The following is a 949936-nucleotide window of genomic DNA, read 5'->3' as shown; positions in this document are numbered from 1 at the left end:
TACAAATTCAATAATAGGTAAATAACAATATAATTATATATTTCATTAGATAATATATATATATTAGTTTATATGATTATTAATTTATGATATTGATGGGACAATATTTTTATACTGGATTTTCAAAAAAAATATTATTTTATTATTTTATTGAAATGCGTCATTTTTTACACCAGCCAACTTAGGACCGAAAGTATTTATTAATGTATAGCGAATATCAATTTAAAAAGTATTAATTTATAGAAGTTCTACTGTATATAATTATATATATAAGGCCACACTTTCTAAAAATGTTTTAGGCCACAGTAAACTTAGGACCGGCCATGTATATATGATAATTTTTGAAAATAGCATCATTCTTCAACGTGGTAATAAGAAGGTTGACTTCTTGAAAATGAGGAATTTTTTTTGCACAAAAATTATTTTCTTTCCGTTTTGTCTTTGCAATGATATAGTCCACCTTGTTGATTATTAAATACGTCTCCCTCATCTGACCTTGATTGTTGATTACATAGGCGGATCTTGGAATGAAGATGATTATGGCTTTGTTTTTGCTAATGAGGTGTTTTATGATAATATGGAGTTGGAGAATGATTCATGTACTTTTTGTTGTGAACCACTTCTTGGACTGATTCTCTATTACAATGGACCGAACCTCTTTGTCTGCAATCAAACTAGCGGAAGCTTCCTCAATCTTCCCACAATTCCTGTAGCATGATCATCAGTTTGCCATTTTGACTTTGATCCAATTCCTGTAGCATGATCTCAACTTGCGGGTGAGGAAGATGTCCATATTCTCACTTTGGATGGAAAAGAATCCTTGTGGAAAACACTCAACGGAAAGTGTAAGCAACGTCATTTACCTAAGAGTCCTGGCATTTTATATTAGAGTGGAGTATATATTATGTAGGATTGCTCAATATCCCCAAAGAGGAATTATCTGCCATTCCCTTTCCTGCTGAAGAATCCATTGATATTTTGAAAGTTGATTTAGTTAAGTTCAAAGATGGCATCGCTATTGTGCCAAATTTGAGTGACGGTCTTTTAGATTTGTGGGTGTATACATCTAACAATTGGTCAAAAATTCAGATTGAAAGTAAGCAATACTACTACTGGAAAATGATGTTTCGTGAAAGGTTGCTTGGTGGACCACATAGATGCAAAGGAACAAGCTATGTTTATCATATTTCTAATATTTTTATCATAGATGCTTGCACAAGGAGTTCCTTATTCTCAAATAGTCAGCCTCTTCTATTATCATATGGAAGACCAGACACTCTAGTGTCTATCATACATAAGTCCTAGAAGAAAGGGCCAATTCACACTTATGTGAATTTTGTTGAAGATCGTAACTTACTACCTGGGTCAGCATTTGCTTTTGATATTTAAACTGTTAATATGAAGCTTTTGTTGCTGCTGTTACTTATTATTATCCCTATTTTTGAAATTGACAGGATTGGAAAAATCGAGAAGATGCCCTATTGCCCTTGATCTACATTTTGCATATGATGTTTGTTGGATATGGGCTACGCCCAATATGCCACTCGGCCCAACAAGATTAATTAATTACAATCTCGGCCCGATAAGATTGGGAGCAAGTCACTAATTCCCGCAAAGGGCAATCTCGGGAATTCACGACGAAAACCCTAGACACCCCTAGGTCAACAGTCCCCTATAGAAGGAGAAAGCATTTATTGGGATCACCATCCTGACCCGCGGACAATACCTACAGAGCAATACTTTGCATCGAAAATTGTTATTGTCTTTCGTATAATTCATTCCTATTTTCAGTTCGTCACTTTAAGCTTGCTAGTTCGCTTGTGAACTAACAAACTCTATCCCGACTTGTTTTAAGTGACGATCTCACGTTTTCCCCGATTAATAAAAGAACTTGCTTGCTCTTTCCCACAAAATCTTTATTTGTTTAAGTTGTGCAATCCCCGGTACAAACAATGTTTACGCTTAAAAACAAAACCTTTCGAATCCGCTAGACATTTCCTTTTCTTTTCTTTACCAGCAGAATTGTTGAATTCTTGTAATCTCTTGCTCTTCATTATCAACAGTGAATAATTTTGTTGTCGCCGTTTAGAGTAGAGAGAACATAATTCATACTATATTTTTAAAGTCCCTACAATTATTGATACCAAACTTCATCATTCTTAAGTCTTAACCACTGCGCACCCACTCTCACTAGTCATTAACCCAAATCCAACGTCAATCAAGAAGAAGTGATTCTATAAATCGTACATAGGTCCAAGTTTCCGAACAACAATAGAAGCAGAAAGAATAAATGTTTAGCCATATCATGTATCTAAGTTTTAAAAGCATTGCTCTTTTTGTGTGTTATAGGAACAGAGAAAATCATAGCTTTGAATGAACCAACCTATCGCAATTGATTATCCAAACTCTTGCACCCCACGCCAAGTACGTTAATGGCTCTTTTATATATTACTAGGATCGGATCCGCGCTACAGCGCGGGAAAATATTTACAAAAATACTTATAAATTCCATAACATGAATATATATTCGTAAAAAGAACTTTTTAAAAAATTGTAAATATTGCATTCCTAAAAATTACACACTCACAATGTAAAGATCGCATTCGTAAAAATTACACACTCACCAGTAATAATACAAAATGATAAGGTTGAGCTAAATTTTTTTACATGTTTTGACCCGTTGAAAATTACATATATATCTTAAAAAATGAATTTGATTAATTACTCCAATAATTGTTATAGGCAAAGTAGACCTATATATCGATTTTAAGATGTTCTGACCCACTGAAAAACTACATATATCTATAAAAATGAATTTGATAACTACTCCAACAATATATCAATGATGGAGAAATCGATCTATGATTTGTCATAAAATAAATCTATGATTTGTCATAAAATAAAGAGAGAAAATAGATTTAGAAAATACTATATATCAAAATAATTAATGTAAATATATTAATGTAAATATATTTGAATAATAATTTTCTTTGGATAAAATTACTCTACAATTAGAAATAGGATTTATATATTCAATTAAATATTATTAATATTCTGAATTGATGTTTCAAACAAATACAAAATTAGGAATACATTAATTTGTTTGGATCTTGTGATCATGGTCTCTCCTTTCTTTAACCCCTTATTTCCTGGGGCATATTTACGAATTTTAACTATAAATTTTGATATAAGAAAAAATCAAATATATATATAACCTGAAAAAAAATCAATATAAATTATTCATATTGATAGTTATAATCTGAATGATAATTAGGTAAAATACTGAATGAAATCGTATACATACCCATATCACATAAGAACATATGGGTTTGATATAATTACAATTTTAGATGTTCCTGCAAAATACTAAAAAACAACAATTTATATAATATTGGATAAAACAACTTATTGCAAACACATAGAGGGGATGATTAAAGGTACATGAATTAAACAAATAGCTATAAAAATGATTGAAAAAATGACATGAAATCGATTAAAAAGTTATATTACCTTAAGAGAAGTGATTTGCTCTACACACCTGAAAAAGATTATAAAATTAAAAAGATTAGCTATGACATATGTACTAAACAATGAGAATAATAAATCATTTTCTTGCAAATTCAAAATAAAAAAAATTGCAAATGATAAATTATCTATAATATAGATGAACAACTATGATAATATAAATGAGAAAGAGATACTTTCAAGATGCATATGATCGATTATCAATTATCAATTTATAGGCTAAGAAGAGTCGGCTAATCATTATCACAAATTAGGTTTAATAAAATCAGATATTTTGAAATTTAAAAATATAATGCAATGAGAATATATGTACAAGAATATTGTGTATTACCTGTTTAGATTTTATATATGGGATGCACAATATTTTATTGTATTAAATATGTTTACATATGTAAAATTTGGATTTTAAATGCTTGATTTTTAATTTAACGAATTATCTTAAAATATGTCACCAAATTAAATAGCTTGATTTTATGGTAAAAACTTTAAATTATTTCCAAAATTTTTGGATAGATATTATTTTTAAATTATATTATCGTCATTTTTTAATTGTTATGTCAAGTGCTTATTATTTGGGTGATTGATTTTATTCTAATTTCCTTATTATCTCTAAACAATTTTTAAATATGGTTAGTTCTTCATAATCCAAATAATTAACATTAAATATTTTTAGGATTTGAATATAATAGTAGTTGTTACGTTAGATACAAAATCTTCACCATTTAGATTTTTTGGTTACAATCACTTAGAAATATTATTTAAATTCTTTCTTCTTTCAATATTTTCGAAACTAATTTGCAATATTTATGGAATATTTTGTTACGATTTTTTGCGGCAATTAATGGTTTATTTTATTTAGATTTTAATCCATTGTAAGGTGAATATAAAGTTTGTTGTTAAGTTAAACTCTATAATTTAACGTAGTCCGATGAATTACTTGGTCTAGTTTTCAAACCATTTTATAATCTGATTTTTTTAGTCAACAATAAATTAAAAATGTACCCTTATCTTTTTCCTTGAGATCTAATTATTACAAATCCGATTATTAAAAAAAAATCACGCTAACACTTGATTTTTTAATGATTTTGATGAGTTCTGTACATAAATATGTTAGATCTATCAATTAACCATTGATTTATGAGTCAAAAACAAAAACTCTATTATTTATCTCAATTTATTTTCTGGAACATGACATAATTCCGGTGAATCAGTACCGGTAAGTGCCTTCTCCGACATCGTTCTTTGACCAAAGAAGAATCGTGAGGGAAAAGAGAATTTGAATTCTCCAATTTAGATATGAGAATTTTTTTAAACATTATATATGAGATTCTAAAATTATGTTTATTGGGATAAAACTGAAAAAAAAGAACTCACCCGTTAACCCGTTTTAGAGGACGCGGATCTTTTTGACCCGGATCCATTTCTGTTGATTTTGATGCCCGATTTCAAAATTTTGGGTTGTTTTTTTTAAATAACCCGACCCAAGTTCATTAAAAGTCTCATTCAACTTTATTTACATTGTATTTTTTTTTTGTCGTTGGAAGTATTTTTGTCCAAAGAAGAAGTTATTATTAAATAATTGAATAGAATAAACTCCCGGAGGCATAAAATATAAAGAAATGCTTGAATTCAATGTGATCATATAAAACAGAGGAAGTCATAGTTTGACCAAAAGCCACACCACTAAAATCAATGGTTTTTGGTCATAAGGGTTGTGAATTAGTGAATATAAGCCACATTAGTTATAAGACAACCCATGGATGCATCAGACATAAGGATGAATTTTTTTGGACGTTGATTGTTAAAGAAAAGTAATATATGTAAGGCTATATTAACTTTGAAAGAATGTTTTATCATTAATGAATCAGAATGTACATTAGTCCTTTATATACATGAAGCTTAGCTCATTTATATAAACTACATATATATCTTAATAGACCCCCCTCAAGCCGAATCATCCTGTAAGAAGAGGCTTGATACCGATAGTCGAGTGAGTATAGACTGAAAGGGACCTGGATGGAGAGGCTTCATCAAGATGTCTGCAAGCTGATTGATAGTAGAGACATGTAGAACCGGAAAAAAACCGGCCTTGACTTGATCTCTCGTAATGTGGCAGTCGATCTCAACGTGCTTAGTCCTCTCATGAAATACTGGATTATTGGCTATATGCATAGCAGACTTGTTATCACATAACAGTTTGGCTAGAGTGTCCACCTGAATGTGTAGATCCTTCAACAATTGACTCAGCCACAAAAGTTCTTTAGTTGCAACAACCATGCTTCTATATTCCGCTTCAGTGCTGCTAGAACTCACCACATCCTGTTTCTTGGATTTCCAACTGATCAAGGAAGAACCAAGAAAAACGCAGACTCCAGAGACAGACCTTCTTGTGTCAGTGCACGTCCCCCAGTCAGCATCAGCAAAACCATTGAGACAAATCTCAGTATCTGTTGAGTAGAATAGTCCTTGTCCTGGATTATTCTTAAGATACTTCAGCAATTGATGAGCCGCATGTAAATGCACATCAAACTGGCTCAATCGATGGACTGCAAAAGTGATGTCAGGACGAGTAATACACAAGTACAATAGACGTCCAATCAATTCCATGTAGGGCTTGGCATCATCAAGTAAAGTCCCTATTTCATTGCTCAAAGGTACCTTAGAATCCATAGGAACTGGTTTGAGTTTACAACCTAGTAATCATGTATCAGCCAGTAAGTCAAGGCAATACTTCCGTTGACAAACCGAAATTCCAGTAGAATTTCTAGCAATCTCAAGACCTGAGAAGAATTTTGCTGGTTCAAGGTCTTTCATCTTGAATTGACGAGCCATAGCAGATTTTATAGAACTAACAGCTTCATCACTATCACTAGCGATAAGGATATCATCAACATAGACCAAGACTGCAGTGAAAGAGGTACCTGTTATCTTTGTGAACAAAGTGTTATCAGCGTAAGACTGTTCAAACCCTTCATCAGTCAAAGCTTTGGATAAACACTTGTACCATTGCCGGGAAGCCTGCTTTAAACCGTAGATAGACTTATGCAAGCGTAGAACTGGATTAGGAGGCAGAGTCGTACCCTCATGTGGTGTATATCATTCCGTTAAGCTCATATAAATATCTTCATCCAGATCACTGTGTAAGAAAGCATTCGTCACATCCATTTGAGTCAAGGTCCATCCCTTTTTAGCAGCCAAGCCTAAAATCATCTTCACACTAGCAAGTTTAGCAACAGGAGAAAAAGTATCAAAGTAGTCAACTCCTTCTTGTTGTGTGAATCCTTTAGCAACTAATCTAGCTTTATACCGTTCAATAGAACCGTCAGCATTGTATTTAATCATGTATACCCACTTACAACCAACCACATTCTTCCCTGGTGGTAAGGACGCAACACTCCAAGTCTGTAAAGCCTCCATAGCATCAAGCTCCACATTCATAGCTTTTGTACACCACACAGATATAATGGCTTGTTTGAAATTTTTCGGTTCAGTTTCAATCGAAATAGAAAGAATATAAGACTGATATAAAGGATGGATGTGAGAGTAAGAGAGAACAGATGAAAGAGGATACAGAGTGGTAATTTGTTTTGGTGTAGGAATAGAAATGTGGGAGTTAGAATGTTGTATTAAAGAACAGTGATAGTCATAAAGATAACCTGGAGCCTTAGTCGATCGTTTTGGTCTTGTAATGGGCAAAGAGATCACAGACGTCTCGATAGGTTGAGTCTCTATACGAGAGGCACCAGAGGGTGTATTGCTTGATGATGGTAGTGAGGAAGATGATGATGATGATGGTAGATGCACAGTAGTATCATGGAATGATGCATCAATGTCATCAATTATGATAGGAGCAGGTAAAGGAAACACACAATTATCAAAGATATCTGTAGCAGGAATATCAGATTGAAAGGGAAAAATGCTTTCATGAAAGATGGCATTCCTAGAGACAGAAATGACATTTGTATCTAAATGAAGAACCTTGTAACCTTTGTAACCAGATGCATAGCCTAAGAACACACATTTATCAGCCCTGGACTAAATTTATTTCTGTCTTTTAACAATGTTGACACATAACAGAGACATCCAAAAGATCTGAGGAAAGAATACTCAGGTTTCTTGTTTAAAAGCAGTTCATAAGGAGTTTTATTACCTAGAACAGTAGCAGGTATCCTATTAATCAGAAAAACTGCAGTGTAAACACATGAACTCCAATAGAGCAAAGGAACATTAGATTGAAATAACAATGATCTAGCTACATTCAACAAATGTTGATGCTTTCTCTCAACAACAGAGTTCTGTTGAGGAGTGTAAGCACAAGAAAACTAATGAACCATACCATATGTGTTAACTAAATCCGTGAAAGCTAACTCTGGAGCATTATCAGTTCGAATAGCTTTAATTGTCGACTTGTATTGCGTTTGAACATGCGTAATAAAATTGGGAAAAAATCTGGAAACATCACTTTTATTCCTTAACATATAGATCCAGGTTAAATGAGTGCAGTCATCAACTATTGTAAAGAAGTAACGATAACCTTCTATAGACTCTGTAGAAAATGGACCCCAAATATCTAGAAGAACAAGATCAAATGGAGATGAAGACTTGTGATTATGGGACTCAAAAGGAAGTCGTTTCTGTTTAGCTAAAGGACAGACAGACTCATTAACAAAACTAGACTTAGACAAATGTAAAATACCAGATAAGTTCTTTAACTTGTCAGAAGATGGGTGTCCAAGGCGGTGATGCCAGAGAGTGCTATCGACTTGCAAGGATCCAGTAAATTGGGAAATGTCTGAAGATGCATCATGTTGAAAAATGTGAAGATTATGTAGGAGAACTCCTCTACCAATCGTCAATCCCTGAATAAACTCTTGTATATAACATGAATCAAAAAAGAAATGAGCAGACATATTGTTTCTCCGCAAAAGACTACTAACATATATAAGATTGAATTTAAAAGAAGGAACATGGAGAACATCATGCAGTATGAGAGATGATGATAAATGCACAATGCCACAATGAGCAATGGCCATTCTGGTGTCATCAGGTAAAGAGACAGTCACCCCTGAAACATCCATAACCTCATTGAACATGGCAAGATCAGAGCATACATGACTAGTAGCTCCAGTGTCTATTATCCAACTACCATGAGAAAGTTTAGTAGAAAGAGAAGATAAGCATTGATGTTGAAAAGTGAGAGAATTATGTTCATAACAAAGTGAAGTAGAAAGAAAGGTGTCAGGAAAAAAAAGTGTACCCGAAGAGGATTCTGGAGCCATAATACCATGTGCAGTAATAGACGCAACAAATGAGGAAAGAGCCGGAGTCTCTGAAGCCTTAGTACGAACAGAGAGTTGTTGAATCAAAGATTGAGCTTGTTCTGGAGTGATCTGACTGACATCAAGATTAACAATACTCGAGACAAGTGGAGGTGAATATGGCATACTCTCCATAGTAGACAAAGACCCAGCAGTAACATTAGTAATAGCATGAGATTGTTGTTTAGGAAGAAACTGTCCTCTTGGCTGGAAAGCTTGGGTGGGATGTCCTTGTGGTCGCTGTGACGACTGATAAATGCTCTTATATCCAGGAATATAGCCTGGAGGGTAACCATGAAGTTTAAAACACTTATGAACAACATGACCTGTCATACCACAGTGAGTACATAACGGTCATGAAGACCTCGGTCGAAAATTATTCTGAACCGCAGCAGCATAAGCACCATTATATTGGCCACCATAGGAGTTATAAGGAACTTCCTCTGTAAATGTAGCAGCATGAGAAGCCTTGAAAATAGCACCATCATTCTTAGAAACAGGCTTAATAGTGCTTGTTCGCTCATCCTTTGTCACCATGTGAAACACTTCTTCAAGAGATGGGATCGGTTTCATCATTAGAATGTGACGACGAGAAGAAGCATAAGACTCATTCGAACCCATTAGAAACTTCGTAACTCGACTTCTCTGGTGTAACGTCTCCCATAACTCAGAGGCATTACATTCACATCTCCCACAAGTGCAGACAGGAAGCTCAATGTAGTTGCAATACTCCTCCCAGAGAGTAACAAGCTCAGTGTAGTAAGCACTGATATTCATAGACCCTTGTTGGATGTTACTCAACCGTTGCTCAATCTCAAAGATGCGAGGAGCATCATCTTGCTTGAAACGTGAAATAATATTCTTCCATACACCTTCTGCAGTGGGAATGAACAAGATACTCTGACCAATCTTCTTGGATACAGAGTTCGTCAACCAAGTTGACATCATGTCGTTACAACGCGACCAAGAACCAAAATCAGGATGGCCTTCATGAGGTCTTAGAATTGTTCCATCAATAAAACCCAATTTGTTGCGCACACTAAGTGCCATGCGTACAAATCTATGCCATGAACATAAACCAAATCGCGGAAGCAAGAATCTCAAGAACAGTAACGAATACAGCATAAGCGAAAGCAGAAACAAGCTGGGTGATTGATGTACTCATCTTGTTTACTGAATTTAATTGAGAATTGAGCTGGATTCAAGCTGGATTGAGAGAATTGAATCGAAGAATCGTTGATGATGAACGATTTGAAGAAGATCTAGAAGATAAAATCAAAAAGCGGATGATAATCTCCATAGATATTTGATTTTTCCTGAGTTTGTTAAAAAAATGTTCTTCAGAATAAGAAAGAGAAAGAGAGAGAACGTTTATTACTATGATACTATATTAACTTTGAAAGAATGTTTTCTTATTAATGAATCAGAATATACATTAGCCCTTTATATACAGTATATGATGAGTTAAATAAAACGAAGCTTAGCTCATTTATATAAACTACATATATATCTTAATAGACTAGATTTGTAGAAATTAAAACACGTGATAATTATTATCGCTATTTTTCCAAAGTTATGTTATATATAGTACTATTTTATGAGAGATTTTGTGTTACCAGTGTATTTTGTACAAGATTATTTATAATCGATTGCAACCATTTGATATCCATTGTTTCGTGATATATACAGGAAAGTGTTCAGGATAACACATGACTAACTTTAGAATACTTTTAAAATATTATTTTCTTTTGAACAAACTGATCCAAGCATATACTTTTTAATAGGTTTTAAATATGGATATATCTAAAACAGCTAAATTACTTTAAAGTTTTTGTGGTGTGTATGAATTTCTACCCCACTAAATCTAAAAGTTGAACCATGGTTCTTGTTTTTTTTTTTTTTACTTTAAAAAACATATTTACCCAAAGAAGCAAAATAAAACAGGTAACAATATATTATATTTTTGTGCCTTTTATTTCCTCGAACACTAATATGATAAAAACATTAGAGTATAAAATAAAATAAAATAAAAAGAAAGAAAATACCACAGGCAGGGAAAGTCAAAATGTGCTGTCATGGAAAATGGAATCAAAAAGTCGTAATTATTGGGTAAGTTGATCTCAGCCACATCTTTAGATACGCCTCCCTCGTCTGACGTGGCATCTTGTTCTCTCTCAGCCACTCGTTTGGCACGTGACACTTTTCCTGACTCCTCCGTCCTCAAAAAAAAAAAAAAAAAAAACTCTTTTCTTCTTCTTTGTCCACTGTGTGTTGTGTAACTCCTTTTTTCTCATATCCACCCATGAAGAAGGATTCTGAATCAAGGTTTTTGAGAAAGCTTCATCCTTTTCAGTTTATTTTTAATCGGTTTATAAAAAAAAAAACTTTTGTTATTATAAGGATTTACGTTATCCGACTTGTTAATCTTTTTTGTTTTTGTTTTTTTTTTTTCTGAATGTTTTGGTTTTTTTCCTTGGTGGAGTCGGCGATGTGTGGAGCAATCAGGGAGCTTCATATTGGGTCTGTGATTCGATTTTGCTTCTCGAGAAATGTTTGATTGGGAAGAAGAAGAGGTAAGTTCTCATCTTTTGTCTTATATCCGACTCTTGTGTTGAATTAGTATGATTTAAGGATCGGTTTTGAATCGCTCGTCCTGTAATTTATGAGTTTTCTTGTTGTATGCTTCTCCTCTGAATTGCCCTGCTCTGTGTATGTGATTGCAATGATTACGTACCACCATGCTTCTGTAGCTTTAAATTTCACTATTCACAGAGAGAAGAACGAGGTTTTTGGCTATAGTTCTGGAGATTCAATCGGTCAAGCTTTGGTCAACTGTTTTGACTGCATAAAAGAATAAAATTTGAATTTTGGTAGTTAGGGAAGGAGCCTCGGAGCTCAAGGGTATGAGAAGGAGCTTATCATTTGGAAGAGGGCTCTGCTAGCATTTTGTGTTACTTCCTGTTTTTTTTTTTCCTTGACAAAGTCACTGTTATCTAGTTTTATAGTCAAATTTCACTTTTCGATGATCAGTCAGTTTTATCTTGTGGGATTAGATGTGCCTATGTGTCAATGCTTTTTAAGCTGCTCTTGATCATGTTCTTACATCTTTATATATTCCTTGAGTTTTGGTCTCATGTAGATGGCCGATACTTGCTTGTCCCTGATCCCTATTGTTTATGGTCTTACCCTATTTTTTCAGCTTACTAATATGATATGGGGTGATAACGGTGAGACAGGCGACCATATTGTACCTTTTAAAGTAAAAAGTGAACAACTTAACAAGAAGGAACAGAGTGAAGAATCTAAGACAGCTAAGCCGGCTGAGCAAAAGATAACTGGGACTACAGTTGACCTCCATGATGATGATAAACTGGGGAGCAGTTCGGGTCATAATGTTGATGCCGGGATTCCTCAGCCAAGTTTCTGTATGACCTCATGGCCAGTTGACTCTTCGCTATCTAATGCCAGAAAAGATGATCCAGATTCGAGTGCGACTGAACTTTCAAAATGCTTAGCTGAGCCAGCTATATATGATTCATCAAGAGGTGGTGTGTTTCTTGAAAAACAGTGATGTTTTGATTGGGTACGTTCTTTCCGTTCTAATCATTTTAAAGTTGTGTGCTCACCCTGTTTTACCAGAGAAAACGTCTGAACTTGCGAAAGGCCCCGATATTTTTCATAGCACTAATGAGAGTAAAGAGCAAGGTGATTTTGATGAGTACGGTTGGGCCAACATTGGTAGTTTTGATGATCTTGATCGAATGTTCAGGTAAAACTATTTCTCATCCTGACTGAGCTACGTAGTAACTTTTCAATGACGTACTCCTTTTGTTCCATGTATGATGTGTTATATGCTGAACTAAATTCGTAACACAATCTTCAAGAACTGACAAGATATCATGTTGAAAGGAATTAGGTGAAATTAATGACAAAATCACTAGCTCCCTTATTTCATGTGTACAACTTATTTGAAAAATATGTCAAGTTGCTTCATTTGTAGAACGGGCACTAACTTGTCGCTCCACCATCTGAGATACACATTGCTAAACATCAAAGAAGATTACTTATGCACGTCGGCCTCCATCTAACACAATATCCTCACAAGTGATGATTTTGCAGCAATGATGTCCCTATATTTGGCGATGGCAGTCTCAGCGGTGCTGATGAGTTGTGGTCTTCTTCTAAAGATGTATCCAATAGTCCAAAATCGTTATCATCAATTTTGGACTCTCAAGATCTAGGGCTGGATATTAGAACTGAGTTTGAGAAACAAGAGAACCAGCAATTTCCAGTGACTGGAAAAGCCAATGGTCTGTCATCCCAAAGTGTACCGAGTGTACATGCAACCCTAAAAGCTGAGCAATATCGTGAGAACAAGGGTCAACACTCAGTTCAAGACCAGGTACTATGCTTAGCAGACTGCTGCATATTGCTCATATGTTTATGATAAAGTGAATGAAAGTATGTGCATAGTTCACTTCTGTCATTGCAGATCGGTAGCATGACTTATGTTTTCAAATTCTTAGACATTCTAATTCGTACAGCTTTACTGAGACTTCTTCGTTTCATTTCCTTTTTTTCTGACCAGCCATATCAACAAAATAAAATGATGAAGTTTACGAATATGTCTGGGAGTTCTGAGGAAGGGGCATTTCAAGATCTGTACAGTCAGAGAACTCCATCCAGGAATTCACGTAGAAAATTTGTAAATCAGTTGGCACCGCCACGATCCTCTTTGATGGCTGTTAATCTGCAGAGGGAGTCTCAAGGTTCTGGGACATCACATTATTCACATATGCCAAACCAATACATGACTACTGCTTTTGGTAATCTTACCAATCCATATTCTAGTGTGCCTGTTCTTTCGGCCGTTCAGCACCCTGATCTTAAGAATCAGTTGATGCATCCTTCCTACGATCCTGCTACTGCTACCTCCGTAAACATGGCACCAGATATCTCTGCACGGCCTTCAACAATGACACCACAGGAAAAACTAGAAAAACTAAGACGCAGACAGCAAATGCAGGCAATGCTTGCAATTCAGAGACAACAACAGCAATTTTCTCAACAGGTGCCTGTAGTAGATCAATCCATTACACAGAACTCTCTCCAAGATATCCCACTCCAGTTTGTCGACAAAACTAATCTCCAAGGGATAACTACAATGCCTTCATTTGATCCTAATTCATCTTTGGAACAAGATGATTCTGGCAACTTCACTGCTGCTATTGATAATTCTGCAGAATTCTCGGTTCTTTATCGGCTCCAGGATGTTGTAGCAAAGGTACCCAAATGATCGATTGGCTTACATGAGGACGCATATAATACTCCTACGGTACTATGTAGGTGACCTTTATGTTGGGAGTGACTAATACTCTTTCCTGTCCTGCAGTTGGATATGGGAACAAGGACTTGTATACGGGATAGCTTATTCCGGTTGGCTGGTAGCGCAGCTCAGAGACACTACACTAATGATACAGCCCACAGTAACAAGACTAGCCAGGATGACCAGGAAGTTATTCCCAGAGAAAAATCCAGATATAGGTAAGAAAGTCTGTGCATATCAATCGTTATGGTATACTTCGTATTAAGATAGTGTAAACTACATGCATACACTTTTGTACATGTGGGTTAACCTTTTATAAATCATAAATGCTACCCGTTCAGTATCAATATCAAATTGTGGTTTACTAACTCTTGTATTTGATATTACAGATATGCTGGGATGCCAGACACAGAGGCGGTAACCAATCCCACAGACAGAACTGTGGCTCATTTGCTCTTTCATAGGCCTTTTGATATGCCGGCGGCAAAACATATGGAAGGACCAGAATCACCAGCTTCTTCAAAGATGGGAAGTGAAGAAAAAGGGATTTTTCCTAAATGCAGCATACGAGAGAGTCGCTTAAATAAGCAGAAAGCTCAAGAGGAAGGACCTACAGATTCACTTGCATTAGGGAATGCACCCAACTCTGGATCCAGTTGTACTGTTGGTGAAAGGGATGTTGAAGAATCCCAAGGAAACAAAAGAAAGTTGTGAAATTTAGAAGGTTATTAATTCCTTACTATTCTCTATAATTGCGCCCATACACCCAGTAATAGAGCTTGCGGATTTATTGGTAACTAATACTCAGGTGTTGCTTTTGTTTCAATCAGTTTAGGTTGCCGGTTAGAGGAATTTCAGCAGACTAGATAACATCTCTCTGCGTTTCGTGAAACATTTTCATCATTGCTCCTTTCTTGTGAAGCTCTTAATTCATGTAATTAGATGTTCTTTTACACGTACCTCCATGACAACTACATTTTGGAAAACTCGTGTAGTTTGCTAAGTTTTTCCACATTCAAAACCAAAGTCGATCTCTTATTACAATTGTAAGCAAACATGAAACACCAAGGACAAATAACTACTGATTTCAGGAGAAGAATTAGGAAAGAGAAGGAGTGTCTCAATTAAACTTGGGGTAGCTGCAATGAATTTGCCTTTCTTCAGACGATGCATCTGTAGGTGACAAAAGACCCAACCGGTTCTTTACTGTATGTAATCCTCACCACCTGTTTTATCTTCAATCCATAGTACCTGACGAAGCTGTCACTCTCCTGCAAATAAGGAAGCTGAAATGGAGAAAAAAACATCCATTAAAATAGGGATAGGATACACAATAGATGAAGAAGCTTTGTCCAGAATTGAAACAGACATGTTTGTCCTCAAGTGCATGCTTCTTCAGCAATTGTTCTTTCTCCTTTTTGGTCAAAACCTCAATCTTTGGCTGCTGAATATGCTTTGTGATGTTGACCAACAAATCTCCTATCTGTTGGTACATTAAATAAGTGTTAACATGTGTTCAGACAATAATGTATTTTCCAATTCAGGTCTGAAGTTCATGACCCTCAATAGGATACCATTCAAGACGATCCGGGCTATAATGTCTCATCATGTAGGAAAATGGATAACTCATAACTGCTTACCCATAACTACTTACCGGGAAAGTTTCAACTGTAAAAGGGAAGGTTGTCAATTCCTTCTGGGCAAAGTGGTTCATTTTGCTCTGTAAAATCAGAATCATAGCACGCACGCCTACATTGTTGGAAACCTGACTATGAATGGCACGAAATGTTTTCACGGTGATTGGTTCAGATTCCATGAACACAACAAGGATCTGCATAAAACCAATTCAATAACCTCAATGAGAAACAGATAAAGCATGAGAAACTGTCTGGTTACATTCTCATCTCAACTAACTATCCAAACATAACGTTATAATGACAACTAAACCCTAAAATGCTGCAATCATTTCTTATTATAAAGTTATAGCAACCTCCCACAGGATACATACACGAGCACCATGTGAGGAACCTTACTGGTATAACAAATTTTCTTGGTCCCCAAGGGAAAAATCTTTAGTCCTTGAGCTTTTCCAAAACATTTACCAAAAGCTCTAAACTCAACAGAACAAGACGAAACGCAAACTATATATCTATGGAAAGACATCATTTCCCCTTACTTCCGTACACAAATAACAAGTAAAAAGATATCTGATTAACCCCTATAACTTCTCACTAGTATGATCCTCAGGCGTTTAATAGTGTCATAGAACCAAAAGGTTGAAACCTTTTGCAAAATTTCATCTCTTTGAAGTCAAACCCAAACCAAAGTTAAACCCTAAATCGAAAAAAGTCGAAGCAAACTCAAGCTGTAGACCCAAAAACCGAGAAAAGTTTAAGCCTTTTGCACATTTCCCCCCTCTTTGAAGGTGTTAGAACCCAAAATCGAAAAAAGTTGATGACTTTTTCAGATTTTCATCTATCTCAAACCAAAAACTTAGACCCAAATCGAAAAAAAGAGGTGAAAAAGAAAAAAGCTGAAACCTTTTTCCTTGGATCTGAGCGAAGAGGCACGCAGATACGGAGGCGTTCAAGGTCTGGCTTCTCACCAAAAACAGAACGAAACTCAGAAAGAGAGAGAGACAGCTCAGCTTCGTTAACTTCGTAGCCTCTGTCACGAAGCATCTCAAAAGCTGTCGTGCGAGCCAAGTAAAACCTCTTGCTTTCGACCCCTCCGTCGTCCACAGTCTTCCAAATGCAGTGGGTTCTTTCGTTAACCTTCGACTCACCATTTTCACAGCACCCTTCTTCGGCCATTTTCACCTCCATTTTTCGTCTGTCGATTCGAGAGAATTTTGCAGTTTAGACTTTAATTAGAAGAAGAGACTGGGCAGAGAGAGAGGTTTGTATGAATTTGTCTTGTCACACAACTCACAAGAGAGAGTGTGCTTTGGGCCTTTCCTATTTTTTTTATTGGCCTCATCAAAATACATCTGGACAGTCCATTGCATTAAACAACCAACGGTTACGATTTCTCTATTTTTTCTCAATTTTACTTTTAAGAAAACTCCACAAAAATCATAAATAAAAACTTTGAGAAAGTAATTTTTTTTTATAATTTTGCATATATATATTTTTTTCTTTTTTTAATTACAAAAACATTAATGAACAAAAAAAAAGCAAAACAATCTTAACCGAAGTCATAAGTTCTAAAATAGTTATGTTTTTAATTGGACCGGACATATAAAGTTATAAACAATGTCGAGATGACGTCAGTTTGGTAATTGAGTCGGCTGATATTAACGAACAATTACCAAACTACGGCGACGACAAAGGGCTCGTGCTTCTTCGTAAAGCGGCCATGGAGATTCATGAGATCTCAACAAAGCTCAACAAGGAGAGGCCTCCCAAGAGAATAGCTCAACCGAGGATGAAGAGACGAATGAAATCTGATGATTCCCTCACGTCTCTTAACAATCTTGACGATGGTTGCCTTATGCATATCCTCAGCTTCCTAGCTCCAATTCCTGGTAAATTTGGTTTCTTTTTTCGCATCTATGAATTGGGGTTTCTGATACTTTTGCACTTCTGTGTTCAATTCTGCTCTGAATCGTTTCTTTGTTGATGTTGTTTGTGATGTTTCTCCCCATTTGATCTCAATTACAATTTCACCAATTATGGCCAAATTAACAACTTTTAGACTTTGGAGATACTAATCAGATCATAATTGAATCCAATCCGTGGTATAATCTCACTCAATTTCTATAACAAATGCTCTGTTCATCTTGACTTGGTCTCTGATACAACAGTTCTGTAGTAATGTAACACTATTTGTAAGAAAGCTTTTTGTCTTTGTATTGAATTGCTATGTTTTGATCTGTATTGTGTTGTGTGAAGCTTCGAAGATTTAATATATACTTTTTTTTTTAAAGAATGATCCGTTCCTCTTGATTTGGGTGTGATACAACAGCTCTATAATAATGTTACACTATTAGTAAGAAAGCTTTTATCGTTGTATTGAATTGCTCTGTTTTGATCTGTGTTGTGTTGTGTGAAGCTTCAAAGATTTCATTTTTTTTGTTTGCATGATTGACTTGGGAATTTGTTGCGTATTACAGTCTATTTCAGTGCAGTTTGTGTATCTCTTCTGAGTGTGCAGATAGGTATAACACAGCACTCGTTTGCCACAGATGGCGATATCTGGCGTGTCATCCTCGCTTGTGGCTCCGTGTTGACCGTTTTGTTAAGGATTTAACTCAGCCTGGAGTTTTCCGCAACATTGAGTCAGCGGTATCTGCGGCAAGGTTTGTGATATTTACCTTATTATGCTCTGTAACAGTTCTTCATTATTCGTAGAAGGGTCTTAAAACCTGACCAAATTTTCACCTCTAGACCCGGCGATACCATTTTAATTGGAGCCGGTGGGAATCATCACGTTTCTAATATTCAGATTAAAAAGCCTCTTTGCCTGGTATGTTTTTGAAGGATTATATATGTCTAGTGTAATTTCTTGATATTCATGGAGATTTTTGCATTTCCATGTTATATCTCTTTCGTTTTCCATAACTTTCTCTAGAAATGCCAATGTGAATTGGTCTACTTTCACATGTTTCTTCACAAAAATTAGGATTTTATCTGAGTTCATCTATACTATTAAATTATACCAACATCTGTATAGTAGATGTTTAATATCCAAAAAATATGTGAACGTATGTATAGTCACATATCTATTCTCATGAGAGGATGGAGATCCATTCCATGCGATAGCTCTCGGCATCTGAGATCAATATGCATGGAAGAGAACAATGCTACATTTAGGTACCAAAATAGAAATGAAAGAAAACTTATGCATGCACACAGTTACTTATATCTCACATATGGAAACTATGCAGGAGCTGTTTGTAATTGAGACACTTCTAATGAATGTTAAAGAATTAGAATTTGATAACTAAAATTCCTTGACCATGGTGAGAACTCGAAAAAGAATTCAGTTCGACTTCAAAGTCTTGCATGCATTTGCCACCTGCCTCTCGGTAATGTTCCTCTTCTCATATTGGGCAATACATGGATAGAGGGTAAGCTGTAATGAAGCTATTAAAAGTAGAGCTTGGTGTAGGAATTAGGATGAGCAGATGGAGTTGCAGAATTAGATATGATAGTGATTTTATCAGGATTGTACCGAGGCGCACCATAGAACAGTACACCTCAGTGTGGATTAGGGGCTGGCTTATCAGTGTCCTTAGTTTCAATTAAGTGGAAGACTCTATGCCTTGAGGCTGAAAGAGTTCATTTTCATAGATGGATGGTATGATGTTGATGCACAAGTCCCAGTGTTCATTATTAGTTTCAGTTTTATATTATCTTCTCTATGTTCAGGTTGGTGGAGGCGAGATTCCCGATGAAACTACCCTCATCTGTTCTCGTGGTTCAGACAGGTTTGTTGATCATATTCCCTTGACGTCATTTCCTCTATGCAGTTGTTTTTAAAAATCCTTCTGGGAGGTTTTAGCTTCTTAAAAAGTTGCTGCTTAAGGCATTTCAATGTTTGTTACATTTTATTACGAAGAAGAATCTTTGGTATACGGCTTTTTGTTGTTGGGTTATTTGTGCAGTGCCCTGGAATTGCTATCGACCTGCAAGCTTGCGAATTTAACAGTGAAAGCCGAGCTCGGCTGCTGTTTGCTTCATAGGAGTGGAAGGCTAACGATTGATGGATGTGTGCTGCAATGTGAAACAAACCCTTTGGATCATCTCTCATACCCAATCGTAAGCACTGCTGGAGATGAAGATATCTTGGGCCATGTAGAAGTGGATGAAACCGTTGTTGAAAAGATCAGAGGAAACAGCGTAACGGTTTTGCAGACAAGGATCGAGGGAGGTGCAAAGGCTGTTTCGACAAGCGGAGACTTGGTCCTGCAGCGTGTTCGAGTCATGTATTCTAAGGCTTACCTCTATTTCTGGTTTGATGTAGATTATGAATGATCTTTGTTTTTTTTTTTTTTTTTTTTTTTTTAAATTAGATTACTACACTGTTTCTTTAATCTCACAAACTGTAACATTAGTAATCTGTAATGATGATGGGAAATGATCCATCTTCATTTGTACTTTGTGGTTTTCTCTTAAGACCGGACAGGTCTTCTTGTTGTATGCTTATGTTAAGAATAATGTCCCTTTTTAGGGCGAATTCAGTTTCAATTGGATTTATTCATGTTGTCTCAGTGTACCTTTTTGTAGTAAAAAAAAAAGTTTTTATTTTCTCTCACAGGTTTCTTGAATTAATGGATTTTGAAATGACATAAACAATTAATCTACTAAAATTTATTTTGAATTTTTAGCTTACAAAAAGTATAATTTTATATATAGTGAAAAAATAAAGATCTAAATGATTGGGAAATTAAATGCCTTGTGGATTTGATAATCTTCAATTTTATTATAAAAGATTCAGTACATGAGAGTTTATCTTAATATATGATAAAATTAGCATAAAAGTATAAATATGAATATGAGAAAATTTACCAAGATATTTACATGATTTCTTTTCAACAAAGTTCCCTAATGATTTATTGTAAAAAAAAAAAAAAACAGAAACAGAAAAAAAAAAACATAGAAACCCAAAAATAAAACAAAACCTAAAGTATATAAAAGCCAACACTGTCCAGTGTGCAGTCGTTTCTAAAGTCTCAACTCCTCTCCTCTCTCAAAAGCCATCGAATCCAATACCAAAAGCAGAAGAAGAAGCATGTCAGCCATGGAAGCACTGATTCTCCAGCTTCACGAAATCGGCGCCGTGAAATTCGGAAACTTCAAGCTCAAATCCGGAATCTTCTCTCCGGTTTACATCGACCTCCGTCTCATCGTCTCTTACCCTTCCCTCTTAACACAGATCTCTCAAACTCTCATCTCTTCACTTCCTCCTTCCGCGACCTTCGACGTAGTCTGTGGTGTACCTTACACTGCTCTCCCTATCGCCACCGTTGTCTCTGTCTCCAATGGTATCCCTATGCTTATGCGCCGTAAGGAGATTAAAGACTACGGAACATCCAAAGCCATTGAAGGTATCTTCGAAAAGGATCAAACTTGTTTGATAATCGAAGATCTTGTAACCAGTGGCGCCTCTGTTCTCGAGACTGCTGCGCCTCTTCGTTCTGTTGGGTTAAAGGTTAGTGATGCTGTGGTTTTGATCGATAGGCAACAAGGTGGTAGGGAGAATTTAGCGGAGAATGGGATTAAGCTTCATTCGATGATTAAGTTGACGGATATGGTTAGGGTTTTGAAGGAAAAGGGCAAAATTAAAGAGGAGGATGAAGTGAATTTGCTTAAGTTTTTGGAAGAGAACAGTAGGGTTAGTGTTCCAAGTGTGGAGAAAGCAAAGCCGAAGCCTAGGGTTTTAGGATTTAAGGAAAGGTCTGAGCTTTCCAAGAATCCGGCGGGGAAGAAACTGTTTGATATTATGTTGAAGAAGGAAACTAATCTCTGCTTAGCTGCTGATGTTGGAACTGCTGCTGAGTTGCTTGAAATCGCTGAGAAGGTTAGAATCATTTTGTATTTTGATTCTTCTGATTGAAATTTTAAGACTTCTTCATATGAATTACTATGTTTTTAGTGACATCTTCTTTCAAATGTTTGTGTGTTTATGAAGGTTGGACCAGAGATTTGTCTCTTGAAGACTCATGTTGATATTTTGCCTGATTTCACACCTGACTTTGGTTCTAAACTCCGTGCGGTAAATACTTTGCTTACACACATCTGTTTCTTTGATAGGTTTAGTTACTTTAAGTGAAGATTGTAATCTCTACAAATAAGCATGAGTCTCATGTCTGTTATTGTTCAGCTGGTCTGCAATATGTCGTTGATCCATTGTTTATGGTTACTTTAGATTGCAGACAAGCACAAATTTCTCATCTTTGAGGATCGCAAGTTTGCAGACATTGGTAACACTGTCACAATGCAGTATGAAGGGTATTTTTTCTACATTATGTCACTTAGCCTTTATTCAAGTCTTTTCGAGTTTTCGTGTGCCTGATTCTTCTGGTTTGTTCGCAGAGGCATCTTTAAAATATTGGAGTGGGCTGATATTATAAACGCTCATATAATATCGGGGCCAGGAATCGTGGAGGGCCTGAAATTGAAGGTAAATTTCATTTCTCTTTCTAACCTGATGATTACTGATTCTTTTGTTTTAATAATCTTTTGTTGCGTTCTTATATGATTGTAGGGTATGCCTCGTGGTAGAGGTCTGCTTTTGCTTGCTGAAATGAGCTCTGCAGGTAACCTTGCTACAGGAGACTACACAGCAGCAGCTGTGAAAATCGCAGAGGCTCATTCCGATTTCGTGATGGGATTCATCTCGGTGAATCCTGCTTCTTGGAAATGCGGATATGTGTATCCGTCTATGATTCATGCAACGCCTGGTGTTCAAATGGTGAAAGGTGGTGATGCACTTGGTCAGCAGTATAACACTCCACACTCTGTGACTCTCTCTCCCCCCTACCCAACTTTTACATCCATAGTTAGCATTCTAGTCGGTATCTAAGTACCGATTGCTCTTTTGCTTATTTCAGGTGATTACAGAGAGGGGAAGTGATATTATAATCGTGGGACGAGGAATCATAAAGGCAGACAACCCAGCAGAGACGGCTCACGAGTATAGAGTTCAAGGCTGGAATGCATACTTGGAGAAATGCTCTCAGTAGATTCCAAACTGAGATATGCCTGAGGTTTTTGATTATGTGTTCTAGTGCTATAAGATTGTGCTAGTATTGTGTGACTTCTGTGAGGATGGATTTTAAAGACTTATGTCTCGTTGATTGTTCTTCACTTGATCACATTTCTCAATAATAATAATAAAGTGACGCTTGGAGAGTTGATCTCATATGATGTGTACGTTTTCGATTGTCAAATTGTGTTGGTCTCATAATATCTGGATCCTTTGGATTTGGCTGTAGCTGTCCAAAAATGTTTAAAATCTATAAAACTCAAACCACTCGATGGATTCCAAACACTCTCTACGTGCTTATCTTCTCTTCTTAAAAGTGAATTAAGAGACTTGAATTTGATCACCTTCTCCCCACTGGTGTTCTTTCGTGTTTGCTACCTGCGTAATCCATTTACGAACGTGTTTGTTGTAATTTACGGATTAAAGAAGTACACGTAGGATTAAAGGAGTACACGTGTAGCTATATTAGTGGTTAACGAGCCACCGGTGAAAGGTATAAGAGATTTAAAAAAATCATAAGCCCTAATTTATTAGTCACTTTTTGTTCTTCTTATTATTGATTTCGTGTTTTGTCTGAGAGAGAGCTCCGAAACCAGAAAAAAAAAAAAAAAAAAAAAAAAAAAAAAAAAAAAAAAAAACACACACAAAAAGATGAGATTTTTTCCAAGAAATCAATAAAGCCCTAACGATCTCTGCATTCGATTTTGGATTCTGACGATGGCGGTTTCCGTTGAAATCGATGGTCACAAACTCTGTGGTTTTCTCTGTACCGTTCTTTCCGTTGATTCGCCTGATCTTCTTCAATTGGGCTCATCTTGTTCCATCTTCAATGACGGTTCCGTCACCGGATTCAAATCCGACAATGGCATCATCTTATCCCTAATCAACCCCACCTCTAATCTCAAACCCCTAATTTCGTCTGAAGGTGATCATGATGATGCTGAGGATTGTGGATTAATTAAAGGCGGTGGATTAGAGACTCCACAGAAACGGCGCAAGTGCGTTGAGCGAGGGAGTAGTAGTAATAGTAGTGGTACACGAAAGTCTCTGAAATCGAAGAGACGGGTTTCATCGGGGAGCAAGGAGAAGACCGGAGGGGGAAGGAAGAGGGGAAGGTGTATAGGTTTGGTGAATGGAAGCATAAGTGTAGTGCAGCAACTTCACGCTTTGGTTGCTTATAAATGTTTGAAGATCTTTTCTCGAGTTGTGAAGGTTGATAAGGGTGAGAATGGAGAAGAAAGAACTGTGGTGCTAGTGGATGTTTACCTGCCTATTGCATTGTGGTCCGGATGGCAATTTCCCAAATCCCAAGCTACCGCTGCTGCAGTGTTTAAGCACTTGAGGTAATTTTTTTTGACTCAGTAAATCCTTCTGTAGCTAGGAGATTAAGTGGATATGTTCAGTTGCATGGTTTATAGAATTCTGAGGTGTGTTGTATTTACTTTGGCAATCTACTGTTGAGCTACGTCAAAACAGGTTTACTTTTTGTATAAGCAATGCTGTTTCTTGTTCCTAGTAACGGAAGTTAAGTAGATCAACTTACGACTATATCTGCGGTGATATATGTAGTTACGTCTCCTCTTATTATGTCTGGGCAAAGTTGCATTTCATAAACTTTGACTCTTTTTTGTGCCTACATATTTTATATTGGATATCTGGCATATCTTAATAAGTATCTCCGTAGGAGTGTCCTTAGGGGTGTATCATTTTTTTCTTCTGTATTACTACAATGATCTTTATGTTGACATGACATGCCAAATTGTAATGCATCTATTGCTATCATGAATGGAAACTTCTTTTGTGGATGGGTGTGAATAGATACTTCTCTCGCATTTTTAATGAGTTTTAGTTCTTTGCAGCTGTGACTGGGGACTGAGAGTCTCAATCCTTAATGGGCAAAGTATTTGGGAAGAGGCCAATGGAAGAATTAAGGCCATCTGGGATCTATCTGACTGCCATGTGTTTGATTGCAAATTACTCTGTTATGCCCCAGATTCTCCAAAAAGAAGATTATTTAGACTACATGAAATCTTTAAGAGCTTGCCCAGTCCACGATATAATGATGTGTCTGATTCTTCTAGAGTATTACCGTCTACTGAATCTTGTGCATCTGGTATATGGGATCTCTCAGATGACGTTCTGATAAGCATACTGATGAAACTTGATTTGAAGGAACTCGTTAGCATTGCAGCAGTCTGCCGTCTCCTCAGATCATTGACCTCTGTAATTGTGCCATGTATGAATTTAAAACTCTTTCCTCATCAGCAGGCAGCGGTTGGTTGGATGCTGGAACGTGAGAGGAAAGCTGAAGTTTTCTCACATCCCCTTTACTTGAACTTTGATACTGAGGATGGTTATAGTTTCTATGTGAATTCTGTGACTGGTGATATAATCACTGAGGCAGCTCCCATGGTCAAGGATTTCCGTGGGGGAATGTTCTGTGATGAACCAGGTCTCGGGAAGACTATCACAACATTATCCCTTATCCTAAAGACGCTGGGAACAATGGCTGATCCGCCTGAGGGACTTCCTATCGTTTGGTGTACACATAGAGGTGACAAGAATTGTGCCTATTATGAGTTCACGAGTGACCAGTTCACTTCTAACGGTATGTTAACAGTTAAGAGGTTTCTAAGTCCAAGCAGTTGTCGAAACCAGTTTTCTTTTGAAGCCTTACGTCCGCAGCTGGAGTCAAAATCGTTGCCACTTAAGCAAGCTAGGCTGATGGATCAAACATTTGAGTCGAAGAACCCAAACTTTGAAAACGAATTTGAAACTCACATCCCTGCTTCCCTGGATTTGAAAGCTCAATCTAGAAAGAGCTTGGGTGATGTCAGAAAAAATCTCTTGCATGCATACAATGGCGCATCTGAGTTCTCCGAAGTGTTGGAAACTAAAAGAATCGGTAGTTGGAAGAAATGTGGTATGATAACTGGTTGCAAGAGAAAGGGTCCTACGGATTCGGATGTGGAAAGCGATATTTGGATACAGTGTGATTCTTGCTCAAAGTGGCGGAGAATAATAGATGAAGGTGTATCTGCTACTGGTTCTGCATGGTTTTGTAGCAACAATGGTGACCCTGCATATCAGAGTTGTAATAATCCTGAAGAATTATGGGATAGATCTCAACCCATAAAATACTTGCAAGGGTTTGTTACTAAGGGAGCCTCTGGTGAAGAAAAGGATAATATCTCTTTCTTCACCAGTGTCCTTCGGGAACACAAGTCTGCAGTAAACTCAACGGTAAAGAAAGCCTTACTTTGGCTTGCTAAACTCCCTCTTGAGAAGCTTTCACAGATGGAAACAGTTGGCTTATCTGGTCCAGTGTTGGGTTTGAATAAAGATGCCCTTGGGTTCCAGAGAATATTTCGAGCATTTGGTCTTAAGAGTAGAGTTGATAAGGGTGTCATCAAATGGTTTTACCCCAAGTTTCTGGAGAACTTAGTATTTGATGTACCTGCCCTCAAAGTTGCTCTCTGTCAGCCGCTTGATACAGTTAGACTGTATTTGTCAAAAGCAACTCTAATTGTCGTCCCCTCAAATTTAGTTAATCATTGGATAACACAGATCGAGAAACATGTTAGCCCTGATCAGCTTCGTATTCTCCTTTGGACGGACCATAGACAAATTTCTCCACACAGCTTGGCTTGGGATTATGATGTTGTAATCACAACTTTTAGTCGCTTAAGTGCAGAATGGAATCCACGGAAGAAAAGCCCAATGATCCAAGTGCATTGGCTTAGGGTCATACTAGATGAAGGACACACTCTTGGTTCTAGTGTCAGTTTGACAAATAAATTTCAGATGGCTGTTTCTCTGATAGCTTGTAATCGTTGGCTATTGACAGGAACACCAACCCCCAACACGCCAAATAGCCAGCTTTCACATCTCCAACCTCTTTTAAAGTTTCTTCATGAGGAAGTATATGGAGAAAATTTAAAGTTTTGGGAAGCTGGCATCCTTAGACCATTTGAAGCAGAAATAGAGGAGGGTCGTTTGCGTTTACTACAGCTGCTTCAGAGATGCATGATAAGTTCCAGAAAGAAAGATCTGCAGATGATTCCTCCATGCATCAAGAAGTTGACATATCTTAATTTCGTTCCAGGGCATGCAAGAAGCTACAATGAACTAGTGGAGACAGTTAGGCGTAATATCTTATTAGCTGATTGGAATGATCCATCTCATGTAGAAAGTCTGCTTAACTCTAAACAGTGGAAATTTCGAAGCAATACCATCAGAAATGTTAGACTATCTTGCTGTGTGGCTGGGCATATGAAAATGACTGACGCTGGTCATGATATTAAAGAGACAATGGATGCTTTACTTGACAGGGGTCTGGAACTTTCGACAGAGGAGTTTAATATTATTCAAAATAGCCTTATTAGTGGCTGTAACTGTAAAAGGTATGTCTTAAATCCAATGTTTGCATTAGTTTAGGGTATTTGACTCAAGTATCTAACTTCGCTTTTGTTTCTCAACCTTACAAATAGATGTGGGGAATGGTGCCGACTTCCTGTAATCACTCCATGTAGACACCTACTGTGCCTTGATTGTGTTGCTCTTGATAGCGAAAGGTGTACTATTCCTGGTTGTGGACACTTATATGAGATGCAAACTCCTGAAACGTTGGCTCGACCAGAGAATCCAAATCCAAAGTGGCCTGTGCCAAAGGATCTTATTGAGTTACAGCCTTCATATAATCAGGTAGATATGCGTATAAATAATCTTATGAGTTAATGACTTGGTTCCTGGAATGGTATAGTCAAATGCATTACTTTATTTTTCAGGATACCTGGAATCCTGACTGGCAATCTACGTCCAGCAGTAAAGTCAGTTATCTAGTAGATAGGCTGAGGAAGTTACAGGAGGGTAATAGAAAAAGCATTTTGTCTTTCAACAAAACTGACAATGACAACCTGGAAGACAATCCCCCGGGTACCTCGGAAGCCTTTTCGGGGAAAGAGTTCCATGGACAGGATTGTGGATCTCAGATGGTACTTGTTGATAAAGTGTTGATTTTCTCTCAATTTCTTGAGCATATTCACGTGATTGAACAACAGGTACTTACCTTGTATTTATAACGTGATTCTTTAATTTTCCTTTGTGTTTTAACCTTTGATCAATTTTATATCATGCTTTTGTAGTTGACAACTGCTGGCATCAAGTTTGGTAAAATGTACAGTCCAATGCCATCGTGTAATAAGGTACTTGACTGTTGATTTTTATTTCTTTCTCACATCATCTTGCAATCCTTGTAAAGTCAAATAACTTTCGAATTCAACTTTTCAGATGAAATCTCTGGCAATGTTCCAGAACGATGCTGATTGCATGGCACTTTTGATGGATGGAAGTGCTGCCCTTGGTCTTGATTTGAGCTTTGTAACACATGTATTCCTGATGGAACCAATCTGGGATAAAAGGTACGACTTTGAGCAATTTTGCATTCAGATATCAGTAACAAATATAAAACCTAATGGTCTTCTATTTTTCACTTCATAATTCCTGAAACATATTGTTCTAAATTTTTGGAGTTTCTGGAGTGAATCATTTGGCCGTTCTATATACTTATCTTGTATGGATAAATCTAAAAGCTATTTTGAGTGGTTAACAGTTTGATTCTTCGTGGCAATGCCTTTTATATTTTCCGTATCTGGTCAAATATTTTTCCATTCCATGGTGTTGCTGACTCCTACAATGTGTTCAAATGAGCAGCATGGAAGAGCAAGTCATCAGTCGTGCTCATCGGATGGGTGCAAAGCGCCCTATTTATGTCGAAACCTTAACCATGCGTGGCACGATTGAAGAACAAATGATGAGATTCCTAGAGGTACGGTTACTGTTTTTCCTTATTGCTCCATAATTAGATAAAAGCTCGGACATGCATTTGCTGAAAGTCTGAGATTTGTCTACATGTCAATATGTGCATTGTTTTATGCAGGATGTAGAAAAGAATGATAGATTATTGAGTGGAGATTACGTAAAAGCGGAGGAGAAGACAACACGGTGCCGTCGAACGCTACATGACTTGGCAGAAAGCAATTACCTATCCCATCTTAGCTTTGTCCGATCTGATGGCAAAATGGAATTCGCAGCTTCGCAGTTGCAGGTTTAAAAGATCACCAATTAGCTTAAGAAAGTAAGTTTATTTTGTAATCACAAGTAAATGTTACACATTTTTTAGTTTTGATATAATTAGGAGAAACACAAGGCCGATATTGGAATATAAAGATGCTTCAAAATCGTTTCAAAACATCTTTGATCAAACTTCTCTTTCGCTTTCAACATCATCAGCTTTGTCTTGCAGTTTCTTGTAGACAAAACGGTTAGCTATGAACAGATAGAAACAGAGGCTCACAGCATTTAACGATGCGATTACCCAATAAAAGTAATCAAGATGTGCTTTGTTAAGGTTGTTGACGAGCCATTCTTCACCGTGGCTTTTGCTGATTGTTTGAACGGTTGATATAATCCCGGTACTAACAAAACTTCCAACTCCAACAACACTAATAAATATCGCTGCACCAATACTTCTCATAGTTTCAGGCATTTGATCATAGAAAAGCTCTTGCATACCAACGATAGTGAATACGTCGCCAATACCAACTAGTATGTATTGGGGAAGTAACCACAAGCTACTCATTGGAACAACTTCTTTTGGAGAGTCAATTAATCCATGATCTCTTGCAACTCTAAGTCTCTTTGCCTCCACAAGCCCGCATATCATCTGTTATAAAAAATGCAAGTCCATAAAATTTTAGGTCATTCATAATTTCATGTGATTACTTAGATTTATATTAGTCTATTGTGGACCAAAACTTAGAAGGTGTGAACGAAATACGCTTTAGTTTGCTCCATCTGTTGTCACAATTCAAAACCAAAGAATGATACCATGATACTAACAACTGTACGTATATAAAGAGTTCTAGTAGGATAATTCACAATTCACTTTACCATGTTAAAAGTAGCGACAAATAAGCCAACGCCGATTCTCTGGAGAGATGTGATTCCAGAATGGTGATTGGTGATCTTACGGACCATAGGGACAAAAACTCTGTCGTAAAGGGGAATGAGGATGAGGATGGTGACACCAACAATGCTTTGGAAGGCAGCAGGAGGAATGGTGAAGTGATCTCCGATGGTTCTGTTCATCATGCTTCCTTGCTTTAGGAAGAATGTGTTGAGCTGAGCGAGTGTGGCACAGAACATTATCAAGCTTATCCAAATTGGTATGAGCCTCAATATTAGCTTTACTTCTTCCACTTGGTTCACGGAACATAACCTCCATGGGTTTCTTTTTTTGGTTGAAGTATCATGATCAATCTCATCAATAATTGTAGCTTTATCAAGAAATCTGCAGTGTTAAAAATTGATATAATATCCTATAATTACTGGTAGATATCATTAAACAATTTATTTAAAAAAATAATGTCTATTAGATGCAATGATTTCTATCTTCCTTCACCTCTGTTTATCACCCTTTCAAAACGAATTAACACTTGCAAAAAGTTAAATGTAATGCCAAAGTCATATTTCTTTTGTTCTCATATGGTCTATTGATATTAATCTTTATTAAGTTTCATGAATTTCAAGTCAAAACCCATTGATAATAAATAAATTAATGCATTTTCCTTATAAATTCCTCAAGTTCCTCCTCATTTTTCGATATGAGATATTTCTCTACTTTCCCCGAAAAAAAAAATCAATTTTCTTTACTTAATTTTTTTTTTCTAACTTGAGTTCTGAAGCAGTATATTCAAATTCAAAGCTCCAAAATTCTAAATTAAGAACAATTACTGTCATTATCCTGCTAACTTAAGAACGTGGCGTTGTACGATTTCATTGAGTAATAGCCCAATGATAATAGTAACTTTTCAATGATAAAAGCTTATTTAATTGTACTATTCATTTTTTTCTATGTTAAGTTAATACAGCTAGCTTGCTAAGCATCTTCACGTGACCCATGCACGTTCAAAGAGAAGAATATAGGAAATGCTCCGAATAATTTCCAAGTTTTTAAGTGAACTAACCAATTAATTAATACCGTTGCAGCTTACCGATTTGTGTTAGTACGATTGTATCAAAAATTATATTTGAATCTATAAAATATGTGTGCGTGATATCGTAAAAAGCAAAACCCAGTGTTAAACAAACAAACTTTCAATAATGACATAAAAATATGTAATAAGAATCATAATATATAACTCATTCAAATCATTAATAGAAATCATATGGAAGTATGGAACCCTAATTTTTTAAAATCATTAAATAGATTCCAATGTCATACATTACCATTAGAATGATATAGTTTTAAAATTTTATTGTTTCTTGATATCTTCACAAATTTAAAGATAAAAAATTCGAAAAAAGTCAAGGAAAAAAAAAAAGATTTTATCAGCGGGAAATCTACAAACACATAATTATTGAATCGATGGTACAACAGGTGTCCGTCCATCCAACGAGTCAGTTCCAATATTATAACACTAAGATGCATATGATGTGTCCATAAAACCAGCAGGTTGGACCACTTCGGAGATATCAATTTTTCATTTAGAAAGGTTGACATAAATGTTTATAAATAGAAAGTAATGTAACGTAAGTACCTGAATTGATTGGTTCTGGCAAGAAGATATACTATCTTACTAGCATTTGTTGACGCTGACTCGTCCTCATCGTAGCAGAGGCCATAGTGGTGGCTCGTGGAGCTCAATCTCCATTTTTTTAGAGCAGCGACGATGACCTGAGCTACTCTCGTGAGAGGGCTTCCCACCGGAACTGCTTGCTTTCGATATTTCGGAATTCCGATTAGAAATATCGTTATACCTATTCCTACACTTCCTGCTATTATGCTGAATCCTATTGACCAACTCACTCGTTCCTGTTCATATTATAAGAATATATGATGAAGAAATGTTTTCTGCAGAGTTTACATATCCTATTCAATGAAGTTAGAAATTATTATCATTATCTAAAATTCCCGTACGTACCAACCATGTTAGTAATTATTATGCCAACCAATTTTGAAATATTTATATGAAAAAGTTAACGTATATATGTAGACCAAATTTGTTTAAAAAAAAAAAAAAAATTAGAATACATTTATCAAAGTTCTACTAGTACATTGATTATAGGAAATCATCGATCTCTCTTTATCTATGTACACATATCTAGCTAGCTTTCTTAGCTCGCTAACGTGATTAGATTAATTATTGAAACCATCATATGAATAAATATCTCTTACGATAATTAAGCTAATGATCCTCCCAAAATAAAGGGAGTTAATGTTTGATTTGAGATGTAATTGAGAAAGTCAACAAAAATAAAATTTACTGACAATAAGATAAAAAAAGAGATATACCTGAATGAAGATGAGAGCAAGAACAGCTATGGAAGAACTAAGGACGATGGCCAAGTACCAATAATTGAAGAATGATGTTTTTGCGGCCTTCTCATCTGCGTTGGCCTCTCCGAACTGGTCAGCCGCGAAGGTCATAACGCATAGCTTGTGTCCTCCTTCTCCAACCGCCATCACATACAATGCCATAAAGAACACCTTTTCTCTCATCCTCCGCGCCACAACCGTCACAGACAATGGCAACATTACCATTCCCTGGAAATTAATTATTTGATTAGTGTATTCATATTAATTAGTCTTTATTTCGATATGAGATCTTGAAAACATGATAAAGAGTTAAGGTCTAGGATCAGACAAAAAGATAGATGAAAGAAGACAAGAGAACGGTTTTGAAGCGGCCTAGGATTGAGTCTGCTAGAAAACCCCCGAGAATAGGGAACATGCAAGAAACACCGATCCATGTGTTGATCTGCTTGGCCGCGGTGGCCGTGGACTGGCCAAGCTCGTTTGTTAGAAACGTTAATAGGTTGCTTGCAAGACCGTAGAACGCAAATCTCTCTGTCATCTCCACAACTGCATAGATTGATCATGTATGAATTATGCGGTTTCAAATGATCGGTTGAATTTTGCAAGAAAAAACAAATTAAATCCTTGAGAGATATCACACGTACCGATGATGAAAATGGCAGCGTTCCAGCCTCCCCTGGTTCGTTTAATGATGAGGGCGGTTGAATCTGCCATGGCTGAGTGAGCAAAGTCGAAGCACCGAGATTATTGTGAGTGTATCTAGACGTTTTGCTATAGGTTTGGAGATCACCGATCGAGATGTCCTTTTTTATATTTGAAATTTGATTCTGATCTCTCTCGAAGTAAGTTTTTCTATTGCATGTGTTTGTTTAATATCTTTTCTACATTCCTTAAATTAATGTATTGTGACTTGTGAGGGGTCTCTTTGATAAAAAGGTTTCCAAAGGTGGTTTAGCTTAATAAGTTTTTCTATTTGTTCAAGGAAAAAAAGGTTTATATTGATGGTGGCTGGGCTAGGTGTAATACTTTTTTTCAACTAATAAAATCTATAGTTTTCTATTTCTTATGTAATCGCAAAAAAAAAAAAAAAAAAAAAAAAATTAATTAATATTTACAATTGATATGTGATTTCGAACCAGGTGTGAAATATATATTGTTGAGCATGAAAAAATACAACAAACATAGATTGTCAATGTTGATGTCGAGATTATGACACTATATAATATGACTAAACCGGCGTGGAAGAATACCAAAATAATCGCCTTCATTTTAACACATTATTAACATTAACTAACAATATTTAAAATAATATATTCAAAGGTTGAAGGACTAAACTGTCATTTAAAAAGAAAAATAGACAGTGTATATCTCAAATTATTTGATTGACGTCCAAAAAAGATTTGATAGGATTCTAGGGTTTTAAAGCCCTGGCCTCCTCAAACTTGATACTTGTTCTATATAAATAAGCTTCAAGTAGTAATATTGTTGTATTCATCAGGCCAAGGAATCCCGAAATGCAGACTTCTTCTCTATTCTGCTATTCGCCCCCTGCCTTGTCCAGTTGTCCTCCAATGGATACCGTTTCTCCTCCATTGGTTCGTCCTTGAAACCTTTCTCGATCGTCTTTCCTCAGACGACAAGAACAAGAAGGGCATCTCGTGTTTTATCCATGTCTAAGAGAGATGATAACACTGATGATGATGATGATGACACCGATGGTTTCACTTACAAAGATTCCGGTGTGGATATCGATGCTGGGGCTGAGCTCGTTAGAAGAATTGCAAAGATGGCTCCTGGGATCGGCGATTTCAGTGGTCGCATTCCGTTTGGTATATATATATAGCTGCAAACATAGTTCAGCTGAATGTTTTCAGAATTCGTGTTCGTTCTAATGAGTGTGGCTTTTTTTTTAATTTCGTTTGAGCAGGTGACAGTTTTGTCGTAGTGGGTATGGATGGTGTAGGGACTAAACTTAAATTGGCATTTGAGACCGGAATTCATGAAACCGTTGGAATCGATTTGGTAAAAAAAAAAAAAAAAAAAATGTGTTTTGTATTTTCTTACTCCCCGAAAAGACACTCATCATGGTTTCACTTTACTTTTGGTTTCTAGGTCGCTATGAGTGTGAATGATATTGTTACTGTAAGGAGAGAATATTATTGTATATCTCAAGAGTGATTACAAGAGTACATATATATACAGTAGAGAGAGCCTCTAGGTCTAACAGAGGAAAATCGGTATTTTCATACCCCAGCTGTTAGAAAATCGGTATTTTCATACCCCAGCTAAGAGGGTATGTTGAATTCATACACTAGCTATAACATTGAGTAAATCCATACACAAAGTTTAGTAAAATTCAAATTGGCTGCACCAACTCGACAAACAGTGTAAGAACATGCACAAACCGTAACGGTGTTATCTCACCGTTAACAACTGCTTACGTGGATGCCACGTAATAAACGACGTCGTATTGAGATACGAAAGAAAAAACTTATGTAACTCAAAACGACATCGTTTAAAGTTTCTTCTTAAGCCATCAACTACTTCTTCTTTCCCGACTCGAGTTATGTTTCTCAATCCCGACTCATGTTTCTCAATCCCGACTCATGTTTCTTCTCTTCTTTTCACCAATAAATCAAAATCAATTGGTCAATTGATTCAATTAGCAACGATTGTCGACCGTGGAGAGTGTATAAAGTGTTGTTAATCGTATTGTCATCGGAAAATGAGGTAATTTTAATTCAATTTTTAGGGTTTTTATAATTTAGGGATTTTCTTAATTGAGATACTTAGGAGTGTTTATTTAGAAAACCCGATGGATTTTGCGTGTAATTGTGTAGTTTAGATGAGATTGATGTGTGTTCTTAAGTTTGGAACTAGTTTAGCTCTTACAAAAATATCATGAATACCAAGTGTTCGATAATATGTGTAAACAAAATGAATAACCCTCTAATTCTTTTAAGTTTTTTTTTTCAGCTCCGATGAGGATATCATATTCCAATGCCACAATGGTGGAGAGTTTGGAGTTGTTGATGGGGAAAAAATTACTTATGTTGGAGGATCGGTTCTAACCCTTGAAAGCAAACCAGAAAGTGTTGTGACTAATCTGATGGCGGCATTGGACGATCCTCTTTATGGGCAGAAAATCTGGTATAAGTATCCATTTGAAGATTTTTCAGAGCTGAAGTTAATAAATGAAGGTGAGAATTTTCAGAAAATGTGTACAACTGCGGTTTGGGTTAAGTCGATAGAAATATTTCTAGAGAAAGAACAGCATGAGCTTCTTGAAGCTGGTTCTCATGGTGATGATAGAGATGGTGCTCATAGTGATAGAGATGGTTCTGTTGGCGATGATAGAGATGGTTCTCATGGTGATGATAGAAAATCTGGTATAAGTATCCATTTGAAGATTTTTCAGAGCTGAAGTTAATAAATGAAGGTGAGAATTTTCAGAAAATGTGTACAACTGCGGTTTGGGTTAAGTCGATAGAAATCTTTCTAGAGAAAGAACAGCATGAGCTTCTTGAAGCTGGTTCTCATGGTGATGATAGAGATGGTGCTCATAGTGATAGAGATGGTTCTGTTGGCGATGATAGAGATAGTTCTCATGGTGATGATAGAGATGCTCGTAGGGTATTTGTTGACATGGAAGATCGAGTGGAGGAGAACTTAGCAAGTTTTGTTGACGAAGAAGAGCATGATAATGATGAGGATACTCCTCCTAACTCAGATTGCGAGGACGTTGAAAGAAGATATATGAGGTGCAAAAAAGGTAGTGGAGAAATAAAATTAGAGCAAGTCTTTGATAGTATAGGTGAGTTTAAAGAAGTTGTGGTTGACTATGCTCTTAAGAATGGAGAGAATATAAAGTTTACAAGATGGGGTTCAGAGAAGAGTGAAGTAAGGTGTTCCATTAGAGGGAATTGCAAATTCAAGATCTACTGCTCCTATGAAGATAAAATTGGAAAGTACATGGTGAAGACATGCAATGATGTCCATGCATGTACAAAGGACGGGTTTAGTAAAGTGATCAAGAGTGGAGTCCTTGCTCAGTTGTTCTTGAATGACATAAGGAAGGATCCGACATTCAAGGCTAACGCGATGCAAGATGCGATTGAGGAGCGTTACACCATAGTTGCTACTTATGATCAGTGTCGGACAGCTAGAGCAAAAGCATTGAAGATGATTCAAGAGGAATATGATGAGCAATTTGCTCGTCTACATGATTACATGGAACATCTTTTAGATTAAGTCAAGCTTTTTTTTTACTTTGCTTTTCTTATAATTTTGGAGTTAGTCAGTAATATTGGTTTGATTTCTGTTTTGTATATCAAATCCGGGTTCAACAGTGGAGGTTGGGACATTGACTGATGATGCTGGTATCGTCAGGTTTGATAGGTTTTATGTATGCTTTGAAGCCCTTCGGAAGACTTGGCTTGCATATTGTCGACCAATAATTGGCATAGATGGTTGCTTCTTAAAAAACGGTGTGAAAGGACAACTGTTGGCAGTTGTAGGAAGAGATGCTAACAATCAGTTCTATCTGGTTGCTTGGGCAGTTGTGCAAACAGAGAACTTTGATGCTTGGTTGTGGTTCATTAAGAAGCTGAAGGTTGATTTGAAGCTTGAAGATGGTTATGGATTTACCCTTATCTCTGACAGACAAAAGGGATTGCTCAATGTTGTTGATCAAGAGCTACCAAAGGTGGAACACCAGATGTGTGCACGCCATATCTATGGTAACCTTAGAAGAGTTTATCCAGGTAAAGATTTGCCAAAGAAGTTGTTTTGGGCAGTTGCGAAGAGTTTTAATGCATCAGAGTATAACAAAGCCATTGACGAATTGAAGAAGTTTAATGAAGGAGTGTATGAGGCTGTCATGCAAAGGAATCCGCGAAACTGTAGTTGTGCCTTCTTTGGCTGCAAATCCAGTTGTGAAGATGTTTCTAAAAACTTTTCTGAGTCTTACAACAATGCTATCAACAAAGCACGAGAGGTGCCATTAGTGGAGATGTTGGAGACAATAAGAAGACAAACTATGATGCGTATAGATGTGAGGCTTAAAAAAGCAATGAAACGTCAAGGGAAATACACTCTCAAGGTCGCCAACACCATCAAAGAGGAAGAGCTTTTACGAAAGTATTGTCAGGTAATTCCTTGTGGAAATGGGCAGTATGAGGTTCTCAAAAACAAACATGGATTCAAGGTTGATATGAATGCAAAGACATGTGCATGTGGAAGATGGAGTATGACAGGGATCCCTTGCCGCCATGTTTTAAGAGTCATACTGACCAAGAAGCACAATCCTGAAGATTATGTTAACTGTGATTGGTACTTGGCATCAACAAATTTCAAGAATTACTCTGAGTCGATCTCAGCAGTTAATGGCATTGGTTTTTAGATAAGATCTCAGGAGCCTAGGATTCAACCACCACCACAAGAAGTTACAAAAGGTCCCAAAAAGACAGAAAAAAAAAGAAGGGCAAGAATGAGTCTCCAAAGAAGAAGTCAAAAAGAAAAGAAGAACAAGAACAACCGGAGAAGAGAATCAAAGTTTCAAAAGCTGGATGAGATAGTCGTTGTGGCCGGTGTAGTACCGTCGGTCATAATATTAGAAGTTGTCCAGCTCTGGGAGTTGTTGGTAGAAGGTGGAAGAAGAAGAAAACTGGTGAAGAACCAAGCCAAGGACAAAGCCAAGAACCAAGCCAAGAACCAAGCCAAAGACAAAGCCAAGGACTTAATCAAGCACCAACCCAAGGACCAAGCCATGGAATGGAATGAATGAACTGAATAGAAGGAAGGGACGGATGGAAGTTAGTTTTTTGTTTTTGTCCGATGAGATTGAAAGTTTTTGTGGTAATCTCATGGTAGTTTATGGTTGTAGTTCGGTGAATTTCAAGTTTTTGTTGTACTCAAAACATGGCTTCTATTTTTCATCTAATCAAAACTTATTGAAGTTTTATGTTAATCTTAACATAGTTAACAACAAAAACACTTAACGACTCCATGATTACATGCTTAATCAATCCAACACATTACACAAATATTACATAGTAGACAAAAGCCACAACTAAACCACCACAAACAATCATGTTCTTGAAGCTTCTTAGCTCTTGAATCTCTTTCTCACAAGAACTCACCACACCTTTGAGCTCTACAATATCTTTTTCACATCTTTCTGCGATTTCTTTGATAGCTTCTACCTCATCTAATTCCTTTGCTAAGCTTCCCACTTCTCTTTCTATTTTGTCAACTAAACTTTCAACCTCTTCCATCTCCTCAACCATGCTTATGTCGGTCCACTTAAACAAATGATTCGGATTCTAATACAAAAATACACATTATGAGAAGGTTATGAGAACAATTTTCATATGACCAACTATATTGATTACCTCATCGGATCCATTAGGACAACAATGAAAGAGTCTTCCAGGATTTTTCATTGTGTTTGAAGTTCTCATTACAGAGAATCGACCACATCTACATTTTCGTGGGATTCCTCTTCCAATGACATTGACTCTGTCGCTCACTCCTTCGCCAAATAACGGATTCACCAATTCACAATCAAATAATATTTCTATCAAAATACACAAAGACAAGGAAACTAAACACATTATGTTCTCAATTACTCACTTGAAGAAGCTGATGATGAAGACATCTTAATCGATTTCGCCCAAAAACCCTAAATGTTTTAAAAATCCCCAAATCAATTGAACAAACTTTCTCTCGACTCGTGAAAGAAGAAAAAAAGAAGAAGACAATGGAAACGACGTCGTTTTGGACAAAAGAAGCTCTTTCTTTCGTATCTCAATACGACGTCGTTTCATACGTGGCATCCACGTAAGCAGCCGTTAATGGTCAGATAACACCGTTACGGCATGTGCATGTTCTTACACCGTTTGTCGAGTTGGTGCAGCCAATTTGAATTTTACTAAACTTTGTGTATGTATTTACTCAGTGTTATAACTGGTGTATGAATTCAACATACCCCCTTAGCTGGGGTATGAAAATACCGATTTTCCATCTAACAGATATGGAAAGTAATGTACAAGGGAATAATAAGGTAATGTACTAGAGAAAACCAAGACCAACCAAGTAATTTAGGCCTGTTTTAGACCATAAATAGCTTTCCGTAGGCGACAGACATGATTGGGAAAGTCAGTGTTTACAAACCCTGGAGGTTGTTCCATATAAACTTCTTCATCAAGGGTACCTTGGAGGAAGGCGTTGTTCACATCAAGCTGTTTGAGCGGCCATGCTTTGGAGACAGCAACATCAAGAACAAGGCGAATCGATGTGGGTTTTATGACTGGGCTGAAAGTCTCTGTGTAATCACGTCCAAGTTGTTGTGAGTAGCCTTTGGCAACGAGCCTCGCTTTGCACCTGCCAAGAGAACCATTAGTAAGAAACTTATTCTTATACAACCATTTACAACCAACCACATTAAAGTGAGGTTGTCGAGGAACAAGATCAATCTTCGTCGACATGGCTCCTCTCCATTTCTTGTCTTTGAGTGCCTGGTTCACGGTTGTGTGTTCTGGTGGAATGTGTTTTGAAAGGGCAACATAGAGGTTGAGTTTTGTGATTGGTTTTGTGATATTGTTTTTCCGGTGAGTTTTCATCGGGTGATGATTGTCAGGAATGGGTTCCGGTTGAGGTTGAGGATTGGATGGGATTTGAGGAGGTGCACTCGGGTTTGGTGGATTGAGAGGTTGTGGATTTGGAGTTGTGGATTGTGGATTGGTAATGGGCTGTGAGGAAGGTTGATGGGCTTGAGGGGTTGGATTTTTAGAGGGATTGCGGCGAGTGTATTGCTTTAGTTGGGCTGGTTGCTAGGCTTGGGATGTTTGTGAAGGTCCATCTGTTGCAGCACTACCATGATCTCTGTTGTCAATTTCCATGGTTACTGTCCGGTGAAGCTCCGAGCTCGAAGGGTCGGGAAGAGGTGGCGTTACGAGTGGCGATGGTGGTGGCAGAGGAGGTGACAGCGGTGCGGACTGGGGCTATATTGGGTGTGAAAGAGAATTTAACGGAATAACGACTGCAGCAGGATGCGGGAAGAAGTTAGATGGTGATTCGGTGGTGGGTGCGATTGGAGAGTCAGGACTCCGAAACATAAAGCTCTTTTCATCAAATTGGACGTGACGAGAGACGTAGATCCGACCAGTGGTAGGTTGAAGACATAGATATGCACTTTGGGTGAAAGAGAGTAACCCAAAAAGACACATGGTGTAGACCGATATTCTAATTTGTTGTTGGTGTAGGGACGCAGCCAAGGGAAGCATAAACACCCAAATACACAAATTTTTGTGTAATTTGGGGCTGTTCCAAACAGCTTCTGTAACGGATTCTCCATGTTTAGGACCGGTGTTGGGAGGCGATTGATGAGATATACAGTACCGGCGAAGGCATAAGTCCAATACTTGTTAGGCATTCCAGCGTGTGTGAGAAGGGACAAACATGTTTCCACGATATGGCGATGCTTCCTTTCAGATATTCCATTGTGTTCAGAGAGTGTGAGGTGGAGTAGTGAGATGAGTGATGCCGGCACCGGACAGGTATGACTTTAGAGCAATGAATTCTCCTCCGTTGTCAGTGTATAAGGTACCAATACGTTTGTTGAATCTGTTTTCAACAAGGGCTTTAAAGCTGATGAAGGTGTCTCGAACCTGAGATTTTGTTTTGAGCGGATAGATCCAGGTATAGCATGTATAGTGATCGACTAAGACAAGATAATATTTGAAGTTGTCGATAGAGAGAATGGGGGAGGTCCATACGTCTGAGAAAATAATTTTGAGAGGTTGATTTGAAACAATAGAGGTTTGGGAGAAAGGTAACTTTTGGCTTTTATTGATAGCACAATCAGTGCACAACATGGTATGTGAATCTGATTGTAAATGAGGAAGAGAAAAAGTGGAAACAACTGTTTTAAGAATAGAGTGTGAAGGGTGGCCTAAGCGGGAGTGCCAGTCTCTTAAAGAGGGGTGAGATGATGTTGGGGACGCAAAGAAGGATTGGATGATGGATGAAGACACCGGCCACTCTTAAAGCTCCCCTTTAGTTTTCCCTTGGAGTAATGGGATCCCCAAGATCAGATCCTTCACCTAAAAGTAAGAAGGGAAAAATTCAACAGAGACCTTGTTAGAGTTACAAAGACGGTAAACATAAATGAGATTTTTGTGAATGTTAGGGACACATAGGACATTGGTAAGGGATAATGGTTTAGAGAGAGAAGATAGGGATAGTGAACCAGTGTGAATAATTGGAATACCCGAACTATCACCAATAAGAACAGAGTCATTGTCGTGGTATGGTTGGTGTAGAGACAGATTGCCAAGATCGCTAGTCATATGATGAGTGGCACCACTGTTGAGCAACCATGGATTTGTCGTCTGAGGTTGACCAAGCGCCAGGTTGGCACGCGGTTGCCAAGGACGAAACGGTGATGGTAAGAGGCCACTTTGAGTTCCATATTAACGCGGTTGTTGGAGCTGCGAACAACGCCTTGCACTGTGACCAAACACACCGCAATTTTGACACTTACCTTGGTAGCCTCGTGTCATGCGAGTGTCCTGTCGTGAGTTGTGTTTGTTGTTGTTCCAGTGCTGGTTTTGGCGAGGAAACTGTTTTCCAGAGTTACCAAGACGAGTAGTGGCAACATGAGCAGAGGTTGGTCCCGTAGTTGTGTTGGAGTGGGCTACGGCCATGAGCTTGGCTTCCTTGTTGATGAGCTTTTCATGAACTTCGAGAATAGACGGTGGTGTTTCACGACCTTCCACTTGGTCAATAACAGATTTGAAGTCTTCAGGGAGACCACCAAAGATGAACTCAAGTTGTTCTTCATGCGCAAGAGGTTTGCCAAGAAGAGACAATTGATCGAATCGAGTAGTAAGAGACTGCATATAATCATCAATAGATTTTTCACCTTTGGAAGCTTGCTTGCGTTGCAGGCGGAGTTGTTGAATATGTCCCCAGCTGGGATTGGCATAGGTTGTGGAGATCGTTTTCCACATTTCTGCAGAGGATTTGGTTTTGGACACAAGCGGTTGCAGAGTTGGAGAGAGAGTACCAAGAAGACCACTGTAGATGAGTTTATTTTGTCTTTTCCACGTCTTGTACGCCGGATTTGGTGTTGGTGGGTCGGTGTTGGTGAGCATCTGATCTGGGGGAGCGGAGGATCCGTCAACATATCCAGCGAGCTCGTATCCGTCAAGGAGGGAATGGACTTGGAGACTCCAGGTCATGTAGTTCGTAGAGGTGAGCTTGGTAATGTTCATCATGTTGATGTTGAGAAGGCCTTGAGTGGTGTCAACAGCTTCTGCAGCGGCAGCCATGGCAGAAAAAGAAATAGAAGACAAGAGAGATAAGGAGCAGAAAAGAAAAGAGATTAGAGATCTGAGATGAAAGAACAGAGAGGGAGGCGGCTGCAAGAGAAATGAATTATGGTATCGATAGGCTCTGATACCATGTAAGGATAGAATATTATTGTATATCTCAAGAGTGATTACAAGAGTACATATATATACAGTTCTAGAGAGAGCCTCTACGTCTAATAGATATGGAAGGTAATGTACAAGGGAAGAATATATCGTAATAGTAGTGACATGATATTCTGTATCCTTAACAGTTACTTGTGGTGCAACCCCTATGGGTTTCGTTGACTACTTTGGTTGTAGTCGTCTCGATGTAGACCTTGCAGAAAAGGTACCTTTCATTGCTTGTGCATCGATATTGATCATGATGAACAAACGTAACATTATGCTTTGTTTCTAGGTCATTCGAGGGATTAATGATGGCTGTAAGCAATCCGGCTGTGAACTTAAAGGAGGAGAGGTATTTTTCTTATATAGTTAGACCCCAATTCCAGCCTTGACTATTGCTAATTTTTATTTCGATATTTTCGGATTTTTTAGACTGCAGAGATGCCCGACTTTTATGCTGAGGGTGAATACGATCTTGTTGGGTGTGCAGTAGGCAAAGTGAAGAAAGCTTCTGTTATAGACGGGAAAAACATAGTGGCTGGAGATGTTCTTATTGGTCTTCCTTCTAGCGGCCTTCATTCCAATGGTTATTCTTTAGTTAGAAGGTACGTTGGTATAATATGAGTTTACTAATGTAGTTTTAAATCTAATTTTGAAAGAAATTTGTTTTCAGTGTAGTGGCTCAAAGCGGTTTTTCGTTGAAAGATCAACTTCCAGGAGGGTCAACTAGCCTTGGTGAAGCTCTAATGGCACCTACTGTCATTTATGTGAAACAGGTTTGTTTATTTTTTGTAACAAAAAATATTGTCATTATCCAATTTGTATTAATCCTATAACTATTCACATTTACAGGTACTTGACCTGATCAGCAAAGGAGGAGTGAAGGGGCTAGCTCATATAACAAGTGGAGGTTTCACTGACAACATTCCCCGAGTCTTACCAGATGGTTTGGGTGCAGTTATTCACACCGATGCTTGGGAAGTTCCACCTTTGTTCAATTTTATCCAGAAGGTAACTAATTAAAGAATCCTAGATTAGCTTGAATAAAAGAATGATTCCCTATAATTTATCTTTAAAAAGTTGTTATTGTTATTGTATATAGGATGGGAGTGTAGATGACTCTGAGATGAGAAGGACGTTGAATATAGGAATTGGGATGGTTATGGTGGTCAGTCCTGAGGCAGCAATGAGAATATTAGGAGAAGTAGAGGATGGCAACTATGTTGTGTATCGCATCGGACAAGTTACCAGCGGTGAAGGCGTAACCTATCACTAAGAACATGTAAACAAACATGTTATGTGAGACTTATTTTTATTTTATTTTTGTTTTCTTTTGGCTAAATGCAAACACATTTTAGGATTGCTGTCGTTACTTATTTGTTCTCTCGTTACTTATATTTCCTCGTTATTAACATAATCTTTTAGAAAGAAAAAAATTGTTTAAATCCTACTCTATTAATTGGGAAGTACAAATATGAAAGTAAACTTAAAATGTGTAAAAAATTACAATCAATTGCCATTAAAAAAAAATTAAGTTTAATTAATTAATTAAATATAATTAATTAATTAAAAATTAAAAAGCTGACAGATCAAATATAATATAGAAAAATAAAATAAAAAATATTTTCTTTCTCTAATAAATTATGGACGAAAATTACTAAATATTTTTTTAAAAAAATATAAACCAATCAGAATTTCAAAAACTAAGATTTTATATCTAAGTAGACAATAAAATTATTTTAATAACTAAATTTTTATTCAACTCTCTCATAACCATATACTTCACTATCATATATCACACACTTATTATTTATTCCCCTGTCTCCAAAAGAGAGGCGACGTTTATCTTATCTGTTGTCGTCTTCTTCACTGTCTGAGGCGACTTCTGTGACGTAGATCTTTTGGCCTAGAATGTATCGCTTTATCTTGTATTTTTTCCCTTCAACTCTGTAGACCGGATGATCTGGATTTGATTGTGGCCATGCGTATTGATCATGAAAGCCTAAAAAAAAATTTCTACATCCTTAAAAATCAATTTTTTGTGTTTGTGGTAATTTTGGAAAAAAGATTTTGTTAAGATTTTAAATTATGATTCTACTATCATCTTTTTTTATTTTATTTACAAATTGTTTGGAATTTTCATATAATACTTATGATTAATAAAATGCAGAATTTTTTCAGCATATGTTGTGATTTGAATTTTTAAAAACGAAGATATATTACTCAATCTATGAAAAATTTGTGTTTTAATTTCCACATTGGCGGGTTGGTAAAACAAAATTGATATAGATGATAAATTATAATTTTTATTTGCTAACAATTATAATATTTAAATTACTACTTCATATTTCACAAAATAATGATGCAAATACAACAAACAAACAATATAAAACTGTAATATACGTCAAAAATAAATTACTATAATATTCTAAAATAATTAGTATTCAAAAAACCAATAGATTTACAGATTAATTAAAAAATAAATATTATCTCAAATAAAATAACTTTTAAAAGAAAATCTAACAATAATTTTTATTATTATATTATAATTTTTTTAAAAATGTTGACCCGTGCTTTAAGTACGGGATATCTCCTAGTTAAGTGATATTTTGTTACTCTATTCAAAATTATATATTTTTCTTTTATTTGACTATTTATATTCTCCTAAATTTTTTATTATTGATTGAATAATTTCTTTTAGATGGTGACGAAAAATAGATTCTTTTAAATAGTAAATAATATTTTAATAGAAATAAAGTATATCACTCAGAAAACAAAAAAAATTATATCACTTTAACTACACCAATACTAACACTATATTACTGAAGACCTTATCCTAAGAGTTAGCTTTTCTATGTCCGCACTTGAAAGGTGGTTTAGTTTTCGATTTAGTTAGCAGCTACTTGACCGTTGAAAATGGTATTGAAATTAGTAGCGATTTACTTTATTTTGATCGTTTCATCGTATACATTAAAAATAACCTAACATTTATATATATAAAAAAAATTACATTACTTTATAAACTTACACAATATTTTAACTTCATGTGATTTTTAAAAAGAGTACATATTAAAAGACATGAAAACATACAAATTAGAGAAATATTTGCATTAAAATGATTTTAAAATACTGAAATGTACCATTTTTGATCCAACAAAACATGGAGCTAAGCATATGATTTAAGATGTAAGATTTGGCAGAACCGATACATACTATAAGATCTGGTTTTGATCTAAGCATATGACTTTAGCTATACCAAGATAGTAGCCACATTCATACAAAACTTTGGTAGGAAAGTTTTGAAAATTCTCAAAATTTATCCACACAAAATTGTATTGTAGTTGTCTCGATATAGTCTTGCTTCAATATTCCCAAAATTCATCAAACCGAAAACGACAACAAAATGTCTAGAAAGATGAAAACAACAATTGTGATATCATTAGCTTCTCTTAAGCATGTCTTTATTGGGGGTAGTAAAGATCTACTTACTTTCTGCAGCAAAGGCAATGCCCTTCTCGATGTCTGATGTCTGCTTTGAGTTTGGGCTTGATAGTCTCCAATACAGTCTGCTCGTACTTGGCGAGTCCATGGAGGTCCAACTCCACCACCGACTCAATCCCTTTCTTCCCGAACTTGATTCTTGTCGCAAAGTATGGGAGCTCGGTGGCTGAAGACGCCACAAATGCGTACTTAAACACATCATCAGACGTAATTAAAAGAGTACATATTAAAAGACATAAAAACATACAAATTAGAGAAATATTTGCATTAAAATGATTTTAAAATACTGAAATGTACCATTTTTGATCCAACAAAACATGGAGCTAAGCATATGATTTAAGATGTAAGATTTGGCAGCCGATACATACTATAAGATCTGGTTTTGATCTAAGCATATGACTTTAGCTATACCAAGATCGTAGCCACATTCATACAAAACTTTGGTAGGAAATTTTTGAAAATTCTCAAAATTTATCCACACAAAATTGTATTGTGATTGCAACTTCGTACCTATACATCTTGGATCTATGAACAATGTTTATTGTTGATTTTCTTTGTCATAATGATAATTTTCTGATTTTTCTATGGTTAAGTGATAAATGGATAAGATTACATTATTATTTTCTTTCAAATAAACATGGCAAACTAAATATAATTGGGTGTTTCAAAACATTGTTAAAATTAAAAATTGATATAGAATATCATTTTTTTAAGAATAAATGTCGTTTTATTTTTTTAATACAAATTTTGATAAAGAAGTTATTTTTTTTTATTATCTATACTGCTTAGTGTATTAACCAATAAAATTTATAGAAAATACATTTTTTATAAATATGTGTGTCAAAAATTTAAATAATAATTAACTTCAATAGCCGGTAATATAGCCATCTCATGTAATTGGGTTTTGATTATAGACGTAATCATGCGAACACGACGCCACGTGTTGAAAGGTTTTGATTTGTCGTTTAGTGAAGTAGTAGGATATTCCCAGTGTTTGTTTGGTTTGGTTTGTCTTTGCCTTGTTCAATCGACAAATCACACAACAGATGGATCAACCTTGTCCTTGATCCTGCCTTGGCGACCTTACCCGAGAAATCATTCATTCTCCTATGTTCCGAGAATTCACATCTACTAAGTACGTGATAGGAATCACACGTCTCTCACGCATCTCTTCTCCTCTGTTTTATTATTTATTTAGTTTTACTATTATTTTAGTTTAGTATTTCGTTTTTCCCTAATTAACCGATATCTATGTAAACCGGATTTGCACTTTTATTATATAAGTAAGGCATACAGCCGCACATGAACTTAATCGAATAATAATATTTTCTTACATCTTTCTCTCTGTTAACTCATTATCATCGACCACCATCGAATCCTTTGCTCTAAGGTGATATTCTTATTTCTTTCACCTTCTAGCTTGTGATTCACCGTTCTCCGAGCTTTTGGTAAACTTCTGAATCGGCTTTATATCTCTCCCTAAGAAACCTATCTCATTGGTATCAGAGCATAACGAACCTCAGACCGTAAATCATGGCAGATGCTACTAGATTACAGACGGCAAAACAAATTGATGACTAGAAGAAGGTCACTGATGACCTCAACTCCAAGATTGAAGGTTTGGTGAAATCGCAGGTTAGTCTAGAAGAGACAATCTCGAAGTTCATGTCACAAACCTTGACCCAGTTTAATCGACCTCATGAATCAGACCCATCCGCCTCAGCCATCTCGTCATCGCAAAACCCAACCACACCCGACCCACCCAGTGTTAACCAATCTGCTCACGATCTTAACCCGACACCTCCACTTGAGCAAGAGACAACACCTTTTTTGCCTAATGGACTGGCTTCAAGGATGACGAAAATTGGCTTCCCAACCTTTGATGGCACCAAGATCAATGACTGGATTTATAGGTGTGAGCAAATTTTTCATGCTTGAAAACACACCGCCGGAGCAAAAAGTTCGTTTTGCGTCTCTTTATCTCGAGGGGAATGCTTTACAATGGCATCACAATTACATCCATGAATGATGTGGTGGTTATCCTTTATGGCCAGCATACATCGTTGCCATCTCTAGTCGCTTTGGTGAACCTTACGATGATCCATTGTCTTCGTTAGTCACCTTGAAGCAAGCTGGTGATACTTTGGATGTTTACTTAAATAAATTTGAATGTGCTCTTACAAGGTTGTCGTTACCAAAGTCATATGCGCTCAGCATCTTTTTGGCAAATATGAGTCCACATCTAGCCTTTCATGTGAGACAGTTCGAGGTGCAAACAGTCTCGGAAGTAGGTCGTCTTGCCAAATTACACGAAACTTACCTCCTCCACTTTCCATCCAAACAAAATAGAGTTTCTTTCAACCCATACTACAAACCCCAGCCCACCCTCAATCCGACCACTGCTCCCATACTCCCATCACCCAAACCAACCTTCACACCAAGAACCACTTCTGAAAGACCAGCCCGAAAATTCTCTTACCAAGAGATGCAAGATAGGAGAGCCAAAGGCCTATGTATGTTTTGTGATGAACCTTTTTCTCCAGGACATCACTTGAAACATAAGAGAGGACAAATTCTTACATGGAGCGTGAAAAAGATATTATATCAGATGAAGAGGGAGTTACAGAACTAATGTTATAGGAAGTAATAGAAGATTGTCCTGATAAAACACCAACTATATCTGTGAATGCTCTGAGCGGCTCTACCACATTCAATTGTATGCGGATCATTGGTCAGTATGGGAAGAAAAAGATTCATATTTTTCTAGATCCCGGTAGTACACACAACTTTCTGGATTTAAATGCAGCTAAAGACTTGGGGTTGTTTGCTGGAAATTATCAAGCACATGTTTGTCTCAGCAGCAAATGGGAACAATTTACAAACAGGTTTCAAGTGCAGCGATTTCACATGGTCTATGCATAATTACACTTTCACTACAGAAATCAGAACTTTACCTCTGGACTGTTATGATTTGGTGTTAGGAGTGCAGTGGCTTGTTATTCTTGGTCCTATCTTGTGGGATTTTTTGAACTTGAGAATGGAGTTCACTTTCAACGGTGTTAGACATATCTTGCGGGGTGTTACAAAAGTCGGATGTAAGTTGATTAGCGGTGGTTGTCTTAATCATTTGTTCCTTCAAGAACCACAAATTGCAATGCTTCAGCTCAGAGAAATAGACGACTCAGATCCCCCCTCCAAATCTCTACAAACAGACGCCTTGTTCTCTTATATCTCTGCCACAGGAACTGATTCTGTACACTTAACCTCTTTGCAGCCTCTGTTAACATCTTATGCAGACTTGTTTGCGGAGCCTACTGAATTTCCTCCTTTTAGAGAAGGATTTGATCACCAGATTCCCCTTGTCGTTGGAGCCAATCCTGTGAATCAAAGACCTTACAGATATTCCTCGCTATAGAAAGATGTGATAGATACTATGATTAAGGATATGCTGCAACAAGAGATTATTCAGTACAGCTCTAGTCCGTATGCCTCTCCCGTTGTGCTGGTTAAGAAAAAAGATGGCTCTTGGAGATTATGTGTGGATTATAAAGGCCTCAATAAGCAGACAATTAAAGATAAGTATCCTATACCATTGCTTGAAGATTTATTAGATGAGTTAGGTGGATCAAAAATTTTCTCCAAGTTGGATCTCAGGGCTGGATTCCACCAAATCAGAATGTCACCATCCGACGTGTATAAGACAGCTTTCAAAACACACTCTGGACACTATGAGTATTTGGTGATGCCGTTTGGTCTTACAAATGCTTCTTGCACATTTCAAAGCCTCATGAATCATGTATTTCAGGGTATCGCCAGAAAATGTTTGCTTGTCTTCTTTGATGACATTCTCGTATACAGTCATACGTGGGAAGAGCATCTCCAGCACTTGAAAATGGTTTTCACCATACTCCGGGAACAACAAATGTATCTTAAACCTTCCAAGTGTACTTTTGGAGCTACCATTATCGAATATTTGGGCCATTTTATATCTGCAGATGGTGTGAGCATTGATCCTAGCAAGATCAATGCAATTGAACAGTGGCCTATACCCTCGACTCAGAAGCAGCTGCAGAGTTTTTTAGGACTAGCCAATTACTACAGACGTTTTATCAAGGGTTATAGCGTTGTTGCTCGACCACTCACCACTCTACACAAGCCTTTATAGCACTGAAGGCAGCCCTCACCTCGTCTCCAGTTCTAACTCTCCCTGACTTTAACAAGTTATTTGTGATAGAGACAGATGCTTCTAACTCTGGAATTGGTGCTGTTTTGATGCAGGATAAACACCCAATTGGGTACATTAGTAGAGCATTGGGTCCTAAACATCAATCACTATCCGTTTATGAGAAAGAATTGATGGCAGTGGTGCATGCTGTACAAACATGGAGTGCCTATCTCGCCCACCGACCATTCCTTATTAAGACAGATCAGAAAATCTTGAAATTTCTGTTGGAACAGAAGGTAACAACTCCCTTTCAACAAATGTGGTTGTCTAAGCTTATGGGGTACACATATGAGATCGAATATAAGCAGGGAAAGGAAAATTGTGCAGCTGATGCACTCTCAAGGGTTTCTGGGTCTCAAATTCTCCACATCACCCTTTCTCAAGCTCATCATGGATTCTACGACTCTCTCCAGTTGTTATGGCAAACTGATCCTCACTTGCGGAAAATTATCTTTGAGCTCCAATCTGACAAGGCATCTCACCCTGCGTTTACTTATACTAATGATGAACTCCAAAGAAAAGGAAAGTTGGTCGTAGGTAATGACACATAGGTTAAGCTTCACATTTTTAAGTGGTTACACGATTCAGCAATAGGGGGACATTCAGGCAGAGACGCCACACTACATAGAGTGAAGTCATTATTCTATTGGCCACGAATGAGTTTGGAAGTCCATAACTACGTGCGGAATTGTTCTGTTTGTCAAAAGAATAAGTATGACTTAGCCGCCAAACCGGGTTTGTTTCAGCCTCTACCGGTTCCTACTGGTGTTTGGGAATCAATCAGCCTGGATTTTATCGAGGGACTACCACCATCATCCGGCAAACACTGTATTCTAGTTGTTATTGATAGGCTAAGTAAGAATGCTCATTTTCTAGCCTTATCTCATCCATACACAGACGTTGATGTGGCTCAGTTGTATCTGGATAACATTTTCAAGCTCCATGGTATGCCTAAAGACATAGTAAGTGACCGAGATCCCACCTTTTTGAGTGAAGTATGGAAAGAGATGTTTCGGGTTCAGGGTGTGGATTTAAAGTTCTCTACAGCCTATCACCCACAAACAGATGGACAAACCGAGGTAACTAATAAGACTTTGGAAACTTATTTACGATGTATGACTGCTGATGCCCCACATACTTGGAGCAAATGGTTACCTTTAGCTGAGTGGTGGTACAACACTACATATCACAATGCTATTCGCTGCTCTCCTTTTGAGGTTATCAACGGCCAGCCACCTCCAGTGCACTTGCCTTACTTGCCAGGCGAAAGTTCTTCTGCCGTAGTTGATCGGAACCTTTAACATGCTCAAGTTTCACATACTCAGAGCACAAAACAGAATGAAACAACAAACAGATTCTCGCCGGTCATTTAGGGAATTCACTATCGGAGATCATGTCTATCTCAAACTCCAACCCTACCGACAAAATTCTCTCAAAACCAAGCAGGTACCTCACAAGCTCTCACCTCGCTTCTATGGCCCTTTCCGTGTGATCGACCGTGTAGGAAATGTTGCTTACAAGCTTGCTCTACCACGTGGAACCACCATACATGATGTGTTTCATGTTAGTCAGCTAAAACTTTGTCCTAACCCTCCTACATCTGCTCCTTCCTTGCCTCAATTTATGATGGACGTGGGTGTTGCAAAGGAACCCGAATTCATTCTTGACCGTAAAACAGTACAACGGCACAACAAAGCAACCACTAAAATTCTTGTTCAGTGGAAAGGACTGTCTCGAGATCAAGCTACATGGGAGTATTATCAGGATTTTGTTAGCAAATACCCTGCATTTGATTTTTGAGGACAAGAACTCTTTGAAGAGGGGAGTATTGTGATAGGAATCACACGTCTCTCAAGCATCTCTTCTCCTCTGTTTTATTATTTATTTGGTTTTACTATTACTTTGGTTTAGTATTTCGTTTTCCCCTAATTAATCGGTATCTATGTAAACCGGATTTGCACTTTTATTATATATGTAAGGCATACAGCCGCACATGAACGTAATCGAATAATAATATTTTCTTACATCTTTCTCTCTGTTAACTCATCATCATCGACCACCATCGAATCCTTTGCTCCGAGGTGATAATCTTATTTCTTTCACTTTCTAGCTTGTGATTCACCGTTCTCCGAGCTTTTGGTAAGCTTATGGATCGGATTTATATTTCTCCCTAAGAAACCTATCTCATTGAATCACAAGAAAACCACGTTACTCCGTTGATTCAATGAGATAGGTGCACTGCAAAATAAATGTGTTAATTTATATTGATATAGTAAGATTTGTAGGTGTAGTAGTTTACATCAAATACTGGTTATTCGTATTTGATCCGTTTCAAAAATAAGGGTAACAATGACTTTAAAATTGGGTCCACGACGGAGTACTGATTTTCTTATTATCGGTTCTGTTACTTGATCCATTACCGCTGAATTATTATCCGACCCAACATATCCGCTTTATTAATATAATAGAATAGATAAGTATTTTATTTAGTTTATTCAATTTATAATTATTAAAAAATATATATTTTTTATAAATTCTGTAAGTTTTGATAATGATCTTTTTATATTATTAATATTTTTTAAAACAAAATAATTTATTTTGTTGTAATCAAATTTCTTTTATTAAATATTAATTTTTATAAATGTCAAAATCTGATATTAAGATTGATAACTTGACACATGTCAAAATCTTGTTAATGGCTAACTTTCAAAACCTAACTTTATATAATAAGATAATATATAATTTGTATTTCTTTAGAGATGTTAACAACAAAATTTAAGTTAATAGATAAATACATTTAAGATAAACTAATATTTGTAAGTTTTTTAAAAAACATACTTTATAAACTTACAAAACATTTTATCTCCATGTAATTTCACAAAAGTATACATATTTTAAAAACTTAAAATACATGGAAAACACACAAATTAGAGAAATATTTGCATTAAAGTAGTAAAAATAAGAATATGAGTGTACAAATTATACACCCAACCACAACATTTTAAAATTAAATGGACAAAATTATAATCTTTATTTTCATTCAACTAATTTAAACTTGGAAAACTAAAAGATAATTGCGTGTTTACAATATTGTTATTAAAAATTTGACTAAGAAAAAACAAGTATACTCACTTTATTTTAAATTAAATGTTGTTTGAGAATCATTTTTTTTTAACAAGTGTAGTTTTTTTATATTTGCATTGCAGATTTTTGAGAAAATAAAAATACTAATTTTTATATCTACTAATTTGTTGTATTAACTAAAGAGCCATCTCATTAATATTTTGATCACAGACGTAATCATGCCAACACGACGCCACGTGGGGTTTACATTTTGTCGTTTAGTGAAGTAGTAGGATATTCCCGGTGTTTTGTTTGGTTTGGTTTCTCTTTGCCTTGTTCAATCGACAAATCACACAACAGATGGATCAACCTTGTCCTTGATCCCTGCCTTGGCGACCTTACCCGAGAAATCATTCATTCTCCTCTGTTCCGAGAATTCACATCTACTAAGTAAGTAAGTAAGTAAGCATGGTTTCGCTGGCGACCCAAATGATTCTTCCTTCTGAGAATGGGTATAGAGTTTGGGAGGATCAGACCCTTTTCAAGTGGCGTAAGAGAGATCCTCATGTCACCTTGCGTTGCCATGAATCCGTCGAAGGTAGTCCAATTACCCAAAAAAATCCTTAAAAACTCATGCTTTCTTCTGAATACTCTCAAAGTACTAAATTGAGAGATTTGCCAAATTGGAACAATTGGTTGTAAAGAGTGATCCTTTTCAATTGAAATTTATTCTCTTGTTACATATTCGATGCTCTATCTATATTGTCTTTGATCATGATAGCTAAAGTTCGGGTCTTTAGATTCTGTATAGCTGCAATTTCATCTCTCACACATCATTGAGTATGGTTTAAACTTGTTATTAAGTAGTAGCACAAGTGGAGAGTGAAAAAGGGAATTCTAATTTTGTATGATTATTATAGGTTCTTTGAGGTACTGGTATCAACGGAATAACGTGGATCTCACCGTATCAAAATCTGCTGTTTGGAATGATGATGCTGTTCAAGCTGCTCTTGATAGTGCTGCTTTTTGGGTCGACGGGTTGCCCTTTGTTAAGTCTTTATCTGGTTACTGGAAGTTTTTCTTGGCACCTAAACCTGAAAATGTTCCAGAGAAGTTTTATGATGCTGCATTTCCTGATTCAGACTGGAACGCTTTACCCGGTCAGTTTCTGATCCTTTCTATACAATTATAATAGTAGCTTGTCATGTATTCTTGTAATGCTTAGAATAATATTGAAGGTGTAATAGTGGGGTATATTAGTCATGTCTAAAACTAGATTTTCAGATGGTTAAGGGTGTTATAGTTCTGTAATCTGAGAGTTGGTTCCGCCAATAATATACTGGTTACTGTTCTGTAACTTGTGTTTCAACTTGGAAGTCTCACTTGTATAACAGAACGTGAGACTTGGTTTTTGTTGATAATGTTCTGGTGTCTAGCAAATTTTGAATTACTTCCTTCGTTCTACAGTACCTTCCAATTGGCAGTGTCATGGATTTGATCGGCCTATCTATACGAATGTGGTGTACCCTTTCCCGAATGATCCTCCTCACGTTCCTGAGGATAATCCTACTGGTTGCTACAGAACCTACTTCCAGATTCCCAAAGAATGGAAGGGTATGTTCCATATCTTTTTATGCTCTTGTTTTTACATGTGCAAATTTCATTATCCAGATAATGGCATGAGATTGGATTAAATCTGTTTGTTTTCATATATGCACGTAGCCAACTTTATATCTTTCAATCCAGCTCCCCCTGGATGATTCTTTATGATTCTTTTGTATGATCTTCCCCTTTTCATTGTCACTTGATTTTCTGAATAGAAGTTGTGTCTTTTTGGCAGACAGAAGAATACTTCTTCACTTTGAAGCTGTAGATTCCGCATTTTTCGCTTGGATAAATGGCAACCCTGTTGGGTACAGGTGTGATATATGCCCTAAGAGGATTAACCTCTATTTTATTGATCTTGTTGTGTCCTCTTCTTTAGACATGTACAAGGATATAGGGGCACAGTCTTTCTTCTGAGTTCAGCTTGAGTCTAAACGGCCTAGTCAAGGAAATGTACGAATGTACTCTATATAAGAATTGATAGAATAGATATGCTAAAATTGAATATGTTAACTTCCAATCCATTTTTATTTTGTTATTAGGCGCCAAATTTAACCTGAAACATAAGAAATAAGGATGCATCTACTGAAAAAAACTAGTGTTTTATGCTATGTAAATACTTTGCTTTGGTTACCTAATCATGAAAAATCTAACTTAGAATGTAACTGTAGTAATAGGGTTCTAGTCAAGTCATGGGATACGAAGACTAGTCTTATTTCAACTTCATTTATGTTCTAGCACCTATTTTCTGTTCGGCAGTATAGTCCAGAAGTAATACCTTTACCAATCTATTTTCCCTTTTCTCTTAAACCAGTCAAGACAGCAGGTTACCGGCTGAATTTGAAATATCTGAATATTGCTATCCATGGGACTCGGGGAAACAAAATGTTCTTGCTGTTCAAGTATTTAGATGGAGTGATGGTTCATACCTTGAAGACCAAGATCATTGGTGGTTGTCTGGTATTCATCGAGATGTGCTATTGTTAGCAAAGCCCAAGGTTTTTCCTCTAGTTTTGTTAACGAGACTGCATGTCAAATTCACTCATTTTCTCCACTATATACGGCCACTGATGCATAATTAATTATCTATGCAGGTTTTTATTGCTGACTACTTTTTCAAGTCAAAATTGGCAGATGACTTTTCGTACGCAGACATCCAGGTAGTATAATCTTACAGAAGTTGTTCTCATTGACAAAATCCACTTATTCATGTGCCTCCAAATAATTTTATATCTTGGCTTGATGTGTATTTTACTTGCTTTTCGTTAGATATTAATTAAGTAATGTGTGCACTTGTTATGTTTAAAAGTTTCATTGTTTGTAATTTTACAGGTCGAAGTGAAGATAGACAATATGCAGGAGTCCTCAAAGGATCTGGTTCTTTCTAACTTCGTCATAGAGGCTGCCGTATATAGTACTAAAAATTGGTACAACTCTGAAGGATTTAGTTCTGAACTCTCTCCCAAGGTGGCCAATTTGACGCTTAATCCTTCTCCAAGCCCAGTTCTTGGATTCCATGGTTATTTGCTTGAGGGAAAACTGGATTCTCCAAATCTCTGGTCAGCTGAACAAGTAAGCAGCGCGTTATCCATAGTTATTGGTACTTGCTTTAGCTACCACAAAGTTGGCTTTGCTTCTCAGACATGTAGTAGCCTACTACTACAAATAAATAAAAAATATCAGTCTCGGATAGTATATTGAGGAACCCAAATTATATGTATGAGGTTAGTATTGACTATCTGCTTCGTCTGTTAAGAATAATATGGACTGAAATCTTGCTAATGTGATCCTTACATTATGTATTCAAAGTGTCAAGTTCATTGAATTTGGGCTCTAATGTTATCTATTTCCAATGCTGGGCTCTTTTCTCCAAAAATGTGTAGGATTTCCGTACCAGATCTTAATCGAGTACTTTTATATTGGTAGCATGGAAATGGGAAAACTGAAATGATATGTGTCTGTGAAGTATTGTGCTTGGATGTACGTTCGCTATAATTTATGCTACTAACTCACAATTTCCCTATATAATTTATATTTGTGTGCAGCCAAATGTTTACATCCTCGTATTAACCCTAAAAGATACATCTGGGAAAGTACTGGATTCTGAATCAAGCATTGTTGGCATTCGACAAGTATCAAAGGCCTTCAAACAGCTTCTTGTTAATGGGCACCCAGTCGTAATAAAAGGTGTAAACAGGCATGAGCACCATCCACGTGTTGGAAAAACGAATATAGAGTCCTGCATGGTCAAGGTAACATGGTTTTTCCTCTTGTCCAGCTTTGCTTTATCCCTTCCATGGTTTACTAAGGATACCAATATTTAACTTGTGTACTGTTCCCAGGATTTAATCTTGATGAAAGAATATAATATCAATGCGGTGCGAAACAGTCATTATCCTCAACATCCCCGCTGGTATGAATTATGCGATTTGTTCGGCATGTACATGATCGATGAAGCCAATATAGAGACACATGGTTTTGATCTCTCTGGGCATCTGAAGCACCCTGCGAAAGAGCCAAGCTGGGCAGCTGCTATGCTGGATCGAGTAGTTGGGATGGTTGAAAGAGACAAGAACCATACATGCATCATTTCTTGGTCACTGGGAAATGAGGCTGGCTATGGGCCAAATCATTCTGCCATGGCAGGTAAGCAGCCCTGATTGAATTGTACTATTGAAATGAACACTAATTATATCTTGATTTCTAAGAGTAATTTCTTAAAATCCTATTTATCCTCTCCTTCTCTCTCTCTCTCTTTCAGAGTGCTTTATTTTGGTTTGGAAGAGACAAATATTAGTATAGTCACTATATTTTCTTTTCCTCAAGTTGCTTTTTGATCTCAAAGGCAGTGTTACTTGATTTTATATTTGATAAAATAATCTATAGGTTATATTTGGCCAAAATGCTGAAGTAAGAGCTTATATGAAGAACATTATGAATAAGCTTTGATCCTTGTTGCATTCATTCCTGGAGAATTAACTTGCATATTCTTGCATTTTTCAGCTCTGTCCATTTTATCTTACAGCTATTGAACTTGTGGAACAGGTTGGATTAGAGAAAAGGACCCATCACGGTTGGTGCACTATGAAGGTGGTGGTTCCAGAACAAGTTCTACTGATATAGTCTGCCCAATGTACATGCGGGTTTGGGACATTGTCAAAATTGCGCTTGATCAAAATGAATCACGACCGTTGATATTATGCGAGTATGTTAGATCAATTTCTTCAGAATTCCTTCACTTTTCCTGAATTCCATTGGCATCAATGCATCATACAGTAACAATTTATTGCATCATTGTTTAGATTTCTTCTTTCTTTGTGTCTACTTCAGAGAGTTTCTTCTCAATAAAACGCAGGTATCAACATGCTATGGGTAACAGCAACGGGAATATAGACGAGTACTGGGAGGCAATTGACAATACCTTTGGCCTGCAAGGAGGTTTCATATGGGACTGGGTTGACCAGGTTCATAACTTGAATTTCTAGTATAAGCTGATTCTTGACACAATAGTGTGCCCATAACATACTCGCATCATATCAACGTGATTACACTTGTGAATCTCTTCTGTGACTAATGATCTGAAATTTCTTATTCTTGTAACATAAAGATAAACTAGATCTTTGGTAAGATCCTTATAATAAGCGCAGTAGATATATATGTCAGCCAAATCCATGCATAAAATTCAAAATGCACTTTTCTTGGTCAATCCGTATCTAATTATAATGCTTCTTCTGTCATTTAGGGACTATTGAAACTGGGTTCAGATGGCATCAAGCGTTGGGCATATGGAGGGGACTTTGGTGACCAGCCTAATGATTTAAACTTCTGTCTCAATGGGCTTATATGGCCTGACCGAACTCCTCATCCAGCACTCCATGGTAACATCTTGATATAGTTAAGAATTACAAAAGAGAACTAAAAGCTTTTCCATCGTTAGAACATCTAACTTAGAAGAAGCAAATCAACTATAGAACCAAATCGTTACAAACATGTCCAATAACTAAGCTTAAAAGTTTTTTCCTCTGTTGAAACCTAAGCTCTCTCTAGCTTCGATGAGTTAAGATCAAATCAGAGCTATATCATCAAAATCGTTAGAAAGTTCTCTTGACAAAGACGATAAGAAAGGTTAAAAGCTTTTCTCTCGATTGAAAAGAGAACTGATACCCTTCAATTCTCTCTCTACCCTGGATGAGTCAGCTTAAATGGAATCTCATCCTTATTTATACATTCTTGTAAAAGAAATTAGTAAAGAAATGGAATCTGAAATTAGTGGAATAAGGAACGTAAATCTAAACCATTGTTTCCCTTTTTCTAAATATTTGACCATGTTATATTTTGAATGGCCCTGACTTTCTTCTGTTTGCATCATGTCTGTGTTGCTTAAGAGGTTAAGTATTGTTATCAACCAATCAAGGTTTCGTTGACGGATGGCACGATAAAGGTACAATTTTATATACATCACCTCAGTTGGCAATAGTGTTAATACTATCTATATAGCTCAAACATTATCTTTGCAGGTAGCAAACACTTACTTTTTCCACACAACAGAAGAATTGGAGTTTAGCTGGACAATTCATGGGGACGGTCTTAAACTTGGATCTGGGGGTCTCTCTATTCCTGTGATAAAGCCACAAAATAGTTTTGATATGGAGTGGAAGTCAGGTCCATGGTTTTCTTTCTGGAATGACTCAAACGCTGGAGAATTGTTTCTGACAATAACTGCCAAGCTTTTAAATCCTACTCGTTCGCTTGAAGCTGGTCATCTTGTGTCTTCAACGCAGATTCCTTTACCAGCAAAGAGACAAATAATACCACAGGTACGTCCCACATACTTTCCAAGTTATATATCTTTTGGAAAGGTCTCTTTTCAATCCGCTAGAAAATATGAAGTCCTGACAACTGTAAGTAACATCCTACTTTAGGCGATAAAAAAGACAGACACTATTATCACTTGTGAAACTGTTGGAGATTACATTAAGATCAGCCAGCAAGAATCATGGGAGCTAATGATAAATGTCCGAAAAGGAGCCATTGAAGGTTGGAAGGTAAGTTCTTGCCTGTTTTATTTCTTGATTGGGAAGCTCTTAATCAATTTCTTAATGCATTAAATTATAGGGAAGAAAGTCTTACATACTGAAGGCATATAAGTTCCTCAAGTAAATAATAGGGTCTAAAGTTTAATATGGACATAGTTGTAGCAAAGAAATTACTACCATAGGAAAAAGGAATCTATCTAGCTAGGCAATCGAAAGAAGAAAAGTACAAAACGTAAAACTAAAACAAGAAATCTATTCAATGTTGAAGATCTTTTCTTGGTTGGTGTCTTAGTGGAAATTTTACACTTTTCAGCTTTAATGAGCATGCTTATGTTCTTAAGATTATTTCAAACATGACAGATTCAAGGAGTTCTCCTTATGAACGAAGCTATTCTGCCTTGCTTTTGGCGAGCACCGACAGACAATGATAAAGGTGGAGGTGACTCTAGTTATTTTTCGAGGTGGCAAGCAGCACAGTTGGATAATGTGGAGTTTCTTGTTGAAAGCTGTTCAGTAACGAGCATCACTGATAAATCCGTAGAGATTGAGTTCATATACGTTGGTTCTCCAGCTTCTGGCTCTTCAAAGTCAGAAGCCTTATTCAAAGTCAATGTGACATATCTGATATATGGTTCCGGAAATATCATTACCAATTGGTTTGTAGAACCAAACTCTGATCTTCCACCGCTACCACGTGTTGGTATAGAATTCCACATTGAAAAAACACTGGACCGTGTGAAATGGTATGGAAAAGGTCCATTTGAGTGTTACCCTGACCGAAAATCAGCAGCTCATGTGGCGATATATGAACACAATGTTGGGGACATGCATGTCCCTTATATTGTTCCAGGAGAATCCGGGGGTAGAACAGATGTTAGGTGGGTGACATTCCAAAACAAGGATGGTGTAGGAATATATGCTTCAACATATGGTAGTTCTTCCCCAATGCAGATGAATGCTAGTTACTATACAACCGGTGAGCTTCATCGTGCAACACATGAAGAGGATCTTATCAAAGGACAAAATATCGAGGTAGTAGTCTTTTTCTTTTCCTCATTTTGTTGATCAGTTTTCTTTGAATTCAAGAATAGCAATGGCTTATTAAGCACCTGAGGATCAGTTGGACTCCGTTGTTTGTTTTGCGTCTTCATTCGGTTAACTTTTTACTCTGTCATTTGGATGGTGAACATTGTGCAGGTGCATCTGGACCACAAACACATGGGCCTTGCAGGAGATGATAGCTGGACTCCGTGTGTACACGATAAGTATCTGATTCCGCCCCAACCGTATTCGTTTTCTCTCAGGTTGTGTCCAATAACTGCAGGCACTTCAATCTTAGACATCTACAAAGATCAACTTCCCTGCTAGAAAATATCTTATTGCATATGAGTTGAATGCTGTAAACAACTAGACGTGTGACTCTGCAATATTTCCTAGTTGAATTCCTCAAGTGAAAAAACATAAATAAACTAAAACACTCAATTCCATAATCTTTTTTTTGTGATGTATAATCCTCTGTTCTACTGTTAAGTGTTACAAACTATCCATCCATACCAAACAGATCCCCTCAACGAATCTAATCTCCAACAATGAAAATGATCAACAGTTTAAAAAGTATCAAAGCCAAAGCTTAAGCACATAGATAGACCCACAAAGTGGGATTACAATTGTGGCGAAAAAGCCGTTTTAGACGGGTGCTTTCCCAATGAAGTGGACCACTCACTTAAAAAGATAATAATTTCATTTCTGCAGACTTTTGATACCATTTGAACATGTGACCACAAAACTCTGTCCAAAAACCACAAAAACCCAAAATACCAAAAAAAAAAAACTTTCTTTTTCACTCATCTTTTTTATGCTAATGTTATTTCTCTCTCACTCCTCACTACTCATCTAGACTCCTCCATAGCTAAGTTGCACCTACTACATTAGCCTCCACGCGCTTTTAATATCACTGCCACAGTGGCAAATCCACCTTCTTCACTCTCATGGCCACCACCACAACAACAACCATCATCATCTTCAACACCTTTCGCCGCCGTCTCAATCGCACCTGATCATCACTCCTCTTCCTCCTCCGTCGCCGCCGTCGGAATCAGTACTCCAGACTACATGCTAGGTCTTCGAAACATCATTCTCTTATCTCCACCACCGCCACAGATAACACGGCCGTCTCTGTCGCCGGTTATTTTCGCGGCGGTGGAAGAAAACAAAACAGAGAAAGTGTGCAGAGACTGTGGAAACAGAGCAAAGAAAGAGTGTTTGTTCGAAAGGTGTAGGACTTGTTGTAAAAGCAGAGGATACAACTGCGCCACTCACGTGAAGAGCACGTGGGTTCCTTCTTCTGCAAGTACTCGCTCTTCATCTTCATCTTCTGAGAGGAAGAAGAAGCTCAAACTCGACAAACAGAGTTCCCCTAATGTCTCGATCCTTCAGACTACTACTACTACTTCTCGTCAAGGTAATGAAATTGAATTAAAAAGGAACCTTTTTAAATCTAAATTATGAGTCTCTTTGTGTGGGGAATTCACAGAGAGAAGCTTCAAAGAGGGATTACCGGGAAAAATCGAAGCTCCGGCGGTTTTCAGACGGACAAGAGTAACAGCGATAAGCAACAACGAGCAAGCAGAGATTGGTTATCAAGCGACAGTAACTATAAGTGGTCATGTCTTCAAAGGCTTTCTTCATTACTATGGTGTTGATCATAACAAAGCTTTTCCATGTCTTTCTCAAAAATAATGAAACTACTTACTTTCATAGGATTCTGTATAGAGAGTTACTCTGTTTTGTATTCGACATTAAGGGACAAAACATTAATGGGCCATTACAATCTGAAAGCTTTGTCTTCTTTTTGCTTTTATTTATGATGTATACAGAGATATATGTGATGTTTATTTTTGTTAGCAAGTGAGGTTGTTTCCAGGATCAACGCCAAGTTGACGACAATAATCAGTGTAGTAGCGAACTCTAGCTTGAACGGTGGCTGTATTGGCCCCGTCGCATTCCAAAGCACCGTTAATTGCACGGATTGTTGCACCAAAACCTTGATAGATAACGGGCTGAACCCTATTGGTCCAGTACCACAAGGCGGTTTTGAAGGATATGACTGGATCCGTGGCTACTGTTTCTGGTGCATTGAGGCCGTCGAAACCAATTGCTGTCCCGGCTGGCCCGTAGTTGAAATTCCAAGAGAGTTGGATCGGTCCACGGCCGTAATAGCCTTTGTTAGGATTGCATAGATATTGTGTTGCGTTCTCGTCGCAGTAATCTTTCGAGGCTCCGTCTATCTCTTCTATGTAGCAGAAATCTAAAAACAAAAGACAATATTATTATATCCAACGTTGCAACAACTCATCGGACGATTGAAATTATTATTGTTTGATGAAAAGATATGATCACTAATCTATTTGGTCTAATGATATACTATAGTAAACACATGTTATTTAGTCTAATGAACATGCGTGTATGCATGCATCATAAAAGGAAAGAGTTGAATGAAGCATTAATAATATATTTACTTACGTCCTGTTTCATGCGTGACATGAGCAAAGAACGCTGCAATCTCACGCCTAGAGTCATCGGTCGATCCAACTCTACCGAAACGAGAATATGATTCTAAGGCCTCAAGAAAAGCTCCCCTACTGTAAATTCCATTGCCGGCACAACTAGACTCGGATTGACTAATGATTCCATTGAAGAAATCTGGCGTAACAATCTCGGCCACAGAGACACCATTTGCGGGAGGAGGAGCAAAACAAGGCCCTTGTTGACAGCCTACGCCGCAATAGTCTGATGTGTTACCACAAAATCCAAACTGACTACAACATAGCTCTGACGAACAACCGCAGTTTTGTGCCTTTGATGTGTAATAGAAAGATTGTAGAATTAACAGAATGGTTACCAAAGAGATGGATTTAGACATGGTGTGAGTCAACATTTTTGAGTTTGTTGAGAGAATATGAAGAAACCAAGAACTAGTCTTAAAACGAAGAAAAATTGTGTTATGCCTACATATAGTATGTGAGACGCGGTACAAGAAAAGTCGCATTGTAAATGTGTGGACGCGGTCAAGCCACTGATACTGCATCTTCTTAGTTAAGTGTACAAGAGGGACAATTTGGAAAAGTCGTCTCTTGGACGATTGAGATGTTTGCTGACTTTTTATTTTATAGTTGACCTTTTTATTGGAAGATTTTACAAAAGTGTTTTCAGTTCACATTTATTAAAGGAATTGGTTCTGACTTCTGACTTATGGGGGTTGTGATTTGTGAAGAGTAACGTGGACAATATTACTCTTTGTTTCTTTTGCATGGCTCTAAACACAAACATTTTTTAATTAATGTAATTACAAAGATTTCACTTACATTAGAATTTCAAAAGAGTCATTTTTTATATCATGCATGTTGCACAATTACAAGATTGACCGAAGTCTTCCACAATCTAAACCTTGCATTTTAAATAGGTCCTAGAAAATATTTAAAAGTCATATAATAAACTTTAGACCCCATAGTCTAACTAAACGCTAAAAGTCATTACAAATAAATCCCCTTGCCCAAGTAATGTCAAATCTTTTGCAAACCTAACATTAAACTAGTGATGACGTTGACTTGGTCAGAAATTGATGCAGCTTGGATGCTTCCCAAACACAGACGCCTTCATCTCGGATCCGGGTTCGAACATCAATGTAGCCTCATGGCACTTATAACTCATAACTCCCGACGTCTTTTTTCTGCAATCCGTAAGAGAAATAAGCAATCCAAACTGCACTTGCTTCTTCTCTGTAACATCTTCCATGATATATTTTCCAATGGAACCGCCCATATCTTCCCCGGAGACAACGGCTGAAACTTTAAGAAGCTGAGGCAAACGGTATTTGAGATCGCAGTATCTGATTATACAGAGGATCAGTTAGTTCCGAAAAAGAAAAAAAATATACAAAAAGTATAAAAACGGGTTTAAGTATATATGATAAATAGTAAAGATTATTAGAGAAAGTAAATAGCTTACTTTTGTGGAGATGATGTAACAAGAGTAACATTCTTCTAGAGAAATGAAGCTTGAAAATCTCCTTGAAGGCATATATATACTCACCAGGAAGATCTTCAGGGATCCTTATGGACAAATCCCACTTTGCACTGAGACGAGTCTGTGTAATACTAAGCACCGTGAAATCCATAGAAGCTAATTCTACTTTTGGCACCGGATCTTTCATTGGTGTTAAAAAAAATACCAAACCAATAATACATGCAGTGATACAAACGAACGAGAAGACGCAGCAGATCATCATGTACGTGTGATTAAAGAGAGAGGAGAAGATTTTTTGGAGTGTAGGAAGAAGATGAGAATGTTTGATAATTGCTAGAGATCCTTGCCTCGAACCTCTTTCTCTCACTAGTTAAACTTCAGTCCTCAACTACTAGCTTCAATGCTCTCAACTACTTCTCTGTTGTTCCCTTTAAAAAAACTTTAATTGTTTTATTTTGATTTTATTTTGCAAAGGTGAAGAATAACTCCATTTTATACTCACGTGGTTTATTTTTATCGAAGATACATTTAATACATCTCCAAGTTATTATGATTGAGAGTATACACATATATATATATATAATAGTATAAATAAGAAAAATGTGTGATTCTCGACTCCTCTTACTATATATGTTTGGGTCTCTTTCCAGTTTCCAGTAAGGTCTAGGTCTCATACTAACATAATTTTAGAAGTGAGGTACACGCAAACTAAATGAGAATTTAAGTAAAAATATAAGTATAGTTGAAGAATTAAAAGATTTAAGAATATTAAAATGGGTTATCATATACTATAGATAGAAAAAGAATACTTTAAAGAAAAAAAATGCGAAATGCACTTTAAGAAGTTTTTTCCAAAATTACTTAATTTTTTAGACTCTTGAGTTATATTAATATCCGTTGATATTACAAAACACAGTAACAACTTAATTATTGAGTTATTTCTATTACTAAAAAAAAAAAATTTAAGAGCATTTCTCATAATAATAATAATAAAAAAAAAGTAAGCCAAGAATTCTTATTTTTCTCACTTAAAGTGAAGTAACGAGAAAAAGAGAGTGAGTATGTAAGCTTAATTAGAAACAAAGGCGAATTTTAGTTTAATTTAGGAGTATATTCCGAACGAGACATTTATTTTTGGCGATAAAGTTGTTAAATCGTGTAACTTCCATATTCTTTGCAACCAGTTTTTTCTTTTCTTATACAAAGCAAGTGTGTAAACGAAAAGCAAAGACAAGCGAAGCTACCTAGAACTACATGTAAAGGGTCAAGTATTTCTTTAGTTCATGATCTCACACCATCATAACTCTACCAAATTATATATTAAAATATATATATATATATATATATATATATTAGTATCGAGGATATATATTGATATATCACATTCAACTCTTAAGAAATAAATAATGGATATACTTTACACAAAAATTTGTTTTGAAATGAAAATAAATAATTGATGGACAGTATCACAGCACTATATAGTGGAGAAGAGGCCAATGTGAGAATAACCCACCACATGGTAATGAGTATTGAGTAGTTTGATACATTCCATAATAAGCTACAATACATAATGTATTTATGTCGGTCTTCCACTAGCCAGTCTCACGTGAAACGTTTGATATTTTTCTCAGATCTCTCTTATGCAAGACCGCTCCACATGTTCCTCTGTAATTCCCTCTAAGAATCGTTGTCTAAATTGGATATATATCAAAATTTGTGAGAAGGAGCATCGGTTATCAATAGACCGATATTTAATCAGCTAGACGTCCGGTTTGGTTTTTGATTCACATTCGACAAATGAGTCCAAATAAGCCACTTAAGGGATTAGAAATCTGTGATGTTTTCTATATGGAAAAAAGAAAGGAAAATATCTTGAGATAGCTCTCGGATGCTTCCAAACGTTGTGCATTTTTTTCCAAACGCTATCGTCCGTGGCCCGTGGCTCCATGCGAAAACTTCAAATACTCTTGTCGACTCTCTCTACCACAAGATATTTTCTCATGTTTGATCTTCCACGATTTAAATAGTACTTTTTAGCATGTCATGCATTATCAAATTGTTTCAATTTATATACGCTTAAAAAATATAGTTTTTTTATGACAAATGACAATATTATATTCATTTAACTATATAAATATTTTTTCCGGCCACTATTTCAAAAATAATTCAGGTATTACACATCGCCTAATCAAAAGACTGAACATAATATATATATATATAAGTTTGTAAATAATACACAAAACAAAAGAACTTACAAAGTACAACCTCTATGAGTTTTGTGGATGGAGAGAACGCATGTCGATCGAGCAAAGAAAGCCAATATAAGAGTGGACCCAAAAAACAGATAGAAACAAACAAGGAAAAAATAAGAGATGGAATACAGTCTGTTCTCTCAAACTAAAGATAAATTAAAACCCACTCTTCACCTTTTTATATTCTTATTACTTTCTACACACTCATCATCATCACTCACTATATAAACACACACTCACACATTCACTCTACAAACACACAAAAAAAAACAACTGAGATCAGATCAAGATCTTAAACAATGAGATCCCATCTCTTGATTCTGTTGATCTCTCTCTTGGTCTTGAAATCTGAATCCATAAACTGCGATGAAAATAGCCATACCTCAGATCTAAGAGTGTTCCACATTAACAGCCAATGCTCTCCATTCAAAACCTCTGCCTCATGGGAAGACACACTTCTTCAAGACAAGGCTCGTTTCCTTTACTTGTCAAGCCTCGCCGCCGCTAAGAAATCATCAGTCCCAATTGCATCGGGACGGGCCATCGTTCAGAGCCCTACTTACATCGTGAGGGCTAACATCGGGACACCAGCTCAGCCCATGCTCGTGGCTCTTGACACTAGCAATGACGCTGCTTGGATTCCTTGTTCTGGTTGCGTTGGCTGTTCTTCCTCTGTTCTCTTTAACCCTTCCAAGTCAAGTTCCTCTCGTACTCTTCAATGCCAAGCTCCTCAGTGTAAACAGGTAACTAATTATATCCTTATATATAGTTACACTCTTCGAATAAATTAGATATGCCTTCTCTGGATAGACTTAAAAACACTCAACTTTAATTCATTCTTCAGATCAAACATACTTAACTTTATATTTGCTAGAAGTTAAATTTTCATTTTGTTCAAAAAAGATCTAATCAGAATCTATTATCTAAACATACTCAAATGATTCAAATCCGACGAAAATAATAAAATCAGTTATTATTTAGTTTTAACAAAAGAAGAACACCAAACCTGAAAAAACGAACCGAATGTCAGACGTAATACTTGATGATTTTTGGATGCACTGTAATTACACAAAAAAATGTGAATGTGAACTTCATTTTGGCGTGTTATACACCATGATCGAGAAGTCTAGTCACGGGTTTTGTACCATGAGTATAGTCACGGGTATTTTCTGTATAATACAAAGAACTTTATAAACAATGGCAACTAGTAGGCATATTTTACTGTTTGATCTATATTCTTTGGCGTCACGCTAGCTAGTTAGGTTTTGCTTATAATACAAAAAGGTCACTCACAATTACAATTAAATAACGTAAAACATAGTTAGTAGCGCCTTTTAATAACAAGATCCAAGATGGTAAAAACAATTCTTTATGGGAAAGCGTTTTAAAAGTGAAAAAAATCCACTAAACGAAATATTAACCCATAAAGTTTTTTTTTTTGCAGGTACCAAATCCAAGTTGCACCGTAAAAAAATCATGTGGTTTCAACATGACCTACGGTGGTTCAGCCATCGAAGCATATCTGACACAAGACACACTAACATTGGCCAATGACGTTATCCCAAACTACACCTTTGGGTGCATCAACAAGGCTTCCGGGTCATCGTTGCCAGCGCAAGGACTCATGGGTTTAGGTCGTGGTCCATTGTCTCTAATCTCACAGACACAAAATCTTTATCAGTCTACATTCTCGTATTGCTTGCCTAATAGTAAGTCTGGCAATTTCTCCGGATCGCTAAGATTGGGACCTAAGTTTCAACCAATGCGGATCAAGACCACTCCATTGTTAAAGAACCCAAGGAGATCATCGCTTTACTATGTTAATTTGGTTGGGATTCGTGTCGGAAATAAAATAGTGGACATCCCTACAAGTGCACTCGCCTTTGATCCGGCCACTGGAGCCGGAACCATCTTTGACTCCGGTATGGACTTTACAACCCTCAATAAATTTTGTTTTTGTTTTGGCTTGAGATCTGAAAATAATCATATGAATGATAAGTCGTGAGAGGGAAGTAACCTAATAGCTCTTGTTCTCTCTCACGTAAAATGTGATATTTCTGAACTAACATGATTTTGATTTTTCTTAGAGAACCTTTGATCAAAACCGATTAAATAAAAAACGAATTAAGCAAATCAAAACAAAATTGGCCAATTCATAGATTTAGACAAAATTAACTTTTTAATTGTTGTTAAACAAAAACATTGCATGTATACATAACGCAGGGACGGTCTACACGAGGCTAGTCGAACCAGCTTACGTGGCGGTGAGAGACGAGTTCAGGCGACGTGTTAAGAACGCAAACGCAACTTCACTAGGAGGTTTCGACACTTGCTACTCCGGCTCCGTCGTGTACCCGTCGGTGACATTTATGTTCGCTGGAATGAACGTTACTCTGCCTACGGACAACCTTCTCATCCACAGCTCCGCAGGTAACCTCAGCTGCCTCGCCATGGCTGCAGCTCCGACCAACGTTAACTCTGTCCTTAACGTCATCGCTAGTATGCAGCAGCAGAACCACCGTGTTCTCATTGACGTTCCAAATTCAAGGCTCGGCATTTCTCGTGAAACTTGCACCTAAGTTTTATCGGATTGTGTTTTTGTTTTCGGTCTATTTCGTAATGCGTTTTGAACTTTTGAATCTTGGAAACTATATAAGTTAATGATTTTTGTTAATTCTCATATATGTGATTGTGAAATCTTTCGTTAGATTTTCTTTCGACTGTTCTCTGTTTCCATAAAGGATTGTCATGAATTTGCGGATGCTGAAACTGTAGTTGCGAAAACCTTTTTAATTAAGTTATATATTTCAAGAAGACAGTCTCAAATAATTACTATAAAGTCAAAGGTTACAAGTAATCTTGCAGAGAACATGGCGGGTGTTGTAGGGTTTGCTTTCGTCACAGAGACGATACTCTCGCATGAACCAACTGCTATAGGCCATCGCGGTTTTCTCGTTCTTCTTCCTGAAGCAATATCTGAATCTCATCGTTGCCCCAATTACTTCACCTGACTCGGTAGACACGATCGGAGATCTACCTTGAACGAGTATCCACGCTCCCTCACAATGAACTCCTTCCGCGTGGAGGTATTTCCAATTCCGTTTCCCCAAGTAGAACCACTCTTGAGGGTTAAGGATAGGATCTGTTGGTTGCGGAAGCAGCCACGGCTCTCGTGTGTACAACTCCTCCTCCATGTTGTCTACAATAAATCTCGGGTTTGCAGTTGCTTCCCCGTTTACCTTTGGTCGGAGATAACCCTCTATGATATCTTCATCTGAAATACGACTTCTAACCTCGCCCTCTCTTACCATTGTCTGAAAAGAATTGTCAGATCCGCTAAACCTAATTCACCTATATATATACATTGTATCACTTTAGATTTTGCCGACGTTGTACTGCAATGGGTTGGACAAGGAATCACGTTTGGGCTTTTTAAAAACAAAAAAAAAAATATTAATTTTATATCTAAAGACTTTTATTTTATTTTGTAAAATTTTATATGTGCTGTCTTGAAGTTGCAGGGTCCATCATTCCTTTGATAGAAAAACAAGTGTGAAAGATAAAAACTTCGCCTAAAATTGGGCATTTTAATTGATAAGATGTCTTGATAAATTGCTAGAGGAGCTACCTCAGCAAATAAGCGAAGATGTGTGGCATGTGCTATAATGACCAAAATAATTTACTTGTTAGAACAATAACCCGAAAATTTTCTGCAAGATATATACACTATTGATAAGAAAAAGTTAAATCGAACATAGGATCTTTATGCAAACATGAGAAGAAAAAGAGTGTGTAAAATAGTAGGGGTGAGAGAGTGACAAGTGTAACCCCACTTCCATCTTTCCCTAATGGGTTTTGCGGTTTGGCTTGACATCAACGCTAACAGCCAGACTCACTCCACCATACACCCAAAAAGAGAGAGAGAAAAACAAAAAGGTTTTTATAGCTAAAATGAATAAAAAGCATTTGAATCAGAAGATTTTGAAATCATTATTGTGAACCCTTTAAAAAAAAAAAAAAAATCAAAAGTAAAACCTTTTTTTTTCAAGTTGACGAAAAAAGAAATTAAAACCTATTTTTCAATGGTTACCCACTCTCTCTCACATTCTTCTTTATATTCTCCTCATTATTATTGTGACGGGTTGCTCCACTAACTTTTGTGAAGGGTAAGTAAAAGCCGGTGCAAATATGCGTAAATAATTTTGTCATATATTCCATTTAACACTTCAACAGACTGTAATGTATACAAACCATAAATTGGGCACACAAAAAAAAAACAGAGTAATATAAGTGAAAAACATAATTTTCTTATTGCTTTAAGTCACACGAGTCACAACCATTGAACATGCGAGAAACGCGTGTACCCAAACTCATTGGTTAGTTTGAACCAACCAGTAGCGAATTCTCATTGTCACTCACTTTGTTTCCCATCTTTATCAAAAAATATTGCTAAAAAACTTCTCTTTCTTTCTCCTTTTATCTTCACACTCTTGAGTCTGCTCTCTGTTTTTTATTCACCTGAAGAAAACAATATATGGAGAATGGAGAATCTAACCAAGAAACTCCAAAATCACTTCTCCACCACGAAGAATCCCCAAAGAAACCATCTGCTTCCTCCGTCGTCGTAGATAGGTTAAAGCGAGATGAATGGAGCGAAGGAGCTGTTTCGAGTTTACTTGAAGCCTACGAGTCGAAATGGGTTCTCAGGAACAGAGCAAAGCTTAAGGGTCAAGACTGGGAAGACGTAGCTAGACACGTGTCTTCACGCGCCACCCACACCAAGTCACCTAAGACTCAGACACAGTGCAAGAACAAGATCGAGTCCATGAAGAAACGTTACCGTTCTGAGTCCGCTACTGCGCCTGATGGCTCCTCTTGGCCTCTTTACCCACGTCTCGATCATCTCCTCCGTGGAACTCAACCTCAACCTCAGCCTCAGGCTGTTCTGCCTCTGAATTGCTCTGTTCCTTTGCTCTTACTCGAGCCGCCGTCTCCTGCTGTGGCTCATCCGCCGCAGGTTTCTTACGGATCTAACGGCGTCGGCAAGATTCCTAAGGTCTGATCAGCGAAACCCTTCTAGAGAATTAATTAACCAAGTTTGAGAGATTTTCTGATGTTTGTTGTGCAGGAAGATGGATTCAAGCCGGAAAACAAACCGGAAAAAGCCACGGAGATGGATACAGACAGCAGTACGCCGGTGGTTAAAACGAAGGTGAGAGGGAAGAAAGTGAAGAGAAGATATAAAGAAGAGAAAGAGGAGATCGCCGGGAGTATACGGTGGTTAGCTGAGGTGGTGATGAGATCAGAGAGAGCCAGAATGGAAACGATGAAAGAGATAGAGAGGATGAGAGCTGAAGCTGAAGCTAAGAGAGCAGAGATGGATTTGAAAAGAACAGAGATAATGGCGAATACACAGCTAGAGATTGCTAGACTCTTTGCCGTTGCAGCTTCTTCTGGACAGAACAAAGGTGTTGATTCTTCACTAAGGATCGGAAGAAACTGAGTTTTTTTTTTTTTTTTTTTTATTACAATGACTCAAAATGTTGTGTGTACATAACCAAGTGTTTTGTCAAAATTCCTCAGATAAAGAGAGACTAATAATTGTTTCCTGAGATAGATGGCGTTTAAACAGTTCCACCAACAAAATGTATGGTACTTGTCATATGAATATCATCAATCTTTAGTCATCATAAAGATGCCAATACTGTCTCAGTATTGTGTGTTGCAACTTGCAAGTGTTTTGACTAATTGCAGAGAATGCTTTTTCTCTTCGCATTTAATGGGGATTTTAACTATAATTGTGTAGTTGTGAATAATGATTGAGAGTTTAGTTGCATATATATGGAATGGGCCATGATGTAAGATTGCACTAGGAGTAGTGGTTCTAGTCTCTGTGTGTTTGAATGTTAGCAGTTACCTCAAACTAGCATCACTTTTAATTATTGTTGTGGATAGTTGAGGAATAGACACCTAAATCCGTAGTGGTGGACACATTGCTATTTGTTGTCTAGATAGTGGCCGTGACTGCTAGACCCACCAACCGGCCTAAGCTTTGACCTGTATAACTAGGGGTGGGAAATAATCAAACAAACCAAAAGGCCAAAACTGAAATGCTCAAATCAAAATCTAATTAAATTTTTGTTTACAAAGGAACAAAACTGAACCAAATCGTAGTTGAACCATAACCGAATAGAAACAAATCTAATTACGAAAGTTGAATGCTAGAATTGTTGTAGTCTAGTAGATTCTATGCACATTTGTCTACAAGTCAAAACCGGTATAGTCATGTTCAAACTAAACTGACCCGGTTACCGCCTGATTTGATTGATTAATTGAAATTATAAAACCGGAATTCGTTTTGTTCCGGTTTAGTCCAGCAAATAGTTCCGGTAATCGATTCGATTCGATTCGATTCGATTTAGCTCGTTTCTATCAGTCAGAGTCTCGTTGCGAGGGAAGATCTCGCGTTGCCTCTATAAGCCATGAATCGTCGTAATCGTGGCTCTTCTTCTTCTTCCTCTTCGTCTAGGGTTTCTAGTTATGGGAATCGTCAGTTCTCTGATAACCGGAGGACTCAATCCGGCGGCGGAGCTACTGATTATTTTCGGAGAAGATCCGATGTACCAGTCAAACGAAACAATGACAAAGACGAATCAGACAATAAGGGCGAAGATCATACTGACGTCTCCTTCATCGTCGGAACTTGCTCTTCCATGTGTCCAGGTAATCGTCGACCGCTGATTAATTTCTAATTGACCTGAGACTCCGCCAAAATTGAACCCTATCTTGCACCTGAATTGAATTTGATCTAGTGCTTAGGTCGGTTTAGTACATTCCATTCATCAATTCATGATCCTTCAGTGTATAGGAAGTTCAGAGAGAAGTGTTAGATTTCTGAGTTGGGAACGATGTGTGTTGTCTTTTGCTAGGAGTTTAGGTTAAAGTTACAGTTCAAGCAGCAAAAAAGAGTGTACAGCTTAATCTAATGTGTTATTTTTGGTATCAGAGAGGGAAAGAGTCACAAGAGAACGCTTGCGTGATCTTGCAGTGTTTGAGAGGCTTTATGGAAACCCCTCAAAATCATCTACAGACCTAGCTGTTAAAAAGGTGCACTTTACATCTCACAGCTTTGAAGTTTCCATGTCTCTGGTGCTTATTTGGGAAACTTTCACTTTCACCTGAGGCTTTAGCTTTCTATAATTGACATGTCCTATCGTATCAGCTCTGCAACAGAACTTGTGTGATTGAATGAAATTTTAATGTTGACATTCTTCATCTATGCAAATTAGAATCCATAGCTTGATTTCTACTGAGAAATTTCTGAATGGTTAAGATGAATAGTTTTGTATTACTTACTGGGAGTTACCAACTGCTATATAATAGGGCTATTTGTCCAATACCAAAGGAAGTTATACTCTTTCTCTGTGTTCTTGCTAGTTTTGCAGAACCCTTTCAGCGGCGGATGTTCAGGCATCGGATGTTCGACCGCTCCCAGTGTTAGAAGAAACCCTGAAATACCTTCTAAGTTTGCTTGACTCGAGGGAGCACCCGTTTGAAGTGGTTCATGATTTTATTTTCGATAGGACAAGGTCTATTAGACAAGATCTTAGCATCCAGAATTTAGCCAATGAGAGAGTGATCTACCTTTACGAGGAAATGGTATGGTTTGACTTGTTTCTTACTCTTTTCTCGTTCCTGGTTTGGTAGATGGATTACACTGAAGTGTCTATCCTTTGTCGTTAATATTGTTTTCCTTGGTTTTTGTTGAAAGTCGTTTATGTGTAGATACTTTGAGTTTATTAATTGTAGTTTTTAGTAGTCATAACCTTGTTCAGGACGCTCAAATAGGATCGTATTTCTTCTTTTGTAATTTTCATAGAATTGTACCCCACTCTGATTGATCATCCTCTTCTGAATTCTGATAGATAATCATGAATTTGTTTTATTTTTTTTGAAGTGTTCCATTGATGCGATTATTATTGACTCCCGGATGGCTTCTCTAACAGGTTAAATTTCATGTCATATCTCACAAGAGGCTTCAGAGTTGTAGTGGTACAAGTATTAGCCCAATGCATCACTTAAACATGGAGCAGCTAGCAAAAACTCTTACCTCTTTGTATAATATATATGATGCAAATAGGAAATCAGATTCCACTCACGAAAATGAAACCGAGTTCCGTTCACTGTATGTGCTGCTTCATCTCAATCCCAGTAGCGGAGTGATGGTTGTTTCTCTGTTTTCTTTATCCTTATTTATTTGTTACCATGTCACCTTTTTTTGCCATTAATATAAAACATTGGGATTTTGATCTGCAGGGGGAACCACTGTCTTTATGGTTTCGCAAGTTGATTTTTGCTTTAGTAAAATCCAAGGAAATATGTTTTGTACGAAACCTTTTAAGGTAGTGTTCTGCTGTTCAATTGTTTGCGTTTAGGAAATATGAATTGAAATATGATGATAGCTCTCTCTTCTCTTTCTTTTTCTTCCAGATTATATCGGATGGGCAATTACAAGAACTTCTTAAGTAGAATAGCTTCCGAGGCGACATACTTACAGTATTGCATAAGTGAACCTCATATTAGAGAGGTGAGATTGCATGGATATAGATATGTAGTTATGTCCTTCTAGCTCTCAGGGATAGTCTTTGTGGCGTTTCAATTGGTAGCGGCTTATGTAATATGCAATGACAATAAGCATGAGAAAGATGATGTAGAATAGAAAATATTACCGGTATGGTAAGGAAAGTAAATAGTTACATCGATTCATATATGGGTGGAGATAAAGTGCTTATACATTGAATGGTATTTGCTATAAATTGTTCAATTGTGTTGATCATTTGCTTAATGTTTTCATGGTAAAAGATGCGATCAGTCGCTGTCCAATACATAAACAGTGTTTGCTACAAGCTGCAACCGTATTCTCTCTTGCGGTTATCTCAGAACCTGATGATGAAGGTAATAAACTGAATACACCTATGAGTCTATGAATAAATATTTCCCTGTCTTTTCTCTATTTCCGTATTGTTGGTAAACTTGAAATGTCATAAGTCAACTTTGTATATTTCAGGAGCTGGATGTTGAATCTTTATGTCATGGTTGTGGTCTTCAGACATGTACTGATTCTGATGGGTTCACTGTGTTAACCACGAAGCAGTCAACCTTTCGTAGTCCAGAGGACAAGTTCAAAGTTTATGATTTGATTGGAATTGAACGGATGAAGAGGTAGTTTTGAACCCCTGGCTCGTCGTTTATATGAAATGGTTAATACTCTCTTATGACAAGAAGATATTGTATTCTAACATAGTTAAGTTAATACTCTCGTAGTCAAGTATTTGTTTTTGCACTGCTATCCGCGTTTGTTACCTCCTTCTGAACCTTGATGCCAAAGATTTTTTTATTTTTCAAGTACTCAAGAGTTCCTAAATATTTGTTTGATATTAATATAGAGTTCATTGCAGTTTTGATTGCTGAAAACTAAAAGTCGATTTATGTGTTGAGAAAATTAATTTTGATTTTATGGATTAAGTTAGCAGAAGAGCTAATTTTTACAGAAATCTGAGATTTTTTTATTATTTTAATTGTAAGTGATAATTGAAGCATAAATACGATGCAAATACAGTTATGAATTTAATACATGTAAAACAAACACAAACGTTTTTTAGTTATACAGTGGTGCGGATTAGAGTCAAAACATGTGTTAAGATTTCGAAGAGATACATACAATCTTGACTAATAATAAATTCGACAAGATCAAAAGTTGTAACTGGCTTATTAGTACCCAACTAGGAGTAATGAATGATGAACCTTAAGTGTTTTTCTTCAGTGTGGTAGTAGAGACATCAGTAGAAGAAGCAATTTCGAGTAATAGGACTAACTAGCACAACAAGATCTTACCAAGTTGTGAAAATAAGTATTAAAGTAAATAATAACTTTTAGAAAACAAGTATTTTGTTTTGAAAAATGATGTTATTTTCTATAAATTCCTCTTATAATATATAAAAGTATTCAAATTTTTGTATCATATGATTAAATAAGCATTGTAGCTCATTTCTATATTATATGTTTTTTTTTTCTAAATAAACAAACACTAGATTAAAACCCGTGCTAGAGCAATGGGTTAAAATTCATTTTATTTACATTGTAATTTTTTTATAAAATATAATTTATGTGATTATTTTTAAAAGCTTTTTTGGATAAAATATTATGCAATAAAATTATATGCTAAATATGATGACTTGAAAAAGAAACTTATTTTGTAAGTTTTAGATTGTTAATGATTCTAGATAAGTATTCGTGCTATAACACTGGTTAAATTTTAATTTATACAAAATTTTGTATATTTTCTATTTTAAAATAAAATTTTAATATGTTGTATTACTTTATGTACGTGAAGTTATTGCAACAATGTATATTCTACCTCATGACTTGAATGTCATTATAAGACATAATTTTGTGAATTTGGTTTTTAAAAAGCGAGTTATTATATTATGAGTAATTTCATATATTGTTATACTTTTTGTTTTAATATACTTGGTTTTTTTTTTAAATTCTTTCATATTATAGTGACATATTATTGACATTGCTATAACAAACCATTTTAGAGTGTTTATAGTTTCTAACTTTAATATCAAATTTCAATATTTTAAAAATATTTTAAAATAAATTATTTAAAACTTATTATATTATATAAAATTATAAAATTATAAAATTCAACAAAAAAGTATGAAATTGAATTTAAATATTCAAATTTTGACCCATTACTCAGTAAATTTTTAATTCAATAGATATTATTTTTAAAGAATAATATTAATAAAAATTGAATATTTTATAGATTGAATCATTTATATTTGTTTTTAAAAATTTAACTTATGGTATATCCGGAAATAAAATTATTTTTTAATTATAAGAAATAATATGATAATTTATTTGTTTCACAAAATAGACTCATATATAAAAATGAGAGGTGAAGTATAATAATAATTAACAAATTAATATGTTAAGTTAGATATCAAAGGATTTTAATTGATGAATAGTTTAATAAAAAAATTAATATGGTAAGTTAGATGATATCAAATAATTTTTTAGAATATTTTCTTTAAGATTTTTGGAAACAATAAATCCAGACTATACAAATAATATAAAAGTTAATCTATATAACCTATTTGTAACCAACTTATTAAAATTATATAATTTACAAAACAATGTTGTGTACTTCCGTTTTATTATATAGGGGATCACATTAATGTGGGATACCATAATTTTTTAAATTCCAAAAATATTTAGACCATGTGTGTTGTACCCACGATCTGTCATCTCGGGCAATAGGCAAAGGGCCTAGGCCGGGCACGTCTAATGGGCCAAGAGCGTATTACTGATCGGCCCATCAGGCCCAGAGAAAGGAAGAGAGCGCGGAGATGCTTCGCGTTGGTCAGCTCGCAGCTCGGGCTTGGTCAAAGATTCCCGCATTCAACGATTAATTAGGATACGCAAATCGTGCCCTATTAATTATGCATTAATTAGGCAATAAATCGGTCGGTATAAATATGTAAGGGGGGAGTCTTTTATAAGGGATCGAAAACAATTTTCCAAAAGAAGCAATACAATACAAATTCTCAAAATTCTCTCAAATTCAGTTCGGAACTTCTAAACGGTGATAAGCTCCTCCACATTCGAATCACTTCGGAAGGAGAGAATCGATTTCAGTTCTCACATTTGGCGCTAGAAGGAGGGGGGTTATCGCCTGACTCTCATTAGTTCCGACTTTATATACAAATCCACTACACACAACCACCGCTATGGCAACCGACTTTCCCAATCAGGCATCCCTGGAGGTGATCCAGAAGCTCTTGCAGGACTTGTCTGAGAAGTCCGATCGTCAGCAAGCCGCCTCCGCCGCTCTTACCGAACGTTTTGACAGCTTGGAGGGTCAGGTCTCCACCCGTTTGGAGGAAGTCACGACGTCCGTAGCTGACCTCTCAGCCTCTCATTGCGCGTACGCCGATCGGGTTGATCTCCTGTCCTCCGACCAAAACCCACGTCGACGTGCTTTGGATTTTTCCGGTGTTACTCCACCTTCCACCTCACAGGTGGAAGCAACAAATGTCACTCCGGGAGATTCATTCCCACCTCAAGTCAATTCGCAAACAGCGCCACCGCTGGTTGGCGATGGCCACACTCCGGTTCAGCCCGGTGTCGCCAGATCTTCCGAGGTCCCAGTCCGTCTTCCTCTCCCTGTGGATGGAAACACTTCGACTCCGGGATATGTTACCAATCCCGAGATCTTCCGCATGCAGAGCGAAATCCGGGACATGCGGTCTGTGATGCACAGTGCAACCACTTCAGCTCCGGATATCTTTCGAGTGATCGAGGAGTCGAGGCGAACTCCTTTTTCCGATCAAATAGCCCGAGTCCGCATCAAAGATACTGGCAAAATTAAGTTCTCGAGCAACGAAGGAAAAGGGGATCCGACCAATCATCTCAAGACTTTCTTGTTGACAGCTAGCCGGGTGGACCTTGAGCCTCACGAAGCAGACGCTGGGTATTGCAAGCTGTTCGCAGAAACGTTTTGTGGACCGGTACTACTTTGGTTCGCGTCTTTAGCAGCCGGCTCCATAACAAATTTCACTGAGCTGTCAACCTCGTTCGTCAAACAGTATTCTAGCTTAATCGAAACCGCGGTGACAGATGCTCAACTTTGGAACTTAAGCCAAAAGGCTGGAGAGTCTCTCCGGTCTTACATAACAAAGTTCAAGGAGATCCAGGTCAAGATTCCAGGACTCTCGGACTCCACAGCCCTGGCTGCTCTTAAGAACGGCCTCTAGCACGAATCTCGCTTCCGCGAAGAGTTGTCCGTGAATCGATTCCCAACCATTCAGGACGCGTTACACCGGGCATCAAACTGGATAGTCGCAAAGGAAGACAAAATCGCCGCTGCGCAGAAACAAAACGCTCCGCCTACAGGAAAACCACGGTTCGAAGCGCCCGACAAAAAGACTCCGCCTACGACTCCGAAGTTCGGGCCAAGCATGTTCGCAGTCACTCAATCTCCTAAAAAGAATTCTCCAAAGAATTCACCGTCCAAACCTCCATTCTCACCGTGCTCCAAGAGTGGTGTACTCCCGAGTAACAAGTGGGTCCGAGATGAGGACACGTACTGTGAGCTCCACAAAACCAACAGTCATTCCACTCGTGACTGCAAGAAGCTGATGCACCTCCTCGCAGAAAAGTATGTGGCGGGAGAAATGCCAAATGTAACAATCGAGGAGTTGGAGCAGAAAGAGACTCCCAAGGTGGACGAAGATGCTCCACCTTCAAAGAAACCGAAACAGTCCGATGGCAATGAAACCCCCAAGAAAAGAATCGACGTGATAATGGGGGGATCGCGCCTCTTTCGGAACTCCATCACTGCGATCAAAGACCATCAGCGGAAGCTCACCAGCCCCCAGCCGAAGCGAGCTAAGGTCGCAGCAAGCGATCTACCTAAAGTTTCTTTCTCCGAGAAGGAAACTGAGGAGCTGGACACTCCGCACGATGACGCACTCGTCATTTCACTTGACGTGGCGAACCACGAAGTCTGCCGAATCCTAATTGACACTGGGAGTTCGGTAGACTTGATTTTCCACGAGACGCTTGCTAGAATGGGTATGGGGAAAGAACACGTCGTAGGACCGCCCTCACCTTTGGTCTCGTTCACTAGCGAGACGTCAATGTCCTTGGGCACGATCACACTACCGGTGTCTACTCAAGTAGTGGTTAAAATGGTGGAGTTCACGGTTTTCGACCGACCTGCGGCCTATAACGTTATTTTGGGAACTCCCTGGCTCTACCAGATGAAGGCAGTGGCCTCGACGTACCATCAGTGCGTCAAATTTCCGACCCTGCAAGGAGTCCGAGAGATTCTAGGAAGCCAAAGGACGGCAAGGAGCTGCTATCTCGCAAGTCACAAGCTCTTGGTTCAATAGCAACCACAGCTCGAGGTCCCGAAGAATCCAGTTCGGAAGCAGCTAAAAGGTGACCTCACTGAGTCCATTTTCATCAATGATAAGTTTCCAGATCAGGAAATCAAGATCGGAGTGGGATTGGATAGCGTGCTCCGCGCCAGTCTGATAACCTTCCTAAAAGAAAATATGGCCACCTTCGCGTGGTCCGTAGGTGAGATGCCCGATATCAGTCCAGAAGTTATCTCCCACGAGCTGAATGTGGACCCGACAATCCGACCTGTAAAGCAGAAGCAAAGGAAGCTGGGTCCTGAGCGAGCTGAAATCGTCAACAAAGAGGTGGAACGCCTACTGAAGGCGGGACAGATACGCGAAGTGAAGTATCCTGAATGGCTCACAAACACGGTGGTAGTCAAAAAGATGAATGGAAAATCACGAGTTTGCGTTGATTTCACCGACCTGAACAAGGCATGCCCCAAGAATAGCTTTCCACTTCCGCATATCGACAGGCTAGTCGAGTCCATTTCGGGTCACGAGCTGATGTCTTTCATGGATGCCTTCTCTGGCTACAACCAAATCCTTATGAACCCGGATGACCAGGAGAAGACTGCATTTATTACGGACCGCATGATTTATTATTACAAGGTGATGCCTTTTGGGCTAAAGAATGCGGGAGCAACTTACCAGAGGCTGGTAAACCGTATGTTCGAACACCAGCTCGGAAAGACCATGGAAGTCTACATCGATGACATGCTGGTAAAATCAATGGAAGCTACCTCGCATCTCTTGGATCTGAAAGTTTGCTTCGACATCCTGAATCAGTTCGAGATGAAGCTTAACCCCACGAAATGCACTTTTGCAGTCCCATCAGGGGAGTTTTTGGGGTATATCGTCACGGAAAGAGGAATCGAAGCGAATCCGAGGCAGATTAATGCTTTCTTGTCTATGAGTTCTCCTAGGACTTTACGCGAAGTGCAACGCCTTAATGGACGGATCGCAGCCCTCAACCGCTTCATCTCTCGATCTACGGACAAATGCCTCCCGTTCTATCAACTGTTGCGAAAAGGGGAAAAAAACTTCTTATGGGATGCGAAGTGCGAAGAGGCGTTCGCGCAGCTCAAAGCCTATCTGTCTGAACCGCCGATCTTGGCTAAGCCCGAGTTCGGTGAGCCACTCTTTCTTTACGTAGCTGTCTCGGACAGAGCAGTCAGCGGAGTCTTGGTTCGGGAGGAAAGGGGGGAGCAGCGACCAATTTTCTATGTCAGTAAGTCATTTACTGGGGCGGAGTCCAGGTACCCTATGATGGAGAAATTGGCCCTAGCAGTAGTCACTTCGGCAAGAAAGTTGCGACCTTACTTCCAGTCCCATACAATCATAATCCTGACGACGCAACCACTTCGGACGGTATTACATAGTCCAAGCCAGTCCGGGAGACTAGCTAAATGGTCTGTCGAGTTGAGTGAATACGACATCGAGTTCCGGACTCGAACCTGTGCTAAGGCGCAAGTCCTGGCCGATTTTTTGATCGAACTCCCACTAGCCTCTTCGGTTAGCGACAATGTTGAAGTCCCATGGACGTTGTATGTTGATGGCGCTTCTTCCAGATCGGGAGCAGGAATTGGGGTCCGCCTCACTTCTCCTAATGGCGAAGTAATCGAGCAGTCATTTCGCTTGGCTTTCAGCGCGTCAAACAACGAAGCCGAGTATGAATCCTTCCTTGCTGGTTTACGCCTTGCAGTAGGGATTGGTGTCCGACGACTCCGAGATTTTTGCGATTTGCAGTTGGTCACCAACCAGTTTTTGGGGGAGTACGAAACAAAGGATGGTCGTATGGAGGATTATTTGTCCACAGCTCGAGTGTTAGTCGCTAAGTTCAAGGATTTTGAAATCACTAAGATCCCGCGAAGTGAAAACTCCGTTGCGGACGCTTTAGCATCTCTGGCATCCACTTCGGATCCTGCGATGACTAGGATTATCCCCGTCGAAGTCATCCAGTTTCCAAGCATCCGACTAGAGAGCTCAAATGTCGTCACCCGAGCAATGAAAAAACAGTTGGCTGCTAAGGAGGCAGCTCGCGAGGCGGCTGCGGACTCTTTGCCATCGGAGGATCCAGCCCCCGCTATGCCTACTCCGATGGAAGTTCACCCACCTCTGGCCGAGCTAGACGCGAGTCAAACTCCGGGATCGTCGCGCTCATCAGTTGACAATCAAGCTGTTATCCCACATACTACTTCGAGCAGTGTGAATTCTAACAGCTGGGGGGCAGGCGATTGGCGGAGCCCGATCTACGCTTACTTGCAAAAAGGGGAACTCCCAGCCGAGAAATGGGCGGCCAGGAGACTCAAGATTGTCAGTGCGCGGTATTGCGTCTACAACGGAATACTATTACGCTGAAGTGTAGCTGGTCCTTATCTAACATGTGTTGCCGGTAAAGAATCCGCGATGCTAATGCGTGCTGTTCATGACGGTCCCAACGGGAATCACTCCGGAGGTCGGACTCTGGCTTTCAAAATCAAAAGGCAAGGCTACTTCTGGCCTACTATGGTCACGGACTGCGAAAATTATTCTCGAGCTTGTGAGAAGTGCCAAAAGCACGCCCCGTCAATCCACCAACCTACCGAGCTCCTGTCTTCGGTGTCCGCACCTTACCCATTCATGAGGTGGTCTATGTTGTACCCACGATCTGTCATCTCGGGCAATAGGCAAAGGGCCTAGGCCGAGCACGTCTAATGGGCCAAGAGCGTATTACTGATCGGCCCATCAGGCCCGGAGAAAGGAAGAGAGCGTGGAGATGCTTCGCGTTGGTCAGCTCGCAGCTCGGGCTTAGTCAAAGATTCCCGCATTCAAGACGATTAATTAGGATACGCAAATCGTGCCCTATTAATTATGCATTAATTAGGCAATAAATCGGTCGGTATAAATATGTAAGGGGGGAGTCTTTTGTAAGGGATCGAAAACATTTTCCAAAAGAAGCAATACAATACAAATTCTCAAAATTCTCTCAAATTAAGTTCGGAACTTCTAAACGGTGATAAGCTCCTTCACATTCGAATCACTTCGGAAGGAGAGAATCGATTTCAGTTCTCACAATGTGTACTTAGAAATAGAAAAATGATCAATAATCATAGGAAATTATATGAATGAGAATTACATACATGATCAAACTAGTTTAGCTTTGTGCTGGAATTGAGTTATCTAGTCAAAATATATTGCACCAAAACTGAGCCTAATAGGATTGGTATTAAATTATCTAGTTGACTCATATATAATTGAGCCAATTATACCAAAAAAAAAAAAGAAGTTAAATACATTCAATTTGATTTTTTTTAATTAAATATATTTGTTTGTTTGGATTCTTTGAATGTTAAAATTGTGTGGTTCCCAACAGTTTTGACGATTTAATTGATTGACACTAAACCACATTTTAGAAAATATCCAACCATTAATAAATGATTGATAAATTAGTTAATAAACCATTTTTATCTGAATTTAAATCCAACCAAACGCTGTGTCTTGTAGACGAAGGATCAGGAATGACTACATATTCTCCGGACGCCTCGATCTGCCGGAGAAGATCGGCGTCATCCTCCAGTCGCATGTAGCCAACTTACATGAGGAAGTATGAGAGAATTGAGAAAATTGAGAGTTAAGAGAGCGATGATGAGAAAATTGGAAAAATCTATGGAGCGCGTTTCAATCTTTTTCAATTTGGGAGTTTTAAGATCAATTAAGTTCGACCCGAGAATCTTTACGGGTCATCGGGTTTCTGGATCGACTCGAATGGGACTGTGGGGGGGGGGGGGAAGAGGGACTAATAAAATTCACACTTTTATTAATAGAATCACATATTCCCTTTTGTTTCTATCATTTTATCTGTGTTCTACTTTTCTGATCCATTTGATATTTTATTTTTATATTTTGTAACATAAAATAAGAAAATTAACCAACATCACCATAAAAAAAAACTTAAGGAAATGTAGATTTTTTTTGTAATTTAGAAAAATATATAATTATTTTTGATTTAATTTATTGTATTTAGTAAAAATGTTTTATTTATTTATTCAGGTTTCAAATTTCTAATTAACCTAGTTCCTCCTATTAATTGAAAAGTTTTTTAACAAACTAATTTGCAGAAATGATTTTATAGAAAATTACATCAAAATGTCACTTGAAACAAGACAAATTAATTAATCTACAAGAGGGGTTATATGGTCATTTGAGCATTTTTAAATATGATTTTTTAAAGTATTTAGTCATTAGCAACAATTTTCAAAATATTTTACTTACAAGATTTTAATCTGTGGTACACTGGAGACAATTTTTTCTAATAACTATTTAGTTTTTTTTTTGTGTTTATTATATAAGTTTAGATGGATTGTATTTGTTGTGTTTGGGACCGGTTAGGATTGACGTAAAATTTCTCGTTAACTCATTTGATATATATTTTTTTATATTAATAGACTAATCCGTAAAAAACTATATAATCTAATTTATTACACATGATCTGCAAGAATTCAATTTTTTTCAACCAGGTTAAAAGTATCTAGAATATTAAAATCATATACAATATACTAGTTTATTTTAGAACTATAATTTTTAAGCATATTACAAATAGTAACTTCAAGTTTTGATATTTATTCAAATGACAATTATTTAATTATGTAAATATTATAAATCCTCTATATATTAATAGAGAAGCATTCTTGCAAAAATGCTGATTTGTTGTCGCTAGAGAGCTCGAAGCACATTTTAGCAAATAATCCTCATTAATTAATACTAATTACATTTATGACAATATAGATTTAAATCAAATTTCACTATATAAATTAAAACTATTTATAGCCATTTAATTTGAATCTATATTATACTTCTTTTCAAAATAACAAAATAATTTATTTTTGAAACATAATAATTACTCATAATTTATTAAAATAAATTCTATATAAATTAAAATTCCAATTGGTTCACATAAGCTGATCCTTTTGTTGTCAAAAAAGAAAACAAAAAAAAATTCCAGATAAATTTTTTTCACCACTTTCAAATATATTTCACGGGTGTTTTACACAAAATAAACACAAATTTAAGTAAAACAAACAAAACTTTAGTTACAAAACAAAATTTGATCGTATATCATAATCCAAAACAACCTTCATCTTGAAATGGCTTTTAACCCAAATTCTTTTTTTGGGCTGTAACAACCGAAGGCCCAATTCAATCCACAAAGAAGAATACTATATCCTTCAAATAATAATATTTCTATCTATCTTTTGAGTTTGACTGAGAGAGAAAACAAAACAAAACAAACGCACAAAAACAAAAACTTATCGAAAAAGAAAGAAGCTCATATCAATCGATCATTCATTGATTTCAGAGAAGCCGCGAAAGAGACGACAATCTCCAAATCTGAATCGTCTCAATCCTCCGTCCGATCCAGGTTTGTTTTACCCATCTCTCTCTCTCTGTTGAGTTACTCTTCTGAAACGCTCTGCTCAATATCTCTATGAAATTTCACTTCCCGATAAGAATGTTTCAATTAGCTTCTCCTATGTTCGATTTCAGCTGTTTTTAGGGAGATTTAGATTAAGGGAGAATCTTTTTGTTTACCCGAGGAACCAATTTCGTTATTTCATTCTGGGAAATCCAATTGCGTTTGAAATGTTGTTTTGAGGTGCAGGATTATTGTTTTTACTACTACCCTTCCTTCACACGAAATGACGACTTCTGTGTGTCCGTTCTCGAAAGCTGCTCGTCCTGACGATGCTTCTTCCACTCGAAAACAAGGCGAAACAGCTGCTTCTGGTTGCCCTTTTTCTTCTAAAGCTGCTCGTCCCGACGATGCTTCTGCTCGTAAACAGGGTGAAACAGCTGCTTCTGGTTGCCCTTTTTCTAAAAGTGCTCGTTCTGACGATGCTTCTGCACGAAAGCAAGGAGAAATCGCGAGTAAAGGATGTCCTGAAGAGGAAGGAAAATTGAATAAGGACTCTACTGACTCTGCAACTGTGCCTGCCAAGTGCCCTTTTGGTTATGACTCCCAAACATTCAAGCTTGGCCCTTTTAGCTGTATGCTTTGTCAAGCACTTCTGTATGATAGCAGTAGATGTGTGCCTTGCACACATGTGTTTTGCAAGTAAGCCTTAGTTTATGGTTTACCCTTTTTGGCTCATGATGGATGGTGATTGGGTTTACTATTATTAAATTTTGTTGTTTCTTGAATGCAGAGTGTGCTTATCACGGTTTAAGGACTGCCCTCTATGCGGTGCTGACATTGAAAGTATTCAAGCTGATGAAAACCTTCAAAAGATGGTTGATCAATTTATTGAAGGCCATGCTAGAATCAAGAGAACTGTTGTCAATGGCACAGAAAAAGAAGAGGTCGAAAATGATAACAAAAAAGTGATTTACGCTGATGTTTCCATGGAAAGAGGTTCTTTCTTGGTGCAACAAGCTATGAGGGTGAGTTCTACCTCTAGATTTTGTTGACTTAATTAGTGGGCATTATTCTATTTTAATGATTTACGCTTTGTTATGTTGTTCTGTTTTTAAGTTCTGGTTATATTTCCTTGTTCTTATTCAATCTGTATGCACAGGCATTTAGTGCCCAGAATTATGAAAGTGCTAAATCAAGGTTGGCAATGTGTACCGAAGACATTCGGGATCAACTTGGGAGGGAGGGCAATACACCAGAGTTGTGCTCACAGCTTGGTGCAGTTCTTGGTATGCTTGGCGACTGCAGGTATGCTTGATCCCATGTTGTTTTATCTCCAACATTTGTCCATTATCGAGTTTCTGTAAACAAAAAAAGATTTGAAAGGGTCGTCAGTATGCTCTGTTATGATCCCATCCACCTACCTATAACTCTCATTTGACTGATTGTAGACACTTTGGTTGTGATGTGATTTTTTAGTGTTAGGATTTCCTCAAGTGTGTGGCCCCTGAACTACGTTATTTTGGCCGAAATGATTGCCGTTCTGTTTGGTGTGTTGAAAATCTTTCTTTCGGGGGGCTTGAGTTCGATGGTTAACTTAATTTGTTTTGTTGTTGCAGCCGAGCAATGGGAGACTCAAGCTCTGCAGTCAATCATTTCGAAGAGAGTATCGAATTCCTTATGAAACTGCCAATGAATGATTTGGAGGTTACACACTGGTTCTTGTTATAGTTTGATACTGCAAACTTTTACCATTTTGTCACAGTTTTTTCTAAACTTGCAGATTACACATACGCTCTCTGTCTCACTCAATAAAATAGGAGATCTTAAATACTATGACCAAGACCTACAAGCTGCAAGGTCATATTACTATCGTGCTTTAAATGTTAGACGTGATGCAATGAAGCATCACCCACATGCTCCTTCACAAGTAAGTCTGCCTTCATGCTTTTGCTTCATTCGTTATGTCAGTGATTTGTTAAATCTACCCTGTTATTTTTGTAATCTTCTGACTAAATGACATTAGAATCAGGGATTATTCTTAATTTCATAGAATTGGTTACGAATTTGGTAAGAGAAAAGAGACAAGGAAAAGAGGAACCGAACTGGTTACTCTTAGTTTCCGGATTTAAGGCCTCACAGAGTGCAATCTGGTGTTACTTAAGTTATACAGTATGCATGAATGTTTTATTTGTAGATCGTAAGCTATCTATTTAGAAGCAGGAAGGGTTTTTCTTAAGTGGTTGTTTCTTTATAAAGCTCATTTGGGTCTAGGCAGAAAACATAAAAAGATTTAGAGGTTAACTCAAGCTGCTAGTTGGTGGAGGATCTGTAACAGGATGTTGAGTGAATCGAGAATACTGCTAGTTTGTGCGGATGTTTTTGGTTCACTGTTGTTATTTTGCGTATTTGCTACTTTGCCAATATCAGAGAACTGCTCTTAATAATCTCTTAAGTTATATCAAGTTAGTACTTTCGCTTGGGTGCACTGAGGTTTAGGTGACTTGTTGGGTGGCAGTATGCTTGGATGAGGTGTCATTTAATTCTGGCGATAGGCTTTTAAAAACTATATTAGATTACATGCACTTTAATGGGGTAATTATATTGGTTGGAAATCTCCTCTTTTGTTTTCTTATCTGCTACTTGATATGTTGCCTAAAGAAGTTAGATCTGAAAAATAGCAAGCAAGGTCTGTCCAGGAATAGCAACTGAGTTTGGTTGTTATTTCTACAATTTTTTTGTAGATTCTGGATGTGGCAGTTTCATTAGCCAAAGTTGCGGATATAGACAGGAGTCTACAAAATGAAGATGCAGCTACAGATGGTTTCAAAGAAGGCATGAAACTGCTGGAATCTTTAAAACTGGACTCTGATGATTCTGCTCTTGAGCAACGAGTAAGATTCTTGCACGACAGCCTGTTTTCGATATTTTCTAAAACTAGTGAATCTGAATTTCAGTAAAAGTTCATCTGACAATGTAAAATTTGAACATGCAGCGCCTCTCTGTGCTAGAGTTCCTTAAGAAGCAAGTAGAAAAGCCTGAAGAGTCCGTAGAAACTGCACTCTAAACCGAGGCATGGTTATATAAGTAAATATATATAGACTGTATACCTACGCTCCTCTATGGCATTTTGCTGAATAAAATGAACAATAAAGCCCCAAAAAAAAAAAAAAAAATGGTGTGTTTGCCCATAGAGGTCAACTAAACAGAGTGCTTTGTATGTGGTGATGGTTTCTGTTCTGTTAATGTTAAGAATGAGTATTCTACGAACTAATGAATAAGCTGTTTATGAATTAAAAGTGTATTTCTTTTCAATCTAAAAGGAGAAAGAACCAAACAGAGACTGCGGCATCTTTGTTTTGATCTAAAAGGAATATGCAAGTATTTGGGAAACTCAATCAGCTAAAAAGAGTATAAATTGCAACAACAAGTTTTCCCAAAACTTGGATGATATCCTTTGTAACACTTCATTGTAAGACTTCAACTACTGCACAATTACTTGGGTTGTTGTGGACATGAGTATCAAACAAGTGAACCTTCTTTTCTAGCAACATGTTGATGCATTATGATGTCTCGAACTCTTTTTGCCTTACAGTCCTCTTCTACAAGAATGGTTGCCACGTCTTCGCTCACTCCCACTTTTTGTAACTATTGAGGTCATTTATATGTCTCATCGAACACTTTCTCCTATTGTTTTCTAAACTCTTCTGTTGTTTTTCCTAAATTTTCATAAAACCGTACTATTTCATCTCATGGAACTCTCATCCGGTCAATTATTCAAGGTACGGTGCCGGGCGGCCACTAATTACAAGCAATAATACAAGGCATCTTTCAATATGAAAATCCTCCAGCAACGAGACATCTCCATGCTTAGACACCACTACAACTTAAATAAGAATGTTCCAACAAGCACCTCGTCCCAACTCTGATATTTGAAGACGGCTAATAGTAGTGAAGGTGCTAACTTTTGTGGTCTTCCGTGCTTCCACTTGGACATTTTTGGCACCATATCTGGTTCACTCATACGACCAAGATTTTGACGGCTTGGGAGGCTGCTTCGATTATAATTGATCCTGGTTGTGTAAAAATGCTATAGAGATTCTTGGCACATGAGCTTTGGATTTGTGTGTTTATGAGCGTAGATTCAATGTGTATTTTGTGATTCAATTATAATCAGATGAATTACTCGAAGGGTATTGAGACAACTACTGAACTACGCTACCATCTCTATAATACATATCGTCTTCTCACAATAACTCCTTATAAATTATTATTATTGTATCTAATGGACAAAAACCATCTCTCATGTTAAGATAAAATTAATTATTTTTGTAATTAATGGGGGGGGGGGGGGGGGATAAAGCATCTCTTACAATGTTAAGATGAGTGAACAGTTATCTAGTTTCATGGAAACATGTATAGATAAATAATAGTCGGGATATATAGACTAGGATAAAAAACTAGGGCCGATCACTAAGGCCATCATTAAAGGGAGAACACCAAGGGTGTTCTAAGCCCAAAAAAATTATAAAAATAATGAATAGTGGCTTAGAACACTTTTTTAGTTTTTTATGTAGAACTGATTTAAGCCCAGTTCTTATTTGACGTGGCTTCATGTGATTGGACGAGATTTTTTGGAAAAAAAAAAAATATTTCATTTATATAAGTATGCAATTTAAATGTTAATTTATAAGTTTTTATAATTGTAATATGTTTAAGAATATTATATTAATTTATAAGTATATAATTGCTTTTATATAAGTATACAATTTAAATGCTAATTTATAAGTTTTTATAATTGTAATATGTTTAAGAATATTATATTAATTTATAAGTATACAATTGCTTTTATATAAGTAAGCAATTTAAATGTTATTTTATAAGTTTTTATAATTTGTAAAATGTTTAAGAATATTATATTAATTTATAAGTATACAATTGCTTTTATATAAGTAAGCAATTTAAATGTTATTTTATAAGTTTTTATAATTTGTAAAATGTTTAAGAATATTATATTAATTTATAAGTATACAATTACTTTTATATAAGTAAGCAATTTAAATGTTATTTTATAAATTTTTATAATTTGTAAAATTTTTATGAATATTATATTAATTTATAAGTATACAATTGCTTTTATATAAGTAAGCAATTTAAATGTTATTTTATAAGTTTTTATAATTTGTAAAATGTTTATGAATATTATTTCACTATATCTTTATTCTAAGAACACCATAATTAGTTCTCCCATTTTTTTTACCTATGATCTTAACAACTGATCTAACATTATTTTCACTATATATTTAATCTAAGAATACAAAAAAAAGTTTTCCCATTAATAATGCCCTAATGTTCTCTGACTCGGATAGTTCCTCTAGCAATGAGTGCATCAAACCGATCCTGCATATGCCTCTCTCCCATCGAGACGAGCAAATTCCTTTTGCTGCTGTAAGATAATGTAACCTACGAATGGCAATCCCGTTATCGAGATTAGATTCAAAATACCCATGGGAGTTGAATAAAACCACTTGGCATATCTTGCTACTGCGGACGCCATGACTTGATCTTGGATCTCCAACTGTAATTACTCTTACCAAAAAAAAAAAAAAAAAAAAAAAACATAAACATAGTCAATCCCTAAACCTGATCGATGATACTTATGCAAACGGTAAAGATATACTAATTCCAAAGGAGAAATCAACAAGTCATAGACTAAAAATTTACTTGATAGATATAATTATATAACTAGGCTACTCTTACGAAATAAAAAACATAACCATGCATGGTCAATCTGTAAATCAGATGATAATATATATGGTATATGCCATAGAGAATGAGATAATTAAGATGTCTCAAGTCCAGAGGAAGAAATCTACATAATCAAATCACTAGAGAGAGAAACCTCACAAAACAAAGCAGTTCCTGAACTCAAAAGGTGTATATTGTTTGTGTTCTAAAACCTACATATTCGTAACTTCATCTTATATATATAGCCAACCGACCTAAAGGAAATTTCAGAAAATTGAAGGCCGAAATATTACTTATTCCATAAACGGCTGCAAGCACATGCTTGGCTACATATATTATTTTTAAAAATAAAACCCCGGCTAAAATTAGTTTAAATTTCAATGTTAATTTTAAATAGGTTTAAAGCATTTTGGGTAAATCGTACATATATAGTCATTGCCTAGAGGTATAATTAAAATAGAAACTAACAAAAAAAAATTGTTAAATCCCAATGCCAATAGACATTGGTCTTTAATTTTATTTTTAAGTAAATTCATTAAAAAGGTATATATAATGGTAATTACGTAAATTAAACAGAGAGATCTTGCTACTATTGTCTATTACTTACCTTTCAGTTCCAATTTGTCGGGGCAAGAAGAAATCAAAATCAAGTAAACAACAAATAAGAAATCAAAGAGGCGAGTAGAGACCTCAAAACGGTGTCGTTTCGTTATTATCTTCTTCTTCTTACACACTCTCGCCTCCGGACGACGGAGACAGTCAGATACTAAAAAAATTAGGGTTTCAGATTTCCCCCCCCCCCTTCAATTCGAGCCAGTTGATTGCCGCCGCCACCTCTTCTTCCCATCAAGTCAGTTCCTTTCTTCTTGGGATTTTCTTAATTCTCTATTTTGAGGCTTAGTGTTGTTCTCCCTCTCTCTGTTATACATTGATTTTGTGATACAAAACTTGTGAGAATTTTGAATTGATTGTTATTTTGCGTCTTCTTTGGAGCTTGTGAGTATTATAATGACGAGACCTTTTTTTAAAAAAAATTTCCTTACAGAAGATAACAATAATGGAATTCTAACTTCTAATGGCGTACTAAATCAACTGCGAATCGTGGTTCGTCACTTTTGCTTAATCATACTCTTTCGATCTTTGTCTTGTTTCCAAATCCTGATACTCGTTGTTTCAGTTTTGTGACATGGTTACTGTTTCTAGGCTGTTGAACCTCACTCTTGTTGTTGTTCCCGAGCTTGACAAAACATCATCTTTCTTGGCTGATTCAAGGTATTCTATAACTCCCCATCTCTTTAACGTGTTTGCCAAACGAAACCTAGAATGCTTAAGGTGAGGAAGAGAAGCCTGATAAGCCCATTAAGTGGTTGGTAGACCAACCGTAAGCTTCGTCTTAGTTAGTTGTCCTTCCGATAACTCTATGCCAATGTCTAGTGTCTGCCAAAGTGTTTATTATTTCCCTTTTCGTCCACTGATTTTGATTTTATCTTTGATTAGGTTTTGTGTACTGTCACCATCTCTTAGACCACTCCTAAGAGAAGAGAAGGTTTGTTTGAGCTGTGGACATGGGGGCTCTTGCTCAGGTAGTTCCGTGGATACCAGAAGACGACCTTCTTCTAAAGAATGCCATTGAGGTGAGCTCCCATTTCATTGAGTTTGGTCACATGTCTGTTTGGATTGAGCCATGGATTTTTTTATCTCAATAGAGGGTTAGAGCATGCGTTTTCTGTTTCTTCATTCAGCTTGTCTGGTATTCGAGCAGTAACTTGAAATGGAATCCTTCATTTATTTGCAGGCCGGTGCTTCTTTGGAATCGCTTGCTAAAGGTGCTGTGCAGTTTTCTAGAAGATTTTCTATCAGAGAACTGCAAGATAGATGGCATGCATTGCTTTATGATCCAGTTGTTTCTGCAGAGGCGGCTTTTCGGATGACTGAGCTTGAACGTACTAACCCTAATTTTCCTACAAAGTTCGGTAGAAGTGGGTATTCAAAAGAAAACAAAAGTTCGTCTAGGAAGAGAAATGCTGAAAGGCTCAGACATACTTATCATTCCTTACGGAAGAAGTTTCGAACTGAGCCATTCAATTCCTTGGATCTAGGTTTTCTCGTTCCACCAAATGATAGCCATTTCATGGATAATGGTGATGCAACACATCTTGGTCTTGAAGACTCTCACATGGATATCATCCACAACGCGTTTCCAGAAATCTTGGCTGAAGGCGGTTGCGTGACAACTCATGTTGTGTCGGAAGATCATTTACAGGGAGACATTCCTTATGTGGGAGGAGGAGAAAATCTCACATTTACTGAACATGCAGGCCCTTCAGGATGTGATGCGGTGTATCAAGATTCCAAGCAGAAACTGGAGAATACTACTGCTCTTGAGATGAAAACCACAACGGCTAGCACTGATTTCCTGACACAGCTTTCAACTTCTCTTTTTGAAGAAGACCCTGAATCGTTCATGGAAGTAGATGGCAAAGAAGTTGACAAGTCATATTATGATGGTCTTAGCTCACTGTTGGTGAACTCGACAAATGATGCAAATTGCGAGGCTTTGCCTAACTCCACCGAGCAAGAACCTTTGACCGCACCAACCAATTCAGGAGGTGCAACTCTGGATGATCATGTGATGCTTGAGCTAGATGGTACAACTGAAATGAGCTTAGAGGAATGCAAAACTGTGTCTGACTCTGTAGATCCTCATCCTGAGATTGTTGAGGGTGTAATCTGCTGTTTATTAAACCAAGAGGATATTGAGGTTCCGTGTAATGATGACATTTTCGTATCCAACAACTCTCATCCAATGTCAGTTTCTTCGTTAGCCAGGCGGAACTTTAAAGATACCAATAATCCAATAACTACATGTGTCAGAGACATTTCCGCCAGTAAGGAAAAAAGTGAAGGACATTCACTCCAGACCCAAAAGAAAAACTCAGGACGTTCGCAGGGGTCTACTCAAGGAAAGCCATTGAAGGGCCAATCAAGTCAAGGTAGCAAAACCAGGGCATCGACTAGTACTGAGTTACAGATTACTGTTGCTCCTGGTGGTTCTACCTGTGTAGCTTCTGCACAGGCAGGCTCTACTACTCTGCTTTCAGCTGGTACCGGTGCAATAGATGAAAAGAAAGAAATTGCTGGTGGAACACTCTTTGTTGGATTTGATAGTCATGAGAGCTACCCGGACAAGGATACTGAAAACTGTAAAGAGGAAAAAGATGTACCACCTATTATTGAAGCGTCACATGCTAAAGAAACTGATGGTGGCTTGTTAGAGATTCCAGACCCTGTGCTGGAGATTACTCCACCAGAAGCAGACACGCATGTTTGTGAGAGTGATGAGGACTTACCGAATTATTCTGACATTGAGGCTATGGTAACTATCTTTATTCTGATGCTATGGTTCTGTGAAACATTAACAGCTAATCGATAACACCCTTTTGATTTCAGATACTTGACATGGACTTGGAACCTGAGGACCAAGATAATTTTGATCTCGAAGGTAATTGAGCATCCCTTCTCGTTCAGTGGAACTCATGTTTGCTTTTTGTATCTATCTACATTTTTGGAAAAAAGAAAGCTTTTAGTACGTGAATCAGGAATGTAATCAGCATTTGGCTCACAAAGTTCATTACAAGCCATGAATACTGACAGATATGTAGTGTATATGTAGCGAACCTATTTCCATGGGTAGTGCAAGAGATGTTATACTAGGTTTTAAGGCTTGTTTGTGATTCCGTAAAATGTTTTCACTTGCAGTTTCCAAGTATCAGAGCCAAGACATGAAAAGAACAATCATAAGGCTTGAGCAGGCTGCTTACTCATATATGCAAAGAGCCATTGCTTCCCGTGGTGCATTCGCTGTTTTATATGGTAGATATTCAAAACACTACATCAAGAAGCCTGAGGTATTATTATCCTATTAATTTAAGTATTTTCCTTGTATGACCTGAGAAGCTTCGTGAGAAATTATAGTAGCACTTGTTTACATCGGGGTCCTTTTTTCCTGGCACAGGTTTTGGTGGGTAGATCTACAGAAGACCTCGCGGTGGACATTGATTTGGGAAGAGAAAAGCGGGGTAGCAAAATATCTCGACGACAGGTTGGTCAATAGTAGATGCTTCTATTTGTATATTAAGTGTTTGAGTTGTATGAGAAAGGAACTGCCTATGATCTGTGACCACCTTGTTATTTTTCTTCCCTCTTTTGGTTGTTGAATGCAGGCGATCATACGGCTGGGTGATGACGGGTCGTTTCATATGAAGAATCTGGGGAAGTATCCAATTTCAGTAAACGAGAAGGAAGTAGATCCTGGACAGAGTTTAATCCTCAAATCTGATTGTCTAGTGGAGGTTTGATCCTAGATACTTTTTTTATAATCATTAGATAATAATAATAACTGGACGCCGTTAGTTCCGTTCTTAAGTCCCGAGATATGGTTGTGCGCAGATAAGGGGGATGCCTTTCATATTTGAAACAAACCAAAGTCGCATGAAAGAGTACCTGACGAGAACAGGGAAACTGAACTGAGATCAGAACAAGAGTGCGTGTGTTGGTTGTGTAGATGATTGATGTATCTCGTGTAATGTACTTTTAACCAATAAACATAGGGACATGTCTTGTAGATCTTTTATTTACATCTTTGGTTCCGCATTATGCATAGTTGACCCAGTTTTCAAAGCGCTGAAATGAAAATACAAGTCTATTGTAACTGAACTACTTGTACTTTAAGCGAAGAATGATTGTTCTCGTGTTCCGCTTGTAAGGGATTGAGTATGACCTTCCAGTCACACTGACTTGCATTGCTCGAATCAAAACTTGACGATGACTAAAAACAGTCCCTGTTGCAGGCCAATTAAGTTCCAAAACGACACTAACTCATCGAAAAGATCTCATATCTCGTTCATCTTACTTTCTATTTTAGAGTTACATATTGGAGTTTTAGTAGCGTTGTGAGCTACAGTAATGTGTTTGATAAGGGTGTGCAATGGCTTTGTTGTAATCATATGGGAAATATATTTGAGTTATATTGGAAGTGACCTTAAATCAAATAAAGAAGTAAAGAAAATCTAATTGTCCCAAATTAACAAACAGAAGTAGACACTTGGCTTTTTAACAACAAAATAAAAACTTGGTTCATACCTAAACTAAACACTTTCGTTTACTTTAGGGTAAGCCCAAAAAGCCAACCAAATCCACCTGCACTGATTTGACGTTTACAAACGCCGTTGAGCATGTCACCGTTGTAAACACTATATAGTGTATATAGGGTCGAAACTGACGGTGCTCCGTCAATAAAATGGACGGAAAGCAAACTAAACCAGTTGATAGCTTTGGTCCCCTCTCTCTTTCACACCTATTGACAATTGATTTAAGCAGTGTCTTGTAATCTATACAACCATCGATGTCCGTTGATTTAAGCAGTGTCTTGTAATAAATAAAAAAACCACTTTACACATTAGGCAAATTTATCACTTAGTTTTCATCAACTTCTGAAATCTACTTTCATGGATTCGGCAATACTTTCTATTTTTAGTAACTCAAGTGGACCCTTTACTTCTTCAACTCTATCTCTCTCTTTCTATTTCATTTCTTTCTTCTTATTATATCTCTTTGTCCTCTCTCCACCAAATCTCTTCAGCAAAAGATTTAAGATAAAAGTAGAGAAGAAAAAAGAAAGAAGATGGCGAGAGGAAAGATCCAGATCAAGAGGATAGAGAACCAGACGAACAGACAAGTGACGTATTCGAAGAGAAGAAATGGTTTGTTCAAGAAAGCACATGAGCTCACGGTTTTGTGTGATGCTAGGGTTTCGATTATCATGTTCTCTAGCTCCAACAAGCTTCATGAGTATATCAGCCCTAACACCACGTACGTACACGGATCTCTCTTATAATTACCCCACTCTTAAATTAAACTACTAAACTGCTTTGTTATCTTCTAATTAATTAACGACTTCTTTCTTTTGGGTGATTTTGTTGGCTATAGCACAAAGGAGATCGTAGATCTGTACCAATCAATTTCTGATGTCGATGTTTGGAGCACTCAATATGAGGTTTTGTTTCCTCTTAGATCCTTCTTCTTGTTCTTGATATGTGTTTTTTTTTGTATGATTAGGAAAATTTGTGATGTATTTGTCGCAGAGAATGCAAGAAACCAAGAGGAAACTGTTGGAGACAAATAGAAATCTCCGGACTCAGATCAAGTACTTGTTTCTCTCTCTTAATCTCATCTATGTCACTTAAAACATAACTTTGGATTGCAAACACAAATTATTATTTTTTATATGATGTGTTAAAATTGTAGACAGAGGCTCGGTGAGTGTTTGGAGGAACTTGATTATCACGAGTTGCGTCGTCTTGAGGATGAAATGGAAAACACTTTCAAACTCGTTCGTGAGCGCAAGGTTCTCATTTATATATTTGCTCTTATCTAGCTAGGGTTTTAATTATTCATATATACTCACACATTAGTTTTTGAGTTTAACTATAGATAAATGCCTGTTGTTGTTGTGTTTTAAAAGGAAACATTTTGTTAACTGTTGGATAATATATGTAAGCGATTTTTAATAATTATTTTATATGTTAATTATACAGATTAAATCCCTTGGAAACCAGATCGAGACCACCAAGAAAAAGGTCACATCTTCTGTCCACTCACTTTCCCATTTTAGCATATTCTTTGGTCTTGAATGGAGACAGTAGTCGTGCGGGTTTCAAACTGTGTTTTTCTAAAATTCATTTTATGCACCAATCACAAAGTTTTAGTTAGTTTGCGTTTTTAAATAGAGAGAAAAATAAATCTAGTTGCGGTTTTTAGGTAGGATAGTTTACTCATGAACCGCAAATATTTGTTCAACTATCTATTACCCTGCGTATTTGCAAATAACGCACCAGCAAAAGCAATTTTTTTTAATATTTAGTTTATGTTAAATAAAAGAAAGCTAAACAATCAAGTAATCAACACATATTTTAATAAATAATTATATGCTAAAGATTTTCTTTAATTTAAATTATTAAATCTCATGTATGATTTATTTCATTATTTTTTCTAAGTTACAAAAATAAATACTTTTAGCAGAAAAAACCAGATTTATAAAAAAATAAGTAAAGTAAAAAAACTTATTTTTGGTTTGGTTATATACTTATATCATATAAAATGTATAATATATATATTTTAACTCAATTTCAAAAATGTTTAACAAAATTATTAAAATCATTACAACAACTTTTCTTTAAAATGAGATATATTTCTTCACTATTTTACTAAATAAAATTAACCTAATCAATTCAAAATAAATTTTAGTTTTTACAGTATCATAACATTGTCAAATTTTCTAAATATATATTATATATATATGTATATAACTGAATATATTGTTTTTAAAAGAAAATATATGTTTTTAAAAAAATTCTTAACAACTGAAAAAGACTTATTAACAAATACCCGCTAATAGTTTTTTCACCAATCAAACAATATTTCATACTAGTTATTCAATAAAAACCGCACTTGTCCCGCAAATTATTTTCTCCCACACGAACCGCAATTGAACCGTACCACTATTAAACCGCTTTCCCCGCACAGCTATATACATTGTTACCATTTAGACCCTTTGTCTCAACAGTTTTGTGTAAATTGAAATTAGGCACTTGCTCAAACTGTTGATAACACTTTAATTTCTAAGAAAATGATCTCGTTTACATGTTTAAGCTAATGGATAAAGGTAACACTAAGCATATAATATGGTGAATTGGTGATCGCATAATAATTTCGGTATATTAATAGTTTATCTCGTGGTTTACAACAATTGCAGAACAAAAGTCAACAAGACATACAAAAGAATCTCATACATGAGCTGGTAATATCTCTTTTTGTTTCCCTTACATGTTGTTTTTATGCATACTATACATGCATGTAGCCAATCAAAAGGATGGAAATGTAGTGTAGATTGACCAGTCACTCTTATGTTTTCTCTTGATTCTTCTAATCTAAATACTACCGAATGGAAAAAATGTAGTGTAGATTGACCAGTCACTCTTATGTTTTCTATATCTGACATGTCATGTCATTTCGCGTTTAACAATGTTTGATTTAGTTATTTTGGAATAATGGCTTAAAATATGTTTTGGTGAATATAGGAACTAAGAGCCGAAGATCCTCACTATGGACTAGTAGACAATGAAGGAGATTACGACTCAGTTCTTGGATATCAAATCGAAGGGTCGCGTGCTTACGCACTTCGTTACCACCAGAACCATCACCACCATTACCCCAACCATGCCCTTCATGCACCTTCTGCCTCTGACATCATTACCTTCCACCTTCTTGAATAATTAAAGGTTATAAAAAGCTAGCTTGCCGGTGCTATCATTATCTACCTAATTAATATAAGCTACTTAAAAGCATGAGACTGGTGCTGCTAAAACCTTAAACTGTCATGTTTGTATTTTAAAGCCTTAAAAACTATGGATTGTGTGATCAGTAGCTTGCTGCATAGACTTATTGTGGGTGGAATGTTTTTTAGACTTTTATCATGTATCATATTATTATATTGAACCATCTGCTTATTTATGCTCCACACCCTACTCTCTATAACTCTATGCTCCTGCGACTTTCCCATATGTTTTTGTGATTTCAATGTCAATTTTATCAAAACTGCTAATTTTTCTACACTATCAATTGTACTATCAAACTTTTTACAATATTAAAAAGCAAAAAAAAAAATCTTTAAACGATGTATTATATTTCCGAGCCAAAATGAAACAAAAGAGACCCATATTTTCCACTCTGAAGTATATTACCTTTGAAACCTTCTCTTTGTCTAAGACTCTTGAAACTCTTTCTCTTTGCATAAATGCCTGAAAAATTGATAGGCATCTTACTTAGCCTCCTTTTTGTCTTTGGTTGAATACAACGGAATACTTAAGTGAACTCATCCACTTCTCTGTTTCGGTTTGTTTAGTATGTTTGCTTATCTTAACTAATTGTAACATTAGAAAAGAAAAGAGAGCTAGAAAAGGGGCAAATACATTGATTATTCAGAACCAACGAACTAGCCCTGAAATGAAAATACAAACCCTAGCAGAACTCAACATAAGAAGATAGAAGAAGAAGAAGAAGAAGAAGAAGAAGAAGAAGCAGAAATTCAAACTAGAATACATAGCTCTCTCAGACAGAATAGTTACAAGAAACAGAGGTTGTTGTTGTTGCTGTTGTTGTTGATGAAGCAGAGTCAGTAGAAAAGCAAGACAACGGAGAAGACGAAGAAGTTGGGCTCTCTCTTCCCACCACAACAACATCGCAACAATCCAGATTTCCCAACCCCAAGCACTCGTTCTTCCCTTCCTCGAACATGAAGTCAATGTTCTCCTCAAATGCTAACTCGTTGAAAAGCTCTGGATACTCGATGGGATTCTCATTTGAGAGATTCTGATCCGTCAAGAAGGGAGCAAACCCTGAATCCATCATACAGAAGTTCCAAGCCAGCTCATTGTCGTCCGAACAACGATTCATTTCCATTATGGCTGAAGAGTCTATGGAGCAATTGACCACCGCCGCCTCTTCTTCTTTATTATATCCCACAAACTCTTCTCCTTGCTGCTCTGCTTTCTCTTCTTTCTGTACTTGTGGTGGCTCTTCCACGCACTGTTGTTTCACTTCTTCTGTAGGCTCTTCTTTAGCTTCAATCTCTTGTTTGGCTTCAGCAAGTATAGCCTCTTCTTGATGGTTAGCTTGGCTCACAGGGAACGGGAAAACGCCTTTCTTCTTTAAGCGGTCGATGTAATTACTAATGTCGAAATTAGTAACCGCGTTGGCACCTCGATACTCTATAGCTGCCATGTCATAAGCCGCTGCAGCTTCCTCCTGCGTATCTGTAAAACCAATAAATTAGCAAACATTATCAGTAAAGAACTTCTAAATTAAGACAATGCAAACAGAGACAGTGTTATCTTTCTCACATACTTGGCAAGTGCTACAACCAAATAAGCCCAAACAAGTGTTAAAAGAAGTGTTTAATTTTTTTGTCGTTTCAACATTTAAAAAAGTTAAGAATTTATGATACCTAATAAAAAGACAAAAGAAAAAAAAATCAATACAAGAATTGAGTGACGTGTTTCGTAGGGACAACTAGGGTTAGACGATTCGTGTGAGGCGTGTACGAGACCATTTCTCCTCCACTGCGCCGCTTTATATCACTGAAAGAGTCCAAACTTGTAACTTAAACTAGTTCCAATAATAATTTTGTATATAGAATAATACACGAACGTACGATTACTAAATTACTTAACAATAAAATAAACACCTACCTAGTGTGTCAACACTCTAAGCTCTAATTAGAACTCATATTACTACTATTAAGTTGTAAGTTAGGTAGCTTTCTAAAGTAGAAGGTAGAGAAAGACAATTATTATAAAAAAGAAAGAAGATAATAAAGAAGACCCCAGATTTTGTTCGGAGGACAAGATGAAAGATATGGTTGAGACTTGAGAGAGAGAGAGAGATGCACGTGAGGGCTCGTGGCTCCTACTGAGAACAGTCTCAACTCTTAAACCAATTTAAATAAACTAAACTAAAAAAAAAAAAAAGACAAGAGCAAACCAGATCGACCTCGGGTTTGGTCCTAACCCCTCTCTGAACTATTTTGTCATTTTATGAAGTGAGCGTGTTATCACGTGACCTACGCGCTACACGCGCCTCTACACTTGTAACTTACATTATTCTTCTTATACAGCAGTTTCACATCTATACTAATTTGTTATTTTGTAGTTATGTTCTTTTGTCTCCTCTCTTTTTCAAAACGATAAAAATATTTTATTTTGTTTTGTATAAAAATAAGAATGTTATGTGTCTTTGTTATAGAATACTGCCTAAGTGCCTATATTCTTGCAAAATCTGAATCCGAATTACTTTAAAAAACATGAGATTTGTTAAAGATTAGGTCACGTACTAGTCTAAGGACCCGGTAACGAGTCAGCAAAACAAATAGTATAATTAACTTTACTCAGGAAAGAGTTGTTAATATTCCTTGTGCAGAGTTCTCAATTTTTGTATTCAGAGTATCGGATCCACAAAAAATGCAGAATTTAAAAGGTAATTATGCAGAGATCAGGTAATTAAAAAAAGTTATAAAACAAAAGTTGAATTGATTAAAGTTCAAAAAAAAAAAATCAACTGAAGGGACATGATGTCAAAACTCTCGGCTCACGTGAGTCAGTAGTGTGTGTGTAATTCAAACCCCACTGCCTTGCCATTATATTATTCTAATTGTCTATCAGTTACACTCTAAGTCTAACTAAACAAATTCTTAAACCCACAGTTCAAACATTATCACACTCTATTTTATACTTAGAAAAATCATACTATGAGAAGGCATAACAGAGAAAAGAACCAGACTTATAAATTTTTAAAATATCAACTAAATGATCCGTTATGTCCGGTGGTTTATAAATAAAAAATAGTCGATTATGCAAACCATTTTAAAAAAATCTGAAAATATATTATAAAATTAAAAAAAAAAAAGATTAGGGAAAAAGGGAAAGGAGGTACGTACTGTAGGTGCCGAGGTACAAGTACTTGTTTCCAAACACTCTTCCAATCCGAGCCTCCCATCTTCCGTTATGGTGATGCCTGTAACATAATCATAAAACTTTGTTTAGTTTTTACAAAAATAAAAGTTGAATAAACAAAACAAACATTTCTCAAAAACCGAATCACATTTTTTAACAATATGCAGGAAAGTACTCAAACAAAAACGTAATTATGATTTTTTTTTTTTAAAGGTTTTAAAAAGAGAGAATATTCTAAAAGCAAAATCCTCATGATTTAAAAAAAAAAAGTCATAAACATATTTTCCTATCAATAATAATTCTCTTAGTCAGAAAAGAAAAATATATTTCTCGTTTTGGTTTATAAATTCCAAAAATTAAAAAATAATTAAAAAGAAAAGAGAAAAAGAAGAAAAAAGGAACCTAGCGACGCCGCGATATTTAGAGACGCCTCTAGAGAAACCACTGCTCTGGCGGCGGAGAGAAGCCAAATATTCTTCCTTTGTCACTCTCTGCATTTCTTCCAACTCCTTTGTATACGTCTCTGCCTGCTTTGCCTCCCCATAAACAAATTTAATTAAAACACAACCACCAAGATCAACGAGATTCAAACCAAACTAATTCTATAACAACATGCATCATCAATTTGATTATTAGTTTTTTTTTTTGGGGGGGTTTACCGGAAAATTCAAGATGGTGTCGGGTCCCCAGTACTTGAGAGCAGCCAGATCGTACGTATGTGCTGCTGCTTCTTCGCTGTCATATGCTCCTGCAATTACGCGTGAAGCAGTTGAGATTCTTTCTTCTGACCAAATCCACCCCCTCTCTCTCTCTTTTTTTTTCAATTTGGTAAAACCCAAAAACTGATCTATGGTTTAAGAGAATTAGAGCAACATACCCAGATAAACTGATGAGTAGAGGAAGAAATTGCAGATGGGGCAGTGACGAAGTTGAGATCAAACATCAACAAAAGAAAAGAATCAAACTTTATCAGTTAAAAAAAAAATCAGATCTTTATCAAAACAGAACAAGTGTTTAATTAAAAAAAAAAAAAAAACCAAACCTTGTTTGCCTTTCTTGTTCTGAATCGAATTCCAAGAGCTTTTGTCCCAAAGATGAGCCTCGAATCTCCCAGTCCATCTATGCCTATACAATCACACAATCAAACATGCAAAATATCACAAATGCAGTTTCAGAAGGAAAGAAAAACCAAATCCAATCTGAAGAGAAAAAAAAAAAACAAATCGTTTAATTAGACCAAAAACCTAGTGACTCCTCTGTAGATAGAGCTGCGTCTGGTGGAAGCAGGGCTTGTCGGGTTATTTGGTTTGTCATCAGAAGGAGAAGGCTTCTTAGCCCTCTTGTTGGCTCGTTTAGGCCGTGGAGTCTCCGATTGAATAGGAGATGAAGTAGTAGTTGAAGAAGAAACAGAGGAAGATGGAGAAGAAGAAGAAGAATTCGTACTCGTTAAGCGCCTCTTCATTAAAACAAACTCTTGAGAAAAAAAAATCAGCAAACAACAATTTGGAGTGTGATTTTTTTTATGGGTTCAGGAGGAAGAGCAAGAGAGTGGTTTAAGAAAAAAAGAAAAGAGAGGAAACGAGAAGGGGAAGTTAAATAAACCCTGACGGAGGAAAGGGCTGGCTAATTTAATTGGGTTAATTAACACAAAGAGTTAAAAATAAAATTGTATAACCAAACACTTGGCCTTCTGTTGCAGCCATGCTACCAATAGCTTTACTCTCCACGCTGTCTCTCTCTCTTTTTTCTTCTTTTGTATTTTATATTTTTTTATTTCTATACGTTTTTTTTATCATTAACTTTTTTGTACGTTTTATGTTTTGGAATTATTGAATTTAATTTTACTTTCTCTAATATTTTGGGGGAAAAAATAAAGTTGGAATGAAAAAATATCTTAATTTTTTTTTCTTTCAATACTATAATTTTTTTTGGTCAACAATTTTAATTATACACTCAATTTTCTGCAATTAAAAATAAATATGTTTTGGTTTAATTCTATAAAAGAAACAAATTTCGCAAAAAAAATAAAGTTGAATAATTTTGTCTACTTTTAAAATTTGTGTGTATGAGTTGTCAATGTGTTAATTTTACCTATTAAAATTATAAATCTCTTTATTCTCATATTCGTATATATTTTCCTTAAACACTTCATATTAGTTATAACGTATCTCGAGTGAGCTGTATTATACTGTAAGTGGGATGTATCCAGTGTTTAGAAACAAATCTTTGGATGATTAATAAGTGTTGATATAATGCTTATCGTATAAGATACCTAATTAGAACATGTAAAGTAAAAAAAATGTCAAATGATTAGCACATATCGATCTAAAAAGTTATTGTATAAAATGCTTAATTATAATATATAAAATAAAAATTGTCATATTACTCACACGTACCGATCTAAAAGCTTATCGTATTTAATGTTAAATTAAAATAAATAAAGTACTAAAATTGTCAGATTACTAGCACGTACCGATCTAAAAGGTGCATATAAAATATATAATTAAAACATATGTAAAGTTAGAGGATCTACTTTTTATCAGTTAACTTTACATATGATCGAAGCAGACACACGAATGTTGATAGTCGTTTAAAACGGTCCACACATATATAGTTAATATATAATCTAAAAAATACAAAATAATCGTTATGGTTGACATGTAACGTCTAACAACTACCTCGACAATAGTCTAAACTGTGTTTAAAACAGTTAATATTTCTTTTTTTTTGTCGACAAAACAGTTAATGTATCTTTTGCAGTAGGTTAAATTTTTGATTTGAAAAAAAAATCAGTTTTTTTTAATAAACTAAGGTAAAATTTGGGCTGACAAATAAAAACATTTGATCAAAAAAATTTCAAAACATTTTTACAGTAGAGATAATTTAAAAATAATTACTTGAATTTTGGTTTATGTTGTTTAAATTTTCTAACAATACTAGTTAGATTTCAAACGACCTAAACAATGATCTAGATAAATATTTGAAAAACTATTTTGGAATGAATTCCATGTTAAATTAATTCTAAAGCTTTATTTGAAAATTGTATGAATAGTAAAATAAAGTTAAGAGGTGTTTATACAAAAACTAAAAATATTTTAATTTACTCTTAAAATTTATTTTTAGGTTAATATTAATAGCTAATATTTAATACAAAATATATAAATTCAATTCACAAATTTTGTTTTAAAATCAAATGTAAAATTCATTATATACACATTAAAAGTTAAAAGTAATATTAGTATTTTTCATTGAAATCTGATTTATTTAATATTGAATAAAAATTTAAAAGATATTGTTATTGTTTGCTTACTAGTTATTATTTTGTTCCTCCTCAGCATATTACTAGTTACCAGCAGAATAATGAGTTTAGTATTTGAATTGCATAGAATACAACCAACTATTTTTGCTACAATTTTTTCATACAAATTTTATAGAAGAAAAGAGATTTTTTTTTAATCAGAAAATGAAACTGTTCTAATTAGACTTTATGAGTCATCATGATATGTATGTTAAATTTAATATTATGCACATTTCCAAGACTAAAGTGCTACTGATAAATAAACCAAACCGTCACGTCTCTTCCACTTCAGTTACACTGCGCCTTTTCTGTTTCCTCTTCTGTGATCCTTGTTCTTCATGTGAGTATCTAAACAGGTACTTGAGCTGTTAAAAAGGTACGCTTTTTTTGTTACTTCTTCTCATACTCGTGGCTCGGACACATGCTTTTTGTTTTGGCATTAAGGTTTAATTTTTTCTAGTATATGTTTTTTTTATTCAGAGATTATGTCTTACGTACCACCACATAAACGGCATGAAAATGTAGGAATGAGAGCATCCTCTGTTCCACCTTCTCTACGTCCGAAGCTTAGTAAAAGCCTCGGGAGTGCTAATACAAAGATCATCTACGCGAAGGATTGCATTTCTAGATGGTTTCTCGTTCGTTCAGAATCAGAGGACAACAACATTCAACTGGTGCCTGTTTCTTCATTATGGAGGAAAGACACTGAAGAAAAGTCTTTGGTAATCTTAGCGAAGAGTGAGATTGGAAAACTGGAAACTCCATGGTTGTGGGTAACAGAGAAGGTGGAAGACGATCTTATAATGGGATTTGATAGGGCAAAGAAGACGTTGCTACGTTATGGATCAGAGGATGTCAAACCCAGACTGATCGCTCGATTTGGAAAAGTTGTTTTACCCATGGAAAACAACTTTTTACTTTTCCTTAATTTTTATTCCATTTACTTTCTCAGACAGACATACACACACACACACAACTAACTCTGTTTTACATGGTTGGTTAGTAATAAGACTTTTGTTGGTCTAAGAGCATTAATGTAATGTGTTGAAAGCTTGGAATCTATAGTTGCGTCGGTTAGCTAGAGGAGCTATCATGTTAAATAATCATTTTAGGCATAAGGAGTTAGGGACTCTATGGTTTGGGCATTTCCTCGTTAATTGAGTCATTTTTTTTTTGCTATGTCGAATAAACGAGTTTACCAGTTCCAAACTTATCAAATTGATGCAGTGTTAGTTCATCAGAAGCTCTAAGTCTAACAGATGGTCCGTTATCTCAATGCATATTGGAAAAATTGAAGAAAACGTTTCGTACAAATGTCCCAAAGTCTTATTTCGAGAGCATTGGGTATGGAGTTGTACACAATATTGGATTTTGTGTTGAAGAACCCAAGGAGTTGTATCACGTGAAGGTGGTTTAATTAAGTTTTGTAAGATTCATTATTTGTGTTTATAATTTAGTTTTAAAGATTTTTGAGGCTTGGTTTCTGGTTTTCATAATTAGGTATCAGACATCACTCGTCCTGATATAACCATCTCGTGTAAATGTATGGTGGACCAACAACATAAACGACTCAACTTTTACAAGGTAAGTCTTTTTCGTCTTCTCTCTTGCCACATTTTCAGAGAATCATATTGAAGCTTTTGTTTGTTTTTTTATTCAGGCTGAGCTTAATGCTTTGAGGCACTTAAATCTTGACGTCTCATGCCTTGATCAAGATCTTGACATGAGGTTGCTAGTTGACTCAAAAGGGACATTAACCAATCTCTCTGTGAGTTGACTTTGTATATTCCATACTTAGTATCCAAGAAAATGAGATGAATGACATATTAAACAGGTGATATATGTTAAGATGTGAAATATGCCTCTTTGATTGTATCCAGGAGAATGAGATTAAGAGTCTTAAAGAATTGACCGATTTAGCGGAGATAGATCCAACTGTGACAGGTGGGTTAAGGTGGCCGCTTGGGCAAAATTCTTGCGCGGATCGATATAGGGTTTGTGGTGTTTGGCATACTGTAACTACTACGTACATAAAACCAGACTCTGAGGCTTCAAATTCGAGAGGCTGATCGATATGATTTCCGTACTGGAATTGGAGGTACCTCAAGGGAAGTGAATATCAAATTAAAAGCTTTGAGCACTATACTACTAAAGGTAAGATCTTCCTCTTTTTTTTTCTAAGACATGTTCTTCTAATTATAGTGATGGTCAACAAGTGACAATAGTTATTATGTTTACAATTTCAGGAGGAAAATGTGGAGAAGAAATGTGTTTCAGACATGCTGAAAGATTGTCTGAAAGCAGTTTGGGATTACTTTTTGAAAGAAATGTAGTGTTGTCACTTTGTTTGTCTTGTGTTTTTCCCTTTCAGTTTGTTCTACTTGCTCCAAACTTTGTTGCTTTTTTCAGATTTTGGCTCATCTATATTTTGTGGGAATATTCACATATCTTTTGGATTATATTTTAAATCAAATGTTATCGTTTGGGTTTAAGATTTTGAATTCAATATATATTTTTATGTTGCAATCCTATATATATTTCTCCGGTCAACAATTTGATTTCTATATTTAAAACTGTAGAATTTTTTTTTTGTTGGCAAGGAAACTGTAGAATCTAAGATGAACATGTTTTGGTTGAAAAGAAACTATTTTAATTGCTCAAAAGTTCCCTAGCCTTTTTCAAAAGAATATACTGTATAAGAGAGTTCCAAAATATCAAGACTCATAAGATGAAAATGCTCTCACTAGACTTTCATTTTCTTTATCGGTTTATTCTTGATATGAAAACTGGGAAATTCAAAAAAAATATATATATATATTTTGTACATTTCCAAGACCAAGAGTAAAGAAAGCTAGCTAGTGATAATTAAAGAGACCGAACCGTCTCGTCTCTTCCACTTCAGTTCACTGCGTCTTTCCAGTTTCCATCTTCTTGTGACTTGTGCGTATAAACAGCTTATTGAGCTATAAAAAAGGTACGATTTCGTTTCTTCTTCTCTTGATCGTTGCTTAGAGACTTGATTTTTTCGTTTGGAATCAAGGCTTAATATTTTTCGTATCATATCATTATTTTCAGAGATGCCTTACGTTCCACCACATTAACGACATGAAAACGTTGCATCCCCTGTTCCAACTTCTCTTCCAACAAAACCCAATAAAAACCTCTGGAGTAGAGATAGAACAATAATCTACGCGGACGAGTGGATTTCAAGATTGCTTCTCGTTGGTTCAAATGGCGACGACAGCTTCCAACTTGTGCCCGTTTCTTCAGAATGGAGGAGAGACGCAGACAAAATATCTCTGGTAATCTTAACGAAGAGCGATTACATAAAACCGGAAAATCCATGGTTATGGGTAGCAGCGAAGGTGGAGGATGATCTTATATTAGGGTTTGGTAGGGCAAAGAAGATGCTGCTACGTTATGGATCTGAGGATGTCAAAGTCAAACTCAGACTGATCGCTCGATTTGGGAAAGTTTTGTTCCATAGGTAAAAAGACTCTTTCCTCAATTTTCTTATATGGTGTACGGTTAGTTTTTTGTCTTGTGCATGCCATGGTTATTTAATAATTTGACTAATGTAGTTTTACGTTTATCGTTTCGACCTTATCAAATTGGTGCAGTGAGCATAGATCAAAAATGCAACCTAGCACAAACACTTTATTATATGGATCATCAGAAACCGTAAGAGATGGTCCGTTGGTTGAAGTGAGGACATTGAATAAATTGAAGAAATCTTTCCAAACAAATGTCCCAAAGTCTTATGTGGAAAACATTGAGTATGGAGCTGTACCTGATATGGGATTTTGTGTTGAAAAGACCAAGGAGTTGTATCTCGTGAAGGTGTGGTTTTTTCGTTGTTGTACCTGATAATAGAACGTACGTCTGTCTCTGGTTTCATTATTTGAAAATTTTGAGGTTTGGTTTTTCAGGTATTAGACAACACTCGTCCTGATGTAACCATCTAATGTAGATGTAAGGTGGACCATCAACATAAACGACTTAATATGTACAAGGCAAGTTCCTCCCTCTTCTCTCTTTCCACATTTTCAGTACTTTCAGACATGATTATGAAACTTCCGTTTTCTTGTTCATCAGGCTGACCTTAATGTTTTGAGGCACTTAATTCTTGACGTCTCATGCCTTGGTCAAGAACTTGACATGAGGTTGATGGTTGACTCAAAAAGGACATTAACCAATCTCTCTGTGAGTTTTTACTTTTATCTATTCCATACATAGTATCCAAAACAAAGTGGTATAGTTTGAAAATGTGAAACATGGATCTTTGACTGTATCCAGGAGAATGAGATTAAGAATCTTAAAGAATTGACGGATTCAGCGGTGATAGATGCAAATGTGAAAGGTGGGTTAAAGTGGCCTCTAGGGAAATCTTCTGCTGCGGATCGATACAATGTCTGTGGCGTTTGGCATACCGTAACTACTACATACAGAAACCAAACTCTCAAGCTTCAGATCATAGAGGCTGACAGATATGATTTCAGAAGTGGAGTTGGAGAAACCACAAGAGAAGTTGAACTCAAAGTTAAAGCCTTGAGCACTATACTAGTAAAGGTAACGTTTTTTAAATTCATGCTTCTAGAATTGAGTTGTAGTGATGTTCAACAAGTTATGTTTACAAATTTTCAGGAGGAAAATGTGGAGAAGAAGTGTGTTTCAGACATGCTGAAAGATTGTCTGAAAGCGTTTGGGATCACTTTTTGAAAGCAGTGTAGTGCAGTCACTATGTGTTTTTTGGTGTGTTTTCCAGTTTGTGCTGCTACTTTACTCCAAACTTTGCTCTGCTTTTTTCAGTTTTTGGTTCATCTAATACTTTGCATCTTTTGGATTTGGAAAAAGTATTTGATATTGAAACATTATCGTTTAGATTTTCAACTTTGTTTTGCGTGTACGTTTTCATCAATTCTCATTTGTGATTTGCGGATTTAACAATATGAAACGAAATCAAACCGGAAATAGCTAAACCAAACCGAGGCGAAATAGACATGATGGTTTCAGATTTAACTCGCTATTTTCGTAAACCGAGAACCGAAACCGGAAACAATCAAACCAAAGTATGATGTACGTAAGCTTTTGTGATTAAGAGAACTAATCAGAGCATTAAAATTAAATAATGCCCATTTTCATCATCATCATCTTCTGATATTAGCACATCTCTCTCTCTCTCTCTCTCTAGCAATTCCTGAGAATTTGAGCCTAATCCCTTCATCACCAAGCCAACCAAGTCTCTCAAGGTACTCCTCTCTCTCTCTCTCTCTCTCTCTCTCTCTCTCTCTCTACGTTCCATCTTTGTTCTGCTGCTATGTATGCTTTGTTTGATTTCTCCTTCAATTTCGTCTTCTCCGTTCTTTTATCTCTATGCTTCTCTCTTCCGCGACTAAAATAGCGCCGATCTTTGTAATTTGCGTCGATTTTTTTTTCAACCAAAATCGAAGCATCAGAACACGTTTTCTGATTAGTGGTAATCTATTCTCAATTTTGGATCGCTCATCAGTACTTGCTCTCCCGATGTTGCGATCTTTAGTTCCCTTATCTCTGGGTTTTTTAGGGTTTTATCTGGATTTTACATAATAATAATTGAATTGTTATTCCCATTATTTTTCTGGATTATGATTCTGTGTTTGGTTTTGTATTTCAGATCTGATTGTGGTTTTTGGTTGACTTCTTTGGATTCACGAGTTCCTATAAGAAATGAGTCAAAAGGGTTTGATTTATAGCTTCGTTGCTAAAGGAACTGTTGTTCTAGCGGAGCATACTCCTTACTCTGGCAACTTTAGCACCTTAGCAGTTCAATGTCTTCAGAAGCTGCCCACTAATAGCAGCAAGTACACTTACTCTTGCGATGGTCACACTTTTAATTTCCTTATTGACAATGGTTTTGGTATGTTTCCCTAACTTAATACTTGTTAGTTAGTCTGAAGACTTGAAGCTCTTTTAATCTTCTGGTTTGATGATGCTTTGTGATTGTGTGTGTATATATTATAGTGTTTCTTGTGGTTGCTGATGAGTCCACCGGAAGAAGTGTACCTTTCGTGTTTCTTGAACGGGTCAAGGAAGACTTTAATAAGCGGTATGAGGCGAGTATAAAGAACGATGAGCGACATCCTCTTGCTGATGATGATGAAGATGAGGATTTGTTTGGAGATCGGTTTAGCATTGCATACAATCTTGACAGGGAGTTCGGGTTTGTCTATATCCATAACTATCTGATATTAGCCATTTTTTAGCATTGCAGCTATGTTCTGAAATCTTTTCTTTTCTCTGTAATAGGCCTATACTTAAGGAGCATATGCAGTATTGTATGACCCATCCAGAAGAGATGAGCAAACTATCGAAGTTGAAGGCCCAAATAACTGAGGTCAAGGGGATCATGATGGACAACATTGAGAAGGTATGCCTTTGGGCTTTGTCGTTATAGGAAAAGATGAACAAACTGAGACATTTTAACTAACAGTTGCATGCCGAACTTGCACTTTTAGTTTAAGGTGGTAGCAATTTATATCCACATGATACTGCAACAACAGAAAAGTACTGTAGGAAAGATACTGAACACCATATAGCTTCTACAAGAGCTTTTTGACACCAAATAAATGGTAGTTTTACTGGATAAAAGTATCAATTGCTTTACTCACAACCATTCTTTCATTTACTTATATTTGATAAGTTATATCGTTTGCAAATTGCTCTGTGTTTTCTTGCCAAGATCCCTGTAGCCGTTTAAAATTGTGACATATTGGGCTTGAGTATCTAAGCATGTTAGAAAGTAAGAAATTGCACGCAGCTTGAGTAGATTTCCAGACCCCTCTGATGCCGTTTGACCTGCTTGGTTCATATACATCTCCATAAGAATTTAGTCAGGATGTCTAAATAGGATCATTTAGCATAAACCCCCTGCTTCTCATCATCGGAAGGAATGGATTGCGCTATAGTACTGATGCAAGACGAAATATCATCTGTCACTTTTTGCTATAGATTATGTTTCTATTTGCTTTTTGTTTGAGGTCAATAATGTTAGAAACAAAGTAACTGCCATTAAGTTTAAAGAAAATTCAGTTTTTTGGTGCTGGGAAAGGTTAAGCAAACAAAGTAACGATGAGGTGATGCAGGCTTTGTTTTGATGGTTCTCTTGTTGCTGTGAAACACAGGTTCTGGACAGAGGAGAGAAGATCGAACTTCTGGTTGACAAAACGGAGAACCTACAGTTCCAGGCGGATAGCTTCCAGAGACAAGGGAGGCAGTTAAGAAGGAAGATGTGGTTACAGAGTCTGCAGATGAAGCTGATGGTGGCTGGTGCTGTTTTCTCCTTTATTCTCATCGTTTGGGTTGTTGCTTGTGGAGGTTTTAAATGTTCATCATGATGTTTGGCTTGCTTTGTATCTGTGTGTGGTAACACATAAAACGCATGCTCATGTTTGTACATGGAGGAACTTATAATAACATATCATCGTCATCATCTCCCACATGCTATATATAAATCGAAAAAAACTGTTTTTGTTTTCAAGTTGCCGTCATCATCTCCCACATGCGATCAGCAATTTTCTTTATTTGTGGTGGTCTTCAGGACATGTGTAGTATCCTATGCAGTTATGCCCTTGTTACATAGCTTAAAGTCATTTTAGGCTTCGACCGATATATTAAGGAACAAGGACATTATTATAGGTACTTAGTTTCTAGGAAGAGAAATAAAAACAAGGTAATCCAAAAGCGTATTAGAATGTTCTCATAAAGCCTTTTAACCCTTTGGATGATGGAGCAAAGAGCAAAAGGCGAAGCGTAAAGGTGAGGTAAGTAGGTTAAATCACATGGGAGGAACAAAAAAAAGTAACAAAAGTCATGTCTGGTACTTGTTTTTTACACCGTTTCTCTTGATATCTCTCGTTTATAAAGCGGTTTATCATAAAGGTATATCTTATAATCTTATCAAACTAGAACCAATCAATTTTTAAGAAGCTTATGAATTTTTGTGGAAGGTTATGATTTTTTTTTTAATTTTCAATATGTGAATGATTAAAGTAAACATGGGACCTGATTGATAACAAAGAGAAGCAAGCAAACCAAAGATAAAACACATACTACTTGGTACCACATAATCCGTCGGACTTCGACGGTATGCACTAGTAAGTGCGGTCGGTCTTTAGTGATATAGTTGCATGGGGTCGAAAACCATTTTAATACATCAACAGAATCATAGAAATGTTTGAAATTAATTACTTTTTTAGTCTTTAATTTAGATTTAGATATACGTACAATTTCGTATGGTCTTCACTCTTCAGGTTTGAAGGAACAACTAAAGCAAATTAAGGTGAAAATGAGTATATATATAATTGATAGTATTAGGGTTCTATCTATCCAATAATCGATAAATATTCAGGTACAGTGTTTACACATGAGGCGCATTAGAGTTACACTGAATGTAATAAAAGACTTATTACCAAAAGTGTGGTTGCGTACGTAATACTGCTTATATCTTGATATAAACAATTCATCAAGACAGTGTGTTCATTGCGTGAAACTATTAATACTATAATCAAGAAGATGCTAATACCATGGTTGTTATAACCCCGTTTTAAATATAGGAATGTGCATGTGTGAATGCTAGGAAATGGAAATTATGGAAGGAGAATTTGGATATATGCATGAGAACACCAAGTCCAAGAGTGATATCTAGGATAGATCTAAATCAAACATACTAAAAAAAAATGGAATCATTATCTCAAAACTAAGAAAAGTATAACTTGATTTTGAAATATAACAAGAACTGGTTTCCAAATCAATACGATAAAACTAGAATGTGTTGCTCTTATCTTCTAACATATCAGCCTCAATTTTGAAGCTGATACTGTTGACACATCAATTAAAACAGTTAATCAATCAAAATATAAGAATTAATACAACTGATCATGTACTGCCAATAGAAATTGAATTATGTTCCACTACTATGTCTCTCACATATTTTTGTTTACAAGTCTGCTATTTTAATTAAAACATACAAAACATACATGTCCAGCCCAGCCCAATTAAAAAAGAAAATCAATATTAACGTATATTTTTCAAGTTCATATATCTTTCTCAAATAATTAAAAGAAAAAGACATAACAAACCTAAATAAAAAAATTCCCCCTTCTAACAGCTGTCTTTTTCTATTTTTTTTCGATTCGAATTCTATCGAGTTAAGCAAAAGCCGAGATGGTGGATCATGTCGAAAATAAAATATGCTGCCATCTCCGAATCTAAGACTTTTTTATGAGTTTTTTTTTTCTGATTTATCTTTGTGTTCGTGGTTTTGGGTAGAAGAGAAGTTTTGAGTTTTCCCTATTGAATCTCGTTATGAATTCGGTATTCGCCTTGATTCGAGGGTAGAAGAGAAATTTGTCACTTTCGAAATATTTCTTTGTTAGATGATTGAAGATTATGAATTAATACAGCAGCTTTGGTATGAAACTATAGGATTTAGCTCAATGATGTTTGTTTTAGATCTATTATTGAGTTATTTTATGAACTAAATTGTAGTTTGATATCAAATTGAATATGTGAGTTCATATCCATGGCATAGTTGCTTTTGTTTTGTTTTATCTGGAATTAAGTTTTTGGAAGGTTTGTTTTTGAGATTGCAGTTTAAGAATGCTAAACCAATATAATAAATTATGCTTGATAATAATTTTTTTAACCATAAAAAAACACTATATAACAATTATGTGATTAAATTTGTATAAACTACAAAAGTACATCACAAATTCAAACTATATTAATAATATATCTCCCACAAAAGGTTAAGAAAACAAAACAGAACATATATTAGAGTTAGTTAGACTATTTATACAATTAAGTATTTAAGTCTATCCGATTTGAATGTAAATATTTATAAGTCATTTTAAATTTGAGATTTCTTTATTTTTATTTTATTAATCCATTTTCTATCTTATCATTGTATAAACCATAGTGTTAATCCGATTCTCTAAAAAATTATATTTTCAACAATTCAATATATCTAAAAATAGATAGTTATAAAAAGTATCATGCGGCGTAGCGTGGATCTAAACTAATTACAATTAATTTTAATATCAAGAAGAGATATTCTTCAACAAGAGACATGTATGATCTCGCAATTAGAGAGATCCTCCAAAATTGATTAGATAAATTTTACATACAAGATGCCAATTCTGAATTTTAATTACACCCAGATCTCATTAAAAAGGGAAAAAAGAAATAAATAGGGTGGCGCATAAACAAAAAAAAAATATTCAAAGAAGAATCTCAAACCCATAAAAGAAAAACATATACTATTTTTTTTCTTATCCTCAATTCTCATAAAGTGGGGTTTATCTACGAATCAAAACAACACTTAAAGCAGAAATAATTTTTTACTAAATTAATCAGTTTGGGTTTATGTATTGTATTGTATTGTAGGTAAGTACTATTATAGAAGCTAATCAACCATTTTAAATATATATATATGACATGTCGACACTCCACAGTTGATCCATTATAAAGTCCCAAAGAATTGAAATCGAAATCGTTTTTTATAGTAGTAATTTATTTATTTGTGTTTTTGGTTTTGGTCAAGAAAAAAATAAATACAAAATTGGGAAAGTCTTTTAAAATAGAGAGAGAACTGAATAATCTCATAATTCTCTGATTCATTGTTTTGTTCTCTAAAAAAAAAAAGCTTAAAGGCAATAATATGATAATGGCGTGACACCTTTCTTCTTCTTCTTCTCACTTTCAATTTCTTGCAATTCACTCCAACTTCTTCTTCTCTCTTTCTCGATTTCGTCATCTTCTTCTTCGTATCTAGATTCTAGATTTCGTTTCTCACGTTTCCTGCACTCTCCCCCAAAACAAAAAAAAAACCAATGGGAACTTGCTTCTCCAGCTCCACTAAATCCACGGCTGAGATCTCACCGTTCGACCTCGTCGTCAAACCTCCTCCTTCTTCCGACGGCGCCGCCGTCGTTTCAGCCCCGAGAATCCCCATCGCCACGAAAACTGAAACGGCGGCGACGGTGAGCTTCGCCGCTACAGTGAGACTGTTCGGACCTCCAAACAGTCTGGTGACGTCGTATCTCCGATTCGCTCTCCTTCACAAGAAAGTACCGCTCCGTTTCGTCCCTTCAGAAGACCAAAAGCCGACGATTCAAGTCGGATCCGAGACGGTGTCGGGATCTCAGGAGGTTCTTCTCCGTTACATCGAGGATAAGTTCCCGGAGCCGCGTCTGATGATTTGGAAGTTCAATCTCGAAGGTTTCGACGAAGACACTCCGTTGATAGTGAGAGTGATTTGGCTACAGCACAGGAGCATGCTTTGGCATATCGAGAGGATGTTGAGATGGTCGGAGGATCTGGCGGCGCGTGGTGGTAAAAGAGCTGTGGATCCGTCGGTTGGTACTCCGAAGATGGAGATTAGGAAATTCGCAAAGAGCTATACTCATTTACAAGAGCTTATGGTTGAACACGCTCAGATGGAAGAGAGAATCTTGTTCCCTGTTCTCGAATCTGTTGATCGAGGTTTTTGAATTTTTTTTAGGGATTTTGAGTTTGTTTTTTGGAATTTTCATTGTCAGATTCTGATTCTGATTTGTGATTCTGATTTGTGTGTGTGTAGGGATGTGTAAAAGTGCGAATGAGGAACATGGGAGAGAGTTACCGAAGATGAATGGGATCAAAGAAGATATCAAATCAATTGGAGTTTTGGATTCTGGGATTTGTTCAGAAGCTCTTATTAGTCTTGCTTCTCGTTTCAAGTCATTGCAGGCGAGTTAAAATAACAAAAAAAAGCACTAATCTTTTTAAACTTGTTTTTGTATGTTCTTGTAGTGATTGAGTTTTTTTGTTTGTTTAAAAGCAGATGATGTGTAAAGCACATTTTGAAGAGGAAGAGAAAGATTTGTTGCCAATGGTGGAAGCTGCAGAAATGGGGAAAGAGAAGCATAAGAAACTGATGAATCAAGGATTGGAAGTTATGAGAGGAACTCATTCTGATTCCTTTGATTTCCTACTAGAAGGTCTTACTCCTCAAGAAGCTATGCAGTATCTTGACTTGCTCATGAAATTTGGTGATCCAAGTCTCATCTCGTGTTTTCTTTGCTCTGACATTCTTGACTGATTTATCTTTCTAGGCTCACTTTGTGAAAAAAAAAAAACAAAAACTGTTGTTGTGAATTTGTTGTGTATATAGAGAGTCAGATTGTCGATCAGGTGTTGCTATGTTTTTCTCCTACTTTTAGATTTAATTTAAAAACAAAACGAAAACGGTTGTGTTATGTAACTCATAAGAGGGCAAGAGATATTTTTATGATGGTTAAACAAGTTTAATTCGTTTGTCATTTTGATATATAATCGGAAAAATCTGACTAATCTTCGAAGCGTGTGAAAACAATTTCCCAATCATGATCTAACCGCAGTGGAAAAACTCCAATGATAATCTCATCCCTCATTTCGAAGATGAAGCTTTCAACCATTGAAACCACACAGAAGTTGGTTAAGCTAATTCGTGAAAACTATATTGGTTCAAGAGCTAAAGCTTAATTGGGTTTGGAGAGATTTGTCAATTACTCAAAGAGTGATGATGATGCTTTTCCTTTTTACCCTGTTTTATGCTTTTGGACTTGGAACACCGACAAAACAAAGGTAACAGAGAAAAAGTAGAAGAAGACTTGTCACATAAACTTGACTTAAAAAGCTGAAACTGAAGAGGAAAAGCTGCTGCTGGTTAAAAGCGTATTTACACGATCAGAATCACTACAAAAACTACTTTGGCGGTCACAAACATTAGACCGGTCGTATTGCCAAAACTAACGACTCAGTGTCTCCAATCTCTCTCTTTTCTCGTTTTCTCCTTTTATCATTTAAAATCATTTCTTCTTTATAAATCCAAAAAGATTGGCAAGAAAACAACTGGAGACAAAAAAAGAGAGGGTGGATGTAACCTTTTATGTGTTTGGAACGTCAAAACTGTTGGGTTCTCCTGAATCGAGCTGAATAAATATGTACACAAATTCTTCACTTTTTTGGCTATTATCCGTTAAGCTTAACTAAGAACTGGCTAAGGTTGTACTCTTCTGTGTACTGTGATTGATCCCACAGTTCTTCTAAGTTTCCTAGAATTGCCTTCAGTCCTTTTCCAGTTCCACTAATCTGATCATTATCCTCTGATCCCTTCTTCGAAGATGCACCACCCTACAATAAAGACACGATTATTGAGGATACCAATCTGCTTCTTCAGTTTAGAGACTTGCTCTATCATATAAAATGGTTTACCTTTTTCGAAGTTTCAGCTGAAGCAAATAAGTCAAGTAACTGATCAGTGTTCATTGTCTTCATACTCGCATTCTCAGCATTGATTACCGTATTGGCAACCGACACTTTAAATCTTTGGAGACTCATCACTTTCTCTTCAAGTGTGCCACGCATAATGAGACGGTGTACATTTACAACTCTTTTCTGTCCCAATCTATGCGCTCTGTCCATCGCCTGCCACATTTTGTTCACCTCTATTAGCAAACCCAATAAAAAAAATAAACCATCGTCGTGTGTCCCAGATATTCTTCATTTTTTGCATTTTAACTGTAAGAGATGGGACATTCTTCCTCCTTGCCAAGTGAAATTCGACCAATTACATGGCAGAAAGCCAAAGAAAAATATACATCCTCTACCTGATGATCACGCATTGGATTCCAATCATGCTCCATAAATACAAGTGTGTCAGCAGAGGTCAGATTCAACCCAAGCCCGCCAACTGAAGGAGCAAAAAGAAGTTATTCAGTTATAACTTGGTCAGAAGATCTACTTTAGATAGCATAACTTCATTGTCGGAGAAAGCATACCATGTGTTGTCAGGAGCAGAACATCAATTGTAGGATCTGAATTAAAGGCCTTCACAATCTCAAACCTCTTCTCCGGTACAACTGAACCATCTAGTCGCATATATGTGACACTGCTTTTAGAATAAGGTAAAACAGATGAGCAAACATATTGAAGAAGCCAGATTTAAGGATATAAATTAAGAGAGGAATATGGAATTACAACAAACAAGTTAAGCAAAAACCAACTTAAGCGAAAAAGGCTGATCAGTTTTTAGACTTTTCAAGTCAAAAATTAGGAGACTACTGACAATAAAACTAGGCTGACAATAAAAAGATTAAATTTCACAACTTCAACTTGCCTTTTCATGTGGGCTTGAAACAAGTCTTTTTCAATGATATCCAGCAAAGCCTGCATAAATAACATACTTAGATCTTGGTCAATCTTACAATGGAAGAAATTAGAGATGTAGGATAATCGATATGTACTTTGTGCTGTGCAAATATCAGAACTCTGTGCTGGCCTACACTAAGAGTGCCATCTGAATTGGAAGCATCAGAACCTATTCCACATTCTTCTAAAATTTCCTGGAGAGCAACAAGCTTTGGAGAGTGTTGTACTTTATGAAGCTCAGTGATTATGTCCGAACATCCATTTATCATTGCTGACAAATCAGAAGCTAGCGGCTCTGTAACCTTATCGCCAAGAACAAGAAGCGGATGACTGCAGAGTTTAAGCAGGTACTGCAGTGCCTGGAAAATTAAAACCCAAACATAAATCAGGTCTCCCCATACTATAAAGGTGATAAATGGGAGTGAATATAATTATTGATGTTCCCTTCAGTGCAGCAACAATACTATACCTGGAAAACGTGTGTGGATGATTTTGTTGGCGCAACATCAGCATTTCCGGAATCTGCTGACCCATCAACTTTTATGATACTAGATATTTCTTGCTTAGCACTTGAACCAGAAAATTGCTCATAAAGCTTCAACTGGACAGGACTAAGGTCACAGTATCTGTCCTGAATTATTTTTTCTGGCAAATCAGAGAGGACTTCTTCTTTCGTACGTCGGAGTAAGAATGGCATAACCTACATGATACGAAGATGTTATCAGGTAATGATGTTACCATTTCTCAATAATTGCAAGGAAACATAAAAAGCCGGAAACGATGAGTGCTTCTTATGGAGTGCATTACCTGCTTATGGAGTGCTTCCATTGCTAATACACCCGCTTCAGCATCCTTAGCAGAGCATTTAGGATCTCTAGCTGCCAGCAACGGTTTTCCATAAGATGCTTGAAACTGCCCAATAAAGAAACACATTTCTCGTTCATGACAACAACAAAAATCCAAAAATACTTCTTCCAAACAGCATTCAAAAGTGACCTTGAAAATTGGTAATTTGTGACAACATAAAAGCAGGAAATATGAATAAGCGCTACCTGTCTCTCTGTCCCAAGAAATCCAGGCATCAAGAAGTCAAAAAGGGACCACAGCTCCATGATATTATTCTGCAAAAAAGGAAACAATATCACTCAAGATAAAAGAACGCAAATTAAACTTTAGTTGAGCACTCCAATGTAACCTGTATTGGTGTTCCACTGAGGATAAGCCGGTGCTGGGCCTTCAATTGTTTTACTGCTGAAGTAATTTTAGATTTAGCATTCTTTATTATGTGTCCTTCATCCAGGATACAGTAGTTCCATGAAAACTGTGTCAGATAATCAACATCCTTGCGGACCACATCATAAGATGTTATAATGACATTGTGGTTGTTGAACTGTTCACGGAGAGAAACGCGGTCTTGAGCAGAGCCAACATACTGCAACACGCTCAGCAGAGAAAGGTCGATATACTTCTCAATTTCAAATGCCCAATGGCCAACTAATGTTGATGGGCAAACAATTATAGATGGAAAAACATCTGGTTCATCTGTTGAACCGCGACGCTCTGCTGCATCAGATGCCACAATTGCAGATGCTTGAAGCGTCTTACCAAGCCCCATATCATCACAGAGAATTCCATGGAGCTTAAAACGTTTCAGAAATCCTAACCAATTGATTCCTTCTTGTTGATACCTGAAAACAGAAAACTGATAAATATTCCAGGATGATATGAAAGCAATACAGCTCCCTCTCAATTCAAATCAACAATACAGAGCATTGATTTACATGATGGAATACGTCTAATCCTATCCCCCAAGAACCGGGTGAAGACAAGACCGAATTTCGCGAATTCTACCCTGCTCACGCTAACGATAAGTTCAATGTCCTACTATTCCTCACAAACCAAACCCTCAATATTGTTTAGATGCAACTGGGAATACCCAGAAAAATAAAAATAAAAATAAAATAAACAGGAAAAAATGCCAGTGAAATGACCAAATCAGAAAAACAACACATAAACCTTGAATGACTAAGACATTCAGAACAGAGAATAAACTTTCATTTAATCTAAGACTAAATTACCTTCTTAATTGAACTTTTAACTCAGTGCAAAGCTTGTAATCATCTATATGGGAGTTGTCAAGTAACTGCTCCAAAAATTTTGCATCCTCTGCATTGCTAGATAGATCTTCGCTCAAACCCACAGGAGGGGGAACACCACGTGCTAAAGGAAGCATAGGTACAAGAGCAGCAAAGCTACGTGTCACACTCTGCCTGACTGAACTGTCAACATCGCTCATGCATCTCAGGAGGGGAACAACCAATAAAGGAGAATACGGAACCAGTTCTACACCCAGTCCTTGTACAAGCAAACCAATAAGCATTCCTGAACCTTGTCTAGCATTAATGCATGTCAAATCTCCCAACATTGGAATAGCATTTTCCACTACTGCTGCCATGACATCTTCTGTCATTGATTTAGCCATTGTCATAACACATCTAGAAGCAGCCAATCTAACAGCCACATGAGAATGGCGAACGCATTTGAAAATACAAGGCAGGAGACTGAGCAGTCTAGGTTTCAATGTTTCTTCCATCACTGGTGCTATTGAACGTACCACCTGGAAAACATAGAGAACAAAAGTACACCAAGTTACGGCTCTGCATATTCAATATTAAGCTTTGTTTTTTGGCCTATCCCTTTAACTAAATGTTCAAATAATGCAAGTAAAGCACTTCACTTGGTATACCTGGATGTTGTTTATCAGGACCTGTGGATCTGAAATAGATTCTATTTTGAGGTCAAAATTCTGTTTATCTGCAGGAATTCCAGGAACAAGAACCTCAGTGAGGCACTCCCACAATTTTGGAAGTTTGTCAAACAAGAAACCACCAAATTTCAAGCTTAAATGCTTCAACGCAAGTTCAGATCCTCTCCTTGTGATAAAACCCTCAACTTTAGACCTATCTTCGCTACCAGCCAACACGACTTTTGCCTTTTGTTTTCCTGCGTTGTTCCGCGAGGACAGAAAATCCATATCATCAACAATATCCATAGAGCTAATAATGCTAGCTTGAGGTGTTTCGCAAGGATCCATGCACGTCAAGCTACATATATTCTTGAGTAACTTGTCATTGGGGCTTGGCTTCCGATCTACGCAGTAAGCAATGAGCTCTGCAAGAGCCTCTGCAGCTATTTGCTGTAGTATTTGTTCCTTGAAAAAGAACAGAATCAGTCAGTATTCAGTTCAGCGAACATGAACAAACATTTAGATTTTAGTTGCTACCTGCTCTCTTTTTATTGAAGCCATCAGCGGCAAGATTATTGGATTAAGTCTAGCAGGAAATTCTGACATCCAAACAACTGCAGCAGCGATCAGGGATGTGACAGTAATATGTAGATTACTCTGCATAAACATAAACCAGAAATAGGATAAATAAGGTTCAATCTTGAGAAATTGAAACGAGTAATTTACATGACTTATGACAATCTAGCAGAAGAAGATTTGAAATAGCACATGAATCATATAAAAAGAGATGCCAATGTACCTGGACACACTTTAAATAACCAGCAGTATTTAAAAGCTGTTGCCTAGATGACTCCACAACTTCAAAAACTTGTTTTTCGAAGGATTCATTTCCAGCACTTTCTTTGTTCCACAAAGCTAGTGCTGATGCAAACTCAATTGTCTCATCTGCACTCACGCTCTCCACATTGAGTTTATTCGTTGATAATAACTTATCAAAACGATGGCAGGTTTCAACTGTATGTAACAACTGAGAAGCTTCATTCCTCATTTTAGTGTATGTTCTTGAGAGCTCAGCATAAGGAAGAAGTTTGTCTTTAGTGGGGAAAGCAGGATCTGAGCAAGCTAACAAATCTAGGAGCCATTTTTTAAGAGGACTAGGAAACTCAGGCAAACTTCCACTTCCATCAGAAGGGACCTTGCATTTAGTTTCTCTGAACCAAGAGATAAGCACAATGGACGCAACCTGCAAAGCCAACGGTTTAGTTCAAAACATGCAATACATGTCTAGTGATAGAGAGATAACGAGATACAGACATAGAGATGCATACCTGGCGCTGAACACCAGACAAAGAAGTAAGAGTACTACTCAGTGGATCTACCACAAACTGCACTGAACCCTCTCTCAATCGGGATGCAAAGATACCTAATGCAGATGCTGTAACTACCCGGGTGCGGGTCACTGACATCTCCATATCTGAGCCGACGATAATTTTCGTGGACTTGGCAGAAGCATCTTCATGTTTTTCAAGGGAAGGAGAGCTTCTTGCATAATCAAAACCCAGAATGCTGGAAGCTTCATTCTCAAGTTTAACAGCTTTCATCTTAGCAGCAGCTTTGAAATGACTCTTACGAGGGAGAGCTACTGGCCAAAACATTTTTGTAGGATCCAATGTGGAGCCATAAGGAGTAGCTGCAAGTTCTATCCACGAAGCCATGTAAGATTTTGCAGCATCTTCTAAATCATCCACTGGGCACTGAATAAGAAGAAAAATGAGAGATAATCTAGGTCCATATACGAAAAAATTAGGCTGGTCTTAACATTTAAACGTCGAAACAACGAAAAAATAATAACGATAACACGTTTTCAGGTAGAGATACTACACAACTCAAATTTCCTAGGCAACCAGCAACATGATTCTCACAACATCTGACATGTACCTTCCTGCCATTAAGAGCATTGCCTCTGGGTAAACTTTTGAAAGTAAAAGGCATCAGCTACTATAAGAAAAGGGTTCAGATGCAAACACATTCTAATCATTGTGGAACTTAATACCTAAATCTTACATATCAAGAAGATATACCACATGTAACCGTAAGAAGATATACCACATGTAACCATGCAAATCGGAAACCTACTCTATAGTTTTTAGTTCAATGCAAACTAAGAACGAAGATCATTTAGTTCTACGGGTGAAGAAGAAGAAGGACAAAAAAAAGGCATGGAAAAAATTTACAAGTGTTTAAAAGCAACATTTCATTACTAAGTACCTGAACCAACAGTCTCCACACTCTCTCCGAACACTCCAGAATCTCCTCAGTTGATTCAAGCAAAAGATTTTGAAAGACGATCCTCAGGGTATCCCCTAAAATAGAAGCTGGCCAAAAAGAACTTTTAGACTGCTCAGAAATGTTCTTTCTGCATCCAGCTTCAAGAAGTCGTTCCTGCCAGGGGGAAATTGAGGAAACCACGCTATAAGCATATGGAAGGGACATAAAATAAAGTGTATTTCGAAGTAAACAAAAGGGATTTGCATCTCAATTTGATAGGCCAGAGAAACTCAAGGCGTAAGATGCATGTAAATCATGCAAGTGGCTTCAAATATAGACAGCAAGCACTAAGAGAGATTTTATCCTAAATAAACAATAAAAACCTACCAGAGTTCGAATAGCGGAAAATCGAACCGATGTGATGTCGTGCCTTGTAAATGGCCACAACCTAGGGGCTAAAGCTGATAATGCGTAAGGGCTTTCCTTGACATCTCTTCTTTCTCCAAAACTCTCGACATGACCCATTCCATTGAGGTCAATATTTTGTTCCTCCCCTACTGATAATTCCTTGTGCATCACCAGGATCATGTCATCTTGGGAATAGATTTCTGCCAGGAGGTTCATAACACTGCAAGAAAATTTTACTGATTCAAAATTGATCTCGTTCAGAAGACTCCAAATACCCAGAAAAAAAAGGATTTCGGATCGTGAAAAGGCTAGAATACTAATTTTACACTTGCTTACCTGCTGGTTGATGGACTTAAGTCATCCAATTCAAGCAAAATATCCCACAGTAGCATGACGATGGAGAGTAATGTCTGTCCTCTCAAAGAGACAATAGCAGCTGCTGCCGGTATAAGAGCATCAGCGGCAACTGCTCGCACATCATCGTCACAATCCTCTAACCCAGCTTTACACGCCGGAAGAATATAGCCAAGCAAATCTTGGAGCATTTCCTGCAAAAGGAAAAATAAGGGGAAAATGAGAAAGAAAAGCTAACACTGGACATGCATCTCTACAAACCAAGAACAAGTCAAGTCAACTACACAGAGCCTCAGAAATATTAAAACTACTACATATCATGATAGATAGAAAAAACAAAAGTTCTCCAGACACGAAAAAACGTTAAAACAAGACTGTAAAAATGTCATTTTCCAGTATTCCAAAAAAATTTAGCAACCACGCGCTGGAATTTTACCTGTCTCACAGCAACCAAGTACTTGATGCCCAAAAGACTTCCATGACGAATTTCCCATTCAGGCCGGCGCTGAAAAAATATATATGCTAAAGATTACTAAACAGTTTTATAGCTTATAAAGACCGCAACAAGCTTCTTAGTTTGAGTAGGTTAAAAAAGAAATGATAAATATTACCTGCATCTGAAGCAAAATATTTAATGTCTCATAAATCAACGAGGGACTCATGTATTTAAAAGTAGCACCAAGTGCTTGGGCACAAGCTTCCCGCACAGGAGCAACTACCTGATCAGAAATGTAATCCCCAAATCTGCAGTAGAGAGAAAGATAATCATTAACTAGGAAATGACCAACCAAATCTCATCCAATATAAGAACCTTTTAAAACAATCGTGCTACGATAGTTGCTATGAAGCAGAAACAGCTAAACATGGAAAAGAAAATCTAGGATAAAATACCAAAGTCTTACCGATCAAGTGACAGCACACATAAGAAACGAATGGTGCAATCCTGGAGAAATTCAAAATTTTTTATCCAAGAATGCCTAGCTTGTTTAACCAAATTCAACACTTCGAGATTTTCTTCCTGATGCTTAGGTATAACAGGTTCCTCAATAAAACTCTTATCTTCAAAATGATTGTTAACCTCTGCCACATTGTTTATTTCAGTGTGAGATGACGAGCCATCAAAAGAAGATTGAGGTTCCACTTTCACAGTACTGGAGTTAGTTTGACCATTGACCTTCACTGGTGGTATTAAGAACTCAGCATCTTCATCTTTAAAATTAATATCGTAGTCACCCTCAATAACTTCCAAAACATTGTATGATTTTGATGGATCCTCCTCAATCTTAGGTCTTTTTCGAACTGGCTCAAGCTCACTTTCTGAAACCTCCATATTCAAGTCGATTTCTCTTTCTCGTGTTACTTTATTCAAGACTTCTTTCAACTCAAACCCATCATCTGAGCTAAACTCTGTTGTTGACACTCCAGCAGAACCACCATGAAGCATTAATATTTCTCTTAAAGCCATTACACTTCCATGGCGGATCTCCCATGCTGAATACATTATCAGATTATTAGCCAACTTAACTAGAACTCAATAAGTGAAAAAAGGTAAATTGTAAACAGCAGAAGTACATAAACCTTACCCGGGTCAAACATGTCAAGAATAAGTTGCTCAACAAAACTGTGGAAAGGCCATTTTCCATCCCCATCAGGCTCAATATCATCCTCATTCCCAATGTCTGCCTACGAAATTTCAAGTACCACATACAGGAGTATAAGACAGTAGGAAATATGATCCGCCAAAATCAAGAAGTGCTAGAATTCTAATAAGACCATTCCCTACGCAGCTTGACGTTTGTTGCTAACAAAATTTGGACTAGTACATTCGTCAGAGATTGTACACCTAAGAGAAAGCAGCATAGTCAATATTGAATCTTTCATCTACTACTACGACTTCTTGTTGGTACAACTCAAGTCTTATGTCCGTCATTTAAAAAACCAACACATTAACAAAGGGCTGAAAGCTGTACTAACATTCTGCAAGTTGGTTATCCGTCATTATGAGTATACATTATCCAAATACCTTGTTAGACTCCATTGAGTCGGACAAAATTCCTTTTGAGGTTGAGGCAACATGAGACGATGGCATCTCAACATCTGCTACTTCGCAGCTACCTTTAGCTTGATCTTTTGAGCTTATTTTTGCTTTTCGTTTCAGTAAATTCAATTCCCTTGCGCTTGGCCTCCTAGAATTGACACGGGGAACCATTCTTGAAACGTATTGTTGAATATGATGTGGAGAATAGTTTGCATATAATCTGTTTCCAACCCCATTCGCAGGAACACTGGACTTCTGCTCAATAAGATCCTCATCTCCAATCATTTCATTGACATCCATAAACTGCTCACACATGTCCAAACCTGTTCATAAATTGTCAGAAGTATGTTCAATAGATGCATCAATCAAGTAAAACATATAATATTTAGAACAGAGTCAAATTCACAAAGAATGAGTAGATACAAATATATTAGTGATATAATAGACTCAGACAAATGGGTTTACGCTTAATTCATACATTTAATCTACCCTGGTATATCACATGTCATGCAATTGGACAATAATAACACTTCCCCATGGAAATTGATTAATAGAGAAGGAGACAAGCTATTGACCTAGACGTCGCCGGAGATTCTTTTTCTGACGAGCAACTCGATCCCTTGGATTCTTGGAATTGTCATTCAAAATGTCGTACTCCTGCAACAAAAACAGTTTCTTCAAGTCGGAAATTGCTAATAATTGCTAACAACAAATTTTGAGGAGAAAAAAATGGCAAGGATAAAGGGAGCAATAACAGAAGGTTTCACATGCTCCCCTAAACCATAAATTCAAAGAAAAAGAACGAATGTAAGATATCATATTGCATCAACAGATAGTGTTGAAACAGTTAGTTACAAACCAAGTCACAGAATTTCAAGGATGCCAAATAATGAAACTGTAGAAAACAAATTCTACAGAGTGCAGCTGACAAAGCTTATTTTTGATGAATAAAGCCCAAAGCCCGCTTATAGTTTCAATCATGCTAATGCTGTGATCCTCAACAACAAAATCTAATAGAATTCCAATGTAGCAACTATCCAACATGTTTCTTTGTGATGCCGAAAGAACTTAACTAAACCCAAACACTTCAAAGAATCTAACCAGATGTCATCCAGTGGCCTAGTTACTCCAAACGAATTAAGAGAGAAAAAAATGTAATTCCACAAAGATGTTTGCTAAGGCCTAAAGACAAGATATCAATGAAGAAATTACATCGGAGATAAACGGTGAAATCTTACAGAATAACCTAGACAAGTGAACAATGGAAAATGATAAATTACCTGTCCACCAGATGCCAACAAAGCGCCAAACTCTAAAACCTTATTCATCTCAAAGCTGTTAGCACATGCCAAAAGTTAGAGACATTAAAAGACATCGGGAAACCTTAACATGACAAAGACATCTAATAATCCAGCTAAGAAGTCTTGATAGTAGATGATAAAAAAACATAAGTATTCGGTAACAGAGCTATTAATAACCTTCTGAAGGGCGCATTTGCTAGAATTTTGGACTGAAGATTGCGCAAAGCCACCACTTCATCTACATTATCAGACATCCCGGCCTCACCCAACTTCGTTGCTAAAGAATTTAACAGTTCACTCAATGAAGTATGCTTGACATTCAGAACAATGGCACCAATAGCATGAGCAGCAGCAACCCTCGTATCCCACTTTTTACTACGGAGGTGATGCAAAACCTAATTCCCGGAAAATTTGAGTTAAGCCAAAGGAACAAAAGAAAAATCTGATGTAAAGAACGACATAGCAGTTTAGAAAGATGTATACCTAAACTATAATGCCAAGAGGGAATATTTATGTATGATATCTAAAAAGCAGCAGAAACAAGGTCTCCAGAACACAAACCCTAGCCTGAGTAGATATATTATTTTATGAGTAAGACCAGATGTCCTAACAAAACTTGAACTTCAATCTCATAAAAGAAACACTCTAAAATTGCTGTTAAAACCTGAAATTAATTGATAGGCAGGTGGTCACCCTACTTAAAATTCCATTCTGAAAGCCCACTAGATTCTTTATCTTTATCTTCGACATTCTTTAGAAACAGTGTGGGCTAACAAAGGATCTGCTGGGTATGTTCAAACAATCTTCACAGCAGCCTTTTAAAAAATGAATGGTAACTAGTTGTCAAACAATAGGAGGCGCTCTTAGAAATCATATTCGTGTATAGCTCTATAAACAACTTCCTCTTAGCCATGCAGGGACTTGTGATATATATAAGACAATGTAAGAAGTAAACCCATCAAACAGGGGATGACACCTTGTATCTAAGAATAATTTTGAGATTTATAGTGCAGAACATACACAATGCAGATCCTAAACCACACATCACATTATCTCTGTAAGCCTCAACTCATCTGGATCAAAAGTCTATTCTGTCTACCCGCCTATACCGAGCACATAGGGCAGAATACTAGGTTTAGAACAAATACGAAGAATTACTATTTCCAGAGAGAATGGCATAATAACAATTATATATATAACTTCCACTAGCATTTTAAGTGAGTCCAATCAGTATAACTAACTTATAGCCACAGTCATATATCTCTGTTATCAGAAGCCTAGTTCATAGAAAGGAAACCATGGGTTATGAGTATACCTTTCTCAGAAGAGAGCTCAAGTCCTGAGGATGAGACTTGGCGATATCACCGATCTGTTTGGCTGCAGTTAGCCGAGTAGCTTGTGTTGAACCAGCTAGAAAGGAAAAATACAATTAAGGAGAACATGTACTACTAAGTATTCAAAAATTAGGGTACGAAGAAGCGCAACAAAACAAAAAAAAAAATAGGAAGCATCATATAAAGTATTGGTGGTAACAAAAGAACAATCAGGAAAAAATAAAAATCAAAGGATACTGTCCAACAAAGTAAGGAGACGATTGAGTCGGGAAGATTGTTGCTGTGCCATGACGGCAACAATGAAAACAACGATGATGACGATGACGATGATGATAACAACAAGAGTGAACCTCCTCCTGGCTTCACTTCCACATCCAAGCTCATCCAATCACTTTGCGAAAACTAATAACCCTACAATACACAAACACACACATACAGTGCAGATACAATCAATGAATCGAAAAGAGAAATCGAATCACGCATTCAGAAAAAAAAAAAAACAAAAAAGTTTGGTTTCAAAAAGCTTTATTTAGTAATTCGATTGGCTCGGGGATAGCCGTTTCTCATCTTCATCGTTCGTGATTTTCTAGGGAGAGGATTCGATAAAGAAGAGAGAAGAAAAGGTGAATTAGATAAGAGAAGGAGAAAATTAGGGTTTTGTAAACCTACCTGGGGTGAAAGAGGCTGCGAGAGGTTCTCAAAGAGCAGAGAATGCTTAGATATATAATGCTGCTTCCTTCTTCTTCCTCCTCGTCTTTTCTTTTTAGCCCTCTCTGGACAAATATTGCCAAAAAAAAAAACTTAATTAATTAAATAAATAAATAAAAATACAAATCGAGGCGAGAAAAAAAAAACCAACAACAAATGGGGAAAACCCGTTCGTTTTTTTTTCCGCTGGAAAACAAACCGCTCTTCCCGTAGCTGTGACAAAAAAAATATTAAATAAACAGTTTTTCAAAAAAATGAGAATTTTGTATGATAAAAATGAATTTATAAAATTGCTAAAACAAAGACCTCAGATAAATATTTTTGTAAGATAAATGAAATTAGAAAATTGCGAAAAGAAATAGCTACAGTATTAGGGAAAAAATAAAGACCTCAAATAAATATTTATTTATTATACTTTATTGAATTATTTTTCCCGTCGTTGCTAAAAAAAAGACATTATTCCCGTCAATAATTCTCAAGGCAGGTTAAATTGTCGGATTATATATAACATTAAAACTATTTATTTAACCAAAAAAAAAAGAGAGACATTTACATGATATTTTATATGGACATGGGTGAATGATAGATTGACGCAACTGCTTGCTCATCTTCGATATTGACATCACCCCGAATTCAGGCTATTTCGATAGGACTTAGAAACATGAAATTGTAAACGACAACATTATATAGGACCGAAACTTACAGCAATTGAAGAAAGCGTAGTGGATGTTGAATTAAAAGAGAGATCATCAACTAACATGAATGACAATTAAACACGAAACCATTACTATAGAGATGAAAGACAGGAGAGGCAGTGAAAGGGTGTGGGGGAGTAGCGACCATTAATTTGATAACGATGGTAAACTTAATTTAGAAAGAGAGAGACGATTGAGATCGCAAATCGGAGAACGACGGAACGAAGGTTCGTAGTGAGGGGTTAGATTTCTAGGGCAAACAAAATAAATGGGCTTTTAAAAGATTATGCCCAAAAATAGAAGAAAAAAAAAAGAAATTGGATAACTTTTGGAAATTAGGCTTCTTAAATAGAAAGATACGCTGACGTGGCAGCACCAAAAGTCAGGAAACTGCACTTTATATATATATAGATTTTTTCCGTCAGTAATTCTTAGGAGGTATAAATTGTCTGATTATAACATGAAAACAATATATTTTTAACCCAAAAAAAAAAAAAGCATGACATAGTTCAATCAACATTTACATGTACATGCGTGAAGGAGAGATTTACTTGGAATTGTAATTGACGGGTCCGCCATGGTTATATGTTGTGGGGTTTGCTTAGCACTTTCCATATCTCATATTTTGTGGAAAACTTGGTGTGACTTGACCATAGAAAGAGTAGTTTCTTATTACTTTATGTTGAGAGACAATCACCGTGGAAGAAAATCTATATATTTAGTACTGACCGACCTCATTGGCATAGACCGCAGATTCACATCTCCAATTACATGGGTAGTTTCCACGTTGAAAGTCAGTCTATGTGAATTTCGATATTGGGCACTAAGTTTTTCTTAGAAGGTTTCCATCTCAAAGTCGTCATAAAATAAATAAATAGTCTAGACTTCCCTAATCATCATCAACTAGAAATCTAACCACACCAAGTGTAGCGTCTTTCGTTTCAGCAATCACATAGGTTAGTTAGTATGAAATGAAATCAACTAACTAACCCTTGTTCCGCTGCTTTGGAATAGTCTCCCAATTCCCCTCATAGGCCAAGTTGGCGCAAGTCACTGAAGCCTATGTCTTGAGGTAATTCTAGACATGGATTTGCTCTTCATATGGACTTGCTTTTCTAAGCGCTTTTAGACATGGACTTGCACTTATGTCTTTAGGTTCCTTTAAGTAACCTTTAGACCTCCATCCTAAGTGCCACACATTCTTGGCATCAATGTGTGGTCATATGGAGGGTCGTCACTCATCAGCATCTGTCGTAATAATAACACACCTCATTAAAGCTCAACTTCGTTGACATGGTACATAATTTACGTGCTTAAGGAAACTTCTAACTAAATATTAAAAGATTAACAACTAATTCAAATAGGAAGGAACTACATAGAATTAGTTCAACAATAACAAAGACGAAGTCCCTAAAGAAAAGACTCGACTCGTCTTCCCCAGCAAGTCTAATAAGAATAATAAAGAGCGACAAGGGAGAAGCAGAGAGATTAGGTCTGATGGATAGATTTGACGGACCACCACGTCTCATACTAGTTGCTGATCTTGATTGCACATTGGTAATTTCCTAATTCCCTCGAATCTTTTTTCGTTTTTTTTTGGGTCAAAATTCGACGAAATTAAACCAATCCTCGCAGGTGGATCACGATGACCCTGAAAACACAGACCTCCTTAGGTTCAATGCGCTTTGGGAAGCTCAATATCGCCATGATTCGTTGCTTGTTTACTGCACAGGGAGGTCTTTCAGCTCGTACTCGAGTCTAAGAAAGAAGAGGCCATTGCTGACACCGGACATCGCCGTTACTTCTGTTGGTTCTGTGATTGTTTACGGCGGTGATTCCTTAGTGTCGTCGGATGATGTTTGGACAGCTCATTTGGATGATAAGTGGAATCGAGACATTGTCCTTGAGGAAACTTCTAAATTCCCTCAACTTGACCCTCAGGTTTGTTTTATAATTGTTCCTCTGTAGATACAATGATTTGAATTTGTTTCCTGAGATTTTCTATTAACGATCTTCTTTGCTGTTGAATGAGTTTGCTTTCTTTCTTTTATACTGGGCCATGTGGGTCTTTGCCGTTGTATTTGATTTTTTGTTTCTTTCTGCGTTGACTTAGGCTTTTCTGGTTAAATTTAAGCATTTCTTGACATGACAACGAGTTTAGTTTGTTTGCAACAAGGATAAATAGAGTAGACAGCTTCTAATTTTTTTTCTTACTGAAAGTTTTTAAAACTCTTGTTTGTTAGACGATTTTGCTGGTCTAGCTAGATTTCTAATGGTTACTGGATTGGAGTAGAGGCAATAGTAAGAATGTTCTTGGCATAGATGAAGCTGAATGAGGTGTAGTTGTGCATACAAGTATGGATTAATTCCTATTCATAACGTTAACCTTGATGACAGTCTCAGAGTTTTGGATATCTTACCTGATTTGAATTGTTCTTATGTTGTGTTTCCTACTGAATCTGTAGCAATTTGGTCGTTCTAAAGTACTTATTATGTGTTGTCTGTTATATAGCCAGCCAAGAGCCAAGAACCCCACAAAGTGAGTTTTTTTGTGGAAAAAGAACACGCTGTTGAAATAATGAAGGTTCTTCCGGGGCGATTAGAGGAGCGTGGGGTGAGATTTTCTTTGTTTATCCCTCATTTGAGCTTGACAGCTATTCTTATGATTAGATTGTTCCTTTTTTTTTGGTGCTGATGACAGTCAATTTTCTTATAGGTGGATGTGAAGCTGGTTTATAGCAACGGCTATGCTTTCGATGTATTACCTAAAGGAGCTGGAAAACAAGGTGCTCTGACATATCTACTTGACAAGTTGGAGGTTGAAGGCAAGCAGCCTTCTAATACACTTGTTTGTGGCGACTCTGGAAATGATGCTGAGCTTTTCAACATTTCCCAAGTATATGGTGTAATGGTTAGTTCCCAACTGCTTCTTACGTTCGACCATACTTGACTGCACGCTCGTAATTGTGCTTCTATTCAACTGTTTTAAGGTTAGCAATTCGCATGAAGAATTGTTGCAATGGCATGAAGAAAATGCCAAGGACAACCCAAAAATATTTCATGCGTCCCAAAGATGTGGAGCTGGCATCATAGAAGCCATTGAGAGGTTTAGTTTGGGACCAAGTGTCTCTCCACGAGATGTTTTGGACACTGAAAATTTCCACGTGGAAAGTTTGAATCCTGTTCATGAGGTTGTTAAGTTTTATCTGTTTTATGAGAGATGGCGATGTGGAGAGGTGGAGAAGTCTGACAAGTATTTGCAGTATTTGAAATCGCTCTCTGTAAGTGTGGTTTCAAGTGCCCAAATTGATGAAAAGTTTCTCGATTTTCTTGTGTCATACTGATTTATTGACTCTGTTGTTATAATTTTGTAATGTTGCAGAGTCCACTTGGTGTTTTTGTTCATCCCTCTGGAGAGGAGAAACTGATACATGAATGGATAGATGAGATGGGAAATTTACACGGGGATGGGAAGGAAAAGCAGTTTCGCATTTGGTTGGATAAAGTTTCATCTTCTCACATCAGTTCAGATACATGGGTTGCAAGATTTGACAAGCATGAGTTATCTGGTAAGAAATCTAGTTCTTAAAGGTATCGTTTGAGACATATAGATCAATCCTTTGAACCAGATTTTTTTAAACCGTTATCTTGTTTTTCTTACTAATCACCATTGTAATATTTTATGCACCTTCATCTTTTTACTGTGATTATTTTTTCTTCATAGCTGTACTTTGTGACTCTCTGAGTCAGGAAATGATTTAGCAGAAACGATGATCACCTAAACTCAACTTGACTTTGTGTATCACAAACTCACATTTACTGTTGAAGTTTTCTTCCATGTAGTAATGTTTTTGCTCTTATTTGTTTTGGGTTTTTGCTCTTATTTGTTTTGGGTTTTATGATCACCTAAACTCAACTTGACTTTGTGTATCACAAACTCACATTTACTGTTGAAGCTTTCTTCCATGTAGTAATGTTTTTGCTCTTATTTGTTTTGGGTTTTATGCAGAGGGAAAAGTACGGTCTTGCTCTACAAAAGTCTTACTGAGTTGTCAGGTAAACCTTGATTATTGTCCTTTAGAGATTTCAAACGATTCGGTTGATTAAGTAATAATATTCAAAAATCTGAAAATGGGTTAAAATGGAAAGGGGGAAAAGCAAAAGTTGACGTGGATGCACATCCACCAATCATGGTTAGATGAATCATTTTCAGATGATCAAGAAAAATGGATTTTCTAGAAGGATAATCTGAACCATGACTGACATATTAAGATGACTCCTGTTTGGAGCAGAAGCTAACCAAAAAAAAAGAAGCATAGTGTTTGTTATGTACTGTGTTGTTTGAAACGTTGTGATAATAAGAAAGATTGGGTCCTGAGTTCGGTCTGGTTCAGGACTCAGGAGTCAGGACCTTTTGGGGCAGGGAGAGTTTTGGGTCTCTACAGCCCCTACCTGTTGGCTCATTGGTTCTCTACTTCATGACATCAACACTGACTTAAAGAAAGAATTTGTGTTTGATTTGCAATTCTTTTTTTGGTTTGTTATGGATTGTTTGTACTATTTCTTTCTTTTCCGAATTTTCGGGTTGTAGAAAATATTGACAATAAATAAGTTTTTCTAACCATACAGAACTTTTGGTTGAGTTCTAGATCAGTTCTATATCGTTTAGATAAATTTATCCAGATAAAACACTCCACAGTCCACACAGGCACACATATCCCACCTCGGATACTGTAATCTATAGAAAAAAGAAAAAGAGTATGATGGAGAGAAGAGGGGACGCAAGTCACGGCACTTGATTTCAAGCACAAGTCTAAGCACTAATTAGTAATTACCACCACTTTCCGTAATTAACGCCTTTTTCACTTTATCCACTTTGTTTTTTCTATCTTCTTTATATTATGTCTTCCTCCAAGCCCACACTGCTCAGTACTCAGTAGTCAGTTCCCTACTTTCTTGGTCCAAATGTTTACCTCAAAAACACAAGTCTTCTTCTTGTCTCTGTGTCTCATACTTAGCAAAGAAGCATTGTCTCACTTTGATGAGCAATGGCTAGTAGGCGATGACGATCCACTCAACGCCTTGCAGACTAGGCGCGAAAGAAGAGAGGAGAGGTGCGATTACTCGGTGGGGAAGTGGACGTACGACGAAACGTATCCGCTATATGACTCAGGCAGCTGTCCATATTTGAGCTCTGCACTAAGTTGCCAGAGAAATGGAAGACCTGACTCTAATTACCAGAAATGGAGATGGGTGCCAAAGGCTTGTTCACTTCCAAGGCACACACCACACTCCTCTTTTTGTACTTATTCTTACTTTTTTTTAACCAGTTATTCTTCCTTTTTACTTTGTTCACAAAAAAAAAGGGTCAAAGAATAAACAGAGTAGAGATCAATTTATTGAGAACAAGCCAGAGCTGTTATTCAGGATAAAATTTAGTTTTAATCTCAAAATCTCAAATTGTGGTTTAAATTTTTTTAGGCTCTAGTTTGATTTTGGAACACTAATTTTAAACCACAATTTGCAACTTTTGATTTTAACCAAAATTAATCTCTCTTTCCATGATGGGGTTTAGGTTTAACGCATTAAAATTCCTTGGGAAAATGAGAGGAAAAAGAATAATGCTGGTTGGAGATACAATTATGAGAAACCAGTGGGAATCTCTTGTCTGCTTAGTACAGTCTGTGATTCCAACTCATCGTAAGAAGCTTACTTACAATGGTCCTACAATGTCTTTCCATTCTCTGGTAACAATCATATCTCTTTTTAACATAAATCTCCTTTTGGATCACGTTTTCATTATTTGGTTAGTAAAAAGCAACTAAGATAAGTTTGGTAACTACAGGATTTTGAGACATCAATTGAGTTCTGTTGGGCTCCTCTGCTTGTGGAACTCAAGAAAGGAGTTGACCGTAAAAGGGTGTTACATTTGGACTCAATCGAAGACAATGCTAGATACTGGCGAGGTGTTGATGTTCTTGTATTCGATTCTGCTCACTGGTGGACTCACTCTCAGAAATGGAGTTCGTAAGCCATCATAAAAACCGCTCACAGCTTTCCTTAAATAGCAAATTATTAGTATAATATATATATGAATGCTAAGCTTCATAGAACTCCAACTCAAAATCATTTGGTATTGATTGATGCTATAGGTGGGACTATTACATGGATGGGAACAAGCTCTTCAAAGTTATGAACCCAATGGTTGCTTATGAGAGAGGACTTACCACATGGGCTAAATGGGTTGAGATCAATCTTGATCCATCCAAAACCAAAGTCATTTTCCGCACCATCTCACCAAGGTACTTTTTTTTGCTTATGTTCTCTTCCTAATCGTCTCACCAAATGTACAAACTACAAAATGTACATCATTAATCACATAATGTCTTGGCAGAGAGAGTGGTCAAATGTGCTATAACCAGAGACATCCCTTGCCTTCTTTATCCTCTTCAAGAAAACCACACATGCCTCAACAGTCAAGAGTGTTGAACAAAGTGCTAAGCACAATGAAATATCGGGTATATCTGCACGATATCACAACCATGTCAGCATATAGAAGAGACGGGCATCCTTCGGTGTTCAAGAGAGCAATGCACGAGGAAGAGAAACACCATCATATCTCTGGACCTTCATCAGATTGTAGTCACTGGTGCTTAGCTGGCGTCCCTGACATTTGGAATGAGATGCTTTCTTCAATTATCTTAACCAATGTCGTATGAAAGCTTATATATGATGAGTCTGTTCTACTCATGAACCATGGTGTTATTTTGTATGAATCAGTTGGTTTATATGATATATTACATATCCTTTCTTAACCTACAAATAACCCAATATCAAAGAGTGATTGATAAAAAATAGGTGATTTAACAATGGATTATGATTAAATGCATCGCTATAATTATTGGTTTAAGTCCTTACCTAACACCATTTTTTTATTCTAAAACTTTATAGGTTAAGATTTGGTGATGTTGTCACGAAAATGGCAAACGTGATACCAAATTGATACTCCACAAGAGTTGAAGTTAGTGAAGAAAGTCTCCAAAATTTGAATAAAGTAATACTTTTTTTAATTTTTGTGCAAATTACGTTACTATTTGTCGAATCCTCCGTCACTATTTTATTTCCTTTGGATTTAACAACTTCGAAGCTTCAGATCTCTCCTCAAGACGACGCTTTGAGCTTTTTAGCATTGGGGTGGGGGTTGACATGGCGACGGAGAAATGGATGTTTATGGTGACGGCGCAAACTCCGACGAACATAGCTGTGATTAAGTATTGGGGAAAGAGAGATGAGGTTCGGATTCTCCCCGTTAACGATAGCATCAGCGTAACTCTTGATCCCGATCACCTCTGTACGGTCACCACTGTTGCCGTTAGTCCTGCATTTGATCGGGATCGAATGTGGCTCAATGGCAAGGTACTCTCGCTTCGATTTTCTCCACTACGATCTTTCCTATAGCTGAGATTCTTCTATTTGTCAAATTCTAGGATAAGCAGCACGAAGCTTATACTCATGTGTATAGATTGGATTTTGTCAGTTCTGAGTTAGATTTGGCTTAACTTCGAATCAAATTAGATAAGTTTGTAATAATTTGGATGAGTCCCTTTTGGTTGAGTTCATCACGGTTGGATTCACCGGCATTTTTGTTGTTGTTTCGTGGTTAGTATAGGAAATCTCTCTTACTGGAAGTAGGTACCAGAATTGTTTGAGGGAGATTAGGAGTCGAGCGGATGATGTTGAAGACAAGGAGAAAGGAATCAAGATAGGGAAGAAAGATTGGGAGAAACTGCATCTACACATTGCTTCTCATAACAACTTCCCTACTGCTGCTGGCTTAGCATCTTCCGCTGCTGGATTTGCTTGTCTAGGTATTCTGCCTTTTTTTCCCATCTGTTTCCCTGTGGGTTGCTTAAAACCTGAAAGATAAAAAAAATAAAATGGAGGATGGCTTGAAGTTTATGTCAAACTGCTCTTTTCCTACAGTTTTTTCTCTTGCAAAGTTGATGAATGTAGATGAAGATCCAAGCCATCTTTCTGCGATAGCCAGGTACTACAAATTTGAGGAATGATTATGTACATGCCAAAATTTTGACCAATGTATACGATGATCTTTACTAATCCATCAGTTTTAATAGTAAAATGTATCCATGTTGTTGTATTGTTAAATAACGTGAACTCTGACATTCATCTAGAAATTAAGCGGGACTCGTATATATGGTTTAATTTTAATTCCCTCATGTAGGCAAGGTTCAGGAAGTGCATGCCGTAGTTTATTTGGTGGATTTGTTAAGTGGGAAATGGGAAGCAAAGATGATGGAAGTGACAGCGTTGCAGTTCAACTGGCAGATGAGAAGCACTGGGATGATCTTGTTATCATCATTGCTGTGGTATGAATCTTATACAATCTTTTGTCAAGCGACTTTTAGACTTGGTTGCTCTGATTCTCCCATTTTCCAGATGCCATTTTCAAGTTAACCATACGTTACATATTCTCTCAAAATACCACTTTGAATGAGTGAGATATATGACAAAGTATTTCTATGCCGCAATATTGAGTTGCTCTATTTGAACGTGTGAGTATAGTTGATTCTGGATTAATACAGGCAGCCTCTTCTACGTTACCTCATGCATAAGACAAGTTCTAATATCAATTATCTGTGAAATTCTAGTTCTTGCTTAGATTTTCGTTTATAGCCTGTCTTATATGTTTATATGCTTCGTAAGTCTTTTTAGCTTATTCAACTCCCAGGTTAGTTCACAGCAGAAGGAAACAAGTAGTACCTCAGGAATGCGTGAAAGTGTTGAGACGAGTTTGCTTTTACAGCATAGGGCGAAAGTACGTTCTCTTCTTAATGTTTGATGAAAATCAGCTTCTTAAACCTCATATTCTGTTTATTTTTTTGTCTGTAGGAAGTTGTGCCAAAACGGATTCTGCAAATGGAGGAAGCTATAAAAAATCGAGATTTTGCATCCTTTACACAATTGACATGTACAGACAGTAATCAGTTCCATGCTGTTTGTCTGGATACATCTCCACCCATATTCTACATGAATGACACCTCCCACAGGTATTTCTCTACTCTGACAGATATATGCTGCTTCATTTAGCTATCAAACCCTTCTTTATTAAACTGTTATCCGCTTTTCCAGAATAATTAGCTTAGTTGAAAAGTGGAACCGTTCTGAAGGGACACCACAGGTAAAGTGCTACTAACTACTAAGTCTCTTGCTTGACCTTTTGACCATTTTTACTTCGGAAGATGTTACTTCCAGTTTTTGTACCAACATAGATATTTATATCAGAGTATTTGCACAAGGATTTGAGTATTTTGTGTGTTTTCAAGTATATGAACAACGGTCAACTCAAAAAAACTGAAATCTGGACAGGTTGCTTACACATTTGATGCTGGTCCAAATGCTGTACTGATTGCACGCAACAGAAAGGTTGCAGTTCAATTGCTTCAGGGGCTTCTGTACTATTTCCCCCCTAAGTCAGACACTGATATGAAAAGGTGAGAGATTGAAACTGTGTGATCCGTTAACTGCGGTTTTCTATGAGTTTAAAAAGGACTAAAAAAGGCTGTTTGTAATGATTTTGGTTTCTTTGTTTACCAGTTACGTAGTGGGCGATAATTCGATTCTAAAAGAAGCAGGTTTAGATGAAGCAAATGGTGTCGAGAATCTGCAACCTCCACCTGAAATTAAAGACAACATTGGATCGCAGGATCAAAAAGGAGAAGTCAGTTATTTTATCTGCACTAGACCTGGAAAAGGTCCCATCGTGCTTCACGACCAAACTCAAGCCCTTCTCGATCCTGAAACTGGTCTTCCTAAGTGAGCATTTTATCTGCTCCAAACTAGTATCATAAACTGCAAGTTTAAGAAACGATATTTGCGGCAGAATAGGTGCAGCTTCGTTGTTATCTACTGCTAGCTTTTCTTATTGTTTCCAAATAAAAGAAATTCTTTTTTTTTTTGTTTTTTTTGGACAAAATAAAAGAAATGTATTGGTTTGTTTTTACTAAAGTAAATCTTTTTACTACGCTGCAACAGATAGAAGATGCACAAATGAAAATAAATTTTTATTCACAATACTAGAGGAACAGAGGCGTAAGGGGGGTGAGACAAAATGTTAAACAATGTCAAACTTAAGATGCTTGAGGGATAGGCAAGAGTTCTTTTAATACAGTTTCTGCCATACCATCCGCCATCGGGAAAAAATGACCAGCACCTGGAATCTCATGATACTTGATCCAACTTAGTTTCTGAGCAATGATCCTTTGTAGTTGTATTGGGACGAGCCGATCATCATCCCCTTGCCACATATGTATTGAACCTTCACCCTTTGGGAACGGATTATCGATCTTCATCGGATCAAAACTCCATTTCCCGAATCCAACTATCAGGTCTCGGTCTAATGATTCGTGTGTCCCTTGTTGCGTCGTTTGGTTCTTGTAAGGCACCCTTACGGCGAGTTTGGGCAGTAACGCAAGATCTTGGGGAGAGAATATCTTGGGGCTTGATTCCATCACAGCTGATGGTGGGAATAGCTTTTGAGTGTTCCACCAATAGAGTAGCCATGGAGTGTGATGAGTAACGAGCATCGCAAACCTTTCGGTTTTAGATTGCTTGTTCCATAGCTCCCATGTCAAACTATCTGGAAAACTCGGCCACCATGAGTTGATTACAGGACATAGCAATGTCGCTCCAGCGAGCCTGTGGGGAATGTACTTGAGAACACCCCAAACAGCTTGACCTCCCATTGAGTATCCAACCACGTAAAATTTGGAACCAAGTTGTAATTGGTCAGCGAGTTGTTCAACGTCATGAGCTAAAGTCTTTTCATTGCGACTCGGGTCAGGATCGCTCTCTCCATAACCAGGTCGATCATATGACACCACGTAGATGCCGTTTTTCTCAAGAAACCCCTAAAAGAAACATAGAATGCAAATCACTCTATTTAATTAATTAGGTCCCTCGATTTTGTATCAAACGACCAATGTAAATGAAGACAAACAATCTCTAAGTCTTTACGCAAAAGATGTATATATAGTAAAAGAGGAAGAGATAAAAAATCATTACAGGGCGAACACGGCTGGCGATAACAGCATCGCGCCTAAACGTGGAGAATGCGTGGATATAGATGATCTTGAAATTGGCATTTTGTCTACTAACTCCATGTTCTTCGTAGGCCAAATAACGGCCATCACTGAGACGGATCCTAGGGGCGGTAATGGGCGGTCCACCGGGAGTTCCGCATCTCTTAGGAGGTGGAGGTGTAATGGCAACATAAGCCCATACCCCTAATCCAATCAGAACTATTACAACTGCTCCTGATATTAACCCTGTCAAAAAATTTCAAAACAATAAATCAGTCATTACATATCCTTCATCCCTTTTACAAATTACTTACGTTTTACTTGAATCAATCAAAAACTCACATTTCTTCATTGTGAAAAACCTTGATAAAAAAAGTTGGCACTACCAACTTATATTGAAATAAATTGGTATAGGTTTCAAGTGTAATTTTGGATACAGAAGTATATATATATATAGGGTTAGGTAAAACTAAATAAACAGAGGAAAACCTATTATTTCTGTCCCACGTTATGACAACGTAAATCACGGTGGATTCATTGAGAGATCTTTTTGAGGCATTTATCCGGAAATAGCCGGCAGCAACAAAACCCCACACCACAGCCATCACAAACAATGGTTCTAACAAACGTATTTAACTATAATTTAACATGTTTTTAGTTATTGTCGTAACCTTTTTAACTAACGATTATGGTTATAACTTTACAAAATAACAATTTTGTTAAAAGCTTTGTAAGCATTTCGATTATTTTGATAAGTGTGGTGTATCCAGGATAGGATACTGTAGTCTTCACTCCTCAGGTCGTTGTTGTCTCCAAGCTAGAACCATTAAGATAAAACTTATACAAGGTCGTTGCTGTCATTCACGTCCATATGACGAGTTTCGATGGATCGACTCAAGCATGTCTCTATGCATTCATTTTTGGTCAATGTTCTTTTCCATTCATAATTCAACAAAAGACTTACTCTTGAACATATTCAAAATTACTTTCACAGTTTTAAACACAACCGACGATTCAAATTTCCAACACATTTCACACCCACAAACAGTCAATTATTGTCAGACATGTCACGAAACCTTGCAAGTGCTTTCTTTTGGAGAAGAGTTCTGTAAGTGTCACCAGGCTGAACCTCAAACTCAGCATCAACTTTCTTCTGCTGACTTCCAAGTCCTGCTCTCCTATCAACGCCTTGCGCTTGCACCGGTTCTTTCATTCCACTCCCGTCTTTTCCCAAACCCTGAGCACATACCCAACAATAACCATTAACATATAACGTTACCGATAAAACAAGTAACTGTTTTTTTTATAAGTTACCGATCCTTCGTGCCACCCCATGTTCCTCAGCATTCTGTTTCCCACGTTACTCTCGTCTATTGCTCTCTCTTCTGTAATTACTTCGAAACTACTGACTTCCGTGGTTGTTGTCCCACGTCCACCCACACCAGGAGGAAAAGGTGTTGGATCCAATGAACCTTTTCTCAACCCCATTATATCCTCATCTTCATTCAAACACACAATTTTCCCAATTATGTTACTATACTTTTAGAAAAAGTCTACCGTGGAAAAGAGAAGTCAAACAGTCAAGGGCGCTTACTTGAATCAATACCGTCATTTTCATTTGAAGTTGATGAACCATATAAGTTTCTTCTTTCTGCAGCTCGGTCTCGATATGATGCCTGAGGCTGTTCTCTGTGAGTAGGCACTGCAGTCGGCGTTTCAGAGAACCTTCTTCTTTTCCCACTTCCTGAAACCGGAACCGAAGCTGGAGACGCAGAAGGTATAACTGAGGGCGTTTGTACATTAGCTGAAGAAACTCCTCTCTGAGTTCCTCCAAAGGAACCTCTCATCACCCCCACCAAAGTTCCTGCTGTCGTACTGCTGCTCGAGCTCTCTGTAGTTTTCAGTGCAGAAACTCCATTATTGGAGGTACTTCTCTCCTCTGCAATATTTGCATCAGATTTCAGCTTGCCCTTGGATTGTCCAGCGGAGAAGGACGACCTTGCTTCAGCGGAAACTGTAGGTGGATTGTTCCCAAGTGAGGGAGAGGGACGCTGTATTTGGGGTTCATGGCTCCGCTGCTTCCACATTGTTAAAACGTTACTCATTTTTTTCTTGCTAGCCTGTATGCTACTCTTTGATGCAAGTTTTATCTCCTTCACTCTCTCTTTCTCTCTCTTCTCTGATGCAATTGCTGCTGCTGCAGCCGCCTGAACCGCATCTGGTAAGGACAAAGCCTTTTCTACATTAGGGGTAGCAGCCGCTGAAATAATAACTTTTTGTTGACTGGATTTCTCCATCTTGGCAGATTCTGGTTGGTTTTCAGTTAATTTACTCTCATTATTCTGATCAGGACAAGGAACATATTGTTGTGTTTGCTGGTCATACGAGTACCAAAGCCCACTATTGCTGTCATAATAAAGACCTGCATATTTAGAAGCATATGATTATTAAAAAATACTACCTTCTTCTCACACCAGCAAAACCAAGTTGTTCACCACCACACACCAAGTAGAGAGTACTATTGATAACCAGAACCGTTAAACATTTCATCCCTGAGCTCTATCAGATACGAATTTTCTAGGCATATCTATATATAAGGTCCTCTTTACTCACTAATACATAAAAGTCAAAAGTGACAAACATTTGGAAGTCCTACAGCAGCCATAATCAACTGTATCAGACAATACTTGCCTAATCTCTACAGCCATACTATAGAGTCTATAGTTAAGGCATAAAGCTTATATCTCCATGTTGCTAGTTTGGTGCATACAAAGTATAAGAACTTCATTGTCATAAAAAGAATAGCAACCCTGATATAGTTTGAACAACCCAAAGGTGAAGACTTATATTTGCTAAGAAACTATCCTCTGAATGAATAAATCTACGTAAGGCAATTTCAAACCTCTAACAAGGCACTTTCAAATAATTCATGTTTTGCAAATGCCAGACGTGGTAATTAGAGCTACAGCTACCCAGCTATGCAACCATTACAACAGATAAAGTAATAAGTGCAAACCTGAATTTCCATCATAGTAGTATCCAGAAGCAGCATCATAGTAATAACCAGATGCTTCATCCCACACATAGCCAGACTGTGGAGCGGAAGCCCCTTTCTGGGATTCAGTTTCCCCAACGCCCTGGGACTGCTCTCCAGTGGTTTGATTCTCATTAGGATTGTATTCTTTTGGAGCCCATCCAACACCGTCATACTAATAATAACAAAAATGAGTGGCAGTGCACATTATAAAGACGACTGAAAAGAATGAAAATCTTCACGAAAAGCTACCGGATGCTACTAAAAAAATTAATAATCAATGTCTGACCAGCCAATACAGAGAAGGAAACCGGATAAAAACAATCTCTATGTACCTGCTGAGAAAATGCTGCAGCTTCAATTGCAGCAGCAGCAAGGTTGCTGGAGTGAGAGGGCGCTGCTATACCAGTTCCAGAACCATGCACACTCTTTGCATATGCAACTCTAAGGATTTTACCATTCTTTTCCAGAGCTGTTCCGTTTGTTGCTTCAAGTGCCTTAGTAGCATCCTCAATCTACACGTTAATCATGTTTTCTGTTTAATTTGGTAGGTAGATTGAAAAATACTCAGATACCTACATAGATTAGAGAAATATATATATTTGGATATACCAAAGCAATTCTACTACCATATCTGATAACCAGTAAAATATTGAACTGGTAAGAGAATCTGCGACCTCGGGAAATAATCTACTACACGTCTACACAAGCTTCAAAGGTCCATGCAAGAAGTGGTTGTCGATTATAAAGATAGCACGAAAAATGGAAATTTATTGAGCGAGCCAATTTCCGAATAACGCAAAGACTATCCCCAACACTTATAACATTTAAAAACATATATATATCTATATAAATATATCAAAAACAGGTGCTAATGATCAGCAATAGAAAAGATAAACAGAAGAGAGATTTGAGGATTAAAACACTGAGATTAGTAAGTGCAACAATGACATGGCTTTGAGACCCTACCGAACAAAAATGCACAAATGCAAATCCTCGTGAAACATGTGTGAATTTGTCTCTCACAAGACGAAGATCCTACACGATGGACGAAAGAGAAAAACCAGGTCAACTGACGTAAAAAAACATATCCTATTATATAACAAATTCAAAAGGGTTTTCGTCGACCTTGATAGGAGCATGTTTGGAAAATTCATACCGAATCATTTCCTCATCAGCATCTTCATCCAACCCACGTACAACTAAGACATGAGTTGGACCTGGAAGAGAAGAATATTTCTTAGGTATAAGTGACATGTATTAAAGTGCAAAGAACTATAACCTTATACACTTTCAACTGTCTTCTGACCCAACAAGAAAACTAAAACATCTTATAAATAAAATGAACCTGTCTCCGAAGTTCGTTTTCCTGGTGCTGAGTTTGATAAACCTACATCAGCTGCAGGAGAATCCTTGGTCTTGGGTTCATTACACTGCGTTAGGAGAAAGAGACCATGAATTGTTTCAGCCTGTAACTAATCTAAACAAGACACAGACAGCTGCATTGCAAAGGAGGACTATACAACAAGTGACCACCACATCGAACTATTAATAAACACTTAAAAGTAGTTTAAACAAATAGAAGGAAAGATATATCTGAACCCAGCAATAAATACCAGTCAAAGGATGTTATATAAGTTCTCTTACGGACATTAAAATTATGAAAACTGTATCTACTAACAAGCATATTACTGTAAAATGCAACCAAATAAATTCTTCGCACGTCACCAACGTGTTTACATAAGATAAAATCTTGAATACCATTACTACCGACATATGTATGTCACCTTAGTCCCAATCAAAGTGTCATTTGAGAAAACATATTCGTCACCAAAAAGAAGTGAATAACTTTAAACAATACAGATTTCTCCCGAGGGTTTAATCAGTTCTATCTATTTTGGTATTCTCATCACCAACTCATAACAACAACAATGAGCAGTTCTTCCTGCAATTTCATCTGTAGTTTAAGGATGGGTTTCTACTCTAGTCCTGATTATGAAATTTGCAAAACTTTCTCTCAAAGAATGAACAAACCTGAAAGCAGGAAGTTCGCCGCGCAAAATTGATACAGCCACAGATTATACACATCCAATCTGTGGGAACCATCATGCTTCGATTTCCACCATAACCGCGCCTAGAAGCATGTTCCTGCCTACGGGACACACCAGCCCTACCACTAGGTTGGCTGCTGCAACACACCAAAAGTCAGTGTAAGAATACTATACAGCTAACTGAGAGTCAAGGAACTTTTAATTGAATGTAATGAATCTATGATTCCTCCAGGATGTCCAGATATAAGAAAAGACCTGTAATGGAATACTAGCTTCCTTCCATCCAAAACTATACCATCATGCTCAATTCTGTCCATCATGATGTGTGCGGCATCCTGCTCAGACAAACATACATAATTGCACACACTGGATTGAATAGATCACAAGAAAGAGCCCGAGGAATTAACAGCTTAGTTGAAAGAAATTACCACCGTCGGGAAATCTATGAAAGCAAATCCACGAGAAATCCCAGAACTTTGCTCCCGAATCACACGGACATCATGCAATGGACCCCATTCAGCCTAGTCATAGATAAGGGGATAATGAAGTCATGCAAAATAAAACTGTTCAACCCTCAGAATATACAAACTCAAAAATAAAGAAGAGATTACCAGAATCTGGTATAGATCTTCTTCTGTTGATTTCATTGAGAGACCCTTCACAAGAACAGTGGCGGATGGGGTCTAGCAAAAATCATAAAAATATAGGAACGGTTTTTTTAAATGTCTTCACAACAAAATAATTTAAACCAGGGATGGGAGAATATTATATACAGCAGAAAAATGATCCTGGTCATGTCTATCTTCGTATTCTCTTCGCCTCTCACTTTCATGCCAGTGATCGCCCTCGTAGCTGTCCTCCCGGTAACTCCGCCCATGGCTACGACCCCTAGGAGATCTTGATCTAGAGAACTCACCACGTCCAGTAGATCGAGATTGTGATTTCTCATATCTCTTATGAGGACTCTCATCTCTTTCACGGCTAAAACATCGTTTGTCCCAGTCCCTATCACGTGAGTCCCACACTCTATCTCGTGAGTCTCGTCCTCTATCCTGCGGATCCCGACTCTTTCGATTGCCATCTCTAAAACTGCCCCTTTCATAATCAGAATCATAACTCCGGCGAGTATAATCATAACTTTTCTCCCGGCTAGCTTCTCTACTATGATGGTAATTTCTAGATCTATGGGTATAATCACTACCAGAATAGTCATCGCGGCCATCATACCGTGACGACCTTTCATCACGGTAGTATCCATTTCGGCTCGCAACTTCACTATCGTGATAATAATCAGCAGCATAATTTGAATCCATGTACGGCTTTTCTTGCCTGCGAAGTTCACGAGGATAATTTTCTTCATAGTTTCGCCTTCTAGATTGAGGCAGCGCACCAGGAGTATTCTGTCCAGGTGGATAACTGTAGCCATCATCATCCCGCATCAACCTTTCATCAGGATATCCCTCATCATATGATACGCCAAACCTGTACGAGAAATGTAGCATTGGTGGTACATAAAAGGCATAAAAAATGGAATATCATGAATATTTAAGCACAAGTAACCAAACCAAATAAAGTACATGAAATGCGATTTAGTAGTTCAAATTAATATATGAGGTTTCTCCCATGAGAACTAAAAAATACACCAATATAGTCAATTCAACAAGCACTAACCGATTATTTGGATCATGCTCAGTACCATAACCCTCCGGAGCCTGTGAATTGAAGAGAATAAGCTATGTCAGCAACAAACATCATGACTGATATTACGTTAGCCAAATCCCATCCACATCCTCACTCTCCACGTCTCTCACTCCACGGATGAGGGCCGTAAAAATTGACATTCACAACATCCCTAAAAATTTCTTGTCTATTCATCCCATATATGTAAGGAGAAAACCACAATTACACTGTTATTATCCCATTCTTGCTGACGACCATATCGACTAGGATCCATTTCGAGCCAGCACACCGAGCAAATCTTTGACGGTCAGAGAGAATATTAAAATAATAATGTCTAAAGCCCTTCCCTGAAATACACGCATAAACAAACAGGTACCTGTTAATATAGAATTCCCACGACTGATCCCAATCCCCTTTCGAAATTGGATCCATTAACCACGAAACAGATTACTACAATAAATCCATAGCAAAATAAACAGAGACATACATATCTAACTCAGACAGATCATTTAGGTAAAGAGACTATTCTAGAACTAGCTAGATATTCTCACTAAGTAGAAGAACAGCATTGGCTAGGAAGTAGGAAAAGCACAATAAGAATGCTTACAACCATACAGATCATTCTACATTTAACTAACAACCAGGCCTTAAATATTTTGTCACGCATACTTTGCTAATCAACTGGGAGAACCAGATACAAAAAGGGCCATGGAACAACAACAATTGCTTAATCCAAATCCCTTTAAACGTCTCAAACAAATCGTAACTGCTCACATCCACGGAAATAGGTAATGAAAGATGAGCATACCTCCCACGCTCAACCCCGATGAACTGAAAGCAACACGACGACTCCGGACCCCAAAAGACACCAGTGAACGGAAGATTGCGCTGAGCGGAACAAAGACTTGGAATAAGAAATCTATTGATAATATAGAGCACAAAATCAGAGAACCGTAAGAACCAGATATGAGAGTGAGAGACGAGCCTGAAACAGGTGACGAAACGATCGATAGCGAGAGAGAACTCGAGCGATGAAGTTAGCCGTATAAATCGGAATGGTTGCGAGCAGTACCCGTGAGAGAACTCAACAGAAAGAAAAATTGAAAACTGGGTGTAGAAATATTCAACAGCGATTGATTAATTTTTTGCGAGAGACGTATTTTAGAGCTCTACGGTGGACTTGGCCGAATCGGAGAACTTTAACCAGATTAGGGTTTCGCGTTGTTGAAGATGATGAGATATGTGAAGAGGCGTGCATATTTACAAAAAAATAGAGTTATTATTAGTATTATTTATACATTAGATATCCATACATTAAATTATAAACAACATAGAAAAAGGTAACTATGTTAAACGTTTTTTACTTTTTAAGGTACGTAATTAACATTAAAATTGCGTATTTGACCTTTTCATACAACTTTACCACTTTTGGTATAACGTTTAGTTTCGATTTGTATACAGTTCTGAACTTTTTGCTCCAGAGACCATACACACGAGTGTGTGTGTGTGTGTGTGTCTGTTCGACATCCTAAATTTTAGCAAATTGTTTATATGCGGAAACACTTACACGGGCGAAGCCATTGTGGTGTTGTCACATAATATCAAAATGGTTGATTAAAACCTACACTAGTAACTAAAGAGTGTTTTTAACAACAATATAATCAGCAATTTTTAACCAACCAATTTCTTTTCATCCATGTTTCGTCAATTTCAAATATTTGTTTATTTTGTATAGACTATATAGGATACATGCATCACTTAGGCATAAAAGTATAATTTCACCGTTTTTTACAACAAACAAAGTGGATAACTTTCAAAAATATTCTGCAGCTTTAGAGAAATTTGCATGTGATACATCAAGTAAATATGCACTGTTTTCACTTTATCCCTATGACATAGCATACACTGTATATACGTGTTTTCATTTTCAATTTTGATGTTCCATTCCTAAAAAGATTAGGTCCGTGATGGTAGCGGTGGATCGCTTTTCTAAGTATGCTGTGTCCGTGATGGTATTATTTTCATTTGCTTGCTTCCATATCAACTTGTTTATTCAAGATCAACTTCTATGAATTCCACCAGTGAGGTAACCAATACAGAGTGCGAGTGAGACAATAACTTAAGTAAGAATCCTCTCTTTTAAAAACATAACCAAGAAAAAAGAAAAAAGTAAACCCAGGTAAAATCTATTTATGGGCATTGTTTGTGACAAAGAGAGAAAAAAAAAACTAAGAACGAGGCGTCCAAGCTGAAGCAGTGAGTAAGGAAAGATCTTTCCATCCAAGCTTCAGCGTACCATTATCATCAACCAAAGTGTAACCATCCGAAGGAAACATTCCAAGCAGAAGAGTCGCTTGTGTAGCTGCATTGCCAGCTAAAGATATACCTTTAAACCCACATTGTTGCATTTTCTCCCTCCAGCTCTCAAACTTCACTTCCCCGCTCCTAGACGGTCCTCCCACGGCCAATACATTCCGTATCTCTTTCGATAATAGCTGCTGCTCCACCACATGTCTCTCTTCACTCTCTTCGCCGTAGCTTGCTCCCAACGAATCAAACAGTGCTGAGTAGTAATGTATTGCTTCCACAAATCTTCCTAAGAAGGAACCAGCATGGCTCAGGTCTTGTTCAACTACTGTCACAACTTTAGGAGCTAATCTGTTCATTCCCCAATCATTAACCCAAAAAAAAACCACTTTTTAAAACATCTCTCTACAATAATCTTAAACAATTTATATAGTCAAAGGTAGTGAATGTTTTATTATTACCTTTGGAGTAACCAGAGAGTGTGTGCATCAGAGCCAGTAACATCATAAAGAGAATGTTGAAGCCAGTGAACAGCAACAGCTTCTCTCTTCCTCACATTGAGTCTCTCAGTGTCCAAGTTTCCAACTTTCTCAGCTAAAGGACAGAACTCAAAAGGTAGACCAAGCTTATCCGCGAAATCCGAAAGACGTTTCCCAGTAGCCTGAAGAGCTTCCATGGAAGTACCAAGTCCCGTGAGACGCACGTGAGGAGGTCCTCCAGGTCTAGAAGCAAGAATGTGGAATAAACCAGGCCATTGAAGTCCCTGCATGATGTCTAAATCAATGATGTGTACACTGTCTTCTTTCTCAAACGCTTCTTGAATCGCCTGATTCGCTGTAAAGTGTGAGAATTTCACTAAAGGGCTTATCCCATTAAACACCTGAAACGCAGAGACCATCTTCAAGCTATGCGTTTGAGGCATCCACCGTGAAGGCAAAGCCGCGTAAATCCCTAGACACGAGTTGAGTAATCTGGCTGACATAGCTTCGGAGAAGTAAGCAGCTACTCTCTGCGCTGAGGTTCCGTAAGGAGTTGACAATTGAGAGATCTCGAGAAGAAGCTTGTTTGCTTCTTCGAGGTTATCCGCAGAGACAGCTTCAGCACACTGTAGCAGCAATGTGAGAAGGTGTAAACCTTCTTCATCTTGCTTCTGTCTCTTAATCTCTTCTTTCCTCTCTCTTAACGCCTCCGCGGTGTTTGTGATGGTGGCTGTGGTTGTGGTCACCGTCTCCGGTTGCGGTGGTGCATCGGTGGAAGAATTCTCCCTTTCTTGTTGCTGAATCGGAGGTGGAGGAGGAGTCTTATGTTGTTGTTGTGGTTGTTGCTGTTGATGTTGTTGTTGATGTTGTTGTTGTTGCTGTTGGTGTTGAGTTACAGGAGGAGAAGGGTTGTTTGAGATCTGATAGAGAGGTTCGAAAGATTGAGGAGAAGGGTCGGAGGAGGAGGAAGGATCAAGAAGCATGAGAGATCGGAGTCTATATTCAAGAAGAGCTCCAAGATTTGGGTTACAAGGGAAGATAATGTCTCTAACGTTTTGGATAAGTTGAGGGATTGAGACTGAGGTTGAGGAGTGGATAAGGTCTCTAATAATGGCGTCAACCCAAACCGTAGGTGAAGCAGAAGAGGACGAAGAGTCTTGTTCCATTGGCTGTACGGACATAGCATTCCGACCACCACCACGGTCTGAAGGGAAAACCGGAAGACCAGAGAAGCCACAGACAGAGAGAGGTGGGTTTGGCTGAGAAGCAACAGCCGTCGCCGCGGTAAGAGACGGTTGTTGTTGTTGTTGTTGTTGTTGTTGTTGTTGTTGTTGTTGTTGTTGTTGTTGTTGTGGTGAAAGAGTATTGTAGTTGGAGTCGAGGAGGTGAGAGGCACGGCGAGGAGGGCGAGAAGGGTTGTTGTAGTCAGGGTTAGAAGACATCTCGGAAGCTAATCGTTTCCTCACCATCACTAAAGGAGGAGGTGGAGGTTGAGGAGGAGCACCACTACGGTTGTTGCTACTACTACTACCGGAAGAAGTGGTTCTTAAAGGACTATGAGGAGGTTGACCACCGTTGAAATCGCCGGAATCCGCCATGGAGATTGAAGGGTTGGTCGTGGGATTGCATGGTTATAAATAGAAACAAAATAAAGGGAAGAGTAGCAAAATCCAAAATCGAAAATTTCCAAACAGAAGAGGGCTTTTTCTAGTAGAAAAGCTAGTATCTTTTCTTTTTAAAAAATCTATGGGGATGCTTAATTTACTTCAATCTTCTTCACGATCTCCGATGAAGAAGAAAAAGGGGGAAAAAAACTCAGTGAGGGTGAATTTGGAACTAAGTGAGTTGGAGGATGAATCCCGGAAAAAGGGGTTTTGGTTTTTTTGGTATATTGAGGTGGACGAGGAGGAGGACAGTGTGTGCAGTGAAAAAGGGTCCTGGCCGTATCTAAATCGTCTTCCTCCTTTCGAATTATTGTGAATGTCGCTTCGTTACATTTAATGACTCTTTACATCTCTATTCATGTTAACTCTTCTCTCTTTCTTTCGCTCTCTCTCTCTCTCTCTCTGTCTTTTAATTTATTGGGTGGGTTAATTAATTGCTGAGGGGGACTGAGTTGGAAAAATAATAAAAAATTGGGAAGAGATTAGGTGCGTGATCGGAATTGTTCGTCGTTGCGTGTTTGACGTCTTGCTTTTGCCGATCCATCTCTTACTCTCTTTTCTTCTTGACCTCTCCTCTCTCTCTCTCAAACTAACCACAAGAAGATAATATTTTGTTTGCTATATAATAATAACAGAGAGAGCTCAATTTCGTGGAACCGGTTGGCTATATACAGTATATATATATACTTTATTACTATTAATAATATACGGAATTCAGATTTTTTATATTAAAAATTTGTATTAAGTAACGGAATATTCGCATTACGTATGTGGAAGTAATTTTCTGGTTAGCAGCAGTACAAGAACTGAGGTGGAGTAAGTGGAAACTCAAATAATTCAATACACATGAAGAATAGACGAACGAGGTTCCATGGTTGGTTCGTCCCGTAAAATAGTGTCCACAAGAATCGTATCTCCTCCAATCCAAACCATTTCTTGTACTTTATAGGTTCAAGCGGACTAGAGTTCGAAACCAGTATAAAAACATTTTAAATAAAAATATACCAAAAGAATTATAACTAGTCTTTTAAACTAAACATACATGACTTATATACTGTATGTATTACAGTTACATTACATGACTTTGGATTCATAAACCAAGTAATTAGATTTGGAGTCAGGTTGTACTTAGGTTTGGTATGAGAGATGTGGACGAAGAAGTCTTTCACACAATCGAAAGACTTTTTTTTTTTTTTTTGTGGTACGATGTGCTTGATTGCTACTAAGATGGGCAGTGCTGGCCAATAGTATAGCCAACTTGCTATTTTGTGCTAAAATTAGAAATATGGTTTTCCTTAAACCGTCCTAATTGAAAGAGATGATAAAAATAGAATTTATTTTTAAAAAGAAAAAAAGCCAAGTCCCTTAATAAATAAATAAAAATAAAAAGGCATTTTACGTAAGAGCAATTGGACAAGACGTAGAGCTAAAACAGTAAATAACAAAAGAAGAAAAAGGAAGAAAAGAGAGAGCAGCACATGTTTTGATGAAGCCATTACACCAACTGTCAAACCAGTTCCCGATAAAATCTGAAACTAGTGTTTGACATTTTGCTTTCATCTGCATCCTCTTTCTTTTCCCTTTTGTCCTTTTTTTTTTCTAAATGAAAAAATTACTATTATTATAATATTTTTATTACAAAGTTTTGGACCTGTTTGACTGACAATTTTTTAGACTTTTGTACGTCAAAACACTAGCCCCCATGGCCAATATAATAATAGCATGGCTTGGCTTGGCTTTGGCATGTATGGCAGTGAACCCTATAAGAAACCATCCACGCTTTTTACGATCTTGTTTTTCCCCTTTTTCACTTCCAACTACTCTTTAAAAAAAAAATAATAATTCTCTTCGGAACACAAACACACACGGCTCAATATGAAAGTATCTCAGCGTAAAAAGCTGAATGTCTTTCTCCAAGTTCATATTCCAAAAAGTCTCTTCTGCCCTTTTAGTGTTATTTCGCTAATTGCCTGCCTCATTCGGTTGCTCACCTCCTACCCCCACCGTATTTTTCATGATAATTGCTGAGAAATCTTCACAAATATCAGATGTACATATATATTTTTAAAGAAATAATTATATGATGTATGATACAACATAGTTTTATTTTTGCCCAAAAAAATACAACATACAGTAGTTCTATTGTAATTATTTCTTTAATACTCTTATATGTTAAATTTAAATGATACTAATACTCATTATGAGAGTTTTAATCATTTAACTAGTTATGTAAGTTAATTAGTGGAGTGGAAAGTTAAAGGGTCTACTTCACACTTGTTTCTATATTTGTATGATATAGCATTCACTCATTACTGGAGAAGTATTTGCACATAAAAAAACTTTCTATTTGTATCCTGCCATTTGTATACTTACGATGATTCGATACCTCTCTGTCTTTATATAGTGGAAGAAGACAATGTAAATTACCTTATTGTACTGTATATGTTTTTAGCAAGCAGCATATATAAACAATTCTAATCTTACATCATATAGCGCAAAGACCAAGACCAAATGCCAAAAGTCTATTGTGTAAGAGTTACCGTTTTCTAAGCCCATTAAGGCCCATGAAATGGCTTCTGATAACCAAAGTCCTCTTCCTCTATCCCCCCCTTATCCATTCCTACAGCAAAACCAACCTTTGTTGCAGAGGGAGAATCACACTCTAATGGCGATTCCAGTGTCCATGGCAATGGCGACGACACCTACAGATTCCGTTAGCAGAGTTTGGAGCATGTCTTCTCTCAAATCAGCTCTTCCGTCTCCGTCATCATTCCGGTTACCTACATCCTCTTCTCGCCGTCCGGTCACTCTCCGCCTCCCCATCTCTTCTCCTTCACTCCCTTCGTTCTCCGGTCTCTCTCCGGTCAACCCTCTCCTCTCAATTGGACTTCCAGGTAAACATTTCAACCTCCACAGAGAGACATTATCGTTTTCAATTTCGGCTCAATTGAAATCTTTAGGGTTTTATTTTGGGAATTTCGCAAACGCAGATTGGAAGAGTTTTGAGAATGGATTCAAAATCGTTGATGGTGGTGGTCGTGTTTACGCTATGAGACACGGACGACGTGTTCCGAAGCTGAACAGACCACCGGACCAGCGTAAAGCTCTTCTGAGAGGACTCACGACTCAGCTTCTTAAGCATGGGAGAATCAAGACGACTCGAGCTAGAGCTAGTGTGATGAGGAAGTTCGTTGACAAGATGATTACATTGGCTAAAGACGGTTCGTTGCACAAGAGAAGACAAGCTTTGGGTTATATCTACGAGAAACAGATCGTTCATGCTCTGTTTGCTGAGGTTCCTGATAGATATGGTGAGAGGAATGGAGGATACACGAGGATCATCAGAACTCTTCCAAGGAGAGGTGATAATGCTCCAATGGCTTACATTGAACTTGTCTAAGGTCAATAGTATCTCTCTTTCTTTATAATTGCTAAATTGTTATAAAATGACTTCTGCTATGTAATATCTTAAAAACAGTTGTTGATGCAGATATGAGATCATTTTGTTTTTGTTTTGTGAGATTCAATTGTTAAAAATGCTTTCTTTAGAGTTGAGACGATGAGCATATAGATGAATGCTTTTGTTCTTTCTCTCGTTCTGGTAATGATCTTTGTAGTTTCTATTCTCAAAGAAATTTCAATCAAGATTCAGATGGAGATGAACTTAGGATCGAGAGACAATGAGCGAGAGAGATAAAGAAATATTTTGATGGAGTTGAAAAAATACAGTCTTTACAAGTGTATGACATAAAAATCAGTCCTGATATGTTTACCAAAAGACGACTTCAAGCTACAAACTTAGAGCTCATATTACATTCTTGGTTGATTCTACACTTTCATAGAAGGGAAATCCATATTGATTTTACAATCCGATTTAGCAACTAAAGTGTGTCGTGAAGATTCCCAACAGCTTGACTTCCCTACAGGATCTCTGTCTTTGTTTCCAACACAATCTTTGCTACTTATGTCTGAAACAAACTAGTCGATTTGAAGAGTAAGTCGAGAAGGTAGAATCAAAGAACTTTAGCTGGCAATGTACCTGAGGGAAGATCAACATCACCAACTTGTTTCTCTGTATACAACTAATATCTTCCCTATCTCGTGCTTGAAACACCGACTGTTGCGCTTCACTACCAGAATATGGAGACTACTAACTGTGAAGTTGAGATGAACATCAAACGATAAGGATATTCGACGCCTTGTAAGGTGACTCGTGGCTGATTTAGATCTGCGTTACAGGGATTTTCGGTTTGTAAACCTCCAATACCAAGATTATGGCAATGACGAAGGCAAGGATTAGAATGGTCAAGACGATACACCAAGGTGTGCAGCAATCGCACCGCTTGGATGATTTACGCATACGTCTGGCCATGACAAACTATAAAATAGATGTGTGGATCTTTATTTCTTGTATTATTTGGAGAGCTTCAAGCCACAATTGTAGAAAATATAGATGGATCTAGCTAAAGTAAAGAAGATAGTGCTTTAAATGCGATTTGAGCTTCCAACTACTTCCTTACAAACTGCCTACATTATATGATTTTTGTAGTAATTATGAATCATCTGATTTTTGGTATCCTTTACCTGACTTTTTCTTTATGTAACTTTTAAAAGTTGAACAAAATAGCTATTACATGTACGTTGACACCAACCGCTTACTAATTTCGCTGAATCAATTATAAGATCTCAACAAGATTATTAAAAAAAGGAAAAGCAAATCTCTATTGATTAAAGCAAATAATACATACATAATAGTGTACCAAATTCAAAATACCAAAAAAAAAAAACAAAAAAAAAATAAAAAAGAAGAAGACTAAAAGTGTAGTAGTTTTGTAGATCTACAAGATCTGTCTGTTTTATAACTTAGTTGAATATTTACAGTTCTGACTCGTGACATTACGATCCGAGACAGAGACGATGAGATCACACGAAGAAGACGACTGAACCTTAATCTTGAAGATTTTGAGAACGCTTACTTTACCAGAGACTTTAACAAACGTGTTGAGCGGTATGACGCCAGCCATGACATCAGACAAAAGCTCCGACTCAGATAACAACCGATCCGCCATTAGCGTCAGCGTCAGATTCAAAAGATGCGTTTTCCGCGGCGCGATTCGGCTCGCAGGGAGTGGAGCTTCTCCGATGAGCTGGCCTCTGTAGCTAAGCAGCGCCGAGGACGAATCGTAGCTGAACCCGACCCGGTTAGGGTTTTTGAGCGAGAGATCGACGTTTAGCGTTAGGTTTAGGAAGACTTTGAGGAGGAGTGGGTTGACGGAAGCTCGGAGACGTTCGACGGAGATGGAATCCATGGTTGTGACTGGGCGTTTTGGTTTGAAGAGAGTGAAAGCTAAGATGATGATGATTATACAGATGAGGAGGAAGAGGAGGATACTGAAACAGACGCAGATTTTGCAGTTGCGTTTCCGCCGCGATTTATTTTTACCGGATTGCATTTCCATGGAAGAAGCGGTTGGTTTGGGAGGTGGTGGTAACATGGCAGCTGCTGGCTTCTCTTCCTTTTTATCATCGGGTTTGATTGAAACAGAACCACTCATACTTAGCTTCTTCGTCTTCGTCTTCTCTGTTACGCTTTTTTTTTCCTCAGAGGTTTTTATTTTTCCTTAAATGTGAGACCCTCTTTTTTCTGTAACTAATTTTTATGACACGACTCATATAAATAAGTAACACATCTGTTTTTTTTTTTCATTTGATTTAAATAAATAAAAAAATCGATTAAAAAGTATATTTCTAAATTTGCCACGAGTTTTAATGGAGTATTTCTAAATTCTAAAGTATTTTTAAAGGCCTTTTTGGCAGTAAATACCATAAAAATAATGAGAATTAAGAAGGTTCCAATTACTTTACACGTTAAACATAATTGATGAAAAATATATAGATTTGATTATTCATAAATTGGGAAGAAATTTCATTTTTATAAGATACTTTTTTCTTCGGTGTGTATAAATAACTTGCTACAAAGTTTACCATTCTAAATTCTTAAAATAACTATTTAAAAACATATATTAATTCGAATTCTTATTAAAAAAAAATTAGTTGCACAAAATTGAGTATATATTAGGTTTTCTATGTATTTTTAATTACTTGTTAATAATGAACTGTAAACAAGAAATTAAAAAATAGTTGAATATTATTAAGTAGTAGTGGATAATTGTTAATCACAAAAAAAAACTAATGTGTAGTAATTATAATTAAGTTGAAACTAATGTGTGAAAAACTTAGAATTTGGATTAACCAAGGAATAAACACGGACAAAACATACAAATAGTAGTCAACCTCACTAATTGCCATTTAAACAGCGTAAGACCGTTTACACTCCACATATCAAACTTCGTCGAACGCCGTATTGACAGCACTTCTTTAAAAAAATTAGTTGTTGGTTGAACTTTTTATTAAACCAAGATTGTATTGATTGACCATATATTTATATCGTTTCTAAGAACTTTTTTTTTTGTTTTTGTTAAAGAGTTTCTAAGAATTGCATTAATTAGTTCAGCTGTGGAGGTGGGGGAAGAAGGGAGATTGATATGCTAAAATAACAAAGTGAGGTTACGGGTTGATATCACTTATAGAGTAATTCACATGGTTTTGTAACAGAGAAACCATGCTTGGTGCGTTATCCGTCGCTTTTGCCTAATTTCGTGTTGGTTTATTACGTAAACAAACTCAAAGATCAAGTCAAGTCACCACCGTCATTATCTGGGTCCAATTCTTCGTTTACACGAGACTGACTTTTGTGTGTTTGGCCCGCGTTATATCTGGCTCGCTTACTAAAAAAAAATAATCATATGCCTTTCTATTTGTTTTACTATAAAAAATAATCACATGATTATTTTTTAAGAATTTATGAAAATTTTGCTGAAACATTTGATTGAATTGACTTTTTTCGGATACATTGTTTCAAAGGATTGACCATATTTATATTGTTTCAAAGATTTATTTGCATTAATTAGTTCGAACACCTTGACTGCTTGAGGTGGGAAGGAGGGAGATTGATAAAATAATAAGGTGAGTGTTATGATTGATTTTTACATAATTTTTTTTTGGTGGAAATTTGAATAGATTTTCTATAATTAACGATAAATATATATAATTATATATATATATATATATAATTTTTTCGAATGTCACACCATAGTTTTTTTACCAAAAGGTGGTGATGACAGTGTATATTTTAAAAATGATGTTTAAGATTTTTAATTTCGTTTTAGTATAAATGCCGTTTTGTATTTTGAATGCTTATGTTTGGTAAACTTTATAATTTTAATGTTGAAACTTGCTTTCTTGTGTGATGATGATGGATGATATGATATGATGATGAATATAGAGATGGATGCAAAGTGTTTTAATTACTCTTATGTAGTTGTAGCATAAAGGATGTCAAACTATAATGAATGTGATGCAAGCAATCACGATGTGAATACTCATCTAAGTTAAGCCAAATATAAAGGATGTTTGTCACTAACAATCTAATGATGATAATGAAATGCAGAATGTAAAGCTACTAAAACAAGATATTAAATGCAAGGTAAACAGAATGATCAAAGCAGTAATAGAATGAAACAGGAACATGAACTATAGTAAAACAAACTAAGTAATGCCACATGATTAAACAAAAACTAAATGAATGCAACAGGAAATACAACTAGAATGAAACAGGGAATGAAACAGAAAGATGCAGAACATAAAACAGGAACTCTGGGATGAGCTCGAACAAGCACTCGATCGGATGCTCGATCGAGTGGATGGCCGAGTTGATGAGCGAATGTCAGAAACAGAGCAAATATTGAAACAAAGCAAGCATCAATCAATTAACAGGATTTAAAACAAGGAAATCAATAAACAAAGAAAGGTCTTAAGGATGGATTCATGGGATGGACTCAAGCTATGGCTATCTAAATTGGTCAACAAACCTCAATCAACAATGAGCTATCTCTAGACAATGATCTTCTAATACATGTTAATCCATTCTCATGACAATAACAATCAAGCCAAGATACTTCTTAGACCTAGTTCTCACTAGCTATTACATATCAAAACAGACATTAAACAACCAGATCATCAATGTCAAAAATCAACAAAACATCTAATCTCTTATCATGCTTCATGATAATCTCTAGCATTAGTCTTATCTAGCAACTTAGACATTGGTATGATGCTAAGAAGCTTAAGATCTACCCTTACCCTCTCAGCATAAGAATAGCATAGAGCATATCTAACCCATAAGAGATATTAAGCAATCAATCTTGACCAATCCAAACAACCATAACCTTTATCCACCCTAATCCATCCTCAAGATCCTAAGCCACTACTCACAATCACAAAACATGATGAACAAAGTCATAAACCCAGAGATCAATGAAACTTGCATGATTAGAAAGATGAGATGAAGATCTACAATATTAAAAAAGAAATCAAACTCAAATTCTTAATACTTTGAAAGTTATTGAACCAACAAGTATCAAAGATTTCTTAAAAATAAACAAAAGTGGCTAAAAGATCTAAACAATAAAAAGCAAAAAGGAATAATTCCCTAAAAGGGTAAATACTAGGTCTAGAATTGTACTCTAAAAAGTCTCTCTCTTTGTGGCTGTAGGGTACAAGGCTTTTTATAGGAAAAGGAAGGGAAGCCCTAGAAATGCTAAAAGACAAAATAGGTGGGCGGCTCGGTCAACTCGACCAGGTGCTCGGTCGAGTGCTGGTCGAGTGGCCTCTTCTTCTGCTTCTCCCATCCGGTCGAGTCCTTCTCCGCACACGGTCGAGTGTCCGGTCGAGTGGACTTTCGGACCTTGATTCTTCAGCTCCAAACCCCTTGTTTCCTTCTCTTGACAGCTCCAATCTTCCTCAGCATCACTTCCATGCTCCTTAGGATCCAAAATCACCTGTTTATGCAAGAAACTATGCAAATGCAATGCAAATCTACTCTAATGCATAAACAGTTCTAAAGCTACACATTAATGGACAAATGAGATAGAAAATCATGCAAAAAATGTGAATATGCTAAGGGAAAACAAGGTAAAATATATGAACATCAAATGTATTAATGTATGCAAAAAAATATAAACACTAAATAGCACAATAGATTTTTTTTTCTTAAGATTGTGTGAAAAGATCTAAGACAACACCTGTAATGAAATGTATTGTTTAGTCCAACTAATTTTTTTTTTACTAAAAGCTCTTCATTTTCATTATGGTTCTAAATCAATGTATATGCGTAGGTAACCTTTCTTAGGTTGTAGATCAGAGACTTCTTGAAATATTTGTTTGTGAACAAAGACAACATTGAGGCTTGAGTAATCTACTGACATAAATGAACTGTCAACATAAACTTACAAATTTTGCTTCAATTTGATTATCTTCTAATTTTCATGTTGACTTAATTGCAAGAATTAAGAACAATGCGTGCTCTAAATTTACACATGAATACTTCTAAATTTTACTCGGATGAACATAAATATAGATTGAAAACTTATTCGTATTACTCAGGTTTTTATCTTTCATGCATTTTTTTTTTTTTTGAAGTGGATGTGTTGGCTAATCGATTTAAGAGGAAAATGTTAGCTGTTTTTTAAAACTCAAAATGTATCTCTAATCAAATGATTTACTTGAACTTTGGTCATAGATAATATAATACTACCTCCTTACCGTTTTAAGAGAAACTACTCAAACTAGTACTATTTATGTCTGCATAAATGACCATCAAAACTTATGATTATGTAATGTAGGTGTAAATCCTTAAACCGCTGAGATGTGTTATTGGGCCTTAGTTAGCCCATATAATCTATTTTCTTCCAACCCTTTACTGACAGCTATATATTTTTCCAACATTTAAACGCTCCGTTTTAATATATTCAATTTTTTTTTCAAATTTAATTTTTCTGCGATCTAATTCGGAAATAATTCAGATCGGTTCGACTGGTTTGTGCTCGAAATTGAGATTTTTGAAAGAAAGAAAGAAAGAAAGAGAGCTTCGAAACATTGAATCCCAAATCTGAATCTTCAAAACTCGCTTACGTCACACTCCCATGTAGTAGCCGTCACTTCTCGTCTTCCTCCCTGGAGATACCCAACTCTTGCTTCTTCTTCATCTCTTCTCCTCCCCTAAGCTTAGGGTTTCTTTCTTCTTAACTGCTCTTGCCTTGTCTTCCTCATCATTCTAGGGTTTCCAAAAAAAAAAAAAAAAAAAAAATCGGAACCTGCTGTAAAAATATTAGGGCTTTTGAAGGAGGAGGAGGAGGAAGTAGATGGAAGGAAGAAGGATTACAGCAAGCCCTAGACCTTGTAGTGGAAGAAGAGTTGTGGCTAAGAAAAGGTCTCGACCCGATGGGTTCGTCAACAGCGTTAAAAAGCTTCAACGTAGAGAAATCTCCTCTCGCAAGGATCGAGCTTTCTCTATTAGCACTGCCCAGGAGAGATTTCGCAACATGCGTCTCGTGGTATGTTTCTGAATTTTCAATCTTTCGGATTTTGCCCCAATTTCTCTGATTTTGGAGAATCTCCCTCCCAAACCCTAGAAATATGCTTGGCTTGCTCATTGTTTACTTAAATTCTCTTAATTGACATTGATTCATTTACTAATTAAGCTGTTCTTGCTAAATTAATTATGAATTTTGAATTTTCAGGAGCAATATGATACACACGATCCAAAGGGACACTGTTTAGTTGCATTACCGTTTTTGATGAAAAGGACCAAAGTAATCGAGATTGTAGCTGCAAGGGATATTGTCTTTGCGCTTGCTCATTCTGGTGTCTGCGCAGCTTTTAGTAGAGGTAATAATTTGCGTAACTATGAGTACGTTTACTTCATTCAGCTTTGTGCCTGTGTAAATTTAGACGTTTAACCTTTTGGACTCTTAATTTTCATTCGCAGAGACGAACAAAAGAATATGCTTTTTGAATGTTAGTCCAGATGAAGTCATCAGGAGCTTGTTCTACAACAAGAACAATGATTCTCTCATCACAGTTTCGGTTTATGCCTCAGACAATTTCAGCTCTTTGAAATGCAGATCCACTAGAATTGAGTATGTTGTCTTCCATTGTGAGTCATATCTATTGTTCTTTCTGAGTTATTCAAACTAATTTGTGTTTCTGGTTATTTTCAACTATTAGGTATATTCTGAGAGGTCAGCCCGATGCAGGGTTTGCCCTTTTCGAGTCTGAATCATTAAAGTGGCCTGGTTTTGTTGAGTTTGATGATGTCAATGGAAAGGTGCTGACTTATTCTGCGCAGGACAGGTTCTTTTCTGGTCTGAACAACCTATATTTTGTGACTACAAGTTTCATCCTCTGATCCCGATAGCTGTTTCATGCAGTGTGTACAAGGTTTTTGATCTGAAAAACTATACCATGCTGTATTCGATATCAGATAAAAATGTCCAGGAAATTAAGATCAGGTCACTTTCCTCCATCTGTTTTATGTTTGCAAATATTGAGCAAGCTGATTGCGTTACTGTTCTGTCCACTAGTTTGGATTGAAAGACTTGTAACTTCTCTAACTGTACTGCCCATTTGTTTCCCTGCATCAGTCCAGGGATAATGTTATTGATCTTCAAGAGAGCTATCAGTCATGTTCCTCTGAAGATTCTGTCAATAGAAGATGGCACAGTTCTCAAGTCCTTCAATCATTTGCTTCACCGAAACAAGAAAGTTGATTTCATTGAACAATTTAATGAGAAACTACTAGTTAAGCAAGAGAATGAGAATCTTCAAATTCTTGACGTGAGTTGATTTTTGTCTGATTCAATCAAATTCTTAAGCTTTTGTTTTACATTTTTTTTATACTAAAGTTTGGTTTCTGATTTGGAAACTCAGGTAAGAAATGCTGAGCTAATGGAAGTTAGTAGAGCTGAGTTCATGACACCGTCTGCATTCATATTTCTGTATGAGAACCAGTTGTTTCTGACATTCAGGAATCGAAACGTTTCTGTTTGGAATTTTCGCGGAGAGCTCGTGACTTCCTTTGAGGACCATCTTCTATGGCATCCAGACTGTAACACAAATAATATCTACATAACAAGTGATCAAGATCTGATCATCTCGTACTGCAAAGCAGATACCGAAGATCAGTGGATAGAAGGAAATGGTAAGTAGAATAAACTCATCAAGATATATAACCCTATATAATCTGACAAATCCCATTGATGGAGATTGTTTAATGGTGTATTTTTGGGATGGTGCAGCGGGATCAATCAATATCAGCAATATATTGACTGGGAAATGCTTAGCTAAAATAACACCAAGCAGTGGACCTCCAAAAGAAGATGAGAGCAGTAGCAGTTGCGCGGGGAAGAACTCAAAGCAAAGAAGAAATGCGGTAGCTGAAGCTTTAGAAGACATAACTGCTCTTTTCTATGACGAGGAACGCAATGAGATATACACAGGAAATAGACACGGCCTTGTTCATGTGTGGTCCAATTGATTTCACATCACGTCATCATCGATAGCTGCTGCTACTACTACTACTGTATTATTTGGTTTCCGTCAATTGTGTGTAGCGATCAATCTTTTTAACTTAGCGTCTTTGAGCTGCTACCTGTGTTGTAAACCATTTGTGGGAGAGTGTGTGTGTCAGAATACCAATTGTGTACACTAATACCACTGTACGTAACATTTCGGTGTGACAATTCTATAAAAGACCCTTTATTTCACCTGTATGGTCTCACTTTAACTCTCAAAGTTGACATATTCAGAATGCTGAGCATCAAGTTTGTATGATAAGTTGATAACACAAGAATAAAGGATCTTAAGGAATCATCTCATTGCTACAACACCATTGTGTTATACATTCACTCGAGAAAACAAGCTTTACCAGTTTCTTCTGCAAGACTACAGATTCTCTAATCCAAACATAAGAAGACACTGATGTGTCGGAAACCAACATAAAACAAATGTTTAACATTCACCAAGACGATGACAACAGATTCACCAATGAGAACTTGTGAGTGTTTCGCTTCAGAACTGAGACTTGTCAAGGCTGTCGAAATATGGGTGATCAAGTGCTGCTTTTGCTGAGATTCTTTCGGCTGGATTGTACTTGAGCAATTTCTGCATTTGTTCAAACATAAAGCTCAATCAGAGAGAATGAACAAAGCAGTGTTCAGCTTAGGCATAAGAAGAAGAGGAGCTTAGAGCTGATCTGCAACAATATTCATAAGCTATGGTCATCAGGCAGTGGATTACCGTGAGAAGATCAACTCCATGAGGTGAAAGAGAAGGAACAGCAAGAGTTAAGTCTTGCGGATCCCACTTAGGGTAGACATGCCAGTCACGGAGAGTGGAAACACCCGGCCATTGCTGCTCAGTTGGTGTTCCTAGCAACCTCCATGAACCAAAGAAGGAACCATTAGCAAGATCATAGTTTCTCTGTTCAAGAATACTGAATCCTTAAATCCATTGGACTATGATCAATGAAACCTGAACTATATAGAATCAACCGTTTTTCAATTGGTAAGCTAGCTATATCATTCAATGATGCAATTCACATTGACACTGGACAAAACCAAAATAACTAATTGAAGGTAAACTCAAAATACCTGAAGATATGAAGCAACTGCTGAAACTCAGAATCGCCAGGGAAGAGAGCTTGCCTCCTAACCATCTCAGCTAATGCAAATTCAGCTAAAAAAACAAACATAAATACAAAATCACAACGCAGAGAGACGAATTCAAACATCATCAGTGAGACTAACCAAAGATACAACCAACAGACCACATGTCAACAGCAGTTGAATAATGAGTGGATCCAAGAAGAACTTCAGGTGCTCTATACCAAAGAGTAACAATCTCATGCGTATACGACTTAAGAGGAACAGTAAAAGCACGACCAAGACCCAAATCAGCAATCTTAAGAAGCTCTTTATCTTTCACAAGAAGAAGATTCTGCGGTTTCAAATCACGGTGAAGCACACCGTGGCTATGACAATGCGCGACTCCTTTACAAAGCTGAAACATCAACTTCTGAATCAGAAAAGGCTCAAGCGGCTTAGGATTAGGTCCTTTCCGATACGAATCGATGAATTTCTTAAGATCAGTGTCGAGATACTCGAAAACGAGATAGAGGTTGGATTTGGGGGGTTGGGATTTGGTTGAAGGAGGCTGATGAACGTGTTCGACGCAGAGCAATCGAACAACGTAGATCGATGTAGATAACATCTGGAGAAGCGAGATCTCACGAAGCGCGGTTGGTGGGATACCTTCTTCGTCCATCTCGAGACGAGTCTTCTTCAGAGCTACGAGCTTACCAGTTCCTTTCTCCATCGCTTTGTAGACTTTGCCGTATGTTCCTTCTCCGACCTTCTCTAGCTTCTCGTACTTCTCCATTTTTTTTTTGAATTTGAATTTGAAAAATTTGAACTGTGACGGTTTCTGGATTTTGTGATGATGAACCCTATTATTTTTGATCTGATTAATGAAGATGATGATGGATTGTGACACGTCACTCTGTATTTTCCCGCTCCTTCGGATTTTGAATTCGTTCGTAACAACTAATTGACCTAAAGTTGTGATTTATTTATCTTTTGGGGGAAAAAGTGTAATAATGTTACTTTTATTTATCAGTATTCGATTTGAGTACTCCAATTTATTTACTATTACACTTTTGTCCCCCAAAATTTAGACTTATCTGATCAATGGTTTTGGAGGAAACTTGTAAAGAAAAAGATACTAAAAGAGGATGAAGAATTAGCACTGAAACAATAGCAGATGCAGAGATATAAAATGAAATTAAAATGTGATTTTAAAACTTTCAAAATGTACAAAACATCTGTTTGATACGCTAATATTCTATTCTCCACCATCAATTTCTTTGGCATCTTCATCAATTTCAACAACTTCATCATTCTTGTTGTCACCTGCTACAACATCAGGCACAACAATTTCCATACCTTTCTTTACTCTCTCTATCTACTTCTCTTTCTCTTCCAATTTCTCTTGCAATATTATCACCTGAGAGATTCATCAAAGTCCCATTTCCAACAAAAAAACCATAATCAATCTCCCGTATTAAGAAAAAACTCGTAATAGGATGGATAAAGACAGAGGATAAATTACCGTTTCGTTTGATCTCTCAACATCGTTTGTTAATTCATCCATGTGTTTGAACAGTCCTGCAATCCACAAAACCTCAATTCCAAATTCTATCTGTAGAAGAATCTTTTGCTAAATCTGACATCAACATATGACTACTTTACCTTCAAATTGACTTCTAAGCTCTGCGTTTTGAGACTTCTGCATTGTAAGCTTCATCGCTAGTTCATGAAGCTGTAAATACAACATGAACATAGGGAAATATCAATTGTCTTACCCTTTTCAGGAAATCATGTTCTATAGATGAAGACGACTGGCTATTGCTTCTATAATCCGAATAATTCCAGAGTAAAGACTGAGAGTAGAACAAGCTTATACCTTTCCTTCAGCAGCTTGGTGCCCAATCTCCTCGTTTTCCTCTTGCAGGGTTTTGCATTTTGCCATAAGCATTTTTCCCATCTTGCCTTGAGTAGTAAAAGCAAGTGCTGCATTCTCATCCTGGAGTTCCTTTATCTTCTTGTCTTTTTCCCCAACTAGATTCTGCATTAACCAGATATTTGAGGTCAAGCTTCATTTACTCATTTCATCTCAAGTTTGCAACAATTATAAAAAATGTTGGGAGATTTCATCCGCAACTGTACTCGTGACCTAAGTAAGAGAAAGTCAAACAAACTGATTTTATACCAGTATTCTCTAAATGAAGACAGCATAAGGTATAAGTTATAAAGTAATCTTATTTCAGGCCATTCATAACTCAAGAAGAATTTAGTCTAGTAGCAACAAGTTTGGATTATCTAAGAATATATTACCACAATTACATACTTATGATAGGGTAGTCTAACGCCAAATAGAAAAAGAGTAGGTGCTAACCTTCAGGCGTGAAAATTCTTCATGAATTGCTGGATCCAGCAACAACCTCCTCGCCTACAAAGTTAAGTCAATAATATTTTAAGTAGACTCCTATCTGATCATTTAGAGCTGCTAGATGACTAGTGTGATTTGACATTATAGCCATATATCTCAGACTTAATTAGGCACCAGGAATAGGATTACAAGGAACATTGCATATCATCATATTCAGACCAGAGAAAGTACAGGACAAGGAGATTTTTTTCCTCGACATGAATCAAGGTCGAGGATGAAAATTCTCAAAGGAACACTATGACATAAAGAAGAGGCCTATACCTAGAAGTTAAAGTTTCTTCAACAACTAATTTTCATGGTTTATTTAGTTGCCATAATTATGTAACTTATTACAGAATGAAAACATGTGGAGAGGCGTACCTGCATTGACGCTGGCTTGAGTTGAGATTTCAAATCGCGAATAGCTGACTAAAATTACAAATCAAAGAAGACATTTTTTTATGTAATGTTCAAGAAAACATATGAAAGGCAACGAGGATATCATTTAGGCGATGAGTTCTTTGAGAAATACCTTCAACTCTGCCATTTCCTGTTCCCGTTTTGCATATTGTACAATGCAAGAAGCTTCTTTTCTTTTTGCAATTTCTAACTGAAAAGAGAAATAACCCATCAAACCATATATGAAAAATCCAAGACCTTCATATTGATAAATACACAACCTATTACTCAAATGCCAACCTGTTCTTTCCAAGATCTCTCAGACGATTTTAGGTTTTGAATATAGTCAATCAGAAATCTAGGTTCTGAAACCAAACAGAATCATTTTGAGTAATCAATAATTAGCATTACATAAACAAATACGCAAACCAACATTGTAATGGAGAGGCTAACCAGGAGATTTTCCAGCAGGAACAAAGGACTCGTTCTGAAACGCTGATTTCCACTTCTGAATCTCTGTCTTGGCTGATTCAAGCTCATTCTAACAAAAAAAAAACATATAGTTAGATACAAAAAAAAAACAAGATGCAATTGTAAACAGCAGCAATAGTATTAACTAAAATAGAGAAGAGAATAGTAACAATACTTGACATGAAGCAAGATCATCTTTACAATTCTGAAGACTGCCAAAGAGAAAGAGGATAGAACAAGGTTAGGACTATACATAAAATTCGTAAGCTTTGCACACAAAGATTTGAAAAAAAAAAAAAAAAAAAACCTCTCTCGGAGTGACAAAATCATCCCAGTAGCAACACCAGGTGCTGCTTCCTCCACTTTAGTTCGACCCTAAATAGCGATAATTTTCAACAATTGATCAAGCAGATGAGCAAAAACTGAACTTCTGATAATGTAAAAAAATTTGAAAAAAGGCCGACCTTTTTTGATCCGAAGATATCATCTTCATCGTCTTCAAGATCACCGAAGCTTCTTTTATTACCTGAATGATAGAGATAGAAAACAATGAGAAAAAAAAAACTTAACTCCAATCTAACCACACACACACAAAAAAAAAATCGTGAGGAATCAATTAATGTTGGAGACCGACCTGAAGCCCTGGAGGCATTTGCAGCAGCGGAATAATATCCTCCAAAATCGTCTTCTTGTAAGGAAAACTCCATTGGAAGCACAGAGATTTCAACGGGGATTGTCGCTGGTGAAGTGAACGGAGAGTGTGACGAGAGCGACGGCAATTGAGAATTTAGGGTTTTAGATTTGGGGAAAAAGTGGAGAACGTGGTCAACCCGGGTCACGTTCTGGATCCGCGGTTTTTTTTCTTTTCACTGGAATTATTATATTTAATTAAATAAAACCCATATTATACGTGGAATTATATTATGTTTTTTGCACAAATTCATTATTTTTTTTTTGTCTTATGAACAGATTCATTATTTACTAGGTGAAATGTCTACCTTTTTTTCTTCTTTTATTTTGGGGTGATGGTTCGAGTTGTGTAACATTTAGAGTGTGGTTAATGAATCGTTGTGTTGCCTATACAGAGACTTTACTCGTTTTGTATAAGTTGATAAAATCATCTAAACTAAAATGTTATTAGAGCAGAAGATAACATCAGTCATATCATATTCCATTCACCAAATTGCCAAATATTGACTGTGTATACAAGTAACATGCAACACAAAATGAGTAAATGAAAGACCTAATGTAGCTTTAGAAACGACACAACAACAGTGAGAGTCTGAGAGATGGCCAAAACAATGTCAAGCTGTTCTATCAAGGAAAGACACTATTTTAAACAAACCCAGTTCTCATGTTTTCTCTTATCAGAAGATATGGAAGATCATGTTAAGGGGAACAAACTGATGTTTGTTCAAGAAAACTTGACCTTGACTTTACATTTTGACGAAGCTCTAGGAAGCATTAGGAGACGCATCATGATCTTCAGCTTTAAGTCATTTCTGCTTGCCTGACCATGAAGTTCCAACAGCTCAAGACGCGGCAATTTCTCCAATACATGCTTTATTTGCACCATCTCTCCGATATCTCCCTTGAACTTTGTTATCTTTAGAACCTTAATATGGCATGACGATAGGAAATAATAGCCATCCAAGCATTTGCAAACAGAGCTCACATCCCCACGGTCTTGAGTATTGTAATGCAAAGCCTTGAAAAAAAAAGGAAGATTTTGTCAGAGTTTTTGATTCTTTTGTTTAAACAATATATACTTTTAGGGGGTGTCTTTGGTCATACCTCAACGGTGAGAGTCTTCAGATTTGGAGATTTCTCAAGCAGAATTGGCACAGCATCCCAACAGACAGAAGCTAATTCAGTGCTAATTGATAAATGATTCAGGTTTTCAAACACTGGTACTTTTTTTTTGAAGGTATTAAACACCTGAAACAGAGTTTAAACAGACAACTTTAGTCAGTCATAACTTCAACAAATTAAATCATTCTAATGTCTAGCAAGATTATGATTTTCGTATCTCAATGGTTCCTCCTAGCTAGATACTCTAGTTGTTAAGCTGCAGTAACATATTAAAGAGAAACAATAGAGATCACTTACATGCATTGTGTCAACAGCGCCAACGCTCAGAATCCGAACATTCTTTAAGGCCTTCACAAGATTCCTAGCATCGTAGTGATCACCACCAAGAAAAACATAAAGTTCTAGCTTAGCTTCAACAAGTGAGTTGAGATTAACAACTGGATACTCATCTCGGAGAATATCAAAGTATTCGAAGTATTCAAGACTCGGAGTATCAAAGCTAATAGGCTCAAAACTACATCCACTATGATCTCTCCAACCTCCACCTCGAAAAGTAAGTCTCTTAAGGATCTGGCTAACCACAATGCGAGACCATTTCCAATCTTCACTGTCGTTCCTGTATATGACTAACTCCTCAAGCACAGGGCTAGCAGAAATAAGCCTTGTAAACGCACAATCACCATTAGTATCATTGAAACTAACTTTATCAAGAAGAAGAGTCTTCAGAGCTGGAAGCAGAGCCGTCTTAGGGACGTTTTCAATAACAAAACCAGACCCTAGTCTCAATTTCTCAACTTTCTTGCAAGTGAACACTTCAGATGGCAGTGCGTAACCTTCATTGACATTTACGTCCAGTTCAAGAACCAAAACACGTCGATTCAACACGTTTCTTAAGCAATCATTGAGAAGATTGTACGTAACTGAATCAAAATCCATTGATCGCAGTTTCAAAGAGAACCTCCTTATACGGTAACTATCACGTCGAGCCAATAACACGAAGACGAAGTCTTTGAAGCTTCCATTAGATTGAAACGAGCGATCAGAAGAAGAAACATTCGATATGATAGTAATCTGATTCAAGCAGTTCTTGGACGCTATCTTTAGGTGTTCAGACTTGGAACTGATCTCTTGAACTCTCACGATCTCACTCATGATTTCACGACTCGTACTCCAACTCAAAAGCGATCAAGAAACGCAATCTAAGGTGAACCAGAACTTAGCGGATGTAGATTCGGAATCACACACCACCCCAGAACAAACTCGTCGGAGTTACAGTTACAAGAACAGAGCAACGATACTCTGCTCTCGTCAAGAAAGAAAAGAGTAAAAAAAAAAAAACTAAGAGACTCTCATCTAATTCTCATTTATATCCTCACTTATCTTCGTAAAACTAACCCAATAGATAAGCCCATAACCGAGCCCATTATGAGTTGAAACCAGAATTTTTATTTATTTATTCACAAAACACAGTTTCCTCGAATTGTTTCTAGCCATATATATATTTTGTTTGTTTGATAAATTTTGAAATTGATAGTTCGTCACTTAGTGAGATTTTAGTCCTTTTTTCCTTTCCAGTGTAGTATTCACTCTAATTGCATCTAAAAGAATCGTATGATTGTATCATTATCGATGAGAGACCTTGACATTGACGAGAGAAGAACACAAATCATACTAGTCCATTAAATTTTACTGTAACTTTGATTGTTCTTGAATGTAAAAAGACGTATTGCCAAAAACTTACCAAGATTTGTTTTTTTTTCTTTCCAACAAATCATTTTAGAGGTTATTGAAATCAAGAAATTTTGATTGAGACAATGAAAGGAGTAAAAAAGTCCAAAAATCATGGATTTTTCAGAAATCTTTTTTTTTCCTCTATCATTTCATGGAACGTCACATGTTTTACTTATATACTGACACTGTTTTGTCTTGTTCAACCAATATATATATATATTAAAACAGAGAAGTCCTTGAAGGTCACGGCTTCCTTTGGAAGGACTTATTTATAGTGAAACTTTACCTCTCGCCAATTTGGACTTCATTCAACACTTTTTCATAATATATTAATACAAATAAGAGTGAGTACACAAAACTAGAGAGTTGTATATAAAAAACAAAGCAAGCTAAGGAAGCAAGAAGAGAGGAGAAGAGGAAGAGGAAAATGGCTGCCTTGTCAGAAAACGAGGCTAAAGCTTATCTCGACGCAAGGCCTAGATATCCCATCGATTGGTACAAGAAGATTGCCGCACGGACACAGGACCACAAGTTTGCTTGGGATGCTGGAACTGGTAACGGTCAGGCTGCTATTGGGGTAATTATCAACTTTCTAATTCTATCTTCTTTAGATCTCGGAAAATCTAAAACCTTCTTACAGTTGTAAGAACAAGTTAGTATGATTTGTGATACGGCGATTATGCTAATAAGTAATAAGCCCAGCAACTAAATGTACACTTAGGAGGGCTCTTTTGTCGACCCATGTCAATTACTGTATGTTGGTACTTTCTCACTAGATTCACAAAATATTCATCAACCATATATGAGACCACGTGGATAAATCATAGATATATAGCATAATCAGCATATATTTGTACGTATATAATAGCAAAAATAGATATATTTCATCATATTATAATACGTACTGTAGTCTTGACAATACCAAGAACTATCTATATATATATCTTTACAGCTTGTGGAGCATTACGAGAATGTTGTGGCTACCGATATAAACGAAGAACAACTCAAACGAGCAATCAAACACTCAAGAATCAGTTACCATCACACTCCAATCACGATCATGTCAGAAGATGAGATGGTGGCTCTAATCGGGGGAGAAAACTCTGTTGATCTCATAGTTGCTGCACAAGCTGTCCATTTCTTCGACCTCACCACATTTTACAATGTAGCAAAACGTGTTCTTCGCAAAGAAGGAGGCCTAATTGCCGTTTGGGTATACAACGATATCATTATCTCGCCTGAGGTCGATCCCATAATGAAGCGCCTTGTGGACTCTACTCTACCTTATAGAACTCCTATCATGAATTTGGCATTTGACGGTTATAAAACGTTGACGTTTCCTTTTGAGAGCATAGGGATGGGGTCCGAAGGAGAGCCTATAACTCTTAACATTCCTCATAAACTCTCGCTTAAAGGATTTATAGGGTTCTTGAGATCGTGGCAGCCCGCGATGAAGGCCAAGGAGAAAGGTGTAGAGCTTATAAATGAAGATTTAATAACCAAGTTTGAGGAGGCTTGGGGTGATGAAAACCAAGTTAAAGATGTTTTCTACAAGGCTCATATGCTTGTTGGAAAAATTCCGGTATGATTACAAACATCTTAAGCTATCATCCAGTATGTTAAAAGCATAATTAACTTTCACATTAAAATAACAATATTGTTGCTTATGTTTTAATTAATAATTTATTTGTGCAGGAAGTGAAATGCGAATCTGATCAAGTACTGGCCGAAGATAGTAAAAAAGATCTCTTGCTGCCAACGGAGGTTGGAAGAAAACAAGAGAGACGACAACCATCAGATGAAGGAGACAGACAAAATAAGAAACAAAATACTAGTGAAGACGAGGCATAAAAAGATGAATCATATTAGTTATTTGATCTTAAAGGATTTTAATCTCTCTAGCCCCTTTCGCTCCAAATCCAATTTATTCTCGCTATGCCTATCCTTTTCAATATTATCAAAATCTCATTATATCCTTCTTATATTATATTATAAATTTAAATTTTAAAAAAAAGAAATAAAATAACCAATATAATAAACATTCTCTCTCCTCTCTCATTAACCCATAAAAAATGCGAGATTTGTAGAAAAAATTGGGAATTGCAGATATGAGACAACTGGGACCATTGGTTACAAGTTACATTACAATTATATAGAAAACTACTAATACAAAAATTTGGTGCAACTGAGACAAATGAGTACAACTATGTTTATGGACTGCTACGGAAAAATGTAAAATTAGAGACTGTTTTATTTCTCTTTCTTTTGCAGTTGAAAATGAAAATACTTTAGTCATACGCTTTCTTTATGATGGATACTATTCAAGTATCAGAGAAAATATACGATGGATTTCAAGAAAAAATAAAGAAATGTATTCTTTTCTTATGAAGACATCACTAGTGATGTATCATATGCTAAGTTGGTTGAGAAGATATGTAGTAAGATAAGGGTAGATGAGCCTATGAAAAATCTGAGAGTTAGTTACTTTCCTTTTTTCATTCACGAACTATAAGGGAATACCAAATTAATTTTTTGATTTCTCTCATTATGATTATTTTAGAAATTAAAGTGTTTGTGTTTGTATTTGTCTGTGAAACTTATTTGTTATGTTTCATACAACTAAGTTTTAACAGGTACAACTCTAGTTAATTTCATTGTGGTATTTGTACAAATTTGAGTTGTTTTATTTAGGTACAACTAAATACAACTAGTACAACTATATTATATTGCCTTGCTTAATTTGCAGAATTTTATTAAATTAGAAAACTTAGAACCAGATATAAAAACTTAGTCTTTTAAGATTACATATATAACAACCACAAAATTTTAACATATAGATCTACTTCACATGTAAAAAACAAATCTAAATCATAGAAATCCAAATTCTTACATAAACAACCTTAGTCTTTTAAAGTTACTTTGTATATAACAACCACAAAATTATGAAAATCAAGAAATAATGGTGGTTTCAAACATTTAAATACAAGATAACATAGTAAATGTATTCTGATTACGTAATATCATAGATACAACAAAAAAAATTGATTTAGAGTAAAGTTCAACTAATTTTTGTGGTTTATAGAACAAAGAACAACTATGTTCATTTTTGTACAACTGTGTACAACTAAACAACTATTTGCCGAGAAAAAAAGATTAATTTTACACATGTCAGTTCTTTGACGGCGCCAGATGTCACAATCTAGTCTTTTGACGGCGCAAAAGGTTAAACACAAAATACATAGTTGTACTTAGATTTACTTAGTTGTACCAAAATAATTTTCAAATGAGATAACTATTTCTTCGAAGACATAGTTGCACTTAGATTTACTCAGCTGTACCAAAATATTACATTTGTTAAATAACCTAAGAACATAGTTGTCCCTAAAAATACCAGTTGCATAAACACAAAATACAAATATCCAAATTCACATCCGAGTTTTAAAATACACAAACAAAGATAACTTTTTTTTTCCCAGTCGTGAAAGGAGTACTATGGAACTTTAACGGACGGAGCATCCTTTTCTCTCTCGGAGCTTCTTGTTCTCTTTACCATCACCGAAGCAGTTTTTCCTACTTGATCTTCAACGACACCATCCACTAAATTTTTTACCTGGTATCTCCAATAGCTTTAGTCTTTTGGATTCTGGTGAGCTTTCACTACCTCTTGCATTAAACCCTGCAACAATAAATTTAATATCAAACTTTCAAAAGCAATCTCATTATCTAAATAAACTCACACAATCTCGTTATCTAAAAGCAAAGAGATAAACTCACACAATCCAAACATAAAAACAAACTCACACAATCTCACAAACTCAATCCTAACAGAAACTCACAATCCGAACACAAACTCACATAATCTCATTATCTATCTACATAATTATAAGAAATAAATGTTTTTTTAACACAGTTCATGAAATTATTTTACAAACACATTTTCCAAACTCAGAACTCACAAAATTCAAATCATTTTCACACAATTCAGAGAACTATACCCAACAATTAGTCGAATTAGGAATCAAAAGAAAGAAACAAAGAGAAGGGCTTACAATGACCGACAGCTGAGAGGAAACGAACGACAAATTTCAATTTCTTATGATGAATTTTGATTTCTCACGGCGGATTTCTCCAAAGAGAAGAAGAAAGAGGATTGAGAGAAACAGACGACAAAAAAGATAAGAAATAGATAAAAGAGTATCGAGAGAAGAAGAGAAGAAAAAAGATGTAACGAGATTGATTTTTCTCTGTAACTGTCGACTCGAGTCGGAGAAGAAGAAAGACGAAAAGAAAAAAAAAAGAATAAAGAAATTAGGGTTTTGTCAAAGATTTGGGGATTTAAGATCCGAAATTGATATGAATATCTGAAAAATATGGATTTAGATCCAAAATAAGGTTGGGTCTGTAAATATATAAAAAACCATAAATTTATTAGTCTTTTACTGATTATCAAAATAAAAATAAACATTTAAATACATCTATACTAGTATTTTTGCAGCAGTTTTATGAAATAAATATTGTAGTTGGATTTATTTACAGGCATGCCATAATTTATTGTTTAAGCCATTAATTTGTTACCTTAAATATTCACTAATGTATTTAACTCATGATTCTATTTAAAATTATAGAAAAACAATTAAAGGCAATATTTGTTTAAAATTTAAATTTGATTCTTCTTTCATCTAAATTTGCTTTTAATTTTAATTTTTTTGAATCATCATATAATACATGAAATCATTAAAAATCTAAATTTTTCTGCATATATTATGACTCAAATTTTAAAAAACGGACATATATTACTCTATAAATATAAATTGTGTGTTCACCAACCACTTCAGCTAAAAAATTTAGATAATAATTCAGAATCTTATTATTATAAAATCAAAATAAATCTAAACCCGAATGCGCCGGAAGTTTCACTTAATAAGAATCCAAATTTAAAATTTATATATGATTAATTTGGTTTGTAAAGTTGATTTTGTTTTATTTCTACCCAATATAGTTGAATCTTAAATTGATATATCTTTACTTAATAGAATTCTAAAATTATGAATATTTAAACATACTTTAAGTTTAAAATAACACAGACGGGTTATATTGCACGACAGTTTGTATGATGGGACGGTTTGAATCGATATTACTATAATGGTGTATTCACCAAGCCACTTGGGCTAAAATATTTAGATAAAATTCAGAGTCTTATTATTATAAAATCAAAATAAAACTATGTCCGAATAAACCAAAAGCTTCACTTAATAAGAATCCAAATTTAAAATTTATATATGATTAGTTTGGTTTGTAAAGTTGATTTTGTTTTAATTCTACCCTGTATAGTAGAATTTTAAACTGATATATCTAAACTTAATAGAATTTCTAAAATTATGAATATTTAAATATATTAAAATTTTAAAATAACACAAACGGGTTATATTGCATGATGGTTTGTATGATGGGACGGGTTTGAATCGATATTACTATAAATTAAAGTGTCATTAATCTAATATTTAAACACCAGTTAAATCCTTATTTTACTATTTTTAACAATACCAATACAAGATATATCGAATAAACTGATTTAACTAGGATTAGTTTATGCAATCTTAAAAATTATTAAATAAACTCCAATAAAATAAGTAAATTTCAAAAATAAATCTAAATTTGAAAATAAATAAATATAAATTAAACACATTTAGTTTGGAAATACAACTAAGAAACAGGTTATATAATTTTTAAAAAATATAAATCATGATAATCAAACAATTTCTTATCACAAATAAGAATTATTTCAAATTTTTAAAATTAGATAAATGAAAATTTAAATCAAAATACAATATAGAAAATTTCAAATTAAAGAAATTAGATAAATGAAAATTTAAATCAAAATATACTATATAAAAATTTGTTCCGCGGTATAACGCACGTTATGATCTAGTTTTCTTTGTCAGGGAAGCTAGATAGAATGAAAATTTAGATGCAAGGGGCGAGAGAGATTAAAATCCGATATTAAAGCACTCAACGCCGTTGGTTATTGTACAAGCCTGAACTATAATAAGTACGTGGTCGTACTAAATAATGCAGCTCATGTCGAGTATGTAAAAAATAAATGGAATTGGAAGTCTGAAATTAAGAATATATGAAGTTGTGAAAATTCAAGCGTCATATACACTCAGCTATTTTGGATTTGATTAGTGTTATATTCGTGTGATCGTCATGAGTAGTAAAGCCCAAATCTCATTAACAAATTTCATATGTATAATTTTTTTAATGCAAATTAACTTTATTGATTTTATCTGATATCAGAACAAATCTCTGATAAAACTACTCTTGCTTCAGGTTTGATCTGTTGTGAGATTAGTGGAAACTTTTTAAAAGTTGTTACAAAAGTTTAAAAAAAAATAATGGAAAAAAGGTTGTCATCGATAGTGATACTTAGATCACCTTTTAGCCTTTAATTTCTAGAGATTCAATCAGCTCTTAAGTATACGTTTTAGCTAGCTTTTCCTCTTTAGAGAACTAATCTGGCATCTAGAGAGCGTCTAGAATCATGATGTGAGAGTCCTGATTTCTGAAATAACTACAACTGAAAATAATACACAGAATTAAACTTGCCAATAAATTCTAAGAATGTTTCATTATTTTTCATTTATTCCCCCTTAACTTTGTATATAAACGTTATTTTATTTAGTTAAATATTATAAAAATTCAGAAAAGAAAGAAAAAAGAATGCTTGGAATTGAAGCACATAAATGGTTTTTCTGATTTGGATTTGAAGAATCAATGGGTGATATAGACAGGAATCAAAATGTCAACTTCTATGATCCCGTGAAATAATCAAATATGAATGATCCAAATTGCTATATAATTGCACATCATTGATTTGTGGATCTATCAAGTGATTATATTGCATTAAGTATTTATCTTTTACAGTGCTTCATATTCTAATTTATAGATCTGACGAGAATTTTGAATTCTCCTATACTATTCTATTGCAATTGGACCTCGCAACAACCTTTCATATCAACGTCGAAGTCTTATTTATTAGTTCATTTAGGACTCCTATATTACATTTTGGTCTTGTAATTTTAGGTGTGCTCTGCTCAGTTTAGGTCGTAGACATGGTTTGAAATATCAGCTGGTTAGGGGAGACTGGAGAGTATGCTTAGAGTTTTAACTGTGTTTGTTAGGAATTTACAAACGGATTCTGTTTGTTGCTCTGTTTCTTAAAGTCGATAGTTCCGAGTGTGAGAAGATCAACAGTGAGTTGCTATAGAGCTTTGCTGGCCAATATCTATCGAAATCAAGCTGTGAAACATGCCATTAATTTGACCATTATTTTAAAATGTATCAACGGATATTAATGATTAGTTCAGACAACTAATTAAAGATTACTTACTAATTAATGACTAAACCACATGTGAACACATAATTCTACAAGCAATGTTAAAATAATGCATTGGATCTCAGTATCTCTTTAAGTCAGCGGCACTGTGTTTTTTTGCTTACAAGATAATCCAATCTTTAAAAAATTAATCTTCGAGATGATTCGAAGAATTTAAAACACACATAAACAAATTCTTTTATATCTATGACACAAAAATAAAACGGTGTTCGTCATTTTAATGTGGTGCTAATTTTTTCCGGACTCTTAAGTGTTTTGGTAAATTTTGCGGACCAAGTGTTGTTCACCACGACACTCCGTTTGACAAAACCTTGCAACCCAATTTTTCAAACTGGCGACACTCGGGTCCGTGGCACAAAACCCAGATCAAAAATATTATGGTCTTACGAAACTCTTAATGTCACATCCCCAACAAGTAGTTAATGTAATTCAAAAGTATATTGGTAACTGATTATGTAAGAAAAGTAGACTAGAAGAGTCAAGAGAATAGGGATGCGTGAAGTAAGAATTATAATGAAATAAAATAAAAAAGAATCGAAGTAGTACACTAATCTATTATGGCCTAAAAACAAGCTCTTTTATATAGTGTTTTGGAATTTTGTTAAAAAAGAACATTTCTTTTTAATAATAAACGACATACATATTTTTTTCTTTTTGCATTTGGCACTAATTTTCGAAAAAACATTTCTATGGTTAAACATGTTTTGAGTTCTAAATAGAACATCAAAATTGATCAGATAGTTTTAAGTGTACCTCTTAATATGGGTTAAGTTATTTTTTTTTTTCAGTTTCGAGCTAGTTACTTTTTGTTTTTCTATATATATTTTTGGGTATTTTATAGAAGTACATAAATAAATAACAGCTAATCATTTGGATCAAACAGTTCAAGTCAACAAATCGTCGTAGATAATAGGATCCAACTATGTCAACTATATCAACTATATCGATACACATGCATTTTTAAAGTTATATACGTCCGTGGTGAAACTTTTTGATCAACGGTTATTTTAGTAGCAATTGTCAAATTTACATCTCTTTTATTTCAGCGAAAGCAAATCCAAAACACCATTAGCTTTCAAATATCATCACTACCGTACTTTTCAGAACTATCAACTGAAGCCTTTCTTTTTTACTCATTTAAAAAAGAAAAAATGCCACTGATTCCATTTAGAAAAATGTTTTCAATCTAGGGAGTTGGGATTTGGATAGGGAAATGAGATATATATCAAACAGTCTTGAGACCGGACCACCACCTGTCAGCTGTCAGCATGTCATATATATATATATATATATTTATATATTATTGGTTAAAAAGTTAAATATAAAAAGAACAAATAATGAAATAAACCATGCATTAATTTTCTATTCTCTCTATATGACAGTTACATGTGTAAACACACTTAATAATTGCATATAACAAAATCAACATTAATTTTATTTATGTATAAAAAATCATTTAAAATATATAAACAGTAAATTATAAATGCAAAAAATCTGTGTGAATATTGGCGTAGTTTAAATAAAATTTCACCAAAAGTCTATATAGAAAAAGAGTTTTTATTAAGCCTATTCTCTCCTTTTTTTTCTTTTTTTTTGGTCAGGGAAAAGCTGAATTCAAGATATCTAGAACTCAAGATAAAATATTAAAAGATACACGATTACGAAGTATGAACACAATAATTAAAGGAGAAATCCAAAATTTTCATGAATTCGATGACTAACCTTTTGTTTTCACACCTTGGTCCTTTCTTGTTTTTAGTATGAGAAGACAATATTATTACGTCCACTATAAAAGTTTGTTGGAGAGAAGAAATCTTTCGATCTGTATTAAATTATTCTACCACATCCTTCGCTAATTGTCTATTTATACTTATGAGTCAAAAAACAAAACAATTAAATAAATGTTGACAAAGCTAAATTGGCTCTAACTGAAAACTACAAAACTTAAGAGGCGTTAAATTGAAATTATCGAAAGAAAAGTGAACAGCGCTACGCTCCTTTTTTATTTTTATGGGATGTTAATTATAATAAAGCTGAGAACAGAGCTTTCTTTGTTTTTTATTTAGCTTCATACTCATTTACACCAACACCGACGACAAGTGCCGTGTTATTCCTCGGCAACTCTTTTTCTCTCTCACAGTCTGTCCGATAAAATCTCTTCTCGTCTGCCATCTCTGCCACCGTCACTATCGACTTTGGTCTCGGACAAAGGTTTGTCTTTTTCTTTTTCTTGAATCTTGTTTATACTCTTGTTCTTTTCTTTGTGTGAATCTTTTTTTTTTAATTACTTTTATGTTCATTACACCCCCTTAAGCTCATCTGGGTGTTTCAGACCCTGAAACTTTTTATTCAGACCATGAAAATTTCGTACTTGCTTCATCTTCATAATCTACTAGTTTACTGTATTGACCAAATCTAGAAATCTTAGCTAGTTGAATTTTTTCAAGGGTTTGCTGCTGCTCAAACCTCAAGTATTGAGCTTTAGTTAAAGGGATCATTAGGTGTGTGTTTGGTTTTTACATCTTTCAAAGGGATCTTTAGGTGTGTGTTTGGTTGTTACATCTTTGTTGAAAAAGCTAGTAATTGTTATTTATTTATTATAGGAATATGGACGAAAAAGATGTGTATACGGAAGATGGAACTGTTGATATTCACAAAAATCCTGCAAACAAGGAGAAAACTGGAAATTGGAAGGCTTGCCGCTTCATCCTCGGTAACCTTCTTATCGTTTCACCAACCTTTCTTTATTGCCTTATACTCTTATGGGAGGATCAGGACCAGCTGAAGCAATCACCTCAGGTCCCCTGTTTTTATGATGTCCACTCACAAACAATATTATATATATGTAAATAATAAAAGTAATGATTAAAAAGTGGATCTTATTAAATGATAGAGAGACCATTTAAAATTATATTGGAAAATGTTTGAGTTTGGTGGGTGTTAGTTACTACTGTACTACTAGAATCACTATGGAAAAAGATGAAAATAAAAAAAGAGTTGAAACCTTAAATTCTGTCGTGTGTTTATTTTATTATTATCTAAATAAAGTCCCATTTTTTTTTTTTTTTTTTTTTTGTGTTTGTTAAAATTTTGTGTAGGAAATGAGTGCTGTGAAAGATTGGCTTACTATGGCATGGGTACTAACCTTGTGAATTATCTCGAGAGTCGTCTGAATCAAGGCAATGCTACGGCTGCAAATAACGTCACGAATTGGTCTGGAACATGTTATATAACTCCTTTGATTGGAGCTTTTCTAGCTGATGCTTATCTTGGACGATATTGGACTATTGCAATCTTTGTTTTCATCTATGTCTCCGTAAGTTTTACTTTGCTCTGTTTTAACTAAAATCGGTTGATTAAAATGTGAATCTTTTGATGGAAGTAACACGTTTGTTTTTTTTCTTGAAGGGTATGACTCTTTTGACATTATCAGCTTCAGTTCCTGGACTTAAACCAGGTAACTGCGATGGCAATACATGTCATCCGAATTCGGGTCAGACGGCTGTTTTCTTTGTCGCGCTTTACATGATTGCGCTTGGAACAGGCGGTATAAAGCCGTGTGTTTCGTCCTTTGGAGCTGATCAGTTTGATGAGAATGATGAGGCTGAGAAGGTCAAGAAGAGTTCATTCTTTAACTGGTTTTACTTCTCCATTAACGTTGGAGCACTCATTGCTGCGACAGTTCTTGTCTGGATACAAATGAACGTTGGTTGGGGATGGGGTTTCGGTGTTCCAACAGTCGCAATGGTCATTGCGGTTGGCTTTTTCTTCTTGGGAAGCCGTTTCTACAGGCTTCAGAGACCTGGAGGGAGTCCTCTTACACGTATCTTTCAGGTTATAGTTGCGGCTTTTCGGAAGATGCGTGTTAAGGTACCAGAGGACAAGTCTCTGCTCTTCGAAACCGCAGATGATGAGAGTAACATCAAAGGTAGCAGGAAACTCGTGCACACTGATAACTTAAAGTAAGAAACAAAACTTTTAACAACTATAAAGTTTGAATCTTTTAACTCTGTTTACTAATCAAAGTTTTGAATATCTCAGTTTCTTCGACAAGGCAGCTGTTGAGAGTCAATCTGATAGCATCAAAGGCGGGGAAGTGAATCCGTGGAGACTTTGTTCTGTTACTCAAGTTGAAGAACTCAAGTCCATAATCACACTTCTTCCAGTTTGGGCCTCGGGGATAGTGTTCGCCACAGTGTACAGCCAAATGAACACAATGTTTGTCTTACAAGGAAACACATTGGACCAACACATGGGACCAAACTTTGAAATCCCATCAGCTTCACTCTCACTCTTCGATACGGTCAGTGTACTATTCTGGACTCCTGTCTACGACCAGTTCATTGTCCCGTTCGCAAGAAAGTTCACTCGCCATGAACGAGGCTTTACGCAGCTTCAACGTATGGGTATAGGTCTTGTGATCTCAATCTTTGCCATGATCACTGCAGGAGTACTTGAAGTCGTGAGGCTTGATTACGTCAAAAGTCACAATGCATATGACCAGAAACAGATCCCAATGTCCATATTCTGGCAGATCCCGCAGTATCTACTTATCGGTTGTGCAGAAGTTTTCACCTTTATAGGACAGCTTGAGTTTTTCTACGATCAAGCTCCTGATGCCATGAGAAGTCTCTGCTCTGCTTTGTCGTTGACCACGGTTGCGTTGGGGAACTACTTAAGCACGGTTCTTGTGACGGTTGTGATGAAGGTAACGAAGAAGAACGGTAAACCGGGTTGGATACCGGATAACTTGAACCGAGGCCACCTTGATTACTTTTTCTACTTGCTGGCAACACTAAGTTTCCTCAACTTCTTAGTGTACCTCTGGATATCAAAACGCTACAAGTACAAGAAAGCTGTAGGACGAGCACATTGATGAAGGAACTGGTGTCGTAGAGATTTGGAGTCACAAAACAGTGTTTGTTAAGATATGGTATAAAAATGTTTCGCTTGTAAATGTTATATATTTGGTCTAGTTGTTGGTGATTTAGGTTGGGTCTGTTTTGGTTTTGCTTTGCTTTATGTATTTTTGAATATTTCATGACTTATATGTAAAATGTTTCTTTGATTAAGTATTTGGCTAGGTTGATGAATACAATGTCTAAATATATATGAAAATGATAAAAATTGATGCCTAAGATCTCCAGCTACGGATCAATATATTAGCGCTTTCTCCGTTGATCTGTTACGTCATCGTAAGGACGAGCTCCTAGCACCATCGCCGCAGGAGATACTCTCCGATCTCTTGAAGTAACGTTTCCGGTGATCTTATTTATTACTCTCTCGATCATTCTACTTTTGTTGCATCTGTTCAGGAGATCAAATTAGCTTGTTCCGAAACGGGTGAGGCACATCGAACCCTAGTTCCTAATAGTGAACCCTAGATCGAATTAGCTTATACCGTACAACATTGTAAACCATTCTTCTAGAAAAATATATAGATGGAGAAATGTGGTGATACCAGTGAGTTAACTACGTTGGCAATGTCAATGTCAGTTCATGCGTTTATGTTAGAATCTGGATTTGTCTTGTTCAATCCTGGCTCTGATAAGTCTTGCTTTTCAAAGGAGTTACCTTCAGTATCCCTAAGGTATACGCTGCCTGAGCTAGTTACCTCTAAGGAAACCAATACAATCGAGTACGTTACTGTAAAGTTTCAGAGCTTAGGTTATATGGTTGTAGTGTACGGAATTCTAAGTGGGACTAGTCTGCACAGGATTGTTCTTGATAAGCGTGGTTTTGTGCCTATGAAGCCTGACAAAGAAGGAGGCTCTTCGAGGATCTACCACGAAGTATCCATGTTCTGGAGAATGGTAAAGTACGGTCTTGTTATCCCGTTGTTGATTGGTCTGTGCGATAAAGCTCCACCATGTTTGATGCGTTTACCAAGAGAGCTAAAGCTGAAGATACTAGAGTATCTTCCTGGAGAAAGTCTTGCAAAGTTGGCTTGCCTTTGTACAGAGTTGCGTTATCTGACATCAGACGATGATTTGTGGAAAGAGAAATGGTTGAAAGAAGCTAAGAATGTTGTTGTGATCACTCGATCCGGTGTTACAGTTACTTGGAAGGAAAAATTTGCTGCTTTTTGGACGAAACACCAACGAGAAAGGTTAAGGCGCATTAGATGGGAACAGATTTTTAGTCCCAGATGGAATCATGGAGGACGCCACTAGTAAAACACATACATGCTAAGTGTTCAAGTTGAAACGGTGATGAATCTTTTGATTAAGGTAGGAGAATTAGGTGTATATGGCAAATAAAACTGCTTGATTGGACGCTAGTATGTTTGATCTTTTTAACTCTTTGTTCTTGCTATTATTGGTAACTCTTTTATGACCTTTTTGTTGAATGCTTTTTGACCACCTCCTAGCAAACAAATGAATGATTTTGAGATTGTCAGAAACAATTGTGTTCAGAAACAATCGAGAGTAATCCTCTTCAGCAAAATTTGGAGAAACCTAACTTGGGAAGCAAGTAAAACTTAAACTTAAGATTGGGCCTATATTGAAAACAGCTTCGGGCTTATCAGCAAAATTAGGAAAAGGCCTCAAATTTAAATATTTTTAAAGGGTTAAAAAGTTTACACTGTAACTTGCGATCTCTCTCTCCTCTCGTTTAACTTCATCTTCTTCTTCATCGCTTCGTTATCAAATCTCTTCTTGAGAGACTTTCGCATCGCTGCAATATTTTTTATAATTTCACAAACCGAATCTTTTTAAGTCTTTTTTTTGTTTCAAATCTTAGATCGACAATGGAACGAACGATCAACGGAGGGATGTTGTATCACGAGGTTCAAGAGTCGAATCTGTGCGCCGTACACTGCGTCAACACGGTGTTGCAAGGACCTTTCTTCTCCGAATTCGATTTGGCTGCCGTCGCAGCAGATCTCGACGGTAAGGAGCGTCAGGTTATGCTTGAAGGCGCCGCGGTCGGTGGGTTTTCGGCCGGCGATTTCTACTCTGAGGAGTCGCATAATGTTTCCCTCGGCGGCGATTTTAGTATCCAGGTAACACGAATCTCGATTTCTTGATTTCGTGTTTCTTGTTTTTTAATGCAAATTGAAAATCCCTGAGTCGTCTCCAACATTCAGAAATTGCAAGCTCTCTTGTTATTATTCTGTTCTTGTGAGTTTAGGCATGATTAGGGTTTCGAATTTACAGTTCATTTGGTTGCTGGTTTAGACTAAAGTGGAAACCTTTTGAATGGTTATCTTCGAGTTTTGAGGTTTAAGGTACCAATTGAATATATGAACGTTTAGTGCTAATGATCGATTAAAGTAGAATTGAGATTAGTAAATGGTGTTGTGCGAACATTTTTATGCTGAGAGATGGAAGAACATTATAAGGTATCTGTTATCTAGGGACTCATTGGTTTTGGATATGTTAGGTATTATCTGTAGTTTCTTGGCTTTAGAACTAATTTGTTGATAAGTCTGTTGCCACACAAGTTAATTTTGCTTGCAAACCACTTGAGTAGCGGTTCACTTCCCAATTATAAGCATCTAAAGTAAAAGCGATATTAATGGTTGTGTGGAAGTTGGATGAGGTAAAACATTCCAAACATGTGCATCTAGGTTGTGCAAAGTATATGTATCTTCTCTATGCATATTCTTTTCACTGAGAAAGCTTCTGGTTTGATTGACAGGTCTTGCAAAAAGCTTTGGAAGTGTGGGATTTACAAGTGATTCCACTCAATTGTCCAGATGCAGAGCCTGCGCAGATAGACCCTGAGCTTGAAAGCGCCTTCATATGCCACTTGCATGACCATTGGTTTTGCATAAGGAAAGTGAATGGCGAGTGGTATAACTTTGACAGCCTCCTCGCTGCCCCGCAACATTTATCAAAGTTCTACCTCTCTGCGTTTCTTGACTCTCTCAAAGGCTCAGGATGGAGTATCTTCATAGTGAAAGGAAACTTCCCACAGGAATGTCCCATGTCGTCTTCATCTGAAGCCTCCAACAGTTTTGGGCAGTGGCTTTCTCCTGAAGATGCAGAGAGAATAATAAAGAACACGAGCTCAGTACAAGGTTCTTCTTCTGCCAGCACCAACAGAAGTAATGCCAATGTAGATCAACAAAGACCAAATCAGGCATTGTCACGTGAGGAAGTGCAGGCTTTTTCAGAGATGGAAGATGATGACTTGAAGGCAGCAATTGCAGCGAGTTTGCTTGATGCTTCTGCGGCTGGGGCCAATCTCGGCGCTATAGGGACTTCTAAGGAAACCGAGGAAAAAAAGTAGCAGAGGAAATAGAGAACAAGTCGTATTTGATGGAGGTTGGGAGGGGAATATTCACATTTGTTTCTTTTGTTTTGGTTTGTTATCAATAGTTATATCAACAACAGTTTACATACAGAACAGAGAAAAAAAATACCTTACATCTAAAGAAAACAGAGAATAAACGATTTGTGAATTTTTTTTTTGCTTGATTTCCTTTTGGTTAATCCCAAGCCAAACTTACATTCTGACAATCCTACTTATTAGATTGAGAATAAAAGATTCTACCTTTTGGAACTTAAATCTGAAAATGAAAATACAGTCTCATATTATTTTTTTCAACATTTTCTAGGTAATTAAATTACTTCAGTTGACAAAAATAAATGGTGTTGTAAATTTCATTCATCTAGTCCAACTTTTTAACAGTTTTGAAAAACTCTGGACTAAGGATAACACTTTTAGGCTGGAAAATAATACATCGAGAGGCCAACAAACACCTTCTCTTTTTCCCTAACAGAGCATAGCCTTTGAATTATTAAATTAATTATATATATATATTCAAAGTTGATGGCTTTGATGATGATGGTGATGACCCAACTTTAGTCTCTTCACACCTTTTTTTTTTTTACTTTCTCTACTTGTGACACATCAGGTTCATTCGATTTGAGCCTTTAGGATTTTCTTGTACATGATGATGATCTGTTTCTGACATTCAGAGCAAAATCTAAATATCTGGGTAACTTTTTTGGGATCTGAGATCATCTGAATCCAAGAATTTGCTGATCTTTCCTTCTCAAATGGGTTCTTCTTCGGACAAGCTGTTTAACAGAGAGAGGACAATACATGAGATTCTGGGAGGGAACATTGGTAAGTGAATCTAGATTCCTATCATCATGAATGGTAAAGTGATCTCTTCTTTACCTCTAAGTCACATGTTATGAAAATGAATCTGCAGTTGCAGATGTGATGCTGTGGAGGAAGAAAAATGTGAGTGTTGGCATAGTTACAGTGACAATAGCTTCATGGATGGTGTTCGAGGCATTTGCTTACACTATCTTCACTCTTCTTTCGAGTGTTCTTCTTCTCTTGCTTTCTATTCTCTTCCTCTGGTCCAAATCTGCTTCTATTCTCAACAGGTAAATTTAAATATTATGAGTTTTTACACTTTGTGATTAATATTTTACAGTTTATATTACTATATTTCTAATTCAGTTTCCTTGGCTCTTCTTCAGGCCATCGCCGCCATTATTGGAGTTTCAAATAAGTGAAGCGATGGCAGAAGAAGCTTCGATATGGTTACGCATCCATGTGAACAGACTACTCCAAGTTTCGTATGACATTGCGATGGGAAGGGACTCAGAGTTGTATATCAAAGTAGCAATCTCTCTGTTTCTCATCTCATTAATCGGAAGCCTCATGGATTTTCAGACACTTTGCCACACCAGTAAGTAAATCTCTTATAATAATACTTGGAATGGTTAGAGCTAGATTCATTAAATTGTGGTTGTTCTTGCTTTTTTTTTCTGGCAGGCGTTTTGGTGGTTATGACGGTTCCAGCTTTCTATGAAAGATATGAAGATTACATTGATGGATCTATTGTGTTTATCTGCAACAAAGCTAAAGAGCTTTACCTCAGATTCGAGATATTGGCTTTTCCTGAAAATAAGAAGAAACTGAGCTGAGAGGCTGTCACCTCTTTCTTCTTCAAGAATTTATTCTTCTGTCTATTTTTTGATTTCTCAGTTTCGTGGAAAGAAAGGGAGAAAAATGTATGTTATTTTGTGATAAAATGTTGGAATGGTACACCCAAAACATGAGCAAACCACGGAAATTTTATTTGAAAACTGACTCTCTATTCCCAAAACAATATTAGACCAAGTTCTGGCCTCTCTCAATCACCGAAATTAAGAAAAGAAAAAAAACGATGTAGCTCTTATTCTCTCTGCTTAAAACTTTGTGTCTCAGTTTCTTTTGGACGAATCGAGTTCCCTGACGTACTTCTTTGCCTGAATTGAAGTATTAAGAACCGGTATTAGAAGATGAGAAAGACGACTTTGCGTGATTGATTTAAATTTGATGCAATAAAAGTTATATCAGTTGTTACCTGTTCGAGGGTCAAAAACATGATGACGTTCCATGAGCCAAGGCGTCCAAAGTTGGGGATGAAACCCTTGTAAAATGCCATAGGACCCTGTCGAGAAAAACTCAAAGAGTAAGAAACAATTTCTGCGGATATCTTTATAACAAAACCTCCAAAGAGGGATCAGAAGCAGAGTTGCTTACATCGCTCTTCAGAGTTTTGATGAAGCAGTCAATAGTGCCTTTGTAAGCACCAGAGTCTCCCATCATTCTTGACTTAACCTGCCACACAACAAGATTCCATGAAGACAATCAGGAAACGTAGCGAACAAACTCAAGGTTCAGTGTCATGTGTAGATATCGTACCACATCAACAGGAGAGCCAATGCAGACAGCAAAGAATCCTGCCCCCAGTCCAGATAGAATATGTGTGACGACGTTGTCAGTGAACCCCGGAATCTTCAAGATTGTCTGAACGAAAACAGGATTGTTGGTTAAAATATCCGGATCCTTCAGTTAAAGAAGAGGGATAGAGAATAATTTCTTTCATACCTCTTTCACTTGATCGTAACTCGCTAATTCAGCAGCATTGATAATTGCGTTTCTTGCTACGTTAGGCCCAAGACCAGTCCAAAGAGCTCGGACTCCTTCCTGTCAGAGCCAGATCAATAAGAATATAAGATATGAAGCATACTTGAAGCAATTTATTCCCAATCTCAACTTCCAAGGCAGGATAACTACCTGTCTCACAATTGTTGAATACGCATTCATCGCTCCGGAATACCGTCTTGGCGCACCTGCAGCTAGTTTTCCTTCAGCCTGAAGCCTAACTTTCACAAGATCAGTGGGATTTGCTACCATGATACCCAGTGCACCTGAGAGTTAGACAACAACAACAACAACAGCAGCCAAGTTAAGTGATAAAGAAGGAAACTTAAATCCTGGGTTTCTTCTACCGCTATGCTCACCTGTTGTCAAACCAGCAAGAATTTTCTTGCTCAATGGAACATCACCCACAAAGTCTTTTCCAACATACAAGTTTTTCACCTGCGGAGAACAAATTTGGTTAACGTCTTTTGAGTAAATAACTACGAAGAAAATGTGGTTTAAGCATGTTATATAGAGCAATGGAAAGAAGTAGAATTAGAAACCCACCGGCTCATACATTCCAATCCTAAGACCACCAAAGAGGCATTGACGATGCAATCCAGGTACGACACCTTTCCATAGTGAACGTAAACCTTCTTCCCTAGCAATGGTACCAACAGTTCCCAACAATCCACGATATTTAGGCAGAGTAACATCTCCAGCAAGAGCAGACTTTTGGAGCTGAAGCCTAACTTTAGCAGTGTCTAACGGAATTGTGCATATCTAGGTGGTGGAAATAACAAAGTCAATACCAACGGTGCAACACAGAAGATAAACAGTTTGTTCTGAGAGTAATTAACATCATTATACAGTTGTGTTGCATAACAAATACTACAGTGCTCTAATGAATTCAACTCTGAAGTCTCATCATATTCATGTTTCCCAAAATCATATCCAAAGAACAACTTAACATTGCAACACAAACGCCTAAGACTCAATTATGGTCACAGATACACAACGAGCTCCTGAAAGATATGTATATTCTGACTGCAGAGATCAATCAAATCACTCTCTATTGAAGAAAAAGCAAGCAATCGATTCTCAAGCTATACGATGAGACAAGAAAGATTAAAGATCAATCTGATCGGAACCTGGGATTTTTTTTAACGAAATTCGAAATACATTTCCGCGTAAAACTGGATCGCGACACACAATTCTTTAAGTTTAACGATACAATCGAAGAAAAAAAAAAAGTAAAAAAGAGAAGGAGAAAATGAGGGAATCCGGCAATTACCTCGCCGACGCAAGCAGCGAAGGCACTGCAGGCGAAAATTTTGGGCAAGGGAAGGTCGGATTTGCTATCAGCTACCATTTTCTTTCGATCGTGAGAAAACGCGAAATCGGGAGGCGGAGGAGGCTAGGGTTACGAAAATCGAAGAAGAGAGAGGATCTTGGGAAGAGCGACGAGGAAGGAGGACGCTAGATTACGGCTACGCAACTTGGCCTCTGAGTGTTTCTGTTAAAGGATCGTCTCTCTCTCTCTCTCTCTCTCTCTCTCTGCTAATGAAAAAGAAAGATTATGGGCGCTTTCACTTGTAATTTATACACATGTGTGTGACCTGTTTTGATAATAAAATCTCATCCATCCATTATAAATTCACTGTGCTATTATTTTGATTCCAAAAGTCAAATCAGTGACACATCGCCACGGTTTTATCGAATTTTTTTTATTTTATTACTTGTGATTTTATTCTTTTTTTGTATCCGTATTCTGATTTGTTCACTTCAAATGATCCTAATTGTTAGAATCTGAGTGGTTATAAGATGAGAAGTAATGTGGTACAAAGTTGATTAATCCACCAATCTTTTGATGGCTTTTGTAGCAGTGGCAGTGTAGGTGTGCGCCCTTCTTCTTCTAGCTGCATATTCGTCACGATGAAGACTTGCCTAATAACTTTCTTATATCAATGGAGCCATAATAACAATAATAAAGTTTCATTATTAACAAAAGTACATAACATATGCTTAATTATCTCTTTAACTAAGAACACGTTAATCACTCTTTTTCGTATATTGTTTACTCTAAAGTCTAAACGATCTTACACTAATTATCCAGAAATTATTTAAAAAGATGTGCTACAAACGTGACGAAGTCGAGAAATGTCTCCAATATATTAAAAAATGTAAACCAGTAAAAATGAAAAACCTACTAGTGTAGTATTAATTACAACAGTCACATACACATTACATTTACACACACTGGCGAATATAATAAAATCTGAAAACAAAAAAAAAATTAACTCTCAGCTTCGTCGTCCCCTCCTTTAACGGTGACGGTGGCTAATATCAGAAGACAAACCAGAACATGGTCAACTAGTCCCCTCCCTCCAAAACTCAACCCACTCTCTCTTCTTTCTCTCTCTTCCCTTTCCTTTTTCTAATCTTGAAATATCCTTTTTTTTTAACCGGCGACGATATGTCAGTCGCCGGAGCGATTAACCCCGTACCTGTTGCACCAACGACTCGCCGCCGTGTCGCCGATTCTCTAGACGTAATCTCCGAACGACCCACGAATCCATCCGATTTCAGCAATACAGTTACCTTACCCGTCGTCGGATCAACGGATTTAGACGGAGGAGGAGACGCGAGCGGCCAAGATTCGTCTCCATCTTCGGAGAACTCTTCTTCATCTACTGGATCTCATTACCATCACCGATTCTACAATCACCCGGCGATTCGTTACCTTAGAAGATTCTGGATTCCGTTTGTTGGTGGATCGACGGTTGTGACTGGGCAAGGGTTTAGATCGGGTAGAAACGTGGGTCGTCGGATCTTGGGTTTACTCATGGTGCTCGTTGTTGCGTCTGTGTTCCTTAGGGTATACCTTATGGGTGTTGTACGCGTCGTTGATCACGCTCGTTTGAATGAGTTTGTCGTCGTTAGAACCCTTCGTGATGATTTGTCTATGGCTCGACGTGAGGTTGCCAAGAACCAAGCTTCCTCTCAGCCAATGCGGCTTCTCGAAAAGCTTCCCGTGAGTTTTTTTCACTTTACATTTAAACATTTAGGGATTTTAAAAAATTCAATCTTTGTGATCAATTGAGGAATAATCAATATCTGCAATTGTTTACTTAATCAGATACTACTAGTACTTGGGATCAACCCTCTTTTTTTTTTTGTGTTTGTGCAATTGATGTCTTTTTTGAGGGTTTTGTTGAACAGTTCTCTAGAAAATATCTGAAATTGTTCTGTTTGCATTAGTGTCCAGAAAATATCTGAAATTGTTCTCTTCTTCTTTTGTGAAGAAGAAGAGGTAGTGGGATGGGTAATAAGCTGAATTCTCAGAACAACTTTAATGTGCAATTATGATAGCTCTTTTTTCAACAATCAATATCTCAGTGGCATGGCTATATTCTGAAATTCTTTTGTATGGAACTTTACTTTTTTGATTTTGGATTTGAGACTTTGACGAGCAATAATAGTCAATGGATTTAGGCGGCTTTGATGTGTGGATCATACTTTCCTACAATATCAGTTGACCTTAGTTTCTGCATATTTTATAAACTTTTCATAGGAAGACTTGAAAATGGAAACTCTTTGATCTTTTAGTTTTCTAGGTTCTGCGATATTTAATTGTGAAGTTCCAAAACAATCCAAGTTTATATTGGTTGACATTTCATTGCCGTTGACTAGATGTAACCCTTGTGTGGTTTTAATCTGTGTTAGTGTGTAATCTGTTTTGTTGAATTAATTGTAACTTGACTTAAATTCATTAAGTAACAGATTTAAAGTACGAGAAGTTCTCTGTGATCAGTGTAATCGGAGGTCTTTTACAGGTTTTGATGATTAACTAATTCTTTATCATTTCCTCTGTTTTTGCAATGTAAGGAAGATTTAATCTTTCTGTTGGACTTCATTTCCGCGGATCTTGGTCATGGATCTTATCATCTTGTTGTCTCTTTTCATAGATTCCGGAAATTTGGCAGAAACCTGAAAGCGGGAATTATCGCCAATGTGTGGCACGTCCTAAGAACTATACAAGTATGTTGCTATCTTGGAATTCCTAGTCTTTTAAGCGAGTTTTCAGTTCTGAATTTTCAGTATTTGGTGTATGTCTTTGTCTAGGACTGCACCGCCAAACCAATGGGTATCTTTTAGTACACGCAAATGGAGGATTGAATCAGATGAGAACTGGGGTGAGTTTACTTCCAAAGTATAGTACCGGGGTATTGATCTCTGGTTTCTCCACGGTAAACTGTTTTGTTTTACCTTTATTTGTTGGTTTTGACCATATGCAGATATGTGACATGGTTGCTGTTGCCAAGATTATGAATGCAACTCTTGTTCTTCCTCTTCTTGACCATGAATCTTTCTGGACTGACCCGAGGTCTTGTCCTTGGATCTTGGAACTCTTTTTGACTTGATACCACAAGATATTTACAAGAAAATAAGCCAAATGCCAATAAATATTATTTTGTCTGCAGCACATTCAAAGATATTTTTGACTGGAGAAACTTCATGAATGTACTTAAACACGATGTTGACGTTGTTGAGTACTTGCCTCCTCAGTATGCCGCCATGAAGCATCTTCTCAAGGCCCCTGTTTCTTGGTCGAAGGTCCGTGACTTATTCATATTAGGGAGGTTTCTTGGTTAACTTTCAGAGTTTTATCTCTTCTTCTATATGGATGTAAAGGGATTTCCACCATGAGAAGTAAATTCTTAAAAACTGATATACAGGCTAGTTACTACAGAAGCGAAATGCTGCCACTGTTGAAACGTCACAAGGTGTTAAAGTTCACGCTTACTGACTCACGGCTTGCTAACAATGGCTTGCCACCATCCATCCAACGACTGAGATGTCGTGCTAATTACCAGGCACTTCTGTACACCAAGGAGATCGAGGAGCTAGGAAAGGTTTTGGTTAACCGGTTAAGAAACAACAGTGAACCGTATATCGCTCTGCATTTGAGGTAAATCCTACATTTCTTTTATTATAAACAAGGGAAATAATTTGGATCATAGTTTTTGTATCAAATGGATTTTGGATTTGCAGATATGAGAAGGACATGCTTGCCTTTACAGGATGCAACCACAATCTTACAACTGAGGAAGCTGAAGAGCTGAGAATCATGAGGTACAGTGTCAAACATTGGAAGGAGAAAGAGATTGATAGCGAAGAGAGACGTATTCAAGGGGGATGTCCAATGTCTCCGCGGGAAGCAGCTATATTTCTAAAGGCAATGGGTTATCCGTCTTCCACAACTGTATATATAGTTGCTGGTGAAATCTATGGAAGCAAGAGTATGGATGCTTTCCGTGCAGAGTACCCAAATGTATTCTCTCATTCAACTCTTGCGACTGAAGAAGAGTTAGAGCCTTTCAGTCAATACCAGAACCGCCTTGCTGCATTGGACTACATTGTGGCCCTTGAAAGTGATGTTTTTGTGTACACATATGATGGCAATATGGCTAAGGCGGTACAAGGGCACAGAAGGTTTGAAGGTTTTAGGAAGTCCATAAATCCAGACAGGTATGGTAACATGGAATGAAGCTTTTCATTTTGGAGATTATGTAGCTTCTTTATCACTGATTTGTTCTGTGTGATTATTTCAGGCTAAATTTTGTTAGACTGATAGATCATTTTGATGAGGGTGTCATTTCTTGGGAAGAGTTTTCTTCAGAGGTGAAGAGATTAAACAAAGACAGAATTGGAGCGGCATATGCGAGACTGTCTGCTGCATTTCCCAGGCTAGAGGAGAACTTCTATGCGAACCCACAACCCGATTGCATCTGTAACAAGTCTCATCCGGAGAAGCTCTGGACAAAATCAGGTGTAAGAACAGATTCAAAGAGTTGGAAGAAGAGTGCCTTAAGATAGCAGCGATACAGTAATCAAAAACAGTTGAGATTCCGATGCAAAAGAATATGCAGTGGATACATAGAACAATTTGCTTTGAGTTTATAGCCTACTTGTACAATATAGGAAACAGAAGTAACCCGAGTTTTTGGAAGATTCAGACAGCTTGTAGAATCGATTCACACCGTACAGGATGAGCGTCAAGACTTGCGTCAGCTAGAGGAATTTTGTGACCCTGCACCTGAGTAGAACAAAAGACAGATCTTGGGGAAACAGTTGTTCTTCCTCATTATTTTACATGGTTGTAATCAGTGACCTCAAAATTTGATTGTACATTGGATTACAATTTGCATCAGTATACATCTCACACACGGCTTACAACTTTTTGTATAAAATCTGAGTTCGTGATATTATATTCTACCACAGTGATGGAACATAAACCTGCTCTCTTTTGTTTCGCTTTCAGTAGGGAAGCCTCTAAGCCTCTAACTGCACCAATTGCCCACTGCGGCTGCAAACCTGAGCTCTCACTCCAACACATCTTGGTACTTAAACATCTCAGGACAACTTAATAGCATTCTAATTATCCCTGCAAACAACAGCATCACCTGAACAGGTGAAAAGAGTCACAAGCACATCTTCTGTTACAACCACAACTCCATCAAAAGTAAGAGTATAGTAACGAAGCAGAAGTGTTCCATCAGCCACGATCAATAGCTTAACTAAAATTGGTTTGGAACATCCTAAATTGGTAACTTGCGAACCAAACTTCAACAACTTGTGATGTAGTGGACACGTCTGTATTCATGCATGTAGTGTTTAGTTTTTCATTGTATTGATAGAATAATACAGACGTATGTAACTATGTATAAACAAAATCAACCTCAAGATCACACGGATGAATAAAATTATATCATATATGTTAACTTATTCCCTTAAAAACATTGATTAACTTTCTTAAGATCATTAAGAACTAACGCAGTTCCTAAAATATGTCTGATGTAAAAGTATACATCCATTCGTTCTTCTAATAAACATTATAAACTACGGCTAACATTAAAAAAAAAATAAGCATTATAAAACTAAACACTACATGCATGAATACAGACGTGCCCACTACATCACAAGTTGTTGAAGTTTGGTTCGCAAGTTACCAATTTAGGATGTTCCAAACCAATTTTAGTTAATGTATATATATTTATCTATATAATAGAGTAGGTTAATTTGAGTAACAACGAGGTCCGTCCATTTATTCCCAAAATCGAAGGTCTAATTATTTTGTCATTCATGAAAGTAAACTGCAGTCTGTTGTTATTTTGTCATTCATAAAAGGGGATAATTTGTTGTTCAAAGTTTTCTATGTATTATACCTTGCTATATTTATAGGCCCCCAACTGGTGGTGTTTAATTACTCTATATATAGAAACGTCTTTCCACAGTAGGCTCGAAGACGACTTTTAATCTTTTTAACTCTTCTTTTTTGAATATCATCTTTTTAACTCTTCATTATAACAGCCAAGTGGTGGTATGGCATATTATAATTATAATTACAAAAAAAAAAAAAAAATAACTTTTGAAGGATTGGTTATCAGAAAACAGACGTAACATTCAATATATCTAACATATAATTAAAAAAAAAAAAAACTATATAGCCTTGAAAACTTTTTCGAGAGGTATCCTATATTTCCTAACGTAATTAATTTGAGTGACATAAATTGATAATTTGGTAAAATATAAATTAAGGTTTTTGGGTCATAGTGCATGTGATCGATTAATAAAAAGGAAAAGAACAAGAAAAACACTATAAGCAAAATTTACTTAAAACGAAGGAGAGAGTAATTAAATGGAAACTATAGGGCAATAAAAAGAGGAGATGCACCAACAACGGCAACATCAATTTTGAAAAGAAAAAAAAAAATACAATCTCAACATCGATTCTCTCTCAATCTATTCTCTCTATTTAGGATGTTTACAGAGAGTTGCTAAAAGAAAGATCTTTGGAGACAGAGAGACATTGCTTCGAGGGTTTCTCTGCATGTTCTGAGTTGCTAGAAGGAATATCGAGAAGATGATGACTTCGTTTGTTCTGACTTCATTCTTGGTTCCCATTTTAGCACTTCTCTATACTCAACAAGGAGTCTCAACTCCACTCTTAAGCATCCAGGTACGTGGTAAGTAAGATAGTCTAAACAAAGTGCGAAACTTACATGATAAAACATTATTCTCATAAATTTAATTTTTATTCAAAATCATAGGTTTGGCTACAAATGAATTAAAAAAAAAAAAAGACTTTCCCTATTTTCTTGACTATATATAAAGAATTTTTCTATAGATTTTAATATGGATTTGACTAATTGAAGCTATATATATATATATATATATATATTTGGGAATGTTTTCTTCTAGATCATGAGTATTATGGGTCTAACCTTTTATTTGAGTCAGCAAAAAACCATTAGTACGCACTACGGAGACAGCTGAGAAAATGAAATTATTTCATAATATGGATATATATATATATATATATATATCTTATTATATATAGTTTATTAATAGTTATCTATTAAATTAATAATTTTTATAGGAAAATATGTGCAATTAATAAGAAAAAATATATGCAATTAATAAGAAAAATATATGCTATTAATAAAAAATATGTGCAATTTAATTGCGATTATTATTTATTATAAACATTAGTAAAAAGAAATTTAGAGAGAAAAATGATTAATGTATACAAAATTTGATGTGTTAAAATTAGTAATTAACATAATATAAGAAAATTATGAAAATTAAAAAATATCTTAATGTAAATTTTTAAAAAAATTTAATCGATGAATGATTTGATAGCGTATTTAATATTATTCTATATAATTAAATGGAGATTTAACTTAATTTCACATTTTCTATTTTATATATTTAATAAACTAAAAAATTTATATCATAATCCACATGTACTGTACGTGGGATTTAATCTAGTAATATATATAATCATTGCATGCTAACGAAGATGAATTGTTTCATCTGTATTATTATATAATAATAATATAACTACAACAATTTGAAACAAAATTAATTAAAAACTTTTCTACAACAATTTGAGCACAACATAACTACAACAATTTGATAGTTAATTAAAAACTTGAAACAAAATTTTATACATTGGTTTAATAATTTTACGTATTGTCATCGATCGGCTAAGCCACTTTTCTTTGCTCAAATGAAAAGAAGAATCTATAGGCTTTTCTGTTTCTTAACATCCTACAATTTTCTAAAACTGAAGTGAATATACTGAGATGTATTTTTATTTGATTTCTTAATAAATCAACAGAGTCCACATGGTGACATTATAGACTGCATCCACATACGTGATCAGCCTTCTTTGGACCACCCACTTCTTCAAAATCAAGTGATTCAGGTAATATATATTTATTTCCTAGTGATAGTCATAAACACAGTTTTTTTTTACAGTATATTTCTTTTTACTTAATTAAATGTCTCTATTTTTTTAAGCACCAATTTAAATTTAAACATATGTTTTAAACAAATTATTAATCTGATATTTTTTTGAACAATTCAGGATACACCAACAAATTTTCCAAATATGGCAAAAAACGATGACATTAACTAACAAGTATGGCATAATACCGAAACGAGGTGTCCCGAGGCGATGATCCCGATACGAAGAGTGGCACCACAAGACCGGAGCTGCGGAGAGAGTCACCGGAGGACATGAGGTAAGCATCTGATTTTTTCATATACAAAATATGCATGTATTGTACTGAACCAGTTTATCAATCTAAACTTAAACCGAATAGTTTTTTTAAAAAAACTTGAACCAAATTTTAATTTGATTACATTGCTTATATAGTGAACTTTTCGAACCAAATACAAGTTTGTGTAACCGGACTTAACCAAAATAAATTCAAAGTTAGTATTACTAATCAAAGTATAGAAAGAAAAATAGTGCACATGGCTACCGATCACAGCCAAAAAAAGATGGTAAAGACTAAAGGGCTCAAAGCCTCAAAGTAAATTTGAGTTGATCACAAAGTTAAATATGAAATTTGTACCCCAAGTCTTATATAATGCACCAAAAGACAGTCCACAATTGTCAAACATGAGAAATATCCAAATTTATTAATACATCCAAAACTCTATAGGGAAGCAGCTAGTCATCATTCATTCACAAGTCCAAATACGTAATACTATAATGTTAACAAAAGTTTGAAAGCGAGTGAAAAAAGAAAAACATACCGGAGGCCATTGTGGTTGGACAGTTAAAATCACAACGAGAAAAAACGTTATCAAGAATATGTTTTTTGTACTTCCCATATTTTTTTTCTTTGTATCGAGACTCCAGAGTTTTAAGAGATTAAAATGTTCTTCATTTTTTGGATCTCAACGAAAGGCTATATGCCTATATTTATATAACTTCTGGTCTTTTTTTTTTTAATCATTAATTGATTTTCCATATTTAAGAATAACCAGTTAACTTTTGGTAAAACAAATCTTCACATTTAATGTAAATTTTTATAAAAATAAAAAAGTTGTTGACACTTGTGAATTTGGTCAAAAATGTTGACACTTGTGAATTTGGTCAAAAAGGTATTTACTGCATAAATGCAAGATTTAACTGAAAGCTTTATGATGGTTGTCAGTTGTCACAGAGCTTTATGATGGTTTTCTCACATAATTGATTCTCCTTACAGGAGAACTGGAGAAGCATCAAGACTTGGATCAGAGAGAACATTTTTGTGAAGCTGAACAGAACAAAACAAAAATTCTATAGGGAAGCAGCTACTCATCATCCATTCACATGGTTGTTGTTATCAGTGAACTCAAAAATTGATTCTACATTGGGTTACAAATTTGATACATCTCTCTCACACATTGTTCAAAAAACATTTTAGTACAAGTTGAGTTCTTCATCTTCTATCCTACCACATTGATGGAACATATACTTGTTCTTTCAAATTTTGCGCCGCGCTTTCAGTAGGGAAACCTCTTACTGCACCAATTGTCCACTGCGCTATGATCCCAGCAGCAACTGCAAACCTGAGCTGTCGCTCCAACACATCTTGGTCCTCGAACATTTCCGGACAAGTTGTTAGCTTTCTCATTATCCCTGCAACAACAGCATCACCAGAACCTGTCCTATCACAGGTGAAAGGAGTTATAAGCACATCTTCTGTTCCAACCACAACTCCATCAAAAGTAGGAGTATAGTAATGAAGCCGGAGCGTTCCATCAGTCACAACCAATAGCTTCAGCTTGTCATGCCACAATGGCTTGATTTCCTCTGGTGTGTAATGGTAATAGTCTCTTCGGTTCTTCGTCTGATCAAAATCCTCAGCAAAGTATTGCGGTGTGTAGTTTCTTCTCCTCTCATAGTAATCTTCATCAAGCAGAAACTCAAGCTCTTGCTGTGAAACTTCAATGATGTCTGCTTCATTCCATGCTTTCTTGATCAACTTCCTAGTCTCATTACGCGATCTCCATAGCGGTAATGGCAGATTCAAGTCAAAGAAAATAAGCCCTCCAAACTTTTTAGACCACTGTATAGCCCTAAAAAGAGTTGATTGCATTGTAGGAGACGTCAACACTTCTGAATTGAAATGAAAAATCCTCGCCTGCATCATAAGCACAAGTAACAAACACAAAAAAGCTTAAAATCCAAGCTGAGGTCCTCTGTTTCATGATCCAAATCATATACACAAACCAAGCTCGAGCTATAAGTTAAAAGGCAATTTTTTTTTTTTTTATCATAAAGCTGAAATCTTTTACCTCTTTAAGCACAGCTAAATTAAGTTCTGAAGCAAGAAGCGAGTCCTCCGGCGGCTCTTTCACCGTCTCCGCCATCATTTTCCCGTCTTCAAACTTAATCTTAACACGAGTACAAGCAGTTTTTGAATTCTCATCAAATTTCACAGCTCTCGTCTGAACTCTCTCCTGGTTCATCATCAAAACCAGCTCATCCCCAAACTCATCTTCACCGACTTTTCCCATAAACGCCGCTCTCCCACCTAACCGGACATGAGAGATCGCCACATTCGACGGCGGACCTCCAGGAGCTCTCCCAAACTCCGGCGGATCCCACTGCAGCATCTTCCACTGCGAGTAGATATCAGGATGCATCGGGTTATCATGGACTCTCACCACCGGAACAAACTCCTTCTGCACTGCCCCGAAACAGCACACTAGAGGCGGATCGTCGTACGGAAACTCGATCCCGTCGTCGTAATCCTCTAACTCCGGATTCAATTCAGGTTCCGTCTCGATAGTACCGTTCTCCTCGGTGTCGTCTTTCTCAATCACCGTCGAGGTTTGTTGCTTCTTCTTCCTCCCTTTGCGACTAGGTTTGACGGCGGTTTCGCCATTGATTGAAGCTCTCGGAGAAAGAAGAAATTGTCTTGGTTTTGGTGAATTACGAGCTACTAGTATCTCTCTACGACCTAGTGAAGAAGAATCAAAATGGTGAAAGTGAGGAAAAAGAAGAAGTGAAGCCATTGGGGAAGAAGGGTTTTTTTTTTTTTTTACTTCGATGTCTGTCATCAGGGTTTATCCAAATCCTTCTTGAATCATATCGGGTCCTGACCCGAATTTTATTCGAACCGGGTCAACCCATGAAAACCCGGTTCGGGTTTTTTTTTGTTCTTTCTTTCTTTTTCTTACGGCTGAAGAAGAAGAACAGTTCAGAATTTTTATAAGAAACAAAATAAAACCCTCCCACACAAAGATCTCACCGACGATTTTGATTTATCTCGTTCTCAGGCCGTCCTCATCGCCGGAATACGGTAATCTCGCACTCGATTCAGTTCCCTCGATTATTCTAGTTTTATTGTACTTCGCTAGGTTGCTAAAGATTTGGGGTTTACGTTTCCTCATGGGAAATCGATCGATTAGTTTGGCTATTTCTTCTAATAAGTAACCTTGGATCTTCAATTGCTGTCTAGATCTCACGGTTTAGATCAGTAGCTTTAAGGTTCTTTATAATTCCTGCGTAATTTGTTACACTAGTATGCGAGAAGAAAGTGATTTTTATTGAACATGATTGATTTCTACTGCTTACTGCTGAGCCTATGATTCGTGTCTTTTTTTAATTTCAATCTTTCATGATGTTGTGATTGACTCAAGCTTACCGCTCTTGAACCAACTTCGTAAGGAAATCTCATCTAGTGCTCAACTAGCTTGGTGCTTTTCTGGAGTTGCTTTTGATCCCGAGTCATGAAACACTTGTTACTTATGTGATTTTATAGAGGTCCTGATAAGTGTTTCTATAGATTATGCCTAAGTTTAAGGCTCTTTGTATTGCTAGCTCGATGACCGTCCTGCCATTGTATATATTCTAGATATTATCCATCAGGCGATACACTAGCATGCCATTTGTGCCCCATTCATTGTGTTTTCTAAATTTGATTAGACAACTTTGTTCCAGTCTCTTTCCCTGCTTCTGATCAGTTTGAACTCTTTTTGCATCACAGAGAACGATGGGCTTCTGGACACTATTAAAAGGTCTGCTGCTCTTTGCGAATGCACTGGCGATCCTAAACGAAGACCGTTTCCTTGTTCCAAGAGGATGGACGCTAGTAGAACTCCACCATACCGGTAGAAGAAACTCGCCCAAAGGCCAAATCATCGGTCTAATCCATGCCTGCCAGTACATGAGACTCCCACTCATGCTCATTAACACAGCAGTCATCGTAATGAAGCTTATCTTCAGTTGAAGATTTTTTTTGTAGATGAAGATATAAACTATACTGTGTTCTTTAACTCATCGTGATTAGTTACAAATCTATTATTGAATATGTAGGAAGTGGATTTTTTTTTTTTTTTTCAGCTACTGCAAACGAGTGGTATCCCATGCACTCAAGTTTGGCGTTGATTCTACAACATTTTACATGCCAAATTAAATTAAAAATGCGAAAGAGTAATAATAACATTGCAAGCTTACACACATGAAGATAAGGGGACTACATTAGCCAGTGAAGAAACTCGTCGTGGGTAACTAGTTACCATTACAGTCCCAAGAATCTACTTGATTACATAAAAGATGACTTATCCTAAACACACCAAAAAAAAACACACAAACTTGACTTTCACTTCCTTTCTTGTTTCGCATTGGCTTTACTCATCACAACTTCCATTTTGTCCATCTTCGCATACCCAAACTCCTTGGTCTTGATCCCACACTCCTCTTGCATCACCATAGCAAGCTTGTTTCTTTTGAAAGCTGCCCAAATATGCATCATGGCAAAGAAGACAAGCCCTGTTGATCCAAACGTCATGACGAAGCAAGTAACAATCTCCCATATCCTCTCTTTTCTCCTCTTCTTCGCAGCCTCCTGTTTTATACGTTCTTCCACCAATACCACCGCCCAAGAGTGTTCATACTCGGAGCGTCTCACCTCTAAGCTCCAAGAATGTAGATTAACGTTTCCACTATACGAATTGACACCAACCATGAACTCATCCTCAACTTTCAACATTGCTGACAAATCAATCCGATCAAACATAAGAGGAAGAACAGATTCAAAGCTTTTAGATTTGCTTAACCGGACTTCCAAGAACTTGCCACCAGCTTGGTAATTAATCCAAGCGTACAACAACACCTTCTCCGTCTTCACCAAGTTTGCCATCTTGAAACTGAGAATCTTCTCAGGAACCGTAGCACCATCAACAATCACCGCCACACTCGGATCTCCAAACTTGGTGAATTTGTCAGAAGTATCGAACTTGACTTGGAATAGAGAGTGATCAAACGTTCCGTTAACAGGAAACACGACAAACCCGAGTCTACCACCACCAGGAGATATGGAGAAGGAGAAAACAGTAGAGAATCCCGCGAAATACTCGTTTCCTATATCCTTCACGGACTCAATGGGTTTCTTGTAGATGACTCGCCCACCACCGTGAATCACCGAGTCAGTCAGCTGAATCGAAGATCCGTTATCGACGAGCTTAGCGTCGCCGAACAGGGCAATGTCTTGAGACTCAAAGCTCGCATTTTTATTGGAACTCGTGAACGAGAAAGTGAACGAGGTAGCTTCCGAAATCGAGAATGTTGAGAACAATGAGATGACAATCAGGAGTAGGACCAGGAGTGACCTGGAGAGACTGAAGCTCGCCATAAATGAAGTTGGTTGTGGAATTTGTGATTTGAGATTCTAGGGTTTGAAATGGGGGAGAATAGAATGAGATCTCCTGATGAACAGAGAGAGTAAAGTGATGATGGTGGTGGGGAAGAGAGAGAGAGAGAAAGGACAGAGAAGGATGGGGTTAAGCACTTGGACAAATGTGAAAAGTGTTTCTGATTTTTTTTTTTTTTTTTAATTTGTGCTTTACTTTTTGTTGTCACCCCAAAAATGCTTTTTTATATTTTCATGTCATTTTCATTTACCCTGAAAAGTGAAATGGATTTTATTAGAACTGTATTCATGTTATAATTTTGATTCCCTCTTGTTTTATAAGATGATCTATAGCCATTTCTTTTTTTTGTTTCATTCAGTATCCTGACATTTGATTTTTTTTTTTAATTTTTATTCGGTTTTATAAGATGATCTATAGCCATTTGGCCCATTTCTATGAATCATACACTAAACACATGTAATATTAGTTCTATAAAATAAAAATAAAAAATGTAATTATTGAAGCGAGCGACACATAATATGAGATATCTAGTAAGAAAAAAAATAAATAAATCAAGTATAATTAATTTTAATATTCAGATTCCAGAATGAATTACTAAAAAACATTTCAAGCTGCCGCCAAACACAATCTCCCGGCGAAATTTTTAAGAAAACGACACCGTTCGAGAAGGAGCGTTTTGAAAATCTCCCGCTGCTATGTTTTCTTCAGGTCTTTTCAGCTTCGCTCTAATTAGCCTTTAATCATCTTCGTCGTCTAATCTAAATTAGGGTTTTCACTATTATTCAGAAGAAAAAGAAAAAAAAAGCAGTCATGGGTAAATCGAGCAGATCCAAAGGATCGCGTATCATCGGGAAAGGTGAAGTTACCCCAACTCAAATTGCGTTTATCGTCGATCGCTACCTCTTCGACAATCGATTCACTGAAACCCGAACTCTCTTTAGATCTGAAGCTTCCTCTCTCATCTCTAACTCCCCACTTCGCCATGTATGCTAACAAAACCCTAAAGTTCTTGATTTTGTTTAATCTGTTTGAAAAAATGGGGTTTTTAATTTATTTGGGGATTTTTTTTTTTTTTTGATAATTGCAGGTTCCGAATAGTTTGATGACTCTTGATGATATGTTGAACGATTACGTTTCTCTAAAAGAGCAGAAAGTGACTATTGATCAGGAGAGAGTGAGATTGGATCAGGAGAAGGTTAGGGTTCATAATCTGTTACAGGGGATGCAGAATGTGATGAATTCTTACAACGCCTCCCTCACCGCTCCTCCTCCTCCTCCTCCGGCTACAGCAGCTCCGGATTCTCTACAGAAAAATCAAACTGTCTCTTCTTCTACAGGTTTGCAGTTTTTGTTTAGCTGGTTCTAATTTGGAACGATTGATTATTAGGTTAGCCTGGTTTAGATCTTGATCTTTTTATGTGCTCTACATTGTTTTCAGGCTTAACTCAATACAACAACACTCCAAATGTTATGTCAGTGTCACTTCTTGGTAACAAAAGAGTAGATTTTGGGAATTTTTCAACTCCTTCGACTACTCAGTCTATAACCAGGAAACGAAAAGGTTCTCAAGTTTCTGTAGGAGCTCCTCCTTTAACTAGGAAAGCGCGGATTACAACAGCAAATGGTATGTTTCTATGCCTACTAGGTTTATTTAACTTTGATGTACTTGCCTTTGCATCTCTAGTACTCTTAAACTTAATTGTGTCTTCTTGTTTTTGGTCCAGGGACTAATAAGATCACACAAACTGATAAAGCAGCTAACAATTTCTTATCACAAACTCCATCTGAAACAGTGCCATTAGCCAAAAGCTCTGCAGCTAATGAATTGGTTGGTCATGGGTCGAGTGTGGCCAAGTGTTTGTTCAATAAGCCTGATTTGTTGGTTACTACTAGTTCAGCATGCCTCAGGACACCACAAAAACATGCTTCTCCTGGAATTGATAAGTCCAACAGTCCACAGAAAGAAGTTACTCCTACAAACTGCACGATTGTTACAAAGGAGAAGTTCACAATCAGCCCTCTCAAGCAGATTACTTTTTATTCAGTGGAAAGAAGTCATCTGATTTCCTCTTCTTCACCGGTCAAGTCTAACCCGAAGATGTCAAATAAGAGAGACCATGTGAAAGGAAAGCTCAACTTTGATAACGCTGATACACCAATGTGCTTAGAGGCACCTGCCACTGCAGATTTGGTTTCAGCTTCTCCATCCGGGTCTGAGCCAGAAGTTGATTTATTTGACATGGACTTTTCTAATTTCTTGGGTGAAAACTACAGCCTCTCGGAGCTACTAGTTGATTTTGATCTTGGTTGTGAAGGAGGTACAAATCATTGCTTGCCACAGGCCTCAAATGCACCCATTGAAACTGTTTCAGGGTAGGTGGTTAGTTTTTTAGGATCATCTTCTTTGTAATTGGGTATTATCTTGTGATGTCTTCTTATACGCTATTCTACATCACAGGTCGTCTCCTGAATCAGGGGGTGTTAATCTCGAGTCTGACCAGGCCTTTTTGGAATATACATCAACTGTGACTGAAGTGACTCAAGGGAAAGACATGAACAGTCAAGGTGAGTATTTTCTGGTCTGCATTTGATTACAGATATACATTTTGCCCTTTTCACTCATTATTGATGCTTCATTTTGACCGTTGCAAACTCATTATCACAATGCAATCATATCTCGAGTCCTGGTACTTTCGCTTACTCATTCTCCCAATGATGTGATCATACTCGAGATTTTTAAGATGTATTGATCCTCTCCCTAACTCAAGCCGTTCTTCTCTTCACACAGCCAAGTGTTGAAGGCAGAGAGTGACATTACAGATGACTGATTTTGAAGACTAAGCTGTTAATGTTTGAAGATCCTCTGTTTTTGGCCTAACTATGCTGTTAGTTTGTTAAATGATCTGTGAAATATGAAAATTCTATCTCCTTTGGTCGCTCCCAATTAACTAGTAGTACATGTAAGTTGTATAAATTAAACTTGTTCTTTTTTGGCTCTATAATTTAACAGCTGGTTTCTCTCTCTATTCATATCGACAACAAAATAGGACTTTCACCATTTATGCATCTAATTGCATGTACCATGTAGTCAGAACTTGGCTTACAATAGATATTAAATGGCTTATGTTTGGTACAAGAGTTAAGCCAAGTACTTCTCTAGCTTCTCCACTTCCTCCGTGCTTCCAATGTACAGTGGAACCCTCTGATGTATCTGCGTCAGGTATTAACCAAACATAAGAATTAGTCTGTTCTGTTGACACCAATCTTAGACGTAAGCTTAGCAGTAGGGTGGGCATAAGAATCTAATCAAACCAAAAAACTAATTGATTTGAGTTACCTCGGTCGGTTGGATATCTAGTACTCTCTGGTGTCCATCAGACCCTTTTCCTCCGGCTTGTTCAACAATGAAACTCATTGGGGCACACTCATACAAAAGCCTAAGCTTGCCATTTTTGCTCTTTGCGTCACGAGGGTACCCGTAAATCCCACCGTACAACAAAGTCCTGTGAAAATCCCCGACCAAACTTCCAATGTACCTTGCGGAGTAAGGCTTCCCACTTGGACCAGGGTCCTTGAGGGAATCCATGTACTTCTTTAATTTATCGTCCCACATCTGGTAATTCCCTTCGTTGAAAGAGTAGATTTTTCCGGCTTTCGGGATCTGAATGTTTTCTTGCGTAAGAACAAACTCACCGTACATTGGATCGAGCGTGAAGGAGAAAACGCCTTTGCCTAGAGTTAAAACGAAGATAACTGAGCTCGAGTACATACAGTAGCCAGCCGCTAGCAAGTTGTTCCCTGGCTGGCACACGTTTACAATACACCTTTGTTCTTCTGACCCAAGCTGCAACAACATTATAAGCCAAAGGTCACCTAATTTACATTGTATCTCTATCTCCTAAACTAAACAAAAATATATGGAAGTGAAAGGAAGAGAGTAGTATACAGCTGAGATATCTTCGGAGTCGTCGACAATACATTCGTCATTGGGGCTATAGATACCGAAGATAGAACCGGTAGAGACAGCAGCGTCAATGTTGGAGGAACCGTCAAGAGGGTCAAACACAACGACGTAGTTACCAGAGTAACTCTCCTCCACCGCTACTGGCACGTCCTCTTCCTCCGACGCAATGATCCCAGTTCTTCCACTTGATCTCAAACAGTTGGAAAACACCTGCAGACACCACACACCACTCAATCTTTAAACTATGGTTTATGTCTAGTAAACTTAAATTAAGTGGTCTACATTAACAAGTTTACATATTAAAAAGCTAACAAAAATAAAGTCTAATTTAATTAACTTAAAGCATGTGTGTGTGACCTCATTAGAGATGACGTCAAGCTTCTTCTGATCCTCTCCCTGAATATTAACGGCGCCTTGAACTCCGGTAAGATTAGAGATTCCGGCACGTTGAACAAGTGAAGCGATCTGCTTACAAGCCATTGATATGCTCGACATCACTATCGTCAGCTCCGCATCTATCTCTCCTTTCATCTCTTGTCTCAGCAACCAGCTCGTCAACGTCTGGAGCTCGTATCCACTCTTCTTCCTCGCAGCTGGTTTCGTCTCAGCCGATGTAGCATCCGCCGCCACAGCCATACACCTCACTCCACCGCCAACATGATGATGGTTTCTCACTCGTTTCCCGTTGTTGGAGAACAGAGATCTCGGGAAAAGGATTGAAGTCTGAGATGATGGCGCCACGTGGCGTGAGCTTGAGATAAGAAGGTGAGACGAAGACGTTGTTGCGGCAGTTGCTGCCATTTTTTTTTTTTTGTTTGCTGTGTTGTTTTGTAAGAACAAAAAAAAGATGGGAATGGTTTTTGTTTTGGTCGAGGGACGAAGAGGATCGGGATATTTCGGATTGTGAGGTGGACGAAGGATTCGGATTCATGTGGGGTTCTCTGCTTATCTTGTGATATGACACGTGGCTTTGCTCTTACGGAACCTAAACATTAGAAAAGATATGACATATGGCTATATAGGCCAGTTTTATTTGTTAAGGGATTAGTAGTAAGCTAACGTAGTAATAGAGTTGGGCCTTATGACAATTTTTGAATTTTTTGTCTTAGCCAACCCAAAGGATGGGTATTTACTATTTAGTAGGCGTGGGTGGACGTATAAACCAAACTAAACCGAGGTAAATTGAGATTTGATGACAGATAAACCAAACCAGTTGAAAGAAAACAAGAATTTTATGCCAAGAAAGAAAACATTGTTACTCTTGTTTTGTTTTGGAATGCGTTTGTTACTCTTGCTAACTTTGGCAAAACAACATTGTTGTTCCCTTAACAATTTCTGCTCAAGCTTCTTCTTACAACAGTGGTACTGTGGTAGTCACACTCTTCCTCTCCTCTTAAATGTTTTGAGATTTTTTCTCATCTTTTTGTTTAACACTTGAAGAAAACAACGGCGTTTGTGACTAGAAGCTTTGAGCTTCTTCTCTACTGTCTCAGTGTCTTCCTTATTCAATGACTCAAATCAACTCGTACGTCAATTCAAAAACATAGAGTATTCAAAGTTTGTAAGGTCAAACCGAAATCAGTTCAAAACAGAAATTAGTTCCAAACTTCCAAAAATCAAAGACTTTTACTTTTCCATTCAGACTTCCAAGTTCTAATTTCTGAGTAAATAAAATCAATTTTTAGATACACCATACTATTCATTTAGTTCAATTTACACAACCGCAAAATAATATCAACCCAAAGAAAAGAAAAATATCAAGGGACGCAAAGGATATATAACTAATAGTAAACTTGTAGTTGATTTAAAACATATTCGGCTTCATTCTAAAATCTCCTCCAAGAGGACCCAAAAAGGCAAATGTTTGCAACAAAAAAAAAAGTTGACCTTCAAGCATATTTGTAAATCCTTAACCGGGGTATCCAACATTCAGTGTCGTGCTTACTTAATAAAAAATGGGGCAGTAGCCCTAGACCACATCCTTCATCATATTTTTTTAGGCCACATTTGACAAATATTTTTTTTATAGATTTATTCAGTTAATTTCAATGTTTAAGTGTTTTTAACTACAAATTTGAACTTTATTATCATTATCATTAATCTTTTGTTATCATCTTTTATAATTCTTAGTATTTGATTCAAAAACTCTATAAATTTTTATTTTAACACAAATTTTAGATGATATATTGTTAGTTTTTTTAAATTTTACATTACAAAATTTCACTCCAACCCTCTCGAATCATTGGCACGGCACTGCCAACATTAAAAGAAGGGAGACACATGGTAGTTTAGTAAGCTAAACATGAATGTTTTGTTCTCAATCGGTAAAGAACAATAAAAAAAGAAGAGAGGAACAAGCATAAGAGTGATCCCGCGGTTCCTCATTCCTCCTGCAACATAAGAAAACACATCAAATTATGGAACAATGGTGTTTGGAATTTGAGGTGGCTGTTTGAATGTGATTAATCAGGAGATTCAAACTGTATTTTAATTCTTTTCTTTAGTTGTGATTCCAATACCAATATTAACATAACTAACTATATTTTATTTTTTTCCGTTAGTTGTGATTCCGTTGTTTGCCATTTGTGAAAATGTAAGCAAAGTCGTTTCTTTTTAATATGTACCTAATACGTACATAACTTTATAGTCTTTATTCGTTGATGGTAGAATATATACTACATATATGAAATTGTAGCCTACTAGAACTTAGGCCGCCTAGCCAAATCCAAATGATTGATTACTCTTCTTACTTCGTCACTCTATAAAAAACAATAACATGAGTTTTTAATTGTATTATTTACCTTAGACCAAAAGATACCCACTTCATAAATACGCATTTGTAAAGTCAAAAAAGTTGATGGCTCTATCAAAAAAAGTAAATATGAAAGCCAGTTGGATTAGAATTAATGAATCCAATTTTAGAAAAAAGTCATCAGAGATTCATGTTGGCTGTGTAATCGATGTAATACATAGTACACTAAAACCTATATAAATTAATACTCTATATATTAATAAACACTATAAATTAATAAATTTTGTTAGTTCCAAATGGGGTCAATATAAAAAATAACAAAATTCGAGAAGATAATAAGATAATAATTTTTTTGAAATCCCCATATAAAATATAGTCCCAATAATATTATAAATTGATAATCATGTAAATTTACATACATATATATATGTTGAGATAATAAAGTATGTTACTCCTAAACCTCATATTTATAAAACAATTGTTATGTTGTATCTTCAAACTATAATGATATAAATTACTCTATAATATTTCATAAAAATAGCTAAAACCTTTTAAGGTTTTCAATTTCTAAATATACATTATTTACATTTTGATAGTTTGATAGACTATTAATATACGACAATTAATATTTTTATTAATAAATTGGAATTTATGTACGTCATGTGTATAAGTGAATTTATCTATAGTATTTATGATTTACTGTCAATAATTTTTTCTAAGTATTTCAAATTCAATTTCAATACCATAAAGTTTACAACATCCAAAATTTTAATATTATTTTGCTAAAATTGTCTCAATTCAAAAAATTTAAAAAGTTAAAAATATATCTATAAATTAATAATTATTAATTAACACTATAAAATAATCATTATTAATTTATAGATAAATTAATATCACTATAAATTAATAAAATGTCTCAGTCCCAATATTATTAATTTATAGAGGTTTTACTGTATTAGGAAAATATTTTTTTTAATATTCGGGGTGATGCTGCATCAACACAGAGTCAGAAGTATTCGTGTACGTTAGGACAACCAATTAATGGCAGATTTATTAGACTTTTAATTATATTTTAGATTCATAATTCATATGTTCTTTTTTTTCTCCTTTTTTATTTATTTATTACTGATGTGTTATTTCACCAGAGTGTAATGAATTTAGGATGAATTCTTGAGTTTCCAATTATTCAACTCAAACGAAACGATACCAATTGTACAATTTTATGTACAAAAAGTTATAGCTAGATAGATCTCATATATATGTTTTTTTTGTAATATGTAGTAAACACAATTAAACAGTAGCAAGGTAAGGGCTGTTGTAAATTTACTACTATCTTCTACCACATGGGTTTAGGCACAACATATATTGATTGACAAGTAACAAGTACTGATAAAAAATATGAAAAAGTAAATATATTTAAAAATGTCCCTCAAATGTGTATCTTGAACTAACGCGTTGAGTCAAAGACGGACGTGAAGACATGTATTGTACGCACGTCGCTTTGTTTCAAAGAAACCCCCTCACCATAAACAAAAAGTCTTTAATTAGTACTGCAATGACAATGATAATCCAACTAAATCTTACAATTGTTATAAAACCTTTTGATTACGTTCCCCCAAACATTAAATGAATAAACAACAGTAGTATATCATCTAGACATTTTTATTTGTGATGGACTTGCTAAAACCTTCTGCTAACAAATTTGGTCCATTTGTAAAATTAGTCGGACGCTACGGCAATCCAGGCACATAGTCCCAATATAAACAGAATGTAAAATACCCTAGTTCATTATATCGTTGATAATAATACATAGCAACAACTCAATGATACATAAATAATCATATTAATCCCGTATTCAAACTTTTGTAAACCTTTGAACGAACTATAATTAGGTTTATATTATAATAAACAAAATTAGAATTTCTCGGAATATCCACTTCCAAGTTTATGAATTTTTTTTATAATTCCCACAAAAATATGTATCGATGAGATTATAGAAACATTTTTTAGAACATATATCCTGACTAAGCACCTAACACAAAGAAAAATAAAGAATTGCAACTACTATACAAAATGTAATCTTTACTTTTGACAAAAATACAATTCTTACTATCATCGTAACACCATATATAGAGAATATTATTATAAAGGGAAAAACTCCACAACATTCCCTTGAACGTATACGCGTCCTATTTAATTTCCACGTTCTCTCTTATATCATTACTCTTTTCCCTTGAAAACATCAAGGAGGTTCAAAATCTTTAACCCCTAAAAATCAAAAAACAAGGAGAAAGAGAAGAAGAGAGAAGGAACAAAAAAACTCAGAAGCAATGTCTTATTCTTCCCTCAAATTGCCAATCTTTCTCATCCTCTCATCTCTTCTCCATGCAGCTCTAGGTACGTTACAAACATATATGTATCATGACGGATTTAAGATAAACTATAGGAAAATTAAAGCCTTTAATCCTCATCATGTGAATCTTCGTTTCCATTCTTATGTTTTATTATATCTATATAATTTTTTCAGGGGAAAACATCATTTGCGAGAATCTGCCAACGAACATGTGCGCGTTCTCAATATCAGCTTCCGGGAAAAGATGTTTATTGGAGACGGCTAATGTCGCCGGAGAATACACTTGCCGGACTTCCGCGGTTGACGTGGAAGGGATTGTAAACCACGTGGAGAGCGACGAGTGCGTTGCCGCTTGTGGGGTTGATCGGAAAACCGTAGGGATCTCGTCGGACTCATTGATGGAGGCAGGATTCGCCGCTAAGATTTGCTCGCCGGCTTGCTTGGACTATTGCCCTAACATTCTTGATCTCTATTTCAATCTTGCCGCCGGTGAAGGTACCAAAATCAAATTTCCATATTAAGCACTTAAAATAATACTCATGCATACATGATTATACGAATTGCATACGTGATGAAAAATATTTTGATGTACAAGGTCTTCTTTTATTTTTTTGTGCTTAGAAGATTTATTAATAATGTGATTCTAGTTTCTTTCCAACAAGTTTTGTTGAGAAATTCATACTTTATTTTCCAATATATGAAAAAATGTATTTACCAAAGTAAGAAATTTTTCAAGGAATGGCCGTAACTAGAAAAAAGTGTTAGTTATGGTCTTTAACTCTTTATCATGGCTTATTAATGAAGTAAGAATCATATATTTGTGTGTTTTGGTAGATTCGTCGAGTTTCTTACACATGCATTGGAAACTCACTTTCATGTTTTTTTTTTTGATATTTCGTATCGTCAAAGCAAGGAATTTTGGTAGGAGATAGATGGTTATGCTTCACTTAACATTAAATAATTAATAGCGATTCTCTTTTTCATTGCACCCTATATATGATTTTAGGTTGGTAGTAAATAAATGAACCAAAGATGTAACGTACCAATTGACTTCATGCAGGTGCATTTTTACCTGATCTGTGCGATGCTCACCGGATGAATCCTCACCGTTCGATGTTGGAAATCCTCAGCTCCGGCGCCGCCCCAGGCCCTGTCTCCGAGGTTGCCCCAGGCCCTTCCTCCAAAGAAGTCTCATCTCCTGCTCTAGCTCCGGCTTCTATGTAAAATGTTTTCGTTAATTCCACACGTGTGTGTGTTATACTTTATATTTAATATTTCGATTGATGATCCATGTTTAATGGACCGTATCTTACATTTTCTATGATTTGATGCGATATATCATCAATTGATTCATATGAGAGAAGAGGATACAGAGTGAGTGAGTTTGAATTTTTGTATCTGTTTCTTAATTAACATTTTCCAATATAATAACAACTTTATGAAACCATTGTTTTGTTTTCTTGTTCTATAAAAATATATGTCATGTGCAATCGCATGTCTTAGACTCATTATCGAAATTACAAAACAAGACATGCCATGAGGTTTTTATTGATAAACATATAAACACACAATCAAGTTTCTTATAAGTTTGTTGTACCAAATTTCATAAGAATGTTAAATTGAAAATAACTGATTGGTAAACGGAAGCCTGCAAAAATTCTCTCAAAGAGACCTTCCCATAAGGCACACTAGAAATCAAAAGCATCAGCATGATTCGGAAAATAAATACAAAGAAGAAGAAGAAGGCATCAAAAGTATATGCATATATAATAGATACACCCACATATGTGTGTATGTGCATATAGATGGAGATAGAGAGAAAGAGATGAGAGGGAGGGAACAAAATAAGCCTACACAAAGCTTTCGAAAACGCTATTTAGCAGCGCTTGTTGTTAGTCTTCTTAGCTTCCAATGTAGTCCCGTCCTTGAGAGCTTGCTGAGCATCGGCTTCCATACCGAGCTTGAACAAGCAAGCTGCTTGAAGATACAAAGCGGTTGGCCATTCGGGAGACACAACCTGTGCCTGCAATGCATCGGTCAGAGCTTCTTGTGCGTTCTCGTTCATCAGATATGACAAGCAGCGCCGCGCGTGGACCGTTGGTGATACCATTGTTCCTCCATCAATGAACTATACCATATAACAAACCAGTCATTTTGAATTAGTGTCTATCTCTAATCCACATGTAATAGAGGTATGTTGCATTTGTAGATATTACCTGAGTGTAGCAATCGACTGCTGTTGTGAAATCTTTGGAACGGAAAGATAAGTCGCCTTGCTTCTTCGAATTGAGAGATTCCTGCATCTGGTTAGTCCACATTTGAAAGGAGAGCTGCAGAAGAAAGGTAAATAAAATATATTCATAACAAGTCTCTAAGTGCAAAAGACTAAGCAGTGACCAAAGGAAAGGAATAAATTAACACCTCATTGGCAATTCCTTCATCGTCCTTGTATCCAACCTTATTAAGTATTTCATGTATGGCTGTAAGATCCACTCTTAAGCATGCATCACCAAAGGGTGTCAAAGAAAGCGAAGGCTCTTCCTCAACCTCTGTTTCATGGGGGATACCCATAAGAACATATGAAGCTACATCAGATTCCTTCTGGAGTGTGGCAAGTGAAGTAACGAGAGATTTGACATTTGGTCTCTCACGAGCTTCATACTGCAGACAACGTGTGGCTAAGCGTACTAGCTCAGTTCCGTCTTCGTTTGAAAAATGGCCCTCGAGTGCAGAATCCATTAACATTGCACAGTTCTTTCCCCTGATTAAGTCGAGCGCCTGCATACAAGCAAACGTTAGAGAGTCACTGAGAAAGAATGAGGCAGGAAAAAAATGATGAACATCATTTAGATTTTAGTGAGGATTGAAATACAAATTCTTCCCAACAAATATCCAGCAGGACACAATGAACCAGGTCCTACATTACATCTAAAGTTTGTAGATCTTTTAATAGTAGAGGACCTACATGGCTCGGTGGAATATGTTTTCCACTCATGAGATCGAGCAAAACGGTTCCAAAACTGAATACTACACTCTCTGGTGTAACTCTACCTGGCACAAGATGAACAAAGTGGATTTAGCCTTGGGAACTTTGTGCCCTGAAACATTTTGGAAGCTAAGGGACATATGTAAACATGAAGCAAAGAGAGTCTTTACCCGTTCGCAAATACTCTGGAGGAGTAAATGCCAAGTTTGTGCTATAACTCTTCCCATCTCGACTATTTTTCATGAGTCCAAAGCAAGACAACCTGGGATTCCCATCCTGTAAACCAACAAAAGATAAACAAATTTAACAACTTAAAATACAAATCACACAGGAAACTAAGGAAAAATTGAATCAATATACTCACCTTGTCAAACAAAACCCTGTAAGCATTAAGATCATGATATAAAGCTCTCCCTTTATTACTACAATATTCCAATGCTTGTGCTAAACACATTGCAACTCTTAATCTCATCGCCCATTTCATCGGATGATTCTCCCCTACAAAACACACAACACATCCAATCAACTTCATCACCAAGACACTACACAATCTCATGAAGCAAAAAACCACATTTTCCCACTGACTAGAACAAACTAGTACTCACAGTGGAAAAGATGCTTTGCAAGCGTTTCGTGAGGCATAAAGTCAGCAACGAGCAATCTCTCTTCTCCTTCATGACAACATCCTATCAGATTAGCCAATCTATCACTCCTCAAGCTCCCAACAGTTTTCGCTTCATCCTAAATCAAACAAACATTTCACCGATTTAGACCATACAAAAATCAAATCTTTGCAGAGATCAAAGGGGCATGAAGGGTTTACGAATTACCAAGAACTGTCTATGATCAGCCCACGCAAGGCGATTGAAGCGTTTAACAGCGATCAAACGACCATCATCAAGCCTTCCCCTGTAGACAACGTTAGGAGCTTTCTCACCGTGTTCTGATACAATGTTATCTGAAGAGAAACCTCCTGTAGCAGATTTAAGCTGCTCCAATCTGAATTCTTTAAAACTCGGCCACGATTTGCCTCCATTTTCTTTTTTTTTTTTTTTTAACCAAAGAGAGAAGAAGAATGATAAAACACAAATCAGACGACAAAAACCCTCAAAGTCAAATACGATAAAAAAGATGAAACCTTTGTTGTGAAAACAGAAGCAGACCGAGATCAGGAGATTCGAGAACTGAAGCGGATTTGAAGTGAGAAGGGAACAAGCAGAATGAGAACTTAGAGCAACGAGCTCCCATTTGAGAAGGGGTGATCAGGGACTACGATAACAGAATCGAGAGAGCGGGTTTTTTTTGAGAAATCGAAACTATACGAAAGCTGTCATTGTATAACACACCGAAAAGTTGAAGTCTTTATCGATTTCGAAATGGATACAGAGAGAAAGTCTCAAGCTTTCTTCTTCTTCTTCTTGGCGTTTTCAGACTTCTCTCTACAAAGAGAATTGTTTTTTTCTTTTTTTTGTTCTTTTTCTAATTAATATTTAAATGTTTTTTTATCCGAAAGTTGTTTTTTTTTCCACAAAACTTTGCGCCTCTCTCTTTTTAAACTTTTTAAAAAATTCTAAATTTTTTTTTTTTTTTTTCTAGGGAATAGAATTTTCCAAATATGTTGTATTTTTTTTATTAAACATAAGCTAAATAAAAGATGAAGGGAAAATTATAGACATGGATGTATAATAATAATTTTATAAAAGAGTGTAGTAGTATATGGCCACAAAAATTTAATTTATGAAAGAGATCAAATCAAATCATAGGGGTGAAATTCTAATAGTGAATGGCTTTTACTATTTAACCGTTGAAAGTAAATAAAAGCCACAAAAAGCAAAAACACTTTTTATTCATGTTGAAACCGCGTGAACTGTCATCATTAGACCCATTTTTTGGCGATTGATTGACTTTTTTTTAAGTTTTCTTTTTCTAGCTGACTATTTTTTTTGGAATATTATTATGAATTATCATACTACTTTTTAAGTATACAGATCTTTTATATTTTAAGATTTCAACTAGGACCTAAAAAAAATACTCGTAAAAGCGTATGTTAAGGTTGTGTTTACCCAATACTAAACGGATGTACAAGACTATAACCATGAAACACTAATGGTTGACTTGACGTTCCATATCTTCAGGTTGAGTTTAATTAGCACTAAAAGTTTCTACAATCTTTAAACCAGCAGAATGATCAAATCTTGGAGATGTGTGATATGATGAATAGTATATATACTAAAGTATATGATAAAAGGACCCAAGAAAAAATTCAGCATGTGTCGGTGTTTGCATTCAACACTTCTATATTTGTTTTTACGGTGTCTTAAGACATAAAATCTCTTTGAATAGTAAACTTTCGTACTCGTTAACTTTGGTTCAATTATCAACAACTTTCACTGATTCAAAAGTTGTCGTTTTTGGAGAAGAAATGATTTACAAAATTACAAATGCTTGATACACGTTATTTCCATTTCTGAAATATTTGGAAATGGTAAAGATAAAAATATGACGTAGTTTAACAAAAAAAAAATGGATATTTTAAAATTGTCTTGTTCTTGGCCTTTCTAGCTCAGCTGAGGAGATAGACAAATAATTGCTTGAGGACATAATAATATCTTCCTATAAATTAACTATGTAGTTAGGGACGTTATTACTGCATGTGTCATGTGTGTGTTGGTAAAGCAGCCGTTACATTACTTTTTCACGTTGTTAACTACTACTATTCGATGTGTCAAAACATCAATTAAACAAAGATTAACAAAAATCAAGAACTTCATAAAAAACACAACCATATCAAGACAGTTGGTACAATGATAATGTCTTTGTCTTTCTGCATTTGAATGAATGATTTTACTACCCATATATATGACACTGAAGGACCCTCTTTTTGTCATAATCACTCAAATACTACAACAATACTACACACAAAAAAAAAGTGAAGAAAGAAAAAGTTTTTTGCCAGCCAAATTAAAGGTGCATCATCATGACTGCATGAAAAAGAAATGAAATTACTCGTTCCTTTGTGAAACATTGAAACAATTAATGTTCATTATCATTCCATTCATACCAACCATATATGATCATATGTGTGCATCTCTATGTCAGTGGTGTTCCTATCTTTTGCAGCTTCTAAGCGAATAAAAGATTAGCCAATCGTCAGACGCCAAATAATCTTTGAGAATGTGACACCGAATCCTAAGAAACAATATCTAACCACAAAAGAAGCAAAATAAAAGGAAGACAACATCAACTTTATCAAATATTTGCATTCAAGGCAGTGGGTCCAAAATATTATTCGATCCGGTAGGGCACTGAAAAAAAAACTGTTGATACTTCGATAGTATTCTATAACCTTCCTTAATAAATCCATTATCAAAAAATATATGAGCATCTCGAAACACAAAGTGATGTTTTGGACCATCAATTACCATGTTCTATCTTACATACATACTCTTTTCATATATATTATTCAATTAGCATGTTCTATGAAGTTGACACCCATATAAATATTAATTATATTAAACATCGGTTACAGCTTCATTAACCGACTCTACCGTAACGGGAAATATAGTAAATTGAAACGGTTATAGTCTTATAGAAGTCATTCAAAATATCCAAGAATGTATACAATATGGTACGTTGGAAGTTTTGGGACTATCTAGCTAAATATTTTTTAGTATGAGCACCGAAAAAATGTGAAAGAGAAAAAGAAAGAGACAGAGAGGGTGACAAAGTTAAGTGTCGTGAGAAGAAGATGTAAAACATGTGAGCCCACATGGGATGTGCCTTTGACCACATTCCTTACCGACATACGCCACGTTCGCCTCTTCCCTTAAGCTCTATCTCATTTCCCATATACTTCACCCCCCCAAATGTTTCTGTTTGTTTAAACGTCACCCCCAACTATATTATTCTCCACTTCCATGGGCGAACAATTTTATATGATTGCTATCTACAACTTGTTTGGTAGACGGCTCTAGATCGCATCAAGATTCAAGAGAGTTACAAAATAGCGATAGAATGTTTTATAACTATAGACAACACAACAAAAACTGTCCCACATTCTAATTAGATAGTAGGTATAGTCATCGTCCAAAATAGGCAGTTGGTTGTATATCTAAGTAAACGTTGATGAAACCTAAAATGGCTACATTGGTGTTTTTGGTTATATTTTCATCATTTATCAAAAGTGTAAGATCCCTAACAAACATCAGATTACTTGACAAGCAAGGAACTGGGAATATACAAACTCCATCGTGCTCTCTTCTGAATCAATAGTGATATCATCAAATTTACCAATGATCAACAACCCATAATACTGAGCTCTCATGCGCCATTGGTATTGTTATCAGTGTGACCTCCACTGCTGTCTTTGCCATTCACTTGAGCCCTCGGTCTCTGAAAGACCAAATGGGTCAATTTATACACATTTATTGGGTTTTCAACCAGATTTTTTTTAAAAGCAAGTCAGATGTGTACCCAATCTGCTGGATCAACACCGTTCCCATTCAAGAGTTTGTGATTCTCTTCTTTGGTTCTATCTTTTGAGACGACAGGGAGCAACACCGTTGTTCGATCAGGCAGTTCTGTTTTGAAACAAAACAAAATCAAATAAGAAATCAGAAATATTAGAGGGTTTCTGCAAAGTAATTTCTCAAGTAAAAAAATCAGACCTGGTAATTTGTTGTCGAGAAAGAAGACAACTAAGTTCACAGTATACCACGCAACAACCACATCGACTGTGTAATGTTTACGGGACGCAATAATCAAGAGGCTTTGCAAAATGGCAATGACCCAACCTAACAGCTTTATGAACCTGAGCGAACATTTACAAGATATAATAGAGATGATCTTTTCTTTATTGTTTTATGACATGACTAGAGAAACTTTGTACCTTTTAGAACCGTATTTCTGGTAAGTGCGGACAAAGACTAGTGTGAATATCATGTGCGATGAGAAAATCAGGTCTCCACATCCGTATATCACCCCACGAGGAACTGATAAGATCATCGTATTATCACATAAGACGAAAACATACATAAAAAGATGTGTTGAAGGAAGGGGAAAATGCTGAAAACTCACAGTTAAGCAAGAGCACCTCAAGAACGTTGTGTGGCCTTGGCAACCTGGCAAGCTCAGAACCCTGTATGTAACACAAGAAACACATGAATGTGAAATTATAAATTAGGGCCCCAGTCGTTGTATAGAACTTAATTTAGTTTTTACCTCTCGACAGTGATAGTTAGGGCCAGGAAGCTGCGTCGAATAGAATGTTATGACACGGAGAAACTGACAAGCCTGTTAATGGAAAGAATTGGCAAAAGACTTCTATGAGGTAAACCTTTGAATTGCATTTATTTACTTAGCTAAAGGTAAAGGGTACTTACAACTAAGAAGGCGAGAACCCTGCACCATATCAACACAGTGTAAATCTTCTTGCTTTTCACAATGAAAGGATGGAAAGTCCACTGCAAGGCGAAAACAAACCATTCATATAACGGCTGCTTAGTCAGAAAAGAACCAGAGATGAATCTTTTGTATCTTGAGGAAACTCACCAGGAAAAATGAAACAAATACACAAGTGAAGACAGTTTCACTTATGTAGCCTTTATCTTGACCAAGCTCCTAAAACACAAAAAGCCAACAAGAGCTTACATATGACATTTGCTCTGAAGAATAAAGGGATCAACCAAACGAGCTGAAGTAATGGAGACAAACCGGAAGAACAAAGAAGCCGGAATCTTGAAGCGTTGGTCCTGGCCGGTGAATATAATGAACTCCCCTAGCAGCTAAACCATGAATATACTGCACATAACAGATGCATTCGAATAAATGTCAAAACTAACACCTAATCAAGAGCGAATTGAACCAAAGACACCAAAGGAGACATAAACCCATAGAAAGAAAAAGAGGGCAATTTCAAGTCTTGTGCTTTAAATTCTCCCAAGGCCTAAAGTTACTATATGTATAACACAAACCATGATTGTAACCCCTTCTTCTACTCTTAAGAGCAAAAAAGGTGTCGAATTCAAATGATATACGAAGCTCAATTACAGGTTGAAGGTATCAGAAAAAAGGTGAAATTAAAAGATAGGGAACCTGACAGAGAAGACCAGCAAGAAGGTATTTCCAATTCTCAGCAAGGAGACCAATCTCTGTCGTGATTTCCGAACACAACCTCTTCCATAGCTACAGAACAAAGAGCCAGTTACTATAAACTTGAGCCAAATTACTCAACAGAGAAATCAGAATGAGAAAAGAAAAAAATAAAGACGAACCTTGGAAGCTTCGCGGCGAATGTAAAGGTTCATTATATTCTTCTTTGTTGCTTATACACTTTCACTTCCTTACTACTCTTCACACCCCAACAGTTCGTGTCAACATCATCAAACCAAACCAAAACACCCAACCAAATTTTAAAATATTTTTACCACCTAATCTCAAATTTTATCTATCTGATCGGAAATAAAATCCAAGTCGGGACAGACGCGGGTGATTGATTGAAGATCGGAAAAAAGGTTGAAACGAGAACGACGGCGACACCAAAACTTGAAGAGATCAAAAGACGAGAGTGAAAGAATCTAAGAACAAAATAAGATTGTTCCTTTAAGAAGGATCTGAGACGACGATGATAACCCAAAAAGAAAGAAAGAAAAAAAAAAAGCCCTAAAAAACAAAAATTTCTCCGTTGCCCCCAAAAATCTCTGATACAAGGCAAAATCAGCGTTTTAACCTTTTAAGCATCGTTTGGTGTGTACGATAAAACGCGAGTTCAACACGGTCTAAACGGTTGAAACTTTTTTAAAAAAAACATAAACATTAGTAGGCGACTTTTATTAATTTCAGGAAATCTCTTTTACTATTATTTAACCCTGAGTGGTTGTGGGTGGAATTGTTATCATTTATTTCATGTATCGTTATTTTACTCTCTCATTAATTAGTAATCATATGATTAGAATGAAAGGAAACAAATAGCAAATATCAATTTTATATTAATCGATCAGTATTAAACAAATAGCAGCAAGTAAGAGAATCGATTAGTGGTACTAATAATAAACCGTTTGATATGCGGAGTAAGTACTGTTGGTTCCTTCATAGATCTCTCATGTAAATTTAGCATTCACAAACTGGAATATCAAAATCCCTATCAGAACTACACCGAGCTGCATTCCGATTTGTAGCATCACGTTCTTCAGGAAAGGCCACCCTTTCTCCGACCATTTCTTCTTCCTTTCCGTGCTCACCGTTGTTGTTCCTTCTTCTTCTTCCTGTGTTTCGTCTTCATCAATATCCTTTGTCTCATCTACTTCTTCTATAGTTTTAGACTCCTCTCTTATTTCTGTACCCACTTCGGTTATCTCCCCCGGTTTCTTGTCGAATAATCCTTTGAACTGCTTTCTAGCTTTGTTTTCCGCTTCCTGTGAGGTCGAACGAAACAACTCAGAGATTTTACATTAAGTATCTCGAAGTTGGCAAAATAAAACATAAGTAGCATTAATGAACTTGATTGGGGTGGGCAATTGGTTGAGATGGTTTTCAAACACTGACCTGTTCTTTCTGCTTCAGTTTCAATAGAGCAGCTGTGGCATCAGCTTCCGATGATTTATCCACTTTGATCATCTAAACACACAGACACATAAGTCATGTTAGTAAACAAATTACCAAATCTATGGATTGGATTATGATAAGCAGTTTTAGCATAATATACCATATTGAAGTCATTTCTAGCGTCATCATACTCTCCACCTGCAATGTACGCCATTCCGCGGCGGTAGAGACCTTTCACATGCCCTGGCTTTGCTTCTAGGACCTGTTTGGAAATTGGAGCACACTCAGAATCCGAACTTTTGATTTTAAAATAAAGCCTTCAAGAGATTCTGTTTGTTTGAAGGTTACCTTATTGCACGTCTCTATAGACTTCCTCCACTCTCCCAATTTAAGCAAACATGCCGCAACATTCAGATGTAACATATTCTTCGAAAGTGAGAGAGAAAGGATACAAGAGATAGTTAATACTTAAAACGACAATATGACAAATTTCGACATGTATATAACTGCAAACGTTATGAGAAGATAAAACTCACCCTTGTGTCACCAAATATTTTTCCTTCATCGTCATCTTGCGGGTTTACATGATTAAATTCCCTGAGTACCTTGGTTTGTTTTTGGGTCACCTCTCAGACATGATGAAACAAAAGGCTAATTCTAGAATTGGTTAGAGCTTTGGATTATATACCTTTTCGTACTTCGCCTTTGCGAGCTCAAATTTTCCTTCTTTGAAAAGCCTGTTACCCTGAAAGTTCATAGTATAATCAAGATTAGCTAAAGAAAATTCTGTAATGGTATAATTTAGGAGTCTCGGTCATATTTCATATGGTAGCAGAATATTTGCTCCATACCGTGCTTCGGATCTTTTCTGCCTCGTCCATGATGCTTTGGAAGTTCAAACCAGTCCAGTCCTGTGACAAGGAAACTGGATTCATAAGAAATGGAAGCTGTTTACAATTTATATGGTAGGCATCAAACTAGACCAACTTACTTTTGGCGTTTCGAAACCAAGAAGCTCAATCTCCCACTGAACATGTGCACCTTCAGGAACGCCAGGCGGTCTATCAGGAGAGGAAACAGCCAAAATGTGTTTATTTCTCCAACAGTACGCTGTCATGTATTCATGTTCAATGTGAGTTGTACAGTTAAAAGAGTATGACCTTGGAAACTTGTCATATGCATAATCAGGGGGGCATGTAACAAGAGCAATCTCCCCAGGTAACATCAAACGAGTACACATCTCAAATCCCTCAGGGACCTGAAAATACGACAGAATAATCTTAACCATGCCTGGAAATATATTTCAACTGAATCGTGTAATTAACTCCACTAGTTTTTTCAATAAACGTTGGAGTAACTGACCAGTCCTTCTCCTGAACTGAACTCCAACGGCTGATCATTATTTTCAAGCTTGCTATCATAGAAGACAGTCTTTTCTTCATCGAGAAGCATGCCCTTGTAGTGAACGCTTAACCGGCTGTCTTGAAGAGGACAATCCATGGGAAACTCACCTAATAAGTTGGTAAAACGTTTCAGATCAGAATAGTCTACAGGCTATACTTTATGCAGAAAACAAGAGCTGGATTCTAGCAGATCCCAAGCAAGATGTACAAGAATAAAACCAGCATCATGTTGAAATGGATAAGAAAACAGTTACAAATAAAGTGTGAAACATACCTCTTCCATCTTGAATTCGACGTTTTATGAGACGTCCATCTCCAAGCATATCACGCACCTTCAAAACGAGAACTTGAATGTCAATCCTTAAATGCGCAAAATACTACATAAGAAAATTGAATTATATAAGGTTTGTCTTTTTTATACCTGAATGAAATGGACCAGTTCAACCTCAAAATGAACTTCCTCACGGTCTTGATCGATATGCATCAAAGGAGATTCAGTCAAGTACTGCTTGCGAACATATATCACTGCCTTCTCCTTCCGAGCCATAGTTCCAATTCCAATTTCAAGACCTTTAGGCACCTGCCAAATTGACGAGCAATAGTCAGCAATGTATTCCGCTGGACCGGATATGTATAGACAGAGAGTAAAAAGCTAAAAATAATGCCCCGTAAACTTATCAATCACCTCAGATTTTCCAAACGTGAAGAAATAAGGTTCTTCTGTGTGAGAGAAGATCACTTGTCCATCACCGGATTTAGCAGATATCCTAATATACACCACAAAGATGCAATAAAAGTTCAATCTACGTTTCAGCTCACAAGGGGAAACAAGGTTAAATGATATTTTGACCCAAAATGCTAGAATGATCAAGAATTAAATTACCTGGCTTTTACTTCATAAGGTTCTCTGGGAGATTCCCATCCCTCACCTTCATTTAGAATCTTTCATATAAAAGAAAAGCAATGCTTGAGCCATCAGAAAGAACAAGAGAAATTTGTATCATATCATTCAACCTCTGCTTATTCTTCCTTACACTACCCTTCCCCAAGCCACCAAACACATACATCATCCCCGACCCAATTTACGTCTACAAATATGGAAAATCAGGTCCTACCTTCTTGACGACCCCCAGATCTTCACTTGCAATCTGAACATTAACACAGGAAAGGAAAGCTTACGTCAAATCAGATGACATGCAAGTTTTTAAAGTCTCTTGGCTAAGTAAAGCACTGTTATCTTAGTTTCTGATGAGATCTTGCCTTGGCTTTAAAAAAGTCCAACAATTCAGTCTCAAAATGAAGCTCATCATCTTTTGGAAAATTCCCTGGAGCTGAGACTGGACAATCCTTCTCTGCATAATGCATTTCAGGTTTCATCTTGAACTGAAACAAAAACACAAAAAGGTATAAAGACTTCTTCAGCCGTGAAGAATCAAGAAAGTGATCTGAAATAGCTAACAAGTATTTGGCGCATCCACTCATTGAAGTTCAGGTGACTCAACTAAATAAGCTAAACCATATTCAGAAATCAAACTACGAAGCCAACATCTGCGGAAAGAGTCACATCTTTGAAATTATACAAAAAAACGGTAAAGCACTCTAAACGTTATTTTTGAGTTTACCATAGCAATTTCACCCTTGTGCATAGTGGGAATTCCTTCGAGCAATCCAAGGATCATTTTGCTCTTCCCCAAGACATCTCTTATCGGTACACCTCTCCCTAAACATCAAACAACACATTCGATGATATCCCTATAACAAAGAAAAAAGCTTCAAAGCAACTCTCTACTGAGAAATGCTTCGTCAGTCTCACCTCCACATTCTGACCTCGTAGATTCAACTACCACACCATCCAGTGTCCTAACAGTACAGTGATAAATAACCTGACGAAAAAATTACACATAACCATCAAAATTGACCACTCTCTTTAATATCTGTCTCACGACAAGCAAAAACAAAAGCCCAAGATGATAACCTGATCACCATCAACGGGGCTCGAATCACCTCCTCCAGGTCTAACCACTGCTTTTAACAAGCTCCCTGGAACAATGTTCTTCCTCCTATTCCACAGATACAACTCTCAAAAATTAAATGATCGATTCATTAAACTCCTAGCCAAAGATAAAATTCAACTGATTCAAACATAGATTCCAAAGTAGATAGAACCTCTTATCGTCTTCCGTTTCGGATTTCTTCTTCTTCGGCAAGTAATTCTGCTCCGTCTGATCTCCCACCGCCATCGCCGATCAATTCCAGAGCTCCGAGAAGATCTCAAATTAGGATTTTGAAGAACGCAAACCCCAGGGTGGAATCGAAGCGACGAAGCAAAAGCACCAAAGCTCTCCCTAAACCTTCCTCTCTTGATGACACTGGGTAGCTCAACTAACAACAACAACAACACTGGGTAAATTAATTATCCCACCACTTGATTCTGATACATGTTCAGGATTAGATTTAATTTTCTTTTTTGAAGTCTTCTATTTGACTTTTTGACTAGTTTTAGCGGGCTTTAATATTGAACGGGCCTATAATTGTGTAACAGCCCATGTTATTATATACCTCCTTACATAATAGTACATAATATTTTCTTTTTAACCTTCAATTTTGCAAATGGTTACAATTAATTTGTTATGTTTTATGTGAATTTACAAAAAAAAAATGTCAGTTGCACTTGTACTTTTAGCCTAACAAGGCTAGTTTTGAGCTTCAGTCTTTAACAATCTGACGTAATTTACCCCCTAAGAGGAAACTATATCGGATCCAAACCACTCAAATGATAATGTCTACATGTACATGAACACTTCAATTAAATATTGGAATTAGTATATGATTTTTGATCTGAAATTTGTATGACACAACAGATTAAACGAAAATTTGGTGATGGGTTGGTGGTTGTTAGTTGAGCAAATATGTTGGACTATTGAAAATTTCTACATGTGAGAACAGAACACCCATTTACTCGATTCTTTTTTCCTTTAGATTTTTTTTCTTTTCTCTCTAGACATTCCAAAATCCAAAAACAGAAAAGGAAAAATATTGACCGACCAAAGAAAAAGCCAAAACGAACAAGAATTAATTCGTATTTATAGACAGATAAGTCATTTATCATTCAGACATGTGGTCAACATAATTCAATAATTGGTCTCCAGAGGGAAAATAACACATAGTATTAGTGATAGTAGAGAGGAGGAAAAGTAGATGGAGTTGCATTTTAGAGCTACTAGTATATTACAGTACTAGTTTGGTAGCTAATTAATTCTTAAACATTAAGATAATTAATTATTAATATGTATGTCGATCTGTATTCTGTACTAATGTTGTAACAAATCAAGCATCGTAACTTTCATTAAAACTCGCAATAACCAAAGTACCACTGGCTGATTCGTTTGTTTATCATACGACATGTTTTTCCATTGTTTGTCCAAAAAAAAAAACAACATCCATATTAGCCTTTATTGCCCATCTATCTCTAGTCATATTACCTTTTTAACGCGATTCCCCAGTGGAACACATATATATAAGTAAAAAAAAAAATGAATACTTTAAGATTGTAAACCCGAAAATCAAAATATAAAAACAGAGACCAACCTGTATGTATGTATGCATCAGTTATCTTTCTTTTGACATTTTTCGGGTATGCATCAGTTATCTTTCTTCAAATTAATGTGTAAGTGAAAGAATATTAAAAATTTAAAAAAAAAATCAAAAGAAGAAGAAGAGGAAAGTAGAATAAATGCGGAGTCATGTGATGTGAGAATGTAAGTGGTCTTCAATAATGTTGTTATCCGAAGAAATTACAATAATTAAAGAACGCAACGAACGGCGTGAAGCAGTCAAAGCACAGAACACCAAATTTATCAACATGTGCATCCCATTAACATACATATGGTTCACACAATTACGAACGGTCCTGGTGAACATAAAACAGGACTTGATGATTTTGTACTAGTCGTTTTGAAAAGAAAAAAAAAACTTACCGACAAAACCAACACAACTAAAAATAGCTGCCATTACTCAAATGTCGACATTAGAAAATTGTCAAATATTTTTTAATCTTAGCTAACGACAATAATAACAAATGGCTTAGGACAAAGTCTGCACGTTGCACCACAACAAAGAAGAAGAGCACCATTTTCAGCATTTTAATCAAATCCCACTTCTTTAACTGCTCGTGTACATCGATACAAGGAGTGTACTATTACTTAATGGGTTGCCTAATTCCCTCACAGTTTTTTTTTATTGTTTCCTTCTAATTAAAAAAACCATTTCGTGTTGTTTCTTTTGCCTTAACCTATGATTCTGAATCCTTTTTGTTGCTATTAACAAGGCTAGCTAGGCGAGTATAACGAGAAGTCGAGAACAAAATACAGTATTTAGGTTTTTGGCATCATAAAAAGTTACTTATCTTTATGTTTTATCTGTGGTAAATTGCTTCTGTGTCAGTAGTGTGTCTCTATTTTTTTTGTCATCTAAGTTTATATTATTCCATCAATGGAACCGAGAACATTACAAGAGCTACCAGATACTAACAGAATCTGATCAGTAAAATTAGCCTAACCTAGCACACCCTCCACAACCACCCGGAAAGGTCTATTCAAAAGATGAGCTCTTTAAAGCTGAGCTACAACCAAAAGTACCACCAATGGTGTACTTGTGTGTCAGCACTTAGCAGTAGTGTCTCAATGGTGGTGTACTTTTTTTCTTCTTCTTAAAAACGTAACTTTTATACTAGACTACTAGTTGATCAAGGTATAAGTACTAGTAATATTAAATATATATATATGGTACTATTACACTTGTGTAAGAACACTGTTAATTATTAAGACTGTTTGTGGGCTATTGTTACTTGCTTGTGAGAACTTCTTCTCCAAAATTAGAGATTTGATTTTAAGATATTTATCAATCATCAAAAGTAAGCTGTGAGTGTTCCCTTTACTTTTTTTTTGTAGAAAAAGTTACCATAGTAAGATATGATTTAGCTTGCATAAGATTTTAGACAATGAGATATATCATTGAATTTGCAGATTCCAATATTAAGCATCTAATGGCAAACAGAATTAGTGTATATATAACAATCTTTTTATTTTACTAATACTTGTCCATTGCTTATTAAGAGTTGAGTTGAGAGAACAAAAGAGAAAGAGAGAGAGGAAGGGTGAGACTAAAGCAACAGCCCGGTGATGACTAACATATAATTTCCAAAAGAAAACCAAAAAAAAAAAAAACAAAGGTCTACTCTGTCTCTGTCTCTCTCGCAATGCTCTTTTCTTCAACTATCAGCCATCAATGGTGGTTAAACGATCCAAAACCTCGTCACTTCACCTTCTCTATCCTTTCTTTTATTTCTTCTTCTTCCATATCTTCCACTATCTATATATGAAAACCCTACTCCACTATTTCACTACCTGTCATCAAATCCTAATCTTTTCTTATTTCTTTGTTTCTTTCCAAACCCTTTTAAGTCTTCACCCTAAACACACCCAAAAGTCACGGAAACCAAATCGATCAATAAGCCCATTCCGATGGTAACCGAGGCTCGTTCGCTGGCTGCTCCGCCCTAACACCACCGTGCAGCTGGCTTGAGAACCCACCATTGTTGCTCCTCTGTCTCCACGACACATCTGCATGATTAATTAACAGGAAATTAAACCAATTGATTATAAAATTGACTGCTTCAAAACACTTAAATAAGCACTCGAGGTCGAGATTTTGTTATACCGTTGAGATTTCCTGAAAATGACCGGACCGGTTCGCCTACGTTCAGATTCAGGACCTGAGTCAATCGAGCCGGAACCAAAACAGTCGATAGAGCTATATGCAGACGAGTTCAAAAAAATACATTTCTCATCAGAAACCAATAAAACGTTTGTATAACCAAAAATGACACTTGGGGACATTAAAAATTTTGGTACTTACTGGGCTTATCGTCACGACTCTCAGCTCTTGAAGAAGAGTGGTTAACGCTACGGGGTAAGAAGACTCCGGTTCCGGTTGAGCCACGTTTCCCGGTTTGATCTCCGATGAATACAGCTCTCATAACATCACGCCTCGGAAGCTGATAATTAGACCATGCAGAAGACGACAAATCCACTGGACCACCAACATTTTTGTTACCATTACTATTATTAAGTCTTACTCCTCTGCTCTGATGCACCAATTGGCGATGATGATGATGATGTTTCATCAGCTGTTGCTGCTTTAGCTGCTGAAACCGCACAAGAAGACAAAACGAACAAAACAAACCAATCAGCACAATCGCACACACACAACAACAACAACAAAAGATTTCAGAAAAAATAAAATCTTTAGAGAGTTATCGATAATGATTCATTACTTGGATAGCTTGTAGCTTCTGGTATGGGAGAGATTGACGGTGGCTGTAGTAACCGGTGCCGTTGCTAGGGTTGTTTTTAACGGCGGTGGCGGTGACAGAGGACGAAAGTTTTGTGGGAAGAGCGAGAAGTCCTCTGTCACTACTATGGTAGTGTTCGTCGATGATACTCATCCTGGCTACTTCCTCCGCCGCGGCACAGTACAGATCCCAAGAAGAAACTCGAGAGTTGCAATTCTGGTTCGATCTCCGAGTCTGGCAACAGCAGCCGGTTCCGGCGACACACAGAGGCGAACGATTCATACCCAAAGCCTGACGAACCATAAAAAAAAAAAAAAAAAAAAAAAAAAAAAAAAAAAAAAACAGTTAATAAAAACCGTAGGAAAAGAGAAAGACGATTGAGAACGGTTTAAGGTCAAAAATCGAACTACCTTGGTGTTGTTGCCGGCGGGAAAAGAGTGATCACCGCAAAATCCACCGGAGAAATCATCTTCCAGAGATGACTGAACCATCTGCCGAGTCAATCCGGCTAAGAACTTCTCATCGTCACTTTGCTTATCCATAGACCATGCGTTATTATTATTAGGCTTAACGGTAGAGCGAGAAGCCCCAAATCCAAGACGCGGCTCGTAAGAGAAGGAGTCATCGACGAGTTCGAGTCCTCCACCAGCGTTGTTCTCTTTCTCAACGAGAAAATCGTCGTCGGTGAGAAACTCCGTCGGAAGCCAAAACTCAGCATCGTCAGTTACGCTACAAGGCTCCATGGTTTTTTTTTCTTTTTTTCTTGTTTTTGTTTAACTGATTTAGTTTTCACGGAGAGCGAGGAAGAAGAGTTTATAAAACAAAAAAAAAGAAGCGGAGAAAGTAGGAGGTTGCTGCTTGTTTAAGTATCAATAATGAGAGAAATCTCAAGGGACCCAGTCTCTGGCGAGAAACAACAAAAAAAAAAAAACTTAGAAGACGAGGGAAAGAGACTGTGGGGTATTTGTAGAAGGAAGAAGAAGACGTAGTGGTGGGAGAGGGAGAAGGTTTCTTCTTGAATGGACGCGCCTACGGTTTATAAGTGGAGATCACGCGCCTTTGGTACAGGCAGCGTAACGAGAGGGGTGGAAGGAAGAGTGAGAGAGTGGGTCCAACAAACTACTACTACAAGGCTACTACTAACTTCTTCTTCGGAATATCTGTAAAGCGAGTTGACTAAACCACGTGATTTCGGGTTATAACCGTAATTGGCATAGCACGTGCCTTCCTTTTTGTAACATTTTTTTTACTTAATCACCCTTTACAACTTTGAGTGATGAGGAGAGGTCTACATTCAAATTATCGAACGTGAAAACATGTATTAGTCGTTTTTGATTCGTTGTATAAAAATCCTGTTTAAGGATGTTTTCTGTGCACAAAAAAAAGAAAAAAAAAGAAAAAAAAGAGGATGTTTTCTTTTCTAATCAAGGTAGATTATAGAAAAGTGGCGTCTCTCGTTTTAGGTACTGTACATGGAACATTATTACTATTATTAGTGATTTTAAATGATGGAATACAAAAATCTAACTGAATTAATGGAAATGATTAGCCGTAGATTGAGACAGGGGTATTATCGTAAAGGTAATTAAGGGTATGGTGTGACAACACCAACACAACACAAACCGTCGTGGAAAGCGCGTTTCTTTAGGTTTTTAATGATGGATAGTACTTTCTCGAGACTACTCAAATGACGGTTTTACCCATTTGTAAGTTCAACATAAATTCCTTTGGGTTTTATTAATAACGGTGCCGCCGAAACAACAGAAAAATCATTTTCAACTGCACTGCACTGCACGACGGTGTGACGTGGCAAATAAACGTGGCGTGATTTGATTAGTTGGGTGTCGCAATGTTAGACATTTGGCCCATCTATGATCCACTTGGCAAAAGAGGGCGGTAACGAGATCTTATTCTTCGCGTACAAGTTATCTCTCTCCCATTCCCCACTAATTTAATTAAAAAAGCTAACTGATATAATTATAGATAAATCTATATATGGTTTCTTATAAAATAAATTTCGTGAAATTATAGCGGCGATTATGTAAATAAAAAGGGTGACACGTTCAAGTTTTAGTCCACTAAGACCATTGGATAAACATGAGATGTCACTTATTTTTATTTTTTTGTAGTTTTTAATATGTCACTAGATTCTTCTTTTTGGAATAGTAGATGTCACAAGATTGAGAGAGGAAATATGTTAATTATGATTTATTCCTATGTTTATCTAGTTTGATGGTATGAATTTAGTACATAATAAATTAATAATAGAGGTTTACGTTTTTAGATCTGCATGTCATTACCATGTTTATGTAACAAAAGAGTTCTAATTCCTTTTACCACTTCCCTTAAAAACATCAATTTTTACTAAGCACGTTTGTCTCCTACTCTCTCTACCTTTACAGCTAAGATATTTTTCTCTCAAGTTCCTTCGTTATGTGGGTTTATCTTCGTATGGTTATAATTTTGCACAGTGTATGTGTGACAAACAAAGAAAAGGTGCTTAGTGGCTTCAAAATCAAAATTCTTCATTCCTAAATTACTTAAAGCTTTTAAGGTAGATGATGCGTTGGATTATGCTGACGCGGAAGTGAATCTTAATTACTATGATTGGTCTCCACAGGCTTTCCGAAATCAAAGAACACATTTCCAAAAGAAAGTAAAGTGAAAGCACAAAGAGAGAGACCTTGGATCTTAGTTTTCCCCTAAATTATTTTTTTTCTTTTTCTTCCGCCGAAAGACAAAACGAAGTTATTACAACATCGTTTTCTACTTCTTTGACTTATCACGATAAGCAACTATTTATACCAACCAACTCAAACAAATATTATTATTGACCATGCTTTTAACTAGTGTGAATTGAAGTACTCCCACTCCATTATCGTAGGTTGTAGGAGCCTTAAACCAGAAAAAAGGTTCTTAAGAACTTCGTTTTGTGATACGATCAATTCTTTTTCCGTAACTTTAATAAAACAAAGTATAATAAATATACACCGTTATGTGTGACCTAAAAACTAAAAAACATACATAGATAATTGTTGATTGATCTTTATTCCCCCGCCCATATAACGTGCATGACATGCTTTCCTGTCTTATGTATGTTAATAATATTCACTAATAAAGTCGAAGAGACCGTCGATCACAAGGATATATTTTTAAAAACATACAAACCTTAAAATTTGGTTCAGCAAATTAGTGACTTGCCGCCTTGCCGGTCCTCGCTAATTGTATTGCTTCCAAAAAAAAAAATTATAAAGTGACTGAACATATTATTATTAATGGCTCTAGTTGGTGACGATCAGTCTTGTAGTTGTATGTTAGGTATTGTGTTTTAGGGGTTATGCGTTCCAACTCAAAACGAGGAGTAGATATCAATTTGATGATTCATATCTTTTGAATATGCTAAATATTAGGTGATTATGCTAAGACTCATCAAACTACGTACCTACATTATACGATATTACTATTAGATGTGAACATCAAAAAGACAAGCGTCGTAATTGTTTTTTTTTATATATATAAATATAATTTAATTACTCTCTCACTAGCAGCAGGCTTAATTAGGAACTTTTTTGCCAACTATGATCATGAGACAATTTTAAAAGATGTTGGGAAAAACATTTATTTCCTAAAAGAACATGTAAACATGAGAATTTTAGTTCATAAATAATATACAAAACAGCATCGCGAAGAAGAATATAAATACGATTTGATGTTATTTGACATCAGAAAATTAAAGTCACATCACATGGACAACACGAGAAGACTGTCTCTGAAGTCTGAACTGGACAAAAAAATCTTGACTGCATAATTTAAGTTTAACCAATGGTTTTATTTTTGTTTTAATTATTACTTCTCGTTATCTTGTTTCTGTGGGTGGGTGGTGGAGTCCATTTTGATTTCGGTGACAATAAGTATATCACGATAAAAATTATCAAATACTATAAATGCTTTTCACGACACAAATATAGTATTTTGGGGGGTGAGGTTACTTAAGCTCGTTTGTTTCCATAATTTCCTATACTTTGCTTTTGTCTCTTTTAAATATACTTTCATGTTTGTTTCCGAAATAAAAAATATAATTGGCTGCAGCTTCTATTCCCAACCATAGAACCATATGGGACCGTCTCTTGTTTCCTCGTATATTCAACTATTTCATTATGCAATTCTGATTTTTAAAAATTATTTGGTGGATCATATAAGTTGCTTAGAACCTGCGATCTTTACTTACATAAATCTGATTACTAGTATGTATATATATATCATTATCGTTAACCTAACCTTATTATTTTTTTTTTTCGGAATTTAATATGTGGATTATTTTTTTCTCTCTTGAATGGACTAACAAAGAAATAGTTCACCAAAAAACGTTTTATTAAAAATGGATTAACAAAACCTTCAAGATGACAATCAACAAATTAAACTAAAACGTTTTATTTTATTCAAAGTTAAACAACAAATAATAATACAAATTTGACCTTACATGTAGTCAGACAGCTAAATCGAATATATGTCCGGTACGAAGTCCGATCCATGGTTATTGATTATGGATCCGCGCAAAACACGCAAAGATGGATGAGTTGTAAACTCAAAACAAACCAACGACAGAAAATGATGGATACAAAGGAACATAGTATTAATTTGCAGCTTTAATCGCAAAAATAAAATAAAAAGAGATTAGGGGGATTATATTAGTTGGATGGCACATGTTAACGTCACGTGCGTAGGCTCCACTGTTGTCACTCACATGCATACACGGCGGACCATACTCTTATGATCTCCTCAAAACTTTAGATTTCGCGAGAGAGAGTTACAGATCTTCGCTTGTTTTTGCTTGCAATGTAAGCTAATTTAACGTATGAAAAGTTCTACAGCATAAAAAGATTTTTGAAGCGCGTTCATAAAACAGTACATAACTCTTTAAAACTACGACTTCTAATCACTTAGGTTGTATCATCAATATGGTCAAATCACATACATAGTTCCTCATGTTCATGTTCCCGACTCCATCCATATATATATATTATATCAACCAAAGCCTTCATTCACATTATTCATAATTTCAACAAAACCCTTCAGTCATATAGCTTGACATGCTTCCTTCGTTAGTGCCACCAAAGCCCTCAAGCTAGCACACTCTTGTTTCCCTATAACTGAGAAACTTAACATCTTAACCCTTACCACACACCAATGTACTTGAAAATGTCAAGTAATTGATAAACTACTTTTGCATCCGCCAGCAATATACCTAATGTTTCTTAAACGGATTATATATTAAAAACTGTTATGAATATATTGTATTATGTGGATGCTCAGGCCAATTAGTATAACCCTAAACCCTATTATGTGTCTCTATATATATGTTGTATCATATGGAACAGATGAATAATACAAGAGAATAATTCTCTAAACCTCTTGTTTATAATACGTTATTAGCACGAGTCTCTAACCTAGCCGTCTTAAGGAAAAAAACCCCTAGCCGCTGAAAAAAAAAAACTCAGTCGGTTGTATCTCCCTTTTTCTAACGTTTCCGTTCTCCGGTAAACATCAATATACAGAGTACAAACCGTCCATCGTTCATCCTAGAGATAAGTTTTGCTTAATACTTTATATTTATTGCATATCGCTTATACTATGCTTATGCTTTGACTATTGGATATGTTAATTCAATTATATAATAGGTTCACAAAAAACTGTGTTTGTTATCAGTATTATTTTATTGCTTGTGGTGTTACCCAATCATACGTGTGCAACGCTTTATACGTGTGTATGATCATAGTTATTGATCTATATTATTATTATACATGTTTGAAATATGAACGGTTCAATTAATTTGTTTAAGCTTGAAGTTAACTATATGTATAATATTGCAATTATTATTTTATCCATCATCGATTATTATCCCTTTGTTTTACTGTTAGTAAACTGAGTTTCACGGTTTTAATATTTAGTTATCGAGATCTATACTGTATTGTCAATTGAACTCGATTTATAATATACTCATCATGAGTAACTCATGTGGTATCGTTTATATGCAGTTCGGGCTGGTTTTTAGTGCGTCTAATAATTGGACTAAGCAAATAATCGCTCACCGATGGTGTCTCCGTCTCTTGATGTCTGTACCGAGATAAGTACTACTAATCCATCATATTATATATAGTTAATCGTTACACTCATATATGACATAGTAACAGACGGAAACAATTTTATAGAAATTGATCGTCATATAATTATAATTGTTATAGAATCATACACACATGTCATATTATTGCTATATGATTGTTTAATCACAAATTTTAATTATATATAATATCATAATGAAATCTTTTAAATCATGTTTCCAACCTTTTTGGTGAATATATTGAAAATTTAGTAACAAATTACTAAATAATAATTATTGATTATGTTTTCTTGGCATCACTTCTACAGGAAGGTTTAAGTCCAAGTATATGACCATAAAATTCATTAGTTCTTTAGAATAATCTAAAAAAAGTAAATGATTAAAATTCTATAAAAGAATACAAATCAACTTGATTCCAATTATTACCAAGATTATATAATTGAAAATGATATCTTTGATGGAAAGATATTGGAAAATACATAATTTACTTGTCACAAAATATTGTTGTCATGTAGACATAATATAGTGAAAAATATATTTTTAAAATTTTATAATCTTGTTATTTGTGAATGAGTAAAATTATGAGATGTTGATGTGAATCACATCCTATTGGGCTGGTCTATTCTTTGAAGTGAATATGACTTTATGCTATAAGTGGTTTCCACTATTCTACTACAATATTAAATAGTAGAAAAAGTATTGAAAGCTCTTGAAGAGTATATATACTATTGTCTATGAGAACACAATTTGATATTAATGTGTTATAGTCTCCCAAGTCTCAAAGTTAAAAAGTTAAAAAGTTAAAAGATATAATACATGAACAATTTGGGAATATTATTGATTTCAGAGTGGGATTCAAATCGAGATTGATAGACATGAAGTGTCATCATCTCGAGGGGGAGAATTAATGAATCCCACATACAGAGGTGATGGATAAAATATAAGATTATATTCACACCCGAAATGAGTTTAATCACTTATATGATAGAACAAATTTTGAGGATTTGAAAAGTAATCGTGTTGAGACAATAAGAAAGAAAAATACTTTGAAATCATAAGTATTACCCAAGACAAGAAAAATATTTTAGATATTAAATGCTTTATCTAGAAGATAAAGTGCATTGTGAAAATCTCACTGTTTGGCATGACCGGTTAAGCCATTCCGGTTCACTAGTGATGCGAAAGAATAATCAGAAATTTCTGAAAAGATTCATTAGAGAACCTAAAGAGTTTTCCTAGTGATTTCTTATGTGTGTGTTGCTTACAAAGCAAGCCGATTATATGGCTCACCCCATGAATTTGGATAGTGTCAATTTTCTGGTACGTATACAAAGAAATATTAGGGACTGATCATCCACTATATATGTTTGTTATTAACTTGCAACACGGAGTTTGCAAGAGTATTTGGTTAATTGACAATGGTGGTGAAACCATGCCAAGTAATTGACATAAATGACTCTATATGTCAATAAGTTCGCATCAGACCAACATATTATATTATGAGTATTCCCCACTATAATTGGTTTGGGTCAGAAACCATATATATTCCATCTAAATGTGTTTATACATGTTAAGTTGCTCCACCACAATGATTAAGATGGAATTTGAAAGAATGTTGGAAATATGTTGGATATTAATATCTCTTGATGATTGAATATCTCGAGATGCAAAGACTGTTGGTTCAGTGAGTTAGTCTTTCCAACATGAGGGGGAGAAAATAAACAGTTGGTAAAGAAATATTATGGAAGAAATTATCTTGATCCTCGTACTTTGAAATGTGCGCTAGAAATTGAAAATATAATTTATTAGCAAAGATTGCAAAGATGCTAAATGCATGCAAGAGCCATTTTCTGACTTTGAGTGAAAAAGTCACATATACCAGCTGTGCTCCAATTAATGTCCTAGAAGGATAAGATCAACTACTATTAAGTCTAATGATCGCATGAAGTGTGATAGACTTATGGTTCCAAATATAAGCATCCTCGGAAAATAAAAGGAGCATAAATTAATATGGCACCGAGAAAGCAAAGAGTCATGAAAATCTCTAAAGGAGATGTAGACATGAGTAAGAAAGTGTGATTCATGTACCTGAGAATCATAATGAAAGGAAATCTCAACAAGTTGAGTCATGTCTAGAGTGAAAGGGAACCAATAAGCAAATCGACGTCGTTATATGTTTGCATGCAGTGTTGCAGTTGATGATGTTATGGTTTAAAAATCGAGGATCATATACCGCGGTTAGTAGAAAAACTTTGATTGAAAAGTATAAACAAAGAATGATTGATTAATCATTGAAAGAAATAACTATGAAATGGTTCTAGTCTCTTAAAGAGATAATATTTGGACTTGTAGTCCTTACACTTGAAAGTGTAAAATGAGTGGGACATAAGAGGATCTTTATGAGAAATAAAGTACGGTTAGTAGGACAATGATTCTCATAAATTCTTGATATTGATATGAGAAATGTACTCTCATATGGTGGAAGCAACTATTTTAGATCCCTTATGAGTTTGACAATAAGAGTAAGACTTGATTCAGTCTATTGAGAAGTTTTCAAACTATCAGAAGTTTCCCTTAAAGTGATCATATTGCTAGAAGCAATATTTTATAGTTCTCGGGAAAAAGTTTTGTAGACTTTTGACACCTTTGAGGAGAAAATGGTGAGAGTTTATCTCTATTAGAGTGTAGATCATTGTTGTTGATCTTAGGGATCTTATAGTGGGTTGAAAATAAATCGGGAACAAGCTAAGGAATATCTTAGGGTTGTGTAAGTCCGAGATTGAAATCAATTGTAATTATGTTCAAGAAGTATTTTCAACAAAGTTTGAGGATGCAGGCATTTGTTGAACCTCGTTAAAATAAAAATTATATGTGTCTCTTGTCTCTTCAGCACTTACAAGTGGGTCTTGTTAAAAGAAAGGTACAAGAACAAGTGCAAATATGTTGATGATGAAAATGTTATCTAATCTCTAGTAGAGATTTCGCATACCAAGGAATATATGGAGAAATAATCAATGATGAAATATTAGTCTTGAAAGATAGAGAAATCAGATTGTATAAGATCAGATATTTCATAAAATTTCTTGAGGTTACAGATTTGACATCTGATGAAAGAGATGTTATCTCAGGATGCTTATATCAACATAGAAAAATGGTCTTTGTAATACCATACTAAGAAGAGGAGTTGAAAGAGAAATTTTTACAAGGAGATTATGAATAACTCCTATGTATAAGATGATTGTTTGGAAGATTGTATGTAAAAGAAGATTTGGGCTTAAAGTTCAAATAGATCTTCTATATGAAAGGGGTTCAAATGACTTGAAGTTCAATGACCCAGTAGAATATATGATGATCATATGAGTTTGTACCTGAAAGCGCTGTTTATAACAATTCAGAAAATATGATATATATGATCATAATGCATAACCTGAAGATGATGCTTTCAGGGGGAGAAATATAATCATAAGTGTGGTTGTACTCTTTTTCCCTTATCATGGTTTTTATCCCATTGGGTTTTTCCTTGAAAGGTTTTTAACGAGACAACAAAGAACACGCGAAAGATAAACACCTGAAGAGAATATGAATTCAATGGTGAAAGATTATCATCTTCAAAGTCTTTGAAATACATTGATGAGATTGTGAGAAACAAAGATAATGATAAAGATGAGTCACTTGCGAGACCCATAACCAGTAGAAGAATGGCGATACATGTTTACTACATATTCGTTCAAGTGAAGATTTGGCGAACCATTTACCAAGGCGTTTCGAACCACTACTTTTAAGAAGCTATTTCATCATATTGGATCGTCATCTCAAAGATTTCAAGTGATGTACTCATGAGGAGGAGTAGAAGTGCGCTGCACTCTTTTTCCCTTAACTATGGTTTTTCCTATTGGGTTTTCCTGGAAATGTTTTTTTAACGAGGCAACATCTCATATGCGCATTTAGGACTACATTTTTATAATGGTCATCTAAAGGGAAATGTTATGAATATATTATATTATGTGGATGCTCATTATTACTCCATTAGTGTAACCCTAAACCTTATTATGTATCCCTATATATATGTTGTATCATATGGAACAGATAAATATCATAAGACAATAATTCTCTAAACATTTTCTTTATAACAAGTAGTAGTATTTATCTTACAAAGATTTTTGATCTTGCACCCTAGTAAAGTAGTAGTATTTATCATTGTTACAAAGGGCCGTTTCTATATAGGATTCACATTTCGTGGGTATGTACTTCATTAAAAGCCCTAATAAGGCCCCATCGAAGATAAGTAACATAAATCAGCCCAAAGGCGCTTCTAAAATTTCATTTAGTTAGCCCCATAGATGAATATACAAGAAAGAAATTAATTTTAGATCAGGATCAGGCAGGAAAGTTTCACAATGTACAAGTTGATACCAACTCTTGAAGAAGAGTGTACTTTGCAAGTCAACGAAAAATACACAGCATCAAAACTTCCATTTAAAAAAAAAAAAAATTGATTTGAGCTTAGTCGGTAATCTTCAATCCAAGATACTTCTTAAACCGGAGTTGCTCTGATCATCATAAACGTATTCATCATATTGGGTTGACAGACAGGGATCCACTTAAAAGTTTAGAAAATGAGAGACACACGGAAAAAGAAAAAAATAAAACCTTTATCACTTATGCAAATAGTCCTCCTACTCAGACGATCAATTCACATTCTGCTGGATATTATATAAGAGAGTGCACGTTCAAAATGAGAAAAATTAACGGAACCACGACCTCGCCACTGTAAAAGCTTTTTTCACCTCACCGATATTTCTGATCCCACCAACTAGATTTTAGACAAAGATTGTTTGTTTGTTTTTTTTGTGTGTTTTACATTAATTTAGTCATTTACTTACATATCTTACTATATTAATTGGGAAATACAAATATGAAACTAACCTTAAAATGTGTAAAAAATTACATTCAATTGCTATTAGAAAAACTTAATTAAGCTTAGTTAATTAATTAAATAAAGATAATTAATTAAAAAATAAAAAATGCTAACATATCAAATATAAAAAATCTAGAAAAATAAAAAAAATATATTTTCTCTCTCTAATAAATTATGGACGAAAATTACTAAATATATTTTTAAAAAATAGAAATCAATCATAATTTCAAAAACTAAGATTTTATATCCAAGTACACAATAGAATTATTTTTAATAACTAAATTTCGAAGATTTTGTTAAGATTTTATATTATGATTCTCCTATCATCTTTATTTTCTTTTATTTACAAATTGTTCGGAATTTTCATATAATACTTATGATTAGTAAAATGCAGATTTTTTTCTGCATATGTTATGATTTGAATTTTTTAAAACGAATATATATTACTCAATCTAAAAAAATGTGTGTTTTAATTTCTACATTGGTGGGTTGGTAAAAATAAATTTATATAGATGATAAATTAATAATTTTTCTTTGTTCATAATTATAATATTAAAACTACTACTTCATATTTCACAAAATAATGATGCAAATACAACAAACAAACAATATAAAACTGTAATATACATCAAAAAATAAAATATTATAATATTCTAAAGTAATTAGTATTCAAAAAAACTAATAGATTTACAGAAAAATTAAAATAAATATTATCTCAAATGAAATAACTTAAAAAAATATATAACACTAATTATTATTATTATATTATAATTTTTTTTAAATGTTGATCCGTGCTTAAAACACGGATATCTCCTAGTATCATATTATTCATAATCATTATTTTTATCCAATAATCAAAACGTGCAACTTCATGACAATCTGGCTTACAACTCAGCGATCACATGTCGATCCTAATCCACCGGTAAAACAAACTCATTTAATGTTAAAATACACTGCAAGAAATTTAATTTTAATACTAAATTAAGTCATCTAATATAAATGAGATCCTTGTGCTACTTTTGTTTAGCGGTGATCAGATTCAAAACATATCAACATACTATAAGATAATTTTCGCTATTAATGTGTTGGGGTCCAAAGTCTAAACATATCTAGAGTTTTTAATATATAGTAAATACTATATAGAATAAAGATGAATGTTTGTCAAAGTAAACTTATGTAACAAAAAAGATTAGCTGTATATTAAATTTTAAAACTCTGCAGTCAATGAATTTGTTAAACTTTAGTACTTATATAATACAAACTTGTACGTACTTGGATTCGTTGCTTAGTAAACACCAATAAAACAAGATTTGATTATGGATATGTCGGTTAAAAATCATGAATAATTAATTATTATAAGAAAGAAAAAATAATAATTCTCATACTATAGGTTGATACCGTAGGATAAAAAAAAATGGACGGTCAAGATGCAAACAAATGAGTCATAATGGATAATCCTACATCGGACGAAGCATCGACGAAACTTCCAAAGTTGTATATATAACTTAAAACGTTGTGAAGAAGAAGCTAACTTCTCACAAACACCACCACCATTTTAAAGAAAAAAAACAGAACCATCTCGAAAGGTTTCTTGAAAAAAAATCAAGAAACATGCCAAAAGACAGGAAGATCGGGATCGCCATGGATTTCTCGGAGAGCAGCAAGGACGCTCTTCAATGGGCGTTCGATAACTTGGCAGATAAAGGAGACACTATTTATGTTATCCACACGCTTCCAATCTCTGAAGACGAAGCTCGTAACTCCCTCTGGTTCAAATCCGGTTCTCGTAAGTTTCCCCCTAGCTACTTTTGTTCCTTTTTTTTTTTTTTTATGGATGATCTATCGGTTAAATCCGGTTTTATCTGGTGTTGCAGCTCTCATACCGTTGGTGGAGTTTAGGGAACCAGAGACTATGGAGAAATATGGTGTCAAAATCGACATCGCATGTCTTGATATGCTCGACACTGGTTCGAGGCAGAAAGAGGTTTTTATCCGATTCAAAAAAATACATGTGTTCTTTTTTTTGCTAAAGACTTAAGTATTGGTAAAGAAACTAATTAATGGTGGTTAATTTATTGAAAATAAAAAAGGTGCATGTAGTGACGAAACTGTACTGGGGAGATGCAAGAGAGAAGCTGGTTGATGCTGTTAAAGATCTCAAACTCGACTCTATTGTCATGGGAAGCAGAGGACTCAGTGCCCTTAGAAGGTAATTTTTTTTTTTTTTTTTTACTTTTTCTTCTTATGGATTCTGCTAATGGGTAATTAAGATTTAGCATTGCTGCGTATATGAAATTATAAGCTGTGAAATAATAGGGGGATTGATATAGTAGTTTGGCCTTTGAGTCCATGGTTTAACAATACCACCCATCTCATTTTCCTTTTTGAGTACGATTTTTACTTGTATTATAATATCAAACTTCGATTTATTATTTTAATTAAAATTTCTGTTTTAGAGGTAGAACAAATTAACTGATTGGCTTCTATGATAATTAAGGCCAAAAAAATAAAATAAAAAGAATCTTATGATAGTTACTTCCAACCTAAAAAGTGGATAAGGTCAGCGTAAAACGACAATGGGTGATTTAGCTTTATCGATTAGCTTTTGGTTTAGGTTTAGCTTTGATTTTTGTCGTTGTTTCATATAATTAAGAAAACAAGATTTTGTTTTTAGGTCGGCAACTGTGTAGTGTGGGTTACAAACTTACAACTTCTTTTTTTTCAATTACACTTGTCTTTCATTATTATTTTCCAAGTGTAAATGACTAATACTAATAATTTCGATATTTGGAACAGGATAATAATGGGAAGCGTGAGCAGCTTTGTGATCCAACACGCGCCTTGCCCTGTCACCGTTGTCAAGGATAACGATTCTTACAAAAAATAAAAAGCTGTCTTTATCTCATCATCATATTATTATGCCTCCTTCCTACCATAATAATCATCGCAATCTATGCTTTTAATAATTATGAAACAACATCTTTGTTGGTTTATATATGTAATTGACAGCCAAAAATTGAAAAAGGGCCCTAGAACTTTCTTTCTCGTTCTAATTTAGTGTTTTTTTTCTTGCTTATGATTTCAATTATAAATTTCGGTGTGTTTTGCTGGAATCACTCCATGTGATTTGCTTCAACATGTGGTGGGCTCGATTACATAGTTGTTTTTTACATCCAAAAACATTTAAAATTAAGTTTTCCTTACAGAAATCACATGGGGGCAGTTGGATTCTTTCAACTGATCATTAACTTATGGAAAATAAATATTATAATATTAGATTAAGATCCGTGTTAGAGTACGAGTTTAAATTCTTTTTATTTATATTGTAATTTTTCTATAAAATATAATTTTTGTGATTATTTTTAAAAGTTGATGTGTATAAAACATTATGCAGTAAAATCATATGCTAAATATGAGGATTTGAAATTTTTTTTTGGAATATCCTTATTAAGAAGATTTGAAATTGAGATTTAACTAATGGTTATAACCCATATAACCTATAACTTATCAAATAATCAGATAATTAATCTTATAACATATTATATAGTCTACACAAAAAGGTTGTGTACTTCCGTTTTATTATATAAGACATTTTACGTTAAAAATAGATACTGTAAAAAAAAAAAAAAAAAAAAAAAATACTGTATGCATGAATGAATAATGTATATTTTGTTATGGAAGATAGATCAGCGTGGTGATTTTATTTATTTATATTGCATGTCATCGTAATGATCTATTTGGAATTCGATGAGATTGATTACAAACAGAAACAAATCGTAATAATATTGAGATGATTAGGACCGGAGAAGAAAAACAAAGCAAATTCGTAAAATCAGGGCCACGAGCCCAGGTTATACGGGCCAGCTGGAATTTAAGCCCAGTTTCTATTTTAGTTTTAGAAACATAGAAAACTAGATCAATACTATATTACCAAGAATGTCACTGCCTCTTGTAATAGTAACCCTCAAGGCCTTAACCGATTTTGTTTCGTCCTTTGATTTGATTTGCCTAGGTATATGCCAAACTCTCTGCACAAATCTTAGCCTTCCGAGTTCCAAGACAATTGACAAACAGAGCCAATCTCACAGTTTCCTCTCTTTGGTTTCTGTCATCTATGCTCTTCATATTCATGTAAGTAACTTGAGGTACAAGGTTTTTGATGAATAAATTCAAGCTTCTTTTGGAGAGGTCTAATGTCCCGGAAACATAGTTTTGGACCATCATGTGGTAATACTCAGCATCCAAATTCAGAATTGTTAATAAGAGAGATCAAAGTAGTTTCATATGTTCACTTCACATTAACAAACAATAATGATATTAAAACAGCCACAAGGACGGTGATGACACAACTCCCACAAATCCACCATACGATTTGATAATCCAAAAAATAAGCATTATGAGGTTTGTTCACTGATCTCTTAGACATCAACACCTGTTACTTATGTTGTTGGTAAGAACACTATCTCCCTCTCAGCCTCTCACTCAACTCAAGTGCTTACTCCACTACCTTCAGTGCCTCAAATCTGCTCATTATTTTCCGCTATATAAATCACACATTCACGAATGCAATTCAAACCCACAACACAAGATCGACTAAACACACAATCTTGATTTATTTTCAAACATCTCCAAGAAACAAATATGGCATCTTCCTTGAAATTTCTCTGCATTCTTGGCATGATCCTCCTCGTAGGAGTTGTCGTTGACGGTGCAGGGGAATGTGGTAGATCTTCGCCGGACAATGAGGCGATGAAGCTGGCTCCATGTGCAGGTGCAGCTCAGGATGCTAACGCCGCCGTGCCAGGAGGTTGTTGTGCTCAGATTAAGAGATTTTCTCAGAACCCTAAATGTCTCTGTGCTGTTCTTCTTTCCGACACGGCCAAAGCCTCAGGGGTCGAGCCTGAGGTTGCCCTTACCATCCCTAAACGCTGCAATTTCGCTAACCGCCCTGTTGGTTACAAGTGCGGACGTAAGTATTTTACAATATACTGTATCTGACTTTATGTTATATATTTACATTCTGCTTTTTACTTGATTTTCATTAAATATAATGACTAATGTTGTTTTGTTCTTGTTTCCTTTTGCTTACAGCATACACACTTCCGTGAAGTGTTGACGATTAGAAAAGGATGAAGGAGCCATAACTGAGCTTTATGTGGAAGCTTGGGGTTTACTTCTACTATGTCTCCTCCATGTACCGTATATTATATGAATAACACAATAATGTTTATACTGTATGTATCAGTGTGATTGGTAATGGATCTCTATATCAATATATATGATATGATTTCACTCTCTATTTCAATTGATTTTCTTAACGTCGTTTTGGCAACACTAATACAACTTAGTTACAAGTCGATCTATCACCAATAAACTCATTGAATTTGAAACCAGCGAAGTGTAGTTGAAGCAAAAGAAGATGATGCTCTAGTTTTCAAAATTCCCAATATATTCAAGCGATTCTCTCTCTATATGGCGACCAATTCAGACTTGGCCAAAGGAAACTTAAAAGCAAACTAAAACTAAACCAAAACTTTATTTATATTTATTTAAGTTATAAACAATCAGCTGGGGGATAAAACCAACACCAAGGGAAAACAAAACAGCTGACAAAAAGCAAACCAAGTCTATATGATAGTTACTACCAGACTTTAAGTTGTGCACATACTTTACTATATAAAATCTGAACCGCCGGGAAAATGCTCGAGATCTGGATGCCCGCCTCCTGGCCTTCTTGGAGGTTGCCTACACACAGTTCATAAAAACAAGAGTCAAAACCTTTTACAAAACAGATTTTGGCTGTGAAGTTAAGTAAAGATGCACAAGATTACTACCTTGTGAACCGGCCTGGCTCAAAACCTGGAACACCGGGTGGGCCATAAGGATCAAAACGAGCACCAGGAGGTGGCACACCCCTGTCAAAACCAAAACAAGATCCATGGTTACTTATTTGTCAGAAACAATTTAGAGAGCTTTTCATGTGTTCAAATCTATGGCTGTGTATATGTATGTGAATCTGTGTGAAAGAAAGAGAGATTTTACGGTTGTGGTGGTCCCATGAAGCCAGGTCGATCAGAACCATCACCAAATGGGAAAAAGCGAGGATCACCAGGCCCTGCGACCAAACACAATCAGTTTAACAAATTATAATCAAGTAAGCGGTTAATATATCTCGCTTCTCAAGAAGGATTGCTCTTACCTACAAGCATGCTTCCATCCCCAAAACCACCCCTGGGGAAGATATAAATTATATGTGGTAAGTGACATTAAAAATGAAATGAAGTGATACAGTTGTATATTAGAAATTAAAAATATTGATAACACACCTTCCAGGGTACATTCCAGCACCTGGGCCAGGGAAGAGATCACTGTAACCTCCATTACCGGGTATCGGAGGAACTACCACCCTAGGAAATAAATAGAGTCAATACGCGATACATTTTAGTTTATGTAAGAGTAAGCACAGAAAAGTAGAAGTTGATGTATATACCCTGAGGGGTGAATCTGAGGGCCTAATGGATTAGGCGTATCATCGTAATATCTAGGCTCTTCATGTGTCTCAGAGCTGCAAGCAACCAATGATAGAAACATAGATCTTAGAATACACTTCAAGAATAAGGAAACATATCATTCTGGTCCAACTAACAAATGCCTCCACAAACCAAAATTTCACATAGAGAACTACATGTACCACAAGTCAAAACCTTGTTCAAGAGTGACTCTGCAAGCTACAATCATATGTTCGTTGCTAGTACCAATGATCATACACTAACTCAAACACTAAGAGGCATCTACGAAGAGCGTATGAGCAATAAAAAATTCTAAGTGCTTGATAAAGGAATCACCTGGACTGAGTTCTCGAAGAAACAGGTTTGGGTTTTCCATCAAGCTTATCAACAATTCCACTCTGCAAATCACTCACCAACTTGTCCAAATTCTTGAACTGCGCAGCGTAATTCCCCTCGTTGCTCTCCTGAGCATAATCCTCAACTCTGCACACCAAAAAAAAACAGAAAACTTTACTATCCTCTCAAGATTTGCACACAAAGAATCATAATCTATCACCACAACAACAAATATAAAGAGAGAAGCATCATGACATACTTAATCTCGAGATGAGCAGGTTCAGCTCCACCATCAGCTATGGCATCAACAACAAGTTTCTCATCAATCGCCAAACACTTAACCAAAATTTTCTTCGACCCTTTCTTCGGATTCGCATATACAAACGCGTACTCTCCCTCAAATTCGTTCCATCCGTCGATTCCAACATCATCTAACAAAAAATTCAATAAAATCAATTAGAATCCTAAACCTAAACCCTAGAAAAAATCGTAGAAGCTCCTAAGCCCCTAAAACTCCCAGTAAACGAAACCAATTACTAACCCTGAGAAGAAGAAGAAGAAGAGAGAGCGTCGTCGGCGAAGGCTGGTCGTCCGGTGGCAGTGAGGATGTAACCGGAAGAGATGAAAGAAGCGTGAATAGCGAAAGCGACCTTATCGTGGTTGTTGCGAAAGGGAGGTCTAGCTAATCTGATCATAGCCATCACCGTCTCCGAATTCGCCATCGATTTCGTCACAAGGAGTTGTTCCGAGACTCGAGAGTGTTCTTCAAAAATTTTGATCTTGGGAAAGAAGAAAAGAAAACCAAAAAATATATGTTTCATGTAATGATGCCTTTTTGTTTTTGTTGAAACAGTATTGGGCCTATTTTGAAACAGTATCGGGTTTGTCTGCAAAATAGAAGAGAGGGCCTAAAATTAATTTGCACCAGCCGGGAATCGAACCCGGGTCTGTACCGTGGCAGGGTACTATTCTACCACTAGACCACTGGTGCTTGTTTGAAAGCTTATATGTTGACTACTACATTTAGAAGTTAGTCTTTGGGGTAACCTCACATTGGTGTGTGGTCCTTATGTTAGGGAAAATTTCACGTTAGATGTATGTGGTGGTGGGAAAAGGACATGAAACAAGATGCTTTGATTTTAACTACACCCACAAAATCTTAATTAGCTTTACCATTTCCAATTTAATTCTTGCGAACTACTCGTGATATTGTTTATTCCCTGCCACCTATAGACGTCATTTGTTGAACTTGTGAAATTTAGCTTCAATTGTCTTAGTCTATTACAAACAACGAAGTCCATAATTTGTTAATTAAGAGGAAGCAGTGCGTGACTTCACTGAGTTTTGTAGAATGGTTTTTGTACCAGTTTCTGTTTCAATGGCTATGTAAACTCTTTCTTCAATATTGTTAAGAAAAATATATGTTAAAGAAAACAAATTAACTAAGGGTTGACCCAAAAAAGAAGAAAAAAACTAAGTTAGTTAACTAGTATTACTTGAAAATGTTGCTATCTTCCCAGTGTTTCTAAGTCTGATTCAGCCGGAACAACCAATTCCATTCGGAGAAAAGTTTCCCGTTTGTGATTTCACCATGGTCAAAATAGAATACATGTAGTTTGGTGATTTATTGATGTCGTTGTTGCGACCATCTAAATTCAAACCAGATAATATATGTTATTACCAACAAATAATATTTTCAAATAGACAAAATGACTTAAACTATGTATAACCTATTTAGATAAAAGATATACAATTTTTGAATGAATGTAAAGTATACTCAACCAAAAATTGTGTTACGTTATATGCATCCTTCATTCGAATGTTTTTTAGAAAATAAACAGAATTGATCAATATCTAAAACTACCTATTAAATCATCCACGATCGGATTCAATTTCATTACATATGACTAGTATATATAGAGTCAGTCAACGGTGGTAGCAGCACTATGGGAAAAGGTAATCCACTTTCCTCAAACATAGCCACTATAGTTCAGACATGATAAGAGTTGACTCATAATCCAAAAATTAAATGGTTCTTTAATTACTATGGAAATGATGTTTTTTGGTTTTGGTAGCAAATCCACTAAAGATTCACAACTTTCTCCTGATAGATATCACCACTAAGCTACCACTGCCATTTAAAACTCATTTAATAAGACTTGATTGGTCTGATGACCACATCCATGATAAATTTTTCCTTCTAGATTTTTTTTTTTTTTTTTTGTAAGTATTGATCACTCTAGAACTAAAGGATAATGATCGTTTATGGCATTAATTTGGATGGTGGTTACAGTATATTAAGCATAAATCGATCCCTTAACTGATTGACATGTGAATCATGTGATTATGCTAAGTGTGTTTCTTCCTTTTTCTTTTCTTGTTCGAGAGTGATTATACTGGTGCTAGAGTACACTATTGATCGTGTAAAACATATACGGTGGTAGTGGTTAAAAGCAGTAAAGCACGATTAAATAGATGATATCATATATATGTATGTGACTAAAAAAACGATTTTCAAATGTGGCGGCACAGTAATGTTTTTGTCATTGCTAAACTTTAGCTATGATATTGATCTGAAGAAGATACGTACGGGAGTTCAGAAATGGTGCTACATCAATCGGTAATCTTACCAACTTTTTAGGTAATATTACCTAATTAAGGAGTTGTTCTTTTAAAAGAATATGGAATATAGATTAAGGTAACTGAATAATGAAAAGTTGTTGTTTTGTTGAATTAAAAATTTTCTAAAGTAATTAGAAAGGTTGTATAAAAGTTTTTTTTTTTTAATTTATAGAAGTTTTTTTAGTTACTTACTTCTACACCTTACACACGAAATCTTCTTTTAAAAAATAGTAATTGTAACATATTGAAGAAGTCAAGTTTACTGGAGATTTATATCGTGATGCATGTACACTTGTTTTTCGTGGTCAAATATATTAATGATTAGTATGTTTACCGTAAATGTGAGGTAATTACAAAATTTCTATCGTGAATCCATGTGGTGCATGTAAAATTTTTAAGTTATCATTTAAACTGTATGTCGTGTTTTTGAAATGCTGCAAAGACTAATTAGGACTCGCTCGTCGTGAATATTAATTAATTTGTTATTAGATTAAAATATTTATTAAATAAATCCTCGAGTATGATGTATACATAATACATATGACCACAAAAAATATGACAAATAGAAGAAAAAGAAATCTCTATTGGTATTGAGGATCAGATCCTAGAGGGGCTACAAGGAGGGTTTATCCAGAATCTTGAAATTTTCATAACAAAAATGTTGGTATTATGGAATAATTTGAGTATGAGGTTTTGTGACTTCTGTCATTTGGGTAAGGCGCTAGTAATGTCTTGGGTTTTGGTGGTAGCCAAGAGGGAGATATCTCCAAAAAGACCCAACGAGGGAATCTTTACTCCGTAGGCATCAAATCCATATGACATAAAGGTTCCTTAGGACATATCTATTATGATTCTTATATATATATATGTTCTACAAAAATGCATGCTAGGACTTTTTTGAACTTAGGAATGTAACTTTATTCACTTTCGGTTGGATGGTAAATTCAATTTTTGGCTTATAAATAGCTCAAAGTTGTTGAACAAGAATAAAATTTGATCATCACCTCTCTACTTTAGTAAATCTTCTTCATTCAATTCATGCATGGAATCTTTGTAATTCATAGAAAGCTTTTGATCAAATCTGAGGTTTTCTTCTGTCTCCATCTCTCTTTGATTTGGTATTGGTTTAACTCTCTTTTAATCATAAGAGTTCAGGGAATTTTCAACTTTATTTGTGTGACTCAATCTTTTTAGGTCCACAAAGCCACACAAGTTATTATCTGAAAACGACCGATTGGAAAAAGATGAGCACCGCATCACACCGAGAATTTGTTCTCATCTTAGATCAAAACTTCACTATCATTTCTTCTTTGTATTATTGTATAAACTTTGGAATAGTCATAAAATAGAAAGTCGTTTGAAATTAAATTTTAGCTTTTTATATTTTACAGATAAATCAAAATATAAGTTGAGGAATTCGTAAATATGTGTCTTCTATTTGTCAACCTAACGTGTCCTTTTTAAAGGATCTTGGGAAGCATTATAGAGGAAGAGACAAACATAGTGAATGTTATCCATTATATAAGAGGACCAAGCCTTCTCCACAAACATCACTCAGCAACAATTCTCTCTCTCACACTCTCTCTCCCGATCATTAACATAAAAAATTATGGAGCACAACAAGGTTGATACAGAGCTACAAGATTCATACGATGATCAACAGAAATGGGTTCTTGATTCTTCTACTGATAGTAGAGGAAAGATTCCACTTCGGTCTAGAACCGGAGCTTGGAGAGCTGCACTCTTCATCATTGGTATATATATATCAAGCGTTTCAAAGAGATTTTTGTATTAAATATATAAAATATAAGTGTATTAGAAACGTTTCAAACGTTATAATCTTATGGCCGATTTAATTATATGTGTGTACAGCAATCGAATTTAGCGAGAGGCTAAGTTATTTTGGGATCGCAACGAACTTAGTGGTTTACTTGACGACCATACTTCACCAAGATCTCAAGATGGCTGTAAAAAATGCAAACTACTGGTCTGGTGTCACTACTTTAATGCCTCTTCTTGGAGGCTTTGTCGCTGATGCTTATCTCGGCCGTTATGCCACTGTCCTTCTTGCAACCACCGTTTACCTTATGGTAATATTGTCTGAAAATTAATATTTTCTAATATTTGAAAATATTATCGACCCTTCTCAATATTTTTAATATTATTCATACACGTTTTTAGTTATTTTGTTGTGAACTTTGTGTAGCAGCACCTCTTACTCGCAAAACCGGTTCAATATAATATATAACATTTTTTATGTATTTCTTTTATATACTTGATTTTTTTTTTTTTTTTTTGTTATTTGATTGTGGGTTTTTGTTTGGTAGTACTTTTTGCACTCTTTTTTTTTTTTCTTGGACCAACTAAAACATTTTGCACTCTCAAAACCAGCTCTTATAACTTTTTTTGCCCAAAAAAAAGAGATATATATATATCTTCATGTCTTTATACACACTATAAATTTTGAGATTAGTCAAAACTTGATGGTTTGTTTTTCCTTGTTTCTTGTCTTAATATGTTGAATCTAAAATTTTACAGGGCTTGATTCTGTTAACATTATCATGGTTTATACCGGGATTGAAAGCTTGTCATGAAGAAATATGTGTTGAGCCAAGGAAAGCCCACGAGATAGCCTTTTTCATTGCAATCTACTTGATCTCCATAGCCACCGGAGGCCATAAGCCATCACTTGAGAGCTTTGGAGCTGACCAGTTTGAAGATGGTCATTCCGAAGAACGGAAGATGAAAATGTCTTACTTCAACTGGTGGACTGCTGGTCTATGCTCTGGGATTTTAACCGCGGTGACTGCAATCGTCTATATAGAAGACCGGATTGGTTGGGGTGTGGCTGGTATCGTACTCACAATAGTGATGGCTACTTCGTTTTGTATCTTCCTTGTCGGTAAACCGTTTTACCGCTATAGAGCACCTTCCGGTAGCCCGTTGACCCCGATTTTGCAAGTTTTTGTCGCTGCCATTTCGAAAAGACATCTTCCTTGTCCCAATGATTCTTCTCTTCTTCATGAGTTGACTAAAGAAGAGTATACTAAAGGCCGGCTTCTTTCCAGCACAAAGAATCTTAAGTAAGTGCATTACAACTCGGATGTTGAGTCGTGGGTTATGTTTGGTTTTGGTTTGGGTTATTAGGCTTTAATTTGGACAATAGCATATAATATAGATCGTTATTTCAATTTCGGTCCGAGGTATATATTAATAATTAGCTGGTTTTGATCAAATATATTAATAATTAGTTGGTTTTGAACTGTATCTACGCATATTAGGACTATTTTTGGTTTATTTTTTGAATCGGTTTATCCAAATTGAACATATATAGCCAACCCAATATAAATTTCTTTAGCATACAAACATGGAATTGATTTAGATTTGGTTTGCAGATTTCTAGACAAAGCAGCGGCTATCGAAGACCGAGAAAACGACAACACCAAAAATGAGAAGCAGAGTCCATGGAAACTCGCAACGGTTACAAAAGTGGAAGAAGTTAAGCTACTCATCAACATGATACCAATTTGGTTCTTTACATTAGCCTTTGGCGTATGCGCCACTCAAAGCACAACACTCTTCATCAAACAAGCCATAATCATGGACCGACACATCATCGGGACAAAGTTCATAGTTCCTCCAGCTTCCATGTTCTCACTCGTAGCTCTCTCCATAATCATCACCGTAACAATCTACGAGAGAGTCCTCGTGCCTCTTCTGAGGCGCGCCACAAGAAACGAAAGAGGCATTAGTATTCTACAAAGAATCGGGACCGGTATGGTTTTTTCCTTATTCGCCATGATCATTGCAGCTCTAATCGAGAAGAAAAGATTGGATTATGCTATGGAACATCACATGAGTAAGACCATGACCTTGAGTGCTATATGGTTAGCTCCTCAATTCATAGTCTTAGGAGTTGCGGACGCTTTTACCCTTGTGGGTCTTCAAGAATACTTCTACGATCAAGTCCCGGATTCCATGAGAAGCTTAGGCATAGCGTTTTACCTCAGTGTGCTTGGAGCGGCTAGCTTTGCCAACAATCTTTTGATAACGATTAGTGATCATTTAGCCGAGGAAATTTCCGGGAAGGGCTGGTTCGGGAAAGACCTTAATACTAGCCGCTTGGACCGCTTTTACTGGATGCTAGCCGCTTTGACCGCTGCAAATATATGCTTCTTTGTGATCGTGGCCATGAGATACACTTACAAGAGTGTGCAGCCGAGTCTGGCTGTTGTTGCTGACGGTGGTGATGACGTTGAGACAGCGGTGACTAATAACACGTCCAAATTTACGTAACTTCGCTATTTTGGTTAGGTCGTCATATGATAACCATTTTATGTTCTTTTTGTGTGTGTGTTTGTTCCACTTTACTTAGTTTGGCTTTTAGTAGATCCGTATGTGTACCAAACCGTTCAAATTAAAATATATATTTTAACCGAAACATGTTGGTTTTGCTTAGCAAATCCACTAAAAGATTCACAACTTTCTCCTGATGTATGTATCACCCAACAAGCTCCCACAACCACTTAAAAGGAAAACCCATTTGATAAAACTTGATTGGTTTGATGACCACATCCATGATAATTTCTTCCTTCTAGAATAAAAAATTGTTAAGTATTGACCACTCTAGAACTAGAGGATAATGATCGTTTAAGGCATTAATTTGTGTAATGTTTACAGTATATCAAGTATAAATCGATCCCTTAACTGATTAGCAAGTGAATCACGTGACTATAATTACTGTTACAATTGGAGACTTGTATGATTATGCTCAAGTGTGTTTCTTCCTTTTTTTTCTTTTTGCTCCTGAGTACAATATTGATCGTATATACGGTTAGTAACTAGTAGTGGTTAAAAGCACGATTAAATGGATGATACTATCATATATATGTGACTAGCTAGAAACGATATTCAACACAATACTGTGTTTTTACCATTGCTGATATTTTAGGTATGATCTAAAGAAGATACGTACGGGAGTTCATAAATGGTGATATTTTTTTAGGTAACATTTAGGGGTGGACAAAAAAACCGAAATCCGAAAAACCGAACCGAACCAAACCGAAATAAATGGTTTGGTTTGGTTATGGTTAAGTCTAAAATCCGTTTGGTTTTTATTTTAATTAACCATTTGGTTTAAGTTTGGTCTGGTTTAAAACCATAAAACCGAATGGTTTTTTTGGTTTTTTATAAAAATTTTAGATAATTAGATATAATTACTTTCTTCAACTTATAAATTTATATTGTATAACAATATCAATAATTTTTTTCTTTATTGGGCTTATAATTATTGATCTCCAAGTTTTTTTTTGGTTTTCTTTTTCAATAGCTTTTACTTTTTAAAAGTTTAAATTTCAATTAAGTATTTGGGTTTACAAAACTATATTTGGATTTTATTTTTTTGAATTATGTTTAGATTTTACTTTTATGCTTATTTTTAGTTATGTATCAACTATCTATTTTTTAAAGTATGGAATAACCGTTAAAAACCGGGACCAAACCGTTATACTTATGGTTTTTATATGGTTTCATTTTGATAAAACCAAAAAAACCGTAAACCAAAAAAACTGAACCATAACCAAACCGAATTACATATGGTTTCTATATGGTTCAATTTTTATAAAACCAAAAAATCGTAAACCGAAAAAACCGAACCAAAAAACCGAACGCCCACCCCTAATAACATTACCTAATTAAGGACTTGTGCTTTTAATTAATGAATACAGATCAAGGTAATTGAAAAATAAAATATCTTACCTGAAAATTTGTTGTTTCATTGAATGAAAACTAATTTAAATTTTTATTATTTAATACTTCTACACTAGCTAGGTCTATGATTCGATTATATAAATAAAAAAAACTACTAATTATACATATTAGAAGTCAAGTGTACCGACGATTTAATCGAGATGCATGTATATCATTGATAGTATGTTCAATTCATGATAAACATGATGTAAATACAAGTTTCTATTCTACCGTGAATCATTGTGGTGCGTATAAAATTTTGAGCTCAGTCAATAACTCTAAAGTCAAGTTTTTAAATGTTGCAAAGACTTAGACTCACTCGTCGTGAATGATGTAACATATGACCCAAAAAAAAAATCATCTAGTAATGATGTAACATATGACAAATAGAAGAAAAAAAACCTCTAAGAGTTGGTATTGAGGATCAGATCCTGAGAGGGCTACAAGGAGGGTTCATCCAGAATCTTGAAAACTGTGGACAAAACTTTTTGTAGTTTGGAATAATTTGAATAAGAGATTTTGTCATTTGGGTAAGACGCTATTAATGTCTTGGGTTTTGGTAGTAGCCGAGAGGGAGAAATTTCGAAAAAGACCCAACGAGGGAATCTTTACTCTGTAGGCATCAAATCCATATATATGACATAAAAGGTTCCTTAGGAAATAAAGATTCTTGTAAATATATGTTCAACGAAAAATGCATGCCAATAATTTTTAAAAGTTAGTAGTGTAACTTTATTCGCTTTCGGTTGTATATATATATATATAATCATTTTTAGCTTCAGAAATAGCTCAAAGTTGTTGAACAAAAATAAAATTATTGGTCATCACATCTCAACTTTAGTAAATCATCTTCATTCATGGGAAATTCATGCATGGAATCTTTGTAATTCATCAAATATGAGATTTTATTCTGTGTTCATCTCTTTTTGATTTGGTAAATCAACCTGACTCTCTTTTTAATCATAAGAGTTCAGAGAATTGTAACTTTATTTATGTGACTCTTTTTAGGTCCACAAAGCCACATAAGTTATTATCTGAAAACGACCGATTGGAAAAAGATGGGCACCACATCACACCGAGAATTTGTACTTATCTTAGATAAAAACTTCACTATCATTTTCTTCTCTGTATTATTTGTATAAACTTTGTAATTAATAGTCATACCATAGAAAGTCCTCTGAAAATAAATTTCAGCTTTTTATGTACAGATTTGTAGTTTAGAAAGAAATCGAAATAGAAGTTGAGGACTTCTTAAATATGTGTCTTCTATCGGTCAACCTGCTAACGTGTTCCTTTAAAGGATCTTGGAAAGCACCATAGAGGAAGAGTCACACATAGTGATTAGTGAATGTTATCCATTATTTAAGAGGACCAAGCTTCTCCACAAACACATCACTCAGCAAAAATCCCCTCTCTCTGTCACTCTCTCTCCCAAGTCCCAATCATTAACATAAAAAATTATGGAGCACAACAAGGTTGATACAGAGCTTCAAGATTCATACGACGATCAAGAAAAATGGGTTCTTGATTCTTCTACCGATAGTAGAGGAAAGATTCCGCTTCGGTCTAGAACCGGAGCTTGGAGAGCTGCACTCTTCATCATTGGTAAATATATCAAACGTTCAAAGAGATTCTTGTATTGCATCCTACAAATATATAATCTTATATATTCTTTATTTGTGAACTATTATATATTACATAATAATCTTATGGTTTAGTTTATGTGTACAGGTATCGAATTCAGCGAGCGGCTAAGTTACTTTGGGATCTCCACGAACTTAGTGGTCTACTTGACGACCATACTTCACCAAGATCTCAAGATGGCTGTAAAAAATGCAAACTACTGGTCTGGTGTCACTGCTTTGATGCCTCTTCTTGGAGGCTTCATCGCCGATGCTTATCTCGGCCGTTATGCAACTGTCCTACTTGCAACCACCGTTTATCTTATGGTAATACTCGAAAACTATTAGCATCGACCGTTTATAAACCTTATATATAGTTTTTTGTTGTTGTGAAACCACCGTTTATCTTGTGTACTCTTAAATTAAAGCCGATTTCTATAAGCAAAACTATTACGAGCGTTGTTCAAAATTATATATATCTAGTTATCTACCTTGTTAATAATAATATATGTATATTTTATAATAGAAAAATGTTATTTGTTGTCGGTTTTGCTCCGTAGTACTTTTGGCACACTATCAAAACCAGCGCTTATAACTTCATATGTCTTTTATACACATTAGTCCTATTATAATACACTATAAATTTTGAGATTAGTCAAAACTTAGATGGTTTGCATCCCTTGTTTCTTGTCTTAATTTTTAAACATGTACAATATTACAGGGCTTGATTCTGTTAACATTATCTTGGTTTATACCGGGTTTGAAACCTTGTCACGAAAATATGTGTGTTGAGCCAAGGAAAGCCCACGAGATAGCCTTCTTCATTGCAATCTACTTGATCGCCATAGGCACTGGAGGTCATAAGCCATCCCTTGAGAGCTTTGGAGCTGACCAATTCGAAGATGGCCATTCCCAAGAACGAAAGATGAAAATGTCTTACTTTAACTGGTGGAATGCTGGTCTATGCGCTGGTATTTTTACCGCGGTGACTGTAATCGTCTATGTTGAAGACCAGATTGGTTGGGGTGTGGCTGGTATCATACTCACAATAGTTATGGCTACTTCGTTTATTATCTTCCTTATAGGTAAACCGTTTTACCGTTATAGAGCACCTTCCGGTAGCCCATTGACCCCAATGTTGCAAGTCCTTGTCGCCGCCATTGCCAAAAGACATCTTTCTTGTCCTAGTGATTCTTCTTTTCTTCATGAGTTAACTAAAGAAGAGTGTACTAAAGGCCGGCTTCTCTCCAGCACAAAGAGTCTTAAGTAAGTGCAATATAACTCGGATGTTTACTCTTGGTTTAAGTTAAGTTTTGGTTCGATTTGTTAATTCGGTCAGGTGTATAAAAACTTTTTTTGGTTTTTTTTTTGGATATTAGGTTTAGTTTTAGTTTATTTATCAACTTTCAATTGGTTTCTCCAGATTGAACACTTAATATCCAAGTATAACCCAATCCAAGGATCTTTAGCATCAAAACATGGAAATGATTCCGACTCGATTTGCAGATATCTAGACAAAGCAGCGGTCATCGAGGATCAAAACGAGAACACTACTACAGCCGAGAAGCAGAGTACATGGAGACTCGCAACGGTTACAAAAGTGGAAGAAGTCAAGCTACTCATCAACATGATTCCGATCTGGTTCTTTACATTAGCCTTTGGAGTATGCGCCACTCAAAGCGGAACACTATTCATCAAACAAGCAATGATAATGGACCGACAAATCATCGGGACAAACTTCATAGTTCCTCCAGCTTCATTGTTTTCTCTCGTAGCTCTCTCCATAATCATCACCGTAACAATCTACGAGAGAGTCCTCGTGCCTCTTTTGATACGAGCCACAGGAAACGAAAGAGGCATTAGCATCTTACAAAGAATCGGGACCGGCATGGTTTTCTCCTTAATCGCCATGATCATTGCTGCTTTAGTTGAGAAGAAAAGATTGGATTATGCTAAGGAACATCACATGAGTAAGACCATGACCTTGAGTGCTATATGGTTAGCTCCTCAATTCATAGTCTTAGGAATTGCGGACGCTTTTACACTTGTGGGTCTTCAAGAATACTTCTACGACCAAGTACCAGATTCCATGAGAAGCTTAGGCATAGCGTTTTACCTCAGCGTGCTTGGATCGGCTAGCTTTGTCAACAATCTATTGATAACGGTTAGTGATCATTTAGCCGAGGAAATTTCCGGGAAGGGCTGGTTTGGTAAAGACCTTAATAGCAGCCGCTTGGACCGCTTTTACTGGATGCTAGCCGCTTTGACCGGTGCAAATATGTGCTTCTTTGTGATGGTGGCCATGAAATACACTTACAAGAGTGTGCAGCCCAGTTTGGCTGTTGTTGCTGACCGTGGTGATGATGATGACGTTGAGACAGCCACAGGGACTAATAACACGTCCAAGTTTACGTAACTTCGCTATTGGTTAAATTAGGTCACATGATAACCCTTTCTTGTTCTCTTCTGTGTGTTCATAGAATCATAGTCAGCTTTACTTTAGATCCGTATGTACCAAAACGTTCGAATTAAAATATTTTAAACGTACTCCGACTACTTTTATTATTTTAACTCCAAACTATGAATTTGTTTGACAAAAAAAAAAAAAATATATATATATATATATAAACTGGAATTTACCGAATATATATATTACAAATTTATTAAAGTGAATATTATTTTTTTCCTAAACCGGAACCAAACTAAGAAAATTTTGTTTTTATATATTTGGTCATGAATTTATAAAAATTATTAAATCAAATTAGGATGGTTTTCCCATGAAAATATTTATAATATGTATATATATATATATATATATATATATTTTCTTTGATAAATACATCATGATGTAGTTTAATTAGTTCTTAATTAAGAAATGAAAATTCATGATTAAAACTTTAAATATCTCCTGGTTCAACCAATCAAGAAACTATACGAATCCAGCGAGCAATGCTAGGAACACCCTGGTTAACGGCGAACGCCATATAATACCCAGGCGGAGAAACGGCGCCGTTAGGTGGAGCCGTACACTGAATCATATAACGACCAACTCCGTCAGGTACAGACGGAGCAACGGTCAGCTTAACCAGCCGTTGACCTTGAGAAAACGAATGAGTCGCAAAAGGCGCGCTTCCCCAATTGATCTGAATTATCTCCACCACCGGCAACGGCACCGTCACGAACACGTCGAAGACCTCACCGTAACGTACGATCTGCGGGATTTCTCGGATCTCGGGTCGGAGATTGGCTCGATCCGGCGAAAGATACTCCGGAGAAAACGCTTCGATTCGTAGCTCCGTTGGGAATTCGGCGTTGAATTTGTAGAAATAATGAGGATTACTTCCGGCGAGAAGGATTCGACCGTCAGGTAATAGATTCGCCGTCGAATGGTACATTCTCGGTACGGTTCCTGGGTTCAATGTCATGAATCGTAAACCAATCAGTTGATCAGGTCGGTATAGAAGCGGGTAAAGACACGGATCCGATCCCATTTCGAATCCTTGGCTTCCGGCGTGAGCTCCGTTTATGATCAGAATCTCTCCCGTCGGTAGATTCACCATATCCCCCATGATCCTCCCGAACGGCATCTCCTCCGTCACCCAAACCGGATCCGCTGCTGTAGCGACGATTCTTCCGCAGGTTCCGTGCGCCGGAGCGTCGGTCGCACGCGCTGTGAAGGCCCCGGATTGAGCTCCGCCGCAGATTAGTATCTCTGCCGTGGCGAAATCTCCTTGGATCGCTAGCATCGCCGATGATCCACCCGACGGATAGTTTCTCGGACCGCCATCTAACGGTGGATACTCTTTCACGACGGCGTTTATCCGGTGATCGTATTTAACGGCGCGACTGTTGGCGAAGACGAAGAGGTTACCGCCGTCGTCAGGGAGGAGATGGACGTACGGATAGAGGTTGTCCATTTGTTTGTCTTCCACGTCAGCAAGGAACTGAAACGGAACGGCGCCGTTCTCGCGTGGAGGGTAATACTCAACCGTATTGGTTCCTCTTCCACCGACGATAATAACCGAACCATCCGGTAATATTTGGTTAGTAGCGTACCAGCGTCCGGTTATTAATTCGGTATCTTGAAGCTCCACCCAATCGCACGTTTCGTTCGGGTCACACGGTTCGAATTTACGAATCTTTCTAAGCCCGTCTTTATCCCCACCCGTTTGAAGCAACGAACCGTCGGATAAAAACTGACCCGACGAGCACCACGTATCGGTTTGTATCATCAGCGGTCTGATCTGGTTAGTAGCGAGGTCGAAGAGAACCGAGTGAGCGTAGCAGTCGTGCTTAAGAGCTGCGTCGTTTGGGTCTCTCCGGCACCGGTGACGATCAAGAGCTTTCCTAGACGGTCCGATGTTAGTTCGATCAAGAAGGATGACGGTGTTGAAACGGGTCACCGCCGTGTGCATAGAAGCTATACCGGCGTCTTGTACAATGAGCTCCCAGGTGCCTGGTAAATCGGCACGTGCGATGGAGAATAGAAGAATGGTTCGAAGAAGTACAAGTACGATCCCTGGAGTGTAACAGTAAGGGACAAGTTCTACCATTTTTTTTTTGTTGGCTAAAGCTTTTTTAGAAGCTTTCTGCTTCACTGACACACTTATTAAAAGAAGAAGATTAAGTGGGGAATAGGTATACACTGTGAATTAATCACAGCCGTTGATTTGTCTGTGATGATTTTTGATTCGACGATCAGACATGCTGTGGTGGTCCCATGAACACATATATTTAAGGATTTAATGAGGGAAAAATCTTATAAATGAGATGACACACAATTTTATTTTCTTGAAATTTATTCTTAATTCAGAGTTCATTTGATAAACTAATGGAAAACTAAGATACAAAAAAAAAAGGGGAAAAAAAAAGATCTTTCATTAGTAATTGGTCCAAATTACTTATTGGAAAGCAATGCTCCTTTCAATTGGACTAGTAATCCTAAACATAACGAGATCAATTTTATAATCTGGAACTTTTTCTTTGCAACTCAAACCATTTCAGTATTTCACAGCCTTTCGTAAAATGATTAGTCCTATTGGTTAACGTGTTCTTTTTCCTACCTTTTCTCTCCATACTTCTCCTTTTTTCTACGATCATTTCGTCATCTTGATGCTTGGACAACAAAAAGAAATGATACTTCTTCTACATGATTAGTTGATAAATTAATTTGTTAATTTATTAATTAAGATTAGTTGATAAGCTTTTCTGCTTTTGGGTGTGCTGTCTCTGCAGCCAGTGGTTTCAAAAAGTAAAATCCATTTTACATTACTTTCGTCCTTATAATATGTATCAAAATATACAATCCAATTACAGTATGTCACTCTCTTTCTCTTTACATATACTTGTAGGGAATGGACTAGCCTTTTAGCCTTGATATGTAGTTCGAACAGAGAAACCTGTCTCGATCATACAAGAATTACACGCTAAAACAAATAATGGGAAAAAGGAAAGAAATAATTAAACAAAAGTACAACCATGACTTACTCGACAACGTCTATGTAACATAAGCATCACACAGCTAGAATCAAGATTCACTTATAACAAGGACAAGAAGATGGCAACAAGTACATTTTTAAAATTTTCACACAAAAAAAAAAAAAGAAAAGACATTAGGGTGTAAGCCTTTGAGGGTCGCGAGGGAAGAGCGATGTTTTCCGGATGTTGTTCAGTGCACAGAAAAGCATGACCACTCGCTCCAACCCCACTCCGAATCCACCGTGTGGAGGCGCACCATACCTGTCAACAACATGTTGATTTTTATCAATTGTCTCTGCTTAGAGAACAACAACAACTCAGATATAAACAAGTAACGGAACCGATCGAGCTGGTTCAGTTTGTAAATTTACCTGAATGAATCGATGTATGTGGAAATTGTCTTGACATCAATCCCGCATTCCCCTGCACGTTTCTCCAAGACTTCTGGGATATGGACACGTTGTGCTCCTGATATGATCTCCTCACCTAGGACATAGGACAGAACACGTAAAGTTAAGTATCAAATTGTGCAGTAGTAACATAATTGGTGACAACACACACGGGAAATTAAAAAGAATAGCTCTCAAAGATGCACCTCTGATGAAGACATCAAAGGAGTTGCTGTAAAGAGGATTATCAGCACAAGGCATTGTGTAGAAAGGCCTAACGGCCGTAGGATACCGATGCAGAATATAGAATTCAGTGTTATCTGCACAAACAAGAGATATTAGCACCACTGGCAGAATACAGGATACTTAGCTTGAAGAGTGAATAGCGCAGTCTTCTTACCTCAGAATAGTGTTTGTGAATCTCCATCTCCACATCAAGACCCACAAATTCACAGAGATGTCTATGAGTGAACGAGTCTTCTGCTCTGAAAACAGGACCAATCTCAAAGACGCGTCGCAAGTCACCACATATAGCCATTTGCTTGTGCAGCTGAGGAGACTGAGCTAGACAAGCAGGCTGTCCTTTGTATTCCAACCTAAATACAGCAGAACCTCCTTCACTACTACCGGCCATGAGTTTCGGCGTGTGGATACCAACAAAAGCTTTGGATAGTAATTTTTCTCTGAAAAACTACAAAAAAAGTGATAGCTAATTCAGTAAAGCAACATAGCTAGAACAAAGTAAACCATATCATGGAAAGATCAAATCATGCATGCTACTGATGAAAAGATCAAGGCCTTACATTTTCGACATGGCACACAAGGGGGAAGATGGCTTGATTAGCAGGTGTTCTGATGTCAATCACCCTATTATTCAAACGTGTATCCTGATTGACACGAGGAGCTGTCTTTTTATTATCCTGCAAACAACAGCTTCTATATATGACCACCATGATAGAAGCATATATATATAAGAAGGCACAGTAAAAATTGTACCAGCTAGCTCCAACTAATCTCTAAAACCCTAAACCATATATACCTTAAGAGATTTTTCAATGTCTTCTTCACTTCGGGCAGCAGCATCCACATTAATTGGTAACCTAGTCAAGGCTTTGTTGACGCAGAACACTTTTCTCATGCGAATCTCAACCTGCAATAACATAATCGAATCAATCAAACGAATTGAGAGGAAGAGGAGAAGAACAACAACAACAAGAAAACACAAACCTGCTGCGTAGTTCCCTTGACAGGATCCTTGGGAAGAACAACGACACCGATGACATCGACAAAGGATTCGCAACTGAGCTGCTTGAGGTATTTAATCATGTCTAAGCTATCGTCAGTCTCCTCCGATTGCTTGGCAACGCACTGAAAAGTGGATCCACTTTGCCTCAAGATAAAAAAAAAACACTTTGCTAGACTGTGGACGATCCTTGTGAACTCTGCCTCTGATCAGAACCTCAGATCCGGCTATCTCTTCAACCAAATCGCTCACATCTGTCCACTCTTTGCCTTCAACAGCCTCTCTCCATTTCCCGGCTTTCGGATCCGCCGTCGATTGCAACTCGTTAAGAGTCACGTCGCCGTAGTTACTGGAAAACTCTTCGAGAGACATTGAAGCTGCTGTGAGAGATGATAACACCATGCATGTGAAAGACTAATCCCTTAAAAAAACCCTAAACTAATACCAAAGTATTAAACCAACCGGTTTAAATTAATTTAATCAAATTTGTGTGTTTTTTTTTTAATTGTTGTCTGAACCAACAAATGTTGCGATGTGTTTGACCAAAATACCCTTCTGCCTTCACAGACCAGGTTTTAGGGGTTTTCTATACTATAGGGTTTACCTTCTCCATGGTTTGATTTATTTCAAATCTCCGATCGCAAGATTCAAACAAAACCATTCTCCACGTTTGATTTCTTTCAGTCTCCGGTCGTCAAATTCAAATACAAAATCATTCTAATTTAATTGATGCGAATTCAGCTTCCAATTCAGCCGAATCATTCGCAAAGTAATCTTGGAGGAGAGAAAGAGAAACCAATATGGAAGCTCGAGTCGGTGTAGTGGTGGAAGGAGGACAGAGAGCTCTTAATACGGCCACCGCCACCGCCGTTCAAAACAGCGTTGTCGACGCCGGAAACAGGAAGCTTCTGTTACAGCAACAACCGCAGACGCAAAGCTGCCATAATCAAAGTAATAAACAGTCGTTGAATCAGCAGCAAGGGCATTTCGGCACCGTTGAGCGTCTTTTCGCCGGAGGAATTGCCGGAGCTTTTAGTAAGACTTGCACCGCTCCTCTTGCTCGCCTCACCATCTTGTTTCAGGTACTCTTTTTTTTTTTTCACAGATTAGTTAATGTGAAATTTTGAGAGCATCTTGTGTTGTAGCTAGTGTAAGGATACTTAAATGAAAGAATAAAAAAGGAAACTTTGACTTACCCTGTAAGGATTTTAACTTGTAGCTGAATTGAAGACTTTATTATATATATACTCACAAACATGAATGATTCGTGAGGATTTGCAGGAATGGCATGATTTTGTTGTTGTACTTGACAAATGGATATATGTTATCTTCAGATACAAGGGATGCAGTCGGAAGCTGCAATTTTGAGCAGTCCAAACATATGGCATGAAGCTTCCCGTATTGTCAAGGAGGAAGGTTTCAGAGCATTTTGGAAAGGAAACATGGTTACTGTTGCTCATCGGCTTCCCTATGGTGCTGTAAACTTCTACGCATATGACGAATACAAGAAAGTGAGTGCAGTCAAGTCTCTTTTACAGTGTGGTCTGATAGCTGTTTCGTGCTGATCCGTTGCTAAGACTTGCCTTGCTTTTTTATTTTATTTTGTTTGCAGTTCTTCAAATCAAATCCAGTTTTGCAGAGTTATAAAGGAAATGCAGCTGTGGACACTTCTGTGCACTTTGTAAGTGGTGGCTTGGCTGGACTAACAGCTGCTACAGCTACCTACCCTCTCGATCTTGTAAGGACGCGGCTCTCTGCACAGGTAATTGTGTTATCAACTTTAATTTTTATCTCTTAAAAAGAAGGTGGTTTTATATACCTATTTGGTCTCTCCCCCCTTGACATAAGCAGTGTTATTTGTCTTCCCTTTTCCTGAAAGCATTATATTTGATCCTTTCCAGAGAAAGACAATCTATTATCAGGGTGTTGGGCATGCCTTCCGTACCATTTGCAGAGAAGAGGGAATTTGGGGTTTCTATAAAGGACTTGGTGCAACATTGTTGGTACGTTTTATTTGCTTACCCTTGTTCTTCTGAATGAACTGTGCTGATTGTTAACTCCTTGGTAGTGTTGAATTAGTCGGTATAGGTAGCCGTTTAGCCAATAACTCCCATTGCATTTTTCCTTAAGCTGCTAGGGTAAATGGGAGTGTCCTAGGTGGTTCAAATGTCCAATTAGGCTGTCTAAATAGGTGGTTAGGGCACCTGATAAAGGGACGTATATGTACTAATAAATTTAATCCTTGTGTAAGCTGTTCAGTTAAGAGTATAGATTGGATTTCTTGATGATGCATACCATGCTCAGGATCAAAATGCTTATCTTTAAGCTTCTTGGTACATCTTTTGAATTGCAGGGTGTCGGTCCAAGCCTTGCAATCAGCTTTGCAGCGTATGAGTCTTTTAAAACATTTTGGCGCTCTCATAGGTAAATGCCTCTTTATTTTGGGATTTGAATATCAATATTGACTAGTGAGTTTGTCTGTCAAATAAGAGTCTAAATTATCCTATCATACATAATACGTTTGTCTTCAAACTTGTTCAGGCCTAATGATTCAGATGTCCCGATTAGTCTTGGTAGTGGCAGTCTCTCCGGAATTGTTTCCTCGACAGGTTTCTTATCTGATCTCTCCCTTCTCTCTAGTTACCATAGCTTAAGTAACTCAAGAAAATTAGATGAGTCATGGCCTTTTTGGTATATACATTACATGAAAGTTTTGTTATGTTAAATCGATAACTTTTGTAGCGACATTCCCATTGGACCTGGTGAGAAGAAGAATGCAGTTGGAAGGAGCTGGTGGGAGAGCGCGAGTGTATACCACAGGACTCTTTGGAACATTCAAACACATATTTAAGACAGAAGGCATGAGAGGGCTATACAGAGGAATCTTACCAGAATACTACAAAGTGGTTCCTGGTGTTGGCATTGCCTTCATGACATTCGAGGAACTTAAGAAGCTCTTATCATCTGTCCCTCATTAGTATTGTCTTATATACTTTAGTGTAAGCTGCTTTATAGAGTTTGGAGAAGAAGAAACAGAATGCCATTTTTCCGTTGGTAGTAGTTTTCTATAATCTTTCGGTGTATAGTAGCAGTGCAGTTTTTTAGGTGTTAAGATCTACAATTTTTTACTCATCCATTAGCATCCGTCTCTAGATAACAATTTTGCCTCGTTCGAGAGCTCTGTCATTGTCTCATTGATCCAAGCTTTATGCTCTTTGTATCTCTTAATGGATTTTTAACGTATGTATCTGCAGAAAGTTTTGGTTTTTGGTGAGCCTTACTTGGCTGAGTAACAATTTTGATGTCTAGACAATTGCGTTTTCGAATGAGTGACATTGTACAATGTTTCGCTAAAACAAAGCATATTTGAGAAACAAATGAAAGTTCAATCATCGACTTGGCAATATATATTAGAGCATACATGGAAATTTAAGCAAATTCATGTCAAATATATTAAAATTAAATGAATCTATAGAAACAATTGATGAGCGTCACAACAAAGAGAATGTTACAAGTCCCTCCGGATTAACCCCAAAAGAATTAAGAATAACTTTTTCTTTTTGGCTGTACAATTAAATGATTACAATTTACATACACTGAACAAACAGACAAGAGACCAGAGAATCATTTCAGATTTGTTTGTTCCTCCTCCTCATTGCTTCTGAGGATATGAAGTTCGTCTATGTGATTGAAGATGTTTTAATCTGCTTACGAGCGAGTCAATATATGTTCTGATTCGATACCGTACTGAGTTTGTGAGTGTTAAAGGCGGATTGAGAATCAGCGTCTGCGCCTCTACTACTAGGAAGACTAGCAAACGCACCGCTTTTGAGTAGAGGTTTCCTGCATTCTCTGCATCTCCCATCACTTCATCTACCTGAAATTGTCAAAACTCTGAAGTCTCAACAAAAAGAGGGATTTTCTACTCTTTAAAGACTTTAAATTTTACCAAAATCGTATCAAACAAACCAAATGGTATTTCACAAAAATCAAAAACCGGGTTGGGCACTCCTAGTTGTGAACGAAATGTAAATAACAAACAATAATAACCAGATTCGTTTGGGATTGTTCATCAAGGAAATAGAAACTTACTCCTCCACTTATGCCGAGAGTAAGAGCTGCTTGAAATATTATCTCCACTGCATCCGGCATCTTTAAATTATCTACAATGATGTTCTCTGTATTTTAATGATTTTGATTAATAAAAAAACGAGAGATTGTCTCAGCAGTTAGGTTACTCCAAGAAAATGCGTACCAGATTCAACAAACTTGGCAAGTTCTTCAGCACGCTCAACCTCCTGGACAAATTCTTTCTGAATCTGAGACAATATCTTCTCTGATCCTTCGTGGCTGATATTTCTTCTTACTCTGTTAATGTCTTGGCGCAGGCTTCCTTCTGTACCCGAGACTGCCTGAGTATGAAAGATATGCAGTGCTTGATTCCAAATTGCAAGAATCACCAGTTGGATCGAGAAAGCTTCTAAATGCTTACCATTTTCTCCCTATGGGAAAAGAAGCATGAAAAGAAAACGCTCAGAAACTCAAATTAGCAAGATTTTGTGCCAATTTGAAGTTGCTTACCCTTTCATGAACCAATTCTGCTATTGCTGCTGCACACTTTTGTAAAGACCGGATTCTTGTCAAACTGTTAGTTGATGGCTGTTCAAAAGCATCTACAAGATCCAGAGAGCCATGGGAAGTACCCGGGATATAATTCTGACTCTCCAAGCTTCCAAATCGACTAATGTTGTTGCCAGTGGCACCAGCTATTGGCATAGGAGCCGTTGAAGTAGTTACATTTCTCTTAATGGGCTCTACAGGAGGAGAATGTGATTTGAATGGGTAATTGAAAGGCTTCGGAGACCCAGACGACGATGATGGTATATCAACCGGTGGTCCAGATATTAGAACATAATCTTGATCCATTGAGTCTGGAGAATCCCCTACTGCAGAACCGAAGTATATTAGAAACTGTGCAAGGAATCTTTTCCAAAGGCAATTTTATTTGTATGGGCTAAGCAAATTATAGAAATTTGATTACCTCTTCCTTGAGTAGTAAGTGATCTGGAATCAGGCAAGCTTGACGGTTTAAATTGGCTTCTATCTGATAATCGATGGCCTTCAAACTTGAAATTAATGGTTTCAGCTCTATGACTGACTCTACTATATCTGGAAGTAAGTTCCATGTTTTTCAAAGGACTAGATGCTGCCTCCCTTCTCTCAATACTAAATCCGTAAGATGACTTCATGGGAGAAGTATGTTTAAAAGATGAAGGACTTCCCTCAGGTCCACTAGAATCATCATCTAAAAAGAACGGCAAACAGTCTTCTTGAGAAATTTCATCCATATTTCTTGAGGGACTGCTTCCAGATGAATGAACATCGTTCATCGTTTGTGAATCTAATCTACTCCTGCAACATTAATCATCATCAACAAAACAGTTTGAACCACAAATGATAGACAAAACTATTTTAGCACCGCATCTACCTTGTGAAATCATATGATTGTTTGTCCGAAAGAAAAGGATGATGAAAAAATTCTTCAAACGTCAAACGTTCCACTGTCAGACAGAATATATCCAAAAAAGAAATGTCAAAGACTAACAAATAAGGACCCTCAAACCACTTTTAAGGGTAACAAACACATAGACTTGGGAGATGAAGAGACAATAATGGATGGCCCCCATATAAAATCAATACCCAGAGTGTTTAAGACACATCCAACTTTTACTGGACAATTTCAAATTTTTGGCCATACTTTTTAACAAAACAAAAACTGTAACCATGATAAAAACTGAAAAAGCCCGACTGCCCATTCTCTTGTTACTTTTTCAAAATAAGATTAACACACATATGCTAATAGAACCTGGAAGTTGATTTACAAAGATGCTTACCTGGATTACGACGCAGTAGCTTCCGGCATAGATCTTTACAGTCAGTACTCAAATCTCTACAGTCTGCTGGAAAATGTAATTCAGTTGATCTTATAATGTTCTGGAGCAACTGTGGACATTAGATGGAGAGCATGTTAGCCGATAATGCATTCACCGAAACACAAACATTTACATATTTTAGATCTTCATGAAACTTGATATTCAAAACCTGAATTTGACTGTTTCCTGTAAAAGGGGTTCTGCCTGTCACAAGTTGAAATAATATAGCACCAACACTCCAGAGATCTGCCTGTGTATCAAGGAAGATTATAAGCAGGATATGGTATAAGAATGGCCTAGGTGGCATATATAAACAAAAGTCGTACCTTTGCATCATATTTTTGAAGCTGCATAATCTCTGGGGCCATATACAGTGGTGAACCACATAAAGTTTCTGCCAAACCCCTAGGCTGCAACGATCTGAGCTAAGAAAGTGTGATGTCTAAGTGCAAATTACAAACTCAAAGGGGTGTGTATAATAAGAATGCTACCCCAGGAAAAAGAAATGCAATTACCTAAAACTAGATATCTAGATACAAGAACAGCAGAAGGAAACCATATAAGATCAACTCTGACCATCACATCACACTAATTGTTTCTGTAACAAAGGTGCTGACGACAGTACCTTGCAAATCCAAAATCAGCAATCTTCAGAGCTGCATCAGTATCATCTGTGGATAGAAGAAGATTCTGTTTCAAAAACGAAAGAACCTTAGCAATCGAATTTCAATTTTAGGGGAAAAAAACTCTATCTCTGCTAGGGCAAGAAATTTCTCGGATATTATATATATCCTGTGAGAAAGAAGAAAACATATTTTAGTGGAACCTAACAGAATTATACTTCTACAGCGTCCAGCACAACCCTTCGAGAGATTAATCATTTAGCAAGGGCTCTCACATAATGTCATGATCTAATTGACAAGAGAAGATCATATCAGGGTTTTGAGTTATCAGACATACCTGAGGCTTTAAATCACGGTGAATGATATTATTGTCACGAAGAACTTGCAAGCCAGCCGCTATTAGAGAGAAATGTCACTTAAAAGAGTGAGAATGTGATTCTACAGCTTCGAAACAAAACAGCAAATGAAGCAGAATCTTTCGCAGACTTTTACCTAACTGCAGCATAAAATGCTTAGCAGTAGCTTCAGGAACACTTCCATGTTTGTGAATATACATAGACAGATCACCTCCTTTACAATACTCCAACACCAGATTTATTTTCCCAGGAGCCTATATAAAAAAACCACAAAACCACCCTCACCACAATTAGACCCTATCAGCAGTTTAAGCATTTTACCATTTCCAATACAAATGATCATCTTCGGATTTCGAAAGTGCTAACACACATTTAACAATTTCACAGAGAGAGCAATGGCAGCTTACACGAGCTACATCATTTCCATATCCTGACACTGCTCTCTGATTCTATGCTTACTAGACAACCAAAGAGAACTCACTCAAACAACAAGAGAGAAATATAGTAAACCTCGATCATGTCGATAAAGCGGATGATGTTAGGATGATTAATCTTCCTTAAAATGATAATCTCGGACATGAGACTCTCTTGCAACTTCTTATTAAGCCGAGCCATGGCGATCTCCTTGATAGCAACGACGGTGCCATGGACAAGGTGCCTCCCTTCCCAAACAACCGAAAACGAACCCGACCCGATTTGTCGACCCACCGCGTAATCGCCGATAACCCTTCCGCTTCTCCCCGCCGCCGCCGACGAAGACGACAACGACTGAGCCATTTTTTTCCTCCGGAAGAAGGAGCAAAAAAAAAATCAACTCCGGAGATCCGAATTTGAGCTGCAGAGATTAAAATCTTGTTTTTGGGATTTTCTCTAAAACCCGCTTTGAGTTGAAAAAAAATAAAAGAAGAAGAGGATTTAATATCAATTAAGAGGCGTATTCAGATAAAATGATGTATGATATGACAAGAAGAATTGAAAGGTTTATTAATTTGAAATTGAATTCAATGCAAAATGTTTTTTTTTTTTTTTTAATTTATTAATTTACAAAGGAATCAACTTGTAAAATGACGCCTCTGGTTTTTTATATTTATACGATCAGAGATGATGATGATGATTTGTGTAATTAATTTTAAAATTACGGCTGAGTGGACATAATGACAGGATGATTAAGTGGTCTTAATTTACGAACGCTCATCGCTACAGCCTACAATGCCTACCCCAATCATCCTTTAACTAACATATCTTAATCTTACAATTGTAATCATATTTTACCTTAAACAAATCTATAAATTATTACTATTATTCAATTTTTGTTTACAAACATATTCAATTTTTAAGCTACTAATCATATGTTTGGTGCAAACTCACAGCCTAATTCACTTTACTCAAAAAAAAAAAAATTAAAATATGTTAACTAGGTAATAATAATCAAGACATCATGTGAATTTGTGAACAAAGACTTGTTGTTCTCGATCATAGTAAGATACTTAAATTATTGGTGTCCGTTACAAAACAAACTTCAATGTATATGGCTCATTGGATGTATCGGTTTCATAATTTACGGCAACAAATTTGATGATAAACTAATAATACAGATGGGGTATAAAACATTTTAAAATGAAGTGTGAAAATTGGATTACGTGTACATTGATATAAATGTATCACCCGAAAAGAAAAAAAAAAAACAAAGAAAGGAATAGCGTAAATAGTACACAAGAATTTTAATATTTAGGACTAAATAAGCAAGCAGCTATGTATGTAGCGTGCTGTTGTAGAAAGCCGACTAGCTTCTTCTGATTGATCGTGACTTAGCTCCGCTTTTGTTTAGAGTGTGAATGGTAATTGCGGTCCAAATGGCCAAATCTGTTTGCAGTTTGGATCGTTCTATTTTTTAAGGTGGACGAGATTCTACTATGGACCAATTTTATTTATATGCAAAAATGGTGTGCAGTTAATCCGCTACGGTTTTATTTTTATTTTCTATGGACCGCATCACTACGGACTATGTTTGATGAATAGTAAATAAAAAGTGATCTAGTACGCAGACAGATTTATCCGCTCCAACTGCTGCAACCATTCACAACCTTAATATTTCTGGCCGTTGATGACTTTTCCAAATCTCTTACTTGTGGGTTTTCGAGTTGGGTAATGTTCCTATAAACGCCTTAATGGTCGTACTGTCGTAGGTTCGAATCTGGAACATGGTATTTTGGCAAACTGTACACGTCAATGTGTCCTCTATCTCTCTTTCTCATGGTTGGTCATCTGTTGTAATGTGTTGCATGTCTATATATATATCCATGATGCCATTGCTCGGTCCGTATTATTCTCTAATACTTAGAGGTACAGATAGTAGAATATACACAAATCTTATTGGTTGTTGCCAATATTGACGACTCTCGGTACAGAAAATAGCATGCCGTCGATAATTTTTGACTTTTGTATGAACTGATCTCACTCAATTGGTAACATTGCGTTTTTTATTTTTCTTGGGCGCATAATTGTGTTTTTCTTCTCTGTAGGCCCAACAGAGAGATTCATAAGCAGCCAATTTGACTTAAAGTCTTGTGGGAGTAACAAAATTTATCAATTTACTATATTTTAACTCGTGTTATGCCGCATGCATCTAATATTTATTAGTATTTATATTTTATATTATATTTGTTTCTTAAATATTAGATGTTTTGCAAATAAAGGAATAACTAAATTTTTTGGCCATTTGTGCGGCTCAATATATATATTAATCTTTAACCTGTAATATACTTCATGACTATTTGTTTGTTTTGTTTAGTATTTGAGATTCTATTTTGATTTTTAATTATTATAACAAAAAATAAGGAACCTAAATACATAATAAGTCATTTATATGTTATGATTTAATTATTTTACACAATCTTAGTTAAATCAACTTAATTTTATATATCAAATATTCTATTATTAATAGTATTAACAAATAATAAAATGAGAAATTAACTCGTGTTAGCATAAATTTAATAATATTTTATTTATTCCAACATGTGTTCTTTATAACTCATCTACTATATAACCATATATTATAGTATTTTTTTTTAATTTATATAGTCGTAATATTTTAAATTTTTATTAAGTTTATATATATTAAATATAATATTTAAATAAATGTATATCGAAATTCTTCTTACGTTAAGAATCAAAGCTCACAGGTTTTGGAAACCAAAATATAAATCAAATTATTGTTTTCTTTGTTTGCAAATAATTCAAAGATAAAATATATTTAAAACACAATAGAAGGTGTAGTTAAATATATCATAGTTTATGTTTTCATATTAATTTTTCTGTAATTTTTTTAGTTGGAATGGAATGTAAAATATTTTTAGGAAACAAAATCTGAAGTAATGCTATTTTTAGAAATTTTTTAGGGATTAACTTTGTAAATAAATTTTTAAATAAGAACAAATTAAAGGATAGAACCAAAATGTACTTCAAAAATGTATACATAGACTAGATTAGGATCTGTGCTAGAGCACGGGTTGAAATTCATTTTATTTATATTGTAGTTTTTATATAAAATATAATTTATGTGATTGTTTTTTTAAAAAATTTGGATAAAACATTATGCAATAAAATCATATGTTAAATATTGATGGCTTGAAAAAAAAACACATATTTTGTAAGTTTTATATTGTTAATGATTCTAGATTAGTATTCGTGCAATAACACGGATTAAATTTTATTTTATACAAAATTGTGTATATTTTCTATTTTAAAATAAAATTTTAATATGTTGTATTAGTTTATGTATGTGAAGTTATCTTAATAATGTATATTTTACATCATGACTTGAATGTCATTATAATACATAATTTTGTAAATTTTGTTTTTAAAAAGCGAGTTATTATATTATGAGTAATTTAATATATGTTATTTTTTTGTTTTAATATACTTGGTTTCTTGAAATTCTTTCATATTATAGTGATATATTATTGACATTGCTATAAAAAATCAAATTAGAGCGTTTATAGTTTCTTACTTTTTGATCTATTAAATATTTATGATATTCTTCAAAATATTAAATTTCAATATTTTATAAATATTCCAAAATAAATTATTTAGAGTTTATTATATTATATAATTTTTTTTATAAAATTCTACAAAAATATGAAATTGAATTTAAATATTCAAATTTTGACCAGTTACTGAGTAAAATCTTTAATTCAATAGATATTATATTTAAAAATAATATTACTAAAGCTTGAATATTTTATAGATTGAACCATTTATATTTGTTTTTAAAAATTCAACTTATGATATATCTGAAAATAAAACTATTCTTTAATTATAATAAATAATATGGTAATTTATTTGTTTCACAAAATAAACTCATATATAAAGATGAGAGGTGAAATATAACAAATTAATATGGTAAGTTAGATATTAAATGATTTTATTTGATGAATAATTTAATAAATAAAGTTAATATGGTAAGTTAGATGATATCAAATGACTCTTTGAGATATTCTTAAGTGTATTCATATAGCTCATTGATTGACCAATTAATGTATAGCCTTTTTTAACCAACTTATATTTAATATTTTATAACATATTTTGTAACCAACCTATAAATATTATATCCATATTATTATTTTTGAAGTACATTTTGTGTTATGCCTTTGAAGTTTTGGTTATTTAATTTGTTTTATTTACAACATTAACCCCTAAATCAATTCCATAAAAAACATTGCAGAGAAACTCAAATACTAAACTTTCTTAAATTGACCAACATTTGTTACATTTATTGCCATAAAATTTTAACATCTATACATTCCGATTTTTCCAAAAACAACTCTACCCATTAAAGTTTTAACCCATTACATCTCCAAAACTATTTTTATGGATGCTAGAATCTCTCAAATTTAAATGATATACAACAGATTTTTCATAACAAAAGTTTACAATCTCCATAATTATATTAACATTAATAAATTTCCTACACCGAAAATCTAATTTTAGAATGATTTGAAAACCAATATTCACAAATATTTAACTTTAGCAAGAAGACATACATTTAATTCAGTATATATTTTATTTAGAAACTCAATATTGTTTGGTAATAATATAAACAACTAAAAACGGAATACAATTAAATTTCGCTTTTATTGGTCTCGATAAAAGACTTCTTCCTCATCAAGCATATTTAGATATATAAATATCAACTTCAAAAATTATACAAAACATCTACAACCAAAACCTACAACCTCGTATCTAAAAGAGAAATGGCTGGTACATTTGGTTTTTCGAGAGATGTTCGCCCTTACATGACGGCGTGGAGGGTGCAAGTGAAAGTCCTTCACTTGTAGCGGCAATACACAAGCAGCACTGCGGAAACCCTGGAGTTGATCTTGGCACGGTAAGAATCACACAAAAACATAATTTCCATTATTCTCTTTTATTATTCACATGAATCTTACTATGCTGCTTTAATCATTTCAGGGAATGAAAATCCACACATCAGTCAAAAAAGACATGGTTACACGGTATGTTTGATTATTTTGATTATTTATTTTTATGCAAAAACTTATTTTGATTATTATTTTTTTCGAAAAAAATTATTTTGATTTTGGTGAGACGGGTTGTGATAGACTCCTGGATGAGGATCTATGCCCAAGGACACACTTGCAAGGTCTTGAAGAGGAATGGACGAAGTGATGATGAAGAATGAATGGTAGATGCAGCGGAAAGGATAGATGAATAGCGATGAAGGTGAAAAGGATGGAATGCAACGGATTTGAAGGGGAATTGAGATGTACTTCCAAGAGAGGTGAAAGTCTCTTAGACTACATGCTTGATTACAACTTAGATATGACATACTAAGAAGTAAACAAGTTGAGAAGATATTACACACTCCTCAGATCAAACAAGTAAAAGAGAAGCTTTTAATAAAATGTTTGATGGTTTGCAAAAGAGAAATACATGGTCTTTAAATAAGAGGAGGGGAACGAAGGAGAAGAGGAGAGAGGGGAAGAACATGCAAGAGCATGCACAAGGTCGAGCTCATGCAAGGTCATGCAAGAGTCCTCACTCATGTAAGCTCATACACAATGTGTAGGAAATTACAAAAGCATTAAATGCAAAAGAGATAGAGAAAATGGGCCAAGATTTTGTAATGGGCCTTGGACCACGACTTGGGCTGGCAAAGGGGGCTTGAAAGTGTTACTTAGGCCTCATTAAAAACCTTATCAAGAAAACCCAATGGGACAAAACTTGACAAGGGAAAAAGAGTGCATAAGCAACACTTAACCCTTTACCGAGCACCTTGAGCTGTGAGCATCGTCAAAGTGGTTTGAGCCACGCCTTCTAGCTTCTTGTCTAGCTCCTTAAGTAGTCCATTGATGGCTTGGTTGAACCTCTTGGACCGTGACCTTGTTAGAGGACCGTTCGGGACATACAAGGCTTCCTGTAGAATGCTTTCTTCCATTGGCAGAACGTCTTCCTCTCCTGGCAGAACGCCTTCTTCTTCTGGCAGAACGCCTTCTTCTTTTGGAAGAAGCTTCTCAGATTCAAGCTGCTCTGTAATTCCTTGTTCCAAATTGTCCATGGTCTCATCATCCTCTCCCACTTGAAAAGGATTTGACCTCAAATCCGAATTATCTGAATAATAAGGAAGAAGATCAGAAACATTGAAACTGCCATTAACTTTGTACTTACCTTGGAGGTCGAGTTGGTAGGCATTGTTGTTGATTCTTTTGAGCACTTTGAATGGTACATCAATCCTCGGCATTAGTTTTGATGCTCGCTCCTCCGGGAAACGCTCCTTCCGAAGATGAACCCACACTTGATCACCCTTATTGAAGATGACTTCTCTACGCCATTTGCTCGCATACTTCTCATAAAGCTTCGTCCTTGCCTCAAGATTTTCCTTAGCCTTTTTGTGAACCTGTTTAACTAAATCAGCCTTTTTCTTGCCATCAAGACTTGATCTCTCACTCAAAGGTAAAGACATTAGATCCAAAGGAGATGTGGGATTGAACCCATAAACAATTTCAAATGGAGAAAACTTAGTCGCAAAATGCATAGAATGATTATAAGCAAATAAACATGCGGCAAGCAATCTTCCCAAGTCTTGAGGTTCTTTTTAATGAGCACACACAACAATGTAGACAAGGTTCTATTGAAAACTTCTGTTTGACCATCAGTTTGCGGATGACATGTAGTGGAGAAAAGCAATCTAGTTCCTAACTTAGACCATAAAGTTTTCCAAAAATAACTAAGGGACTTAGTGTCACGATCAGAAACTATGGTCTTAGGTATGCCATGCAAACGAACAACTTCCTTAAAGAACAAGCTAGAAACATGAGATGCATCATCAGTTTTATGACATGGAATAAAATGCGCCATTTTAGAAAAGTGATCAACCACCACAAAAATTGAATCCTTACCAGCCCTAGTCCTAGACAATCCAACCACAAAATCTATAGATATATCAGTCCAAGGATGCAAAGAAATAGGTATAAGGGTATAAAAACCGTGGGATTGAACCTTAGCCTTAGCTTGTTTACAAGTTGCACACCGTTCACGTAATCGTTCGACATCTCTTTTCATGTGCGGCCAATGAAAGTGTTCTTGCATCACCTTATATGTCTTAGCAACTCCAAAGTGTCCCATTAAACCATCACCATGAGCTTCCCTTAGAAACAATTCTCTCAAAGAAGAGTGAGGCACACAAAGTCTATTTTCAAAGAATAAATAACCCTCATGACGATAATATTTTCCAGAGGCAAACTTCTCACAAAATTGAAATATTTTGCTAAAATCAGAATCATTAGCATACAAGTCTTTTATCTGCTCAAAACCCAACAATCTTGCATCCAAAGAAGTAAGCAAAACATACCTCCGAGATAATGCGTCGGCTACAACATTATCTTTACCTTTTTTGTAGTTGATCACATATGGGAATTCTATGAATTCGACCCACCGCGCATGACGTTTGTTAAGCTTTTGTTGACCCTTTAGGTGCTTGAGAGACTCGTGGTCAGTATGAATGACGAACTCCTTTGGCCATAGATAATGCTGCCAAGTTTGTAGTGCTCGGACCAATGCGTAAAACTCCTTGTCGTAGGTCGGATAATTGAGTGTCGCTCCTCCCAGCTTCTCACTGAAGAATGCTATGGGCTTATGATCCTGTATTAAAACAGCTCCAATACCTATCCCTGAGGCATCACACTCAATCTCAAAAGTTTTCATAAAATTTGGAAGAATTAAAACATGGGAATTAGTGAGCTTCTCTTTCAAGGCCTGAAAGGCGTTTTCTTGTGCAGCTTCCCATTTGAAACCAACGTCCTTTTTAATAACTTCCGTAAGCGGTGCGGCAATGGTGCTGAAATCCTTGACATGCTGTCGGTAGAATCCTGCTAAGTCGTGAAAGCTCCTCACCTCGCTTACATTTGTAGGACTTGGCCAATCTTTGATTGCCTTGACTTTTTCCTCATCAACCTTGATTCCATCTGCGCTCACAACAAAGCCTAGGAAAACAAGATTATCTGTGCAAAAGGTGCACTTCTTAAAGTTTGCATAAAGTTTTTCCTTCCGAAGCAAATCCAAAACAAGTTTAAGATGCATGACATGATCCTCTAAATTTTTGCTGTAAACCAAAATGTCATCAAAATAAACCACAACAAAATCACCAATATGCTTCCTAAGGACATGATTCATCAATCTCATGAAAGTACTAGGCGCATTAGTTAACCCAAACGGCATGACTAACCATTCATATAACCCTTGTTTAGTTTTAAAAGCCGTTTTCCACTCATCACCTTCTTTCATGCGAATTTGATGATAACCACTTTTAAGATCAATTTTAGAAAAGATGCTAGAACCATGCAATTCATCAAGCATATCATCTAATCTAGGGATAGGGTGGCGATATTTAACCGTAATGTTGTTGATGGCTCGGAAGTCCACGCACATACGGCAACTCCCATCTTTCTTAGGTACTAGCAACACTGGAACGACACATGGACTCATGCTTTCTCGAATATGTCCTTTGTCCATCAGCTCGTTCACTTGTCTTTCGAGTTCCTTTGTTTCGGTTGGGGTGGTGCGGTAAGCAGGTCGGTTTGGTAAAGCGGCTCCCAGCACAAAGTCGATTTGATGCTCGATCCCTCGGATAGGTGGTAAACCAATGGGATTGTCTTCCGGAAACACATCACTATATTCATTCAAAACCAACTCAATCTTACTCGGTAGCACCGGTTCGGGGTTAGTCGAACAAGCAAGGCTTTCTTTGTAAACAAATAGTAAACTATTGTAACTTACCTTACCCTTACCCTTTGTATCGATTGGTTCAGTTTGTTTGGCGGTCCGCTGTTTCATGCTTAGCTGGTCTAGATAGACTTCATGCGGCGTCATTGGAATGAGAGTTGTCTTTCGACCATTGTGTTCGAAGGTGTGTCGATTGGTGAAACTATCGTGGTGAACTTGTCGGTCTGATTACCATGGTCGTCCAAGAAGAATGTGGCTAGCGTCCATCGGTAATATGTCGCATATGATCTCGTCCTGATACTTACCAATTGAAAGCGGCACTTTGACTTGCTCCTTGACGAACATCTCACCTTTTTCGTTAAGCCATTGGAGCGCATATGGTTTTGGATGTTTAAGCACTTCTAAGCCAAGTTTCTCCACCATAGTCCTGCTCGCAACATTAGTACAACTACCACCATCAATAATCAAAATACATACAAGGCTTCCTGTAGAATGCCTTCTTCCATTGGCAGAACGTCTTCCTCTTCTGGCAGAACGCCTTCTTCTTCTGGCAGAACGGCTTCTTCTTTTGGAAGAAGCTTCTCAGGTTCAAGCTGCTCTGTAACTCTTTGTTCCAAATTGTCCATGGTCTCATCAGGTTGGCATTAATCCTATATAGGGAGTTAAGTGTAATTGTTTTTTTTTTAAAACACTTTTAGATGTGTACGAGGAGATAAATGTATTACTAGACTATACATATACCACATGGGTTAAAACCTTGAAAACACTACAAAAATCCTATACTTTGAATACTTATATCAAATAGCTGTAAAATTTTATATTTTTAAAATTAATAAAATAATAATAAAATAATAAATAAATACAATATAAATTTTAAAATTAAAAATATTGTCTCGCAGTGTACCGCAGGTTAATTCCTAGTAGTCTACAAAAGAAGGTTGTGTACTTCCGTAATATTATATAAAGGACTTTTTTGTTGTTCTGTTTCCTTCATAACAATGTTCTATTGCCTTTATCGGTTATGTGATTAATCTTTTATTAATGGTGATACTAAGGGTTACCAAGGTTTGGTTACTGGATATTCATTTTCTCTCCCTTTTAAATGCATTTACATTCTCTTAATTTCGTTGGGATTTTTTGTTTGCGTCAAATTTTATATTCCTTATTCTGATATTTACAAGAAATTCACATACAACTCATATGAAGAAAAATATAAGGACGAGCTCATAACAAATCAAGATCGAAGAGAGACAAGAGTAAACAAGATGTCTTCTTCATCAATTCATCTCCAAATCACATTCTTGGGGGCATAATTGTGTTTTTTTTTTTTTCTCCGTTGGCTCTCATAAGCAGCCAATTTGACTAATAGTCTTGTGGGAGAAGTCAAGAGAGAGAAAAAACTTGAAGCTACCAGCCTATCATCAGTTATCACTAGCTAGGTAAATATGATTTGAAAGTTTACAGCTAATTTGTTTTTTGATATATTCTCATAAATCAACCCAAACCAGCAAACCACATCTACATAAGTTCATTTTAATCTTTAATGTTTAATCTCAAGCATAGTATCAAACGGAGAAAACTTACATTCCTTCTAGAAAACCGAGTGCGTTATATTTTAAGACATATGGAATCATGTTTATTTTTTCTTCTTTATTCCTCATGTTTTTTTTTTTCCTTCATGTCTTTGTAATTCAAAGTTAACAACACATGTTTCATAATTCATAACAACCAACATTGTTATCTTTCTGGATTAACAACAATAAATTCTTATATTTCTATCACCTTAATGGTAACTTTCTGTTTCTTATATGAAGATGAGCATTCGTTTTGTATCATCTATAGTTTCTAACTTACTTTTATTAGAGCCCACAAGAAAGACAAGAATAACTTTTAGATCGAGAGTTTCACAATTCCGACCAACGACTTGTTGGGAGTACGAGCATCCAATCTAATAAAGGGCTCCAGGGTTATATACATTATATAACCAATTAATCAGGTAAGATTTTTGGTTGAGGTTCGTTTTAATTAGTTATTATTATGTTGCACAAAATGAATTATGTCATCTCGCACTTGAAAAAAACTAGTATTAGATCCTGAGTACTAATTACTAATTAATTACTCAACGAACAAAATATTATTCGATCTGGCAAATCATACTAAATATATAAAAGCAAAAAGGTCATCAAAAACATATAATAAAATCCCACATGGCCACAGATCATTTAACCGCACATCCCATCATCCTTAGATATAAAGAATCACAGGTCATTTATACTCTCGAACATGTTGGTCTTGATCCCTCTTTCTCTATAAATAAAAACACCTGTTCACATCTTTGAGGATATGCAAATCTCTACGATGTTCCATTCTTTAACTTTTGTCGAAATAGAAATGAAGTTTTCAAGGCTTTTGGGAGGTTTTTCAGAGATATGATCATAATGACAAGCAGCGGAATATTGTAGGAACACAAAAGAAAAATGGAGAAATTCTTGAAGGTGGCACAATCATTTGCATTTGTTTGGGGATTCATCTTGCTGGTGGCTCTCGTGTGTTGCTGCATCAGCACTAAACCTAATCGTGAAAAGGATGATGATACCGGTTGTGCCGCCTGCGAGGGAGGGCATGCTGGATGTTAGTCGTCAATAAATCCTCTTTTTTGATCTTTCATGCACTTTTCTTCTTTGATCTTCTGGTAGAATTGTACGACAACATCGTTCATGGCTTATCGTTTTCATAATTTCAGATATAATTTTTGTAAGTTTTGTTATTACCTTTTAAATATATAATATAGTAGACCAAGTTAACCTTCTTTTGTTTTGATTCTACGATTGCATTTGTATGTAGTCTAGACTTTGATTAGGATAACAACAGATTAACAGAAAGAAACATGCAGTATCGTAACCATAGTTTTGGTTTTGAGTTTTGACTTGCAATTCCGGTTAAATGGATTTCAGCTGCCTACTAAATCAGTGGGTTTCATTTGCATGTTGGTCATGACAAGAAAGTAACTGTGTTATGTTGTCGTCAAAATAATAGTACTAGCAAGTACTAATATAAACCCCTATATATTGAAAACAGTTAAAAGTCTGTTTCTTCTATACAAATGTAAACAATTTCCAAATAGCTGTAATCAATCATGACCAGCAATGAATTCATCACGTTCACCACATACTCTATTTTTCATTACTCAACAGTCCACACATAATTTTGGTCTAGAAATTCGACAGTTCAGTCTGGTTTGAACTTTTCCGGTTAGTCCAAATTCTGTCTTTTATGATTGTAGGAAAAATATAATTGCTTTCCTTTAAATTTAAAAAATGTGAATTTTTAAAATTTTCTGTAAATACTAAATTGTATGGTCAAGATAGTTTGGCATAAATATTTATAACAGTGAAAAAAGAAGAGAAAAAAAAAAAAAAAAAGTGTGGTCTACTACAACCATACAAATTGTACACAACACTATATCTCCTTCCTCGCTCGCTCGTTCCCTGCGTCAATCAATGGCGTCCTTCAATTCATTCCCCATTCCCAAACAGGTGTGTTCTCTTCTCTCTCTCTCTCTCTCTCTCTCTCTCTCTCTCTACATGTACAGTCATACATCATCTGTATAGACAGACGCGCGTGTGCCCACTCTCTCTCGAGCTGATTTTTTTTTTTTTTTTTTTTTTTGGATTTTCGGATTTCTAGATTGTTGGTTCTTCTTCGTCTTCCTCTTCTTCTCGGCGACGTATCTTGGTGCGATCGACTATGGCGTCGACCAATACTATGCTGGTAACTTTAACACTACCTAGTCATCTACCTTATTCTCTCTTTCCCAGCCCTTTCATTCAAACATGTTCTGAATTCTTATTTGGATCCAATCCAGGTCTTCGTACCTCCACATCCTTTGATTAAACATTGGCTCTCCCTTTTAAGATGTGAGCAAACTTCTTTCCCTATTTTTGGTGAGCTACGTTTACTCTCTCTCTCCCCCAATTCGGATAGATTATGTATGTATGTATAGTTGATTACGCTTGCTCTTGTCATCGATTTTGCAGTTTTTTTAAATGACTTCTCTCTGTTACTTGATGCTTCAGTTAGAATTCCAATGAATTCTGTGTTTCCAACGAGATGGTCGTTTCTATCCTCACTCAAAGAGGAAAGCAGAATTATCTATCAGAAAGATCCTTTTAAAGCATGTGGCTGCGCATCTGCAACTCCTTACACTACATCAAATAATCTCTATGTTGAGATCAAAGATTCAAAGGTGTGTGTGTATTGAAAGTTTCACTGCAGTATGAACACTATATTTCATGCTCTTTTTTTTTTTCCTTAGTGGTGTGGTGGTATTCATTTTTTTTTCAGGAAAATATTGGAGAACAAATGTCTTCTGCAGAAAAATCATATTCTTCTCGTAGCATGTTGCAATACAATTTACTAGCAAAGAACCTTTTAGCACTAGAGGAAACTTTTGTTGCCTTGGACTCTTTGAGAATGGAAAGAGATATTATGTTGCAAATGGCCAAGTTAGGGGCTGCTGAGTTTTTCAAAACCTGTCTATCTAGGTCTCGTTGTTCTTCAATCACCTCATGCTTATCTGACACAACCGAGTTGGTGGGTACAGCACCGAATCAGCAAGTCTTTGTATCATCCAGAAGGAAATTGAAAAAGATAGCTAGAAGGTCGAGTGTGACAGGTGAGAATGGTGTTGATCAGGGTTCTTTGCCAACCGGGTTAAGAACCATATGGAACAATATCGATGCCCCTAGAGTGAGAAGACCACCGATATATAGAAAGAAAAGAGAGAGGATCTCTAGAAACGAGGCTGAGATGTCAACAGGAGTCAAGGTTCAGTGTGAAATATTTCTCTACTTTTTTTTTACCTTTCCTTTGTTCTCTTTTAGTTAACAAGAAATTCTTATGACACTCTCATGTATCTTTTGAAGATAGTGGCGGATATGGAGAGAATCAGAACGCAACTGGAGGAAGAAAGTGGTAAGGTAGCGAGTTTGAGTTGTTGGGCAGAAGCAGCTGGGATGAACGAGAAACTCCTGATGCGCAATCTACATTACGGTTGGTACTGTAGAGATGAACTGTTGAAAAGCACCCGGTCTTTGGTTCTCTTTCTTGCAAGAAATTACCGTGGACTGGGAATCGCCCACGAAGATTTAGTTCAGGTTCATCTTCTCTCCTTAAGAGTTTTATTATGAGTCCTACAAAAGTTCTATCTTTTTAGCTTAAGATTATGATTACAGAAAGAACGTTTGCAAGTGGAAAGTTTTAAAACTGTGATTGCAGTTCCTTTTGTTCTTATATTTTGGGTTTTGCAGGCAGGGTATGTGGGGGTGTTACAAGGAGCAGAGAGGTTTGATCACACAAGGGGTTACAAGTTTTCAACATACGTGCAGTATTGGATAAGAAAATCAATGTCCATGATGGTGTCACGGCACGCAAGAGGCGTCCATATTCCTGTTCGTGCATTTTGATTTTTTGACCCGTTTTTCTTGTTTATCTAAGTTTTGTCTCATTTTCAACATAACTAACCTCACTTGTTTCCCTTGATTGTTTCTGTTTATTGGCAGGCATCAATAATCCGAACTATCAATCAGATCCAAAAGGCTCGTAAGACCTTGAAAACGAGCCATGGGATAAAATATCCGGCTGATGAGGAGATTTCGAAACTAACAAGCCTGTCGGTGAAGAAGATTCGAGCAGCTAACCAATGCCTAAGAGTGGTCGGTTCTATCGAAAAGAAAGTCGGGGATTGCTTTTCTACAAAATTCCTGGTATGTCGTTTTGGACCAAAATGTGCTGAAACTATGGATATTTTTAGCAATTCATGTTGGGAGTGGAGGACTGAGGATTCGGTTTTACTGTTCAAAGGTGGTTGGCTCAATCGTTGGTTTTGAGAAATTTCCATCGAACAAGAACCAAGATTTGTTTAGTTTTAGTATGGAATGAAAATACTGTTACCATCTGTTTATCATAAAGATTGGTTCAGTTTGGATTTTATGCTATTCGCTTTGTTCAATTTGGTTCGGTTTTGAGACTCAAAGCTCGTTTTCCGTGCATACAGGAATTTACACCGGACAGGACGATGGAGAGTCCAGAGGAGGCTGTGATGAGGCAGAGCGCGAGGAGAGACTTACATGATCTTCTAGAAGGGCTAGAGCCAAGAGAGAAGCAAGTGATGGTTCTACGTTATGGTCTTCAAGACTACAGGCCCAAGTCCCTTGAAGAGATTGGGAAGCTTCTTAGAGTTAGCAAAGAATGGATTCGGAAGATCGAACGGAGGGCAATGGCTAAACTCAGGGACCAACCCAACGCGGAAGACCTCAGATATTATTTGAAGCAGTAAAATATATACAGAATTTTGGAACCACACTATGTCTTCTATCACAATGTGAAGGTGTGTAATCAATCATGTGTGTTTATAATATAACATTGGAGATCTCTACTACAGTGTAAAGTTATGTATATGTGGTGTAAACTTATATCTTATTATAGAAACCTGTTCAATTTTTTTTTGCAAAATTTGTCTCTATCTTAAAAATAATATATGATTATATATATATATATATATATAATTCTTCATTAAACAAAAAAAATCAGTTTTAAGACTTGGTTATCAAAGTAGATAAAAATCTGATCTTAGCTCTTAAGATTATACAATATCATTATTATAAGGAAATTATACAATATCACAATAATTCTAAAATAAATTTTACTTCTATAATTAAGAATTATAAAGCTAATTACTAGTACTGTAAAAATGTGATTATGAAGAAATTTATATACTAGTTCTAATAAGATTTAATTCTATAATTATGAAGCTAAATTATTAATACTGTAAAAATGTAATGATAAAGAATTTACAAAATTACTAATTCTAAAAGAAAAATAATTATTTTTCTAACAAAAAAAATAAACTTCCATAATTCAGGAAAGTATATAATTAATTATTAATCCTAAAAAAAAAGATTGTAAATATTCACCAAATAAGCTGTCTCATATATTTTCTCATCAAACAATACACTTTTCTTCAAAAACATCACATTTGCTTCAACTACATTGGTAAAGCTTTTGTTTTTCTTTTTAAAAAAGTTATTATTATTTCTATGGATTTGTCTCTAATTATATAGTAAACCTTTTTAATGTTATGTATCTTGAGAAACAGCTAGATTTTTATTTTAGTTTTTTTTTTTTGAACAAAGAGAAACAGCTAGATAAGTACAATTCTTGAGTAAAAAAGACATTTACTAGTGAATTTTAATATTATGTGTCTTATTTTATTATTTTTTAATCAAAGACCCTCTAAAAAAATGTGCAATGGACATGCCCTAATGGGCCGAAAGAATAAGATCGAAAATTAGTTTCGGTACTATACTACTTAATTGAGAGCCGGTTTAAGTTCGTTCGCCCGCCCTATCGTCTTTGTAAAAAGATTCTAACCAGATTGGGAACAACATCGACGAAAATGGCGTACTCAATTAGTAGTAGTAACGCATTCAGGTGTAGTTCCGATACGCTGCGTTTTGATCCCCGACAACAATGTAGCAGCAGCCGCCTAAACCCTAATCCTTCGTCCTCTCTCCTCTCCTTTAATTTCTCCCCGATTCTCGCCCGAGTAGATATATAATTATATTCTATTATTCCTTAGCTTCGAGTGAACCCTTTTTGTATATTCAAACTGAATCTTTTTGCTTTTGATTTTCTCGAATTTTGGTTGTATAGAATTTCGTCGGTGCTTCTTCTTCTTCTTCTTCGTCTGTTTCCCGGCGGTGTATTCGAGTTAGAGCTAAAATGGCTGCGTCGGAAGGTTCCATCAACGGAAGCAACAGGATGCTGGTAAACAAACAAACAAAAAAACACTCCGATTGAATTTTAGATTTTTTTTTTTTTTTTTTTTTTTTTTGAGTTTGTGTTGATTTGATTTTGGGTTTCAGGTGTTTGTGCCACCACATCCGTTGATCAAACATTGGATCTCTGTTCTGAGAAATGACCAGACCCCTTGTCCTATTTTCAGTGAGTAGATAAGATTTTATCCCACACCAAGTAGAGAGATGCATGTAGAACTGAATTCAATTTCTGATTCGTTGGATCCTAATTCTTGAATTTAGTGAACATTCTTTAGCTCTTAGACTATATTATCTGCTTAATTGCGTTTGAATATGAATTTGCTACTACTATAAAAGTCTCTGTTTAAAGCTTGAGTTTTTTTTCAAATTATCTTAGGGAATGCAATGGCTGAACTAGGGAGACTACTCATGTATGAAGCATCACGAGAGTGGCTGGTGACTAACCGTTTTAACAAAGTTTCACATCTCTTTTTCTTGAATTTGTTTACTCTGGTTTTTTTGCTTATTGTTTCTTGTCTGTGTGTTTTGAAGCCAACTGTTGTTGGAGAAATAATGTCTCCACTTGGTCCTGCTTCTGTTGAATTCATTGATCCTAGAGAGCCTATTGCGGTTCGTTTAATTCCTCCAATTCTTCCTGTCTTTATACTTTCTTCTCAAACGCAAAATATAAAAACATATCTGACACTTGGTTTTTGTCTCTTGTGTAGGTTATTCCGATATTGAGAGCTGGTCTTGCTCTTGCAGAACATGCGTCCTCGGTTTTGCCTGCGAATAAAGTGTATCATTTAGGTAAATACTTTCTTGTTCGAAGATGTCAAACATGACGACTCTTTTTTTTAAAATCTAATAGCCTATGTATGATGTCCCCGTGCTTTATCCTATTTGCCAGGAGTAAGTAGGGATGAGAAAACACTTTTGCCGTCAGTGTATCTTAACAAGTAAGGACTTGTCTGCAGCATTATGTAGTTTTACTGAAGTGTTTTACAATAACAGCTTTTGATACATCTTCTTTAGGTTGCCTGATGAATTTCCCAAGAACTCGAGAGTATTTTTGGTCGACCCAATGATTGCCACAGGTAAGAAAGTCTTGAATCAATTCTTGTAACGTAATGAGTTTTAGTCATTTTAGCCTCCTCCATATTACAAGTGTAATTAAGGTTTGATGTTCAAAATGTACACGATAATATGGGAATGTGAACGCATGACATGGTGATACCAAACTGTTTCATAGCTTGAAGTGTAGGTTTAGCAACAGCTTGGTTTTTTCTCTATGCTTCAAAACACTGTTTATTTGTATGTTAGGTGGTACCATAATTGCGGCGATGGATCTATTGAAGGAACGTGGTTTGTCTGTTCAGCAAATCAAAGTGGTAATCATATATATATATATATAGAAAGCAGTTTTATGTCAGAAATCTTGGCTACCTAATAATATCCTCCAAGTAGTTTGATTTTTTTCCGGTACCTCCCTTGATTACAGATTTGTGCGTGTACTGCACCTCCTGGACTGTCGAAGCTTAATGAGAAATTCCCTGGGTAAATCAATAGCAAAAGATCATCTCTGAACTTGTTTGACATTTGTTTAACTCTTTACTAAACTGTTTGCAACATATTTCAGGCTTCATGTATATGCTGGAATGATCGATCCTGAAGTCAATGAACATGGGTAAGTCAGATATGCAAGTTCACACGTTTTCGGTATTGGGTTCTTGGCTTTTTAATTTCCTTGTGTATTTACAACGAAATAGGTTCATAATACCTGGGCTTGGAGACGCTGGAGACCGCAGTTTCGGGACAGAATGAGCTTTTTTGATGAAGGTGCTTCTTGTGTAGAGTTTTTAAAACTTTACAGTCAAAAATCATTAAGACTAATTTGGTTTCTTACTTTGCTTAGATATATGTCTTGATCTCAGGTTACTGAAAGTGTTTTGATAAAGAGTCAAAGATTTACAAACAAGAAGAATCTGAATTCTCCTCATTATTAAGAAACAAAGAACAAAAAACTTGTAAACACAAATTTTCTTTGGGGAGTATTATCGTGATTTATGTGTCATTTTGTCAACTGTCTCTCTACAAAACCATTTTTGAAAGAACAAAAATATGCAAGCAAGTCTGAAAAAAAGCATTTAGATGAATCAGACATTTGAACCAAATTTTCAATCTGAATACCCAAACTGAACCAGTCTTTTGTTTTGGTTTGGTAACGATTCCCGAGTCCGATGATGTTATTACCAAATCAACAGGTTTACAAAAAACAAGCGTCGGTCTAATTCTGGTTTAAAACCTTTAGTAGTTTCGGTTCGATTTAAATTTAAAACCCGCTATAATTGGATCGGGTTTATTGAACAAAACATAATAAAGGGGTGTAGTGGTCATTGTGATAAAAGCAAACCCTAAGAGCTCTCTACTATAAATAAAATAAACCGACCATTTAGTTTCATCTTCGTCGCCGCCAAACTGATCTCAGATACTTCTTCTTCTTCATCACAGGTGAGAAGTCTTAGTCTCCTTCTTCCATTGGTATCTAATGGATTTTTACAGAATCACTTGTTCTATTGCTCATCTGATTAATAATTTTTGTGTCTGTTTAACCTGCTCAGATCCTTTTTGACTGTTCAAGCCAAATCTGTAAAAATGCAGAACGAAGAAGGTCAGTTCACAGAGCTCTACGTTCCAAGAAAATGGTATTATCAGCTTTCTCTTTTCTCTACATTTGATTAATATAGATTAAGCTAAATTCTCTTAATTAAGTACTAAGCTTGATTCGGTTTTGTTATTTTTTTTTTGTAAAATTCAGCTCGGCAACAAACAGATTGATCACATCAAAGGATCATGCTTCTGTTCAGCTTAACATTGGTCACCTTGATGCTGATGGTGTGTACACCGGCCAATTCACCACCTTTGCTCTATGTGGATTTGTCCGAGCTCAGGTTTGTTGGATTACTTCAAATTGCTTGAATTATTCTTCCCACAGTTTGTTATAACAAAGATCGTGAATGAGTTTTGTTTTTGATCGAATCTGCAGGGAGACGCAGACAGTGGCGTCGACAGGCTCTGGCAGAAGAAGAAGGTTGAAGCTAAACAACAGTGAGGTCACAAAAGTCAAAAAGCTCGGCGGCCTCTTAGTTTGCTTTTTTTGAGGTTTCAATGTAGTAATGTGGCTTCGTTAGTTTCTCTACATGCGAATTCATGTTTTGGATTTTTTTTGCTTTATGGTTTTATGAAAGATAATTATTATTAGGCTGTGAGGCCAATGGAATCAAATTCTATTACAGTCTAAATTTTGAATGTGGCTTCGTTTGTTTCTCTTAGTGATTTGCCTGGTGGACTTAAGAAACTACCTGTTAATACGAACTGCAAATTTCGTTTTATTATTGAAAAGTATATCGTTTACACATTGTTTCCCTCGATTTAAGTGCTAAGAAGTGGAACATAGTTTTCTCCATCTTCAAACGAAAATGGTTATAACAAAAGACGTCTTTGCATTCATCATATCTCACCATCCCAAAGCTCTTCAAGTGTCTTGTATGGACTCAACGTCAAATGAACAAACGACGTGCCTTGGACTAACCTAGCCTGCACAGTGAAGAAGATTCGTATTAAAGTTTAGACTTCATCTCATAGATTCTAAATTTGCAGAGACGTGGTTTATAGTTTTTACTTACCTGCTCTATCTTGGAAAACTTGTCAAACATTTCTTTTGGGATTGACCATCCCAATACATCAAAATTCTCTCTGATTCTTGCTTCATTTGTGCTTTTGGGAAGTATGCTATGACCCATTTGAAGTCCCCATCGAAGCGCGGTTTGTGCAGGAGACTTTCCTAGTTCTTTAGCAACCATTTCCAGAACCGGACTCTTTAAAACATCAGCCTTCACCCACGATGTTCCAGGAGAACCCAGTGGCGAATATCCCTGACACAGTGAAAATTCAAAAGTGTATAAGCATGAAATTCTGATTTTCTATAATATTTTGGACATGTTAGTGTTTTCAAACTTACTGAGAGGTGAATCCCTTTGGACTTGCAGAACTCATGTAACTTATGTTGTTGCCATGAAGGATGACATTCCACCTGGTTTACAGCGGGAGGAACACGAGCAGCTTCGACGAGATCTGAGAGTTTTTTTGTAGAGAAATTACTTACGCCAATGGCTCGTGCCTTGCCTGAATCATACAGTGCTTCCATTGCTTTCCATGTGCTAGGAATATCGATAGGCATAATGTTCTCAGGCTTAAACTCAACAGTGCCTTTCTTCAATCTAACAGGCCAGTGCATCTTGAGAAAAAAGATCAAATGAAACCAATCAAAATACAAGTAAAGCTTTACTAGAGTTTCAAATCCAAAGATCCAGCTAGTTCTGTAAGAACAAATCAAAGGCTAAAAACTAAGCAAGAAACACATCATGAAAACTGTTAAAATAATAAAATTAGCATATGTTCAAAGGTGTCATGCTTACGAGATACAAATCAACATAATCAAGCTGCAGATCCTGTAGAGTTCTGTTCAATGCCTCATGTACATCCGGAGGGTCGAGATCAGTCAGCCTGTCATGGCATAATTTGTAGGTTATAAGAGATTAGAGGCTAAGCAGACGCGAAGGAAACTGAAAATGCGTAAGAAAACATGAAACGTTATGGACAAAATACCAGATTTTTTAAGTGATGAACAGCTTCTCACGCTTCACTACGCCATCTTCAAAAAACTTCTTCAGAACTTTCCCAATCTGGAGGTGAAAAACGTTTTCAATATCTCCATAGCATAAATAGAATGTACATATCAAATGAATTTGAAAGCAGTTTATACCAAGTAATAAAATCAATCCTTCAAAATGTAAAGCTAGTTAACAAGAAGATAAACAAAACAATGTGTGCCATTGTCATTCCCAAAAAACAGGACAACATACTAAATCCAATAAGAACGATCATACCAACTGTTCTACTAAAGAGCATCAAGCTACGCCAAAAGATGAACAAAAAAGAGATGATACAAAATGTGTGGAAACATGAGGTAGACAAGATTCAGATCCCGTCTAATTCAAACAGGCAAGAAGATAATGAAGAACCTAAAAAGCCATTACATACTAAAAAAAATCAGATCGGTGGATGGATTAACCTCAATTTCATTGCCATATCTTGAAGCACAATCAATATGCTGATACCCAATCTGCAAAAAAAAAAAAAAGAAAACGATGATGCTGTTAAGATCTGATATCAAACCTTGAACATCTAAGGATCAGTTAAATGAGAACGAAAAATCACATACGAACCTTCAGAGCGGCGGCGACAGCGTCTCCAACGACGCCAGGAGCAGCTTGCCATGTTCCGAGACCGACCGATGGGATCTTTGATCCGGTGTTGAGTTGGAAGAATCCAAGTTCGTCCGCCATTGTTAGAGCTTTAGGAGTGCGATTTAGATCTCTCTCGTGACCAACTGACCATTTTTACTATAAGGCGGAGGAAGAAGAGTCGACAGAGCGGGAAACTCGTCGGAGTTTTAATTTCTAGACGGCTAGATTTCAAACACGTGGATGAATCCAAACGCCACGTTACAGGTTCAATATCACCAATTTAAATACTATTTAAATTCGTATAATATTCTGCAAATTTTCGTATGAATAAGAAATAAATGGAAAAATGATTTATGAAGTATTTTCCAACACTGGGAAATTGAGATAACTTTAGATAAAGATTTGGTGGGGGAACCGTGTCTGATTCGAAGATACGACAAGCTACAAACTGTCGAAAGAGAAATAACAGTTGAAAACAAAATCACATCGACTAGTAAAGGAAGGGATTCTTCTAGGCCATTGCAGGGTAATCTACGGCTGTAAGTGGAGCATCAGGCACAAGAGCAGCCGGAGCAGAAACCTGAGCAGGTGGGTAGCTGGTATCTTCATCCTTAGGAGCATGAATGATCACAACATCAGGCAATGGTGTCTTTGGTCCATTAATGCCCTTAGGGTCCCAATCAAGCATAACCTTCACCTTGATTCCCAACACACCCTACACATTGCGGTTTTAACCAGACTTAGATATTAGACAAACATTGCTGAATTACTTACACACTAAAGAACATCTCCCAAGGATATTTACCTGTCTGAGCAAAACATGTCTCACTGCAGAGTCAATGTACTCCTTAGTTGGTTGACCAGATGAAACCATGTAACCATCCTTGAACTTCATCGACTTAGCACGAGCAGCACGGAGCTTTCCACTTACAATCACCTCGCATCCCTTAGCACCACTCTCCATAACAAACCTCAATACACCATAGCAAGCCCTGTACAACATAAAATCATTGCCAAGATTAACATCTTCGTATAAAATCTTTTGACTTTGAAACTCGTGTACATTTAGAACCTAGTTTAAACCCTTATGTATGAACAGCGAGTTCAGTAGATAGAGACATTACCATTCTGTATATGAAAGACATATATTACAACTACTCTATACTAAACATATAACTATTAGGGGTCAAGTGAATGCTTAAACAAGTTAGTAGTAAGTTGCCAAAACCAATTCCTCAAATGAAGTTTCAACGAAAACAAAGTACAGAAATGTCATACCTACGAACAGCAAGACCACCGAGAAGCTTGTAGCGCAAAGACTCAGCCTGAGCAATGGCACAAAGACCTCTGTTGGTCACCTTTTCAGCATAAAGCTCAACACTGTCTTGTGGGAATTTGAATCTCTTCTGGACAAGTGATGTCAATTCCCTAATTCTCCTCCCCTTCTCACCTGTATCCAAACAACTATCCTAAATCAGATCTCCACACACAAGTCTCTAAAAGATTTAAAATTACCCAAAATGAAGAACAGATACAACATACCGAGAACGTTCTGGGTGCGGGTGGCCCTGATGATAATCTCAGTCCTCATAGGAGTAACCCTAACCTCAACACCAGAGTAACCATCCTCTGCAAGCTCTCTGGTGAGAACCTCGTTCAATTCAGCGTAGAAGACACCGTCCGCTACAAACTACAAATGAAAATCCCAACAGAGTTACTCAAAACAGTTCCAATAACGATGCAGCGAGATAAATCTATCGAAATGTAAACAAAAAAATAATATGAAATCAGAATTCAAACCTTTCTCTTCTTGCTGATCTGAGTCGTCATGATTGTGTGAATGTCAAAATCTGCCGATCTCTGGAAACCCTAAAAATGAGTGAGAACAAGGAGCCGTAATCTCGAGAGAGATGATATTAGTAGTATTTATATTTGACCTAATTCAGAAAATCAGGTTTCACGTCCAAATTTACTTTGGGCCAAAAAGGCCCATATATTGATCAAAAAATAGTTAACTCAATGGTTTGGTTTGGGCCTATGGATGTTTTCAAATATGTTTTTAATCAAATAAATAAAAGACTTGTGTCGCACCTCTGAATATTCCGTATTTTATACACATTTCCAAAGCACAAAAATGACATTAACTTCATACAGTAGAATTAGACCATGAACGTTTGAGAGATTTTAGGTAGTTTTTAGATTATAGATTTTAGTTTTTGGATTTTGGGTTTTGGATTTTGGGTTTTGGATTTTAGATTTTGCAAAATAAATTAAAAAACAAGGCCATGAATGGTAATTAGTTTTTAGATGGTTTTTGGTTTTTAGATTTTAGATTTTAAATTTTGGTTTCTGATTTCTTGGTTTTTAGTTTTTGCTATTAAATTGAAAATTAATAAATAAAAAATCAAAAACTCAAAAATTAAAAATGTTCTCTTTGAAAATAATTATTTTTTACAAAAACCACAAATTATATTTTTTAGTTTCTCTTTGAAATTGCAAGAAACTACCCAAAAACTAGTTTTCCTAAATTTAAGGGAATCTATTTTTTGAAAATCTTGAATGGAAAAAAATAGGTTTTCAAAGAATCAAAATCCAAAATCTACTTAAAATCTAGTAAACATTCAAGGCCCAAATGAAAAATTAGAAAGAAAAAAATGTTTCATAGAGGAAATCTCAAACACTCATTGAAGTGAGATTTTGGATTTTGTTAAAAAATTAGTAAAATGTTCAAGAATCTGAATTTCCTTTTTTTTTTTTAGGGAAACCATCTTTTATAAAATCTTAAATGGTTAAAAAATGGATTTTTGAAAAATCTAAAACCAAAAACCGAATAACCACATCTATTCGAGGCCTTAAATTGTTTAATAAAGTTACTTTAAAAGTAAAAACCAACCAAGTAAGTTAAAATTAAAGTTTCCATATTAACTCAAACAAACAAAAAAAATCTGTCCGCCACGTAGGACGCTTGGTTCTTCTCACTCAGTCCACTAAAAGCAAAAAAAAAAATGTCAAAGGGAGAAAAGAAAGATGGAAGAAGCTTAATATCGAATCTAAGCCGTTTTGGGAAATTCTATTAGTAGGTAGGTGACTCAAAAATCTCATCCTCTTCTTCTTTCAACTTAGCTAGCTATGGAGTTCCTCTGCTTTTCCCCGCCAAAATCTCTCCTGAAGCAAATGTAGCCTTTTCCAATTGCGAAAACTAGGGTTTCTTTTTTTTTTGTTTTTTCCTCGATTTTGTCTCCTCTTCTTTCCTCGCTGATTTAAGCAGAAATTTCTGGGTTTTTGGGAAAGAGATATTGGAATCGTTGTTGATTGAAATGAAGAAGCTTTTCGGAGGTCCGGGAACTTTGTGTGGTCTGTTACTGAGAATCGGACAATGTGCTTCAGCTGCGGCTTCAATCGGGGTTATGGTCTCTGCCAAAGAGTTCTCTGTTCACACTGCTTTTTGGTAAAGTGTTTGTTTTTGTCTTTCTTTCTTTTTAACCTTGTTTTGTTCGCTTAGATGATGTCTCGGATTTGGCGGATTTAACTAGAAAAATTTCTTGTTAGTGGAAGTCTTGTTGATGTTGGTTTGTTTTGTTTAGCTACTTGATTGCATCAATGGGTCTTCAATTGCTGTGGAGCTTTGGGTTAGCTTGTCTTGATGTTTATGCTCTCAGGGGCAAAAAAGATCTCCAAAACCCAATCTTGGTTAGCTTATTCGTCGTTGGTGATTGGGTATGGTACCACATTTATTTGGGTTTGTTTACATTGAATGCAATGTTCCTGATATGATATTTTTTTTAAGGAATTGAAATGTTTTTTTTTTCTTGTTTTGCAGGTGACTGCAATGTTATCTCTTGCAGCTGCATGTTCATCAGCAGGAGTTGTAGTCTTATATGAAAAAGATATCAAGTATTGCAATACTCAGACCCAATATCCTTGTCTTAGGTATGAAGTAGCTGTAGCCCTTTCGTTCGTCACTTGGATCCAAATCGCTGTTTCTTCTCATGTCACATTCTGGATCTTAGCCTCCGTTTAGTTTCGAAAATAAACCCCCCACCTTTGTGTTTTTTTCTTCTTGGAATGTTGAGAACATCTTTTGCAGTTTTGAGATCAGTGTTTCAAATCGAATCCATCAGTGTTTCTTGAAATCAAGTCTTAACCACACCACACCTTACTTATAGAAGAAGACTCATAACCATGTTACATTCATTGAGCACTACAAGTAGTAATCAAAACTTTGATGAGTGTAAATCTTTGATCCGTTTTACAAAACTTTCTTCCAATTGCCAACTAATACTTCTTTTGAAAACAAATACATTCATAGAAAACAAGACATGTAAATTCTCACTAGTGAAATTATTATTTATTTACAAAATCCTTCTACGACACAACAAAACGTCGTTTTCTTCACAAACTTTCTAAATTCCGTGTAAAATGCTCTCGATCTCCTTCACTACAACATTCATGCTTGGTCGACATTGTCTCGTCTCCTTAACGCACCGCTCCGCCAAAACTCCAAGCTCCTTCATCGACTCAATCTTCATCCCCGTCGCTCCTTTCCCGATCACCGGATCAATCACATCCATCAATCTCCCTTCTTTCAAAACTTTCCTAACAAACACAACCAAATTCACATCTTCCTCGTCTCTATTGAAATCAATCGCCTTCTTACAAGTCAGCAACTCGAACAACACAACCCCGAAGCTATAAACGTCGCTCTTATCCGTCAACTGGAAGTTAAGATAGTACTCTGGATCTAAATACCCTAAGGTTCCTTGCGCACAGGTAGTAACGTGACTCACATCACTCAAACCTAATCTTGATAATCCGAAATCAGCAACCTTAACATCAAGATTCTCATCTAGTAATATATTACTCGATTTAACGTCTCTGTGATAAATCGGTGGTGTAGCTGATGAGTGAAGATAAGCAAGTCCTTGAGCCGTTTGGTGAGCGATCATGAGACGTCGCCGCCACGGTAAAGGATCATATACTCCTCCTCCTCCTCCGCCGCCGCAGTAGATGTGTTCATACAAAGTTCCGTTAGGGACAAACTCGTAAACTAGTATCGGCATATCCAATTCAATGCAGCATCCGAGAAGCTTCACTAGATTCTTATGGCTAACTTGGCAAAGGATCTGAACCTCGTTGACGATTTGGTATATGCTCTTCTCGTTCCCTAGCTTGGCTCGTTTCACGGCTACGGTGGTGCCGTCGTCGAGGTTTCCTTTGAAGACTTCGCCGAATCCGCCGAACCCTAGGAGGTTCGATTTGGCGAAATTGTTTGTTGATTTGACGATCTCTTTGCCGGTGAAGATTCGATCGAGTCCGGTACTGTTGGTAGCCAATAAGTGACGGTGTAGTTTCCTTAAGCTCGCCCACGATTGGCTTCCGGCGGTTATCCGATTCTGCTTTGTGATGATCGTCTTCATTACGAATCCGGCGATCAATATTGCTCCCACTCCTCCGGTTAAACCTGTTCAATAACCGAAACTAATCAGTCTAAAATCGAACCGTACCGGCTTGAATCCAAATTGATTTGGATAATAAACCAAAGAACCAAACCGAATCTGATCCGGTTTTACCTCCAATCAAAGGTAAATTGCTCCATCTTTTGCATTTCTTTCCCTTAGAACATCGGTTAACTAAATAAACATATAACAAATTTTGCACTTAGTTAACGGAACAGCTCAAATCTAAAACACAAATCAAAAACCAAATCACAAAACCGGACCGGACCTTCACATACTGCGTTAACCGAGTTCCATCGAAACCCTTTCTTGCAGAAACATCTCGTCTGTCCTAAATTCGTAGAATCGCCTAAACAAACCGAGTTCACCAAATCTTTGCAATCTCCCTGAATCTTACAAACCGGTTCTCTCGGAGTTTCCCATAGTATCTCCACGGCCGGTTCACCCCATTTACTAACCGGCATCAGCAGATCCAGATTCATATAACTCTGATAAGCCGAACACATATCTGTCCTAGCTCTGTAAACTTTATAAGTATTAACCGATGCACCGGTTTTATACCAGCAGCACGATGACACGCCTCGGCACTTGCTTCGTACTTCGAGATTCTGGTTGAGAAACTTGTGGCACAAGCTATTGTCTGAGCAGTTAAACCCTTGAGAGCTGTATGAATCTAGACCATCTTTTGTACAATTCATGATTATAACCGTGTTACTACTACTAACGTTGAAAGGAAGGTTCGGGTCTAGCTGAATACCGTGGTACTTGATATCGACCGATACACATTTGTTTGGTTCGAACCCTGGTGGACGGAGAACGAACCGTTGGCCTGACGGGTCAATTGTTTTGATCGGATTGGTTGATCCGTTGAGCGTATCGAACCATAGAGAACCACGTTCATCACACCGGATCTTGTAATCTGGATCGCCACAATCTAGTCCTGTGCTTAGCGGGTATGGGACTTGAGTGGACCCGCAGTTAGGGCATCGTTTGAAAGCTTTTACAGTAGAAGAAGAGAAGGAAAGAAGTAAAGAAAGAGTGAGCAGGGTGATGAGAGATAGCCATGGAAGCTCCATTTTGTTTGTTTTATTATGGGCAGGTGCTTTCTCAGGGTGTGTGTGATATATTAGCTGCATGTGTACTATGATTTCCGTTTTCATCTTTTATAAAATAGTGTATTGTTTTCCCGATTGCATCAGGGGGTACATTAAAAGCTGTGTTTTGATATCTTGAATTGACCCAAAATTCTGTTTATTTTTACTTCGTTAACAAGGAGAACACATGTCGAAGATGTTTTTTTTAATTGCGTGCCAATAAACCCATTTGTTCTACAAATTTTGGTGGAATATAGTTTCGAAATATAGATGACTTCCAAATACGAGTATTACACATCGGAATTAACCTGACCAGCTCTTGCGACTGTGATGTGAGTAAAAAAAGCTAGTTACATGTAAATTTTAAGAAATGTTTTTCTTCACTTCTTTTTTTTGGTTACTTCGCCCCAAAATTTATATGTTCACTACTACAATAATTGAATGATATAATCCTTGACCAAAATAAAAGTTTTGTGTATCCGAGGAATATATTTCTTTATACTTGTAAGTACAGAGCCAACTGGCCTGTTATAATGTGTTACAGTGCCAATAAACCCAAGCATATAGTTTATTAGTATAACATTTAACGTAAAATATTCATTCTTCTGTTTTTTTTTTGGTGATTATACTACTTTTATATTTGCACTACAAATCTGGTTTCCCGAAACTTCGGACTGATCGTGGGTGAAGAGTCTTTCTGCTAAGGATGCGTTTATTTGTACAAAATAAATTATGAGTAGTCAAAATATATTATTTGTACAGATATGAAGTTAAAATTAAATTTGCTTTGTTTTAAGAAAAAAAAAACAGTAAATGTACGACAGATCTTAGATATCACCTATCCACTCTACGTCAATCCATTCTAAGGTATTGTACCATAGTTGAGTTAACTTTTTAGAAAACGCAACAATCTCTTAAACTAGAAGTTGCTCCGTGCGTAGCACGGATTTGTCTTCGTATTTTTCCGTTAGTTTAATTTTTGTAATTAAATTATCATTTGTTCTATTGGTAATTTCTTTATTTACGGTTAGATTTTTATTTTTTTTTTTCTTTTTGTAATTGAGGTTCTTTTTCTATTGATAAAAATGGTTTATTTTTTTGGGGAGAAGAGTCAAGTATCTTAAGTAGGGTTGGGCATTCGGGTAATCCGTTTAGGTTCGGGTATTATCCATTCGGGTTCGGATAAATGGGTTTAGAAAAATAGAACCCATTGGGTATTTTTAGATATATGGGTTCGGTTCGGTTTGGGTACTACCGGGTTCGGGTTGGTTTGAGTTACAAAATTTAGAACCCGATTAGTACCCGAACTATCGGGTACCCGAAAAAATATAATTAAAATTAATTAAATTTAAATAAATTTAGTTAAATTTTGACTTCTGTGACAAAATATTTTAGATATTTTGATTATTTTTGATATTTAGGTATAAAACTAAATGAAATATTCAAAATTATAATCATAATTTTGGGATAATTGCATTATATTAATGATAAATATTATAAATATGTTTATGCTTTCGGGTTTAATGGGTACCCAAACGGGTACCGGATATTACCCGACCCTAACCCGAACCCACGAATATTAGAAAATAGAACCTAATAGGGTTTTATAGGCAAACCCGTACCCAACCCAAACCCGGTTTTTCGGGTCGGGTTCCGGGTTGAGTATTCGGGTATGGTTTTTATGCCCAGCCCTAATCTTAAGTAACTAAAAACTATATCCTCATGTATGATGAATATCATTAATCATGTTTACTTTATCTAATAACAAAATGTTTACAAGCTTAGACTGATTCTCTTTTATAATTAGGAAGTGTTGTTTTGCGATGTAACCGCTTTGCAATACATTCATGGCGGAACTTGTGATTACAAAATAGATGGTTTAGGTAATGTATTTGTAAAATTATAATGATATTAAACATTAAATTGGTCGATCAATATTTAACCAACTTCAAAAAAATATATATATATTTTAAATAATATTCAAGGTTTATTCATGTGTCTTTACTCTCTAAACACAATGAATTCAAACTTCAATAGTATTTTTTTTATTTAGATTTAGTTAAAATCCAAAAAAAATTATGAGATTCCATAGAGAGTATTTTCCTATAGTTTTCTGTATTTTAACAATATATAAAATGCTATATTATTTCTTTTTCTTTTATTCATTGATTTAACTGTAACCATAAGTAGTAGTCTATTAAAAATGACCATTGTAAAGATATGAAATTGAAGTGATCTCTTTTGGAAGTACAATACTTGTTATACCATAATTATCCCTACCATCACAATCACCTTTTTTGGTCCTGTTAATACAAGACGAAAAATGATATGAATCCTTCATTGCCTATTTAGTAGCTTTAAGCGAAAAATTAAAAAAAAATAAAGATCACATTTTGGTGATTTTATTCACTTTGACATTGTTAAAGGAAAATCCTCATCATCTTTGTCTTGTTGTTAAGTGAAGAAATAAGCGAAAGTTGAAATTCAAGTCCCATATCACAAGGTAACTTAAGTCATGAATTACAAATCACCTGGTAATTAAAACGTTGTTTCTTCAGTGTCTTTCCTTCCACATGTATTAGAGATATGATCATCGATTTTAAACTTTGAGTCTCCCTATCCGTAGTAGTAATCTTTTAAAAAATCCAAGTTAGAATAATATATAAATAAAGGAATTTATAATTAAATTTTAAATTCAAAAAATTCATTTTCTAAAACAAATATACCTTTGTTTGGGATACATCTTACGCTAAGTTGCATTGTTCATTTATCTTAGATGTCATCGTGAAACTCTGGTAAGATCTTGTGAAATTGTAGGACGAAAAGAATTCTTCCCTATCAAGAAAAAATGTGACGGATTCCTTTGACTTTATACATATGTCGTAGTGTACATGCACGTAGGCTTCATGATGTCTTTATGTCGTAATTAACCTTTACGAACTCGTTGAGGTAAAACAGACAAATGTCATTACACCTTAAGAGGAGAAAATAAGAGTAACTAAATTTTTTTACATGCTTGCATAAACTTTATTTCCTTGTCTGAGATCTTGAATCCTCCGTTTTCATTTAAAAAAGAACTGTGCAATGATCAGTTTCATTTACCTGATCTAAAGAAAAAAAGTTTCAGATACATGAGACTTTCCTAGAATCTTGACAATAAATTGAGGACGAAAAAGAATACAATCACATCAAAAACATATTAAGGAACCAGCCAGTCAGCCACTATAGTAGGACAATTTGCCGGTTTTAAAGTAATGGGACATTACAGAATTTTAGATAAGAAAAGTAAGAGATTAGAATTATGACTAAACATTGAAACTGATTTTTTTATATATAAATGTAAACTAAGTTATTGGGATTTAAAGGTGATAATGGGTTAGCCTTACATGGTTTACTGAACCGACGATAAAGAAGAAGTCAATATTAACCATGTTATAATTTTGAAATTGTGAAGAATACATATGGCCCATTAGTAGCATTAATTCAGTTGTACGCCCATATATATTGGTTTTAAGTTTTAACCCACTAAAATATTAACCAATTTATGGAAAGCAGAATGTTGAAAACAAAACATTTACTAAAGAAGGTAATACAGAACAGGTGTCGAGAAAACAAAGTGCCACATGTCAGCTCCAAAGGAAAAGTTAAGTGAAACTTTGTCATATTATATAAGATACTAGCTAGTAGTATTTGTATGTACTATGTAGTAATCCTTAAATAGCTCTAAATAAGGTAGCAAAATAAGAAGAGATGTCTCGTTAAAAAGCAAAATATAATTAAATGATCCTTACTCGCCAAAAAATTAGTAATCTTACTGACTTTTGCTTGTACATCCATGTTAAGCTAGCCAATTAGCATCTATCTTACTGACGTTTGCTAGTGCGTCCATGTTAAGCCTTGTGCCTTCCAACGTATTATACAGCAGTTACAACATTATTATACTGCACTTATAGTGACACTTGTTTCTGTTTCCCTAGTTGTTTCATTGTTTAACTAAAATAAAAAACTTAATGGAAGTACACGACAGTTAATATTTAAAATTTTAGTCACAAGTTAGCTGTGATTCGATGTATATTTATATATTGACCGTGGATCTACGCTTGTCATGGAATATACTAAAGATTTCCCAATCATCCTTTTCAACTCGGCAGTTTATTAAACCTAATTAAACTAGTTTCATTGCGTGGTTGATTGTAAATTTGTAACTAGTAGATGAGTTATCCTCCCAACTCGTCAAAAAACTGTAGTCACGACTAACACTGATTGCACGACTTTTTCTGATTCCTGATACAAGTGAAATAGAAGTGAAGTGCTGTGACTAAGACTGTACAAAGCAGGACACTGACTTATTGTTCTTTACCAATCTAAAAATCCAATCGTTTTTACACCAAATCTAAAGAAACCTAAAGATCCTTTCATACCAATCAGTATTTTATTCTAGTCTTCTGCAATTTCCCCATGTTACACAATACAAAGTCAAAGCCCTCTCCCTAAGGAAAACATGAAGACAGGGAAAGACTGAAGAAGAAAGTATATATAGCAAAAAGCCTGTATGTACAGCTTCTGTCAAACCTATAGGCACCTAAAGTGGCGAAAACACGAAAATGTAATATTGAGGATCTGGTGCCTGGTTGGGAAACCTCAAGTGGGTGAGTCTGCTAGTAGCAATGTATGCCACCATCCACACGCCACTTTCCTCAGTCTGCAGCCCTCCAGCTGGACTTGAGTAGGAATGTTCCGGTCAATCGTGTCCCCTAGACCCAGCTGTTGAGTAACAAGAGGGATGCAAATGAGATACTTTTTGTACAAATACAGTGATACTGAGACATAACCGGTTAGCAAAACAAAACAGAACAACTTCGTACCTGCCCGTATTTGTTCCATCCCCAACATAGCAACCGACCATCCTCTGCAGAAACAAAAATTACAGTGCGAATCAGCAAAATCGAGAATACACTTAGTAGTTAGTTAGCACCTCTATCACAAAGTTGAACTCGAATCCGAAAGGGCAATCTACATGTTTCACGAACATGTTCCATGTTTCAAAACGAGGTTATGACTTTTTCTCTCTTGAAAAACTTAAAGAGAGACCACAAATTAATACTGAAAACAATACAAAAGGAGACCTGAATACAAGTTGCAGCATCTCACAAGCTAGGGCTCTTTAGTATCTTCTCGTTAAAACAACTGAAAACAAATTGCTAGGGCTCAGTTCGGTTCGGAGAGGTCCCTTTCTGCCATTAACATTTAGTAACCATACCTGCCAAAACCACACTATGCCGCGCGCCGCAACTAACTGCTTTTGCATGTTTACCCTCCAAATTCTGGCCATCCAGCAACCTCGGTATCATCTACATCACAAGACAGATGATACAATCTTTCAGTAATACCAAATGTTTCAGTTCATGCACTGCAGAAAACTTCCAGAATTGGTTTACAAACTTTGGATTACAAGAGATGTCACCTCAGCGTGATCAGTGCCAGTTCCCAGTTGACCAAATTGGTTTCCACCAAAGGCATACACTTTACCATCACTAGAGATGCAAATAGTGTGCCACAATCCAGCTGCTACGCTTTCCATCGGAACACTCTGCACTGATGAAACAGCCATGGGCCTTAACTGATCATTTGTGTTTCCATGGCCACACTAAATGCAAAAAAATTGTTGGGTTAGCATGAGCACATGGAGAGGCTATACCGAATGCAGTTAAAGTCAAAAGCTTAGTCAACTAGATAACGAGACAAATATTGCTACGCTGTATAACATTCACCTGTCCATAGAGTCCCCATCCAAAAGTTATTAACCCTCCAGTATCTGCAACTAGGAAGGACGAGCAATCAATATCACACTATCACAAAGTTTTCCAACTTTAGAAATACATATACTGCAACGTAACCTCCTATTCTTTCATTGCACACGAGTTTGATCAGTAATGTACAGAGGAAAAACTCAGAAAAGAAAATGGACCTGTAATTGCCGCGCTATGGCGGCCTCCACAAGAAATAGCCTTTATGTGCCGACCAGGTTCTCTTGAAACTTGAGTAGACGTGGTTGTTATTCCTTGATGCAATATGAAAGATCTTTCTTTTCCAGATCCAGGTGATTCAAAGCAAGAAATTAGATGAGGAGACGAGACCATTTTGATCCGGGAACCCAATCCTAATTGCCCTTCGCCTCCATATCCCCAACCCCAAATCTGTCCTATATCTGAAACTTCCGCAAAAACATGATCATCCTCAAATGAATCTTCAACTACAAGGTAGCAGCTTCATCTTGTAAAGAAGTCGTTTATTCAACTTCACCTGACAACGCCAGAGTATGCCGACCACCAGTAGCAACACTGGTGATCCTCACTCCAAGGCCAACACTCACAAGTGAAGGTGTGATAGCAAAGAAGTCCTCTCCAAGTGAAAGGCCTTCGGCTTCATCTTTGGCAGTTGAAACCCGCCTCCGCTTCACCAATTCCTCCCCTCCCTTCCGATTCTCATTCTGCAGTGTCATACCACTTGCTGCATTTGAACCTTGTGATGATGGACTCACTATGACAATTCAAACATACCATATCCATCAACAGTAAATAAATTACAAAACTAAAACCAAAGATATCTGAACCAGTCTCACCTTGCTCACTCGAGCCACTCTGCTGTTTCCTAACAGGATCCTTTGATGGAATGCATTCCTTCCAACCCCAAGTAAATGCTTCACCAGCCTCTGTACACACCACCAACACACAGGTCATGAGTAAAAGACAAGAGTTACAAGTGTCATTACTCCATTTCATGTTGCAGTTGACCAAATACTCTACCTTAATACTTCATACATGGACCAGTGTAAAGCAGTAGAAGCCAAAGCAGTGAAGTAAAGGCTAGTCAAATTACCTGTAACAACCGCACAATGTGCCCATCCTGAAGAAGCCTGAACGACAGGAGCCTCCGTGGGAAGAGGAAACGGCTCTGGAGTTTCCTTAACCAATCGTAAGTCGTAACCAAGAAAAGACAATAATCGAATCAATTTGGTAACAAAAAGGTGATAACTGACAAGAAGAGATAAAGGTTCCATAATCTTGAAAAAAAAGAAGTTTACCCCATGCTTTCCAGAAGCGACATAGCTCTGTCCTTCATCATCAGTAGAACCCCAAGTTATAAGCTTCCCCTTCTCTAATAAAACCCACAAAACATACAAAATCAGTAAAGCAAATTCCAAGTTATGATCTTTTTTTTTTTGTTAGAACATGAGTAAATAAGCTTCGAATAGATCCGATTCAGAAATCAGTAAATCAAAACCTGAAATAGCCATAGCGAATCCACAACCACCGCCACACACATCTTTCCACGAATCTCCACCGTGAACAGCAGCAGGTAAACGCACGGGAACAGGAGAGAGAATAGGGGATTTCTCCGGAGAAGCTCCTGGTAAGTAACCGGACATGTAAACTGCAGTCTCCTTACATTCCCCAATCTGAACATTTCCATTCATTGCACAGATTCTTCCAAATCCACAATCACCACCATAAAACACACACACACACACAACCAAATCCAAAAAAAAAAAACACAAACTTTAGCGAAAAAATCTAGTGATCTAGAAACGCGTTTTACTTTCACGAAAAAATCGCGTTTTGCAAAAGAGGAGTAACAGAGAGAATCTATGAAACGGAGAAACAAGAGAGAGAGAACGAGTTGACTCACTGGAAAACAAAAATAACGAAGGTGGGGAGAATCAATTACGGAGACTTAGGTTGTGCCACCTCGGATGCCACGTCATGTTAATAACACGTGGCATAATCGCGACCGCATTTTTAATACGAAAAATGTCGAGAAGTTTCCTGTAAGCAAAAAAGACCTTCCTCATATTTTTTGAAGCAGCCTTTTCTCCACTAATGGACGCGTGGTTGCAAATTTCATTAGTTTCCTTTTAAACAAAAAAAAAAAAGAAATTGGTTTCAATATATAATTGACTACGACACCTTGGTTTATTTACCTTTAAACTATATAGTTTAGCCACACAAATAGCTCTTTGTGTATGTATATTATTATTAACCAGGTTTGCATAAGAAATATAAAGACATCCCAACTGATCAATTATTATTTTGAAGCTTTCTTTCTTAGTGTCAAGAAGTGTGGACTTTTGAAAACAAACTTTATCTCTTTTTAAAAATAAAATCGTGTGTGCTATATTGATCCTTATTAATATTATTTTTGTAATAGTGCGATCAAATACACCCTAAGGTGTAGATGTTTATTCAAAACCTAAGGAGTAAGGACTATGTCCATGCATATCACAATTAAACATTTGTTTTCTGGTGGACTTTTTTGTTTTTTTTTTAATACCTATTTATTTTGAAATGGAGTGTACATTGTTTCCAAAAGCAATTACGAAAGGTTCCTGCATTTTTTACCTAGAATTTAGCCGCACTTCACATACGACTCACATTTCAAACACAATATATATTACACTTTTTTTTTTGTAAACACAATATATATATATATATATATATATTACATTCAAGCCTCTCTTTTTTCTTTTTTGGGGTCCCTAACTATTATGTTTTTTTATTAAAAAATTCCTATCAATTTATTAAGTTTTCTCTAATTTGTTTTTTAAAACTTTATTGATTCACAACAGGATCGTTTGAAACAGCTAAACGATGAAATCATCACATAAATATAGCTCTCATAGATGTATACTTATGCTAATTCCAAGAAAACAAAATGTATACTCACGCTATCCCTATTTGAGTTTTTTTTCCTCATATATACATCAAATGTATTTTTGTTCTTTTCGTCGTTTTGGTTTGTGATTTAAAATCATTGTGAGGCGGATCGCGCGCGGATGATGAGATTGGATTGAGAGATTGAGCAAAAAAAAATAGTAGGTTGGTGGGAATTATATAAGTGTTAGGGTTTTTATCTACTAGAAATTAAACCTTTTTTAAAAAAAAAAATCTACATTCCGTTACTAATTATGGTAACCAAACAATATGGCAACTCTAATTTTTATATTTCCTTCGATCGTTTTTCGTCAATAACGTTTCCTTTAATTCTTTCTATATTTTGTTTGTTTGTTAAGTTTCACTAAAAGAGTAGAGCGCATAGTTTTTTGTTTGTTTGTTAAGTTTCATGTTTCATAAGATTCACAATAAAATATGATTGAACCCTAGTTACCAGTTAGGCGTATTTGGCAATTAAACAAAACAATGATGGTCACCAATAAATGATTATAAACTCATCACAATCAGTAACCAATATATATTTACATAATAAATGTTAGTTTTTGTGTAATATTAACAAATCAATATCTAGCTAGTCAAACGAAATTATTCACATAATTACATACTTGGTGATTAAATTATTCAAACATTTACGTACTTGTTGATTTCTTATAAGGATCTAATCCTAGCCGGAGCTCAAGATCTATCACTTCTGCACTTTGAGATAAAGCCGTTTCAAGTATCCTCGTTTTGTTCTTTTCTTCATCTCCTACACAGTTATCGCTTTTATCATCTTCTTCTTTTGTTGTTGGTCGACGGACCGTATCAACGAAGAACGGTAACTCAATAAGCTCTTGCTCTAACTGATTTCTCGAAGTGGTGGCTTCTTCAGTATCTTCTTCTTTTAGGTTCGCTTGTCGAAGTTTTGCCCTGTCTTTTCTGTGGATGTTCATATGCCCTCCTAAAGCTTGTGCGTTGGAGAAACCTCTCTCGCAAAAATCGCATATGTATGGTCTTGCTTGTGATCCGGACCATGAGTATGATCGACGATCCAAGTATTTTCTATTCATTTGTATACAATATCGAGAGAAATATAAACAAGGGAGTGTAATTATAATCTGCGAAGAGATGCAAATTTGATAAAACCATCACAAGATATCATAAGAAAGGTTAAATATACTGATATACAACGTGATAATTAGTCTTTATTAAATTTAAAGTCAAAGCCGACTTTTTCTAGCCGACAAATGTATAAAGATAAGGTCCTCTCCATCGATGTATCTTACAAGTTGCTTATGAGTTGCTTAAATATTGAAACAGATTAAATATATGATAAATAATCTAATTTTGCTTAGGATCGATGGTTAGATAAGATATTTTAGATTCATTTAGAAACTTGGATGTGTCAACTTGTGATTGGCTGACAGAAAAAAAGAAAAAAAGTTTTATTTTATTTATTTTGATATCTCTCTCTCCCCAACCCCATCTCATCTCTCTCTCCTCGTGAAATTATGGAAGCATCGGAGCTATAGGATATCTCCGACGATGCCGATTAACACTAGCAAAAAAAAATGAAAAGTGTTGTTGTTGCCATAGAACCAAAATCAAACTCAATTGTAGAGTCTCTCAGTCGTTAGGGAAAGCAAAGAGAAAAAATGGTCAATTTCTTCAAACCTTTCCTCTCTCCTTTCTCCAATGGTTAGTTTCTGAATTATTTGCAGAAGAACAAGTCTGATTACCACAAGTCTGAAATGCAATCATTTTTAAGAATCCCAAATTTAGCAACTATCAATGGGCTCATGAAATTTTACAATTTCTTAAAAAGTTCTTAATCTAACTTTTTCACAAAATTAATAATAAAGTTTGTTTCAAGCAATTTTGGTTAAATCCTTTGATGGAGATCAGGAGATGCCCTAAGCTATGTGGCTATTGTCTTATGATGATTGGTTCTTATATGTTTTTAATTGATTTTGGCGTTTACATTTTAACTTTTATGGAATACTAATATATATATATATATATATGACATAGCCGACAGTGTAGATATATACGCAAATTTTCCTTATTAAAAACATTAAAATTTATGAGTTTATTAATCAAAATAACACACTGTAAATATTACTAGAATACATGCAAAATATACGGATGTAAACAGATGAGAATAAACAATGTATCCCGAAAACACATCTAGATACACCCGTATACGAGAGCGGTCGACTGATGACATATACATGTTTTACAATTTTCTTTAATCAATGTCATTAAAAAATACTTATGAAAGTCATTACACAAAAACTATATGTTTATTGATCTTGAGCGTTAGATTTTCTTCCAGTTAGAGATATGTATGTTCTATCTGTACGTCGGCATCATCGATCTCGTATACGCTATATATTTAACTGCTTTTACTAATGTCAAATTTTAATGAATATTTTATTAGAATCTTAATTAGATTATGTTCATACTTTAGTTTCTAGTGTAAGAATTTAAACTAAGAATGTAGTTAACAATTCTTTCTTTATGAATTTAGGCATTAATTTTAAATCTATGTATGAAGACGTAAAGCCGTGTTAGATTTTAGGGTGAGGTACGGTATATGATTTCACAATTTACATATATACATAAGTACACTTCTAAGATATAAACGATACATTAAACTTTCCGAACAACAAACAAACTAAGACTTAAGAAAAAAAAATATTTTCGCGGATGGCAACATGCCAACATCTAATAGTGGCAGGAAGCAAATTACATAGACGTTTAAGTTTAACTGGTCCGTATATAAATGATGACGAGTCTTGCTTAGATAACTTGTTAACGTGAACATTAATATATAACTTGCTAAGTGGTTAACAAGGGAAAAGTATTATAGACAATCGTTGTTTAGTTTCCTTAAGAAAACAATTATAGAACAGTTCCACTTTAGTCTCTTGGACTTATCCAACAAGTAAGCCTATTTTAACCCTGCGGTTAGAATATGTCAAGGGTTATGGCTTCTGATAACAACTCTAATTTAAACATTTCTTTCACTAAATTTTCAATGTTGGAGTTTCACATGGTGTCTTTTTCTTTCCCCTCAAACATACTATTTTCACATTAATACTCAAGACTTTCGAATATGATAGTTAGACCTTAGACATTATGATTATACTATCCAATATACCAAACAAAACGAAGGTTATATATATATATATATTCAGGCTTTTTCCTTCGTCTTTTTGTATATAACGTTGAGATATAAAGATGTTCTGTATGACAAGTACGAGTTTGTCACCGATACTCATTTACGGAAGATATTTAGATATTGATATATATGATCAATACTATAAATACGAACCTTACTTTTTCAGAATATTAATTAGTTTAATGGGAGACATGAAAAATGTTAGTAATGAATTTTTCATCGATACAGTACGGGAAATAAGAAAGCTCATACACGTAGTTTTACGAAACTTTTTGTATTTAGAGAAATTCGTCGGTCGGTTTACTGGTTTAGTATGCAAGTTATTTATTATTGCTCAATTCGAATCCACTTAGGGTTTATATGTATATGATGAGGCTTAGGTTTTTTCACCTAGATTCTGGGCCTAGGCCTGGGCTTAACTCAAACTGTATCATTTTTTTTCTTTTCAACCAAACATTAATAAAATAGGAAGATAAAAGTTTACAAAAATAGATTTTGAAGGTAACGATCTTGAAGACCGAGCAAGACAGTCAGCTCTTGTGTTGAAGTCTCGTAGGATCCTGGCTAAGGTGAAGGAAGGGTATGAAATCCGAAGCGATGAAAAATCCTCCAGCAAATTGGAAAAGGCGGGCCAATCCTCCGGCATCTGCATCATCGCTACTAGCTCTGCACAATCCGTCTCAAAAACTTGACAATCAACTCCAGCCGCCAATAAAGACTCCATTTCCCCTTTTCTTATTCTGAAATTAATGATATATTCATCAACCAAAAGGAAAACAAAAAAGCATTCAGAAATTTCTTGTAGATATATAATATATACTAGATTTTAACCTGCGGTACACCGCGAGACAATATTTTTACAACAAAAAATTGTATTTGTTTGTTAATTTTGTTTCTTTTGTTTAGTGTTTAAGATTATATAATTATATTTTAATTGTTAATTATAAAATTTGATCAGTTGTATACCGCAGACACGCGACAATTATTTAGTTTTATTTATACTAATATTACATTTGTACCATATTGAATTTCTTATGGTTATAAAAATAGAAATTTTTACTGCTTTTTAGATTTAACCTGTGAAAGAATTATTCTTACATTATTATATTTTAATATTTTTAGTGTTTTTAAATTTAATATGTAAGTTTAAAGTTATTTAGATTTAACCCGTGAAAGAATTATATCCATAAAAGTTATTATGCAGTATACCGCATATTAATTTATATTATAAATACTCCAATTTATTAGATTTAACCCGTGAAATAATTATTTTTGCATTTTTTATCAGCATATTAATAACCATTAAAGTTTTAATTGTTCATATGAAACAATATAGTTATTACTGAATATTAGAGTTTTTAAAAGAAGAAAGTATTGTATAGATATTTTTGGCATATGTTATTAAGTGTAATAAATTTCTTAATATATAAATTATTTTAGGAAATTATAAACCAAATTTGTAGAGACATTTTAGGAATCTAATTGATTCTGTTTGTAAGTGCAATTTTTTAAAGATTAACTTTGTAAATAAGTATAACTTAAAGGACACCAAATGTACTTCAATTTATAGAACCATCACGGGATAATTATTTAGTTTTATTTAATATAATGTGAGAAATCTGAGGAATCAACTCTAAGTACCTCAAATCAAGTAATGTAGATGACTAAATCTACATTTTACAATCAAAATATGTAAAGCAAAAATTTCTATAGAAAGTCTATACAAACAAAATCTCTAAAGATAGTTTTAGTGATTTTATGGGATTAAAACTTTAATGGATAGAGCTGTTTTTGGAAAAATCGGAATGTATATATATTGTTAAAATTTTATGGCAATAAGTGTAACAAATGTTGGTCAATCTAAGAAAGTGTAGTATTTGAATTTTTCTGCAATGTTATTTATAAAATTGTTTTAGGGGTTAATGTTGTAAATAAAATTTTAAATAAGCAAAACTTAAAGGGCATAACACAAAATGTACTTCAAAAATGTTAATATATATATATATACATATTCATTTTACTTGTATGTTGTTAAGTTGTTGAACAAAAAAAAGTATGTTGTTAAGTTAGCCAATAATATATGTTACTTAATCAGACTATAAAGCAGTCCTAAATATTTAAGAGTCGGGATGGAATAAAACTGAGGCGCAAGAAAAATCATAAGACGACCATATATTATAGACCCATCGTCATGTAAAAGCTGACTGACACCTAAAAAATCAAAGGTCAAAAACTGAGAAGGTTCCCTAAGAAATACAAAGTGGACAACAGGACAAGTTTTGACCAGTTTGTCCACTTGACACATGAGCACCCGATCATTATCATTCACTCTCCTTTAAAGTCCTTTTTCTCTCCCTCCATCACTTACTTTTTAGTTTTTGGTTCTCACGAATCCAGGATACATCTATTCACGTTTTCCTACACTCAACAAGTTTTCACGTCACCAAAACAGTTACGGATAATTTCGTTTTACTAAAAATTGATACAATATATCTAACAAGTTTTTGGAGTACGTGTGTGTGGTGTATGGATAACTCCACGTTTTTTTCATAAATGTCACATGAAATCATACTATTACAGTCAGGTATTACTCATTTAGTTTGTTTTCGCAACACAACCAAGGAGATATTGTCAAAAGAATCTTCTGTTATTGCATCACATAATTATTATACTTGAAATATAAATGAGTTAAACAAATTGCATACCAGTTTCAAGTTGTAATCTGACAAACCCACAAACCCATTTCATAATATTATCTACTTCATATTTCATTTAAAATAAATAAATATATTCTTAAAAGATTATATGCAGAGGAATATGTTATATGTCGGTCAGCAGTACTGTCTTCTTTCTGATGTTGAAAAAAATAATTAGTTACATAACCACTAATAATTAGATAAAACCATACAATGTAAAATCTCAGCCTCTGCTTTTATTTTCTTGTCGTCAATCTCAGCCTTTCAAGCCACAGCTTGTTTGTATATATATTATAATTTTTGTTCTCCCTGTAATTCTTCTGATTCGTTTGATTGATGGTACACATCTTTTCTTGTATATTTTTTAGTTGTCACACAATATTAGTTTTTTGGAAATGTTGAAAGAATAATAATACTTCCGTCCGTCGCTATCCAAAACGTTTTATTCAACTAGACGAATAATAGTTTTCGTACAAGTATACTATATTGTCGATTTTCACAATTCTGGAATTACCTATGATATACTTCGGGGAAACACGTTTCTAGAACTTCCTTTTCTTATTTACTTTTCACCATTCACAGTATTCATCGATCATTCAAAAAATTTGTATGTGTTTCGAAAAATGATTAATGTATATGATTCCTTTTGCATGAAACTTCATTGTTAAATTTATTGTACTTCTGTTCGGAATGCTTGTTTTCTATCGGTCTTTGGTCTTTCCATAAAAAAAAAGAGTTTGAATACGTAAACTTAACGAACTAGAGTCTTTTTAAAATCCGCCAAAAAATATATCAGTTAATCTAATTACTTAACTATCAGATGAGCAACAAAACCTCGGCGGTGAAAAAAAAGAAAAGTTGTGGCTGTTTTGCTTTTGTAAGAACGAACGCTTTGCCGTTTTAATACTGCGGAAACAGCGTGCATGTCGCCTTGTGGATGCTTCTAGTTGTGAGTTCATGGGCCTGTCAAAGCCCACTATTAAGTTAGTTTTGTTAAGCCCACTCTTAAATATAAATGAGTTAAACTGAGCCCCACTCTCGTGTTCTAAGTGACAAAATGATCATAGAGAGAATTAGGCCACGGGGGTGTGGCTTTTGGCTATCAAACATCACTTCTTGTTTTCAAATTGATATATTATATTTTTTTACACGTACCCTGCATGCATATATATATTACATGCCTGAAGAAATTCAATATAGATAAATAAATTCTATTTTCATTTTTTTTTTAATTATAGTATTTGGGTTACGTGCCGTCTTTAAACAATCATTATGAATTCCTTTCCTTTAACAAATATCTCGTCTCAAATAGAGAAAAAACTGAAAAACTAACACAGGGATCCATAAAAGTCTTCAAGATCCAAACATAAAAGAAGCCCATTAAATATGTTTCAGGCTCTTTTAGGCCCAAATGTTTCTCTCTAGCCTCAGCACCGCCGAGAGAGAGAAGACTGAGCTCATCGATGCGATGAGAAAAACACAATTCATGCGATTCAGAAAAAAAAAAGTCAAACGATCCAATGACAAATCTCTAATCATTACTTAAATAAACCCAGTAACAAGTTTCAGATAAATAAAAATGTTTCTATTTTACTTCTTTCTCCCTAAAGAGGAGAGACGAAGTATCTTACTCCGTTTTGTACATCCCTTCTCAAAACTTCCAACAGAAAAATTGTCTTTCTTGCCGACATGATTCATTCTCAAGTTGACGTCTTATAAATAGAACCACGCACCAGGAACCGGACATCACAACTATAAAGCTCGTTGAAGAGTTCAAACTCCCTAGGGATTTGGAGGTAGTGTATAAGGTTATACTCTTGAGCATAAATCTCCATAACCTTCAAACACCTAAAAGATTCCAAGAAAGGCTTTATCATCTCTAACTCTCTCTTTGTTCCTTGAAAACTCTTAATCTGCAGCTTCTTCGCCGGACAAGATATGAGGGAACGCCCTTTGTTCTCCCCGGGAACGCAGTCACAAGCATCCCCACATTTATCCGTCACATAGTGTACGAGACCCTGAAAGCGCAGAAGGGAAACAATAAGGGAAGGGGCTTCAACCTAAATTAAGAATGATCTCTTACTTTCTTAACATTTTAACAAATGAGCTAGCTGCGTTTATACCTCAAGGACTAGTGTTTCTAAAAGTGGACAATTCCTTAAGAGAGCCGGCATTGCTTGCCATCCTTGGTTCTTGTAACTGCTAATACGTAACAATTTGAGGTTGTTGAACACTGGTATTGATTCACAGCATAGAGAAAGTACCTGAAACAAGGCAAGCCAAACTCAACATTACACAAGTGCAATACACTTGTTTCAAAATCTCAAGCATTGATTTCCCTATTTGAAACCTAATTTACTTGAAACATCAAGATGACCGTACCTTTGACTGTGCATTAAAAAAAAAAAATGGGAAAGGTCATAGCATATGAAACTTATATCATTAATGAAGGCTAACATATATTTGGATCTAATAATATAATGCTTCAGAATCTCGTAGGGGATGTTTTGGTTTTGATTGAGACCAGTGGAAACAAAATATTATATTAAAATAAGAAAAAAACAAATATACACTAACCTCGAGAGTATGGCAAGATAAGTAGAGTTTCTGAACATGTCTTAAGCCACTCAAGAGCTTCCACACATTTCGAAAACGGAGAAGAACATCATCCTGATCGTCCCTTGGCGCTCTTGCTTGCCTATACTGGTCTTCAGTTAAGCGAAGGTTGAGTAGAGCCTCAACTACATTGGTCAAGTTAACTTTTGGATAATCCTCTGCAACATTATCACAATAGTCAAAGTAAACCAGACGTGATGTATCAAAAGAAATGCTCTTCAGACTCAACATCTCCTCTCCAAAACCGTATGAATTGATCGTTAGCTTCCTTAGGGTTTCACTTGACACGTATTCATCACACACGATCCATTCAGTAGCATCAATGGATAATTCTTCAAGCACAGGGAAAGAACGAAGAAACATCTCCATCTTGCCACAACTAATAAAAGCCAGTTTTAAAACTAGCGTTTTAAGCAGTGGTAAGAAAGTATCTTCACGGCCAGTGCACCGCTCAAGATACAAGTAATCATCACTTCTTACTTTCAGCTCAACTAGTGTCCCACTGTGGAAGATATTTGGAGGCAAAAAATATTTCATATCTATATTGATGGCAAGATCAAGGTCCGAAACACCACGGTGCAGCACATTACTTATCCAGCTATTCACACGACATGGATCAACACGTTGACACTTGAGGGAATCTCTTAATGGGAGAATCACCCTGCAATGCAATCACTCTATCCACAAAATCTATGAAGCTCGACATGCAATTAGAATATCGAATCACAGTGTCATCGATGTCAAGATTAGGAACAAGTGCAAACAGATTGTACCACCTCTTTGAGAGAAGAGATGTTGAAGCAGCCTCCTTGGTCGTAAGGAAGGACAAGATATGACAAACAAGCTCGTCAGGTAGATTGCTGAGAAAATCCATCTTCTATCTATCTGCTGCAGGAATAACAGGTGTATGTACATTAATTATATATACTTCACAAAACCCTTAAGCCACAGTTAATTAATTGACAACAAAAACACGTCTAAAGGCCAGTCTAGAGAATACAAATCAACAGAAGCAGAAAGGTATGAGTTAACTCACTGAGGCCAAGCCGTCCCAGACCAAACTTTCGACTCTCTAAGGGAAGGGAATATTAGAATAGGAGTTCTATATATATATATAGAGAAAAAAAAACAGTATAGAACTCAAGATTGATAAGAATAACTCTCTTATTAGCTTTTAGAAAAATCTATCAAAAACTAAATCTCTCAATCACTCACAAAAGTTTCTAAGTTATGCCACAACCTTTAAGCATCTCCTTATATAGAAAAACTATACAACACATATTTTCCTTTTCCCTTTAGAATAACTTCTTATTCAATCAATTTCCTATTCTTATATTTCGAAAACTCCTAAATATAATCTCTAGTCCTAATTTCCATACACCTCCTTTTTTCCCTTTTTCCCCGGTTAATGTTTTTTTGTTTAGGCAAAGTTAAATATTCTTCGAATAATTCTGATAACCAACTAATTAAAACGAAAATGAATTTTCATGTTTACAACCCCCTTTTAAACAACGTATTTTCTGCCTGATCACCACCTGAAACAAATCGGAGAATTAAAGAACCATGTTACTTTTGGTATACAAAAACTACTTACTCTTTATCCTACACCACATACTCATTAATTTCATTTCTAACACTTTCAGCTATAGTACTTTTATCGAACACTTGGTGAGCATAGAACACGAGCTAAGAAGAACGCCACAAAAAAAAATCTCCAGAGATCAAATACCTTAGGAATCACAGGATCCTGATTAGCGACGCCTAATTCACCGTTTGGTTTCGGAATAGCGACGTAGGCGACCATGAGGAAATTTTTAGCACCACCGGAAGTACGAGTTCCCAGTATAAGCTTGTGGACGTCCAAGTTAGGGTCCGCCGCGTAAGGATACGGAGTAGATGATGGAACCCAATTGACGGTGGGAGATGGCCCTTCGAGTGGGTGAGAGATCAAAAGATCGTAGAGAAATGGTGTGTTCTTCTTCCACACAGAGAAATCTTCCTCCACTTGATCCATTCCCGTCTCCTCTTTGCCTTCATCCGCCATTATCTCTCTCGCCTCTCAGTCTACTTCTCGCTGATCTCTGTCCTCGATCTCGCTGATCTGACGATTTTGTCCTTTTTTTATTTTTAGATTTAATTAAATAAAAAATTAAAAAAAGACAAAATCGTCAGATCATATTACATTAAACTTGTAAGGGGTATATAGATTAAGAAGGGAGATAAGAGATGTTTTACATCCAGAAGGAGTTTTGAGATGTTTTCTCTCATTTTGTTCTCTTCAAATCTTTTTGTAACCAAACCGGCTTAAACCGGAAAAGCAGCCATGTTCATTAAGCTCAAGCTCTTCTTCGTCTTCCTTCTCTGTCAAATTCTGAGATCTTCTTCTCAAAACTTCATCTACAATGGCTTTCATCCTCCATTAACAGACATCTCACTCCAAGGTCTCGCCACTGTCACACCCAACGGTCTCTTGAAACTAACCAACACATCGGTTCAAAAAACCGGTCACGCCTTCTATACCGAAAAGATCCGGTTCAAAGATTCCCAAAACGGCAACGTTTCATCGTCCTTCTCCACAACCTTCGTCTTCGCGATACACTCTCAGATCCCAACGCTAAGCGGCCATGGGATCGCCTTCGTCGTAGCTCCGACGCTAGGTCTTCCTTCCGCGCTTCCTAGTCAATACATCGGTCTCTTCAACATCTCCAACAATGGCAACGACACGAATCACATCTTCGCCGTCGAGTTCGATACTATCCAGAGCAACGAGTTCGGAGATCCAAACGATAACCACGTCGGGATCGATCTCAACGGTTTGCGATCGGCGAATTACTCGACGGCTGGGTACTGGGATGGTCACGACGAGTTTCGGAATCTGAGTTTGATTAGTCGTAAACGGATCCAGGTTTGGATCGATTACGATCATCTTACTCATCGAATCGATGTCACCATGGCTCCGTTCGATTCCCATAAACCTAAGAGACCTCTTGTTTCGTATGTGAGAGATCTCTCTTCGATTCTTCTTGAAGAGATGTATGTAGGTTTCTCATCAGCGACTGGTTCAGTTCTCTCGGAGCATTTCGTACTCGGATGGAGTTTCTCGTTAAACGGAGAAGCTCCGATGCTTTCGCTTTCGAAACTCCCGAAGCTTCCTCGATTCGAGCCGAAACGAATCTCAGAGTTTTACAAAATCGGTATGCCTTTGATTTCACTATCTCTGATCTTCTCCATCATCTTCCTCGCGTTCTATATCGTGAGGAGGAGGAAGAAGTACGAGGAAGAGCTTGATGATTGGGAAACGGAGTTTGGGAAGAACAGATTCAGATTCAAGGACCTGTATCACGCAACGAAAGGGTTTAAGGAGAAGGATCTTCTCGGATCCGGTGGATTCGGGAGAGTTTACAGAGGGATTTTGCCTACGACGAAGCTTGAAGTAGCTGTGAAGAGAGTCTCACATGATTCAAAACAAGGTATGAAAGAGTTTGTGGCGGAGATTGTGAGTATTGGTCGGATGAGTCACCGGAATTTAGTTCCTCTTTTGGGTTATTGTCGCCGGAGAGGAGAGCTTCTTCTGGTTTACGATTACATGCCTAACGGGAGCTTAGACAAGTACCTTTACAACAATCCTGAGGTAACGTTAGATTGGAAACAAAGATCTAAGATTATCAAAGGAGTTGCTTCAGGATTGTTTTATCTCCATGAGGAATGGGAACAAGTTGTGATTCACCGTGACGTGAAAGCTAGCAATGTTTTGTTAGATGCTGATTTCAACGGTAGACTCGGCGATTTCGGGTTGGCTCGGTTGTATGATCACGGATCAGATCCTCAGACGACTCACGTTGTTGGAACGTTGGGTTACTTAGCACCTGAACATTCCAGGACTGGACGTGCCACGACCGCGACTGATGTATATGCGTTTGGTGCGTTTCTTCTAGAAGTTGTTTCAGGTAGACGTCCCATTGAGTTCCATAGCCAAAGCGACGATGATACGTTCTTGCTTGTGGAATGGGTTTTCAGTTTGTGGTTGAGAGGAAACATAATGGAAGCCAAAGATCCGAAACTCGGGTCGTCTAGTAATGATCTTGAAGAGGTTGAAATGGTTTTGAAACTTGGACTGTTGTGTTCGCATTCAGATCCTCGGGCTAGACCGAGTATGAGGCAAGTGTTACAGTATCTAAGAGGAGACATGGCTTTGCCGGATTTAACTCCCTTGGATTTGTCGGCTGGGAGCATGATGAATTTGGGAGGCCGAGACGGTTTTAGCGGTATTGCGATGACGGATTTTTCCTCAGTGTTTAAAGGGTTTACAGGCGGATCTTCCATCGCTGACTCTCAACTCTCTGGTGGGAGGTGATGATTGATGCTCCAACTCTAGCAACGTTTAATGTTATAGCTTTTTTAAAAAGGTTTACTAATGCGGATCATGTACATACATTTTTGCCTTTGTATGGAGATATATAATTGAATTTTTGTAAGAATTTATAAAATATTAAGATTATGATTGCGATATTGAGTCACTTTCAAGAACAATACCACAAGTCTGATTCACGACTTGACACAATAACGGAACATTATGATATTGGCAAGACGTAGACCTTAGATTGTCTATGTGCTTGTTGCTCAAATTTCTAAACCAATGCTGTATTGTTGATATATGCAAAATCCAATAGATTGGTTCTTTCTATATGCCATAGCAACGAGATCACGGTGCAGGGCCAAGCAGAAGTACTGGAACCGGTGGTTCACTCGTTTCATCATCTCGTCTTGCAGCCCAAGCCCTAAGAGGAGGTTCAAAGCGGTCCCTAACCACATCAGGAGCCAGCTCATCATCAGACGGGAGGTAAACCAGCCCTCTCTCTCTTAGATGGGACGGTTCATCATAACACACTGTCCAAAGACTATCCACTAGCTGTCTTTCTTCTCTAGCTGCACAAAGATCTTCGTCCGACATCACAATGATTCTTCTTGTTCTCTCCTCAAGAAGCTGTCTTAGATTCACATCCGCTCTGTCAAGGTTTCTCTCAGATTCTTCACGGGCAAGCTCTAGGAGACCACGAAGGGAAAATTCCCGGACTTCTAAGTCTTGGTTGGATGCTAGGTGGATCATTATGCGAGGGAATCCAAGATCTCTAACGATTTTACAGTCTGAGTTGCTTTCTTGGAGAAGATAGTGAATCAAGTTCAAGGCTTTTCTGAAACGTAAAGAATATATTGGTTACTAAAACAGAACCAAGACCCGGATCAAACATTCATCTATCTAATGTTATGTATATGCATGAGACGTTTTTAACCTTTGGAATCTAACGGTATCAGAAACCAAAGCGTCTCGCAAGCCAGCGTAGCCATTTGCCAGGCGGAATACTGTAATCCCGGGTTGGTTGTTACGGATAAGAGCTTCAATGTAGAAAGCAAGAAAACACTGTCAAACTTTTGGGTTCTCAAAGCAAACTTTGCTAGAAAAAAGTAACTCTTACAGGATATAGCACCGAGCGCCTTGGTCCGAACTCTAATGTCGGGATCAGCAACAAAGTTTGTTAATAATGGCTCTAACCCATTTGCTTCCATAACAAGTTGCTGGCTTCTTGGATTGTTTTGGACAACAGTGGTCAAAACATCGGCCGACTTTGCTCGAATCTTCGCATTAGAGTTCTTGAGATAACTAAGGAGAGGGACCAAACCTCCAATGGAGTGAAGATCTGAAATATTAATGATCCAAAATATCTGTAAAATTTTTTACCATTCACAAAACGTATTAAAAACCAAAAAAAAAACAAGTTATGTGAAATTAAACCATTGGCCAAATCGATCGACTCAACGTGTTCCTGAAGCTCATCCAACATTCCTGTCCAAATAAAATTATCAATAAGACCAGTCCTTTTACATATTAAACGAATAATGCGCTATTGGAACGAAGTAAAGAACCTTCAAGATCATCAGGCGTAACGCCTTGGGCCTCCAAGACTTGTTCAGGCGTTTTCATGATTTGAGATATAACTTTCATACGAGAGATTGAATCGATTGTATGTGCTTGCATAGCTTCCATAAACCATTGTCGATCTTGCTCACTAACCATAACACATTTCTCAAATCAAAATTCGGAAAAAAGTTCATCATCTCAGAATAAAGATTATATTCCAATAATTAAAGAACCTATTATCAGCAAACTAGCACGAAACGAAAGGGTTGATCAAAGATAATAACAAGCTTGAAACAAGACAAAGGGATAATGTAACATACGATCAAGAAAAAATGATAATACAGATCAAAGGACCTTATGGGGCGAGAAGAGGAAGATCCATCGGAATGGGAGAGGCTCCAATTGAGCAATCCGTCCCAGTTAGGTCCATTGTTCGCCATTTACGCTTCTTGAAAGAAAATGAAAAGCAGAAACGAAACGCAAAATCGTGTAAGAGGGAGAATGAGAATGATTAGTTTTATTACAGGAACAGAGGAGATATTTTTGTGTGCCCCGTAAAGTATGGAATAGACAAAAACACGTGGCCAAGTTGCACTAGTCAGTTTATCGGCTAAGGACCTAAAAGGTGAAAGAGTGAGAGGGACCACGTGGAGATCAAACCGACGACGTCTTGCATGTATTGGATCGCATAAGGTGTGGCCCAAAAATATGGATACGAGCTTTAATAGTAGATGAGCTTGACGAGAGCCAATAGACTATAGCGAACGTTTACAACCAATCATCAAAATGTATACGCCAAAATTAGTAGTTAGATTAATCACTATCAGAGGGTTTTTTTAAAGAACTCAATAGACACAGAACTCAAAAACATTGAATAGAAATGTTACCAAGTGTTGAAGAACAACATTACATACACTCGATAAATTATCTTCCGTAACTTCGAACCTACACCATCCGATCCGGGGTTTAAATGTTCCCACCAGGACTAGGAGTAACTAAAATTATATCCTAGATTATCTACTTATTTTAAGTACTGAAAAGGACAATCTTCTGTGTTATTTAATCAAAATCCTAAACTTAAATAGTTCTAAATCGAATCTATTTTTTTTTTTTAAGTTCTAAATCGAATCTAGTTAATTTCATCCGGTCCGATCAGACCAGAAAGCATGAGCAGCTAAAACTCTATCAAGAAGGTCTTGAGGCACAGGTTCGCCTCTCCTTTGCCTTGCTGATATCTTTGCCGTGTGAACCAACGTTTTCCATTTATCCTGTTTTAGGTTAAATCTGCTTATTTTGTTAACAATAAATATCTGATTTTATAAATATAGCCTTATTTTAGACGTTATTTCTAAAAGATACCTTGAGGTCAACGTAAGTTCGATGATTTGCATGGTCAAATGCATGAGATTTAATGTCGCGCCACCTGATAAGAATCAATGTAGATTGAAGACAATTCAATAATGTAACAAACCAGATTATTACAGTTTAAATTAAAAATTAACTACCCGAAATTTTAGCAAAAAAAAATAAAAGAAATTACCTTCCGGTGCCGAGCCTCTCTACGGCCTGAACCAAAGCTTCTACTTCTGAGACAGTGAATGGCCGTCTGATTCTCCGTTGAACCATCTCTGGCTGCGAGGCCGGCTTCATGCGCACCGGTTTAGCTGCCACTGCCTCGGTGCTATCCACGGATCCTAGAACCCTATTTTGTGACCGCAGTTCGATAAAAAAAAACGGTATGGCTAAATGCTAATAACGTAAATTTTGGTAAAGAGTATTTAAAATTACACAATTGTGTACCTAAGTCGTCGTGTTGCCGGGGAAACAGTGGTTAACGTTGTTACTGATGTTGTTTCTGATTTATGCGGTTCTAGCATGAATCCCAAAGAACTGAGGTTGTCGTCAGCATCCTGAGGGATCCCAATCTGACGAAGCGTTTTGGAGTCATCATCGATGGTTTTACCTCGAATAAGCACTCCAATGTTTAAACCATCCTTAAGAATCCGTGTTACCGCCTCCAATACCGCTAGTTTCAGTGACCCAACCGTGGCTGATTCGGGAACGTCCACCAATAGCTCCGAGATTTTCAACGATTTAATACCAAATTTAACTGAAAACATGATACGATTGAATGTTATATAAATAGCAATTGTTTTTATATATTATATAGTTCTGATCTCAAATAGATATATGCATACACGGAGCTTCATGTGTGTCAGATCGATGATTTTGGTAAAACAACTTTCTTTTCTTCAAAGGATACATATCCTGCGATTCTTGGCTACTACACGAACCTCTCTCCTTCATGTTACACATCTTTCTTTTACCGTCTACATATAAATCCAAAAAAAGACCAAAACAAATTTGTATGTTAAAATATTTTGTTATTTATATATAGACAAGTAAAGTTAGAGAGTGACTTGATGTTACCTATCTTGGAACTTGAATCGAAGTTTTCTTCTTGTGTAATTGGAGAGCTAGACATGGAAGGACCTAGAGCTAACCAGTCCTTAGACAATAACACCTTACTAGAAATTTTCTCCAGATCAGGTTGAGGCTTAACCTCAACTTCCATTGTCTCCAATAAGTTATTGACGACGACATCATCCTTTGTCTCGTTTGTTTCGTGGGCCAACGAGCCGATAGCATTCTTGCACTCACCTGAGAGTTCTCCGGCCACTTGGGCTAAAACCTCAAACTCGAATCTATGTTTTCTCAAAGGTTTCAGCCTGCGTCCCTGGAGAAAAAAAAAAGATATGCGATCGAGTGAGCCAAATGTATGTAATGTAACTCTTGGACGAAGAAATCTTGTTCGAATGTAATATGCGCACTCTGGGTGATCTATACGCCCTAGGAACCACAGGAAGTTGGTAGGCATCGACACCACAGTCCATCATGTTCCTTGCAACACACACAACTGCAAATTGCTTCCGTTAATCCTCAACCTACGCAATTTTTTGTTTATCATATCCAAAAATCATATCCTAGAACACAAAAAATTGATGAGGATAAACTGAACACAAAAAACTGGTTACAAATTAAATCTCCCTTAAAAATTCACAAACCTTATGATTGTGTTGTCGTTTCTCTAGAATGAAATTTGATTTTGTGTGAGAAATAAAAGTGAGATTTATGTTAGAATTTGTTTGTGGGAAAGAAAATATATAGAATGCTATGAGCCGTAAAACATCCGCCTTTAAAGTTGGGTTTGGGTCTGAACAAAAAACCCCATGAAACCACAAAAAAAATCTTTACAAAATGAAAACTTCAATGTTTCAGAAAATTTCGAACTCAATTTTAACAACACCTGTCAACATCTGAATAGTCTGAAACTATCAGTAAATTAAAAACGTTTTCTCTAAAGACATGTTTATTTTTTTGTGGGGTTAAAAACTAACCAACGGTTTTTTTTAGCTTTAGCCCTAAAACCCTCCCCCGAACACTTTGGACCAGTTCTTCCGTTCTTCTCATTACTTCTTAACATCAATCTTAGTTTTGACACGTGGATGACTCTCCATTTTAATTGGATAAATCTCTTCTCATTCACTAATATTTTCTTGTTGTAGAGGAAAACTCTGTGGTTTCCATTTTTGTTGGATAGATCTCCTCATTCACTAGTATTTGTTTCAATCCACAACATCCAAGTTAGTTCTTTGGAATTAATCTTTGAAAAGTAATAAAATTATCTGAACCATTTCACACGAAATGATAAAGAGTTAAAAATTATATAGATCATGTTTAGACAAATAGAGTTTACATATTGAGAAGAGAAAATATTGTTTTATTAATAATCATCAATCGTTGAACAACATTGGTTTTAGGTTTTTTTGTTTGTGTCTCTCCTCCCTTTGTTTTAAATGTGAGCGACTTCCTCGTATATATTTTGTTACTCTTACTACAAAGTCGAAAAGATTGAGAAGAACCAGTCTTGTTAGTTGTTACCGGCAATGGTCAACGATTTCGAATGCAAGCAAGGAAGTCAACCATAGAAATATAGAATCCTTAAATTAATCATTCTTTAGAAAGCTTCAACTTAAGCACTTTCATAAATTATTTATATTATGACTTGATTGATACAGTATTAAAGAAACACCAATTTTCTAACTTTGTAACTTTGACACCCATTATAATATTTAATAATGAAAGAACAGGAAATCATCAAATCAAACGATTGATAATTATGGGCTGGGATTCTTTTTAATAACCAAGCCAGATTCCAAATGGTATATTACATAAACATAGATAGAGAGAAAAAGTCTGCGACTTTCGAAAATTAAATAAACTTTTCCATCAAATAAAATGAAAGATATGTCTATATATCATCAATAAAAAGCACGACTAAGACCGTCGAAGTCAAAGTTTGATGATTACGTACCAATGGAACAAGTAGACCAGTCAATCACTCGTGGTTCCGAAGATGAATACATTAAGCAAAAGACTATATATTATTCTCGATTTTTTTTTCTATTCTGTTTAGAACTAGTTGTATTTAGGGTAACATATATATTTTTTTCCATCACTAAATTTCATATTTTAATTAAAATTATTGGTTATCAAATTTTTTATATTAACATAATTGAACGGACCGAACTGAATCGGTTCTAATCTGCTTGTTCCAGTTTTTTTACCCATTAGACAAATGCAGTTTATATAAGTGTTCCAAAATAAAAAAAGTCCAAATGCATTGCGGTTCAATTTGTTTTGAACCACATTTGCACCGTCATCATTTTGAGGCTATCTCACCCTTGTCTAACTGTGTGTGAGGGTTAACAGAAATTATTTTTAAATCTGTCACAGATGTTTCAGTGGTTTCTCGGGATCTTTAGACAGGATAAGTATCAGTTGATGGATAAGTCTAAGAAAAGACTTCAAACTACCATAAACAATTTTAAGGAAAAACAGTGCCAGTGTGGGAACAAGATCGACGAGGCCAACGAAGTCTTAACAAGTGTCACTAACCCATCAAGTTTATCTTCTCTTCTTAACTATCTGTTTTAATATGTTATATTCTCAACTATCTGTTTTAATACTATTTAAACCCATTTAGATTTGAAACTCATTTAACCAAATCTAGACCAGTTAATTACAACGGGTTAGGAGCGGTTGAACCACTGATCATTCATGATTCCGAAAATGAATAGACTAAGCAAAAAGACTAATATTATTCTAGATTTTTTTTTTCTATTCTGTTTAGAACTGTTTTTATTTAGGGTAATATATATATATATATATATATATATATATATATATCTTTTCTATCACTAAATTTCATATTTTATTAAAATTATTAGTTATAAAAATATTCAATTAGAATTAAAAATATTTACGATAACATTATATATCTTGTCCCAATTTGTTACCCATTAGAGAAATGTAGTTTATTATATGGGTGTTTCAAAAAAAAGAAGTTCAAATGCATTGTGGTTCATTTGGTTTTGAACCGGTCATCAATGATTTAATTGGAAAAAGTGCAGAAAATTGTAACTATTTGTAAAGTTAGTTTTTTTTTTTTTGTCGTACACTGTTTGTTTTGTGACTTGTGTAATCCGTTTCATCCGATGTTAATATCCTTTTAAATCATTGCGTTTCGGAAACATATACGATTTGGAGTTTGAGTCAAATAATTATTTCCTTGTGAAAGCAGATTGTTTTTACTGGTAGGATTAGGGAACCGTCTGATGGATTCATAATTAGGTGAATACCGTTGACTTAAACTCTTTCTTTTTCTTGTTTTCAGACACAAACCCCAACGAAACTTTCCTTTATGTATAGATAGGAAGTTGCTCTCAAGCTGCCAAAGTCCAAACCCGATTTTATAAAAAAAAACCCCACAAACAGCAAACACACAAAAATCTAATTCCTCTCTACTACACAAACATCTCAAGTTCAATCACAAAGCTCGAATTTTTTTTTTTAGTTGTTTCCTTAAATGGGTGAGAAAGATTCAGAAACAGCTCCGATTTGGGGAAAAACTCGACAGAGAGAGAGCAACAACACACAACAACAATACCCAATGGATGTTGAATCTGCTTCTCTATCTGGGCAACAACATCGATCTCTGAATCGTAGTCGAAGTTCTTATGAAGAACGAGGAAGAGGAGTTAAAGAGTTTAGAAGCTGGTTAGCTTGGCTCATACCCTGTTTCGTTGTCGCTAACGTTGTCGTGTTCGTGATCACCATGTATGTCAACAACTGTCCCAAGAAATCTGGAGATTGTTTTGCTGATTTCTTGGGTCGCTTCTCGTTTCAGAACACTAGAGAGAATCCTCTTCTCGGTCCTTCCTCTCTAACGTATGTAAGCTTCTAATTTTCTAGGGTTTTTTTACTTACTCTGTTTCAAACAAAGGTCTGACCTTTACCGAGTTCAACTGAAGCATGAAACTATGAAATTTCCGAACTTTCTTATGAATTTGAGCAAAAAAAATTCCAAATTTTTACGATTTTGATTCGATAAGAAGTAGCTAATTGCTATTAGAGAATATGCAAGTTAGTAAATGAGACAGCGTTTCTATAATCCACACTTCCTTGGCTTCGTCCTGATGTTGAGATTTTTATTTTGGTTGGTTTTTTGACTTGGAACAGGTTACAAACAATGGGTGGGTTGGATGTAAAGAAAGTGGTTAAACAAGATGAAGGATGGCGTTTACTATCGTGCAACTGGTTACATGGAGGAGTTGTTCACTTACTCGTGAACATGTTGACTCTTTTGTTCATTGGTATACGTATGGAACGCGAATTCGGTTTTAGTAAGTACACCTACTCTGCTTGCATCTCTTGATTGATTTGTTTATCTCTCTTTTGAAGACCCCTTTTAATGGAATTTGTGTGTGTAACTTTTGTTTCCTTAGTACGGATTGGATTGCTTTATCTGATATCTGGATTTGGAGGAAGTATATTGTCAGCTCTTTTCCTCCGCTCAAACATCTCTGTTGGAGCATCTGGTGCTGTGTTTGGTTTACTTGGAGGAATGCTCTCTGAGATCTTTATTAACTGGACAATCTATTCTAACAAGGTTAACGATTTCTTAAGAAGCCTTTTCTTATTTATGATTTTCAAGATTGGAACTTTAGAATTTATGTTGTTTTTGCCAATGCTTGGTCTAGGTTGTGACGATTATAACTCTTGTATTGATTGTGGCGGTGAACTTGGGACTTGGTGTGCTCCCTGGAGTTGATAACTTTGCTCATATTGGAGGGTTTGCAACCGGGTTTCTACTTGGATTTGTGCTCTTAATCCGTCCCCATTATGGATGGATCAACCAAAGAAACGCTCCTGGAGCTAAACCCCACAGGTACAAAATGTATCAGGGCATATTTTGGACCATCTCTCTTCTCCTCTTGGTCGCTGGGTAAGTGTTACGTTTCTCTGTTATTCATCCTCCACGTTAATAGCTACAAATCAGTTTGTTTGTTTGTTTTCCCTATACTCTTAGTTCAAAAAGGCCTGCTGCAGATTGAGTATATGATGATCTTGTCTCTTTGATTGACAAGAAAAAGTTATGAACAATTACCAAACCAAGCTTCTTTTCTTGTCACAGGTTCATTGCTGGATTGATCTTTCTCTTCAACAATGTCGATGGAAACGAACATTGCTCATGGTGTCATTACCTTTCATGTGTTCCAACATCTAAATGGAGCTGTAACCGAGAACCAGCCTCTTGCACGGTATAAATCCTTAGTGCCTTTGTTTTCGTATCTCAGTTTCTACAACCTCGAATCGAATCCCTTTTTCAATGTCTCCTAATCACATATCTCTTTTCTTCTTATTTTTGTTTGCTGCAGACGACTCAATTAGGTAACCAATTCAGCATGACTTGTTTGAGAAATGGGAAATCAGCATCTTACATTTTGGCAAATCCCCCGGATTCACGGATTAATAGCTTATGTGTTCAGCTTTGCCGTTGATTTTTAGAATATATACAACACTCGTGTCTACACTCTGTATCTGCTTCTCCTTCTTATTTTTTCTTGCTTTATTGTGTATATTTTTATAGGAGCCTCCTTGTTGAATAAATAAGTACAGTGTTTTCTTGAATTATTTTATGTTTGAGTTCTCTGGTAAATTTTCAAGTAACCGTGCTTCAATATTATGGAAGAGACTTCGCAAGAAAAATTAAAATTTGTTCTTCAGTTCTGGTTGTAAAATCACAGTCTAGGACCAAGCTTCGATGTACCAGAATTTTTTAAAAAAAAAGCCGCCGTCTGTGGGGATCGAACCCACGGCCACGTGGTTAAAAGCCACGCGCTCTACCACTGAGCTAAGACGGCTTTGTTGTTTATTGTTCCATTGCATGTATATAAGATATATCTTGTTTTAATTTGTTACAAAGGTCAATTTACATCCAACTACGTACGATTACTTTAGATCATATTGTTGTAATACCCTCTACAAATCAAATTTTCCAAATTAGATTAAAATGGAAGTTTGGCACGGAGATCTTCCATTTGGATATATAACAGAAATTTGGTATGGGTATTATATATAACTAATTAAAAGTAATACGTGACAACTTGTTTTGTAAAAGATCAACTAGATACAAACCCAATATTTAGAAGCAATCTTGAACACATCATGTTCGCTTAACAAGATAAAAAAGCCAATACGACTAAACAAATGATCGTCTCGCATTGGAAAATAAGTACGGAGGCAAACAATAATTTGCAAATACTTCTTTATTATTTATTAGTTCACACTTCAAAACGAATTAGAAAAAAAAAAAAAAAAAAAAAAATACCACACATGCATGTTAGAGATCATGTGGCTTACAACGTCTTGTGATTCTTATTGAAGTGCAAAGACCGTAGCTCAGCTGAGTCAAGCTCTTTGACAAAATTATCGGGTCTATAGTATCCGCTGTGAGGGTCAGGCATCCACCATAGCTCTTCTCCTCTCATCATTTTACCTTGAATTTGAGAAGTTTTTGCAATGCATGGATTAAACTCTTTTGCACCGGTCCTCTCAGGTCTAAAGTATCCGGTATCAGGGTCTGATGTCCACGATGGTTTCTCCTGGCTACTTCCAGTAGTATATCTCCTTTGAGAGGCTTTTGTGATCACAATGTATCTCCTCCTATACGATAATTAATCCAAAAAAGAAAAACTGTCATTTAGTATGAAACACTATATATTCACAAGAATTAATCAACACATTTTCTTAAACCAGAGGTTTATACAAAATGGATAGACGACCAAGCTACAAAAACAATTTGGCCCGTCTGGAAAGTTTTTAAGGATTGGACAGTGAAATATGAAAGACCCTCGGGAAACAAAAGGAGCTTCCCAAACTGCTCAAAGTATGATTAAAGACTCTCATCTACAATCATATGTGGAGGTAGGACACCTTAGATGGCTATACAATTACACAAATTGCTTGTAAGTAAGAGTCTTTTGCCTATTACTGACTAACTGTTATGGTCTTGTTGGCTCTATGCCTCTATCTTTTACCATTTTTTGGATCATTACTTGGTGTAACTATTGTGGTAGCTAGTTGTCATTTCCACAACTTTCCTTAATCAATAATATAATTAGATGAAAATAATATAAATGGCTAGACTTACATTATAATTGTGTTGATAGATCGAGAGAAGCTTTTGAGATTGAAAAGTGTTTGAGACATTAATTCTCTCAAATTTTCTATGGAAGATTAGGTGTAAGAGGATTTTTTGTATAACTAATTTATGGACGATCTTGAACTGTACGTCGAAGATATATGTGGGAAGATATGGCTTTATATACATATTTTATTAAGGGAAATTGTTATTAATAATCACTTTCTTGTTGTTGTAATAAACTAATACTTGACTTTGTAATGTTGATTAGACTTTGAGAAATAAATAAATAAATAAAAACTAGATATTGACAAGGTCTGTTCAAAAGAAAACAAAAATAGAAAGGATTTTGATGCGGAATGTAAGAGAAGTAGTAGTCCCTTGCTCGATCAGAGAAGTCAGATTAAAACATCCAAAAAATTACAACCAGGAGGCAGGTGAATGACCTAGTCATGCTTCACTTTTTAAGAGTTTAATTAAGCGTTCGTGCTAATTTTAAAATCACGTTTATAGATTTATAAACGGTCAAATTATTTGAAGGGTCAATCGAAAAAACAGCTTTTCTTCGAATAATTTAACAACTTTCTGTTTGGCTCAAACCAATACTTCATACTTGACCAAGTGTAGCAGCCAAAAAAAAAAAAAGAGAGTACTTGACCAAGTGTAGGGGGAAGTAACTAAAGGCCATTACAAATTTTCAAATATTTTTCTTTTGGTTTTATGGTAGTCTTAAATTCAAAGATTCATCTCCAACACCACGTACTTCTTCCACGTCTCACCTATATCGATGTTTGGTTTCTCATTATTTAACTCATCTAATCTAATAATATTCATGCATGTGTTTTCCAAATATGTTCGACTGTTCTTTTTTGCTTTTTTTTTTAAAAAAAAGGATCTTTAAAGCCAAATTAAAATATCTTGATATTTTTAACCTCATTTTGTGAAAAAAATATACCTAAAAACCCAGGTAGTTTTAATATCTACCTTTCACCATCCATTGTGAAAATATTAACAAGTAATGTTACAGATCGGATTTATTTCATAATTAATAATTTACTCGATTAGGGAAATTGATTTTAGTTCGGTTTAACCAGATTGAATTGGTGTTGATTGGAAATTTGGAAAGACCAAACCTCCAAACCAAAGAGACTACCGGAATTTACCAAAAGACCTTTGTTTTCACATGAAATTACATCGTTTGCCACTGAACTACACCGATAAACGACCAACAAGTCCGGCGACTGTGACCCGGCGTTTTGATTTTGATTTTCAATTTCCCTCCCCAAAAAGTTAAAGCAGTTTCGGTCAATTTCCCCAAAACGCAATGTTGCACGAGCTTCTTCTAGCTCTCTTAGGCTTCACCGGCGATCTCATCGTCGACGAGCGAGAGCAACGGAAAACCCTAGGCCTCGCTTTCAACTCCGATTCACCTCTCTCTGATGAATGTACCTTCAAACTCGCTCCTGACATCTCCTTCATCGAACCCAGCGAAAGGTATACTCTCTCTCTCTCTCTGCTCGCGCTGATCTGATGATTGCGCGCCGATTTTGATTTCTAGTGAGCGACTCTGATGTGTTTCCTTGCAGGGACTTAATCGAGAGGTTGATCAAGCTAGGGTTCTACTATCGAGAGCTCGACCGGTTTGCGAAGAAGTCTCGCAATTTGAGCTGGATTAGGTCTGTAGTAACCAGTGTGCATCCGTTGGAACGGGCTGATGAATTGTCGAAGCAGAGTAGAGAGAAGAAGCCTAGCGTGTACCGTAGAGCCATTGCTAATGGAATTGGGGAGATTCTTTCCGTCTATAGATCTGCGGTTCTTCAGATAGAGCAGAAGCTATTGGCGGAGACTACGCCTATTCTTGCTACGGTTACGCAGGGGCTCAATAAGGTACGTTCCCAATACCATTTACCAACATATTGATCACCTGATGATTGAGCTTTAGGGAATACCGTATGAGAATGTGTACGTTGTTGATATGTAATGCTATTTTTATCTGTCTTTGTTTTTGTGTTTTTTTCCTAGTTCTTCGTTCTTTTCCCTCCCCTGTACGAGGTTATCCTTGAGATTGAGCGTGATGATATTCGTGGAGGGCAGCTTCTTAATGTGTTGAATAAAAGGTGTCATTGTGGTGTGCCTGAACTGAGGACTTGTCTCCAAAGGTATTCACTGGCTCAATCTACAGTAAATCGTAAACCATTTTTAGTCCAGCTTCACCGCTTGTTAAATGTTTTTGTATCCATGTGTAGGCTTCTTTGGCATGGACATCAGGTCATGTATAATCAACTTGCGGCTTGGATTGTCTACGGGATTCTCCAGGATCCTCATGGAGAGTTTTTCATCAAGAGGTAATTCTAGATCCACGTCGTTTTCTCATTTTACTTTTGAGATTTGTTGAGTGCCATCTCGTTTTGCTTAATGTTGTCACTAGTGTTCCTCATGAAGTCTCCTATTATACCGGTTAGGTAGCTGCTGTAAACTTGCGCTGATACATTATCGCTTGGTGTCGTCTGTGGCTGGACTTTGATTTCTGTTTGTTCTTCTCCCATGAATGAAAAATTCATTTCTGATTTGCTTGCAGGCAGGAAGATGGGGATTTAGATCATCGCTCATCTCAGGAAGAAATATCTGAAAAGTTGGCTCGTACCTCAGTACATGAGACATCTTTAACTGATTGGCACTCTGGATTTCACATCTCTTTGGTATTCTCCATGCCACTTTCAATTTTGATTTGGTACCAGTACTATATTCTTGATGTTTCTGTGGTTATATTGCAGGATATGTTACCTGATTATATTTCCATGAGGCTTGGTGAATCCATTCTTTTTGCAGGGAAAGCCATAAGGGTTTTGCGAAATCCCAGTCCTGCTTTCCAGTTCCAGAAGGACAAGAGTTTTCAGCAAACAATGCGTGGCTCCCAGAGGATTCGAGGATTTATGCATAGTGATTTCCCTGAAAGGGAAACTGAAATAGATACAGATCTTACAGGGGGAGAGTTACTACCTCAGTCAGAGGCAGACAAGATCGAAGCAATGCTCAAAGAATTAAAGGTACTGGTTGGTGGGAGCCTTACTCACTGCACACTGTAATTGGTACAAAGAGTAACAATCTTGATAACCGAGTTGATTTCGGTCATGCAACACGTGATCTATTTGCTCATGCATAGAAATAGTATATGCCTTTCTCCTAGGATCACGTTAGTGCTCAGATTGTACGCTTTACATTTATACGTCTACGTGCAGGAATCATCTGAGTTTCACAAGAGATCATTCGAGTGCACTGTTGATTCTGTTCGAGCAATAGCAGCCAGTCATCTTTGGCAGGTTTTGACTTGACAACTTTTTATTTCTCTAATCTTTTACTTTATTTGTTTGGGTCACATTACCTTCCTTGGTACAGCTTGTCGTTGTACGTGCTGATCTCAATGGTCATCTTAAAGCTCTTAAAGACTATTTTCTCTTAGAAAAAGGAGATTTCTTTCAGGTAAACCACATAAAGTATCTGTTGAGTTTTTTAAATGAAATGTAAGGGTGATTAATGTCGCTCCCACTTGCTCATGTCCTCGTTTCCTTGCATTACTCAGTGAAAGACCTGTGGACATGTAATTTCACATCTCATATAGAATTTCTGATTTCAGTGCTTTCTGGAGGAGAGTCGTCCGTTGATGCGTTTGCCGCCTCGCCAGTCAACTGGAGAGTCTGATCTTATGGTACCATTCCAGTTGGTATGTGGATACAACTTTAAAAATTCTTATGATAATAAGCTCTGGTCAGGTCAAATTGTTTTTGTAACGCTCTCTCTTTTGGGAACACACAGGCTGCAACAAAAACCATTGCAGAGGAAGATAAGTATTTTTCTAGGGTATCCCTACGGTCAGTAACACATCAAACTCTTTTTTACGAATTCATATTAGATGGATTTAATTTCCAGCTTGTGAGCTAAGTGGGAAGCACACATTAATAATTACTTTCCCCAACTGTTCCTCAATTTGGCTGTTTTAACTGCTACTCTCACCAGTATGCCTTCATTTGGAGTCACAGTCAGATCTTCTCAAGCTGAGCTGGCGAGATCTAAAGCATCTCTTGCCGGGAAGGCAAATTATACATCAGACACCTCTGTGGATGGCTGGGACGCTATTGCTCTGGAGTATTCTGTTGATTGGCCTATGCAACTGTTTTTCACTCAAGAAGTGCTTTCTAAGTAATAATCCTTGGGCATTGCTTATATCCTCTTTTTCTTCTAACTTTTCTCAGTTTCAAAGTTCTTGCATCAATTTTACCGTGAACTATTTAGGCGATTTGATACTTTGTCTGAGAGTTATAGACTTATGTTTAGGTATCTCAAGGTGTTCCAATACTTGATACGGCTAAAGAGAACTCAGATGGAATTAGAGAAATCATGGGCTTCTGTAATGCATCAAGATCATGTAGAATCTGCTCAACATCGAAAAGATGGTACAAACGGCTCAACATCTCAACAAAGACGACAAGGAATAAGACCCATGTGGCGTGTTAGAGAGCACATGGCGTTTTTGATAAGGAATCTTCAGTTTTATATTCAGGTAAAGAAACCTATGACGTTTCATAAGAATTTCAAAATTGGTCACAAGTCAGTTCTAGGAACAAAAACGTCTAAGGTTTAATTTTCTCTATGTCTTAAGGTTGACGTGATAGAATCTCAATGGAAGGTGTTGCAAACTCACATTCACGATTCTCAAGACTTCACTGAACTCGTTGGCTTCCATCAAGAGTAAATATATGCAGTGCTCGTTGTGCGCTTTCAGTCTTCATGTTACTTACTTGGTCTAGCCTTTTCATTTTTCATTTTGGTTCTTGATTCGTATATGTGAAGCAAGGCTGAACCAAAATCACTATTTTTTCAGTTTGGTTCATTTTTTTATGCCTGCCCCTACTACTTACCTACTGTACTGTATAAATGCAGGTATCTCTCGGCTCTTATATCTCAATCTTTCCTCGACATTGGTTCCGTCTCAAGGATACTCGACAGCATCATGAAACTATGTCTCCAGTTCTGCTGGAACATTGAGAATCAAGAAAGCAATCCAAACACTACGGAACTTGAAAACATAGCCGAGGTGCTTTATTTTTCATTGTAACACTCATACAAAGGTGAAAATAAATGGTCTCTTATAATTTTCTTTCTTGTGGTCTTAAGGAATTCAACAAGAAGTCGAATTCCTTGTATACCATACTGAGAAGCAGCAAGCTTGCCGGAAGCCAGCGAGCCCCATTCTTGAGACGTTTTCTTTTACGCCTAAATTTCAATTCCTTTTACGAGGTAATGATTTCAACCAAAAAGAATTTAGTTTTTCTGCCTGGGAGCTTATCAATTGACTCTTTCCTGGCAACAGGCAACTGCAAGGGGCGTGCTGAATGTTGTCCGCCAACGCCCAGCTCTTCCATTATAAATGCCTGACAGTCCTGGTGAGAGAATCTCGTTTCGAAGCTTTTTCAGACCTGGGCTTTCAAAGGTTTTGCAACAACTATGACACGGGAGGATAAGATTGTTCTGATCCTCGATTCATGATCACATGACGCCGCTAATGGAATATACATATATATACGGGACAGGGTTTTTTGCTCACACGCCTTTCCTTTGTAAGAATCTGTGTTGCCACTTTAGTTCCAAGAACAAAAACTGCGAGCTGTGTTTTCATTCGTGCTTTATACTCTGTAAATTATGTAGGGAACACTGTAGGTGTGGTTTCTCTAATCATTTAACAATATGATAAGCAGCTTGATGACGTTTTTTGGCCTTTTCATACGAACAAGCTCCAACGATCCAATGAGGATGGATGACAATTTCCTGATTCGAAACGAACTGCCTAAGTGATAGCTATTTGTCCCACATCGGAGAAACAAAACTTGATGTTGTTGTATATAATAGTGAAGTTACGAAGTATTATACGTCGAGCTCAGTAACGCGGGCTTGTGATCCAAGTGGAGACATTAAGGTAATGGGACATTGGATCGATCTTATTAGGCCGGGTTCGGAGTGGGCTATATTCTGGCTCGCCCATTCCAAGTTGGGAGTTGAGGCATGAGGTTTGAGCGAAGGCTCGGGTCACATGTCTTCTAGAGTGGGGGAGACCGCGTGAGGCTGGTTTCACAGAGCAGCGTGCACCTCCCGCTCTTGACGGTGGAAGGATTACGAGCCATTGCCTTCCGAGCCTACTATGACCCAATAAGCCGATTCCGGTTGGACCATCACTTTTTTACATTTTTTTCCACAAAAACAGAAGGGAAACAAAATAAGATAAGCTTCAATCTTTGCAATAGTTTTGGATTCTTAAGCTAATGAAATGTATGAAACTTTCCAACAATCTTGTGGGCTTATAAAAGAAAAAAACCAAGAGAGCTAATCTAGGGCCTAGGGGAGACAAGTAAATTGACTAAGAATATAAATCCACTACTGTAGGCAAATTTCTGTTGTCATCTCACTTTGAGTTTGCTCTTCTCTTCTCTTTTAGATACCTCATCTTTGCTGTTGCCTTTGAAGGATCATGCTGGCTTTGAGCCCTTGCTGCTGCTGCTGGGGTATTACTGCTTGCAACTCGTTGTCGTTTCCTCCATATTGCAGCTCGTTGTTGTTTCCTCCATATTGCATCTTGTTGTTGTTTACTCCTTGCAGCAGCTCATCTAGCGAGAAGTTCTGCTGATATGGCGGCTGGTGTTGTCCATATGGGTCTTGTAGCGGGTACTCGGGTTGTGTTAGTCGTTCTGCTAATGAAGGATCCACGAGCTTGAAAGATGGGCCGCCATATTCAACATTGTCTCCAAAATCAAACGTAGACAGGCCATATAGGACAGTAGGTACTTGTGCAACGGATGGAACGTTTGCTGCAACTGTTGAAAATGCAGGATAGTGATCTATGGAGAAAAAAAGGAAGAAGAGTGTTTCATAGCAATGTTAGTAAAAGAGTTTAAACCATCCGAAATGAAGAGAGAAAGGTTGAGTCTTTTCTTTACCGGAAATATCATTAGATATAGGGCATTGATTTGAAGCTGCTGGTGCAATGGGGTGAGCTCCAAGATTATTACCTATGGGGGAAAGAAAAGGAGAGTGATTGATTAAACTGCTTTAAGCTGAAGTGTTAAAACAAATGATAGATAAAGAGAGAAAGATGAGTCTATTCTTTACATACAAGGAAGATCATAAGGTATAGACCTTTGATTTTGATGAAGCTGATTATTTCGCTGCTCATTAGGAGTTTCCAACTGGTTTACTACAAAACACAAGTAATTTTTTGAATGTTAACAGTCAGTATATATCATTGGATGTAACTATGTAAGAAATATCAAACAAAACAAAACAAACCAAACCAGACATTGAAGAAAAGAGAGAAAGGTTGAGTATTTTCTTTACCGGTAATATCACTGGATGTAAACCATTGATCAGTAGTTGGTGGTGCAAAGGTTGGAGCTCCAAGATAGTTACCTATTGGAAAAAGAAAAGGATAATCATCATTCATAAAAATGTATGAGTAGAAGTGCTAGAACAATGAGAGAGAGAGAAAGATTGAGTCTCTTGTTTACAAGCTTAATCATTAGGTGGAGCAGAGTATTGATAGTGATGAAATTGTTCTCGCTGACCATTAGGAATCTGCAACTGGTTTACTACAAAACAGAGAAACACAAGGAATTTAGACGTCAGAAGTGCAAAAAATAGTGTTTTCGATGGAGTACGAATATTTATATTGTGACTTTACCTGTTGGACCATTTGTATTACCCAATGCCAACATTGCAAAGCTTGAAGGACTCACCTCTGACGACATATCAGCTACTGCGCCATGCAATGCAATGCAAGAGACATTAAACAAAACAAAAAACAAACCCAAATATTCAAAAAGCGGTGTACTTTGGATGCATCATTAGAAGAGAGGTTAATTTACAAGGTGTATTAGCTAGATCCTCCATAAGACGAATTCCTTCAGGATCGTGAAGAAGAAAATTCATGATTGCAGCTGCACAAAGACAAAAAAAAGTAAGCGAATCTTCAACAAAATCGAGTGGGTAAAACAATCCAAAAGTAGAGTGTGGTCCTTGTTTTTTTATACGTACGTGGTGCATTACAAATATCAATGATTCCCTTAACCACCATCATACTTGCTTGCGTCCGAAGCAAATTGTTGCAAAACTTTATCTGACGCGCTACTTCCAGATTTAAGTTGTAGCGTTCGAAAAACTCCGGACTTTCTTTATGAAACTGCTCCCAAACTAATCATATAGAGAAAACAAGAATTAAAAAAATTTAACAAAGAAACACGTAACCAAACTGAAATAGATATTACACATTACATGATTTGGTGACATAATGAGCAATATTGTGATCTTCATAGAGATGTTTCGCCGTTTCTTCAAAACTCATGTTCTTCCAAATACATTCTTCGATTTCGTTCCTAATCTGAAACAGAACATCAAAACAATTGCGTGATATGAAACAGAGTAGGTGTGTAATAATAAAGGTACGGAGAATATTCATGAATTTGTTTTTAGGGTCTGTGTAGTAGAAAGTACCTGATTGAATGCATTGTCTATCATTGCCTCTGTAACATCTTTACTACATGGTTTGCCCATAGCTTCTTTGGAGGGAGAATCTGATGAAGAGAAAATAACATAAGAGTCTCTCTCTTTCAGGAATGGTAAAGAAGATATAAAATATAAGAAGGTACGTAGGATCCTATTAGTATTCGGAATAGAACTTTACATATTTTGGTTTTAGTTTTACACAAAAACATATTTACAAAAACAAACATAAATAACTAATTTTAATTAATACTAATATATATAAATTAAGAAGATTATCCAATAGTCCCACTAAACTTCGGAAAATTAGGTGTTCTTATTCACTCAAACAAAGTCGTGTTATCCAACAGAGATAAAAAAAGGACCAAGACAACATTTTTAACCACAACTACAAACAGAAAATGTAAGTTCTTCAACATGTCTTAGGCCAGAATCTGAAAAAAATACTGAAGAACAAAAACAGAGAACGAAGATAAAACCCACGGGGCTTCTCCGGAAGCAGACTTTAACTTCAAACTCAAAAGCATTTCCGGTGAACAATCGACGGGCCTGACTCATCATATTCTGCTTTTGCAATCCACATCTACAAAAAAAATTATGAACGGAAGACTGATCAGTCGAGCTGTATAGACTAGAATAATATGGTTTTATTAGGGAAAGGAAACTGATTTGATTTAGTTACCTGCTGGAAGGTACTGAGGGAAGCCAAGATGGATCCACCGATCCAGACCGAGTATTTCCTCTCAGGCGGTGCAACAACTTTGATCTTCATGCTGCTCGGTGCCAAAGCAGTGATCTCTTTGCTCATTCTGTCAGCAATTCCAGGGAACATAGTTGTTCCACCACTGAGCACAATGTTCCCATACAAGTCCTTTCTGATGTCAACATCACATTTCATTATGGAGTTGTAGGTGGTTTCATGGATACCAGCATTCTCCATACCAATCATAGACGGCTGGTAAAGAACCTCTGGGCAGCGGAACCGCTCAGATCCAATGGTGATCACTTGCCCATCAGGTAGCTCATAGTTCTTCTCTACAGCAGAGCTTGTTTTAGCCGTCTCAAGCTCCTGCTCATAGTCAAGAGCAATGTAGCAAAGCTTCTCCTTGATGTCTCTGACAATTTCACGCTCAGCTGTTGTAGTGAAAGAGTAACCACGCTCAGTGAGGATCTTCATCAGAGCATCTGTGAGGTCACGACCTGCAAGATCAAGACGTAGAATGGCATGTGGCAGAGCGTACCCCTCATAGATAGGGACCGTGTGACTCACACCATCTCCAGAGTCGAGCACAATACCTACAACATAATTCAACAGTTTAATAAGACATGATCCTGAATCTGAAGATTATAAAGGCCGGCCTATCAAAAGTTCTAGAGCTTACCAGTAGTACGGCCACTAGCATAAAGAGACAAGACAGCTTGAATGGCGACATACATAGCAGGAGCATTAAAGGTTTCAAACATGATCTGAGTCATCTTCTCACGATTAGCCTTAGGGTTAAGAGGTGCCTCAGTGAGTAGAATGGGATGCTCCTCGGGAGCAACACGGAGCTCATTGTAGAAAGTGTGATGCCAGATTTTTTCCATGTCATCCCAGTTGTTGACAATACCATGCTCAATTGGGTATTTGAGGGTTAGAATACCACGCTTGGATTGAGCTTCGTCGCCAACATATGCATCCTTCTGTCCCATTCCAACCATCACTCCAGTGTGGCGAGGACGACCCACAATACTTGGAAACACAGCCCTAGGTGCATCATCCCCAGCAAAACCAGCCTAAGCCAAAACACAGAACATATATAATAACCACCTTAGAGATACATCATCGTCCACAGGACAGGACCTACAAGATTGAAAATTCTTCTAACAATGCCCTCATCCATCTAAATGAGTAAAAGATTCAATTTTTATCAATGATTATAAAGAAAATATACCTTAACCATTCCAGTTCCATTGTCACAGACAAGGGGTTGAATGTCTTCACCATCAGCCATTTTCTACTTTCTGCAAACAAAAACAATTGACCAATTTTGGCTAATAATAATAATAATATACAAAGAATAATTAAAGCTCAAATCAGTCAGTGCTTCGTTTAGGAATATATGATCCTAACATTATATAATAAGCAGATTCATTGTCAATGAGTCAAGAATATTAGTACTAACATTCCCTAGAGAATGTGACAAAATCAAATAAGAGATGAATGTAACAAAATATGATTCCAGATCCACAATCGATCACGTTATCAAATTCAATAATATTATTAATATTACAACAAAGAAGCAAATGATATTTAAACAACACTCATTTTACGCCTCAAACACACATTATAAGCAGGGCGATGCAATGACTTCGAAATCACAGATCGAAACCAAAATAAAAAAATAAAAAAAAATAAAAAAAAATCAAAAAAAATCAAAACTTTTACAGAAGAGATAATGAAAACTGACAATTGTCAATCAAACTAACGAAATGCGGATCGGAAAAAAATTACCGGGAGAAGAAAAAACAAAAGAAGATTAAACTCGGCTTCTCGCTGCAGGAGGAATCACGACTGAAACCAAAATTATGAGTTGTAAGAAACGAAGGAAGGAGAATAAATCAAAAGAACACACAATAAAATCAAAATTAGCTGAAGAACAAAAAACGAGTGGTAAAGTAAAAAAAAAAAAATATTAAAAACGGGTCCAAAGGCTTCGAATTCGGCTCACCTCGTTTTCCGATTCAATTCCTTTATGCAAATTACCTTTTTTACCCTCTACTTTTTTTACAACTTACCTTGTCCAAAAAAAAAAAAAAAACCAACTTTAATTTTTAAAACGGAGCCCAACGCAAAGGCCCAAGTTGTTTGCGAAAGGGTTAGGGTTTTTGTTTTTATTTGCTTTAGCCTCTCTCTGTGTCTATGGGAGGTATAAAATGCAGTTTTCAGTCGTCGTCCTCCTCCTTTTCGTCTGAACCCGCCCCCGGAGGAGCTCGACGAGATCCTAAGACAAAAGGTAATCTAACTAATCATCCCCTTTTTGATTCAATCCTCCCTAAGAGTTACATCATATGGGAAAGCTCATTTTTTTGTTTGTTGTCTTTGAAAAAATATGCAGAAGATGACAACTCCGCCAGTTAAAACCGGTTTGTTCGTTGGGTTGAACAAAGGGCATGTTGTCACCAGACGCGAATTAGCTCCTCGTCCTCGTTCTCGCAAAGGAGTATGTTTCTCTCTCTCTCTCTCTCTCTCTCACTCTCTCTGTGTGTGCTTTATTACGCCTTATTTGATTCTTCTCTGGATTCATCATTTGATATGGTAGGCGTGTGACACATGCTGCATTGCTATGATTCTTCACCTTTGTGAACGTTTTTAGTTCATTAGACTTTGTAAAACCATTTCTTGTTTCTGCTAAAAGCATTTTTTTTATCTCAGCAATAATGATACACTCTTCTTTCGGCTCATAAGATGCTTTTACTTTGTAAAGTATTGAGATTTGGTAGAGCTTTATCTTTTTGCTTATTTGTTGTGGCATTCTTGTTTTGTTATGAATCTAATTCTATTTTGTTGTTCATGATTTGCTTCAGAAAACAAGCAAGAGGACATTGTTCATCAGATCACTGATCAGGGAAGTAGCTGGATTTGCTCCTTATGAGAAGAGAATCACTGAGCTTCTTAAGGTTGGTAAAGACAAGCGTGCTCTTAAGGTTGCTAAGAGGAAGTTGGGAACCCACAAGAGAGCCAAGAGGAAGAGAGAGGAGATGTCTAGTGTTCTCCGCAAGTCGAGGTAATCCACTACTAATAATAAACCCACAAGTTTTCATGGTTACTGTTATTTTCAGCTGTGTGATTAGAAATAATTAGTGCTGTGCATTTGCTCTCTCATTTCTCAGCTGTCGAGGAAGTAAAAAAGCTTTAGATGCTTAGGTTTTTTTTTTTTTTTGAATAGATAAGTGAGAAGGCAATCCTTGAATTGAAAAAAAAAAAACTGATTCCCAGCTAAACAAAAACACACTTTTATTGGGACTGTGTTTGCTTACACGCAGGTCTTCTGGTGGTGGTGTAACTGAGAAGAAGAAGTGAGCATCATCATCATCAAGTCTGTGGAATTTTGGCTTCTTATTGCAATATCATAATATGATTCTTCAGCTTATCGTTTTATGTTTTGTTAGAATTTTGGATTTGAAGAGAGTTTTTTACCCAAGATCAAGACCAGTGATTGTGCGTTTAAATCTAGTTTCGTCTTTTGATCAATTATTTGTTTCCATGTGTTATTCTTAGCAACATTGTCAATCTCGCCAATCATACTAAGCTTGACCAATCAATTTAGTTATAAAATTTATGAAACTATAGAAAGATCAATCGATGGATTATGCTAACATAAACAAAGCTTCTCTCACATTCAAGCCTCCCCTACTCTCAATACAATTTCAATTTTCTTGACTACGAAAATTTTGATTCCAAGAAAAAGTTATTTCAGTCCTATATTTCTATCTTAAGAGATCGCTACACACACACAGCTAAACCCAATTGCAAAAATTTCCTTGAGTGGCGCTTTAATTAAGCGTTAAACTTCCCTGCTCGTCTCCCTCGTCTTCATACCAGTGTTCAAGAAAGCGCTCGGCGGTATGTGGGCGGTGACCCAGCGCCTAACGCCTAGAACGCCTAGTCAGAATTTTAAACGTTTTTAGACGGTTTAGGCGTTTACAATATGAACATTATATATATGATATTATATGTAAAATTATATAAAAATATATATTAGAAGAAATAAATAATAATAAATCATAAACTAAAATTAATAAAAATACATTTCTTTAATTTAGATTAATAACATATAAACATTTATAAATATTTATCTGAATATAAAACTTAAAATTTTAAATATATGTAGTTAAAAATAAAACATACATTAAAATAAAAATTTTGTGCTTTTAGACGGTCTAAGCGGTCGTCTAGGCATCTGCTGAGCGCCTAGCGCCTAGACGGCGCCTAAGCGGCCGCCTAGACCGCTTTCTTGAACACTGCTTCATACCAATTGAAAATGACCAGATCAACGGCTCAGATCTAATAATTCAATATGACGCGGATAGCAATACATCTAACGGTTCATAACTCATTAGATTACACTCACGCGGATCGATGATACCAACCGTCGATAGAAACTAGATCTGACGACTCAAAACCTCCCAAAAACTTTGAAAACACACACATGAGCACTTCTCGTCTCATCTCATCTTATATAAAAACCTCATTTCTTCGCAATCAAATCAAAACACACCATCTTTGTAAAATCGAATACATCGCTCCAAAAAAACAAAATCAAAGAATCAATTACTTTCTCAGTGCAAATTCAATTTTCCGGTGAAAATGTCAGGCCGAGGAAAGGGAGGAAAAGGATTGGGTAAAGGAGGAGCAAAGAGGCATCGTAAAGTTCTACGAGACAACATCCAAGGGATTACGAAACCTGCGATTCGTCGTCTCGCGAGAAGAGGAGGCGTGAAGCGTATCAGTGGTTTGATCTACGAAGAGACCCGCGGCGTACTCAAGATCTTTCTCGAGAACGTGATTCGTGACGCCGTTACTTACACGGAGCACGCTCGCCGGAAAACAGTCACGGCGATGGACGTCGTTTACGCTCTCAAGAGACAAGGTCGGACTCTGTACGGATTCGGCGGCTAAAAGTTGTCAAATGTTGTTCGATTCGCATTTTGTAAAATCTTCAGTTTCTATGGTTTTCAGATTTGCGATTTCTTTAGTTTAATTGTTGATTGTATTGAAAAAATTAATCGCATTGAGTTTAATCATTAATCATAAACGTTGATTTATTAAAATCCTCTGATTTATTATTACGTCACCATTTTAATTAATCTTAAGTCACTGGTTCGAATCCTTGTAACGCCAACTTTGACATTTTAATTCAACTGTTACTTTTTGGCAAAATCCCTCGTTTGGGCTTGTAAAAGTATTGCATGGGAATTTCTCACTTTAAAAAAAAACAATAAAATATGATATAATAATTTTTTATTACGAGAGTTTCTCATTAAATTTGAGAATTTTTGGGAAACTTTTTTTCTTATTTTGAGAAACTTTTATAATAAAAAGTTATTATTTTTTATTTTATTAATATTTTGGTTAATAAGAAATTTGGTGAGAAACTAACTAATGCCTAATAGTTTACAGTAAAGTTTTTTGGGCTAAAAATTTAGTGGCCCAATAGATTTACATTGTCGAAGACTTAAAATCAGATGTTTTTGTTTCGTATTACAACGGCAATACATAATGATTATGTAAAGTGAATATTATTATTATTGAAGAGGAGGTAGCAACTGCGAAAATACATACTTTTCTTTACCATATGCCATATGGGTATTACTAAAAAGTCTAAAACTGAGAAAACTGTACAAAAAAAGCATATAGTTACATCAATGTCGATATGTCAGTACGTCACTATTAATTAGATTAGTGTACATTAACGTATTCTTAATCAATGGTTACTGAAGTCAAGTTTTATAATGAGTTATATCATATGGACCCTCTAACCAAGGACAGTTCACTGTAGCCATTGTACATTACTTTTCGGTTTTTCCATAAATCGACCCATTTCTGATTTTTCTCGACCAAGAATACCAGACATTTTACTTTTGAATTTTTTTTTCTTCTTAAAGAAATACAAAAGCAGTGGAGCAAAAATGTTTTGGTTATTGTTGCTAGATTCTTTCATACACAAGTTTCTATGATAATTTAAATGAAAAAAAAAAACCATAATGATTTAGAGACAATTTCACTCTGCCGACCTCGTTTGGGCGTGTGACTCGTCAATGTCAAAGGCAGAGTGTCTTCATAAAAATCATTATACTTGTAAATGGCATTTCTACAAATTAAATGACTTACAGACGAGCTGCAACATGTGAATTTGACATAACACATTTATCTTCAGCGTTCATGCAGTGAAAAGATTATATACATGTATATATATATATATATAGAAGACAAAAATCTACAATTGAAAAAAATATCCTTCTAATATCCTTTGGTAAGAAAAAATATGCATTTGTGACTATGTTATGCGAATGCAAACACTGATGAAAACGCAAACTTTAGACGTGTAAACGCGAGTGAGACTGCAAATGGTAAATAACAAGCATGAATGCATACGCTAGAAACACAAACGCTATGCAAAGATAAATACAAACTCCATGGATGTGACAAAAAAAACAAACACGACCAAAAAGGAAAACGAAAACGTGAAATACGAACTCGGACGCAAATACTAAATGTTACGAATAGACAAACACACATACCAAACAAAAATGCAATAAAATGATATAAAGGGAAAACTTATACTAAAATGCAAACATAAACACTATATGCTTTGGTATAGGCCATCCATTTTTCCGAAGAGCAGAATTACTCGGCTTTATCCCTTTAGCCACATGGGTATGGGTCCATTGCTTACGGCCCATTTGCATACTTGGGAGACCCTACCCGTGGAATACCCTCTCGCCAGAAAGATTAGTCTTGAATCCCTCTATAGATCTGGGGATTTAATCTCTGAATTAACAAAAAAAAAAAAAAAAAAAACTAAATGCTTTCATGCAAATTAGCAATACATATATTATACTATTCAACTTATACCACCAACTCAAAATAATCTTAATACATATGATTGAGTTCTAAAGAAAAATTTGGTAATTATTTTTAAATTATATATCATAATTAAAAATAATAATTAGATGAGTTGTAGCTAAGTGATTTTAGGTTATTATTCTCTATAGGTCATTTATTTATGTTCAAACCCGATTATTATTGACAAAAAACTATATATTTTAGAAAAAAGGAAAAATGAATCTTATAAAACAAATTATTTTGAGCTTAAAAACAATCAACGTATAATATCTGACTTTGAGATTCAACTACCATTTCTAAAAGACTGAAACGAGCGACCACTAATAGATCAGAGTCAGGAATCTTCTCTATAGCTTTTTTGGGATAAGCTGTAATTTTAAAAGATTGTTAGACCAAACTTGTTAAGTATTGAACAAACTGTTCCTCAAAATTTGGAGGACCACTTGTTTGGCACTTTTGAGTTGCCTTCATGAAAAGTCTAAATCTGTTTCATAGAAAGGGAAGTGGTAAAACGATCGGCTCGTGATATTTCAGTTTCGTTTTATTGTTGTTTCTTTTGTTATCAGCATTCTCGTGAATTCTCCCACTATTATGACATTATTGAAACTTTATAAAAGTGATATGATTGACGTTTTCCCAAAAATAATAAACACAAGGTAAAATTGTTTTCACTCCATTGGATAGGATCCACCAGTCAAATTGCATAGATACGTACATCCAAGAAGTGTTTAAAATGACATATGCATATATAGCAATTGATGATCTATATGTCTAAATGTATTAATGTATACCATATAGCAGAAAACTACATGTGATCAGATATAACATATTTGAGACGGTATAAAACTTCCATCATTATATTTTCGTTCATCTCTTTGTTTTGATGGCGTATATACTATAGACGTTAGTCCCGCCAAACTTATTAGCCTTGATGCTCTTACGAAAGATCCATAAGTAGTTCACTTCCCCATAATCTATAGAGATTTGGTATCAAACCGGAAAAAACAAATGAAAGTTTTATATAATTAAAATCACTCTAAATCAAATGTTCAAAAAACCAGTATAAAAAAAAAAAAAAAACAGTATAAAAAATTAACATCCTATAAAAGAATATATCATACAAAAGTAATATATAAATTTTCAAATATATAACAAACATTAATGTAATAATAGCTTTTAAACAAAGATGAAATTATCTGTATGACTGTATCTATATATCTCACGAAGCTCTACTAGCTAGTTGCGTTATGTTACTAATGGTGCGTAAGAAAGTCATCTTAAAACATTACACCGGTCCATGTAATCTTATAATGGTCTTGTTAATATGCAGTGCATGTTTATATACGCTTCTAGCAATCGACTTCCAAAAATTAATGCATGAAGCAAACATCCAAAACTGTGGACAAACAATTAATATTGAATTCTTATATAGTGTTGCATGCATGTATAAAACAAAAACAAAAGTGTAGAAAATTGTAAATTGTAAGTTCATAAAACAATAAAGGCATGCATGAAGCATAACCCAAACTTTGTTTTAATTATCGACACAATGGTTTTTTTGTTTTTATTAGCACTATAAACTAGTTTTATAAAGACAAATTACACAATAATCTAAAATTATATAATCAATAAAACTTTAATCATTTTGTTTTTTTTTTGTTTGTTAATTTTTTTTTAATCATTTTTGTTTGCGTATAAAACTGTTACATCAATTAATTTATGAATATCCGATATAAAAGGCGTGTGTGAGTGGGAATTTTGTTTTAAACAAAACTCTACTCAACGAAAAACATACATATAATTGCTAACGATGAAATAATGGGTTAAAATAAAGTGTGATTACAAAATTTATAGCATCTTTGAGGCAGTCCACTACTTTTTTTAGTGTAAGATCCTTTCTCTCTACAGTTGCTAATATGTAACTCGTCGTAAGACGCTACATTGGGCTTGTAAAGTAACTATAATCACAGCTTATTTTTCAAACCTGACTAACAATTTAACTAAGATACAAAAAGTTAGGAAAGACTTAGATACGAAGCTGAATAAAGGATACCACTTCTGGGAAAAATCAACAGCTCTATTTAATGAAAATAATGCCAAAACTATATGTCGAGAAAGATTTGGATGGAATACATATGAGAGAAGTCATAGATACGTGTCACTTGGTTAATTGCACTTGCAATATACCCATCCACAACGACGACGCAGCATTTGTCAACGCCGATCTCTCGCGTCCCACGTGCGACTCACATGATTCCTACTTCGTTCATAATCCAGTTATTAGTTTCAGCGGTGAGATTGAGTAACATGAAGTATTGTTGTATTTTACTTTTTTTTCCCCTCTATTATGTAATATTTTAATCTTGTCTTTTTTTTGGTTGTGTATAGCAATAGCAACCACAAATTGTTTCTTTTTTTTTAACTTTTCAGACTTTTAATGCAAACATGAACTATTTTAGGGGAGGTATTGGTTTATGATTTAGAAAGAATTTTAATAACTTTATGTTTTTGCTGATTGTTAGAATCATAGAAAATTGAAAGTTAAAAATGAAGGATTCTAAGAGATTGTTTAGGAAGTTTTTTAAAATCTTGATGATTTGTTTTTTCTAATCTTGTAAAATCTTTCTAATTGATGAAAGATTTTTCATGACTTTTGTTATGAAGGAAATGATATAAAATCTTAAACCAATAACATAAAATTTGAATTCATTAACAATCTAAGATTCTTTTGTTTTACTTGAATAACATAAAACTTTTAATGACTTTATAAAACTCTTAATCCAATAACACTAGATTTATCAAGATTTTAGATAACTTTTTACAAATCCACAACCAATAACACCAAATTTTTAAAGAGTTTTTAAAAGTCTTGATTGAATAACAACATATTTTACCTAACTTTTAAAGTCATTAAAATTCTTTCTAAATCCTAAACCAATACCTCCCCTTAAAAGACCTAGTGATTTTTGGATTTGACATTTTCCATAAAAACCAAAGTGTAATTCTTTCCAAAAATTGTACTAAAATTTATTAAAACCCCCTGAATTTCCTAGTATTTTTTAGTAACACTAGTTTGCTAATGTAATGTATTGATCAAAATTTTCGAAAGGAAAACAAAATAAAACCTATTTTGAAACTAGTTACTTCCACTCAAAGGTCAAGTCACACGTGAGATGCACAGATAGGCGCACCCAAGTTACAAGCAAACATGAAACAACATTACTTCTACTTTTTTTAATCTTCTTCAAACGAAACTTTTTTTTTTTTTTGAGTTAATTGGCATTTTGATACATTTTTGAAACATAATTACGACAATGATAGATTCATTATTTACAATTGGCAAAACAGGTGAGAGAATGTTTGTGTGTGAGAAAGTGTTTGTGTGTAAATGTGTGTAAGATAGATATGTGATATTTATTGTGATAATTATTTAAATAGTTGTTAATATAATCTTTTTTTTTGAAAAATTTTCAAATACAAAAAAAATCTATATATTTTTCTTTATAATTTGATATGTATTTTATTTGATAATTTTAAATATTTTTACAAAATTTGTATCCGTACACAATATTAAGGGTACAAATGCATGTACACCTTATTAAACGTACAAATATCTCCACACTTTATTAAGTGTACATATGTCTCTACACATTACTAAGTATACACATTATATCTATACACTTAATAACGTGTAGAGATATCTGTACACTTAATAAATAGTGCAAATATATGTACATTTAATAAGATGTACAGATATCCGTACATTTAATAATGTGTATAGACAATCGTACACTTTATTAAATGTACGGATACAAAAGATGTATATAATATATTTAAAAATTATTAAACAAAATATATATCAAATTGTAAAAAAAAAAATATAGATTTTTTTTGTATTCGAAAAGTTTTCTAAAAAAAGATTATATTAACAACTATTTAAATAATTATCACAATTTTTCAATCTTCTAAATGGGTCCCACATAACTCTCATATTTCACACACACTCCCACACAAATATTCTCTCACCTATTTTGCCAATTCTAAATAGTGTTTGTACTAAAACACTAATTAAATTTCCAAAATGTACTATAATGGCAATATATCCTTTTTTTTTTTTTTTTTCTTTGAAGAATCTTTTGCCTATAAATTTCTGCACAAAACATCTTCTTCTTTACTTGAGCTTATATCTCATGTTCCAAATTTAGCAAAACGAAGAAAAGAGTTCCCTTCTTTTTTTTCTTCTGTCGGCATTATAAGAGTCATCGAAATCCCCAAAATGCCCTTCAACATAACCGCCGTGAAAACTTCATCTAACGGAGTATGGCAAGGCGACAACCCCTTAAACTTCGCCTTCCCGTTACTCATCGTCCAAACGGCGTTAATCATCGCCGTCAGTCGCTCCCTCGCCGTCTTATTTAAACCCCTCCGTCAACCCAAAGTCATCGCCGAGATCGTCGTACGTACAAAAATAATTACACTCTCACCCTCACATACATAAAACTATTTACAATATTTTGCCATAATTAATCATCATCTTAATTATTACTATTTGTGCCATCGTTTTCTTCTTCTACTTCTCAGGGAGGTATATTGCTAGGACCGTCGGCGTTAGGTAGAAACACGGCGTACATGGACCGTGTATTCCCGAAATGGAGCATGCCGATACTCGAGTCCGTCGCGAGCATAGGGCTTCTCTTCTTCCTCTTCCTCGTCGGTCTCGAGCTCGATCTATCATCGATCAAACGAAGCGGCAAACGCGCTTTCGGGATCGCGGTCGCTGGAATCACGCTACCGTTTCTCGGCGGCGTCGGTGTCGCGTTCGTGATCCGCAACACTCTCTACACCGCCGCTGATAGACCTGGATACGCCGAGTTTCTCGTTTTTATGGGAGTCGCGCTCTCGATCACGGCGTTTCCAGTGCTCGCGCGTATTTTAGCAGAGCTGAGGCTTTTGACGACTCAGATCGGAGAAACCGCGATGGGTGCGGCCGCTTTCAACGATGTAGCCGCTTGGATTTTGTTGGCGTTAGCGGTTGCGTTAGCGGGTAATGGCGGTGAAGGCGGTGGGGAGAAGAAGAGTCCGTTGGTGTCGCTGTGGGTTTTGTTATCGGGTGTTGGGTTTGTGGTTTTTATGTTGGTTGTGATCCGACCCGGAATGAAATGGGTCGCGAAACGTGGATCCCCTGAGAACGACGTCGTTCGTGAGTCTTGCGTGTGTTTGACGTTAGCCGGGGTTATGGTTTCCGGTTTCGCGACGGATTTGATTGGGATCCATTCGATTTTCGGAGCGTTTGTTTTCGGTTTGTGTATACCGAAAGATGGAGAGTTCGGTCAGCGATTGATTGAACGGATTGAGGATTTTGTCTCCGGTTTACTCTTACCGCTTTATTTCGCGACGAGTGGGTTGAAGACTGACGTGGCTAAGATCAGAGGAGCTGAGTCGTGGGGGATGTTGGGTCTTGTTGTGGTTACTGCTTGCGCAGGAAAGATCGTCGGGACTTTTGCTGTGGCGGTGATGGTTAAAGTTCCGGCGAGAGAGGCTTTGACACTTGGTTTCTTGATGAATACTAAAGGTTTAGTGGAGCTCATTGTACTCAACATAGGCAAGGAGAAAAAGGTTGGTTTTGTCTTCCCTTTTCTTGATTATTTAAGGTTTGTTTTTGCTTTTATATCAGTTAGTATCTACTGAATATCGTAAGAATAAAAAACATGGTAACACTATAGTTATTTGATTATTTTTTACGAGGAAAAGGCATATATATATATATATATATATTATATTAATTTAATCGCATCTGTTTCTTTGTTATAGGGTGTTTAGATTTTAGATCATTATTAAATAAAAAGAAAAACTTATTTACTCTAATAGTTTTCAGTTGGTGATAATCAGATAATTTATCATATAAATATTTAGTAGTATAATCAGTATTTAACATTTTGTTGGGAAGATACGTTTCAACATTTTCCTTTGAATTCTACTAGTCTGACCTTGAATTAATAGGGCGACAAATCCACGAAATCACAGCGGAGTAATATTATTGGTTGCTGCTTCGTTTCCTATTGTTTTGGGATAATAAAAAATTGATCAGTTAAGGAATAATCATACATGCATGAAAACTTTATAAAAAGGACATGAATGAATCCTTTTATTCATCTCTTTATATAAATAAGAGTAGAAAATTTGTATACATTATTATAAAATTAAAAATTTAAATTGTTTTTTATAAACTAAACCAATAGATAATTTTGTTTTAATTGTAAAATTTAAACTCTAACTATTTTATTTGTAAACTCAAACCAATATAAAATTTAGTTTCCAACAAAATATCATAAAAATATCATAGGGTTTGTTTTTGTTTTTGTATCAATTATCTACTGAATATCATAAGAATAAAAAAAACCTCGTAACACTATAGTTATTAGATTTTTTTTAAACTGGAAAAAACATATAAAACAAACTACGATTATTATATTAATTTAATCTCCTCTATATATTTGTTATAGCCTTATAGGGTGTTTAGACTTTAGATCATTATTATACAAAAAAACTTATTTACTCTAATAGTATCTGTTGGTGGAACGACATATAATGATGATCAAATATTTAGTAATATAACCAGTATTTAATAAGTATTTGTTGGCAAGATAAATTTCAACATTTTCTTTTGAATTCCACTAGTCTGACCTTGAATTAACAGGGTGAGAAATCCACGAGTATCACAGCTGAGTAATATTACTACTCTAATAGTATTTGTTAGTAAAAATATATTATTGGTTGTTTCGTTTCCTATTGTTTTGGGATAATAAAGAAAAATTGATCAATTAAGGAATAATCATGCATGCATAAAAAATTTATAAAAATGCCTTCTCGAATCGGCCAATGTCTACTTTAATGGCCACGTGCTGATCCACTTGCAAATGCGGCACAACAAAATTAGATGATCTCTTCTTGCAACAATAAAGTCAAATAATGATTACTCATCATTAGTTGTAGTATGTGGTTATTAATTAAACTGTGCGTACGTGGGTTTGACTTTAACTATAGGTGCTAAACGACGAGACGTTTGCAATATTAGTGCTAATGGCACTATTTACAACGTTCATAACGACACCGAGTGTAATGGCCATTTTCAAGCCAGCACGTGACACCCACCGGAAACTAAAGGACTTGTCGACGAGCGAAGACTCCGCCAAGGAAGAGCTTCGCATCCTAGCCTGCCTCCACGGCCCAGCCAATGTTTCCTCCCTCATCTCTCTCATCGAGTCCATCCGAACCACCAAGGTTACCTTTCTTAATATCTCTGTTTGCGTTACAATCCAGCTAATTAAACTGTTTTCGTGGGGGTTATATAGTCTTGGTTACTAATTTAAAATCGTAACTATTTTGGCACAGATAGTACAACTAAAGCTGTTCGTGATGCATCTGATGGAACTAACGGAAAGGTCGTCGTCAATCATAATGGTGCAAAGAGCCCGTAAAAACGGGTTTCCGTTCGTCCACCGTTACCGTCACGGCGAGTGCCACAGCAGCGTCATAGGAGGCTTCCAAGCCTATCGTCAACTAGGTCGAGTCGCGGTCCGTCCCATCACCGCAGTCTCTCCATTACCTACAATGCACGAAGACATTTGCCACATGGCAGAGACCAAGAGGGTCACGATGATCCTTTTACCTTTCCACAAACGATGGAACGTTGACCATCACCAAGACGGAGGAGATGGAAACGTACCGGAAAACGTTGGTCATGGTTGGCGGTTAGTTAACCAGAGGGTTTTGAAGAACGCGCCGTGTTCGGTGGCGGTTCTTGTAGACCGTGGACTTGGGTCCATTGAGGCCCAAACTTCGAGCCTCGATGGGTCGAATGTGGTTGAAAGGGTTTGTGTAGTTTTCTTTGGTGGACCTGATGATCGTGAGGCTTTAGAGCTCGGCGGAAGGATGGCTGAGCATCCGGCCGTTAAAGTTACCGTTATTAGGTTCTTGGTGAGAGAAACGTTGAAGACTAATGCCGTCACCTTACGACCGGCACCGTCTAAATGTAAGGAGAAGAACTATGCCTTTTTGACAACCAACGTGGATCCGGAAAAAGAAAAGGTAATTAAAATCTCGTTTCCCCTATATTTATATATCATTTAGGACAAATATAACACTCGTTTTTGTTTTCTTAATTGGGCTAGGAATTAGACGAAGGGTCATTGCAAGACTTCAAGAGCAAATGGAAAGAACTAGTGGAGTACAAAGAAAAGGAACCAAACAACATAATCGAAGACATATTGTCAATAGGACAAAGTAAAGACTTTGATCTTATAGTGGTTGGAAGAGGAAGGTTACCGTCCGCAGAGGTGGTGACATTAGCTGAGCGTCAGGCCGAACATCCTGAGTTAGGTCCTATCGGAGATTTGCTCGCCTCTTCCATCAATCACATAATCTCATCAATCCTTGTGGTTCAACAACATAACAAAGCTCATGTAGAGGAGATTACAGTTTCCAAAATTGTTAATGAGTCTGCTCTAAGTATTAACGGAGATACAAATATTGTATGATAATAATAAATAAATTGATGCAGTACTTAAACTTTGGCTTAATGCATGGTTAACTTGTTTAGATAAAGATTTTATTTACAATATCTACATAGATATTATTGTCATATTGAGTAAGAATTGTAGAAATAGCGTTTACATATAATCAACCAATTGATTGGGCATCTTGCTGAGATGTAAACTAGCATGCATGTAGATGATCGTAATGTATCTTATATATGTCGCATAAATTTTTTATCACCATATGCGATCAATCAGATTCATACATTTTTTTGTTTAAAAAGTTTGTTGTAATTTTTTTATATATAAATGTACACATCATATTTAAGATAATTACAATTGCTGAATTCTATTTCAGTAAAATATTCATAAAAAAAAAAACTAAACTAAAGAGAAGAAAAAATGTTTTTTTTTTATCAATAACAGAAGCCAAACCTTTAAACGCGCGAGTCAATTTTCTATTTGTTATTTTCAGTTCGAAAGTCTAATAATTAATTTTGTTTAATCTGAATGGTTAGCCTAATTTTTTGGCACTAAATGTTCTAAAGCACTAGGTTAATTGGTTCACATTTGTATTATAATTTTTGCATGGCCTTAAAAAAATTGTTATTTTATAATTACACTAACAATAAGCACTACCAATGAAAAAAAACTACAAATAACTTCGCTTTTCTAGATTCATATCACTACAAAGTAGTATATTTTAAATTTAAAACAATGAATCAGTTCATAGCTTTTTTGTTTACCATTACTTTGTATTTTGTATTGAATGAAGCTTGTCAAAATAACACAATAATATTTAGAAACGAGCTTGCTGCTAATCGCTTCCTTACTGTCGCTTGTCTTTCTAAAAACCGCCGTTTTTATCTGAGTCTTGTGAGATTCAAACGTACGCCAGCAAAAATTAATTTTGATGAGGCTAAATAGGATCGAAAGACGAATTGCTACTTGGAGTATAAAAGGTATAAAATGAAGTATTATGTTGAGATTCTACCATACTCTGCAGTCAAAATTCCTGATTGTAGTAAGTCACATGAATTCATTGCTAGACTCGGTGGAGTATATGAAAAGTCCCAACATGCGCCTCTACCGGAGAAATTTGTCTATTATTGGAAAGTAGCAATTCATCTTTTGTAGGCCTGGGCATAAAATCTGAATCTGAAAATCCGAATCCGAAAATCCGAACTGTATCCAAACCAAAATAAGCGGATTAAAACCAAACTGATATTAAGGAAATAACCAATTGGTTTTTGGTTTTCATTATTTTGGATATCGGATATTATCTTATCCGAACCGATATCCAATAGATATCCGAATCTAACCGAACATATAAGAAATAGTTTGATATACCGATAGATATGCCTCATATGTTTTATGTATTTGTATGGTTTTATGAGAACTTTGTCATTTACTTAATTTATATCTTTTTTTTTGTTTTAATATTCCATTAGTATGGTTATTTGGGTAAAATAAGATTAAAAAGTATTTGTATAAAACATTGTCCAATAACTTTTAGTTTAATTTTGGTTATCGACAATCATATCCGAACGGATCCGAAATCCGAACTATTCGAACCGAAACTGATCCAAATTTTATAAATACCCGAATGGATGTTATAGTCAATATCCAAAAAAATCCAAAATCCAAAAAATCCGAACTGAATCCGATCCGATATCCAAACGCCCAGGCCTAGAATTTTGACTCTAAAATAGGGTGGAGTTGGAGATGTCCTAAGACTACCCACATTAGTAAAGGTTCTCAAATAGTGGTTTTAACTACGTAGTACCCCTATGTTAGAAATCTTTGCATAGCATCGATTACACTCTATAAAATCATTAGGTCCATCTTCTCCACCTCAATTAATGACTAACTAGGTAACAACCCGCACATAGTGCGGATAAATCAATTTAAATAAAATTATTATCTGGGATTTGATATTTGTTTGTATAAAATAAAATATGTAAATAATTCTTTTTTTTTGTTTTATTCAAATTTACGTTTATTTTATATAAAAATATATTTTATCTGTGAAATATTTGAAAGTAAATAATAATTTTAACGCGGTGAAAAATGTTGTATGAAATTTGTTTTAATAAAACAATAATAATTATTAAACTTTTAAAAGAAATTAATTTGTTGTTTTTTAAAGAAGTATAATATAGTTTCAAATTAAATGACTACAAATAGTTTAATTTATTTAATGAATTTTTATTTAAGTTTGTAATGGCATAGATGTAATTAAGATTAATTAATAGGGTTTATTTGCTAAAATATGCTTCGAGCTATCTGGCGACGACACATCAACATTTTTTCAAGAGTGTTTATCTATTAATATATAGGGGATTCCTGCATAGCAAAGATTGTTTGATTATAACTGTCTAATTTGATTATAATTCGTCTAATCTGGTTACTTTCCGCTTTATTTTGTGTACACTGATTATTTTTTAAGCCAAATATAAATCAAACATATATATTTTTGTTATTTAGACATTTAAATTAAGAGTTTATGATTTTTTACAATAACTAATGTACAAACTTTTAATGAAAATCATAACATTACGTTTTTATGTGTTTACCATAATTTTAAAAATATAGTTTTATATTTTATTTGATATTTTTTCTTTTAACATAAATATAATTATACTAATATTTAGTACTATATATTTTTATTTTATTATTAATTTAATAAAATAATCTATAACTAGTCTCGATTAATTTCCAATTTTTTGCTAGGCGCTAGGCTTATCCCGACTGTCCGAGGCATGACCAAAATTAAGATGTAACCATAATTCGGACCGTATCTAAACCATAACCGTATAAAATAGCTAAAAACCAAACCGTTAACCGTAAATATATAGTTAAATTTATTAACCATAACTGTTAATTAACCGTAACCATATCATTGGTTAACCGCATAGTTAATCAATAATTTGTTAACCGTAACCGTTTTAAAAACATAATAAAATATACTTACAATTATTTATTTAATATGAATTATATGATATATAAAAATATGAGTACACTAAAAGAACATATTAATTATAAATAAATAATATCAATTATATTGTATTATCAAATAATATTAATCATATCATATTATCAAATCATCGTAATCATATATAACCGTAACCATTTCAACTGGAACCATATTTAATTAATCGTTTATTAAATAGTTACGGTTAAGATTAAACAAAATTTCTAATTGTAACTGGTAGTTAATAAACCGTAAACATGATAACATAACCATGGTTACTAACGCCTACCAATTTATTTCTACTACTAATATTTTTAAATAAAATCAATTATCATTACATATCTCTCACATGTGCGAGAGACACGTACAAAATAAAACCGAAGAGAAAAAACGGATCAATCTCAGCAGCAGAGTCTGTGACTGTGAAATTTGGATCAGATCTGCTTCAGGTTTGGTGATCGGAGCTCCGGGAAACATGGCGGCGGCGAGACAATTACGTAGTCTCCAATCTCAGCCTGAAAACAAGGTATGTGTCGACTGCGCTCAGAAGAACCCTCAATGGGCTTCGGTTTCTTACGGGATCTTCATGTGCTTGGAATGCTCCGGGAAGCACCGAGGCTTAGGCGTTCACATCTCCTTCGTCAGATCCGTCACCATGGATTCATGGTCTGAGATCCAGATCAAGAAGATGGAAGCTGGTGGCAACGAACGGCTCAACAAGTTCTTCGCGCAATACGGAATCGCTAAGGAGACAGATATCATCTCCAAATACAATTCAAACGCAGCTTCTGTGTATCGTGACCGGATCCAAGCTTTAGCTGAAGGTAGGCCTTGGAAGGATCCGCCGGTTGTTAAGGAAGCGGTTGGAGGAGGAGGAGGTGCGGGGATGAATAAGAAGAAGCCTCCGTTGGCTCAGGGAGGTGGAGGAGGATGGGATAGTTGGGATAACGATGAATCCTACAAATCTTCTTCAACTGATATGAGACGGAATCAATCAGCGAATGATTTTAGGGCATCGGGAACTAGAGGAGGAGGAGGAGGAGGTGCACCGGTGAAGTCAAAGTCATCTGAGGATATATACACTCGATCCCAGCTGGAGGCTTCTGCCGCGGGGAAAGAGAGTTTCTTCGCGAGGAGAATGGCGGAGAATGAGTCTAAGCCTGAAGGTCTTCCTCCTTCGCAAGGTGGCAAGTATGTTGGATTCGGATCAAGCTCGGCTCCACCACCGAGAACTAATCAACAGGATGATGTTTTCTCCGTTGTTTCTCAGGTGAATTTATGATGCTTTTCGAATGGGGGTAGTGAATTCCTTTTATTCGCCTGTTGTGTTGATTCCTTCTTAAAAATTGTAGGGTTTTGGAAGACTGTCTCTGGTTGCTGCATCTGCAGCTCAGTCAGCTGCAAGTGTTGTTCAAACAGGAACCAAGGAGTTCACATCCAAGGTAACTAGTCTCTGCTTGATTTGTTTTCCATAGAGGTTGTGAAATTTCTAGTTCCTGCGCTTGCTTAATAAACTCCTCATGTGCTCGCCGACAAAATTTAGTGTTCTTTCTAGCTTCACTGTGTTTATTATTAGCAAAAACTTGATTCTTGAGGCTGATTTTTTCGAATCTTAATAATGCCTCCTCTAGGACACCTCTAGTGAGATTCTTTTATAACTTTGTAGAAACCAGAATTCTTGGATACTCACTGTTCATTTCTAGTTTACCAGAATACTGCTGGCAATAGAGTTTTGGAATAGTGGAGTCAAATTCAGATAAGAAACCATTTTATTGCAGGTGAAGGAAGGTGGGTATGATCACAAGGTGAGTGAAACTGTAAACGTAGTAGCGACTAAGACAACAGAGATAGGACATAGGACATGGGGAATTATGAAAGGAGTAATGGCAATGGCGACACAGAAAGTAGGAGAGTACACTAAAGAAGGAACAACAAGCTGGAATCAGCAGAGTGAGAGTGAGAGCAATGGTTACTACCAAAACTTTGGAAATGGGAACAAAGCAGCGAATCCATCTGTTGGAGGAGGAAGGTCACAATCATCATCAAGCGGTCAGTACAACAATTCACACAAGTCAAATTCTTGGGATAGTTGGGGAGAGAATGAGAATAGGAAGACAGAAGCAGCAGCTCCAAAGGGGTCATCAGCTTCTAATGATGATGATGGCTGGACTGGTTGGGATGATCATGATGCCAAAGATGATGGGTTCGATGGTCATTACCAAAGTGCAGGCGATCAGAAATCTGTTGGTCACAACGGGAAATCAGACACCGCTTGGACTGGTGGAGGTTTTCTCTAAGGGTAAGCAAGCTTTGAGGTCATGTTGCTTTAAAAGTTAAATAATAGCAGAAAACGCTATTTTCATTTTTATCATTGGATAGGTGAATCACCAGTAACGCTATATTCATTCTATTTTTGGATAGGTGATTCAAAATGCTGGCGACAGTGTCTAATTAATTAAGGCTGGGACCGTCGTGGTCTGAATATAAGATAAGATTGAACTTCATCTTAAAACCATTTTCATCCTTTCCCCACAGGTCTGTTTTTCTTCAAAAGTTGGCAGTATCTTGATATCTTTTTCTTCATGTGTTAATGAGTAACGTATTTATACAAGATCCATAGCCGACTGCTCGCTAAAGATTTTTTGGTTGTAGTCTTTCACAATTTAGATTTATCTTCAACTGTAATCACAACTGAACATTCTTTTTCTCAAAATTGCCTTATTGGTAGCGTGATAATGTGGTTTTTCTAAACGCATAAGTTATGCTGTTTTGGCATTTTTCTATAAAGGGTAAAAGTATTTAGCAGGTTTAAAGAATGTTTGGTTCGATCCATAACAAAATCCACTATTGGATGTGGAAGTGACGAAGCCGTTCTCCACTGATACATATGTGGATTCGCACCTACTTGATTGAACAAGTATGCACTTGTTTTAGTGGAGAATCCAGATGCTTTTTTATTTGTATCCCACAGACCCAACAATTAAACATATATATGGTTGTTGAGTACACGACGCTTGTGGTTGAAATTACGACCCAGGATGGTTATTGAGCAAAATATAGAGTGGACTGACCAGCAAACAATTTACTCCAAAATTCTACAGGAAATCATATTCTGAACAACATACAATATCGTCTACGAATATGGAAGTGTGAACTTTTTCAAAGGTATCATCTTGACCGGTAAGTTCTCCTTGGCTGGCGACTGTCCAAGACGCCACCAAGAGTGGCCATAGCATCCTGATATTTCCTGATTTTAAGCAAACCTGTCACCATTGAAACTTCTTCCTCCGAAAATCTTGCTTTCTGCATCACCATGTTAACTAACTTCACCAGTGTCTCCTCCATTGACAAAGTTAGAAGACCTTCAGCCAACATGTACAAAGAAGAAAACTCAGGCACAAAGCCTTTCTCTAACAGCTCAACAAGAAAGTCCACCGCTTCACGGATCGGTCCACCTCCATTACATAGCCCACGGAAAACGATTCTGTAAGAGACTGCATCAGGTGCAGCTGCATTCTGCTCAAGCATTTCTCTAAACAAATTTAGAGCTTCAGTTGTTTTCCTCTTTCTAAACAACCCTTGAATCACCGGGTTATAAGCGTGTGGAGTCAAAGCAATCCCTTTCATCTGAATTGACCTCAAAAGCTTACTTGCAACTTCAACTCTACCTGCTTTACACAAACCGCTTATCAAGGTTCCATAGGTCACAATGTCTGGTTCGCACCCGTTTGAGGTCATGGCCTGCACGATATCAGCAGCCTTCTTTATGTCTCCTCCTCTGCAGAAATGTGTTAGAAGCGAGTTGTATGTGAACTTGTCAGGTTTCTGTCCTTCCATTATCATTTGATCCATGAGCTGAGCCGCGTCTTCTACTCGCCTGCTTTTACAAAGCCCATCTATGAGTGTGTTGTATGTAACAGAGTTTCTTGAAACCCCATGTACTTCCATCTCATCGAATATCTTCTCGGCTTCTCTTATCTTGTTGGCTTTACAAAACCCATCAATCAAAGTGTTGTAAGTTATCACGCTACGTGCACAGCCACTCGATTCCATCTGTTTAAGCATGTTTAAAGCTTCATCTAGCTTCCCTTTAGAACATAAACTATCAATCAGCATATTGTAAGTGAACTCGTCAGGCTCACATCCTTTGCTCCTCATCTCTTCAAACAACTCCATGGCAACCCGGTGATTCCTAGTCAAACACAAACCTTGGATCAGCGAGTTAAATGTACAAACATCAGGAAGAATCCCTTTGCTGGTGAGAACGCGGGCAAGCTCCGTAGCTTCCTCGACCTGATTCTCCTTGCATAATGTGCTGATCAAAGTGTTGTAAGTGACCGTGTTTGGAGAACAATCTCTAGTGATCATCTGATCAAGAACCTCAACTGCTTCTTTCACCTCTCCAAGTTTACACAAACCCGAGATCACCGAGTTATAAGTATACACATCTGGATCATACCCTTCCTGAAGCATCACATCCATAATCTCAATAGCATGCTTCACATGCCCTGCTTTACACAAACCGTTAACCAAAGTGTTGAACGTATACTGATCCGGGAAAAACCCGCCTTGATTCGACATCTCCTGAATAAAATTGAGAGCGTCTTCAACTCTCCCTTCCTTGCAGAAACCATGAACAATAACATTAACACTAACATTAGACCATGAACAACCAAACTCAACCATCTGTTCCCTAATTCTCAAAGCTCCATCCAAGTCTCCTTCTTCAATGTACCCTTGCATAATCGTTGTAAACGTCTTCTCATCAGGAACAAGACCGTAACTAGGCATATCCTCCAACATCAAAATCGCAGGTCTAAGCTGATGAGCTCTACACAAAGCTTTAATCAAAACATTAAACGTAGATACATCTGGTTTAATCCCCCAAACACTCATCTCCGCGTGAGCAACCTCAACAAGCTTCAGATTATTCCCATCAACGAGAAGATTCAGCATCCGGTTATAAAAATGGGTATCGGGTTTCAACCCGAATCCTTCAATCATCCAATGAACAACACCTAAAATCTCATCGTACAAATCGAATTGAGCGTAACTCTCGATTAAGACCAAGAAAGGAGAAGTACCCATTTCGCATCCGGACCTCTTCATATCGTCGAGAAGTTTCCTCATGTCGTCAAACGAACCAGACCGGCCTAACCGGAGGAGAATCTCCTCGTATAGAGCAGGTTCAGGTGCGAAATCGGGCTGCTTAGAGGCCAAATTAAAGAGACGAAGTGCTGCGGAGTCATCAGGCTGGCTACGGAGTGAGTCGAGAAGCTTGACATCAGGAGATGAGAGAGCTGAGGAGTGAGGAGAAGCGAAGGAGATGGTTGAAGAAGGAGGAGTTAACTTGAGAGAGAAGGATTGATGAGTTAGGGTTACAGCTTGAGAGATTGAAAATGGATAGAATTTGAGACAGGAAGAGAAAGCCATAGTTCCCAGAGAAGATGATGAGACTGAAGATGAAGCAAGAGGTTTAAGGATTTGGATTTTTTAATAACCGACGGTCGAACCGGGTTTGAACGTTAACCGGATAAATTTATTAAAATTCGATTTTTAGGTTGATGATGTGATTGATGAAGAGACTGAGCCCAAAATGCAAAGCAAAAAAGTAGGAGTGATCTGTAAACCCTAATTTTGATTTCTTAGACGAACGCGAATTGGAATCGTCGTTTTTTGAAATGGCGACACAGTCAGTTAATGCAGTGATCGTTGATCTTCCCGGAGATGTAAACGACGACGGAGACAATTCCGATTGTTTCATCTTCTCCAAACCTCTCTCGACTCGTGGTTCCACTAAGCGTGACGCTATCTCCGTTGAGAGTTACGACCGTGATCGGAAACTCCAACGTCTCTTGGTATGCTCTCCTCACACCCCAGTCAAATCAGAATCTCCAATTTACATAGATCTTGATCAGTACGACGACGACGACGATGATGATGTCAGAATCCTCTGTTTCCCACCACCAACCTTTACCAAACTCGAAAAGGGACAGTCTTCGGCGTCAAAAAAGACGGCGACCTTCGACTGCGAGATATGTGTCGAATCAAAATCCGTGATTGAGTCGTTTTGGATCAGTAGATGCTCTCACTTCTACTGCAGCGACTGTGTCTCGAGATACATAGCAGCGAAATTACAAGACAACCTTCTCTCGATCGAGTGCCCTGTCTCTAGCTGCTCCGGTCGGCTGGAGCCGGACCAGTGTCGTGGAATCTTGCCGAGAGAGGTTTTTGATCGGTGGGGTGATGCTCTGTGTGAGGCAGTGGTGATGCGTTCGAGGAGAATCTACTGTCCGTACAAAGACTGCTCTGCTTTGCTCTTCTTGGACGAGAGTGAGAAGAACATGAAGGATGCGGAGTGTCCTCATTGCCATAGGATGGTGTGTGTGGAGTGTGGGACTACGTGGCATCCGGAGATCACTTGCGAGGAGTTTCAGAAGATGGCCGAGAACGAAAGAGGTACAGATGATCTTTTGCTCGCGAATATGGCCAAGAAGAAGAAATGGAGAAGGTGTCCTTCCTGCAAATTCTACATTGAAAAGTCTCAAGGCTGCTTGTACATGAAGTGCAGGTAATGTATCTTCTTCTTCTTCTTCTTCATCTTGTCTGTGTTTAAAGAAAAGTGTTTTATCTTTGTTAACTCCTCGATGATGCAGGTGTGGATTGGCTTTTTGCTACAATTGTGGAACACCATCTAGGGATCATTCTCATTATTGTTATAATTGTAGGCGTTGATATATTATTAGCACTGTTATTATCTATTTCTTTAAAGCTAAGCTTAAGCTTTATATGGATATGGATTTCTATTTGGTCAAAATATGTAATGGTTTTTAAGCCTCTTCTCTTAAGTCTAATCTCTTTTGTTACATCTTGTAACATCTTTGATGATATTTCTCGTTTTCTTTTCAATATATATATCTTCGATTTTCTGCCATAGATAAAACTCATTTTCTCGAGTCCTATCTCGACTTCCTGCCTTGACCGTCCGAAGATCATCGTATACCATTATTCTATGTATCTCTAGCTTTTACATTTTCTTCTTCTTTTGCCCAAAAACGTGTCACACATGTGTAATAAAGGTAAGAAACAGTCTCCAAATTATTGCATTGAAGAAGAAATACAAACTTACTAGATCAAATCTCTTCTCCCCATATGGAATAGTTGAAACTTTAACATGAAGAAGTTAGTGTAATTATTTTCATTGAGATATCTAGCTGTCTCCCTATAACCTCGCTGTTTGCTAACTAATCTACTGTTTTCCAGCCACAAAAGAGAGAATAATTATCATCCTTTATCTTAAAAATAAGTCGCACTCTATAATATGATTATTACCTTTTTTTCTCCTTTGTTACGTTTTAGCTTCTTTAATCAGTAGTTGAAATTTGTTGTGGAACCAGTGCCATTTAGATCAAGTGACTAAGATAGAGACCTCTTTCTCTATGAAAATATAGTATTACTACTATTATGTAGTATGTACATTAAACCAATATGGATGGCAAATTTACTCTTTCAGTAATTTTTAAAGGATGTGATGGGAGACTGGAGAGGATCGAACTCGTCACCTCAAATCAACACTAGAAATTAAAAAATAAATTCCAGTTCTCCCGCTTAATAAAATTTTCAATTATTCCACCAATAAGATATTTTAAAAATCTGTAAAATTATCTATCTAAATCTGTTAAAATCTGTTCGTCAAAAAAAAAAAAAACTGTTAAAATCTATTGATTCTAAAAAATATTTATAATTTTATCAACCATGTGTGATGTTTTATTTTTGGGTTATTTGTTTGCAATTGGATAAGTTTTCTTATTTGGAAACCTATAAAATGCATCATCGTTTAATTTTGCTTTTGTCATCTTCTTCTTCATCTCTCTTCTCTCTCATCTCACTCATTTAAAAGTTGAAAAAAGAAAAAAGAAGGGACCGCTAATAGAATAGAGAGAGCTTTTCGTTCTGGTTCGTTGCCGCGTAACACGTGTTCTCCACTCTGTTTATTCGTTCTCGCCATTTCTGACAGGTCACATGATTTTAGCATTGGGAAATTTGATGGTAGGACAGTTATTCTCTGTGACCAGGTAGGTATTTGTTGTTATTGGTTTCTTATCCAAGATTTTCTTTAACCACGTCTATCTTGTCTAATGGTCATTTTTCATGTTTTCTTTGAAGTGTGAAAAAGAGTACCACGTCGGTTGTCTCAGGGAAAATGAGCTTTGTGATTTGAAAGTAAGTCATGTAATGTTGGTGGTCTGTGTTCACGAGTTCATTGAACCTCTCTCAACTTCTTTCCTGAATGCTGTAGGGAATCCCCCAAGATAAATGGTTCTGCTGTAGTGACTGCAGCAGGATTCACACAGTTCTTCAAAGCTCTGCTTCATGTGGGCCACAAACAATTCCCTCGCTTTTGTTAGACACAATAAGCAGAAAATACAGAGAAAAAGGAATATATATTGACAACGGAGATATTGTGGAATGGAGGATGCTTAGAGGAAAAAGTCGATACCCAGAGCATCTACCCTTACTTTCACGAGCAGCTGCTATTTTCAGGGTATGCTTAGACTTAAAAATGTGCTCAAATCAGTTTGTGTATTGTCTGGCTTGTAAATTTATTTTATTAACTGATTAGCGAACGAGTTTACTTTTCAGGATTGTTTTGATCCCATTGTGGCAACGTCTGGTCGTGATCTCATTCCTGTCATGGTCTATGGGTAAGCGGTACTGTGATAAACTCAGATTTAAGTTCCTCGTTCATTCATATGTTCATAGTAATTGATCATCCCGGTAACTCTGGCAACATGTTGCAGGAGAAATATATCAGGCCAGGAGTTTGGAGGAATGTATTGCTTGGTCCTGATGGTGAAGTATGCTTGTGTTCTTGATGCATTTTATCTTTCTTTCTCTGTGCTTCTTTCACCATCTCTAGATCTTCCTAATTTTTTTTTTTTTTGGCTGCATTTTTAGTTCCCTTGTTGTTTCTGCCGCACTGCTTAGGATATTTGGTCAGAAAGTTGCAGAACTTCCGATGGTAGCTACAAGCCGAGAGTATCAGGGAAGGGTAAGCTTTTGTACATCCCATGTTTATTTACTGTGTCAGATTCGCTTGTTTTTATAACTCGTGACAAAAGCAATTTGGTTAATGGTTCTATAGGGCTACTTTCAAGGCCTGTTTGCTTGCGTTGAGAATCTTCTTTCCTCTCTGAATGTTGAGAACTTGCTTCTCCCAGCAGCTGAAGAAGCCGAGTCTATCTGGATAAAGAAATTTGGCTTCACAAAGATGACTGAACATCAAGTACGTTAAGTTTGGCCCGGGAAATTTTTCCTGGATCTTTAATGGTTGCGCAGTCTGGTTACAAAATGGTTAAAAGAGGATTAACAATGGTGTGTGTTTGTGTTTGCAGTTAGAGAAGTACCAGAGAGAAGTGCAACTTACAGTCTTCAAGGGAACATCAATGCTCGAGAAGAAAGTTCCGAATTTTTCAGAAACAACTTCACCCATCTGATATCATCTTTCATGGAAGATTTTTTTTGAAGCTTCATCTTGGATTTTGGTATTTGGGATCTTTCCTTTTTTTTTGCTTTCTCGGCCCTTGAAAACCCCACGCTTGTTTTCTTTTTGCAAAAGGGTCATTTCTTGTGTACCTCTCTTATTTTTTTGTACAAGCTCTTAACAGAGAAGGATATTAGAACTTAGGGTTGACACAGGATAGGTTTCAGAGACCTAGTGAGATATTTTGTAAAGGAAAGAATTAAAAAGAAGAAGCAAATATAATAAAGTTAAAAGTCAAAGCATATATGATACTATGTTGTTCCTTCCTACACTTCCATTGCACTATCTGCATAACTAAATTAGCAACTGATAGCTAAAAATGACGAAGTATTCAACAACAAGTACTGATGTAAGTTTTTTGGAATTACAAGATCTGTCAGATTTTACAATGTTTTGAAATATTTGACTAAGTAAAAGAGTGGAGAGGAAAAAGCTTCACAATAATAGTGGTAATTCGTGTAAAACCAAAACATCCGTACGAATAACAAAAGTCGTTCCCGAAGCTCAAAAACAAATTTTCACACCATATATATTATTTATAAACAAGAGAAGAGGGCGAGGGAGAGAGGAGAGACAAGAAGAGTAAGGAAGACGCAAGTGCCTTGGCCATGTCACACAGATTCAAGAAGATGCAGCTATGATAGACACTTGTGTCGCCCAATCAAACTTATTATCACGATTGTATTTGCTGCTGCGAGAAGAAGTCTGCTTCTTGTCTTTGCTGCCACGGGAGCTGCTGCTTCCCTTTTGTCCTTTCTTTCCATTCTTCTTCAGGTTGTCTTTGCTCTTTGATTTCTGGGGTTGCTGTTTCTTGCTTCTTGTGTGAGAGACAATGGAGGGCGGAGGATCATACACATCTTCAGCCCATGACACACTCAGTTTCTGGACTGACTTGCCATGCTTTTCTCGAGCACCTTTAATGGCAGGAATCAGAGTAACCTCAGTCATCTGTTGAAGAATGACAAGAAACAAAAATCAGAAGCAGCCAACATAAATAGCGTTTCTCTACTAATCACATCAGAAAGAGAAAAAGATATTGATAAGCTACAACCATTGAGGAATTGTACTCCTTCATTTATGTCCTTGATTTGGCCAGAGATGCTTTGTAACGCAACTCCTTTTGTAAATTTACAACTATTGACTGGTTGGTTTCTAGATGTTGTAGGCAACAACCAACATATGATGGAAACAGCCACGGTCACAAGGCTACTAGGAAGCATATCTATGATTACTCACAGAAACTTGCACGTCAGCGATATAACAACTACAAAGATAGGGTTGCTTACACTCTCAGAGAACATGTCTTGCAATGCGGTTGCAAGGTTCTTGTCTTCAGTTTCATCATCCAAAGAAGAATCGAGAGGTAAAGACTCAGGAATGGGTTCAGTGATGATCGCCTTGTCTTCTTTAGATTCATCAATCACAATTTGGTGTATAAAACCACTACTATCATCAGCATCAGACTCTTGAGCATCATCAGATCCTCCAAGACAAGAGACATGCTTTGAGCCATTAGAACATTTATTGGAACTGGAAGCAGAGCTACTCTCAAGGTGAGACTCTGCATCTTTGAAATCACAAACAGAGCTCATATCCAAAAATCAACTGCAAAACAAACAAAAAAATCCAAACTATACCATCAGCAACAGAATCTTTTTATTCAAATGAACAAGAACTCCATATATATATATATATATGTATATAAGTACCTCTTGCGTCGCAAATCTTAGCACAAAAGAAAACACCGAAAGATCGAACCAGTGACTAAAAATTAACCGAAGAAAGAGATCTTGGTCGATTAGATTAATCCGAGCTAGGGAAATGGTGAGAACCAGAGACGAGGACGACGAAGATCTAAGGAAACAACAAAAAAGGAGACAAATTTTGGGAAAAAAGGGCGAAACTTTAACTAAGATTACCACGCCAATCACTCTTCTGAAGAGGTTTCAAACGATTAGAACTCAAACCAGAATGATAAAAGGTCAACGCGGGAACCAAAGAAAGGAGGAGTATCTCAAAGGACACCCGCATTTTTGTAAACTTATGCTCTTCGAAACCCCTTATAATCCCCCCCCCCCCCCAAGAAGATAATCCAAATTAAACACAACACTTTTGTAAATCCAATCCGACAGATTTGCAGAGAGATCTCAGGCGGCAAAACTAAACTCGGATCATTGGAATCAGAGAGAACGACCCATTTATCCAAAAATCGAAATCACGACAAAAGGAAAAAAAAAAAAAAAAGAGAATCTGAGATGAAACGGGATTAGATAAATGAAGGGGATCGAAGCCAGAGAGCTTTTTATATTATTAAAGAATAGAAGCAAAAGAAAGGTCAAGATGAGGGAGACATAGACGTGGCCACCTAACTTGGGGCGAATCATACCTTTCCACATGGGTAACGTACTTCATACTCTTCTTTATTCATTCATGGGCCTTGTTATTTTTTTACGATAATAGGTCTCAAATAGGCCCAGTTGAAAAACCTTAACATCAATCATCTTCATAACTAACCACACTATTATAATGAATGCAATTCTCTGCAAACGATTCAGAGAAATTTGACAAATCAAAAGCTTTTTTTATTTAGCGTAAACTGAAACTGTTTTAAAAGCCACCACACAAATTAACAAAGAAGACTAATCCATATAAAAATAATATCACTAATCAAATATTAATTCCAACGAGATAAATTATTAATTAAGAGATAATGAGCAAAAAAACCCTCTTATCTCTCTAAGAGCTAGTGAATTTGGTAACCGCCTTAGTCCCTTCAGAAACGGCGTGTTTCGCGAGCTCTCCGGGCAACACGAGCCTAACCGCCGTCTGGATTTCCCGAGAAGTGATCGTCGGTGATAGGTTTCAAAGTAAGAAGCAGAGTGAGGATGAGGGGGCGCCAGCTAGACGATCAAGTCGGACACGTAAGCCTAACAGCAAGTACTTGGATTGACGAAGTCTTGCTGCTTCTTTGTTTCAGTTTCGCAAATAAGGGACGTGGTCTTCCTTGATCGAAGGATCACATTCTCCACTTTCTATTTCCTGTTTTGTAGGAGTTAGTAACTCCACTTTCTGTTTCAGTTATTTGCTTCCTTGTATTCGTTTGTCTATTTAATCAATGAAAAAAACCAAAAATAGGTAGTCTTTAACTACCAATCAAATACCTTGTGTTCTGTTTTACAATCTCTTGGCTTTGAAGAGGGACCAACGTATCAAGTTGGTATCAGAGCGGTTTTCTTTTTTTGATTCACCATTTCACCATTTCACCATTGCAAGAACAACTAAAAATTCACGACGTAGATTGGAATTGACTCCACAAACCAGGGACGAGTCAATGGCCAAGGAGAAGGAGAGGATCGACACTATTGAAACAAACATTGGTTCAGTTAAGGAGGATGTACGCGCGATCAACACTGGAATCGATGACAAGTTTCGGCTCATGGAGAAGTCTCTACATCAGTCCATGGAAGAATCGTTTGACCGAATGTTGGATGTTATGAAGACGATGATGCATACTCAAGGAGGAGGATCGGGGTCTGTCAGAAACCGTCAAGCCGAAGTACCCCCGCCATACGGAGACCAACAAAATCTTGCCATCGTACCCACACAACAAAGGGGTGTGAAGCTGGAGTTTCCGAGATTCAACGGCGGTGACCCAACGGAATGGGTGAGCAAGGCGAAACAGTAATTTGCCTATCATGACATGCCCCAGGAGCAACGGGTGAGCTTTGCGTCGTACCACTTGACGGAGGAAGCGAACCTCTGGTGGCAGGCAAAATCAAAAGCCATTGGTTTACCCGATCGACAGATGCCATGGGAGCGGTTTGAGGTGGAGCTATGGACTCGATTTGGGCCTCTGGATGGTGAGGATTTCGATGAAGCACTGTGTCACATCCAGCAGAAGGGTTCCTTATTGGAGTTCCAACGGGAGTTTGAGCGGTTGCAGAACAAGGTGGAGGGCTGGGCGGAAAAGGCTTTGGTGGGAGCGTTTATGGGGGGGTTACACAAATCCATTTCGAGCGGCATAAGGATCTTCAAGCCAAAGACCTTGCTGGAGGTCATCAACTATGCGAGATTGAGAGACGACCAGTTACAACAAGAAAAACGGTGGAACAACCCTCGCATCATGGCACCACCACCGGCGTATACGGTGAGTCATCCGCGGGGGGAGAGCTCTAAGCCTACGCCGCCACGAAAATTAAGCTGGGAGGAGCTGAAGAAAAAGCGCAGTTTGGGATTATGCTTTAGCTGCGATGATAAATTTTTCCCGGGGCACAAATGCAAGCAACCGCAACTGTTCATCATGGAGAGTGAAGCCGATGGGGAAGAGGTCGCGGTTGAGACCACGGAGGAGGTCGACCAGTCCCCGGAGATCACACTACACGCCTTAACCGGCTGGGATGCGCCGACAACCATTCGTCTTCGAGCAGACATCGGCAAACACCACCTGCTCGCCTTGGTCGACAGTGGCTTGACCCATAATTTCATCAGCCTAAAAGCGGCACAACGGCTCCGATTGCAATTTACACCGACACCATCATTTTGGGTTCGTGTGGCTAACGGGGAACCATTGACGGGTGCTGGCAAGTTTGATGAGGTGCTGGTTTAGATCGGCGAGGCGGCATTCACGGTGACCTTGCACGCAGTGCCATTGGTGGGCCTCGATCTAGTCTTGGGAGTTAAATGGCTTGAAAGTCTAGGCCCAACAGTTTGTGACTGGAAGGCCCGTAACATACAAATCGAGTGGGCCGGACGGACTCACACTTTCAGTGGGCTTCAACACATATCGATCCACGCCACTGATTCTAATAACATCGTCAAAGAAGCTCGCCAAGGCCAAACCCTGTTCGCGATCTGTCTTTCTGACACGAATCCGACGCTGCTACCGGTCGAACCAGAGATGCAAGCTCTCATACAAGAGTTTGATGCACTATTTCACACACCTGATGGATTACCACCACGACGTGCGATCGAACATCGGATTCCACTCAAAGAAGGTACCAACCCAGTCAATGTCCGGCCGTATCGCTATGCTTATTTTCAGAAGGAGGAGATTGAGAAGCAAGTCTCGGAGATGCTCACATCTGGAATCATTCGTCCGAGTTGCAGTCCGTTCTCATCGCCGGTTCTGCTGGTCAAGAAAAAGGATGGGTCGTGGCGTTTTTGCACAGACTACCGGGCACTCAACGCAGCTACCATAAAAGACCGCTTCCCCATTCCAACTGTTGAGGACATGCTCGACGAACTGCACGGAGCGACATTTTTTACAAAGCTTGACCTCACTGCGGGGTATCACCAGGTGCAAATGCACCCTTCTGACGTCCACAAGACGGCATTCCGCACACACAACGGTCATTACGAGTACCTCGTCATGCCCTTTGGTCTATGCAACGCACCATCTACGTTCTAAGCATTGATGAACGAGATCTTTCATCCCTTGATGCGCAAGTCGGTGTTGGTTTTTTTTGACGACATCCTCGTTTATAGCCCGACATGGACGTCGCACCTTCAACATGTCCGTGAGGTTTTCAGTCTCCTCCACCACCATGGCTTGTCGGTGAAGTTTAAAAAATGTGATTTCGGTAGGCGGGAGCTGGAGTACTTGGGTCATATCATCTCCACTACAGGAGTCAAGGTGGATCAGTCCAAGGTGCAAGCGATGTTAGAGTGGCCAGTTCCCACCACGGTGACGGAGCTGCGTGGATTTTTGGGCCTCACCGGCTACTATCGCAAATTTGTGCGAGACTATGGTCTCATTGCACGGCCACTTACCAACCTTCTGCGCAAGGGACAGTTCACTTGGGGGTCGGAAGCAGAGGATGCTTTCCTGAAGCTCAAAACAGCAATGACGATGACACCAACCCTCGCACTGCCTGACTTTACTCAACCCTTCGTGATACAAACAGACGCCTCTAGTGAAGGTATTGGTGCGGTTCTGTCTCAAAACGATCAACCTATTGCCTTCATGAGCAGGTCACTGGGCGTGTCAAAGAAGGCATGGTCCACATACGCTAGGGAGATGTTGGCTATCCTCATCGCAATCCGGTCGTGGCGGCCATACCTATTGGGTCGACGCTTTACAATCCAAACAGATCAGCAAAGTCTTCGTTACATGTTGGAGCAACGAATCCTCACACCAGAACAGCAGAAGTGGATGAGCAAATTGGTGGGGTACGATTACGAGATAGTGTACCGTCCAGGCAAAACCAACGCGGCGGCTGATGCCTTGTCTCGTCTACCGGAGAGTCCCACGCTACATGCCATCTTGGTTCCGTATGCGTCTATCTGGGAGACTCTGCATGAATTGGCCAAAACAGACCCGTACTTGGTTCGTATTGGGGCAACAACAACCACCAAGCCTGGTCAGCCATACAGTTGGCGAGAAGGGTTGTTGTGCTACAATAACCGAGTGGTTATTCCACCCACATCGCCGCTTATTAGCCAACTCCTCCATGAGCATCATGATACACCACAAGGGGGCCACTCTGGCGTGCTCCGCACGTTTAAGCGTCTCTCTCGCCAGTTTTATTGGCCGGGTATGCACAAGACGATCATGGAGTATGTGAGCAGGTGCGACACTTGCCAGCGTGCTAAGTCTCAGACAATGTCACCCGCTGGTCTTCTCCAACCCTTGCCGATACCGTGCCAAGTCTGGGAGGATGTTTCTATGGACTTTGTGGATGGGTTGCCAACTTCCAACAAGTTCACGTCTATCTTGGTGGTCGTTGACAGGTTAAGTAAGTCTGCTCATTTGATTCCCTTGACTCATCCTTATACAGCTGCGAGTGTAGCCACAAAATTTGTCGCCAACATCATCAAACTCCACGGCATTCCACGCTCAATTCTCAGTGATCGGGATCCGGTTTTCTTGAGTAACTTCTGGAAGGAGTTCTGGAAGATGTCGGGCACCAAGCTGCGCATGTCCACCGCTTACCACCCTCAAACAGATGGACAAACAGAGGTGGTTAACCGGTGTATTGAGCAGTTCCTTCGTTGCTTTGTTCAGCACCATCCGACGCAATGGAGTGGCCTACTTCCTTGGGCAGAGTACTGGTACAACACGTCCTACCACTCTTCCACTGGTATGACACCGTTCGAAGCTCTCTACGGCCGCCCACCACCACAGCTGCCACGGTATGAACTCGGCTCTTCCTCCTTTGCTGAGATTGATGTTCAGATGCGAGAGAGAGATGAGGTTTTGGGTGAGCTGAAACGACATTTGGAGGCTGCCAATAACCGTATGAGACAGTCGGCCAACCGCAAACGTCGCGATGTTGAATTTCAAGTCGGAGACTGGGTCTTTCTGCGTCTGCACCCTTATCGCCAATAGTCCGTGCTCCGCCGTTCTTGCCAAAAGCTCGCCAATCGCTATTTTGGTCCTTTTCAGGTGGAGCAACGCATTGGTATGGTCGCTTACCGCTTGAAGCTGCCGGAGGGTTCCCGGATTCACCCTGTGTTTCATGTTTCCTTGTTGAAGAAGCGGGTAGGGGAAGATGATCTAGTGGCGGTGGAACTTCCTCCACTTCGTGACAATGGCGTCTTTTATTTGGAGCCGGCAAAAGTTCTCTCTGTCCGCATGATTCAGATTGGGGCAAAGCGCAAACCCGAGGTGTTGATTCGTTGGCATCAGCTACCTATTGAAGAGGCGACGTGGGAAGACGCTACTCAGCTCCACGCAAGTTTTCCAGATTTTTCGATGAACCTTGAAGACAAGGTTCTGTTAGAGGGCGGGAGTATTGATAGGTTTCAAAGTAAGAAGCAGAGTGAGGATGAGGGGGCGCCAGCTAGACGATCAAGTCGGACACGTAAGCCTAACAGCAAGTACTTGGATTGACGAAGTCTTGCTGCTTCTTTGTTTCAGTTTCGCAAATAAGGGACGTGGTCTTCCTTGATCGAAGGATCACATTCTCCACTTTCTATTTCCTGTTTTGTAGGAGTTAGTAACTCCACTTTCTGTTTTCAGTTATTTGCTTCCTTGTATTCGTTTGTCTATTTAATCAATGAAAAAAACCAAAAATAGGTAGTCTTTAACTACCAATCAAATACCTTGTGTTCTGTTTTACAATCTCTTGGCTTTGAAGAGGGACCAACGTATCAGTCGGCTTCTTGTTGTACCTCGCGAGCTTAGACGATTCCTGGGCGAGTTTCTCGAATATGTCGTTGATGAAACTGTTCATGATCCCCATCGCTTTTCCAGAGATCCCGACGTCGGGATGAACCTGCTTCAGGACCTTGAAGATGTAGATCTTGTACGTCTCTATGCTCTTCTTCGATTTCTTCTTCGATTTCTTCTCGTTTCCTCCTTCTTTCGTTATCTTCTTCTCCGCCTTTGGTCGCTTCTCCGCCGGTGCTTTCTCTCCTGCCGGCTTCTTCTCTGCCGGTTTCTTCTCCGCCGCCTTTGGTGCCATTGATGATGACTTTAGTCTTTAGAGAGAAACTAACGAAATTGAGAATTTTTGTTTGAAGAGTAAAATGAAATCAAAGACTAGTCAATGAAGAGATGAATGAGAGAGCAGCGATTTTTATATAGAGGCTTTTCATTGGTTACTTAAGTTTCACGCGGATTGATAACGTGTCATTCATCGGTAAGGTTTTAAATGAACGGACATGATTTCTTATAATCATTATTCTTGACGGGCCTGGGCCCTTACTTTCGTGGCATTATGGGTTTAAAAATAGACGGTTCCGATTTTAATTTGCCTTCTGTGTAAACTTGTTTCTATAAATTAGGTGACGATTTATGGAAAGTCTTGTTGTTGTTACAGGGATACACAAATTGAGAGCCCGCGACAAAATCGAAGCTAAACCCTAACTTTGCGATTGTTTAACACTTTTTTCCGACTATCTGATGGGGAGCGATAAGCATGTGGAATCAAACCACCGCAAGCGTCGTCGGTCGTCTTCTTCGTCTGATGAAGTCGTTAAATCTTCGAAGCGGTACAAGCACCATCATCATCACAAGCATCAACACAGTCACCATCGTGATGATGATAAAGTTCAATACATCGATGAAGAGTATGTTTCTCCGGATCCTTCCGGAGTTGGGAACGGTGGTGAACTTGAGATGGAGGAAGGGGAGATTTCGAACAAGAGATTAGTGAGGGGAAGAAGCAGTACTGATCAGAGAGATAGTAGCAGAGGAGAGAGGGATAGAGACAACGACAGAGGCGGGAGGAGTAGAGATAAAGCCAGGAGTACTAGTAGAGAGGCGAGGAGGGAGAATGAAAGAGAGAGACGGAGAGAAAAAGATAGGGATAGAGGAAGGAGAGAGTTGGAGAGTGATCGGGAGAAGCATAAAAGTGTTGATGATGGATATGGTGAAGTGAGGCAAAAACACTCATCAAGACATGGTGCAGAGGATGACTTAAAGATAAGAAGCTCAAGTTCACTAAAGGAAGGCCATGATACTAACGGAGAAAGGTCCAAAACTGATGGATATGGTGAAGTGACGCAAAAACACTCAAGACATGATGCAGAGGATGACTTAGAGATAAGAAGCTCAAGTTCTGATCTAAAGGAGGGCCATGATCCTAACGGAGAAAGGTCCAAAACTGATGGCAATGATGATAACGGTGAAGATCTTGTTTGGTTTTTTGATCAAGAAGCTGAAGACCTGAAAAGAATCCAGCAAAGCAGGAGGAAAACGCAAGAGATATTGGAGAAACGTAAGAAAGAGTTGGAGCAGTCCTCTATTGTGGCAGATGCTCTTGGAAGTGGTGGTACTCTAGGGCATGTTGCTTCTACAGTTAAAAAAGCTAAACCTGAGGTGGGTATTGATGTCGTAGATAATGAAGTCGCCAAGCTATCATCGGCAGTTTGTGAATCACCTGCGCGGCTTGTAATATCAGACTCATCAGATAGGACACTAGCTTCCGTAGGGCTTGGGGAAGACAGCCCAAAGAGTGACATGTTCATTGATGATATCTTTGGTGAGTCTCCAGCTGCTGGTACTCGTAAAGGTAATGGCCTTCTTCCTTTTGTAAGGAGTGGACTCAATGATAATTGGGATGATTCAGAAGGTTATTACAGTTATCAACTTGGTGAACTACTTGATAACAGATATGAAATCATGGCTACTCATGGAAAAGGTGTCTTCTCTACCGTGGTGCGGGCAAAAGACACAAAAGCTGAAGAATCTGAACGTGAGAAAGTGGCTATAAAAATCATCCGGAACAATGAGACAATGCATAAGGCCGGTCAGGCTGAGATACGGATATTGAACAAGCTAGCTGGCTCTGATCCAGAGAATAAGCACCACTGCGTTCGTCTTCTTTCGACTTTTAAGTATAGGAACCACCTTTGCTTGGTGTTTGAGTCTCTTCATTTGAATCTCCGTGAAGTTGTGAAGAAGATTGGTGTCAACGTTGGTCTACAACTATCTGATGTTAGATTGTATGCTGAGCAGTTATTCATATCCCTTAAACATCTCAAGAACTGTGGGGTTCTTCACTGCGATATAAAGCCTGACAACATACTGGTGAATGAGGAAAGGAACATGTTAAAGCTTTGTGACTTTGGTAGTGCAATGTTTGCTGGTGAAAACGAACTTACACCATATCTTGCTAGTCGCTTCTACAGAGCTCCAGAAATCATTCTTGGATTAGCCTACGACCATCCGTTAGATATGTGGTCAGTTGGTTGCTGTCTGTATGAGCTTTATTGCGGGAAAATTATGTTCCCTGGCTCAACAAACAATGATATGTTACGCCTTCATATGGAACTCAAAGGCCCCTTCCCTAAAAAGATGCTTCGCAAGGGAGCATTTATCGATCAGCACTTTGATCAGGACCTATGCTTCTATGGTACAGAGGAAGACAGTGTTAGTGGAAAGACAGTAAGGAGAATGATGGTAAACATTAAACCAAAAGATTTAGGTTCAGTAATTAGACGTCGTTATGAGGATGAAGATCCCAAGGTCTTGGTTCATTTCAGAAATCTTCTGGACAAAATTTTCACACTAGATCCTCAAAAGAGACTTACAGTGTCACAAGCATTAGCTCACCCATTCATCACGGGCAAGTGAACCTCATAATGTTGTTGCCCTGGATACATGTACATTGTATTATATTACACAATTTAATTTTTGATTAAGATTCTAATTAAGAGTGTTAATGATGTTGTTCTCAGATTCATGATTCAGTTTTGACAATTTTTTTTTTTTTAAATGTGACGATACAATTTAAGCTAAGGGTGTTGTGTGGATCAGAATTGCATACTTCGTTGAATTTAGTGGTTAACGGACTCATGTTATTGAGATATGTTTGCGCATAAACGTGCTTTGTCTTAAAAGTTAAAACATATCTATGCTTTGAACGTTGGGTGTGTCAGCAACACTGGCATTTTAAATATGTAAACCCAAGGGTCCTTAATGAACGTTCATTTGTGACTAGCTTAATCAACGTCGCTTTCTCGATTTGGTGTGTGACATAAAGCTCTTATTGTCACGAATCTCTAGCGAGAAGTCTCTGAGGCTGAGGATGTTTGAATCTCAAACGTCCCAAGGTGTTAGAGTGCATTTCAGGAATATTTAGAAACACAAGCAGAAATTGAGGAATATAAGCAAAATATATGATTTAAGCAAAGAACACGATGACCATGATTCTGTAATCTTTTCTCTCTGTTCATTAGCAGGTATTGTAAATTTGGTTCAGAAACAACTTCAGAGAAAACTTCTTAAAAAGAACAGCTTCACCAAATGGATTTCCAGGTATAAATAGAACTGAGCAGAACCCGTAAATCCACCAGCACTTTATGTTTTGTTGTCGCGAGTTGTTGACACATCTGAAATCTTCCCGAACAATGTGACCTCTCACTGTCACGACGCTCTTAGGAACTTAGACCCTGCCAATTCAAAAATTTGAGTATGGAAACGCAAGATAGTCAAGTTACAGTTGGCATCTAAAGTAAGAGGGTAATCTAACAGATACTTGGAAGAGGATAGGCATGCGATTGGAATATGAAGAAGCAAGAATAAGATCAAGCACTAGTAATACTATTGATCGTCTTAGAACTCTCATTAGGTAAAATGTAAAACGGATATCTGAAGATCAATGGACAGCACTGAAGGCCAAGCAAGCAAGGGTACAACAGTTGACAGAAAGCATTCTTTGTAAGAACGACGCAGTTTTATCAAATTATGGGAAACAACTATCTACAAACCACAACTAAACATTAGCCCAACCTGTAACTTCATTCAGGAAACAACATGTGCTGAAGTTCTCTACTGGTATTAATCAAAACAGAATTTAAGGGTAGGTCGCTAACAACAAAAAAACATCCAAAACATGTGAGCCACTGTTATATTTCTCACTGCATACATACTCTATACATGACCCAAAACTTTGATTAGCCAACATAAGATCATCATCCCAAAAACAATAGCCACTGTTACGTTTCTCACTAAACAGCTTATGGAATCATCATACTATCCTAAGACTTAGTTAAAAAGAATTCACAGGAACTGTCAGAACACAGAATGAGAAAAGTTATAAAAAAGGAGTTTATAAGAAAGCAACCTTGAGGAACCGATGTTGATGTTGTTCCTATGAAGAATCCTACCACGAGCAGCGTCGTCTCCAACATCGATCAACTCTCTAAGCCCCAAATTCTCAACCTCCTCTTCTTTCACTTCCTTCTTCTCCTTGTCTACACGGCGGCTCGGAAGCTTCACAGGCAACCTCTCGAAGTAATTCCCGTAGATATACTCAGGGGTGTACCCATTCTCTTCATCGAACAACATGATATGACCATGCCACTCCCAAACACGGTAATCAGATTCCTCATCCTCGTGAAACCCAACGCAGATGTGGTGTTCGTTGACTGTCACGGCTTGCCCTGAATTCGGCTTAAGAGAATCGCTTCGACCGGAGACGATGACTCGGATTAGCTCTTTCTCGAGCCTCGCTTCTTCTCTGTCGAGGCTGGTCTGTCCTTCTCCGTCATCGTCGCCGTCGCTGTCGTCGGATTTGAAGAGTAGGTCATCTAGGGATTGAGAGAGGAAATGGGAGTTAGGGGGACGAATTTGGAGACGTCCGAGTAGGGTTTGGATTAGGAGGTTGTCGATGTTGCTGTTTCCATTGAAAGAGCTCATCGTTGAATCAAACGATTCGATCTTCTTCTTCTTCTTCTTCTACCCTTAAGAAGAGAAAGAAGATACTCTCTCGGTCTCGGTCTCGGCCTCTCGGGTTTTAGGGATAGGAAAGGGTTTTTGGTTTACGATGACGGTTCATAGAAAAGGTAAACGTGGGTAAGCCGGCAAATTTCAGTAAAAGTGGAGGCTAAATTGGTAATATTCTATTACACGCATCCTATTTTGATTTTTTTGTAAATGGAATTGATTTTAGTTGGCTAAACAAAGATTGAAGCAACTTGGAATTTGAGTATATGCACTATAACATTGGTGCTAATGGTATGGAGTTTTTGAGGGAGTGAATTTACGATGATTTTTAGTCCGCAATAGTACATATTTAGTTTGTAATGGTGAGTGGTATTGTGAATTAAGAGCAGACTAATCACACAACCATTGGTAGCCTATGTATGCATGTTTCATAAGCTTTTTAGAGTAGAATCCTCGTTTAAATAGTGAATACTTTGTGAATGAATGAAATATAAGGTAAAAACAATAAAAGATTTGAATATAAGAAGAACTCAAAAGAAAAGAAAAAATTTAATCAAGATATAGGAAATGACTCCAAAATTAAAAAAGTGATAGAACCGAAATGGGTAAAATCCATGTTTTAGTCTTTGAATTATCGGCATCATCTACCGGATTCATCAGAGGACATACACAAATATATATATCCTTTGAGAACCCTGACATTTTTATATGTATATTTATATTTGTGTTTACACCTTTCACATCTGTCAAGAAAACAAATGTGAATAATGCTGTTGTAAGCTCTCATTCCATTGCTTGGGTTGGTCAATCAACGTCTCAGGTTCTCCACGACGTAGTCCGCATAGAGATCCCTACATGTGTACACAAGAGGTATCAATTAAAAATGTCCTAGTATATATAAATATGAAGTTTATAACAGTCTGTGTTATGAAGGGTGCTTACATGGAATGCTGAACTGCGTCGTAGGCTGCTGTTGCGGGAAGGAAGTCGTTAACAGCTACTTCCTTGTTCTCGTTTTTCTTATCTGCAACAACAATCCAAGAATATGAGAGTCTCATATAGGCTGAAGTGTATGTTTTGGCTTCGTTTCGGTTTAAACATTTTCAAATCGGAGTAATCTCATTTTCAAAGATGAAGAAAGAACACTCACAGTCTTCAAAGAAACGACGGATCTCAGCCATACGATGAGGCGGGAGCTCACTGATGTCGTTGTAATGACGATACTCTGGATCATCAGCGCAGACGGCAATAATCTTGTCGTCTTTCTCACCCTTTTAAATCAGAAAGAACATCTAGTTTATTCTCTGTTACTTTCATAGTGACATAATGATGATATAGACATTGAAGGTTGTTAATTTTTTAACCTGATCAATCATTGGCATCAGACCAATAGCTTTGGCCCGAAGAAAGCATCCTGGGATCACTGGTTCCTGTAGGACAAAACTAACATAATTCACATGGGTGTTTTCTACTGGTCAAATAAGACAGACTGAGAAACTGGTCATGATGTTAGGATAAGAAGCTCTGAAACTGCTTTTATTATTCTATTTCATCAAACCAGAGAGAGTTGATTAATAAGAGAATTAGAATTCCAAACAAAACACTAGATAATCCACACTCTAAACAACATGCTGAGACACCTTTACAAGCCTAGCCCTCACTAATTGCTCACTAATGGACTCACAACAATTCTAATCTGCTACATTCATCCTTAGGATTCACAGTTATACAGTAGAGTCTATAGCAATGAGTTGAACTTCTTCAAAGCTTATCAGATGCACAAAATCAAAACGGAGCATGAAACATTATGTAATGAATTATACAGGTTATCAAAATTGTATGAAAAAGAGGTTACCTGCATGATGACGAGAACATCAATAGGGTCACTGTCCTCACAAAGAGTACGCGGAATGAACCCATAGTTGTGTGGGTAAACAACAGATGAGTAAAGAATACGATCGACCTGACAATATATGTACTATATAAACAATAGTGCCTTCTTTAATAGTGCAAAAGGACAATGAAGAAAGTTGCTGCATTTAAGTTACCTTAATGAGACCCGTAGTTTTGTCGAGTTCATACTTCACCTTGCTCCCTTTTCCTATCTCAACCACCTGCAATAATAATTCCGAGATAAATATCTCAATGACTAAACTAGTTTCCTAATCAGGCAATGGACATCATTTCTATCCTACACCAGGCTCGATCTGGTCCCAAAAAAACAGCATTTGAAATTTTCATTGAGTGAATGATATAAGTAAGTAAATGCTATGGAAATAGTACACAAGTGAAGCATCTCCCAATACGCATACAGATCTAATAAAATATATTCAGATCTTTTGCTTGTCAAGAATCAAGAACATAAGCAAAATACTTACACAGTTGAAGATAATTGGGGCTTCAGGTCCTAGAAAACAAAAGAAATGAAATTAAGATACAATGTGATTATCTTAGAACCATTTTAAAAAGAAAAGAAAAAAAAAGAAAGAAGAAACCTTTACGTGTAACTTACCAATCTCAAGATCATGCCATGGGTGTGCAGCAACAGATCTGTGGCTCATGGAAGAAAGTATCCTCTCATTAAGGGTAGGAAGTGCAACATGTTTCTCAACATAGGTTTTGGCAGCAATCTCAATCGGTGGCGCCATTTTGCTGCAAAAACAATGTAACATAGCAATTCATAAATCTCTGAAAGAAGACAAAATTATGGCCCTAGATCTTTTACACATGTTATGATTCCCCTTAGATCTACATCTCAACAATAACAAATTCCGGAACCGACATTTATCTTTAGCACCTGGGAAAATAAGTTTTTTTAAGCAACGCAATGGTTGACACAGAGACATAAGATACAAAAAATCGTTTTTAAAAGAAAAAAAGAAGAAAGTTACAGAAACGTCCAACAAACGCATAATTTGTTCTGCAGCAGTTCATCAATCCTTAAATGTAATCACCGACAAAAACCGTTCCGACATGTGCATATAAAGTGACGCAAAAAGATCGAATTTTTCTTTCCTATAAACATTAAAAAAAAAAAAAAAAAACAGGACACACTCTCTAGAATGATCTTGAGGTAATCAGCAATGCGCTTTTGAGACAAAACTAGCTAACATTTTTTTCCATTAATGGAGTTTTGAGTATCTAGACATCAAAAAGTTTGAATCTTTTCGAACCCAACTCAGATCTACATATTACAAAGCCCCCTTGAAACATATATAAGCTACAAAAATCATCGCCCATTGTTTATCTAAGTAGATTAAGACAACCAACACAAACACTAGAAACCCGGTTATGAAAGAACAAATCCGATTGAAGAGCATTTCGAAATCCGTACCTGAGCGAAGCGAACAAATCTACCGAGAGTAAAAGCGTTTGAATGAAGAAGAAACAAAGGCACAGATCTCAAGAAGAGTGAACCCGAGAAGAAGCACACACCGATGTAAAGAGAGAGAGAGAGAGAGAGAGAGGAAAGCTAAAGGAGAAGAGAAAGCTGTGTAAACTAGACGCGTTCCCGCTCTGTTCTCTTTCTCTCTGTTTCTGTGCTATTTGAAGGCTCCATGAATATTAATATTTTGGAAGGAAAAATAATTAATAAATAAAAAAGCATTACCAAAATAAAAATAAAATCTCTTTACTTTTGGAATATGTCCTGATCCGAATTGTCTACACATGTCGAAATATTATTGGATGATAGAGAAAGAGATATAGACGGAATTCCTAACGGCGGTAGGGTCAACGTAAGGTCTGGCTACGTGACTCGGATTGCGAGGAGTCCACGTTAAGTCTCCCGTTAGCTACAGTTAAATAGGGAATATGCTTAAGAGAGAGAGCTGAGATCAGGTGTTAGCGAGTGCACTGGAAATATTCGTGTTCAGATTTATGACGACAACATCTCGATTTTTATCTGTCGGTGGATTACAAACTGCAATTAAAAGAAAAGCATATGTAATCTGTCAAGTGAATATTCGTTTTCTTTTTTTTCTTTCTCTCATTCAAACGAAAATATATAAACGTATACCGTATACGATGTCGATATATATATAATAATAATATAGTTCTTTGGTAACCATGATGTCAGAAAATAAATTAGTATAATTATTTTGGTAACACTAATCTTTGGAAAAGAAAATCACTAGTGATTTTGGTTATTTTCAAATTGTTATGTTTTTTATTCTGTTTCTCGTTTACAACTCATGAATATTTCGTTTTTGACATTAATACAAGCAACTAAAGCACCGTTTATGAATTATTTTATAAATAAAAAACAATATTCTGTAATTATGTTTGTCCTACTAATATACACGTGTGTTCCCAAATAAATACCATTTGCAGTCAATAAGTTCGAACGGTGTTGGATAATAATATGTTTCTGACTTTCTTGTCTGGTAAAAGTTTAATAGAGTAATACTTATTTATTTTGGTAAGAATTTGGATAATATAGATATGATTATCCACAAAAACTGGATAAATTTGGATAAATATTATCCTAATTAATCGCGTAAATTTAGATTTTCCTTTAATACAACGGTGTTGGATATTATGTTTCTGACTTTGGATAAAACATTAAACAAAACGATCACACTCGGCGTACTAATCGGAAATTTAAATTCAAAACAAATCTGGAAAATATATGATTTCACTTACTGGTATAAAGTTTCCTTTAATGTCGACTGAAACACTCTTCGTATCGTATCCCACCATTTAGAAAAGGGTAACTGGATCGCATAATTTAATTAGGAAAGGCTTACGTCGTGTCATTCACTTATTGGTTGGTCAGAAAGTGAACCTGTGGACCTGTACGCAGAGGATGATTGTTGGATGGGGTTGAGTAACGGATGCTCATGCAATACAGTAGATGCTACGTAGGATCATTGTAAGAATATCCCTATCCAACGCTTTATTCTTGGCCCGACTATTTTGCTTGACACCGACGACATTAATTTTCATATTCAATCATCTTTACCAATTTGTCAATCGATCAACTCTCTCTTTTTGCCTAACCTTTCTTTCACCTTTGCGTCACCTTGTGAGTTTGTTGGAGGATTATGCCAGTTCCAAGTTATTTTTTAGTTGATTTACAAATGAAGGGATGCAATCAACTTTTAAAAACGTTTTAGTTGCTTGAACTATGAAAAGAACTATTGAAAGTCAACGAAATTATATGCCACGAAAGTTTTGGAACCACCCCGTCACACAACACAACAGGGTTAACTAAACCATTAGCTCCTAATACTGTTTTCAACTGAAGATTACATTTCCCTCTTAACCATTAGTCCATTACGGGTTAAGTAAGATGCATGCTTTCAACTTTTTGTTAGGATCCTTTGACGCACACGCTAAGTTAAAAAAAAGCCATCAAAATTATCGTATAGCACAAGTTTGAGTCGCGTATTCCGATTTCGATAGTTCTGTTGGGTTGGGTGCTAAAACCATAGATTTGTCGCACACAAAAGTAGCCCAAGGCCCGTTTGTTTAAAAAAATATCAAAACGGCAACGTATTAAGTGTTTTATAAAAACCGTAACCGAAGACCACGAGCCCCGGCCAAACACAGATCTCCATCACGAACAATATCTAACGGTCCAGATCTATTCCCTCTTCTTCTCCTTCTTCTCTCAAACCAAAAAAAAAAAAAGGCTCTTCTGAATCTCCGAAAAAATCCGATCGGGAGAAGAAATTAAAAAACAATTCAACGGCCGTCCGGTTACTACTGTATTGCTCCGTTCTGACGATTCGTCTTCCCTGAGTTAGATCTGGTACTTCTTCTCCCTTTCGATTATATTTCAGTGTTTTATACGTTCATGATTCTCGATTTGAATTTGTCTCTCCCTATTGGCTTACGTACCAGTGTTGATTTGTTTATTCAGCTAGAACTTTGATTTTGTTTAAGAAGATGGCTGCTCCTCCTTCTAGAGCTCGTGCTGATTACGATTACCTCATTAAACTTCTGTTGATCGGAGACAGCGGTATGTTTCCTTCATCATTCAGATCGTCATCTTTTGCCTTTTGTTCCTTGCATTTTTTCATTCAGTCTGTTTCTTTACCTTTCTCATGATTCTCTTGTTGATACGCTTTGAGTTTTTGGATCGTCCATTTACGATTAGTCCATAATGTGATTTAGTAACACCATATTACACTTAATTTGAATTTCATCAGCTTAGAATGTATGTTGATTCAGAATTTGTCGCAAATGGTCTTAACATTGTATGTACCCACCTTGAGCCAAATTGATTGATTGTTTCCTTTTTATTGATAGCTGTAACTGTTTTCATGATGTTCCAATGGTTTTATTCAAAAGTCTCTTCTTTGTCTATCTCTTGTACCAGGTGTGGGTAAGAGTTGCCTCCTCTTACGTTTCTCTGATGGCTCGTTTACAACCAGTTTCATTACAACTATTGGGTATGTCATTGTCTGTTAACACGTATTCCCTATGTGGTTTTCTGTTCCCCCCCCCACTTAAGTTGTGTTTTGTATTTGACAGTATTGATTTCAAGATAAGGACTATAGAGCTCGATGGGAAGAGAATTAAGCTGCAGATCTGGGATACTGCAGGACAGGAGCGGTTCCGCACTATCACAACTGGTGTGTCTTCCATTTTGCTTTAGGATATGCCCCTTTGCTTTCCAGTTTCTCGTACTGTTGTTTACTTGTTTATGCATCGTTTCTGAATTATTCACCTGCCTAATTGGTTTCTTCTTATTGCAGCTTACTACCGTGGAGCCATGGGCATTTTGCTTGTGTATGATGTCACTGATGAATCATCTTTCAACAGTAATGACTTTCTTAGCTTTTACATTGCAGTCTGATTAGTTCTGTTCTAGGCCTTGTGCTTTGCAATTAGTTCTAAAGTTCATATTTTCTCAGTCTGTTTTTTTCTATCGATTCAACTAATCTCTTACTCTTCGATCCTTTCAATCCTTTGTTTTTCTTCAACTCCAGACATCAGGAATTGGATCCGTAACATTGAGCAGCACGCTTCTGATAATGTCAACAAGATTTTAGTTGGGAACAAAGCTGATATGGATGAAAGCAAAAGAGTCAGTCTTTCTTTCACCCTTCCCTTGTATCTTCCTACTAGTCTATTTATTGTTTTTTTCTTTTTTTTCTTTGGCTGATACACCGATTTGTTTTGTTTCTCCAGGCTGTGCCAACATCTAAGGGCCAAGCTCTTGCAGATGAATACGGAATCAAGTTTTTCGAGACTGTACGTTGTGGTTCTCGATTTGAATTTTTCTCCTACTAATCGTATGATTTTGATTTGGTTCACCTCGATGAGTTTTCTCTTGCAGAGTGCCAAGACTAACTTAAACGTTGAAGAAGTTTTCTTCTCAATTGCTAAAGACATTAAGCAAAGACTTGCAGATACTGATGCAAAGGCTGAGGTACGTTTGAGCTTTAGATTTTATTTTCACCCTCATCATCATCATCATACATTGCAATTAGGATCTATAGAGTAACAAGTTTAGAGCTTTAGTATCCCAAGATAAATCCCTGAAGTATTGTGTAAAATCACGATTACGGTGTGTATCAACGATTTTAACATGGCCGGATTGTTCTTATCATTTTGTAGCCACAAACAATCAAAATCAACCAATCGGACCAAGGTGCAGGAACATCGCAAGCTACTCAGAAATCAGCATGTTGCGGCTGGCCATCAAGAATCCAGCTAGTGAAAAGAGACATATGGTATTTTTTTTTACCTTTGGAAAGAACAAAAAAAAAAAGGAAAAGAAATCAATCTTCTTTTGCTTTTATGAGATGGTGGTGTTTCTACGTATTCTTTGAAATTCTCTCTTTCCTCCTAATGGTATAGTGTCTGAAGGACACAATTCGAATTCCATATTTTCCGGGATGGATTCTCTGACATCTAATATATCAGTTTATCAGTAGCACACCAATGATCTTCTTCTTATTGAATTATACTCTGAAACTGGTACGACTTTTATACCATCCATGTTAAAAGGTTTTGGTGAGGGAGCGTGGTCTCGTATGTTAGGAATTAAGTGTTTACCGAAGCCTTAAATTGAAATCTGTTTTATTGTGAATGGGTGTGTTTGGTGTAGGTTCGAAAATAGTCCTGTTTTAACGATTAATATTTTATCAGTCATTGAAAGAATTCAAATGATTTATTCAAACAAATTGTGTTTTACATACATGACATAAAGAATGAGATAATGTTTGGCAAGATAGAAAATTTACAAAAATTAAATAAATGAAAAAGCCTACTAATTCACAAACTTCAAATCAATTTGCGGAACCAAATTCTTCCCAAAGATAAACACAAGATCATTCTCCAATGGAGTTAGATTCAAGTCCAAGATCTTCTTGCTGCTACTGCATCGATTCAAAACCGGTCTGGAATAAACAAGAGAAGAAGGGATAACCGATTGTTCGGTCATCATGCTCGCTCTATGCTTTCTCATATGACCGCCTAGAGCTTGACCGGTACCAAAAATTTGATCGCAGATTGAACACTTGTGCATATCATTCTCATTGTTACGATGCTTCACCTGTTCTTGGTCAACGCTCATCTTAGATTTCTTGTGGCTAGCTCTATGACCTCCGAGAGCTTGGAACGAATCAAACTTCCGGTTACACGTTTTGCATTCGAAGTGGTTGTTATGATTGGTTTTGCTTCCGGTAGATTGCTTTACATCGATTTGCTTGACAACAAAACTCTGAGATAACATCATTAGACTTTTCACAATGTCTATATGCTTCACGGATTCTTCGTAGTCGGACCGGTCTCTCTTCATGTTTCTTATTCGGATTGTTGTATGTCGAGAAGAGAAAAGAACACGATAGAGCGAAGTAGAGATTAATTTTTAGGTTTTGGTTGGTTTGTTGGTTCACCTAGAAAATGTGAGAAGGAGAGTAAGATCTTTTGTAACGTATTCATGGAGTAATGTATTTATAAGCAAAAAAATAAAGAAGGTTTCAGAGTAGTTGACTTTTTTTATTTGACCCAAAAAAAAAAAAGTAAGTCGTTTAAAAACTCTCTATTCAAATAAATCGAAGCAGCAATGCTGGTTTGACAAGGACAACAACACACAACATGTTAAGATATTATAGACTAGACTACTAACAGTCGCATTTTCTTTGGTTTGGTAACCGAGAAGTCACATTTTGTTAAATAAAACGAATAATTCTCTTTGGTCTGCCAAAGATATTCCAGTTATAAAATGTTTAAAAATCTTTAGTTGCACATAATTTTTATTGGTGGCTTCGTGATTTCTTATTGACTTTAGAACGTAAATGAGCACGTGGAGAAGAGTATTAGAATGGACTAAATACATATGAACCAAAAAGAAAGTCAAAGTAACAGTCAAAATGATTGCATTCTTGGAAGTCAAAATGATTGCTATTGGGATGTATCCAGGCCCTTATCTACAGATGTGTGATTACATGTAGACGTCATCAATGATGGAATCGTGACGGCGACTAATCCGGATTTGGATTGTGGTTTTAGTCTTTTTCTTTTGGACAAAGTACAAACGACAACGTTGTGTTGGGTTGATCCAAAGCTGTTTTAGTAAACAGCGTGCGTATGGCTACAATCTGATGTATTTTTGTTTGGTCCTAAAATTTTGGCAAAAATGAATGTTTTGTTTGTCTTATGAGTTCTGTGGTCTTACTGAGTTACTTCTCAGGTCTATTGCCTTGGTGAGGCTCTTTATATTTAAATTGTGATATGGTTTTGCATCAACAAAGGTAAGTCCTTTTCTATGAACACAACACACGAGATCTTATAGTAAGTGGGCTGTGGTGATTAATGCAATTAAAAAAAAAAAATGGATTGGCATGATATTGATAAGACGTGATAAGGGCATACCTGTGAATCAACAAGATGGTTTTCTCTTTTTTAGTTCGAGTCTTGTGTAAAATGGTTGCCTACACAGCTATTCAACTGGCTTATATAGTTCAGAAAGAAACTGATGGGGGATTATACGATATCCTGGGATTGGTTTGGCATGGGAGAGTAGAGAAGGGTCTACAACTCATTCACAGGGCTACGTTTGGTTTGGCATTGCGTGTTTAGAAACTGCTGTTTCTTTATGTTTTGTTTAAAGAGCGTTGAACATTCTGGATGCAGCTTGAGCAAATAGATATTGTCTTTAAAAATAGGCGGTTTACTTTGCACATAGATTGTGTAAAGAATCTTATTATCTAAAGTCCCACATCGACAAGTTAAAGATAGTTGGTCATAACCTTGGTAGTATAAATAAGAAGCCGAGCATTACTTTCAAATCATACCTTTCTCGGCCTTTTGGCTAAGATCAAGTGTAGTATCTGTTCTTATCAGTTTAATATCTGATATGTGGGCCATCGGCTCACACGATATTAACTCTATTTTTAAGACAGAAAGCCCATTGAGGTAGCTTGCTACTTGGTCTTTCACGAGTCGCCCATGCGTTGCACTACTGCACGGGCCTGGCTCAACCCACCAATTATTCAGTCAATTTTGTTCTATGTTCAATCTTAAAGTAAGTGGGCTGTTGTGGTCATTGCATTTCAAAATGGATTGGTGTGATATTGTTAAGACATGAAGGACATAACTGTGAATCACAGCGAGATGGTATCTTTCTTTTCTTTTTTATAGCTCGAGTCTTGTGTAAAATGACTGGCTGCATAGCTATTCAACTGGTTTATATATAGTTGAGAAAGAAACTGATGGGGTTTATAAGGTATACTGGGTTTGATTTGGCATGGGAGAGTAGGGGAGGCTCTAGAACTCGTTCACAGGGATAGTTTTGGCTTTGTTATTTGGTTTGTTCTTGATATTTTATCTGTATTCATCAGATTTAAGTTTAACGAGAGTTGTAAGGGAAATCAATTCTGAAACTTACCAAACTCTTGGTGTTATACATGTTTAAGTGTTGTATGTAAATTTCTTTATGTTTTGTTCTTTTTTTGGCAGCTAATTCAAAGAGCAGAGTATATATCTAGAAATTTGTTACCTGCTTTTATCTTCTCTTGAAGTATTACTGTAAGATGAGAGGTTTATGCTGCTCAGTTCACAGACGTCCATTGCACTTTTGTTGTATAAACTGCAGTCTGCAGTTATAGTGCTCAGTATGAATTTAGGTACAGAGACACGGTCAATATGATATCAAAAACATGTCGTGGTACCAAATAAATAAATAATAATAATAACTAACTTGGGGAAGTCTAGGCTTAGCATGTGTTGGTTCGTTGAACATTCTGGATGCAGCGTGAGCAATTGATTTTTTTTTTTGTAAACTGTGAATTTTCATTATAGAAACTCAATTGTACTGTTACAATAGCCTTGAATACAAGAGATAACCTTTTGCCACAAAAAAAAAAAAATTAAAAGACAAAAGAAATCTGCCAACAACAGGGGCAACGTGAGCAATTGATTGTCTTTGAAAAAAAGGCGGTTTGTTCATAGATGCGTAAAGAATCTAATTTTCTAAAGTCCCACATCGACAAGTTACAGAGCGTTGGTCATAACCTTGGTAGTATAAATAAGAAGCCGAGCATTACTTTCAAATCATACCTTTCTCGGCTATTTCTTTTGTCTGATATCTGTTCAAATCAAATCAAATCATATCTGTTCTTATCAGTTTAATATCTGATATGTGGGCCATCGGCTCACACGATATTAACTTTATTTTTTAAGGGTGAAAGCCAATTAAGATATCTTTCTAGGTGAAATGTAAAGTTTTGAAAATAAGAGCCAGATTATACGATAAAAAGTTACTAGAGAAGAACTTCATATTTTTATATGTATGGACATCTGATGATGCACATCTGAAAGTGAATCTGCAGATTTTTCAATCAGCCTGAGCTCTTTAGCCACTCAAATCATCATGCTAGCTAGTCAACGGGTCTACTAAGCTGCATCTCAATACTATTTTACCACTCTTTATAAGTTACTGATTAAGCTTTCTTGAATCACATAACATCTTTCTTGAGTACTGATGCATAACTATGCCCATCAATATGTCTTCCGAATACTCTGCAACTTTACACCGGATGAGTTCTGTTCTGATGATGTCCCTAGAGCTGTCCTGGAAGAGCTTTAAAAAATAAAATCCATCTTTTTGCTTTGCTTATATGTGCACTCACTATACTTTTTTTGTTTGTTTCTCATCAGAGCATATCGAAAGCAGAAGTTATCAGGCGTTACCAATGTCGCAGAGAGAGAGAGAGAGAGAGAGAGAGAGAGTTGCAGAGGTAGAAGGAGACATCCTAGAATGTCAAGAAATGCGTCTATCAGTCTATGATACAAAGAATAGGAGACACGAGCGATGAAGAGCTGGAGAATCAGATTCTTTTCTTACATCCAATCATTGAAAACGTATTGCTGTCACCAATTTCTATACAGAACAGGAATGTGAAGCAGCAAGTTGAGCAGATAGGTGCAGTAGTTACAAATGCAAGATATGAGCTGCTTAGGGAAGTGTGGTCTATGTGAGTGATTGAAAGCCAAATAACGGCTCTTTAGGGAAAGCCATTTGTTACCATCTACTGAATTAAATCAAGTCTTGTCGAAGCTACATATGAAGTCGTAAGTATTTGATCAGATGAATATGCTCTTGATTGTACTTAGCTATTAGAATTTTCTTTTGTTTCTTTGTTGTACCATCAAAATACTAACGTTTTTCTTCTGACAACTCTCTCAATGGTAGACAAAAGGTGTTTTCTTGGAATTTGAATCTATAATGTCAGTTAAGACCAAGAAAAGGATATGAATACAAACAGAATCTGAGCACAAATCGTTGGAAACAGCCTATTTTCTGCAAATGAGATACAAACACAACATTGGAGACGGAAGGAAGAAAGAACAAAACCTAAATCTTGGAACTTCTCTAACAACATAAACTTCCCACCAGGATTCAAAAGCAAACATAATATATAGCATCTCAGATTGTACTAGGAAATTGCCTAATTCAAGCATCATTTTAGTGCGCTCAATGGAAGCAGCATTAATTCCCTGAGCAAGAAAGCTCCTCCAATATTGTTTTTTTTGGTATTTATATAAGTTTCCAGTTCCACCTTTCCTCTGGGTTTACGTAGTTCTGTGATCAATGGACAATGGGAAATAACGCACAGAGAGAATAAAGATGTGTACAAACAGAATCTGTAGTATTGTTTTGTCGTCGACTTAAAAAAAGATGCGTAAAGAGTAGAAAAACCAAAGTGAAATTTTTCTAAAAGTCCCACATCGACAAGTTAGAGGGCGTTGGTCATAACCTTGGTAGTATAAATCAGAAGCCGAGCACGACGTACAAATCATACCTTTCTCGGCCTTTTGGCTAAGATCAAGTGTAGTATCTGTTCTTATCAGTTTAATATCTGATATGTGGGCCATCGGCTCACACGATATTAACTCTATTTTAAGGGAGAAAGCCCATTAAGGTAGCTTGCTACCTGGTCTTTCACGAGTCGCCCATGCGTTGCACTACTGCACGGGCCTGGCTCAACCCACCAATTATTCAGTCAATTTTGTTCTATGTTCGATCGAAGTTTTGCTAACTTATTTACTATTGTGTTGGCTTGCTCTTTGTAAACCGGATCAATGTAGGTTAACAATAAGGGTCATAACTTTTATGACAAGGTCAGCCTAAGTGGACAACCAGTCTGCAACTGAATTTAAAGGATTATAAAATTGACAACTTTTTATAATTGATGTTCAATGTCTTCCCTAGCCGCTTCAATGATCTATACAGGGGAACTGCAGGAGATATAGGTTCATCAAGTAAAGTCCAATCTTAATGAGAAAGTTTCAAAATCCATTTCATTGAATAAAGATATACAATAGAACCCTTGTTGACCTTTTCTTATGTAGTCTCTTTCTGGTTTGTTTTGTTAACTCATTAGATCACTGTCATTATGAGGTTTCTGTTTCCAGCAGTGTCTTTATGGACACAACTATGTCTAATGACCACTAAGACTTGTTCTTTTCCTTGGTTTCAAAGAAATTTCCGGGGATTAATCTTTTATGAATTCTTTAATCTTCAGCCAAACATTGTTTCTTGATTATTCATTCTTCTGGTGACTTGATCATAACTTTATTGGCCTTGACCCAGAATTTTTCTTATGAAATGTGATTTCATCTAAGCTTTGATCGCCCCCATGTATATTTCTGTGTGCTAGAACAGGAGAAAGTATGATCTGTCTTCCTTTTCTAGGTATCGTGATGAGTTCAAGAACATATGGTTCAGTATTTCTGGTTACATTTTGTTGTTGCCTTCTGCTTCAGGCAGCTGATTCAAAAACAGATCCTTCAGAAGGTGATCATTTTTTCCCCAATATTTCATACTCATTCTACAAAGTGGAGACTGCTTTTCAGAATTTTGCTAATATTTTATATCCATTTTGTAGCAAGTGCTTTGAGGGAGATCAAAAGGAGTCTAATTGATCCTATGAGAAATTTAAGTAATTGGGCAAAGGGTGACCCGTGCAAGTCAAACTGGACTGGCATAATATGCTTCGAGAGCTCACATGATGATGGACACTTTCACGTCCAGGAGCTGTATGTCTCTCTTGTATTACCATCTGTCACATTTTTTTTTCTTCTTATTTTTGGTCTTTTCTGCCAAGGTAGATAGTTTATGCATCAATAATGCAGAGTCCTGGTGTCATTCTTGCAAGTATTATACTGAAACTCATGTTATTTACATATTGTGTTGTAGCCGATTGATGAGGCTGAATTTATCTGGAGAGCTGGCTCCTGAAGTTGGCCAGTTATCGTTTCTTGAAATTCTGTAAGATACAGAGTTTAAAGAATTGTTTCATTTGGTTTTTATGTATACTGAAAATTTTATTTGCTCTTGTGTTGCCAACTTTGAAGTAATGTGATGTGGAACAACCTGACTGGGAATGTTCCTTTGGAGATAGGAAAACTCTCTTCCTTGAAACTCCTGTAAGTTGGATCACATTATGCATCTTTATTTTCTTTTGTCTTCTTGTTCTGTTTTTTTTTTCATCTTTTAAAGAAGGCTTTGGACTGAAGAAAGCATAGCATGCCACTTCAATAATTTTTTTTGCTATATTATTTGGACAGACTGTTGAATGGGAACAAGTTCACGGGTAGTTTACCTCCTGAACTTGGTAATCTTCAAAACCTAAACAGGCTTCAAGTAGATGAAAACAACATAACAGGTTCAGTTCCATCTTCATTTGGAAACTTGAGAAGTATAAAACATCTGTAAGTTTATCTTTAAGTATTATCTTCTTCATAGCATAATCAGCAGTTCATACATTACTCACCAGTAGCTTTTGGGTCTCAGTCACTTCAACAATAACACGATAACCGGAGAAATTCCGGTTGAGCTGTCCAAACTGACCAACCTTGCACACCTGTGAGTTTTGTTTGCTTTCTTGATTTCACATTTGGATACAGTCTTTAAAGTGTTTATATTGATGGAAGAAATCTTGTAGGATACTGGACAACAATAACTTGACTGGGACATTGCCGCTAGAGTTAGCTGGATTACCATCACTGACCATACTGTATGTGCCTTCTCCCACATATTCTTCCCATTCCATTAACTGGGAAAGGATGATTCTTTTTCCTTAAATTTTTGATATTTTTTTGCAAAGTTGCTAAGCTAGTGATCTACTTATGCAGTCAGCTGGATAACAACAACTTCGAAGGTTCTGAGATTCCAATGGCTTATGGGAACTTTTCTAGATTAGTAAAACTGTAAGACTATATGAGCTTTTTAGCAATATGTTTCAAATGGGTGCGTTTTTCTAATACTAGTTGTACCTTCATATTTTCAACTTGGCAGAAGCTTAAGGAACTGTGGACTGCAAGGATCAATTCCTGACTTAAGCGGGATACAAAATCTTAGCTATCTGTAAGTGTCTATATATGTTTGCTATTTGTGTAAAATGGTGTCATTGTGTGATTCTTTTTACTGGTTCTTGAACCTTGTTTATAGGGAACAAATGAGTCCACTTTTATATCATCTTCATTTTATTTACAGAGATCTAAGTTGGAACAGCCTCACCGGCACTATACCAGAATCCAAGCTTTCTGACAAAATGACAACAATGTATGCATTTATCCAAATTTTACTCCTTTTGACAGTTTACTTAACATAATAGCTGAGTTTTGCTGCAGTGAACTTTCTTATAACAACCTTATTGGTTCTATACCACCAAGTTTCTCGGAGTTGGGTTCCCTTCAATTACTGTATGTAAACATTAATTGATCATTGAGATTAATTTTTCAAAGTCATCTTATTTTTTTGCACTTTCCAATCATCTATAAGTACTTAGTAAGATATTCTGTTTCATCTATCACAGTTCACTTGAGAACAACAGTTTATCTGGTTCTGTCACAACAGAACTTTGGCAAGACAAGTCTTTCGAGAACAACAAGCTGCAAGTGTATGAACTTGAGTCTTTGTTTTTCTTTTTATGTAATACTCAATAGTTTCCTAGTTTATACTTCATTCTCAGAGGCTGAAAACTTATTTTGGATGTATGCACAGTGATCTCAGGAACAATAACTTCTCTGATGCCACAGGAAACCTGAGAACACCGGACAATGTTACCCTATAGTGAGTTTCTTTGTTCATATTTGGGAGCAAGTTAAATATTTTGGACCAAACTGCATTCTCTTGTCTTGGCATTATAGTCTAATTTAATTTAGTTATGTTCTTGTTCTATATGTTTTGGTTATAAAACTAAAGCTCTTTCTTTAACCTTTGTGTCACAGTCTTCGTGGCAACCCAGTCTGCAAGAGTACAAGCATTCCCATCGTTAAACAATTCTTCCAATACATCTGCGGCGAGAAAAAGCAAACATCTACAAACTCAAATACAACCTGCAATAGTAATGTGTCATGTCCCTTTGAGAATGTGCAAGTTTCCCCAGGAATCTGTTTGTGTACAGCACCTCTTTCGATTGATTATAGGCTAAAGAGCCCTAGCTTCTTTTTCTTCACTCCATATATTAAACACCAATTCATTGAGTATATAACAACGTCGCTCCAGTTGGAAACTCATCAACTAGCAATCGATAGACTTGTTGATGAAAACAGGCTGCGTCTAAGGATGTACTTAAAGATAGTTCCAAAAGGCAAAATGACATTCAACAAGGATGAAGTCATACGTATTAGAGACAGGTTTATGTCATGGAGTTTTAATAAAACTGACTTTTTTGGACCCTATGAGCTGCTGGACTTCCCTCTTCAAGGACCATATGGTAGAGTTTTTGGACCTAATCTTTTAACAATATGGATATTTTAATGATATTTATACTTAAATTTTTGGATGCAGATTATTTGTTAGCTCAAACGAGTAGATTTAATGTGGTTGTATGGATGATGATAGTAGCAGGCTCTATCGTCGCTGCCACTGTGTTATCAGTGAGTGCAACACTTCTATATGTTAGGAAACGTGGTGAGAGAACGCATACATCCACCAAAAAACGTGTTTGTAAGCAACTCGACAATGGATCTTTATATCAGTACTGATTGACTTTGTTTTTTCCTATTACCATGAAACTAAGGACTCTTTTTTATGTCTTCCAGACAGGGCGATATCTCGGGAAATCCAAGGGGTGAAGAAGTTCAGTTTATAGAACTGTCGGATGCAACTAATGGTTTTGATAGCTCCACAATGATTGGTAGAGGTAGCTATGGAAAGGTCTACAAAGGCATTTTGCCAAATAAAACCGAAGTTGCCATCAAACGAGGAGAAGAAACTTCTCTGCAGAGCGAGAAAGAGTTTCTGAATGAGATAGATTTACTTTCAAGGTTACATCACCGGAATCTTGTGTCACTGCTTGGCTACAGTAGTGACATTGGGGAACAGGTACGTCCTTTTTCATATGCAGTTGTTATTTAGCTTTATATTTATGACTAATCCACCTAGGTGTTCTGTTTTGGTTCATGCATGCACAGATGCTGGTTTATGAGTATATGCCTAATGGCAATGTGCGTGATTGGCTTTCAGGTAAGAATATATTCCTCCAAGTTCTTCTTATATACTATAAGTCGCTGTGAGGATGAAAAGTGTGTGAAAGGGAAAAGGGTAGGGTTCCTGGATCGGTCTCGACCAGAAGACCGCAGTGTCCCGCCTCCCCCCCGAATTCTGCCACTTTAGCGGCTTTTCCAGTTACTCGGGAATTTTTAAATTTTTTGGATTCCTTCGAGTTTTTTTTTAACATTATCAGTGGTTAAACATTATCATGCAGCTACTGCTATAGACACATTGAGCTTTAGCAAGAGGTCACATGTGGCTTTGGGTTCAGCTAAAGGGATTCTTTACCTTCACACTGAAGCAAATCCGCCTGTTATTCACCGAGATATCAAAACCAGCAATATACTCTTGGACTGTCAGCTTCGTGCCAAAGTTGCTGATTTTGGACTGTCACGGTTGGCTCCTGCTTTTGGGGAGGGAGATGCTGAGCCCGCCCATGTATCGACAGTAGTGAGAGGAACACCGGTGAGTTCCAAAATAGCATACTAATCGATATTTTGGTCACATATAACATGTGGCTTTTGAAAAAACAGAACATGTTTTACTCCTCAGATATGACATTTTGAGAATTATGTATGCTCAGGGATATCTGGATCCAGAGTACTTCATGACTCAGCAATTGACGGTGAAGAGCGATGTGTACAGCTTCGGAGTAGTGTTGCTTGAGCTTTTGACTGGAATGCACCCATTCTTTGAGGGTACACATATTATCCGCGAGGTACTTTTCTTAACTGAGCTCTCACGCAAACCTGATAATGGAGCTAGCTAAATATCTGAGGTTTATGTGATATAGGTGAGGATGGCATATGAATGTGGAACGGTTCTGTCAGTGGCGGATCGTCGGATGGGACAATGTTCGCCGGATAAAGTGAAGAAGTTGGCAGAATTGGCGTTATGGTGTTGTGAGGATAGACCAGAGACGAGACCACCTATGTCAAAAGTGGTGAAGGAACTTGAAGGTATTTGCCAATTTGTGCAAGAACCAGATATGTTTTCAGAAACAACGAAATTAATCTGCACCAAAACATCGTCGTCATCTTCTTCTGTACCCTCGCCGTTGTCTTTACTCCCCGGTAGTGACTTGGACAGTGGATTTTTCCACGCAGTAAAACCTCGTTGACAGAACTTTGTGTGAGATAGGGGCTAACTTCAGACCAATGAGAGTTGTATTATTATATTTAGGAGATTTTATGAAACCACTTCTGTTGTCCTGATTCTAACCAGTGATCAAATTTCCCGAGTCATGTGTTTTTGTATTCTCTTTTAGATGTTATATACTAAATCCAAGTCTTAATGTACAACCACGGCCTGGGACAGTTTCTGGTCTGCTGGAGATTCAAGTTTAACCATCAGTGTAGAGAGTTATACTCCGAGAAAAAGAAAAAAATATTTGAACTATGAACATGCAACAATTCAAAAGGTTTGGAATTTTACTCTGAAACAACAGAAGTGCATAAACAAATTCATGAAACACAATCTAGGCAGGACAGGTAAGAGCTTAGCACGTTTGGATTAGAAAACAGACCCCAAAAGAACAACAACAGTGAGAGGACAAGTCATCAACTGTGAAGGACCATTAGAGCAGCGCTGATCCGTAGAAAACAGCTTCCGCAGGACCCGTCATGTAGATATGGTTGTCTTCTTGTTTCCACTCTATTTCCAATGGTCCGCCTGGTAGATCCACCGTGCATTTCTGTTCCACCATAAACCAATACACAAAATATAAGAGGAGCTTTTAAGGTCAACATGTATATGTATAACCTCATGCAGCTAATAACATTTGTGTCTGTCACATCTCTATCGAGGTATAAACCCAATAGTAGTAAGTGAGAGTGAAGAAACCCAAAAAAGGAATACAAGATTCTCCCACAAGACATGAAGCCCATTTAAGCTCAAAAGAATATACAAGAAATGAAAACTACTTTGTAAGATCATAATCTCATCAATCGCCTACCAATCAAATCATCTAACCATTCATTGCAACAGTCAGGTTTCTTAAGAAGAGCTTAAAAACGCTAATCCACTATTCTGTTTATCTACGCACATCTTTTTCCCTCAAGTATCATAATTTATGTGTATATATGGAGGACTAGGAGTTGCATACCATTGTATAATCTAAAAATGTACCATTTTGCAAACTGTTATCTACTTTTTAGTTCTGAAATTCCAAACTTACCCTGTTGGCTCGACCTTCAAGGACTGCTGCAACAACCAGAGCACAAGCTCCGGTTCCACAGGCCAGAGTTGCTCCTGCAGTTTTAATTATGCTTATGCATTAAGCATATAGGGATACAGAGACTGTTGATAATCAACTAAGAAAATTATTTGAAGATTTGGGGGAATCAGCTGACCTGCTCCACGCTCCCACACACGCATTTTCAAATGAGAACGTGATAAGACCTCAACAAATTCTGCAGATAAACACAAAGAACAGTAAGAAAATTTGAGGGGTATAAATCCAAATACAGAGAAGTCTTGCTGTATCTATGATCTATCCATGGAAATCTGGATGAATCTGCACATGAATTCCCACTAACCTGTGTTAGTTCGAGCTGGGAACATTTCATGATGCTCGAACTTTGGACCAATCTCTGGTAAGTTCAAATCATCAACTTTCAGACTCTGGTTGACACACAAAGGAAAACTACAAATGATGAGAAGTTCCATGTGTAGACAAATAATATAACTAGAAGTCTAGCAAGCAAACACGCACCGGTCCACCCTTTTTACCAAATGTGATACAGTGAGGATTGCCCATACTAACACACGTCACATTCCAGCTTACTCCATCAACAACTAGCTCTGCTTGAACAACAGCTTCACCTTTGTTCCCTGGCAATTTCGTGGGCACATCTTGTGCTTTAAGAATTGGTGTCCCCATGTCAACCTTAACCTGTACCCATATCAATCACAATGCAGTAAACAACAAGACAAAGAAAAAAAGATAAAAAAATTAAAACTGTGTCCATCATTTTGAACACAACTAAACCTCAAATGAGACACCAATCCAAATGATATACCTGTCCATCATCTTGAATTTCTGGAACAATCAGGCCAGCACCGGTATGTAGTGTAAAACTATCCAAACAAATAAAGAAGAGTTCAGAGATTATTCAAGCATGCCTAAATCCAGAACTCTCAATAGATGTATATAAACCTATGTTTTCCCTGTAGGTTTTCAAGCTCAGCAATGAACCTAGCAAAGCATCGAACTCCATTGCCACACATCTACAAGAAGAAAATCAAAAGCCAATTACTTTCAACTACTCACTCAAACATATCAACTCCAAAATCAACAGACTTTATGATAGAAAAGCCCACCTCTGGTTCACTACCATCTGAATTGAATATCCTCATTGTGTAATCAGTACCATTGACTCCCGGCATTGCAAAGATCACTCCATCAGCACCAACACCAAAGTTTCGATCGCACAGCTTCGCCGCCTGCTCTTGAGTAATCTTAGGTTCCGATGAGTCTCTGTTATCGACCTACAAAACCCAATTCCCAAAAAAAGACAAAATTTGAAAAACTCCGATACATCTCGGGTCAAATTTACATATTGAGTGTTCAACGGAGAACAAAAAGAGTACCAAAATAAAGTCATTGCCGAGGCCATGGTATTTCACGAAGTGAAGAACTCCGTTTTCTCTCTTGTCGAGAAAACTCGCCGCCGGAGATATTTTCTCGGCAGTGACGGCGTCCATGGAGGCTGAAGCAGACACGCGAAGCCTAGAGCTCTTAAAGCAATACTCTTTCTCGAAGAAACCGAACGAAAGAGAAGAGACAGATCCTAGCTTTTTGGAGAACGCATTCACCAGTTGACGCGATTGCGGCGCGAGGGAGACAGTGCTAGTAACGGCGGCTATCTCCATTGCTGCTTTCAGATTGTTTTCCTCCTTCAACGACTACCCAATATTAAAAATGGACAATTGTTGGGTTTCTCTTGAATTACTTCTTCAACGACTGAACCCTTTTTTGGTTACTACTTTTAAGTCAATAAGAATCTGACATCTCATAATATATTTTGAGAATCTATTTATTCACCTCTTTATAAAATAAGGAAACAAAATCTATATACATTATTATAAAATTTAAAACTTAAACTATTTATTTATAAACCCAAATCAATATATAATTTTATTCTAATTGTAAAATATAAACCCTAACCATCTCATTTGTAAACCCAAACAGACATATAATTTTGTTTGAATTGTAAAATCTAAACCCTAATCACCTTATTTGTAAACCCAAACCGATATATCATTTCATTCTAATTGTAAAATCTAAACCAAACCAATATATAACTTTCCTTAAAAAAAATTATACTGAATTTATTTCGTTAATATGTATTGCTTTTTAATTGAATTTTGATTTATTTGTTTAAACAAGATAATGTATAGAAGATTCTCAATTCTTTAATAAGGAAAAAGTGAACTCCTTGTCGTTATTTAGTAGGTGGGTATCGAATGAAAAAGGCCCTGAATAAAAAAGCCCAATATTGAGAGAGATTTTGGTAAAAACATCGTGCTCTTTTTATATTCAACAACTGAACTCCGCGTCGTTTTTACCCCTGAACAACAACAACACGTGGTTCTTTCAGGCAACGGATATATTTATTTAATTGAAGGCCTTACTAAAAAAGCCCATTAAGAGCCTCTCTCTCTCTATCCTTCGCCGTTCTCTTTCTTCTTCAGGTTCGCTTTCTCTCTCTCTCTCTCTGTTCTAATCAGTCTCTTTCGCTGTTAAAATATTATTTCTCGTCCTGAGATTTTTTTTTCTGCAATTCCAAATTGAGTGAGCGTTTTTTGTATCTCCCGATCTGAATTCCGATGATCAAAACTTACGGCAGTGTTTAAATTCAATCTGCGAGAGAGAGATTTGCGGTTAGTTTTTTATTAGCTACATTCATTACTTATGCTTTTTTATTATATATATTTTCTGTTACTTTTCCCACCTTTTTTAGTTATCTTTTTTTTTTTTTTTTTTGTGCGAGATAGATCTTCCCCAAATCGAAGATTATTAGGGTTTTTAAATTTCGGAATCTCATAGCGAATTCAATTACAATTCTCTCTTTGTTCATATCTGGATTTTTTGAATTTCAGCTCTGGATTTGCAATTTTTTTTATTTTTTTATAAGGCTTTATGCAAAGCAGTGTGCATCGTGATAAAGCAAGCTCGATCGCGATGATCTTGGAAACTCAGAGGAATGTTGAATTCCCTCATAGGATCGCCGATAAGCGTCCCAGGAAACGTCCCCGATTGGCTTGGGATGTTGCTCCTCTTCTTCCTCCTCCTCCTCCCCCCTCGGTAATTGAACTATCCAGATATTGTTTGTCTTTTTCTATTGTATTGGTTTCAAAGAGTTGTTCTTTTGTTGTGGTCCTTTGAAAAAAAATTGGATTTTACTCAATTGTCTGTGTTTCTGATCTTGGATGATACTGCGAAAATTGTGTTGACTACTTAAAAAATTAAGACTTTTCTTTTGTGGGTGTGCTTGAGCTAAGTTTCAGCTGGTGTGTGTTTTTTTTTCAGGTATTTCAACCTCCGTTGTACTATGCTCCAGAGTTTGCCAGTGGAGTAGTTCCCAATTTTGTTTATCCCAATCCCAACATGTTCTATAATGGTCTTCCTCGTCAGGGCTCTCCTCCCTGGAGACCAGATGATAAAGACGGCCATTATGTCTTTGTTGTTGGAGATACTTTGACTCCACGATGTGAGTCTTAATGTTACAGAGTCTTTCCACATCTTTATCTGTTTCACAGAGTTTATCATGGAGGTTAAGTTCGTTACTCTGACATGCCTCTTCTATTGTGCGTGCAGATCAAGTTCTCAGCAAAATGGGTGAAGGTTGGTATCCTCTTGCTTAAAGTGTTTGTATACTTCTTGTGATTAGTGTATATTCTGCTTGTCTTTCTGTTCAATATGCATGCTTTAAGTCAAAAGTAGGGTTGTATGTAATTTCTTAATCCGTTTGATTTTATTTTTGCAGGTACATTTGGACAAGTACTGGAATGTTTTGATAATAAAAACAAAGAAGTCGTAGCAATCAAAGTTATACGTTCCATAAACAAGTATCGTGAAGCTGCCATGATAGAAATTGACGTGTTGCAAAGGCTTACAAGGCATGATGTTGGTGGTTCTCGGTAAGAATATATCTCTTCCTCTTACTAATTTTTTTAAGCGTTAAATTTATTGCATTTGGTATAAGCTTTTCGATTCCTTGCAGTTGTGTGCAAATTCGGAATTGGTTTGACTATCGTAATCATATTTGTATTGTAAGTACTGTTACTTTTACTTGATAAGTTTGAGGGGAAAATAAAGTTTCCTTCATGCCCGAATATTATGTGAGTTATAAGAACTTGCGGATGGGTTTAAATGGTTTCAACAGGTATTTGAGAAGCTTGGACCAAGCTTATATGACTTTCTCCGCAAAAACAGCTACCGTTCATTTCCCATTGACCTTGTTCGGGAGCTTGGCAGACAACTTTTGGAGTCTGTAGCATGTGTGTGGACTATTCTTGACCCATTCTTCTATATAGTTGTCCCATTAGTGCCACAAATTATACTTTCTGGAACATTTTGATACAAGACTTAGGTGTTAATAGTTATTACTTAATGTTTCTCATTTGACCACTGCATATTGCTGAAACAGTTATTTCTGGAGACTTTTATTTATTAATGTTCTTACATGTGGTTCATTCTATTCTGACAGACATGCACGACCTACGGCTGATTCACACGGATTTGAAGCCGGAGAACATTCTTCTTGTGTCGTCTGAGTATATCAAAATACCTGATTATAAGGTGAGTAATCAATCATCCCCAATCTGGACTCATTCAGGTTCAGGGCTTTTATAAATTATGATATCCATTCATGAAGAACTTGTACAACTCAAGTAGGTTGACATTTTTCCTTTGTGGTCATCAAATTTTAGTTTCTTTCACGACCCACGAAAGATGGGTCGTACTTCAAAAACCTGCCCAAGTCAAGTGCCATCAAGCTCATTGATTTTGGAAGTACAACGTTTGATCATCAAGACCATAACTACATTGTATCCACAAGGCATTACCGCGCGCCAGAAGTTATCCTAGGTAGACTTATATGACTTTGACACATGATTTTTTTAAGCTATCGGTATTTGAAATTCTGGATTGTTATCACAGGGGTTGGATGGAACTATCCATGTGATCTGTGGAGTATTGGTTGCATACTTGTTGAACTTTGTTCGGTGAGTAACTCTCTCTTTTCGTGTTATTCGGTCCACCAGTATTCATCTCACCAACTCTTCATAAACATTTCTCCTGGATGAAACTTGCAGGGAGAAGCACTTTTCCAAACGCATGAAAACTTGGAGCATTTGGCCATGATGGAAAGGGTCTTAGGACCATTACCGACTCATATGGTGCTCAGAGCTGAGTAAGAACAGCAAGATCTTCGTATTTGCAGCAGCGGTAAATAAATTGAACTGTAATTTCTTATATCAAACTCAAAACGGTTCTTGCAGCCGGCGCTCTGAAAAATACTTCGGGCGAGGTGCAAAGTTAGATTGGCCTGAAGGTGCGACATCAAGAGACAGCTTAAAAGCAGTATGGAAACTTCCCCGGTTACCGGTAAATAATCTCTCAGTGAAATCAATTAAGTAACTTTGACACTTGACATTCGCTAATGTGCAGTATTGAAATCGGTACACAATTTTGTTTTTGGCATTTTGCAGAATCTGATAATGCAGCATGTGGATCACTCAGCTGGTGATTTGATAGATCTAATACAAGGGCTGCTTCGATATGATCCATCAGAGAGGTTCAAGGCAAGAGAAGCACTGAACCACCCCTTCTTCACAAGAATCCGGGAACAAAGTATACCTTTTAACCCAAGCCCCCACCCATTTTTATATAATCACAAGAACTGAGAAAGAAGAAGAAACAGCAGATTGATGTTTGGGTAAATCTGCAGCTTCTGTGTATCCTTCACTTTCCTGGGTTTTTGTAGCCTTTTTATCATATATTTTCATGTATAGAAAATGAAAGAAAAGGGAGACAGGCTTGTGCCTTGTTTTTCCTTGTCTGTTGTTGTTTTGGTTTCTTTGGAATCGTTTTCCGGCCACAACTGTTACTCCATGGCGGTTGTAAGAGTTATTACAGTTACTTTACAGTTTACACCACAAAGTGTGTTCAAATGTGGTATTAATCTGAAACATTATTCACTTTTGATAGGTCAAAGTGCGATGCGAGGCCTATCAAAGACCAAAACGACACCGTATGAAGCAGAAGCGTGGAGAGAATATTCGACGGACTCGTAAGGCCTGATCTTCATCTTCTTCACCTAATCTCTTTTACCGTTCAGAGGGTTTTAGGGTTTACCTATCTCTTTCCGCAATCATGGAGTCTCTAGGGAAACTACAGCTCCATCACCAACCGTTTCATCTTTCCTTCACCCACCACACCTCTTCTTCATCGTTCCCGAAGAACTCCTTCAGAGCCTCCTCAATCCGACCAATCCCATCTTCCAAATGCGCTTCAATCAAAGCTTCGTCTTCCTCCAAATTTCAAAACTCTGTAACCCCTCTCCTAAAGTCCACACCTTTCCGTCTCTTCAAATCAACATGCATCACTCTAACAACCGCCGCGGCGCTGCTTATGGCGAATCTCCATCTCAAATCGCCGGCGATTGCAGCTCCAGTCGCGCCTCCGCCGACAGTCGAGAGCAGAGAGAACGTTACCTTGGAAGAAGAAGAGAGAGCGCTTGATGAGCATTTGGTAACTCACCCTTCTGATGTCGACGCTCTTCGTTCTTTGATGGAGGTAAAGATCAGATCTCGAAAGCTTACAGAAGCCGTAGAAGTGATTGATCGTTTGATAAAATTGGAACCTGATGAAAAGGAATGGCCAGTTTTGAAAGCTAACATCTTTACCTACAGTGGAGATCTTGACTTGGCTAAAACTGGTTTTGAAGAGATTCTGGCTAAAGACCCGCTTCATGTTGAAGCTTATCACGGCTTGCTTATGGCTTATTCCGATGCAGGTCTTGATTTGAAAGATGTTGAGACTAGAATCGAGGAAGCAATGTTGAAGTGCAAAAAAGAGGGTAATGATAACGATTTTAGGGATTTTAAGCTACTGGTGGCGCAGATTCGGGTCATTGAAGGAAAGCATAGCGAAGCATTGGAGCTTTATCAAGAGCTTGAGAAGGAGGAACCAAGAGATTTCAGGCCGTATCTGTGTCAGGGAATGATATACACATTGATGAAGAAGAAAGACAAGGCAGAAGAGCAGTTTGATAAGTTTCGGAAACTTGTTCCCAAGAATCATCCTTACAGAGAGTATTTTATGGATAATATGATAGCAACAAAGCTTTTTTCGGAGAAGGCGCAGCGTGAGATGGCCGAGGAGATGGCTGGATCAACTAGTTGATGGGAATAATTGCAATGTTTTTACGGGGATCATAAGAATTGGAAAATGTGATTTTGATGGATGTTCTGTAGCATGCTTTTCTTGATCATCTTAAGTTGTGTCTCTTTAGTTGGTTTATATAAAGTTCATAAGTTGAATACTTGGTTTTTTTTAATGATGGATTTGAATCATAGTCCCTGTGCACATGGTCTAGATGCTTATTATGTACATCTTGTTCCTTGGTTCCAAAAGAACAGTGAAACCTAATAGTCTCGCTATATCATTCAGGCAACTTAATACTTGCTTGCTTGTTGCTCTGAATGTGCGATACAACTCTTTTTGATATTCCCGCCATCTCTTGTGAGAGTCCAATAGATCATATCATCTCTTTGGTGAACTAAAGATTGTAGAGTAGGCTATCAACGGTGTGTCGATGAACTCTTTGCTGGTTCTTTGATTTCCTTATCAAAAGCATTTCATGTTGAGTTTTGATTGATATTCCAATCTGAGGTTTGACATGGAGTGTAATATCGTATTCGTATCACACACCGCACACTCATATACAAGTTGCCATAAATGAATCAGGTTATGCAGGTACTTAAGGAGTGAAGGCTACTCATTAGTCAAACTCAGTTCTAATCTCTGCTTATCAAAGTAATCAAATGCTTTTTATGTTGCTGGCATCTACAGGTTGTGGATAATCGGGAAATGGACTTCCAATAGCCAAGTTGAGAGGAGGAGTCATAAGTATGATAGAGATCTCTTCATTCTTCCATGAAGTTGTCATGCTGTTTTTAATTGGACCACACTATTTGACAATCACAAACATTGATCTTCTTCTTCAGCTTCTGTAGGTGAAGTTTATAAATGCTATGCTCAATTACCCCATTTTCTTGCTTGATTCTGACTTTTGGTAAGGTCCCCACATTTCCATCAAATCGATAGGGCCGGACATGACTGAACTCGGTTCTCTCTAAACCAAAAGATTGTAATGCCCGGTTAATGAAAAACCAAACAGACAGTAGATTCTTTAGGGAATGAAAAATATGAAATGATTGTCTTTCATGGTCCCAACCGCAGTAGATTTGGAAGCTGATTGCAATAATCCTTATCTCACTGTCTCTCGGTGTAATCTCGAACACATTCTTTGGTTCGGTGTTTTCTTGAAACAAGTTTTGCTTACGTGTCGGTCTGATGCAAGTAGAATCTATCTCTGTCACTTTGGTTTCTCATATCTACAGCTTTATATCAATTAACGCACCTAACACTCAATCTTTAGCATTATTGTACTACCGTGGGCAACTCAATTTCCGAGAAGATGTATGAAATCAAATATATGAAAATTTAGGTTTCGGTATTGGAGCAATTTTGATTTATTTTGAAACTAAACTAAACAAATTTTTTGGCTATTTTGCATCATAAGTGACTTCATCTAGTCTCACATTTCCATATCATTTTTAATATTTTTTATTTAATTAGTATATCATAGATTTTATAGCTTTAATTCGAATACATAAATTCATGACAAATACAAAAAAAAATGTAAACACAAATAGGATAAGCTGTCTAAATTTACCCTAAAAAGAAAAAGAAGAAGACAAATTCTAGTCATGCTCAGATTCTTGTTTAAAACATCTTCTTCATTAATGCTCGGATTCTTGTTGATATAAAGGGATACCTAAAATATGTAAAGTTGTATAAATCATTAGTGACTTTTTACTTTAAAAGAAATATTCAAACTTTTACAATGTACTGTATTTATCAAATAAAATGAGAGTTCTGTATTTTCTTCATACTCATATTTTGTGTTGTTTGTTCTAAAATGACTAATTATCGATGCTTATGAGTAAAGTAAGACATTGTTGGCACGTAATTTATAGGTTAAATAGTAAATAGGTATATCATTTGAATAAACACTTAAATAATTGACCTAAAAAAATATAGAAAAAGGAAATTGTATGTTATAGGGTCAATAGGAGTCGTTGTCACCTACAAGGCAAACAAAATGCGTAATATTTGATCATAGGTTATAAATGTGTACTTGACCTACTCTTCGTTGTTGTGGGTGGGTGGTACACTCCGATCGATTCCTCTCCTCGTTGATTCCTTATTATTATTCAAACTTCAAATGACTAAGTCGTTATTAGTTAGTTACATTAAAGGCCAGTTAACTTATATATAGCCGTGGACCATGTTCTATATTTGAAAGTAATATAGATCCTGGTTTACATGATAAACAACACACAATTAATCAGCAGAGTAGTAGTGGTAAGAATTATGGCATTTAATCCTCTTGGTGAAAATTGCTACAACAAGCTATAAAGGATACTACTAGCTATTTCGTGAAGTATTTCTCAATTAGGTAAAAACTTTATGATCACAAAATTGTAATAGAGACAGTTGTACAAAAATATAAATAAATAGAGATATTTTTAAAAAATGGAAATTAAAAAGCCATTGTTAAAAGTGCTAGCCAGTTAAGTACGTAAAAGAATGGCATGACTAAAATTGAATTAGAAAATGGACTAATTAATGAAGGTTAGTGATGAGGTGGGTGTTAAACTAGTGTTCAAGTTGAACAAGTAATTAATCACATTGTCGTCTTCTTCCTTCTCCACTTTTTCTTCTAATTAACTTTTTTCACAAAGGTTTGGTTCAGTTACACTGTCAAAACTATATTAATATAGCTTAATATAACTTTTAGTATATATAATTATGGGATGCATCTCAGTTTATGAACTACAGTATTATCTTAACAAGATGGATAAATCACACTAACTTTTTTTTTGTCAGCTACTCGATATGTTATTATAAAACATCTTACAAAATACGACTTTTTACGGTCGATAATAATCTATTCACGAGATATATATACATTCTTACTTGTAGGTGAGACTACAGCGAATGACTAAACTTATATGCATATTGAGCTCTCCGTAAACTACTTTATCCATTATAAACTATACATTCTCTAGATTTCTAACCATTACCTAACCTAATATATGAAAGAAGCCTTCATATCTAAGCGACCATTAGATTAATGGCAATTTACCACCAACACAGTTCTCTTATTAATAATAAAAAATTGAGTAATTGGGATATATATATATATATATATATATATATATCATGAATCGAATCTATATTAACCCCTAAAACCTGTAGAACACCGGATATTTTGGGTGTATAAGACATTTATAATGACCAACAACGAAGAACAACATCGAATTTAGCAGAACTTGATTTCATCCAATCCATGTTTTGATCTACTGATCTACATGGCGAATCTTCTATCCATTCATACAAACAATTGGACAACACGTTTTCGATTATTTTTAGTCATTTTGATTGTTTAAAGACATCATTCAAATCATGATTGGTAATATTTTTGTGTTAAATTTGATTTTTTATATACATATATATATATATACTCGTTGTTTTAGAAATCGTTGCTAGGTGGAGATTTTTAAAACAACGCATATACTAGTCACACTTATCACTTATGTATGTTTAAAGTGTTTTAACAATATCGCTTATTCGCTTATTTAGTCCCATGCGTTGATGTTAACATGTGTGGAAAATGTTTGCATAACATGTAGTCATGTAGATACACTGATGACATGATACACACAACAAAATCTAACAAGATTGTGAGTGTTTGAAAATATTTTAGATTATAGTCGACCTGTTATTTCATGGAGAAGGACGTTTGACATATCAATAAGCCAAAGACAAAATCTGTGATTGTGAACATGGAAAGACAAAACAAGTAGTATAAATAATATTTTTTATAATACATATACTAAACTAATTTTATGGTGGTACAAATCTTTACCTGATTTTTTTATATACAAAAATACTATAGATTTTTTTTATCAACAAAATGTACGAAGAAATTTTTAAGAATATCTTTCAATTACTCAAATTCTGTCGATTTTTGTTTCTTTGGACTTGTGTTTTGATATTTCTTGAAAAGGTTATAGATTTGTTTCTTGTACAATTAATACAGTAGTTAAACTTATTAGCTAATTTAGCCATAATGAATCGAACGCATAAGTGCATAACCGTTATAATAGTATTAATGAGCATGGAGTACATAGGTCAAGGAATCTGCTTTACTTTTTTTTTCTTGTTTTTATTTGTCTTTTGTTACTGTTTTTTTGTATCTTTTTCCTACGCCTGAAAACTTTTCCCCAATTAAATATTTCAACTTACAAGTTTATTTATTATATTTAGATTTAATATTGTTATTTATTGATACTTTATTGACTTTTGCTACTAGTTACGAACACGAATCTTAGCTTGTCCATGCAGCTGTACTTAACTCTAAACATTGGTTTTTGTCAAACAACGTTTTCCTTAAACATTGTATCATTCATTAAATAATCAGATGTAAAGCTGCTTATCGAACTAAATTACTACTAGTATCTGTTCTCTACAACTATATCGAATCATCAGGCACATATTAGAATACCATTTTATATTGTTCAATTGATAGATATAATCCCATGTCTTCCAAATTTGAGAACACAATTTTTTTTTTTTTTTCTGTAGATGTAGTTTTGGAAACATTCCATCTCTACATGATTTTTTTTTTCAACCTCTACATGATCTTTTTTTTGTAGAAGTAGTTATAGAAAAAAAAGAACATGAATTCATTTCGAACATCATATCGTCAGTTTCACTGATTGTAAAAATAAAAATCATAATAGAAATGATATGTGTGTAGGAATCATATAGGTGATCTATAACATCTATGGACGCATCACAACGTCTAAAAAACCCATAAATCAAGGGAGACATGAAAAATTCAAAGTTAAAAGATTGATTTTGCTTTTAATTTTTTGTTCTTTTTCGTTCAATTATTTTTTGTGTTGCGGCGATTTATATATTATATTTTGAAAATACATTACATACGAGAATATGATCTTTATCTTTATGTTATTTTCTAAGAGATCAACACAAAGAATTACAATATGTGGTTAATGAATGATAGAGGCATTAGTAAATGAAAGTATCTATATTATTATTTTTGAAGTACATTTCATTTCATGTTATGCCCTTAAAGTTTTGGTTATTTAATTTGTTTTATTTACAATATTAACCCCTAATTATTTTCTTAAAATAACAAATCCTGAAAACTCATTTAATGGAACTATTTAAATCGATCTAATTTGATACATTTATTGTCATAAATAGCTTGACAACATCTATACATTTCGATTTTTCCAAAAACAACTCTACGCATTAAATTTTTAATCCCATAAAAATCTCCAAACATATTTTAATAGATCTTTAAAGACTGTATGATCTCTTAAATTTAAATGACACAGCCGAGTTTGAGTAACAAATGATTACAATCGCAATAATTATTATAACGTTAATAAAGTTCATAAATACGAGAACCCAACTTTATAAACTCAATAATCGGGTATATTGAACTTTAGCATCAAGAAAAACATTTAATATAATATATATCGTGTTAAGAAACTGAATATTATTATGCGATAATGTTATCAACTCAAATAGGAAAACACTAAAATCTCTCTTTTATTACTATGGATCGTAAACTCATTGCTCATCAAGCATTTTCCATGTATAAATATCAACTTCACAAATGAAATAAAACACACAACCAAAACCACTAATATGACGGTTTTGAAACACGGGTTAAACCATTAATATGATGGTTTGTTGTTATATAGCGAGACATGTTAATAACATGACGGTTTAAATTAACATTAGTATAAATATAAAATATTATTAATTCGGTTTTGAAACACGGATGAAATCTTCCTTTAATTATTTGGTTAATACCACTAATATAAGAATATTATACATATTAAATCAGGGTAATTTAACAAAATTTTTGTAAAACAATTAAATCATTGGTAAAATTGTGACTTAATCTAACAATAGCTTATAAATTACATATTTATGTATATATTTCTCTATTATTGTTCTTATAATTGACAATCCAAACAAAATTATTATTTAATTAAACAAAACAAATTAAATATAAAAAAACAAAAAAAAAATATTATTATTTTTAAAAAAATTGTCCAGTGGTGTACCGCACGTTTAAAATCTAGTAGTATATAATAAATTAGTAAAACCATCATGCATTAAAACACCATATACTATAGTGTAGTTATATTCATAATGAAACCGTAGGTTTATTGCGAAGTGAGTAATGAATGAAACGGTTCGTAATGGAGAAAGGTTTCCTAGTAGTCAATTAAAAACGAGAGTTATTGAGCAATGGTGTCAGATTAATTATCTTGAAAGCGAAGGCTGTAAGAATTTGTGTCGTTTTCTATAGGAAATAGGGGGTCATATTTAGTGAGCTCACGAACTACTAGTCTACTAATCCTTTATTTAGGGACTTAAAAAAGGGGTATACTACATATGTCACTGTTAATACATTTTTTTTTTCATGAGTGTTTGTACTGAGGATGAGCACAATACTAAATAAATAAAGTTTTTGGGGAAAGAATGAAGCTAGTTCTTTATTAACGATGAAAACGTGAGATCGTCACTAACACGAGTCAAGATTGAGCTGATAATGAAGAGCTCAAAAGTGGAAATGAATTATACAAAAGACAATAACAGTAATCGATGCAAAGTATTGCTCTCTGGATCATATCTCGGGGTCAGGATGGTGATCCCAATAAATGCTCTCTCCTTTTATAGCAGACTGTTGACCTAGGATTCCCTAGGGTTCCCAACGCGAAATGTCGAGATTAACCTCTGCGGAGTATTAATGAGTCTTGTTGGGCCGAAATCACAATTAGTGAGTCTTGTTGGGCCGAGTGGCATATTGGACGCAACCCATGTCCAACAATGAGCATACAAGTATAATGGGAATTCTATATGTTTCTAGCTATATCTCCTATATAATAAAACAGAAGTACACAACATTGTTTTGTAGACTATATAATTTTAATAAGTTTGTTACAAATAGATTATAGATTAAGTTTTATATTATTTGTATAATCTGGATTTATTCTTTCTAAAAACCTTAAAGAGAATATTCTAAAGAATCATTTGATATCATCTAACTTACCATATTAATTTTCTTTATTAAATTAATCCAATAAAAATCCTTTGATATCTAATTTAACATATTAATTTGTTAATTATTATTATAATTCACCTCTTATTTTTATATATGAGTCTATTTTGTGAAACAAATAAATTATCATATTATTTATTATAATTAAAAATAGTTTTATTTTCGGATATACCATAAGTTGAATTTTTTAAACAAATATAAATGCTTCAATCTATAAAATATTCAATTTTTATTAATATTATTCTTTAAAAATAATATATATTGAATGACAATTTTTACTGAGTAACGGGTCAAAATTTGAATATTTAAATTCAATTTCATACTTTTTTATTGAATTTTATAATTTTATTTAATATAATAAACTTTAAATAATTTATTTTGAAATATTTTTAAAATATTGAAACTTGATATTAAAGTTAGAAACTGTAAACACTCTAAATTGGTTTGTTATAGCAATATCAATAATATGTCAATATAATATGAAAGGATTTTAAAAAACTAAGTATATAAAAACAAAAAGTATAACAATATATTAAATTACCCATAATACAATAACTCGCTTTTTAAAAACTAAATTCACAAAATTATGTCTTATAATGACATTCAAGTCATCAGGTAAAATATACATTGTTGAAATAACTTCACATACATAAACTAATACAACAAGTAAAATTTATTTTTAAAATAAAAAATATACAGAATTTTGTATAAAATAAAATTTAACTAGTGTTATAACACGGGTATTTATCTAGAATTATTAACAATATAAAACTTACAAAATAAGTGTTTTTTTCAAGTCATCATATTAAACATATGATTTTATTGCATAATATTTTATCCAAAAATATTTTAAAAATAATCATACAAATCATATTTTATAAAAATTATAATATAAATAAAATGAATTTCAACCTATACTCTAGCACGGGTTTTAATCTAGTATATATGGGGGAAAATATGAAATATATATAGTTGAATAGATTTCAAAAGTGTGCCAAACCTAATCTTATGGAGGAAGACTTTTATAATAGACAAGAGACTTCTCGGTTAAAGGAAAATGTAACACTTGTAATATTGAAGATATATCCTTGATTCGAGTATTAAATCTAATTATTAGTGGAGGTTTTACACTAATACATAATTTTGATTTTTTCTTTTTGATAAAAAAATCTTATCAAATGTAAAAAAGAAAGTATAAATACGCAATTTTAAATATACTTGTCAAAGAAAAAGCAAAAAGAAAGTGAAATTCTCTAAATCAAAAGGTGTAAGAGAAATGCAACTATGATTCAAAAACTTAACAAACATGAATTTAAGTAAATTATATAAATAGAAAATAACGTACTTAACAGAAAAAGTGTGGTACACGACGATTAGTAATAAAAATGAATATCTGCCATAATTAAGAATTGATTTTTTTTTTTTTTTTTTAATGTGGATGATAAAATATGGAGGATATGTTGATTTAATTGGAAAATAAAAATAAAATAAAAAAAGCGAAGGTACGACAAAAGAAAGAAAGGAAAAAAAAAATGCGAGGAGGAGAGACAAGTGGCAGCAATTCACGGATGCACACAACTCACTCAGTATGTTAAAATAGCAGCAGGTACCAAACACGCCCATTCTCATTTTTCACCCCCTCCTCCTCTCTTTTTTAATTTTTTTTACATTTCTTTTTTTTTAATTTTCTCTTTCTTTCTAAATTTTGAACTTTCAAATATATTACACTGAAGAAGAAACCTCTCTCCTTCTCCTTCCCCTTCCCCGTCGTCATCCTCCTCCTCTGGTTCGTTCTTCTCTCTCTCTCTCTCTCAATTTCTTTCTGTTAATCGTTTCGTTTCTTCTTTCTCTAGGGTTCCCTTTTTACTCTTGTCTTAGATTAGATCTCTTCCTGCAAGTGTGTAATCTCAGATAATCCTCTGCATTTCCTTTTTTTTCCGGCTCTGTAAAAATTTCCCACCCGATCTAGAGTCATCTCTTCCCAACTAAAGCTAGCTCCGTGATATGTTTTCCCCAGAGTCCGATTTCGAGTGAGTGAAAACAAAAATATGAATAGATTTCGACTCGGCGACCTGAGTTCTCGAGATCGATTAGCTTCTTCTGCAGTTCCCACTTCTTCTCCTCTTCAAGGTTACTCTTTTTCACCCCTCTCTCTCTCTCTCTCTGTTTCCCCTTTTTTTGTAAATTCAGAGATTAAACAAAAAAAAATTGGTTTTTTTTTTGGTTTTTGGGTTAGTCAATTTTACAATATTTTAGTGAATTAAGCTTCTGAGATTTTTTTTTTTTTTTTTTTTTTTTTTTTTTTTTTTTTTCTGAGCAAACAAAAACGTACTCTTAGCAATTTACTGAAGTATTTGTGTTCCTTCTTCGGGTTGTTCGAGATTCTCGTAGTGGCGAGGTCGAGATTTAAAGAAATGTGTATGGAGATAGATAAAAAAACAAAAGATACTCCCTCCCTTTAATAATAATATAGGATGTTTTAGAGGTTTTTACTTTGTTTTCTTGTGGAAAACTACAGTTAAAGCTGTGGGTAGAGAGATGAAGATGAGAGATTGCTACCTTTTCTTTTTCAATGATAAAGTGAAGAAATATATTTTTAAAAAAAAATCTCAGGGCAGCAGTGTTTGTTTGGTAGTGTCATGATTTGGTTTGGTTTGTTTGTTAACAATTTTCATTTTTTTCAACGGAGTTAATGATTTTAATTTCACATGTTATGAGTGCTTTTGCTTAACCTCCTTGCTTTTATTATGTTTCTTTCTTCTTCCCTCCCACTTTTTGTGCTACAAATTTCTCTTTTTGTCTCCCAAGTTTCTTCTTAATTAAAGTTTCTTCCGTTGTAAAGTTGATTGCTTTATCATTCAGAATCCTAAAAAAAAGTCATTCATTCTTTCAGGAAAGAAACACAGTCAGAAACTCAAATCTCCAAGGTCTTCTTCTTTGAGTGAAAACAAGGTATGTATTTACTCTTTATAAATATAGCAGATATCTTCTGAGACGAAATGTTTGGTTTCTAGTTGTTGTTTGAAAGTGACTTGTTGTTGCTCATATTTGTTTGTTGCAGCAAGATTTTGCTACTAGTGGTGTACCCATGAAAAGTTTGTTGGCACAAGAAATGTCTAAGCAAAAAGGATCTAAAAAGAGATCACCAAGCATTATTGCGAGATTGATGGGTCTCGACGTTTTGCCTGCTCAGAGTTCTTCTCATAGGCAACACAAGTGTGTAGAGAATCATCAGCAAGGCAGGAGTGGTGGTGGAGGAGGCACTTCTTATGATGATGGTTATAATAAATCTCTTAGAAGGAGCTCAAAGGCTGAGCAAAAGTTTAAAGATGTTTTCGAAGTTTTGGATGCAAAGAGGGCAGAGAGCAATAGAAACTTTAGAGAGCATCAGGGGAGTGTCAATGCTAATCTAACTCAGGCAGAGATGGCATTCATACGGCAGAAGTTCATGGAGGCTAAGCGGCTATCAACTGATGATAAGCTTCGTCATTCTAAAGAGTTTAATGACGCTCTTGAGGCTCTAGATTCTAACAAGGACCTCTTACTCAAGTTTCTTCAGCACCCTGATTCATTATTCACTAAACATCTGCATGATCTTCACAAGCCACAGTACAGTCAAGCATCATCCTTGAAGTCGCCAAACAGCCAGAAAGATGATAGGGACTTGTTGAGGAAGAGTCATCGTTCACCTCATCGACATGTTGGTAGTGGTGGTTGTGCCAGCCGTTCTCATACCAGGCATGCTTCTTATGACATGATTGACTTGCCAAATGAGGAGCGGGGAAAGAGAAGTGAGCTGCAGCCAACAAAGATTGTTGTTCTGAAACCTAACCTCGGGGAGCCACGTTATGTTGGTAGAACTTTTGCATCGCCAAGCTCTTCTTCCGATGAGTTTAGAGCAGATCGTAGGCTTCCATGCACCACAAATCATGGCAGGCAGAAGAGTAATGAAGATGTCCGGCTCTCAAGACAGAATTCAAGAGATTCTGGAGAAATGGCTAAAACAATGTCTAGGCAAAGGAAGGCCAGCTGTGGCAATGGTAGTGCCATGAGTTTTGAGAATTCAGGATTTAAAGGATATGCAGGCGATGAAAGCTCATCAGGGAGTGACTCCGCAAGTGAATCAGAGCTAGTGCCAGTAACTTCAGGAAAAAGAACCGCCTTTAACCGTAGGAACAACTACCATCGATCTTTGCCTTCCAAGTCAACAACATCATCTGTGAGTAGGGAAGCCAAGAGGAGATTGTCAGAGAGATGGAAGCTGACACACAAGTTTGAGCACGAGATAGAAATTAGTAGAAGCGGCACATTAGCTGAAATGCTTGCAACCTCAGATAGGGAGGCAAGGCCAGCAAGTTTTAGTGGACTCAGTTTCGAAGATGGGATCAGTAAAAGATTTGAGAACAACATTCAATGGTCTGAATCACCAGAACCGGTCGGAATCAGCAGTAGGGATGGTTGGAAAGGATCCTGCTCAAGAAGTTTTGCAAAATCCAAAACCATTATGAACCAGGAAAGCACTAGTTACACTATAGTTTTGCCTAAGGCGTTGATCAATCGAGATGGATTAGTGAAAGGGAATTCTTCTCATCATGGGGAGTCTTTCTTGTCATGCAAATCTAGACCTGGCAGTAACAAATCTCACTCATCATACAATAGTTCGCCAGAGGTCAACATCAGCCCAAGTTTAACCAAAGTCCTTTACATGAACGACGGGGTTTCAACAGAGAAGCTCTCTCCTTTTAAAGCATGTAGCAGTTTCTCAGTAGATGCAGATTCAGACACTGAGGATAGTTCAGCTTCTGATGATAACAAGACAGCAATGTCTGAAGCTGCTCGAGATTTGTCAACTGTCACCTCGGTAACTGACCCTGTAAGTGAGCATTATGTTTCAAGAGTACGGGCCTGTGCACTAGAGCTACGGTTTACATTTCAATCCATAAACTAGAATATACAGGTTGTTGTAATGACAGATATCTTACTGTTTACTAATGTTGTAGGATATCTCAAGGAGGACAACTGAGGATGTGAATCAATCTTCGGTTCCTGAACCACAGTCTCGCGAAAGCTCAAAGGAAGGAGAACAACCAAGTCCAGTTTCAGTTCTAGAAGCTTCTTTTGACGATGATGTTTCATCAAGTTCTGAATGCTTTGAGAGTGTTAGTGCCGATCTCCAAGGTAGTCAATCAGTAATTCTTACTTCATTGATTTTTTTTTCATATGTTTGTATCATTAATTGTTTTGACGTGTTAACTGTTATCTCTACGTTCCAGGACTCAGGATGCAACTCCAGCTCCTCAAACTAGAGTCAGCTACTTACAATGAAGGTGGCATGCTCGTTTCGAGTGATGGAGACACGGATCAAGAGGAGTCATCCACAATAACTGATGAGACTATGATTACTCAAGAGCTCGGAGAAGAAGACTGGAAGGCATTTTACTTAGTTGATCTCCTAGCTAACTCCAGGTTCAGTGAGTTAGACGAGAACACTGTCATGACAACACCTGTCGATCCATCCTTGTTTCAGGATCTCGAGAAGAAGTACTCCAGCGTGAATACCTCAACCAGATTAGAAAGGAAGTTCCTTTTTGACCAGATCAGCAGAGAGCTTATGCAGATGTTGAAGCAGTTTTCGGATCCACACCCTTGGGTTAAACCCACAAGGGTCTACAGGAAATGGGATACAAACAGGATACAAGAGACTCTGCGCGGTTTAGTCACAAGAAAAGACGAGAAACCAAGCAAGGATGACGTGGTGGAGAAGGAGTTGCAGTGGCTGAGCTTAGAAGATGACATTGAAATCATAGGTAGAGAGATTGAGGAAATGCTGACAGATGAACTCATAACAGAGCTTGTGGTTGGTGCAATCTTCTAGAATGTTAAATAATATCTCTATTACATAGTTTAAGTAAAAAAAAACAAGAGGATGTAATGACAATTTTCATCATAAAGAAACATGTGTCTCTGTAGTGACAGTTTCATCATAAAAGTAGGAAAGTTTTTAACACTTTACCATTGATCTGATTTAAGCAAATGAAAGGAAGAGAGTACAACAAATACACACAAAAATTATGTTCTTTTAGATTTCCGGATTTGGCGTTGGGAGTGATGATGATTGAGGTGGAGTCCAGAATTGGGCGTTTTTGACCTTTGAGAGGCAACCCAACACTTCCAAGGGAGTGATATCCCCGGTCACAGTTACCTTCTTTGAAGCAAAATCTATGCTGAAGGATGTCACACCTATTTGTTGCCAAAACCATTATAATGAGCTTCATTTAATCCATAACAAATGAATACATAACCAACTGGTTCTAAAAGGATAACTATTTCTCAATCAAATGCTTCTTTAATTTCTTTTTTGGTGGTAAACAAATTTGCTATTTCAAGGTAGAGCTAAATCAAAACAAAGTATATACGGATAATGGAAATTTTTAGATTTGGTTATCCGCACCAAACCCAAAATATCCTTTTTTAGAGGACATTAAATCTGTATCATATGTTCAGGATAATGTGAATAATATTATTTGTTCATGATATTTTGTAGAAACTTTCACAAAGATATTATTTTTATCATGATGTTTTGAATGTAAAGAAATCACTTTACAAAACAAAATCAAAATAAGATGCACGTATACCCCCAAAATGTTAGGGTCGAAATCGGATAGTGACACGCATTAGTACTCATTTGGGTTACAAGGTCCCGTATCCACTCGTGTCCACCATTAATTCTCTATTAATACCAAAAAAAATCTTAGAACTAGAGAATGTGTTTGCAACAAAACCAGCTTATAGTTAGGTACTTTGATCTCTTATAGTATAAGACTTATACTAAAGAAAATAATATTTTGCTAACCTAAGTAAAATATGAATACTTGTTGAATGTAAATACTGTAACCACAAAGGGTGAAAAACAGTGAGAACAGAGGATTCACCTTGCATTCTGGATAGATGTTTCTTCACTTTGCCTTGACAGCCTCTGCAGTGACAGTGTAAAGACACTCTAAGAACAACCACCTGCAGTCCAAAATAACAGTAGATGAATCACCCTCCAATCTAGTCTTTATTTACAATTCATGCCACTTCATGTACGGTAAAACGACAACTTTTACAGTTTTACTTTACCTGGTCTGAACCTGTACCAGAAGACTTCTTCTTCTCTTCTACAGTACCAGAAGAGCCTCTTTTTGGCCCTGAAGCTTCACCTCCCTCCGTTATAACCGTATCCTGAACCGTAGACCCGGCTAAAGAAACCGGGTCGGATCCTAGAAGATACCTAGTAGAACCGGGAGGAGTTTTTGGTGTCGCATCAACACAGCCAAAACTCTTCCTCGCTAAGCTAACGTTCAACAACGACCCTGAATTGCTCCTCCTTCCTTTATCCACCTGAACACCCTTCCCGTCCCCGGAGGAGGAGGGTATCCTCGTAATTTTCGAAAGCTGACGGTACGGAGCAACGTAGTCGTCCCCGGAGGAACACGGTGCCGTGAAAGATCTCCTGCCATCTTTGATTATCGGGTTATGACGGTCGATGGCTCGAGCCGTGATGGTCCGTTCGTCCGTAGCGGTGGATGCTTGCGATGCACAGTAAAACATATTTGGCTTTCCTGTTATTATGGCAAAAAACAAAAAGCTCATTAATATATACAGACATATATACGTTACACATATATATATATATATATATATATGATGATGTGTAATTGATAATATGCGTCAGTGTGTCACATGAGTGTGTTAGTGTTGTGGTAAGGTCACAGAGTAACAGAGAGTTGAGTAGAAAGCGCTCTTGTATTGTCCACATAAAACGTATTAGAGAAGTTGAGATGTCACTATTGGATATTTATGTACTACATTACATTTTTATTCTCTTGGATATATTCAAATGTTGCGTATTGAATTCGACCGATCAGTTTCTGTTTCAGAAAGTGGAAATTAAATAGAATGAGTACAGGAAAGACTTTAATTACACGTTTTCTAATTTTAACTAGGTAGAAAAAGCGATGGATGATTACTTATATCTCAAGTTCTAAGTTCTAAATAGACTGAATCGCTCTATCCAACAAAACCTGAAGCGGAAACAGAAATGCCCACAACTAATTTTTCAGCTGCCATTTTGCATAAATGCCTCGATTCATTCAAAACACTAATAAATGCAAATCTATATTTTTGAAAGTTTTAGTAGAATGTTTTTGTAAATTGAAAATGCAAACGACAAACATAATTATAAAGGTTTCTTTTCGTTTAAGATGCTACAAAATTTTGGAAAGATATGAAACAAATCTACGATAGATACAAACGCAAACATTAACAGCTGCGACATATTTAGCAGTCTAGCACAAGAAGGGTCCATCAGATGTCGTTTGTGAAAACTAAGGGTCCATCAGATGTCATTTCAAAATGTCCCCAAAAAGCTAAGTTTTGTATAAACCGAGAGAGTTGAGTATACTAAACTAACTAATGCATGTTTATTATAGAAGAGAGGTATTAATGTGAAAAGTAGAAAGGCTAATCATCTGTGTATGAACTATGAACCGAGAGAAAAAGTACATCAATATCTTCCACTAAAAAATTGCGCCCACTGGTGATTGGCCCAACATCAAAATCCTTTTTTAAGACAAAAAAATATTAGCTAATAAGTAGTCATAGTGTGTGTCTCGGAGAAAGAACAAAAAAAACAGAGTAAACAAAAAGACTTATCAGAGCTCTTTGTAAAAGAGACTATACATATACCAAATCATTGCAGAAGAAGAATCTCTGTGTCACTTTAAAGACCCTTGCCTTCGTCTTCGTTTAAGATTCGGTTACGGAAGTCACTGACCATGCGTGGCAGACCCTCTCGCAGTGGGATCTTTGGTTCCCAGTTTAACAATTCCTTTGCTTTGCTTATGTCTGGTTTCCTCTTGTGTGGATCATCCGCTGTGTTCGGTTTGAACTCTATGGTTGCGCTTGGGTCGATCACCTCCTTAACCACCTGCACACAAATTTCCCATTTCATATGAGTGTTTCTTGTTATCATAATATATGATATAGTTAGATCCCAAAACAAACTAAGTTACTTTTTTTAGGGAAGATATAGAAGATAGCAAAAGCAATGCAGGGAAGAAAACAGAAGATAGCAAACGTAATGCAGACCTCTGCAAGCTCGAGCATTGTGAATTCTCCTGGGTTACCAAGATTGAAGGGTCCTACATGATCGTTTTCCATTAAAGCTACAAGTCCCTCCACCTACAAAGAGAGATCTTAGTTAAATCTTAAGGCAACAGATATTTTTCACTGCTTGGGAAGCCAATCATCCAGCAGAATGGATTGAAATAAAGTTACGTACTAAGTCTGAAACATATTGAAAACTTCGAGTTTGTTTTCCATCGCCATAAACAGTCATTGGGAGTTTGCGGATGGTCTGCATAGTTATAAACCATAGTTCTGTCAGACTGTTAAAAGCCTTCATAGGAAAAGAGTTGTAGTATTTATGTTCTGCTGAAAGAGCTAAACCTGGGCAACGAAGTTACTAACAACACGCCCATCATCAAGGCACATTCTGGGTCCATACGTGTTGAAAATACGAGCAATTCTAACCTGAAAATTGCAGAAGTAATTAGAATTCACTCATATATCCGTGATTTGGACAAATAGTCATCAGCTCATCAGTTCTAAACATTCCAACATTCAAAAAATAAGGAAGAAACAACATCAATAAATGTAAACATCTTGATAAACAGCAGGGAGATGATTTCGAAGCTAATGGGTACAAAATTCCATGTGTGAATGACTAGAGTTGCAAACAGCCAAACTATATACGTTCTTTATAAAGTGAGCTACTCAGCTAAGAGCTTGCAGTATACGATCCATGATGGGATGATTATAAGAATTTACCTCCACACCAGCCCCTCTGTGATAATCCATGGCCAAGGTTTCTGCAGTACGCTTTCCTTCATCATAGCAACTCCTCTCACCTTTTAAAAAGATATCAGCAATTAGTGATCCACCTCACATTTATATATCTCATGAACTCAAGGATTTTCCAGCTCACCGATTGGGTTCACGTTTCCCCAATAAGTCTCTTTCTGTGGATGCTCAAGGGGATCTCCATAGACTTCACTTGTGCTGGTGAGCAAAAACCTTGCTCCAACTCTCTTTGCAAGACCCAACATATTCAGAGTGCCCATTACATTTGTCTTGTAAAACTACCAATTAAGGATCAGCCAATATCCTCATATCACCACAGAGAAACACACATTCCCAATAATCACAATAAGAGAATCTAATTGCTAACTTAACTATGATCAGGAAGCTAACGTTGCAGAGTATAACAGTAATGAAAAGGATATGATAGTCTTCACTGGATTATACTTGTAATGAACAGGCGACGCAGGGCAAGCCAAATGATAAATCTGATCAACCTCAAGGAGGATAGGCTCAACCACATCGTGTCGAATAAGCTCAAACCTAGGATTTGAGAATAGATGAACCAAATTCTCCTTCCTACCAGTGAAGAAGTTATCAATGACGATCACTTCATCCCCTCTCCCGATAAGCTTATCAACGAGATGGCTACCGACGAATCCAGCTCCACCGGTGACGACGATCCTCAGTCTCTTCCGTCCGATACCGACGGGAACACGACCGGTTCTAACCCCACCGCCGCCGGAATTAAATGTGGTCCTGGAAGGCGGGGAATCGGTGACGGCGTAGGAAACAGATCTGGTGATAAGAGAGGTGGACTCAGCGGCTCCCAAACGGGAAAGAGAAGGCTGGAGGATGAAGAAAGTGGATCCGATCAAGATCCCGACGAGGATGAAGAGGAGTCGCTGTTCGCGGAAGAGGTAGTGAAGAGATCTGGGAAGAGATCTGGGATGCTTTAAGGCTTTGGGAGAGTAAGGACTTGATTGGCTCATGGGAATCGTTTCTTCGTCACGCTTCGAGCTCATTTGCTTGTGAAGCTGCTTCATGGTGTTCTGTTCTCCGATTAGAGAGAGAGAGAGAGAGAGAGAGCTAGTTTTGCCGGTGAAAATGAGATCTCAGGTGGAGAAGCTTTGGATCTGGACAGATTCAAACCGTTTGAGAAGAATAAAGATCGATTGTGAATGAATGTGATGATGATGATGCGAAAGTAGTTACACGGCGAAATATTTCGCTCTCTTTTTTTTTTCTTTTTCTATTTTTTTTAGTTAGAGCAATATATATGTTTCGCTTCTAAATGTGATTATCTTTTTTTTTCTTTCATTAACTTTTTTTTTTGTCGTCATCAAATGTGATTATCTAACTCATCAATACAAAAAAAAACAATGTGTTTGTTTGTGTGACATCAGTCTCAACATTAAAGTTGTTGTTGACACCTTATTTAAAATCAATAGGCAATAAAAACATTTTAATTAATACAACTAAAATTTCTAAACCGTCTTAAAAAAACACCAGGCTCGAACTAAAATATATGTCTAGAAAAATCGGGCCTTCTGGATTCATCCCGTTCGGGTTTTAGAGTTTTTAGGACTTAGCCCGAAAACCCATATACAAATATAATTATATATATTTTTGTTAACATTTTTGTTTGATTGTAATATTTTTAAATGATTTATTGTAAATAAAGTTTAAAACTCTAATTTTAGTTTTCATATTTACTTAATAACCTTACTTAATATTTATAAAAAATTTATCCGTGATATTTTATATAAATTATATATTTCTTATTTGGTTAAAGTATAAAAATTTATTTGGTTTTTAAATTTTTTATTTTAGATTAAGTTGGGTTTAGTGAATATAGATGAGTTATTTAAATTTTGATTGATTTTTTTATATTGCACCTATAAACCTTGCTTTTTAAGACATATTATAAACTAACTTATAAGTTTGAATTCTTGATTCGTAAGATAAGTCCGGAAAAGCCCGAAAGGTCTTGTAGCCCTGTTAGAGGCGGGTCAGGCTTTGAAATATAGGCTTGAAAATATTTTGGGGTGGACCGACAAGGACTCAAACATATGCGGGTTTTGCAGATTCGGGCCGGACCGGGCTGAGCCAGCCCGATTGACACCTCTATGTGCCACATCACATTATTTTTCACTTCATAGACCTTTGCCAACATAATAAAAAAAACACGACGACTCTAATCGTTTGTTCTTCTCCTTCACACTATAAGACTGCTCTTGAATTCAGAGAAAAAACAAAAGAATCATCACAAAGTTTTGCCTTCAATGAAACAAACATAAAGAGAAGAAAACGCACGACTCGTGCAGCACGAGACATGGAAGAAGCAGAGATCCTTGTTAAAGAGGCAAAGCAATCTTACCAAATTCACCTTTGATTAATTTGGACAAGAATTTCATCAAAATCTACAAATTCTGAAATCAAATTCTCCGGTTATCAAGAATTCTTTGGAAAAAGAGGCGAGGTTAAAATTAGGATAGGGAAGAAATTTGAAAAGATAGAATAGAGAGAGAGAGAAAGAGAAAGGAGAGAGAGATAAACGCATAGTAATTTGAAGAAGAAGGAAGAAGAGAAGAGAGACATAAAGATATCAATTCCTCATGTAAGCCCTCCCTAACCACACAATTGACGTCTGATATACAAAAGATTAAAATATTCACAAAAGAGCAACTTGGGCATGACAAAGTTCATTAATTTCTTTTAGAATCGCAGGTCCAATCGAGATAAAGATGTCGTTTTATTCAAGCTTTTAGGGTTGATTCAAGAAAAAATATTAGTGTTTATGTAAATTGACTCACCTCTTCTTTGTTGACATAGAGCATCTCCAGTGGGAGATGCTCATTTAAAGAGTTCTTTAAAAATATATATATAATAATGAGAGAGAGAAAATAGAGGAGAAAATCGGTTCTGAAGTTACTTAGGGAAGAACCGTTACTAATACCAAATAGACAAGTATCATGTTTTTAGTGGATACTAGTAATAAAAGATAATATATATATATATATATATATATATGATTAAAATATTTTTTTTTTTAAAAAGAAACCTTGCAAGGTTGCTCGGTTGTACTTGCTCTTAGGTCTTAAATGAAGATGATATTGAGCATATTGCTGATTTGGATCAGAACATTTTCTTTTTTCAAGGTTTAGTACAATACATATTACTTACTACTACTTCTAGAACTCTCTATGTGAAAATTATCATTTTTTATTTTCCTTTCGATTTTAGTAAATTTCAAAAGTTTCATCTTTGGTTTATGTCAGATTTATGAGACAAAAGATTGAAGTGGCTAAACCTAAAGTACTCTAAGAAATCCATCAAGAACATTTAAAATGTAGACATCAAAGAGTAATATACCTTACTATTCTAGAGAGTTTTTGAGTGAGAAACAAATCAAGAACTAATGGTTTATAACCCCTAAACCTATTTGGTAATAAAATTTAAAATCTATTCAAAAACTAAATTTATGAAATAAAATAAACTCAAGTATCATATGATAATGTAAATAATACTATTAATAAAATACTATTGAAATTATCAAAAACTTATGAATTGATACCAAATAACATATATTAAATTATGAATCGAAAAAAACAAAACAAAAAAATATAACAAAAAATAATATAAAAAAGTCAATCCCGCGGCGTAGCGCCAGTACTAGTTGGTTTAAAAACATTATTCAGATATTGTTGTAAAGAGATCATTAACGTGACTAGGGGATTTAGTGATGAGATAAATATATACCCAAAGGACCACAACTTAAAAGCAAAATTTGTAAATACAACTCTGTATAAAGGCTCAATAAAGGCCCATTAGAGATAATTTCACACGAGAGCTCACAGAGATTATAGCTAGGCTTAGGCTACACTAGTACTGAGGAAAAACTACAGTTTTCACATTCGAGTTTATAACACTCATTGCATCATATCCATCTAAAGGTGTGTTAATCGATCATTGAGTAACATTTTTCATCCAATATTGGGTATGGTAATTTCGTCCTTGATTTGAATATTGTTTATCACTTCCATCTCCTCAAACAAATTCCGTAAGTCCATTTGAAAACATGTTCAAGTTTTACCTTAGAGCATATACGAAACAATCCCGTTGGACAAAACAATAATTCAACTGTTGTAAAACACAGATAGTGGATTTCCATAACCGGCCCATACACAGTCCATACACGGTCCATACACGGTCCATACACGGCCCATGTACGTCAAAGACCATAAGGTCCATCGGCCACCTCCTTAGTCTATGTCGGTTTACTAGTCCTAATGTATTTGGGCTTTACCCTTCACTATATATATGTAACTCTCGATTGGATTAATAAGAATAAGAAGAGAAAACCTCTTTCGAGTTTCTCTAGTTTACAACTGAGAAAAACCCTAAAAACCCTAAGACCGCCGCCGCACAAAACCCTTGTTCGTTGAAGTCCGGTGATTAGGTTCTCGTCCATGACTAGTCCGAGTTCGTGGTCCGATTTTGTCCGGAGTGAGTTCTGTTCGGAGATCTGTTCCTGTTCAAGCAGCAGTTCGAATTCGTGATCGGTTCTTCCTCCTACCTAGGCCGAGGTTCGTGATCAAGAGAAAAATAAAACCGAGGTCTTCAGCTCCCGGTTCAAATCCAGTCAACCTCCAAACGGTGGAAGGTAAACAATAATCAAACCCCTTAGAACCTATGAAATCAAATCTGATCTTAAATCTAAAGGAACATTAAAATCTACAAGTAAACAATCAACAAACAAGTTCATAAGCCTTTCCCTAAAACCCTAAAACCCTAAAACCCTAAAACTTTAAAATCCGATTTCTATGAGGTTTTAGGATTGTTTAGATTGTTTGAAACTGAACCAACTTATACTATGATTAAAATCTGGTTATGATTGTTTGTTTGTTTGAGAATCGGTTGCATGAATCCCTAGAACTAGAAACCTAAATTCGAAATTCATAAGAGATAATATTAATCTGGTTGTTCTAGGTTGTTTAAGTCCGATTGTTCTTGATTTTTTGTTTAAAAATCAAAACCCTAAAATCGAAAATATTAAAATCGGAATTGTCTTATGTTTTGCATGAAAGAAAAATTATTAGGATAACTCCCAAATTAATCCTAGACATTATCCTAAAAGCCTAGAAAATATTTCCTAAAATTTGTCATTATCCTGTTTTAAGAAAAAGGAAATTTTTATCTAAGAAAAGGAAAATTTTAGTAAAAGGAAAACTTTGCATGCTAGATTATAATTGTTATCTAGGATTGTTGTCTCATGCATATTGAACCACGAAATTATGAGATAAAAACAAGACATAAACCACAAAAATTTGAGTATAAATAGAGTGGCATGGTTCGGTCTCAAATACCGCATGGCCCTAAGTGATTGGCATGGTTCGGTCTCAAATACCGCATGGCCTTAAATTGTTGCATGGTACGGTCTCAAATACCGCATGTTAATGATCGGATGTTTGTTCTGTATTGTGCAGATGGCAAAGCTTAACAACCTCTCCTATGCTGCCCTTAATGTCTCTGGAGAAAACTACTTGCAATGGGCTTTGGACACTAAGATCTATCTGAAATCAAAGGATTTATGCGAATGCATTGAGGATAAAGTTGAATGTGCCGAAAAGGACAAGTACAAGGCAATTATGCATATACGCCACCACCTTGCTGAGAGTCTCAAGAACCAGTATCTCACTATTGAAAATCCTTTTGACCTTTGGACAGGGTTAAAAAACAGATATGGGCACCAAAAGACGGTGCTCCTCCCAAAGGCTCAATTTGATTGGAAAAACCTAAGGATCCAGGACTTCACATCCGTGGATGAGTATAAATCAAAGCTATTTAAGATAGTCTCAATCCTAAGGTTATGTGGTACAGAGGTTACTGAGAAAGACTTGCTAGAGAAGACATTCTCAACCTTTCACACCAATAACATATTGCTTCAACAACAGTATTGTGAAAAGGGGTTTAAGACATATGCAAGTCTCATCTCTTGTTTGCTGCTTGCTGAGCAGAACAATGAGCTATTAATGATGAATAGTGCATTGAGACCTCCTGGTACAGCTCCATTACCAGAAGCACACAAGGTTGACATGACAAAGAAAACTCCTAAAGAGCCGCAAGAGACTAAAAAGTCTAACTATGTCCATAGGGGCAAGTATAGTCGTAGCCGTGGAGGAAGTGGACGTGGTGGTCCTGGTCATGGGGACTACCAAGGACACAATTTTGGTGGTCAAGGCCATGTGAACTGATCGGGGGTAGAGGCTGCAGTGTATTTAAACTGCAATATAAGACCAAGTCCACTTGTCATAGATGTGGTATGGAAAATCATTGGGATAAGACGTGCAAGTCATCTATGCATCTTATTGATCTCTATCAAGAGAATTTGAATAAGAATCCAGAAGCTAACCTAGTTGATCTCGATGGTGAAGGTGATTTCGACCATGAGAAGGATGACCTATTGGATTATGAAACTTCCGATTGTTTGAGAGAGGATAATTAAACTCAAATGTGGTCTTGATTTAATTTTAATGTTTTATGCATTACATTTTGATTGGATTATTGTTTGGATTATAATTATGGTTTATATTCAATTATTTTATATAAAATTATTTGTTTATGTTTAAAACATAATTCTTGTCCATATTGAGAAATGGCTAAGGACAAGAACAATGCCATTATTAGCACAATAGCGGGTATAGCAAGATAATTGAAGGCTACGACCAGGCACACATTTTGAACTAAGTGATGTCTTATATCTAACCAGCTCAAAAGGAGCTTATTATTACTTAAATCACCCAAGGATCTAAGAAAATCCTAGAGTCTATACCCGCACTAGCCACTGGTTTATACCATGCTAAGATTAATATGATAGAGACTAATTTGGCAATGAATAAAATGTTCAATGAACAATTCACTTTATGGCATGACCGGCTTGGCCATCCGGGTTCTAACATGACGCGTAAGCTGATAATAAACTCTAAAGGGCACACTCTAAAAGAGAGAAGAGTTATTCCTAAAAATCTCACGTGTGTAGCATGTGCACAAGGAAAACTCATTATAAGGCCATCACCAGTGAAAGTCACTAAAGAGACTTTAAACTTTCTGGAAAGGATACAAGGAGATATATGTGGACCAATACACCCACCTTGTGGGACGTTTAGATATTTTATGGTCTTTATTGATGCATCGACCAGATGGTCGCATGTTTGCTTATTGTCAACTAGAAACCTTGCGTATGCTAGATTGTTGGCCCAGATTATACGTCTACGAGCCCACTTTCCAGATTTTCCACTTAAAACTATACGTCTAGACAATGCTGGTGAATTTACATCCCAAGCGTTTAATGAATATTGTATGTCCATGGGGGTGAGTGTGGAACATCCTGTGGCACATGTCCATACACAAAATGGATTAGCTGAATCATTCATTAAACATATTCAATTGATTGCTCGGCCATTGCTTATGAGGTCGAAGCTTCCTGTGTCGGCTTGGGGACACGCAGTATTACATGCAGCTGAACTTATACGCATCAGGCCATCTAGTGAACATAAATATTCACCATCCCAGTTATTAATGGGTCATGAGCCAGACATATCCCATCTCAAAACATTCGGGTGTGCCGTTTATATACCAATTGCTCCACCACAGAAAACTAAGATGGAACCTCAAAGGAGGATGGGAATATCTGTTGGATATGATTCTCCCACCATTATTAAGTATCTTGAGCCGACTACGGGTGATTTATTTAAGGCCAGATACGCGGATTGTCAGTTTGCTGAATCCGAATTTCCTATGTTGGGTGGAGAGAATAACAAGCTGGTCAAGGAATTATCATGGAATCAAACATCCTTAAATTTGCAAGATCTTCGGACTCTAGCATGTGAGGCAGAGGTCCAAAAGATTATACATTTGCAAAAGCTAGCTATTCAATTGCCAGATTCCTTTGTTGAACTAAAGAGAGTTATGAAATCGTACATACCAGCTTGTAATGCACCAATACGTATTGATGTTCACAAAGAACACAATAATCAAGTTGCTACAGAGTCTAAGACCCGTTTGAAACGTGGTTGACCATTAGGTTCCCAAGATAAGAACTCTCGGAAATCTAAGAAAGGTGCAAATAAAACCGAGGTTAAGGAAATTACAGACATGGCCGCGGCAAATCCTAAGGTACCGAATGAGGTTTGGGACGCTGAACCTCAAGGACCTTAATGTATTGATAATAATAAGATCTCAATCAATTATATCATGTCTGGAATGCAATGGAACTGTAAAGATGTCGACATCGATGATGTATTTGCTTATAAGGTAGCACTTGAGATAAATGAGGATCATGAACCCACATATATATTAGAGTGCACTCAAAGTAAAGATTGGTTAAAATGGAAAGAAGTCATTGACGTGGAGTTAAACTCTTTAAAGAAGAGGAATGTATTTGGTCCGATCTTAAGGACACCATTCGATATAAAGCGAGTTGGACATAAATGGGTCTTTGTAAGATAGAGAAATGAGAATAATGAAATCGTGAGATATAAGGCACGGCTTGTCGCACAAGGATTCTCTCAAAGACCAGGAATAGATTATGAGGAGACATACTCCCCTGTGATGGATGCAACGACTTTTAGATACTTAATAAGTCTGGCTATAAGAGAAAAACTGGATTTGCGATTAATGGATGTTGTAACCGCATATTTATATGGTCCAATGGAAAATGAAATTTATATGAGATTACCAGAGGGTATTGAGCTCAAAGATAAGAGTGGTTCTCGAGAACAATACTGCATAAGGCTAGACAAATCCCTTTATGGACTGAAACAAAGTGGGCGAATGTGGTACAATAGACTAAGTGAGTACCTACCAAAGAGGGCTATAAGAATGATCCCATCAGTCCATGTATTTTTATAAAGAAGTTTGCAAACAAAGAGTTTGTGATCATAGCAATATATGTGGATGATTTAAATATCCTAGGAATCTCTGGGGAAATCGCCCAAACAGTCGAATATCTCAAGAAAGAGTTTGAAATGAAAGACCTAGGTAAAACTAAATTCTGTTTGGGATTGCAACTTGAGTATATAAATGATGGAATCCTTGTGCATCAAATGGCATATACTGAAAAGGTACTCAAGAGGTTTAATATGGACCAAGCTCACCCATTAACTAGCCTAATGGTTGTAAGGAGCCTTGATTTGGATAAAGATCCATTCGGTCCAAAGAAGGACGATGGAGAGATTCTCGGTCCGGAAGTGCCATACCTCAGTGCAATAGGAGCGTTAATGTTCTTGGCTAGCCACACTAGACCAGACATATGTTTTGCCGTGAACCTCCTAGCAAGATTTAGTTCTTGTCCGACCCAAAGGCACTGGAATGGTATCAAATATATTTTACGTTACCTACAAGGGACGACAGATTTGGGTTTATATTATACTAACTATAACAAAGAAGGTTTAGTTGGTTTTGCTGATGCAGGTTACTTATCGGATCCACATAATTCAAGGTCTCAAACCGGCTATGTGTTTACACACGGTGGTACCGCGATTTCGTGGCGTTCTATGAAGCAAAACATTGTGGCCACTTCATCTGATCACACGGAGATTCTAGCAATTCATGAAGCCAGCCGTGAATGTGTTTGGTTGAGATCGATGATTCAACATATCAGGACAGATTGTGGCATGGCCGACGATAAGGAAGCAAGAGTTATAAATGAGGACAATATGGCATGCATCGCACAGCTCAAGGAAGGGTACATTAAGGGATATCGGACTAAGCACATTTTACCCAAGTTCTTCTTCACACATGAACTACAAAAGGCCGGATAAGTTCAAGTGGTACAAGTTCCGTCTTGCGACAATTCAGCCGATCTCTTCACCAAGTCTTTACCGACATCGATATTCAAGAAGCTCACGCACCAGATTGGGATGCGGAGACTTAAGGACTTCTAGTGATGCTTAGAACAGGGGGAGTAATGCGTGCTGTACTCTTTTTCCTTCACCATGGTTTTGTCCCAATGAGTTTTCCTGGTAAGGTTTTAATGAGGCAGCACCCCCAAGAGCATTATAGAGATCCTTCTTAGCATTGGCATGATTATGTCATTCAAGGGGGAGTGTTGTAAAACACGGATGGTGGATTTCCATAACCGGCCCATATACGGTCCATACACGGTTCATATACGGCCAATATACGTCCAAGACCATAAGGCCCATCAGCCACCTCCTTAGTCTATGTCGGTTTACTAGTCCTAATGTATTTGGGTTTTGCCATTCACTATATATATATATATGTAACTCTCCATTGGATTAAAAAGAATAAGAAAAGTGTTCTCGAACGTTTACAACATCAACAAACTTTTTCCGGATCAACACACCAAGAAATTTAAGAACGTTTCCATTTGAATTGTCAACATGAGGTCGAAAATTTAGCCTCGTTGAACTGAAGTGCATCGTTCACGATAAAACAGTGTCATATAGTTTCATATCATCCCATAAATTATGGGCCATAATGATACCCTTAACAAGCTATGATAGATATCTAGATATGTATGTAGCCAAACAATTCTATATACTAATATTTTTCTCGTATGATGTACAAAGCTTAGAATTGAACAAAATTTCAAATTTGAGGGAATCGATTCCTTAATTCTAGTCCTCCCTGACAAATCTCAAAAAAAAAAGTGCAAGGGAAGTGATTAATTATTCAAAAATTTCATGTTAATATTACGAAATTTTGCAAACTATCCTCTATCAACCACAAAATTCCAAAACAAACTTTTAAGAGAAAAAATCTTACTTAAAGAATGAGCTCAACGACTCTTTTAGGTAAGAAACATTTCTCTCTTTTATTTTTCTTAAATGATTAGGTTACATCACTTGTTTTTATATAGACTTTACAATCTTAGGGTTTTTGCCATTAGACATCTCACTCATCATATGAGTCTAGACAATCAAATCTGTTCTTTAATTGTATTGGCTCCGTACAGTCAATTGTTCTTTTTGCTTTGCTGACTCTGTTTTCGTCTGTTTGTGCAGGTGGAGAAGACCGTTGGAAGCTTGGAGAAGCTTGAATAGTTATAGGCTTTTCCATGTTGCACTGGGCTGAGGAAGGTTTATTGGGCTTGAAGGTAATGGGCTTGTTTGAGGTAGAGCCCATTACCTTTTTGATCACATCAACCCGTGGGATAGTCTCTTCTTCTTCTTTCTTCACTGTCTTGTTTGCTCGATCCCACTTCTGACCAGATTCCTTTGTGATCCTGTCAGATGAAGTCGAAGCTGTTGAGATCTTGACTGAGGGAACCGGAGCTGTTGGGTTCTTGATGATATTAATAACCTAAACAGCTTTATTTTGAAACAATGGAACTAAAGCATTCTCAATTCATTTTTTAATGTAAAACTCTATTTAAGTGAAAATTCCATAATTTATGTCTTATATTCCTTCAATTTGATAGAGACAGACAGGCCTCATGTAAATCAGCGATTTAAAATCACACATGAGTTTACTATTATCTAGTTTTCTATTAACTCTTTGAGATTTCTTGTAAGATTGGCTAAGCAAAGTAAAATAATCAAGTGAACAGATATAACAGCCACACCAAACTCTCATATGCCTAAATCTAACATGGCACGTTAAAGCTTTGTATTACATATTCCTAATGACAATTTTTCTTTGGTTTTCGTGTACAGATGAACATATTAGCCTAACTTTTCCACGTTTTTGATGCCATAATTTCCACATTCAGTTCCTTTTTTATACCAATCCTTAAATATCCATATGACTTTTTTGTTTTTGTCTAAGTGCATTTTTTTTAGTCGCACCCATTACATATTTACATTACGTACTTTTTTATTCAAATAGGAGTGTGTTCATGATTAAACATAAATCAAATATGCCATTAAGTTTGATAGAGGCAATGCCTTTCTAGTAACAAGCCAAAATCCTAATAATGAGAATATCTTAGGTATACCTTACGAAGACACACATTCAAAAAGCTAAAAAATCCAACCGCCAGTCAAATAGATAAGTCCACACACCGAAGAACAAGTCTTACAACTTGTTAAAAACAACTCTTAAAAGAGAGCCTGTGAGTGAATAAAGAAAACTCGTGACTATAATAAACAAAAAGATTAAGAAATTTCACGACAAATATCGATAATTACAAGAAGAAATTATATTCCTGACATGTCACATATGCTATACTCTTTTTACCTCCTTTGTTCTTATTGCAATTCCATAATCCCTAAAATGCAGATGAAACAGAAGTATAAATACGCAATTTCTTGGAGTAAAAAAAATCTTCCACTTTGAATGCAAAACCATTTACGCCACAAGAAAAATTCATACATAGATGTAAAACTGCGAATAGATTCGCCCAACTCCTCACCTACTCTTAACTTCAATTTCTTTTTAATCTATATACACTACGTATGTATATATAAAGCAAAAGCTACAAAACCCAAAACAACTCAAAGTTAGATACTTAGAGATGACCAAACTAATTGACAAATTTCTCCCTCATTCTCCCATCCAAATATTCCTATAAAGTCTATCAAAATTATTCTGTGGGTTTAGAGCTTTAGACACATTACCAGAGGCCAAAAAGTTAAAAAACATTAACCAGACAATAATCCACAATATGTCTGGTTTGCTCGGCAAACTATCTCCGGTTAGACAGGTCAATGGCGATGGCCTCCCTCTGTTTTACAATATCCACAGGTCAGTGGAGCTTCAGAGATGTCAAAGAGACACGGCGCGAGTGTCTGTCACACTTGCAGAACTTCTCATGAGTGTGGAAGATGAGGGGAATGACCATAGTCGGGCTTTGGATGTTGCGGTTGCCTCTAATTTTTGGGCCTCGAATCCGTCTTCTTGTGTGCCTTCTTCTTCTCCGTTTGTTCTTTCCTTCAGAGACTTGTCTTACAGCGTGAAGATCCAGAAGAAGTTTAAGTTGCCCTTTTCTTGTTGTGGGAATTCACCTTTTGATGGTAATGATATGGAGATGAATACTAAGGTGCTGCTGAATGGTATTTCTGGTGAAGCCAGAGAAGGAGAGATGATGGCCGTTCTTGGAGCAAGCGGGTCAGGAAAATCGACGCTTATCGATGCATTAGCCAACCGGATTGCAAAAGAGAGCCTACGAGGTGCTATTACTTTAAACGGGGAAGTTCTTGAATCCAGCCTGCACAAAGTTATATCGGCATATGTGATGCAAGACGATCTTCTCTTCCCCATGCTCACTGTGGAAGAAACTTTGATGTTTTCTGCGGAGTTCAGGCTTCCAAGTTCGCTTTCTAAGAAGAAGAAGAAGGCACGGGTTCAAGCTCTGATTGACCAGCTCGGCCTGCGGAACGCTGCGAAAACTGTGATCGGTGATGAGGGACACAGAGGTGTGTCTGGAGGAGAAAGAAGACGGGTCTCAATTGGAACCGATATAATCCATGATCCGATAATCCTCTTTCTCGATGAGCCAACCTCTGGTCTCGACTCTACCAGTGCTTACATGGTTGTCAAAGTGCTTCAGAGAATCGCACAAAGCGGCAGCATAGTTATCATGTCCATCCATCAGCCGAGTTACAGAATCTTGGGTTTGCTCGATAAATTAATCTTCCTATCTAGGGGAAACACAGTTTACAGCGGCTCTCCAACACATCTCCCTCGGTTCTTCTCCGAGTTCGGTCACCCAATTCCTGAAAACGAGAACAAGCCAGAATTCGCACTTGATCTTATCCGTGAGCTTGAAGATTCGCCAGAAGGAACCAAAACCTTAGTAGAGTTCCACAAGCAATGGCGAGCAAAGCAAACCTCAAGCCAGAGCAGAAGAAACACCAATGTATCTCTCAGAGATGCAATCACCTCAAGTATCTCTAGAGGCAAACTTGTCTCCGGAGCAACAAACCTAAAATCCTCATTCCAAACCTTTGCAAACCCATTCTGGACAGAAATGCTCGTAATTGGCAAACGATCAATACTAAACTCAAGCAGACAACCAGAGCTATTTGGAATCCGCCTAGGAGCTGTTTTAGTAACAGGAATCATCCTTGCCACAATATTCTGGAAACTAGACAATTCACCAAGAGGTATACAAGAACGCTTAGGGTTCTTCGCATTCGCAATGTCCACAACATTCTATACATGTGCAGAAGCAATCCCAGTCTTTCTACAAGAACGTTACATATTCATGAGAGAAACAGCTTACAACGCATACAGAAGATCATCGTACGTCCTCGCTCACACAATAATCTCAATCCCTGCTTTGATAATCTTATCAGCCGCCTTCGCCGCCACAACGTTCTGGGCCGTAGGTCTCGCGGGAGGCTCCGAGGGATTCTTCTTCTTCTTCTTCACAATCCTCACAGCGTTTTGGGCCGGAAGCTCCTTCGTGACGTTCTTATCCGGCGTAGTCTCGCACGTGATGATCGGATTCACGGTGGTTGTAGCGATCCTCGCTTACTTCCTCCTCTTCTCCGGATTCTTCATCTCCAGAGATCGTATCCCTCCTTACTGGATCTGGTTCCACTACCTCTCTTTAGTGAAATACCCTTACGAAGGTGTTCTCCAGAACGAATTCGAAGATCCGACGACATGCTTTGTCCGCGGGATCCAGATGTTCGACAATTCGCCGCTGGGAAAATTTCCGGCCGCCGCGAAAATCACCTTACTCAAGAGCATGAGCGGCGTTTTAGGGATTAACGTGACGGCGGAGACGTGTGTTACAAGGGGAATAGACATACTGAAACAGAAAGGAATCACAGAGATAAGCAAATGGAGTTGCTTGTGGATCACAGTAGCTTTGGGATTCGTCTTCAGAGTTCTCTTCTACTTCACTCTCTTGATCGGAAGCAAGAACAAGCGCCGCTGATTTACTTACACTTTTAAACAAAAAAACAATTAGAGTAACTAACCAATGATTATGCTGTACTTATTATTTTATGTTGTTTGATTAATTAATACAAAACATTAATGGGCTTTGGAAAATATTAAGGCCCAATAAAATATACGAAACATCTCACTCAGTGACGCGTAGCAAATTTCTATATCGGTAACATCGACGTTTATCTCGCTGTTAAATCTAAACCGTTGATTGAGACAGCTAACAACAAATCTTCACCGTTGAATCTCGTCGGTTTCCAAGTTATAAAGATAAGGGGGGTTGTCGGGTTGAAGAAGAAGACTTATAATATCCTGCGGTTCACTTCCTTGGTTTCGAAATTATTAGGGTTACTTCGATTCGCACTCTTCTTCGTCTCTGTCTCCGTCTCCAGGTATGAAATATTTGTGTAATGGGATATTTCTGGGTTCGGATTTATTGTGATTCGATCTGTAGATTGGGATTTCAATTGGTTTCGTGCTTCTTCTTCCCTTTAGATTTCTTTGGCGTAATCTGATTAGGGATTCAGTATTCTTTTCTCACGAATTGTTCTTCTTTTCGCTTCTGAATATGCTAATCTTTTGGGATTCATTGTTTTGATGATAAAAACTTGATTTTTTCACATGGGCTTCTTGTAATTTGGTCTGAGTTAGTGGTATTGCTGCTCGCTTATATGCTTTTAAGAAAGCTAGTGTGATTCTTGTTGTGATTTGTGTTGATATGTATAGACGTTTGTTATAATTTTATGGTGGGAAACTTTTGCAGCTTGACAATGCCTCGCTATGATGACCGCTATGGAAACACTCGTCTCTATGTTGGCCGCTTATCATCTAGAACTCGTACCAGGGATCTTGAACGTCTTTTTAGCAGATACGGAAGGTAAACAGAATCCTGTTTGTTTGTCTTGATTGGCCTGTTTTGGTTTTTGTGTCTTTGGGAGAAAAAGTGTTTGTGAATTGTTTTTTTGGTGTGAATCTGGAATGGTTGCGCATTGATTTTGCAGGGGGGATTGGAATTAGGAAGGGTTTATTTTACTTTGCATTGGTACTTTCATCCAATGCGGGAAAACTCTGGATCTAGGTTTAGTGTTCCTTTTTTTTCTTAACTTCAATGATCTTGTTGAAGGTTTTCTGGGGTTTGCCTAAACCTGGAGATGTTTGATGAATGATGAATGGGTGGACTTGGTGTAATTGGTGGAAATTCTCGTCTGGTGTATAGAGGGTGCATCGGCGATTTTGTTTGTTGATTTTTTGCATGTTTTTAATGGATTTGGCTTCAAAAAATCTAAAAAAATGGTGTTTGGGAGTACCTTAAGTAATGATGGCCTTGATTTTCTGGCAACAATTTCCGCAGAGTACGAGATGTGGATATGAAGCGTGATTATGCCTTTGTTGTAAGTTTTGTTAATATCTATTTCGTTTTTTTAGCTAAGGGTTTAATTTCTCAAGTTAGATAGATATATGTACACAAATATTTATATACTATGCAATGCATCTATCATTGGCCCTCACATTTTGAGAACAGGAATTTAGTGATCCTCGTGATGCTGATGACGCAAGATATTCCTTGGATGGGCGTGATTTTGATGGGAGTCGCATCACTGTGGAGGCATCAAGAGGGGTTAGTTGTTTTGTGTCTCTATACGACCGATTCCTCCGTTGGTTTGATGATTTGGATGAATAATTACTGAAATATTGCCAACCTCTTGAACTTTTGTTAGGCGCCTCGTGGTTCTCGGGACAATGGTAGCAGAGGCCCACCTCCTGGTTCTGGTCGCTGTTTCAATTGTGGTGTTGATGGTCACTGGGCCCGAGACTGCACCGCAGGAGACTGGAAGAATAAATGCTACCGCTGTGGAGAAAGAGGACACATTGAGAGAAACTGCAAAAACAGTCCTAGTCCAAAGAAGGCCAGGTACCTGAAAATTTTGAATCCTTGTTTTTTCCACAGTTACTTCTATCCATTAAGCTTCTTCTCATCTCTTTTGGATTATATAATACTCCAGGCAGGGTGGAAGCTACTCCAGGTCACCAGTAAAATCCCGTTCTCCTCGTCGCAGAATTAGCCCAAGTCGTAGCCGTAGTTACAGTCGAGGTCGCAGCTACAGGTTAGTGGTAAATTTGGACTTCTGTAAAATTGCATGATAAATGCAAATACTGAATACAAGAGGGAAGCCAAAAAGCTTGCCCAGAAAACATATTTTGTGGGTAAAAAGCTTATAACGATTCTGAGCTTTTTCTGGAATTGTGTTAGTTTGACCTTTTTTTAAAGTATGCACTTAGACAACTATTTTCCATGGCATTATAGAAATGATTCTTACTGTGTTGGCTATTAGTAAGCTAGACGTTCTGATGTTGACAATGCTAGTTCTACACAATCTTTTGGCTTATGTCCTTTGGTTGACTCTTTATTTCTCTTTTCATCAGTCGATCGCGATCCCCAGTGAGAAGAGAGAGAAGCGTGGAGAACAGATCACGCAGTCCTAAGGCAATGGAGCGATCTGTATCTCCCAAAGGCAGGGACCAAAGCATGAGTCCTGACAGAAGAGTGATAGATGCGAGCCCGAAGCGTGGATCAGATTATGATGGTAGCCCAAAAGAGAATGGTAATGGCAGGAACTCTGCGAGTCCCATTGTTGGAGGGGATGAAAGCCCTGTTGGACTTAATGGTCAAGACAGGAGTCCCATTGATGATGAGGCTGAGCTTAACCGTCCTTCCCCCAAAGGCAGTGAGTCACCTTGATGGCTCACAGGTTAAAAGCCAAATGTAGCATTTTGTACCGATGGATGTTGTTTCATTTCCCTTTCTTTCTGCGTGATACATTCCTTTCCGTTGTGTGACAAATGACAATGCTTGGATCTGCTTTCTTTGATGACTCTTTTAGTTTGGTTCCAGACACCTCTCAGACTCTGCTTTGTTACTTTTCTGAAATTTGTTTGGTAATGAACTCAAATTTATAAAGTTCTTGTTTGAATCATTTTTTAGCTACAGTGATGATTAGAATTTGCAAAATATTTTGTGAAAAGATATAAGATTCAGCGATGGAAGTCTTTAATTGACAAGAGATGACAACATTGAATTTGTCTTTAGATGAAGCAAATGCTACATTGTATCCTCTTTCAGTTTTTCTCTTCTCTATATCTGCCCAAAAACAAAAAACTGCTTGTGAGGTCGATCAAGAAGTTCTGTATGTATGTACACAGAGGTGACTTTGAGTTACTACGCCACACTGAAGTGAGCTTCACAGGGTATTTTCAAGGCCAAGTTCGTCTTCAATCTCGTCACCATCTTCGAACAGCTTGAGAAACCGGGCCTGCTCTTGTTGCCGTTTCTTCTTCCTCCAATACTTATAACCTACCAAGAGTCCCACCGTAACTACACCTAATACGAGAACTACAATCAGTACCACTATTGCAGGACGCATTCCGCCCTTATCGCCTTCCTTCTCATTGCCTGATTCTTTATTCGAACCTGCAAAAAGAAAAAGCATGCATATGATATTCCTCATCACAGAGAACCGAATCAAACTGAAGCTACAGCCAACAGAGACACATGTGAGAGATTTTGTTTATAGTTAATGGAAACAGTATTCATGTACATGACACTAAAGCTCAAGATGGTGTTGCTTGGTAACTCACCAGCTCCGACTTGTGAGCATCCATGGCAGAGGAAAGTAGCATTGAATTCTTTATCCTTGATACGCTTATAGCTACCCTCATTTGTGAAATCAGAAGGACAAAGCTCCCATTCGTCAAATGTATCATGCGTAAGGGTGTCATCCTCATAGATTCCGCATCTCTTGCATTTAGTTCCTTTAAGCTCGGTTAAGGGCTAAAAATATCAAAAACAAAACAAAGAACATAAAGCTCAAAAGACAGTAATGATCCAAATTCTGAAGCAGATTCAGCAACCAAAACAATGCCAACACCACAATCCCAAAAAAAACCAGTCAATAGCTAAGAACTACTACTAAGGATAGCTCTATAGTCCTGGTTTCAGATCAAACAAAACCCAGCAATATCTGAAATAATCAAAACCACAAATCATCAAGAAACCAGCTCAATCTCACGATTTGATCTACATTTCGACAAACCTGCCAAGACTCTTGGCCTTTAAAAGAATAAGAGACATTGGTGGTCTTGACATCAGGCAACACCGTCTTGTTCTCTCCTTTGCATTGGAAATAGACTGTAGGCTTACTCGAGAACCAATCGTGAGTTTGGAAAATCTGAATCGAATCTAATGTAACTTCTTGTGTTAGTATAGTTCCTGTGTGTAAAAAAGGATCATCAACATAATTTTAATTTAGAACCAGGCTGATTTGACTACTTGAAATTTCGAAACGGAAGCTGAAAAGACGAAATCAGATTAAAATTTAGTTACCAGGGAACGAGCTGAAGAGGAAGAAGAAGAAACAGAAGATGAAACCGCGAAAATCCAAAGAAGCCGGTGGTTGTGGAATTCGGATTGACATCTCGCGATTCCTTAATATCGAGATCGCTCGATCAAATCCGATCAATGTTTAATAACGACGGGTGGGTTGATCGAACGAGGAGGAGGAGTAGCTTAGTTGGATGCGTTGAATCACGCGACTGTTGAATCAGAATCTCGTTGAGCCTTGGAGAAATAGCGTACCGGGAAGAAAAGAACAAACCGACCCTCTTGCATTGACCGCTTTGGTTTTCTGATTTCTATTAAAAAAATAATTAGGATATCATAAAAAAATAAAATAAATCCTATATAGATTTCAGTTTTTGTCAAGATAAAGGATTAATAGTTTTAATAAATGTGTAAAATATATTAAAAACAACTGAATAAACCACATTAATGTATATGTCATACCTATAACAGTGCTTTGTTTTTAATTTCTTGAAAATCATATACAAAATATACATCCATACAAAAAAAACAAAAAATTATACATTTTATTTTCACAAAAAGAAAAGAAAAGGAAGTATTATTTGTTTATTATTCTAAAAAGATGATGAAGACTACTAATTGGCATGATCATCTTCGTTGGAAGTTGAGTTTGCCCACGAAGAATGCAAACATAGACGCAAACGCAATGGGAAAAGCGATTTGGACAACCGCCGTAACCGCCAAACGGTCATGATGAAATCCAAAATAGTCTTTCAAGAATGCTGCAACCGTCGTGGATTCTCCAAAGACATTGATCTTTTCATGAATATCACCGTACTGAGATGAGATGAACCCGTTTAGTGTCCATGACGTTGGTGTTAGATAATATAACCAAATCCACCACCCTGGAACTTGCTGCAATTTTTTCAAACACACCAAAAGAAAGAAACACATTATACATAACATTTCCTTCTTTGTAATAAAGATTCTTGTCAAGATGCATGGATCTCTTACCGTTTGTGGGATCAAAAACCCGGAGAAGAGATTGAAATTAACGTAGAAAAGGGACTGAAGAATCGCGGCAACCATGAAGTTTGGCGTGATGGAGACGAGGAACATTGCAAGGTAGTTGAAAGTGAGAAGTGAGCAAAACATAGAGTAGAGTGACCAAAAGACTTTGTAGGACGAAGGATAAAAACCGATCATTGGATATGTTATGATCACAAACTCGGCAGCTTGTATGAATATATAAGGTATCTCAGTCACCACTTGACTCAATGCGTAAGCAGTCGCCGAGTACATCCCTGCGAATCTTTCGCGGTACATGACATTTCTCTCTGTTTCAAAATACTGAAGAGCTGATGAACAGTTGTTTATCCCTAAGAAGAGTACCAAACCATAGATTGCTCCAAATACAGTGAACAAACTCTGTTGAGTATCTCTACAAAAAAAAAACATATATCAAAATATTAACAAGATGTGTTAAAATATAAGATATGTGTCGTTTGAACTTACATTTTTTGGTGACCAAAAAAAAAAAAGAACTTACATTTTTTGGCCTTGTTTCCAGAAGAGTGCACCAAAGATCAAAGAAGAGATTAATGTGTGAATCATACGCATTAGGTTATAAGAAGGGCTTCTCCAATATGACAAATTCATTTTCCATAGAATAGATCTGAATTGTCCCCACCAACTTTGTGCAAAAGTTCTCTTAAAATGTATATCACTTGATTCTGAATCTGGTTGGCTCAACTGCTTCACAAGCTCTGAGTTTCTCCTATAACAGTCACACATGTTTCATTAAAACCAAATTTTGTAGAACAATAACACACTTGTGCATATGTAGTATTGAAGATATACTCACTTGTAAAGAGCAGACTCATGGTAGATGTTTGCGAAATCGACGCCAAGTTCAACTTCTACAGATTGTGAACTAACATCAAGCATCCATGTTGCTGGATTGTGGTTGTCTCTTATTTTAGGAATTTCAGGAACACTCTGTTTATTTTATTTAACCCCAACAACAACAAAATAAGGTTTTTTACTCTCTTTGTTGGTTTAAAAAAACAATCATGGATTAGAAAAACTACATAAGCAAAACTTACCTCAAAATACTCTATGATATGATAAGAATGTAAACCTAACGGTCCTGTGTAGATCATTCGACCACCTCTTTTAAGAAGCACCAACTGAGAAAATTCAAGTTTAAACTTTGTTAATTTCTGACTTGGTTTAATAAGATTAAAAGTTTAGGGGTCAAAATATAAAAAACATTACTTTTCCGAGGCGATTTTTGAAAATACCTCGTCGAAAGCTTCAAAAATGTCAATACTAGGCTGATGAATAGTACAGACGATGGTACGTCCAGTATCAGCGACGTTCTTCACAGCTCTCATAACAATGGCGGCTGCTCTCGCGTCAAGCCCCGTCGTTGGCTCGTCCATGAATATGATCGAAGGATTCGCCACCAGCTCCACCGCAATCGTCAGTCTCTTCCTCTGCTCCGTCGATAACCCGCTCACTCCGGCGACTCCCACCAATGCATCTTTGATCTCATCTAATTCGATCGTCTCGAGCACTTGCTTCACGAATTGCTGTATTTCAGATTTTTCAGACGGTTTCGTTACTTTTGATTTTTGAGTCGATTTGATGGAAGAGAGAGAGAGAGGGCAAGAGGAAGAAGAAGGAGGCTTACGGTTTTGGTTGCGGAATCGATCTCAGGAGCAAGACGAAGCCAAGCTGAGTAAACCACAGATTCTTCGACGGTGATGTTTGGTGAGTGTATATCTGTTTGTTCACAGTAGCCTGAGACTCTAGCGAACGTTTCTTGTACTTTAGGGAAGCCACTGATTCTGATGTCTCCTTCGATGTATCCGCTTGTTTTTCTTCCGGCTAGAACGTCGAGGAGTGTGGTTTTCCCGGCTCCACTCACTCCCATCAATGCCGTTAAGATTCCTGGACGGAAAGCTCCGGTGATGTTTGATAGGAGTTGTAGTTTCTTCTGATCATATCCTTGGTCTCTCATCTCCTGAAAACATCAAAAGATAAGTGAGAGAGCCATGGAGAAAATCTTGTGATATTGGTTTATAGTATTGGGTTATGATAGTTTTACCATAGGCATGTCAACGAAGTAGTTCAAGTCTTGGAATGTTACAGTGAGGGGTTTGAAAGGTAAGACCATCTTGCCTGTGGTCAAAGAGAAAAGTATTAGTGGGAGGTAAAAATGGTGAATTAGAGAGAAGTGGGAAGAGAGATAACAAAGTTTTCACCTGTATTCTCATCTTCATTGGTCTTTACAGGGGAGCCTGTAGTCTTGTTCTTGACTGGAGAGTCACCTGTTGAATCTTCTTTTCCTTGCAGCTCTAAGAGTTTTTCTTGCGAAATCATGGCTTTAGATGATGTGGGTGCTGTCATTTTGGACAGAACGCTTTTAGTATGTGGCGGTCTGTGTTTTGAAAGCACATACATTTACCTAGTAGAAGATGAACTTACATTTCAAGAAAGTCAGAGCCAGGGTGAAAATGATGTTAAAGAGCACAGTGAAACCCAACAAGGCACATAATGATACCCAGTACATGTAACCATCGTAGTCCAGTCCACGGGTTTGGAGTATGCTTCGCCCTAAGGTAACATTATTGGGTTGCATCTACATGTTTAGCCAGATAAATATTGATTAGTGTTGAAGAGTATACCACAAATAAAGAAGAAGCCTTGGCTGATTAAGAGAGAACAGGAAGGTAAGAGGCTAAGAGAGAGTATCACCTGATTCCACCTTGGGGAGAGGAACTCGTTTACCGATAGCCCAATCTCACCGTAACTCAAAGGATTTACCCAGAATCCCCACTTGAGCCATGATGGCATAGACGCTGCAGCAAACACAGAACGTTAGAGTCATGCTGAGTTACAACTTTTGAGGCCAGATTTAGTACATGGTGGGGGAAAAATCTTACTTGGTGGAATGACAAAACCGGCAAAGACAAATGTGATTAATATACCAAAACTGCCAGCTGTGATTGAAGCAACTACTGTCTGAAAAATCGCAGCTAGACACCGGAACATGGATATCGAGGTGAAGTGAACAGCAAACAGTAGAATGAACTGCTTGAAGAACCTGAAAAATTGAACCTTGTCATTCTACAGTTATCTGAGCACTCCAGACTTGAATGTGAACCTAAGTGCCAAGCAACAGGGGAGAAAGCTCACCTGGAGGCTTCAGGGGTGTATCCGATGACATAGTATGTGAGGCCAGTCCAAACTAAAGATTCGAAGAACGAGAGAGGGACCTTTAACACTGTTGCAGGGATTGCATACGCCCATGCAGGATAGAAACACAACTGCTTCTGCTTGTAAAACACTGCTAGGCGTTGAGCCGTCATAGACAACTCTGGGAATCCGTCAACAAGAAGGATAATGAGGGAGAAAAAGAGGGCACTCATGTAAGAATTTCCATGAATGATATCAATACCCATCCGTGTTCGGATGTACACAGTCATAGTGATGAATGCGGCCATAACAAGCTGCACACATAATGAAGCTAGAAAGCTGAGGAATACTATTAACATCTAAAGGAGACAAGGAGAGATATCTGTGGATTGAAAACTTCATAATGTACCTGAGATGTCTTGAAAATATAGACGAAATAGTTTCTCTTCATGAGAAGATACTCTCTTGATATGCATGCTATGAACAGCTCCCAGTGTGGAAGAGAATACACACTGAAGGATAAAGCGTCCTTATGGCTTTTGGATTTATCATACGGCTTAGAAAGAGTTTCCTCAGTATTTTTTCCAATACTCAAGTCCTTAAACTTCTTCGACAACATTTCTACCGAGACAAAACTGTACGGTAAATCCTCGTGCCGCCAGTATTGTGCTTGGTCTTTTTTGGATATAACCTTCAAGGCAGAACATGAGAGGATCAACAACTCATGACTTCAAAAGCACAAAATTTCATTTTAGGGATGAGTGTTTTTACCTCCTGGAGAAAGTCTGCAACACCTTTCCTCTCAGGGCATTGAAATCCACAATCCTCAAAGAATTTCAGGACTTCGCCGCGTGGACCATGATACACGATTCTTCCTTTAGCCATCAGCATAACGTCATCAAAAAGGTCAAATGATTCTGGGGCCGGTTGAAGAAGCGAAACAAGCACAGTAGCGCTTGATATGTGAGCAAATTGCTGAAGAGACTTGACAATCTGAAAAGCTGTGGAGCTGTCTAAGCCATTTGTTATTTCATCCATAAATAGAGCCTTTGTCGGGCCAACAATCATCTCAGCTGCAAACATTCAGAGATTCAAGAACTTGCTATAGAAAAGAACATGTCAGCAAAATAATTATATTTTTGAATGATTCGAGCTATGCACTAACCTGTGGTAAGACGCTTCTTTTGTCCCCCTGATATACCTCTCCTCATTACATCTCCAATCAATGTTTCTGCACAAATGTCAAGTCCAAGAATCTGCAAATGCAACAGAAGACCTAAGAACCAAACATAATGGGCCAGATTATATCAGCCAGGCTATCAAAGAGACTATATTACCTTCAAGATATAATCTGTTTGCAGACTTCGTTTGAGTCCTTCAACAGAAATTGCCTATAGGAAAACAAAAAGTCTCTAATCAACCACCTGAATTAAGACAGAATAAGCTTTCAGGGATTTGAGAGTGTCAGAGGAATGTACTTTCATGTAAGCATCTACTTCTGTGTCAGGAATGATTCCTTTTTCCTTTTCTCTTTTACTGACTTCCATCATAATATCTGTTTCCGCAGGAAAATAGAGAATCAATAATACATACATTTCAGTGCACTGGGGAGGACATTGGTTGGTTGATAAGATGTACCTGTTCGGCTACCAACGCCTTGACAACGAGCTGAGAAGTCAACTGTCTCCCTAACCGTCATCTCTGCAATGTGCAGGTCATATTGACTTATGTACGCCGAGGTTTTCTGAGGAACAAACTCGTCTAGTCTGTATCCATTGTAAGAGATTTCACCTGAAAACTGTGGAAACAAAAAGGAAAAACAAAAGAAAAGGTAAGCATTTCACATATCTGCACCAAAAATAAATCTCCAAAAGAATGTAATATTATTGCTTTCATCATTAGAACCTTTAGATTGTTTTCTAAATTTCCAGACAAGGCCTTTAACAAAGTTGTTTTACCACAACCAGGAGGACCAAGCAACAGTGTTAACCTGCAACAACAACAAGAATAAACACAGTTAAACAACATTGATCAAGACTAGTGAACAGATAATGTAACCTTCAACAACTAACCTTCCGGGCTTTATGATGCCATTAACGTCATTTAGAATGCTTATCTTGGCTTCGTGTGCTTTTGTACCAGTGAGCTTCACCAGTTCCTGGAGAAATATGAGCACATTATAATTCACTTTAGAATCTTTTGGATAACTTATATCTATTAACGAAGGAGTCGACAATAACAACTTTGTGATTTTGCAGAACTTTTTGAGTACTCACAGAGATTACGCGCTTAGCAGTGTTCCATAATGTTGGAAGTGCTTTCCCTTCAACAATCTCGCACTCGGCCTCCACTTTTAAACTCTTGTACCTCACTTCTATGGTCGGTAACTCCATCCCAACTCTGCACAACAAAGTTTCAAGCTCAAAACTCTCAAGAAACCGGAAAATCACAAAAGGGTAAAGCATTTTTTCTAGAGATTTTGTTTTAGTTTACCTGTCTACTCTTCTTCTGATTTTCTTCAGCAACTTGAGATTATCATTCTCAATGTGTTTGATAAGTTTCTCAATCATGAGATGACGTTCCGTGGCTCCAAGCTTTGAGACATCAACGACTCTTTTTCCGTTCTCGGTGATGGACTTATCGCCATCATCGAGGAGAGTTGATCTCATACGTTTGGCAGTTGGTAATCTCTCAATCTCAGCCCATTGCAGAGCATAATCTGCATCATGATGATCACCATTAACATCACCATCGTTATCAGGTTCATATATTGAGGAGTTGCTTCTGAAACTAGAAGTGTGTCTCCGGAACGATGATCTGATGCTTCTTCCAATCTCTGCTAGCTCAACTCTCAACGACTCAATCTCGTCTGCTCCAACCATATTATGAGCCATTTTGGGTTGGCTTAACGGGTTTGACCTCTTTGAGATTAGAAATTCGAAAGTCTAGATGAGAGAGATAAGGTTATTTGCATTTTGACTTATGTATATTTATATATATCTTTGGATCGTTCAAATTGACACATTTCAATCTTCAATGATGTAAGGGACTACATCAGCTTCTGTTCTCAGTTTTTGAATCTATTCCCGAGTTTCAAGGTCATTTATTTTGTATGTTATACTAAATTAATAATAAAACACATGCTATCAACTGGAAAAAAAGACAAATTCTAGAAGAGGAAGATATGATTATACTAGATTACTTGTTGTACTTTTTAATCTATGTAATCACTGCAATACTCAAAGTTCTCGTTGAAAGCTGTAAGATCGTGGAGATTTAAATCCCAGTTTTATATTTATGATGTCTATATGTTTCATAGTTTAGAATTTTAGATTCCCTTTAAACAATATCACATAATTACGTATGGGTTTTATATTGGACTATTCCAACCAACAGAAGCAGCATGAATCCCACCAATATTACAACAAAATCACATAATTACGTATGGTTATGTATCTAAATGTTACAAGAAAAAAATATTTACTCATCACAAATGATAAAATCATTTAATTATATTATAACAAGGTTTTAAAAATATCAATTTATATAATAGACAAAATATATATATATATAATAAGATAATTCATTAAAAATAGTCAAAACTGAAATTTTTAAAAAATAAAGGTTGTGGCTCCGAAATAATGGGTATCAATACGTGTCCTACATGCTTTTTCTGGATTATGGAAGATTTAATGTTTCGGAGACAGTAGAGAGTAGTAAAAACTTGTTTTGCAAAAGATTTGGAATTGTTATTTTACAGAGATGGCGGCCTTGTTTTGGTTTAGTATCTTTATGATCGACTGGTTTTCTCTGTAGAAGTTGTTCTCTATCTTTTAGATTGGTAGACTCCCTTATCTTTGGTATTATTTTAGCCACTTTGTTTGTTATCTTTTGGTATGGGTTCTCAAAGTTGTTTTGCAAACATCTTTCCATGATTTATATTTCAATTTGTCCATGTATATTGTAAGATCCATGTAAGACTCCCCTAAAAGAGAGTTTCATGATTCTAATTTCATATATTGGGTTTTGGTTGGGAAAATAAAAATAGGATAAAAGGTTTTAAAATTATTATTTTTGTATTCTATAACATATGACAAAAATATTACGTCTATTTGATGCATTTATCATGTTGTATATATTTTAAAGACTCAAAATTGTGTTTTCTCTCTAAAAATAGAAACATGTGTTCCATTCTCTTAGTAATATATATCTGCATATAGAATCAGAACTGAAATTCTCTAAAAATAAAGAGAGTCAAAACTGAAATTCTCTAAAAAATAAAGGTTGTGGTTCCGAAATCATGAGTATCGATATGTGTCCTACATGCCTTTTTCGCGCCGAATTATGGAAAACTTCACGCTTCCGAGAGAGTAGAGAGTAATAAGAACTTTTAAGTTTGCAAAAAAATTAGAATAGTTACTTTAAAAAAATGGCGGCCTTGTTTTGGTTTGTATATTTATGACCGACTAGTTTTTCTCTCTAAAAGTTACTTTCTATCATGGGCATCAATATGTGTCCTACATGCCTTTTTCGCGCCGGATTATGGAAAATTTCACGCTTCCGAGAGAGTAAAGAGTAGTAAGAACTTTCAAGTTTTGCAGAAAAATTGGAATTGCTATTTTAAAAAGATGGGGACCGTGTTTTAGTTTCGTATGTTTATGACCGACTCGTTTTCTATGTAGAAATTATTTTCTATCTTTTAGATTAGTAGATTCCCTTATTTTTGGTATTGTTTTAGCCGCTTTATTTGTTATATTTTGGTATGGCTTCTGAAAGTTGTTTTGCGAACATCTTCCCATGATTTTCTACCTCAATTTACTCATGTATAATGTAAGATCCATGTTTTCATATATTGGGTTTTGGTTGGAAAAAAAAAGGAAATTTGTTTAAAAAATTATTATATATTTGTATTATATAACAGATGACAAAAATATTACCTCTATTTGATGCATTTATCATGTATTTATAGATTTTAAAGAACTTAAAATTGCGTTTTCTTTTCTCTAAAAATAGAAACATGTGTTCCATCCTCTTAGTAATATATATCTGCATATAAAAACAGTAAAAGAAAGAAAGAGGATGAAAGCAATGACATGTTAAGATGTTGAAAGAAAAGTTGGTTACAATGAAAAATAAACAATACTAATAAACGAATCAGCATGACACAGCCCTCCCTCAGCTAATTAAAACCTCTCCCTTTTCCGTTTGTCTCCTTTTATTTTATTGAAGTTGAATTCATAATAAAAACGTTCTCTCGTACGGCAATTTTTGATGCATTCAATTTATTTCTCTTTACTTCATTTTTTCTCTCGGGAATCAACACGATTGAAGTAAACCGCGAGCATTTTTAAAATCGACTTCAGGTTTGTCTGACGACAAATAATTAAGTTGGTTAACTTCTAAGATAGGCAAATTTGAGTGTTTACAAGGTTTCACGTAGTCGCGGCAACCAGCAGTGCGAGGTCTAAATGAATTAAATTATGTTATTTACTGTTTTTGCTAATTATTGAAAAGAATATTAGCAAAAACAGTAAAAATAATAGACAAAAATATATACAGAATAAAATAAACATTGATCATTAAAGATAATCAAAACTGAAATTCTCTAAAAATATAAAAGTTGTGGCTAAATCATAAGTATCAATACGTGTCTTATATGCTTTTTTCGCGCTGGATTATGAAAATTTTTACGCTTATGAGAAAGTAAAGAGTAGTAAAAAATTTCAAGTTTTGCAAAAAAATTGAAATTGCTTTCTTCAAAAGATGACAGCCTCATTTTGGTTTTGTATGTTATGACCGACTGGTTTTCTCTCAAAAAGTTATTTGCTATCTTTTGGAATGGTAAACTCTCTTATCTTCTATATTGTTTTAAACCCTCTGTATCATGCAACTCCGTACATATTGTATATTCCTTCCTTGATTAACTCGTCTTAGAATGACATATGACAAAAATATTACCTCTATTTGATGCATTTATCATGTTGTATATATTTTAAAGATTCAAAATTGTGTTTTCTCTCTAAAAATAGAAACATGTGTTCCATTCTCTTAGTAATATATATTTGCATATAAAATCAGTAAAAGAAATTCTCTAAAAATAAAGAGAGTCAAAGAGTACACTGGATTATGGGCATCAATATGTGTCCTACATACCTTTTTTCGCGCCGGATTAGGTACGCTGGATTATGGAAAATTTCACACTTCCGATAAAGTAAAGAGTACTAAGAACTTTCAAGTTTTGCAGAACTTCATTATGTTTTACATATTTAGACTTTAAAGTGACATTTTTTTTTTCACACTTTCTACAGTATTAAATAAATTTGGTGATGATGAGAGTAGTTGTTCTGAGTTTATAATTTAGGAGAATGGGTTTAAGGTTATTTTCTCCAAGAACCCCTAAAAGTCTAAGCTCAAACTCGTTTTAAGCATCCACAAAACACTAAAAGGATAGATAAAGCTCTATAACATATGACAAAAATATTACCTCTATTTGATGCATTTATCATGTTGTATATATTTTAAAGACTCAAAATTGTGTTTTCTCTCTAAAAATAGAAACATGTGTTCCATTCTCTTAGTAATATATATTTGCATATAAAATCAGTAAAAGAAATTCTCTAAAAATAAAGAGAGTCAAAGAGTACACTGGATTATGGGCATCAATATGTGTCCTACATACCTTTTTTCGCGCCGGATTAGGTACGCTGGATTATGGAAAATTTCACACTTCCGATAAAGTAAAGAGTACTAAGAACTTTCAAGTTTTGCAAAACTTCATTATGTTTTACATATTTAGACTTTAAAGTGACATTTTTTTTTTCACACTTTCTACAGTATTAAATAAATTTGGTGATGATGAGAGTAGTTGTTCTGAGTTTATAATTTAGGAGAATGGGTTTAAGGTTATTTTCTCCAAGAACCCCTAAAAGTCTAAGCTCAAACTCGTTTTAAGCATCCACAAAACACTAAAAGGATAGATAAAGCTCTATAACATATGACAAAAATATTACCTCTATTTGATGCATTTATCATGTTGTATATATTTTAAAGACTCAAAATTGTGTTTTCTCTCTAAAAATAGAAACATGTGTTCCATTCTCTTAGTAATATATATTTGCATATAAAATCAGTAAAAGAAATTCTCTAAAAAATAAAGGTTGTGGCTCTGTAATCATGGGTATCGATATGTGTCCTACATGCCTTTTTCATGCCGAATTATGGAAAACTTCACACTTCCGAGAGAGTAGAGAGTAATAAAAACTTTCAAGTTTTGCAAAAAAATTGGAATTACTACTTTAAAAAAATGACGGCCTTGTTTTGGTTTGTATATTTATGACCGACTAGTTTTTTCTGTAGAAGTTATTTTCTATTATGAGCATCAACGTGTGTCCTACATGTCTTTTTTTCGCGCCGGATTAGGTACAATGGATTATGGAAAAATTCACGCTTCCGACAGAGTAAAGAGTACTAAGAATTTTCAAGTTTTGCAGAACTTCATTATGTTTTACATATTTAGACTTTTAAATAAATTTGGTGACGATGAGAGTAGTTGTTCTGAGTTTATAATTTAGGAGAATGGGTTTAAGGTTATTTTCTCCAAGAATCCCAAAATTAAAGTATAAGCTCAAACTCGTTTTAAGCATCCACAAAACACTAAAAGGATAGATAAAGCTGTCTATGTAGAGAATTAGAATTATAACAACGATGGACCATAACAAGTTGTAAATCTGGTTCTTGTATAATCATTTTTGTTCTTTTGGTCAGATTTCACTAATCACCATTTTCCATTTACCACACCGTGGTCTCTGTTTTGCTTTTGCCTAGACTCTAGAAACTGTTGAAACTAGGATCTTTTATTATAAAAGTTGTACAGTTTAAAAAAAAAAAAAAAAAAACACATTCAGAAGCTGATCAACTAAATATGCTCGAGAAAGAAAATTAAAGAAAAGTTCACTTGACAGGAGCAAGAAGGGTGTAGAGAAGGAGGAATGAGACAATGACGATGGCTCCGATAAGTGTGAACCTCGGACTAGTCCAAAGCATTAGATTAGATCTCTCTGCTTTTTTAATGGGATCGATTTCTTCCGACGCCGGATAATCCGATCTCGGGGGATTCCAAGTCACGTACTTGTCCATGTTGAATTGAGAGAACAATGTCTTCTTGCTCTGTTTCTTGAAACTCTTCCACGCCTTGTCCCAATCCGTCGACGATCTATCACCACCTGACATCAAATCAATCGAACCGAATCAAACCGATTCCAATCCAAACTATATAACTCTTCTGGGGTTTTTACGAGAATCTCTCACCGTCTGCGTTACGGGGAGGTTCGTTTTTGGAACAACGGAATCTTGAAGAAGATGAGAATCTTGGGATGATCCGGCAGATGTAGGGAGAGTTTAAGCCGGTGATTTGAACAGAAATGTCCATTTTCCCGATTCCGGTTCGGCCAAACAAAACAAAAAAAGAAGAATCTGAGTGTTGTTGTTGTGTTCTTCTTCGATTCTCCGCCGGACAATGTTCCTTAGCCAGTTTCAATCTCTTGTTGTGTCTTCGTTGGTGACACGTGACAATTAATGGGACCCCTAATTATTATTATAAATTCTGAACCGAACTGGTTATTTTACGGGTTTAAATCTGGTTAGGGTAATACCCGACCGACCCGGAAATTGACAAGTCTAGCTTAAGCGGCAGTAGCTGCTACCTCAGCAACGGAGAGCTAGGGTTTTCGTATGGTTTAAGAAGATGACATCTTTTATATCGAGCCTAATGTTAGGCTAACTCTGTAACTCATGACTACATTCATATGTGATATGTGTTTATCTTTGATTTCATAATTTTCATTTACAGCAAAGGAAAAAAAAAAAGTAAAACTGTTCATATCAATAAGAAATCCGTTACACAAACAAACCTCAAAAATTATTATTTTCAAGAGGGGTTGTTACAACTTATACATGGTTGGTAAACTTATGAACAAGTTGATGATCCATACTTATAAACAGTCTCTAGTTGCATATTTTTCCTTTGGCTTTTAGTTATGGCCTTATCTCCTCACCAGACCCGCTCTCTCTTATTCATCTCCACTGTCCATCCTCATTGGACGGACCAGATCCTATAAACTTCACTCAAAAGACTAGGCTACCCCATTGTAACCGAAACACAATAAAAAATTGACTACTCTTTATTGAAAATTTCCTCAAAAAATTCAATACTTTCAATGTAGTATTAAATATTTTCTCAGTTCATCACTAACACAAAAAAAATTATAGTTTTTTTTCTTCTTTTATACTAATAAACTAAACAAGAATATCACTTATATATTTCATTAGAATATACTATATATCTATTAACAATTTTGGCTTGTGTGAATTTTTTTTACCTCAAAAAGTAAATTTTTATTTATTTACAGATATACAAATTTTTAGGGAAAAAAATTATAAAAATATCCCAAGTGGGAGAGATATTTCAAGAGGATAAAAGATTTTTTGCCGATAAATATCAAAAAGCTCTCACAGTTTCTTATCTCCACTCTCACAAACCCTCTCTCTCTCGCAGCAGAACCCTTTCTAAAACCTTATCTTCTCCCCTTAAGAGCTTATAGCTTCGAGAGAGCAAAATTCTCAAAAGCTAAATAGCCAACCATGTCTGCCTCTGCTTCTTCTCTCTCCGCTTTCAAACCTAAATCCCTTCCCCTCTGCGTTTCCAGGCCCGCCGCTTCCGTCTCCGTTTTGCCTCCTTCCCTCTCCTTCAAACTTCACTCCGACCACCTCGTCTCTCTCTTCGCTTCCTCCTCCTTGAAATGCTCTTCCCCCGCTGCTGAGTACCAGTCGAGGTTCGTCAGGAACGTTGCCGTGTCCTCTGATTTCGAAGTGGAGGAAGATGACATGTTCGCCGACGGTGACGATTCGGCCCCTGTGGAGCGTAGCTCCTTCTCTCCTGACCTTAAGCTCTTTGTTGGTAACCTTTCTTTTAACGTTGATAGCGCTCAGCTCGCTCAGCTCTTTGAGAGCGCTGGAAATGTTGAGATGGTTGAGGTGAGATTTATATTTTTTAGGGTTCTCTTTTTTTTTTTCAGATTTGGATTTTTAACTTCTTGAATCGTTGTTGATGGATATAATGGTTTGAATCTGTTTGTGTAGCGTTATTAGTGAATCTTGTTGTGTCCTCTGTTATAATGGAGAGTGATGTAGGATTGTGTTCATTTGATTGATATTTTATAGGTAATCTATGACAAAATGACTGGACGGAGCAGAGGTTTCGGATTTGTGACAATGTCCACTGCAGCGGAAGTTGAGGCAGCTGCTCAGCAATTCAATGGCTATGTAAGAACATACTTTTGGTTCTTTGCTATAGTGTTGCTTGTGTGGATTGTTATGTTTTTAGAGATAGCTAAATTTTGCTGTTTTATCCTCTGTTTAGTTTTGTTGGGACTTTATGGTTTATGTTTTTTTTTCTGTATTTCTGCCTATAAGATGCATCTTCGTCCTTTGATGAAATCTGTCTCAACTATTATGTCATTGTAGTTTCTTATTTGGAGATAGAAGTTGCTGAGATCATTGTTGAACGTTTTGTTTTAGCTGTACCGTCTTGTGCATTGTGGTTGTGGCTGTTTTTTTTTTGTTAATTACTTTGAAATGAACGTTTTCAGGAATTTGAAGGCAGACCCTTGAGAGTTAACGCTGGCCCTCCTCCACCTAAGAGGGAGGAATCCTTCTCCAGAGGACCAAGGAGTGGCGGTTATGGTTCTGAGCGTGGTGGGGGTTACGGTTCTGAACGTGGTGGTGGTGGTGGTGGTTACGGGTCTCAACGAGGTGGTGGTTACGGTTCTGAACGAGGTGGTGGTTACGGAGGGTCTCAACGTTCCAGTTATGGTTCTGGATCAGGGTCAGGTTCAGGCTCAGGCTCGGGAAACCGTCTTTATGTAGGAAACCTCTCTTGGGGTGTGGATGACATGGCTCTTGAGAACATGTTTAATGAGCAAGGAAAGGTTGTTGAAGCCAGAGTCATTTACGATAGGGACAGTGGTAGATCTAAGGGTTTTGGGTTTGTGACACTCAGCTCTTCACAGGAGGTTCAAAAGGCCATCAATTCTTTGAATGGTGCAGTAAGTATCATCTCCTTTCTCTTTTTGCATAATACACGATCATTACTTCTTACAGTAAGATAAAACATCTGTTACTGCTTCTCTGTAGGATTTGGATGGAAGACAAATAAGAGTCTCAGAGGCTGAGGCTAGGCCACCAAGAGGCCAGTTTTGAGCGGCCACCCCACTTCACCTTCTCAAAAAATGCAGATTCTGGAGGGTAAGACTCTCAAATTCTCAGCCATGTTCGAGCATTTTCTTTCTGATTGTCTGGCTACAAACGACTAAATTAGTTGAATCTTGAATTGTAAAGGTTCTTTGAAGCATATGGGGTTAAGAGTGAGAAGATGGCGGTTTCAGACAGTAACTAAAACTCACTGCTGCTGCACGCTAGGCTTTATTCCGCCTTAGATGTATGAAGATCATAAAGGAATGGTCTTTTTTTTGAGAAAGATAACAATTAGGTTAAAGCAGAGACCCCTGTTTTCTTGTCTGTCTGAATCCTGCGGTTGATTTTAGTTGGATTTGCATTTTTCTTCTTCCCTTTTTTGTTGGTATTTTGACACCTTTGGCTTTTTTGGAATATGAGAGTGTGACCGTAGCAGTCTATTTTGTTTAATGTTTTTGATCTTCTGTTCTAAATACTAGTTCATCTAAATTCTTAAAAATTCTCAAAATGAAATTTTTTGTGGAATGCTTTTGTGGTTGTATATACAGTAAAACCTCTATAAATTAATAATGTTGGGACTAAGACATTTTATTAATTTATAGTGATATTAATTTATTTATAAATTAATAATTATTATTTTATAGTGTAAATTAATAATTATTAATTTATAGATATATTTTTAATTGTTTATTTTTTAAAAAATTATGAATTAGAACAACTATAGCAAAATAAGATTAAACTTTCGGATGTTATAAATTTTATGGTTTAGGAATTGAACTTGTAATATTTAGAAAGCACTATTTACAATAAATTACAAATATTATAAACAAATTGACTTATACACATGAGACACATAAATTCAAATCTATGAATAATAATATCAATTCTCTTATTTTAATAATCTGTCAAACTATCAAATTGTAAATGATGCATATCTAAAAATTAAAACTTTAAATTTAATTATTTGTATGACATGTTATAAAATATTTTAGAGATATCATTATAGGTTGAAAATACAACATTACAATTGTTCTATAGAATTGAGCTTTAGGAGAAACATACACTATTATATCAGTATATATATATATATAAATTTACATAATTATTAATTTATGATATTATTGGGACCATATTTTATAAGGAGATTTTGAAAAAATTATTATCTTATTATCTTATCGAATATTGTTAATTTTTACACAGTCCCAACTTGGGACCAGCAAAATTTATTAATTTATAGTGTTTATTAATTTATAGAGTATTAATTTATAGAGGTTTTAGTGTATAATCAATTCTCATATGAAACCAATAGGAAGAGGAAGAATTACTTGAATTGTGTACTCTGGTTTGAAACCAACGGTTTGATCCGTGCATATTCGTTCCTTGTTTTATGAAATCAGGTGTCAATGGCCCTAAACGCTAGTACATACAGAGAGGCTATAATACTATATATTGTTAAAGGGCTTCAGAGGCAGAGTTCTTGAGTAACTACCTAGTCTTGACTCAATCCCGGCCCATTGGGAGCCTTATAAGTAATCTAATACTAATTTCCCTTGCACGTTAATATACCAAAATTAATAATGTCTATGATGAATATGGTGTGCGGTGCCGATGTCATCGTGAGGAAGGTATCTTGGACGTCATTAACTTGAACAAAACAATAATACTAAGGAAAAAGAAAAAAAAAGAATTGGTTGAACTTGAGCACGGAAAAGTGGAGAAACAAATGGGGCATAGCAAAATGACCGAAAGCAGAGGAAGGAACATTGAAGTGAATTAATGGGGAATATTATGTCTCAAAAATAAAGAACACAACAAATACATTTATGTCACTTTGCTCTTTCTACAGCATACTTCTACCACTCTTCCTGCCTACAAGTTAGGCCTTTCTCTTCCTTCTTTTTCGTTTTGTCTTTCGTATATCAACTTCAACCTTATATTAATGCTTATGTCTACATACACGTACGTACGTATGTTATAGCTAGGGACGACGTGTTTTATTAAAGATGAGTAATGTTATAGAGATATAGGTGAAGTCCAACACTAGTTCAGATCTCTATAACACAAATTATATTTACGTAAGAAAGAAGAAAAAAAACATAATTTAAAAACTATTCCCTTAATCAAACTCGTATTCTTTTATGTGTTGTGATCCTTTAATCATCGAATATCTCCTATGAAAATCACACACAATGTCCATGTGAATTAGGGGGATATGTGAATCCTTTAAACCAACTATTAAGCCGTAGTAATTAAGAAGAAACATGTCGTTAGAAACGAATATTCTTTAGCCTTTAATTTAGAATTCTTTTTTAAATTTTATTTAATATTTGTACACAATGATTTACAAATCGGCCTATATATTAAATAAGTGAATATCTATTCTTGTGGCCGGTCTGTTAATTTGATTTAACAACAATTTGTAACTTCTCTTTCTTTTTTTGTGTGTGGAGTATATTTAATAAACATATACAGTATATGCATGTCAAGAGTGTAGCAATTTCTGTGACACCAACTTTCTATATATTCAAGATTAGCGATATGATTTATGAAAGAGTTTAAACTGAAAACTGTGAATTGATAACAAATGTATGAGAGGTTTATACTTCATTTTCATAATTCACATAGAACTTTATTGCATGCCTCCTAGTCTACCTTTTATTTATTTTGCTGGGTACTTGCACTACAACCATCTCTTAAATAATAGTATATCGAAGTATCATTCAAGAATATTCTGTTTTTCATTAATTTTTGTGGTTTAAAAGTGCTATCAGTAGTGTAATTTAGGTTTTTTGTGTGTGTGTGTTTAACACTAGTTTAAGTTATTTACTCCCATGACATCCATCATTAAGTATAATTTCATCATGAGGTAAAAGTAGTAGTCTCATCTATGTCAGTTTCGGTTTCAAAAGAAACAGAGTTTTTCAACGTGGAATGATAGGTAAGTAGTACACTATTCAACTCTTTGGGAGATCAATCAGGTTAGGTAACTAATTATGTCTGGAAACTTAATCATATTTACTAAATTAACATATATATATATATATACACACACCATAATGACTGGTGTACTCTCATGGCAGATTTTGGGCGGTCGTAATTGCAAATGGGGGCCCTTGTTTGTACAGCTGCAGTGCATATGGTCGTCATTAGGCTCTTTCATTAACATCAAATTTAATACAATTTTGTTGGAAATCAAAGAAAAAGTAAATTGTCTGATAGAGACTAGAAAGCGAGGGGCCTTTTCACTGCTCTTCCTGCTTCTTGTGTATTCGGCGCCAGCACACACTTTTTCTACAAACATCCATCATATGCATCCATCAAATGGACCATATTTATTATGCTTTTTTATTTGTTTCGATTTTTAATAAATTTTTATGCTGTTAAGATAACTTCGAGTTTGTTTTTATTTGATGAAAAATTAGTTCGAGTTTAAAACATTATACCATCGCACGGGATAATTTATGGTGAATCAAATTAACCGAGTAGTACAATTCTCTTGGTATCTATCTAAAGATAAACTTTTGTTATGAAATCAAAACCAAAAGCAAATGAATTAACTAATTATGTCGTTTTACACTATACTACCAGTCTACCATCATAGTATTAGTATATTCGATTATAGTAGTAAAATAGAATTACAAAATTAGGTTTGAAAATGAGAAACCCAAGAGGAATGTGGAGTGCAGTAAGAAAACAAAACAAAAGAGTTAAATCCGCATGCAAGCATGCAGATACAAATACACATTGGTTTCAAGAAGTACTTATTTGTTTATAATCTCTAAACCGCGCGCACAATAGAGTTCTTGGGATTGCATTTAAAAAAAAAAGTCTAGTTCTTGCACATTAATTATATTCTCTGTAGTCCAATTAAGTATGAGAGAGTATGGGGTTAGTACAGTCCATTAATGTCCGTGGAAGAAAACAATTTAGTAGCCCGTGGTTTATAACAATGAGCTGTGGTTCCATACTACTATGCCTTGTAGTACTAATTAATTAAGATCGATCATTTAATAACCTAAGAACACAGTTCCATACTACTATGCCTTTTAGTACAACTTCATCATCAACTCTTCGAAAAATAACAGTTCAAATATATTCACTAAATCCATATTTTTTGGGAGAAAAAAACATGAAAGTTTGTTTCTTAATTTGCTTCTTTTTCGCTTTTGTTTTCACGTGACGTGTGGAAAGCGATGTCAAGAAGGTTTCATGTTTTCTATATACCTCATCATTTGAACAAACTTGCATATTATACTCTATATATCTTACACTGTGTCTTGCTACTTTGATATATAAGTCATTGCTTCGAAGCCAAGCACAATCAATTTTTTACATACATTGACTACATTGAACCAAGCTCCACGATCATAACCTCTACCCAGCATGGCAACATTATATTTATAGTATTTTTGTAAACCTATTTTCTTTCGAATTAATTTCCAATAACGTCATCCTCTATTAGGGATTTCTAAATTAAATAAAATCGTTTGTTAGCACATATTGGATCCTTGTAATAATATATCATTGTGGTGAATAACGAATAATTTATACATAAAGCCATATTCTAACATATGCGGATATAATTTAAAATAAATTAATAGGAAATGGCCATGGATTAGAGAGATATCCATTATCCAAATGTACAGGGGATATGGGTAAAGCCAAGAGAGCTTTTGATATCTACGAAACCATTATCATTAGAACAAAAAAAAAAGCAAGAAAAGTGGAATATAATTAAATGTATTCAAAAAGAAATGTTTGATACGCATAGAACAAGATGGAAGGAGGGGATTGTCTACATATAGGGAGGGTAAACGAGACTACATTGATAATAAAAAATGGCCATATATAAAACTCATTTTGTGTTTCTTATTTCAATCATCAATGGCACATTCCTCCATAACCCAGACATCATCATCTCCTCTAGTTATACATATTATGTGATGGAGTATATATGCTACATGTTTGTGTATCAATTCCTCTACTCATCACTAGTTTTGATCACACCTTCATTTAAATATTAGAGAGTTGAAAGTAAATTATATTTGGACCCATCTTACATGTTCAGATATATGTTGACAATGAAATTTATATTTTTATTTTATTTTGATTGTCGAAAAAAAAATGAAAAATTTGTTCTGTTCTAGAAAAAGGGAATCAAAAAGTGAGGTAGCTTTATATTTAAATCAGTTTCTTTAATCGAAAGATGTTTTCTTTGTCACTTCCCATTATCATCGGCACGACAAGTTTTAAATCGTCTTAAACAAACATAGAAAAACATGTAAGGAATATTTCATTTTCAAGTATCCATGTAATTTTCTTATAATTTTGATGTATATATATGAATTATGATTACCATATAAATTTGATTTCAAAAATGAGTTTAATTCAATATCAATCTCTCTAAAAGATCGAATGCTTTTTTCTTCTATACAAAACTAAAAAAAACAAAGCTTATTTGAAAATTTTGGTAAATTCATGTGGTTGCATAAATCTCTCTCATATGTAATCTTACACTGTCAATAAAACATCGATCCATCCCATTTTAATTCTTCTTCTTTCTTCGGTTCCAAAGTCTTTGGAGTGAATAAGTAGATGATGTACATTTTTTTTATACCCTATATTTATATCCAAAGAAAATGGGGGTAAGCCTACTTACTAATAATAATAAGTGAACTTTGGCCAACAACAAAAAACACAAAGAAGTGTGGTCCACGCGTGCCAACATGAACGGGTGGCTGCGACGCGCGTGCTTCAATCTCTCACGTGTGAAAATAATCCCAAATATAAAAGAACAAAAAACTCTTTCACCCTCATAAAAATAATGAATTTTGTGACGAGAAAACGCACTCTGTCTAATAACTCGGAGTAGTATAATAACAATCCCCCAACTTGAAAGCTTTTAGTAGGCACAAAAATAATAACACCACCACAACTCTCTAAGTTGTTTCCCTTCTTCTTCACCTTCTTTGACACTTGTACGATTTGTACATGTCGCTTATGTTTTGTAAGGAAGCAAAACCCAAGTGAGAGATTTCATTAACAAACCCCAAAACTGTTTTATTTTGTCTTTCATAAGAGCAAAAAAAAAGTTCCGATTTTTTTTTTGTTTTTTTTTATAAGTTTGAGCTTATCGTAATCAATGGAGGTCAACACTAAAACCATGCAAAAGTCAAAGTTCGGAAGAATCTGTGTGTTCTGTGGAAGCAGCCAAGGCAACAGAAGCAGTTACCAAGATGCTGCTGTTGATCTCGGCAACGAATTGGTATTCTTACTTTACACACATCTTGGTCTTATCTCTCTCTCTGTGCTTCTCTACTCTGTTCTTTGAGTTTTTACTGTTTATTATGTTCACCAGATGTTTGTGAAATATGTGTGTGTGTGTGTGTGTGTGTTTTTTTTTGCAAAATGCAGAGCGTTTCCTCTGTTTTCTCTACTTTTAAAACGTTCTTAAAATGTGTGATAAACCTTCAAAGGTATTGGTGATGAATTTGTGCTTCTTTTGATAACTCAAAAAGGATTCTTTTTTAACGTATCTCATCTTTTATGATTTTGGAGCCCACATTTATATATATATATATATATATCGCATGAAAATGTTTTCGTCTCCAAATTTGATATTACGAATAGAGAGTATCTTTTGATTTTACTTCCTTTATGTCTCAAATGATCTGTAATGAGAAAAATGGTTTTAAGTTTCTCTGTTTTGTTTGCTTTTACAGGTTCTAAGGAACATTGATCTAGTCTATGGAGGTGGAAGCATAGGTTTGATGGGTTTGGTTTCACAAGCTGTTCATGATGGTGGTCGTCATGTTATTGGGTAAATTCTTCATCATCTAATCCATTAACAGATATTTTTAAAGGATAGTATACAGTTAAGATCGATCAACTAAGACTCTTTTTGCTCATCATTCTTGTCATTTCACCAGAGTTATCCCAAAGACACTGATGCCTAGAGAGGTACGCTTGCTATAACCCCTGAGGAAGAAAGTTTGAACTTTTTAAGTTTGCTTATTGAAAGAAAAAAACAGTTTCAGTTAAGACAAAAAAATAAGATGAAGTGGTGCTTCCTAACTAAAGTCTTGCAGTGAATTTTAAAATAAGCCAATTTGCTAACAATGCCATCATTGCTTCTGGTCATAGAACAGTCTAAAAGCTGTTTTTTTTTGTGTTCCTTTTAATTTAGTTTAAAGTTTCAAGATTAGTTACTATTTTTAATTTTGGATGCTCTTTTTGTTTTTTGGCAGTTGACCGGTGAAACAGTAGGAGAAGTAAGAGCAGTTGCAGATATGCATCAAAGAAAAGCAGAGATGGCTAGACACTCTGATGCTTTTATTGCTTTACCAGGTTAGTATTGATTTCTCAAAATCTTTTTTGTTAGTCTTGAAATTGTGTTCAAAGTCCCATCTGTTTTTATTGTTACTTTTGTTTTCTCTCTATGTACGTTTCTCTTACAACAAGTTCAGTTCTCCAAACAAGTAATGATTATGTAAGATAAAAAAACCGGTCAAGTCTAGTGACAGCATTGTTTAAGAATCTAATTAGCATCATATTTAGGCTTTTTAAATCCTTAAACTGTGGAAAATCTAAACATTAAAGAAGAATAAAAAGTGATTAAAAATAGCACCGAAAAGGGTTTAACTCTTTTGACTGATTTTGCCAAAGAAGATGGAAGAAGAATATATTGGTAAAAAACATGTTTTGTTTCTTGGTCAAACTCAAGCTGTAGTGTGAAAGCAACTGTTTCAAGTTTAAAATTTTAAAAGTATATTCGTTTGCTTTGTAATGATTTTTGGGTTTTTATAAGGACAAAATATTGAATACAATAACCACAGATGCCTTGACCCATCCACATCTCGCACTGAAAATTAGACCAATCTCTGTTTCTTTTTTTACTCCTTGCCTTTTTACTTGGGAGCTACTTCTCTATTTAGCTTGTGTATAGTGTAACTGTGACCAAAGTTTTATTTTTTCTTACCTGTTTCATGTTAAAAGACAAAAGCCTGAAACAGTTTCAGAAAAAAATATGTTTTGCCCATCTAAGGAAGTCTTGTTCTTCAATCGACCCTGCTTTATTTTTTTGTAATCATGTCCATTTGTAAATACTAAATAGAGTCAGAGGACAATTTCTGCAGATGAAGCATATTTTGGTGAATTGACCGTTGAATAATAATAATGTTTACGGATTATAATGTCTTCTGCTTAAAAAATTGCAGGTGGATATGGAACACTTGAAGAGCTTTTGGAGGTCATAACATGGGCTCAGCTTGGTATACATAACAAACCGGTAAAGACCCATCACTATGATCATTCTAAAGATTCAGACTTTAGTGAACAATTTTAAACCCAAAAAAGTCATTAAAAGCTAATTATCATTGTCTTTCCTGCAGGTGGGTTTGCTCAATGTTGATGGATACTACAACTCTTTGCTCTCTTTCATTGATAAAGCCGTTGAAGAAGGGTTCATCAGTCCAACTGCACGCCAGATTATAATTTCTGCACCTACCGCTAAGGATCTTGTTAAGAAGCTGGAGGTACGTGACAATTGGCATTTTAATTGATCCAAAAGATTATCAAATTGAAAGCATATAAAAACCGTGTTGTTGTTGTTGTCGTTGTTGTTTGCAGGAGTATTCGCCTTGCCATGAAATTGTTGCGACTAAGCTTTGTTGGGAGATAGAGCGGATCGGCTACTCTTCTGAAGACTGATATTAATCAGGATTTATATAAACATATAACTATCAATACTTGATGTCAAGAGGATTTAAGATGTATCTTAGTTAAGGAGGGAAACAGATTTTGAAGATCTCTAAACTTTTGATTAGGAGGGTAAACTAAAAAATTTCCACTGGGGGAGGAAAGTCTTTTGTGTAAATTACTACTTGGCTTTTAACTCTCAAGTGTTCTCTTATGTCTAAGAATCACTCTTTATCTGTAACTCAACCGAGGAAGTTTAACACCTTTTGGCTTTTAGTTATATGCAAAACTTTTCACGCCAAGGAACCAAAATTTGATCTTCATATAGAAAAGAGAATCGATTTTATTATTTATACAGCATCTGACAAAACTAAACTCACACAAAAGAAGTAGTTTTCACTCTCATGGTTACAAAACAAAGATTCACACTAATTACCTTACTCTAATCTCTACGCTCTGTGCCCTAGTACAATCAAACATATCTGGTTAGAAACTTAGAAACTAGACTGATTAATCTTCTTCGTCAGTTTCACCATGATCATAGCAAAACTCTGAAGAACTAGATGAGTTCTCAGCTTCCAGACCCTTGAGCTTCTGGATTGCCTCTTGAACATCAAAGAAAAGGGCATCTTTAGCTGCTTTAATCGAATCCTTCTTCTGAATTTCAATAGGTCTTATGTTCTCTTTCCCGACAAATCGAGTTGACTCTGCTTTTCTTTTAGCTTCCCTGGTGTGCAGATGATCAATGTACCTCTCATGCAATGCCTTGTTTTTAACCTGTTTCAGTACTGGAGGGCTGACGAGAGCTGTTTGGTCTTTACTTGAGCAAGGCACTGGACTTTCAAGGATTTTCGGAAGACTTTGCCTTTTCTCTGTTGGAGTTGAGAGAAAGTTCCCTGAGATGCTAGGCTCAAGAACTGAGAAGAGATCAAATCCAAGACCTTGATCCATATGATTTTGCTTCTCTAGTAGATGCCTGACCGTCTTCTTTGAGAGATTGGTTCTGCGCTGTCGTACCTTAGTCTTTGGTGAATTGGGTTTCAGTAGTTTGCTTGCAGAGAGTGAAAACTGCGGAATCGTGGATAAGTTAGTTTTCCTGGATCTTCGAGGCTGATGTTGACGAGGAGTGATCAAAGCTGAGTTCACTCTATCAAAACATTCCTGAGCAGATTTTCCAGGTACCATCTTAGCAACTTTTTTCCAGAAATGTGGACTCGGCTTCACTGTCAAATAAGCTCCCTGTAAAGCTAACTCCAGCTCCTCTGTCCATCCACCTGTCTCATGCTTCTTCCTTGTCTTCAATCCTCCTTCTTCTTCATCTTCTTCTTCATCTTCCCCCTTACCCATTCTCTTCACTTCATCAGCTTTTGGCACAGCATTTTCGTCATCATTCGGCTTTGTAATTCTCTTCCTTTTCCTCTGACTAAGACAGCCACTAACTTCTTCTTCTTCTTCTTCACTATCATCACAACCTTTAAACAACTGCTTAGTCCGAGGACGAAGACGACTTCTACTTCTATCTTTAGATTTGACACCATCTCCACTTTTCCCTTTCTCAGATGAAACAGATTTCATACTACATCTAATCAAAACACCTTTCCCTGTCGCATGCTTTTTCTTTGTCTTCAATCCTTTCTCTTTCTGCTTACCCGTTCTCTTCACTTCATCAGCTTTTGGCACAGCATTTTCGTTCTCATTTGGCTTTGTAATTCTCATCCTTTTCCTCTGACTAAGAAGACAGACACTAACTTCTTCTTCTTCTTCTTCTTCTTCTTCTTCATTATCATCACAACCTTTAAACAACTGCTTAGTCTGAGGACGAAGACGACTTCTACTTCTATCCTTAGATTTGACACCATCTCCACCTTTCCCTTTCTCAGATGAAACAGATTTCGTACTACATCTACTCAAAACACTATTACTTGATTTCTTCCCAGTAGAATAGGAAGAAGAAGATTGATTCACAGATCCTCCTCCTCCTCCTCCACTCAAAAACCTAGGAGACCGTCTCAGACCACAAGAAGACGAAACAGTGGTGGTCGACGATTTCGTGCGAGAAGAAGATGAGGTCAATGCAGACTTCTCATTTTTGTCACCGGAACATTCCCTACTTGAAAGCCTAAGAGACCGTCTCAGCGAAGGAACCCCATCACTCGAAATGTTCAATCCCGGAGATTTTTTCGAACTCGAATCTCCAATTGGACTATCCAGTGAGTACACTAATTTCTTGGATAGTTCTCGAAGAACTTCCCGGCGAGTTTTCTTCGGCGGCTCAGAGAAAAAGCCCAGATCTTTCTTGGGTTTCACTTGACTATCTCGATTCTGCATAGAGATTAGCCTAGCTGAACGACGAGTCGGTTGCGGCAAGACCACGGTGGCTTTTTTTCTCGTCATAGCAACTATCTGAAGTAAAAAAAACAAACTTGTTGATAAATCTCTCAAACAACATACGAAATTAGTGAAAATGGCAAATCTCAGAGACGAATTAGACAAAGAAAGAAGTACCCGGAACAGTGATAATCGCAGATCTGTAAAACCCTAGAAAGCTTGGATTTTTGATTTTGCCTCTCGATAGATTCAACTTCTTCCGTCGTCACTCCTCCTTAACAGTAACCTCTCTATTCCTGGGTGGGTTAATTGAGAAGTTGATACGGTTCAACTTAACCGACTATTTACAAATCAAACCAGTAAGAGAACCGAGATTTTGATTGTACCGAAAGATGATTATTAAGTATAAACGGGCATAGTCGAAAAGATAAAAGACAAAGCCCATATAAATACTGGACTGGGCCGAAACATATAGAAAGGACAATTTGGTAATTTGAGCATAGGAACGAAAGAAACCCTAGTTTCGACCACTTAATACGTTCCTCTACTTCAAAAAACCCTGAAAAGCTCATTTCGCAGCAGCCTCTCTCTTTTCGTTTTAGCCACACTGAGAAGAAAGAAGAGCGAAACTCTCCATTTCACAGAACCATGCCGCCGAAGTTGGACCCGAGCCAGATCGTCGATGTGTACGTCCGTGTAACCGGAGGTGAGGTCGGAGCCGCCAGTTCCCTAGCTCCAAAGATCGGTCCTCTCGGTCTCGCACCGAAGAAGATCGGAGAAGACATCGCCAAGGAGACGGCCAAGGAATGGAAAGGGCTCCGTGTCACAGTGAAGCTGACTGTTCAGAACCGTCAGGCTAAGGTCACTGTCGTCCCATCAGCTGCAGCTCTCGTCATCAAGGCGTTGAAGGAGCCGGAGAGAGACAGGAAGAAGGTGAAGAACATTAAGCATAATGGTAACATCTCATTCGATGATGTGATTGAGATTGCTAGGATAATGAGGCCAAGATCTATCGCCAAGGAGCTGAGCGGGACTGTGAGGGAGATTCTTGGAACGTGCGTCTCTGTGGGATGCACTGTTGATGGGAAAGACCCTAAGGATCTTCAGCAGGAGATTCAAGAAGGTGAGATCGATATTCCTGAGAATTAAGAAAAAAAAAAGCAACAATGGTGTTTTTTTTTTGTTTTCTCTGATGGGAATTTGAAATGATGTTGTTATCTCTCTGTCTCTCCTTTTTTTTTTACCCTATTTTGTTTTTGTTTGGGAACTTAGCTGCTATGGTGTTTCAATTAGAATGACTCAAGTTTTGAAATATTATTGTTCTATGTTTCAAAAATCCCAATGGTTCTCTCTCTTCTTCTATCATTTTCGCAATTTAATTTGTGCTTTTTTGTTGAGTTGTTTTGTTTTAAGCTCAAATGTGTCTTTGTTTGATGATTAGTATCTGAAACTGCATTGGTGTTGTATGTTTTGCTCAAAGTTGGGACCTTGATATTGTTTGGACTATGGAATGTGCTTGTTTCGTGGCTAGTGGTTGTAGATGAATATGGGTATTATCATTTTGATGGTTATAAGATGAGAATTTCATGGTTGATTCAATTTCAAGACTGGTTTTTGATCACTGCTTGTTAGTGTTCACTGCATGTTAGTATCCAAAACTAGGTTCTTCAGCAATTGGTTCCATCTTGTTCAGTCTTAGTGTGAATCTCTCTCTCTACGACCTGATTTTGAATAACCCTCCCCCTCTTCTTTTCCTATATTCTAGAGGGTTCAAGTTACTTTTGACTTAAAATTTTCCAGTGACTGTTTAATAGTAAAGGATTTTGCGTGGTTTTTCTTCTCATGGGATGGATAATGGTCAATTGATTGCATTGTCTTTTGCTCGATTTCTGAATGATTCTAAAACAATACTTATTTTGACAAAACAGTTTCTCTTTCTTCCAAATGACTTAGCTTTCTTCTCTGTTTTGTAATATTTTGAGAGAATATGATGAAACATATGCGATGTTTTATATAAAGATTAAGACTTGTTTGTTTTCACTGTTGCACTAAATCATCTGCCCTCACAATATCAGATTCAAGTGTCTAGTTGAATGTTACAACTTTTTTCCCCCTCGAGCTTTTTGATTGTTTATCTTAGATTCTATATATTAGCCCCGGTATGTTGAATGAATAATATGCTCCAGTTGCAGTATAACAAATAGTCTAAAACAATGTGTTTCTGTAAACACACGTAACCAACATGTTTTTAGGGTTTCCTTTGCCTAAACTTTGAACACTTGCTAATTGTATTGCAAAGTAGCATCAAACTTCTCCCCCGTATGGCCCTTTTGCTTTTGGACAGTAGTCACAATCTGTTGATTGAATAATATTTGCTCAACCAAATTGTCTAAAACAATGTATATGGGAGAAGTTAGATATGTGAAAACAGAGCAATCCGATAAAGCCCATATTTACAAACGAGAAAAATCTGAGAAGTTTGATTGCTCAAGTTCAAGTGAAAACAGAGCAATCCGATAAAACCCATATGTACAAACGCCTTCACACCTTGGTGGAGTTTATGTTTTGGGTTTTCTATGCCTAAACATGGAACTCGTACTCATAGCATAGCAAAGCACACCATCAAACTTCTACCATATGCGTATGCAGAACAAACGTCAGTCCTCGATAACCAATCTGACAACAATGTTGAACGGCAAGGAAGAATTATGATTGCTTCATCATTTATAATTTATCGATAAAACGATGGAGATATAAATTTACTGATTTTGAATATGTCTTTTGTTGCTATAGAAAAGATAACTTGATCACAGCCATTTATTTTTGTTTAACCTGAAACAATATCCTTTCGACTTGTATAAGATCAGTGACAGTAACTAATAATAAAAATTCATATAGTGTTTAGGAAATTAGGAACCACTCGTTTTCGCATTTAGAAATGGTCCAACCTAAAATAGAATAAGACATTGTGAAAATGGAACGAAAATTATTAGTCAAGAACGAAATCTTCTGTCATGTTTAACGACAAAACAATGGGTGGTAAAAAAGAACTAGTGATTTTAGTGAGGTATTGAGATTTTCTAGTTGATAAATGTCTTATATATATTGCCAACGGGTGAGGCCACCGTGAGGGAGTATAAATGAAACAGAGGGAGTGAAAGAAAATTACTCTAAATGATCATATGGTGATGGGCGAGAGCTAATTGGCTAAATGACTATATTTTTCTTACATTTTTTTTTTTTTTTGCAAAAAACAAAAAAATGGTACTATTATGTTCTTGATAACATAATTATAGCACGACTTATCATTTCGGAAAAAAAAAACATAATTATAGCACTTTATTTCATTCTGAATAACAGAGGGTACGTATTTAATTCATAGCATGTGTATTCTAAAGACGTGGCTTCCCTAACCCTAATACGTAACTCAACAAAAGACAATCTAGGTGAGACGTCACTGTACCCCCAAAAAGGCACATTATTGTACAAGACTGGCCGCAAAATTGGACCTTTGAGAACCCATCAACAAAATAAACGTTGAGAAATTGATACGAGTGTAACTTCTTTGTGAGAGTACAAAATACTAGTAACGAAATATTAATAACTGTATACTTTATAGTGAGTCAGTGACTATATCATGAGAAGCCATATAGAGTATATTGTTATTTCACGAAAAATTAATTAAACCCATGTTCTTGTGGTAAAAATCGGATCTACGATGTTCTTGTAGTTAAACCTGTTTGCATTTTTAACAATCTACCATTATTAAAACAAAAAATAAAATCTCATGTGATATCTCTAAAACATACAGTAAAAAGGTGTAAATTTATTTAGGACTAGAATTTCAAATTTAGTCGCTACTAGTAGTTAATACTTTATAGTGAGTTAGTGATACTAGTAGTTAATAATTTTGTGGTTTACAAATTACAATGATCAACGACGAGTTTGTATGACTATTATTTTCTACGCACAAATATTAGTCGGACGTTACGATATAACATTTGGATGTACATATATATACCAAGTGATTATCATTGAATTGTATGTAAGTATAATAAAGTTTTAATTTCAAAGAAAGATAAATCGAAATATGTTGTTTCGAATTCGACTTTAGGTTGAATGACTAGTGGAGAAAAACTATGCAACATAAAACTATGAATAGATAAGGTTAATGCTAGTTTTTCTATGAATAGAAAGTGTAAATTTACCAATTGACAATAGAACGAATTAGATAGAAAATTCTAATTGTTTATCTTAGAAAAATATAAACAAAAATAGACAGCTGACGTGGAATATTCGTCTAATAGTAGCCGACCAACGTAGCCAAAACGATAAGGTTTGCCACATGGCAAAACTTTAACCATGGAACTTCATCTCCTTGTCTTTGTTTTTTTTGTTCGTCACATTTTTTATTTGGGTTGTTTTGTCAACAACATATTTTTTTATTTTTTTATTTTGTTCAATTTTCGTTTTCAGTCTGTTGTGTCACTTGTCAGCGATTTTTCGAATTGCGCAAGGAAATTGGAATTAGGATTGAAAGAAGAAAAATGCAAATGATTGGTAGGGTCTACGTAACGTGGCGTATTGAGAGTGGTTGAGTTTACACAACGGCTGTGCTGAGTTGGAATACATCAGAATGGACGGTGATGATACGTTTGTCGGGGCAATAGGGTCGGGAAGAGTCACGCGCGCCAGCCACCCTTTCACGTGTCACGTTTTGCCAACACAGCCACATTAGTAAGATTTTTAACCTTGAGTGGGAATCTCGACCCACCCCCACAAAACGGTACCATAACTTTACACCCTGGTTTTAGAGTGTGATATACCAACGACAATTATGGATCGGGTTCGTTTAGGCTTTGGTTAGTTCATGTTAGATCTTAAGCCTAGAAAAAATTATCAACTAGTTTAGTATTGAAACTACAAAGGGATTCACTGACATATATCTAACACTTGATCTTAAGACTAGAAAATATTATACGTAATTAGAGAATGACCATCGTTTTGGAAACAATGTGGAGACAACAAAATTGTTCTGTACACGTAAAGTAACTACACCCAAATTTTGTTCTGATGATACTGAACCAATAGCATAACTAGCCATGCTTAGTTGGAATGAAGAACTTAGCCATGCTTCGTTGTAGCAAAATAAAGTTTTGGAGTTTTGTTATGTGTTTTGAAGAATGAAAGTGCTGATTCGATTAAAAGTGATCGTAAAATTATAATTTTAAAATGCAATGGAACAAAAAGTAGCGGCTTTTCAAATTGTGAAAAATGACAGGCTATGGTATTATAAGACAAAAAGAAGAGAGCACCATATTGATTGATAGTATAGTATATTGGGTCGGTCTTAAAGAAAATGACATTTAGGTGATGGGGCGGCGAGGCTAAGTTAAAGTAACCATAAAACCTCCATTATTTACCCGAAAACAAAAAAATAGAAAATTTTGAATGACACAAAACTTATAAAATATTACAAAGTTGTGGTTCTGATAGCTCTCCACCATCATCATCATTCATCACTGATTGATATACCTCCAATTTCTAGGAGATATATAAAAAACAACTATAGTAATATATACGAGTGGATATAAAGTCTTGTCTTATGATATCATAAACTAACTAATCCCATATCATTATTATGTATTTACAGAGTAGATTTGGATCAAATTTTGTTGTCATGGACTTGGTTCAAAGAACTACGTAAAACTCTACTAAAAACGAATATAACTAATTAAACTCAAAAAAATTAAATCTACTTATTTATTTGACTATTTCAACACTTAAAAAAAAAAATAGGGTTCTTGTCTAAATGTATGATATAGATTATATGAAGCAATCATTAATTAGAATTGGTTCGAATTTTATTTCAGGACAGCTAGCTTATAATCATTTTGTCAAAGCTTTCGTCACAATAACTAATCATAATCATATAACTTTTTTAATTCATTTAATTTATTAAAAGGATAAAACAAATTCCCATTCCAAAAACAAAACCTTAGACATAGAAAAAAAAAAGCCATAATATAACGTTTACAAAAATACATTTAAAAATATAACAACAAAAAAAATATACACAAAAATAAAGTAATTAACAAGAGAGGAGAGCTCCCACTATAAAAACAGAGCACATGTTCCTCTCACTAACCACTCAACAGAGAAGCAAAAAGAAGCCCTTTGGTTGAAAGAAGAAGAAGAAGAAGAAGTTAACTATGGCGAAGGATGTGGAAACCGTTCCCGGAGAAGGATTTCAGACAAGAGACTACCAAGATCCTCCGCCAGCTCCATTTTTTGATGGGGCGGAGCTAAAGAAGTGGTCTTTCTACAGAGCAGTCATAGCCGAGTTCGTAGCTACTCTCCTCTTCTTGTACATCACCGTTTTGACAGTCATCGGTTACAAGATTCAGTCCGACGTTAAGGCCGGCGGCGTTGATTGCGGCGGCGTTGGAATCCTCGGTATCGCTTGGGCCTTTGGTGGTATGATCTTTATCCTCGTGTACTGCACCGCCGGTATCTCTGGTATGAATCTTCTTCACTCTTACTTTTGGTCCGGCTAAGTTGCAGATTATCCGGTTTATCTTTGAGTTTTAGAAGCACAATTAAACTGAGTAAGTTTTACTTATGTAAGTACAAGCAATTTCAAAAATTAGACAAGTAAAAAGTGAAATCATAGTATAAATTTATTTGGTTTTAGTCTATTCGAATTTAATTACTTTGCAAGGAAATATTTGTTTTGGTTGAGATCACAATTTAATCGGTTCAAATGTTCGGTTCCGAATCCAAAGATGAAAAACGAGTTATGTATAATAAAACATTAAATATGGGTCATTATAATTAAATCGGTTGAGCTTATCCGAATTATAAGTATACAGTATACATCTCAAGTCTAAGCCTATACTGTATTATTTTGAGCCATTTGACTATTCCGGTCTTGACAATAACTGAAACCGGTTAATTAATTACAGGCTGTGCCTTAAATTGTCAACTGATTACATTTTGAACTCTGTTTTGTTACCTTAGGTGGTCACATTAACCCAGCGGTGACATTTGGGCTATTCTTGGCACGTAAAGTGTCGTTGCCTAGGGCCGTATTGTACATCATCGCTCAGTGTTTGGGTGCGATTTGTGGAGTTGGATTTGTCAAAGCCTTCCAAAGCTCCTACTACACCCGTTATGGTGGGGGAGCCAACTCTCTCGCCGATGGCTACAGCACAGGGACTGGTCTTGCTGCAGAGATCATTGGTACATTCGTTCTAGTCTACACCGTCTTCTCTGCCACTGACCCCAAACGTAGCGCCAGAGACTCTCATGTTCCGGTGAGTCACTTATATATATATATGTAGTGTCTATTTGATTGTACATACCTAACCAAAGGTCCAAAACCGTAATGGTATTTAATTAGTGTCATTCGATTTCAGTCTTATTAATAAATTTAAATTGATGATATGAAAGGTGTTGGCGCCACTTCCAATAGGATTCGCGGTGTTCATGGTACATTTGGCTACCATTCCCATCACCGGAACCGGAATTAACCCCGCAAGGAGTTTCGGAGCTGCCGTAATCTATAACAAGAGCAAGCCATGGGATGACCACGTAAGACCTCATTGTTTCTCCATTATATTCAGCTTATTATGGTAATATTAGGGAAATAATTATTTTGAACTTTCTTTGATGAATACAAACAGTGGATATTTTGGGTTGGACCATTCATTGGAGCTGCGATTGCTGCATTCTACCACCAGTTCGTTCTGAGGGCTTCAGGTTCTAAGTCTCTTGGATCTTTCAGAAGTGCTGCCAACGTCTAAAACCCACGAAAACCAGATTCTCAATAATAATCAAAAATGAAGTTGTAATCTCTGTACAAATCTAAATCAATCAATCACTTGCAGTTTTCTAGCATTTTCTTATTTGTGTTTTCTACTTGCTGTTTTCGTGAATTTTCCTTCGGTGTAATTGTTTTTTCTTTCGCTTTTAATCGATCGAGTGAGAGGAACTAAAATCAATGAAATCAAAGATGTTCTTGTTGCATTGTGTCTTTACAATAGTACATTTTCATTACATAGAAGATCCTTAAAAGAAACATTCAGAACAAAAATCTTTGTTAATCTTAAATTTAAATGTCAAACGCAAACGAAAAAAAAAAAAAAAAGAGATGTTTCACTGACTGATCCATATTCTTCTTTTGGTATATTGCTAGTAAAAAATATATATACAGACAGAGAAATTTCTCAAGACTTGTAGAGTTTCCAAATTACTTCAGTAGAAATCTTTGAAAGTGATTCTTATAGACTTATAGTTATAGGTCATTTAACCAAATTAAAACCCGACATGAAGACAACTAGACAAGTATACAACCTTTTAACTTAAAAGAAGTGAACAAAACACACTCTTCCATCACACGAGACTTGTTTGGTTGTTTATAGCAAAAATGGCATAGCAGAATGGCATATGAATCTGTTTATACTATAATTTGCGAAGGTTGAATAAACAGATTCATCTTTGATTCGCTAATATGAACAGCAGAATTTCATCTTTTGATTGTAATAAACAGATTCATAATTTGTAGCTAGTGTGATGGAAGAGTTAAAAACAGATTCATAATACTAGTATAAACAGTTAATAAAATTCTTATTTGTATCCCTAGTGGCTAGTGTATGGCGGCCTATTTGTAGTAAATGGGAGAGATTGTAACGGTTTAGAAGTAACCGACCTAACGCAAAAGAGAAGCTTAGAGAAAGGTAGGAGAGATCAACAGACGAAAACCTTCAAGCGCAAGGAATCCCTTTTGAGTGAAGTAAGTAACATTACTAAACCGATATTTTATGGGTCGACTAGCGTGGCCCATTAGTTGTATCTTAGCCCACATATTAACAAACAGGTGTTAGTTGACCTCTCTCAAACTTCTTCCATATTGACCTAGTTTTTTTCAGTTTACCCGATCATCTTCCTCCTAATTTGTTTCATCTTTTGTGTAATCGATTTTCGCAAAGGTGGATCATGGGAAATGTATTTAGCGGTGGAACCGCCCCGAATATCACCGGTACCGTACGTCGCCGCCGTATTTAAACCCTAATCTTCAGTACCAAGGCAACTATCCGTCGCCGTACCAACACCAAGATTGTGCGTATCCTTATGGTGAGATGGCGTCTCCGGTTTCGTACGTAGAGCACCAGAAAGCAGTGACTATAAGGAACGACATCAATTTGGAGAAAGAAACTTTGAGATTTGAGCCTGATGATCAAAACCCTGGCAAGTTTTTGCTCTCCTTCACTTTTAACGCCTCTGTTCCTGGAAGGTAATGATCTTGACCTATTTGTTCGATGCTTAGCTAGGTCTCTATCTCTCTCTCTCTCAGCCATTTCTAAGGTTTGTTCTTATGGTTTTTGATTCAACAGCGTCACTGTGATGTTCTTTGCTAAAGAAGGCCAAGAATGTAACATTAACGCGACAAAGGAGGATCTGTTTCCACCCACAACAGTTAGTTTTCCAAAAGGTTTGGGACAGAGATTCAAGCAGGCTTGTGGGACAGGGATTGATTTCTCAGCTTTGTCTGAGGCAGATTTGGTTGAGGCAAGCGAGACAGATGTGTATCACGTGGCAGTGAAAGCAGAGGTAGCATCAGAAGAAGACGATCATCCTGAGTCTAAAACACCGAACAGACAAATAACTCATGCGGTTTTAGAGAAGGATCATAAGGGTGAGTACAAGGCGAGAGTGGTGAAGCAGATCTTGTGGGTGAATGGGAAAAAATATGTTCTTCAAGAGATTTATGGGATTGGTAGTACAGTTGATGATAATGGAGAAGATGCTAATGAGAGAGGAAAAGAATGTGTCATCTGCTTATCAGAGCCACGAGACACCACTGTTTTGCCTTGCAGGCACATGGTTAGCATATAAAATTTTCTTGGAGAGATTTGAGAAAGAAGAGTACTTTTTTCTTTCCTGATTGATTGCTAAATTTGATTTGTGTTTTTTTTTTTTTTGTGATTCGTAGTGTATGTGTAGCGGTTGTGCAAAGCTTTTGAGGTTTCAGACAAACCTCTGTCCCATCTGTAGACAACCGGTGGATAGGCTTTTGGAGAACAGTCAACACTAATGACAGGAACCAGTGAGCTTTGCTACGTTGCTCTTTGCCTGTTTGTATATAGAGAGAGAGCTTCACATTGTTCTTGTTTGTGGTATATATGCACTATGGAGGGATTAGAACTCAAGTTACTAACTATATATGTTCCAAGTGTTTTGTAAATCATCAGGCTATTTTATCTATACGGGCTTGTGAAATGAAAAACTTTTGTAGCACCCGCAGCAGCACTTTTAGAGACTTTAGCCAATCGGATAGCAGAGCGAGAGGCGTTGACAGAACGGCAAGCAATCCTTGTATTAACTCACTCGTTGACAAAACGGCAAGTTTTTTTCATTTCATAAGAGGTTTAGTGAGCGCATCCGCAAACTGATCCTCAAAAGAAACGTGACTAACTCGAAGCTGGTCTTGTGGATGTGATAGGCTAATGCAACATGCTTCATACGAAAGTGTAAACCCGAATTAGCACAAAAATGAGTAATTTTAAATGTTGTCACAATAGATCACCATAGGAATGCCTAATCTTGAAGAATTGAGATGACCCCCACTGAAGTTTTAGAGGCAGTAAGAGAGACGGTCCAATAATTTTGTCGCAAATGCTAAAAAGTAAAAACGTTCCAGCTATATATATGGGTTACATGGTAATGTATTCTTAAGACCCATTCAGTGCCAATATTATCAGAACCCATCTAGTGCCATATGATTTTGATGATTTTTGATAATGAAGAACACTGCGTAAATTTGATTGTCACAGAATTCGGGAAATTGCCACTTGTATATACTCTTCCAAGAGGTGTATATAATCTAATAATTATGGAAATGAAGAGATAGATGCAATAGTCTGCTGTATAAATCAAACTCAAGTTAATCACCGGACAGGCCTATATAACGAGGAACATATTAATATCTTATTTAAAATAAAATTAGATATCCCATAAAACTAGAAACACTAAAAAAAAAAAAAAAAAAAAAACCCAATAAGAAAAGGATTGCAAGAAACCCAATCAGAAAAGGATTCATCTACAGAATCCTAAAAGGACAAGGATTATGATTTAGGGATCGTAGAGCCATATAAATAGAGCACATATGTGACTTCTTTTTCACCAACACATCTATCCATAGGCCAAAGCTGAGTTTCATTAAACATCTCATCATCGTTCTACTTCCTATTCATACGATCGGAATCATGGTCACCAAGAAGATCTTTGGCTTCATGCTCGTGATCATGTTTCTCTTGAGTTGCACCTCGGCTAAACTATACACAGTCGGTGGTGACTATGGATGGACCATCAAGGACGACTCTTGGGCTGAACATAAGAAATTCCACGTCGGAGATTCCCTCGTCTTTGAGTACGATCAAAACATCAACGACGTCGCTCAAGTTTCCAGCGCCTTAGAGTATGATTCATGCAATTCTTCTTCTCCTAAAGTTGTTTACGACACCGAATATGATGTTGTAACCTTCAAGGAACCAGGACATCACTACTTCATCACCTCAAATCAATTTCAATGCCGCGTCTCGGGACTTAAATATGACGTTTTTGTCGTCAATGACCTGTCACCTCCGATTCCTTCACCACCACCACCGAGCAAGGTCCATGAACCGTCACGTCCGGCTCCTCCACCATCACCAAGCACGAACCATGGCCCGTCACGTCAGATTCCTCCTCCATCACCGAGCATGAACCATGAACCGCCACGTCCGACTTCTCCGCCACCACCACCCCCGAGCAAGAGAGGAAAGATCTACAAAGTAGGCAGCCCCGTCTTAAACTAATATGGGACCTCTGTCAAAATTTTAAAAAACTTAAAAACCCTTAATAAATTTTTTTTTTTGAAAAAATTGGACCCTTTTGCTTAAAGAAATTTTTTAATATTTGGGATGGACCCATGGCATTTGCCTACTCTGACATGGGGTAGAGACGGCCCTGAAGGTAGGTGATTCTAAAGGATGGAGCGTGTACAACAGTTACTACTATTACAGGTGGAGTAAAGATAGACAATTTCGTGTTGGAGATACTCTCTTTTTCCAATACAACAACAAACTCAACGACGTTAGAGAAATCAGTGATGATCTTGACTTCAAATCATGTGAACCAAATTCTACCGTAGCTGTGTACAAGACGGGACACGATCTCATTAAGCTCACCAAACCAGGAGTGCATTATTTTGTTAGCTTAAAGACCGGTCTTTGTCAGGCTGGCATTAAGCTTCGAGTCACCGTGCAACCATCAACCGAAGACGTTACTTTGCCGGATGTTCCCAATAGGCTCTCACCTATTAACCGCTGCAACAGGTGGCGGCCCTGGTTATGCATTTTCAGACCTCATCACTAAGCATTCAAATTAGTTTAAGGGTTTTTGTTGATGTTATTTAAGAGTTTATTTTTCTTTTTTCTTTTTTTTGGTTTTCTTTTGTTAGTCGTTTAATGGTTGAAATACATTGTTTCGTTGAATTTTTTTTCATATATTTTTCTTCAATTTTCGACGTCTCTATTTTAATTGATCATGAGAATATATGCCCATAAAGTCATAAATGTGAACACGTTCCATATAACATTGTCGTACATGTGTATTCTAAACAGCAACGGAAAGACTAGTTTAGTCAGGGATGCCTCAATGGATTATATAATTCCGTACGTGTTAAGGAGTATTTGGCGTACTAGATATTTCGTTTTAACTTCTTGAATTCTATAATTATGGTGAATTTCACCACGCCCCTAACGATTCAATATGCAAGTTAAACAATATTGTTCTTTCTTTTTTTTGTCAATTATAGATGCCATAATGAAACTCGAATTTATGAGTAAATAAAAAATCAAAGAGCCTAGATTTATCTTGATGCATGTGTTTTATGAAAGAAACGGCTCATTAGCATTAAAAAAATCAACGGGCCAATTGCTAATGAACAGCTTCTTTTTAGTTAAGACCAAAACCTAATTAGAAACATATTTAAGATAGCAGATATTTATTATTTTAAAAATAGTTCGTAATATATAAGTATCATCCTATTTTGAATACAATAAATAAATTACTGAGGATAACGATAGAAAATAATAATTAATTGATGATTTTTTTCTATATGAAAGAAACGGTTCATTTGCATAAAAGAATCAGCAAACTAATGAATAGCTTTTTTGTCCATCAACCGAGAGCCCTCTTCGCTACAATCCACCTTTTCTCTAGCCTTCTATTCAACCACTTTAGTTTTTTAAGACCATGTCCAATGGTTTTTTGTATTTTTATTTTTAAAATAGAGGAACTCTATAATAGAGGTGACTTTTGCTCCAATAAATACATCTCTTTTTTCCTCTAAAAAAGAATATTCCGTAGAAATTCCTTTTTTATATTACTATTAATATCTTTTACTTATAAAAGTTGCAAACTAACCTATTTATTTTATGAAACTTTCATAAAATTATGATATTATTTAATTTTTTAACATTCATAAATATTATTTAAATATCACATTTATTAAAAGAAATACATTGTATAATATTATGGTATGAATAAAAACTAAAATATTTAAGTTATTTATATTTAATAAGATTTTATATAAATTTTCTTTTGCAAATAATAGTCTCAAATTTTAAAAATATTTTTCTATACAAAAACCTTTAAAATTTTTCTATACGAAAACCTTTAAAATTTTTAAACCAAAATATTAAAATTAGTCAAATTTAACTTTATAATCAATTATCATATTAATATACAAATTAAATTATTATTAAAATATTTAAATCATTATTAAATTATTTAAATATATATTTTATTTATGGGTTTTGTTAGCTTCCAAGGATCCAAGTGACTGATCCAATCGCAAGATACTTCAGACTAAAACGTGGGCAGGTCGTGAAAATCATTCGTCCAAGTGAAACCGCTGGTTGTTATGTTACCTATCGTTATATTGTATAAGCAAATCTTAGCTTTTGCGGATTGGATTCCGAATTGAACGCTTATAGTTGTGAAACATAAGAGTAATGCTTCTGTACCAAACCAAATCTTGACTGTTATTTTTGTTTATCTGATATGAGAATTGAATCTTACGACAAATTTTCAGTATTGTGTTGTTCAATACAAAACCTCCACTTCATTAAATTATTATTAAACTATTTAAATATATATTTTATTTATTTTAATCATAAATATAAAAGTATTAAAAGTTCAAGGACCATTTTATAAATAAAAAAGTTCAACATTATTATAAAGGAAAAAATAGAGTTCATCTATATATAGAGGAAAAAATAGATATCTCTAAAATAGAGTTAAAAAGCAAATATAGAGGTGGGTTGGAGATGCCTTTAATAGTCAGACTGAATCTGTGAATCTCATCTTGAGCTCCTCACATTGTCCACATCATTAAGACCATAATCTAATTTAGAAACATATTTTAGATAACAGATATTTATTATTTTAGAAATGGTTTGTGTTATATCATCCTATTTATAATAAAATAAATAAATTGATGAGAAATACAATAGAAAATATTATCATAATTTTTTTAGTCAAAGAATATATTAATTAATATATGAATCTTTCCTTTATGTATGATTTATTTATTTATTTTTTGCTGCTTGGTTTCTATGATAGTGTGATGGGGAGGACCGGCTGATTTTAGCTTTTGTTCTTATAATGCAATTTAGTCTATGTTATGAACGAAAATATATGTATAATGTTATAGAAATATAGAATAATTGACGTTTGAATTTCCTTGAATATGTTAAAACAGTGAAAGCATCAAGAGTAATGTGATATCGCAATATATTGTATGATGACTAGAACATAATAAAGAGTTATGTGGATGTTTGTTGCTTGGTTTGAACAATGACTTAGTTTCACCACCTATTGTTTTGTTAATCGAAAACACTAATATTCGATGTGTATTTTATTCCATTGATCAAGAACTCTTGGTTTTGTTCTTTATTTTGGTTATCCATTCTTTGTGGTCCATTTGGTCCAATATTTATACGAGACACAAGAGCAATCAATAGTAATTGTAAATTAAACGTATATCAGCATGAGATAGAATTTTAAGAAGAAAACTAAAACCCAAGTGTAATTGTGTTGTAAAAAAAAAAAAAAAAGAGAAATACCTTAGGATAGCTTTTTTCTCTCAAATGTAGCATACAAGCTTAATTGTTCCTAATCTAGCACTTCTAAAATTATTATTATTTTATATTATTATTTTTATTTCCATTGTACGCTTCATTCTCGATAAGGTCTGAGAGAAACCCCACTTTCCATTTATTGAAATTTGGAGAGAGTGAGCTGCACGATACACTTTACTCTAATATAAACTTACAAGAACACTTAAAGCGGAATTTGTGTGTTCATGTGTAAAGCATTTAAGATACAACTCAATGAGAGTGTTCTTAAGGTAAAGAAGGAGTTATACACGCCAATATATGTTGTGTATACTCAAGAATAAGTATGAGAGGCAACAACTCTCTCACACCAAAGATAACCCAATAACCCTTTAGAATAATTTAGAGAATAGTGAAGAGTATAAAATGAAAGAAAGGTAGAGACCAAGCATTGCCAAAGCTTGGTCTCTCCATGAGATTATAGAGACTAGAATCTACCCATTTGAATGTATAAGAAACGATTTTGGTAAAAGGAAACCCCTCCCATTGGAGAGCTTATTTTTATTAATGATATGTGTTACATATTTATACAAGGAGTGAATGGGATATGTGTCTCCCTTCTAAACCTAAGTGCAGCGGCCACATATACATACACATATACACATTTGGGTGTGTAGAAAGTGACATGAAGAGAGAGGGGAGCTGGTCCCAAGCATGTAGATAGTGACAGTTCCAAAGTGACCTCTTAAACCAACATGTGACTCTCCCACTTGTTCCTTCTCTCTCTAATAGCAACTTGTGATCTTTTAATGTTATTGGATGCCCAAGAGTGATAGGGACACTTCCTAAACGGATCTTTAGGTCACATGTGACTCCTTGCAACTTTCATTGACTCTAAACTCACACGGGACCACCTTTTTCCGCCCAAACTCTATTTGAATCCTAGGGCCTTCTTCACTCCATTCATTGGCCCTAGGTTTGCACATCTTTATCACATATCTTGACCGTACATTTGCACAACTTCATCTCCAAGACTGACCCGAGGTTTGCACATTCTTCTTTGGTAGTTTAACCTCGGTTTAGCACATCTTGATCTTGATAACTTATGACCCAGATTATGCACACGATGTGGTCTTGATAACTTGACCCAGACTTTGCACATTTGTTTCTTGATGGAGAGTGGCGAGTGAACTCCCGGGTGTGTGACTTCTTCATCCGGTTTAATACCATTCACCGTACTCCACCGCTTTTCTCGATTCCATCACTGGCCAGAGTATGTCCTTTGTCGAAACAAGTCTCCTCAACCTCCGCCGCTAAAACGATTTACTTGTTCGAATCATCATCATCTTCCACCACTTTCTCGTAGGAAGCTTTATGATACGGCGGAGGAAGAAAAGTGTATCGATTGTAGTGATCTAATTTATTAGTACTCTTTGATTCACTCTTGATTGCTTCAAAAATGTCTTCCTCTTGTATGAGACAATGAAACTAAAGTGGGTGAAAAGATCAAAACTGCAAGATTTTTCAATTGTGAAATGGAATAAGAAAATCGAATTGGAGACAAGCTTTCAATTTTGGTAGTTAAGGGGTTATGGCGGAGCGAATCCATGTGGTGGTGGATGAAGATGAATCAATTAAAACAGAGTGTGGTGAGGTTAGTAAACAAGTCGATCTGGTTTTGCAAATGCTTAGAACGCTTGTTCAATTTGTCTATGGTTCTTCTCAACAAGTTTATGATGTGATGTGATATAGATTATGAGTGTGTTTGATTTTCATAGTGAAGAAGTTGTGATTTTGCTTCCTCCTATAGCTATGAATGATCCAACTTTGCATTCAGTTTGGTCTTTAATTGTTTCAATTCAAATGGAGAAATTAGTTGATAGAATTGATGTGATGAATCAGCTTGGTTTTCTTGCTGTAGATAATGATTGAAGTAAGATGATTATTATAGATGAAGGTTGTGTTGCTCCAATGTTAAAGTTTTTAAAGGAGAGTTCATTGATAGAGGGGAAAATCGTGGTGGCTATGGTGTTAGTGTTAACGTCTTGTGATAATGAACTCGGTGTTCCGATAATTGTTTACGTTCTTGGTGATTCTTCAGTTAGAGTCCAGTATCAAGGTAGCTACATTGGTTGCAAAAACGGCTGACATACGAGGTGATTAATCATCAAGTTATAGTCTTAACAAACACAAGAAACTTAGCAGAGACAAAGAACAAGGGAAGATATACTCGATTCCATGGCAAAGCTGAGGATTCCACAACACTTGGACGTTATTCTGGTATTGGTCATCACCATTTTTAGAATTTCTAAATATTTATGAAAACTTTCCTAAACACTAAAGACGTCTTCCTAAACATAATGAAATCCTTCCTAAATTTTTAAAAATGGGTTTTTGAGTCTTAGTTTATGATTTGCCTTAATGTATCACATATTACTCCATTAGTGAGGGATATTAATTTTATTTTGGTCACATCCTGATATTCAATCTTTATATACAGTAGGTGTAGTGATTTAATTTTGTGTCTTCTTAAATATTTATGAAGGCTATCATGAATTTAAGATGTCATTCCTAAATATTATTGAATCCTTTCTTAATTTAAATAAATGTGTTTCTGAATCTCTTTTTGGTGTTTTGCCTATATCTAGGCTTACTTCATCAATGAAGAGTAAAGATTTTATTTTGTGCATATCTTGGTGTTTACCAATGTCTAAACTTTATATGAAAACCATCATGAAGTTCATCCTAAATTTCAAACTTTTTATGAAAATCATCCTGAAACTCAAGAAATCTTTCCTGAATTTTGTGATATGCAAGCTTGTTTCAAGAGACTTCTCCAAAGCGTTGCTGTTGAGATTAATAACTTTTGGTGCTGCATATTGGAGGAGGACTAACTAATCAACCTCTAATGCGGAAATAAACACACAACCATCTACAATCACTTTGCTACATGAATCATATATACCAATCACATCTTAACCTTCACCAAAGAGCTCAAATTACAACAAAAAATCACTTTCACTCCATTAAACTTTTTCAAATTAGGAAACAAATAAAACACTTAAAGCCCTCCAACTGAATCAAAAACGCCCAATTTGACAAGCTAGGTTTTAGAATAAGAAGAAGGATTCAAACACAAAGTGCTTCAATTAACATAAACCTCATATGGCTATAGAAGAGAGAGAGAGAAAAGAGGTGAAAGCAGTGACAATCTTCAATTATGATAAGAAATTGTAACCTCCGTGTCTCTCTTGCGAATGTCACCGATATCTTTTGGATGTCATCGATCTCTTGCGGATGTCACCGATCTTCTATGGATGTCATCGATCTCCTGTGAATGTTATCGATCTCTTGTAGATCACCGACGATTATGTCGAAGCTCTGATCTCTTGTAAGCAATCAACTACGAGACAATGATGGTTAGTGGAGGAGAGACGCGTGATTGTATTTGGTCCAGGAAAGCGCGTAGGAGAAAGATAGCACATTAAGAAAATTAATAATTTTAGTGTTTTAATATTTAATTAGAGCATGTGTGCTAGTTTTGGAATTTAGGAGAGTGTGTGCTAAGTTTGGAACAAAAACTTAAATTTGTGCTAGTTTTGAGAATCTCCCAAAAAAACGTACATACGATCAAATACAACATTAATTTATAAGTCCTATTATCCATTCAATATATAAATCCAATTATCAAAAAACAGAAAGAAAAAATTTACTTAAAGTATTTAATTTAAGCCAAGATAAGCCCTTAGGTAGTAGTAGCCCTGGGCATTCGGGTATCGGGTTTGGGTTCGGGTAAAACCCGATCGGGTTCGGTTTTTCGGGTATACGAGTATAAGACCCAATAAGGTAAACCCAAAAATTCGGTTTCGGTTCGGATCGGGTCTTCTCGGGTTCGGGTCGGTTCGGATAAGAATTCTAATACCCTGAAAAAACCTGAAAAAATCGGTTCTCTATCGGTTTGGGTTATGGGCTACCCGAATACTCTAATTTTCTACCCGAAAACCAAAAATTTGCCATTATACCCGAGACTAGTAAACGTCTTTCACTAGTACAAACACCTAGTTCTGCAAATTTGACACAATACTCAATAGATAATATCATAATAGAATCCAAATCCATCCATGAAATCCAACATTCCAAGTCATACAACAAATCCATAATAGAAACAGTACTAGATAGTAGAAATTAAAGAAGAGTTTTCAAGTTCTTGCCAAAACAACAAATCCAAGTCTAATGACTCATAAGTCATGACATTAAAACAAATAAGTAGTAGGAAACTGGAAAACAAAAACACAATGATGGCTTGGTTTTGCTCTCCTTCTGGACCTAATACAATAAAAAACACAGAACAATATCAATCAATTGGTAAACTATACACTCAACCGTAAGAGACTAAGAAAACAATTTATGGTCGAGTCACTCGATAGAGAAATACCTCAATAGATCACTCTCTCAATCAGTCACTCTACTGATCTTTCAGTCTTTGAAATCAGGTTCAAACTCTGTAGAAAATCGAAGAAGACATAATGTTAGAAAATAGAAATCAATCGAACATTATTAAGATTTAAGAGATTAATACTGAACTAAAAGAAAAAAAAGTACCTCTCATAAGATCATCTTGCAACTCAATTTCAGAAAAAAGTTGTTGAATGGTTGAGACTCCTTTGTCATTGATATGAATCTCACATTTCAGCCACTGTTCAGTACACATCAACACTTCGATCATATAATGTGTCAAACAACTTCTGCTTGGATCCAAAACTCTACCACTTGTACTAAAAGCAGATTCTGATGCTACTGAAGACACTTGCATTGCAAGTATATCCTTAGCTATCAATGTATAGAACTGGATACTTCCCACTGTTGACCCTCCACCATGATAACAAATCATACTCTGAACCTTTTAGAATATTTGAAGTCTCCACATCCTCTTTCAAATACACTTCCAACTCATTAAAAGAAGTATGAATCCCCGTTTCTTTCACCATATCATCGAAGATCTCAGCCATATCCTCATATCCAACAGGAGCTCGTCTTTCATTCATATCAGTATCAAACTGATCTTGAGCCGCAGACCATGAATGAGAAGATGACCCTTCACTACTTTTATTCAACAAACTGGCTCTGGTATACTCATCATACAAATCTTTCAAGATATTCTTCACTGAATCAGACAGATGAGTAGACTCTACACTACTTTTACCGTAAAGCCTATCAAAACATAGCTCAAGAAACTTCATTTTCTTCCTTGGGTCAAACACACTTGCTACCATCACAATTCTGTTCATCTCAACCTTATCACCAAATGGACTCCAATACTTCTCCAGCTTTGCGAACATGGATGTCGCTTTCTTATGCATGTCATCATCATCTCTTGTTGTGCCTAAAATGGTAATGTTTCTCATAACAGAAACTATCTCATTATAGAGTTTATGAGCAGAAACAGTTGTAGAAGCTGAAAGAACCAATGTAGACTTATAAAAGATGCCAAGAATTTGAGCAAACCTCTCAACTGAATCCAAATCCGATTTCAATGCTGGCCCAACTCTTTTATGTCCATCCACTTTCTCCTGAAAGTAGTCATTGTAAGGTTTATCTTCAGCCTCCATCCTCTTAAATGCAACTCTGAATTTTAGAGCTTGTTCTATCATGAGATAGGTAGAATTCCATCTGGTCTTCACATCTAAAGGCAGGCTACCCCTTCTAAGTTTTCCCGATTCCACCCGAAAATCAAAGGCCTTGAGCCTATTCGATGTAGATCTTGCATAGTGTATTCCATTGCGAACAGCCTCCACGCTGCTACTGATATCACGCAATCCTTCCTTTACAACCAGATTCAGTATATGAGTAGCACATCTCAAATGCAAATATTCACCTTTCAGTATCAATGCATCACTTCCATACTTATCCAGAAATGCTGTCTTGAACTTAGTCATAGCTGAAGTGTTAGCTGTAGCGTTGTCAACAATGATGCAAAATATTCTCTGTATGCCCCACTCTTCCAAACAGTCCATAAGACAGTTACTAATTGTTCCACCCTTATGATCAGAAACATTCTTAAAAATCCTATGATCATCTTCCTTAATCTCCACATATCATCAACAAAATGAGCTGTTATTACCATATAACTAGTTCCAGTAGTGGGAGCAACCCATATATCTGTAGTCAAAGACAATCTCTGTTTGTTGTGCTCATGAATTTTTTTCTTCAATGCCTTCTTCTTCACATAAGTCTCGACAATATCTCTTGTAGCCGTTCTCCTAGAATGCGGTTTATACAGCAGAACTTTAGAACATAAATGTCTCCAAGCTAAGCACTCAACGAAAGCTAGTGGTAACTCAGCTAGAACCAACATCTCATTAGTAGCTTCTCTAAACACTGCCTCACTGACCTTACTCACTCTAATATTACCACCAACATCATCAGGAGTTAAAACAGATTGAACATTATCTTTATTAGCACTTAGCCATACCTTATATGCCTTGCATGTCTTCTCAACATGTTTCCTTAGAGTAGAAGTTCCGGACTTGGTTGCACAACCCAATTCTCTTCCACAATAATTGCAACTACACATGTCTTTCTTCTTTTGGACTCTGGTGAAATGTTGCCAAACATACGACCTTTTCTTATTTTTTGCTTTACTAACTCCTTCAGCTTCTTTCCCTTTTTTCTTATGAGTCTTACCAGAACTAGGTGTCTCAACCTCATCATATGTCCCCTCTAATTCATCATCGTCAGTTTCACTTTCAACCTCCATCGGATCATTGTCTGTCCTTGTTCGATTATCACAAGACGCCATCTACATCAAACATTAAAAAAAAACCCTTTGTCAGAACTTAGAACTCAAAACTAAGAAGACAGAAACTCATAAACTAGAGCAATGACATGAGTTTACTAGATGAAACAACAAAGGGCAATGACATGAGCAATGACATGAGTTTACTAGATAAGACAGAAACTCAAGCATTACTACTCTCTATCTTATCTGTCTACAACTCTACAAAAAAAATTAACCAAATCAAATTACATATACAGAACTACACCAGAATATGATCACAACCCAGGTCCTCAACCCATAACTCGACCAAATCGAAGTACAAAGACAGCTATAATCTTGAACTCGACCAATTACATATACAGAACTCGAGCAAATCGAACAAATCGAAGTACATATACAGAACTACATCAGAATATCACAACCCCAACCCAGAACTTGACCAAATCGAAGTACATATACAACTATATGAACTCGACCAATCGAAGTACAAACTACAAAGTAAAGTAGTAAACCTTACCTCTGATTGGACTCTCGACAAAGCAGAAGGTGGAGGAGAAGGCACCCAGATCTTAGTTACGGTTTCCAGCTTTATGTTTTCAATATTATCTCGATGTTTCATATAAAGGATGGAAAAAAATTAAAAGAGAGAGTCGAGTATCGAGTATCGAAAAAGAAACTGAAAGGTTGATGGAATTGAATGGTAGAACACTAGAACCCTAAATCCCCTTTCTCTCTTAATTAAAATTTTCGGGTTTTCGGTTTACCCGTTCGGGTATCGGGTAAAACCCGAAACCAAACCGATACTCACGGGTCTACATATACAGGACCCAATCGGGTAAATGACAAAATCCGAATCCGAAATTCTCGGGTTTTTTCGGGTCGGTTCCAGTTCGGACCCTCGGATCCGGATTTTTTGCCCAGAACTAGGTAGTTGTATAAAATAAGATAAGTTTTTTAAATTAAATAAGAGAAATAAAACCTAATGAGTAGAAGATTGCAAAAAAGTTAATATATATGATTCGAAAAGGAACAACATACGTAGTATGATGTGTATACACACAAACAAATAAATTAGAACTTCGAATCATATATAGAAAAGGAAATAAAATAAACTTAATCTTAAGATAATTATAAGATTATTATTATATATATATATATATATATATTTGTAATTGTATAAAATAAGTTAAAATATTCTGTTACATTACACTTAAAAAACAAAACTAAAGCCTAAGCAGAAAAGGATTGGAAAAAGTTTCAAAATATATAGAGATAAAAAGAAAATAAACTAAACTTACTCCAAATAAGACAAGGATTATGATTAGGGATCGTGAAACTCTATAAATAGATAGAGCACATACGTGACTTCTTTTTTCACCTAACACATTCATCCATACTTCTTTCTCATTCAGCGAGCTGAGTTTAGAGATCTTTTTTCTTCTTCGTCCTATAATCCTATTCATACGATCGGAATCATGGTCACCAAGAAGATTTTTGGCTTCATGCTCGTGATCATGTTTCTCTTGAGTTGCACCTCGGCTAAACTATACACAGTCGGTGGTGACTATGGATGGACTATCAAGGACGACTCTTGGGCTGAACATAAGAAATTCCACGTCGGAGATTCCCTCGTCTTCGAGTACGATCAAAACATCAACGACGTCGCTCAAGTTTCCAGCGCCTTAGAGTATGATTCATGCAATTCTTCTTCTCTTAAAGTTGTTTACAACACCGGATATGATGTTGTAACCTTCAAGGAACCAGGACATCACTACTTCATCACCTCAAATCAATTTCAATGCCGCGTCTCGGGACTTAAATATGACGTTTTGTCGTCAATGACCTGTCACCTCCGATTCCTTCACCACCACCACCGAGCAAGGTCCATGAACCGTCACGTCCGGCTCCTCCACCATCACCAAGCAAGAACCATGGCCCTTCACGTCAGATTCCTCCTCCACCACCGACCATGAACATTGAACCGCCACGTCCGACTTCTCCGCCACCACCACCCCCGAGCAAGAGAGGAAAGATCTACAAGGTAGGTGATTCTAAAGGATGGAGCGTGTACAACAGTTACTACTATTACAGGTGGAGTAAAGATAGACAATTTGGTGTTGGAGATACTCTCTTTTTCCAATACAACAACAAACTCAACGACGTTAGAGAAATCAGCGATGATCTTGACTTCAGATCATGTGAACCAAATTCTACCGTAGCTGTGTACAAGACGGGACACGATCTCATTAAGCTCACCAAACCAGGAGTGCATTCTTTTGTAAGCTTAAAGACCGGTCTTTGTCAGGCTGGCATTAAGCTCCGAGTCACGGTGCAACCATCAACCGAAGACGTTACTTTGCCGGATGTTCCCAAGAGGCTCTCACCTATTAACCGCTGCAACAGGTGGCGGCCCTGGTTATGCATTTTCAGACCTCATCAGTAAGCATCCGAATTAGTTTAAGGGTTTTTGTTGGTGTTATTTAAGATTTTATTTTTCTTCTTTTTTTATTTGGTTTTCTTTTGTTAGTCGTTTAATGGTTGAAATACATTGCTTCGTTTATTTTTTTTCATATATTTTTCTTCAATTTTCGACGTCTCCATTTTGTTAGATTCTGAGCAGCAAGCCTAGTAAATCAGGAGATGCCTCAATGGATTAAATCAGTACCTGTTTATTTTTACTTTTTTCTATAATTATCGTGACACCAATAACGATTTAATATGCAATGTGTAGATCATGATTGACTCAGTACTTGTCTGCAATTTTTTTTTGATTATTGACATATATTTCCGCAATGTGTATATCGTGATTGATTCAATTCTTGTGAACTTATGGCTCCGGACGGGTAAAGATACTTCGATTAATGTAAAGACAGCCTGAGAGACAGAGAAATAGAATACTTTGGTACTATTAAGAGTTCAGGTCTTCTGATTATAAGTTCTATAAATAGAGCATCAAAACCAGTAGAAACACACACAACACAACAAACTTCATTGAAGCATACACAAAACAAAGTCCATACAGACGACAGCTTATTTAGGTAGAACCACAGAAGTGCTGGGTCGCTGGAGCAAACTTCTGTGGCTTTGCTCTATACATGAGCAAAGATTGTAGCAACAGTAAAAAAAAACATAACATCACCAACTTACCAAAGATCATAGTTTTTAGTTTTTAAAGCTCCATTTGTTGAGCTCATTAGTCTTCCCACCACTGATGGACAAAGACGCCACTGTTCCTGAGGCTTTTAAAGATACCACTGCAGTCGCTGTACCCTGTGCAGTTAAGAACCAATTCATCAACTGAGCAGATCGCTCCTGTCTTTATCAGCTCTGTGAGAAACTTCAGCTCAGCATCGCTTGTGTTCATCTTCAGAACCACAAAATCAGCGTAGCTAGCTGTTTCCTTGAACCATGCTAGAAAATCAAAGCTATCATCTTCCACAAAAGGTTCTTCTTGATCGGCTACTGTTTCTTTAGTTGCTACGAGTCCCGGATGATAGATGAAGGTTACCCCAGGGCTTTTGACATAAGAAGTCAAGATAGATGTGTTGTGATGCACAAAGTAGCTATTAAAAGCTTTCCTATCGATAGGGTACGATGGGAAGAACCAATCCGATCTAGCTTTAAGATGATCCGCTGCACCAATATCAATATAAACCAACCTCTTCCTAGAAGAGAGATCAATGAACTCAGGCAAGTAATGAATCCGTCTCTCGAAATCCAAACGCTTTTCCTCTAGAAGAGGCTCCAATAGTCCAATGTACTGTCGGTTGTTGAGAACAGAGGAGCACTCAGCCGGAAGGTCATGATGATGAGTTTGATCCAAGCGGAAACTATCTTCTCCATCTTTCTTGAATACAACCAAAACCTGTTCACCCAATGAAGCAACATGAACCACACTCGAGTTCTTCAGCAAAGAAGAAACAGGGGAAACTGATCTAACCAACCCGTTTGAGTCAGAGTCAGATCCACTAGTAGTACCAACAAGCATAGCCCCGGTTCCACCAGGTTTAAGTATACGCTCGATCTCATAAACAAGCGAAGCAGGGACAGTCAGTGTCTCAAGATCCATAGAAAACACAAAGCCAAAAGAAGCATCCTCGTAACGTAGCTCACTTGTGAACTTCCTATGCTTGAAAGCGAAAACAGGTGGTGACATGTAAGCCACACTAACATCAGAGATACCTTGTCGATTCATTGCAAGAACAGCTGAAACCGATCTCCGACCAATACAGAGAGCTTTAGAATCATTACTCAGCAGATTCATAACAGTAAGCTCTGTGACAACTTGAGTAGTCAGATCAATGTTGTCCTTACATTTCTCTGACTCCAAATAGTTCAAAACAGGTTTAAGGAACCTGTTGCCTGAGAAGAGGAACGGACCAAGAAACGCGAAGTTCACGGCGCACTCATCAACCTTACACGGCTGAGTATTATGACTATTATCATTCTCACCTTGGTAAGCTCCGCCGAGGATTCGTAAAACAGATACAACAGAGAAAGCGCAGACGATCACGAGGGCGCGTAAGATAACGCGCCGACGGAATGAGCTAGGCATCAGTTTCAGCTTTAGCACTCCAACGCCCATAAAGATCCGAGTAGTTTAAAAAAAAAACAAGATCCGAAGAGTTTGAATTTTGCAAGAGACGATTTTTAAAAAGCCAAGTTTTTAGGTGGGGAGAAGAGGAGAAGAAGAAGAGATTTTAGCGAGTGCAAAACCTGGAGGAGGTATGGTTTCCACCCACGAGGAGAACTATCGAATTTTGTAATCCAAACCAGACCCTTCTTGATTCACGTCTCTGTATCAGCAAAAGATCCATTTTTTTTTGTTGTTGTTTGTTTACCCAATTGATCGAACCATAGGCAAGTTCTTCGAGATCTATCTACATACTACAACGACAAAACTCTCTTCTCAATAAAAGATTGAACCTTTAAGAAAAATGCTGATTCGGGGATTAGGGTTTCGTAAGGTAAAGGTGGGGAATCTGAAGAGAGTTTTGGAAGTCGGAAGGAACGAGAGATCTGTGAATCTTCTTTAGAAGAGCTCTCAAGTGAAGTTAATAATAATAAAGTGACAACTGCGAAGGGACGAGGAAGAGAGAGATAAGTGGTGCTGACGTCATCATGCCACGTGGTTAGTTGTCATGCCTTCGTTGAGTTAAACTAAACTTTGATCTGATATGATAAGATACGGTAAAGTGTTTCGCAAATCCCAATGGATGGAGCCTGAATTATATAATCGGATTAGTTCCTAAATAATCATCGTTAATCTCATTGCAATTTTGTACTCCTTCTTTCTGTATCATAAATGTTGATGTTCTAGGATTTTTTTTTGGTATCAAAAAGGATGATTTCTTTAGTGCATTTAATGTATTATTATTCTTTAAATCAAATAACTAATTAATGTTTTTACCTTTATAATAAAATTAAAATTCATCTAAAATAAAATTCATAATCGTTTCAACCAGTGGAGATGGGACAAATAATTGCATGTTCGCATTTAGTATCTCCTAGTAATAAAGTCAAGCGATTTATTAGAATGTACATTACTCATTAAATAAATAAAAAGAGTATGGTTCGGAGAGTGAATCGAAATCCACCGACACTTGATGATATATTATACGCCATACGATTCTATTTTCGTTTGTATAAATAAATAAAAAATACTGGAAAGAATATTTCTAACAATTATTGGCTTTGTTTCCAGCTGTCTTGAATCTCTCTCGAGTGGTGCCTACCTACACATCAAATGCTTAAACTATGGAGAGAAGTAATCTCATCAATACAAATTTCATTTGCATACTCTTCAATAAAGCGAATCTTCCTCTCATATTTAACCACACATACGTGGAGTGGAGAAAGAAGGTTTTTCTTACGCATCTCTTATACACATGAGACTGCGACAAAATACTAGTAGATGATTGCTTTATGGTAATTGTCAAATAAGTAAAAGTGATAGTATCATTTATGTCGTCACGTCATAAGTTTAGAAGTGATTACGAGAGGAGTGGACGAAGCAATGAATATGCCAAAAAAATCGGTTGGTGAGAGAGTCTTCCCTTGATTTATCTCTTGTCGGTTGTGTCACGGTTCTTCTTCTTTTTTTCAATATATTCAGTTAATAGTGGACTCGAATATTATTAAAGAATTGTTGAAACAAATTCGTGTAAAGCTAGGAAAAGTATAAGGTAAGCATGTCAACAAAAATTACTAATTTTTAGTTAAATTAATGAGAAAATATAGTACTAATAAATGATATATTTGCACTTGTAGGAATTGCTTCTGCGTGTTGGATTGGGTTGCTGATTCGATTTGATTTTTTAGCTAAACTCACGAGAAAAAATGAAAAATATTCTACTAAATGATATATTTGATTTTTTTTTTGACAAATATTGATCCAAAGTTTAGTCCTTTAAACTTTTTTTTTTTATCTAGTACGAATCATGACGACAAATTTTTGTTACCTTTAAACTTTTTGTTTTATCAAGTGATCATGATTTGATAGGCAATTGCCAAAAAAGAATTAGGAAAAGTTTTGCTTTGCATATTTTTGGTTATTGTTAAGAGATCACTTTTTGCTTTCTACTCAAGTTTCTCATAACTCCGGTGTTCTTCTAGATTAAAAAGGCTTCGTTAATACTTAATAGTATTTGAAGGTTATTTATAGCTTTAATACGTTTCTGCTCCATCAGATGAGGACCATGGATCTGAAAGAGATCGTTCTCACTGAGAAGGAACGTGTAATATTTGATCTGCTTCTTCATGCCGTCCCCAACACACAACTTCGTGTCGTTGGTGGTTGGGTGCGCGACAAGCCTATGAGGCCCGCGACAAGCCTGAGGCAAGAATCTAATGATATTGATATCGCACTCGACAACATGCCCGTACATAGTTTTTCTTGTCATGTTCAATGACTATTTACGTTCACAAGAGAAGGATGAAGTTCAGGGCCGCATGATTGAGAGAGAACACCTGGACAATCAACACACTGAAGATGCGTCTTGACAATCAACACACTGAAGATGCGTCTTGATATAACCAGTGGATATATGCTGTGAATTTAATAATCCCTAAAGAGGACGCTTATAGGAGAGTACGCTTATAGGAGAGTCTTAACTATAAACAGCTTATTCTACAACGTCAACACTAGCTTAGTGGAAGATTTATACAGGAAGAGGCATTGATGATCTCAAGTGCACAAGAATTGTGAAACGACCCGATCCGTTTTTTTGTAATAATAATAATATAATTAAATACCCCATAATATTTAATGACAATCTAAAGATTAAACTAACACCAATTCAACATGCACAGCGGAATACAAACCAAATCAATTCTAAATTAATATAAATATCATATCAATTATAACCAATTAAAAATCATCAACCTAGCATACTTCTAACAAGATTCCAACAATAAAATAACATAAACAATAATACAACCGAGATCCTAGATCATCCTTCTCCTCATCGCCATGATTCCACGCTACACATTACCTGCACCACAAACACAATGAGATGCGTGAGTATTACCAGAAATACTCAGTGAGAGGATCCTCCCATCTACGAGCTATACACACAAGCAAATCAAGAGTACAACCGCAAATAAAACATAACAAACCAGCCATTAAACTGAACACTCAATAACACATTCACCATACCTACACATTATCACACAAAACAAGTTATACAACCCAATCGCTTAGATAAGCTCATGGTCACGCACTCACCTTAACAAGTGATTCACGAAAATAACAACAATCAAAAGAGAGGCTCTCCAATATCCAAGAACAACCAAACTCGCTCCTACAACCAATCACAACAATAAACAAACATTGAAAACAAACTGCCAGAAAAATCAGAAAAGAACAACCTCACAAGTGAAACCACAAAATCAAAACGAACCGTTAACTTTCTAATCCCTCCGGTGAAAAGCAAGGTCTATATGTCCCGCAGCTTCCCACAAAATTTCAGCACGATCAGATCTCAGATGAAACCGCAATCGGTCCCCAAAACACCTGATGGTCTCAATCCGCGACTGAGACAAAACACCCCACGTAACTTTCGAAACGTTTTGAGTAATCGGATATTCCTTCTCCCAAACCCTGACAGTTCTGTTTCTCTCATTACTCTAAAGAAAAAGCTTCATCTCCTTCTCTTCCTCTTTTACACTAAACAACCAAGAGTTCTCTCTCTCAAAACAATGTCGACAATAGCAAAAACAGGAGAGGAGGCGTCCTCTTATTAACAAAAAGGGGTTTTGGTTTAATTATAATAAACCATGATTTAATTAGATTAAGCCAAGATTTATTTAAACCAGAATTAATTAAACCATCATTTGATTTAATTAATAAATCGACCAGCTTAGTAAACCAACCGCAAATTAAACCGACTTCACTCCAATTCACGATATAAACTTCCATATTTCATATTTTTCGGGGCACGGGAGTTATAATTCTCCCCCACCAACAAGGATTCGTCCTCGAATCCCGCAACACTGTCCATCCGCCAAGGACCTTCATGCAACCGTCACCACGACCCACACAACCTCCAACAAGACTCAACAATGTCAGCCAAAGTTTCTTGTGCAACTGTCGCAACAGCCCGCACATTTCCGTGACCCAATGGTCCACACAACCTTGACTCCACCGGTCAGCAAAGTCCTGACCCCACTGGTAAATCCAAACCATACTCTCCCAATCATCACCACTCTGGCCCCCTGACCAGCATACACCTGACCCTCCCGGTCAACACACAGAAACACCGAGATTGAACCCCCATCAACCCCGAGATCCGCATCCGATCCCAACCGGACACCTGAGCTTGAACACCCATCAATCTCATAAATTCACATCTGGTTACCATGCTTATCCCCACGTCCTTGACACTTTTGCCACCAACTCATCTGCTCTTAGGTCGCAACCTTCAAGCCATACCGATCACACTCTCAGACCCCCCGTCTTTGAGCCATACCGTCTCACCCTCGGGTCGTCACCCTCGAGATCTCGATACCAGGAGAACCCCCATCTCCTCTGCCACTCTCAGGACCGCAGTCCCTCGAGCTATCGGAATCTAGAGAACCCCCCGTCTCCTCAGGAGAACCCCCATCTCCTCATGAGTTGTTCAGGATCCCCCGTCCCAATAGCAAACGGTCATAACGTCTATAAGCATTTCACCAACCGGGACCACCCCCCGTGATCAGCATAGAACATCTCAATGTCCTACTGATATGTTACAGTTTTGACTCACTTTGACCCTGTTTATTTGATAGTTTTGTAGTTGTTTGAGTCCTTTTCAGGTTATAATAAGAGGCTAGGAAGCTAAAAGCAAGGATTGGAACAGCAGGAGCAATCAGAGCAGAAAGGAGTTGAATTTTAGCAGAAAAGCTGATTTTAGACCCAGGAGCACATGCTCCCGATTTCCGAGCACATGCTCCCAACTCTACGGATTCATGACGACACGTGGCAAGCATCTAGGCGCCGATTCCCTGCCTAATTCCCCTTATTTTGGGCGATCCTTTGTGAGAGAAAGAGAGAGGATATCGATTTTTAATAGGGAGATTTGATTTGGATTCTTTCCTTATTTTTCTCTACTTGTATGCTATTTAACCTAGGGTTTTTAGGAGAGAAAATATACTTTTCTTTTTGGTTTTTGAGCGACGTTTTGTGAGGGAGAGGAAGAGCGGCCACCTTGTGAAGCATACTCTGAACCCTTTTTATTTTTATGTCATTGAATTTCTCATCTTTTGCTATGATTCATTTCTCTATGTCTGAGTAGTTTTCTTTGCTAGATTAGGGGGTTTCAAGGGGGTTTCATGGGTTAGCAACATAACACAAATAGGGCTTTATATAATCGATTGTCTTCACTATTGTTAGTCTTAATGCTTAGGTTGATTTGATCACCCAATCTATGATTCTAGGTTTATCTATTCATCAAAAGTGTAATAGGTTGCTAGAAAAGACATTAGTGGGCAAATTATCCTAGACCTGCGAAAGTTGATGTGTAGGTGATTTGTGAACTTATCATTCCTGTTCTTTAATGCTTGTCTGCGATTCTGGGCTCAAACGACAGTTTAGGGTTTATGGACCGCCGAGCATGTGCTCCGGATGTCTGAGCACGTGCTCCGCGTTTCCGCACAGAATCGATCAGATAGAGTTATTGATGCCACGACAGTGGATCAGTTTATATTTATGTTTGAGTTCTAGACTGGTACTTAATCTATGCCCTGAATAGTTGTTTGGTTGCTATCTCTGAAATTTCCAAGAATTACCCCTGATCTAGTGTTTTGTTTATTGCCTTTTTATACCGTTTTAATCGCTTAATTGTTACCAAAAACCAACTTTGAATTGTCTTAGCTTGAAATTGAACCAATAGAACCATAGAGTAAAACTTGGTCTTCGTGGGATTCGACCCCTAAGTACTACTTCTTTGTTGTGCACTTGCAGTAGGAAAATAGGGTTTAAAACTCTGTGTATCAAGTTTTTGGCGCCGTTGCCGGGGACCAAAATTTTACCTTTGGTTTTCGGCGAAATTACTAGACTAAGACCTTACTGATTTGTCTTTCTGCTTCTTCTTTGCGTGTGTTTCAGGTGCATGTCAAGAAGATCTACAAGAAGAAACAACACCGAAGAACTAGTTGCCTTGTCAGCCGCCGAGCTCGCTTTGGCAGAAAGAACAAACCGCAAGAACAGAAAGTTTCAATCCGTCAACATGGGTGACAACAGAAACAATGAGGATATGGCTGCCGAGTTGCAGCAACTTCGACAACAGTTGGGGCAGTTGCTCCGTGCTCAACACGAGAGAGCCGCGCCGCCACAACCGTCCATTGGGGACAAGGATAACCCGCATGTGTCCTACACCAATCGAGCGGCGATTGTTCCTCCTACCAATCCGAACCAAGATTTTGAGATCAAGCCACAGATGATCTCTCTAGTGAAGCAACACCTATTTCACGGTCTCCCAGCTGAGATTCCGATGGACCACATCGAGAATTTTGAGGAGATATGTAGCACCACTGGTTCAAATGGGATACCGCCAGGCTTCCTGAAGTGCAAGCTCTTTCCTTTCTCTCTTGCGGATAGAGCTTCACGTTGGCTGAAGTCATTGCCACCTGGGTCTCTGACATCATGGGAACAGTGTAGGTCTGCGTTTCTGGACCATTTCTACACCAAGGCTAAGACCGCTGCCCTCAGGAACAAGATTTCATCGTTCCAACAGCACACTGGAGAAGCCTTCTGCGAGGCTTGGGAGAGGTACAAAGAGTACCGTAGAGAGTGTCCGCACCATGGATTCAGTGATGAACAGATTCTAGGCATTTTTTATGATGGAGTTAACTGGGACTACAGAAACGTTCTCAACTCGGCCAGCAATGGGGATTTTATGACAAAGTCTAAGGAAGGAGCATATCAGTTGATTGAGAACCTAGTTGCAAGCTCCAGCAACAAGGCCCCTGAGTATGACAGGTCCGTGAAGGTCAACAGTGTCGATACGCAAAAGATTGATGAGTTGACAGCCAAGGTGAACCTTCTTCTGAAGGGGAGCCAGAAAACTGTCCATTTTGTCGATGAGACCGCAGTCATGCCGCTAGCTCAGGAGATTTGTGATGGAGAGGATGACACGATGGAGGTTAATTATGTGAGTGGGCAAGGTTTTGTGCAGAATAGGAGTTTCAACCCAAACTACAGAAGCCATCCAAATTTGTCCTATAGAAGCACCAACGTGGAGAACCCTCATGATCAGGTGTATCCGCAGCAAGGAGCTCAGAATCAGATGGGTTATCAGGAAACCTTCTCAAACAACTTCCAAGGCAAACAGTTTGTGCCCACTCAAAATCGTTTCCAAGGGGGGAACCAGCATGCATATACAAGCGCTCAGCAAGCACTGCCTTACACTAACCAGCAGTTGGGACCTACATCTGCTAGCAGCTCTCAGGATGAGCTGAAAAACATGATGCAACAACTCTTGGTGAATCAACAAAAAGCTTCAGTGGAAATCAACGCTAAGGTCGATACCATGTACAATGACCTTAATGGGAAGTATGAGGCAGTAATGTCACATGTGAAGAAGCTTGATGTTCAGGTTGCACAGACTGCTGAAGCCGTGAAAAGAACTCTTGGGACTCTGCCCGGAAAAGGGGAAGCAAACCCGCGGAACGAGTATGTCTATGCGATTGAGCTAAGGGGAGAAAAGAAGTTACCCCCTAGAGAAGCACCATCCGCTAGGATTGACAAGGGCAAGGGTATTGCTGAAGAATACCTTCCTCAACATACTGCTGAGACTCCATCGTTGAGTCAAAAAGAAGCCGAAGCATCCGGCGAGCATGTGCTCCCATCCAGCGAGCACGTGCTCCCGACTCCCGATCAGACCGTTCCAACTGAGGTACCTCCTGCACGCGTGTACACCCCTAGGGTTCCTTACCCTGTTCCTCCTAAGAAATCTCGCAAGGATTTGGAGGATGCAAAGTGCAAGGAGATGTTGAGAGAATTGACGGTAAAACTACCCCTAGCTGAAGCTGTTCAGATGATACCTGCTTTGAAGAGATATGTGAAAGGGTTGGTTTCTGGGAGAGTGTCAGAGGAAGAGAACGTGATGATGGTTTCAAGAGAGTGCAGTGCTGTGCTGCAAAACAAAGTGCTAAAGAAGAGAGATGATCCAGGGCGATTTGTCTTATCCGTGAGAATCGGTAAAACGATTTTTGCAAACTCCCTCTGTGATCTAGGTTCTAGTGTGAACCTTATGCCATATTCAGTGGCTAAAAGGCTGGGATACACGAAGTTCAAGTCTACACGGATTTCGTTAGTATTCACGGATAGATCCACCAAGCGCCCCATAGGAGTGTTGGAGAATTTACATGTCCAGATAGGGGACACGCTTATACCAGCAGACTTTGTGGTTCTGGAACTTGAAGAAGAACCACGTGACCCCCTGATCTTAGGTAGATCATTCTTATGCACAGCTGGTGCGATTATAGATGTGCAAGGGGGAGCGATCGATCTCCAGCAGGGGGATATGATTGCAAGGTTTGAGATGAATAAGCTGCTCAAGAAACCTATGATAGATGGTCAGACTTTTGTGGTTGATGATGGTTCAGAGGTTGCACATGAGGTTACCGATGAAGTTCTCACTCTCGACCCGTTGGAGGTTGCCTTGACAAAGGCAGAAGGAATGTTGGAAGAAGATGCGGAGCACATGCTCGCAGGACGTGAGCAACCCGATGCACATGGTCGGCAAACTGAGAAAAAAAGAAAAAAAGATGCGGAGCACATGCTCGCAGGATGCGAGCAACCCGATGCACATGCTCGGCAAACTAAAAACAAAAGAAGAAAAAGAAAAGAGCGATTGGGCCAGGTAAGTTTAATGAATTTCAGGCCCATGCCCACCGGGCCCAGACCGATTTCAGTGATTTTTGAGACTAGATTGCTTTATTATCCACCACGTCGGACGCGCCGCCTTGCCCGTTCGGAGAGCGAGAGCCCAGACAATTCCGACGCCTGATCACGGTTACACACACCATCATTGTCCTATCCGCCTTATTTTTTTTTCATTTTTGTTGTTATCTTTATTTTTCTTCTTGTCTAGGTCTCTTTTTGGCTTATTTTCACACCGGAGACGGTGTGAAGTAAGTCCGGGGGAGGGTCACCTATGACCTTTGTTTTCTTTATTTTTCTTTTTATTGAGTCAGTTTGTCATGTGAGTCGAACCAAAACTTGTGGGAATTAGGACCGAAATCCGTGATGTTTTTAACCATTTGTGAGTTTGACCGTTTTTCCTAGTGACCATTGTTGCAGAACTAAGAGTACAGAGACGAGCTAATACCTCTTCACATTCGGACCCTTCTCCTGGCCAGAAAAGCTTCATCCCATTAAGGTTTCACCGGAAAGACTTAGACTCTACTTTATTGGAACCTAACCGGATTTAAATTCTTCTCGTTTTGGGCATTAGGATAGGGAACGTGTCACATATTCAGGACTTCTTATTCATTTTGCCAATCTTGCTGATCCTGAATAGCTAGCTCATTTTAAGTTAGTACCCACCCCGAGCCTAACCTCTTTTCAAACCACTTGCACTTGTATTTTTGTTTTCTCATTCTGTGCAGCTATGTGCAAAACGGTCGGGGAGAGCAGGACTGACACAATCTCTAACTCGCTCTTGCTGGAGAACCAAAGAGGAAAGAGCCGGACGGACAGAGCACATGCTCCAACCCAGCGAGCACCTGCTCCGAAATTATATACATCCGAGTCCGCGAGTTGTTTTGAGCAGAGAGAGAGCCTAGGATACGGTCCGCATGCTCCAGGGGCAATATCAGAAGAAGATCCCCCATCATCCTTCATTCCAAAAAAAAAAAAAAAAAAAAAAAAAAAAAAAAAAACGTTTAAGGATGATGGAAAGGGACCAGAGCTAGTGTTACACACCCCCGAGCATGCGTTGTAACCTGAGGAGAAAAGAGAGGCTGAGTTTGAGAAGATAAGAAGAGGAGAGCGATTAGAGGTTGTGGACATCAATGAGTCCACTCTCCCTTACCATTTTGTGCGATATCCTGCATCTCTTTCGAAGTAATGGTAACCCTAAACACTCTATAGCTCCACCATTAAAACAGCCTTTTATCTACCAAGCCTCGATTTCACTAGCTTAATGCCCGTAATGAGAAGCTCACGCCAATTTTAATTGAATGTAAAGAGTCTATGTCTGGAAAGTGATCTTTTTCTGGGTTTGATTGCCAATTATGGTTCTGGTTTTGGAGATGTTTGCTGGAGAAGTTTTTGGTATAGCTTGTTCTAACACATGTGGTCTGCAGGTCATGGTCTACTCACGGTTTTTGAGATTTTTGCGAGTTCCCACCTTGGCTCTCTTGGCGCTTGGTTTGAGTTTGTTTGAGGACAAACAAAGATCTAAGTCCGGGGGAGTTGATAGGTTACGGTTTTGACTCACTTTGACCCTGTTTATTTGATAGTTTTGTAGTTGTTTGAGTCCTTTTCAGGTTATAATAAGAGGCTAGAAAGCTAAAAGCAAGGATTGGAACAGCAGGAGCAATCGGAGCAGAAAGGAGTTGAATTTTAGCAGAAAAGCTGATTTTAGACCCAGGAGCACATGCTCCCGATTTCCGAGCACATGCTCCCAACTCTACGGATTCATGACGACATGTGGCAAGCATCTAGGCGCCGATTCCCTGCCTAATTCCCCTTATTTTGGGCGATCCTTTGTGAGAGAAAGAGAGAGGATATCGATTTTTAATAGGGAGATTTGATTTGGATTCTTTCCTTATTTTTCTCTACTTGTATGCTATTTAACCTAGGGTTTTTAGGAGAGAAAATATACTTTTCTTTTTGGTTTTTGAGCGACGTTTTGTGAGGGAGAGGAAGAGCGGCCACCTTGTGAAGCATACTCTGAACCCTTTTTATTTTTATGTCATTGAATTTCTCATCTTTTGCTATGATTCATTTCTCTATGTCTGAGTAGTTTTCTTTGCTAGATTAGGGGGTTTCAAGGGGGTTTCATGGGTTAGCAACAGAACACAAATAGGGCTTTATATAATCGATTGTCTTCACTATTGTTAGTCTTAATGCTTAGGTTGATTTGATCACCCAATCTATGATTCTAGGTTTATCTATTCATCAAAAGTGTAATAGGTTGCTAGAAAAGACATTAGTGGGCAAATTATCCTAGACCTGCGAAAGTTGATGTGTAGGTGATTTGTGAACTTATCATTCCTGTTCTTTAATGCTTGTCTGCGATTCTGGGCTCAAACGACAGTTTAGGGTTTATGGACCGCCGAGCATGTGCTCCGGATGTCTGAGCACGTGCTCCGCGTTTCCGCACAGAATCGATCAGATAGAGTTATTGATGCCACGACAGTGGATCAGTTTATATTTATGTTTGAGTTCTAGACTGGTACTTAATCTATGCCCTGAATAGTTGTTTGGTTGCTATCTCTGAAATTTCCAAGAATTACCCATGATCTAGTGTTTTGTTTATTGCCTTTTTATACCGTTTTAATCGCTTAATTGTTACCAAAAACCAACTTTGAATTGTCTTAGCTTGAAATTGAACCAATAGAACCATAGAGTAAAACTTGGTCTTCGTGGGATTCGACCCCTAAGTACTACTTCTTTGCTGTGCACTTGCAGTAGGAAAATAGGGTTTAAAACTCTGTGTATCACCTACCAACACCATACTCTCTCCCAGAATAACACAACCGCCATGGCCACCCCCAGACCTCACTACAAACATCCAAAACATTTTGGTGTTCACACACACCCTTTCCAAAAATAGCTTTTCCGCTTGGCAATTATCCACAGCAAATCATCAATACGAGCGTAATAAAACAAACAAGTACAATACGTTCGCATATTCTGATTCACCGAATCAAATGCTTTGCAAGCCGCACTTTCCATAAATAGGTAAGCTTTAACTATTCATAAAACTTCCTATTTTTAGAACCCTCATATTCTCTTAACACCGTGACACCACCAATCAAAACAAAAATCCTTGAGAACTGATCATCTCAACTGTGACCACTCCACAGGTCAACCTCTACACAATCCCGCCACTCCAGGCATTTCACATCTCCTTTCCAAAAATAGACAAGTCCTAACTATCTATAGACCTTTCTATTTATGGAAACTTTCTATTTCTAGAAACTTTCTATTTATGGCAACTTTCTATTTATGGCAACTTTCTATTTATGTAAACTTTCCATTTATAGAACTCCCGGGCTATTTCCTTTCCACATGACCCACGAGTCAAAAATCCAAACGAACTTTATTTGCAAAACATCTAAACCCACAATTCACCGCCCATGGTATTTTTCCGATACCGGCGTGATCTACCACTTTCCAACAACTTCTCAATAGCCGACTGCACCTTCCGCACATAAGCTAAAAACACCACACAACAAACCACACATAAAACTACTTACTGTGGAATCTCATTGAAGGCTCGAAGAGGATGATACTAGGACTCCATACCACACACAAATTGACTAACTACTCATAATCAATTCCATCACACAACATCACAAATCAAGCAACAGGAAAATAATTCACCCAATTAAATTACTAACCGCTCTAACCATCCACTTAATCATCCTAGAACTGTAAGGGCTCTGATACCAAACTGGAACGACCCGTCCCATTTTTTTTTTTGCAATAATAATAATATAATTAAATACCCATAATATTTAATTACAACCCAAACAATAAACCAACAATAATTCAACATGCACAGCGGAATACAAACCAAACCAATTCTAAATTAATATAAATATCATATCATTTATAACCAATTAAAAATCACCAACCTATCATACTTCTAACAAGGTTCCAACAATAAAATAACACTAGATTTTAACCCGCAGTACACCGCGAGACAATGTTTTTTAAAATAATAACATTTTCAGTTTTTTTTTGTTTTTTTATATTTAGTTTGTTTTGTTTAATTAAATAATAATTTTGTTTGGATTGTCAATTATTAGGGGTGGGCAAAAAAACCGAAATCCAAAAAACCGAACCGAACCAAACCGAAATAAATGGTTTGGTTTGGTTATGGTTAAATCTAAAAATCCATTTGGTTTTTAATTTAATTAACCATTTGGTTTAGGTTTGGTCTAGTTAAAAACCGTAAAACCGAATGGTCTTTTTGGTTTTTTATAAAAATTTAGGATAATTAGATATAATTAGTTTTTTCAACTTATAAATTTATATTGTATAACAATATCAATAATTTTTTTCTTTATTGGGCTTATAGTTATTGATCTCCAAGTTTTTTTTTTGGTTTTTTTTTGTGGTTTTCTTTTTCAATAGCCTTTACTTTTTAAAAGTTTAAATTTCAATTAAGTATTTGGGTTTACAAAACTATATTTGGATTCTTTTTTTTTGAATTATGTTTAGGTTTTACTTTTATGATTATTTTTTAGTTATGTATCAACTATCTATTTTTTAAAGTATGGAGTAACCGTTAAAACCGGGACCAAACCGAAACCAAACCAAACCATTATACGTATGGTTTTTATATGGTTTCATTTTTGATAAAACCAAAAAAACCATAAACTAAAAAAACCGAACTGTAACCAAACCAAATTACATATGGTTTCTATATGGTTCAATTTTTATAAAAGTAAAAAAACCGTAAACCAAAAAAACTGAACCGAAAAACCGAACGCCCACCAATTAGAACAATAATAGGGGACATAAATACATAAATATGTAATTTATATGCTATTGTCGGATTAAGTCACAATTTTACCAATGATTTAATTGTTTTACAAAATTTTAGTTAAATTACCCTGATTTAATATGTCTAATATTCTTATATTAGTGGTATTGACCAAATAATTAAAGGAATATTTAACCCGTGTTTCAAAACCGAATTAATAATATTTTATATTTATACTAATGTTAATTCAAGTCGTCATATTAATAACATGTTCCGCTATATAACAACAAACCATCATATTGGTGGTTTAACCCGTGTTTCAAAACCGTCATATTAGTGGTTTTGGTTGTGTGTTGTGTTTCGTTTGTGAAGTTGATATTTATACATGGAAAATGTTTGATGAGCAAGGAGTTCACGATCCGTCGTAATAAAATAGAGATTTTAGTGTTTTCCTATTTGAGTTGATAACATTATCGCAAAACAATATTCAGTTTTTTAACACGGTATATATTATATTAAATGTTTTTCTTGATGCTAAAATTAAATATACCTGATTATTGAGTTTCTAAAGTTGGGTTCTCATTTTTATGAACTTTATTAACGTTATAATAATTATTGCGATTGTAATCATTTTGTTACTTAAACTCGGCAGTGTCATTTAAATTTAATAGATCATACAGTCTCTAAAGATCTATTAAAATAGGTTTGGAGATTTTTATGGGATTAAAAATTTAATGCGTAGAGTTGTTTTTGGATAAATCGAAATGTATAGATGTTGTCAAGCTATTTATGGCAATAAATGTATCAAATTAGGTCGATTTAAATAGTTCCATTAAATGAGTTTTCAGGAATTGTTATTTTAGGAAAATAGTTAAGGGTTAATGTTGTAAATAAAACAAATTAAATAACTAAAACTTCAAGGGCATAACACAAAATGTACTTCAAAAATAATAATATAGATAAACAATAATACAATCGAGATCCTAGATCGTCCTCCCCCTCATCGCCATGATTCCACGCTACACATTACCTGCACCACAAACACAATGAGATGCGTGAGTATTACCAGAAATACTCAGTGAGAGGATCCTCCCATCTACGAGCTATACACACAAGCAAATCAAGAGTACAACCGCAAATAAAACATAACAAACCAGCCATTAAACTGAACACTCAATAACACATTCACCATACCTACACATTATCACACAAAACAAGTTATACAACCCAATCGCTTAGATAAGCTCATGGTCACGCACTCACCTTAACAAGTGATTCACGAAAATAACAACAATCAAAAGAGAGGCTCTCCAATATCCAAGAACAACCAAACTCGCTCCTACAACCAATCACAACAATAAACAAACATTGAAAACAAACTGCCAGAAAAATCAGAAAAGAACAACCTCACAAGTGAAACCACAAAATCAAAACGAACCGTTAACTTTCTAATCCCTCCGGTGAAAAGCAAGGTCTATATGTCCCGCAGCTTCCCACAAAATTTCAGCACGATCAGATCTCAGATGAAACCGCAATCGGTCCCCAAAACACCTGATGGTCTCAATCCGCGACTGAGACAAAACACCCCACGTAACTTTCGAAACGTTTTGAGTAATCGGATATTCCTTCTCCCAAACCCTGACAGTTCTGTTTCTCTCATTACTCTAAAGAAAAAGCTTCATCTCCTTCTCTTCCTCTTTTACACTAAACAACCAAGAGTTCTCTCTCTCAAAACAATGTCGACAATAGCAAAAACAGGAGAGGAGGCGTCTTCTTATTAACATAAAGGGTTTTTGGTTTAATTATAATAAACTATGATTTAATTAGATTAAGCCAAGATTTATTTAAACCAGAATTAATTAAACCATCATTTGATTTAATTAATAAATCGACCAGTTTAGTAAACCAACCGCAAATTAAACCGACTTCACTCCAATTCTCGATATAAACTTCCATATTTCATATTTTTCGGGGCACGGGCGTTACAAATTGTCACTCCATTGCGTGCACAAACTACTGTTATGGATGATCCTTTGCGAGTTCTTCGGGCGATTGGATTAGCTGCAAGGTATGGTTTTACTCTGGATGTAGAATTAAAAGAAGCTGCTTCAAATGAGGAAGTTAAGGTAACTCTTGTAAAAGTCAGTAAAGAGCGGACTGGAAACGAAATCGATTTGATGATATCCGGGAACAGACCAGTTTCAGCGCTAACTTATCTCTTGAAACTACTTAACATTGTATTTGCTATTCCCTCTTCATCCTCCGAGCCTGAACCATATGAGACATGTGGCCGAGCCTACGTGGAACACCAGGGCTCGTTAACTTCAGTGGTGAACAAAGAAGGCTTGCTCTGTATGTGGCTCTGTTTCTCCCGTTTAGGGAAATATTTTACAAGGATGATATAACGGGAATGTGGTTCCCGTTGTCGACTACATATTCAAAGTCTCCATGAAGCGGAAGAGCAGTGACGCTGAAACAATTGTTCATATACACCGTGCCGCAGAGAGATTCCTACCGTTGATTCTTCCACTTTGAAAAATGACGACGTACAACTTGATGATCCAGAGGTCCCGGCTACATTGGACTAATAGTACTCACATGGTTTCTTCTACGCGATATTAAAGACTTGTGGCGTGTTGCCGTTTTAACATCACTATTGCTGTTGCGGGAATAACCTGGATTATGAACTTGAGAAGAAACGAAACATTTATCTAAACATTGAAGACAGCATTATTCAGGATCTGGATCTTGATGGCATTTATCTAAAGATAATAATGCTGTCTTCAATGCATCAAAGCTCTAAAACTCGAAAACAAAGGAAGAGGACCCATCATCCGTGAATGGCAACATAAATTGTTGACATGGCAGCTAGCTTACCCCAAAGGAATGCGTCCAGAGAAACTCACGAGGCAATGTGACTTTGGATTTTGGAATATGATGAACAAAGGGTTCACAGATACTGTTGCATTGTTAAAGACTTGGAGTTTTATTATCTTTGTTTCTTTTGGTGTTGTGTAATATACATATCCTTAACATTATTTCCAAGAAACCAAATGAAAAAAAAAAAAAACAGAGAAGGAATCGTTTAGTGTATGCAAAAAGCATGAAAATAAAGAATGTCTTCTTTCTAAAGCACAAAAAGTAGAAATATTAGCTGATGAGAGAACACATTTTGTTTTCTTTCTTATAATCACATCAGAAATTTCTCTTTAGTCTCACCCATATATTCTCTTCTATGCCCACAAACTTTGTCAGCCTTTAATTTACAGTCAGAGCTCAGATATTGATCTTTCTTTTAGAATAAAAAACAAAACCCAGTCGAATTTTATTCACAGGGTTTCTTTAAGGTTTCTTTTTCTTTCACTTAAGGAGGAGAAAACATGACTAAATAGTAATAGCACCTGATTTTCAGACAGCATCTCTGTCATTGCTTGAAACTAGAACCACTGATGACCTTGCTGCTCAGTGAAGTTTTGTTGTCTTTAGGGGAGCTTGTGCTTAGGAGGGCACTTGTGGGATTTGCTTCTGGGCAGCTGTTGGATTGTGTTTCTGAGTCACTGGGCCGTGTCCAGATCTTTATGTGGCCTTCTCGGCAAGCTGTAACAACTGATTCTTGTGTGAACATCAAGCCAGAGAGGGGCTCAGTGTGAACTCGGTGAGCTATGATTGGTGAGAGCTTTGGAACATCACGTTTGCAAGGAGCGGGTTGAAGAGTTCCCACTGGTATGACATTGTCCCAGTGAGCTGATTGGCTTCCTGTGCTGTAAGTGGGAGATCCTCCCGGTGGTCGCCTAAGTGGAACTACGATCTCATCCATTTCAAGATCCCAGAGAAGTAACTGTGTATCCTGGGAATGCAGCAGAGGAAAGTAGTAGAGTGTATGAGGCAAAGATTTCCAGATCATATATAGGAGAATCAAGAGATTTTTATTGTAGGGGTCTATGGTTTTTTTTATAGCAAATTAAATTAGACACTCGAGACTTTCAGGCAACATGTTTCTTGAAATGATCTCCTCAGTTTCATAAGGCAGACAAACGAATCTCTTTATCTATAATTTGATATGTTAATGAACAAAGCTCGATAAATGCACGATCAGACCCTGTGAAGCTACAATACTGTGATTAAATCAGATTTCCACTTAGTTTCTGATCATCCTAAGAACCTATCTTCTAATAAACTCTTGTATCTTTCCTTTTCCTCATCATTGATAATAAAAAATGAGAGTACAGTTTGAATAATTAAGCCAATCAAAGTAATATAGATAATTTTAACGCAACTCCCATAATTAAAGCACATTTCAGTTCTTTGCTAACTGTAAAGGAGAACCTGAAAAATGGGTAAAGACATAGAAATACCTGACCAACTGATCCAAAACGGTACATGACATGCTCTCCTGACCCATCCGAATTTGGTGACGACCAATAGGAATCAAAAGCTACTCCACTTACCTGAGAGCGACATTAGTCAAGTGCTGTTTATGTTAAAAGAAATCTTACTGAAAATCAAGAACCTTACCCACGAATTGTGTCCCTCACCCCACGCCACGACCTTCCGATCCTCCATACTCCACACTTGAACCAAGTCATCTTCACCTCCAGTCAAAATGTACTTTCCATCCATACTGTCAATGTCAATAGGATCACAATGTCACTAAACAGTATCATTCGGGGATAATATGCTCACACCGATGACATCTACTTAAGAAAAATTTTGTGACATCAATTAAGAAAAGAAATTTGCCAAAGGAATTATATCCCATCACCTCCATGAACAGCATAGCAGAGCACCATAATAACTTTTCCCACCACATACTAGCTTCTGGGTTAAGAAGTCAAAAATGCGAAGATAGCCTGTAAATGGAAAGGAATCTTAGTGCTTGAAGAAATACATAGAGAAAGAAAAAGACCATACGACATAATAGAGGCGCCTTACCATCTCTTCCAACAGTAGCCAAGTGTGCCCCATCTTTTGAGAATGCAATGCTGTTAATTGCACCTTGACAGATATGCCATCTCGCAACAGGATTACTCTGCATGTATACAGAGGAATGAACAATGGTACATCGAAATATGCTCAATGATAGAAAGAAAGTATGAATATCTCATACCAAAAATGTAAATACAAAAATTTATTAAGACCACTGGCAACTGATGATACTAGTAGAGAATAGGCATGTACCATGTGCCTTCCAGCACCTATGTAAGGATCTAATGAAATGGTTGAAAACTCACATACCTTGCTATATTTTGCTTTGTCAACTGAAAATTGTGTAGGATCTCTTATAGCAGGAAATGTTGAGTCAGTGGCACCATCTTTGTTCTATTAAGTTAAATTAGGATCAGAGATTAGACAAAATCAGACAACTTAAAAGTCATATGCAAGCAAAAAAATTCCGATATTTGAGCTTGCCTTCTCATACACGTACAAATTGCCATCAGCATGAGCAACGACAAATGCTCCATCACCTCCAGGCACCCAAGAAATACTAGTGCAACGACTGTTACAAAGCACCAAACTTTGTTTTAAACTTAGAGAATGCATGACACCAAAGTAGATTCATGTTTCAACTTAACCAACTTAAAAACAAACTCCTCTAAGAAATACATACTGTTCTGTTATAATTTAACTAATCTACTGTCACTGAGAGTTTCCTAGAACACAATCCATTACAATGACAGAAGATGAATTATATAACTTTGTTCCGCTGACATAAATACTAGCAGAAGTAAAAACGAGGGACATATAGAGATCCTTAGACAAAGCAAATGTGAACCAGTAAAATCGATTCTTCAAGTGTCACTAACAAATAATAGCAGTAAAGCACAGTCAAAAGATGCGAGGAAAAGATAAATACAGGAAAAAGATAAAATCTTACCTGTTATTCACAGAACCATCCTTGTTATAGTGCAGTGCACCAACAAGCTTCTTAGAGACATCCTGTAACTGCTGTCTTAGTGATACTGTGTACACTACAATAACACACCATAACAAATATATCCATGAGACAAGGCAACTTAATCAGAGATGTAAAACGGTAATCTCAAATAGTCAAATTTCTGCATTACCATCCCCAGAATTTAGCCCAATAAGTAAGTCATGCCCGTCCTTAGCATCCGGATCAAAAGCATGGCACATAGGGTTTGAATTACTGAAATGGATAGACTTTACTGGATCCTACATGAAAGAAGTTTCCTAAACCATTACATCCGAAAGCAAAAAAAAAAAAAAACACAGAACATTACAGCTAAATCATTAAAAGGAAAAACAAAGAAGAAAAGTAACTACCTTGTCTTGTGAGTTCAAGTCACAGATAAAGATCGCATCACTCACATTGAAGACCAAGTAAGTTCCTTTCCCATCGAAATTTGTATTTGTAATCGAAGTGGTAAAATTAGAAGCAGCGAAAGAGCCACTAATCCTGGAACTAGCACTCACATTTTTGCCCCCTCCATTACCTCCAACAAAACTAAGCGCACGACTCCCATTTCCAGTGCCTAGCAACCTTGCTGTTGCTGAACGGAATCCGCTACCAGCAGTGTAACCGGAGGACGAAGAAGAAGTACCAGTTGGGGTCGTAGGAGCAGCTCTTTCCTTAAGCTGTGCTAGTGTTACCTGAAAAAAAAAACAAAAAATTCCCAATTCCAACATTGGTAAGCAAATGCTACTGAAACCAACTGATCAACTAAATAACCTTATGCATTCTAATACATATTTCACTATCAAAAGATTCATGATGATCGATACTAATTCCCAAACCCAAACTCATTCCAATCGAATTACAAAAACTTCAATTAGAGAAACGAATCAAAGTATCAAATATTAAAAAATCCCTAAAATCAAAAATCTTAACCTGAGTAACCGTTTTGCCATGTGCGTAGTGAAGGAGACCAGAGGAATGCGTTTTCTCGTAGTGAAGCTTATACTTCCCTTCAGGCGTCTTGAAATAAGTCTTAATTCCGGGAGACTGAGGATTCGCCGCAGGTGAAGATGATGAAGATGGTCCAGATATCATTCCATTAGAAGTGTTCATCATGGTGTTGTTCGCTTGCTATAATACTCTTCTTCTTCTCTAATCGTCGACTCAATAGCATCTGATCACGATTCACACAAGCCCCCTAGGGTTTGTTATCTCTCTCTCACCCAAATCGAAACCCAGAAAATTAATTTCCAATTTATCTTCTTCCTCTCTTCTTCGATGTTGTTTAAATCAGTAAAACTCTCGTCCGAAGAAGAATCAAAACTTGTCTGCTTTCTGAGTCCTCAGGTCTCTGACTCTCTCCAATGGCTTACCGAATCAAAAAGGGTTATTATGATATATGCAACTTCTACTTAGTTTGTTTTCCATCAAAACATACACCTTTGACTCGGAAACTATTTAAAAGTCATTAAAATCAACGGTGGAGATCCTCGTAAGGAATTTTAACGGGTGGAGATACTTTTGATCTGATGGGTCGGGTTTAGTTTATCCGGTTTCGGGTTTCTGATACGCATAGATCACGTGTGCTGACGTCATTGGAAATTTCAGGCCCACTTTCAAACCCATTAACTATCAACTGATGAGCAATGTTTCTTATTAGGGTTTCGAGTTGTTCTTGGGTTATGGGTATTTTGGCTTTGTGAAATCCAAATACTGTATGGTTGATTTGGTTTTTTTTGGTTCAGTCGTTAAGATAAATTTAGTTTTGTTTGGTTTGATGTTTTGGAAACTTAAGAGTAGAAAAGGAAACTTTACTAAAACTATATAATCCGGTGACTGTATATATATCCTGTATGTGAATGGTTTGTGTTATTCAATATTAATTCATGTTGAAATCTGTCAATTACGTAAACGAAAGCAGCCCTCGTAGCTCGGTTGGTTGGAGCACACGTTTAGTAAGCGGGGAGGTCTTGAGTTCAACTCGTTGAGAGCATGCTTGTTTCATCACTTCCTTTTTACCAAAAAAAAAAACCCCAAAAAGATTTGGATACTTTATGGCTCTCTACTCTTTTAGCTTCAACGAACGACAACGACTAGAATAAAGAAAAGATGATGATACAAGTGCTACGACCGTTATTTGTAGTATGTGAGAAAATCAGAAACACACAAAAGTCACTTTGACATATCATAACATTTTTCTTTTCTCCATAGAAAAATTTTCAGACTAACAAGAAAGAGATATTATAGCCGTTAGGGAAACCCACGTGGCGTTACATCCCAATCCACTTGTCTGACTTCATTCGTTGTCTCTTTGGATTCTCTTTTCTTTTCAGCTCTCTGTCTCTCTCTTTATCTCATCTTCCCCCAATATTATTCCTTTGTCTCTTCCTCTCCTTTACTTTACTCCAAGCAAAGTATTGCCCCAATACACATCCCGTGACTTTTCATCCATCTCTCTCTCAAATTAAGAATCTTTTCTTCTTCTGCTTCTTCTCCAATGGCTCTTCTCTGAAAAAAACATCTCTCTGCTACATCGTTAATGTCTCTCTTACTCTTCTTCTTTATTTCAATCTTGCTCTGCTTCTTCAATGGAGCTACTACTACTACTACTACAGAGTTCGATTTCTCCACGCTAGCTATAAGCAACCTAAAGCTCCTCGGTGATGCTCGTCTAAGCAACGGAATCGTTAGCCTCACGCCTGACCTCTCTGTACCTAACTCCGGTTCCGGTAAAGTCTTGTACTCTAACCCAATCAGATTCCGACAACCCGGAACTCACTCTCCGACAAGCTTCTCAACTTTTTTCTCCTTCTCAATCACCAATGTCAACCCTTCCTCCATCGGCGGCGGTCTCGCTTTCGTCATCTCCCCCGACGCGAACACAATCGGCTTCGCCGGTGGCTCGCTTGGACTCACCGGTCCTAACGGTTCCGGTTCAAAATTCGTCGCCGTCGAGTTCGATACTTTAATGGACGTGGATTTCAAAGACATTAATAGCAACCATGTCGGGTTCGACGTAAACGGCGTCGTTTCCTCTGTTTCAGGCGATCTTGGCACCGTTAACATCGATCTCAAGAGCGGCAACACCGTCAATTCATGGATCGAATACGACGGAGTAACTCGGGTCTTCAACGTATCGGTCTCTTACTCCAATCTGAAACCTAAAGTTCCGATTTTGTCCTTCCCTCTCGATTTAGATCGGTACGTGAACGATTTCATGTTCGTCGGATTCTCCGGTTCAACTCAGGGAAGCACAGAGAGTCACACTATCGAATGGTGGAGCTTCAGTTCCTCATTCGGGTCGGGTTTCGGATCCGGATCCGGTTCACCTCCTCCTCCTCGGGCTAATTTGATGAATCCGAAAGCTAATTCGGTGAACTCTCCGCCGCCGTTAGCGTCACAACCGTCTTCTTCAGCGGTTCCGATCTCTAGCAACACTCAATCGAAAACTTCGTCTTCGTCTTGCCACAACAGCTTCTGCAAAGAGAACCGTGGAGCAATCGCCGGAGTAGTAACCGCCGGAGCTTTCTTTCTAGCACTATTCGCCGGAGCTTTGTTCTGGGTCTACTCCAAAAAGTTCAAACGAGTCGAGAGATTTGACTCTTTCGCATCGGAGATCATCAAAGCTCCAAAAGAGTTCAGCTACAAAGAACTCAAAGCCGGTACAAAGAGCTTCAACGAGAGTCGAATCATCGGACACGGAGCCTTCGGAGTTGTTTACAGAGGAATATTACCTGAGACAGGAGACATCGTCGCCGTGAAACGATGCAGTCACAGCTCACAAGACAAAAAGAACGAGTTTTTATCTGAGCTATCCATAATCGGAAGCTTAAGACACAGAAACCTCGTGAGGTTACAAGGATGGTGTCACGAGAAAGGTGAGATTTTGTTAGTGTACGATCTTATGCCAAATGGTTCGCTTGACAAAGCTTTGTTCGAGTCACGGTTCGCGTTACCGTGGGATCATCGGAAAAAGATCTTGCTTGGTGTTGCGTCTGCGTTAGCTTATCTACATAGAGAGTGTGAGAATCAAGTGATTCATAGAGATGTTAAAAGTAGTAATATAATGTTAGATGAGAATTTTAACGCCAAGCTTGGAGATTTCGGATTAGCGAGACAGATTGAGCACGATAAGTCCCCGGAAGCGACTGTTGCCGCCGGGACGATGGGGTATTTAGCGCCGGAGTATCTTTTAACCGGTCGTGCTACGGAGAAGACTGATGTTTTTAGTTACGGAGCGGTGGTTTTGGAAGTGGTTAGTGGGAGAAGACCGATCGAGAAGGACTTAAATGTGCAAAGACATTATAATAATAATAATAATAATGTTGGGGCGAATCCGAATTTAGTAGAATGGGTGTGGGGTTTGTATAAAGAAGGGAAAGTTTCGGCTGCGGCTGATTCTAGGCTTGAAGGTAAGTTTGATGAAGGTGAGATGTGGCGGGTCATGGTTGTGGGACTGGCTTGTTCTCATCCGGATCCAGCAGCTAGGCCTACTATGAGGTCAGTGGTGCAAATGCTGATTGGTGAAGCTGATGTACCTGTTGTGCCTAAGTCTAGACCTACCATGAGTTTTAGCACTTCGCATTTGTTGCTGAGTTTGCAAGATACGCTCTCTGATTGTAATACCGTGGCTTTGAATTCTAGCCGTTCGTCGTCGTGGTCTGTGCCCGAACATAACGTTATCATTCGAAGCGACGATGACCATTTGATATAGATTTAGATATATATTGGAGTTGAAACAAAGAGATGTGTTTTGTCTGTTTGATTATTTGATTAGATTTTGATTTGTGTTGTAAGTTGTAACATTCAATTCATTTATGTTTCTTTCAATGTATGTAAGATAAGAAAAAAAAATTGGTTGATTGGACCTTAGAAGCCATTATTTAAGCAATTAGTAGAACATTTTGATTACAAAAGCCGCCATGTTCGAAACCAAGCTGATACGAAACGGAACAATTATACGTACGGGCCTAACTTTGCATAATAAAAGATACGGGTTACAATCCGAAATATCTGATGAGTTAAGGGGTCCAAATAAGATTTTTCTGATTAGTGTAAGTGACTATAAAGTGGATCATGAACACGTGTGTATATATATTATCCTCGGTGTGAGTTTTTGTGTCTTATTCTATTGTCTCTCGAAAACAGATCCTCGTTTCCTCCTCATCCTAGCACGTTACTGGAGAGCTGATCTCACATATTTTGGATCCTAATCATGGACGGCGAAGATTTTGCGGGAAAGGTACCGTCAAATCTTCTCTATACTTGCTCCTTTTGTTAGAATTTAACGGTGTCGATGATGAAATCGAAATGATTTTTACCATTATATCTCCTCTTCTGCGATCCCAGAATATGCAATCGGATTTATTAGGGTTAGGTTAATGATTTGTATTGAGAATATGGGCCTATTTTTGTTATTGAATCTAAGGAAGTGATGTGTGCCAAACAGCCAAAATGTTGATAACATTGTTTTTGTGGATATGGTATCGATTGCTGTGACATTGGTTGAACAGGCGGCTGCTGAAGCCAAAGGATTGAACCCGGGATTAATCGTGCTGCTTGTTGTTGGACTTCCTCTTGTTATGTTCCTAATCGCCAACTACGTGCTTTACGTGTATGCTCAGAAGAACCTACCTCCAAGGAAGAAGAAGCCTGTTTCCAAAAAGAAGCTCAAGCGTGAGAAGCTCAAGCAAGGTGTCCCTGTCCCTGGAGAATAAAAGAATAAAAGGGAAAGCTTAGCCTTCACTTGTTGCCTCCTCCTTCAAAGCGGTTTTTACATTCGGTTACCAAATTTCACCCTTGCAGGGGTTTTTTTTTTCTTCCTTTACTTCTTTCATCAAATATGATTTCACATGGAGAGTGTAGACTTATTGTTTTGGTCTGTCTAGTTTTGCTTCTTACACACATTTTGTTGTAGCTGTAGAGTCTGTCTCATCTTTTTTCTGCAGCAATTTCTCATCTTTGATATCATTTAACTTACCAAAATGTTTCTTGGTTTCCTTGTTCCTCGTCATTAACCTCACCTAAACCAAATAGGCAAATAGGTATAGAGATAAGGATGATCACTTTAGATGTTCATTCAAATCGATTTGTAATTTGCTCCCTCGAGTACTCATATTTGATGTTTATATACATACAATCCATCGAATCAATTATAGGTAATGCCAGACCCAATTGTACATACACAGAATTAAGACGCATGGACAGTCACTGCTTTGTGTGTTTTGGAGCTTTTACACTGAACTAACTCATGCTAATATCGTTCTCTTTTATAAGATTACAGTGATGGGGAAGCGATTCAAGACATACCCAGAAGATAGTTTCCTTCACGGCCTTTCTTCAAATCATATATCCTCGATTTTCAACTCATCAGGTATAGTTGAGATGTATCCTTCTTTAAAGTAGATATAGCACTGAATTTATATCCCATCACAAGTCCTAACCCCATTGCGTGCTGCATTCCAATGTGGTAACCAGTTCTCCTACAGTTGCAAAACGAAAATAGCATGACAAAAACACATTGAGATTCTTGAAAATTGTCATCATTTATGCAGCAATAAGTAAACAATCCTTCTCGATGACCAAACAGATAACCAAAAACATCAAACAGAACAAGAATTTGTTACAATCAAGTGAAATAATAATACCTCATCAAATGCCTTAATTAACAGACACGCTGGCCACTCTGTATGCTGCATCAATCACATGGCAACAGACTGCAGCGGATTCCAAATGAGAGAAAAGGAAAGTGCAAGATATCTGTCAACAGCATTTATCTAAGCACGGAAACAAGATGAGACGCAATGGCAAGAGCAAGAAGGAAGAAGATGCAACTTACAGATGTGACGTGATGGCATTCTCTGTGCTCGCTTAGATGAGAAATAAACATCACTTATATGTTTCTTTATCCGGTCTCATGGATAAACTGGATTCTATTCTTGTGTTGCGGATCACACTCATCTAACACCTGCAGCCAGACGTTATGCAGGACTGTATATATATCGTCCCTCTTTGGATGATGTACATCTTCAGCCAAAAATATATGAATTTTATCCTTAACTTCGATCCAGCTCTGTCCCGGAATTTTTTTTACATCTTGCTTTTTCATCGAGCTCCTCAACAACGCAGCATCTTCCCAATTTCCAGAAGAAGCATGCATGCTGCAGAGCATTACATGAGCTGTAGAGTTGAAAGGATCGATCTTCAGAATATTTTCAGCAGCTTTTTTGGCCATATCCATATTTCCTTGGGTTTTACATGCAGACAGTAGAGTCTTCCACACGACTACATCAGGTTCCAACTTCATTTCATCGATGAATTTCTCAGCTTCATTTAAATGGCCAGCACGAGCTAGCAAGTCGATTATGCAAGAGCAGTGCTCTTTTGTTGGCGAAATCCCGTGTTCAGTTTGCATGCTTGCATACAGCTTCAAGCCTTCTTCCACCAGCCCAACATGACTACAGGCACTAAGAACACCAACAAATGTTACATGATTTGGCTCTATCCCCGCAGTTTTCATTTCTCTGAACAATATGAGAGTTTCCTCTCCAATTCCAGACTGTGCATATCCAACTATCAAAGTGCTCCATGAAACTACATCTCCGTTATCCATTGAATCAAAAATCCTTCTCGCTTGCCCCAGTGATCCACACTTGGCATACATATCTATCAGTCCATTTTTTATAAATTGCTCAAGCACCAACCCGGTTTTCAAACTATAGCAATGGACTTGACTTCCCAATTTTAGAGATGAGATTTCCACACAACCCCGCAATAGACTACCCATGGTTATGTAATCTGGCTCACATTCAGACACAAGCATTAGCTTAAATAATCTCAACATCTCTACTGGCTGTTCATGTTGCAAACATGCCGTCAGAATAGCATTCCAAGTAACAGAATCTGCGTTGTTTCTGAAGTCTTCAAATAAGTTAAAACAACAATACAAGTCCGAGCAGAAGGTGTACATGCTAAGCAGAGAGTTGCAAACTGAAAGATCTCCCAGGAAACCACACTTGATAATGAAAGAGTGAATTTGCATGCCTTGACACAAAGCCATTGGTTTTGTCTGAGCGCAAAGCAAAGAACGCAAGGAGATGGCATCAGGAATAAAACCAGAATTCCTCATCTGCGAGAAAACTGATACAGCCTCATTAGCGTATCCATTATTTGCAAGTCCAGCAATGATCACATTCCATGACGCTGTATCAGGTCTTTCTATCTGATTAAATACTCTCCTTGCAGAATTCAGGAAACCGCACCTCGCATACATGTCACAGAGCGAACAGCCTACAATTGCGTTTCCAGCTAACTCTGCTTTAATGCATAACCCATGTATTTGGCTACCATAATCTGGTCTAAGGAGACTGCTACAAGCTTTTAAGGAACTACCAAATATATATTCATTTGGGTGGAAAACACCAAAAGACAACATTTCGTTTAGGTGGCTCAGGGCTTCAAATTCATACCCAAGTTGCGAGAACCCAGCAATGATTGAGCTCCACGAAATTAAATCCTTCATTGGGATACCATAGAACACTTTGCTGGCATCTGAAATTTGATTGAAGCGAACATACATAGCAATCAGAGCATTTTGAGCAATAAGATGAGAACTGGATTCCAGCTTAATGACTTGAGCATGCAGTTGCTTCCCTAGCCCAGCATCACCAGTACTGGCACATGCTTTGATGATGCTTCCAAATGCAAACTGGTCAGGAACTAAATCTTCCTGAAGCATTTTCAAGTACAATTTGATTGCCTCAGCTCCCTGACCGTTCTGTGAATAGCCAGTAATCACAGATGTGTAAGAGACCAAATTCCTTTCAGGCATAAAATCAAAAACATCTCTAGCATCCCTCAGCGAGCCACATTTCCCATACATGCTTAGAATGTGATTATTAAGAATAGTATCATACTTGCAGTTGGATTTCAACATGTGATCATGTATCTTTCTGCCTTGTGCTAGAGATCTCGATGAAGAGCAAGCACAAATTAAAGAGACATAGGTTCTTAACCTTATCTTGAAGCTTGAATTCCTCTGCACAGAGTCAAACGCTTCCAGTGCTTCCCTGTAGAGATTATTTTTACATAGTGAATTTATGTGATCATTCATTAACTCTTCCGTCTTGATGGTTGATACAACACTTGATGTTACCGGCACCTGAATGTTGCTGACGGAAACTCTAGCTCCCAATCTTAACATTTTTGCCATTTCAGTTAACCTTTTTTAATCCAAACGAGTTCTTCCTAGTGAAAGAAATATTTGTGGAAGGTTCAGCCAGAAAGACATGTCACTCGGCAAAGCATCCAACGAACCAAACAAAGCATTCTCTATCATAATATATGCTCCCTTTGTCGAGGGTGACGGCGATAGAAGAATCCATTGTATCAAATTCTTCAAACAGGCACAACTGAATCTTCATATGCAAACACTCATATGTGTATGAACAGGAGGCTAGTCTTCGTTCCCTAGTTGGAATATCGGGACGGGCCTGTTTCAGAGAGAGACAAACAAAAAAAAGTAATCAAATACACATCATTCAAATTAAATGAAAACTCTAAATCAAGCCACAGTTAATTTCACACATTATATAAGTCGTCCCCACAAGGTAACTAACTGAACAAATCATGAAGACATTTTTCACAGCATAAATGCTTTTAGCAACGGAGTTGTTGGAAGCTCGTTAGCTAACATTTCTTTTGTTGAAAATAATGAATTGGAAGCTCATCCGCTCAACACACACTAATCACAACTTAGGAATTTTTTTGTCATTACTAACCAATTTACAGTTCAAAAGAGAATAACAAGGTATACTAACGCAAAATTTGAGGCACGAAATGGCAAAGAAGAGGTATCACAGACATTTTATCGAGCAGGTGGTGTACAATACACAAAGAACAGATGGTCAAAGGTTTGAACTTTAGAAATTGCATGAGGAAACGTTACTGTTGCGCATTATAAACTAGAAACGACACTTTAATATAGCTCACTAATCAATGCGACAAGCACAACACATGGTCCAACCAATTCAAAAACAGAGATGAATGCAACAAACCTACGACATTTAAGATTTTGTTGTTTGTTTCAGAACCGGAGATTAGAAGGTGAGTTGTCACCGATTAATCTGGAAATGAACACCGTGCTGCGAGGGAGAGGAATCGGAAAATGCCGCCGCCGGCAAAAAAAACTATCGGAGGCTGTGGCGAGATAGATATGTCTTTTTAACGAGCGCTGAGTTTTTTTTAATTTACATTATTAACCCAAAACTAAGGCTTGTATCAATTTCACCCCCAAACCAGTTTAAATACTTTTTTCGTCAAAATTAAATCAGTAATTATCAGAGTACTGGATGAAATTGGTTTATACTAATTCAGGTTAACCATTATCTGGATGTTAGTAATGAATCTAATGATGGCATTAGAGATCTGAAGTCTTAGAATTTTGAAGCTCTCTCATATCTAAAAGAGTTCTTTACGAGTCAAAAACAGAGCCCCGTTAAGTATGGAACTATAAAACGTGTTCATGTTATGGTCGTGAAAAGGCACATGTTCTTGTATATCTACTTTTCAAAATACCGTTCTTTATAGATAATGGATTTTGAATACGGAGTTGTTAATTTAATTTAGTGGATTTTGTTGAATTCAATATACATGTTCGTGGGTTTGTTGAACTTCATTACTAACGTATATTTTTGAGTAATTGGTATGGAGGACTTACTTGTTTTGGAAAACCATTGGTACATTTTTTCGGTAATACCATAAATACATTGTCTTGAGACAAGTTAAGACAACAAACACGGCATCATCCAAGATTACATCAAAGAGTCTTTAATTTGTTGGATTTGTTCATGCTATGCCTCAAAACGTGGTACAACACCCAAAGCAAAACCATTACCGTGAATATATCTAACATTTTATAAATATAAGATCCATTACTCTCTCGTATTGAATTCCTGATCGCGAAGTCGCCCTAGTTTGATGGTGGAGATGTTTAGGCTTGCTATAGTCCTGGGCATTCGGGTACTCGGGTCGGGTTCGAATAGGAACCGATCGGGTTCGGGTTTTTCGGGTAGAAGAGTTTAGGACCCAATAGGGTAAACAGAAAATATCGGTTCGGGTTTTACTGGGTTTGGGTCGGTTCGGGTCTAAAATTTCAGAACCTATAAATACCCGAAAAAATCGGATATCATCCGGGTTCGGGTTTTTTGTACCCGATTACCCGAAATTTAATCCGATTACCCAGAAATTTTAATGTTAAATATTAAAATTAAATTTTATTTTTTTTAATTGGTTAATTTTTTAAAAAATATAGCTAAATATTTCAATATAATTTTGGTTATTTTGAGTATTTTGATCTAGGAAGAACTAATATTTTTGAATTTTAAGTTGTAACTTTGAATAACTATGTTATAAAAAAAAATTATAACTAGTATTTTATGTATATTATTTTATTTCGGGTTTGTCGGGTACCCATTCGGTTCTCGGTTCGGTTCCGGGTTCGGTTCTTCGGTTCTTCGGGTTTAGGAGTTTAGGACCCAATAGGGTATTCTATCGGTTCCGGGTTCGGGTTTTCGGGTCCGGTTTTTTTGCCCAGGCCTAGCCTGCTACCTCTTTGGAGATTCTCTGATTCACTCGTTCATTCTGGTTCGATCTTTTACCCTTCTTGATCTTTTAAGATTGGTGTTACCCAACTTGGATATTTCGCTCTTCGACTCTGCAATTTAGATCTGATCGAGATCTAGTCCTTTGGTGTGGCTTCTATCTAGGTGGTTATCTGTCGCCTTGAGTTCGACATCCCCATATCCGGAAGAAAGTGTGTAGAACTTGAAGTAGTTCTTCTTGCCGGGTTATGAAGCACCGTTTTAGGAGTTCTGTTACGGTTTCATTTAGGCAGCTTGGCTTCTCAAGAGGAGGTTTTGAGTGTCGATGGTTGGCCGAGGGCATCTTCGATACGTTCTATCAAAGGATCTTTGGAGTCCTGGTTTTCTTGGTTGGTTCAATATGTCTCCATATAATCAGTTTCATGTGTTCTTTGTCCTGTATTTGTTAGGGGTTTCCTCCATTGTCATTGTAGCATTAGGCCTGTTGTTGCTTCTCTTTCATAGGGTTTTAGACTCTGGGAATATCTCCTTCTTCCTCCAGCTTTAGACTCAGGGGATATATTTTTCATCCGTCTGCATATGTATGTATTTCACAAGGTTTCACTTTGGTAATATTAATAACATCAGGTGACAAAAAAAAAAGATCCATTACTCTCTAGCTAGTAGCTAGTACATTGATTATTTCACTATGGTATCTAATCTAACTACATAGCAAGCATGCTAGCTATACAAGAAATAGTAATTCAAACAATGATAGGGAACCATTTGATATATTGTTGTGTAGATTCAATATTCACATGTTGCTATCCGACTAGTTAATTAATTAGTGAAATTTACCTCCAACATAGAATAAGTTAATAAAATATCACTAATTTTCTCACCTTAAAAAAATGCATGAATTATTCCTATCTTGGTACAATTAGACGGATGAATTATCTTGTTTAAAAAATTACCACCACGTAGGCCGTAGCCATGTTAGATTGACGAGTTGCTCTCCAATTCCAATTTTAAACTCTTTAGTTTCAACATTGTATCATAAGTAGCTCATTGAAGTTCTTGCTTCAACATATATCTCTTTCAAATGTAAGTGGATAAACAGGAAACCCCTCAAATCTTGAAAATTGTTTAAACTTTTGTAATAGACTTTTGCCATTTATAAAGTATGTTGTAGATATGCTAGGTTAGTGTCCTTTGTGTAGTTGTCTTGTGTGACTTGTGGTTGCGTGACCGTTCGTTGTTCCATAAGTAAGCAGTATAAGGCCAAACAATAGCACGTGACTCAGGCGCGTAAACAAGGCGCGTAGCTAAATATAAAAAAACGCCCCCTCCACGTTCGGTCTATTCTATCAATTAATTTCAAAATAGCCCCTGATATTTATCACACATTTCATTATAAACCCCACACAAAAAAGGGCATTTCTAACAAATTTTCAAAAAAAATTCGATTATCGGAAGCAAAACATTTAATTTGCAAAAAAAGAAAAACCGAAAAAGGAATCCAACGTATGCTACATGCCACTATTGATAATTGACTAATTACAGTTTTTTTTTTTGTGTGGGAAGAAGCCGAGGTGGAAACAGCACAATCATTACTTGAGGGGTTACTTTTGATATACATTTTTTCAATAAGTTGAAAAATAAATGTTTCTTCTTCAGTGGGAAAAAACGACTCGTGAGTCCAGCCAGTGAGAAAACAAATCAGACGAGAGAGAGAAGAAAGAAAGATCAAATTCATCATCAAAAAAGTTCGTGGCTTAGATTCTATACAATTCAACATTTTCGTTTTGTCAACTTTAATCGGATTTCTCCAACAACAACAAAAAAAAAAAAGAAGCTAAAGCGACGGTATAGGTGAATACTTCTCTTCACGACTTTGTCAAATACTCATAATTTTCTCCTCCTTTCACATGATTTATATTCCTGATTTTTATTGCCCCCTGATTTTTATCATCAATCTTTTTAGGTATTTTTACTAGTTTGTCGTTTTTGTTTTCTCTTCTACTAATCTGCTGCAGAAAGTGTAAATCTTTGGTTGGTTTAAGGTTTAAATATGCTTTTACATCTCTACTCTAATCAGCTAACTCTTTTATTTTTGGTTGGTAGCTTAAAGATTCAGTCAAAAAAAATTTAATCTTTGTGTTTTCCTGCAAAAAGCAAAAGTGTTTCTGTTTGTTTATGACTTTATGTAATAAAACCCTTTTTGCAGAGAATGTTAAAAGATTCTAGTTTTAGGTATATGTAAAAAATCATTTTTTTTGTTCTCTGGGTAATTCTGTTTTTGGATCTGTCTTTCTTTTTTGGGAAGATCCACCCAATGAAACCAAATCTCACATTACAAAATGACAAGAAACTGTCTCTTCTCCCCAATAATTCCAAAAATTTTATTTAATAAAGAAGTTATAATTGGGTGACTTGACAACCAAAAAGATTATGTGGAAGATATTGGTGCTTAGTACTTTCTTTGCTTGTAATAGGGTTTATCTTTGGGGGGGGGGGGGATTTTATAGATGACATGACATTGACAATAACTTTGTTTCTAAATATTTTCATATATTCATTTGCTGTGTCTTTGCTTTTGTTTGGTGGCAGTAGGAGTCTCTTTGAAGCTAAAATGTGTAATGTTATTCTTATGTTTTTTTTTGTACACTAGCTTAAGCTTTCTATCTCCTCCCTTGAGTTTGTTGTCTATATGCTTGTGATAAGTTTGTTTTCCTCTGTTACTTCTTTCCACACATATTTCATTTGTCTTCATGTTCTATTTGTCAGATTATTCAAAGAAGCAAATCATAAAGCAATAAATTATATCCAAGACCAAAAGGTTTTAAACCTCTTGATCTCAAAAAAATGCAGACTCCAAAATCAAGGTGATTATCTCAACTTTGTGCTTCTTGTTGTTGTGTAATGTTCTTGGAGTTTTTGATCTGTTTCAGTGTGATTGTGTGTGATAGACCCGGATCGTTGGAGCTGCCACATAAGAAAACTCCTTTACCAGCTCCTAAAGTTGCTCGGAGACTCAAGCCAAGCGGAGCAGAATCCGATCCTAAAACCAAGACACTATCGAAAACTCAAATCCCGAAAGTAGTAGCTGATCGTCGCTCTCCAAGAATCCCTCTCAATGAGGTACTTTTGCAGTTAATGATTTGTTGATTTGGCGTACACAAGTGTATTTTTGATGATTTTTTATTATGTTGTGAATACTCAGTCGTGTGATCGAAGTTTGTATATATGATTGTTGCTTTTCAAGATTCAGAAGAAGCGGACAGGAGGAAGGATACCAGAACTGGAGTCTCAGATATCTCAGCTTCAAGAAGAGCTCAAGAAGGCAAAAGAAGAGCTAAACAGATCAGAAGCATTGAAGAAGGAAGCTCAAGAAGAAGCTGAAGATGCCAAACATCAGTTAATGGAGATCAATGCCTCGGAAGATTCAAGAATTGAGGAGCTGCGCAAACTCTCACAGGAGCGAGACAAGACATGGCAGTCTGAGCTTGAAGCTATGCAGAGACAACATGGGATGGATTCATCTGCTCTATCTTCTGCCATTAATGAAGTACAGAAACTGAAATCGAAGCTCTTTGAGTCCGAGTCCGAGTTAGAGCAGTCTAGATTTGAGGCAAGGTCTTTGGAGAAACTCGTTAGACAGCTCGAGGAAGAAAGAGCAAATAGTATAGACTCATCATCATCAATGGAAGTGGAAGAGCTGAAAGAAGCAAAGAATCTTGCGAGGAATGAGATAAGCCAATTGAAAGCTGCAGTTGAAGCAGCAGAGACAAGGTACCAAGAAGAGTATATACAGAGCACATTGCAGATAAGAAACGCTTATGAACAAACAGAGACGGTCAAGTCAAGATATTCACTGAGAGAGGCCGAGTTAACTGAAGAACTGAAGAGAACCAAAGGTGAAATCGAAAATTTGCGGGAAAAGTTAATAGATAGGAAGAAAGAAGATGACTTAACGGACGCTATGAAGAAGCTTGAGTCGGATTTGATGGAAGTGAGAGGGAGTTTAATGGATAAGGAGATGGAGCTACAGATTGTAAAGAGTGCAATGGAGAAGAAAGTGGAAACGGCCAACACGGAAGCCGTAGAAGCTGAGCTTAGAAGAGTGAAGGTTCAATGTGAGCAATGGAGGAAAGCTGCGGAGACAGCAGCTTCGATACTGAACAATAATGATGAGGAGAAAACAGATTCTATTGAGACTAGCAAAATGTTGAAGAAGTTTGGTGTGTTACTCAAGAAAAACCATAAGTAATAGTAATAATTTACTGGTTCTTTAATAAAATTTGAAAAATGGCATTATTGTTTGTTATGTAAATTTGTATAATTTCGATTTGATTTGTCTTAAGCTTATCTTGTTGTTAACGTTGCCACAATTGTTTGATGAAAACTATATCGTTGTGAAGTGATCTTTTGAATTCAAGACTTGAATTTATACCCTACCTACTAGTCAGAATTTTCTCAAAACTGCTATGAACCCACCTGGATTTTTTTTGGATTGATTAACTATATATAAAATTTTAGAGAGTATATACGAAGGTCCCGTGTTCGACCCGTGTCACACACCGGAACCAATATAATCAAGTAAAATGAATCTAAAACAAGATTGTAACAGTTGATTATAGAGTGTTCTATTTAGTCTTGGGCGTTCGGGTATTCGGTTCGGTTTCGGATATATCCATTCGGTTCCAGTTAATTTGGATATAGAGGTTTAGTATCCATTCGGTTAATTTACTATTTCGGTTCGGGTTCGGTTCGGTTTCGGTTATTTTCGGTTCGGTTCCGGATATCCGAATTAGTGTAATATAAATTTTTAAAATATTATTTAAATAAAATTTGATTATATTTTAACAAATATATCTAAAAACTTCCTGATATTTGATTTGTTTCAAATATTTTGGTATTTTTGTCTAAATATATATGGTTTTTAGTTTAATTTTTATTACCTTATATATATTAACACGTAACACAAAGCTAAAACTTCAACGTGGCGCAGTGGCCACGTTGCACACTCCAGTTTGTAGAGGTCTCAGGTTCGATTCTCGGCTAAAACATAATTTTAGTACGTGTTCGGTTTGATTCGGATAACCGAATGGATATCGGTTCGGTTCGGTTAATAACCGATAATATGGATAATTAAAACACTATCCAATCGGTTATTGTCCACTATCCATACCCGAATCAGAACCGAAATTTTGGTTCGGTCCATTCGGTTCGGTTTATTTGCCCATAATTAGTTCTACTCACTTACCTACCTGCCTGCCCAAGTGCCCAAAACATGTATAGAGAGTGTAAAGTAAAATGTGAAACTGTAAAGAAGCCAACATCATTCCCTCTCAATTCTTCCACACTCCTCTGCGCACTAAACGCTATAGAGGGCCTACCGGATTGTCTTTGTGATGGACAACAATCTCCATTCTCCGCTCCATGAAAATATTTGACTTTTTTTTTTTTTTTGGCTGAGACTTATTTTATATTATAGAAAATACTCTAAAATAGCATTAAAACAAGTTTTATGAATAACTATAGTCTATAACACATATTCTATAAATATTCAAAAATAGCACTATTTAACACATTAAAATATTTAAAATTAATGGGTTTTCAATTTCACATTTAAAGTATAGTTTTGAGGGGTAGAGTTTAGTATTTTGAATTGAAGATTTAATTTTGAAAGATTAATTGGTGCTATTTTGGGAATTTTAGAGATGTTGTGCTAAGTTTGAAAAAAAAACTTATTTTAGTGCTATTTTTGAGAATTTCCCTATATTATAACATTATTAAATTTTCCGTGAAAGTTTTTTTTAGGTATATAATCAATAGGGTTTTATTGTAAAACTAATGTATTCTTTATATTTACTTTTAGTACAAATGGCACAATAAAAACGGTTTAAGACAATAAATATAAACACAGGAAAAAATCTTCTATACAAACAATTAAAGTACAAACAATTAAAGAAATATCATAATTATATTAATGTTTTATATTTTGACGAAAAGAAAAACGAAATATTCTATATTTTATTATCAGAAAATAAAATAAAAAAATTGTTTTTTTGTTTGTCAACAGAGAAAGGAAAAAAAAAAATGGACGGTGTTGATAAAAAAAAATTGAAAAAGCCCTAAATCTATGAATCGCAGACAAAACTCGTCTCATCTCCAGCGTCGGATCAGATCAAAATCTCTCTCTTCCCTTCTCCGTCTCCTCCTCCAATCAACATTTCTCTTTCTCTCTCCCGCTCTTTTTCGAATTCTTCTTCAGGTAATCATCGCTTCTTCGCGCTTTTTTTCTGGGTTTTCGTCTTCGATTCTCACGATTTGTCGACTTTCTAGCGAAATCGCTGATTATCAATGTTTATGTTGGGGAGAATTAGGGTTTATGAGATGGCGGAATCGCAGACCGGAGGTGGAAGCCATGAGAGCGGCGGAGATCAGAGCCCTAGGTCTTTGAATGTTCGTGAGCAGGATAGGTTTCTTCCGATCGCTAACATTAGCCGTATCATGAAGAGAGGTTTACCTCTCAATGGCAAAATTGCTAAAGATGCTAAAGAGACTATGCAGGAATGTGTCTCTGAGTTCATCAGCTTCGTCACCAGCGAGTAATTTTGGCTTTCTCTACTTTGTCAAAATTAAAAATTATCCTTGTTGTTCTGTAAATTGTATTTGGCCTTGGTAAGGTGTAAAGCTTGTACTGCTTGCAAAAATTGGTGCTTTTTGTGGTTATAGTGTGCAAAAAGCCTCTTCTCTTTTTAAGTTTAGGTTGATGCTTGCATATTGGTATGTCAATTTTGCTTAGCTTTGTTACTGTTTGTATGATGCTTCACATATGATGTTTTGATATGCAGAGCGAGTGATAAGTGTCAAAGGGAGAAAAGGAAGACTATTAATGGAGATGATTTGCTTTGGGCAATGGCTACTCTAGGTTTTGAAGATTACATCGAACCCTTGAAGGTTTACTTGATGAGATACAGAGAGGTATGTTCCACTTCAGCTTATTCAGTTTACTTTTGAGAAAATTAGGTAGCAAAAGATACAAGTGTATTTCTGATGCTCCTAGTTATATGTGAATATTGTGTTGATATGACTATGCATCACGATATATTTCTGTTCTTTCACTCACTGACTCTCTGTTTTTTCGTTTATGCTATATGGATTGGAATTTTGCAGATGGAGGTCAGTGGTTCTCCTCTTTCACTTTTTTCTCTCGCTTTTTTTTCCAGCTTGTCGCAGTATTTTCCTTGTCCAGTTTTATATGTGCATCTTTTTTAAGGGGCATATGCTGTTGTATGATGGTATCTAATTAGAATTGTTTGCTACCTTCTGCCATTGATATCTGTGTGATAGGGTGATACTAAGGGATCAGGAAAAGGAGGGGAATCAAGTGGAAAGAGAGACGGCCAACCAAGCCAAGTGTCCCAGGTAATGACTCTTATCTATCTTCTATTAACACGGTCATTTTACCTAGGCATTATCGTTTTCTTCTTATAAAATGTGCGAGCTACTTATCGTTTCCCTCTCTACCTTCTGAACAGTTCTCGCAGCTTCCTCAACAAGGTTCATTCCCACAGGGTCCTTATGGAAACTCTCAAGTAAGTGAGGTTAATACTTGTATGTATTAATAAATTCTTCACATAGAGGAGAAACAAGAATGAAAACTAGACAATGTTCAACGACTTTGAAATCTACATTTTGACATATATGCATCTCCACCGCTTTAAATTTACACCAGATCAAAGACATGAAATCTGAGTAGGCCCTGAATATGGTAATTGATTAATTTGGTTTGTGATTGTAGGCTTCGAATATGATGGTTCAAATGCCGGGCACCGAGTAGTACTAGGACACTATTCATCACAATCTTCCGAGACTCAACTATTCTTGTTGTGTCTGAAAATCTGAGCGATCTACTGTTCATACATATGGATTGTGGTATCTCAGTTTTGGGAGAGAGGAGATTTGTATATGATTGTGTTGTAGGGAGAAGAGTTTGGTTTGCTTAAATTAAGAATTGGGAAACACGTTTTTTTCATTTGAATTGTTAAGTTTCTTTAGGTATTGGTCATAAGAAGAAGTTATTTATCAATATGTTCTTGACCTGTGGATTCTTTCATGCAAGTGTTACTTTCAAAGAAACAACATCATGATTAATAATTTAAATTCTCATTGATTCTTTTTGTCCTAATTAAGTCGAGAGTTTCGTAATAGTTACGAGTTACGACCTGCACTAAATCCTTTGTGATATACACCGTTACGGTATATTGAATCAATAATAATCGACGTGTCCCTTGTTTACAAGGCTCTCCGTTGCTGCTCAGAATCTAACACATGGACATGTTTCATGTCATGTGGAACATGTTCATGTTTATGACTTTATGGGCATTCAGCATTCTCATAATCAAACTAAATAAAAACGTTGAAAATTGAAGGAAACATCGAAGACAAAATGTAAACGAAACGATTTATTTCAACCACTAAAGAACTAAAACAAAATGAAATCAAAAACTCTTAATTAATAACACCAAAAAAAAAACCTTAAACTAATAAGTTCCATATATAGGTGATCCGAATGCTTAGTGATGAGGTCTGAAAATGCATAACCAGGGCCGCCACCTGTTGCAGCGGTTAATAGGTGAGAGTCTCTTGGGAACATCCGGCAAAGTAACGTCTTCGGTTGATGGTTGCACCGTGACTCGGAGCTTAATGCCAGCCTGACAAAGACCGGTCTTTAAGCTTACAAAATAATGCACTCCTGGTTTGGTGAGCTTAATGAGATCGTGTCCCGTCTTGTACACAGCTACGGTAGAATTTGGTTCACAAGATCTGAAGTCAAGATCATCGCTGATTTCTCTAACGTCGTTGAGTTTGTTGTTGTATTGGAAAAAGAGAGTATCTCCAACACGAAATTGTCTATCTTTACTCCACCTGTAATAGTAGTAACTGTTGTACACGCTCCATCCTTTAGAATCACCTACCTTGTAGATCTTTCCTCTCTTGCTCGGGGGTGGTGGTGGCGGAGAAGTCGGAGGTGGCGGTTCAATGTTCATGGTCGGTGGTGGAGGAGGAATCTGACGTGAAGGGCCATGGTTCTTGCTTGGTGATGGTGGAGGAGCCGGACGTGACGGTTCATGGACCTTGCTCGGTGGTGGTGGTGAAGGAATCGGAGGTGACAGGTCATTGACGACAAAAACGTCATATTTAAGTCCCGAGACGCGGCATTGAAATCGATTTGAGGTGATGAAGTAGTGATGTCCTGGTTCCTTGAAGGTTACAACATCATATCCGGTGTTGTAAACAACTTTAGGAGAAGAAGAATTGCATGAATCATACTCGAAGGCGCTGGAAACTTGAGCGACGTGGTTGATGTTTTGATCGTACTCAAAGACGAGGGAATCTCCGACGTGGAATTTCTTATGTTCAGCCCAAGATTCGTCCTTGATAGTCCATCCATAGTCACCACCGACTGTGTATAGTTTAGCCGAGGTGCAACTCAAGAGAAACATGATCACGAGCATGAAGCCAAAGATCTTCTTGGTGACCATGATCTTTGGCTTCATGCTCGTGATCATGTTTCTCTTGAGTTCGTATGAATAGGAAGAAGAAGTAAAAAGATCTCTAAACTCACAGCTCGCTGAATGAGAAAGAGAAGTATGGATGAATGTGTTTGGTGAAAAAAGAAGTCACGTTATGAGCTCTATTTGTAGAGTTTCACGATCCCTAATCATAATCCTTGTCTTATTTGGATTAAGTTTAGTTTATTTTCTTTTTATCTCGATATACTTCGAAACCTTCTCCAATCCTTTTCTCAGTTTCTGCTTAGGTTTTTTTGTTTAATCATAATTTTTGTTTATAATGAACGTGATTATCTTAATTTATACAATTACAAATTGATATAATTAATAATCTTAAAATTATATATATTTTTTAGTTCATTCGTATTTTATATATGGGCTATATATCTGGGCATTAAAGGCCCATATAAGGTCAAATGGGGTAACTGAAGTGTTTTAATCTGGTGAAATCAAACCGGAGTAGATCGAACCGAATCAATCAAAGCCATATTTTACACAGGGATTAAAATTAAGAAGTGAAGAACCGCGCTCACTAACTCAAAAACCCTCGATTTCTTAAAAGAAGAGTGAGGGAAACGAATCGAATCCTACTCCTTCCTTCAAAAATTTCATCTTCTTCCCCTCAATCTCTGAGATCTTTGAGCGAAACTCAACATTGCTCTGCATTTCGGATCTCTGTTCATTCAATGGAAGACAACGGGACCAAGAAAAGCGAGGTTGAGGTTGAAGTCGATGGCCTTGGTCTGATTGATGTCGCTTCTGAAGACGATAGTCTTCTCTTCTCTTCGTTCCCCGACCCAAACAACTACGATTTTTCCGGTATAATTCCCAATTTTTGCTCCTTTGATTTTGAATTTCGTGTGTTATGGGTTTTAGATTTCGTGGGTTAGTTAGGATTTTTAATTTTGATTGATACAAGTTTCAATGTGGGGGTTTATTGATTTCTCTTTACTGTTCGTTGTGTTTTTACTTAATCGACGGGAGAGAAAAAAGTTATTGAAACTTTGGTTCAGTGTTTTGATGTGGCGATTTATGCTATTGTATCGAGCTGGCATTGGATTTGGGTTTAAAGGTGTAAACTTTTTTTGTATTGTGCTTACGTTTCAGTGACGGATAAGGATGAGAAATGTTTGAAGGATGACAAAGATCTGGATTTTATGAGAGATACAGAATACTGTGATGACGAAGAAGAGGTACTGGTATCTTCTACTGAAGAGAAGGAAGAGGTGCTTCAACCTCACGAGTCTCCTGAACCTGAGAAAGTGATGAAGAAAGGAAAGTATAATTTGCGTAAAAGTCTTGCCTGGGACAATGCCTTCTTCACCAACGAAGGTATGTGCATTTCTAACCTGGTACCTTTTTGATTAGCTTCCAGGTCTTGATGTATTGTAGAACTTTTTTTTTCAAAATTCAGGTGTTTTGGAACCTGAGGAGATATCTAGCATGATGGAGAGCAATCATAAGAGTGGAAAGAAAGCTTTACCGACTATTCAAGAGGATGTTAATAGATCAACCGAATCCATTTCAACATTTCGAAGTGACTGTACTGTGGAAAACAGTCAGGAGTTTGTTTTGTTTGAAGATGTAAGAGCGTCTATTCAAAGGTCTGCTAAAGCATCTGATGCTGCAACACCTGGTAAAATTAATGAACTAGGAGCAACAGAAGTAGCAACTACCCCAAGTAAGTCTTCGTTAGTCTTTACCTGAAGTAGAGCGAGTTGGAACTAGCTTTGCGTGACTAAGCGGTTATATGTCTCTACCACACATTGGCATGTGTCTCTTTAAATCTAATATATTTCTGTGGTCTAGCTTGAGCTTTAGTCTTTTAATTGCTATTAAGGAGAAGGATCTACTTTCTTAGTGTTGTGTTTATGCTTTTCTTTACCATTTAGGTGATGAAGCTGTTCCTGTGCATTTTTCACATTGTAGCTAATGTGAGATATAATCTTGGATGGAAGTTTCCCATCGTATATCGAGAAGACTGACCCTCTACTGTTTTTTAATTTTGTGGCATGGGAAGAACTGTTTCCTGCTGTTTACATTAGATCACACGCATTTCTAGCAGTAATTATTTCTTTTTGTTTTCCAATTGACCAACTTTGCATTCACTGTCTTAAACTCTAGATACGGGGGATGTACTTGCCTCGCAGGAACAGGTATTTATGCTAACAACTGCACCTTGTGGATTCCTCTTTTTACTCCCTTCTCGGCTAACTTGCCCTTTAATTTTATTATTTCTCAGACTAAACCCAAAGCCAGTCTTAGAAATCAGAATACTAGAGCACAAGGGCTAGGGAAGGCAACAAAACAGGTATATTATCTCCATTCAGTTTCTAAGGTGCATACTAAGTTACTAACTAAAGGATTAATTTCTTAGTCAAACATCATTTGATAGCTCGAGAACAATGGGGGTTCTCGTAGGTTTACTAATAAACTTGGACTGTCTCTGTTGAATGTATGAATCAGCAGCGTGTCATCAATTGTTATAGTTTACCCTATAGTGAACCACATAATGAATATATTGGATACTGTGATAAATGATACTTTTTATGCAGCCTGTTGTTCCAAGAGGTCTCAGTACATCTATTTCCAGGCCACCCAACGGACTCAGCAAAGGCAGGCCCTTGTTAACAACATCAACGAATAAGGCATCATTAGTTATAAGCAAAACCAAGCAAGAAAAGAATTCCAAGTTACCTGCGGGTTAGTCAGAATTTGTTTTAAAGAGCTTTACACTCGTATTTGAAAGATATTATATGACCTTAAATAATACAGGTAAGGAGCCTCTGGTCCCCAGAATACCCATTTCACGACGTGCTAAAACAGTCTTGCCAAAACCTGGTGTGTCCGTTAAGTCTGCTTTACGTTCTTCAGTTGCTTCAAAGAATGAAATGACCTCTTCATGCTCTTCTCTAGAGAGTTGTGCCAGTGCTTCATCTAGCGCTTCTCACAAGCCTTCTCTAGATCCGATAAAGAAGAAGAATGAGTCAAGTTCCAGATCAGCTTCACAGTCATTGGCAAATCGACCTACATCTAGAGGTATTATGGGCCAACCGAGAATCTCACCCCACCCAACCAATAAGACAACCAAGTCCAAGCTTTCCTCTAGTGTACCATCTGTTGGTTCTATTAGTGACTGTTCATCAGAGTCATCTCGAGCTTCTACTACTAGTAACATAGCTAACGGTAACCAGAAATTGGTCTCTGGTGACAAGGGTCCTCCTGCAAATGATAATTCAGTTCACACTGTGAAGCCTCTGAAGAACTCTAAAGAAGCATCTGTTGCCCAAGCTGATGCTAAAGAAGGAGCAAAACGAGTTTCAGCTAGCAACGGTGGTTCGGTTCTTCCAACTTCCATGAAACCATCAGGTCTTCGTGTGCCATCACCAAATATCGGATTTTTTGATGGAGTAAGTCTCCAAAATGAAAAGAAAATAGAGTCCAATTTTTTGCAATCGTTTGTTCCTTGAGATTGTCCCAACTGGACAAAATCTATATCTATTTGGAATTAGAGTATGTTAATTGATGTCGCTCTTTTTCTATATTTGTGATACAGGCTAGACATGGGTCTGCATCTGCCAATAAGAAGTCTGGAAAGTCCACAAGGTCTCCAATACAAGAGTCATCGAATGCAAAAACTAAGGCAAGTTCAAAGGTTGTCTCTGCCTCGTCTCCTAAACTGCCAAACAAATTGTATTCCAAAATCAATGCAGAAGATCAACTCGAGGGATGATGAGAACGAGATGCATGAAAGGAAATCAATAGGTATCCATACAATGAAGCTCTGATTTTTTTAAAGTTTGTCTTTTAAAAATAGGAATTTCGCTGTATGTTAGATTTTTATGTAAGCCCCCATCCCCAAAAAGGCACAAAAAAAAAAAAAAAAAAAAAAAAAACAAGTAATATATCAAATTGTGCGTAAAAAAACTTGAGCTAGCAAGTTCTAGTATTGATAACGAAATTAATATAAACTTATAAGTTATTCGGCCTCCTATTACATCTACCAAAATTAAGTCTTACATTACTCTTGTGAAATGAGAGAACCCATCAATCTCACATCCTTGCAGTACCATCAAACATAACAGTCGATGTGTATTTTCTTCAAGCAGACACGCAAACTTAGTGTTCAGCTTTTCACTATTACTTACACTCACTTTCTATTTTCATGCATTTTCTGTGTCAATGGAAATCATTTGATTACTACAAAGGTATAAAGTAAAATATGGATTTTTTTTTTTTTTTTTTTTTTTTAAATAATATTTTTATAGAAAAAGAAGATGGAAAGTGGAAACAACAAAGGAAGGAGATGGAAGTAGTATCTTATGGGTATGTACAGTGTACTATGTACAAACAAGTTTCAGAAGACTTGACACAAATCAGGGAATCAGCTTCTGCTTCCTTTTTGACTATAATTTATTACAAGTTATGGGGCCAAACTGTAAATTAAAGCTAAAGCTTTGAGATATGTGAATTAGAGGACAGCTCTGTTTTTTCAAGCACAGAGGTGTTGTTTGGCAGTCAAACTTTGACTCATTTTTCTTTCACTCTCACTCTTTCTCTCTCGGCTATAAAAACAATATCTCAGTTCTGTCTGAATTATCGACGTTTGTATCACTCTCTCACTAGCTCAGAAACTCATTTCGACTCTCTCTCTCTCTCACTCTCTTGCTTGCTACATCTCCATGGCTGAATATGAAGATGACGTTTTGCTTCCTCGTTTCTTCAAGGTGTTCCTCTCTGAAACGGCCTCTAAATCATTTGTAAGAATAACTCTATCTCTTCCTCTTTCTTCTTTCTGCTCTATTCCATAAACATGGAAGCAAAAGTCTCAAACTTTTAGGAAAGTTCAGCTTCAATGAGAGAGTTCTGCTTTATGGGTTTATATATTTTTTTTTTTGTTAAAAATTTATGGGTTTATATCTTTTAGTTAGTTTGCAGTTAGGGTTTGATTTTGAATCTGTTTACTGTAATGAAACCGGAATGATAGAATGAGCCTGTGAGTGGAAGTGATGACATATTTTGGATCTGTTCCTTTGTTTCTTGTGAACTAAAAGCATAGGCTAAAACTGTCGCTGCTAAACTTGAAAAACAGAGAGACTCGATGGCTTTTATGACAGTTTAATTTGTGTTCATCATCTTTGGTTAGCTTACTCTCTCTGGTTCATACTCTTGTTAGAAGTAAGACACTATGGATTCTCTTCGATTTAAGTTATAACAAGTTTACATTTGTGCATCAGGGGATTCCTTTGTCCTTCATGGAACATCTTGCTGATCCATTGCCAAACACAGCAAAGCTCCAAGGCACAGGAGGAAAGGATTGGACAGTGAGCATGACGAAAATACGTGACGGTGCGTATTTTACAGATGGATGGTCAAAGTTTGCACAGGACCATGAACTTGTGGAAGGAGAGTTCTTGACCTTTGTGTACGATGGTAACCGAACCTTTGAAGTTAGTGTGTTCGGTCGTTTGGGTTGTAAAGAGACCAGAGCTGAAGCAGAGACAATTGAGCTTCTTGGTTCTAGTTCTGATTCTGAAGAAGACGAAGAAGAACCTTCAACGGATGTTGATTATGACATTAGATTAGGTCAAAATGAAGAAATCAGCCAGAGTATTTATCCATTTGAGGAGGAAGAGACTGAATCTGATGCCGCTGCAGGTGTTTATATTCTTTTTTTTCAAAGTATTTTAAACATTTGGTAATCCAACAACTAGTATCGTTAAGCTTGTTTTGTTTCAGTTTTTGAAGGGAACGTAGACATTGCAGCGCTTACTAATCCACACTTTCCAACTACCCTCAAGAACAGGATTTATGAACTGGTAAAATTGACAAAAGACTTGAGATTCAGTTACTGTCTCTCTTTACTTTCACTATGGTTTTTACATGTTGTGGTGGTTTTGTTTTGTGCCAGTTGATTCCAGCCAATATTGTGAAAGAAAACAGCCTTGAGTTTGGAGAATCCGTCAAGTACATTGATGAAGAAGGGACCTTGGTTGGGCTTAGAGGCAAATGGGCAGATAATAGGGTTTGTTTCAAAGGGTGGGACAGGATTTGCAGAAGGAACAGACTTAAGAAACATCAAGATACTGTTGAATGCGAGCTTCTTCATGACCGAAACAAAATGGTTCATTCCATCAGAGTCCACGTCATGCGCGGAACTGCTTGATCCTCTCATCACCATCACTATCATTCTATCACCATCATCATCATCATCACTATCACCCATAAGTACTTTGACATGAGTTGCTATGACTTTTGTTTGTTTAGGAGTGTTCTTTTGTTTCTTCTCAGGTTTTATCTTAGTGGTACCTTCTTCATCCCCAAGAAAACTTATGAACTTATTGCTGTTTCTTGTTATGTTTTGAAGACACAATGCTGATGATTTTGAGGCTATATTTGCATGGATATAGTGAATGTATTAGGTGTTATATTTTGCATATACATCAATATTATATTAAAAATTTAGCGATTATGTTTTGGCCTTGAAATATGTTACATCGTGGGAGAATCATAATCGTTTTGCTTTAACCCCTCTCGGTTATTCAAAAAAACTCTCGGGATGATAACGGGGATTGGCTATCCACTCAATCCAATACACCTGATGAGGCCACCAACTTAATGAGTCTCGACATCAAGTTTCATGGAAGCTCCTCTTAAGGTATGCAACCTAAGATCTACGTGGAATGTAAATGGAATCTCTATGCGCTGCATGGTATTGGTGATTAGGCCGTACGTGTAAGGTAATTTTTCATGTGCGAAACGCCTTTATTTGGAGATTTAAAGTGTTCTTTGGTAGTGCTTATAATGAGACTGGATTTCGATATATACTCTACAAGGTGACATGTTGTCAGAGTCAGAGCTATCAATTATACAGAGAAGTGGTTGTCGTTTCGATATGTTGTGGAGTTAAATCGATCTTGGACAAACGATATCATATCTAAAAACCAAAAGCTACAAAATCTTGTGGTGTATCCAGTCCACTGCCTGAAGTATTATGATCAAAGGTCAATTAATAACCTAATGTGTACTCCACCACGATTTAGTGGTATCGTTGTAACACTTTAGGATCGAATCCTCAGAGACCAAATAATTGCACTATGAAACTATGAAGATCAAATATAGCTAAGACAAAAGAGGAAGTTTGTGAAGCAAGTAATAATTAAAAACAGAAAGTAAATAAGTTGTTTCTAAATCAAAAAAGAAATATTGGGCACGAGGAATCTATGGGGATATAATTCTCAGACTGAGGTGGTTAGATGGAATGCATTAGACACCGTTCTAGAACTTAAATCACGGTTGTAAAGCTAACATACTTTCGCAGCGTTAACTATCTATGCAATGAATTCACTAAACCCTAAATCGTCGTTTGGACCTAGCAAACCAAGCAAGCAATAAAGGTTCAAGTTTGATCTACAAGGTGCCTCAACTTCAACTTCCGTTGGCTAAGGTCCACCTTGCTCACCTAAGTTCTTTTCCAGCAACTCAACAACACTTTTGGTGCCCCGATGAATTAAATCTAAAATCAGAAACTAGGTAGCTAATCTAGTTTAAGCATTAAGAACAACAATAGATGAAGAACAAAATAGATCAACCCCAAATCTAACAACCTAAGTTTAGAAAATCATAATTCCCCTTTAAAACCCGAAACCCAATAGATAAACTACTCAGACATGGAGATAAAAGAACAGTAAATCAAAGATGAAGAAAACATAATTGAATTGCAAAGAGAAATAAGAAATATGGTTTAGAAATCTTCTCCAAAGTGTCAAGAAGGATTAGAGATCTTCTCCCCTAGCTCTCAATACAAAATAGTCTCAGAAAATAAAGCTTATGTCTCTGGAGGCTGAGCCTCTAACTTAAGTATCAAAATAAAACCCTAAAAGTCGGTTTAAAACGAAAAAAGGAAAAGTTGTTTCGGGTACGGGATCGGTCGATCCCGAATGAGGATCAACCGATCATGGATGCTTTTTCTGTGTTTGCTCCATCTGCTTGCTAGTCCGATTAGTTTTCACCAAATTGGCTCCAGATGCTTGTTTTCATCGCCAAAACACTCAGTTTCCTTCCAAAGTAGCCTAGAACCTGTACAGACTCACAAAAGACTAAAAAGACTCTAAAAGCACACTTTGACTCAATAAAAGACTCAAAACAAATGTTAAAACTATGGACAAAACCTATAAAATACAGACACATCAATTCCCCCGGACTTGAATATTTGCTTGTCCTCAAGCAAGAACAGACAAAAACTCAGGAACATAAAAAATGTTTGAAAGTGGAAACTCACATATTCTTGGGAACATCTTCTTTGCACTCTTCATCAAATCAATTTAAGAACTACTTTTTGTACTCTGCCCATGATTAGGATCAACACTGCCTACTCTGAACTCCACAACCTTAAAGAACCTTCAGTATCCCCATTGTTGTCTCTCTACATCAGATTAATGAAAATGTGTGGTCTCGCCGAGAGAATATCGATCACCGAACTTATTGACTTCTTCAACCTTTTAATGCCCAAGACTTCCTTCATATGCTCCCTTTCCTCTCTCTTTTCTCACTTCCAAAAGATTGATTTCTCCCTAATTTTCTAGGGTATCATTGTATTTTTTTTTATCAATCCTTTGCTCTTTTCTTGTGGACAGGTTTCCATGAATTCCGAAGGATGCACGGGTTTACGCACGACCCTCGGTTCACTTTTTTATTACCTATATCCTCTTTTTCTTCTTTCTTTTTTTTTTTTTTTTTACTTATGAGTATTGAAGGGAAGAGAGAGGGGAAGCATACTTTGTGAGGAGATGCATGTCTTGTATGGCTTAAGAGAGGAGTCTTGTTCGATGTATACCAAGTCCCAAGGCAAGAGGTTAAATCCGGTTAAGTCCTGTCAAAGCTAGAGACAACGTTGGATCAACTTAATGTCCTCTTCAGTGAGAGTCTTTTGGGGCGTGTTGAGACTACTCATGTTCATTCCAAGCTTCATTCTAAAATCGAAAGTACTAAAGCAATCATAAGAGTGTTAGTTCAAAGCAAAAAATTCCTAGAAATGGTCATAGTTTCCCAACATATTTGACTCAATAAAAATAAGAAAATGACTCAAAGACTCGAAAAATCAAAAGGAAACAACCAAAGAAAACGACATTAGTAACTTGAAGACATTCCTCCCCCAGACTTACTTCACACCGTCCCGGTGTGAAAGTAAAACCAAGAAAAGAATGAATCCGACAAAGAAATAAGAAAAATGAAAAAGAAAAAGAAAGGAAAATAATGAAAAACCGGTGATCTCGCATCTCGTGTTGAAGTGGTGTTGGCAAGGGTGGGGATCGATCGGTCTCGGAATGGGATCGACTGATCTGAAACATTATTGAACTTGGAGATACCCGCAGCAAACCAACGGGATCGACCGATCTGTAAAGAGGATCGATCGATCCGAAGCTCCTGGAACAAAAAAATTCACATCTTCTGCGTTTGGAACCTGTTCCTGAAAATACTTAACACCGGACGTGATTTCACCGTAATAAATCCTAAAAACAAAACCAAAATCCTAAGACAAATAGAAATAAAAGGGTAAGCCAGCACAAACCTGATGGGTTTCCTCCCATAAGCGCTTGTTTAAGGTCTATAGCTTGACCGTGGTTTCAGGTGTCAATGATAGGAGGATGAGAACTCATATCAGAACAAGCTCTTCAATTCGCCAGCTTAAGCTCCAAAATCTTTTTTAGCATACCATCCACTGCTTCTTGGCCTTTCTCTTTAAACTCCGGAGTGAGGATGGCTTTAACTTTAGAGAAAGGCCGAGATATTCCTTTACACTTCACCATGTACTCAATGGTGTCTCTAACATATTTCTGGGGTACCAAGGTTATGTGAAGATCTGGTATTACTCTCTCTATCTTCGGCTTGTCTCTCTTCTTAACCTTCTTAGAACTCTTCTCAGAAGAATGAGTGTCTCCATCCAGGACTTCGTTGACCTCATTCTTATCAGCACTCTCTCCCATTATCATGACATCCACCTTCTTCTCATGTTCTACAACTAGACAAGAGCCATGTCGTATAGCTTTATTTGTAGTGATTGCGTTGTAGAAGACTTTATCATCAATGTTAGAGAAAGTGATCCTCTTATTAGGAAAGTCAACAACTGCTCCCACTGTTGCTAAGAAAGATCTCCCAAGAATCAAAGGCATAACAAAACCCTCGCTCATTTCCACGACATGAAAATCTGTAGCAACCAAGCAACTCCCAACTTGAACATCTAAATTATTAATGAAGCCTTGTAGAGTCGTGGTGACAGCATTTGAAAACTTAGGAGAGACCTTAGAAACCTTCATATCATCAATCCCCAATCTCTCTGCAACAGCCTTAGACATTACGTTCACGCTAGATCCATTGTCACAAAGGGAGTCCTCAAAGTCCACTCTTAAGATGGAGCATGGAACAACAAATTTTCCCGGAACTTCTAACTTGGGAAGTCTTTTCAAAGATGGAGCATGAATGTTCTTCTCTCGAGCCAAGAACGCCTTAACCTCCACCAAATCCTTTTCTTCAACCACAACATCATTGTAAACCTTCTTAAACAAAGATATATGCTTTACTGCCTCTGTAAAGAGAATGTCAGCGATGAACTCACTTATAGCTTCTTTGTACCGAGCTGGTGTTCATATATTTTGCCCTGTTTTCCCTTACTATATTCACATATTTTGCATGATTTTCTATCTCATTTGTCCATTATTGCATAGTTTTAGAACTGTTTATGCATTAGAGTAGATTTGCATTGCATTTGCATAGTTTCTTGCATAAACAGGTGATTTTGGATCCTAAGGAGCATGGAAGTGATGCTGAAGAAGATTGGAGCTGTCAAGAGAAGGAAACAAGGGATTTGGAGCTGAAGAATCAAGGTCCAGAAGTCCACTCGACCACCCACTCGACCAAGCACTCGGCCGTGTGCGGAGAAGGACTCGACCGGATGGGAGAAGCAAAAGAAGAGCCACTCGACCAGCACTCAACCGAGCACCCTTTTTCTCTTTAAGAAAGTGTAGATGGGTTTGGAGAACTTCTTTTTAAGAGGTACTCGATCGAGCACCCTTTTTCTCTTTAAAAAAGAAGAACTTCTTTTTAAGAAAGTGTAGATGGGTTTGGAGAGAATTGGACTTGGAAAAATGGATTCGCAAGCCCACTCGATCGGCCCACAAGAGGTACTCGATCGAGTGGAGGGAGAAGAGAAGTTCAAAATTTGAATTTTGGTCAAGTACTCGACCACGTGCTATCGAGTAGTGGGGTCGAGTGGCAGCAAAAAGTGAGTCAATGATTCCCAATTCAAATTTGAATGGTATGGATGCTCCACCTTGTCTCTTTGTCCCCTTAGCCTCTTTATAAAGAGATAAACTCGATCCTATGCTTCTCACACTCTCACATTTGCTTAAAACATTAAAAATCTAGTTTAAAATCTCTCTCAAGTTCATCTTCTTGCTCAAGCTTAGTTCTTTTGGTTTTTGGGTCACTAACCTATTAACTTTGAGTTTTGAGTCTATTCATTTTAAGTTTTCTTTCAAAATGTCTTCAAGGACAACAAGATCATCTCAACAAGCCATCGAACACTCCTTGAATCGACGTGATGCACAATTAACATCAAGAAGGCAAGCTGGTGGAGATACTCAACCACCCACTCGAGCAGCAACTCGACAGAGTGCGGGTTCGAGTAGGCGGTCGAGTGGAGTGCCGAGAAGAAGACATCAGCGAGTTGAGGAGGATCCTGAGCAAACTGAAAGTGAGGAAGAGATGTACTTCACTCTTCAAGAACACATGAGGAGGAACAAAGCAAAAGGAAAGAGGCCAGCTGAAGATCAACAACAAGAGGAAGAAGTTGAGAGTGAGAGTGAAGAAGAAGAAGAAGGAGAAATGGGAGAAGAAGAACAATCATGTGGACTAACTACAAAACAGCTCTATGAAGCCTTCATGAGGATGAGCTTCCAAGGGACAAGATATCCACACAAGGAGACCATGGAGAAGCTGGGAATTGCTGAAGATGTGGAGTTTCTTTTTGAGAAGTGCAACCTAAGCAAGTTCATGAGTTTGTGCATGGAGGGGTATAGAGAAGAGAGCTGTGAGTTCTTAGCCACCATCAAGTTTCACTTCTACTCAACAATGGACAAGGAATCTGGACCTGGTTGTTGGGATTTCACCATCAAGAGGAAGAAATATGAGCTTTCATTTAAGAAGATAGCCAATATCTTTGGCTTTGAAGTTGGTAGTCAAAGGAATATGATGATTCCAAGAGAAGAGCTCTTCTCTGTTTGGGAAACTATTGGAGACAACTACACCTACTCATCCTCCAAGTCCAAGAGCTCAAAGATAAGGAGCCCAATCCTAAGGTACTTCCACAAGGCACTAGCAAACACTTTCTTTGCTAGAAAAGAGACTGGAAATGTGAATGAGGGAGAACTCAAGATGATTGATGCAGCACTCAATGGTATCATCCTCCAAGCAAGAAATGGTACCATCATCCTTGGGAGTAGTGTGGAGACTGATCTTGCCATGCTCCTTATTGACCAAATGATATACTATAGAAGTTGGGTGAGCAAGTTGCACAAAAGGGGCTCAACTGGAGTTCTAACCATTGGAGGCATCATCACTCTAATGCTAGTGGCTGCAAAAGTACCACTTAGAGGAGAGCAAGCAAAGCCAAGATGGATTGACACCAACTACCTCACCTCTACTCTCATTCTAGCCAAAGAGATGCACAATGGGAAACACCTTTTCAACTTTGAGCTTCCAACACTAGGGAAGACTCAACTTATTCTACCCAACAAGGAGCTTACAACCATAAGTGAAGGGGTGAACATTGATTTTTGGCCAGCTGCTGAGTTCTTGTTTGATGGGACATCCCAAGTGAGAGTGGATGAAGCTGGAGATGTAGAGATGGCTGATGGGGAAGAGCAATTTTACTTTGAAGACTATGAGCCAAGCCCAAGAGATAGTAGAAGAGTGAGAGAGACTAGTAAGAAGTTGACACTCCTACAAAAGTGGAACAAGTGGCAAGGAAAGAACTTTGACAAGCTGAAGAAGAAGATGGGAAGGATGACTAAGTCCATCAAGGGTTTAAAGAAGGAGATTGCTGAATTAAAGAGTGGGAACTCTTCACCAGCACCATCTAGCCCTTTGAGGAGGAGTAGCTCAACAAGAACATTTTCTAGAGCTGAACTAGCAGTGGAACCAGTAAGAGCTTCAATGCATGAGCCAATTCAGAGGAGGAGAAGGACAAGTCGCCCAGAACAACAATCGGCAAGACACTCGACCAGCTCACTCGAGCAGCCACTCGACCGAGCACCTCCAATGCACTCGGCCGAGCATTTGCCCAGACCTCCTTATGGTTTCCCAGCTCCAGCAGGCTATCCCTATGGCCAAGCTTACCCTACCATCCCTTCCCAATACTTCATAGATCCAGCTCTCTTGCAGCAGTACTACCAGCAGCAAGGCCAACAATTTTTCCCACCACCACCCATTCGGCAACCAACTCGACCATGCCACTCGACCGGGCACTCGACCGGGCACTCGACCGAGTACCAGTTGATGGCCATAGTCGAGTTGCCTCCTTCTCCACCTCCAAGTCCACCACAAGACCCCCACTACACATATGAAAGCATGAATGAGGATGTAGACAACTTCTTCCACAATCCATGAGGTAACATCATCACCTAATTTTTGTAAATACCATTGCATCTCTACTTTTGTTTTGTTTTAAGTCTTGAATCTTCTCTCAAATTTCTCTTACACAAGGGACTGTGTAATTTAAGTTTAGGGAGGGTTTGAGATAGTATTTGATGCTGTGTTTTGTTTTCTTATTTCAATTTTTTAGCATAATCATGTTAGTACTTGCATTTCATCTATGGCATAGAAAAACCCTAAAAATTTGAAATTTTTTGCAAAAATCTTTACAAAAACAGAGTGATCATGTAGTTTGCATTGCATATTAGCATCTTGTTTAGCTTGTTTCATATAGGACTGTTTCATAACAACATTAGGGATCTATGATGAGTTTGCCTTGTTAGCTTGTTTAAATTCACTAAACTAGGATCAATGCCCAAGTTAATAGTACTTTGATGCTAGTTGAGTGGTTAGAAGCATAAGGTTGAACCAACTCTTGAATTCCTGCATTGCATTTGGTCTAAATTGAAACATGTTGTGATTTAATGCCATTTCCTATTTATAAAAACCTAATATTGACTTTTAATTATCAATTTGTGCATTGCTTTAAACTCATGGATACCATATACATATTTGGATCATCTTTTTCCTTTTTACCACTCTTGTTGATCCAAGTAGCTGATTGCACCATTAAAATCAGTTTCCCCTACCCTTAACCAATCCTTTTTTTCAAGCCATGTTTATTCTTGTGTGTGTGAGGCCTTTTTGGGATTGAGCTTGGTAGAAAGTGTTAGGTTTGAGCTGACAAGAATATTGCCTTTTGTAATTCTAGTTTGCAATTTTCAAACTAGATAGGACTAGGTTGTTTAGTTGTTGGGTTTGGGACTTGGTTGTTTTGAAAAAGAAAGAAAAAGAAAAGAGAAAAAAAAAAAAAAGGTTAGAGTCTTTAGTAGGGGAATGTGTTTAAGTAAATTTAAGCTCTAGTGAAAGAATGGGAAGTATGGGTAGAACTAGGATCATTTGGATCATCAGCATTGTGTCTTCTTGGGGATGATCAATCACTGTTCATTTGGGTGATGAAAGGAGCCGTTAGGAGTGAATCGACGGAGGTGATAGTAGGAGAATCGACGGAGGACGTGGTTGAGAGAATCTCCGGCGTGGATTTCATGGTGGTTGATTCGAAACGCCACGAGTTCATCAAAGCGTTGGGATTAGCGAAAATGAGCAAAATGGATGCCGTTTTGGTGTGCAAAAACGCCACGCAGAAATCTATCCCCGGGTTTAGATGGCACAGAGTTTTAAGACGAGGCACACGTGTCGTGAGATCGGTGTTCTTACCCGTTGGAGGAGGATTAGATATCGCACACATGGGAGCCAGTGGTAATAATGACTTGAAGAAGCTTCCTAGCCGTTGGATTAAATACATAGATCCTCAATCTGGAGAGGAACACTTGTTTAAGCGCTAGTCAACGTTACCATTTCTATAATCATGTAATATATAGAAAAGAATCTGGCCCCAGTCAACAAAGTTTTGATGATTTGTTTCCAACTGTATAACTTTTCTTTTGTTTTGAGGATTTTTTGCTAAAAGATCATATACTTTTGAATTAGATGATGAGAACAATATTGTTAATACGAAATTTGCAAACATTAACCTTAATGCTCTTTATTTTGATAAGAAGATCTTCAACTCTATTTTTAGGACAAGAGTTCACCCACTCGACCGCTAAGGAAGCGAAGTTAATATATTGAGACCATAAGTTTGTGTAAATCTCGGTTAACAAACGGTCCGGGATAATTTAAAAAACAAATTATCATTTTTGGTTCGTACGTGTGTCCAACAGTGAAAAATTCACTTTCTTCTAAAGATAATTTTATATTTTATACAGAATTTTTTTTTCATTTTTGTAACTTTAATAAAATTTGGGAGTATTAGCTTGAATGGATATTTTGTTTCCTTGTAAAAATAATTGTCCTATTAGACTAATTAATTTCCATGTATCTTTTTATCTTTTTCCAAATTTATTGGTCAAGCTGACTCAAGAAGTGTCAAAAAACATTAATTACTTGGCTTAAATAAATAAACCTACAATTAGGCTTCAAACTTGTGGTTGTATAAATAAGTAGTTTTCATAACAACAGCCTCTCTATCCCTCTCAAAGTTGATACTATTAATCTCTTCTCTATCTCTCTCAAAGTTGATACCATTAATCTCTTCCATCTCCTTGTAATTTTCCAAGTCAATATGGCATTTTACCTTATCTATTCAACAATGGACGCTACACAGTTATTATCATTCTTGGAGCAGGCGTCCTCACAGCCACCACCACCACCACCAGTACCATCAAATGCAAGAAGGACACCATCATCAGCATCATCTGAAGCAGGAGGAAAAAGGATCCGAACTGCTGATGACATGGACCTGATAAACAAACTTCCGGATGAACTATTGGAAAAGATCCTTTCGAAAGCACCCTTTAAATTTGCTGTCAGAACAAGTTCTGTATCTAAGCGATGGGTGAACTTGTGGAAACGGACGCCTCATTTATCTGTGGACATGAGTTTAATCATGCAAAGAGGTCATGATAACCAAGATTCTAAGCGTTTTTCGAAGGGGTGACAAAGGTTTGTTGAGTTTTCTTTTCCCAAATCTTTACTTGCGCGTCTATATATTATAGGGTTTCATTTTAATCTTTTCTTTGTGAAGATGAAATAATACATAGATAGGTCGACCTATAAACTGATGTTTAGATACATTATATATATATATATTTTTTTTAAGTTGTGTGGTAGAAGAAATGTTCTACACACATACGGGGATGAATTCAAAAGTATTTAGATAACCTCTGAAGTGAGAAAAAAATTACAAATGACAAACTACCTCTTAAACACACTTGTTAATGTTTGATGGAAACATCATTTTTTAACAGTTTATCACGCCAATAATTTAACTTATGATCTACTATATAATATATATATATATATTAGATAACAGTTTTCACGCCAATTAACTAATCTACGATCTACTGACTACTGTATTAGATAACAGTTTCTCGTGTCAAAATCATAAGTTATCTTTGTGCAGGGAAAAACCGTTTTCTAATATAGTAGATCATAAATTTGGTTGTATAATGACTATTAATTACATGCATTTAGATTGTATAGTTAATGATAATAATCCAATTTAGGTTTTAGTTTATTCCATGTATATGTTTAAGTACTGTTAATATATGATTTTAACAGTTTACAAGTATTTTTAAATTTTAATTAATTTGTGTTCTACAGACTATAAACAATCATCGTGACTGCCTAGAGAGCTGCAGAATCGGCAGTTGTGTATATCAATGTGAAGATGGTACGCTCGAAAGGTGGGTCCAAACAGTGACTCGTCTGAAACATACCAAAGAGCTTACACTTGTGAACTAAATTGTTATCACGGGACCTATAGGTGGATACAATACGCTCAGGTTATCCCCAAGTATATTCTCTCATCAGAGTCTCACTTCATTCTCACTCACTCGATATTATCTAACAGAGGCAGAGGCCTTCAAAAGTTGTTGCAATCTTAAGACCCTAAAGCTTTGTGACATCATTGCCGATGTTAGTATCCTTAACAGTATTTTCGAAGCTTGCTCCTCTCTCGAGATGCTTGTGTTGATCATCACATCCCTGAGCAGACCTGGTGTGTTGAAGATCGAGAACAATAACTTAGAGTTCCTCCAAGTGGTTTGCCCTACTGTGATGAATAAAATGGAAGTCATTGCAGCTCGTTTGGAGATCTTCGACATCAAATATATCAACTGTAATGAATTCTTCCTCAATGCTCCTAAGGTCATTTTTAATAGAAGTTGTTGGGTTGCTGGTAAATACCCTCAACTCAGCTACAACATTTCAAGTCTCGCTCAGGTACGTACTTACATATATAACTTAATTAGCAACACTATGTTTTCATCATATATATGCATATAGTTATAATGACATGTTGTTTGCTCTGTATATATATGAACTTTAGGAGAAAAAAAGAATATGGTTTGAGCTTATGGTGAACGAATACTATAAAATGAAATGGAAGGGATGTTTATCCGTGAGAGTAGACGTGACAAATCCAAAAGAACTCCTCATTTTGAAGGAAGTCTTACTGATGTGGGGTGAAGAAATGAGGGAGCTGGAGATCATATTCAAGGTACACATTAATTTACTTTCATGCATGTTTTTAGATAACTCTGATCAGCTTTCTTTCGCACTCATATATATATTGACATGTACATATTTGCCTTTTAATTAGGACGGCAATGCTCGTGGAGAAGATCAGGGTGATCAATCTTCTTTTATCAATGGTGGAAAACCATTTCCAGATGCTTTCTTCGGGGTTGCTACTGTTTGGATGTATAATTTCGATCGTTCGAGTGAAGTGCAATTTGCATTAGTGTCACGTTTTGTGAAACACGGAACAGTGATTGACAAACTCATGAAAAAAGAAGCGACTTAACTTGCTCTCCAATCTATTACTTAGCTTTCTTAAGCTATTACCTAAGTTCTTAAGCTATCTCTAACATAAAAATTTAAAGATTGGTACTAATTAAGAGATTATTCACACTGACCGACATCATTGCTATGAGATGATCGGAAGTGATCTGGAAAGAAGTGAGATTAGTGGGTATATTGATCATATCCAACATGGCACTGACGAGGTTGGAATTATCTTGGAGTTGTCCAATCTTTAGTTGCTCATCGATCACATCTTGAAAGAAATTGGTGAGTTTGGAAAAGGCATTGTTCATCCTCGAATGCCGACCGGAGATCCGGTCTACAAGCCAACCAAAACCCGTGGGTAAGAAGTCAGTGAGTGCCAAGATGCAAACGTTGGTTTCTGCCTCTAGCACCAGCTCTTCAAGTTTGTCCATATCGGTGAAATTGTACTGTCGGAAGTTTCGTCCAAAGGCTATTCTAAATATGGTACCGGCAGTGAAGGAGAAAAAGGATTTCCTCAAATCTATTAGGGTTTGTGTTTGAGCGGATTTTGATATTTTCTTGACCAGCAAGTCACCTTCTTCCTCTCTAATATACCTGAAAGACTTATGCTTTTTCGGACTAAAAAGCTCTAGCCCCACAATCTTTTTCATCTCTCGCCAGTCTTCACCATAGTGGGTGAAACCAATGTCTTTAAAGTTGCGAGAAAACAACCCGTTTGCGACCAGCTTAGGTCTGGACCAGCTTAGGTTTGATAACACAGAGTTTTAAACCCTATTTTCCTACTGCAAGTGCACAGCAAAGAAGTAGTACTTAGGGGTCGAATCCCACGAAGACCAAGTTTTACTCTATGGTTCTATTGGTTCAATTTCAAGCTAAGACAATTCGAAGTTGGGTTTGTTTGGTAACAATAACGCGATTAAAACGGTATAAAAAGGCAATAAGCAAAACACTAGATCAGGGGTAATTCTCGGGAATTTCAGAGACAACAACTAAACAACTATTCAGGGCATAGATTAAGTACCAGTCTAGAACTCAAACATAAATATAAACTGATCCACTGTCGTGGTATCAATAACTCTATCTGATCGATTCTGTGCGGAAACGCGGAGCACATGCTCAGACATCCGGAGCACATGCTCAGACATCCGGAGCACATGCTCGGCGGTCCATAAACCCTAAACTATCGTTTGAGCCCAGAATCGTAGACAAACATTAAAGAACAGGAATGATAAGTTCACAAATCACCTACACATCAACTTTCGCAGGTCTAGGATAATTTGCCCACTAATGTCTTTTCTAGCAACCTATTACACTTTTGATGAATAGATAAACCTAGAATCATAGATTGGGTGATTAAATCAACCTAAGCATTAAGTCTAACAATAGTGAAGACAATCGATTATATAAAGCCCTATTTGTGTTCTGTTGCTAACCCATGAAACCCCTTTGAAACCCCTAATCTAGCAAAGAAATCTACTCAGACATAGAGAAATGAATAGCCAATATAGATGAGAAATTCAATAGCATCAAAATAAAAAGGGTTCAGAGATTGCTTCACAAAGTAGCCGCTCTTCTCCCCCACAAAACGTCGCTCAAAAACCCAAAAGAAAAGAGTATATTTTCTCTCCTAAAAACCCTAGGTTAAATAGCATACAAGTAGAGAAAAATAAGGAAAGAATCCAAATCAAATCTCCCTATTAAAAATCGATCTCCTCCCTCTTTCTCTCACAAAGGATCGCCTAAAATAAGGGGAATTAGGCAGGGAATCGGCGCCTAGATGCTTGCCACGTGTCGTCATGAATCCGTAGAGTTGGGAGCATGTGCTCGGAAATCGGGAGCATGTGCTCCTGGGTCTAAAATCAGCTTTTCTGCTCCAATTCAACTCCTTTATGCTCCGATTGCTCCTGCTGTCCAATCCTTGCTTTTAGCTTCCTAGCCTCTTATTATAACCTGAAAAGGACTCAAACAACTACAAAACTATCAAATAAACGGGGTCAAAGTGAGTCAAAACCGTAACATATCAACTCCCCCAGACTTAGATCTTTGTTTGTCCTCAAACAAACTCAAACCAAGCGCCAAGAGAGCCAAGGTGGGAACTCGCAAAAATCTCAGAAACCGTGAGTAGACCATGACCTGCAGACCACATGTGTTAGAACAAGCTATACCAAAAACTTCTCCAGCAAACATCTCCAAAACCAGAACCATAATTGACAATCAAACCCAGAAAAAGATCACTTTCCAGACAAAGGCTCTTTACATTCAATTAAAATTGGCGTGAGCTTCTCATTAAGGGCATTAAGCTAGTGAAATCGAGCCTTGGTAGATAAAAGGCTGTTTTAATGGTGGAGCTATAGAGTGTTTAGGGGTTACCATTACTTCGAAAGAGATGCAGGATATCGCACAAAATGGTAAGGGAGAGCGTACTCATTGATGTCCACAACCTCTAATCACTCTCCTCTTCTTATCTTCTCAAACTCAGCCTCTCTGTTCTCCTCAGGTTACAACGCATGCTCTGGGGTGTGTAACACTAGCTCTGGTCCCTTTCCATCATCCTCAAACGTTTTTTTTTTTTTTTTTTTTTTTTTTTTTTTTTTTTGTTTTTTTTGTGATGAGAAATTGTAATGAAGGATGATGGGGGATCTTCTTCTGATATTGCCCCTGGAGCATGTGGACCGTATCCTAGGCTCTCTCTCTGCTCAAAACAACTCGCGGACTCAGATGTATATAATTTCGGAGCAGGTGCTCGCTGGGTTGGAGCACGTGCTCTGTCCGTCCGGCTCTTTCCTCTTTGGTTCTCCAGCAAGAGCGAGTTAGAGATTGTGTCAGTCATGCTCTCCCCGACCGTTTTGCACATAGCTGCACAGAATGAGAAAACAAAAATACAAGTGCAAGTGGTTTGAAAGGAGGTTAGGCTCGGGGTGGGTACTAACTTAAAATGAGCTAGCTATTCAGGATCAGCAAGATTGGCAAAATGAATAAGAAGTCCTGAATATGTGACATGTTCCCTATCCTAATGCCCAAAACGAGAAGAATTTAAATCCGGTTAGGTTCCAATAAAGTAGAGTCTAAGTCTTTCCAGTGAAACCTTAATGGGATGAAGCTTTTCTGGCCAAGGGAAGGGTCCGAATGTGAAGAGGTATTAGCTCGTCTCTGTACTCTTAGTTCTGCAACAATGGTCACTAGGAAACGGTCAAACTCACAAATGGTTAAAAACATCACGGATTTCGGTCCTAATTCCCACAAGTTTTGGTTCGACTCACATGACAAACTGACTCAATAAAAAGAAAAATAAAGAAAACAAAGGTCATAGATGACCCTCCCCCGGACTTACTTCACACCGTCTCCGGTGTGAAAATAAGCCAAAAAGAGACCTAGACAAGAAGAAAAATAAAGATAACAACAAAAATGAAAAGAAAATAAGGCGGATAGGACAATGATGGTGTGTGTAACCGTGATCAGGCGTCGGAATTGTCTGGGCTCTCCCTCTCCGAATGGGCAAGGCGGCGCCTCCGACGTGGTGGATAATAAAGCAATCTAGTCTCAAAAATCACTGAAATCGGTCTGCGCCTGGTGGGCATGGGCCTGAAATTCATTAAACTTACCTGGCCCAATCGCTCTTCTCTTTTTCTTCTTTTGTTTTTAGTTTGCCGAGCATGTGCATCGGGTTGCTCGCGTCCTGCGAGCATGTGCTCCGCATCTTTTTTTCTTTTTTTCTCAGTTTGCCGAGCATGTGCATCGGGTTGCTCGCGTCCTGCGAGCATGTGCTCCGCATCTTCTTCCAACATTCCTTCTGCCTTTGTCAAGGCAACCTCCAACGGGTCGAGAGTGAGAACTTCATCGGTAACCTCATGTGCAACCTCTGAACCATCATCAACCACAAAAGTCTGACCATCTATCATAGGTTTCTTGAGCAGCTTATTCATCTCAAACCTTGCAATCATATCCCCCAGCTGGAGATCGATCGCTCCCCCTTGCACATCTATAATCGCACCAGCTGTGCATAAGAATGATCTACCTAAGATCAGGGGGTCACGTGGTTCTTCTTCAAGTTCCAGAACCACAAAGTCTGCTGGTATAAGCGTGTCCCCTATCTGGACATGTAAATCCTCCAACACTCCTATGGGGCGCTTGGTGGATCTATCCGCGAATACTAACGAAATCCGTGTAGACTTGAACTTCGTGTATCCCAGCCTTTTAGCCACTGAATATGGCATAAGGTTCACACTAGAACCTAGATCACAGAGGGAGTTTGCAAAAATCGTTTTACCGATTCTCACGGATAAGACAAATCGCCCTGGATCATCTCTCTTCTTTAGCACTTTGTTTTGCAGCACAGCACTGTACTCTCTTGAAACCATCATCACGTTCTCTTCCTCTGACACTCTCCCAGAAACCAACCCTTTCACATATCTCTTCAAAGCAGGTATCATCTGAACAGCTTCAGCTAGGGGTAGTTTTACCGTCAATTCTCTCAACATCTCCTTGCACTTTGCATCCTCCAAATCCTTGCGAGATTTCTTAGGAGGAACAGGGTAAGGAACCCTAGGGATGTACACGCGTGCAGGAGGTACCTCAGTTGGAACGGTCTGATCGGGAGTCGGGAGCACGTGCTCGCTGGATGGGAGCACATGCTCGCCGGATGCTTCGGCTTCTTTTTGACTCAACGGTGGAGTCTCAGCAGCATGTTGAGGAAGGTATTCTTCAGCAATACCCTTGCCCTTGTCAATCCTAGCGGATGGTGCTTCTCTAGGGGGTAACTTATTTTCTCCCCTTAGCTCAATCGCATAGACATACTCGTTCCGCGGGTTTGCTTCCCCTTTTCCGGGCAGAGTCCCAAGAGTTCTTTTCACGGCTTCAGCAGTCTGTGCAACCTGAACATCAAGCTTCTTCACATGTGACATTACTGCCTCATACTTCCCATTAAGGTCATTGTACATGGTATCGACCTTAGCGTTGATTTCCACTGAAGCTTTTTGTTGATTCACCAAGAGTTGTTGCATCATGTTTTTCAGCTCATCCTGAGAGCTGCTAGCAGATGAAGGTCCCAACTGCTGGTTAGTGTAAGGCAGTGCTTGCTGAGCGCTTGTATATGCCTGCTGGTTCCCCCCTTGGAAACGGTTTTGAGTGGGCACAAACTGTTTGCCTTGGAAGTTGTTTGAGAAGGTTTCCTGATAACCCATCTGATTCTGAGCTCCTTGCTGCGGATACACCTGATCCTGAGGGTTCTCCACGTTGGTGCTTCTATAAGACAAATTTGGATGGCTTCTGTAGTTTGGGTTGAAACCCCTATTCTGCACAAAACCTTGCCCACTCACATAATTAACCTCCATCGTATCATCCTCTCCATCACAAATCTCCTGAGCTAGCGGCATGTCTCCGGTCTCATCGACAAAATGGACAGTTTTCTGACTCCCCTTCAGAAGAAGGTTCACCTTGGCTGTCAACTCATCAATCTTTTGCGTATCGACACTGTTGACCTTCACGGATCTGTCATACTCGGGGCCTTGTTGCTGGAGCTTGCAGCTAGGTTCTCAATCAACTGATATGCTCCTTCCTTAGACTTTGTCATAAAATCCCCATTGCTGGCCGAGTTGAGAACGTTTCTGTAGTCCCAGTTAACTCCATCATAGAAAATGCCCAGGATCTGTTCATCACTGAATCCATGGTGTGGACACTCTCTACGGTACTCTTTGTACCTCTCCCAAGCCTCGCAGAAGGCTTCTCCAGTGTGCTGTTGGAACGATGAAATCTTGTTCCTCAGGGCAGCGGTCTTAGCCTTGGTGTAGAAATGGTCCAGAAACGCAGACCTACACTATTACCATGATGTCAGAGACCCAGGTGGCAATGACTTCAGCCAACGTGAAGCTCTATCCGCAAGAGAGAAAGGAAAGAACTTGCACTTCAGGAAGCCTGGCGGTATCCCATTTGAACCAGTGGTGCTACATATCTCCTCAAAATTCTCGATGTGGTCCATCGGAATCTCAGCTGGGAGACCGTGAAATAGGTGCTGCTTCACTAGAGAGATCATCTGTGGCTTGATCTCAAAATCTTGGTTCGGATTGGTAGGAGGAACAATCGCCGCTCGGTTGGTGTAGGACACATGTGGGTTATCCTTGTCCCCAATGGATGGTTGCGGCAGCGCGGCTCTTTCGTGTTGAGCACAGAGCAACTGCCCCAATTGTTGTCGAAGTTGCTGCAACTCGGCAGCCATATCCTCATTGTTTCTGTTGTCACCCATGTTGACGGATTGAAACTTTCTGTTCTTGCGGTTTGTTCTTTCTGCCAAAGAGAGCTCTGCGGCTGACAAAGCAACTAGTTCTTCGGTGTTGTTTCTTCTTGTAGATCTTCTTGACATGCACCTGAAACACACGCAAAGAAGAAGCAGAAAGACAAATCAGTAAGGTCTTAGTCTAGTAATTTCGCCGAAAACCAAAGGTAAAATTTTGGTCCCCGACAACGGTGCCAAAAACTTGATAACACAGAGTTTTAAACCCTATTTTCCTACTGCAAGTGCACAGCAAAGAAGTAGTACTTAGGGGTTGAATCCCACGAAGACCAAGTTTTACTCTATGGTTCTATTGGTTCAATTTCAAGCTAAGACAATTCGAAGTTGGGTTTGTTTGGTAACAGTAACGCGATTAAAACGGTATAAAAAGGCAATAAGCAAAACACTAGATCAGGGGTAATTCTCGGGAATTTCAGAGACAACAACTAAACAACTATTCAAGGCATAGATTAAGTACCAGTCTAGAACTCAAACATAAATATAAACTGATCCACTGTCGTGGTATCAATAACTCTATCTGATCGATTCTGTGCGGAAACGCGGAGCACATGCTCAGACATCCGGAGCACATGCTCGGCGGTCCATAAACCCTAAACTGTCGTTTGAGCCCAGAATCGCAGACAAGCATTAAAGAACAGGAATGATAAGTTCACAAATCACCTACACATCAACTTTCGCAGGTCTAGGATAATTTGCCCACTAATGTCTTTTCTAGCAACCTATTACACTTTTGATGAATAGATAAACCTAGAATCATAGATTGGGTGATCAAATCAACCTAAGCATTAAGTCTAACAATAGTGAAGACAATCGATTATATAAAGCCCTATTTGTGTTCTGTTGCTAACTCATGAAACCCCTTTGAAACCCCTAATCTAGCAAAGAAATCTACTCAGACATAGAGAAATGAATAACCAATATAGATGAGAAATTCAATAGCATCAAAATAAAAAGGGTTCAGAGATTGCTTCACAAAGTAGCCGCTCTTCTCCCCCACAAAACGTCGCTCAAAAACCCAAAAGAAAAGAGTATATTTTCTCTCCTAAAACCCCTAGGTTAAATAGCATACAAGTAGAGAAAAATAAGGAAAGAATCCAAATCAAATCTCCCTATTAAAAATCGATCTCCTCCCTCTTTCTCTCACAAAGGATCGCCTAAAATAAGGGGAATTAGGCAGGGAATCGGCGCCTAGATGCTTGCCACGTGTCGTCATGAATCCGTAGAGTTGGGAGCATGTGCTCGGAAATCGGGAGCATGTGCTCCTGGGTCTAAAATCAGCTTTTCTGCTCCAATTCAACTCCTTTCTGCTCCGATTGCTCCTGCTGTTCCAATCCTTGCTTTTAGCTTCCTAGCCTCTTATTATAACCTGAAAAGGACTCAAACAACTACAAAACTATCAAATAAACAGGGTCAAAGTGAGTCAAAACCGTAACATATCATGCAAGTCTCTAGGTCATGTGTTTTGAGAACTTCTTTAGCTGCTTCCTTGGAAGAGAACACGGCCATAGGGACGACCCCGAAACGGAGAAGCATCACTGGTCAATGTTCTAAAGAGAGCTTGTGAAAAACACTGTGAAGCGATCTTCCAAGCTGGTGCAAGTTTCCTATGATCGGAAGACCTGTAGGTCCCGGAGGAAGCTTCTTTTTGGAAGGTAAAAGCTTACTCAATATGATCAAAAAGAGAGGGAAAAGGAAGAGAAAACATAGGAAGATAGACATGGTTCTTGTCTTTTGTTTGTCTTTGTATTTTGGAGTGATGACGAGTCCTCGCGCGAAGAGGCAAATATATATGCAAATTCATGGGGCAATGCATGTGTTTGCTTTGTAAGAGCATCATTAGTGGAGCAACCCTTCTAAGTTACTCACATATTACTTAATTATATAATTAATACTAAATTAACTTAAGTAACCCTAAGAGAACTTAATCAAAATCATCTCTCCACTAGAGAACCCCAAAGAAGGTTGGTCAATCATTTAGATAATATTTTTTTAAATTCTGTTTATTAATTATCAAATTTCAATCTCATTCACATAACCAAACCATAAATTTCCTAAAAATACATATCCGAGAATACTCTTTGCAAAATCACTAGAGTGAAAGGAGTTCAACACTTGCCAAGAGCAACAAAAGGATAATAAAATCGGAAACAAGTCATGATAAACAACTTCATCGAAACTCACTGCGACTAAAAGCGTTTCATGATGATCATACTCATATCCAAAGCTATTCTCTTCCTTAACGAGAGGATTCAAAGTAGTTGGTTTCTAATGAATCCAGACAGGAGTTAAAGACAGCTTCTAGTTACAATTTCGTTGTCTTAAAGCAGAGCATTGAGTTAAAATTACGAGACCAGCTTAACCTGTGTTTACTTAACAATAATAGTACTACCACTGTGTATATGTCCTCTGACTCATCATCATGTAACAATGGTCTTGAACCAGTCCCTACAGCAGCAATTCAATGCCCTACGACTTCTAAAGGAACATCTAGCCAAATGCTAATACCTTTATGCATATACTTCCGAGTACAAAATTGTAATAAAAAGAAACATTGTTACCAAATGATCTGAGTTTCACATTATATATCACTACTGGGAGTTTCAAAATTGTAATAACCTCTTTGGTTATGAGTCTTAGACTCTCAGTTTGTGAAGTACCAAGCGATTGAATTGCACAAACTTCTCAATATCTTGCTACTTCCATCCTGCTAGCTTCAGGAAGAGGCAAAACGATTATTAAGATTATAATTTTCTTATATAAACAACAAAACAGCAGAGCCAAGACTTTTTCATATTCTCTTGATCCGAGATTTCATTAAGTGTGTACATGTTCTGCAGGTGAAAAGGATAACGGTTACCTCAAAAAAGTTGTCGACACATATCAAAGCATGAATCTTCAATCCCTTCCTAATATTAGGGTTACGCCGATTTAGACTCCAATTAGCCTCCGGATGACCATCAACTATCGAGATTTAGCCGGAAAATTCAACGATTCGATGTGAATCGATTGATTTTTCTGATGGCGAAGAATCGCCTGTTTTGTCGCCCACGAACGAGAGAGAAGAGAGAGATGGTGTCGGGAAAGAATGAAAGAAAAATTTAGGAAAAAAAAAATAGCTTTTATATTTCTGACTCCACCAATCGAAAAACGCCACGTCGTGCGGGTTGCTCCAATTGCTTCCCACAGCACCGATACTCTACTTGTTGGACTCAGAAATGAGTTTTTTATTAATAAGATATTGGGTCCCAAATGTGAGAGTAATCCACTGAGTATTCCCAGTAAAGATGGTCTAAGTAAATCAAAGATTTTGACAGAGGAATTGAATTAACTAAGGTGTTTAATGGGTTATGGGTCCATAAAGAGACGCCTTGAAAAACATAACTAATTTAAAGGCCCAAAAAATTAATTAAGATTTAAAGCTCTCTCTATAGCTAACCAAACCGACAACATTATGTGGTAATATACAAACCTAAACATTTTTTTTGTGGAACTGATTCGTGCAAACCTCAATTAATTTGGTAAACTACAAATCCAAACGTTTTCTGAGGAACTAATTCATTTTACGGAAAAAAATAACACAACCAAATTGGTTTGATAATTTTAATATATTTTTATGATTGTGGAAATATTCGAATATATAATTCATCGGAAGGGAAAAGAATTCACATGAAATATACATATGAACGAACGTAATCCCAGTTCAGTTAAAATTTATATATGTATTGTATGTTAACTTCTTCACATATTCATTTTTTTTAGAAATTCAACGATTTAAACAGTAAATTAAAAAAAAAGATTGTGAAAAAAATGAACTAAAACAATACAATCATACCTATTTCTTGTCGATAATTACCGCCAAAATTTATTTATATATAAGTTTTATTAACATGTCTTTGATATGAAAACCATCAAGATCCTAATCCGTCATGACTAAGATACCAATAAAAATAAGAACACGATCACCTCACAACATAGAAAGAGCGTCGACCACACCTTTGATATGAAAGTCATCACAGTCCTAAGCTAACCTTTTTTTTTTTCTATAATTAGTCTAGAACAAGGTTACACTACATGATTCCATATTCTGATAATAACCAAAACTCTTCATTCTCCCGTGCCTAGACCACTACATTGATACTTAAGTTTAGAAAATTTAATTACTTAACATTTATATTTATCCTAATTTAGTAAACTTAGATGGATCACATTCTTCTATAAGAAAATGTAAGTTGTAATATTATTTTTATGAGACTCTAATATAATTCTGCATAACCAGTTTTTACTCTCATTGGTTTATAACAGAGATAAAAGAAAAATCATAACTAATTTTGGTCTGATGATTTTTATTTTTTTTTTTTATTATATGGGGAATATGGAATGTCCGAATGAAAAAGAATTCATACGAAGTTTTTAACCATATAAAAAATCGTGGAAAAAAGGATTCAACAAAACCTGCAAACTAATATTTGAGATAACTTGTTGATCTCAATTCAATAAAAATTTCTAAATTTATTGTATACTATTTTCTTCACATATTTATTATTTATAAAATCAACCCAAAAAAAAAATCAACTCTATGATTAAATAGTGAAGTAGATAAATTTTTGTTGAAAAATGATGAACCAAAAAAATAAATGAATGTTTTTAAGATTTTAAATTAAAAAAAACACTTGAAATTTTGGTAGCGTGAAAGATTATCAAGTTTGTTTCTACCTTGTCAAGTGTTTTGCATTTGATGCGAATAGTGCTAGAGCAGAGAGAGTGTACGCAGAACTCTTATAATCACGATATGGGACGATATCTTATATTTGAGAGGGTTCCTCCTCGCCCTCCGGAGTCTTAGATGACAACGCTGCCGTTTCCATAAGTGAAATTTTATAACAACACAAGTTTTTATTGATGATAAAACATGGATGTATACTAATTTCGCAATACAAGTCAACCAGGAGGATAAACGTAAGACAAAACAAATTGAATAAGAAAGAAAAACCAGATGTACTACGATAGAGGCAAAGTGGCAAACATACAAATCTTGATCTTATTTATTCACGAGTGATGATGGAAGAGTTGGTACGAGCTTGAGAGGGACTTTCTTGCCGATGTTCAACGCTCCGTCTTCTTCCATGTCAATGTCATCATTGGGCAAACTCCAATCGAAGAAGTAAAGGAGATTAAGAAGGCCAAGCTCAAGAATGGTGACTCCCAAGGTCATACCGGGACAACTCCTACGACTGGCTCCAAAGGGCAAGAGCTCGTAATGCTGACCCTTGTAGTTAATAGAGGTATCGGAAAACCTCTCCGGATTGAATTCTTCAGGGTTAGTCCAACATTTGGGATCACGTCCTATCGCGTAAGTGTTGATCTTGATATTGGAGTTATTGGGAATGTGATAGCCTTGAATCTCGATGTCAGAAATTGTTTCTCTTGGTAGCAAGAGAGGAGCTGGTGGATGTAACCTGAAAGTTTCTTTGATCACAGGCGTTAAGTACTCAACCTTCTCTAGATCCTCTTCTGTGATTCTCTCTTTGTTGGATCCAAGTTGTTGAGAATCGCATACCCCAATTCACCTCTGTAGTGAATTGCCTACCGCAACTCTGCCCCTACTCCTCGTCTACTTCACAGATCAATAACATAACATAAACATAACACAGAGATTTAACGAGTTCCCCTCATGCAGAGGGTACATCTCGTGTGGGAACCTTCTCCCACAAACATCCACTATCAATCAACCAAGGTTTACACAGTGTTACATATACAAAGCTTAGAGAGTAACTACAAAGAAACCTGAAGAAGAAAACATAGTAGATCTAGCTTTTCTTCTTCTCCTCTTTTTGTCTCTGGTTCAGCTCTCCCCTCCATGTATAACCCTGAAACACCTCCAGAACCCCAAAGAAGCAGCTTCACCTTATGTCCGGCTCTCAGCCCTTCGACCCCAACCAAGCTTCTGCTTCTTTATCATGGTTCTGCGCACAGCTTCAAGCTCTCTGTATGACGCCCTACGCACAGCTTCAAGCTCTCTGTACGACGCCTTGCGCATGCTCTCTGCACTGCGCCCTACGTCTCTGCGTCTGCCCTGCACAGCGCCCTGCGCTGTGCCCTACAGCCGCCACCAACGTACCACCAGCTTCTTTAGTGCGTCTTTGTGATTACTTCATGTTTCTTCAACCCTAGGTTCCCTTATATAGTGAAACCCTAGAGCTTATGTCGGTTTACCCTTGCAGACCACACAACCAAGATCCTGTATGGGCTACACATCAATATGGGCCCAGTTCATGGTTCAGACCAAATAAGCCCATATGAAGCAAACATTTACAACACAAGTGTTGCTCGAATCTATTCTTGGAGTTTCGTCATTACTCTTGGATATCTTATTAGCTCTGTCATCGTCCATATCATTGTGACTATTCCTCCATTCACTCCCGCCAAAACCACATCCTAACATACGTAATTTAGAGTTTTAAAACTTTTAGAGAAAAGAAAAATGAATCAGAAAAAGATGAATAAATGCACTAATCAAAGCAAAATTTATGTCTATATTGTGAGTTAACTTTCTATCCAAACAAATAACTTTATCTCCAAAATATAACTCTAAAATTTTGGAACTAAGTAGAGATTATATGCACTCACCGACATCATTGCTATGAGATGATCGGAAGTGATCTTTAAATAACCAAATTTAGCGGGTCTGTCGATCATATCCAACATGGCCGTGACGAGATCTGAGTGATCTTGAACTTGTTTGGTCTTCAAAATGTCGTCTATCACATGGTGAAAGAAATTGGTAAGTTCTGTAAAGGCTTTGTTCATCCTCGCATGCTGACCGGAGATCCGGTCTACAAGCCAACCGAGACCTGTGGGGAAGAAGTCATTGAATGCCAAGCTGCAAACGTTGGTTTCTGCCTCTACCACCAGCTCTTCAAGTTTGTCCAAAGGCGACTCTAAATATGATACCGGCCGTGTAGGAGAAAAGGGATTTTCTCAAATTCACTAATATTGTGTTAGAGCAGATTCTGATAGTTTCTTGACCAGCAAGTAACCCTCATCCTCTCTGATATACCTGAAAGATTTGTGCTTCTTTGGACTGAAGAGCTCAAGCCCCACGAGATTTTTCATCTCTCGCCATTCCTCACCAGACTGAGTGAAACCAATGTCTTTGAAGTTGTGAGTAAACAACCTGTTGGCGACCAGCTTAGGACGGGTGCAAGTCTCTAAGTCATGAGTCTTGAGAACTTCTTTAGCTGCTTCCTTGGAAGAGAACACGGCCATAGGGACGACACCGAAACGGAGAAGCATAACTGGTCCATGTTCTAAAGAAAGCTTGTGAAGAGAGCTGTGATGCAATCTTCCAATCTGGTGCAAGTTTCCTATGATCGGGAGACCCTTAGGTCCCGAAGGAAGCTTCTTTCCAGAAGCCGAAGGTAAAAGGAATTTGAATATGAACAAAAAGAGAGGCAAGAGAAAGAGGAAACAAAGGAAGATAGACATGGTTCTTGTCTTTTGTTTTCTTAACTGGATTTGTTTTTCTTTGTATTTGGAGTGATGAGCATTATGTTCTTGTTATGAATGAAAGTATGTTCTGTATTATTGATAGATCAACAAAGGTATTTATACAGGGGAGATCCTAAGTATCAGGAATATACGATAAGCCTAAATACTAAGTAGATTACAAGAAGATGCAGCGATCCTTATCTCTATAATGTAGTGATCCTTATCTCTATACCCCCCTCAAGTTGGAGGGGAAAGATCTTGAATCTCCAACTTGGAAAGCAAGTAGTCAAATGTTGAAGCAGGAAGAGCTTCAGTGAGAATATCGGCAGGCTGCTCCTTATTAGTAATGTGATCAGTAGTGATAAGCTTGTCTTGAACAGCATCTCGAACGAAATGACAATCTGATTCAACGTGTTTGGTTCGTTCATGAAAAACGGGGTTAGCGGCAATATACAAGGCCGATTGACTGTCACAAAACATCCGCATCGGTTGAGGATGACTGACATCAAACGTAGACAATAACTGCTTCAGCCACTTAAGTTTTATCAAAGTGAAGGCCAAAGCACGATCTTCCGATTCAGCAGAAGACTGAGACACAGTATCCTGTTTATTTGTCTTCCAAGAAATCGGAGAGGATCCAAGAAGAACAATGTAGGCACTAAGAGAGCGACGAGTTAACGCACAACCATTCCAATCAGCATCACAATAAGCCGTTAGACGAAGATCAGAGTCAGCGCGAAGAAGAATACCTTGACCTGGAGAACCCTTAAGATAGTGAACCGTATGAATGACTGCTTCCCAATGAGCTTGACGAGGCGCCTTCATAAACTGGGACAAAATGTGAACAGCATAACACAACTCGGGTCTGGTGAAAGTCAAGTAAATGAGTCGTCCCACCAAAAGACGATAAGCCTCTGGTTTGTCATAGAAGTGACTATCATCCCAAAGAAGTTTATGATTAACCTCCATAGGAGTAGGCGCAGGTTTGGAGCCAAGGAGACCAGTCTCGGTGATGATATCCAAAGCGTATTTACGTTGCGAAATAAAGATGCCTTCTATATTCCGAGCTACTTCAATGCCAATAATGTACTTGAGTTTCCCTAAGTCCTTCATGTGAAAACACTGACTTAGGTAGTTATTAAACCGCTGAATAGTAGAGATATCATTACCGGAGATGACAAAATCATCCACATAAACTAAGATATGTAGACAAATTTTCCCTTTCATGTAAGAAAAATGAGAGTAATCAGGTCTGCTTTGCTTAAAACCATAAGTCTTTAATGCAGTACTCAACTTAGCGAACCAACATTGAGGCGCCTGCTTAAACCCGTAGATGGCCTTACGCAGTCGACACACCTTAGTAGGATCCGGATTCTCAAAACCCGGAGGGAACTTCATATAAACCTCCTCATGCAAATCACCATGTAAAAACGCATTCTGAACATCCATTTGGTGAACCTCCCATCGTTTGGCAGCCGCAATCTCAAGTAGAACTGGCACAGTTGTAGGCTTAACAACCAGAGCAAACGTATCAGTGTAGTCGAGTCCTTCACGTTGACGATTTCCAAGAGCCACCAAGCAAGATTTGTAGCAAGCAATCTTACCATTGGAATGATGCTTGATCTCATACACCCATTTACTACCAATCGCTGTCTTGCCGGGAGGAAGAGTTGTTTCATCCCATGTGTGTTGCATTGTAAGAGAAGAATACTCATCATCCATAGAGTTATTCCAAACATCGTCCAAAATTGCTTCTTTAAAGCTAGTAGGTTCAACAGCAGAAGTAATCGCAGCCAAGAAAGCTTTGTGTCCTGAGGAAAAATTAGCTTGCGAAAGGTAATTGACGATGGGATAGGGTGTGTTACCTGGGACCGAATGAGGAGAACCAGGATTAGGAGACGATGAAGCGAGAGAGGGGGAAGCTTGTAGATGTGAAGTCTTGACAATGTAGTCTTTAAGTAGAACAGAAGGTTTGCTCACCTGATGACCACGACCGAGTAACTGAGGAAGACTAGGTGATGAAGCATCAGAAGTATCAGATAGCACAGGGGAAACTAAAGTAGGAGAAGATGGAGACTCAACTATCTGTGTATCAGCCGACCGAGGAGAGAGATGTGATGAAGCAACTGGAGTAACAGACTGTTAGGAGAAACCGTAGAGGGAGAAATAGTATCAGGAACTGGTAATGGATCAGGAACAGAGTCAGGAGGAGATAAAGTACTCGGTGAAACAGAGTCTGGTAGAGACTGCAAAGGAGGAACCAGTGTCAACAACTGAGCAGAGGGACGTAAATCGGGTGACCAGTCATCAATAATGCAAGATGGAGGCGACATAGGAGATGATAAATGAGTAGGATGGGAAACACCGGGAAACTGATCTTCAAGAAAAATAACATCACGACTCGTAAAAAATTCCTTCCTCTGAATGTCGTAGAGCCTCCAAGCTTTCTTACCATAAGGATAGCCAACAAAGATACATTTTCTGCTGTGATCACTGAACTTGTCCTTATCACGCGGACGCTTGTGAGAATAACACAGACAACCAAACGTGCGAAGTAAGTCATAAGTAGGAGAAGTCCCATAAAGCATTTCATACAGAGTCTTTCCGTGAAGCAGAGGAGTAGGGGTGCGATTAATCAGATGAGCAGTTGTCAACACACTCTCTCCCCAGAACAGAACAGGAAGTTGAGCTTGAAAGAGAAGGGTCGGGGCAACGTTGAGGATGTGGCAGTGTTTCCGTTCCACTCGGCCATTCTGCTGTGGTGTATCAACGCACGATGTCTGATGTTCAATTCCATGTTGTCGAAAGAAAGAAGAAAGAGCCATAGACTCAGTCCCATTTTCCGTACGAACAGCTTTGACAGGACGGCCAAACTGTTTGTTACTCATTGCACAAAAATTGTGTATTAAATTTTTGACTTCAGACTTGGCTAACATAAGATAAATCCACACAGCTCTGGAGTAGTCATCAACAATAGTTAAGAAATAAGCAGCTCCACAAGAAGAAAGAGTGCGATAGGGTCCCCAAACATCGCAGTGTATTAAACCAAAGGGATTCGAAGCTTTATTAATACTTTCATGAAAAACAGTATGTGTTTGTTTAGCACGAAAACAGATATCACATGAATGTGTATCACCGAAATTAACTTTCAAACTATCAAAAACCGGTAATGTAAAAAGAACTTTGTAGGAAGGATGACCAAGACGACGATGCCATAAAACAGAAGGAGAAATGTTTCCCTTGCTAGATTGATGAGTGTGTGCAACCTTGACACCCTTGAAGTAGTAGACCCCCTCTCGCTCTTCACCGGCGCCAATCAGGGTCCTCGTAAAACGGTCCTGTAAAACACATAGGGTATGAGTGAAAATAGCAATGCAGCCGGTTTGTTTAAGAAGGCGAGACACCGAAATCAAAGTACAAGTGAAGTTGGGAACATAGAGAACATTGGACAAAGAATAGTCCCTATTCAATTATAAGGTTCCTATTTTTGTAGCACGAGAAGCAGTATCATCGGGAAAAGTAACCGCAGAAGGAACTATATCAAGAGTATTACGCAACAAAGACAAATAACTTGTCATGTGATGCAAAGCACCAGTGTCTATAATAACATCAGTAAGATCTGTTTTATCAGACAATCTCTCCGTAGAGAGTTGACTCTGTTGATTCTGAAGCAACGTGATGAGTGCGGAGATTTGATCAGTAGGGACAAGAGAGAGTGCATTGTTAACAGTGGCAGATGCTGCATTCACACGACCACGACCGCGACCACCAGAGGAGTATGACCGACCTCCACCGCGACCGAGAGTGCTCTGTCCCGCAATGGAGGAAGATCGTTGTTGTTCAAAGAACCAATCAGGGTAACCATGGAGAAGAAAGCATTTTGAAGCTTCATGACCCTTATGTTTGCAGTGACTGCAAAGACGATTCGGGTCACGACTTCGAGAGGTAACATCAGCAACTGTAGGAGAAGCAGAGAGAGGAGCAAGCTCTGTTTTGACGGAGAAGCCAACAGCATCGTGCTTGAATTCAGAAGCACGCATGTTGTTTAGATGTTGTTCAGCACGAATAACTCGCGAGTAAACAATATTCAAGTCGGGTAGCGGGTCTTCATCAATGATCTGAGACCGAATAATGCTGAAGCGAGACTCATCAAGTCCAAAGAGAAACTTGTGAACCCGTCTGTCTTCACGTTCCTTGTCAAGTTCAGGACTAGCAGCGCAGGTGCAGAGAGTAGTAGAGATAAAGGTATGTAACTCTTCCCAGAGTTTGGAGAGGCGACCATAGAACTCAAGAACAGATTGACCATTCTGTTTGCAGTTGTTAATCTCATCCTCCAAGAGATGTTTCCGTCGTTTGAGAGATTCCCAGAGTTTGAAAGCCTCGGGAACATGAGCAACAGTAGACCGAACTTGCGGATCAATATCAGTGCGTATCCAACCCACAATCATATAATTGGTAGAAATTCATCTAGCAAGATCAGGGTTAGAGGTCGGTTTGGGGATCGAACCATCAATAAACCCTATCTTCTGCTTAGCTTGAAGAGAATTCCAAAGCTCGGTTGCTCATTCAGAATAATTATCATCACGAAGTAAAACTGGTGTGATAAGGGAACCCGGATTATCAGATGGATGTAAAGTATATGGAGTCTCCAAAGAGGGTTGTTCCATAAGAGTAGACGTAGATGTAGGAGTAGTAGACATAATAGTAATAGTAGTTAAAAAAATATGTAGTATGTAGAGAAGCGGAAGCAAGAAAGAACTAATATCAAAGCGAAAAAATTTGTAGATCAAAGATCGTTTTTAAGCTCTGATACCATGTTATGAATGAAAGTATGTTCTGTATTATTGATAGATCGACAGAAGTATTTGTACAGGAGAGATCCTAAGTATCAGGAATATACGATAAGCCTAAATACTAAGTAGATTACAACAAGATACAGTGATCCTTATCTCTATAATGTAGTGATCCTTATCTCTATAGTTCTCATTGAGGCAATATATAGGCTGCATGTGGGTTAGGCTTTTCTGATAATTAATAATTCAAGTTTTTGCCTAATTTAACTTATTAGAGGAATTTGATTTAAATTTAAGGCAACTCTTTCCAGACACATCATGTTCTGTGTTTAATTGGTGGAGAAGGAGAAGACACCCACACAAAAAAAAAAATAAAAAAAAAGACTAAGTTAGATGTATGAAGTTTTCTCTCTAACCTAATCGGCAATCAACAAATCTACAATTAGGTTTGTTAATTATCAGTAAATTGTATGGCAATCATGAAATATGCGGAGGGTGTTACCACACATTAGGGCCAGTGACATAAGCTCACTACGGTCTCATTTTGATTTAATTCCATTAATTGTCTGTACACGTCAGTCATTTTAGGTTTAGTTGAATATGCTTGGAGATAGCCTAAAATGATCTCTAATCGTATATCTCTATTTTTTTTCTAAAAAAGAATAACTCTAAAATTTAGTGTAAAAAAGTAGAAATGAGAATAAAGTTGCTCTATATTTTTATTTATTTTTTAGGATTTGGTTTAGAAATTTGGAGTTGATCAGGTTTTTTTGTAGATAGTGGAGTTTGTGGTATAAAATATATATGTTAATCTTAATCTGAAATATTTTTTTTTCATATATAACACCTCACATATTTCAAATGTTCTACTTGTTAAGAAGCTTCCTCCGGAATAACTACGAAGGTTTAAAAAAGAACATTTCACATATAACTACGGATTCTTATTTCTTAAGTTATATATAACCTTCAACAACCTCTCTATTTTCTTCATTATAGACGGAGGACCACAGGAAAAATCCAAACTATTATTTAGAACCTGAGGACACTTTTCTAATTGAACCAATGCAACTAAACCATTGGTACTTTGAATGTTATCTCAACTTGGAACATGGTTTAATTTATTTAAAGACCACTTCAATGAAAAAAAAGGAAAAATAAAAAAAAGATAACATATTTTAAAATTATATATTAAGATAAGTTCTATTGAGGATATATAAAAACATCATGAACACGAATATATACAGTACTTAAATTCACAATGCATAAGCCAGCCAGGATATGGCAAACGTAATGAAAAACTAAATCGATTACAGAAAGAGGGTAAACGTATAAATCTTTATCTTATATATTAATGCATTTGTTTACGAGAGATGAAGAGTTGGTACGAGCCTAAGAGGAACTTTCTTGGCGATGTTTAATGCTCCAACTTCTTCCATGTCAATGTCTGCAATTGCCATTCCATCTGGCACACTCCAATTGAAGAAATAAAGAAGGTTAAGAAGGCCGAGCTCTAGAATGGTGATTCCCAAGGCCATCCCGGGACAGCTCCTACGACCAGCTCCAAAGGGCAAGAGTTCAAAATGCTGACCCTTGTAGTTGATAGACGTATTTAAAAACCTCTCAGGGAAGAATTCGTTGGGGCTAGTCCAACATTTGGGATCACGTCCTATCGTGTAAGTGTTGATCTCAATCATGGTGTTTTTGGGGATGTTGTAGCCTTGAATCGTGATGTCGGACATTGTTAACCTTGGGAGTAAGAGAGGAGCAGGTGGGTGTAATCTGAATGTTTCCTCTATCACCATCTTTAGGTAATGAACTTTCTCTAGATCTTCTTCTGTGATTCTCTCTTTGTTGGACCCGAGTGTTGCTCGAATCTCTTCTTGGAGTTTCTTCATCACTCTTGGATGTCTGGTTAGCTCTGTCATTGTCCATATCATCGTGATCACTCCTGTGTTCACTCCCGCTAAAAACACATCCTAAATAAACAACATACGTTAGAGTTTCATGATTTTTGTTTGAAAATAGAATTTAGATCAGTTAGATTTGTAATTTTCTCCCTAAGCTATAACATTGCTTTTCAAATGACTTCCAATATAAAACTAGTTAAGAATCCATTCAAACTTACCGACATGACTCCTTTGAGATGATCGGAAGTGATCTTGAAAGAGCCCTCAATGGTGGGTTTATTGATCAAATTCAACATGGCGCTGATGAGGTCTGAGTGATCATGGTAATTTTCAGTCTTTAAATGATCATCAATCAAATGCTGAAACAAATCGCTGAGTTTGGAAAAGACTTTTTTCATCCTCGAATGCTGACCAGAGAGCCGGTCTATGAGCCATCCGAGACCCATGGGGAAGAAGTCAGTGAATGCCAAGGTTCCTACGTTGGTCTCTGACTCTATCACCAGCTCCTCGGCTCTCTCCATATCAATGAAATCGCACTCACGGAAGTTCTTCCCAAAGGCAAGTCTAAATATAATACTGGCGGTGAAGGAGAAAAGGGGTTTTCCCAAATCCACTAGGGTTTGTGTTTGAGCAGAGTTTGAAATTTTCTTGACCAGCAAGTCACTCTCTTCCTCTCTGATAGACCTAAAAGACTTTTGCTTTTTTGGACTAAAGAGCTCGATCCCCACGAGCTTTTTCATCTCTCGCCAGTCCTCGCCATACTGAGTGAAACCAATGTCTTTGAAGTTGTAAGAAAATAAACGGGTCCCGACCATCTTAGGTCGGGTACAAGTCTCTAGGTCATGAATCTTGAGAACTTCTTTTGCTGCTTCCTTTGAAGAGAACACGGCCACAGGGACGACCACGAAACGGAGAAGCATCACTGGTCCATGTTTTAAAGACAGCTTGTGAAGAGAACTGTGAAGCAATCTTCCAACTTGGTGCAAGTTTCCTATGATTGGAAGACCCGTAGGTCCCGGAGGAAGCTTCCTTTTCGAGGGTAAAAGCTTTTTAACGTTGATCAAAAAGAGAGGGAAAAGGAAGAGGATTCATAGGAAGATTGACATTAGTCCTGTCTTTTGTTTTGGCTAAGTAACTACTGTATATGTCTTTTTCTTACTTTGTATTTGGGAGTGAAGAGCATTTTGTTCTCAAAGAGACATCATAATTTATATGGAGCAATGCATGTGGTTAGGTTACGTTTTTGTACTCTCTGAGTCTCTATCGAGGATATCATGATCTTGTGTAATTGTGTTAAATGTGATTATGGGTGGAGATGAAGAAGCCCCAAAAACAAAGGTTAGACATAGAGCTCTCTCTTTAACCAAACCGACAACAATAATGTGGCAATCAACAGATCTAAGCCTTCTGGTTTTTTTTATTTATTTGTGAATTCGCCTACATCACCAATGACCAAACTAATTAGGTTTAATAATTATTGAAATATTTGAAATATCCAACGTACGAAAAAAATTGACTAATATACACACACGAAAATAATAATTCATGAATACAAATCCTGAGTGGATTGATCTTCGGTGGAGTTTTATATATAAAAATAAATAAAAAAAATTAAGGGGTCTTTTGAATCAAGGATTCAAACGAACTAATTGAGAGCTAAGTTGATTAGAAGATGATCCCTGATACCCCCTTTTCCGTATCTTCACTAATTTTTTTTTGGGTCGTTTGATGCTCCAAAAAAAAAAACTTAAGACAGAGGAAAACAGAGAACAGAAGCTAAGAGCATGGACAGCGGCGTATATTTCCTGCGTCCTTCATAATAAAACGATTTAATTTAAATCGAAATGAGAGATTATGCGAAGGAACGTTCCTTCAAAAGGGACGTTTATTTGTCCGTCCTTCGTTACACGTGGCATGCTCTGTCGTCGAGAGAAAGTTCTCGAATTCTCTCTTCTATCTCGACGCCGTCTCCGTCTTCGTCTTGTGATTGTCCCGTCTCCGTCTTCTTCTTCTTCTTCCTCTCTTTCACAGCAGCTGCAGCTTTGAGTAACTCAGGTATTGATTGAATCTCTCTCTCTTTCCTTCACCATGAATGCTTCTTCAATATTCGCGTTTAGAGTACGTAGATAGAGTTTTATGGTTTTTCTCTGTTTTTTTTATTAATCCTGGGAAAATTTTAAGTGAACGGATGCCAATTTTTGGTTAAGCAGAATCGTTGATTCGAATTTCACTGTTGTTGCGAATTTGGTATTGGATACAATCCAATTCGGATTAATTTTGACCTACGGGTTTGTGGGTTTTGTGTTCTGATATGTTTGAGCTCAACCCTGATTGAAAAAATGTGTTCTGGCATAGTTTTGGGCTTGTTGAAGGTTTGGCTGTTCATGATGCTGTATTGTTAGGGAACTTTTTTGGTTCCATCACTGTTGAGCATATTGGTCAGCCTAAATTCGATTTGATGATGCTTCAGGTTTGATTTTGGTTTTTTTTTCTAGTTTCTTGAATTGCATGCTGTGAGAGATGATCCATTAGAACAGTGGGACGAACTTGGACTCTTGGAGTCGATGATAGTTATGTATATTAGGCCTGAATGTCTACTCTTGTTTACAGAAGTGGTAGTGATACTTATTGTACATCATAGTCCCAGTAAGTAAGAACCAGGACAAAGTCTGTGTTAGTGTTTCTCTTAATTGCAGTTGCATCTTGCAGACCAAACCTAGAGTCGGTGAATTAGAAGCTGAAAGAGAGATACTTACGTAATGCTAGGAATAGGCCTTGAACTGACGTATTTTACAATTGATGGCGAAAACAGGACACGGTGTTTGATCCGATAGCTCTAACATGTGGTCACATATATTGCTTCATGTGTGCTTGCTCTGCTGCATCAGTAAACGTAATTGATGGCTTGAAAACCGCAGAGTTAACTGAAAAATGCCCGCTTTGCCGTGCATTTGGATGAGCTCAATATCTTACTTAAGCGAAGGTAAATGCATATATGCAACCAAGTCTTCATTGTTTCATGCTCTTAATCCCTGTTTCTTTTCTTAGAGTGTAGATCACCAATCGCAAGTTATATAGGAATGAATGTTTGAATTCAATTATTGTTGTTGAGCAGCCATTGTAGGAGACATTGCACCTTCTTGTGGGATCTCTAAAGAAGAGGAAAACCGAAGAGAAAGTGAAGCACTTGAACACATGTGCAAACTCTTGGGTGGAGGAGAAAGAGGTCTGTTCTTTTATATATCTTCCTTCTATCTTCTTGTGGCTCATTTGCATAAACACTTATCACTTCTACCATTGTATATGTCATTTTCAACTTTTTGTAACTTTGTTTCAATACATGAAATCAAGATTATACGGGACCAATCCATTTGTGTCAATACATGAAATCAAGATTAATATATTTGAGGGACCAAAATTTGTCCTACACCAATGCTCATATCAAACTTAAGAAACTCTGAAAATAAGATTAATATATTTGAGGGACCAAAAATTGTCCTACACCAATGCACATGCTCTAAGGATTAAGACAGAGTACCCAATTATTTATTTTATCATGATATAGAAAACCTTGCGGAATCAATTTCTTTAAGGTTATATGTCAACTTTTTTTTGTTTTGTCAACTTAAAAACGGATTTTTATTCAAAAGACCATTTCAACAAAAATTGAAAGATAGAGATATTGTGTAGAATCTATATATGTAAAGGTTACAATAGTCAATAGTATAACCCTAGGAGTCTCCCATGTACTACCTATATATAATGTCCTCTCTCAAGATAATAAGACATAAAGCCTTCTATTTTATATGGTATCAGAGCCATGATACCTAAACCTAAATTTTTAACTCAAATATTTTTCTTTTCTTCTTACCGCCGCTTGCAATGTCGACCTCCTCCGGTGAAACCATTGCCGTGACTGATTCTCAAAATTTGCTCACCATCAACATGACGAATGTTACTAAACTTACTGGCACCAATTTCTTGATGTGGAGCCGTCAAGTCCGTGCTCTCCTCGACGGCTACGATCTCACTGGTTATATCGACAACACCGTTGAGGTTCCACCGCTCACTCGGGTCGTCGCTGGCGTCACGTCTGACAATCCTGACTACAAGATCTGGAAACGTCAAGACCGTCTCATTTACAGTGATCTCCTTGGTGCCATCGCTGTGTCTGTCCAGCCGCTGCTCTCCACCACCACGACATCAGCTGAGATTTGGAGCACTCTCTCCTCGATCTACGCAGCTCCGAGTCGTGCTCATGTCCAACAGTTGAAACAACAGATACAAGTTTGGGTCAAAGGCAAGAAGTCAACCGAGGAGTACTTTCAAGGTCTCACTACCCGGTTTGATAAGTTGGCTCATCTTGGGAAGTCGATGGAGCTCGATGATCAGATCGAGAAGATCCTTAAGGGGCTTCCAGATGAATATCGCCGTGTCATCGACTAGCTTGAAGGACGTGAATGTACTCTTTCGTTACCTGAAGTGTTTGAGAAACTTCTTCATCATGAAGTTACGTTGAAGAATCTGGTCGTAGGTTCTCCATCACTTCCCGCAACAGCGAATGCTGTTCATGTTCATGGTCACCGTGAACAGTCAAGCTCTCACAATCGCCAACACCAGTCTTGGCAACAACAACAACAACACTCGTTCCAACCGCGTCATCACAACTCTGCTCCGCGCGGTTATCAAGGACGCTGTCAGATTTGTGGTGTTCATGGCCATAGCGCTCGTCGTTGTTCGCAACTTCAACTCTCCGGTAGCCACTATAACACGGGCTCAACCAACACACCGTCTCCTGTTTCATGGCAGCCCCGTGCTAACCTGGCTGAAGCCAATCCATGGATTCGTGATTCGGGAGCAACGCACCATCTCACAACGGATTTAAGCAATCTCTCTCTTCATCACCCATACAATGGTGGTGAAGAGGTCACTATTGCCGATGGTACCGGTCTTTCTATCTCGCATATGGGTTCCACACACCTTCCTACTCCCTTAAAACCTCTTAATTTAAATGATGTTCTTTATGTACCTAATATTGCCAAGAATCTTATTTTTGTATACCGTTTGTGCAATGCTAATCAAGTTTCTGTGTCATTCTTTCCTACTCATTTTCAGGTGAGGGATCTCAAAACGAGAGTCCGGTTGCTCCAAGGGAGAACAAAGAATGAGCTGTATGAGTGGCCAGCCGGAACATCCACATCCCCAACCTCCATGTTTGCTACACCAACATCCAAAGCTTCTTTACCCTCATGGCATTCCAGACTTGGCCATCCCTCTCCTCCCATTTTAAATTCTATTATTTCTCAATTTTCATTACCATGTTCTGAGTCCACAAATAAACATTTTCCTTGTTCTCATTGTCTTATCAATAAAAGCCATAAACTTCCTTTTTATACAAACACAATTTCTTTTACACACCCTCTTCAATATCTTTATTCTGATGTATGGATGTCACCTATTCTTTCCAATGACAATTTCAAATATTATTTGGTCATTGTGGATCACTACACTAAGTACACTTGCCTATATCCTTTGAAGCAAAATTCTCAAGCGAAAGAAACATTTATCGCTTTCAAAGCCTTCGTGGAGAATCAATTCAAGACAAAAATCGGGACCCTTTATTCAGATAATGGTGGGGAATTCGTTGTTTTATGGTCGTTCTTGACGACTCACGGCATATCTCATCTCACAACGCCTCCTCACACACCGGAACACAATGGCGTCTCCGAACGGAAACACTCTTACATCAAGCTTCAGTTCCTAAGACGTATTGGCCGTATGCGTTCGCTGTCGCGGTGTATCTGATCAACCACATGCCTACCAAGATTCTCAACAATGTCTCTCCTTATGCCATGCTATTCCAACAACCTCCGAACTACTTGAAGCTTCGTGTCTTCGGGAGCTTATGTTTTCCATGGCTTCGGCCGTATACGACGCATAAGCTTCACGATCGTTCAACTCCATGCGTGTTTATGGGTTATTCTTAAACCCAGAGTGCATATCTTTTTCTTGATATTGCATCGGGACGTCTCTACTCATCACGCCATGTTCAGTTTGTCGAATCCAGTTTCCCGTTTGCATCATCGTCATCTCCATCACCATCACTGTCGATCCCAGATGTAGTGGTTCTCTCTCCACCTCAGGCCGTCACTGTTCCGCTGCAGTCACTCATACATGCTCCGACCTGTTCTCCTCCGGCTCCGGTTCCCTCTGATCGCTCACCGTCTCGGTCTCCTCCGTCTCCCGTGACGACAGCACCTTCGCTTGTTCGAGGAGACAATGAGGACTCCTTATTGGGCCGTCCAGAATCCACAAGCCCACTTGATTATGTTGACCAAACAAGCCCACATCCACAAAGTCCATCAAACACTTCACCATCGACAACACCAACTTCACCCGTACATTCACCACAAGCCTCGTCTCCGTCCTCTCCTTCACCGCAACCAGCACCACAACCACAGCCTCAACCACAGCCTCAACCCCAGCCTCAACCGAACCCACCACCTGCTAATCCTCCCGCAAACACTCACCCGATGCAAACCCGCCGGAAAAATAACATCACCAAGCCAAAAACGAAACTCAGCCTAATCGTCTCATCCAACAAACCAATGATTCCTACTACATTACCCAAGCTATGCGAGATGAGAAATGGCAAAATGCATTGGGGGAGGAAATGAATGCTCAAATACGTCAACACACATTCGACTTGGTGCCTCCCTCACCGGATCAACACGTAATTCCGACGAAATGGATTTACACGCTTAAATACTTGCCTAATGGTTTACTTGACAGGTACAAAGCTCGCTTGGTGGCTCGGGGGTTCAATCAAGAATATGGACTAGACTACTCGGAGACATTCAGCCCGGTGGTCAAGTCGAACACCATTCATTTGGTTCTTCAACTCGCGGTGAATCACTCTTGGCCTATTCGACAACTTGATGTGAATAATGCTTTCTTGCATGGCACGCTAACGGATGAGGTTTACGTTTCTCAACCTCCTAGTTTTGTGGATAAGGATTGCCCTCATCATGTATGCAGATTGAATAAGGCTTTATATGGCCTCAAACAAGCACCTCGGGCGTGGTATCAGGAGTTAAAAACATACTTGTTGCGCCTGGGCTTCCGGAACTCAATGGCGGACACGTCGGTGTTTGCTTATCTAAAGGGTGGTGATATTGTCTACACTCTGGTGTATGTAGATGATATTATAGTTACTGGAAGCAGTTTACGGCTCATCACCGGCTTCATTGATGCTCTTTCTCAACGCTTCTCCTTGAAAGAACCAACACTTCTTGGGCATCGAAGTAACTCGTACTGCTCAGGGTCTTCATCTAATGCAAAGGCGATATATCATTGATCTCCTCACAAAGACAAACATGCTTGCTACGAAACCAGTCTCCACACCAATGCCGCCTTCGCCAAAGTTATCTCTTCGGTCAGGTAATCTCTATGACGATCCCGCTAAGTATCGCATGGTTCTTGGTAGTCTCCAATATTTGGCTTTTACAAGACCGGATATTGCCTACGCTGTCAATAAGCTGTCTCAGTTCATGCATCGCCCCACTGACCTTCATTGGCAAGCTGCTAAACGAATTCTTCGTTATCTCGTCGGAACTGCCTCACATGGTATTATGTTTCGTGCCAATACACCTCTTAATCTACATGTGTTCTCAGACGCTGACTGGGCAGGCGACATTGATGATATGGTCTCCACAAATGCTTATCGCATTTATCTTGGTTCTGCTCCAGTCGCATGGTCCTCGAAGAAACAAAAAGGAGTAGCTCGATCTTCCACCGAAGCAGAGTATAGAGCGGTTGCTAACACCACTGCTGAGCTACGTTGGATTATTTCTTTGCTCACGGAACTTGGAGTACGCTTAACCAGGTCACCCGTCATCTATTGTGATAATGTTGGTGCCACCTATCTATGCGCAAACCCGGTGTTTCATTCAAGGATGAAAGACATCGCTCTCGACTACCACTTTATTCGCGAATACGTTCAATCGGGTGCTCTACGAGTTGCTCATATCTCTACGAAGGATCAACTTGCGATGCCCTCACAAAACCACTGCCAAAATCACGGTTTATGGAATTGTCAAATAAGATTGGAGTGACACAAGCCCCTCCATCTTGAGGGGGCATGTAGAATATATATATGTAAAGGTTACAATAGTCAATAGTATAACCCTAGGAGTCTCCCATGTACTACCTATATATAATGTCCTCTCTCAAGATAATAAGACATAAAGCCTTCTATTTTATATATTGAAACATTATTGTAAACATGAAACATGCGGATTACATGACAAAATAAACGTTATCAAACAAAGGACAAAGTAAAACCCAAAACGGTAGTAAAGTAGACAAACATATAGAAGTCTTGTTCCTATTTAAAAGTAGTTATTATATTCTTCACCAGCGATGAAGAGTTGGTACGAGTTCAAGAGAGACTTTCTTAGTTATGGCAAAAGCTCCGTCTTCTTCCATGTCGATGTCATTGGTTGTCATGCCATTGGGCAAACTCCAATCGAAGAAGTAAAGAAGGTTAAGAAGGCCGAGCTCGACGATGTTGATCCCCGTGGCCATCCCCGGACAGACCCTACGTCCTGATCCAAACGGCAATAGCTCAAAATGCTGACCCTTGTATTCGATAGGGTTATCGACAAACCTCTCGGGGATAAACTCATCGGGTTTTGTCCAGTTTTTGGGATCACGTCCAATCGAGTAAGTGTTGATTTGGATCATGGTGTTCTTGGGAATGGTGTAGCCTTGAATCTTGATGTCGGACATTGTTAGTCTTGGGAGCAAGAGAGGAGCTGGTGGGTGTAATCTGAATGTTTCCTCTATCACCATCTTCAAGTACTCAACTTTCTCTAGGTCTGCTTCTGTGATTTTCTCTTTGTTGGGTCCTAGCGCTGCTCGAATATCTTCTTGAAGTTTTTTCATCACTCTCGGATGTCTGTTTAGCTCTGTCATCGTCCATATCATCGTGATGGATCCCGCATTCACTCCAGCCAAAAACACATCCTGATCAAAATGATATATGTTAACTTGCTTCCCAAGCTATAATATTTTCCCTTTAAGTTGCCTTTCTAATGTAAAAAATTTGAAGATTTTAGTAAAGGATTATTTGTACTCACCGACATGACTCCTTTGAGATGGTCTTTGGTGACTTTGTAAGGACCGAATTTAGTAGGGTTATTGATCATATCCAACATGACACTAATGATGTCTGCGTGATCTTGGATTATTCCACTCTTCAAATGATCATCAATCACAAGTTCAAAGAAATTGTTGAGTTTGTCAAAGGCTTTTTTCACCTTGGAATGCTGACCGGAGACCCGATCTATGATCCACCCTGCAGGTAAGAAGTCAGCAAACGCCACGGAGCCAAGGTTGACCTCCGACTCAAGCACCAAATCTTCCACTGTCTCCATATCCACAAAATCGCCGAAATTTTGTCCAAAAGAAAGTCTATTAATGATGCTTGCCGCAAAGGTGAAAATGACTTTCCTCAAATTAACTGGTGAAGTAGGTCTCTCATAAGCAGAATTTGATACCTTCTTGACCAACAATGCGCTCTCTTCCTCTCTAATAGACCTGAAAGATTTGAGCTTTTTCGGGCTAAAGAGCTCGAGCATGGCGATTTTCCTCATCTCTCTCCAGCACTCACCAAAAGGAGCGAAGCCAATATCTTGACAGCCGTAAGTAAATAACTCGCTCCCCACCGTCTTAGGTCGGCTACAAGTCTCAAGATCATGAGTCTTGAGCACTTCCTCAGCTCCTTCTTTGGAAGAGACAGTGATCACAGGGACTACCCCAAAACGAAGATATATCACAGGTCCATATTCTTGGGAGAATTTGTGAAGAGATTTGTGAAGAAATCTTCCAAGCTGGTGCAAGTTTCCTATGATCGGAAGACCCGTAGGTCCCGGAGGAAGCTTTCCTTTTGACGGTGAGAGCTTTTTAAAGAAGATCAAAGTGAGAGGGAGGAGTAAGAGAAAACAAAGGAAGATAGACATTTTCTTGTCTTTTTTTTATTGCCTAACTTTCTTCTTCTTTATGTTTGATTGAAGTGAAGAGTAAGTAATGAGTTCTCAAAACGCCCATATATATATAGAGCCATGCATGGTTTCGACAAACAAAAAAAAAAGAGAGAGGCAATGCATGGTACTTGGGTTTTGACTAAATCAAAGTTTCCATACTCAAGCTTCTATATATTTCCCTTTATTTTACTCTCTTTTGTTTTTTTTTTATTTTCACCAATTAACAAAGTTTGGGTATTATATCAGGAATAATATCGGATGTATATAATATGTTAATATAGAGATAATTCCTAGGAGAATGTGGTAGAATAGTATAAGTTGTCCTTATCTAATGCCTTTAGCCGACGGTATAGTCTTGTGTTATTTACCAATAAAATTAGAGTCTTGTGTTTGTTTCAAACTTTCAACAAAGTGGAGCGCCATTTTATTTTGTTTGGAGTTATTCTGGCGGGACGACTAAGATCGAGATACTCGATTAAAACATACTGTACTTCGTAAAAGAAAATTGTATATGACGAGAACCTGTGGATACATACAATATCTGTTCAAATATTTCTTTACGAGTATATGGAATTTCACAATTTGGTTTACTTCAATTCAACAGTTCGACTTCTATGTATTGACTTTTAAACGATTGAAGATTTTGTCTTTGTCCCCCTTTGGAAGTCACAAGTTCTTTCCAACGTGTAGAATATCAGAGCGATAACTTGCAACGTGTAGCTTGTTTAAAAAGTTACTTCTTCATTTTTGAATATAGTTTTTTTTTGTTAACTCGTTTTTGAATCTTCGGGATGAAATATTGATAAGATATTGGAAAGGCTTTTGACTAGTACTGCAGTACAGTTTTGTTGTTTTTTCATTTTAGTGAAATACAATTTTTTTTTTTTCATACATAAATGTTGAATGTATTCAGAGCTGGATTCTGCACCCCCCAAAAAAGAGAAAAAAGAAAGAGTATTCAGAGCTGGACACAAAAAAAAACAAATTCTGAACAAAAAAACTGAAAATTATTGCTAATGGGGTTTTGTGAGAATTGTTTTAAGAGTATGTTTTGGGAGTTTCTAAACAAACTTAAAATTGTGAAAACGCTTTTAGTTATGTATATCGTCTTTTTTTTTTTTTTTTTGTCACGTCTACCCGTTAACATCTTTATAAAAAGGTCTCTCTACACATGAGATTTTAGTTTTCTTTATTAATTTCACAACAGCTGCTAGAGAGTGAAAACAGTGACAAAAAAAAAAAAAAAAAAGATATTTTTTGCTACTTCTTTATTTCTCAAGAAGTCATTTTCTGTTCTCAAATTTTATTGGACAGCTTTTAAAACATAATGTTTGTCAACTCAAACCCAATTACAAAACTTATATAAATACAGAGTATTGTACATATATATAAATATAACATATATTAAAAAAAAATGTTATCATTTGTCTATCCTAATTTGTTTTGTATTGTTCTTTATTTCCTATGCATATGCAAAGCGCAAAATATAAGTAAACCTGATTCACTGGCAAAAGAAATAGACAACAAAAGAAATATACTTGGTAAAAAAGCCCAAAAGTCTATGTAGTAGATATGTTATTGGGAGATTGTATTAAATAGTCTTTTCTTCAAGGAAAAAAATTGTCAAGTTATCCAACGTGCTTATTACAGGGTTACGTACTAGTAATGAGGCATTTTATAGCCTGACGACCCAAGATTCATTTTTTCGAGGCCCCTATCTTAATAATAATAGTGGTCTTTGTTGAAAGATTCCGAGACTATTCTTTACGTACGTAAAAAAAAATTTGCGACTCCGATGTTTTTCTTGCGATGATATACCATTGTTAACTTAAACAGTCTGATCTTTTTCATACTATTCCTCAAAGTAACACATTAACTTTTTAAACTCGTACGATTCTGTCATTCTCAATTCATTTTGTTATCTTCACTTAAGCGTTTATATTATTTTCTTTTTGAAAGAAAAATTTAAGCAGAGAAATATATATTTCCCCAATTTCATGAATTCGTGTATATCTCTTTTGACCGGGTACGGTCCGTTAAGTCTACTGTAAAACTGTTATATATGTCATCGTCATGAATGCGAATCTTGTATTTACTACTAGAACTAGACTACAAGTCTACAACATGTGTTTTTAAATGCTGACAAACAAAAAAATCTTGCAGACTAATCAAACATACATCGAAGTAGACAATATTCTGATCTAATGAGTATTGATGACGAGGTATAGAAAAGAAAAAAGACAAAAAAAAAAAAAACAAATTTGGGCTTGAGTAAAAGAATTAAGGCCCAAAATTGTTTGTGTTGGACTATTCAGGTCCATCTTTTTAGGTTCAGTCGGCGACTATTCATCTCTCGTCGTCGCCATTCATTCACCGGTTCCGGTTCCGAAGCGGGAATCAGAGGTTGGACGGCGCTTCCGTGCTTCTTACAAATTCGCTTCTTCTTCCTTCCTTCTCCGTGCACCGCACCGACGAATTAGGGTTTCTTCTGTCTCTTCACTCAGGTTTGTGCCTCAACGACTGCTTCACTTGTAGCTTGATCCTTGTTTCTCGAGCTTCTGCTATTGATTTTAATTCGTTTTTTTTTATCTTTCAATTTTTGTTTTCCATGATCAGATCTTAGCCAAATTGAGAACAACGACTTGAAACTTAATCCTCAGCCTCTGAACCTGTTTGAAACATTGACTTGATTCTTTATTCTTATTGTTCATCAATGGTTTAATAGTTCGTAAATCAAACTTTGATTAACCTAATAACTTGTTCTAATGATTACAACAAAAAATTCAATCAATTTGGTTTGGACAATGACTTGATTCTTAATCCTTAGTCTCTGAACCTGTTTTATTGTTTTTTTTTTTCTTGATCTGTAAGTTATTCTTTACTTGAATTTAGCATGTGATTTTGATAATCAATAGTAGAACACATGTAAATCTTTGTGTTTCTCCAATTTTTCATACTTTTGTTTTGGTTTTGGTGTATGGTCAGGGATGAATCTTTCTCCGTTCAAGAGAGATATAGATGAGCTCATTGGCGAGTTTGTGGAGGTTCTTTTCCTCAATCTTTGTTTATTAGCCCTTAAGTAAAAATTTTGAATTTCACTTCTTTCTTTTCCAGTTTTTTTGAATCTCTTCTGGTTTTGCATACTAGGGTGATTTGACAACGTTTGCTGATATGAAGAGCGTGTGGCTATCCCGAAAGTTTTCTTATATATATGAAGCTAGTCCTAACAGCAACTTAGCGTTTTTCATGCAGTCGCTATATGCGCATACCATTGGTACGTTTTGGTTCACTTCCTGGATTTTTTGGAGCTGCTGTTTGTATTCACCCTGTTGCTCCCTAGTTTCTTAGCTAAGCTCACAAGCCAACCTTTATATCTATACAGGTCACATGGTTAGTATTGATTCTTTTTCACGGAGACTTGGAGGTCTTTATTGTCTCTATTGCCTTCATGAGATCCAACCTTTTAAACCCAAGTTCAAAGTTTATATCTCACTTCGTAAGTGTTTTACCTTTTGTCGTTTCTTGCTGTAAGCTTTTGTAATGTGTACTTAACAGTTGGATGTATCTATCAACTTTAACTACTTTCTTTCTTTAACCATATATTGTGAATGTGATGTGAGTCATTTGACCAATTCTTTCGAAGTTCTCCTTATTGTTAGTACTATACTAAACTTGTGTGGTTCTCATCTTGTAGAAGAGCTTGGGAAATTTAGGGATCTTGTAGTCGAGGCAAAAGATAAAGGTGTAGAGATAGCTGCTGCTGTGGCAAAACAAATGCTTGATAAGAACATGTTTATATTTGGAGCTGTGGGTGAAGATTCTGCAACCAAGAAACTTAATCAATTAACAGAACTACAGAACGCACGAGTGCGGTTTGCCTATGATAAGTATGTCACTTTTTTTCTTTCTTAAAAGTTTTTTTTTTTTCAGAGGACTAACAACTCGTAGTTTTAAATAACCTTTTTAAGTGATATCATTCTCATCTTGACTTGAACAGATTACTCTCTGAAACCGAGATCGAGCAATTTATTCATTTGGATATGGTGAGTACGAAATTCTTAAAAATCTTTGAAGCGTTTACAATTCTCTCTTGCTCTTGCCTAAAGATAGTGGACAAAAAGCATATGTCCAACAGTTTGATTTTGAATTTTACTAAAGTATTCTATATTTTACCGTGTTGCTGCTTTTGTTATTATCAGGGTAACGAAGTTGATCTGAGTTCCCTACATAAAAGGTCTTTAGATTATGCAGAGGCCAAAAAGCGTGCAATCAAAGGTATGCTATACTTCATATGAACTGTTTTTTGCAGTCAAATTTTTTTATTTTCATTTCTCTAAGTATTACCATTGATGTTATTTCCCTCCCATCCCATTTCATTATGTTTATACCCCTTGTTCTCGTAATGTTAAAGGAGCAGGAGAAATAGTGGAGATTGAAGACATAAAGCACATATCAGAAGAGAAAGAGTTGATGGGAGAGAAAGTGGAGAGATTGAAAGAGGAATGGGATTCACAAAGAGTTTTATTATATGAACAAACCAAGCTTGATGGTCTTACTAGGACACAGAAACTATTGAAAGATGTGGAACATGATGAAGATGATGGGTTTGATGAGCTTGATCACTTACTTTCTCAGAGCTGATTTCGACATTTGCAATCACCGTTTAAAGATTAGGATGCGTGCAAATGAAAAAAGCTCTCTGTAGATATGGCATTTACAGGTAGATTTTGATGAATTTTGCTATTAACTCTTTTATCAATGATAATCTTTTGTTTAATCAGGTAATGTGAACAGTCAGGTTGCGTCAGAGAGCTAGTACAAATACAATCTCATTAAATCAAGAGAGCAACATGCTGCTTAGTAAAACAAGGTGATTAAGAATGTTAATCCCGGTTTGCAGTTTTATGGTAATTAACATGTTGATTAGGAGAATACGTATAATTGGTTAGTAATAGTTTGACAAGGTGATTAGTTAAGAATGTAATCCCGGTCTGCGATTTCTAGTTGTTACTTGAAATGAGGCAATGCTATGTTTCTTTTCTCCAACAGCTTCTCGAAACTTGATACAAAACTAGAAATCTGTAGTTCTGATTCTATAACCTGTAATTTTATTGTCGATTATTAGTTTTTAATTTTATTGAAAGTGTCGATAACAATTGTGTTTAGCGAGTCTAACACTCAGGCATTATTGTCTAAACTCTAAAAACAAGAGATGTTAAAATATCGATCGAAAACACAACACTCGTAACAGTTTCTTCTTTTGATCTTACCAATCATTAGAAGACTATAGCTTGTTACCTGAATCGGTTCTGCCTCAAAAGTCTGGTGATATCCAGCTTTGAGTTTGTGTGAGCAGTGTTTTGATGATGAACTCGGTAGCATTTATAAAAGGTAAACCCACATTAACAAAAGTGTATGTATGTAGATGTAGTTTACATGGTCAAAATACGGTGTATATAATATGGATTCAAAGGCAATCAACGGGAAGTATGACACCAACTCCAATAAAAAAACCAACAAGAAATATTGAGATGTTAAGTTAAAGCTTACACGAAAACAATCACAATAACTTAGAATTGTGGTGGGCTATGTCTTTAGCTGATAGGGCCACCTCCAGTTGTATGTCGTATCTTCTGAAGCCATATACTGTATATATAAAAACGCATATCTCAAGCAGATACAGATGCAAATAAGTACAAAGGAGAGAGTGCAAGAGAGTTTAAGGAATTCTTCACCTTGAGTTTCCTCGGTTGCTACGGTTGGTTCAAGGTTACTTATCCATGATCTGCATCCCATCACCAAAGCATAGATGGTCGCCGCACCAAGATAGTTCATAAGACCGGTTTACCGAGATAATTAATATAATTGTAATGCTATTTTAAATTTGTGGAGGAGTGAGGACAATGTATTACACATGCACGAGGGAAACACACAATAGATAACAATGAATGCGGAGCTAAAAAATGAAGAAAACACACCGTTTGCATTGCATGGTTGTAAAATGAATACATGACATGTACGCAATTACTGTACATTCTTTTTGCTATTAAGTGTTGTATTTATTAAAAGTCAGACCAATGTTACAAACTTTATAATTAAAGAGTGAAATAATTGAGACTTGAGAATATACGGTCTAAATCGAAACACCTAGACGACTACGTAAGAAAAGAGATCAAACTAATCGCAAGGAACAAGATCAGTTGTAATTACTTTTTAACTTCCAAATAAAAATATCAAAAAAAAATAGCTAACATGAAAATAGTGTACGAGCAAATAACTGAATTATTTATAAGCTAGTTTCGTATATTAATTAGGTTGAAAGATTCGACAATAACGTGAAATCGTCATAGAACTTAACTCGTCCTCTTCCTAAATGTAAAACAAATTCCCTAATCATTATGCAAAAAAAAAAAACACATTTATTTTATCAGAAAAAGTAATATCTAATTGAGGGTTCGATGGTGATATCGAACTACTCCTTACTCTGTTGCTTGAATCATCGCTACAAAAATTAATACAAAAATAAATAAAGCTAATGTAAATCAATTGGACACGAAATTATAAAAGGGTCTACAAAATTATGGCTGCAAAGAAGTAGTGGGTTGGTAGGATGGATTGATTTAAACACTTTCATGTGTGCATGCTCTTCACCACATCTTGTCTTCTTAACATCTTTACTTACGTAATTAGATACTAGTACTACCAACTATTTGTTCTGAATATATAATAACTGCAAATCTACGATTAAAAGTATTTTATAGAAAGAATAACATAGTCTAGACTTTGATAATATATTATTTAATGAAAATGCGAGTATAGACATTTTGTATTGCAAAATATGAAGAATCAAAACGTCACATATCATCAACCTCAATATTAGTGATTTTTTATTTTTATTTTTGGACAAACGTTGAAGTCGAGATTAGTTGGGTTTCTTAAATTTGATTATAAAATTATCTTAGAAGATATTGTTTCAGGCAGCTATCCATCCCTCTAACTTCTTCATAAGCGTCGTCGAACGACCTAAAAATTAAAATGCTGACTAAGCTAAAATAAAAATAAAAATAAAAAAGAAGAAAACACTCAAAATATAAATGATTATCAAATGAAAAATTACGTGAGGGAGCCCTTGTTGTGGGTCATCAATGCAACAACCACAGTGGCAAAGATCCATCAGACACCACTCGTCTCACCAACCCCCTTCAGCTTCCCCCATTTCAAAGGTCACATATTATCTCAAAATATACAATCACCAAAGTCATTTGTCCAAATCAGCCACATAAACTTTCATTTATGTTTTCTTTTCTAGTATATAGATAAATAGATAAATGCACACATCATACCGCCTTACGACGTTAACTCATTGGAAAAAAAAAAACAGCAATTGGATTCTTTCCTTCTTGGTGTAACTTATATAAGTCATAATCCAAAAAAAGATATATCCTTTGAGTTAAGCTTCTAACCAAACAAAGAGTATTTTTTGTTTTACTCAACCCGAAAAAATGTTAGCAACTTTGGCCAAATAAAATACAATATAAGCTCATGTCAAAAAAAAAACAAAAAACAAAAAACAAAAACTCACTAAATTGGATAATATTTTCCGTATACTCGAGAAAAGAAACAGAGTACTGCCTCATTTCAAGTAACTAAAAATTACAAACCGGGATTAACATTCTTAATCACTTTGTTAGATATTTTCTCCTAATCAACACGTTAATTAATTATCATAAAACCGCAAACCGGGATTAATATTCTTAATCACCTTGTTTTTCTAATCAGCATGTTGCGCTCTTGATTTTATGAGAATGTATTGTACTAGCTCTCTGACACAACCTGACTGTTTATATTACCTGATCGAACAAAAGAGTGAGTAATGGCAAAATTCATCAAATCTTCGTGTAAATGCCATGTTTACAGAGAAACGGTATATATATATATTTTCATCCATAATACTTTTTTTTTCGATATCCTTCCTCTAGAAATATTTTATGTAATAACTACACTTGCATAACTCACAGCACTTATCGTACTTGGAAACGTATATACAGTCATTATTAACTCAACCGGAGTCAAATGTTCCACCTTGTGCAGATCTAGCTAGTAATATCATTAACAAACGACTTAAAATATTTTTTTTGAAGTCAAATGTTTGGTTTAGTGTTGATACTGAAAAAATAGAAAGGGTACCCCTTGGCCCGTTTTTACCCAAACAATTCATGCTGGTTTGGTTCGACTTCAAGTGGTTTATTTGTTTATATTTATAATGAGACCAAACTAAACATATACTAAATAGCTATTCATATGTGTAAATTGTATCCACAAATTGCAATAGTGTCCACATTGACCACAAATTGCAATGGTATCCAGTACAGTTTTTTATATAAGGGACGACTTTGAAGTTGACCTAAGTACGTGTTCTTACATTCCACAACTACTCCCATTTCATCTCCAACCAAAACCATAATCCCCCACTCGTAAATTCATTTTTTTTTTGTCTCACAAAAAGTCTCACCAACCGCAAAACGCTATTTTCCTCAGCCACCAGCCACGACCACCTTTTTCGACCCTTGGGGATTGAGGTTGTTATTGATCGATCGATCGAACACAACAACGTAAAAAACTGCGCTAATTAAAAAAAAAAAACACTTTTTGCGACTCAAACCAAATTCACGTTCTCCATTCTCCACCATTAGATCTATGATCTTCATCCAACGGTCATCATTAATCTCTCACCCACCCCTCTCATTCTTTCATTTCAATTTCTTTTTAATACGAAAATCAACTCTTGTGTTCGCCTCTCTTGTGCTTACCTAACAACAACACTAACATTGTCCTTGTTATTTAAACCACTCTTCTCTCTTCTCTTCTTCCTCAGAATAACCAAAACCCCCACCAACAACAACAATTGAAAACCTCTCTCTCTATCTTCCAAACAAACAAACTCAAGAGATCTGAATAATCTTGATCATCCCATATTCACTAAACACACAACTTTTTCAAAACCAAATGGATCAGATCGAAGCAATGTTGTGCAACGGAGGAGAGAAGACAACCAAACCAGCCGTGATGACAAAGACGGTGTCGGATCCGTTGAATTGGGGTTTAGCCGCTGAGCAAATGAAAGGAAGCCATCTTGACGAAGTCAAGAAGATGGTTGAAGAGTACCGTAGACCAGTTGTGAATCTTGGAGGAGAAACACTAACGATCGGACAAGTTGCTGCCATCTCCACCGTAGGCGGCGATGTTAAGGTTGAGTTAGCTGAGTCTTCAAGAGCCGGTGTGAAATCTAGCAGCGATTGGGTTATGGAGAGTATGAACAAAGGCACTGACAGTTACGGTGTCACCACTGGCTTTGGTGCTACTTCTCACCGCAGAACCAAAAACGGCACCGCCCTACAAACTGAACTCATTAGGTAATTTTAATTTAATTCATAATCGTAACATTATGAGTAACTAATTAATTTTGAGATTTTTAATCCTATTTTATTTTTCAAATTCTTTTTGGGATTTGTGATTAGAGAAAATATTAAATTAGTAGCTTAAGTGGATAATTGGCAGAGATTGATTTTGTTCTTGTATAATTTGTCACTGAATAAACTCACGAGTGCATGGGAAACACGCTGGGTCGGTTACTCGGGTCGGGTTGATTCAGGTCGGGTCGGTTTTAACTAATTAATTTTTTTTTTTTTTTTTCAGATTTTTGAACGCCGGAATATTCGGGAACACGAAGGAGACAAGTCACACGCTGCCGGAATCCGCCACAAGAGCCGCCATGCTCGTAAGAGTAAACACTCTACTCCAAGGATACTCAGGGATCAGATTCGAGATCCTCGAAGCGATCACGAGTCTCCTCAATCACAACATCTCTCCTTCGCTTCCTCTCCGTGGAACCATAACCGCTTCCGGCGATCTCGTTCCTCTCTCCTACATCGCCGGACTCCTCACCGGTCGTCCTAACTCCAAAGCCACCGGTCCTAACGGAGAGTCCTTAACCGCGAAAGAAGCTTTCGAGAAAGCCGGGATCAGTACCGGATTCTTCGATCTGCAGCCTAAGGAAGGGTTAGCTCTCGTTAACGGCACGGCGGTTGGATCTGGCATGGCGTCGATGGTTCTATTCGAAGCGAATGTTCAAGCGGTGTTAGCTGAGGTTTTATCGGCGATCTTCGCGGAGGTGATGAGTGGGAAGCCTGAGTTCACCGATCATCTGACTCACCGTTTGAAGCATCACCCTGGACAAATCGAAGCGGCGGCGATAATGGAACACATCCTCGACGGAAGCTCGTACATGAAATTAGCTCAGAAGCTTCACGAGATGGATCCGTTACAAAAACCTAAACAGGATCGTTACGCTCTTCGCACATCTCCTCAATGGTTAGGTCCTCAAATCGAAGTGATCCGTTACGCGACAAAGTCAATCGAGCGTGAGATCAACTCAGTCAACGATAACCCGTTGATCGATGTTTCGAGGAACAAGGCGATTCACGGTGGTAACTTCCAAGGAACACCGATCGGAGTATCTATGGATAACACGAGATTGGCCATTGCTGCGATTGGGAAGCTTATGTTTGCTCAGTTCTCTGAGCTTGTTAACGATTTCTACAACAATGGACTTCCTTCGAATCTAACAGCTTCGAGTAATCCAAGTTTGGATTATGGTTTCAAAGGAGCTGAGATTGCTATGGCTTCTTACTGTTCTGAGCTTCAGTACTTGGCTAATCCAGTCACAAGCCATGTTCAATCAGCTGAACAACATAACCAAGATGTCAACTCTCTTGGATTGATCTCTTCACGTAAAACATCTGAAGCTGTTGACATTCTCAAGCTTATGTCAACGACGTTCCTTGTTGGGATATGTCAAGCTGTGGATTTGAGACATTTGGAAGAGAACTTGAGACAAACTGTGAAGAACACGGTTTCTCAAGTGGCTAAGAAAGTGTTAACCACTGGAGTTAACGGTGAGCTTCATCCATCGCGGTTCTGCGAGAAAGACTTGCTTAAGGTCGTTGATCGTGAACAAGTGTTCACATACGTCGATGATCCATGTAGCGCAACGTACCCGTTGATGCAGAAGCTAAGACAAGTCATTGTTGATCACGCTTTATCTAACGGTGAGACAGAGAAGAATGCAGGGACTTCAATCTTTCAAAAGATTGGAGCTTTTGAAGAGGAGCTCAAGGCTGTGCTTCCTAAGGAAGTGGAAGCGACTAGAGCGGCTTACGGTAATGGGACTGCAGCGATTCCGAACCGGATTGCGGAGTGTAGGTCGTATCCGTTGTATAGGTTTGTGAGGGAAGAGCTCGGTACGAAGTTGTTGACCGGAGAAAAGGTTGTGTCTCCAGGAGAGGAGTTTGATAAGGTTTTCACTGCAATGTGTGAAGGTAAACTGATTGATCCGTTGATGGATTGTCTCAAGGAATGGAACGGAGCTCCGATTCCAATTTGCTAAGAGAGCATTCCTCTGTTCTGTTCTGTTTTCGATTCTTCTGTTTCGATTTAAATTTTGTTGTTCTTTTACTGTTTTATGTTTGAATTGAGTTTTTGATTGTAATGTGAATGAATGGTGTCACTCTGTATGATATATATATGATATAAAACTTACGTGTAAAACTAGTTGTTAACTTGTTACTTTCATGTTGCCATTTGAGGATTCGGACACAGTTGATAAAAGAGAGTGATCAAGAAAAGAAGACTTGTGATTTATTATTGGTGTCTGGCTTCAAATGTACTTGTTTCTTGCTGTTTTTGTCTAAGCATTATGAATCCTTTCATGTGAGTTTCTCCTTTTTAGATACTAAAATAATGTCTATGCTATGCATCTCATGGCCATTTCTTGGAGCCTCTCGTGCATACAATAACATCATAACATATTGAGATTTTTTCATTTGAATGATAGTAGAATAATGTAAAAGGCAATTGATAGAAACTGAAAATTGTTTCTATTCTCTGACAATATCTGCATCAGACAAGTCTGACAAGAGTTCAAATCTTTTTCTATGACACAGAACAGAGGCATGATCAAGTTATGTTATAAGTTTTGCAATTTATCTTCGGATCTTTGTCAGAGTCTTAATGTTTCAGTTTATTGGAAACATTTGAAAATGCTACATGTTTAGTGAACACACTTGCTTATAATACGATCGATGGTGATACTTATATTACGAAAACTCTTACTTAATTAGTGTACAACATTATCTAACATTAATTCTTTCTGGAGATGATGAATCAAAATCAAATGAATATGTCTTTTGAATCCTCCCTCCTTCTTGCATTACATGCCAATGCAGTTTCTCTGATGCTGCGGAGTGCCACTGCAACGAACAACGTCGAGGAAAGTGTTCTCATCACATGGAATCCATAGTCTTGATGAGTTATAAGCATCTTGAGCTTGATCAAGCAATGCTTTAAAGATTGGATGTGTAAGCAAACTCATCTTTATAACAAACCTCTTGTAATCATCACCAACATACACTACCAAATGTCCTCTCGGAACATCTTTAGGTATGACTTCGTTTTCCTTCTTGAATCCCCAACAAACCTTCTCGCAGCAACTTGCACATGAAGATGTACAACAAGGTATGACTATGGATTTACTCTTCATGGTTTTGAGTTTGTTTTCGCAGGATCTTATGAACTTGTTCTTCATTTTGAGTATAGAAGGAGAGGTTTCGAATTACCAAAAAAAAGAAAAGGATGATTAATATGGATAGAGATGGTTTTGTGATGAAAAGTACAATGGTGAAGGACATGTGTATATATAGATGATTGATTCACATAGCTTAGATAGAAAATAAATCGTAGGTCCATGGTGGTATTAAATGTAGTGTTTCTGATTATGTTATGGGCAAGATTTTTTTTCTTTTCAAATAATGATAAGATACATCACGAGGGCTTTCAAATCATGCATGATAATTGTTTGCCATTTTGTTTCACTCGTGCGGTTCCGTTATTTTCCTTCGTAAAACTGAAATTGTACGAACATGCATTGCATTATTACATTTGCTATATATATTAAGAAATGTTTTTTTTTTCTTCTCACTTGTAACTGATTTTCATGGGGTTAAGGCTTGTGAGACCCCACATAAGGAAAGATAAAGAGTGATGGGTTTTGAATCTTCTTGGATAAAGTGTGATCTCGAGTTATGATTCATGGCTTGAATGATTCTAAAATTTACTGTGATTTCTTGAAGATACAAGACTCTAGTTGCAGTGACTTCTTGAATTAGCCTAAATTATCAATACAAATCCAAAATTCATGTGATAAGATATAATCTTATTAATCTTATTTAATGGTTCTATGAATGGATATGTCATAATAATCTATCCACATAGGTCTGTTTTTTATTATTTTGTTGCTCTAACTAGGGATTAGTTAAAAGGTTATAGTGCATGGATTGCAAGTGTAGACTCTGATAAAGAACTGTCAGTTTTTGCAGGGTCCAATATGATTGGGGAGCAGAACAGAGCAGAGCAACTATTCATTAGGATTCAGATTCATCCCCCCAAAAATAGCTTAGTATGAGAAGAGCAATCATTCTTTCTTACACATCACTTATGCAGATGAGCCTATGGTATGTTCTTTTTTCTTTCTTTATCTCAATGTGTCAACTAGGACCGAATCTAAAAATTAATTAAACTTGTTTAATGAAGAACAAAAGAATGTATGAGCTGGTTTTAGCTTAAATATAATAAGACTTTTTGGGTTGTGTCGGCTTGGATATCAGTTTTTTTTTTCATTTTTCTTTTGAAATGATCAATTCAGATTTCATTTTGTTAACAATATGCAGTGTACGTAATTAAGTTGGGGTGGTGACACATCAACAATGTAACACTAGTGTACAAACAACTATGATTCACATTGTGTGGTCATTTTTTGTTTAAATTAATCCTCTTTAAGTTTTCTTACTTTATAAATAATTTTCTAGTGTTTTATAATGATTCTAATTTGAAACATACTCGGTGAATCTTTGAGCCAGACAAAGTAAACATCTCATCATCAAGAACTTTATAACTAAACATCATTTTGAGTCTTTGGACCAGACAGAACTGATGTATCATCAGACCCGGGACGGTTCAAGAGCTGGTTATCGATAAGAATGAGGGCCATTCTAAAACTAGGCTGGCTTCGTCTGCATGAAATTTATTGTGGGAACGTGACGGCTTTTATGATGTTTGTCTTCTGAGAGTCTCATCATTCTTACGAATAAACTCATTCGATGAGCTTAGGAGTGATTTAAATTTTTAAACCTTGTCGAAATTACGAACCTTTGATTTTGGGTTCAAGAACACTAAATTAATTCACTTAATGAAGTTACATACATAGGTAGATGAAATTGGAAATTTTAATATATATATATATATATATATATATATATATATATATATTGTAATTTGATAGAAATCATAACATTGATGTTGTAGTGATGTATATCTTACTTACATCATCATTGGATTTGGATCTCGTCAAGTTGGAGTATATATGTAATGTTCTTGTATCATACTCGGATCATCCCATTCCTATCACTCGATTACCGACTCAACTGTTTAGAGCTAGTAAAAGAATTCGTAAACTCTATAGTATTTGATAAATAAATAAAACCTATTTTGACTTTTGTTCTTAATTTTGGAAGAAAAGCAAAACAAAAGAGGCATAGATGAGGAAGCCATACCTTCCTTCTTACACACCCACACTATTATTTGATTTGACTTTCACATGTGTCTTTCCACAGTTACCAGCTGTCATTCTTTTTCCATTATTATATCACTTTTTGGTACCCAAAAAATAAAAACCATGATTAATAATAAGTATTCTCTTGTCAAAGATTGAACTATAAGAAATAGTGAAACATTTGGGTTTGAATTTGATAAGCGCATAACAGGACAATTTGTAAATAGATGATAATCACTGGAGACTGGACTACAAAGGTTCGGTGATTATAAAATGTAAAGGGTCAATAAGATGATAGTATTTAAATTTAAATTAAATCATACAATACAACATTCCATTTTCCAACCAAACTATTTAATTCTCCCCCATGCTTCGTTTTGGGAGGCAGTAGAGCTTTATTCTTCTCATGATAGTTTAGTTTAAATTCATACAACAATCCATTCTCCAATTTAGTCTTGTAATCGATTCTGAATTACTACTATCGATTCATGTGATATTTTTTCCTATTATAGGTTTCTACAAGCTAAGTAGTTATATCTAAACTTTCGTAGAGAGAGTAGTAACAAACAACACATAAAATTGTTTCACTACGGCTTCTGGTATGGCGTTTGAATAGAAAAATGGAAAGATTATTGGTGGCTTTAAATTTAATCGTACGTCATCGCTCATAAAATATGCATACAACAATCCTATAAGGCTATATAACTTGTAAAGATCAAAGATCATCTTTGAAGAAATGTTGACAACTACTTCTGATTTCATCCTTCCTCGAAAACCTCTCTAGATAACGGAGAAATCCATCAAAACGGTTACATACGTCGCTCCGAGGCTCCACCATCAAACCTCAATATCGATGCACAGGGAAACATCAAGAAATATACAAACGAAACTGAGACGAGGTCCACTACTACAAAAGCAGTATTTGTCATAACTTGCCTGGTTTTTTGCAATGAACCACAGAATTGATTATTGCGTAAGATCCAAAGCTCTTAGGTTTCGCATATTGGTGAGCTCTGCCAAAAAGAAAGAGATGCAATATGGATTATAAATAAACAAATTGCATCAGAAAAATTATAGATTATGTTACAAAATCGAATTGGTTTTTATCACAAAGTGTTAACGGAGGATCAGGGTTACAAATCCTTGTCCTGGTAACTCGCTACTGAACTCGAATTTTAGAACCAGTACTTCCAAACTTGTCAGATTGATTAGTTCTGTGCCGAAACTAAGAATTATCAGAAACAAAGTGAAAAAGACTATCAATGTCAATGACATATATAGTATTGATTTGTTCTGAAGTACCTTACCTTGAACAGGAAAACCACCATCAAATAAGTTGTCACGGAGAATCAATGTCTTGAGGGAGAGCAACACAGCCTCATTCAAGTAGGGCAAGACACTGCTTTTGTACGAAGACATTGATTCTCAAGATTTCTGAAACTTCCCAGGCCCTTACTACCTAGAAGCAGTAAAGTATTTTACATTGTACGAAGACTTGGAAACACGAGCAAAAAATGAAAACGAATAGACAGACCTTGTCTTTTGTCGAACCAGCCTTAGACGATTCACTACTATCCATCCTTTACGAATGTTTAAATGAGGATCAGCAACGACCTAGGTCATATAGGCCTTGAGCTCTAACAAACCCCGTCTTTCACTTCATCGTCATCGTTATCATCCATGTCTTAACTATCTCTGACTTTGAGGAAGACATTGAATGCAAAGATCACATGAGGAAACACAGAGAATGTAAAGATAATTCAAAGTCATTAATAGTTAAGACATTGTGAAACTTGAGCTCAAGGCATATGATGCAATGTGCTACGAAGAAGCTGAAGTCAAAAGAGTGTCACAGGAGTAGAATTAATCAATTGTTATCAATTTAAGTATAAACATAACCATAAGAAGCTCTGCAAACTATGCATAAAATACAGGAGTTGAAAGATACAGTTCATTCTTTAAAATATCCTCATGGAGATTAATTAAGCCGTTTCCAAAATAAAAGTAACCCCCATGAGCAATTAGCAGCCCAACAAAAACCCAATGCATGACCATGATGGTTGGTTTCTCTGAATTATTTGCCTCTGCCAAATCTTTTGATGTTATTAGCAGAGTGATTTATTTGTAACTCATCATTAAGCCATAGCAAATCCTGGACCTACCTGTAAGACTATGATTCACATGGTTGCTTTGTGGTGTAGATAAGTCTGTGGAGAGAGACACTTGTCATTAACTTGTTCGGCCATCGTCGCATGCTATTAGAAAGAACAATGAATCACTGAATAAACATTATGTAAATTCCTTTGAAAATTTTACTTTTTGTAAGTTGTTACCATCTCATTGACTTTTAATTACACAAACAAATATAAATTTATGAAAAAAAGGTGATCCCACTATAAAAATGGTGGAAGTTTCCTATTCGGGCAACTAACCAATTCTTCTCATTGATTCTTATGTCTTCTTCACCACTTTAACGGTGGAACTTTCCTATTTGGACGAGTGATTATTATTCTTTTAATCTTTTGTTTGTATCAATCGTCACAAAACAATAAAAAACAAACACATCATCTATTAAGGCTAATCAATCAATCTTTTGTTTTGTCTTTTGCTAGTGGAACACACTGAAAACAGTTGTAAGAATTCCCATACCTAAACCTTACTTCTATAAAAAGCACAAGGCATTGGAAGAAGCAAAACAAAACAAAAATGCGAATTCAGACAAGGCATGACTTGGTAGTGGTGGTGATGGTAATAATGGTGGTTATGAGCTCTTTCATTGTGGAGGGTGGAGGGAGAGGGATAGACACAAGGCTTCACCATGTTCAGAAGGAAAAAACTGTCATTCCATCAGCAAGAGGAGTAGACAACCATCATAACATTCCAAGACAAAACTTTGACAATTGGGGTGGCAACGGGGGAAGCGGTGGTGGAGACGACGGAACAGGTTAGAATCAGAAAAAGGAGCTCCTAAGACGTGTATTTTTGTGTGTGTATATATGTAAATACTGTGATGTGATGAAGTGATTAATGGCCTATGTTTTGTGCTTTTTCTGATGTATCCTAAGTATATGTCTATATTTGCTTTTCATAAAACTTGTGGTATGAACATGTGATGAACGAATGACAATAACACTCATAAGAAGTGAGTTTTATAAACAGAAAGAAAGTATTGATTAGGAGTAGTTGAAATGAGTACCTTTATAGCTAGTTTAGCCAAAAGTCTGGTGGAGTAGCTGCTTTGGAATATCAGTAAAGCTTCATCTGCTTCTTCCTTCAAGTGCTTCAGGTTTTAAAAGTTTTATGAGCAACACAGCAAGGCCTTTCTGATCCAATTGATAAAAGCATCGAAACCATGCTGGGCACCACGGAGAATCAAAGTACAGAAGCACAAAACCCCCCCCCCCCCCATTAGACTGATAGAACTGGAATTTCGAGTTTTGCTTCACCTTATGTATGCACAAAAATGATCTCAAATTTCTAGGCAGTCCCATATAACACAAACTAGGAGACCATAAAATCTGATGCGTTTCACTTCTCCACAGCCACAAAGCTACCTTTCTATTACAAAAACCTAAGTTGATGCCACAAATTTTGATTATTCAAGTGAAGTAAAAACCCAAAAATGAACACAAAGAAACCTTTTTGATAATAAAGCAAGTTAATTTTACATGGTAGCAGCTTGGAAACACCAATCTTTTTTTTTTTATAATAATCTTGAGAACCTCTCTCTAGCTAGCTGCTTCCCCTGAGTCTAGGTACTAACATGTGAGTCCAAAAGCTCAAGCCAGCAGCATTACAAGTAACCAAATCACCAAGCCAAATATCACAAGGCAACAACTTACAAAGCAATTATGCAAATTGCAGCTATCAATCTCCGTGGAGGCTCGCTGAAGCCAACTGATTCTTCCAATTCCAATCGCTTCTCCAACGAAGGTGGAAGCACACATCCCGAAGATTATGTGCTTCGATGAAAGAGGGCTTAAGATGGAGAGTCATCGATGAGGCAACGGAGAGGCTTATTCAAGCATGACACAGTCACTCACGATGATCCCCTCCTCCTCCTACTCTCGATTTTGAATCTTCGCCACCATTGATTGTTACGAGGTTTTGGGATTTCCTATTGGGTCAATCTGACCGAAATTAATTTAAACCGGGTCCTTTTATACCAACAAGGCAACATACTGTATTTTTAAAAAATATAGAGAGTATATATATAAATAAATATGCTAGAAATATTTTTTTTTTTGTTAGAAGATATAACTTTTTTTCTGTAATTAATTCTACAATAAGTTGAAAAAAGGAAAAAAAAAAAATACAACATATAAATTTTATTTTGTCGTATAAATTTCTTCATATATCATTTTTTTTTGTCGAAAACATTAAACTATTTTTCTGTCTTTTTTATAAATATTTTTTTGGATAAAAGTATATATGTATAATCTATTTAAAGTTTACACAGAAACTTACAAGTTACAACACATCTAATAAAATTAAAAATAAATCAATAAAGTTTTGAAAAGATTTTACTAAATGGACCGAATGAATATAATACACCCGCCGGAAGTATTATTGCCGATATATATCAAAGTCGAACGTAAGAGCTAACGAACGCTGATTACTTTTTAAGGATGAAGCTAGGTGTCGTCGTTTACTATCATGAGTTTTTTCACAAACCTATCACATGTTATGCTATATTCAGGTACCACAAAAAAAAAAAAAATATTAAAGGAAGAACAATTTAGTTTGTCGACATGCTTCGTGCCTTCGTCCATTTGTTATAACATTTTTTTATTAATATGTTATTTACTTTGTGCGTTGAAAGATACACCAGAAAGTTCAATGTTCCTAAAACTAAGCCAACCTCTCTATTAATTTTTCTTGTTTATATCATTTTTAGAATTGAGTTATCCACCAGTAAGGCAGATCAAGCCCACACAATTACTTATCTTATCGGCAACACACCGACCAAAAAAAAAAACTATAACACGCGTGGGTGTATTAGTTTTTCGGTGTTTAATCATCTGATCAGTGGGGGGGGGCAGCCCATAAAATCTATTTAGATAAATAGATTTGGAAAATGGCGAATTTAGGGCAGGAGGACACGACTGTGGTCGACATCGGAGGAAGGGTGGAGCCGCCAGGAGATCCTCCAGATCCTGGGGCTTTGTGGGTTGGGAAGGTGAAGGGGAGTGGGACAGGAAGGAGACTCAGACCGGAACTGGTGATGGACGATGAGTTTGTGGAGGGAAAGGTTCGGCTGGAGTTTCCGGAAGGAGAGGATGGAGAACCGGTTGTTACCATTGAGAAGGAGGTGATGAATAGTTTGTGGAAGAATTGCATGATCGTGAAAGTGTTAGGTCGAAACATTTCGATTGCGGTGTTGTCGAAACGGCTAAGGGAGTTGTGGAAGCCAAAGGGGGCTATGTATGTGATAGATTTACCACGTAATTTCTTCATGGTAAGGTTTGAGGTGGAGGAGGAATACATGACAGCGCTCACAGGAGGTCCATGGAGAGTGTATGGTAGTTATCTTATGGTGAAAGCATGGGATCCAGAGTTTGATCCGGCGACAGATGATATTGTCACCACGCCGGTTTGGATACGATTATCGAATATCCCGGTGAACTTTTACCATCGCACGATCTTGATGTGCATAGCAAAAGGATTGGGTAGACCAGTCAAAGTGGATTTAACGACGTTAAATCTTGAACGGGCACGATTTGCTCGTGTTTGTATGGAGGTGAATTTAAGGAAACTTTTGAAGGGGACAATCCAAATCAATGGGGATCGGTACTTTGTGGCTTATGAAGGGTTACAAAACATATGTCCAGTTTGTGGAATTTTTGGCCACCAAGCGAGTACATGTCCTCGGCGGAGGGTAGAGGTGCATGAGGCAAATGGAGTAACGGAGAAGCAAGGCACGACTCCATCGGGGAACATGGTTGCGTATGGTGAGCAGTTGAGAAACAGTGCCCAGGGTACTGGCACACAACTGGTGAGGGGATCCCGGCGACGGCCAGCCGCCCCAATGACGAAAGTTGTGTTCTCGGCTGGGAGTGGGGAAGTTGAATCTGGACGAAATCTTCGGAAAATCCCGCAAAATCAGGATCTTGCGAATATTGAGATTACGAATAGCTTCGGAAATCTAGCAGAAGGTATGATATCTCCAGAGATAATGGAAGTTGCTATATCGACGGACCAGAATAAGGAAAATGAAGATAATTCAAATAATTTGCGTGGAGGGAAGAATGGGAACCAGGGAAAAGTGGTTTTTGCATTGGGCTCAATGGACTCGAACAGTAAGGGAAAAGGTGGGCCTAAAGAGAGTGGTATGGAGAAAAGAAATGGTGGACTTCGAAATGGTGTTGTTAATGGGCCAAAGGGAAAACAGAATAAACAAATTCAGCCCACAAGAGGACTTATCTTTGGCCCGATACAGAAGAATACTGAATTGTCGTCATCTGGGAAGCGACTCAGGGTCGAAGATGATAGTGTGTGTCGGTCAGGTGGTGTGTTTGTGAACACACGAGATGGCATGGCGAAGACTTTGTCGATCCAGGGATGCGAGACAGAAGAGGAGAGATCTCGATTGGATACGATGGAGAGTTCTGAACAGATGGAAGAGACGTTGCAGGGAGCTCCGCCGGAGATGGGGGAGGCTCTGATAACGGCGTGACGGGTTTCCCCGGTGGTTCTAGTGACTATTTGCACAATTTTAATGGATTTTATTTTGTGGAATTGTCGGGGGGGGGGGGCGAATAAACCCAATTTTCGGAGATCAATTCGATACATGCTCAAACGACAGAAGACGGACATACTGGCCCTGTTCGAGACGCATGCAGCAGGATATCGTGCGAACCGTATTTGTCAGCGTTTGGGCTTTGCGAATTCGTTTCGGGTGGATGCAATAGGGCAAAGTGGAGGCGTATGGTTGTTATGGAAGACTGAAGTGGGAGATGTCGCCATAATTAGCTCATCGGATCAGTTTATACATGCGTTGGTGGTTAATGGAGACGATAGAATACACTTAATAGTGGTATATGCTGCACCTTCTGTAAGTCGGAGAAGTGGATTGTGGGGGCAGTTGAAACAGGAGATTGAAGGAGTTAATGATCCATTGATAGTTGGTGGGGATTTCAATACGATCATTAGGCTTGATGAGAGGACTGGTGGCAATGGTCGTTTATCGACAGATTCGCTTGCCTTTGGTGAATGGATAAATGAGCTTACACTGATTGATATGGGATTTAAAGGCATCAAGTACACATGGAGGCGAGGAAACATGGAAAGTACTTATGTTGCAAAGAGGTTAGATAGGGTGTTGTGTTGTGCCGAGACACGTTTGAAGTATCAGGAGGCTGTTGTGACTCACCTTCTGATACTTGCTTCTGATCATGCACCACTATTCCTGCAACTTAATCCCGAAATGAAAGGTGATCCGAGACGAAGACCGTTTAGATTTGAGGCGGCTTGGCTGAATCATACGGGCTTCAAAGAGTTGTTGGTAAACTCTTGGCAAAACAATCTGACCACTCCTGAGGCTCTAGAGGGATTACGAGTGAAACTAAAAAAGTGGAATCGGGAAATCTTTGGGATATAACCAAAAGAAAAGATCAGTTGTTGATGGAGATTAAAGCTACTCAGGACTTGTTGGATATTACCCAAACAAATGAGTTACTCACCAAGGAAGCAATACTAATGAAAGAGCTGGATGTAGTTTTGGAGCAAGAGGAAGTGTTATGGTTCCAAAAATCTCGTGAGAAATGGATAACGATAGGAGATCGCAATTCAAAATTTTTCCACACATCAACTATTATCAGGAGGAGAAGAAATAGAATTGAGATGCTAAAGAATAATGAAGGGGTGTGGATTTCAAATTCTAAGGATTTAGAGAGCCTTGCAGTTGAGTATTATAAGAAGCTATATTCTATGGAGGATGTTTCTGTGGGTGGAGAGCAACTACCGGGAGTTGGGTTTGCGGGTTTAACAAGGGATGAGTTGACGTCTTTAACTAAACCCTTCTCTGGTTTAGAAGTTCAACAAGTGATTCAAAGCATGGGAAAGTATAAGGAACCGGGGCCAGATGGGTACCAGCCAATATTTTACCAAGACTGTTGGGACGTTGTTGGTGAATCAATGACAAGATTTGTATTGAATTTCTTTGAGTCCAATCTGCTACCAAGTGGAACGAATGAAGCGCTCTTAGTACTGATTGCTAAGATGACGAAACCGGAGAAAATAATGCAATTTCGCCCTATTAGTCTTTGCAATGTGTTGTTCAAGACAATTACGAAGACTATGGTGTTGCGATTGAAGATATTGATGCCAAAGTTAATTGGACCTGCACAGTCTAGCTTCATCCTAGGTAGGCTGAGTACTGACAATATAGTAGTGGTTCAAGAGGCAGTCCATTCAATGAGGAGAAACAAAGGAAAAAAGGGATGGATGCTGTTAAAGTTGGATTTGGAGAAAGCTTATGACCGAATCAAGTGGGACTTTCTTGAAGAAATACTTCGGGTTGTAGGGCTGCCAGTGAATTGGGTCAGTTGGATAATGTAGTGTGTTACAGGTCCTTCCATGACCCTTCTGTGGAATGGTGAGAAGATAGAACCGTTTTCTCCACAGAGAGGGCTTCGTCAAGGCGATCCGCTGTCCCCTTACTTGTTTGTCTTGTGTTTAGAACGGTTGTGCCACCAGATTGAGTTGTCTGTTGCTGGGAAAGAGTGGAAACCTATTGCTTTATCGAGAGGAGGCCCGAAGCTATCTCGTGTTTGCTTTGCGGATGATCTCATACTGTTCGCGGAGGCATCAATAGTACAGGTGAAGATAATACGACGAGTTCTGGAGAAAATTTGTCACGCATCAGGGCAAAAAGTAAGTCTCGAAAAATCTAAAATCTTTTTCTCGGATAATGTTCATCGGGACTTGGCAACACAGATTTCGGCGGAGAGTGGTACTAAGTCTACCAGAGACTTGGGTAAATATTTGGGGATGCCAATTTTACATAAACGAATCAATAAGGAGACTTTTGGAGATGTGTTGGAAAAAGTTTCCTCAAGGTTATCGGGCTGGAAAGGAAGGTTTTTAAGTTTGGCTGGACGAGTTATGTTGACAAAGGCAGTGTTGTCTTCAATACCAGTTCACATAATGAGCACAATATCTCTGCCACAACACACGCTTGAGAGACTAGATAAACTGTCAAGAGACTTTCTATGGGGAAGCTTGGCTGAGAAGAAGAGGCAACATCTTCTTGTGTGGGATAAGGTATGTTTACCAAAGCAAGAGGGTGGGCTGGGGATTAGACAGGCAAAACCAATGAATAAAGCTCTCATAGCTAAGCTGGGATGGAGACTTTTAAAGGAGAAGGACATTTTATGGGCAGTTTTACTAAGAAGTAAGTATCGAGTTGGAGATACTCAAAATCTGTCTTGGTTGACCTCAAAGGGGCAATAGTCTGCAACATGGAGAAGCATTGGTACCGGATTGAGAGAGGTGGTGTTCCCTGGTTTATGTTGGGTACTTGGTAATGGACGATAAATCAAATTCTGGTCAGATAAGTGGTTCTCTGATTCTCCCCTCCAAGATTCAGCAACAATGCCACTTTCGGATGGCTATGGTGAACTTTGGGTACATGAATTATGGATTGATGGTATCGGTTGGGATTTATCACGCATTGCACCCGTTGTGTCAGCAAACACACGATTACAATTAGCCGCTAGAGTGCTCGATAATGTAACATGAGCTAAGGATCGAATAGCATGGGGGAGTGTTTGGATGGTAAATTCACGGTGAAGTCTGCATATCAATTCTTAATACGGGATCGAGTCCCAAAACAGAGGATGCAACAGTTTTTTGATCGCATCTGGCGAGTTATAGCACCTGAACGTGTGAAAATCTTCTTATGTTTGGTGGCGAATCAGGTGCTAATGGCCAATATGGAAAGATACAGGAGACATTTGTGGAATTCGGGACTTTGTCAGGTCTGTAAAAGTGGGAATGAGACGATAATATATATACTGCGCGATTGCCCAGCCATGACAGGAGTTTGGCACAGACTTGGGGCTACAATGAAGGTACATGGGTTCTTTGAGATGTCGGTCTTGGAATGGTTATATGCTAACTTGGGACAATACTCGGATGTTAGTGGAGCCGAGTGGTCCACACTCTTTGCTATCAGCGCCTGGTGGGGTTGGAAATGGCGTTGTGGAAACGTCTTCGGTTACAGTTATAGGGAAGCGAATCGTCTCACCGACGTGTATAGGGAAGCGAATCCTCTCGCGCTTACAGTTAACAAAAAATAACAACACAGAGAAAAAGATGGAACAAAGAATTCTAGGTGTTGTTACTTCCATAGGGTCACTCAAGTATGAAATTAAAGAAGAGGTAGTACAATCAATTTTGATACGTAAACTTCAAAAAAGTGTGGTTCTTTTTATGTCGTACGAGCCTAATGAGCTACCACACGACTACCATAAATTACCGTATGTGGGGTTCGGTCTACGCAAACCGACCATTCACATTTCATATGTTCACCAAAGAACTACCAATGAGTACACCAAAATTAAATTTAACGTTTGACTAAGAATATAGAAAACATTTAATAGTAGAGAACATCGGGTCCTAGTCCATGCTGTATGTGGTCATATCTCTTCAAGTTATATACACATGCAAGTTTGTCGCATGACTCCAACTGTGATTTGTGAATATATGCATTTGTTTACAGCTCAAATTTTTTTTCTAATTTAATTTCCAGCAATTTGTTTCATAAAGATATAGTCAGAAATGTTAGCCTTATCCAATTCACACGTTTACGTTGAAGAAAATCAGAAGTACATTTTTTTGTTTGTTAATTACGAATTAAACATGTTGTTTCTAAATCCAATTGCATTTTTTTTTATATCATCAAAACTTTAAATGGTATAAATTATCATTCTTTAACATAAAAATAAAACTGAATATATGTCAAGTTTTAATAAATTACTAATCTTATAACTATTTTATATTAAGCGTTTATATGAACATTAAATAAAAATAAACCTTGCTGAAATTAATAGCCAAATATATAGCTGATCAAGTTCTTAAAATTATACCCACACGATCTCTATATGCAATCTTTAATTGCATATTTCCAGATAACAAATATACACACGCTATTTTATTATTCTACAGCTTAACTCAATCTAGAGATCTCTTGTAAAAACCTCAAACTTCACCCATAACAAAACCACACAATTTATATCACATTAATATTATTATTGTCTAGTCTTCTATAAATGTATAATATTACATATATATAAGTGTTACGTATTCTTACAAATAAACAAAAATATGTCACATATCAATCATTTATTGTGCCAAGCCAGTGACCCTCTTTATAATTCATGGGCTTAGCTCTCTCCATATATTGACTAAAACTCTCTCCCTTTCTCCCTCTTCTCACATTTCTACAACAGAATTTCAGAAGCAGAAACCACAACAAAACCTCTCCATTTTTTGGCAAAGAAAAATCTAAAACTTTGAATTTGTCGTCGTGGTGTTAGAAATCATCAAGTAATGGGAGAAGAGAACAGCACGAGCAGGACATGCAAGCCGTCGAAGACCTTCAAGGCGAAGTGTAGTCACATGGTGAAGAAACAACGGGCCAAGTTTTACATCCTTGGCCGTTGTCTAGCCATGTTAGTCTGCGGGCGTGACCGTGACCGCGACCGAGACCGAATTGTAATTTAGATATTTTAATTTACCTTATATATGTGTTTTTTTTCTCTCTTCTCTCTTCTTGTACTTTTTCTAAATTTTTTTGGTTGCGTTGCCATTTTCATTTTTCCCTCTAGTATCAAACATTTGAATTAGGGTTGAAATTTAAGTTATGTATACACAAGATTATAAGCAATTGATGTGAATGCATTCATGAAATGCTTTATTTGAAATTTATGTCTCTCGTGTGAATGAATCGAATGACATCTTCTTAATAAGTTTTAGTTGCTCAGGTAATAGCCTTTTTTTTGTAAGCCTTGGAAAGATATTCAAATATTTATATAGTTTATAAGAAACTTTATTGTATATCAGAAATACTCAGACGACATGCATTTGAGCCTTCAAATGCTCGTTGTCGTTAATCATGTGAATAATAGAACAGGAAAACATCTCATAGGCCCATAGAGATTTAAAGAAGAATCCCAAAAACTTTGAAATAATCTGTCCCAGTTTTTTGGCAACATTTGTTTACTACCAGTTATATACTTATACCGTCATGTAGTGAGATATATATCTTGAAAACATAGTAGATATTGAGGTCAGAGATGGAATCTCATCCACCGTACTTTCATGTTAGGCACTGCAGAGTTTTAAGTGACAAAAAACTATAGCTTGCTATATATTAATTAACCTCATTAGTATTAATTTAGTTTGGATGTAAATTATAACATAAAGCATGCATGATAGATTGATAGATGTGATTAGGTCAATGCACAAAAGAATCGTCCTTGAGAGTGAAATCATTCATTAATTAGTGTAACGATACCAGCGGGAAAAAAATAAAAGAAAAAGGTGGAGAAGATAGAATGTAATTATGACAAAGTCTACGTACGACCTGAGAGTCCATGTGACTCGAGTCTAAATTCATACTAATAATGCACAAATCGAAACTGTGCTCTATTTGCTTTTCTATTTTGTCGGTTTAGGGAGGGCGAGATTTTTGATTATTGTGTGTTTTTTCCAATTTTGAGTTTTCATTTAAAATTGAAGAGGATAACCAAACATCATTTTCCATGCGTTAATAAAATAAATTAAAAGGAAAAGCAAAAGAATAATAGATTATGGAACTCAGGATTCGCATCATACAGTACACAAGTGAAAATAATAGTAACTCTATATCTTAGGACTTAGTTACGTGCTCATTGTAAAGCTTTTTAAGTCGTATAAAATATATTCTTTATTTGTTAGAAAAGAGAAGAATAAAAGATATTGCTCTTCTTTATGTAAACATCATGTATTCAGTATTCGTGTACTATACGTACGTAATTTGAATATGATATGAATGATGACATAGTTAGTATGATTCTCTGTTACTATTTATGATCGTAATTATCAATGTATAAAAGTTATTGCTATTTTAAGATATATATGTGTATTATAATCTCTAAATATACTTATAATTAACGTCAATTTTTTTTGATAAGTCACTGTAAAATATAGCTAGGATATTTACGTAGAAAAGTTATTTTCTTTCCTAACGTACAACTATATATGCTTTGATCGATGCAGTCAATGTTAGCACTATGTTATTAGATTTTTAATATTTTAAACAAAAGACGACCTAACTATTAAACTAATGTAAAACGAATCCGAAGCCAAAAAAGCAAACAAACTAAAACGTCCAACATCACGTGCATGCTCTTTCACCAAGGTCTCGAACATTTCCGACAGGCCGCAACCGCTGATTGAACATATAGATTATTTTTTTTCGAAACATTTTAAGTCGTCAGACGAATTAGTGATGGATACTTGTCCGATCGATACTCTAAAAAATAAAAACATATCTGAGTGATCGTAAATTGTATCTTGATATATCTATGTCTGATCAAATACTTGGATCGTGAATAGTACATGTGTTGAAAACCAAATGTAGGTTAAAAAACTGTGAGCCGACAGTGGGATGGGATTCCTCGAAGCGAAAAAGGTGTGCAAATGCACTCGTGCGGTCCCTCCTCGTTACTATTTTTATCGTTTCCCACTGTTTAATTTTTTACCTTTTCTACAACTTTAACCAAAAAAAAAAAGAAATTACACAACATTTTCCGCAAGCACTTTTTTTTAAGTAAAAAGATCCTTCTTGTTTGAAAGATCAATTTGTGTTTCTATTATTTATATGATGATGGGATAATTGAGAAACGTGACTTTCAACCTTTTTCAAAAAGAAAACTTGATGTGTATAAGTAAAAAAGTCAGCATCATTGACGAAATATATGTGAAAAAAAGAAAAAAAAACATCGATAGCCTCATAATTATTGTCCCGATAAGATTTAAGGAATTCTTTAACTCTGCTATTTTTATATTTGTGTTGTATTCCACTAACTGTGAATCGGTGGAGGGTTTTGTTGTTTTGCTTCTTATTCTTTTTGACGCTACTATTCAAAAATAGGGGAGAAAAGGGAAAGATATTTACGTCATGAGTTTTGGTGTTTTGTAATACGGAAGAAGGGAACGATCTATATAAGTTTGAAGCCTCTAATGTTAGTTTGCAGTTATAGATTATGGGAAAGAACATTAATTGATTGATATTTCAAGGTAATTACATTTAAAGAAGTCCTAGCTACATGCATTGCTGCCACTAGTTTATATAGTTGCTACTACGTATTACCAAGTCTAACCTAATTGATAGATGTAAGTAGTTTACACTGCTTTTACTATATTCCGAATGACATATATAGGGTCAGAATGGTAACTGCGGATTTAGTAGTGCAGGACAAAAAATTTGTTAGTGCGGTACGGTTCAACTGCGGTACGTGCGGGACAAATGTATTTGCGGGACAAGTGCGGTTATTCCAAAATAAGCGGTACACAAAATTGTTTAATTGGTAGTAAATTATTTGCGGTGCGGATTTCATATTATATTATTAATAATTGATATAATTATATATTTTAGTTTGTTTTGTATTAACAAATAAATATTTTTTATACAATAAGCAGTTCTTAAGATATAATAATTTTATAAATAAGAAACAGATATATTATATAGTTATAAATTTAAACTGTTATTTTTAATAAAATAATATTTTCATCTATTATTTAAATTTATTTTGAAGTAAATAAGTGAATTTTGTTCATTAAAATAGTAAAAAACACATATTTTTCAAAAACAACACATTTACGAAATAAATTATTTATGAGAATTTTTAATAGCTTAAATTAAAATATATCTTCAGCATACAGTCATTTGGTAAAACTTATGTTGGTTATTATTTGTTCTATTAATGGTTATATATGCATATATACTACTAAAATTACTACTATCTATTATTAGAAATGATTTTGTTTTTTTAATGCATTCTAAAAATTAATTGAATAAAAAAAAGAATACAAAGAAGTTATTTTTTATTTATTAGTTGTATAGGTATTATGTGGATAAATAAGTATATAATTATTATTATTATTAAAATCTATGATATATATATATATATATTGGCATTTTGTCTTGAAAACCGCTGGGTAAATTGTGCTTCTCTTTAGGAAAGCGGTCCAAGACTTTATCCAAAGGATAAAACCGCTTTTTTTTTTTTTTTTAGAAACGCAAATTCTAGAAATACTTATGATTGGTGTAAAGATTGCGTTTTTCACAAAAAAACGCTTTGAATTCCGCTTATGGCTGTTTCCAATCACAGCCATAATCTCCCACACTGCTTTGTATTTTATTATTGTCGTTGCGAAATAAACACAAAGTATATAAAAAAGAATATCAAAGTACACAAAGTAAATAAACACAAAGTATATAATCTCCCACACTGCTTTGTATTCTTCTTTCTTTTAAGTTAGAGATTGGTCACATCGGTAATGTATGGGATTATTTTAGACTTTTAGCCTTACAAAAAGTAACAATTTTGAAATAATAAAAAGTGAAGATCATTACGATTACAAGCCAATAGAACACACGTAAGAAAAGGGATTGGGGACCCTTTAGGGTTGGAAAAGAAGAAAGAACACGTGCATCTCTCTGACATACGTTGAAACCCAAACACTTGCATCCATCTTTCTTTTTCCAAATTTTATTTTTGTAATCTCCATCAATTTATTCATCATATATTCAGCAAAGACGATACATATAATGCCAATAAATTCACTAGTTATTATCATAAACATACATTGTTGTAAAATAAAATTAAGTTATGTAGATTTTTAATGTCACTTATATATCCAACTAGATGATGGCATCATTCGTTTCTTTTTCTAAAAAAAATAAAAATAATCATTATATATAAGAAACAAAAGGATTTTGTGATTGCGTATGAGCTAGTTTTTATTAGCTCGACGACCCCCCACGTGACGGTGTCCGTTTGTAGCAGTCTTTGTAGACTTCCCACGTGTGGGTGTGTGTTAGATTCTCCAAGAAGGCGGGCCAACCCCAAGACCGTCCCTCCTCTTTCTTCTTTACAACTACACATATGCATACTTTTTCTAGAAATTTTATGAATTTACAAGATGAAAAATATGAGCTACGTTTTTGAAACTAAGATTTGGTATTAACGTGAGGTCCGTGACGTTCATGTTTGGTAGAAGAGTCAAGAAATGAGATGGTCGAGATGAACGTGTCTCTTAGTTAAATAAATTGTCTTTTCTTGAGATTTCAAGACAATGGTTATAGTCTAACAGATCTGATGATCGTGAATTTACACTTAAACTCTTACAGGTACAAGTTATTATTGCATCGATCTCGGCCTAGTTAATTCCGTACAAGATATGACATATTAAGCGATATGATGGTCCTTCTGACAACGATCGTGATTGTGCACACTAACAATTAAGAAGTTTGTTTCTTGTGTACTAGCTAATGCATATAGCATAGTTTACTTTGATGATGACTTATCTTACGGTAAAGAATCTGGATTCACGAGATCACATCATTAACTAGAAAAAACTCGAGGTGTTGATCGTAATAGATTTAAATGTATATATATATATATCTATCTTAACATTTTTTAAGTACATTTTTGTGTCATCGTCTTTTATCTTTGTATCTAACCAAGTCTCAACTAAATTCTCTACAATCCTTACAACCAAACACAATCATTTCCTTATTTGATAATATTAATTTCCTAAAATATATATATATATATATATATCTAATTTAAATCAATATATTAAATAAAAATATAATTCTCCTTTCATTTTTATTTAATCTTATATTTAATTATTTTAATTACTATTTAATACATTAAGTTAATAAAATTTTAGATTCTTTTCAGCATATAATGTGATTTGAATTTTTATAAACGGATATATATTAAAAATTGTCTTAGGATATTGGTAACCAAATAAGTATATCCACATATAGAGCTCGAAATACATTTTTGGAGTACAATAGGGTGCCATCACTTTTTGCCAACTTCGGATCGGGTTTTTAACTAAAATTATAACCGATTCAATTATCCGGATCCTCCTTAAGATTGCCTAATATTTTGGGCTGGATTTTAATCCATAACATACTTATTTACATCCAATTAATGTCAATTAATGTCCATTTTATCTTAGGAAAGATCTAATTTGCATGCCGAATTTTTAGAACCGAGTTTGATAAAAAGAATTGATAACCCAAATTATGTAATCACATCCTCAATCACATCCCTATAATATAACAACTAATTCAAGATGAATACATCTTAGGAAATATCTAATTTGCGTTTAACAAACGATTACATATTTGATAAGATCTTATTAGCTTTAAATGTACACTATTATTCCAATAATATCAATTGAGAATCATAATAAGAATATGCCATATCATTCATTCCTAAATCATAACTAACAAATCGTAAAATGTATATTCTTAACTTGCGAATCAAAAGTTTCTACAAAACTCTACCTACAAGCTACAATCGTTAACAGTATATATATCAACAAAATAATAGACTGGTGGTGTACCACAGGGTAAAACCTAGTATATATATATACTTTAAGATAATTAACCTAATTTAGTTGTAATTGTCCAATTTCCGAAAAAAAAAAGTTGAAAATAATAAATGCAAAACTCTATCTGTATACAAATCTCATATTATGAAAACTTTAATATATATTTGAAATAATGAAAAGAGTCCAAACCAGATTCAATCATGGAAAAGAGTTGAGATGGGTTCGAAAAATGATGAGCACAAACTCGTGTGGTCGTCTCGCCTGCTAAATGGACCAGCCTGACACAGATGGTAAGGCATGATCGTTTTCATATAGTAGTTTACCCACTACGACACAAAAATAAAAACAACGATTTACCTTTTTTCACTTTTACAGGTGAAAAAGGACTTCAATCTACTAAATGCAAAAAAGGCTTTACACTTTTACAGAGTGTTTCTTAGATTTTTTTTTTTTTAACGTATGTAATTACTTGACGAAAAGATTGAGGAATTTTTTAATTCGACTCTTCTTCACAAACTTCTTTACCTCTTCTCCATTTTTCTTAAAATTATGGATACATAAACAGGCCTCAAGTCCATAGAGGCCCAACTCAGACACAGCCATGATCATCAATTTATTAGTAGTATCTTCCCAAATCTGCAGCTTTGTCTTGGGACTTGGAATGGATTAGAAAAGTCTAGAACTATTATTTTAGACGTCCACAAGGTTTAGTGCCAAGATCTTATTTCTCGAGACTTGTTACTTTATTTCTCCATCATGACACTCAACGATTATATACAAAACACAGTAACACACGACATAACCAGCGAAAGGTTGTCCAGCAGACTAAGTTAAATACTAAAGAGAGAGAGAAAGGACAAAGTCTGATCAGATCATTCAACTGTAGAGATCATCATCATCGGCTGCTCCCCCGGAAGTGGCAAACGGGTCAGCTCCACCAACCGCGGCAGTACCTACAGTCCCTGTCGGAGCATCTGGAAATCTGAACTCACTTCCGAACCCACGAGATTGCTGGAGAGTCTGAGCAAAAGCCTGATACTTGCGAATGTCTGCATCACTAACTGATCTCCTAGCAAATTTCATGGATTCCTCAAAGTGACCAGCTTTAATCTCTGCAATCTCCTCCTCGTCCTCTTCCATTGCTTCTGGCGACTCTGCTCTCTTCCTTTCCTTCTCAATATCCTAACAAAACCACCAAGATCATAAGACTCGATAACATAAAGAAAACAAAGAAACAAAGATTCAAGTTTTAAGTTTCAGTTTCAAGATACCTTCTCGATGTTTTCTCTGATCGCATACTTGCAAGAACGTTGGCAAATCTCTGTGATGTCTGCACCGCTGAAGCCTTGGGTGTAGTTAGCAAGAGCCCTCAGGTCAACATCTTTAGCCACAGGGGATTTCCTCAAGCAAGACTTAAAGATCTGGTAACGAGACTCTTCATCAGGAAGAGGAATGTAGATGAGCTGATCGAGACGACCAGGACGCAGAAGTGCAGGGTCGATGATGTCTGGTCTGTTTGTAGCTCCGATGATGAAGACAGTCTTCTTAGCAGACATTCCATCCATCTCTGTAAGAAGCTGGTTCAATACTCTGTCTGCCGCACCACCAGCATCTCCAACACTGTTACCTCTCTGTTATCACAAGAGATATTCATTGAAGTTATTTGAGATAAAAGGTAAAGTGAATAGGTTGCATAAGTAAAGAGAATAAGGAACCGATGACAATACCTGAGTGGCAATGGAGTCAAGCTCATCGAAGAAAAGAACACAAGGAGCAGATTGGCGTGCCTTGTCGAATATCTCTCTCACATTGGCTTCACTCTCTCCAAACCACATTGTGAGTAACTCAGGACCTTTGATACTAATGAAGTTGGCTTGACACTCGTTTGCAATAGCTTTAGCCAAGAGGGTCTTTCCACAACCAGGAGGGCCATAGAATAGGACTCCTTTAGACGGTGACATTCCAAACTTCTCGAATTTCTCAGGATGCTCCACTGGATATTGAACAGTCTAAACACAAAATTATAACATTATTAGTTCATCATATTCACAGGTCAATAGTCAAAAAAAAATGTCAAATTGCTGAAAATCTTAATGTTTACCTCTTGGAGCTCCCTCTTGACATTCTCAAGACCACCAATGTCCGCCCAAGAAACATTAGGCACTTCAACAACCTAATTAAAAGAGAAAATACCAGTTAGAGAACATGCGTTTAATAAGAATGGTACCAAAAAGACTTAGAAACCACAAACCAAAAAACTGATCTCCTGAACTTACCGTCTCACGTAGAGCAGAAGGATTGCTGTTACCAAGGGCAGTTTGGAAATGCTCATTGGTCACAGCCATAGAGTTGAGAATTTCAGCATCTATTTCGTCGTCTTCTAGGTCAATCACATCCATCTTCTCCCTGATGCATTGGAGAGCAGCTTCAGTGCATAATGCTGCAAGATCAGAACCAACATACCCATGTGTGTCTTTGGAGACTCTTTCCAAATCAACCTGAATAAGAGAAAACCATGTCAGATCAGACAATCAGAAAAGGCAAACGAAAAGAAGAAGATAAATAATATACACAACAGAAAATTACATCTTCTGCGAGCTTCATGTTCTTGGTGTGAATCCTTAGAACCTCAAGACGACCAATCTCATCAGGAACACCAATATCAATTTCTCTGTCAAACCGTCCAAACCTTCTCAAAGCAGGATCAATGCTGTTTGGACGGTTGGTCGCTCCCATAACGATCACATGCGCTCTAGCTTTAAGCCCATCCATAAGTGTCAAGAGCTGAGAAACAATCCGTCTTTCAACTTCCCCATGTGTCTTCTCTCTTTTTGGAGCAATAGAATCGATCTCATCAATGAAAATGATAGAGGGAGCATTCTTCTCAGCTTCCTCGAAAGCTTTCCTGAGGTTGCTCTCACTCTCACCAGCTAGCTTCGACATGATCTCAGGACCATTGATACAAAAGAAAAACGCACCAGTCTCATTAGCAACAGCACGGGCAATCAATGTCTTCCCAGAACCAGGAGGGCCATAGAGCAAGATTCCCTTGGGAGGTTTCACACCAATGGACTTGAAAAGCTGTGGATGCCTCAATGGAAGCTCAACAAGTTCACGAATCTGAGCCATCTGTTTCCTGACACCACCAACATCATCATACCCAACTTCATCAAGCCTCTCCTCATCCTCTCTCTTAATCGGCTCACCCTCACAGAAAATTTCTGTATCTGGAGCAACCACACAGTATTCAGCAGGATCGGTCTCAATAACCTTAAACTCAATACTCCTCATCCCTCCTCTAACCAGGAAAAAATCACCCTTCCTCACCGGACGATATGCCTCCAAGAAATAAGCTGGCAGAGACAGACAAATACTAATGTTAAACCGCTGTACTAAACATGAAACAAGAGATTAAACAAACAGGAAGAGAGAAAAAAAAACACTTACGTTTAAGGTAAGCATCAAATAGATTTCCAGAAACTCCTTCAATGGTATCATCAACGGGCAAGATATGAACACGCTTGCCATACTTGACATCAGGGCATTGATGAACAGAGATAACATCTGCAAGCCTAACCCTGAGGTTGGACCTAACAACCTTGTTCATCCTGATTTTTGGTTCATCACAAGTATCATCAGCTAAAGCAATACACACAGTATCCTTCCTCTTCTTTCCCTGCAACACAATTTCCCAAGACAAGTCAATACACACAAAACTAATGACACAGTGATCCCAAGTTCTAGAAACCCCAACACGGATTAAAAAAAAAAAATCAAACCTTTCTGACCTTAAAAGACGAAACCCTAATAACCCTGAATTAGGATAATTAAGCAGAGGAAACAACACAAGAAGAGGAATTAAAAAATAAATAAAAATCAGACCTTGATTAAAACGGTATCACCACGAAAGAGTTGTAGCTTCTCCATGGTGGCAGGGTGAAGACAAACGACGGAGTTATCATCGTTGATGGCCTCATCAACAACCAAACGATTCGCCGCCTTCTTTCTCTCCAGAATCGCTGTGCTAAAATCCTTCTTCGTCCCCTTACTGATATATAATTCAAAAAAGAAAAAAATAAAAAAAATCAGAAAAACCCAAACACGAAGAGTTAATGTAATCTTAAGATGGTTATATTGATTGATGAACATGTAGTAGTAATAAACAAGTACTTACGAATCAGATGATTCAGCTTCATTCGCCATGTTTGATTTCTAAAACAGAGAGAGCTTCGCCAGAGAGAAGAGAAGAAGGTTCGAGAAGTGTGATCGGTTCGGTTTCTTATGTGAGAAATAAAGAAGGCAGGTGTGTGTGTGTGCTTATTTATATAATAAAGAAAATTATATATAAAATATCTGTTTTTTTCTTGTTTATCAAAAGAAAAGTTATTTTTATTTTTCCATTTTTTTTAAGTATTATTTCTTTTTCTTTACTATTTTTTTGGCTGTTATTTTAGTTAATTTACAAAAAGAAATAGTACAATTAATAAGGTCGGTCTTATTCTTAATGGCTACAATAAAAAGTCTTGATGGTTGATTTAAAGTATGGACCGTCCGATCTCCAACATAGCCCACTTTACATAAGTCATTAACCCATACCAAGTAAGCAAGTACAACCGTTTATTGTCTTCGGTTTCAAGAGTGGAGCCAAAGACGATCATGGAGCCTCTCTACACCAGCTCCATACATTTCATCGACTTTTTCGCCGTCTCTGTAAAACTGAAACGTGGGTGTGTAACGGATGTGGCGAGTGGTTTCAGGGCACTCGTCGATATCTGCATATACAAACTTGAGCCTCGAGAAACTGTTGCTCAGCTTTTGGAATGCAGGAAGTATCTGGCTACATACTCCACACCTGCACAGTTACAACAACGCTATAATAATCTCAGTCAAACCTGATAGTAAAAAAAAAAAAAAAAAGAGAGTATAGTTCGCATTGAGGCATTTCATCGAACACTTTATAAGCATGATATGCATATTTGGCAAATACGAAGAACAAAAACGTACCATGAAGCTCCGTAGTTAATAACAGCCTGCAAATCACAAGAAGAACAGTCAGATTACGAAAGAACCCAGCTTTGGATCTTAAAAAACGTGTGTACAAATGTAATAGTTGTGGCCTGTAATAACCGGAGATTTCGAAGATTTGATGTCGTCAAGAATTGTGAGGAAACTTTGGTCGTCCGGTGCGATTTTCAAATTTCCATCATGATTCGATTTGGACTCCAATTCAAGTTTTGCTTCCTCCGATTCTTGTTTTCTCATTTTTGGTGTGCTTGGTTTCGAAATTGCCGATTTTTATCCGTTTCGCGCACCACACAAGTTTAATACTTGATAGTATAAAATCTAAACCGAACCACAAGTACCAATTGACCGATTTTAACCAATTATAATTTTCAACATCGACAGGTTTTTAAACAAAAACCGGGTCAATTTAGGAGCTATGTTGCATGGAAACTCTTTTTGAGGTGCGTTTCCCGTTTCCGAAATGTTTTGGAAACAGAAATTTATGGAAACTCGGAAACAAGTCACAGAAATACAATTCTTAAAAATCTTTGTTTGGAAACACGATGGAAACTTTGTTTCCGTTTTAGAAACGCGACGGAAACTCTTTTTTATAATTTCAAATTTTAATAAATAAATAATTTAAAAATATAAGTATTCATGATACATATAATGAAAAAAATATAATATAACTAGTAGCTTAAAAGTTTAAATCCCTAAATATATGGCGATGTTGGTCAAAAAATTGATTTTGAACGTTCATTTTTTTACAGTTTTACTTTTAATTAAACTATTTAATATTTCAGTTTTGAATTTGTGTTGTGTCAGATTTTTTTTAATATGGTTTTTATGTTTGGGGACTTATTATATCTATATATCTGTATAGACATATATATATATATATGTTTCCTACACATTTCCATTACTTAATTTTCGAAAAAAAATCGTTTTCCGTTTCCAAAACGTTTCGTTTCCACGTATCCATTTCTGTTTTCATGTAAGTTAGTTTACGAGTTTGAAAAAGGCATATACGCTGATAAAACAGAGGTACTCCTCTCTAACAAGTCAACATATATTTGCACCAATCCATGCAAACATATAATTTTTCAAACTCACACAAATATTAAAAGATATACAGTACGTATCCTTAATTATGCGTGCTCTTAATTATTTACAATTAATGTCACATTTAATACGATAAATATAATAGTTATCGGATTGATCTTAATGATTTTTTTTGTTTTTGGAGAAAAGGGTTACATGGCTTATTCTTCTTCGCTGCCTTTTGATATAGTAGAAGACATCATCTCCAGAGCACCAATCGAATCACTGATATGATGGAAAGTGGAAACGTACCTGCAAACAATGGTACGCTCTCTGCAACGACAAGAGATTCATCTACAAGCACTTGGATCTCTCCAAGGAACGGTTGATGCGAATTAATCTTGATAAGGTTGAAATCATCAACCCGGTGACCCTAGATCTCTTACGTCTACCTGTTCCAGACGAGTTTTTTAGTTTTGTTGGTAATATGTCTTTTATTCACTGCAATGGATTATTGCTATGCCGATGGTTCAGTTCCCCAACAAGAACAGCAAGGTACACCAACATTGCAGTTTGGAATCCTGTTTTGGGCCAACTCAAATTCGTTGAATCCACTTCTCGCCGTATATCGAGTGTTATATACGGTTTTGGATACGACAACAACCGTGCCAGCTACAAGATTTTGAGGATTAGTTGTTTGGAATTTGGGAAATTTGAGATATATGACTTCAAGTCTAAACTCTCGAGAACCTTTTCTGCTACTTTTGATTGGTTTTTATATTTTTCCCGACAGTATGTGTCTCTGAATGGAAATATGTATTGGGTTGCTCAAACGAGGGATCCCAAGAATCGAGAAACCTTCATCCGGAGTTTTGATTTTTCCAAGGAGACATTCAAGCCCATATGTCCGTTTCGCTTTGAGAGGAGGCTTAATGCTGCTGATTTCGGATATGAGATTGTTGATATAGTAGCCTTTTCAGGTTTCAGAGGAGACAGGCTTTCTTTGTTTCATCAAAGCGTTGGAGACCAAACAAGGGAGATGGACGTGTGGGTCACAAACAAGGTGACTGATGGGGTTGTCTCCTGGAGTAAATATTTTAATGTGACTCGCCCTGATCTCCCGGTGTTACATCCCTGGCTCTTCAGTTTCAAGAATGTTCCTACATTCTTCATCCACAAGACCGATTCTATCGTGTTATGGTGCGATGAAGCTCTAGGAGATGGTTATGCTTGTACCAGCTTTTACGAAATTGGTCAGGGTGAGATCAAAAAACATGTTGAGACAAGACAACCCTTTAAAGTTGAAGGTGGACGTAACCCTTGTGTTGCCAACTTTGTTTACGTTCCAAGTCTGGTCCCGGTTCCATAATAAGATGACGAGGATACACACGCAACAAAAAAAAAAAAAAAAATAGAGAGAGACTCTGTGAGATCTCATGCATGTTATAAGCTTTGCTTTTTTTGGTCTTTCCTTTGTTATTCTTGTGTTCCGATATGCTGGATGCATGAATAAAGTTTAGGAAGAAATTAATGGTTGATTAAGAGAAGATATTGGTTTATAATTATTATGGTAATCTTCTTCATGACCAAATTCGGATGATGAAGAAATCATATGTTGTCTTTGTTGTTGACAAAGAGCTTCTTGATTCTCCCAACTCTTTCCCATCACAACTAAGTACAGTCCACTCATGATTAGTATTGCACCAATCAGTCTGCCAAAACAAACATAAAAACTGTGTCAGAAACTTAACAGTTATAAGTATAATACAATGTAATGACTAAAAGACATATATAAATACATACCCTCCAAGGTAGAAGTGTTCACCAAGAGCAAAAGTGGCTAAAACAGCAGCAATTAAAGTTTGAAGAGGCAGATACGCTGATACAAACAGAGGTCCTCCTCTCTGCACTACATATATTTGTATTGCAAACACCATTGCTGAACCCACCAATCCCTGCATATATATGATTCAAATTAAACAGAATATTTAAAAACAGTCATGATCTAAAATGATACAAAACAAAAAAAATAAACTTACAGTGTATAGTAACGCGTATAATTCGCCTACTGACGTTATCTTCCAACTCTCTAGATCTCTCTCGAAATAAGCAGAGATTCCAAAGAACTGTAACACGGCGAAAAAGCAAGCGAAGGAGACGAAGGAGAAGCGAGCTGGATACTTCTTAAGCAATGGTGACTGCAACACAATCCAACTTGACCAACATAAACAGTGACCCATCAAACAAAGACATCCCAGCGTCCAGTTCTTGTTTTGTTCCTCTGACTCTTCAGCTTTCATGGGTTGTTGGTTCATTAAACGCAGACTCGGTTGGTAAATGGTTGGTCCTTTATAGAGCGTTATAACTAAAGATCCTGCGACGGATACAATTGTGCCCACCACTTTAGCTAACCATCTTTCCTCTTCCATTTCACTTTCTCTATTCTACAATGGTGTGGTGTGTCAATAATGAGATATGAGTGGAAATGAGATTCAAGAATCAAGAACATACCCGAGCAAGGCGGCCATGAGGAATGAAACAGCAGGAACAGCATTTTCTGTTGCTGATGCAAATGTTGGTGAAGTATTGTCCAATCCAAATATGTAAAATCCTTGGTTCAACGTTATTCTATAACCAAAAAGAAGAGTTTTTGAATTTTAAATTTGTGTCTTATACAATTCAAGGTTTTAAAGACAAGATCATACCCGATTAGTCCAAGAAGGAAGAACTGAATCAGAAGACTCATGTTCATCGCAGGTCTCTCTTTTCTGTTAGAAATATGAAAATAATCAAGATTATGATAAAATAGATTCAAGAATTAGTGATTTAAGATTAGTCTTTGATCAAAGAAGTGTATATATACTTTTCAAGGAAGAAAGCAGAGGGAGCAAGAACAGAGAAAGCAACAATGGTCCGGTAAAGTGGGAAGACAAGCTTGCTTACTCCCAAGTTTAGAGCGTATCTCATGATCACGTGATTCCCTGCGTACCCTGTCTGAAACACCACCATAGCTATGTGGAGCTTTGCCCTTTCCGGTATCGGAGACATCTTACGACGCCGGAGATGGAGGAAAGAAGAAACTCAAAGACGGCTGAAGAGATCTGCTTTGGTTTTTATTTTTTAAACTTGAAGGGTCTCTTGCGGGGACTTTGTTGTAAACGACAAAAACGAGATAAGACTGTGACAGTCATGTGCAGGGTTGTCTCACGTGAGAATGTGAGATGTGGAAAAGTCTCAACCGATTTTAACCAAGTCAAACATCGATAGATTTCGTTAACCGGCTCAGTTTTACGAGTTTGTTCATGCGTCGATTTTAACCTCTCTTTGGTGCCAGAATGAGATTAGGCTTAACTCTGGGATTACTTTACTAATCAAACATAAGGAGTGCTTCGTTGGCTTACACTTTGTGATGAGTAGAGAAAAGATGCAGAAAGATCTTGTTTCATCTCTTTTTATCTCAATACCTCTATTAAAGTACTTAATCTTTTTTTTTTTAAGTCCCTAAGAAATTGAATTTCTCAAAACCAAACCTGATTGGATACTTGCATAAACTAATTGAATTTCTAAGATGATGAAAGCTACAAATCCTGACAAAATAAATTTTAAAAATCACTACTTGATGATGATTCATAAAGAAGAGATACTTGGAACCTAATCCAAATCTATAAAACTATAAGTTAATGATGACCAAGAAAGAAAAACAAGAACCTAACTAACTGATGCATGATGTTATTATCCACTAAACTATTTTGTGTTCGTCAGCTTTTTGAGCATTTTCCCAATTTGGGTAAACTCATGACTTTACTATTTAAGCAAAGCCAAAGCAAGCTTAAATAGTTAAAAAGCACAAATCTAGAAAGGATAAGTCAAGTAACGTAACACACATAAAACAAAAAGAGAGAGGAAAGGAAGAAATGGAGAGTAAGAAGCAAGAAACACTTGTTAGAGGGCCATGGCACGAGGAAGAGGACGAACGGCTAGTGAAGTTTGTTACCCTATTGGGAGAACGTCGTTGGGATTCTTTAGCAACAGTTTCCGGTATACTTTGAAACCTATCTTATGTCAACTTTCCGAAAATAGAAATTTACATATGTAAGATATGTTTGTTTGTTGTATTCATACTTATAGGTTTGAAGAGGAGTGGTAAGAGTTGCAGACTAAGGTGGATGAACTATCTGAATCCGAAACTGAAGCATGGACCGATGAGTTCAGAAGAAGTAAGGATCATCCTTCAGCTCCATGCACTCTGGGGTAACAAGTAAGAAACCACAAAAAATGAATCGATTGCTTTTTTCTTTGGTTTGAACTAAATATTGTATATCAATAGGTGGTCGAAGATTGCGAGAAGATTACCCGGTAGGACTGATAACGAGATTAAGAACTATTGGAGAACTCATTTTAGAAAGAAAGAGGAAGCTCAAAACTGTGGTAGATATATACTTTGATTTGATCTTTCACTTTGCATGTGTTAAAGTCTTTGATCGGCTTTTCAATATAAGTATGATGTTTTTTTTCTGCAGATAAGATCATTGACTGGAGAGGCAATAAAGGAGAAGAATTGTTTCACAAGTATAAGGAAACAGAGATCATGAGGACAAAAGTGACGTCTCAAGAGCATGGTTTTGATGAAACTGTGAAGGAATCTAACCAGAGAACTATGGAAAGTGGTCAAGAAACAAATGGTGGTATTTGCGAAACAGAGAGCTTTGGTATAATGAATTCACCGTACGAAAACCGGATTTCGGATTGGATATCGGAGATTTCTACAGACCAGAGTGAAGCAAATGTTTCAGAAGGCAGTAGCAGTGAGAACAATATTAACAATGCTTCTTGGTGGTTTCAAGAGACTAGGGATTTTGAGGAGTTTTCATGTTCTCTATGGTCATGACTCTAAAGTTTGTTTATTTTACTTTTGTAACTCTTGGATAATTGAATTTGAAAGTGCTATAATGAAACAAGCTTACTAAGCATCAATTACGTACAATTTGAATCAAATACCAAATGAAATTTGAATCGTAGTTGAAGGTCTATCTATATACATGCATATCCTGGATATTATTATTTTCTTGATATCCATAACAAGAAAATAAGTAAACTGTAGCATTGATGTTTACTATCAGGTCTTGTTAAAAACAACAACAAAAATGAGAAGTTCATGCCCCAATGGATGAGAAAAAAAAACTAGTATTACTTTTCTGGTAAACATTATTGGTTGATGGGCTTTATTTAATCTGAATTAAATTAAATGTTTGGTATACTTTTGTGCCAAATGATTTGTTAAAATTGTTTTATATTGTAGTTATTCAGGAAAAGAAAAATATTTAATGTTCAACATACTGTAAATTACAATATCCTAAAGTAGTATATAGATACGGTATTAAGTATAGATGCATGTATGGAACACCTCTTGTATAAAATTATAACAAGACCAAAGAAGATAATATAACGTTAAGGATAATATATAGTCTCTATTAGAGGTATTAGTTATGTAATGTAATTAATTAAAGATAGGATAGGAGTGACATAGGACTATTACAACGTCACGATTAAATATACGTACATTATGACACACGTGGTGTTAGTGTAAGAAATAATGTAAAACTACATATTTGAGGTCCATCAAAACACCAAATTGATTGATGGTACGAATCGTGTGATTGTTCTTGACATAGTACGTATTGAAGATTATTCCAAAGAAGAAAATAATACCCAAGAATGAAGTTTGGAAACAATTTTTTGCTTGTTCCTTGATAAAATAGGTAAATTTCAATTCATGTTACAACATAAACATTTGGGTTGAAGTGAACATGACAAGATATGATATTGAACTAAGCAAGAATGATAACACAAGAACTGAGAAAGATAACCGGATCGTTGAACCGGCACCAGACATTTCATCGGTATAGTCATTATAAGAATCTAAACCGCCATTACCTTCTGATCCCGTAGTAGTCCACATCCCAAGATTGTTATTCCTAATACCAAAATCAAACACCCTAAATTAGCTCCATTTTGACTTTTTGGAGGTTAATGAGAGAAAATTATGAATATAGTGGGGTAAAAAGAAAAAGAATTAGACAAAAGAAAAAAGATAAAGTTAAAGGCAAAAGTATAAGAAAACAAAAGAGTATGTAGACATTTATAATACAATTTTATAATATGGTGTGTATTGGTAAAACAAAAGATTCAAAGTGTTGATTTGTTTAAAACTTAAAAGTGATCATTTCTTTTTGATAACGTAAAATATGGCAAAGAGTGAATGATTTGTAATTTTGTATGGTAGAATGTAGAATCCAAACCTGCCGCCGACGCCAAGAACTCCCGAGTGAAATGTGATTTGGGTGATGAATGAGGCGGATTTAGGCTCGACGCTATACGCCTTCTCATACCTCATCTCCGCACCTTCACCGGATGCCACAAAGAAGGCTCCATTCACCAAAATGTCCCCCTCTGATCTCCAGTTCCACCCTTTCCAATCGCCATCCGGTGTTTCCACTCTCTTAGTCACCTACACAATAACACTCTCATTTATAAATACCGTACAAAGTTGTGTAGCATAAAACATTATGACACCAAAAGCAAAGTATAAAAATAAAACTAACCAAGATTACTGCAATCGCATAGAAGGGTTGTTATTTACCTCTTTGGCGAATGGGTTGGTCGGGGCGGTGTAGCGGTTACCTTGACTGTTAATAGTCGGGTTACCGCTACCGCCAATCGCATACATTTCCCATTGAGTGAAATCGTTATTAACCACGTGGATATATCCACGACGACACCTAGGCATCCTTTGTATCAATTTTTCTCCAAAGTGATTAAACGCAATTGTTACCTAATTTATCACACAAACATTACTCTCATTTAAAATCAACTAGTCGCTAAGAAAAATGAATATAATGGACTAGTGTGTGTGTGACCTGCATGCCACTGTCTGGTTCGTAGTGGTCGCTGTGACCGAGAAGCATGACTTCATTATGGTGAGAGAAGAAGTTGTTCGATATAGTAATTCCAGTGGAACCCATCACCGCATCTATCAAACCGTCCTTACATCTTGATAGAGAACAATGGTCGATCCATATGTCCTTTGAACCGAAGATTGAGATACCATCACCGTCCGATTTGGATCTGAACCCATAGTGCGTTGGACTTGACCGCACGTTAGTATTCCCTATGGACGGACAAACAATAGTATCAGAATGCTTTTATGAATAAACCAATCAATGCTATTTCCGGAAAGGACGAAAGGTTTAATTTCTAATTTTTTCCTTTTTCTTTACTATATGCTTTTATGAGTGAAATAAATCAATAAATGCTGCTAAATTCGAAAAACAGGTTTTCTTTGTTTACGTGTGAATACTGAATACCAACGAATGAGAAAGAAATATGTAGACCACTGGGGACCTACTAAATTATTAGGGGAAGAAAATAAAAAAAAAAGTTAAAAAGTAAAAAAAAACTAACGATTATTGGCCGTTAAAAAAAAAGATATACACTTTTGAACAAAGGATTAGAATTTAGAAAAAGAGCAAATGTGAAAAGAGTAAAACATAAATTACCGGATTGGTAACAATGGTGGATATGAATGTTATGGATGATGATATTGGAGACATATTGAAGAGTGATGCAGCCACCACCAACAATGTGAACATTAGCTCCTCTCCCATCAAGTGTCTTGTAACTATTGAATATTAGCTCTTGCTTTAGCTTAATCATCATGTTGCTTGGGAACACTATCCACAATGGCTCTTCTTGTATCACTCCGTATCTGTCATCAATTTTTTGGCACTTCTCAGTTTAATCTTATCTAAAACAAAATTTTCACATTGTAAACCCGATTGCTTTGACATTGATAAAGATTCCCTCAAATTATTCGATTTTTTTCGAGGCCCCAGGAGACTGATACACTTGTTTTATTGTACTTGTCTATTCTCTATATTATATTTTCACTTCTAAATATAGTGCTTAAAATAATAATGTAGGGAACGTCAAATTACAAACATCCTAAACATTATGTTTAACAACGGATATAGTTAACCGAAATTATAGAGCTTTTATCTAAACGTTTTCAAAAGGGTTTTGAGGGGATTTGATTAACTTAAAGAAATATCAGGGTTGTTGGTAATTTGTCCACAAAATGGAGGGTTTACTTAGAAATATAAACAAGTGGTATTGAAAAAGTCGTACGTAATAGATTGGTGTGGGACATGTGAATATGAGATGACAAAAGATAAACGTAGCTAAAACAGAATCTTATTTTCTTATAAAGTTCTTAAATTGTGAAAGTGTATAGGTAGGGTTTAGGGTTAAAGAACAATAATGACATGTAATATTCAAGTAAAGTATAATCTATTAGACTATTATAGTGTTGTAAACTAACGACTAAAAAAATCTAATTACGGTCAAGAAATGAGTATTAAAGATAATATCTTTGTCTTGAACCTATCAAGAAAAACAAAACATTTTTGTCTACTTGTCAAGATTGTTATACTAATATAAGAAACCCGGTTAAGTCGGTTAACAGAAAGGTACCTGAGAGTGCCCGGTCTAGGGTTGACGGCATCGTCGTCGGAAGAATCAGTGACAAAGTAGAACTGACCACCTTTGCCACCCAAGGCGTACTGTCCGAACCCGATTCCACAATCTGCTAGACCTTGTCGGTTATTGGGCCAGTTTGGGTTACATTTCCAACAGTCATCGATTGGGTTACCGGTGAAGCACGGGTCTGAACCGGCCTGGTCCGTCGTGTCAAGAGCTTGACGTCTAGTTATCGATGCGTTTACTCTCCTGTAAAACAAATGAAAAACCGGATTATTTTACAGTCGGTACGGTTTAAGAGAACCGGAGATTTTAGAAACAGAGAACAGAACAAAACAGGGGAAAAAACAGAGCAGCCTCAGATTCACAAGAACACATGATAATAGCTAGTGAAATGTAAAACCCAGTTAGAAATTTACATGAAAGAATGTGAAATAAGAGAGTAAATGTAGTAGATCCAGAAGAGGCAATGTAGTATGTGTACCACTGAACTTCATAAGCGACTAGTTCCGGGTCAGGATGTGGTGTGAGAAGAACAGTTCTGTTGTTGAGCATGGCGAAGCCCATTTGGGGAAGGAACAGAAAAAGAGAGAATGAAAGTACAATGCAGCTTCTTGGAAGCATCATTGGTGAAGAAACTGATGATTTATGGATTCTCTAGGGGGTTTTGGTTAGTTAGAAGGAGGGAGAAGAGAAGAGAGAGTAGTTAAGACTTGGCTTGTTGTTGTTGTTCTTCTTCTTCTTCTTCTCTCTCTCTTTCTCTGCTCTTACTGACCAGTGTTCTTGAGTGGCTTTTCACAGTGTGTTATTGCTTTTGTAATAATGGCTTTCTTGGCTTTTGTATTTTTGTTTTTCTTTTGTTCTTTTTGAAGAGAGAGAGAGAGAGAGTGAAGGTTGTTTTCCACTGACAGTCTCGAGGATTGAGAATCTGCTTGTCTCGAGGAAACGGTCTCCAATTTTTTCCTTGAAGCTCCTTTTTTTAATATATGAATTGTAATACTATCTCATTTTGTGTAATTATTATAACTCACACGATATAAGAAAGAAGGATACCTATTCATTCATAAGCATTAACAGATTAACAAACGGTAGGTTTTGATATTTGAATCTCTTGTCAGTTTTTTCACCTTTTATTATAAAAGCGATGTTACCTTATGATAAAATAAAAAAATATAAAAACCTTCGACCTTTAACAATATGAATGCTACTATTAAAGGTTCTTTTTTTTTGGTATGCAAATAGGAGACAAATAGTCTCCTACACTTTATTCAAAAAAAATCAATAGAAAGAAAAATTACAGCCTGACAGTCCGTGAAGCCACAGTCCCATTAGAGTCTTCTACACTCACCAACTGAACAACCTCAGGACAAATATCTAAATAATGAAAACCAAGAGGTAAAGAAAACGCATAGTTTGCTAATCCATTTGCCAGACGATTAGCCTCCCTATACACATGAGAAACCCGAACACTCCAATTCTTTGAAAGAAAGCCATAGCACAAACATACTAGGAATGACAGCGGATGAGACTCACTTATCCCTGTCTTGAGAAACCCCACAACGACCTCAGAATCCACCTCCAGCTCAACACACCGCAACTGACTCTCCCATGCCAGAACAAGCCCATAGTAAACACCCCATAACTCTGCCAAGGGCGCCGAACAGATACCAATATTTAGCGCAAACCCACGACACCAGTTACCATTACTATCTCTTAGCACACCTCCTGCAGTAGCAAGTCCCGGATTACCTCGAGACGCACCATCAGTATTTATCTTTCCCCACCCCTCCCTCGGACGAGTCCAAGAGATCAACCGCTCAATCCGCCCAGACCTCTGACCAGTATTGTGCATCTTCTGACTAGTTTGATAAACTTCCTTAGCCAAATCCCTGATGAACCTTACCCTATCACGACATTTGCCATTACCACCGAATATATTACTGCAGCGCCACTTCCATCCCCACCATACACCCATTGCAAACATTGTGGACCACAGGCAGTCTCCAAGTATGGTATCATCCCCCAAGTTCCCATACACCCACTCAAGTAACGAACTCATAAAAAATGCAGATCGTTTCCGTTTCGGGACAAGCCTGCTCCAAACTCCAGCCATGGCAAATAATAGACTCGTAACCAGTTTTGCACACTTGACAAATCCCATTTACACACAGATGTCTGCGAAGACGCTCCATGTTCGTCATTAGAACTTGATGAACACCCAACCAAATAAAAACTCGCACTCTCTCCGGAGCTACAACATGCCAAACTCGATCATATAGCAATCCCAAATTTGGTCCAGGCGTATTATCACTTGTTAGAAAACAATAAGCAGATTTGACGGTAAACCGCCCATCAGAACTCGCTCCCCAAGATAGTCTATCTTGAGCACCTGTGACCGTATCAACGACTATTGCAGCAAGCCTTAAAGCGATATCACCCGGAACATAAGGCAAGATATTTGCCAGAGACCAACCCGTCCCCTGTCTCCAAACATCACACACTCGCAGAGTCTCATAACCAGGAGGTAATGGGGCTATCACACATTCACTCAACGGTGTCTCCAAAAGCCACCTATCTGTCCAAAAATGAGTTGTTTGCCCATCACCCAACACCCAACTCAGTCCCGGAAGCACCACCTCTCTCACTCCCAGCGTAATGCTCCACCAAGTAGAAGACCATGTACTCTTCGGGGCAAGCCAGGTAAGATCATGTATTTCCTTCACCTTATACTTACTGGTTAAAACTCGAACCCACAAAACAGTCTTATCATTTAAAAGCCGCCAACCAAGCTTTGCAAGCAGCGCTTTATTCATTTCTTTGGCCGATCTGATACCAAGTCCTCCATCTCGCTTCGGCAGACAGACCTTCTCCCAGGAAAGCAAATGTTGCCTCCTCTTTTCCACAGTATCTCCCCACAAAAAAGATCTGGAAATTCGGTCAAGTGCATCCAGAGACGCCTTTGGCAAAGCGATGGTACTCATAGTGTGCACAGGGATTGATTGGAGCACCGCTTTAGTTAGTGTCATTCTTCCTGCCAAACTCAACATACGCCCCTTCCAACCTGCTAAACGTGTGGCCACCCGATCCAGAACCTCCCTAAAGGTGTCCTTATTGATTCTTTTCTGTAATACTGGCATGCCCAGATACTTCCCCAGGTCACGTGTACAACCAATACCACTCTCCACACTGATTTGTCTCTCCAAGTCACGATGGATATTATGCGAGAAAAAGATCTTAGATTTCTCCAAGCTTACCTTCTGTCCCGATGCATTACAAAATTTCTCTAAAACGCTCCTGATAATACGAATTTGAGACACTGAGGCTTCCGCAAACAGAATGAGATCATCTGCAAAGCAAATATGGGACAGTCTTGGTCCCCCACGTGAGAGACTGATGGGCTTCCACTCTCCAGCCCCAACTGCTGTATCAATTTGATGGCACAACCGTTCCATGCAAAGCATAAATAGGTACGGAGATAAGGGATCTCCCTGACGCAAACCTCTTGAAGGTACAAACGATTCAGTCCGTTATCCATTCCACAATACTGTCATTAATGGGCCAGTGACACACTTCATAATCCACTGAATCCAAGCAGGAGGAAATCTAGCTGCATGGAGGGTATCTTCAAGAAAGTCCCATCTAATGCGATCATACGCCTTCTCTAAATCGAGCTTCAACAACATCCACCATTTACGTCCCTTCTTCCTTCGCATCGAGTGGACTGCTTCCTGCACAACCACAATGTTATCACTACTCAACCTTCCAGGGATAAAACTCGACTGTGCGGGTCCAATAAGCTGAGGCATCACCTCCTTCATCCTCAGAACCATAGTCTTAGTAATCATTTTAAATAAAACGTTACATAAACTAATTGGTCGGAACTGAGAAATCTTCTCAGGTTTACCCACTTTAGCAATTAAAACTACCAATGCATCATTCGTTCCACACGGTAAGATACCAGTCTCAAAAAACTGCAACACAAACCTGCTCACCGAATCCCCAACAGTTGTCCAACAGTCCTGATAAAAGACCGGCTGAAAACCATCTAGTCCCGGAGCTTTAAACTTACCCATTGCATGTATCGACTTCTCCACTTCAAGCCGCAAAAACAGTTTATTCAGCATAGTAAGCTCTGCTTGAGTTAAGATAGTAAAACCCGTAGATGACAAAGGTTCCACAACCTCATCAACATCCTGCAGGGAGTATAACTGCTTATAGTAACTCACCACTAATTCCTCAAGCTCCTCCAACTCGGAGATCCAAGCCCCTTCATCATTCTTCAACATCTCAATACGATTTCGGCTCCTCCGGATTATTGTCGAGGTATGAAAGTATCGCGTATTTCGGTCCCCAAACGCAATCCACTTCTCTCTGGATTTCTGAAACCACTATTAAGGGTTCTTTGTTGTTCAATTTAAAATATAAAAACCATCTCCCATGTAAATCTCTATTTTTTACTTTAAAATAGAGCATTGTTTTCCTCCAACGTATTACTCTATTTACAACTCTAAAATAGAGTTAGTGTAAACAAATAGAGGTGAGAATAGAGTTGCTCTATATATAAAGCAATCCTATGAGGTGAGAATAGAGTTGCTCTATATATAGAGCAATCCTATCATTATCTCTATTTTAGAGTAAAATATAAAGTAGGATTGGAGCAAATGTTACTCTATTATAGAGATTTAACTCTAAAATAGAGTGGAGTTGGAGATGCTTCTATTGTTTATTTTCCAAAATTGATCTATAGGTGGATTTTTTTTTTTTTTGACAAGAGATATGATTTGCCACTATAAGATTAAACTAGCGAATCGTAGTATTTGTTATTTTTATTTTTAATAGTATGATAATCCTATTAGAATTTGAATGACATATACACAATTAAGTAGGTCAAATTTTAAATATGAGCACTTCAAGAAACTCACAAGGGGGAAGTTGTTGTGTCTCACTATTTTCCTCATTAAAACCCAAACACCTTCAATCTCAGCATCGACGATATTATCCAAATCATCATCAAATCGGTACAAACATTTGCATTCAATCTCACTTTGAAGTTGAGGTTCTCACTTTGGCAGCTGGATTTATCAATTACAATCAACCAGCAGCTTCTGTCTTTCAAGTGATTGTTACCTACACGATATATGCCTTCTACTTATGTTGTTATCTATAACTATTTTCTGCATGGAATAGATGAAAATTTTGAAACAACGCAAGTTATTGTGGTGAATTAATTAAACCAATTTCGTGAGCATGTCTCTATTGCATTTCTCACATCTGTAAAACATAATATATACTAGTCAATTAGTCATATAAGATTTTGCAATTGTAGATATCTAACTATATCTAAAGTCTTATATTAAAAGAAAAAATTGGATAAGAAGAAGTACCTCGACTTAGAAGGGTAATAAATTTTTGTATGAGCATGAAGATAAAACCATCTTCATTATGTTTAAATGTCTTGAACATATAATTTAAAAAGAAATATTAATATTATAAGATAATTGTCTGGAAGAATGTAAGACATTATGTTTTTTTAAAACTTTTTCAATTGAATTTACTATTGTGTTTTTAAGATATCCATCATATAATAATATAATATTAATATTTTCTAATTAAAATTTATGTTAAAACTATGTTAATCATGTACAGCGGTGAGAATCTATTTTAGTCTCTCAAATATATTATTTTAATAAATTTTGTATAATTTTATTTTTTATTTAAAATTTAAAATAGAAATAAAACATATAACCAATTAAGTTAAAAAATAAAACATATAACCAATTAAGTTAAGACAAGTGTTTAAACGAGTCTCTCACAGATTCTTAAGAGACTCACTTTATTCTCTCTCACTTTTTATTATTTTATAATTTTTTTTGGTGAGAGACTTCGATGCAATTGCATAGACGAGACACTATTGCAACTTGACCAATTTAACTTAACCGAGTAAAAAACCCCGCATTATACATACATGTACACATATTATGCGCACAAACAATTCACTTATAGTTCCCTCATTAAAGTGTGAACTAATGAGGATAAAATTGGCGTGATTGTTGGATTATTATTAAAGTTTTTTAAGTGTACTAATGTAAGCTAAATGTAGGGTTAAATAACGTGATGTTAGGCGACATCTTTGGTGAAGAAAAAAAAAAGACATTGTAGATATAAAGATATATACTTTGCCTCCTCACATGTCCAATAAGATCATTGTAACTAATCATAGTGTCCATGAAAGTCATTGTTTTGCTTGTGTTATTTTCCACGAGCGATGAAATTAAGGAGTTCATTAAAACGCCTACATTACGTATAAGTAATCTTCTTTTATCAACTTTTGTAGTAGTCTGCATCTTTTATCATCAATTTGTAATTATCCAGAATCTATAATTTAATTTTTATACAACTTCGTCAATACTATCCGAGTGTTAAGATCAAAGTGTTTGTAGACTGGTGTTACAATATTAGATTAGAGTTCTTAATTAACAAACATTCATATTACTTCTTTAAACTATATAAATTACTACACCATATCGTACTCTTTTTTTTTTAAAAATACGGTGGTTAAGTAGTTGAAAACACTATAAATATTTATGCACGAACGCCATCATTAGTTATAAGTACATGTGTATATTTGAATGTAGCGGTTTCAGTAACCAGTTACACGAACATTATGGACCCGTTGATTATAAGAAATATATCTTATATAAAGTCCTAAACCAGAAGAAATATATATTTGACGCAGCGTGGCGAACTAGCGAGTGAGTCAGTGACCATCTCTCGGTGAGTCGGAGGGATATAGCGTACAAGTGGAAACAGTCAAAGCTCCTTACCTCATATTATTAATTATTCGAATCTAATTTGTAGTATTATATATACAGTGTGACCCACTAACTTAGAACTGCATTTTTTGTTTGTCAATAAAGTTTCTGATTTTGCAGTTGATCCTTTATTGGCTCTTGACAAAGCTCCATGGACCCAATGGTCCCATCCCATCTATGGATACATACGCAAAGCAGTTTTATGTTCATGCTATTGTCTCATTAGTATTTCCAATTTATTCGATTAAGATCCAAATTTAACAGCAGGTAAATTTTAAGAGGGGAGCAAATGCAAAAAGTTAAAAACTAAGGTGGAGATATTAGATTTTTCATCGACCCCTAGGCCTCTAACCATGGATAAGGCCTCTAACCATGGATTAAGGTTCCCCCATATGAACTTATAGAAGGCTTAATTTGTTTTCTTGTCTAATGACAAAACATCTGGACCATACATGTTCTATCTTATTGATTTATCAGCGAGCATCTTGACGGAAATGGACCTACGAATACAGTTTAGCTAGCTTTATTCTAGTAATTGAAGGTTACCAAAAAATTGATTAAGTTACCTTGGTTGGGTTCAGAGTAACTTATTTTATATTATACGTTGGACGAGTCACATGTGTATACATCTTTGTTTAGTAGATTACTAATTTCGATATCAAAGTTTCAATCCTCACTCATTTATATATGTCTTCATTCTCATTATCTCATATATGTCACTAGCCAAAAAACTATTTTCGTAACTATACCTGATCTCTGAATTAAGAGGGAGGTTTATTCTTTCTGTCTTAGGTCAAATTCTATCCTTTTGACCCACAAATTTATAATTTGTATATTTTGACTCGCCTATTACATTTCGTATTTTCTTCAATAAAACACCCAACATTTACCATTACGACGGTACGTACACAGTGGCGGACCTACGTGAAAGGAAGGGGGGGTCAACTGACCTCCCTAAAATAATAAAATGAATTTTTTTGCATGTAGATCAGTTGAGATTTAGTAGCACTGTTGGTTCATTTCCCCTAGGTTGACCCCCCCAACCATGGATCGATTCTCCCCTATTACTCGAAAACAACTTTTTTTAACATTTTAACAGTTTTCTAAAACAAATTGACCCCCCTAATTTTTTTTCCTGGGTCCGCCACTGTACGTACATGCATGATGCATGCGACAACAAAAATCGTTTTCAAGGACCTTGCGTTGACTTCTTCTTTTTGTTTGTTTAAAGTTTTTTGCATATAAGTCTAAGTTACGTTGTAGTTTCTTTGAACTTATAAATATGTTACTATATTTTAGCTGATCTGTCTGCAAAGAGAAGCCCGAAAAGCTAATTATGTTGTACTTTCCTACGAATTTGTCTAGTGTGAATGAATCATGAAGTTTGGAAGAAATTTTTTTGGACTTATCAATAAGTTCTCTTCCCCAGTTAGATACAGCTCACATGGAGATAGATTTTATTCGCCTACTTGTTTGAGCATAATATGCGTACCATATGAACCTAAATTACCTAACCTTTGAACATGTTTACTCAAAATTTCTATATTACTTAATTACTGTTGATATTCTAAGTAAGTTTAATTAATTAAACAGTAGCATAACTATTTAAACTTTACACTTTACATTTTATAAAATTTTAAGTAAATAATACAAAGACAATATTTACCAATAGAATGTTATACTAACGTTTCTTTCTTAACATGTGCTTTAGCTTGCAGAGATATATAGATTCCGAAAGCTTTTTAATATATAGGATTCATAGATGTATAAAGGTTAGTCAAAGTAATGAACCAGTAAAATTCGAAAATAAGATAATGGACCAAGATAACAATAGCCGAACATGGATAGAACAATGAGTAAAGTGTATATTTTGCTCCTAATACTCATGAGGACGGATTAGGTAGCATTAAGCAAAGAAACATAAAATAGATAGATACTTGAAATCTATTAAATAAAAATAGAGAACCAAAACTTGAGGCTTTGAAAACGTGGGACGAAAAAGTAAGAAGAAATAATAAAGCATGCGTCTCGAAATATGAAATACTGTATATAGTTTATTTATTTTCTGATCCACATCTTTATGTCACGTTTGCGGTTTGCATAGAATACAGTAGTCATATACTCATACATATAGGCTATAGCGTAGCAAACATATTTGCAAATACAACCCATCATTCTTATAGTTACTAAAAACTTCAATACTAGCTAGTTCTCTTCATGCGACACAAAGTCAACAATACAAGTAAATGATGGAACAATCATATTACCCCGAGGCTCAAAGGATTAGTATCGGTGAATGAGTTGCTTATATGCATCTGGATTCTTGGAATAATACTCGGCCTCAGACTGTTACAAAAAATTTGAAAAATAATATAACAATAGATTAGTGCATTATGTACTTTTAGTTACCAGTACTGTATGTACATCAGTCTAATGGAATCTAAAAGATAATGGTGTTACCTTACGGACTGCTTTTATGGCAACTACAAGCTTTTGTCCTAGCAATTCGTGTAGAACTTCATCTTTGTCCAGAGCTTCAACAGCTTCTGAGAGCGATTCTGGAAGCCTGCTCAATGTAGCAGCAACATCTGCCGGATTTACATCTGTTTCATCGAACAAATTGTTAGATCCTACAGATATTATATGTGAGCTAAAGTTACATATAACGAAAATGGACCGATCCACACATCGCCTAATTGATTTTTACGTTCAAAGCCAATAAAGCTTAACAAAAATGTTTGGAAAAGAAGGTAATGTATTTTGAAGGATGTGAAAAACTTCATCCGAACAACTCAAGATCAAAGCTGAAATATATGAAAATGAGTAACAGAAAAATTTGTAGGTACCTATTTCAATAGGTAGTTTGAGATGTCGTCGGAGACCATCAATACCAGCAGCCATTATAGCAGCCAAACCAAAGTGAGGATTTGCAGAGCCATCAAAAGTCTTGATCTCAAAGTTTGTAAATATTCCATCAGGTGTTCCTGGTGGAGAAGCTGTTCTTATAGCCGCTTCACGGTTTTCTTTGCCCCAGCATTGGAATGCTCCACTCCATGTATTAGGTTGGAGTCGATCATAGCTGAAATTTTAGTTAAAAATATTGCAACTTCTAGTAACCAACTTGAGGAAGTTACTAAAAAAAACTGTGGTTCTAGAGTTACCTGTTTGGGAGTGGAGCTATAATTGCTACAATTGAAGGAAGGTGAAACAGAACTCCAGCCATGAACTCTTCTCCAACGGAGGAGATTCCAAGAGCAGATGACTTATCAGATGCCGGGAAGACATTTTCGCCGTTTTTCCAAAGACTTAGATGTACATGTGATCCAGAACCAATGTCACATAAATCATACCTAGCAAAACACATAAATGCATTCTTTATAAACTTTGCGGTTAAAGGGTATTATAACTTTAGTGGGGAAGAGACTGACATACTTTGGAACAAAGGTCGCAAGCAATCCATGTTTCCTTGCAACCGATCTTACAACTTCACGTGTGTAGACCAAATTGTCGGCAGCATGAGATGCAACAGTGTGACCGAGAGATAGTTCAAACTGACCTTTTCCAGATTCAGCATGAAACTATGACAAAATATATACATGTCAAGACACATGATACAGACTGATCATTATGAAATGATTATAAAACTGTTTGGTAACCTGTTCAACTGTGATGTTCAAGGACTCGAGTGCGGGTACAATATCATGGAAAATCGGAGATGCAGCATCGAATGAGGATGCAGAACAGTAAGGACCAAAGTCAAAAGGCACATACTCTTCTTTCCCTTCCCTTCAAATATTTTAGGTAGGACTAGTGTTACGATTATGTAAAATGATTGGACTGAACAAAGAAACCAAAGATTCAAGAAACTTATAGTCGCATACATACCAGACAACATTCTTGAGGAGATAAAACTCATTCTCAAAACCAGCGTTCATTACCTAAAAGCGAAGGAGACTTTAAAGTTTATGCAAACCAAAAAGACAATAAAAGTTTCCATAGAGAGAGAGTTTATGAAGATTTTTACCAAGTTAAATTCATCTTTGAGAACTTTTGTGACCCTTCTTAAGGTTTCTCTTGGACAGTATTCCCATGCTTCACCAGGCTTTAAGTACATGTCACCTAAGACCATGCTCTCTTGCTTTGTCCTAACAATAGATATGATACGCTAACAAATAAGAAAAGAAGATATGTAAAGTTAAATGCAAAGTACCAGTCTGGAACCAGTGTAAAGTACCAAGGTATTGTATGCTTGGTTGATAGATCCGGAACCAGTCTAATCTCACCCACACCCGTCAAATTAGACCCTTCAGCTGGTCCATCAGCAAATGAAGTCATCCCCATTGTTACAACAGTCAGACCAACGCCGTTCTTCTTCACGCTACTGTTAAAACGAGGTGCTTGAACAGCCTGAAACAATACAATTACATAATTGTTGTCAAGGTGAGAAACATAGTTTTTTTCTTCAGAAGAAACACAAAACAAAAAACTCACACGGCATCTATGTTGTCCAGATGTATCAACCCAAATAATGCGTACAAAAGAACTACTATCTTCTTGAACATCAGGCTCCTTCATTTCTAATTTGGTAGATATTATACTTTGTGGACTAGAAGATTTTGTCTTTAAATCAAGCTTATAAAATTCAATCGAATTTCTTGAAAAAATGTCTTTAGCTGCATCAATAGCTTCCATGATTGAGAGATCACCACTGGCACAAGCATCACGCAGAACTAAGAAGATGACCTCTCGTGCTTTCTTTGCACCTGCCAAAAACAGCGAGCTATGTTCAAGACTAAAGCGAGGAGATTTCAAGTTTCAAATCTTAGAAACAGGATTAAAAAATATATAAGCATGTTACAAACTATACAAAAGAGGTAGTAACTTGAGCTAACCTAAATAGTAGGTCTCAGGAGATGCATACCCATCAGTGCTGAACATAACCTGCAAAATATCCTATGCTTAGCATTTTCTATGACTCATGAACAACAACAATGATAAAGCAAGTAAGAGATAAAGAAACTTAGCAATGTTAACATGCTGCATTTAGTAATTACCTTCTTTGTTGGCGCCAAGTCAAGTAGCTCTTTAACTGAAGACACCATACCATGGACACTAAGCTTTGGAACCGCCAACCCGAAATCAAGGTAAACCTTAAGGAACAAAAGAGATTGATAGAAAAATAAGTTAACGACTAGACATAACTTTACAGATTAATTGAAATGGGATGAAGTAAACCTGAGGATAAACTGAAGACAGAAACGATGCTTCCTTTGAGAATGGATAAGATGCATGAAGAAGAACTATACGACACTTTGCAAATCTTTTGTCTTCAAGAAGGGTTCTAAGGTGAAGAGGGTTCGACAACCTCAAATCCAAATCCCTGTCACCAAAACTGTCTCAAACAACAAAAGAAAATTAGATTTTTAATTACTACAAACCTCAGAACATATGTTTCTGATTCTATGTATAGCACAAAACAAATCCTCAATTGAAGGACAAAAGCTTACTTCACACTTCAACCTCACTAAATATTCAGGTTTGTTTAATGAAAAAAGAATCAGACTTTACTAACATCAATCACAAAGACCCTCACAGAGTTTGACCAAATCTTGCATACATACCCTGTGTGAATCTGCAAGGGCAAGTCGTAACGTGCAGCTAACTCCAAACTACAAGTAACAATGTAATCAATCAAGCCTTTGTTTCCTATGCGTACAGGACATCCAGCTGCAGTAACAACAGGGTTTAAAGTGTAAGACAACAGCTATGTTACTACTTCTTGATGGACCAATGTGCAAACCGTCTTACCTTGCAAGACTTCAGCGAGGCCTTTCTCAGCAACTTCTTTACTCACATGAGTATCAATATCCAAACCGCTACGATAAGCAGCAATAGTTTTTAAAGCAACAATCTCTGGAACAAGCGTTAACCCCAAAGTAGTCAAGGTAAACCAACACTAGTGAATATATAGTCACATTCACTAAGAGTGTGTATTAACAAAAGCAAGATAAAGGTAAAGGATATGAATTTAATCTTTCAACAAAGGCTCTAGTGAAAGAATCCAAACTCCAAGTGGAAGAAGCATCAGTAGGACTCTCCTCGTCGAGGATTTGCTCAGCAAGAGTTTCGATACGCAAGACTCGACCAACAAAAGGAACAAAGTTTCTATGCCATTGAATGTCATGTTTCTTGTCAAGCTTCAATCCATCATCAATGAGCAGAGCAGTGATTCGAGCTTCTTGAAAACACTTGGAAGTAAAAGATTCCAAACCAGTGGTCTTACGATGTTCCTCAATCGCTTCTAAAGATACTTGAGTGCCATAAAGTTGAGCAATCTCCCTCAAGTTCCTCTGTTTTCACTCATACAAAGCAAAAAAAAACATCCATACCAATTAATCAAACTAAAACGTCGGCGTTAAGAGAGTTTGATTGACAAAACAGAGACATATGGTATCATCGGTCGTGTGTATACCTTGAAGGAGAGAGAATGAGGAGCGAAGGTCAAGGCTTCGCCGTTGGCCTCGGAGAAAGTTCCGATGAACGGGAAAGACGAGTCAAGAGCGACAATGTTGTGTGCGTGACCATCGACGAGCTCTATTCCCTCTATTGCTTCTTTTAACTCCTTAAACTCCATCTCCATCTCTCTCTGTCTTAAGTCAAAATCAAACTCTCGATTACTTGATTCGTGTTGTTGTTCTTCTTCTTACAGTCTTCACAGTTTGTTTACTACACAGGAGGAACTTGTTTAAAACTTCAAAGCAAAAGTGAAAGTTTCCAACTTTGCCTCTTCTTTTGTTGTCTGATTTGGTCGGTGGCCGATGCGTTTGTTTGACCTTTTAAGTGTTCACACGGCGGCGTCTGGAGGAGCGTAATGAACACGTGACCACGTGACCAGCAGTTAGCATCCACGTGTTCTTGATAGTGCGGATAACTATCTTGCAATTTTTTTCATTTTTCAATTCCGGTTCGCGTCACATTTCCAAATTCCGGTTCATCCCCAAATAAGCGATTCCTTACTCCTATATTAAAAGTTAAAACAAATTCAAAATGGGGGGGGGGGGGGGGGGGGGAGATTTTCATTTTGGTTTTCTATTATTTCAAATTACATAACATTGGCAAACAAAACAAATAATATACTGATTTGCTTGAGACAATAACTTTTTGGTTTTAAAATCTTTATTGTAGGAAGAATAATATGTTTTTACCCAATTTTGTATCTTTGCAAATTATTTGCAAAACATATCTCAGATTATAAGCGATTATTTGCAAAACAATATCTTTTGCAATTTACTCCTACAAATAATATGTTTTTACCCAATTTTGTAGGAGTAAATTGCAAAAGATACTCTAATTTAAGATCTTTATTGTAGGACAAATCAAATCTGAGAAATTAGATCACCACCAAAATAAGCAAATACTTCATACTGGGATCATCTTCTTCTTCATCATCATCTTCTTCGCTGCTACTCTTGCCATCGATATCATCATCATCATCATCTTCTTCGTCTTCTTCATCTGAGCTATAGTCATTAATGATCTCCTTCTCAGCCGTCATTGAACTTTCAAAAAAGCAAACAGGCTTTCAAAAATTGTCTACATGTTTAGCGATTTGGATTTCGGAGAGAGAGAGGCGAAGATCTCTTGTTTCATTAGCCGAATTAGAATAGAGAGAGAAATCAGAACTTTGTGAACAACAAACCAACAATCCAACAAACCTCACAATCTGGCGAGAGCGTCAAGCGGGACTCCGTGGTGCCAGATTTGGGAGTGAGAATCGAGAGATTTGATTCCAATTCTTTTTTTATTCTCTAGATTTTTAAAATGATTGGAACGGTGACAAACAAGCAAAATTAGAACTGATTTATATTAATGTTTTAATTTTATTGGTTACTCTTTTTAACTGATGTGTCAACACCAGCTTCAATGTTGAGGCTGATGTATCACACCAAAAATGCAAAACATACTTCTTTTATCGTATTGATTGATGATTTGATTATATACTAAATTTTCATCTCGTCTATTGTCGCACAGGGTCAGGTCTCTTGGGGATTGTTGCGGATTCATGGCTTGGTCGAAGAAAGACGCTCTTTCTATCCTGCATAATGGCTTTTTTCACGGCATTTTCCATCTCCTTCTCTCCAAACATATGGATCTATGCACTCTTGCCCTTTATGAATGGGTTTTTCAGATCGGGAATAGGTCATGTTGTGTTGTACTCGCGACCAAGACGGTTGGTAAAAAGTAAAGAGGCCAAACCGGGCAATATGGTTTTTTATTCTTTGCATTGGGACTTCTCTCGTTGCCACTGAAAGGTTGGCTAAGCTTACCACAACACGTTGATCACTCGCATACGGCATAAATGACCATGTTAATGATGCAACACTGAAACGACCCGACCCGTTTTTTTTTTAATAAATAATAAGTAATAATAATAATAATAATAAATAAACTACAACTAGTGGTCCCATACCCACTAGCCACCTAACCACAATCACAATCAACAGCGGAAAATCACTAACATCAATATCCAATAAATAATAAATAATGAATTATAGCACAATCCAATACCAATCATCAAAAAACATGAAACCAGCAACTTAACAATGTTTCTAATGACCCAACTCTAGCAACCTAGCAATGCCAGACAACATCCAATCGAGTCCCTAGAAAATCCTTCTCTTCATTGCCTTGATTCCACGATCACACTTTGTCTTTACCTGCACCACAAACACATATTGCAATGCATGAGTATTATATAAACACTCAGTAAGGCAATCCTCCCATCTACTGGGCTATACACACAAGAGATAGAGACATCTATAACCATCAATAAACAATCAACAATCAACAATAACAAACCAAGACTCAGCATCGACCGACACCAACATGCATCGACTGACACCAATTGGAGGTTGCGTCGACCGACGAAGGATCTGCATCGACCGATGCAAGGCTAACTTGCATCGACCGATGCTCCCAATGCATCAACCGACGCGTGCTCGACATAACACGAAAACCCTCGAGTTTACGCGCCGTCCTCGCATTTGCATCGACCGACGCACAGAGTGCATCGACCGATGCAATGCCGAGCATCATTTTCTCCCAAAGCTTCTCGCCGGATCTTCGTTCCTACAACCACAAAACTCGATCCCAAGCCACAAGAAAGCTTCCCAACGTCCCAAATAACAATCTAACAAGTCTAACAACACATAACAAGCAAATCAGAGAAATCTCTAGCTTAGATAAGCCATGGTCCTGCACCTACCTTAGCCAAGACGAATTTGAACCTTAAACCAACAAGAAAACACTTCCAGGAAGCTCCTACAACAATCCCAGCTACAGATCTCTACAGGAACAGCCTCAAATCCCCAGAAAACACTAAGAACACTCAAGAACACTTAAGGAATGTTTTCTCTCTTTTCTTTTGTCTCAAAAGCGGCTAAACATGACTCATGAGACAAAACTCGAGTTAAGGGTTTTCCAAACCCAAAACGCGGCGTTTAACTTAAGTCAAATCGCAGAAAAACGACCTTGCATCGACCAATGCACCTACTGCATCGATCGATGCAATCCCTAAACCGAGATTTCGGTTCACGGGTGTTACAATTCTCCCCCACCACACTAGATTTTTCCTCGAATCTAGAACAACCATCAGCCAAAGACTCCCGTGCAACCGTCTCCACGGCCCGCACTCCTCCGACCGAACTACGAAAGGTCACCTCTATGCGATAGACTCACGCTCCAGGCATTATTTGCTCTCGACTTTTGGACTTTCCTTTACTCATAGGCCTAAACCTTGAGTTTATATTGGCTCCTCATCAGGTTGAACCCTGCATGCAATAATATATAAGGAAGTCCAATACTCGTCTCTCGGGTTGCCACCCTACAGCGCGCCCCCGGATCGTCATCCGAAGTCGATATACCAACCATACTCCCAAGCCACAAAGTCTCAGAATATGGCCGTACTAGGAGAACCAAAGTCCTCCAAGAGTCGCGAGCAAACAATTCTGAACACGTTTGAGTCCTATCCCTATCCAGGTTTCCTTTCCGTGGCTCGCGTAAAACATCACAATGTCCTACCAACCACATATTCCCTCACTCGGATACCTTATGACCACACATGGATTATCTCACTGCCACAAGGGCCGCCACAAAGGCCAAACAAATGTCCTAAACAGGACCACCACCAAGGCCAAACAAATGTCCTAAACAGGACTGCCACCAAGGCCAAACAAATGTCCTAAACAGGACCGTCACAAAGACCACACAAATGTCCTAAAGAGGACCGTCACAAAGACCATATGTCCCGAAGGACCACCTAAACAGGCACTCTGGCTAAACAGCCCGCCACAAAAGCCACACATCTGGCTAAACAGCCCGCCACAAAGGCCACACATCTGGCTAAACAGCCCGCCACAAAGGCCACACATCTGGATAAACAGCCCGCCACAAAGGCCACACATCTGGCTAAAGAGCCCACAACAAAGGTCACACAATGTCTCGAAAGACCGCCACTAAGGCCACACAAGCCCCTCCAAGGCTCTCTCCACTTAAATGGACAAATTTTAATTTTGGAAACTTCTTTTTCCACTTTTGGAAACTTCTAATTCAGGAAACTTTCCTCCAAAAAAACTCCGCCTCACGGAAACTTTGACCCCGAGCACCACCTCATCTTGTTACTTAGTCGCACAACCAACCACCCCAAGCGACCAAGTAAACAAGAGAGATGGGCTGGAATACTCCATTCCCGCTCCAGCCACGGATTATAGATGGGACTAGGCTAGACAAGCTCAAGTCGCGGCTTGCTTCTCATACCACTTCTTAAACCTTGCCTTCATCTTCGCTTAAGGCTCCCAAGTCTGCTTCTCAACACCATCACAGTCCCAAAGGAATCTTCTTCTTCCGAAGTTCTTTGATCCTCCTCTCGAGAACCCTCACTGGTCTCGCCTCCAAAGTCATGCTAGGCTGAAGATCTTCAGGAATCTTAGCTAACAACTGATCATCCTTACGGAGACACTTCCTCAACATAGAAACATGGAAAACCTTATGGAATGCATGCATAACCTCAGGTAACTCCAGTCTATAAGCCACTGGTCCAACACGCTCAATCACTCTGAACGGACCCATATACCTGGGACTAACCTTAGTCTCAGTCAATGACCTGTTCGGACCCCGCAACATGGCCATCTTGAGGTACACTCTATCTCCTACCTGAAACTCAAGATCTCTCCTCCTCCTATCGGCATAACTCCTCTGACGATCCTGAGCCTCCTTCATGTTCAGCTTAAGAACCCAAATCTTCTCTGAGGTCTCCTGAACAAAATCTACCCCGTAAATGCTCCTCTCCCCCACCTGAGTCCAGCATAACGGTGTATGACACGGCCTCCCATACAAAGCCTCATAGGGAGCCATCTTAATACTCGCCAGATAACTGTTGTTGTAAGCAAACTCTACCAAGCTCAAATGATTTGCCCAATGGCCTCCCTAATCCAACACACACATCCTCAGCAAATCCTCCAGCGTTTGAATCGTCCTCTCTGACTGTCCATCTGTCTGGTGATGATAAGTTGTACTCATAACCTTAGTGCCCATCTCTGCCTGAAACGCTCTCCAGAACACCAAAGTGAACCTAGAATCCCTATCAGACACAATGCTCGCTGGCACCTCATGCAACCTGACTATCTCCTTTACATACTTCATAGCTAAGACCGCTACTCCATCAGTCTTCTTAATGGCCAGAAAATGTGCCGACTTAGTCAACCGGTCTACAATGACCCAAATATCATCAATCGTCCTGGACACTGGCAAACCTACCAAGAAGTCCATAGTAATCATATCCCATTTCCACTCCGGAATGGGAAGACTTTTCAGTAACCCTCTTGGAATCTGATGCTCAGCCTTCACTAGCTGGCACACTTTGCACCTCGCGACTCAACTAGCTACATCCTTCTTCATCCCGACTCAATGATAGTACCTCTTGAGATCACGGTACATCTTAGTCGCTCCTGGATGAATAGAAAACTTGCTCCCATGAGCCTCTCTCAGGATCTCCTGCCTCAACTCCTCATCCTTGGGCACACAAATCCGACCGTGCACTAAGATAGTACCATTATCTGAGACCTGATACTCTGAATCAACATCCTTTGAGGCATTCACCAGCCCCAAATCCTTCTTCTGAGCCAACCACACTCTGCTCAGAAGATATGCTCTATCAACCGCCTCCAAACCCAACGGTTCCTTAGACACAGCACACAAACACAACGCACCGATCTCTCCTACCAGAGACTCCATCTCCTGCTCCTGAGCTGAATCTACCCTCTTCCAACCAGAGCATCTGCAACCAAGTTAGCCTTACCAAGATGATAGGCTATCTCCAAATCATAGTCTGCCACAAGCTCCATCCATCGCTGCTACCTCTAATTCAGCTCAGGCTGAGTGAATATATACTTCAGACTTTTATGATCTGTAAACACATGTACCTTTGCACCATAAAAATAAGATCTCCAAATCTTCAGGGCAAAAACTACAGCACCCATCTCCAAGTCATGAGTATGATAGTTGTCCTCATGCTTCCGCAACTGCCGCGAAGCGTAGGCAAACACCTTCCCATGCTGCATTAACACACATCCCAAACCAACTCTAGATGCATCAGTATAAACCACATAGGGTTTTCCCTGCTCAGGCAAAGCCAACACTGGCGCAGTAGTCAACCTCTCCTTCAGGCTTGCAAAGCCTTCCTCACACTCCTCTTACCCAACAAAAGGAACATCCTTCCCTGTCAACTTAGTCATAGGACGTGCTCTTCTCGCAAATCCCTGCACAAATCTCCTGTAGTAACCTGCCAATCCTAGAAAATTCCTGATCTATGTGGCATTCTGCGGTTTAGGCCAATCTCTGATAGCCTGAATCTTCTTTGGATCCATAGAAGCTCCATGTGTAGACACAATATGACCCAGAAAACCCATCTCACGCTGCCAAAAACTGCACTTGCTCAATTTAGCAAACAACTTCTGCTCCCATAGCTTCTCTAGAACTGCCCTCAAATGCACTGCATGCTCTTCGTGACTCTTCGAATAAACCAGGATGACTTCGATGAAAATGATGACAGACACGTCCAGAAACTCCTGAAACATGTTGTTCATCAATCTCATAAACCCTGCTGGCACGTTAGTCAACCTGAAAGGCATCGCCATGAAATCATAAACCCATACCTCATCCTTCTACTTAACGGACAACACCGACGCTCCCCACGGTGAAGTGATAAGACAAAAGAATCCTCTATTTACTTCCTCAGCTCTACTAGACTAATAATCAAGTATCAACTCACCACCACCCGAATATCAACATCTCTTATCCATACAAAAACCTCTAGTTACTTGTCTCTTAGGGAAAACTTTCACAAGGTAACTTAATCCAAAATTAGCTCTCCGCTTAGCAATTCTCCACAGAAAATCATCAATACGAGCGTAATAAAACAAACAAGTACCATACGTTCGCACATTCCGATTCGCCGTATCAAATGCTTTGCAGGCTGCCAACTCAACCCACTTAACTTATTTTCCCCAACAAGGTTACCAAAACCCTGAATCTAGCAACCATGTCCATCTCCAATGAAATTCATCCGGTATCGTCGCAACGATTAGTTTATCCTGCCATGAAGGCTTCTCGTGAACTTATGTATCTTGCAAACATGCCTTTCCCGGTTCAAACCTGCTGCAACTCCCCTTCCCGGGATTCCAGCACCACCGGCCTCACAATCCTGGCGCAACAACCAAACATTCATAGCTGTTCTGGTCATAAAACCCTGACCCATTGGCCACACATCCAAACCCCAAGATTAAAAAACCGTCAATCTCTCGAGGTCTACATTCAGTCGTTATGTTTATACTCACGTCCTAGGCATTACTTGTTCCCAACTTCCCACTCTTAGGTCACAACCTTCGAGCCATACCGATCTCACTCTCAGACCACCGTATTCGAGTTATACCGTCTCACTCTTGGACCACAATCCTCAAGATCATCCCCTCTGCCACTCTCGGAGCCCACAGCCCCTCGAGCTATCGGTATTCTAGGAAAACCACCATTGCTTCAGGAGCAACAATCCTTAAAGACTATAAACATCTTTCGACCAAAGGTACTTCCCGTGGTACGAGTATAACATTACAATGTTACACCTACCCACACAACTTCTAATATCCAACTGGGTTACCCACCAAACAGAGAAATATCTGCTCCAACTACATATGTCCACCTATCTGCCTCTCTAGGCTCGATACCTCCCGCGAAGAACCTCATACCGGTCATCTACCACTGCTCCATCCTCCTAACATAAGATGGAAAAAATCCCCTACATCTGCAACCCTCGGCTGCACCCCGCCACATGCGGCACAACTGGAGCCTTCACTGGTACCACTCTCGGTAACCGCTCCAACAGTACGCCAACAGATCCGCCAAGCGATCATCTCGACCCTGGGCTTCACTTGCTGCAACCCCACACCTGGCTTCCCAGCACCCCCGACACGCTCACCGGCTAACCCCCTCTGGTCCCTCCTGATACGCTTGCGACCCTCTGACGTACATCCTCGTGGAACTCTGGACCACACACTCGCTGGCCTCAAGACCCGTCCGACCATGACCACGACCCTGTCCCCGTCCACGACCCAAAACTTGAACACCTTTAGCCACTGCACTTCCAAGAACAGAGGCTAACAAGCAATCTTAACATAATACAAAAACACAAAAACAAAAACTCACCGTGGAATCACACTGTAGGCTCGAAGAGGATGTTCTAGGACTCCATGCCACACACAATTTACTAACTCATATAATCAATCAAGACATGCAATCCCAAACATATACAACACAAAGCCTAGTGAACCCAAACCTAGAACCGTAAGAGCTTTGATACCAAACTGAAACGATCCGACCCGTTTTTTTTAATAAATAATAAATAAACTACAACTAGTGGTCCTATACCCACTAGCCACCTAACCACAATCACAATCAACAACGAAAAATAACCAACATCAATATCCAATAAATAATAAATAATCAAATATAGCACAATCCAATACCAATCATCAGAAAACATGAATCCAGCAACTTAACAATGTTTCTAATGACCCAACTCTATCAACCTAGCAATGCCAGACAACATCCAATCGAGTCCCTAAAACATCCTCCCCTTCATTGCCTTGATTCCACGATCACACTTTGCCTTTACCTGCACCACAACCACATATTGCAATGCATGAGTATTTTATAAACACTCAGTAAGGCAATCCTCCCATCTACTGGGCTATACACACAAGAGATAGAGACATCTCTAACCATCAATAAACAATCAACAATCAACAATAACAAACCAAGACTCAGCATCGACCGACACCAACATGCATCGACCGAGGTTCCCAATGCATCGACCGACGCGTGCTCGACGTAGCACGAAAACCCTAGAGTTTACGCGCCGTCCTTGCATTTGCATCGACCGACGCAATGCCGAGCATCGTTTTCCCCCAAAGCTTCTCGCCGGATCTTCGTTCCTACAACCACAAAACTCGATCCCAAGCCACAAGAAAGTTTCCCAACATCCCAAATAACAATCTAACAAGTCTAACAACACATAACAAGCAAACCCGAGAAATCTCTAGCTTAGATAAGCCATGGTCCTGCACTTACCTTAGCCAAAACGAATCTGAACCTCAAACCAACAAGAAAACACTTCTAGGAAGCTCCTACAACGATCCCAGCTACAGATCTCTACAGGAACAACCCCAAATCTCTAGAAAACACCAAGAACACTCAAGAACACTTAAGGAACGTTTTCTCTCTTTTCTTTTGTCTCAAAAGCGGCTAAACATGACTCATGAGACAAAACTCGAGTTAAAGGTTTTTCTAACCCAAAATGCGGCGTTTAACTTAAGTCAAACCGCAGAAAAACGATCTTGCATCGACTGATACACCTACTACATCGACCGATGCAATCCTTAAACCGAGATTTCGGTTCGCGAATGTTACAAACACATACATCCAACGATCAGCGTACAATAAATGATTGACTCTAATAAAGTCAAAACTAAGACCGTGATGATGGCCAAAGAAACAAACTCAGTTCACTACAGCGAAGGGTATGATTAACCGTTTTTGTAAAAACGTAAAATAATTGCCACATACACCAGTTGGATTGAAATTCCAAAACCGTTCACAATCCTGAGCAAAGAGCTCATAAGAGAGGCTAGGTTTGGGAATGGTGAAAGATCACCAACTGATCGATCCTTCCCCATTCGAACAAATGCTATTATTCACAATGAAATTTTTTATGAGAAATATCTTTTCCAAAAAGTGGATGAAGAAAACAAATTCTATGTTGCTGAATTTTTTTAAAATATACCCATTATGATATACATATTTTCAACTAATTTCACCAATTTTAATAGGAAAAAAGTAAATTAAAAAATAGCAAAACATATGCAAAATATTAACAAAACATAAGTAAAATATTTTTAACGTATATATTTCTATAACAAATAAAACAGATTCTCAATTATTGTCATGTTAGCATTTTGTTAGTCCATTCTTCCTCCACCTCATCTCTTCTTATTTTCAATTTTAACAAATTAATTCACATCATCAAAAGAACATAAAATCTAAAAGTTAATGCATCAATTAATTCACACATTTTTGTAATATTTTATTATTATTAAAAAATAATTTAAACTAAAATATTCACCAGAGATGCAATAAAAAAAATACAACCAAAAAAAATATCAAAGTAAAAATATGAATAGATATTACATAAATATAAAATTAGATATTTCAATCATAACCTATTTTAATTGTGTAAATATTTGTAAAAGATTAGAAGTAAGAGAAAAATAAAGCTATCATATATTTACTGGAACAACAATTACTTTCAGGAGATAAAATTATTAGGATAAAGAAAATAATAGTTTTTTTTAAACAAACACAAGAATTTAAAGATTTTTTAAATCAAGAGGTTATTCAATTCTTGGTGTTAAATTATAAATTCATATTTTCAATTATAATATAATATATTTAATATATATATATATACATATAAAACTTGAGACTATGTTTGTTAATGTTAAATTAGAAATTCATGTTACCGATTAAAACCAGAAGGATTTGGTGCACACTATTATTTAGAACTCTAAATAACATAAATATTTAGAATATTTTGAGTGATCTATGTTATTTATCGTTTTCAAAATTGAAAAATGGTGAAATTTGTTAGACAAACGTATATCCCCAAAAGGAGAAAATCTTAATCAAATGCTCAAAAATTAAAATAATGTATATATTTAATAGAAATGTATAAGGTTCCTTAAAATAAAACATATTAAAGAAAAAATGTTTGAACATCACACAACCAAAAAAAAAAGTAAAAAATACTAAAAAGAAATTGGAGGAAGCTATTTGTAATAATAGTAGTGGTAGATTGTAGAATTTTAGTTAAATTTTAAAAGAATTCTATTTTATATAAATACACATATTTAAAAGTTAGAGTAATCTTATGAGTTTGTAGACTTAGGAGAATCGATATAAAAGAACACTATATAGAAACATAGGAGATTATACATATTTTAAAGTAGAAAAAATTATATATGTGAACATAATTTTTCTTTTGTCAAACAGTTAAGATAAAATGTATTATATGATGTTACAATATGATGTTTATGGATAGAAATGAGTCCAATTATGAGATTCATTACTAGGAAGCAAAATTTATGTGTAGTAGTACAACAATGTCAAAGAAACTTTGAGACAAATGGTGGGTATATTCTTTAAAAAAAATTATGTCTACGTTAAAAGTTATAGTAATCTTTGTATAAATACACATATTTAAAAGATAGAAATAATGTTATGAGTTTGTAGATTTAGGAGAATCGATATAAAAAACACTATATAGAAACATAGGAGACAATACATATATTAAAGTAGAAAAAATTATATATGTGGACATAATTTTTCTTTTGTTAAACAGTTAAGATAAAATGTAATATATGATGTTCCAATATGATGTTTATGGATATAAACAAGTCCAATTATGAGATTTAATACTATGAAGCAAAATTTACGTTTAGTACAACACTGTCAAAGAAATTTCACGACAAAGGATGGATATATTCTCTAAATATTTTACATTTATGTTAGTAAGTAATGATCACTCAACCAATAAAAAAAGTATTGGAAGATGAAAAGGATGAAAAATAGTTATATTATGGCTTCATAATCAATAAATGCACGAGATGACAAGTGTATACAAACAAAATAAAAAGAAAAGTAATTGTGAAAAATATTACAAAATAGAGAAATTCTATATCGCTTAATAAAATAAATTTAACATCTATATAGATTTATATTTTTAATATAATTAATTATATTATATTTAATGGTTTTCATTACCTTTTATATTTAATGGCTTTCATTATAAATTTAGTTTTCGATTAAAACCTTTGAACCGGAAAATGTGCTAGATAAAGTGATATCTTATTATATAAAGTTTGGTTCTCAAAGTTAGTAACTCACCAGATCGTGACAAATGTTAGTTTTAACGATCAAAGTTAAAAACTCACCAGATCGTAACACATCTCAGTTTTAATGATTAAATATCCAAGTTAGTAACTCATCAGATCGTGACACATGTCAATTTTAACAATCAGACATCACAGTTTGTTAGTTTTAACGATCAGAGATCAAATTTAAAACTCACTAGATCGTGACACGTGTCAGTTTTAATGATTAAATATCCAAGTTAGTAACTCATCAGATCATGACAAGTGTCAATTTTAACGAGAAATCACAGTTTTCAAGCTTGGGAAAACGATGCATAAGATAATTGTAATCTTATTATATTAAAAAAAATTGTTAATCCTAAAAGGAAAATGATTGTAAATATACTTCTCTATATAAGCAAATAGATGACGACTAGCTTTGTTTTTCTTGGTAAAGTATTGTTCTTTGTTTTTAATTAACCTTTTGTTTGACACATCATCGTTCTTGAACAAGTTTCAAAGGTAATTTATTTGTTGTCTAATCGAAACAACTATATAAAAAGATTCCTAGATATTACCACGTGTTTTCGTCGTCGTTTCTTTGAATTTTGTTTCGTTTCTCAATTTCATAAGCGTACTACGAAATCTTTGACTTTGAAGTGTTAACAAAGTTTCTTATGAATAATAACTAAGGTTTTTAGGATTAACAAATTTCTCATGATGTTATTATTATTTCTATTAATTTGCAGGATAGGTAGCATAAATAAAAAATGAATACATAAATGCAAGATAACAATATATATTATATAACAATAGATCAACTAAACATAAAGCGTTCTTATCGTCGAACGATAGTACGTCTTACAAGAAAGTGGAAAACAAGAAATTTTTAAAAAGACAATGAGCTCATTGGAATAATTTTGTTCATAAATAGAAAAGAGATTAAGGAAAATATACAGAAAATTATTAATTCTAAAAAATGTAAATACTCACTTCTAAATAAACACAGATCGTCTCATATTATTCATCTAACAAAATAATTTATTCAAAAATATTGCTTTCAACTTTGATCTATTGGTCAAACTTTTGTAATGGGAACACAAGTTTTCCTTTTTTTTTTTATACCAAAATATGCCCATACTTTTTACTTTTTCAGTTTGGAATAGGTAAGATTAATATGTTGACCCAAAAATAAATGAAAGATTAATATATGCATCTTCTTTTTCTAATATTGTATTTTAAAATTTATTGTAGTAGTTTTAGATTGTTATATTTTAATTTATATTTTCATCTTTAAATTATTTAAGATTCATATATTACCGTGCTTATAATTTTTTATTATTTCATTAGTTATGTCAAATTATTTTTTTATATAATTTCTCAACCTTGATTGGTTGGCTATAGAGCTTTTTTTTGTGCAAACATAATTGTTACCATTCGTTCAATCTCAAAATGAGATAAAGAGGAGAAAGTTATCAACCTAATGGTTGGATAAAATAGGCTAATCAGACACAAGCCTACAACAAACATAGATAGATTGGAAAAACATAAATCCTTGTTGATAGATCCATAGGAGCTTGGAAACAGAGGCTAAATTATGGTCAAAGAAACTTCCATGAAATACATTGGAAAATTTAACATTAGTTACTATCAAAAGATTTTGTGACGTTGGAAAAGGTCTTTAGTTTCATCGGTTGCTGGTAAAAGCCACGTTAAGATAGCTAAAAGACGTGAACATGTTCTCTCCACATAGGAGGAGGGCAGAACTGATGTTCTCTCTATGGTGGAGGAGGTTGGACGCAAGGTTATCTCCATAAGGGAGGAAGGCAGAACTGATGTTCTCTCTATGGTGGAGGAGGTTGGACGCAAGGTTATCTCCATAAGGGAGGAGGGCAGAACCAAAGTTCTCTCCATGGTTAGTCATACACTATTGTGATGTAATTTATTTTTTAATCAAAATGTTTTTTGACCCAACAATTTTAGTAATTAAAGAAAGAGAAATGAGAAATGTGGAGCCGGTGTAACGATCTTTACATCGAGAACTGAAGAGAATCCTGGTCGATCGTTCTTCCGGTGTATAACAAAAAGAGATCTGGAATCTTCTTGTCATCGAAGATATCATGTTCGATTAAGGTTAGATCGACTAGGGTTTGGGAATTGAAGAAATTGAGAATCGATTTCTCAATTTGGGGGTTTTAGGGTGTTATAAACAGCATCATTTTGCTATTAACGGATACCGTTAACGGATAATTAGCCCCTTTTAATTTCTACGTTTGACCACTTAACGTTGTACCTCAAAAGGCTAAGTCAAAGAGAGTTTGCGATTTATTTGGAAGTCAACAAATAATTGGTGTTTTTTTCCTCCAAAAGCAGAGTTCGGGCTTTAAATCAACGAAAATATAGACTTGAAGATTTTAATGACATTTTTCCCAAAGAGAAATACCCTAAAATAGCACTAAAATAAGTTTTATGGACAATTATAGCACATATTCCATAAATTTCAAAACTAGCACTATTTAACACAATAAATATTGAAAATTAATTTTTAGAACTTTAGAGATGTTGTGCTTAATTTGGAAAAAAACTTATTATGGTGCTATTTTTGAGAATTTCCGTTAAAGAAACTATACAAAAGTGAAAGTAAAAAGCATATAATAGTTGGCTTAATTTGTTCGTATAGACATATTCTAGGTGGTGCTAAATAATACATTTGTAACATACAATATACCTAGATGTAAAAAATACACTTTTAATGGTAATATACATAAAAGATTTGTATATAAATATAAATCAGTGTAGCAAAAAACAAATTATGATTAATTTACATCTAAATTTTAATATATTTTTATTAAATTTAAATTTATTTACTGAAATTTAAACCCTGCATATTGTACGGATACTTATCTAATAAAATATAAACTACTAGTTGAATTAATCTATTTGAAAAATTGAAAATTATATAAATTAAAAATAAATCGGAATATAAATCGAAACTAAAACCACATCAAACCATTCGCTATATCATACAAACCGATTAATTATGTAAACCGAACCATCTAATTGAACTAAACCGAAAAAATGAAGCCGAACAACTGTATCGTCGTCTTCTAGCTCCTCCTCCTACACCGAAACTTGCAGTGTCTTCTTCGTCCTCTCCTTATCTTCTCTCGCAATTTTTTCTCCGATGGAATTGATACAGAATCCTGTTCAAGGGATTAATTCAGCTTACGCCATTGAAACTATAAAACTCTGCTTTTCTCGGAAACATATATCTTCCACGGTTTGTTCTCGGCGCGTAGCCTCTGTTTCAACAACGCCCACAACGTGTTCGACAAAAAGCCCCAACGAACCTATTGGGAAATTAAACTCTGGTCTGATCTCAACAAGACACCGCGTAGATCCCAAGAAAGAGTTATCCCGGATTCTGAGAGCAGACGCTGCCGTCAAAGGCGTCGAGAGAAAAGCAAATTCCGAAAAGTACTTAACTTTATGGCCAAAAGCTGTTCTTGAAGCACTTGATGAAGCTATCAAGGAGAATCGATGGCAGTCTGCGTTAAAGGTAACAGCACCCTTTTGAATTTTTTTCTAAGTTCTTTACTCTAATCGGAACTCATTTGCCCAATTTCCCTGCTTTATTAGATTTTCAATCTTCTTAGGAAGCAGCATTGGTATGAACCAAGATGCAAAACATACACAAAGCTTTTCAAAGTGCTTGGGAATTGCAAACAGCCTGATCAAGCTAGCTTGCTTTTCGAAGTAATGTTATCTGAAGGATTGAAACCCACCATTGATGTGTATACATCTCTTATAGCTGTTTATGGCAAAAGCGAGCTTCTTGACAAGGCGTTCGCCACGCTTGAGTATATGAAATCGGTTAGTGATTGTAAGCCAGATGTGTTTACCTTCACTGTTCTCATCAGTTGTTGCTGCAAACTTGGCCGGTTTGATCTGGTTAAAAGTATTGTTCTTGAGATGTCGTATCTTGGAGTTGGATGCAGCACCGTTACTTACAATACTATTATTGATGGGTATGGAAAGGCTGGTATGTTTGAGGAAATGGAAAATGTTCTGGCTGATATGATCGAGGATGGAGATTCTCTTCCGGATGTTTTCACGCTTAACTCGATCATTGGGTCATATGGAAATGGTGGTAACACGAGGAAGATGGAGAGCTGGTATAATCGGTTCCAGCTCATGGGAGTGCAGCCAGACGTTACTACGTTTAATATACTGATTTTGTCGTTTGGAAAAGCTGGAATGTATAAGAAGATGTGCTTGGTTATGGATTTCATGGAGAAAAGGTTCTTCTCATTGACGACTGTCACTTATAATATAGTGATTGAGATGTTTGGGAAAGCTGGAAGAATTGAGAAAATGGATGATGTATTCAGGAAAATGAAGTATCAAGGAGTGAAACCAAACTCAATCACTTATTGTTCGCTTGTTAATGCGTATAGTAGAGCTGGTCTTGTCTTTAAGATAGATTCGATTTTGAGGCAAATTGTGAATTCTGATGTGATATTGGATACTCCGTTCTTCAATTGCATAATCAATGCATATGGTGAGGCTGGTGATTTGGCTACGATGAAAGAATTGTACATACAAATGGAAGAGAGAAAATGTAAGCCTGATAAAGTCACTTTTGCTACAATGATCAAAACCTATACTGCTCATGGGATATTCGATGCAGTCCGGGAACTCGAGAAACAAATGATATCCACTTGTGAGAACTCAGGTATCCTCTTAGACAAATTATAACTGGGATAAGAGATATATGCTTAGTATTGCAGCTCTAATTGGTGGTTGTGTTATGTTTCTTAACTATGTTTCTTTTATTGGGGTTTAAGATATAAGCAAAAAGAGGCTTATGGGGTGAGGCTATGGTTTGTGAGTTGAGCAATCTAATGCAGAAGAATTTTGGAAAGTTGTGAAATGTTCACACTAAGTGGATCACTTAAGGTAACTGTTCTTTTTACTCTTCTTAACTTTAAGATAAATTGGAGACTCATGCCTGTAAGTAAGTTATGGAACCGTCTGTTCAGGTGTTTGGGGGCGTTAGTTAGCAAAATTCCAAGAGCCGCATGGTCATTATTAGTCATTACTAATGATTCGGGTCAGTGTAAGTATTAAAAGCCATCATTTATAGCTCTGTGTCATAAAATGAACAAAACAAAGAAATCAACAGATACATCTACTCTCATGTGATGTGAAAATAAAGTTAACGATGATTGTAATGTACTAATTCTCAAAAATATTCAGCAGACCTTATTTGACCCGCCAACTCTTTTAATTAATTATTATCTTTTTGACCCATTTCATGATGCTTGCCATATTCTAATTCTTTATTCCTAGGTTTCAACACAGATGATGACACGAATATTATAACAGATACGATCAGACTAATTGTTATATATGTGGTCTGTCTACTCTTTTCATCGACTAGAATCAAAACTCAATTTGAAGTTTTCTTGGTAAGGTAAAATATAATTTTCTTACGCATCTTTAGACGGGTCAAAACTTGTTATGATCTAAACTCTATCGTAGCTATATATAACATTTGTAAAGACTGGCTTGCTTTTTAAGTCTTTAGAAAGATCTATTTGTTTGCTAATATTAAGATCTTCTACAATGTGTTCTCATGATGCTCTTCACTTCGTCGTAATACCCTTTATGGCCCAAGGTCATATGATCCCATTGGTCGATATCTCTAGGCTCTTGTCCCAGCGTCAAGGCGTGACCGTCTCTATCATCACAACTACTCAAAATGTAGCCAAGATCAAGACTTCACTCTCCTCTTCCTTTCCGACCATCAACATCGTTGAAGTTAAGTTTCCGTCTCAACAAACGGGTTTGCCAGAAGGGTGCGAGAGTGTAGATATGTTGGCTTCATTGGTCGATATGGTGAAGTTCTTTGACGCTGCCAACTCGCTTGAGGAGCAAGTAGAGAAAGCTATGGTGGAGATGGTTGAGCGGCGGCCGAGCTGCATTATCGGAGACATGAGCCTTCCTTTCACTTCAAGACTTGCCAAGAAATTCAAGATCCCCAAACTTCTCTTCCATGGATTTTCTTGTTTCAGCCTCATGTGCATACAAGTGGTTCGAGAAAGCGGGATCTTAAAAGATATAGAATCTAACGATGAGTATTTCGATTTACCTGGCTTGCCTGATAGAGTTGAGTTCACTAAACCGCAAGTCTCTGTGCTACAGCTTATTGAAGGAAATATGAAAGAGAGTACGGCCAAGATTATCGAAGCTGATAATGACTCTTATGGTGTTATTGTGAATAGTTTTGAAGAGTTAGAGGTTGAATATGCAAGAGAATATCGAAAAGCAAGGGCTGGAAAAGTTTGGTGCGTTGGACCTGTTTCTTTGTGCAATAAGTTAGGGTCAGAAAAGGCTGAAAGAGGAGACAAGGCTTCCATTGGTCAAGACCAATGTCTTCAATTTCTTGACTCTAAAGAAGCTGGTTCGGTGCTCTACGTTTGCCTTGGCAGTCTATGTAATCTTCCCTTGGCTCAACTGAAAGACCTAGGACTAGGCCTTGAGGAATCTAAGAAACCTTTCATATGGGTTATAAGAGAATGGGGAAAATATGGGGATTTAGCAAAGTGGATGCAGCAAAGCGGATTCGAAGAGCGGATCAAAGGTAGAGGACTTGTGATCAAAGGTTGGGCGCCCCAAGTTTTCATCCTCTCACACGCATCCATCGGAGGGTTTTTGACTCACTGTGGATGGAACTCGACTCTAGAAGGAATTACTGCAGGAGTACCATTATTGACATGGCCTTTGTCTGCTGAACAATTCTTGAATGAGAAGTTGATCGTGCAGATATTAAAATCAGGGTTAAAGATAGGAGTAGAAAATATGATGAAATATGGAAAAGAAGAGGAGATAGGAGTGATGGTGAGTAGAGAAAATGTGAGAAAAGCAGTGGACGAGCTAATGGGTGATAGTGAAGAAGCAGAAGAGAGAAGAAGAAAAGTCAAAGAACTCAGTGACTTGGCAAATAAGGCTTTGGGAGAAGGAGGATCTTCAGATGCTAATCTCACATTGCTCATTCAAGACATTATGGAGCAAACAAAACAACATCAAATTTGAATGGGAGAATTCTCAAGGATTGTTGTTGGGATTTGATATTTGACATGATCAGTACGATTGTTGTTGATTGATTGAGAAAAAAAAAAATATGGTTGTAAAATATTTTAAGTTTGTAATGAAATGAAAACAAAGTTAATAAAATAATTGAGCTGGTTTCTGAAATACGTGCACGATGCCTATGACATAGTTGAGCTGGTCGTGTTTACAGCAACGGGTAATTTAACAATGACGGTGTGACCGACTAGGTGGTTTTTGGCATGAGTCTATATCATCTCAACAAAATTTGTTTCATACGTTTGGACCCATATATGGTCCAGAAGAAAAGAACACACCAGGCCTGCAGGATAGAGAACATATCTTCTCTAGATTTATTATAAAAACTAACCATATTATACAGTGATCTTTAAGTTAGCATGGTTACATATAAAGACATGTCATATCAGATGAAGAAAATAAGATACTATTATTATACAGCATAGGGATTTGGAAATCCAAAGCTTAAGCTGTTCAAGAATTTACAACTAAAATTTTCCAAAGACGACAAGAGAGGATCATCATCGAATTGAATGACTTTTATTGAATCGATTTTTCTTCGTTTAATATTACTCTACAGTATTCAGTTTCCTGCAAGAAAAAAAAAGATTAAATATGATACTAGTCCTTTTGGGAACTAAGATATTACAGAAATGTTTTCGAAACTTCTGTGAATCTTCTATTCTTTGTTATACAAGTGGTTGCGATTTGATTTTTGACATTTAATGACGTGGCTTTGGATGATTTATTCATGAGGTTAAAAAATTCTTGTTTTTTTTTTTTTTTTTTTTTAACTTTTGTGGATTAATACTGTAAAGTTTACAAGTTGATTCGTACGTAGTCAAATATGAAGATCTTGAAAACAGTAACTGGAGACATGGCTACATGAGCAAGACATTTCAATATTTTATGCAAAAAGAGGCATGCTCTATCAACAACATGAATTGTATACTTAGTAGCAAAACGCAAAATAATCGTCACCTAATTTAAACTGTTCGAAATACAATACTACAACATAGAATAAGTGTAAAGTGAGTGTAACCTCTCTATGTATAATTGATCATACAAGTATACAACATATATATTTGCGTGTGTATATATTTATTTGCTTATATATATATATATATTCTCAAAGGTAAGCGTCAATGCTCTCAAATATTCCAAAAGTTGAACTGGTCTTCGTTTAGTTTGTTCACCACATACGCACAAATTGAACGTTTCAAAGAGTCCTTTATCATGCAAACAAAGAAAATAATGTCCTTTTCAGACGGAACTCATTAAAAAACAAAAAAAAAGGAAACTTCGAACAAATATGCCGTGATGTTTTGGTGTTTATTTATTTAAAACGAGTACCTTATGCTAAAACTAACGACTAACAACTTAGTTATTAAACCACATTTTCTATTCAAAGACGGTTCCATTTTACCTCTTTTAATTTGTCTAATCTAAAACTCAAAGTGAACTCTTGTACAGATATTTGTTGGAATTCAATCGATTATTAATTTTAAATTGATTTCATTACCGATAACAAATGAATCTCTTGAACACTATACCGGAACGAAAATTAAATGAAACTCCTATGTAATATTAACGATGTGATCAATCATGTGACAACCAAACTAATGCTCTCTATCTTTAGGCGAGGACAAAACCATCATCAATGGAAGTCTTACGGGCTTACGCCAAGCTTGACCTAAATGCACTTCTTAAACCGAAATCATAATAAACAAATACTAACAATCATTATCAAAAAAAAAGTAATTAAACCAAAGATAACAATAGTCTTTTCTTAAATATCACTGAATATTTTAATTCGTATCATCACTACTAAAAGAATAATATAACATACGATTATTTTAACTTTTACGTATCACTGGATCAATTTTTTTTTTAGGATTTAAAGTTCCTCATATTTTCCTTGAAGTCTTTTCTTATGTAACTCAGTTTAATTGTCATAGTATAATGACGCAACTCACCACCGTCAGCGACTAAAACGTTAAACAATGAGGGGTACATGATTGGTTCTCTAAACAATAGTATTTTTTGTGACTTGTTCAAAGTCAATATACAGCTTTTGATGACTTTCCCAATTCATTAAGGTCTCTCATCAGATGATTCACACATGTATATATATACATAGCCGGTAATTTTGGGTATCTACTATATGTGTAAGCATTTGCTAAACCCAAAAAATGGAATCAAAACTAGTTTCAAAAGCCAAAAGACTTCACTTTGTTTTGGTCCCTCTCATGGCTCAAGGGCATCTGATCCCCATGGTCGACATCTCAAAGATTCTTGCGAGACAAGGCAATATCGTTACCATAGTTACAACCCCTCAAAATGCTTCTAGGTTTGCGAAGACAGTTGACCGAGCAAGATCCGAGGCTGATCTAGAAATCAACGTCGTTACATTTCCAATTCCTTACAAAGAATTCGGTCTTCCCAAAGATTGTGAGACTCTCGACACTCTGCCATCCAAAGACCTCCTACGGAGGTTCTATGACGCTGTGGATAAACTTCAGGATCCCTTGGAACGGTTTCTTGAGCAACAAGATATCCCACCAAGTTGCATAATCTCCGATAAATGTCTTTCTTGGACTTCAAAAACAGCAAAGAGGTTCAAAATCCCGAGGATAGTGTTCCATGGAATGTGTTGCTTCTCTCTTTTGAGTTCGCATAACCTCCATCTTCACAGCTCGCACCTGTCAGTTTCTTCGGCCTCGGAGCCATTCTCTATACCAGCAATGCCACATAAAATTGAGATAACTAGAGCTCAGTTACCGGGTGCCTTTCAGAAGTTAGAAAATATGGATGATGTTCGCGACAAGATGCGTGAATCAGAATCAGAAGCCTTTGGTGTTATTGTTAATAGCTTCCAAGAACTGGAGCCTGGATATGCAGAGGCTTACGCTAAGGCCATCAATAAGAAGGTATGGTTCATTGGACCCGTTTCTTTGTGTAACGAACGTATGGCAGACCTATTTGACAGAGGAAACAACGACAACGTCGCGATAAGTGAGACCGAATGCGTGCAGTTTCTAGATTCGATGAGACCAAGGTCAGTCTTATATGTTTGTCTAGGTAGCCTATGTCGACTAATACCTAATCCACTGATAGAACTAGGTTTAGGGTTAGAAGAATCGAGAAAACCCTTTATTTGGGTGATCAAGACCGAGGAAAGACACATGAATGAGCTAGATGAATGGCTAAAACGAGAAAATTTTGAAGAGAGGGTTAGAGGAAGAGGGATAGTAATAAAAGGTTGGAGTCCTCAGGCTATGATACTCTCACATGGCTCAACCGGAGGGTTTTTGTCTCACTGCGGTTGGAACTCTACAATAGAAGCGATATGTTTTGGTGTACCAATGATCACATGGCCGTTGTTCGCTGAACAATTCCTCAATGAGAAACTAGTCGTGGAGGTTTTGAAAATCGGGGTTAGGGTTGGGGTGGAGAGTCCGGTAAGATGGGGAGACGAGGAGAGAGTTGGAGTGTTGGTCAAGAAACAGTGTGTTGTCAAAGCTGTAAAGCTTGTGATGGAAGAAGATTGTCAACATGTAGATGAAGATAGTGAATTTGTGAGACGAAGGAGACGTATTCAAGAACTTGCAGTAATGGCGAAAAAGGCTGTGAACGAAAAGGGATCTTCGAGTATTAACGTTTCAATTTTAATGCAAGATGTTTTAGAGCAATTGAGTCTCGAATAGTTAAATCTAGTGTATAAGCTGATATAAAATTTGTAAGAATATAATACCAAAGGACACAAGATTTCCAAAGAAAACAAATTCAAATAGAGGTCACATATCTAGCAATCATCAAAGGTTTTTTTTTTTTTTTTCCTTTTCTCCAAAGATGAAATTTATGAATAATCCTTTTAAGGATGCACTGAAATTTAGAAATAGTCTGCTGGATTATTACAACTTGATGAAAAATTATTTATTAGAGATTCTCAACAAAGAGGCCTCCTTGATTCATGATTTCAAAGCTTTTAGAAATACGGGATAAGAGAAATGCTTTCAGGATATTACTTCTGAAACTCTAAGATGGTGTAGAAGTAATCAATATAGAAAGGTCGAAAAGTAGTGAATCCAGCAGAGAGACCAAGCTCTTTAAACTCTTCTTCGGTTCTATGCTTACCTTTGGTTCTATAGATGGTCATGACAAAGATGTCACCTTCTAACAAGGCACGAGTCCGGTGGCTATCATCGGTTTCCTTAGGCAAGACAGGCTCACACGCGATTAGCTTTCCTCCAACAGGTAATGCATTGTAGCAATTCTTCATTATCTGCTTGCATTCTTCATCCGTCCATGTCGTTAACACCCACTGTTTACTCAGGACACAACATTATACAAATTATTAATTTTGGGACCAGCGAAGCAAGAAATGTGTTTATTTGTTTGTATTCTTCTTTCACCAAACATCATCCTACCCCACGCACGCATGATTCTAGGTAGCTCACATCGTTTTTGGTTTGATAAATGTATTAGTATTTAAACGATCTTAAATAAATAAAAGGTGACCAGTCGCATGATCTAACGATAAACTAAGCCTATATATACCTATACTGATCAATAAATAATAAGCCTTAAAATTATATGGAGGAAAAATGGCATTCGTCCTATACTCCTATTATATTTATATATGCACAAAAATGTTAGTAGGTGTATTCTCGTGACAATAATGTAACAACGAACCTTCATGAAAATTGCGTCACCGCTAGGAATTGATTGGAACATATCCCCACCCACGTGTGTCACTCCTAACACCACACGGTAATATCATCGATTACATAAAAAGTATCTTTTTTTTTGTTTCCCGAAAATAAATAACGTAAAATATGATTAATACAAAACATAAATCTCACCAGGAATACTGGGGGCTTTGGCAACAACCTCAGGCAAATCAAAATTAATCCCTTCACGGACATTAGGAAACTGTTCAAGGATCATGCGGAGACAAACCCCTGCGCTACCTCCTACGTCAACCAAACGCTCAACGGATTTAAACCCATCGTAGCCTTCCAATATAGCTTTCATGAACGGCACAGATACCCCGGACATTGCCTTCAGCATCAGATCGTTCATCTCCTCGTTTTTACCATACTGCACGTATGCCGCCTCGCCGTTGGCTTTCACGTACGGCTCTGTCTCCGGCTCCACCACCGCCGTGTGAACTAGTGGCCATGCTCGCATCAAGGCATCCTTTAAAATGTTATACTTTCACAATTAGTTACTTTTTAAAATATACTCGGAAATCTAGACTGATCTCGACTCTCGAGATATGTGAAAAAAGGATGATATATTTTGCGATGTAACATTTATAAATTCTTAGTATAAACTCGAGACCTTATCCTTTATCTACAAAACTAAACCATCAAGAATTGGTTTCATTAAAGTTTTTTCATATTTGGAATATATAGGAAACCTGGTGGTGCTGTAGGACGTAGGCTGCGTAAGAGAGGCCACCAGAGTCAGTGACAAGAGTTTTGCCAACGTCCGTAAGAGAGTATTTCCTCTCGGTGGATCCGACAAGGTGTTCAGAGAAGACACCGTAGCTGGTGAGCGTTCGAAGTATACGTTGGAGATTCTCGGGATCGCCGCCAGATTGGAGAAGGAGGCGAGAAAGGATCTCGGCGGCGGAGAGAGGAGAATTGGCCCCGCCGTTCCAAATAGCGTCGGCAATGCCTAATTTCACAGCGGCGTTGAGAGACATGGGAACGCTAATCATGTTAGCCAGCTCCAAAATGGCGAGACGAGCTCTGTTTCTACTCTCTGAGCTCTCCTTCTCCATTTTTTTTTTTTGCTTGTTTGTTATCTTCTCCTCTCGTATGTGAAAGTGAAAGAGTACTGAGTAGAGAGAATTATAATACGTAAGGTCCATATGGTTTCAAGGTTAACCTTATACGGTATATATGGTCCATATGGGATGGAACTACAATAAAAAAGATTTAGTTCTACTTTTAGTTTAAAGATTTTTAAAAGTTTTAATATTTCTTTAAATCTTGCTTTTGAAATTATAGATAAAGGTTAAAATTAATTGTTAATATATTATAATCTAGATATTTGTCTTGTTACCTTCTTTTATTTTTTATACGTTTGGTACTTTTTCAATTAATTCAAATATTTTAATAAAACGTATTAATTAGATATTTAGATCTATGATACACACTATCAAATTACAGAAAAAGTTTTACACACTAGTTAACCTGGTTTTGTCGTCTTCAAGTTAGAAGTATTGTTAAACTTGTAGTAATGGAATAAATGGTTTAGTTACTGCAACGAAAGGAAATGGGATGGATGGTATAACAATTATGGAATGAATCCCCTATATAATAAAATTGAAGTACACAATATTTTTTTTGTAGATTATATAATTTTTATAAGTTTGTTACAAAATAGGATTATACATTAAATATAGGTTGATTATAAAAAATTGTTATAGATTAATTATTCAATTCGTGGGCTATATGAATACACTTAAGAATATCTCAAAGAATCTTGTTAAAGAGAATATTCCAATGATTTATACAATTTCCTAAATAAAATCTTTAATATTCCATGTATTGTTACAAATATATTCTGTTAGGCATAAAAATATATTCTTAGGCTTAAAAAGGAATAAAATCTTGGCATTTTATCACACTTAATCGTGATTTTCGGGATCTTATTTTGCAACTGAAAATAAAATCTTACCCAAGCACGAGTCATATTAAAAAACTTTCACCAAACATGTTCAAAAATTAAAATAAAAACAAACAACAAACATAATCATTTTTCATACATAAAATTACAAAATTAATAATATAAAACAATATATATTTTTTCAAGTCATTATAATTTAACATATGATTATTGCATAATATTTTATCCAAAAAACTTTTATAAGTAATCATATTAATTATATTCTTAGAATAAAAACGAGTCCTAATCTAGTTGTATGAAAAAGAACAAACACAAAGTTGTTGTATGGATCTGACTGGATTACACAAGTACCAATAAGCGTATCACTGTTAAATATTCATAGTACTGTACCATTACCGATATATGAAATAATCGAGTTGTTTTGTTTTTTTTCTCCAACTCCATAAATCTTTTTTGTCGTTATATCTCAAAAGATTAAAGAAGTTCATCAACACCAACCACTCAAGATATGGTAACTAAAAAATCTATCCAGTGATTATAAAATATTCATCTTCGAGATTATGGCTTTACCTTCGGCTCACTTTCATATACAATCCCTGCAATTAAAAAATATTAAGCATCAGAAAACTTGGAATCATATTCTAAACAGAATAAAACAGACTCTGATTAAGAGAACATTGTCATATACATTGGTGGTGTGTATGGTTGCTCCAGTGGTCATGCTGATGGTCTGATCAGGAACCAGCTCGACGTTTAGCCGCTGGAGAAACACTGCGAGTGCCACAATTGCCTCCATCAATGCAAACTGATCTCCTACACATTTTCTAGGCCCTCCACTGAACGGTATGAATCTGTTGAAATGCAAATCATCTTTTAACATTTGTGATCAAAATATTAGCTTGATTTAATGGTTTGTGTCAAAACATGAGTACTACTGAGTTTACTTGAAATCGGTGTTTGTTTCGTTAGGGATTGCGCCTTCTAATTCGAATCGTTCAGGCAGAAACTCCTCTGCTTTTTCCCATACCTTTTGGAATAACAAACACATAATGACATAAGAAATGTGGGCATGAATGTAACACGAACTGATACCAGACTGGGCTCCCCTAAATGAAGGAAGTGAACTGTACCTCGGAAGAACGATGGATGTTATAGACCGAAATCATAATGTCTTGTCCGGTATTGACCTTGTAGTTCCCAGGAAGAATGTCAGGAACTTGAGCTCTTCTAATCAAGACCTACGAGGAAATAAAGCAATCAGAAAATTTAGTTCATGAATAATTAGAGAAATGAGCTTGATTGCTTACAGGAGGATGAGGGTAGAGACGCATTGACTCGTTTATACAACGAGTAATGTACTTCAACTCCTTTATATCCTCGAACGCTGGGTTTCTTCCAGCTAAAACTCTGTCTACTTCTTCTTGTGCTTTCGCCAATGCAGATGAGTTCTATATGCACATATATAAGTTTAAAGTGGTAAAAAGTGTTACTGATCAATGAGAACAGAGAAGCTCCCTTTCAAGTGGCGAAGTATAAGATACCAAAAAGGTACCTTACTTAGGAGATAAAGTGTCCAAGTGAGGACAGATCCAGTGGTTTCATGACCCGCTACAAGCATTGAGAGAAGATCATCTCGTAACTGCACACTTGACACCTGAAAAAAGAACCCGCACAAATCTAACATCAGCTTCAATTTTGCAATAATGAATGGCCAAGTTTACTAATGAACTGAAGGAAAAAAAAAGTTAAAACCTCTTCTCTGCTTGCGAGCAAGAAACGAAGGATACTTGGGTCAGCATCATTTACATACTCCTCATCATTGATTCTTTCCCCTTCTCTTTCAACAATTTCTTTGCACTTGGCAATAAGGTCTTCAACAGTTTCCCTTATCAAAGTTACAGCCTTTTCAGCTTTCACCTGTCTCGGTACTATCTTACACAATGCATTAATCTGAAGGGAAAAAAACCAACAACCAAAGCCTCTAAATTAACTAGAATCCAACTGAGCCACAATCAACAAAACATACAGGAAACAAAAAAACACAAAACTTGCCTTCCAATATGGTAGAAGATCAGTAGAACGAAGCTCAGCTTCTTTAAGAGCAGTGTAAACAGATTCAATGACAGGACTATCAGTAGTCAAAGAATCGAAATTGTAGTTAAACAGAGACAAGCCAATAACATCAAGTGTCAACTGAGAGAACTTCTCTTCCATATTCACAGCAGTACCGTCCTCTGCATAAGGCTGCAACTTCTCAACAAGCCTCTCTGCACATTTGCAGAACACTCTCTCCACAATCACAGACAAATACCTCTTGTGAAGAGACGGTACCACCGCTCTTCGCCTCGCCTATACATCAAAAAAAAAAAACAAAATCAGACTTCAATGATTTCAAAAGTAAGCCCCAATTGAGAAGATTAGAACCTAAACCTAGAGTCAGGGTTACTTATCACACAAGATAGGAAGATGAAATTTACCGTCCAAAGAGGTCCTTCAGCGATTGCGAAACCCGAACCGAACAAAAACTCGGAAACTTCAGCGACTAAGCCTTTAGCGTACTTAGGATAGTTCCTCAAAACGTGTTTAGCGATCGCTGGGTCGCTGACAACTACGAAATTGCGCGGACCAGCAGCGAGACGATAAATGGGTCCGTACTCGTTCATCCATTTGTAAAGAGGTAAGAAGAGAGCTCCCCCGAGGAGGTCAGAGACGTCGTCGAGCTTCGCGCTGGCGATTGGTATGCCCGAATCGTCGTTTTTACCTGAGGAAAGGGTACGGGTGAGTGAAGTGAGCCAATCTGGGCTGACCCATGACTGTGATTTCGATGAATTTGTCTCTAGTTTGGGTTTGGGTTTAGGTTTCTCTATGGAGGATTTGATGGGGAAAGAGAAGAATTTGGGGTTTGAGGAAGGAAGACGCGTATGTTTTGAAGTGAAGAGAGAAGAAGAAGAATAAGAAGAGGAGGAAGATGGAGAAAAGAGAGAAGACTCCATTGATTAGGAGTCGAAGCTTCGGTGACACTGTTTCATGAAACGCGAGCCGTTAGACGTGGATAAGGACGACGATGTATGAAACGCCCGTTTTGTAATAGTTATCTTAATATGGGCCTAAGTTGTTCGTATTTGGGCCTATTTGAGATCAAGAAGAAGAAGAATAAATAAAAAAAAAAAAAAAAAATCTGAAACGAAAGAGAGAAAGATCGAAGAATTGGAAATTTCGTTGAAACACGACGGAGACGGAGACGGAGTCAGGTTTCTTAAAGTTGTTAAAATTATTGTCGATCTGGTGGTTTAGGGAAGAAGAATAAGAAGAAGAACGAAGATTTGAGTTTTGCTCCTTTTTGGTTGGTCGACGATTTCTTGAAAACGAAGATGTTCAATTTTTGGTAATAAACCAATTTTTCTTACAATCTTTATATTGTGTGTTGCCGTGATTGTGAGATTTTTTTTTTTTGCTATCTGTTTTTTTTTTCATATCATCTCTTTGATTTTAAAGAGGTTTCTGTTTTATTATGAAAATTCGGATACATGTGTTATGAAAATTGGATTTGTTGGCGATTTAGGATATTAGGTTGTTGGTAAAGTACCTTTTGAGGTGGTATTAGTGTAGATTTGCTCAGTTACTGATTAGAGAACGTTCTAGTTCCATGTAGGAGTTTTGATGAGTCCTTATCTATGTTCTCTGCATTTTGGTTGAATCGGTGATGTATAAAATACTGATGACCTAGAAGCTGAGATTTGTAGTTGATGATTGTTTTTTTTTTTTTTTTGTTGTTGTGTACATTGAAGGGGATCAAAGGATCAACAACAAGGGCAGTCTCGTCCTCCTGAAGCTTCTTCACAGTCGCCATGGTACTCTCCTTCTTTAGTCAGTTCGCCAAGTTCATCCCGGCCTCAAACATCTGGTCAGACTCCAGCACAAGTCTCACCGGGAGAAGCAGCTGGCATTATTGTCTTCTTGAAAGACAAAAGGTTTGCGTTTTGTTTGTTATGCTTCTTCTCGTGTGTTGCAGTTTTGTTTTGCTTTCTTTTTGATGGTGTTTTTACTTTTCTGTAGCGTGGATGAGCTCAGGAAGCTTCTCAATGACAAAGATGCGTATCAGCAATTTCTGCTCTCTCTTGACCAGGTCAAAATCCAGAACAATGTAAGTTTTATAAATCAGTCCAATTGTTTCTGGATAGACAAGTTTTATCTATATTTCTAAGTTAGTAACTTCGTTAGGTATGTGTTGAGATTTTTCATTGTTTCCCCTTGCTACTTCATCATGGCATCATCTTTTAAGTAATGTGGTGTTTTATGGTTCTGTGTTTTATAGTCTTTGGAAGTAAAACCGCATTAATTGTTTTGTGCTTTGTTTCTACCCATCAGATCAAAGATGAGCTCCGCAGAGAAACGTTGCAGCTAGCTAGTAAGTCCTCTGTGGTTCATTACATTTTACGAGAAACTCTTGTTTCATCCGGAAATCTAAAACTTTTATGTGGTCAAATGTAACAGGAGAGAACTTGGAGAAAGAGCCACAGATAATGGAACTCAGAAACCAAGTATGTATCAAGAACCAACTATCCTTGTTCAGTTTACCATGTTTGACCTTTTTGGATATCTCTTTTTTTTACTATTAGCTACTCTGATAACAGTGCAGAATTATTCGTACAACTGAGCTCGCAACTGCGCAAAAAAAGCTCAATGAGCTTGAGAGGCAAAAAGAAGAGATCCTCAAATTCTACTCCCCTGGTTCTCTTCTTCATAAACTTCAAGGTAACAAGTTTATAATCTTCCCTCATCTTCTCTACAGTTCTTGTGTCATGTCATCACTTCTAAACACCTTTTGCTGGTATTGCAGAGGCTATGAATCAGGTGGATGAAGAATCCGAAGCCCTGCAAGAGAAGTTCCTAGAGAAGGAAATTGATACGGCAGCATTTGTGCAGAAATACAAGAAGCTGCGTACTACGTATCATCGACGCGCACTTATTCATCTTGCTGCTAAAACTTCAAACATTTGAATTTATAATATCCTTTGCACATTGAACTCAACACAATTACCAAAGTCTTGGGTTTGTGTCTTCTGACTTCTATCCGATTTTGTAAAGAAAATTATTCACTGTTTTTAAGTTCATACTCAATGATTGACATTGACAACAAAATTATCTTTTTTTTCCTTGATGATAAATAAGCTACAAAAGTCTGAAAATCTCAGCAATCTGATAAAAAAGATTACTAAAAAAAACCCCAAAGACGTATACAAGTTTCTTTCTTAAGCATTCTCAAAAAACAGACGACATAAGTCTTTTAGATGTTTTGAACACACTCTGTTCCTCTTCCTCACTCGTCGAGCAGGCCAGCTTCCTTCAACGCACTCTTATACTCCTCCTCAGAGTTCCATGACTTAATCTGCAGTAAAGTTTAAAATTCATTGGATACTGTTGTAACAAACACTTAAAAAGATATATATGTAGTTCTCATTAAATCTTACTATACCTCCTTAACATTTGCTCCAAAATACTTCTCGATCTTCTCCATCACCTCTTTATCACACCCAACATCTAACAGCAGGTTAAATACCGCTCCTACAATACAAATACATATTTCAGAAACTGATGACAACTTGTGGCAAACATAGTTAAGAAACTGATGAAAACTTGTGGCAACACTTGAGATAAATAAAAATGCAAGAATCAAAACTTACCTTTACGACCAAACCGACCAGCTCTCCCAACCCTGTGAAGGTACACCTCATAATCTGGCTCTCCGGTTTCAAATTTAGTGGGAAGATTATAATTCACAACCAGATTCACCTGCAAGTATTGTATATATAATCAGCAAGAGGCATTGAATAAGCAACTTTGGGAAAAAAGGAGAAGAAAGGAAAAGGGTCAAATGATAATATTTACCCGCTGTTGGTCAAAACCTCTTGCAATGACATCAGTAGCAATTAGCACTTGAGTAAGGCAGTCTTTGAACTCCTTAACAACCTTATCCCTGTCCACTTCAGACATATTACCATGGACACTGGTGACATCATATCCCATTTCCGCAAGGGCTTTGTGCACCTTAGTAGCAGACACTTTTGTTTTCACAAAGATAATGGTTTGCCCAATATCCCCAAGCTCCATAATCTGATCCTTAATGACTTCAATCTTGTTTTCCTCCTTCGGGCAAAGAACTTTAAACTGCTTTACCGAGTCCAAAGCTAGATCCTCTCTTTTGACAAACAATTGGTTGGGATCCTTGACTGTCCTCGCCACAAAATCTTTGACAGTTTCGTTAAAAGTTGCCGAGAAAAGTAGAACCTGTAGAAAAGAAGGTCAAGAACACAAGCAGACAATACTATTTATAGAAAAAGCAAAAAAAAATAGTTTCCTTTAATTTAGACTAACAGCCACTGAGATAATGAAATAACCCATTATTTAGTACAGCCTTTTGCAGTAAAGACAGATTCATCTTCGTTTAAACACAGACATGTCCTAATAAAATAAAGGGCTCTAAACAATATAAAAACACAGCTGAATTGTTTCTTTTTACTATGAGCATCAAAACAAACATAGACATATGTTCAACAGAATAACTTGTGCTCCTCAATACCATGTTAGACTACTAGAAATCAATTTTCATCCTACTTATACCTGGAAATTGGGATTAACTCTCCCAATGTCTTTCATTATCTTCAAGGAATCATCCCTAAAGCCATCCTGCAATAGCAATGAATATTCAGTTACCAACCACATATGAAGGGAAACAATTATCACATTATACAAAAGAGTTAATCATATTACAGTTGAGAAATAAACAAAACAAAGTAAAACAGAAGAAAGAGCATACCGTAGCAAGCATATGGTCAGCCTCATCAAAAACCAGAATCTTCAAATGATTTAGACCTAGTCTCTTGAATGACATCCACCTCTTAAGCGTTCCAGGGGTGCCAATCACCACATGAGCAGTAACAGGACCTCGTCTTGGAGCCGATGGTCCGCCTCTCGTTGACTCTGGCACAGCCAATTCAGCAGTGATCCCAGTAAACTTCCCCATCCTCTGAAGAACGTCCATATTCTGCCATCCAACCAATTTACTTACATGAGTTAAGCCTCTTAACAAGTTTTTCCCAAGTCAACAATCAAACAACTCTCAGATCATCATAGAGTAACAGAACAAGACAAACCTGATTAGCTAATTCTCTAGTGGGACAAATGCAGAGCGCCTGAGGCTCTGCCAATTTCGGATCAACCCGACTCAACATTCCAAGAACGAAACAAGTGGTCTTCCCAGATCCGTTATGAGCCTGGGCAATCAGATGCTTGTGAGGAGGCGTCATAATCATGGGCAAACTGATAGCTTGAATCTTGCTAGGCTTTTCGAACTTCATCTCCACGTACAAGCCTTTCATCAACTCAGGAGATAAGTTCAAATCCTCAAACCTACTTGCTGATGTATATGGTGTATCACCCGAAACAACCTTCACAAACAATCAAAATCAAATAAATCTGGAAACTAATTTAGACTTCGAAGCAACCGATCCAAAACAAACCCTAATTAATTCATAGTAAAACCCCAGATCTAAGCTCGATTGGGCAAGATTCAACACAAATCACAATTCACTACACACTAACGAAATCTACTAATCGGAAAGGGGATAGTTAAAATTACCGCTTTGATGTTTGAATCTTCAGGTTCTTCAAGCACGGAATCGCTTTTCTCTTCTTCCTTAATGGTCAAAGAATTGAGTTCCGACACTGCTTCCTCTTCGTCATCATCCTCAACATCGCCCCACATTTTCTTCTCCGTTGTCGTGGGCTCAGTCTTATCGGCGATAACAGGTGCTTCCACGGAGGAAGATGATGACTCAACAACGGTGGGAACTTTCTCTACAGTATCCGCCATAGCTGTAGCCCAAAAAGTAAAATAATTAGAAACCAAAATCGAACAATTTTAGGAAAAAGAAAACCTAATGCAGAAGAGAACTCATCATCAGCTTCCATTAATTCGTGAAAGAGCTGAGAATCAGAGAGAAGTTGGAGGAACCTGTGAATTATTGAATGGGAGAATCAGAGAGAACGAAGAAGACGATTGTGTTGTGGTTTTTGAAGTCGGAGACAAAATTGGGGGAGAAAGATGAAAACAAATAAATAAGAAAAGCTGCTGCTGCTTTATTTTGAAGCTACTGGTAAAATTTGGAAATTAACTGACGTCAATCTGAAGCTACTAGTAAAAATGAAAATTTTACTGGCGTTTAATTACAAGCTAAACCGACTCTAGCCTATTTTTTATTTTGTTAATTATTCGGTTTATCCTTTTTTTTTAATTATAAAAACTTAAGCTATTTTGTCCTTTTAGTTATGTTTTTTCTTGTGTATCCCTTTCTTTAGCCATCGATTGGTTTTTTTTGTTGTTTTGGTGGAGTTTCGCCCTTCCTTTGAAGATCTAGATCTGGTCGTTGCCATGTTTGGTGGTGTATGTCCGAGAGGTTTCTTCTTATGGGGAGGTGTCATTGATTCTTTGACTGGTAATCGATGTCAATTTTAAGAGTTTTTGGTATATCCCATGTTTCCTTGATGGTAACTTTAGTTTTTTTAGTAGGTTTGTGTGGTGTGACATTGGTTTCATTTAGGTTTGTTTGTGGTAAGTGAGGCTTGATTTTATGGATTTGGCTTTGTTGTTTGGTTTGAAATTGGATCCTTGCTCTACCTCTCCTTCGAGTCCTCTTGCTGGTTTGAGGATGTGTTTTGCTCTAGGTTCGTTCTTTGTGTGAGCCATTTGGAGGGATTTTGTCGCTGAGTCACCTACTAGCCTCACTTTGAGTTTTCTTTGGAACCTTTGGAGTTAGGTTTTAGTCGAAGCAGTGGAATCGGTCTCTAGTTCTTCTCTTGCGAGGACGTCACCAGTTTTATGTCTGTAGGTGGCTGAAACTGTGGTCGACGAGTGTCCGCGTGTAAGAACAGTTGATCTTGCATGGCTTGTCTCCGGTCGATATCAAAGTTTTTTCTTTGACCCTAGGGTTTCATGCTCTCTCTCTGTCTGGTTGGTGAGGTGGTATAGGAGTTGTATTTGTGTCTTTGGTCGTGTTGGTATCTTGCTTTCCTCCCTGTCGGTTTGCTTCTGGTTTGGCTTCGGTGTGAGGCTATCCGGCTTTATTGGTGCTCTCGACGTTTAATGGTTCCATAGGGAAGCTTTGTGAGAGTCTCATGCCATTGTTCAATTATAGGGCTTAGTTTTCAGTTTTCCAAGACTTTTGCTTGTTAGATTTGTGTTTTGCGTTTAATTTTAGTATGTATCTTCGTTTCTTGGGGCTTGTTTTCCTCTTTTGGGCTAAAGACCGCGGGAACATTCAGTAGTCCATCGCCTTATGACCGCAGGGACATATAGTTGTTTGTCGCCTCTTGTAATGTTAACTTGGGATTTCTCTTTGGATTCAATAATAAAATTTAGATGAAAAAAAAAAAAATTAAGCTACTATACTAGTAAAAAAGGTAAAATTAAAACTGGGGGAAGTTAATTTAATTCCCAGCACAGTTCGAATTGGGCTTTAGTTTTTGAGCAACCCATCTAGAGGTTGTGAGTAGCATTTTGAAGAACAGTAAAGTACGTGTGGTGTCGCTTATGGCGGACAGACGTACTATTTCCCCCTCGGAACTATCGTACCGTGTCAATTCCCCATCGATCTTTGACCTCTTACCAGTTCTCCTTCGGACTTATATCCTCCGCCTATTTCCCCCCAAATCCATATTTCTCCGCTTATTTTCCCATCAAACTTTAACTTCTCATCTAATTTCCCATCGTCTTGGTTTTAATGGTTTACTGTTTTGATTAACCAACAGTAAACTTTATTAACCAAATTAAACTCTATTAAACCGGATTACAACCCAATTACATAATTAAACCTAACTTAACCTAAAAATCAAAAAAAAAATCCCAAAACCTTGTTTATGCCCGAAAGCTCTTTGATCTTCATCGAAACCCTTGTCTCTTCCTCTACAAGCTTACTCTGTTCATGGCCAACCCCATGAATCAATCCTCCTCTGCAATCTCCTCTCCCACAATGGTCTCCGACCAAATCACCACACTTTCAATTTCATTTTCGCAGCTTCTGCTTCGTTTTCTTCTGCTCGACCTTTACGGTTGCTTCATTCGCAGTTTTTCAAATCCGGGTTTGAGTCTGATTCGTTATGTTGCACTGCTCTAATCACTCCTTATTCGAAGCTAAAAGCATTGTGTTGTGCACGCAGAGTGTTCGACGAAATGTCTAGCCAAGATGTACCAGTCTGGAATGCAATGATCACGGGTTACCAAAGCCATGGTGATACAGGCGGCAATGGAGTTGTTTGATTCCATGCCTAGTAAGAACGTTACCTCGTGGACCACCGTTATTTCTGGGTTTTCTCAGAACGGGGATTACTCTGAAGCTTTATCAATGTTTTGTGTATGGAGAAAGACAAATCCGTGAAACCAAACCATTTCATTGTAGCTATTGTTCTCCCCGCTTATGCCACTGTAGCTAGAGTTCTAACACTTATGATTTTCTATTGGTACTTTAGCGAGAAGGAGAAAAACCAGATGCAGTGACATTTGTTGGGTTGCTGCTAGCTTGTGTTCATGGTGGAATGGTGGTGAAGGGAGAAGAATTGTTCAAGTCCATGGAGAAAGTTCACAAGGTTTCGCCAAAGCTAGAGCACTACGGATGCATGATCGATCTCTTGGGGCGTGTTGGGAAGCTGGAAGAAGCATGTGATCTCATCAAAACAATGCCAATGAAACCAGATGCAGCAGATTTCATAATTGTCACCACCGCCTAGTTTATCGGATCTCATCATCACCATTCACCACCATCTGGTTCGCAAACTCGTTATCATCACCACTGGCTCGTCTCCTCATCGCTATAACCAGTTTTTTTTTAAAATTAAACAATGAAGAAAAGATTAAGGTTTCCGGATCAGACAATACTTGTGGAAAAAAATACCGATCTCATAATTAATATTTCCTTTTCAATTTTGATTTTTAGGGTTCTTAGTAGCAAATTTGAAGGTTATCGTTTCTAAATAGAAGAAGAAGAAGTCGAGTCGGGTTGGATATATTACCCGAGTTATAAATTGGTTTTGATACCGGTTTAACATGGGTTTCTATCAGGTTTAGTCCCATAACCATGTAAACCCAGTTAGATGGGGGAATAGGCGGAGAAATATGGATTCGGGGGGAAATAGACTGAGGATATAAGTCCGAAGGAGAACTGATAAGAGGTCAAAGATCGATGGGGAATTGGCACGATACGATAGTTCTGAGGGGGAAATAGTACGTCGGTCCGCCATCTTTGAACTTTCGATTGTTTAACTTCGTTTAGGTTAGTGTTTACAAAAATGCAGGTTTCATAGTATTGTTTTGTTTATTTTACAAGAGTTACAAGACAAAAGACTTAACACATCAGTTCGTATATTATGGCCAACAGGCCTAATTTGTGTCAGAATTGGCCACTTTTTTTTTTCCTTATTTGGGTTTTGTATCAGGTAAAGATTTTTAATTCAATGGTAATCTGGCCCAAGTTTTTCCATTTTTGTAAAATTTTTGGTAAGCTTTTCATTAAAATATACATGAAATGTAAAATAAACCATGATGGCTTAAGCCCTTTATATAAAAAAAGAACCATGATGGCTTAACCACAATCTTTGAGGGAAAACAGAAGGTTAAAAAAACAAAGCATAATCTTTGAGGTGCACAAAGTGGATGCCACATTATACTTGAGACATTATTACATCAACAACAAAAAGTTGGTGGAGCTCACACTTTGTTATAATGATATTTTGCCAATATTCAACTTTGTTTTTCTTCAAACAAATCATTTCTTGCCAAGAAAACGGAATACACTCTCAAAAACTTATACTTGTGCTTTCCAACGGTTAACCAAGAACCTAAATTAGATTAATGAAGAACTCAGCAATCAATCAAAGATAGATGGATTGTCTCAATAGTCAGTTAACCCGTTTGCACAACAAACCAAATTGGATCAAGGGAGACCTTGTCGTGTTGACCAAACTGAAACCTCGTTATGATGGAAGTTTTGGTTTCGAACCCGGGATGGAAAAGTAACATTGCTCATTGCCCAAGACCAATGACCAAAGAAACTGGCCTCACATACAATTTTCACCTACTCTTTTGCACTAAGAAATGCTTTTTCTTTATCTTAAACATAAGCATGGGGAGAATGATTACATTATTATACATTCATCATCTTCTTAACTCTCCATTTTCTTCGTCACTATTAACTATCGATCTCTCTCTCTCTCTCTCTCTTTTCTCTCTTCTCTCTTTGTCTTAACGGTCTGATTGCATTAGACAAAGAAGAAAAAGGAATGCAAAAGATGAGAGGTTCAGGGTATAGGGTTCTTGTCTTGTTTTCTTGTTTCTTCTGTCAATCCAGAGGAGCTATTGTTCCTGCACTCATCATGTTCGGTGATTCCATTGTTGACGTTGGCAACAACAATAACTTACTCAGCATTGTAAAATCCAACTTTCCTCCTTACGGCAGAGACTTCATCGACCAAAGACCCACCGGAAGATTCTGCAACGGGAAACTGGCTGTAGATTTCTCGGGTAAATTAGTTATCACAAGACCACACATCTCTCTCTCCCTAATCTAATTGGTTTTTTTATCTTCCACCTCGTGTCTAGCTGAGTACCTTGGTTTCTCTTCATACCCACCTGCATTCCTAAGCCGAGAAGCAAGAAACGAGAATTTCTCGATTGGCGCCAACTTTGCATCAGCTTCTTCAGGATACTATGATGCCACATCTGTTCCATTTGTAAGGGACAACACAATAAAATATCAACACACATGCACGCGAAATGATCCATGAGCTTTGCTCGTTCTTTTGCAGGGCGCGATCTCCTTAACACGACAGCTGAGCTATTACAGGGCATATCAAAACAGAGTAACGAGCATGATCGGGAGGGAGAACGCACACAGGCTATTCTCTAAAGGAATCCACATTTTGAGTGCGGGATCTAGCGACTTTCTTCAGAACTATTACATCAATCCTCTACTCAACATCCTAAATACACCTGATCAGTTCTCTGACATTCTCATGAGATCCTACTCAGAATTCATCCAGGTACTTCTAAGTTTAGTAACTAACTGTAGAACTCGATATTCATAACAAAGCAACCATATGAATGTGCAAATTTACAGGAAAAAAAAAACGTATCAGTTATTTACCCTTTCTTTGTGTCAACAAGAATCATACTGTCACTTGTAACAGAATCTGTATGAACTAGGAGCAAGGAGAATTGGAGTGATATCGTTACCGCCGATGGGTTGCCTGCCTGCAGCTATCACTCTTTTCGGTGCAGGAAACAAAAGTTGTGTCGAGAGACTGAACAACGATGCTGTCATGTTTAACACCAAACTTGAGACCACAACCCAATTATTGATGAATAGACACTCAGGCCTCAAGCTCGTTGCCTTTGATGTCTACCAACCTTTCCTGGACATCATCACCAACCCAATTGACAATGGTACGAGCCTGCCATATGCAGATTTTAAATCCTTATTCAACTTGAAACCATGATAGAGTGAGCTACTCACAGGAAGAACTTCTCAGATATTTAATCTTTTTTTCGACTAACAAGATAAAATGTCTAAACTGCACGTATTTTAGGATTCTTTGAAACAAAAAGGGCATGCTGCGGAACAGGAACAATAGAAACATCGTTCCTATGCAATTCTCTATCCCCCGGAACGTGTGTAAATGCCACAGGATATGTGTTTTGGGATGGATTCCACCCCACAGAGGCTGTAAACGAGCTGTTGGCTGGTCAACTACTGGGTCAAGGGATTTCTCTAATCTCTTGAATTGAGTTTCATCTCAGTTGGATTGAATTCAAACTGTATACCTACAAATAGCTACCAAAGTGTCTCTCTCTCTCTTCTCTCTTTTTCTCTTTCCTTCTTTATATATATAACTCATAAATAAGAGACAGATTGTGTGTGTGTGTGTGTGACCGAATGTAGAAACTACCAATCTGGTCTGTGTGATGGGTCTATAGGTCCAAGCTTTGTTTGAGAATATCACAATCTTTGATATTTTATCTGTGTGTCTAATCTATCTCTCTACTAACATTTCTAAGTTTGATTACAGCAAGAATTTTGGTAAAGGAATAAATAAATCAAAGTTTACTGCTATGTGAGCATCATAAAAAATTCAGGTTTCGTTAGGCATACAGTACAAGATATAAGTTCCATATCAGCTTAGTTGATTATCAAACCCAACTACCAAGAAGAACCAAGTTCCCATAATCTTAAGATAAACCAAACACACTATTTACACCAGCCCTACTAATTTAACTGACAGAAGGCTTATATATTGAATAGAATAAAGGATAAAAGGTCTAGTTGCATCACAAGAGATGAATACCTGGTCAGAGGTCTCTACGAGAGTTCAAATCCTGCATTTGAAGTAATCGCATACAACAGTTTTTCCCTCATAGTGCTTGCTCGTTTATACGTTGGAAGCTGAAGCAATCCACAAAGAAAGACTGAACAAAAAAGATACAGGGATCTTCACAAACAAACAACAAAGGAGACAGAACAACTGAAACTCCACCTTAAGAGTATTGTAGCACGTGGAAGCAGATGGAAGCCTTTCTACATCTTGTCCTCCAATAGCAGCCCAAAGGGAAGTATCACAAGAGACCTGCAGAAGATGAAAAAGCACAAACATAAGAAAAAAACGTACCAAACAGAATGTCACACCTACATTTGAAGCTAAAGTTCAATAACAAACTTTATGGATGATGAAGGTTGGCTGCAAGTATTTGAAACCAAGGAGTGGTGCTCGAGAACAACTAGTCACAAATTTGAGGAGCATGCAACGTTCACTCGGTTCAAACCCTTTCATGACCTGAGACATCAACGAGAGAAATTAAACGAGCCACTCAACTCTCCGCCTATGTCACAAATTGGCATACAGAATACGAAGAAAAAGAATAGATCACGACTTCTGAATATGAGTTATCACCTCCCAGAAGATTTTGATTGTTCGACTGCTATCACTGTAACCACCAGTGTATTTTGTATTCCTCCTTAGGTCATCAACATCAATATCATGGTTTCCTCCAGAGAGTAACTACACAGTAATTTTTGTAAGACAATAGCGCTTCGTAAAAGAGAAAAACTCAAGAAATCATTTCAAAAAAGCCGCATACCTGATTAAATTCATGGGCATTAAATAGTTTCAACCAAGCAGGAGATATAAGGTCAGTCAATCCTCTGTAAAATGCATTTGAAAAGGGAACAATCTGCATTCAAGACATAGGAAAACATTTTTACCTCATGAATTATGAAGTAAATCTTTTTGCAGGATGGTTGACCTGTAGATTCTTTATAAAACGAGAAAAAGACATACATACCTGCCGGTTGAGTTTATAGTCAGCCATTGCATGAATATATTGCATTTTATTCTCATTCATGACTGAAATATCCTTCCCACCGGGTTTGAGCTCAATTATGTTCATTTTTCCACAAAACTCTTCAGTGACTGTGAAATCAAGACAGAGCTCCTTCAAATCACCATCATAATTCTGCGTATAAACAAGAATCTTGATCTCAGAAACCCTCTCTTGTGATACTTACGCAAGATTGAATTTTGACATATGAGATGACAGATATATCACCTGCGATGGTTTTTACCTTGATATACATGAGATTTCTGTAGAGCTCTGGATCTAGCCCTGATAGTTCATCAATAAAGCTATAACGTCCCAAAAGTTTCTGGATGAAAACGTGTGAAAAAGAGTAATCCAGCAGTATTCCCTCGTATAGAGCTTTTCCAACAATTCTTCCAAGAAACTCAATCATCTGAATCCCGTTCTCAAGGTGCCGTGCAGATGGGCTAGGAACAAGCAACCTATCTGACGTAGGGGTTTGCGAGAATAACCCATACCTTTTGGGAAAGAATGGAAAGAAAATGCCAATAAAAACAAAAATTAATCCATTGGACAAGTAACAGCATACGCTAAAATAAAGTATGCATACAGAACAGCTTACTCAGTAGCAAAAGCTGCTTTTGTTATGTCAGTTAAAAACTCTTTTGAAAGCCCACCATAGTCTAGGCCTGCCTCAGGAAGGCCAGACTCATTCACAAACGAGACATGGATGGATGATTTTAGCCTGCTACCAATAGAATTCAGTTGTTGAAATCCATCCTCAACCACATGACCTCGACGAACGACTATCTCTATTGACCTCGCACCAGGTGCATCCACTTCACCAGCCATTTTCCTTGAAGCTTTATCCATGCTTATAAACTCTCTAAACACATGGACCCTGCAGGAATAACAAAACATGTAAATAAACATCAGTCAACAGATAAAAGCAGATAAAGAGTTTGAGGAGACATGTAATAGTTAGTTAGAAGTTTTTGTAGCACAAAAATGACATGGATAGGCTATGAAGGATAAGCAAGGTAAGATTACCTTTCCTCAAATGGAAAGACATGCGGAGTAATTGTTATAACAGAACCCATGCTTGGAGACGTAAGAACATTACTGGTTGGTAAAACCTCATGAGTTCTAGCAGCAAATGCAATTGGAGGTCTACTAGTTCTGCCAGGTGAGAGCCATAGGGCAGAAGGACAAAAAGGGTGTCTGCAATCTCTTTCATACAATAAATGCAAACATCTGATAGCAGAATCCATCAGTTGTCTATTCTCAGGACCTGTACCTCGCAACAATCCATTATACACGAGTGTATTTAGCATTGATGCAATTCTCCGTTGTTTCTCCAGCGTAAAGGGGACCTATATGCCAAAACAAACCTTCAGTTAAATACTAAACAGTATGAGACTAATAACATATACACTGCAGGAAACCATATTGCATTTTTTACCTGCTTTTCATAAAACTGTATGTCATCAAGAACAACGAGTAAATGAGCATAGGTTGCACAAAATAGATGAAGCAGGCATGACACATCTTTGGAGATACCTACAGGACCACACCTCAAAGTTTCCACATCCCACGCATCAGTTGACTCATTAACCTGGCTTGATTCTGGTTGAGCACTAGTACACTCCACATGTTCACGCGGGCCTGGTGATTTACCAGAAAATTTGTTTAGCACATTCACCCACTTGTTGACACCATCATTCTTAAGATGTTTCATTTTCTTCTCAGATGGACTTCTTTTATTCCATGGAGTTTTAACAGATCCTTGAGATAAATCATCAGCACGGCAACCACTTTTAGGTAGTAGGAAACTCTCTAGAGAATTCCACAAAGAGACAATGTATCCAGGACAGAAGGATAGCATGTTAAGGACAGGCAAAGGCCCTACAACAGGATTCAGCACGCAGAAGATTCTCAACATGCATGAATACAATCGTGCTATATCAAGCAATCCTAGTGTTTCTGTATCTTTCTCTGCTATAACACGAATTTCTTTCCCAGAAACTGCCAGCAGTTTTGCGAGATGCCACTGTTGACATACTGGCCGAAGCAATTCCACGAAAGAAATCTTAACTGAATTTTCTCCTTTCTCAGTCTTCAATGTGGCCTCAATATCAGGATGAATATCCTGAGTTCCAACATTTTCAACCTGAGACAAGAGATTCTCGGCTAGAGTCACAATAACATGGCCATACAAGACATAAAACATCTCTGGATTTAATTCTTGTGGATCCATAAAGTCAGTTTCACTACTTGTTGCCAGGGATATGATGTTCCCAATAGCCCATCCAAGAGAAGGAATCTCCATGGTACAACTTTGCTTTTCTGAATGCTCCATTACAGATATTCTGGTCAATATTTTGTCTTTCAAAGTCTGCTGTCACCTGCCACACTTTAATAAGTCCTTCGATTGTTTGGAAAAAAGAAAGTAAACAGGAAAAAGTAACAGAGACTCAAAACAAGCAACCTATTCTCTCTACATTTTTTTTTTTTTGAGACTTTGACAAAAATTAATTGGTCTAAGAAAATTTGATAAAAGTTTTACCAATATAGTGTGAAAGCTTGGCATTAGTATGCTCTTGTGCTTCAGTGCACGTATGAGAGCGCTTGGCAGGCAGAAAACTAGTCGAGGAATCGTCAGTATCAGAGAAACGTATTCTTCAACAGCTACATCCGTGTCCGGTTGATGCTCATCAACAAAAGCAGGCTGTCGCACATGGAATGGTCGTAGAGTCAAAGTTACTGCACTTGTAGTAATCAATAGTCTCTCATCTGTATGTTTGGTTAATGTTTTGATATAACTTCTAACTGCTGAGTAATAACCACTTCTACAGCTCCCTATATACTGAATGATTATCTTTCCAGCTGTTTCTGCATCTTCAAAATTTTCCTTTGTAATGATCTTCCAGCTTTTGGGATCAGTTAAAACAATAAGAATACGCAACAGAAGGGCAGTGACACCAATAACATCTTTTATCCTCTCCTGTGAATAATTACACTCCATGAGAAGGAAGGAGCAGAGAGAAACCATCTTTCGTGTTTGACAGTCCCATGTTTTACTTTCTTCAAATGTACCAACTGCTAGTGAGCAAAAATTGCACCCGTGATCTGCAAAAAGACAATAACAGCATCCATTCAGAATTTCCATCTCTCCTACTTTGCAAGAAGAACGATTACAAATTCAAAGCGAAACAAAAAAAAAATCATACCATTAGAATTGATGCTTTCCAATAGAATCTTAAAGCAAGTTTGCATGCAGTGTATATCTCTTGCATGAATCTTTTGATGTTGGATACACAAAGATCTGATAAAGAAGAGGAACGGTCTCAATACTGTGCTTGATACCCAACTTTTGGTCAGTGTATCAGAACGGCAACTCAGTAAAATCTCCCACTCCCCTTGGATCTCTATAGCTGCCTTCTTTCTCACAATATAAGACCTCCAAACTCTCTACAAGTAAGGGGAAATGATGTAAGGTTATGCCTTCGTCTATATAGCTGAGATGAAATCCCGTTAAACCAAAAACGATCTCCATAAATTCTAAACGCAGAATAAACTGCACAAAACGTTCTTCTACTAATTTTTTCACTATATTAACAAACAACAAAAGATCTTTTTTAACACTTTGAGGCAAAAGTCAACAGAAAGAGGTACCTGAATATAAAGTGCTGCAGCATTAGCACGTCTAGCGTAACTGCGTAGCTCCCTCTCTTGTGAAACTTTAGCAAGCAAGGCATCCCGTGATATCTCTCCACTGCTGGCGCCTCTAAGGGACACCTGATGAGATTTAAGAACATGTATGTAATTAACCTTTTAGATCAACAATTTTGAAAGCAAACCGAAACATAACTTTCAATGTCCCAATCCTAATTAGTTTTACATTTAAAAAAAAAAAAAGTTAATTCCCTCAGAAACAGTCCATTCAAATACTCTAATATTTCCAAATTGAGCCATATTAAGCTTCTTCTTCACTACCAGGAACATTAGACTTCCACCTAATCTAAGTGCTGTAAGGATTAAGAGACCTAAGTTTTCCTAGAAACAAGGAACAGCAGCGAGACGGTTCAAATTCAACAGTATCGGGAGAAGAAGAAGAAGAAGGAGGAGGAGGAGGAGAGGTACCTTGTGTTTGCGATTCAGATCCATTGGATTCGAAAATTAGAGAAAAAAGGAATCGAACGAAATATTTTTGGGCACACGGATCGTTTGTTCGTATCTGTGTTAGGTTGACGTCAAGGTTCAACCCAGTTCTCTTATGACGTCAGCTTTTTTAGTCATAATCAAACATGTGTCATTAGTATGTCATTAGTATCTTTTTTTTTCTATCTCCTCTTTTTACTGTGATTGTTTTTTTTTTCTCCAAGTGATTTGTTTTTTCGTTAAGGATACTTTTTGACAAATTGCATCTTTAGATTGTGTGTTGTACTTTCTAATATAAATTTTTACAAATCCAGCTTTATTTCTTTATTTGTAAAAGCTTTTAATTTTACATACGTAGGCATAATTTAGTTTGTACAAGATTGAATTATGGTATATCTTTCGCCTAAAAATTTACAAAACAGTGAAAATTCTAATTTTTTAAAAACTATTCCCTTTGTTTCAATATATAGGGTCTATTTTTTTTTTGTTGATCGCTGGGTTAGCGACAACGATTGTGCAAAACGACAATAGACTTAAGAGCTGTCAAAACAATACGACAACAAAGGACATCAACGAAGGTGTGCTGGAAAATATGAAGTTCAGGAAAAATACAGTAAAACCTCTATAAATTAATAATGTTGGGACCAAGATATTTTATTAATTTATACTGATATTAATTTATCTATAAATTAATAATTATTATTTTATAGTGTAAATTAATAATTATTAATTTATATGTATATTTTTAATTGTTTAATTTTTTAAAATTATGAATTGAGACAATTTTTGCAAAATAAGATTATGAAATTACAAATATTATAGAAAATTTTTAAAAATAAATTACAAATATTATAAATTAAAGAATATTGTAAATTTATGGTATTGGAATTGAATTTCAAATAATTAAAAATTATTATAGAAAAGAAATTACAAATATTATAGACAAATTCACTTGTACACATGACATAAATATTCATATTTATGAATAAAATTATCAATTATTGTATTTTAATAGTCTATCAAACTATCAAAATGTAAATGATGCATATGTAGAAATTGAAAACTTTAAAATGTTTTAGCTGTTTTATGAAATGTTATAGAATATTTTATATCAGTATAGTTTGAAGATACAGTATAACTATTATTTTATAGATATGAGGTTTAAGAGAAACATATTTTACTATATCAACATATATATATATATGTAAATTTACATGATTATTAATTTATGATATTATTGGGACCATATTTTATATGGGGATTTCAAAAAAATTATTATCTTATTATCTTATCAAATTTTGTTATTTTTTACACTATCCTGACTTGAGACTATTAAAATTTATTAATTTATAGTGTTTATTAATTTATAGAGTATTAATTTATAGAGGTTTTACTGTACAGGGGTGATGCAGTGGTGGAGGAGTCGCCACAATAACCAGCGATTATATAATTAATTCATGTCAACATCTCTAAAACTATCAGTGGCTGATTTCTTATAAATTATGTTGTCAGTTTCATTTTTTTTTTAGTCGCTGGAATAGCGATCAACAAAAGAACAAGCCCATAGAATGTTTCAGACTTTTTCATTTTATTAAAAAAATGTGAAAATACACTAGATCGACCCAAATTTGGGTAAAAATAACTCAATTTGGGTAATATCTCATTACTAGATTGACACAATATTTATGCAAAAAGACCAAAAACCCAAAAAAATAATAATTAAGTTTTTTTATTAGAAAAAACGAAAATCTGAAATAAAAAAAAGAATAAAACAAAAAAAGAAAAGAAAAATATAGTGTATAAAATAATAAGTTAAAATATGATTTTTAAATATTTTTATTTGAAAATATGTTTATAAAAATATTATGTATTAAAATATGATTTTTTGAAAAAAAAATTCGAAAACATGTTTTATAAAACTATAATGAAATAAAGTATGATTAAAAATATTATTTAAAAAATATATATGTGTTGATGTTTAAAATATAATTTTCTTCAAATCTCTAGAAAAAGAATATGATTAAAAATCTGATATATAAAATTATGATTTGTCAAAAAAAAGATGTATAAAATATGACTTAAAACATATATCTATGTTAATGTATAAGAATATGATATATAAATAGAAAATAGAGAAACAATTAATGATTTTAATGACAAATATGACAACTAATCTAAACAAATTTGGTAACAAACAACAGATTTTTTTGGAAGCCAAAAACAAAACTGTTATAACAAAAAACAAATCTGTCATAACATAAAATAAATCTGTTATGACTATAATTACATCTAATAAATCTGTTATCAAACAACAGATTTTTTGAAGCCAAAAACAAAGCTGTCATAACATAAACAAATCTGCCATAACATATGGTTTTAATGTAGGTCTCTTTAGCAATTTTAAAAAACTTTAACAAAACTGTTATCAAACGACATATTTTTAGTTAAATTAAAAAATCTGTTGTAATATGAAATAAATCTGTTATCACTACACGTCAAACTAGTAATTATTTTTCATAAAAAAATCTGTCACAATACGATAGATTTTTAGCGAAAAAATAAATCTGTAACAACTGTAAAAAATAAATTTGCCACATATTATAACCAATCTGCCATATATTATGAAAGTCTGTGGTGTCTTTATAAATAAGTCTGTCGTTAAAATAAATCTGTCACTAACTATAAATCTGTCGTAACTATCTTCAAATAAATCTGTCATCCAAAATAAATCTGTCGGACTTGCACAAAAAATCTGTCGTGCAAAAACAAATCTGTCGTAAATAAACAAATCTGTCACAACTAATCCGACAGACTTTTGAATTTTTTTTTTTTTTTTTTAAATGCTGGAGTTTTTTTAAAGGGTAAATTTGACTTTTTATTTTTTCCTGACGAAGCAAAAAAGGGTATTTTAGGCATAAAAATAACTCAACTAACCCTCATATTTTATGAGTTAATTAAGTAATTAATCTCTTAATTTGGGTCAATCTAGTTTTTTTCCCTAAAAAAATTCAAGTTTCTATGAACTATTTCTAATGATTTAATAGCTTATAATTATTTAAATTCTGCAATATTGGTTGAATTTCTCTAAATGATAAAAATATTTATTATTTCTTAACTTTTGTATCTTTTAAGTCCAAAAAAAAACTAAAATGGGACAGAAGAGCAATTTAGACCCTACTAAAAAACAAGAGAAAGTACTTTAATTTAATGATGTCATGTCAGCTCTATTCCCTGCTTGCACAGCACAGCCATAACGTTGAGCCTAAAAATAGAGTGCAAGGTTCGATAACAAATGCATAAGGAGCAAACAGAAGGTATCTTACTCTTATAAAGTTATAATCGGCTGTGATTTTAGTTAACGTTCTCTGATGCATCGTAAATTCACTATCAAATTCACTTCCATTTCGAAGAGTATGGTGAAAGTTTTCAGATGTGCTTATCTCGTCAATGTGTAAATGGTTAGAATTAGTGATCAAGATCAAACATTTGATACATGATCGAAAGCATAAAGATCCAAGCATCAAAGAAACGAGAAAACAACAACTTGACCAAAAACGAGATCTAAGCTTTTGTACAAGTGGTTTGAACAGCGAGCATAGGAGCTCCTTTGCAATGGCTCGGACCAAACATCTCGTCTGTTACCAAAAGTTGACACTTTGCTTTTCCAAGACAATTCTGCACAAATAATACTAACAATAATTAAGATGCTTTGAAATATTTATGATTTTAGTCCACATGAAGAAGGCAGAAACCAACATTAATGTTAGTTTATTTTTGTTAACCTTTTTGACGATCCTCATGGTAGCTGCTGCGCGGCAATTACCGTGTCTAAAGCGTACACATGTACCAGTGGGATTGCCATAGTCAGCGAAATTGATCTTTGTCATAACATATCCAGGTTCATTGCAAGAAATACGCGTTAGCGGACCAGGATCAGGCTCTTGATTCGTACAAGCTACATGTTTCTGGTTACCGTCGGTCCTGCTGCCCCGTTCATTGTAAGAAACATCGATCTTCGAAGCTAAACCATACAGAGAGGAATGAAGTAGAACAAGAAGGCAAATTAAGCCATAATGATGACGACAATGTAAAATATCCATTTTTTTTTTCTTTTACTCTCTCATAATCAAGGTATCGAGAATTTTCAAGTAGACTACGTATGGATTAATTAAAGTTTTGTTGAGGCGAATTCGTTGGTAGATGTGGCCACGAAAATTCCTCTCAATTTCTAGTTTTATATTTTTCCATTCTCTTGTTTTTTTTCTTGGTTCGGAGGAGTTTAATGAAAGACATTGTACTGCTGACTTTTCCATGATTACTTATTAATAGATTTGCATTTTCAGTGGAAGAAAAAGAATTTCTAACATTTTGATTTTCATAGACGTGAGTTTAGTTTCTTTCATAATTATCTGTTGATCTTCAGATTGTTGTCTTTGCTAATTAATGAATTTATTGTTATATATATAAAGGCAGTCAGAATATGCGAGTACGTGTATTCATGTTATTTGCTTTTACGTATGTCAATGTTATTTGCTTTTATGTATGTCATGAAATTTCATTAGTGTTCTAACATTCCCACCAAACTAATGATAATTTTATTGTACCATAAAATATATATATATATATATATATATATATATACAGTATATGAAATATAGATGGTTTCAAAATTAAGATTAAATTTCACATGCATATCTCTAAATTTCACATTGTGTTCGTCTGCAGTATAGCTCGTCCTTGCCATTTCCATGCACTCACATTATATAATCATAAATCAAGTGATTTTGAATTGGAAATTCAAACAACTTAAACCAAAGTGATTTTCAAAGTTGGTCCGATCAGAGGAAGCCAATATTGATCGAACTGCATGATCTGACCCAAATCATGGGATTTTTTTTTTTTTTTTGAACAAAATCATGGGATTCTATGTCATGGATTATATATCTTTGGAAGACGTGTTAGCTGGAAATCTCACATCGACAATGATATATGAATCCTAAATAATTATGAGTCAGTCAGTTCATAATAAATTAGTACTATTGAGTTAGAAAATCCAACAAAATTAAGATTCACTGAAACAATCAAAGACTATGCTGATGATATAAAAACGCTTGAAACTTGATCGACAACATAAAGATCCGTGCATCGAAGACCCTCGTGTGTTGCACAATAAAAGTTATGATCAAAACGAAAGAAAAGAGAAACATCAATAAGAATCCCTATAAGTCTAACAAACAAACAAACAAAAAAACCCCTTATATGAAACCTAGGTTTTTGTACAAGTGGCGTCAACCGCGAGTGTAGGAGGTCCCTTGCAGTGGCTTGGACCAAACACCTCATCCGTAACTAAAAATACACACTTCGGTTTTTTCCCAAGACAATTCTGCACAAATAATACCAACAGTAAGATTCATTTGAAATATTTAATACCACTCCACATGAAGAAAAGAAAAAACCATCATATTTGTTACTAATCTTTTTAACGAGCCTCAAGGTAGCTGGTGCGCCACAATTGCCGTCTCTAAAGTGTTCACATGTACCAGTGGGATTGCCATAGTCCGCAAAATTGATCTTGGTGATAATATATCCGTCCTGGCAATAAAGACGTCTTATCGGACCTCGAACAGATTTATAAAGACGTCCTGGCAAAAAACGTTACTTGTCTCTTTGGTACTAGCGGAGAAAGGACTTGAAATACTGCTTGAATCTGCCATAAAATAATATTATCACAAGCTTATAATACTTGCTTTCTCTTTGTGCAGATTATCCAGTTTCGAGGTCGAAACCTTTTCAAGAGGGAGAGTATGATGGGGACATCAAGTCATCATCAACCAAGGATCAGGGAGGAGACACCAATAAGACGACCAAGACTCTTGGAGAGAACCAACCCGAGCGTACCAATGACATCTGTCCCTTTCTTGGAGCATATCAGACAAACCAGGAGGATTTAAGCTACAAATCAACTTATTTAAGAAACCTAAGTCATCACGGAAATACAGAGAAGTGGAATTGGTTTAATCACTTGCAAAACAGACTTTGGCGACCAGGAGAGACATCTAAGCATTCACGAGGCACATCTAACCATATAGGAGAATCAGCTAATATCTTTCCATGCACCAGCAAGCACCAGATCAGGCGGATCTCCTTGTCCTCACACTTTCCTTATATAGCCGCATTCACACTTGGGGCAATAACTATCCAGCAGCTTTCTCACCAAGAGTGCTGCATTTTGGGCAACCTCAATGACGACCAGAATGTTCCAGAGAAGCTCACATATCCCCTTCAACCTACCAGATTCAAAGGAGACACCACTTCCCCTATTTTGATGGATTTCTTCATTATTGCCCAACGGCTAGTTTGCATTTATTGTATGATTTCTTTCTTATTTCTACCATTTTAGAACGTTAGTCTAATCTTGTAAGAGTCCTATATAAAACTCATTTCGTCCTTTGTAAAAATCACCTTTCAATCATCTAAGAAATATACAAGTTTGTTTTGTTTTATCCAAAGAGCGTCTTTGTTTAAGCAAGTTTGTCTTTAAATTTCATTTGAGAGATTCATTTGATTCTTGAGATTAAAGGGTTAGAATTGTTTGTGTGATTCAAACAAGTCTAGTTCTCCACCGATTGAGAGAGTCAATCAAGCCCACAGATTGAGAGAGTCAATCAAAGCAACACCACCACATTTACCGTCGTATCCATCTTCCGCCAACGTTTATTGATCAGTTCTTGATCACCGTTTGTTTATAAGATTGCGGAGTGATTCCGGATCTTATATCACTTTGCCACGACAACACAAGACTAATACAAAAACAACACAACTATAATACACATACAAAACCATTATTGTCGTGTCTTGTATGTGTATTATAGTTGTGTTGTTTTTGTATTAGTCTTGTGTTGACTGTTATGTCTTGTTTTTGTGTTATTCTTGTGTTGCCTGTTATGTCTTTGTCTATTATATTTGTGATAACCCAGTTTTGTGTAACTTTTGTATATGTCTGAAGAACACCATGAGAAGGACCCGCTGTAGATGAAAGGACCTCAACGGTAGCTCCAACATGATTCATCATAATTGGAGATTGGTATGTTTTCTTTACTTTTGCCTTGCATTGTTAATAGCTTAGATTATTAAAGTGCAAACGGTTAACTATCTAAACTAAACCTTACCAAGCTTAACTATCTAAGTCTCTGTTATTGTTTGTGATTCTGTATAAATCAGAGATTGTTAAGTTTTTGTTTCATTTGTGTCTTTATCAGATTTATTAACTCTTTGTTATGGTTTTCTAATTTTCATTATGCACAGGTAGGTAGAGGCTGCTTCTTTTGACTTTTTTTTGATGCAGATAAGCAAAGCCTTATTAACAACAGACTCGTATAGTACTGACTTCATCTAAGCTGCTCTTTTGACTACTTTTGGATGTGGAGTTGCATGTTGTGGTGCAACAACCGATGAGAAACAACTTTGCTTAACTACTTAAGTGTTTCATGGTTCTGTAATGATTTTTTGGTACTTTGCTAGCTTAAACTTGATGCAATGCTAGCTCAACAGCTTATGTAATGGTCTGTAATGGTTACCAGATGTAAGACAAGTAATTGTCTACTATTTGTGCTTGTTTTGCTTTTTATTAGGTAATTTCGGGTGAAACAACCAGAAATATGAAAATTATCGGTTACTTCCGGAAGACATATAAAAATCAATAACCAACCCGTTTAACCCGAGTACCGACCGACCCGAACCGAAATCTATTTCAGTTTAATTCGGTCAGATTTTTTCAAACCCGAATTTTGCCAAAACCGAAAGACCCGACCCAAAAAACCCGAGTTCACCGTTTGTCCAGGAATAAAACATAGCAATTCTCTCGCAAATAACAACCATAAACCCTTAACCCTAAACCCTAAAGACTAATTGCATTACTATTAATGATTAAAAAGATGAATTCAAGACTTATAATCAAAGATAGCAGTGCAACACAAAATTGTTGGAGAATTAGACAATTTGGAATATTTGGCAAATATTTGTCTCAATGTAATGAACATATATATGATATAGTGAAGATAGTTAATGTTTAGAGTAAGATGCAAAATTGGACAATTTTGAAAAGTTTGATGATAGAAAAGAGTATGATGAGACAATTGGACCTTATAATATACTTGAAAGTTTATTTGACTATTTTTTTAAAATTATTTTGATGGTTTTTACAAATTAGATATTCAAGTTTTGCAACAAATTTTCGACTGATTTGCTAGACGCATAACAAATTAGTCGCAAATCCATCGCAAATTACTCAAAACATAGCAATTCCCTCGCAAATAACAACTTTAAACTCTTAAGACTAATTACATTACTATTAATGATTAAAATGATGTCATTCAAGATTTATAATCAAAGATAGGGCATAAATGACAATTTCAAACCCTAAACCCCTAAAGACTTTGCAAGGGATTTGCTATGTTCCCTCACAATTTGCTCGCAAAATTTTTTAATATGAAATATTTTAAGTTTTTATTTATGAGCCAAAGTTTCACACATTGGTGGGAAACTAAATTTTTAATAAATTTTAATTGGTTCTGTAAATTTATATTAATAAATTTAAATTAGTTTACATATTACATCACAATATGAAAATTTATATTAGTTAATGTTTGCGATGCTTTTGCGAGGGACTCTAGCAAATCCCTAGCAAATTTTGCGTTTGATTTGTGACGCTGCTAATTTCCTATATAATTAGAAAACCTAGTTTGAGCGAATCTCAAACCCAACTCTCGCAGCCGACAAACCCTAAGTCTTTTTCTTCTTTGGTTTCTTCTTCTTCTGATTTCTTTCTACTCCGGTTGTTTTCTTCTCCGGTTACTCGACTCCTCCGCCTCTCTCTTAGTTAGTCTAATTCTCCTCATCCTCTCTTCTCCGGTTACGCAACTCCTCGTCCTCGGTTAGTCTACTCCTCCTCTCTCTTCTCCGTCTAATCTCCTCCTCCTCTCTCTTCTTCTGTCGTTCAATTTCAGGTTAGGGTTCTTATTAGATCTGTTTAGGGTTTCGATTTCGATTTAGGGTTTAGCTTTGGGAGACAAATGTTTTTGACTTTAGGGTTTCGAATTCGATTTTGATTTTCATTTCGATTTTAGGGTTTCGAATTCGATTTTAGGGTTTTTATGTAATTCAATTTTAGGGTTTCGAATTACAGTTTGAGGGTTTTTATGTAATTCGAATTTAGGGTTTTAATCTAGTTTGGATTTTGGGTTCTAATTATATCAATTTTAGTGTTTTAATTTAATTCAATTTGAGGGTTTTAATTTAGTTTTTTTTAATTGTTTTTTAGATGTCTTCTCAAGAGAACTGAAATCATTCTGGGAGCCAAAACGTTTACAGAAGATTTATATCTTCTCAAGGGTTATCTCCTCTCATCCCTTCTCGAGGTTACCTTCTTCTGCCTCTGCTCAAAGGTTAGCTTCTCCCGCCTCCTCGCAAGGTACCTCACCGGTGATCCAAGATAATCGTCAAGAAACCTCACCGGTGGAAATCGACTTCGCGTGTCAACGATATGTCTCCTCAGACATCTTTTTTTACTTGGAAGAGTTACTAGTCCCGGTCGTGCTAGCTTACAGAAACTGGATCCTAAACGCCCTTCGGCTACTCTATGGTAAGAATGTAGATAGGATTGTCTAATTTTTTTTGTCTAATTTTTTTTGTCTATTTTCATTGATCCTCATTCCTTTTTTTTCTTGTGTTTTGTAGTTTTGACCAGGATTCTTTGGTTGCTGCTATTGTCCGGGTCATTTTTGAAAGAGATTTCAAAGAAGTTCATGCCAATTGGACCCAAACACCAGGTCCAGTTGTAAACCGGTGGTTTGAAACTTTTGCGGTAAGTTAAATGTTTGTTGATGTGTTTAAATTACAGATTTTGTGTTTACTTACTTGATTCTGATTCTGATTCATGTTATGTTTTTACAAGCAAACATATAACTGGGACCAGTCCATCAACGGGAGAGTTAGAGCCGAGTTTGAAACCAAGTTGAAGACCTGGATGACTGATCAAGTGTCTCGGTGGAATTCTAAGTGGAGAGTAAAAAGTGATGATGCAAAGCCGCGGTGGCTTGATCCTACAGTATGGGAAGGCTTGGTCAAGTTTTGGTGTGAACCAAAATCTGAAGAAAAGAGTATCAATAGTCGAAATGCTCGATACAGTGATCCTGATGGCACTGGAATACATAAACACCGGTCTGGTCAGACCTCCTTTAAAGCTCGTACACGAAAACATGTAAGTATGTTAAGTTAGTTATTTAACACAATCAGTTATAAATTCTTGATTTAGTCTAATACTTGTTTCATATATTTGTTTAGTCTGAGATGACTGATGAGACACTTCCTGATTTCTTAAAAGTCCTAGAAGATACTCATAGAAAACCTGATGGATCGTTTGTGGATGGAATATCTGAGAAGGTCTACCATGAAATGTCATCGAGGATAACTGAGGCTGAAACTGGGCTATGCTCAGGGGACAATATAGAGAGTAGTGCTTCTGGCGGATTGTCAGTTAGTATGAAGAACCTAATTTTTGCTGAGGTAAATTTTTGAACTTTACATTGTGTTTTGGTTCTCACTTATGTTCTCATATCTAGTGTTTGTTATAACTTGTTTCATATCTTTGTTTACTTTGTGTCTCTGTTTTTTGTTGTTTGCAGGTTGCTCCGAAGAAGAAAAACAGGATATATGGAGTTGGTAATATGCAAACTGAAGCATCTTCAGCTCATGTTATTCTCCCGCCTACTCCGGCTGAATTTCCAGTCATTCTAGCTGAGAAGCTTTCTGCCGCCGAAGCTATTCTTGCAAGTCAGTCTACTCAGTTAGAAGATTATGCATTGAAGTTTGCAACAAATGCTCAGAAGATGCATTGCTACGATGCCTACTTCGATTATCTATCTGAGAAGGATCCTGAATTTGCTGCTAAATTTCCCCGACATGAGACCGATACCACAGTTGATACCGGAGCAGCAGATAACATACCTGAGACTGGAGTAGCAACTGCCGGTGGAGGAGATGTCACGAGACCAGCGTAGGGTCTCTTGTTCTTAAACTTGTACTTGTGTTTGAATTTGTGTTTTGAACTTGTGTTTAAATTTATGTTTTGAACTTATGTTTATGTAATTTTAACAACATTTTGTAATTTACAAGTTTATTTTCAGTTTTAATTAATAGTTTTTTTGGCTAATTATGAATTTTGGTTTGCATAATTAGAAAATAATCATAATTAGTTTGCATAATTTGTAAATAATCATAATTACAAAATGTATAATTCATTATTCAAACCTCAGCTGTTGCGACGGAAACAAAAGTTGCAAAGCCATCGCAAAGTTTGCGAGGGATTTGCTTGAATTAAATTGCAAGGAATCTGCTATTGATATTGTCCCTCGCAAAATTTGCGAGGGATTTGCGACGTTGACCAATTTGCGAGAAGCGATTTGCGAGGGAAGATATTAAAATCAGAAATAATAAAATTAGAATTAATTATATTATTAAAGATAAAAAAAAATAATAATGCTACTTTTGGACCATTTGAGAGTATGTGCTAACTTTGGAAGAAAAACCTAAAATGGTGCTATCCTAGGGTATTTCTCTAATAATTAACTGTATATTTACTTAATCTTTTTTTTTGTAGAATTAATAACTTAAAATTAAAAATAAGTAAATAATATTATAATTTCGATTTTTTTGAAATATATATATATATATAGTTTCCTTATAATTATTTCAAAAAAACTTTGTATTTTTTTATAAATTCTGTAAATTTTATAACTATCTTTTCATATTATTAATATTTTTTAAAACAAAATATTTTATTTTTGTTGTAATCAAATTTCTCCTATTAAATATTAACTTTTACACATGTCAAAATCTAAGATTGATAACTTTACATATGTCAAAATCTTGTTAATGGCTAACTTTCAAAACCGAACTTTATATAATAAGATATCGGCGAGTTTCCGCTCTCTTGTATTTCAACACTTTCATGTTAATATGTAAATTTTGCATTCTTTTACTTCAGTTTCCTCAATATCAAAACAACTTATAAATCTTTTTTAAAACGCAGAATTATGTGGATTTGCATTTCAATAACGACATTTCTACAATTTATATAAATTGCCAATTAAGTTATCTGTAGTCCCTCTTACGCAAAAATTAAACACTAGGGTTAGGGGTACATGTATAGATGTAGTTCCCACGGAGGTTACTTGTTTGCTGGTATATCTTTTCATAGATAGATTTGATTATAGCATATTGTATAATATAACACTCTTTCTTATGCATAATCGGAGAAGTCCAGTCAAATAGGCACATAGGAAACACGAGCCTGATTCGATGGATTGCCTAAATTAGCAACATAAAGATGCACTCTATAAAAAGTCTTCATCTAAAAAAAAAATCATTAATATGATAAGCAACAACATAATTAAAAAAAAAAAGAAAAAAGAGCAAAAAGACAAATTTGTTCTAAGAATCACTAATCCTTTAAGTTACTTTTTTTCTTCTTACAATAACCGGAAAAAGCGAATTTAACAAGTCCCTTACAATGGGTCGGACCAAACATCTCGTCTGTCAGTGGAAGATAACATTCTTCTTTTCCAAGACAATTCTGCATAAAATAAGAATAATAATAAGATATGGAGTACGTACAATTACTTCATTCAAAGAGATAATCAAATATGTTTAGATTTAAACCTTTTTGACGAGCCTCAAAGTAGCGGGTGCACCGCAGTTTCCACGTTTAAACGTTTTTTCACAGTCGCCCGTGGGTTGGCCATAGTCGGCAAATTTTACATCAGAGAGAACATATCCTCCACCACAAAAGATGGGCACCATGTCTCTAGGCGCCGATTTCGCAAAGCACAGTGGCCGTTGATGCGGTTGAGATCCTCCAGATTTGGAACTGGAGAGAACACGTTTCCTATCACGGTGGATTTTGATGTCTCTTGCATTAATATAAGAACCGTTTATCTTTGAATCAAAACAAGACACATAAAAAAGGAATATAACAAGAAGCATAATGATTAAGCCATGACGAGGGAGAAAATGTGCAGTTTCCATTTTTATTCTAGTTTTGGGTTTCCTTATAGATCAGAAAGACAATGAAAATGCTATAAGATCGCTACTAACTTAAGGGATGGTTGTTAAATATAAATATGTAATGTTTTGATTTTGATTTACAATGGAATAATTATATGGTTCTTGGAGATGCGAGTTTGTTTGCGGATGTGGCTGCGAAGTTTTCTATCAATTTGTCGTTTAAATTTTGTTCTAAATTTGGCATTCGATCGGAGGTGTTGGTCAATGACACTTCTTCTTACAATTCAATTACTTTGCATTTTCAGTAGAAAAAATTTCCCCAAGACCTTATTAGTTTAACCGGTTTCACAGTTCCAGTGACCATTCGAATTTCGTCTCTGCTAATTAACTTTATTGAAAGGCCGGAAAACTAATTAGTATATTCTTCTTTCGATATTTTACGTTTGCACTCCAAAAATATGCGTCCTAGCCGTAACGGATGTCATTACTTTAGTAAAAATAATGTTTGGCCTACACAGCTAGCTGAATTGTAACGACGCTTGTATCTTGTATCTTAAGTCTTAACCAATAGTATCTTGTATTTGTTGTTTTTATAAGAGAATACAGAGCGCAAAGAATTTGAAAAGAACTAAACAGCTTATACTCGCTCTTAATTAATATCAAAAACTCGTGTATAGTAGATAAAGTTATGAACTCACGTATATATATATCAGTTACAAATTAAAAGACTTTTTATCAAAATAAGAGAAAAAGAAAAAGTTACAAAGGACTTTGGACTAAACTCAAGCAAAAAGTACCACAAAGGTTAACTCGGAAAGGAGTTCAACCTTTGGAATCTGAAACAAAACGACTAAAGTAAGAAATCAAAAACTAAGCTTTCGTACAAGTAGCGTCAATAATGAGTCTGAGAGGTCCCTTGCAGTGACTCGGACCAAATATCTTGTCCGGGACAAACAACTTACACTTCTCTTTCCTAAGACATTTCTGCACCCAAAAAAAAAACGATATATAATAATAAGAACACTATTTGTAAAATAATTATATATGTGTTAATTGATTTTATTTACCTTTCTGACGATATTCAAGGTACTGGTTGCTCCACAATTACCGCGTTTAAATTTCCCACAGCTACCAGTGGCTTGGCCATAGTCGGCGAAAGTGATTTTTGAAATAACATACCCTTTTTCACAATCAAAATCCAATGGCATTGGTTCACCATCCTTAGCCTCTCTATGAGTCGCGCACATTTTATATGATCCCCCAGACTCACTAAGAGAGGAATCATTGGAGCCGGAGAGACTACGTTTCGGGTCACCGTGAAAAGAAACGTCGTCCATCTTTGCAGCTACACTAAACACAGAGGAAATAAACATAGCTAGAAGCAAAATAAAGCCATGAAGACGACGGCAATGTGAAGTTCCCATTTTTTTCCCTAGTGTTCTCATAAATGATCCAAAAGAGTGTAGGCTATTAATTATGGATAATTATTGTCTTTAAATAATAATGAAAGTTTATATGAGAGGTGGATTAGTGTTGTGGTTGTGGACGTGGTCTTAAAGTTTTCACTTTATTTTTTGTTCTCCTTCTTCTTGGCTTTCGGAGAAGTTAGTGAATGACAATTCCTTTGACTTTTCTACGATTACTTAATAATAGGTTTGCGTTTACAACAGCAAAAAGTAGAAATCCATTCAATGATTTCTGAAACCGGTTAAACTCTCTCATGTTAGAAATATATTTTCTACTTTGCTGAAAATACATTGTCAGCAAAATTACATGTTCCATAATTATTATTTTCCTGTTGATTGAAAAAATTATGCCATAACTATTCATTTTTAAAATAAAAGAACTTTGATTAACGTTATTTAATTTTCTCAATGAAACCCTAAATTAGGACTTAGGAGTTTAAGTGAAAACGTACGTCAATGAATTAAGGTGTTTCAACTTTTTTGTCTATACGGATTTTGTATTGTTTTTCTAGGAATGTTATGAGGTTTAGTTCTCGATTGTGGGACAGTATGTACTTTGGGTGCATTAATTTTTTAAACTAACACAAATAATTGAAAGAAATAAATAAATAAAAAAGGGAAAACTTTTTTTTAATATGCGTGATGCCGTGATACACGGTTTAGAAGTATGTGAGAACCGACCATAATTGCTTCCTTGCACGTTAAGTCCCAGCTCTCTCGATGCATGAAAAGCCCACGTGGCATTGTTTCTCAATAGAACGGTCGTCTCAGATACGTGTCGAGCAAAAAGGATATTTGGATAAATGAATTCGGAAATTAAGGAGAATACCAGAACACACGTAGCAACTTTTGCTTCATCAAGGTCATCACGTGGCATCTCACTATAACTAGAACACTTGCTATAAAACCAACAAGCAGCTCTAAAATACTCATTAACACACCACGAGACAATTCGAAATATATATATTTTAAAAAATCTATCTAAAATCTTTCTTGGCATCCAAACAAACCATGGCATCAGGACAACGGGAGGCAGAGAGGTCCGCGAAGGCTGAGAGAGCTGAGGCCGCGGCTAGTCTAGCTGCTGAAGATCTGAAAGATATCAACAGAGGGGATGTGACGTACAAGGTAACGGAGAGAACTACGACGACCGAGCCGGAGAGGCCCGGACTAATAGGCTCGGTGATGAAGGCGGTGCAAGGAACGAAAGAAGCAGTGATCGGTAAAAGCCATGAGGCGGCTGAGTCTACCAGAGAGGGAGCCGGGATTGCATCGGAGAAGGCAGCGGGGATGAGAGACGCCACCGGAGAGAAGGCCGGAGAGGTTAGAGACACTACTGCGCAAAAGACAAAGGAAACTGCTGATTACACTGCTGATGAGGCCAGAGAAGCTAAAGATAAGACGGCGGACAAGACTAAGGAAACCGCAGACTACACGGCAGAGAAGGCGAGAGAAGCTAAAGACAAGACGGCGGACAAAACTAAAGAAACCGCAAATTACACGGCAGAGAAGGCGAAAGAAGCAAAAGACAAGACGGCGGAGAAAATGGGCGAATATAAAGATTACACTGCCGAGAAGGCAAAGGAGGCCAAAGACAAGACGGCGGAGACGGTGGGTGAGTACAAAGACTACACAGTGGATAAGGCGATAGAAGCAAAGGATAAGACTGCAGAGAAAGCAAAGGAGACGGCAGATTACACGGCGGATAAGGCTAAGGAAGCTAAGGATAAGACGGCTGAGAAAATGGGTGAATACAAAGACTATACAGCAGAGAAGGCGACGGAAGGGAAAGATGTGGGAGTGAGTAAGATTGGTGAACTAAAGGATAGTGCGGTGGACACGGCAAAGAGAGCTATGGGTTTCTTGTCTGGCAAGACAGAGGAAACCAAACAAAAAGCCGTTGAGACCAAAGACACGGCCAAGGTAATAAACTTGCAGAATATTTTATGTGTTTAGATATGCACAGTTGGTTAGTAAAATGACGTTTATTGCTAATTAATAGGAGAAGCTGGACGAGACCGGAGAAGAAGCGAGGAGGAAGATGGAAGAGATGAGACTTGAGGGCAAAGAACTTGAAGAAGATGCTTCTAGGAAGACGCAACAGAGCAAAGAATCGGCTGCTGACAAAGCCTATCAGACTAAAGATTCCGTTGCCCAAAGGTATACTATAGAACATGGTCTCCTAGTATAGTTCTGATCCTAGAGTCGGAAGTTTTACTAATTGGTGAATGTGCTAATATATATATGTTGTGATTGTTCTTGTAGAGGTGAAGAAGGGAAGGGAACGATAATGGGTGCGTTGGGGAACATGACGGGAGCGATAAAGAGTAAGCTTACTGGTGCTACGACGCCGTCTGGTGACGAGACACGGGCGGTGCGTGGAGACGAAGGCACCGGCACGGGGAAGACAACTGTGACGGTTGACGTGAAAGATACGAGGCCTGGGCACGTGGCAACTTCCCTGAAAACGTCGGATCAGATGACCGGTCAAACTTTTAACGATGTTGGGGAGATGGATGAAGATGCAGGGAGAGGCAAAGTCGTCGTGGAAGAGAAAGGGAAGCTGTGATGTAATAAATAATATAAACACAGCGTTTGGTTTTATGTGAAAGAAGATAACATGTTTCTTGTTTTTTTTTTTTTTTTTTGTAATGTCTTTTTTTCAATCTTGATTTGTAATAAACTGCTTTTCTTTTAGGCCTTTTGGGGTTTAACTGATCCTTTTCCAACATGGTGAAATGAAAAAGTGAAAGCATATTTCTAAATATCCGATTCTGTTGTTGTGGCTGATCATGAATTGATTTTTGTGTGTGGGGCAAGTTCATTAGAAAAGTTACAAAATAACGAACGTCTTGCTTCTCTTTGCTGTTAAGCATACATTTAAACTAAATCTGTCGAGTAATATGACATCAATTGACTAATATTGCCTACGTAATGGTGTTTAAAACACTAGCACCAAGCCGGATTGCCGGAAACAGGAATTTTGCACAATCCTTGATCCGTGGGGTTTTGTAAGATGATACAATTTCAATCAAATATATTATGAAAAATGTGTGAATAAATGGGTATTGGATTCGTAAAAGTACACAATCAAGATATGACTCTGCATACATGAAACTGTTGGAGAGCTCATGTCTTCCTATTAAACAAGCTTTTGAGATGATTCTCACTCGTGCTCTCACTGACACACAGCCAATTTTTAATATCACAAGGTTCCCTCGCTCAATTACAGAACAGAACTCCCATATTAAACAGACAAATCTCTGAAGTCAAATTGCTTGCTTAAGAGAGGAGCTTCGGCTCGTACCTGGTTTGTAGTCTGAGGATGATATGGCAACGTTCCCCATTTTTACTTCCATAGCTTCTTGCTCCTCATTCTCTGTCTTCTTTCTCTCTGTATCGAGCTTGTCTTCGGATTTTGGGTCTTTAGATGAGAGCGAAGGTTTTAGAGAGCGAGGACCAGAGTTGATCCACGGATGTAACAGACACTGAGCCGCAGTCGGTCGGTTTTCTGGAACGAAATCAAGAATCGAAACAAGAAAATCACTCAAGTCATTTGCATCTTGCTCACTGAACTCGTACTTCTCTGTCAGGACTTTGTTCATGGGCCAGAAACGGAGTCTTCTGATGTGTCGAAGATCACCATGTCTGTTAAAGAAATCTCTGGAGTAACGGCCTCCTAATGCTATCTGCAAACACACAACAAAGAAAAGGGTTTTAGCTATTCAAATTGTCGAAACAAACTTCTTAAATCAAACTGTCTGCTGATGATTCTGCTATACCTTGCGTGGCATCATCCCAAGAAGCTCCATCATCAGAGCCAAGTGGTCCTGTTAGCAGAAAAGGCCAATTAGATTCTCCAAACTTCCATAAACAAAACTAAAACGATCTAAAATATATGAAGATAACAGACATCAGGAACTAGAGCATACCTCGTCTCGATCATAATTGTCTCCACTATGGGGATCAAAAAGTACATCTCCTGTGGCAAGTTCAAAACATATGCACGCAAACGACCAGAGGTCTGCAGATGTAGAGTACTTAGATCCAAGGATTACTTCTGGACACCTATACTGTCTCGTTTGAATGTCACTTGTGAACTGTTTGTAAGTCCAACATGCGTTACCAAAGTCAACAAGTTTACACTTGAGGTCAGCAGATGCCACAAGGTGCCTTCTACTCGATCGACTCCCTTTCTTACCACCTTGCTTTTCTTTCTCGCCACCATCTAATCCATTTGTAGCAGAAGTTGAAGGACACTCTTCTTCCATCAATTTCTCCGCACCACTCGGTGTTCCATTAATCGGCGATTCAGAATGGCCTATAACCTCAGCATCTCCCTGAGCAGCCGAAAGCTTTGTCTTTCTACGAATACCTGTCTTTTGATTTTTGACAAAATCCCCATTGGAGTCAACTTGACTCTTATCCTTATCAGTAGGGAGAAGAACAAGAGGAGCTCCAGACTTGCTAGGATCTTTAGACGGATCAATCGTTGACGGTAACAAAACATTCTCAGGCTTGAGATCAGTATGAATAATAGAAAGCTCTTTATGCAAGTAGTCTAACCCAACCAACATGTGGTAACAAATCTCTTTAACCATGGGAATAGGTAAGCCACGGTAATCAGAATACTTAATCAGCGTTAACAGGTTATCACCCAAATACTCAAAAACCATACATACATGTTGCCCGTTCGGACCTGAGTGTTTGAAATGATCCAAAAGCTTCACAACGCATTTGGTATCATCAGTGTCTCCTTCTGCAATCTGTTGCAATATTGTTATCTCATCCATTGCAGCTTCGGTATAGTGCTGAGCACTCTTTTGCACCTTTAACGCCACATATCTCTGTACATTCCATGAATTAGATTCAAGCAATTTGTATTAAAAGAGAGAGAGAGAGAGAGAGAGAGAGAGAGCAAAGAGAGAGGTGCGTACAGAGGATTGAGTGTCCCAGGAGAGCCAAACAGTAGAGAAATGGCCCCAACCGAGTTTGCTCTGAACAACATACCGGCCGTTCTTGAACGAGTCGCCGATCCGGACGGAGTGGTAACCTCCGCGGCGGTAATCCTCCGTTCCTTCGTCTTCCGACGTGTATTCACCACCGTCGCTGTTCCACTTCTCTACCTCCATATCCACGAACTAATCTCTCTTATCTTAGAACTTATATACTCTTTGGAATATCCGGCGACGATTGAATCCAATTTTTTTTGGATCTCTTTTTTTTTTTTTTGTTTCTGGAAGCTTGTGCAGAGAAGAGAGAAGAAGAAAGCTTAGCTGCTACTTTGTTTCAAACTTCTTTTATGAAACGTCGCCGTTTTTAAGGTCCATTGACAGGTTCGTCGTCGGCTGTTGGGAAAATAAATTATTGGAGGAGATGCTGACGTCATCACGACAATAATAATATATGGGCCTATTTGATGCGTTGGGTTTATAATTTGGGCCGAACTAATAAATATAAACAAACACACGGAAATGGCTTTGGTTAGTCTCTCTTATATATATATATAAGTGTCGACTGAATTAGGGTTTTCTAGTTTAGGGTTTCCGGGAGCAGCCTGAGCAGAAGGAAGAAGAAGACGAAGAAGAGGAGGAGGAGCAGCAGCAACGATGGTTCTCAAGTAAATCAAATCTACTCTAATATCTCTCTCTGTTTATGTTCCTGTATTGAATCTAATTGGCATCGAGTAGTGTAGTGAATATTCATGATTTTACTCCATCGGAGAGATTGATTTGTTCTGGATTGGCTCTTTGTTTCTCGTTAGTTTGGTAGTCAAAGCTGGGTTTTTTTTTTTTTCATTCTTCTATGAAGATGAGATTGTGTATTAGATGGATCTGGGTCTGTGATTGGTCTCTATATGATTCATTTCTAATCATGTAGACTTAGATATTTTCACTAGCAAAGATCATTTGCTTGTTGCAATCAATGTCTCATTTGGTGTATTATCTTTGGAATATATACAGGACGGAGCTTTGTCGTTTCAGTGGGCAGAAAATTTACCCAGGAAGGGGAATTAGATTTATCCGATCTGATTCTCAGGTTTAGCTAAACACTTTTTATGATTCGAATCCCCTGAGCTTATGAGATTTGTTGGTTTTGGTCTTTATATTTGTCTTTCATTGTTCCATCAGGTTTTCTTGTTTCTTAACTCAAAGTGCAAGAGGTACTTCCACAATAAGTTGAAGCCTTCCAAGCTTTCATGGACTGCCATGTACAGAAAACAACACAAGAAGGTAGTGATGATACTTTTATAGAGTTTCCAAGTTTCTGTATGATTTTTGGGATCAGGAGATTTAATTGATTTTTGTTTCATTTTATAGGATGCAGCTCAAGAGGCTGTGAAGAGAAGAAGACGTGCAACCAAGAAGCCATACTCTAGGTCCATTGTTGGTGCTACCTTGGAGGTGATTCAGAAGAAGAGAGCTGAGAAGCCAGAAGTTCGTGATGCTGCCAGAGAAGCTGCTCTTCGGTTAGTTTTCTTCTTCTCTCAAAGACTCGAATCATTCAACTAGTATCATCAAAATTGTTATATTTGAGGAAAAGTATTTGACTTTGAAATGAATTGTTATGATTTGACAGTGAGATCAAGGAAAGAATCAAGAAGACCAAAGATGAAAAGAAGGCTAAGAAGGTTGAATTTGCTTCCAAGCAACAGAAGGTCAAGGCAAACTTCCCCAAAGCTGCAGCTGCAGGAAAGGGTCCTAAGTTGGGAGGTGGTGGTGGCAAACGCTGAAGAGCCTAGCCATCTCTCTCACTTTGTGTTCTCTGCGTAGTGGCTACTTTTTTTTACTAGCAATGTTGATTCCAGAATGTTATGCCAAACGTAAAACCTTGTTATCAGTTTTTGTCTCTTACTTTTGCAACTCTTATAATCTCAGACTTAAGAATTTTGTTGCTTATGAACTTCATTTTACTACTCTCTCTATTCTCTTCTCACATCAGTTGATTCAAAAGAGTTCGTGTTTTGTCCAACTTGTTTAAAGCATTGCGGACTACGTTGTCAACTGTTGTCATACGTTGGATTGCTCTGGCGTTAATGTGCAATTTGTCGATTCCAACTGGCTTTATCTAGTTTACAACAAACAACCTTGTTGCGTATCTTAGTTATGTTCAGGATTGTTGTTGTGCACAAGTGACAACCTGAATTGTTACGGATTGTTCAGAACCGAAGTTGCAGTGTGAGGGACACCGTGAATATTGGTTGAGTTTTCTTTTCACTATTCAATTAAATACATTTGAAAAAGATTCATGTTATTGGGTCAAACAACTTTCGCAATAAAGTTACTTGTGGAAATTTCTCACGGGGCCAAAACATAACATATGTCTTTGGAGAAAAATTGTGTTCATGCATGATCCTTGTCCCCCAAAAATGCCATACACTCTCGACTACACATTTCGATACATTATATAAAGGAAAGGATGCAATGCAATGAAAACAGAAGAAGAAGACGAAAATGACAACTCTACTACCATTACTTTTCTTTCTTTTTGTGCTTGTTTTGATTTTGGTTCCTCTTTGTATATTCGATCTACGGTAATATTTTATCAATCGAGAGGGATTCTCGTCTCTGTTTGCTATCCACACGATCTTATCTTTTACGAAGAACTACGTGTGGATTGCAAACAGAGACGAAAATCCCTATTTCGATCTCCTATCAGAATTCTAAACTCTTGTGGAGCAAAGAAATCTATTTCACTCTCGGAGATATATGAAACTTGTTTGTGAAGTGGGAAATAGAGAGAACCAACCGGCGTTATGACTGTTGATCATCTACATTCCACATCAACCGTTGCGGCAGCCCTCGCAATGATCTCAATAGAGTGCATATATACCAAAGTACTTTATGAAATTCGTATGTGAGGGCTGCTTCAAAGGTTCATGTGGAATGTAAGAAGATATGTATAGTTTAGAGTTAGAGAGTTTACAACTGTACATCGATCATTTACAAAAATGTTCATCAAACCAACAGGGGAGGAGAAAAAACAAAGGTTTGATTGAAAGGCCATTATTATATGCTTTCTTCTGAGATTTGTCATGTTCTGTTTTTAGAAAAAAACAAAATTTGTAAGCTATATTACAAAAGACTCTTCGGTAAAACTGGTTAAAAAGTTCTCTGTTGACCCGCCCTACATAGTTCGATGCAGCTCTGTTGGTCTTTAGTTTCAAAAAAAAAAAAAAAAAAATCCCCAATAACACTAAAAGTTTTTGAATGCTAAATTTCATTGAACCTTTTAACCCTTCTAAAAAAAGTTTATAGGTCCGCCATTGATTGGTGTATTAGTAAACCTTCATAATTCTTTTATTTGTATCGTCTATTTTATAGTTTATGTCTTGGTATGTTTATATAATTTACTACGATATTTATTATCCGTATTAATCAATCATACATAATCTGCTGTTTTTAGTACAATGCATGTGTTTCACTTCTGTTGTTCCTTGTTTCACAAGGAGAGCTCAAAACGTTTCTTGAACAGCCATTTTATTCCTCTTTATTAAGTGGAAGTCATTTGCAATGTTAGAACTAATTGGTGCGAGTGGTTATGTTCCAAAAAAGCAAAACAAAGCCTACTTAGCCTACTCTACTTGCAGCTCTGTTGTTTGTAAAATGTTTGAAATTTGTCCTCTTAATTGTTAGTAGTACATTGCAATAGAGAAGTCAGTAGCTCAGTCGGTCGAAAAGTTATTGGTAACATTCATGTGGAATATTCAATATTCCTAGTATAATTGAAAAAAAAAAAAAAACTAATGAGATATTTCAAGAAAGCACTTAGCACTAAATAGAAAAAAAGAATGAATGCATACTACAAAATAAAGTAGAATATGAAAAGCAAAAAATACTCATCACTCACTTCCGCACGCCGTCTTGCATATTCGCTCATCATGATCCTTCTTCTTCTTCTTTTTCTTCTAATTTTGGTTTTTAATTAGTTTTTTTGTGTTTAATCATCAAACACCTACAATAGTTTGGAAATATATATTACAGATCTGTAAGAAATAAAACAAGTGAATCATCGATGATTTGTGCATGTGACGATCTCTGTTTTTACTTATGGGAGATCACTCAGTTTTCTGTTATTATATCAGGTCAACTTTTTCTAACCTATTGAATTAAATTGTTTTATTGGTTGGTTTTGGGTTTGTTTCGGTTTAGTTTTGGACTTTTGGTTCAGGTAGCTGTCTTTTTGAGAAAATGATCATGAACAACATTAAAAAAACAAAGTATAAAAATCCAGTTGTATAATTTTTCATTTTTTGAAAAGGAGATCTTGGTTTAAGGTTTCTATTGGTTTTTGTGAGATTACGTCATGCGCGTATGAATAATAATTTATACGTCACGTTATTATCGTTGTTATGCTTCGCTTTTAATTAATCAAGTTTTAAATCATACTAATATATGTAGGTGTAGGTATCGAGACACACAAATCAGTCCTTTTATTTTGTATATAATCATGTTGCGTATGAAAAGGTTTCGAGTCTATTGACTAATCTTCTTTCTAAATTTTTGAAGTGGATACGAAGAAAGAGACAAAACAAGAGGAATACATTATTCTCTCTTCTATCTTACATCGACTCTGATCTGGATCTCAATCTCAATCTCCAAGTTTACTTCAAAAGCAATGACCAAGATCTTTTTCTTATTCTCTATCATCATCATCATTTTTCTTCAATCTCCACCAAAAATCCAATCCCAAACTATTCCAAGAAACATTAGTATCTTCATCTTGGCCGGGCAAAGCAACATGGCGGGTCGAGGTGGAGTTTATAACGACACCGCTACAAACACCACCGTGTGGGACGGTGTGATCCCCCAGGAATGTCGATCAAACCCTTCGATCTTCCGTCTCACGGCCAAGCTCAAGTGGGAAATTGCTAAAGAGCCACTACACGTTGACATTGATGTTAACAAGACTAATGGTATTGGACCGGGTATGTCATTTGCTGATCGGTTGTTTTACCGGTTCGGTCATGTGGGTTTGGTTCCTTGCTCTATCGGTGGGACTAAACTAAGCCAATGGCAAAAGGGTGAGTATCTTTACGAGGATACGGTGAGGAGAGCGAAAGCCGCGGTTGCTAGTAGTGGAGGCGGCTCGTACAGGGGGATTTTGTGGTATCAGGGTGAGTCGGATACGGTGGATATGGTGGATGCTTCGGTTTATAAGAAGAGACTAGTCAAGTTCTTTACTGATCTTCGAAGTGATTTAGATCAGCCAAATCTTCCTATTATACAGGTACGTTGCACAAAAACAATCTAGGCTCTATAGCCCCTAGTTAGTAGTAGTAATGAGTAAATAGCTAATAGTTCATAGAACTTTATGATTTTTTTTTTGGAATGTCAAATTATGTGTAATGACTTTAATTACTAATATTGGAATAGTGAAATTTCTTAAAAATAAAAGACGAAAACAATACATGCAGACTAAAAAATACATGAAGTTATTATTAAATCACAAACCTTATTGAAATGAATAGTATTACGAAATTTAATGTATTTAATTCATTGCATTATTTATCTTTTTTTATGGTTCGATCGTGATTACTTTAATCCAGGCTGTAGCTAATTTATCTTACTACAAATCCAGCTGTGGTGTATGCAAATTGACATTTTTGGTCTTATTCCTAAAATAAAAAAAATCTATTGGTATCTGATATTTTTAGTTAACATTCTTCAAATATCTTGTTTATGTGTTTTGTTGTTTTGGACGTAAAACAAACAAAAAAAGGTGGCTCTAGCGACAGGGGCAGGACCATATGTTGATGCGGTGAGAAAAGCTCAACTCAAGACAGATCTTAAGAACGTGTATTGTGTTGACGCCATGGGTCTACCTCTTGAACCGGACGGTTTGCATCTTACCACTTCATCTCAGGTCCGGCTCGGTCAAATGATAGCCCAGAGTTTCGCGGACAATATTCCCAATTCAGCTCAATCACTCTATATGCCTCTTCTAATTACTTCCTTCTGTTGTTCCCTTTCTATCATCTTTTTAGAAATCTTGGCACCTACCTTACCATTTTTGTAACATTTTTTTTTCATTTTTTTTTTCTTTTTTTGGATTCCTCATGATATTTGTCCAAATTATTATTATAGAGAAACTTAAGTCTTATTGACTTAATGAATTCAATTATATAATTCCTTTTGTTTAAATAAAATCAAGAATCTCCAATTTAGACAAATGTGTGATTCCACGATCCAATACCTGGATTTAAATTTTTTGGATATCCTAAATCTTAAGTGAATCCGACCTTGAAAACAAGACTATACTCAAAACTTTTCAGTACAGTACATATTTTACGTCATATAAATTCGTTTCCGTAGCTCATCTGTCTTGACTTCTTCTGTATCTTGTAACATACATCTTTTTCAGATAATGTAGCTTTTTGATAGTTTCAACTAGGCTTCAAGCATTTGAATTTTTGGATAAGCTTGATTGACAGATATTTTGGATAATTATATTTTTATAATAGCCTGTATTATTCGATCCAATCCTATGCATACCATCTCTGATTAGATATGATATTAGAGAAAAAAACACACACAACAAAATAAATAGAATTAGTCAGAGACAATAATTTGGATAATCTTGGTTGGATACAGATAGTCAAGTCTCGAACATCCAACCTATAAACATGGTATACACACACACAAAAAAAGAGTCGTCTCGCCTAAAATGTGTAACAAAATGAGTATGAAGTAAATACAAAACAAACAAACAAAAAAAAAAATCGATGAAATGCACAATAATAAAATGACAATCAAAAAACTCGATGTACCCTAATTTTGGGAACATAAACCACTAATAAGAATTTTGTTGACCCGAAAAAAAAAAACCACTAATAAGAATTTTACCTTGCCAGAATCAAAAGCTTTTTTTTTTTTTGGTGTGTGTGATCATCTCTCTTAAAGCTATATCACAAAATCTTTCTTTCTGTGTTCCTTCAGATCACCAATTGGGTTTATGAAGACTGAATCAACACATAACCCTCCTTTCGAGTGTGTACAGTCTATCTGTTTCATCGACCATTGGATTTCGGTTGACGGTTCTGATCCGTTCACTATGAATTCTCCAACCCTATACTCGATCCAGCAACCACGCTTGTGTTGCCCGAGTGCTTCGTCTCTCTCTACATCGTCCAAGTAATATTCGCATGATGCATTTTGACCATCAGAAGTTGAAAGCGAAAACCTCACAGGCTTTACGTCCCAACCATGAGTGTGTTCAAAGTGGCACACACGTCTCCCTAGCCTTTTTGTGAATCTCCCTAGATGGATTCTGAATGATAGAGAGTAGATACCAGGTGGGAGATGAAATCTCACTGTTCCATCAACTTCAAACCACCAAATCTGCTGTAAGTAGGCTACAACATGGAACCTGTTCAAGGGAAGATTCACAAGAATTTTACTCTTTCTGTTCCACGAACAAACTGATACATCTTGGAAGTTGTTCATTATTAGAATCCTATCACATGCTAAAGCACCCGTCTCATGTTGTATAAATCAGTCTCATACCAAAAACTGATGCAGAACTTTTCTCACTAACCTAATCATTTCGCAGTTGAGATGAATCATCGCTACAACAACACCTCAAAAAATCCATAACTATAACGATTAGGCAAGAACACTCATAGTCTACATTAGCTAATTATCAAAACTCAAAAGCAGAGTCACCTCTTCACAAACTAAGAGAAAACAGGCCGCTAATCAAACAGTAAGAATCCTCACACAAACCCTCCAGTTCTAATTTTTTGCTATACTTAAAGTGATGACTGTTCTTGAAAGACCCTGCCATGTAACTCTATCAATCCAAGGATCAACAACTCACGAAACGCAGGGTCAATTTACATTTATCATAAACAAGTCTTTTAAAAGCCTATTTTCATTTCTAAAACTCTAATTGAGATTGAAGAAGCGAGATTGCCATACAAACCCGTCCTGTAACTCTATCAATTGGATTCTTCATTACCTAGATTCTTCAGTTGGATTCCAATTCCAATACCTCCGGTCTTCAATCCCAGTTATAGCCATTCCTCTAGCTGAAATTGCCATACAAACCCGTCCTGTAACTCTATCAATCCACAGCTCCTGCAAAAACACAAACACAGTTTCATACAAAAACTACAAAGAAAAACCCTCATTCCCAAATCCAACAAAATAAAAAATGTAAAAAAAAAAAAAAAACCTTAGAATCATCATCAAAAGGGATGGGACGAGAGAGGACAGCGAAAATATCTTTCTTGGAGAGAGTATGATACCTCTCAGGGGGCAACAAATCAAGCAGATCCTGATAATTCGCAGGGAGCTTCTTATCCCAAACGGAATCGGAAGAAGCCGCACCACGGAATGCACGATTCAATCCTGCCAGATTGCAAATCTCCGGCGGGGTCAAATACATAAACACACAGGCCACGCAGCTTTCCGGTATATCGCCCAGACTTGTTCCCATTGACATACCATTCGTCCCGTCGTTTAGATTCGACAAGGACGAACCCATTTTAATACCTCACCACAAACTCGTTCTTCTAATAGTTGACCGAAGAAGCTACACAAAACACAGAGCTCCGCGCACACAAGAAGAAAATAAAAAAAGAACGAAATTGGTTTATAAGCGTAATCGATGACGGCGGAGATAATAATAATAATAATACTAATGAAAGTTTTCTATTAATGTATTTTTGCTCTCTATATTTCTCAGTGGTGTGATTTTCTCGGAAAATGTCGGAGGAGGAGACGAGAAACGGAGAAAGTGTGAGGGAAAGAGAGATATGTATCTTAGATGGTGACGTGTACAATGTTAAGATCCAACGATGGAAACTTATGCCACGTGGCAGCGCCGAACGATCGTGAAAAAGTCCGTTTGATTTGGTGTAAAGCATTTGGTGCAAAGTAATTAAAGATCTAATTAAAGTCCAAAAGTAAGATTCTTCCAATGAGTTATGTATTTTTTCCAATGTTGTAACTTTTTTTTTATTCCGTCACAATTCGTGTGATTAAATAATTTGGATCGCAAATTCGTAGTATTGTTTTCTTTAGGATCTTCGTTAAATCTTTCTCCTTATGTAAAAAAGAAAAAAAAAAAGAATCTTGTTTTGTTAAACTAGTATTGATCAGAAAAGGTCCAAATTGATTTAAAAGTTTTAGGATTTATGTTTGGCTAAATTTCATAAATGCTTTGATAATGTTTCATTCATCTCATGTTGAGTGATGGTGGCCGGCCCATACGAAAAAATGAGACTAGTCTTCCTTAAGAGAGCCATGAAATAGTACTATTTCAATCCTTATCAAGAAAACAATTGGAATCCAACAACATCAAATCAATGAAACCCCAAAAGATTCACTTTGTAATGTATTCACGTTTTTAATTTATGTGGTAACTATTCTCTGAGTAGTTGCTAACGTATTTACAAATAATAATTAGCACGTAGGGTCCTCTTTTTTTTTTTTTTTTTTTTTTTTTTGTCCAAAGTTTTTGTGATGTACATTTTACACCATGTGTTTAAATATATATACTGGGAATTTAGATCAATAAATGTATCGACGTAGACTGTTAGCTTTCAATTAAAGAGAATTTAATTTACAACGAGCTGTTCGTAAAGGTTTGTTAGGACTTAGGAGCAATGAAACATCATTATCACTCTCTCTCTCAGAAAGCGAATTGTCTGGAAGAGTTTAGGGAATTAATTGAAAACAAGATCGAACATCATAATTAAACTATTCATAATGATGAATCATTCGTAAATCATAACTCATGATCGACCGTGAATGACTCTCTTTTTTGTTTTCTAGATAAAGAGAGGCGTTAGATATTGTGGGGTGGTGGGGACAAAACCTCAATTCAATGTTCAAACTTCAAACCAACCATGGAAAATGTTGGTCTCCAAACTTTAGCATGCAAAAAAAAAAAAAAAAAAAAAAACTCATTAAAATTAATTGAAAACCTACCATATAAATTGAACACAACCAGAAATCATTATTGATGTAAGACAATAATAATTAAGACTATTTAGGTGGTGTACAACGAATATTTAGTACTATTCATTTTCAGTTTAATTTTTGTTAACTACAGAATATATTAATTGTTTTTCTTTGGTGGTAACATCATCATTCAAATAATATGCTTAATAATTTTTGTTTTTTTTAACATATTATAAATAAGGATTACTTGTCCAGCACACATATATATATATATATATATAATCATAGATTAGTTACCCCATATTTGGAATCACGATTGATGGTTGAATGTTCAGCACGGAATGCTTCCAGAAATTTTGAATCCACAATCTGTAAATAATGGTAATGTCCATATCAAACAGGAATTATTAGACTAACGAAGGTTAATTTCACTAACACATGGCTGTGGACTAATCGAAATAAATTTAAAGATTATCAAACAACTGATGAAAAGTAATCGAATTAAAATAGGAGAACGGTATGGTGTGTGTACAAGGTCCAGAGATACGAAACAATTTTTTTTTTTTTTTTAACTCTTGTATCATCATGTTATCCAGAATGACAGAATATAAGAGTTTGTTGTTGTGTAACTCTATTTTGGTTTTTTTTTTGTTTTCTCTTGCCTTCGATATTTTTATTTTCTGATGGCTTTATCCCTAGAAAATCAGTTTTTGTTTCTTTCATTAATAATGACAAAATACGATTTATCAACCACCAATTTTAAGCTTCACTATGTATATTCAGAAGAATAAAAACAATAATAAATTATGAAAAATATATAACTTCATGTGTAGAGATGTGACTGCAAGACAAGAGAAAATAGTCTAAAAGGATAGAAAACTTTGTAACAGATAAAAAAAAATAGGAAATGTAACACAGCTTATTATAAAATTTGCTAGGCATTGTATACTTTTTATCATTGCTTAAATTTCGAAGGTAATCAAATATAGCGGAAAATAAGGGGCAACCCTTAAAGACATCAAATCTCCTAAGTACAAAAAACCAAGAGTCCCGGAGATAATATACTCCGGCATTGGAGTCATCATCAATTCAAGGCAACCCAAAATGCAGCCAATTTTATAATGTTTTGATTTTTTTGTGAGGCAAAAGTTAATCCTCGAGCTCGATGATCTTAACCACAGATGCATCACCAACTTTCTGGCACACCACTACTCTGTCATGGGACTTGATCACTCCAGCATGCTTCCCATGGTCTAGAGCAACCTTCAGGACTGACTCGTTTGTCGCACTTGTTGATTCCGCCTTAATGAGAGAGCAAAGTTTTATTAAAAACGTTTGAAAGACTTGTACTATACTTGTGTTTCCAGCCATATTCAAACAGAACACTAAACAATATTGATGATACTAAAGGCACAAGTCTTGAGAGAGTGATATAAGTGTAACACATATAGGGTATCTTTGAGTCAGTGTCTTTATCTCCAATAGAGAGGAAGATATAATATGCAGTTGAAGAAAGATAACAAGACTCACAGGGTGACGAGGGTCAGCGAGCATTGGGAAGAGGCCTCTGACAATAAGTGACTGCCTCGCCTGATAAGAGAGATACACGGGTTAACCTTGTAAGAAATTGGAATGAATGTAATCTCTAAACTTGAGAGACCAGGGGTGACACATACCTCAAAAGCTCCACTAAAGCTCCATTTTAGCTGATTTGTCTTAACCCTGGGAATGACAACAGATATAACAGGCATCGTTGGCCTGTATTTGGAAATCAACCTGCACGTAATTCAAAGGAATAAAAAATTCATTCGAGAAATATAGATAGATCAAACGAAATTAACAGTTTAAGCCAAAAGAAATGCTATGAACCTGGCTGCTCTTCCAGAAGAGGTGAAGCATATAATTACTGATGCCTTAACCTTGATGGCTGCCCGTACCTGATCAAGCATTAATTAAGCTATATTAGAAAATTTGCATTTCTAATCATTTCTTACGTCTCTCTGCAACACAGATGACAGACTTACAGCTGAAGAAGCAATCGATTCCAAGTGGGTCATAGGTTCTCCAACATACTTGACAGTCTTCTTGAAGTACAAATCTTGATTGAAAACCTTCTCTGCCTATGAACAGATAAAGAAACTGTGTAAGAGCAAATCGGAAGACAAGACACTAATTGGTTCCACATAGTTGCAAGATGCGTGGGATTTAAAGACGCAAGCAACAAAATGATACTAAAGTAATATATTATGCTGCCTACCTCAGCACAGATCCTACCAACAGTTGATATTGTCTCAACAGGGTACAATCCACGAAGGGTCTCAGCACCAAGAAGAATTGCATCACTTCCTGCAGGAAGTAAGATGGAAGTTATGACAGAAGCGATGATCTAAAAAGAAGAATTTCCCTCCAGCATTTCATAACACTTATCAAACCGAGCAGATTCTGCTCAGAATTTTAGAAGCATACCATCTAAAACAGCATTAGCAACATCCGTTGCCTCCGCACGAGTTGGTCGTAAGTTGTCAGTCATACTGTCAACAACACGGGTAAGAACGGCTGGCTTTCCAGCCATGTTGCACTTGTAAAGAGCTGCCTTTTGAAACAAAAACACCTACAATAAAACCCACCAAGGTAACTATAAAAAAGTGTGAAGTTTGGTGCCGGACAAATCAATTTGAATGACCAACCAACATACCTTTTCTGGGGGTAGATCTATACCCAAATTCCCACGTGAAAGAATAATTCCATCAGCTTCTTGTAGAATCTCATCAAAGTGGGTTAGTCCCTAAACAAAATATAAAATCAGCAGCTTCCTCTTCAAGGGGGAAAAAAAGAAAGAATAGGTAGTGAGAAAGTAAAAAAATCAATAGACATTTCACTTACCTCTACATTCTCAATCTTTGCAAATATTTGTGTTTGGGAGAGGTCACCCAACTTTTTAAGCATTTCACGGGTCTGTGTAATGAAACAACAATTAGTTTTTGTTCAAGCTTATCAGAAGATCAGAATTAACGATGCATACACAAAAAAGTAGGACACAAAACTGAATCAAAATACAGACCTGGCGAACATCCTCCGCATGTCGGCAATAAGACAATGAGAGAAAATCGATTTTATTTTGAACCCCCCATGTGCTTATAACCTAGAAGATAACCAAATAAATACAACCTGGTCAGACACTCGAACAATAAATCCAAAAATGTATTATAGCGGAAAAAAGTGAACCACTGAGATTTAAAGATTAGAAGAAACTCTGACCTCCTTATCCTTCTCGGTGAGAGTTGGCAGATCGATGTGAACTTGAGAGGCATGCAAAGTGAAGAGAGAACCAGCAAGAGTAGCAGCATTCCTAGACAGGCAAATGACATCATCTCCTTTAACTTCAGCAACCTGAAAATTCGTTTGGGAGGTAGGTCTTAAAACATATTCATCTAAACGTCTAAACTTTGACATGGAGAAACACTCAAAAAATATATTCGCAAGCTTCAGGTTTTTTACCTCGAGCCAAACTGAAGTTGTTTCACTACCAGTGAAGAGGTATTGCCCAACAAAGATAGTGTCTCCTTTCTTCACTGCCTGAAATCATCAAACAGGAACACACATCACACACCTATAATACTAAAAACACTAAACAATTTTGATTACATACATAATATCATCTCATTCTATAAAAAAAAGTCATAAGAGGGAACCTTGGCAAGCCCATTGAAATTAATGGGAAGAACTTCAGAAGAGGCTTCGTGGTCTTGATTCGGTGTCAAAGTTACAAGGCCATCAGCTTTCAAAGTAATAGCTTTCTCAGATTTGTTAATAACTTGCAACTCAGGTCCAACAGTATCAAGCATAACCTAAGTAAAACCCAAAATCAGAAATCTCAGCTCAGATGCATATAGCAAATCTAAAGTAAAGTTGAAAGAAGAGAAAGGAAAAAAAAAAAAAACATACAGCACAAAGCTTCTTAGTGCTCCTCACAGCAACCTTGAGATTATCCAGAGTCTCCTGGTGATAATCAGAGTCTCCCCAAGAGAAATCGAATCGAGCCACTAATCACAGAACAGGATAACATAAGTATTAAGTGTGTGTGACGAACCCAAATCAAGTTAACAAAACTGGAGAAACACAAAAAAAAGAGAAGTAGTAATAGAGTTTCGTACCAGACATGCCGGCTTTGAGACAGCCGGAGAGAGCCTCGACGGATCGGGATTTAGGACCGAGAGTTCCGACGATCTTAGTCAATGCCGGGAAGAAACTCTGAGAAAAAAAAAAAAAAAAAAAATCAGATCAAACTTCTTCAACGAAACCGATGCTTTCATGAGCAATCAATACATGCGAAAAAAACTCAAATCGGTGAAGAATTGAGAAATTAGAGCATCAAACAGGAAGGGAGAGAGAGAGAGAGAGAGAGAGAGAGCTCACAGATTTGGAAGGCTCGAGGATTGAAGCCATCCTGATCGGCTCCTCGAGAAGAAGATGACTGGAATGCATCTTCGGTGACGAGAGTGGAGAGAGAGAGATCTCAGATGTTTCGACGGTGACGGGAGAGAGACGCAGAGTGAAATAAAAAAAAAGTTCGACGGGAGAGGTTTGGTGACCGTGGAATATGCTTTCTTCTTCTCCGTCCAAATGATATAATTAAATACGCAACGGAGGCAAAATAAATGATAAAAATAAAAAGGAAACAAGTCGACGCTTTTTTTTTCTCTCTTTCTCTTTAACCTATACATTCTCAATTTACTGTAAATTATACCCCTATGTTCTTTTTCTTATCAACTTAAACCCTAATGTTTTATGTTTCGTATACAATATATATACTGTATTACTTTTTTCACATTCTAAATTCTTCTTATACGTCAGTTAATTTTAAGATCAAACAATATGCTAAAACATAGATCCTCATCTCAATATAACAAAAGTTGCATGCCAATTCTATAATTAACTTAATATAATATAAGTTAATTATTTTTTATTTTAATATAATTATTTTGATCCACTTTGTCATCTAATATTCCTACTTGATGTTTTGCTAAATTTTTCAAATTCAATCCATATTTCTGAATAGTTAACTTACAGTTAATAATAAAATTAAAATATATATCTTTAAATTAACATTAAGCAATATATATATATATATTTGAGATCAAAGTATATATTTTTTTAGTAAATAGAAAATTTATATTACGTCACACAAGAACCTTCAAACGACATTGTAAAACATAAAAGATACCTAAATGTATAAAATTGCACGACGAAAATATTTGGTTAGATTTTAAAAAACACAATTTTTTTTCTGTAAATCATTCTTGAATTGTCGAGATTATAAAATATTCCACTCACCAACATATCCCAATTCTAAAAATTTGACGTGAAACATTTATGTATACATGTAATAGTTTACATCTCCCAACTGTTCAATGTATAAATATATTCAGTGATTAGGTGATGAATCTATTTTGTATTATACAAAACAATAATTTATAAGATTGTTAAACTTTTTACTTTGGAAAGAACAATGACTTCTCTAAGAATAAAGAGAAGCAAAAAAATTGGAAAAATACATATTTATATATATGAGATAGCTTTTTTAATAACTGAAAATAGAAAAAATCAAAGAAAAATGATAATAAATTTTTCGATAATGATATCAATTGAAAGTACATATTTATTAATTGAAAGAAAAAATCATAAAAACTGAAGTTATATTAAAAATTAGAAAACAGTTTAACAGCATGACATCGTATTTGATAATGTTTTGTAGTTTTTGAATTATTTATTATAGTAATTACATTAATAAAGATGAAACGATAAGTAGTTACGAATGTAAAATATATGCATTAAAATAACATCAAGCTAAAACTAGAAGGACTGGGTACAAATTACATTATTTTATTATGCACCATAGAAACTAGATCTGCAATAAGCTAATTGTTTAGGACTAAAATCGTAAAGAGCTCGCAGGCACGTGGAGCTGTGGAGGATCTTTTATGACCGTATAGTTTACTTTCGTGGGGAAGGGGTCAAACGGTTTTCACGCGCCTTAGAACTTTGGTCGGCCATATGGTGTTAATTGTTTAGGAGTTTGTATTCCAAACGCTAATTGTGCACGTCGGGTAGTACATAAACATACACATGTCCATTTGGTACGTACGTATATCTCATGTTTTATTGAACACGAGAAGAATATAATTTATATTTTCTTCGGTCAACATTGCTATCATTTTGTTGGGTAATTCGCAACAACATTTTCCAGATTGTTTTCATTATTTTCTGTTGTATTATAATCCTTAGAATTAACTACATTGTGTGTAATTATTGTAAACACCACATTTTGATCGATTCACAAGCCGCATTTTAACACGGTCTCGAGAGATCCCGATTTTGTATTGTTTTTCTATCAATATTCCTCCTTTAATTATACCAATCCACGCTAACTTGTTTTGACCGCGTGATTATAGCATTCTTAGAATATTATTTTTCCATAGTTTTATATTTTTGCATGTTATCGATCTCTTATTCACTGTATATACATGTGTTCAAAACATTCATGAGAAAAATATATATATATATATAGAGAAGATTCATCGTTAACCACATATACACTTTTCTAAATCGTGTTCTTAAAACTAGACGGATTCGTCATATGATACAATGAAATATGATCCAGCTAGCCTTGCATAGCAAAGGTTAAAAAACCCAATAGAAAACTAAACCATCATAAACGTTTTTAATTAGTCATAATCCATGTGTGTCTCATTAACTGTGCTCACCTCTTATTGTTGTACAAACAGATTCTTTATGTTGTGTGTCTCTTCGTCTCCCGTTATTCTATGTGATGGTATTGCTAAAGAACCTAATATTCTCGATGCCATCCACTAATTAAAACACTCTAAACCCAAAATCTCCCTCTCGGCCTCTCCCATCGACCAACCAGTACTCTAATTAAGGCCAAAGACAAAGATGATGTGAAGTGATTATTTTTTTTGAAATTTCCTCTAACCTTTGTGCTCCTATTTTCCTTTTTCACTTTGGTTCGTTGTAACAGTCTCTCTATGTAGCCAGAGAAATCTCCTTCCCGAAAAGGGAAGAAAATGGACTATCGGGTAGATTTAAGTCTTGGCTGTCTAAAGCTTCACAGTGTATCCTCCTGATGAAAAAAAAATCATATGAAGTACTAAAAAAATCTTAAAATCTGTTTGTTAATTATATAAAAAAGATTGCATACCTATCATTGTCTTTGTAGGTAGTGCATGTGTTCATAATGTTATCTTCGGTGTTTAAATAATCCAGAAGATAGCTCAACCGTCCCGCTTGTTCTTCTTGTTCCTCCTCTACAAATAAAGAAAGTCATGCAGTTTACCTTTTTATTATTTAAAATTGATATATATTATGTTCTAATTAAGAAGAGTTATAGTTACCATCTGTTGTTAGCTTGAAATCATTGGAAGAGAAACCGAGATAGGAGTAATCACTAGGTAAGGACCTAGAAACTGATTGCTTGTGTTCCTCAAGAAATTGCTTTTTCACTAGTCTTGAGCTCTCACTAACCCGCATTGGCACTAAAAAGCAAGCAACACAAAAGAAACAATTTCAGTAAAATAGTTAAAGCCAAGATTGGTATATATATATACAGAGAAAAAGGTTTCAAGAATGTACTAACTAGTGTTCATCTCTGTGTCTTTGTCAATGTATCGAGATCCATATCGGATGTCGAGTAGAGGCTTGTTATTGTCAATGTATCTACTGGAGCATGATTTTTCCCGATATGGCTTTACTAGAACACGAGCTCCACATATGAAATGAGGATTTCCTTTAGCAAGAATGTGTTTGGCGGTTTCGGTGTAAGCAAAAGTTACAAATCCAAACATTCTCTTTTGCTGATAAGGCATCCTCACATCTTCCACTGGTCCAAATTTGGAGAAGTAGTTTGAAACATCATATTCATTGAAACTACTCTCTGCCGGAAATGTTAAGTAAATCTGTCTAGAACCAGCAAGAATCGCTCCCTGTTCGTATTCCACAAATTTTGATACATCTTCTGCTAGTACAACTGAATGTTGCCCATGAGGCCTACAAAGTTCAAACACACCATTTACTAAAACAATACCTAAACTATATATACTTCCTTTATATTGTTGTTAAAACGTACGTGTTTAGTAACTAACTAATTAACTAACCTGTCGATGAGGCGGATGGTGTTCTTTAAGCGAGCAAGAAGCTTGGTAAGGCTATAGCCAGCTTTGCCATGTCTTTGTGACTCTGTTAGATATCCTTCAGCTTGAAGGGTCCTACCATACTTCTCATAGTACATCATTGTCAATGAAGCTATGGATATTGGAGCACCTCTTCTTGATTTGAGTAGCTCAATGATCTCTCCTTCTAGCTTCTCAAGAGAACAAGACGAAACAACATGCTCATCGTCGCTTAGGTTGTTGTTTGGATTGAACATCTGAGAAAAACTATCTCTCTCCGGTTTGATTTGTCCATGGAAGTACCTACAGTTGTTGCCGTGTTTGCAGAACCCTTTGTTGAAGTAATGGCATATTTTGACTGGAAACTCCGGTAAGCTCGGTGATCTTCGAGTCGTTCTCAAACACAAACCTTGTCGTTTCTCCTGAGAGAAGAAACTAGTTGAGAATTCAGGACTGTTTATAGAAGAATCCTCAAAATTCAAGAACTGAACATTGTTTTGCAATGATGAATCCATGTCGTTTGTATTCTCCCAAGAACTTGTTCCCATGGAAAGAACCGAAGGAGGAGAGACAAAAACCAAAAGAGATTGGTTTGATGAACCGGTGAATGATCCGAATTTACGGATTTGAATGTGATCAGAAGAAGGAACGTTGTAATGAGAGTTTTTAGCCAATTCATATTTAACACAGTTGATCATGGAACGCATTACCGAATCTGGACAGAATGCGAGACGGATCATGTCACGATCGTTGTGGTCTTGTATCAACAAGAGATAACCGATGATCTTCGATGCATTCTCTGGTTCAAGTTCATGGATTCTGTTGTGCACAACATTCATAGCTTCTGTGAAATTCATCTCTAGTAACGTAACGTTACGTCTTCTCTCAAAAAATGTCCTGCATATATAGCAAATTAAATCATTCAAAAAATTATTATAACAAGTTTTAGTCAGACTCTACTAATTAAATCATAAAATCGGACAAGTGAACGCACATGCATGTTCGTATATAAAAAGATTTGCATCGTAAGTAAATCAAAGATCAAAAGCTACATGTGTCATGGATCGGATAAGAAAAACTACGAGACAAATCTGAGTCGCTAATGTAATCAAAACAAAATTTTAATCCCAGCACAGTCTTATATATTTTTTTTTTTACTTAAGATTCTTACATCTACTCTCTTCTTTTTAACTAAGAAAACAAATTATATTTGGTAAATTTACAGTCATAAACTAAATAGAGCATATATATAAGCCTAAAATTCATAGTTTTTTTCTCCAAAATTATGCAATTTATATACTGAGTCAATATAAACAAAAAACAACAATTATCTAAAAATGAAATAATCGATTACCTGTGTGTAAAGAAGAAGAAGAGTCTTTGGGAATTGAAGAAAGAATGTCTTTGACGAAATAGATAAACCAACAATCAAAGCTGAGACACCTCTTCACCTGAGCAAAGTTTTTTTTTTTGTCATTTGCATAGATTATTTTCTACTTCTTTTGTTTCCTTTGTTTTTGGTATTTGTGTCTGTTTAAACACCACTCCTAAACAATAAAAACAAAACACAAACTAACACTCTTAAAAAGGAACAAACGGTGAGACAACAACTTTTGTTGTCACTTCGATTTTGCATATATAGTATACACAACTCTTATAGCTCTACATACACATGTGTGTATATATATTCAGTTTTGCTAAAAATAGCAAATAAGCTTACTATCATGATCGTCGGCGAATTGTGATCAGTCTGACTTGGCTTTTTTGACTTTTATTTGGAATTTTTACCATTTTATTGGTTTTTAAAAAAAAATTGCGTTATCTTTTATATATATATATATCTCTTCTCCACATATTGTCTCACAAAAATTAATTGGGGATGAAGAACTCACATTTTGTAAATTGGGGTTTTAACATTGTAAACGACTTTTTTGACAACTATAAATGATTTGTTATGATAACTAAACCTACTCTACAAGATTCATAGTAAAATTTAGATAATATTTTTTTTTATCTATTATAGCTTTTCATACTTTAAGACTTATATATATGCAAACTTCACATATATATGATTGATACATAACTCTTATCTTATACCTTGTATTTGTATATATAAACACCCAATCATGTCAAATATAGAAGATAATTAAAACTATTTTGATCTCCGTCTTATTTAGTACAAGATCTATTTGACTTAGTTTCTGATGTGTTTTTGTTTATAGCTTTTACCAAAGATTTTTTTTTTAAATATTATATTTGTTATCCATCTCTACACATTGACTCTCAACAAAATTAGGATGAATGAAAAACCAAAAAATTATGTAAATGTTTGATTTTAAACAGTATGAATAATGTGTTTTGACAGCTTACAAAATAACACTAGTCAAATACTATATTATTTTATCTCATAATTTTCTTGATAATTTTTATATATTAGTAACGATATATATGTATGTAATGTATATACTATATAGAAATTTGCCAAGTATAACATATATAAAATAGTTTTGCTAATTATAGCAATAAACTAACTATTGTGATCTGTGACGGATTTGGTACGAGATCTCTGACTTAATTTATCTTTTGATATATGTTTAGATGCTTAGAGATTTTACTATATATATTTATTTCTTTATTTTCATTTTAACACTTATTGTCTCTTATCTATATACATTGCATAATGCATATATGTCACTTCAATTTTGCATATTCTTTGCATATATTGTATACACAACTCTTATAGCTCTACATACACATGTGTGTGTATTGATACCACTTTGCTAAAAATAGGAAATAAACTTACTATCATGATCATTGGCTAATTGAGATCAATCTGACTTGGCTTTCATTTTGACTTTTTTTTTTAAGTTGTTATATCTTTATATATATATATATATATCTTTTCTCTACATATTGTCTCACAATATTTGGGATGGAGAACTCACATTTTGTAAATTGTTTTTTTTTTTTAACATTGTAGATTAAACGACATTTTTTGGCAACTAAAAATGATTGTTTTGATAACTAAACCTACTCAACAAGATTCATAGTTATTAAAATTTAGATGATAATTTTTTATCTAGTAAAGCTTTTCATAAATTTAGTTGTATATATATATGCAAATTTCACATATATGGGATCAGATACATAACTCTTATACCTTCTATTTGTATATATATAAACACACAATCATGTCAAATAAAGAAGATAATTAAAATTATTGTAATCTTCGGCTAATTTGGTTTGAGATCTCTTTCACCTAGCTTCTAATGTGTTTTTTCTTAGAGCTTTTACCAAAAAAATAATAAAAAATATTATATTTGTTTATTCATCTCTACACCGCAAAATTAGGATGAATGAAAAACCACAAATTATGTAAACATTTTTTAAAAAAAACAGTATGAATAATACTTTGTTGATAGCTCAAGAAAATAAAACTAGTCAACTATATTAATATTTTATAATTTTGTTGATAAATTTTTTTATATATTAATAACTGATATGTATGTATGTAGTGTATATACAATATAAACCTTTGCCAATTATAGCAAATAAACTAACTATTATGATATGTGACGGATTTGGTAAGAGATCTCCCTGACTAAGTTTATTTTTTGTGTATGCTAAGATAGAGCTTCTACTATATATATGTAAATGAGTTCACACTTCTTGTCTCTTATCTACACATTTCAACAAAATTGGATTGGAGACATATATTTTGTTATATATATATATATATATTGTCTAGACGTAAATAATAAAATTAAACGATAATTTGTGTGATTGGGACCTTGTATACATAATATACATATGTGTGTATACACTCACTTTTGCAAATATAGCATGTATAAAACAGTTATGTCAAATATACTTAACGTAAACTAACTATTGTAATTTATGACAGATTTGGTTTAAAATATTTGACTTAGTTTCTCTTTTAATTCATGTTTAGAGTTTCTACTACATTTTCTTGTTTTATTTAAATTTGGATGAACTCCTCTTATCTCTTGTCTACACATTGGGTCTTAGCAAAAATGGAATGGTTAGCCACATTCTCTAAAATGTTTTTATACTATCTGGATGAAATTAAAAACAATAAGCCTTGAATGGCTGTAAATTCTAAATTTGGTTTTTAGTTTTTGATTTTGCAAAAAAAATAATTTATTGTCCATTCAGGATTATGATAAAAGCAGTTTTCCTACATAACGAGAAAACTAGATTTTAAGGACATGAATGTTTGTAGTTTTAAAAAGGTTTTTGGATTTTATTTTTCAGATTTTGTTTTTTTGGTTTTGATTTATGGTGTAGATTTTAGGTTTTTAAAACTTGAATGATAGTTTTTTTAGTGTATAGTTTTATGTTGATGGATTATATTTTTCTTTGCAAAATAATAAGAAAAATAATAGGAAATAATAATAATGTAATTGGTTTTTGATAGAGAAAACCTTAAAAAAATGTGAATTTGTTTTTCTTTGAAAAATTGTTAAAACACTCAAAAAATAAATTTCCTATTTTTTAGGAAAATTTGTTTTCTCAAAATCATGAATGACTACAAAATATATTATTACAAAATCTATAGCCAAAAACTACTTCAAAAACCACAAATATTAATGGCCTAAGAGTTTTGTCAATTCTATCACAAAATCCAAAAACCAAATTTTGGGAGATTTTTCAACAAAATTATATGACATTTTTAAAAACATATACTTATTATTATTGTAGTAAAAACAAAATTTAAGAATTAAAGTAGATAAAAATTAAACGTTTTCTTAAAGAATTATATACATGAACCAAAACTCTATTTTTGGAAAAACTAAAAACAATTTCAAAATCGACAACCATTCAAAGCCTAAACAAGTTACCATTGAATTGAAGATTTTGTAAAACAAAACTCTACACCAAAAGTCAAAACCAAAACATTCAATTAAAAACCAAAAAAGAAACCGCAGAGCATTCATGACCTAAATAACATAGTCTATCTAACGTGAAAATTGGCTAATCTTGTGTCGGCATAAAAACCGCACCCGAATATCTAATCCGGAATCCGACCCGAAAAACCGGGTTCGGGTTGGATACGGGTTTGCCTATAAAATCCTATTGGATTCTATTTTCTAATACCCGTGGGTTCGGGTTAGGGTCGGATAATACCCGGTACCCGTTTGGGTACCCATTAAACTCGAACATATAAACATATTTATAATATTTATCATTAATATAATGCACTTACCCCAAAACTATGATTATAATTTTGAATATTTCATTTAGTTTTATACCTAAATATCAAAAATAATCAAAATATCTAAGATATTTTTTCAAATAAGTCAAAATTTAACTAAATTTATTTAAATTTAATTAATTTTAATTATATTTTTCGGGTACCCGGTAGTTCGGGTACTAATCGGGTCCTAAAATTTGTAACCCAAACCGACCCGAACCCGATAGTACCCAAACCGAACCGAACTCATATATCTAAAAATACCCGATGGATTTTATTTTTCTAAACTCGTTTACCCGAATTCGAATGGGTAATACCCGAATCCGAACGGGTTACCCGAATGCCGAGCCTAATCTTGTGCATAAGAGAGTGTTAAATTACTTCAACCTATATGCCAAGGGTCAAATTCCAACTCCAAATCACTAAACCACTAGCCACGCACACAACAAACGCTCCTGAGGTTCTACACCAATCATCGAATGGGCCTTCTATTAAACTTACTTAGCATAATCGGATGCTTTAATGGGCTTAATTACAGTGAAATGTACTTACAAAGCGATTATATCCGATAAAGATTCCTAACATAATACCGACAAGGTTGCATAAGATCATGAATGATTAATATTGTCATGATTTATAAGAGACCTGATTACACCTATAAAGTAGAAAGGTTTGTATTCATATTCAAAAATCAAAACAAAACAAAACAAAACATAAATGATTAATCAATTAACGAAGAACGAGTTAATTGGATTATTTACATCCATTATTGCCCTTCTCATATACGTTACATGTCTCCTCCACACCAAAAGTCGTACGAGACTGCCTCCGGGACCAAATCCCTGGCCGGTGATCGGCAACATGTTTCAACTCGCCGGTTCACCGCCACACCACTCATTGACTAAACTTTCACGGCGTCACGGGCCTATCATGACTTTGCGCCTCGGGTCGATGCTGACGGTTGTGATCTCTTCGAGCGAAGTGGCTCGGGAGATTTTCAAGAAGCACGACGCAGCGTTGGCTGGCCGGAAGATTTACGAGGCGATGAAAGGAAGGAAGAGTAGTGACACCTCGCTCATCACGGCTCAGTACGGTGCTTATTGGCGGATGCTGCGGCGACTCTGCACCACTCAGTTTTTTGTCACGCGCCGTCTTGATGCTATGAGTGATGTACGTTCTAAGTGTGTTGAACAGATGCTTCGGTTCGTCAAGGAAGGTGGCCAAAACGGTGAGTATTGTATTAGATTTCCTTTTATCAACAACACGCATATGTGACGCAACAACAACGTCCTTGGTACTCACTGATATAAACCATTTAGCTACATACATATATATCCTTGGTTGGTGCGATTATAATTATTCAAAAATATTATATATCTTACTTACTTTTAGTAGGAATTTTAAGGTTTCATAGTTTAAAGATTTTAATTTTTATAAGAATTACCCTTCGTATATTATCAGGTACAAAAACAATCGACGTGGGGAGATACTTCTTCTTAATGGCGTTTAATCTCATAGGAAACCTCATGTTCTCGAGGGATTTGCTCGATGCCGATTCAAAAAGAGGCTCCGAGTTCTTTTACCACACCGGTAAAGTGATGGAGTTCGCCGGGAAACCCAACGTTGCCGATTTCTTCCCTTTGCTAAGGTTTCTTGACCCACAAGGAATCAGAAGAAAAACACAATTCCACGTGGAGAAAGCCTTTGAAATCGCCGGAGAGTTCATCAGAGAACGATCAGAGGTTAGGGAGAGAGAAGGGAGCAACGAGAAGACGAAGGATTACTTAGATGTTCTTTTGGAGTTTCGTGGCGGCGATGGAGTCGACCAAGAAGAACCTTGTAGCTTCTCAGCAAGAGATATCAACGTTATTGTTTTTGTAAGTTTTACCCGCCATATTTCTCGATTTTGTATTTGTCACTTTAATTATTTACATTTATATAAGAGAAAACGTCAAATTTTATACAATTTAAATTTTTATACCTTCTTCTTTTATTATAATACCTTTGGCTTTTCGTATTTAATGCTTTGGTCTTTTCAATGATTGATAGGAAATGTTTACAGCGGGGACGGATACGACAACAAGCACGTTGGAGTGGGCACTAGCGGAGCTACTACACAACCCAAGAACCTTAACCAAACTCCAAACCGAACTCCGAACATACTTCAAGTCCCCGAATCAAAAGCTCCAAGAAGAAGACATTTCCAACCTTCCTTATCTCTCAGCTGTTATCATGGAAACCTTAAGGTTACACCCACCTCTGCCTTTCCTAGTCCCACACAAGGCCATTTCTACATGTCACATCTTCGGCAAATACACTATCCCTAAAGAAACACAAGTCCTGGTTAACGTTTGGGCGATCGGGCGCGATCCTAAAACATGGATCGACCCGGTTATGTTCAAACCGGAAAGATTTATATCCGACCCAAATCCTCGAGACTTCAAAGGACAGGATTTCGAGTTTTTGCCATTCGGGTCGGGTAGACGGATGTGTCCAGCTTTGCCTTTGGCGTCACGGATCTTGCCGTTAGCGATTGGATCGATGGTAAGGTCGTTTGATTGGGCCTTGGAAAATGGGGTTAATGCAGAAGAAATGGATATGGGAGAAAGAATTGGTATTACATTGAAAAAAGCTGTTCCTTTGGAAGCCATTCCAATTCCTTATCTAGGCTAGTCAGTTAGCTTTTAAAACACTTAAAATCACCAAAGCAATCCAATATATGTATACCACCCCAAAAGAAAAAATATCTAAAATGCGAAGGTGTTATTGTTAATGAATCGATACGGTTCACTGACATAGCCGAAGTTGACCACATTTGGTGTTATTGTCTTCTTTTGTGCATCGATGCAAACGTTAGCACGTAAGACGTGTCATGCAATGAGCAACCAAAACCAAACGTGTCCTTTCCAAAAGTCAGATTTTTTCTGTGGGTCTCCAAATCTTTCATTAGATGTGCCTTTTGGAGCAGTCCTTGGGTTTAGTTGCACTAATCGGTAGATTTCTAGAATATTCTGAGCAATTTATACGATACCATGTTAAAATAGTCCACTCCAAACCACTCATTAGTCATCATCAAACGACGTCGTCCTAGACTGCCTCCGGTACCAAATCAAAGAACACCAACTTCACACAAACATAGGGAGACCTAAAACGCAAACGCTAATCCAATAATGTCCACAAACAAAACGCCTCTGATTCATTTATTCCCGTTTACAAATCCAACGATTCGTACATGATCAGAAGGAAGAAACTAAAACACAAAAGTGAAATAAAAATTCAAACAAAGAAAGAAAAATTTCAGAATCAGAGAGCTTTAAGCATATCCTCAGCACTACTGTTAGTGAAAGCACCACCTTCTTCGAGGTTCAGAACCTTCACAACACCATCCTCAGCCAGAATCGCGTATCTCCTTGACCTAACTCCGAGTCCAACAGGCTTATCCCTCAAATCCAATTCAACTCCGAGCTTCCCTGTGAACTCACCGTTTCCATCGGACAACAGCATCACCTCATCGTTGATTCCGAGGTCTTTCCTCCACGCTTCCATCACGAACGCGTCGTTGACGGAGACACAGGCGATTACATCGATGCCTTTAGATCTGAGCTCTCCGGCTTTGGATACGAATCCAGGGACGTGTTTCTGCGAGCAGGTCGGTGTGAATGCGCCGGGGACTGCGAATAGGATCGCTTTCTTCCCGGCGGTGAGGGACGATACGGTTACTGTTTTGACGTCTCCGGTGGATGGATCGAGGTAGGAGAGAGTTGAGTCTGGGAGCTTGTCTCCGACGGAAATGGAGGCGGTGACGGGTGTTGTCGCGAAGGATCTGGTTGCGGCGGAGCTGGTGCGGCGGCTGCGGAATCTGAGAGAGAGGTTAGGAGCGAGAGAGCGATTGAAGGAGAGCGGCGCGGTGAAGGATACGGTGGGGGGAATTAACGGCTTAGCGACGGAGATAACGGTTGCGGAGGAGGAGATGAATCTAGAAACGGAGAGAGAAGTCGCCATTGATGCTGTTTAGGTGAAGAGTGACTTCAGGTTTGTGATTTGTTTAAGATATGAGTAGAGGAGAAAGATGAAAGGCTATGTCATTATTGGGCCTTAATGGGCTTAAATTGTATCCACCGTATGAGCCTCTATGTTTACTTTTTTTAAGATACAATTTAAGGTTTAAAGTCAAACCCTAATCGCCATTGGTATCGTAAGCACTACGGAGACAAGAAATAATGTTTAGAATTAGTACTAATTGGTCCAACCTTTGTTCCAATGTTTTGAGGCTTATCTTTGAAGGATTAGGGACTAAAGATTTTCGTCGAGCGAGAAGTGTTTGCTCACATTGGTATGATGTTTCAAGAGAATGTACGCTACCTATGTATCTATTGCGAATTTTGTTCCACGAAGATTTGACTTATTTGTACGATCCCAGTGAAAACAAGTTTGACAACCTAGAAAACCTCGGATTCTATTTATCGAAAAGCTTTGTTATGGCTAGTTGCAGCAGTTGGCTCTTGATGAATAATCGTAGTTTCTTATATCTTTTGAACGTGTTTACTAGCGAGACGATCGATCTACCATCTATGGAGTCATGTCAAGAACAAAGAGACGATGAATATGAAGATTTCATCAAGTCCATGTACAAAAGACAAAAGGTAATAAAATATTCTCCTGCCAAGAATCCAGCTTGTTTTTGGATAAACGAGAGAACAAGGGATTACGTTATAGCTTGGAACCACTACGAACAAAACAACTTGTTCACGATTAAGAAAGGAGATGACTATTGGTACACTCTTGAAGGCTTTAACTGTGTACACATGGCGTATAAAGACCACAAGCTTTACCTATTTACATTTGATAGCTACATCAAGATTTTTGATTTTTTTGGAGATTTCCCAAACGAAGTCACCCAAGGAAACCCGTACCGTAACCATCTGTTTCGCTATGATTTGCAACATGAGGAATCCGTTTGGAAGGTGAAGGTTGCAATTACAAACTCGGGGGATGTTTTGATCGTTTTGAGTATGAAGGGGTTAGAAGAGAAACGTTTCTTTAGCATGTTCAAGATGAATATGGAAAGTGGTGACTGGGAAAGAGCAGAATCTCTTGGAGGTGAGGTGTTGATATTTGGTCATGGTGTAACAATCAAAGATGTTAATGGTTTGGGAGTCAAGAGTGATTCAATCTGTTTTGGTTATGATGATCTTTGCCCAAGTGGCTGTCGTCCTAGTTTTAAACCCAACAGAAAAAAGTAAGTCTGGTGTGTTTGATCTTGCGACAAGTAGAATCACATGGAGGGCGATTTTTTTAGCGATTAGGGGTTTTTTTTTTCTTGGTGAGCAAGGTTGACGATGTCGGCGGATCTGCCGCCGCTGTCGGGCTCTCCGGTGGCCACTGGAAATTTGGGGAGTGCTATTCAAGCTAATGGAGGGGTCTCAAGTCCAAGTGTTAGTGGATCCCAGTCGGAGAAGGAGATTTCAGAGCAGGATCTCACGACCCTAAGGAAGTCTCAAACGGAACACACGATGAAACCAGATCAAAAGCTCTGGGTGAAAGCGGTGCAGCAGCAATCGTTTACTAAACAGGATTTGTTATTACGCAAGTGGATGGGAAGGAGAGAGTTGTGGTCCCAATGGAGGTGTTTGTTGATGCAAACCCGCTATGGTAGGATTTTTTAATTGGCAAGTTTTTGAATGCATCGACACCTCATGTGGGTAAGATTCACATGATTGTGAACAAAATCTGGCGTTTAGGCGATAAGTCTTCTCTTATAGATGTTTTTGTGGTCGATGACACAACAGTTAAGTTCAAAGTTTGTAGTGAATCGATGAGACAACACATTTTGAACAGAGGAATGTGGAATATTGTAGGCATCCCTATGCTCATGACTAGATGGACTCCTTTTGTGGAGGAGGCGCAGCCTGCTATGCGTTCTATTCCGCTATGGGTTACGCTAAAGAATATTCCACACAATATGTTAACACATAAAGGTTTGGAATACTTAGTTAGTGCGGTAGGGAAACCACTGAAACTTCATCCCAAAACAGAATCATGTGTGAGTTTTGATGAAGCTCAAATTCTTGTGGAAGCAGACTTGACAAGAGTTTTGCCGGTGGAGTACCACTTAGCAGGATAGGAGGAGGGCGAATTGGATGTGGTGGTTCGCTATTCCTATCCTTGGCTCCCGCCTCAGTGCAATGGTTGTAGGAAATGGGGTCAATTAAAGTCGGCGTGTTTAGCTCCAGTTCAGGAGGACTCTTCTCCGAGTAGTCCTGAGAAGGAGATAGAACCAGCGGGGGATAATGGTGCACCTAGTGCAAGGAGCGATGATGTTCAGCCTCTCGAGGAGGAGGGGGAACAACAGGGTTGGATCATCCCTCAAAAAACGGGTCATAAATCCAGTCCTCAGAAAGGAAACAAGCAAGTGGAGAAGCAAGTTGGGGAAGGGTCCATTCTGTCTAATTCTTATTCAGTTCTTAGTGAGCACTGTGAGGATGAGAACGATATGCCGATTTCCTCTAACGATGAGGAGAATGGGGTGAGTGTGAATGGTGATCAGGTTGAGGACATGAGCACGTCTAAGAATGCAGATTCGGGAGAGTCTGCATCGAATGGACCTGTTGAGCCATCAAAGGAGGTAAACAACATCGGAGTTGTCGCTTTTACAACAGTGAGCAAAAATAATGGTCGTGGAACTAAAGCACCCGTCCAGTTGCGTGAGTCCATTCCTCGAGCCACAAAAGAGCAAAATAAGTTTGGTTATAATACTCAAGCTCAGAACCCCCGGGATCCGAGTAAGAGGTTTTCTCACCAATAATTTTTTTATGTCGAACTTCTTCTGGAATGTTCGAGGTTTTAACAAAGATTCTAAACATTCTGTGGTTCGAAACTGGCTGAAGAGTGAGCATTTGGGTGTTTGCTCGAGACAAGGGTGAAGGAACATAAGGCAGAGCGGATTGTGGGCTCTGTTTTTTCAGGTTGGTGGTTTATATCTAACTATGATTCTAATCGTCGAGGAAGAATTTGGGTGCTTTGGAGTTCTCGGGTGAGGGTCACTCCTTTCTTCACTAGTAGTCAAATGATAACTTGCTCAATCCTAGTGGACGGTCTGCAGGATGAGTTCTTTGTGTCTTTTGTGTATGCATCTAACAGTGTTGAGGAACGGAAGGCTCTGTGGGAGGATTTAAAGGTTCATCAGGATTCGCCTGTAATCCGCACCAAACCGTGGATGATTTATGGTGATTTCAATGAAATACTAGACGTTGAGGAGCACTCCCTTCATGATCAAATCCAAATTCTAGCTCCCGGAATGAGTGATTTCCAAGAGGTCATGGGGTATTGTTCTCTCCAGGACATGCCCTCTCATGGCCCGTTATACACTTGGTGTAACAAACGAGATGCAGATTTGATTTGCAAGAAACTCGACAGGGTTCTTGTTAACACAGTCTGGCTCCAGGAGCATAGTCAAGCTTATGGCGTCTTTGAGGCGGGTGGGTGTTCTGATCACCTTCGCTGTCGTATCAAGCTGGGGCATGACCCTGTTCGCACTAGAAGACCTTTCAAGTTTACAAATGCGCTTATCTCGGATTCAAAATTTAAGCCAATGATCCAGGAGTATTGGAATGGTACCGAGGTCATTTACTCTTCAACTTCTGCAATTTTCCGGTTCTCAAAAAAACTCAAGGCTTTAAAACCAAAAATCAAGCAGCTAAGCAAAGAGGTACTTGGAGATTTCACTAGGAAAGCGAGAGAAGCTTTCACTACACTGTGTCAGTGTCAAACGACCACTCGCTCTAATCCTACAGAAGCTAATATGCATCGAGAGTCAACTGCCTACAGCCACTGGTTGCATGTTGCAGGACTTGAGGAGCGATTTCTGAAGCAAAAATCTAAACTTCATTGGTTGAGGGTCAGGGATGGAAATAATAAGGTTTTTTACAATGCTGCTAAACCTAGAGAGGCTCGAAATGCTATTCGCGAAATCAAATGCCAGGATGGGACGGTGGTTGATACGCACGAAGCGATGAAGCATGAGGCAGAACATTTCTTTCACGATTTCTTGGGACACAAACCGGACCATTTTACGGGTTTATCTAAGGATGCTATTCGTGAGTTAATCCACTATCGGTGTCCAGAGAGGGATAAAGAAATTCTTGAGGTTGCTGTTACAGAGGATGAAATCAGAGGAGTGTTATTCTCCATGCCTCATGAGAAAAGTCCAGGGCCTGATGGATTTACTGTGGAATTTTTGAAGGAGACATGGTCTATCATCTAGCAAGATTTTGTTGTTTCCATCCAATCATTCTTTCAATATGGTTTTCTACCTAAGGGTGTTAATGCAACTATTCTAGCTCTTATTCCAAAGAAAAAGGTGGTGTATGAGATGAAAGATTACCGCCCCATCTCCTGTTGCAATGTGACGTATAAGGTAATGTCGAAGCTTCTTGCGAATCGACTTAAAAGGCTTCTACCAGATTTCATTTCTCCAACACAATCGGTTTTTGTCAAAGATAGATTGTTGATGGAAAATGTTCTCCTTGCTTCTGAAATAGTGAAGGATTACCACAAAGCAGATGTTTCTCCGCGGAGCGCGGTAAAGATCGACATTTCAAAAGCTTTTGACTCAGTTCAGTGGACCTTTCTTCTAACTATTTTTAAAGCTCTGGATTTTCCACCACAGTTTATCAAATGGATTGAACTCTCTATCACTATGGCCTCATTTTCGGTTCAGGTAAATGGCGAGCTATCAGGGTTATTCAAAAGTGCTAGAGGTTTAAGGCAAGGCTGCTCTCTGTCCCTATATCCATTTGTAATGTGTATGCAAGTGTTCTCTACAATGTTGGATAAGGCTGCTCTGGATAACCAAATTGGCTATCACCCGAAATGTCACAACCTGCAACTCACTCATTTGTGTTTCGCTGACGATTTGTTGGTCTTCACTGATGGCACATAGCATTCTATAGAAGGCATTCTACGCATTTTTGACAACTTTGCCGACTATTCTGGTCTCAAGTAGACATTCTTAGCTCGTTTCCATTTGCCAATGGAGCTCTACCGGTCTGTTATCTCGGGCTTCCCCTTCTGACAAAGCGAATGACCACGCAAGATTACGCTCCACTCATTGCACGCATCAAAGAACGTATCAGTTGCTGGACAGCTCGCCACCTATCCTTTGCAGGCCGTCTGCAACTGATCAGTTCGGTTCTCCACAGGCTCATAAATTTTTGGATGTCCGATTTCCGTCTCTCAACTGCTTGCATTAAAGAAATCGATAGCCTCTGTTCTGCTTTTCTTTGGTCAGGTCCAACCTGGTACACAAAGAAAGCGAAAGTGGCTTGGAAAGATGTGTGTCTCCCTAGAGAGGATGGCGGACTTGTTTTACGATCGCTTAAAGAAGCTAATCTGGTAAGCTGCTTGAAACTCATATGGCATCTACTATCTAGAAACTCGCTCTGGTCAAAATGGTTGAGAACCTACTTAATGAGAAAAGGCTCCTTTTGGTCGATCAAAGACACCACTGTAGCAGGTTCTTGGATGTGGAAAAAACTGCTGAAGTATAGGCACATTGCATGAGATTTTATTAAATACGAGGTCAGGAGTGGGAGATGCATCTCTTTCTGGTATGATAAGTGGTCAAGTTTGGGTTGTTTGTTGGACATTGCAGGCCTGCGAGGTTGCATTGATATGGGAATTCCATTCTATGCCACAATTGCGGAGGCTTTAGACCATAGAAGAAGAAGACACCATGTGGACAACCTCAACCATATAGAGTCTGCTCTAGATGAGATACGTTCACTTGGGACGACTGATGCAGTCGATACAGTCTTATGGAAAGGGAAAGGAGGTCGATACACTACGAAGTTTACAACCAAGGAGACTTGGATGCAGCTTCGGGAACCTCAGGGTAGCAAAGAGTGGGCGAGAGGGATCTGGTTCTCTCAAGCGACACCAAAGTTTTTTTTCATATCTTGGTTAGCAACTCTAAATAAGTTCTCAACAGGTGATCGCATGCAATCCTGGGGTGGTAATTTTAACACATCATGTGTCATGTGCTCTTGCTCTCTGGAAACAAGAGACCATATGTTCTTTTCTTGTCCTTTCTCCACGGAAATATGGACAGGCCTCACCGCAAAGCTCCTAACCAACATGTTTTCGACATCATGTGGACACATCTTATCGCTACTCACAGATGCAACACAAAGCTCTGACACCCTATATCTCTTACGCTATACTTTCCAGGCTACAGTCCACACTATCTGGAAGGAACGCAATGGCAGAAGACAAGGGGAAATCTCTAACCCTGCTCCTCTTCTGATTAAACTCCTCGACCGGAATGTCCGAGACAGACTGCTCTCTATCTACACTCAAGGCAACGGCAAATACACGGCTGCAATGGAGTTGTGGCTTGCCTCAAGATAATCTCCATACTATTCAATTCTTAAAAATTTGATAGATTTTTTCTAAATTGTTTTAAACAGTTTAAACAAATGCTGATGTAAAACGATTTTTTCGAATAAATTTTATATTTTATTACAAAAAAAAAAAAAAAAAAAAGAGTTTCTGGTTTGTTACTGGATATGCGTAAGTCTTCAATAGACAACTGCTGAAGCAGAGCACCAACTACCAAGTAGATTTAATATTTTGGTTGATAAAAAATTAGTCGTCAACAGAATATTCCTTTTTTTTGGTTGTCGCTTTTTGATTAGTGGAAACTACGTGTTAGATGTTAGGAGAGGCTTGTTTTAGCAAATATAAGCGTCAACCTGAATTGTGCTGCGAGCCTGCGAATGTGATTCCTCCACCTGTCCTTAGGTTATGTTTGTGTTTACATGCAGTGCACTTGGTTTTCTGGTTAATTAAGATTCTAAAATTACATCATCAATCATCATGGTCCATGGAGCTTCTAATTTATACTATAAGCTAGTCAAAACCAATATATATTTAGTTTCCTTTATTAGTTAAATTATTTGTTCTAGTGTCTAAGCTAATACCCCAAAGTAAAAATACTTGTTTATAAAGAGCTTTTTCCTTCCTCTGAAGTTTTCTCCTCAAGAAGCAGCTCAAGGCGTCGTTGTTTTTGGCCGGTGATTAACGTTTGGTGGCTTCTATAGCACCAACGTTGATCTTCCGTTAGTTTTAATGCTTTTGTTGTGTTTAGTTTCTAGACTATGAATTTGTTGCTAAGTTTCTTCTTCGAAGATTCATTGGTAATTTTCTCGGCCTTCAACCGATCAATCCACCGCCATCCATAATAGTTCTTGTGGTTGGTGTTACGGTAAGGGCAGCTTCTTCCAAGCTTTCTCCACTCGAACCAACATCCAGATCTGGGTGAGATCTGATGTATCTTGACTCCTTCATACCGAATCTAGTAATTACATATCGTCATCACCGGCAGGCAACTTTTGGCGGTTTCAATTCCCTCTACTGAGGTTCCGTCGTGCCATTCTTAGGTAGATCAAGATTTCTAATTTTCGAAGTCTCTAAATTATCAAGCGAGGACTACAAGACCAGAAGTTCAATTCTGACGCGTCAGGTGTCCGGAGATCTCTAACTCAACTTCCGATCTTGGAATTAACCAGTAAACTGAAGAAGAGAGAAGCAAAGTGACAGTATTCATAGTTTTTATGTTTGTAAGGTTGTATCCTGATTTTCGGAAATTCGTTTTCGTTAATTAGGCTTTGGCTCCGGGAGGTTTACTTAAACTCGCCGGCTTTGTGTCCGGAAAGATTTTGATCTTTGCCGGCTCTGTATAAGTTTGTCGTCGTGCCCTTGGTTGGGTCTTTGTCGTGCCCTTGTTTGGGTCTTTATTGTGCCCTGTAGTAATGGGTCATGTAATGTTTGTTTTTTGTGACATCAATAAAAATGGAAACACTTATGAGAAAAATAAAAAAAAAGCTAATACCCCAAATTTACTTGGGCAAGAGAGCACGAGCTGGAGAAAAACCCTAGAACCAAAGTCGCCGCCGCCGCTGATCTGGTTTTGCCTCTCCGGTGAGCCTCTTTGGCCGCCGGGGAGGGTCCCCTCTTTTATTGCTTTTCGTTTTTCCTTTCTTTTCGTCGAGTCAAGGTCGGATCTGAGATCTCCTCTTCTTTTGGGTCTCTGGTTGGTGGCTGGATGGAGGTTCAAGATCGTGCAGTGGCAAGGACAACCTCGACTTGTGGTGGGGTTGCTCTGACTTTGTTTTCCATCGCTGGAATCTTCGTCGGAGGTCTTCGTTGGTGTTGGAGTGGCAACTAATCTTGATGCGACGTCTTGATACCGGTTGGTTTGGCTTGGTTGAGACCGAAGGGGAGTCGAAGGGTCCTCTTTTTTGGGTTTTGGAAGCCGCGGCGATTCGATTCCGGTGGTTTTGGTTTCAGATCTGGTCCCTTCCGGCTAAGAAGCGAGACTATAAGGCAGAAGTGATGTGGCTAATCCGGCAATGCACCATGAGGTGAAGATATGCTAATTCGTGTTCTATTCTCTTATCTTTAGGCGATTAGCATTTTGGTTAATGTGTGGTTGGTTCGGAAAAGCCTCTATTCATGCTGGTCGCGTTTCTTGGTCGGGTCAGTCAGATGTATTGTCCGTTTTAGGCTTAGGACCGAGACAATGAACGCCGGAGAAACCAAGCTTTTCTGATGATGCGCCTCTGGGTGTTGATGCTATTGGGACAAGTTTTACACGCCCATCAGGAGGTTCTAATAGTTTGGATTTGCTTTGTTTTCTCAGTATAGGATTTGGTCTTCTCTGTGTTAGTAGTTGTTTTCGTGTCATAGGGTCAATTTAGGTGGTTTAAGAGATGATTTTACACCGAGTCGTGGTGTGTTATCTATCTCGTTGTTGTTAAAAAATGCAATGGTTCTCGATTAGGTAGTGTTGGATCCACCTAGTGTTCCAGGGTTGTACTTGATCAACCATTGCATTTGCTTTTGGTCCAAGTCTATAGAGGTGAATGTAATGTGTATTTGATTTGGTTGTAATATTTGGTTAATGAAAAATTGATGTTTGAGCCAAAAAAAAAAAAAAAAAAAAAAAAAAAGAGCACGAGCTAAAAAAAAGTAAACCTTTTTTGCGTGCGACGCAGCGTTTTAACGTTTTTCTATTTTTATTTTATTTTATAAGATCGTACGGCGATTAATAGTTTTAATCCGACGGCTATATTATATATACGAAGCTAAAGCCTAAAGAGAATTACATTAGTGTAACCAAAGCTTCGACAAGTGTTCAGTGTTCTTGATCAAAAGTTTTGTATAAGATCTAATCAAACAAATGGCTACTATAACTGTTGTGAAAGCTAGGCAGATCTTTGATAGCCGTGGAAACCCTACCGTCGAGGTTTATTTTTAGCTTCCTTTGAATTACTTCTCTCGTAGATAGATCCGTTTGGATGATGAGTATTTGAAATAGATTATGTTTTCTGTGTCCATCGATCGCTCTGTTTTTCTTTTTTTTGGTTACTAAGATTGCTTTGTGAGTGATATGGATGATCAATGTTTAATCTATTTTGCTCTCTGATTGGATTAACGGATCACACGGTTTTGATTAGCTTTTCACCGATTTGATTCGAAAACAGTAAGAGGACTAATGATTATGGAGTTTATCTGTTTAATGATCTAGGTCGATGTCCACACATCCACCGGCGTTAAGGTCAGAGCTGCTGTTCCTAGTGGAGCTTCCACTGGTATGCTGTTTTTTTATTTTTATTATTTTTAAAAATTTATGATCTGCTTATCAGGTAAAACTCACTGTAGGTTCTTGTTATTGTTATTTTTGTCTTATGTAGTAGACAGATATGTTTGGTTAGATTATTACATAGTGGTGTTTTTTTTTTTTTTTGAGTCTGTTAACTTATTATTGTAACATCTTGCATAGGAATATACGAGGCTCTTGAGCTGAGGGATGGAGGATCAGACTATCTTGGAAAAGGTGTCTCAAAGGTGAGAGTGTGTTTATTGTTGGTGATTATGTAGTGGTTTGGTTTTTGGAACAGAACAAAATGAATTTTGTGTGAATTGAGGCGGTTTTTTTGAATGACATGTTTGTCTTATTGGTGTCTGTAGGCTGTTGGAAATGTTAACTCAATCATTGGCCCGGCATTGATTGGCAAGGTGACCCCCCTGTTAATTAAACCCTTTTTTAATTACATCAAAAGTTTCTTATGTGATTCACTTTCTCAAGATTTGTGTGTTTTTCGCTTGTTGCAGGACCCAACTCAGCAGACTGCTATTGACAACTACATGGTTCACGAACTTGATGGTACCCAAAACGAGTTGGGCTGGTGCAAGCAAAAGGTGCTTTTTCTAGACTACTTCTTGTTTTGTGGATTCACTTGAGATATTGAACGATGATCTTAACTTAGCTTGCTTCTTGTGTTTGCTTACAGCTTGGCGCCAATGCAATTCTTGCTGTTTCTCTCGCCGTCTGCAAGGCTGGCGCTGTTGTCAATGGAATTCCTCTCTACAAGTTTTGATTATCTCTTGCAACCATTAGCACAAAACATTGCCACTTTGTTTGATAGTACAAGATCATGTCAACTCTTTTTTTTTATTTTTCTTTGTATCCTTGTGCAGCACATTGCCAATCTTGCTGGTAATCCAAAGATTGTGCTGCCAGTTCCTGCCTTCAATGTCATCAACGGTGGATCCCATGCAGGAAACAAGCTTGCAATGCAGGAGTTCATGATTCTCCCTGTTGGAGCTTCATCCTTCAAAGAAGCCATGAAAATGGGTGTGGAAGTCTACCACAACTTAAAGGTAAATCATAGAATCATTTTGGTGAATTTTATGATTTAAGAACGTATTCTAAGTCAAATAACATGTCTTTTGTTGTACTGATTGATCCCTTGGGGTTAAAATAACTTGTCTCACATTTCTTTTATGTGACTAATTCACTCTTCATGCTCTTTTTCAGTCTGTGATTAAGAAGAAGTACGGCCAGGATGCAACAAACGTTGGTGATGAAGGTGGCTTTGCACCAAACATTCAGGAGAACAAGGAAGGTCTCGAACTGCTCAAGACTGCCATCGAGAAGGCTGGATACACTGGCAAGGTTGTCATTGGAATGGATGTTGCTGCATCTGAATTCTATTCATCAGACAAGAAATACGACTTGAACTTCAAAGAAGAGGTGATCACAATCATTTTCTTTACTTGAGAAGAAATCAAGAACAATGCTCTCAATACCTATCCCCTGCTCTGTTTTGTATATGCAGAACAATGATGGTTCTCAGAAGATTTCTGGAGATGCTCTAAAGGACCTGTACAAGTCATTCGTTTCAGAGTACCCAATTGTGTCCATTGAAGACCCATTTGACCAAGACGATTGGGAGCACTATGCTAAAATGACCGCTGAGTGTGGCGAGAAAGTTCAAATTGTCGGTGATGATCTCTTAGTCACCAATCCCAAGGTTCTGCCATTGTTACCTTAGAACTTTCTCTGTCTTTATAAATAAGCCATCGTTATCAAAGTGCTTATATATATATCTAACACTCTCTTCTCTTATACGTATGCAGAGAGTTGAGAAGGCAATCAAGGAAAAGTCTTGCAATGCTCTTCTACTCAAGGTAACATACTCACCCCACAATGCTCTTCTCTGTCTTTATTTTCCTTTGAATATTGTTAGTAACTCTTTGTGCATGAACAAACAGGTTAACCAAATTGGATCTGTAACCGAGAGTGTCGAGGCAGTTAAGATGTCAAAGAGAGCTGGTTGGGGAGTAATGGCCAGCCATCGTAGTGGAGAGACCGAGGACACCTTCATTGCTGACTTATCTGTCGGTTTGTCAACCGTAAGTCAAAATTTCACATTATGTAGCAAGAAGTATCCCATTGTATTTTTTTTCCAAATCATATCATGATATCGAGTCTGTTGGTATTGTTGTTATATAACAGGGGCAAATCAAGACGGGTGCTCCTTGCAGATCAGAGCGTCTTGCCAAATACAACCAGGTTTAGTAACAAAGATGTCTTGTTTTTTTTTTACGATCACAATAGATTGGTTCATCAGACTGATGAGCGTAATGTTGTGTGATATAATCGAATGTAGTTATTGCGAATTGAAGAAGAGCTTGGAGCAGAGGCAGTGTATGCAGGAGCCAACTTCCGCAAACCCGTCGAGCCATACTAGAGAGACAGAGACTCAAACAAATCTGAGAGTTTAATTGATACTGTACTTGAGGTTTTTAAAAAAAAGCTAAATAAAGGATTTGTGTCTCAGCTGAAATGGTTTGGTTCTACTTTCTGGTAGAGAAGTGTGTTGGATTTCATGTGAGTTCTGCCTTTTCAAAAGACAGTAGCCTTACTTTATATATTAATGTTAGAGCTTTTGTTTTGTTATCTCGTGTTTCTTTACGAGATTCACAAGGTCACATGTCTCTTTGATATATATATATATTACACAATCTAACTTAAATCAGAGTCCATAGTTTCGACTAGTTGTTCTCAGAATCGGAATCAGAAACCGTATCATCGGTACTAAGCTCTTCACTACCGCATTCATCGATAGGGTCTCCACCAGCAGACAAGCTAATCCAAAGCCGTACTGTATCTACACTACCAAGTAGCTCCTTTGTTGGGCATTGAGGCATGTACTAGAGAACATTGTAGCGATTTCTCGATTTCAAAAATTGTAAAGCCCTAATGAACCCCAAGTGTCCGGAGATGTCTCCAAGGATTAGCATGACATTTTGTTGGTGTAAAATTGCCAACTGTCTCACAAAGAAAAGTTGACTAAAATAACTAATTACTAAGCTAGTAACGTAATTGCTGGAAAGGAAATACCTATTCTATAAATGTAACTAATTAATTTCTAAAATTAAAGACTAATTTCCTATTTTGATAATGCTAACTGAAAAAACACAAAACAAAAAAAAAAAAGTAAATAAGGGTTTCTATCTGTTATAAGAATAAAATGCAGGCTGTGGGGTTCGAACCCACGCGCACTTATGTGCAGAAGAACTTAAGTCTTCCCCCTTAACCTCTCGGGCAAACCTGCTACTCTGTTATCTCAGCCACTCATACATAAATATAACCTAAATAAGCTTGGTACTATATCTTTTTGTTTGGCTCGACTCATTTCAACCGTCGTATCTTACCTCTGACATAATGAATGATAATGTCCTTGTCTCGAGATTGTGATTTCTTTGTTGGTTTGCGTAATATGCAAATAATAACTACACCACATATCCACAGATCACAAGTGACAATGTGTATGTAGCTATGCCTCAGAATATTGTATCGAAAGGTTAACCACAAAATCAGCAGGACACTGATAGATCACACTCTGTTCCTCATATCCACACAACAATCGCTCTGGGTAAGTAACAGTATGACACACACATCCACGAGTCAGAAGCAAATACATACTTTCAATTAGATCAAATACCAGAAATTGCAGTGGAACAACATTCCTTGGTTTTTATCTTATCTGTTTCAGAGGTGTTAACATAAACTCTGTCAAATGTAATACTCTCTTCTTCATAGGGATTTTTCCCCATTAAGTTAAATATCTTAGGGACATAAAGTCTGTTTTTTTGCATCAGCAAAAACAATGTAAACCCAAAAGACAAATGAGACAACTTGTATAAAAACTTACCAAAAAAGAAGAAAAAGAGTTTTTTTTTTTTTTTTTTTTTTTTTGCCTCCCAAACAGTTAAGCTTCAGCAAAATTCAGATCTTTGAACGTTTCAAGTAAACAACTACGGCTATGCTTGTCAGAACAACAGCTCCTGTAACCACCAAACCACCACGCCATGAAACCAATCCACTTCCTCTATCTCGAGAATCCTCTTTCTTGAGTTGAGTGGTTTCTGAGCTCAAGCTCCTTGTTGACTCGGTGAAGTCCAGATGCAGCCTCAAAACCTTTTGTCCTGTAGACCTAGCAAGCGTAACAGCACCAACCAAATCACTATCCGATGTAATCAAAACCTTATCACCTTCATCATCCTCATATATAATCTGAGGCCGTTGTTCCACACTGTTGTTGTCACTGCCAATTCTTTGCATAACAACACCCATCAGCTCTTCTAAGTTTTCAGCTGCTGAAGTAAACCGATGTACACGGCCCTTAAGGTCTTCGAATTTGAATGAAAACGAGTTTCCAAGTCCTAGAGATGGGTAAGAACCGAGCTTCCCAATATCTGAATGATGCATCATTGCTGACATTTCGCTTTGAGTGTCGGAATCATCAGGTGGCTCTAAAGCAAGAGCTGAATCCCAAAACTTCTGCATCATCGTGTTAGCCATATCATTCACAGCTCCAGAACTGTTCTCAACCATCGAAATAGCTGCGTGAGTAATCTGAAGAACGTCTACACAAGCTGCAGCGGTTCCATCTTTGTCTATTATCGGAAGATGTAGAAACTTGCCATCATGCATTATATGCAACGCATCAAGAATCGTTGTCTCTAACGATGCACATTCGGGGTTTGGAGTCATGACCTTCTCGACAAGAGTCAGTTCAGGAGATAAGTTCTGCGCCACCACTCGCATCAGAATGTCCTTTGAAGTCAAGATTCCATGGATTTTGTTCCCAACAGAAATGATAACAGAGTTAACCCTCAAATCCCGCATCTTTTTCGCAGCAACATAAACAGGATCTGATGGTGCTACAAGTGCAACCTTTGAATTGTCTGTGATAATCGTTGACAAGGCTGGCTTAAACATTCTCTCCCTCAAGGTTTCAATAAAAGCATACGGAGCAGAGTACCCGCTTCCCCATTGCTTCTCTACACCTTCCACTGCAGCTGCTAAAGCACTACCTTGCTCTGCAGCTTTCTCCATTCTTGAAATAGCATCATATAAACACTTTGTGATATCCAACAAAGCAATGACTTCACCGTTCTCTACAACAGGCAAGTGCCTAAATTTCCCTTGAACCATCTTCTGAAGAGCTTCAAGCGCCAAAGAATCAGAGGTGACAAAAATAGGATTCCTAGTCATAACTTTAGAGACCAAAGTTTGATCAGGTCTCAACCCTTCAGCAATCACTCTTGTAGCTACATCTTTGTCAGTAACAATCCCGGAGAGAAGCGCACTTGAATCAGTCAACAAACAAGCATCAACACGCCTAGCAGCCATCCTTTTACAAGCATCAAAAACAGTGGTTCCTTCAGGAATAGTAAGAGCTTTCGATAAACGAAGCTTCTTAACTGTTCTCTCTCCATTAGAGGGAGTTTGAGGTTGAGGAGGAGGTGAATTGGGTTTAGAGGTGTTCCCCCCATTAACGCTTCCGTTCTCTGATTGGACTGGTTTCTTGGAAGATGGCGGTTGTCCACGGCGTACACTTGAAGAAGTGCTTCTTCTCCCTGATGTTGAAGACGGACCCGTCGCTTGAGTACTCATATTCAATCAATCTAGGGCTGTCTTAGATCCCTGAATCCGTAAAAAAAAAATGATTCCTTTAGAAAACAAACTTTTGTCTCTGCGAATGAAAAATCCAACCTTTAAATTCTAACACCATCAAAAAAAATTATTTAAGCACAACAAATCTGAATAAAACCCAAATTTCACAATAAACACGATTTGTTATGAGAATCCGACGCACATACACGCATCAAAAGGTCGTCAAAAAAGGATTCGAATTTAAGAGGCCAAGGGAAGGGAAATAATAAAAGAAACTTGAAACACTAGGATATGAGTAGAAGATTAGGATTTTAGGGTTTACCTTTCTTCTTCAACCTCTCTCTCTCGAGCAATTTTGTTAGCAAAAAAAAACCAAACGGCTCTTAACAATTGTGTTCAGCCATTTATCGAGTTTTCATTGGCTGTTCTTTTGATTCCGTGTGTGTGGTGGTTCGCCTCACCACTTTCGTCTTTTTTTTAAAAAAATATTATAATGGACGACTTGTAATAAAAATGTAGTAAAAATTTAATGAGTTTCTATAGTATGGAAGATCCGTAAAACAAAAGTAACAAACCGGGAATTTAATGTTGTCTCATAAATGTCCATAACTTTACCCTTTCTTTTTCAAAAGTATGAAATTTGAATCACCAGCAATATAGTTTTCTAGAAAGATATTAATTTTTTGTATGTATTTTCATGGATTCTTATTTATAAAAAAAATTGAAGCCTTCAACAAAATCATCAAAAAAGTAAATAAATGAAAACTTTTTAAGGAGTGCTAGAGAATATTTTATAATTTTGTTGATTAATTTTTTAAAATCTTGTAAATTGTTCCAAACTATCAATGTGTTTTCGTGATACTTTTTATGATTTTATATTGTCAAAAATATATATAAACTAACAACATAATAATTGAATTTATTAACAATTCTATATTTTTCTGTTTTAATTGAATAACTCAAAAAATTTATTGATTTTATAAAAGTCTAAATCTAATAATCCAAATTTATTCAAATTTTAAATGATTTTTTACAAATCACAAATTAATAACACTAAATTTTAATAGAGTTTAATAAAATCTTGATTTAATAATAACAGTTTCTACATAATATTTAAAATCTTTAAAACTCCGTTTAAATTTCAAACTAATAATAAGCGGTAAAAGAGTTGATGGCTAAAATGAAATACCAAATTTATAATAGAAATGTTTAAATAAAGATTTATGTGGGTTACACGAAAAAAAAATAGTCAAATAATAGAGAAAACAAAAAAAATTTATTGACAAGATATAATGCACGCAAGTTGCTTATCTGGTCAACTCGACCCATGACTCTTTTTTTTTTTTTTTTTTTGGCTCAACAACTACTTTCATTCACCAATCATTGTACACGTTGTTTATCCACTAATACAAGATGATTAACCCATAATAGCATTATTGAGTACAGCTTAGAATCATAGTTTCCTAAGGAGAGAGATTCTCTTGCTACCCGATCTGCCACACTGTTACATACTCGAGGGGCATAAACGATTTGAATTTCCTGAAATAAAGAGAGCAGACCATACATTTCCTGAAGCAAAGGAGCAAAAGCTGGCCAAACCTCCCCACTGTTTAGTAAATTGACCATCCCCAATGAATCGGATTCAAAATTAACTTTTGTGTAGCTCAGCCGAACCATTGAAGCCATTGCTCCTCTCATTGCTTCCAATTCAACTTCCAACACTGATCTTGCACATCGAACAGCATGCGCTCCCGCCCATAAAACATCTCCGGAATCATTTCGGAGGACCCATCCTGTACCACAATGGTTGTCCGCTCCATTCCAAGCCCCATCAGTGTTACATTTGACCCATTCCCTTGGAGGAGGTTTCCATCGTACTACTTCAGTTGTTTGTGGTACTTGGTGTCCATCAGTCTGCATGGTCTCCTCATTACCAAGCCTCTGATCCCATTCCTCAGCATCCTCCAATGCCTTCTCCACTGTGTCTTTAGCATTATAATCCTTCCCTTTGAACACATACTCATTACGAGATTTCCATAGTCTCCATAACACCCAGGGAACAAACTTATCCAAATCAGTACTTTGCTGACAGAGTGAGGCAACATTGAGGACAAAATACATGTTCGCATATAAGGAACCCAACCACCTACCGCCTTGTGGTATTGGGATAGGAGAGAGAGCCCAAACCTGTCTGGCATAGGTGCACTGAAACAACAAATGATTGATCGTCTCTGCTTCATGAGGGCACCTCAAGCAACATTCCTCTCGTGAGAGATGGCGATGACTTAATTTTTTTGCAACAGAAAGACAGTTTGTCATACACCGCCAAAGAAAGTGTTGTACCTTAGGACTAGCTTTTGCTCTCCAAGCTTGACCGATAAGAGGGTTCAAACTAGGTTGTGACACTTCCTGGGGACCTTGTTGAGCTTTAATGACATGAGTCAGAACCCAATATCCCGATTTAACCGAGTAGTGTCCTGTCCTGGCGTACTCCCATGAATAAGTATCAGACCTATTAATTCCAGCAGGTCTTATATCCTCAATTAAATGTATATCCTCCTCAGTGAAGAACAAGTCCAATATATCATGTCGCCAAGCCCGTCTGTTCTCCATCAAGATATCCTTGACCTTTAGCAAGGACGAAGCAGTGGAACGCCACTCTGAAGGAACAACATTGATTTGTTGCAAACTCCTTGCCGGTTTGGTGCCAATCCATTGATCCCGCCAGAGATCAATAGTTTCCCCATTACCTACTGTAACCCTTGCTCCTTGTTTCAGTAGTTTTTGGGACTCATGGATATTGCGCCAAGCGAAAGAAGGTCGGTATCCGAGCTTTGCCAGTAGAGGGTTGGATTTACTAAAGTATCGACTCTTGAAAACCCTTGCCATAAGAGTCTCAGGACTAGTCAACATTCTCCATAACTGCGTCCCTAAAAGTGCGGTGTTATAGGCTTCAATATCTTTAAAACCCAGACCACCTTCCTGCTTAGGCTTACTAAGATGCTCCCAAGCTCTCCAATGCATACCCTTTGAGTCTTGTTTGCTCCTCCACCAAAAATCAGCCATAACAGAATCTAACTGCTAACACACTTTCTTCGGTAGCTTAAAACATGACATTGTATGGGTAGGTAGTGCCATTGCAACCGCCTTCAACAGGACCTCCTTACCACCAAAGGATAAGAAATTGGTTTGCCATCCAGATACTTTTTGTTGAAGCCTCTCTGTTAGATATCCTAAAGTGGTAACCTTGGAGCCTCCGAAAGCCTCTGGAAGTCCCAGGTAAAACCCTTGTCCTCCTTCTGCTGTGATACCCGTTAGGCTTTTAATAAGAACTCGGCGCTCCTCTGGTATTTGCTTCCCAAAGTATATACTTGACTTTTGGTAATTGATTCTCTGTCCCGAAGCAAGACTGTATTCGTCCAATATTCCAATCAAGTGCGAAAGTTCTTCATCTTTCTCCTTACAGTAAAAGATACTGTCATCTGCGAACAATAGATGAGACACCGGTGGTGCACTTCTAGCAACTTTAAGTCCTGAGATCTTATCTTCACTCTCTGCATCTTGTAACATTCTGACCAGAACTTCAGAGCACAGGACAAACAAATAAGGGGACAAAGGGTCCCCTTGACGCAAACCTCTGGTTGGGACGATCTCTCCATATGGTGATCCATTGATTAACACCTGATAACTAACTGTTCCAACACAACTCATAATCAGACTTATCCACTTCTTCGAGAAGCCAAATAGTTTCAGAGCATCTTGTAGAAACGACCATTCCACCCTGTCAAACGCTTTGGAGATGTCCGTTTTGATTGCAACAAACTCCTCAGAGCATTTATTTTGTGAGTCCAGTGCATGAAGGAGCTCATGAGCGACTAGGATGTTGTCTGTGATCAACCTTTTTTTAATGAAAGCAGCTTGAGTTTCTGACACCACCCCTGGTATAACTTTCTTAAGCCTGTTAGCCAGAATCTTTGCAATGATTTTATAGACAACATTACTGAGGCTTATTGGACGAAACTCAGAAAGTCTCTCCGCATTAAGTTTCTTAGGAATTAAACATATGTTAGTCTTGTTCATCTCCTTATCCATACTGCCTGAGAGAAAGAAGTCTTGAACCAACTTCAATAAATAAACTCCCAATACATCCCAATTCTGCTGGAAAAGTAGCCCGTCATGCCATCAGGTCCAGGGCTTTTACTTGGATTGATGTCGAATACCGCTAACTTGACTTCTGCTAAAGTTACAGTCCTAAGAAGTTGATCGTTCTCTAACTGTGTCACCTTGTTACCCTCTCGCTGTCTGGTAGTGATCTTATGGCCAACGTCCTCCGAGGTATAGAGGAGCTTGAAATATTTTTCAGCAACTCGTCCAAAGTCCTCATCCGTAAACCACTATTTTCCATCCTCATCAACCAGCCACTTAATCCTGTTTTGAGCCCTCTTATTCTTGGTTGCAGCATGGAAAAACTTCGTGTTCTTATCACCATTGTTGAGCCAAATCAGCCTACTTTTATCCTTCCAAAACGTCTCTTCATTGCGATATTTAGTGTTCAACTCTTTTTTAAGACGTAGAAGTTCTTGTCTGCTAAAAGGATTCTGTCGAGTAGCAAGATCGATTCGATGATGAAGGTCTTGAATCCTTTTCGCAGAGCTAGGCTGATTCTCTCGCTTCCATCTAGAGATTCCTTTTCTACAAGCTGCAATCCTATCCATTATTGAACTTGAAGTATTTAGATCTCCAGCCCTCCAATAAAAAGAAATGAGCTCTTTGAATCCATCTCTAGTGATCCAACGCTGATCATACTTAAAGCCAGCCCATCTCTTTCTTTGTGCACCCATCAAGCTCGTAAGCAGTGGACTATGATCTGAGCTTATCTTTTTGTGATATTCTGCTTGAGCCTCAGGGAACAGCTCCATCCAGAGCTGATTGGCGACTGTCCTATCTAACCGACATTGCACCAGTTCATCGTTTCTGTTTCCATACCAAGAATACTGGTAGCAAATATGCTTTATCTCCCACATTCCACAGACTGACAACATCTGCCTAAACTCAGTGCATGTTGCATCCTTTCTGACTGGTCCACCAACCTTCTCAGAAGGATCAACCAGTTCATTAAAGTCTCCGGTCAACATCCAGGGGCCTCTTCTAGTGACTCCAATACGAGACAACCTTTCCCACAGTTCACCTCTCTCGCTCTGGACTGGCTCGCCGTAGATACCGGTTAAGTAAAACTCCTTGCCTTGCCAACTAATATAGGCGTCTATCATCCTCTTATCTGATTGTAAAATCTTTACTGAGACAGACTCTCTCCACATCAGCGCCAATCCTCCACTCTTACCAACTGGCTCTACCATGTGTAGGTCAAAATAACCTAAATGATGCAGCACATTTTCCAAATAGTGTCGTTTATTCTTGGTCTCACAGAGGAATATTACCTCTGGGAAATACCGACCTCGTATTTCCCTCAGGTGTCGAACTGTAGGGGTATTCCCCACCCCCTGACAGTTCCAGCTCAATAGCTTCATATGGACTTCGAAGGGTTGGAATTAAACATCAACTCTTCTTTCAAATTTGCTCCCAATTCCCCTGAGAGAATGGGAGACTTTGCTGCCACATGAGCAGAATGATTCTGTAGATGAGCTACTACTTGAGTAGAATGAGAGGACATCGAAGCAGACGCTCCTGAATGAGGACTCGAGCTTGCCACTTGAGATCCGAGTCTATCGAAGACTGTTGGGGAACCCTTCTTCTTTCCTCCGGACGAGCTTGTCCTCTCTGAGTCCTTTACTTTATCCCCAGTGTTTCCCAGTCTCTCAAACAAAGAAGGGGACTCTCCACTAGTTTTAGCTTTCTTCGACTGTCTTTCCCCACTGTTGCTCAAGTGCCTCTTTTTCGAAGGCGAGAGGACCGATTCTCCTGAATTTTTTGAACCCTCTCCCCTAGCACTACCTTCCTCTACTCTTTCCTGATGAATTACTAGCTCTTTTGGTCTCCATTCCTGAACTAGTAGCGCCTTCTTTCCATGGTCACGTCCTCTAGGCCATTGTAACCTTTCCTTCGTTTTCTTACCAGAATGGATAGGTTCAGAAAGTGCAGGTTCACATACGTTATCCTCCAAGGAGATGTTCTTTCCTTTGCCCTTAACACTCTGAGTCTCGCCAAGATGAACTTTTCTATTTCCTCTCTTGGTGCCTGATTTCTGAGACGCTAACATGGGGCAGTTTGCCTGGTCATGGGTAAGCCGCATACATAAGAAACAAACCTTCAAGAGCTTTTCATACTCTAGCTCCACTTTGATCACCTCACCGGATGAGAACTTAGCATTTTTAACAAACTCCAACGGTTCATCCGCTTTGAACCAAGCTCTAGCCCTCACATACTCTAAAGAGTTAGAGTTTTTAGCATGTAATTCAACCGCTTCCACCTTACCCCGAGGTTCAATGATACTCTCCACTGCCTGCTTCTTCAGGAGATGAATGGGGATATTTCTTATACGAACCCAGAAGAGGATTTTGTTAAGGAAGTCCGGTCCCGGGTTAGGCTTCCATTGATCCAGCGAGACTATCCACCCGTTAACAAACCAAGGACCTCTAAACAAGACATGATAAAGATCTCCTTCTGATTCAAAGATAAACTGGACCCGATTATCTCCTACTCCTCTCCCTCGAACCCTATCATCTAGACCCCAAATAGCAGGCAAAGCTTTAACAAGTCCACCAACCTTATGAACTACCAGATTCAAACAGCAAACAACAACACTCATCGAGTTCTCCTCTATCAAATCATTATTTTGCAGATCTGGGATTTCGACCAGCTCACCTTCATTAAGCAGATTACGTTCACGCAACTCTTCCATGAGAGTCATCTCCTTCTTCTTCCTTGGTCGATTCATTCTTCCAGAGCTTTCGAACTTTGTTGAGATCCAAAGACAGGGTAGATCTGGAACAAGATACTCCGTTTTCAGATCTGGAGTACAGAGTAACTGAAGCCACAAAGGCCTAATGAACAACAATAGAACTTGAAAGCCTTATGACTCTTCTTTGCTACAACTTACACAAGTCGACTTTTTTTTTCTTTTTAATTATCTGGATTTTCCATTCATATAAGAAATGATTATAAAATGCAGCTTTGTAGACTGATCAAAAGCTAAGAGAAACTGATTTAAACATAATCAACTTAACCCTCCAGCTTTAACATTTTAGTCATTAAGGGAACGAAACCCAAGTTTAAAAAGAGGAAGAGTCTCTAGAGTCAAAGAGTTCATGTAACCATCTAGGAAACCCAATGGCAACATGTAACTTTTTTTTTAATAGCTGACCAAATACACCAAACCAAATTTGGAAAAAAAAAAAAGGAAAAATATGGTGAAATTTGATATGTGAAGATTTTTAATGTACATTTAAGATATATATTAGAATCTCTATAAATTAATATTCGCTATAAATTAAGAAATTCTTTTAGTCCCGAGTTGGGCCGGTGTAAAAAACAACACATTTCGATAAAATAATAAAATAATACATTTTTTAGAAATCCTATGTAAAAATATGGTCTCATCAATATCATAAATTAATAATCAAATAAACTAATATATATATATATACACATATATATATTTAAGAAAATCTATTGAAATATGTAATTATTGTTGTTTGACTATTCTTGAATTTGCATTCTTGTTGGAGCTCATCTATAATCTTTTTCATTGTTGTTTTCTCAAATCGAATACAAAAATTGTGGAGAATCCTAGATGCGATAATTGTTTCTTTATTAACTGATTTTAAAGGTATCGCAATATCTTCTTCGACTTCATCATTACTATGAAGAATAGTAATAACAATTTCTTCTAAACTCTAAACTTCTAACATTTATCATTTTTACCTAGATAATCTAATAAACAATTGGCATTCATCCTATTATGATTATACATTAAAAAAAAATGTAAATAATAACAAATATATCTTATTTTGTAATAGAAAATTTTCAAAATTACAGTGATCTTTTGCATAATTATATAGTTTTTGGGAAGAAAAAAATTGGGTTTAAGGGGCAGCATTTGCTTTAGGAGTCATACACCTATGGGCCGGCATTGTGCATAATGCATCTAGTAATCTTAAAGAAAAAAAGAAAATCATCGAATAATCGTTGTCATCCCTTAACTGTAAAGTGTACCTAGGACTCTCATCTTTTTATTTGGCTTCTTTGGCACATTTGGAAGTTGCAGAAACGATATGATGATATTCAATCATCAAATTTGGAATTCGGTTGAGATGGTTAAACAAAAAACACCAAAAAAAATAAAGAGTTTGGAGAAACAATCAGGGCCATGGACTTAATTGAAACGGGCCAGGCCAGCCCACATTAGCCGTTAGGTTCAGGTTGGTTTTTTTTTTGGTTCGAGACATTTATTAGTTTTAGGCTTTATTCGTAATAAATGAAGAGTTCAAGGGCTCTTTTTGATAATTTCCCCACGAATCATACAAGTGAGAGAGCTCATCAGAGTCCACGAGCTTCCCACTAAAAAAAAATACTTGAAACTAAAAAACAAAGCGAAGAGAAGAGGGCGATACAAACGATTTCGAATGCTTCTTCATCTTCTACTTTGATATCATTCATCTGCTAACGCTCCTAGATATGGATCTCGGTGTTCATCTACCATCTCTTATTCCATCATCGCAATCTGTGAGCTGTCTCTTTTGTTTGCTTTCGATTTCAATGTCGCTATTTAAATTCTTGTGATTTTTTTGGTTCGATTTTGATCAATTTCTGTTTTAATTCCGTTCCGAGATTTTAGGTTTATGTGCTGCTGTTTTACTTCGTTTACTTGGCCGTCGCCGGAGAAATTCTCCCCGGGAAAGTTATTCGCGGCGTTCTTTTATCTGATGGCTCTCAACTTCGTTACCGATGCAATGGTTTAATTTAATCTCTCTATCATTCTGTGATCTCGAACTTTATTTCAATTCGTATTCTTAATTTCCCCAAATATTTTACAGGTCTATTGGCGTTAACATTGTTAGTCGCTATTTTGGGAATCTGTGCAAAACTTGGCATTGTATCACCTCTTGTAAGTGTAGTTACCAAGATTGAAAATTGTGTATTTCTATGAATCCGAATGAGTGAGTTGAGATTGGAATTGCTTTCTTTGTATTCATACCATTGAGATGTTTTACAGGTGGTTGCTGATAGAGGACTTGAGTTGCTCTCTGCTACTTTTGTTTTCTGTGTTTTGGTAAGATGATCAAATCCTAATTGAGGTTATCTTTGTTTTAGTCTTATTTACAACCGGATCAGATTTGCTCTTGGGTGGTGTAGTGTGTAATCTCCATGATTTTTCTTAATATTGTCAGGTGACATTAGCATTGTATATTACTGGGAGAAGTTCCTCGAATAAGAGTTCTTCCCTAAAGCCTCATGTCTCAGGAAATCTTGTACATGACTGGTACTGACATAATATATTTGGATATCTACTCCTTTCTTGTCACATAAATCGTTGTTTAAAGTTATATATATTGGCTCCTGCCTGAGAATAGCTAAGTAAGAATCTGTACTCTGGTACTATATAGAGTTTGAGACAACGATTTGGATATTATGATTCTACAGAACCTCGTAGAGTGTTGAGTAATTGCTCCTCGAATGGTCGTAGCGTTAATTCAGTTAACAGCAGTGACTTAGCTTTTCGACTTTTCTACTGAAACTTAAAGTTCTGGTAGCTGTCTTTACTTGCTTTTTCCAAACAACTGCTTCTTTTTTTCCTCATCTTGTTTGTTTCATGTGATAGGTGGTTTGGAATACAGCTGAATCCTCAGTTTATGAGCATTGATCTCAAGTAATCCATCTTTCCGTTTTTTCTTATATTTGACATCCCGGGCTGCATCATTGCTTCAGCTTGCTCAGTACACATATTGAGTAGCATCTACAATTATGCATGTTTCTGATGATGGGAATTATTCCTTGTGTAGGTTTTTCTTTGTCAGAGCAGGGATGATGGGATGGCTACTTATCAATCTCTCTATTCTGGCGAAAAGTGTGCAGGATGGTTCACTGAGTCAGTCGATGATTCTTTACCAAATCTTCTGTGCGGTAAATTTGGGTTTACTTACAACTTCTGCTTCCTGAAGTTGATTATCTGTGTTTTGTTAGTTTTGATTACTTTCATAATTGCAGTTATATATATTGGACTACTTTGTTCATGAAGAATACATGACCTCTACGTAAGTTCATGGCGTGTTAAGGAAACACTTTTTGTCTTACCAAATACGAACATTTCCATTATTACCAGTACTTTGATTTTACCTTTTCAGGTGGGACATAATTGCAGAGAGACTGGGCTTCATGTTAGTGTTTGGAGATCTCCTGTGGATTCCTTTCACTTTTAGCATTCAGGCATGTAACTGTGAGCTTGAACACAACCAAAACATATGTATTGATAGTATCTTCTAGGCATGTTACAGTTATTGTCGAAAACAATATCGTTCTTGAATGCTTGATCACTCTGTGACTGGATTATCTTCTCTATGGTACAGGGCTGGTGGCTCTTGTACAACAAAGTAGAGCTAACAGTTCCTGCTATTGTAGCCAGTTGCCTTGTCTTCGTGATAGGGTAAGTTCTGAGTCTTGTGTAATTTTACATTCTTAGAAACTACACTAAAAACCCCTCAATTTCATTTTTGACAGGTACATTGTTTTTCGAGGGGCTAACAAACAAAAACATATCTTTAAGAAGAACCCAAAAACACCTATATGGGGCAAGCCTCCAGTGGTAGTTGGTGGAAAGTTACTGGCTTCAGGCTATTGGTATGATATATTATCTTTCTTTTGTTTCTTTGATTGGTTTGGCCGTCTCTGTCTTTGATTGTTCACATGCTGGGGATATAGAAATGAAAGTTCCGCAGTGAAACATTTCCGATAACTTAGTTGCTTTTTTTTTTTTTTTTTTTATTACAGGGGAATTGCAAGGCACTGTAATTACCTTGGCGACTTGATGCTTGCTCTCTCCTTCAGTTTACCCTGTGGAATAAGGTATCTTCTTCTTCCTTAGTTCATTTTTCCACCACCAAAAGTCATGTAGAAACTAATACCAATATCAAAAATTTCTAAGTCTCTTTGGCTTTAAATAAACGATGTTGAGCTCCAACCTGGTATAATTGATTGATAGAGTATGAGATTCTCTTACTTTTAAGACCCACCGTTTGAACTTCCCAAAGCTTTCAAGTTCATTTTTCCAAAGGTGTTTGTATGATGTTGTCTTTTGTATATTCTCAGTTCTCCAGTTCCATATTTCTACCCAACATATCTTCTGATACTGTTGATATGGAGAGAACGAAGAGATGAGGTTAGATGCGCAGAGAAGTACAAGGAGATCTGGGCAGAGTATCTTAGACTAGTCCCCTGGAGAATACTTCCTTACGTTTATTAGATGTGCCAAGTCACGAATCCTCTCAGTTTCAGATTCACCCTCTTGTGTCTTATTCTTTCATCATCTTGTTTTCAATGTGACATGAGAAGATCCCATTATGGCCTTTTAGCAATACTTGATTGATACGTTTGAGAATTCTACTTCAGTCATTATTATTTAGCATTGATAGCAGCATTTTTCTGTGTTTTTTTTGTTTGGCTTGTTTTAAAACCAGACTCCATAGATTTACAGAAGAAAACAATTTGTTTGATGTTACATGTCATGATGGAAATAGAAAAGGACTAATACAGGAACAAATTGATGTTGAACGTTGCTGAATATGTTTATTGGAGGAAATGGAAATCATATTTTACTTTTAGTAGATCATAAAGTTTTTTAAAATTTATTTGTCAACGAGCTTTATTAAAAAAAAGTATATACACATTAAAAAAATGCTGAAATACGTGTCAAAGTCCGGTAATTCGTTATTATATATACTAAAAATGTAGTATCATTTTTATAATTATTTGAACCTAAAAAGATAGATATAAAAAAACCCATTGAAGATCCTAAAAGACACCTTTAAAACTTCAAAATGTTAATACACAACAACATCAAAAAAAAACTTCTAGACTACAACATGTGTCGGTAGAAAGCAAAAAGAATTTGATAGTTTTTGTTTGATGATTCATGGATTTGAAGAGTCGCAGCTGTTTTGCGGTTATGTGTCTCCATCTACATCTCAGATCTATAATGTTCGGTGATATCAAAGTCACACTTTTTTTTTTCTTGTGAATCTAGAAACACACAACATTTCTCAATAAAAGAATATTCTATTGAGATTCGTAGTCAACTATTAAGTGTTTATATTGATTAAAATAATCATAAATTAAAATTATAGTATAATTCGTCGGACGGTTTGGGCCGTAATGAGGCCGAAGTCATGCTTCTCGTCAAATTAATATCTTGAGTTACCAAGTTACCCCTTAGCTAAGTTGCTGTGAATGCACGCTAACAAGGGGTAGAACGAAGATTAGCCAAAACTACCAATTAAAAAAAAACCATGTGAAGATCCAACGGCTGAAAAAGCTATTTCTTGGGGAACATGCAAAGATCTGACCCTAGAAATTAACATCTCTCACCAACCAATAGGGACGCATCCGCAGCTATAAAAACCCGAGCCCTTTTCCTCTACTGGTCCACCATTCGTCTGCCTACTTCCGCATCTCTCTTTTTAATTTCTCGATCTTTTCGTCCAACCATGTCTGCCTTCACCAGCAAATTCGCCGGTACGATCTCTCTCTCTTCCTCCTGCTTATAATACTCTCGTAGCGCTTTGGTGTTTTGATTCGTGATTCGATTCCTGAAAAGCCTTTAGATCTCTTGTTCTGCTTCTTGTTAAGCGTGTTTAACTGTCTAGATCTGGTTTATTCTTGAGCTTAGCTTGTTTTTAGAGTTGAATTTGGATCTGTCGATGATTTCCATGGCTATAAACTAGCGTAGATCTGATTCTGTTCTCATCAGTTCTATACTCGTTCGGATTTTTTTTTCTTCGTTTTATCGATCTGTTATATAGTTCACGAACGGATCTAATCCAGTATTCACGATCTGAAGCTTTTTAGATTGATTTTACAGTTGTTGTCTCTTATGGTGTGATTGATTGTTTATGTGTTTTGGAACATTATGTAGATGAGTTGATCGCCAACGCTGCCTACATCGGCACACCTGGAAAAGGTATTTTGGCCGCTGATGAGTCCACCGGTACCATCGGAAAGCGTCTTGCTAGCATCAACGTCGAGAACGTTGAGACCAACAGACGTAACCTTCGTGAGCTTCTCTTCACCGCCCCTGGTGCTCTCCCATGCCTCAGCGGTGTCATCCTTTTCGAGGAGACTCTTTACCAAAAGAGTTCCGATGGTATGAACTCAATCTCTTTATTCTCTATGTTGTTTGTGATTGTTTCTTGTTGATGATGTTGATGATTCTTTGTTACAGGCAAGCTTTTTGTTGATATCTTGAAGGAAGGAGGAGTTCTTCCCGGTATCAAGGTTGACAAGGGTACCGTTGAGCTTGCTGGAACTAACGGTGAGACCACCACTCAAGGTCTTGATGGTCTTGGTGACCGTTGCAAGAAGTACTACGAAGCTGGTGCTCGTTTCGCCAAGTGGCGTGCAGTCCTCAAGATCGGCGAGAACGAGCCATCTGAGCTATCCATTCATGAGAACGCTTATGGATTAGCTAGATACGCTGTTATCTGCCAGGAGAACGGTCTCGTACCAATTGTCGAGCCTGAGATCCTTGTTGATGGATCCCATGACATCCAGAAGTGTGCTGCCGTGACCGAGCGTGTTCTTGCAGCTTGCTACAAGGCTCTTAGCGACCACCATGTCTTGCTCGAGGGAACCCTCTTGAAGCCTAACATGGTTACACCCGGATCGGACAGCCCCAAGGTTTCACCTGAAGTCATTGCTGAGCACACCGTCCGTGCCCTTCAGAGAACCGTCCCAGCAGCTGTTCCAGCCATCGTCTTTTTATCTGGTGGACAGAGTGAGGAAGAAGCTACTAGGAACTTGAACGCAATGAACCAGTTGAAGACCAAGAAGCCATGGTCATTGTCTTTCTCTTTCGGGCGTGCGTTGCAGCAGTCTACCTTGAAGACATGGGCAGGCAAAGAGGAGAATGTCAAGGCAGCTCAAGAGGCTTTGTATGTGAGGTGCAAGGCTAACTCAGAAGCCACTCTTGGAACCTACAAGGGTGATGCCAAGCTTGGTGATGGAGCAGCTGAGAGCCTTCACGTGAAGGATTACAAGTACTGAGCATCGTCCATGGTTTGAGTTTGTGACGTTTTGTCATCTTCCTGGATATATTTCTAGGGTTTTCTTTCGTTTTTCTACTTTGAATTGACATTATAGGATTAAAAGTGTTTCTTTTTTTCTTCGATTTCCTTTTGAATTTGTGTTTTGATTTTGGTTGGGTTTGTGTTATTTAGAATTGAGTGTTTTAAAACACGCCCAAATAAAATAAAAAAAAAGCCATTTGAGGTTATTTTCTGTTGAACCTTGAAAGACCTCTTTTGGGGATTTATAAAATCAGTTAATGATCATTCTCCACTTATTAATCCTAAATTATCATCTTAAAATTTCTTTATTAATCATTCAAGAACATGACATCTCTATTTTATGTGGTGAGTTTTCTCCTACGCATTTGGTTCTCTCCCTACAGAACAATTACTCTGTTATTTCCACTGTCTACAAGTGTTTTCATTAGAAAGCATTCAAAAGCTAATAATCAAAAGAAAACAGCTAAAAAAACTTATATCCGTTTGTAAGATGGGCCTAAAGAAAATGGGGATGCTGTTTGAATATATGTTTAATTAGTTCTCCACTAAATATCATAAAAGCATTCGCTTTCCAGATCATATAATACCAAGTAGTTTGGTAGAAGTATATATAGATTAGCACATTAATGTGTTTGTAGGATCGAATCTTACCAGCTCAATGGAATAATCTGATACAGAGATAAGATAATGGAAATACTTGAAGAGCACAACAAAATATCAGTAAATGATGAATTATTTTTCCTTTTTGTTTCACAAAAATATATTGTTTTACATTTTCATACAGAAAGTCATGGGAGGTTCGTAAATATCTTTGATATACAATAATTGGAAAATGTTTAAACCCTGAATTTATCGAGTCTATTGTGTGGGTCAAGCAAGAGTCATGATGATTTGCTTAAGACAAGAGACAATTTCAAAAGCACCACACACGCTCTCGACGGCGATAGGCTAACTTTTTCATAAAGCTAAACATAGTTTGGGGGGAAAAGAAATTAAAATAAAGCTAAAAATAAAATAATATTCAAACGAAAAAAAAACAAAATAAATAAATTCAAACTTACAAACCGTTTAGCATTCAGTAGGCTAATCCCCATTTCCCTTCCCTAATAATGGTTAATCAAAAACACGAAAAATCCCATCATAATTTTACAAATCAACCCACAAATCATAGCCAAATAGAGAAAAAAAGAAAACTAAAACACCCAAAAACTAAGCAAAACATTCCAAAATGTAAAAAAAGTAAAAATAAATACACAAAATAAAACCATAGAACCCTAAACCCAGATTAGTTCTTGATTTGTTTGGTCATGTCTTGTGAGATAAGCTTTTCACTCGGTGTCAATGCTCTTGCTTAGCTCCTCAAGCTTCTTCAACCTCAGCTTCTCGCTTTCTCCAACCAACTGTCCCATCTCCCCAGGGAGAAAATTAAAGAAAACAGAACACAAACCATTAAGGTTAATAAGCGCGAAAAGAAAACTCGGTTCAGCGAAATGAAAACCAAGAACTCGAAACTAACCTCCATTAGCTTGGTGATCAGCTGAACTTTCTCACGATTCTTCTCATTGAATGTATCCAATGCTTCTTTGTATTCTCTTTCCTGTTTTCATATCATCACACAACACAAAAACATGAGCTCTTAGGTTTTGTTTATTGAATCAAGAAGCAAATACCAAAACAAGTCCTAAAACATTGACTTTTGTGAACACAAATCTTCAGATATCAAATCTTTTGTCAACATCATAACAACCCAAAAACCTATACAGTTGACATTTAGGATTGAGTTTGAGTTTGGTAAAGACCAAAAACTTTTTATAGCAACCGGTCGTTAGACATACTTTAATCGGTAATCGAATGAAGCAACTGATCTTGAAAAGTATATATACCTTTTTTTGAACCGTAGAGCCTAATGGTTTGAGTTCTTTGTTGACACTATCAATCTTCTTACGCACCCAATTAACTTCCTTCCTCATTGGATCTGCCATAGATTCAAGCTCCTGAAAATAAAATACATGATCATTAGCACAAAGTTAAACCCTTGCCTGAGAACAGAACTCATAAAAAACTACAAAAAGCAGAAGCTCATGTCCACAAAGCCATATGAACAGACTTACTTCTTCACTATGTGATATATATAACAAACCAAATTTACTCAACAGCAAAACAAATTGAGAAGTACATGCAATACCATCTGCTTATAAAATATACAATTTAGAAGGTGAAATCATAATTCATGACTAGATCATCAAATCTTCACTAAAAGGGTTACCAAAAAATTTCAATTTTGCCTAACCCCTGAGTCCAAAAATCTACAATTTTCACATCTTTAAAACCCTAATCTTTTAAAATCGCAGAAACATCACCAAAAATTCAAATCACAGCAAACACAAACACAACCATAACTGCATGAGTGTAAATTTCAAACCATTTGAGCTTCAAAATCTCGAATCTTTCTTTTGAGATCTTGGAAAGTTTTGAACTTTAAAAAAAATAAAAAAAAATAAATGAAAGCAAACCTCGCGGATATTAGCAAGACGACGAGTCTCTTGCTCAACACGACCAAGCTGAGCCTTAACCCTTTCACGAACTTCCATTTTCCTCTTCTCAATCTCATCCTCTTTAGCCCTAAAAGCAGAGAGAGCAGAACGAGCCATCTCCTCATCTTCTTTAGACATCTGGCTACTAAAACTCAAACTCACCATCTGCTGCTGCTGCTGATTCTGAGGCTGAGTAGGTGGTTCCGTAGTCGTAGTCTGCATCTTCGATTTGACTTGTTCCTCCTCCTTGTTCTTGTCTTGGTTGCTACTGAAACTAGTGCTCTGCTTCTTCCTCAAGCCGCAACAAGAACGAGACTGACGCAATTCCTCAGTGGAATTCCGATGGGGTTCTTCGATTAAACCTATTTTTACTGATTTGGGAATGAAACTAAGCAAAAAGGTTTGGTTTTTAAATGGAGTTAGTTCTTGAGAGTGGGTTTGTTTGTGAGTTGTGTGTTTTGTGGTAAAAAAGGTTTCTTCTCTCTGTCCTCTTCTTCTCATCACTTTGGTTCCTTTCTCTTTTATTTTATTTAGGATTTTAATAAAATAAAGAGTTTGTTTTACGTATCCGTTAAGTTCGTATTCTCAACAAATACTTTAATTACGTGTCATTACATCTTGTTTTTTCTCTCTTTTGTTCAAATTATAATGTTTTTTTTTTTTTCTACTTGGAGGTGGCGAATTATTTGGTTTAATCCTATATATATGGAGGTTTGTTTGGATATTTTTGTTAATGTAGTTAAGAGATCTTGATTGATACGAGGGATTTTTTTGAATTCGAATCCTTAACTTTAAATATTATATAGCTTGGTTTTGGTATTTATTTTAAACGTATAACTGAAAATTTAAATAAATAGTATTAGCTAAAATGATTAGAGAAGAGAGTAATTTCTTTTCTTTTTTGCATTATTTAAAAGGATTCTGAACTACTACTATTGATTTTTGTCGTCTGGTCTTTTAACATTTAATATGTTAACGGTCAGTTTCAGGAATCATTTAATGTTTTTTTCTTCTTTTTTGAACCTTGAATCCTACATTTATTATTGTGAGAGTAGATGCAATTTTTTTGTTGTTTTTCTATAGTTTTTGGCTTTTGGCCACTTGGCGTTCTCTTCGAATTTTTAAATGAATCCATCTTTCAAAAAAAAAAAAAAAAAAGATGACGGCTGTAAAGCAAAAGCCAAAATGTTTTTAGATATTTGTAAATAACAGCTTCACAATAATATTGTCTATAATGACATTGCTGTGTTACCATACCAATATAACATCTACAAATTCGAAGATCTTTAATATAATACATGTTGATAAACGAACGATTGGTAAATAATAATACTATTTCGATCTGTTGTTATCATTTTCTTTTCTAACTCCGATAAATTATGCTATGATCTGATATGCATATGAGCTGATTATTTTGTTGTCAAATAAAAAATCTAATATGCATATTTTTGCATGCTATTAAAAATCCTAACAGCTTTAGAAAAGCAAATGCGTGGAGATATTAAAGAGTTTGTTTTTTATTTTAAATATAGGAAAAAATTGAAAAGCAAAATGCCAACCAAAGCTGCCTAATCATATGAGGAACACAACATTCATTATCGTTCGACTTACTCCGGAGACAGATTCGAGATGCAAACAAAATTAAAAGACATTCTCATGAGAACAAAAATAAAAATAAAAATAAAATAAAATAAAATAAAATAAAATAAAATAAAATAAAATAAAAATAAAAGAGTGTAGGGATTGAGAGAGAAGTCGAGCGCGTGATACTCACTCGCAACATTTTTTCTCTCCCAAAAACTTCTCTCTTCTGATCACAACCACTTGCACCGACGGCGGGTCCTCTATCAATTCCGGTGATGATGAGGACCCTACGGCTCATGGCGCTTCATCCACGACTCCGCATCTTCTCGGCGACACCATGGAAACAAGATCAAGGGGGCAGTGGAAGGGAGAAGCATATGCGAGATTCCACTGGTAAGAGTTCTATCGGCGGAATAGCGACGCAGAGTGGGAGAAGGAGATTCACGGCGAGGAACGGGTGAGGAAGACAGTTAGATCTGGAATCGGAGATTCTGGAGGTTTTGTCGGATCGGTCTCGATAGGGGAGGTAGACTCCGATCCGGCGAGGCTAAGCCACCGTCGAAGGTCTCTTTATCTACTCCCTACTGTCTTTCTCCCTCACGACTAAGCAAGAACTCTCCTCGACGACGACGAGCTCGATTCTCTTCTTCCTCCTCAATGCGGCTCTACGGTGGCGGGATGGAAATGGATCTTGGATCACCATCTCCGTTCGGCTAACGTCGTCCACGCTTACCGGAGGTCCTGATCCGGTAAGCATCCGCAGCTCTGTTGGACGGTGGCTACAACATGTTCTACGTTTGTAGATTAGGGTTTTCAGCATTCGGTTTGGTTCGATTTGTAAACCCAGTCGGTTTTGTATTTCATTGGTTTAGTTCGGTTTGATATAACGGGTCGGACCCTTAGGAGATTTTGTATAGACTTATATCCAGAAATAGTCCATTGGACATATATTTTTAATAAAATACCCTTTAACAAAAAAACAAATAATATCTAGATTCTAAAATAGTAATTAACTATAGGGTAAAATATGTCAATATATTAATTTACACTTGTTTTTTTTCCACTTCACATAGTTACACACTTCCTGATGATCCATTTGCAAAAGAAATATAATAATAGTCCAACCTTTAGTACGTGTAAAAAACTAAAAAATCCGAATATTTTAAACATAACATAGAATATGGGAAAAAAGAAAGGTGTAAACACAAGTTGGGAAAGAGGAGGCACCGAGGCAGCAGCTCACTAAACGCGTTGGACAATATAATTTATCAACTTCTTTTCAACTCTTACCTTCTCTTCTTAAACTATTTTTATTATTATTGCATTTTCTTGGTTTTGTAAGTTGATCATTGTTCAGAAGATTCGACTTCATCATCTTTTTCACCGAATCCAAGCAAACAATAGAAATTTAGAAAAGATGTTGAACTGGAAACACCAATGGTGAATTTTTGTTCATGGTTATATCTATCTCAGTCTACGACAGATCGAATTCTCTCTATAAAAGAAAATTGTCAGAAAGCTAAAAGCATTCGTGTTTATTGATTGCTCTAAATCTTAAGTATCTATGATCGACAAAGTATGTAAATGTTTGAAAGACATATATATATAAACTTATCAAGATATACAGACCTAATTTACAATATAGTCATAATTTTTTTTGTAGAGATTGGTTGTTTATATTGTTTGTCAACCACTATTGCGTACTAGCAAGTTAATCCGAACAAACTTACATGTGTTGTTTATATTTCAGTAACCAAACATACGGGGCGTCTATATAAGAGTTATGTTTTTTGTATTGGAAAAGTACGTTTCACGTTATAAGTAATTAACATACAAGATACAACAACATTGTCTTCTTCATTCATGGACATATTGTGAGTCAGTGAGGTCAGTCAAAAACACTTTACAGATTGGAATTTTTTCAAATTGAGTGTAGTATATATATAACAAAAATTGATTTCCAAATAAAAAGCATAGAGATGATTACCTAAAACAAAAGGCATATGATGATGATTGATCGGTACTCGTAAGTGCTACAGAGAAGAACCGGTGGCGGTAGGGGACCAGACAAATGTACGGTCTGGATTGAGAGATTATCTCATTCTCATGGTAGTAGGTTCCATCTAACTGTGGACCTCAAAAAAAAAAAAAAGCAGAGATCCTCGAGGAATGGTAACGAGACCCATCATGTCCTGCAATTTTCTTTTATCTTGTTTTTTGTTGTCAAATTATTACAGCAAATATTACAAACGTTTTTGTTGGTGTTCAATAACATGTATCAAGTTAAAAAAAAAGCCCACAAGCATAGTATAAGAAAGAAGCCCATTAATAAAATCAGAGGTTTGCTTGTTACGATATGGGCCTCTCATGACGAATGAAGAAAAACAATAAGGCACGTGGTAACTACGTGATGGCTCTGTGTGCTGGCATGACTTACCTTTTTACAACCACAAAAGAGAGACTAGAGAGTAGAGTCTAGAGTAGACCCCCAAGTTGACTGACTCACTTTGATGTTTGACCCCTTCTGTTGTGGTGGTGGTGTATATTAATATGCATACAGTTTTATTTCTGACAAAACAAATAATTAATACACAGAAGAATTAAATTATTTGACACAATGTCCCAAAAAGACGTATTTGTCTTTGTCACATGTCCATGTGACATCAAAACTCATATACAAGTTACTCACATCCTCTCCCTTTTTTTTTTTTTTTTTTTCTTCTTCTTCTTTCTGAATTATCCCACATTGTTCCTACCATTTATGACTCTTTCAATTCACTCTCAGCTATATATGTTCCATGATAAGATGTACAAATATAAGCAATCGTTATAGTTTAGGTATGGAGTCAAAACCTACAAGTTTTTTTGGGGTTAAAATTAGGACACTCAATGCGAGCCCAGATTCATAATACCCAAAACTGAGCCCATTAGCTTTCTTACTTACTAGATAAATATGATGATTTCATACTTCAGCATATATGATTTTGGTTTAAGCTACTAATGAGTTTTGACCGGATAAGAATACCTAATTAGGATGTTCCTTAACTGTCTGAAGATGTATCAATGTCTCTATTTTAACTTGTGTGATCCAATGTTTTGATCTCTTGATGCATAACTTAGCTTGTGTTTTTTTTTTTTTTTTTTCTGTGATTTTCCTTTGTATATGTTACTTTTTGTTGATGAATAAATTTAACATTTCAAGAAAAAGAAAATGTTGGTTACAGTATAATCATCCAATACAGCAAAATTATATGGCATAGTGCGTAAATAGACGGTAACTTTTGGAGCAGAAAGGTAAATATAAACCCACACATAATTGGTCATTGGGGTCACACATTACATAGTGGGACTCACTGTCTGCGCCCTCGTCGGAAACTAGAGCTCCTTAAGATTATTACTTAGTTGTCCGGCTTCGATTCGGCTCGTGTGAAACTTTCAAATCTGTGAGTAGGTAGGTGGAGAGTTTGGGTCGGTCCCTCTATCGATCTTATCTGGTCTTAGTTATATAGCACGTCACCCAACCCTCGTCCACTGAATGTAAAACTTGGTATTATCTTTGTCTTAATTTCAGACTTCAGAGTAAGACAACAGATCTAGTTTGATATATTTCTTCATGCTTCATACGTATGGAACATGAGCAACTACTATAATATGTAGTATATTTAGTAATGTAAACTTAATGCTTTAATTTCACCATATATATATTATAATACAAAATTATTAAACTTCATGTACGTTAAAGAAGTATATAATCTAGTTTGGATTTTGGTTGCCTTCTTGTTCATCAATGTCATCACGTTCACACATTGCTTTCAGTTTGTTTTCCTTATAGTAAGGACAGAAGAAAATGCCATATGTTAGAATTTTTGTTTTGTTTTGGTATATGACAAGTTCTGGCCCGAAGATATTAGTGCCCACAAGATCCATTGTTAATGAAGATCCAGTATTAGGGCACAAGATCCATTAATAGTAATATACCATCAAAAAATAAAATTATTATAGTTTAGAAGCTAATATATTTTGGAGGCATTCTAATCATATCACACTTTTTTTTATAGGCATTTTGAAAAAAAAAAATATAATTGTACACCAATCCTGCCTAAAATAGTTAATTGATATTTGTGATATTTTTCTTATAGATAGAGGAGCTGAAAACGCAACGTTTAGTGCATATAAATGCCGCCGAAACTGGTGGGAGTGAATGAATAGAAAACTTAGGAAAACTCTCTCATCATATACCATATAGCCAAAGGCTGGTGGCTCACTCCTACATGAGATATCGTTATCGTCCTTCTCATATTCATTACTTTATTTCCTCAAAACAACAAAATAATGCTATCGTTTTTTGTTTTGGCACCACCAAATAAAGATACTTTGAAAATATTAAATGTCTTTTGTATTATTCAGCTAAGTGAAGATATCATATAAATGTTTCTAACTTTTTTTAATAAATGTTTCAAAGTTTACTTGGCCTTTTCTGGTAATAATATTATTTCCTGGTATCGATGTGTTTTAGATATACTACTAGCTAGCCATGTTTTTTTTTTTTTTTTAAGATAAAGGAAATCACAAAGATGATGTTTAGTTCTACATATAAAAATGTTATTTCAAAGACTTACAAAACCACACAGACGTTACATATTGTTGTAACAGATGAAAAAAAGTAGCGATGGTTACAAAGTAGAACTAGCCCACTAAATAAACTTAAAACTATATATTAGCCAAAGACAAGAATGGTTGATACGAGTTACAAATGCTAAAAAGTTTGATATCTTAGCATTAAGTAGCTTCTTGTAAATAGAAATATCATAGCTAGTCAAGTCACATATAATTTTGTAAACTTCAGAGACCACATTATGTTGTGCAGCTCACTCAAAATAGAAGAGACTACAATATCAGTTGACTGATTTAGTCAAATCCAAAGTGATTATGCATAATACATTTGTAACACAATCTCTGAAACAAATGACATGTGTGTGTCACACAAATTGAAGGTTACATTTTCATCACATTAAATGAATCTTTAATTATACCATAATCTTAATAGGCATCTTCTTCACTTGTCTTTAACCTACTTATGGAATATTAAAATGAGATAAAAAAAAGGAAGTGATATTTCCAAGGCACTGAGACATAAACACTGCAGGTTACTATCTCCTCCATCTGCATCTTGCAGTGAGCCTTTCTTCTGGGTTTTCTGACTTACCATAATTTTTTATATCACACAAAAAGTAACAATTTTTTAAACCAATCAAATATTATTATAAATATCACTCTTTTTCACTCTAATTTTGTTTATGCTCTCAACTGTCTTGTCTCATAGTCTAAACTCTAAAACACTTTTTCTCTAGCTCTCTCCTACAAAAGAGAAGTAAAAAAAAAAAAAAAAAATCTTTTATTTTTACATCAGAAGCCAAACAAATAAGAGACTTTTGTTGTGGCTGTCTTTGCTTATTAAGCCAGACTCTCTCTAGAAACAAAAAAATAAGTGAGCTGGGCAAAAAAAAAAAACTATCCCAAAAGCAACCAACACATTTCTCTGTCTCTCTTTCTCTCTCTCTCACTCACTCTCTCTTTTGTGTCCATGGACTTGCAACTGAAACAATGGAGAAGTCAGCAGCAGAATGAGTCAGAAGAACAAGGCTCTGCAACTAAGATATCAAACTTTTTTTTTGATCAGATTCAGTCCCAAACTGCAGCAACTTCTGCTGCTGCTGCTGCTGCTGCTGCGGCTCCTCTTCCTCTCTTTGTCCCTGAACCCACATCTTCCTCTTCTTTCTCATGCTTCTCTCCTGACTCTTCCTCTTCTTCTTCCAAGTTCCTCAGTAAGTTGTTTTCAAAAGGATAAGCACTTTTTGTATATTGAAGTTTATTGCTAATATATTAATCTGAGGTATCTTTGTTAAATTTGTGTAGAGATAGGAAACTTGTTCAGCTGGACACAGTGGCAAGAACTTGAGCTACAAGCACTGATCTACAGATACATGTTGGCTGGTGCTTCTGTTCCTCAAGAACTCCTCTTACCCATCAAGAAAAGTCTCATCCATCAGTCTCCTATGCATTTCCTTCACCATCCTCTTCAACATAGTTTTCCTCATCAACAACCTTCTTGTCAGTCTCTCTCTCTCTTGTTTATGCTTTCTAATCTCTCTTTGAAAGAATCTTTCTTTCAACGAAAGATGCTTTTTGCTTTGATGTTGGAGTTATGTTTCCAAGATCTAGATATTCCAAATACACACCAATATTTATATTTTAAAGCCTTTTTTCCTTAGAAGATCTATGGGTATCATAGAATGAGACTAGTTGGGTTATAGAAACTTTTTAAATCATATTGTTGTCTTGAGTGAGATCTTTGTTGGTTGTTTAGTAATGAAAACACACTTGAAAATGAAACAGGGTATTGGGGAAGAGGAGCAATGGATCCTGAGCCAGGGAGGTGCAAGAGAACAGACGGCAAGAAATGGAGATGTTCGAGGGATGTTGTAGCCGGTCACAAGTATTGCGACCGCCACATCCACCGTGGAAGAAACCGTTCAAGAAAGCCTGTGGAAACCGCCACAACCACCACTACAACAACAACAGCCACAACCGCCGCACCGTCTTTTGTCTTAGGGGAGGAGCTTAGTCATGGTCATGGTCATGGACCAAACAACAACCACTTCTTCTCTTCTGGTTCATCTCAACATCTCCAACTTAATCATCAACAAAGGTACATGAGAAAAACAAAACAAAAACACTCTGTTTAATTGAAGTCATTATTAGCTTTGGTGTTAAACTACAAATAGTTTTTATTTAAAAACAAGTTTTGATATATATGATTAGAAACTTGGTTGTTTGGGAAATAGTTATATCACTGTGAAGTAATGCTGTGAAGAAAGGGGTAATGTTGGCAATTGGGTGACAACAGAGACGTATCATCCTTTGTGATAAAAACATTATTCTTTCTTTTTCTTCTTTTGTTGAGAGATAATGATAACAGTTGGATTTGATAGAATCTAATTTTTTTACTAGTTGGGTGAGACTTTTCAATCAGAGAAATAGAAAGAAAGAGAGAGAGAGAGAGAGAGAGAGAGAGAGAGAGAGAGAGAGAGAGAGTGTGATATATGTATATGCTTATGTATTTGAAATAATGAGATGGTAGGACCTCAAGTGAAAGCTGACCAAACCTGCATAGAAGCAAAAAAAATAAATAAAGCTCTTAGATTCTGTTACCACTTCCTCTTCACAACACACACTTGACTATATAAAAAACAACTTACTTCCCTAACCTTTCTTGTTATTGTTTTCATCTTTTTGGTGACAATGTTCATGTTTTGTCTAATCATAAAAGATTATATCTCTCTCTCACAGTTGTTCTTCAGAGATGAAACAAGAAAGCAATAACAACAGTAACAATCACAAGAGGCCATATGAAGCTCACAATGGATTCAGCAATGGAAGATCAGACGATGGTCACATCTTGAGGCATTTCTTTGACGATTGGCCACGGTCATCTGACTCTGCCTCCAGTCCAATGAGCTCATCAAATTGTCATCTTTCAATCTCCATGCCTGGTAACGGTAACACTCCTTCAGATGTTTCTTTAAAACTTTCCACAGGCAATGAAGAAGAAGAAGAGAACATGAGAAACAACAACAACAACAACAGTGAGAGGGAGCAGTTGAATTGGTGGAGCAATGGAGGGAACCATCATAACAATATGGGTGGACCATTAGCTGAGGCCTTGAGGTCAGCCTCGTCGACTCCAGGTGTTCTTCATCAGATGGGCATCTCTACTCAAGTCTTTCATTGAAGAAAATATGTAATCTTTTGTTGCCTACTCTATGAATTGTTGTGTTCTTCTTTTTTTTTTTTTGGATTGGATTTGTGTCAAAGTTCCTGTTTTGTTTTCCTAGTTTGCTAATATATTTATGTCTGAAGTTTAAGAATTTGTATAAGTAATGAAACTTGTTTCACAATCAAATTACTGAATTAGTGTATATGATCCTCTCCAAGTCTCAAGTAACCTCAGATTTGACTTAACCGAATCAATTTTGGTAAACCAGTTAAACCACCTCGATTCAAACGGTTTCCGGTTTAAAATGAACACTCTGATAGAGTCGAAGGGTTTAGGGGAAAACCAAAACCTAATAATTTTCTTGTTTCTTCTTCTCCACAGGCGTTTACATTCACATAGACACGGTGAAGCTTCGAAGTAAACCGGAATAAACCTTTTCCGGCACATCTCCAATTCACGTTCGTGGATGGTTTTGTGTTAACAGAAGCTTCTTTGTTTCTTTCTCGCCAGATTCCGTGCTCCGGCGCCAGAAAGCTTCCACCTTTTGAAAGTACGTCAAGAAAGTTTCAACCTTTCTGATTAGTTTCTAAAACCCTTTTTCGAATGTTTGTTTCATTGTCTGATATGAAGGTTTTTGGTACCAAAGCATTCAAATTGATGCACTTTATTAACTGATTTAATTGAAATTTTTAGTCGCAATTTGGGACAAGTGTTTTTTTGGAAGTTTGATTGAACTTATTTGGTGGACAGGAATATGAAGTATGTGAAGCCATTGAGCTTATTGGGTAATGCGTTGAAGACAAAAGTATCAGTCCCTGGTCGTTTTCTCGGTTTAGATGTTGGTGACAAGTATGTTGGGTTAGCTATCTCAGATCCTTCAAATATGGTTGCGTCTCCATTGAGGTACTTATCATTCTGTTTCATTCAATCTTTTAGATTCAAAGTGGTTCAATCAGATACTTCAACATTATTGTTTTTTTGTTACTTCTCTTGGCAGTGTTCTGCTTAGGAAGAAAACAAACATTGACTTGATGGCTACAGATTTTCAGAACTTGGTAAGTGTTAAAGTTTTGATTGTTCCTGTATTTCTTAGCTCTAGATTTTATCCTGTTAAGATTTAAGAAGTGGATACTATAATTTCTTAGTTTTTTTGGACAATGAAGTAGAAGGCTTGGTAGTATAGATCAGTGTCTGTACTAAGATTGTAATGATTTGATTAATACTATTTTCCTATGGCTATTTGTGGTTACTGGTGATTAAATGATTAGGTGTTTGATGTCTCTGTAAAACTTACTGTTGAGTTATATATCTAACACGAGACTTTTTCATTATGAACTTCGTTTGATTACACCAATCCTTTGCCTTTACTGATCTCCTTGTCTCATTCAGGTCAAAGCATTTTCTGTGTCAGGCTTAGTTGTTGGTTATCCGTTTGGCAAACTGAACAATGTAGAGGATGTAAGCTTTTTTTCCACTTATTTGTTAAGTATTTTCCCTCTTTTCTTGCACCTATGACCAAAAGAAAAGATTTTTTAACATGGAACAGGTTGTCACTGTGAACCTTTTCATAGAAGAACTTCGTAAAACCGAAAAACTGAAGGAAGTGAAGTACACATATTGGGATGAGCGATTATCATCAAAGGTATTTTTTATGCCAACTTAAAGGATCTAGCAAGTCCTAGTACATACGAGTGTTAGCATTGAACGCCGGAACTTATAAGAACTTGATTCTCATGTAATATAATCCACAGACTGTTGAACTGCTGTTGAAGCCCTTGAATCTGCATCCAGTTCAAGAGAAGACAATGTCGGACAAGTTAGCTGCAGTAGTTATACTTCAGGTACGGTTGTTCTGCTTTAGTTAGAGACCGGTGGAAATCTGTCTTCGTTTTTCTCATTCCACCCATGGAAAGCTCTTTTATGTTTGATTGTTTCTTGCAGGAGTATCTAGATTACGCAAATAGGTATGTAAACACTGAGCCAGCAGAGTAAAAGACTAACGAGTAGTGACAAAATAATCAAAGCAGCTGTTTCGGATACCGGTATGATGATGTTTGATTTGTTGTTGATCTACGTGTACAAAGACATCATGATCATGTGTTAAACAAAGTAGTATCCTCTAAGAAGTTTGGTTTTGGCCGCATTCATATCTTTAAACCTTTGGCAAATCATTCTACATAGTAGCTCATTTTATTAAGGAGTTGGAACAGAATCTAATACCAAAAACCTCAAATAAAATTTTCAGACTCTTTTAAGGTAAGATCCGTGTGGATTGGTTTCTCTTTATTGCAAGGTTCCAACAGTCTTGTTGATTTCCTCCAGTTTCTTTATCCTTAATCTTTCACTTTCAGCCAGTAGCTGCCAAAAAAAATCATCAACACACATCGGATGTGCTGTAGGAAAATACAAACCTTAAAAGTGGTTTTAAACCAATTACCTCCATTAACATTGAAACAAGGTGAGCTTTCTCTTTGTTCTTTTCGTTAAAAGCTTCCAATGTCTCTTTGTATTCCTTCTCCTGTCCAAATATTCTCGTGTTCAATAGAGCTGCAGAGTATAAAAATGTGAAAAGATTTTGACGGATGGAAATCTAAGAAACCTTCTTCTGACAGCTTTGTGCCAAAGATTTGATATCTCGATTCGCCAAGTCTATTTTCTTCCTCACCATTCCAACTTCTTTTCTCATAGGATCTCCCATAATCTCTAGCTCCTGTTTTAGTATGAACATTATTAACTTTGTTGTCTACCATGTTAAACAAAAAGGCTTAATTTTTTTTAACTTACTTCCAGTGTTTGAGTTAAGCATCTTGTAGCTTCCTCTGCAAAACCGAGCCGCTGTTGAACTTTTTCCTTAACAGTCATCTTCTTCCTCTCGATCTCTTCTTCTCGGGCTTGAAACCTCGACACTGCAACTTTCCATATCTCTTCGTCTTCGTTCTCCTCCATGGGAAGCTTACCATTGGTGTTGACTGCAGAAGCTGCAGCAGCTCCCAAGTTGTTCTTGCTACTCATTTTTTTAGTCTTCTTCTTGTTGTTACAACAAGTCTCTCTCTGTCTCTCCCAAGATGTATTTATCCACTTTTTTTTTAGTGACTTTTGCTTTTGCTTAAACCTTGTCAAACGAAATAACTTTGCTTTTACACCATCCCAAAATCAAAGCAAGCAATCCCGCCAAAAGGAAAAGTAATAAAGGAAAAATAAATTCAATTTCGTAATTGAAGTGGAGCCAATCTGATGATCAAAGGTGTCTTTTTGGGCTTTTCTTCTTTACTGTTTTTGCAAGTTGCAAATCTTTGGTAAATGGCCTTATCAATGCAATGACAAAATGGCAGTGTAAGCGCACAATGGCCTTATCAATGCAATGACAAAATGGCAGTGTAAGCGCACAATCATCGCAATTTTGACAAATTTGATCAGTAAAACTAGCCGAGAAAATTGTGGTAACATTGTGTTACTTAGGTGTGGCTTGGTATATGATTTGGTGTTGCAAATTTTGATTGAAACCCAGATTATGAAAACATAGACTAAAATTCGGAAGCCGGCAACAAACTAGAATGAGTATATATATAATTTGGAGACTAAAGCTGGTGAATATATGAGATTATGTCTCAGAGAGCTAAATTTACATATTAGACATTTAGACTTTAACTTAGATATAAACTTACAACAACGTTTACTCTGAAACTTTTACCAGAAAATTTTCTCTGTCTTGCTTAAAACAACTCGAACTCAAGATGATCGCCTATGGCTTTACATTCAAGATACTTACTATCACTGCCTCCAGGAGAATCTGCAGCTGCTTCCGCTCCACCACCATACTCATAGAAATCTGGCAGCTCAGGCGGGATTGCACAGCGGATCAGAGCCCAGTTCAATCCTTCAAAGAAAGGATGTCTTTTGATCTCTGCAGATCCTTTCTCTGATCCAAGCCGGTTCTCTGGTTCTTTAACCAGAAGCCCTCTGATCAAATCCTTTGCCTGGAAGCTCACAAGCGGACTATCTGGAAACTTGAGGTTCTGCAACACAACATTGGCCAAAGTCTCGTCGTTGTTGTAACCTTTGAAAGGTGTTTTCCCATACAGAAGCTCGTAAAGGAGAACCCCAAAAGTCCACCAGTCAACCGCAGCGCCGTGTCCTTCTCCTTTAATGATCTCTGGGGCTAAGTACTCGTGTGTTCCCACAAAAGAATTGGATCTTGCTTCAGTTGGTTCAGCCACGAGCTGAGGCAATGATCTCTTTAACTGTTGTTGACTTTTCGAAAGATGATCGGCCTTCTTTTGTTTTCTACCTTGTTGTTGGTTTGAGGAGAGCCTAGGGCTGAAACAAGAAACCTGGCAAGATGGTTCGCTGATACAGAATGGTTGTATACAGTTGGATGTGTTGTATGGACCTGAAATCCTTGCCGGATCTTTACCAGGCGGAGAATTTGACCTGAGAAGAGTCGGGTTCACAGCACAACGAAGTGAGAGGTCGAAATCCGTAAGCATAATGTGTCCATCTTCACGGACAAGAATGTTCTCCGGTTTCAGATCTCGGTATATGATACCAAGCATGTGTAAATACTCCAATGCAAGGAGAATCTCAGCAACATAGAATCTACAAAAACATGTTTTTATCATCAGTTTAAGTAAATTAATGATGTAGACGCGAAACGTAAAAGATAAAATCATTACCTTGCTGCAGGTTCAGGGAAACAACGGCCTAGCTGCTTCTGTCTGAGGACATGAAGATCTCCTCCAGGACAATACTCCATGACTAGACAAGACAAATTATCCGAAGTAAATTGAGCGTATAATGTAGGAAGAAAAGGATGGTCCAACATTTTAAGTATTTCTCTTTCTGCTTGTGCCCGTGGAGACTTTTTCCTTCTTGCCAAGAACTCGTTGTCCATGACCTTTATGGCAAACAAACAGTTTGTACCAATCAGCTCGGCGAGATAGACTGTTCCTATATCTCCACAACCGAGTTTCTTCAAAAGGTTGAAGTGTCGTAAACCCATAGAGCCGTATTGAACCTTCACATGCTTAATCGCTTCCCATCTCACATCCATCGACATGTGAGGCTTATTCCCGCAGCTAAATCGGCTCAGATTGCTTTCCTCGCTCATGCTTGTGCTCCTGCTATAATCCCCAAGACTATCTTTTGAACTCAATGAAAACTCGAATTTCTCACTTGAAGTTGGATTCTCTCTTTCCTTTTCGTGCATTGCACCGTTTCCACTGTTATTGCTCGAGGAAAAATCTTGTTTCATGATGACAATCTCAGCTTCAGAGCTTTGACTGACATTACAAGAACCAGAGGAGTTCCCGTCAGATACTTGATGAGCTTCTTTACCAACATTATTTGAAACAGAGCTCAAACTTTTTGAGCAAATCTCAGGATTATGACTAGCAGTATATGAGGGTGGGTGGTTATCAATACTGGTGCTCTTCAACGAACAGTGACATCTCTGGCAGAGAAGTTGATTGGCACTAGAATTTATGGAAGGAACAATTTCTTCATCGTTTTTTGTCGGGTAAGTTGCTGAAACCAACCCGATTTTTAACTTCTTCTTAAGCAAAATCTTCTTTTTGGGTTGTTTGGGATGTGGAATCATCTTTCGTACTGTTTTGCTCTTCTCTGTCCCTGAACTAGGTGCATCATCCAACTTCCCTTTCTGCTCTGAGTCTAAAGCAGATGAGGGAATATTCTTGTCGAGCTCTGTCGCATTAACTTTCTTGCTAGAATGAGAAGGCAGTGAGGTAACATGTTTGTCTATTTCTATCACATCTTGAACAAACGCATGAGTGGAAGGAGACGGAACGTTTTCATCTATCTCTATCTCATAATCTCCACTGCCAGAACTAAGACAAGACCCAGATTTGTTGGATTTATGCAACAGCTTAATCTCCCGCATTTGATTTTCCACTCCTTGTAATCTCAAACTGATTCCATCTTGAGATGGCTCAGAAATGGGGTTAGCAGGCTCTTCAAACCGCTGAGCCACGCTCTTTGAAGAGCTTGGTTTATCATTTAACGGCATCAGAGGTTTCTCAACCAAACTTCCTTTACCCTTGTCCCCAGGAACAAGCACAGACCTGCTGCTAGTAGATTCATTCGAAACTTGGTCATACAAACTCTTTATCCTGTCTGCTTCTGACACCCTCGGAGAAGCAGCAGCTGATTTCGACAACCGTTTCTGAGCAGCCATTTCCGACGCCTTGGAAATGCAACGATCCCTCAAAGCCTGCTTCAAAGAAACCGAATCAGAGAGACCAAAAACTCTAGGCGACTGAGGTGTGCCAGGTTTTTTCATGGAAGCAATTCTCTTGGAAGGGCTTGTAGTCCTGCTTGGACCGGCACTCGCGCTCGTCTCATGATTATGGAAAGAAGAACTCATCAACCTCGTTGATGGTTTCACAGAAATAGACTGAAAAAGCTTATCAATATCATACTCAAGAGAGCCATGATACTCTCGTGGCTTCCGCTCCGAATCTTTACTAGATGATCCCATAACCGATTTACCATATCTCCCGGAATGTTTTGGCAACCTTACTTCATCATCCTTCTCTTCCACAATTTCACAAGCGCCTCCAAACGATCCCATTGCAAAACAGAGCTTATACAGTAACTAAAATCCCTTGAGAAAATCAAAGCAGCACCGAGTTATTCATCTTTCTATGATCCGTTTCTTAACTTCTGGGATGGAAACACAATCACACAGTTACCTGAAAGAGAATAATCAGAAGAAAAAAAAAACTGGTTTTAGAACAAGTAACTTCAAATGAAGAGCAATGTGTGTATAAAGTGATATGAAATGAAATTAAAGAGAAGCAACAGATCTAGAAAGCAAAGTTAATAGAGCTATAGGTGTTTTCATTATGTTTCTTTTGTAGACTTAATCACGAACCCTACACAAAGTACAGATAGGGAGAGGTACCCATAAATTAATACAGCGAAGAAAAAGAAGAAAAAAATGACATTTTTATATTGAAAAATTTGTCAAAAAAACCATCACTGTGATTGAAATCTGAAGATATTTTCAACATTTGATACTAAAAATAAGTTAGTCGACTGATGTGTGAACAGGAATTGCTATGAAGAACCCTAAAGATTGAATTTTTACCAGAACAAAAGTTTACGAATTTAATAAATCAAACCGCGTAAAGTAGAAAGCTTGGAGTGAGGTTAAGAGATCTAACAACTATGAGGAATAAGGAATCGATTAAGTAACAACAGATCTCAAAAAACTTAAAAATTTACTGGGAAACAAAGAACAGTGTAGCTGGTGAAGCATGAGTGAAGAAGATTCCATTTAACCCAGCTAAATGTAGCAATGTTTTTTTTTTTTTTCTTAACAAAAAACCCCACAAACAAATCACAAATGTCAAATCAGAGAGATAGAGAGAGAGAGCCAATGCGTGAAACAAAGAAGATAAGCTAAAAGCAAACCCAGAAAAACAAATTGAAAAAAAAAACTAAAACCTAAATGTTTTGAGTTGAAACTGCAAAGACTCACAAGTGACCACATATAGATAATGAAAGGTCAGAATAAAAAAAAAAAAAATACGAAAATCTTCAGAGAAGCCCACTAAAATAACCCCTGAATACGGTCCCCAAATCTCATGAAAAAGCAATCAAAGAGAGAGTTTCAGAAGAACTTAAAAAAAAAAAAAAAAAGTGCAAATGAAGGCGTGCAGAAGCAAAAAAAAAGGTAAAGGCTAACGAAAACTTTAAAGGAAGAGAAGGGCTTCTTACCCAAAAGATGAAGAAGAAGAAGAAGAAGAAGAAGAAGAAGAAAAGCTTGCTTGCTTGCTGAGAAATAAAATTAAAAAATTTGGGTGAATCAATTTAGAGAGCCTCAGATAAACCCTAAATGGCCTTGGAGCTTGAAGAAGAGGATCCAGAGAAAGTAAAAAAGTTTTGATTTTTTTTTTTAGATGTAAAAATTTGTTTTTTTTGGGTGAATGAGAGAGAGAGAGAGAGAGAGATGATCAAGTTGAAAAACATGGTGGGCCCCACAGCATATGTTTGCGAGTCTTTCATATACTTATACGTTCAATAATTAAACAAAAAAATTGTAACCTTTCATATTTTATTTTCCCACACATTTTTTTTCATTTTCTAGAAGATATTATTTTCACATTATTCCATACTGTATCAAATTTCTAGATTTCAAAATGTTTTTCAGACTCTTTTTTTTGGTCCATAAATTTAGCTTAATTATTATTGTTTGTTCATTACTTCGAATATTTTACTTGTATTTATGTTTTTTTTTTATAGTTATAGAACATGTACTCCTTGTCTAGATATTAATATTATATATTGTCATGTCAAAATAATTTCTTGAATTCACCATCCCCGGCAATTTTTGATGATCAATAATTTACTTCCACTACTATCATGACATTTTTGACCAGAGTCAAATTTGCCAAAGATCTTCCCATCATTCATCGAATAGTGACTACTAGCATAACCCTTACCCAATCTGAAATTACACTAATCTTCACAAAAAGTTATTTTTGCATATCATGCATTGCTGATGAAAGTTGCAAGCACTGGTAATATACTATGTTGTAGATATATTATTAAGGAACTTTTTATAACAATGTTTTCTGTTGAGTAGTGAAATTTTCAAAACATATCTCAAAGTTTTCATTTGAATAGACAAAAAGTAATGTTAAAAACAAAAATGAATAACAGTTTGACGAAATTCAAGAGGTAAAAGATTAAGTTAAGTAAAACTTAAACTAAATAAATTAGTCGGTAACTTCTGTTTTCTTTCAACAGTCGGTGTGACTATACAAACAACTTTCGACATATGCCTTAATTTTACTGTGAATGATGGTTGGTACGATTGGTTGAGAAAATAAAAACAGATGTGAATACTTTTATAATAACGGTGGAGCAATATTGTCAGAATAAGACTGGTATGGTAACCAGTGCGCAGTTTATTTTCAAAATGTTTTCGATAACACTTCTTTCGACGAAATCACGTTTTTTGAAGTATATTTATTTTGTGAAACCACTGTATAGATTATACTATTAATTAGACTTTTAAAATCGTCATTATGGAACTATATTACTTCAAAGAGTAGCTCATAAGATAAAAAGTACTGAGGAGTTAAGAACTAACGCATGTTACTAACTAAGGAAACATTAATGATTAAACGAAATATATGTTCTAATTTAAGCAGACAAAAACAATACAATCAGTCTAATGTAAAAACACATATAGAATGACTATATAAAAAAAGTGGAATATGACTGCATGTCTAGCAAAGTCGAAAATTTTCATATGTTACTTGATTAAATTAGTTTATTATATTGTGTTTTACCTAGTTTGCAGTATGTGTTTTTTCTTGTTCTGTCACTATTTTTATCAGTTTTATAGACATAAATATCATCTTTTAAGTTAAGTACATTCATTCCTCTACAGCATCCTATGACCTAATTAATTACGTAAAAATAAATTATGCATATGATTTAGACGTTAATACTTAATAATAAAAAAAGAGAAAATATTAGAAAATGTTACATGTCATATTTACACAACATGGTTTCATTTTGTTTGGTGTCAACAGTAAGAGTTAGAGCGTATAACATCATACTGATCATATGTACGTAATACGTATGTACACACTTATTGACTTTGTATATTGTTGCATTTACTGGTAATAGATTAACATGAACCATATTTACATATTTATAAATGCTGTTGACTGTATCTGTGGCCTGTGGGTATGATCATGATACATGTAGGTCAATGGGTATTTATAGATTACCTTGGATTTCGTTGGGAAAGCTGGTATATTGGCAACTCGATCCTTCTACTCTGGTACAACATACTATGCGTTTGCGATTTACAAGATGTTAAGTACGTTCTCGATGCAAAAACAGTAACTATATACAATTAGGATAAACTACAAAATCTTAAATAATCTGGAAAGTCGTTATGGCTTCTATTGGCCAGTAAAAAAGAAATTAAGTAAATAAATAAGAAAGAATTGAGCTAAAATTTGAGTAATGAAGATTGAAAATGCATAGGAAAAAAGATCAACATATCTTTAAAAACAGAAATTGATAATACCATGCTCGAGATTAATACTATAACAGAGTACTTTTGAATCTGGCAAAAAAGCCTAAATCATAGTTGGAACGTGGAGTTAGGAAATAATAGACTTCATAGGTCTCTTTTGAGAGCCCTTGAGCCTAGGATTCTTTCTGCGCCTTTAAATCTCTTCCTTCTTGCTTTTTAATCCCACATTAAATATATTTTAAGAACATGAACTAACACAAAAAAAAATAGATCATTAAATGTCATATACATCCGCATCTTATTTCTAATTACTTAACTTAAACCAACCATCACAGCAAAAGATTGTATTATACAAACACATGCACGCGCATATATAATTATATCAAATGGTCCTGCTAATTATTTTATTTGTTTTTTTTTAATATTTGCATCTTTTCAACAATAACGATTGATGGAACCCAAAATATTGTGTATAAGAAGATCATTTTGAACCACCATTCAAAATTTAATTCCACTTTGTTTTATTTAGTTCCTTCTTATTCTGATCCTTCTTTTAATTTTATGTCTGGATCTTTTGGATACAAAGATATATACATATTTTGATATATAACTCAACACATTTTATATACCAAGTTATGATACAATGATTACACTAATATAAACCACTAGATCATAAGTTTTTGTTGCAATTTTATATTTGTATAAAATTTAGGTATGGATGTTTATAAATTATTGAGTGGACGGCGAACACTAGGACAAATGATTTGAGTTATGCTATATTCTGCATAACTAATAAACAAAACGATATCAATGAGAACTAAGATCTGAGAGATGAGTATCCGAGGAAGATATATAATACTATAGTAGAGGGGATATCAAATTATAGTTTTGGGTAAAGAAAAAAATAAGATAAAAGAAAGGGAACAAGCTAGAGAATAAGGCAACAAGTATTGGTTTCACATGTTTGTGTCGACAAGCCACACACCCCATGAAAGGCTTGCTTGGCGTTTTTGTATTTGTATGCATTCTATCTAATCTAATCCACTCCACCAATTTTTTTTCTCCTCCATTTATCAACTCGAGGTATTTATTTCAAATTATATACTGTATATTTTGAAATTCGAACAATTTAAAATCAGAACATTGGAAAAATAAAATAAGAGCATCATCGAAATGGGTTATTGCATTTGCACCTATAGTTTTTGGATGGGAGTGCGAAAAATCGTTCCGTTCAATTACTAGAAAACTATAAAGATTGTGTGAACCGTATAGTCATTCTTATTTACAAAAATATTTGCTGACAATAAAGTATTTAACTAATAAAAAAATTATATTGCACATGACTTACGCCGCTACGAGCTCCGACGACCTTATTTACGTGCCACTTCGGATGACCTCAAATGTATTAAGCCGAAATCAAACAGATCGAAGAAATATTGTTGTTGATAATTTTCGTTTTTTCAACAATATAACATCATGTAATTTTGAATATAGGTGCAGGATAACACTTTTAACGACATTAACAACGAACCACTAAACTAATTGTCATATTCGAAATTATTGAATATGACTTTGCTCCTAAAATGTATATGCTCTTGACTTGTCGTTTAAAAGTTTGTGTTAAATTTGGATTTTAGCTTATGTCTTACAAACAATGTTTAAAAAAGAGTTAGGTGGTATATGGGCGGTGATCCAACGCCTAAAATGCCTAGTCAGAGTTTAAATGTTTTTAGACGGTTTAGACGTTTATAATATGAAACATTATATATAAAATTATGTAAAAATATATGTTAGAAAAAAATAAAAAAAATTAAAAAATCATAAACTAAAATTAGAATAAATACATTTATTTAATTTAAATTAATAATATATAAACATTTATATGAATATAATACTTAAAATTTTAAATATATGCAATTAAAAATAAAATAATATTATGTGATTTGAGATGGTCTAAGCGATCGTCTAGGTGTTTGTAGAGCGTCTTACCTAGACTGCAGAGCGCCTAGGGCCTGGACGATCAAACTTATGCTTGATTACCAGTTGAGTGGTTTTTTTCCGACTTTTTTATGTTCGAGTGCTTTTTTTTTGTTTTCCACTTCATAATTCTTAAAATTGAAAATTTGGGCCTTAAAGATCAGAAAAGAAGCCCAATACATGCCAAATCCATTCGTACTAAAAGCTCATGACTTATCCAATGACGTGGCACATTTGTGACTTTCCCACTAAACTATTTTTGAGGGTAACGAAAAATAATTGCCGCTTACTTGATGTATACGCCAACGGCCACGCATATAAACAATATAAATATTTTGTTAACTATATGAAAACATTCATAAACAAACATAGGTTATGTATACAACACCATAAACATTAATTTTTGGCCGAAATCCGACGTTGATCCGTATTAACCGGCATTGATTAATGTTGACCAGCGTTAACCAAAAAAAATATTCAAAAAACAAAATATAACAACAAAAAGTTATACGACAAAAAAATACAAAAAAATTATATACCAAAAAAATTAAAAATTATATGACAAACAAAATTTGTGATATATCTAGTAACTAATTTTGTTATTACAAAAAATATACCAAAAATAATATAATAAAACTATACAACCAAAATTTTATGTGTAGTAGATTTTTTCATAAAACTATAACAAATCTATACATTTTCCTTTGAAAAATCATTTTTTATTTTGTATTTTTAAAGGTGGGGGTTTTAAATATATTTTTTTCTTTTTACTTCTTTATAATATTATGTCATTTGAAATATATCCAAGACATTACCAACTATTTCTTTGTTTCTAATAAGAAAAGCAATGGAAGAAAATAATGAAAATTTTATTTATTTACATAAAAGACATATATCAAGAAGATAGTTAAAAAACAAAAGTTGATTTTGTAAAATCAAAGGTTGATCTATTAAAATCAAAGAAATAGTTGGCAATGCCTTAGATATATTTCAAATGACATAATCTTATAAATAAGTAAAAAAGAAAAATATATTTAAAACCCCCATCTTTGAAAATACAAAACAAAAAAATGATTTTTAAAACGGAAAGATATATATTTGTTATAGTTTTATAAAAAAATCTACTACACATAAAATTTTGGTGGTATAGTTTTATTATATTATTTTGGTATATTTTCTGTATTAACAAAATTAGTTAATAGATATACCACAAATTTTGTTTGTCATAAAATTTTTAGTTTTTTTTGGTACATAATTTTCTTATATTTTTTTATCATATAACTTTTTGTTGTTATATTTTGTTTTTGTAAATTATACAAATTATTTATTTTATTTATTTATTTAAAAACAAAAAAAATTATTTTTAGGAAAAAAACGCTGATCAACATTGGTCAGCGCCGGTCAACACCGAATTCCGACTAAAATTTAATATTTATGGTTTTGTACACATAACCTATGTTCTGTTAACGTATGTAGTTAACTGAACATTTATTGTCTACGTGCCGATCATTTTTCCTTAACTTAAACAATTAAATCAGTCCTTTTTTTCCGTCCTTAATTCTTCTACTTTCCCCACACCCAGAGAGCATGGATCACGACGGCTAAAATATTGCCACGTGTAAGATTTTCATCCAATCAACGGTTAATGTTGTGGCCAATTAGACTCACTCAGCTCATCTCATATTAGCCTTTTTTCCTCTTCTTTTCTTCTCTAACAAACCAACCTCGGCAGCGACCAAAGAGATAACAAACTGAGCTTCGGAAGAGACGATCGGATAAAAAAAATGGCGGAGAAGAGCTTCAAATACATCATCCTCGGCGGTGGCGTTTCAGCCGTGAGTATTTTTTTTTCTCTCCTCCTTCCTCTTTTAAGTTGTTTTTTTTTTCAAGCCATTACTTTCGATTTTTGCGTTCGCGAAAAAATACCTTAATTCTCATAGTTTGTGTTAGGCCTGTAATTCGTTTATTGTAAATTCCAGTAGCGATTACGATGATTTAGGTTTACGATTCGTATGTTTATACGTCCGATCTGTGATTGATTTTTTTTGATTTCATGCCTTTCGCTTCCCAGTTTGGCAGTTTCTAAGATTCGTTGTTGAGTTAATCATATTACAATCACTAATCGATCTATTGTTGTTGTTAATCGCTAATAGCGTAGTGGGTATCCTCAGGATTCTGTTTTATCCTTTTCTCCATTTTTTTTGTTTTGTTGTGTGTAGGGATACGCAGCTAAGGAGTTTGCTAATCAAGGTGTTAAACCTGGAGAGTTGGCAGTTATCTCCAAAGAGGCCGTAAGCTTTCTTCTCTCTCTACTTGGTTAAGAAACTCTATTATTTATTATGCAGTGTGTCTTGTAACCCCTCTGATCTTTATTTACTCAAAATATGGTTGGCTTAGGTGGCTCCATATGAACGCCCTGCACTTAGCAAAGGGTATTTGTTTCCTGAAGGTAAATTCAATTTTTTTTTTACTGGTTTACTTTCCAAACCACAATGTTTAGTTTTCTGGTTTGCTTTCTGTTAAGCTTTTTGCTTCGAGAAAACAATTGCATATCATCTTCTTTCTATTGCAGGGGCTGCTAGACTTCCAGGTTTCCATTGCTGTGTTGGTAGTGGTGGAGAAAAACTTCTTGCTGAATCGTACAAGCAGAAAGGTAACCATCTTACTTCACATCACCAATATCATCGAGAGATGCTCTGCTCATCTATTTAGTTCCCACCTATCAATGATAACACTTATCATCATCCCACGGAATTTCTCCAGCCTACATCACTCTCTATACAAGCTTAAATACTTATATTATTGGAACTAAATCGTACTATCGTTTTTTTTTGTTATCTGTTGTGTTTGCAGGAATTGAGTTGATACTAAGCACAGAGATAGTGAAAGCTGATCTCTCTGTCAAGAGTCTTGTCAGTGCAGCTGGGGATGTCTTCAAATATGAGACTCTCATCATTGCGACTGGTTCTACTGTAAAGACTAATATCCTTGCATTTCTTACATCGGAGAGCTTCATATTCTATGATAAGAAGAGAGTAACTCTTATCTTCCTTTGCAGGTTCTCAGATTGACTGATTTTGGAGTAAAAGGTGCAGACTCTAAGAATATCCTCTATCTGAGGGAGATTGATGATGCTGACAATCTGGTTGAAGCAATTAAAGCAAAGAAAGGTGGAAAGGCTGTAGTTGTTGGCGGAGGTTACATTGGTCTTGAGCTAAGTGCAGCTTTGAGGATCAATAATTTTGATGTCACTATGGTTTTCCCTGAACCTTGGTGCAGTAAGTTGATTCGTATCCTTTTGCATTTCGGTTATTCATATATGTATTACTTAGTTCCGCGTAATGAAAATAACATGTTCATGCAGTGCCTAGGCTTTTCACGGCCGATATTGCTGCTTTCTATGAGACTTACTATACAAACAAGGGAGTGAAGATCATCAAAGGAACAGTGGCATCGGGGTTCACCGCTCATTCTAGTGGAGAGGTAAACCATATTAACATTAGCTAATAGGAGTGGGAAATGCAGTCTACGTTTCAGTTTGGTTCTATAGAAACTAATGTCTACTGCCAAATAACAAGGTTATGTAATTAGGTTCAGTCCGGTTTAAAGCACTTTTGTTTGGTTTGATTACACAAATTGATTTTGATTCCATTTATATGGTTCTTAAATAAAAAACCAGATTGTATAAAGATGTTTTCTTTTTGTTATAAAGGATCACCACTAAATAGCTTTTTCCAAATTGTCACGGTGCAAATGACCTACTTGTATTGTTCTCCTCCAGGTGAAGGAAGTACAACTCAAAGATGGGAGGACTCTGGAAGCCGACATTGTCATAGTTGGGGTTGGTGCAAAACCATTGACATCCTTATTCAAGGGGGAGGTCGAGGAAGACAAAGGTGGAATTAAGGTACCTATCTGCAGGCTGTGCCATTGACATCTTCTCCTGTACCATTCTGATTTGGATCTTTTGATTAACCACTCAACTGTTCACGCAGACCGATGCATTCTTCAAAACAAGTGTCCCAGATGTTTATGCTGTTGGCGATGTTGCCACTTTCCCTATGAAAATGTACGGAGACGTGAGAAGGGTCGAGCATGTTGACCATTCCCGCAAATCAGCAGAGCAAGCTGTTAAGGTACTTACACCCCCAATTTACGCGCTTGCATTTGTGTCGACATATGAAAAGAAATTTCAGTTTTTGTTTTCCATAAAATAAGTGCAAACGCCAAACAGAAATGATTCTATATCCGCTTGTCTTTCATTTGGAGCAGAAAACCCCCTATTACATTTTGTAAAACGAAAACTCAAACAAAACAGAGTAACATAGTTGTTGTATATCTGAAGAAGCGTTTATATATGTGATACATTGTGGCAGGCGATCAAAGCGGCTGAGGGAGGCGCAGCAGTGGAGGAATACGACTATCTTCCATTCTTCTACTCTCGCTCCTTTGATCTCTCGTGGCAGTTCTATGGAGACAACGTAGGAGACTCTGTGTTATTTGGAGACAGCAATCCATCAAACCCAAAACCAAAGTTTGGAGCATACTGGGTTCAAGGTGGGAAAGTGGTTGGAGCATTCATGGAAGGAGGTAGCGGTGATGAGAACAAGGCTTTGGCTAATGTCGCCAAAGCTAGACCTGCTGCAGAGAGCCTCGACGAGCTCACCAAACAAGGCATTTCCTTTGCAGCTAAGATCTGAGTAAAACACCACACAGCCACCAAAACAAACTCACTTTTTTCTCTTCTATGTTAAAATAAAAACATGTGTAGCAAAATGTCTTTGTAGAGTACGTTTGCTAAAATAAGTCGTGTGTTTGTATTTGCCTCTTTGGACTCCATGGGAAGAGTCTACTACGGGCAGAGTATACCTGAACCACATTCACATTTTAGATCATGTATTGATTTTCTGTATTTCAGTACATTTGTATTGGGTGGTACAAAGACCATTTACAATCTAAATCTCATATAGTTAAATTATTAAATCTAACTTATGTTGGTTGATTTTTATAACGTATCAAATTACACTATATATCACTAAAAATCTAAAATACTGCACAATCGAATATGTCAAAAATCTTTAGAATCACTTTATCGTGTTGGCCATTACAATGTTTAAGACATATACACAGGTGAATAACTTCAATTTCCAGTGATGGGTACTTTTGTATACTGTGTCCTAGGAATCTAGCATTATGTTGCGAGGAGTGTCTATGGGCTGAAATAATATGATGATGTTACTGCTTTTTATCCGAATATATGTATCATTGTTTTACTTTATAGGATTCGATTCAAGATTTGGTAGATTTGAAGTTTTTTAGTTGATGGTATGGCATTAGTGACATTGACATACATATATGTAAACGTGTGTTGTTTCTTTTTGTTGGTAAAATTTGTGTTTAAAATCGGCTAAACAAAAACGGAGAAAATTGTCTCCATTTTTGTTTTAGTTATATAATTTAATTTTGCGATTCTTTGAACGAAACCTGGTTTGGACGCTAACAAAAACGCTACAATCAAAATCATAATAAGTGCTTGAGCCAAACACCGTTAATTAATTAGCATAACGAGAGATGTGTGTGATACATATTCATAAGTTTTGTTGGTGGGACAAAACTCTGTATTAAGGGGAGGTATTGGTTTAGGATTTAGAAAAAAATTTAATGACTTTAAAAGTTAGGTAAAATACGTTGTTATTCAATCAAAACTTTTAAAAACTCTTTAAAAATTTGGTGTTATTGGTTGTGGATTTGTAAAAAGTTATATAAAATCTTGATAAATCTAGCGTTTTAGATTAAGAGGTTTATAAAGTCATTAAAAATTTTATGTTATTCAAGTAAAACAAAAGAATCTTGGATTGTTAATGAATTCAAATTTTATGTTATTGGTTTAGGATTTTATATCATTTCCTTCATAACAAAAGTCATGAAAACTCTTTCATCAAATAGAAAGATTTTACAAGATTAGAAAAAACAAATCATCAAGATTTTAAAAAACTTCCTAAACAATCTCTTAGAATCCATCATTTTTAACTTTCAATTTTCTATGATTTTAACAATCAGCAAGAACATAAAGTCATTAAAATTCTTTCTAAATCTTAAACCAATACCTCCCTCTTAGTATGGAGGTCGTACTGTTAGGTCGTCGTCTTAAATGTAAAGTAAATCAGAAATAAATACTAGGACAGTGAATGACAACCAAAATTCACCAGAATTATTCATTCAATACTCTTATCTCTTTCTCTTATGTAATAAATACTCCATATAATTCCCCATATGCTTAATTTGTGAGGAGGAGGAGGACGAATAAGTTGATTTTACGTGTCTACGTTTTTCCCCTAAAAAGACAACAAATATGGTAGGGACATATACATTTATGACTTAATATATTCAACCTAATCCACTATTTTGGAATAGTTGTACGTTGACGGAAAAATAAATATAGTCTTAATTTTTATTTAATTTTAATTTTTGTCGACGAGTAGCTGTAATTTTATGTGTGTTCAAGTATGACGTTTTCAGAATTAACATTTACAGTTTTTATGATTAGTTTCAACGTTGTTAATATTGTATTTAAAACTAATAAGCGTCTGTTTTGACCAAAAATAAATATGAAAAATAACATAACCGTTTATTTATTTTGTCAAATCATTAGTATTACACATATGATTTACCAATAAAAATACAAATAAAATAAATAAATAAAACAGTCATCCGATCCAGTTTCGTCATCATAGCTAGGGTAAAACACTAAAATCCTTGCTAAAGTGTTTATTTTTTCACACTATTAGTAAACAGTACACCAATTGCAACCTCAATAATTCATGTACGTCGTCGTGTCACACAATGCTATTTGCTAGCTTTCTCACTACCCTGTACGGCTTCACACATATTCATCTCATTATCATCGTCAAGGTTTTTTAATTTTCTTATAGCATATATAAACAATGTTAAATATTGTCTCTGTTTTTTACATAAGATGTGATTGCGAAGATGCTTAAGATAAGGTAGTATAGTCTATGGTTGAATGCATAAAATATGTGTCGATACAAATACGATCGTCATGCAATAGTAACATTATTGGGATAATGCAGCAAACGGATGCCGTATTATATTTTACAATTCTCTTTGTAGCTCAAGTTATAGACATCCTAACTAACACCTTACTTTATATTGACATGTCTTTCTCATGGTGAAATGATCAATCTTTCCCCCCATGTTTAATTGATTATCATATTACATGGTTTAAATATATGACATTACTTAAAATAACACAAATCTTTCATTTGATTTTTTTTACGTACTAAATTAAAGGAATATATAAAACTAATGTATATACGCTTTTAAAAAGTGATGCATGTTTAGATTGGTCAGATCTTTTATCAGCCGATTTTTGTTGACCCATACAGTAAATTTGTGTTTAGGATATAAATGCTTTTTTGTGAGGTAGCTTTTTTTTTTTTTTTTTTTTTTGTTCTCAGTGGCTGTAGTCTCGGGGATACACAAATGTTAACATTTGACAGTAGTAGAATAGAGATGAATATTATAATTTTTTTTTGTTGAAACAGATTAATATAGCTTTGACAATGTTGTTAACAGATAAAATGTTTAGTTACGATTTTTAATTTAGACGAAAAATCTTAAACGATACTTTAATAGTAGAACTTGTATTTAACAAACGGATGATATCATATTCATTGACAGATAGTCTACGACGCTATATTCGAGAAATCTCGTGGAACTCGTCAAAGAGCTCTCATCACGTAACAGACAAAATTTTCCAAGCTGTAGTGGAACATTTTGGTGGTCGGACAAATTATATCCATCAATATCCTAGGGAAACACATTGTAGAGAAAGTACTTCGGTTCGGTGGGTATCTAAATATCTAAAGTCGTTTAGTTGTACTAACGCAACGTCGATCATTGAACCTAACACATTTTAACGCAACGTCGACATATTGAAGTTGAACCTAACATATTTTGAAGTCTTTTGGTTTTAGAGATGGTTTAATTAGCACCTTTGGAAATCATAAATGGAATACTAAAATATACTACTAATATTTTAGATATTTTATATGAATTGGTAGAAAAATAATAAAACACCACATAAAACCAAAACACCACGATGTTGATACATATATAGACTATAGACTATAGACTATATAGTGTATACTGAATAGGTCTTTGGAGAGAGTGACCGTACATATACGAGCAAATCAATGAGAATCACATGCAAGCACGCAAAGAGATAGAGTCGTTGGTAGTGGTCGTCCGACGAAGTCCGATCACGTGGACCACATGCTTCTTCCGACTACTTTCTACGTTTCTTCGTCACTCTTCAACCAAACAAATTTATATACCATTTTTTTGTTTTTGTGTACATACCAAATTACCAATTCAATATTAATTAAAATATTGATCACTTTACATGGTTTAGAAGAACGTAGAAATTATATATAGGTTCATGCATGCTTCGTGTCGATTACTATAATTATAATTTTGGAGTCATTAGATGGGAATTAGCAAAATGTTCTGAATTAATTAATGGTTTATACCGGTTACAATATTGCTCTCTTTAAATTAGAATAGAAGATGAGTTTACAACTCAGAAGAGGTACGTACCACTACCTCACATTTGACAAGTGCATCTAAACCACAACAGTTTAATTAATTAGTTAGTATAAAACTAATTAATCGATGACTGATTAGCTCCTACATGCCGATCATGTCAACGTACCTTCCATAATTTAATCATGGGAATGTACGAAAAAACAACAATTCAGCCCTCGATATCTAACCGAACGAAATTTTAATTAACTAACTTTAATTTATCACAATTTGAAACTCAAATTCTTTCAATAGGTACTACCTTGAAACCAAAGTCAAATTAGCCAACCTCCATGAAAAAAGTCCAACGTATGATTTAGGTCAGGACTAGTTTGACTAATTTAACGTGCATGTGTGCGTTTTGTTAATATTATATATATATATATATATTTATATGTTATATATATATATATATATTTATATGTTTATATATAAATACTTTGATTACTTTCAAATACTATGGCCGTACGTACGTAAGTTTTATCTATCAGGTGTCCACTACTCATAACATGAAAACATGGACTTCGGATTCACGTCATCCATTATTATTTGAATATATAATAGATAGTCTAAAAAACATATATAACTTTTGTTAAAATTGTGCAAATGTAATTCCATTGTCACAGCTAGAGAGAAACACATAAGTCCAGTACATGTCCCTGAATCGAATACTTGAAGCTTAAATTCCAAAAAAAAATAGAAAAGAAAAAAACGCTGAGGAATTACTCCATTCATAGTTTTAAAAGATGTACTTTGGTTATGGTCTATTATTTTTGTTGACTTATTTGTCCTTTTTTGACAATTTTTTCATGACATGTTTAGAATACAAAATTTGTGATTTTCCTTTTACATTTCATCAACATCATATGGTGTATACTCAATTATACTAACATAAGGTGATTATAATAAGACACTACATATATTATTGTGATAGAGCAAGACATGTGTATTTTACCATTGTTTATGTCGGTATATTATAAAATTTCGTAATGAGTCACTAAAAATGAATCTTGTGGATGTCGGTTGATGTCTCGTCTCTCTTCTGAACATCGTAACTTTTTTTTTTCCTTTTGCATAGTGCCATTTATTTGGAAGTCTTATTCCAATGGTATAATCAATAGTGATAGTTGAAAGTTTTAAACGATACCACTATTTCCAGTATGAGAGACTTGTCACTTCCGCACGCGTGATTAATTGTGACATGTCGTTGTAATAAGTATGATGATAAAAATGAGAAGTAACATAGTGAATGTATACTTACTAAAAATGAAGGATGTTTGAAACTGCAAAATAAGAAAAAGAATACTCTTACTATAATTTTCAACTAGATTTAAACCTGACATCGCATGTTTTTCTGATGCACTTGCATAATGTAATCTTTAAATTCTTTTGGATAACAAGACCATTAGAAATGAATAAGTCCTTTTGGAGACCCACGAAACAAGGTTTTTTAAAAAAAAAATTCTTGTTTGTTTATAAATCAGTACTATTCGATTCTCAAAGTCATGTATTTGTGTGTGGAGATTCTATCCCACGGAATGATGACATTCACTGACACTACTGGCACAGACACAATTATATTATACTTCTTGGCAGACAGAGAGCCAGACATGTGTATTTTACCATTTATGATATTTCTGGTTTATGAATTATGAAGCTGTATGTATAGTGTAGTCAGTCATTCATGAGTTTTGCGCATACGTGTTATATTTCACCTGTATGTATTAATGAACTTTCATCTACATTTCACGTATCATCGTTTTTTTAATATTTTTTGGTATCAATGTTAAGTATTTATATCATTTTGAGATTACAATGAACACAGATAGTGGAAAAAAACAAAAATCTACAAAACAAACGGACAACAAAAATAGTAATGAAGAAAAACGTTAACCTAATCGGAGACAAAAGAAGAAACACCGATTCCGAGATGCCAAACTCAGAAATATTTTTGATTTCCAGAGTTCTGGAGTCCTATCTTAGTTGCCACAAGCAAACCGAATCCTAAATGAGGTCAGCCTTCAAAACCTCCTGATAAGACGCCTACAGCTTCTCCGCAAATTAACACAAAAACGCAGTGACAACAACGGACTAACTCACAAATCCAACAGTTACAGGAGCATCTACATGCAACCAGAGAAACCACCTCCGTTCACCATTCCTATTGCAAACAACATGAACCATCTCCCACGGATAAGTAAAACCACATAGACCAAAGCGCCGTCTCTATTCTTCTCATGAGACTCCAAACGGGTATAACATGGACCTCCAAAAACTGTTTTTCAACATCATATAGCCAGATCATATAGCCATTTAGGAGACACTAGTATAAAGAGACATATATAATACTCCATTTTTTTCTAATAGATTGATGTTTTGATAATTTCACGTATATTAAAAAAAAACCTTAGATAATATATCATGTAGACAAAAACATAAAGTAAAAACAATCATTTCAGTTATTTAATCTACAACATTATTTTTTTAGAAACAAGAAAAAATCCTAAAACATCAATTTATTAAAAACAGAAAAAGAAAAAAAATGAAGTAACCTAAAAATTTGTCATTTACTTGATCATTCTTTTTTAAGTTCCCAAATCTCAAATCGAAGTAAAAATAAACGCCCTTTTATAGATTTTTTTTTTTTACTTTTTCTGTTTGTTTTTTTTTCTTTTTCTATATAGGTACACTTCGTATTAATCTATAGGTATAGAATTAATAAGAAGGATATATTTGACAAAAAAAAAAAAAGAATAAGAAAGATATAATCTTAACATGGAAAAAGTACGCTTATATGAAATTTAGTGATTTACTAATCTAAGCAAATGTTGATGTATCACCTTCCATGTATCACACCCGTCAAGAGAGTCTAGATCTGATAAGCCTGTATTAATACTGTATCTGTATGTTATCATTTGTGGAAAAAGAGATATTCGTATATAGCCAAATACAATATAGTTTAAACATGAAACGAAATATACATAAAAGCAATATCCTAGATAGTTCCATTCTTCTAACCTTTTCTTTTTTTCACATCACTACTACAACATTTTATAACTTGGATAAGAACCTTTAAAATGCGATCTGAAACAACCATCCCTCCACTTAACAGTAGGCTCTAAACCTACTTTGTTTTTTTGGTTATTTTTTTATATAATTATTCTCAGCTAAACTGAGTCAATGACGTATATATATTAAAAAATTAAACACCTAACTTGCATTGATAATTAACAGAATAAATCAATGGCATGTATATTAATTGTACTCAGTACTCACAATCAACTACGAACAAAATTTTAAAAAATCACAATCTTACCTGTCTATTTCCTACAAGAAATACATTTAAAAAAAAAAAAAAAAAAAGAACAAGTCAAAATGGCAAAAAGAAACAAAATTAAGAAAATAAAGAACTAATTAGGATAAAAAAGGAAATGGTATACAAATCGGGTCATTAATTCTATAAATAAATACACACAGAGATGGACACAACACTTTGATAGCATAACAAACACCAAGTCTCTCTCTCTCTCCCTCCTTGCCCATTCATTATCTCTTCTCTTGAGTGTTCTGTTTCTTGTTCAGACATTAAGATCCAAGTGAGTGACAGAGAGAGAGACCTCTTTGGTCTGGAGGAAGATGCAGGTAGTTGCGAGCTTTGATTTCCAGCCTTCGTCGTTCACACACGGCGCCGGTGATATTCTCATTTCTCCGGTAGACCGCCGGGATGAGTCTTTAGTGCCGGAGAAATCCTCACACGTAGGAAGCGCGTGTGAAGACGACTCGACTAGCTTGGCGGCGGTGAAAGTGCAGAAGGTCTACAGAAGTTATCGCACGCGGCGTCGATTAGCTGACTCTGTCGTCGTCGCCGAAGAGCTCTGGTAAAACGATAAAGTACTATTTAAAATTTAATAAGAAGGAGAGATTAGTTTATAATGAGTCATTAACGTGTTGATTAATGATGATGGGTGAAGGTGGCAAGCGATGGATTATGCGAGGCTTAACCATAGTACTATTTCCTTTTTTGATTACTCGAGACCTGAAACTGCTGTTTCTAGGTGGAATCGTGTGAGCTTGAATGCTTCTAAGGTAGTGTATCTCCTTTATTTTTATTTTCTTTTGTTATCGGTAAAATTGATGTTTTTACTTCGCTAAATATAAAGGACGTTTTTTTCACAAAATTTCTAGTTGAACTTTGACGATTTATTTTTCACAAAAAAAAAGATGTCAAATTTCTTAAAATATATGTTATTTTAATCCACTTGGTTAATTGGTTTTTGTAATCTTGTGGTTTGGTTATGGTTAGGTGGGGAAGGGACTGTCCATAGTCGACAAAGCTCAGAAACTGGCCTTTCAACACTGGATTGAAGCTGTAAATTCTTTTTACCCATTTTCCACTTTTTTTTCTTATTTTAAATTGGATTTAATATTTCTGATCAAAAATGTAACAAGAAGACTAAAAAATATGAAAACTTAACATCAGATTGATCCTCGACACCGGTATGGACACAACCTGCATAAATACTATGAAGAATGGTGTAAAGCTGATGCTGGTCAGCCTTTCTTTTACTGGTAAATGCTTAATTCTTCTTAGAACCACATGACTATCTAAAGGTTCATTTTCTTTAGTGTTTTCTTGTAGTTCAAGAATCTTTTTTAGGTGAAAATTTCTTATATATAACTTTTATTTGCAGGTTGGATGTTGGAGGAGGGATAGATCTAGAACTTAACGAATGTCAGAGGTCAAAGCTTAAGCAGCAATGCATTAGATATCTTGGACCTGTATGTGCCATCTTTTTTGTCTTGTCAACTTTGATTTACATGTTTTGGTGATTTCTCATATAAGTCTTTTTTTCTGTTATCAGCAAGAGAGGGAAGAGTATGAGTATGTTATCGTAGAAGGGAAGATTGTTCACAAGTTAACTGGAAAGTTTCTACACACTATGCATGGATCCGAGGGAACTAAATGGATCTTTGTTATGAGTACTTTCAAGAAACTCTATGCCGGTCTGGTAAGTTAAAAACCGGTAATATTCAATCGGTTATGATTTGTTATTTATCACTGAAGAAGGATTCTAATGGATCGTCCTTTCTTGATTTATGTTTTACTTCAGAAGAAGAAAGGAAGGTTCCATCACTCGAGCTTTTTAGCCGGAGGAGCAACATTAGCCGCTGGGAGGGTGATTGTTGACGATGGAGTTCTCAAGGTAATGTACCAAGGATATCATCTGCTATCAACTTTGTTATGTCTGCCTATTGTGATTCTTGTCTGATCGTTATGTCTCCCTATTGTGATTCTTGTCTGATCGTTATGTCTCCATTTCTTTAGACAATCTCTGCATACAGCGGACATTACAGACCGTCGGATGATAGCCTCGACACATTCCTCTCGTTTCTCAGAGAGAACGCAGTGAATCTTGACGATGTTGAGGTAAACCTTGTGTTCTACCCATCCTTACGCCAATCAAATCTTCGTGATTGTATTTATAGACTAATTTAACATGTTCTAATCTTGGTTACTGAATGGTATCATATACTAGAGTTTGGTTGTTTAGAGAAGATCAGACTACTTGAGAGCTAATGTAGTTTTGGTCTGTGTAGGTGCACAAAGCTAGTGAAGATTCCGACACCTACGAGGATTACGTGAAATCAAACGGAGGAGATGATCCCGAAACGTTAAAGGAAGAGGACGCAACATACCAAGCAGAGACTGAAACAGATGAGAACAGTAACGGAACACTCGGTACACTTGAAGAGGCGAAACGTAGTAGTTACCAGAGAACACTCTCAGGTGCACTTGAGAGTCCAAAAGCTAATGTGCCACAGAAGTCAATGCTACTAAGGATCAACTCAAAGAAACAGTCAAGATCCTTACAGTTGGGACATCAGCTATCGCTGAAATGGTGTACCGGAGCTGGTCCAAGGATCGGTTGTGCAGCTGATTACCCGGTTCAGCTCAGAACACAGGCGTTGGAGTTTGTTAACTTGTCTCCTAGATACCGAAGCAGCACACTTTCTCCGACCGGGAGGCTTGATGTCTGATCAAATGTTGTTTTAAGTAGTAGTTTAATAATCCATAATCTCTTCTTCTGTGACTTTTATTAACGTGTGAGTTTTATTTAAAGTTTTTGTTGTGTTTTATTCACCTGGATGATTTGAAGTAGAAGTAAGAGAATGAGATGTCTTTATGTGTAAAAGCTATTCTCACTGTCACTGATAATGAATGAAGAGAACGTTTTACAATTTTCAGTGAATCGCTCTCATTTTACAAATTTCATCTGAATCCCATAAGCCAAATATTTTATTTTTCTAAAACTGATTTTTGAGAAAATTAGTTTTGTTTTTACTTTTTAGTAAAAGAAAAATACAGTAAAATTGCTAAATCAATCTAGTGCACAATATCGAAAAAGGGCCCAATAAGAAGCCCAATTTATTTCACTCGGCTTCACCAAACCTTAAAGGCAAAAAAAAATAAGCAGAGAGAAAGAGTGAGAGAGACCGAGATCGAGATCGGCGTTAATGGATTACCAGCAGAAACCACCTCCGTCTTCGGAACCTTCGCCGTCACCGCCTGACCGTCCGCCGGCAATCACTTCACCGGAGACTTCTTCGAACAATCAGAACCATGAGATAGAGGACATTATGGCTTGCGTCACTGCTTTGGAAGCTGCTCTGCTACCATGTTTACCCGCTAGAGAGCTTCAAGCAATCGACCGCTCTCCTCATCCTTCTCATCAAAGTCAGTCCCTTTCCTAATCTCCACCTTGAATTGTTATTGTCTCGTTCCTTACACTACAATTTTTCAATTTTGAGAACAAGAATTGACTGATTTAGATAATGCCAGTTTTATCTTCTAAGGTTTTGGTTTGTAGTCTTCTTAGGTGTGATTAAACAGGAATTTGTGTGTGTATCTGCTGAAGAAGATCATTTAGATGGCTCTTAGCCTCTTACTCGTCGTTTTGTGTTTAGTTCACTTTCTTAACTTATGTACTCTAGCTTGCTTCCATAAAACTATGATGATTTGATTTGTGGATTGAACTAAGCGAAACGGCTAACTTCTTAGTTCCCCTCACTGAACTATCTGCAGTTGATGTTGAGCGGCATGCTAGAGATTTTATGGAAGCTGCGAAAAAGCTTCAGCTTTATTTCATGGGATTGAAGCGAGAAGATCGTGCACCCACTAGAGCAGAAAGCCTTAAGAAGGTTAGCTTCGGTTCTTTTCAAAATGTGAATCGCCAAACCCATTTGACTTAACCCTAGTGTCTGCTCTGTTCTGTTGTTGTTAATAGGAGATTGCAGAAATGGAGGAAGAGCTCAAGACAAAGGAAGAGTTGATAAAGAAGCACACAAGGCTTATCCGAGAATCGCAGAGGCTAGTGAAAGAACAGATAGAGAAACACCGAGTAGAGCTGGAGAAAGTATGACATGAATCAGAGTTTATTTGCTTTGTCTTCTTTTTTGGTGATCAAGTATGTTGTTTTCAATAGTAAATAATGTAAACTCTCTACTCATTTATTCATCCCTTTATGTCTATTTTACATTGTAAGAGTACTATGCAGACCAAAGGGGGCTTCCACCTGCAAATCCACATCTCTTACGAAAAGTGCAGATACACTTATTATTTTTGTGGCTTTTTTTTTTTTCTTCTTCTAGAGTTATATAAATCCATAGATTCATTTACATGGAAACTTAAAAGAAGCTACTCATAGAAAGAGAGTCTTTTGGCTTGAGTTGATGATAACTTCATTCAAATATCCATATGAGGACCACTTGTGTTGAGTGGTTGGCTTTCCAAAGGCATGTACTGTGCCATGATTCCTCTAATCTCCGCATCCATGTAACTCTGCACAATTTTAATTGTTACTTATTAACATCTATCTAGACCGCAAAAAAAATCTTCATGTATATGATAACAACGCCAGGGTAAAGAACAACATACCCTGATCCTGTATTTGTAGACTGCATATCCAGAAAGACCTGCAACTCCAATTCCGATTATAAGAATCCACAAAAAGCTCCAGCTGAGTTTTGTAGTTCCAACTTTGCCTGAACCTACATATTTATCTCACAGTATTAGCCAAAAAACCCACCAAATCCGACAAGCGAATATCTGATCATTACTCAGTCCAAATTCAGAATGGATTTAAAGATAACGAAGAACTCCTTTTACCTATGCAAGTATCATGTTCACGCATGTAAAGCAGACCATTGTTGCAGCTGCATTCATAACTTCCCCATGTGTTTTTACATTTGCAATCTGGGCACTGGCACACTGTTTTTTCTTTGCACTCGTCCACATCTAACAAATTCAATCAAAAGAATATCAGTTGTGTATCTGCTCAAAATATTCTAGACCAACGCGCATGCATATTAACAATAGGCGAATAACATGTTAGTAGTAGCCTGCCAAATAAACCGTCAGTCTTTACACGCAGATAAGACACTGCCACTAGTATGTAAATAAACAACATTGCATGCTATCATAAGGAACAGAATGCATATATACTAATACCACAGCTAGTTCACCTATTTATATCTACATGGAACACCATTCACATGTATGTATTCTCATCCGTTTCTCAAAACCAGATGTTTTAGGCTCAATATGATGTAGATGTTTTCTAGTACATATATGCAAGTAGACCACGTGTATGTATCTGCTAGGAAATATCACTTAACAAGTACCTTCACAGTTCTTCACTCCATCGCCCTTGAACCCATGTGGGCATTTGCAATCCTTTGAATGGTCATCCTGAAAAATCCATTTCGAAAACCAAAGAAGTTTTATTTTAGGTTAAGAAGATGAGGGATTGAGGGTTGTTCAAAAAGTTAACACTGACATAAAAGATGAAATACTTACAACACAAGCAGAGTAAGTGAAGACACCTCGGGTTTCTCTCCAGCATCCTCCATTGTTGATACCACAATGCAAAGCTCCAGAGGCTGCCAAGTGAAATAACAATGTACTAAATACTATAGTAAGATAACTTCTGTTTTGAAAATTTTGTACAACGGTTAAAACAATTTAGAACATTGCTTTTCACATCGAGCAAAAAAAAAAAAAATTCACTAACTTATATGATTGAATTTCATTCAAGTTTGAACTTATTCATCGAAAGATTTCATCAATGTTAGATTAGTTAGAGACAAGTTAATTCAATCTGGATATCATAGTCGCAGGTAGTACAAATCAACAAATAGACCATCTAATATGATTCCGAGAAAATAGCCACAAGGGACAAAATTTGAGTACCAGTGAAAAAATACTGGCAAAATAGACTAAAGCAGAGACTATGGCATTCTTCTGTTGTTCCACAAAAATATAGTCAAGCTACACAAATAAAATATAGTTTAAGTTTACCTTTGCAGTGAGTGTAACCGTCACCAACAAATTTAACACCTTGAACAGTAGGGCACTCACACAACCTTCCCCTAAAAGTATCCTAAAATGCCGATCCAGATCCAAATAAGAGTAATCAGTCTTAGTAGCAACAACAAAACCAAAAGTTAGAAAACGAAAACATATAGCTAGCCAAAAGGATGGATACCCGGCATGCAGTAATGTTGGCAGCTTTGTCTTGCCAGCATCCACCATTGTTTTCCAAACATTCATTAGTTTCCAACTCTGCAAAAATCAGAAGCATATCTATAAACTGACCTTCCTCTTTGACATCATAAAATAGATAAACTAATCAAGGAAAATTCTGATCCAAGTTTTACAGTAACAAAAATAATATAATGTATATAGGTCCATAAGAGATCTGTCTTCTGAAAAGAAAGAGTGGATGATAGAACCTTCAGTAAGACAGATAGCTGGTTCTGTTGACTCTTGGAAACCCGAACACATAGCTTTGAGAACTGCACCTTTTTCCAATTTACCTAAAAAACATGAACATGATTCATTTAGCAAAAGAATTAAGTAAGATGTTGTAGATAGGGAGAAAAAACTGAGAATTCCCCAATACCTCTGTACTGTCTGTTGTTCACGACAAGAGTCGGGAGTATAGTCACGTCTCCACGGGAACCTTTGCCTATCTGAAACAGACTCATTTTAAGAACACAAGGAATGGAGAATATGTGGCAATTTAAAATAGAAAAGATCTAGAAGAGAAGTGTAAGAGCCAACTGGCTACAAAAAGACAAACCTGGGACTCTTGCTCTGCTTTAAGAACTGGGTTCTCAACATCTGCTTCTGGGTCTCCGATACACTTGTCCACCTTCTTGAGATCAATACCTAAATGCATTTAACAAAACTCAAATTTAAAATTAGCCATTTCGAGCTGGTAGTCAGAAAATTTAGAATGAAATGCACAAACTGGAAAGTAACAAAATATCCAACAGGTCAATATAAGCCATACAAGGTAAGCTGATCGATATCAATCAGTTAGTTATTCTATATCATGGATGAGCTGATCGCCTACAAACACTATTCAGTTTCCAAATTAATACCCATCCACAAATAACGAGTCAATCAAATAATACTACAGAAGTAAGGACCATGGGAGTAATGAAGCATTATAACTAACCGAGGGACTTAATAATTCCGTCTGCGCATTCCTTGGTGTACTTCTTCTCCTTCATTGGACACCGGATGGCAAAGTCAGTCACATAATCCCACCAGATCCACGGCTTACCAGTTTCATTCACCACTCTATAGACACAAGCCTGGCGTAGATTCTGAACGACAACATCTTTTCCATCATACCCTTTTGTGAAATCCTGCTCAGGATCAGGCGCACAATACCTTCCATGGTTGATGCACTGAGACTTACACTGTTTACTCAACGTAAAAGCTTCAGGACAATACCAAGTAATGTAATGAGGCGTGAACTGAGTATGCCCTCCTTTCTCAAGAATCTGAGCAGCTCCTTTGAAATTCTTGAGAAAGTCAATCTGAGTATCACACTTCTTCCCACACTCGTCATTGCTGTTCGTCCAGAGCTCATACTCAACACGCTCATCAGGATGCGGAACAGACTCAGTCCAGTCTAGCTTCATGTTAACCATATCACCACCTGAAAGCGCAGACTTGATACTGTCTCCCAATGATTTAGTAATGAGAGCAGAAGGAATAGTAATGTTCTGAAGATAGTCCGCATCAGATTTCTCTTCTTCAGGTGTGTCCATTGTAATCAAAGGCTCAGCTTTACTATCAGCCACAAGTATCGCTGCTGCTCCTGCTTGTTGAGCTACCCATGCTTTCAAAGTGAAATAACAATCTGTTCCAAAACCGAATAAAAAAAACAGATCTTTATCAAACCAATTAAGGGAACAACCAAAAAAGGTAAGAACTTTAATATCGGAATCGAAATCGAACCTCCACGATCGATGAGGACAAAAGTGGGTAACCGTCCAGGTTTAGATTTGAAGGAGATGTCGAAATCGGTGTAGCTTTTACAAGCTTTCTGATTCGATTTGGGATACACGACGGTGCCGACTAAAGTACCACCGTATTGAGGAACTCCGAAATTACCAATTGCACATTCGTAAACACCTTTGATCGATTCGGGTGATGTGACTTTGAGGTTGTTCTTCTCCACGACGAATCTACCAAGTGCTAGATTCAAGATCAGAAGAAACGAGAGAGTGAAAATCCCTAGCTTCTCCTTCCCCATGGATTCAAAGTTCCTTCCTTTACAACTTTACCCAATTGATTGAAAACAGATAAAGATAAGATTTTTATGGATTCAAGGGTTTAGAACACTAAAGATCCGAAACCCTATAGAAGAAAAGGGTTCGAAACCTAATCAATCACGAGGCGTAATATACGATGCTTTTTTTTTTCTTTTGGTGAAAGGAAGTGAACAGTTTTAAGATTTAGGAGTCTTCTAAGTTAAGGAAGATAATGAAGTATTTATCTAATGGTTTACTAAAGTATGGTAATTAGGATTAGGTTTCAATTCATGTATGTTAAAGAGTCAATTTATTAATTAATTTAATTTAAGTATGGAGAGAGCATGGGTTTATTGAATTATTCTTCTTTGTTGTTTCTGGAATTGTGGATATCAAAAAAAGGAGTTGAGCAAAATTGAATATGTCTAAGAATAGGAAACGGGAAACACGTGGGTAATCTTTAAACCTGACGGTACTGAAAGAGATAGATCGTGTTTCAGCTTATTTGATGCTTTTGTAGCTGAGAGGTGGATACACGATACACCCATACGGCCATACCATATGGTCCATATCTATCTTTTTTGGTGTCAAGTGTAGCTGTGTGTAGGATAAGGCCTTGTTTATATGGGAGGGAGATATAAAAGAAAATGAAATTATTGTGTTCGTAAATTGTAAGCAGGATAATTATTAGCAAAGATTTTGCCTTATTTGGTTTATTATACACTTGCAATAATATTTATTTGAGCAGGGATACATAGAACAATTTTCCAAATTAATGAGCCAATGATTGTCATTGTATCTGTACATAAGAATCTATATGCATGCTTTTGTAGTTTACACACAAATTGTGTCCAGATAAAAATGAAGTAGGAAGCTTCATTTGGCTGTTCTTTTTACAAGAGAGATCCCACTTGGGTCACCACCCCACTCCTCAAATATGACTAGAAGGTTCCCAAACGGTTTTAGCCATGAACGAGGCACATGGTACCTGAAACATTAGTAAGCCAATCATGTGAGAAAATTAGATTTTAGAGCAAAGTAGAAGAAGGTAGGTAATAGGAGAAGAGAAAGATAAGGAATTCTTTTTTTCTTCACCATCTTTGAGAAGGTTCTCCACAGTGACTGAGACATTTCTTCTCGTTGTAAATTCCAGCATAGTTGCAACGTCCACAGTTCCCACGAGCCATGTACGCAGGCCAGTGGCGTCCAATGTTATGTCCATTTACCCAAATTTGACCTTTCCCCATCGTGTTCATGTCCAAAGCCAATGGTTCGTTGCCTACCGGTGTATCAAAATAAGACTGCACATAGAGACATCAAGAATATGAATGATATATATGAACATCTCATGCTAGACGTAAAACTAAGTCTAAGATCGATCTATATCTCTAAGAAACTGGGAGAATATTTTGTACCTTATACCAGGCCAAGGGTTGCTTCTTGGCCATGAATGATCCTTCTATCCATTCCACAGAAGAACTCCCGGTTGTGGTATGAAGGCTCATAGCTTCACCTCTAGTACCAATCTAGTTAAATCACATTAGGGGTAAAATAACATTTTAATTTTGTTATTCTTGTGATTAGTATAAAAGATTCAGTATATATTGTTCAAGAGAACCTTGTAGGACCACTTCCATTTGGACATGTCCCATGTTCCAGAGTTAACTCCGTTTAATGTGGCTGGTCCTAGAACACCAGTATTCCAAGTCTCATAATGCACACCAGCGTTCTGCGAAAAAAAATGATGGAGGTCACAAAAATCATAACGTAATCATTTTCAAGAGAAAAAGCGCAAAAATTCTCTGAATGGTCAATCAAGAAAAGCTTTTAAAAATCAAACTAATGAAAATATCTCAACATAAACAAGATCGAAACTAACCGGAAGACCAACTGCAGTACTTAGCAGAGCAAGTTTGTTGATGCCTACATGCAATTTGATCTTTTGACTAAATGTGAGCTTCGAGTTGCTCAGTGCTCCATAGGAAGTTCCTATAACAAAGAAAATGAATGTTTTAAGGTTTTGTTTGAATAGAGAAGACAAAGATTTTTGAGACCCTTATGTTTATTTTTATTTTACCTGAAAGCTGGCCATTGACGAAAACATGAAGAGCATGTCCAGCTGAACAAATCGTAAGGAGAGGATCATCACCAGTCTTCACGAACTTCTCATTAGGACTAATTGTAATGCTAAGTATATTCGCAAAACAACATAAAACATTACCACTGTGATTAGTAAATCAGCAAGATATTAATGAGATATCACAAGTCGAAGAGTTAGAAAAATTCACTCACTCTGTAAGATACCAGAAATAATCTGTCTTATCTCTGGTCATGCTTATTTGTTCCACAAGACCATCTTTAACAAATGTACCAACGTCATTTGAAGAAGGGATTGCCTCGTTGTACGATTTCCACGAAAATCGTGGGCTAGTAGGAACCATCTTCATAAGTCTGCTGGGTACACGAATCTATATGACATTATGTACATGAATCAAGAACAAATATACAGGTCAAGATCAATGACGTCAAAATCGTCTTAAACTATTTAAAAGCCGTTTATTCAAATTATATAATTTGTCAATTTTCTTTTTAAGATTAGGAACTTCAACACAATGATACCCTGTTCCCCTATTCGAATGCACCAGATTATCATGTTAAAAGGTAAAAATGTAACATAATATAAGCTTTAGTTTATTAACCTTTGCAGTGTTGTGATACTCGGTTTTGCAGTCTGGTAAAATACTAATTGACCAAGGAGGCAAATCATACGGAAATCCCCCAAATATAACTCTTGCCGGATGACTCGTGTCGTAGTTCGAGAGAAATGCAGCACAAGAAGTCTTGGACTTGAACACATGAGCCTGAAAACATTTCAAAAGAAAAGGCCAAAGAAAAAAAAATGTATGAATCTTTTTATTTTTATTTTTATCAAATGTATGAATCTTTATGCTTCTTATCTTCAGTATTACATTGCATAATTCGTTAAATTCGCATACTTACTTCTTGATTATCTCCGAGTGATGTGATGGTGGGATCAACAGAGACCAATGCAGGTTCACACATCTTGATGACCTTATGTAATTCTTTTAGGTGACTATACTTGGGTTCTCTCGGTAATCCTATTCCACACACAATGACACAAATAAGAACAAAAACGTTAGCATAGTCAATTAAATCGAATAGACAGGTGAACGTGATTAATTACCATATTCATCGAGAGGAGCATCGTAGTCATAGCTTGTGGCAATAAAAACACCAGCTGTTCTATCAAAGTTGGTCCCTCCATAATACTGTGACAGCGCATTGTCTTATTTAAATCTTAAACCATAATTTAATTGTATATTATTTGAAAATTTAAATAAACTTACTAAACATACCATATAATAGTTCATAAAAGAACCACCATTATGTATGAAACGAGCCACAGAGAACGCAATGTCTTCCACTGGTCTGTTTGGTATTGCACCTCCAAATTCCGTGAACCTGAGAATCATCACAAAAAGAATTAATATATAAAGAAACGAAAAAGATGATGTACATAACTTTAATACAGCCATGTGACGTACCAACCAGTCCAGTTCTCAGTCCACAACTTCGGCTTATTGACTGAGTTTGGCTTGAAACCCTCACAATAAAACCCATTGCATGTGTCTATCTGTTGTATAATTTTTACACCCACGTTACACAAACTTCGTAAAATTGTGAAAGTTAAACAAGTTGAATGGATTCTTTTTGTTTTTTGGCCGGCGTGGCCGCGTGGCCACATGCAATTTAGACGGAAAAAGACATCAAAGGCAATCAAATCAAAGGGGAAAACGATATTTCATTGTACCAAGAAGAAGAAAGTTTTTACTTCAAGAGAATAAAGGCTAAACAAAAATTCAAAAGTTAACCCATCTGATAACTGATTTGGGTGTTCTTAGAGTTAAAATATTATTAATATAATGTAAAATCATTAGTTTAGATCTTTTGTTTAAGGAGTTGGTTATTGGGAGAAAATGTTTAAAATCATAAGATTTAATAATATAATAATCTAAAACATATTACAATTTTAAAAACTTTAAAAAATAACATTTAAATTGCAAACTTAAAAAACTTATACTAAAATTCAAAATACAATACCAAATTTTTATGAAACAAAAAAAACATTAAAGATATAAATAAATAAAAACAAACAAAACTTCCTCCAAACAAATAAATGTTTTCTCTTTTGCAAAAAATTGTATTCATTTACGAGTTGCCACGTCACCCAAGAACTGACCCAAAATTAGTTCTACATCAAGACCCAACAATATGTTCTTTACCTATTATTCTCTATATTTTTAATTTTAAAAAGGCTTAGAACACCCAAGGTGTTGACCAATGCAGGACATCCTTAACGCCACATCAGTTGTAGTGGTCTTAGGGAAGTTAAAATATTTAAATAATAGTCTACACTTAAGAACACACCATTCAACAGTTCTTGGAGGAGACTAATTTTCTATGTGTTAAGAACAGTTGTACCCACTATTCTAACATTTTTATTATTTTAAAACCATTAAGAACACACTGTGTTGTAGCGATAATGATGGTCTTAAGGAATTGAAGTAATGATCTTCAAATTGTAAATCACAAATGACAAAAGAATAATAATACTATATAATATACAAATTTCTTCTTCCTCTCAAAGAATATCTAATTGCCGTCTTGCCGACATAAGAAAAGTTATATCTAATAATAATGTATAACGCTATCCGGTTAAGTGTAACCGGCTATTTTCTCAACAACGACAAATTAAACTGATAAACACAATTAAATGGAATCAAAATTGCTTTAGGTTAACAAAAAGTAGAATGCAAACTAAAATAGAAACTCTACCAAACTCAACCATACAAAAATTTAACATGAAATTAATTAATTAGTGTGCTATCTAAACCATGTTTAACCAAAACGGGACATCCTAATCAAGGTAAAAATAATAGAGAGAAAGGAAAAGAGAAACATACAATCGGGTAAGGAGCATCCTCTTGCTTGCACATAATCCATGGGACACCTGTGGACAGTCCCAATGCCATTTCAGCTGTCCATTTTGAGTATGCCTTTCCTGCTGCTCCCATCTCCCATTGCACTGGTCCATACTCATTCTCTATCTGTCAATTTTTTGCATTCACATTATTATAGTTTTTGTATCAATTTAAAGTTTTAAACAACTAGGCAAAGTAAACACAAACCTGTGAGAGAATGATGGGTCCTCCTTGAGTCTGAAACAGCTTTTCTTCTTTCATCATATCCACAATCTTCTTTGTGAATTTTTGCATTGCAATCTTTTCCATTGTCACATCAAGTTACAATTTTGTCAATCAGAAACGACTGAAAACATAAAAGTGGAAATTAATTATTCTTACAATTCTTTACCTTGAAAGGTTCATTATCTGTTCTGAAAACTATACCAGGGACATATTTGAGCCAAACCGGAAATCCCCTGTAAAAAAATCGTAACTCATTTATAAATTTATAAAGTAGTCTTATATTCGAAAGAAGAAAAAAATATTCTAAAATACAAAACTTTTGTTTATTTCTATTTACCCAAAATTCCACTCAGCACAAACGTATGGACCAATTCTTAGATCAAGATAAAGACCAGCTCGATGCACCAGCTTGGTGAATTTAACAAGATCATACCTATCCTCAAAATAATACTGGAGCAATCGCAAATATACAGAGCATTAAGATTTTATATGACTTATGAGTCAAGTAAGGCAATTGTTTAATTCCTTTAACTTACATTTCCAGGAGAAGGTTCATGTCCACTCCAAAAAACATAAGTTTGTATAACATCCAAACCTCCTTCTTTGGCCTTGTGTATAAGATCAGGCCACATCTACATAGAAACAGAACATCCACAAGATCTTTTACTTTTAACTTATTCTATGCACAAAAATGTAATTGTGTGATGAAATTGCCTAGACTATAAGCAACATACAGAAAGAAAGAAAACAAAAAACCAATGTTCAGAAAATCAAAGCAACCATTCAAAAAAATTTATAATTCATAACTAAAAAAGTTTGCATGTATCTAAAAAGATATATAAATCAACTGTTTTTATATCTGTTACTATTAGTTAATATATAATTAGAGATTACCTCAGGAGTGCTTCTTGGATAGTGAATAGAGCCAGAGAGAAGGATCCTTCTCTGTCCATTGATGATCAAAGCTTTATGATCATAAGTGACCACTGCTTCAATTGAGTAAATCAATGATGAAAAACACAAAACTGCCAGAAAAATCCATGCTATAACCCTAAAATGCAAACCCATTTTTTTCTATGTTTTCTTTGTAGAAACTGGTAAAGAAGATTCTGCTGAAAAGATCAGCTCTATCTGTGATTGGAATGAATGAGGATCTAGAAGCTGTGTGTGTACAGATATATAAAGGCTGACACTTATGCCACTGTGCATATAGATAGATTATTGAATGTGTATGAAAATGAGGAAATTATTATGGGACCCCGATCTCTCTGCTTTTTGAGCGGATGACATTAAAACTTTTATGCCCTACCAATTTAGGATTTTTCATATCCTTTCTATTTCTTTTGATATTTTTGTGTCAAATTATATAGTATAATTTTTTAAATTAATCTTTCTTTGATTAATTTTTTTTTAATCTAACTTTTCTTGTTCACCTCTTTCACCATTATTTATATTTTAATGTATTAAAAAGACATGTAATAATTTCTTTTTTGGTCTCGGAAAATTATGCAAGCTAATTAAAAGTGGTGAACTCCACTTCTAGATATTTTTATGACAAGTAGTGATTCTCGAATATGGTGCGGCGACATCACATTATCAATCTCTAGTCCAGACTTAAAAGAAAAATACTACACCTTAAACAAAATACAATGACGACACCTAAAACAGAACCGTGTAATGTATATGCAGCGCTGTGTATATGAAAAGTTAATCGAAAAAGAAAACCTTTGAAAAAATGGGATACTGAGTGCAAGTTGTGTGGTCCGTAACTCTAAGTAGGTCAACGTATTGAAGTTGACAAAGTAATTGCAAGACAGATGATAGAAACCCATAGGTTTCCGGAAAATTAATACTGTGCTGTTATATGCTAGTAAATTTTTCTTTCTGATTTAATTGTAAATAGGGTTAAGTTTGGTTTGCTCAGACAATTCTACCTATATTCTGGTTTAATGTATATTAATTAACGTCAAACTATGTAAATGTTGATCATAATGGAAAAAAAAAACCGAAGAAAAAAATTATACTATCGGCTAAGTCATGCCGACAATCAGCTCACTAAGATAGCTGTATCAGACTACCAACAAAATAGATTTTTGATAATTGATGGTTATATGCAAAATCACCTTATTCGAGTTTTGTTAAAATGAAGTTAATCCAAAGCAAATCGGACCATGTGAATGTGGTATATTTAATAGATGGAATGTTAATGCACTGTGTCTTGTGAAACATTAACCCACGAATGTCTTTAGCTGTATCGTTTTAATTCAAGGATAAGAACAGGACAGACCAGACATAACATTTTCTTTAATTTATTAGGACATGTTTTCAACAAGAAAAACTGTAGCTAGGTACTTTCGTCTACCGTAAAGGAATGGTTAAGTAAACATTCACCAATGTCTAACAAATTAGCTACGTACATTTACATACACTACTTATTTTTATCACTAGGTAGAGACTTGGATGCATCAATACATCATGCTCATCAGCTCATGCATAGTTGCATACATGCTACACCCGCACATATATATTCGATATACATGCACGTATTTGTTTTAATTTTTTTTTGTTATATGTTTACAAATCAAAGCACTTTATCTATATGATATATAATTATTTTTGCGTCCGTATATTACAAACAGTACGTAACTAATTTTCCTTTCTACCAAAGAATTCCGTTTACATTTTCTATTTTGTTTGTATAACTTAAAGTTTAATTATAAGAAATTAGAAGTATATATATATAATTTTTTTATTATTAAATGTTAATCAAAATGAATAAAGTTCGGGTTAAATGAGGTCCAAAAAGTTTGGGTTACATATCTGATATCTCCTTTTTATGGCTTGTGGTTATTTAGTTTGTGGGCTGGTAAATTTAATGGGCCCATGAATTGTCAGTAGCCCAACACAGATGATATGGACATAGCTACGCTGCGCATTATATTGCAAATGTCACCAATCAAGGCAACCAGGCAAGCAAATCAAAGATTTTACTTCGAATTTTGGACCTCAATCCATTAATCTGTTGCGTTTCACTTGATGTGTCCAATGATGTGAATCCTCTGTATTTTACTTTACTTAAACATGTCCAAAAGAGAAGAAGGGTGGAGTGAAACTGTGGTATATCATCACTATATGCTATTTCGATTTCAATATCAAAAAAGAAAAGAAGAAAAAGGTCTACCGACGTCCGTACACGGCTTGTCTAGAAATACAACACATAATAAATCATATTTATTCATAATTTGGAATTAGGAAAGGATCCATATAGCATATTCGTTAGGAGTTAGGACCATATAATAAAAATTAAGCAACGTGGCCAGAGATGATGACATGATGATTCATGTTTGTACATCTTCGCACGTTCCGATCCATCAGATTGGATTACTTGTTCTACTCTTTCTCGTCTTCGTCACTTGTTCATTGTTAGACACGTGCCCCCATCCATTGTGGATATCTATATTCTCGCCGTTGATAACGAAACATTTGACACATTTTCAGATATTTTTCTTTTGCCTAGAATAATTTCATGAAAAATACAAAGCTCAATATAACTAATTAAAGCAATGCAATTAACTGGAAATGGCGTTGAATCTGTATTTTAACATATATATCGTGTAATAAAACAGATTTTGTTTTTCTATTTTTGTTTTGGGCAAAAAAAAAACTGACTAATCTTAGATATTAGTAAATGGAATTGTGGCATGGCGAGTTGAAACACGGATTTCCACCACGTTAAGATTTTAATGTCGACCAAAAAAAAAACATTATAGTAAAGTCTAATAGGACAACGATTTATGTAGGATTGTACCATATCACTCGTTTGTGGTATCTGAGGCTTCATGCTCTATATCTCACTAGCCGACGTTGAAACTGAGAATAATGGACCCCCCTTTTTTTTTTTTTTTTTTTTTGTATTTTACAAATACTTTAGTAGATATTGTTTCATTTTATATCTTCTACGCAAAGTTCTATACTGTGTTGCAAACTTAATGAACATCCCAACGTATATAATTTCTTCACATCGGCAAAATTTATCTGCTAATTACTGTCTTAACGATCATAATTATTTGGCCTATCGATAAAATGTTCATACACAGACATACGAATCCACGGACGACACTATCTTAAAACCTTCACTTAAAGCATCTCATCTATGTTTACTTTCTTGGGTCCAGTTCTTTAAGGTTACGAAAACCGTATAACTAAAAAATTAAAGCATTGACTTTATGTTCTTCGTTAAATAATATTACCAAATAGATAAAGAAATCTGGAAGCAAAACTCACAAAAAGTATATAAGACATTTTATGGATTAAATATAAAAAGGGAAATGAAGTAACTTGACGCGATGGCTAACGAGATGTATAAAAGTATAAATACACCTGAAAACGTCCACCGAACTCTTCAATATTAATCAACTCTTCTTCACCAAACTTTACCTCTTTCAAACCTTAAAGATGAAACTTCTTGGTCTCTTTCTTTGTTTTACACTCTTGTTCCTTTGTCCGTTCATATCTCAAGCTGATGAGCCGGAACTTAAACGCGAGCCACCTCGTCCCATCGTCTTCGTCCCTCATGACCGCTCCAAATCCGATCCACAACAGGTTCTTTGATTTAAACTCTATTTCTCTATATATTTTTTTCAATTCAAAAGTATTCCCTGTGTTATTAATTTCTAATATTTTCATCTTCGGTTTGTTATGAAAGGTAAGATGTACAGTATAGTCCTTAATTAAGGACAATGTATATTTGTATTCAGATAGATTGAGTGATGGATTCCTTTTCCTATAACCCACTTTTTGTTGATTATATCATAAGTTTTTTTTTTTTTTTTTACTAATCTACAGATATATCATATTTGATCAATTATAGGTGCACGTATCATTGGCGGGTAAGGACCACATGAGAGTAACATTTATAACGGAAGACAAGAAGGTGGAGTCGGTGGTGGAATACGGTAAACAACCAGGAAAGTACGTCGGAAAAGCCACCGGAGAAAGCACTTCTTACAAATACTTTTTCTACAAATCCGGAAAAATCCACCACGTCAAGATCGGACCTCTCCAACCCAACACCATTTACTACTACCGTTGTGGTGGCAACGGTCCTGAGTTTTCTTTTAAGACTCCTCCGTCAACTTTTCCGGTCGAGTTCGCAATCGTAGGTAAATTATTTCAAAGACTCTAACGCACAAAACACTCAATTCATGACAAGTTGGGTTGGATCGGATTATATATTTTCACGCAACTATTCTATATGTTAGGTTCTGGTTCAAACGAGTTAATTAAGTACCAAATTTTCATGTCAAATTAATGAAATATGTTTTATTTTTAATGAAATATCGAAGGGGACCTAGGCCAAACCGAATGGACAGATGCAACATTATCTCAGATAAAGAAGCAAGACTACGACGTCTTTCTACTTCCTGGCGACCTCTCCTACGCTGACACTCACCAGCCACTTTGGGACTCTTTTGGTCGCTTGGTGGAGCCACTCGCGAGCCAGCGTCCTTGGATGGTTACTGAAGGAAACCACGAGATCGAATTCTTCCCAATCATTGAACACACAACCTTCAAGTCATACAATGCCCGATGGAAAATGCCTCACACCGAGAGCCTCTCTGACTCCAACCTGTACTACTCTTTTGACGTTGCCGGTGTCCACACGATTATGCTCGGTTCTTACACCGACTTTGACTGTGATTCCGATCAGTATCAATGGCTCCAGGCCGATCTAGCAAAGGTTAGTTTGTAGATAGTGCAACTTAAGTTGGACAAAAGCTTAACACAATCATTTCATCCCTTTCACATTCAAAAATGATCGTTCGGGTAAATTTTTTATACTAAAACACAACCGGCTTTGGAATTCTTTGAAGATTTTTTTGTTTATAGTAAATAAATTTTACATGAAAAAAAGCCGAAAGATTTTTTAACACATTAAGGGACCCATAATTATAAACTGTTACGTAGTTTAAAATTTCTATCAATTCTTGACAATTGGGTTTTTTCCTATTTTTGTATTGTGAAAAGGTTGACCGTAAAACGACGTCGTGGGTGGTAGTGTTGCTGCACGCCCCGTGGTACAACACGAACGAGGCACATGAAGGTGAAGGAGAGAGCATGAGGAAAGCTATGGAGTCTTTGCTCTTTAGTGCTCGAGTCGACGTCGTCTTTGCCGGCCATGTTCATGCCTACGAACGTTTCGTAAGTCCTCAATCTTCGTTTTCTCTTTATATTATTTTTCTATTTAAAGACTTCATTAAGTCATTGTTAATGTACCATTTAAGGGTTAATTGATGTCGAATTGTGATTAATGCAGAAACGTGTATATAACAACAAGGCCGACCCATGTGGGCCTATATACATCACCATCGGTGACGGAGGCAACCGAGAAGGCCTTGCATTATCGTAAGTCACCTCTCATTATATATCTAAATATAGTTTCATACTTCCTCAACAAGTCAAAGGTTTTTTGTTTTAATAAATTTGCATCATTTTAAATGAATTTATCGATATGTTTCTTCTTTTCATATAACTTGAATTATAGGTTCAAGAAGCCTCCTTCCCCTTTATCCGTATACCGTGAATCGAGTTTCGGACATGGGAGATTGAAGGTTATGGACGGGAAACGAGCACATTGGTCGTGGCATAGAAACAATGATTCGAACTCACTTCTTGCCGATGAATTCTGGCTTGAGAGTCTCAGCACATCATCGTCATGTTGGCCTTCGAGTAGTTCCAGTGGTGAGCTCTAAATCATCATACCAAAAAGAAAAAAAGGTTTTAGACTTCTTCTGTTCATTGGATCGCTTGTAGAAAAGCAAGGAACTACAAGTACTCACTTTCTTAGAAATTTTTTTTATCTTGGACAATATTTTTTGTCTTGAAGGATGTATTGGGAGTTTCTCTTCAAGGACTTTGTGCTTTTGTTTTAGTATTCAACATGGTTTAGTTGTAGGATTGATGAATGCTTGTCTGATATACACTTACATATTCTATCAATAAGAATGTTCTTCTACACAAATGAATTATTCGCAACATCGAGAAAAATCTACTAAAAACATATAAAATAAAAGAACTGACAAAGTCTAATATATTGTACAATGCATTATGTCGGATGGTTCCAAACCACCCGTATGTGGTCATGAATCGTATTTACCCACTCACCAAACAGACTTGGCAATTTAAAATTGGACCCATTTCGTCTTTTCTTCTTTTTCTTTTTTGTACTAAACAAAAACTTTCCACAATCTTAATATTTTAACAAAAGGACCCATAATCTAAAGCACCTTTGCCTCCTTTCATTGTTAGTTTTTTATTTTTTTAATATCCTATTTATTATTTTTGGTCTTTGACCAAACACTAATTTCCCATGTCCTAATCGCTTTGGTGTTTCTTGTTTTTGTTTTTCCCTTTTGATTATGTACTTTTTTTTTAACCTTTACTTTGGAATTTTATCAGACAACAAAAAAAAAAAAACCAAACACTAATTTGTGCAAATGTAGTAATGTTTTTCCCTTAAAATACTACTTATCAGAGAAACCTATAATTATTTAAAATTACTTTCGGGGGGGGGGGGGGGGGGGGGGGGGGTCAAGCACCTTCAAATTACAAATTCACATTCTTTATATAATTTGTTTTCTTATAAACAGTCGAAAGATGAATAATCTACGTACAAGCTATTTAAACTTTAAAAAAAAAAAAAAAAAAAAAAAAAAAAAAAAACAAACTGTGTGACTTGACGAGTTGTATAAACAAACTTGAAACATCCATCGATCTCTTCAAATATTTGATCAATCCGTCACAACTTCTTCTCCTTCAGCTTCATCTACTCTTTCAAATTTAAGAAGATGAAAATCTTTGGTCTTTTAATTAGCTTTACTCTCTTCTTCTTTTCTCCGTTTGTATGTCAAGCTAACTATGATTCGAACTTCACCCGCCAGCCGCCTCGTCCCCTCTTCATTGTCTCACACGGGCGTTCAAATTTTCTCAATGTCCTCTTTGTTGCATTTATACGAGCGAACCATTTGAAACGTACGGGTTCTGCTGCCAATGCATGGCCTATCTCTTGCGTCCATGATAGGACATAAAATTAGCCTCTAAAATTAGTTTCTCTTGTTAACCAAAAATAAAGTTGTGTATTGGTTTAACGTTGCATTGATCATATATTAATTATAGGTGCACGTATCATTGGCGGGTAAAGACCACATGAGGGTAACATACATTACAGACGACAAGCATGTGGCATCGATGGTGGAGTATGGTAAACGTCCGAAAAAGTACGACAGAAAAACCTCCGGAGAATCCACTTCTTACAGATTCTTCTTTTACAGTTCCGGAAAGATCCACCATGTCAAGATTGGTCCTCTTCAACCCAACACCAAATACTATTACCGTTGCGGAGGCCACGGTGACGAATATTCTTTCAAAACCCCTCCATCCAAATTTCCTATAGAATTCGCTGTAGCTGGTAATAAATAGTTCCTTCTCTAACTGTGTCTACTCTTCATTTTCTCACTGTTTTGTCATTGATTGGGGTTCAAGATTTTTTTAAGACTGGTGCATAGGATGTCCCTTTTTGGAACGTGGAAGGTCTAATTGCCTATGTGGCCGTTGACCGCTGATTGGTCCATATAGTCATATGATCGTTCGGACATACCGAATCTGATCATAAATTGTTATAATCAATTAGTCATATTTTAATTAGTTCAAATGAATTATCAGAGACGGAGACAGACCATATAGATTATTAGTCTATATATAGGATTAATTCTACCTATATAACCAAATATTTGACTAAATATCTTTATGCAATAGCATGCAAACCGTGCGGGAAGTAATTACATGTATTCCACTTTTTATACATGTCCACAACTTTCTCGTTGGAGTTTATTTGTTTTTAAGTATACGCCAAATATAATCTCAAGCTTTTATAGTTTTATACACGTCTCATCTTTTTCTTCTATCTATTGTTGATTGTCCGTGCATGTTGGTTTTAACTCAAATGTTAGTAGTGGGGTTGAGTTGATGATAGTTTTTTGTGATTCCTAAAGTGAACACTAATAATGATTACTTACGAAAACACCGGTTATTGATGGGAAAATGAAGGTGACTTAGGCCAAACCGATTGGACAATAAGGACGTTAGATCAGATGATGAAACGGGATTTTGATGTCTTCCTACTTCCCGGTGACCTCTCCTACGCAGACACCCACCAGCCACTTTGGGACTCCTTTGGCCGCCTCTTAGAGACACTGGCTAGCACCCGCCCATGGATGGTCACGGAGGGAAACCACGAGATCGAGTCTTTCCCGATCGAAGAACACATAAGCTTCAAGTCATATAATGCGCGATGGCTCATGCCTCACGCTGAGAGCCTCTCTCGCTCCAATCTTTACTATTCTTTTGATGTAGCCGGCGTTCACACGGTTATGCTTGGTTCTTACACCCCCTTTGACTCCCACTCAGATCAGTATAAGTGGCTCCATGCCGATTTAAGAAAGGTAACTAGTTGGGATATAAATGAACTTTTGCGCTATTTGTTTGTAACATTTCTAAGTTAGTCATTGCGAAGACTAGTCTGGATTTTTACATGAGATCATTATGTTTTAGTTCTTGAAAAAAAAAATCATAATAAACTTGAATTCAACTGTTTCTCTATTTCTTGAAAAGTATTTTTTTTTTTGTGTGTGTGTGAGGGAGGTTGACCGTAAAAAGACGCCGTGGTTGGTGGCGGTGATGCACGCACCATGGTACAGCACAAACAAGGCGCATTATGGTTCTGGAGAGAAAATGAGAAAGGCCCTTGAGAGTTTGCTCTATCGTGCTCAAGTAGATATCGTCTTTGCCGGCCACGTTCATACCTATGAACGTTTCGTAAGTACCTCCCATCATCAATAACTTATTTTTAAAAAATTTAATGGCTAGAATGAAGTAAATATTGTCAAGTACACATGTTTTCAACTTAAATATTATTGTCAATACTTTTACGGAATGAATTTATGTATGATTTTATTTAGTGGTTTACTGTTTTAGAAATCATGTGAACTATACTTGCATGCATATATGCCGTTTCTCATAATTATACGGTTAATTAATTGTTACCAATATTATGTAGGGAAAATATTTTCGTACTTAATATCGTTTGATATTCATGCTTAGTAAAATTTTTTAAAAAACCGACTCTTTTACTTTATTAATTGCAAATTATGAATGATGTAGAAGCCGGTATACAACAAGAAAGCCGACCCATGTGGACCAATGTACATAACCATAGGTGACGGAGGCAACCTAGAAGGTCTTGCTTTACGGTATGTCACCTCCCACTAATAATAATTAATTACTAATCTAAGTTATACACTATGTTTTTCCACCCAATTAAAAATTGTTTTGGTTAATTTAAAACTGGTTTGTATAAGCAAAAACTTTAAAATAAACAGGTTCCATAAGCCACAGTCACCTTTGTCGGCATTCCGTGAATCGAGTTTTGGACATGGGAGATTAAAGATCACAGACAATAAACGAGCACACTGGTCGTGGCATAGAAACAACGACGAGATGTCAGTTATTGCGGATGAATTATCGTTTGAAAGCCCTAGAGCATCATCACATTGTCGTCGATCAAAATCGTTTTAGATGGTAAGCTCTAAAATCCACCCATACTCCTATATCATCTTTTGTGGTTGCGAATGTGAATAAAAAAAAAAAACTTTGTACACGCGAAAAGCTACACAATAAAATAAAAATAAAAAAAATGAAAAAGCCAACGCGAATAATCTTTTATTTCTTTCAGAGAGAGAAGAAAAGGAGAAATTAAAATTAAGGAAAGCGAAAGCGTCTCCATCCTAAAACCACATGACACGTGTCCCTTTTGATTGATACTAATATTTTTAAAAATACATAAAAATCTTATACAATAATATATATATATAAAAAACCCAATCGAACGGCTGAGATCAAATCAACACCATCGGGTAATTTTGTTTTTGTTTTTTTTTTTGTGTCGGGAGGAAGGAAGGAGGGGAGGGGAGCGGAGGCGGAGCCAATGCGCGTTTTTGGGGAAAGACTCGGAGGGAGGAAAAGTCAACGCATTCGCAAACGAACGGTTCAGATCTCATCTCTCAAATCTTCTGAAGCTTAGCTGCTTTAACCAAAGGATTCGCTTTAGCGATCTCCTCACGCCCAGCCGATTTGAAATCGTAGGTGCATCCGTGTACCTCCGGGTACCTATGAGCACCACAAAACGTCGTACCGCACCGGCAATTGAATCCTGTTAACCCGACCCGTTTCCTACACGTCGTGCATCGGTTCGGCGGTTTTTTCTCCGGTATGTCTAGCTTGGGTGAAGGATTTTGGAGGAGAGTAGGGATGATGATCTGAGGAGAAGAAGAAGAAGAAGAAGAAGAGACGGAGGCGATCTCTTCCGATGACGACGGAGGTGAAACGGAGAGAGGAGAAGAATCGACGGTGGATTTGTTGATGGAGGAGGAGGAGGAGGATTGTTGTTGTTGTTGTTGTTTGAGGCAGAGATCGCCGTAGCAATTGGAACAAAGATTCATGGTGGCGGAGCTGCCGAGGAAGCCACAGTTGTTAACACAGAGACGGTTGCTTTCTGGTGTTTGACATCGATGCTCTTCCGCCATAAGATCTTTCTTTAATATCGTCGATGATCAAAGGCTCGTCGTTGAAATATTTTTTTAAAGAAGTATCTGTAAAAAAAAACGTAAAAAGATTTGATTAGTTTAACAAATCTACAGAAATTAAAGAAAGACGAGAAATAAACAGAAAAAAAAAAAAACGAACCGGTTCTGGTCACCGAGAAAAGATAAAGTTTCCTCTGTTTTCTCTCGGCAACCAAAAGTAGAAAAAAAAAACAGAAATGAAACAAAGAAAGATGCGAAAAAGTTTTATCAAAAAGAAAGAAAGAGAGAGAGAGAGAGAGAGGTGAGAAAAAGAAGGAGATGAGGAGAGAGAGAGAGCTTTACCTGTTCTTGAGATAAGAGAAGTTTCAGTGATCGATGATGAAACTATTGGGAAGAGAAAAATATAAAAGTTATAAACAGAGAGAGAGAGAGAGAGAGAGAGAGAGAGAGAAGGAAACTACGGCGAATAGAGAGAGACGACGACGACGCAGACGCTGCTTGCTGAAACAGTTAAATAGCAAAAATTATTAACGGTTTTTTTTTATATTATTTTTATGTTTTGAGTTATTTATTAACTAAAATGTATGTTTGGAACTAGTATAATCTAATTAGTGGTTGTAATGAAAAACTAATTATCTATTATTACCGGTAATGAAATTGCACTATTGGGAAAACAATCATATCTTTTTATATTTTTGATTGATTTTTAAAATGTCGTCATGTTGGTGTCATTTTATTGTATATTTTTTTCGTATTACTAGTATATACAGTATTCTGGTTTTACTTTTAGTTTACGGTTGATTTTTCATTTTCTACGAACAAAAATAAATAAAAATAAATGCTCTTTCCCCTACAAGAAAAAAAAAAGAAAAGAAAACTCAATTATATATGGGGTCAAACTTTCGGACCGTGTGAAAGTCATAACGTGTTTGATAGATATAATACCTTTGTAAAGAAGAAGAAGAAGGACCCACTTGAGATCTTTTCTCTTTTGTCAACTTGGGATTTTAATCTTACCAATCGTCGTTTCTAGTAGTATTACATTTTTTTTTCGGTTGGGAAACAAATTTGGACGGTCGAGTAATATTTTTGATCATGTTTCTAAGGTATTATTAAAACCTCTAATAATGATCAATTTGATACTTTGGAAGTGGGGAAATGATGTACGCAAGCCGTTGATTGGGTTTGGTTAATTACGATTTAAATATCACAAGATAATTGTTTAGAATGTTTATTAGTAGGGGAACGAACAATTATTTGTGTCTTCAGACTTTATTTTTGTTTTAAATAATTATTTTCATTAGGTGAAAGCATCCATCCAATATGATATCGGAATGTGATGTAGAAGATGATGAGATAAGTACTGGTTTTATTTTATACTTAAAAAAAAAAAAATCGCATTGCAAATAACTAACAAACATTCGATTCGACAAACTTCAACAAATACATTAGTGACTAGTTATTTAAACCTTTGTAAGATGCATGTTTAAAACAATTCTTCGATTATTTAAACCATTTTGTTCACTTCTCTTTATTTTAGCCAATGAAAATATGACATCTTATAATACATTTAAGAACTTATTTATTCACTTCTTTATAAAATAAGGAAACAAAATCTGTATATATTATTATAAAATTAAAAACTTCAACCGTTTATTTATAAACTCAAACTGATATATAATTTCATTCTAATTGTAAAATCTAAACCTAACCATCACATTTGTAAACCCAAACCGACATAGAATTTCCTTCTAATTGTAAAATCTAAACCCTAACCATCTCATTTGTAAACCCAAACCGACATATAATTTCGTTCTACTTATAAAATCTAAACTTTAACCATCTCATTTATAAACTCAACCGATATATAATTTTGTTTTAATTGTAAAATCTAAACTCTAACCACTTCATTTGTAAACCCAAACCGATATATAATTTTGTTTGAATTAATTGTAAAATTTAAACCCTAATCACCTTATTTGTAAATCAAAATTGATACATCCTTTTATTTTAATTGTAAAATCTAAACCAAGTCAATAATTATTTTTCTTTAAAAAATATTATACAGAATTTGTTTTCTTAATATGTATTGCTTTTTAATTTAATTTTAATTTATTTTTTTAAACAAGATAATGTATAGAAGATTCTGATTGATTGAAAAGGAAGAAGTGAACAACAAAGTTCACCTTAGGAGTGAACCTAAGTATTTCTCATGTTTAAATGCAAACACTATTTTATTCTCAAATCACGTTTCCATTAACTTTTGATTCGTCTAAACTACAAGAATGAGAGAATACACAATTTGAAACATGCATCTAAACACTAGAAGCTGTCACATCAAAATTAAAGTTTAAGTATGATTTATCTTAAGTTTAATCAATAATAGAGGAGATGTTACCAGAAAATATGTAAATCGTAAGAAAAGTAGAATGGAAAATAATCAAAAATTGCAACTATAAAAAAATAATCAAAAATTGCAACTATCAAAAACGAGTGATGATAAGTGAAGCGACGATAAAGGAGGAAGGAAACGAGTGACGGGCAAGTGGAGGCATGACACGAGGCAATACAACATGAGGAGTAAAAACGAGGCGATATTAAATACTATAATCCCAACAAGTAGGCATTTGGCCCAAGGTTGGCATTAGCCAATATCAACTAGAAATGTCTCAATTTTTTTTTATACTCTTACATCGAATATTTTATCAATTGTAAGTAGTTTGTAAAATGATGTTAATTATAGTTAATTAATAATTTTAATGTAATTAGGGAAGTAGAAAAAATGTGTGTAAAGATAAAGATTTGTAAGAACAGGCTGGAAGGAAGAGGAGCCAAAATGGAAGTCCAGCCTTTCTCTTTATCCCAATAGTACACTCTTTCTAGCTTATCTTCCTCTATTTCTATTCAATTAGATTAAACTACAACATCATATATAGTACTAGTAGTACTGTCCAACGAAGCTACTTATCAACACGTGCCATACTTTTATCCTTAGAGCTATGGGCAACAAAATACATATTTTAGTTGGAGAAGAAAACAAAAGTTTCATATTATGATAGTAGTTGATCAGGATCGTCATATATAGAAGATTTAACGAAATATTTTGAAATAACATATAGAGCTGATATAATAAAAGCTGGTCACAGATAGCTGATCTCATAAGATCATATTACTATGATAGGCTCTCTTTTCAATTTAAATAAAATAAGCTTTTGATTGTAAAAAAAAAGAGAAGCTTTTACCTACTTTCTTTTTAGATAATTTGTTAGGAAAACTTTGCATCTTTTAGCTTGATTGGGCTTGGCCCATGGATGGTGTTCTATTCAATATGATGGAGATTTAGTTGATTGTAAGAACCTCATGTGATCTTTAGCAAATATTTGATTTGAACTTTGAAGTAGCATTTAAGAAAATCTTTTATAATGTGAAAAAAATATATACACAATTTCTTTGTAAAGTTCGCTTAGTAAACTATTACTTTGATCTTCTATATTTAGAACACATATTTTTTGAAAATTTCCAATTACCATGTTTTAAACAGAACGCTTCCGCAGTTTATTTTGAATATAATTTAACATTTATTCAAAAAAAATATATTTAGAGCACTAAACGTTTTTGTAATTTAAATATACAGTAGATAAATATTAGCGGATACTATATAGACGTGTTTAGTCTAGATTTAAAAATTGGATTATTCACAACCATTTGGTCAACTTAATTATTTAAACTTAAATTAGAGTATTTGTCTAGTAGTAATTAAGAGATGAACGGGAAGGATTCAAAGACAAGTCACCTAACACAAAAAGAACCTGCAACATTAACTATCAACCGTCTCAACTCCCGCCAATATTCATACCAACTCCAACAACATATAATCTTTTTCTAATCAAACTTAATCCATACACACATCTAATACAACATATATATCAATCCACAAAACCCTTCTCGTATAATCACCAAATCTTTCCCTTGAAACAAATCCCTAAAGAGATTTCAGAATGGGTAAGAGTTCTTCCATGGTAGTAGCAGAGAAGTTCTCTTGGTACTGCACGGTGTTTGCTGCCATGATGCTATTGATGAACTTCTTCCACGTAGTAGAGGAGGGTTCCACGGAGATCATGCAGAAACAACAGCCGTCGATGATGATCGCCGGATATCCTGATCGACGGCCAGCATGCGATGAGATATATGAGGTGAAAGAAGGAGATACGTTACAGACGATAAGTGAGAAGTGTGGAGATCCTTACATCGTTGAAGGGAATCCTCATATACATGACCACGATGATCTTTTCCCGGGACTTCTCATTAGAATCACTCCTACGTTTTAATCTCAAGTGATTCTTGATGTATTTATAAATCTGTTACGAATGAGTTTTTGTTTTTTTTTGACGTACGTGTGATTATGAGATCTCTGCTGGGAAATATCGTATTAGTAGTTGTATAACATATGATTCTACAATTAAAAAACTTTGGTGGATTGCAAAATTCGGATTATATTATTTAAGTCAAATTTACGTACCAATGAACCAAAAAAAATTCATAATATTGACTTTGATTTTGTTGTTGTTTAATCTGATTTGATTACTACCATTAGAAATTTAGAAGTGGTGATACTTACAAAGCATAACTACGTATGGGAGGATTAGTTGGAAAAATGATAAATCTAAAATTTAAGTTAATGGAGCACTGGAGGAAACATATGACGACGTACCTCATTCGAGACGTCGTACACAATTCCACCCAATTTTCGATGTGATTTTTAAATTTATAATTACTAAGTTAGACCCTCCCTATGCTGCAGGATACTATATCAAATTATTGAAAAATATATATATATATATATATATATATATATATTTAAAATTAGATTAATTGTATAAACAGTGGTTTATCCAATAATAAGATATAAAAATATACTAATAAAATTAAAAAAATAGAGAAATCACAAATAGCCTAACTAAACTTAATGTATGTTTTTATTTTTTATTTACCTTTTGTGAGACATATATTAGTGTAATTTGAATTTGTGGTGTTTTTTTTTTTGCAGTTTATACAAATTTAACCACATAATTGTTATATAGTATTTCTTTTGTTGTTATAAAATTTATTATTTGTAAAAGTACATAGACATATTTTTACTTTAGTCTCATTTTGTGTATTATTTAATATTATTAGGCATTTGTAAAAATACCATTTTTCAATACCTTTTTGCAAATATACTTCTCTAATTGCCCATTTTTAATAATACAGTTTTTTTTAATATACAAAATGACTCAATTATAAACTCTAGACTCCAAATATTAAATCATACTTCTTAAAACTATACCCTAAAGTAAAATAGAAAACCCAAACCTAAAAAATCAATTTAACACATCGTAATTATGCAAAAGAGGACAAAAATGAAAATGACAAAAAGAAAATGATATTTTTGAGAAAGAGTATCTATAAAAAGGTATTACTAACATTTTCGCATATTATTATACTTATGTTGAATAGCATAGCAATTAGGTTGATTGTCAAAGTAAAGTCACTGATTTTAAACTAAAATATAAAACTTTCAATTCTGGAACTTAAATATTGTTCAATTTATCATTAGTTGGTGTTCTTATATATAAAATCACTATCAACACTAATCTCAAACTTTATTTTATTTATTTGTTGTGGGAGATATATTAATGTAGCTTGATTTTATGGTGTATTATTTTTGTAGTTTATACAAATTTAATCACATAATTTTTATATAGTTTTTTGTTCTGAGAGAAGTTATTTAATTCTATTTTTTGTTCTTTTTTTTTAAAAAAAAATCTATTTGTTTTGTTTGATAATAATTCCATGTAAGTCAATATACACATACATAGTTTTACTTTAGTTTGGTTTTGTGTTATTCGTGGTTAATCTTAATTTATATTCTATTTGTATTATATTATTATTTTATTTGTATTATATTTATATTTGACTAATATTATACTTTACTAATATGATACTTATGTTGAATTGATTTAATTATTATACTTGGTTAACATTAGCATATTTTTAAAAGTTATAAATGATTTACTAATTTATTTATATTTAAGCTATAATTTTAAACTTTAATTTTTGGAAAATATTGATAGACATACAATGATTAATAATATACTTAGTTGATATTATTATATTTTTGAAAATTGTAAATGATTTTTTAATTTAGTTTAAATTTAGGCTATAAATTTAAACATTTGTTTTCTATAAATTTAAACATGTGTTTTCTAAAATTATTGATGATGTTTATCTTATAATTTAATTGGTTACACAATTTAAATGATGTGTTAGTTCCTAAAAATTTAGAAATGCTGATGCGGAACAGAAAATAATTATTATTGACCGAGAGATATGAGCTGTATTAATGAAATGTTTTTATTGGTAAACAAAGCAGCTTAGTATTTAACCAAAATGCTGATTTGTAAGCATTCGAGAGAAATATATTGTGTTTTTATTGTATTGATAATTTTAAAAGTTTGGTATTAATAAGACTAATTTATAGTTGATGTATTCTTATAATTAGTGATGTCTGTATATGAAAATCTAATTATTTTAAAAAGACAGAAATTAATTGTTATATTTTGCCAAATTAAGAGAATCCTTTATCCTATAAAGCATAAGTCACATGTCCAATAAGATTAAGCCACATCAAAAAAAATTATTTTGTTTTTAAAAATCAAAATTTTTTCAAATGATCGTGTAGAGAAGAGAGGATAAAAAAACATTAGATATTTTGAAACTGACCTTCTTCTTCCCTACGATCTATAATTCTACGCTTCCTAAGAATGGAACAAAATGAATTTCCAAAATTGATGTGTATGTTGATATTCACGGACATGGGCCACAAAACCAAAAGTAAGTATTGCTGTCTAGATCGAGATTGATTGTTTTTTTGTCTTTGTCTTTCTATTTACAATTTCTGTTTTCAGATTTCACAAGTTTGGCTCTTAGTTTGTTCATCGTGGTTTTGTATATTCATCAAATTCTGAGTTTCATATAATTTATATGTTCAAAATTATGAATTGACATGTGGATTTGTAGGTTCAGATTAAAAAAATCAAATCTCCAGTTATGCCACTTGAGATTTTACACAGCTTTCCTTCAAAATAAGTCTGGAAGCAGAACCATGTGAAATTAGCGTTGGATTGTCCTTACAATTCTATTTTTTTTTCTATCCGTATGTCTCTCTGTATTTTATTTCATCCAAAACATTTCATCAATTTTACCAAAAAAAAAAACATTTCGTCAACTTCTCTTTCTCCTACAAGAAAGAAGCTTCTAACGTGAGACATATATTTTTCTCTATAGTTAGTATCAGATTGTGTGAAAATGATGTTTAAGTGAACTGACCATTTCTCAATTTTGTATTAGTTTAGGAAATGTCGAATGAAGAAAAGAGAATAGACCAAAAAAAAAAAAAAAAAAATCAAGGCTAAGAACGTAAGTTTCAATCTTTAGTTACTCTCTTTCTTTGTTTTTTTTTTTCTGTTTTGTTTATTATGTTAATTTTTCATAAAGGATTCAATCCTTTTTTTTCTTGCAGATTGCGATATCTATTGCAGCAGAGGCGAATACATATCAGATGGTTAAGCCATATCGGGACTTCCATATACAGAGACTAGAAAAGAAGCAGAGCGCGCGAGTTGCAGGCTTGATTGGAGAAAGAGCTTGATAGAACTAAAAGGTCTGTTTAATTCTGGACAAGTTCTGATTTTCTGTTGGCAGTCATTTGAGTTGAAAATATGTTTATTTACTATTAACAGTTTGTATATATGAATGGTAAGGGAATCGCTATTAAACTCAAGGATCAAAATTAAGATAGATGATTTTTTTTTGCTGAATGGTAACTTCTTTCTTATGTCCGTTGTGGTTTTTGATATCTGTTTGTTGTTGCAGAGATCAAAACACATTCAAAACTTCTTTTGTTGTTGTTGGTTCAAAGATATACGGTTTGGATGGTGTTTACAGTTTTGGTGTGACTTCGAATGTGTTAGCCATTGATTGTACGTACGTCTCATACGGTGCAGCCTGTCTCCCTCATTCCTAGGCCTATTGGTGATACAATCCCACCCTCATCGACAAAATCTACGTAATCGGAGAGTGTTTAGGTCATCGGAGGATAAAGAAGGTCATGGTGCTTAATACAGAGAGAAAATGTGAGAGCTTGAGGCTGATGACTAAGCCAGCCATGAAGATAGGTCAAACGTAGTCTGGTTGTGTGGTGGTGGAGGGTAAAATTTACATAAGAGATCCAACGAATAACTTTGTTTAAGGTCTAAAGGTAGAAGATGTGAAATGGATGAGATTCTAAATTCTAAGAAGTGGGAGTATGCATATGTTGTTGACGATATTTTGTATAACTACTACTCCATGATTCTTAAGAACAGATTAAAAGCGTATAGTTGATACAAAGCACAAGTGTTGGGAGTCGTAAAAGGAGTGGAACTTTCACTTATGGTTTTTTGGTGATGCTAGCTGGTATTATTGTTTGATGCACAAACTTTCGTTTTTAAAACATGGGTAGATGCATCATCACGTATTAAGGCTTTTGTTTATGCAACAGGTTTTTTCCCCTCCAATTTTTGTGATGATGCGATGATTTTTTTAGAGACCAATATTTATTTTTTTTATTTGTTTAGGTATTTCATTTGACAGTAATAACATTTTAAATATAATTAGTTGTTAAAAATCAAACATTTTTAAGTTAGAAAAATAATTTCCCGTACGTTCCCACAAAAAAAATAATTTCCAGTACGTAGTATGGGTCTAATACTAGTAATAAATAATTTGAAATAAAATGGAATAAATATTGTGACATTTTAATTTCCTGACATGGCAAAAGAAATGTAATTATCTTCTTCTCTCTAAATTATTATTTAGTTCAAAGGCAATATAAATGTCTTAAGTAAATAATTTTTATAAGGTTATGCATTGTTTTATTAGATACTTGAATTCATGTGAGATCGGTCGCAAAGGTGGTGTTATAACCAATTGACTGTAGACACTTCTCTAAATCGCATAATTTTAGGTGAGATTTAAAATAATTTTATAATAGATCATATCAATTTCCCTAAAATCATATAAAAATCCAGAAAAAACTCAAATCAATTGGAAATATTAGATTGAATACACCTCCCTTAAATATAAAAATTCAAAAAACTCAAATCACTTAGAAATATTAGATTGAATACACCTTCCTTAGATATTTCCCCCTCCCCCAAATATAGAATCATTTATATGCATGTAGGTTCCGAATATGTGACAAATTCGAGTTATCTGTAATTGCTTTCACAATTTTTTTCTTAATTAATGCACATTTACAAATTACTAAGTTTTTTATGGGTCAAATACATTTCCCAATTTTCAAAACTTCCCAAAACTAAAAAAAGAAAGAAAAGAAAAAGGATTAGTATATAAACACCATGTCCATTCATTCTTTTTTTTTCTTTGTCAAAGGTCATCCTTGTTCTATTCTTCTTTCCCCATCTCTATCTCTCACCGTTAGAATGGTGAAGGTTTGGGGTTTGGTGGCGATAGTGCTTATTGTTTTGGCCGAAAATGTCTTGTCTTATGATCGGCCGGGTCCTCGCCAAAATATAGTGATCCATCCTTCTAACGAAGATGATCCTACGTTCCCCGAACAGGTAATTTACATTCAAATCTGTATTTTCTGTTTATATTACTTATGTAAATCGTTTAAAGTAGGATTTTGACACGACAAGTCTCAAGACGTTATGTCGTTCACTCTTTAGATATTTGTGTGTTTTTCAAACATAAGCATGGATTTTAAGAAAACCTCTGTACCTTCGGCATCTTGGATATTGTAGTTTTTTTTCCTTAGACCTTCATAAAATAAATATTGCTCACAAGAAAAATTGTAAAAACTGTGTTATAATAATAGATCTGTTAAGTTTCTTAATCGTCTTAGAAAATTGTTACACGGAAGCATTTGTCATAATTAGGGGTGATTTTACACCAATATACACTGTACAAAAACACATGTTAATTGAATTGGACAGTGTTTACGCATTTTATTAACTACAAAACGTTGAATGGAGACATTTTGAGGCTTTGAGGGTGTCATTTTGAAGACATGCATTTCCACTCTCCAAAAATAATTTTCTTGACAGAATTAATTACCTTAGTTACCCATATATTTATACTAAATCCCAGTCAGATAGCTAATTATAATTGTGCCTACAAGGAAACATCCCCTCTATATGATCCTATTTGAATTGTAAAAATCAAAAATGATATGGGATATATATGATACACATCCGTAACTCAAATAAGATTTTGTTTCCACAGTAGTCAATCACAGTTTAAATGCAAAATTATTCAGAGATCCTCACCTAACATGTTAACATATGTTCTATGAAAGCACGGCAAATTCACCAACTTTGTCTTGTGTCTGTTAGATCCTTTCGTCACTCATCGGTTTTGCTTGTACGCTTTGTTACTTTCCTATTTTTTACTTTAATTACTTTTTTTTTAAATCTTATGCATTTTTTATTTACATCTTAAACTTTGGCTAAAAATTTGTTTCCAAGTTACTTACTATTGAGTTCGTGATGTTTAACTACAATTATAAATTCAGGTGCATATATCTCTGGTCGGGCAAGATAAAATGAGAATATCATGGATAACAAAACACCCAATCATACCATTCCCGAGTGTTGTATATGGCACAGTCTCGGGCAAATACGAAGGCTCGGCTAATGGAACATCGTCGTCGTACCACTACTTAAGGATCTACCGATCCGGCCTAATTAATGAAGTGGTTATAGGTCCATTAAAGCCCAATACAGTTTACTATTACAAATGTGGACGCCCAGATTCAACTCAAGAGTTCAGCTTCAGGACCCCTCCCTCTCAATTCCCCATCAAATTCGCCGTGTCTGGTAACACATTCCATGTTTCCTCTTCACTTCTTTCTATTGTCATTTTTTAAAATAAAGATTTATGTCACTTGTAAAATTATTTGTTATCTTTTTCATAATTTTGAATTTTTTGGATTAAAAATGAAGGTGACCTTGGGACAACTAAATGGACTAAATCAACATTGGAACATATATCGAAATGGGATCACGACGTTTTCATCTTGCCTGGTGATCTATCGTACGCTAACATGTTCCAACCCACATGGGACACTTTTGGTCGCTTGGTGCAGCCACTTGCAAGCCAACGACCTTGGATGGTCACTCAAGGCAACCACGAAGTCGAAAAAATACCTCTGTTACACCATACTTCCTTCACCGCTTATAACAAGAGGTAAATTATTTTGATTTTAGATTTAAGTAAATTATAAGGATTATGAGAGGAAATGAGGAAGAGAAAGAACCTCAAAACATATTTATTATATTAATTTTGGGAACTTCAGTATATATTATTGGCTTAGTTTTAGTTATTAAAATGAACTTTGTTATTACATACTATGTTTTGGTTAGAAAACAATTTTTTTTTTTTTTTTTTTGTGTTGATGAAAAAGGGTTTATCGCTAATTTTCGATATTTTTGTAAACACACACCAGGTGGCGCATGCCATTTGAAGAAAGTGGCTCGACCTCGAATTTGTACTATTCCTTCAACGTTTATGGAGTCCACTTTATCATGTTGGGGTCATACACAGATTTCAAGGCTGGCTCGGAGCAGTACCTATGGTTAGAAAATGATCTAAAAAAAGTCGACCGTAAGACCACACCTTGGTTGATGGCTGTGGTGCATGCCCCTTGGTACAACACCAACGAAGCCCACCAAGGAGAGAAAGAGAGTGTGGATATGAAAGAATCAATGGAAACCCTTCTTTATAAAGCACGCGTCGATTTGGTTTTTGCCGGTCACGTCCATGCTTACGAGCGTTTCGTAAGTCTGAAATGGTTTCATTTTATTTAAGAATTATATATATTTTGATATAGTTCTAATTGTGGATTTATTTTGACAGAATCGAGTGTACCAAGATAAGTTCGACAAATGTGGACCAGTTTATATTACCGTTGGGGATGGTGGCAATCTGGAAGGCCTTGCTACCGAGTAAGATCTTCGTCAACTGAGTTTTTTTATATAATTTTATTATAAAAACAATCGTGACATTAAAATTAATGATTTGATGATGTTTTTATAAATGATAGGTATAAAGATCCAAATCCCGAAATATCATTGTTCAGAGAAGCAAATTTTGGGCATGGTCAATTGGTGGTCGAGAATGCGACTCATGCACATTGGGAATGGCAGAGGAACGACGATGATGTCTCGGTCAAAAAGGATTCGATTTGGTTAACCAGTCTCTTAGCCGATTCATCTTGTCATATTTAGACCGTCTCGGTTCTTGTTCTTGAATCATATTGTTAGGACTTGTGCCTCATCATTGATAATATATGTTAAAGGTCGATGTGAATCGAAATTACTGAGACATATATGAATTGTATTGAGTATTCAGGACAGATAAATTTTTAATTATAAACAAATACATATAAAAAATGATAACACTTTATATATTAAGTTGTTATATTTATATTGGTTACTTTTCAACCTTTTTAGATTCTTATATTTGTTTTAAAATTCTTAGTCATATGACTCATATCAAACTGGATATAGTACAGTGCTTGGTGAATCATCAACATTTAAAAGACGATGACTTAAATGATCCAACATGTATAATAATAAGTAATACATTTAAAAAAAAAAAATACACTCTATAATAACATTGATCGATTCTAGAACAATTTTCCACGAAATTGCGACGACATCCACAATTATCTATTTGGAATTTCTGACTAAAATTTTTGTCGGACTTTTCTACATGAAATAACACCTTTTGTAAAATGAAGGTAATATACGTTATTAATTTACGTTATCAACCCGAAAATAAAGCGATAGAATGTGTATGTGTATCACTTGCAAAGGAAGGAGCACTAGTGTAGTGATCTCTAATTTTTCTTGCCAAGAAATCCTGTTTTACGTTAACCTTGCAAAGAAATAAGAGATAAGAAAAGGTTCTGTAGTATTCTGTTCAACTCCTCTTAACAAAAAGAAAAATAAAATAATGTATTTAACATTAACATCTAAAAGCTAAGATGTGCAATGATAATGTTTGCATGCAGTGTAATATGAACGCACTTTAAACCTTACGATGGCGACCACGATAAAACAAATAAAGTTCAAAAAGACAAAAAAGAGGAAAAGCTTATTAGCAAAAGGAGAACATAATTTAAAATTCCAATTAATAAAAGGGAAGTATGTTTTCTCCGAATGTAATTTAATAGTATTATCTACCAAACAATTAGTAGTTTTCTGTTTAAAAAAAAATAAAACAATTAGTAGTTTATTACATTACATAGAGGGAAAACTAAGACCGAGTATTTTTTCTTTTTTTTAATAAAGTAGACCGAGTATTTAAATAACTTAGTTTTTGAAAATTGATTGGTATAGAAGTAAAAGAAATATTTTTATTTTAGATTATGGAGCAAGAGAACAAAATGTTACATGACAGATATCGTTAGGCCTAGATATCGTTAGTCTGGAAAGCATTAGAAAATAAAAACTCGGTTGGATACGAGTTGGGATACATGGATCATACACATTCGATTTTTTTGGTTTAATTTAACTATTTTGAATTTTCAACTTCTTTTGGCTTGTGATAAATTAGTCCGGGTAGGCTATATAGATAAAACCAAATGTATTTAAGTATTGTATAAACTTTTACATTTCATTTTATAAATAAAACCAACACCAAATCGAATTGCCAAACTTGGGATTTGATAGCTCAGCTTGTTTAAAATAGACCCAATGAGGGTGAGATCCGACAATGCACACGCCAGCAAGAAATGAAGCTCCTCACTTTTAAAAGCATTGCCTTTGGTGTAAGTAAGTGCACCCACTTCTTTAGTTCCATTTTCAAGACACACCTACTTAATACTAATTGTGTTTTCAGTTTTGTTTAACTTCTACAATCAACATTATAACACACACAATTGCTCAAATTTATTCCGTGAAAGAAGTTCTAAAATAAGCCGTACAAGATAGATACATACACACACTGGCAAAAGTAGTTTTATTTATAACGTGAAATTTTAGTCATAACGTGAAATTTTAGTCATTTTTTTTTTTTTGCAAATACCAAAAGGAACGAGTTTTAAACGGAGTCACGTAAAGTTACGAAAAAAGACTCATAATAAATACATCCACAAACAACCACCTCACTGTTTATAAAATACTTCACGCTCTACAACACTTATGATCCATGATTATTTTTTTTGTAGGTTCTACACCACCCCCAAGTCCAAACACTCTTCTTGTTCTTCATTATTAATTTCTTTCTCTTTTTTCTCCCATCATAATTATATCAATCTTTACCTAAATAAGGAATGCTGAGACAATAACAAAAAATGACCAAAAAACAAAATTGCATTTTGATATTCCGTTATATTACGAATGTTTAACAAAAAAAAAGTTTAAGAGCAACACATGACAAAGAAAAAAATTATTTGTATTCGGAAACAATCTAAAACATAATTATGCATGGTTGGAGAGTAAGATTGAGTAAACCGGGTAATAAGAGGAGGAAAGAAGAGCACTTAAAAAAAATGGTCCAAAACGGTTGAAATTGAAATCATGAAGGATGATGGTTCGAACCAATCTTTACCATCATTGCGAATCTTTTTTTTTTAAGAGAGGTCGATGACCTTCTATAACGTAGCCTCTCACAATCCTCCTAAACATAATGACAATATTACCCTTCTTCTCTGACTGACCACTTCATTATCGTTACCGAAGTACCCTCGGTTCTAGTTCTTTTAACGAATCTTCTGTTTGGAGGATGAATACGATGAAGAGCCCATGAGGGTTGTGTGAGGGGAATTACAAATATATCCCTAAAGATCAATTTCGAAAGAAGAGCAAGCAAGCAAGTAACTCCTTTTTTTTCTTTTTTTTTTTCTCTCTTTAACTTCTTTCTCTTTAATAAATCATCATCATTCACATGACGCAATATACAACAAATCTCTTCTCTCTCTCTCTCTTCTCGCGGCCGCCATATATGCATAAACACAACACAATGCATGATTGTTGTGTCAGGAGAGAGAAGGTTCTTTCTCTCCCTCTCTCTCTCTCACTTTAGCTTTTGGGGATCTATATAACAGACAGTGTCTCACTTTGTTCTCTTTGTCCCTCTACCTTCCACACTTACACAAAACGTAGCGTCTCTCTCCTTCTTCTTCGCTAACTCTGCTTCTCAACACTCCTTCCCAAAAGGTATAACCTTTTCTTTTTCTTCTCCTCTCTCTTACTCTTACTTTGTTTCTAGAAGCTTTACGTGAGTTCTCACACCCAAAACTCGTGTACCACAAGTTGGGTTCTTATCAAAAATGCTCTGTTTGTTTCGTTCTCGTGCTTTACTATTGCTTTTGTGTTCATACGTTAAGATAATATATAGCTGTATATGTAGTAACGGCACACGTAGAACTAACGTGAAGACAAACTCATTATTCTCTTTTTTTTTTTTATATATAATAGCAAAACTTTTTTTTATCTTTTAAATTTTTCCTCAATGATGGAAAGTTTTAATCTTTATCCTTTCCTTTGAGATAGAGGCAACCGAAAGAAAAAAAAATTGTTTGATTTTTTCTTTTTCTTATATAAAGTTTGTAATCTCTACGATCATCATCTTTGTTTTGTTGCTTACTCTGTTTTTTTTTCTCGCGTTTCAAATATAATCATTACTCTTCTCTGTCCATAGAGGTTAAAAACATTTATAATTACTGCATATCATCATGATTACTTGTTTTTATTTTTATCTCTTTACTTCAATTATTTTTTCTTTCGTAGCTTTATCTTTTTTATCCTCCATACAAATTTATAATCATGCTCTTCTATCTTTGATCATTGAATTCATAAAAAGAAGGAATAGAAAAAAATAATTCACATTTTTAGGATGAAAACGAAATAAATGCGACAAATAATTTTCTCCTAATGTAATTCACATCCGACGTGTGAAGCTGCACGACCCATGTGTGTTGTAATGATTTAACATGAACAATCATCATAACACAAGCTATGGTTTTATTGATATTATCATTACTCTCTTTTTCTCTTTTGTTTTATTTCTTTCAAATTTTCATAATAATTTTGTTTTGTTTTTTCTTGTAGCAAGAAAGCAAAAAATGGAGAGGCTAAACTCGAAGCTGTATGTAGAAAACTGTTACATAATGAAAGAGAACGAGAGGCTAAGGAAGAAAGCTGAGCTTCTAAACCAAGAGAATCAACAGCTTTTGTTTCAGCTCAAACAGAAACTCTCCAAAACTAAGAACACTAATGGATCAAACAATGACAACAAATCAAGCTCTGCTTCAGGACAATCTTGATTTTAAATCAAGAAAACGTTAGAGCAAAGATCGGGAATCCGTAGGAAAAAATGAAGAAGACCCAGCCTTTTTTTTCTTTTTGGTTTTATTTTGTTTGGTGTAATGTAGGACGATAACTAGTATCCAGTTGTAGTTATTATGAAAGGAAAGATTCTGTTTTATTACAAGAAGACAGTGTCTCTCTGTTAGTCTTCTCAGTCATATTTTTTACTTTTGTTTCTATTTTCTATGTTAATTAAAGATCTTATTGTGTGGGGTTTGGGACTTTAGGATATGGTTGATTCTTGGACTAACATTAGTACCCTTTTGCTCTCTATTTATCAAATATTGTCAAGTCCATATCAATCAGTTAAATGTATTGGGGACAAGTTATTCAATTTTTGTATAGTCTTGAAACTAGAAAAAGCATTCAATATTCAATAAGATAGAATAAATCTTAACTATATCATTACACCACAAAAAAAAAAAAAAAAATCTTTGACCATTTTCTCTAAAATAGTTGAATTGATACAAATTCAGCAAACACTAACTACTGTATATTAATTAGGATTACGTAATTTTCAATAATAGTATAATGTAGACACTACAGTGTGTTGTAGCAAGTTCAAGTCACGTGATGAAAGTTTTATCCTAACATCCTAAATTGAAATGATTTAATTATGATGCCATGTGCACCTGAACATTTTTAATTATTATGGCTCAAATAAGTTGTTGATAATATCATACTATTGGTAACATATCTATACATAAATCTTTTATCTCCAACAACAATAATACTGAGTAAGTATCAAACTAGTATAGCTCTAAGCAGTTGAGCTAAACTTGTTAATGCCCAGTTTTATGTTTATTTATTTAGGTTCAAAACTAAAAATATAGAACAAAACCTAGTCATCTAGAATTTTACACATATCAGGTTTAATATGTAAAAAACTAATTTAAAACTAGTTTTACTATTAGAGAAAGAAAAGAAAAAGAGAGCACAAGGTGAAAGGTGTCATGAGATTCAAGCGGCTCTGTGCAGCAGAGAGATGAGACAAGAGGCTTTTCATTCGGATTCTATGTGACGTCATCACCCTCCCTACTATTTTTTTTTTTTTTGGTAGAACCCTACTAATTTTATTAGTCAAAGGACTATTCATTTTTGTTTGAAAAAACTTAAACTACTAGTTCTGATCTTATTTGACTTCTGTTTTTTCTACTCCTACTCCCTTAAACATCAAATCACAGCGTTTCACATCTTCAGTAATATATCATATATATATATATATATATGATATATATATTTTTTTTGCATTTCATTTGACATTTTAGTATTTGGATTTTGGACTACCATAATTGGTTTCATAAACTTTTTATATTGGCTTTTATGTTTGAGTTTAGATTTCACCATTAGGTTATTAAATCTAAGACATCATATTTTAATGGCAATTGGTTCATGTGTACAAAATCACAATACTAGCTACTAATGTTTGGTATGTTCTTCAAAATGTGTTAGAGAAAATATAACAAGAAAGATGTCGCATCATCGAACTCAAGTGTTTGTATGAAAATTTAAAATCGAGGCCAAGAAGAACCATCATGATACAATTGGCTGAAATGAATTCGAATCATCATCATCATAAATCATAGGAACAAGGCAAAACTCGAAGTCAACTTTGAAATTTTAATTTTAGAGATGTCCGTTTTATGATTACTCAAAATCTCTTTGGAAGACCATGCAAGGAAGGCATCATCATCTGACGTCAGAATTAATTATGGACCTTTGGTTTTTTTCAATTTCTACAATCATTATTATATTTTTCTCATCACTATGTTATTTTATGAACTGAGAGACCTATAAGGTAATGATATCGGACAATAATGTTATAGGCTTAGAGTTACGATGACGATGTACAAATACTACAATATCTTTGACCCTCAACAAATGCAATTACAATATTTTTGCATGTGTTCCTCTCTAACTTTGCTCTTCGTAGTAAAACAACAACTCTGACGACAACACAAAATAAAAACAAAAACAGAACAAAACTACACAATACTTTAAAGATTAGAGAAGAAATTATTACTTTGATTTCTTTTGTTGTTGGCAAGTGGCAACTTTGAATACATTTAGAAGCTAAAAAGACAACTTTGAATACATGTGTTCCGTTCCTCTCTAAAATGACTCAAAACTAAAATGGTGTTCAAAAATAAAAAAAAGTTCGCCGTTGCCGGGGATCGAACCCGGGTCACCCGCGTGACAGGCGGGAATACTTACCACTATACTACAACGACCTTGTTGCTAACATAATCAGATAATTAATTAAATCCTAAACTTAATTAATCAGTGGTTAAAGCAATATACATGGGTTATTCACTTATTGAGACAAAACCATTAATTAATGGGCTACAACAAAGCCTCTAAGGCCCAAATTACTAGAAACGTGGATAGTTTCGTCGGATCCGACTAATTTCAATTTCTCCGACCGATTCGATTGAGAAAACAGTAACATTCGAATCCCTTTTCTCAAATTCGAGATCTGAGGCGATGACAAAGGAGTTCGCAGTTCCACCGGTTGATTTCTCCGGCGGATCTACGACCGGAGCAAATTTCCAACAACGCCGAGCTCCCGCACCTCCTTTCCAACCACCACGACCTTCCTCCGCTTCATCTTCAATCCCATTCATGTCGTTTGACGCCGCATCCGCCGCCGCGTCAACGCCTGCTGGACCATTCGGTGGAACTATCGCTTCGTCTTCATCTTTCGGTGGAGGAGGCGGTTACGCTTCGTTCGAAGATGAGGAGCCTCTACTCGACGAACTCGGTATTCATCCAGATCAAATCTGGAAGAAGACTAGATCGATTCTTAACCCTTTCCGGATTAATAAGACTGTTCATAAAGATTCAGATCTCTCTGGTCCGATCTTCTTGTACCTTGCGCTTTGCCTATTTCAATTGCTAGCTGGGAAGATTCAGTTTGGTGTTATACTTGGCTGGGTCGTTGTTTCCTCTATCTTCTTGTACATTGTCTTCAATATGCTTGCTGGTCGAAATGGGAATCTTAATCTTCATACTTGTACGAGCTTAGTTGGTTACTCTTTGCTTCCCGTTGTGATGTTGTCTGCGGTGTCGTTGTTTGTCCCACAAGGTGCAGGTCCGGTTAGGTTTGTGATCGCTGCGGCGTTTGTGTTGTGGGCTACTAGGGCTTGCTCTAATCTTGTGGTGTCTCTTGCTGACGGTGGAGAAGAGCACCGTGGTTTGATTTCTTACGCCTGTTTCTTGATCTATACTTTGTTTTCTCTTCTCGTTATCTTTTGATTCGTTGCTTTCGTAATATTGATAGATTTGTTTAACATATCGGTGCCATTACCATGTAGCTTAATGTTGAAATCTTACAAGTGTTTGTGGTGAAATAGCTGAGACATTGTAAAGGTTTTTTTGATAACTTTAGAGGAAGTTACTGTTGAAATATTTTATGTTCTGTTCATCCTTCTGTAGTTCTCTTTGACAGCTTCTTGCCATGAATTGTTCTTTTGAATTGGTCATGGTGATGCTTAAGAATGAGCATACATGTGTTAAACTAATGCAGTTTTAGTGTAGGTTTTTGGAAAAGTTTATACTGCTTCTGGTTTGATGAAAGGCCCATTTGGGTTTTGGGAAGAAAGTCAGAACATGTCTTATTTATTATACATTTAGCACTTAGTCTTAACTTTGTTCAAAAAAAAAAAAAAATTACTTCAACTACGATGATATACAAGTGTGAGGGAAGTGTGAGTAGTTTGGTTTGACATTGTTCTATAGGTGAGAGAAACTATTAGAGATCAACTTTTCATCATCGGCGCAATTTCTATAGCAATTGGAGAAAGATAAGAGTGTGTTGGCTCGAATATGATGTTAAGGTTTCAGGGTGAAGTACGGTGGTGAAATTTGGACTGCTCATGAAACGATGTAATGAGAGAGTTTTGGCTGAACTCCTTAGATTGTTTCAACATAATTAATTTCTAAGTTGTTGAGAACACAACAGTTACGAGTTCTGATTTGACTCGAATCGAACTTACGCCAAACATAAAGAAATAAGGCCGGAAAGATAAAACGGGCTTTAAGAGAGAGAACTTTAGGTCCACATATCTGTAAAACCTTAAATTTTTCTTATTTTGTCTTCATCCTCTTCCCGTCGGGGTCGGCCAACGTTTTCCTCACTTGCCAACTGATTGACTCAACAGATGAATTTGTTTACTGAAAGTCTGAAACAGATTAGGAACAAAATCAATTGACATAAAAAAAGTAAAACAAAAAATTTACAGCGGAATCAAATTCGTAATCCCTACTATGTGATTGAGAAAGAAGATTCCAAAGCCCCAGAAAACACCAAAAAACCCTCCCATTGTAGTTTCCAACTTTTTCTTCTTTGTAAGCTCTCCAAAATCAGATTTTTCAAAATTCTTATGCTGCTGCTGCTACTACTCGAAGGTTCTCTTGCTCTCTTTCCATTGTTACATGTTTAATTTTCTATTCGTTTACTGTCTTACAAAATTTTTGGAATTCTCGCCATCTTCAATTTCGTGATTTTGTGATACTGTGCGCAAATTGTTATCTTTCTGATTCAAAAATTGATGCTTTTTAAAAATTGAAGCACTACTGATTTCACATTTTGTTCTAGATGAAAAGGTTGTGAATGACTTGATCTTTGTAATCGCTTAATCTCTAAATTGTTCATTTATAATATAAACTTGATCCAGATGCAAATGGGTTTCGATTATACTACTAACACTTAATTTAAGGACTTAAAAAGGTTGACTTCTTGTCTCTTGAACAGGTCTCTGTTAGCATAAACCGGCCGTTCTATTGGACTTTTGGACAGAAAGATTGGTTGGTTCTGTGGTCTCAACATGGCAGCTTATGTTTCTCCCTGTTTGACTCCTCCGGATTCTCGGGTTCTCACTGTTCTTAGAAAAAGTGTATTACCGGAGAGTCATCTAAACACCAGGGGGCCTGGTTGCTTAAGAATGACTGAAGGTAAGAGAAACCGTGTAGTCGTTGCTGCTGCTCATAAATCAGAGTCTTTTTCAATCAGGAACTCTTTGAATTCTCATAGTCCTAGCCATTTCCAAAGCCAAGATTCGTTCTTGAATCTCCACCCTGAGATATCAATGCTCAATCCAAGAAAAGAAGTTACTACCAGTGGACCCATCACTGAGGATTCTGATGAGTTATCTACTCCAAACACTTACAATGAGGCCCGGATTAAAGTTATAGGCGTTGGAGGTGGTGGTTCAAACGCTGTGAATCGTATGATTGAGAGTGAGATGGTTGGTGTTGAGTTTTGGATTGTGAATACTGATATTCAAGCAATGAGGATGTCACCTGTTTTCCCAGACAATAGGTTACAGATTGGGAAAGAGTTGACTAGGGGTTTAGGTGCTGGTGGGAATCCAGAGATTGGAATGAATGCTGCCACTGAAAGCAAAACAGCTATTGAAGAAGCTCTTTATGGTTCGGATATGGTTTTTGTCACTGTATGTCTATCACTTTTTACTTTTTCTTACTGTAAGATCAGATCTTTAAGTTCACTGCTTGAGGATTAGCTAGCTAAACACTTTTTGTTATTTTGATAGGCTGGAATGGGTGGTGGAACTGGCACGGGAGGGGCTCCTATAATTGCAGGGGTTGCAAAAGCTATGGGTATCTTGACGGTTGGTATTGTCACTACGCCTTTCTCTTTTGAGGGACGGAGAAGAGCAGTCCAGGCTCAGGAAGGGATTGCAGCCCTCAGAGAGAATGTTGACACTCTCATTGTTATTCCAAACGACAAGTTACTCGCAGCAGTTTCTCAGTCTACTCCAGTCACAGAAGCATTTAATCTGGCAGATGATATACTTCGTCAAGGAGTCCGTGGAATATCGGATATTATTACGGTATGGCTTTTTAATTTGGTGAATTGTCATAAATACCACTAAAATAGTTTTTTATTCCAAAAATACCACTATTTAATTTTTTTTTCAAAAATACCACTAAAATGTAATTTTTTTCTAAAAATACCACATAATTGAATTAAATTTCTAATACTAAAAACTAATTCCTAAATTCTAAATACTAAATAAACCCTACCCCTAAAAACTATACCCTAAAACTAAATGTGTCAACCCAAACCTAAAAAAAAAAAATTCTACATCCTTAAAAATCAATATTTTGTGTTTGTGGTAATTTTGGGAAAAAAAAATTTTGTGGTAATTTTGGAAAAAAAAACAAAAAGTGGTATTTTTGAGAAAAAAACTATTTTTAGTGGTATTTGAAGGAATTTCTCTTTTAATTTTATATGTTCCCTTTGGCATCCTTGTTTGTATAAATGTCTAACAGCTGACATTGCATTGCAGATTCCTGGATTGGTCAATGTGGATTTTGCTGATGTGAGGGCTATCATGGCAAATGCAGGTTCTTCATTGATGGGAATAGGAACTGCAACTGGTAAGGGTAGAGTGGTCTTTAGATTTTGAAGCTTTTTTTTGTTGATAGGCTCTATTTGCTGCAGCCTGAGGGTTACTTAGCAACAAAGGGAAATTTTGGTTACAAGGCAGGTTAAAGAACCCCATGACTAGTATAGGTGACGCTATTTCCATATGTACTATAGATGTAGCTGAGTAGATTAATTACAGATTTGGTATGCCTTAACCGTGACAAAGGAACCAGTCTAATAATGTTTGGTATACTGAAAATTACGTAATGACAGTCCACACCATATGTGCATTGTGATATATTCAGGGAAATCCTAAAACTTGAACTATTTTGGTGCAATGTTTTGGTTGCATCATCATGTTCACTCTTTCATGCTAAACTGTCATTCGAGCAGGAAAGACACGAGCAAGAGATGCTGCATTAAACGCGATACAATCACCTTTGTTAGATATTGGCATTGAAAGAGCCACTGGAATTGTTTGGAACATAACCGGTGGGAGTGACTTAACACTATTCGAGGTTCTTTCTCCCTCTCTACGTTTCAAGTCCATGTCCTGTCCTAGATATCCCTTTGGTTTCTTCCGTGGAAAAATTTCAGAACACAGCTGCAATCCCATGTTATTTATGATACTGTGATGCTTATTTTGAATCTTGGGGAAACGATTTGCAGGTAAATGCTGCTGCAGAAGTGATTTACGACCTCGTTGATCCAACAGCCAACCTTATATTTGGTGCTGTGGTAGATCCATCCTATAGTGGTCAAGTAAGTATTCTTCATTCTTGAAATTTTGATCTAACTTATAATCTCTGAGATACCAAACTCTTTCTTGCTGTCAGATAAGTATTACTCTAATAGCAACCGGCTTCAAACGCCAAGAAGAAGGGGAAGGGAGGCCACTTCAGGTATATTCACTTGTCTTCCTCTTCCTCTTGACACACAACGTACTTGATTCTTACATCAAATCTTACAAGAATTCGATTGTGATATTTCTTAACTCTGAAATTACAGAAGACACAAGCGGATGCATCAATGGGAGTAACAAGACGTCCTTCTTCATCTTTCGCTGAAGGCAGCTCGATAGAGATCCCAGAGTTCTTGAAAAAGAAAGGTCGCTCTCGCTATCCTCGCCTCTAGACCCACTTTTGATCACTTTATACGTATGTGGGTTAGTAAGTTGCCTGTCTGGTGATTCTTTAATAGGTGTTAGAAATGTTTTTATTGTTGTTTATATAAAAATAACAATAATGTGTACTATATCTCGGTCTTTGTCACACTTGTTTCAAGAGTTTACCTTGTAGTATATTTGCAATTGGATAAATGGATAAAAGTTTCAAATGTCTACTTTGCTTTGTACATACTCCATCATATTTCATGACCCCTTTGATTTTTTCTTTTCTCATTTTGGTCTTCCATGTGTAATTATGTATATATGAATGTTTGATTCACATAAACAGATAAATTAAAAGAGAAAACCATATTAGATCAAACAAGAATACTCATGCAAAAGTCAAATATGATAATCCAAACAAATACTGATTTATTATAGTGCTAGAGGATGATGAGAACAGACACCCATTTTACATGAAGCACTTTAAGTAATAGAGTAGGGTAGAGGAGAGGAGTAAAGTAAAAATGGAGAAAAAACAAGAAAAAAAAAAAGGTAATCTGGAGCTAGAATTGTTGAAACTTAGGAAACCATAGTGAAAGGTAAGTGTCTTGCGAGTGGATGGCTGGTGTCGATGAGGGGGTCGAACGTGACTGTGATAATTCATATTAATCGGGAACCTACACGAGAGGAGGTCTTCTTGGAGCTCGTTTAGCTCTTTTACAAACCATTTTATATATCCCTGTAAGCGTAGCATGACGACTTGCCCTTGGAGCAGCTCCACATGCTATGGAGGGAAATGCGCCCGTCCCCGTCCGTTCCTCACCTTTTAACACAACACACATATACAACAAGTTATAATTTAAATAGATATTTTCTTGAAATAGTAGTAGTTAATTAGTAGATTAAATTTTAATGTGACAAGAGAAAATTATCGAGAAACGAGAAGAGACTGACCTAGGTGACGGAATCGAGCCTCTGTGACAGAAACCTGAAAAGATAGACATAGAAATATATGAAGTAGAGTTAGAAGAAGAAAAGCTAGTGTTGTTTTCTTCATTGTCATTTGTATTCCTCTCTCACTTGTCGACTACAAATGTATATATAGAGAGAGTTTGGAAAGCAAACAAAAATCAAACGTATGGTGGATATATAAGTCTTTGAAGTGTCAAACTACGTCAACTTGTTATCTTCTATAGAAAACGACGCGGTTTTGTAGAAAAAAAAATGTAGGTTATAAACACTTCACTAAAGTTCCGTCTTATGAACCTAGCTGTGTAAGAGCAAGTTTACTGGGGGTTCATATAAGGAGAGTTCTTAAATTTTTTATGAATTAATTGTGTACTGTTTGGAATATAAGAACCCATGATCTCTTAGATAAAATTTTCTCTTTTATTGGTAGGTTCTTATTTTGGGTCTCTTATTTTTGAAAATATTGTATTTTAAAATTTTAAAATTTTAAATAGAATAGTAGTGGTATAAATGTGTAAACATTTAAGATTTTATAAAATTAAAGAAATATTCCATTTTTATTAATTTTCAAACATACAAAACATAATAAAACATTAATACATGGTACAACAGAAGTGCAATTTATAAATGGAGAGAATGATTAATTTTAATACTAATTAGCTCTAAATTTTGCCCAAATATTCTCAACCAAATCATTTTGCAAGCACTTATTTTTTTCCTTATCACGAACATCCTTTCGATTCTTGAGCATAGTAGCGACACATGAAGGCCTGGGTGTTGGAAGTGTGTAGTCAACTTCTGAAGCTCTACTTGACTCCATTTGTGTGAATTCAGTTTGATCAAATAGAGAGTACCCATCTCGTTCGTCCTCTACTATCATATTGTGCAGTATGATACACGCTCTCATTATTTTCCCAATCTTTACTATATCCCAAATAAGTGCCGGGTTTTTGACTATGGCAAATCGAGCCTGCAAAACTCCAAAAGCACGCTCTACATCTTTACGCACAGCTTCTTGTTGTCTTGCAAATAAAGCGTCTTTTGGAGTTTGTGGCAGTGGAATAGATTGGATAAAAGTAGACCATTTTGGATAAATACCATCTGTCAGATAGTAAGCCAATTTATACTCATGTCCGTTGACACTGTATTTAACTTTAGGAGCTCGACCATGCAAAATATCATCAAAGACTGGACATCGGTCAAGAATATTGATATCGTTTAATGTACCTGGTAGTCCAAAGAAAGCATGCCAGATCCAGAGATCATACGAAGCCACCGCCTCTAAAACGATTGTGGGCTTTCCAGATCCGCGGGTGTATTGACCTTTCCATGCGGTGGGACAATTCTTCCACTCCCAATGCATACAATCGATGCTTCCTATCATGCCGGGAAATCCGCGATACTCGCCAATGTCGAGTAGTCTTTGAAGATCTGCTTGTGTGGGTCTTCTCAAGTACCCATCTCCAAATAAATTTACGACTGAATCTGTAAACTTTTCCAAGCATATTAGTGCCACGTTTGGAGAAAGGCGGAGGTATTCGTCAAACGCATCAGCTGCACAACCATATGCCATCATACGAATTGTTGCGGTACACTTTTGCAATGTAGACAGACCCAACCTTCCGGTAGCATCTCTTCTTTGTTGAAAATAGGGAACTTTATTTGCGAGCTTATCCACAATACGCATGAATAATGGCTTGTTCATTCTAAAACGGCGATGGAAAATGTTGGGAGGGTAAGTAGGAGCATCACTGAAATAATCATTCCACAAGTGGTCATGACCGACTTCTCTATTTCGTTCAATGTGAATTCGCTTTTTTCTTGGTTTAGGTGGTGGTTGACTTTGGATTGGTGGAGTAAGAAGATTTTGCCATACATGATTGGTGATTTGATCGCATGTTTGATTAAAACATTCATCAAGTATGTCATCAACATCATCATTATGGGAAGAAGAATGGGAAGAAGAAGCCATTGTAAAAAAAGAGGGAACTAAAGAGAAAGAGCTTTTTGGTTGGTATTGAAATTTGAGAAGTGTTCAGAATGAGGTAGCTAGAGTGTTTAGAAATGTTGATAGTGTTGATCATTATATAGAAAAAAGGATGTAGCTTGAGTTCTTGAAATATGTGGTACACAACCATTACAAATAATATGTGGTAGAAGTAAATAATGACAAAAGTACATGTAAAAACTTGTGGTAGAAACACAAAAATACAAAAGAGCTAGTAAAAACTTGTGGTAGAAACACAAAAATACAAAAGAGGTTGTAAGAATGAGAGTTGTTGTGTGTCACAGACTGATGAGAACATGTGGTCGAACACACCATGTCACTTTATCTCGAACACACCATCTCGAACACACCATCTCGAACACACCATCTCGAACACACCATGTCAAACACACCATGTCAAAACAGAACACACAGTGAAGTAAGTCAATCAAATAAAATTAATGAACTTGTTATATAAACTCACACCTACGAGCTTGAGCAAATCGTTAAACACAAACACAATTACAAGGAACCAAAAAAAAACACATACTTAAACATATTAATTAGCTTGTCCGATTGCAAAAAACACTAGAAACCAACTAACACATCAATGACTGACTAGACTAATACCAACAATAGCAATTACTAAACCTATTTATCACAACCAACAAACAAAAGCTATAACATCAAAGACTACACTAACCTACACTAGCAAGTACTAAATCTATTTATCACAACCACCAAACAAAAGCTTTAACTAACACCAAATAAATGCAAACAAGTTGAGGATCATGATTACCTTCCTTCATGGTCGAAGAGATCCATGTTTGTCCATACTCAATAGATCCTTCACACTCTATATCATCAATGCATCAATCCTTCACACGCCATTTAACCTCAAAACAAAAGACAGAACCGGTTAATGAAGCCCAAGATCAAAATAAAATTAATCATACATGAACAAGCTAACTCGAACAAGAACAATGTACTCTAAAATTATACATTCATGTGTGAAGAACAAAAACATTTACTAAATCATCATTAGCTACCACAAATAACAACATCAAAAACAACTAATAACAACACAAAAACAATCATGTGTCAAGAACCGAAACAATTACATATCCAACTCCACACATTATCTAAACATTGTAAAATGGATCATCATTAGCTTAATAGCTTTAATCAGAAACTTTAACCACACACACAAATAACAACACCAAAATCAACATATTGCGATACATTCAAGGCCAAATCTTTTCAAATTCATCATAACCGGAGTTAAAAAGTACTCATCTCCAAAGTAAGGATCAAAACGGAACACATGAACACCAAAAATCCTAATTTTCTAAGAAACATCAAAAACCCTAATTTTCGATCAAAAAAAAAAAACCCTAATCATCAAACCCTAATCGAGATTGATTCAATCAGTAATTAAATTGATAAACTTACCCTCTGCTTCCAATTGATTGAATCTCTTCCGATTGAGTGGACTCCCAATTTACGAAACCCTAATTCCCAAATCGCCTCTCCTACATGCAATCACAGCCGATTCACCATTCAATCAAAATACCGCCATGGGAAACGGCAATCTCCTCTTCGTCCGGCAGCAATCTCCTCTTCTCCGACCGCAATCTCCTCTTCCTCCACACCCAGACGATTCCACAAAAACTTCTTCGTTTTCTCTCAATCGCGAGAGAAAGAAAGAGAGAGAGAGAGAGAGAGAAAGAAAAGGAAAGAAATGGGAAGGAAAAAAAATTTACACATTTTATATTTTTCGATCACCCAATAGCATACGGACACGTATGCGTCTCTTATAACACATTTGGGGATACTATATAACAACTCCCCTTAAATTTTTTGTTTTCTTTTCCTTTATTTTTTGATCGAAAATACTAAGAATCAGGGGTTGAACCCTTCGATAAACAAGGTCTAATTTCGGATCGATGCAAAGACTTTTGGAGGTTCCAGTCTTCCAGATATTTTGTAGGTTATTAACTTTATACTATATACATGTGACTACTCAATAGTAACTTCATGAACTTTAAGGGGGCAAAGGCCAAAAGGAGCTTGCAAGTTGCAAGGATGTATTTGTTTTTTTTCCTTAGCGCTATGTTTTTTACTTTTATTTTAGGGTAATATTAGCAAATATCACAATTGTGAAAATAAATGAAGAAAATAGTCAAATATCACAAAAATATTTTTTTTTATAGGAAATATTACTGGGCCCACATTTATTATGGAGTGAAAAATACATAATTACCCTATTGTGTTTTAATGTTAGATTAAAAAGAATGAATGATGCATAACATTTTTTAAAATAACATGTAATATTTATATTTCATATGTAATACTCCCTCTGTTTCACAAAGAGTGTCATTCTCACACATTTCACACAAATTAAGAAAAGTTTGAATTATACATGTTTGCTCATATTTAATAAGTGGTTAATAGTTTATATTCAATGAAAAGAGCTTTGGGTTTAGGGGTAAAAAAGAAAATATAGCATTAAAAAACACATTGGAAATGTAGAATGACACTCTTTGTGTAACAAAATTTTTTCTCTAAAATGACACTCTTTGTAAAATAGAGGGAGTATTAAACTAAATAACGATCAATATATAAAAATAGCGTGTTATAACATGTTAAAAAGAGAAATTAACTAATATTATATGTAATTCGAAGAAATAGCATGTTCCAAAACATAACAGCAGAGTTCCAAGGTGAGTAGATATGAGAGAAGAGAGAGAGAAATAAAGAGAAAAAAAAATGATAGATGTTTCAACGTGAGTGAGCATGAATGAAGAGAAGAGATATAAAAAGTAATAGAGAGAGCTGAAAGAGAGAGAATGCATGAGGGGAGAGAAAGTTTGTTATTTATGTGGAAAAAAAAAAGAATGACATGAAATTTTAAAAAAATAACATGTAATATATAAAATGAGTAGAAGTGTAATTGTATTTGAAGAGAGATAATACCTTCTGACAAGCACTGTACAATTGTGGTATTTTCTTAATTATGTTATGTTTTTGTGGTATCTATTGCATATTCTCTTTATTTTAAAACCTTTGCCCTTATTTGTTGTTACCTAAAATTTCAACTAAAAGTCTACGATATGTTTTTGTACATACATACTCCATTGTCTCAGTCTGTGACTGTCTCAGTCTGTGTCACACTTGTAGTACCTGCAATTGGATAAAATGGATATTAAGTTCTTGTACATACTCCTGTATATATCACGAGCCCTTTGAATTTCATTTAGTTACTCTCCAACTATATGTTAATTCACTTCTAGCAATGTATGTAACTATTATGTATGAATTGAACTAGATTCCGGTTTGAGTACTAAACCCACAGTGCAAGAGCATGTGGTATCTAGTATTCGAGTTCCAGATTGGTTGTACTTATTGCAGCTACAACAACGTGGTTGGGACATCAGCTATGTAATATCTTCTGAATAAAAAAAGGGGAATTTTTATAAATACACCAAATCTTATAAAATTTTTGAAAACTACACTTAATATTATAGTTATTTGAAAACTACATATTTTGAAATGAAAATGGACAGAAGTACTCTTATTATTAAACAATTTTAACAATTAAATAAAATAAGAAAAACTTAATTTATATTTTAAAAAAATAAACTTTAAAAAAAACTACCTTTAAAAATGGTTAAATTCGAAATAAATTATTTAATAAATAAAAATTATAACGAAAACATATTTATTATATTTTAAATAATGATTACATGAACCAATTTTTGATCTTATAATTTTGAATAAAAAAAGAAGAATTTAAATATTTTTATTGATATTATTTAGATTTAAATTTATTTTAAAATAAATAATTTAAGATTATACAATTTATAATATATATATATATATATATCAATATTTTAGACTTATTTTAATCAATGTTGATTTATTTACAATGTCGACTTTTTGAACAATCGTTTTGTTTTTTACTTCTATTGACTTAATTATCTTTGTCATCGACTTATATTTAATCAGTTGACTTATATTATGGCTAGTAGATTTTTAATATAGTCGATTTCTTTAATGGTTGACATATTTTTTTTGTTCATCGATTTATATTTCTTTTTTGTTGATTTATTTATTTATTGTTGACTTATTACATTCTACGTTGATTTATTACTAAAGTCGATATTTTGAATGGTTGACTTAAGTTTAATTTTTGTCGACTTATTTATTTTCTGTCGATTTATTTTAAAACTGTCGACTTTTTTTTTGTTTAATTGTTTTTTTACATAGTCAACTTTTGATTATGTTGACTTGTTTGTTTTGTTTGTTAACTTATATTTTTTTCCTGTCGATTTGTTTGGTCTTAATAGACTTATTTCATTTTAAGTTGACTTATTAATACAATTGACTTTTTGAACTGTAGACTTATATTTTATTCCTGTTGATTTATGTTTTTTCTTTGTTGACTTATATTAACAAAGTCGATTTATTTTTTTATTAATTGATTTATTACATAGTCGATTTTTTGAACCGTTGATTTATTTTCTATAAGCTCATAATTTTTTATTATTTTATTAAACTTGATAATTATCAAAATAAATTGAACTATATAATTATTTTTCAAAACTTTTTTATTAAATAAAAAAGTTTGAATAATTATTAGTGGTTTATATATTTATTTAAAACTAATATTATCTAAAAGTATTTACTAAACATAAATCGTAAAAGAATAATTCTAATTAATTTTATTTTAGTTGTTATATAATAAATTTTTAAAATTAAATTACTAAATAATACCAGATTTTTAATCACAATTGAGTAACAATTGAGTGATCCACGATCATTTTTGTTTCGTTTATCTGAATTTTAATTTTCGTTATTGATTAATATTATCCATAATAAACTACTTCATCATTATCTAAAATTTTTCAATATCTAATTTATAAACAATGATTTTTAAAAATAATTTTCTAACATAAATTAATTTAATTATTTTGTGTTTATTTAATTATTAATTAAGGGAAGATTTTATTTATTTTATCTGAATTAAATATTTTTAGTTATTGATTAATATTATATATAATAAATCAATTCATCATCTTCAAAAACAATTTAGCTAAATTCCAAATATTTAGTTTACACAATGTTTTTTAAATTTTTTTTTTATGAATTAACTTAATTAAATTGTATTTATTTTTAACAAAATAGTTATTTAGTGCAATACATAAGGTATATTTCAAAGAGTTAAAAAATTTAGTATAGATTCTAAATTTCCTATTAAATTTAAGGTATGTCTTCAAAAATTTTCAAAATAAAGTCTTCACTTAAAATTCCAGTATTATGAACCTATCTGAAAAATTACGGATGCAGACTTTTGGCGAGAGGTCCGCATATATTGTAGGTAAAAAGTCTTTAAAAGCATACTCGTTTTGACACACAACATACTCGTTTCTTACTGCAAATGTTACAAGTACTATTCGATCTTTCATATATCTAAACTCTATATGAAATTACGTCCTTCTTGAAGTCCTTGCTAAGCAGGAAACAAGACGTCCTTCTTCATCTTTCCCTGAAGGCAGTTCAATAAAGATCCCAGAGTTCTTGAAGAAGAAAGGCTGCTCTCGCTATCCTCGCCTCTAGAATTGATAACCTCCCTTTAGATTGGTGTGGGTAAGTAAATTGCCTTGGTGGTTATTTAATAGACTAATAGGTGTTAAGAATAGTTCTATAATTAATAATATGATATCAGTCTCTGTTACATTTGTTTCAAGAGTTTGCCTTCTAGTGATTGCAATTGGATAAATATATAGATAGAATGGTTAAATACCCTTTGATTTTCATTCTGGTTACATTGTCTTTATATAAACAAATGTTTTTAAATTGATCACTTTTTGACATGAATGCATGAATGTTTGATCAACTATAAACAGGGTAAATTAAAAAAATGTCAAAAGGAGAGGACCATATAGATCAAAGTGTGGTCACATGTTAACGTCTTCACCAAATAAAAACCATAGAGCCCCTTCCCGATCGAGTCACGGCACAATCACAATATCCCTGTTGATGTATTCTTAACTGAGTTTTACAACAAGATGAAAAGAAAAAGAAAATAACATTTATAAAAGGCAAAGATGAAAATGAAGATGTTGCTACAGTCACTGCACTAGTTCAGAGTACTACAAAAAGTAGTTCAACGAAGAAGATAACGTGGAGCTGAAATAGGAAAATCAGCTAAGACGGTTAATATTCAAACCATGAAGGTTATGAAGACTAGGAGCTTTGAGAAGAGTCTAGAAGCATGAAGAGTTTCCTTTTTAGTAGAAAAGGAAATATGAAGAAGACTTTCCTATTCCATAAGAGAAAAGGAAATTTGCAAAGAGATTTGGCAATTCATATTAGGATTAGAATAGGAAATTAGGCTTTTATGGCCACGACCTATTGTGTATAAATAGGGGGCTAAGCCTTTGTAGAGGGTAGGACAAAAAAGAGCAAGAGAATTCTTAGACATTAAGGTTATGTGGTTTCTTGTAATAAAGCATAACGCTTAAAGGGACTAAGGGGTTTGTCTTGAGAGGTTTTTAGATTGTTTATAGATCCATGAACATGAGAGATTAGATAATTGATTGAGTGAAACTTGTAAGTTTACTAAACATATTATCTAATAAAGAAGTTTTATTTTGAAGAACCCCTGTCTTAGTTTGTGTCTCAGTTTCCATACATATCAATAGCTCTTGCGTTTTCAATTGGTATCAGAGCGGCACTTGTGAGATTACATACAAGTGAGATCTTGTGGAGAAGATGGAGAGCTATTATGGACTCGAGTTCGGTTCAAGAGTAATATTAGGTGATGGAAACTATGGTTTTTGGAAATCAAAGATGAAGGCGGTTATAGGAGGCATTGATGTATATGCTTGGAAAGCCATTTTGGAAAAGTGGGAAGAACCAGAAATCAAGGATGAATCAGGAGTGGAAGTTGCTAAGCTAGAGAAGGACTGGACTAACGACGAACTGAAGAAATCAAAATATAACGCCAGAGCACTCTCTGCTATTCACAATAATGTTGGAAGAAACCCGTTTGAACTGATTCAGGGATGTGAAACAGCAAAAGAAGCCTGGGATATCTTGCAAACTCACTTTAAAGGAACTACTAAGGTGAAAAATTTAAGGAAAGACATGTTAGCTTCAAGATTTGAAAATCTAAAGATGGAAAGCTATGAGTCAATATCTTATTTTAGTTCAAAGATAAGTTCTTTAGCCCAAGAAGCATTGACTCTTGGGAAAAAATACAAAGACAAGAAATTGGTGAAGAAATTTCTAAGATGTCTTCCTACAAGATTCATGACATACAAGACTGCCTTGAGTGTGTTTCATAACACAGAAAATCTTAGATTTGGAGAAGTGGTTGGTATGCTTCAAGCTCATGAGATGGAACTGGAAGGTGAGGATAAATGAGACATTTTTGCTCTTGAAAGAGAGAATCACGAAGTAGAAGAAGAAGATTCGATTGGTTTGTTGGCTCAGAAGTTTAGTCGAGGGTTGAAAGAAGCAGAACAAGAATTAGCTCAGAGGAGGTTCAACTCGATCAAAAATAATCCAGAGAAAGATGAAACTGTCAAGAAGACATACATGCAATGTCATGAGTGCAGAGGATATGGACACTATAAGAATAATTGTCCTACAATCAAAAGAAGAGAAATTAAATGTTTTATGTGCAAAGGTATTGGACATACTCAGCTAGAATGTGATAATGATCGGAAACTTAGAAAAGAAAAGTCTAAACTGAGAGTTAAAGATGATTCAAAGGAAGATAATGATAATGGAATAGTACTAAATGAGCTTGGTGCATTCTTGGGAGTCGCTGCATTTGCTGAAGGAGAGGAAGTTTCAGAATCTGAATCTGAAGGGGAACAAGTAGATGAATTTACAGAATGTTACAAGGAGGTGCATGAAACACTGATTAGGATTGGAAAGGAAAATCAGACCTTATTAAAAGAGAAGTGTCGTCTTGATGCACTTATTAAGTCACTACAGATTGAATTGAGCGATACAAAGAAAATCAGTCAAGAAAGTGTAACATTAATGAAGGACAAGCAGACTGTCTCCACTAGAACAGGAAAATCTAACAGAGGTTTGGGATATACTGAAAAAGAAGGATTTCAAACAGGGCAAATCAAGTTTGTAGTTGAAGGTGTAGCTCTACCAAATCAATACAAATCTGGAAGTAATACAACCGAACATATTGGTTGTTATTTTTGTGGGAAGAATGGGCAAATAAAAGCATATTGCTACAGATTCAAAGAAAGAGTAAGTAGACTCAAACATCAAGGAAAATTTATGTGGAATGGATTTCATAATCAAATATGGGTGAAGAAATCTGATATGTATCAAATGACATCAAGTATGTGTAAGAGAGAGGAACATCAGATTATTGATGACGGGAGTTCACGTCATATGACAAAAACCTGGAGAAATCTAGAAAGTGTTAAGAAAAAAGAAGGAATCATTGGAATCATTCTCAAGCAAAAGAAGAAACCTGAAACTGACTCTAAAACTGCAACAGAACGTGAATGTGTAGAAAATCCTAATTCTGCATCAGAGAATACAATTGACACAGAGACTACAACTGTCATTGCTACATAGAATGCAACTGCAGCAGAGACTGCAGCTAGGACTGAAACTGTTACTAAACCTACAACTACGACAGAACCTGCAACAGAAGATTGCAGCAAGGTAGAGAGTGTCAACTACACAATATTGTATAATAAATGGCTTAAACTAGTTGAGGAGAATTCAGTGTTGACAAGGGAGAAACTCAAGTTAGAGGCTAAGGTTGCTGAAATACAAAAATGTGTTGTAGAGAAAGAAGAAGAAGCATTACAAGCTAGAATACAACTTGAAGAAACTCAAAAGAATTTGAGAATGCATAATAATGGCACAAAACAGTTGGATTATATTCTGAACATTGGCAAAACTGATCGATATGGTCTTGGATTTAAAGGAAATCATCAAAATCAGATCCAATGTTTGTCTCTGCTGGTTATTAGAGAGAGCTACATCAATGGGGGAGAAGAAATAAGAAAAGAATATATGGTCTGCATTATCAAAGTCAAAGCCCAGAAAATAAAAAATAAAAAATTTGCTTGTAGATGATCATCATCACATGGTTATTTCTTCTTCGTTTTCTTTGGCTGCAAATTTCGGATCATACGTCTGAAAGGTATTCTGGAATCTTGAGAGCGAGATCTTTTCAGTGATATAAAGAACGTTTTTGGGTTCATAATAGTTTGATAGGAAATCGTTTCTGAATTTGGATGCTCACAGGATTGTCTCACTCTAGATCTGTCATAGGAATCTTGCCATATCTTTTAAACCATAACTGCAAATTGTGATATGTTTCTTCCTATGGCTTCATAAGAAGGTTGTTGATTTATCAACCAAGTTTCATAATTTTCTGGGTTGGTTTACTACTCTGGTTATTCTCTGTTTCAAGACAGATAAGTACGAGTTGTTACAAGAGTTCTTTTATACTGGAAAGGAAACAGTGAGTGTGTCAACCTGTGAAGATGTTATTAACTTGTGTGTGCTCACAAGCAGGGGGAGAAGAAGATGGTTTTTGATGTTCAGTTCTTTGCTGGAATTATATTGTGCTTGAGAGACACACAAAGTTAAAAAGGGGAGATGACATAATACAACAAAGTGATTCAGATGTAAAACAAAGAATGACATTTTCATCTGAGTATTAAGTATGTGTTTTGGTTCTAAAACTCAATCATCAAGGGGGAGATTTTTGGTGTTATGAAGATCGAGTTTTAGATGCTGCAGAGATATTTACTCGGAGATTAAGGGAGAGTTTGGAGATCATCAAAGTAGTAGTTGAAGCTTATGTTGTGTGAAGCTTGGATTGTAAAACTCAATAAGAAAGGGAGAGATTGTTGATGTATTCTTAACTGAGTTTTACAACAAGATGAAAAGAAAAAGAAAATGACATTTATGAAAGGCAAAGATGAAGATGAAGATATTGCTGCAGTCGCTGCACTAGTTCAGAGTACTACAAGAAGTAGTTCAACGAAGAAGATAACGTGGAGCTAAAATAGGAAAATCAACTAGGCGGTTAATATTCAAACCATGAAGGTTATGAAGACTAGGAGCTTTGAGAAGAGTCTAGAAGCATGAAGAGTTTACTTTTTAGTAGAAAATGAAATATGAAGAAGACTTTCCTATTCCATAAGAGAAAAGAAATTTACAAAGAGATTTGGCAATTCCTATTAGGATTAGAATAGGAATTTAGGCTTGAATGGCCACGACCTATTGTGTATAAATAGGGGCTAACTAAGCCTTTGTAGAGGGTAGGACAAAAAAGAGCAAGAAAATTCTTAGACATTAAGGTTATGTGGTTTCTTGTAATAAAGCATAACGCTTAAGGGGACTAAGGGGTTTGTCTTGAGAGGTTATTGGATTGTGTATAGATCCATGAACATGAGAGATTAGATAATTGATTGAGTGAAACTTGTAAGTTTACTAAACAGATTATCTAATAAAGAAGTTTTATTTTGAAGAACCCTTGTCTTAGTTTGTGTCTCAGTTTCCATACATATCAATAGCTCTTGCGTTTTCAATCCCATCTCAATAAATATGACATCTACAAAGACAAATTATATGTTACTAGGATAGTACCCGCGCTACGCCGCGGGGAGGATTTTGTGTACTTTAAAATTTTTTTTTTGTGTAATTTTAGTTATTGTGTGTATGTTTTTTTTTTCTTTTTATTATGTGTTGTTTTGTATGTTTGTGTTGGATTAGAAATTCATTATATCTATAGCATCTTATTTGTGAATTGTTTTGTGAATGATTGATTGTGCGGTTTTGATCTGCTGTATTTGTTTTTTTTATTGATGTATTATTTTCTATATATGTCATTTAACGTATACTATGTACTTGGTTTGGATATATTGAATTATTGAAAAATATAATTGTGTTTGAATTCTAATTTAAATTAAAAGAATTTCATTTTTAAAAAGTTAATCATATATAATTTGAACTCAAAAGTCATGTTCCATTAAACATGTTTCTCTTTTAAAAAAAAAGTCTACAGGAGTAGTGTAAAATTATATATCATACATTAATCACTTAATTCTAATTTCTTCGACCAAAATGTCTTTGCTTTACAACGTCAGCCAGGAAAAAGTGAGAAGATTGAGAAGAGAAAGCGTTTTGATTCCTAAATTTGCTTATCCATTTTTAGAAAATCTCCTTAAAAAAAAAGTGGCCTTTCGACTTTAGACCTTCAAATTTTCATCTCCAATAATAAACTACTAAATGATTTTATCACTTAAAATCTTGAAAATGGCTTATGTTTTAACGGACACACAAAAATTAATGGAAAAATGATTCCATCAGCGGTATAGACCAACATATATATATATATATATATATATTTAAAATAATGACATAACTATAATAGTTATTTTTTTAATTAAAAATAATTTTTATCACTAATAATGTATTTTAAAATTATTGAAAAGTAAATGGGAAATTTTTTTTAAAAAAGTTATTATTTTTCATTATAAACTAGGTTCGCGGGTCAAATGTTTTAAAATTTAAAATTTATGATTTTTTATGTCTATTAAAAAGTAGAATTGATTTGACAATTCTTTAATAACAATTTAAAAAATACAAATAATTTTAGTTATAGTAATAGTATAACTTAAAAAGTTCTTATTTTAATATAACTAAAATCTACTAACTAACTTGTATATTTTGTTTAGTATTTTTTTGGTGATACATAAATTGTTTGGTATTTATCAGTGTTCGAAAAAGCGTTCTAGGCGTCCGCCTCCGCCCCGTCTAGGCGCTAGGCGCTATAGCACCGCCTAGACGACCGCTTTGACCGCCTAAAATTGTAGTATCATCATTTTAGTGTATTTTTAAAATTTTAATTACACAAATTTAAAGTTTATAAGTTTTATTTCTATAAACATAATTATAGATGTTTAATATACTATTTAAAATGAATTGAAATAATATTTTTATTTATTGTTCTGCTTTTGATTTAATATTTTTATTATTCTTATACAAATTTTGTATAATTATGTATATAATATTATATATATATTAATTTATAGTGTAAACGCCTAAACCGCCTAAAACCGCCTAGATTCCGATTAGGCGCTAGGCGTTGAGTCACTGCCTAGTGAACGCCTAGCGCTTTCTTGAACATTGGTATTTATAATTATTAATTAAGATAATATTTGTAGGTTTGTATCTGTATTTTATTTGGACTTATATTTTTAAATATTGTCCAAATCATTTGTAAAAGATTTGTAATAATCTAATGGTATGGATCAATTATTTTGTGCATGTGTGAAAAGAATATAGACATTTGGACAATAAAAGAAAAAGCCCAACTGAAATAATAATAAAAATTACTTCTTTTGTTGAACTTCATCGGGGATCTATCTGGTTTTTTAACCTTCTTCCTTATTTTTTTTAATCTTCTGTTCAATCTTTGATCAATATTGGAAACCGTCAGCTCCTTCTCACCTTCTCGATTTCTCTATCGTTGAAGACCCAAGCATAGGTGTTTTTCTTTTTAATCACCGCAAATCTTCTGTTCAACCTCATATGAAGATTGGAACCCTTAACTCCTTCTCACCTTCTCGATTTCTCTATTCGATTGCTGCGGGATCTACTTCGGAAATACAATAATCAGATGTTTTGAGATCCCACTAAATGAGTTCGTTGATTTCAATAGCGGATATTGTTGTTCGGTAAGTTCTTCAGGCCACTACTCTCTGAAATAGGTTTTTAAACTAATTGAATTATTTGATCTACTTCGAAGATTTCAATTCGTAAGTTCTGTTAGTTTTAAGTTTTTAAAATTCTTAATCCACGAGGGTAATATATGGACCTTAAATTCTGATTTTAGGGTCTGTGATTTTCTAACTTTTGTTATAAGATTAACTAACATCTTCATTCAATTCCAGGTATTTCCTTATGTTTTAAAAGTACAATCACCCAAAACCAAAGCAAGCTAAGTTCAATTTGTATTTCCTTTAACATAAATTATAAAATTCTGTAGACGTCCTCATATACTAATATATGTTCGTTTCAGGTTTACAACGATTGTGTAGAAAGATGGGCTAAAAACATCAACAATTACAGTCAACTAACTACGAACGATGATGACGTCTTACACGGTTAGTTACATGACATGACTCTCTTTTTTGCGATTCTTTTCTAAATTAGATTATGAAAGCCTTGTCCTTTGTTTGCATCTGAAAGAAAACATCAAAACATCAAAAAATCAAGTTTTAACTCAATCAAAACAGCATTCCCATGTTAGCATATTACTTTCAAGATTGTATGTATATAAGTAAGTGCTTCAAATATAATAACTTACCAATCAAGTTGTTCTCATTTAGGTTTCCAGACAGGACAGAAACAAAAGGGGAAAGGGTTAGAAACTGATCATCAGACAAAGATTCCATCCTACTAACAATAGTTTGAGTGATGAAAGACATCTTGAAACGATGGGTAGTCGGTTTGAATTGACCACTGGCTATACTCAAACCGAAGTTCTCGACAGTTCTCTATTGCCCAGCAACGACCTTGTTTTCAAAACGATTGATCAAATCTTTTTTTACCGAAGCATGAATCTTCGTTCCCTGAGTAAAGAGAAGATAAGGTAAATTTTACTTGCATTATTTTTAAAAAAATCTTCTTGCATTTGATGAGATACATAAGAACGTGAACTTACTGACATCTGAGAGCACCATATCGAATGTTTCACCAAACTTTGTTGAGTAGGTCTTCCATGAGTGAAGATGAATGTGTTCGATGTTGGATTATTTATAGTGGTTTTAGTAGTTTAGGGTATCGTATAAGATCGGTTATTGATTGAGTGGTTGCTGATTGCGAGATTATTGGTTCTGTTTAGGATTACATTATGATTGTGATTGAACTTGAAATCAATGTTGATTGATAGTCAGACAAATGGATATAATGCAGAGAGATTTGAGGGCGGGATTGATACAGTAAATATTGTGTTTATAGTTTCCATAGTTTATCCTTTGGAATATTATTGAGATTGATTGTCGATAGTCTTAAGTATGGGCTGATGGACAATTTTAAATAAAATAGGAACGCTAATATGGCCTTATTCGTGTGAGGCCCAAAAGAGATGGAACCGGGTTTGTTGAAAAAACATGCGGATCCTACGTTTAATGGATCAGATTTATTTTTTTTGAAAATTTCGGACAAATTTATCCTGCTCAATTTCACGATTCAGTCTCCTTTATTATGTATTCAGTGGCAATTGCCGTAAATAATAGGATGATTTCAGTCATTTAAAAAAACGTACTCCTTTTTTAATTATAAGAAGATATCATTACACATTTTTCAAATTTTATTTTTATCTTTAAATTAAATTGAAATTTTGTTTCTCTATTCAATTTTAGAAGATAACATTTTAAAATATCAGTAATAATTTTTGTCACATATATATATATATTAATGATATAGAAATCACATAATCCAAAGTTATCAAACAGATCTCAGGGAAAAACATTAGGCATCGAGATAAAGGGCTTACTCGGATATCTAGATTGAGGATGTGAAGAAAGAATTCTGAGTAAATGTAAGGGTGAAGGAGCTCTAAGTATAGTTGTTCATCTAATGAGCTCTAAATATTTACTAAAAAAATAATTAAGATGGAAAGGAATCAAAAGGGTTTGTTTGTTGTCACTATAAAAGAAGGCTCTTAAGACAACGTGACCGCTCCACGTCTCTCTGCCTTTCACTTCACTTCTCTATTTCTCTCCGCCAGCTATGGCTCCTTCTTCATCACCTCTTCGTACTACAAGGTAATAATACAAAGTCTCAATTTTTTTTCTTCTGATAAATGAGAGAAAATGGATAAACGAAATGATTTTGGTTATTAGAATCATCCTGATCTGGGTGTATATATGGTGTTTGTTTATTTTAAATTTTATTTTACTCAATGCTTTTTTGGTGGCAGGCACTGAGATGAAAACAATGAAGCGGATGAGAAGTATGCGAATGTGAAATGGGAAGAGCTTGGATTTGCTCTGACTCCAACAGGTTACATGTATGTAGCCAAATGCAGATAAGGTGAGAGCTTTTCACAAGGAAAGATCCTTCCTTATGGGGATATTTCAATCAGCCCTTGTTCTGCTATTCTCAATTATGGCCAGGTACGTTGTCTTTTCTTACCACTTGTGGCTAAATCTCACTGATTGTAGGTTATTAGAATACAGGATTAAGATATTTGAAGCCTTTAATCTCTAAATGAGGGAGAAAATGATCTGCAGAGTCATAGATTGTGTAGAGTTGTTTGAACTGAGTGTGATAGATAGCCAGCAAAAGTTTTTAACTTTAGCGTCTACATATACGTTTTGATTATTGGTTAAGAGTATATGTCAATATATACCTTTTGAGAGATTCTCTAAATGAGACATTTGTAGCTGAGTTTTCTTCAGTCACAGCAGGTGTAGCAGTTTTGTTTGCAGACTCATTGAGTGAAGGAGAATTAAAAATAAAAGATGACAGCAGCGGATCAGAATCGATATTGGTTGAAGAAGTGAAACTTGTAGAAGCACCAAGAAGAGACTGTAAGTTTGCTTCCCGGAATTCCTTTTTCAAGGCGAGATAAGTAGAGCTATATCCTCCTCTTCGCAACCTTCTCTTTCGCTGAACGTAAAAACCTCTCATCAAGGAATAAAAAAAAATCCACTCTTTAAGTTCTACCAAATGATTATTATATGTACTATAGAGAACCAAGATCATAAACAGATTTAACCATCAGATATTGAAAGTTGAAAGGATATCTTAAAAAAATTGGCATGTTGCGTCGTAATATGCCCAACGATATTCAATCCCACCCTCTTAGTGCATACAGGACAGACCTGGGGGGGAAAACAAAGAAGAAATTTTTTCAAGTCCACGTTTAAAGAGCAAACAGAGAAGTAACTTCAATCTGGATGATCATTAAAAGATCACTAATTTTGATAGAAAAAAAACTGAATTTGCCAAAAGAGAGAGACATGTAGAAAAGACAATGTTAAAAGAACTTACAAAAAAAAGGAATCATATACTTATCTTGTGACCGTCCACGGCTTCTAAACTGCAAAGAAGATGATAGGAGAACAGTTTAACAATGTTGTGAATGAATTAACACTACTTGTAACAATATAAGCACTATCATGATGAAGTAAGGTCATGGAATAAAAAGTACAATCGAAATTAGTCATTCAAGTTATATACCAAACCCAAGTCCTTTGTACTTTATACGACCAATTTCAGGAAACAAAACTCGTCTAAGATTGCTGTTTATGAATGTAGGAGCTTCACCCCTGCCGATGATGACGTCACTGTATTTTTATCGACAATGCTTAACTTGGTTTCGACAACCCAGCCAATAGACTCGAGTCTCAGCTCAGGCGCAATCTATGGCGAGATTGTTTGTTCTGGGAAAAGTCAATGAAACAGAGCATCATCGACACGGCTCTGAGCTCACTCGTCTCTTATTCTAACTTTTCTGGCGGATGAGGATTAGGTGGAGACAATTTCATCATCAGAGAGCTCATCGTGAAATGGGGTAACATCGGCGAGATCTATGGAACTCCAACGAGCAATGGAAACATCTCGACCTCCTCTTACGCAACTCCGTTAAGCAGCTCTCTACCGCCAAGACATATGTTGGTGATGAAACCGCCGACACCGTTGGCTGAATTTTTTCAGCCTTTTGGGTTTTGCAGAGAGGGAGAGAGAGAGAGGCCAGGATCTCTTGTTTCATTAGTCGAAATTAGAATAGACAGAGAAATGGAAGAGGAAGAACACTGAAATCAGAACTTTGTGAACAACCAACCAACAATCCAACAACTGACCTTGCTCCACTTTGGCTTTCGTTTGTTTTTTTTACGGATGATCAATTCTCCTTCTCTTCTCCTTGTTCGATCTTCATCTTCATTTAGCAATTGATTAAACACAGTGTTATGATTTCCTTTGTCTACCCATAAGGAAGAGAAAAGCTGATCTAGGTTGTTCATTTTTGTTGAGGTGTCAACACCTACTTCAATACAGAAGCTGATGTGTACTTGCTTCAATACAGAAGCTGATGTGTAGAGGAAAACAAGTATTGTGTTTTTATTGTATTGATGATGAGGGCTTATATGGTTTTTATTTGTTTTAAATCTATCATATAGGTGCATGAATTTTACAAGTAGCGATATATGTGATAACATATATAGTTATTAAGTATTATCTCTCTTTTACTTTGGGACCAATATACATAAATTTTGGAAAAAAAATGATGATAAGGCATAAGTTAAGTGATATCGTTTGCACAGCTTGCAAACAAATTAGTCTTGGAAGACATGGTTAATAAACAAAAACATTGATGTTATTATATCTGTGGTGGGCTTCTTCTGAAAGTTCAATGTTGTTAGCAATCTCGAGGAGGAGGTGGTCTTCGAATGGTTTTACAAGGCTTTTCATCATTCGTAGCTTCACTTCTAGGAGAACCTCCACATGGTGGGGAGGGATTTACGCATATCGCAGGTGCAGCTGCTTTTAACACACATTTAAAATTCTAATTAGAGATTAAAAAAAAACATTTAATTAGGGTATTCAAATGGTTGTAATAATAGGCACGAACTAATCAGTTTGTATCAACGACACCGTTTTATTTTCGGGACAAATCAATTAATCGTCCCGTTTAACCAATTAAAACCTTACAAACAAGAAGAAGAAGAAGAGACTAACCTAGGTGGACACGAACCTGAAAGGATAGACAGAGCAAACACAGAAGAAGAAAAGTTTGTGTTGTTGTTTTCTTCATGATCATATATTGTTCTTCTCCCTAGCTCCCATGTCTACAAGTAGTGTACATGTATATATAAAAATTGAAGCATGACAAAATCAAACGTTGGGTGAATAGATAAATAAGAAGTCAAACTTTGACGACTTCTTTTGTTTGCTGTGAAAACGCGGTTTTCTACATCAACGATATGTAACATCTTCTCAATAAACAAACATATGACTTAACTAAAATGAATTAGTCTACTTGTGATGCAAATTTTCGAGAAACTTATAAATTGTTACAAAAAGGTCCGGCTCAAACATTGATTAGATTCGTTGATACGATGCAGAAAGAAAATACCTAAACATAGGACCCTTGAATTCTGTGCTCAAGCACCCTTAACACATGTGTTAAGCCGGCACTGGTTACAAACAAAGGTAATTAGTTTCTTTCAACTGAGTATTTATGTGTATAGTTATAAATACGATGGTATTACTTAAAATAAAAAACTACTAGTCATTTTGATTTGCGCATCACTCGAGTATACGTCTACGTACTTAGTTCAGAAAATATCGAAGCGAGAGGACCATATAAGATCAGAGTTCAAAGTGTGGTTACATTTTAACGTCTGCACTAAATATACCCTTCTTCGACCTTCCTAACGAGTCACGACACACAATATATTCCATCTCAATAAATTCTACATCGTTAGTTATTGCTGGATCAAAGTGTAAAGAGTAAAAAATATCACAAATTATTCACATAATTACATTAACTTATTCAAGGGGAGGCCGTGGAAGTTCAACGTTGCTAGGCTACTAGCAATCTCCAGGAGGGGGTGGTCTTGGAATGGGTTTGCAAGGCTTTTTATACGTATGTCCCGGATCTTCACTTCCTCCCTTAGGAGAATCTCCACATGGTGGGGAGGGTCTTACGCATATCTCATGTCTACCTTTTAACACAAATGAGTTTATTTAACCGCATAATTAGAGATTAAGAAGAAAAAAACAGTTACTTGAGAGTTTACACGGTTGTAATAGACAGGACAAACTAATCAGTTTGTAAACTCTAGACTATTCTATTTTTGTGATTTAATCGTCCCGTCAAATGCATCCCTTGAAAACGTTCCTAAAATTTATTGTGGAATAAGATGAGACTGACCTTCGTGGACACGAGCCTGAAATGATAGACATAGAAATATATGAAGCAAGCATAGAAGAAGAAAAGCTTGTGTTGTTGTTTTCTTCATTTTCGTTGTTCTTCCATCTCCCGAGTCGACCAGTGGTGTACATATATAAAAATTGAAGCAGACAAAATCAAACGTATATAGTGAATAAAACAAAAGAAAATAATATTTAAACTTTGACGACTTCTTGTTTGCTGTGAAAACGCGGTTTGGGACATCAGCTATGTAACATCTTCTGAATAAACAAATAAAAGACTTGGCTACTATTAAATTTTATGAACCTAGCTAGGTAATTTGATGCAAGACTTTTGGAGGTTCCGAACTTCCGATATATATATAAATTGTAGGCTGAACGTTTCACTGTTTGTCGTTGATGTATGTCTTATTAGGGATACAATATCCCACATTGAAAGTTGAGTAGGATTTTAAGTGGTATATATAAGATATGGGCCTCTCTACTCATTGCCAATTGGTTTTGAGTTGGAACCCCACGATCTAATATGTCTTACAAATTAGACCCAAATCATATATAAAAAATATGATTTAATTTCGACAAATTCAGGGATAAGAGACTTTCCACATTCGATTGAACAAAGAGAATTTGCACAAGATATCATCTCTAAAGTCCCTTTTCATAACAGCTCAGAAGACTTTCTCTTCTATACATTTGATTTTGCGCATCACGAAAGTTTACGTCGTCTATGTACTTGCATTTCAGAAAATATCGAAATGAGAGGACCATATGAAATCAAACTTCAAAAGTATGGTTAAATGTTAACGTCTGCACTAAATATATCCTTCTTCGGTCTTCCAAACGAGTCACGACACATAATATATAGTCCATCTCAATAAATTCTACATCTACATCAGACAGTCATGTATATATATGGACACACATATATCTCATTTGATGGTACGTATATGCTCACTGTAGAAAGATACATTAAATTTCTTGTATTTACTATTTAGTTTCTTGTTGGATCAAAGTGTAAAAAGAGTAAGCAAAATCTCAAAAATTGATCAACACATAATTTACATGAACATATTCAATGAGAGGCCATGAAAATATGTATCGAAGAGAAATGAATTCCGTATAATGACACGTGAGAAAGTTCTTTTAAATCGTAACCTCTATATGTCAATCATTATGTAAATATTTGAAAAAAATATAATATTTAATTTTTGTAGCCGATTTTGTTTTTTCTCGCCATTTTGTTATCGATTAAACGTTCGGAAACCAAATTCTTCTAATTTTTTTTTTAGAATATATATTTTGCAGATTTCATTATCAGGATCAGTTAATTTCGATGTATCCCCACCTAAACATATTTCATCGGAATAAATCCTAAATCAACATCAGCCTCATGATCCTCCCAAAAAAAATTTAACCGCTTTGAATGCTTTCTTATATTCACATAACTAATGAATATTCACGAAATACTAGCCCCAAAAAAATTTCAACAGATTAAGAGTTGAAAACCTGAATCTGTTTACATATTTTCATTTTGAATGTTAACCAAAGATTCTTCAAAATCTGTTAGACTAATATTTTTGTGAGAAATCTCATGAAACACTATTTTATCCAAATATGTGAAGCCTTAACCACTTGCACAAAAATAAACACGTAAGAGGAATGTGTAATCAATAGTTTAATTTCTATATTTTGATGATTTATTTATTTTATTGAGGCTCCAAAAATTAAGGGCCAAAGCAATCCAATCTACAAAAAAAGACTCGTAAAGTTGTCACTTACCATACAAATAAAACAAAAGCGAAAAAGAGAAAATTCACCAAACAATACAACTTACGTCGACGTGTAACACAACCTCCCACCCGATTTTCTCACTACAAAACCCAACAAAAAATGCATATTATCAACACACAAACAAAAACACACATATCTCTCTTCATCTTTTTGTTTTCCTCCAAGAATCTGAATCTGTGCTTTACTATTTGTGTATAACCATGACGAACATCGACGATACGACGTCTTCTCCAATGGCCCACCCGATCAGTCCATCTACTCAGCCTGATCTTCCCGACCAAACCAAACAAGATCCGCCAAGTTCCCCCGACGAAGCAGCTTCTTCTGTTTCCGACAAGAAAGATCTAGCTTCGCCTGAAGAGAAGAAACCGAAACAGAATCAAGAAGAAGAGAGAGTGGACAGTGGGAGAGAGAGGTTAAAGAAACACCGGAAAGAGATCGCCGGTAGGGTTTGGATACCGGAGATATGGGGACAAGAAGAGCTTCTTAAGGATTGGATCGACTGTTCAACGTTCGACACGTGTCTAGTCCCTGCTGGAATCTCGTCTGCACGTGCTGCTCTTGTAGAGGAAGCTAGGCGAGCTGCTACAGCTTCTCGTGGGTTACAACGATTAGACAGTCGTTGCTTGATCTTACGCTGAATCTTATATATATATATACATATATATATATATTAAAGTATATACCTAAATGAGGTTCTTGTACTTCAATAATAAGACACTATTGATATATTGTTGATCTAGACTTTTTACTCATAATTATAATTTTAGAGAACATTGCAAATTGCTTTTGAGTGGTATATCATTGATCTATACATTTTACTCATAATGATAATATTAGAGGACATTGCAAATTGCGTTGAGTGTGTTTATTTGTGCATACTCTGACATTTTGATCATACTGTATATCCGTGATTCGATCTTTTAAATAGTCACATTACAATACAACTATAGCTGACTATCCACTGATCCAGGGAGTAGATATCAGGTCGGTTTCATAAAAGGCAAAAGCTATAAGTTTTTTTTGTTCCAAGTTAAAGTTTAGAAAAAAAAGGATATAGCAATATTTTTTAGAATTCTGTAAATAACTATAACACTATAAATAAAATTTTGGTATAAGAAAAATTATTTTGTATATATGTTTCTCTATGTATACGCATATATTCATACATGTATCTCTTCTTTTCAAATTTCAGTAATTAATTTTGATATGTTTTGTCCTAAATTTTAGAAGAGACTGGTTCTCTATTGTTGGATTATACTCTTTTTTTTTTTGCTTGGTGACTAAGGTCTCTGTTCCAACCTTGATCAGAACTTAATTTGGATCAGCATTTTATCTAAAAGTTCAATTTCTGAATGTGACATTTGCCCGTTTTATTTCCAAATGTTTTCTATATGCATGTGCCGAAACATATACCCAATCATGTGCTTAACTTCTGATAAGTCCAATTCAAAACTAACTTTCATTAAAAGAAAATTAAATTTTATTAGTAATGGGTCTAACCTAGACCCAAAAGCTAACCCAGTGGAGGAGGGTTGGGTAGTAATGGGCCTAACTCACTCCCAAAAGCTAGCTCAAACGTGAAGGGTTGCCATATCACATATATACTATCCAAGGAAATTAATCCCAACTGATGTGGGATATTCTAATATAATCTCTCGAGATGTGGGTGGGAAACGGTCCAACGAGAAACTGTTGAAGCCCAACATCTCATAAATACAACAAGACATGTCACTTATATGAGTTATATAGATGGAAAACTATTTTTATGAGAATTTACTTGTTGGACAAACTATGAGCTCTGATACTATATTAATAGTGCACTTAGCTCACTCTCTCAAAATCTAACTCAAAGAAGAAGAGTTGCCACATCACATATATACTATCCAAATAAACTAATCCCAACCGATGTGGTATATATTCTAATAAACTTATCTTTATATTAGCCTATCTTTGCGTCATAAGCTAGACACATGTGAGTTTGTGACACAAGTGGGTTAAAGAGATTCAAGTACAATAACATCCTTCGTAAGAAGAAAAGTTGTTAAGTTATTTAGTTATTTAGGTATCATGGAACGAACTTATTTAGTTATCAGTTATCACAACATGTGCGTATTGCGTAGTGAGAATGTGCTGCTTTCTTAATGTGACAATCGCTTATTGCATCATTCCCCAACAAAGTACTCAACCATAAACCAAAAAGTTCTCAAAATATTACCATATGAATGAAGAAACTAATACTAATATATGCGACATTATAGTATACTCATATATGCCAAATATACTAATGAATGAGATATTCAAATATTTATTCCAAACTACTTAAATTGTGTAGATTAGTCGGATCTAAATATTTCAAAATCCATTGCTAGTTTTTTAACCTACAGTAAGAAAATTTTCTTTAAACCTAAGAAATCACAAATGAGTAAGACCCAAATTGTGCAAGTCTTCATCAATCCAGATACCCAACAACATTTAATCAGACTAAGCTGAGTTATAGTAAATGGGCTATTGGGCCAAACAATTGTGAGGCCCATAAAATTTTTTTTTTCCAGATACGAATGAGTCAAAAAGAGAATCATTTTCTGATTCGTTGCGAAAATCTCATCGTCTTCACGCTCTCGCCATTGTTGTTGTAGATCGCTTTCTTCCTAACCCTAAAAAAATACGTAAGAGAGAGAGAGAGAGATCTCAGGTGCCTGAAAAAACAAACGAGTCCAACCATGGAGTACGCTGCTCGGAGAAATCAGAAAGGCGCTTTCGAAAGCTTCTACAAGCTTATCATGCGCCGTAACTCCGTCTACGTCACTTTCATCATCGCCGGCGCATTTTTCGGCGAACGGGTGAGAGATCAGAGCCTTTTTGATTGTTTTGTATCCTGTCAGCTTTCGTATCTTCCCGGATCTGCTTTGTGTTTATGGTTTGATTAGAAACGAATTGCTATTGGATATAGATTAATCGATCTACAATAGAGAGATGGAGATTGTACCTTTTGTGCAGTTCTGAGAGAAACTAGTGTCAAGAGTTTTGGATTTTGTGGTTTTCATAACCAGATAAAGGAGTTTTGAGTCTCAGTTTGTGTAATTTTGATGTTCACAAGGGTTCGTATTGTATCGCAGGCTGTGGATTACGGTGTTCATAAGCTGTGGGAACGCAACAACGTTGGGGTATGTTTGTTTTTTGAATGAATATATATGTCTTTGGGTGTTGTTAATGTTGTGATTGCTGGATCTTGTTTATGCAATCCAATGCCTGAATCCTGTTGTCTGTTGCTTTGGATACTCTGCATCTGAACTTTGATTGAAACTGCCTTTCTCATAGGGTTATAGAAATCAATCAGTTTTTCCCATTGTGTTTGGTGTTCTTGCTGTTGTTAATGCTTGTGGTCTTTTGAATTGTAGTTTAGAGGGTGTTTGTTTCTCCATTCTCTGTACTGCCCATTTTGATATAGAAATGGTCACAATTCTGCTTAAATCATTCTTATGTTATTAGTCGCAGGACATGATTTAAACGCCAAAGTTTTCATATGTGCTTACACCTTTACATTTTAAACTTCACAATTGCAAATGTAAAGGAAGAATCGTGGCCCTAGTCATCATCTTCATTCTTGGCACTCCTGTTTTAGCTTACATTTTTGAATTTCGATGTAGTTACTAGTTAGTTCTCCTGCTATGTTTTGTGCTAGGCAGTTCTTTGACCAATGTATTGTGCAGATACATGGGAACTCATGTTAAGAACCTCATGATTTTTCTCTCTCTGATTATATGCTTTATATTCATATCATGATGTTCTTGTCATGTTGCAGAAACGGTACGAAGACATCTCTGTGTTGGGTCAAAGGCCAGTAGAAGAATGAGATAACTCCTTTTTTTTTTATCTCTCAGACCAAAAGCAAGAAATGGAAATTTCGATGTTTGTTTTGCATTCCAAGTCTCTCTTTTTTTCTTTCTCTTGAATAAATATAAAATCATTGGGATGATTATATACTTTCACTTAAAGCTATTTGGTTCTGATTAAATTGAATTTTTTTGCATTGTGAAATATGATAACATTATCGTAAGTCGTCGTTTGGCATTACCAAATCGTTGTCCTTAATTAAAGCAAGCTCCACTAAATTTCCCATTCATGAAAGTTCTATTCTTCACCTTTGATTACTTGAAGCGTCACTTTTAATGTGACTCTCCATATTCTGAGGTCTAATTTTTAGAAAATGTAATCATGGAGGAGAGGGGTCAATTTCATTTTCATTTCCTAATGTTGGATCCCAACAAAGAAAGAAGATTTATGATTATAAGAGTTCTTTGAAGAATAACCAGAGAAGTCACTGTCGATAGAAGAATCGTGTTCATGATATTAAGTGGGAATTAAACAGACAAAACCACATTGGTTCAGTTTTGTGCACGAGAGAGAACTTGAAGACTTCCACTAAGACTAAGCTGTGGGGCAAAATGTTAAAGATGAGATTTTGACGATCTCTTTATGGTAATATCACACAATTTGCACCACTACTTTCGAAGGCCATGCATATGTGATATAGCGAAGATCAACATCGTGCAAGCCAATCATATCATATTCAAATAAGTTTTAGAAGAAGAAAAAAAAGGGATCGTTATGGGCAAACAAAGTGGAACTATCCATCCATAGATCCGAATAATGCGTTTTGTTTTGTTGCGAGAAGAGATTTAAAGATCGGAGTTGGTGCAAATGCGATGTTTTTGTGCTCGGAGTAATGGACAAATGAATATTCCGAAGGCATTTTTGTTTTGATACCGTTATGTTATGCCCTACCTGATCATCACAGCACATGTTTCACTTCTTCTTTTACATTTTCCCTTTTTCATTTATATTCGTTTGTGCTAACATTTTTTTATATATGTAGTTATAAACTTAACAATAATGAGATGGGAATAATGAAAAAATCTCTCGATAAGACGAAGTGGGGAGAAAGAAAAATGGGAGGTGGGTTTTGTTGCGGCAGGCACCATCTGTGGATTATACGAAAAGGTATCACACACCGAAAGGATAAGACAATTATTTGTTTCGCTAAAGTTTTGATAACAATGTTGTATGTAACATTTGAAGCCGAAAATAATTTAGTCTAAGCCTTTACAAAAGAAAAGAAAAACATTTAAAAACTTTCATCGGTTATCTTCGCATCAGATTCATGAAATAAAACATTTAAATATATCATCTCTTTCAATAGAACAAAAAGAAAAATATGTATTGTTTATCTTAATCACTTTTTTCTTGCATTTCATTATGTCTATTCACCATTATATATAACAAAAATTCATGACTCAAGTTTATAGTCAATTATTTGACATGGCTTCTACATCTAATATTACTTCTTTGATGGAAGTTAACGTGGTCTCTAGGCTCTCTACCATATATTAGCTATCTTGTTTCCTCCAAAAAAATATTGACGAACGTCCTTCAAGGCTTGAACACATATAGCATATTTACTACATTTGTTTTGGTCAACACTTTTAACCAAATTGACCCACGTACGTTGAACATAATTAATAAAATTAATAAAAGTTGAACATAATTAATAAAATTATTTTATTGTTGACTATGTATTATAAGTTACTAGTAATTTATCCCTATATATATAATGATCCACCAATCCGAAGTTATGCTTTTTCTTTAGAGCATATATAACCACAGAAATTCGCTTGGATAGCATATGACCCCATATGTTTTAGGTAATCTTTCAACTTTTTTATTTTTCATCTTTATTGCTTTTTATTTTTTTCTTTTGAGAAAAAAAAACTAATCAGAAGAGAGTGCTATAAATAGCAGAGCCAGTCCAGTCTTGTCAGCCATGCAGTAATCTGTAATCTTATAAAACACATTAAAATCTCCCCAGGTTTAGAAAAAAAACTCATTACTTATTTACAGTTTTGGAAACATTAATCTATTCTTTTTTTTAATGGAAATCTTTTTTTCTCCTTTTTTTTTCTAGCAGAATCTTCCAACAAAACAGGAATTAAACACACGATGAAGAACAAGACGATGATTACGATCTCCTACTTCGCCTTGGCCCTCCTCTGCATTGGCCCTTCAGATGCTCGTAATGCTAATACTCTTTGGTTTTTTTTTCTTTTTTTCTTTCTATCTCTATCCATATATTGATATACATATATGAGAGCATGCACATGTGATTTTTGTTTAACACTATATAAATTGGTTCGGTAATTATAATAATGTGCAGAGACACAAGGAGTAGGTTTTGGATATAGAGGCAAAAATGGACCATACCAATGGGGACACCTAAACCCTCACTTCACCAAATGCGCGGTCGGTAAATTGCAATCTCCGATTGATATCCAAAGGAGACAAATATTTTATAATCGCAAATTGGAATCGCTACACCGCGATTACTACTTCACAAACGCAACGCTAGTTGACCACGTCTGTAATGTTGCTATGGTCTTCGGGGAAGGAGCAGGAGATGTGATAATAGAAAATAAGAACTATACCTTAGTGCAAATGCATTGGCACACTCCTTCTGAACATCATCTTCATGGAGTCCAGTAAGCCACAATTCTTTTTTTATTCTTTATCTATAATCATTAAACTCTTTATTACGGTAAAAATACTTTAAAAATTCCAGATATTCTTTGTTTGATTATCTACCGAATTAGATAGGTTTTAAACTCAAATAATCGAGTTTGGATTATATGCCAATTTGTTACTCAACATTTGAAAAAAATTCCAAAACTACTTGTATTTCCATATAGTCATAAAGCCCATTGATAAGTGCTTTTGTGGTTAGTCTGGCCTGTTAAGCCCATGTTGATCCTGTCTAATATTTCTATTCCTTTTGAGGTATTATTACTATTTGGTTTTGGAGCTATATATAATTTAAATAAAAATTCAATCTCTAAGAAAAATAAAAAAGTGTTGATGATAATAGTTAACCAAAAGGAAAAAAATGACTTAGATATGCAGCTGAGCTGCACATGGTACACCAAGCAAAGGATGGAAGCTTTGCTGTGGTGGCAAGTCTCTTCAAAATCGGCGCTGAAGAGCCTTTCCTCTCTCAGGTATTTTTGAGGGCTATCTATACACAATAGTTCATTAATGTGACTATATTAATTTGACTAGCTATTGTTTTTTTCAATATGAAAATATGATTAGATGAAGGGTAGATTGGTGAAGCTAAAGGAAGAAATAAGCAAAGGGAACCAATCAGCTCAAGTGGAAGTTGGGAAAATAGATACAAGACACATCGAACGTAAGACTCGAAAGTTCTACAGATACGTTGGTTCACTCACTACTCCTCCTTGCTCCGAGAACGTTATTTGGACCATCCTCGGCAAGGTAAACATTTTTTACTGTTAGGGGAGGTTTTAAAACATTTGTATAATTTGTGTGTTGCTAAAGTTTTGGTAGTTCAGTGGTTGAGTCGATTTCACAAGTTTTCACCATTCTGTTTAAAATTTTAATAATTCAGTAGAAGATATTACTACTTAAGTAGGAAAAAAAAGTTACTGGTTTTTTAAACACTTAATTTTACTACATATATGAATTTTGGTGTGAATGATCTAGTGATTTTAGGAAGTAGGAAATAAGAAATTTGTGATGATGTTAGAATTCTAAGATCTTGGTTACTCTGTTGTTATGGAGAATAAAACATATGAGAATCCTCTACTACTTTTTAATTAGAACTTCACTATTATTTAGGTTTATTAATATATCAAGATCTTGAGACCATAGTGTACGTAACAATATTTAAAGTTTCAAACGTCATCCCAAATTTAATAGACTATTCAATTATTCTTGACGGTTGTCCAAAAAAAAAAAAAAAATCAATTATTCTTGACGATATTCAACCAATGTGAGTGTCTTTTGGGCTCCACAACCCCTGCTTTTAAGCTAAAAACCCCATTATGTCAAACTTGTTATTCACGTTTGAATAAAACAACAGAGAGAAGTCAATATACGATTGATAGATAGTAACACCCAGCTAGCTACTAGTTTCAATGTTTCATGTTTATTTGACATTTTTGTATGGAAACGGTCCAAACTAATGTGACATCGTGATTTATGAATATTGCCGTGTGTATAATAAACTAATAAATGCAGGTGAGGTCAATGTCAAAGGAGCAAGTAGAACTACTCAAATCTCCATTGGATACTTCTTTCAAGAACAATGCGAGACCTTGTCAACCCCTCAACGGCCGGAGAGTGGAGATGTTCCACGAGCTTCTCGACGCAAAAGAAACCGGCAATAAGAAGAAGAAACCCAATTAAAAATTAGCTTTACGTTATCTATCGGTTTGTTTAGAACCCTAACTAGATTCGTAAAATTAGCAATATTTTAAATAGTAATCATATGTGGTACTTGTGTTCTTGTTTGCTACTTCTTCGATTTCCAAATTTATAATGTTGTGATATGTGCTTACGTTGAAACAACGTGAATCAAACTAATAATACTGTCGGAATAATTAAATTGGGATCCACGTTTGAATAACAACGGCTACATTAATATCCCACTAACCCAAAGGCAAGACGCACGAAGTATTAAACATGAACGTAAGCGATAAGTTGGAAAATTTGTCTTAGTGGTTGGTTTTTGCTATTATCATTATTGATTGTATAACATCAACCGAATTTGAAAGAATCATAGATAGATCAATTTTGGACTTTAAATCTAAAGGCATTAATCCACACATAAATGATTAATTGACTCCAAGCTAAATTGGGCATTAACTAGGTCATATTTGCGGCTATCGATTCTACAGCAACATCTAATGCATCTCTATTCGCAAAAATATCTGGAAAAGATATATGGAAGAATTTTACAACTATTAGTTTATATTAGAAAAAGAAATAAGTAGTACTATATAAATTGTTGGAACTGGGATGATTGAAGGAGGGAACAAGAAAAATCTAACATAAGGTTTGTTTGTTTCTGTGTTAGTTAGAAATAATTGTGGCAAGGAAAGAAAAAAGAGAACTAGCGTGAGACAAATTAATTGTCATTGTCTTTCCTGCCAACTCCAAAACAAACAATAATTCTCGTAACTAAAATAAATACTAAAAGTATACTATATATTATCAAAACTTATGGACCTCTTTCTCTCTTTTTGCAGCAAAGAAAAATATCTCCCTACGTATTCACCCTAAACCTTATTGCTAGGTCAAAAGAGAATTATTCTTACCTAATTCATACTCACAATACTGATTTAGTCTTCAACGATTAGTGCCCCATGATGTTTAATTTGTCGTACTATATCTATTAATAATCTTTAGAAACACAATACTAGTTTAAATTTTCAGAACATGTACGTACTATGTTCAAAATCAAAGTACTATAGCTGAAAACATTTGCTAAATTTTAAATCTGAAAAATCTACATATTCATATTAATCATACAAGTCTGAATTCTTATGTTCCTTTTTACGAAGGCCACATCATGGATGGCCAATAATGAAATGCCAAATTCGAAGGACTGACTTTTCCAAATTGTTCCCATTCGTTAATAATGTTATAAAAAAAACCAAAGATGGCTAAGAATAATGACCTGTCTTTTCTTGAAAATGAAAGAACTACTCATATAGTATATACAAATGACACTAGCTACGGATCATATTAAGTTCGCCACGACCTGAACAAGTCAAAAGAAATTAAAGTGTTCATGGTTCCCACTATTCACTTTCAATGTTCTATCACTCTTAAATTGTTTTCAAGATTCTAGCACTATTTCAATTGCCTTAATTAAAACTTAAACTGCGACAACAAAATCAACGGTATTAAAAATTACGAAAGTAACTACTAACTACACTCACCTCAATACATCTTCTATATATACAATTTTAGAGACATTTATGAAATAAATCCTGAAGTTCATATCTATTTACAGAGAATGCCACTGGGTTAAGAAGTCAGATCGGGTAAAAAAAAACGCGGATCTTTTACGGGTCGTGTAAACCTAATGAAAATTTTATCGTCTTCTGCCGTCACCGTTGTCGAAACCATTTGCAGAGATTTTATTCTTCTTTGTGCTTCCTTTCTCGAGATTTACTTCTCTCATCATGAGAGCGTATCATTGTCGCAAAAAGATATTATAGGAGAAGGTCATCAAATGTATTTAGAGAAAAGACTAAGGAGAGAACTGGATATATCTTCAAAGAGAAAATTGGTTTAGTCGATGAATTAGGGGAGAAAGGTGAAGACATGATATGCGATTCGAAATCAGAAGAGCAAATTAGGGATTTGGACACGAACGAAGCTGGAAAGAAGCGACCAGTTCTTGAGACAAGTGATGGCGAGGGGAAAAAGAAAAAAGAGAGATAAGAACAGGAACAAGAAGAGTTATGATTTCGATGAGCTGCCAATTTCTTCTGGTTTCATATTCAATCCAAACAGATCATCAATCACTTTGGTTTATTTCATTTCGTATTTGCTTTGTGATTTGCTAACAATTTGTGTTTCTTCTGTATATGTTGGCTCAGTTTGCACAAGGAACTTCTTTTACCTGGATTGCAGATTCGAAAACGAGAGACAACGCTGACTTGCAATAGTGAGTTCTTCTTTCTACTATTTGACCTCTCAAATTATAGTTTGCTGTAGAAAAAATAATATCCATATGATATATATATATATATTAGCAAGGGCTCTCATCTATATAATATTCTTGGATTCTAAAGCGAGTAATTGGAATGTCGAGAAACCCTTCTCACCTAATTAAGATTGCCTTTGATGTATTAATTCTGATATTAGCTTTTTTGGTTTCCGTGTGTTAAAACTAATGACTGCAAGTGTTATAGTTGCTCAAGTGTTAGAGTGGAGGACTCAAAATGAGATTTGCAAGATAGTAACAGACTAATCGTGAGTTTTCAGCTTTTGAATGTTCATTTTTTTTTTTTTTTTGGGTAATACGCTTCTAATGAGATGGTGCAGTGGCTAAAGATGTGCTTAAGAATGTTTCAAATGTCTGCTTCTAATTTCTAACCCTCACACAGAAAGGTTTGTTATTGACTTGGATATTTCTTTTTAACTATTTTGTTGTGGAGAGGTCGGCAGTTGGAATGATTCTAATTTTTATTGTTTTTTCTGTGTAGAAATATTCTGTTTAACCTCTTGGTTTCTTATAAGGTCATGCTCGATGCTTCAAAACAAACAGGATGCTTGCAGATATTTCATTCTCTTCAAAGAGGTTAACCATGGTTTGTTGCAGGTTCTCACAACTTTTTCCACCATATAACACATTGTAGCCCCGAAAATTCATGCTTTCAGGTTAGGACACAAACCTATTTCTCGCCATGCTTCTATTTAAAGTGGAACCTATGTTGTCGAATGTTTCATACTTAATATTGAATATTTCTTTCTTGTCCAGTTATATATTTTCATTATCCTCTGACAAACTCAAGACGAAGCTAACAAAATTGTGCTGCATACCGTAAAATAATTTTTTTCGGTCTACCTTTTTTAAAAATTTTCTCTGCATATCGGTCAGGTTGGAGCATTAATTTTTATGCATTTCTAATTTACTATTATCATATTGGTGAGAGAAGCCAACCTTGATGAGCTTGATCATACGTAGATAAGATATGCTCTCATGATGGTTTGATAATGGTGCTTGTGTGATTGTTTCATTTTCGTTGTGTCCTTTCTCTCAGATTCATCTCTACTTATGTGTGTGCAGCTCTGTTGGAGTATAGGAAGTGTTTCAAGAAGAGAGCGAAAAGATTTACGTTATGCTCAATGGAATAATGCAGAGCCTAAGAGAAAGTGGGGTTACGTCGATGAATGTAATACATGACTATACAATGTGAAGATTTCTATGTGTCCTGACACAAAAAGCTATTTCACTTATATTAAGTTTTCATGTTCGTTACTACTACTAAATAACTTAACCACATGTATCAATAATAGACTCAAGTATTTGAAAAGAGATTAACTATCATTTGTGTTTGTTCAGTTTTTCATGTTTGCTTTTCAGTTCATCTTAATAAAATGAGACGAACGTAAGAAAGAGAATATAGAAATTTAAGTTTTGCCTTAACAATATCTTAAGTATTATTAAATTAGTGATTCAAAAGTAAAAGTTTGTATCCAATTTTTTTGATTTAAATCAATTTATACAGGATATTTATCATTTTACACTCTATTTTCTTAATATTTTAATGAATATATATACTTATAAATAAAAAAATTACCATGAGTTATATGGTTTGAAGAGTTTGTGTCAATTTCGAGTTCACAAAAACAATATCTAGATGTTGGTATGCAAATACATATTTAAATTATCATTGAATTGTGTTAAATGGGTAATTCATTATTTCATTATTTTGCTAACATTATCAATATGAAAATATTAAATATATTTAGTAAAGTTATAAAATATTAATTATGTAAACTGCAGATTTAAATCCTACAATTAACAATCAAATACAATTATATAACCTTACACTAAATAAAACAAATATATATAATTTCAAATTTTAAAAAACTTAATTTAAAAAATAGTCCCGCGGTAAAAGAGAAGTAAAATCTTCCTTAAAGAGCATATATTGACTGTTCACAAACTATCTTTTAATTGTATTATTCCACTCTAAACAAAAAAGCACATATACAAAAATAAATTAACAACACCTATATGTAAGTATTAACCAAAAACTAAATCCAAAATCAAAAGTCTTAAAGAAGAAAGGAAAAAACCGTACCAATAAGATAATAACAAAACGGTGAAAAGTAGTTGAAACGCAATCTTTTTTTAACGCAAGCCAAGAAAAAGCGTCCGCGTTTTAAGCTCTCACAATATATGTGCCGTGTTCCTAACTCCGTTAAAAAGTTAAAACCACTCGCCACGTCATCACCGCCAACGACTTTGCAAAACTATACACACACGCTCCTGGACCCCACGTGGCCAACCAAACCAATCACAATCCTTTTGTTTTGTTTTTCCAAAGCTGGGCCCCGCCAGTCCCCCACCGAAACGCCGCACGTCACGCCTCAACCAACAAATCCGGTCTTCTCCCCGAAGTAAACCGTGTCATCCCACCTAAACCAGGCAACACCGGTTCATCACCGCCACAGTCTAATGATCTCCTCGAACCGGTACTGTTCCTCGTCGGCGAAACTTCTTCAGGCGGAAGCCTTCCTCTGATATCCGTCGATCTCCTAGCTGAAACCCTCGCCGGAGTGGGTACGACGGCATCTTTACGCGGCGCGTGAGCTGATACGTCTTTGCAACCGCCACCGGTTCTGAAGATGGCTCTGAAGCTAGCGAAAAACCCGGGTTTCTTAACCCGAACCGGTTTATCTTTAAATGAACCGGATTTTTGTCTCTGAATCCGTCGGCTACGGTCGCGTTTAGATCTCACCCTTCCGATGCAAGAAACCTTAGGGGAGGAAGGCTCCGATAACGAAGGATCCGATTTCAACCTCGACCCGATCCGTTTCGGGATCATCAGAGTCCTGGCGATTCTGCAGTTCCTCCGCTTCTTCGCTTCATTGAAACAAGTATTCTGTGGTTTCGGTAATCTGATGATCGACGCCTTTGATTTGAGAGAGACTCGTTGCGAGCTCGAGTTAGGGTTCGAATTCGGGTTCGAATTAGGAGTGGATGAGTTACGTTTCTGTGATTCTTTGCGTTCGAAGAAGGCGTTGTCGTTAAGCCACTCGAGCTGTTCTTCTTTTGATAACGAGTAAGATTCCGGTGGGAAATCGACGGAGGAGATTGAAACGGGTCGGATCTTCGGGTCATGAGTTGAGTCTTCCTTGCTGTTGTCTTCGGCGACGGCGAGAGACTCGCATGAGATTTTCCGGTCCGAGCCACCGGTGCATACTGAAGAAACGACTTGTGGCATTGAATCGATGATGAGACTTTAGCGAAAGACTTGTTAGAGAAAGAGACAAGCTTTGAGAGGTAGGTTCAGGGGAAGAGAAGGTTCATAGATACGAACTTGGGTATTTATATTTGCTGATACAAGAGAATAAGATCCATATATATCCATATATATTTGCTGACTTATCTGATTTTATATTTATATTTTATTGTATTTATATTTCAGTTGACTTTTTATTTAATTTTCTTAACTAAAAAATATTACTAGTAATTAGTAGAATTTATAAGGTGAGAGACTTGTAAAATCTTATATAATATGAGAAAGTTTTTTTTCAATTTTTGCTAAGGAGATGACACTTGGTTTACTATATTTTTGATACCTGTATTTTTTTTGTTTGAACCTAATTAACTATAGTTAGAACCTAATTAACTAAAAGCCCATAAAATAAAATAAAAAAACTATCAACATCTTCTTCTTTCCTTCCTAAATCAGAAACATATACAGCCCCCAATAATCTAGAACCACCTTATATCAGCTGTAGTGATTTCATCTCGAATTTATACCAACATTAAATTAAATTTATAGGTTTGAATTCTTGGGTTTAATTTTTGTGTTTGAATCTTATATAATTTCCACGGAGACAAGCAGAATCAAATTTAAGTAAGACGGTGGAATGATATTATTAAAGTAAATTAGTTTAATTTAAAACAAAATGTTTATATAAAACTAAATTATGAACATAATTACTTAGGTTTGATTTGAAAGAATACAATCATTTTATGCATTGCCTTAAATCTCTACCCACTATTTTCCTCAGTTTTCATTTTTGTTTATATTACTTCTCATTTTTAACTTATTATTTTGAAACACTTGCGAATTTATGATCACTAATATTTGATTTCAGTCTCTTCTCTCTCTTAAAGGCTCAAACATTTTATAAAGTTTAGTTTTCTAAAAACAACCTATTACCATACAAGCACATCCTCTTTCATACTATTGTGAAAACTAAAAAATTTACTTTCTATTCTATCCTCAATTCAATCTCCAACAAACAACAAAACACCGGTAACAATAGTATCGTTATTCGGATCATCCGTTTTTGGGAAGTTCCTAACTTTAGAAGAAATATCATCTTTACTAAGTCTTGAATATTTTTTCCAGAAATGTAAATTATTTTTACCTTGTTCATCTTTCGATGATTTATGTAATCATTTTTAAATCTATATTATGAAAGTTGCCCAACTCTCTCCATATGAGTGATACATCAGCAGTGGAGAGAGTGCCACATGTCAACCAAATTAAAATCACCTAAATTAAAAGCAAACATATTTAAAATTAAGAGGAATTTGAAACATCTTCCATGTATTTTATTATTTTTCATATCACAAACAATTTTAATATTTATATAAAATATCTAGAGAGGCTTAGAAGTTAGAACATGTTGATGTATTCTTTAAGTAAGTAGATGCATCACCAAAAAATAAAAATGTATCGAGAGTAAAACCAAAGATTTATTTCATCCTCTTATGATAAACCATGAAGATATGAATATATAGTTTAGGCGCTAGAATTTTCTCAACAATTTGAAGGGTTTTAGCAGTGACTGGGAATTTGGTTAACATTGTAGAGAAATTCATAAAAGTGAGACCTTAGAGAAATAAAATTTTGTTCACTATCAAATGAAAGATAGTTAAATCAATGATATAATGTTGGTTGAGTAAAATAAAGAGAGAAAGGCAAAATGATATTAAATTAAATTCTAGAGTTATATTCAAGAAACTTGAATAGCTAGCAGGAAGGGAAGCTGTCTATATTAATTATAATCATTAAAGAGTTAACCAAGCTGCATAAAAATCTTTTTGATAAAAGAGAATTTGAGAGTCCCGTGGTATTTAGTTGAGAAGCTTAAAGATAAATATATCTAAATACCTAAATTTTAGACAAGAATTGTAGGATGTTTAAATGTTTTTATCTACTAATCAAATGTGCAAACGGTATAATTATTTTACTTCCTAAAAAAATATGCTAATAGTTTTCGCCTATAAAAATCACTTTATAATAAGATTTAGCTTTAAAGAAAATTTAGTATTCTTTGTTTCGTCACAAAAAAAAATCTTAGTTTTGTTTGTTAATATATAATTTTTAATCTTTCAAATATGAAAATATAAAAAGCAAAGAAAGTATTGCAATATATATATATATATATAAATAAACCCGCATCTAGTAATTATAAAAGAAAATAAATAATTTCATGTGTATTTGATTTTAAAATAATTTTAATATATAATTATGTTGGGCGTCAGATTCTTAGAGTAAGAGTTGAAAGAAACCTTACTATATTATATCATCTAATAATAAAGTAAAATTTTCTTTTGGAAAAGCTCAAAAAGATTGTCATTTGATGCTCTCTTCTTTCACAAATGTCATTTTGTTTCTTTTAATTTTTAGTGTAACAAATTTATTCAATTAACAAATAATTTGATGATTAAATAATTTAAGGATATAATATTATAATATTTGGATTGTATAGGATAATGTCGAGTAATAATTGGCTGTTTTATTTCCACATATTAATATAAATAATTCACATGATCTTGATATTACATTATTTTATTTCATTTTCAATCTATTTAAAATAAACGAAAGTATAATTTAATATATAATTTCTAAATAACTAAATGAAAATTGAATATATATATTTTTTTTGATAAAGAGATAACTGTATATATTTCTGTTTAAAGAGAGAAGTGAATATATATTTAAATTCATGATTTGATTAGCTAAGATGCTCGTTCATAGATCTATATTTAGAATATATAACTCTTGAATATATATTTTTAAAAATAGACAATTTAGTTATTGATTCACAATAATGTATTTTTATAAACCTGACACATTTTTTATTAACTTTTCTATGCCATCTCATCAATCCTATATTTTGTACTAACTCTCATTTTTGTAACTTTCATAACATTTATAGTAATGTAATGAATGATTAATAATAGTATTTAGAAATATTACATATATAAAAATATATATTAATATGTAATGATTGCATATCTATAATTCTCACATAGTTTATGTGACTCCTATAACAATGAAATACTCATCTGTTTTAATTTAGTTATCGTTTTAGGTTTTTAATGAAAATGTTTGGTGAATATTCCAATTTTATCTCTGCTGTTTTAAAGATTTGACCAATGAAATATATAAAAAAATATTAATAAAAGGTAAAACAAAAAATTCAATAGTTTTTTTTTATTTGTGTGAGAAAACTTTAAACAAAAGAAAAAAACTGGAGAAAGTATAAATTACATTTACGTAATTGATATAAAGATTAGTGTATATATTACCCAATTAAATAATAAATTTTCCATATGCTCTTAACTACAATTTCTCTTACAAATAGAAAGATACACATTTTACTAACCTTCACTAGATTAGGACCCGTGCTAGAGCACGAGCTGAAATTCGTTTTATTTATATTATAATTTTAGAATGAAACATCATTTATATGATTGTTTTTAAAAGTTTTTTTGGTTAAAACATTATGCAATAAAATCATATGCTAAATATAATGGCTTGAAAAAAACACATATTTTGTAAGTTTTATATTGTTAATTTTGTAATTTTATGTATAAGAAATGGTTATGTTTGTTGTTTATTTTTTATTTTAATTTTTGAATATGTTTGGTGAAAGTTTTTTTAATATGACCCGTGCTTAGGTAAGATTTTATTTTCAACTACACAATAAGATCTCAGAATTCACGATTAAGTTCGATAAATTGCTAATTTTTTATTTCTTTTTACGCCTAAAAGTATATTTTTATGTCTAACAGTATATATTTTGTAACAATACATGGAATACTAAAGATTTTATTTACGAAATTGTATAAATCATTGGAATATTCTCTTTAATAGAATTCTTTGGGATATTCTTATAACCTACGGATTGACCAATTAATCTATAACGGTTTTTTATAACCAACCTATATTTATTCTATAACTTATTTTGTAACCAACTTATAAAAATTATATAGTCTACAAAAAAGAAGTTTGTACTTCCATTTTATTATGTAGGGTATATATTAAATCTTACATAATATTTTATTTAATTAATATTGTTTTAACTAACAATTTCTAAAAATACAAAAAAATATCCAAAGATAATGTAAACTAAATCTGTGCGTGGAGTGACTACTACTAAATTTATATGATTATATTGATTCACCGTCAAATACAAGTTGATAAGAATTTGAAGCTTTCACTCTGCTCAACTCGTTGAGGAGCATCTTGCGTCTTTCTTCAAGCTTGTTGAGCTCTTTCGATTCAATGGGTATAGTAGTGGAAAATGTTGCCTTCTTTAAGAGCCTTGCGTTCTTTAGAATGTATTTAGCTACTTCTTTCTCTTCTTCTTCTCTTTCACAACCGTATCTTATCCGATTCCACACAAATGTCTCGAGGCAAGAAGACAAAACATTCAGGAACGTACTTTGGCCCATTCCATCTCCTGCTAGTGTCCACATCATCTTTGCTAGCATCCTTATCATGCTGGTGAGAAAAAGACAAGGCAAAATGTGTATTACTATCAGACCTTCATATTTCAAACCCCAAAAGAGAGAAAGACAACCATCAGATCGTAATCTTACATCGATGAGTTTGAGGACTTGTAGTTTAGGAGAGCTATCGAGCATGATCGTAAGCAGATTCCACCACTCTGCTTCACGTGTATACATCTCTAGATATACCAACTGATGAAAGATTGCTCCGGTAGGGCACTTAATCTATTATGCATAAAGATCATATTATAGAAATGAAAGCTACAGAAACAAACACAAAGTTAAATTGCAAGCATAGTTGGTTGTTACCTCTAAAGGTGATAAGTTCAAGGAAAGACGTTTGGCTGATTTAAGAGATCCCAAAATATTCTCATTAACGATGTAAGAAACGTTACTAATAGTTGCCTTGACTAACACCGGAGCATTCTCAATCAGACAACACTCACCATGACTAAACCCTTTCATTTCCAAGTATTCCAAACAAGGAGCGTTTATCATAGTCTTTCGTCCCCCAATTTGACCGTGAATCCATAGTCTCTTTAAAGATGGCGCTTCAATAACCAAAGTCAGCACAACCTTACAAGTACCTCCTTGTATGAGAAAATCTTCAAGATTAGGACAGCCAGATATAAGGTTATGGATTGATTCACCGTCTTTGTAGCTCACATGATAAAGGTGCAAAGTTCTGAGAGACTTCACATAAATTCGAGAAGGAACATCAACAAGAACCGAATACTTGAGTTGCAAGGTCTCAAGTGTATCAGAGAAAAGTACACTAGTTGGAAATCTGACTGAACTTTTAAATAAAAAAAGATCGAGCACCAACTTACGCACATGGCGTACAACCGCAATTCCAACCCATACTCCAACATTTATAACACATCTAGTTTCTTCAGTCTTATCAGTAACTCTGAGACGCAAACTCTCCAAAACCGGAGCTTTGTGTGAAAGCAAAAACTTGCCAACATTCTCTAAAAATTTCGCTATATCCTCCTGATAATTGTCAGAATCAAACTCTAGTTTCGGTACCAACTTCCAGAGAGACAGCCATCGTTTAGACAAAATACTAGTGGTTATAACAGTTTTTGGTGGAAGTAAAGACAATCTCTGTAGAAGCAACTCCTCAGGTAACTCACTGATCCTGTCTTTACCCATAGCAACTCGAATTCTCAAACTTTCACAAACAAAAACCAAAAGAAGACAAAAAAATTAAGAATTAGGGTTTGAGCTAGCTTGCAGTTAAAGAAACAATATAGAAGGGTTTATGTCGGAACAGAGAAATATACCAGCTTTCCATTGCCGTTGATAGAGAAGAGACGACAATTTAGTAGTTTAGCAAAACCTCTTTCAGACTTATGCCTTCCCAGTGTCAAAGACTCTCCAAACCCAAACGCAATGTTCAAGAGACTCAATTACCACTCGAATCTGGCTTACACTTTGATTATACTCTGTGACTGATTCGTTATCAGATTGGCGATTCGAGGGTTGACAACAATTTGCCCAATGCATACCAATTTGAAAGATATTATTATATGTTTTAGGGGTTGCTAAATGATTAATTCCATCCTACGGTTTCTTTCTAACCTAAAAAAGAAAACAAATATTCACATTATATTCTCTTTTTTTTTTGGGTGATTTTTCCAATTTGTTCAATAAATATATTTGGTCGTATAATATTATCTTCCAATTTCCTCAAGTTTTGTATATAACAATCCCAATAAATGCGACCAACAGTTGTGTTTTTTCAATCGTACCTTTTTGATAATTTCTGAAAAGTCGTGGTGGATCGTTAAAATGATTATTTATGAAAAGTTACAACTGTTCACTGTAAAGTTGTGTTGATTGGAACATTCATATATTTTGAAATATATGTATATTTGTCTGTTTGAACTGTTTTCATTTTTTTTGCCATGACACAAAATCAACTAAAATTTCAATCTCAACGGTTTATACATTTTTCTAAATTATTTTCTATCATTCATTCGTTCTTTTAAAAGTCAAGAAATTCCTCTAATTCTTGATTTAACAAGAGATTTATGGAATGATGAATCTAATTTACATATTTTAGTTAGTTTTAAATATAAAAGTTTAATGAAAATACATAGAGTGTTTTTCCAAGATTTAGATGGATTACATAGTGAGTTTTTGAATTTGACTTTTCAATATATTTAAACCCAATCCGAATAAATGCCACCAAAAGTTGTGTTTTTTCAATCGTACTTTTTGGATATATATTTTTTTTAAATCTGTAAAAAATTTAAATTGTAACTTTTACAAAGTGTTGTGATTGTTCATTGTAACAGTTTTTTTTGTAAAGTTGCAACTGTTCATTGTAGAGTTGTGTTTATTCGAATATTCGTATCTTTTGAAATCTATTTGTTTGAACTGTTTTCATTTTTTTGCCATGACACAAGATAACATAAAATTCTAATATCAACAATTTTTACAGCTTTCTAAATTATTTTATAGCATTCGTTCTTTTAAAAGTAAAGAAACTCTTCCAGTCCTTGATTTAACAAAAGATTTTTGGAATGATGAATCTAATTTACAACTTTTAGTTAATTTTAAATATAAAAATTTAATGTCTATATATAATAGCAATCCGAATAAATGCCACCAAAAGTTGTGTTTTTTCAACCGTACCTTTTGTATATTTTTTTAAAAAAATCTGTAGAAAAATTAAATTGTGTGTTTACAAAAAACTGTGATTGTTCATTGTAACAGTTTTTTTTGTAAAGTTGCAACTGTTCACTGTAAAGTTGTGTTTATTCGAATATTCATATCTTTTGAAATCTAGATATTTTTGTTTTTTTGAACAGTTTTCATTTTTTTTGCCATGACACAAAATAATATAAAATTTCAATATCAACAGTTTTACAGCTTTCTAAATTATTCTCTGGCATTCATTCTTTTAAAAGTAAAAATATTCCTCGAATTCTTGATTTAACAAAATATTTTTGGAATGACGAATCTAATTTACAACTTTTAGTTAATTTTAAATATAAAAATTTCATGAAAATACTTAGAGTTTTTTTTTCAAGAGTTAGATGGATTATATAGTGAGTTTTTGAATTTAACTTCTCAATATGATAAGAAAGATGTCTTTTATTTAAAAACAGTTTATATGGGTTATTAGGTGAAATTAAGTGCAGACACAATATTTACGATTTTTCGTAGCACCTTTACATAACTTTTTTTTAAAATTCAAACGGTTGTATATGTTCATTGTAAAGTTGTGTCTTTTCACTATACTTTTCATCACAACTTTTTGGTTTTATAGATGTGTCTATTTAAATAGTCATGTCTTTTGAAGTCTCTTTATATTTGTCTCTTCATCAGTAACTAACAAGTTCGTTAAAACAAATTTTCCTTTTTATGTTGAATCTAAATAATTAAATATTAATATCTAATATTCAACGTGATTCTATAATCTAACTAAAATTTTAGAAATGATTATAGCAATAGAGAAATTTCATACAATTTAATCTAGAATTTACAGTTGCGTCTATTTTTATCGTAAGTTTTTGTTAAAAAAATAGTTTAATATTTAAAAATAAGAATAACAATCTGAATAAATACGAACAATAGTTGTGACTTTGCTTAGTATTTTTTTGTAAGAAATTTGTTTTTATTCCTTTGTTTTAACTCAAACAGTTATATCTTTTCATTTTAGAGTTATGTCTTTTCACTGTATTTTATTCATATTTTTTCATCACAACTTTTCATTCTAATAGGTGTGTCTATTTAAATAGTCTATTTATTTGTCTTTTCATCAATAACTAATAAATCATTGTTCGTTGAAACAAATTTTCCGTTTTATGTTAAATCTAAATAATTTGAATATTAATATATAATATTCAACGTTATTCTATTTTTTAACTAAAATTTTAGAAATAATTATAGCAATATAGAAATTCAATAAAACTGAATATAGAATTTTTGCGTTGCGTCTATTTATCGTAATTTTTCGTTAAAAACTAATTTAATATTCAAAATTTATATTATTTTGTTTTTAATTATAATTATTTAATAGAAAATTATATTTACTCATTACAACCATTAGTTTAATATTTTCAGTTAAGATCACTTTGTCATAATAATTTTTTTAATTGTAGTTTTACCATAATTCTTCGTAAAATAATTTTATATTTATAACACTTTAAACAATATTTTTTTAAAAAAGTTGCGTTTATTCTTCATAATATTTTTTGTTACAAGTTTTCATTTTGATGGTTGTATTTTTACAAACAGTTTATGTATTCAACCTATTTTATTACATTCAAATGATTTCATGTATAATTTTAAGTTTTAAATTTTATTTACTTTTTTCTAAAATATTTCTCCCACAATAGGGGGAGGGAGGGGTCTGAGTCCTAGTAACTAATAATAGAAATATAAATAATTCTGAAACGTACTTCCAAGTATCTCAATCTAAACAGTAAACACCGCAAAACCCATTATGGATTCTTCTCATGTTACATTACTTAAAAGAGTTAAAATACATATAAGATTATTCAAACACAAGGTGGCATGAATTTGAAGCCTTGACCACACCATTCATCTCGTTGAGCATTTCAAGCTTCTCTTCGGGTTCAATGGGTCTTGTGGAGAAAGTTGCCTTCTTCAAACATCGTGCGTTCTTTAGAATGTATGTAGCAACCTCTTTCTCTTCTTCACTTCTCCAATCATATCTTGTCCACACAAATGTCTCAAGGTGTGACGATAAACATATAGGAACACGCTTTGGCTTCTTCCATTTTCTGATAGCCACACCAACTTTACCAACATCTTGATTTTTCTAATGAGACAAACATGCGGCAAAGGGGAATGCAATGTATATTACTATTAGACATTCAAATATATCTAGCCGCTACTAATAATGAAAATAACTTACATCAATGAGCTTGAGGACTTGTAGTTTAGGAGAACTCTGGAGCATGATCCTAAGTAGATTCCACCACTGCACTTTACGTGTACTCATCTCTAAATACACCAGCTGATGGAAAATAGCTCCGGCGGGAGAGTCAATCTATGCATAATTAAACATCATAGTATTAAAGCTTCATAAACAACTAAGTTAAATGTGACAAGCATAGTAATAGTTGTTACCCCCGAAGGTGATAAGTCCAAGGAAAGACGCTTGGCTGACTTGAGAGATCCCAAAATCTTCTTATTGACTATAGCAGAAATGTTACTAATATTTGCCTCAGCTAGCTCTGGCGCATCTGCAATCAGACAACGCTCATAACCACTTAACCTTTCAATTTGCAAGTATTTCAAAGAAGGAGCGTTTATCACATAGCCCCCTTCCGTACACGAGTGCAATCATTAATCGATAGTCTCTTCAAAGATGGCACCACAATAACAAAGTTCTTAACACAATTAGGGTAACCTCGATGAACGAGCAAATCTTCAAGATTTGGGCAGCCGGATAAAAGGTTAAAAACAGATTCATCGTCTTTGTACGTCACAGAGTCAAGGTGAAGAGTTCTAAGAGACTTCATAGAAACCGGAGAAGGAAGATCTATATGAATCGAAGGATTCTTGAGTTTTAAGGTCTCAAGTGTATCACAGAAAAACATGCAACTCGGAAACTGGATTGAAATGGATAAGGAAATCGAGACTTGGAGTACGAACTCACGCACATTGCGTGCAAATGCAATCCCAGCCCATAGTCCAACATCTATATCATCACATAAATCTGTGACTGTGAGATGCAAACTCTCTAGAACTGGAGCTTTATGTAAAAGCAAAGACCTGCCAACATTCTCTGCAGTTCTCGGATTCTTAGAGTTAAACTTGAGTTTCGGTACCAACTTCCAAAGGGACCTCCATCGTTTAGACAAAACACTCGTGGTTATAACAGTTTTTGTTGGAAGTAAGGACAGTATTTTTAGAAGCAACCCTTCAGGCAACCCATTGATCCTGTCTTTACCCATAACAACTCGATTTCTCAAACTTTCACCAATTAACAAAACCAAAAAGAAGACAAAGATAAAGAATTAGAGTTTATATAGCTAGCTTGCAGTTAAAGAAACCATATTTGTAACGAAACAGAAAAACATACCATCGTTTCATTGTCGTTGATAGAGTGAATTAAGAGACAACAATTTAATAGATTAGCAAAGCCTCTTTCAGATTTATGCCTTCCCAGTGATGCTATCGAATCAATAACGCTCCAAACACAAACACAGTCTATTCAAGAGACCCAACCCCCGCTCGAATCTGGCTTCAGCTGATCTTTTATCAGATCAGCGATTCGAGAGAGGACAACAGTTTTCCCAGTGCAAAAAGATAAAAATATTTTCTTTGATTATTTGGGGAAAAAAATTAGTTTTAGGGTTTTTTTTGGAGGAGCATCCTATAGGTTAGGAAAACAATTATTGTTCATATTCTATTTCGTAAATCTTTTCCATTTTGGTCCGATTTACACATTCAAAAATATCTAATCTGAATAATATATACTTATACAATCTAACGAAGGATTCGATTTCAATTTCGGGATCATCGGAGTCCTAGCGGTTTTTTATTTAATTTATAGTATTTTAGTTGACTTTTATTTAATTTCTTGACTAAAAATATTACTAGTAATTACTCCCTCTGTTCCAAATTATAAGATTTTTTAGCCATTTATTTTTGTTTCATTTTCTAAGATTTTTTCAAGTTTTTATGCACTTTTTAATATTACTTCAATAGTTTTTGACTATTTAATTTCTGCAGTATTTTTTTGCTATTGGTTAAATTTTGTTAAATAATAAAACATTTATTGTTTTTTAATCTTTATGTTTTTATCTAAAACTCTTATAATATAGAACAGAGGGAGTACATCATATAGTGCTTTGATTTGTAAAACATATTGCCATACATGCTTCACCCAAACGATATACATGCACGTATTTATATGGTAATATGTTTTACAAGCAGCATGTATGCATGAGCATGATGTATTGATGCACCGTGCATGCAGTGTCGTGTTTACCCTTTAAAAAAAGGCACTTGCCCACAGCCACATTTTATACGTTTGATTTTTAGGCCACATTATTAAAAATATTTTGTTGATTTAGTAGGTTTAAGTTGTTTTGCATATGTATTTTGCTTGAAATATTCATGTCACTATATACATTTAGACCCTTAATTTTGTATCGTCGCTCATTTATTTTCTTATGGTTATATTTAGGTTCATTAGAAATAATTATTTAACTAAATTTAAATAGGCCGTATTTTATTTCCGCTCGAATCCCCAAAGAACCTAGGCACTGGATGCACATAATAGTAATAAAAAAAAGTTGTTGTTGAACCATTTTCATCCAAATGGTCTAACTATAATCATCCAAATGAGTTTTAAAATTTTGCCTACAATTTAAAAACTCATTCAGATGCTCATTTTTAGATAAAACATACAACATCTGGATTTTTCATTTAGATGGACCATTTGAATGAGCAAACGAATAGGGCCTTACTTACTTTTGATACTAGCTTTTGATATTCATCCAGAAGATTTTCCTGATGTTCCCTTTCGTTATCTTCCCTCAAGACCGCCTACACTATCCATCACAGATCAGCTTGTGAACCTTGATGACACAGTGAGACATGAGTCCATTTTAAGCTTTGGACACTAGAGATATGGACCATGGCAGGAAGAGAGATGGAGCATGACTAACTCATACTTTTACCCGGTAGATATGAACCATCGACCGTTTGTGAATTGCAGGCCAGTGGCGGACTCTAACCAAGTGAACCTGGATATCCAAAGTTTTCAGATGGATCCAATTGCATACCCCAACTATATTATTAGTTACAACGAGTTTTGCGTCTCTTGTAATCTTTCGCCACTATTGCGTCTCAGTTTGGTCTTGATTTTCCTACTTTTTTTTAATCCTGAAACATGTTTATGCGTCTTGGTGTTCACTATATCCTCTAAAACCTTTCCTAATTTAGTATCATTTTCTCTAACAATACAATCCCTCGTTTAACTACCTAACTACCCAAGTTCCGCCAAAATCACAAACGAAAACCAAGATGGTATCATTCATACATATAAGACAAATTAAGAAAATTTTCAATACTGAATGGCCAAATGTAGAACCATCCCCGAGTTCCAAAACCTGATGTAAATCCATCTAACGAGAAAAACCAACAGGCTCTACGAAGAGTTAATACATGTAAGAATGTATGTAGCCACTTCTTGCTCTTCTTGTCTATCCCAACCATATTTTATTCACAGTAATGTCTTGAGGTAAGACAACATACATTCAGGAACATACTTTTTGGTTCATTCCATTTCCAGCCGACCAAACCGTATCTTATTTATAAAATCATAAATCATAAAAATCCAAGATTGTATCATCATAATGATGGGATAGATATAATTGAAAAGAACATTGAACACCTAAACGACTAGCACCATGACCCAAGACCCTAAACCGATCTAAATCCCACTTACCAGTTAAATCAGGAGGCTCAATGTACTAAGAAAAGTCTGATACCTAAGCAGATGCATCGAATTTGAACACAAGGTGACATGAATTTGAAGCCCTGACCACACCATCCAATTCGCTGAGCACCTTACTTCTCTCTCTCAACTTGTTGAGCTCTTTCGTATCAATGGGAATTGTTGAGAAATGTGCCTTCTTCAATCGTCTTGCATTCTTTAGAATGTACGTAGCTATTTCTTTCTCTTCCTCTCTTCCCCAACCAAATCTTTTCCACACAAATGTCTCTAAATGTGACAACAAACATTCAGGGACATACTTTGGCTCATTCCATTTGCCGCGGACCAAACTATCACTACGAACATGATTATATTTCTGAGACCAAAGAGACAAGGGAGAAATTCAATGTATAGCATCACTAGACCATATAATATAACCCCAAAGATAGCAAGCTGACTAATAATGAACTGTCTTACATCAGTGATCTTGAGGGCTTGTAGTTTAGGAGAATTTTCGAGCACGAGCGTGAGTAGATTCCACCACTCTTCGATACGTGTATACATCTCAAGAGACACCAGCTGATAGAAGATAGTTCCAGTAGGATATGCAATCTATTCATGAGACCAAATTTTTAGAGTATAGAAAACAATGAACTCAAATGGTGATTAAAATAAATAAATCAGCAAAGTTACCCTCAAGGGTGACAAATGCAATAGAAGACGTTTGACAGAAGTGAGAGATCCAAGAAGCTTCTTATTGGTTATAGATATAGCTTCAACGATACTTGCTTCCACAAGCTCAGGCGCATTCAGAGAAAACCCTGGACATCTCAAGTCTTCAATGTGTAAGTATTTCAAACAAGGAGCATTTATCACATATCCCCAAAACTCAGCTCCATCATTGGTATCATGAATCTTTAATCTCTGCAAAGAAGGGACCTCAATAGTGAAAATCTCAACATCACAATCTTCACCTCGATACACTATCAGTTGTTCAAGACCAGGGCAGCTAGATAAAAGGTTACGGACAGATACATCTTCTTTGAAGCTCACAAACTCAAGGTGCAGGGTTCTAAGAGACTTCATAAGAACCGGAGAAGGTATATCTACAGTAAAACCAAACACGAGTTTCAAACTCTCGAGTGTGTTACATGTAGACAAGCTACTAGGAAATGTGAAGGTCTCTTTCCCTGAAGGATAAAAATCGAGCACCAATTCACGCAAATGTCGAGCAAACGCAATGCCAACCCAAAGTCCAACATCTACGAAACTAACATCTTCTGATCCAAACAGGAGACGAAAACTGTCTAGAACCGGAGCTTTGTGTGAAAGTAAAGACTTGGAAACAATCTCTGAAAATGAAAGGTCTTCACTTTCGCAATCCTCAGAATTGAACTCGAGATTTGGCACAAACTTCCAAAGAGACCGCCATTGTTTAGACAAAACACTCGTGGTTACGACAGTTTTTGTAGGAAGAAAACACAGAATTTTCAGAATCAAAGCTTCGGGCAATAGATTCAACCTATCCTCATCATCATTCACAACACCTCGCTTTCTCAATCTTTAGAACCACCAAAAAATCAAAGAATCAAACATTTAGAGCGCTATACATCGGAACTTAAATGCTCTAAACAATAAACGAAACAAACGAGAACTTACCGTTGTTCTTGTTCCATCTTCGGTCAGTGTTTTGCTGTTCCCAGAGCTTTATATCGCATTTTCAAACCCTCTCGACGCAAAGCACTGAAGTTCGCCAATTGAAGGGAACTAGGGCTTCTTAAATTCAAAACCGGTTTTCTTTTTCAATCGAACCGAATCCGATCGGTTTACTTATTAATTAAAAAAAAATGGTACTATCATCACTCATTGGGATTAGATAAAATTCAAAAAGAAAGTTTGGTTTATTACTAATCTTTTGCTTCATGTAAAATATACGGTAGTTCTATGTGACAAGAAGAGTCTAGTAATTAGTAGATAGATCGATCATTCTACGCTATCTACGACGAAGACAAGGTGGCATGAAATTGAAGCCCTAACAACACCATCTAACTCCTTGAGCGTCTTACATCTCTCTTCCAACTTGTTGTGCTCTTTGGAATCAATAGGTCTTGTTGAGAAACTTGAATCCCAACGGTATCTTGTCCACACAAACATCTTTAGGTGAGACAACAAACATTCAGGAACATTCTTTGCTTCGTTCCATCTCCGGCCGACCAAACCATGTTTTCTAAACTTGCGTTTTTCCTGTGGCAAAAAGGAAATTCAATTGCATATCATCATTAGTAGACCGTCAAAGTTAGGAACCCATAAGAGAGGCCACCAAAAGAAGCTAGCTGGGACTGGTAATGAAATGACTTACATTAGTGAGCTTAAGGAATTGTAGTTTAGGTGAGCTATTAAGCATGAGCGTAAGTAGATTCCACCACTCCTCTTTACATGTATACATCTTTGGATGTACTAGCTGATAGAAGATACTATCAGCAGGAAACTTAATCTATACATAAAGATCATATATAGTCTTATTAGAACATTGTGAAAGCATGCAAATAACTCAATTGCTAGCTATAAGCATAGTTACCTCCAAGGGTGATAAGTCCAAGAAAAGACGTTTGACTGAAGTGAGAGATCCCACAATATTCTCATTGGCTATATAAGAAACTTCTCTAATTTTTGCCTCAACTAACACTGGCGCATTCTCAATCATTCTCAATCAAACCACACCCGTAATGACTAACCCCTTTAAGTGTCAAGTATTTCAAAGAAGGAGCATTTATCACTCTTAATGAACTTTTGGTGGGAAAAATTGTCAAACGAAAGAGGTATTCCATGGATAGTTTGGAAAAAACTACAAGTTTCAAAAACGGAAGGGGGCTTGGGATTCAAAGATCTAGCAAAATTCAATGATGCCCTTCTGGCAAAGCAAGCATGGAGATTAATCCAATATCCCAACTCTCTGTTTGCTCGAGTTATGAAGAACAGATATTATAGAGATGACTCAATATTGGATGCTTGTACTCGGAAAAACCAATCTTATGGTTGGTCATCAATCTTAATCGGTTTAGATCTTCTTAAAAAAAGGCACTCGTTATATTGTGGGAGATGGAGCTAATTTACGTCTTGGTGTAGACAACGTCATCGCCTCTGATCCTCCTAGACCGATACAAACTCTAATACCTCAATCTTCTTTACCTCTCGAAAGTCTCATTTCCACTACTGGTAATATTCGAGTTTGGGATAAAGAAAAACTAATATCATTGATCCCGGAAGCAAAGCATACTATAATCCAGAACATACATTTGTCTCAAGTTAAAGACAAAGATCTTATTTAGAACTATTCACAATCAGGCGACTATACTGTTAATACAAGATACTGGTTTCTCACACATTATCCGTTTGATCCTCGGGAAATACCCTTAAGACCACATAGATCTGCGGAGCTCCAAAACAAAATCTGGAAGTTGAAGATCTTACCAAAGATAAAACATTTCCTCTGGCGCATTGTTACAAAAACTTTACTAGTAACCTCACGTTTACGCACAAAGCATATGAATATATCTTCGACTTGTCCAAGATGCAACCAAACAGATGAAACAGACCACCATGCTTTATTTTCATGTCCCTTCGCTGCTATGACATGGTGTATGTCCAACACGTCTCTATTAAATATCAACCAACTACCAGCTACTGTGGTGGAAGTCATCTCTGAAATCAAATCTCTATCATCTCAGACAACAAACAATTTTGACTCTCTACTACCTTATTCCCTTTATGGCGCATTTGGAAGGCAACGAACAATGTAATTTTCAATAACTACCGCGAACGTGCAAGCAAGACAGTTCTAATGGCAAAATCGGAAACGAAAGAATGGGTTAAGACTATACAACCTAAGGAGCCACTACACAACGCCAGCACCAACATAAACTCTTGGAAACCACCTTTTCATCCGTTTATTAAATGCAACTTTGACGCATGATATAATGATCAGACAAAACAAGGAACATGTGGCTGGATTTTCAGGAACCATCAAGGAGAACCGCTAGTATGGGGTACGTCTAAACTATCTTATGCAGGATCAGATCTAGAAGCAGAGACAAAGAGCCTATTAATATCCCTACAATAAGCTTGGATCAGGGGATATCAATCAATAATCTTCGAAGGAGACTGTGAAGTACTAATCAACTTAGTAAATGGTCAACAATCCAATGCTTCTATACGAAATCTTTTGAAAGATATTGCTTTGTGGACTTCACGATTAGGACAATATTCTTTCAACTTTGCAAAAAGAGAATGTAATAGTGTAGCAAATGCATTAGCAAAGCATGGATGTATTGACAATATTTATTATGTTAACTCTGTTTTAAAACCAATGTGGTTATTGGGAGCTCTATGTAAAAACATTTGCTAAATCAATAAAATTTACTTTTGAGGAAAAAAAAAAAGGAGCATTTATCACATAGCCACCTTTCTCTGATCCAACAAAGTAATCGGTAATCACTAGCCTCTTCAAGAATGGTGCCACTATAGTGAATGTCAATACACCGTCCTTACGGTAACATTGATAGATGAACAAATCTTCAAGATTAGGACAGCCAGATATTAAGGTTACGAATAGATTTGCTGTCTTTGAAATCCACAGAATCAAGGTGAAGAGTTCTGAGGGACTTCATACAAACTGGAGAAGGAACATCCACAAGAACCGAATACTTGAGAATCAAGGTCTCAAGTGTAGTACTAAAGCTAAACATGCTAGTTGGAAATCTAACAGGCCTTTCTGAACAAATCTCGAGCACTAACTCACGCACATGACGTTCAAATGCAATTTCCGTCCATACTCCAATATCTATATTCGGCATGCGACTTTAACCCGACCCGAAGCCGCCGACCCAACCCGACCCGAAATTTTCGGGTTTCGGTTCAACCAAATTTAGGGTTCGGTTTTATTCGGAAGGATTGAAAATCTAGTTCGGTCCCCGACTCGAAACCGACCCGACCCGAAACCCGATTTTTTAATAAAAACAAAAATTATACCGAAATATACCGTAATTTAACCGGTTTAAATTGGATTTGTACCGATTTCAATCGGTTTTAAGATTTAAACCGGATAAACCCAAGACCAACTCTCATCTGACCCGACCCAAACCGAACCGATTTTTTGTTCGGTTATGTTTGGTGGATTTTTTGAAAACCCGAATACCCGAATAACCGAAAAAACCGACCCGACCCGACCCGTATACCCGAACTCGCAAGGCTAATCTATATCATCACATGCACGGCTATGGCTATATCTATTACTAACTTTGAGATGAAAACTCTCCAAAACCGGAGCTTTGTGTGAAAACAGAGTCCTGCCAACATTCTCCGAAAATTGATGTGTATATAATGAAAGTTAAGAGTTAGGGGGAGGTATTGGTTTAGGATTTAGAAAGAATTTTAATGACTTTATGTTTTTGTTGATTGTTAGAATCATAGAAAATTGAAAGTTAAAAATGAAGGATTCCAAGAGATTATTTAGAAAGTTTTTTAAAATCCTGATGATTTGTTTTTTCTAATCTTGTAAAATCTTTCTATTTGATGAAAGAGTTTTCATGACTTTTTGTTATTAAGGAAATGATATAAAATCCTAAACCAATAACATAAAATTTGAATTCATTAATAATCCAAGATTCTTTTCTTTTACTTGAATAACATAAAACTTTTAATGACTTTATAAAACTCTTAATCCAATAACACTAGATTTATCAAGATTTTAGATAATTTTTTACAAATCACAACCAATAACACCAAATTTTTATAGAGTTTTTAAAAGTCTTGATTGAATAACAACATATTTTACCTAACTTTTAAAGTCATTAAAATTCTTTCTAAATCCTAAACCAATATCTCTCCCTTAAACTGAAGTTTGGGTACCATCTTCCAAAAGAGATCTCCATCGTTTAGACAAAACACTCGTGAGTCGTGGCTATCACTCTTTTTGTTGGAAGAGACGACAATATATGTAGAAGCAACTCTTCAGGCAACTCACTGATCAAGTCCTCTTTCACAACACCTCGCTTTCTCTCACTTTACAATTACACCCACCAAAACCAAAGAAGAAAAGACTAATGAGTTAGGGTTTGGAGCATGCAAAACATAAACGAAATAAACGAAACTTACCGTTGTTCTTGTTCCATTTTTCCGGTAACAACACCCTTCAGGTTTTTGCTGTTCCCTGAAGCTAAAATCGCACTTCAATCGCTCTTAACGCAAAATTCAACAAGTAGAAGCTGAGCACTAAAGCTCGTCAACTGAAAGAGACTAGGCTTTTTAATTCAAAACCGGTTCTGAATTAAAATCGAACCGAACCCAACCGGTTTACTTATTAATAAATGAAAAAACAAAAAAAAAGCCCAAGATGGTGTTATCAATATCATCATCACTCATAGAGATTATGATAAAATTCAGAAAATTTTCAATATCCAATGGCAAAATATATAGAAACCATCCCCGATATCCAAAACCCATGTAAATCCCTATGTTTAACCAACAGGCTCTATGAAGAGTTGACTCTTATATGTTAAATTCGAAAGGAATGTGGCAAGAATTGGAAGCCCTGACCACACTAGCCATCTCTTTGAGCATCTTACGTCTCTCTTCCAACTTCTTTAGCTCTTTTGAATCGATAGGATTAGTGGAGATTGTTACCTTCTTCAACAGTTTTGCGTACCGTAGAATGTATGCAGCCACTTCTTGCTCTTCTTGTCTATCCCAAGCATATTATTCCCACACAAATGTCTCGAGGTGAGACAACAAACACAACAAACACAACAAACAGGAACATACTTTGGTTCATTCCATTTCCCGCCAACCATATCATCATCTTTATTCCTATACTGGTGAGACAAACAAGACAAGATGAATGGAATGTACTATATCATAAGTAGACTATTAAAAATATAACCACAAAGAGAGAGACCATCCAAAATAATGATGAAATATCTTACATCAAGGAGCCTGAGGACTTGTAGTTTAGGAGAGATTTCGAGCATGACCGTAAGTACATTCCACCACCCTTTTTTACGTGTATGCATCTCTAGATTCACCAGTTGATAGAAGATACTACTAGTTGGATACACAATCTGTACATGAAACAGTTATTTTGGTACCTTATAATAACAATGAGATGACCAAAAACACTAAACAGCGCTGAAACTTACCTCCAAGGGTAATAAATCGAAAGAAAGACGTTTGGTTGACTTAAGCGATCCAAGAAACTTATTAGCGATTTTATAAGAACCTCCAATAATATAAACCTCCACCAGCTCCGGCGCATTCAGACTAATCTCTAAATCCTTTAACTCTTGGAATGCCAAGTATTCCAAAGAGGGGACATTAATTCTATATCCTCCAAACCTTTCGTCACAATTATCATCATAAATCTCAAGTCTCTTCAAAGACGGGACTTCAATAACGAAAGTCACAACATCACCATAATACTGACCTCGATCCAAAACCAAATTTTCAAGAATAGGGCAACCAGCTAACAGGTTACGAAAAGATTCATCGTCTTTGTAGCTCACAAACCCAAGGTGCAAAGTTCTAAGAGACTTCATAAGAACCGGAGAAGGTATATCTACAATAATACCAAGTGAGAGTTTCAGAGTCTCAAGTGTGTTGCAAGTACACAAGCTAGGCGGAAATGTGAAGGTCTCATCATGCGCAGGGTATGAAGCATAGAGTACCAATTTACGCAAATGTCGAGTAAACGCGATTCCAACCCAAAGTCCTATATCTACAGGACTAACTTTATCTAAACTAAATCTCAGAAGCAAACTCTCTAGAACGGTAGCTTTATGTGAAAGGATCGACCTGGAAACACCCTCTGAAAATGTTTGGTCTTCACTTTTGTGATCGTCAGAATCGAACTTTAGATTCGGCACCAGCTTCCAAAGAGAACGCCATTGTTTAGACAAAACACTCGTGGTTATGGCAGTTTTTGTAGGAAGAAAACACAAGATCCGCAGAATCAAAGCTTCAGGCAACTGATTCAACCTATCTTCATTCATCACACCTCGATTTCTCATTGTTCTTGATAGAGAGAGAGACAGCAATGGCGTTGCTTTCCTAGTGTTTACACTCGTGTTTCAAACGCTCTATTCGCAAATGTACAAAAAAAAAAAAAACAGAAGAGATTGAATTAAAACTCACCAATAGTGAGACTAGACGGCTGTTGAGGATGCAGAATTTGAACAGCCGGCCGGGAAGGGTTTTGGATAATGCGGCGGATACAATTAAGATGATGACATTATGGTAATTTAAACGAGACCTAGTTTGGGCCATTAATGGGATTTTCATGCATATCGACTAAGTAACTAGTAAGCCTCGACCATACATGAATGGAAAAGGACATATATAAACCAATTAAACAATAACTGAAAACGCATAAATATACAAAAAAAAAAAAAAAACTAGTTAAACGGATTCCCCATTGCCACCCCGCAAAATCTTAAAGAGTCAAAACAAATGGCATAAAGAAGACAACACAACGGTTAAAATTGGCTTTTTGTTTTGCTGGCTTGTTGGGAGTGTTTTTTTTTTTTTTCCCAAATAAAGGAGACATAATTTTGAAATTTCTAATAAGGATTGTAACGGCTTCGTCCTCTACCGTTGTCGCTACTTCGTTTGCTACTGCTGCTGCTGCTCGAACCACTGCCTCCTCTATAAGGTGGTGAATGCCTTGGTGGTGGTTGTTGCGGCACAGCCGCCAGTCCAGGCTGTTGCCTATTACATTCAATACATCGGATGAGTACATGTGTCTAATAGCAAAAACATGAGATCAGTATACGAGTATATAGACAAGAACTTACAAGACGTATCCGATTCTTCCATCGGGTAACATGATTGGCATCATCGACATTCCACCAGCTGCACCTCCCGCATGCATTAATGGCTGTATCATTCCCACAAAATTATACTCAGAAATTATATCCATAAAGTTCTTCTCAAGACATAATTATATGATTGATAAATAGTAGAAATCTCACTTGTGAGTAGGCAGAAGCTCCAAATCCACCAAGAGCACCAAAGGGACTAGGAGCCATGCCATAACTAAGAAGAGGAGGATAGTTTGGTTGCAATTGTGATTTCTGCATATTCTGAACTGTATTTGTGTTCCCCTTTTGATCCGCTTGAGGCTTTGCAAGAGTACAATCCAACATATGACCTGTATATAAACGGGATACATTTTAGAATTGAAACATCAAAGGAGGAGATGTAAACAGAAAAAAATTATTCTGAATGAACCAGGCATACCATCAATCTCATATCTTTCAGTGTTTTTCAAAGCTCGCATGACACTTGTCCTCTCTGCGTAATGCACGAATCCATATCTACTGTCTTCCTTTCCCGGTTTGGCTGGTGGAATCACCACTTTCAGTATCTTCCCGTGATGTTCAAATAATGCCTTGAGACGTTCTTGTGTTATATCTCTGGGCAAGTTTTTGATGTACAATGCCTTTACCTGCAATCATTCGACACAGCATAATAGTAAGATCACTTTTCAAGGTTTAGAAGGAAAAACAATTGAACGCAGAACACATGTCTCCATGAAGATAATTTCTTGGTAGTGGCACTTTGTTGGTTAGATAACTGTTGCTGCTTCTATTATTTATTTGTAAAAAAAGATTCTAATGAAACAAACCTGGGAAGCCGAAGAGTCCCCTCCTCCACTCCTTGATTCAGCCCAGCTTACAGTTGGGGCATTATCATCAAGCTTAAAACTAGGATTTGACATTTTTTGTTTCGAGTATTCAGCACATGCATGGTTGTAATACTCGATGAAAGCAAATCCACGATTCCGGCCCATATTTTGTGGTTCCTGTGATTTTACAAAATCAAATAGAAAACTGATATTAAACTGAATTTCTACAGAATATTCACAATCGCAAGTTACAGTCAAACAAGAATATGATATTAAAGTTGCAGATTTAAGTATATATACACTACAGACTGAAACTTATCCAAGTTGCAGGAGACTAACCTTTGGAAGTTCGACAATTTGGACGCCTGGACCAATTCTATTGGCTGCTTTCTTAATGTCTAACTCCATCCAATTTCTAGGAACATTACCAAGAAAGAGACGATGCTTTGCTTGGGTAGTCGAACATTTTATCCTTTTACCCTGTTGAATAACATTAAATAAACAAACAAATAAGAGCCACAAAAAATTCTGAAACTACCAACCACCGAGAATTATAAGCTATCTATAAGTTTTAATGGAATGAGTCTAATATAATCAAGAATTGGGTGTCATAGAATTTACTCTGAAATCAGTATTATTTAGACTCTCGATTGCCTCAGCTGCTAGGTCCTTGTTTCTGAATGTTACAAATGCATACCCCTTTCCATCACCAGATTCCTTTTCCCTCATTATCCTAACCTGTAGACATCACACCAACCTCAGCAGTTAGCACAAAGATAAAATGAAAACAGAACCATAGTTTGGGTAAAAAACAAAAATGTCAAATTACCTCAGTAACTTCCCCTATTGAATTACAGAAGCCCTTTAAGTCCCCTTCAGTAGCATCAGTAGGAATCCCTCCAAGATAAACCTCTGAACCATGCGGAGGAAGTGCAAGGAGTTCAGCATGCCTTTTCTTTTCTTCTTCCTCCTCAGTTGCAGCAGCATCATCATCCTCGTCTTCGTCCACTTCCACCTCTTCTTCAATCTCCTCTTCTATCTCTTCAATTTCCTCCTCCTCTTCAACTTCTTCGTATTCAACTTCCTCCTCCAGAATCTCCTCAGGATCATTGTCACCACCATCAAGGTCTACCCTTTCCTCGGATTCCATGGAATCGTGAGCCTCTGAAGCAGCAGTCCTCGTCCTTGACATGTTAAGAATCTAGAAAAGAAGGCTTGCACTACAACTGTGGAGGAGACACAGAAGCAAGAAGCAAGTGGGGAGAGAGAGAATAGAACCGTGGAAAGGTTGGAAAAGAAACAATAAGAGGTCGATAGAATAGAAAAGAAGAATAAAAAAAGGTTTGAATTGACGCTCGGCCATAATGCGGCTAAAAAAAAGAATCCCAACCAAAAAAAGGTGACAAACAATAGACAAAGAGAGAAGAAGGCGACGAAATGCTCAACAGGTGAAACAAAAAAAAAAAATAAGAAACGAATGATCCCTGAGAGCGGAAAAAAAAAAAAAAAAAAAACCATGATATCAATAGGACTTGGTTAGATAGATGCATAGAAGGTTTAAAAAAAAAATCATGGCAACAAGAAGGTCAAGACAAAGTAGTATCTCTGAACAACCCACTTAGAAAACTTCAGCTCCATGTTAGATCTCCCAACACACAATTGCAAGTTGAATTTTTATTTATGCTGCCAATCTAACCTGTTAAAGAGAATCCCCTCAGCTTATAACTACAATTTCTATTTGATTTACTCAGACAATGATACCAATCAAGAACAATCCGATAACACCCAGACAAAGCTTTAAACTATCTCACAGTAATATCTATCAAATGCGTTTCAGCTACACTTAGCAATCATTGGTATAGATAACAACACAACTGAGAACAGATTCAGTTTTACAATTAAGATACGAAGAGCTACCAAAACAAAATCCCAATTTCCAAAGAAGAAAAAATTGGATCCCCAACGGAAAAAGATACACGAAAAGGAGACGAAGACAGGCGCAATGAGATGAAACAGGACAGAGAGAGAAGATACCTCGAAGGCGATAGAGCGAGAGAGAGAGAGCTGCCGGAAGAAAACCCTAATTTGTTTGAGGATTACGGAGAGGAGGAGGATGAGGAAGAAGTGTTTCGCGCAGCAGCTCAGGTTGAGAGAATATGTAAAAAATGTGTTTGTTACTTTTGTATGACCTAAAAAGATGCCCCCAAGTGACTTATCAAAGGAGGAGGAGGAGGGACCCTTTTATGATGCTACCACCATCTTATACAATTAAAGGTAAATTACCCGATCCTATATATACCACCAGACAATCTACAAACAAACAAACAAACAAACAAACAAACAAAAATGACTTTTGATGTTAAGTTTTATGCAAAAAGAAAAATATATCAAAATTGGATGAAAATTAGATATAATTTCTCTCAATTTTTTTGTTAATATTTTTTTAGTTTTCTTACTTAATAAGTAATTTATACATAATCTACTTTATCTTATACAATTTAGAAAAATTAAATTTAATCATTGATAAATTTTTCTTTCACAAATTAGAAATTAATATCATTTTTTGTTTCTGTTGTTATCTCTGATTACTCGACGAAATATTACTAAAATAATTTAAACTAACATATAACGGTCGTGTTTTCCCACATTTTGTTATATATAGTAATTGGTAACAATATTTGTTTAGTTTGTTTTATTAGAGAGCCAATCGATTAATTTAATGTTATTGACACAAGAAACAACTATGTAAAAAAAAAAAGTAAATGTTTTAAACACATTTTTTTATTAAAGAAAAACGAATCTAGAAGCATAATATGACATAAGTATGTAGCTTTTTACCCATAAAAAATGTTGTTGAATGAGAAAAGAAAAAATTATAATTTAATATATCAAAATCTGCAAAAAAGAGGAGTAGCTCAATTTTTAATTTTTTATATTCCTTCAAGGGGAGTTTTGATTTTGAAAGTCGAATCGACCGGAAAAATTCTCAGTCTTTGACTCTCTTCTAACTCCCACCGCGTAATTCTCAACTAGGTTTCTTATCTCCGGCGAATCGAAGCTCTTCTCTCTCTCTCTTCCAATTTCCCCCTTTTTAGGTACTGTTTCTTTTGAACTGATGCTTCTTCCTCGTTTCTGGGCCCGTAACGTTTGTTTTATCTCTTATGAAATTTGGTCACATTTCTGATCTTATCTGCAGCGATGATTTCCAGGTAGCTTCCCGCTGATTTCAACTCTCCGGCGGGCCAGCTATGATGGCAATGGGACTTACTCGTCTTGTTGCTATTGCTTTTGCTCTTCTTCTAGTTTCAATCCTTCCTCTTCATGTCTCTCTCGCTGGTGAGTTTCGTCCCAATTGGTCTCATCTTTTGTTGATTTTGATATAACATTTTACTATTTACTTCATCTTGGAATGTTTGGTTTGTAATTTTGATTCACTGATGTTAGATTATCACTTTTATCTATCTGATCACTGTTTGATTTCAATATTTTGTGGTTTACTGTTTTCCCGTTTGTGGTGTAGGTGAGATATCATCTATTGAATCTGTTCCCGACCTTCAGAAGCTAATGTATGTTGTTGTTGATGGGTATCCTTGTGTACGCCTTCTCAATCTTTCTGGAGAGATTGGTTGTTCAAGTAAGCTTATTTTGTGTCTGCCTCTTAACTGATTGGTATTATTCGATTAGTTTCCCTTAACTTTTATGTTTATTATTACTCAGATCCTGGATTGAATAAGGTGGTGGCTCCCATCATAAAATTGAAAGACGTTAAAGATTTGGTTCAGCCACACACTATCTTGGTTACAGTCGATGAAATGGAAGATTTCTTTACCAGGCATGTCTCCTTTGTCATTCTATTGTATCTATAGTCTCTTAACATGTGGACTAGTGCTTTACCCCTTCCTTGCTAAGCAGCATTTACATATGCATGAAAAAGTTGTGGTTCTCATTTTGGTGTTTACTTAACGTCAAACAAAGAATTAGCTTGTGGTGTTCGCCAAATCAGCCATTTTGGAAAGTCACTTACATCCTCAAAAATAACGTCTATACAAGGTTGTAGAGTTTCACTGGTACTTTAGTATTTAAGGCCAACACTTTTTGTTTTCTTCTTTTTCTCCCTGAGAGTGAAATAACAGACTGGAATGAGTATGCCCTCTTATCACCATTTTAAAAATCTGCTATAAATGTAGTCACTTGTTTGTTGGTGCATCAGAAATGGATTAGGTATTGTTCAGTAGAAACCTGTGATTCATTGGATTTTTTGCTTTAATTTCATTCGACAAACAAAATGTGGGTATACCTCGAAGCAGTTTACACTAGAATCCTGCAGTCTGGCTTACTTCTGGCATTTTTCATTAGACTTGTGCATCACTAAGACACTCTATTCAGATAGAAATGACACAGGATCGCTCCTCTTTGTGCCTTTTCCAGGGTTTCGAGTGATTTAAGCTTTGCTAGCAAAATTGGTGGTGTTCTAGTTGAATCAGGATCTAATTTCCAACAGAAATTAACAGGTACTATGGCGACCCACATATTTATGATCTGTCAACTTGAATGGATGTTGACTTATACATTGATTGTGTTTTCTTACTTCCCTTAAACAAAGTACTTGATACTTATCTATCTTCATGGCGTTAGTATTTCTTTCTTCTCTCTTGTAGGCTTTTCTCCTGACAAAAAGTTTCCTCAAGCGCAGTTTTCACCCTATGAAAATGTTGACTACAAATGGAATTCAGCTGTACGGTACCATAAATCCTGTCTGAACAGTTTTGTAGTGGGTTGGAAATTGTTTCAATCAGTTATCACCAAATCCATTGTCAAGCATTTCCGAGTTATATACTGTTCTCTTCTCGAACTATAATTAACTACCTGCTAACACACAGACACCATAAATCCTTTTCTTATGGTTTATTTTTTGTATACATTTTAGAAGAGCAATGCATGTATCTGTCCAGACGATCACTTATAAAGAAGCCTATAGATCAGTTGCATACTTATCTACCTTCATAAAATGATAGTTCCTCTTATTGGTTTTTCATAGAGAAAAATGTAGTTGCAAGCGATAAGTCTCTAGACTCTGGCAATTGACCATTGTTAAAAATGATTATTTGCAGGCATCAAGCATAATGTGGAAAAATTATAATTTTCCTGTGTACTTATTGTCAGAAAGTGGTATAGCAGCTGTGCAGGAGGTAAACCTTCAAATTTGAATTCTTTGCAAATTATAAATGTTTCTATTTGTGTTGTCAGAATAACTAAATGGGTTACCATTTAGAAATATGAGGTAATTAACTAAAGCCTTAGAGAGGCATTATGACCGTTCGTCACACTCTTAAGAGCAGTATTGCTTGATGAAAATATGGCTGTAAAATGGTGCATTAGATTCTGTTTCGTCAAAGTCATATGAAATGATTACTCCTAGCTAGTTTGCATAAAAAATTTTAAACATTGATTAACCATTTTTAAAGAGGAATACAAATGATCACTTCTTGACAGAACCTCATATGTTGTTGTTCTTACCAGTTGAGGTTCTGTCAAGAAGCTAGCTTTATATTTTGCTGTGTTGGTAGCATTCTAAATGTGTATGGTTTATGTGGATAGCTTCACGTTTTCAGGTTATCAACTATATCTTGACATCCTAATATATCTGTTCAGATCATCTCCAAGAAAAAGATGAAGCATGGTACATATACCAGTGATGTTGCTGAATTCAATATGGTTATGGAGGTATTTCGCTTTAGCACTGTAGCTCACTGGAATGTTAACCAGCTTTATGGATCTTTACTTTGACTTAGATTATGACATCCGCTTCTCATTTATTTTTTGTTAGACTACCAAAGCTGGAACACACAATTCGGAGGCTTGTTTGCAGGAAGGAACTTGCCTCCCATTGGGAGGATATAGGTAAAAGTTTAGGAGATTGAAATTTCTATATAACTGTGTGATTTCAAGACATAAGAAACCTTTTAAAGGATACCTTTCGTTTTCTAATAACTTTGTTGTGAAGGACAGTGTTTGGTCCTCGCTTCCACCAATCAGTGTTTCGTCTTCCAACAACCGCAAACCAATTGTGCTAACTGTGGCCTCCATGGATTCTGCATCATTTTTCCGTGACAAAAGTTTTGGTGCAGATTCACCAATATCTGTGAGATATCGCTATTTTGTGCTTGTGGATTGAACTAGAATGCGTTTAATTATTCTTCTTTTCCCGATTCATTGCTCAATGTGTTCTATTTCTTTCAGGGTCTGGTAGCTCTTTTGGGAGCAGTTGATGCTCTTTCTCGAGTTGATGGTTTTAGTAATTTCAAAAAGCAGGTGCCAATGAATAAATATATTTGCCAAATCTGAGTTTCTTGCACACATCATCAGTGTACCATGTTATTTAGTTTTATTTCATGCTCTTATAGTTCTACATGTATATCGTAAATGAATGCAGCTTGTGTTTTTGGTTCTGACCGGAGAGACGTGGGGTTACCTTGGCAGCAGGAGGTTCTTACACGAATTAGATCTGCATTCAGATGCTGTCGCAGGCCTTGGCAATACTCCGATTGAAACGGTAATCTTTATTGTTTTGATCTGACAAAGTAGCACAAAGTTGGTAGAGGCAGCTAGTATGCATGAAATCCATTGTGAAAAATGTTGCATGTGTTTCATGGTTGCTACAACGTATTTGTGCCTTAGTAGTGCGGAAAGCAAGTTTATTGCTTATTAGTGTTCCTTTTGAAATTGAAGGTTCACAATACTCTAAATCTAAAGATCAAATTCAAATTTATGTCTTCTATTATCTAACAGGTGCTTGAAATAGGATCCGTTGGAAAAGGTTTAAGTGAAGGGATAAACACCTTCTTCGCTCATAAAACTAGGGTGAGAAATTCCTGATACCCTGAAACTCTAACATAATTTGTTCGATAATGTGAAAACTATAGGCAACTTAACATCCACTTTTGGTGTTCTGCTTTAGGTTTCCTCAGTTACAAACATGACACTGGATGCTTTAAAGATAGCTGAGGATTCACTTGCATCAAAGAACATCAAAATTCTTTCAGCTGATACTGCAAACCCTGGAATACCCCCATCCTCCTTGATGGCTTTCATGAGAAAGGTACAATATATATTCCAAGTAAATAGATGCAAAGACAATTCAAACGTGTATTCTGACTTTGAAAGAGAAAGTAATTATTTTAAAATACGTCCCCTCTGGTTGATCACGAATATGAAAGGAGAAGTATACTTGCTTTAATGTTATGGGATTGTGAACCAGATTCCCTAAACTGAAAATGGTGTAACATCCTACTCATTGTTGCAGAACCCTCAGACTTCAGGTGTTATTCTTGAAGACTTTGATACCAAGTTTGTGAATAAGTTCTACCATAGTCACCTAGATGACTTGTGTAAGAAGACTCACAGCCTGTCTTCTCATCTTTTTGCTCTAAACCCCATTTTGCTCTTTTCTGATCTCTTTCTGGTATTGTATTGCAGCAACTATCAACTCCTCATCTGTAGTAGCTGCTGCTTCTGTTGTGGCCCGTACACTTTACATCCTTGCAAGTGAAGACAAAGATGCAAGTAATTCAGCTCTGGGATCCATCCATGTCAATCCTTCTTTCGTTGAAGATCTTCTAACCTGTCTTTTAGCTTGTGAACCGGGCTTATCTTGCAACTTGCTAAAAGACTACATTTCACCAACAAACAAATGCCCAGGCAACTATGCTGGCGTCATCCTTGGAGAACCTTCCTCCAAACCTTACCTTGGTTATGTCGGTGATGTATCTAGATTTGTATGGAACTTTCTTGCGGATAAAACATCTGTCCAAAAGGGAAACACAACCTCAGTTTGTTCAAAAGGAGTCTGTAGCAAAACCGACGAAGTGTGCATTAAAGCAGAGAGTAACAAGGAGGGAACATGTGTTATCTCCACAACCAGGTAAACTCTGTTTGCTTGTAAATTGCATTTTTGGTTTGCATGCTCGAATTCTGTCTTATGCAAGTCTTAAGTCTGGTAGGCACTTGATAAGAATTGTTAATTAGGATAGGCTTTAGAAATGGAGCTTTTTTAGAATTGGAGAGAGTCTATCTTTGGTTTGTTGACCTATGAATTGAACCTATCAGCATTTTCTTCTTCCGTTGGCCTGAGATAGTGTGGCCTATTCCAGTTTGTTGTCGGAATCCAAACACTAACATTGTAAGTGCTGGTTTTGGCAGGTATGTTCCAGCTTATTCAACCCGATTGAAGTATAAAGATGAAGCTTGGACGATTCTGCCTCAGAACTCGTCGGATTCTATGGGGATGGTAGATCCGGTGTGGACCGAAAGCAACTGGGACACTATAAGGGTGCGTGTGTACACAGTCCAACACTCAGCATACGACAATACAGTCCTTATTGCAGGTCTTACAGTCACAACGTTGGCTTACATCGGGATTTTGGCTGCAAAGTCACTCATCACAAAAGCATTGAAACAGGACTGAGACTTGTATTTGATTCCCTCTCTCCTCTCAGCCCAAAATATTGCTCGTCAGTTTCAGCAAGGCATCGCCTAACTAGCAACACCGAAACTATGTAGTAGAAACCTTTTTTTCTCAGCCAAGGTTAAAAAAAGGGTCTTTTCGAGCTAATTCAATTCTCTGTTAGACTGGCAAGAACTTTCACACAGTATTTATCTAAAACAGCTAAAAAGGCAATCCCACTAAGATTAGATTATTAACAGAAAGATCAAAGCAACATTACGAATGTAATTCCAGAGCAAAATACTAACTACCAAGAAGAAAAGGCAATTGAAGCTTAATTGTAATAGATAAAGAAGTGGTTACATAGACTAAGTAAAAAAAGCAAATCTCAGAACCAGAAAAGGTTTGGGTGTGACATAATTAAGGCATAAGCATCTACAAAAGGTTTTAATGGAATCACTTGGATGATCATCAACAACAACATTAGATGAACAAGTGCTTGAACTCCCCATTCGCTAGCTTACATAGCTCATTGTAATTCTGCGGATCTACAAAGCAAAACCACAAGCAAATGTTAATACATCAAAGTGGAACAAAACTATCAGCAAACAGATAAGAAGGGATCAGTGAGTATTACCAAAAGTGTTGCCAAAGTTGGTCCAAGTTTCAGCACGAATGGAGTTATCACTCTCAGCAATTCCAATAACCTCAAGGTAAGTAGTAAGAGGAGGAGTCGGAGACGGTCCCCTAACAACGATCTGAAGATCATCAGTAGATTTCCCAACCACAGAACCAGTGTCTGAACCGATCACTTGAATCACAGTTCTGACCTTCTGACCAATATAACGCCTCAACAGAGCTCCGTTCACAAAAGCTGAAGGACTTGAAGTATCCATTATCTCTACCAGTCCAGTCAAAAAATATTCAAAAAGCGATTCAGTTTCATATCAAATCGAAAACAAAAGCTACAGATTGCGCCAAAAAAAAAAATCTAATGAGACTTGAGGATTTGAAAAGATTTTACCTAATTCGAGAAGATGAATCGTGTCGTCGAAATTCGAAAATGATTTTAGACCTAATCTCTGTTTCTCTGAGAGGCTTTTCTGAAGAGAAGAGTTAATAATAATGGAGACAATTTTGGGCGGGAAAAGAAAAGCTACAGATGGCGCCAAATAAATATGAGGCCTATAAGAATTGAACCCATTGGGCTTGATTAATTTCTCTTGGCTCATTGTGTTTCGCTATCCACAATTTTTTTTTGTTGTTCTTTTATATAAACATAGTTTATGATTATGATCATTTCAAAATGAAGTTATTAGATCATTTAGTTAGTTAATATTCAATTGCATTATTTAAATTTGAAATTACATATTTATATATAATATTATAAATATAAAGAAAATTCTTAGTTTTGTGAGGAAGAAAAGTTACATATTAAAGAGGGAAAATTTGAGGATTAACTTTTGTTGTATAAAAAAAATCATTTGTTCTCTTTCAATTTCTTGGTTATAGCAAAAGCTGCTCCTGCGACTGCAACGATCACCGCTGATATTATGATCGTCTTTTTTAGCCTTTGTGTCGCGTCTCTCTTTGCCTTTGCGTTTTCCCTTTTTTCCACGATTTTTTGTACCTTTTTTTCCATTGAATTCACGTATAGATTTGTCATTTGTGTACAAGATTAACAAAATGTGATAAAAGCTTGTAATATTTGGTAGTTAAATTGAGAAACTCATGCAAAATCAACTCATCCAATAACTATATCAATAAGGAAATCACAAATCTTGTCACATATCTAATATAAGGATACCTTTTCAGAAGCGATCTCTGAAGAAACAGGATCTACTTGGAAATTTTTGTTTTGGCCAGGATTTAGTTCAGCTGCTGCATCACCTTCTGGAAATGTTGTTGTATCCGTCGCCATTTTCACACTTTGTTTTAGGCTTTCTTTTTTCTTTGTTTTCTTACGAAAAAAAATGTTTTGAACACAAAACAAAATGATGATAGCTAGAAAATGAGGCTAAGTAAGTTTGGATTTTGTGGCTCTAAAGTCTTGTGCCTCTAAAAATAGTTTGGGGTTTGTGTTGTGCTGATATGGATCTTTCAGCCATTCCATACGCTTTTTTTAGCACTCTTCTTATAATTATTTTCCGCATTATTTGCTGATTCCACTAAAAAAACAAAATAGTGCAATTTTTACTTTTCATTGTTTTGATCTTCTTAATTAAGTTTAGTTTCGTATCGAATTACATTTTTTTGAGATACTATCATTTGAATTATGTTTTTAAATAGCGTATTCGTGTATATGTTTGCAAAGACTTGTAAGGAGAATACAAAGTAAATTTATTTTTTTAACTATTTTTACAGAGACCATCATCTATGCCTCTGGGACAAAAGAGAGAGTTTTGATTGTCAAAAACACACAAATCAAAAGGAAGAAGCAGATCCTTCCAAAAGAATAGTTTTCATATGTTGAATCAGCCCATCCATCTGCTCTCTCGAATGCAACGGCGAAGGATACACAAACGCACAGTCCAATTTTCCGTCTCTAAGCGCATCAAAAACCGCAAGAGATGGTCCAACACCGTGGATAGACGCGCACCCGATGTAATCCCTTACCCCGAGAGAAGCCAACTCAGGTTCTGGAGACTCGTCGATAACAGGATCTTCAAATATGGAGATGAAAGCGGTTCGAAGAGATGAGGAAGGCGTGACATTAGGATTCTCAATGGCCTTGCACATTAAGAAATTGAGATCAGACATATCCGTGAAGTGCTTGTTCGAATTCTTTGCGGATGTGAATGAGTCGTAGCATCTCTTGGCTAGGTCCCATAGCGTTTCTTCTCCGGTTATGTCGTGTGTGTGGAGAATCCCTGCATGGTAGAAACCTGAAAACAAAAAGTTATGAAATAGGTATCATTAGATCAATACAACAACATCCAAAATGTCTAGCAAATTCAAAACCTAAGAAAACAGGGACTGTTTAAAATTACAATTTCTAATCTCTCAAAGCCCACAACTTGTTGCAACCATTACATCTATACCTCAACAAAATATATAGAGAGAGAGCATCAATCAATCTTTATTATTGTAATCCTAAAACAATGTCAAACTTACCAAAGTCATTTGAAGTAAGAGGAGGTTCAAGAATGGAACGACAGTCAGAAAGAGTCACCACAGCGTATTTCTCTCCTTGGTCTGGTGGTAGATTCTTCGAGGAATACGCAGCTATTAACCCCGAGGACGCTATTGCCGCCCATAGCTTTAACCCTCTTGCCTTGCATCCCTACATATAAAGCAGGTAAACAGAAACAAATTAGGCTTTACACAAACTAAGATTGTGTTACAAAATCAAATGTATCCTCCATATATAATTTAATAATTCTGATGTCACACAACCCCTGAGATATTATTTTATATTCATATAAATTAATATTAATGGAAACGAATATTTAATACTCTAATGTTATAATAACACGTAATTAAAATAGTAATTAGCAGATAATCCGGAAAAATAATAATTGAGAGCAGAGAGAGTCACTTTACAGCCACAAGTTTGAGAGTCTCATCTCTTTCCAGTTTGAGCCTCACCACTTGCGATCTCCGATTCGGTTCCTCCGCGTCCACGAAATTCAAATTCGAGAACCTAAACGCGTTCAGAGAGTAACCAAGCACGTCCATCCCACGCGCCCAGAACGGTTTATTCCCTTTCCCACTCGGGATCAGCTCCTCTATCGCCTTACCTAACCCCGCCGCCGTCACGGGACCGTCGCAGCCATTGCCCGCCGCGGTCTCTTTCATAAACTCTCTCAGAAGCGTAACTGCAGCAGTCCGATCGCACGCCCCCGTGTTCAACCGAAATGTGAGTACACGCTGCTCTCCGTCGTCAGTCAGATCGTAGAGGCTGACGACGAACACGGCGGACTCGGAGTTGATCCAACGGTGTGGATCGATCCATGTGTTTTTGTTAAGCTCGTGTTCTAGGATGATCCTGTGCGGATCAGCGCGTGGATCGTCGCTGTCTCTGATGATCTGAGCGGTGGATTCGGAATCGAAGGGATGGATTACGACGCGGGAATCGGCGGCGGAGACGACGAAGGAGAAGGAGCTGGTGGACGCGTCGTAACGGAGAGTGGAACGGAGTGTAGGATGGTAAATCTGGAGTTTGTCGAGGGTGTTTTGGAGATTTTGGAGTTTTGGTGTTCGGGAAAGTAAGAGAGCTATGACGGCGATGCCTGTGCCGCCGTCAATCGCTCTGAACCAGCTGTACTCAGTTCCTCCGACGGGTCGGGTCATGGACTCGGGTCGCTGATTCGACTCACTCATTATTATTATCTTGAGAAAGAAGAATAGATAAGAGAGAGATTGTTTGTTTGTTTGATATTTTAAGATTTTTTTTGTTGGCTAACTAATATGGGAAGGAAGATACAGTGACGTAACCTTTACTTGATTCCGGTTTAGTATTTTTTCCTGGTTTAATTGATCAATTAGATTTGGTTTTGTAATTCGGGATTATACATTTTGGTCTTGTGTTGGTCACATTACTAGTCTTATTAGTTTCAAGGTAAGCTCAAGTTATTGGTAATCAAATATAAACCACCCTAAGATCTTAGATCATTGATTTTTTTTTTTAGTTGAATTGATTAATTTTTTCCATTTACGAAATGACTAATTAATTATTTACAACTCTATTTGCAGTTCAAGGACCTATCTAAAGTATCATAAAACTTTCAAAAAAAAAACAAAGCTCCCATGCAATGGGAGGATATGATCCCAAACATGCAACACTTACCAGAGCAGGAATAAGTATGTATTTCCATGTCACTATCTTATTTAATTGGATTTTGTATATTATTTATTTTCAAGTATTCTTTTTCTCTGTTTTTTTTTTTGGCTAAATGCACAAAAGTTAAGAAATAATATAAAAATCTAACCAATAAAAAAATATATGGTATAATTCAAATAGTCACTAATTATTAAATTTAAAAAAATTATGCTTAAAAAATTTTATAAAATAAAACAAAAAAAAGTCTCATGCACAACTGTGATAATATAACATTCTATAAGAAAGAATATGCACATTGTCACAACATCTCTTCATCTCTTCAACGGCTCGGTGGAAAATAGGAAGCTGCATAAAACGTTCTTAGCTGGTACTAAAATTGATCATTCAAATATGAAAATATTATACAAAATCACAATTATTATAATAATTTGTCGTTTGATTATTAATAGAGAAATAGCAAATTTGACATACTATACAAAATCACAATGATCATATTAATAATCTGCCGCTTTATTTGTTTTTCTTCAAAGCATCTATGATATAAGTGGTGAATTACAAGGCAACACATATATAAATCCATATATAGTTCATGTATAATATGATATGTAAATTATACTTACATATGATATAAATGGTGAATTATAACATGTTTTTTTTTCACTCCAACTAGAAGGTCATTTGCATATTATTTATAAGTTTTGATATTTTAATTTTTAACACATCAAATTAATGCATATAGATATTATGGTACTAATTAAGATAAATATATTAATTTTTATTTAGTTTGAAAGTAGTTACCATTGCTATATAAAAACTATAGTGACAAATGTGTATGTACACATCACACATTAATTAATTATTCTGGAGAAACCTATTATTTGGTCACTATCTATTTTGATAGTATCTAGCCATAACGTAATTCTTCCAATCTTTTTGTTGCTATTTTAAGTTTTTAACATTTCTTTTGTTTGTTGATGGAAAATTTGTCCTTTATGATCATTTTAACTTCATTTTAATTTGGGAGAGATACTTCGTTGTAAAAAGAAATTTCATTCAAATTACAGTAAAACCTCTATAAATTAATAATGTTGGGACCAAGACATTTTATTAATTTATAGTGATATTAATTTATTTATAAATTAATAATTATTAATTTACACTGTAAATTAATAATTATTAATTTATAGATATATTTTTAATTGTTTATTTTTTTTAAATTATGAATTGGAACAATTATAGCAAAATAAGATTAAACTTTCGGATGTTATAAATTTTATGGTTTAGGAATTGAACTTGTAATATTTATAAAGCATTATTGACAATAAATTACAAATACTATAAACAAATTGACTTATACACATGACATACATAAATTCAAATTTATGAATAATAATAATATTAATTCTCATATTTTAATAATCTGTCTAATTATCAAATTGTAAATGATGCATATCTAAAAATTAAAACTTTAAAATTTAATTATTTGTATGACATGTTATAAAATATTTTAGAGATATCATTATAGTTTGAAAATACAACATTACAAATGTTCTAAAGAAATGAGTTTTAGGAGAAACATACACTATTATATCAGTATATATATATATAAATTTATATGATTATTAATTTATGATATTATTGGGACCATATTTTACATTGAGATTTCAAAAAAATTATTATCTTATTATCTTATCGAATATTGTTAATTTTTACACTGGTCCGACTTGGGACCAGCAAAATTTATTAATTTATAGTGATTATTAATTTATAGAGTATTAATCTATAGAGGTTTTAGTGTACTTGAATTAGTGGATGACACATTGTAAAGTGCCTAGGGGAAACTGATGGTCATGATGCACAATATTGTTTAATTTAACTTAGTTTTAGATCAGATTTAGCGCCAATAGACTTATCCACTATTTTTCTTCAGTAATACTACTATTTAATTTCAATTTGTAATAAAATACTTGTTAAAATTGGATAGAAAGACAACAAAAGTAAATTAATTGCAAGCCAGATTCTGTACTTCTTATTTTAGAGTGAGATTAAGATGACTTTACGGATCCAACTTATCTTTAAAGTAATATATTTTCTCTCGTCTTTCCTCTAGATAAAAAAACATTGAATCAAAAAACTAATTTTCTTCATCACAGAGTTCTTTCTCTTTGTAAAGGTATATAGAAAAAAAAACTACTGACACATCAAAAATAAAATCAAAATAAATTGTTGTGATCATATATAGAGTTTTCTTGCACCAATGAGTGTTTCAAAGTTCGCTTACGTAGTCATATTGATTGTATTAATTAGTATAAGCAATAATGGCGTGGATGCATTTCACAAAGTTTTCAAGAGATTGCAATCTCAATCAACATCATTGGAGAAAGTGAGTCCTCTTCAGAGACCGGCTTATCACTTTCAACCTCCCCACCATTGGATCAACGGTACATAGTTCCATCTTAATCAAAGATAACAAAAACAAAAAAACATAACAAAATAATTTAAAAAAAAAGCAACAAAAATCAACCCGCGGCGTAGCGCGGGTATATAAACGAAATTGGTTTTAATTGATAAATTGCTTCTATTACTAAAGTTTCTATCAACCAACAAAATACATTATTCTAAGTTTCTAACTTATTTTTCGATCGGTTTGCTGTTTTGCCATATACCTTCTTCGTGGCATTCTCGGCTCCAACAGATCCTAATGGTACGTAAGTCCATTACATCTTTTTATATGTATAAGTTCATTGCACAAAACATTATATGATTGCATGTAACAAAATTCAAAAAATTGAAACAGCCCCAATGATCTACAAGGGAATCTACCATTTCTTCTACCAATACAATCCAAAAGGTGCGGTTTGGGGTAACATTGTGTGGGCGCACTCGGTTTCTAAGGACTTGATCAATTGGGAAGCCCTTGAACCAGCCATCTACCCATCCAAATGGTTCGACATCAACGGTACATGGTCCGGTTCAGCTACCCATGTACCGGGAAAGGACCGGTTATCCTCTACACCGGTCTCACCAAGAACCAGACTCAGATTCAAAACTATGCCATTCCCCAAGACCATTCTGACCCATACCTCAAGAAATGGATTAAACCGGACGATAACCCAATCCTAAAGCCCGACCATGGCGAGAACGCATCCGATTTCCGTGACCCGACCACGGCTTTGGTTCAACAAAAAAGATGGGTATTGGAGAATGCTTGTTGGGTCAAGGAATAATCATAGAGGAATCGCTTATATGTACAAAAGTCGCGACTTCAAGAAATGGGTCATAACCAAACGTCCGATCCACTCAAGCAATATGACCGGTATGTGGGAATGTCCCGATTTCTTCCCGGTATCTTTAACCGACAAGAAAAACGGTCTGGACTTCAGCTACGACGGTCCAAACATCAAGCATGTGCTGAAAGTTAGTTTGGACTTGGCCCGATACGACTACTACACTCTTGGTAAGTATGATACCAAGATAGATCATTACATACCAGACGGTAACACTCCTGACGGTTGGGATGGTTTGAGATTTGATTATGGTAACTTCTATGCGTCGAAGACATTCTTTGATGACAAGAAGAAGAGAAGGATTCTTTGGGGTTGGGCCAATGAATCCGACACCGTTGCAGATGATACCTTGAAGGGTTGGGCAGGAGTTCAGCTTATCCCAAGAACAGTCTTGCTCGACTCTAGCGGTAAGCAACTAGTGTTTTGGCCTATTGAGGAGATTGAGTCATTGAGAGGAAAGAATGTCCAAATGAACAACCAGAATATGGAGAAGGGCCAACGCTTTGAGGTCCAAGGAATCACTCCTGCTCAGGTAAATCATAATATTTTCACTGTTTCACATCATTTTTTAAGATTTAACGATTATAATTCACAATTTTTACGTAAATATAGGTCGATGTGGATGTGACATTGAACGTTGGAAGTCTAGAAAAGGCCGAAAAGTTTGTCGCAAGCTTCACAACCAAACCACTAGAGTTGTGTAACATAAAGGGTTCAAATGTGACAGGCGGAGTCGGACCTTTTGGTCTGATCACGTTGGCTACATCTGACCTAGAAGAATACACTCCTGTTTTCATCAGAGTCTTCAAAGATGCCTCAACCAACAAGCCTAAGGTCCTCATGTGCTCTGACGCCAAACCGTATGTTTTCCTAACTCACTACATTAAATTGTGCATATGCTTTTGGTTTGTTTACTAAACATATTAATCATATATATCGACAGCTCGACTCTCAAAACAGACACCAGCGCTGACGCCAAACAGAGGATGTACAAACCATCGTTTGCTGGATTTGTGGATGTCGATCTCGCTGATGGAAAGATCTCTCTAAGGAGTTTGGTATGTCACAAACTAATTCATTTTTTTTTCTAAATATGAACGTAGATATAATTAGAAGTAACATAATGAACGGATTGACAATAATTACTATAAATAAATGCAGATTGATCACTCGGTGGTGGAGAGCTTTGGGGCAAAAGGAAAGACAGTGATAACATCACGAGTGTGTCCGACAAAGGCAGTAAGAGAAAAAGCTCATTTGTTCGTATTTAACAACGGATCACAACCAGTGACCGTAGAGAGCCTCAATGCATGGAACATGAATAAGCCTATGAAGATGAACCAATGAGCTAAATAACCACCTCAGATTTTTGTTTTTCGTTAATAAATTTCATTCATTCTGTTAGATACTGTAGACAAGAAACTTGTTGTACATAGATCCCCGCTTAGATAGGCTAGAAATCTCAATTAAATCACACTTCTAGAAGTGCATTCTTACTTGCAGTTGCACAAAAAAGCTTTATGGAACATAATGTAATCATAGTTATCTAATAGAGCGAGATGAAAGCTAAACCTGATTAATGTTCAGATTATCATACAAATACATTCTAGGTTTTCAAATTTTAATTTCCAAGATCAAAATCACCAAGACATGCTCAACTTACATTGTTAAACAATATAACAAGATAGATTCTCTTAATCAAGCCAAGTAGCCAATGCATATGTAGATAATACAGAGACAAACAATTGAAAACACAGTAAAACTACAAATTCAAAAGTTCAAAACGGATAGAGAGTAATCTGGAATTAAGCATTAATATCTCATAACCGATTCAGAGTAGATAGAAAACCAAATCCTTATACTGATATTATCTTTTAACATCACCGAAACAAAAAGAAAACAAACCCAATCAAAGGGAAGATAACAAAAAGAAGCAAGCAAAGCAAGAGATGAGATACTTGATACGTGTCTCTCTACTTGATCTTCTTCTTAGGCCTCAACTACAAAAAGACATCAACAACAAAAATTTGTTCAGATAAACATATCACAGGGTAAACAAAACAACGATACCAAAAGATAAGCAAGCAACAAAATCAAACCTGGTTGCTGTGACCACACTTCTTCTTCCTGCAGTTCACTGCCCTTGGGTGAAGACGAGCGTAACACCTGATTACATAACAACAACATTAGAATCATCTCTGACTTGCAACTATCGAGACCACAAAGAACCACAAACTAATCAAATAAAAACGAAATTGGTGATTTACTATTGGACGGACTAATCTACTAGATCAAACAAGCTTGTGCAACAATAAAGAATCAGAAAGTTCAACACAATATCAAGCTATAAACAACAACAAACATTTTGATAATCAAGGACAATTTGCATATAAATGTACCATTCAAGAAAATCATCTGGAAAGATGAAAATTTTGACCAGCTGACAAAGTTTGAAGAATGGAAATGTCAATATCGGGAACATTTATAACCTCTACACGCATTGTCAAATGGCTTGAGAAGCTAAGTTAATTCCCATAAACACAACTAAAACCCTAGCAGCAAACAATAACCTAATTGCATCAGTATTATTATTAAGTAAGGAGAAGAAGAAGTGAAGCTTACTTGCGGCAAATCATCTTGTCTTGGTTGTACTTACGAGCCAACATCATCAACGAAGGCTCAATGATACCTCCTCTGAGCCTCAACACAAGATGAAGCGTGGATTCTGATTCACAAATCAAAACGATTCATTCAGATAAGCTCGTGAAATGATGAATCAACAAAAAAAAAAAGGATTTGGAAAAATGAATTGTTTTACCTTTCTGGATGTTGTAGTCAGCCAAAGTACGGCCATCCTCGAGCTGTTTACCGGCGAAGATCAATCGCTGCTGATCCGGAGGGATACCTAAAAGGAGAAACAAGTGAAAAAATGATATATAAGAGATCTGAAAATTTCACAAATGTAAATAAAAAAGAGAAGAATCGAGATTGCTTTTTTGAGTAAGGATGAAATGATACCTTCTTTGTCTTGGATCTTGGCCTTGACATTGTCGATGGTGTCACTGCTCTCGACCTCGAGAGTAATGGTCTTTCCGGTTAAGGTTTTCACGAAGATCTGCATCTTTCTCTGTGTTTTTTTCGCCGCCTTCTCTCCCGTAGAGTAAGAGTAACCCTAGAGACGATGGAGGCGGCTCTTTATATCTGAATGTTCAATTGTCTAGGGTTTTGCACTTTTATAGGGCTGGGTTTTGGATTTTTTTTTTCTTTTCATTTTGTTACAGGCCTTTACTACAAAAGGCCCAGCCCAGCCCGTTTAATAACTTTTGCAGTGCTTTTTTATTTGCAGCCCAGCCACCCACAACCCCGAGTTCCACACACTCTGCCAACATCAAAATTTTACGATATCTATTGAGAGGAAACAAGACATGTGATGCCATGCCACACAAACTCTACTCCTCCTCCGGGCTCCGGGTCATCCATGATCCATATATGGCTTCAGCTTCCAAAGACGTTTCTTTCTTTATCAAATCTAGAAATAATATAAAGTTCAATAAGTATAAACAGTGTATTTTTAGTTTATTATTACATGTAGTAAATAAATTAGACCTGTTAAAAAGAAAATAAAATTTAAAATTATGAACCGCACATAGAATTATGAACCGCACTAAGAGTGAATGGTTATAACAGTCAAAGCGCGGACAAATCCTTCCGTAGGTTATACTTGCTTTGTTTTCAGTGTCGACAAAAACTGTTGTGGTCCAACTCTATTTTTGTGTAAAAGCAGTATGTAATTGATCTGTTGCAGTTTTGTCTTTGTTTTCTTTGGACCGTATTCCTGTGGACTATGATTAATGAATGTCAAATAAAAAGTGGTATAATCCGCAGACGAATTTGTCTGCTCCAACCGTTGTAACCATTTACAACCTAAATATAGTCTGTAGTGGTGAGATCTAAAAAAATAGAAAAAAAAATCCACTACAAACTAACTCTCGATGTTTTTACATACAGATAAAATTGGTACGCAGTAATTTGTTATTGGTCCAAAAGATAGAGCAGCTGACGGATTTGTCTGTTCCTTAACGTTGTCACAATTCAAACCCATGATAGTTCACAAGTTATTTATAATATTATTTTTTTGAGTATGAACTGTTTTTAAACACAAACGTGTTGCATGGAGACAGATGTATATTATTGGATCATGTGCATACGAAACATCGTTATTATATCAGTTTTTGGCTTCGGATGGTAATCGCGGATTTAGTAGTATGGTACGGTCTAAGTGCGGTATGTACGGGACAAATGTATTTGCAGGACAAGTACGGTTACTATAAAATAAGTGATACAAAATAATATTTGATTGGTGAAAAATAATTGGCAATAGGATTTCATATTATTTTATTAATAACTAGTATAAGTATATATTTTTATTTGTTTTGTATTAATATATATATATTTTAATTTCTGAATTTAAAATACCAAAATTTATTTAAAATTAAATTTTAGTAATACATATTTATTATTGAATCAGTTACTAGTTCAATCATAAAAAAGTATCACACAATAAAAAACCCATTATCTCTTTGATTTACAAATCTATTCATAATATCAAACTTTAGTTCCAAATTAGTATAACTAACAATAATATCATAAATTATATTATATTTTTTTAAACAACATTTGAGTTATATTTTTTTTTGTATAAAAGACTTATTAAAACTAAATCAAAAACATTATGTATAATTCAATGCAAAATAATAGTGTGAGAATGAGAGAAAATTGTTTTTCGTTATAAATATATATTAGTTATATTAATCAAAAAGTAAAAAGTGTAATATCTTGTGCGGTTTTTGTAAATTCGCTGGGTAAATACTTGTTTGACTTAAAAGAGTAAACATCTCAGAAGTCCCTAAAAAATTTTGACAAATCTCCTATCTTCATACCCTCACCTTTTTTAATAAGAGGTGGTGAGACGATTTTAGCCTTCTTGTTTCATTGATTTAGATTAAATTTTTTAAATAAAAAAACAAACCCAGCTGCTCTTTCGACCCGAGAAACCTGACCTGGTTACTCACCTCTCAACCCAGCCGCCGGCGATTCTTCCGTCGTCGGAGCTCTTACTACTGTCGTTCTTCACCAACTCGAGTTGAATCAAGTTGTTCTTCAAAATGCAGGTGCGTTACTTCACATTAGAGTAGCTTTTGGTTGAATTTGTTTTTGATTTCTAAATATAGAAATTCAATTGGATTTAGATCGAAGAAAGCTTAGCACATTGGGGTTTTTACAAAGGTTTATGGGTCAATTGAGCTATCTATTAGATAAGAAAGGGATTTGGCTTTCGATTTCAGTGAATTAAGGAGATTAGAACTCGTTTACCATTCGATTCGATTTTGATAGGAGAGAGAGAAGGTGGTGAAACTGGTAATACTGGTATATTTAGTCAAACTAGTAAAATTAGTAGTAATACTAATTATGATTTTTATATTGGTTGGTTTTGTAGGATACAATATGTGAGAACGTCAGCCTACATTTTAAATTTGAAGGTCGCATGTATAGTATAATGTTCAAGAGGAATATAACATTGTTGATGTTAAAAGCAATGATACAGAGGAGGCTTGGGTTTGTTGAAAGTAACGTTCAGTTGCAGCTGAGCTACAAGCCACTACTGGTAGAAACATTGGAGCATTGTGAGCTTAATGATGATGAGGATGTTAATGTTTATCTAGACTCCGTTAATTATGAGAAGCGAGGATGTATGTTGTTTGTGAATGTCATCCCTTCCGAGCCTCAGCCTGAGCAAGTTCCCATAGTGCCCACAGTGCCCATAGTGGACCAAAGTTCTATTGGTATGAACTTTGAAAACCAACATGCGAAGGATGGTGAAATCGGACCTAACGCCATTGTTGTCTACGTAGGCAAAGAAAAGGCTGTAGAGGGTGATTCTAATAAAGAGGGTGAAGTTGAATCACGTGATGAATATACTGAGCCACGCCCTGTTGTAGAACCGTGTAAGAATATTGAACCATGGGATGACGGTTTGGGTCTGACTAAACTTCAAGAATTTCCAAACAAGAAGGCATTGCAAGATGTGGTGGATATAGCTTCATTCGCTAAATGTTTTAGTTTTGAAATAGTAAAGTGGGACAAGGTGCATTATGTGCTCAAATGTCATAAAGAAGGATGTAAGTGGGGTTTACGAGGTGGTAGGATTTGAGATACAGATATTTTCTCGATTAGAAGGCACAACAAGATGCATACATGCTCTCGGGCTAGTCAAAGTTCAAGCAACAGTAAGAGACAAGGCACTCCACAATTAGTTGCTTCTCTTTTACATGGTGATTATCCAGGGCAAATGGAAACTCCACCTCCAAAAATTATCATGGATCTTGTCAAGACAAAATTAGGTGTTGATAGATCATATTCCACGGCGTTGAGAGGGAAAATTCAAGTTGTTGCTGATTTGAAAGGTAGCCCATAAGAAAGCTACAAGATGTTGTGATGTTATCTTCACATGTTAGAGAAGGTTAATCATGGTACAAGATCATATGTGCAGTGCAATGAGAATAATAAATTCATGTACTTGTTCATAGCTTTTGGAGCTAGCGTTGAAGGATTTAAAGTCATGAGGAAAGTTATAACTATGGATGCAACTTTTCTAAAGAACGGATATAAGGGTGTTCTTGTTTTTGCGTCGGCTCAAGATCCTAACCGTCACCATTATCCCTTGGCGTCTGGTGTTCTTGATGGTGAGAATGATGCAAGTTGGAATTGGTTTTTGGAGATGTTGAAAACCGTTGTTGGGGATTCTTCTGAAATAATATTTATGACTGACAGAAATACAAGTCTCATAAAAGCCATAGCTAATGTGTATCCTCTAGCTCATCATGGTTTTTGTATATGGCATTTATCCCAAAATGTGAAAGGTTATGCTCGTAACGTCAACAAAGACGTCGTTGCATGGAGATTCATGGAGTGTAGTAGGTTTTACATAGTGGCTGAGTTCAACATTGCTTACGCTCGTTTACGACAAGATATCTTTCTGCTGCCAACTATCTTGAAGAATCTACCCAGAAAGAAAGATGGGCAAGATGTGTTTTTCCAGGAGATAGATACAACCTAGACACAAGCAACTGTGTTGAATCGATGAACAGCGTATTTAAAGATGCAAGTAGGTACTCCTTGATACCCATGCTTCATGCAATACTTAAAAAATTTCTAGAATGGTTTAATGAACATCGGAAAGATGCTGTGTCTGGATCACTCTCAAATAAATTGGTGCCTTTAGTGGAGAATTACTTACATGATTTATGGGAAACTTCTAAGAAACTAAAGGTGACAGAGCTAAATGGTTTCGAACTTGAATACAATGTCATTGACAGTGACGGAAAGCCTTATTTGGTGAAGTTGCGATTGAGAAGTTGCAGTTGCAGGTTTTTCGATATACAAAAGTATCCTTGTGTGCATGCATTGGCGTCTTTCATTACATTCCAAAAATATGGCGGTAAGGATATCGAGTTACATGAGTTGTGTTCTAAGTATTATTGGACGGAGTTGTGGGCAATTGCATATTGCAGGACAATTTATTTAGTACCTGATAAGTCTCGATGGGATGTCCTAGATGAAGTCCAAGATATGCAGATCATTCCTCCGAATCGGAAAATAAAAGGGGGAAGAAAGAAAACAAAAATGTATGCATCTGCTGGGGAAAAACGACCAAAAACTCGACCTAGGATGCAGAATAAAAGGCGCCGGAGACAAGGACTCCAATGGTTGTTATTTGGAGATAATGTTCATGTTTGATTCACCTCTTCATGTATCAATTGTGTTTGGTTTGACTAATCTCTACTTTTTTATGGCATAACACCCTCTTGAAACTTAATTTGAAACTTAATTTGAAGTCTATTAATGTTTTCTTCTTTCAAAATATGTGTATATAAGAGAGTAGAACTAGCACAACTAAGATAAAACTGGTAAAAATAGTAAAATTGGTACTACTGAAAATAATAAAATTGGTACTACCTAAAACCAGTGTTGACAATACATATTGTATAAATGTTCTACATAGGTTTCTACTATAAATGAATAATTTTTCAAAATATACTAATTTTAATTTATTTATGAAAGAATCTCAACAAGTGTTTCCTTACACTTTTAATGTCACTTTGTAAATAATAACCAAGTAAGCATGAAAAAGTTATAGAATTATAAGTTTTAACTTATGAAGTTGCAAAAAGCTTGTAATTGTATGTTAGTTAAGTTTAATCAACTGTAAAACTAAAAAAAGTAATGCTAAGGTTTAGTATAACTAATTAAACTGAGAAACCTCTAAAGTACAACTATGTGCAAGTTTAGTGCAACTGCATTAATCGGTAAAACTGTGTGTGAACACGCAGTGTGAACGCACACATATTTTACACGTGACCAGAATTTCGGTTTTTCTTTCTTCACTACAGCCCCGAAGATTTTTCTCAACTCAATCACTCTCATCCGTTGTCTTCTCTCTCCTCATTCTCATCCATTCATTCATTTTCTTCGAAACTGAAAGTCTTCTCTTCTCTCATCTTGAAAGTCGAATTCTAGATCTATAATTTCTCTCTTTCTAAAACTATGGAACAATTTGAGACTGAACCATACTATGATGATCAGAAGAGGGTGAGGAAGTTAGAAGCGTTGCGACAAGCCATAGCCGATGGTGATTTGGGCATGCCTCGAATATGCCCATGCGGCGAACGAATTGTCAAAGAGATCTCTCCAATAGAAACAGAGAAAAAGAGATGGTTTACTTGCGTTAAGTATAAGGTAAATTAAATTAAATCGAATACAATTGAAAGATCTGAGTATGATGTCTGTTCGTTGATATATTTTGTAGGATGATGGATTGCACAGGCGGAAAATTTGGGCTGATGCAATTGAAGAAGAAGCCCAAAGCTTAAGGAAGGATGTTGATAACCATTGGGAGAGATTGAAGGAATTCGACCCCCATCATACTCAGATCTATAATTTGCAGATGCAACTTAAGGAGAAGAGTGACGAGATTGCCAAACTAAGGGAGGAGGTGGCGTTGCTATCCACTCGAGTCGATCTCCTGGATAGATTGTGTTTCGATTGATATTATCTGAGTCGATCTTCTACGTTGGTTTAAAACTTGTTGAATCAGTTTCTGTTTCTTATCTTTTATATGAATTCTCTTTTTCAATTAGTTTCTTATCTTTTGTGTGACTTCTCTTGTTGAATCATGTTCTATATTTTTCTTTGAATTCTCTAGTTTTGTTTAGTTTTACCAAAAATACGAACGACAAATCCAAGAAAATAACGTAGTTTTACTAGTAATACCAATCGCAAATCCTTAAGAAAATAACATAGTATTACATAGTTTTACTAGTAATACTAATCCTAAATCCAAGAAAATAACGAAGTTTTACATAGTTTTACTAGTACTACGATGACAAATCAAAGAAAATAACATAGTTTTACTACTTCGTAGTGATGTGTCTGCATTTTATAGGGTTTTAACTATAGTTTTTAGGATTGTTTTGAGTCTTTTCTTAGGTCCAAGTGTGCTTTTAGAGTCCTTTTTGTCTTTTGTGAGTCTTTACAGGTCCTAGGTGACTTTGGAAGGAATCTGAGCATTTTGGGGATGGAAATATGCATCTGGAGCTTAATTGGTTGAAGTCTGATCGAGCTAGAAGGCAGATGAAGTAAGAGCAGAAATTCATTCCGGATCGACTGATCCTTTCGGGATCGACCAGTCCCCGTCGCCGACGCAATCTTTCCTTTTCTGGTTTAAACCGACTTTTTAGGGATTTATTCTACTATTTAACCACAGGGCTCGACCCCTAGAAAGACAACTTTTACTCTACGCCGTTTTTGAGCACTTGTAAGCTGGGGAGAAGATCTCCAATCCTTTCTAACCCTTTGGAGAAGAATTCTGAACCCTATTATCTCTTTTTGCAATTCAAACATGTTTTCTTCATATTTGATTTGTGATTGTTTCTGTTCGATGTCTGAGTAGTCTCTCTGTTGGGTTTCGGGTTTCAAAAGGGGG

General features: G+C 36.3%; 185 protein-coding genes, 13 long non-coding RNA genes, 9 other non-coding genes and 26 pseudogenes across 385 annotated transcripts; 121 read left to right on the top strand and 112 right to left on the bottom strand.

Annotated features, from left to right (window-relative positions):
• Positions 1-9197: 9197 nt before the first annotated feature.
• On the bottom strand, positions 9198-9893 carry LOC147946122 (uncharacterized). Its single transcript, XM_087509500.1, has one exon. It carries the CDS (start codon positions 9891-9893, stop codon positions 9198-9200), a length of 696 nt encoding a protein of 231 aa, XP_087365626.1.
• A 1116-nt stretch (positions 9894-11009) lies between these two features.
• On the top strand, positions 11010-15195 carry LOC104781316 (protein LNK2). 4 transcript variants are annotated; one of them, XM_019244790.2, is made up of 9 exons: positions 11010-11168; positions 11326-11416; positions 12043-12388; positions 12483-12612; positions 12963-13245; positions 13432-14127; positions 14236-14387; positions 14559-14893; positions 15000-15195. In XM_019244790.2, the coding sequence occupies exons 2-8, from the start codon at positions 11393-11395 to the stop codon at positions 14881-14883; spliced, it is 1956 nt and encodes a 651-aa protein (XP_019100335.2). In that variant the 5' UTR covers positions 11010-11168; positions 11326-11392; the 3' UTR covers positions 14884-14893; positions 15000-15195. The 4 variants fall into 4 exon arrangements, with proteins under 4 accessions (XP_019100335.2, XP_087366731.1, XP_019100333.2 ...); XM_087510605.1 differs by having other exon boundaries at positions 12043-12391; XM_087510606.1 differs by having other exon boundaries at positions 11093-11168; positions 12043-12426; positions 12526-12612.
• On the bottom strand, positions 15165-17149 carry LOC104781314 (DNA-directed RNA polymerase V subunit 5C-like). Of its 2 annotated transcripts, XM_010505952.3 has the most exons (4): positions 16710-17149; positions 15824-16000; positions 15539-15652; positions 15165-15455 (listed from the first exon to the last, which is right to left on the bottom strand). In XM_010505952.3, the coding sequence occupies exons 1-4, from the start codon at positions 16992-16994 to the stop codon at positions 15330-15332; spliced, it is 702 nt and encodes a 233-aa protein (XP_010504254.1). In that variant the 5' UTR covers positions 16995-17149; the 3' UTR covers positions 15165-15329. The 2 variants fall into 2 exon arrangements, with proteins under 2 accessions (XP_010504254.1, XP_010504252.2); XM_010505950.3 differs by having other exon boundaries at positions 15165-15652; positions 16710-17105.
• Positions 17150-17407: 258 nt separating this feature from the next.
• LOC104781313 (F-box protein SKIP5) lies at positions 17408-20383 on the top strand. Of its 5 annotated transcripts, none has more exons than XR_002037745.2 (5): positions 17408-17695; positions 18325-18469; positions 18558-18636; positions 19058-19198; positions 19542-19771. XR_002037745.2 is itself a non-coding variant. In XM_010505949.3 (5 exons), the coding sequence occupies exons 1-5, from the start codon at positions 17527-17529 to the stop codon at positions 20145-20147; spliced, it is 822 nt and encodes a 273-aa protein (XP_010504251.1). In that variant the 5' UTR covers positions 17408-17526; the 3' UTR covers positions 20148-20383. The 5 variants fall into 5 exon arrangements, 4 of the variants coding, with proteins under 4 accessions (XP_010504251.1, XP_019100332.1, XP_087366728.1 ...); XM_010505949.3 differs by lacking the exon at positions 19058-19198 and adding an exon at positions 19778-20383 and having other exon boundaries at positions 19542-19600; XM_019244787.2 differs by lacking the exon at positions 19542-19771 and having other exon boundaries at positions 19058-19463.
• Positions 20384-20719: 336 nt separating this feature from the next.
• On the top strand, positions 20720-23037 carry LOC104781312 (uridine 5'-monophosphate synthase). The gene is made up of 6 exons (XM_010505948.3): positions 20720-21693; positions 21805-21888; positions 22042-22124; positions 22209-22296; positions 22381-22635; positions 22727-23037. The coding sequence occupies exons 1-6, from the start codon at positions 20905-20907 to the stop codon at positions 22856-22858; spliced, it is 1431 nt and encodes a 476-aa protein (XP_010504250.1). The 5' UTR covers positions 20720-20904; the 3' UTR covers positions 22859-23037.
• A 168-nt stretch (positions 23038-23205) lies between these two features.
• On the top strand, positions 23206-29145 carry LOC104781309 (F-box protein At3g54460-like). The gene is given in 9 exon segments (XM_010505946.3): positions 23206-24224; positions 24741-27284; positions 27372-27585; positions 27669-27941; positions 28026-28085; positions 28171-28301; positions 28594-28708; positions 28820-28979; positions 28982-29145. Coding segments are annotated over 9 exon segments (4155 nt in total). The 5' UTR covers positions 23206-23598; the 3' UTR covers positions 29014-29145.
• Positions 29005-33062, bottom strand: LOC104781310 (protein NRT1/ PTR FAMILY 5.4). Its single transcript, XM_010505947.3, has 6 exons — positions 32905-33062; positions 32589-32806; positions 32237-32488; positions 31482-31756; positions 29833-30232; positions 29005-29605 (listed from the first exon to the last, which is right to left on the bottom strand). Exons 1-6 carry the CDS (start codon positions 32972-32974, stop codon positions 29141-29143), a joined length of 1680 nt encoding a protein of 559 aa, XP_010504249.2. The 5' UTR covers positions 32975-33062; the 3' UTR covers positions 29005-29140.
• A 1923-nt stretch (positions 33063-34985) lies between these two features.
• LOC147946121 (uncharacterized) lies at positions 34986-37661 on the top strand. Its single transcript, XM_087511328.1, has 4 exons — positions 34986-34990; positions 35237-35622; positions 35814-36507; positions 36590-37661. The coding sequence occupies exons 1-4, from the start codon at positions 34986-34988 to the stop codon at positions 37659-37661; spliced, it is 2157 nt and encodes a 718-aa protein (XP_087367454.1).
• A 5157-nt stretch (positions 37662-42818) lies between these two features.
• On the top strand, positions 42819-44017 carry LOC147946120 (phosphoribosylformylglycinamidine cyclo-ligase, chloroplastic-like). Its single transcript, XM_087509499.1, has 7 exons — positions 42819-42825; positions 42888-42964; positions 43034-43093; positions 43174-43346; positions 43415-43517; positions 43594-43752; positions 43844-44017. The coding sequence occupies exons 1-7, from the start codon at positions 42819-42821 to the stop codon at positions 44015-44017; spliced, it is 753 nt and encodes a 250-aa protein (XP_087365625.1).
• A 7752-nt stretch (positions 44018-51769) lies between these two features.
• Positions 51770-52267, top strand: LOC147946119 (uncharacterized). The gene has a single exon (XM_087509498.1). The coding sequence runs from the start codon at positions 51770-51772 to the stop codon at positions 52265-52267; it is 498 nt and encodes a 165-aa protein (XP_087365624.1).
• Positions 52268-53758: 1491 nt separating this feature from the next.
• Positions 53759-61682, top strand: LOC104781308 (uncharacterized). The gene is made up of 17 exons (XM_010505945.2): positions 53759-54128; positions 54451-54690; positions 54998-55144; positions 55371-55449; positions 55950-56133; positions 56230-56295; positions 56468-56707; positions 57181-57387; positions 57478-57781; positions 58181-58340; positions 58491-58599; positions 58878-59013; positions 59521-59576; positions 59653-59952; positions 60058-60180; positions 60532-61203; positions 61369-61682. The coding sequence occupies exons 1-17, from the start codon at positions 53999-54001 to the stop codon at positions 61537-61539; spliced, it is 3324 nt and encodes a 1107-aa protein (XP_010504247.2). The 5' UTR covers positions 53759-53998; the 3' UTR covers positions 61540-61682.
• Positions 61683-61899: 217 nt separating this feature from the next.
• Positions 61900-63008, top strand: LOC104781306 (protein SHI RELATED SEQUENCE 6). The gene is made up of 2 exons (XM_010505943.3): positions 61900-62632; positions 62705-63008. The coding sequence occupies exons 1-2, from the start codon at positions 62284-62286 to the stop codon at positions 62908-62910; spliced, it is 555 nt and encodes a 184-aa protein (XP_010504245.1). The 5' UTR covers positions 61900-62283; the 3' UTR covers positions 62911-63008.
• On the bottom strand, positions 62934-64152 carry LOC104781307 (endochitinase EP3). The gene is made up of 2 exons (XM_010505944.3): positions 63694-64152; positions 62934-63478 (listed from the first exon to the last, which is right to left on the bottom strand). Exons 1-2 carry the CDS (start codon positions 64106-64108, stop codon positions 63072-63074), a joined length of 822 nt encoding a protein of 273 aa, XP_010504246.1. The 5' UTR covers positions 64109-64152; the 3' UTR covers positions 62934-63071.
• Positions 64153-64542: 390 nt separating this feature from the next.
• Positions 64543-65630, bottom strand: LOC104781305 (uncharacterized; annotated as a pseudogene). Its single transcript, XR_015597055.1, has 2 exons — positions 65179-65630; positions 64543-65059 (listed from the first exon to the last, which is right to left on the bottom strand). The product of XR_015597055.1 is annotated as an uncharacterized LOC104781305 (transcript).
• A 1805-nt stretch (positions 65631-67435) lies between these two features.
• On the top strand, positions 67436-70155 carry LOC104781304 (aspartyl protease AED3). The gene is made up of 3 exons (XM_087510600.1): positions 67436-68191; positions 68893-69370; positions 69672-70155. The coding sequence occupies exons 1-3, from the start codon at positions 67748-67750 to the stop codon at positions 70025-70027; spliced, it is 1278 nt and encodes a 425-aa protein (XP_087366726.1). The 5' UTR covers positions 67436-67747; the 3' UTR covers positions 70028-70155.
• A 133-nt stretch (positions 70156-70288) lies between these two features.
• Positions 70289-70759, bottom strand: LOC147946118 (NAC domain-containing protein 96-like). Its single transcript, XM_087509497.1, has one exon. The coding sequence runs from the start codon at positions 70757-70759 to the stop codon at positions 70289-70291; it is 471 nt and encodes a 156-aa protein (XP_087365623.1).
• An 848-nt stretch (positions 70760-71607) lies between these two features.
• On the top strand, positions 71608-73142 carry LOC104781303 (uncharacterized). Its single transcript, XM_087510601.1, has 2 exons — positions 71608-72504; positions 72577-73142. Exons 1-2 carry the CDS (start codon positions 71983-71985, stop codon positions 72949-72951), a joined length of 897 nt encoding a protein of 298 aa, XP_087366727.1. The 5' UTR covers positions 71608-71982; the 3' UTR covers positions 72952-73142.
• A 679-nt stretch (positions 73143-73821) lies between these two features.
• LOC104781302 (SAC3 family protein C) lies at positions 73822-76872 on the top strand. Of its 3 annotated transcripts, XR_015597054.1 has the most exons (9): positions 73849-74171; positions 74455-74555; positions 74886-75107; positions 75455-75500; positions 75589-75673; positions 75765-75850; positions 75939-76035; positions 76311-76403; positions 76516-76872. XR_015597054.1 is itself a non-coding variant. In XM_010505938.3 (8 exons), the coding sequence occupies exons 1-8, from the start codon at positions 73931-73933 to the stop codon at positions 76672-76674; spliced, it is 1218 nt and encodes a 405-aa protein (XP_010504240.2). In that variant the 5' UTR covers positions 73822-73930; the 3' UTR covers positions 76675-76872. The 3 variants fall into 3 exon arrangements, 2 of the variants coding, with proteins under 2 accessions (XP_010504240.2, XP_087366725.1); XM_010505938.3 differs by having other exon boundaries at positions 73822-74171; positions 75455-75673; XM_087510599.1 differs by having other exon boundaries at positions 73844-74171; positions 74894-75107; positions 75455-75673.
• Positions 76873-79243: 2371 nt separating this feature from the next.
• Positions 79244-81409, top strand: LOC147946117 (uncharacterized). Its single transcript, XM_087509496.1, has 2 exons — positions 79244-80209; positions 80324-81409. Exons 1-2 carry the CDS (start codon positions 79244-79246, stop codon positions 81407-81409), a joined length of 2052 nt encoding a protein of 683 aa, XP_087365622.1.
• A 5243-nt stretch (positions 81410-86652) lies between these two features.
• LOC104781301 (protein NCA1) lies at positions 86653-90103 on the top strand. Its single transcript, XM_010505937.3, has 8 exons — positions 86653-86819; positions 87060-87512; positions 87604-87838; positions 87973-88118; positions 88430-88517; positions 88594-88740; positions 89555-89704; positions 89806-90103. The coding sequence occupies exons 2-8, from the start codon at positions 87097-87099 to the stop codon at positions 89875-89877; spliced, it is 1254 nt and encodes a 417-aa protein (XP_010504239.2). The 5' UTR covers positions 86653-86819; positions 87060-87096; the 3' UTR covers positions 89878-90103.
• Positions 90104-93135: 3032 nt separating this feature from the next.
• Positions 93136-97323, top strand: LOC104781300 (uncharacterized). 2 transcript variants are annotated; one of them, XM_010505936.3, is made up of 10 exons: positions 93136-93408; positions 93604-93662; positions 93762-93830; positions 94056-94192; positions 94354-95934; positions 96009-96060; positions 96318-96466; positions 96574-96660; positions 96782-96910; positions 97008-97323. In XM_010505936.3, exons 4-10 carry the CDS (start codon positions 94124-94126, stop codon positions 97086-97088), a joined length of 2148 nt encoding a protein of 715 aa, XP_010504238.2. In that variant the 5' UTR covers positions 93136-93408; positions 93604-93662; positions 93762-93830; positions 94056-94123; the 3' UTR covers positions 97089-97323. The 2 variants fall into 2 exon arrangements, with proteins under 2 accessions (XP_010504238.2, XP_010504237.2); XM_010505935.3 differs by having other exon boundaries at positions 93736-93830.
• Positions 97324-97988: 665 nt separating this feature from the next.
• LOC104781299 (floral homeotic protein APETALA 3-like) lies at positions 97989-101136 on the top strand. The gene is made up of 7 exons (XM_010505934.3): positions 97989-98429; positions 98547-98613; positions 98702-98763; positions 98865-98964; positions 99155-99196; positions 100372-100416; positions 100697-101136. The coding sequence occupies exons 1-7, from the start codon at positions 98242-98244 to the stop codon at positions 100889-100891; spliced, it is 699 nt and encodes a 232-aa protein (XP_010504236.1). The 5' UTR covers positions 97989-98241; the 3' UTR covers positions 100892-101136.
• A 433-nt stretch (positions 101137-101569) lies between these two features.
• Positions 101570-105813, bottom strand: LOC104781298 (ethylene-responsive transcription factor WRI1). 5 transcript variants are annotated; one of them, XM_010505930.3, is made up of 7 exons: positions 105370-105759; positions 105168-105250; positions 105003-105011; positions 104785-104873; positions 104528-104655; positions 104110-104186; positions 101570-102430 (listed from the first exon to the last, which is right to left on the bottom strand). In XM_010505930.3, exons 1-7 carry the CDS (start codon positions 105585-105587, stop codon positions 101727-101729), a joined length of 1308 nt encoding a protein of 435 aa, XP_010504232.2. In that variant the 5' UTR covers positions 105588-105759; the 3' UTR covers positions 101570-101726. The 5 variants fall into 5 exon arrangements, with proteins under 5 accessions (XP_010504232.2, XP_010504233.2, XP_087367574.1 ...); XM_010505931.3 differs by having other exon boundaries at positions 104528-104652; XM_087511448.1 differs by lacking the exon at positions 105003-105011 and having other exon boundaries at positions 104528-104652; positions 105163-105250; positions 105370-105813.
• Positions 105814-107841: 2028 nt separating this feature from the next.
• On the top strand, positions 107842-109845 carry LOC104781297 (uncharacterized; annotated as a pseudogene). The gene is made up of 6 exons (XR_015597485.1): positions 107842-108306; positions 108672-108831; positions 108924-109007; positions 109084-109191; positions 109304-109577; positions 109670-109845. The product of XR_015597485.1 is annotated as an uncharacterized LOC104781297 (transcript).
• A 655-nt stretch (positions 109846-110500) lies between these two features.
• On the top strand, positions 110501-112265 carry LOC104784060 (uncharacterized; annotated as a pseudogene). Its single transcript, XR_015597486.1, has 6 exons — positions 110501-110901; positions 111110-111263; positions 111353-111400; positions 111519-111626; positions 111720-111992; positions 112068-112265. The product of XR_015597486.1 is annotated as an uncharacterized LOC104784060 (transcript).
• Positions 112266-112469: 204 nt separating this feature from the next.
• Positions 112470-114939, top strand: LOC104781296 (vesicle-associated membrane protein 727). Of its 2 annotated transcripts, none has more exons than XM_010505928.2 (5): positions 112470-112672; positions 113077-113319; positions 113424-113622; positions 113709-113829; positions 114584-114939. In XM_010505928.2, exons 2-5 carry the CDS (start codon positions 113130-113132, stop codon positions 114794-114796), a joined length of 723 nt encoding a protein of 240 aa, XP_010504230.1. In that variant the 5' UTR covers positions 112470-112672; positions 113077-113129; the 3' UTR covers positions 114797-114939. The 2 variants fall into 2 exon arrangements, with proteins under 2 accessions (XP_010504230.1, XP_010504231.1); XM_010505929.3 differs by having other exon boundaries at positions 112657-112899.
• A 2976-nt stretch (positions 114940-117915) lies between these two features.
• On the top strand, positions 117916-119761 carry LOC104781295 (uncharacterized). The gene is made up of 3 exons (XM_010505927.3): positions 117916-118943; positions 119041-119189; positions 119284-119761. The coding sequence occupies exons 1-3, from the start codon at positions 118292-118294 to the stop codon at positions 119539-119541; spliced, it is 1059 nt and encodes a 352-aa protein (XP_010504229.2). The 5' UTR covers positions 117916-118291; the 3' UTR covers positions 119542-119761.
• Positions 119762-120091: 330 nt separating this feature from the next.
• Positions 120092-132990, bottom strand: LOC104784059 (TATA-binding protein-associated factor BTAF1). The gene is made up of 29 exons (XM_087511446.1): positions 132750-132990; positions 132318-132491; positions 132062-132156; positions 130924-131141; positions 130726-130780; positions 130021-130102; positions 129431-129768; positions 128991-129090; positions 128310-128898; positions 128019-128151; positions 127844-127912; positions 127390-127601; positions 127033-127273; positions 126646-126819; positions 125706-126131; positions 125177-125620; positions 124915-125034; positions 124378-124842; positions 123710-124248; positions 122827-123319; positions 122684-122752; positions 122439-122543; positions 122101-122331; positions 121727-121990; positions 121600-121649; positions 121262-121371; positions 121091-121173; positions 120696-120908; positions 120092-120614 (listed from the first exon to the last, which is right to left on the bottom strand). Exons 2-29 carry the CDS (start codon positions 132367-132369, stop codon positions 120453-120455), a joined length of 6132 nt encoding a protein of 2043 aa, XP_087367572.1. The 5' UTR covers positions 132370-132491; positions 132750-132990; the 3' UTR covers positions 120092-120452.
• Positions 132991-134851: 1861 nt separating this feature from the next.
• On the top strand, positions 134852-138107 carry LOC104781293 (putative sucrose-phosphatase 3a). 2 transcript variants are annotated; one of them, XM_010505924.3, is made up of 8 exons: positions 134852-135040; positions 135119-135424; positions 135996-136097; positions 136200-136394; positions 136474-136764; positions 136866-137052; positions 137493-137539; positions 137633-138107. In XM_010505924.3, exons 1-8 carry the CDS (start codon positions 134981-134983, stop codon positions 137720-137722), a joined length of 1278 nt encoding a protein of 425 aa, XP_010504226.1. In that variant the 5' UTR covers positions 134852-134980; the 3' UTR covers positions 137723-138107. The 2 variants fall into 2 exon arrangements, 1 of the variants encoding a protein (XP_010504226.1); XR_015597483.1 differs by having other exon boundaries at positions 134853-135040; positions 136479-136764.
• Positions 138073-140306, top strand: LOC104781294 (protein trichome birefringence-like 36). Its single transcript, XM_010505926.3, has 5 exons — positions 138073-138762; positions 139059-139230; positions 139329-139510; positions 139636-139785; positions 139878-140306. The coding sequence occupies exons 1-5, from the start codon at positions 138449-138451 to the stop codon at positions 140200-140202; spliced, it is 1143 nt and encodes a 380-aa protein (XP_010504228.2). The 5' UTR covers positions 138073-138448; the 3' UTR covers positions 140203-140306.
• Positions 140307-140434: 128 nt separating this feature from the next.
• Positions 140435-143509, top strand: LOC104781291 (diphosphomevalonate decarboxylase MVD2, peroxisomal). 4 transcript variants are annotated; one of them, XM_010505921.3, is made up of 10 exons: positions 140435-140537; positions 140637-140899; positions 141153-141351; positions 141467-141530; positions 141726-141870; positions 142233-142319; positions 142394-142551; positions 142634-142682; positions 142871-142995; positions 143099-143509. In XM_010505921.3, the coding sequence occupies exons 2-10, from the start codon at positions 140690-140692 to the stop codon at positions 143319-143321; spliced, it is 1260 nt and encodes a 419-aa protein (XP_010504223.2). In that variant the 5' UTR covers positions 140435-140537; positions 140637-140689; the 3' UTR covers positions 143322-143509. The 4 variants fall into 4 exon arrangements, with proteins under 4 accessions (XP_010504223.2, XP_010504224.2, XP_087367571.1 ...); XM_010505922.3 differs by having other exon boundaries at positions 140631-140899; XM_087511445.1 differs by lacking the exon at positions 142233-142319.
• Positions 143510-143544: 35 nt separating this feature from the next.
• LOC104781290 (uncharacterized) lies at positions 143545-145047 on the bottom strand. Its single transcript, XM_010505920.2, has 3 exons — positions 144925-145047; positions 144566-144828; positions 143545-144411 (listed from the first exon to the last, which is right to left on the bottom strand). Exons 1-3 carry the CDS (start codon positions 144932-144934, stop codon positions 143632-143634), a joined length of 1053 nt encoding a protein of 350 aa, XP_010504222.1. The 5' UTR covers positions 144935-145047; the 3' UTR covers positions 143545-143631.
• A 452-nt stretch (positions 145048-145499) lies between these two features.
• Positions 145500-152643, bottom strand: LOC104781282 (SUPPRESSOR OF ABI3-5). 2 transcript variants are annotated; one of them, XM_087510597.1, is made up of 17 exons: positions 152333-152643; positions 152156-152235; positions 151574-151694; positions 151339-151379; positions 150441-151149; positions 150279-150350; positions 150096-150188; positions 149923-150002; positions 149651-149804; positions 148965-149049; positions 148745-148836; positions 148586-148654; positions 147952-148131; positions 147599-147791; positions 146177-147004; positions 145897-146081; positions 145500-145819 (listed from the first exon to the last, which is right to left on the bottom strand). In XM_087510597.1, exons 3-17 carry the CDS (start codon positions 151619-151621, stop codon positions 145631-145633), a joined length of 3018 nt encoding a protein of 1005 aa, XP_087366723.1. In that variant the 5' UTR covers positions 151622-151694; positions 152156-152235; positions 152333-152643; the 3' UTR covers positions 145500-145630. The 2 variants fall into 2 exon arrangements, with proteins under 2 accessions (XP_087366723.1, XP_087366724.1); XM_087510598.1 differs by having other exon boundaries at positions 149651-149801; positions 152333-152637.
• A 752-nt stretch (positions 152644-153395) lies between these two features.
• Positions 153396-156449, bottom strand: LOC104781286 (protein SCARECROW). Its single transcript, XM_010505917.3, has 2 exons — positions 154116-156449; positions 153396-154005 (listed from the first exon to the last, which is right to left on the bottom strand). The coding sequence occupies exons 1-2, from the start codon at positions 155729-155731 to the stop codon at positions 153576-153578; spliced, it is 2046 nt and encodes a 681-aa protein (XP_010504219.2). The 5' UTR covers positions 155732-156449; the 3' UTR covers positions 153396-153575.
• Positions 156450-158291: 1842 nt separating this feature from the next.
• LOC104781287 (large ribosomal subunit protein bL17c-like) lies at positions 158292-159317 on the top strand. Its single transcript, XM_087511443.1, has 2 exons — positions 158292-158691; positions 158788-159317. The coding sequence occupies exons 1-2, from the start codon at positions 158367-158369 to the stop codon at positions 159195-159197; spliced, it is 735 nt and encodes a 244-aa protein (XP_087367569.1). The 5' UTR covers positions 158292-158366; the 3' UTR covers positions 159198-159317.
• Positions 159318-159486: 169 nt separating this feature from the next.
• LOC104781288 (uncharacterized) lies at positions 159487-160216 on the bottom strand. The gene is made up of 2 exons (XR_766884.3): positions 159837-160216; positions 159487-159765 (listed from the first exon to the last, which is right to left on the bottom strand). It is a non-coding gene; the product is annotated as an uncharacterized LOC104781288 (long non-coding RNA).
• Positions 160217-160495: 279 nt separating this feature from the next.
• On the bottom strand, positions 160496-161544 carry LOC104781281 (uncharacterized). Its single transcript, XM_010505909.2, has one exon. It carries the CDS (start codon positions 161350-161352, stop codon positions 160654-160656), a length of 699 nt encoding a protein of 232 aa, XP_010504211.1. The 5' UTR covers positions 161353-161544; the 3' UTR covers positions 160496-160653.
• A 4103-nt stretch (positions 161545-165647) lies between these two features.
• On the top strand, positions 165648-168462 carry LOC104781280 (uncharacterized). Its single transcript, XM_087511441.1, has 8 exons — positions 165648-166251; positions 166438-166585; positions 166686-166836; positions 166925-167050; positions 167128-167208; positions 167341-167533; positions 167627-167897; positions 167995-168462. Exons 1-8 carry the CDS (start codon positions 166060-166062, stop codon positions 168231-168233), a joined length of 1401 nt encoding a protein of 466 aa, XP_087367567.1. The 5' UTR covers positions 165648-166059; the 3' UTR covers positions 168234-168462.
• A 91-nt stretch (positions 168463-168553) lies between these two features.
• On the bottom strand, positions 168554-170390 carry LOC104781279 (cyclin-dependent kinase B1-1-like). 2 transcript variants are annotated; one of them, XM_010505907.3, is made up of 4 exons: positions 169504-170390; positions 169348-169417; positions 168995-169133; positions 168554-168859 (listed from the first exon to the last, which is right to left on the bottom strand). In XM_010505907.3, the coding sequence occupies exons 1-4, from the start codon at positions 170132-170134 to the stop codon at positions 168767-168769; spliced, it is 933 nt and encodes a 310-aa protein (XP_010504209.1). In that variant the 5' UTR covers positions 170135-170390; the 3' UTR covers positions 168554-168766. The 2 variants fall into 2 exon arrangements, with proteins under 2 accessions (XP_010504209.1, XP_087367568.1); XM_087511442.1 differs by having other exon boundaries at positions 169348-169432; positions 169504-170287.
• Positions 170391-170516: 126 nt separating this feature from the next.
• On the bottom strand, positions 170517-173489 carry LOC104781278 (FKBP12-interacting protein of 37 kDa). The gene is made up of 13 exons (XM_010505906.2): positions 173247-173489; positions 173077-173138; positions 172920-172987; positions 172788-172824; positions 172595-172682; positions 172442-172506; positions 172275-172352; positions 172124-172171; positions 171710-171763; positions 171218-171379; positions 171004-171073; positions 170864-170919; positions 170517-170758 (listed from the first exon to the last, which is right to left on the bottom strand). The coding sequence occupies exons 1-13, from the start codon at positions 173317-173319 to the stop codon at positions 170717-170719; spliced, it is 903 nt and encodes a 300-aa protein (XP_010504208.2). The 5' UTR covers positions 173320-173489; the 3' UTR covers positions 170517-170716.
• Positions 173490-173762: 273 nt separating this feature from the next.
• LOC104784058 (F-box protein At3g62430-like) lies at positions 173763-175762 on the bottom strand. The gene is made up of 3 exons (XM_010509130.3): positions 174722-175762; positions 174407-174550; positions 173763-174320 (listed from the first exon to the last, which is right to left on the bottom strand). The coding sequence occupies exons 1-3, from the start codon at positions 175574-175576 to the stop codon at positions 174027-174029; spliced, it is 1293 nt and encodes a 430-aa protein (XP_010507432.1). The 5' UTR covers positions 175577-175762; the 3' UTR covers positions 173763-174026.
• A 631-nt stretch (positions 175763-176393) lies between these two features.
• LOC104781277 (uncharacterized) lies at positions 176394-178130 on the top strand. The gene is made up of 3 exons (XM_010505905.3): positions 176394-176732; positions 177108-177737; positions 177851-178130. Exons 1-3 carry the CDS (start codon positions 176583-176585, stop codon positions 178004-178006), a joined length of 936 nt encoding a protein of 311 aa, XP_010504207.1. The 5' UTR covers positions 176394-176582; the 3' UTR covers positions 178007-178130.
• Positions 178131-185291: 7161 nt separating this feature from the next.
• Positions 185292-188644, top strand: LOC104781276 (protein NRT1/ PTR FAMILY 8.1). The gene is made up of 5 exons (XM_087511440.1): positions 185292-185762; positions 186155-186264; positions 186650-186867; positions 186960-187513; positions 187593-188644. The coding sequence occupies exons 2-5, from the start codon at positions 186159-186161 to the stop codon at positions 188425-188427; spliced, it is 1713 nt and encodes a 570-aa protein (XP_087367566.1). The 5' UTR covers positions 185292-185762; positions 186155-186158; the 3' UTR covers positions 188428-188644.
• Positions 188645-188959: 315 nt separating this feature from the next.
• LOC104784056 (F-box protein SKIP22 pseudogene) lies at positions 188960-189782 on the top strand (annotated as a pseudogene).
• Positions 189783-190110: 328 nt separating this feature from the next.
• Positions 190111-191977, top strand: LOC104781275 (ataxin-3 homolog). Its single transcript, XM_010505902.3, has 2 exons — positions 190111-190557; positions 191196-191977. The coding sequence occupies exons 1-2, from the start codon at positions 190303-190305 to the stop codon at positions 191787-191789; spliced, it is 849 nt and encodes a 282-aa protein (XP_010504204.2). The 5' UTR covers positions 190111-190302; the 3' UTR covers positions 191790-191977.
• Positions 191978-192212: 235 nt separating this feature from the next.
• LOC104781272 (reticulon-like protein B12) lies at positions 192213-193609 on the top strand. 2 transcript variants are annotated; one of them, XM_010505899.2, is made up of 4 exons: positions 192213-192632; positions 192721-192901; positions 192998-193209; positions 193296-193609. In XM_010505899.2, the coding sequence occupies exons 1-4, from the start codon at positions 192563-192565 to the stop codon at positions 193445-193447; spliced, it is 615 nt and encodes a 204-aa protein (XP_010504201.1). In that variant the 5' UTR covers positions 192213-192562; the 3' UTR covers positions 193448-193609. The 2 variants fall into 2 exon arrangements, with proteins under 2 accessions (XP_010504201.1, XP_010504202.1); XM_010505900.2 differs by having other exon boundaries at positions 192344-192632; positions 192727-192901.
• Positions 193524-196178, bottom strand: LOC104781274 (mitochondrial uncoupling protein 1). The gene is made up of 9 exons (XM_010505901.2): positions 195727-196178; positions 195000-195215; positions 194813-194891; positions 194586-194719; positions 194397-194495; positions 194211-194315; positions 194049-194126; positions 193870-193956; positions 193524-193771 (listed from the first exon to the last, which is right to left on the bottom strand). Exons 1-9 carry the CDS (start codon positions 195802-195804, stop codon positions 193727-193729), a joined length of 921 nt encoding a protein of 306 aa, XP_010504203.2. The 5' UTR covers positions 195805-196178; the 3' UTR covers positions 193524-193726.
• A 413-nt stretch (positions 196179-196591) lies between these two features.
• Positions 196592-200731, top strand: LOC104781271 (O-fucosyltransferase 28-like). Of its 5 annotated transcripts, none has more exons than XM_087510594.1 (9): positions 196604-197466; positions 198216-198268; positions 198401-198473; positions 198558-198628; positions 198731-198819; positions 198917-199049; positions 199172-199404; positions 199488-199964; positions 200048-200731. In XM_087510594.1, the coding sequence occupies exons 4-9, from the start codon at positions 198617-198619 to the stop codon at positions 200310-200312; spliced, it is 1209 nt and encodes a 402-aa protein (XP_087366720.1). In that variant the 5' UTR covers positions 196604-197466; positions 198216-198268; positions 198401-198473; positions 198558-198616; the 3' UTR covers positions 200313-200731. The 5 variants fall into 5 exon arrangements, with proteins under 5 accessions (XP_087366718.1, XP_087366720.1, XP_087366721.1 ...); XM_087510596.1 differs by having other exon boundaries at positions 196618-197466; positions 198216-198315; XM_087510592.1 differs by lacking the exon at positions 198216-198268 and having other exon boundaries at positions 196592-197466.
• A 2970-nt stretch (positions 200732-203701) lies between these two features.
• LOC147946116 (uncharacterized) lies at positions 203702-204726 on the bottom strand. Its single transcript, XR_015596183.1, has 2 exons — positions 204546-204726; positions 203702-203996 (listed from the first exon to the last, which is right to left on the bottom strand). It is a non-coding gene; the product is annotated as an uncharacterized LOC147946116 (long non-coding RNA).
• Positions 204727-205077: 351 nt separating this feature from the next.
• On the bottom strand, positions 205078-206989 carry LOC104781270 (fructokinase-like 1, chloroplastic). Its single transcript, XM_010505898.3, has 2 exons — positions 206076-206989; positions 205078-205921 (listed from the first exon to the last, which is right to left on the bottom strand). The coding sequence occupies exons 1-2, from the start codon at positions 206841-206843 to the stop codon at positions 205229-205231; spliced, it is 1461 nt and encodes a 486-aa protein (XP_010504200.2). The 5' UTR covers positions 206844-206989; the 3' UTR covers positions 205078-205228.
• LOC109132583 (uncharacterized) lies at positions 206970-208094 on the top strand. Its single transcript, XM_019244311.2, has 2 exons — positions 206970-207085; positions 207773-208094. Exon 2 carries the CDS (start codon positions 207779-207781, stop codon positions 208013-208015), a length of 237 nt encoding a protein of 78 aa, XP_019099856.1. The 5' UTR covers positions 206970-207085; positions 207773-207778; the 3' UTR covers positions 208016-208094.
• Positions 208095-208183: 89 nt separating this feature from the next.
• Positions 208184-209635, bottom strand: LOC104781269 (uncharacterized). The gene has a single exon (XM_010505897.3). It carries the CDS (start codon positions 209417-209419, stop codon positions 208388-208390), a length of 1032 nt encoding a protein of 343 aa, XP_010504199.2. The 5' UTR covers positions 209420-209635; the 3' UTR covers positions 208184-208387.
• Positions 209636-210001: 366 nt separating this feature from the next.
• On the top strand, positions 210002-212462 carry LOC104781267 (uncharacterized). 3 transcript variants are annotated; one of them, XR_015597482.1, is made up of 7 exons: positions 210002-210146; positions 210225-210422; positions 210526-210775; positions 210877-211062; positions 211163-211811; positions 211897-212125; positions 212227-212462. XR_015597482.1 is itself a non-coding variant. In XM_010505895.3 (6 exons), exons 1-6 carry the CDS (start codon positions 210249-210251, stop codon positions 212235-212237), a joined length of 1377 nt encoding a protein of 458 aa, XP_010504197.1. In that variant the 5' UTR covers positions 210155-210248; the 3' UTR covers positions 212238-212462. The 3 variants fall into 3 exon arrangements, 1 of the variants encoding a protein (XP_010504197.1); XR_002037744.2 differs by lacking the exon at positions 210002-210146 and having other exon boundaries at positions 210155-210422; XM_010505895.3 differs by lacking the exon at positions 210002-210146 and having other exon boundaries at positions 210155-210422; positions 211897-212003.
• LOC104781268 (fructose-1,6-bisphosphatase 1, chloroplastic) lies at positions 212404-214393 on the bottom strand. The gene is made up of 4 exons (XM_010505896.3): positions 213760-214393; positions 213385-213612; positions 212776-213282; positions 212404-212649 (listed from the first exon to the last, which is right to left on the bottom strand). Exons 1-4 carry the CDS (start codon positions 214201-214203, stop codon positions 212578-212580), a joined length of 1251 nt encoding a protein of 416 aa, XP_010504198.1. The 5' UTR covers positions 214204-214393; the 3' UTR covers positions 212404-212577.
• A 3856-nt stretch (positions 214394-218249) lies between these two features.
• LOC109132691 (uncharacterized) lies at positions 218250-219951 on the top strand. Its single transcript, XM_087510591.1, has 3 exons — positions 218250-218551; positions 218682-219002; positions 219568-219951. Exons 1-3 carry the CDS (start codon positions 218485-218487, stop codon positions 219729-219731), a joined length of 552 nt encoding a protein of 183 aa, XP_087366717.1. The 5' UTR covers positions 218250-218484; the 3' UTR covers positions 219732-219951.
• A 213-nt stretch (positions 219952-220164) lies between these two features.
• Positions 220165-223094, bottom strand: LOC104781265 (serine/threonine-protein kinase BSK6). Its single transcript, XM_010505890.2, has 9 exons — positions 222657-223094; positions 222324-222532; positions 222099-222234; positions 221858-221991; positions 221664-221769; positions 221473-221558; positions 220929-221285; positions 220724-220837; positions 220165-220635 (listed from the first exon to the last, which is right to left on the bottom strand). The coding sequence occupies exons 1-9, from the start codon at positions 222739-222741 to the stop codon at positions 220384-220386; spliced, it is 1479 nt and encodes a 492-aa protein (XP_010504192.1). The 5' UTR covers positions 222742-223094; the 3' UTR covers positions 220165-220383.
• Positions 223095-225645: 2551 nt separating this feature from the next.
• Positions 225646-228322, bottom strand: LOC104781264 (phosphatidylinositol:ceramide inositolphosphotransferase 1). The gene is made up of 11 exons (XM_010505889.3): positions 227766-228322; positions 227587-227676; positions 227206-227292; positions 227044-227112; positions 226875-226955; positions 226714-226785; positions 226570-226630; positions 226382-226484; positions 226161-226303; positions 225967-226073; positions 225646-225885 (listed from the first exon to the last, which is right to left on the bottom strand). The coding sequence occupies exons 1-11, from the start codon at positions 227796-227798 to the stop codon at positions 225814-225816; spliced, it is 918 nt and encodes a 305-aa protein (XP_010504191.2). The 5' UTR covers positions 227799-228322; the 3' UTR covers positions 225646-225813.
• Positions 228323-228459: 137 nt separating this feature from the next.
• LOC104781262 (peptidyl-prolyl cis-trans isomerase PASTICCINO1) lies at positions 228460-232901 on the bottom strand. 2 transcript variants are annotated; one of them, XR_015597481.1, is made up of 20 exons: positions 232605-232899; positions 232414-232498; positions 232252-232321; positions 232061-232158; positions 231699-231821; positions 231554-231586; positions 231322-231380; positions 231124-231205; positions 230860-231018; positions 230713-230770; positions 230398-230546; positions 230196-230293; positions 230027-230096; positions 229887-229946; positions 229724-229780; positions 229572-229632; positions 229384-229461; positions 229196-229297; positions 229036-229107; positions 228460-228905 (listed from the first exon to the last, which is right to left on the bottom strand). XR_015597481.1 is itself a non-coding variant. In XM_010505888.2 (20 exons), exons 1-20 carry the CDS (start codon positions 232676-232678, stop codon positions 228591-228593), a joined length of 1911 nt encoding a protein of 636 aa, XP_010504190.1. In that variant the 5' UTR covers positions 232679-232901; the 3' UTR covers positions 228460-228590. The 2 variants fall into 2 exon arrangements, 1 of the variants encoding a protein (XP_010504190.1); XM_010505888.2 differs by having other exon boundaries at positions 229572-229640; positions 232605-232901.
• A 2614-nt stretch (positions 232902-235515) lies between these two features.
• On the bottom strand, positions 235516-237803 carry LOC104781261 (uncharacterized). 2 transcript variants are annotated; one of them, XM_010505886.3, is made up of 5 exons: positions 237201-237803; positions 236773-237081; positions 236355-236643; positions 236157-236249; positions 235516-236059 (listed from the first exon to the last, which is right to left on the bottom strand). In XM_010505886.3, the coding sequence occupies exons 1-5, from the start codon at positions 237531-237533 to the stop codon at positions 235944-235946; spliced, it is 1140 nt and encodes a 379-aa protein (XP_010504188.2). In that variant the 5' UTR covers positions 237534-237803; the 3' UTR covers positions 235516-235943. The 2 variants fall into 2 exon arrangements, with proteins under 2 accessions (XP_010504188.2, XP_010504189.2); XM_010505887.3 differs by having other exon boundaries at positions 236355-236640; positions 237201-237731.
• Positions 237804-249115: 11312 nt separating this feature from the next.
• On the top strand, positions 249116-250879 carry LOC104781260 (universal stress protein PHOS32). The gene is made up of 4 exons (XM_010505885.3): positions 249116-249612; positions 249701-249810; positions 249917-250035; positions 250623-250879. Exons 1-4 carry the CDS (start codon positions 249438-249440, stop codon positions 250711-250713), a joined length of 495 nt encoding a protein of 164 aa, XP_010504187.1. The 5' UTR covers positions 249116-249437; the 3' UTR covers positions 250714-250879.
• A 1199-nt stretch (positions 250880-252078) lies between these two features.
• On the top strand, positions 252079-253125 carry LOC104791666 (uncharacterized). The gene is made up of 2 exons (XM_010517606.2): positions 252079-252795; positions 252918-253125. Exons 1-2 carry the CDS (start codon positions 252468-252470, stop codon positions 252932-252934), a joined length of 345 nt encoding a protein of 114 aa, XP_010515908.2. The 5' UTR covers positions 252079-252467; the 3' UTR covers positions 252935-253125.
• Positions 253126-253343: 218 nt separating this feature from the next.
• Positions 253344-255528, bottom strand: LOC104781258 (putative proteasome inhibitor). Its single transcript, XM_010505883.3, has 9 exons — positions 255213-255528; positions 254931-255102; positions 254672-254818; positions 254317-254391; positions 254153-254233; positions 254026-254057; positions 253869-253941; positions 253661-253741; positions 253344-253571 (listed from the first exon to the last, which is right to left on the bottom strand). Exons 1-9 carry the CDS (start codon positions 255490-255492, stop codon positions 253499-253501), a joined length of 1014 nt encoding a protein of 337 aa, XP_010504185.2. The 5' UTR covers positions 255493-255528; the 3' UTR covers positions 253344-253498.
• Positions 255529-255591: 63 nt separating this feature from the next.
• TRNAG-GCC (transfer RNA glycine (anticodon GCC)) lies at positions 255592-255662 on the bottom strand. The gene has a single exon. It is a non-coding gene; the product is annotated as a tRNA-Gly (tRNA).
• Positions 255663-258765: 3103 nt separating this feature from the next.
• Positions 258766-261734, top strand: LOC104781256 (protein NRT1/ PTR FAMILY 5.7). Its single transcript, XM_010505880.3, has 4 exons — positions 258766-259047; positions 259166-259383; positions 259832-260376; positions 260689-261734. The coding sequence occupies exons 1-4, from the start codon at positions 258903-258905 to the stop codon at positions 261587-261589; spliced, it is 1809 nt and encodes a 602-aa protein (XP_010504182.2). The 5' UTR covers positions 258766-258902; the 3' UTR covers positions 261590-261734.
• A 2428-nt stretch (positions 261735-264162) lies between these two features.
• Positions 264163-267210, top strand: LOC104781257 (protein NRT1/ PTR FAMILY 5.7). 2 transcript variants are annotated; one of them, XM_010505882.3, is made up of 4 exons: positions 264163-264646; positions 264773-264990; positions 265385-265929; positions 266170-267210. In XM_010505882.3, exons 1-4 carry the CDS (start codon positions 264502-264504, stop codon positions 267077-267079), a joined length of 1818 nt encoding a protein of 605 aa, XP_010504184.2. In that variant the 5' UTR covers positions 264163-264501; the 3' UTR covers positions 267080-267210. The 2 variants fall into 2 exon arrangements, with proteins under 2 accessions (XP_010504184.2, XP_087366716.1); XM_087510590.1 differs by having other exon boundaries at positions 264169-264646; positions 266087-267210.
• Positions 267211-267486: 276 nt separating this feature from the next.
• LOC104781255 (aldehyde oxidase GLOX pseudogene) lies at positions 267487-269530 on the bottom strand (annotated as a pseudogene). Its single transcript, XR_015597053.1, has one exon. The product of XR_015597053.1 is annotated as an aldehyde oxidase GLOX pseudogene (transcript).
• A 572-nt stretch (positions 269531-270102) lies between these two features.
• On the bottom strand, positions 270103-272175 carry LOC104784054 (aspartate--tRNA ligase 2, cytoplasmic-like; annotated as a pseudogene). The gene is made up of 7 exons (XR_015596321.1): positions 271758-272175; positions 271570-271680; positions 271334-271450; positions 270931-271221; positions 270737-270850; positions 270513-270627; positions 270103-270402 (listed from the first exon to the last, which is right to left on the bottom strand). The product of XR_015596321.1 is annotated as an aspartate--tRNA ligase 2, cytoplasmic-like (transcript).
• Positions 272176-272363: 188 nt separating this feature from the next.
• LOC104781254 (uncharacterized) lies at positions 272364-275040 on the top strand. Of its 2 annotated transcripts, none has more exons than XM_010505878.3 (7): positions 272364-272855; positions 273108-273284; positions 273386-273535; positions 273675-273776; positions 274127-274197; positions 274315-274382; positions 274516-275040. In XM_010505878.3, exons 1-7 carry the CDS (start codon positions 272574-272576, stop codon positions 274749-274751), a joined length of 1086 nt encoding a protein of 361 aa, XP_010504180.1. In that variant the 5' UTR covers positions 272364-272573; the 3' UTR covers positions 274752-275040. The 2 variants fall into 2 exon arrangements, with proteins under 2 accessions (XP_010504180.1, XP_087367565.1); XM_087511439.1 differs by having other exon boundaries at positions 272725-272855; positions 273055-273284.
• Positions 275041-275201: 161 nt separating this feature from the next.
• Positions 275202-279886, bottom strand: LOC104781252 (serine/threonine-protein kinase ATG1b). 4 transcript variants are annotated; one of them, XM_010505873.3, is made up of 13 exons: positions 279196-279886; positions 278822-278939; positions 278667-278725; positions 278332-278396; positions 278033-278126; positions 277876-277956; positions 277668-277776; positions 277262-277334; positions 276815-277185; positions 276355-276719; positions 276029-276275; positions 275866-275936; positions 275202-275650 (listed from the first exon to the last, which is right to left on the bottom strand). In XM_010505873.3, exons 1-13 carry the CDS (start codon positions 279460-279462, stop codon positions 275426-275428), a joined length of 2145 nt encoding a protein of 714 aa, XP_010504175.2. In that variant the 5' UTR covers positions 279463-279886; the 3' UTR covers positions 275202-275425. The 4 variants fall into 4 exon arrangements, with proteins under 4 accessions (XP_010504175.2, XP_010504174.2, XP_087367563.1 ...); XM_010505872.3 differs by having other exon boundaries at positions 275866-275951; positions 279196-279739; XM_087511437.1 differs by having other exon boundaries at positions 275866-275951; positions 278332-278377; positions 279196-279739.
• Positions 279887-291172: 11286 nt separating this feature from the next.
• LOC104781251 (RNA polymerase sigma factor sigC) lies at positions 291173-294435 on the top strand. 4 transcript variants are annotated; one of them, XM_010505870.3, is made up of 9 exons: positions 291173-291458; positions 291610-291693; positions 291788-291839; positions 291999-292168; positions 292267-292749; positions 292848-293078; positions 293232-293372; positions 293484-293687; positions 293978-294435. In XM_010505870.3, exons 1-9 carry the CDS (start codon positions 291423-291425, stop codon positions 294257-294259), a joined length of 1683 nt encoding a protein of 560 aa, XP_010504172.1. In that variant the 5' UTR covers positions 291173-291422; the 3' UTR covers positions 294260-294435. The 4 variants fall into 4 exon arrangements, with proteins under 4 accessions (XP_010504172.1, XP_010504171.1, XP_010504170.1 ...); XM_010505869.3 differs by having other exon boundaries at positions 291298-291458; positions 291788-291866; XM_010505868.3 differs by having other exon boundaries at positions 291334-291458; positions 291960-292168.
• A 638-nt stretch (positions 294436-295073) lies between these two features.
• Positions 295074-297813, top strand: LOC104781250 (uracil phosphoribosyltransferase, chloroplastic). 3 transcript variants are annotated; one of them, XM_010505865.3, is made up of 13 exons: positions 295074-295528; positions 295636-295749; positions 295848-295926; positions 296137-296195; positions 296292-296369; positions 296468-296549; positions 296650-296698; positions 296775-296836; positions 297063-297130; positions 297241-297296; positions 297379-297426; positions 297509-297578; positions 297674-297813. In XM_010505865.3, exons 1-12 carry the CDS (start codon positions 295379-295381, stop codon positions 297561-297563), a joined length of 900 nt encoding a protein of 299 aa, XP_010504167.1. In that variant the 5' UTR covers positions 295074-295378; the 3' UTR covers positions 297564-297578; positions 297674-297813. The 3 variants fall into 3 exon arrangements, with proteins under 3 accessions (XP_010504167.1, XP_087367562.1, XP_010504168.1); XM_010505866.3 differs by having other exon boundaries at positions 295307-295528; positions 297655-297813; XM_087511436.1 differs by having other exon boundaries at positions 295226-295528; positions 297509-297813.
• Positions 297814-298080: 267 nt separating this feature from the next.
• LOC104775050 (small ribosomal subunit protein eS21y) lies at positions 298081-299041 on the top strand. Its single transcript, XR_002037743.2, has 4 exons — positions 298081-298250; positions 298361-298444; positions 298558-298690; positions 298786-299041. It is a non-coding gene; the product is annotated as a small ribosomal subunit protein eS21y (long non-coding RNA).
• A 63-nt stretch (positions 299042-299104) lies between these two features.
• Positions 299105-301268, bottom strand: LOC104781249 (aldo-keto reductase family 4 member C11-like; annotated as a pseudogene). The gene is made up of 7 exons (XR_015597480.1): positions 301028-301268; positions 300874-300924; positions 300408-300484; positions 300218-300305; positions 299761-300036; positions 299426-299674; positions 299105-299336 (listed from the first exon to the last, which is right to left on the bottom strand). The product of XR_015597480.1 is annotated as an aldo-keto reductase family 4 member C11-like (transcript).
• Positions 301269-301398: 130 nt separating this feature from the next.
• Positions 301399-303013, bottom strand: LOC104781246 (small ribosomal subunit protein uS3y). The gene is made up of 5 exons (XM_010505862.3): positions 302849-303013; positions 302591-302738; positions 302327-302498; positions 301854-302040; positions 301399-301763 (listed from the first exon to the last, which is right to left on the bottom strand). The coding sequence occupies exons 1-5, from the start codon at positions 302876-302878 to the stop codon at positions 301560-301562; spliced, it is 741 nt and encodes a 246-aa protein (XP_010504164.2). The 5' UTR covers positions 302879-303013; the 3' UTR covers positions 301399-301559.
• A 987-nt stretch (positions 303014-304000) lies between these two features.
• Positions 304001-305181, top strand: LOC104781245 (CASP-like protein 5B2). The gene is made up of 3 exons (XM_010505861.3): positions 304001-304496; positions 304633-304765; positions 304869-305181. Exons 1-3 carry the CDS (start codon positions 304366-304368, stop codon positions 305067-305069), a joined length of 465 nt encoding a protein of 154 aa, XP_010504163.1. The 5' UTR covers positions 304001-304365; the 3' UTR covers positions 305070-305181.
• Positions 305182-305295: 114 nt separating this feature from the next.
• LOC104781244 (wall-associated receptor kinase-like 15) lies at positions 305296-307580 on the bottom strand. The gene is made up of 3 exons (XM_010505860.3): positions 306773-307580; positions 306619-306678; positions 305296-306509 (listed from the first exon to the last, which is right to left on the bottom strand). The coding sequence occupies exons 1-3, from the start codon at positions 307578-307580 to the stop codon at positions 305452-305454; spliced, it is 1926 nt and encodes a 641-aa protein (XP_010504162.1). The 3' UTR covers positions 305296-305451.
• A 4431-nt stretch (positions 307581-312011) lies between these two features.
• Positions 312012-315310, bottom strand: LOC104781242 (ultraviolet-B receptor UVR8). 4 transcript variants are annotated; one of them, XR_002037742.2, is made up of 12 exons: positions 314883-315310; positions 314683-314756; positions 314478-314562; positions 314221-314310; positions 313902-314138; positions 313567-313806; positions 313370-313413; positions 313041-313245; positions 312859-312949; positions 312725-312785; positions 312464-312507; positions 312012-312362 (listed from the first exon to the last, which is right to left on the bottom strand). XR_002037742.2 is itself a non-coding variant. In XM_019244774.2 (11 exons), the coding sequence occupies exons 1-11, from the start codon at positions 315073-315075 to the stop codon at positions 312240-312242; spliced, it is 1404 nt and encodes a 467-aa protein (XP_019100319.1). In that variant the 5' UTR covers positions 315076-315310; the 3' UTR covers positions 312012-312239. The 4 variants fall into 4 exon arrangements, 1 of the variants encoding a protein (XP_019100319.1); XR_766883.3 differs by having other exon boundaries at positions 313063-313245; XR_002037741.2 differs by lacking the exon at positions 312725-312785.
• Positions 315311-316773: 1463 nt separating this feature from the next.
• Positions 316774-317444, bottom strand: LOC104781243 (transcriptional regulator TAC1-like). Its single transcript, XM_019244773.2, has one exon. The coding sequence runs from the start codon at positions 317377-317379 to the stop codon at positions 316960-316962; it is 420 nt and encodes a 139-aa protein (XP_019100318.2). The 5' UTR covers positions 317380-317444; the 3' UTR covers positions 316774-316959.
• Positions 317445-323710: 6266 nt separating this feature from the next.
• Positions 323711-326676, bottom strand: LOC104781238 (putative F-box protein At3g58950; annotated as a pseudogene). Its single transcript, XR_015597479.1, has 4 exons — positions 326535-326676; positions 324767-325693; positions 324313-324453; positions 323711-324207 (listed from the first exon to the last, which is right to left on the bottom strand). The product of XR_015597479.1 is annotated as a putative F-box protein At3g58950 (transcript).
• On the top strand, positions 326660-329314 carry LOC104781239 (L-type lectin-domain containing receptor kinase IV.2). The gene has a single exon (XM_087511433.1). The coding sequence runs from the start codon at positions 327129-327131 to the stop codon at positions 329157-329159; it is 2031 nt and encodes a 676-aa protein (XP_087367559.1). The 5' UTR covers positions 326660-327128; the 3' UTR covers positions 329160-329314.
• On the bottom strand, positions 329272-331419 carry LOC104781241 (hsp70 nucleotide exchange factor fes1). Of its 2 annotated transcripts, none has more exons than XM_010505854.3 (6): positions 331077-331419; positions 330728-330870; positions 330597-330647; positions 330280-330501; positions 330097-330199; positions 329272-329997 (listed from the first exon to the last, which is right to left on the bottom strand). In XM_010505854.3, the coding sequence occupies exons 1-6, from the start codon at positions 331160-331162 to the stop codon at positions 329508-329510; spliced, it is 1095 nt and encodes a 364-aa protein (XP_010504156.1). In that variant the 5' UTR covers positions 331163-331419; the 3' UTR covers positions 329272-329507. The 2 variants fall into 2 exon arrangements, with proteins under 2 accessions (XP_010504156.1, XP_010504157.1); XM_010505855.2 differs by having other exon boundaries at positions 331043-331308.
• A 331-nt stretch (positions 331420-331750) lies between these two features.
• Positions 331751-333619, bottom strand: LOC104781237 (telomere repeat-binding protein 6-like). The gene is made up of 7 exons (XM_087509494.1): positions 333554-333619; positions 333153-333459; positions 332921-333052; positions 332523-332832; positions 332263-332424; positions 332082-332145; positions 331751-331990 (listed from the first exon to the last, which is right to left on the bottom strand). Exons 1-7 carry the CDS (start codon positions 333617-333619, stop codon positions 331862-331864), a joined length of 1170 nt encoding a protein of 389 aa, XP_087365620.1. The 3' UTR covers positions 331751-331861.
• A 2709-nt stretch (positions 333620-336328) lies between these two features.
• On the top strand, positions 336329-338756 carry LOC104781236 (RHOMBOID-like protein 4). The gene is made up of 6 exons (XM_010505847.3): positions 336329-337013; positions 337305-337468; positions 337571-337734; positions 337826-338070; positions 338260-338386; positions 338504-338756. The coding sequence occupies exons 1-6, from the start codon at positions 336652-336654 to the stop codon at positions 338624-338626; spliced, it is 1185 nt and encodes a 394-aa protein (XP_010504149.1). The 5' UTR covers positions 336329-336651; the 3' UTR covers positions 338627-338756.
• Positions 338757-338917: 161 nt separating this feature from the next.
• Positions 338918-338989, bottom strand: TRNAK-UUU (transfer RNA lysine (anticodon UUU)). Its single transcript has one exon. It is a non-coding gene; the product is annotated as a tRNA-Lys (tRNA).
• A 495-nt stretch (positions 338990-339484) lies between these two features.
• LOC104784053 (late embryogenesis abundant protein 37-like) lies at positions 339485-340337 on the bottom strand. The gene is made up of 2 exons (XM_010509128.2): positions 340279-340337; positions 339485-339791 (listed from the first exon to the last, which is right to left on the bottom strand). The coding sequence occupies exons 1-2, from the start codon at positions 340335-340337 to the stop codon at positions 339485-339487; spliced, it is 366 nt and encodes a 121-aa protein (XP_010507430.1).
• Positions 340338-341352: 1015 nt separating this feature from the next.
• On the top strand, positions 341353-346032 carry LOC104781235 (gamma-tubulin complex component 4). 8 transcript variants are annotated; one of them, XM_010505845.3, is made up of 16 exons: positions 341353-341763; positions 341856-342156; positions 342292-342428; positions 342516-342614; positions 342848-342968; positions 343044-343316; positions 343509-343589; positions 343666-343749; positions 343904-343990; positions 344083-344138; positions 344284-344466; positions 344602-344827; positions 344927-345015; positions 345208-345361; positions 345442-345564; positions 345638-346032. In XM_010505845.3, exons 1-16 carry the CDS (start codon positions 341594-341596, stop codon positions 345692-345694), a joined length of 2241 nt encoding a protein of 746 aa, XP_010504147.1. In that variant the 5' UTR covers positions 341353-341593; the 3' UTR covers positions 345695-346032. The 8 variants fall into 8 exon arrangements, 1 of the variants encoding a protein (XP_010504147.1); XR_015597475.1 differs by having other exon boundaries at positions 341489-341763; positions 344307-344466; XR_015597476.1 differs by having other exon boundaries at positions 341505-341763; positions 344307-344466; positions 344927-345037.
• A 162-nt stretch (positions 346033-346194) lies between these two features.
• On the top strand, positions 346195-346501 carry LOC147946115 (signal recognition particle RNA). Its single transcript, XR_015597838.1, has one exon.
• A 1325-nt stretch (positions 346502-347826) lies between these two features.
• On the bottom strand, positions 347827-348864 carry LOC147946114 (uncharacterized). The gene is made up of 6 exons (XM_087509493.1): positions 348805-348864; positions 348586-348691; positions 348361-348504; positions 348180-348251; positions 347996-348070; positions 347827-347903 (listed from the first exon to the last, which is right to left on the bottom strand). The coding sequence occupies exons 1-6, from the start codon at positions 348862-348864 to the stop codon at positions 347827-347829; spliced, it is 534 nt and encodes a 177-aa protein (XP_087365619.1).
• A 246-nt stretch (positions 348865-349110) lies between these two features.
• LOC104781233 (actin-1) lies at positions 349111-351534 on the bottom strand. Its single transcript, XM_010505843.3, has 5 exons — positions 351308-351534; positions 350748-350817; positions 350196-350589; positions 349496-350109; positions 349111-349396 (listed from the first exon to the last, which is right to left on the bottom strand). Exons 2-5 carry the CDS (start codon positions 350805-350807, stop codon positions 349331-349333), a joined length of 1134 nt encoding a protein of 377 aa, XP_010504145.1. The 5' UTR covers positions 350808-350817; positions 351308-351534; the 3' UTR covers positions 349111-349330.
• Positions 351535-351659: 125 nt separating this feature from the next.
• Positions 351660-353047, top strand: LOC104781232 (large ribosomal subunit protein eL36y). The gene is made up of 4 exons (XM_010505842.3): positions 351660-351809; positions 351912-352016; positions 352381-352580; positions 352840-353047. Exons 2-4 carry the CDS (start codon positions 351915-351917, stop codon positions 352874-352876), a joined length of 339 nt encoding a protein of 112 aa, XP_010504144.1. The 5' UTR covers positions 351660-351809; positions 351912-351914; the 3' UTR covers positions 352877-353047.
• Positions 353048-354050: 1003 nt separating this feature from the next.
• Positions 354051-354627, top strand: LOC104781231 (histone H4). Its single transcript, XM_010505841.2, has one exon. It carries the CDS (start codon positions 354164-354166, stop codon positions 354473-354475), a length of 312 nt encoding a protein of 103 aa, XP_010504143.1. The 5' UTR covers positions 354051-354163; the 3' UTR covers positions 354476-354627.
• A 5884-nt stretch (positions 354628-360511) lies between these two features.
• LOC104781230 (cation/H(+) antiporter 20) lies at positions 360512-364998 on the top strand. Its single transcript, XM_087511430.1, has 5 exons — positions 360512-360878; positions 361004-362038; positions 363467-363703; positions 363815-364510; positions 364594-364998. Exons 1-5 carry the CDS (start codon positions 360699-360701, stop codon positions 364957-364959), a joined length of 2514 nt encoding a protein of 837 aa, XP_087367556.1. The 5' UTR covers positions 360512-360698; the 3' UTR covers positions 364960-364998.
• A 3173-nt stretch (positions 364999-368171) lies between these two features.
• Positions 368172-370685, top strand: LOC104781229 (putative ADP-ribosylation factor GTPase-activating protein AGD6). The gene is made up of 4 exons (XM_010505839.3): positions 368172-369200; positions 369283-369372; positions 369709-370229; positions 370352-370685. The coding sequence occupies exons 1-3, from the start codon at positions 368280-368282 to the stop codon at positions 370225-370227; spliced, it is 1530 nt and encodes a 509-aa protein (XP_010504141.2). The 5' UTR covers positions 368172-368279; the 3' UTR covers positions 370228-370229; positions 370352-370685.
• A 262-nt stretch (positions 370686-370947) lies between these two features.
• LOC109124759 (pentatricopeptide repeat-containing protein At3g53700, chloroplastic) lies at positions 370948-373363 on the bottom strand. The gene has a single exon (XM_010505838.3). It carries the CDS (start codon positions 373361-373363, stop codon positions 371099-371101), a length of 2265 nt encoding a protein of 754 aa, XP_010504140.2. The 3' UTR covers positions 370948-371098.
• A 154-nt stretch (positions 373364-373517) lies between these two features.
• LOC104781226 (E3 ubiquitin-protein ligase RSL1-like) lies at positions 373518-374864 on the top strand. The gene is made up of 2 exons (XM_010505836.3): positions 373518-374501; positions 374587-374864. The coding sequence occupies exons 1-2, from the start codon at positions 373612-373614 to the stop codon at positions 374663-374665; spliced, it is 969 nt and encodes a 322-aa protein (XP_010504138.1). The 5' UTR covers positions 373518-373611; the 3' UTR covers positions 374666-374864.
• A 1152-nt stretch (positions 374865-376016) lies between these two features.
• Positions 376017-377751, top strand: LOC104784052 (increased DNA methylation 1). 2 transcript variants are annotated; one of them, XM_019244310.2, is made up of 7 exons: positions 376017-376153; positions 376230-376475; positions 376574-376635; positions 376732-376788; positions 376889-376982; positions 377076-377216; positions 377326-377751. In XM_019244310.2, the coding sequence occupies exons 1-7, from the start codon at positions 376082-376084 to the stop codon at positions 377425-377427; spliced, it is 774 nt and encodes a 257-aa protein (XP_019099855.2). In that variant the 5' UTR covers positions 376017-376081; the 3' UTR covers positions 377428-377751. The 2 variants fall into 2 exon arrangements, with proteins under 2 accessions (XP_019099855.2, XP_087367560.1); XM_087511434.1 differs by having other exon boundaries at positions 376097-376153; positions 376574-376642.
• Positions 377752-377819: 68 nt separating this feature from the next.
• LOC104781224 (uncharacterized) lies at positions 377820-379851 on the bottom strand. 2 transcript variants are annotated; one of them, XM_010505834.3, is made up of 3 exons: positions 379184-379851; positions 378761-379079; positions 377820-378422 (listed from the first exon to the last, which is right to left on the bottom strand). In XM_010505834.3, the coding sequence occupies exons 2-3, from the start codon at positions 379064-379066 to the stop codon at positions 378096-378098; spliced, it is 633 nt and encodes a 210-aa protein (XP_010504136.1). In that variant the 5' UTR covers positions 379067-379079; positions 379184-379851; the 3' UTR covers positions 377820-378095. The 2 variants fall into 2 exon arrangements, with proteins under 2 accessions (XP_010504136.1, XP_087367561.1); XM_087511435.1 differs by lacking the exon at positions 379184-379851 and having other exon boundaries at positions 378526-379053.
• On the top strand, positions 379760-388620 carry LOC104781223 (serine/threonine-protein kinase prp4-like). Of its 2 annotated transcripts, XM_087511432.1 has the most exons (4): positions 379760-380326; positions 385570-386056; positions 386237-387430; positions 387531-388620. In XM_087511432.1, exons 3-4 carry the CDS (start codon positions 386320-386322, stop codon positions 387629-387631), a joined length of 1212 nt encoding a protein of 403 aa, XP_087367558.1. In that variant the 5' UTR covers positions 379760-380326; positions 385570-386056; positions 386237-386319; the 3' UTR covers positions 387632-388620. The 2 variants fall into 2 exon arrangements, with proteins under 2 accessions (XP_087367558.1, XP_087367557.1); XM_087511431.1 differs by having other exon boundaries at positions 386237-388620.
• LOC104781222 (histone H2B.8) lies at positions 385499-385879 on the bottom strand. Its single transcript, XM_087509492.1, has one exon. It carries the CDS (start codon positions 385877-385879, stop codon positions 385499-385501), a length of 381 nt encoding a protein of 126 aa, XP_087365618.1.
• Positions 388621-389017: 397 nt separating the features above from the next.
• Positions 389018-390836, bottom strand: LOC104781221 (uncharacterized). The gene is made up of 2 exons (XM_010505830.3): positions 389987-390836; positions 389018-389312 (listed from the first exon to the last, which is right to left on the bottom strand). Exons 1-2 carry the CDS (start codon positions 390559-390561, stop codon positions 389306-389308), a joined length of 582 nt encoding a protein of 193 aa, XP_010504132.1. The 5' UTR covers positions 390562-390836; the 3' UTR covers positions 389018-389305.
• Positions 390837-391124: 288 nt separating this feature from the next.
• LOC104781220 (soluble inorganic pyrophosphatase 4) lies at positions 391125-394201 on the bottom strand. Its single transcript, XM_010505828.3, has 9 exons — positions 393923-394201; positions 393101-393240; positions 392967-392995; positions 392637-392702; positions 392444-392551; positions 391953-392018; positions 391739-391859; positions 391531-391612; positions 391125-391439 (listed from the first exon to the last, which is right to left on the bottom strand). Exons 2-9 carry the CDS (start codon positions 393234-393236, stop codon positions 391397-391399), a joined length of 651 nt encoding a protein of 216 aa, XP_010504130.1. The 5' UTR covers positions 393237-393240; positions 393923-394201; the 3' UTR covers positions 391125-391396.
• A 1359-nt stretch (positions 394202-395560) lies between these two features.
• On the top strand, positions 395561-398485 carry LOC104781219 (ras-related protein RABE1a). The gene is made up of 9 exons (XM_010505827.2): positions 395561-396343; positions 396455-396553; positions 396914-396986; positions 397069-397169; positions 397293-397358; positions 397527-397624; positions 397729-397791; positions 397877-397969; positions 398158-398485. Exons 2-9 carry the CDS (start codon positions 396481-396483, stop codon positions 398398-398400), a joined length of 810 nt encoding a protein of 269 aa, XP_010504129.1. The 5' UTR covers positions 395561-396343; positions 396455-396480; the 3' UTR covers positions 398401-398485.
• A 209-nt stretch (positions 398486-398694) lies between these two features.
• On the bottom strand, positions 398695-399460 carry LOC104781218 (zinc finger protein ZAT18 pseudogene; annotated as a pseudogene).
• Positions 399461-400837: 1377 nt separating this feature from the next.
• On the top strand, positions 400838-401032 carry LOC147946113 (U2 spliceosomal RNA). The gene has a single exon (XR_015597961.1). It is a non-coding gene; the product is annotated as a U2 spliceosomal RNA (small nuclear RNA).
• Positions 401024-401537, top strand: LOC109132690 (uncharacterized). Its single transcript, XR_002037740.2, has 2 exons — positions 401024-401163; positions 401506-401537. It is a non-coding gene; the product is annotated as an uncharacterized LOC109132690 (long non-coding RNA).
• A 579-nt stretch (positions 401538-402116) lies between these two features.
• LOC147946112 (U2 spliceosomal RNA) lies at positions 402117-402241 on the top strand (annotated as a pseudogene).
• A 1605-nt stretch (positions 402242-403846) lies between these two features.
• LOC147946111 (U2 spliceosomal RNA) lies at positions 403847-404040 on the top strand. Its single transcript, XR_015597995.1, has one exon. It is a non-coding gene; the product is annotated as a U2 spliceosomal RNA (small nuclear RNA).
• A 576-nt stretch (positions 404041-404616) lies between these two features.
• On the top strand, positions 404617-409896 carry LOC104781216 (putative leucine-rich repeat receptor-like serine/threonine-protein kinase At3g53590). The gene is given in 21 exon segments (XM_019244770.2): positions 404617-404845; positions 404937-405087; positions 405248-405319; positions 405406-405477; positions 405619-405762; positions 405845-405916; positions 405996-406067; positions 406186-406260; positions 406349-406417; positions 406547-406615; positions 406684-406755; positions 406869-406952; positions 407057-407125; positions 407284-407771; positions 407846-408004; positions 408100-408138; positions 408141-408382; positions 408472-408523; positions 408765-409015; positions 409134-409268; positions 409344-409896. Coding segments are annotated over 21 exon segments (2838 nt in total). The 5' UTR covers positions 404617-404721; the 3' UTR covers positions 409671-409896.
• A 31-nt stretch (positions 409897-409927) lies between these two features.
• LOC104781217 (diaminopimelate epimerase, chloroplastic) lies at positions 409928-412907 on the bottom strand. Its single transcript, XM_010505825.2, has 9 exons — positions 412142-412907; positions 411872-412039; positions 411708-411778; positions 411571-411628; positions 411264-411443; positions 411088-411172; positions 410902-410961; positions 410727-410800; positions 409928-410243 (listed from the first exon to the last, which is right to left on the bottom strand). Exons 1-9 carry the CDS (start codon positions 412421-412423, stop codon positions 410127-410129), a joined length of 1095 nt encoding a protein of 364 aa, XP_010504127.1. The 5' UTR covers positions 412424-412907; the 3' UTR covers positions 409928-410126.
• Positions 412908-413189: 282 nt separating this feature from the next.
• LOC104781215 (serine/threonine-protein kinase AFC1) lies at positions 413190-418132 on the top strand. 16 transcript variants are annotated; one of them, XR_015597049.1, is made up of 14 exons: positions 413190-413434; positions 413689-413858; positions 414084-414264; positions 414372-414398; positions 414541-414694; positions 414778-414826; positions 414940-415054; positions 415264-415355; positions 415487-415643; positions 415716-415780; positions 415871-415968; positions 416057-416162; positions 416267-416677; positions 416766-418132. XR_015597049.1 is itself a non-coding variant. In XM_087510578.1 (14 exons), exons 2-13 carry the CDS (start codon positions 413694-413696, stop codon positions 416459-416461), a joined length of 1404 nt encoding a protein of 467 aa, XP_087366704.1. In that variant the 5' UTR covers positions 413190-413434; positions 413689-413693; the 3' UTR covers positions 416462-416493; positions 416766-418132. The 16 variants fall into 16 exon arrangements, 12 of the variants coding, with proteins under 12 accessions (XP_087366704.1, XP_019100311.1, XP_087366707.1 ...); XM_087510578.1 differs by having other exon boundaries at positions 416267-416493; XR_015597052.1 differs by having other exon boundaries at positions 413200-413434; positions 413705-413858.
• Positions 416931-418132, top strand: LOC104781214 (protein SLOW GREEN 1, chloroplastic). Its single transcript, XM_087510586.1, has one exon. It carries the CDS (start codon positions 416931-416933, stop codon positions 417960-417962), a length of 1032 nt encoding a protein of 343 aa, XP_087366712.1. The 3' UTR covers positions 417963-418132.
• An 8422-nt stretch (positions 418133-426554) lies between these two features.
• Positions 426555-431023, top strand: LOC104781211 (uncharacterized). Of its 4 annotated transcripts, none has more exons than XM_010505816.2 (6): positions 426591-426802; positions 427034-427146; positions 427910-427968; positions 428078-429889; positions 430017-430194; positions 430290-431023. In XM_010505816.2, the coding sequence occupies exons 2-6, from the start codon at positions 427065-427067 to the stop codon at positions 430889-430891; spliced, it is 2733 nt and encodes a 910-aa protein (XP_010504118.2). In that variant the 5' UTR covers positions 426591-426802; positions 427034-427064; the 3' UTR covers positions 430892-431023. The 4 variants fall into 4 exon arrangements, with proteins under 4 accessions (XP_087366702.1, XP_010504119.2, XP_010504118.2 ...); XM_087510577.1 differs by having other exon boundaries at positions 426622-426802; positions 426986-427146; XM_087510576.1 differs by having other exon boundaries at positions 426555-427146.
• Positions 430942-432813, bottom strand: LOC104781213 (protein SODIUM POTASSIUM ROOT DEFECTIVE 3-like). Of its 3 annotated transcripts, XM_010505819.3 has the most exons (4): positions 432742-432813; positions 432139-432620; positions 431949-432030; positions 430942-431256 (listed from the first exon to the last, which is right to left on the bottom strand). In XM_010505819.3, exons 2-4 carry the CDS (start codon positions 432607-432609, stop codon positions 431096-431098), a joined length of 714 nt encoding a protein of 237 aa, XP_010504121.1. In that variant the 5' UTR covers positions 432610-432620; positions 432742-432813; the 3' UTR covers positions 430942-431095. The 3 variants fall into 3 exon arrangements, with proteins under 3 accessions (XP_010504121.1, XP_087366715.1, XP_087366714.1); XM_087510589.1 differs by lacking the exon at positions 432742-432813 and having other exon boundaries at positions 432139-432700; XM_087510588.1 differs by lacking the exons at positions 430942-431256; positions 432742-432813 and adding an exon at positions 431516-431746 and having other exon boundaries at positions 432139-432699.
• A 747-nt stretch (positions 432814-433560) lies between these two features.
• LOC104781210 (UDP-glucuronic acid decarboxylase 1) lies at positions 433561-436323 on the bottom strand. 2 transcript variants are annotated; one of them, XM_087510568.1, is made up of 7 exons: positions 435345-436323; positions 435047-435194; positions 434890-434969; positions 434509-434592; positions 434342-434416; positions 434149-434241; positions 433561-433987 (listed from the first exon to the last, which is right to left on the bottom strand). In XM_087510568.1, the coding sequence occupies exons 1-7, from the start codon at positions 435963-435965 to the stop codon at positions 433781-433783; spliced, it is 1308 nt and encodes a 435-aa protein (XP_087366694.1). In that variant the 5' UTR covers positions 435966-436323; the 3' UTR covers positions 433561-433780. The 2 variants fall into 2 exon arrangements, with proteins under 2 accessions (XP_087366694.1, XP_087366693.1); XM_087510567.1 differs by having other exon boundaries at positions 435047-435189; positions 435340-436171.
• Positions 436324-446748: 10425 nt separating this feature from the next.
• LOC104781209 (ABC transporter G family member 20 pseudogene) lies at positions 446749-449889 on the top strand (annotated as a pseudogene). Its single transcript, XR_015597048.1, has one exon. The product of XR_015597048.1 is annotated as an ABC transporter G family member 20 pseudogene (transcript).
• Positions 449890-450011: 122 nt separating this feature from the next.
• LOC104781208 (serine/arginine-rich splicing factor RS2Z32) lies at positions 450012-452759 on the top strand. Its single transcript, XM_010505811.3, has 7 exons — positions 450012-450176; positions 450548-450661; positions 451136-451175; positions 451307-451402; positions 451503-451696; positions 451788-451889; positions 452209-452759. The coding sequence occupies exons 2-7, from the start codon at positions 450555-450557 to the stop codon at positions 452522-452524; spliced, it is 855 nt and encodes a 284-aa protein (XP_010504113.2). The 5' UTR covers positions 450012-450176; positions 450548-450554; the 3' UTR covers positions 452525-452759.
• Positions 452760-452796: 37 nt separating this feature from the next.
• On the bottom strand, positions 452797-454490 carry LOC104781207 (uncharacterized). The gene is made up of 4 exons (XM_010505810.3): positions 454166-454490; positions 453876-454051; positions 453421-453613; positions 452797-453253 (listed from the first exon to the last, which is right to left on the bottom strand). Exons 1-4 carry the CDS (start codon positions 454254-454256, stop codon positions 453024-453026), a joined length of 690 nt encoding a protein of 229 aa, XP_010504112.1. The 5' UTR covers positions 454257-454490; the 3' UTR covers positions 452797-453023.
• Positions 454491-454621: 131 nt separating this feature from the next.
• Positions 454622-461238, bottom strand: LOC104781206 (ABC transporter G family member 37). Its single transcript, XM_087510575.1, has 23 exons — positions 460838-461238; positions 460621-460744; positions 460417-460502; positions 460250-460334; positions 459983-460142; positions 459823-459899; positions 459682-459735; positions 459510-459600; positions 459116-459417; positions 458754-459035; positions 458345-458658; positions 458092-458252; positions 457904-458007; positions 457634-457787; positions 457411-457548; positions 457254-457327; positions 456837-457169; positions 456445-456735; positions 456247-456330; positions 456006-456139; positions 455691-455918; positions 455156-455582; positions 454622-455056 (listed from the first exon to the last, which is right to left on the bottom strand). The coding sequence occupies exons 1-23, from the start codon at positions 461236-461238 to the stop codon at positions 454790-454792; spliced, it is 4371 nt and encodes a 1456-aa protein (XP_087366701.1). The 3' UTR covers positions 454622-454789.
• Positions 456487-461446, top strand: LOC104781205 (uncharacterized). The gene is made up of 6 exons (XR_766881.2): positions 456487-459828; positions 459912-460175; positions 460312-460397; positions 460603-460800; positions 460903-461027; positions 461106-461446. It is a non-coding gene; the product is annotated as an uncharacterized LOC104781205 (long non-coding RNA).
• A 4733-nt stretch (positions 461447-466179) lies between these two features.
• On the bottom strand, positions 466180-467235 carry LOC104781204 (uncharacterized). The gene is made up of 2 exons (XM_010505807.2): positions 466652-467235; positions 466180-466566 (listed from the first exon to the last, which is right to left on the bottom strand). The coding sequence occupies exons 1-2, from the start codon at positions 466770-466772 to the stop codon at positions 466295-466297; spliced, it is 393 nt and encodes a 130-aa protein (XP_010504109.1). The 5' UTR covers positions 466773-467235; the 3' UTR covers positions 466180-466294.
• A 279-nt stretch (positions 467236-467514) lies between these two features.
• LOC104781203 (29 kDa ribonucleoprotein, chloroplastic) lies at positions 467515-470044 on the top strand. Its single transcript, XM_010505806.3, has 5 exons — positions 467515-468376; positions 468563-468664; positions 468991-469446; positions 469535-469645; positions 469739-470044. Exons 1-4 carry the CDS (start codon positions 467984-467986, stop codon positions 469598-469600), a joined length of 1017 nt encoding a protein of 338 aa, XP_010504108.1. The 5' UTR covers positions 467515-467983; the 3' UTR covers positions 469601-469645; positions 469739-470044.
• A 5365-nt stretch (positions 470045-475409) lies between these two features.
• Positions 475410-478593, top strand: LOC104781201 (cytokinin riboside 5'-monophosphate phosphoribohydrolase LOG4-like). The gene is made up of 7 exons (XM_010505805.3): positions 475410-475859; positions 476317-476414; positions 476524-476554; positions 476842-476941; positions 477811-477881; positions 477985-478128; positions 478223-478593. The coding sequence occupies exons 1-7, from the start codon at positions 475737-475739 to the stop codon at positions 478301-478303; spliced, it is 648 nt and encodes a 215-aa protein (XP_010504107.1). The 5' UTR covers positions 475410-475736; the 3' UTR covers positions 478304-478593.
• Positions 478594-478616: 23 nt separating this feature from the next.
• LOC104781200 (uncharacterized) lies at positions 478617-480926 on the bottom strand. The gene is made up of 2 exons (XM_087510574.1): positions 480797-480926; positions 478617-480694 (listed from the first exon to the last, which is right to left on the bottom strand). The coding sequence occupies exon 2, from the start codon at positions 480683-480685 to the stop codon at positions 478802-478804; it is 1884 nt and encodes a 627-aa protein (XP_087366700.1). The 5' UTR covers positions 480686-480694; positions 480797-480926; the 3' UTR covers positions 478617-478801.
• Positions 480927-481124: 198 nt separating this feature from the next.
• On the top strand, positions 481125-481955 carry LOC104781199 (large ribosomal subunit protein uL11y). The gene has a single exon (XM_010505804.3). The coding sequence runs from the start codon at positions 481268-481270 to the stop codon at positions 481766-481768; it is 501 nt and encodes a 166-aa protein (XP_010504106.1). The 5' UTR covers positions 481125-481267; the 3' UTR covers positions 481769-481955.
• A 3989-nt stretch (positions 481956-485944) lies between these two features.
• LOC104781198 (aquaporin PIP2-1) lies at positions 485945-488647 on the top strand. Its single transcript, XM_010505803.3, has 4 exons — positions 485945-487138; positions 487640-487935; positions 488072-488212; positions 488305-488647. The coding sequence occupies exons 1-4, from the start codon at positions 486832-486834 to the stop codon at positions 488422-488424; spliced, it is 864 nt and encodes a 287-aa protein (XP_010504105.1). The 5' UTR covers positions 485945-486831; the 3' UTR covers positions 488425-488647.
• An 897-nt stretch (positions 488648-489544) lies between these two features.
• LOC104781197 (putative E3 ubiquitin-protein ligase LUL2) lies at positions 489545-490918 on the top strand (annotated as a pseudogene). The gene is made up of 3 exons (XR_015597047.1): positions 489545-489914; positions 490015-490504; positions 490614-490918. The product of XR_015597047.1 is annotated as a putative E3 ubiquitin-protein ligase LUL2 (transcript).
• A 915-nt stretch (positions 490919-491833) lies between these two features.
• LOC104784050 (blue copper protein-like) lies at positions 491834-493036 on the top strand. Its single transcript, XM_010509124.3, has 2 exons — positions 491834-492453; positions 492635-493036. The coding sequence occupies exons 1-2, from the start codon at positions 491887-491889 to the stop codon at positions 493034-493036; spliced, it is 969 nt and encodes a 322-aa protein (XP_010507426.2). The 5' UTR covers positions 491834-491886.
• A 10919-nt stretch (positions 493037-503955) lies between these two features.
• LOC147946110 (blue copper protein-like) lies at positions 503956-505126 on the top strand (annotated as a pseudogene).
• Positions 505127-505527: 401 nt separating this feature from the next.
• Positions 505528-507780, bottom strand: LOC104781195 (uncharacterized). Its single transcript, XM_010505801.3, has one exon. It carries the CDS (start codon positions 507144-507146, stop codon positions 505755-505757), a length of 1392 nt encoding a protein of 463 aa, XP_010504103.1. The 5' UTR covers positions 507147-507780; the 3' UTR covers positions 505528-505754.
• Positions 507781-509259: 1479 nt separating this feature from the next.
• Positions 509260-523547, top strand: LOC109132527 (tRNA nucleotidyltransferase cca2-like; annotated as a pseudogene).
• LOC147946109 (small nucleolar RNA R71) lies at positions 513742-513848 on the bottom strand. Its single transcript, XR_015597903.1, has one exon. It is a non-coding gene; the product is annotated as a small nucleolar RNA R71 (small nucleolar RNA).
• Positions 523548-523831: 284 nt separating the features above from the next.
• On the bottom strand, positions 523832-528060 carry LOC104781194 (putative catabolite repression protein creC). Its single transcript, XM_087510566.1, has 11 exons — positions 527558-528060; positions 526993-527319; positions 526773-526881; positions 526583-526676; positions 526117-526204; positions 525943-526026; positions 525640-525736; positions 525470-525557; positions 525223-525328; positions 525063-525155; positions 523832-524554 (listed from the first exon to the last, which is right to left on the bottom strand). Exons 1-11 carry the CDS (start codon positions 527738-527740, stop codon positions 524132-524134), a joined length of 1692 nt encoding a protein of 563 aa, XP_087366692.1. The 5' UTR covers positions 527741-528060; the 3' UTR covers positions 523832-524131.
• Positions 528061-528698: 638 nt separating this feature from the next.
• Positions 528699-531454, top strand: LOC104781193 (L-type lectin-domain containing receptor kinase VIII.1 pseudogene; annotated as a pseudogene). Its single transcript, XR_015597046.1, has one exon. The product of XR_015597046.1 is annotated as an L-type lectin-domain containing receptor kinase VIII.1 pseudogene (transcript).
• A 278-nt stretch (positions 531455-531732) lies between these two features.
• On the top strand, positions 531733-532609 carry LOC104781192 (DNA-binding protein S1FA1). Its single transcript, XM_010505797.3, has 2 exons — positions 531733-531866; positions 532138-532609. Exons 1-2 carry the CDS (start codon positions 531840-531842, stop codon positions 532339-532341), a joined length of 231 nt encoding a protein of 76 aa, XP_010504099.1. The 5' UTR covers positions 531733-531839; the 3' UTR covers positions 532342-532609.
• Positions 532610-532698: 89 nt separating this feature from the next.
• On the bottom strand, positions 532699-536899 carry LOC104781191 (pentatricopeptide repeat-containing protein At3g53360, mitochondrial). 4 transcript variants are annotated; one of them, XM_087510564.1, is made up of 5 exons: positions 536680-536820; positions 535785-536115; positions 533463-535692; positions 533272-533383; positions 532699-533106 (listed from the first exon to the last, which is right to left on the bottom strand). In XM_087510564.1, exon 3 carries the CDS (start codon positions 535557-535559, stop codon positions 533529-533531), a length of 2031 nt encoding a protein of 676 aa, XP_087366690.1. In that variant the 5' UTR covers positions 535560-535692; positions 535785-536115; positions 536680-536820; the 3' UTR covers positions 532699-533106; positions 533272-533383; positions 533463-533528. The 4 variants fall into 4 exon arrangements, with proteins under 4 accessions (XP_087366690.1, XP_087366691.1, XP_010504098.2 ...); XM_087510565.1 differs by having other exon boundaries at positions 533272-533340; XM_010505796.3 differs by having other exon boundaries at positions 533272-533340; positions 533463-536115; positions 536680-536899.
• Positions 536900-539848: 2949 nt separating this feature from the next.
• LOC104781190 (interactor of constitutive active ROPs 5) lies at positions 539849-542660 on the top strand. 7 transcript variants are annotated; one of them, XM_010505790.3, is made up of 4 exons: positions 539849-540075; positions 540991-541088; positions 541173-541344; positions 541469-542660. In XM_010505790.3, the coding sequence occupies exons 2-4, from the start codon at positions 541069-541071 to the stop codon at positions 542471-542473; spliced, it is 1197 nt and encodes a 398-aa protein (XP_010504092.1). In that variant the 5' UTR covers positions 539849-540075; positions 540991-541068; the 3' UTR covers positions 542474-542660. The 7 variants fall into 7 exon arrangements, with proteins under 7 accessions (XP_010504092.1, XP_087366698.1, XP_010504094.1 ...); XM_087510572.1 differs by having other exon boundaries at positions 539864-540075; positions 541475-542660; XM_010505792.3 differs by lacking the exon at positions 539849-540075 and adding an exon at positions 540092-540187.
• Positions 542661-544263: 1603 nt separating this feature from the next.
• LOC104781189 (nuclear transcription factor Y subunit B-10) lies at positions 544264-546387 on the top strand. Of its 2 annotated transcripts, XM_010505788.3 has the most exons (7): positions 544305-544480; positions 544593-544817; positions 545064-545193; positions 545386-545391; positions 545563-545637; positions 545751-545807; positions 546014-546387. In XM_010505788.3, the coding sequence occupies exons 2-7, from the start codon at positions 544603-544605 to the stop codon at positions 546050-546052; spliced, it is 522 nt and encodes a 173-aa protein (XP_010504090.1). In that variant the 5' UTR covers positions 544305-544480; positions 544593-544602; the 3' UTR covers positions 546053-546387. The 2 variants fall into 2 exon arrangements, with proteins under 2 accessions (XP_087366695.1, XP_010504090.1); XM_087510569.1 differs by lacking the exon at positions 545386-545391 and having other exon boundaries at positions 544264-544480.
• A 357-nt stretch (positions 546388-546744) lies between these two features.
• Positions 546745-547757, bottom strand: LOC104784049 (blue copper protein-like). Its single transcript, XM_010509123.2, has one exon. It carries the CDS (start codon positions 547755-547757, stop codon positions 546789-546791), a length of 969 nt encoding a protein of 322 aa, XP_010507425.2. The 3' UTR covers positions 546745-546788.
• A 491-nt stretch (positions 547758-548248) lies between these two features.
• Positions 548249-551545, top strand: LOC104781187 (uncharacterized). The gene is made up of 8 exons (XM_010505787.3): positions 548249-548606; positions 548895-549119; positions 549202-549468; positions 549912-549943; positions 550030-550098; positions 550343-550490; positions 550563-551197; positions 551344-551545. Exons 1-8 carry the CDS (start codon positions 548474-548476, stop codon positions 551518-551520), a joined length of 1686 nt encoding a protein of 561 aa, XP_010504089.1. The 5' UTR covers positions 548249-548473; the 3' UTR covers positions 551521-551545.
• Positions 551546-552055: 510 nt separating this feature from the next.
• On the top strand, positions 552056-554188 carry LOC104781186 (B3 domain-containing protein REM20-like). The gene is made up of 4 exons (XM_010505786.3): positions 552056-552547; positions 553025-553445; positions 553527-553606; positions 553699-554188. Exons 1-4 carry the CDS (start codon positions 552470-552472, stop codon positions 553951-553953), a joined length of 834 nt encoding a protein of 277 aa, XP_010504088.1. The 5' UTR covers positions 552056-552469; the 3' UTR covers positions 553954-554188.
• Positions 554189-564709: 10521 nt separating this feature from the next.
• On the top strand, positions 564710-565919 carry LOC104784046 (F-box protein At3g60790-like). The gene is made up of 3 exons (XM_087509099.1): positions 564710-565322; positions 565429-565599; positions 565702-565919. Exons 1-3 carry the CDS (start codon positions 565062-565064, stop codon positions 565903-565905), a joined length of 636 nt encoding a protein of 211 aa, XP_087365225.1. The 5' UTR covers positions 564710-565061; the 3' UTR covers positions 565906-565919.
• Positions 565920-565978: 59 nt separating this feature from the next.
• Positions 565979-573894, bottom strand: LOC104784045 (cytochrome P450 71B8 pseudogene; annotated as a pseudogene).
• Positions 571547-571653, top strand: LOC147946108 (small nucleolar RNA R71). The gene has a single exon (XR_015597911.1). It is a non-coding gene; the product is annotated as a small nucleolar RNA R71 (small nucleolar RNA).
• Positions 573895-577048: 3154 nt separating the features above from the next.
• On the bottom strand, positions 577049-579660 carry LOC104781185 (cytochrome P450 71B31-like; annotated as a pseudogene). Its single transcript, XR_015596181.1, has 3 exons — positions 578803-579660; positions 578498-578610; positions 577049-577715 (listed from the first exon to the last, which is right to left on the bottom strand). The product of XR_015596181.1 is annotated as a cytochrome P450 71B31-like (transcript).
• Positions 579661-582703: 3043 nt separating this feature from the next.
• Positions 582704-584520, bottom strand: LOC147946107 (uncharacterized). Its single transcript, XM_087509098.1, has one exon. The coding sequence runs from the start codon at positions 584109-584111 to the stop codon at positions 583134-583136; it is 978 nt and encodes a 325-aa protein (XP_087365224.1). The 5' UTR covers positions 584112-584520; the 3' UTR covers positions 582704-583133.
• A 1109-nt stretch (positions 584521-585629) lies between these two features.
• Positions 585630-587757, bottom strand: LOC104781184 (cytochrome P450 71B21-like). Its single transcript, XM_010505785.2, has 2 exons — positions 586582-587757; positions 585630-586432 (listed from the first exon to the last, which is right to left on the bottom strand). The coding sequence occupies exons 1-2, from the start codon at positions 587281-587283 to the stop codon at positions 585818-585820; spliced, it is 1317 nt and encodes a 438-aa protein (XP_010504087.1). The 5' UTR covers positions 587284-587757; the 3' UTR covers positions 585630-585817.
• Positions 587758-594593: 6836 nt separating this feature from the next.
• LOC104784043 (cytochrome P450 71B5-like) lies at positions 594594-596447 on the bottom strand. The gene is made up of 2 exons (XM_019244763.2): positions 595504-596447; positions 594594-595390 (listed from the first exon to the last, which is right to left on the bottom strand). Exons 1-2 carry the CDS (start codon positions 596383-596385, stop codon positions 594776-594778), a joined length of 1497 nt encoding a protein of 498 aa, XP_019100308.1. The 5' UTR covers positions 596386-596447; the 3' UTR covers positions 594594-594775.
• Positions 596448-598710: 2263 nt separating this feature from the next.
• Positions 598711-601546, top strand: LOC104781182 (uncharacterized). Of its 5 annotated transcripts, XM_087510563.1 has the most exons (10): positions 598768-598913; positions 599026-599080; positions 599395-599453; positions 599557-599683; positions 599792-599905; positions 600104-600296; positions 600407-600452; positions 600609-600684; positions 600821-601129; positions 601204-601546. In XM_087510563.1, exons 3-9 carry the CDS (start codon positions 599397-599399, stop codon positions 601048-601050), a joined length of 843 nt encoding a protein of 280 aa, XP_087366689.1. In that variant the 5' UTR covers positions 598768-598913; positions 599026-599080; positions 599395-599396; the 3' UTR covers positions 601051-601129; positions 601204-601546. The 5 variants fall into 5 exon arrangements, with proteins under 5 accessions (XP_087366686.1, XP_019100307.1, XP_087366689.1 ...); XM_087510560.1 differs by lacking the exon at positions 599026-599080 and having other exon boundaries at positions 598711-598913; XM_019244762.2 differs by having other exon boundaries at positions 598765-598913; positions 600821-601546.
• A 265-nt stretch (positions 601547-601811) lies between these two features.
• Positions 601812-602279, bottom strand: LOC147946106 (uncharacterized). The gene is made up of 2 exons (XR_015597045.1): positions 602145-602279; positions 601812-602055 (listed from the first exon to the last, which is right to left on the bottom strand). It is a non-coding gene; the product is annotated as an uncharacterized LOC147946106 (long non-coding RNA).
• A 2472-nt stretch (positions 602280-604751) lies between these two features.
• On the top strand, positions 604752-608016 carry LOC104781181 (phenylalanine ammonia-lyase 2). Its single transcript, XM_010505781.3, has 2 exons — positions 604752-605822; positions 606106-608016. Exons 1-2 carry the CDS (start codon positions 605416-605418, stop codon positions 607853-607855), a joined length of 2157 nt encoding a protein of 718 aa, XP_010504083.2. The 5' UTR covers positions 604752-605415; the 3' UTR covers positions 607856-608016.
• Positions 608017-608559: 543 nt separating this feature from the next.
• LOC104781180 (auxin-induced protein X15-like) lies at positions 608560-609113 on the bottom strand. Its single transcript, XM_010505780.2, has one exon. It carries the CDS (start codon positions 609050-609052, stop codon positions 608678-608680), a length of 375 nt encoding a protein of 124 aa, XP_010504082.1. The 5' UTR covers positions 609053-609113; the 3' UTR covers positions 608560-608677.
• Positions 609114-611687: 2574 nt separating this feature from the next.
• Positions 611688-615207, bottom strand: LOC104781178 (uncharacterized). Of its 22 annotated transcripts, none has more exons than XR_015597029.1 (7): positions 614917-615201; positions 614743-614825; positions 614271-614645; positions 613237-613329; positions 612609-612769; positions 612382-612533; positions 611688-612087 (listed from the first exon to the last, which is right to left on the bottom strand). It is a non-coding gene; the product is annotated as an uncharacterized LOC104781178 (long non-coding RNA). The 22 variants fall into 22 exon arrangements; XR_015597026.1 differs by having other exon boundaries at positions 612609-612773; positions 614917-615163; XR_015597028.1 differs by having other exon boundaries at positions 611688-612299; positions 614917-615163.
• A 7209-nt stretch (positions 615208-622416) lies between these two features.
• On the top strand, positions 622417-623001 carry LOC109132603 (small polypeptide DEVIL 20). The gene has a single exon (XM_019244358.2). The coding sequence runs from the start codon at positions 622628-622630 to the stop codon at positions 622799-622801; it is 174 nt and encodes a 57-aa protein (XP_019099903.1). The 5' UTR covers positions 622417-622627; the 3' UTR covers positions 622802-623001.
• Positions 623002-629402: 6401 nt separating this feature from the next.
• LOC104781177 (cell division control protein 48 homolog D) lies at positions 629403-633038 on the bottom strand. Its single transcript, XM_087510558.1, has 9 exons — positions 632871-633038; positions 632579-632744; positions 632144-632372; positions 631283-632049; positions 630973-631194; positions 630798-630869; positions 630424-630705; positions 629968-630327; positions 629403-629878 (listed from the first exon to the last, which is right to left on the bottom strand). The coding sequence occupies exons 1-9, from the start codon at positions 632897-632899 to the stop codon at positions 629573-629575; spliced, it is 2433 nt and encodes an 810-aa protein (XP_087366684.1). The 5' UTR covers positions 632900-633038; the 3' UTR covers positions 629403-629572.
• Positions 633039-633154: 116 nt separating this feature from the next.
• Positions 633155-634048, bottom strand: LOC147946105 (thioredoxin-like 3-3). The gene is made up of 3 exons (XM_087510559.1): positions 633824-634048; positions 633701-633726; positions 633155-633548 (listed from the first exon to the last, which is right to left on the bottom strand). The coding sequence occupies exons 1-3, from the start codon at positions 633956-633958 to the stop codon at positions 633329-633331; spliced, it is 381 nt and encodes a 126-aa protein (XP_087366685.1). The 5' UTR covers positions 633959-634048; the 3' UTR covers positions 633155-633328.
• A 909-nt stretch (positions 634049-634957) lies between these two features.
• Positions 634958-636110, top strand: LOC104781174 (putative F-box protein At1g77650 pseudogene; annotated as a pseudogene).
• A 72-nt stretch (positions 636111-636182) lies between these two features.
• LOC104781175 (WAT1-related protein At3g53210-like) lies at positions 636183-637869 on the bottom strand (annotated as a pseudogene). Its single transcript, XR_015597024.1, has 6 exons — positions 637605-637869; positions 637447-637509; positions 637253-637369; positions 636781-637185; positions 636545-636696; positions 636183-636453 (listed from the first exon to the last, which is right to left on the bottom strand). The product of XR_015597024.1 is annotated as a WAT1-related protein At3g53210-like (transcript).
• A 737-nt stretch (positions 637870-638606) lies between these two features.
• LOC147946104 (transcription factor MYB27-like) lies at positions 638607-639720 on the top strand. The gene is made up of 4 exons (XM_087510557.1): positions 638607-638779; positions 638870-638999; positions 639069-639169; positions 639262-639720. Exons 1-4 carry the CDS (start codon positions 638656-638658, stop codon positions 639627-639629), a joined length of 723 nt encoding a protein of 240 aa, XP_087366683.1. The 5' UTR covers positions 638607-638655; the 3' UTR covers positions 639630-639720.
• A 737-nt stretch (positions 639721-640457) lies between these two features.
• On the bottom strand, positions 640458-644305 carry LOC104781172 (putative pectate lyase 12). 2 transcript variants are annotated; one of them, XM_087510555.1, is made up of 7 exons: positions 643761-644305; positions 643271-643525; positions 642298-642506; positions 641659-641909; positions 641382-641573; positions 641041-641249; positions 640458-640716 (listed from the first exon to the last, which is right to left on the bottom strand). In XM_087510555.1, the coding sequence occupies exons 1-7, from the start codon at positions 643901-643903 to the stop codon at positions 640518-640520; spliced, it is 1458 nt and encodes a 485-aa protein (XP_087366681.1). In that variant the 5' UTR covers positions 643904-644305; the 3' UTR covers positions 640458-640517. The 2 variants fall into 2 exon arrangements, with proteins under 2 accessions (XP_087366681.1, XP_087366682.1); XM_087510556.1 differs by having other exon boundaries at positions 643696-644086.
• A 7817-nt stretch (positions 644306-652122) lies between these two features.
• On the bottom strand, positions 652123-657107 carry LOC104781171 (protein fluG). Its single transcript, XM_010505773.3, has 17 exons — positions 656561-657107; positions 656113-656438; positions 655897-656012; positions 655710-655815; positions 655324-655480; positions 655143-655238; positions 654981-655029; positions 654580-654851; positions 654323-654495; positions 654113-654233; positions 653974-654026; positions 653745-653874; positions 653521-653666; positions 653250-653438; positions 652935-653167; positions 652549-652691; positions 652123-652434 (listed from the first exon to the last, which is right to left on the bottom strand). Exons 1-17 carry the CDS (start codon positions 656726-656728, stop codon positions 652372-652374), a joined length of 2541 nt encoding a protein of 846 aa, XP_010504075.2. The 5' UTR covers positions 656729-657107; the 3' UTR covers positions 652123-652371.
• A 14500-nt stretch (positions 657108-671607) lies between these two features.
• LOC104784042 (pentatricopeptide repeat-containing protein At3g53170-like) lies at positions 671608-673916 on the top strand. Of its 3 annotated transcripts, XM_087510552.1 has the most exons (5): positions 671608-672162; positions 672243-672262; positions 672323-673338; positions 673451-673562; positions 673646-673916. In XM_087510552.1, exons 1-4 carry the CDS (start codon positions 671788-671790, stop codon positions 673477-673479), a joined length of 1440 nt encoding a protein of 479 aa, XP_087366678.1. In that variant the 5' UTR covers positions 671608-671787; the 3' UTR covers positions 673480-673562; positions 673646-673916. The 3 variants fall into 3 exon arrangements, with proteins under 3 accessions (XP_087366678.1, XP_087366679.1, XP_087366677.1); XM_087510553.1 differs by lacking the exon at positions 672243-672262 and having other exon boundaries at positions 672303-673338; XM_087510551.1 differs by having other exon boundaries at positions 672243-673338.
• Positions 673917-673950: 34 nt separating this feature from the next.
• LOC104781170 (UDP-glycosyltransferase 73C7 pseudogene) lies at positions 673951-675863 on the top strand (annotated as a pseudogene). 3 transcript variants are annotated; one of them, XR_015597022.1, is made up of 2 exons: positions 673951-674079; positions 674284-675863. The product of XR_015597022.1 is annotated as a UDP-glycosyltransferase 73C7 pseudogene, transcript variant X2 (transcript). The 3 variants fall into 3 exon arrangements; XR_015597023.1 differs by having other exon boundaries at positions 673961-674074; XR_015597021.1 differs by lacking the exon at positions 673951-674079 and having other exon boundaries at positions 674093-675863.
• Positions 675864-677840: 1977 nt separating this feature from the next.
• LOC104781168 (UDP-glycosyltransferase 73D1) lies at positions 677841-679519 on the top strand. Its single transcript, XM_010505771.3, has one exon. The coding sequence runs from the start codon at positions 677927-677929 to the stop codon at positions 679439-679441; it is 1515 nt and encodes a 504-aa protein (XP_010504073.3). The 5' UTR covers positions 677841-677926; the 3' UTR covers positions 679442-679519.
• A 106-nt stretch (positions 679520-679625) lies between these two features.
• On the bottom strand, positions 679626-681690 carry LOC104781167 (nicotinate N-methyltransferase 1). Its single transcript, XM_010505770.3, has 4 exons — positions 681160-681690; positions 680600-680936; positions 680430-680494; positions 679626-680058 (listed from the first exon to the last, which is right to left on the bottom strand). The coding sequence occupies exons 1-4, from the start codon at positions 681613-681615 to the stop codon at positions 679759-679761; spliced, it is 1158 nt and encodes a 385-aa protein (XP_010504072.1). The 5' UTR covers positions 681616-681690; the 3' UTR covers positions 679626-679758.
• Positions 681691-682696: 1006 nt separating this feature from the next.
• On the bottom strand, positions 682697-685490 carry LOC104781166 (carotene epsilon-monooxygenase, chloroplastic). Its single transcript, XM_010505769.3, has 9 exons — positions 684854-685490; positions 684429-684725; positions 684129-684326; positions 683929-684030; positions 683684-683824; positions 683507-683614; positions 683321-683403; positions 683065-683227; positions 682697-682972 (listed from the first exon to the last, which is right to left on the bottom strand). The coding sequence occupies exons 1-9, from the start codon at positions 685367-685369 to the stop codon at positions 682943-682945; spliced, it is 1638 nt and encodes a 545-aa protein (XP_010504071.1). The 5' UTR covers positions 685370-685490; the 3' UTR covers positions 682697-682942.
• A 66-nt stretch (positions 685491-685556) lies between these two features.
• On the top strand, positions 685557-687518 carry LOC104781165 (vacuolar protein-sorting-associated protein 37 homolog 1). The gene is made up of 7 exons (XM_010505767.3): positions 685557-685761; positions 686165-686347; positions 686433-686520; positions 686745-686784; positions 686871-686917; positions 687011-687131; positions 687217-687518. Exons 1-7 carry the CDS (start codon positions 685748-685750, stop codon positions 687375-687377), a joined length of 654 nt encoding a protein of 217 aa, XP_010504069.1. The 5' UTR covers positions 685557-685747; the 3' UTR covers positions 687378-687518.
• On the bottom strand, positions 687507-690606 carry LOC104781164 (DEAD-box ATP-dependent RNA helicase 38). The gene is made up of 9 exons (XM_010505766.3): positions 690391-690606; positions 690016-690251; positions 689531-689824; positions 689194-689421; positions 688998-689063; positions 688266-688664; positions 688061-688169; positions 687853-687941; positions 687507-687765 (listed from the first exon to the last, which is right to left on the bottom strand). Exons 2-9 carry the CDS (start codon positions 690247-690249, stop codon positions 687697-687699), a joined length of 1488 nt encoding a protein of 495 aa, XP_010504068.1. The 5' UTR covers positions 690250-690251; positions 690391-690606; the 3' UTR covers positions 687507-687696.
• Positions 690607-692281: 1675 nt separating this feature from the next.
• LOC109132526 (pentatricopeptide repeat-containing protein At5g08510 pseudogene) lies at positions 692282-693158 on the top strand (annotated as a pseudogene).
• Positions 693159-694556: 1398 nt separating this feature from the next.
• On the top strand, positions 694557-696436 carry LOC104791571 (GDSL esterase/lipase At3g53100). Of its 2 annotated transcripts, none has more exons than XM_087511428.1 (5): positions 694557-694947; positions 695026-695156; positions 695232-695465; positions 695613-695868; positions 696012-696436. In XM_087511428.1, exons 1-5 carry the CDS (start codon positions 694707-694709, stop codon positions 696203-696205), a joined length of 1056 nt encoding a protein of 351 aa, XP_087367554.1. In that variant the 5' UTR covers positions 694557-694706; the 3' UTR covers positions 696206-696436. The 2 variants fall into 2 exon arrangements, 1 of the variants encoding a protein (XP_087367554.1); XR_015597471.1 differs by having other exon boundaries at positions 694570-694947; positions 695629-695868.
• On the bottom strand, positions 695477-702538 carry LOC104781163 (E3 ubiquitin-protein ligase UPL7). 6 transcript variants are annotated; one of them, XR_015597468.1, is made up of 15 exons: positions 701920-702178; positions 701452-701574; positions 701007-701247; positions 700343-700905; positions 699239-700174; positions 698827-699149; positions 698399-698677; positions 698026-698294; positions 697762-697932; positions 697558-697650; positions 697371-697478; positions 697137-697253; positions 696957-697046; positions 696768-696865; positions 695477-695876 (listed from the first exon to the last, which is right to left on the bottom strand). XR_015597468.1 is itself a non-coding variant. In XM_087511426.1 (15 exons), the coding sequence occupies exons 1-14, from the start codon at positions 701941-701943 to the stop codon at positions 696782-696784; spliced, it is 3402 nt and encodes a 1133-aa protein (XP_087367552.1). In that variant the 5' UTR covers positions 701944-702538; the 3' UTR covers positions 695477-695876; positions 696768-696781. The 6 variants fall into 6 exon arrangements, 3 of the variants coding, with proteins under 3 accessions (XP_087367552.1, XP_087367551.1, XP_087367553.1); XR_015597469.1 differs by having other exon boundaries at positions 699239-700171; XR_015597470.1 differs by having other exon boundaries at positions 699239-700181; positions 701920-702101.
• Positions 702539-705351: 2813 nt separating this feature from the next.
• On the bottom strand, positions 705352-706132 carry LOC104781162 (beta-galactosidase 15-like). Its single transcript, XM_010505759.2, has 2 exons — positions 705720-706132; positions 705352-705612 (listed from the first exon to the last, which is right to left on the bottom strand). The coding sequence occupies exons 1-2, from the start codon at positions 706035-706037 to the stop codon at positions 705499-705501; spliced, it is 432 nt and encodes a 143-aa protein (XP_010504061.1). The 5' UTR covers positions 706038-706132; the 3' UTR covers positions 705352-705498.
• A 1071-nt stretch (positions 706133-707203) lies between these two features.
• LOC104784039 (beta-galactosidase 7-like) lies at positions 707204-709006 on the bottom strand. The gene is made up of 4 exons (XM_087509491.1): positions 708877-709006; positions 707973-708098; positions 707415-707579; positions 707204-707322 (listed from the first exon to the last, which is right to left on the bottom strand). Exons 1-4 carry the CDS (start codon positions 709004-709006, stop codon positions 707204-707206), a joined length of 540 nt encoding a protein of 179 aa, XP_087365617.1.
• A 5331-nt stretch (positions 709007-714337) lies between these two features.
• Positions 714338-715082, bottom strand: LOC147946103 (uncharacterized). The gene is made up of 2 exons (XM_087511424.1): positions 714655-715082; positions 714338-714568 (listed from the first exon to the last, which is right to left on the bottom strand). Exons 1-2 carry the CDS (start codon positions 715018-715020, stop codon positions 714437-714439), a joined length of 498 nt encoding a protein of 165 aa, XP_087367550.1. The 5' UTR covers positions 715021-715082; the 3' UTR covers positions 714338-714436.
• Positions 715083-715652: 570 nt separating this feature from the next.
• LOC104781160 (beta-galactosidase 15-like) lies at positions 715653-716520 on the bottom strand. The gene is made up of 2 exons (XM_010505758.2): positions 716067-716520; positions 715653-715983 (listed from the first exon to the last, which is right to left on the bottom strand). The coding sequence occupies exons 1-2, from the start codon at positions 716442-716444 to the stop codon at positions 715870-715872; spliced, it is 492 nt and encodes a 163-aa protein (XP_010504060.1). The 5' UTR covers positions 716445-716520; the 3' UTR covers positions 715653-715869.
• An 830-nt stretch (positions 716521-717350) lies between these two features.
• LOC104781159 (late embryogenesis abundant protein At3g53040-like) lies at positions 717351-719230 on the top strand. The gene is made up of 3 exons (XM_010505757.3): positions 717351-718388; positions 718468-718625; positions 718731-719230. Exons 1-3 carry the CDS (start codon positions 717477-717479, stop codon positions 719032-719034), a joined length of 1374 nt encoding a protein of 457 aa, XP_010504059.1. The 5' UTR covers positions 717351-717476; the 3' UTR covers positions 719035-719230.
• A 252-nt stretch (positions 719231-719482) lies between these two features.
• On the bottom strand, positions 719483-721799 carry LOC104781158 (uncharacterized). The gene is made up of 4 exons (XM_087511423.1): positions 721403-721799; positions 720398-721312; positions 720248-720295; positions 719483-720154 (listed from the first exon to the last, which is right to left on the bottom strand). The coding sequence occupies exons 1-4, from the start codon at positions 721595-721597 to the stop codon at positions 719735-719737; spliced, it is 1578 nt and encodes a 525-aa protein (XP_087367549.1). The 5' UTR covers positions 721598-721799; the 3' UTR covers positions 719483-719734.
• On the top strand, positions 721580-723381 carry LOC104781157 (large ribosomal subunit protein eL24y). Its single transcript, XM_010505755.3, has 5 exons — positions 721580-722085; positions 722429-722504; positions 722597-722698; positions 722786-722934; positions 723045-723381. Exons 1-5 carry the CDS (start codon positions 722075-722077, stop codon positions 723196-723198), a joined length of 492 nt encoding a protein of 163 aa, XP_010504057.2. The 5' UTR covers positions 721580-722074; the 3' UTR covers positions 723199-723381.
• Positions 723382-725410: 2029 nt separating this feature from the next.
• On the top strand, positions 725411-727614 carry LOC104781156 (putative carbohydrate esterase At4g34215). The gene is made up of 2 exons (XM_087511422.1): positions 725411-726695; positions 727188-727614. The coding sequence occupies exons 1-2, from the start codon at positions 726084-726086 to the stop codon at positions 727482-727484; spliced, it is 909 nt and encodes a 302-aa protein (XP_087367548.1). The 5' UTR covers positions 725411-726083; the 3' UTR covers positions 727485-727614.
• Positions 727615-728008: 394 nt separating this feature from the next.
• LOC104781155 (F-box protein PP2-A15) lies at positions 728009-730226 on the bottom strand. 2 transcript variants are annotated; one of them, XR_015597467.1, is made up of 3 exons: positions 729715-730226; positions 729426-729544; positions 728009-728834 (listed from the first exon to the last, which is right to left on the bottom strand). XR_015597467.1 is itself a non-coding variant. In XM_010505753.2 (3 exons), exons 1-3 carry the CDS (start codon positions 729951-729953, stop codon positions 728369-728371), a joined length of 897 nt encoding a protein of 298 aa, XP_010504055.1. In that variant the 5' UTR covers positions 729954-730224; the 3' UTR covers positions 728009-728368. The 2 variants fall into 2 exon arrangements, 1 of the variants encoding a protein (XP_010504055.1); XM_010505753.2 differs by having other exon boundaries at positions 729642-730224.
• Positions 730227-732296: 2070 nt separating this feature from the next.
• On the bottom strand, positions 732297-736065 carry LOC104781154 (pyruvate kinase 1, cytosolic). Its single transcript, XM_010505752.3, has 16 exons — positions 735791-736065; positions 735529-735625; positions 735320-735417; positions 735067-735222; positions 734873-734950; positions 734633-734764; positions 734436-734516; positions 734258-734329; positions 734070-734159; positions 733841-733985; positions 733632-733720; positions 733399-733494; positions 733244-733311; positions 733051-733150; positions 732905-732964; positions 732297-732676 (listed from the first exon to the last, which is right to left on the bottom strand). Exons 1-16 carry the CDS (start codon positions 735857-735859, stop codon positions 732524-732526), a joined length of 1584 nt encoding a protein of 527 aa, XP_010504054.1. The 5' UTR covers positions 735860-736065; the 3' UTR covers positions 732297-732523.
• Positions 736066-738564: 2499 nt separating this feature from the next.
• On the bottom strand, positions 738565-741188 carry LOC104781153 (zinc finger CCCH domain-containing protein 18-like). Its single transcript, XM_019244757.2, has 5 exons — positions 740915-741188; positions 739546-740457; positions 739029-739438; positions 738787-738927; positions 738565-738699 (listed from the first exon to the last, which is right to left on the bottom strand). The coding sequence occupies exons 2-5, from the start codon at positions 740415-740417 to the stop codon at positions 738572-738574; spliced, it is 1551 nt and encodes a 516-aa protein (XP_019100302.2). The 5' UTR covers positions 740418-740457; positions 740915-741188; the 3' UTR covers positions 738565-738571.
• Positions 741189-745426: 4238 nt separating this feature from the next.
• Positions 745427-747589, top strand: LOC104781152 (cytochrome P450 76A1-like). Its single transcript, XM_087511421.1, has 3 exons — positions 745427-746003; positions 746237-746652; positions 746825-747589. The coding sequence occupies exons 1-3, from the start codon at positions 745493-745495 to the stop codon at positions 747446-747448; spliced, it is 1551 nt and encodes a 516-aa protein (XP_087367547.1). The 5' UTR covers positions 745427-745492; the 3' UTR covers positions 747449-747589.
• Positions 747590-747948: 359 nt separating this feature from the next.
• Positions 747949-749010, bottom strand: LOC104781151 (peroxiredoxin-2E, chloroplastic pseudogene; annotated as a pseudogene). The gene has a single exon (XR_015597466.1). The product of XR_015597466.1 is annotated as a peroxiredoxin-2E, chloroplastic pseudogene (transcript).
• A 336-nt stretch (positions 749011-749346) lies between these two features.
• On the top strand, positions 749347-750018 carry LOC147946102 (putative F-box protein At2g33200 pseudogene; annotated as a pseudogene).
• Positions 750019-753194: 3176 nt separating this feature from the next.
• LOC147946101 (secreted RxLR effector protein 78-like) lies at positions 753195-753716 on the top strand. The gene has a single exon (XM_087509490.1). It carries the CDS (start codon positions 753195-753197, stop codon positions 753714-753716), a length of 522 nt encoding a protein of 173 aa, XP_087365616.1.
• A 4208-nt stretch (positions 753717-757924) lies between these two features.
• Positions 757925-761081, top strand: LOC104781149 (bifunctional enolase 2/transcriptional activator). 2 transcript variants are annotated; one of them, XM_010505747.3, is made up of 13 exons: positions 757925-758081; positions 758364-758427; positions 758619-758683; positions 758807-758854; positions 758951-759037; positions 759130-759207; positions 759314-759499; positions 759657-759872; positions 759958-760152; positions 760259-760309; positions 760394-760534; positions 760638-760694; positions 760792-761081. In XM_010505747.3, exons 1-13 carry the CDS (start codon positions 758016-758018, stop codon positions 760870-760872), a joined length of 1335 nt encoding a protein of 444 aa, XP_010504049.1. In that variant the 5' UTR covers positions 757925-758015; the 3' UTR covers positions 760873-761081. The 2 variants fall into 2 exon arrangements, with proteins under 2 accessions (XP_010504049.1, XP_087367546.1); XM_087511420.1 differs by having other exon boundaries at positions 757940-758081; positions 759130-759209; positions 759317-759499.
• Positions 761082-761656: 575 nt separating this feature from the next.
• TRNAL-UAA (transfer RNA leucine (anticodon UAA)) lies at positions 761657-761739 on the bottom strand. The gene has a single exon. It is a non-coding gene; the product is annotated as a tRNA-Leu (tRNA).
• Positions 761740-762198: 459 nt separating this feature from the next.
• LOC104781148 (CBS domain-containing protein CBSCBSPB3) lies at positions 762199-764644 on the bottom strand. Of its 2 annotated transcripts, none has more exons than XM_010505745.3 (2): positions 764410-764644; positions 762199-764117 (listed from the first exon to the last, which is right to left on the bottom strand). In XM_010505745.3, exon 2 carries the CDS (start codon positions 764085-764087, stop codon positions 762414-762416), a length of 1674 nt encoding a protein of 557 aa, XP_010504047.1. In that variant the 5' UTR covers positions 764088-764117; positions 764410-764644; the 3' UTR covers positions 762199-762413. The 2 variants fall into 2 exon arrangements, with proteins under 2 accessions (XP_010504047.1, XP_010504048.1); XM_010505746.3 differs by having other exon boundaries at positions 764294-764420.
• Positions 764645-768481: 3837 nt separating this feature from the next.
• On the bottom strand, positions 768482-769444 carry LOC147946100 (uncharacterized). The gene has a single exon (XM_087509489.1). The coding sequence runs from the start codon at positions 769442-769444 to the stop codon at positions 768482-768484; it is 963 nt and encodes a 320-aa protein (XP_087365615.1).
• A 3082-nt stretch (positions 769445-772526) lies between these two features.
• LOC104781147 (delta(14)-sterol reductase) lies at positions 772527-775677 on the top strand. Its single transcript, XM_010505744.3, has 13 exons — positions 772527-772769; positions 772882-772999; positions 773081-773151; positions 773260-773316; positions 773435-773526; positions 773866-773913; positions 774047-774167; positions 774252-774298; positions 774389-774470; positions 774611-774687; positions 774762-774881; positions 775032-775106; positions 775350-775677. The coding sequence occupies exons 1-13, from the start codon at positions 772722-772724 to the stop codon at positions 775501-775503; spliced, it is 1110 nt and encodes a 369-aa protein (XP_010504046.1). The 5' UTR covers positions 772527-772721; the 3' UTR covers positions 775504-775677.
• An 881-nt stretch (positions 775678-776558) lies between these two features.
• On the top strand, positions 776559-778527 carry LOC104781146 (fructose-bisphosphate aldolase 8, cytosolic). Its single transcript, XM_010505743.2, has 3 exons — positions 776559-776771; positions 777172-777399; positions 777478-778527. Exons 1-3 carry the CDS (start codon positions 776744-776746, stop codon positions 778296-778298), a joined length of 1077 nt encoding a protein of 358 aa, XP_010504045.1. The 5' UTR covers positions 776559-776743; the 3' UTR covers positions 778299-778527.
• A 792-nt stretch (positions 778528-779319) lies between these two features.
• LOC104781145 (uncharacterized) lies at positions 779320-781531 on the bottom strand. 2 transcript variants are annotated; one of them, XM_010505741.3, is made up of 4 exons: positions 780835-781531; positions 780205-780315; positions 779838-779918; positions 779320-779730 (listed from the first exon to the last, which is right to left on the bottom strand). In XM_010505741.3, exons 1-4 carry the CDS (start codon positions 781354-781356, stop codon positions 779650-779652), a joined length of 795 nt encoding a protein of 264 aa, XP_010504043.1. In that variant the 5' UTR covers positions 781357-781531; the 3' UTR covers positions 779320-779649. The 2 variants fall into 2 exon arrangements, with proteins under 2 accessions (XP_010504043.1, XP_010504044.1); XM_010505742.3 differs by having other exon boundaries at positions 779320-779721.
• Positions 781532-787606: 6075 nt separating this feature from the next.
• Positions 787607-790402, top strand: LOC104781144 (growth-regulating factor 4-like). The gene is made up of 4 exons (XM_010505740.3): positions 787607-788264; positions 788356-788550; positions 788836-789148; positions 789790-790402. Exons 1-4 carry the CDS (start codon positions 788024-788026, stop codon positions 790229-790231), a joined length of 1191 nt encoding a protein of 396 aa, XP_010504042.1. The 5' UTR covers positions 787607-788023; the 3' UTR covers positions 790232-790402.
• A 134-nt stretch (positions 790403-790536) lies between these two features.
• On the top strand, positions 790537-792373 carry LOC104781142 (uncharacterized). The gene is made up of 7 exons (XM_010505736.2): positions 790537-790766; positions 790967-791119; positions 791214-791271; positions 791606-791674; positions 791763-791858; positions 791968-792057; positions 792158-792373. The coding sequence occupies exons 2-7, from the start codon at positions 790971-790973 to the stop codon at positions 792206-792208; spliced, it is 513 nt and encodes a 170-aa protein (XP_010504038.1). The 5' UTR covers positions 790537-790766; positions 790967-790970; the 3' UTR covers positions 792209-792373.
• LOC104781143 (uncharacterized) lies at positions 792349-793351 on the bottom strand. The gene is made up of 4 exons (XM_010505737.3): positions 793001-793351; positions 792816-792926; positions 792654-792734; positions 792349-792574 (listed from the first exon to the last, which is right to left on the bottom strand). Exons 1-4 carry the CDS (start codon positions 793226-793228, stop codon positions 792500-792502), a joined length of 495 nt encoding a protein of 164 aa, XP_010504039.1. The 5' UTR covers positions 793229-793351; the 3' UTR covers positions 792349-792499.
• A 412-nt stretch (positions 793352-793763) lies between these two features.
• LOC104781140 (serine/threonine-protein kinase KIPK1-like) lies at positions 793764-798254 on the bottom strand. 3 transcript variants are annotated; one of them, XM_010505733.3, is made up of 3 exons: positions 797954-798254; positions 794890-796923; positions 793764-794812 (listed from the first exon to the last, which is right to left on the bottom strand). In XM_010505733.3, exons 2-3 carry the CDS (start codon positions 796800-796802, stop codon positions 793930-793932), a joined length of 2796 nt encoding a protein of 931 aa, XP_010504035.2. In that variant the 5' UTR covers positions 796803-796923; positions 797954-798254; the 3' UTR covers positions 793764-793929. The 3 variants fall into 3 exon arrangements, with proteins under 3 accessions (XP_010504035.2, XP_010504036.2, XP_010504037.2); XM_010505734.3 differs by having other exon boundaries at positions 797322-798160; XM_010505735.3 differs by lacking the exon at positions 797954-798254 and adding an exon at positions 797459-797899.
• Positions 798255-803673: 5419 nt separating this feature from the next.
• Positions 803674-807194, top strand: LOC104781139 (monodehydroascorbate reductase 1, peroxisomal). The gene is made up of 10 exons (XM_010505732.2): positions 803674-804046; positions 804431-804502; positions 804609-804660; positions 804784-804864; positions 805065-805183; positions 805270-805489; positions 805576-805694; positions 805993-806118; positions 806207-806347; positions 806588-807194. The coding sequence occupies exons 1-10, from the start codon at positions 803996-803998 to the stop codon at positions 806909-806911; spliced, it is 1305 nt and encodes a 434-aa protein (XP_010504034.1). The 5' UTR covers positions 803674-803995; the 3' UTR covers positions 806912-807194.
• A 7053-nt stretch (positions 807195-814247) lies between these two features.
• LOC104781138 (IQ domain-containing protein IQM3) lies at positions 814248-817055 on the top strand. Its single transcript, XM_010505731.3, has 9 exons — positions 814248-814693; positions 814787-814901; positions 815119-815184; positions 815296-815384; positions 815507-815594; positions 815678-815824; positions 815927-816019; positions 816142-816243; positions 816414-817055. Exons 1-9 carry the CDS (start codon positions 814452-814454, stop codon positions 816852-816854), a joined length of 1383 nt encoding a protein of 460 aa, XP_010504033.1. The 5' UTR covers positions 814248-814451; the 3' UTR covers positions 816855-817055.
• Positions 817056-817259: 204 nt separating this feature from the next.
• LOC104781136 (mediator of RNA polymerase II transcription subunit 28-like) lies at positions 817260-818415 on the top strand. The gene is made up of 3 exons (XM_010505729.3): positions 817260-817551; positions 817900-818015; positions 818102-818415. The coding sequence occupies exons 1-3, from the start codon at positions 817332-817334 to the stop codon at positions 818234-818236; spliced, it is 471 nt and encodes a 156-aa protein (XP_010504031.1). The 5' UTR covers positions 817260-817331; the 3' UTR covers positions 818237-818415.
• Positions 818304-822820, bottom strand: LOC104781137 (vacuolar-sorting receptor 1). The gene is made up of 12 exons (XM_010505730.3): positions 822130-822820; positions 821339-822031; positions 820958-821046; positions 820778-820847; positions 820608-820691; positions 820361-820437; positions 820174-820255; positions 819673-819755; positions 819498-819564; positions 818983-819111; positions 818752-818864; positions 818304-818655 (listed from the first exon to the last, which is right to left on the bottom strand). The coding sequence occupies exons 1-12, from the start codon at positions 822425-822427 to the stop codon at positions 818560-818562; spliced, it is 1881 nt and encodes a 626-aa protein (XP_010504032.2). The 5' UTR covers positions 822428-822820; the 3' UTR covers positions 818304-818559.
• Positions 822821-823109: 289 nt separating this feature from the next.
• On the bottom strand, positions 823110-828944 carry LOC104781134 (beta-galactosidase 2-like). 2 transcript variants are annotated; one of them, XR_015597465.1, is made up of 18 exons: positions 828548-828914; positions 828190-828285; positions 827991-828103; positions 827820-827886; positions 827636-827728; positions 827411-827554; positions 825992-826080; positions 825803-825908; positions 825631-825715; positions 825426-825544; positions 825125-825286; positions 824718-824876; positions 824503-824612; positions 824305-824414; positions 824044-824154; positions 823841-823951; positions 823521-823726; positions 823110-823413 (listed from the first exon to the last, which is right to left on the bottom strand). XR_015597465.1 is itself a non-coding variant. In XM_010505728.3 (18 exons), exons 1-18 carry the CDS (start codon positions 828719-828721, stop codon positions 823302-823304), a joined length of 2184 nt encoding a protein of 727 aa, XP_010504030.2. In that variant the 5' UTR covers positions 828722-828944; the 3' UTR covers positions 823110-823301. The 2 variants fall into 2 exon arrangements, 1 of the variants encoding a protein (XP_010504030.2); XM_010505728.3 differs by having other exon boundaries at positions 824718-824893; positions 828548-828944.
• Positions 828945-831922: 2978 nt separating this feature from the next.
• Positions 831923-834674, top strand: LOC104781133 (purple acid phosphatase 22). Its single transcript, XM_010505726.3, has 6 exons — positions 831923-832255; positions 832524-832815; positions 832999-833393; positions 833681-833854; positions 833970-834058; positions 834198-834674. Exons 1-6 carry the CDS (start codon positions 832109-832111, stop codon positions 834403-834405), a joined length of 1305 nt encoding a protein of 434 aa, XP_010504028.2. The 5' UTR covers positions 831923-832108; the 3' UTR covers positions 834406-834674.
• Positions 834675-835551: 877 nt separating this feature from the next.
• Positions 835552-839399, top strand: LOC104781130 (purple acid phosphatase 21-like). 2 transcript variants are annotated; one of them, XM_087511418.1, is made up of 6 exons: positions 835552-835684; positions 835829-836120; positions 836759-837153; positions 837353-837526; positions 837872-837960; positions 838090-839399. In XM_087511418.1, exons 2-6 carry the CDS (start codon positions 835859-835861, stop codon positions 838283-838285), a joined length of 1116 nt encoding a protein of 371 aa, XP_087367544.1. In that variant the 5' UTR covers positions 835552-835684; positions 835829-835858; the 3' UTR covers positions 838286-839399. The 2 variants fall into 2 exon arrangements, with proteins under 2 accessions (XP_087367544.1, XP_010504025.2); XM_010505723.2 differs by lacking the exon at positions 835552-835684 and having other exon boundaries at positions 835736-836120.
• LOC104781132 (zinc finger A20 and AN1 domain-containing stress-associated protein 6) lies at positions 838405-840141 on the bottom strand. 2 transcript variants are annotated; one of them, XM_010505725.2, is made up of 2 exons: positions 839453-840141; positions 838405-839358 (listed from the first exon to the last, which is right to left on the bottom strand). In XM_010505725.2, the coding sequence occupies exon 2, from the start codon at positions 839290-839292 to the stop codon at positions 838771-838773; it is 522 nt and encodes a 173-aa protein (XP_010504027.1). In that variant the 5' UTR covers positions 839293-839358; positions 839453-840141; the 3' UTR covers positions 838405-838770. The 2 variants fall into 2 exon arrangements, with proteins under 2 accessions (XP_010504027.1, XP_010504026.1); XM_010505724.2 differs by having other exon boundaries at positions 839635-839888.
• Positions 840142-843247: 3106 nt separating this feature from the next.
• Positions 843248-843777, top strand: LOC104781129 (uncharacterized). Its single transcript, XM_010505722.3, has one exon. It carries the CDS (start codon positions 843291-843293, stop codon positions 843618-843620), a length of 330 nt encoding a protein of 109 aa, XP_010504024.2. The 5' UTR covers positions 843248-843290; the 3' UTR covers positions 843621-843777.
• Positions 843778-848751: 4974 nt separating this feature from the next.
• Positions 848752-851749, top strand: LOC104781128 (putative purple acid phosphatase 20). Its single transcript, XM_087511417.1, has 6 exons — positions 848752-848954; positions 849908-850211; positions 850338-850581; positions 850841-851171; positions 851251-851339; positions 851438-851749. The coding sequence occupies exons 1-6, from the start codon at positions 848817-848819 to the stop codon at positions 851619-851621; spliced, it is 1290 nt and encodes a 429-aa protein (XP_087367543.1). The 5' UTR covers positions 848752-848816; the 3' UTR covers positions 851622-851749.
• A 2669-nt stretch (positions 851750-854418) lies between these two features.
• On the top strand, positions 854419-855992 carry LOC109132582 (protein LITTLE ZIPPER 4). 2 transcript variants are annotated; one of them, XM_087511416.1, is made up of 2 exons: positions 854419-854558; positions 855453-855992. In XM_087511416.1, exon 2 carries the CDS (start codon positions 855467-855469, stop codon positions 855665-855667), a length of 201 nt encoding a protein of 66 aa, XP_087367542.1. In that variant the 5' UTR covers positions 854419-854558; positions 855453-855466; the 3' UTR covers positions 855668-855992. The 2 variants fall into 2 exon arrangements, with proteins under 2 accessions (XP_087367542.1, XP_019099854.1); XM_019244309.2 differs by lacking the exon at positions 854419-854558 and adding an exon at positions 854909-855044.
• Positions 855993-857869: 1877 nt separating this feature from the next.
• On the bottom strand, positions 857870-857941 carry TRNAD-GUC (transfer RNA aspartic acid (anticodon GUC)). The gene has a single exon. It is a non-coding gene; the product is annotated as a tRNA-Asp (tRNA).
• A 141-nt stretch (positions 857942-858082) lies between these two features.
• LOC104781127 (uncharacterized) lies at positions 858083-859118 on the top strand. The gene has a single exon (XM_010505720.3). The coding sequence runs from the start codon at positions 858195-858197 to the stop codon at positions 858963-858965; it is 771 nt and encodes a 256-aa protein (XP_010504022.1). The 5' UTR covers positions 858083-858194; the 3' UTR covers positions 858966-859118.
• A 467-nt stretch (positions 859119-859585) lies between these two features.
• LOC104781126 (cell division protein FtsZ homolog 2-2, chloroplastic) lies at positions 859586-863442 on the top strand. Of its 4 annotated transcripts, none has more exons than XM_010505719.3 (8): positions 859586-860117; positions 860464-861163; positions 861263-861562; positions 862022-862112; positions 862495-862619; positions 862771-862863; positions 862938-863003; positions 863113-863442. In XM_010505719.3, exons 2-8 carry the CDS (start codon positions 860537-860539, stop codon positions 863233-863235), a joined length of 1425 nt encoding a protein of 474 aa, XP_010504021.1. In that variant the 5' UTR covers positions 859586-860117; positions 860464-860536; the 3' UTR covers positions 863236-863442. The 4 variants fall into 4 exon arrangements, with proteins under 4 accessions (XP_010504021.1, XP_010504020.1, XP_087367540.1 ...); XM_010505718.3 differs by having other exon boundaries at positions 859749-860117; positions 863110-863442; XM_087511414.1 differs by having other exon boundaries at positions 859749-860117; positions 861263-861580.
• A 173-nt stretch (positions 863443-863615) lies between these two features.
• LOC104781125 (uncharacterized) lies at positions 863616-864330 on the bottom strand. Its single transcript, XR_766869.3, has 2 exons — positions 864164-864330; positions 863616-864032 (listed from the first exon to the last, which is right to left on the bottom strand). It is a non-coding gene; the product is annotated as an uncharacterized LOC104781125 (long non-coding RNA).
• Positions 864331-864830: 500 nt separating this feature from the next.
• LOC147946098 (uncharacterized) lies at positions 864831-866150 on the bottom strand. The gene has a single exon (XM_087511415.1). The coding sequence runs from the start codon at positions 866148-866150 to the stop codon at positions 864831-864833; it is 1320 nt and encodes a 439-aa protein (XP_087367541.1).
• Positions 866151-878496: 12346 nt separating this feature from the next.
• LOC104781123 (uncharacterized) lies at positions 878497-883356 on the top strand. Of its 8 annotated transcripts, none has more exons than XR_015597459.1 (7): positions 878497-878911; positions 879128-879340; positions 879566-879828; positions 880694-881005; positions 881161-881356; positions 881672-881773; positions 882504-883356. It is a non-coding gene; the product is annotated as an uncharacterized LOC104781123 (long non-coding RNA). The 8 variants fall into 8 exon arrangements; XR_766863.3 differs by having other exon boundaries at positions 881651-881773; XR_015597457.1 differs by having other exon boundaries at positions 881648-881773.
• LOC147946097 (uncharacterized) lies at positions 879191-879808 on the bottom strand. The gene is made up of 2 exons (XR_015597464.1): positions 879544-879808; positions 879191-879418 (listed from the first exon to the last, which is right to left on the bottom strand). It is a non-coding gene; the product is annotated as an uncharacterized LOC147946097 (long non-coding RNA).
• On the bottom strand, positions 881854-883185 carry LOC147946096 (uncharacterized). 2 transcript variants are annotated; one of them, XR_015597463.1, is made up of 3 exons: positions 883049-883185; positions 882237-882285; positions 881854-882067 (listed from the first exon to the last, which is right to left on the bottom strand). It is a non-coding gene; the product is annotated as an uncharacterized LOC147946096 (long non-coding RNA). The 2 variants fall into 2 exon arrangements; XR_015597462.1 differs by lacking the exon at positions 883049-883185 and adding an exon at positions 882426-882565.
• A 38-nt stretch (positions 883357-883394) lies between the features above and the next one.
• Positions 883395-885619, bottom strand: LOC104781124 (uncharacterized). Of its 2 annotated transcripts, none has more exons than XR_015597460.1 (3): positions 885124-885619; positions 883926-884914; positions 883395-883727 (listed from the first exon to the last, which is right to left on the bottom strand). It is a non-coding gene; the product is annotated as an uncharacterized LOC104781124 (long non-coding RNA). The 2 variants fall into 2 exon arrangements; XR_015597461.1 differs by having other exon boundaries at positions 883942-884914.
• A 1196-nt stretch (positions 885620-886815) lies between these two features.
• LOC104784033 (protein BIC1 pseudogene) lies at positions 886816-887696 on the top strand (annotated as a pseudogene). The gene has a single exon (XR_015597456.1). The product of XR_015597456.1 is annotated as a protein BIC1 pseudogene (transcript).
• Positions 887697-889423: 1727 nt separating this feature from the next.
• Positions 889424-890954, top strand: LOC104781122 (cytochrome b-c1 complex subunit 9, mitochondrial). The gene is made up of 3 exons (XM_010505716.3): positions 889424-889756; positions 890033-890080; positions 890719-890954. The coding sequence occupies exons 1-3, from the start codon at positions 889637-889639 to the stop codon at positions 890767-890769; spliced, it is 219 nt and encodes a 72-aa protein (XP_010504018.1). The 5' UTR covers positions 889424-889636; the 3' UTR covers positions 890770-890954.
• Positions 890955-891811: 857 nt separating this feature from the next.
• LOC104781120 (alpha carbonic anhydrase 1, chloroplastic) lies at positions 891812-895371 on the top strand. 3 transcript variants are annotated; one of them, XM_087511412.1, is made up of 7 exons: positions 891812-892618; positions 892716-892782; positions 892882-892986; positions 893128-893449; positions 893860-893962; positions 894057-894239; positions 895005-895371. In XM_087511412.1, exons 3-7 carry the CDS (start codon positions 892914-892916, stop codon positions 895170-895172), a joined length of 849 nt encoding a protein of 282 aa, XP_087367538.1. In that variant the 5' UTR covers positions 891812-892618; positions 892716-892782; positions 892882-892913; the 3' UTR covers positions 895173-895371. The 3 variants fall into 3 exon arrangements, with proteins under 3 accessions (XP_087367538.1, XP_019100301.1, XP_010504017.1); XM_019244756.2 differs by having other exon boundaries at positions 892562-892618; positions 892879-892986; XM_010505715.2 differs by lacking the exon at positions 891812-892618 and having other exon boundaries at positions 892698-892782.
• Positions 895372-896827: 1456 nt separating this feature from the next.
• LOC104781119 (uncharacterized) lies at positions 896828-898830 on the top strand. Of its 15 annotated transcripts, XR_015597017.1 has the most exons (8): positions 896881-897268; positions 897377-897444; positions 897692-897752; positions 897825-897890; positions 897986-898019; positions 898102-898160; positions 898261-898380; positions 898570-898830. It is a non-coding gene; the product is annotated as an uncharacterized LOC104781119 (long non-coding RNA). The 15 variants fall into 15 exon arrangements; XR_015597014.1 differs by lacking the exon at positions 898261-898380 and having other exon boundaries at positions 896848-897235; XR_015597015.1 differs by lacking the exon at positions 898261-898380 and having other exon boundaries at positions 896848-897235; positions 897684-897752.
• A 607-nt stretch (positions 898831-899437) lies between these two features.
• Positions 899438-900876, bottom strand: LOC104781118 (uncharacterized). Its single transcript, XM_010505714.3, has one exon. It carries the CDS (start codon positions 900734-900736, stop codon positions 899873-899875), a length of 864 nt encoding a protein of 287 aa, XP_010504016.1. The 5' UTR covers positions 900737-900876; the 3' UTR covers positions 899438-899872.
• A 4056-nt stretch (positions 900877-904932) lies between these two features.
• Positions 904933-906571, bottom strand: LOC104784031 (F-box/FBD/LRR-repeat protein At3g52680-like; annotated as a pseudogene).
• A 3104-nt stretch (positions 906572-909675) lies between these two features.
• On the bottom strand, positions 909676-911352 carry LOC104784030 (F-box/FBD/LRR-repeat protein At3g52680-like; annotated as a pseudogene).
• A 2202-nt stretch (positions 911353-913554) lies between these two features.
• Positions 913555-915477, bottom strand: LOC104781117 (F-box/FBD/LRR-repeat protein At3g52680-like). Its single transcript, XM_087509097.1, has 4 exons — positions 915365-915477; positions 914399-915266; positions 914183-914317; positions 913555-914081 (listed from the first exon to the last, which is right to left on the bottom strand). Exons 1-4 carry the CDS (start codon positions 915379-915381, stop codon positions 913761-913763), a joined length of 1341 nt encoding a protein of 446 aa, XP_087365223.1. The 5' UTR covers positions 915382-915477; the 3' UTR covers positions 913555-913760.
• Positions 915478-915688: 211 nt separating this feature from the next.
• LOC104784028 (F-box/FBD/LRR-repeat protein At3g52680) lies at positions 915689-916409 on the bottom strand. The gene is made up of 3 exons (XM_010509107.1): positions 916284-916409; positions 916065-916199; positions 915689-915949 (listed from the first exon to the last, which is right to left on the bottom strand). The coding sequence occupies exons 1-3, from the start codon at positions 916407-916409 to the stop codon at positions 915689-915691; spliced, it is 522 nt and encodes a 173-aa protein (XP_010507409.1).
• A 3581-nt stretch (positions 916410-919990) lies between these two features.
• On the bottom strand, positions 919991-922065 carry LOC104781116 (FBD-associated F-box protein At3g52670-like). Its single transcript, XM_019244755.2, has 3 exons — positions 920899-922065; positions 920686-920820; positions 919991-920574 (listed from the first exon to the last, which is right to left on the bottom strand). The coding sequence occupies exons 1-3, from the start codon at positions 921763-921765 to the stop codon at positions 920392-920394; spliced, it is 1185 nt and encodes a 394-aa protein (XP_019100300.1). The 5' UTR covers positions 921766-922065; the 3' UTR covers positions 919991-920391.
• An 85-nt stretch (positions 922066-922150) lies between these two features.
• On the bottom strand, positions 922151-925818 carry LOC104781115 (heterogeneous nuclear ribonucleoprotein Q). 3 transcript variants are annotated; one of them, XM_010505711.3, is made up of 9 exons: positions 925416-925818; positions 924211-924607; positions 924003-924119; positions 923721-923861; positions 923382-923558; positions 922994-923201; positions 922726-922904; positions 922549-922631; positions 922151-922462 (listed from the first exon to the last, which is right to left on the bottom strand). In XM_010505711.3, exons 2-9 carry the CDS (start codon positions 924571-924573, stop codon positions 922315-922317), a joined length of 1416 nt encoding a protein of 471 aa, XP_010504013.1. In that variant the 5' UTR covers positions 924574-924607; positions 925416-925818; the 3' UTR covers positions 922151-922314. The 3 variants fall into 3 exon arrangements, with proteins under 3 accessions (XP_010504013.1, XP_087367536.1, XP_010504012.1); XM_087511410.1 differs by having other exon boundaries at positions 924211-925077; positions 925416-925647; XM_010505710.3 differs by having other exon boundaries at positions 924211-924865; positions 925416-925645.
• On the top strand, positions 925704-931992 carry LOC104781114 (nicastrin). 2 transcript variants are annotated; one of them, XM_010505709.2, is made up of 17 exons: positions 925704-926476; positions 926578-926717; positions 926902-927015; positions 927099-927213; positions 927810-927892; positions 928040-928116; positions 928493-928570; positions 929034-929105; positions 929209-929282; positions 929391-929523; positions 929622-929693; positions 929815-929934; positions 930171-930242; positions 930340-930480; positions 930685-930769; positions 930858-931302; positions 931581-931992. In XM_010505709.2, exons 2-17 carry the CDS (start codon positions 926630-926632, stop codon positions 931843-931845), a joined length of 2034 nt encoding a protein of 677 aa, XP_010504011.1. In that variant the 5' UTR covers positions 925704-926476; positions 926578-926629; the 3' UTR covers positions 931846-931992. The 2 variants fall into 2 exon arrangements, with proteins under 2 accessions (XP_010504011.1, XP_087367535.1); XM_087511409.1 differs by having other exon boundaries at positions 926231-926476; positions 926591-926717.
• Positions 931993-932145: 153 nt separating this feature from the next.
• On the bottom strand, positions 932146-932974 carry LOC104781113 (replication protein A 14 kDa subunit A). The gene is made up of 3 exons (XM_010505708.3): positions 932849-932974; positions 932462-932725; positions 932146-932372 (listed from the first exon to the last, which is right to left on the bottom strand). Exons 2-3 carry the CDS (start codon positions 932718-932720, stop codon positions 932308-932310), a joined length of 324 nt encoding a protein of 107 aa, XP_010504010.1. The 5' UTR covers positions 932721-932725; positions 932849-932974; the 3' UTR covers positions 932146-932307.
• Positions 932975-933152: 178 nt separating this feature from the next.
• LOC104781111 (uncharacterized) lies at positions 933153-933864 on the bottom strand. Its single transcript, XM_010505707.2, has 2 exons — positions 933632-933864; positions 933153-933454 (listed from the first exon to the last, which is right to left on the bottom strand). Exons 1-2 carry the CDS (start codon positions 933743-933745, stop codon positions 933305-933307), a joined length of 264 nt encoding a protein of 87 aa, XP_010504009.1. The 5' UTR covers positions 933746-933864; the 3' UTR covers positions 933153-933304.
• Positions 933865-934143: 279 nt separating this feature from the next.
• On the bottom strand, positions 934144-936468 carry LOC104781109 (uncharacterized). Its single transcript, XM_010505705.3, has 3 exons — positions 935368-936468; positions 934939-935107; positions 934144-934709 (listed from the first exon to the last, which is right to left on the bottom strand). Exons 1-3 carry the CDS (start codon positions 936145-936147, stop codon positions 934249-934251), a joined length of 1410 nt encoding a protein of 469 aa, XP_010504007.2. The 5' UTR covers positions 936148-936468; the 3' UTR covers positions 934144-934248.
• Positions 936469-938864: 2396 nt separating this feature from the next.
• Positions 938865-941250, top strand: LOC104781110 (beta-fructofuranosidase, insoluble isoenzyme CWINV2). Its single transcript, XM_010505706.3, is given in 8 exon segments — positions 938865-939048; positions 939303-939311; positions 939405-939599; positions 939602-939780; positions 939782-940426; positions 940507-940754; positions 940838-940952; positions 941056-941250. Coding segments are annotated over 8 exon segments (1770 nt in total).
• A 434-nt stretch (positions 941251-941684) lies between these two features.
• Positions 941685-943113, bottom strand: LOC104781108 (ubiquitin-ribosomal protein eL40z fusion protein). Its single transcript, XM_010505704.3, has 5 exons — positions 942913-943113; positions 942713-942799; positions 942517-942619; positions 941994-942060; positions 941685-941894 (listed from the first exon to the last, which is right to left on the bottom strand). The coding sequence occupies exons 1-5, from the start codon at positions 943013-943015 to the stop codon at positions 941868-941870; spliced, it is 387 nt and encodes a 128-aa protein (XP_010504006.1). The 5' UTR covers positions 943016-943113; the 3' UTR covers positions 941685-941867.
• Positions 943114-949936: the final 6823 nt, after the last annotated feature.

The sequence above is a fragment of the Camelina sativa genome, chromosome 4 (assembly GCF_030686135.1).
Source record: "Camelina sativa cultivar CO46 ecotype springtype chromosome 4, ASM3068613v1".
Taxonomy (NCBI): domain Eukaryota; kingdom Viridiplantae; phylum Streptophyta; class Magnoliopsida; order Brassicales; family Brassicaceae; genus Camelina; species Camelina sativa.
Note: the sequence above shows the minus strand (reverse complement) of the source record. Positions and strands in the feature narration are given on the sequence as shown.

Excerpts from the sequence above, each read along its gene's own strand:
- LOC104781304 (XM_087510600.1), top strand. The coding sequence starts at position 67,748 with ATGAGATCCCATCTCTTGATTCTGTTGATCTCTCTCTTGGTCTTGAAA. Across the intron at positions 68,192-68,892 it reads AAGCTCCTCAGTGTAAACAG|GTACCAAATCCAAGTTGCAC; the intron begins GTAACTAATTAT and ends TTTTTTTTGCAG. Across the intron at positions 69,371-69,671 it reads CGGAACCATCTTTGACTCCG|GGACGGTCTACACGAGGCTA; the intron begins GTATGGACTTTA and ends TACATAACGCAG.
- LOC104781116 (XM_019244755.2), bottom strand. The coding sequence starts at position 921,765 with ATGAGAAATCGAGGTGTGATGAATGAAGATAGGTTGAATCAGTTGCCT. Across the intron at positions 920,821-920,898 it reads TCGATTTATTACCCTTGGAG|ATTGTGTATCCAACTAGTAG; the intron begins GTAAGTTTCAGC and ends TTTCATGTACAG. Across the intron at positions 920,575-920,685 it reads AAGTCCTCAGGCTCCTTGAT|TATAGGAATAAAGATGATGA; the intron begins GTAAGATATTTC and ends TTGTCTCACCAG.
- LOC104781294 (XM_010505926.3), top strand. The coding sequence starts at position 138,449 with ATGTTTACCTCAAAAACACAAGTCTTCTTCTTGTCTCTGTGTCTCATA. Across the intron at positions 138,763-139,058 it reads AAGGCTTGTTCACTTCCAAG|GTTTAACGCATTAAAATTCC; the intron begins GCACACACCACA and ends GATGGGGTTTAG. Across the intron at positions 139,786-139,877 it reads TTCCGCACCATCTCACCAAG|AGAGAGTGGTCAAATGTGCT; the intron begins GTACTTTTTTTT and ends ATGTCTTGGCAG.
- LOC104781269 (XM_010505897.3), bottom strand. The coding sequence starts at position 209,419 with ATGGCGAGCTTCAGTCTCTCCAGGTCACTCCTGGTCCTACTCCTGATT.
- LOC147946107 (XM_087509098.1), bottom strand. The coding sequence starts at position 584,111 with ATGATTGTGGGTTGGATACGCACTGATATTGATCCGCAAGTTCGGTCT.
- LOC104781130 (XM_087511418.1), top strand. The coding sequence starts at position 835,859 with ATGAGGGTAACATACATTACAGACGACAAGCATGTGGCATCGATGGTG. Across the intron at positions 837,154-837,352 it reads TCCATGCCGATTTAAGAAAG|GTTGACCGTAAAAAGACGCC; the intron begins GTAACTAGTTGG and ends TGTGTGAGGGAG. Across the intron at positions 837,527-837,871 it reads TTCATACCTATGAACGTTTC|AAGCCGGTATACAACAAGAA; the intron begins GTAAGTACCTCC and ends TGAATGATGTAG.
- LOC104781201 (XM_010505805.3), top strand. The coding sequence starts at position 475,737 with ATGGAGGTCAACACTAAAACCATGCAAAAGTCAAAGTTCGGAAGAATC. Across the intron at positions 476,415-476,523 it reads GGTGGTCGTCATGTTATTGG|AGTTATCCCAAAGACACTGA; the intron begins GTAAATTCTTCA and ends TCATTTCACCAG. Across the intron at positions 477,882-477,984 it reads TTGGTATACATAACAAACCG|GTGGGTTTGCTCAATGTTGA; the intron begins GTAAAGACCCAT and ends TCTTTCCTGCAG.
- LOC104781198 (XM_010505803.3), top strand. The coding sequence starts at position 486,832 with ATGGCGAAGGATGTGGAAACCGTTCCCGGAGAAGGATTTCAGACAAGA. Across the intron at positions 487,139-487,639 it reads CTGCACCGCCGGTATCTCTG|GTGGTCACATTAACCCAGCG; the intron begins GTATGAATCTTC and ends TTGTTACCTTAG. Across the intron at positions 487,936-488,071 it reads CCAGAGACTCTCATGTTCCG|GTGTTGGCGCCACTTCCAAT; the intron begins GTGAGTCACTTA and ends ATGATATGAAAG.
- LOC104781143 (XM_010505737.3), bottom strand. The coding sequence starts at position 793,228 with ATGAGTAGCAAGAACAACTTGGGAGCTGCTGCAGCTTCTGCAGTCAAC. Across the intron at positions 792,927-793,000 it reads GCTTAACTCAAACACTGGAA|GAGCTAGAGATTATGGGAGA; the intron begins GTAAGTTAAAAA and ends ATACTAAAACAG. Across the intron at positions 792,575-792,653 it reads TTGTTTCAATGTTAATGGAG|CTACTGGCTGAAAGTGAAAG; the intron begins GTAATTGGTTTA and ends TTTTTTTGGCAG.
- LOC104781219 (XM_010505827.2), top strand. The coding sequence starts at position 396,481 with ATGGCTGCTCCTCCTTCTAGAGCTCGTGCTGATTACGATTACCTCATT. Across the intron at positions 397,625-397,728 it reads ATATGGATGAAAGCAAAAGA|GCTGTGCCAACATCTAAGGG; the intron begins GTCAGTCTTTCT and ends TTGTTTCTCCAG. Across the intron at positions 397,970-398,157 it reads ATACTGATGCAAAGGCTGAG|CCACAAACAATCAAAATCAA; the intron begins GTACGTTTGAGC and ends ATCATTTTGTAG.
- LOC104781113 (XM_010505708.3), bottom strand. The coding sequence starts at position 932,720 with ATGGATACTTCAAGTCCTTCAGCTTTTGTGAACGGAGCTCTGTTGAGG. Across the intron at positions 932,373-932,461 it reads CAACTTTGGCAACACTTTTG|ATCCGCAGAATTACAATGAG; the intron begins GTAATACTCACT and ends TTTGCTTTGTAG.
- LOC104781258 (XM_010505883.3), bottom strand. The coding sequence starts at position 255,492 with ATGAAACATATATTTTTTGGTTTTCTTTTCTTCTTTCCCAAGATCAAA. Across the intron at positions 254,819-254,930 it reads CCTGCTCATCTCGAGATTAA|AGTTGAGGATTATGCTCAGG; the intron begins GTATGTCATGAT and ends TTTGGTGTGCAG. Across the intron at positions 253,942-254,025 it reads GGATGGAAGCATGCTTGTAG|GGCCTGGTGATCCTCGCTTT; the intron begins GTAAGAGCAATC and ends GTTTGGTCGCAG.
- LOC104781272 (XM_010505899.2), top strand. The coding sequence starts at position 192,563 with ATGGGTTCTTCTTCGGACAAGCTGTTTAACAGAGAGAGGACAATACAT. Across the intron at positions 192,633-192,720 it reads GATTCTGGGAGGGAACATTG|TTGCAGATGTGATGCTGTGG; the intron begins GTAAGTGAATCT and ends ATGAATCTGCAG. Across the intron at positions 193,210-193,295 it reads TCAGACACTTTGCCACACCA|GCGTTTTGGTGGTTATGACG; the intron begins GTAAGTAAATCT and ends TTTTTCTGGCAG.
- LOC104784049 (XM_010509123.2), bottom strand. The coding sequence starts at position 547,757 with ATGGTCACCAAGAAGATCTTTGGCTTCATGCTCGTGATCATGTTTCTC.
- LOC104784043 (XM_019244763.2), bottom strand. The coding sequence starts at position 596,385 with ATGTCTATCTTCCTTTGTTTTCTCTTACTCCTCCCTCTCACTTTGATC. Across the intron at positions 595,391-595,503 it reads ATCTCAAAGGAGTCATGTCG|GATGTGTTTTTGGCTGGAGT; the intron begins GTGAGTACAAAT and ends CATTTTGATCAG.
- LOC104784052 (XM_019244310.2), top strand. The coding sequence starts at position 376,082 with ATGTTTTCTTTGAAGTGTGAAAAAGAGTACCACGTCGGTTGTCTCAGG. Across the intron at positions 376,476-376,573 it reads GAGCAGCTGCTATTTTCAGG|GATTGTTTTGATCCCATTGT; the intron begins GTATGCTTAGAC and ends TTTACTTTTCAG. Across the intron at positions 377,217-377,325 it reads CAAAGATGACTGAACATCAA|TTAGAGAAGTACCAGAGAGA; the intron begins GTACGTTAAGTT and ends TTGTGTTTGCAG.
- LOC147946119 (XM_087509498.1), top strand. The coding sequence starts at position 51,770 with ATGCTCAAGTTTCACATACTCAGAGCACAAAACAGAATGAAACAACAA.
- LOC104781239 (XM_087511433.1), top strand. The coding sequence starts at position 327,129 with ATGTTCATTAAGCTCAAGCTCTTCTTCGTCTTCCTTCTCTGTCAAATT.
- LOC104781268 (XM_010505896.3), bottom strand. The coding sequence starts at position 214,203 with ATGGCAGCAACTGCCGCAACAACGTCTTCGTCTCACCTTCTTATCTCA. Across the intron at positions 213,613-213,759 it reads TTGACGTCATCTCTAATGAG|GTGTTTTCCAACTGTTTGAG; the intron begins GTCACACACACA and ends TGGTGTCTGCAG. Across the intron at positions 212,650-212,775 it reads TAGATATCCAACCGACCGAG|ATACATCAGAGGGTTCCACT; the intron begins GTAACTCAAATC and ends TACCTGACGCAG.
- LOC104784058 (XM_010509130.3), bottom strand. The coding sequence starts at position 175,576 with ATGAGTGAGATCGTGAGAGTTCAAGAGATCAGTTCCAAGTCTGAACAC. Across the intron at positions 174,551-174,721 it reads GCGCTGTTGACACAATGCAT|GTGTTTAATACCTTCAAAAA; the intron begins GTAAGTGATCTC and ends ACTCTGTTTCAG. Across the intron at positions 174,321-174,406 it reads TGAAGACTCTCACCGTTGAG|GCTTTGCATTACAATACTCA; the intron begins GTATGACCAAAG and ends TTTTTTTTCAAG.
- LOC104781144 (XM_010505740.3), top strand. The coding sequence starts at position 788,024 with ATGGACTTGCAACTGAAACAATGGAGAAGTCAGCAGCAGAATGAGTCA. Across the intron at positions 788,265-788,355 it reads TTCTTCTTCCAAGTTCCTCA|AGATAGGAAACTTGTTCAGC; the intron begins GTAAGTTGTTTT and ends AAATTTGTGTAG. Across the intron at positions 789,149-789,789 it reads CAACTTAATCATCAACAAAG|TTGTTCTTCAGAGATGAAAC; the intron begins GTACATGAGAAA and ends TCTCTCTCACAG.
- LOC104781138 (XM_010505731.3), top strand. The coding sequence starts at position 814,452 with ATGCAGGTAGTTGCGAGCTTTGATTTCCAGCCTTCGTCGTTCACACAC. Across the intron at positions 815,385-815,506 it reads GGTCAGCCTTTCTTTTACTG|GTTGGATGTTGGAGGAGGGA; the intron begins GTAAATGCTTAA and ends TTTTATTTGCAG. Across the intron at positions 815,595-815,677 it reads GCATTAGATATCTTGGACCT|CAAGAGAGGGAAGAGTATGA; the intron begins GTATGTGCCATC and ends TTCTGTTATCAG.
- LOC104781229 (XM_010505839.3), top strand. The coding sequence starts at position 368,280 with ATGTGCGAGAGACACGTACAAAATAAAACCGAAGAGAAAAAACGGATC. Across the intron at positions 369,201-369,282 it reads TTTTCTCCGTTGTTTCTCAG|GGTTTTGGAAGACTGTCTCT; the intron begins GTGAATTTATGA and ends TAAAAATTGTAG. Across the intron at positions 369,373-369,708 it reads CCAAGGAGTTCACATCCAAG|GTGAAGGAAGGTGGGTATGA; the intron begins GTAACTAGTCTC and ends ATTTTATTGCAG.
- LOC104781214 (XM_087510586.1), top strand. The coding sequence starts at position 416,931 with ATGGAGTCTCTAGGGAAACTACAGCTCCATCACCAACCGTTTCATCTT.
- LOC109132603 (XM_019244358.2), top strand. The coding sequence starts at position 622,628 with ATGGGAGAAGAGAACAGCACGAGCAGGACATGCAAGCCGTCGAAGACC.
- LOC104781139 (XM_010505732.2), top strand. The coding sequence starts at position 803,996 with ATGGCGGAGAAGAGCTTCAAATACATCATCCTCGGCGGTGGCGTTTCA. Across the intron at positions 804,865-805,064 it reads TGAATCGTACAAGCAGAAAG|GAATTGAGTTGATACTAAGC; the intron begins GTAACCATCTTA and ends TTGTGTTTGCAG. Across the intron at positions 806,119-806,206 it reads AAGACAAAGGTGGAATTAAG|ACCGATGCATTCTTCAAAAC; the intron begins GTACCTATCTGC and ends CTGTTCACGCAG.
- LOC104781162 (XM_010505759.2), bottom strand. The coding sequence starts at position 706,037 with ATGGATATTTTACATTGTCGTCATCATTATGGCTTAATTTGCCTTCTT. Across the intron at positions 705,613-705,719 it reads CCATGAGGATCGTCAAAAAG|AATTGTCTTGGAAAAGCAAA; the intron begins GTTAACAAAAAT and ends TTATTTGTGCAG.
- LOC104781148 (XM_010505745.3), bottom strand. The coding sequence starts at position 764,087 with ATGAGTACTCAAGCGACGGGTCCGTCTTCAACATCAGGGAGAAGAAGC.
- LOC104781118 (XM_010505714.3), bottom strand. The coding sequence starts at position 900,736 with ATGCCACAAGTCGTTTCTTCAGTATGCACCGGTGGCTCGGACCGGAAA.
- LOC104781172 (XM_087510555.1), bottom strand. The coding sequence starts at position 643,903 with ATGATGCTTCCAAGAAGCTGCATTGTACTTTCATTCTCTCTTTTTCTG. Across the intron at positions 643,526-643,760 it reads GTCGCTTATGAAGTTCAGTG|GAGAGTAAACGCATCGATAA; the intron begins GTACACATACTA and ends TTTGTTTTACAG. Across the intron at positions 642,507-643,270 it reads CCTAGACCGGGCACTCTCAG|ATACGGAGTGATACAAGAAG; the intron begins GTACCTTTCTGT and ends AATTGATGACAG.
- LOC104781251 (XM_010505867.3), top strand. The coding sequence starts at position 291,423 with ATGGCGTCCTTCAATTCATTCCCCATTCCCAAACAG. Across the intron at positions 293,373-293,483 it reads CAAGAGGCGTCCATATTCCT|GCATCAATAATCCGAACTAT; the intron begins GTTCGTGCATTT and ends GTTTATTGGCAG. Across the intron at positions 293,688-293,977 it reads GCTTTTCTACAAAATTCCTG|GAATTTACACCGGACAGGAC; the intron begins GTATGTCGTTTT and ends CCGTGCATACAG.
- LOC104781204 (XM_010505807.2), bottom strand. The coding sequence starts at position 466,772 with ATGGACATTTCTGTTCAAATCACCGGCTTAAACTCTCCCTACATCTGC. Across the intron at positions 466,567-466,651 it reads ACCTCCCCGTAACGCAGACG|GTGGTGATAGATCGTCGACG; the intron begins GTGAGAGATTCT and ends ATTTGATGTCAG.
- LOC104781282 (XM_087510597.1), bottom strand. The coding sequence starts at position 151,621 with ATGGATCCTAGTCGATATGGTCGTCAGCAAGAATGGGATAATAACAGT. Across the intron at positions 147,792-147,951 it reads CTGCAGCATTTTCTCAGCAG|TATGACGGTGTTGGATGGGC; the intron begins GTACATAGAGAT and ends TGTTATTATTAG. Across the intron at positions 145,820-145,896 it reads TGGGGTGGCACGAAGGATCG|GGTTTGGGAAAAGACGGGAG; the intron begins GTAACTTATAAA and ends GTATGTGCTCAG.
- LOC104781122 (XM_010505716.3), top strand. The coding sequence starts at position 889,637 with ATGGAGTACGCTGCTCGGAGAAATCAGAAAGGCGCTTTCGAAAGCTTC. Across the intron at positions 889,757-890,032 it reads GCGCATTTTTCGGCGAACGG|GCTGTGGATTACGGTGTTCA; the intron begins GTGAGAGATCAG and ends ATTGTATCGCAG. Across the intron at positions 890,081-890,718 it reads GGGAACGCAACAACGTTGGG|AAACGGTACGAAGACATCTC; the intron begins GTATGTTTGTTT and ends GTCATGTTGCAG.
- LOC104781167 (XM_010505770.3), bottom strand. The coding sequence starts at position 681,615 with ATGGACCTTACGTATTATAATTCTCTCTACTCAGTACTCTTTCACTTT. Across the intron at positions 680,937-681,159 it reads ACGTCCTACAGCACCACCAG|GATGCCTTGATGCGAGCATG; the intron begins GTTTCCTATATA and ends AACATTTTAAAG. Across the intron at positions 680,495-680,599 it reads CAAAGCCCCCAGTATTCCTG|GAGTGACACACGTGGGTGGG; the intron begins GTGAGATTTATG and ends GTGTGGTGTTAG.
- LOC104781154 (XM_010505752.3), bottom strand. The coding sequence starts at position 735,859 with ATGCATTCCAGTCATCTTCTTCTCGAGGAGCCGATCAGGATGGCTTCA. Across the intron at positions 735,223-735,319 it reads GCACTAAGAAGCTTTGTGCT|GTTATGCTTGATACTGTTGG; the intron begins GTATGTTTTTTT and ends GGTTTTACTTAG. Across the intron at positions 733,721-733,840 it reads TGCTAATGCTGTTTTAGATG|GAAGTGATGCAATTCTTCTT; the intron begins GTATGCTTCTAA and ends TACTTCCTGCAG.
- LOC104781199 (XM_010505804.3), top strand. The coding sequence starts at position 481,268 with ATGCCGCCGAAGTTGGACCCGAGCCAGATCGTCGATGTGTACGTCCGT.
- LOC104781163 (XM_087511425.1), bottom strand. The coding sequence starts at position 701,943 with ATGGATCTGAATCGCAAACACAAG. Across the intron at positions 697,254-697,370 it reads CAATCAAAATCTTCTGGGAG|GTCATGAAAGGGTTTGAACC; the intron begins GTGATAACTCAT and ends TTGATGTCTCAG. Across the intron at positions 697,047-697,136 it reads CAACCTTCATCATCCATAAA|GTCTCTTGTGATACTTCCCT; the intron begins GTTTGTTATTGA and ends CATCTTCTGCAG.
- LOC104781120 (XM_087511412.1), top strand. The coding sequence starts at position 892,914 with ATGAAGAACAAGACGATGATTACGATCTCCTACTTCGCCTTGGCCCTC. Across the intron at positions 893,450-893,859 it reads CATCATCTTCATGGAGTCCA|ATATGCAGCTGAGCTGCACA; the intron begins GTAAGCCACAAT and ends AAAATGACTTAG. Across the intron at positions 894,240-895,004 it reads TTTGGACCATCCTCGGCAAG|GTGAGGTCAATGTCAAAGGA; the intron begins GTAAACATTTTT and ends TAATAAATGCAG.
- LOC104781316 (XM_087510605.1), top strand. The coding sequence starts at position 11,393 with ATGTTTGATTGGGAAGAAGAAGAG. Across the intron at positions 12,392-12,482 it reads ATATGATTCATCAAGAGGTG|AGAAAACGTCTGAACTTGCG; the intron begins GTGTGTTTCTTG and ends CTGTTTTACCAG. Across the intron at positions 13,246-13,431 it reads AACACTCAGTTCAAGACCAG|CCATATCAACAAAATAAAAT; the intron begins GTACTATGCTTA and ends TTTTCTGACCAG.
- LOC104781159 (XM_010505757.3), top strand. The coding sequence starts at position 717,477 with ATGGCATCAGGACAACGGGAGGCAGAGAGGTCCGCGAAGGCTGAGAGA. Across the intron at positions 718,389-718,467 it reads AGACCAAAGACACGGCCAAG|GAGAAGCTGGACGAGACCGG; the intron begins GTAATAAACTTG and ends GCTAATTAATAG. Across the intron at positions 718,626-718,730 it reads AAAGATTCCGTTGCCCAAAG|AGGTGAAGAAGGGAAGGGAA; the intron begins GTATACTATAGA and ends TTGTTCTTGTAG.
- LOC104781261 (XM_010505886.3), bottom strand. The coding sequence starts at position 237,533 with ATGGAGCCTTGTAGCGTAACTGACGATGCTGAGTTTTGGCTTCCGACG. Across the intron at positions 236,250-236,354 it reads GAGTCGTGACGATAAGCCCA|CTCTATCGACTGTTTTGGTT; the intron begins GTAAGTACCAAA and ends GTCTGCATATAG. Across the intron at positions 236,060-236,156 it reads ATTTTCAGGAAATCTCAACG|ATGTGTCGTGGAGACAGAGG; the intron begins GTATAACAAAAT and ends TTAATCATGCAG.
- LOC104781184 (XM_010505785.2), bottom strand. The coding sequence starts at position 587,283 with ATGCTTCTCCGTTTCGTGGTCGTCCCTGTGGCCGTGTTCTCTTCAAAG. Across the intron at positions 586,433-586,581 it reads ATCTCAAAGGAGTCATGTCG|GATGTGTTTTTAGCGGGAGT; the intron begins GTAAGTTTGAAT and ends TTGTTTATTTAG.
- LOC109132691 (XM_087510591.1), top strand. The coding sequence starts at position 218,485 with ATGTCTTATTCTTCCCTCAAATTGCCAATCTTTCTCATCCTCTCATCT. Across the intron at positions 218,552-218,681 it reads TCTTCTCCATGCAGCTCTAG|GGGAAAACATCATTTGCGAG; the intron begins GTACGTTACAAA and ends TAATTTTTTCAG. Across the intron at positions 219,003-219,567 it reads CAATCTTGCCGCCGGTGAAG|GTGCATTTTTACCTGATCTG; the intron begins GTACCAAAATCA and ends GACTTCATGCAG.
- LOC104781190 (XM_019244764.2), top strand. The coding sequence starts at position 541,126 with ATGTTCTTGGAGTTTTTGATCTGTTTCAGTGTGATTGTGTGTGATAGA. Across the intron at positions 541,345-541,468 it reads CAAGAATCCCTCTCAATGAG|ATTCAGAAGAAGCGGACAGG; the intron begins GTACTTTTGCAG and ends TTGCTTTTCAAG.
- LOC104781236 (XM_010505847.3), top strand. The coding sequence starts at position 336,652 with ATGGGTGAGAAAGATTCAGAAACAGCTCCGATTTGGGGAAAAACTCGA. Across the intron at positions 337,014-337,304 it reads CTCGGTCCTTCCTCTCTAAC|GTTACAAACAATGGGTGGGT; the intron begins GTATGTAAGCTT and ends GACTTGGAACAG. Across the intron at positions 338,071-338,259 it reads CTTCTCCTCTTGGTCGCTGG|GTTCATTGCTGGATTGATCT; the intron begins GTAAGTGTTACG and ends TTCTTGTCACAG.
- LOC104781168 (XM_010505771.3), top strand. The coding sequence starts at position 677,927 with ATGGAATCAAAACTAGTTTCAAAAGCCAAAAGACTTCACTTTGTTTTG.
- LOC104781264 (XM_010505889.3), bottom strand. The coding sequence starts at position 227,798 with ATGAACCTTTACATTCGCCGCGAAGCTTCCAAG. Across the intron at positions 227,677-227,765 it reads TTCGCCGCGAAGCTTCCAAG|CTATGGAAGAGGTTGTGTTC; the intron begins GTTCGTCTTTAT and ends TTTGTTCTGTAG. Across the intron at positions 225,886-225,966 it reads GTGTTGATCCAGCAGATTGG|AGACCGAGGGCTCAAGTGAA; the intron begins GTACACATCTGA and ends TTGGTCTTTCAG.
- LOC104781108 (XM_010505704.3), bottom strand. The coding sequence starts at position 943,015 with ATGCAGATCTTCGTGAAAACCTTAACCGGAAAGACCATTACTCTCGAG. Across the intron at positions 942,800-942,912 it reads CAAGATCCAAGACAAAGAAG|GTATCCCTCCGGATCAGCAG; the intron begins GTATCATTTCAT and ends TTCTCCTTTTAG. Across the intron at positions 942,061-942,516 it reads GACAAGATGATTTGCCGCAA|GTGTTACGCTCGTCTTCACC; the intron begins GTAAGCTTCACT and ends TTATGTAATCAG.
- LOC104781246 (XM_010505862.3), bottom strand. The coding sequence starts at position 302,878 with ATGACGACTCAGATCAGCAAGAAGAGAAAG. Across the intron at positions 302,739-302,848 it reads AGATCAGCAAGAAGAGAAAG|TTTGTAGCGGACGGTGTCTT; the intron begins GTTTGAATTCTG and ends TTTCATTTGTAG. Across the intron at positions 301,764-301,853 it reads GACATGTTTTGCTCAGACAG|GGTGTGTTGGGAATCAAGGT; the intron begins GTAAATATCCTT and ends CGCAATGTGTAG.
- LOC104781210 (XM_087510568.1), bottom strand. The coding sequence starts at position 435,965 with ATGAAGCAGCTTCACAAGCAAATGAGCTCGAAGCGTGACGAAGAAACG. Across the intron at positions 434,593-434,889 it reads ACAGAGGGGCTGGTGTGGAG|GTTAGAATTGCTCGTATTTT; the intron begins GTAAATTCTTAT and ends TGCAATTTTCAG. Across the intron at positions 434,417-434,508 it reads TTAGTAACTTCGTTGCCCAG|ACCATCCGCAAACTCCCAAT; the intron begins GTTTAGCTCTTT and ends ATAACTATGCAG.
- LOC104781203 (XM_010505806.3), top strand. The coding sequence starts at position 467,984 with ATGTCTGCCTCTGCTTCTTCTCTCTCCGCTTTCAAACCTAAATCCCTT. Across the intron at positions 468,377-468,562 it reads GAAATGTTGAGATGGTTGAG|GTAATCTATGACAAAATGAC; the intron begins GTGAGATTTATA and ends GATATTTTATAG. Across the intron at positions 469,447-469,534 it reads TCAATTCTTTGAATGGTGCA|GATTTGGATGGAAGACAAAT; the intron begins GTAAGTATCATC and ends GCTTCTCTGTAG.
- LOC104781171 (XM_010505773.3), bottom strand. The coding sequence starts at position 656,728 with ATGGAGATGGAGTTTAAGGAGTTAAAAGAAGCAATAGAGGGAATAGAG. Across the intron at positions 656,439-656,560 it reads CTCATTCTCTCTCCTTCAAG|AGGAACTTGAGGGAGATTGC; the intron begins GTATACACACGA and ends GAGTGAAAACAG. Across the intron at positions 654,234-654,322 it reads ACCAAGCATACAATACCTTG|GACAAAGCAAGAGAGCATGG; the intron begins GTACTTTACACT and ends ATCTATTGTTAG.
- LOC104781222 (XM_087509492.1), bottom strand. The coding sequence starts at position 385,879 with ATGGCACCAAAGGCGGCGGAGAAGAAACCGGCAGAGAAGAAGCCGGCA.
- LOC104781133 (XM_010505726.3), top strand. The coding sequence starts at position 832,109 with ATGAAACTTCTTGGTCTCTTTCTTTGTTTTACACTCTTGTTCCTTTGT. Across the intron at positions 832,816-832,998 it reads GGTCGAGTTCGCAATCGTAG|GGGACCTAGGCCAAACCGAA; the intron begins GTAAATTATTTC and ends GAAATATCGAAG. Across the intron at positions 834,059-834,197 it reads CGAGAAGGCCTTGCATTATC|GTTCAAGAAGCCTCCTTCCC; the intron begins GTAAGTCACCTC and ends CTTGAATTATAG.
- LOC104781142 (XM_010505736.2), top strand. The coding sequence starts at position 790,971 with ATGAAGTATGTGAAGCCATTGAGCTTATTGGGTAATGCGTTGAAGACA. Across the intron at positions 791,272-791,605 it reads CTACAGATTTTCAGAACTTG|GTCAAAGCATTTTCTGTGTC; the intron begins GTAAGTGTTAAA and ends TGTCTCATTCAG. Across the intron at positions 791,859-791,967 it reads ATGAGCGATTATCATCAAAG|ACTGTTGAACTGCTGTTGAA; the intron begins GTATTTTTTATG and ends TATAATCCACAG.
- LOC104781137 (XM_010505730.3), bottom strand. The coding sequence starts at position 822,427 with ATGGGGAAGGAGAAGCTAGGGATTTTCACTCTCTCGTTTCTTCTGATC. Across the intron at positions 822,032-822,129 it reads TGTCCTCATCGATCGTGGAG|ATTGTTATTTCACTTTGAAA; the intron begins GTTCGATTTCGA and ends GTTTTGGAACAG. Across the intron at positions 818,656-818,751 it reads TCTACAAATACAGGATCAGG|AGTTACATGGATGCGGAGAT; the intron begins GTATGTTGTTCT and ends AAAATTGTGCAG.
- LOC104781213 (XM_087510589.1), bottom strand. The coding sequence starts at position 432,651 with ATGAGCTTTTTGTTTTTTGCCATAATAACAGGAAAGCCAAATATGTTT. Across the intron at positions 432,031-432,138 it reads CTGGTACAGGTTCAGACCAG|GTGGTTGTTCTTAGAGTGTC; the intron begins GTAAAGTAAAAC and ends TTTGGACTGCAG. Across the intron at positions 431,257-431,948 it reads ACATCTATCCAGAATGCAAG|GTGTGACATCCTTCAGCATA; the intron begins GTGAATCCTCTG and ends GGCAACAAATAG.
- LOC104781260 (XM_010505885.3), top strand. The coding sequence starts at position 249,438 with ATGCCAAAAGACAGGAAGATCGGGATCGCCATGGATTTCTCGGAGAGC. Across the intron at positions 249,613-249,700 it reads CTGGTTCAAATCCGGTTCTC|CTCTCATACCGTTGGTGGAG; the intron begins GTAAGTTTCCCC and ends CTGGTGTTGCAG. Across the intron at positions 249,811-249,916 it reads CTGGTTCGAGGCAGAAAGAG|GTGCATGTAGTGACGAAACT; the intron begins GTTTTTATCCGA and ends AAAATAAAAAAG.
- LOC104781200 (XM_087510574.1), bottom strand. The coding sequence starts at position 480,685 with ATGACGAGAAAAAAAGCCACCGTGGTCTTGCCGCAACCGACTCGTCGT.
- LOC104781281 (XM_010505909.2), bottom strand. The coding sequence starts at position 161,352 with ATGAGTGGTTCTGTTTCAATCAAACCCGATGATAAAAAGGAAGAGAAG.
- LOC104781237 (XM_087509494.1), bottom strand. The coding sequence starts at position 333,619 with ATGATGGACTGTGGTGTCGATGCCTACCAACTTCCTGTGGTTCCTAGG. Across the intron at positions 332,425-332,522 it reads CCGGCAACACGACGACTTAG|GGTTCTAGGATCCGTGGATA; the intron begins GTACACAATTGT and ends GTCACAAAATAG. Across the intron at positions 331,991-332,081 it reads GAACTTACGTTGACCTCAAG|GATAAATGGAAAACGTTGGT; the intron begins GTATCTTTTAGA and ends AACCTAAAACAG.
- LOC104781156 (XM_087511422.1), top strand. The coding sequence starts at position 726,084 with ATGACCAAGATCTTTTTCTTATTCTCTATCATCATCATCATTTTTCTT. Across the intron at positions 726,696-727,187 it reads CAAATCTTCCTATTATACAG|GTGGCTCTAGCGACAGGGGC; the intron begins GTACGTTGCACA and ends AAACAAAAAAAG.
- LOC104781295 (XM_010505927.3), top strand. The coding sequence starts at position 118,292 with ATGGGAACTTGCTTCTCCAGCTCCACTAAATCCACGGCTGAGATCTCA. Across the intron at positions 118,944-119,040 it reads TCTCGAATCTGTTGATCGAG|GGATGTGTAAAAGTGCGAAT; the intron begins GTTTTTGAATTT and ends GTGTGTGTGTAG. Across the intron at positions 119,190-119,283 it reads CTCGTTTCAAGTCATTGCAG|ATGATGTGTAAAGCACATTT; the intron begins GCGAGTTAAAAT and ends GTTTAAAAGCAG.
- LOC109124759 (XM_010505838.3), bottom strand. The coding sequence starts at position 373,363 with ATGGCTTTCTCTTCCTGTCTCAAATTCTATCCATTTTCAATCTCTCAA.
- LOC104781256 (XM_010505880.3), top strand. The coding sequence starts at position 258,903 with ATGGAGCACAACAAGGTTGATACAGAGCTACAAGATTCATACGATGAT. Across the intron at positions 259,384-259,831 it reads CAACCACCGTTTACCTTATG|GGCTTGATTCTGTTAACATT; the intron begins GTAATATTGTCT and ends AAAATTTTACAG. Across the intron at positions 260,377-260,688 it reads TCCAGCACAAAGAATCTTAA|ATTTCTAGACAAAGCAGCGG; the intron begins GTAAGTGCATTA and ends TTTGGTTTGCAG.
- LOC104781270 (XM_010505898.3), bottom strand. The coding sequence starts at position 206,843 with ATGACAGACATCGAAGTAAAAAAAAAAAAAAACCCTTCTTCCCCAATG. Across the intron at positions 205,922-206,075 it reads ATTTAGCTGTGCTTAAAGAG|GCGAGGATTTTTCATTTCAA; the intron begins GTAAAAGATTTC and ends CTTATGATGCAG.
- LOC104781117 (XM_087509097.1), bottom strand. Across the intron at positions 914,318-914,398 it reads TGCATTTGTCACCCTTGAGG|ATTGCATATCCTACTGGAAC; the intron begins GTAACTTTGCTG and ends TCTCATGAATAG. Across the intron at positions 914,082-914,182 it reads AAGCCCTCAAGATCACTGAT|AAATATAATCATGTTCGTAG; the intron begins GTAAGACAGTTC and ends CTTTGGTCTCAG.
- LOC104781275 (XM_010505902.3), top strand. The coding sequence starts at position 190,303 with ATGGAACGAACGATCAACGGAGGGATGTTGTATCACGAGGTTCAAGAG. Across the intron at positions 190,558-191,195 it reads GCGGCGATTTTAGTATCCAG|GTCTTGCAAAAAGCTTTGGA; the intron begins GTAACACGAATC and ends TTTGATTGACAG.
- LOC104781230 (XM_087511430.1), top strand. The coding sequence starts at position 360,699 with ATGCCCTTCAACATAACCGCCGTGAAAACTTCATCTAACGGAGTATGG. Across the intron at positions 362,039-363,466 it reads ACATAGGCAAGGAGAAAAAG|GTGCTAAACGACGAGACGTT; the intron begins GTTGGTTTTGTC and ends CTTTAACTATAG. Across the intron at positions 363,704-363,814 it reads AGTCCATCCGAACCACCAAG|ATAGTACAACTAAAGCTGTT; the intron begins GTTACCTTTCTT and ends ATTTTGGCACAG.
- LOC104781276 (XM_087511440.1), top strand. The coding sequence starts at position 186,159 with ATGGACGAAAAAGATGTGTATACGGAAGATGGAACTGTTGATATTCAC. Across the intron at positions 186,265-186,649 it reads GGCTTGCCGCTTCATCCTCG|GAAATGAGTGCTGTGAAAGA; the intron begins GTAACCTTCTTA and ends AATTTTGTGTAG. Across the intron at positions 186,868-186,959 it reads TTGTTTTCATCTATGTCTCC|GGTATGACTCTTTTGACATT; the intron begins GTAAGTTTTACT and ends TTTTTCTTGAAG.
- LOC104781242 (XM_019244774.2), bottom strand. The coding sequence starts at position 315,075 with ATGAATGGAAATGTTCAGATTGGGGAATGTAAGGAGACTGCAGTTTAC. Across the intron at positions 313,414-313,566 it reads CCATAGCGCGGCAATTACAG|ATACTGGAGGGTTAATAACT; the intron begins GTCCATTTTCTT and ends TCCTAGTTGCAG. Across the intron at positions 313,246-313,369 it reads GATGGGGACTCTATGGACAG|TGTGGCCATGGAAACACAAA; the intron begins GTGAATGTTATA and ends TTTTGCATTTAG.
- LOC104781146 (XM_010505743.2), top strand. The coding sequence starts at position 776,744 with ATGTCTGCCTTCACCAGCAAATTCGCCG. Across the intron at positions 776,772-777,171 it reads CTTCACCAGCAAATTCGCCG|ATGAGTTGATCGCCAACGCT; the intron begins GTACGATCTCTC and ends AACATTATGTAG. Across the intron at positions 777,400-777,477 it reads TTACCAAAAGAGTTCCGATG|GCAAGCTTTTTGTTGATATC; the intron begins GTATGAACTCAA and ends TCTTTGTTACAG.
- LOC104781189 (XM_010505788.3), top strand. The coding sequence starts at position 544,603 with ATGGCGGAATCGCAGACCGGAGGTGGAAGCCATGAGAGCGGCGGAGAT. Across the intron at positions 544,818-545,063 it reads ATCAGCTTCGTCACCAGCGA|AGCGAGTGATAAGTGTCAAA; the intron begins GTAATTTTGGCT and ends TTTGATATGCAG. Across the intron at positions 545,808-546,013 it reads GTCCTTATGGAAACTCTCAA|GCTTCGAATATGATGGTTCA; the intron begins GTAAGTGAGGTT and ends TTGTGATTGTAG.
- LOC104781278 (XM_010505906.2), bottom strand. The coding sequence starts at position 173,319 with ATGGAGTTTTCCTTACAAGAAGACGATTTTGGAGGATATTATTCCGCT. Across the intron at positions 172,172-172,274 it reads AGGAAATGGCAGAGTTGAAG|TCAGCTATTCGCGATTTGAA; the intron begins GTATTTCTCAAA and ends TTGTAATTTTAG. Across the intron at positions 171,380-171,709 it reads AAGAATTTTCACGCCTGAAG|AATCTAGTTGGGGAAAAAGA; the intron begins GTTAGCACCTAC and ends TGGTTAATGCAG.
- LOC104781301 (XM_010505937.3), top strand. The coding sequence starts at position 87,097 with ATGACGACTTCTGTGTGTCCGTTCTCGAAAGCTGCTCGTCCTGACGAT. Across the intron at positions 88,119-88,429 it reads GGTATGCTTGGCGACTGCAG|CCGAGCAATGGGAGACTCAA; the intron begins GTATGCTTGATC and ends TTGTTGTTGCAG. Across the intron at positions 88,741-89,554 it reads ACCCACATGCTCCTTCACAA|ATTCTGGATGTGGCAGTTTC; the intron begins GTAAGTCTGCCT and ends ATTTTTTTGTAG.
- LOC104781129 (XM_010505722.3), top strand. The coding sequence starts at position 843,291 with ATGGGTAAGAGTTCTTCCATGGTAGTAGCAGAGAAGTTCTCTTGGTAC.
- LOC104781147 (XM_010505744.3), top strand. The coding sequence starts at position 772,722 with ATGGATCTCGGTGTTCATCTACCATCTCTTATTCCATCATCGCAATCT. Across the intron at positions 773,152-773,259 it reads TTGGCATTGTATCACCTCTT|GTGGTTGCTGATAGAGGACT; the intron begins GTAAGTGTAGTT and ends GATGTTTTACAG. Across the intron at positions 773,914-774,046 it reads TTTATGAGCATTGATCTCAA|GTTTTTCTTTGTCAGAGCAG; the intron begins GTAATCCATCTT and ends TTCCTTGTGTAG.
- LOC104781115 (XM_010505711.3), bottom strand. The coding sequence starts at position 924,573 with ATGTCAAGGACGAGGACTGCTGCTTCAGAGGCTCACGATTCCATGGAA. Across the intron at positions 923,862-924,002 it reads TAAATAATACTGATTTCAGA|GGTAAAAGGATAAAATGTTC; the intron begins GTAAATTCTATG and ends GTTATTCAACAG. Across the intron at positions 922,632-922,725 it reads GAGCTTCTGCCTACTCACAA|CCATTAATGCATGCGGGAGG; the intron begins GTGAGATTTCTA and ends GGAATGATACAG.
- LOC104781277 (XM_010505905.3), top strand. The coding sequence starts at position 176,583 with ATGGCTGCCTTGTCAGAAAACGAGGCTAAAGCTTATCTCGACGCAAGG. Across the intron at positions 176,733-177,107 it reads ACGGTCAGGCTGCTATTGGG|CTTGTGGAGCATTACGAGAA; the intron begins GTAATTATCAAC and ends ATATCTTTACAG. Across the intron at positions 177,738-177,850 it reads TGCTTGTTGGAAAAATTCCG|GAAGTGAAATGCGAATCTGA; the intron begins GTATGATTACAA and ends TTATTTGTGCAG.
- LOC147946100 (XM_087509489.1), bottom strand. The coding sequence starts at position 769,444 with ATGGTAGAGCCAGTTGGTAAGAGTGGAGGATTGGCGCTGATGTGGAGA.
- LOC104781221 (XM_010505830.3), bottom strand. The coding sequence starts at position 390,561 with ATGAGCTCTTTCAATGGAAACAGCAACATCGACAACCTCCTAATCCAA.
- LOC104781233 (XM_010505843.3), bottom strand. The coding sequence starts at position 350,807 with ATGGCTGATGGTGAAGACATTCAACCCCTTGTCTGTGACAATGGAACT. Across the intron at positions 350,590-350,747 it reads ATGGAACTGGAATGGTTAAG|GCTGGTTTTGCTGGGGATGA; the intron begins GTATATTTTCTT and ends GTTTTGGCTTAG. Across the intron at positions 350,110-350,195 it reads TGCTAGTGGCCGTACTACTG|GTATTGTGCTCGACTCTGGA; the intron begins GTAAGCTCTAGA and ends ATTATGTTGTAG.
- LOC147946120 (XM_087509499.1), top strand. Across the intron at positions 43,347-43,414 it reads GGTTATTCTTTAGTTAGAAG|TGTAGTGGCTCAAAGCGGTT; the intron begins GTACGTTGGTAT and ends ATTTGTTTTCAG. Across the intron at positions 43,518-43,593 it reads CTGTCATTTATGTGAAACAG|GTACTTGACCTGATCAGCAA; the intron begins GTTTGTTTATTT and ends TCACATTTACAG.
- LOC104781290 (XM_010505920.2), bottom strand. Across the intron at positions 144,412-144,565 it reads TCGCCAGCCGTGTTCGCCCT|GGGTTTCTTGAGAAAAACGG; the intron begins GTAATGATTTTT and ends TGTTTCTTTTAG.
- LOC104781265 (XM_010505890.2), bottom strand. The coding sequence starts at position 222,741 with ATGGGAGCTCGTTGCTCTAAGTTCTCATTCTGCTTGTTCCCTTCTCAC. Across the intron at positions 221,770-221,857 it reads ACAGGGTTTTGTTTGACAAG|GATGGGAATCCCAGGTTGTC; the intron begins GTGAGTATATTG and ends GTTGGTTTACAG. Across the intron at positions 220,636-220,723 it reads CAGTCGATTGCTACACTCAG|TTCATTGATGGAGGAACAAT; the intron begins GTAATATCTACA and ends TATATGGTATAG.
- LOC104781192 (XM_010505797.3), top strand. The coding sequence starts at position 531,840 with ATGGACGGCGAAGATTTTGCGGGAAAG. Across the intron at positions 531,867-532,137 it reads GCGAAGATTTTGCGGGAAAG|GCGGCTGCTGAAGCCAAAGG; the intron begins GTACCGTCAAAT and ends TTGGTTGAACAG.
- LOC104781291 (XM_010505921.3), top strand. The coding sequence starts at position 140,690 with ATGGCGACGGAGAAATGGATGTTTATGGTGACGGCGCAAACTCCGACG. Across the intron at positions 140,900-141,152 it reads GAATGTGGCTCAATGGCAAG|GAAATCTCTCTTACTGGAAG; the intron begins GTACTCTCGCTT and ends TGGTTAGTATAG. Across the intron at positions 142,320-142,393 it reads TTTTACAGCATAGGGCGAAA|GAAGTTGTGCCAAAACGGAT; the intron begins GTACGTTCTCTT and ends TTTTGTCTGTAG.
- LOC147946104 (XM_087510557.1), top strand. The coding sequence starts at position 638,656 with ATGGAGAGTAAGAAGCAAGAAACACTTGTTAGAGGGCCATGGCACGAG. Across the intron at positions 638,780-638,869 it reads TTCTTTAGCAACAGTTTCCG|GTTTGAAGAGGAGTGGTAAG; the intron begins GTATACTTTGAA and ends TCATACTTATAG. Across the intron at positions 639,000-639,068 it reads CATGCACTCTGGGGTAACAA|GTGGTCGAAGATTGCGAGAA; the intron begins GTAAGAAACCAC and ends GTATATCAATAG.
- LOC147946101 (XM_087509490.1), top strand. The coding sequence starts at position 753,195 with ATGTCGAAGCTTCTTGCGAATCGACTTAAAAGGCTTCTACCAGATTTC.
- LOC104781223 (XM_087511431.1), top strand. The coding sequence starts at position 386,320 with ATGGGGAGCGATAAGCATGTGGAATCAAACCACCGCAAGCGTCGTCGG.
- LOC104781220 (XM_010505828.3), bottom strand. The coding sequence starts at position 393,236 with ATGGCGCCACCGATTGAGATTGCTGCCAAAACCTATGTTGAGAAACAT. Across the intron at positions 392,552-392,636 it reads AAACTACGGGTCTCATTAAG|GTCGATCGTATTCTTTACTC; the intron begins GTAACTTAAATG and ends ATATATTGTCAG. Across the intron at positions 391,440-391,530 it reads GACGCAGTTCAGCATTCCAT|GGATCTCTATGCGGACTACG; the intron begins GTAAGCACCCTT and ends GTACACATGTAG.
- LOC104781166 (XM_010505769.3), bottom strand. The coding sequence starts at position 685,369 with ATGGAGTCTTCTCTCTTTTCTCCATCTTCCTCCTCTTCTTATTCTTCT. Across the intron at positions 684,327-684,428 it reads ATCTTCTACCATATTGGAAG|ATTAATGCATTGTGTAAGAT; the intron begins GCAAGTTTTGTG and ends TTTTCCCTTCAG. Across the intron at positions 683,615-683,683 it reads GTCTCTACCCTCATCCTCCT|GTCTTGATTAGAAGAGCTCA; the intron begins GTAAGCAATCAA and ends ATTTCCTCGTAG.
- LOC104781215 (XM_087510578.1), top strand. The coding sequence starts at position 413,694 with ATGCAAAGCAGTGTGCATCGTGATAAAGCAAGCTCGATCGCGATGATC. Across the intron at positions 415,356-415,486 it reads TCAAAATACCTGATTATAAG|TTTCTTTCACGACCCACGAA; the intron begins GTGAGTAATCAA and ends ATCAAATTTTAG. Across the intron at positions 415,969-416,056 it reads CATATGGTGCTCAGAGCTGA|CCGGCGCTCTGAAAAATACT; the intron begins GTAAGAACAGCA and ends CGGTTCTTGCAG.
- LOC104781296 (XM_010505928.2), top strand. The coding sequence starts at position 113,130 with ATGAGTCAAAAGGGTTTGATTTATAGCTTCGTTGCTAAAGGAACTGTT. Across the intron at positions 113,320-113,423 it reads CCTTATTGACAATGGTTTTG|TGTTTCTTGTGGTTGCTGAT; the intron begins GTATGTTTCCCT and ends TATATATTATAG. Across the intron at positions 113,623-113,708 it reads AATCTTGACAGGGAGTTCGG|GCCTATACTTAAGGAGCATA; the intron begins GTTTGTCTATAT and ends TCTCTGTAATAG.
- LOC104781257 (XM_010505882.3), top strand. The coding sequence starts at position 264,502 with ATGGAGCACAACAAGGTTGATACAGAGCTTCAAGATTCATACGACGAT. Across the intron at positions 264,991-265,384 it reads CAACCACCGTTTATCTTATG|GGCTTGATTCTGTTAACATT; the intron begins GTAATACTCGAA and ends ACAATATTACAG. Across the intron at positions 265,930-266,169 it reads TCCAGCACAAAGAGTCTTAA|ATATCTAGACAAAGCAGCGG; the intron begins GTAAGTGCAATA and ends CTCGATTTGCAG.
- LOC104781140 (XM_010505733.3), bottom strand. The coding sequence starts at position 796,802 with ATGGGATCGTTTGGAGGCGCTTGTGAAATTGTGGAAGAGAAGGATGAT. Across the intron at positions 794,813-794,889 it reads TTCCCTGAACCTGCAGCAAG|ATTCTATGTTGCTGAGATTC; the intron begins GTAATGATTTTA and ends ATGTTTTTGTAG.
- LOC104781308 (XM_010505945.2), top strand. The coding sequence starts at position 53,999 with ATGGTTTCGCTGGCGACCCAAATGATTCTTCCTTCTGAGAATGGGTAT. Across the intron at positions 56,296-56,467 it reads TTTCGTACGCAGACATCCAG|GTCGAAGTGAAGATAGACAA; the intron begins GTAGTATAATCT and ends GTAATTTTACAG. Across the intron at positions 59,577-59,652 it reads TGACGGATGGCACGATAAAG|GTAGCAAACACTTACTTTTT; the intron begins GTACAATTTTAT and ends TTATCTTTGCAG.
- LOC104791666 (XM_010517606.2), top strand. The coding sequence starts at position 252,468 with ATGGCATCTTCCTTGAAATTTCTCTGCATTCTTGGCATGATCCTCCTC.
- LOC104784028 (XM_010509107.1), bottom strand. The coding sequence starts at position 916,409 with ATGATTGAGAATGCGCCAGTGTTAGTTGAGGCAAAAATTAGAGAAGTT. Across the intron at positions 916,200-916,283 it reads TGGACTTATCACCCTTGGAG|ATTAAGTTTCCTGCTGATAG; the intron begins GTAACTATGCTT and ends CTTTATGTATAG. Across the intron at positions 915,950-916,064 it reads AATTCCTTAAGCTCACTAAT|GAAAAACGCAAGTTTAGAAA; the intron begins GTAAGTCATTTC and ends TTTTTGCCACAG.
- LOC104781158 (XM_087511423.1), bottom strand. The coding sequence starts at position 721,597 with ATGGAGGTAGAGAAGTGGAACAGCGACGGTGGTGAATACACGTCGGAA. Across the intron at positions 721,313-721,402 it reads CCTGGGACACTCAATCCTCT|AGATATGTGGCGTTAAAGGT; the intron begins GTACGCACCTCT and ends TGGAATGTACAG. Across the intron at positions 720,155-720,247 it reads TTGGGATGATGCCACGCAAG|ATAGCATTAGGAGGCCGTTA; the intron begins GTATAGCAGAAT and ends GTGTGTTTGCAG.
- LOC104781314 (XM_010505950.3), bottom strand. The coding sequence starts at position 16,994 with ATGGAGGTGAAAATGGCCGAAGAAGGGTGCTGTGAAAATGGTGAGTCG. Across the intron at positions 16,001-16,709 it reads GCTCAGATCCAAGGAAAAAG|ATCCTTGTTGTGTTCATGGA; the intron begins GTTTCAGCTTTT and ends GGTTTTATGCAG. Across the intron at positions 15,653-15,823 it reads TTACAGTTGAAACTTTCCCG|ATAGGAGATTTGTTGGTCAA; the intron begins GTAAGTAGTTAT and ends ATGTACCAACAG.
- LOC147946105 (XM_087510559.1), bottom strand. The coding sequence starts at position 633,958 with ATGAGAAAACAAGAATCGGAGGAAGCAAAACTTGAATTGGAGTCCAAA. Across the intron at positions 633,727-633,823 it reads TCAAATCTTCGAAATCTCCG|GCTGTTATTAACTACGGAGC; the intron begins GTTATTACAGGC and ends TGTGATTTGCAG. Across the intron at positions 633,549-633,700 it reads ATTAACTACGGAGCTTCATG|GTGTGGAGTATGTAGCCAGA; the intron begins GTACGTTTTTGT and ends GTAACTGTGCAG.
- LOC104781307 (XM_010505944.3), bottom strand. The coding sequence starts at position 64,108 with ATGTTGACTCACACCATGTCTAAATCCATCTCTTTGGTAACCATTCTG. Across the intron at positions 63,479-63,693 it reads TGTCACGCATGAAACAGGAC|ATTTCTGCTACATAGAAGAG; the intron begins GTAAGTAAATAT and ends TTTTGTTTTTAG.
- LOC104781286 (XM_010505917.3), bottom strand. The coding sequence starts at position 155,731 with ATGGCGGATTCCGGCGATTTCAACGGTGGTCAACCTCCTCATAGTCCT. Across the intron at positions 154,006-154,115 it reads ACTCTCTGGTTACTCCAAAG|ATTAGCTCCTAAAGTTGTGA; the intron begins GTAATAATAAAA and ends GGGAATGAACAG.
- LOC104781300 (XM_010505936.3), top strand. The coding sequence starts at position 94,124 with ATGGGGGCTCTTGCTCAGGTAGTTCCGTGGATACCAGAAGACGACCTT. Across the intron at positions 94,193-94,353 it reads TTCTAAAGAATGCCATTGAG|GCCGGTGCTTCTTTGGAATC; the intron begins GTGAGCTCCCAT and ends ATTTATTTGCAG. Across the intron at positions 96,911-97,007 it reads AATCTGATTGTCTAGTGGAG|ATAAGGGGGATGCCTTTCAT; the intron begins GTTTGATCCTAG and ends GGTTGTGCGCAG.
- LOC104781132 (XM_010505725.2), bottom strand. The coding sequence starts at position 839,292 with ATGGCGGAAGAGCATCGATGTCAAACACCAGAAAGCAACCGTCTCTGT.
- LOC104781181 (XM_010505781.3), top strand. The coding sequence starts at position 605,416 with ATGGATCAGATCGAAGCAATGTTGTGCAACGGAGGAGAGAAGACAACC. Across the intron at positions 605,823-606,105 it reads CTACAAACTGAACTCATTAG|ATTTTTGAACGCCGGAATAT; the intron begins GTAATTTTAATT and ends TTTTTTTTTCAG.
- LOC104781128 (XM_087511417.1), top strand. The coding sequence starts at position 848,817 with ATGGTGAAGGTTTGGGGTTTGGTGGCGATAGTGCTTATTGTTTTGGCC. Across the intron at positions 850,212-850,337 it reads CATCAAATTCGCCGTGTCTG|GTGACCTTGGGACAACTAAA; the intron begins GTAACACATTCC and ends TTAAAAATGAAG. Across the intron at positions 850,582-850,840 it reads TTCACCGCTTATAACAAGAG|GTGGCGCATGCCATTTGAAG; the intron begins GTAAATTATTTT and ends AACACACACCAG.
- LOC104781241 (XM_010505854.3), bottom strand. The coding sequence starts at position 331,162 with ATGGCGAACAATGGACCTAACTGGGACGGATTGCTCAATTGGAGCCTC. Across the intron at positions 330,502-330,596 it reads GTCGATCGATTTGGCCAATG|ATCTTCACTCCATTGGAGGT; the intron begins GTTTAATTTCAC and ends TTAATATTTCAG. Across the intron at positions 330,200-330,279 it reads GGCGCTCGGTGCTATATCCT|CTCTTATCCGTAACAACCAA; the intron begins GTAAGAGTTACT and ends TCTACATTGAAG.
- LOC104781224 (XM_010505834.3), bottom strand. The coding sequence starts at position 379,066 with ATGAGCTCTGTTTGTGATTTCAAAGATGCAGAGTCTCACCTTGAGAGT. Across the intron at positions 378,423-378,760 it reads AAGACATGTTCTCTGAGAGT|ATGACTGAGGTTACTCTGAT; the intron begins GTAAGCAACCCT and ends ATTCTTCAACAG.
- LOC104781114 (XM_010505709.2), top strand. The coding sequence starts at position 926,630 with ATGATGGCAATGGGACTTACTCGTCTTGTTGCTATTGCTTTTGCTCTT. Across the intron at positions 927,893-928,039 it reads TTTCCAACAGAAATTAACAG|GCTTTTCTCCTGACAAAAAG; the intron begins GTACTATGGCGA and ends TCTCTCTTGTAG. Across the intron at positions 929,694-929,814 it reads TTAGTAATTTCAAAAAGCAG|CTTGTGTTTTTGGTTCTGAC; the intron begins GTGCCAATGAAT and ends AAATGAATGCAG.
- LOC104781299 (XM_010505934.3), top strand. The coding sequence starts at position 98,242 with ATGGCGAGAGGAAAGATCCAGATCAAGAGGATAGAGAACCAGACGAAC. Across the intron at positions 98,430-98,546 it reads TATATCAGCCCTAACACCAC|CACAAAGGAGATCGTAGATC; the intron begins GTACGTACACGG and ends TGTTGGCTATAG. Across the intron at positions 99,197-100,371 it reads TCGAGACCACCAAGAAAAAG|AACAAAAGTCAACAAGACAT; the intron begins GTCACATCTTCT and ends CAACAATTGCAG.
- LOC104781302 (XM_010505938.3), top strand. The coding sequence starts at position 73,931 with ATGAATCGTCGTAATCGTGGCTCTTCTTCTTCTTCCTCTTCGTCTAGG. Across the intron at positions 74,172-74,454 it reads TTGCTCTTCCATGTGTCCAG|AGAGGGAAAGAGTCACAAGA; the intron begins GTAATCGTCGAC and ends TTTTGGTATCAG. Across the intron at positions 75,851-75,938 it reads TTTGTACGAAACCTTTTAAG|ATTATATCGGATGGGCAATT; the intron begins GTAGTGTTCTGC and ends TTTTTCTTCCAG.
- LOC104781211 (XM_087510576.1), top strand. The coding sequence starts at position 427,065 with ATGAATAGATTTCGACTCGGCGACCTGAGTTCTCGAGATCGATTAGCT. Across the intron at positions 427,147-427,909 it reads CACTTCTTCTCCTCTTCAAG|GAAAGAAACACAGTCAGAAA; the intron begins GTTACTCTTTTT and ends TCATTCTTTCAG. Across the intron at positions 429,890-430,016 it reads TCACCTCGGTAACTGACCCT|GATATCTCAAGGAGGACAAC; the intron begins GTAAGTGAGCAT and ends CTAATGTTGTAG.
- LOC104781149 (XM_010505747.3), top strand. The coding sequence starts at position 758,016 with ATGGCTACTATAACTGTTGTGAAAGCTAGGCAGATCTTTGATAGCCGT. Across the intron at positions 758,082-758,363 it reads GTGGAAACCCTACCGTCGAG|GTCGATGTCCACACATCCAC; the intron begins GTTTATTTTTAG and ends TTAATGATCTAG. Across the intron at positions 758,855-758,950 it reads GCCCGGCATTGATTGGCAAG|GACCCAACTCAGCAGACTGC; the intron begins GTGACCCCCCTG and ends CGCTTGTTGCAG.
- LOC104781153 (XM_019244757.2), bottom strand. The coding sequence starts at position 740,417 with ATGAATTTCACAGAAGCTATGAATGTTGTGCACAACAGAATCCATGAA. Across the intron at positions 739,439-739,545 it reads ACCATCCGCCTCATCGACAG|GCCTCATGGGCAACATTCAG; the intron begins GTTAGTTAATTA and ends TGAACTTTGTAG. Across the intron at positions 738,928-739,028 it reads AGACACAGAGATGAACACTA|TGCCAATGCGGGTTAGTGAG; the intron begins GTTAGTACATTC and ends CTTGCTTTTTAG.
- LOC104781109 (XM_010505705.3), bottom strand. The coding sequence starts at position 936,147 with ATGAGTGAGTCGAATCAGCGACCCGAGTCCATGACCCGACCCGTCGGA. Across the intron at positions 935,108-935,367 it reads AGACTCTCAAACTTGTGGCT|GGATGCAAGGCAAGAGGGTT; the intron begins GTAAAGTGACTC and ends CTTTATATGTAG. Across the intron at positions 934,710-934,938 it reads TCTTACTTCAAATGACTTTG|GTTTCTACCATGCAGGGATT; the intron begins GTAAGTTTGACA and ends TTTTGTTTTCAG.
- LOC104781244 (XM_010505860.3), bottom strand. The coding sequence starts at position 307,580 with ATGGAGCTTCCATGGCTATCTCTCATCACCCTGCTCACTCTTTCTTTA. Across the intron at positions 306,679-306,772 it reads GGTTAACGCAGTATGTGAAG|TTAACCGATGTTCTAAGGGA; the intron begins GTCCGGTCCGGT and ends ATGTTTATTTAG. Across the intron at positions 306,510-306,618 it reads CAATTTACCTTTGATTGGAG|GTTTAACCGGAGGAGTGGGA; the intron begins GTAAAACCGGAT and ends GTTATTGAACAG.
- LOC104781206 (XM_087510575.1), bottom strand. The coding sequence starts at position 461,238 with ATGGCTCATAATATGGTTGGAGCAGACGAGATTGAGTCGTTGAGAGTT. Across the intron at positions 459,900-459,982 it reads AGGCGTTGGTAGCCGAACAG|ATATTATGATGGAAGTCAGT; the intron begins GTACATCTTATC and ends CTGCGGAAACAG. Across the intron at positions 459,736-459,822 it reads AAGTAGATGCTTACATGAAA|GCAATTTCTGTTGAAGGACT; the intron begins GTACATTCCTCT and ends GTTTTCCTATAG.
- LOC104781293 (XM_010505924.3), top strand. The coding sequence starts at position 134,981 with ATGGATAGATTTGACGGACCACCACGTCTCATACTAGTTGCTGATCTT. Across the intron at positions 135,041-135,118 it reads CTGATCTTGATTGCACATTG|GTGGATCACGATGACCCTGA; the intron begins GTAATTTCCTAA and ends CAATCCTCGCAG. Across the intron at positions 137,540-137,632 it reads AAGTCTTACTGAGTTGTCAG|GGGGAAAAGCAAAAGTTGAC; the intron begins GTAAACCTTGAT and ends TAAAATGGAAAG.
- LOC104784053 (XM_010509128.2), bottom strand. The coding sequence starts at position 340,337 with ATGTCTCAAACACTTTTCAATCTCAAAAGCTTCTCTCGATCTATCAAC. Across the intron at positions 339,792-340,278 it reads TCTATCAACACAATTATAAT|GAGGAGATACATTGTGATCA; the intron begins GTAAGTCTAGCC and ends ATTATCGTATAG.
- LOC104781226 (XM_010505836.3), top strand. The coding sequence starts at position 373,612 with ATGGCGACACAGTCAGTTAATGCAGTGATCGTTGATCTTCCCGGAGAT. Across the intron at positions 374,502-374,586 it reads TGCTTGTACATGAAGTGCAG|GTGTGGATTGGCTTTTTGCT; the intron begins GTAATGTATCTT and ends TCGATGATGCAG.
- LOC104781250 (XM_010505865.3), top strand. The coding sequence starts at position 295,379 with ATGGCGTACTCAATTAGTAGTAGTAACGCATTCAGGTGTAGTTCCGAT. Across the intron at positions 296,550-296,649 it reads GAATAAAGTGTATCATTTAG|GAGTAAGTAGGGATGAGAAA; the intron begins GTAAATACTTTC and ends CCTATTTGCCAG. Across the intron at positions 296,837-297,062 it reads CGACCCAATGATTGCCACAG|GTGGTACCATAATTGCGGCG; the intron begins GTAAGAAAGTCT and ends TTTGTATGTTAG.
- LOC147946098 (XM_087511415.1), bottom strand. The coding sequence starts at position 866,150 with ATGGCTTCTTCTTCCCATTCTTCTTCCCATAATGATGATGTTGATGAC.
- LOC104781303 (XM_087510601.1), top strand. The coding sequence starts at position 71,983 with ATGGAGAATGGAGAATCTAACCAAGAAACTCCAAAATCACTTCTCCAC. Across the intron at positions 72,505-72,576 it reads GCGTCGGCAAGATTCCTAAG|GAAGATGGATTCAAGCCGGA; the intron begins GTCTGATCAGCG and ends TTTGTTGTGCAG.
- LOC104781231 (XM_010505841.2), top strand. The coding sequence starts at position 354,164 with ATGTCAGGCCGAGGAAAGGGAGGAAAAGGATTGGGTAAAGGAGGAGCA.
- LOC104781145 (XM_010505741.3), bottom strand. The coding sequence starts at position 781,356 with ATGAGAAGAAGAGGACAGAGAGAAGAAACCTTTTTTACCACAAAACAC. Across the intron at positions 779,919-780,204 it reads GCTCTACGGTTCAAAAAAAG|GAAAGAGAATACAAAGAAGC; the intron begins GTATATATACTT and ends ATATGAAAACAG. Across the intron at positions 779,731-779,837 it reads TGATCACCAAGCTAATGGAG|ATGGGACAGTTGGTTGGAGA; the intron begins GTTAGTTTCGAG and ends CTCCCTGGGGAG.
- LOC104781287 (XM_087511443.1), top strand. The coding sequence starts at position 158,367 with ATGGCTTCTGATAACCAAAGTCCTCTTCCTCTATCCCCCCCTTATCCA. Across the intron at positions 158,692-158,787 it reads CCTCTCAATTGGACTTCCAG|ATTGGAAGAGTTTTGAGAAT; the intron begins GTAAACATTTCA and ends TCGCAAACGCAG.
- LOC104781252 (XM_010505872.3), bottom strand. The coding sequence starts at position 279,462 with ATGGCTCAGTCGTTGTCGTCTTCGTCGGCGGCGGCGGGGAGAAGCGGA. Across the intron at positions 278,940-279,195 it reads GCTTTATCGACATGATCGAG|GCTCCTGGGAAAATAAATCT; the intron begins GTTTACTATATT and ends TTTTTTATATAG. Across the intron at positions 276,720-276,814 it reads ACTTACTACTCAAGGAAGAG|TAGGGGATTCTCCAGACTCA; the intron begins GTAATCAAATTT and ends TCGGTTCTGCAG.
- LOC104781313 (XM_010505949.3), top strand. The coding sequence starts at position 17,527 with ATGGAGATTCATGAGATCTCAACAAAGCTCAACAAGGAGAGGCCTCCC. Across the intron at positions 18,470-18,557 it reads TCAGCGGTATCTGCGGCAAG|ACCCGGCGATACCATTTTAA; the intron begins GTTTGTGATATT and ends TTTCACCTCTAG. Across the intron at positions 19,601-19,777 it reads TGTTCTCGTGGTTCAGACAG|TGCCCTGGAATTGCTATCGA; the intron begins GTTTGTTGATCA and ends TTATTTGTGCAG.
- LOC104781195 (XM_010505801.3), bottom strand. The coding sequence starts at position 507,146 with ATGGGCGTTGGAGTGCTAAAGCTGAAACTGATGCCTAGCTCATTCCGT.
- LOC104781217 (XM_010505825.2), bottom strand. The coding sequence starts at position 412,423 with ATGGAGATAGCCGCCGTTACTAGCACTGTCTCCCTCGCGCCGCAATCG. Across the intron at positions 411,173-411,263 it reads TTGGTAAAAAGGGTGGACCG|AGTCTGAAAGTTGATGATTT; the intron begins GTGCGTGTTTGC and ends TGTGTCAACCAG. Across the intron at positions 410,962-411,087 it reads CCCAGCTCGAACTAACACAG|AATTTGTTGAGGTCTTATCA; the intron begins GTTAGTGGGAAT and ends GTTTATCTGCAG.
- LOC104784042 (XM_087510551.1), top strand. The coding sequence starts at position 671,788 with ATGGAATTGATACAGAATCCTGTTCAAGGGATTAATTCAGCTTACGCC. Across the intron at positions 672,163-672,242 it reads GATGGCAGTCTGCGTTAAAG|ATTTTCAATCTTCTTAGGAA; the intron begins GTAACAGCACCC and ends CTGCTTTATTAG. Across the intron at positions 673,339-673,450 it reads ATCCACTTGTGAGAACTCAG|ATATAAGCAAAAAGAGGCTT; the intron begins GTATCCTCTTAG and ends TTGGGGTTTAAG.
- LOC104781111 (XM_010505707.2), bottom strand. The coding sequence starts at position 933,745 with ATGGCGACGGATACAACAACATTTCCAGAAGGTGATGCAGCAGCTGAA. Across the intron at positions 933,455-933,631 it reads CAGAGATCGCTTCTGAAAAG|GTACAAAAAATCGTGGAAAA; the intron begins GTATCCTTATAT and ends ATGGAAAAAAAG.
- LOC147946114 (XM_087509493.1), bottom strand. The coding sequence starts at position 348,864 with ATGGGCAAACCATGTAGTAAAGATGTTACAGAGGCAATGATAGACAAT. Across the intron at positions 348,071-348,179 it reads GGATCTAGCTAATACACCTT|TAGCTGATATGTCGTCAGAG; the intron begins GTAAATTAACCT and ends TGCATGGCGCAG. Across the intron at positions 347,904-347,995 it reads TAATACAAATGGTCCAACAG|TAAACCAGTTGCAGATTCCT; the intron begins GTAAAGTCACAA and ends TCTGTTTTGTAG.
- LOC109132583 (XM_019244311.2), top strand. The coding sequence starts at position 207,779 with ATGGGCTTCTGGACACTATTAAAAGGTCTGCTGCTCTTTGCGAATGCA.
- LOC104781134 (XM_010505728.3), bottom strand. The coding sequence starts at position 828,721 with ATGGGTTTGCATTTTAGGGTTATAGCATGGATTTTTCTGGCAGTTTTG. Across the intron at positions 827,887-827,990 it reads TGTGCTGAGTGGAATTTTGG|GGGATTTCCGGTTTGGCTCA; the intron begins GTAAATAGAAAT and ends ATTTTTTTACAG. Across the intron at positions 825,909-825,991 it reads ACTGAGAACTGGACTGGTTG|GTTCACGGAATTTGGAGGTG; the intron begins GTACGTCACATG and ends GATGATTCTCAG.
- LOC104781274 (XM_010505901.2), bottom strand. The coding sequence starts at position 195,804 with ATGGTAGCTGATAGCAAATCCGACCTTCCCTTGCCCAAAATTTTCGCC. Across the intron at positions 194,892-194,999 it reads GGATTGGAATGTATGAGCCG|GTGAAAAACTTGTATGTTGG; the intron begins GTGGGTTTCTAA and ends TGTTCTCCGCAG. Across the intron at positions 193,957-194,048 it reads TCAAAACTCTGAAGAGCGAT|GGTCCTATGGCATTTTACAA; the intron begins GTAAGCAACTCT and ends TTTTCTCGACAG.
- LOC104781126 (XM_087511413.1), top strand. The coding sequence starts at position 860,537 with ATGGCAGCTTATGTTTCTCCCTGTTTGACTCCTCCGGATTCTCGGGTT. Across the intron at positions 862,113-862,494 it reads GGGAATAGGAACTGCAACTG|GAAAGACACGAGCAAGAGAT; the intron begins GTAAGGGTAGAG and ends TCATTCGAGCAG. Across the intron at positions 862,864-862,937 it reads ATCCATCCTATAGTGGTCAA|ATAAGTATTACTCTAATAGC; the intron begins GTAAGTATTCTT and ends TCTTGCTGTCAG.
- LOC104781312 (XM_010505948.3), top strand. The coding sequence starts at position 20,905 with ATGTCAGCCATGGAAGCACTGATTCTCCAGCTTCACGAAATCGGCGCC. Across the intron at positions 21,889-22,041 it reads TTGGTTCTAAACTCCGTGCG|ATTGCAGACAAGCACAAATT; the intron begins GTAAATACTTTG and ends TGGTTACTTTAG. Across the intron at positions 22,125-22,208 it reads GTCACAATGCAGTATGAAGG|AGGCATCTTTAAAATATTGG; the intron begins GTATTTTTTCTA and ends GTTTGTTCGCAG.
- LOC104781254 (XM_010505878.3), top strand. The coding sequence starts at position 272,574 with ATGGAAGCTCGAGTCGGTGTAGTGGTGGAAGGAGGACAGAGAGCTCTT. Across the intron at positions 273,285-273,385 it reads CATATGACGAATACAAGAAA|TTCTTCAAATCAAATCCAGT; the intron begins GTGAGTGCAGTC and ends TTTTGTTTGCAG. Across the intron at positions 274,383-274,515 it reads CGGAATTGTTTCCTCGACAG|CGACATTCCCATTGGACCTG; the intron begins GTTTCTTATCTG and ends TAACTTTTGTAG.
- LOC104781160 (XM_010505758.2), bottom strand. The coding sequence starts at position 716,444 with ATGAGAACACTAGGGAAAAAAATGGGAACTTCACATTGCCGTCGTCTT. Across the intron at positions 715,984-716,066 it reads CCTTGAATATCGTCAGAAAG|AAATGTCTTAGGAAAGAGAA; the intron begins GTAAATAAAATC and ends TTTTGGGTGCAG.
- LOC104781155 (XM_010505753.2), bottom strand. The coding sequence starts at position 729,953 with ATGGGTTCGTCCTTGTCGAATCTAAACGACGGGACGAATGGTATGTCA. Across the intron at positions 729,545-729,641 it reads CTTTTGATGATGATTCTAAG|GAGCTGTGGATTGATAGAGT; the intron begins GTTTTTTTTTTT and ends GTGTTTTTGCAG. Across the intron at positions 728,835-729,425 it reads AATCCAACTGAAGAATCTAG|GTTCCATGTTGTAGCCTACT; the intron begins GTAATGAAGAAT and ends TCCCTTGAACAG.
- LOC104781164 (XM_010505766.3), bottom strand. The coding sequence starts at position 690,249 with ATGGCGGATACTGTAGAGAAAGTTCCCACCGTTGTTGAGTCATCATCT. Across the intron at positions 689,422-689,530 it reads CTAGAGAATTAGCTAATCAG|AATATGGACGTTCTTCAGAG; the intron begins GTTTGTCTTGTT and ends GTTGGATGGCAG. Across the intron at positions 688,665-688,997 it reads GAGTTAATCCCAATTTCCAG|GTTCTACTTTTCTCGGCAAC; the intron begins GTATAAGTAGGA and ends TCTTTTCTACAG.
- LOC104781232 (XM_010505842.3), top strand. The coding sequence starts at position 351,915 with ATGACAACTCCGCCAGTTAAAACCGGTTTGTTCGTTGGGTTGAACAAA. Across the intron at positions 352,017-352,380 it reads GTCCTCGTTCTCGCAAAGGA|AAAACAAGCAAGAGGACATT; the intron begins GTATGTTTCTCT and ends GATTTGCTTCAG. Across the intron at positions 352,581-352,839 it reads AGTGTTCTCCGCAAGTCGAG|GTCTTCTGGTGGTGGTGTAA; the intron begins GTAATCCACTAC and ends GCTTACACGCAG.
- LOC104791571 (XM_087511428.1), top strand. The coding sequence starts at position 694,707 with ATGCAAAAGATGAGAGGTTCAGGGTATAGGGTTCTTGTCTTGTTTTCT. Across the intron at positions 695,466-695,612 it reads CCTACTCAGAATTCATCCAG|AATCTGTATGAACTAGGAGC; the intron begins GTACTTCTAAGT and ends CACTTGTAACAG. Across the intron at positions 695,869-696,011 it reads CACCAACCCAATTGACAATG|GATTCTTTGAAACAAAAAGG; the intron begins GTACGAGCCTGC and ends CACGTATTTTAG.
- LOC104781127 (XM_010505720.3), top strand. The coding sequence starts at position 858,195 with ATGACAAAGGAGTTCGCAGTTCCACCGGTTGATTTCTCCGGCGGATCT.
- LOC147946122 (XM_087509500.1), bottom strand. The coding sequence starts at position 9,893 with ATGGCACTTAGTGTGCGCAACAAATTGGGTTTTATTGATGGAACAATT.
- LOC104781262 (XM_010505888.2), bottom strand. The coding sequence starts at position 232,678 with ATGGCGGTGGGAGATCAGACGGAGCAGAATTACTTGCCGAAGAAGAAG. Across the intron at positions 231,822-232,060 it reads ACAAGGGTGAAATTGCTATG|TTCAAGATGAAACCTGAAAT; the intron begins GTAAACTCAAAA and ends TTTTTGTTTCAG. Across the intron at positions 230,294-230,397 it reads TCAGTTCAGGAGAAGGACTG|GTCCCTGAGGGATTTGAGAT; the intron begins GTCAGTTACTCC and ends TCGTATTTTCAG.
- LOC104781187 (XM_010505787.3), top strand. The coding sequence starts at position 548,474 with ATGGAAGACAACGGGACCAAGAAAAGCGAGGTTGAGGTTGAAGTCGAT. Across the intron at positions 548,607-548,894 it reads AAACAACTACGATTTTTCCG|TGACGGATAAGGATGAGAAA; the intron begins GTATAATTCCCA and ends CTTACGTTTCAG. Across the intron at positions 549,944-550,029 it reads TACTTGCCTCGCAGGAACAG|ACTAAACCCAAAGCCAGTCT; the intron begins GTATTTATGCTA and ends ATTATTTCTCAG.
- LOC104781235 (XM_010505845.3), top strand. The coding sequence starts at position 341,594 with ATGTTGCACGAGCTTCTTCTAGCTCTCTTAGGCTTCACCGGCGATCTC. Across the intron at positions 342,429-342,515 it reads CTGAGGACTTGTCTCCAAAG|GCTTCTTTGGCATGGACATC; the intron begins GTATTCACTGGC and ends ATCCATGTGTAG. Across the intron at positions 343,750-343,903 it reads AAAAAGGAGATTTCTTTCAG|TGCTTTCTGGAGGAGAGTCG; the intron begins GTAAACCACATA and ends TTCTGATTTCAG.
- LOC104781177 (XM_087510558.1), bottom strand. The coding sequence starts at position 632,899 with ATGGCGAATGAAGCTGAATCATCTGATTC. Across the intron at positions 632,373-632,578 it reads GTGATACCGTTTTAATCAAG|GGAAAGAAGAGGAAGGATAC; the intron begins GTCTGATTTTTA and ends ATTGTGTTGCAG. Across the intron at positions 630,870-630,972 it reads CTTCTGCTCTACGTGAGACG|GTTGTTGAAGTGCCTAATGT; the intron begins GTAAGTTCAGGA and ends TCTTTTAATTAG.
- LOC104784059 (XM_087511446.1), bottom strand. The coding sequence starts at position 132,369 with ATGGCACAGCAACAATCTTCCCGACTCAATCGTCTCCTTACTTTGTTG. Across the intron at positions 123,320-123,709 it reads TTAAAAGTTCAATTAAGAAG|GTATCAACAAGAAGGAATCA; the intron begins GTAATTTAGTCT and ends TTCTGTTTTCAG. Across the intron at positions 122,544-122,683 it reads TTCTTGGGACAGAGAGACAG|TTTCAAGCATCTTATGGAAA; the intron begins GTAGCGCTTATT and ends TTTATTGGGCAG.
- LOC104781180 (XM_010505780.2), bottom strand. The coding sequence starts at position 609,052 with ATGAAGAACAAGTTCATAAGATCCTGCGAAAACAAACTCAAAACCATG.
- LOC147946117 (XM_087509496.1), top strand. The coding sequence starts at position 79,244 with ATGGCAACCGACTTTCCCAATCAGGCATCCCTGGAGGTGATCCAGAAG. Across the intron at positions 80,210-80,323 it reads CAAAGTTCAAGGAGATCCAG|GACGCGTTACACCGGGCATC; the intron begins GTCAAGATTCCA and ends CCAACCATTCAG.
- LOC104781165 (XM_010505767.3), top strand. Across the intron at positions 686,521-686,744 it reads AGGTCAAAATCCAGAACAAT|ATCAAAGATGAGCTCCGCAG; the intron begins GTAAGTTTTATA and ends TCTACCCATCAG. Across the intron at positions 686,918-687,010 it reads TAATGGAACTCAGAAACCAA|TGCAGAATTATTCGTACAAC; the intron begins GTATGTATCAAG and ends CTCTGATAACAG.
- LOC147946121 (XM_087511328.1), top strand. Across the intron at positions 35,623-35,813 it reads TGTTGGCGATGATAGAGATG|ATGGTGCTCATAGTGATAGA; the intron begins GTTCTCATGGTG and ends GTGATGATAGAG. Across the intron at positions 36,508-36,589 it reads TACATGGAACATCTTTTAGA|ATCAAATCCGGGTTCAACAG; the intron begins TTAAGTCAAGCT and ends TCTGTTTTGTAT.
- LOC104781306 (XM_010505943.3), top strand. The coding sequence starts at position 62,284 with ATGCTAGGTCTTCGAAACATCATTCTCTTATCTCCACCACCGCCACAG. Across the intron at positions 62,633-62,704 it reads TACTACTACTTCTCGTCAAG|AGAGAAGCTTCAAAGAGGGA; the intron begins GTAATGAAATTG and ends GGGAATTCACAG.
- LOC104781279 (XM_087511442.1), bottom strand. The coding sequence starts at position 170,134 with ATGGAGAAGTACGAGAAGCTAGAGAAGGTCGGAGAAGGAACATACGGC. Across the intron at positions 169,134-169,347 it reads CAGTTGCTTCATATCTTCAG|GTTGCTAGGAACACCAACTG; the intron begins GTATTTTGAGTT and ends TGGTTCATGGAG. Across the intron at positions 168,860-168,994 it reads ATGGAGTTGATCTTCTCACG|AAATTGCTCAAGTACAATCC; the intron begins GTAATCCACTGC and ends GAACAAATGCAG.
- LOC104781245 (XM_010505861.3), top strand. The coding sequence starts at position 304,366 with ATGAAGAAGCTTTTCGGAGGTCCGGGAACTTTGTGTGGTCTGTTACTG. Across the intron at positions 304,497-304,632 it reads TCTGTTCACACTGCTTTTTG|CTACTTGATTGCATCAATGG; the intron begins GTAAAGTGTTTG and ends TGTTTTGTTTAG. Across the intron at positions 304,766-304,868 it reads TATTCGTCGTTGGTGATTGG|GTGACTGCAATGTTATCTCT; the intron begins GTATGGTACCAC and ends CTTGTTTTGCAG.
- LOC104781208 (XM_010505811.3), top strand. The coding sequence starts at position 450,555 with ATGCCTCGCTATGATGACCGCTATGGAAACACTCGTCTCTATGTTGGC. Across the intron at positions 451,176-451,306 it reads AGCGTGATTATGCCTTTGTT|GAATTTAGTGATCCTCGTGA; the intron begins GTAAGTTTTGTT and ends TTTTGAGAACAG. Across the intron at positions 451,403-451,502 it reads CTGTGGAGGCATCAAGAGGG|GCGCCTCGTGGTTCTCGGGA; the intron begins GTTAGTTGTTTT and ends AACTTTTGTTAG.
- LOC104781267 (XM_010505895.3), top strand. The coding sequence starts at position 210,249 with ATGGGTAAATCGAGCAGATCCAAAGGATCGCGTATCATCGGGAAAGGT. Across the intron at positions 210,423-210,525 it reads CTAACTCCCCACTTCGCCAT|GTTCCGAATAGTTTGATGAC; the intron begins GTATGCTAACAA and ends TGATAATTGCAG. Across the intron at positions 210,776-210,876 it reads AACTGTCTCTTCTTCTACAG|GCTTAACTCAATACAACAAC; the intron begins GTTTGCAGTTTT and ends CATTGTTTTCAG.
- LOC104781280 (XM_087511441.1), top strand. The coding sequence starts at position 166,060 with ATGGAAGGAAGAAGGATTACAGCAAGCCCTAGACCTTGTAGTGGAAGA. Across the intron at positions 166,586-166,685 it reads CTGCGCAGCTTTTAGTAGAG|AGACGAACAAAAGAATATGC; the intron begins GTAATAATTTGC and ends TTTCATTCGCAG. Across the intron at positions 167,051-167,127 it reads ACTTATTCTGCGCAGGACAG|TGTGTACAAGGTTTTTGATC; the intron begins GTTCTTTTCTGG and ends TGTTTCATGCAG.
- LOC104784046 (XM_087509099.1), top strand. The coding sequence starts at position 565,062 with ATGCTTGTGTTGATCATCACATCCCTGAGCAGACCTGGTGTGTTGAAG. Across the intron at positions 565,323-565,428 it reads ACATTTCAAGTCTCGCTCAG|GAGAAAAAAAGAATATGGTT; the intron begins GTACGTACTTAC and ends TATGAACTTTAG. Across the intron at positions 565,600-565,701 it reads AGCTGGAGATCATATTCAAG|GACGGCAATGCTCGTGGAGA; the intron begins GTACACATTAAT and ends CCTTTTAATTAG.
- LOC104781310 (XM_010505947.3), bottom strand. The coding sequence starts at position 32,974 with ATGGCAGATTCAACCGCCCTCATCATTAAACGAACCAGGGGAGGCTGG. Across the intron at positions 32,807-32,904 it reads CGCTGCCATTTTCATCATCG|TTGTGGAGATGACAGAGAGA; the intron begins GTACGTGTGATA and ends CAATCTATGCAG. Across the intron at positions 29,606-29,832 it reads TTGTCGCTACTTTTAACATG|ATGATATGCGGGCTTGTGGA; the intron begins GTAAAGTGAATT and ends TTTTTATAACAG.
- LOC104781136 (XM_010505729.3), top strand. The coding sequence starts at position 817,332 with ATGGATTACCAGCAGAAACCACCTCCGTCTTCGGAACCTTCGCCGTCA. Across the intron at positions 817,552-817,899 it reads TCCTCATCCTTCTCATCAAA|TTGATGTTGAGCGGCATGCT; the intron begins GTCAGTCCCTTT and ends AACTATCTGCAG. Across the intron at positions 818,016-818,101 it reads GAGCAGAAAGCCTTAAGAAG|GAGATTGCAGAAATGGAGGA; the intron begins GTTAGCTTCGGT and ends TGTTGTTAATAG.
- LOC104781191 (XM_010505796.3), bottom strand. The coding sequence starts at position 535,835 with ATGGCAAAAATGTTAAGATTGGGAGCTAGAGTTTCCGTCAGCAACATT.
- LOC104781243 (XM_019244773.2), bottom strand. The coding sequence starts at position 317,379 with ATGAATAGAAAATACTTGGATCGTCGATCATACTCATGGTCCGGATCA.
- LOC104781194 (XM_087510566.1), bottom strand. The coding sequence starts at position 527,740 with ATGATGAACACTTCTAATGGAATGATATCTGGACCATCTTCATCATCT. Across the intron at positions 527,320-527,557 it reads ATGGCAAAACGGTTACTCAG|GTAACACTAGCACAGCTTAA; the intron begins GTTAAGATTTTT and ends TTTTTTTTTCAG. Across the intron at positions 525,737-525,942 it reads ACAAAGCAAAATATAGCAAG|AGTAATCCTGTTGCGAGATG; the intron begins GTATGTGAGTTT and ends GTATACATGCAG.
- LOC104784039 (XM_087509491.1), bottom strand. The coding sequence starts at position 709,006 with ATGAATCATGTTGGAGCTACCGTTGAGGTCCTTTCATCTACAGCGGGT. Across the intron at positions 708,099-708,876 it reads AATAGACAAAGACATAACAG|GAAAGTGTGAGGACAAGGAG; the intron begins GCAACACAAGAA and ends CGGCTATATAAG. Across the intron at positions 707,323-707,414 it reads TACCTTGAGGCTCGTTAAAA|AGAATTGTCTTGGGAAAAAA; the intron begins AGATTAGTAACA and ends TATTATTTGTGC.
- LOC109132582 (XM_087511416.1), top strand. The coding sequence starts at position 855,467 with ATGGAGAGGCTAAACTCGAAGCTGTATGTAGAAAACTGTTACATAATG.
- LOC104781186 (XM_010505786.3), top strand. The coding sequence starts at position 552,470 with ATGGCTGAATATGAAGATGACGTTTTGCTTCCTCGTTTCTTCAAGGTG. Across the intron at positions 552,548-553,024 it reads AAACGGCCTCTAAATCATTT|GGGATTCCTTTGTCCTTCAT; the intron begins GTAAGAATAACT and ends TTTGTGCATCAG. Across the intron at positions 553,607-553,698 it reads AGAACAGGATTTATGAACTG|TTGATTCCAGCCAATATTGT; the intron begins GTAAAATTGACA and ends GTTTTGTGCCAG.
- LOC104781271 (XM_087510592.1), top strand. The coding sequence starts at position 196,909 with ATGTCAGTCGCCGGAGCGATTAACCCCGTACCTGTTGCACCAACGACT. Across the intron at positions 199,405-199,487 it reads TATATCGCTCTGCATTTGAG|ATATGAGAAGGACATGCTTG; the intron begins GTAAATCCTACA and ends TTGGATTTGCAG. Across the intron at positions 199,965-200,047 it reads AAGTCCATAAATCCAGACAG|GCTAAATTTTGTTAGACTGA; the intron begins GTATGGTAACAT and ends TGATTATTTCAG.
- LOC104781182 (XM_087510560.1), top strand. The coding sequence starts at position 599,397 with ATGAATCTTTCTCCGTTCAAGAGAGATATAGATGAGCTCATTGGCGAG. Across the intron at positions 599,684-599,791 it reads GCTATATGCGCATACCATTG|GTCACATGGTTAGTATTGAT; the intron begins GTACGTTTTGGT and ends ATATCTATACAG. Across the intron at positions 599,906-600,103 it reads CAAAGTTTATATCTCACTTC|AAGAGCTTGGGAAATTTAGG; the intron begins GTAAGTGTTTTA and ends CTCATCTTGTAG.
- LOC104781207 (XM_010505810.3), bottom strand. The coding sequence starts at position 454,256 with ATGTCAATCCGAATTCCACAACCACCGGCTTCTTTGGATTTTCGCGGT. Across the intron at positions 454,052-454,165 it reads CCTCTTCAGCTCGTTCCCTG|GAACTATACTAACACAAGAA; the intron begins GTAACTAAATTT and ends TTTTACACACAG. Across the intron at positions 453,614-453,875 it reads AAGGCCAAGAGTCTTGGCAG|CCCTTAACCGAGCTTAAAGG; the intron begins GTTTGTCGAAAT and ends TGATATTTTTAG.
- LOC104781152 (XM_087511421.1), top strand. The coding sequence starts at position 745,493 with ATGATTAATCAATTAACGAAGAACGAGTTAATTGGATTATTTACATCC. Across the intron at positions 746,004-746,236 it reads CAAGGAAGGTGGCCAAAACG|GTACAAAAACAATCGACGTG; the intron begins GTGAGTATTGTA and ends GTATATTATCAG. Across the intron at positions 746,653-746,824 it reads ATATCAACGTTATTGTTTTT|GAAATGTTTACAGCGGGGAC; the intron begins GTAAGTTTTACC and ends AATGATTGATAG.
- LOC104781298 (XM_010505930.3), bottom strand. The coding sequence starts at position 105,587 with ATGAAGAGGCGCTTAACGAGTACGAATTCTTCTTCTTCTTCTCCATCT. Across the intron at positions 105,251-105,369 it reads ATCTACAGAGGAGTCACTAG|GCATAGATGGACTGGGAGAT; the intron begins GTTTTTGGTCTA and ends GTGATTGTATAG. Across the intron at positions 104,656-104,784 it reads ACACCATCTTGAATTTTCCG|CAGGCAGAGACGTATACAAA; the intron begins GTAAACCCCCCC and ends GGGGAGGCAAAG.
- LOC104784050 (XM_010509124.3), top strand. The coding sequence starts at position 491,887 with ATGGTCACCAAGAAGATCTTTGGCTTCATGCTCGTGATCATGTTTCTC. Across the intron at positions 492,454-492,634 it reads AGAGAGGAAAGATCTACAAA|GTAGGTGATTCTAAAGGATG; the intron begins GTAGGCAGCCCC and ends ACGGCCCTGAAG.
- LOC147946118 (XM_087509497.1), bottom strand. The coding sequence starts at position 70,759 with ATGGTAAGAGAGGGCGAGGTTAGAAGTCGTATTTCAGATGAAGATATC.
- LOC147946103 (XM_087511424.1), bottom strand. The coding sequence starts at position 715,020 with ATGGAAACTGCACATTTTCTCCCTCGTCATGGCTTAATCATTATGCTT. Across the intron at positions 714,569-714,654 it reads CTTTGAGGCTCGTCAAAAAG|AATTGTCTTGGAAAAGAAGA; the intron begins GTTTAAATCTAA and ends TATTTTATGCAG.
- LOC104781157 (XM_010505755.3), top strand. Across the intron at positions 722,505-722,596 it reads TTATCCGATCTGATTCTCAG|GTTTTCTTGTTTCTTAACTC; the intron begins GTTTAGCTAAAC and ends TTGTTCCATCAG. Across the intron at positions 722,699-722,785 it reads ACAGAAAACAACACAAGAAG|GATGCAGCTCAAGAGGCTGT; the intron begins GTAGTGATGATA and ends TTCATTTTATAG.